The sequence below is a fragment of the Hippopotamus amphibius genome, chromosome 5, assembly GCF_030028045.1.
Source record: "Hippopotamus amphibius kiboko isolate mHipAmp2 chromosome 5, mHipAmp2.hap2, whole genome shotgun sequence".
In the NCBI taxonomy this organism is placed as follows: Eukaryota; Metazoa; Chordata; class Mammalia; order Artiodactyla; family Hippopotamidae; genus Hippopotamus; species Hippopotamus amphibius.
The window spans coordinates 43,452,576-44,606,008 of NC_080190.1; the positions used below are offsets into that span (position 1 = coordinate 43,452,576).

Genomic DNA, 1,153,433 nt, shown 5'->3' on the forward strand with positions numbered 1-1,153,433 from the left:
CAGGAGTGGGATGACTGGATCATATGGTAGTTCTATTTGTAGTTTTTTAAGGACAGTGAATATTTTTGATCTGGCTTCTCCAAAAGCTCTCCTTACTCTTTGATCACCTACTTGTAATCTAAAATTACACTATAAAGTTCTTTAATTTTTTTGAGATATTTTGAAACATTTCCCAATTTGCTGTTCATGCAAGTGATAAATTCTCCTTGTTATCAGGAGGGTTTCCAACAACAACAACAACAACAAAAATAGTAATAATTACATTCTCTGGAAAACCAGTTTTTTGGTGCTCAAGCTTGTATTTTATACTGACCATATGTTTTATTGTATATTTTTTAAATCAATTTTTATTGGAGTATAGTTGATTTACAATGTTGTGTTAGTTTCTACTGTACAGCAATGTGAATCAATTATACATATACATATATCCACTCTTCTTAAAATTCTTTTCCCATTTAGGTCATTACACACTGCTATATATCATATACCTTTAATTAAAAATGTTTACATTTTAACATGTTATGAGGCTTTGATTTTTCATGGTCAACATTATCTCAAATGGTCAGCTTCTTCTAACATGTCTAAATTCTCTTCAGATACTTCCATCCCAAAATTACTACTCAGTTCTCTGGTAACCTTCCTTCACTTCTGCTGAGTAGTGTGCCTCATTTCACTTACACTGGCCTTCAATAGTGTCTTTGGGTTACTTTTCTTGTTCACCAATGAGTGTCACAGAATAGGTTCTTTCTTAGGTACCACAGTTGGCCAGTAGGTCACTTTCTTCAAGTGCAGTCTGCTTCTGACTGAACAGTGGGGTTTTAGCTGGTGTACAAAAGTGCTGTGTTTCTTATTTCCATGGTGGATTCTAACTCTGGCTCTATAGGTGGTGAAGTTGTCCTGGTGGCCCCACATAAAATTAGATCATGCTGTGAACAAGTGATTAAATGTAGCCAAGCTAACAACTAGGACAGGAAGATGGCTGTGACATCAGAATTTCTAGGACAAGACTACAGTAGCCAGTGTGGCAAAGGCTGGCCAGAAGACTGAGACTTGACTTTCTTAAACTCAGATGTGAGTGCCCAAAAAAATATAACCAAAACACAATAGCTACATCAATATGGTATACTAAAAAATGTTTCAGTAACCCAAAAGAAGGTTGAAAGGGGAAATGAACTAATTACAGAATAATGGAACAAGCAAAACAAAGAATAACAGAATAGACCTAAATCCAAACATATCAATATTCACTTTAAATGAAAATGTCTATACGCATGACTTAAAATAAAGACACTCTCAGATTGTGTAATAAAGTAGTACCAAACTATATGCAGTCTATAAGAAACTCACTACACACACACACACACACACACACGTAAACATACCATTCAAACTCTAATCAAAAACCTGAGCTGGAGTGGCTCTATTAATATCACAATATCACACAGATTTAACAAGGTAAATAGTTGATGACATGCAGAAATTCAAAATTTTCTTTTTGGAACTTTGTGAATTTTTGGGGGGAATGTTTTTGATCCACAGTTGGTTGAATCTGTGAATGCAGAACACATAGATACGAAGGCCTGGCTGAACCAAAGGGCATGCATGTTTAAGAAGAGATGGGAGCTAAATTGTCTTCCAGTACAGTGAGTCTCCATTTATTGATCACATACAGTTTTTGCTTTGCCTAGTGAGGATGTTAAAGTTCGAATGCAGAACTAAATGCTCTGGGTACAAGAAAGTAACCCACATTCTGAGTGCTATGACAAGAGTCCCTCCTTCTCTACTTTTGCCCCAGGAAGAACTCAGTTTCTCCTCTGAATATGTGCTGAACGTGATTTTTACATATTGGTTTTTAAAAATGCAAAATTATTCATGTGCTTAAACAAAATTTTAGCTTACTAGACATTTTGTCTCTCTTGATCAGTCTGAAGCTTCAATAGATTTATACAATAAAATGCAACATAGGTATAATTTCTTAAAGATAAAGTATGTGTATTAAAAGAGATTTCTCCTATAGCTGTTTTAGGTTGTGTCTTCAATAATTCAGAATAAGTACTAATTTATTCTCCTTTGCCCTTAGAGGCACTCAATAAAGGAGCTGGAAAAACTAAGTTCCCTTCCAGCTGGGTGACTTTATAATAGCTTATTTACTTTGCTAATTTACAGAATCACAGCTTGCTAAACTTGTGGGACAAATTAAATTAAAAATAGTAAGTTTAAGGAGAAGAAATAGTAAGTTTAAGGAGTTTAATGATACTGGACCAAGGCATAAACTTATAGACTTCATTGCTCACGTGCCATATCACATGTCACATGTCAACATAGACATGTATCCTAATAAGTTTAACTCAGGAATACATGATAATTATTAAGTATCTGTTAGTAATGCCATAATTTGAAATATTTGAAGTCATGGAAACAATCTCTCCCAAGAGCCTCCTGCTGTCAGTCAGAGGTGGAATACCGGGAAATATAAAAATGAAGTCTCGTTCAAGGGTTTCAAAAAGTTTGCCCTGAATATAGAGATACTTCTCTTGTCACTGGTTTATGATCTGAATTTCAGTGTAATCCAGCTGTCAAATATAGTGGTTGTCTGGTGCCAGGTAACTGGGTTTTGCTGGTAAACCATAATCATCATTAGCATCTTTATTCTAATCATGCAGACACAGTTTATAATTTGCATTAGAATGTTCTTATAGACACAGTACAGAGATTCTTTTTCTTGTAACTTTGATAGTCAATTAACTGGGGAAATGGCTTACTTTGGAGTCCTCACTAGGGATTTTCTTAATAGGGTCAATGTATATACCTAAGGTGTTTGGTTCTATAATTAAAGTTAAAAATGCCCTCAGTTCAAGATTGTCCTCACCTTTCTTAAATGGCTAGTCTATGTTCATTATATGATACAGATTAAGGAGGTCTATTAATACTCTGAAATTGTGAGCAAAATACCATGTAAATGACCATTCGTATGGAATCCAGGAATTAATTCTCAAAAGAATTCATAAAATTTTAAATATGTTAGAGTTCAGAAGAACCCTTTTTTAAAAAGCAGTTGTTTCCAGATTTGGTTCTTCTGATTTGAGGAAGCCCAGAGAGTGATGAAAACTTAGAAATACAAACCAAACTATATGAGAGGCTCTCTGTGCTAGCAATGACTTGTAACAATGATCAAACCTTTCAGTGACAGCCCATTCTGTTAAAGTCACATACATGTGATGTAAAAACCTAGTGGTTTCCGGTTCATGTTTTTAAAATGTTTGTTAAATGTGTCAGTTGGTTAAATAATCAGATATTGGTTTTTATTAGTGTAACAACATTCTGATTGTTTTACCAGACTGTCAGTAGTCTTCATGTTTATTCATTTGCTCATTTTTTTGAGAAAGTATTTATTGAACAAGGCATGATAAGTATATGTCAATCATGGCAGACAGACTCTCTTTCCTTGCATAGACTATTGCTAAAGAAATGAGATTAAACAAGCAATGACAATCAACTATAATGAATTCCACAAGGGAAATATTAAATTGTATTATTAGAGTATTTTGCTGTGTCTAGGAGTGAAGAAGACTATACAGGGGAAATTATATTTCATTTGATACCTAAATGGTGTTGGACCAAGGGATAGCGCCAAAGAGGAAAATAATATTTCAGGTGGAAGGAACAGAAATGTGTTCATAACATCTATTATTTGACAACTCTATGTTTATCCCATTTTTATTTTGTACTCAGTAAAATAGGAGAAGTTTATTTTTCTAAAAATAATTAGAAGAAAACTGTCATGCTTGGGTAATATCTTTAAGCAATTCTCAGGTAAAAGAGTGTGGGATTAGAGGAGAGGTGCTTAATATCTAGAAGAAAATTATCTATCTATCTATCATCTATCTATCTATCTATCATCTATCACCTATCAGTAATCTATCATCTATTGAGAGACAGAGAGAGAGAAGCAAGGCTGGTAAACATCAATTATGGAAGATAAAATAGAAAAGAATAAAGTGAAAGAAATAGGTCTCTTAGGTTTAAGTTTGCATCAGGGTGAATGAAGGAAGTTCTCTTTCCTATGGAATTTTGATCTGAGAATTTTGAAAAATGACAGGTCTTGAGGAGAAAAAAAAAGGCCTATTTCATAAAAGACCATTCAAATGTCCTTCAGTGTTTATTGTTTTGTTTGTTTTGAGTAAAGTTTTCCTGTTTATTTTTGTCTATTAATTTTAAGCAAAGACCTAATTAGAACTTATTAAAAGACATGCCAAAATAACACCTGAAAGATGATGATTTTATGCACTTTCTTTAAAAGATGAAGCAATCCTTGGAGCACTGAGATAAATTTTGCATTTGCTGTAAGATGAATGGGAAAGAGGGATATTAAATTTCATTTAAAGTCTTTACATATTTTATTCATATGCTCTCTCTGATTCTTTTTCCTCTTTTGATTAGGGAATAACAAATACTAAATATTAGATATTTCTGTTCATCTTTGAAGCTTTTAAATCAAATGTATTGCTCTGATTTTTTTTATGTGTACGGTTTTGGCTAGAGAAAACCAAGAGCCACTTTGCCTCTACTTTGCAACTTACAGATTCATTAGAAGAAATCACTGAAATCAAAATGACTTGGATGAACTTTTTTTTTATTGTAGGGAAAAGACCACCTAAAACTTCCTTAGACTTTAATTGCCATTTTCAACTCCTTCTGGAGCCAATTTTCAAAGCAGAGGGATCACAAAGTAATTCACTTTCACATTGCTTTTCCTCTCAACCTCAATCTTTAGTGGTGTTATTTTCAGTGTCAAAAATGGCTGATTTGTCAGTGTTTTCTTTAACAATTTAAAGAGTGTGGTGTTGTATAAGATTGCATTTGCCCATATGTTTACCTGGAATGCAAGTATACAATCTGAATCATTTTCATTCTAGAATGGCAAAGCATGGATAAGCATAAAGTAACTTTGGGATAGGGGTGCATCTTGACAGCAATTAGTCAAAGAATCTAAAGACTGAAAGGGCCCTTTGGCTATCATCTGGGCCAGCTTCTTAACACCAAACAATCGAATGACCCAAACAACTAAAGCAGGTGGCTGTCTATTGCACATATAACATGGAGTCATCACAAAAAACACATTTCCACAACTCTGGGGAATCTGGAATTTTACAACTTCATCACTAATCCTGTCACTGAAGAGAGTAATTTGTTTGTACTTCAATTTTCAGACAGCATCTCTGCATAATATCAAATACATTAGGACAGCAGAACTATACATTTTAACTCTATATCATTAGAGCCTGGCATATAAGAAGCACACAATAATTTTTTGTTAATGTTGATAGGACCCACCTATTTTTTAAAATAGTAGCTGATGGTATCACAAGTTTATAGGAACTGTGAGAGAATTTTCCCTCTTTCTTTACTTAACTCATAGGTTAAATTAACTGATTATCTATCTGACAAGTTCTTCTGTGAATCAAGAAAAAAATCACACCTCCTAATGGTGTAACAAAGAAGAACAAACCATATTGAATCTATTCCTTTAGCTCTAGCCTTTGTGTTCTGTTGCCTGTGCTTAGCCACTCTGGTTCTGCATCGTTGTAAAAGAATGTTGCCTAAAGCCTGAACTATACATAGCAGCCCTTTCTCAAGGCTCTGACCTTTAAAGGTATATTATTTTTCACTCATATAGAGATAAGAATTGCAGAAAATAATGTTTATCTTGTTGGAGGTTTACAGAAACATCCTGACCAGATGTAGTTGGCAGGTGCAAGAACAAAGGATTATCACATCCCCTCTGGGGTTTGGCCAGCACTGAGAAGTTGTTTGCAACAACCGGCTATACCGTCTTCCCTTTGAGTATAAAAGAAGCCTGGGTTCATAAGTACCGTTTTTTTAGATTCCATATATATGTGTTAGCATAAGGTATTTGTTTTTCTCTTTCTGACTTACTTCAGTCTGTGTGACAGACTCTAGGTTCATCCACCTCACTACAAATAACTCAATTTCATTCCTTTTTATGGCTTAGTAATATTCCATTGTATATATGTGCCACATCTTCTTTATCCATTTATCTGTTGATGGGCATTTAGGTTCTCCCATGTCCTGGCTATTGTAAATAGTGCTGCAATGAACATTGTGGTACTTGTTTCTTTTTGGATTATGGTTTTCTCAGGGTATATGCCCAGTAGTGGGATTGTTGGGTCATATGGTAGTTCTATTTTTAGATTTTTAAGGAACCTCCATACTGTTTCCCATAGTGGCTGTGCCAATTTACATTCCCACCAACAGTGCTGATGAACCCAGTGGCAGGGCAAGAATAAAGATGCAGATGCAGAGAACAGACTTTAGGACAGACAGAGGGATGGGGGTGCGGAGGTGGGGGTGGGGGAGTTGGGATGAAGTGAGAGAATAGCATTGACATATATACACTACCAAATGTAAAATAGATAGCTAGTGGGAAGCTGCTGTGTAACAAAGGAAGATCAACTCGATGACTGGTGATGACCTAGAGGGGTGGGATAGAGAGAGTGGGAGGGAGGCTCAAAAGGGAGGGGATATGGGGACATATGTATAAATACAGTTGATTCACTTTGTTGTATGGCAGAAACTGGCACAACAGTGTAAAGCAATTATACTCCATAAAGATCTTGGTAAAAAAAAAAAAAAAGAAAAAAATGCCTGGATTCTATCTTAGGTAAGATGGTAATTTTCCATCTTCTCCATCTGCTGGCTTTCCAAATAAAGGCATAGTTTCTTACCCCAACACCTCTTAATTTATTGGCCTGTCGTTGGAGGAACACTAGGAGCTTGGAGTCTGTATCAATGGCATTGATTTTTTCATGGATTACTTCCGAGCTTTGTTTGGTTTCCATTTTAATGACTATTTAAAGGATGAGAAACAACCTGAGAAAACTAACTACTGAGAAATAGAGGCCTGGACTGCCGGCCTTTGGCCACTTATCAGTTACAAATGACATTTTTGTTACCTTTTTCTCTCTTGTCATTGGCTGCCGAGCTACCTTGTAAAGTGAAGAATCACAATGAAAAGTCAGTGAAATCAGGGAACATGAAAAAGGCCAAAGGTATACAGTTTAGTGTTATCTTTCAGGGGACATATGAGGCCATAAAATTCTAACACCTAATTCCTGCAACAAAGCTTGCAAAAAGAAGAGAAAATAGTACATCATAAATCCAGCCCTCTGTCACCAACTGGAGCAAAAGAGAACCTGCACAATTTAATTTGTTTTAGTTACAAGGTTAAGAATGTAATCTTGTGACAAACAGTTCTACAATCAGAACTAAGCTTCAATGTCCTTCAGATAATGAGCATTGTGATAGAAAATTACAGAGGAGTTTTCTCAATCAACCTTCATTTCACCGTATTTATTTCTTTTAGAGATTTCCTTAGGGTTTTTAAAGAATGTCTGAGATGTAATACATTGAAATGTGGAAATTTAAAATTTCTAATTGTATGAGAGAATATTATAGACATAACTACCAATTTATATGTAACTACCCACTTATAATTTAGCTACCAATTTGAAAATAATTTTTTCCCAATCAAGCTCACTTTTTAGGTCTTTGCAATTGCAAATGCTTTGAGAGAGAATGTAGCAGTTTATGTGGACTAAGTTTGAATTATCTTTATGACTGAATCAGAATTGACTGAAGCATTTGCTCTTGTAGATTTGTCTGCTTTTCTATTTTTGCTTCTGGTCTGAAAAGGTTTCCAGTCAAAACTTCAGAAAAGTCATTCCTTTTTCAAAATTTTGAAATCCCTTGTAGTCCTTCCCTTTCAATTCTTAGACTACTTACTTTATCTCAAAAGAGAATCTCATTGTAATTTTTTCCATTTCCATGACTTTATTTGCCATTTATACCTTCCAAATATTTATCCTCAACTCATATATTTATTTATTCCCAAGCTTACATTACAAACAACAGAAACAAACCTCTGGGGCATTGAACTCATCTTCTACCCACATAATTCAATCTTCATGTGTTGCATATCAGTGAGGGGCACTGTCCCCCACTCAGTTGTTCTAGGAGGGAAACCTGGAGCCATTCTTGATACATTTGTCTTCCTAACTTCCCATATCCAATTGATTACTGAGTTCTGTAATACATACTTCCTAAACATTTGTTAATTAGTGTCATACTTTCCATCACCATCACCTTTACCATACTTTTTAGTCTGCCATTATTTCCTGCAGAAATTACTGCAGTAGCCTCTTAATTGAACTCCTTATACAATCTAGTTTCCATGCTTAAATGGAGAGTTATTTGTTCAAGTATGAACCTGCTCAAATCATCAACATTTGCCATCTCTCCATCTCTCTCTCTCACACGCTCTCTCTCGCTCTCTTTCACAGTTTCTCTCTCGCTCTCTTTCACAGTCTCTCTCTCATACACACACACGCACACACACAAATCAAAGTTTTAAGCAACAGATCTTCCTTAGGCTTAGAATTTTTCTCCCTCTCCCTTTTATCCTCTTTGCTAATTCCATCTACTAACTTTTTTTTTCCCCATGGCTTTTGCCCCTACCCAAATTCTGCACTTGTACCTCTCCATTATTCATCTCCTGGCACATTCTTATTGCCTTGTTATTTCCCTTCCATAATATTGAGCAGGCTGTATTGTAATTGTGTGATTGCTTGCCTGAGTTCTGTAGTATAATCCCTTTGAGTGCAGAGATCATGTCCATCTATTGATACTTCACTGTAATATAGTCAATGACTAATACACAGTATTTAATACATTATTTACCACTATAAAATTTACAGCCTCCCAATAAATATCATTAGGATCAATAAATGAGTGGATGGATGAAAAAGAATTACATTCATAACGGCATTTGATTTTTCTACAAAATAAAATAGTTGTCTTTAGCTTTTAGACATGGAATCTCTTTTTAATTAAATCTCTAAGAATATGAGTCATTCACTTCTTCAGTCTTGTGTTTTATTTTGTTTCTTCTTTTTTGGGTCCTCTGCTTTCAAGAAAATGTGGGAAATTTGTTCTTTATTTCCTTTGTATAGCTGCTGTCAAATATTTCTCCACTAAAAATCAAAGCTAGCTTTAAATCAAGGCAACATCTAAACTTCTTCCTTAGGCTGCTAATTCTGCACAAGCTTATATACCTTTTAAAATTAACGGACTTTATTTTTAGAGTAGTTTTAGGTTTACCGAAAAATTGACCGGAAAGTATACAGCATTCCCATAAAACTCCTCTGCCTCCTCACAGTTTCCCGCATTAGGAAAAATATTGCATTAGTGTGGTACATTTTTTATAATTAATGAACCAATATTTATACATTATTATTAACTAAAGTTAATATATTACATCAGAGTACATTCTTTGTTCTGTACAGTTCTATGGATTTTGACAAGTGTATAATGACATGTATCCACTATGATGTTATCAAACAGAACAGTTTCACCTCCCTGAAAACCTCCTGTTCTTCATTTGTTTAGTGTTCCTTCCCTTTCTCTCCTTGAGCCCCTGGCAACCACTGGTCTTTTTACTGTTTCCAGAGTTTTGTCATAAAATTTCATTTAAGATTTTAGTTTCTTAAAAACCTTCATATGCTAAAAATTATAGCCTTGAAACACAAAATGTAGCCCATTTCTTCCCTGGAATAATACAGTACATAGCGTTTGCAGACTGACTGACTTCCTTTTGCAATATGCACTTACAATCCCTCCATGTCTTTTCAAGGCTTGCTAGTTTACTGCTTTTGATAGCTGAATAACATTCCATTGTATGTATGTAGGTCAGCTTGTTTATTCATTTGTATATTGAGGGACATCTTGGTTGCTTCCAAATTTTGGCAATTATGAATAATGCTGCTATAAATTTTGTGCAGATTTTTGTGTGAACATAAGTTTTCAATCCACTTGAGCAAATACCAAGGGGTGCAATTGTTAGATATTATGGTAAAGTATATTTAGCTTTGCAAGGAACTGCCAAACTGTCTTAAAAAGTGGCTGTACCATTTTGCATTTCTACCAGCAATGAATGAGTGTTTCTGTTGCTTCATATCCTCTTCAGCATTTAGTGTCAATATTCTGGATTTTAGCCATTCTAATAGGTATGTTGTGGTATCTTGTTTTTGTTTTAATTTGCAATTCCTTAATGGCGTATGATGTTAAGCATCTTTTCATACGCTTATTTGCCATCTTTATATCTTCTTCGGTGGGGTGTCTATTCAGGTCTTTTGCCATTTGTAAACTGAAATTTTTTGTTGTTGTTGAGTTGTATGAGACATTTGTGTATTTTGGAGACAAGTTCTTTATCAGATTTGTGTTTTACAAAGATTTTCTCCCAATATTTGGCTTGTATTATCATCCTCTGTCTTTCACAGAGCAAAATTTTTTAATTGTAGTGAAAAGTTTAACTTATTTATTTCTTCTTTCCTAGAGTCATTGCCAAGCCCAAGGTCACCTAGATTTTTCTCCTATATTATCTTCTAATAGTTGTAAGCTTTTGCATTTTACATTTAGACTTATGTTTCATTTTGTTTTCTTTTCGTGAAAAGTGTAAAATCTGTCTAGATTTAAAATGTGGATGTCCAGTTCCTTCAGCACTTTTTGTTTAAAAGACTATTCCTTCTCCATTGAATTGCTTTTGTTCCTTTGATAAACATCAGTTGACTATATTTGTGTGAGTCTGTTTCTGGCTCACCACTCTATTCCATTGATATATTTTTCTTTTCTTTCACCAATACCACACTGTCTTGATTACTGGAGCTTTATAGTAAATCTTGAAGTTGGGTAGTGTCAGTCTTCCAATTTTGTCCTTCAATATTGTGTTGGCTGGTCTGGGTCTTTTGCCTTTCCATATAAAGTATAGAGGCATTTGTTAATGAGCACAAAATAACATGATTGGATTTTGATTGGAATTGTGTTGAACCTATAGATCAGGTTGGAAAGAACTGACATCTTTACAAGGAGTTGATCTGATGTTTTGAATTCAATTTCTTAATAGATTTATGCCTTGTCTTCCCTTTGAGGAATAAAGTCATATATGAAGGAATTGTAATATCTAGACAGGAAGGGTTTTTTAAAGATTTAATAGACTTTAATCTTTAGAACAATTTTAGATTTGTAGAGTAATGGGAAGATAATACAGAGAGTTTTGCATAGTGAAATATAGATTTTAATATAGTGATAAAAGGAATATGCTGTTTGCTAAGTACATATAATTACATGAGATCAGTTGTGTTGTACTTGATTCAACAATATTAAAGTGCTTTTTGACTTTTCAGATTATATTTGTGATATCAATTATACTAGGCAGGGAACTTCATATCTTTTGCCTATATATATATTAATTTAATTAGTTCTTTTACTCATTTTAACTTTTTAAAATAAAATTAAAGACACATATAACTAGATTGTATACAAAAGACTTTGTGGGGGATATGTTAAAAGACAGTAAAAGATCAAACAGGAACAGTCTCCTCTAAATAGGAATCTTTATAGTCAAATGTACTTCTTTATAAAGAAGTCTATAAAATTTACAGCCTCCTAGATATAAAAGTAAGTTCCTTTTCCAATATAATCATATCTAGCTTTCTTCTCAAAATAATGCCGCCACTGAAGGTGACTCAAATGAAAATTATCTTTAATTGATGAGGAAAATTTGGAGTTCATAGCTTTCTGCCTGCTCTGCTTCTGTAAAACCTGCTTGTTGCACTAGAGTGAGGACAAAATACTTTAACAATCAACTGGAAATGGAATGTTCTGTTCCTGCCCCTGCTCGCCTTTGTTTGAAAACCCTTTGCATGTAACCCCTAGCAACTCCCGTGCTCTGTAATCACCTATAATCTATGGAAACTGTGTAGCCAATCAATTAATGCCAACTGTAGCCAATTAATTAATGGCAACTGTAACTATGTGTCTTAACCTATATAAGGAGAGAATTCACCTGGAATGGGGCCCAGAATTTTGGAGCATTAGCTTGTCTGGGTCGGCTGCCTCAATAAACCTGAGTTCTCCAACCCCCCCGAGTGTAGTGCTTGGTTTCTCATGGGATCGATTTCTGCAACATAATAAGATTTCTTTCAAAGTACTACAGTATATTACACTGAAATGAATGGCAAACAGGAAAAAATGAGTTATTTTTATACCTTGAAATAAATAAAATTTTAATTTTCAACTTCAATTTTTAAAAATTGAGTTATCTTTGATTATCCTTTGTCCTAACATTCAGCATTAGTCCTCCTTTATAATTAAAATTTCTGTTTATGAATAAAGCTTGTATGTTTGGTATATTTTATGGGTGAAGCTTGTGATGTATTTAAGTGACATATAAAAGTAGGTACTTTAGGGACTTCCCTGGTGGTCCAGTGGGTAAGACTCAGTGCTTCCAACACAGGGGGCCCGGGTTTGATCCCTGATCAGGAAACTAGATCCTGCATGCATGAGGCAACTAAGAGTCTGCATGCCATACATGCCGCAACTAAGAAGTCTGCATGCCACAACTGAGTCTGCATGCACAACTAGGATGAAGTTAGCATGCCGCAACTAAGAGTCCACATACTGCAACTAAGGATCCTGCATGCTGCAACAAAGATCCTGTGTGCTGCAACTAAGACCTGGCGCAGAATAAATAAATAAATAAATAAATAAATAAATACTTTAAAAGTAGGTTTAATTGTTTGCAGGTATGACTTGCTTTTACGACAAATCCTTTCCATATTATATCCTAGTCTAGGGTCTTATCTTACCATGTTACAGATTGGTGTGACAAGAAAATATTTTTGAAATATTAACTGATTTTTTTCCTTGTATTGTGTGTGATGTTTAGACCCTTGGGTTTTGATTCCACACCTCTTCACCAACGCCAAACCAGTTGTCAGCCCTACTAACCTAAGTACTTTACCTCTAGGGAAGGATGTGAAAAGCATCCTCTCTGGAAGAAAAAAAAAATCAATTTATTTAAGTTTTCAAAGCTAGGCTGTATGGGCAATGTAAGGATTCAGAACAAAGACAATAGATTTAGAGATAGGGGCATGTTGACAGATGGACAGTTCTTCCCATTCCTGAGGCCAAAAAAGGAAAAAGGATTCCCTGAGGTGCAGGCAGTTTGGAAGGACCATGACAAAGAGAAACACTGAGTGATGGGTCCCTTTTTCTCAAGCTAATTTCCAGAGGAAGAGAAGAATCATTCGAAGCAAGAACCAGGTAGAGTAAAGAATTTTAAGGAAAAAGAGGAGTTATGCCTATTTATTAGTGCTGCTGGCACTTGGGGAGAGCACAAAGAAGTGAAGGACTGGACCTTAGAAAGAGACCCTCTGCAGCTTGATTGTCCAATTCATTTATTTATACCTGGAATAAATCTTGTGCTCCTCAGATTGACATGAGAGTAGGAAGAGTGCAACAGATTTAAAAGAGACTGTAGAGGGGAACTCAATGTCAATCTGAATAGACTGATGCTTGGAGCCTACACTAGATAATGTACATGAAGGTGACAGTGTGGACAGATATCTCTGAAGACCCTTCAGTTCCCCTCATTTCCTTATGGCATGTATACCATGAGCCCACTTCGGACCTTAGTTACAAACATTGGGAATGGAGGAGAATACAAACTTGAATGGATTGATTGATTGATTGAGTCTACTCTAGTGAAATAAGAGAGTTATAAAAATGTAAAAGTTATTACAGAAGTAAAGTGAATTAAATGATTAAACATAAAAGCAGTTGCTTTCCAAACACACCCAATCTCTTGACTGTATTCTTATCAACTGTTTGGCATGATATTGCTCTTGACATTTTTGGAGACTGCCATCCTCTGTTTCTGTTTCCTCTTCTCTGTTATACTGCATGTGTGACTTATGCCATGTGTGTCTTCGCATGCCTTTAACTTTGTGCTCCCTGACTACCCTCTTGTGTAACAAATCAATTGGGCATGCTCTTAACATTTCATTTGGAACACTGATCCGGAGAAATCAACCAGCCATATAAAAAAACTTAGTGAAAGCAAGTGCCTAAGTGAACACAGAAGCTATTCTTTCATTTATGTTATTAATGAGTATTTTCAGAAACACACACAAACATACAAATGCATATGGTTAAACTCATAAACATAAAATGCATTTAACAGATGTGGATTTTGGAGATGAATTTATTATTATACATATAAATATAATTGTACTGTTTTTATACCTGCCTTGCTTGCCTAGGTTGGCATAGCCTTGCATGATCTGGCCTATGCCTCTTCTTTAGACCTAAGCACGTGTAACTCTGTGCTCTCTGGGCCCCAGGAATGTTAGCCGTTTCTCTTTCACCTCAAACATGCAAGTTAGTTTCTGCCTTATATACTTTGCATAAACGTTTTTTCCTGCTTCTAATGTTGCTCCCCATGATCTTCAAAAAGATGTCTCCCTCCTGTCATTCAATCTGAGCTATTATGACACGTCCTTAGAGATATTTCACTATTTGCAGTATACCTTACAGCAGTTATCTGTATGGCCTTTATAATCCTACCCTGATCTGACATGTAATCCCTTTACTCTGATCAACTGATTTTCATAGCACTTATAAGCTTCTAAAATTTACTTATATGCTTAGTAATTATTGTTAGAATGAAAGCTCTATAAGATGGAAGTTTTTGTCTGCTTTGTTCAGTGATCTAAGAGGGACTCAAATATTTCTTGAACTTAAGTAAATGACCTGTTATTTTTTGTTGTTGTTAATCTGTTAGTTTATTATATTCATCCCACCTTTGGAATTTATGATCTATAAGGTGATCTATACCTCCCACCATAAATTTTAGCCCTAGGGGACTTTGTATGCCTTCTTCACCATGTAGGTTCAGTGTTTATTTCACACCTAACAAACATAGTAAAAATTCAACAAATATTTGTGAAATAAAATATTTCATTTTTATTGTAGTGAGCAATTTTTTCCGTTCACTTTCAGAATTTATACTTATAACAGGGCAACCCCATAAATACTCACAATATATCTGAGAAATTCAAAATTCATTTTGTTAGCTGTTCCTCAAATTCATTAATAGTTAATAAACAGAGATTTAAATACTTCAATAGACTATTAATGGAATCACAAAACAAAAGTTATCAAAGACTATCAAAATAAAAATCTTAAATAAGATCCATGAATTTTAAGAAAATGTTTTAAAATAACTCATATAAATGCTTAGAGGAAGAATTGGCATGGAAATTGTTTCAATTACCTGTAGAATTCAATTATGTGGAAAAACAAAATTACTAATGATCCTACTTATTATATTACTATAAATAATTATGATGGGGACTTCCTTGGTGGCACAGTGGTTAAGAATCTGCCTGCCAATGCAGAGGACACAGCTTAGGTCCCAGGTCTGGGAAGATCCCACATGCTGCGGAGCAACTAAGCCTGTGTACCACAACTACTGAACCTGTGCTCTAGAGCCTGCATGCCACAACTACTGAGCCTACATGCCACAATTACTGAAGTGAGCGCGCGGCTAGAGCGGGTGCTCCGCAACAAGACAAGCCACCGCAATGAGAAGCCGGTACACCACAATGAAGAGTAGCCCGCACTTGCTGCAACTAAACAAAGCCCATGAGCAGCAATGAAGACCCAAAGTAGCCAAAAAATAATAAAATAATAATATTATTAATATAATAATATATTATTATATTCTGTGCCCTGATTTTAAAACAGGGCATAAAAATAATCAACTTTTATCAAAATTCTTCATTTTGACAATTGACTTGATCTTCTACTTCACTTTTTATTGAAATAATAATGCTCAAAAAGTAAACATATCTCATATCGACTCATTACATTTCCATTTTGTAGTAATTCAAGAAATATATCTTTGCAATGTACCATCAAAAACTATTCCTGCTGCTTTAAGCAACAACCAGCCAGAAAATAGAAAATGAAGCTAACTTCACATTGAGGGTGGATGCTGTTTTCCCAAGGAGTAGCCATGTAAACCCTGCCCTGAAGGTGACAGCAATTCTGACTAAACCACACAGAATCAAGAATGTTGCTCCCTCTTGCCTCAGGGCAACTCTTCATTTATTTCTTGATATCATAAACTCTTAAAGTCCTCTAGTACTAAGGAAAATGTCCAATTGAAATAGTAATTGACTGTCATTTATATTTCTTAAGGACCCACTGTATAAATGCCATCCTAGTAGTGACAATGTAACACTTACTATTAGTTATTTGAGGGCAAACTTGTGTTATTAATCAAACTATCCTGTGTTTACCATCTGGGACAATATGAACACTGTATTACATTTTTCTGAATCTACTTACTATGTTTCATTAATAAAGCATTTAGCATTCAATTTATCACCCTGTTGTCTGTATGCATTACTTGTGTATATGTAAATGTATATGCACATGTGTTTATATATATTTTGATAGATAGACATATTCATTAAGTTCTGACTACATCTAGAACTTAATGAATATGTCTATGGTCTCTAAGCTCCATTGATAAAATAGCCCCTCCCACTAAGTATCTCCTCTGAGGCTTTCTAAAAAATGTTATTTTGTGAGCAAGAGTAGAGGCCATATATCTCACATAAAACCAAGGCCACTTTCTATGGCTTCATCATGCCTTCTTACATCATATTTGCGTTGTTGATGTAGAATGTTTCCTTCCTTTCCTGAGGCTAGAGTTCAACCCATGCAGGGAGGCCCTCTATCAGAGACTCTCCTTGGGAAACAGATTGCTGAGTTTTACCTCACACCTTCCTTGATAGATATGCAAACCAGGGTCCAAAACGAGTGAGTTCATAAAGTGATTTCACATTGGACTCAGGACAATTAAGTCTTTTTGCATACCTAGGCTTTGGGGCTGAGTTTATTTTGCCCCATATTCCTGTTTACTATGGGAATTTTTTCTCCAGGCATCTTTTTCCCCCCTTCTTATAGTCTGGGTTTTCTCAGAGCTCCACTAAGTCCTGGAGCCCATATATATTGGTGCCCTAACTCTGACTCAGTACCTTAAGTCTGTGCTCCAAAGTACAGCATATTGTAAAATGGTAGAGTTGTACTGCTTTTAAATATCCATTTTATGATATCATTTATAATATAAAGGTGAGTTCGCTTTGAGGAAGCTCTCTAATGATTAAATCACCTAGAGTCAAATGCTCTTTTGCTGAGAAAGATAATTTTCTTTTAAATTATGTGTGATTGTGGGAATATATATCATTCTGCAAAGTTATAATCTAGTACTGACATTAATACTGGAAACTTAATTTTTACTCTCTTTGACTTAAATACTCTAAACGTTTTCAGTTTCAATTGACTATTTTAAGTGGAATGATGTCATATTGACACCATCTAGTAAGCAGTAGAAGTAGCATTCAAACCTGGTCTCTGTTATTTCACAACTAGAATGGTTCCCCTGAGTGCACAGCACCTTCTTCTGCAACAGCATGGGCTATGGGAGCAGTGTTTGTCCCCTTACACCATATGGTTTCCATCAGAGACAGACACTTAGAACTCTTCCTCTCCCTAATATAGTTAACGTTTACCAAGAGCTAACTATATGCCAGACTGTGTAAGTGAACACACTGCATTAGCATTTCAGTTAAGTTTAACTATTTATCCCTTTTGAGTATACACATGTTGATTGAATTTACACAACTTATGAGTAATTGAACAAGGATTTGAATTCAGGCAGTCTCATTCTAGAATTTTTTATCCTTGCCCACTCTGCTTTTGTATGAAGTATTGTAAGTACTGCAGCAAAAGATACTTAACACATACACACATACATACAAATTGAGTAGATTTCCTTTTTTAATCAGGTTTCATTGCAGATTGAAACCAAGTAAAATATAGTAGTTTAAAAAACTTAAACATTGTTTTTAGCAAATATTAAAGGTTAGAATTTGAGTGGCTTCATATTTACATCAATTTGTTCCAGATAGTAAAATTATCAAAAACTTTCTTTAGCTGTAACACATAGAGTTCTTTTTTGTTCAAACATGTCAAGGAACATTGACATCATTATCTTTGTGGCCCTATTAGGGGTCTGTTAAGACTTCTTTAGGGACATTGGCTCCAGGAAGGGGTTATTTGAAACTGGGGCTTGAAACTGAAAACTTCTATATCACAGACATTTAGCAAGCCCCAAAGCAACTTACTTTCACCCATTTTAATATTCTTTCCATCGTCATAATATGAAAATATTTTTCATTTAAACCACAATAGCCACATGGGATACAGAATATTTTACTTAGAAGCACATATACTGTATGACTTGATAGTACATTTTAATTATTTCATGATATGTCAGTGAAACAATCATCTATGACTTCAAGAGGTGTTTGGAAGCCAAATGGAAAGTGCAAGGATCCATTCAAATCAGGATTTCTCAGCTCTGGCACTATGAACATTAAGGGCTGAATCATTCTTTGTTATGAAGGGCTATCTTATAAGTTGTAGGATACTTAGCAGAATTCTTGGCTTCTCCTCATTGGATGTCAGTAGCATTCCTCTCTGAGTTGTGGCAATCAAAAACATCTTCATCATCACCAAATATCTCCTGGTGGGCAAAACCACCCCAGGTCAGGAACCATTGATCTAAATGTTTACAATCTATGCAATCATTCAGCAAACTATAATTAAATTGTACCATTAAAAAAAAAAAAGTAACAGTTCACGAGAGAAATTCTTTCTGAAAGCATTAGTCCTGAAGGAACAGTTAATAATTTAAAGTAATTGACTTTATATGTGATATACTGATATTAAATATCTATAATATATATAATGTACAAAATGTTTATAACATAAAATTAACAACTCTATAATGTTTATTTGCATGCTTTGCTGGAATTTTTCTGTCAAAAACATCGAAGATTTACGTATTAATTTTTTATTTATTATGTATCTCCTTTCTTCAAATAATTAAGATTTCAATTGTGTTTCAATTTCAAACTTATATATAGAGTTTAGTGCATATACTTCTAGTAGAGACATACCTATTTTAGGGAAGGTATAAGTCAAAGAACTCATTAATTTACTTAAATACCAATGAGATAAATTATTTTAGGGAAGCCTTATACCTAGTGGAGTGGATTTAAATGAAAACTATATAATGTCCCATACATTAAGATGAACTCTCATCCAAAATGAGTGACTTGATAGAGATTCATTGGAAATTTGGCCATCAATATTTCAATATCCTTATTCTCTACTACTTTTCTCCCCTTTGTGATTAATACAAGTGATAGATTAACAGCCCCAAGTCTCTAGTCGATTAGGCTCTCTAGTAAAAGACAGTTAATTTATCTTTATGATCACACTTCCTTTTATAATCCAGTTGCCTTTAACCAGATCTTGTCCTAACCCCCAACCTTAAATGACAAACTCTATCTCCCAATGTCATTTCATTTCCTGCCTTCACTATTTACAACCATAGCTGGATACTCTTGCTCTTTATAATGTGGGATATTTCAAATAATGGATGTACTAAATTATAGCCCAGTGTTTAAAGCAGGTAGACAAGAATATTTGTGGGCTTTGCAGAACCATGTCAGAAAGGGAGGTTCCTCTGTCACTGCTGCAGATAGATCATAAATGCTTAAGCTATTGATTCTTTAGTTGAATGACTGCCTACACAAGGTTTGACAAGAGGTCCTTAAAAAATTCACTCTTTGTAGGAAATTTGCTCTTGTTTACTTCTGTGTTTGTTTCCTAAAACCAATGAACAATGATTAGGCTTTAAAAGCTGAAAAAAGCCATACACTTACATATGAAACAGTGAACACATTCTTATCATTTATCAATCAGTAAACAGTGTTTTTTCAACTTTTTTTCTCTTCTATGTCATTATAAGTCATTAGTTCCTTTTTTTATTTTATTTTTAAGCTATATATTGGAATATAATTGCTCTACACTGCTGTGCCAGTTTTTGCTATACAACAAAGTGAATCAGCTGTATTTAGACATATATCCCCATATCCCCTCCCTCCCACAACTCCCTCCCACCCTCCCCACCCAGCCCTCCAAGTCACCCATCATCGAGTTGATCTCCCTGTGTTATGCAGCAGTTTCCCCCCAGCTATCTATTTCACACCTGGTACTGTACACCTGTCAGCACTATGGTCACACTTCATCCCAGCCCCCTCCTTGCCCCCACCTGTGTCCTCAAGTCTGTTCTCTACATCTGCATCTTTATTCTTACCCTGTCATTGGGTTCATGAGTACCATTTTTTTACATTCCATATATATGAGTTAGTATATGGATTTATTTTTCTCTTTCTGGCTTACTTCGCTCTGTATGACAGACTCTAGGTCCATCCACCTCTCTACAAATAAATCAATTTCATTTCTTTTTATGGCTGAGTAATATTCCATTGTATATATGTGTCACATCTTCTTTATCCATTTATCTGTTGATGGGCATTTAGGTTCTTCCATGTCCTGGCTATTGTAAATACTGCTACAGTGAACATTCTGGTACATGTTTCTTTTTGGATTATGGTTTTCTCAGGGTATATGCCCAGTAGTGGGATTGTTGGGTCATATGGTAGTTCTATTTTTAGTTTTTTAAGGAACCTCCAAACTGTTTTCCACAGTGGCTGTACCAATTTAAATTCCCATCAACAGTGCAGGAGGGGTATCTTTTCTCCAAACCCTCTCCAGCATTTATTGTTTCTAGATTTTTGGATGATGGCCAATCTGACTGGTGTGAGGTGATACCTCATTGTGGCTTTGACTTGCATTTCTCTAATGATTAGTGATGTTGAACATCTTTTCATGTGTTTGTTAGCCATCTGCATGTTTTCTTTGGAGAAATGTCTATTTAGGTCTTCCATCCATTTTTGGAGTGCATTATTTGCTTTTTTGGTATTAAACTGCATGAGCTGCTTGTATATTTTGGAGATTAATCCTTTGTCAGTTGATGCATTTGCAAATATTTTCTCTCATTCTGAGGGCTGTCTTCTTGTCTTGTTTATGGTTTCTTTTGCTGTGCAAAAGCTTTTAAGTTTCATTAGCTCCCATTTCTTTATTTTTGATTTTATTTCCATTATTTGAAGAGGTGGGTCAAAAAAGATCTTGTTTGATTTCTGTCATAGGGTGTTCTGCTTATGTTTTCCTCTAAGAGTTTTGGAGTGTCTGGCCTTACATTTAGTTCTTTAATCTATTTTGAGTTTATTTTTATGTATGATGTTAGAAGTGCTCTGCTTTCATTCTCTGACATGTAGCTGTCCAATTTTCACAGCACCATTTATTGAAGGGGCTGTCTTTTTTCCAGTGTATATTCTTGCCTCCTTTGTCAAAGATAGAGTGCCCATATGTGCGTGGATTTATCTCTGGGCTCTCTATTGTGTTCCATTGATCTATATTTCTGTTTTTGTGCCAGTACCAAACTGTCTTGATTACTGTAGCCTTGTAATATACTTTGAAGTCAGGGAGCCTGATTCCACCAACTCCATCTTTCCTCCTCAAGATTGCTTTGGCTATTTGGGGTCTTTGGCATTTCCATACAAATCGTAAAATTTCCTGTTCTAGTTCTGTGAAAAATGCCATTGGTAATTTCATAGGGATTGTGTTGAATCTGTTAATTGCTTTAGGTAAGATAGTCATTTTCACAATGTTGATTCTTCCAATCCAAGAACATGATATGTCCCTACATCTGTTTGTATCATCTTTGATTTCTATCATCCATGTCTTATAGTTTTCTGCATGCAGGTCTTTTGCTTCCTTAAGCAGATTTATTCCTAGGTATTTTATTCTTTTTGTTGCAATGATAAATGGGAGGGTTTCCTTAATTTCTCTTTCTGTTCTTTCATTGTTAGTGTATAGGAATGCAAGAGATTTCGGTGCATTAATTCTGTATCCTGCTCCTTTACAAAATTCATAGATTGGTGCTAGCAGTTTTCTGGTAGAATCTTTAGGGTTTTCTATGTATAATATCATGTCATCTGCAAAGAGTGACAATTTTACTTCTTTTCCATTTGTATTCCTTTTGTTTCATTTTCTTCTCTGATTGCTGTGGCTAAAACTTCCATAATTATGTTGAATAAGAGTGTGAGAGTGCACACCCTTGTCTTGTTCCTGTCCTTAGAGGGAATGCTTTCAGTTTTTCCCCATTTAGAATGATGTTGGCCATTGGTTTGCCATATATGGCTTTTATTATGTTGAGGTAATTTCCTTCTATGCCCATTTTCTGGAGAGTTTTTATCATAAATGGATGTGGAATTTTGTCAAAAGCTTTTTCTGCATCTATTGATATTATCATATGATTTTTATCCTTCAATTTGTTGTTATGATGTATCATTGATTGATTTGCATATATTGAAGAATCCTTGCATTCCAGGGAAAAATCCCACTTGATCATGGTGTATGATCTTTTTCATGTGCTGTTTCCTTCTGTTTGCTAGTATTTCATTGAGGGTTTTTGCATCTATACTCATCAGTGATATTGGCGTTTAATTTTCTTTTTTTGTGACATATTTGCCTGGTTTTGGTATCAGGGTGATGGTGGCCTTGTAGAATGAGTTTGGGAGTGTTCCTCCTTCTGCTATATTTTGGGAGAGTTTGAGAAGGATAGGTGTTAGCTCTTCTCGAAATGTTTGGTATAATTCACCTGTGAAGCTATCTGGCCCTGAGCTTTTGTTTGTTGGGAGATTTTTAATCACAGTCTCAATTTCAGTTCTGTGATTGGTTTGTTCATATTTTCTATTTCTTCCTGGTTCTGTCATGGAAGATTGTACTTTTCTAAGAATGTATCCATTTCTTCCAGGTGATCCAATATATTGGCATATAGTTGCTTGTAGTAGTCTCTCATGATTTTATATTTCTGCAGTGTCGGTTGTTTCTTCTCCTTTTTCATTTCTAATTCTGTTGATTTGCATCTTCTCCATTTTTCCTGATGAGTCTTGCTAATGGTTTATCAATTTCATTTATCTTCTGAAAGAACCAGCTTGTAGTTTTATTAATCTTTGCTATTATTTCCTTCATTTCTTTTTCATTTATTTCTGGTCTGATCTTTGTGATTTCTTTCCTTCTGCTCACTTTGGGATTCTTTTGTTCTTCTTTCTCTAATTGTTTTAGGTGTAAGTTTAGGTTGTTTATTTGAGATTTTCCTTGTTTCTTGAGGTAGGATTGTATTGCTATTAAATTCCCTCTTAGAACTGCTTTTGCTGCATCACATAGGTTTTGAGTTGTGTTTTCATTATCATTTGTTTCTAAGTATTTTTGATTTCCTCTTTGATTTCTTCAGTGATTTCTTGATTGTTTAATAATGGATTGTTTAGCCTCCATGTATTTGTATTTTTTACAGTTTTTTTCCCCTGTAATTGATATCTAGTCTCATGGCGTTGTGATCAGAGAAGATGCTTGATATGATTTCAACTTTCTTGAATTTACCAAGGCTTGATTTGTAACCCAAGATGTGATCTATCCTGGAAAATGTTCCATGTGCACTTGAGAAGAAAGCATATTCTGTAGTTTTTGGATGGAATGTCCTATAAATATCAATTAAGTGGAGATGGTCTAATGTGTCACTTAAAGCTTGTGTTTTCTTATTTGTTTTCTGTTTGGATGATCTGTCCATTGATGTAAGTGGGGTGTTAAAGTCACTTATTATTATTGTGTTACTGTCACTTTCTGCTTTTATGGCTTTTAGCATTTGCCTTATGTATTGAGGTGCTCCTATGTTGGGTGCACAGATGTTTACACTTATTATATGTTCTTCTTGGATTGATCCCTTGATCATTATGTACTGTGCTTCCTTGTCTCTTGTGATAGTCCTTACTTTAAAGTCTAATTTGTCTGATATGAGTATTGCTACTCCGGCTTTCTTTTGACTTCTATTTGCATGAAATATCTTTTTCCATCCCCTTATTTCAGTCTGTATGTGTCCCTAGGTCTGAAGTGGGTTTCTTGTAAACAGCAAATGTAAGGTTCTTGTTTTTGTATCCTTTCAGCCAGTCTGTGTCTTTTGGTTGGAACATTTAATCTGTTTACATTTAAGATAATTATAGATATGTATTCAATAATTATGAATAAAATATCAAGTATGTTCCTATTACCATTTTCTTAACTGTTTTGGATTTGTTTCACAGGTCTTTTCCTTCTCTTGTGTTCCTGCCTAGAAAAGTTTCTTTAGCAATTGTTGTAAGTTTGGTTTGGTGGTACTGAATTCTCTTAACTTTTCCTTGTCTGTAAAGCTTTTGATTTCTCTGTCAAATCTAAATGAGATTTTTGTTGGGTAGAGTGTTCTTGGCTGTAGGTTTTTCTCTTTCAAGACTTTAAGTATATCCTGCCACTCCCTTCTGGCCTGCAGAGTTTCTGCAAAAAGATCAGCTGTTATCCTTTTGAGTTTTCCCTTATATGTTATTTGTTGCTTTTCCCTTGCTTCTTAAATATTTTTTCTTTGTGTTTAATTTTTGTTAGTGTGATTAATATGTCCCCTGGTGTGTTTCTCCTTGGGTTTATTCTGTATGGGACTCTCTCTGCTTCTTGGACTTGATTAACTATTTCCTTTCCCATGTTGGAGAAGCTTTCCACTATAACCTCTTCAAATATTTTCTCAGACCCTTTCTTTTCTTCTTCTTCTTCTGGGATGCCTAGGATTCAAATGTTGGTGTGCTTAATGTTGTCACCAAGTTTCCTGAAACTGTCTTCCATTCTTTTTATTCTTTTTTCTTTTTCTTGCTCTGTGGCAATTATTTCCCCCATTCTATCTTCCAACTCACTTGTTCTTCTGCCTCAGATATTCTGCTGTCTATACCATCTAGAGTATTTTTAATTTCAGTTATTGTGCTGTTCATTACTGTCTGTTTGCTCTGTAGTTCTCCTAGGTCCTTATTAAATGTTTCTTGTATTTTGTCTATTTTGTTTTTGTGATTTTGGATCATCTTTGCTATCATTACTCTGAATTCTTTTTCAGGCAATTTTCCTATTTCCTCTTCATTTATTTGGTCTTGTGGGTTTTTATCTTGCTCCTTTGCCTGCAATGTGATTCTTTGTTTCCTCATTTTGTCTAATTTATAGTATTTGCTGTCTCCATTCCCCTATGCTGCCTCGTAGTAATTCCTCTTGTTTCTATTCTCTGCCTCCTGTGGTGGGGTTTGTCCAGTGTCTTGAATAGGCTTCCAGGTAGGAGGGTCTGGTGCCTGATTTCTGGTGTGTGAATCTGAGTCTTTTCCCTCTGTTGAGCAGAGCTGTGTCAGGTGGTGTGTCTTAGGGTATCTGTAAGCTTAATATGGCTTAAGGTAGTCTGCGTGCTGATGGGTAGGTTTGTGTTCCTATCTTGTTTGTAGTTTGGTGTGAGGTATTCAGCACTGGCAATTGCAGGCAGTTGGCAAAGCTGAGTCTTAGACTCTGATAGAGGCCTCCATGAGAATTCTTTGCAGTTAATCTTCCCTGTGGCTGAAGACTCTCCAGTGGTCTAGAGTTCTGGATTCAGTGCTCCCTCCCCAGAGCCTGTAACATGACTTTTGGTCAAGGAATCCAGACTCCAGAGGTTGCTCATCTCAGCAATAAAGGGGATTAGAAAAGATTATCCAAGCCCCAGACTAATGGCAAATGGTTAAGTCAAACAAATACTGAATCAAGGAAACGTACATGCACAAGAAACACAAAAATCGAACCCAATAGAACATAAATCACTAGAACAACCTGAAAGAAGAACCCCAGAACACAATCAGATGATCAAAGAGAAAACCAACAAAAATTCAAAACAAACAAACAAACAAACAAACCAGGAAAACTGTGAAAATGAGGACCAAATATAACAGGGACCAAGTAGAAACAGGGAGCAAATATAACAAAGAGCAAGAGAACAATCAGACAGACTGAAGATCCCCAAAATGAAATCAAACGATTATAATTAGAAGTAAGATAAAGACAAAACCTTAAAAAAAAAAAAAAGAAACCAAAGCACTGTGTCATCTGCAGAATAAAGCAAGGAAACAGAGCAGACCAGTAATATTGATTAAAAGTATAATAAGATAAAATAAAATAAAAAGGATAGAACACAGAGAAACAGAAGAGCATAGTATGACTAGAAATATAAAAAGAAAAAGAAAAAATAGAAATGTATTAAAGATAAAGAATAAAAGAAGATGGGGAGATAAACTCAGCACTACAAAAAAGCTAGCTAGAAATAGAAATATATAAAAAGGCTAAAAATAAAAATAGAAGTAAAAAATAGAATAAAAAATATATCATAAAATGTGAAAATCCCTTAGGACTAAGAGCATAATTAAAAAAAAAAAAAAGAACTGATCACAGAAAGGATCAGATCAATAGAATTAATAATACTAATTCTGTTTCTTTGAGATCTCAGCTGTAAGTGTCCTCGTACCTGCCTTGAGCCTCACACCACCTTCACCTTCCCAAAAGGCCTTCTTCTGCCTCTGGGTTGGACTCTGGACTTACTGTGGGTCCTATGGGGTCCACTTAGGCTCTGATCTGGGCCCATTCCTGTGTGTGCTTGCTCCTACAGTCCACAGCTGCTAGAGGTAGACTGTTTTCATTTGTGGGAACATTCATTGTCTATTCAGATATTCCAAAGACATAGGGTCTACCTAGCTGATCATGGGGATTTATTCTGCAGCATGTATATCTGATGGAAAAATTTTAGAACCTCTTCCTTAGTCCCCCCACGCCTGGTGTTCAGCTTTGGTTTTGTCCCTGCTTCTGCGTGTGGTTTAACCACCAGAGTCTGGTCCTGAGGCTGCCTTGGAGCTCTTTGGGTCTGCCTCAGTGAGGGTTTCCTTCATTGTTCATCTGCAGATGGAGGTGTGTGGGGAGAGAGAGGCTTTGATAGTGACTCCTCTCTCTGCATGTGACTCAACAGTAGTGCCCTGCTTCAATCACGGGAGCCCCAAGGGTGACACTGAATGCACAGGAATGCCGGTAGCTGTGGGTATAGGAAATCTGGTCTTAGTGTCAGTTCTTTACTGGTGCCTGGCACAAGGCACCTGATGGGCAGCCCTTGGGGGCTTTTTGTATTACCCTGGGACCAGCAGAGCTTCCTTTATTGTTTGCCTGTAGGTACTGGTGTGTGGGGAGAGACAGGGTACAATAGTGGCTCCTTCCCCTGCATGTGGGTCAGCAGTAATGCCCTGCCTGGGTCATGGGAGCCCTGGCAGCGGTGGTGGTGCCTATTGCAGAGGCAAGTTGGTGGGCTCAGGTGTAAGCAGAATGTCTCCAGAGCTGGGCCACTCAGTGGACTTCTGGCTCTCAGCTGTAGGCACACCAGGCCAGCCCGTCCAGGGGGCTTTTTCTGTCCCTTGTTGACTGCAACAGCCAGGCCCAGAAGGGGCCTCCCTTTGTTCCTCACAGGCCCTGAAAGAGAGGCTACGGCAGTGGCTCCTCCCCGCTGTGTGTGACTCAGCAGTAGCCCCCTGCTTGGCTCACAGGAGCCCTGGCAGCAGAGGTGCCAATTGCAGAGGCAAGCCAATGGGCTCATGTATAAGCAGAATGTCTCCAGAGATGTCCTTCTCTGTGGATTTCTTCTGGCTCTTGGCAGCAGGCCCACCAACCCAGCTCCCCCAGGGGGCTTTTTCTATCCTTTGTTGACTGCCAAGCCAAAAGGGGACCTCCTTTTGTTCATCGAAGGTGCTGAAAGAGAGGCTACAGCAGTGGCTCCTCCCCCCTGCTTGTGAGTCAGCAGTAGCGTCCCACCACCATGGCCACTCAGCTTTCCCCTGTATGCATTCTTCGCTGCAGATTTCTTCCCTCCTGTCCCCTCAGTCCATCTCCCCACAGCCAACAATGTTTCTCACCCTGAACCAGTTTTCTGGTTCCCACGTTCCAGCTCCCAGACTCCCTGTACAGCTGTGAACCCACGTCTCAGTCCAGGATACACAGAGGTGTGGTACGGACCCTCTGTGTGTTTCTCACTGTTTCCCGTCTGCCACAGATCAGCTGCTTCACCCTCTTTGGACAGTCCCAAATGCCTCCCTTCTGACCCAATCAAATTCCCCATTGGAGAGGGGCTCTCCCCATCAGATAAGGGAGGTTTCCCCGAATTCGGCAATCTCTCCTCTGTTTCAGCTCCCCCTGCCCCAGGGTATAGGACCCATCCCTTTCCTTTCTTCTCCTCTTTCTCCTTTTTTTTTTTTCCCTCTGTCCTACCCAGTTATGTTGGGATCTTTGCAGTCCTTTCTGGTGTCCAAGTTCTTCTGCTGGTGTTCAGCCAGTTTTCTGTGGGAATTGTTGCATCCTTTGATGTATTTCTTATGCATCTGTACAGAGATGCATTCCGTGTCCTTCTACTTCACTGCCATCTTTTGCCCCCCAAGTCCTTAGTTTCTTAATCAATGCAGTGATCATTAGCTTTCCAAGAATATACAGGAAGTCATACCCTATATGTCTAACATAGTACTGTGGAAAGATTAGTGACCGGCATTTATTATATCTCTGACTGTAATAGGAAAGAAGACAGAAACATACAGGAAACCATACACTTATTTATATACACTTATTTATATTAAAAATTGTGCTAGCTTATCAACTCTTACAAATGAGAGAAAGAGGCCAGGTTTTCAGATCCAACAGTTTTCTGTCAAATTAATGTGCAGTCTCTGCAAGATTGCCACTCACATTGCTATGTTTCTTGAAATGCTCAAGTTTCTTTCTGCTATTTTATAAATAAGTTTATAATATTCTGTTATAAATTGTTGTTATCCATAATTGATGAACTATTTAGGCACTCTGAAGTAAGTATACTATTTTATTTTGCCTTTGATTGAGTTCTTTCTCCATTAAAGTAAGCAAACTTATATGTGACATTTTGCAACCTCAGTACAGATTTAAGGGAGTACTTTGATAAATATTTGTTTTATATTTTTTGACTCTAAACAAATTGTTAATGTACTAGGTTTCACAATGTATCCAGGCAATCATATTAAAACTTTTAATTATTTAATAAGTCTATTATGTAACAAGCTGATCCTTGACAGAGTAAAACTATGAAGGGCAGCCAGTATTAACTCTGGAAGGCATTTATCAGGCTAAATATGTGAAGTGCCTCTGCATGCACATTATTGTAGCTGATAAGGAAATTGAGATAATTTAAGAGGAAAATGCTACACATTTAATGTAGGATTCTGTTCAGCACAGGAAATGGCAAAAACTAAGTTCCTTTCAAATCTGATGCTGCAATAATGACAGTTTAGAAATGCACACAGCACAAAATAAAAGTGAAGTAACATACTGACAGTACATTTTGTCAGATTTTGGCACTGAGGAGCCTAAAACTGAATCAAATTACCTCATACTGGAGAGGAAAGACACAAAAGCAAGGCTATCATTCTTTCTGTTTGAGGTTGATGAGGCCTAAAGAGTTGTGTTGACATATGCAATATCATACAGGATGTGGCAGACCCTGAAATAGATCCACACTCTTAAGACTCTTGGTCCATTGATGCCTTTCCATACCAGTGTGGATAATTGTCAGTAAAGCTGACCCCCTTGCATTAACTTTAGGACACAAGACAATTAAAGAGCTCAGACTATAGTATATACATTTTCACCGCTTTCCAACAAAAGGCTTTGCTTTAAAATAGCTTAAATAGCTTTTAAAAAGAATAAAACACTGACTTAACCTGGAATCACACTGACGTTTGGCCATATAGTTTATTTGCTATAGAACAAAAGGGGGTTGAGAAAAATAGTTCCCTGATCTAATAAGAGACTATCTCCCCATTCACTGATACTCAACTAGAAATGTTTTTCCTTAGCATAATGTGTACATGTGCTATTCTTACTATCATTACCTGTCCTGAAAAAGACTATACACTCAGTCATTTTGCCCATGATGTCAGTGTAGTTGAGTATGTTAAGAATACGGGCACTAGAGTCAGGCAGGCCTGGGTATAATCTTGGCACCACTTCTATTTAATGTAACACTTTAAGAAAGTTAACTTTTCTCAGATTCCATTCTTCATCGTTAAACTGGGGATAATTAATTCTACTTCATGATTTGTTGTAAAAATCAAATAAGACTCTTTATGTAAAGCCCTCAGAACACTACCTCAGTAAATGGTAACCATTATTAATATATTATATTGCCACTATCATTTATATAATTACTATATATTTTACAAGGCAATATTTTTAAAACATAGGGTAAGGCAGTATAATCTCCTTTTAAAATTTGATGAAACCTTTTGATTTTATCCCCTACCCCCCAAATTAACACAGAGCTATACAGAATTTTAGGGAATATTTAGATATCTTGAGTCCTACTTCGCATTTGCAATTAGATCCATGGACATCAGGCTAAGAGGCCCTATCCAAGAACAAGTATTGACTAGGGTAATGGTGAAGAGAAAATGGGAAATCTCCATGAACATCATGAGAAGATAGAGGAGAAGTTGAAAGCAGCTCATAACTCTGAAGGCAGAGAGTAGAGCAAAGCATGGAGGAATGATGTTTTTAGAACCAATTAGATATGGGCTGTAATGTGGATGATGAAATAGGATGTTAATATGAACATACATTAGATGAAATTTAGTAATGGCATTCTGGCAGTGCACCCCAGAAAATCAGATTATGTCCCTGACCAATCATTTCTTCCCACATAATTCCTGAAGAGAATATGTGTATAGAACCAGAACAGATAAAGCAAGGCATCCCTCTATTATTATTCAAGACTTTGGCCTCAAGAACCAATAGTTCAATTTAATGAGCTACACTGGATTAGTTTATTTTATCTGCCCTTACTTAGGTAGACCTGTGTAGCTTCATCCTACTATATCTCTAAACATACAGGAAGAAGGAAGAATACAGGGAGAAAGAAAGTGAGAGAGACAGAGACAGAGACAGAGCAGAGACAGAGACAGAATTAGCCTCAATATCTTGATATCTTGATGCTAGCTCTCTTAGGATGTAGACCCAAGGCTTTCTTGAATCAGAAAATGAATCTGGACACCATTATTTTTGTGCATAGGGTAACTTAAAATTTTTTTCTGTTGAGGTTATTGAATATTTTTTTTGAGGGGGAGTATTAAGGTAGATTTATGTGTATGTATGAAAATGTGGATAGAAGAGAGAGAGGAAGTATTAAGTATTGGATCTCCTTTTTTTAAGTGTATTTTATTAAAGTATACTTGATTTATAATATTATGTTAATTTTTACTGCAAAGCAAAGCAGCAAAACAGTTCTACAGTTTTATATATAAAAAAGTGAATATATATGTATATACACACATTCTTTTTCATATTCTTTTCCATTATGGTTTATCACAGGATATTGTGTATACACTAGGTCCTTGTTGTTTATCCATTCTATATATAAGAGTTTGCATCTACCAAACACAAACTCTAAGTATTGGGTCTTCTCTTATCTGCAGAATAGCTCTACTTGTTGACTACATGAGTACAGAGAATGGGGTGGGGTGGGGGGAGAGAATAAAGAAACACATGCAATACATGCTGATTTTTGAATTCTTTTAAAGTTCCCACTTTTAGATACCCACCTGCATTAAGATACATTGTGTCTTCAAATTTTACAATAGTGCCTTCTTAGTAGTGCAGCATTTTGCCCTGAAATCTGACTCAGTCCTTTGAAAAAATGGAAAGAATTCAGCAACAAATAAAGGAGGCTTGAATTCCCCCTTAAAAGTAAATCTGGGTCATCTACTTATTAGCTGGTAGAGATTGAGGAAGCATTTTAGCTTCAAGCATGAAAAACTAGATATACTACCACATACACTATGAAAATGTAGTGCAACATACATTTATTAAAAATTCAATAGCAAATTCTTAGGCATCTATTAAGACTCTTGCCCATGATAGGTACTCAGTAAGTATATCTTTTTATATTTTATATTTTGCTGTTGTGTTGATTTTTCCTACAGGTTTTAAATACAAGAACCAAGTAAAGAATGGTGGTCTGTATGCATGTAGTCCCAAAACAAAGACAAAAATCATGGTAAAATTTCATATTAAAAAGACTTAGGACCTCATATTCTTATGGAGTCCCAGTACATGCAAAATTAAATTTTATTTTCTCCTGTTAAAAAATAAATAAATAAAAATTTAAAAGATATTGAGATACCCTTAGTTCTTTTGGAAAACCATTCTTTCTATCAATTAATGTTAATTTATGAAACTTTCATTTCCAGGAATCTCTTATGAAAATCAGTCCATGAAATTCTTAGACAAATGCATAGATATATGTCATATGAAAATTCTCAAAGTCTAGAGTATGTTAATCATATCTTAATTTCTACTATTGGTCTTGATTATAATGTCATCAAGGGGGTTACCTCAGATGTCAGAAAACAACTGATTATTTTTTAAGGTGTTCTTCCTTAAATTCTCTATATTAAAAAGAACTTGTTTTGGTGTATCTAACAGAAAACCCAAATAATAATGGCTTATGTATAAGACAGTTTTCTCCACATAGAAGAAATCCATAAGCCAACAATAAAAGGAATATTGGCTCCACAATGTTACAAAGGATCCTACTTCTTTCTTGTCAGCCTTTTTTCTTTAGGATAAATGCTAGACGTCCACCTATCACATCCACAATTAAAAGGGAGAAGAAGGGAAAATCCAAAAGCAGGCATACAAGCAGACTCAGACAATAACCATCTGTCACAGGAGTCCTTCCCAACAATTTGACTAAAAAAATCATTGTCCAAAATTGTGTCACTTGACCACTCCTAAGTGCCAGGTAACCTGGGAAATACAGTTTATAATTGAATACTGGAACATCTCTGAGAAAATTGGGGTTCTTTAATGAGAGAAAACAATGAAGACCATGCCACAATAACACATTTTTGTTTAATTGCTATTAATCAGTATTATATACTCTTACAGGCTGAGAATTATTGCTTCAAAATTCCTGTGTTTAAGTCCTAATCCTCAGAATCTCAGAATCTTACTATATTTGGAGAAGGATATTAAAAGGGATAACTAAGTTAAAATGAGGTTATGAAGGTGCATTCTAATCCAATATGACTGGTGCCCTTATAAGAAGAGGAAATTAGGACACAGACATGCACAGAGGAAAAGTCATGCCAGAAGAGATGGAGAAGATAGCTATCTACAAGTCACGGAGAGAGGCCCAGGATGATACTGACCCTGCAGACCTTGATCTCAGACTTGTAGCCTCTATAATTATTTAAGTCAGCTAATATATGGTACTTTGTTATGGCAGCCTTATCAAACTAAGATTTCTACTAAAACAAAATCCATATTGAGGACTATAACTTCAAAAATGACAGTAGCCTATAATCCTGACTCCAGGAAAAAAAAAAAAATCAACGAGAAGTGTTCTGTGTGTATGTTAGGTGAAACACTGACTGAAACCACCTGCTCTGGGCAGGCAAAGACAGTAACAATTTGCATGAGTTATTTTAGGATGGGAGATGCTGGTAAGGAACATGGAACTAACAAGCCACCACCAAGCGGAAGAATATGGGAAAGGTCAAAAGGAGAGAGGAGACGCAAGTCCACATGTCCTATCAACCTCCCAGAATCCTTCTCTCTGGAATCCATCTTGGTTGAGTGATGTGCATGTTACCAGAAAGGACCCTGAGTCAGAATGATTGGCCAGAGACAACCCAGAAACTAATCCCATCATCATAAAAATCTGAGACTGCGAGCCACATGGCAGAGCTGGCCTCCTGGGTTCCCTTACCCTCCTGCTCTCCACCCAGTGCTCCTTCCCAATGAAATCTGCTTTGTCAGCATGTGTGTCTTCTTGGAAAATTCGTTTCTGAGTGTTAGACAAGAGCCCACTCTCGGGCCCTGGAAGGGGTCCCCCTTCCTACAATATATTTGTTCCAAAGTTTATTTTTCTAATGTGTACATTGTAATTTTAAAAATAGAAATGGGATCAAGCCATGCTTATCTCAACTGCTTGCTTGACATTTCATTATTTAATTGTGTTGAAACCTTAGTTATGTATCTATCCCCTATTCTCAAGCACGTGTGTGTATGTTTGTGTGCTTTTTTGTTGATTGCAAGCTTTTGTTTTTTATTTATGTATTTTATATATTATTGGTTTGTTTTGTTTCACTGTTCCAAAACAATGCTGCAATAAAGAGCTTTATAAACTTTTTGCAATTCTCTGTTATTCAGGGTAAATTCTTAGAACTATAATTATTTTGTCAAATAGTTCGGTTTATAGTAAGTAAAAGTGTCTACCTTTCACTTACTTTTAGTGTCTTTGAGAGTTATCACCCTATTTAATCATTGACATTCAGGTAAGGAGATGAAAAATGACATTTAATCATTGCTATACTCTGAATTATTTTTTTTGTTAATAAAAATAACATCTTTAATGAAAAACAACCGTTTTCTAAAGAAAAAATAATTTAATGACAAGAGGGATGTTGTAAATCTCTTTAATGTCTGTCTTAAAAACGACAGTTAGATTCTCAGATCTGCTCCTGCATTCATTCTGTTGTGATATCATATGTCATGTAGTCTCTGGAAAATTCCACTGTAAACTCTTGAGAAGATGAAAATGAAAAACAAAAACAAATGATATTTTAGAATTATTACAAAAAGGTTTTGACTTCACAGACTCCCCTAAAAGAGTCTTAAGTTCGCCAGAGGTCCCTGAATCATACTTGGATAACTGCTTCTCTAAAGACTCCACACCACCTTTTGTTGGCAACAGATTTCGAAGAGGTCTGGGGTATTGTGCTACAACCCTGGCACTTAACTCACTTTCTAGTCTCCCTGAAGCCAAAACAAATGGAAGAGAGCATAAATTATTTCCTTGCTTCTTTAAAATCAGCTATTGGAATAGTTGTATTTTAAGTCATTGGGATAGTAGATTAATGTGCTTAAAAAAGGGAAAAAAAAGTGGTTGCCTTTTTTTATTACCCAATGAACTGGGTATGCTGTGGATATCAGTGATAGGGTGTGAATAGAAAGCCTGAACTGCTCCTGGGATAATAGCAGAGAGGTCGGCCTTGCTAAGCAGTCTGTACTTCTTTTGTTTTGTGATCAATTTCTGGCTTAGGTGAGACCCCCTCCCTTTGCTTCTTTTTTTTTTTTAACCTTTTTTTTTTTAATTTTTTACAATTAACTGCATATATTTAGAGTGTACAATTTGGTATCCCAATCTCCCAATTCATCCCCCCTCCCAACCCTCCCTGTTTGCCCCACTTGGTGTCCATATGTTTCTTCTCTACATCTATGGCTCTATTTCTGCCTTGCAAACCGGTTGATTTCTACCATTTTTCTATAGTCCACATATATGTGTTAATATACAATATTTATTTTTCTCTTTCTGACTCACTTCACTCTGTATGACAGTCTCCAAGTCCATCCATGTCTCTAGAAATGTCCCAGTTTCATTGCTTTTTACAGCTGAGTAATATTCCATTGTATGTATGTACCACATCTTCTTTATCCATTCATCTGTTGATGGACATTTAGGTTGCTCTCATGACCTGGCTATTGTAAATAGTGCTGCAGTGAACATTGGAGTGCATGTGTCTTTTTGAATTATGGTGTTCTCTGGGTGTATGCCCAGTAGTGGGATTGCTGGGTCATATGGTAGTTCTATTTTTAGTTTTGCAAGGAACCTCCATACTGTTTTCCATAGTGACTGTATCAATTTACATTCCCACCAGCAGTGCAAGAGCATTCCTTTTTCTCCACACCCTCTCCAGCATTTACTGTTTGTAGATTTTCTGATGATGCCCATTCTCACTGGTGTGAGGTGATACCTCATTGTCGTTTTGACTTGCATTTCTCTACTAATTAGTGATGTTGAGCAGCTTTTCATGTGCCTCTTGGCCATTTGTATGTCATCTTTGCAGAAATGCCTATTTAGGTCTTCTGCCCATTTTTGGATTGGGTTGTTTGTTTTTTTGATATTGAGCTGGATAAGCTGTTTATATATTTTGGAGATTAATCCTTTGTCTGTTAATTTGTTTGCAAATATTTTTTCCCATTCTGAGGGTTGTCTATTCGTCTTGCTTATAGTTTCCTTTGCTGTGCAGAAGCTTTGAAGTTTCATTACGTCCCACTTATTTCTTTTTGTTTTTATTTCCATTATTCTAGGGGGTGGATCAAAGAAGATCTTGCTGTTACTTACGTCAAAGAGTGTTCTTCCTATTTTTTCCTTTAGGAGTTGTATAGTGTCTGGCCTTACATTTAGGTCTTTTAACCATTTTGAGTTTATTTTTTTGTGTATGGTGTTAGGAAGTGTTCTAATTTCATTCCTTTACATGTAGCTGTCCAGTTTTCCCAGCACCACTTATTGAAGAGGCTGCCTTTTCTCCATTGTATATCCTTGCCTCCTTTGTCATAAATTAGTTTACCATAGTTTATCTCTGGGCTTTCTATGCTGTTCCATTGATCGATATTTCTGTTTTTGTGCCAGTACCATACTGTCTTGATCACTGTAGGCTTGTAGTATAGCCTGAAGTCGGGAAGCCTGATTCCACCAACTCCGTCTTTCCTTCTCAAGATTGCTTTGGCTATTCAGGGTCTTTTGCGTTTCCATACAAATCGTAAAATTTCTTGTTCTAGTTCTGTGAAAAATGTCATTGGTAATTTGATAGGGATTGCATTAAATCTGTAAATTGCTTTCGGTAATGTAGTCATTTTCACAATGTTGATTCTTCCAATCCAAGAACATGGTATGTCCCTCCATCTGTTTGTGTCTTCTTTGATTTCTTTCATTAGTGTCTTATAGTTTTCTGAGTACAGGTCTTTTACCTCCTTGGTTAGGTTTATTCCTAGGTATTTTATTTTTTTCATTGCAGTGGTGAATGGGATTGTTTCCTTAATTTCTCTTTCTGATCTTTCATTGCTGGTGTATAGAAATGCAAGGGATTTCTCTGTGTTAATTTTGTATTCTGCAACTTTACCAAATTCATTGATTAGCTTAAGTAGTTTTCTGGTGCCATCTTTAGGATTTTCTATGTATAGTATCATGTCATCTGCAAACAGTGACAGTTTTACTTCTTCTTTTCCAATTTGGATTCCTTTGATTTCTTTTTCTTCTCTGATTGCTGTGGCTAAAACTTCCAAAACTATGTTGAATAGTAGTGGTGAGAGTGGATATCCTTGTCTTGTTCCTGATCTTAGAAGGAATGCTTTCTGTTTTTCACCATTGAGAATGATGTTTGCTGTGGGTGTGTCATATATGACCTTTATTATGTTGAGGTAGGTTCCCTCTATGTCCACCTTCTGGAGAGTTTTTATCATAAATGGATGCTGAATTTTGTCATAAGATTTTTCTGCATCTATTGTGATGATCATGTGGTTTTTATCCTTCAGTTTGTTAATATGGTGTATCAGATTGGTTGATTTGCGTGTATTGAAGAATCCTTGCATTCCAGGGATAAACCCCACTTAGTCATAGTGTATGATCCTTTTAATGTGTTGTTGGATTCTGTTGGCTAGTATTTTGTTGAGAATTTTTGCATCTAAATTCATCAGTGATATTGGTCTATAGTTTTCTTTTTTTGTAGTATCTTTGTCTGGCTTTGGTATCAGGGTGATGGTGGCTTCATAAAATGAGTTTGGGAGTGTTCCTTCCTCTGCAATTTTTAGGAAGAGTTTGAGAAGGAAGGGTGTTAGCTCTTCTCTAAATGTTTGATAAAATTCATCTGTGAAGCCATCTGGTCCTGGACTTTTATTTGTTGGGAGATTTTAAATCACAGTTTCAATTTCATTACTTGTGATTGGTCTGTTTATATTTTCTATTTCTTCCTGATTTAGTCTTGAAAGGTTATACCTGCCTAAGAATATGTCCATTTCATCCAGGTTGTCCATTTTATTGACATACTGTTGCTTGTAGTAATCTCTTATGGTGCTTTTTATTTCTGTGGTGTCTGTTGTAACTTCACCTGTTTCATTTCTAATTTTAATGATTTGAGTCCTCTCCCTCTTTTTCTTGATGAGTCTTGCTAGAGGTTTATCAATTTTATTTATCTTCTCAAAGAACCAGCTTTTAGTTTTATTGATTTTTGCTATTGTTTTCTTTGTTTCCATTTCATTTATTTCTGCTCTTATCTTTATGATTTCTCTCCGTCTACTAACTTTTGGTTTTGTTTGCACTTCTTTCTCTAGTTTCTTTAGGTGTAAGGTTAAATTGTTTATTTGGGATTTTTCTTGTTTCTTGAGGTAGGATTGTATTGCTATAAACTTTCCTCTTAGAACTGCGTTTGCTGCATCCCACAGGTTTTGGTTTGTTGTGTTTTCTTTGTCATTTGTCTCTAGGTATTTTTTGATTTCCTCTTTGATTTCTTCAGTGATCTGTTGGTTATTTAGTAGCATATTGTTTAGCCTCCATGTGTTTGTGTTTTTTACACTTTTTTCCTTTAATTGATTTGTAATCTCATAGCGTTGTGGTCAGAAAAGATGCTTAATATGATTTCAATTTTCTTGAATTTACCAAGGCTTGATTTATGACCCAAAATGTGATTTCTCCTGGAGAATGTTCCATGTGCAGTTGAGAAGAATGTGTAATCTGCTGTTTTTGGATGTGATGTCCTATAGATATCTATTAAATCCAGCTGATTTATTGTGTAATTTAAAGCTTATGTTTTCTTATTAATTTTCTATGTGGATGATCTGTGCATTGGTGTAAGTGGGGTGCTAAAATCCCCCACTAGGATTGTGTTACTATTGATTTCCTCTTTCATGGTTGTTAGCATTTGCCTTATGTATTGAGGTGTTCCTACATTGGGTGCATATATATTTATCATTGTTATCTCTTCTTCTTGGAGTGATCCCTCAATCTTTATGTAGTGTCCTTTCTTGTCTTTTGTAACATTTTTTATTTTAAAGTCTCTTATCTGATATGAGTATCACTACTCCAGTTTTCTTTTGATTTCCATTTGCATGAAATATCTTTTTCCATCCCCTCACTTTCAGTCTGTATGTGTCCCTAGGTCCAAAGTGGGTCTCTTGTAGACAGCATATATATGGGTCTTGTTTTTGTATCCATTCAGCCAGTCTTTTGGTTGGGGCATTTAGTCCATTTACATTCAAGGTAATTATTGATATGTTTGTTCCTATTACCATTTTCTTAATTGTTTTGTTGTTTCTGTAGGTCCTTTTCTTCTCTTCTTTTTCCCGCTTAGAGAATTTCCTTTAGCACTTGCTGTAGGGCTGGTTTGGTGGTGCTGAATTCTCTTAGCTGTTTCTTGTCTGTAAAGCTTTTGATTTCTCCGTCAAATCTGAATGAGATCCTTGCTGGGTAGAATATTCTTGGTTGTCAATTCTTCCCTTTCATCACTTGAAATATATTGTGCCACTCCCTTCTGGCTTGTGGAGTTTCTGCTGAGAAATCATCTGTTAACCTTATGGGGGTTCCCTTGTATGTTATTTGTTGTTTTTCCCTTGTTGCTTTTAATAACTTTTCTGTGTCTTTCACTTTTGTCAGTTTGACTACTATGTGTCTTGGCGTGTTTCTCCTTGGGTTTATCCTGCATGGGACCCTTTGTGCTTCCTGGATTTGGGTAGCTATTTCCTTTCCCATGTTAGGGAAGTTTCCAACTATAATCTCTTCCAGTATTTTCTTAGGTCCTTTCTCTCTCTCTTCTCCTTCTGGGACCCCTATAATGCGAATGTTGGTGCGTTTAACATTGTCCCAGAGGTCTCTTAGGCTGTCTTCAGTTCTTTTCATTCTTTTTTCTTTATTCTTTTCTGCATCAGTGATTATCACCATTCTGTCTTCCAGCTCACTTATTCGTCCTTCTGCCTCAGTTAATCTGCTATTGGTTCCTTCTAGTGTATTGTTCATTTCACTTATTGTGTTGCATATCTCTCTTTGATTGTTCTTTAATTCTTCCAGGTCTTTGGTAAACTTTTCTTGCAACTTTTCGATCTTTGCATCCAATCTTTTTTCAAAGCCCTGGATCATCTTCACCATCATTATTCTGAATTCTTTTTCTGGAAGGGTGCCTATCTCCTCTTCATTTAGTTGTTTTTCTGGTGTTTTACCTTGTCCCTTCATCTGGTACAAAGTCTTTTGCCTTTTCATTTTCTCTATCTTTCTGTGGCTGTCATTTTCAGTTCCACAAGATGAAATACTGCTAATACTGCTTGATTCTGCTGTCTGCCCTCTTGTGGAGTAAATTTTCTAGGAGGCTCCTGGGTGCTTCCTGATGGGAGGGACTGATGGTGGGTTGGGCTGGGTGGGCGAAACTCAATAAAACTTTAATCCTATTTGGTGGGTGGAGCTCAGTGACACTTTAATCTGCTTGTCTGCCAATGGGTGGGGCTGTGTTCCCACCCTGCTGGTCTTTTGGCCTGAGGGGACCCAGCACTGGAGCTTACACTCTTTTTGGTGGAGCTAATGGTGGACTCTGGAAGGGCTCATGCCAATGAGCACTCCTCAGAGCCCCTGCTGCCAGTGCCCCTGTCTCCTTGGTGAGCCACAGCTACCCCCTACCTCCACAGGCAACCCTCCAACACCAGCAGGTAGGTCTGGTTCAGTCTCCTATGGGGCCACTGCTCCTTCCCCCTGGGTCCTGGTGAGCACACTTTTTTGTGTGCCCTCCCAGAGTGGAGTCTCCATTTCCCCCAGTCCTGTGGAGGTCCTGCAATCAAATCCTGCTGGCTTTCAAAGTCTGATTCTCTGGGGATTCCTCCTCCCGTTACTGGACCCCCAGGTTAGGAAGCCTGAGGTGTGGCTCAGAACCCTGAGGACTTCTGCAGTATAACTGTTCTCCAGCTTGTGAGTCACCCACCCAGCATTTATGGGATTTTATTTTAACGTGATTGTGCCCCTCCTACTGTCTCATTGTGCCTTCTCCTTTGTCTCTGGATGTGGGGTGGGTTTTTTTTGGTGAGTTCCAGTGTCTTTCTGTAGATGGTTGTTCAGCAGTTATTTGTAATTGCAGTGCACTTGCAAGAGGGAGTGAGCACAAGTCCTCCTACTCCGCCATCTTTATTTGTCCCCTCTATTCTGAATTAATTTAATTATTAATGAGTTTTGTAGGGAAACTACTTTTAATTCTAGCAGATTATATGTAAGGTTCCTGTATAATCTAATGCTTACAACCCTACCACATTGTTAATAGAAGCGTTTTTCATACTTATCTGGTATTGAAACTTCAAAAATTGTTAATATCATATTAAATTCCCCACTTGTACAAAATATTTGAGTGATTGGTGAATTTATCAGACTACATTAAAGAAATATAAAAGCTGACAAATATTAATTGAGAATATTTGTCAAAATCATTATGTGACCACCCCAACAATTTGGAAATCTAACTAAAAATAAGTCACATATCCTCTAAGAAACAAATAATACAGTTCAGTATATTGAGTATGAAATGCTACAGGTATATATTAGAAACAGAGCACTCCCAGGATGATCCAAGACAACTTGATTAGTACGTGAAGAATGAACTTTTAAATTTTCTCAAGTACTGGCTAAAACTCCCCTGCTCCCAGGACTCATTTGCAATGCATAGATTATGAAAAGAAGTGTGGGCAAATCACCCATTTTTTTTCTTCCTAAAATTGTGGGTGCAAATTTCTGCCCTGATTCTTCTATGGGATTGCATATAATGAACAAAATGTCTTCAGGAATAGTACTTAAATTAAAAATGCTGTTAATATTATAGGTCTATAGACTACTATTATAGTCTAAACAACAGAACTTTATTGGGTAGCTCTGTACCAAGCACAGTGGTTTTATTAAAATGCTGCTATCTCTTAACACTTTATATCTTATCTGGTTTTCTCTTGAATAATCAAAACTGGGATTCTGTCAAAGTTAACTTGATGTAAAAGAACAAGTAAACATATAAAGTAGCATGACATTTAAAAAAAATTTCAATAATGCAAAAAAAATTCAAGCAATAGTATATGAACTATATGATGCGTTTTAGATTTATTATGGCATGACTAATTATGTTAAAAACCCTAGACTTAATGAAGTTTCTCTATGTTTTACTGTGATAGGTGTTTATTATAATAATCACTAAAGCATTAACAAAAATATTTTTCAAATTTAATTAAGAAAACTTATTTTATTCTGAAGACCATGAGTCTTTCTAGTGTTTGTTTTTTGGATTTTTTGTTTTGTTTTAGTATCACCTAAAGCACATTATACTTTTATAGAAAGTTTTTTGGTTAATAATTTTAAAACATACAATGTGGGACAAACATATTAAATGCATGATTGTTTCCCCAGGAAATAATATTGACTTTGGAAACAAAAGCAGCGGTGCAGTTGGTAAAAATACTTCAAAATATCTAGCAGTGACTGTTGACATTATAGTATAAGTAGTTTGTAATCTCTTGTTGGGATACTGGGGGAAAAAAAATCTGATACACCCATGCTGACTCAATGTGCTGATAGTATTGATTCCCATCCAAAAGAACCAGAGAAAAGAGCCTGAGAGTCAGAAAGAGTGAATTACATAAAATAAGGAATGTTACGCTCAGATGTGAGACAGTCCCAATCTACCATCAAAACTGACACTGACATCCTTCCTGGTAATATCAGAAGAGATCAGGAGGAGTCAGCTTCCTCAATTACAGTCTAAATAAGATGATTTCAAAATTAAAATTGCAAGATAGCAAGAATTTATTTAGAAACAGAGAAACTATACTAATTTACAATGAACAATAATTGTATTTGGTTAAAAGTGTGTCTTACAAGCTTAAGGATAGCGTATTTGGAGTGTAAACATTTTAAAATACTGTTCTAAAACATCACCACTACACTGTGCCGTTGTTTACTGACTCACCTTTTTCTATTGACTACTTTTGTGTTTTAAAGTGTGTGTGTGTGTGTGTGTGTGTGTTATATGTTAAATGTGTGTTATGTTACAGATGTTGCCGTTGACAAGATACCTATTTTGTGTTAGGCTCTTATAACCCTATGCCATGCTATCTGACAAATGAGCAGGATATGAACTGTTAAAAGATAAACTGAGGAATATTAAAAAGTTTGAGTTTATCTGAGCAAAAATTGATTTGAATTGGGCAGTGCCACATGGCAAATGGTTAGGAATGCTCCAGTGACAAAAATTGGGGAGAGACTTTTATAGAAAAAAGACTTTTATAGAAAAAAGGGAGAAGCAAAGTAAGGAAATTATTAATTGGCTGTAGCTTAAAGCCAAATTGGTTGTTTGTGATTTGTAGTCCTTAGGTTTCAATTTCAAAACCTTTAAGAAATTACTGACCTAGATTCTGGTTTGCTTACATAGGCCACCACAGTACTGAGCAAGTGATAGACAGGATTAGGATTCCAGGCTGTGGATTCAATGCGCAGAGCCAAGAATCAGTGATCTGAAAAGGTTTGTATTGCAATAAACTATTTTCCACAGTGGGTAGAAGTAATTAGGCAGATGGGCGTATCTATTCAAAAAGTATCCTCACATGTAATTTGAAACATCAATATCAAAATAAATTTTAAAAAATTTGTGTGTGTATGTGTGTACATGCATATGTGTACAGTGTTTTAATGGGATGGTTTGCTGTTGTTGCTTTTGTTATTGTAACCCAGTTTATTAATCTGTAGGGAAATCTCCCTGAAGAGAACACATTTGAGCTCTGTGAATGGAAAAGTTCACCAGATTTTGGAAAAAAAAAAAATCAATGTTTTCTACCTCTCAGGCCTGTCACCATTTCATCTACCACTTATTGAGGGAATAAAGATTACTATTAAATTTTACCATCCATCCATCACTACCATTGGAATGGATTGATTAAAGTTTGGACAGTGTGAAATTGCTACATATCTATCTGTCTATGAATTTATGTGTGAAGAATTGAAAAAGTAAGAAAGTTTATTATAGAATATGACCAGGTTAATATGATTTCTAGGCATAGAAACTGTTTTAGCCATAGTGATAATCATAAAAAATTAGGTGCTTCTTGTGTTTTTGTAAGTATCAGAAAAATTCTATCAAGATTCACCAAAGATGTTGATAAACATGCAAATAACTTATACAAAATAAAATGAGGTGAAATAGGATGCTGTAAACAGGCCAGAGGTTTATCTGGCAACAGAAAAATGTTGAAGAAAACAGGAACAAAGTGTATAATTGCTTGTAAGATAGTTCATAGAGTCTATAATATGAAATTTTGATAACATGAAATCTTCTAAAAGCTACTATATTACCTGAAAAAACAAGTATATTTAGTGCTAATTAGCGCACCCAAGAGGAAATTTACCACGTCATCAGAAAAGAGGTATTAAGTTGCTCATGTTGTAATTGATGTGCGGCTAGTATAAAATAAATACAGACAGTGTTAAAAGCAAGCAAACAAGCAAACAAAGCATTCTTAAAACATACACATACAGTTTACAAAGTCTGAACCCAGTCTGAGGGTTGGATTCCCTCCCAGATGGAGGAGTAGGACTTCACTCAGACCTCTGATGTGCTGTGGGAGAAATACAAAGTTATGGCCCAATCCTCCATACTTTAGACAGTCCTAACACTCTGGAAAGACTGCTGTGAGAAAAACTCTAGGTATACTTTAGAATTGCCTATCCTCATTTTCCTGTTTCATTCCTCAAAGACCTATATTTCCCTCTTCTGTTATCTTTTCTAATATCCACAGTAAGTTTCTGATCATAGTCTCTGCTTCTTTCTCTCACTTTAGATAAGTAAATCATTCAGTGGAGCCCTGGCTGTTACTGGGTGTGGCTTTTGCAAAACCACAAATGGAACTTCAGGGTAGTACATGGTCCTAACGTTTCCCCTAAAAGGACATAGATGTTCCAATGGAATGACATGTGAGTATAATTTATATCAAAAAGTACAGCTTTCTTTAGGAAAATTTAAATATGCTTGTCTTTCTAATATTTTATAAAACTTTATATACTTGAAATAAAAAAAGTCAAGGGAAATGAACAACAGACACATCTATATGTAAATACAATATTGTTTTTTTAATTTCTTTTTAAATTTTATTGAAGTATAGCTGATTTACAGTGTGTTCTTTTCTTCTGTATAGCAAAATGACTCAGTTCTACATATATTTTTATTTTTCATACTCTTTTCCATTATGGTTTATCACAGGATATTGAATGTAGCTCCCTGTGCTACACAGTAAGACCTTGCTGTTTATGGATCCCATACACACTGGTTTGCATCTGCTAATTCCAAAGCCTCAGTCCTTCTCTCCCCCGCTGGCCCCCCTTGGCAACCACAAGTCTGTTCTCTATGTCTTTGAGTCTGTTTCTGTTTCGTAGATATCTTCATTTGTTGAAATACAATATTGTTTTAATGTGACTGACATGACTAAAATTATAAAAGGGAAACTATATTAAAGTAAAACATTTGTAGGAATTATAATAAACATTTTCCTGTATTTTCTTTTCAAATTAGGTAATTAAAATATTAACAAATTACATAGGCATGTGACATAAAATGACTGTTTCCACAAGAATAGATACAACTAGTATCAAATACAGCAAGATAAAATATAACAACCAAAGTTTAAGTAAACACAAGATAGAAGAAAAATAAATATCTGGATAAACAAATTAAAATATAGAATAACAAAACTGCTTACCAGGTTTCACTGAAATTTTTATACTCACATATAACTGTTGGTAGGTAAATAGTAATAACTCTTTTGGGGAGTAGTTGGGAAATATACTATAAGAATTGGAAAAACATTCTTTTTGATTATTTCGTTATAGGTGTGAACATTTATTTTAAGGGGAAAATCCTAAATAGAAAAACTTCACTCATAAAAATGTTAATTGCACTATTATTTACAATGAGAAAAGAAACTTGAATGTCTAATAAAAAAAGAGTAGATATTAGCATGATGGGGTTTTATTACACCTTTCAACAACTAAATTTGTTGGTAATGTAACAAGGCAACCTCAATTGTCTCCTCACTTGAAACATGTCAGCTCCTTTCTCCACTGATTCATGAACTCTTTGAAGAGTATGGAAGGCATGAATTGTAACAAACACAGCAGAAAATTTTCAAAATATTTTTCCATTTTATTTATACTTCTGCTCCCTAAATGTTCTCTGATATGCAAAAGACCAGCCGTATCTCACGCTGATCCTCCTTCCCCCTCACAATTTATCATTGTTCTTTTCTTCTGCTCTTAGCTCACACACTGCCTTCATAAATATAATCTCCTATAAATTACCCAATCAGAACCATAGAAGCTTATCTATGCAGACACAGAAAGGAGGGGAAGTTCTCAGTATTTATCTTTTAATATTTTCATTTCCATCACATAAATGTGAACAACCTTAGCCTAAAAGTGAAAACCAAGATAACAAACTAAAAGTATGCTATGGTCTTATTTTACATAGAAATAAGTTAAAAGTACTATTTCACTTCTAATATTAAAAATAAACATAGTATTCTTATATGTAAAGAGAAGTAGAGATTACATATAACCTTTCGTAGATTGCCAGGATGCTTTGGTTTTAAAACATGAGGAATAATAAATTGAACAACTTTTTGTATTTTATATTAAAATAAAAAAATCTAAAAACCTAAGGTTATGTAATTAATTTTTTACAAATAATCTTGGAAAATTAGCAGTTTGTAAAAAATATAAAATTGTTTGCTGTTAATAACATAGACAGAAATAAATTTAAAATATATAAAACAAAGAAAGTATTTAAAAACTGGAAAAGAAAAGGGAGAATGACTAATTTAGGGTGAGGAGAAAACTTCTTAAACAAGGAAAGGACTATTACCAGGGAAGAGTATATTAGACCAGTAAGAGCAAATATCAGGATAATTATTAAAGCAAATTATCAGACTGAAAATTTTCTTTGGACCAATATCACTGATAATGGTTTAATATGCTACATATGTGAAAATTCTTACATATTAACAAGAAACATCCTAACATCCCATGTGCATAAACAGACAGTTCTTAGAAAGAAAACAACTTACTGAATTGCATAAAAATTGTTCATTCTCACGAATTAAAAAATATTTAAGAATACTTTTCTAATTGTCTATTATAATTTATGAATGTAATAAATGAATATAATTCAGTAATGAATAATGACTGAATAGTGGATATTTCATATGTTCTTGAGATATTAAAAATGAGATATTATGCAGCCAGTTTTAATGACCTGTAGTTTAAAAACTATTCATAAACAGAAAAAGTTGCATGAGGGTAGTATTTAGATCTACAATGTTAATAGTTAAGAGAAATATGGATCAAGAACAAGAATATTCTCCAATTCCCTTAGAGACTTTTTCCTAAAACAAGTTCTCACAACCTCATTTCTAGTTTAAATTTTAAGATTTGACTATTTTCTTCTCTTAGGAACACAATGAATAATTCTTTAATTCAACTGTATCCAAAGTAAACCACCACCTACATCATATATAATGATCTTTGGCAATCTTTATAAATCCCCTCAAACTGCTGTGTGTGTAACTTTAGATTTATCAGGTTATTAAAATAATCTGTTAGTTAATTTATCTCTTCCTCACCCCATGCTATTTTAAATAAACACACTATTTGTTTATAAGCATACCCACCCTCTAAGCTGATCTCTTCCTGCTGTTCTTTCACATGTCTGCAGCTAATGCCTGCATAAAGTATCCATGTGAAAAGTGTTCACAGGGTGAACTATGCTCTACCTATCCAAAAGGAACTGAGAAATTTATAGAGAACAGCATAGCCCAGGAAAGGGTCAGGGACCAAGATGCTTACACAGAATTCTTAAATTATTTCTGTTTGGTCTAGTCACCCTGCTCTGTATACACAGAGATAATATCATGTCATTGAAAGTTTTTCTGAATGGTCTAAGCAATTTCTCAATCAAAATCAACTACTGAATCATAAAAGTTTAAATCATATTAGGATGAGAATATAATGTAGAATGGGGGCCCACACCCAGATGATTTAGATACATATCAGGAAAGAAATGGGAATTATACTAAATTTAATAATGTCTGATACATAAAACTATTAATAGAAAAATGTGAATATTGTTATTTTTTCAACACAGGAGAAAAGTAGGTATGGTTGATTCCGAAGGCAAACAATTCAAATGTTCCTATATAAATACTAACAAGGGACTCAGGGAACAAAGCTGCAAGAACAATATCAAAAATTGGCATAGACTGTTTATACTCACTAAAGAACTTAATAACAGACAAAAATAGAAATACCATAGGATCCAGTAATTCTAATCCTGGGTATTTATCTGAAAAAATAAAAACACTAATCTAAAAAGATACATACATCCCAATAGTCATAGCAGCATTATTTACAATAGCTAAGATATGGAAGCAACATAAGTGGCTCTTGACAGATGAATGGATAAAGAAGTGATATATATATGTATGTATATATATGTATATGTATATATATGTATGTATCTGTAATACCTCAGAGATACTGTAGGTCAGTCCCAGATCACTGCAATAAAGCAAAAACAGCAATAAAGCAAGCCAAAGAAATTTTTTGGTTTCCCAGTGCATATAAAAGTTACATTTACACCATACTGTAGTCTATTAAGTATTCAATAGCATTATATCTAAACAATGTATACACCTTAATATAAAAATTATTTTATCGCTAAACATTTTAACCATCATATGAGCCTTCAGCAAGCTGTAATCTTTTTGCTGGTGGAAGGTCTTGCCTTTCTGTTGATAGTTACTGACTGATCATGGTCAAGGTTGCTGAAGGCTGGGGTGGCTTTAGAAATTTCTTAAAATAAGACAGCAATAAAGTTTGCTATATTGATTTACTCTTCCTTTCAGGAATGATTTCTCTGTAGCATACAGTGGTGTTTGATAGCATTTTAGCCACAGTAGAATGTCTTTCAAAATTAGAGTCAGTCCTCTCAAACTCTACCACTGCTTTATCAATTAAGTTTATGTAATATTCTAAATCCTTTGTTGTCATTTCAACAGTCATCATAGCATCTTCACTAGGATAGATTCCATCTCAAAGAATTACTTTTGTTGTTCATCTATAATAGGCAACTCCTCATCCCTTAAAGTTTTAGCATGAGATTGCAGCAAATAAGTCACATCTTCAGGTTCTAGTTCTAGTTCTGGTTCTCTGTTTTTTCCACCACATCTGCAGTTATTTCCTCCACTCGAGTCATCCATGAGTGTCAGAATCAGCTTCTTCCAAACTCCTGTTAATGTCAGTAGTTTGACCTCTTCCATAAATCATGGATATTCTTCTCGACATCTGGAATGGTGAATACTTTCCACAAAGTTTTCAATTTACTTTACTGAGAACTCTCACAGGAATCACTATTGATAGCAGCTATATTCTTACAAAATTTATTTCTTAAATAATGTCTTAAAAGTAGAAATTACTCCTTGATCCATGGACTGCACAATGGATGTTGTTTTAGCAGGCATGAAAACCACATTAATCTTGTTGTACACCTCCATCAGAATACTTGGGTGTTTTGTCAATGAACAGTAATATTTTGAAAGGAATCTTTTTTTTTTTTTTTTTTTTTTCCCTGAGCAGTGGTTCTAAACAGTGGGCATGAAATATTCAGTAAACCATTTTGTCAACAGATGGGCGTCATCAGGGCTTTGTTGTTCCATTTATAGAGTATAGGCAGAGTAGATTTAGCATAATTCTTAAGGACCCTGGAATTTTCAGAATGATAAATGAGCAATGATTTCAACTTAAGTCACCAGCTGTGTTAGCCTGTAACAAGAGAGTTAGTCTGTCACAAGAGAGTTAGTCTGTCCTTTGAAGCTTTGAAGCTAGGCATTGACTTCTCCTCTCAAGCTATGAAAGCCCTAGATGGCATCTTCTTCCAAGATAAGGCTGTTTCATCTGCATTGAAAATCTGTTGTTTAGTGTAGCTACCTTCATTAATTATTTTAGCTAGATTTTCTTGCTGACTTGCTGCAGCTTCTACATCTGCACTTGCTACTTCACCTTGTACATTTATGTTATGGAGATGACTTCTTTCCGGAAACCTCATGAATCAACCTCTGCTAGCTTCACCTCTTCTATGGCTTCCTCACCTCTCTCAGCCTTCATGGAATTGAAGAGAATTAGGGCCTTCTCTGGGTTAGGTTTTGGCTTAAGGAAATCTTATGACTGGTTTGATCTCTTATCCAGATCACTAACACTTTCTCCATATAAGCAAAAAGGCTGTTTTTCTTTTTATCATTTGTATGTTCACTGGAGGAATAATTTTAATTTCCTTTAAGAACTGCTTCTTTGTATTTACAACTCAGTAAGTTTAACTATGTCTAGCTTTTGATTTAAAGTGAAAGACAGAGACTCTTCCTTTCACTTGAATATTTAGAGGTCATTGTAGGGTTATTAACTGGCCTAATTATGATATTGTTGTGTCTCAGGGAGTAGAGATGCCTGAGGAGAGGGAGAGAGACAGGGGGATGGCTGGTCAGTACAGCAGTCAGAAAACACATGTTTATCAAATAAGTTTGCTGTTGTATATGGGTATGGTTTGTGGTGCCCAAAACATTACAATAATAACATCAAAGATCACTGATCACAGATCACCATAACAATATAATAATGAAAACGTTTGAAATATTGCAGGAGTTACTAAAATGTGACACAGAGACATGAAGTCAGCAAGTGCTGCTGAAAAGGTGGTACCTATAGATTTCATCGATGCAGGATTGCCACAAACTTTAAATTTGTAAAAATTCCAATACCTGGGAAGCCCAATAAAGTGAAGCACAATAAATGAGGTATGCCTATAACAATTTAAATAAAGAAGAAATAGGTTTCTACCTTCATCTGTTGTGTCATAAGTAAAGATACAGTGTGTACAAAATTTTAATTATGATACTATCCACTGACGTGGAATTAAAATAGAGCAAAAAATGAAGGAATAAATTAGATGGTTAGGAACAGGGAAAGCTTCAGAAACAAAGTAATATCTGAAGATTTGTATGTGGCAAGTAGATGATCACAAATTATTCAAATTATTGAGCTCATTTTATCTGTGAACATGACATGAGATTATTTCTTTACAAAAATCAGCAAATCCATACATTAATGTAGTACCATATGGTTGGTATACTGAAGGATACACTAAAAGCTGAACCTTGAGGCCTTGTCTCCCAGTTATGTCTGAATACAACTGTAGACCTAGAAGGAATTTTGAATAAAAATTGATGGTATTATCCCAAGGAATTCTGGCTGCTAGACTATTTCTGATTTTTCACAAAGGGAAGCGTGCCTATCTTTACATAAGTAAATATATTATAGGTTAAGAAGTTGGGTTTACTCATGTTAGTCTTCTGTCTTCATATTTCTCAGATTATTTGCCATAATTTTACCATTCAATTCAGATTTTTTATATCTTCATCTGGAATTGTAATGGCATTCAGGTAGTAGTAAAGACCCATCAGATGCTTTCTTGCTAAAGAAAATTTCTTGATTGAATTGTTTGTTTTTTTGATATTGAGCTGCATGAGCTGTTTGTATATTTTGGAGATTAATCCTTTGTCAGTTGCTTTGTTTGCAAATATTTTCTCCTGTTCTGAGGGTTATCTTTTCGTCTCGTTTATGGTTTCCTTTGCTATGCAAAAGCTTTTAAGTTTACTTATGTCCCATTTGTTTATTTTTGTTTTTATTCTCATTACTCTAGGAGATGGGTCAAAAAAGATCTTGCTGTGATTTATGTCAAAGAGTAGCCTGCCTGTGTTTTCTTCTAATAGTTTTATAGTGTCTTGCCTTACACTTAGTCCATTTTGATTTTATTTTTGTGTATGTTAGCAAGTGTTCTAATTTCATTCTTTTACATGCAGCTGTCCAGTTTTCCAAGCACCACTTATTGAAGAGGCTATCTTTGCTCCATTGTATATTCTGGCCTCCTTTGTTATAGATTAAGTGACCATGGGTGCATGGGTTTATCTCTAGGCTTTCTATCTTGTTCCATTAATCTATATTTCTGTTTTTGTGCCAGTACCACACTGTTTTGATTACTGTAGACCTGTAGTATAGTCTGAAGTCAGGGAGCCTGATTCCTCTGTTTTTCTTTCTCAAGATTGCTTTGGCTATTCAGAGTCTTTTGTGCTTCCATACAAATTATAAAAATTCTTGTTCTAGTTCTGTGAAAAATGCCATTGGTAATTTGATAGGTATTGCACTGAATCTCTAGGTTGCTTTGGGTAGTATAGTCACTCTCACAATATTGATTTTTCTAATCCAAGTACATGGTATATCTCTCCATCTGTTTGCATCACCTTTGATTTCTTTCATCAGTATCTTGTAGTTTTCTACATACAGGTCTTTTACCTCCTTAGGTAGGTTTATTCCTAGGTATTTTATTCTTTTTGTTGCAATGGTAAATGGGATTGTTTCCTTAATTTCTCTTTCTGCTCTTTCATTGTTAGCATATATAGGAATGCAAGAGATTTCTGTGTATTAAAAAATGGGCAGAAGACCTAAACAGACATCTCTCCAAAGATGACATTCAGAGGCCAACAAACACATGAAACAATGCTCAATATCACTAATTATTAGAGAAATGCAAATCAGAACCCTCCTATACTGTTGGTGGGAATGTAAATTGATACAGCCACTATGGAGACCAGTATGGAGATTCCTTAAAAAACTAAAAGTGGAATTACCATATGACCCAGCAATCCCACTACTGGGCATATACCCAGAGAAAATCATAATTCAAAAAGACATGTGCATCCCAATGTTCATTGCAGGACCATTTACAATAGCCAGGACATGGAAACAATGTGAATGTCCATCAACAGAGGAACAGATAAAGAAGATGTTGTACATATATACAATGGAATATTACTCAGCCATAAGAAGAATGAAATTGGGTCATTTGTAGAGATGTGGATGGACATAGAGACTGTCATATTGAGTAAAGTTAAGTCAGAAAGAGAAAAACAAATATCGTTAACCCATATATGTTGCATCTGAAAAAATTAGTATTTGTAAATCTTATTCACAAAGCAGAAACAGAGACACAGACATAGAGAACAAATGTATGGATACCAAGGCGATGGGATGAGTTGGGAGATTGGGATTGACATATGTACTCTATTGATACTATGTATAAAATAGATAACTAATGAGAACCTACTGTATAGCACAGGGAACTCTACTCAATGCTCTATGGTGACCTAAAAGGGAAGGAAATCTAAAAAAGAAGGGATATATATATATATATGTATAGCTGATTTCCTTCGTGTACGGTAAAAACGAACACAACATTATAAAGCAACTACACTCCAATAAAAATTAAAAAAAAAAAAAGAACAAGTTTCTTGTTCAGTCCTTTTGCCAAAATTTTGAAGCTATTTCCAAGCAATCCAGAGAAAGTATATATTTAATTTGGCATTTTCTGGAACATTGGTTTTCAAAACCAAGCTTTTTCCAATTAAATTCGGTGCATATTTATCCAAAAGATTTTTCTAAGGTATTGGTTTCCTGCTCTGGACCTGCGCTTTGAACTATTCAGTTGAAATTTATTATAGATCTAGGCCAATTACTCCAAACCTACTGCAATCCTCTCAGCTACTTTCTCCACATAGAGCTGTTATTCTCAGTGTAGTTGATTGGTTCACATCATGCCTTCTCACATAGAAAATGGTAGTCTGAAAAAAGTCTCAGAATGTCAGTGCAGCAGGATGAAGGTCCATGTACATGTTCATTTTTATATATGTATAATATATAAGAAAGAAAATAGTGAATATCTCTTTTTAAAAGGTCTTCTTTTAGACCTTCCTTATCAAAGATAAATATCTGCATTTTTAAAAATTTGGTTATTGAGTGGACATAAGCTTCATGAATAAGTTAACAGCCTAAGTTCTGTTTTGGTAGAGTTAATTCAATTTTAGCTTTTGTTTAAACCACATAATGAATCTCAGATTTAGAACTGCGGTACTCTGGGTATATATAGAACAATTATAGTACTCATAAAAAAGGTTAAAATTTTTTTACCAAAATTATTTAATTTGGTTACATTATAAAATATGTTCATTGATATGCAAGCTCTTCCTAGTTTCACAGAAGTTTTCTTTAATGCCCTCTTGTAAATTTGTAATCTACTCAGATCTCACCCTTTCTATACACGCAGAAACCTCACAATGACTCAACATTTCACAAGGATGAAAAAATATGTAACTATAAAAAAGATGACAAATATAATGAATCTAAGATGTACTGTAAAAAATAAGAAATCTTTAAGTGTAAACTGTGAAGTGGAAATCCCCCTATCTGTATAGTGATAGGACAAACATTGCATAATTTTTATGTTTAAGGGCATAGTTCATAGAATGGTCTCTTCTACTCTAAGCTTCTCTACTTACAATACCTTTCCATTTCTGACATTAAATGAGATGATGAATTATGAGGGGTATGGTGTTGTACTCTGGTGCTCTTCCTTCTTTAAACACATATATTCGATGGCATTTGAAATAATATACTTTCCGAATGGTTTTATGTGATTGGTTTTGTATTTGCTATGTGTTTATCACAATATTAGTTACATCAGGTAAAGGAGTAAGATATCAAAGGAACTGGCTGTATACTTAACAGATAAGAGGAAAATGATGAAAGGTTCCTAAAATATGTCGTAAAGCAAAAATTTGAAAATTAATTTATGATAGAATATTGGCACTTGATATGAACAGAGAAGTCACAAAATAAAAACTATGTAAAACAAAAATATGACAAATAAAACCCAGTTATATGAAATATAACTTCATGAAATAATGAATACATTAGATTGCTGGTGAAATAAAAATTAGTAAGCCTTCAAATGGTAATTTTTGGCAATATTCATCAAAAGTCTTTATAATAGTCACATATTTTGACCTGATAATTCTACCTTTAGGAAATAATCTTAAGAAATTAACCAGAGTCACTCAGAGATTTATTTATAAAATTGAACACTACCACACTCTTTATAATAGAGAAAGACCTTAAAACAATGTTTATACAGTTAAAATACTATAATGTATTTATCCAGGGGAATAGTATGTTAAAGTAAAGATTAGCATTTTTAGATACATATCTATCTATGTCTGTGTCTCTATCTATCTATCTACCTACCTATCATCTATCTATATTTAATGATGTAGAATGCTATTATGTTAAACAAAAGAAATGTTACATAACTGCATATGGAGTAGGAACTCAATTGTATAAACATGGAAAAAGGTAAAATTAATTGTGTTGGCTAAATTTCCCCAAGTCTCCATTTTGAAAGTAAATGCCAGAGAAGGGACTGTAAATTTGATTTCTTTTTGATAACTATAAGTTACTAATTATGAACAGCCTAAAATAACAAATTTTCAATTACTGCTCTCTTTCCCAGCTTTCCTTAGATAGATGCTTTGCTTTTCTACCTGCCTTCATATTTGTTGTATACTGGCGTGAATGACAAAAATGACAAGAATTTAGGGGACCTGCTTTCCACTAATGTTCAGTGTGTCTTTAAGTAATCTATGCAAGCACTCTGATTTCCTTTATTAGTAAAATGGAATCAGAACCCTCTGACTCAATCTCAACATATACTCAATACATTCTGAGGATTGCATGAAATAATGGAACTGAAGAGAATGGCTATACAAACACTAATATATTTTTTATATTATTTCTCTTTCTCCTCTTTATATATTTTCATTGTTCACCTCATTATGCCAAAGTGAAAACCAAGAAAGATTAAATAAAAGAAACTAATACTTCCATTTCTCCTCCTCTGAAGAGATGGGACAAAATCAAACTTTTCAGAACTTACAACTTCCTGCTGGAGGAAAAAAAATTGCCTCCACTTTTCCTCCTCCAATTTCTTATCTGAACTCCAATATTAAGGAAGTAGATTGGAAGAGTATTTATTTAGAATACGATGCCCATCACTACTCCAGGTGCAAGAGAGGGATATATAAACATCTGCATATTGATGTGCGTTTCTAACTTTGAAGAAGAAAGTTTATCAAGTGTCAAAATTTGTTCAGTAAAATAACTATTTTGTGTCAAGCACAAGATATGTAACCAGCATATAATAGTTATTGGCAGATTTGGGCTTTGAAGTGCTTCTTTCCTAATATATTTTTATTTTGCTTTTTCTAAAAAACAGACTGGCCTGTATTTTCCTAAAACTGAATTGTTTGTATGTCTTCTGAGACATGTTTCACAGATTCATGCTTTCACAAACAATTCAGATTGACTTTGCTTCTTTGTTGTTATTACTCTAAAAATTAGAAGAATATTTGATTTTGTTACTCCAGAAACACAGAACAATAAAGCCTATAGAGACAAAGTAATTTACTTATTCCATAAAATTTGCCTTTTAGAAAAGAATGTTTAGAAGTTTCTATAGATCTCTTTATAAGAAAAACATTTTTCAACAAAAACCAGGGCAATTATTTGTTAGTGATATTAATGTCAATTTTTTTATTTTCCTTACCTTCTTTGCCTGGTTGTCTGTTTTAATTATAGTTTCTCTCAAGAGTCAGGTTTTTCTTTTTCCTATTTTTCTTCTTAAGAAAATGCTTGCAGCTAAAGTAAATATACTGACCAGGGAGTCTCAAACCAATTAACTGCCTGACTTAAGGAAATCCAGCTTAGTTTTTGCAGCTGAAAAAACAGTAGAAATGATATTACGATAAAACAAAATATAAATGGATAGATAATATGAGTGTACATAACTATTTTAATTCTTTTTCACGATTTCTTTTGAGAATTGAGCACAGCAAGACTATATTTAATTAGACTAAAAGGTGGTATAACCCAGTTGGTTATACATACATTAACTGAATCAAATATTACTCTGAGTATTATCTAAATTTGTTTTAATGCTAAGATTTTGGTTGTGCATCAAAATGTATTCGATATCCTTTATGTACCAGCAGACACTGCAGTCTTGACACTTCATTATTGACAAGATAAAGTACAGTTTCAGAATATGCTGCAGCATGTCTAAAGAAAAGGCACGTATTAAACTTAAATTTCAGCTTTAATTATAAAGATTGGCTACCTACAGCCTGATTCACTAGGTAATTGTCACATTCTCAATTCATTCCTCTTATGAGAATCCAATTCAATGTTATTTCTTCTTTCCAGTGTTCTAAAACCACAAGATTTACAATCATCCACATAGCTATATTTTATCCATGGTATTTAAATGTGAAAGAACATTTCTCTTTATATTTAAGTATGTATTATAGATTTAGCTGAGGTTTTCATATAAATTATATGAAATATTTTTTTGACTAGCCACTATGTCAAATGATGAATTCATGGTCCCCATTCTCCATCTAGTAAATTCTTTGAGGCACAAGTAAAGCTGGATCCTCTAGCTAAGTGATGGCTTAATTCCATCCTTAATTTTCTTGAATAAAGGCTTTCCACCAGAAGAGGTAATAAAACCTTGGATAATCCTGATCTTTGCATTCAATTCACAAATATTAAAGACCATAATTATAAGCAAATATTCTTGTTCTTTGTCATCTCTTTCTTTTCCTTCCTTATTGTTTTAAACCATTGAACTGAGATCCACACTTCTAAGATCACACTAAAACACTGAGGCCTCCTAAGCCTCCTTGAGAGCTGTGTCTGTAAAAGAGTGACATCTCTTTATCGAATGTCTTAATCAAATTGCTTACATTTATGAAGGTTTTTTTCCATAAATTTAATGGAGGATATCTTATTTTGGTATTCAAACTGTTCATTAATTTCATTAAAAAAATGTGTCACTTAAAGAACTGAGAGGATTGTTATAAGTGAGAGGCTGTACCAAGTGACTTCTTGCATGCATTAAAGACTCATTTTCTTAGATTTAAAAATCTGGTGTCAATTTTGCACATCTTTTATGGTTTCACTTATGAAATATGTTAGATACATTTAATCAACAACATTATATCAGTGGCAGAGTCACAGTCTCCTTCACTCCATGAAAAGAAAGAAGAATCTGTGTAATGTGGACATTGCTTTGTTTCAGTCTGTTATAGTCATAGTAAATAATTGTAGTTGTAGTAGCAGTAGGTTTTTAATCTAATGGGTATATCCTCTCTTTTATGCAATAGTAAGTCAGCAGTTTTCAAAGTCCCTTACAGATTTTGGTTTTATGCTTTTGCTTCAATTACAACTGATTCTAAACTGTAAAGAATAATTTTATGCTTGATCATATATGTGTAACTGTGCAACATACGAAAGACACTTAAGGAAAACACTCAATCACAGTTATGCTTGTTGTAAAAATCTATCCTCATGGATTGTCTATGCTAGATAATTCTCTTTTTAAAGTATGCTCTTAATTCACCTCCTGAGAAAGCAAGAGTAGACTCTTCCTTAGGATGTGGTCAATCTATGAAAGTGTATATACTACTTATTGCTGTGGTTGGCAAATACATTGACATGGCTTTTGAACTTACTATCTATTTGATGGTTGTGAGGCTATGACCTTTGAATATCTGATTTTAGCAGACCAAGGGCCATTTTTTTTTTTAATAGAAACACACTGTGATCTAGCCAGCCATGATATTTTCTCTCCACAATCAGTCACACTTTGTGCCTTCCCATTAGAGTCTGGCAGTGTTCTTCCCAGGATAATTTTTGTCAAAAAAAAAAAAAATCAATGCCATATTGTCACCAAACTTTTTCTCCTAGTCCTGAACTGCTATATATTTCTAACATACATGTCATACAATTAATAGATAAAAGTATACAATATACATGATCTGTCTGTTCAATCTCCTAATTAAATTGAATTAAGTGTTTTCCTGTCTCTTGCAAAGACTGCTGTGTCTTAGCATGAGTATATTAAGACTGCTTCTGGGACTTACCCAGTAGTTCAGTGGTTAAGACTCCACGCTCTCAATACAGGGGGCACAGGTTTGATCCCTGGTTGGGGAACTAAGATTCCACATGCTGCATGGTGTGGCCAAAAAAAAATTTAATATGAAGACTGCTTCTGTGATTTTACTATTCCATCATAGAAGATAAAAATCAGAAGCCCTGAGACACAATCCATAGAAATCAAGTTGAGCATATTAAAATAAGATATTATAGGCTTTTAATCCATAGACCTTTTAAAACTATGTCTTTAGAAAAATCCAATCAGTTGATTTTCTGACATGTAGCCTCTCTGAGAAACATAATACCATTGCACCTTTTTACAAAATTCCGTAAATTACTGACAGTCCAAACTTCAAACAAGGAAGTCAAGTTGATTCTTATTTATTCTTTTTTTGGACCGTGTTGGGTCTTTGTTGCTGCACACAGGCTTTCTTTAGTTGTGACGAGTGGGGGATACTCTTCTCATTGAGATGGCTTCTCTTGTTGTGGAGCATGGGTTCTAGGAGTGTGGGTTTAAGTAGTTGCAGCACGTGGGCTCAGTAGTTGTGGCACACAGGCTTAGTTGCTCTGCGACATGTGGGATCTTCCCAGACCAGGGATCGAACCTATGTCCCCTCCATTACTAGGCGGATTCTTAACCACTGCACCACCAGGCAAGTCCCTATCAAAAGTTTCTATGAACTGGATAAACACATAGAAGATCTAGAGTTCAAAGAATGACCCTAGTGTAAAATATCTAAGAATCTTTTTGAAAGCATTTCCATTCTGAGTGTTACCATGTAATAAGTCTGAATTCAATTAACTACTACTATTTAGTTCAAAAGGAAACACTCAATCCAACTTCTGACTGTGTGTGCTGAGGCACACCTTCCCCCTCACTCTTTATCCAGCATCTGTGAGAGCTAGTTGCAGCTAAAGAATTTCCTTTGCAAAATATCCATTGGTGAACATCTCAAAACATTTTTCTCTGCTGCAGATTTTAAGGCTCAATTCTTTGCAATAAAAGTCCCAATAAAATTTATAAACTCAAAGTGAATTCTACATGTAAGGCTGTGAGCGTGTTTATTTGAATCTTGGTTGGAATATTTTGTAGGAAACATAAATTTGCCATAAGCATAGTACCTATTTTGTATTCCCTTCATAGTGAAAACAAAAGTTTTAAAAGCCTTTTAAAGTGTAGTCTAGAAAGAAAGGAGATTACAAAAATGTTAATGGCCCTTTAAAAAAAAAAGTTGAGTAAACAACATATGTAATTCTTTTGCAGGGAAATGCTACTAATTAAGACCAAAATCATTCTGTTAGTATACACACCTGCTACTGCACAAACAGTCCATTTCTTGCTGAAGAACTTAATTCTGGAACAAAGCTGAATCCCCAGTTCTTCTCCTTAAAGAATGTCCACTTTAAAAATCTTACCCTAGTCTTCCTTATGTTGATTACTGATTTCTTGAGTACGGGGCACTAAACAGAAAGCATGGTTTTATCATGACAGTTTTCTCTGAAGGCTTTATGCTTGTGAATGGAAGAGAAGTAAAGATCAGTCGCTTCTCAAAATATTCAGAACTCAGTTATCCCTGGTCTTGGATCATAGAATTTTCTTAAGGACCTCAAAGCACAGACTTAATATTTTAGTCAACATGGGAACAGAGGAAATCAAATCCCTTTCCTTTTGTTTGGATCAACAATCTCCTGGTATTTTTTAAAATGTATATTTTAAAGTTCACTTCTTTCTTGAAATCATTACCATGTTAAATGAGGTCATTTTCCCACACTCGTCCAATATTGTGCTTTAACTACCCATATTAAAAAAATTGATACTCGCTGTAGCTTAATAATAACAGTAATAAAAACAACAAAATAAACCCAAATAACCTACAGAACATTTATTCTACATTAAGCACTATGCAAAATAATTTGTTAATTGTTTGTATACGTGTTTTCTCATTTTTGTTTATTTTTTGGTCAGTGTAATCATATTTGTTTTCATTCATTCATATAGATGTCAAAAACTCACAAAGAACATTTTTTGATTTATAGCCAGTTCCTGGCATGAGTGCTATTAATAATTTATTTCCTTTAATAATATATAGCTGGAACACATATTGGATTTTTATTGTATAGTAAACTACAAATAAAATTAAAATTACCCAAAATTTCACTGCCAATATATCTCTTGTTCGCTTAACCATTTTATTTGGTTAGGAAACTCAAACAGTATGAAAAGGTACAAAATGAAAAGTGATGAGAACCTCTCCCACAGTTCCTTAAGGTTAGGTAATCAAAATTCTGGTGATTCTTCCCAGATTTAAGTATATGTAATTTTAAGTATTTTTTTTAAATTTTAACATATCTTTTTAAATCAGCAAATAAAAATCTATGTTATTCATTTAATAACTAAATAACATTATATAATTTTCATGGACTATTATATAAATAGTTGCTTACTGATAGGTTGTCCCCAGGTTTTATTATCAAAAAATTGCTGCAATGGTCACAAGTATGAATGTGCAGTAGGTACCATTGTTACTCTCAATGAACAGTGGAGGAAAGAAAGGCACAGAATATTCGAGTAGCTTGCCTAGGATCACTCGTTGCCTGGTGGAATGAAAATACAAATTAAGACAGTCTGACTGCAGATTCTGGGCTCTTACTAGTACGTGTATTTCTAATAGGCAAAGGCAGGTCCACTAGTAGCTTCAATGTCTGATATTTCAAAATGAGCTCTGATTTGTATGTTTCATAGCTTTTTCTAATTAAAAGTATGTATAATACATGTTTGTTTATAATTCAATAAATATAATATACCTATATCTACTTAGAATGAAAAGAATAGATTTCTATAAGTTTATGCTGAAAGGTGAGATTCCAGAATCAAGATACATCTTTTAGCAGAGACATTAATGAGATTTTGGAAATCCAGATGGAGGTATAGACCAATAACATAGAGTTTAATGTCTCTTTAAAATAGGCTTGAACTTGAATAAAGAGAAATCCAAGGGAAGGAGGGGGCAAGCAATATGGAAGAAATCTGGAGTCTATGGAGAAATATAACCAGTGAGATATTCCTAATAGATATTCCTAGCAGTGTGATGGCAGGAAAACTTTGTAGATGTGTGATGTCTCATATTTATTTTACATCTTCTCTTTGGTACTGAGCACAAGCAAGATATTCTGGGAAGGAGGCTGAATTCCACATGTGGGTTGGCAAAGAGTAGAAGAATAAAGACAATTACAGGAAAAGGAAATGGTACAAGTAAAGTGAGTTTCCACACTGGAAATTTGGTGTCAGAAGGGATAATAAAAGTAACCACTCCCCATCCTCACCCCTAGGACTTGAAGAAATCTTATAGACAGTATTAGATTTCCAACAGAACCTGAGAAAGGAGAACTTTTGAAAATTTGGAGAAAACATAGGACAGAGCAAGAGGCCAGCTAAGTGCTTCTCACTTCTCTTTATTAATATGTTTGCTATATCTTCAGAACTATGAAAAATTTGCATAAATAGCACAAAAATTCCCAGGCACTCTTGATCCAGATTCACCAAATGTTAATATTTAATTACAGCTTTTACTATAGATGCTTATTCATTCCTTTCTCTATCACTCTCATGATATCTACCTATCTATTGATATATTTTATATATTTAATATTTGTATGTGGAAATATATTTTTCCTGAAATGTTGAAGAGTAATTTGCAGATAGGATACTCCTTTACCTGCAAAAATCTTCTGTATTTCCTAATAATAAGGAATTATTCTACATAATCACACTGTAATTACCAAATCAGGGACTTAACATTCATTCAACACCATTATCTAATCCTGTGGGTGACAAACTTATTCTGTTAAGGTCAGATGGTAATTATTTTAAGCCTTGAAGACCATATGGTATTTGTCTCAACTATTCAACTCTGCTTTTGTAGTTTAACAATAGCCAGAGAAAATAATGTAAGTGAAAGGGCATGACTGTGTTCAATATAAATTCATTTTCCAAAACTGGTGTTAGCATGTCTTGGCTCATGGGTCATGATTTTTTGATCTCTGATCTAATACACAGACATATATATATATATTCATTCCCAAGAGTTCACACTGACACCTTTAATTACAATCCAACATGGCAGGATTTATTCAGTCCTTCCTTCTCCTTTTCATATTTGTATCTCTCTGATAGAAGAAACCTGACTCTCATGATCCATAATATATTTACTTATTTTCTCAATTCCTATAATATAAAAAATTTACTTTAGGACTGCTAATATACACTTTTGAAAAAAAATAAAAACAACCTACCAATTAAAGCTTAAGATTTGATTAAAAGTATTTTTGTCTTTAGCCTGAGGGCCTTAGTTCAAAACGGACTTGAAAGTTACCTGAGTTAGATCTTCCCTTACACTGCCACTTTGATATGGTTATATTCATTTGTTTCCACTAATATTCAATTTTGAATCTCCTACTATGTTTGTTGATTTTATTTATTTACTTTTAGAGTTTGTGAAACATTAGCATTATTCCAAAAGTCAGTACTGTACCAGAAAGTACAGACAGAGAATCTCCATTTCCTCTCTTCTATCCTTTCCACCACATTCTCACCCATGCCCTCTAGCTGACCCATCTTATTATTCATTGGTTTATTCTTCCTTCAAGTGAGTAAACATTTTTATATTTATTTTTATTTTTAATTTTTTTTTACAATAAAGGTGGAACAATTGAAATGATTTATTGTATTTTGCTTCCTTCATTTAACAATATAGCATGGAAATCATTCCACATAAGTTCATAGCTCTCCACATCATGCTTTCTTACTGCTGCATAGTACTTTAATTTTGGATGTATCAATTTATTTCCTAGATATGAGCACTTAGATTGTTTCTAATATTTTAAAATTACAATCAAGTCTCAGATGAATAGCCTTCTGCATATGTATTTTCATTGTGTCACAAGTGTAGCTTTAGGAAAAATTCCTGGAAGTGGGATAGTAGGGTCAAAAGACAAACACATATTGCACTTTCTTTTATTTTTCTAGACAGAGATCTTTTTTTTCCCCTCTTCAGCAGATGTGGTACCAAATCCTCTTTTACATAATCTGCAGTATTGGACATATAATAAGGGCATTATACATATGTGCTAAATGAATAAAATTCTGCCAGGTATGGGAAATTCATTCAGAAATATAACTACTTTGCCTAAAATCCTGGGAAGGAGAATTTGGTTTTGAGAGAAGCTCTGCAGGAGAAATAGGATGTAGGCATCACAGAAACATGCCAAAGGAGGCAAAGCTCTTGAGGTGACTGTGCTCAGCTACCAACTGCAAGAGAGGCTATAAACAACCTCTGAGCAGAAAGGGGAAACAAGGGATGGAGAAATTGCTGCTTTCAGTCCTATTGCCCTCCAGAGGAGCAACGTCAGCAACACAGGTTTTCAGATACATAATACCCTATACAAAATCAGGTACTGAACTTAAATTCTCTGCAGAAATTGGACTTGGGCTTCAGAAAACACAATAGAAGCTTATGTAAATTTCTGCCAATTAAATTGGCATATATATATGAAACTTTCATATATATATATATATATGAAACTTTCATATATATACATATATATGAAAGTTGTTGAGGCCATTTGAATGGACTTTATGCCTTTTTTCCTAAACAAAACAGTTAAAGCTGTAGCAAAATCAGTCTTAAAAGTAGGAAAGTCTGTTACCACCTTATGAGGAGAAATTGACAGAATTGTAATGCTTGCAAGGGCTTCCTTGTGACAGTGGTGTGTCAATTCAGCACAAGCCTGTACCCAGCTTTATAAAAAAAAATCTGTTACAAGCTTCCCTCTTTCATCACTTTTCACTGCTTAGTTCAGATTCAGAAAAATGTGAATAATGCATAAGTTCAGACGCTTTCTCCATTATGGTGAGTAATACCACAGTGAAGCTGCTGCTTATTTTGGCAACTACATTTTTCTAAGAAGTATCTCTCAGCCTTGCACCATGTCTCTCTAATAAGATGTTTGTTGCCTTTTAAGCCAAGGTATGTTTTGTGAAATCATTAGTGTTTTATTTTCAAATACGTAAATTTATTTAAAAAAAACTCTTCTATTAACTCTATGATTTTCTTTGACAGTCTTTTGTATAATAATGTATCACAAGGACTATTGCTTGCTCTAACTTTTACATTTATAAACATTTGTTAGGCACTCATCATGTACTATCTACTTTAATTGCAGCATTTACAATCTTCTTAAAACCCCTGGCATAGTTATTACCTTCATTTTGCAGATATGGAAATTGAGGCTCAGAGATGTTCAGTAGCTACCTCATAATGACAGAGCAAAAAGGTGACAGGACAGGAGTTTCAATCTGACTATAAGTGCTCACATTTGATTTGACCATGGATTTGTCTCTCAACATCATCCCTTATCACATGATAATGCTGCTGAACTCACTGTGAGTTCAACTAAGCCAAACTGCAACAGTGTAATATTAGAACAACTTTTAAGCAACGCTCTCCTTATTGCCCTTATAGAAATTAAATAACAGTTGCATTTAAGATGTAAAAGAACATTATTCTCTGCATGCTGTTCGCTATTAAAAGGTCAGATTTAGAATATTCACAAATTAAATTTTCTGTGTATCTCACTTTCAAAATATTCTCCATTTTATAAAAGTTTACAGTTATTAAGCCATAGTACACACCAAGCACTGAGCTATGCATTAAAAACAATTTATGTCATTTAGCCCTGATCTCTCACCAAACTCCAGATGTATACATTTTGCTGCCTACCTGACAATAACAGATGCCGCATGGTTACTTCCAACAGTGCCTACCCCTCCTTTCTGACAACCTGTTTTTCTTCATTATTCTCCATCTCAGAATTGGGAACCGATATTGCTTGACCTCTCAGGCCAAAACCCTAAGGGTCATATTTGAGTGTATTCTTTCCCCTGTCTTCTACATCCAATTTATTATTAACTCTTGTCAATTCAAACCTCCAGATATTTTAAATTCAATTACTTTTCTCCATCTTTATTACTATCGCTCTAATCCAGATCATATCTCTTACCTTACATTCTGCTTTTCATCACCACTGGATTCTCTGCCTCCAATCTTGTCTCCCTCATCTTAAAGTAGTATGAATAGCCTTTTGAAAACATCCATCAGATCATATGCATTCTTGGTTGAATGTCTTCCTCTTTATCCCACAGTCCTCACCAGAACCTCTTCCTAAATTTTCAATCTTGTTTTTCATAACTCTTTGGCCTTGCTCACTTCCCTCCACCCATAATGTCCATCTTTCAATTCCTTAAATATTCCAAGGTTTTTCTCAGCACAAGGACTTTTTATTTGCTGCTCTTTAGACTTGGAAATACTTTCCCCCCCAATTTTTCACATAGAAGATATTTTCTTTTTCATTCAAGTGTCACTTTCTCAGAGGGCCTTTAATGATGATGTTATGTGAAATAGCTCCCTTCATTTACACTATGTCAAATCATAGTACATATAATACACATAGTATGAATATCTATTTTTTATGAATATTTTTATTAACTATCACCATAAACTAAAATGCAAGCGGTAAGAGAGAAGGGTCATTGCCTGAAAGCATGCCCAACACAGGTTAGGTATTAATAGCTGTTTAATGAACGAATGAGTGGAAACTCAGAACTACACTATGAGATGCCAGTTATTATAACCTCATTTTGGGGGCTAAGACAATCAAGGCTAAGAACCTTACAGAAAATTTCTGAGGATCGTAAATGTAGTGAATGACAGTGTCCTGGTTCAGGCCAGTCTGGCAGACTCCAGAGTCCAATCTCTAATCATTTTAATGAGATGTTCTGCTTAAAATTATTCTTCCCTTATGATAGAGACTAAGCTGGTATTTTTCATATACCCTTAAGCTGGGCTTTCACTTGACCTGTAAATTGGTTTGTGAGGTATAGACTTTATGCTGGCATTGCTCAATAAGCCCTTGTGATTCAAGTCTGTTACTCTGAGTAGCAATTAGAGTCTAGAGTGAACCTGTGATGTCATCACCTCTCCTTCAGCTGGGCAGAAAGTTCTGGCATAGACTATTTATTTTCCAAGTCATTACTAATCTGGGCAGCTTGGGCCTGCAGGTAGCTCTGATAGATCTGCTTGTCACAATAATGAGTCACTTTCTTAGAGTAGCACAAATTAGGGGAAAGTGTTTTCCACTAAATCTCTAGGGAAACAATTTTTAGAGAACAATCTATCATTTCAGGTTACAATAAATCTTATAACACCATAAAATATCATAGAATTTGCCTAGCTAAGGAACTACATTTCTCCCTACTCCTACCAAAGATAGAATGGTTTGTCAACAAGGGCACCATATAGAGTGTCTATTAAAATGGTCGTAACTTCCAGGATCATCAGGAAATTTTATAACAAATCCAGAGAAATAATTTTTCTATCCTAAAATATCCATTTGGTTAATTTGCACATATCTGTCTTTATTTATTGGATAGTGTTCATACAAATTTCAGTAAGTTTCTATACATCTATCTATACATACAATAAAAGAAAATAAGTAGGAAGTTTTGTTAAATTTTTCTACTTTCACTAATTTTCACTAGTTCAAAAAGGAGGAATTCACAGAGGCAGCTCAGGAGTCCTGGATTTACTTTCCATTCTGCTGGTACATAATTTTCTAATATTGAATAAGCAATGACTAATGTGGGAATCAAATACATAAGTTGTAAATTGGTGGATGAGAACATGACTCTCTGTCAACGCAATATGCATTTAATGTTGTTTTTCCAGTTATGGTAGTGACTCTTCTGAGTTAGAAAAGTTTTCTGACTGCTGTGGCCTCTTTTGTATGCATGCTTTACTCAAACTTATAGCAAAACATGCTAAACTGAATGATAATGGGCTTTTTACTTGTATGTGTCATCCAGTAGATGCTTAGTTCTTTAAGGAAGAAATGTCTTAGTCACTATTTATTTCAATTGGCTTCACTTTTAATATCTGGCACCAGCTCTGCAGTCATTTGTGAATAAAAGCATGAACACTTTCTCACCTCTTCTAATTCTGATTAATATACATTTGGCAAACAGTCAGCAACTATTAATGGATTCAAGTTTTAAGTAACCAGGTGAAAAGTGTTATTGTTTAAAATTAACTGGGCGGACATGATCTCATTGATACTGAGTCTAAATTATAGGGATTATTTAACTGGATATATACTAACTAGTGGTTCATGATTGCCTCCCATTGCCTACCCTCAGAACAGCGCGAACAACTATATATACCATACCTTATGTTAAAGACTGAATGTAGAATCAAAGGGAACTAATAAGGCAAAGAGATCTAGGTTCTAACTATAGTCATGATCCTACTTTGCCCAGTAAAAGAGAGTGTCAGATCAGATTTTAGTAGGGCAAGGTATTTTCTCACCATTTAAAGCAGAGTTTTGTGGAACACAATTTTTTAAATGAGTAAATTTGCATGATTACCTCATCAAATAAACCATACTTAGAAAAGTATAATATGTAAATAATCATAGTGTTTAAAGTGTCTTAAACTTGATTCCTTCAAAACCCAAATCCAGAAGAGCTGGATATACTGAATGAGAGTGAGTATGAAACACAAGTGATGTCCCTTTGTTTTGCAAGGGAACAGATCCATAGAAAACTGAAGGGTGAAATTTTATAACTCAAAAGTGTTTCACAATCATATCTGTAACAGAAAGGACCTCTTATTTCTATAGGAAATAAAAGTCACAGCACTGAAATGACTAAGTTATTCACTGGCAAAAAGACACTGACAGTTTCTCTTTTTACACATCTGAGAACGAAAATAGCAAAATATGTGTTGAAATGTCTTTAAGATATTACACTGCTTTAGAAAAATGATACATTTTTGAGATGTGTGTATAAAAGGATGATGTTGAAATCTAATGTGTTTTACAACTGGGTGATGGAAATTAGGCCAGAGCTAGTGTTTCTGAGAAGCAACTCTGTGTAATTGGAAAACATGCGTGGTTAGAGTTCACTTCTGAGCTCACGTGTTGATGAGCTTCATAGTGCACTAGTAGCATCCTGTTTCAGAGATGGGAAAAAATATATGTGTGAAGTGTCTCCCTCCCTAGGTCACATCTCATTGTTGAAAGTGTCCTGTGTAGGAATAGAACTGACTGGCGTTCTGCCAGCTGCTGACCTGACAGGAAGTTTCTGGGAGGAAGTCAGAAAGGATCTGCATTACCTGCCAACTAGCCTCTTTCTTCAACAGTCATGCTGTTGTTGCTGAGTTTAGTTGACTAGGACACAATTCTCTTTCAGGGCTCCTTGGTTAAGATTTTATGCATATTATCTCATAATAAATGGAGGTCTTTTATTTTCTCCCATACTTAGATGAGGAAACTACAGCACTGAAATTCAACTATCCAAAAGACCAACTACTGACAGAACCATAATTCAAACTCTAGCCCCAGAGTTTGTGTTTAAAACATGACTCTAGGCCAGTAAGACTATTTTTATGGTTATAAATCTCAGTAGAGAAAGTCTATGTTGAATCCTTCATTGACTTCAGGAGGTTTTATGCTAGTAAAACTCTGTAAGGATATGTAGAAAAATCCAGAGTTCTTTCCTCTCATTTTGTATTTGAGTCAAATTAAGGAACCAAACAAATAAGTAAACTGAAAGGCATTAGGTGAATAAAACTACAGCAAAATAAACTCTTCATGCTTTACTTTTCTTTCTTTTTTTTTTCCTTTTTATTTTCTTACTTAAACTAGGGTCTGCCGTTAAGTAACATCACCTATAGTCTGTAAGACAATCTATTTCTTGAGTGTAGGTTTTTAATTGGGTAGAGTAGAGCTGTGAATTGAATAAACATTGAGAAGAGCTGGGAAAAGATGTTAATGAAGAAAGTGTCTCTGTCCTGCAGTGTCCAAAATGAAAGAAGTGTTTAAGGATGCCTTGAGCAGTATCTAATTCAGCCTTAATGAAGACACCTTAAAGCCTTCCTAGCTCTAAAAATAATTTCCCTTTAACTACTTTTTCAGAACTGTAAGACACAAAGGTAGTGTCACTTTAAATACAATTGCGTCAATTTATTTTCAGCATTTCTGTCAAGGCTCATTTAAATGCCTTTTCTCTATTTTTTTTATTAAATGTCTTTGCCTATTGGTAACAGCATCACTGTGTTGTTTATTTGAATAATTTTTATTTGAGCTGATTAACACCCCCAATACAACACCACAGACACAAACACACACATACACAAGGCTTTCCTTGTTTAATCCTTTAATTTTTCACATAAGCTTATTCACGGCTTTTATATGTGTTGAAATTAATGGCTTTTGAAAACACTCATTATCAGTTGTATCTTTTTCTGTAATTAGTTTTTTTTAATTACTTTAGTTCATCCACCTATAACTTATTTTAGTGCAAATAAACTAGACAATTAGGTCCAGAACTAGGTCGTTTACATTACTGTGAATATTTTCTTATTCTGAATTTGCACTGATATTTTACTTCGTATTTTTTATCATTGCAGGATAGGTTCCTCTCATTAACCTATAGACCTTTAGGGCAAGGATGACACTATGTCTCTCTCTCTGTACTGCATCATGGCTGGAAGCAAAAGTCCTTTCCAGATTCTTTCTGAGCATATATGAGGCAATGAAAAAATGGTTCTGACAGATTTTATGTTTGTTTCAAATCACCATACTAAGTAAGTTCTAACTTCAGAACTTATTATATGATAGCACATGATCATATAATATCTAAATAATTCTGAAACACTGCTATAGGGTGGAGTTAACTAGTTCTTAACTTAATTCAAAGATCAATGGATGGTATCATCACTTTCTAGGCTCTGGATTTACCAACCTACAATTTCCCTACTCCCCTCCGCACACATGCAAACCATAAACATGATCTCCCCAGTCATGGTCCTATGGGCTTCCCACATCTTCCATTCAATAGAATAGGTGGTTATATTAAAGACAAGTGAGTGAGAAGGATGGTTGTCTAATGGTAATATTGTAGACCATTTTAGCCCAAAGGCTTTGGAGTTAAACTCTGTGCCTCTAACTTGTGACCTTAACCTTCCTAGGCCTAAAAAGCCTTAGTTCAGTGTCAGGAAGTAAGAACTCAGTAGATATTATGCATGGCTTTATAGTTTTCAGTTTTAAAAAATATAATTAAATAATATATGTTCCAATATGGTTTTGATTTCTTGTATTCTTTCATATACTTATATTAGTAACTCATTATGGGAATAACACAATCACAAATGACAGTGGAAAATCTCTAGTTTAGACAGTTTTATACATTTCAAAGGTTATATCTATAGGATAGCAGGTCATTTTATTTATTTAAAAGATGCATCCTGAATCTTTAAAATTTAACTAGGCTATTTGGAACTGAATTGCAGGAAAATTTGATTTATCTAGCTAGGTTTTTTGGTGACTGATTATTTATCTGTTTAGCTATTTACTGCAGTCATTTAAATGATTAAATCAAATTAACAGTTTACAGTTCCTAATAGACCAAGAGTCAAGAGTCGAAGTCCTGTTTTCAGATTTGACACTAACTAGCTGTGTGACCTTAAGTGAATTATTTATTCAGTCAATTCTTCACTGGTAATATGAGATCATTTTTCTAGGTGTGCACTAGCTTAAATGAACTGATGGGGACCTGGCAGTTTTTATTATCAAGTCAGAATAAATAATTCAAAAAATTCCATGTCTGAAGGGATAGTAACTTATCTAGTCCAAAGACAGTAAATTGGAATGCCTATAGAGCCATGTAGGTAATTAACATGAAGAAAGTATAACAACAATAGCTCAAACAAGGTGACAAAAGACAATTATTAATCAATGTTGGAAATGTAGGAGAGAAAGCTTTTATCTTTTGCTTAAATGGAGACAAGGAAGTCTGTCTAAAGTGGACAGTAACTCCTTGCTTCTCATTTATTGTTGCCACAAATAAGATAGTCCAATTTTGCCAGATTTTCTAATATTCAAATATCAAAAGATATTTCAAGAGATGAAAAAAATTAAGATTTTCACATGAAATATTCTGAATTTTATGTGAGAAATACTTTTGTTTCTTTTTAAATAATAGTTACAACCAAATGAATAGACCATGGGACTACATTTAGCCCAAGAACCACCAAATTGCCACCTTTCCATTCACTGCTTGAATTCCTTCACAGCATCCCAAAGAATTGATCATTAAATTTATGCCTATGCAATCAACTTGGTATTTTGGTCAACTATTCCTATATTTCGGAAGGTTTTTTATTTATTTATTTATTTATTTTTAAATTTTTGGGCCATGCCAAGTGGTATGTGCAATCATAGCTCCCTGACCAGGGATCCAAACATCGCCCCCTACAGTAGAAGCATGGAGTCTTAACTACTGGACTGCCAATCCCATTTGGGCAGCTTTGATAGAAAGTTATTTTACTGTATTGCTTTTGCTAAAAAAAATCCAGTCTCAGTAACTGTCATATTTATCTCCCTTTTTTCTTCTCTTAAACCCAGGATGAGAAACCTAATCTATTCTATCTGTTGAAGAAAATTATCCCATTCCTGCCCCCTCAATAACACCTAAGTCCTTTCTTATTTCAATTATTTCAGATAAAGCTGGAGTTTCTTCATCTTTCTGGTTGAAACTGCAGAATTGATAGACTTTCTGTGTGTTCTTAAAAGTGCTCTGGACGGAGCTAACTCCTATAGTCCAGATACAGTCCATCAGCATAGTATGGGAGGGCAATCTTTTTACCATACACACTTTAGCACATGAAAATCTCTTTGTTCCTGGAATTACTTTGCTATCCAAATTAATTATTGTAACTATTATATTAACATTACTCTCCTTTTTGTTTTCTAAATTTTATTCATACCTTATCCTGCTAACCAAAAAAATGAGGTATACTTAGGCTCCTACATTCAGTAAAATTTGTCAGGATTTAGGCTCAAATAATATATTGCCCCAAAGTTTTTCAGTCATTATTTATATTTTTATGATGTTTTATGTATTTCATTAGTAGTTTTGGTCATAGTTTTAGAAAATATAAGATTATTTTAAAAATCAAAAACTTTTTTACAAAATTATTTTATATCTTTCCTTTAAAAATCAAAACCATTTATTGCAACTAGAAGGACTACACTGTTAGCTCATTAGAAGTTTGACATTTATCTTAAGAAGTAGCACAGAGTTTGTGAAATCTCAAGTATGGAATTTGGGGTAATATTGAGTAGCATATTGAAGTCAAGTTCTCTTCCTGCTCTAAAGTGATTCCAGTTTATTTTTGAGAAAAGCGCTTGGTGATCAACTTTACAACAACTAATTACATCATCGTCTATGCTCAGCAATGGTCTCTTCCCAATGGATTTCTTTTTACTCTAATTATTTTATGTTTCCTCCTTATGCTCTGTATATTCTCCTTTTGGGGGAAATAATCTATGAATCTCTAAGAACAGTTCTAGGCTTCCATTTTCTGATTTACTAATAAGTCGTTGTATAAGAGGCTATCACCCTGCCAAGGACAAAAGGACTCTTATTAATTGTAAGGAGATGAGGTAATGTTACCCTCAGTGAGTCATATAATGTAGCATTTTGAGCCCAGAGCAATGCATCATCCACATCTTCCCTACATCTCTGTGTTAAGTGCCTAATGAGGTCAGTCAGGGACATGCAGTTTTAGCCACAACGTTGAGAGCTATTTGTCACTATCCAACTTTACATGGAAAATTTTTTCCTCACATGTTCCTGGGGGAAATATGTGGTATGCTGACTGTTCATGTGAGTGATTTTTAAGAGATTTACTTGCATCCTGTTATGTTTGCGCAAAGGATGGAGGGGAGAGGCAAAGAGTCAGGGACACAGAAACGAGACCCCCTCCCTAGTTTCCTAGGTACCTGAGTTCGTAAACTTTCCCCTACAATCCCAAGAAGGACACGTTTGTAGTGGGAGTGTTCTTTTACAGTCAAAAGAACCCCAAATTTCAGTGGATCAGTACCTCAATTGCCTATCTGTTTACCTCTTCTTTAGTTAATTTTCATTTGAACTAATTTTGAAATCCAGTTCTTCAGGACCTCTGTATTTTCATCTTCGCTCAGCATCCAACGACCTCAACTCAGTGTCTTTTTACCAAACCTTTCCTGCCACGTCACAGCTCTGAAAGAACTGTTTTGTTCTGTTTCGTTACTTCTGCTTCTGTCCTACCAAACATTTGAGGAGAAAGTTGCATGTTTTTACTGACTGGCTTTATTCAAATATATGCAGGAAATGGGGAGATGTTGGTCAAAGAGTAGAAGCTTTTAGTTAGAAGAATAAAGTTCTGGAGATGGATAAGTTCTGGGGATCTAATGTACAGCATGGTGACTATATTTAACGATAGTATATTGTATACTTGAAATTTGCTGAGAGTAGCTATTAAGCATACTCACCACATACACAATTATGCACACAAATATGTTATTTTTCCATCTTTATCTATGAAAGATATTTGTATTTATTTATGTGTGATTTATTTTCTCATTCCTCTGGAACTGCTAGGTCCAGTATTGATCATTGTTCCCAAATTCCCAAACCATTAGTCATTTTTCTAAAGCTTGTCTCATGTCTCCTATGTTTGTTTTGATTCATTCTGAGCCATAGTTTATCTGTATTCTCTTGAATAGAATGAAACATGCTTTAAAGTATGCCACAATTTGTTTGTTTGCCCACAACTCTAGGTCTTATAATGAAGGTTAATTTGTTCAACAATAGGCTCCTCTGTATACCCCTGCAAGTTCACTGGTGCACCCTAGTTCTCTCCTGAGGATTCACTCTCTTATTATCTCTGTACTCTTCTAGCACCTTTGCTTTTGTCTTGTTGCCTGTTATTGGAATCTATCTCTCTGTCCAGTCCTTCAGATATGTGCTTCCTATTGGACTATCATCTATTTGGGACATCATTGTTTGGTAAAGTGGTATACTAGCAGAATGGATTCTAAAGGCATAGAACCTTGTCTTGAAAGCCCAGTTGAACTTGGGCAAGGTGAACTCAGACAAATTAATACCGCTAAGTCTTAGTTTCCTGATCTGAAAAATTGAAAGAAACTTAACATCCTAAGATGTTTTGTTAGTTTTTTATTTTGTTAGCAATTTAAAATAACGTAAACCTTTTATCACACAATTTCTGTTTTCAGAAGTGTAGGCAAAGCTTAATTGGATCCTACATTTAAAGGTTCACCAGGCTAAAATCAAGCATTCAACCAGGGCTACAATTTCACCTGAAGCTAGCAGTCCTCTTCCAAGATAACTGGTTGTTAGCAGAATTCAGTTGTCTGTGGTGGTTAAGACTGAGATCATCACTTTATCACTTGCTTGCAGTTAATCAGGAGCCTGTCTTCATTCCAAAATGCCATCCACCATTCCTTCTACAACAAGGCACTTTGCTCCTTCAAGGTCAGCAGAATAATCTATCATGCTTTGAATTTCTCTGATCTCTTTTAATGGCTCATCTAATTGGGCCAGGTTACTTTGGGTAATCTCCCTTTTGATTAACTCAAAGTCTACTAGCTGGGAATGTTAAATATGTCTTCAAAATCCCTCCTATATAAAGTAATATAACCATAACAGTCATATGGCATCCTATTTACAAGTCCTGCTCACACTTAAGTGAGGGAATTATTCAGAGCATGGACACCAGGGAATGGGAATCTTGGTGGGGGGCACCTTAAAATTCTACCTTCTAAACAGACATTTAACTCATGAAATTACTGTGAGGGTTAAACTATAATGCATATATGTACTTGATATTGTGTCTGACTCACAGTAGATGCTTAATAAATTTTAACTCTTCTTATAATTATGATATTATTATCAACTAATCATCATGAGTCCTGACTTTTTCCACTATAACTTGTGGGAGAATAGTACCCAACCCATTTTTCCAAATTCAGAAAACTTATCCTAGCTTGTTTTCTACATCCTAGTTTTTAATCATCAAAACACAACTAAGCAGATTACTGATTTTTGAATTCTATGGTTTAGATCTTGAGCATCTAACCTGTATTAAAAACAGTACTGATGAACCTAGTGGCAGGGCAGGAATAGAGATGCAGACATAGAGAATGGACTTGAGGACACCAGGTTGGGGGCGGGGGGAGGAGAAGCTAGGATGTGGTGAGAGAGTAGCACTGACGTATACACACTACCAAATGTAAAATAGATAGCTACTGGGAAGCTTCTATAGAGCACAGGGAGATCAGCTTGATGCTTTGTGAAGACCTAAAGGGGTGGGATAGGGAGATTGGGAGGGAGGCTCAAGAGGAAGGGGATATGGGGATATATGTACACATATAGCTGATTCACTTTGTTGTACAGCAGAAACTAACACAATACTGTAAAGCAATTATACTCCAATGAAGGAAAAAAATTAAAAAAAGCAATAGATCCAAACATGCTCTCAAAATTTGAGTAAAGCTAAATTTCTATTATATATTCTACTGAAACAACAAACTGCTAGTCAAATACAACTTTCTCGCATTAATTACCACTTGAGCAATAGAAGTTGAAATCTGGAAAAGAAATAACAAACTGCCTAAAAATGTGGAATTTTAAGGGAGGAAGAGTGGGGCAAGCTGGAAGATGGAAGAAGCAGGGAAGAGGCAGATAAAACTGGTTTGCTAATGATTACTCTGGATGCTTCTTCTTTTTATTTGTAGAATAACGGCTCTTTTGAATTATTTTTGCTTAAAAATTAATGCACATGTAAGTGATTTGTGTTCCTCACTTCCATTTGTAGAAATAGATGAAAAATTTCTGGATTTTGAGTGAAAAGTCATCTTGCCTCTTGTTATCTACATCAGGGCAGGTGTAGGTCACAAGTGAATGCTTGGCAGGCCACTTTGGGGCCCTCTGATGTTTTTTATTGATAAATTGTTACTTTCAAAACAATTACTGTTATTGTCATTCTCCAAACAGTAAGTATTGTGATCCAGAGAAAGGCCTATAGTGGCCTCATCAGTCACACTCTCTCCTTGACAGTCTTCAGAGGGAAATTCCCAAAGAGAAAACAGATATCTGTCACACGCATTTATCTCATGCACCCAGCAACTTACACTTTTCGTGGTTGGTAATATAAGTGACATGCCGAGCTTAAGCTAATGAATTTCCATTTCAGACAGCACAGCAACATTTTTTCCTTTGTATTAAGCTCTGAGCGGGTGGTGTTTTCTAATCATTTATGTTCAGTTCATCTGCTGTCATGAGCAAGAGGGATCAGAGATGTGCACTGTAGCTTGTGTGGTAAAATGGTGATGACTAGAGCAAGGTTGTATATACTTTGATCAGGGAAACATTTAATTTGGAATCTATGGCAACAGAAGTGTGTGAGGTGGCCCTGTCCTCTGTCATGAAGGTGTAATTCAACATCATCTAGCAATCCTCTGGCTTGGTTCTTGTCATTATTGAGAAATGATGAATTAGAGCAGAGAATCAGTAGTGGAAGTGGCAAGATATTGTCTCTGGTTAGTAGAACAAAGTGTTTCTACAGTAGTTGGAAACTAAACTTTCAAAATTGGGCTAAATATTTGTCCTCTATGCTCTCAAAGCATCACATTTTAACCATTATCATAATCCTTATTTTCCCAATATTAACAGTCTCTTCAACTATTTATCTTCCTTATAGAGTAGATCTTTGAAGGCCATATTACTTCTGTTTTGTTTCTCAATTACCTTGTCCAATATTTAAGAGCAGGTAGTAGTCAGTAAATATGTGTTTTTTAATAGAATATACTTAAACACTGAGAGATTTCAAAGCTACCAAATCTTTAGACAGTAATATGCTCAATCGTTTAGGTAACTTTTAATGCCTGACTTTATATTGACCAGGACAATACCTTTTAACATGCTCTATTACAGCTCCAATTTGATGTACATTAAATTAATAAATAGAGCTGACCACTTTTTCTTGGAACAGATTTTACAAGTAACAATCTCACTATTCTCTAAGGCTGAACTGATAGATAAATAAAAACAATTTCTTCTTTGGGGGTATAGCTGCTTTATCCTCCAGTGCTCTTATAAATATTTTTGAGACAAGAGTCACAATTTTAGGGCTAAATTTGAGATTTGATGTACAACTATGTTAACAATTGGAATGAGACATTAGGAGAATTAGGTTTCAACTGGAAAGCCATTCAAGATGTACCAAGGGGATAATTTGTATAACAGCAGTTTCCTGTAATAAAATTAGTATTTACCAGCAACCTGTGGGATGTGTAAGTCACAATAAAAAGAGTTAATTGAGACCATGATACCATGTTTTATTCACGGTAATTTCTGTCCATTTATTTGTAGAGTGTAAATGAATGGATAGAGAGAAAAGTAAACTTGGTAGGGAGGAAAATAAAGTCATTCTCATAGGTATATAATAAGATGCTGGTGTACAAACCACCATATAGTTAAGACAGGTGTACTTTCTGTGGCTTTTTACCTTACCTGCAAAATCAAACATATACTAATCTTGCAAACTTCTTAAAGTTCAATGATTTCTTTGCATGGTTACTGTAAGAGAGCAATTAAGGATGTTAACATTAGTAGGGATATTTAGGGATGTCATTTTCTAAAAGCAATTGTAATATCTAAAAAAACGCCATGAACATAACTCTCTACTTGTTATTTTATAAGAGAAATCAGCTACACATGTATTCAGCATCCTAATGTCTGGAAAAGAGAGTTTATGGGCGATTATGGAAGAAAGAGTTATGACATTAATGACATGAGATTTGTTTTGTGAATATAAATAGGTAAAAAAGTTAATGCATGTAAACCATTAAGCGTAAATAAATACAGCTCAAAGGTTGAAAGGACCTGAAGTTAAAGAACCTCTAAGTCACATGGACTCAGGAAATTCTTGAGAACCAAATTATTTTTAAGGATCTCACAAGGGCAGAAGCACACATTGGGGGAAGAAGGGAATCAAGAATAAAGGCAGGGATAGCATATAAACAGAGGTCAGTGAGACATTGGCTGGCAAGAGCCCAAGGGCCACTTGAGAGAATTAGGTGAAACAAGATCAATGAACAATAGCTGCTGATAATAATAACAGCTAACATTTATTAAACACTTACCTACCATAAAATATATGTCTTAACTCACTTTTCATTGCAAACCTATGAGGCAGGTACTATTATTATTTCCATTTTGTAGAAGAAAAATATATCAACATGGAGCAATTTAATAACTTCTCCAAAGACAGAGATAATAAATGTTCAGTAGAGATTCAAATCCAAACAGCCTGACCTGATACCCTATTACAATCCCCATGCCATGGTGCTACTCAAGATAGTTATTCTAGAAGTCAGCATAAAATGAGAGGAATGGGTCAAATCTCATTACAATGAAATCAACTTAAAGTTCAAGGCAATCCATTTCCCCCCTGAAGGAAACAGCCTTTCAGGGGAGACAAAAAAATCTTTACCCTGAATGTACCACCATCTTCTCTACTAAATTGCTGCTGCTTTTTGTCATGGTGGAGAAATATTCATTCATTTTTGAGAGCTACTAAATTGAAAATAAAGTATGGTTCAAGTCAATGCAAGAAAAAATTCAGGGTGCCAGTGCCAGCTAGAAATTCTTATCAATATAATAGCATCATTTCTCTCTCCAGACACAGACATATGTAACCAGAAAGTAGAAGTGGCAATGAAATACCGCTAGAAAGGATAATCTCTAGAGGAAAACCCAGACACAGGCAAAAAAGAGAACAAGAGTTCAATGAGCACAAGTTTTCTGAGATGGGAGGTTTTGTTTTCTTCATGCTATAAAATATGAACTAAAAAATCATCAGGGATCTGCTTTCATCCCTATTTTTAGGAAGAAAATGAAATTAATTCCCTTCTCTGCCATGCAAAACATTTAATTTCAAAGGGATAAGCATATTATTTGCCTGGTATATTTAGTCATGAGTTTCTTTCTATGAATAGCAATAAAACTTTAAAATGCTATGTTCTTATTTTTATATTTAGAATTTTGCTTTTCACTTTGATTTTAATGATTTTCAAAATAATCTAAGCAGCTTGCTGTGTCCCCTTTTATGATATACTGCCTTAATAAAGCTTCTATCTTCCTCTGCTTCCCAAACTGTAATACAATTTTCTCAAATTCTTTTTTTTTTTTTTCTTTCAAAATTTGCACCATCCAACCCCATAATGAGTTTTGGTATCTTGTAGGTCAAGGGGAATTTACTTGGCCCTAAATCATCTTTACAGTAAATCCCCTTTTCCCCTACCCTCACCAAGAATGTCTGCCTGGAGGAGGAACTCCAACTGTAAAAGGCTATGGGGTGTACATCGGGCATAGGAGTGGATAGCAAGAGGAAGATGTGAAGAGCCAGAGATGGACATGAATGGAGAAGGATCCTCATGACAGCATATTGTCCAATGTAGAAATACCAAAGAGTTTATACAAGGACCCCATTAGAGGTCCAGAATTTTAATTCCCATCACTCAGTTAGTGTTATCCAAAGAATCAGACAGAAGATTGAGATAGCAAGAATTTATATAAATATATTTTTGTATAAAAGAAAATAAGCAGATTATACAGTGCCTACAAGTAAAAGCAGGAAGTTAGGTGGCTACTCTACAAGTTCAAGCCAAAGTTGATAGTTTGACTTGGATTAGAGTGGGATCTGTGGAGACTGAGAAGTGGGCCAATTGGGGATATATTTTAGAAACAGTAGGGTACAGGAGGCTGAGGAAAGGGTAGAACCAAGGATAACATCTCCTTTTGGGATCAGAGATTCTGGAAGAATGATGATGCCCTTAACTAGAAAAGGGAAGATTGAGGAAGAAAGGGAATGAGCATGAGGGGGTAGGTGATGGACAGTTGTAGTCATTTTGGTTTGTTACATGTTACATTTGAGATAGCTATACCGCATCTAAGTGGAGGTATGCAATGCATATTATGGATTCTTAATGCATTGGGAGATCAATTTGGCAGATGTGACTGGGATCTTTTAGGTGAACAGAATAGAATAGAATAGAATAAAAGAATAGAATAGAATAGAATAGAATAGAATAGAATAGAATAGAATATGTAAGATTTTATCACATATAATAAAGAATTTTATTTTGTGAATTTTTTATTTCAGTTATGAATTCATAGATATATGTGCAATGGACAACACTGTAAAAGGTGTTTCTTATTTTGGGTCACAGTCAAAGAAGTCTGAAAACTGCTGACCTAGGAAGAGTTTAAAATACTGAAGGAAAAAAAGCCAAGCATAAAATTCCAGGGCCCCTTGTCATTGAGAGTAGAAATCAGCAGCAAGAAAATTAGGATTAAAACCAAGAGTCTGGAGTTCAGTTTGTGATATATTGCATGGGTTGAAACTAAACCAAACCACCTAGTATGAGCAAAACCACTAAACACTAGTAAGACGCCTTCTCAGATCAGAGTTTCCCCCACCCCCAAAAAAGATTGAAAGAAAGGATTGTCACATTAAAATCTTGATTTATGGCTCATGCTCTTCTATATTGTGGCATCACAATGTGACTTTAGGCCTGTTTAAAATATTATGATATAACACATATTTAAAGCTTAAGAAGGAATCCCAAAGATAACTTTTATAAGAAATATTGTAGTGTCAAGGACACGTGCATTTATTGAGTGTGAAAAGTCAAGTATAGGTTCGTTAGTAAAGAAGTTTTTATTCCTTGAGCAAATGAAATGTTCCCTCAACACAGGAGCATGCTGAAGAATTTAGAGGATACCTAAAAAAGTGTCAGAAGGCCAAAAGCACATTATCAGCGCCCCCTCCGGAAATTGTACCATAGTGGTGTTCATAACTACTGGATCATTGTTTAAAGATTCCTCTGGTTTTGATATTATTATGTTGGTGGAGGATTCTCTTTTGTTATCATATTCTAGATATTATAGATTGCAGAGACTGATCCACTCAGCTTTCACTTGTGCTTTTAAATCAGAGGCAACCATATGCTACTTTTTCAATGATAGAGTTTTCCCGTTCTGTAGAAGTGATTCTCTGAATTTATCTAAACTTCTGAAGTTCCTTACCCGTCTTAATATTTGAAAAGTAAAGAAATATAGTCAATTTTGAACTTGGACCCATGTTAGAATACAACAAATGCCTAATCAATTTGTCAGAAGATTGTCTCCAAACTCCCAATACATTTCTTAATAAGCTAATGGTTATTTCATGAGAACTTTATCTCATGCTCAGTTGATGAGTTAGTGCTAAATAGATGTCAGACTCTAAATCAAATCTCTAGAATGAGAAGGCATTCCAGCTAGTTTGCAATCCATCTGAATCATTCATCCAGTTAACACCCAAATTATCAATTAACCATTCTTGTCAGAACAGGTTAATTCAGCTTTAGCTTCTGCTTTTCAACTTCAGAAATGGAACATTAATCCAAAGACTTCAGTTCAATCACAGTTTTAATTTAATGATTCAACTTTGCAACAGTAGTCTGTAGAAAAAAGACAATATCAAGGAAATCATGAAAGAATATCAGCTATCATGCTGTTCCCTGCCCAAACTTTAAACACATTGAAAAATGAAGTAATTCTTCAATTTGAATCTATAAGTGTTACTTTTTATTTATATGTGGTTAGTCCAGTACCTAGCACAGAAAAAAAATCATTCAATAAAACATTGCTGAATGGATGAGTAAATGAATAAATGAATGACTAAAAAGTAAATTCTAAGGTATCCACATACAATGATGCACCTCATAGGATTATAAATTTTAAATGAAAGCATTTAATAATATATTTGATTATTAACTTCTGTAAATCCTAGTTTCTTTATCTGTAAAGTGAGGATAAAATAGTACATGCTTCACAATGCTCTTGCAATGATAAGCACACCAAATGATTTTTTATCTTTTATTTCTTGTATCCATATATCCATTTTCTGTTATTAAGCTCCTAAGCATGCTGGGCACCATGCTAGTTATTTTTAAACACTTCATCACATTCATTCCAGCATGTTGTATCCAACTGAGGCTTGTCAGTGGTCTTACAGCTGGCAAGAGGAGTAGCTGGAACTCAAACTCAGGACTTCTAATTCCATGCCTAGGTTTCTCTCAGGTATACCACATCACCATCCCATAGAGATCAGTTAATCATACTGGCTTCTTTTATGACCATAAAAGGCATATCCACCGATCAGAACGGCCATCATCACAAAATCTGGAAACAACAAATGTTGGAGAGGGTGTGGAGAAAAAGGAACTCTCCTGCACTGTTGGTGGGACTGTAAGTTGGTACAGCCACTATGGAAAACAATTTGGAGGTTCCTTAAAAAACTACAAATAGAACTACCATATGATCCAGTCATCCCACTCCTGGGCATATACCCAAAGAAAACCATAATCCCAGAAGAAACTTGTACCATAATGTTTATTGCAGCACTATTTACAATAGCCAGGACATGGAAGCAACTGAAATGCCTATCAACAAATGAATGGATAAAGAAGATGTGGCATATATACACAATGGAATATTACTCAGCTATAAAAAGGGATGAGATGGAGCTATATGTAATGAGGTGGATAGAACTACAATCTGTCATACAGAGTGAAGTAAGTCAGAAAGAGAAGGACAAATATTGTATGCTAACTCACATATACGGAATCTAAAAATGGTACTGATGAACTCAGTGACAAGAACAAGGATGCAGATACAGAGAATGGACTGGAGAACTCGAGGTATGGGAGGGGGCGGGGGGTGAAGGGGAAACTGAGAAGAAGCGAGAGAGTAGCACAGACATATATATACTACCAACTGTAAAATAGATAGTCAGTGAGAAGTTGTTGTATAACAAAGGGAGTCCAACTTGAGGATGGAAGATGCCTTAGAGGACTGGGGCAGGGAGGGTGGAGGGGACTCGAGGTGGGGGGAGTCAAGGAAGGGAGGGAACACGAGGATATATGTATAAAAACAGATGATTGAACTTGGTGTACCCCCCCCCCCAAAAAGGCATATCCAATAGCAATTTGAAAAGAAAGTGTGACAGATTTGGAATGCATTCATTCATTCAACAAATATTGTATCTGCTATGTGAAATGTGCTATAGATACTGAGGAAAAGCAGAAAAGAAAACAATATTTCTGGTCTTAAGGATATTTCATTCGAATATGAGTGATGTCCATTTATATCTACATGCTAGTTTTGTGTATATATATGCAGGCTAACAGGACAGGTTCTAATTTACATAGGATTGTCAGGCGAGACCTCTTTGAGGATGTGGTGATCTGGCACAGAGTTGAAAAATGTAAAGAAGCCAGTGGAACAAATACCCAATCAGAGGGAATGACTAGGGCTGAGAGGAAAACACAATGGACACACTTGAGACCCAACAGCAGGTCAACATGCTGGAACACCCTGAGCAAATAGGAGAGTGAAAGAACCGAAGCCAGAGCCAAATCATGTTGAGCCTTGCACACTCTTAGCGGGAACCTAGATTGTGTCAAATTAGAAGAAAAATCCTCAGAGGGTTGAAGAGAGGCATGGCATCACCTCTTCCCTCTTCTTCCACATTACCTCAGGAGTAGTTTGCTCCCCAAAAGCTGAGGCCTGCCTGTGGGTAAATCAAGAGAGAGACCCTAAAGTCAACTCAGTCTCGAAATGCATTTAGAGTAACAATTAAAACAACACATTCTCTTGACTTGTGTCTGACTATATGAAGCCAAGAAAATCTAGCTTCTCCTCAAGTAGTATAGGATCCAACAGCTTAGCCTCTGCCTTGTGAATGCAGACAGCAACCACAGGGCCTGGGAGAAGATGCTGTGAGAGGGCAAAATCTCACAAACTCTAGAAGTGAGTCCTGTCCTTCTCAGTGCACCAAGATGCTTCCCTCCAGAGTTACTGGATTTACCAACTTTAATAAGTGCCAATCTTCTCATTCTCATCATTTTCTTTCATTGTTCTTTTGATGTTTGCAGAATTGATATATTCACCCTTTCAATTATTTTTTTCAACTATATGAGATCATTTTATTTCTGCCAAATGAACCCTCTTTAGTATTACTTTAATGATGTTCTCTTAGTGACTATGAGTTTTTGTTTGTCTTCATTATTTGGGCTTTATTTTGACAGATAATTTCAGTAAGTATAGAATTCTTGGTTGTTCTGTCCCCCAAAGCCATCCTCACTAGATTGCATATTCACAGGAAAGAGTCATCAGATTCAACATGTAGTATACTTGTGCAAGATTTATCACAGTGACCTAGTAAGGCTATGTACCTAGATAACAACAGAGAATGATGAAGACAGAATGTAGAGAAATCCATGTGCAGGTTTCCTTATGCTCTTTCCATCCTGAAGGTTAATGCAGAGCACACTCTTCCCCTTGCAACAAAAATGCAGCAACATATATATGATACTTATGTCCAGGGAAGCCTGTAGGAACTTAGTACCTATCGTTTTTATTAGGACTGGTTACATTGGCACCTGCTGCCTAGAACATACCAAATGTCAGGCTCCCAGAAGGAAAGCAAGTGTTCAACATAAACCATATTGTTTTCATTAAAAATTTAGGCACAGTGAACCATTCTTTTCAGTTAACTGTTTACTAGGAACACACTAAAAGCTGTATTCCAAGATGCCATCCAAAGGCAAACATTAGAAGAATGCCTTTCTACACATACTGGTGTCAAGCTTGGTATGTTCTTTTTTTTTTCTGCAAGATGGTCAATTATTTTTTAATAATTTTCAAATATGTTTCCATTTTCTGCCTTCTATTGTTACTGTTTATGTAAGTTATTAGTATTATTGATGTGCCTTTGAAAATAATATAGTTTCTATTTAATATTTGTCTCTAAGATTGATCATAATGTACTTAGATTGGTTTTCTCTACATCCTGCTTTTGTGTTTTTTAAATGCAGTGCTTTAAATCTGTTGCTGGATATCTTTCATCAATTTTGGGAAAATTTCAAGACATATCTTTATATCAATATGTATTTTCTCCTTTTAATTTTTCCTCTATCTCTGAGATTCTAATTACTTTTATCTTTGATCTTTATACCATATTTCATATATCTCAGCAAGTACCAAGATAAAGAAATACCATTACCAACAACTCAGTAGTCCTCTGATAACCCCTCAAGTCACTACCAATCTCTCAAAGGTAACCACTCTCCTGATGTTCACATGGACTTAATTAAATAGGTTGCTTCTGATAATTATTTTAAAGTACTCAGATTGCATTAATAAGCATTAACTTCCTTTATGTTTAAATTAATATGTCAAAATAGTCATATTAAAATGAAAATAATACTAATTTAATTCTTACTTTTAGATGAGTAAAATGAGGAATAATTTCTCTTCCCATATCTTGCAAGTTTATCTCTATATTCATCTCCTTCTGGAATGGAATCTATAGCTGAGTTAAACAAAACAGTATTTATAATATTTGTCAGAAAATTTGATTGACTATTCAGTGCCAAACAGTGTCACAAATTACTTCAAATTTTATAATCCAGGCACAGCTGATTTTATCAGTTCCTTGCTTAAAGACTTTTGACAGCTCCTCACTGCTTTTAGACTAAAGTTCAAACTTATACTGTACTCACAAGACCAGTTTATGCTTCTCCCAAATTAATCCAGCCTCTGTTTCCAAACTGAGAGTGAATTCTCTCTGTTTCCATATCCTGCAACCATGATTCAGGCTTATTAACAGACTTGAAATTCTTTAGCGGTAGTCTTGCACTTTACATCTAGATATTTGATTAGGCTGAATGTTCTTTTTTGTTTTGGTCACTTGCCAGGATATATTATTAAAATATTACCATCGATTGTGATTTTAACCCTTTGAAAAACACTATTAATTTCTACTGTACGTGGGAATGAAATATTTCTGAGCACTACTCACTTTTATATCTATGTTGATATCTATATTATGATAAGAATAATGTCTGTATCATATTAAATACTCAATAAAGGAAAACTTTTATTATTTAAAATAACTATTTCATTATTAGTGAGACCTACTTATAATCATAGAGCAAATTCTATTTAGTCAATGAGTTCGTACAATACTTCATCAAATAAGCCTATAGCCTAGAATTGTCTTTACACTATTTAACAACTTTAAATTACTTAATTGCTTTTTAATTTAGCCTAATAACTTTTTAATTTAACCTTCTCCATGATTGTCTTTGATCTATCAAGATTGAAATAATATACTGGGGAAGTCCATTGAATGTTTTCTCAATTTATATGGCCCTTGAGTCTCTGATTCCTACATTAGCTTTTTCCCCCTGAGTTTTATAAATAAAATTGGTTACAGATTAGCAGAAGCCATTCTTTAATGATGTCTCAGGAAAAGAGAATGAGTGAGAATGGGAGGAGTCATTAATGCTTACACCGTACCCTACTACCCTACTTTTACATTTATTCTTCCTACATAGCCACAGAATCTGTGAGAGATCTTATTGATTCCAGTGCAAATAAAATGCAGAAATTGCTTTTGAATAGAAAAGCCAACCAACATTTACAATAATATGTTAATGTCTTTTTTATGGAAATAGAAGGAGGAATCTTAGGAACTGAGAAGGTACTTTGGTGCAGCTTGGTTTTGAATATACCTATTTTCTTTTCTTTTTTACATCTGTACCAAATTATAATCATCACAAAAAATGAATTAGATATATTCTAATGAAAGAGTGGATTCTGTTAATTAAATAGGCTACTCATGCTGAGATTTAAGGTCATGTAAGAGTAAATATGTTTAAATCACATTAGCATCACTAGTGTAATTTAATTCAATTTTTTACAACAAATGTAAATGCTTGATAGTTCCAATTCCCATTGCCAACTTCATTAGTTGAAATTTCATCCTGTAGAAGAAATATCTATAAATCTGCATCCCAGAAAGAATAATTCTACTTGTATTCAAGAGACAAATCCCTTTTTCAAGAGGCCATCATTTTCATAGTCATCGTTATTAGCAACTCTACTTTGGTAATTCCTAAACATGATAAAGAATCATGTTGTCTTACTAACTAGCTGTCTCAGCCAAAAAATGGCATCCATTCCATTACTAGGTTTAACAGTATTTTTCCTGTATTTTTTAAATAACAGAACATTCTCCAAGGAGGATGTAAATTGAGTTTGTGTACAGTGTTAATTCTGCATGTAAAATTGTTTTTTTCAGCAAAAACACCAGACCACCAACTTTAAGGAATTTCCTACTTGTCTTCCACAGAACATTTCAACATTGAGTATGATGCTAGCTGCAGGTGTGTTATGTGTGGCCTTTTTTGTGTTGAAGTATGTTCCCTCTATACACACTTTGTTTTTATAGTAAATGAATGTTGAATTTTGCCAAATGCTTTTTCTGTGTCTAATGAGATGATCATATGAATTTTAGCCTTCATTTTGTTAATGTGGTGTATCACATTCATTGATTTGTATATATTTAACTGTTCTTGCATCCTTGGAATAAATTTTACTTGATCATGGTGTATGATCCTTTTAACATATTGTTGAATTTGGTTTGCTAATATTTTGTTGAGGATTTTTGCATCTATGTTCATTAGAGGTATCAGCCTGTAATTTTCTTTTTTTGTAGAGTCTTTGGTTTTGGTATCAGGGTGATGCTGGCCTCATAGAATGAGTTTGGAAGCATTCTTTTTTCTTCAATTTTTCTGGAATAGTTTGAAAAGGATAGATATTAACTCTTTATTAAGTGTTTGGTAGAACTCAATTGTGAAGCCATCTGGTCCTGGACTTTTGTTTGTTGTGAGTTTTTACTTATTACTGATTTAAGTTCAGTACTGGTAATCGGTCTGTTTATACTTTCTATTTCTTCCTGATTCATTCTTGGGATATTGAACATTTCTAGGAATGTATTCATTTCTTCTACATTGTCTATTTTATTGGTGTGTTATTGTTCATAGTAATCTTTTATGATCCTCTTATGGTCCTTTGTATATCTATGCTGTTGGTTTTAACTTGCCTTTCATTTCTGATTTTCTGTTTATTTGTACTCTTTCTTGCTCTTTTCTTTCTTTCTTTCTTTTTTTTTTTTTTTTTTGGATAAGTCTAACTAAAGGTTTGTCAATTTTGTATATCTTTTCAAAGAATGAGTTCTTAGTTTTGTTGATCTTTTCTTCCTTCCTTCCTTCCTTCCTTCCTTCCTTCCTTCCTCCTTTCTTTATCTTTCTTTCTCTATTTCATTTATTTCTACTCTGATCTTTATTATTTCTTTCCTTCTACTAACTTTGGACTTTGCTAATTTTTCTTTTTCTAGTTCATTTAGGTGTAATGTTATATTGTTTATTGGAGATTTTTCTTGTTTCCTGAGATAGCCCTAAGTAGCTATGAACTTCCTTCTTAGAACTGCTTTTGCTGCATCTCATAGATTTTGAAAAGTTGTGTGTCTGTTTTCATTTGTCTCAAGTTATTTTTGATTTCCTCTTTGATATCTTTGTTGACCATTGGTTGTTTAGTCTCTACAACTAAGCACACCTTTGAAAATATGAATCTATGACATTGTATAAATGTTTATAAAACATCATGGAGATTACAGCCTCTTTAGAGTAGGTAATTTTTTATTCAAGTAAAATGTAATTCAGCATACTTTCTAATATTTCACATGAAATATGTGTGATCTATATTTGCAGTTGCTATTTCTTTGACTCATTCATTCCTTAATCCATTAAAATATGCTTCTTTCATAGCACTCTAATGGCATCTTTCTTTAGGTGGTAAAAATTAATGTTTTGTTTGGTGAAACATTGACCTATTTTTAGTCCTCATATAATTTTACTCTATTGTTTCATTGGCTATAGAAGACTAATAGTATTTAAAGTTATGTTACTATAGCCCTAAAATATTTCTATAAAATTATGTCCTTTTTTAAGATGTCCTATCTTTTTAAAATGTCATCAAAAACTTTACAATTTAGAATGTTGTAAAGGTCATAATTTATAGCATAATATAAATATTAAGAACTGTTGTATCCTTTATGTATGTATTTATTCTCCAATGGAACTTAAATAATGTAATTACATTATTTAATGTAATGTAAAAAACCATCACCATCCATTTATAGATACTCAAGCAAGTTTTAATTTCATTTCTTAATAATTTATAGTTGTTTTTCCTCTGAATTCATACATATATTATATTTACCATACATAATTGTATCATAATACAGTTTAATGCTTGGATGTATTTTATTGATCACCTCATAATTTGCTGTCACTAAGTTATCTATATGCTTTAAATATAATTTTTTTCCTATTGCCCTAAAGTCCTATTGCTAAAAATCCCTACTGTAACCATTCCCCTTGAGTTACTATTTCAGTTATAATTAATGTACAATTGATCAATACACCAAGACATAGTACTGATTTTGATAACAATGTTTTCATCAACATGTCTCTTAAGAATACATTAAGACATGAAAAATAGTATTTTTCTGGAAGACTTTGTGGAATGAATGAGTTAATAGACATGAACTAAATAAATTAATGAAAAGAGACTTTTTAAAGGTGTATTTCTGTGGTGAATTTTATCTCTTTCAATTCTCAGTTCCACCAGTGAAATACAGAAAATTCTCCAACATTAAATCCCCTTTATATATCAACAGATATAGCATAATCTCCCTGTTAGAGCCAAATACCTCAGGAGAATATATGGAATTTCATGTTACCTGCAAAAAATGACTATCATTTTCTGAATGTTTAATACCTATGTACTATGATAAACATTTTACATGTATTATTTTATTACAACCTATGAGAAAATAATCATACCATCATTTTTGTGAGAGAGCAGAGAAACAGGATATATTGCTTTCCAGGATCCTACAGATGATAGAGCCAGGGCACCAGTAAAATTCTTTCAGAGTCAATGCTCCTAACCATTTGACTCACCTGCCTCCTTGTAAGACCAACAAGTACAATGTGGGTGGCCGTGTAGGCTTTCCTTTTTTCCCCAATATCAAATATCCCATTTAATCACCTTATAAGAAATGTCTATATGTAATTTAAAACTTCATTGATAAAATCTGTGTCCGTTTATTCTTAACTTTTTGTAGTTTTAGTTGAAATATAGTTACACAATTTAATGTATTTCTATTCATGTGGTATCTTTATGAATAAAGGAAAATACACATACATGATTTAAGCCGTACTATGTTATAATCAAAAACTAAAAATATATAGAATTTAATACTATATAATGAAGAGTTGAGGTCTTTAATGTCTTAAAGATGCTTAAATACTTTTGGGGGCTATTCATATAATTTTTAGTGATAGCACCAAATTTTTCTTGAATATATTATTTGTGGAAGGTATAGTGCTAATAACTTTGGGACTTAAAGAGAAAATAACCATAATTACACAATCACAATTTTAGCTTTTAATATATGTTTAATCCAGTATATGAGCAAATAACAATACATGAGAAAATACGTTATGGGCCACCAAGTGTTGAAGAGGATGTTTGTGCTGAGGAGCTCAGAAGAAGGGCAGCCCCATGGTGACATCTGTAAGGGAAGGAAAGGAGCTTGACTTAAAGAAGTGAGTTAAAGAAGGATAGCATCTAAGAAAGGAGGAAAGTCTTGAACAAAAGTGTTAGAATATAAGAAAGGAATGACAATAGCAGAATTTAATACTGATCTAACAGGCATAGTGTAAAACACATTAGAGAAGGAACAATTGAAGGCAGGGTATTATAATAACCTAGCCTTAGAAGGAGTGTGTAAGGGTATATTTGCTTTTCAAAAGAGTGATTTACCTATAAATTTACTGATGCTTCTGTGGCCTAAGCTCTCTGACCTCCCGTTGAGGTTATGCATCTGAAAATCCAACTGTTCTCTGGCATGTAGCCACAAAGGAGTTTATATTAATTAGTAAAATATAAGAGAAGCAGACTATAGCATGGAAGACCTGAGAATATGGGGGAATTTTTTATAATGCTGCTTTGAAATGTCATTTAACAAAAATTAAGATGTAGAGCATGTGAACAGTTACCACATTTACTTGTAGCCTATGATCTCCTCCTAGTGAAAGATTATGCATCTTCATATTCACACAGCTTAGAGCCAGGCATATAGTAGGGGCTGCAAAATTCATGGTTGTTGAATTAAATTAAAATAGGATGCTACCCCAAAGGTAGTATCTTTGAGAGGGAAAGTAGACACAGTTATGTACCATAGAGTGTTTAAGTAAGAATGTGCAAAAGTGCTGATGGGACAAAATGGAGGGAGCAAATAACTGTGAGAGGGATTTTAGTAGTCTCATAAAAGGAGTGGATTTCCATCTGGATTAAAAAATAAATAAAATGAATAAGGTAGAAAATTGGGCATGTGTGGGAAGAATGTCCTAGAATTAGATTGTGGAGAAGATAGTCTCAATTGATGCAATCTATTAATGTGGATGTGTAAAACAGAAATAAATATTACATTAAAAATAAATTAAATAGATACATATCCTTTCTTGTTTTATAATACTTATTCATAATATGGCAAACGTAAGGATGAAAAATTAGAATGCATCCTGATTTGATATTTTGTGCTGATGGCATAAAATATGGTATGCTTTTCTAGTAATGAAACACAAAAGGGAAATTGTCACTGAAGTCCAAATTAATACACTTTCAAAAGAAGGTAAGGAAAGTATTTTATCCATGACAAGATACGGTTGCGTTACCTCATGTATTCAATTGTAATCATTCAACAATTATTTTTTGAGCACCTAGTGTATGTCAGGCACCACATTAGGATACAGATATCACCCATGAATATTGATAAGTACAAAAATGTTATGCCAAAAACATCATTTCCATGGGCTTAAACTCAGCTGTACTAGGTTGAAGTTCTGCTCTTCTTTTTGTCATTACCATATCTCTCCCATCTTTTCCTAATAGCACATCTATTATTTCTTTTTTCTTTGGAAAACTACTTCCCTCATATTCAAGTTGTCCAAATGATCATTGGCTCAAGTTCGGGCAATTTATCTGTGGAGTTTGGACCTTAACCAAGGCATATATGAGTGAAAGACATTTGGAGTTGAATTATTGGATTGCAGTTGCTTGACCTACAGTCCATGAACCCCTGCTATTGAGATTTTGAGAATAAGTAGAAATGCTCCTTATTTTGTGAAGAAAGTCTATATTTAGTGGGAAAGAATGAATTTGGGAAAGTAGAGATCAGAGATGAAGAGAGATGAAGAAATGATTTGTCCTTTTGTAAGAGAGAGAGAACATTATTTAAGCTTCTGAATCTAATTATTTGAAACATTGCCTCTTTGGACTTCTCACTTACATGTGTCAGTGATATCCCTTGGTTCTTAAAATATTTGAGCTGAGTTTCTCTCTTAGAGTTTCTCTCTTAAAGTTTCTCTCTTAAAAACAGAGTCATAACCAATATATTACATATAGTTATTTCATTATTATTATGACAAATGCTATAAAGGAAAATACAGCTTTTATGAAAGCATTTTAATTTTAGGGAAACACAAGGGAAGAGTTTAGGGGGACAATGACATCTAAGCCTAATTCCAAAAAATTAAACTGGGCTCATATTTGTGAAATTTAGGAAAAATATTTTCTTTTTTCTATAAAATATATATACACTACATAAAATATGTATAATAAAATGTATATGTTATATATTACATGGTGTATATTTCAAATAATATTATATATGCACATGTATAGCCTCATAATCACAAAAGCAAGGATAGAATGGACAACAAGCTCTATTTCAGCCAGTAGTTATATATATCAAGGAATTTAGCTTGCTAACACTGTTCTGAGTAGGTTAAAATTTTTAAAAATGATGACAGATTTTGTGCAACTGGTATTTATATTTTATTTATCCCAGGTACAATTAATGAAGGTAATAACTAGGAAGAAGATGTGAAATGAATAATTACTATCAAGTAAGTATTAAAGCAAGAAGATGTAACCTTGAAGGGACATTTTAGACTCTGAAGCAGTTAGTTACAAGCAACAAACTACCTGAAAAATTCAACTTTTCATGACATAAAATATTATACTTGAACTAGCTAGAAACATAGACATCAGATAAAAATTAAAATGATAGCACAAACATATATATACTACCAACTGTAAAATAGATAGCCAGTGGGAAGTTGTTGTATAACAAAGGGAGTCCAACTCGAGGATGGAAGATGCCTTAGAGGACTGGGGCGGGGAGGGTGGGGGGGACTTGAGTGGGGGGGAGTCAAGGAAGGGAGGGAATACGGGGATATGTGTATAAAAACAGATGATTGAACTTGTTGTACCCCCCAAAAAATAAAAAAATAAATAAAATAAAATGATAAACTAAACAAAAGTTAAAACAGGAAGGAAATAGCTGGACAATGAAATACAAAGAAAGAAGAGAACCATAAGGCAATGCAGATACTATTGATAATTGCTTATTTTCTTCTCAGTAACCTCTCCTTCCCTTTCTCTTTTTTTCTGTTCTTTCCTTCCTCCCGTTCTCTTTGCCAATGGCAGTTTTTTAAAAGAGATTTGGTGAAATTCTGTGTTCAGTCTGAATATTTTCTTAAAATTATTCAGGCTTGGAGTTAGCAATTCAGATGGGTAGATAAATTATTCATGTTTAATTTGTCAAATGGCACATTTCTGCTTTACCTCTTTTTATATTTACCATTTTTCATCTACTGCATTTGTGTTCTCAGAATGAAATAGTCTATGAAATTGAAAGTTAGCTTATAACTGAACGCTATATTTCTGATAATTTTTAGTTGGAAAATATTACTTTCAAAGAATGTCCCATATAAAAATAAGCCTGAGAATGTTTCCTGAAACTGATAACCAATAAATGCTTATACCCATATGATTTAGTGTTATAATTAATATAAAGTAGATGGTCATGTGCAGTTAGGCAATTACAGCTATCAAGTCTTCACTCTCAACATCTCCATTGCCAAATAGTTGAGAGATCTTTTACTTTTAGTAAAATAACCAAACATTCAATCAATCAACTGAAAAATAAAGCTATTATTTCAATTAAAAACTTTAGCTGATGTAGTAGGGTGCTTTGAGGGAACAAAACTAACACATCTAAACATATTTTTAATAAATACAAAGTTGTGCTATAAGTGGGACTGAAAGAGGAGGGAAGATTTTTATTGTTTCCACATACACCTGAAAAACAAATTGCTAGGGGGCAGACTAAATTTCCTTCACTAGGGCCATTGAATTTGTGTTAACCTGAAAGAAAGAGACACTGAAGGAGCCAACTTCTTGAAAGTTTTCACAGAATTCGAGTACCAAAAGCACTAACTCAAGGATCAGAGGACAAAGCAGGACACAAGCTTTGATACAGAGCCATCCCACCATAGCTCAGGTCTTTTCTTGGAGAACTGAGGGCTTTGGGAGCATGGGTGCTATTTAGTTCTGAAAAACCATCAACCGTATTGGTTATAGTGAGCCCCTCTTAAGCAGCACTGCCTTAGGGATTTTACAAGATGGAAGTGAAGCTAGAAGAGGAAAACAAACTAAAAATAAGGAAGGTAATGAAAAACTAAGCATATAAGAAGTATGCCTGGGGACCTGTGCACAATAATTGGAGCCTTTGGAGGGAGTATATCATGTGGAAAAGCTGTGGGTTCTTGAAACCTCATTTGAATGTATAGGCCTATGAGGCTAAATACATTCTGGATAAATCTTTGATAACTATTTATGGCACAAAAGCTGTTCACAATGTGGAAGTGGAAGTCTTTACAACATTTAGCAAAGACAGAGTGCAAATTCCCTTGCAGATGCTGGAGCTATCAACTCCTATTTGCTGACTAGTGGAGTTTCAATGGCAAAGCACGATTGCTTTCTTTATGTGGTGGCTGTAAACTGTGAGTTAGCAAATCCTGGTGGAAAAATTCAGCATTGTGCAATAATAATTATTCTTACTAATGTATAACTTTCTTGCACATTAAAAAATTAAAATTGATCCAGGTTAAAAAATGAATCATATTTCTTTTATTAAGAACAAAATTTATCTTATATTTCTCTTCTTAAGAAAATATGTATGTAGTCATACCAATTAGTGAAAGGGTGAAAGGAAACAACAAATTTTTCTTTATATGTTTTGTTTTGTCTCACTGATTGTTATAATGCAGTAAGTACATTTGGGAAGACATATGCTCTAAGAAAGGCTTCTGATATCTGTGCCAGAATGTTTATGGCAACACTAATTTTTCTGCCTTCTCAACGCCAAAAAAAAAAAAAAGAAAGAAAGAAAGGAAAGAAGAAAAAGAAAAACAGGGAAAAAAAACCACAAGATACAGCTTCAGTATCCACAGGGAGAGAAAGGAAAATCGAATCCATCTTGATACAATCATACTATAAATTACTACAGAGCTGACAGAAAAGGATGTGAAATATACAACTCAGATTTGAGGGTGTTTGTTATTTGATTCCAAATTAAAAAAGAAAATTCCAGAGATATATTAATTGTATGATGACACTTTGTAAATGAAACCTGTATGTTTTCTGTATGTATGTATTTTTAAGCTTTGAGAAAGATGTAGAATTTATAGCCCAGGCTAACATTGGTTACACTGCAAAGTGACAGGCAGAAACAAACTTGCTGCACAAAATTTAAAGCTTAATAGCTATTTCCAAAATTTTATTAATGAAATACTTGTCTCTTTCTTGCCAATTTGTATGATTCATTGCTAGTTATTCTGTTAATCAGGATTCTTAATTTTAAGTAATGCATGCTGACTCAGGCTGAGTTGAGCAGAAAATTATTTTATAAAAAATATTGGATAGTTCACTGGATTATTGAGAGAGCTGAAGTGCCTCATTTGAAAGAAAAAGAATCTCTATATCATGATGTATAATTGTTACCAGTAAGTGAAGTGTAGGTGCTCAAAGAACTAGTTGCTCTGTTTAATTTCCAAATGTTCGGTTACAAATTTTTATTACTGGGATTTTTAATATGTACTGCTTCTTCAAGTGGATCTGATTTTGCTATTCCTTCTCACAGTGCCCTTGTTCATTGTAAAAATGTGTTTTCTCTATATTTTGCAGAATTAATTCCCTCCCACCACCAAAACCTGCTAAAATTTAATTGAAATGTCATTGGGAAGAATTAATATCTTTATATTCTTAAGTTTTCCACTTTATTAATTTGGCATCTCTCCATTTTTTGTGAATATTTTCCATATATTTATAGCATTTACCAACTTTCCCCATAATTATAATTGTATATTTGATTAAGTTGATTCCTGGGTATTTTAAAGTTTTTGTTGCTCTTGTGAAATGTAAATCTTTTCCATTATGTTTTCTGAATGATTTTTGATGGTGTAGAGGAATTTCCTTGATTTATTGACTTTGCATTTTACAATGTTGTTGAATTTTCTGAACAGTTCTACTAGGGTTTGATTTTTGAGTGTACCATGTCTTCTTGGCATAACTATACCATTATAGCCCCCTTTCCAAATGGTAAATATCATTACCATTTTTTTTCTTGTTTTTTTTTTTCCTTACTGTTTTGACCATCTCTTATGTAATATACTAAACAATAATATAGGTGATGGGTATCCTTGTCTTGTTCTTTATCTCAAAGAAACTATTTCTAAATATTCTCTCCACTGAAAATGTTGTATACTATAGCTTTTACTAGCTAATATTCATATATTATGTAAATTATCTTAAGTTTTTGTTTTTCTAAAAGTTTTGTTAAAAGTAAATGTGAAATTTTAGGCAGTATCTTTCCTAATTTATTACACTGAATTCAAATTAAGTATGAAATTTTAGGCAGTGCTTTTCTGAATATATTTCACTTATATTGTTTTACTTCTTTAGTCAAATAATTTAGTCTATTATAATAATAAACTTTTGAATACTAACCAGTCTTACATTTGGGGGATAATCAAACCTTGGTCATATATATATATATATATACACATATATATATATATATGTATGTATTTAAAATGCACATTTGGAATTGACTAACTATAGCTTTAAGAGTTTTGTCTCTACATTTATAAATAAAATTAAACTAAACATTTATTTATCCTTCTATGTTTGTCTAGTCTGATATCAGAGTTATATTAAATTTGAGAAATATATTATTGGAATTTCATTATTCTCCAGTTTTTGTAGAATTTTTGTTCTCCATGATTTTTAAATTATGGTTTTACGTGTGTCTGGATGCTTTGCAAATCATGCTGAGAATCTAACACTCAGTAGGGAAACTTGGTTCCTTATTTAATAGAAAATATGTAATTTTAACTTAGGACAGAGATTGAGAATCTCTTCTAAAAGTGCAACATAGATTGTGGGAAAGAGAAGCAGTTGTGCTCCAAAATGTGATAGAAATTTTAGGCTGCCCATTTCAATGCTGTATATTTGAAATTTGCAAACCAGACCAATTGAAATAAATTTATTTCACTATATGAAAAGCCTTAAGTGGCTACTTCATGACATTTAACAGTGTTTGTTCCACTCCAGGCAACAATGTAACTTCATCATCATCTCACAATGTTTCATCCATGGCAGTGTCATATGCGGACAAATGTAAGTATCAACATGAGTTTCTGTGATACAGGGTCTTCTTATTACCCAACTGTAATGACATAAAGATGTAAGATGTAAGTGAAATTGCAAATTAATTACTGTGCAACAGGTAAGAGGATTGCTTACCTGCTTTTATCGAAATAATTGGATCACAGAAAATAAGTGTTTGGAGCTGCATTTTTTAAGAAATAAAAGCTAAAAATATAGCATTCTTGCTTCTAATCGTACAAACTCTCCTCCTCCTCATGTTGGCATCTTGGAACCATTTTGTTTCAATTCTTTGTCCACTAATAACTAAGGAGGATAAGGATAAGTATTAGAATATAAGTAATTCTAGGGTCTAGAAAGCAAACATTATTAAACAACACACCTTAGTTTAAATTGAGATTTTAACCATTTATCTGCTATTTGAGTGGTTCTCTCTCTCTCTCTCTTTCTTTCTCAGAAAAACATTTAATCTAGTATTCAGAAAGTTCTTTGGATCCAAGTTACAGTGCTAAGATCAATGTTAGAAATGTTAAAGAAACAGATAAAAAACAGACAGCTGAAGGTTTTCAGCATCAGCAATTTTATTGAACAAAAAGAGACTCTCAAAGGTAATAATTCTCAAACTTTCATAATGGATCCAAACTATGTCTGATAATTTTCTGGCAAACTAAGATAATCTCAAAGGATTCTCTGGGTTTAGAAAATGTCAGAGTAATGAGAATTTAAATGAGACAGCCCAGTTATTTGCAATTAAACTATACAATAGTTATAATTTTAAGACTGTAAGATCCAAAATGCTATCAGGTAGCTTTATGAATTACATAAGATGAAAGGGGATAAAATACTACATAGGAACTGAAACTGATTATTTCTTATCTTACTCTCTTTGTTAGACACAGACAGCATGTGCTCGTTATAATATTTAATGAGTAATGCTGAGCTGTCATAATCCCAGCTACTATCTTTTCACAAAGCTATTTACCTTATTATAAATCTAAACTCTAGTTGTTCTATTGTGGAACTCATGCTGAGAGAATGAGTCCCGTGTATATTGGTTGAATCTTCCAGTGGGAGATTTAGCCTGTAATTTAGATTAAGTGATGTTACAAAGAAACTATAAGGAAAAGAGATTTTCACCTCTACAGCACACATTAGCATATTTTGGATGGTAACATGCTTTAAGAGGCAATGGCATTTTAGAATTTCTTTAAACATATGTGATTGAAGATTCAAGGATTTTCCTATCCCTTATACAGAAAATATAAATATACCATAAACATAGCATAGAAAAAAAAGAGTATGGATATTTAAAGAGTCATAGTTTCATTCTTTTACTTCTCTTTTTCACTCTTTTGTATTTATTCTTTTAACCTAGAATATAGCAAATATTTGTTGAGCATGTTCTGTGTGCCAGATTCTATATGAGGCATTTGTATTTCCATGTAGTAAATGAGGATCTATAAACAGTTAGATAACTGCTCTGAGTCTCAATTTTTTTCTTTCTTTTTTAAATTGGAATAATGTCTTAGTTTATTCAGCCTGCTATATCAAAATACCATAGACTAGATGGCTTATAAATAACAGAAATTTATTTCTCAGAGTTCTGGATGCTGGGAAGTCCAAGATCAAGATGCAGACAGATTCCTTGCCTAGTGAGGGTCAAATTTATGATTCATAGACTACTGTCTTTTCCTTGCTTCACACAGCAGGAAGGATGAGGAATCTCTCTGGGGTCTCTTTTATAAGGGCACTAATCCCATGCATAGGGACTCACTCCACCCTCATGACCTAACCAACTCCCAAAGGCCCCACCTCCAAATAATATCCCATGGGGTATTAGGATTGCAACATATGAATTTGGTGGGGGTACACAAACATTTCAGTCTACAACATAATATCATCAGCTTCTTCAAGTTTTGCAAAGAATAAGTGAGATTGTGGCTGTGTTGATATAACATGGTGGCCACTGAATAAATATAGCCATTACTCTTGTACCTTAACAATTGTAACTTTAAAATATTTCATTGTAGTAACTCCATTGTGCTTGCTTCCAGTAACTTTATTATTTTACTCCGCTCTTCATAGGTGTTGACTGAAAAAAATGCACAACATAAAAGCTGAGAATTATGTTTTATTTGAGGATTTAAGCCACAGATACAGCCTCTCAAATAGCTCTGAGGGACTGTTCCAAAGAGTTAAGGGAGGAGCAAGGTTATATAGGAGTTTTTCTGAGAAAAAAACAAACAAAAACAAAAAACACATTGTTGAACATCAAAAGATTACTGCTAATTATTAAAAAAAACCAGACATCTCAAATTAATGAATTTAGTGCTTTTCTATGTATGGAAAGTTGCAAGAGTCTGGGCTTATTAAATTATTCTTTTGATATGCACCATAACTATCTAGGGCCAGTATTCTGTTTTTCTGCAGGCCCCCTCAGGGTGCACCATCCTCAAGGGTGGAGAGAGCTGCAGTGGCTGATGGCTTTATGGCCTCAACATCCTTGTTTTACTGAAATGGTGGGCAGCATCCTTTGTCCTCATAGGCAAGCTTCTTGAAAGTAGTTTTGGCTCCCAATTTCTAATTCTTCACTTACTTTTCACATTTTAAATGACAAACCATCACTTCCCTAAAAACCTTCTCTAGTTTTTTTGTTTTAATACATTTTTTTGTAAAATTTTGTTATTGCTTCCTAGTCCTAATAGCGTTCTGTGGCATTTGACATCCACCCATTAACTCTGTCCTTAAACAAATATTCATTCAGTGTATGCTTGCTGTCAATTTTTGAGCCATGTCCTGGGAATACTTTGGATGCTGTGCTATTGCGCATGGACTTGATTCTGGAGCTACTGATCACTTTATGCTTCCTAGAACTCTTCTTTCTATGAACCTTGTGAAGACTCCCATTTCCCCCTGACTTAACTTCAACATTTTGGTGTTTTTCTAAGCAAACTTTTTTTTTTTAAATAGCATATAATCCAGAGAAGTTGGAAATATCATCAGCATTTTGCTATATGAAGTTCCAAAGTAAACACACCAATGTAGCCACGACCCAGAAAGAAACCCAGAATATTACAATTATCTCAAAATTCATCCTATTCATCCTCCCATAACTACCTCCTTCTTTCCCAAAGGTAACCACTATTATGACTTATAACACTTTGGATTAATTTACCTGTTTCTAAGTTTATATCAATGTGACCATGGGATACTAAATCTTTTGTAAATTCACAAAAAGGAGAGAAGATTAGTATAAATGTTTTCTCAGTTACCTGATGTAAACCAAAAACAAGCAAACAAACAAACAAACAAACAAACAAAAAACAAAAACACTCAGAAGGCTGTAAATTAGAAAAGAGTTTGTTTGAGGTCTGAGAATTGTAATTTCGGAGACACAGATTCAGGTAAAACCAAATGAATTACGGGTTAAGGAAAATAGTTGGGAGGTTATAAAGACAAAAGGCGTGAGTCTGTACTCTGACACAGGAAAGGAAATGTTGTCCTTAAGGGATAGGCTGTCACCAGTTATTTAGGGTAATGGTTCAATAAGTAGATAGGCTGTCACAAGTTGTTTTAGGTTAAGGGTTAGGGTAAGGGTCTGATAAGTATCTTGAATTTCTGAAACATTGGGCAGATGTTATCGGTGCCTGTGTTAACACAGTAAGTGGGCAAAAGATCAGATTCTATCCAGGCTGAGACATACGTGAGTCATACTTACTCAGTGGCCTCCCAGTACCGTTTTGGGGTGCTCTCTTAGCAATACCAATTCCATTTTTTTATTTTCCTTTCACACTGAGATACTTGCATCAATTTTTTTCTATCTTCTTGCCTTAATTCCCCTCCTTCCCATTTATGAGTTAGCTATATTGGATAATCAAATTATCTTCTGTTGAAATTCCATGGGAGACTTATTCTTTTAATTTCATTTGACTTTTTGTATATAATGTATGTGTCTTTTGTTGTGTAAAAAGAGGAATAAAACCTTAGGATCATGAAATAACAGTTTTCTTCTTAAGCGGAGTTGAGGAAGCATTCAAAAATAATATTTTCCATTATTATTATTATTATTATTATTATTATTTTAAATGGGAGAGAGTTTGGTCTCAAAAAATAACCTTTTTTTTTTTTTTTTTTTACTTTTCTCACATTAACCTCATTTAGGTAAACTTAAGTGTGTACATTTTAATAACCAAGAAATACACAAATTTTATTGACTATAGTGAGTAATGTAAACTGGATAAACTACAGAAGCAGGTATATTGACTTTAGTATTTTTGAGTAATTAAGGAGTTGATTTCTAATGTCAAAGTTGGGAATTTCTAATGAGTAGGGCACAGAATTTAAAATTTTTTATTTAATCTAGCAAAAGGATTTATATATTGTCCAGGAGGGATTGAAGTTGTGTTCCAACTTCAAGCAGTGAAATTTAATTTTTTTGAGTTTTTTTTTTTAATTTAAAGTACTTAAAATGGTAGAGCTCTCTGACTGAAATTATGAGTTGAGTATTCCAGAGCTTGGCTGGTTTATCATTTCGTTCTGGCCACTAACTTCCATCTACAACCCTGCAAAGCAGTTTGTAAATAACTATTTTAGATTACTAAGATGGTAAAAGCAATTTGGGAAGGAGCCTGCACATTTTCAGAACTTTCTCTGAAATGTGTTTGCGTTGCTGTGATACAGAGCTGTTCACTTATAGCTGACTGGATTGTCCATGGATACCTATCTCAACTGGAATCAATCCATTTACTGTTCAGCAAACAATAAATGGGAGTTTCAGAGATGAAGTCCATGTTGATAATGGGCACTAGACCAGTAGAGTCGTATAGTGTTAGTGCTGGGAAAATTACTGGGCATGTCCAAGCAGAGGGTGCTAAGACAGAGAAGATTTAAAGAAGGGTGAAAGAAATAATGCTGCCCTAGAATGAGAAAAAAGAAGAAAGTAGTTGTGTGTAAAGCGAAGTTATTTTTTAATTACAGCATAATTGCTTTGTACTTGTCTCTGGATTTGCCTGAAAGACTGGTATTCACCCTGGACCAAAACAAGAGCAAGAAGGGCTAAGAAGTGATTTTTTATTACACTATTTAAAGTTCACAAATCTGCTAGAGATACTCAAACTAGCTGTCTACATTACTTAGCCATGTGTAGACTGATGGCTTTCCTATCATTTAACCGGTTGTAAAACCTGACTTGAATATGTGACCAGTGTATTAAACGTCCTGCTGGAAAACTTTTACCTGATCACTCACTGAAACCAAGATTCCTTCAGCATAACTTGCTGTTTCATGATCCAGAGACAAATTACATCTGTGTGACTAAAACCTTAGGAAGTCTCTCCTAGAAGGCCCTTGGCTGCTGATGTATGCATGTCTGTCTTTTCTGTGTCCTATTCTATCATATTCTTTATATTTATTAAAGTCTCACATGAATCTGTTCTATAGAATCTGTGAATCTTTTTAATTATCTGAACCCATGTAAGCATTGGATGCTGCCTTGGATCACAATAACTCCCTAGTTCTCAGGACTCATTTAATTGCCTGTCCTTGTCATCCATTTCCAAATAACAAATTCACCCATAACATAATGTAAGTAGATTGCTATTATTGAAACTGAAGGCTTCACTAGAGCAAACGCCATAAAAAGGTACCATTGAACAGAGCCATAATATGTGCTGCCCAGTAGAGTTACAAAGATTGGACAATTAAAAATTTTGTTATTTACCCTCTGGATGATTTTAAGATCCACAGAGAGCACCTGTAGGGGAAATGGAGCTGTGATCATGGCATTGAATCAACTCAGTGTGAGTTCTACCCAGGTAAAAGAGTATAAATCAGAGCTGAGGGGTAGACTGCAGAGTCTTTGACTATAAAGCTAGAGGCAGAAATAGTATTCAAGTTCACCATAGCGCAGATTCTTTTCTTTCTTTTAAACGAAACTCTGTCTTTGCTGATACTGAGCATGATTTTGAAAATATCAGATCTTGTTATGTGTAAATTATCCCATTAAATGAAAGAATACTATTGTTTGTATATGTTCTTCCTGAATGATAATGCAGATTTTAAGTAAGAAAAGCCTTGAGGAAGCAAGAGATATTTCCACAGCTCGTGAGAGGCTCCCCTGCTCTAACAGTGACAGCAGCAGAAGCATGATGCCCTTTATGGGGTCTAGCTGGATACAAGAGTTATGCTGTGCTTATGTGTCTGCCTTCTGTGGACATGTCTTTTCTGAAAATACTTTGTATTTTTGACCAGTTAAATAACATTCAGACAGATTCTTGGAATGTTTGTGAGCGACTAGAAACTGATTTAGAATTCACAAAATTGTTGTTGCAATGGGATAAATGCATCAGGAAGCATTATTTGAAAACCTTGTCTCAACAGACATCCTTATCTCTTCTCTTCTCTTTCCAGCCCTTTTCCATGCCAGCCCGTATTTCCTGCACTGATGTTATTTAAACAGTAGGAGAGGAAAAGGGAAAGCAAAAGGAAAGAGAAAATTGCTTTAATAAAGGACATATTTGTGTACCTGTGTGTGTGTTGTTGTTGTTTTGAAGTGCCTTAATTCATGTGTTACCTTCCTTGCCCGAAAAGTTTGCTAAATCTCTATGAGGAGACATATTTTGTTTTCTTCTCAAGCTAAATGTCCATAGATTGAATTGTGATGTCTAAGGGGTAATTCTGGCAGCTATCAAATGACATTTTAGGATGGACAACAATGGTCCTCTGGGTGTTCTCCACTGCCATCACTGTAATTCCCTCAGGTATCTTGGCATCCAGCTCCATTGCCTATCTTTGTCAGTGCAACATGCTCTCTCTCCAGAGCTTTTGAGAACAATATAGACCTCATCTATTGAATTTGTCTTTTTGTGAATGTCATCCAAATGCAGTCAGGGGCTCTGTGAGTTTCCTGTCAACAAATAGCTGATGTTATAAACCAATTAATTATAATGCACCCCTGGAAAACAAAACAAAGCAAAGCAAAACATTAAAGTACCACGAGAGTCTTATGCATCCTCCCAGGCAACATGTATTTTCATATTTGCAATTTTACATGATGTTTCCAGGGTTTAGGTTCAATCCAATTCATGATTATTACAATGAACTATTCAGGGCAATAAGAAAGAGAAAATGATGTAGGAATAGAGGAGATTACATTCAGGTAACTCTTTTATGAGCTCCTAGATTATGACTGTTTTGTAAATTTTAACATTAGGGGAGATCTAGGTTATCTGCTCACAAATATTAGATTTAAAAAAAGAATATGAGTAATTTATCCCAATGAATGAAGGTGATGGGAACTGAAAATGTGTGTTCAATAATAGGCCTCCATTGCTTCTGTTGAAAATCAGCTTTCATTGTTATGGTTTTTACTTTTTTTCTCTAAATATGCTTTTAAGATACCATCTTTATCTTCGGTTTGAGCAATTTGATTCTAGAATGCCTGAGTTTTCTTTCTTTTTAAAATCATTCTATTTGGATTTTATCATGGTACTTGAATTTGTGAATTGATATTTTTAATCAAATTTGAAAAATTCATGGCAGTTGTGTTTTCAAAATGTCATGATTGGTATCAGTGTTGAAGATGGTGGAGTAGGAGGCCGTGCGCTCACTCCCTCTTGCAAGAGCACTGGAATTACAACAAACTGCTGAATAATCATTGACAGAAACACACTGGAACTCACCAAAAAAATAAACAACCCACATCCAGAGACAAAGGAGATGCCACAATGAGACAGTAGGAGGGGTGCAATTGTGTTAAAATCAAATCCCATAAATGCTGGGTGGGTGACTCACAAGCTGGAGAACAGTTATACTGCAGAAGTCCTCAGGGTTCTGAGCCACACCTCAGGCTTCCTAACCTGGGGGTCCAGTAACGGGAGGAGGAATCCCCAGAGAATCAGACTTTGAAAGCCAGCAGGATTTGATTGCAGGACCTCCACAGGACTGGGGGAAATGGAGACTCCACTCTGGGAGGGCACACAAAAAAGTGTGCTCACCAGGACCCAGGGGGAAGGAGCAGTGGCCCCATAGGAGACTGAACCAGACCTACCTGCTGGTGTTGGAGGGTTGCCTGTGGAGGTAGGGGGTAGCTGTGGCTCACCAAGGAGACAGGGGCACTGGCAGCAGGGGCTCTGAGGAGTGCTCATTGGCATGAACCCTTCCAGAGTCCACCATTAGCTCCACCAAAAAGAGTGTAAGCTCCAGTGCTGGGTCCCCTCAGGCCAAACGACCAGCAGGGTGGGAACACAGCCCCACCCATTGGCAGACAAGCAGATTAAAGTGTCACTGAGCTCCACCCACCAAATAGGATTAAAGTTTTATTGAGCTCCACCCACCCAGCCCAACCCACCATCAGTCCCTCACATCAGGAAGCATCCAGGAGCCTCCTAGAAAATTTACTTCACAAGAGGGCAGACAGCAGAATCAAGCAGTATCAGCAGTATATCATCTTGTAGAACTGAAAATCACAGCAACAGAAAGACAGAGAAAATGAAAAGGCAAAAGACTTTGTACCAGATGAAGGGACAAGATAAAACACCAGAAAAACAACTAAATGAAGAGGAGATAGGCACTCTCCTGGGAAAAAGAATTCAGAATAATGATGGTGAAGGTGATCCAGGACTTTGAAAAAAGACTGGATGCAAAGATCGAAAAGTTGCAAGAAAAGTTTACCAAAGACCTGGAAGAATGAAAGAACAATCGAAGAGAGATATGCAACACAATAAGTGAAATGAACAATACACTAGAAGGAACCAATAGCAGATTAACTGAGGCAGAAGGACGAATAAGTGACCTGGAAGACAGAATGGTGATAATCACTGATGCAGAAAAGAATAAAGAAAAAAGAATGAAAAGAACTGAAGACAGCCTAAGAGACCTCTGGGACAATGTTAAACACACCAATGTTCGCATTATAGGGGTCCCAGAAGGAGAAGAGAGAGAGAAAGGACCTGAGAAAATACTGGAAGAGATTATAGTTGAAAACTTCCCTGACATGGGAAAGGAAATAGCTCCCAAGTCCAGGACGTGCAGAGAGTCCCATGCAGGAAAAACCCAAGGAGAAAGATACCAAGACATATAGTAGTCAAATTGACAAAAATGAAAGACAGAGAAAAGTTATTAAAAGCAACAAGGGAAAAACAACAAATAACATACAAGGGAACTTCCATAAGGTTAACAGCTGATTTCTCAGCAGAAACTCTGCGAGCCATAAGGGAGTGGCATGATATATTTCAAGTGATGAAAGGGAAGAACCTACAACCAGGAATACTCTACCCAGCAGGGATCTCATTCAGATTCAATGGAGAAATCAAAACCTTTACAGACAAGCAACAGCTAAGAGAATTCAGCACCACCAAACCAGCCCTACAACATATGCTAAAGGAACTTCTCTAAGTGGGAAACAGAAGAAAAGGACGTACAGAAAAAAGAACAAAACAATTAAGAAAATGGTGCTAGGAACATACATATTGATAATTACCTTGAATGTAAATGGACTAAATGCACCACCCAAAAGACACAGACTGGCTGAATGGATACAAAAACAAGACCCATATATATGCTGTCTACAAGAGACCCACTTCAGACCTAGGGACACATACAGACTGAAAGTGAGGGGATGGAAAAAGATATTCCATGCGAATGGAAATCAAAAGAAAGCTGAAGTAGTGATACTCATATCAGATAAAACAGACTTTAAAATAAAAAATGTTACGAGACAAGAAAGGACACTACATAAAGATCGAGGGATCAATCCAAGAAAAAGAGATAACAATGATAAATATATACGCACCCAATATAGGAGCACCTCAATACATAAGGCAAATGCTAACAACTGTGAAAGAGGAAATCAATAGTAACACAATCATAGTGGGGGACATTAACACCCCACTTACACCAATGGACAGATCATCCACACAGAAAATTAATAAGGAAACACAAGCTTTAAATGGCACAAAAAATCAACTGGATTTAATAGATATAGGACATTACATCCAAAAACAGCAGATAACACATTCTTCTCAAGTGCACATGGAACATTCTCCAGGATGGATCACATTTTGGGTCATAAATCAAGCCTTGGTAAAGTCAAGAAAATTGAAATCGTATCAAGCATCTTTTCTGACCACAATGCTATGAGATTAGAAATCAATTACAGGAAAAAAACTGTAAAAAACACAAACACATGCAGGCTAAACAATATGCTACTAAATAACCAAGAGATCACTGAAGAAATCAAAGAGGAAATCAAAAAATACCTAGAGACAAATGACAATGAAAATACAATGATCCAAAACCTATGGGATGCAGCAAAGGCAGTTCTAAGAGGGAAGTTTATAGCAATACAATCCTACCTCAAGAAACAAGAAAGATCCCAAATAAACAATCTAACCTTACACCTAAAGAAACTAGAGAAAGAAGAGCAAACAAAACCCAAAGTTAGTAGACAGAGAGAAATCATAAGGATCAGAGCAGAAATAAATGAAATAGAAACAAAGAAAACAATAGCAAAAATCAATAAAACTAAAAGCTGGTTCTTTGAGAAGGTAAATAAAATCCATAAAACTCTAGCAAGACTCATCAAGAAAAAGAGGGAGAGGACTCAAATCAATAAAATTAGAAATGAAACAGGAGAAGTTACAATGGACACTGCAGAAATAAAAAGCACCATAAGAGACTACTACAAGCAACTATATGCCAATAAAATGGACAACCTGATGAAATGGACGTATTCTTAGGAAGGTATAACCTTCCAAGGCTGAATCAGGAAGAAATAGAAAATATAAACAGACCAATCACAAGTAATGAAATTGAAACTGGGGTTAAAAATCTCCCAACAAACAAAAGTCTAGTACCAGATGGCTTCACAGGTAAATTTTATCAAACATTTAGAGAAGAGCTAACACCCTTCCTTCTCAAACTCTTCCAAAAAATTTCAGAGGAAGGAACACTCCCAAACTCATTTTATGAAGCCACCATCACCCTGATACCAAAACCAGAGAAAGATACAACAAGAAAAGAAAACTACAAACCAATATCACTAATGAATCTAGATGCAAAAATCCTCAACAAAATACTAGCCAACAGAATCCAACAGCTCATTAAAAGGATCATACACCATGATCAAGTGGGGTTTATCCCTGGAATGCAAGGATTCTTCAATATATGCAAATCAACCAATGTGATATGCCATATTAACAAACTGAAGGATAAAAACCACATGATCATCTCAATAGATGCAGAAAAAGCTTTTGAGAAAATTTGACAACGATTTATGATAAAAACTCTCCAGAAGGTGCGCATAGAGAGAACCTACCTCAACATAATAAAGGTCATATATGACACACCCACAGCAAACATCATTCTCAATGTTGAAAAACTGGAAGCATTCCCTCCAAGATCAGGAACAAGACATGGATGTCCACTCTTGCCACTACTATTCAACATAGTTTTGGAAGTCCTTGCCACAGCAATCAGAGAAGAAAAAGAAATCAAAGGAATCCAAATTGGAAAAGAAGAAGTAAAACTGTCACTGTTTGCAGATGACATGATACTATACATAGAAAATCCTAAAGATGGCACCAGAAAACTACTTGAGCTAATCAATGAATTTGGTAAAGTTGCAGAATACAAAATTAACACACAGAAGTCTCTTGCATTTCTATACACTAACAATGAGAGATCAGAAAGAGAAATTAAGGAAACAATCCCATTCACCACTGCAATGAAAAAAATAAAATACCTAGGAATAAACCTAACCAAGGAGGTAAAAGACCTGTACTCAGAAAACTATAAGACACTAATGAAATACATCAAAGATGACACAAACAGATGGAGGGACATAATATGTTCTTGGATTGGAAGAATCAACATTGTGAAAATGACTATATTGCTGAAAGCAATTTACAGATTGAATGCAATCCCCATCAAATTACCAATGACATTTTTCACAGAACTAGAACAAGAAACTTTACAATTTGTATGGAAATGCAAAAGACCCTGAGTAGCCAAAGCAATCTTGAGAAGGAAAGTCGGAGTTGGTAGAATCAGGCTTCCTGACTTCAGGCTATACTACAAAGCTCCAGTGATCAAGACAGTATGGTGCTGGCACAAAAACAGAAATATCGATCAATGGAACAGCATAGAAAGCCCAGAGATAAACTATGGTAAACTAATTTATGACAAAAGAGGCAAGGATATACAATGGAGAAAAGGCAGCCTCTTCAATAAGTGGTGCTGGGAAAACTGGACAGCTACATGTAAAGGAATGAAATTAGAACACTTCCTAACACCATACACAAAAATAAACTCAAAATGGATTGAAGACTTAAATGTAAGGCCAGACACTATACAACTCCTAGAGGAAAACATAGGAAGAACACTCTTTGACATAAATAACATCAAGATATTTTCTGATCCACCCCCTAGAATAATGGAAATAAAAACAGAAATAAGTGGCACCTAATGAAACTTCAAAGCTTCTGCACAGCAAAGGAAACTATAATCAAGATGAAAAGACAACCCTCAGAATGGGAGAAAATATTTGCAAACGAATCAATAGACAAAGGATTAATCTACAAAATATAGAAACAGTTTATCCAGCTCAATACAACTGTAAAATAGATAGCCAGTGGGAAGTTGTTGTATAACAAAGGGAGTTCAACTGGAGGATGGAAGATGCCTTAGAGGACTGGGACAGGGAGGGTGGGGGGTACTCGAGGGAGGGTGGGGGGGAGTCAAGGGAGGGAGGGAATACGGGGATATCTGTATAAAAACAGATGATTGAACTTGGTGTACCCCCCAAAAAAATAATAAATAAATAAAATTTAAAAAAAAAGAAAAAGAAAAAGGAAAAACAAACAACCCAATCCAAATATGGGCATAAGACCTAAATAGGCATTTCTGCAAAGAAGACATATGGATGGCCAAGAGGCACACGTAAAGCTTCTCCACATCACTAATTAGTAGAGAAATGCAAGTCAAAACTACAATGAGGTATCACCTCACACCGATTAGAATGGGCATCATCAGAAAATCTACAAATAGCAAATGCTGGAGAGGGTGTGGAGAAAAGGATATGCTGTTGCACTGCTGGTGGGATGTAAATTGATACAGCCTCTATGGAGAACAGTATGGAGGTTCCTTGCAAAACTAAAAATAGAACTACCATATGACCCAGCAATCCCACTGCTGGGCCTATACCCAGAGAACACCATAATTCAAAATGACACATGCACTCCAATGTTCACTGCGGCACTATTTCCAGTAGCCAGGTCATGAGAGCAACCTAAATGTCCATCAACAGATGAATGGATAAAGAAGATGTGGTACATATATACAATGGAATATTACACTGCTGTAAAAAAGCAATTAAACTGGGACATTTTTAGAGACATGGATGGACCAAGAGACTGTCATACAGAGTGAAGTAAGTCAGAAAGAGAAAAACAAATATCGTATATTAACACATATATGTGGAGTATAGGAAAATGGTACAAATCAACTGGTTTGCAAGGCAGAAATAGAGCCACAGATGTAGAGAACAAACATATGGACACCAAGTGGGGAAAGTGGGGAGGGTTGGGGGGGGATGAATTGGGAGATTGGGATACCAAACTGTACACTCTAAATATATGCAGTTTATTGTAAAATGTTAAAAATTAACATTTAAAAAAAAGAATTAAAAAAAAGTCATGATTAATTTTTTCTTTCCTCTTCTTAACACTAAATTTATGTATGTTACAGCATGTGATACTTTTAATTTTTTTTAATCTTTGTTCTTTGTGTGCTTCAGTTTGAATATTTCCTATTGCATTGCCTTAAAGTTGACTAATCTCTCTGTCTAGTATAATTTGTTCTTTAGATTATCAGATGAGTTTTTATGTCATTATTGTCTTTTCAGTCTAGTTCTACCATTTTCATTTGTTTTTCAGAGTTTGGTTTACTTCCTAATCTTCCTTGTATATTCATTCATTGTATCTATCTTTTCCTAATTGTTCTTTTTTTTTTTTTTAAGCTCTTTATTGGAATATAATTGCTTTACACTGCTGTGCCAGTTTTTGCTGTACAACAAAGTGAATCAGCTGCATCCATACATATCTCCCCATATCCTCTCCCTCCTGCTACTCCCTCCCACCCTCCCCATCCCAGCCCTTTAAGTCATCACCCATCATCGAGTTGATCTCCCTGTGTTATACAACAGCTTCCCACTAGCTATCTTTTTTCTTTTTTAAGCTCTTTATTGGAATAAAATTGCTTTACACTCTTGTACCAGCTTTTGAGGTACACCAAAGTGAATCAGCTGTATTTATACATATATCCCCATATCCCCTCCCTCCTGTGACTCCCTTCTGGTCTCCCTGTCCTGGTCCTCTAAGGCATCACCCATCATCAAGTTGATCTCCCTTTGTTATACAGCAACTTCCCACTAGCTATCTATTTTACAGTTGGTAGTGTATATATGTCAATTCTCACTTCGTCCCAGCTTCCTCTTCACACCTCCTCACCCCTTGTCCTCAAGTCTGTTCCCTACATTTGCAGATCTTTATTCTTGCCCTGTCTCTGGGTTCATCTGTACCATTTTTTTAGATTCCATATATATGAGTTAGCATACTGTACTTGTTTTTCTCTTTCTGGCTCACTTCACTCTGTATGACAGACTCTAGGTCCATCCACATCACTACAAATAACTCAATTTCATCCCTTTTTATGGCTGAGTAATATTCCATTGTATATATGTGCCACATCTTCTTTATCCATTCATCTGTTGATGTGCGTTTAGGTTGCCTCCATGTCCTGGCTATTGTAAATAGTGCTGCAGTGAACAATGTGGTACATGTTTCTTTTTGGATTATGGTTTTCTCAGGGTATATGCCCAGGAGTGGGATTGCTGGGTCATATGGTAGTTGTATTCCTATAAGTCCTTAAACATATTTTTAAAAGTTATTTATAGTTAATTTATGCTAACTTCAAAAGGTTTTCTTTTTTTTTCTCTCTCACAACTATTGTTCACTTTTATGTTTATTTAAATGTGTAGTTATTTTTATTATATATTGGACATTATAGATGATAAACTCCACAATTTGTCCTTTTTTGAGAAACGTTGAGTTTTTTTAGTAGTAGACAATAAAATTACTGTTGGATCACAGCAAAGCTTTAGAGGCTTTGTTTCTGGCTTTTGGGGGGCAATGTTTAAACATATGCTTAATTCTTTGATAATTCTCTCATTTTCAAATGTGATCCATTCCTTTCCCTTTTTTGATATGCTTGTATTTGAAAGAATATGACCAACTTGGCTAACTTCTAAGGGTAGATCAGTAAAAACAATTGAGTTTCTCATTTGTTGGTTGGTTTACTCTCACTTGTTTCCTCTTTGGAAACTTAGGCTTGGTAGGTCATAAATACAAGTGAGCTTATATATTTCATTAGAGTACTTGAAATCTGCCCTCATGTTAGTAATCCAACAGTCCTGAGGCACTGTATGCTCTTAAGAAGCCCAGGTCACATGGAGAGGCCACAAATAAGTGCTCCAGCCAGAGCCCCAGCTTCAATCCAGTAATGTTAACATCAATCACTAGACATGAGTAATTCCATGAATTCAATTAATTCCAGCTCCTAGATTCCAAATCACTTTCTTGTAAATATTTCTACCTTTAATATATGTCACATCCTGATATTTTTCTATCAGATCATGTCTTTCCCTTTGGTTTAAGCTTGTATAAATTTTTCTTCAGAATCTGTTGCTGAAAGAGTTATTGCTACTGAGGATATCTTTTATAAAATGAAGTTTAGTAAGTCTGATTATCTTGTACTTGTCTAGTATTAGGCTCAGAAAGTAAATGAGGTTTTCAAAGTACTAACACATCCATAAGTTGCTGACCCAACAAATGTTAATATTGATTAACCATAGATTGGTTTATTTGCAGTCTGTCTCCACATAATGTGACTATGTGCTCTGTCATTTACGTTTCCATTCCAGTCACCATCTGTTCTGTTACTGGATTTCTTTTTGGAATACTATATATAAACCAAAATTAAGAGAAAAACATATTATCATAAGATATTTTAAATAATTTACAATTTAAATAACATATTTTGTAAAGAATTGCCTTTACAATAGGAGAAACAACCTGATGGTCATGGGGGCTCATTCCCTCTTTTCCAGAACAGTTGACATGAGCTGGTTTTGCTAGACTAAGCCAGATCACAGAAGACCGAGGAGGGAGAGAGGGTTTCTTCAATAACATGACTAAAATTTGTATGAAATACTCCTCGTTGAGCAATGAAGGCTCTGCAATATTACTTCCTGGGCTAGGAACTCTCTTAGTTACAGAGAAAACCTGGTGTCCCTATAGTGAGACAATAAATACATAAAGTAGTGTGGGGGTTAGTTTCCCTCTGCTAGAGTACTCTTATCTATATGTTCTGGCTTGAAACCAAAGGGATAACTATGCGGGCTCAAGGCATCCTGTGCTTTTAGAAACACCTTTGCTTATAAGCTGTTTTCATAAAATTGATCATATATCAGTAATGCATCTTGTACCATGCACATTGTACAATGTTATACCTGAATGATAATCATATTTTATAAAAATCTGTTTTTAATGAACAATTTTCAGACATAATATGAGAGAAGTTTTTGTTTTCTTAAAAATAAATATGAATAGCTCTATGAAATGGTCTTGTAACTGAATGAAATACTTTGCATTTCAGATTATATTTACTAAAAGATGTAACTGAAGAATGCCCCCAAACTGATGCTAGTCTTTATATCAGTGGCTCTCAGATGGATTGTTGTAAGTACCAACTTGACTATTAAAACAAATTTATTTCCTCTCATGACTTATGGAAATAAATTTAGTTATATTATTTTTGCATCTGGAACATCTCTATTCAGTTCAGGAAGGAAAGTCACTCAAGTGAATTGAATCTGAAATGAAAATAATACACAATGTTGTCTTCTGGAATATTACCATGTCTGACATTTAATGAACAATATATGCTAACAGAAACATTTATCTATTTGGGAACCCCTGAAAGACTTGGCTATGGAATACAAACCCTTGCTCTGATTCTTGATCTGCCACTTTTTATCTGTATGATTTTGGGCTAGTCACGTAGTAACTTTCATAGCTTACAGCTTTTTTTGTTTCTGTCAAATGTGTGTAGGTAAAATCTAGCCCCATGGGTGGTTCTAAGAAGTGTCTGAAATTATATGTAATTTACTAGTGACATGATACTTGGTACACTGTAAGTGCTCAATTAACATTAATTTTGAAATGATTATGGATAATTGCTAGAACAAAATTATGATTATGTTTATGATCTGAGAAACTGTCTATACAGAAGATACAAACAATTTGATGTAGAAAGAATACCTTGCTAGTCATACGTGGGTCTTAAGCTTTCTGTTTTAACCATCTTGATACTGGCTGCCAAGGGGTGCCCCATTTTATTGCATAGCTTAAAAGATCAATTAATAGTGGCACTCCCATTGCTGATAGGCTAATGGAAAAAAAATCAAGAAGTAAAAATACTTTATATGATGCAATTACAACATAATCTTTTTGGCATTCTTCTGACTTGGCCTATCAGGAAAGAAAATCTTAAAAATAATAGAAGTCCCTTTGGAATAAATACTTCATAATACTTTTGAAATCCCACCTTAAGGAAACATCCCCAAAATATAAGAATCTCAAAACATAAATGTCCTTCAAAAATGATTTTCACTTTTTGAAACCTTTTTCAGATTATAATTTTTTTGTGATATTTAACCAGTGATTTATAAAAAATAAATAAAACCCCCAAATGTTGCTTTACTTTATTGATAGCAACGTTGTACCAAATGAACTTACAGCTATCACATTATACACACTCAATGAGTTGTGCTAAAAAAAAATCATTTATTATTTTTCAGTAAACATGCCTGGAAATTGGTATATAGAAAAAATATTTGGAGACATATAAAGTAATAACTAATGACACTTGTTCAAAGCTCCTTTTTAGGAATGTAACAATAAGATTTATGTAATTTCACTGACAGCTCTGCAAGATTGGAAATTAAGCAAGCAGATGCTAGTGAGCCTAGGAATTTCTAACATTCCATCCTAGTTGGAATTTGTCATTAAAAATATGCTTTCTGCTATAAAACTAAATCTTTTGTGTTTGATTAATATTAGATTTAAAAGTTTATTTTAAGTTATCCTTTTGGGGTGAAAACCTTGCTTATATTTTTAAATGCAGAGGATAGTTAGGCTTTTCTCTCCTTTTTCTGTCTTCAGTCTTGATGTCCTACAACCCATGATTAAAGAACTTCTGGCTTCCTTCTTAGTAATATACATATTTTTCCTCAAGCATTCAATTTTTTGAAATCCCAGAGGATCATTTCATGGTAAAAAGTAGTTTGAATTAAAATTTATTGTACTGCTTTGTCCTGTAGGAGTTGGTGTTAAATTTGGTGCTGTTCATTTAATTATATCTGGAAGTTAATTTTAACTTATTTGTAAATATAAAAAAAAATTATGCCACCTTATTAAAGTGTTTCTATTTTTGTGACCACAAAAATGATGAGCACCAAGAGTATAGTTGGAAGTTAAACAAAATTAGCATAGCTCATGACTCAGACTCAAGTGCTCATATTGCTCCCGCGGTGTTTTGGCATTGAGAGCCCACTTTGTGTTAAGGTATTTTAATGATAGAAAAAAAGGCCCTGAATTTGATAAATAATAACTAACCTTGAGACCACGTGTGGTTCAATTAGATGCACCTTGGAGGCAGGTAAGGAAAATTTAATGAGATATTTGTACCACAATAAAAACCAAGCAAGTATAGGGAAGAATATGGCTTCCATAAAAGAGGGTCAAGTTGAGCCAGAATGTTGAGAAAGCTTCTGAATTCTGCCAAACCCTTGCTCCTTCCATTGTCTCATGTCAAAAAAATGTTTGTATTAGATCATAATGTTACATATGCACATTGTCTTGCCTGTCATGTTTTGGGGCGTTTGAAAAGTATCATAGCCTGGGAAGTGGTGGGAGCTGTATCTGACTCATGAAGATGGGTCTAAATTCACATCCACCAAGATGACTGCTGTTACTTAGATTGCCCTTGTTTTGTTTCTGTTGAAAGAAGAGTGAAAACAACAAAAATAATAAAATGTACCTTATTATTACAGGGCCACAATCTCTTATTGAAAATTCTTGGACCCGATGTGATTGAGGATCAAGTAATCTTCAGATTTTAGAAAAACATTACATATGATACATTACATATAATACATATAATATATTATACACATACAATATATAGTGAGTTTAATGCTAAAGCTAGGACAGAACTCCATAACTAAATATATTAATATTTGTGTAGAATGTGTAGGGATATTTACAGAATACATATATATACATAATCACATACTCTTCTCAGAGACCACCCTACCTAAACTTGAGTGTGTGTGTATGTGTGTGTGTGTGTGTGTGTGTGTGTGTGTGTGTATATGTCTCATTTTGATGCCAAATATGTCTCTCTAAACTTTTAGTTTTCAAAAATTTCTGGATTTCATATGTTGAAATAAGGATTTTAGTTTTATAATATCATCGTATTAGTATTATAGTTGTCATTAAATCTTCAAATAATTTAGCAAGTTTGTTATCACTATTCCCCTTTTATAGATGTGAAGATAAAGCTCTTAGAGTTTGTAAAACTTGCCTGTGGTCTATAGCTAATAAACTGTGTGGGAGAAAAACTGAAAATGAGCTAGAAAGCATACCAGTGAAAGTCAAATCTAAATATCAGCATGGAAGTTGTCATTGGCTAAACACATTCTTTCACAGAGACATTTCTGAAATTATTTATTGTCTTGATTGGACAGTTTCAGGACCACTAAGTTTCCACACTCATTTTTTCCAACACCTGCCTTTTTTGTAAAGGTTGTATTAACTTTTCTAAAATACACTGCTTACAAATGTTATCCTTGAACAACTGCAAGATCCTTCTACTTTAAAAAAACAATTAATGTACTTCACAGTACTTCACAGTATGTGTACTGCTCAAACCAGAGTAGATCAACAAATATATCATTAAAGTACATCAATATCTCCATTTTCTGTCTTCATGTCTTACTCTTATCCTACTTGGACAGGTAAACAAATTTCAACTTGCTAACTCCCTCTAATATCACCCTCTCCAAATTCTGATGTCCATCCAGCATTCTGTATTTCAGTAAATGACACTGCCATTCTTCCTACTGCTCAATTTAGAAACTCAGACATCAATCTTTAAAAGGCCACTCTTGAATGATTTTGTTTAAAAGAGAAGATAATACCACTTTCTTTTTCAAAACTCTCCAATGGCCTATTTAAATTAGAGTAAACTTCAATTTTCTTACTATGGTATTTATATAGTGGACCTCCGTGTCTTTGACACTTGACTGCTTCTCTGACCAATAGAATATGGTGAAGGTGATGTTCTGAAACTTACAAGTTTAGGTCCTATGAAGCCTTAAAGATTCTGCCTGGGTCTCTTTTGATGCTTCTTGGAACCAAGCTTCCAAACTGTGAGAAGATAAAGCCATATAAATAGGTTATTGGAGGCCACAGCTATGGCCAGCGTTAACTGACAGCCATGTGGTTAAGCCATCATAGGTGTCCAGCCCAGCCAATCCTTTAAGTGACTATAACTCTAGTAAAAATCTGACAGCAGTCACTCTTGAGACCCAAGAAAGATCTACCAAGTTAAATTCAGTTAACCCACAGAATGAAGCGAGATAATAGTAAAGTTCTGTTTTATGCCATTAACTTGTTTAGTGTTTTGTTATGCAGCAATAGATAATAAGAAAAATACTCTTCACAAAGATTGACATCACAAAGTATTTTTCCTTCCTCATATTTATTTAAATATTGTTATTGAATAATTATTTGTATATTTTTCCTTACTTGTGTGCAGAATTTTATAAATTCCATTAGTCATGTTGCAAGGAGGGGTGCAGTGTTCGAGTGTGCAGACATAACCTTGTTTGAAATATCCAGGCTTGCCCCCAGCCTTAGTTTTTTGAACCATGGACCACCTACCTAGAGAAATTCCATCAGTCAAAGTTAGAGATGGCAGGACACTGCATGGCTTGGATCTGAAGATCCTCAAAGGCTTCTTGTTAAACATACGAGATTTTTCAATGTGAAAATCCACTTGTTACAAGCGTTATATAACTTCATATTAAGGTTAAGAGATGTGGTCCTGGAGACTGGACCTGAGACTGGCTTCATGTCTGTAAAGTTAGAAAAAGCTGAAATACAAAAGCATTTTTCAGAGACTTCAAACTAGAAGCCATATGTGGGACATCAGCAGGACTGGTGAATCAAGAACTTCCAAAATGATGCTGCTGCATAAAAGCAATGAGAACACTGGGGGAAAAATGGTCGAATCAACTTTTAAAAAACTCTGGAAATTACCAAAAGCTTGTAACAATCAGAGACATTTTTGTTCAAGAAAAACTGTTGAATCTTGGTAAAAACACATTTCCATTCTCTCATCCCAGTTCTGAAATAACCTTGAAAACCAACGGCTCCTCAATCATAGTGAAAAATAGCAGCCTAGCAGCCACTGGAGGTAACAGCACAAGTTTGGAGCACCCTAAAAGCATCATTTTCAGAGAAATGTCATTACTTGGCCTGTCTGGCAGTTATCTGAAAATCTTCCTCATAAGGCTTATCTTTATTTGACCTAATTCAGAGATTAGTCAGTATGAATATCTTTTCTCTGAATACATTTGTCACACACACACAAAAAAAGCAGCAATCTCTTAATATTGCAACTGTCTCTGGCAGTGATAAAAAAATGGGGCTAACAAAAAGCTGTTAAAAAATGTAAAAGGAAAACTCTGGGATTGAGATGTCCATTGAGAGCTTTAAAAAGCTCTGCTGTATTCCAGGGAATCTAGAAGGCCACCCACATGGCTAGGATTATGCCCAAGCCCAAGGCTGTTTATATTCCCAGGAAAGAATTGAGAACACCCTAACCTCTCACTGCTGTTTGCCCTTGAGGATCGATGCAAGCAGAAAGTGAAGACTGAAACAGATTGTAAACTACCTATCTGAACATTGCCCGTGTGTCATAACACACATACAGAAAGAATGGGGGATTTATTGATGTCAGGCATTTAAGGGAAAAAGTGATGAATTGGACTCTATCATAATTAAAAATTTCTGCTCTTAAGGGACTGGAAAATAAGCCACTGACTGGGAGAACATATTTGCAAATCACATATATGAGAAAGAATTTATATCTAGAATATATAAAGGAAACTCAAAATTCAATAAGAAAAAAACCCAATAATAAATGGACAAAATTTTGAACACTTTACCAAAGAAGACATATGGATGGCAAGTAAGCGATTGAAGAATGAATAAACAAAGTGGTTGTACATCCATATAGTGGCATATATCTAAGCAACAAAAAGAAATGAGCTATTATTGTTACATGTGACATGAGTAAAGCTCAAATGTGTTGTGCTGTGATGAAGAGTCAAAGTTTATATATTATAGAATTACATTTATAGGATGTTCTTGCAAAGGCAATAAAAAAAAAAGAGAAACCATAGCAACAGAAAACAGGTTAAGTGGTTGCCATGGGTTGGGCATTAAGTGGTTGCCGTGGGTTGGGCATAGAGAGGGAAGTTGACTACAAAGAGCTGCGAGGAAGTTTCAAAGGGTGCCGCAACCATTCTGTTTCTTGATATGTGTTTGTCAGAACTCACTGACCTGTAAAATAAAAAGGTGTAGTTTACTGTATTTAAATTATACCATAATAAAAAAATGGAAGAAAAAAAAAGCGCTGTGAACTGTGTTTAAATTAATTCTATATAACATCTTTGGTGCGGTGGGAGGAGGTTGGAATATTATTGAATTCAGTGTTTGTTCAATAATGTTGAAACATATGGCTTTAGCATAGTATATAAATTCAAAAAATTCTAGTAAAGTTTTTAGTGATCAGTGGGTGCATCCCAAAGACAGAGATAACTTTTAATAGGTGGTTTCGTGTATTCCCTGAAGAATGATCTGTTTTTCTGAAAAGCAATGCTTTCCCAAGCCAGCCTCATTAAATAGAATATCACACATTTGAGCTATTATCAGCAGTGAATGAGAATACAGAACCATGTTTTCCACAGCAGAGACAATGGTTGTTTGCTAGATAATTTTTAAATTTATCTCTTCTGCTACTATTGGCACTCTTTATAATGGATTTTTAAGTAGTTCTATATATTCCTAAGTGTTGAGAGCTTAGTGTTTAATGGTATTTCAACCCACATAGATCATTCTTCAAGTTCAAGAGCCACAGACATGGATATACATAATTTTTACACTTAAACTATCTGTTTCAATGTAAAAACTGTTTATACTCCTCTTACATTGGTATCATTGAAATGGAAGCCCTTTCATCTTTGACACTAGCATGTAGGAGGGTCCTGTCCTTCAAACAGAAAAACATATACCAACTACTTCTTGTCATTTACGTGGAAATAAGACAGTATTGTTTTATGGTGTCTTTTCTTCTACTTCATTTGTCTATTCCTCTTCTCCCCAACTTCATTATTTAATTTATGGCTTAATAATAGCACTAGATTAAGATATCACTTGATTGTGCCTGTGCATGCCACTACTGGACTGTGTGGTCTGAGGTCTATTAGTTTCTTTTGTCTATCCACGGGAACACATAAAAAAGCACTTTATTTATAGGATTATTTTACTTAATCCTCACAAAACGTTGTGTGATAATTTCTAAACCTAAATAAATGCAAAACTGTATTTATGACAATCATTAACAGACATAAATTTGAATGTGGGTCTTTCTGACTCAGGGCACATGATCTTAATTAATAAGCATTACCTGTGTACCATTTGGAGATGTACTTTGCTTTGTTCTTTTTGCAGTAGATACACTAACATTGTACACTGACTGATTCCCACTCTCTCTGTCCCTTGTGATCAATGTGTTGCATTTATGAAAGAATTGTTCCAGTTTGGGGACTTCAACTTTTCTAAGGTAACCTTTTTTATCAGATATTCTTGGGTTTAATAAAAATAGAGTAAAACCACAGAGTTTTAAACTTGGTTGAAAATGTCCACAATTAACCCATGTGATTTAGTGATATGTAAACACAAAGTACAACTTAGACTGTCAAATTAAAGAAACATTTTTATATATCAAATTTCTCTTTTGCAAAACTCTACCTACAAATCGTCTGAAATTATCACATCATGAGGTAGAGAAATTCTTTTTATTTCCCCAGAATTAACTGTATAGTCGGCCCTCCATATCCATTGGTTCAACATCTGGAGATACAACCAACCACAGATGAAAATACTTGAAATAAAATTCCAGAATTTCTAAAAAGCAAAACTTGAATTTTGCATTTACATGTTGCACTTACATGGATCTAGCATTACTAAAAAATAAACAAACAGAAAAAGGTTTTGTGGCAGATAATTGAACTCATTTTTCTCAAAAAATTTAGAATTTTTATTATGAAGAATGCATACATTTTAAGTTATTACTGTCTGTTAGTTAAATTAGTTAACATTTTTTCATATTTTTTGTAAAGATATAGCATTTTTCAATTATTGATGGACTTAGTCATTTCAAATGCTCTTTTTATCTTTGTTAGTTCTTTAATAACTGCTGAAGTAAATAGTTATGGCATGGATTAGTCATTGGAAACTGGCCGTAACACAGTGTTCCGATAGGTCCTTACAATATTTTATAGAATGCATAACACAGATTTAATGCAGTTTAACTAAATTCTCATTAACTTTTTACTAATAGTTTAATGCCAAGCACTAATACAATAGAAAAACTCATGATAAATATACTAATTAAATTCTCATTTTCAAGAGTAGGCAATTTCTTATTCCGCTTACTTTTTTCCGTGCCAGATTTTATTTTTTACTACTCAACGGTGAAAAAACCAAAGGCATAATTGTTAATATCATAATGTTCATAATCTATTTGGTACTTACATTCTCAAGTTTAATTACTTTTGTCTCAGAATCATGTTACCAATGCATGTAGGTTATGAGAGGAAGCTCTTGGTCCTAACATGTCAACTCTCTGAATCTTCCTGCCACGTAAAATTTTTTTTAAAAGTGAGCTGTTGGCAAGTTCTTTTATAGGAAAAAATAAAAATACCTCCTAATACTCTAAATTCTAACTGGCCAATTCACTGAGACAATTATGTCATGGCTCTAATATTTAATTAAACAAAAATTAGTTTTTCACATTTTAAAGATGATGCATATCTGTACTCATTATAAGAAACATATGGTTTATTTTCAGATATGTTTATGTTTATATCATTCTTCTGTTATTAGTTATCTCATACAAGTCTGGTTTGGATGTTGACACTGTTGACTGCATTCCGCATTCCTCTATCCAATTAGCCCCACAAAGACATTTTGAATTCTAAGTTGCTTGAACACAGATGGGAAATCAGTTCAAAAGAAAAGATGATACCCTGTTCCAGAAAATCCTGTTAAGCAAATGAATCTGAGGCTAGAATCTTTTTGATTTTCACGTCTAAAGCCAACTGTGTGTTTTAAGCCAGCCTTTTAAAACAAGCATACTCTCTCTGCAGAGCTAATTAATAACCCATAAATGTTAACTACATTTGCCAGGTTAATTTTCATTTACAACTAAATTGCAGGCAAAGTTCAAATGTGAAAAATATTCTGTCATTTGAAGAGTTATTTATGGAGCAAAGAGATAAATATAAAAATCTTAGGGGTATAGCATTTCAAAGGCTTGGCATCAACCTTGAGAATTTGATACTTATTCAAGAAAACTGCTTGCACAAGATTTGGTTCCAGCCCGCTCAATTTATCTTTTCTTTAAAAGGAGTGATTTTATTTATTTGATCTCTACTCCACAGCTATGAAAGTTCTTTTGTATTAGTTTGATGAGAGTTTTTGCCAAAAATTGATGTTGAATTTTTATAATGTCTTTTTATGTCTATTGAAATAATATTTTTTCTTATTGCATTGTGTTTCATTTAATGATTTTTTTATTATTAGACTTTCTTTTTAGAACAGTTTTAGATGTACAGAAATATTGAGAAGATATTATAGGGTTTCCCTATATTTTTGCACTCAGTTCAGAAAGTTAAAATGTTATATATATATATTTATTAAAATTAATGAATTAATATTGATACATTATTATTAACTAAACTCCATAGCATAATCAGATTTCATTAGGTTTTACTTAATGTACATATCTCTTCCAGAACCCCATCCATGATATCACTCTACATTAAGTTGGCATTTCTCCCTAGATCGTGATAGGTTTTGACTTTTCTTGTTTTTGATGACCTTGACAGTTTTGAAAAGTACTCCTCATTGTACTAGGATGCCTCTCTATATGAATTTATCTGATGTTTTCCTCATGTTGGTGGAAATAATCAATAATCTATGATAGGAAGAGAAAACAGTTTTATTTGGAACAACCTGAAGATGATATTCCTGGAGACACAGATACAGGAAGCATTTGAATTGTGTTCTGCTGAACCACAAAATAGAGGAGGCTTATAAAGGCAAAAGCCTCCAAATTACATAAGTTGTTTGTCTAGAGTTGGGATTAGAGCTGACAAGAAGTAAGGGTGCTCATTAAGCAAAGATTGATTGATAATGGTTTAGGATGCCTAAATCACAGGTCTCCATTTTGGTTTTTAAAATACGTTCTTTTCTTTAATGCTTAAAGCAGATGTACAATGCATGTTTAATTGGCCACAAAACAGGCTGTTCTAGTTAGCTTAAGGTTTAAGTTAAATCATGTATAGGCCAGAATGACTTCCCCGTACCTCAATATGTGATTTCTTCCATCACTCATAATTATACCGAACTTATGAGTTATTAGAGGGAGACCGCAGAGGTTAAAATGCCATTTTCATCATATTGTATCAAGGGGATTAGCAAACATTTGGTTCTTTCCCAAACACCATATCATATCAAGGGTCCACACTATGAACATGATTTATTACTGATGATATTGTCCTTGTTAATCTAGTTGAAGAAATGTTTGTTTGTTTTTTTGGTTTTTTTTTTTTTACTGTAAAATTATCTTTTAATCCCGCTTTCCACCCTGTACTCTGAAAAGAAGTCATAGGCACAGTTTACAATGGGAATTATGAGCAATATGGCAGAAGTTTTCTATCATCATCTTCCCATAGTAACATCAATTTTGACAACTTCCCACAGACAAGAACACCTTTGTGGGAGTATAGAAGTGCAGCAGAGAAGTTCCAGCAAACCACTGGAGAAAAAAAAAATTAATATAGACATCAAAGAAGGTAAGAAGAACAATTTCACTCTAAGCACACATGGAAAGTGAATGACAACATATGGACACCAAGTGGGGAAAGTGGGGGGTGGGGTTGAGGGGGAATGAATTGGGAGATTGGGATTGCCATATATACATTACTAATAAGAAAAAAAATCAAATTGTACACTTTAAATATATGCAGTTTATTGTATGTCAACTGTATCTCAATAAAAGTTCTTAAAAAAAAAAAAGAAAGTAAATGACAAAGGTGGTCCTCGAACAAAGGCTTCTGACCTGTGTACCAGGGCTTCCTCTTGGATATTTCCAAGTGTCATTATAACTAAAAAGAACAGATTTGCAGTCACTTTCAATTTCTTGAACTACTTATTTCAATGTAGCAGAGGTTTAAGTAGCCAGAAAATTACATACAGTTGAGCTGATGATTATGTATAGTTGTACTTATGCTTACTTTACATTACATTAACTTTAATGAAGACTTGTGATAGAAGAAGGTGTTCTTATTTAGACTGGTCAAATAACTGCTCCCTACTGGTAGTAATTATAATAACAACAGCATCAACAACAAATAGCATTATGTTATTTTTGTCTTCCCATGCTTCATTTCTCCTGGAGAGAGCACTCAGATTTTGCTTTGAGAATCCATCTTTTTGCCCTCACATGACTTGGCTTGTGAAAGTACATGACTGAAACGCACCACCAAGAACATTAACTGATACAATTTATTCTCAGAACAACCCTATGAGGTAATCAGTACTATTATTTTCTTTCTATTTTTCTGAAGGAAGCTTAGAGAGTTGAAACACTTTGCTCTGATTTCTCACTGCTAGTAAGTGATGGAGTAGGTGTGAAATACAGGTAGTCAAAATAAAATTTGCCCAAGAAAAGTTAAACAGGCAAGGAAGATTTGTTCAAAACTATTCTAATATGAGAGAGAGACTGGGGTCAACTCCAATGAAGCAAAAAGCAGGAGGATTTTTAAGCACTGAGTGAGCTAGTGGAAAAGTACTGAAGATGTTGGGGAGACTGGGGTGAGGTTGATTATTGGAATGTATTGGGCACATTGAATTATTCCTGAGTTTGCAAATGTTCTTCTCTGTGATCAGGCCATCTGTGCTTGTTAATTGTTACTTATTGAAGTTAGGCTCAATAAGATAGGGGTGCTATCTCCCTCAATGCTTACATTTCAAAGAAACAAGTCCTTGAGAAAGACATTTCCTGGGTTGTAAAATGAGAAAAGCTGGGAGAATATTTATGAGAGTAAGTCAAAAACTATCCGCACTCCAATTATATTATATTATTATTATATTTATATTATATATATTATATTGGCCAGAATGTCTTATCAGCACTTTCCATTCAAGGCTACTGTCTCTCCAGTTACTGCTATGCAGGTGGGAACATGTTGCATCAGTTCATTTGTAACTGTGGTGTGAGCAAAAATGGATGCCCCACTTGTGATTTGCACAAAAGAAGAGCAATGTGCAGTGATTCGTGTTTTGTGGTCTGAAGGTGTGCATGTCCACACTCTTCTGCCCACACTGTAAACACTCTGCAAAAACTTCGTTTTGAGGTGTTAAAGCATCCTCCCTATAGTCCTGATCTTGCTCCATCAGACTTTCACCTATTTGGTCCCCTGAAAGCAGCCCTACGAGTATGAAGATTCACTTTCTTTTTTTTTTTTTTAATTTATTTATTCAGACAGCATTTATTAGGTATTTTCAATGTCCCCAATTCTGGCCTGGACAAGTCTGGTTGCACCAACCCTAATTCAATGGCTTCCCACTAATCTTTTTTCTTTAAATTGAAGTATAGTTGATTTGCAATATTGTGTTAGTTTCAGATGTACAGCAAAGTGATTCAGTTATATACACATATGTATATATATAGCTGAATATACACATACATATGAATATTTATGTTTATATATATTCTTTTTACAGATTCTTTTCCATTATAGGTTATTACAAGATATTGTGTATAGTTCCCTGTGTTATACAGTAGGTCCTTGTTGGTTATCTGTTTTATTTAATTTATTTTTAGCTATTTATTGGAATATAATTGCTTTACACTCTTTTGCCAGTTTTTGATTTACAACAAAGTGAATCAGCTGCATCAATACATATATCCCCATATCCCCTCCCTCCCGCGACTCCTTCCCACCCTCCCCATCCTGCCCTCTAAGTCATCACCCATCATTAAGTTGATCTCCCTGTGTTATGCAGCAGCTTCCCACTAGCTATCTGTTTTACATTTGGTAGTATATATATGTCAATGCTACTATATCACTTTATCCAAGCTACCCCTTCAACCCCCACCCCATGTCCTCAAGTCCGTTCTCTACATGTACATCTTTATTCTTATCCTGTCACTGGGTTCATCTGTACCATTTTTTTTTTAGATTGCATATATATGAGTTAGCATACAGTATTTTTCTCTTTCTGGCTCACTTCACTCTGTGTGACAGACTCTAGGTCCATCCACCTCACTACAAATAAATCAATTTCATTCCTTTTTATGGCTGAGTAATATTCCATTGTATATATGTGCCACATCTTCTTTATCCATTCATCGGTTGATGGGCATTTAGGTTGCTTCCATGTCCTGGCTATTGTAAATAGTGCTGCAGCAAACATTGTGGTACATGTTTCTTTTTGGATTATGGTTTTCTCAGGGTATATGCCCAGGAGTGGGATTGCTGGGTCATATGGTAGTTCTATTTTTAGTTTTTTAAGGAGCCTCCATACTATTTCCATAGTGACTGTACCAACTTACATTCCCACCAACAGTGCAGGAGGGTTCCCTTTTCTCTACACCCTCCAACATTTATTGTTTTTAGATTTTTTGGATGATGGCCATTCTGACTGCTGTGACGTGATACCTCATTGTGGCTTTGACTTGCATTTCTCTAATGATTAGTGTTGTTGAGCAGCTTTCATGTGTTTGTTAGCCATCTGCATGTTTTCTTTGGAGAAATGTCTGTTTAGGTCTTCTGCCCGTTTGTGGATTAGGTTATTTGCTTTTTTGATATTGAGCTGCATGTGCTGCTTGTATATTTTGGAGATTAATCTTGGTGCATTGCTTCATTGGCAAATATTTTTTCCCATTCTGAGGGTTGTCTTCTTGTCTTGTTTATGGTTTCTTTTGCTGTGCAAAAACGTTTAAGTTTCATTAGCTCCCATTTCTTTATTTTTGATTTTATTTCCATTATTCTAGGAGGTGGGTCAAAAAAGATATTGCTTTGATTTATGTGATAGAGTCTTTTGCCTCTATTTTCCTCTAAGAGTTTTATACTGTCTGGCCTTCATTGAGGTCTTTAATCCATTTTGAGTTTATTTTTGTGTATGGTGTTAGGAAGTGTTCTAATTTCATTCTTTTATATGTAACTATCCATTTTTCCCAGCTCCACTTATGGAAGAGGCTATCTTTTTTTCCATTGTATATTCTTGCCTCCTTTGTCAAAGATAAAGTGCCCATATGTGCATGGGTTTATCTCTGGGCTCTCTATTGTGTTCCATTGATTTATATTTCTGTTTTCGTGCCAGTACCATACTGTATTGATCACTGTAGTCTTTTAGTATAGTTTGAAGTCAGAGATCCTGATTCCTCCAACCCTGTCTTTCCTTCTCAAGATTGCTTTGGCTATTCAGGGCCTTTTGTGTTTCCATACAAATCTTAAAATTCTTTGTTCTAGTTCTGTGAAAAATGTCGTTGGTAACTTGATAAGGATTGTGTTGAATCTGTAAGATGCTTTGGGTAGGACTGTCATTTTCACAATGTTGATTCTTCCAATCCAAGAACATGGTATGTCCCTGCATCTGTTTGTGTTGTCTTTGATTTCTTTCATCAGTGTCTTAAAGTTTTCTGCATACAGGTTTTTTGCCTCCTTAGGCAGGTTTATTCCTAGGCATTTTATTCTTTTTGATGCAATGGTAAATGGAAGTGTTTCCTTAATTCCTCTTTCTGTTCTTTCCTTGTTAGTATATAGGAATGTAAGAGATTTCTGTGCATTAATTTTATATCCTGCTACTTTACTAAATTCATCGATTAGTGCTAGTAGTTTCCTAGTAGAATATTTAGGGTTTTCTATATATAATATCATGTCACCTGTAAAGAGTGACAGTTTCACTTCTTCTTTTCCAATTTGGATTCCTTTAAATTCATTTTATTCTCTGATTGCTGTGGCTAAAACTTCCAAATCTATGTTGAATAATAGTGGTGAGAGTGGGCACCCTTGTCTTTTTCCTGTTCTTAGAGGGAATGCTTGCAGTTTTTCACCATTTAGAATGATGTTGGCTGTTGGTTTGTCACATATGGCTTTTATTATGTTGAGGTAACTTCCTTCTATGCCCACTTTCTGGAGAGTTTTTTATCATAAATGTATATTGAATTTTGTCAAAAGCTTTTTCCACATCTATTGAGATGATCATATGGTTTTTATCCTTCAATTTGCTGATATGATGTATCACACTGATTAATTTGTGTATATTGAAGAATCTTTGCATTCCAGGGATAAACCCCACCTGATCATGGTGTATGATCTTTTTAATGTGCTGTTGGATTCTGTTAGCTAGTATTTTGTTGAGGATTTTTGCATCTATATTCAGCAGTGACAATGGTCTGTAATTTTCTTTTTTTGTGATATCTTTGTCTAGTTTTGGTATTAGGGTGATGGTGGCCTTGTAGAATGAGTTTCGGAGTGTTTCTCCTTCTGCTATAGTTTGGAAGAATTTGAGAAGGATAGGTGTTAGCTCTTCTCAAAATGTTTGATAGAATTCACTGTGAAGCCATCTGGCCCTGGGCTTTTCTTTGTTGAGAGATTTTTAATCACAGTCTCAATTTCCGTACTTGTGATTGGTCTGTTCATATTTTCTATTTATTCCTGGTTCTGTCTTGGAAGATTGTACTTTTCTAAGATTTTATCCATTTCTTCCAGGTTATCCAATGTATTGGCATATAGTTGCTTGTAGTAGTCTCTCATGATCTTTTGTATTTCTGTGGTGTCAGTTGTTACTTCTCCTTTTTCATTTCTAATTCTGTTGATTTGCATCTTCTCCTTTTTTTTCCTGATGAGTCTGGCTAATGGTTTATCAATTTTGTTTATATTCTCAAAGAACCAGCCTTTAGTTTTATTGATCTTTGCTATTGTTTCTTTCATTTCTTTTCATTTATTTCTAATCTGATCTTTATGATTTCTTTCCCTTCTGCTCCCTTTGGTTTTTTTTTTTTTTTTTTTGTTCTTCTTTCTCTAATTGTTCTAGGTGTAAGTTTAGGTTGTTTATTTGAGATTTTTCTTATTTCTTGAGGTAGGACTATATTGCTCTAAAATTCCCTCTTAGTACTGCTTTTGCTGTGGTTTTGGGTCATTGTGTTTTCATTGTCATTTGTTTCTAGATATTTTTTGTTTTTCTCTTTGATTTCTTCAGTGATTTCTTGGTTGTTTAGCCTCCATGTATTTGTGTTATTTAAAGGTTTTTTCCTGTAATTGATATCCAGTCTCATGGCATTGTTGTCAGAGAAGATGCTTGATACAACTTCAATTTTCTTGAATTTACCAAGGCTTGATTTGTGACCCAAGGTGTGATCTATCCTGGAGAATGTTCCATGTTCACTTGAGAAGAAAGTGTATTCTGTAGTTTTGGGATGGAATGTCCTAAAATATCAATTAAGTTGAGATGGTCTAATGTGTCATTTAAAGCTTGTGTGTCCTTATTTATTTGCTGTTTGAATGATCTGTCCATTGGTGTAAATGGGGTGTTAAAGTCTCCCACTATTATTGTGTTACTGTTGATTTCCCCTTTTATGGCTGTTAGCATTTGTCTTATGTATTGAGGTGCTCCTATGTTGGGTGCATAGATATGTACAATTGTTATATCTTCTTCTTGGATTAATCCCTTGATCATTATGTAGTGTCCTTCTCTTGTAATAGTTTAGTGTCTAATTTCACTGATATAAGTATTGCTATTCCAGCTTTCTTTTGACTTCCACTTTAATGGAATATCGTTTTCCATCCCCTCACTTTCAGTCTGTATGTGTCCCTAGGTCTGAAGTGGGTTTCTTGTAGACAGCACGTATAAGGGCCTTATTTTTGTATCCATTCAGCCAGTCTGTGTCTTTTGGTTGGAGCATTTAATCCATTTGCATTTAAGGTAATTATTGACATGTATGTTCCTGTTACCATTTTCTTAATTGTTTTGGGTTTGTTTTTGTAGGTCTTTCCTTCTCTTTTGTTTCCTGCTTTAAAAAGTTCCTTTAGCAACTGTTGTAAGACCGTTTGGTGGTGCTGAATTCTCTTAACTTTTGCTTGTCTGTAAAGCTTTTGATATCTCCATCAAATCTGAATGAGATTCTTGCTGGGTAGAGTATTCTTGGCTTTAGGTTTTTCTCTTTCAAGACTTTAAGTATATCCTGTCACTCCCTTCTGGCCTGCAAAGTTTCTGCAGAGATCAGCTGTTATCCTTATGGATTTTCCCTTATATGTTGTTTGTTGCTTTTCTCTTGCTGCTTTTAATATTTTTTCTTTGTGTTTAATTTTTCTTAGTTTAATTAATATGTGCCCTGGTATGTTTCTCCTTGGGTTTATTCTGTATGGGACTCTCTGCGCTTCTTGGACTTGATTAATTATTTCCTTTCCCATGTTGGGGAAGTTTTCCACTATAACCTCTTCAAATATTTTCTCAGACCCTTTTTTTGTCTTCTTCTTCTGGGACGCCTATGATTCGAATGTTGGTACACTTAAGGTTGTCCCTGAGGTCTCTGAGACGGTCTTCCATTTTTTTTATTCTTTTTCCTTTTCCTGCTCTGTGGCAGTTATTTCCACTATGTTATCTTCCAATTCACTTACTCATTCTTCTGCTTCAGATATTCTACTGTTTATACCATCTAGAGTATTTTTAATTTCAGTTCTTGTGTTGTTCATTGCTGGTTGTTTGCTCTTTAGTTCTTCTAGGTCCTTATTAAATGTTTCTTGTATTTTGTCTATTTTGTTTTTGAGATTTTGGATCACCTTTATTATCATTACTCTGAATTCTTTTTCAGGCAACTTTAATATTTCCTCTTCATTTATTTGGTCTTGTGGGTTTTTATCTTGCTCCTTTGCCTGCAAGGTGTTTCTTTGTTTTCTCATTTTGTCTAACTTATAGTACTTGCTGTCTCCTTTCTCTGTGCTGCCTAGTAGTAATTCCTCTTGTCTCTGTTTTGTTTGGCTTGAGGTATCTAGCACTGGAGCTTTCTGGCCTTTGTTGGATTTGGATCTTAGTGTTGAGGATGAGACTTCTGGGAGAGAACTTGCTGATTAATATTTCATGGGTTTGGGAGTTCTCTGGTGGTACAACATCCTGGACTCAGCTCTGCTGCCTCAGAGGTCCAGGTTTGACCTCTGGCCAAGGCACCAAAACCCTGGAAACTGCACAGCACAGAGAAAAAGGAGGTAGAAGGAGAGAAAAGAAATAAAGGAAAAAATATAGGAAAAAAGGGAAAGGACAGACAAATCCCCAAGACTGTGGTAAAAGCAACTCTAATCAGTCAAAATCACACAAGGAGTTGTGCACACTTGCATTTACAAAAAGAGAATAAGAAGAGAAAACAAAGAAATGAGAAAGAAAGAGAACAAAGAGAGCAAAGAAGGAAGTAATCAAACCAAAAAACAAACAAATCCAGATACAAATATATACAGTAAAGATTAAAGTAACAAATACATAAAACCAGGAACAAATCAAACATACCAGGAAGTCCTTCAATACATCTAGGCAGGTCTTTGCACCTGCTGTGGGAGGACTGTGGAGAGCTCAGACTGTGATCTGGTATTAGTCCTGTGTGTATTTGCCCCCATAGTGCACAGTTACCGCATAAGTCTACAGCCTTTATTATAGAATAAATATGCTATAATATCCTAGTGCGTGGAAGCTTTCTCCCTCTCCACAGCTCCCTCCCAGAGGGGCATGTCTCCTTGGGATTCCTTTGTCTCTTTTTTTTCCCCTTTTTTCTTTTGTGCTACCCAGTTTTATGGGGATTTTCTTGCCTTTTTTGAAGGTCTGAGGTCCTCTGCCAGCATTCAGAAAGTGTTCTGTAGGAGCTTTTCCACAAGTCAATGTATTTTTGATACATCTGGGGATCTGCTCCTCCTGTGGCCGTTTCCCTTTCTCTTCGTTGGTCCTGCAGTCCTCAGGGATCAGTTTTGGTTTTGGTGCCTTCTTTGCACATGGGCTGCTCTCAGGAGTCATTCCCTGCCCAGGCAAGAGGGGGCAAAAGAGGATGAGTAGGGCTCACTTGCAGATTTGGGTTGGTGGTGAGGGAAGGGATATGGCAGACTAATTGAAATTTGCAGGAGAGTTTGCACCAGCAGAGGTCCACGTGAACCTGAGGTGTGCCATGCATTCTCCTAGGGAAGTTGGTTCTGAACACAGGACCCTTGGCTTTGGCAGGCTGCACCTGCTGCTGGGAGGATGTGATCAATAAGCTGCCTTAGACACAGGATCCTTGGTGGCAGTGGCAGCAACGGCAGGCTTTGTGTTTCGATTTAGCTGCTGCAGGTCACAGGTGGTGCTTGCGCAGGTGCTGCTCTGCAGCCTGTGAGTTCGTGGAGCAGCAAGCTCCTCTCAAGCACCCGCAAACAAAGGTCTCCTGCCACTCTGTCAGGCCCAGGCTTTTCCCCAAACTCCCTCCCAGCTAGCTGTGGTGCACTTGCCTCCCAGGCTATTTTCACGCAGCCAGCCCCAGTTCTCTCCCTGGAGTCTGTTCTCTGAAGCCCAAGCCTCCTCGGCACCCCACCCCCACCTGCCACTGCAGGTGAGCAGACTAGTGTCTCTGGCTGGGAAGTGCTGCTTGAATCCTCCATGAGGGAATCTTTCCACTCTGCCCTCCACAACCTGTTGTTGCTCTCTCCTCCAAGGGCTCTGAAGCTGCTCCCCGCCGTCCTCGCCAATGAGGGGGCTTCCTAGTGTGTGGAAGCTTTCTCCCCCTTCACAGCTCCCTCCCAGAGGGGCATGTCTCCTCAGAATTCCTTTGTCTCTTTTTTTTCCCCTTTTTTCTTTTGTGCTATCCAGTTTCATGGGGATTTTCTTGCCTTTTTTGAAGGTCTGAGGTCCTCTGGCAGCATTCAGAAAGTGTTCTGTAGGAGCTTTTCCACAAGTAGATGTATTTTTAATATATTTCTGGGGAGGAAGGTGATCTCTATGTCTTACTTCTCCCCCATCTTTGAGTGGGGTTCTGAAGATTCGCTTCTGATGAAGAAGTGAAAAACAGCGGTGCATTCATGGTTTGCAGCTCAGCCTAAAACATTTTTTACTGAGGGAATACGAAAGCTTTTTGACAGATGGACAAAGCAAGGAGATTATGTCCAAAAATGTTGTATTTTTCTTTTCTAAAAGTTAATTAAAATAAATTCTACAGCCAGAGTATGGATAGTTTTTGGCTCACCCTCGTACATATATTCCAAAGAGTCAGGGAAAGAACTTACAATTGTAAGTCTTCTGAAGTAAATGCTCTAAAAAAAGGGATATCAGGGGTCTATAGTCAGAAAAAAAAGTGTGTCTAAAATTTAGGCACATTAAGGGTAATATTATGGAATCCAGGTCAAGGTTTACTGCACACTGAAGCCTACTTTGTTAACCGCATTAGTGTTTTACCATTTTCAGTGGTCCTCCATTTGTGGTAGGAAAACAAATCTCTGCTCTGGGTGAAAGCAAGTTAGAAGAAGCAATGTCCTCAGGACATGTGTGAGGTTAAGTCAGGTAGCTTTGCTTCTCAAAGGTACAGAAAATCTTTGTCTCAGATTCAGAGGAGATGACCTCTTTTTTTTTTTTTTTTTTTATTGCCTTTTTAAAAAATTTTATTTATTTATTATTATTTTTTGGGGGTACACCAAGTTCAATCATCTGTTTTTATACACATATCCCCGTATTCCCTCCCTCCCTTGACTCCCCCCCACCCTCCCTGTCCCAGTCCTCTAAGGCATCATCCATCCTCGAGTTGAACTCCCTTTGTTATACAGCAACTTCCCACTGGCTATCTATTTTACAGTTGGTAGTATATATATGTCTATGCTACTCTCTCACTTTGTCTCAGCTTCCCCTTCACCCCCCGCCCCCCAAACCTTGAGTTCTCCAGTCCATTCTCTGCATCTGCGTCCTTGTTCTTGTCTTGTCACTGAGTTCATCAGTACCGTTTTTAGATTTCATATATATGAGTTAGCATACAATATTTGTCTTTCTCTTTCTGACTTACTTCACTCTGTATGACAGACTCTAGGTCTAGCCACCTCATTACATATAGCTCCATCTCATTCCTTTTTATAGCTGAGTAATATTCCATTGTATATATATGCCACATCTTCTTTATCCATTCATTTGTTGATGGGCATTTAGGTTGCTTCCAAGAGATGACCTCTTTTAATCATCTCTTATAGGAGAGAGACTTGTTTATATTTATTTTTAAATATTAAAATCACCCCATCTTTAAAAATATAAAGTGTTTTACTTTGTTATTTTAAGGATATGATGTAAAAGTATTTTTTTAAAAACCCTTGGAGACAATACTGAGGACTCCTGTTCTAAACCACTGTTAATTGAGGGAACCCTCATACTCTCAAGGGACTAGTTTTCAAATTTGGTTGCACATTGGACTCATCAAGGAATTTTAAAAAGTACCGATGCCTTGGTCCCATATACAGAGATCATTATTTAATTGCTCTAGAGTGTAGCCTGGGCATAGAATTTAAAATCTCTCCATGTGATTCTAATGTGCAGCCAAAGTTGAGAACCACAGTCTGAGGGATAACCTCTAGAATCTAGAAAAATTGTACTTGGTAAAAGATATAATGAAGAGCATTTTTTCTTGCCTGAAAACATTTGGAAAAGCCAATTTATCCCTGAATATTGTAGTAACTTGTACATTTTTTCTATTCCTCTGTGGTCCCTGCACTCTTCTAATGAAGCAGCGTAACCAACCAGCAAGCAATGTGTTTGGCCCAACCTTATGTTAATTCAAGTGGGGCTCATACAACCTACTTTTAGATTACATAACTTCTTATAACTTCTTATAACTCACAGGTAGTAGGACATTTTTCTACCACTTGATCCATTCTGATTATTAGTAAGGTAAAGGAAATATTTATTTTCTCTATATAAATAAATGATCTGTTAGATGTAAAATATCATCCAATAATTCAGAAAATTAGTTTGCAATTTTATACCTGCTTTTTGCTAAATAAAACTTTAGATGATGATATTTCCCCATCCTAAATTTCTTTGAAATATCATAGCAGAATGAACATTCTCAAAAACCACTCTGTATTATATTACATTTCTAGAACAAACTAATTTTTAACTAGTTCATGATTAATTAGTGGCACTTAACTACAGACATCTAATGCATGTAAGTATACAGGAGTAAATGTCATAAAATTAACTTAAGGCATTTTCCCTAAGGACTCAATTAAATATCAGCTGATGAAATGATATTTCATGTATTTCTTTTTGTGATCATATTTTATATACTTAATTTTTCAAAATCAAACTTTCTTTTGAAGGAGGCTAGATTTGCATTTTAGATGAAAGTCAAACCAGTTTCCCCAACCCAACTGTCCTCTCAGTTTTCCAGAACATTTTTTTTTAAGGCTCAGCAGAAATCAAATTTTGGTGAAAAACTCCCTTAAGTTCAGCTCAGCATCAACCTGCGTATGCTTTTGTTGTTTGCCTTGCCTTTTCAAATGGGATTATAAACTTCAGTTCCTGGATTGTGTTTTGACAGTTTTATTAACTACACTGTGCATAGCATAGAAAAACATTCAAAAAATTTTTTTGATTAATTGTGTAGATCTCCTTTACCAAACTAATGAATCTACTTCTTTTATCATACTGCATTAGACATTCAGGGCCTAATTCTCACCCATCCTTCTCTTCAGAGTTTTGTCAAATAAAATATATATTCAAAAAACTGAAACCACAAAAATTACAAAGCTGCTCAAATCTCAATGCAGACTTTTTTCTGGAAAAGAACTGACAAGTAGAATATGGCTTGGGCCTGAGGCCAAACTTAAAATGTTTACTTCTTTTGACCTTTACAGGAGAGCAACTTGTAGCAAAGTCTTCTTTGATTTCTTCCTTTTAGGCAAGGAAGGCAAAAGGGAGTAAGGAAGGGAAGGAAGGAGTGAGAGAAGAAGAAAGATGTGAAGAGAGGGAGAGACAGAGAAAAATGCTGGACATCTGGTTCCTAACAAGAACCAGAGGAGAATCTGAGCATTGGCAGGTCAAAGAGGAACCCAGATTTTCTGCCACTGAGGCCCAATATCCTAGAGAACCAGTAAAGCAAGGAGTAACAGATGGCAAAATGTTACCAATCAAATTGGCTTTTCCTTTTTCCTCATTCCTAAGAGAAAAACTAGAAGTGTTTGATCATCTGCCCTCATCCAAGACCTGCAGAGACCCATTAAATAAAATACATTCGTCCTTTTAGAATTATATTACAAGAAATATACTTACAGAAGTTTTCAAAGAGCCAGTTTTCAAATTGCTTAGGAGAAAAGACTGTATTAAAGTAATTATTTTAAATACAAATAACAAATACTTATATATCAAGCTCATGAGGGAAACACTATACCCCAAAATGATGTGGATTAGTTAAATTTTCTACACAGTAAAAGTAATAAGGTTATTATAAATTCGGAAATGGAAAAATGGAGAAGACTTTATAAGCAATCTGATATAGGGAAATTAATGTTATTTTTTAAAACTTCAGATCACATTCTGAAGTGACAGTCTGTTCTCAGCATAATCCTTGAAATACAACGTTAGAAGTAACCAAGAAAGTAAATAAGCCAAGGAAAAGAAATAAAGAATTAGTGAAACATCATCTCACTAAGAATTCAATATGCCAAGTCTTCGCTCTCCTATTGGGCTCTAATTTACACATGAAATGTGACACTGATCTTTCTTAAAACCCCTGAGAATTTTAATTCAATACAATTAAATGCCCAGGTTAATTGCCTTATCTCTGAATATATTAGAAGTTAATAAGAAGACAGTTATTTAGCTTATTATGTTAGCGGTTTTCTAAAAATATTAATTCCATTAGAAATTTTACCTCAGTTTAGAAATCAAGGCTTCCAGGAAATAATCCTTGAACCACCAAATCCTGTTTATTTTCTCTTCCTATGCTCCCAGTCTTGTTTACTTGACTGAATGTTCCACATTACTGTTTCCTCAAGAGTGTCATGCTCATCCTTGTGTTCCTAATACCCAGCACAATACCTGCTACAAAATGTTTTTTATTCACTATAATATAAATAGATTACTCTATATTATAAAAGTTATTGTTATGCTATATATCACATTTCTTCTTCTTGTCACCTAGAAGTAAACAACTCAAGAACAATGTAAATAATCAACATCAAATTGGTTAAAAGAGAGTAAACATTTAATTAAAGATATATAACTTTTATTAACTTAGGTTTCCTAGAACAACTTCTGTTTGAACAAAACTAGATATAATAGCCTTTTAATTATTATTTTATTTATAATAATAATAATAGTAATTATTATACCCAGTGACAAAATTAAACTAGAATAAAGTTTCATCATTTAAGTCAGTGTACGTGAATTTCCAAACAAACTATTTTCAAAATTTAGGTTTATCTTAATATACAACCAGTTTTAAAATAATGGTAATTCATTTCGTAAACCAGATGAAAAGACAACGTTTAGCCTATGTTTTCCTGAAAGTAAAATCCAAGACAAAAGTTTATTCTTGAGAAATTAATTTGGGAATTTGAGGCCAAGAAGCAAGAGTGAGATCAGGGCAGTAAAATAGCCAATACAAGAACGTGTTTTTAAGTTGCCCGTGATGACAGTTGATTTGTTGCTTAATCTCAAAGGACGTTCCTAAATGGCTTGTAAAATGTATCTCAGAAACAACTGTTCAAGGAAGAAAAGGGCATAGGTTTATCAGTTGGTTCCTATTCTCCATTGGTCAAGTGTTGTCCCAGGGGCATTAGTTGTCTAATAATCCCAGCTAGAACATCAAAAAAGCCTCTGGGCAGGAAGCAGCAGTACCTGCTCCAAACTAGTCCAAGCCTATGTGAGCTAGTTGCCAGAGCTGTGGATGGAATAAGAGGTGAAACCACAAGGATTTAAAGTGGCACAAAAGGAATAACCAATGCAAGCAGCTTCTAACTCAAGGATTGTTTTTTGTTTATTTTCTTTCTTTCCCTACTGAATTGTCTGAATTCTGGAAACTGTTAATTACTTGTATTTCCTTTTATATTTCTTGCTTGCTCCTTATATCAAACTATCTTTACTATCTTGCTTCTTCTATGACTTTTTATGTTTTATTTTATTATTGCCACAGCTATGTTTATATTATTATTTTCTGTTCACAAGCCTCTTTCCTTAAAAAAAATTCTGCTTGATTAATGGCCTCTTGAGAGTTGCCTTTGCACAATTAAAAAATATATGTACTAGCAGATTTAAAGACACACATGCAAACAAAGACAATAAAATGGAATATAACACAACCATTTCTTAAAGTATATGTCTAAACAAATTCCACACAACTTGAAAAGTGCTTTTATGCTAATGTGTAAATCATAAATAGTTCTAGCCCATTGATGGAAATGATTGTTTATCCTGTAACCTTCAATGCAAGGGATTTTTTTCCCCTAATCTTTTTGAACAGAATATTGAAAGGAAATTACCTAAAGCTGGTATATCAGCTATTTTGGTATTACCTGCTTAATTGTAGTGCATTTAATAGTAGCCCTCAAAAAGATATATCCAAGACCTACCCCCAGTACCTGTGAATGTGGCCTTATTTGGAAAGTGGCTTTTTGCAGGTGTAATCAAGTTGAGGATCTCAAGATGAGCTCATCCTGGATTAGCTGAGTGAGTCCTAAATCCAATGACAAGTGTCCCTATAAGAAAAGAAGACACAGACAGAGAGGAGAAACACAGGGGAAGGGTATTTGAATCTGGAGGCAGAGACTAACGCTATGCAGCTACAAGCTACAGAGCACCAGAGATCGCAGACAGTTGCCAGAACCTGGGAGACTAGAGAATAGTATGGAACAGATGCTCCTCAGAGCCTCCAGGAAGAACTACCCTGCTGACACATTGATTTCAGACTGCTGGTCTCCACAATTGTAAGCGAATAAATTTCTGTTGTTTTAAGCCACCCAGATTGTGGCAATTTATCACAATAGTCCCAGGAATTCAGAGGATTAATGGAGAGAAAATGGGTCACGAGTGTTCCAAAAGTAATTCCAATTTGCTCTTTAATACATTAACAAACATCTCCTTTAATGTGTACTACTATAGATGCATCTTCAAAATAAAATTTGATTTGGCTAGTATAGAAACATATGGATTTTTAATACAATTTGACCAATGCCAAAATTGATGCCTGAGATGGTAAAGGAGACATTCATTTAGAATGAAATTATTTTAGGGTGTTCAGAAAGGTGATCATCAGCATGTAATTAACAGACTTGATAGCTTTAGGGTGAAAAGAACACCTGTGTTATTATACAAATATGTAGGTTGTGTGAGAGTTGAACTTGAGATCTAGTTTGCAGAGCTGCTCTATTAACATTGTTTACCAATATCTGGCATTTGGTTTTGCCAAGATTTGAAAAAGTAACAGAATGTCTTCATACTTATAATATTTATTTTCAAGATAATAGTATTATTTTACCCACATTCCTTATTTATTTATTTTTAATTTTTGGCTGTGTTGGGTCTTCGTTGCTGCACACAGGCTTTCTCTAGTTGCGATGAGCTGGGCTACGCTTTGTTGCAGTGCATGGGCTTATTGTGGTGGCTTCTCTTGTTGAGGAGCACGGGCTCTAGGTGCATGGGCTTCAATAATTGTGGTACATGGGCTTTGTTGCTCTGCAGAATGTGGGATCTTCCCAGATCAGGGATTGAACCCGTATCCCCTGCATTGGCAGGCAGATTCTTAACCACTGTGCTACCAGGAAAGTCCCACCTTCCTTATTGATTGCCACTTCTAGGGTCTTTTAAGGAATGAAGATGTAATATAAAGAATATGGTCTTATATGCACTACTGGTCTTGAAAAGAGGGGTATTAGTTGCTTCAAAGGCAACCAACCATTGTGAGTATTTAAGAGATGCTGTGCTCTTGGCAAAAGACAGTTCATTTGTTTCAATTAACATTTCTAGTTGTTATTGAAGGTCCCCAGAGCTCATGTGCTCATTAAACCCATTGAATAGTTGTACAAATCTCTTATCCTAGAGTATATTTAATTCATGGAGTTGAACATTCATACAGAGAAGTTACCCATGGTCAATGTACTTTGAATAATTGTATATTACAGGTTAACTCTTTTTTTTTTTTTGGTGCTAGCATTAGGAAAGAAAGCCAATATTTAATTTAAAACTTACCACTTATATCAGCTCTATGTAGTTAGCACTCATTTTCAAGAGCTCAAAATTATTTCCATGTTCTCAAATTATCAGCAATAATCTTCCATATTTTGTAGTAGGTTCAGACAGAAATTATTTATCTTCAACTATTTGTATGTGTGCTTATATTTCTTTTATATATGTTTTATTCTGAGAGATTCTGTACTGTGGTTTGTTTTCCTAACAGAGGCCATAGGCAGAGCCTCCCTGTTACAATGTTCCTTTGGTTGGCCTCTAAGTGTGCAAGGGTGAGATAGTGTTAGTCCCCTTGATTCCACACCTTCTCCCCAGTGTGCAAACATTCACTGCTCATTCTATCTATGAGCAACCACGTGAGAACTCAGGTCTCCTGATGACTTGATACTATCCCAGAAAAAAAATTCTGTAGACCAGGATAGACTAACCTGGATACAAATTCGGGGGATAATTGCACTTAGAAATACCAAATCTTTAACTTTGAAGCTGCTGCATCTTTTCAGTGCCTTGTCAAGTTATTAAAGATTTTACAGAAGTTTGACAAGAATGGAGATAACATTTCACTTGGTTACATACCTAAATTATTTTATTGCTCATCATAAATATATCTAACTATATTATAATATTTACTTTTGTTGATTAGTATGTGTGAGATTAAATCTGCTATTTATCAGTAGAAAAGATTTTGAGGTAGTTGTCAAAGGTAGACTTTGGAATCAGGGAATCCAAGGTTCAAATCCTCCCTTTATCAGTTATCACTCACATAAGCTTGGAGGAGATTGCTTAAGTTCTTCATCCTCAGAGGGTAAACACTCTCCCTATGTCACAAGGTATCTGCAAGGATAATTAGATAATCAGCGTCAAATGCTTACGCTAAAGCCAAAAGCATAGCACATGCTCAATACATAGCGTTCATGATGGAAATGTTGCTTTGCACTTTCTTTTTTGGTACTTGGGAACCAGAAGCGGGAGAAAAGATTATCGTTATTTCATTCAGAAAAAAAATTTTTTTTAATGTAAAATCAGATCATGCATGCCATCTCATTGTGGTTTTGATTTGTGTTTCTCTAGTGATATTGAGCATATTGTCATGTGCTTATTGATCATTTTTATACCTTCTTTGAATGTCTATTCAAGTCCTTTACTTATTTTTAGTCAGGTTTTTTGTTTGTTTTTGAGTTGCATCCACAGATGATTCTGATGGAAGGCAAGGTGAATTGAGAAGATGAGCCCTACATGGAGTGTTAAGGGCCCTCTGTGGGATGGCCCCGATCCACCTGCCATCTCATTTTCTGCTTTTCCCAGCAAGAATGCTTTGCTCTAGCTGTATGTTTCCATCTTCTGGCCTTTGTTTCTACCATTCCAACAACTGGGACAGTTGTAGCAGAAAGACATTTTCTTGTCTGCACAAGAACCACCCTCCTCTATCTCCTATAGAGAAATAGTTCTGGTGGGGCTGTGGGTCAGACTGTCCCTCCCCTTCCTGGCTGCATCGTTGGCACATGACCTAGGCTTGCCCAATCTTAGTGCCCCCATCACCTGGTATCAAGGGTTGGCTCAAGGGATGGACATGCGATCCAAGCCAACCTGTGTGTTATTACTAGAGAAATGTCTCTTTCTGTTTGGCCTGCCAAGCTAGGATGTCATAAGCCTGGGGTACTGACTGCTTCTTTGATGGTGTTGACCATCTGCAGAAAGAAAAAAAAGGTCAACACACAAATGTAAGATGAGTCAGGACAAGGAAAGCGAAGAGAGTATGCTGGGAAGATAGAGAATGATGTTATTGTTCAAATCCCTGGATCCAGCCATACTTGAAACTAGATCCCCCACTGGATATTTCAGGTATGTAAGCCAATAGATTCCCTTTTGCCTAAGCTGATCTGAATTCAGTTTTTGTCACTGGTAACAGAGAAAGTTCTCATTAATGCAGATCCCCCTTCCGGGTTCTTTCGTCTGTCCCTCCATGCATCAGCCCACCCACCCTTAAGCCTGTCATCCCATCCAACACAGAAATGCACTCTTTTCTTTTACATCTGGCCCAAAGGGCTTTTCCCTCTAAGGGATCTCCAGTAGTCAGGGAGTGGAGAGACAGCTTCACAAGTGTTCTGATTTTCAACCCACTGCCTGCCCTGTCCCTTAAGACCCTCTGTATTATACACTCCCTGTCTGTACCTTGTGTAAAAGGGTGAGTCTTTATGAGAAAATAATCCTTATGGTGGCTGGTGTGGGCTTGCTAGGGAGATATCCAGCAGCCCCACCTCCCCTACCCACACCTTGGGGCAGCATTGGGCAGAGACTCAACCCCAGCCAGAGGACACCAGGTCTGCAGAGACTTACAGGGGAAGGGTGTGAAAAAGGTGAGTAATTGCAGAAAACATGACCTGGTGTCTCTTTGTTGTAAGTTTTGAGTGTGTGGATTTTTCCTTTTGCAGCTGTGCTCTGCCTAGAGTGTTTCCCACCCCCAGCGCAGGAAGGGGAAGCTGCCACTGAGTGTTGGAAAGAACTGGGCCGTTCTCATGGGGGAGCCACTTGTCTTTGTGTTTCAGTCCTGAGCTGGCAGAGCTGCACCTTGGAGGGAACAGCATGGAGGCTGGTGCCTGGTACTGGGCTTGTGTCATGGGATGTGTTCAGGTATGACTTGCTCAAAGATAATTTTTCTTTTTTTCCTTAAAATTTTTTATTTGAAAAAAAAAGAAGTGTTTCTTGAACCTAGGTATTATGGAGCAAGCTTTTATGTGCCACACATTAATATGTCCATGAATCACGTGTAGTTTGTATTGTTTGTGCTGGTGCTGTCTGGAAGACTTGTTTTGTACTTACATTGTTAATTAGGGGATGTTCGGGTCCATTTCTCCAGTCATGCTTTTAGAGTCCTGCTTCTGCCTCTTGAGTTGCTCTTGGCATACAGAGCACAGCCTGTGAGAAATGCTCAAAAGGTAAAACCAATGTTAATAGTAACAGGTAACATTTACAAAGGGCTTAGTATGATTCAGCAGTAGTTTAAGCCCTTTACGAGTATTATTTCATTAATAGTTGATATCAAAAAAGATGTCAATTTTGTGACCTACACAGATGTGTGTGGGCTGTAACTCACTTACCTAGCGTTCAACATTCCCTCAAAGCACAGTGAGCTGCCCCTAGGAGTCTGTGGGTCTATTCCCAATCTTGTTTATGCCAGTTGCACTTGATATAATAAGGATGCAATCTAATTAAATATGGTGCAAAGCAATGAGAAATGAAGGAAATAAGAATGGATCATTGTTTCTATGATATGTAAATTGAATGCTTTGGAAACACTTGATAAAGGTGAGTCATTTTAATAAACATTGCTCTCAAATTAGATGTGGGCAAGGCAGCTATGAAAGTCAGGAAAACCCAGTTGTGGGGACTCTGCCCTCAAGTCGTTTGTTTCCCATGGGTCTCCCAGTTTTGGCTCCACTTTTTAAAGGAAACCAAGCTGGAAATCAAAGATGCGCATTATAGATATGATTTATGCAAAATAAATAAATAAAAAAGCTGACACAGAATTCCACCCAGGGGCTTATTCTCAAATGAGGGCCTGGAACCTACATCAAAGTGTAGTTACTAAGCATGCTTTCAGTTAGAAGCTGTAGCAAAAAAGCCCACAATCACCAACAAAATACTGGAGAATAATAAAATTGGAAGACAGACACTATCTTCTTTCAAGTCTTACTATAAAACTACAGTATTCAAGACAATGTGGTATGGGCAAAAGAATAGACAAAGAAATTAATGGAACATAATACAGAGCCCAGAAATAGAAACACACAAGTATGATCAATTAATCTTTGACAAAGGAATAAGAGGAATTCAATGGAGAAAGGATAGCCTTTTCACCAAATGATGCTGGAACCACTGGACACCCACATGCAAAGAAAAACAAAACAAAACAAATTAAATATAGACCTCTACCTTTCACAAAAATTAACTCAAAATCAACCACAGATCTAAATGTGAAAAAAAATTTCTATACAACTTTTAGACGATAACAGTGGAGAAAACCCACATACATATAACACCAAACGCATGAGCCATGAAAGAAGAAATTAAGTTGGACTTCATTAAAATTAAAACGTGTGCTCTGCAAAAATGACTATTAATAGAATGAAAAGAAAGGCTGGGAGAAAATATTTGAAAACCACTTATCTGATAAAGAATAGAATACCAAAATATGCAAAGAACTGTAAAAATTCAACAATACAAAAATAAACAACCCAAATAAAAACTGGGCAAATGATCTGAACTGTCACCTCATCAAAGAAGATAGAGCGATGGTAAATAAGCATATGAAAAGATTCTTAATATCATAAGTCACCAGGGAACTGCAATTAAAAGAATTAGATACCACTACACACCCATTAGCGTAGTTTAAATCCAAAACACTGGCAATATTAAATGTTGGAAAGGATTTGGAGCAACAGGAACTCTCATTCATTGCTGATGGCAATGCAGAATAGTATAGCCATTTTAGAAGGTGGTCCAGCAGTTTTTTTCTTTCTCTTTTTTTAAGAACATTTATTGAGGTATAATTGGCATACAATAAACTGCATATATTTGAAGTGTACAACTTGATATTTTTTTCTTATTAGTAATGTATATATGGCATTCCCAATTCATCCCCCCACCCCTGGCGCCCCCCACCCCCCAACTTTCCCCACTTGGTGTCCATATGTTTGTTCTCTACATCTCTGTCTCTTTTTCAGTCTGGCAGTTTCTTACAAAACTAAACATAGATTTACTATGTGATCCAGCAATTGTGCTTCTAAATATTTACCCAGATGAGCTGAAAACTTGTGTTCACACAAAAACCGACACATAAATGCCTATAGCAGTTTTATTCATAATTTCCAAAACTTGGAAGCAACCAAAATGTACCTCAATAGGTCAAATAGAGATGGTAAATAAGCATATGAAAAGATATCCAATAACAATGTAGCATCATTCAGCAATAGAAAGAAATGAGCTATGAAAATCTATGAAAAGACATGGAGGAACCTCAAATGCATAGAATCCAATCTGAAAACACTACATACTGTATGACTCCAACTATGTTACATTCTGAAAAAGGCAAAACTGTGGAGACAGTGAAAAGATCAGCCATTGCCAGGTGTTCTGAGGGAGGGAAAAAAGTATCAATAGGTGAGGCATGTGGGATTTTTAGGCCAGTGAAATGATTCTGTACGATACTGTAATGATGGATACATGACATTGTGCCTTTGTCAAAACTCATAGAACTATACAACACAAAGAGTGAACCCTAATGTTAACTAACTGCAGACTTTAGTTAATGATATTGTATTAATATTGATGCAACAACAGTAACAAGTGTGTCACTCTACCCATAAGATGTTAATAGCAAAAGAAATGGAAGGGAACTTTCTGTACAATTTTCTGTAAACCTAAAACTACTCTAAAATACAAAGTTCTTTTTTTAAAAAATGACAGAACTGTACCTCAAGAATGTCAATTTTACTGAATGTTCATTTAATAAAACAAATCCTTGCCCCCCCACCCCCGAACACACACACAAAAGAAGCTGTAGCTAATCCCCCGGTGCTTCCATTGCCCGGAACATGGGTTTGATCCCTGGTCAGGGAACTTAGATCCCACAATACATGAGGCATGGCCAAAACAAACAAACAAAAAGCTATAAATTTTAAGAGTGGTTTTACTTCACTATTCCCCACATTAACTGCCTTTTTCAATTAACCCACCCACAGCTGGCCGGAGGGTTTCAGCCCTAGATCTATGCAAGTTGAAGAGAGGTCAGGTGTCCCCCTTGTCTTTCTTAGGAAGGTTCCCAAGGCATTCCTTGGTTCAGCTCCTATCCCTTTGTCAGGGACAGGGTCTTTCCTTCACTCCCAGCCCCTCTGGGTGTCCAGGACTGTTGAGCAGTGGGTCACTTGTAGGCCCACGTCACAGGAGAGTCCCCTGTCCACCTCCATCCTGTACCCCGACGAAACCAGTGGACCCTCGCCTCTCCCTTCTCCCTGCTCAGAGCCTCTGCCCTCCCTCCACCCCCACGGACTATGCAGGCACATATTCAAATCTCTGCAGGCACATATTCGAATCTCTGTTTCCTGCTCTTGCACCTTCTTTGAAACTTTTGTGAGCTGAGAGGGAAGAAATGGCTTTTAGGGTCTCAGTAAGTGTTAGAAGGAAGGAAAGTTCACAGAAAACACTCAGATTAAAAGTCAGGATTTGGATGAATGGATAAATAAATGTGGTTTATCTATACAATGGAATATTATTCAGACTTAAAAAGGAAGGAGATTCTGATGCATGGTACAACATGGATAAATTTTGAGGACATTATGCTAAGTGAAATAAACTAGTCACGAAAAGGACAAATCCTGTATGATCCCACTTATATGAGGTCCCTAGAGGAATCGAATTCATAGAGACAGAAAGTAGAATGGTGGTTGCCAGGGGCTGGTGGGAGAGGAGAATGGGGAGTTATTGTTTAGGTGGTATAGAGTTTCTGTTTGGGAAGATGAAAAAGTTCTGGAGATGAAGGGTAGTGATGGTTGTACAACGGTGTGAATGTAAGTACATTCCACTGAACTGTGCACTTAAAAATGGTTGAGATGGTAAATTCTGTGTATGCATAATTTAACACACACACACACACACACACACACACACTTTGAACTGAGCCCTGCCCCTCAGTGCTTCCCTGCATCAGGAAGCCCCAAGGTTATTCCTGGGGGGTAGGATTGTGCACGTCTTAATATTATTCCTTGAGCCTTTATGTTTTCCCAATTTCCTACAAAGAGCACTTATTATTTTAATAATTGGAGAGGGAGAGAAGGATACTTTAATAATTTAAAAGAAAATAAAAAGTAACAGAGTAAGGAGTTAATTGCCCAAAGTCATCCTCCGCCCATGCAGGGCCTGGGTATTGTCCAGATGAGTGGAGGTGAGGGGCAGTTGCAGTCCAAGGAACCAAGAAGGTCCTCACCGCCCCTCAAGTCCTAACCCCAATGAGAGATTTGCCAAGGCTTCCTGCAGATCCAAGCCCTGGGACTTACTGGAGGTGTCCTGGGAAGGGGGGTCTTTATCAGAAAAGAGTGAGGGAACAGCTTTGGTGATGGGGCAGTCCAGTGTTCAGCCCTGACAGTTGCCTTCAATTTAACAATTAGACAAACAGTTAAATTAATAACCCTACAAATTTCAGAGCACCAACTTTTGTCCAGTCACTAAGGAAGGATTTATATACATTATTTTTCAGTTTTCACAGTAATTCTGTGGGTTAAGTATCTCTGTTTTAAATAATTTCTTACAAAATGTATCCTACAAATAAAGAAGCATGTAACATATATTAGTACATTTATTTTGTTTTTTAATAAGAAATCAATTGCATTATTTTGGGTGACTGCTGCAACAAATAGACTCCCAAATGCCTAATGACTAAAACACAAAGAAGTTTCTTTCTATTCACCAAAGCAGGGCTGCAGAGGCAGGGAGAGGAGGATGGGCATGTTCTCCACATGGTCACTCAGGGATCCAGGCTGCCAAGGGCTACACTATCTTCAGCTCAGGGTTCCTGAGGTTGCCCTTGGCACTAATACCCAGCCAGCTAGAAGGGAAAGGATCTCACATGGCAGAGTTTTATAGGCCAGGCCTGAGGTTGTGACTTTAACTTCCACTTACATTCCACTGCCTAGAACTCACTCTCATGGCCAAACCTAACTGCAAGAGAGACTGAGGAATGCATTCTAGTTTTGCTATCAGGACAAAGCAGAAATGGATTGGATTAGGATGACCCGTGTAATTTATTGTTGAAACCAGGACCTTACCAACAGGGGAAGCTATGATTAAATTATGCCAGGACAGCAGGCACAAATTGGGACGGGGAAGATGGTCATCCTGGTTTTTGTAAGAGCAGGCAAACACACACAAAAAATATGTTTTCCTGTTTTCTTCATTTTTCTGCAGAAAAAGAAAGGCTTGCTCCACAGCCTGCTCTAACCTTGGTTTTATTTCTCCCATTTAGCAATATATCCCAGCAATCTGGTCATACAGACAGCCTGCTTTAGGTGTTTGTTTTTGGTTTTGGTTTTTCTAGCTTTTGCACAGTGACACTTGCTGAACCTTAATCTATTACACCAGCCCCAACTGATGGACACAAGTTATTTCAATCCTTTGCTATTATAAACAATGGTGCAATGAATCTTACTGTACGAATGTCATTTTAGGTACAGCTTAAATAGATAGCAGTAGAAAAATGAACTCTTAGGCTCTTAGCACCCTTGTATGCGTGCATCTCAAATTAACATATTGAATAGTTTTCCTTATTTTTTTTTGTACTTTATATAAATAAGATCAAAGATATTCTTTTTAGAGTGACTCTCTCCCAATTTTTTCTCAAAACAACATTTTTGAAATTTACCTGGTTAATGAATGAATAGACCACACTTGAAAAGCAGGTAGTCTACTTTTGAGGGTTATGTGCACCACTGGCAGTTTTCTGTGTTTTGGACGATGGGTGTGAATATTTCCTGGCCCGTAGGGCACCTGTGCATGAGTTTCCTTTATGACTCACACCTGATGGTGGATGTGCTGCATTGTAGGGCAGCTACGTATCCCTCATTGGATGTTGCCAGACTGTCTGCCAGAGCGGCTGTGCCTAATCACATTCCCACAGCAGAGGATTCCCATCACTCCGCATTCTTACCATGACCTTCTTGTGCATTTGAGGTTAAGCAACTTTTCCTTTCTTTGTAATTTGAGTTTCCTTGTTTACAAGTGCATCTGTATGTCTTTTGCTCATTTTTCCATTTGACTGCTTACCTTTTCCATGTCAAATCAGAGGAATTCTTTCATACTTTGAATACTAACCTTGTTGGTTATAATTATTATGCCTACTGTCAGTTTGTGTTTACTGTCTTCGTGATGACTTGATAGTTCATAGTGCAATGTGGTCTAATGAATTCATGTTTCCCTTCCAGTTGGTGCTTCTTTGCTTCCAGCTTGTGAAGACTTCCTAGGCCGAGGTTATCCCCCTTTTACATGGAAACAGATGGTGGTTCAGATGTTTGGGTAACCTGGTGCCCAGGTTCCAACCCAGTACTCTCCTCCTGAAGATTTGTCTGCACACGTCTGGCCTCCCAAGGCTGGCGCGAGCCCGGGAGATGCCTGCCCCTTCCCAATCCTGCCAAGAACAGCCTGGGTTCCGATGTTCCCCTAAACCCTCTCGGGCTCTGATAACCACACTCACACACCATCATTAGTGCTTCCTTTGGCCTTTGAATTTTATTTTTCCATCTAATGTGCTTCCTCAGAGCAAGACTGGCCGGTACAACATGTGTCTGACTTGTGCTCAGAACATTAGGGCTCCGGGACATAGCTGTGACGTGATTGTTTTGTGGCATCTTCCTGGGTGGGTCTCTCTGGAGCTGGAGTTTCAGGGCAGGCCTTCTGGAAAATGTGGGAGGGTGTTTAGCATGGCTCTGGCTTTGAAGACAATGACAGTGGTGATGATGATCCTATTTCATTGCTGTTTGGATTCCACATGAGCTGAGAGGAAGAGCAAGCATTTGTATGCGATGGGGAAAACTGGGAAGCAGTTTGAGGGCACTTGCTCCTCTTTCCTGGGGGCTCTTGTCCCTGCCTGTTGAGGACAGAGAGTAAACCCTGTGGCCTCAGTTAAAGGAAGGAAGAGTGAAAGAATAAAAGAAAGAGAGGAAGGAGGGAGGGAGGGTCACCTGCAATCCCAACATCCCTTCACGTGCGGGCACTTCATGTCAGTTGGTGCACATGCCATTTTGTGTTCCTTTGTCACTTTCAGTTTTGTCCTTGTGAAACAGACATAATTTTTAACATCCATACAGGATGCCACACACAAATATAGCCATCCTTCTGGTGCTGGACAGACAGGAGGCCGTTTCCAGAGTCAGCCTACATGTTTTAGTCAAATCTGCAGTCTGTAGCTTTAACTGCTACTGTTTTTTTCCTTACCTTCAGTTATTTCCTTAAGCAACAATCTCAGAAAGGAGACTTCTGAGTAAAAAGGAATGGATATTTTTACGGCTTTTTAAAGATAGCAGCAACTTTCTTATCAAAGATGCTGTGCTAATTTTCAAAAACCAAAATAAATTTCTTGCAATTTTTAAAAGATAGAGTGGGACAGGAAAAGCTCACTGGAATGTCTCTCCAGGACCTTGGATGGCTTTGGCCTTGGTGTTTCTGGAAAGTTCTAATCAACAGCTTTATTTTTGTGGGTACAGGCTGCAACAGACAGGAAGGCTTTATGGTTATCTGGACTGATTAGCTTACTGGAGACTGTTTCTGGCCAGTTTAAGTGCCCGCTGTGCAGGACTCCCATCTGGGGACATGGCAAGGGGTGACAGGCTCTAACTGTACAGAATCCATCCCCTCCCTCACAGAACTTGCACTTTAAGTTGGGAGTGAAGCTCTGAGTGGATTGCCAGCCAGGATCCGGCATCCTTGCTTACCTAGTGCTTTTGCTTTCCCTCTCAGTAGGTGTAGGCCCGGGTGATTTCGGTCAGGCCCAAGGGTGCCCTAAGTATGCTAGGGTAGCCTGGCCCTGAGATATGCCACACCTCAGGGAAACAATATGAGGGTCACAGAGAGCAGATACGTGGTACAGCGGTGCCCTTACCCCCAGGGCACAGCCTTTTTCCCTGGTGGCTGTGCCTTCCCAGGGGCAGACACAGATCCATGGCTCAGAGATGAGGGGCAAGTATTCCCACACTGGCTGGGCCACAGACTCACGTCCTCCAGCAGAGACGGCTGACCTTTTCACAGGTGCCTGGCAGGAGTCCAGGCCCACGCTTCTCATCTTCCCCAAGGGAAGCCAGGGCTTTACCTGGGTCTTTCCCAGGACATGACCACGGGCATGTTTACTTCCCCCAGCGAACTGAGTGGGAGGCTCTGTGGGGACAGAAACTCGAGGGGACCTGGGTCTGAACACTCAGAACAAACACCAGGCAAAATCAAAACCACTTCTTGCAGGGGGAGCAGTGCCCGGGGCGGGAGGGACAAGTAGGAACCCAGCTCTCTGTCCTTCACATCTGCCACCGCTGAAGTGAATTTTTGGGGCTTTCAGAGTTGGCAGAGTTCAGGATGCATTCCCCCACTACTGCCTCAGCCACACAGTTTTGTACGCTCCTCCACCCACTGTGGCATCGTCATGATCCACAGCAACAATAAAAACAATAAAATAGAGATAGCTGATACTTACTCAAGGATTCTCATATGCCAGCCACTATTCTAAGGGCTTTACATGGTCTAATTGGTAGATGCTACTCTCATTATCCCCATTTTACAGACGCAGAAACTGAAGCACAGAGAGGTTAAGAAACTTGCCCCAGGTCACACAGCCAGTGAGTAGTGGAATTGCGAATCAAACTGAAGCTGTCTGGCTCACCACACTGTTCAGCTGTTCAGTATTGTAAATGACAAATGCTCACATACCTACTCTCCTAAAGAAGCTCACACGTGCCAGCAACTGGATCTGGGGGCAGAGCTGTGGCACCAAGCACTGACCTGGGATTGCATCCCAGCACCGTAGTGTTCTAGCCAAGCGACTTTGGCTAATATGCTATTTCCCTTAGCCTCAGTTATTTTTTGTGTAAAATGGGGGTATAATCCCTACTTTGCAGGGGCCTGTGAGGATTAAAGGAGATTCCATCCATGAACATGTGCAGCACTGTAGACCTCTGGCTGTGGTGGACACCTAGGAAATGTGGGCTCCTGGCCCCAGTCCTCTTCCTTTTTGTATGTCTTCCGAAGGTCCCCTATCTGTCCTGGGTGCTGGGGCAGCATCTACAAAACAGAGATGAGTCTGTATATCCTGCCACATGAGACTCATGGAAGAGGCAAATGCATGCAGTGTAAGACTTCACTGCACAGGCTGGCATTCCGTGGATGGCCTCAAAGAAGCTGTGAGAATATGGGGAAAAAAAGCATGCTTTCCCAACACTTTCCTGCCCACTGGAGGAATCTGTGGTTTTGCTGTCTGATGTCCTGCTCTCAGTTCTCTTGTTCCATCAGTTGGCCCTTGGGGACTAGCCAGTCCGTAAGCCTAGGACACATGCCCCCATTCAGTCATTAGATCTTCCTTCCAAGATTCACGTCTGAATCCTGAAAAGACCCGCCTGGGAGCTTACTTATCTTCTTGACCTCCCTATTCTATGGGAAAGTCAGCCAACTGGCCAAAGCAAGAGGGAAATATTTATTAATACCATAAAAATTTAATGCTGATTTAGATTTCATTTTTATTTTTTGACACCACTTAAATAGATTGGGAGAAATACAAATGTATAGCTCATTGCACTGTGAATATCACTGATGGCACTGTTCCTGTTACAGGTAATGGATGGTATTAGAAAATGCCTGGCAAGGCCATTTACTTCACAGGACTGCCCTCTTCCTTCCTCGCCTCGTCTTCCTTGTTTCTATGTTCCCAAAGTGCTGCGTGCTCCTCTCCTCACACTTCCTGCCTTGATTCCTTGAGAGTGGGGTCATGGCTGACTTTCTTGACAAGCTTGCTCTCCCACCTACCACCAGTTCACGTCTCTCCTCTCTTTCCTAGCCTTCCCCATCTCTCTGGCTCCCTCACACTAGGTAATGACATCTCTTTACACAACATACTCGCAAGACAGCTGCTGCATCTCTGCTATCACATCTTTCCAGGCAGGAAGAGGAAGAAGGAGGGAGAGGCAAGGGAGCAAAGGCAGTCTTTCTTCCAGCAAATCTTTCACTTTTTATTTAGAAAGAGTTCTTTACCCCAGAGCTTTCTGTTACCAATTTGGGTCCTTGGACTCTTTAATCAATAGAAATTGATAAGAGGCCAGATGAGGAAGCCAGGCAAGGCTTTCTTGGGACTCATGTTGCAGCATGAGGGAGTGAAAGCAAGTAACAGGTTCCCTTGCTTGCTTAATGGGGGTGGGCACGAACTGGTTCCCTAAATGCAGTGAGTGTGGGGGTGCATCCGTGGGTTGGGCTAGAGGGGTGGCTTAGGTGGTCTGCACACCCCTTTGGTGGTGATGTGTGCAGGTATCATGTGCAGAACCCTGATTTTGCTCTTGGCACCTCAAAAATGGTAGTTTGTGGCCTTTTTGTATCTTATTTTTCATAATTGCTCCAACTGCACACACATGCAGTTATTTTTAGTTCCCTTACAGTTTCTTTGTATTTTGTTGCTGGAGGGAAGGGTCCCAGGCCCCAGCTTATCTCACTTTCACTTACATTTCATTGGCCAGACCCTGGGTCACATGACCACCTGTAACTGAGAAGAGGAGTATTTTAGAAAGGCACGTGTATACCCCTCCCAAACCAGGCCTCTGTCAGTAAAGAAGAAAGGCGGGATGGACAGTGGACAGGCAGCTAGCTGTAACTGTATACAGTCTGTTCCTTTGCTATCCAACACTCAGTCACATTCTTCCTGCACATCCAGAAAACATAATTGTCTCCCGCAGCAGACAGCCAAACTCTCATCCTGCTACACCCAGGCCAGGCTTCTCCATAAGTCTCCCCATGGTCCTGAGGCCTTTAAACTACAAGAGAAGTTCTCTGTTCCAACATACTTAGTATCAGTGACTGGTTACAAACTGAAAGACTAAAATAACACCTTCCATTCAGAAAAAGGAAGAATGGGAAGCATGTGTCAGTCACTGGTGCACAAAGCTTAAGTCCTGTCCTGTGAGAATGCCCTTCTTTTTGGGTGGCCATCTGGCTTTCTGCTCTGCTCTGTTCCTGGGAGCATCTACTGTAGCCATTGCCCTCTGTGGGTACTGTTCTGTCTTCCAGAGGAGTCCTCCCTGTCCTTTACTCTCCGAGGCCACACATGAGGCCAGTTTCACTGGGTAGGCCATCCCTGGGGCCACACAGCTTCCTGTTGATGTGAGTTTGAGGTCCCGGGAGTCAGGGGTTGGCTGTTACCCACCAGCTGCCCCAGCTCTTCCTTCCCTCCATCCCTCATCCCACCCTGCAAGACAAACTCCATATCTTCCAGTGGAGCACTGGCTCTGCTTGCATCCATTCTTAGATGCAACTTCGGTCCTCTGGAGCTTTGAGGACCAAAATCAAAACACAAAGCCCAAACTTTCTCTTTCGAAAAGCTTGGCTCTTGCAACATTAAGCCTTGACTCCTGTCATCGTTTCTCTTCTCCGAGTCTTAGCAGCCTGCAGAAGTCAAAAGCGTGCCTGTCGGGTGCTCTGTTCCCCAGTGTGTGCCCACCCTGAGGACAGCCAGTCTGAAGTAACTGCCTGCCTGAATGGGCTAAGAGATGGGATAGCAAAAAGTACAAAAAAATGCAAACAGAAAACAAAATCCTTTGGTTAATATGTAAAAGTATTATCCTGCCACAAATAGAAATAGCTCCCCGTGAATTGAAAACAACCCTTTTCCTTATTCTATTAATGGAATAGAACCTTCTTGGTTGAAAGGTATTTAGATTCCATGGGAGACAGATGGGGAGGGCAGCGTGGAGCAGAGGGGTGAGCCCAGCTCAAAGGCGATAGCCCCTGTGAGGTCTTTTAGGGTTTATTCCTCAAAAGAGATGCCAGCTTGAGACACTCCAGCCTGCGCACCTACACACATGCACACACACTCCTCCTACCACCATTTTTGGCTGACTTGATGTTTTCACTCCCTGCCTCTCAACTCTGTCAAAGAATAACATTTCCACGTGTCCTTTGTTGGTCCCTGGAGACTATGGGGTTTACACAGGAAAAGGAAACACATTGATTTCTTCATTTGCCATCATGAGTTCAAGGCATTGCAGCCATAAAGGCCCTCTGTGACCCAGCAGGAGCTGGGGTTCTGCATCTAGCTCCAGGAGCCTCCTGGAATTCTTGGAGGGTACAAGGAATGATATATTTTTTCTAGATCAGTGGATAGTTAGGGTGCTTGGGCTTCCAGATTGTGACATATGGTTGAAACAGTACCCAGACCCCAGCAGTCTGCAAAGTCTGTATAAGTCCCCAGGCGCATCCCCCACGGAGGTTGGCCTCTCTTTCCAACCTCAGAGCTATGTCTGTCTCATCAGTGGCATCTGTCTTGGGAACATCTGAACACCAAAGTGAACTCCTGAGGGGGCTCACTCTTTAATAGAGATCTAAATCTTGACATTTAGGAATAAATGGTAGAATTTAGGGCATCACATGGGTGAGCAGCTCCATTTCTGGGTCTGGGCTTTTCCAGTGCCCTTGAAATTACTCATCATCTGGGTTTAATGCCCTGACCATGGTGGTGAGACCAAGAATATTAAAAGGACACTAACAAGGCCTCCCTTGGGAGAACCACAGGCTGCAGGATGTCCCCCTAGCATTGACCTACCTGGAAACTACTCCCCTTCCCAAAGAGTCTGAGCCTTGAGCGGAGAGCGGGGAGTCTGGGAGTTCAGTCCCTACTCTGCCACAGCTGCCTGTGGGACCCAGTCAATCCCCAAGCCACTCTCTGGTGTCAGATCTTTCTTCTGCACAGTGAGGTGTGTCATCTCCTGGCAATAGCAGTAAGCACACTGAGAGCCAGATCCTGGGTTCTAAATTCCATTCCCACACAGGGTACCCAAGGTTCTTTGGGAAACTGACTGGTCCTAGGTCTGGGGCAAGGGCAGCATGAGATGGGCCTGGGACATCTTCTGCCAGGAAGAAGGAAGTGCTCAAAGATTTCCAGGGCAATTGAAGCATCAAAAAGCATAAAGAGTACAAAGAACAGTACATACAAGTCCACGAGGCCATTATGATCATCAAAAAAAGAAAATAAAAAGACAAGGAATGAAAGGAGGAAGGAAGGAAGGAAGAGAAAAAGAAAAGAAACGCAAAGAAAAGACAAGCAAAGCAAAGAATAAAGGAGGAAAGAGACGGATAGAGAAGCCCATTTCCCATCATTCAAGACACTCATGACACCTTTGTAGAAATATTTGTTCATCCCAGGAGGTAAGGGAAGCTCTTCCTCACTGATGAATTTCAGGGCAGATAGAAGGAGAGAATCAGAAGGTTGATGATCTGCAACGGTCAGTGAGGGACTGATTCAGGCCAGGATCATTGGTGGAGGCTAAAACCATTCTGTGAGAGGTTTGTGGGGACTGGAATATTCACAGGGCAAGAAGCATCACCCTGCCCATAACATGGCGATTGCAAAAGTATAAAAGCCCTTTGGGAAGAGATCTAGCACTCTTTGCGCCTCAGACTTCCAGACCCTTCCCTTGGTCCTCAGGAACAGACGGCAGTGAGTCTAGTCACCCACGTGGCCCAGGGGGTAGGATCAGTCCATGCTGATGAAAACTGGATCCCTGAGAAATGCCTTCTGCTGCACAGAGGTGCTTCCCTCGAGGGCAGTGGACCCTGCAAGTCTGACTCTGCCTGCTGAGGGGTGACTTTGGCTCAGCCTCTTGACCTCTTGGTCTCCTCACCTGGAAAAACATCCCTGCCAACTCTATACAGTTTATGAAATAAGCATACTTCATACATCTGCCACAATTGTTTCCCAGCCTTTCTTTGTCTTGAGTGAGGTCTGAGATAATCCAAACACTGCTCTGCTGCCGGTAGCTCTGTGAAATGCGGCACAGCCCACAGAGGACTTTCTGATGGCCAGTGGTGCTAAGTGACAAAAGCAAGTCGGATCAACACATGTACTAAGAAACCATTCACACACACACACACACACACACACACACACACACACCCCACTTGGGATGCTGAGCATATGTGTGCTAGGCATAGAAGAACAGGAAGGACCCAGCCCACTCTGCTACCACTGCTGGGGAAGGGGCAGGGGCTGGTGATGGTGGTGGTGTGTGTGTGTGTGTGTGTATGTGTCTGGCTTGGTCTGTCCTCCTATGTTACTTGTCAAATTAGAAACTTTAAGGGAGGTGTGGCTGTCTGGCGTGTGTGTCAGAAGGGAAGGCCTATGAAGATGCCAGGCTGTCAGATGTCTCTGTGCTGATCAGGCCCCATCACATCCCTGCTCAGGACGCTGTGCAGCTGCCTTGGTGCCACTGCATCCCCTTCCACATCCACTAGTGCAAATGCAATGACCTGGTTTACACAGCATGTCATACCCCTGGGCTACTCTTTGGCGGCAGGCAGGCTTGTTATCCATAGCCCATTTCACAGAGGAGAAAACGGATATTAGTGCTGGTGAGGATATGGAGGAACTGGAACTCCCATACATTGGTGGAAATGTAAGATGAAACCATTTTGGAAAAGTTTGGCTTTTTCTTACTGGTGCCAGCCAAGACAGCTTCTCCCTACTCCCCAATGCCCGGGCTTTGGTCTTTGTCCCCACAATCATTGCCCACAGTCACTGCTAGGCAGATCTTGGCCCTAGGGTTTCAGAGGAATGAGAGTGACAGTGACCTCTTCCTAGAAGATGCAGCTGGTAGGGATGATGTGTTTCTGTTGAAGGGACCGAGGCAGGAGGCCAGGTCTGTGTGTATTGTGTGTGTGTGTGAGAGATGCAGGACTGTTTGGGGCTGCTAGAAGAGAAAGGGCAGGTGACAACAACAGAAACCCTTAGAGTCCTGCTGGGGGAGTGGGGGGAGTGTCCTGTGGGCACTGGGTGGAAGCTGAGTCCCGCTTTGCAGATACAGACCAGCCTGTGCGTGTGTGTGTGGGAGGAGGGGTGGTCTGTGACACCCAGAAGACCTCCTTCCAGCCTCGTGTTAATCTCTAAGTTGGGGGTCTGCACATGACCTTCCAGACCGAAAAAACATTTTTATAAAATTCTGAATGGCTAGATTATAATAAAGATAAGAGTTGACATTTAATGAGCACTTGCTGTTTGCTTGGCATTGACTGAAAGCTTTACCTGTATTTCCCAATTCGTCTTTACAGATCTATTGTTTTACCTGTTCAGGGAACTCTGCATTCTTCCACTTCTAGGTCCCCACAGGTGTTGCCCAACAGAAGGGTAGGGCATGTCCTGGCTGCAGTCCAAGGCAGTGCCTTTATAGATTCCTCTGACTATTTTTAACCTAAATGGCAGCCTACTATACATAACAATTTGTACCTTCCTTTTTTTCATTTAACATACTAAAGATGGATGGACCTAGAGTCTGTCATACAGAGTGAAGTAAGTCAGAAAGAGAAAAACAAATACCATATGCTAACGTATATATGTGGAATCTAGGAAAATGGTACTGATGAACTTAGTGGCAGGGCAAGAATAAAGACAGACATAGAGACTGGACTTGAGGACACAGTCGGGGAAAGAGAGGCTGGGACTTAGTGAGAGAGTAGCACTGACATATATACACTACCAAATGTTAAATGGGGAACTAGTAGGGAGCTGCTGCATGGCATAGGGAGATCAGCTCCGTGGTTTATTACAACCTAGAGGGGCGGGATAGGGAGGGGGGAGGGAGGCTCAAGAGGGAGGTGATACAGGGATATATGTATACATGTAGCTGATTCACTTTGTCATACAGCAGAAACTAACACAACATTGTAAAGCAATTATACTCCAATAAAGAGGTATTAAAAATAAAAATAAAGTGTAAAAAAAGAAAAGATTAGATCAAATAAAAAAATACCATGGAGATTATTCCTTGTGCTTATAGAGCTGTCTCATTAATTGTAGTGGTTGCATTGCATTTTGTTGTAGGGGTCAGCATTGCTGTTTACACAGCTCCAGGATGTACTTTTCACACAGTATTCCATGTGGCCCTAGAAAGGGACACAATAATTTATTTAACCAGTTCACTATTAATGGACATTTAGCTTGTGTAGTCAGCTCAGGCTGCCACAATAAAACACCACAGACTGGGTGGTTTAAACAGCAGTTACTTATTACCTCACAGTTCTGGGTGCTATCGAAGGCCAACATCAAGGTGACCTCCAGGTTGGTTTGTTGTGAGAGCTCTCTTCCTGGCTTCCAGTCATGCTCCCTTCTTACCAGATTAGTCAAAATTGGTTTTGGGCATTCCACCAACTCTTTTGTTATCGACCAGGGTTCTTGGCCTCCTTAATCAATAGAAATTGCTAAGAGGCCGGACAAGAAATTCAAGGCAAGGCTTTACTGGGACTCGTGCTACAGCAAGAGGGAGCAAAAACAAGCAACGGTTCCCCTTGCTCACTCCCTTATGGGGTGAGGGTAGGGCCAGGGCCAGAGGTCAGGTGGATGGGTGGCCTAGGTAGTCTGCCCACCCCCTTGGTGGTGCTGTGTGCAGGGTGCTTGCACAGTCCTCTGCTTTTGCTCCCAATTCTTCAGAAGTGGCAGTTAGGTTTTTGGTGTTTTTGTATCTTGTTGTTCATAATTTGCCCCAACTGCACATGCATGCAGTTATATTTTTTAGTCCCTTGCAATTTCTTTGTATTTCATAGCTCAAGGAGACCTTTGTCCAGGTGCAAGCATTGCAGCAAAGGATCCCAGGTCCCATGTCCCAGGTCCCATGTCCCAGGTCCCAGCCTGTCTCACTTTCTTCATCTGCTCTGCCATTTTGGGGTGCATATTCTCTCTTTAACTCAAGTAACCCTCATTTATGTGCCCAAGCTGACATGTTTTCACATTTAGTATTTCATGTTCCGTTACCCTTATCCAAATTCCTACCATACTATTGGATATCAGAAGGAAATCAATTTGATTAAAAAAAGAGTACTGAGTTACTGAAAGTTCTGCCTTAATTTATCAATGTGCGATTCTAGCATGAATACAGATAACCCAGATGAGATTTGGGATTATATGGCTATACATATAAATATCTTCAGGCATAGAAAATATTTCAAAAAAATATAAGGACATTTACTTTTTCAATCCTTTTAAATTGGTTTAATCGTGACTAACTATAAGGCTTGCTGCCTATCCTAGCTGTACCTCATGCTATTTTTCTCTAAGAACCTCTGGCTCTTCTTCCTATGCTGAACCCACTCCAACCCTTTTAGATGGATTGTGGGAGGAGACATGAATTGCTGAAGAAGTGGGCCACAAGGAAAACATACAGAAAAGAGTAGGTTCCATTTCGCAGCTTCACATCGTTTACTGAGTGATCATTACTTTATCTGGTGACATTCAACGGCAATTAATACTGGAGGACAGACTTTAACTTCCATTGTACATTTAATAACTCAGCTTACAGAGAAGTTTTCATTAAGAATGAAAATGTGTATTAGTGTACTGTGTTTCTAGTCCAGAGGTTTCATATAAAAATGTTTTAAGTGAAATGTATTTTAAAATAAATATATGGAATAATAGTTAACCACTAAATCACATCTTGAAATAAAGTAGTTTAAATTATTTTATTTCACTTACAAAATCATAAAGCTCCTTTGTAAACACATCTCAAGTGGCTGAAAATGTCATGTGAAGAATACAGAAGTCCTTGTCAAAATACTTTTCTAAATTTTGCAGTGAATTTTTTAAATTATTATTTATTTGTATTTTTGGCTGTGTTGGGTATTCATTGCTGCACGTGAGCTTTCTCTAGCTGCAGCCAGCAGGGGCTACTCACTGCAGTGGCTTCTCTTATTGTGGAGCATGGGCTCTAGGTGCGTGGGCTTCAGTAGTTGTGGCACACAGGCTTAGTTGCTCTGTGGCACGTGGGATCTTCCCAGACCAGAGAGGGAACCCATGTCCCCTGCTTTGGCAGGCGGATTCTGAACCACTGTACCACCAGGGAAGTCCTGCAGTGAGTTTCTTATTATTTCAGTGATTCATTCAACAAAGTATTTTCAGATCCCACTACATATGCAAGATGAATATGACATAATTCATCCCCTGAAACAGCTCTCAGTCTGGTAGCAGAAAATAATACATAAAAGAATAGTTATAAAATAAGATGATATACAGTCTGAAAGACTCATGAGGGAGTATAATTCTCTGCTTCTCTGAGTCAGAGAAAGCTTTCCAGTAGATGTGATGCTTTGAAGAACCAGTACAGTAGGAGGTGGGTAAAAAAGGACAATTTCCTATCCAATAGAAACATAAGCAAGCACACTCATCAAACCTCCCATACATTGTAATGTCTTTTTAAGATTATGAGACTAATATAAAAATGCAAGTAAGGAGAGAATGCGAAGAATGAGACTTGCGTCAACACTTGAAACTAGTGAAAATAAAAATCTCCCAGAAATTTTGTCCAGCTTCTCCAAGATTTAGTGAGAAAATGTCTCAGCATGGCCTACAGGGAGGTATCTCCATAGAAACAACTGTAAATGGCAAAAAAAACCACACTCAATTTAGATTACTCCTGTGCACAAATGATAAGATTGTATTTTCTGTCTTCTCTCTGTACCGGGGGTAGCTAAAGATATTCCTGAAGGAAAGAAAAAGGAGGGCACTATAATAATTGCATTAAAAAAAAAAAAACTCGTATAATGGAAAGACCTGTATATAATAGACCAATAAATATTTGCTGTGAATCTTCTAATTTGCTAATAATTTTAGCCTCACTGTCCAGTTTAAAATCAAAAAGATTCAAATCACTTTGTTGTTCAGTCCACAGGAGACATATAAGCTCTAAGCTTGTGAGAGGGTCAGTCACTGTTTTTCCTTGCCTGGGTTTATTCCTTCCAGTTTATGTGTGAATGATAATCTAACACTGTGAATCCCAGTTGTCACAGAACAATTTGAAAAACTGTTTCATCCAAAATTTGTATGTCGATTGCCATAATTCTGCCTGACAGTGTGTGAAAAGTACACCTAACAAGTTTTCGAATGGAGTGTAAATGTCCAAATGCAAAAATGATAGAAGGCAAAAGCAGACAATTACTTGTTTACATTTCATGGGGTCAGCCTGGGCATGACTAGCCTCTTTAAAGTAGACTATCCTTTTCGCAGCCAGTCTAGGTGAAGTTAGGGAAATCTCTGGACCAGGGTGTCCATTAGGAAGACAGAGGTACTCTGGCTGACACACATGTTAGCTAAAAGGCATTGATGTTACCAAAGTATTATCTGGAAGAGCAGGCTTTTATGAAACTTTAATTCCTATAACCATGAGAGTGAAAAACATGTAAAAGATAATGTAAGGAAGACAGCAAACTGGTCCACACCATTACTCATCTAAAAGTTCAATACCTTGACTAATATTATTTTTTTTAAATAGTAATGGCAATCTAAAATATGTTAGTCTCAACTGAGGAATCAATTAACAGACTCATAGAAACTTTTGAAGTGGGTACAATAAAACTTTTATGTAGACTACATTTATGTATATTATGAATAAATGTGAAGTAGGCTTTGGTGTATATCAGCACACACAGCTGTTACTCACCAGTGACCACAGTACAGAAGACAGGTTCTATGTGATATGGATCCCCAGCTGAAAGCCCCTCCCCAGAGCTGAAGCACTGGTAGTATGGAGGGCCTGAAACACAGCTTTTCCTATGAATTAACATCATGTACCTATAATTTCTCATTTGACGATCTCCCTTCCCCATATCAGCCCAGTGTATTTTTCTCTACTGGCAAATTGGTTAAACTCAGATTCTGGAGTTAGACCACCTGCTTGCAAATCCTTGCTTCACCACTCAGTAGATGTGTAGCATTAAGTAAAAAAATGTACTCTCTGTGTTCCTCTTTTAACTCACTTTTGTAAGATAGAAGTAATAAAGATAGCTTTGTCATAGAGTTGTGGTAAAAATGGTGTGTTTTAATGTGCAGTACACTGGCAGTTTGTTATATGTCCAATAAGTGATGGCCATTGTTATTAGTGGTGATTTGGCTTGCTGAACAATGACCACCACAATTCATGATGAAACAGTGGAATGTGGGAGGTGGAAAGAAAGAGAAAGGCAGGATCTGGAAAACTCAGTGAAGAGTAACAAAAAGGACCAATAAAGGGAAGTACTAATCTAGCATGCCCCCAAAGCTGTGACAGGCTGTGAATACACTTGTAATTATGGAGGCAAAGTATTCCTGAGTGGAGAGGAAATATAAACAGGAAAAGCCATCAGAAGAGGGGACTCCTGGAATAGATAAAGTACTATGGTATTTGTCGGTAGATAAATGATTTGCTGAAAGAAATGAGTTAATGTATTTGTAAACAAGCTACTATACTTCAGAAATTTCCTGGAATCTTTGCCCCTGGATTCTATTTAAAGGTGTTGTAATCCAGGAAGCCACTTGAATAACCACCGTGACACCATAACCGAGGCAGGTACAAGTGCCACTTTCAGAGGCCCCTTTTTCTCCACCAAATACTTCGAGGAATATTTTCAAGGAAATCTGAAGGTTTTAAAGCTGTAGTATTTGCTATTACAAGTGAGTTTATCATCACAGCTATGGATTTATTCTTGCCATGACAATAAAATGTACGTCTCAGAGGTTAGTGTGATTCTGTAAAGAGACAGATCATTCAAAAGTCAAGAGCTTATTTTTAATAAAAAATATATTCAATTGCATTGTTCTGATCCAAGAAAGTCTGGTACCTCATCAAGAACCCAGCGTATGTTTTGCACTTTACCTGTAAATCTATCTATCTGCACCACATAAGCGATGGATCCTAGTTGATAAATAAGCATGTTATTCAAGTTGAATGGATTTTGGAATGTGATTGGTGAAGGTGAAAAGTACTCTGAATTTTTAAAAAATATATCAGAAAAGGACATAAATAGAATTACCATTCTTGAAAATAAAACAATTGGTTGGATACAAAAGAAAAAAAAACAGGACAGAGTGCGTTTCTGAATTTTTTTACAGAGAAAGCTCTTAGTCACACCAAATCAATATTAAAAGGTTTGTATTTTTTGAAGTACAAATTGTAAATATTTTTTATAGGGAGGCAATTACTGTGTTTATTAGGAACATGTACATAAGAATTTTGATTAGGGGAAGTGAGTCCAAGGGGATAACTTGTTATGGGAGATCAAATGATTTATTTGGAAACTGAAAGGAATGCCAAAACAAACAAATACAGCAAATAGGCAGATGATCATATTGGAAGCCTCCTCAAAGTTAAGCAGAAGCCTTCACTTGAATATCAAAGTTAGAAAAGCCTCTTTAATGGCATCTTTCCCTTCATTTCAGTGGTTAGTTTTCAGAAACCCTGTAAGGTGTACAAAGCAAATTTATTTTGTGAAATCATAAGCATCACCAATATTTAATCTTTTGTAATTGCATTCTGAGTCCCTATCACAGTCACATGTGCCTGATTGCTCTCTAACTGGCAGCATGTCCAGATTTGCCAGACCTCTAGCTGCCCCGCAGCCCCCGGCCACCACATCCTATTGAACTAAGCTTTCTTCTGAAGAGCAAAACCTTCCACCCACACCAGAAATTATACACTGAGCCCTGGACATGGACTATGCATAACACTTCATTTTCAGTACTTTATGTATCCACTGATTACCAGTGTCTCTGTACGGAGTTATTCTCCATCTTTTGACGTTAGAGGAAAGATGTGCTTTTCTGTGCTAAACACTGTACTTAGTCGTTGATACATTGCCACATTTGAAACTCACAGTTTGTAAAATAAAGATTATTATTACCATTTCGTGATATTAGGTAATTTGAAAAAAGTTATCTGGCTGGTAATGACAGACCCTTGAATCAGACTCATGACAAAGCCATGTTCTTGCCACTAATTTATGAGGATAATTATTGCATGTAGGGAACTGAGACAGTGCCTAAAACATATTGAGTAATCAATTAGTAATGGTTGCTATCATTCTTTTTTAAAAGGACATTGAAGTACAAATCACTTTCTGTGATATACCCTGTGTATGCATTGGTAAAATAAAGAATCATAATGTTAAATATTAAATGTATGTGAGGAAATTATTGCAAGTTGGCAATGCAATGCATTTTGAATATCTTCTGCCTGATATTACCATGAGTCACTAACCAGAGCACTTTTAAAATAATGATCCCTTCTATTCCCATCAATATAACCCACTAGTCTTACTAGTTAAGAGCAGTTAGAAATTGTGTGTTAAGAATTTGTCATTAGGGTAAATAATGTTAGAGCCTTTTTGTTAATTATAAATCAAGCAATAGTTTCAGTATTTACATTTTTGGGGCTCTCTGAAAAAGTTTTCTCCACTGATCCCTCCAAAAGGAGACAGTAAGACTCATTAAATACTCAAAGCCTATGGAGTTTCTGAAAATTTCCAATGGAAAAAAATATGTGTGTGTGTGTGTGCACACAAGATGTATTGTCTCTAATCAAGAAGGAGCTTTAAATGAAGAAATATAATCAAGTACATTCATTTTCTAGCCTGAATGCTCTCAATATGGGATTGCAGGGGTGACAACTTTGAAATGGGAAGTGTCCTTAGACATACACAAGGTCAGAGGTTTATTTTGAAAAACTGTCCTCAAAATTTCCCAAGTTTCTCTCTGACAAACCAGTGCCTTTCTTGAAGGAAACCTTGAGCCTGAACCAGAAGCCAGAGCTCTGGGACCCCATTTCTCCCTTTCAGGGAACACTCTGATCCTCTATCCTCCCCCTATTTGGGCTTGAAGGAGTTCTAGGACCCATACCAATTGGCAGGTTTTTCCTATGGGCTGGGACCTTATTTCTTTTGAAGGAGCTCATGAGATTGATTGGATATAGTAGTCACTAACATGGTGATGTGATTCAAATTGTTTATGTGGATAGGGCTCCCATAATCAATGCATTCCTGGAACACCCCAAATATACCCTTGGGATAGCCCTGTTTGAGATAACATAGACCTAATCCCTTCCTTAAAAATAAGTTTAGCAAACTAGGTCCCTCCAAATTAAAGATATCACCCAAGATCATATAGCAAAGCAGAGCATGGAATTGGACCCTGGTCTTTTGACAAAAGTCAATATTCTCCCACTAGACCACATTGAATTATTTTTATGTCCCTCTTACAGATGACCAAGGCAAATCTCTGCAAAAATATAAAAAAAATAAATAAATACCACATGTATTATGGATCTAATTTTTAAGATCAGAATAAAATTTAGGACAAAATTTATTTGACTTAAGCATGGAAAAAACGTCTATAGCAAAGTCAAAAAATAAAGGGAAACAAATGTATTTAACAATTAATATTTTAAATTGTATAATGAGAGTGCATAACCAAAATCAAAAAGCACATTGAACACTGGAATAGGTATTTACAACATGAAAAAGATTTAATATTCTTAGTATGCAAAATTTACTTTGAAAAGTACAAGAAAGAAGCCTAACAAAAATTAGCAAAGTATATAAACAGAAATGCTATGGATGAAAATAATGCAAATTTCCAATAAGGAAAAAAATAAAATAAAATAAAATTTGGGTGTTGGATTCATAGCATCAGTGTCATTTCCCTATTTTGTTGCCCACACTCACTAGTGGTCACAGAGCCTGTCATGTTAATCTGCTCAGTAAATGTATTATTAATTAAAAAAAAAATGCCAGTTAGGACATGAAAAATGCTCAATCTCATAAAAAACAGGGAAAGGTAATTTAAGACTCTGAGATATTTTCATCTCCTGAGAGACTGACAAAACTTGAAATGTTTGATGATATAAATTTTGGAGGATATGGAGAATTACAGTTCTTATACACTGCTGATGGGGAGAAGGGTGAAGGGCTCACCAAATACATCAGTAGAGCCGATACAATAATAAATGTAGGATCATTTCTGTTCCTTTTTCTTGGATGGGAACATTATTTTCATTTTATTTAGGCTGTCTTGAGTTTTTGTGCAAAATATGAATTTGTTTCAATATTTTTTCTAAGTTACTTGGTATGATTTATCTGTCCCTGATTGTATATTTAGCACCGTTCATACTAGTCATGCTAGACATTTCGTTAAAGGACAGAATTTTCTCTCTTCCAGATCAAGACAATATCCCCCAATTTAAAATAAATTCCTGTAACCTCCCCACCTCCACCTCTTTTGTTCTGTTCATTACTAAGAAAGCAGCCAAAATGATCCTTTATGGGAGGACAGCCACATTCAGTGACCAAACTGACTTATTGAGGTATGCGGACAAGGAGAAGCATGAGGGAGGTAAAAGGATCCTTTCTCCTGTTTATTCTTAAAGTGGTTGCTCGTTGTCTACGTGATAAGATGGAAACAGATCTTTAATGATCTAGTTCTTGCTTGACATCTAGCCTTATCTTTCCATTTCCTGACTCCACCCCATTTCAGTGTGTTTCATTAAAATGTGAAATTGAATTATTGGTAATTTTTAAATATATAATTTAATTATTTTACATTTCTGGCCTTTGCACAAAATGGCCCTTCTGTTTCTCTTCTCTTTCCCCACTGTATACAAAGACTTACTGTTTTGATCATTTTCTATCATCTTTCAGGCAGGTTCTTCTGTAAAGCCTTTCTTGACTTCCAGAGACAGTTTCCGCTGCCTTTTCAAAAGTGAAAGTTAGTGCTCTTAATAATTGCTGTAGTACAAAACTATGTAAAACAAGTCCATACTTGCTTGTTAAGCTCTCTAGAATTTGCCAAGTTAGTAGTTAAGCTGGAGATGACTGTGGTGGGAGTATTTATATCACAGAAATCTGAAAACACAACAAATCATTTTGACTTGCCTTATTTTTGTTTCTTTTTCTAGAGAGCAGGTTTGTCAGGACATTGTTGAAAATAACACTGACTATGCCTATCCTTGACCAAATATATGAATATGAAATGCTAATATACCGGAAATAATTAGGCTAAATTAGTCAAGCAATTAAGGTGATAGCATAGTCTTCATATTTTTACCTACCCTATAAGAGCTGATTTCATAGGTCTAAAACAATGTCCCCTAAATTCAGGCTCAAACTTCAAGGGGGAAAAATCTATATTCTGAAGAAATAGGTCTGAGTTTACATATGCCATCATCAGCGAACAGCACAGTTACAGAGCTGTGAAAATTGTAGACCTTTACAACCAGGCTTTTGATTAATGACTTAATTAAAGTGGGATTAATATAAATCTGTTGGCAAGAAAGAATGCTTGTGAAAGTAGAAAATAATCTGGCAATCCACCCTTCCAGCCATCATTGTAGGAAACATTGATATCAGGGTGACAGAGTCAGTAACTTAAATACTTGAAAATGTCCTAGAAGGAAGGCTGATGTTTGCAAGCTTAGCAAGAGAAAACTGAGAAGCAAAGAAAAAAAAATTTGCATGACTACATCTAAGCCAATATATCATGTATTGTACTTTTCATAAGGACCCTTGGGAAAAATTTCTCTTCGGTCTTGGTAACAAGCAAAGCTGACTTCTCTTCAATAATTGTTTTTTAACTTTATGCACACTATGAATCCAGTAACTAATTCTACTTTCCTTTTTGGTCTGACAGTTGGTGGAAATCAGGACTAAATTTGTGGCTTAAATAACTAATATATAGAACTATAGAGCACATAAGTCTGAGTGCTAATCTAAGCACCATATTTATTCTTCCCTTATCTTTATTTCCCTTTGTCTCATTCTTTCAACCTTATTTCTCCTCTTGTTAGTCTATGCATTTTTGTAAATCACCATGAGACTTTTGTTCTGAAATGGGGTATAAATAAATCACACAGGCAGGAGATGGGCACAGAAGCTGATTCTGTAAAGCACAGTTGTATTTGTATAGCTTGCTTATTTCAAGGTATTATTGAGCCCATTATTTCAGCTTCTACTCAAAATGGCCTTAGGACTCCTACATCCAAATTCATTTTGTAGTTATGGAAACTGAACCAGAGAGTTTGGGATGTGACCAGTGTAATATAGTAACAAAGGAATGACTACAACCAAAATTTATTCTTCAAGCTCCCCTCTAGACACAAACATTGAAAATGACTATATAATGACATGTTGGTAGCTTAGGGCCCAAATTATTTCAGCCCTAAGGTCTTTGGGTAAATTTGTCTCTCAGTAGAAAGATATAAACCCAATAATGCTTTCTAGATACTTATTTCGAGCCTATACTTATTGCTTATCAAGTAAGTTACGGTAATGCTATCTCAATTATACATGTTAAGTAAACCTTTAAAGCTTAATTTTAAAAGGCACACATCAGGAATATACACCTCTAGTCTCCCCCACTTCCTCCCTCCCCCAGAAATGTCTTATTATATGAAAAGTATCTGTAACTCTGGAGAAAACACTTAGTGATTGATATTGATTATGAATTCAATACCATAAATAAAATTATAGGGCAAATTGGAATCTATAAAAGCAATATTTTGATATGACTTTATTTACATGAATATGTTCATGTAACTCAAGTAACAATCTATATATGTGAATATTGACATACTATTTGTATCCATGTATTCAAGCTGGCTAAAATTTTGTTTTCTCTCCTCATTGTACTATGATCAATATTTTCATAGAGTAGAAAATTCAGTATCCTTTGTAGGAAATGACAAAGGTAAAGAAATCTGCTGGGGAATAGATAGTAAAGGGAGTAAGTGTATTGAGTCACAGATACTACATTTCCAAACCATCTTTTGTCTGTACACTCATTTAGGTAAATCATGCTGCTGAGACTGAGAAAAATGCTTAAATTTTCTAAGCTAAATTTAGCCTAGAAATTTTGATAAACATCTTGTCTCTTTCACAGCAAATTCAGAAGAGCCACTGCTAATTCAGTGATTACCCTACAGGAAAGGTATGTTTAGGGTAAGTATTTAGATTAAAATGGGACATATTTTAGATGAGACTGCTCAGTAGTCCCTCACATGCATACCCGTCAAGCCTCGCAACAGTCGTCCTGTAGCTCTGGCATTGCATGATCTTAATTAATAGTGCTTATTTATTTATTTAATTTTATTTTTTACTTTTTTTAAAAAAATAGTACAGAAGCCCCAGTCATAGGGGAAACATTCTATAGGTTTCTTTCTCTTTAAAACTACGAAATTTTTTCCATTACCATGGGGGAAAGATGTATTTTCTAATAACTTAGAATGTCTACTACTTGGAATAGGTCAATGGAATTTACACTGGTATTTAGCAAGTAAAATATTATCTTGCTATATTTGTGAAGAATACAAAAACATTTTCTAATCTTTTATTCCCTTTTCCATCTCTATAATGGAATATAGAGATGGAAAAATATGTTCAGATCAACTATCTGATTTTATCTCTTAATTGAGGTGGATGTTATTATTACCATTTCCTAATGGGGTAAATTGTCAAATGATACACCTGAGGTCACACAGTGACAGGACTAGAATTAACTCATTCTATTTAATGCTATATTTTTCTGGTGTGAGCACTAGAAATACAGAGATAAATAAAATTCTGTTCTATGATATGAAGAGCAGAAGGGCAAAAGGCCTAGAATTTACTCTGTAATCAAGATAGTTGTTTTAGAAAACTTATTCTTCCCAATTCTGATTGTTTGAGATAAAAGATGATTAAGGATATTATATCATCCGCTGCATTATAAAATTACGGTAAGCTGTATGTATCCAGGGAAATATGATCATAGCTAGATAGATGGATGGATAGATAGATAAATATATAAATATGCAAATTATGAATCTGAGACAGCCAACTCAATCATGTTAAAAGACATAATGTAACTTCATGTTGACTATACTTCTTGATGTATTTATGCTGTCATTTAGCATTTCTATGAACGTGTTAATTGATTATATATTAACATCTTAGTGTTTATGTGATTATAAAAATTGTTTTAAAAATAAGTGGCTAGGTGGAATGTTAGGAAACACAGGATTCCACTCTTCTTAGAACTTGGTAACGTATACATGAATGAAATATATAAGAAAGGATGCTGGTTTTAAAACACACATCTTTTCTTCACATTGTTCAAAGATAAAAGTTTGCAGAGCAGGATTTTCTTTGTATTATCAAACTGAAATACTAAATGTGTAAATAGGAAAATCGTTACTGACGTTTATCCCTACCTGACAGAATAATGAGGTCATCTTTTTTCAAATGGAAATTTATTTTTGAAACATTGTGTAGTGAGTAACAATGCATTTTTAACTTAAATTTTCTAATTCATATTCTTCATACAGTAACATAATATTTGTTAAGAAAAAAAACAGGTGTTTGGATAAAAGAAATTGGGAAAGCAGTGAATGTGTTGATAATTTTCCAAACTATAGACAATGTTCAAGTCTTCCATATATGTGCTTAACTTATTGTAAAGTAGATTGCAATGAAAAAATACCAATCTAAAGGTTGTTATTATAAAGATCAAGGTCAACAAATGCAAAAACAAAAGAGGAAAAAAATAGAACAACGGAATCCATGCTATCATTTGAGAAGAGGGAGAAACTCCCGATAAAAAATAGAGGTCTTCAATATTACTTTGAATCTCTCTCTCAGCCTTATCGCTGTGCTATTTGCAGGCACCAGTGGGCATCTGCCCTGAGAATAGATTATTAGAACTTTCCTCCTACTTTACTAATTGATTTAAGTGATATATAAGCCACACTCATGGCAGAAAGTACAGAAAGTGAAGCAGAGCAAGAGAAAAAGCAAGGCTCATGAAGTAAAAGAAAGAAAATATCTTCCCTTAAGAATCAATATTCAATCTTTTCTGGTTCTATGATACATAAATGCAATTAATATTTTAATAGTAGCTACCATATCCCATTTGGAAGAACCACTTAGCATAAATAACGTTTTAACATTCCTGTTAACAACATGGTTTAACAACATTAATGACATATCACATATAAAATTCAAGGCAAACTTTTTTTCTTCTAGATTTAAAAAGATGCTTTTGGCCAGTCTACATTTATCATTCTATGACAATTCTCACAGTCTGTAATTAATGAAAAAGAGAAGTTGAGAGAGAGAGTTTAGTATCTGTGATTTGATGATCTTTGAGTCACAATGTCCTGTGTCACCTCAAATCTATTTTTTCATTTTTCCTCACCTTGCCCTTCATGCCCACAAGACCTTCTCTTGAAATCAACAGGTTTAGCAATATTATAGTCATATCAGTCTGTTCTCATTTTAACCAGCCAAGATCTTCTGTTTCTTCTGCCCGATTGAAAGTTGGTGCTAATTAAGAACAACCACAAAAAATTGCTATGCCCATCTAGGAAAAATAACCACCACTTTCTTTATAAACATTTACATAGAAACATCATTTACATGAAGTATTCTTAAGCTTAAACATACTTAGATATCTCCCCTGGGTTCCACAATTTTAATCCTGAGTCAGAGATTTATAGAATAAAGTCCTATCAAAGTTACCATTAAATCAGTCCAGATTTATGTTGTTAGTTGGTAATGCTTTTGCTGCAGTGTATACTTTACCTCAAAATATACTGACCAAATATTTGATTTGGTTGTTCTGTGTAAATATTGCTTATCTTTATATATATCCACTAACTTAGGGACATATTATCTTCATGATGGTTTTTCCTGAAATGATCAGTTTGAAACGGCTGAAATATATCTGCTAAGTAGCTTGAAATATTTTGCATATTTCTTTGTAAAAACTGAACATTAAAATACAGTGACATCTCATATATCAGGGTATTAGTCGTCTGCCAATTTTCAGATTTCAAGAACAGTGCTCAGATCCCAACAGTGACCCTGAAAAGCTTCTTAGAATCACAAGACTTTTGCTTGAATCCACATACCTTATCCCTATCTTAGGTTTTAATGATTTTTCAATAACAAGCAAAACAAAGAAAGACACAAACTTTCTCACCAGAAGATTCAAAGTAAACTGGAAGATGAATTTTAGAGAGAGGCACAGTGACAAAATTAGTTAAATATCCCAGCCTGAAATTGGAGGAAAAAAAATACATAGCTATATGCAGAAAAAATACCAGGATGCTAATCGAGATGACCCTGGGTCATCAGGAAATTATTAACTTATATTTAGTGATCTCTCATTGAGCAAGTAGGAAAATATAATATGCTTAATATAACTTCTATCCGAAATATTTTATACTAAAAACAATTGCTTTGGTGTTTCAAGGAGTAAGCCCTGGAGTTCAATGGTATAGATAATTACTTCTCAAAAGTTAATATGTATACAAACCACCTTGGGATCTTGTGAGAATATGGATTCTTGTTTAGCAGACCTGGGGGTGTGGGCAAGATTCTATATTTCTAATAAGCTCCCAGTTAATGCTGATAGTTTTTCTAGCAAGGGTGTAGAATGCATTAATTTCCAATAATATCAGATAAATGAGATGTTACTGTATGTGACCTCAAATACTCTTTGAAATTTGAAATTAAAACATACTACTCATGTAAGTTGGTAAGTCTATGTTACATACAATTTGTTCACTTTGGAAATAAGGAAATAGCATTATAATAAATAAGTTTTAAAATATGAGACATATAGGAGGGAAATAGATAGTAATGCATTATTCAATCTTTCAACCATATAATAAGCGTGCATGAGAGAAGTTTAATGAAATCTGAACTTGGTCAATACTGTGCAAAATTTGAGGTGAGCTACATCTATAAAACACTAAGTCATACTCAATAAAATTCTGAATTCTCTTAAATGATATTGTTTCATTCTTTTTACATCTGCAGAGACTGCAACACACAAGGCAAGTTTTGGGGATTTTTTTCTGAAAGGATATTTTGTTTTCATTTTTGTTAATGGTAAAACACTGTGCTTTGTTCAATGGCGAAAAATCAAGACTGTGTTCTTTGATAAAAAAATGGACCCAGGTGATCATTTTCTGGTCTGCACTTTATACACATAAATATTATGTGCATTACAATATTTTATAAATAAATTGGAGCTGGGAGAAGTGAAATACTATAATACATTTGAAGCTATGGATTTACAGTCTTTATTGGTACTTCACATATTATATAAATTCTTTACCTTGCCAAATTCCTTTATACTCAGTTAATAAAATATTATGTTCAGTGACATTAATGTGAGACTTCTCTGATCTTTCTGTACCTTCCATACTGAAATTGTGGTTCTAGATGCATTGTTGCCTATTTGATCCTTTCTTACCTCAGGAAGCTTTTGCTCTGATGCTCCAAATAATTATTTAACTTCAAATGGCTACACTAAATTGCCTATTATGTTTGGTATGGATAGAGTGTTTACAGAGTGTGTGGAGGGGAGGGGTGCATACCAGAGAAAATTGTAAATGATATTTATAAAAGAGATATGACTTCAAGTGTTGTTTTAAAGGTCAACATATACATATGTAAAAATTTGAAAAACTTTCTATTGGACAATAAGGAAAATAGGTTAATGATTCTAAATAATATGTAGAAGATTCCCACATCAACTATCACTTTGTAATTCAATCTTTCATTTAAAAAATCAGGATGGTATAGACAGCAACTGTATAAACCCATTACCTGCAAAATCCTCTAATAAAAATTTTCCCCATTTTTTATGAAAAATAAAATTACATGTACCAAAACAAGTTCCATGAAGCTAGAAATGAGGAGTAATCTATGTTAATCAACAAAATATAAATGATTATTTAGTAAATTATTTCTTGTTTATTAAAAAGAAAAAAAAATTCAAGGCCCAACAAAACAGCTAAATGTTTAAATGATGTTATATAGTGAATTGAGGGTTTGTCCAAAAAGATATTTGGGAAGAACAATTAATTGATCCAAATGTGAGTGCAAATCTGTCTCTTTTTTTTTTTTTTTTTTAACTTTTATTTATTCAAATCTGTCTCTTTTTAAACTTTAAAGCCTATTGTTCAAAGTTTTAGCTTGTGTGCATGATGTAAATCCCATATGTTGTTTTCTCAGTGACAATAAAAAGTGCAGTTTATTAAAAACTGAAGTAAAAATTAAAATAACTTTTAAAAAAATCAGTCACAGCTTTGTCATTGGTATATGGAGGTTGTTCCAGGGACCCATCCAAAGCTCCTCGTTGTCTGACTGCATGTGGTCACTATGGAATTCCAGAGCCTCCTTGATGTTCTTACCATCAACCACATACTCCTGTTCAACTGTGCTTTTCAGCCTGTTCCCCAAAGGCTTCACTGCTGTACTGTCAGTTCCCACGTGGCAAGGGGCAAACGTAACCAGAGTTGGTCTAGTGTTCATTTTTTCAGTAGAAAATGGCCCCTTCGATAATGTGTTCAGGGGGACATTCTCCTCATGTGTCACTGCCAACTTGTCTAGTTTCTTAAAGTGCCTCCCCAGTCGAACAGGGGAAGTAACTTTTAAGCTATCGGTGAGGCAGGCACGGCGGGTTCTCACCACAGAGCCATTCTGTGAGATGTATATATTGCCATTGATATTACTGTGGATATTAGGATTGTAAAGACGGTTTCTCTGACATTCAGGGGCACTGTCTTCTCCAGTTGAGCTACTTTCATACTCTCGATCAACAACTAACTTGATCATTCTTTTTCTTGCCCACTGTCAAAATACAAAAGCATGAATCATTATCAAAGGAATTAAAAGGGTAAATATTACGAGTGCAAAATTCAAAACCTTTGACAGAAAGCTATCAAAAGTAATAACTCAAGAGGTAGAGGGAAGAACCTTTTTATTAACATCAGTTTCTTTTCCATAAATTCTTCATTGGTTTGAAAGTTTAATAACTTCTGAAGAAAGTTGCTGGATTAGAAAGTAGACATTTCAGGAAATACTTATACTTTTTTTAGATCAAATTACTGCTATACCATAAAAAAACCTATATTGGTTATATTTAAGAATCTGATCCATTGTTTGACAGTTGCTATACTCTTCAGGAAAGTTAAATTGAAAGGAACACTCAGCATAATTAGTATATTCTGTTCATGCTAATACTTTCATTCTTAATATTTTAAAGATATTTTTAAACCTATGATATTCTAATTCTTAATTAATCCACAATTAGTAGCCAAACTTTTTGTATAATTTAATGCATTTATTCACTTGAAGCATCCTGGTTTTCTGGGTCATCTTATTTAAATATATGTTAACTTAAAAGAAAGTATCTTCCCATCGTGCACAATTTATTTTGTAATACACAAAACAGAAAGCTAATGACTGTAAATTTTCCTTTAGTAAGCAACTGGAACAAATGGAAATTTTCACAAATTTATTTTTCTTTTACCAATCCACATTAAAAATGACAAGGTGCAAAAGTTAAAAAAAATGCTTGGTTATTCTCAAAATAGTACTGCATTTTTGGGATATGTGAACTACCAACATGCTGCACTAAGTAAGCCATGATTTTGGGTTTCCAGATATATACTTCAAAATTATTGTTACTTACCCAGAAAAAAATTTATAATTGTTGCAATTCATTTTTTTTCTAAATCCACTTCAATTCCTACCCACAATAGAAAGGAAATGATAACTTTTAATTTTTAAATTTTATATCATTTAACTTCTAATATTTGAAAGTGCCAGCGACAAACCTAATTGAACACATTCATGATATTTTTGATAATATGATTGCCAGCTGAAATGTACATATATGCAAAAGTAGACTTGTAGAGATGTCATTTGTTGCAGCTTGTCCTAAGGATTTGAGATGATATAAAAACCATACATATTCATATAATCCATTCCAATAGTCAGAGCATCACTGGCAATACATAATGCCACATTGCATTAACAGAAATCACACTATGAAATATTATATACTGAGTAACTAACTGATTGCATGTCATCTGAATTACTAATATAGGAAAGATCAGTCAGATTTATCCTTATATATTTTAATATACAAATCTATTTGGATAGCATATATATTCACTTCTCTGGCATACTTCTAAATTTTAAGTCAGATAAAAATCATGATCAATTTCCTCCCCTTCAAGTGTCATTTCAGAGAACACACAGAAGGCACTGCACACAAGAGCACTCATCACTGCAAAACTTTCACCTACTGTGATCTCTTTTAAAGTGCTGTGTTGTAACCTTCTGAGTTTGCTCCTGGAGACTTCTTTTGGTTTGCTCGCTTGCTTGGGTCATGCTCTGGCACCTGAAAGCCCCAAGGACCTCCAGACTGACTTTCGCTAGTACTGCTACCACTACTAGATTCTGACTCCTCCTCACTTTCCACACCTCCTTCCACCAAAGCTGATTCTGCACTGCCCTCCTCAGTGATGTCTTGAGATTCAAGGTCTGTGGGTTCTTCCACAGGCGCCAGCTCGCTTTCCTGTCCTTCTGTTGGGCGTTCCTCTTCTTCCATCTTCAGTTTTTCTGGCTCTTCAGGTGGCCTCTCTTTTCTACCTTTGACTTCCTTGACCTCTTCAACAATAGGTCTTCTTCTTGCAAGAAAAATGTTCTTCCTTGCCTTTTCTCCTTCTGACTCCGTGGATTCTGACTCTTCTGATTCAGGGGTAGAACTTTCTTCCTCCTCAGAGGGTGTCTCTGATTCAGACTCCTCTTCTGTAGTCTCAGACTCACTGAACTCAGATTCCTCTTCACTGTACTCAGTATAGTCGCTTGAGGATTCCTCCTCCGATTCTACAGTGCTTTCTGTAGCTTCCTCTTGGTCCAGAGTTAGTTTCAAATAATCTTTATCTTCTTCCTCAAGGCGTCTCTGCCACTCTTCATCCTCAAGGTCGACGATGCCTCTTCTATCAGCGAGTCCTCTAACTTTCTTAAAAATCATGGGGAATATCCTGGCTCTCTTCCACGTCGTGTATGTTGGCTCAGCTGCTGGTGGCTTTTCAATAGTGACAACTACTTCTTCCTCCTCACTAGGCTCTCTAATTTCAACTTTTGGTTTTTTAACTTTCTTTGCCTTTTCCTGAAAATTATGAAAATGCAATTGACGTGTCAGCTAGGGAATAGTTATGATGTGACCTTGTCCCACATAAGTTAAGCAAGAGTGAATGTTCAGGATGATAGCTTCATGCAAGTTATAAAACTGGTTTCGGAGAACATCACACAATTCCCTACGGTTTATCTCCACTGCATATAGACAGAAGGTGATCAAGGAAATGTAAATTATTTTATTTTAGCTTATACCTTATAATACCAAAATTTAATGCTTTCTCATTTTTTCTTATTCAAAATGTATTTTGCACCTTAGATCAAAGGAGAAAGAAAGAAATTAATCATTACCTCTTCTCTCTCCCATCCTTAGACTTTGATTAATAGTTTTATGTATTTGCTTTAACAAAATTTTAAGCAATCAGGAAATTATGATAGCCTATCTGAATAGCTAATGTAAAATCTGACTATTTTTAAAATTTTGAACAGGGTAAAACTACAGTGACATTAAAATGTTTTTCTTTAAAATTTTTGGATAAGTATTCCAAATAAATATTTCAGGTAAGGTATAAGAATCTGATATAAATGAATTATGGTAATTTAAACTTAAACGATGTAATTCCATTAAGAATACTGGTGGTGTTATTTTCCTCTTATAATTAAAAGATGAAGATTGCACTTTTTCATGATTTTTAGGTTTTCCAGACAATGTGGGAACATTGGGTTTGCAAAATACGTTTTAACATATTTGATTATAATATCTTTATGGAATAACATTTAGGATTTTATGAAATATAAATTTTATTGTGGCTTTATTCTGACTGTTTAATATTTTATAGAAAGAAATAAACATATAAAATTAATTACTTTCTATAGACAAAGCAATGGAATGGTTAGTCTTATTAAATTTCTATGGAAAACAAGTACAAAGTGAATCAGATTTCTGATTTTTGAAATGTTTTGTAGCCTGCTATTCAAATAGGGCTAAAATATGATTCTTGGAATATTAATATCACATAAAAAATTACAGTAATTACCTCTTCCTCCTCATATTCCTCCTCAGCTTCACCAACCACCTCACCATATTCCTCTTGTCCAGTTGGTGGTAACAGACGACGGCGACTTCCATATTGAGGCATTTCATACCTGTAACAGAAACTTACAACTTTAAACATTTTTTCACTTGATCTCCATAACTGTGACTGATCTCTGTTTTCTTCTTTTTCTTCATCATTCAATCAACAGATATTTATACAGCACCTATTCGGCTCCTTGTAAACTAGTTATAAAATCATAGAGAAAGAACTACAACCTGATGACCAATGACTTTTGCCATAATGGTACCCTGGAATAACAAGAAAAAGAGTTATTTCAGATTTAAGTTTTAGGAGAGACTAAAGAGAAAGAGAAAAAAATATTTTTCTTTGACTAACTGAAGAATTTAGGGCACCAAATAGGTTGTTTCCAAAACTTTGATAGCTTATTCCGAACATAAACTCTCTAAGTTTATAGTAAAGATCTGCTTCAAATATATAATGGTCTTTATTTTTCTCTACTGTATATTTAGAAAGCAGTTAACTTATGTGTGTAGAACTGACTTTTGAAATGCTTATTACTGGATTCTAAAGTATGTTTTCTTCTTAATTTCTCTTGGGCAAATCTTGAGGCTAATTGGTTAGATAAAATGTTAAATATCTCGTATGAAAGAAATGGTGAATTCAGGAATTGAGCAAACATGTTTGACTTCTATTTCTCTTTTAAATAATTTGAATAATTTTATTACATTTTTCAAGTTGTAGGCAATATCAAACAGAACATCAAAACAGAATTCAATATGGAAAAATGGTTAAACTTGATTGAAACTAAATCTAGATACATAACTCATTTTCAAACATGAAACTGATGAAATGACATTCATAAAAATGCTAGTAATAATAATCATTTAATAACACTTTATTCATAAAAATGTTAAGATACTGGATAAAAAATCTGAAGAGGTACCCATGCTCATAACTGTAATAATCTTGTCCATATTCCTGGCCAGGATCAATTCCAGACTCCATGGATAACTCCTATTATTCAGAAAGAGAAATTGCATTTGAAAATAAATTCTTATCACATTTCAGCTCAAAGTCAGATTTCCAGACCTAGTATTTGAAGACTCAAAGCACTGCTGCCAAAATAACTTTAATTACAAATGTTAAACATATTCAAATATATATATATGTGTGTATATATATATATATAAAACATGAAATTAAGTTATGCTATTAGAACTGAGGAGGGGGAAAGTAAATTCTGTCTAATGGTAAATCTGCTGAAGATTACAGATAAGCATATCATTTGTTCTTAGATAATTTTTAAAACTATAAATAGACAGTTAATATTTCAATCTATTTAACATATTATTAATAGATTTTAGCCTTGAAGAAAATTTAACATTATCTTCAGCACTGTGTCATCATCCTGATAACAATTTTCGAGTATCTAGGGCTCCTCCATTCATTAAAAGCTATTCTGAAGGAAGGACCTGAAAATAATCATTTATACATTAATAAAAAATGTGCTAATGTGTGATATATCCCAAGGATATCTACATTTTAAAACATACTGCTAATTCTGAATTTAATTCTTTTCTTTTAAAGAAATTTCTCAGACAATAGGGCCTATCAAGATTTCCAGTTTTAAATTCCAGACAATACTGATTTTTGTCACTCTACACTTATGGAAAGATATTTTTCCTGAGACATACATAAAGAACTAGCTTTAAATAACTATTAAATTCTATTTCACTATGTTTCCCTCTTTAATTCTATTTTAACATTTAAATAAGTTGAACCACCAAGGATTAACCAAATTAATTTGCAATGAAGTAAGAAAAGGGAAAGAAAAATTATAGGTATCCACAGGAAAACTAGTGGATACTGATTTCTCAGATCATCTACTATTTATAAGAACCAATTTTGTTGATCCAGGTATAATATGAGTCAGGGGAAAAAGTCCTCTGTGGACAGTAATATTTAAAACGTGTGGAAATTCACTCACTTGTGCTTTGTTTGGCAAACATCATTTTTAAAAAGTGATTACTTGCCCAAATTCTAATCAGAAAATGCTATAAAAAATCACTGTTTTGATTTCTCTCAAAAAATAAAAAAGATGGCAACACTGGGCTCATATTTTTACATGCCATGATTTTAGTTGGTGGTACTACTCCTTACAGCAATCATATTCTCTCCTTGTTACTGCTCTGTTCTCAACCAGATTACTTTACATCTATACCCATCTGCTCTCTTTTTATACACTGAGTAAACTCTGTTCATTTACATTGCTTCCCTAGATTTTTATAAGTTTGCAATCCCTCTACTAAATGTACTATCTGATGAATTTTCAGTTTCAAATACTTCATGAATTAACTGCAAAGGAATCCAATTTTGATGTTAAAATGGATTCAGTTTACCCACAAGACTAACTAAAAGTAAAAATACACACACACACACACACACACACACACACACACACACGAGGGTGAGTCAAAAATTATCCTCACTCTGGCTGTAGAATTTATTTTAATTAACTTTTAGAAAAGACAAATACATCATTTTTCAACATAATCTCCTTGCTTTTCAATACACTTTGTCCATCTGTCAACAAGCTTTCATATTCCCTCATTAAAAAATTTTAGGCTGAGCTGTGAGCCATGAATGTACCTCTGTCTTCACTTCTTCATCAGAAGTGAATCTTCATCCTCATAGGGCTGCTTTCAGTGACCAAACAAGTGAAAGTCCAATGGAGCAAGATCAGGACTATAGGGAGGTTGCTTTAACACCTCAAAATGAAATAATCCATGACCGAGTTAGATTTCGAAAAGTCTGTGCAAGATGGGTACCAAAACAACTCATGGAGGAGCATAAACAGAAGCATCTGGATATCTACAAAAAAGATGTGGACCGATACTCTAAGGAAGGTGAAAGTTTCTTAAAGAGAATCATTACTGGTGATGAGACATGGATTCATCACTACAAGCCTTAGAGTAAACAGCAGAGTATGGAATGGAAACATCCTCAATTGCCCACCAAGAAAAAGTTCAAAAGTCAACCACTAGCTGGAAAATTGATGCTTACAGTTTTCTGGGATTCTCAAGGGCCAGTATTGGAATATTATGAGGAAAAAGGTTCAACAATCAACAGTGCTTGTTACAGTGAGATGCTTATTAAAGAGTTGAAGCCTAAACTTTGAATTAAACACAGAGGACTGCTATCCAAGGGTGTTGTGATCTTGCATGACAATGCACATCTGCACACTTCTGCCCACTCTGTCGACACTCTGCAAAAACTTCACTTTGACATGTTAAAGCGTCCTCCCTATAGCCTTGATCTTGCTCCATTGGACTTTCACCTGATTGGTCCCCTGAAAGCATCCTATGAGGACGAAAATTCACTTCTGATGAAAAAGTGAAGACAGAGGTGCATTCGTGGCTTGCAGCTCAGCCTAAAACATTTTTTACTGAGGGAATATGAAAGCTTGTTGACAGGTGGACAAAGTGTATTGAAAAGCAGGGAGATTATGTTGAAAAATGATGTATTTGTCTTTTCTAAAAGTTAATTAAAATAAATTCTACAGCCAGAGTGCGGATAATTTTTGACTCACCCTCATAGATCAGCAATACCATGTTGTGGCAGGGACACAGAGTTCTCATACACTTCTGGAGAGATTACAAACTAGCAAAACCATTTGGGAAATGTTTTGGAATAATACTAAAGTCAAATATATGCATCTCTCTCCGCAGAAATTCAATTTAGTTCAGTCTATGTGCCCAACATAAATATGTAAAATTGTGCACCAAATTACATAATTTGTAAAGCCCCAAACTGGAACTGATGCAAAAGTCCATGAGATAAACATGCTACTACATTACACACCAGAGATGAATCTCCCCAATAGAATGATGAGCAAAAGAATAAATGAAACATGACTCTATATTATTCTATTTACATAAACTTCAAAAACAGACAAACCAATCTGGGTGTTAGAAGCCAGGAGAAAAGTTTTCAAATAGCAGTGATCACACTTAGGAAAAACCTCACTGGCTACAATATTTCTACTGAGCAATACACAGCTATATTTAGAAAGAAGCAAATCTTGCCATTAGTGATGACAATATGAAATGAACCTTGAGGGCACTATGCTAAGTGAAACAAGCCAGACAAAGAGATACAAATACTGTATGGTATTACTTATATGTGGAATCTAAAAATAATAAAAACAAATTAAAAATCAAACTCATAGAAACAGAGTAGAAAAAGTGTTTGCTGAGTGAAGGAAATAGGGAGAGGTTGGTGAAAGTGTACAAATTATCAGCTATAAGATAAATACAGTCTGAGCATCTAATATAAAACATGGTGACTACGGTTGATAACACTGTAGTGGGGGCTTTCTTGGTAGCACAGTGGTTAAGAATCCACTTGCCAATGCAGGGGACACGGGTTCAATCCCTGGTCCAGGAAGATCCCACATGTCGTGGAGCAACTAAGCCCATGCGACACAACTACTGAGCCTGTGCTCTAGAGTCCGCGAGCCACAGCTATTGAGCTCGTGTGCCAAAACTACTGAAGTCCATGTGACTAGAGCCTGTGCTCTCCACCAAGAAAAGCCACTGCAATGGGAAGCCCACACACCACAACAAAGAGTAGTTCCTGCTTGCCGCAACTAGAGAAAGCCCATATGCAGCAACGAAGGCCCAAAACAGCCAATAAATAAATAAATAAATAAATAAATAAATAAAATTAAAAAAAGGCAACAGGACTACAATTTGAACATTTAAAAAGAAAACCTGTACTATGTGACTGAAATTTGCTAAGAAGGTACAACTTAAATGTTCTCACACACAAAAAATTTTTTAAAAGATAAATATGTGAGGATGGATGTATTGGTCCTTTTACAGTGTACACCTATGTCAAATCACCACAATGTACACTTAAAATATCTTAAAATTTAGTTTGTCACTTATACCTCAATAAAGCTGAAACTAAATATATGTATTAAATATTTATCTTGGTAAAAAAAAGTTAGGTGAGTGGTTGGGGAAAGGAGAAATAATATCTGAGTGCTGACATGGAGGGGCTTCTGGAGAGTTAGTAGGGCATGAGCACCCTGTAAAAATTCTTTTTACTGAACAATATTTTATGTCTGAAGTTTTGTTTCAAAAAAATGTTTATTAGAGGAAAAAGGTGTGAAATGAAGTCAATTGAGACCAATAAGAAATTGGGACAAAGCTAAAGTCTAAATTTGACTTATTCAAATTGAATGCTTTAAAAAATACATGTTTCATATTGGTAGGCTTAGACTTTTGAGGCATCCAAAACCCAATGTAATTTTACTGGTTTAAATAAGGCAAATAAGTCTTAGAAGTAATAACTACTTGGCCAATGCATGTTTAATCTAATACATTGGGACACTGAGCAAAGACTGCCAAATGATTTTGAAGTTGAAATCTAAATGTCCATCAATGGAAGAATGTGTAAAGAAAATGTAGTACATAACAGAGTATTATTCAGCCTTAAAGAAAAAGTCTTGCCATAAGCTACCACAGGGATGAAACTTGAGAACTGTGCTAAGTGAAATAAGCCAGTCACAGAAGGACAAATGCTGCATGATTCCACTTACACACGGTATCTAAAATAGTCAATCTCATAGAAACAGAAAGTAAAATGATGGTTGCCAGGGGATGGGAAGAGGGGGAAATGTGGAGTTGCTATGTAACGGGTACAGTTTCAGTTAAGCAAGATGGAAAACTTTAGAGATTACTGTGAGGCATTGTGCTTACAGCTAACAATACTATATATTGTACACTTAAAAATTTGAGGAAAGATCTCAAGTTATGTGTTCTTACAACATTTAAAAAAAGGTTTTGAAGTTGAATTCTAATAACTTTTGGCAATAATGAAAAATATTTATGGAAACAATGTGACTGAGTGGATTTCAGATTTTAAAATAATCAATTTTCTTTATAGACACGTACTTTTCTTTTTCCCTGAACGGTAAATGAAACTCAGCTCTTGTTAGTTACAATATATATCTGGCATCAAATGACTTTAAATATATAATAGAAGGATAGAAGTAACAGGGAATGAACCCAGGAAACTCAACCATAGATTTAACCAGTCACTTTATAGTCTGTAGGGAGAGATAGGTGCTAGTAGAAGGGACTACTATGAAGGGTCCCTCTTGGATACTTATACCACCCATTAGACAGAGCATCATCTCCAGAAAAAAAAGGAGGAAGGACTTGGTGATTAAGATCCTTAGGCTGGCCTGAAAAAACAGTGGAATGTTGGCCTTTTTTGCTGTTCCACACAGTCCCTGTTGCCATCCCCTTAGCAGGTGAATCCTAGAGTTTAGAGAATCATGCTAAGTAGATTACTAAATGTGGTTTTAAGGGCAGATCAAATGCTTAATATTATTTTTAAAATTCATTTTTGCTGACTACACAGAGAAGACATAAAATTAACCTAGTATCTTATTGACCGAAGCATAAGCATTTATACTGATGCAAACAAAACAAGAAAAATAACTATCATTTACTGAATTTCTTTCCACTGCGTTCCAGTTGCTGAGCTAGGAGCTTATATATTAAATATTACTGCCAACATGATGCTTAGGAGGATACATAGCTTGACTAAGGCCTTGCATCCAGTAACTGGCATTTGGATTTTAACTCTGAGTTATCAGATTCAACAATTTATTGAGAAGGCTCCATGGAAATTTTTGATAGAATTTATAAAAGTTGAATATTCTTGTCACTCAACCCCTTGATTTGGGGGAGTAAATTCTAAGCACCAAATGCCTGTCTTTAGCGAAGTTAAGATTCTGTTGTTGAGAAATAGGAATAAAGGGAATAATTTTTTTAAATGAAGTTTATAGAATACTAAATTTTCTAAAGTAAGGAGATATTTAAAATTAACATTAATTTATTGTTTTTTTGACTTTAGTAAGTATATATGAATAATAAAAATGATATGCATTTATTATATAACTCCAAATATTTTTTTTCTCATTGCAGAAGAAAATCTCATAGGCATTTTAAAATAGACATGTGCCCAAAGGCAGTATTTTGAATCACATTTCAATGGTTAAAGTCTGTTTATCATAACCCAATTTCTACCTTTGTTATTTCAGCACAGATGTCAGCATTCTTTCTTCAGACTTTGCCTAACCTAAATATAACCTCAAGAACAGTTCTGATGAATCTAGATTCACTAAGACAAGTGACAGATCAGGTTCATGACTCACCTCATTTAATGATTTCTTGTTTTTAATAGGAACAAAGGTCTTATATATCTAATTCCCAAAGAATGAAGCTAAAAATTTGGAATTTCAGTCACCAGAAAACAGCAGGGAGGTGACTTGCTTGCTTATTTGCTTATTTGTTTTACTTTAAAACCACCTCTTCTCTCTCTTGTAAAATTATGCCATGCTGGGAGCTACCCACTCTGTGCACATGTAAGATGGGCCTCGAAGTCACATAAAATATTGTGAAGACTCAGTGAAGACTGAAAAGAAAAAGAAAATTGATACCTCTGGTTTAAGAAGAGAAGGCCTCAGCAGTTGTTGTTGCTGCCAAAGGAAATTAAAATAGAAAAAAGTTTAGAAAATAATTCAGGTGGAAAAAGTAGATTATGATTGAAAAGAGAGAAAAAAAGGCCACAGCTTAAAACTGGTTACCTTAGGATATGATTTATTATTCATGTGAATAAAGCTACTAACAGCATTAAATAATATTTTGACTATTTACATTAAAACATAATTAATTAATTAGTGTGCCTTAATTTCATGTTTTAATTAACATCAAAGTCAATAATCTTAATAAATAAAAATCTACAAATAACTTTTTGGTGTCAGCTTCAGAGTACAGAGTCATTTATGGTTCTGAAGCACTTTAAGTGTCACACAATTCTTTTTAGCAAATTTAACCTTGTTTTAAATTGCCCCTCTTTTTTTCTCCCCAATCACATTATATATAATCAGGTTCATTAGGAAGAAGGGTAGGGCACACAAAATAATTATATGGTTGTAATATATTCATCATTATATTTAAGACATTCTCCCCATTTTTCTTTTTACCAAAATGTGGATTGCTTGAATTCAAGCATTAAGCATGTTTTCATAAATTCTTTTTTGATTAAGGGAATTGTCCTTCCTCAGTTTTTGCAGAGATCACTTCCCACTGCATCCCCACCCCGATTTCATCCATATTAAAAAAAAAAAACCACACAGTCTCTATTGATCTGTTTCATAATTTATACTTTTAACCAGATGAAAACAAGATACACAATTCAAATGTTGGCTTCTCAACTCTTGAAGGAAACAGTTATACAACATAAATCTTACAGCAGGCATTGGAGGAGTAGGCAGAGAAGTTCACGGAGATAATCCTAATGATGAACCAACTGTGTGAAATGGCCAATAGGACAACTATTTGAATGAAGGGATAGATTTTCCATGGTACAGATGTTAGTGAGTTAGTGTAGTTAAGGCATCCACTTAAGGGGGTAGAAAGTTGAAGCTACAGATATTCTGATTCAATCTGTTAGCTGTTATAATTATTACTGAAAATCAGTTTTTCTTAAATGCATTCATTTTGATTTCCAACTAATCTAGAATTTATGGATTCTAAACTGTTAGCCAGTTAGGTCATATGTTTATTTCATTCTCTTAACTGAAGAGCTATATATTAAACCATACTAAATTCTCAGTGATTCATTGATAGCACCACTAACAGTGTGGTTCACCAAACACCATTGGCCAGAATGCTCAGTATCTTCTCTGTAGACTGAAAGTTAGATTAACACAAAGAAAAGCCATAGCTTTCTAATAGTCTGATTTGTTTTTAACTCTTCAAAAGCTCAAGCTCAAATGTGGTGGGAATGAGCCTTGGACTGATTAAAAAAAAAAAAAACTTTCTAAATTAGAAATAATTTCTAGATTAGATTTGTAGCCTTAGAAAGATAAATTTGGGGGAATGTCACAATAATGAGTGATAATAATTCAGGAAAAGATAAATTTATCTTTGAAAAGGTGAGCAGTTGATCTTTGTTCACCCATTGAATAATAGACTTAAAACCCCAAGACAAAGAAGCAACAAATATACAAGAAAATAAATAGCAAAACACACGTTTTGTTAAAATAAAGGAAAATACCCTAGTTTTGAAAGAATGTAAATCAGTCCTGCCTATAACATAAATACTGTCCTAGTAAGCTTGATGTAACATAACACCATTAAGCCCTTACCTCTGATGTATAACCTCTCCTGCAAGGCAGAAATGAAGAAATCAGTATTAAACATCTTGGATTTTCAAATTAAATAGAATTGAAGATAAGGATAATTTAAGAAAATCAGAAAAAAAACTGAGAAGGTAAATTTTTCTAAAAAGTTGTCTCAGTGAGAAATCTATTTTGTGGCAGTATCAAGACAGCAGAATCAAGGTTTCATGCCTACATTATTAAAAGTAATTATCACCCCAGACCCACATTCCAAATGAACACCAAACAATACACAATCTATTTTATCTCAGTGGTATATAATAACACACTTTGACTCTGTTATGATGTTAGATTAAAAATATTCTACATCATGCTTGCCTAAACAATTCTTAATACATATAAGATACTCATTTGGGGAAAAGATATGCTTCATACATGAAAAATATTGGTACAGGACAAAAAAATATCTCCATGACTAGAACATTCTTCCAAATGTTTGTAAGGTTTTTTGTTGTTGTTGTTTGTGTCAATTTATTCTAAAAATAATAAATACAAAATATTGACTAGCCTTTAAAGGTCAATTACATTATTAGACATGAAGTGAAAAAGGTTTTAGAGATGTAATAGCCAAACATTCAATATTACATAAAGATTTATAAAGTTAAATGGACATCAAGTTGCTGAAACATTTGACTGGAGAGGGAAAAAAAAAAAGTATGGAATCTTTTCAATGTTGAATGTTATTAATTATGAAGATTTTTCACTTTTTAGTCATTAAACACTTGACCCAAGGTATAAAACTGGTGCTGTTGATCATGCTATGTGAAATTAATAAACAACCACAATAAATATTTATTATGAAGACTTCCTAAAGTCCAGCAAAACAATCTCTGTAGAAAATTTATTTAAAATACTTCAAGGACTTTACAAGATAAGTCTGCTTATTTGAATGTATCTTAAGTGGGTAAGGCATGTGTTGGTTGAGTGGTAATAATGGTACTATAACGCTTATATGCATATATTGCTGTCAGCAGCTTATTACAATAGTCCTCCCTTATCTGTGTTTTCTCTCTCTGTGGTTTCAGTTACCCACAGTCAACCATGGTCCAAAAACATTAAATGGAAAATTCTGGAAATAAAAAATTTGTAAGTTTTAAATTGCACTCCATTCTGAATAGCATTATGAAACCTCATACCATACTTCTCTGTCCCTTGCAGGATATGAGTAGTCCCTTTGTCCAGTATATCCATGCTGCATACATTACCCATCCATTAGTATAGGGGAAAAAAAGTATATCTAGGTTTGGTGCTATCTGAGGTTTTAGGCATCCACTCGGGGTCTTGCAGGGTGCTTATGTTATATGGTTCTGCCAGTAGGGGAATGATAATCCTAAAGCAATTAGAAGTTTAGATATTTTCAACTTTTACTCAGTTTGTATCTTTTAGAGATATATAGAGTTGAGAGCTCATACTGAGGTTTTAATGACTTTTGAGTCACATACATAATATGAAATATCCAATAAAACCTATATTGCATTTTCAAGGATATTTAAATTGCTTCTTTTCATTAGCAATATTTTCCATAATGTAGGAAATAAAATATCAATAGTTGAACTATACTATTTCCATTAACCTTTTTGTTGCTTTTTATTTGGTTATTTGTATTGTTTGTCATAGCTCAAAGGCGAAAAGTAACTCAGAAAAGGTAAACAACAGAATCGCTACATGTAATCTGTGTGCTTTCAATTAACATGACTTCCTATTGATCCTTATAAAACTATTCATATGATATTGATGCATCGTTTTATGTAGTTTATATCTAATGTGTATTAATTTTTCATTTCACTCCATTTGTATGTATTATTGTTTACCTTAAACAATAAGGAAAATGTATAGTAACCTGTTTATGTCTTTTAATAAGGTAATAATAATTTTGGGGGCACTAATTGGATCATAATAAATGCAAAAGGAAAAAAGGGTATTCTTTTTTTAAAGTTTGGTTGTCAGGTTAATAAAATTTTCAAATCGTAAAAATGTTATGAAAAAGGACAAAAATAATTTAATAAGGCTATACATACCTCATAAAATTGTTATTTGGATTTCTTATATTTCTTTGGTAATTGTTTAGAGATTTCATTATCGAAGAATTCTAAGAAATTATCAAGAAATTTCTTTTACATTCCCAAGAGATTGATGCAAAATAGTATAACCACACACACAAACACACACACACTCACATTAAAGGCTTACACAATTGTGAATAATACCTTGTCAGAGTCCGCCAAATAGCACAAGTTCTCATGCATATGACCAGCTGCCAACAAAAACTCCAACTGAAGTTTTTCAGTGAAAGAGAAAAAAATCATGTTCAAGAACCCCAGGAAAAAAAAATTACTCTTGATTTGGATGAAAAAAATCTGAAGTAGAGGAGCTAAAGAAAATAATTAACTTTACAGATTTTTTATTTGATATTGTTAATTTGGGATGCCAGATCAAATTCTTGAAAAAATGTCACATAATAGGAGTCGAACAAAACTTATGAAATGATGCATTCATTGTAGGGCTCTGAATCTACATTAATATACTTACAATGACAATTATCAAGCAAGACTTTGCCTATATTTTGGAATTGTGTTTTTGTCTATGCAGACTTATATCTTCTAAAGTATTAAAACTGGAGAGTAAAATAAACAATTACACTTGTATTCAAAGTGGGGATTTCCAGTATAAAATTTATTCCATGTGTGAGATGGAAAAAACAAAGTAATTACTTGATGGTCCAGTGTAACTTTCATTAGGATAGAAAGATGGTACTTAGTTGATGCCTTTAGGAATTTAACAAGTTGAGCTCTAAGACATAAGAACAACTATAACTACTGAAATTTCTACCTAAAGTATAAATTTTTATTTTCTTTGTCTAAAACAAAGAGGAAAGACATATATAAAACTAGTGACAGTTCACCAGATATATTCCCTCTTGATTTCTATTTAAAATTTTTATATTTCGCTTACAAGCTATAGGCTAAATTTAGATGATTTATGCATAGCAATTAGGAATAAAACTGATAATGAATTTTTCTAAATTTTAATACACAAACATCTTTTATATTATTGATAAACTTAATGGAAAATATAACTTTCAACAATGAAATAGTAACTAAATTCACACCAGATAAAACTTTGTAGGCATTTACTTAACCTTCTTTTGCTGAAACTAATGAGAATTTGTTAGAGATAAACATTATTTTTAAGAATCTATGATAAAATTATAATTAAGGAGATGATATAATAATGTGAACAAGCAAAACTAAAGACTACTGTAAACATTTGTGGGAACAATGAAATGTCTTACAAAAGTCAACAACTCAAGATTTATTTCCATTATAAAGAAGGGAGGAGAAAACACAATGAGAAATAAATAGAATAAGACAGCAATTGAAAAAAGTAAAAGATTTATCAAATGCATAAGCATACTAGTAAGATAAAAGCAAGCCAGAATAAAGGATGTTCTTATAAGAAAACAGATGTCTACATCTTATAGCACCTGAGATTTATTTTGGAATACCATAATGTCTGTCATCTCCTACATTTCTGGGTACATAACATTTTACTTTGGTAGTATTTCTTCTTACCAAATACATAGGATTCAAGGAAATAACAGAACATATGATATCATTTTTTTAGCTTATTTGTAACAGTCTGCTGTTTTCCTGGAACACTCATATAAAACTATGATCGAAAAGTAAATGTAATCTCAATAAAAGTCCTTAAAAAAAAGTAAATGTAAAACTTAACATGATAAACAAACTGTTGGTTTAAGTTGAATATCTAACTTTCATGCCCATATAGTCCCATTGAAAAATAGATTGAAATTACTTACTTTTCAAATAAATGTAGACAAATAATGCTACTTCGTAGTTAAGAAAATTAAGGTAAATCTATAATATGAGTTAGTAATGATGAGATTAATAATCTTTTAAATTAAAAATGAGGAAAAACCAGCATTTCATTGAGTTTAGAGTAAAAGAAAGAAATCTTCTTTAATGTTCAAATTTGCCTCCATTTGAAGCTTATGGTCAACAAGAGTTGTCCACTTAAAACAGGAAAAGCAACATTACAGTGAAGTAGACTGACTGTGAGATTGGTTTTCAATTCCCTCAACAACATTATGCAAATTCTCCTGGTTTTGTTCAGATGTCATTTCCATATTTGTTGTCTCTGAAGAGCAACTCATTTGAAGTTTTGAGAGGTGTGCTGGTGGATTATTTTTTTCTATTTGACTGTACATGTTAGCTACTGACTTTTCAAGTTCTGCTAAGTTTTTTATATGCTTGAGGATGCCTTTTGGTTCCCTTTGAGGATTTGCATTACACACTGTGCTTGATGTTGACAGTGGTATCATAGTGGATTTCATTTCCTTGGCTGGTGTCATATTAACAGTGTGTTTAATAGCTGGTGTAAACACACACTTGGTGGATGGAACTGAAGTTGAAGGAGGCAGTGAAGAAGGAAGAGGAGGAGATGGTGGAGGAAAAGAGGGAAGGGAAGGTAGAAAAGGTGGAGGAGAAGTAGAGGGAGGAGGAGGGGGAACAGAAAGTGGAAGAAGTGGAGGAGGAGGAAGAGGAGGAAGCTTAGAAGAAGGGGAAGGAGGAAGACTGGAAAGAACAAAAGGAGTAAGGATAAGAGGTGTAGGAGGAGGAGGAGAAGAAGGAGGAGGAGGAGGACGAGAAGGAGGAGGAGGAGGAGGACAGGAAGGAGGAGGAGGAGGGGAAGGAGGAGAAGGAGAGATTTTTACTGGATGGGGAAGATTTTTGAAAATATCCCTTTTGGTTTCAAAAGTCATCATACAAGTGGGTGTCTCTCTACTAAGGAGTGCAGAGTTTAAAATGCAAGGCATCGAGGGAGAAAGTTCCAAGGAACAGTCAGCAGGAGAAACAACAACATTAGGTTCTGATCTGAGTTCCACAGTTCTTGAAACAGTTGGCAAAGTGGAGAATGAGGAGTGAGACCAAGGAGAAGAAAGTGAAGAGTCTGAAGATAGAGATTGCGACTGTTCTGTTCCTTGTATCATCAATGATTCACTTTGCCTTATTTCCTCTTTTTCCGTTATATGCGCTTCTTCAGCTGTAAGCAAGGGACTACTATTACTACTTTTGTTTGGATTGGTTCCAGTGCTTTCATTTTCAGCTTTCTGCCTGTTGCTTTGCCATTGCTTTAGAGCTATGGTTTCTGATCTATTGGGAAGTTCCCACATTGGTCTCCGAGGTAAGCAGAGTGGCCGATTCCACATTCTCTGAATCTTTTCTCTTGGGTGCCTCAGAAACTCATTCTTGGCATGTGTTTTGGGTAAAAACGACTCTACAAAATCTGTTCTTGGTAAAAAGTCTGAATTTGTTGGTCTTTGATCTGTGTATTCCTTGTAAATGGTACTATGGGTACTTAAGGCATCCTCATCAGACATCAGTGTGAATTCTCTTGCAGACTTGGGCCAGCTGTTCTTAAGAGATCCATCTACATGACTCTGCTTGTGAGCCTCAATAGTATTGGAAGAAAAGTGCTGATGTTTCCTGTCTTCTGAGACTGATTTATTTTCCCTGCTTTGTTGGAAATGGTAGAGAAGGAAAAGACTTGAAAAAAAGAAGATAATGAAATGTAAGGAAACAGGCTGTGACATAGCTTTCATGAGAAAGATGTTTTTATGGTTCTCATTACTACTTCAAAATATAAAAGGCCAAATAACACTAATCTACTGAAGCAAGCCATTACTTTGATCTTTCTGTTCTCAAAAGGGCAAGGCAGGAAAAGCTAGAGAGCTGTGAGTAGCATGAGAAATTTTCATTTTTTAAAAAGTATGTCAATCTGCATACTGATTTTTAAAATTTTATTTTATTTTTTTAGTTTCCATGACCACACGTAACACTTCTCTCATGTATAAATCACAATTCTCCAAATTGCATACCAGTATGTTGGCTCGTGGTTTCATACTCTTTGCCTTGGTTAAGGAAGCTCAGAGCTGTTTTGAGGGAAGGATACTTAGCTGTATCTGATTTAGGACCTGTCCATTATCTCTCATTTTAGTAATTCTGTCCTGGAGCTAAAAGTACTCTCCTATCTGAGATAAAGCTTGCAAAAGAATACAGAAAGAGATTTTCTGTTCTCTAGATTAAGAGAATTAAAGTCCCCAAGGACAGATGGGAGGGTTTCCCTCATAGAGTTCTAAATCACAATTGAAAAATTCAATTTAAGAATCTTAACAGAGATTATTTTCTTTCATTTCAATTTTAGGCTTAATTTAAAAAAAACACTCTAAGTATTATAAAGAAGAAGAGGGGCTTTTGGTGTTTCTTTTGAACATGATATGGATCAAATTTTAGTCAAGACTCACTTTAATGAAAAGATATACTAATATAGTTTTGATATCACTGAAATATTTGCTCAGACATGGTTGGAGTCATAATGACTGTGAGTCATAAATAAAACTGAATAAGTCAAAGAGCACAAATAAATGTTTCTAATGAAAGTATTGGGACCCTTCCCCCAGAAAGAGACTTGTGGTTTTAAATACTCTCTAATTAGATTTTTCTCTCTAGCTCAGAGTAACAGATTTATTTTCATTATTATTTAATATTTACCTATATAGTAGAAATGAAATAAAAGGGAAATTTTTGAATAAAAATTAAAAGCCACATTGAAAATTTAGGATGAGAGGTGAGACAATACAATGACATAGAAAGCCAAAGTTATTGTGTTGTTTGGCAAAAAATACAAACGGCAAGAGAGAATTCTCACAGGTGGTCAGGATTTCCTGAATAATTCAGCAAGTGGAGACAACTTGGACTAAACAAACAGCAACCACTTTTCAAAACCTTAAAAAGTAGTTTTTAAAAATCAGGGTTCACATTATATAGCAGTTGTTTCTGTGTAGATCTATTCTTAGTCTTATTTTTCTTGGAAAGAATTATGTATACAATGATACCACATCATTTTTGATGGAAAGATATCTATAAATATTTTTAGTAAGTTAAAAACAAGGAGAATTATAAAACTCCTTTGGGTAGGCACAGGTACTATCAGTGGGAATGTTTCTTTAAACTCATGCAGTTTCCAGATATCAAGAGGAAATGAGGTGTAGAAGAAATAACTTTCTTTTTAAAAGTAAATGACTGTACAGTAAAAGATGAAGATCACTGTATATAAAGTAAAACATCAGTTAATCTATTCTATTGCATCTTTTTTTTTCTAATGCCCTTGTATTAGAATGATATTATTTACTTACTTATGCCTATGTATCCACAGGTGAGAGAGAGAAAACATGTGATAGAAAAAAAAAAGTTTTAACTATAGTTAAATTGAGATGATTATGAAAATATTAACAGGAACTTGCTTTAAACACTTAATACTCATTTCTAAAAAAAGAAAATGCATGTATCTTATATTTTCTTTGTATTTATTCATATGAATAAATTTAATAATGCTTTAGATAAAATCATATGGCATTTATTTGGTTGTCTTATCCCACAAAATTACACCTATCTCCTATACATAGGTAAAATTCACCTTTATTAAACATGGATGACTTCAATTCTAAAACAGAAATTGTAAATGAGATTCTGAGAATTGCTTCTATGTCCTCAGTGAAAAATTAGTCCACATTTATTTATACAGAAGACATAAGTATAGTTTAGGAGGAATATGCAAGTACTATGATAACACTTACAGAGTAATTGTTGAATCTAAATGAAGTTATTAATTATTTTGTGAAGCCATTTTCTCAAAATGATGTAAAAAATATATGATAATACTTCATTTGGCGATAGCTTATTTTCTAGTAATTTATGACTAGAATCCTTGTAAAAAGTTTTTGCATAGATAATTTAAACATTTGTCAAAGATACTTAAATGTGCAGAACTTAAAACACTTCCATACATACATATTAGAATTGCAAAATCTTCTGCTATCTACCACAATTTTTCAAATAAAAATAGTCCCTAAGTGTTGCTATTTGAAAAGTATCACCATCAAACTATATTGATTCCAGATGATGTTATAATATATATATATTAATATATATCCCTCACTAATTTCAAATAAAACACATTCAACTTTACACATAAATCTTTTTTAGTTCAAACATGTTTTGCTAAATGTGGTTAACACAGTCAGAGAGAATTAAATCTTATTGGCTCAATTCCTACATTCACCAATAATTCATAAAAAGACCATCATCTTCAACTTATGAAAAAATATTTAAAGCATGACTCCTGTGTTACATTATTACTCTAGAAGTAGCATGTCAGGCATTAAGTTCTTTTAAATTCAATTTTAGCATGAAAATATATATTAAAATCAGTTTTAACATTTTAAAAACTATTTTAAATATGTCCTTGTATAATAGTATTAATACAGCTAATACTATTGATACACATGTTTAAAAGGTTTTCCCATTAAAAGGTAAATTTCATAATTTTTGAGGCTTGCTTTATTCCTACTAGTAAATGCTACAAATGTAACACAATAGAATGTGTTTCAGTTCCTCACTTCCACCAAATTCCAGTTAATAAATGTTTTCCTGGACTTAATTTAGTCATATTCAAAATTTTATAATATTGTTGGTTGCTCTGCATTTCATATCAATATAGTTAGTCTTGAATTTTTTTTTTAATATAGACAAGTTAAATATCTCCAAAAGGAATCAGGGTTGAGGGTAGTATCATTATAGAAACGATAAAGCTATGAAGTCTTTTAGCAATAATTTAAAAGTCTTTTTCAAAAATGATGGTTTAATATTGCTTAGAGATTCCACATAGTACAGGAGAAATACTAACTTATAATAGCAGTCTCGTTGAAAGGAATATAATGAAAAGAATATTCCTAAGTGGTAAGATATTTAATATTAATTCTTTATTTTCATTCAGATTTTAATTACTCTATTTTATAACATCTTAAAATAGTATCTTCGAAAAGTCCATTATTTTAGACCATAGAATTGGTTTTTGATTACCAAATAGGAGTTGGCTTTTGGTACCAAATTAGGAATTACTATTTTATGATTGTGCATTATTTTCCTCATTTTTTATGAGAAAGTACATTTTCAGAATTAATTTTTCATTTGGGGGAAATGCTTGATTATAAAGGTTTACAAATTAAAGATAATACTCAAGCTATTCATCTGCAAATGTCTCTTCAAATTGAATACTTCTTTCCTGTTACTTCAGGTTTTTTTTTAAAATGTTCTTTTGTTGTTGGTTGGTTATTACTTTTCAATTTAACTTTTCTTGGGTTCTCATCTTAACAATTTTCTTTTTTAAAAAATGTAATAAAGTAGGCTGCAAACAGTATTTCCACATCAAGCTGGAATTAAATACTCACCACACAGCACCCATCAAAACCCATGTACTTCTAAAAGTTCCTGAAAGATCTACTTACATCGTGCTGTCCCCAAGTTCTTCATAAAGATGCGCACCCGGAGGTGGTGGGGGCGGCGGGGGCATGGCCACCGGTGCTGCGGCAGGCGCTGCTGGTTTAGCCGCAGGTAGGGCGGATTGGATTCGGGCTGTCTTGGTGCACTCAGCTTGGCGTCTTTGGTAAAGTAAGGATGTTTGTAAAACTCATTTTAGAAATCATATACTTATCAAAATAGGCTACCTTTCAATAATAAAGTCCAGTTATCAAAGGAGCTCACTTAAAAATTTTTACACAAATATTTGAACTTGTTAAATGATAAGATTACAAAAGCATCCCCACAGAGTATTGCTTACATATAACCCCTTCTTCTTAGTTCGTTAAAATATTTAGTCTTTGAAAAATGCATAGAATTTAGTAGAAAATTTTTCATATTAAGTTAAACGATAATATTAAAGGAAGGAGGCAAAATGTTTGTAACAAATGTGATTGATAATTGGCAGTTGTTTAATGGATCTCTTTCAAAACGTGAGGCATGTAGAAGATACATAATTTTCCTTTATTACTGGTCTTTCATTTATTTAAAGAAAAGTTATTTAAAAATGATTTTAAACATTTTTGACATTAGTTTACAGGGGCTGTGTAGATGTGTGCATTTAAGAGGGAGAGTGGTTAGCTTTTATTTCCTTTGGATTCCTAGGAATGCCTGTGATTCCTGCATTGGAGCTAGGTTGTTCTTTTTTACTTTCCTGGATACTGATTGTTAATTCTTGCCTCAAAACCAGGATCCCAAAGGGTAGAGGCTATCAGGGCAAACTGTCTTTTTCACATTTCTTCCACTTGTATCCAATTATCTAAAACTAGCTCAATTCTATATACACAAAACCACAAAGGAATTTGAACTAAAAAGTAGTTCAAATACAAAATACAAATATAAAATAGACAAATAATACATGGTTCTTGGCAGGCTGACTACTTTATCAGCATTATCTAGTTTTTTTTCTCTTCATATCACATAAAATCATATGCAAAATATTAGTAATTATACTTACACTTTAAACCTGTTTGGGAAAGCAATGAATAAGAAAAAAAAAAAAAAGCTACATGAGAAATACTGCATTCACAATATTTTAACGTCTAATTTAATCTAAATTATGAATAATTTACAGGTTAAACTCATCTATGACACAGACTTAATGATATTGTAGGGAAACTAGATAATTCAATTCAGAAAGTGAAATTGGTGAACACTTTATTATTACTGTCACAGTCCTACAAGCTGTTAAAACATTCATTGCAGGAAAACAAAGAAATTAACTAAATGGAATAAGAAAAATTGGATTAAAACATGCATATGTGAATTTCAACTGTAATAGAAAAATGGAATATTAAAGATGATCTGATCTTTATAAATGGCTTTTTGGTTTACTGTGCTTGAAGAATATTAAAGGAATGGAGTCCGGCAGCAAGCCCTGATTACACTCTTGGCCTCACTTTGAAGCCAAAGCTAGAATTGGAAGGTGCCACTCCTGGGTAATGAGTTTATGACACTCTTTTTCATATTTGTCTTTTAGTTTTCCATGCATAGCAAATTTCAGGCACAATATGAAAGAATAAGCATTCATTCCAATCTATTTATAAGCAGAATACAAACGCACAAAAGTTCGATTTTAAAATACTATAATTGTACTTTGAAACATCTTTATTTCTGTTAACCTATAAAAAAGAATAACTAAGACTCATTTATAGAGTGTCAAGCTGATTACTGAACTAAAAAATGATTAAATAATGCATCTTTACAACGTTCAAATATTAAGCATCTTAATTTTTTGTTAAACTCAGACCATTTAGCATAACATCCAGGGTGTTTCAGTTTTCATACTGCATTGTGTGCCAAATATAAGAAATTTTCTTACTGATTTTAATATAGCAAAATATGATAAATATATATAATAGTTGAATGAAAGATAATAACTGTAATACAGACTATATTTAACATGAAAATTAATATTGCATTGATGGCTTAATCTAAAAAAATTGTCCATTATTGTTTGTGCATAGGCTGATCTATTAAGCACACACTGAACTCCAATATATCAACCTAAATGTTATATTTGCATCTTCACATTGCTTTTGTGATGGGAAATATTCCTATAGTATCTTCATGCAGAGGGTACTTTTCAACTTTCAGGTTGGAATTACCTTACCTTATTTAATTCAATAGAAATTTTCAGTGTTATAGAACAAAGGTAACAGTGTAAGAATATATAAAGATGTTTTTAGTCCTTTCCCTGTAGGTATTTTAAATGATCAGTAGCCTTTCTACCATTATTTTTTACTGTTTGTTATGTCAAGTAATTTACATGACTTATGATTCCTGTCTGTTATTTATTTTCATTTTGTGGCACCCTCAGAGCTACCTCTCTTCTTAACCTATTCCACAATTTTTTCACCAATCATCATCAATAGGGATATACTTAAAAAGTGTAGCCTTCTATTGCAAAGGTTCCCCATACCAAGTGTCAAATAAAAAAACTAGCTCGCTAGACTATTTTAAATATAAAATATTTTAAATATAATATATAATTATTTTTAAATAATATATAATTTTAAATAAATTAGCTAAAATTTACTTGACTACACTGAATAGCCTAAACAAGAAAAATACAGATATTTTAAATGGATGTATTTGCCTGTAGGAATCAGAAAAATGTAAGGCCTGTACAGCCAAAATATACTGTTAGATATTACAATATAGGCTCTAGCAAGGCTACCCAGGAAAGAAGATACCACATGGAAAATTACATAAGGTGTGCTATGATTTTGAAATGATTTCTTTCAAACATTTTAATAATCTGCATAGAGGTAAATTTAACAATATGGATAAAAACCTAGCATGACAATGTAGCTTAGGTTACAGACCCTCCTTTGGTACTGGGGGTATCTGTATATGGCATTCCACTGCCTTTGCCCCAAGATACCTCATACCTTTTCTCCCAAAGCTCTTAACCTGATGAATAGCATAAACAAAACTACAGGAGGTAATCTAATATTCCTAGCAGATAAGAATATCTTAGGAGCACAGGAACATTGAACTATGTGTGAAAAATGCATTGAATGTTTGTATTGTTTTCCCTTAAAGGAAGGTCATTTGGTACAAGAAAAATACAGCACTTCCAGAATGGCTGCACCATTCATATTTTACAACTACAAAGCCATTTTACCAGAGACAGTTTTTGAATAATGCCTTTTGTGTTTTTTTTTGGATAATGCCTTCTTGAGGAACTATTCATGATCAGTGTGTAAGAATACTTACTGTCGGTAGCTGACCAAAACCACCAAGATGGCAGGAATACAGCAGAGGATGATGATGAAGGCCAGAGCCAGCAAGGCCCCCTCTGTATAGCCTAGACTTTCTCCTCTCTTTTTAATGCTGCTCACTGCCTCTGGAGTCCGGATCTCCAGAATGCGTCCTCCTTCTCCATAATATGGCTGAAAGTCTTTATTGATATCGAGCAGTTTGCCATCTAAAAATCTTTATTGTCAGATAAACAGTAAAATCAATGACATTAACAGAGAAAGGCCTTTTTTAAAAAAAAAAAATTTTGTAATATCTTTTAATATTTTCTTTAATTATAACATAAGCTGAGTTAGAAGTCTTATTTTGAATAAGAAAAGCATATATAAGAAGCAAGAGCAATAAAAAGAGTAACACCTCTATGTTTACATATGAAAGATACTAACAATGACCTTTACTTAATATGCTTATGGACTTGGGAAAAGTAATTACCAATGACATTGAAATGTATATTATGTACAGATTGTTTACATTAAGTTATTCAGGTGGGATAAAATATAATATTCTAAATTATATGGTATATTGGACTTCTCTGGTGGCACAGTGGTTGAGAACCTACCTGCCAATGCAGGGGACATGGGTTCGAACACTAGCCCGGGAAGATCCCACCTGCCTCGGAGCAACTAAGCCTGTGTGCCACAACTACTGAAGCCCATGTGCCTAGAGCCCATGCTCCACTACAAGAGAAACCACTGCAATGAGAAGCTTGTGCACCTCAAAGAAGAGAATCCCCCACTCACTGCAACTAGAGAAAGCCTGCACACAGCAATGAAGACCCAATGCAGCCAAAAATTAATTAATTCATTAATTTAAAAAATTAATTATATGGTATGGTTTAAAAATATATTCCTGAATTTTATATCCTTTGGTTCTCAGAATAATCCTGTAAAATAGAACCTTAATACTGATTTACTGTGGACCACAAAGCTACATAGTTATGGAAATAAATCTGAGATACCAACCCAAGGCTTCATAGTGTATATTTGTGTTTCAACACATCACCTTAAATATCGACACTGAAACCTCAAACTAAAATATTTTTATGGGCAAAGAGTGAACAAATGAAAAGGTTTTTTTTTCCTCCTAGAAAGAGAAAACTAATTGAATGATACAAGCAGTAAATCATTGTAGTCAGGATGACAGGAATTAGTGGTCAATTTAATCTAGTAGTTCTGGCAAACCCTTTAAATAATGCATTTCCAACTATGAACACTGTATTGGGGAAGAAAATTAAGGAATAATTGTTACTTAATTTTATTAGATTGAACAAATTTGTTAGATATTTTATGCTGTAATTAGCAGGTAATTTTTTTTTCAAAATTCTGCGGGAATATTTCAATGATCCTTTACAAATCCTATAATATCGATGCAACAATTATGTTCTTAAAACCACAAAGCCACAATATGTCTTAGGCATTTTTTTTTGAATTTTTTAAGAGTTTTATCTATAAAGGTGAAATGTTTTACTATAGAAAACTGAAAAACACAAAATAGTTCAAAAGGCAAAATTACTCAAATGTCCACAATGCAAAGATAAACCATTGCTAATACTTTGGTGACTCAAGTCTAATCCTTTTTTTTTTTTTGCTATTAATAAACATTTTTATATACTTGTAATTACACAGCATATAGAAAGTGAAAATATTATTTTAGAAATACATGTCTTAATATAAAATACCATACTTAAGCTGAAGATGTGGAAAATACAAAGAAATGTGAAAGAAAATATTTAAACAGCCCAAAATTTCACCATCAAATGGTACTGAAGAATGCTATGCATGTGCTTTTTACAGGCTATTTCATCCCTTTTGACACTTCTTATTCTAATTTTCCAAGGGATCATGCTGACTTTAAATCTAGTTAAACACACTGTTCATAGCTTCCATACATAAAAAAATAAAGGGATGCCTGATATCACATATGAATTCCATTGGATAGTTTATTAATCTTTCAATTTAGGAAATCTAATGGCTCAGATAACTCAAATTTAGCTTTAAAGCTACATGGTTTTTATTCAAGTTTTCATGCTATATAACACAAGGCAGTTAGGATCCCTCTTTTTGTTTTTTGCAAATATGCTTTTGTAGACAAAAAATATACTTTTTATATCAATTTTCCTAGGCCATTATCAGACATGTTAAGGGATACAATAAAGGTTTATCCATTGTTCCAAGTACTAGATTGGAATATAATTGTAAAACACTTTGAATTGTTTATCGGGTAGAGTTAGAAATCCCAAATGAAGTACAGATTAAGAGTTATGTCACAGAACTGTATTATTAGAAATTGGGAAGGATCAGAAGTAGAGGAAGATCATTAATTTCAGGGAAAAATTATTCCTGTCATGCAGATCCACAGATCACAATTCTATTGGATTCTTACTGGATTCTATTTGATATCCACACCACCTAAAGGGAGATTTATTAGTCTTTTTATACTACAATAACTCCATTATTTAGATCTTTATTTTGGTTTGTTTCTCAGTTTAGGTTATTGTAATTGTTTACTAGAAGAGTGAATCACTTTTGAACCCATAACTGATCTAGAATATCTTTCTTTTTTGCTGGATATATGTGAAACAACTTGCCTAGGCAAAAATTCTTGAGTCATAACATTTTTCTTAAAATAACGTGGATTTGATCCCATTGATTTTTGGCATTTTTATTATGTACATGAGATATACAAGGCTTATCTAATTTTTGTTCCTTTATGATCAAGTGATTTTTATTTTTGTTTCAATAGCTTTAAAACCTACTCAGGTACTTTTCGAGGACACATGAGGACACAGGACAACATTTTCATTGACTTTGCCTGTAATGTAATGAAAATCTTTTAATTACATTTTCAGTTTTTGTTTCTGTGACAGCTACAATTTTTACCTCAGAGGTACATGCAATTACCAGGTTGTATCTTGATTGCTTCTAAATTTATTTTGACCTCTTTTATGGTTTTTTTTCCTTAATATGCTATGAGCTTCTTATGTTTATACTTCATTTTGCCAATTTATTTTTCATATGCTTTTCCATTCCAGGCAAGGTTGAATCCACGTAGTTAATGGATTTTAGGATATTTTCACCCTAAGGTGGAAAAATTAGCCCCAATAAACTTCAGGCCTTTTCTGATTTCAGAACTAAGAAGTCTACTGTCTCCTAACATCCATGTCAATCCTTGAAGATGAAATCTAATTGACCTTCTCTGGAATGTACACTAACCCACACCTAGTCAATGTGACCAGAGGAAAGGCGTACTCCAAACGGCCTGAGGGGAAAGCATTTCATCAAAGCTGACCCAGGTCGGAAAGGATCAATCTTCACTATTCTTTTCTGGAGCATTTTTTACCAGAAACAGGTAAGGATTCAGAGCATGTAAAACACATACACTAGTTGTCTTACATGGTCTTGTTTTCTACTGAAAATATTGAACTGTTTTCCAATGGTTTCTATAAGACAATTATTTCCAGAGATATAGTCTACCTATGAGTCATCAGGGTGTTACTTCTTTTATTTTGTTCTTCAGTATTACTGATCCCATTTTTACCCTTTCTTACTTATTTAAGAGAGGAGTTAAAGCTGTCAGATTCAACATCGATGAAGAAATGTGATTTTCTCTTTATTCTCATCCATAGTCTACTTAGCTGCTGGTAAAAATCCTTTGTAAGTCTAAGGGTGAGGTGAACAGATCCCTTCCTAGTAGGGAAGGGACAACATTGATTATTATTGCTCTATTTTCCTGAGATGAGATAAATTCCTAAGTTGATTCCATGTCTTCTGATTCACTCAACGGATGGAGCACATGCAAACATGCATCCCTGCCTCCACTTACTTGTATGGAACACAACTTTCAAAGTACAACGTGTAATCACAGACCACCTTGCATTCTACCTTGATGATTTCAGTGTTGCAGGGTACACATGGATGTAGAAATAAAGGGGAGGATAAGCAGGAGAATGTATTCCGTACTTCACAAAAGCCCACACCTAAACAGTGGAGAGGCAATTGCCTGTTTCCTTGGTCAGTAAATAATGTGGGTCTCTGAAATAGGTTGCAGAGTGGGCAATGGCCAACATATCTGCCCACATCCATTCCACTTGGATAAGGTTGCTCTGCTTAATAAAGGAAACCGGGGTGGACCACTATTTCCTCTATACCGTGCCACAATTATTTTAACTAGATTCTAAGATTTAGTTTTCCAATTATTTGAATTTTCAGTATTTTGAATTTTTTCTGGCTTTCTGGCTTTGAAAGAAGTTTTATCAGAGCTTGTAATTAGATTCATTTTAAATTATGTGGTTTTTAACCTCGTATTTTAAAATGCAGTTTGTAGATTATATCAGCTTTCTCTACCTTCTTCTTTATCTCTCATTTACTACCTGGACAGACTAATGTTAAGCAGACTAGACAGATAAAAAAAGCTAAACAAGCTAAAATTGTATTTGCTTATTTTTAAATTTAATTATTTGGTTTTAAGATACCATGGTCTGTTTCTGCTCAGGAGGCAGAAATCCACAAGAGAATGTGGCATCCACCCTAATGACAGGAAAGTCATGTAACATTAAAATGATAAATTTTTTTGCAAGCAAAAAACCAAATTCCAAAGTGACAATTTCTTCCAATGGTGGGATGAGACCATGTATTGTTTCACCTTTCTCAGAACAAGGTAAAAGTAGACGCCATAAATTCAAATAAAACAAATCAGCTAAAATTTTAATAATTGCTTAAAAGCTAAGTGTGTATCAGCATGTAAGGTAAGAATAAGTGGGGTTTCACACTCACTCGCAAATCTTTTCCATGGACCACCATAAAATAGATTGGGTACACGGCAGAGGACCAGAGAAATCCTCTTCATAGTGCAGGGATATAGGAAGTAATCTACTAAGGCTGGGGTGCTCTGTAATTCCCTGGATCTGTATATCATACAAAGCAAGAGCCATATATAGAGAGAGGGAGGAAGTACTCCCAACCCCAAGGCTCAAGTGAAGGTCCACTGCTTCCGGAGAAGAGTATGAGCAAAATCCACCCCATCTGAGAGAAGAGAAGGAGCTCTCTTGGGCCTAAGGCCCTGCAAAGTAGAGGTCTGCTATTGATTGAGGAGGGGCAGGGAACTCTCTTACATCCAAGAATTTCCACAAATACAGAGTATGGATGTCATGGGTGGGAGCAGAAGAAAGCTGAGAAAGCCCCACTTCAAGTCCAAGGCACTCGGGCTAGACAAGGAAAACAGAGAAACCCCCTACCTCTCCTTGTCCCACCCCCACCTTAAGGGCAGAACCAAGCAACAAGCAAGAGCTATTTACTACATCGGGAGAGTTAAGAGAATGGAGAGAAACCCCTTCTGTGTCCCAGGAATTCAGGAACTGCTGAAAGATAAAGAAAGCAATAGAATTGGACACAGAGATAATATCCAATATAACTGGATAGCTCTCCAATATCTGGACAGTTCCCAGATATTGGAACTGTCACATAGGATTTTAATATAACTCTGATTAATATTTTACAGGATCTAATGTAAGGCGGAAAACATGCATGAAATAATGGAGAAATTCAGTAAAGTGCTGGAAACTGTAAGAACCAAATGGAAATGCAGGAATTTTTTTTAAAAGATATAAAAATAAAGAATTCCTTCAATGTGTTTATCAATACACTAACACATGAGTCAGTGAACTTAAAAAACAGGACAACAGAAATTATCCAAACTAAAAAAAAGAAAAGACAAGAATGTTGGGGGAAAGGAGAAGAACAAGAACAAAGTGTCTAAAAGCTATGAGAAAAAAACAAATTTTAATTGGAGTCCCAGTAAAGGAATAAAGACAAAATAGGGTACAAGAAATATTTGAAGATATATTGTCTGAGAATATTCCAGAAATGAAAACAACAAGAACAAAAACCCCCAAACAAACAAAAAATGCAGATTAAGGATGCTCGAAGAACCACGAGAAGAATAAAAGCAAGGTAAAAGTAATATGCATTTACTGCAGAAAATCTAAGCAATTCAGATAACCCAAAATAAGAAAAATCAAAATACTCATAACCTTGTGAAACAAAATATGTAATTAATGAGTATTAAAGTCATTCCAGTCTTCTCTATGCATTTTTAAGGTTTTAGAATTTTTTTTAAATAGTTAAATAAATTTTTAAAAATTGAAGTGAACTCCTTGGAGGAAGTATCTTTTTTGGTTTCTAATTCTTTGCCCTGAAAATTCTAATATTCTCGAAAGCTTAGATTTTAGGATAAGCAAAAATTGAGAGGATAATCCTATTTCCAATGGTCTGGGCATTAGGCAACAATCTTAATGTTCTAGTATATTTGTTCAGTGTTAAAACTAAATATACAAAAACTTTTACAACTTCAGAATAGATAATAATATCTGTGCATAATCAGCCTTGCATTATGAAATATATTTATATAATTTCACTAAAAAATATTTCAAGGAACAATTCTCAGGTTTAAATTAGACCAGAGTTTCTTGGCTACTAGTTCAAGGTGAAGACTGCTAAGGCAAAATTTTTAATACTTCATGGCTATTCCATCCTCTCCTCAATATAATTAAAAAAAATTTATAGTTATTCTATATTTTTTCCTTTCTTCTTGGCTATAATAGTTATTCAATTGAATTTAGAGCTCTACTCTTCACAATATAAACTAGGTTTGGGAAAACTTCTTTAGAATGAAGAATGTTTATCTTGTACTTTATAATGTTGGTTGAAACCAAATTTGCTTCAGTTTCCAAATCTTTTATCTTTAAAATTCTTCCAAGTACAATTCAAATTATAGTCATCATTATTTTACTCTTTAGAGCCAGGCTTTCAGCCTAAAGAAAACATATATTTTTAAATTTAGGAAAATACTTTAAATTCAATCTATCATCGTATTTTAAAATAAAACCAATGTATGTAAAAAAGAATGCAGACGGATTTAAATAAATGTTAATAATGACAATTAATAGAAGTAATATATAAATTATTTTTAAATTATGTATCTAAATAATTTTTTAAATTAATAAAGTCAGCAATTATTGGCTTAGTAGACCTAAATGCTGCTTCATTTGGATGGTGATTCTAAAGCCTGAGAAGAAGCCATTGTTTCAGTCATCTGTATTTCCTCACAGTGATTAGTATACTATTTTGCATATGATCCAAATATCTATTATATATAAATTGATTATATATACCTAATTATTAACACAATAACTATGGCATTTTGAAAATTTAAGTTGATACTAAATGACTATTTCATTGTTGCTAAAATAGGAGTAGTGAAATTTTGTTGATGAACAGATACAAAGTAAAACTAAATTTAGAATTTATGAGTTTTAATAAATCGGTAAATATATTTTACTAAATAAAAACATGCACCCATATATGGATATATATGCAAATTTGTATATGCACATATTTATTTATATACTGTTTATTACATATAGAGACAAAGAAAAACTAAATTCTGAAATAATGGAGTTTTGTATATATATGTGTGTGTATATATATCTATACACACACAATCTCTGAATATTTAGAATATATACATATGATTATATTTCAATATGTATTTTTAGTAAAAAATGTGTTTTACTTTAGATAAGAATTACATGCCAAGAATCCTTGGACACTAGGTGTCACTAAAGTAAAGGAGAAACTAACAACAACAATAAAAGCTGTTCTAGAATAACTTCCAAAGGAGACTGTAGCAGCGTTTTGTTTAAGATTCTGTGTTTTCCTTATTTTTAGGATTTAAAACTCAAATGTTCAAATTCACACCAGGATGAAATGTCACACGGACCTAGGTGGAAGTGAGTATACCCTCTACTCTCCACCCCCAAGTCAAGGGAAAAATCAGATACTAATTTCTGCCTCTTCAGTAAGACCTTGAAGAAAGCCAGGCTTGTTCTTAAAATTCAAGCCTACTGACATCATTGCAGGCAAATTGCCACTTTAAGAAGGAATCTATGCTCTGCTTTCATAGAGCCAGGGTCTTGGAATACAAGTGGAAGCCAATGCAAGGTTACCTCAGAAAACTGCTCCTTGCTTTTAAGCATAATGAATCCTCTGACATCTCAAGGAGAACAGATCCTCTGAAGTCACTTTATCTCACACTTAGACTTGAAAATTCTATACCCTAGGTATTGTTTCTTAGTTTTTTTTTTCTTTTTTGCTTACATGTCACTTTTAAGAACAATTTGGTGGGTTTTATACTTCAAGTATGTACTTATAGCCTTAAATCAGGATTATCTATGGGTGATATTGTAACCATAGAGCTGTTACAGACAAGTACTCACTTAAAAAGCTCATTTCTGTCAATGGCTCTGTTGGTTTGAGGGTCGATTGCATAGACAGTCAAGTCACACTTGGTGTAATCTTCTAGAGAAAAGGCATCACCATGCCGGCGAGCACCGATGGACTCTACCACAACCTTGGCCCCAGGAATTTGCTCCTGAACATAGCGATCCAAAATCCTATAAATCAAACAAAGCACAAACATTACATTCTGACAGGCTCGCTGGGGGAAAAAATCACCCTCAACTTGAAATGACATTTAATAAATGAAAAATGATGACAGCCTGGTTTTTGCTAATGTTTACTGAATATAAACCCTTGAAAACATTTCTCTGTATATTTAGAGCATTTAACTCCCAATGATGCTAGAAGCTGAATAAGGTAGAAAGAGGTCATCAACCATGTCCTATTTAAGTCTAGACTTTTAAAATTTATGATACCATTTGAGCTTTTACATTGCTCATGAGAAATGCCTACTATGTTGTACAAATAAAGTTGTCTGTGCTTTATAGGAGCCATGGGGTCTGAGAACTCTTCAGTTCTTATGGTTGGTGTTATAAATTACACCTTCCACCAGATTTCGTGATACACAGCATATAGCTATATGTCAAGGTGCAAGAGCAGGATACCTGTTTTCCTAAGTGTATAAAGATCCTTAGAGCATCATAACAGTGGGAGAATGTAGAGATATTTTACTTTTACCAGATTTACCAGGTTAAGATAAAAATATTGCATGCAAGTCTCAGAAGCTATTTAGGAGAATACAAACAACTAAAAGATACATCATTTAGTACAGAATCAGTAATATTCAATAGTAAAAAAAAATGGTAACCCATAGATAATTTTATGTAAAGTACAATTTTTTTCTAATTAGATAACTTGATTTTAATTGAAAGTACAAATTATTGCCAAATAAATATTTATCTGTACTGCCACAAATGGCAATTTCCTTAATGTTCTTTTCCTTATTAAAAACTATATATTATTAATCCTTGAAGATTAACATTAGAATGCATATTATTAAATATTTATGGACATTTATATGTAAATGAATTCATTTTAATAACTATACATGGCAAATATTTTAACATTTATCTATAGTTCCTTCTGGAGTCCAAGCTATGAGGCATTTTGGGGGAGGGAGGAGTAATGTATTCTGAAGACCTTTGATACAACAGCAAATAACTTTTACTTCAGGTGTCAGAATTGACCTGCTTTCTGCTCTATTAAAAAAAGAAATGTTGCCTTCAGAGTCTGGTGTGTGCTTTCTTGTTGAAAGAATAAACAGAATATGAAACTTTGGAGGAAATGGCTGAATCATTGAGCACAAGTCTATGGTGTGCCCACCAGGGGACACAGCCAATGTAAATAAAGTGTTCTCTTGTTTACTTTTGAATTGGCATAGAGCAGCATGGTTGAAGTTCCTCTTATTGAAGTACTGCTCATTTTTTCCTTTTCTCTCATTATCATTTTTTTTTCCTTAGAGAGATTTTAGGAAGAAATATCTGTTATGATAAAGCAAAATGTGTTCATATTTGAATTCCTTTTCTACCTTTTTCTGATAAACATATGTAAAACTAAATTCCTTTTAAAATATGAACACATTTTATAAAAATTAATCTTTCCGCTTATCATCTATGTCTATATTCCTAAGCATTTCTACAATGTCTGTCTCCATTACATATATATGTATATACATTACATTACATGTATACATATGTATGCATTACATACATATATGATATTCATCAAGAATGGATTTTTAGCCCCTGATCTTCATATGTGCATAAGCAAATGGTTGCTTCCAAAAATTTTTTTTACCTCATATTTTTAAAAAACATAACTCTCTATTTACTTACTTTGAATTGGCTCATATAAACTAATGCCAATGTGTAAATTGCCCTTATGTTTATTTCACTTTTATTTATTAACATACAAAGCCAGTTCACACATATATTTTGGAATCAAATGTCATGCAGATTTATAACACGTATCAATAATTTCATCAAGAACAAATATGTCTCTTCAGTCTACCAGCCTAAAGTATTTGCATGCTACTAGGTCATTGTCAGTTTATGGTATTACAATATTTTGCTTAAACACTTTAATAAAAGAAATTCTATAATTTATAATTTATATATGTGTGTATGCATACACACATACAGAGGGAGAGAGAGAAGGATCTATAATATTGTTTATCAATCTGTAATATCTGTATTATACACATATACTGTATAAAGGGAGATGTCTGTGATGTTTATATAATGTTAACAGTGGCCTGAATCTAAATTCTTGGAAGCAGTATGTCAATTGAAATTATACATAGTGTAATCAAATATATGGCAGTATAGTATTTAATTATGGCAAAATTTCTCAAAACAAAGAATTGTTTGATCTTCCAAGAAGGAAATACAGTGCAAATGAATTGGTATAGTAATTATAATCATTAAATAAAAGTTAAATTTTCCTTTAGGGTTTATTGTTCTACTTTATTTTAAAAGATCTGTAAATACTCATAATATTTAGTAATATATTATATGATCTTTAGACAAAGTTTCAAAAACTCTAAGGAAATATGTTAATATAATTATATATATGTATACATACATATGTTTATATATAAATATATGTATATAAAACGTTTTACTGTGCTACCACCTGATAACTAATTAATTGAAATTTAAACTAGATTCTAATTTAAATTAAAAATAGTAATCTAAATAGCTCCCTTACAATAAATGTTGCAAGGCATATTTAACCAAATTTTTTTTTTCTAAGCAAAACGCTTTTTTTTAAATCACAAAGAGTACCAATAAACAACTGGCTCAGTCAACTAATTTATTATCATACCAAGTTATTTTTGGTTGATTTCTGTAAACTTTAATTTACAACATCACTTATCCAGTAACCTATATGTACATTTTCAATTAGTTTTAATCAGAAATAGCATTGCAAAAAAAATAAGTGTAGAGTCTTTACTGAAATAGTTTTATAATTAAAACAAGTCTTTGCTTATGGCTGATTTGACTTTTATTTTTTCACACTAAAATTATTACATCAACCATCTTCTTGATTACCTATTTGTATGGATGACCCAAACAAAGACTACCATTAGGTGAGAGTTTCCGGCCTTGTGTGCTAGAGCAGCTCACTCCCAAGAAAAAAATGGTTGGGTTTTTAATTAGGTTTGCCTTCTAAGAAGCACTGTCCACAGGGAGTTGTTAGGACTCCAGCCTGCTGCAGGCCCACAGATATAGATTCTAATTAAACTTCCACCATTGGCTATCTTTGTCTTTGTGGAAATTACTCAACCTCTCAAAGTTTTAGGGAACTCTTCTGTACAATGGGGTAAATAATCATGTCTACATCAAAGATCTCTGTGAGAAGCTGATCAGATAATACCTATTAAGTGCACAAAACCCAACAAAGAAAAAGTGTGCCACAAATGTTAGCTGTTTGCTGTGGTGGTTGTAGAAACTCCTCAGATTTCATGATTATAAACCCTACTTAGCCTTTTGTTGAAACAAATGCTTTATATTTAACTAGAAACATAGGGAGCTCCCACTTCAAGTACCTGTCAATATTTTTTCAAAACCTGGCTAAAAGAATCAATAGGCACTGCTGATGGCCAGAGGGATATGCAGCACAGCACAGACTTTCTTAATATTGTGAACTTTTTCCCTCTGTTAATACAGACTTGTAGAGACTCTACCCAGACCATATCCTCAGCAACGTTCCAGGTTCCACAGAACATTCTGTTCATGACATTAGGAGATATCCTCTCTAGGATGTCCCACAGGATAAAAACATTTTTCTCCAATCTGGCATTTCACTCAGAAACAGTTTTGCCTTTCCACCAGAAGTGGTTTGGTTTTTTGAATTTTGTAACTGATTCTTTTCTTTTCTTCTGTTGGCTTGCTTCTTTCACTTTGGCCTTAAAATGATGAAAATCAAGTTTGTTTCCTACTCTCTAGTAACTCTGAAGGGTGTTGTAGCATCCTTATGACTAGTCTTACTTTGACTCCTTCCGCAATGTCTCTCTATTCTGTTTGCCATATTTTTCTGACATGTGAAATGTATTTTACCTTGTTTCATTGTATGAATCATTGTAAGCTGCCTTAAGTTCTCCTTGAATCATGTCAAACATTAAAAAAAGAAAAAAATATGGGTGGCCTCTATTACAACTTAGGCATAAGTGAAAGTATCTAAAATACCATTTGTGTTGCTGCTGATACATGGAATTTTCTTACATAAACATGTGGTTGAATTTATTTCTCAAGTTAAAAAAACAGCAGCACAAAAAGGTAAATTGGGTAGAAGTTGGAGAAAAGTTAAGAGAACTATAAATATAATTAAGAGAATAGAGGCACTGGCCATTGCTGATCAGGTATCTGAATTGAGTGGCTGCACAAGAAAATAATATTTTTAACTTGTACCATGGGTTGGGACTAATTATAAAAGATAATAAGCCATTCTATTTGGCAAAACTTCTGGACCATAATACATAAAAGAATATGAGAAAACTATGTATTTTGGAAATCTTTATAAAGCAACTGTGATTCAAATATTTTAGTGGAATCATATATCATGATCTTACTTTTATCTTGCAGCTGCTTTCTAGTTGTTTTCTACTTGGTGCAAGCAAAAGCTCTGAAAAATAAATTGAACTGAATGATATGATATTTGTGAAAAATAAAACAGAGATTATAACACTTTACCTTTATTCTGCTTCCCTCTTCAATTTCTCTAAATGTGTTTCCAAATATACTTTTAATGAAAAGATAATAAGAGGATGGGAAATGCCTTTTTTCACTGTTTTGTTAATGGATTTTACATTTGGAATATAAATAACCACTGTCCCTCAAGTCACCGCATAGAATATACTGTATAACTTAATGTTTTCCTTTTGTATGTTTTAAAATATTTATTCAAATTCTTCTAAAATATGTAGCACAAATCATAAGTTAAAATAAAAATATTATAGCCAATATCCCAGTACCTTCATTATAATTCTCTTATGAATTCAATTTATTTTTTATTTTCACAATCTCATTCAATATATTCTTTGTTTGCTATTTTCTTAAGTAGGATACTTATTTTAAAAAAAAATTTAATGTTTGTATTTTTCTTACAGGGCAAAGACAATGTAAAAATGTCTCTATCTGCTGTAAAACCAAAAAGGTAGGGTTTTTTAAATTGGTCTTCCATTAAACTATATTTATATTCAGTTAAGAAAGATTCTACTTATGTCTTCTTACAAACAACAGCAACTGCTCAAATATATCAAGCACTATTTTTAAATAAAAGTAAAATTAAAATGTCATCAATGGAATTATAAAAAGCACTACATTTCTTTATTTTTTGCTTTTTTTTTCATTGTTTCTGAAAAAAAAGCAAAAAAAAAAAAAGGATAGAAAAATATTGAATCTGATAAAATATACCATCTAAATGTAACAGCTAAACTGTTATATATATATGTTGCTGAGAAAAATGGAAGAGGGGCACAATTATGTATTTAAATTTTTCTATATCATATATATCAGATGGCAAATATTAACTGAGAAAGCTTATTTATTATCCTTCAACACTTTTTTATTTCTCACAATGGAAACTGGTACAGTTTTGATAAACATTCAGAAATCTGTTAACTAATTAATGGTGAGTACGGCCATTAAAATATGAAATAAACCTTTTGAAAGCAAACACATCAGTATATATGACCCTTCATTGAATCAATATACAGTGGAATTTTTAAAAGAGTAAAATCTAGTTGACAATTTGCTTTTGGTAATTTCTGCAAAGTGCATGAGTAACAATATCAGACACTATTTTGTACAAGTCAAATTGTATTCTGGGCTATCTTAATTTTTTAAAAAAACTATGGCCTCTTATAATTGGTTGAAAGTAAGTACTTCTTGGAAAAACAGGAAGTTATTTCTTTCTCTAACAAAATAAAGCTCCAAACTATTTCAGAAAAACAGTAGATGCATCCCCTTTGTGTCACAACAATGAATCACCTAGACTTTGAATAAAACCAAATTACATTTATCTTTTTAAAAAGAATCATGACTTATACCTTGATTATTAAGAAGTAGGATTTCATTTTATATTGAGCTTATGTTTTATTTTATGACTGGCTTCAATTTATTTTACAACTATTACATGCCTATTACAGAAAATGTTATTTTCAAAAGCTGTGCTATTGAAATGTCTGTGCTTTATTATCTGATACAATTAGATCATTTAAGGTCATTCTCTGTTAATAACCTCTTCAGCTTCAACTACATCTTTGTATTAAGGATACTTGAACAAAATTGGCATGTGATTGGAAATATTTATAGCAATTCAATTTAGAGTACAGCAGATAAGAAAAACTATACAACTAAATTCTCAATACAATAATATATTTCACATGTCCTAGCTGGGCTTACACTTTTTTTTTAAACAGATTTTCATTCTTTTGATACGATAGCACCATTCTTGATACATATAATATACTCAGTTCACATAGAATAAATGAGACAAAAGAAAATAATTTAAACATAGGGCTAGAAAAGTGATTGTGAGTAATAGATATTGGAGTTTTAATACATTACCAAGTTGGGAAATCAGCAGGGTGATGATGAGAGAGGGAGCTGACATCTGGGGTCTTTATTGATGTAAATCAAATATTGCCAAATAAATTCAATCCTCTCCAAGAACACAATACCCTTACTTTTGCATGTATAATTTTATCAAACTCTTCAGGGTCCAAGTATGGCAAATATTTTTATTTTGTTTCTTTGCTCAGACCCAACACCTAGGAGTCATTACTGTTTCTTACCTTTTCTCTTACATTCTATCCATAACAAATTCTGTAGGTTGTATCTTCAAAAATAAACCCTTAACTTAATCCTTCTCTATGTCCACACCTACTATCAGTCCAAGCCATACTGATCTCTCTCCAGGACTACTGCTGTAGACTCATAACCAGTCTCCTGATCTCCTACTCAACAACCTTTTAAAACTTAAGGTAGGATGTTATTTCTCTGTGCAAAATATTTAAAGCAATGCTGTCCAAAAGATATACAATGCAGGACTTCCCTAGTGCTGCAGTGGTTAAGAATCTGCCTGCCAATGCAGGGGACATGGGTTTGAGCCCTGGTCCAGGAAGATCCCACATGCCATGGAGCAACTAAGCCTGTGAGCCACAACTACTGAAGCCTGCGTGCCTAGAGCCTGTGCTCCACAACAAGAGAAGCCCCTGCACTGAGAAGCCTGCGCACTGCAAAGAAGAGTAGCCCCTGCTCACCACAAGTAGAGAAAGCCCTGGCTCGGCAACGAAGACCCAACGCAGCCAAAAAGAAAAAAAAAAAGTACGATGCAAGTGACACATATAAATTCAAAACTTCTGTAGCCACATTAAAAAAATTAAAAATAAAAATGGTGAGATTAATTTAATGTATTTATTTAAATCTATCCAAAAATGATCATTTCAGTATGTAATCCACACAAAAAATATTAAGGAGATATTTTACTTTCTTTTTTTGTTTTTTTGTACTAAGCCTTTGAAATCTGGTGTGTATTTTATACTTACAGTGCCTCTCATTTGGATCTGTCACTTTTCAAGCACTCAATAACCACATGGAACTAGTGGCTACTATATTGGACAGTTATAAGGATTTCCTATCTTACACAGAACAAAATTTTAAATCCTTCAAGTGGCCTCTGAGATCCTCTATAACTCATTTCCTACCTTGACATCTATATCTTGGTATCATAAGTATGCTCTTAACTCTGGATTCTCCTATCTGCAGTGTCCTCTCTCTGGGATAACTCCCCTCCTCCACCCCTGCTTCCCCACATCACCACAGACACATGACTTTCTCCCTCATTCCTTCAGGTTTCTGTTCAGATTTCACCTTATTAGAAAGGTTCTCCTCAATTATCCTATTTGAAATGATACTTCTCATCCATATTTTATATTGTTACTTTTGTCTTTATCACAATTATCATTACTTAACATCACATTATAAATTCTTATTCTTTTTCTATTTGCTGTTTTCCCCCAACAGAATGTAAGCTTCATGGGAACAGGGGCTTTGTTTTAGTTCACTGCTAAATCTCCAGTGCTTACACCCTGGAATTACCCTTTATTTAATGACTAAATTGCCAGCTTCAAGATATGGAAATTAGGAATCAAAAAGTTTAATTTCCTGACCCAAGACCTCCTAGTCACTGGTGGGCCAGGGCTTGAGCCTCGGTCCTCTGAATTCAAAGGAACAGCCTTCCTAGCCTCCTAATATATATCACTTGGGAATTTCACACAAGTTTTCCCCAAAGTGTTTTCTTACAGGAGTTTGAACAGAATAAATATGCATTGTGACTTTTTCTCTTTACAAATTATAATGCTCTAAATTAGGAGTTGCTAATTTAGAGCCCACAGGCTAAATCCACCCTACTACCTCTTTTTGGAAATAAAGTTTTATTTCCAAATGGATTTTGCTATAAAAATTACTAAGTATTGTTAACATTTAAATATTATAATTAAAGAATTATTTTAATGAAATAAAATTTAAATAACATTAAAAGTACAAACATATTTTTAAATTTATTATTACTAAACTATTAATATATCCCTTTACAGAAAGTTCCCTGAGCTCCCCCAAGGGTAGGTCAAAATAATCAAAGATAGCGTGTTTATTGATTTACTTTTCAACTTCTCCTTTCCCCACAACACCAAGTCTTTATTACGCAGATTTAAGACAATATAAGTGCTGGCACTTACTTTTTACTGTTTCATAGGTTTTCTTCCCAACAGACTTCATAATTCTTATCCCAGAAATACACATTTTGGCTAGATTTCTAAAGTATGTTTGGAACCTTAATTCCAGGAGCTATAAATTAATTACACAGACATATTTCAGATGCTACGTAAATATTTCATGGAAATAGGCTCTTCCACACCAAACAGTAACTACGTCAATACAGTCCTAATTTCACTGAATTTTCATATTATATTTAGAAAGTAAGAGAGCATTTGACCAACTCTGAGAGCTAAGTTATCATTTCTGACTCATATTGTAATACAATATTTCTAAACTTTTTTATTTACACTTTTGAAAATGCCATTTCTACAGATTCTTAAGGATTTAAATTTTAGAATCCCAAACTTCTTTTATTTATCTGGGCTTCATGGTGAAGTGGAAAGAGAAAGGAAGAAGATACAGAATGTAGACATTTCTTAGCTTCTTTAGACACTATTGCCAATCATTTGTAGGTTATAATAAGGTCTCCTTAACCTTATCCTCACAGTTTTTCTACTCCTTAATCTCAAGAATTTCTAAGAGAAAAACAAGGCTCACAAAGAGATACATATACATGCTAAGGTTAACCTAAAATACTTCAAAACATACACATGAAAGGCCACTTGTAAGGGGCATAGCTTCTCATTATGGGGGGATTTGCTGAACTTATTAATATAATTAAAAAGAGATGTGTATCATTACAAAGAGTCATTGGTTAATTCCATAAACATTAAAAAGCAAAGTAACAAAAAAAATTTTGCAGTAGAGCCATTAAAGCCAGTTCCAAAGGAGTGGTAAGTAAGTATTATCATGCCTATAGCAATTAACATTCACTCTTTGAGAATTCTGTTTTCCAGGCTCTAAGCTCTTAGCTATCAAAGGATACTGACCCATTCTAAAAAACCTTCCCCATTGTGACATGGATATATTAGGTCATTAATTTTTTTTTTAACTCTCCAAATTTGTATTGATTTTGTGCTTATAAGGAAAACTGTGGATTATGTAGATCTAGCCTCATATATGGCCTCATATATGGGTATGCCTAAAGGAAAAAGGAAAAGTGATGATTATATGGAGTTCAAGTTTTCCCTTCTTAAGACAGGAATGTCTCATAGGTAATATGGAAAATAGCTTTGATGATGATGTGATTTGTCATCTAAGAATGTCTACAGGAAATGAATGTGTTGGTTAGTCTGGTCACTGGAACATAAATTCCTGTTTTTAATTAACAAATTTGTACTCCACTCTCTACCTTGGCTACATGTATGTTTTCATTATGCCCTCCATCCCCACTCCACCCCACCCTGGGACACTGAGAGTGAGTATTTGGGGCTTCATGATGCTGAATTAGATCTAACAGTCATTATCTCCACTTCCATCTTCCATCTACTAAAGGAGCTTTCAAAAAGGAATCATAATGACTACATACTATGTGATTCCAAGGGTAAGATGTTCTGGAAAAGGTAAAACTATGGAGATAGAAGAGCACTGATTTCTAGGGGTTAGTGGAGAAGGGACATTTGAATAGGTGAAGCATGGAGGATTTTTTAGAGCAGCGCATCTATTCTGTATGATACTACAATAATGGATACATGTCATTATACATTAGTCCAAAACACTGTATGTACATCAAGAGTGAACCCTATGTAAACTATGGATTTGGGATGATTATGATGTGTCAGCCTAGGTTTGTTGATTGCATCAATAACAAATGTACTACTCTGGTACAAGATGTGGATAGTGAGGGAAGCAGTATGTGTGGGGGAAAGAAGTATATGGGTATTCTCTGTATCTTTTGCTCCATTTCCTATGAACATAAAACTGCTCTGAAAAATAAAGTCTCTTTTTGAAAAAAGAGATCCAAAACTTTTGTGCTTAACAATCTCTAAATTAACACAGATTTTTAGAAAAAACAAACAAAGAAACAAAAATCTCTAAAATGGAATCTGGCATGTGTCTGGTATGCTTACTGCATTAACAAATTTATGCTTAATTCTATCAAAAGTAACACAAGATTAACAACCTTATCCCAATTTTCAAGACGAGAAAATGTGGTCCTAAGTGTTAAATATCTTTCCCAGAGGTCACATAGCTATAATAGGATTCAAACTTGTTGTTTGAATCCATAATATTAGCTCCATTACGAAACTATGCTCTTTGAATAGAACATGCAAAAACTCTGGTATCTGTCTGCCTTACCCTACTGACTTTGGGTCACTAATCTCATTTGTGTGGAATATCTGTTATTCACTGAATGTTCACAATTTCCATTGTCCTAGATGACTTATATTATTTAGTTCTCACAACAATTCTATGGTAAGAGTTTTATCTGGTCAACAAATGGTAAAACTGAGTCTAGGGAAGATTAAATTATTTCTCCAAGCTTGTGTTTCACAACCAATATTATATGAAGTAAAAGCTCCTTTCACAGTGATATATTTCTCTTAAGACTTGAAAGATGCCTGATTTTTCTTTTTCATATCTTCATATTCATGTAAGAGGAATAAATCATATAATTGCTATGAAATTATACTTTTATGTTGCCTTTTTTTCAGTTTTTATAAATTTTGTCTCAATATGAAGAAAAGGGCAACATGATTTTGCTTGTATAAAATTTTCATTCAGTAAAATGCATCGAATGCTTACTATATAAGTGGAATTATAGTAGTGAAAAGTAGATTTCCTATCCTTATGAAGCTTATATTAAATTGATATATAATATAAACATTAGCTAATGCTTTGAAAAAAAGCAAAACAAAGGATTAGAGGCTGAAAAGAGTGTCATCTATTTTGTGTAGTGTAATCAGAAAAAGCCTGCCTCAACAGATGACATTAAAAGCAGCTAAGAGACAGGCATAATTCTAACTTTTTTTCAGGTGTAATCAGCTATTATTTTAATAAAGGTTAAGCATGTATAACCACTTTTGCTGAAGTAAACAAGACACTGTGTGATTACTATTCCATGCTTAAATGTTGATAATCACCTCTTTCATAGGACATTTTATGTGACACCCAAAGATTAAATTTTATGAAGCATCAAGAAGTAATTGTTGTAAAGCACATATGCTTTTATTACAGGAGAGTTCCTCATGCCTTAATCAGTGCCTATTGTGTTTTATTTGATGCATAATTAATAAAAGGCTGGCTATCTATCTGAAGCTTCTTCTGGAAACTTGGAAGTGTAAGACATTTTGTTCAAGAGAGGCAAATTGACAGTAATTGACATCTGTCAACCTGAACTCAATAGAAGACAAGGAATAACTAGTAAATACCAGTATAAAATTATTAAATGATGCCCAGCTAGGTTAGGGTAGTTAAGAGTGAAATAGTAAAGACATTTTAATAATCCTTGATAGCATTTAGAACATTAGAGAACTGTGAATTCATAAGCACAACTTTGAGTCAATAATAACATATTCAGCCATGTACAGTGTACACTGTTCAAAAAGCAGAGGGCCATGACATATATTTTAGAATAATTAAAATATATGTTGTTTAAAATTAGTCACCTTGGTTTTTAAAAGAATAAGCTTTTGCCATCTAGACACATCATTTTGAGAAATAGCTTTCCCTGGACTATCTGGATTGCTGAAATAATGAGCTTTTTGAGGAATCTGGGGCCAAAAAAAATCAAGATATAGACTCAAATAATTAACTTATGATTTGTTTCTTACATGCAGAATTTTGAGTTTATGTTGACCCATTAATCAAAGCATTCTGAAGAAAATTTTTCACATCTAATTCTCATTCCTATTTGAAGGTACTCTTAGAATCTTCACATATTTCAAATGAAGCTACCTATTTCAGTAAAGGAGTGAATTAAATTATTTTTAAGAAGGTATTTAAAATGTATGTTGAGTCTGAACACTGTAATGATTAAAATGACAATTCAATAGAAACTATAGCCATATGAAAATAAATATATAAATAAAGAAAAACCATTACTCTGTAAGATCTTCTATCTTTTTTTCCACTAGAGTAGGGGGCACATTAGAAACAATGACTTGCATATCCAGTTGATTGACCACAGAGACCTGAAAGAAGAAAAACAGAATTCACTATAATCAAAAATTAACATTTCTTCCTTCCCCATTCTGCATAGACACAGTGGTTTCACATTTATAAATTTAGGGCTAAGTGATATTTCTAGTTACACAATCTCTACTAGATATGTTGGAGCAGGTTGAGAATGACAGAATAGTTGTTTCATTAGAAGTTACAGAACTCTGACTTTGATGCTGTTGGTTTTTGTGTTTGTTTTCTTGGCTTTTACAAAAGCATAAAAGAAGGGGGTTTTGTGTGTTTTTAAAATTGGGTTATTTAAGAACACTCAGCAAAATGGAAAACCCAGCTTTTAGATTTTATAAATCATAAGAGATCCTTTATTCATTGTGACTAAGAATCTGGGATACGGATAGTTAGACTAATTCGTTCCATGAGATCACCACATGTCGAATTCATGTTTGCTTTAGCTCACCTTATATTTGTGTAGATAAAGAGATAGATACACACAAACTTACAGATGGGGTTGAAATGATCTAATTTAACAGCTGTTTATGAATCCATTCTTTCATGTAACACAGAGTTCCTTCCACGTTCTCATTCAGAAAAATGGAAGAAAAACAATAGCATTTATCTTCTGCTTACAATGTATCATTTATTGCTTTTCTCAATACTCTATAGGAATTAACACTCATTTAATTCTACAAATCACCATATCAGGTAGTTATGACCACCATTCCAATTTTTAAATATGAAAACTAATAAAACAAAGAGACATTAATAACTTGGACCCAATTAAGCACAATCTCCAGAACATATGCTCTTTACTATTACCCAATACAGATGTAAAACATGTAAAGTCAAATCATACAGTCCTGCATGTACATTACAAATGATTAAAACTGTGTAAATGCATATGCACCAGGACTCTGTATTAGGTATTTTTAGCACTATATATCTGAATATAATTTATACTAGGGAATAACTTCATGTTTACATATATTTCTGATATAGGCTCCAAGTTCTCTGCATATAGTTGCTCATAGATACCCAATCAAGAGTCACAAACTCAAATGTCTTCAGGGACCAGGCAGGTGACCTAAACGAGTGATGTAGCCAAAGTATGAAATGCAAGGGAGAATTGTTAAGTCTCTCAAATCAGAGAGCACATGACTCCTGTGAAGAGGTCAGCTACTACTCATCTCTACTGAATATTGCCATGTGGGAAAACAGGTCCAGATTTGCTGGAGTTTTCCATTTTTCAGGAAAAGAAATACTATGTGAAATATTTACAACTAATTTGAAAACTTTAAAATCATTGTGTGGGCTTAAAAATTCATGTCTGCAGATTATGTTAAGCCAGGTGTCTATTTTACTACCACCTATGAGCAAATCGCTAACACTGGCAGTTCCAACCCTGAATCCCTAACTCATTATAGGCATCTGGGATTAAATGTTTAAATTTCCCTTAAACATGTATATGAATCTTGATTGTGTCTTCACATACACACAAAATCTGAGTTCATTAGAAAAAGGGATTATCACAGTTTTTGTGTAACTGTCTTTTTATCTTTTTGTATCAGTCTTGAATAAAAAGAGACATAAATTACATATAAGGTTTTTTGCTATTTTTTTGTTTTGTTTTCTGTTTTTTGTTTTAGGTTTTAGTAGTAAAAATACATCATAAAAATCTCTATAGAAATATATACGAGATTTGTGAAAATGTGTTTCCTTCCTTCCTTCCTTCTTTTTCTTCTTTCTTTTCTTCCTTCCTTTCTTATTTTTTTTTTTTCCCTTTCTTTCAACATTGGACCAGGAATGGTTTTAAAAATATTCTGGTCAAAAGCAAAAAGCCTGGAACAAATAGTAATTATGGATTATTTTCTCAACAAGAATAGATTTCTCAACTTCCTTTGGAGTTTGGTAGAACCATAAGATGGAGTTCTGACCAATCGATAGTTAGTGAAAAGGAAGACATAAATATTCTTAAGTCTGTCCCATGTGTTAACCTCCCTTTTCTTTCCCAGTCTCTATCTGAATAAAGAAGTCATAGCAAAGGGCATAGACACATGATGGAAGGAAAACTGAGTCCCTAAATCTCCATTTGCAAGAAAGCTGTTAAGAACGCTACCCAACCATGTATGCTCTCATTGTTGTGTCATATGATAGAAAAGTAAAACTTGTTAGTTTAAACCACTGAAATTTTGGAGTTTTCTGTTGTACAAGCAGCTTACCAAGACAAACACCCAGAGATTTATACACACGGCTGTTAGATTTCACTAATTGTAGATCAATGAAAAACTAGAATTTTAGTTACATTTGGTACAGGGAAATAGTCAAATTTCCCTTTGTATAAATAATTTCTGAGTTTTGGAAGTTAATTTACAAGTAAACTGTTAGAATGCAATCAATTCAAATGCTAGGGACTCTTATTTGGAAGCAAAATTTGGCTTTGCAGATATAAGTAATTCTTATCTGCCTTTAAAGTACTGTGAGTACTTTCTCTTTATTCAGAAGGATAAATTACTTCAATGGGAATTTTTAATTTGTTGAACAAAATGAATTAAGATTTAAGGTCCTCTGGAATATATACATATTAAGCTTACAAATTATCAAAAATATTTCTGCACTTTATTTTGAAAACAGGCTTTTGTACTCTTAAAATTTAAAAAAAATGTATTTCTAATCCTGATAAAATAACAAAAGTCAGACTGCATTTAACTCCAAAAGTAGTTGTCTCAGATTTATGTATATACAGTTAATTTAAAATTTAGAATCTCCTTAAAGTACTGACATATTATTCATGTAGAAGGTACATAGTTTGACTATGCAAATGAAGAGAATAAGCTATGATAGTTTAAATTTTTATCTTTCAAAAATATTCTATGTCCCTGAATCATTGGTTTCTTCTGTCATCTATAGTAAAGATATTTATGTTTGAGTCCTAAATTTTATTTATGTTACTTTTCTAGTATAGACTTTTTACAAACACTTTCAGAAATAAACATTACTTTATTACACTAAACACTTTAAAAATTCTGCTTTAAAATTGCTTCATTTAATTTTTTATGCCTTAATTACTAACAAAAGTTTTTCTAAAAAATTATTTTTTATCATTTTTGGTATTGATCTTTGTAATGGATTAAAATTACTAGGTAGGACCAAAAGGAAAAAAATAACATTTGTGCAGCACATAATTCCAAAAAGAGATTATCAATTTACATACTTTATTATTTCTAAATCCTTTTAATTCTCATAAACCTCTTGTAATTTCTTTTTTCTATTCATTCTCATATAGTTTAGATAGTGCAGTCCAGTAGAAATATAATGTAAAACACAAAACATGCCAGATATGTAATGTTCAATTTTCTGGTAATCACAATAGAAAGATAAAAAATCATGAAATTAATTCAATAATACATTTAACCCAATATATTCAATGTATTATCATTCAAACATGTAATCAATCTAAAACAACTTACTAAGGAGACCTTTTACATTTTTTTTTATATTAAGTCCTTAAAGTCCAGTGTGTATTTTACACAGTACATCTAAATGCAACCAAGCTACATTTCAAGTGCACAGAAGCCACATATGGCAAATAGCTAGCATACTGGACAGTGAAGTTCTACAGACCCGCACAATCTTGCTTGGACTGGTCACTGTTTCTTCTAACTGGTCTCTGGGGCCATCTCACTTTTCTTGAAAAGGAAGAGGTATCGTAACAATTTCTTTAAGATAATTGTGTATATTTTCTTCAACACTCCACCAAAACTCAAGTGGTAATTTATTCAAGGTTAGTTTCAATGTGAAATCTAAAACCATGTTCAGTTCTACTAAAGTATATTTACCTATCTTACACTTTGAATGGATCTTTTATCTGTGAATATTTTCTAACATCTTGCATTGGCCATTTGGAAAATTTTGGTTCACTGAATATTACAGATATTTCAAATGACACATTTCATTACACAATATCAAGAAAAAAAAAGCATTCTTTAATATGACCACTGATCTCATCAGAAAAGTCTCTGAGTAATGGGAAGCCGTCAAGTTCACAGTGGTGAACACATGCTTCCCAGTATTCTAATTTGTGCTTGAAGGCTTGAATGTCATCATTAACAACAAATACTGTCAGTTGTTTTCCCTGAATTGACAGTCTCACCCCATTCATTTTTGTGTAAGTGCCTATCAAATATTCAAGTCTGAATAACCATATTTTATCTCTAAGTTATTTTTTCAAATAGAAAGCTATTCCTTGAAAAGAGCAGCTAATTCAACTTGCATAGAGCATTTATCTGAGACAACCATGATACTTCCATATACACCAGAAGTGCTTTATAGCTATTTCCTATTTCATTACAGAAAATACTGAAAAGGTGTTTAGTCAAGAGTAGACATTTGTTAAAATTAATAAGTTTTACTGCTTAAATAAGAGCATTCTTAGCTGAAAGATTTCTTTGTTTTTCTGTTTACGTATGGCTATGAAGCATACAATGGCAGCAGCAGGGCAAATGCAGCACTGTAAAAAGGCAAATCATGTCCTAGTATCCTAGTGTCCAAAAAGAGTTTTGATATCATGGGTCCTGAAATGATGTGGGGACCCTCAGGTTTTAGTGGGCCACACTTTGAGAACTGCTAACTTATATTGTAAAAGAGGGGTCATTCATTCACTGAACACATAGGCATTTAGTACTCATTCAATGACAGGAATTATTCTAGGAGCCTGAGATACATCAGGAATTTAAATAAGTAAATAAATAATAACCTGTCATCATAGAGTTTTTCTGAGGAAAAAAAACATGAATATAAATCCTTTGAAAAAAGAAAGCAATAAGGAGGTGTAAGTGACACAGTATGTTGCACTATTAACTAGGATGATGAGAGTATGCCTCACTGTGAAATACATTCTTGCAAATATTTAGAAGCGATAAGCTGGTTCTGAATACATTTGGGGAAAGAGCATTCTCAGTAGAGCCACTGAAAAATCTCTAAAGTGAGAGTATTTCTGGCTACTTGAGGAACAGCAAATTGGCCAATATTATTGGGCTTGAAGGAGTTAGAGGGAGAAGAGTAGAAAATGGATCATTGGAGGTCAGATTACCAAGGGCTTCATAGTCTTCCATAATGATCTAAGATTTTCTTTGAAAGAATTGACGTGATATTAGAAAGAATTGAGGCGATATTAGAAAGTTCTGAGCAGAGAGATAATAGGGCCTGAATTACATTTTAAGATATCACTTTACTTGCTATATTAAAAACAGATTTTGGAAGGGCAAGAGTGAAAACATGAGAGCAAGTTAGTGAGTTTTTGCAATGATACAGGTGAGTTATGATGATTGTTCAATCAAATTGTAACAGAAGTATTGGAAAACGTGCAGATAACACACATATGTAGCATATGTATGTGGCAGTACACATATATACACAACATTATTTACTGAAGAATTAAATGTGTGGTTGAGGAGAGAAAGGAAATAAGAAATTCTTAGCCTAAGGAATTCAAAGTTCGTTTGGTCATCAAGCAAAATTGGGAAGACTATAGGTGGAGAGGTGTGATGAGAAAGAGGAGTTCAATAGACTGAAAGTAAAGGGATGGAAAAAGATATTCCATGCAAATGGAAGTCAAAAGAAAGCTGGAGTAGCAATACTCATATCAGACAATTAGACTTGAAAGTAAAGACTGTTAAAAGAGACAAGGAAGGACACTACATAATGATCAAGGGATCCATTCAAGAAGAACATATCACAATGGTAAATAATCTATGCCCCCAACATAGGAGCACTTCAATACATAAGGCAAATGCTAACAGCTCTAAAAGGGGACATCGACAGTAACACAATAATAGTGGGAGACTTGAACACCCCACTTACATCAATGGACAGATCATCCAAACAGAAAATAAATAAAGACACACAAGCTTTAAATGACACATTAGACCATCTCGACCTAAGTGATATTTACAGGACATTCCATCCAAAAACGACAGACTACACGTTCTTCTCAAGTGCACATGGAACATTTTCCAGGATTGATCACATCTTGGGTCACAATTCAAACCTCAGCAAATTCAAGACAATTGAAATCATATCAAGCATCTTCTCAGACCACAACGCCATGAGACTAGATATCAATTACAGGAAAAAAACTGCAAAAAATACAAACACATGGAGGCTAAACAATTCACTCTTAAACAACCAAGAAATCACTAAAGAAATCAAAGAGGAAATCAAAAAATATCTAGAAACAAATGACAACGAAAACACAACAACCCAAAACCTATGGGACGCAGCAAAAGCAGCTCTAAGAGGGAAGTTTATAGCAATACAGTCCTACCTTAAGAAACAAGAAAATGATCGAATAAACAACCTAACCTTACACCTAAAACAACTAGAGAAAGAAGAACAAAGAAACCCCAAAGTGAGCAGAAGGAAAAAAATCATAAAGATCAGAGCAGAAATAAATGAAAAACAAAGGAAGGAAACCATAGCAAAAATAAATAAAACTAAAAGCTGATTCTTTGAGAAGATTAACAAAATTGATAAACCATTAGCCAGACTCATCAAGAAAAAAAGGGAGAAGATGCAAATCAACAGAATTAGAAATGAAAGAGGAGAAGTAACAATGGACACCTCAGAAAGACAAAAGATCATGAGAGACTACTACAAGCAACTATATGCCAATCAATTGGATAACCTGGAAGAAATGGATAAACTCTTAGAAAAATACAATCTTCCAAGACTGAACCAGGAAGAAATAGAAACCATGAACAGACCAATCACAAGTACGGAAATTGAGGCAGTGATTAAAAATCTCCCAACACACAAAAGCCCAGGACCAGATGGGTTCATGGGCGAATTCTATCAAACATTTCGAGAAGAGTTAACACCTATCCTTCTCAAACTCTTCCAAAATATTGCAGAAGGCCGAACACTCCCAAACTCATTCTACGAGGCCACCATCACCCTGATACCAAAACCAGGCAAAGATGTCACAAAAAAAGAAAACTACAGATCAATATCACTGTTGAATATAGATGCAAAAATCCTCAACAAAATACTAGCTAACAGACTCCAACAGCACATTAAAAACATCATACACCATGATCAAGTGGGGTTTATCCCTGGGATGCAAGGATTCTTCAATAGATGCAAATCAATCAACGTGATACATCATATCAACAAATTGAAGGATAAAAACCATATGATCATCTCAGTAGATGCAGAAAAAGCTTTTGACAAAGTTCAACATCCATTTATGATAAAAGCTCTCCAGAAAATGGGCATAGAAGGAAATTACCTCAACATAATCAAAGCCATATATGAAAAACCAAAAGCCAACATCGTTCTCAATGGGGAAAAACTAGAAGAATTCCCTCTAAGAACAGGAACAAGACAAGGGTGTCCACTCTCACCATTATTATTCAACATAGTTTTGGAAGTTTTAGCCACAGCAATCAGAGAAGAAAAAGAAATTAAAGGAATCCAAATTGGAAAAGAAGAAGTAAAATTGTCACTCTTTGCAGATGACATGATATTTATATATAGAAAACCCTAAAGACTCTACCAGAAAACTGCTAGCACTAATGGATGAGTTTAGTAAAGTAGCAGGATACAAAATGAATGCACAGAAATCTCTTGCATTCCTATACACTAACAACAGAAGAGCAGAAAGAGAAATTAAGGAAACTCTCCCATTCACCATTGCAACAAAAAGAATAAAATACCTAGGAATAAACCTGCCTAAGGAGGCAAAAGATCTGTATGCAGAAAACTTTAAGACATTGATGAAAGAAATCAAAGACGACACAAACAGATGGAGGGACATACCATGTTCCTGGATTAGAAGAATCAACATAGTGAAAATGACTGTATGACCCAAGGCAATTTACAGATTCAATGCAATCCCGATCAAATTACCCATGGCATTTTTCACAGAACCGGAGCAAGAAATCTTACAATTTGTATGGAAACGCAAAAGACCCTGAATAGCCAAAGCAATCTTGAGAAGGAAAAATGGAGTTGGTGGAATCAGGCTTCCTGACTTCAAACTATACTACAAGGCCATAGTGATCAAGACAGTATGGTACTGGCACAAAAATAGAAAGGAAGATCAATGGAATAGAATAGAGAACTCAGAAGTAAGCCCAAACACATATGGGCACCTTATCTTTGACAAAGGAGGCACGAGTATACAATGGAAAAAAGACAGCCTCTTCAATAAGTGGTGCTGGGAAAATTGGACAGCAACATGTAAAAGAATGAAATTAGAACACTTCCTAACACCATACACAAAAATAAACTCCAAATGGATTAAAGACCTACATGTAAGGCCAGACACTATCAAACTCCTAGAGGAAAACACAGGCAGAACACTCTAGGACATCCATCAAAGCAAGATCCTTTTGGACCCACCTCCTAGAATCATGGAAATAAAATCAAGAATAAACAAATAGGACCTCATGAAACTTAAAAGCTTTTGCACAGCGAAAGAAACCATAAACAAGACTAAAAGGCAACCCTCAGAATGGGAAAAAATAATTGCCTGTGAAACAACAGACAGGATTAACCTCCAAAATATACAAGTAGCTCATACAGCTTAATACCAAAAAAGCAAATAACCCAATCCACAAATGGGCAGAAGACCTAAATAGGCATTTCTTCGAAGAAGACATACAGATGGCCAACAAACACATGAAAAGATGCTCAACATCACTACTCATCAGAGAAATGCAAGTCAAAGCCACAATGAGGTATCACCTCACACCAATCAGAATGGCCATCATCACAAAATCTGGAAACAACAAATGTTGGAGAGGGTGTGGATAAAAGGGAACTCTCCTGCACTGTTGGGAATGTAAGTTGGTACAGCCACTATGGGAAACAATTTGGAGGTTCCTTAAAAAACTACAAATAGAACGACGATATGATCCAGTAATCCCACTCCTGGGCATATACCCAAAGAAAACCATAATCCCAAAAGAAACTTGTACCATAATGTTTATTGCAGCACTATTTACAATAGCCAGGACATGGAAGCAACCGAAATGCCCATCAACAAATGAATGGATAAAGAAGATGTGGCATATATATACAATGGAATATTACTCAGCTATAAAAAGGGATGAGATGGAGCTATATGTCATGAGGTGGATAGACCTAGAGTCTGTCATACATAGTGAAGTAAGTCAGAAAGAGAAAGACAGATATTGTATGCTAACTCACATATACGGAATCTAAAAATGGTACTGATGAACTCAGTGACAAGAACAAGGACGCAGATACAGAGAATGGACTGGAGAACTCGAGGTTTGGGAGGGGGCGGGGGGTGAAGGGGAAGCTGAGACGAAGCAAGAGAGTAGCATAGACATATATATACTACCAACTCTAAAATATATAGTCAGTGGGAAGTTGTTGTATAACAAAGAGAGTCCAAATCGAGGATGGAAGATGCCTTAGAGGACTGGGGCGGGGAGGGTGGGGGGGACTCGAGGCGGGGGGGAGTCAAGGAAGGGAGGGAATACGGGGATATGTGTGTAAAAACAGATGATTGAACTTGGTGTACCCCCAAAAAAATAATTAAAAAAAAAAAAAGAAAGAGGAGTTCAGCTTAGGAAACATTAAATAGATCTTTGGTAGATATTCAAGTGTAACGTTGAATATACAGTGATATATACGAATTTGCTGTTCAGGAATGAGCTTTGAAATGAAGATATAAATTTGAGACTTTATATATATATATATATATAGACAATATTTTAAAGTTTGTGGGACTGAATGAGTTTAGAGAGTGCAGATAGAAAAGAGAATTAATGTCTGAGTTCTAAGAAACATCGACCAAAATGTCAGGAGAAGAAAATGACAGCAAAAGAGACTGAGAAAGAATGAACAGTGAGGGAAGAGAAAAGCAAGAGAGAATGGTGTCCGGAAAGCCTAGGAAAGGTAAGAATCAGCTACTGCTGATGGTTCAACTAAGATGAAGACTGAAATTACTAGCACATTTAATAAGTGAAAGCCACTGATGATGCGGACATAAGCAGTTTTGGATGAGTGTTGAGAGACAAATTTTTATTCAAGAGGGTTTAAGAGAGATTATATGGTGAGAAATTAGAGTTGGCTCTAAAAATGAATTTTTCCAGAAATGGAGTGGTAGCTGGAAGGAGACGTAGGTCATGAGGATTTTTCTTTATAATTTTTGAAGATAGGAAAAATAGCAGAGTTATGGGAATAATCAAATAAAGAGGGGATATTGTTACTGACAATGTATAAAAGAAGTAGGAGAGTTGCTGAAACAGTGGCCTAGTGCTGGTGAGCAGATTTGAATCTGTTGCACACGTAGAAGTAATGGTTCCAGGTGAAAACATAGAGAATTCATCTAAACAAACAGTAAATAAGGCAAAGAATGTTGGTGAAAATATTGGTAGGTAGGTGGATTTAGTGGCAGGAGTTGTAGAAACATCTTCTAAATGGCTTATCTTTCAGTGAAATAGGATGCCAGGTAGGCAACAGTGAGGATGATGAAACATTGGAGGATTGTGAGAGAGAAGCTCTTCCAGGAGAGAAAGAACATGAATGGACCAGGAAATATAGTGTGGTTATTCGACAACATAAGAGCTCACTTGGGGGCTTTCATCATCAATTTAAAGTAGGACTAACTATATAATTGTATATGTTTTTGCAGGCATTCAGCATGGATATAGGTCCGGAGAAAGGAGAAAGTGGGAATTAACTAGAGTTATGTTTTTTCCAAGTGAGTGTGATATAAGGAGAGAGGGCAAGGAAGTTGAATTTTTATGAGACTGAATGCTTATAATAATTGATAATGCACTATAAATCTGGCAAGCAGGAAAGAGAAAACATGAGGGGTAGAGGGAGAAATGAAAACACAGTAGGATAAACAGAAAATAGATGGAAAGTCTGGTGGAGATAAATGAGAGCTGGTGTTAGCTGAACACATCCAGTATGATGTTCAAAGAGTGAGAGGTTTGAAACGGAGCTTATGGAGAGGGTGCCCGTAGTGGTAATGGCAAAAATAACTCAGGTTTTAAGTGGTTACAACCAGATGGAGAGTAAAGCCATTGGAGGAAAGGCATTCAAGAGATTGTAAATTCAGGATATTGGAAGAATCATCTCTGCATATAATGAAATTGTCAAAACTCAGGACAAGAGGATCTTTGGAGAAAGTAACTCAGGAGTGAAACTCATTGAGATGTGCTGGGAATTGATCGAGGGGCTGGAAGACCCCAACAATAAAGTGAGGCAGCGAGTGATAGTCAGATGATGAGAACCAAGGCTGATTCTTAGGAAGGAGGGTCTAGAAGCATCGATGTTGTACACTGAGGATCCTACACTGCCAGTGGGTAGTACAAAGTCTGTGACAAACAAAACAGAAAATAATACAAACACAACAGTGTAAAACAACTATACCCCAATAAAAACCGAAAGAAAAAAAAAAGCTACTGCTTAAGAAAGCAGCAGTAGAAGTAGCATCCTCAGGGGAGACCCAGATTTGCATTAAGTAAGAAGGTTTTATCTAAATTAAAAATTGTATCTTCACTCACCTTTACTTTTTTTTCAATGATTTCCCATTATTTTAGGAAAAAGTTTTAATATTTTTAATGACAAGTGTTTACAATGGTAATGATACATATAGCTTTTACTAGTTTCATCAGAAAAAAGTTTAAATAATTCACACTCCCAAAGTTGGCTGCAATTCCATAGGATAGATGCTTTGCTGCTGAACAATTTAAATAAATGCCAATGTCAGACTGCCCCTGGTAATAACCTACCACTGAGCTTGTGTACAGCCTAAGAAAAAGTCAGAGTGAAAAAGTGATATTATTAACTGAAGCCAAACATAACTTAGTCAAGGATCACCAATGTCACCAATGAGGAGTTTGGTAAAACAAGGAAATCACCTCTGCTGGAATATAAATTGCTCCAATACATTTCCTTTTGTTTTCTTAATTACAAAAGGCCTAAAAGTAATTTAAACAGTAATAAAAATTTCATATATTTTAATTTCTACAGGACAATTCTGTGAAGCATTTTAAAATTGTAAGTGGCTCCAGCCAACTTTATATTAGAAATGAGATCTACAGAGCAAACAGAAAACCAGTGCTTAAGACATGGCTGTCACAGTCATATTTAAAAACAATATGATGCATTTCTGAAATGTCAAAAAAAATAAACCACCATAAAGCTGTACTTTTTAATACTCTAAACTATATATATTAACAACCTGGATGAAAATTAATCACATTGATGTCTTAGAAAACCTATTTCAAACACTTAAAAGTTCTAAAAGTTGAAACACTGACTCCTGGTTAGTACTGCATGTGCCCCCTTTATCTCAAGGTCTATCTACTCACAAGAACATCTGCTTTGCCACTCAAGCCCTTCCCATAGTCGTCCGTTGCGATGACTTGAAACTTGAAGTAAGACCTCCTCATATTATGGAAGAGCATAGCTGTTTTGATAAGCCCTGTGTATGTTTCCACCACGAAGCCTTCTTTTCCCTCTTTAATTGGTGGTATTATGAGTCTGTATGCCATGGCACTATAATTGCCGGTATCTTTATCAGTAGCCTAGGAGGGAAAAAACACAGGTTTTAAATTAATAAGCCGGAAAAAAAAAAACAAAACCTTTATTCAAAGGCTTGTTTCTGTTTCTAAGACTGTTTCTTGTGTAATAATAACACAATAAAGCTCTCCTAAGGTTATATTTTTCTAAATACTGTTACATAGATTTATAGACTTTGTATACACAGGGTTGAATGGCTATTATGAGAAAGATAATGACTGCTGAACCCAAACACAAGGGACAGAGACACTAATTCAGTCCAGTTGATGAACCAAGTGTTTTGATTGGCAAGTTTAATGGTTTCAACTCTGGGCTGAGATCCAAATTGGTTTAAGGATGAAACTGTTTGTTTACCTAACCATTGTCTTGTGTAACAGGCATAGCATGTAATTGTGTTTTTGATCTAACTTATTTCCTAAAGGGGAAAAAAATAGTGAACTAAAATATCTCAAATGACAACAGGACAGTGTTTAGAGCTTTTAAACAATAAATCTAAAGCTCTATAAAGAGATCCTAATTAGTTAATGCGGTATCATAAATAGAGAGGGTTAGAACACCAGTTCAGCCTCCTTTTTCATCACTTGTATCCTGATTAAGCAGATTTGTTTCTGGTCATAGGTACGTGTGTTCCACATGTTGAAGTTTCTTCACATTAAGAATTTTAACAGAAGTTGTTGCTTAGAATACTTTTTTAAAAATATAGTTGTGAGCACAATAATATTAGCCTGGCCCTATGGTTTCTACTTCAGGGAAATTTTTCAGAATGCCAATTTGAGAATTATGTCACAGTGAAATATTTGAAAGAGGAATGGTGGATAAGATAGTCTTAGTGAGTTTATACAAAGCTATGTAACTTTATTGATGATACTAGAGATGTAACATTTATATTATAATTATTATATTTATCTGATTATTCTTATTTTATTAAATATTATGATTAAATACCAGATATCAAGCATTTCTGATTTACCATTACAATGCCAACGATTCTACAAAAATATTTTTGTTTAATATAATTAAAACTCTCTGAAGAATATATTATTGTAGTTACATAAATTAATGCTGTCCAAAAGAACTTTCTGCAATGATGGAAATGCTCTACATGTCCTCTGTTCAATGCAGTAGCCACTAGCCACATATAACCACTGAACATTTGAAATGAGGCTAATGTGACTAAGGAAGTGAAATGTGAGTTTTTTATTAAATGTAAATAGCCAAAGGCTACAAAGTGGTAAAGTTGGGCTACAAGTAATGACAATAATAATAAACAACTGCAAATGTGTGTTGAGATTCAGCATAAGTTTGAATCTCTAGCTCTAAATTCTATATACGTGCTTAACTATTTAAAATATTTCAGGATAACTCTATCTGTTAGACAAGGTAACAAAGTAAAAGAATCCATATATTTTGCTTCAGGATAAAATATTTCTTGAAATTTGTAAGTTAAAATTCTCAGCTTTAAAATAGGACAAGCTAGAACCACCAGTTCATCTCTTTAAATGCTTTGTATGTTTTACGTAATGGCAGAACTTAGTTTCTGCATTAGAGAAATAGTAATTAGATTCCAACATAGGTCACGTTATCACTAAAGAGAAAAAAAAGAAAGAAAAAATAGTTATCAAAGTGTTTATTTTTAAGCTTTAAACACAGGTTTTTATTCATTTAACAAAGTATAGAGCAAGAAATAAAAAGAACATTCCCAACTAACATTAAAAATCAGAGTTTGAATTTAGTAATCAAAGACATTTCTTTTATATACTATAAGCAAATTTAAGACATGCTGAATCAAACATTTGGTTGAATATTATCCTTTCACTTATGATTAACATGGGTTATTCCCCCGAAATAAACATTTTACCATTAATGAAAACTTTACTGAGGTACAAGAAACTGGCACAAAAATGTACAGATCATCAATATATAGCTCAATAAAAATTTGCAAAATATACACATCCAATGGACCAGTACCTGTATCAAGAAATAAAACATTACCAGCATCCCAGAATGTCCATCATGTCCTTCCAGCCACATCCAGTTCCAGAGAAACTACTATCTTGACTTCTAACACCATTAATTACGTATGCCTATTTTTAAAATTTTATATTGATGGGATCATAATATATGGTCTGTTTTCTACCCAACTCCTTTTACTCAACTCTGTGTTGTAAGATTCTAAACCTGAATATTTTAAAATAAACCCTGTATCACAACATAATCACATTTAGAAAAGGCAGTTACAGTAAAATCATCATGATTGCTTGGTATATTAAGTTTCTTTGCACAGTTCTTACTGATTAACTTCCAATTTCAATAAACAAGTAATTTCACTTTGCTCTATTCCTCATTTATTAAATTATTATAACCATAAAGTGCCATATTTTACCTTAACAGATTAAGGTGTTTTTAAACATACCTTTCCTGAAACAAATAATCATTTAATACAAAAATTTGGTTAACTCAGAAATATCTTTTAAAATGTACATTAGGAACAGATTGTGAAAATGAGATACAGGGTTTAAAAAAATCATGTTTATTGGATCATTTTTTTTAATTGAATAAAAGAGTTCTTAAATTCTATAGTGCTTCACAATTTTTAAAAGTTTCACACAGATGATTTTATATAATCCCATAATAACTCCTTTTTTTTCTCCTACCCCTGTATTGCCCGTCCCCCTTTCTCTCCCCCCACTGGTAACCAATGGACTGTTCACTATATCTCTGAGTCTGCTTCTTTTGTGTTTGTTTTTTTCTTCCCCAAATACAATGATAAAAACATGAATGATAAAAATTCCAATAGGTACTCTACTTATGATCAATTTAAAGGATTTTCAAGTTTAACTGTATTCAATTTTCAATAAACACATGATTTAAAACCAAAACCTATATACATTTGACTCTTGCACAACATGGGTTTGAACTGCGGAGGGTCACTTAAAGCCAGTGAATGAGGCTGGGTCAGTCTCGGGTCAACAACCAGTCAAGTACTCTTTAAACCACGAAGTCTATTTACATTATTTGTATCATGTTATGTTATTGCTGCTGTGGTAAGCTAACACGCATTGAGCAATTATAATTTTCCAGGTGCTATGTAAATACTATTCATACATAATCTCATGCCATCCTTTCTACTGAGTAAGTTTTATTGTTATTATTTTATAGGTGAAGAGATGGAGGAACAGAGATTAGTAACTTGCTCATAATCACAAAGGTAGCTGATAGCAAAGATGGGTAGGTCTCATTCTAAAACCTATACTATAACCACTACATTCAATATGTCAGACTAAGTACCAGGACTAAAATCCCAGGGAAAACAACATTAAATGCTAGATAAAAGATCTTAAGAATTTTTCCTAGACATATCAAGGAGATAAGAAGAAAATAATAAATACACAGGTCAACAACTAAGTGAAAGGAAGAATACAAACAGCTTAGTACTGATGGTAGTTTCACTTAGAGGATTTCTGCTGATCTAGGTGAACTTTAAATTTAAGGCCCACTAATAGAAGTGACTCTAATAAGACTCCACTATCAAGAATGCTAAATTCTCATTTTAAGAAATTCATTCACCCTTAAAATGAGAAAACCCTCCTTTACAGCCACCACTGCCACTACCACCCAGTTTTCTAAAAAGAAAACTGCCTGGTTTAAACCTTGATGTTTAATGCAGTGGAGAAAAAACAAACAAAAAACACCACCACCCCCCCAACCCAAAACTTCCTTGAGACTCAATCTATAATCAACACAAGTCTTCATTGGAGTTTGCAGCCTTTATTCACACACTGCCTGTTTGCTCAGCTCAAACCATAATATTATCAATTTGTAATTTCCGTGGTCCTGAACTCTACCTAAATGAAGAGAAAAACCACAGCTGAGAATTTGAGAGACTAATCTTTGACTGATAATGGCCTAACCTCCTGAGACTAATGTTTGACTGATAATGGCCTAACCTCCTCACAGAAGCAAGCACTTTTTCAAAAAAGGTACCTATAGGGACTTCCCTGGTGGCACAGTGGTTAAGAATCTGCCTGCCAATGCCGTGACACAGGTTCCATCCCTGGTCCGGGAAGATCCCACATGCCTTGGAGCAACCAAGCCCATGCACCACAACTACTAAGCCTGTGCTCTAGAGCCCTCATGCCACAACTACTGAAGCCCGTGCACCTAGAGCCCATGCTCCACAACAAGAGAAGCTACTGCAATGAGAAGCCTGAGCACCCCAACGAAGAGTAGCCCCACTCTCAGCAACTAGAGAAAGCCTGCATGCAGCAACAAAGTCCCAATACAGCCAAAAAGTAAATAAATAAAATTTTAAAAAAAGCTACCTACAACTTATGCCTTAAATAATTCTAACAAATAAGTTTCAAGAAAGGTGAAAAGAAAGTCAAATAATTCTCACAGTGAACAAGAAACAAAATATCATGAAAAAAGAATCTGTTGAGATAAAAACATCAAAGTTGTACCCACAAAGGCTTTAGATATTTGAGTTAGCAGACACAAAGCACAAAGTAAATGTTCAGTATGTTTCATTAAATAACAGAGATCTTTAAACTATAAATAAAATGAGAATAGTTGAACATAAGTAAAACAGGTCTTCTAAGAAATGAAAAAATAACAATTGAAATAAAAACCTCATAGCTGAAGTTGTTAGAAGATTAGGCATAGGGCACAAGAGTATTAGTAAACTGAATGACAGAGCAAAAGTTGGGCCTGATGCATTCTGGCGATGCTAAGAACAAGTTTGGAAGAAAATGCTTTGCCTAATATGTCATTAGTGAACTCAAACATGAATAGAGCAAAACAGCCAAGTGGTTTTTTTTTCCCCCAAACTTTTTATTAACAATGTCGTGATAACTTCAGGTGCACAGCAAAGTAACTCAGCCATACATATACATGTATCCATTCTCCCTCAAACTCCCCTCCCATACAGGCTGCCACATAAGACTGAGCAGAGTTCCTTGTACTATACAGTAGGTCCTTGTTGGTTATCCATTTTAAATATAGGAGTGTGTACATGTCATCCCAAACTCCCTATCCCTTCCCCCCATCCTTCCCCCTGGTAACTGTAAGTTGATTCTTTTAAGTCTGTGAGTCTATTTCTGTTTTGTAAATAAGTTCAGTTTTTTATCTTTTCTTTTTAGATTAGCACATAAGGGATATCATACGATATTTCTCTTTCTCTATCTGACTTACTTCACTCAGTATGACAGTCTCTAGGTCCATCCATGTTGCTGCAAATGGCACTTTTTCATTCTTTTTAATGGTTGAGTAATATTCCATTGTATATATGTGTACCACATCTTCTTTATCCATTCCTCTGTTGATGAACATTTAGCTTTTTTCCATGTCTTGGCTATTGTAAACAGTGCTGCAATGAACACTGGGGTGCATGTATCCTTTAGAACCATATTTTTTACTGGATATATGCCCAGGAGTGGGATTGCAGGGTAGCTTTATTTTCAGTTTTTTAAGGAACCTCCATAATGTTCTCTATAGTGACTGTACCAATTTACATTTCCACCAACAGTGTACAAGGGTTCCCTTCTCTCCACACCCTCTCCATCATTTATTGTTTGTGGATTTTTTGATGATAGCTTCTTTGACTGGAGTGAGGTGATATCTCATTGTAGTTCTGACTTGCATTTCTCTAATAATTAGTGATGTTAAACATCTTTTCATGTGCCTCTTGGCCATCTGTATGTCTTCTTTGGAGAAACGTCTATTTAGATCCTCTGCCCATTTTTTGATTGTGTTGTTTGTCTTGATGATATAAGCTGTCTGTAAATTTTGGAGACTAATCCTTTGTTGGTAACATCATTTGCAAATATTTTCTCAAATCTGTGGGTTGTGTTTTCACTTTGTTTATGGTTTCCTTTGCTGTGCAAAAGCTTTTGAGTTTAATTAGGTCCCATTTATTGTTGCTTTTATTTCCATTATTCTGGGAGATGGATCGAAAATGATACTGCTGCGATTTCTGTCAGAGAGTATTCTGGCTGTTTTCCTCTAGGAGTTTTATAGTGTCTGGTCTCACATTTAGATCTTTAATCCATTTTGAGCTTATTTTTGTGTATAGTGTTAAAGAATGACCTAATTTCTTTTTTTTTTTACATGTAGCTGTCCAGTTTTCCCAGCACCATTTGTTGAAGAGACTGTCTTTCCAGCATTGCGTAGTCTTGCCTCCTTTGTCATAGATTAATTGAACATAGGTTCATGGGTTTATTTCTGGGCTTTCTATCCTGTTCCATTGATCTATATTTCTATTTTTGTGTCAGTATTATACTGTTTTGATGACTGTAGCTTTGTAGTATAGTCTGAAGTCAGGGAGCCTGATTGTTCCAGCTCCATTTTTCTTTCTCAAGATTGCTTTGGCTATTCAGCATCTTTTGTGTCTCCATAGAAACTTTAAGATTTTTTGTTCTACTTCTCTGAAAAATACTATTGGTAATTTGATAGGGATTGCATTGAATCTGTAGATTGCCTTGGGTAGTATAGTCATTTTGACAATATTAATTTTTCCAATCTAATGCAAGAGGTTTTTTTTTAAATAAACTATTATGTATATAACCTGCATTGTTTCCATAAAAATTGGAAAACATTCATAGAAATATTCTATGAAAGGGAAAAAAAATAAATCTATTCCATCATTTTTTAGATAGTAATAAAAGGACATCTAACAAATTTGGCTAAACTAATCCCTAAAAATTAAAACTGATCTACCATGAAAGCTCTAAATGAATCAAATTTACTAAAGAATCAATGTCACCTTACTTTCCGTCAGCTTCTTTATAATCAAAACTTTATACTGGGTTCCTGACATAGCCATTATTATCTGGAAGATGTGACTCTGGAAGATCTGACTCACTGACTTTTGTGAGTTTCTCTTAGTGAGCAAAATCAGGAAAGTTGTGTCTAGAGCTGTTTTTAAAAAATGAAAGTCAGAAATGAATATTATAATTATACTTGCTGTAATTATATTTTTAAATGAAAGCTAAGGCACAGGAAACCACTTACGCATTTCTAAGACCTCATCTGGAAATTTTAATGCACACAGGTGCCCAACATTAAGAGAAAATCACCAAATAATTGCTTCTATCATACAGGGGAGTAGGTGAGCCCATTAATTTTCTCACGGCCTAAATCACTGTTCCCCTCTGTTGCCTAAATGAATACTATGGATGCAGAAATATTAGTGGAATAATTAGTGATGTCCGCAGAACTTCCAAAGCTTATTAAAGTCCAATAATGCTAACTTTAACTTTTGCTTCTCAGTTAGACCCCATGTTAACATTACAGCACTGAAGGCTCACTCTCCCTGATATACAGTGTAAATATTTTAGAATGCCGGGGTGAAAATACTCAAACCTCACATCAGCAACGACTAATGTCAGTATGTCAAGCTGTGTTTGCAAGGGGCAAAAAGAACAGAGCTTTGGCTTCTTAAACTACTTGAACTTGGCTCTTGTATTTTTAGGAACTACAAAGAAACCTTCATTTTAAAGCCCTTAAAGGCAATATGTCCAACATATAATAAAATATAAATACGGAAAGTGTCAGATAGATTGATCCATTTAGAAGGCTATTTAAGATTTCTGCAAAAACAAAAAAAAAAAGGAGAGGAAAGAAACATTTTAAATATTTTAAATAAGAAATCTTGGTATTTGTTTTTTATAAGAACATCAAAAAAAAAATCGACCACAGTCCAATAGAAATAATTCCTAATTTCAATATGCCCATTAATCATTTACTTAACTATCATTAAGTAAAAGTTTAATGTAATTCAGAGATATTCTAATGAGTAAAACACAACTTGAAGTAGAAACAATTTAATAATGGTTTGTAAGATCATGCAACACAGAATTACAGAATTTTCAGTGGTTTTATTATTTTATTATAGTTAGAATTTGCCAAAGTTTACTCTCAAATTAAAGAGTGGTGCCAAATATCACTCAATGACATCTATTTAAAAAATTAAACAAAAAACCAAACTGAAGATTAGCAAAATATTCCTTTTATATATATATTTAAAGTTATACACTGAAACATTCTGTATTACAGAAGGCATGAGAGTTCAAAATAAGCAAGTCTTCCATTTATGTAATAACGAACATTTTTTTAGTTTTTCCATTTCCTTGTAGATATTTTGGAAAATAAATATTATTTCAAAAAATAATTTGTTCTTTTCCTCATTCTTACTAATATAATGTGATTATATATTTTTCAATGATGCTTTGAAATGAACTCTGAAATCATTTGTTCTAACTTCTCATTCATGTGGAAAAGAAAGAGACTGCACTCTGTTCAACAGACATAGTATCAAAAGAAAATACACCCACAACTTCAGCCCTCTATTTGAGAGAGGAAGCTAGCTTTTAAAAGCTAATTTTGGATCATAAAATGTTATGGATTTTCACTGAAAACTTATTTATATTAAAATGTTTAAGAAATTTGTACTTTTGCAAGAATTCTCTAGTTACAAACCCTAAATCCTTCAACATTCAAAGGAAATTAAATTACCTATTCATTGTCTTTAACTTTCTAGTTCTTCCTTAGTTACATCACATTCCATCAATCCAAACCAAATTTAGTTTCTTCTTGGCTCCCACCCTCTAGTCCTTCTTCTGGCTTCCATACTTGTTCCTCCTTCTATCTTCCCTTTGCCTGGTAAGGGCATCAGCACCTCTGGATTGAACTGAGCTAAAAATCTCAGTAACCTCTTCAACTGTCTTATATCACCCCAGTCCATCAGCAAGTCCTCTGAATTCTACTCTGAAATATTTATCACTTCAGTGACTGTGCATCAAGCTGATGGTGCCCAGTTTCAGGCTCTCCTATCTCATTCTTAAATTCAGCAATATCTTAAAAATGACTGATGACTCCCACCTCCCAGAAGATGAACTTTAAGACAAGTCCATGAAATATTTGCAATCTGATCCCAGTTTAACATTTCAATTTCTTGCCCTACATTTACTCTATTTATACTTCTCCAAAACCAACCACATTACCTAGTTTTTATTTTTTCCTGAACAATATATGTTCTTTCATGATTCCAGTCTTTTGCACACATGGCTTCTTCTCCCTTTAAATGTCTCTTGTCTGTATCATATATTAACACATATATGTGGAATATAGGAAAACCAGTTTGCAAGGCAGAAATAGAGACACAGATGTAGAAAACAAACATATGGACACCATGTGGGGAAAGCGGGGAGGGTTGGGGGGGAATGAATTGGGAGATTGCAATTGCCATATATACATTACTAATAAGAAAAAAATATCAAATTGTACACTTTAAATATATGCAGTTTATTGTATGTCAATTGTATCTCAATAAAATTACTAAAAAAAATGTCTCTTGTCTGCCAGGTCACATGATATTCACTCCTGGACCCTACTACAGCACAAGTGTGTGTGCATGCATGCACCCACACACACGCACATTGAATGTATGTACTGTTGAAAAAGGCACTAAAGTCCTGAGTCCCCTAGGGAGTGCTGCTTCCACTTACATGTTTCCAGTAGTATATTTTACATATATTTTTAGTATAGCATTCACCTTTGCATATTATAATATTTGTGTCCTCATTACACATGAAATTTGTTTCTATTCATATCTTTTATTCTGGTATCATGTCCAGCAAGTGGTCAAATGATGTTTGGCTGAAATGTCAGCAGAAGAATACCAGAGATCAATATTTGGAAGTGATGAATGTGAGCTTGAGTTTACCACTTATCAGCTATATGAGCTTGGGCAAATAGCTCTCTAGGGTTTAGCTCCTCATTGTAAAGTGAGGAAAACAGGACATGCTGAATAGGGTGGCTGTGAATATTCACTGAGGTGTAAAATGCAGTGCCTGGCACAAACAGTCAAGATTAGTTATTGTTCTTACTATACTGTTGCCATCTTTTCTATGAATACTTTGTAGCTGCCCAGCTTATTTCTTCTGGGTCTTATTACCTCTTGTACATTGAAAAAGGAAAATGCTTACTTAGTTTCTAGTTTTTGTACTTGGCAGTATATTCATTGAGAGCAGGATATTTTCTAATTCATCTTTGAATTTCATAAACCTCAGTGGCCACTGCCTTGCATGTACAATGTAGTTAGGAAATGTTTGTTGAAAGAATCAATCTGCCACTGAGAAAGTATATTCATCAATGTCTTTTTAATGAATGCCATATTTTTTACTAATGAGAAAGTGTAAGTATCTAAATAGAGGACTTTTGCTGTTATATTACTGTAATAAGATTCTTATCAGAGATTAAACTTGTCATTTGAGAAAGGGTTTATCAACAGCAGGAATATTTAGAATGCAAATCAAACAGCCATTATGAATATTACACATAACAAGCCTGCACATTTGAAAAATATGTATTTTAGAATTATATGGTCATGGATTTAACCCATTGGCCCAAAACTTACAATAGAGAAGACAATTTTTATCTTGATATATTTAACTGTATAGGTCATTTGACCTGGAGATAAAATGATTTACTATTTTAAGAACACAAGATTCTTGAAACAAGGTTAACATTATATATTTTTTTAATTTTAATTATTCTTAATTTTCTCATCATTTATATTTTTGTCACTTAGTTTCCAGATTGACTGGTAAAATCTATTTTAAAAATTTAAATTTAAATTGAATATCTGTTTTTTTTGCTTAATCCTTTTGAACATAAATTTTTTAAACGTTTTTTGTTCCCACCGTTAGATTATTTAACACAGTATGTCCTTCATTTGTGAATAAATTTGGACCATCTTTTTGCATAAAAAGGTTGAGTATCTTTTCGTGTAAATATCCTGACATATATTTTTCCAATGTTAAGGCAGAGTTAAGGTTAAAAGTTACATAATGGCATTTTTCATTAACGCAAAAAGGTTTAGTATTTGAATAACGTATAAGAAGCCTACTTGTCCTTCAATTACTAACTCTAGTATAAAGTCAGGGGAAACAGATAGCCAAGCATTTGAAAATTAAATCCACATGTTGAACTCTCTGCATTCTATTTGACAATGTTTTATTGCCTAACTAATAAGAAATTAACAAGCACAAACAAAAAGCTTTTCTACAAAAAGAAAAACCGTTATCGTCACTTTATAGGAAAAGAGTATGTCAAGGGAAAACAGAATTCAATTTATAAACCTTTTACCTTGGAAAATAAATTGAGAACTTTCAAAAATATGTTGAATTTAAAGTGCTATGGTGAAACTAATGGATACCAAAAGAAAAGCCTTTTATATTGTTAAAGTGACACTAAATGTAAAGAAGGGTGTATTTACCGAATGCAATGGTGCAGTTTGCACATGGGATGACAATAAAATCTGTCTCCTTGAATATATATAAATTGAAATATTTTAATATGAACAGCACATTCAACAAAAGTTCTCTGCAATGTTCTTCACTTAAATTGGTGGTGTTTTAGAACTCTCTCCCTCTCTCTCTTTATACACATATATATGTGTGTGTGTGTGTATATATACACACACATATGCATGTAAATACACTCACACACACACATATATATACACATATATATGTATATATGTTTTTTCTATTTTATAACATGATACATTTTATGTCCATATGTCCCATCTAACAAGTTTGCTAAGAAAAAACAGCTGTAACACTAAACTAAAATTCCTGTAGCCTTTTGTTGAATGAAATTCTAAAGTGAATTGGCCCCAAAACAACATGCTATAAAGCAGAGTGGCCAACACTGCAATTTCATCTTTAGATTACATGGTAAAATGTTAGTATTTCCAATTGCTTGTTTTTGGAATAGGTTTATTCTTTGAGAACCATGGATGGGATTGTAATAATTTATCAATCTACTTTTACAAAATTATTAAAATGTCTTTGTTTTTGCCTCTATTTTCCTTTTTAAAAATTCCTAACTCATTTCCACATAATTATTCTTGCTCTGTGTTATTTGTAAAGATATAAAGTAATAAATGGCCAATAGTCTTTTATAATGTGCCTAATATATAAAATATTCTATTACTTCTTGCTTATTACAGACATAAGCGCAAGTTAACTAAGGAATATTAAAAACTCTATAATTTTATCCATTTACTGTCACTGTTAATATCTTTATATATGTCCTTTTATATTTACATCTTTATGACTTTATACCCTAGTATTCTCAGTCATTAAATAGCCTTTGAGAATTTTGTTTATTTCAAACAAAAGAGAGTTTATTTCCATTTCAAATAAAACATAACATTGAGTAGGATAAAAAATTATGATAATCAAGTAAAATTATTTACATACAGAAAAAAAGCCTATAAATTGTTATAAAAACACCCCACAGAACATCAAAGTTAAAGCTTGAAAGATAGTTGCTAGATAGCATTTATATGTAACAATAAAATTGTTAATTTTTGTTTATGTGTTTGTATGATTGTTTTGTTTTGGCCAAAAAATAGCATTGGCCAACCTAGCTTTAACCTAACTGCCTTTGGCTAACTTGCTCTAATCTAAATAGTTTTTCAGCCAATGATGAATTGGCACTGACAGTGACTGAAATAATGAAATGTAGGTTGGTTGTCAGCACTGAAAAACAGTAATGAATAAAAGGTTATATTCAAGAAAAATCTGGGAAAACATCAGAAATAACTTGAAGGTATAATCAGTGTCCTGCATTAGGCTAAGCACTTTATGAATAGAGTATCATTTAACTTTGTTAAACTCTGGTAGGTAGAAAGAACTAAAGCCATTTTGTAAATGGCATTCCAAACTGCAGAGGACTTGGTTAAGGACCTCAAATCACACAGTTGGTAAGCAGAGCTTGTAATCTTTGACTCTAAGGCCCATGCAGGATTTGCCAACAGACTTATCATACCTACAGAAGTTTCTGGTGGGGTGAAGATTATTCCCAGGCTTCTGAGAGATACACTAAACCAATAGATTTCATTAAAAATTGCATTTTAATATTTCTCATTTTTTCCCTTCTGTGCAGATACTATCAGGTTTCAGTAGGAATTAAGACAAGTAGCTTCATCTCCACATCTCTCTTTCAGGACAAAGCAGAACACAAACCCTGGCAGGAAATAGAGTTGTTTATATCTTTATCCTGGTCGTGCTGCTCCATTAAATGACATGTTGAAGGAAAATTCAATATTTTAACTGCATTTAGTGCTAATCAGACCCTTATAAATTAAGGTGAGATTACACATTTTCATTGTGTTCTTTTCCTTTTATCATTAGTTATCCCTAATTTTCATGATGATTATTAACATAATGTTAATATGCTCAGGAGGTGCTAAGAAAGATTATGTGTCATGCTCTGATTCATTAAAGCCAGAGAAAGGACTCCTTCATTTTTCAACTTTTTAATAGATAGTTCATTTTATAATCTTGAAAGATAAATTTTTCGCTGTTCTGAACTTTCTATTAATACATTTTCTTTGAAAAATGGTATTTTTGACCATATCTATCTACAAGGGGGGAATTTAAGGGATGTCTTTAACATTCTTAAATTGCTGGCTTTTTCCAGTCTGGGATTATTTTCTTATATGGCTTTAGTATCCTCTTTCTGAAAAAGCCTATTTAAGAAATTTTACAGATTTCTTGATTACGTTTCTGTTTTATTTAGGAGAACTTCAAGATTTTTTTCTACTTCTCAGACATATGTTAATTACTGAAGATAACCTCACCCAGTTTTGTGGTTTGCTATGGAATGGTATGGTATGATAAGGACCAAAAATAACCCAATATTCTTTTTAAAACTGTTCTCTCGATAAGTTGATATTGGTGCTACCTGAAGGCTGAAATTTCTTTTAGCTGTGCTGTTAGGCTTTGTTTTTTAAAGCTCACACCTGTATATATAAAGATTTTTTTTTCTTCTTAAATTTGCTATGGCTTACTGAAAGGGAAATATGAAGCCATTGACAATTACTGACAAATCAAATATATACAAAAATACTTCATAATGCACTGTAAAGATAATACTACTCTTTTAAAACTCATAAATAGGTTTCAAAAATATCCATGTGATCATTGCTTATGTAGGAGCACTGACCAACTCATTTAAAATATGCAAGTTGACTTGCATTTCTCTAATGATTAGTGATGTTGAGCATCTTTTCATGTGTTTGTTGGCCATCTGTATGTCTTCTTTGGAGAAATGTCTATTTAGGTCTTCTGCCCATTTGTGGATTGGGTTATTTGCTTTTTTGGTATTCAGCTGCATGAGCTGCTTGTATATTTTGGAGATTAATCCTTTGTCAGTTGATTTGTTGGCAAATATTTTCTCCCATTCTGAGGGTTGTCTTCTTGTCTTGTTTATGGTTTCTTTCACTGTGCAAAAACTTTTAAGTTTCATGAGGTCCCATTTGTTTATTCTTGATTTTATTTCCATGATTCTAGGAGGTGGGTCCAAAAGGATCTTGTTTGGATGGATGTCATAGAGTGTTCTGCCTATGTTTTCCTCTAGGAGTTTTATAGTGTCTGGCCTTATACTGAGGTCTTTAATCCATTTGGAGATTATTTTTGTGCATGGTGTTAGGAAGTGTTCTAATTTCATTCTTTTACATGTAGCTGTCCAATTTTCCCAGCACCACTTATGGCAGAGGCTGTCTTTTTTCCATTCTTGCCTCCTTTGTCAAAGATAAGGTGCCCATATGTGTGTGGGTTTACCTCTGGGCTCTCTATTCTGTTCCATTGATCTACATTTCTATTTTTGTGCCAGTACCATACTGTCTTGATCACTGTAGCCTTGTAGTATAGTTTGAAGTCAGGAAGCCTCATTCTACCAACTCCATCTTTCCTTCTCAAGATTGTTTAGGCTACTCGGGGTCTTTTGCGTTTCCATACAAATTGCAAGATTTCTTGTTCTAGTTCTGTGAACTACAATAAGGTATCACCTCACACCAGTCAGAATGGCCATCATCAAAACATTTAGAAACAATAAATGTTGGAGAGGTGAGGAGAAAAGGGAACTCTTCTGCACTGTTGGTGGGAATGTAAATTGGTACAGCCACTATGGAAAACAGTTTGGAGGTTCCTTAAAAAACTAAAAATGGAACTACCACATGACCCAGTAATCCCACTACTAGACATACACCCTGAGAAAACCATAATCCAAAAAGAAACATGTACCATAATGTTCATTGCAGCACAATCTACAATAGTCAGGACATGGAAGCAACCTAAATGCCCATCAACAGATGAATGCATAAAGAAGACGTGGATATATACAATGGAATATTACTCAGCCATAAAAAGGAATGAAATTGAACTATATGTAATGAGGTGGATAGACCTAGAGACTGTCATACAGAGCAAAGTAAGCCAGAAAAAGAAAAACAAATACCATATGCTAACTCATATATATGGAATCTAAAAAATTGGTACTGATGAATCCAGTGACAGGGCAAGAATAAAGATGCAGATGTAGAGAATGGACTGGAGGACACAGGGTTGGGGGGGCGAACGGGAAGCTGGGACAATGTGAGAGAGTAGCATAGACATAGATACACTGCCAAGTGTAAAATAGATAGCTAGTGGGAAGTTGCTGTATAACAAAGGGAGATCAATTCAATGATGAGTGATAACTTAGAGGGCCAGGATAGGAAGGGTGGGAGGGGATCATGGGAGGGAGGGATATGAGGATGTATGTATAAATACAGCTGATTCACTTTGGTGTACCTCAAAAACTAGTACAAGAGTGTAATTATATTCCAATAAAGAGCTTAATAAAATAAAATAAAATAAATAAAAAATAAAATATGAAAGTTGAAGAAATTGTATTGATTACTTCTAATTGGGATATTTTAATGAAAATAGTATACTAAAGTGTATTTCAAAGAAGGAATTTACCTAGTCATTACATAATGGAGGAGAATGTTTTTATATTAACTTTCAGCTTTTACAATTATTCTTTATTCTACCATTAAGGTAAGAAGAAAAATTAGTATTCTATACTGATGCTAAAGATGAGTTTTAGAAAGATAGGTCTACTATTTGGTTTCAAGAGCAATGATAAAATAAATACCTGAGCATTCAACAAGATTGTGCTTTTAATAACTTATATGCACTGTGCATGCTGAATTAAGAACATTTTGAGTCTGAGATTATGATTATCTTATAGGTAAAAAGAACTACTCAGATAAAATAACTAATAATGACTTTGAACATTTATTGAGAGGTTTCAGGGAGCCAGGCACTGTGTTAAGTGCTTTCTATGCATTTTAAAAATTCACATCCATAAGAATTTTGTTAGATATTATTGCCATCACTTGTAGATGTGAATCTTACAGAAATTAAGAAATTTTTCCAAGGTTACACAGCCCAGTAGTGGTTACCGGATAAAAATCCAGACTTGCTTTCTTCATTATGTTTTTGGGAAAGATATAGATTTAAACATCAAAACTTTATTTTTATGGACTTTATGTTTTTTATTCTTTTACTTGATATTTCATAATCTTGGGATTTAGCATACTGATAATATTTGATTAGACTTTAATCAGTATCAACTTAAATGAAAAGTTCCCTAGTTCCCTAAGTCATTCCTGCCATCATAGGAGCAGAGGCATTCCTATTTTATTCATTTCCTACCTACAGGTGTGCTTTTTTTTTTTTTGTACTTTTGGTCTCAGTCTCATCCCACTCTCCAATTTTAGCTCTAACCCAGAATAGTAAACCTACAAAAAGCCCCTCCCTCAAAAGTGGTTGCCTCAGTATCACCTGGCCTTGCCCTATTCAGAGTTACTGAACCCTGCAGTGAGTGTGTTCTGAGCTCACCTCTGGGGCTTACTAGGTCTGGGAGGTACACTTTGCTTTTCCTGTAATGCTTGTTTTCTGCTGAACACCTAAATCCTTCTTTCACTTGGTTCTTCTAAGACTTCAATCTGTTCCCTCTCACTTATTCTTCCTCCTCAGCTGGGATTCCTGGTCAGTCTGCATCATAACACAGTAGCAAAGCTTTTGCCTGTGCTCATGTGTCTTGTGAGGACTCAGCAATCTGTTTCTGGCCTGTGGATATGATTACACAATTTTGAGTTCCAAATCTTGTCTCTCTGGCTTACAATTTTGGATTCTGAAACCAAGAGCCAGATAATCCCACGTGCTTGTTCATACCAACTTGCATTCCCTTTACCAACCCCATCTTCCAGATTCAACGTACCATGCTTGGTTACTGGCATTTCTCCATCACAGCCACAAATAACATAATGTCCCATCTTCTCAAAACATGCTTTCTTGCTAAAAATCATAAGAAATTTATGTGGAATTGTTTTGCTAAGAATTAAAAATAGATAATTCCTAAATATTAACTACATGGAGGGCTAATGAAAAAAATATGAACTCCTCCACTTTGGTCAGAATTATTTTATATCTTCCAAGAAAAATAGTTTGAATTACCAGAAAGTTGAAGAAACTTCTCTCTTTTGTTTTTATGAATTTAGAGATTTTTAAACATTTAAAACTTTATTTTTATTTTTTGAATTATATCTCTAGATATAACCAGCATCTAGATCAAGAAATAGAGCGTTATCAGTCTCCCCTTAAGAGTAACAACTATTCTGATTAAATTAGATTTTCCTGTTTTTGGAGTTAGAGAAATCTGTATTTTTTGTCTGAATTCATTTGCTTACATATATTAATGTATGTACTGTTGCTGGACATTGAGGTTGTTTGCAGTTTTTTGGTATTACAAATAATTAATGCATCTACAAATCATGGATTTTTTGTACATATCTCTTATGAGCATGTGTATGCATTTCTACTGGGTAAAAACTTAAGAGTAGAAATGATGAATTAGAGGATATACATATGTTCACACTTAGTAGATGATGTCAAACTGTTTCCCAAAATGTTGTAGTAATTTATACTCCATCAGCAAAATCTGAGAACTTTAGTTGTTTTGAAATTTGGTTTTGTCTTTTTTATTTTAGCTTTCCTGATGAATGTGTAGTGATTTTTTATGGTTTATTTTGTAATTTCCTAGTAGGTAGTAAAGTTGAATGACTCTTTATACATTGTTTTTTGCCAATTTTCATATCTTTATGCAGTGTCTATTCCACTCTGATTCCTGTTTTTAGCTTGAGCTCTTTGTTTTGTTTTGTTTTCACTCATCAGTTTGTCAGTTCTTTGTATGCTCTGTATTGGAGATCTTTGATATTGTAGCATATCTTAGGGCCTGTTGGCTTCAGGTGGTAATACAGTCTTTCAAATTACTGTGAACCTCCTTGACTTTGTATTTTTATGGATTACTGGGATTGTAAGAGGTCATGACTGCCAGGGGAAAAAAAAAATCCTGGGAACAAATAAAATGAGGCACTATAAAAAAGAGATATAACATTACAAAAATTAGTGTAGAAACCACATAAAGTTTCAGGATCTACCTGATGAGAATCTCTAGAGAGTTATATTCCTACTCATTAGAATGTACTGTTGTAAATCCAAACATTTCTGTGACTGTTTTTGAAAAAAAAATTTTTTGAAAATCTCTTTGTAATTCTCAGATATATGGTGACTTATACACTAAGCAATGTAAATTATATTCTCTTTATGTACCTAGTCTTGCTCCAGGTCTGCTAGTTTTCATTAATGTAAATTCATTAGAATTATTAGGGAGAGTCATCCATTCTTTATGATTTATTTGGAAATAAATTTTTTTAACAATACATTTTAGGGAAATCTAGTACTTTTCATATTGGCAGTACTAATAAGCAATTCAAAATTAAAGTGTATTTAGAGAAATATGAATAAAAACCTTTTAAAAAACTCATTTTTATCATTTTTCTAAAATTGGTGTTATAGGTCTCCTGGGTCAGGTCAGTACAACACAAAATCAAATTGAGGCTTAAAAAATTTCAGGACAATTTCAGACAAAAGTAATACTTATTTGCCTGAATTATCATTGGAACTGGGTTTGCAATGCAGTCCTCACCTTCAGAAGAATTTTGATTGAGTGTCAATATTCCTAGCAGGTGGTGGAAGATATGGTCCTCGAAACATAATAGAGGAATGCATATATAACCATCACTGCTCAACAATATTTAAAATCTACAAGAAAATGCAAGCTTGATTCAAAAGATAATAGTCCACATTCATATCTTTGGTTGTTAGACATTTAATCATCTGAAAGACATGCAACCATTAAATACATTTCTAATCTCACTAAAGTGTGATCAGACTTTGAAATATATGGGCCACCAATTAATTTAGGAAAGGCAAAATGATTCAGCCATTCACCACATAAACTGCTTTTTCTTCATGTACATGCCTGATGACTTAAAACCATAAAAAGTCCTCAAACCCTCTTCTTTTAAGGTAATTTCCAGTTATGAGAGCTATTTTCCTCTACCTTTAAGGATACAAACTTTTCTTATCCTTCAGACATTTATAACCTGGAAAAATTAGTCCCATTCCTATTTTAAGCAAAAAAAAAAAAAAAAATTAAAGCAATTCTTAAGTTACATTCAAACCAACAAGTGTAAACTGAGTTACTACTATGTAAATGAGATAATTTTAGATCTTTCTTCTGTACAATAAAAAGACATTTTGCAGAGAAGGGGAAGAGAAGAGAATAAAACATATATGTGAATTATTTTATTTGGACACTCCATCTGTGGCTACAAAGATGGATGTAGTCTTATCCATTTATAATACTAGCAGCAAAACTATAATTTTGTACTTGTTCAGACTAAAAGGGACAAATGTCATGCCTCATAAACTGGTGATGGTACTTCGTTCATATCTCTCAACTTATACAGGGGAAAATGCAGGCTTAGAATGCATAAACTCTTAGAAACAAGTACTTAGTAATCATCTGTTAAGATATACCCCATAAAATTCCAGAATAGACATGAAGTCTTTTCTAAAAGTACATAAGATACAATAATATAAAAATAGCTAAAGGGAATGATGACAAAGAATACATGTAGAATAGCTCAAGGAAACCACAGAGAAAGCGTGCCACACGCATACTGCATTTATCTTCTAAAATTGCTGGTGACGGACCCAATATTTCACTTTGGAAAAGTCATGATTAAACATGGAAAGTCTTGATTAAACATGTTAAAAGGCATAGCTATATGTAAAAATAAATAAAACTTCAAACACCACTTTAAGATGTTAAGCACAATGTACCTATAATGTCATTAAGTTTATGAGAAAGCATGATATCTGCTTAGATGAAATTTGAATTCTAGTAGAGAAAACAAGCACATAGATACAGGATAACAATATAATGTCTAAATTATATATATATATATTCAGTTATAGGGTTATAGCCAAGAAGGCAATTAGCCCGCAGGCACCTATGTACATTCACTTTGTTCAAGGTACAAACCATAGAAGATTAGATGGCATGGTAATCATGAACGAAACCAATGGTTAGTAAGATCTAAGAAACACCACTCTTGAAACAATAAGTAGTGTTTGTATAAAGCTGGGTTTCCCAGAATTGGCAAAGGGCAATCAAAATTACTATTTCATGAGACCTTAATTTGGACTGGTATTGTTTACATCTCTATTATATAGAGCAGCTAGGGAGAAAACTGTCATAAAATAATCCACCAGTTTCAAGTGTCATAAACCATAAAAACTGTGAGACATAAATGGTGCTTTGGATTTCAGTAATGTAGACTATTTGACCTTTAAAATGTAGTTCTCAGATATAACAATTCTCTCAGGGTACTTGGCTTTTGTTTTTCCATGCCACTATTTTCCCAAGGTAAATAACATGCAAACCATCAGAAACGGTTAAAGACATTTAAAGGCACCTAGCTCTAAAGCAGTATTTGCATAAGAGAAGACAGCCATGGCCGAGAGTGATGGAGTGTCATGTTCCATAGAGTTAAGGGCAGATCTGGGACTGAATCCAAGTGATTGGACTCCAGCCAGGTGCTCTTCTACCTGGGAGGTGGCAGAGCACTGTCTCTGGGCTAGAGTGCCTGGCTATGAACCCTGGCTTTACTATGGACAAGCTATACACATCGGGCAGGTTACATATTGTTTCTATGACTCAGTGTTCTCATCTGTAAATTGAGAATAATAATAGTGGCTACCTCATGGGGTTTCTGAGGGGAATATATGAGTTAATTCCTGACATGTGTCTAGAGTACTTAGTATAGTGTAAACAGAGGGTAAGTGTTTGCTATTAGTGCCATTTTTGACATAAGCCAGGTATGAGTCTGGCCCAGTAAAATATGCTACACTGGGGAAACACATGCTAAACCCTCACAGGTGTGCTGGAATTGTTTTCTGTTAGACCCATATGAGCAGGCAGAGGGCCAAGGACCAGGATCCCTCAGAGGCCCTTATCTCTGTCTAGAAGAAAATTATGTTGCTCTCTGCATTGTTAGTCTTGCATATTTCTATAGTTTTTGCCACTGAAGAAATTTGCATCTTCTAACCATGGCTGGGACTTTTTTCTCTCACAAGAATCATTCTGCTAAAATCTCTTGCCATCATTCTATTCTTACTTAGACAATGATAAAGAATTAGAGATTGGTCAGAATTCTCCCTTTCTTGATGCTTTTCTGAAGTATTTCTTTCAGTTCATAAATTTCTTGAATCTGGCTTCTTTATTAACTCAAAGACGTAATGTTCATGCTCTTTCTGGTTTTCAGTAGACATCAAGTCAACATTTTAATTCAGTTTTTCTGACAATGAATTTTTCATATCTGCAACTTACAGAGAGGGATTAATCCTTATGGCATTAACTTCTGGAAAATATCTTCATACTTCAGAGATATTTAAATTAATCTTGATCATATTTAACTTGTCCCTATATTTGTATTAAATTAGGCTACTGCAGTTAAAAAGACATGCAATAAACTAGAAAAATTAGTTAATAAACTGAAAAGTGTTCCTAAAACCATATCTGACTTATTACCTTAGTAGAGGGGGTCATAATTCACAGAGGTCAACTCCATTTGAGAAGCAATTAGTTGCCATGTAAATTATCTCCAATTTTTTCATAGAAACTTAATTTGTTATTATTTTCTGCCAACATTCTACCCTTGCCAAGATTCTACTCCACACTTTCCATGGAAAGCAATGTGATATAGAGATTACAAGAAAAGGCCTTGAACAAAGGTAAACTTAGATTTTCAATTCTGACTTCATTGGTTATTGGCTGAGTAATATTTGGAAAGTTACTTAACATTACGAATCTTCAGTTTTTCCAGCAATAAAACAAGGAATAATTGCACCTACCTTATAGGTAAGTGTGTTTATTTGTTTGTTTTATTTGTTAGCTTGTTTAAATACATTCTGTAGGCTAAAATAAGTAAAGGGGTTTTCATAGTTCTCAGAAAAGTAATAAAGATGAATAAATGGCAGTCATTGTTATTAACAAGTAATATGCACTGACTGATATTTTTCCAGCAGCCCAAGAGGAACAAAAAAGTTAATATTCAAAGGTCTAGCTTAATCTTTCTTACCTCACACAGAAAAATTTAAATAATATGACAAATATTCATGACTTTTCAACCTCGTTTTTAATTGGGCAAATAGTTGTTTTAAAGTTCTTTCCATATTCTGGAAACTGTTTCTTTGAGCCTTTTTAAAAAAATATATGTTGCAAATACTTGCTTTCAGCTAACTGCTTGTCTCTTAATCACTTGTAGCATCTTTGTCATTGTAGTCCATTATACTGATATAATGAAATTTATCTGTCATTTTTCATTAGCATTTTCATTACCATATTTCAGTTAGCAATATGCAACTAATGGTCTGCCCCCAAAAAAGGGTGTGTCAGAATTTTCTGGGGGATTTTCCAACATGCAAGATACTGTAGGTTCTGATGTGTACTCCTTGAAGTCTGAGAAGGGGTGCTATAGCCCCACAGTGAGCAGCCCTGCTAAACTGTGGTAGCTGTGCTGATGACCACTGATGAGGTGTTGGGGAATAAAGTGTTTTAAAACTGCAGATATAGTCAAGAAAAATAAATAGACTAACAAGTCTTTATTTCTGATTCTGAATGTAAGATTCACATTCAAGTCAACATAAGAGGAATGGATACCACTGAAGAGTAGTAGCTTTGAAAAGTTTTCATATTCTATTAATATTGGTGATGCTCCTTGTCCTAATTTCGAGATGTTCTTTTACTGTGATAAAATATATATCACATAAAATTTATGATTCTAGGGACTTCTCTGGTGGTGCAGTGGTTAAGAATCCGCCTGCCAATGCAGGGGACATGGGTTTGATCCCTGGTCTGGGAAGATCCCCCATGCTGTGCAGCAAGTAAGCCTGAGTGCCACAACTACTGAAGCCCGTGCACCTAGAGCCCATGCTCAGCAACAAGAGAAGCCACCACACTGAGAAGCCCATGCACACCACAACAAAGAGTAGCCCCCACTTGCCACAACTAGAGAAAGCCCACATGTAGCAATGAAGACTCAATGCAGCCAAAAATTAAAAAAAAAATTATAATTGTAAACATTTCTAAGTGTAAAATTCAATTATGTTAAGTACGTTTACATTGTTCTGCTACCATCACCCCTGTTCTTTTCTACAACTTTTTCATCTTCCCAAATTGAAACTCTGTAACCAGTAAACAATAACTCTCTAATCTCTCCTCCCCATGGACCCTGGCAACCACTATTTTATTTTTCTTCCCTATGAACTTGACTACTCCAGGAACTTAATACAAATGGAATCATACAATACTTGTCCTTCTGTGTTGGGCTTATCTCACTTAGCATAACATTTTCAAGGCTTATCCGTGGTGTAGCACATGCCACACGTTCCTTCTTTTTTTAAGACCAAATAATACTCCAATACACCACACTTCATTTATCTATTCATTCATCAATGGACATACTGGTTGTTTCCACCTTTTAGTTATCGTGAATAATGCTGCTATGATCATTGATACACAAATACCTGTTTGAGTCCCTGCTTTCAAATCTTTTGGGTATATGCTAAGGGTGATACTATTAACTCACATTAATTCTTGTATTAAAGACTGAAGAGAAAAATTACAAGTTGATCTTCTTCTCTCTCTCCCTGCAATTAAGATGACTGATTGGTGCAATCAATGGAAATCAATTTTGTAGAATCAGTTGTGACAGAGTTATCAGCATTAAACCATAGCAAATGTATCAGATAGTCCCTAATTAATTCTTTTGTTCTGTGTCCTTTGACACAATCCAAGAATTACTTTAACATGATATGAACACTCAAATTATTGAGCCAGAATCCAAATCTTTACATGTTTGTATAAATAAAATCCTTAATAATTACTTGCTTTTTTGGTCTAGTTTATTAGAATGCTAACTCTCTAAGGGCAGAGGGATAGTCTGTTTTGTTTGCCTCTGTATTTTCAGCACACACTAGGTACACAATGTATATTTTCTAAAAAAAAAACTTTAAATAGGTCTCTAAGCATATTAGATATGCCATTTCAGACTATATATACATATACATATATATATATACACAAAATTTTCCTTCTTTTACTATTACTTATATTGGATAATTAATTTCAGTAACACTCTCATTGTGTTGTCTCTCTCCTAACATATTCTTAGTAATGCCTTTAATCCATTGTCCATATTTGAAAATAATAAGTATAGTTTTATTCATTGATATTTTATTCTCATACTTCTCAGTCAATCTGGTAATATGTTTCCTCTTCCCCTTCCCACACATAACACAATTTTAAAAAATTTATCGCTATGCATTTCATAATGGGCTAAAAAAATTTAACTTGCATGTGTGGTGGATAAAATCTACCATTACCCCAATATTATATAGTAAGTGGTAAAAAGCCTCTTTCACAATTTTAGGCTGCTTCTTGTTTTTTTAATCATCTTTCTGCCAAGATCAGGGCTTGGCTGGCCCTCATCCAGGGCTTTTTCTAATAACATTTTTTTTTGCTGCTTTTAGTATGAATTGAGAAGAACTGTTTAACTCATTTTTACTCTGATTAAATTTGGAAAGAAGAAACTTCCAGTCTTCAAGGCTAAAGGCAGCACTTGAAAATGTTGACCACTGAAGATTTATTACCCCTATCACTTCCTAAGGTCCCTGCCTCTTATCACTGTTCCACAAACACTCTCTGCACTTTGTTTCTTCTGGGTTTGGCTTTGTGTTTCCTCTGCTTAGACTATCCTCCTCATTTATTTCACTTTGAGAAAGTCTAATGACTCTTCAGTGCCACTCAAGTTCTTCATCCCCCAGGAAACCTTTCATGTTCTTTCATCAATGAAAATGTCTCCTTCCCTTGAATCCACATAACAATTTGTGCTTTTCTAACTGAATTGATCATTACAGCATATACTCGCATCAATATATTGCTATGCTTTTCCTCACATACTCTTTCTCTGTCTCTCTCTTTCTGTCTTCCCTCCTACACAGAATACTATACTGCATGAAATTGGTTTCCTGAAAAGAACCTCTCTCCCTAAGCTGAATAACCCACTGATCAATTGAAGAAAGGACTGTCCTACAGAATTCTTGGGACATCTCTCACCCCCCAGATATTTCTTCCCATGTAGCTCTTCACACACCCTAATGCAACTCAGTTTCCCACTTCACCTTTACCTCCACCACCAATCTTTCACCAGGATTCCTTGTAATGCACAGTCCATCATCAGCAATATCCCCTAAATATTCAAACTTCCCTCTGAATATTATTATTACTTTTTGATTCCTCCCACCCTGTACCTCTCCCTTACATAAGATACTGCTTTCTAAGGCTGACTGAAAAGTCGGCTCCCATATTTGACCGAGCACAATGTCCAGAGGAGACAGGTGGCAGATATCCTGTCTCTGAATCATTGCTTCTAGAACATTATTCCATCTCCTTTGCCACCTTCTTTCAATTCTTCTGAAGTAAATACCATCATCAGATAATATTACCCATTAAATTCTCTTACTGCCATTACCTACAGGTTTCTTGAATAACCCCCTTTATTAATGGAATATGTTAGCATTTAGCTTATTTTTTTCTCCACTACAATATTACTTCTATTAGCATAAGTGGTCATGTAAAAATCCACAGGGCATTCTAATTACAGCAGCGCTTGACAGTTGATCACTCCCTTCTTTGTCAATCTAGTTCTTATGAGTCTAAGGGACTCTATTATATATTTTTCCTAGTATTCCTGCTACCGTATGGCAGCAATTTTTCAGCATCATTTAATGAATCCTCTTCCTGATCTGTCAGTGCTTGAGTTCCTAAGGCTTAGTCTTTGGACTTTTTTTTTAAAGATTTTTTTGATGTGGACTATTTTTAAAGTCTTTATTGAATTTGTTACAATATTGTTTCTGTTTTATGTTTTGGTTTTTGGCCGCGAGGCATGTGGGAGCTTAGCTACCTGACCAGGATTGAACCCGCACCCCGTGCATTGGAAGGCAAAGTCTTAACCACTGGACCACTAAGGAAGTCCCGGACTTACCTACCTACACCCATTTTCTTGATATCATGATTTCATCCTGGCCTACAATTTCTTTTCTGAATCTAAATCAGCATCTGTAACTACCTTACCAAGAATTATGTTTGCATACTGAAAAAGCCTCACAAACATAAAATTTCCAAAAATGAACTTGATTTCTGCACCATAAAACCTGAAGAAGTGATGGGGACCTGTTCAGAACAAACCCCTCAGAGTCATCCTTGATTTCCTCTAATGCCCCACATATAATCCATCAACAAATCCTTCTGGCTTTCTTTTTACCTGCTTCTCATCATCTCCCCATTCTACCACCATGGTTCAAGCCACTACCAAATCTTGCCTAAACTAGTGATACATTGGGCTCTGTTTCTACTCTTGTCTAAAAACACTGTGTATCTATTCCCACTCCCCACCCTGCACAACATCCAGAATAATCCTTTTATATTGGATTATGTCACACTTCTAGACAAAACCATTCTAAGACTTTCTTTCTAAACACATTTAGAATAAATCCCATATCTTAGTCCTGGGCTGCATTTCCAATATCATTCTCAACCAGTCTTTATTAGTCACACTGACCTACCCAAGTTCCCTCCAGCTTTAGAGACTTTATATCAGAATGTCCAGAATGCTCCTTACCTAAGAATAGACACGTCTTGCTTTTGACCACATGGGTATATATTAATAGCTACTCTTGTCTTGATCTACAATTTGTTTCTTCTATTAGATTGGTTGCATTAGTAGGGTGGGAAGTTTGGGGGATTTTTGTTCGTTTGATTATTTTTCAATTGCTCTATGTCCAACTTCTAGACCTATGCACACTATGACACTCAAAAATTATTTATCAACTAAATAAATAAGCTAAATGAATCAATCATTAATAGGACTAAAATGTAAAATAAGATAAAAATCAACTATAAAGAACTGTTACTTGTAAATCATAATGCGAGTTGGATATAATGTGACTGACTTAAATTTGTAGACCAATTTTAGTTGCAACTGGTGTTCAAATCAGGAGTCAGAATTTGGCACTGTGGACGAGTTATTTTGCAAGCACAGCACATCCTTTATTTGCTTGGCTGATTTTTCTCTTTCTTACTTAAGGATGTTAAGGTGATAAAATCATGTGTAAGAAGAGCTCAATCATGGTGCTCCTGGTAATAGGGAAAGAAAGGCAACTACTCATGTTCAAAACTAGAGGCAATCAACAGCTGGATTTGTTTAGAGATATTCAGGTTTTATGTTTGTATGTAAAAAGTGACTATTAAAATAGCTTCAGGAATATAACTCTGTAATTATTACTTTGAAATCCTATAGTCTATAAAAATTTCCTCAGCATAATGCAATATTTACACATTTATTTCTTCGTTATAAAATATTTCAAATTTATGTACTGCTAACTAATGAAAAATCTGAAAACATATTTGATAATGAACTGAAGAAAATTTGAAAATTATCAACTTGATGATATTGTGTTTTTAAATTCTAACTAGGTTAGTAAAACATCTGTGACATATCAAAGTTTTTAAAAATCTTTACTAAAGTACTAATGTTAGTAGTGTTAGTGTTATTTTTTTACAATGATTTAACTAGCATCTTGAATTTAAAAAAAATATTTCAGAAAAAAGAATTACAAAATTTATTACATTATTTCTTCAATTAGAAAATGGTAATTTTATATTTGCTACAAGAAACTCCATTTTGAGAATCTTTGGAGTTATTGTAAATTAAACCTTAATACTAAAAGTATACAAATCTACTAGGAAAATGTACATTTTAATATCTTATTCAATGTAAAACATCATAAATATTTTGTTCCTATTTTTATAGTAAAAAATAAAGCACAAAAAGTTGCTTAGTATTCACCTCACAATTAGTTTGTATTTAGTTTGACTAATTAAACTCATATATCTGTAAGCTTCAGACTTTTGTTTAAACTATGAATATGTATTCAGTTAATATAAACTACATGATTATAGTTTATCTACAAAATATGAGCTCTTTGTTTTTACTTTTCAGTTCTGTATCTTAATAAATGTTCTCATACCTTAACTCTGAGCACAGAAGCAAACATTCTTGCATCTTCAGATACACCTCCAATGTAAAATTTTTTCTGAAACACTGGGGGATGATCATTTTCATCCTGAATCTCAATAAACACTTTAGCTGTATTGCCTGCAGGAAAAGAAATAATATATTTTTTATTGATGGTCATTCATTAGAAAAAGATGGGCTGGACTAAATAATCATTGTACTTTTTTTTGAACAATGTAAGTAACAAATCAGGAAGTCATTCCTAGTTGGCATGCTTAATACCCCATACCCACAGAGGACATTGACAATGATGTTTTTGGCATCATAATGTTAAGTTGTGGCCATTTCTTTTAATCATAATGTCTAGTTAATTCATCTTGCTTGATTAATAGGCACTAGAGTATTGTGTTCTGCTAATTTTAATAAAACAATTCAAACTATTCACATTCAGAAATACTTCACATACATTACAAATTACACTAAAGTGACACAAATATATAAAACACCTTATGAAATAATAAAGTCTGCCATAAATTAAATAAATATTTTTGTCCTTAAGTATAAAATTAGCAATGGTATTCTCTTAGCTTTAAATATAGTATTTTATATATATGCATATATATATGATTAAAAGTAAACAATGGTTGGGGGAGGTGCTTATTTCCACAAAAGGAAAACAAGTTTTATTTTGCACTAAAGGCTATCTAGCATTCATTGGAAAAGATGTATCTGGAGAGATGATTATTGTATGACTTATAAATACTGGGTTTTGTAATTCAAATGATATTAAATATACCATTAAGACTACATTTCATCATCACTCCCTCAATCATCACAGTTTTAAGTCTCACTCCCTCAATCATCACAGTTTTAAGGAGAAATGTAGCACTTTTTACTAATCCATGAATGACCCTTTACAAAGAATTTGATAAATGAAAACAACTTACAAACCAGATAAAATGAGGAATAAGTGGTAAACATTTTGCAAAAATTAGATTCAAATTACATAAGTATTCTGATGTATTATCTAAGTAAACTTTTCTCATGCATTTCAAGTAGGATCAAATATATAGCAATTGATAAACTATCAAGCACATCCGGATTTTATTGCTTTATTGCACCCTCACCTATAACTAATTAACAGCAACCTACTAGCACAGTGGGTGGATCGTGGGTGTATATGTGTTGATTAAATAAATGAATGAATAATCTTCATTGTCCTAGTAAGAATTCAGAAACAGTGTCCTTTTTGCATAACTTGGGAAAGGTCAGTGAGACAAGAGCGTTAACCCACAAGGTTTTACCCCTGTCCTGCTGCTACTCATTTAGTTTCTCCCCTCCTTGTCTCTTTCCTACCAATTTTGAACTGGACAAGCTAAAATCAAAATGAAAAATGTGCTAGGTCAACAGAGAAGGGTACCAGCAGGGAAGTAAGGCTAATGACAGACTATGCTTCTCTATCCTACAGTGCTAGGGCTCCAAATTGCACCCTGGTCAGCCACCAACAGAGTTCATCCAAAATGAAACCCATTTTCATCTTAGTAGCAGACAATTTTTAACTTCTGGAATCAAAGGAGCTAATTTGATATTTGAAAAAAATGAATCAAACTAACTGAGGATCTAATATATAGCATGGTAATGATAGTTAATAATACTGTACTGTGTTCTTAAATCTGCAAAGAGAATAGATTTAAAATGTTCTCACCACACACATGACACACAGAGGACACAAATAGTATCTGTGTGAGTTGATGGATGTGATAACTAACTTGTGGTAATCATTTCTATATATATATATATATATATATATATATATATATATCAAAACACCACATTGTACAACTTAAACATATACAATTTAATTTGTCAGTTATACCTGAATAAAGCAGGGGGGTGGAAATTGTGATGTATCTAATCAAAAAACATAAAATAAATGTTGGCCAGTCCAAACAATAAAGTGTACCCCCATAGTTTAATCACTATAATAGCATTCACTTAGATTTTCTGATTCATTAACCTACAAGTACATGATCCCACAGATTTCTGAGGCTCACATACTTTCACTACATGTGTGTAAGGACTAAGGACTGTATCATGATTTTTCACCTAATTTGATTTTTTATTATTTCTAAGGCAGAAACTTGGAAGCAACTCTCATTTAAATTCATTTAAGGGAATCTACTATTTACCTCCGTAAGTATTTGCAGAATCTTTTTTCCTCCTTATTATATCCTTTATTTAAGGTAGTTATGAAGCACATAACAAAAAAGAAAGATGTGGGGTGGGTTGGGGGAGAAAAGAAAGTGGTGTTGATAAAATGGATAAGAGAATATAGTGAAAAGAACAACACAAGTCCATGATGACCTGATACCTTCCTGCAGTCTCCCTTCTGGTTGGGTGAGACAATGAGAGTCTTCCAAGGAGAACCACAGGAGATGGAAGAAATTATAAGCTGGATGAAAGATTGCTTGGCAAGTGTTTTGGTTAAAAAACATCGTACTCTTCTATGCACTTTGGGGCCCAGTGCCTCATTTCCTTTCCTTCACTGGCATTTTTTTCTCCCATTTTGTAGGAGAGAACCTTTGATTTGGACAGTACCTTTGGGTTCAGTGAATCAGGAAGTTCCAGAAATGACCCTTGAGGCAAGGAAATGTGAGCTCCCTTCCTGGGACTTATTAGTTTAAAGAAAGAGAAAGCATATTTACAATAGCCAGGACATGGAAGCAACCTAAATGTTCATCAGCAGATGAATGGATAAAAAAGATGTGGTACATATATACAGTGGAATATTACTCAGCTGTAAAAAGCACTGAAACTGGGACATTTGTAGAGACATGGATGGACCTAGAGACTGTCATAGAGAGTGAAGTGAGTCAGAAAGAGAAAAACAAATATCATATATTAACACATATATGCAGACTATAGAAAAATGGTACAAATCAACCGATTTGAAAGGCAGAAATAAAGACACAGATGTAGAGAACAAACATATGGACAACAAGTGGGGAGGGCTGGGGGGGATGAATTGGGAGATTGGGATTGCCATATATACATTACTAATAAGAAAAAAAATACCAAATTGTACACTATAAACATATGTAGTTTATTGTATGTTAACTGTATCTCAATAAAAGTTCTCAAAAAAAAAAAAAAAGAGAGAGAGAGAAAACAGAACTACTAAGTAAAGCTCAGAAAAGGAAATAGGAATCAGAAAGAAAACTCCTTGAATAGATCTTCCATTCTATGTTAGACATCCTAAACAAGGTGAAAATGTTCAGAAGAGTAACTGATAGTCAAAATATCATTAACTTTAACTTGACTCTATGCTTTTCAAGATGAAATGTGGTTTGGATTGTTTTCCCTTTCCTTTCCTTTTAATAATTAATTGTGTGCTGCTGGTTTTCTCTTCTTAGGGAACCCTTATTATTCGCAAGATGAATCTGTTTCTTCTAACCACATGACCAACCTATAGCCTACATTGCATTGGGTTCTCATAAGATACTTTCTGAATAATGATCCAAGGAGTTAAAGCAGTGGTTCTTAACTATGATTGATTTTGCCTATCCAGGGACATTTTTGGTAGTAATAACTGCAGAAGGTGGGGAAGTGGGGGCAATGCTACTGGAATTTAGTTGATAGAGACCAGAGATGCTGAGAAACATCCCATAATGAACAGGACAAGCCCTTGTGACAAAAAATTATCCAGTCCTAAATGTCAATAGTGATGAGGTTGAAAAACCCTACTTAAAATAAGAGAGGGGGTTGGGGAGAGAGAGAGAGATTGGTTACAGGAGTAAAGATAAAATGGAAAGTTTGTGTAAACATGCAATAATGCCTTCTCCTGAGCCCATGTACATGCACAAGCCTGCAATACGGGACTCAATCAAAATGGACTGCAACACTGGTCATTGCCACTCCCACTGAGTTTTTTAAAGTCAGGGGTTCAATCCCATTCACCTCCACCCCTGTCACTGCCTGTTGGCATCTGTTCCTGTCATTCCCTCAATCTGAATACTCTGAAGTCCAATCATATGTTTAATTATTACTAGCACATAAACATCAAAGATATATTGACTGTCATGCTTGGGAATACAGGAGTTTAGCTTGATACAAAACATACGCTAGACTAGACTGTAAAACTTTGAAGCCAAGGATGGCATTTTTCTTATTGTTAAATATTCTTCATGGTCTAACAGATTACACAGATTTTTTTTTTAATTGTATCATAATGTAGTTCTATTGCACAGAAATTTGGAAAGAATGCTTGGAATACCAGACTTACATGTTTGTTACTTTCCTGGTGCCAAGAGATCAAAATTAGATCCTCTTTAAAGTGATACACAAACACACACACACACACACAAACACAAATATCTTTTATGCTATTTTTTCCTTCAGTACTATTTTTTGTATGTGCTTTACTGGCAAACTAAATTTTAGAAGCACCATGACTTCTACACAGTAGCTATTTAATAAATGTTTAATTAGACTAAAATTGCTACCACTCTCCTACTCTATATTCACTTAAATAAAATGAATCACTGTATTTTATCCCTATAAATGAAATGAGATGATACATGTTTAAGCCCTTAAAAATCATAGTACCAAGCAACTGCATGCTGTTGTTAAGTGTAAGAGTATCTCTCTTAAAGATAACAGATTTTTTTTAAAGTTTAATATTAGGAAAATACTAAATCTAAAACCATTCCATGTTCTGTCTGGAATTACCTTGAAGATTCTTTGTACTTACAGTCTTGTTAACTGTTAACATCCTCTGTGTTCCTCTGCCCTAGTTTATGTGCCAGATAAATGACTGTTCCTATAGATAAAGTAATGTTTAAGAACAAAAGGATCATCTGAGATAAGCATTTAATCTGATCTTACTAAAGTGTTTATAGATATTCACTAAGAAAATAGTTTGAATAAAAAGTATAGAAGAAATGTGTTATAGTGTGTTCATTAGATGGAATTAGCAGGAATATAGTACATTTACATGATCTTTTGAAAAATAAATTATTAAGTATGTTAGAATGAGAAAAGTCACTGTTTCTTATCTCTCAGCTTTTTGCTCTGCAGGAATTGTACTTAGTCATATTTATGTATAATGTTTATTTTAAGTGGCTAGGCAGCAAGACAGACTATTTTTGAGGTTCATTTTAATAGTTTTCTAATTTAGCTTTGACATTGATTTAATTAGTTTTTGCATGATTTTAAGTGCTTGTATCTAAAACATACATTTTTATGTATGTGTTTGCTGAAAGGTTAATAACTGAATTAAAGACATAACCACATGTAACTACTGGCTTCGAAAATTTACACTCAGATTACTAAAATATACACTTGATTTTTAGCTAAGTCTTTTAGTGAAGAAAGGACAACATTGACAATCTTACAACTCTCATGATGAGATAATCAGGAGAGTAATATTCTAAATATTAATTAAAGTTTGGCTTTGTGTCCATATTAACATATTTTTCTCATTACTAAATTTAATAAACTAAGTTTCCTTGTAAACAGTAACTATCAAAATAGAAGCTAAGAATGCAATATTGTTTCTTTTCATTGGCATTGCTAGCACCTTGTGCTAATCCTGTGGGACTACACTGATGAATTTAGAAGCATCTGCAAAGGGAATGATGACTTTTAGCTGAGTATGTTTCCATTCAGAATAAACAGACAATATTTTAATTCACTTGTATCTATTAAACTCCAACTCTTTACACAAAAACAGTTTAATACAGGACCCATAAGGACCAATACAACTGCTGTAGTTGCAAAATGAGAAATAAACAAATTTAAGCACAAGCTGTAGAGTACATGTACACGATGTGACCTTACATTGGTTACTTACTCTTTCTGAGCTTAAGTTTCTCAATAACAACATGGCAGTAATAATACATAAGTAACTAGATTAAGTGAATGAATACATATAAAGCACTAAATATAGTACATGATGGCTTCACTATTTCAAATGCCTCAGAGCTTCCTGACTCTTAAGGGAGGAAAGAGAAAGTATTATTATTATTATTATTATCTGAATGAGGAAGAATAGTAATACCATATTTAAAAAATAATAATAATAATTCCTAGCATTGAACATAAAAGAAAATTTTTTCATTTGGGATACTATATAAAGAATATCAAATAATGTAGTGGAAAAATACATATATTTTTACTGCAAATAGAGGAATTTAAATAGTATGAAATACTGTTGGGAGACAGTAAAATTGCCATATTAATTATCCATACTTTTGTTTACATGCCAAGACTATAAATTTATGAAGAAATCATTTAAAAAAGTCAATAGTCTTTAAGACACACACCATACAGTATTTGATGTAAAAATACTCTGTGGACATTACAAGCCTATAAAGAATCCTTTTATTCTAAAATTCAAAATCACAGCTGAGAAAAAAATAATTATGTTTGAACAGACCATTAAATGAACTCTGTGTTTTTGCACATAGTCAAAGACAAGAGCATCTGTTTAAGCCCAAAGTTGTTTTATTTAAATAGAAGCAATGATGGATAAACTTGGTAAATTATGTAAATAAATAAAAAACAAAGCCAAAACCAAAAAGATTGTGTATTGAAAATGCAATTTACTAAGCACTTGAAAAGGAACACTAACTGTTGTGACTAATGTCACATAGGCAGTCTTGAATTGTCATGCCTGTCCCTAAGCACACGTAGACACCCCCCTCCCACACTCACAAACACACACTAGAAAGGAACATTACGCTCTTCTTTCTTGAGACTATAAAGGAGCTTTGTCTAAAAAGGTAGAAAAGAATTCATCAAGAAAAAATTAAGCCAAAAAAATAAGCCAACTCTGGCTTACCATATTTTAATGGAAGGAAAGGAAAATGCATTGCTCTTTTTTAAACAGTTTCTCTGTATTAGTCCTTGTACTGGCTTTTTTGTCTACAACACCTCTTTAAAACCTTTTAAATGATCCATGAAGTGGATTGTCATTTCTGCTTTACGGATAAAGATATTAAGACTTAAAGAAATTAAGTCACTATTATAAGGAAGAGCCAGACTTTATATCCAGACTTGGCAAAAATTCATATTCAAGTCTCTCTTCATAATACAAATAAGATTTATAATAAAAACAAGATAACTGTCCATTAGAGATCAGAGTTCATTTCCCACCAGTTTCTAGAACACAGGCAAGCAAATAGTAGAAACCAAATGTTTCTGAATAAAGAGATAATTCTGGACTTCCCTGGTGGCGCAGGGGTTAAGAATCTGCCTGCCAATACGGGGAACACGGGTTTGATTCCTGGTCCGGGTAAGATCCCACATGCCACAGAGCAACTAAGCCCATGTGACACAACTACTGAAGCCTGCACGCCTAGAGCCCATGCTCCATAACAACAGAAGCCCATTCACCGCAACGAAGGGTAGCTCCCGGTCGCCACAAAGAGAGAGAGAGAGAATTCTATTTCAAAGGTCAGACTATTGCAGTCACTCCTTCTATATTTGGTTATCAGTCTGAATAATGACTAATGATTTGAAGGATTTATAAATGCCTATAGCACTGCTGAAGGAAGAGAAAAAAGTAACATTTTCAATAATATGTTAAAGTATTTAATAGCAGCACAGGTAGAAGTTTCTTCTCTTTTATGCAAAGAAAATATGAGCATCATATTAGTTTCCTATTGCTTCTGTAAATTAGTGGCTTGAAACAATACAAATGTATTATCTTAGAATTTTATAGGGCAGAGGGGTATCACTCGTCTAAAATTAAGACATGAGGAGGACTACATTCTTTTCTGGAGGCTATAGAGATATATCTGTTTCGTTGCCTTTTGTAGCTGCTAGAATTTGCCTGCCTGCATTCCTTGGTTCGTGGTCCCCTTCCATCTTCAAAGCTAGCAATGGCTGATTGAGTCCTTCTCCTGTTGCAACACTCTGACACTGACTGTCCTATCTTATTTCACTTATAAGGACTTTCATAATTACATTGGGGCCACTTAGATAATCCGAGATAACTGCACCATCGCAAATCCTTAATTTAATCACACTTGGGAAAGTCCTTTGGCCATGAAAGGTGACATATTCAATAAACTCCAAGGGTTAGGACATGGACATCTTTTGGAAAGGGGGAGATTTTTTTCTGCTTACAACAGGCTTTTGTTAAAAAATGTAAAATTCAGATAAGACAGTATATTTAGGAAACAAAAAATTTTTAGGGTCCTCACAGATGACAAATTGAGGAAAAGCAAAATTCTGTGATATTGCAAACATGGGAATTTTTGTAGTTTTCTTTTATGTACAAACAATTACTGACTCTGGTCACTAATGGTTGTTATATACTGAATTGTGTCTCCCTCACATTCATATGTTGAGGCTCTAGCCCCTAATATGACCATATTTGAGACAGGACCATTATAGAAGTAATTCAGGTTAAATGAGGTCATAGGTGTGGGGACCAGATCCAAAAGGACTAGTGTCCTTATAAGAAGAGACACCAGAAAGCTAGTACTCTCTCTTCCTCCTTCTCTCTCTGTCTCTCTCTGTCTCTGGCCCTGACTCTGTCTCTGTATCTCTACCCAATCCCTTCTATGAGGACACTGCAAGAAGATGGTCATCTACCTACCGGGAAGAGAGGTATCACCAGAAACCAACCTTCAAACACCTTCATCGTGAACTTCTAGCCTCCAGAACTGTGAGAAAAACATTTCTTTTGCTTCAACCACGTAGTCTATGGTATTTCCTTATGGCATCCCAAGCAGACTAATACAATGATAATATTATTACTTGATAATTGAGAAGGTCCTGGGCTAAATGTTTTCTGTGCATTACTTCAATTCATCCCCATAGTAACATGGTGCCATCAATAATCCACATTTTATCAATGAAGATAATGGGGGCTGGAGAGATTAAACAATGTGTCTAAGATTACACAACTAGGAAAAGGCAGAAAATTCTCACCCAAACCTCTAACAATACATATCCTTAACCATTTCACTTTATGGCCTTCTTTCAGTTTGGGTAATTTTAAAAATCCAACATAATCCTTAAGCCTCTCTAAACTTTGTGATCTGGGGGGAGTGGGACAGGACAGTTTCTGTCAATTAGCATAAAATTTTTATTTATATTTAGGTATTAGGTTTTTAGATATACTTCTATGCCTAAAACCATGAGAAACTAACATTTTACTAGGGGATTTCTAAAGCTTTCTAAATTTTAGTAAATCTGCAGGCTGCGAATACAGAGTGATAGAATGGGGGCCAGGGTAATCAAGGCAGCTTCTCAACTGCACCAGGAAAACATCTGAAAGACTAAGTAAATAATCTGGTTTAGATTAAAACTGCTCAATACATGCTATTTTCAAAACATTTGCATAGTGAGCAAACTATGTAAAATTGTATAAAAGTATGCATATATACAATATATGTACATATTAAGCACATGTGAATATGCATAATAATAAGAATATATATATCTATATATAATAAGAATATATATATATATCTGTGCCTGGTTCTTGACACAGAGGTCTTAAAAACCCTGCAAGTAGAGGTACTAGGAGAATCTTTTGTTCTAACATTTAGTCTTTGACCTTGGTTCCTGACAGACAGCTCCTAAGACCCCTGTAATTTTCTGAGTGATAGGAGTGTCTGACACTGAGTTCCTAAATCCCTTGGAATTTCCTGGGTGATGATAGGGATGTCTGTTGGTTCTAATGAGGTGACTCTTGGTCAGCTCCTGAATGGATGCTGGTCACCAGAAAGATCAAACCATGATTAGAAGCTTGGAAACTAAAACATCATATACACAAAAATGAAAAAAAAAATTGAAATAAACTTCATTGGTTCCTTTCCATGCATTCTCTAAAATGTCATCTCTTGTATTTGAAAAGCCTGGAGAGACACCAGGTGAATGTACTTTTTCTGCATCAACAAGCCTTGGATGATGATAGTTAAATCTATATTTTTCCCCCTAAAATCAAATGAATTTGCTTACTTGTTTTCTTATTTGTTTGTAGGAAGGTATTTCCCCAGGCATTATAATTTAGTCATGAAGACTTTTTTTTAACTTTTATTGAGATATAATTGACATACAATAAACTGCATGTATTTAAAGTGTACAATTTGATATTTTTTCCTTATTAGGAATGCATATATGGCAATCCAATAGTTGTGAAGACTTAACTGAAAAGAAATGATTAAAGAGAAAAGTGACTTTTTAAAACACATTCTAATTATTCTTTATCTGCATATCTTTGCTTAGTTTATTAGTCATCTGGTAGACAACATATTTAATAATTAGATTTTTGCAGAAATTGTAGAGGCAATACAAGATGAAGCAATTTAATTAAAACTATTCAGTGCAATGAACAGGCTAAATTTAGTCTTTAGAAAGTACTTAATAAACATGTGTCAAATAGAGGTTCATAGTTTCTGCAATATGTCACTAAATTCAAGCATTACAACAGTCTCCAAAAACATAAGAAAAATAATTTTTGATGTAACATAAATTTATGAACTTCCAAAAGTTCAAGTAATCAAATACTTAAAATTTTAAGCATCAGTTGCAGTAAAAATTGAAAATAATTTTTTGTTATGACAGAATGTGAGATCTAGCACTATAAATTTCCCATAACGTGCCACTCCTCTACACCTGTCCCCACACTGCCCACCTTAGCATTTCATTCAAACACATTTGGATCCTAAATTGATTTTTGAAAAAGTAAAGTAGAATTTTCTTGATTTGTCTGTCCAACATCCCTTCCTCCCTTATTTTTGACTTTGAACTCCACCTTTCTCCCCTTGGGTTGCTGTAACTCCATATTCCATGTGCTCATAGTGGAACTGTCAGTCACAGTGCTCTGAACGCCAATCTTGGCCAGGGGTACATATCTCAACCCAGGCCAAATAGATTCTCCCCTTCAGACCCTTGACCTTTGAGCTTCAAGGTCCATGATCCCAAATGTCTTGATGATACTGCCCCCAAAAGCAGTGTTTTGAGTTTCTGACCAAGATTACTGAACTTATCTCTTTTTTGTCCTTTCTTAGATCTTATTCAGCTTTTCCTTTGATTGGTACAAGCCACCAAGTATTCTACTGAGAAGTTCTTTTCATTATAAAGCAGTTAGAAGTGGTTCTTGTTGCTTCCAACCAAATAACTGTTCCAAGTACAGGTGGAAAGACCAGTTTAGTCCACATTAGAGAATGAGGACTGTATCTCCCGACCTACAGAAAAAGTTTGGATTTTCCATCCCAAGGTACCAAAAGGCATTATAAATTGCAAATTTTCTGTTTAGTGTTGTAAAAAATTTAAGTATTATATTTTAGCATATTTTCCCTTTTGTTATCATGGATGATTACATTATTTTGATCATTCTATGGGGAAAATGTTGTTTGTATTTTTGTACATATATTATCTGGCTGTCAATCAAGATAATGGTACTCAAATCTAAAGACTCCAAAAGATGTCATGACTATGTCCCTAACATGTTACAGCCTATAACCATTGTTTATACAAAGAGAACATGTGTACTCCTCGTATACTATAATTTAGGAGTAAATGAAGCACTTGTAGTATGTGATTGCTATATTTTTAAGTGTCGCTCAAACATGTCACAGCTAGTTATAGTAATAAAATAATAATCATTATTATTTTTATAGCTTTTTTATTAGGGGTTTCCAGTGTTCTAATAAGGTAAGTACTTTGCAGACATCATTTTGCTTAAAATTCTCAAACACCCTAAGAGGTTTAGACATATTTATCTTCATATAATGTTGAAGATTCTATAGCTTAGAAAGGTTAGTAAAGATCAAAGATGCATCTGAAACCCAGGCCTGTCTGATACCAAAGTCAGGAATCTTAATTTATTATATTAGATTTTTAGGTATCTGCCTTTTTTCAGGTATTCTATTAAGATTATTTTTATTTTGAGATTTTTATTTTTATTTTGAGATTTTTATTTTTATTTTGAGATGTTGGTAAATCACCTGCATTACAATATTTTTCATAATAAATATTTTTTACAGAATTTTCATTTACCTCTTGTCTTTTAATCTCATGTATAGCCTAATATTTATAGAATATCATCTAGTAGGAATCTTCCATAAATGAAATTGAGCTGCTGGACTGGTTAGAGTATCTAACTGTCTTGTGCATTTTAATAAAATATAAACAAAGCAATCTCTATCAGGAAATCTTGATGGCAAGCATACACCGTAAATTAATGTGGCAGACTTTCAAAATTGAAAGTGACAGCATTTAAAATAATGATTTCCTTTAAATTGTTTGTCTGTAATTATTTTAAAGATATTACATAGGGAACTAATTAGGTACAAGATACCAAGGGGGAGAAAAGCAGGAACAAGATTGATTAATTGAACTTATAAAAGTTCCTGGGAATAAAAAAATGAATTAGCTTCAGGAGAAGAATTGACTACTAGACTTGTGTTTTGAATAATGATTAAAAAGAATGACAGGTTAAATTTGTTTCTTATGTCTGAAACATAAAATTCTCAGTTTCTGCCTTTAAATTTCTATGCTATGTAAATTAAACTGAAATGCTTACCTCAAAAAATATAAATTTAATAAAATCAGAAATGTTTAAGAATACTCTAAATTTTAAAATTGTGTCTATTGTGTAGATGTAACCAAGAAATCCTTGATTTATTATAGTTTCTCTTTCATCCACATACAGGTCTTCTCTATTAATTTGATGTTAGCTATAGTCACTGTGTATGCCAAGTGTCATCCAACATATTTTTATCAGTCATACATTTCCTTGAATATCTGTAACATTTGCAGTTTTTGCCATTTTCTACCTTTGCTGCAATGCCCTCTTTCGTGTGACTAACTGACCATCATTACAGAAATTTCACTCCTTTTTTTCCATGGCCTCTTCAATGGCTATAACTTTCTCTCACTCACTAAATAAATGGCCTCACTAAAACTCAGTCTTTTGCTCTTTTCTCCTACCAGTCTCTCAGACTGGCCAGATGGCCCTGGAAGGTCATTAATTCTCCTCTTTTGCCAAATTAACAAATAACAAGGTCATTGTATCTGGTTTAACTTGACCTAGGAAAGGCCAAGCAGGATTGAGAACCTCACTGAGGTTGAAACAGTGAAAACTTCTGAAGGTTCAACCTATTTACAATCTTCCTATGTGACACTTTCCCCCACACTTCTCTCTATTATTTAAACATAATGCTGAAATTTCCTTGGGTCTTGTTAATGGATGGGAAGCCCGTTTTTTCTCAAAGTAATCAACCAGTAAGTTTGGTTTCTTGTTAAAGCTGGCAAAATAGAACATGTCACCAAAAGAAAAGAATGTTTTCATTTCTTATAAAAGATAAAAATAAATAAAATCAATCTAATAGCTATCTAAATCTTTAGCAACATATTAAAAAAGATTTGTGCTGCCTTAACCTATAGAGAAGACCTGACCTTGATTATATAACAACAGAGTGTAGAGGGCCAATAACTGCACTCATAAACAAAATGAGGACAATGTATTCAGCAGCAAATTCTGATAATTTTCCCCATATTTTTAATTTTTATTGAAGTATAGTTGATTTATAATGTTGTGTTATTTCTCATATTTTTAATGACTAAAATGAACTTTATGCTTATGTTGTATAGATAGTGGCTTAAGCTTTCCATTTCTGGAAACACTGATATTTCTATAACATATATGACAACAGATTTCACTACTGTGCACAGTTTCATCTGCATTTAATATGGCTTAGTTTGCCTCTATTGAAATGTGGGTTTTTTTTGGAGCAAAAGGCATAGAGCTTCTATTGCATAGTTTTAGGGCTTCATTATTAACCAAATGACTGCTGTTCCCAGGAATAGAATATAAGGTTGCAAAAATATCTGTGAATGACTGAATGGTCTCCCATTTTAAATTCAGACCAATCCCAATTGATATTCAGACTAAAAAGACAAAATAACTACTTAATTAACTGTATTAATTAAACAGACATTCTCATGAATAAAGAAAATTATACCTCCTGTCTTTAAGCCCTGGCATTTAATCTTGGATGTAAGTTAAGGAGAACAATTTTATGCACTCTTGGACAAATATTTTAATTTTAATTGCCAATGGAAGCAATATAAAATGTTTTCCTCACGTAACGTGATTTTTTTCTGCATAACACATGTGAAGAGATACATATTATAATCTACACTCTACTTTAGAAAGGTTGACCACACATCTTTGTCATCAGTTCAGCAAATCACTTTTGGGATCAATGGAAGAACATTGCCCCAATGCACTTAGCTTCAGAAATGTATTAATAAAATTCTGTAACCATTTAAAAATCACATTTCCAAGGAAAGCTTTTCACACAATTAAATTGTTTTCTTGGACAGATAAATGTTTGTTTCTTTAAAAATGTAATTGTCTCAACTGTATATTTTATATAAAATGCTCAGAACGTTTGAGACAAAAATAATATAAAGGATTTATGGCATTAGTTTTCATATAGTAGACTCCAAGTTTTAAAGTAATAAAGTATGAATATAGTTTCTAAAACTGTGATCATATATTTATAGTACAAATATAAGGCTTTGAATGTACCTTGAGCATGGGATTTTAGGACTGAAAAAATAACACGTGACATGCTGCAGTGTTGTTACCTAAGTTATATGAGGAATGCTTTTGTAAGTCAGTCAATCATGAGTATAGAGTCATTAACATTATTTGTCACAGACCTTCTGTTTGGAACCAGAAAAGCTAGGGAAATGAAATGCATTACAAGCTTGTACCCTAAAGCAAAACCATAAAATGAAACCAATAGCATTTGAGTTGTTTTAACACCAGTTTAAGGTTTATATTAATTGTCCTGTCATTTATTCCTGATTGAAAGGCTAGTTATTGCACCAAAACACAGTGATATATTTATACAAAGCTGTGTTTTTTTCTTCCACATTTAAAGACAGAAATTTTACTGTAAAAGAAAAATTGCACTTCAATTGTGAAATTCCATATATCAAACTGAGATAAAATAAAACTGCATATTATGTATTATTGCTTTTGTTGTATATAAAGATAAAAAAATGGTGATGATTTTGTAGCAGAAATATTGATGTAAGTTTCTGTGGAAATTCTCCTGGACATAGGCTCCTTGAAATCTCTTTGGAACCAATAACTTTCATCCTGAAGACCAGGAAAGATTGAGTTGGTCAGGGGAGATAGAGAATCTGTTACAGTGCTATATGTCAGTTATATACCAATAAAACTGAAAGAAAAAAATATTCAACTACATTCTGCTCTCCACCCACACCGAAATGGTGAGCTTAATACGGACATATGGAATTTAATTATAAAAGCCTATTTTTTCTTTTCTGCTCTTCCTTCCATCCTGCTGATTTGAGGTAATCTTTTTCCTGTGTTGAATAAAATCTCAAGATATTCCATAAATTAAAAAAAACAAACAGATTTAGTTAATAGAAAGCACTATGATCATATTAAGCTTTTTTAAAAAAGATCCTCTAGTTCAATATATTAATCAATACTTCAAATTTCATTTAAAGGTAAAACTTTTTCCTCCTTCCCAGCTGTGCTCCTGGAAAGTGTCCTGCCTTTGGAGAAGAGGTTGTAAGAGACTTCTTTTTTCTTTATTAATCACCTCTTCACCTTTACTAGCAGCTGTTTTTTTTTGTTTTTGTTTGTTTTTAACATTCAGATTGCCATCATCTGGTATTGGAGACTGAGGAGGAAAGACTGGTAAGGTAGGCAGGAAAGTTTGGACTTAGTCATTATTGTGAAATGGTTGAACACTTTTGGGTCAGATGTGTGTTGAAAACAGACCTTGTCAGTGGGCACTTTTAGCATTGGTGTGCTCTCCTGCTGCAACTTTATTTTGGAAGTGCTTTTCAATTACAGTTGACCTTTGAACAACACGGGCTGGAACTGCACGAGTCCACTTATTTTTCATAATAGATATTTTGTAATAGCAAATACTGCAGTACTATACAGTCCAAAGTTGGTTGAATTTGCTCTTTAACAAATATTTTCTGTTAATTTGGATTATTTTGTTCACCATTTATTCATTCATTTAATCATATATGTATTATATTACCCACTATTTCCAAAGAAGATGAATGAAGTTTAAAAGATAAAAGTTAGTAGGTTAGAGAGGGGAAAACAGGTATCTAGAAGCCCTGGGTGAAAAATCTCAGGCAATTGAGGGAAAATTTAACAGTTAACACACTACAAAGACCTGAGAGGGCTACATAGTTCTCTTAAATTCATTGACTGTGAAAAAAATTCCCCAGATTCAACAAATATTTCAAATATCCTTGGATTGAGATATGTGTTTAGGGATTTGAGGAAGATAATTAAAGTGACAATGTAATATTTGAATCTCCCTAAATCCTCCTCGTTACTAAAAGATAGAGATTTGGAAAGCAAAATATTGGAAGAAAATATACCATGCAATTGGCAATTCTAAAAAGTGAGATAATGTCTTGCAGGAATGCCTCCCTTTTGACGAAGACTTGCTATCGCTTGCTATAAAAGTGGCAGACTCTCTAACCTAACTAAGTTCACTCCTGAGGTGCAATCCACTCATGTGCAGGTTTCACCTGGCCCTACACTGCCTATGAGGTTTGGAGCTTAGGGAGCTGCATTACTACACAGATACTCCTGCTAACACTTTTGTTGTGAGTAATAGGGTCCTTGCCTCTGACCCAGAAGTTTTTTGTTTTTCTTTTTTTTTTTTTTTATATTGTAACAACATCCATAGAACTATAGTGGGCTAAATTATTAACCCGAGTAGTTATTTTTGTGGGTATTCTCCTGCTTTTATGTCTCCTCCCAACTATCAAGTATAAGTAGGATAATACCCTAGCATCAAACCAAAAACCCACAGATAATATTTACAACTAAATAAGGCAACAAGCTAGCCTCCAGATCACAGAATATGATCTTCTGAGGAAAAAAAACTGACAGAAACAAGACCTCTGTACTAACTGCAAATGTGATGATAACTGTTTTAATGGAGTTCGGAGAAGGCTAAGGGTTTCTGTTGGCCCTGAGAGCTGGTGAGCTGCACAGTTACCAGCACACACCAAATGGAGAAGCTACTAAGTTAATATGAACGCAACAGCAGAACAAAACTCCACACTAAGGTGAAAGGAAAAAAGAGAGAAAGCAGACTATAAATTGAACAGGACTGGCACGATAGGGGCAAAGAAAAGAAAATGTCTCCAAATAAAATGGGAGTGCAGAAGAAAGCAAGCAGATTTCTAAAAGCTGAAGAATTATTTTTAACACTTTATGAGAATAACTGAAACAGGTATTCTAGAGCCATGAATTGGGAAAGCAATCCTGAAGTTATCCTGAAAAATGAAAATGATAAAAGATAGAAACATGAAAGACAGAAAAAGATCATGGTCAAAGCCAGAAAGTAAAAAGAGAAAAGTGAGCAAAATAATAGCTCTTAAAAAGATAAAGGCATTTTTTAAAAAAGATGCAAACTGAACCTTAGTATTTTGAAACAGCTAAAATAATTCATGAAAAAAAAGAGGAGCTATTGAAAGAAAAACACATATCAGAAAAACTCATAAATGAGAACTTTCTAAAAATCTAAGTAAAATGAAAATATTAAGGAGGTTAGAGAGAAAGTGATATAAAAGATAGAAGTTTTATCACTTGTATAATAGGAGACTGCATGTTGAAAAACAAATAAAACAGAAAAAAATAAAATAAAGAATTCAAGAAAACTTTCCTGAAGTAAGACTTCAATGAATATACTACATATATGCAGAAAATGATCCAGAAAGCCAAGATGGAAACTGTTCTAATAAAACAATAAGACTTTAAAGAAAAAGGAATAAATTGTTTGGAAATTCAGAAATAAGACCAATAGCCATTAGAAATGAAAAGGAGTTTGTCATTACACTTTTGACAGTAATGCTTCATGTAAGAAGAAAATGGAGTGAAATATTAAGTCAAAGAAAGAAAATATCAGTCAAGGCTTTTATATCTAGCCGCATTTATGTTCACTTATTAGGGCCTCAGACTTTTATTAAAGCTTAAGAATACAGGAAATGGCATTCCCATGAGCCTACACTGAGGAGTCTGCTAGAGAACAAGCTACAGAAAACAAAATGATTGATTATCCTATTGGTATTAATAGGGATAAAAACATCATTACTTCAAATTAGATGTATGGGAAAATGAAATAAATGACACAGAAGCATTGCTTACAGTAGAAAATAATCAGTAGCAAAAAAAAAAAAAAGGAAAAGGAAACAGTGTATTACATAACATAGAAGTAAGCATTAGCACAAGGGTTGGCAAACTACAGCACCCCCGTCAAGGCCAGTTCACAGCCTTTTTATTAAGTGACATTTTATGAGAGCACAGCCACATCCATGTGTCCATATATTGTCTCTCCCACCTTTTAGACTATGACAGCAGAATTGAGTATTTTCAACAGACACCAGATGGCCCATAGAAACAGAAATATTTGTTCTCTCAGTAGTCACACTTGGAGTATGATAGTGAATCAACTCACTATTTTGAAAACCAATGAATTAAAAAAAAAAAGAAAAGAAAGAAACCCTTTTTTCCTGCATTTCCTATAGGAGTTGGACCTCAGAGTAATCAAATATTTGACATGGAGAGAGTTTTTATAGAAATATATTGGCTAATAAATATAGAAGGAATAAAAGGAAGGAATTAATAGTTAGGAAATGACTAACAGTGGCTGCTATTATCACAAAAGGAGACAGCCAAAGGAACTTGATGTGCCTCCTTAAAGAGTGAGTATTACCTATGATTTATTTCATTTAAAAAAAAAGTGGATCTAATCAAGACTCCAGATCTAATGACAATTTATAGGAAATAAAGAAGACAGAGAAAAATATTAAATGACCCACTGAAGATATAGTCATCAAAATCCAAGCTTCAGAGACCTGATTTCTCAAACAAATAAATATCAAGGTGGATAAAAAAGGAGTGACAATGGTGAAATCTGTAGATTAAAAGAGACTTAAAGACCTTATTTGGATTCTGATGTGAATAAATTTTTAATACAAATATTTTGGGATTGCCATATATACATTACTAATAAAAAATATCAAATTGTACACTTTAAATATATGCAGATTATTGTATGAAAATTATATCTCAATAAAAGTTCTTAAAAATTTTTAATACAAGTATTGAGTGGTTATCTCTGGATAAAGAGGAATTTTTGTTAATTTGGGGAGAGTAATAAGGATATTCTGATTAAGCTTTAAGAGTCTTTATCTTTAAGAGATACATATTGGAATATTTACAAATGAACTATTATGTCTCTCTCCTGTTTCAAAATAATGGAGTGAGACTGTAAATGAAAGACTTCCTAGGACTTAAGGAATTTGGTTAGTTGATACACAGAAGTTCATTATAATAGTCTGTAATTTTATTTATGTTTGAAATGTTCCCTACTGAAAGATTAAACTGTTTTAAACATTGCTAATATCAAATTTTGGAAATGTGTTCTAATTTTTTTCTATTTTAATTATTAATTTGCATTTAAATATTAAATTCAATTACAGCATAGGTGTAAAACTTACTTTGAAAATTATTTCATTAATAAATTCTTGGTAAAGAAATTATAAAAAAATGCTTCTATAATGAATTAAGTTTATTCTGTTTATTACCTTTATTCATATGATATGTGATAGCACTAAAGATCATAGAGTAGCTAATTCTGAAGAAGGGACGAATCTTTAAGTAATTAATTAATTAACCTCAATTTATGTAATGGTCTTATTTGCAACACTGATGTGTGGGGTTTGATTATAGGCCATTAACAGTCATTAATAAGTGAAACTGTGTTAGAAATAGTACATGGATTTGTATTTCAAACTCGAGAAACAAAGGTCAGGCATGAAATGTTAATAAAAATATTCAAAGCATTAGGCATTAAACAAACTAACATTTAGCTTTTAGGCTTCACACATTTCTGAGAGGATAATTCATGAATTTGCTAACTGGTCTCACTCTACATGCTTAATAGGGCACATATAAGTATACATGGGTGTATTAGCTAAACTTTTATTAGCTTCAGATTTACATTTAAGTTACAGTAATGAGAACTAGTTTATTATACTCACATATGTGACATCAATATATCTTTATTCCTAGAAATCAGAGCTATTTCTTGAAAAATGCTAGATTCTAAAACTTAAATATTTAGCAAATTTTTTTTTCTAATTCTAACTATCCGTTTCTTTCAAAGAAAGATGACACATGGTTTTCAATTAACTTCTACATTTATTTTTGTTTGCAATAAGGTAGTTTACATTATGTAATTTAGAACTACTCTAACCTTTCAACTCCTGGTTTAGTCAATTTAATTTACAATTTGAAGCATCCTCTATATTTTATAAAAATGTAATTGCCTTCAGTTTAAAGATTTTAAAAACTCAAATAACTGGTCTGCTATTTTTAAACAACTTAATTACATAAGTGATGCGTAATCACAGAAGACAATTTAATTCCTTTAACTCCAAAGTATATAATCTGATTTTTCCAATGATTTGGTTGCACTTTTACAAACAACTGTAGGCCTCTACATTAGATTAGTTAGTGAGATTTGAGATAAATGAACAGAAATGACTTATTTTTTTGATCAATTGTTGAACTGATACAGAAAATTTTATAGTACATCTTCTGCCTCTTACTCCCATTTTGCTCACTTTCTCTTACACAGCTAGAGTGCTCTCTCTCTCTCTCTCTTTGGCATTCATATGGGTACTCTTGCTCTGGCTCTCAAGGTCTCTTCTTTTTTCCTCTTTCCCCTTTTAAAGATGCTGATTGATGGAGTGCTGTGAGAGTATGTCCAGAAATGGGCCCAGAGTAAAATGTAAATGTTTCATACCCTGTTTCGTACTTTACACTTTCTCTTGTCCTCTATTCTGCTAGTGATTAAATTCAATCTGGTTTTCTTAGGTTTTCTAGATTCTAAAAAAGTTTCCCATTCATTGTAACAGCTGATTTATGACAATGTTAAAGACAAAAAGATGGATTGCTTAACATGCAAAGGAGTGTCATCTCAATGGATGGAAAAGAACAGTATTTATCCCATTATAAGTGACATCTCTCAGAGTCTATGCTGGCCCCCTTCACAAATTGGGTTTTATTTGGTTCTCTGTGTGGGTAAACTATATTACACTGAAATGATGAAGAAAGATTTTGGAGTCAAAAGATAGGTTAAATCTCCCATTTTTCATTTACTGACAGTGACATTTTTTAAAACATCACTTAACCTTTTCTTGTCTTCGTAAAACGGGGATAATAAATCTCATTTCCTAGAAGTGGGCATGAATTAAATACAATGCCATATATAAATTATAATGAACATTAGTCACTCTTTTTAAGATGCATTTTCTGCTCTAATAAAATACAAAGTACCAGAAGCCACACAATTCAGGGAATGTATAGTAAACATGTGCCCATTAAATATACACTCCAAGGGGTTAGCCAGAACTTCACAGTGTGATTAAAAATAAGGATTTTTATGTAACATACACTGATAATGATGGCATGCCAATAAGATTGTGTACAAAATTTGAAAATATTATGTTATTACCTTGATATTTAAGGAGTATGAAATCATTCTCTGCATTGTCATATGTTAGCTCTAAAAATGAATGGGCAATCACCTTCGAGTATTAACGATCATTCTATGTTCTCCACTGAGGATTTTATTTTGGATATATGTATTTCATTAGAAAATAAGTAAAAACACCATAAAATTCCTGTAAAATCCTTAAGTAATACAACTTACTTTTTGAAGGAACTCGGAGATTGGCGAGGACCACTTCCAGGGAATCAGCTTGGACTCGAAGTACATAGCTTGTCCTTGTCTCATAATCCAGAGGGGCGTTCACATAGATTACACCTGTGATGTTATTAATTCCAAACTTATCTAGAATTAAAATACAATTCCTTGGTCAGTCTCTTCACACTATAAGAGAAAATTATTCTCTTTAAAAATCACGGTGATTTTATAAACACTTACATATAATAAGAATAATATTTAAAAGTTACAAAATGCTGGCTTTGGAAACTCTGTTCCAGCTCCTGAAATTATCAACATCAGTGTTTCCCTAAATGCATGTTTTGAAATTCTAGGTTTTTTTTTTGAGATTCTCTGGGAAATTGATGTTTCTATGGTCAATTAAATCTGGGAAACAATGTATCCTATATCCCTCACCACAGGTATGCATGATCTTATACCACACTAAATGCTTCTAAAGAAATTTTGTTTTAAAGAATTCCATTTAATTTTGTTTGAGCAAGTATTTTATGATCTTGTTGGATTAATATACTTTTTATGATTTAATGCATTTTATTATCCTGCAGATTTAGTGTTCTGCTAAGAACACTTGAGGGAATAAACAGATAATTTAATATGTTGATTATTTAGAAAATATTATTTATTACTCTAGATATCCTAAAATATTTTGCCCTGAAGTTTATTTTTTAAAATAAATTGGGTCATATGTATTTCAGTGAAGGGCAGGGCACACCGGCAAACTTTATAATATCCTACCTCTTTCACTCTCTGTATCTTTCCCTCACTTTGGTTTTCTCCACAGCATTTATCACTACCTAAATACTATATATGTATTAGCTTAATAATGGTTTAATAATTGTTATTGTCTATCTCCTCTTACTGAATTGCTAAATTCTATGAGGGCAAGGGTCTGTCTATTTTGTTCACTGCTTTATCCTTAGTAGCTGGATGGTACTGAGTACATGATAGATGCTCAATAAATATTAAGTTGAATAAATTGATAAGCAAATGAATTGAATGTAAAAAGAATCATGGTGGAGTGTAGGTAATAAGTAGAGCCACATTGGTACCTTCAAGGAAGAGAACAGATAGAATCACAAAAATTTATAAGAACAGATTGCAAAATCACAACTTCAATTAGATGTTGTAGGTTCAAGGAAAAAAGAAAGTCAGTAATATTTAGGGAGGAGGCATCACAGCACAGGAGAAACAAAGAAAGATAATAAGAAAAGTACGATATTGACCACTTGCTTCAGGGGCAGTAATTTCCAGTAATGGTTGGTCATTGAAATACCTGAAAATAGCTTATAATTTCCTTGCAAATTGCTTTACTACATTAACATCTGTTCATTTGTTTACTACTGAATACACATGTGTTTATTAAACATATGTTAACTGTTTTTTTTTTTTTTTTTTTACCACCTACAACATGCCAGGCCATTTAACACATAAAAAGAGAAAACCAGAGGACAACCAACCTGTGGGTAATAGGTGAAACAAAGAATCAATTTTCAATGTTAACTGAAAAACTTGAGTTATGAACTTATTCCCACAGGCTCGTAAACCATTCTATTCTCAGTGAAAAGTGACTGGTAGACAAAACTCAAATTATTTATTTACTTACAACTATTCATTATATGTTTGATTTGACTGTTAAAGGAATCATACAAAATGTACATAGTTTTATCATGCGTGTGGCTCTTTGGGCATTCACAATTATTTCTGTTCCTAAAATTTCTTCAGGATTAGTTACGGTATGACATGGGGTAAGGGTTATCAGGGCACAGAAAAGTGGCAAGAGACTACTGTAAGCAATGATTATGACCAAAAGCTGGAAGTACATATGCATTAATTTTGAATACATGTCACTAAAATATCCCTAAATCAGGGGGAGGGGAAGTCTTTCAGAAGTGGGTATTGAGTATTCCCTGAGGGAAATAAATAGCATTTGTCAACATAACTGGATTTTTAATCAGATTCAGTCCACTGTTACATTTAAGTTAGGCATATCTTACCAGAAAAAATGAAAAAAAGGTAAACAGGAATTAAATCTGAAATTTATTCCAAACCTAAGTTTATTGTTTTATGATGAAAACTTAGACTAAACATGTACTCACCTTCTTCATTTCCTGCAACAATGGAGTACACAATACTCTGATTGATGGCTGCAGCAGAAATTACACCAACCATAGTCCCTCTGGCTGCAAGTTCACTTACTGGAGGAGGTCTGCATATTTAGAGAAGATAATTTATTTTTATTGTCCATTTTGTCATGATGGAGTTTTGAATTTAAAAATATAATGTGTCAGTTTTGTAAGTGTGTGTTTATTTGAATAATGTTATTTTTTGAACTTTTCAACAGAGTACCACAATCAGACTCCAGCCCTAACAAACTATGTTCAAAATTATGTAAATGTTCCTCGTTAAGAGTATCTTGTCATCTGTATATTACTACTTTACTATCTGACAAAAATTGTATAAAATTCATTTTACTTGTCTCTGAAACAAGATCTGGACAGAATGCAGTAGGTAGATGCAATTTGCTATCTCAAGTTGCTAAAGAAAAATATCACTTTAATGTTGGTAATATTAGCATATTTAAGCAAATCTAGTCTAGTCCTTATCTTTGCTTTACTGTAAAACTTTAACTGTATTAAAAGTATTTGAATCGCTGGCATAACAAAATTAATATTTCTTTTGAATTCACTTATTTTACTCAACTGTAACAATTTTATTTATTCATTTACTTTTAATATTTTATTGAATTATAGTTGATTGACAAAGTTATGTTAATTTCTGCTGTACAGCAAAGTAACTCATTTATATAATATATAGTCTTTTTCATATTCTTTTCCATTATGGTTTATCACAGGATGTAGTGAATGTAGTTCCCTGTGCTATATAGCAGGATCTTATTGTTTACCCATCATGTATATAATAGTTTGCATGATACTTACAATACTTAATTTTAAAAATATATTTTCAACAACACTATCTAATTCTCAAAATCTCCATTTTATTTTACAATATTGGTCACTGTAACTAGGCTATAAAAACTTTATCTTCATAAACTATTGCAAATAATCTCACTCATAATTTACAGATACTTATATCATCCAACTCCAACAGACTTAGAAAATTCTTAAATATGAAGTTTTAACATATCCAAATCTTTTTATAGTCCAATCTATCTAACCCATCTGATTTCTATAAGCTTTAGCCTCTTTCCTCAAACTAAGATAAATCCTCTTGCCACTTTTTCACGTGGCCTTTTATTTTTCAATCCTCACTCTTTTAATGTTACTCTTCATTTCTATGTCCATTTTCTCAGTTCTTCGAATCCGGATTACATTACACAATTATATTGTACTTTCGAGAAGCCTTTTATAACAAATTCTGAGCTACAGCTATAGTCTAAAAAATTAATCATATACAACATCTTGTCCAAAATGCTATGTTCTTTGCCACTGTACTCTATACACTTGACAGACTAAAATTACCTAAAAGTAAAGTGATCTGTCTTATAGATAGATGCTATTGCACCTAATGGTTGTCCACATCTCCACTGCATGGTCAATAACTATTTCTTGATAAAGAGTAAGAACTAACCAGTATAATTTTTAACGAGAATTATAAAGTATTTATTTATCTATTTGTTTATTTATTTGTTTAATTTTACTTCTCTGAATATTTTCTGCCTTCTTTTTTTAATAGTATCCAGATATTGCTTTGGATAACCATACCTCCTTAATTATTAGTCTAACTGGTTTGGATAGAACTGACCCAATCCCTGGGGTATATGGATAGACACATTACCCAGCTCTGGCCAATGAGGGCACTTTATTTATTTATTTTTTGGTCTACGGTCATGTATGGTATATATTTCATGCAAACGCAGTGAATGGCCAAAAATGTTACTGTAACAAAAGAAGTTTTTGTTGTTGTTGGCTAGAATTTTAATGTTTGTCCCCATGAGAAGATTCTTGTTGATAATAATACCAACACAAATGAAATAATTGAAGGTTGAAAATATACCCCCTACACTTTGACTAATAATCTAAATAATGTTATACTTGAAACTAGGTAAACTCATCATTTCAGCTACTAAAACAATAAATTCTCCCATATTTCTCCTTGATCTAGTATTTCAATCACTCACAATCAAAAGAGTCCCAACTAATTTAAAAAAAAAGTTTAGATTAGAAAAAGATACATTTACCTAAGTAGGCACTTCTAAAGAAAGATATCTGAAATAACACAATTATATTTTATAAGCAATTTATCTAGACATTGTCACAGTGTCAGTTTAGTGAAATAAAGATGACTTTGGTAACCTTGAACCTAAAATGACCGTAGTCTACCACAAAAAGCAAGGTACTTAGAAAAGTGACACTAAGGTTGGTTTTGATGGACTAATTTGATTATGAATAGATACATTATTGTATGATATTTTCGATTATAAACAGACATTAAGACTAATTGCTGTTTGCCACATTGGCTAGTGGTTGACCTTGGTGACTGTGAAATCATTAAACCTGGAAAGGGTTAAAATTAGAGAGCTATGGAAACACAGTATGATCCTTGATAATCTCCCACCTCAGTATTCCTACTCTTGTGTATCCCTCTTCTCTGGCAAGAGGGGCAGACTGTGACTTGTTTCTAATGGACAGAATACAGCAAAGAAGATAGGATGTCTCTTCAGTGACTATGTTATGTAAGATTATAATTTGTAGTTGTGTTCTTGCTAGTAGACTCTGACTACCTCCCTTGCTGGATTTAATGATGTGAGTGGCCACATGGAATGGTGAGTCCTGACCAACAATCAGCAAGCAACTGAGGCCCTCAGTCCAACACCCTACATGGAACTGACTCCTACCAACAACCACATGAACTTGGAGGTGGACCCTTCTCTAGTCAAGCCTCAGATGAGATTCTAGCCCTGGTCAACATCTTGACTAAAGCCTGTGTGAGACTATGAAACAGAGGACACAGCTAGCAAATTCCTGACCTCCAGAAACTTCGAGATGATAAGTGTGTTGTTTTAATTCACTACATTTGCAGTAGTATTGTTATGGTGCAGTAGATAACTAATACACATGGCTTGGATAGTAGTAGAGCAATGAATTAACTTAACAACAGATCAGACTGCATACAACTTAAGTTCGATACAAGAAAACATGTGTTAGTCATATTGTGATAATTTTCATATACTGAATTTCTTTTTGTGGAAGTATACACTGTTTAAATTGTTTACTTATCTATCTTGTTACTCTGTGAGATAAGAGCTAAATTTTATACTTTCCATAATTTATTCATAATTAATTATTGATCCTTATAAAGTACAGAAATATAAAGTCTGCAGCTAATATGCCTTCAGCTTTAACATTATAAAAATGCCATCTTATAAAAATTGCAGACTTTAAAATATCTTATGCATAATTTTGTACAATCAGGATGAAAATGATTAATACTGGGAAAATGTAACTGGCATTGTTTAAGGAGGAATTTAAATCATATGCCCACCACTAAAAACATTTAACTTCTATTTGTTAGTAAATGTTTAAAACAGATTTACTTCTAGAAAAAATATCTCCTCGTTAACCTTTGTCTTAATTGTTCCAACACACTGCCTTCTACCAGAATCAAAACATACTATAAAAATGCAATTTTCTCCTAGCTCAAATTAAATGAACCTTTATGATAATGATCATTAGATTACAAAATTTCAACTCTTTTCTATTTATTGCCAGGCAGGGCCCATTTTATTTTTGTTTTATGCCCTGGAAAGCACCAGTTACATGATGGGGCAGATTATATATTCCCTTTGGAGTCACTTATAACTTGAATATAAAATGAAGGAGTTGATATAAATCAGGACTCATAAAATCAGATGTCAGAGAGGATAAAAAGATAACATTCAACAAAATGGGTTGGGCATAAATTAATGGAGAAAAGGGAGGAAGAAAGGAATTGGACATTACATACTCTATTAATAAGGATAATCAGTATTCAAAAATGCAAGTCCAGTGTGATTTAAAATGGAAAAAGGAAATTCAAATTTTTATGTAAATTCTATGAACTTTTACATTTTGGCAGCGAATGGAAATTTATTTTTTAAAGCATCACCTGACTTGGTTTGATCTATGAGCTGAGAGTTTATGATTTTTAGAGTAAACTATTTGTAAGGTATTTTCCAGTTCTACCATTCTGTGTCTGATATAATGTGATTTATCATTCCCCTGCTTCTTTCTGTTGAGTACAATAAAAATCTATTGATTAATTTTAGAAACAAAGAATAATAGCCAAATAAATGATTCCTGCTAAGGTATTTTTTTAAACAATTTTTTCTCTTGCTATCAATTCACAAAACTGTAGCTGTAATTCATCCATTTTATAATAAACAGTGTATCATTAACCCTCTTCCAATTTAACTTTTTAATAACTAATTCAAAACTAATAGTTGTTTGGAATCTGAAATTCAAGAATTCTAGTTTTTTAAGCTAGATTTACTGCCAATATAATTGAGAAAAAGTCCTCTTACAATAAAAGACACTTGAAACAGCTAGGGCTCAACAGTGAAAATATACAGCTTTACTGATGAAGCTTGAGTCAAAAGACCAACTGGATTCCCATTCCCCAGAAATGGGCTGCTGAGAGGAGGCTAAAGGAAATGGTTATATCTTTAACAGACGTGGACTTTGGGCCCCGAGAGACTGATGGTTTTCCATTTTTAAAATGCCTTAAGCAACAGCCTTCACTAAAGGCTCTTTCACAAAGCTTGATCTGAATTGGGTTTAATGCCCACATGTCCTGACATATTCTTGATGGCAGCACTGGCTCCTATTTCTCTCTCAAAGGCAACACTTTGGCCATAGTTTACATGAGGTTTCATTCCTCATGTACAGTTCTATGGGTTTGGACAGAGGTAAAATGTCATATATCCACCATTACAGTATCATACTGAATATCATTTCAGTGACTGAAAAATCTCCTGTTCCTCATTTATTTATCCTCCTACCCCCACCAAAATACCTGGCAACCACGATCTCTTTATTGTCTGTATACTTTTGCCTTTTCCAGAATGTCATATAGTTGGGATTATACAGTATGTAATCTTTTGGTGCTGACTTGTTTGCTTAGCAATATGTACTTAAGCTTCCCTCATGTCTTTTTGTGGTTTGATATGTTTTATTGCTGAATCATATTACATTATATAAATGTACCACAAATAGGTACATTTTAGTAAGAAGAAAGTTGATCAAAATAACTCCAAATCTGTTGTTCAGAAATACATTTTCGCAAATAAAGTAAGTGCGACCTAGAAAAGTTAACTGCTATAGAATTTATATGCAAAATATATATACCATAATTTTCTTATGAATGTATAAACTAATTCATAGATATTTGTTTAACATTTCAAATTGATTTTTTGGAAAATATAGATTACAATAAATCTCTCAATTAAATATTTAGTATATCTGAGTCATCTGAATACTGACAATATTAAAATAACAGAATGTGTGGTTTCCAAATGTTAGCCCCAGTTTTTACAATATAAATATAGATGAAACAATTATTCTACAATTTAAAGTTTACTTTTATTATTGGTTTCAAGAAGTAACCATAAAAGTAAATGTTATACATGTTGCATAAAGCTCCTAATTATTTTAAATGCTGTGCAGTTTAGGGTATAAAAGTGTTTGTAAATAGATGCTATAAAATTTCATTGGGATTCAATCTGGCTCTATTGCTTTCTTTCTACTGAGAGACAAATTAATTTATTTTGACATGTTTGAATTCAATATATTTGCAAATCAGTACCAATTAAGGAACTGTTTTTATATCTACTACCAGGGAATTTAATGAAAATGGGGAAAAAAAACACCCACTGGAACTCCTATTATTTGTAACCTTGGAGTAATTGCATCAGGGTGATGTAATTTTACATATTTAACTGAGAAAAACAATTTAAAAAAGACATGAATCAGGAGAGAGACGCCAGGTTTCCTAGAGTTCTTAGGATGGATTATAGATAAGAAAATGAATAAAAACTCAATGTTAGACACTGTTTTTTACATATTTTCTGAAGTATGCTTGTTAAGAGTTTTGCTTCTACTCAGATCCATGAAGTGTCCTCCTCTGCAAGATAAGAAAACTGAGGTCCTGTGTAGTAAACACTTTCTCAAGTTCAGAAAACTATTCAAAAGCTAAATCTGCAATCTGGGGTGTATGTTTGTTTGTTGGATTGATTAATTGATTTACTGTTTGCCTTAATAGAGTTTATCTAATCTCTCTTAGTCGTTGGCTCTAGAACTTTAAAACTGTAAAAAATAACTTATTAAAGTTTTCAGACTTTTGGATCATGCTTAAAGATTATGATTTAGTAAGTCCATAGGGTCAGATCCAGGAATATCACTTATAAAAGATCCCCAGGTGATTCAGATAGGAGTGGTTTGAAAATCATGCCTTTGGAGAATAGTGGACTTTCTCCCTGCTGCCTTCTTTTGTCTTTTTCTTCCCTCACTCTACTCACCAAGCTTTAGTCCTTACTCCTAGAGCAATGAATGTCCTTTCAAAGACTAGAATTAAGCTAAGAACATTCTTCTCTGATTTTAATAGCTCTGAGTTTGAATTCTGGCTCTCATATTTACTAGCTATGTGACCTTGGAAAAATTCTTACTTTCCCTGATCTTATTTCTTTATCTGTAAAATGGGGACATTAATTAGCTCAGATTGTTGAGTTTATTAAAGGATATAATGTGTACAAAAAGTTTTCCTTACACCTAGAATATAGTAGGTACTCCATAAATTATAACCATTGTTAGTACATTATTTTATAAGCTATATTTCTGGAGTTTAGCATAAATATTATAATGATATGTAGCTTTCTCTCATAGATAGTAGACCCAATGAAAATAAAACTAGAATACTTACAATTATTAATATCTATCTTGGTTAATATTATAGATTATGTTTTATGCACTCTGATTTTCCCTTTCAGTTCTCAATCACACATCAATTTTGTATCTGAAATGGGGATAATATTTTTCTTTTTACTATTTTTACAGCTTTAAATTCATAGGCTTTTTGGGGTTTCATTCAAAAACAACTACTATGGGGTGGGATTGGTATAGGTTGGCTCTGAAACAAAAACAACAACAAATCAGTTAAAATGTAATGATTCCATACATAGAGGTTTACTCATTCATTCAATAAATATTTACTGAACATATACCACATGCCTGACATCCACTAGGCAATAAAGACACAAAGGCAGGATAGAGGGAGTAAATTGTGCAGTCATGGAGCTTATAGCTTCACAAGCAAACCAGACAGTTGTGTAAACAGTTAAAGTAAAATATAGTAAATACATTAATACCAGATCCCTGGTTAAAATTCAATAGTAAACATGGCATGCACTATCTATATTTTGTATTCCCCAAATACCTACAAAGTAACTCTAAGTGGAATTAGGAGGCTACAAGTTGTTTTTTGTTTTTTTTTTGTTTTTTTTTTTTTCCGGCACACGGGCTTAGTTGCTCCGCGGCATGTGGGATCTTCCTGGAGCTGGGATTGAACCTGTGACCTCTGCATTGGCAGGCGGATTCTTAACCACTGCGCCACCTAGGAAGCCTGAGGCTACAAGTTTTGATGAAATGACTAAACCAGGCATATTCATTTCTGGCTAATTGATTTACTTACTAAAAATAGGCTGTGATGTAGGTCTTTATATACTTAGTAATGACTTCTGAGAAAACAGTTTTGTATTTTGGCTTATTTACCTACATAAGACTGTTTCTTTCCTCCTTTATAGATGAATTTGTGCATTTGGACTTTTTGAAGGGCATGACGATAAAGTTTTGAAACAAGCTCTCTAATGCTTTTATTTGTTGTTTTCTATTGATTCCACTGACTCTATGCCGTTAGGTATGAAATAGTCAAATACAGATGAGAAATCACCACAGAATCTTGAAATATATTAGTGTAGTCATACACATAACATCAAAAAACAGGAAAAGATACTTTGGTAGAGCATTGAATATTTCAATTCAATTTTACTTTTAACAGTTGAATGAATGTACTACCTCAAAAATAGGCATTTGAATTCTGCTAGAATTTCTAAGAAAGAAAGAGATAAATCATTTTTCATTGTGTTATTCATACCCTAGAAAGATAGTAAACATTTACAATCATGCCCATCTAGGTAGGAGGATAGATGAAGTATTCAATACCTTAAGATAGATAAATTCATCATTAATATAGGAAGTGGGGGTATTTCATTTTCATTTAAGGTTTTGCTAAAGAAGTTGCGATTAATACATTAATTTTAGATTTAGCTTTTATTATAATATATATTTTATATATATATGTAAATATGTGAAATATTTTTCAGTAGTAAAATAGAAGAAGATCTTGCCATTTGTGACATGGATGGCCCTTGAGGTCATTACAATAAGTGGGATAAGAGGAAGACAAATACTGTATGATCTCACTTATATGTGGAATCTAAGAAAAAAAAAAAAGTAAACTCACAGAAACAGAGAACAGATTGGTGGTTACCAGAAGTGGGAGGTAGGAGGTAGGGAATGAGGGAACTGGGTGAAGATGGTCAAAAAGTACAAACTTCCAGTTATAAGACAAGTAAGTTCTGGGAATGAATGCACAGCATGGCAACTATATTTAAAAATCCTATATCGTATATTTGAAAGTTGCTAAAAGAGTAGATTTAAAAGTCTTCAACATAAGAAAAAGGATTGTAACTATATGAGGTGATGAATGTTAACTAAACTTATTGTAGTAATTATTTTCTAATACATACATATATCAAATTATTATGTTGTGCACTTTAAATGAATACAATGTTGTATGTCAATTATATTTCAATAAAACTGGGTAAAAGTTACAGCTAGATATCCCCTACCCAGATCCTTTATCCATAAGGCATCCCTATTTATTAAACTTTGAAAAAAGTTTTAAAAGCCTAAGAAGTCATTTTAACAAACAAGACTTAGTATCAACATTTCCCCTTAAATATGGTAATTTATTATTTAGAATCCATTAGATAAAGATTTACCAAAAACAGATTCACTTTGCTTACTATGTCTGATTGAAATTTGATTTTTCCCTCTTTTTATGTATAATACCTACCTGATACACTGAGAAATGAAAATAAATAAAATAATCATGTAAAACCCCTTAATCCTGGAATCATTTTTTTTTAGTTTGAGATGTAAATGTTATAAAATTAGAAATAGTGTATAACAACATTTTGAATACATTTTTTAAAATGCTACTGTTTTTGTCATCATTCACAATGTGACATTTATATAATTAAATATTTGTATAAGATATTTTACTATTCTAACCATTCTTCTACTTTTCCTGAGGAAGATAAGAGAATATTGGCATGGTGTGATGGATTAAAATTAGAGATAATTTCTTCAACGTCCTCAAATTTCTCTCTGAAAATGAACAATGTCTTTAATATGGCTCATAAATACCCTCAAAATCTGACTCTACTTATGTTTCCATTCTCATCACCAACCACTCTATCCCAGAGACTTCTATGCTCTATACTGGACTTTGAATTCTTAGAACATTCTGTAATTCTCCTCTCTCTGGGCCTTTATGTATGCTACTCTCGCTTCCTAGTACAATCTTCTCCTGACTAATTCTTTAGGGCACGTCTTTAGGTTTCTACTTTAACACTGCTTTGTCTAGGAGATTTTCTTTTAGGTCTTGTCAACTTCCCTTCACCACTCTCTTACTCTAGGCCCACTGTCACTGTTCTTTGCTTAAAATACTATAGTTTTCTTTCGGCCAGTCCACATTCATCCACTCTGACTCCTTTCCTGTCTGACTTCCATAAAGTGGTCAGCCATCTTTCTAAAGTTCACATGTACTTACATCACTACCAATCTGGGCTTTCTCAGCCCACCACATGCTTACCATGTTTCAGTGGCTTCCCAGTGTTCACAGGATAAAACTCAAATCTTTATGCCCCAAATTTCTGCCTCATCTTACAGTAGTTTACCTTCATTCTCTCTTCCTCAACCATACTGCCCTTATTTAAATCTTGGAATGTGTTTTCCTCCTTTCCAATTTAGGATTTTTATGCAATCAATTTCCTTTCAATTCCTGAGCCCACTATAATTCTTCAGCTACAAGTCTAATTACTACTTAGTGACATCTCAATGCCTGCTTTTTCCAAAGAAATTTGCTCTGATATTCCCCATTGCTGCTGTTGTGTGCTTTGTTATAAGTGCTCATAAAGTCATGTTGCTTTCTTCAACATCACTTATAAGTTTGTAATTATAATCTGCTTCTTATGATCATTTGATTAATTTCTGCCTACTACATATATTGTAAAATCTCTGAGGGTAGGAACCATGTATATTTTGTTCAGTGTTATTATTTCTAGTGTAGTTATGTGTTCAATAAATATTATTGACAAGATGAGGAAAGGAACTAATGCCATTTGAATATAGCAGCCATTTTACCTTCTTTGTAAACATTTTCAATGTTTGCCTTCTCCTATGAATTACACACTTTAGAGAGACCATGTGTTCCCTATTAACTGTTCTATTTTATACTCTGTACACAGCATTGTGTCTATATTTTTTAAAAACTGTTAAATAAATTAGTGGACAAAGATGGTGCATGAATTAGCAAAATCTAAGAAAAAATAACCTTAATTTTCCTGCTTCATCTTTTTTATCCTACCCCGAACTGAAATTCACAGCTCACAGAACATTCTGAGAAATTTGTAAAAAGACAAGTAAAATATAGCATCAGTGAGATAGAACTAGGCTTCACAAACAATTCTGTAAGGAGTCCTGTTCATCCTGTGTATCAGGAACTTGACTCTAAAGTGTGGGAAAAGAATATATAGCACAGTAAAATACTCACTGTTTTGATGTGTTATTAAAATGGGCTTCATAATAAAGCATACATATGGGGCTTTTATAATTATATGTGGAACAGTCCACATGACTCATGTGTAATTTTTTCTAAATCTCCTCAATTTTTATAAAACTGTCAATGTCAATTGGTTGAAATTATATGAGCTATCAAGCCTGGGAATTCACAACAAATAAGTGCAAGTAGTAATTCAAGATTTCTCTACACAGTGGTGATGTTCATTAAATTATCAATAAGTACTATGAAGTAATGGGGAAGTTTGCAAAGTTTGGGAATTAAAAAAAAAGTGTGGGAATATCCCTCTATGTGTGACAACAGCTGAAAGAGTTATTTTATTTATGAAGATGACTATAAGATGATACCAAGAATAACAAACCATATTTGGTAATGAGAACTAATTATCTTTAACCATCATACATATATTCAAGGCATTATTATTTAAACTAACATTCATACTGAGTAGAAATCCATTGCCCACATTGCAACTAGAGTGATATTTCCATAGAATTTTTTTAAATCAAAAACTGCTGATGATCTGTTAACAAATGAGGGTAAAGAAATTAACTTGTGACATTTTGTTTTGCTTAGCATCCACTTTTCCTTCCTCATAGCTTTATTTACTTTTAGGCAATTATTTCTTCCCACTTCTCTTGTTTTGAAAATATGGTAAATGTGTGCTATTCTTCCAAACATAGACACAGAAGGCTTTTCATCCCATCACCTGGGGGCAACCAGAAGTCAGGCAATTAGGATTACTTCTTTCCTTCCTGTGTATAAACTCCTTGAAAACAAAAACTACATTTAAAAAAATCTTTGCATGGCCAACACCTGACATAAGCCTAGCAAATAATAATATCACAACTACATTTTTAAGCATGTTTTCTGTACCTAGTACTTTACAAAGTTCTTTCTCTCATATATAAAGTAATCCCTAGGAAGTTGGCCTCAAGGAGTTTAGGTAACTTGCCCAAATTCAACCAAGGGCTGATAAATGGTGCGGTGCAGCCAGGTTTTAAACCTTAGGACCCTCTCATGTTATTTTGCTTCAAAAAAAGTTTACATTAACTATTAACAAAATAAAAGTAATGTACCATATTATATGTTGTACTTGAACTAAAATTTCTCATAGAGAGAATGCAATGAAAATAAAGAATCTATAATAACACTTTTAATGGAAAAGTTTGTTTTAAATTCTAAACAGAGGATTTAAAATGAACTGTTAGAACTTGAGTCCTTTGTTGTTAGAAGACTTGCTTCACTCTGCTCTGTGAGCAAATGTCAAACTATATATAACCTTGAAAAAGTGAAGGAGAAATTAAATTCCATGTGGATACAGAGAAAGCCTATGAAAGCTGAAATGAAGGATTGTCAGAGTTACTCTTTCAATAGTTAAAGAGACAAAATCTATTATCTTTGAGGCAAGATTTTAGTAGTGCCATAAAAAGAGAGGAAAGGTTATTGTCAAGTAAAGTCAGCTCTTATATTGAACAATAAATCTAAATTAAAATAGAAAACAACTTTAGCAATCAAGTGATGCTCTCTGCATGTGGGTTTATTTTATATTTACAGTTTTCACATTGCTTTCTTTTTCTTTTTCATTCTTTGAGATCAAGATCAATAGTTTCTCCTAAACTATTGCACTTACTGATAAAAAATATTTTCTCAAAATTCCTAAGTCCAAACTTATTTGGTTTATATAAGCATAATGGCAATGTTCCTCAACATAATTTTAATTCTCTTGAATAATGAAATGTTAACTAGAAATGCTCACTCATCATTTCCTTGGCCATTGTGATAACATTGTTTTCATTTTTCATAGTATATAAAAATGGATTTCCGGATTTTAAATTATGCTTTCTCTCTGTTTTTGTATATCAGAAGGTAGACTGTTTATCTTTCAGAGTTCTTTATAAAATCTACTGTATTCTTATTCTTCAGTACACAGCCATTTGAGAAACTTATTCTGAATATAAACTGTACAAAATCTTTGCATTGTCATTTGTTACAAGATTAATTCACATTAATCAGCAAAGTATCAATTTTTAACTTTAATAGGAAAACTGACAAGATTATTTTCTTCATTCAAGTGTATCTGAATTTTCTAAAAAGTCAAGATATTTATATGTATGTTATTCTTATTTTGAATTTGGTATATTAAATTTGAATAATACTGGAAATTGAAAATGACATAATATTTTTCTAAGAGTTATCAAAATAACAACTTGTTCAAAAGGTTAATAAAAGTACCTTAGGAATATCTGCCCCTTCTCTTTTCTATATATACAAATACAAATTTTGAGTTTCTATTTTTATGGAAATTACATTTTAAAATACACTAATCCTTAAAAATTAATATAAATATGGTATTAAATCATGCAGAGTTTAATAATCAATGTTGATACACTTTCATTTTAAATAAATACCAAGGTATATCTATATTGGTAACATATTTGTTTAGAAAATTTGTAAATAATTGTCCTTGGTAAAATTTTTGATAAACTGTATGAGGTACTGCATTTTCCATTCAAAATCAATATTCACATTTAAAATCTATGATCTATTCCAGACATGTTGACCTTTCCATGATATTTACCTCTAAAACTCAAGACAAGTGAATCCCAGTGTGTTTAAGTATTAGTCCATCATCTTGAGATGAAGGCCAAATGTCATTCTTCCAAATGCTAACTCACTTGACCTACAGGAGTCAATCTATTCTCAAGTAATATTCTGTGTTTGAACTACTATTGGGATTTTGATATCTCTATCTGGATTAAATGAAAGATATATACAATTTATTTTTTGACTATGGTAGTATAACTATTTAGCAGAAGACCCAAGTAAATAATTGACTGAAAACCTCTTATCAGATATGGAGACATGCGGCGGCAGTGAGAGTGTGCCTCACAGATCTCCAACTACAAGAAGCACGCTTGACCAAGGTTCCAGTTGCTATGCTCTGAAGTATATTTCTGTGTTTATATGAAGGTCATGTTCCTAGGCTCTGCTTTCAGATAGTCACTAAGAAAAGCAGAGATGTTAAGGCAGGTCCCTTCCTGGGAAACACAGAATATCTTTGACTTTGGACTATGGTTTGACTCCCCAATCATCATGCAGAAACTTACTGAAATGACACATTAGTCACTCTAATGACACAGCAGGCTAGGATGTTTATATATGAACTTTTCTCCCTGTTCTTCACTTGGGATCAGAATGCATGTGCTTTAAATGTTCTCCTAGCCTTACCCTCCTTCCTCCTCATTTCTCTCCCATAGGTATTTCTCCTAATAAAATACATGCTTGTTAAATCTCATCTTGATGTCTAATTGTGAGAGGACAAATATGAACTAATACAGGGCATTAAGGGGATCAAAATTCAAAAGGAGTATTAGTATTTTGAAATATATAAATTAAATTCAAAATATTCATGAACATTTAGAGAAAAATTTCTAGGAAAATAAAGATGAAAAACTTTGTGGCAAGGATATTGGAGAAATCAAGTATTAAATTATTAGGCTGAAAGAATGACCTTTATGGTCTATTTCATCCATTACATAGTGTGACTTTTTGAGAACAGAATTTTTATGGGTAAGATTAACCTATTTTTCTCTTCCAGTGAAAATCAAATTGTGAAATATGGTTTAAATTAAGATATAAGATTGAATATGGACATAGAGAAAACTTCTTAAATGCCTGAATGGTAATAACTCAAAATTTATGATTATTTGTATAAGGTAAGGGGCTAATACTTGAACTTATCCATTGCAAAGAAAAAAAAAGTGAAGCCAGCTGGAGATGATTTTGAGAAGGGAGGGTTTCTCCAACAACCAAAGATAAAGAAATGCCATTAACTCTTTAAGAAATTTATTTCAAGGAAAGGAAGGAGAGGGAGAATAAAGAAGGATGATTTGGGGCATGCAAACTCCAAGACATTTAAATTACTGATATACCTTTCTTTGTCAAAAAGAAAAACTAAAAGAACTAAATTAAATAAGAATGATGCAGGAAAATGGAAATTTGTTACACTTTTGAAGATTCTGATTGTGCACATGCTTCTAAATAATATGGTTGCTTGTTCATAGTTATAGAAATAAATATTATACAGTCTGAAGAGTTATATACTTTTCAAAAGTTTTAAGAAGAACCCAGTGTTTTCTGGGAAAAGTAGATGTTCATCTAATGACAAATAGATGAAGCAAATGATGTCTTCATCCTCTGTTTAATCTAATTCAATTAGAAAGATTGGTTTGAAGAAGTCATGAAATTAAAAAAATGAGTCTGTTTTGAGTATTACAACTACCGGAGGGACCAAGGAGAATCTAGTGCATCAAAATAAACAAATGGGACCTAAGGAAACTTAAAAGCTTTTGCACAGCAAAAGAAACCATAAACAAGACAAGAAGACAACCCTCAGAGTGAGAGAAAATATTTGCCAATGAAGAAACTGACAAAGGATTAATCTCCAAAATATACAAGCAGCTTGTGCAGCTTAATACCAAAAAAGCAAATAACCCACTCCAAAAATGGACAGAAGACCTAAATAGACATTTCTCCAAAGAAGACATGCAGATGGCTAACAAACATATGAAAAGATGCTCAGCATCACTAATCATTAGAGAAATGCAAGTGAAAAAGCCACAATGTGGTATCACCTCACAGTGGTCAGAATGGCCATCATCAAAAAATCTAGAAACAATAAATGCTGGAGAGGGCATGGAGAAAAGGGAACTCTCCTGCACTGTTGGTGGGAATGTAAATTGGTACAGTCACTATGGAAAACAGTATGGAGGTTCCTTAAAAAACTAAAAATAGAACTACCGTATGACCTAGCAATCCCACTACTGGGCACATACCCAGAGAAAACCATAATTCTAAAAGAAACATGTACCACAATGTTCATTGCATCACTATTTACAATAGCCAGGTCATGGAAGCAACCTAAATGCCCATCAACAGATGAATGGATAGAGAAGATGTGGCATATATACACAATGGAATATTACTCAGCCATAAAAAGGAAGGAAATTGAGTTATTTATAGTGAGGTGGATGGACATAGAGTCTGTCATACAGAGTGAAGTAAGCCAGAAAGAGAAAAAAAAAATACTGTATGCTAACTCATATACATGGAATCTAAAAAAAATAGTACAGATGAACCCGGTGACAGGACAAGAATAAAGATGCAGATATAGAGAATGGACTTGAGGACACGGGATAGGGTGGGAGGTGAAGGGAAAGCTGGGATGAAGTGAGAGAGTAGCATTGACATATATACACTACCAAAATTAAAATAGCTAGTGGGAAGCTGCTGCATAACACAGGGAGATAAACTGGATGATGGGTGATGACTTAGAGGGCTGGGAAAGAGAGAGTGGGAAGGAGTTGCGGGAGAGAGGGGATATGGGGATATATGTATAAATATGGCTGATTCACTTTGTCGTACAGCAAAAACTGGCACAACAGTGTAAAGCAATTATATTCCAATAAAGAGCTTAAAAAAAAAAACAAAAAAGAAATGTAAATCTGGCCATTATAAAAGTAAACGTATATCGGCATGGGGAAAATTGCTTTCTCATTTTGAGATTCCACCTACCCTTAAAAAATATTTGAAGTCATACCATCAGGAAACAACTTCAGTTCACAGGATTTGAGGAGAGACAAAATCAAAATTTTTTCCAACACATATAAAGTATTTCCAAATTATAAATTATAAATAAAATAATGTGCAAAATATCTCTTCATTTTGATAAGCTAAATTATTTCAATAATATAGTGTAGTCTATTAAATCCTTGAATAATTTTACAAACTTCCTTATTTCTTTTTCACAAACCATTAGCAGAAAGTAAGGAACTTTTAAATTATGAATAGGAAACAGAGGCATAAGTATGTGAAAGGAGGGTTTTTTTTTTGTTATATTGCTAATTTTACATTAGTCAGTTAACCTACTATGTATCTGTCATCAAAAGTAGATCTATCATATGATCCTATAATCCCACTCCTGGGCATATATCTGGAGAAAACTGTGATTCAAAAAGATACAAGCACCCCAATATTCATAGCAGCACCATTTACAATAGCCAAGACATGGAAGCAACCTAAATATCCATCAACAGATGAATGGATAAAGAAGATGTGGTAAATATATACAATGGAATATTACTCAGCCATAAAAAGAATGAAACAATGCCATTTGCAGCAACATGGAGGGACCTAGGGATTATCATACTAAGTGAAGCAAGCCAGAAAAAGATGAATATCATATGATATCAGCTACATGTGGAATCTGAAAAAAAAAATGATACAAATAAGCTTGTATACAGAGCAGAAACAGACCCACAGGCATAAAAAATAAACTTATGGATACCGAAGAGGAAAGGGGTGGGGAGAGATAAATTAGGAGTTTGGGATTAACATATACACACTCCTATATATGAAGTAGACAGCCAATAAGAACCTCCTGACTAGCACAGAGAACTATACTCAATATTTTGTAATAACCTATAAAGGAAAAAAATCTGAAAAAGAATACACACACACACACATATACATATATACATATATATTATATAACTGAATCACTTTGCTATACACCTGAAACCTACACATTTAAAATAAACTGTACTTCAATAAAAAATAAAAAAATAAAATAAAATAAAAATTACATAGCTTAAAAACAAAGAAAAAAACAGCTCACAATCTAGTAGGTTTCTCCTTTAGTAAATATTAAAATATTTACTATGATGTTTATGAATTTCTTATTGCTATTTGTACTTTTATAATTTTAGAAAAGATAACTGTTATACTCCAGCTATGAAGTTATTACCAGTAGTTCAAAATTTAAATGTTTTCAATTCTATAAAAAGAATAATGTATTTTGTTCTTCTGTCTAGGTAGAACTGGTACATTGGAAAAAGTTTCGCCAAATAGTAAATGCCACCTCTCAAATTTTTTTGATGGTCTCCACAAAGCTAGCCTATAGCTCATGACTCTCATTTACACTCTACCATAATGGTTTCGTTTTAATTTTCTTTTCCTTTACTTTTGTGATCAAGACAATTAGACTTCTTAGGAAAATGGAGAAAGCAATTAATTGTTAACAAATAGTAAAGCAATAATAGTAAATTATAAATTTAGCTTGAAGTGCGGGAAGGTTTAGTTTGGAAGCTATAACATTAATATTTGATGAGCTGCAATAATTTAAAAATAATTTAAAAAACCCAAAAATGTTCATATGAGATTTGCTTTGAATTTTTTTAAAAATGTCTATTCTTTTACTATTTTAAGAAGAATGTAAACTATTTCACCGAATGCATATTTAAAAATAAAAATGTTTCTATACTATTACATCATTGGTTCATATACCCAATATTATATATTCTTAATAGAAACTGATTTTAAAATGACTTACTGCAATTAAAATATAATTTGTCTAAAATTACATGTTAAATGTGCTAGCTCTCCACAAACACCATTTTCCCTTTTTCCTCAATAATAGAGGTGGAACTAGGACATAGCTGCTTACCAAGGAGAAGTATTTCTCCACTCTTTTGTAGTTAAGTATAGACGTTTGCTTGGATTTTCAAAATGGAATGTGAGCTGATGTGAAGTTTGCAACTCCTACCTCAGGATTGATTCAGGATATCCCTAGATGTGGATTTCTGCTCCTGTTCCCTTTCTATAGACAGAAATGGCAATAGTTGGTATTATTTTGAAGAAGAATGTTACAGATGGAAGACCCTAATGGCCTGGGTGCCTGAATGACCGCATGGAGGAACTATAAGAAGAGCTACTGTCAACTGAAAACACTTCAGACTCTCATGTGAGCCAAAGATACATGTATTTTTGTATTCACATGTAAATCAGTGAACTTTAGGGTTTTTTTTTTAACAGCAGCCCAACCTACCCTAACTAATCTTACTATCCTGAGATTTAAATATGTAACAACTGGTCATTCTAAAAATAACTGAGCCAGGGGAGGGAGATCAGGTTAAAAATTCTGTTCAAAATTCTAAAACAAATGAATATTTAATCTTTCAGACCTCTCTTTAATACTTAGTTATTTGCTGAAAACTATTTTTTTCCTAAGCAATTCAAAAGTCAATATTGGAATGAAGCCATTCTTAAGATATAAAAACCAAATACACCCCAACTTTTATGCTGCTTATCTTGGATTACTACTTTCTGTTTGTAACCTATAAACATCCTCTTCTCCCCATCCCACAAAGAACAGAAATCTTGCATTACATTTTGTGATCCCCTGAAATTTGATCATGTGAAGTAGAAGTTTTTCCACCAGGAGCAATCCTGTAGCAGAGGTAAAATTCTACCTCTAGCCTCTTAGGTGTTTTGGCTGAGCCTAAGTATTATGATAACATAAAACAGATTAACAGGAGAAAGCATACACATTCATATAAGTTTCATGTGACATGGGAACCCTCATAAAGAAATGAAAACCCTCTGTCAGTTGTTTCATTGGCAAATATTTTCTCCCATTCTGGGGTTTGTCTTCTTGTCTTGTTTATGGTTTCTTTCCCTGTGCAAAAGCTTTTAAGTTTCATTAGGTCTCGTTTGTTTATTTTATATTTTATTTCCATTATTCTAGGGGGAGGGTCAAAAAGGATTTTGCTTTGGTTTATGTCATAGAGTGTTCTGCCTATGTTTTCCTCTAAGAGTTTTATAGTGTCTGGCCTTACATTTAGGTCTTTAATCCATTTTGAGTTTATTTTTGTGTATGGTGTTAGGAAGTGTTCTGATTTCATTATTTTACATGTTGCTGTCCAATTTTCCCAGCACCACTTATTAAAGAGGCTGTCTTTTTTCCATTGTATATTCTTGCCTCCTTTGTCAAAGATAAGGTGCCCATATGTGCATGGGAAGTTCCTGCATAACACAGGGAGATAAACTCAATGATGGGTGATGACTTAGAGGGCCAGGAAAGGGAGGGTGGGAGGGAGCCGTGGGAGGGAGGAGATATGGGGATATATGTATAAATACAGTTGATTCACTTTGGTATACCTCAAAAATTGGCATAACAGTGTAAAGCAATTATATTCTAATAGAGAGCTTTAAAAAACAAACAAAAAAAGAAATGAAGACCCAAAGAAACAGTGAAACCTACATATGTTTATATTAGGATGAACAAAGAGAGGCAATAGTGGAAAAGTAACTAAACTATGTGATGAGGCTAAAGGATGATATAAATTATTTTAGAATTATCTTGAGTTTCACTCCCCATTAAAGAATGTTTCTTTTTTCCTAGTACAGGGAGGGCATCTTTCACACTGGGGGTTTTTAATCTCCTGTTTTCAGGAATAAAAGGTGAGATCAGAATGCACTTCTTGCGTCTGCTGTTTTTTTTTTTTTAAGTGCTTTCAGCTCAAAATAAAACTATGCCAAATTGGCATATTTTCAGGTGGCATATTCTGCCATCCTTTAATTCCAACACAAGGGATCATCCTGATAATCAAGGATGAATAAGATTGTTTAGCATCTCTGAAAGTTTTACACATTCAGGCTGAGGCAGTAAACAAATTTGAAAAAAAAAGTAAGAGAGGAAAGGGAGCATATGAGGTTAACAACCACCTTCCTCCCTCCTGTCCTTCTTTCTCCTCCTCCTCCTCCTCCTCCTTCTTTATTTCTCTCTCTCTCTTTCTTTTATGGAGGGAAACTGCATTGGTTTTCACAGCAATTTGAAATAATGTAGGCATTCTGACAAAGATACTGGTTGAACATATGTAAGGAAAATACCATGTAAGAACAAAAATATTCTTCCACAAATACTGTTTTTAAAATGACAAACTGGATAATGAAAAAAGTTTCTAAAATGATTAATATATTATATGATTAGTTGTTTTACACTAATAAAATGTTGATCAACTTGATTAGTCATAACTACTAGCTAATATGATAGATAAGCCCCTCAATTTCTTGCTCACATAACAGTTCATTGAGCGCCTTCCTAGGTAGATAGCTCTCCTCCAAGCTGTGATTCAAAGGCTTAGGCACCTTTTATCTTTTATTTCTACAATTGTCAACATATAGATACCAAGGTTCCCTGGGCATTTTTTCCATTTCACCCATTCAAGGGTAAGGGTTAAGTCAGAACATATTGTTCTACATTTTACTGGCCAGAACTCAGTCACAGGTCTCCACTGAGCAAGAGAGGCTAGGAAAGTACTCTAGCTGTATGCCCAGGAGGCAGAGGAAAGGATATAGGAGGCATCCAGGCACATTCTGCTATAAACTTTTCCAAAATTCTTCAAAAGAATGGAGAGATGATCAATGAAGAAGCCTTAGGTTTCCTTTTTTTTTTTTTAATAGTTCTTTCCATTTTTTACATCAAATTTAAACCTATGTAAATATTTAAGTTCAATACTTTACATTTACTCATAAAGCAATGTCTTCTATCAATATTCAACATAACTTCTGTATTACCTAAGTTTTCTGGCTGTCTGATAGAAAACAAAACAATGCTGCTCAGTATCTAAGTACTACTGAAATCATTAGGGAAATTACGCTGATGCTTATGTAGGATTTTCTTCATAAAGTGTAGAATGCAACAAGATTACCCAAATGCCTTTATATGCCAGAATAACAAATGAACTGGGACAGTCAAGGGCACTGTTTGCAATTGTTAGAAATGTTCTTCTGTAAGGTCAAAAAATTCTTCCACATGTGCTCATGTGACTGCTTTTAATTTTAGCACAAATAATTGGCCAGCTTTTTTCTTCTCTAAGTTAACAATTTTATTAATAGAATCTATTTGCAGTTAGTAGTTCTATGCAGAGGATATAAGAAATGGTAAATTATTCATTGAACAAAACATCTTTATTTTTAAAAAGTGACGTTAAACAAAAACATTTAAAAAAAGAAATCTAAATGAGGAATGTCCCTATGAGATCCATGACCCTGGCCTTAATGCCACAATATTTTAGCTAAAAGAGTTAACGGGCACTGTGATAGAGAGCTCTAGAGGCAAACGTCCCTTACTAAGGAAATGGTTCCAAATGAAAGCACAGAAAAAAAGGGAAATCATTTGCTGAGTTTATTTAAAGGGAAAGTGTTATGCAGGATACCACTTTTTTCTTCCTTTGGAACTTTCAAGAAATGACTAGACTTGGGGTGAGAAGTTTTAGAGAACAAAGGTGGGAATTTTGTTGGGTTGAAGCTCAGGGATTTTTTGGACCCACCTCAGATAATGGGTACAATTTTTGTAAGCATCTGATCTAGATAAGTTGGTGAGAAACACAAGTGAGTTTACATTCATTTTGGTTCCTCAGAAGACCAAAATAAACACATTCAGCGAAGCTATCAAAAAGCAGAAAACTGTATGTCCCATAGCAAAGAATTGGTGTCCATAGATTACCAAGTCAACACAAAAGGAAAGAAAACAGGTAATGGACATAAGGAAGAAAATGACCTTTAACACAGATTGACCAAGAATTCTCATTGTCTTAAATATATTTTACATTTCAAAGGTTTACATATGTATTGTATAGCATTTTCTTGTAGTTATATAACATAATTTAATTTAGTGCTTGAATATTGTGAAGATAGCTTTTTATGAAAGGTGAAAACTATTTGGTTTAATGTGGTAAATGTTCCCAGATGCATCACCTAGTTCTTCCTTCAGTATCTTAGTCCCTGCTTCAGCTTAAAATTCTTAGGTAGTTCTTAGAATTAAGAGAACAATAAAATACAAATTCTAGAATATGATAAAGTGTTCTATTGTATGAAATCTTCATTTTTCTTGAGCCTCAATTAATAATTGCTTAACTTTCAATTTTCTCTAGAGATGGAACTAAAATATTCTGTTATTCAATACATTCTCCCATATCCCTTACTTATCCTTCTGTATATCCTGATTCTTTGACATGGAACATTCTTCCACATTTTTGTGGAGTGGCTAAACTCTACTTTTCCTTCAACAAACAGCTCAAAACTATGCTGATCATGTTCAGACACAGCTAAGTGTGTCTCCAACATTCTTCCTCAGTACTCCGAGCTTCTATTATTGTATTTTTACAGTGCGTTATATTTTTGTATAGTTCTTTGTTTCCAGCCCATGGCTATGAGCCTCTGGAGTGTAATGACTGGCTGCCTTTTAATGCTATGTCCAGAAGGAATAAATAGTAAAATACAGTGTGTAGTGAGCCTCCTTCAAATGTTTGTGAGAAAACTATGTTTGTGAGGAAATTATCTCCAATAGGTCCTAACATACTAATAAAAGTACATGAATGTTTTAACTTAATTGAGATAAAATCATGAAAGGAAAATTCTACTATATTCGCAGCAGAGCATTTTAAAACATGCTTTTACTTATAACCAGTCATGAAGCAATCATGCACATTTAGTCATTTTAGTTTCATTATTTTTTCAATAAATTCTTCACTTTCTAACACACACTCTCTCTCTCTCTCTCTACAAAATGAACTCTGTTCTAGTAAAATTCATATTTTGAAGACCTAATCCTCAATGGGTTGGTATTTGGAGATGTCCCTTGGGAGGTAATTAAGTTTATTTTAGATGAGGTCATGAAGGTGGGGCCCTTATTTTGAGATTAGTGCCTTTGTAAGAAAAGACACCACACAGCTTGCTTTCTTTCACTTTCCTCTATGTCAGGTTACAGCAAGAAGGCAGCAGTCTACAAGCCAGGAAGGGACCTCTCACAAGAACCCGACCATGCTGAAACCCTGATCTTGGGCCTCCAGTCTCCAGAGTGGTGAGAAAATAAATGTCTGCTGTTTAAGCCAGATATCTAGTTCTTGAATTTTGTTATGACAGCCTAACCTGAATAAGATGGTATATACATTAACTCTACAGCTGTAATATATATTATACACATACTTATCAACACACACACACTCTTTCTCTCACTGATTATATAGGAAATATTTCAGATACACCTCAAAATTAAAGGACATAATGTACCTGGCAGTAACAAGAAACTAAATGCTTACTTCTTACCATTGAGATCATTAATCAGTTGCAATTCAAACCCCCAAACATAATGTTGCATTTTTGAAAACTAGCTTTAATTATTTTTAAAGGATCCATTATTCATCTAAGCATTACTAAAACTGATATTTTACACTAAATTGTCATTTTAATTATATTAACTTTTAAATTAAATGTTATGTTAATTTAGAAAAGCTTAAACTAGAATTAGAAGCTTGCTTCACTGATAAATTCATATCACACAAGTTTTGAGAGGCCAAAAGAAAAAAAAACAAAATAAAAACCTTCATATGTTACAAAACCTGATAAGAGTTGATACCTGTATTCCTCTTGTGTGAAGCGTGGGATTTCTCCAGGATGTAAGACAAGAATTTTCACGGTGGCACTGCTGGACATCACAGGCTCACCATCATCAAAAGCAACAATCACCAACTTAAAAATAAATAAATTTCAAGTTAAAGATGATTCAAAAGAAGAAAATAAAAGCATCATTTTTCTATGAATGTTTTTAATTATTGGACTGTCTGGTTCTAAAATGGGGAACAATGTTTGCCTACCAGGTAACAGAGACTGTGCTAGGATATTCATAACAATCCCACCAGGTGAGAAAACTCAAAGAAGTTCAGTTAATAACTCTATGATTTAAAAAAAACAAACAGTAAAACAGGTATATGATACTACAGCTCTCCAATTACAAACTCTTCTCTCTTTCACAATTCCACTGGTGCCTACTATAAAAACATGAAACTTTATAAGCGCCAACACTTATTTTAAAAGTGTTAAATTCAGTCACATCCATAGCAAAAAGCTAATTAGCTTGCTTATAAAAAGAAATTAATTTTCCCAGTGAATTAATTGTCTGCAAGATTATAGGGCAGAAGTACTTCAGTCTGGAGGATAAAATTGGAAATCTTTATAGTTTAACACACTTTGATATACACTCTCTAAAAATCAGTTAAATTATATAAAACCAAGTTCATACTGTAGAATAGAAAATATTCAAAATAAAGCAAACTAAAGAAAAGATTTAGTCTTAAGATGTAATATCTGTATATTATTTATTACTAAAATAGCTTTTATAATTACTCATTTTGTTTGACAACCTATATTATGTCAAGAAGAATTCTAAAGTTTAAGAAATGTTAGATTTCAAAACTATGTGTTTCTCTAGAATATTTATAATTTTGGAAGCTGCAGCTGACTAATATAAACTAATTCAACCTAGATCATGGAAGCACAACCAAGGGTCATCCCTAGAGCCACAATGTGCCTTTGGGTTAAGACTTTACAACCAGAACAATTATTTCAAACGTAGATAAAATTATGTGAGATATAGTGCTCACTGATATTCACAAGGTTAACTGATGAAGGTACTTCCCCAGTGTATGGTCAAAGGCCTTATCCCAGGGACAAACATTTTTTTAAGTGACTATAGAAAATAGAAACAGTCAAACTATTAAAAAAAATGGATTATTTATGATAATAGTGAAGGGTAGTATTATTTCAAATTTTCTATAAGTATAGCATATCACGAATACATAAACTTGAACCAGCAATCGCCTCTAGGTACTTATCATATGGAAAAAAAATTGCAAGTGGCAAATAACATTTGCCCAAGGAGTTTCATCACAGCAAAGATTATTATAACAAAAATTGGAAACAGACTAATTATCCAACAACAGGGTATTGGACCAAAAAACCCACACAATAGTATATTCATACAACAGAACATCACACAACCATTTAAATAATAGCATTAGTAGTATTTATATATACCTAAGTTTTAAAAAGCAGTATGAATAATACAATCTTGTTATTTAAAAATGTATATTTGTATACTTTTATTTGCAGGGAATGTTATCATAAGGATAGAGATTAAAATGCTAAATTTTAATCTCCAAGATGTAAAATATATTTTTTTTTCTTTTTACTTAACTGTATTTTCTAAGTGTCTATACAGTAAAAGTGTATTGTTTTGTAATTTTAAAATACTAAAAAGGAGAAAAATGGAAAGATGCACAGTTATTTGTTAAACCAAACTCTCAATCAAAAGTTAAACATCAAATAGACACCATGGAGAAAACACTGCACTGACCTTAAAAATTGTTGTAGGTTCTTCATTAAGATTAACTCGAGTTATTACTCTTCCAGAATCTTCTTCTACATCAAAAATACTAGCAGGATAAGGAAACTGGACATCATCTACTCTATATCTCACACGACTTGCAGGTAATCCCTAAAATAAAGTTATATATTATTTCACAAAATGAAAACAAAAGGGTAGTGATATGTAAAACTGATTTGTAAAATAGTCTTTTAGAAATGAAAAACCATAATTTTTTAATTTCTCATATTTTCAGGTTTAAAATGTAGCAGACTATATTTTTAGAATAACAATCTGAATCAGTGAAGTGTCTTTACTACATGTTATTTAAAATTATATACGTGAAAGAATAAATCAATGGTTTCTTTGAGTGCCTTCCCTCCACATTCCTTTAATTATGTGAATCTCACCTTCTTCCTTGAACACTGTGCCTGTTTAATGTTTTATCTTCTGAGACCACTATAAGTTATTTTCTTTACTATATTTATTTGAACTCTGTGATGCACAGAGAAGATAAAGTGTGAAAAATTGATGTAAATTGGAGGAGTGGGTATGAAAGTAAAGGAAACATTATTTACCATATGTTCTATGCTGTTTACCAGGCTAAGTATTTTTCATAAATAAATTAACTCTCACGACAATCCTTTAGGATAATGTTACTACTACTGATGAAAGTAATAATAGTAAAATAATGATAGTTAACATTTGTTGAAAGCTTATCATGTGTGAGAACCATACTAAAAATGATACATATATAGTCTACCACACATTTTTTAGTTAATGAACTTGAACCTTATAGGGAGTTTAAAAATGTTGAAATGTCCCAGACATACACCGAGATAAGTTGGAATAGCAAACAAAAAATTCATTTTTCAAAGAAAAATTAACATTTGATAATTTTGAAAAAAGACACTATAATGAGAACAGTCAAAATTCATCAGACATGCTCACATTAGGGTTAACATTGGTTTTGTTTTTAATTATATAGGGTGACACTGGGGTGGGCACTCTAATGTTTTCAAGTGCTTAAGGCCTGTACATCTCTTAAGTCAGTCCTAGAAGCAAAATAATCACCTCAGACTCAGAGCTAGTGTGTGGTCAAGTTTGATTTCAAATCCTGACAGACAGTATCATACCACAAAACTCTTCAGAGAAGAACACCTCTATTTGACATTGTTCTGATGTCGTGAAGGAAGAATGTTGGGGCTTCCCTGGTGGTGCAGTGGTTAAGAATCTGCCTGCCAATGCAGGGGACATGGGTTCAATCCCTGGTCCAGGAAGATCCCACATGCCGCGGAGCAACTGAGCCTGTGCCTACTACTAAGCCGACACTCTAGAGCCCTCAAACCACAATTACTGAGCCCTCGTGCCACAGCTACTGAAGCCCACGTGCCTAGAGCCCACGCTCCACAACAAGAGAAGCCACCACAATAAGAAGCCAGCGCACTGCAACAAAGAATAGCCCCCCTCTCCACAACGAAGAGTTATCTTCTCTACCTCTGCTCAAGGCCTGTAGAACTTCTTTCAGTTCCATGCCTTTAAATACCTCCCATTTGTTCATAAATCCTAAATTTAAATGTTTGGCTCTTTTGCCACTACAGCAAAACTACAACAAAAATCATTTCAAGGACAAGTTTTCAGTTTCTGTTAGCATCAATACCCATTCAGGCTGTAGCACAGTATCAAAATTTTTATGCCTGTTATGAATCTGTTACAAAGAAACTTAAAGAAACTTACAATATGTCAGTTATACTTAGCATGCTGTCTTTAATAACACCAAGGTATTAGTGATACATTTGGAATTAGTACCTTTAATTGATAAAAAAGTTTGGTGTTATGGAATGTTAACTTGCAGATGCCTAAAATACTGTGCTATGTGGAACATCCTACAGTCTTCCTGGAGGACTGTTACAGATAAGATTGTATGTATAAGAACACACACATTCTAAATTTAGCTATATCAGTAAGCTTTTTATTCTGATTTCTTATTCTACAGATTGCTATCACATAAAAAAGTGTGGCCCTGAGATGACATTGTTTGCCTACAAAAGACATTTTAATTGTTTCTTCCATCACCCCTATTATCAAGGCACCACATTTTAATTCATATAATAAGATACAATTAAATACCTAAAATGATTTAGATGTTCTTTTGAATATATTCAAAAGCTTTTTCCTTTCTTTCCCTCGCTCCCTCTTTTCTTCCAACCTCCTTCTCTTCCTCCCTCTATTCTCCCTTTCCTTACCTGTTTCCTTCCCTTCCTTCCTAATTTTCTTTCCAAATCTTTAAAAAAAAATAGTTTTGCTTTTATAGTTAAATAATTAAGCTATGTAATAGGTGAAGGTAAGTGGCTTTGGGATACAGCTTCAATTCACTTGCCTAACATTGTCCCTGGGACATTTACAACTTGAATCAGGCCAAATGCATGGTTTTTAGAAGTTCCTAAAAATTAAAATTATTGTGGATTTAATCTGGAAAATTATGTGCAATCCAGAAGTATGACACAACTAAAAACAAAAAGATCATTATAAGCTTTATCACTTAAAATTATTTATCATTACTATTATTAAATATTATTTAATATCTGATCATATTAAAAATTTAACATACATTGTCACAATGAAATCCATCTAGGGAGTGGATTCGTGATCTCTGAAGGAAAAGAATTTCTCCTCAGGATCAATAACAAGCCATTGCTCAGGTTAGAGTAGTAAAGTAGCAGTTTATTAGGAAGAGAATACAAACAGCTTCTGGCACAGACACCAGAATGGGGTGGAGAGACCCGAGAAGGGGTCTTACATGAGTAGGTTTTATAGCATCAACCTTTGCCTAAAGTTTATCATTTCCTTAGGAATTTACAATCATTGATAATTATCAGAACAAAGACTTTCATTACTCAGTGATCTGTGAAGTTCCAGGTAACCACCACCCTAGTTGTTAATGGAGATCACAAGAGAGAGTCATAAGAATCAGTCTTAAAGAATGAGTGAGGTTGTGACATTTTTCCAGTTCTCCCACCCCTCCCCTGGCCAAGTCAGCCCCTGAAAATCTCAATATGACCATAGTATTGCAATGTACAAAATTCCTTATATTTTTAGAAATAGTCCATTGAGTTTATGAATTATACATTTTGATAATTATGACATAAATATTCAAATTACCATTTAGATAATAAAAATTTACTAAATATTTGGTCTTTTATTTTAAATTGCACTAGAAACAGAGTGATCTTTCTTTTTTTATATATATAAATTTATTTTATTCATTTATTTATTTATTTATTGGCTGCATTGGCTCTTTGTTGCTGCGCAAGGGCTTTCTCTAGTTGCCGCGAGTGGGGGGTGCTCTTTGTTATGGTGCTCGGGCTTCTCATTGCGGTGGCTTCTCTTGTTGCAGAGCACAGGCTCTAGGTGTGTGGGCTTCAGTAGATGCAGCACGCAGGCTCAGTAGTTATGGCACATGGGCTTAGTTGCTCCAAGGCATGTGGAATTTTCCTGGTCCAGGGCTTGAAACCATGTCCTGTCCATTGGCAGGCAGATTCTTAACTACTGTGCCACCTAGGAAGTCCCTAGAGTGATCTTCTTTTTTTGTTGTTGTTTCATTTTGTTTTTTGGTTTTTTGCCTTTAATTAATTATTTATGTATTTTTGGCTATGTTGGGTCTTTGTTGCTGTGCATGGGCTTTCTCTAGTTGTGGCAAGTGGGGTTTACTCTTTACTGTGGTGCGTGGACTTACTGCAGTGGCTTCTCTTGTTTCAGAACATGGGCTCTAGGTGCACAGGCTTCAGTAATTGTGGCTCGTGGGCTCTGGAGCGCAGGCTCAGTAGTTGTGGTGCAGAGGCTCAGTTCCTCCATGGCATGTGGAATCTTCCTGGACTAGGACTCGAATCCATGTCCCCTGCATTGGCAGTTGGATTCTTAACCACTGTGCTACTAGGGAAGTCACGAGTGATCTTTCTTTACTCTTATGTATTTCCAATAAGTTGATATTTCTTCCAGTTGAATACAATAGTTAATCATATTTATTTTTTAAAGTAAACTAATCTATAAAAACATACTTAAATTTGAGATGAAGATATCCGATCATTACTTTCTACTTTAATTTATGATAATATAGTATATAGATTATACTGTATCTTTACATATATTCATTTATAAGTGTATTAAGAGGGATTTTTTTGGACCATCAAGACTGAAGAAAGAGCTACCTTTTTACAAAAAAAGTCAATCTTTAAAAATTTTATTACTATGTCATAGATTCCTTTTCTACAGCATTTCCAAATTATCACAAAATCACTCTAATAGTAACACTAAAAGTAGTTTACAAAAATTGCTTTCTTAAAGTTCACACTAAACTAAAACTAGGCTGTGGTTGAATTTATAAATGATGAGCAAATAACTCCTTGATGCTGCACTCTGATCAACAAAATTTATTTATCTTTATTTAGGACCAAAGAAATCCTGAGAGGTCATTAGCTAGCTTCCTTTTTTCTGATACTAGTAAACCATGGCATTCAGATAATTTTTTAAGAGATTTTAGCAAAATAAAGTTCATAAGTGTTGTAAGAAACCCACTGTAGCATTTAAGGACTTAGGCAACTAGAAAGGCTTTTCCTCTTTGAAGCACTTGCTGAAATCAAACCTCATTTGTCCTCAGCAGTGATGGAACATAGTGCCTCCTTTTCTTCAGGGGAAAAAATCTCTTCATAGTTTTGAAGACCAATGTTTTACCCCTGAGCCTATTTACCCCTGAGGATAGCTATTTCTAATTGTTTTTATACCATTCTAGGCATATTTTTATTGCCTTATATCTTTTCTCCGTGCCCTTTCACCTACCATAGCTGTTTAGGAAATGTACTCAAACTGTGGACGCAAAAGTATCAAACACATTATCTGATTGTTTTAGGTCACCATCAAGGAAAAAAAGACACTTTAGATAACCACCTAGTGGAATCCATTTAATTTTATTCTTTAGTTCAATGGCTAAATCACAATGTCTCTTTCTTAGTACAGATATCTAAATCTCATATAGTGAAATGTATTTTGTCATTTCAGGACATGTAAAATTTCACAAGTAGACTATAAAATGGCCTTTGATCCAACACAATTTATGAAACATTAGTAGGTAATCCCATAATATATGTAATATCACATAAAAAAGAAGTCTATTTAAGCTATTTTGGAGTTTTGTTCTATTTACCTAGCCACTATGAAGAGGCATTAACAAAGGCAAGAAATGCAGATAGAATTAACCAAGATATAAATATTAATTTAATAGTAAAGTGACCAAATTTTCTGCAAAGATTCTCTTCTCAACAGGCAGTGGTAGCAAAGATAGAGCTTCCTATCATTATGCCTCCTGGAATCTTTTGAAGGGTAAATACAATGAGTTTCTTCTTTAAAATTTTATGGAAACTGAGGACATGTGAGAAGCATAGCGCGACAGCTTTTTTGAAGCCTCCTCATTTACTATGACAGCTATTTCTATAAATCCAGCTGACTTTATTATTGGAGCAAGCGTTACTTCAGATAGTCATAATTTTAAAAGACTAATGAGGTGCTGGCACAGGAATCCTTAATGTCAACTTCCATTCACCAAAATATGCTTTGACACTTTTCCTGAATTTCAAATAAGTGACACACTTACTTTTATAGGGATATATTTCCCTAAACAGAATGTTCAAGATAGAACCGTGATATGACCGGCAGCTTAATCATCCAACGGGTGCTGAAAACCTTAACTTGTCATCAGAGAGACTATGGAAATTAACCACAATTTAGAACAAATTCCAAAAGACTTTCTGTTTACCATTATATAAAAAATATTTAACTCAGTTAAAAGAATAGTATTATAGAACTAAATCATTATACATTTATTTCATATATGGCATATTTTTAAGAGAAAAATGTACAAATTGGATAAAATACTGGCAATTGAAAATTTTATAGATTATTTATTCCTTAGCATTTATCATTTTACTCGTGTTTTACAGTACAAAGATTAATTCATTATATGTGGGATTCATTCATTCATTCATCTATTTATTTATTCATTCAACACATTAAATGGACACTGCTGAGTCCTGAGAGCACCCAAGTGAACAAACTCACAGCCTGCTTGAGGATTTCATCTTATATCCCCTCCTTCCTGATATTCATTAAGAATAATTCAGCCATATTGGCCTTATAAAACACCAAGCTCACCTACCTCAGCACTTTTCCATGTGCTGTTTGTTCTTCCTGCAATACTCTGTGTGTGTGGCTAGTTCCTTCTGGCATCCAGATCTCAAATAATGCCTCCTTTGCCTATACCCACCCACAAACCACACTGAGTCAAATCTTTTATTTTCTTTATAGTATGTATCCTTATGTGAATTTATGTTACACATTTACTTGTCTGTGAGTTTGCAGTGTATCTCTGTCCCTTGATTGTGAGCTCCATTAGAGAAGATACTTATTTTGGCCTGGCATTATTTAAGAGGTCAATAATAACTCGTTACATGAATAGCTATAATACAAGCAGTGCTCATGTATATGTGGATCTTGGACTGGGCTGCCAGGATGAACAATTCTAGGGGGCATCACATGTATAGATATGATGGGAATGGCTGCATGTGTAACCCCCTGGCTCCCGTAGCTGGAAATGTGTATAACCTATGTTCCTGTTTGCTGTGGCCCCATGTGCATTTTTTAAGAAAGAAGAAAGAGAGATTACATCAGTGACTTTTGTTTGGGGAAGAGCTTTCACAAAAGAGATGATAATAGAATTTATGAAAATAGAGCTCCAAATAAGTAGACGATTGAAGGAGAATAGTCTTTCAAAAGGACTCCTTAGTAAAGTTTTGGAGAAATAAAACTATGTATCATCAGGAAAGTCCTTCCCTTTTCTTCTGGACTGGCTAAATGTTATATACTATCTCTGTCCTACTTCTCAGCCTCTTTCCTTCTATTCTGTGTTACTTCCTTAGTTATATCTAATACATTCTGTTGTTATGTCAATCCTTTAAAATAATGACATAATCCTCTGGATTTTTCTAATAAGTTAATCCTCATGTGATCTATATTAATAGGATATAGATGTTTTCTTACATCAACTACACTGCACAAAGTGTTAAATCAGAGCTATATAGCGGGTCAAACTAATGTTGAACAAGATTGACATTTCTGAGTATGCTTTTGGTAATTGCAAGAATCAAAGCTATATAGGTAATTTTCTATATGGTAGGACCTCTAAGAATTTACTTACCTCAGACTGTGGCTAAATTGTTGGCAAGTTTTCAGTTTAAAACCCAACAATATCTGTTCATAGATACTTTTCCATAGCTACTCACACTCATCTCTCATGATCACAGGACAATAATAAGAGACACAATGCTTTTGTACTTACGGGCCTTATAATTAGTCAGACAGGGGAGACAAAAGGCACATAGATAAACATAATTACCTACTAACATTTCTGGTAAGAGCTATAAAGGAGAAACATGAGCGTTACCAAATGAAGGTTCTAGAACTAGAGCACAGACCTTCAGATTTATAGTCAAGTGGACTTTATCCCTCACTATGTAGGTGCTTACATATGAAAATCTGTTGTGCCTTAAAATGTATTTTGATTTATAAGATTGTTGCGATTGTGTTATATGTGGAGTCCAATCTGGCATGTAATTTGAGTATTAAAATGACAAACTAAAGTTTAATTTATGTGTGAAAATTTTGGACATTTTATCTTAAATTCAAAAAGATTAAACTAGATATGTATCATTATGAACTGACATAAGTTAAAGATGTCTATTTAAACAAAATACCTTGTTACTTTGGAGGTAAAGAACTTTATTAAAATATGTACATATTTATTTGGGGGGATTGTAAAAATCCTATTAGTATGGTGTTTTTATGAAAACTTTATCCTCAAATTTTACAGTGCCTTAGGTGACACCAGAATTACTTCATGAGTCCAGACACTGACATCCTAAAGTTTACACGTGATGAGTATATAAGCATTGTACCAAACCAGAGGCAAAGTTAGACAAGTTTGCAATCACCCTGCAAGCAAGGATGAGGAGGAGAAATATTAACTAATATCTATGTGCCTAGCATTAGCTAAGTGCTTTCATTCTCCATTAAACAGGGTACTAATCCAGTGAAATGGTCTTATTATTCTTACATGGAAATGAGGTTTAAAGAAATTAAGTAACTGCTGTACAATATCATTTTTCCTAGTTCCACACAGATGCCAACACTAGTGACGTTATTCAATAGCTTTGAGGGATTCTGAGGATGTCTGCCAACCCTAATTGCCCTCAGGAAGGACATGATTAATGACATCTATTAATAAATGAATGAATTAATTTGTTTGTTCATGTACTAGGCTTCTTTCCAAACATGATTTGAGGTAGTATGTGATATTTAAATATTGTATGGTTTTCAAAATATGAAAGGCATGATTTCAACTTTGTGATAGTATTTTATTTACTAAATTTGGCATGTAAAACTCAATAAATACTAGCATGAGATAATGCTACTGGAAGAGTCATGTATTCAATACATATATAGCAATATGATGATATAGTGATGCTCTGAATGAGGCAATTTTCCTAGATGATGGGAACATGACAGAGAAAAATCCTGTCATGTTGGAGCTTACATTGTATTTTTAAAATCAAAAGTAGCATATTTATACAGACTGGTAAATTAATATATTAGAATAAATATAAATTTATATAAAAATAAAATCTTAAGATCTCATTTATTCATTACTCAATTTTTATACTTTTTATTTTTATTCTTACAGTGAGTGTTCAACATAATATATTTTGACTTTATGATGGTGAGAATGTAATTAATTATTACAGAAGGTAACTGCAGATCTGTATGAAAGATGTTCTAAAGTTGCAAATGTAGGGAATTTCAATGAGACTATAATGGACCACAGTAATTAAGTCTTTAATATCACGGGATATTTTGAATTAGTCATTTTTCTTAAATACATAATTATCAAGAAATTACTCAGACCCACATAATTTTCTTCATAATATAATAATGGCAATCATTATATCAGGGAATACTAAACCTATTATTATCATTACACACAAACATTAAGTAATTTGTTTTCAAGTATACGAATATTTTTCTCCCTGATGTGGTTTCCAAAATTCTTTTAGCCAATGTCTTTGAAAGCAACTAATCGGATTTATTTTGTAAGAGTGTAATTCACAAAATCTCCTAAATTTGATTTAGCATCAGGGATTACTGTAAAGTGGTTTATATTGTTTTTTTGTAGCCATAATAACTTGTTTTTTTTTTCTTCTTAGTGAATCTTAACTGGCTACTAAGGTATCTTTAAAAGAGACTAAGAAAAACTACAGGTCAAACTCTCCATGAAACCACTGAAAAGATCATGTGCTTTTCTTTTTTCTTCTCCCCTATCTAGATTTTTAACACCTGGAGTGATTACTATGTTTTGACAACATAGTGAGTCAACACTCTTATAGGCAAATTCCTTATGCCAGGTATCACTGATTTAATGCAATATCTATATATAATTCAGTTTTTACAGGTATGGTATTAACATAGCCACTAAAGATCCTAAGAAATATTTGCTGCAAGATTATTTACTACAAACTCTTTTGGGAAATATGTTTTTCAAAGGTAAACATAACTAAATCTCTAAAGGCATCAAATAAATAATATAAACCTTATAAAATTTCTTCATATAATTTTTTTTTAATTTATAAAGATAATATCGGGCACACATTCAGCTTCTCTCACAAAAACTGACTCACAAAACAAAAGGAGCATAAATACAGGGACGAACCTGAACTAGAGTTAGTAATTAGTGATCTGTTTCTCTGCCTTAAAACCCTCCCATTTTTCTTATGATGAAACAAGAAATCTTGGCACTGTTTTCATGCCTTCAAACTCCATAGCCTCTGACTCAGGTTTACCTCTCTAGCCTCCTGACATAATTATTGTCTTCTTTTGATTTTTGAAAGCTATTTTTCTTTTTTTCTGCTTTAGGGAATAACTTTGCCTTGGAAACACCTCCTTATCTTTCAGATCTCAGCTCTGAGTCATTTCCTCCAGAATCTTCCTTGACAATCCAAAATCAGGCTCTCTCATCTGGTTTTACAGCACTCTAAAGATTCACTTCTTAGGACTTTTGAGTTTGTCATTTCTATTTACTTGATTGATTTTTTATTCATTTCTATGTCTCTAAGTTTGAAGTCCTAAGGCTACATGACAATTTTAATCTTTAATACTTAATGCAGTACCCTTAAATAACATCGGATGCACACACATGCAACAAATATTGAGGAATATGTACTTTGTTTGGGCCTCAGGGACAGAGAAGTTTAAGTTAAATACAATCCATAGTTTGTGGAGCATTTTTATCAATGGATCTGCTAGGCATATTTACCGCTCATTTCTTTATCTCCTTTCATGCTCACACCTTGATTCTACCTCCTTTTCTCTTCAAAAGGAACTACTGTAATGCATTTAAAGAGTGTCTTTTAACTAGACTGTTGTGGTATTATTGTTTAGCAATATCCACTTCTTTTTCCTCTACTTTATGCTTCACCGACTTTGCGCTTGGTCATGTGACTTGCTTTGGCCGGTGGGATGTGAGGAATTATGATACACAACCAGAAGCTTTACATGTGATTATGTGGTTAGGCAAGTTCTCCTGTGATCCTGTCCTTCACTCTGTGAACAGCAGACCTACTTAGCCATGAATCCCTGAAGGAGGAGGCATGTGGAATTTATATGAGCTCAACCCAACCATCATTCTGAAACCAAGGCCAGCCAATCACTATCTGCCTCACAGATCCATGAATAAAAATATAAATCTTTTTTATAGTGAACAAATGATATTTTGTTATCATTAACTATGCAGCATTTTAGTAGGAAAACCTAATTTTTTTTATTGTGTGCATTTTTGTTTTCTATTTCTTTAACTTTATATAATGGTATTATTTTCTTTTCCTCACTATTTTCACTGAGTATTAGGTTCTTACATTCCATTCTTGTTGCTATGTGTTCAAAAAGCCCTGTTGTGCTAGAAGTTCACAGGATACTTCCCACTTCTAGGCATATACCTAAAAATAATTGAAATCAGAATCCTGAAGAGGTATTTGCACTGCCATGTTCATTGACGCATTGTTCACAATAGTCAAGACAAGGAAATAACTGAACTGTCCACTAGAGGATGAGTGGATAAAGAAAATGTGGCATATACATACAATGGAATATTATGCAGCCTTAAAAAAGAATAAAGTTCTACAATTTGTGACAACATGGCTGAACCTTGAGGATATTATGCTAAGTGAAATAAGCCAGTCACAGAATGACAAATACTGCGTGATTCCACTTAAATGAGGTATTTGAAATTGTTAAACTGTAAAAAGCAAATAATAGAACTGTGGTTGCTTGGAGAGAGGGGGAATGGAAAGTTGCTATTCAAAGGGTATAAAGTTCCAGTTATGTTATTTTTATTCTCATTTTACAAATATAAGAACTAAGGGACTGAGTGACTAAGCAAATTGTCTAGGGCCACAAGAATAGTCAGTAGGAGCTTTAGCAGTCTCACTCCAGAACCCTTACTGTTGAAGCCATGTAATCTGTCCTGTGCTGATTACATACGTAAGTTTGCAGACTGAAAGGAGCCACATATACCAGATACATTAATACAGAGCAAGGAATATATAAATACATACTAGTGGAAACATTTAAGTTCTGGAATGAGAGTCTAACAAGTGGAAACAAAAAAAATACCTAAAAATTAAAAAACAAACAAACATATATATATAGCCTCATACTTCTACAATGTTAAAAACCAGAAAATAGAGGAAAAGCCTATGTATGGTTTTAAAGAGCAAAAGTTTGAACCCAAGACTCTAATAGTTTGCCAAGTTTTATGTTCTATGTATAAGCAAATTAATTTCATATGTATAAAAATCCCATGGTATATATCTTTCTAAAAAATTGAAGGCACATATGAGTAAATCAAGAGATGCAACAAAATGAAGAACTTAAAAATGGATACGTCAGAATATGAAAGGAATGGCAAAAATCATATATAGGCTTAAATACAGAAATATGTATAAGTAGCTGTAAATATGTCCAAGAAATATAATTTAAATTCCATAAATAATTTCTATAGAGAATGCACATAAGTAATTCTTCAAAGTAAACGTAATAATAATAAACTGGTAGTCTCAAAAACAAAACAAAAAAATGACCTGTATACAAAGGTCACACTCCAAAATAACTCAGACACATGAAAAATAAAAGGGTAAGCAAGCTGCAGGAGAGCAGGGGCCAATTTACCATGAAGGTTACTCATGAGTTTCTAATCAAAAGAACTATAGTCCTTCACTTAGCTTGATTTCATTCTCCTTGCCCTGTCTGTAAAACAGAAACAGAAACAAAAACGAAGACAAAAACAAAAACAAAAACAAAAAACCCTTTACCATTTAATTTCCTTATCTGCATTGAAAATTTCTTCTTTTCGCAGAAACCACATCACTGGCCGGCTTCTCTTCTACCCTCTCAGACTTTCTTTCTTTTCTTTCGCTCTTTCCACTCTTCAGCTCCTGGCCCATACTCAAAAGGGTGTAATCTGAGGATTTATTTCCAAGTTTTTCTTTTATCCGATTATGCCTTCTCTCTTGGAGCATGTTATTTACTCTCATAGCTGCAGCTTCTATTTAGATGTCTCCTCTTCCACATTTTTTCCTGTGCTCTTACTCCCATATTTTCTACCTGATCCATCCTGGTATCAGATCAAAGCAGCTGTGACAACCCAGCATCTGCCTCAGGACCTCTTCATGGTATTGTTCACCTGTGCAAAGGAATATTGGCCCCATCTTGCCATCTGCCTCCAGCCTCCTCTCAGCACTAGGTGCTATGTATTCTTTAGTTTGATGAATCTATAACTCTGGGAAAGAGATAAGCTTCCTGCTGGCCCTGTCACTATGGTTCCTGGGTAGCTCTGGTGGTAGTAATCCTTCCCTAGCCATGCCCTTAATTAGCCTCCTTGCTCAGGGAAGGAAATCAGACAATTCCTATCATTCTGTGGATAACTGCACTTAGATATTCTGAAATCATTTAAAATTTAATTTGTTCTAGTTTGATCTCATTATTTTCTCCTTAAATAGCTTTCTTTTCTAACTACCTAATATCATGAACCTCTTTATCACTCCAACTAGAAACTCTTGATTTACTTTTGATTGTGTGTGTGTGTGTGTGTGTGTGTGTGTGTTTTTAGGTATGTATACATCATTTTAATGGTACTTTAAGCAATGTTTCAATTAACCAAATAATAACAAATGAATCACATGGTTTCATGTTGCCTTGGTTATACAATGTATCCCAAGTCTAATATGGTGGTTGAAACATGGAAGGGCAGTGGGGAGGAAGGGAAGGAGGAAGAGAGGGAAGAAGGAAGGAAGAAGAAAGGAGTGGCTTTGAGTGATTTAAGTGAAAATTTGGTTCTCAGACTGCCAGAGTGGCAGGTCAAGAATGTGCAACACCTTTCAAGTCCATCACAAGGCGAGAAGCGTTTAGGTTGCTCCCTCTTCTCCCCCTACCCTCACACACACACAAAAAAGTTTCAAGTCAAAACTTTGTTTTACCTACTCAAAGTAAATTCAATATCTAAACTCAACTCGAGGAGTTTGAAAAGATTCTCTCTGACTACTACTTCTCTTGCATTTAATACTTAAGTTATTTTTCCAAACTTTTGCAAATTAGCCCATTGTGTTTGCAGGAAGAGTTGGATTTTACACATCTCCACAGCCAGGAGAAGGTGAGAGAAGTGTCTAAAACTAGCATGAGAAGAGGTAATTCTGACCTGACAACTACCAGCTCCAGATGTGTCTAAGGTTAGGAAGTTCCTCCTTTATGTGTAATTGTAGAGATGACTGTCCTACAAGAGAATAGGAAACAAAGGAAAAATAACCCCAATTAAGCCTTATTGCACCCCAAGCCCTGTACTAGTCCTTTGCTTATTTAATCCTACAGTGATCCTGTGAGGGAGGCATTGTTATCCTCACTTTACAGGGGAGAAAGTGGACCCACTGAAGTCAAGTCATTTGCTCAGGATCGCACAGCTGGGAAAAGGAAGGAAATCCCTGCACCTTCCCTGACCTGATTGTGTTTTTATTCTGTCTGTAATCTTCAACCATCTGCCCCATCACTATTAATTCTTCAATTTCAATGGCTTTTAAGCATTTCCCTTCTCCCCATTTCCATTGTCCACCTTGTTTTTTTTCATACTGAAATGAAAGCAATAGCTGCTAACATCTTCTGGTTTTCATTTATTATCTCATCCAATAAAGACTACATATCACAGGAAATAAGTTGTTCTAATACATAGCTTTGATTCGGTCATTGCCCTTTTTGTAAGTCTTTAGTAAGCTTCCATTTTCTATATAATAAGATGGGCTTTATAAAACCATATTCACCATATTTCCCATCTACAAATGAGTCTCTAAGACAGCCTGAATCTGTTCTTTTAAATCCTAATATTCATTGAGTCAGACATAGTTCAAATCATATAACACAAATTTATGAACACATGATGAATATTTTTTAATCTGTAATATTTGGATATGTTTCCTCTGCCAATTTCTTCTACTCTCACTTAAATGAATCTCTTACATTTAAAAAAAGTTGAGTTCCTGTCCAGAGCAGGCTCAGACCATACCAGGACATATGCACTTCCCTGTTCTTGGCAGCTTTCTCACACACTATCATGGCTCTATCTTGTCATATTCTTATTTGCTAAGTCCACAATAAATGTTTTCTCATTGATTGATTGATTCAACAGTATTATGAAGTGTCCATGTTGTGCCAGGCACATGTTTGACTGCAGGTCTACTGCTTATATATTCAAGGAAATGGTAAAATTGTGAAGTGGGTAATGATAAGACCAGAAGATAACAGTAGAATGGCTTTGAGGGTATTAAAGCCAAGAATCTAGATTATAAGAAGCCAAGATACTCTTTCAGAGGGACTCTTTCCATTTCCTCTTGCAAGAAATTCAAAATAAAGCACATTATTTAAGACATAAGGCAGACCTATGAGTGAGCCCCAGAGAGCAGAGAGAGCTTGTTATATTTCACTCAATTCCCTTGGAAACCTCTTGTTGCAGTGTATCGGGATCCTAATCCCATGAGATTTATTTTCATCAAAAAAGAAAAAAAAAAGATATATCACTGGATGACACTTTTGTAAAGGTTAAAAAAACCCTAAATTTTATAGACATTACTACTTAGAAGAAGAAAAATGCCATTATCCCTGGTAGGCATGGCAGTTTCTTAATTAGAAGAAAAATATTTGCATTTGAAACAGTTAAATCTGATACTGATCTCAAGTAATGTTAACAATATAATTCTTCTTGAGAAGAATTTGTAAGCCACAAAACAAAAGAAAATGACACATTCTTAAAACACTTAAATAAGCCTTTTCTAAACATTAGTCATGCATAAACTGTCTCATAAAACCTTGCCTTTTGTATTCATTTACACTTTCAAACCTAATTATAACCCATTGTCATTCTAAATATCAAGTCCCAACTGTTTCATTGTGTGGATTTTTTCTAATTAAGTATGCGAGACGAAAGGGACTCAGGCTGGGCTACCTCATCTCAATTTTCACAAGCTGACATGCATCGTGAAAATAGTTCTTGATTATTTCCCTAACAGCTTTGATGTGAAGGAAAAAAACCCACTGAGCTGAGCTGTGTACACTCCCCCCACATGCTCCAGGGTCAGCAAATGTGGTTAGTAGGCACTGAACTTAAAAACCAGAGTTTCTGCTACATTGTTAGCAATAAGCTAAATCAATAGAGCAAAACAACACAAACCAGTATGTGGTGAGTGATGAAAAACAGATCTGTAGAGATATCAATGGAAAATGATACAGAACAGCCACAATATCTGGAGATAAAAATACAGTCTTATAACACTCCTAGCCCTGAATAGTTTAACTGTTGCACACGAAGCCAGCAAGCAGCAAATCATGGATAAAGACAATTGCTGTTTTTATTCTATGGTTCTGCCCTCTGCTAATAGATTGCAACAGAATGACTATGTGGAGGGTTAAGCATTTTGAGAAGATCTCCATAATTACATGGCATTATTTGGTGACATCATGACATTTTAAGTTATACATCACAGAAAAGAAAAACTGACCGTTTTTTTTTTACTCTCTAGACATCAACAAAAATGTCCTCAAATGATTGAAAAGGTTGTTAATGCCACCTCTGAAATCACTTTAAATATAATTTCTCAGGTAGCTTGTCTTACCTTTGAAAGGATAGTATAACTCTCAAAATCTCAGAAGGGAAAAAAAATTACCTTATACTTGCAATTATTATCCATTATAAAAATACTTTCTGAAAAAAAGCACAGTGAGAATACTCACTGATTTTTTAAAGCCAGTTACTATGAGTACTTACAAGATCTTTTTCATGGAGCATATGCACTTTATAAATTGATATCAGAATCTAAAAAAAAGTCTTCAATATATAAATATTTCTCACATGAATATATGCAAATAAGAAAGTCTGTCAAAATTGCTAATATTAAACATGATCCAACTACTGATTTACTTTAAACAAGAATCTTATAATTCCTCAAATGCATTAAATGGAAAGAATGACATGACAACAAGAAGGTGTTCCTCCATGGGTTCTCATAACTTCTAGGAAATTAGCAAAATGTAAATTTCATTTATTTATCCAAATTTTTCCATGTCCACCTGCTCACGAAGGACACTATTCTGTGAGGCATTTACCCTGTCCATAGAGAGAACTCTTGTACCAGGGTGTTTGGCCCAGAGCTTCAGAAAGAATGAAAATATGCAGATGGAAATTATACTTGCAGTTTTGTTTTGTGAAAGTTTGGAGTGAGAAGTCTCTGGTGAGCAGAAAGAAAGGTTAGCAATTTTTAATATCCAAAATGATCAGTTGTTCACTATGGATGTCTCTGGTGAACAACATAATGTCAATGCTGTCACAAAAGCAAGGCAGAAAATAAAAGTCTTAAGAGCTTTAATTCAGGGGGAAAGAATCCCTGGAAGATATTTTTCTCCCTCTAGATCACTTTAGGTTTGCACAACATGCATTTTATAATTCTTAATTTATATTCAGCAACAATGCTCTCCCTGGCTTTAAGACCTTACCCATTTCTCCATACGATACTTCAAAAGATTTTGCAGTTGCTATTTCTGTTTTAAATGGGTGGTTCTCATTTCATTCATAAGAAATGTGAGGCCTTGAAAAAGATGTGGCCAACCTCTAGAGATGCAATTTATTATTGCAGAATTGTAACAACACCTACTTACAGGAGGGGGCAGAAGCAGTGATAAGCATGATATTGCATCACTCCACTTAGTTCTCACAGCCCTCAAATGGCCATAGCACAGCCTCCAAAAAGCCCTCATTGGCTGGGAGACAATAAGAAATTTGCCCAGGGTCAGAAATAACTAAATTTCTGAAGATCTGGGACATTTTGTCAATTCTGAAGAGCACACAAGTAACTGCTTATTATTCATTTATTCAGTTATTCAACAAATGTTTGCTACTAAGTACCAAACATAGTTAGATGTGGGAAAACAAACTGGAATAAGTTTTGATTCTTGCCCTCAAGGACATTACCTTCCCGTTTGGAAGAGATACCGTTAAACATAGTGTTACCTATAGATACTCACACCCCTAAGTAGTGGAACTGACGTTAAGAGCACTGAAGGATATGAAATTGAAAATATCTTCTTTTAAATAATAAATATTTACAATAGGAACAGGGTAGAAAACATCTGGCAAGCTCATGCAAAAAAAAAATATTCCATATTTATGGCATTGACATAAAAGAATAAAAGTGAAAATCAATCATAAACTTTTGAAAGTTGTATGATATAATTTTTATTTTCTTAAAAATTACATGGAATTGAGCTCTTATTTCAGATTGGTGTAGATGCAGCCAAATTGTAACTGTGCTAATTTAAGGGATGCAATTTGCAGCAACGATGCTGAATACTAGTTATGCTAAAACATTGCTAGTGCTTCAAGATCAAAACTGAGCCTGATAAAATATATATTTGCTAACTGAAATAAGCATGCTCAGTACTCCAGCTGAATGACTGGCATCCACCTTTCATCTACTGAAAAGCCAGGATTATACACTAAAAGTTAAAAAAATACTGTTGGGAATACAAACCTAAGAGCTTCTTCCAAAGAAATATGGTGGTTAACCTGGTAAATTTCTGTAAACAGGCTTCAGGGAGTAAAAAGGAGGCCTTCTCTCTAGGTAAATACTCTCTAGGTAAATACTGTAGGTAAGTAATATAACTTATTTGGAAAACAACAAACCAAGACAGCTTCTTTCACATCAGTGCAGTGACCGAATGTCAAATCAGGTACCAAGATCACAAGTGTCAAAGGTGAAGTGAGGATTTTGCCATCCATACTAAGACTTTGAGGTCTATCCCACATAGGTGAACAGCAGGCATATTTTTAGTCTATTATTAATGCCATTAAACTCAACACTATCTAAAATTCCGTGCTACTGAGAATTTCTTAGAAATATGAGCATTTGAAGATGCTGGGTTTGCTTATGATAGGGTTCAGGGCAGTCTGTCCAAAATATGCCACTTGGGCATATTGATTATTTTGAATTAAAGTTACTTAAGAAACAGTCAGTGTAAGAAGGACACTCTGACTCCTCTTTGTCCCCCTGAAAGCAGGAAATAAATCTCGTATGTGAAAGGTATCCCCTCTGCAGCAGGAGAAAGAGAGAAATCCATACCACCAGAGATAAGTAATTCAAGGACGACAAAGCCACATAAGCAAATCTTGTTACTTCTTTACTAAATTACTACCCCAAGTCCAAACCTCTTTATCTTGTCAATTCTTCACAAGTGTATTATTGCTTGGTCTAAAAGCTATAAAAGCTGCCTGCTTTAGTCACCTCTTTGAGCATCGTATTTTTCAGAGCTCTTGTATGTACAAATTTAAATTTGTTTTTCTCCTATTAATCTGTCTCATGTCAATTTAATTATTAGACCCTCCAGAGGATCTAGAGGGGAATAAAGGAAAAGTTTTCCTCCCTTACATTTACGTACATTCAGTACAGTGCTTCATAGTTTCTATAAACTAGATTGTCAGTTTCTGGAGAGCAAAACCTGGTTAGCACAGTGATCACTATGGAGTTGGTGCTCAAAACATGTCTGGAATAGAACTGAATCGTATTCCTAATTTCAAAGTATTTTGTACCTCTGACAGTTTACTTAAAAAGCAGACAAATCACCAATTTCACATTCATCATCTCTATTGGTGTGTTCAAGTCTATGAAATTTTGCCTATCATATTTCCCAAGATGCAATAAATCAGTTTCAAAAACATTTTAACACACTTGAGAAAAGGAACTTCTGAGGGAAAGGTCACTGCTTTCATGTTAACATTATTATTTTTCAAGACCTCTTAGTCACAAAAGACTTTATATGGCTTTTCACAATTGAAGCTGAAAAATGTTACAACTGCCATTTATGTTCTATGAAATAAATATCATTACATAAATACTGTTTATATTAGCAATACAAAACAGAACTTTTAAATCACCTATAAAATTGAGGTCTTTTCCTATTTTCTTACTTTTCAAAAATAGTTTATACAACACTTTTAACATTTTTCTAGAATATGTCAGTCAGTGACTGATACTGCAAGCTCACCCAAGGTAAAAAATTCAAATCTTCGTTATTTGGCTATTATGAGAATAAATAATTAATACCTATAACACCATCAAGTTATGTATAGAAAGCACTTTTATACAGGTACTGTTACTTTTATGTGCTTTTTAAATACATTGAGAAATAATATTAAGGAAAATTTATACCACTTCTGCTCTAATAATGTTTTAATTGGAAACCCTCTATCTTGAAAGGCAATTTAGGGCATCTCAAAAGATGTCCTGAAATTCTGGATAATAAAAGCATCTATTAAATATGTTCTGAAAGCAATACAACTTTAGTTTACCAAAATTAACACATTCAATATAATATTATATCATATGTTGATTTAGTGTTTGCTAACACGATATGAATAAAATGGAAAATACATAAGGGTAAAACTTATCCAGGCTAAACTAAACTTACAATGCTTTAAATAAAGAATCTGAATGATACTGATTACAAATGTAGACAATTCTTTCTATATATATTTATCTTCAGTACTAGATAAATTGATAAATAGTAAATGTTGAATCCCAGTAAAACAAAAACTGTATCCCTAGCTGTCTAAGTTCAATAATAATCACTTGAAATATGGTCTGTATCTGTGGGTGCAACAGGCAAGAGTACATCATATGTATGTAAGTGGAACTCACACAAACTCGCTGCACTGTCTTGGGAACTGGGTCATCTATAAGTGTTAAAGGTTTTTCTCACTTTAGTTCACAGTATTAATCAGTCTTCTACTTACAGGCGGGTCTGCATCTTCAGCATAAACGGTTGTGATAGGTGTACCCTTGACGGCATCTGGAGCCACCATCCCTTTGTAGATTCGTTTACTAAATAGTGGAGGGTAATCATTCATATCCTACAAAACACAATTAAGAGTTTAGTGATTCTGTTGAAACCAGGTTAGTTACACAGTGACTAGACTAGCTCCATCTCTTCATATCACACCACCCATTTGCCACTGTCAGCCTTGCATCCTCTCAATTCCATTATACTCACTTCAGAATGGAACCCCAGAGGAAATTGCCAGAGTTCCTATACAATATTAATGTGTGTGATACCTACTCTATTCTACCAAAAGCCATTCTACTCAAGTAAAGAGTCTGTCACACACCCCGTGCTCCTCCAAATACACCTTTCAGATACTGGATTGATGCTTGAAATTTTCTCTAAAGATACTTCTAATGGTATGATGTAGTTTTGAACTTTGAAAAGTAGGAACACATTTCATAAAAGGTGACCTTCTATGAGACAGGTGTAGAAGATGGTATTATTTTGTTTGTTTTGTTATTGTTGCTTTTAAAGAAAGCTCTTTAATGTTTCTGTTGGGAGAGCAAATTCTTTATATATATACTTAGCATAATAGTATGATTAGAACATTTCAAATGCAAATTGTGAAATATCCTTTGATGCCATCTTTCATTTTTATAAACATAAAAAGATTAAAGGATGTTTTCCCTATAGCACACTACAATAGTGACACATAGGATTAGATGTTCGTAGTCAGAAAACAATGCTAATTTATTTAGAGATTTCTCAAAGTGATTTATATGCTTCTTAAGTTTCACAATTCAATGATATAAGTGCATTCCTATTATTAGTTTATTCATTAAACTATATTTATCAGGTTCCTCCCATTTTTATGACCCAATTCTAGGCACTGGGGACACTGTGGTGACGCAAGAAAAATTTGTCACCTGAATTTGTCACTTAACTGCCACTTGACAAGTAAAGTACTGATTTTGCAGATCGCTTAGCGACCGCTTAAATTAATCTACTTATTTGGCAAAACCACTAATTAATCTGGTCTCCTGAGAGTAAGGCCATTTTTTTCTCAAACATTTTATCTTGGATGGAGAATTGCAAATCATTATTTTTGTCAAAAATAATGCTTAGTAACCTGGCTGATTTATCTTTCTTAAATTTATTTTTTTTTAAATAATCATTACACCCTGCATTGTTGTGGGTACTTTGGGTTAAACATATTTGAGCCCCAAACTAAATTTTTTAGTTACGTTATTCTCCAGGTCATCTTTTTCTCAGATGTTAAAAAAGAAGAAAATTATTTTACACAGCCTTTGATATTTGCTCTGATACAACAATTTTTTTCCCAATGTAAATTGGAAATGCACAAATTAACTGATTATAAACACCTCTTTTTACAAAGAGGTCCAGATAATTAACTATTACAATCAAATAGAGCTTGCTTTTATGTTCACAATAGAGTTCACTTCTGAGTTGTGAATCTGAAAAACCCTGCAGATTCTAATACAAATTGGACATCTTGAGCTGTAAGCAAAACTGAAAAATAAAAAACATCATTTTCTCTTTTTGACAGGCAGTATTCACAACCTCTACTATGAAAAAGAAGACTTCCTTTATAAATGATGGGCTTTAGAATCTGAACAAGTAAATAAACCTAGGAAGCACTGGTCCCCTATAATGAGGACAGTGGAGAGTATTGATCTTGCAGTTCCAGGCAGGGGGTAAATATATAAAACATTTGCATGCACACTTCCTCCTGCTCTTTTCAAGAGTGCCAGTTATTTTAATGAGTGAATCTTGTAACCAAAGGGGTGGAACTCCTCTTGCACCCCTAAATTTTAACTTCTGAAGGTTGGAAAAGGAGCCCAACTCTGTGATTTTTCTGTACATGAGTTTCCCAAATCACATAAACTCAATATATTCTGATGAATTTTCTTCTCCTACCCTTCCCTCCACCACCACTCCCCCACTCCCGGGACATTAAAAATCTTAACGTTACAGGCACATTTTGGATTAATTTGATTCTTTAGGGAAAAAAACAAATATGTGATTTCCCAGTTATGTCAATACAGCTGCTAACAGTGTTGAGTACAATAGCAACCCCCCCACACACTTATTTTTTTTGGCCGGGAAAGTAGTCACCAGATCACCTAACTGAACACAGAGTGGACATTTTAATAATCTGATTATACAGAAACCTAAGGTGATAAATAACAGAACAGCAGTAAAAGACTGATATCCCCCTGCTTGCCATTGACAGGATGAAGACTAAATCAATACAGTTATTGTAGTTGTATTTCTTTCTCTGGTACACTGTACATATTTTGAGGTTAGAATCTTTCACTGTGGCTAAGCTGTATAGCCAGCTGCACACAGTTCTTGCACAATGCATTATTTCAGATGAGAGCATTTATTGAAATGAAATGCCAAAGCATAATCAATACTTCATTATATGTATGCTCCAGGGGTGTCTGAAGAAAAATGTACATAAATCTGCTTCTGTACAAATGGTCTATTATGCAGCAAATTAAGGATAAGATCCTCTCTCCGAAAGCAAGCCCTTTTCTGTTACCAGTTGTTCCACTAGAGGGCAGTATTGACAAAAAGAAAATTTTGTTTTCTGTCCTCTTGTTAAACAACCTTATCATTAACTTTGCTTTCTGTGGCTATAATTTTTGTTAGTTTGAACAAAAATTGCTTTTCATGTTTCTAAAGAGTATTCTGAATGCTACCATGGTTCTCAACTAGAACTAAGCCTTGATCTTAGAAAAAAAAACTGTTGTACTAGTAAGCATAATTAGTTTCCATGTATCAAGCAACTAAAACTTCATCTGAAGGTACAGTTATCTAAGAGGAAGAAAATATGAGTTTCATTTATTTACTTTCTAAATTCAAGTCTAAAATAATCACAGAAACCATTTCTGCTTTGGTAGACCACAGAGTAGATTTAAGGAACTTTTTTAATGTGTATACCAGGAAGATAGGAACTTGCTGGTGAACTTACAAATTAATAGCAGGTTCTCTATTTAAAGCAAAGAGAAAGAGATGATAGAATTTTTGATATCTGGAATCATGGGTTAAAGATTGTTCTGGATAAGAGGCTTCTTCTTGATAGAAGAATACTAACTTGTTATATTCTGATCTTTTTTTAAATGATGAAAATATAGAGAATGCCAGCCCTCATCTTAAACTCTCGTGCACACTCTATAAGGAGACCAGATGGTGTGTGCCAGTGGGTGGAATGGCTCCTACAGTACCAACTAGTATTATCACTAGCCACGTAGAACCCTTGGCTGCCCTGCCCTCTGAAATCCCTTGAGGCTTATGGAGGTGATGCCTCCCCTTCCTTGGCAGATGACACAGTTGATTTTTTCCTCTGCCTGTTACCAGTTCTGTTTTCCACTACCAGACACCCTTTATTTGCTGTTCCAGTTGTCACTTCTTATATTATCTACCTTCTGCTGTTTCTTCCCTCTGGGTTTCTTTACTTGTCTTTCTGTCTTTTCTGACTTCTCTCCCTTCTGTTGTGATTCTGCCACAAAGGGTCAAAAAAGCCCTATCTCCAACCAAACAAATCTTTCCTTTTCTGTTTGCATGGGGATTCCTTAAACACAAGTCACAAATTTACCTTGATCTTTTTTTTGGGGGGAGGGAGAGTGGGGGGATCAAAACCTGTACTGGAAGATTCTTTCTTAGCTGCCTAAATTTGTTTTTATTGTTTTTTTGGTTTGGTTTGGTTTTATTTCTGAGTTTGACACTTTTCTGGATTCTTGGGGGATAGTATCCTTAATGTAAGGTAATCAACCACAAGTAGCAAAATGCACACTATAGCTTTCAGTATCACAAATATTGATGGAGCTCTCACTGTGCATTAGGTAGTACTTTAGATGCTGGGGATAATGTTACCACCAAAAAAGATATAGTTCCTGCTGGTACTGAGCTTACAGTTTAGTGTGGAAAGCAAAAAATAAATAAATATTATCAAGTGTGATGAACGTTATGAAAGAGAAAGTACATGGATGTGATGGGAAGGTACAGGAAGGAGTTTAAATTTCACATAGGATACATTTCTGATATCTGAGCAACTGCCTCATCACTCACGCACTCTGGCAGGTAAAACCATCCTCCAAGATTGACAGTTAAATTAGAAGAGGTTAGCACTGTGCAGTGCTGACAAACCCACTGATTTAATACAAAATTCCATTCCCATCTAATTTCTCTGAACTGGAATGGTAATGTAGGGGGAAGGGAGTTGATATGTTTTTGGATTTTTTTCCCAAGCCATGACACTGTGGTAAATTGGGAGAACATGTGCATATTCTAAACTTGAATATTTAGGGAGATTCTAATAATATCATGGTATTTCAGACTTTCTTAAAAGTGCATCATAATTATATATGTGTGTGTGTGTGTGTGTATGGTTTATTTTTACTGTATATCAGACATTATGTGTTAAGCTTATCATCTCAATTAATTTGCCTAAAATAGATGTCAGCTATTATTATTATTGTTCCTATTTTCAGAATAAGGAAACTGAAGCTTAGAGAAGTTAAGTTGTTTATGATTATCCATCTAATAAAGGATAGAGCTAAGATTTAATTCTGGTATGTCAGATCCTAAAGGAGGTGAGGAAAAAGGGAACTGGCAAAGTAATCAGAAGATTATATATAAAATGACTTGAGTAGGATTTTTATTAAAATTCCAAGCATAAAATTTTAAATAACTCTTTCCCAAAATATTTTACATTTTTAAGAATTCTTCTAACTAGTTACTATAATTTTATCTTGGCAACCTGGCAAGCTTCTAAACACTGCATAATTCTAATCTATTTCCCTGAAGATAATTTTTATAATTATTTATAAAGTTTTTTTGGTAAAAAGAGACTTGTAGCAGTTGTATTTGTACATTTTAAACAACAACTTATTCAATATTTAACCCTACAAATAGTTTTTTTCACTAAAACCTAATAAAGTTTTTTTTCCCAAATTGTATTCTTTGGAAAATTAGTCCTATCAAAAGCTTTACAAATAAAAAGAAATCCCATGATCAATTGTGGGAAATCACATTTTATTTTCTTGAGATTCACAACATATACTAGCATATTTAAGGCTTCTTTATAAAGGTATATAGCATAGAAATCTGTTTATTTTTATATATACCAGTGTTTCCCAAATCTACTTGTCTATATAATTCTTTGTATATGAGACACTCAGTACCATCTTGAGGAGCTAGTGCTCTATGAAGCATATCATAAGAGACCCTGAAGATAATGATATAGTGAAGGCACAAATTATTACTGTTTGGAATACTGTATGGTTTTGGTGAAGTGAAGTTCTCAGAGTACATACTGAGCACTCCAACATATCAAGAGTGCCCCCCAGTATGTGCCAGCCATTTCACTGGGGTAGAGATAGCAGCTCTAGTCATGATGGGATTGGAAAATGGTGCCAGTGCTTTGCAGTAGCTAGTATCAATGAGGCTTATCAGCATCTCTAGTCCCCACTGGGAGACATGTAGCAATAGCAAGCTTGATCTCATTTTGCCTTGGCAGGCAGCTAAGGATGTGATAATCACTGAATGGTAAAATTACTTAATTGTAGATACTGTATAAGTAAAGCATTTTCTTGGGACTCCCAGCAATCAGCGAGTGATATCTGGGGAGCCATGAGAGAGAGCTGTAGAAATATGAATTACTACTGTTTAAGATACTATTTTATCTCTGGGCTTGTACATTTTTATTTGTTTCCTCTGGTTTGGTTCTTTAGTGGAAATATGTTACCTCTTAGTTGTAAAGCTGTAGAATAGCAGAACAGGCAGGTACTTTAAGAAACTATCTGACTCAGCCCCATGACACTTCCTCCATAACATATTCATATTCTTTAAACATGGAGGTGAATATATTAGAAAGAATATACTATTGAGGATCTGATAGTGCAGAATAGAATATAGACTAATATTTGAAGGCAATAGTCCTAAATGGGTATTTTCTCCAAGTGAACCAACCTCAAGGTGAAAAACATAAAATCATAAAACATAATGATGAATCAGGAGGAGGGGGGAGGGATAGATTAAAAGTATGGGATTAACAGATACATACCACTATATATAAAACAGATAAACAACAAGGATTCACTGTATAGCATACAGAACTATGCGCAATATCTCATAATAATCTATAATAGAAAAGAGTCAGAAAAAAATATGTATAATTGAATCACTTTGCTGTACACCTAAAACTAACAGTATTGTAAGCCAATTATACTTCAATTAAAAATATATAATGATCAATCTATTAGACCATACTCCCACTAGCTTGTCCATTGAAGTCATCTTTTATTCAGTCTCCTCCCTCCAGAGCGAGGGAAGGAAAGATGCCACAAATATTGAAATGTCCAGAGTTTCTGATTTGTTTGAATCCTGGATTACTTTCTGGTCTCTCAAATCACAGCTCCTTTGACAAAATCAAAACAAGAACTCTACTAATACTGTCACCACAGAACATCAGTGACAAATCACTGCCTGTCGGGTGTCCATAGTTTGGCAAATGCCACTTTTGTACTGGGCATTGAGTTTTTAATCTATCCTTTTTCCTATATTCTTTGAGGTGAGGAACATTTCTTTCCTTCCTGGAGGAAAAAAACCACTATGAAAGATGAAAAGGTTAGCTCTATCTTCCAAGATTCACTGTATTTCCTAATAACCAAAGTCCTTGCAGGTGGTCTTTCACTTCTGATGTTTCCACCTATTCCCGCTTACTCCCATACCTGTGCCCTCTTTTACAGGTAGACACAACCAGGGGTGAATTCAGTCTCCTTCCTCCACAGAGGCATCTCCTTCATTCTCTCTCCTACTCCTGTGGACCTGTTCTATCTAAAATTACGATCAGCAAATGACTTAAGTCATCTGTTTATGTTGGACAAGTTCTTTACACTCCTTTTAATGCTGCCCAGAATTGTATATACATTTAAATATTTCAACCTTTCTGACTTGTATTCAGCCTTAGGCTTACATAGAAAACAGACCTTTTATTTCTCTGTATTTTTTATATTATATTATTATAACTCAGTTTGTAAGGGCAGATTTTTCTCTGGATTTTATGTTTAAAACTATTTAGAATTATGTTTCTATTTTCCAGAGATTTACCCACATCATGTAATTTACTATCATCATAGATTCAATTCTTATAGATATTCAATAAGTTTACAATGAAAAAGGCCTTGTTTTATCAATGTTCTGCAAAACCTTTGCAACAAAAATACATATTATTTGCATGATCATGATGAGTTTTGTTTTGCATCCTTGAAATTTGACACTAAGAAAGCTTTTTGCAGGTGTCTGTGATAAAATTCCATTTCCCTTCTATTGTGAAAATATTTTTCCTTTAAAATAAATGTTACTTAAATTTCCCCATTATCACTCCAATTTTAAATAACCTTGATGGACTAGATATTAAGTACTTGATCTTTCTCTTTTTTTTTCCTTCTTTACAAAAGAAAGTATGTTTCTGCTCATTTTCAAAGAAAGAGCTTCAAGATGCTTTCCCTGTGGTGACTGTTTTGGATAGAAATATCTCTTGGCAAATACCATGCAATTATGTTATCAGCAAAACAGCTTGTCAGTACCGCAAGTAAACAGACCAATAGCAGAAAATTTGCAAGTTTGGGAAAGATTTACATTTGTAGAGAAATGAGAATTTTATTCCACTCTTCCCTTCAAAACAAACAAGTATGATATTTTTATGGGCCCCAATAGCATACAATACAGTTTTAAAATTCTCTTTTTTGATAATCTCATACTGAGTGATCAGGAGTAAGGAAAACAAGTGTCAGCCTGCATTTGGAGAAATGTTCAGCAAATTTTATTATGCTTAAATAACCTTGAAAAAGAAAACAAAGTGGCACTGAAAAATGTCTAGAATTAAATATTGCTTTGTTTTAAATGTACAATAAATCAGAAATAACTTTGTATAGGTCAGGAAGTCTTGACAAATGAAATGGTTTGACTTCTCTAAATAAGATAAAGCAATTGAGACAATAAAAATTAGATCAACACTCTTCTATCAATGAGCAACATTTTCCCACGTGCTGATGTAGATAGAATCCTTGAGTGATACCCCTGTATTAAAATAAAGGGGTGGTTAGGGAATGTGAAAGGCATTTTAAGAGACGCTGGTCACAGATAGAGACTGAGGCTTATTTGGTGAAAATCCTGCTTATTCAGATGACAGTTTTGGACTCAGTTTGACTTCAATGACTTCTGCTATCAAAAAAAAAAAAAAAAAGAAAGAAAGAAAGAAAGAAAGAAAGAAAGAAAAGAAAGAAAAAAAAAAGAAAAAACTAAGCAAATAAATCTAAACTGAAACCAGAGCAATCAGGCCAGAGTCTCTGTGGGATTATAACTCTCCATTCTTAACCACATCCATCCTGAGAGAGAAGGCTCTATACCACTTGAGTATCCATCTTTGAATCTGGGAAGAATAGGGTGAAGGTCATTAGCAGCAAACCTTTTCTTCCCTTATTGTCCAGAACAGCTAATAAATGGACCATTTTTCTATTTAAAATGTTTTTAGTGTTCAGTGACATCAAACCATATGGGTAGGCAAGACCAGAGTAACATGGTCCAGAAGCCATTTTGCTCATTTAGTTCATTTAGATCAGTCTCATCTTAGTCTTTTTCATGTCTTTACCTATCATGGCATCTTCATAACCACCAATATTAACATGTTACAAAAACTGTAAGCAGATTTCTAAATTTCTAAATGTCACACCATAATAGTGTGGCAAAATAATATATCAAAATATGAATTGAAGCTCCTCAGGCCCTCGATGATTTTGTATTGTCCCTTGATCCTTCCCCAGGCTACTAGAGCACTGGAAAACATTGTCTCAGGAAAGAGAGATACAAATAGAAAAACAGGTTTACCCAAAAAAAGATTTTGATAGTTCAATTTGCTATTCCCAAAGAGAACTTATTACTGAGTAAAATTTTAAGTCCCTAAAATAGATTTACAGCTTCCTGAAATAAATAAAATGCTTAGTATAGAGAAACACAAAATGGAAGAAGTAGATACAGAATCATTGTGGACCTCTGAGAAAGAAGGTATCCAGACCTTAATAAAACACTCCAGACAGCTTTAGGGCACTTGAGAATGTAAAGGATTTGTGTTCCCCTTTCCAATGTAATTTAGAGGAGACAGCAAGACTCTAGGGAAGAAATGACATCATGTTTGTACCAACAGATAAGCTTAAATCAAGTGTAAAGTAAAGGCAGTGGAATAATCCCCATGCCCCACTCTGATTGCAGGATTATCTTAACAGCAAAAACAACAAAATGCACACAAAAAAATCCACAAAGATCTTATAGTCAAGAACATTAGAGCATTTACCTATACGATAAATATAGTTATGCTAATCATGTATTGGTGAAATTTTTAACAATCTTCTATGTTTTCATATCCATATTTTATTGTCTAAGAAAACCAAATGCATACTTTAGTTATTTATAAGTTGAACTATCAAAGAAAAACTCAACAAAAATGATGATTTCTTATTCCATCATTTGTATTTTGCAGTGCTCTATAAAAATGAGTATTGCACACAAAAATAAACTCCAAATGGATTAAAGACCTACATGTAAGGCCAGACACTATAAAACTCCTAGAGGAAAACATAGGCAGAACACTCTTTGACATACATCAAAGCAACATCCTTTTTGACCCACCTCCTAGAATCATGGAAATAAAATCAACAATAAACGAATGGGACCTCATGAAACTTAAAAGCTTTTGCACAGCAAAAGAAACCATAAACAAGACTAAAAGGCAACCCTCAGAATGGGAAAAAATAATTGCCTATGAAACAACGGACAAAGGATTAACCTCCAAAATATACAAGCAGCTCATGCAGCTACATACCAAAAAAGCAAATAACCCAATCCACAAATGGGCAGAAGACCTAAATAGACATTTCTCCAAAGAAGACATACAGATGGCCAACAAACACATGAAAAGATGCTCAACATCACTAATCATCAGAGAAATGCAAGTCAAAGCCACAATGAGGTATCACCTCACACCAATCAGAATGGCCATCATCACAAAGTCTAGAAACAACAAATGTTGGAGAGGGTGTGGAGAAAAGGGAACTCTCCTGCACTGTTGGTGGGACTGTAAGTTGGTACAGCCACTATGGAAAACAATTTGGAGGTTCCTTAAAAAACTACAAATAGAACGACCATATGATCCAGTCATCCCACTCCTGGGCATATACCCAGAGAAAACCATAATCCCCAAAGAAACTTGTACCATAATGTTTATTGCAGCACTCTTTACACTAGCCAGGACATGGAAGCAACCTAAATGCCCATCAACAAATGAATGGATACAGAAGATGTGGCATATATATACAATGGAATATTACTCAGCTATAAAAAGGGATGAGATGGAGCTATATGTAATGAGGTGGATAGAACTACAATCTGTCATACATAGTGAAGTAAGTCAGAAAGAGAAGGACAAATATTGTATGCTAACTCACATATACGGAATCTAAAAATGGTACTGATGAACTCAGTGACAAGAACAAGGAAGCAGATACAGAGAATGGACTGGAGAACTCGAGGTATGGGAGGGGGCGGGGGTGAAGGGGAAACTGAGAAGAAGCGAGAGAGTAGCACAGACATATATATACTACCAACTGTAAAATAGTCAGTGGGAAGTTGTTGTATAACAAAGGGAGTCCAACTCGAGGATGGAAGATGCCTTAGAGGACTGGGGCAGGGAGGGTGGGGGGGACTCGAGGGGGGGGCGTCAAGGAAGGGAGGGAATATGGGGATATGTGTATAAAAACAGTTGATTGAACCTGGTGTACCCCCCCCCAAAAAAAAAAAGTATAGAGGTTACTCAAAAAATTAAAAATAGAACTACCACATTATCCAGCAATCCCACTTCTGGGAATATATCCAAAGGAAGTGAAAATACTAACTAGAAAAGATATCTGCACCCCCATGTTCATAGCAGCATTATTTACAATAGCCAAGATATGGAAACAACCCAAATGTCCATTGATGGATGAATGGATTAGGAAAATGTGGTATCTACAATGGGATTCAGCCATAAAAAAGAAGGAAATCCTGGCATCTGTGACAATTAATGCTTGAACCTTGATGGCATTATGCTAAAAGAAATGTCAGACAGAGAAAGACAAATATTGCATGTTCTCACTTATACATGAAATCTAAAAAATCTAAATTCACAGAAACTGAGATCAGATTGGTAGGCAGAGGATGGCTGAAGGGTGTCAAGGGGTACTAATTTCCAGCTATAGGATGAATAAGTTTTGAGGATGTAAGGTACTTTATGGTTACTATAGTTAACAATACTGTATTGTGTATGTGAAAGTTGCGGAGAATGGATTTTTAAAGTTCTCACAACAAAAAGAAATTGTAACTAAGTAAGGTGATGATGTATTAACTAACGTTGTACTAATCATTTTGCAATATATAAAAATTATGTTTAAACCTTAAAAAAAAAAAAATGAGTATTGCAGGTTGGGAGGGGGGCTCGGGAGGGAGGAGATATGGGGATATGTGTGTACATATGGCTGATTCACTTGGTTGTACAGCAGAAACTAGCACAAGATTGTGAAGCAATTATATTCCAATAAAGATTAAAAAAAAGGAACTTCTCATGAAAAAAAAGAAAGAAAATGGACATGGGCTTTTAGCCATTGTTTACATAAGGGGAAATATAAATAATACATGGTTCTTGGGGCAAAATTTTGATCTTTACATATAATAAAAGAAATACTAATTTAAAAAAAAACAAGCATTGCAGAAAAGTTGCCTATGACCTTCTGTGCCTTATAACCTGTGTACGTTCAGCCCTCTATGGAAAGCTGTTTTCAAGAACTGAAGTGATCCCCAGAACTTTCTAAATTCTTTAGGTAGCCAACAAGAACCAGATGGTATAAAATCCTGAGTAATTTATCACAGGTGAATTCTGCTGAGCAGTTCATCTCAAACACATTACAGACTGTAACTCTAGGCACATGAAAAGAACAAATTAAAAGGAACTCATGGGAACAAACACAACTTGAAATGTAACAGCGGCAAACTTTAAGTGAACATAGGTTCCTGTGGTTTTCTGCATGATCTCCAGGATCAGACAACTTAACAGAGCTGATGAGTCCAATCACTTCATCCCATTCAGTTATGATACACTTCTAGCGATACAAGATGACTGCAAGAAGTACAAACAATTCCACTGTATAGTAAACCAGAAACTACATGCAGAGAGAGCAAAGTAGGCAACCTGAAGTCATCTATATACCTTACCTTTACTATCACTGTGACAGTAGCAATGCCAGGTGGCATTGTTCCATAAATATCAAAGGCCTCCACTAGAAAAGTGATACTTGCTTCCTGGTCTGGAAATGACTCATAGTCCAAACTCCGTAAAAGAGTGAGTTCTCCTGTAAATGGATGTAGTGCAAAAAAGTGCTTCACTTCTGGACTTCTTATCCGATAAGACACATTTGCTCCAAGGTCAACATCTTTGGCCTGTAACCAGTTAAAAAGAAGAATGGTTATATCACTGCCATTGCCAAAATAAAGAAATGCAAGACTGATGGAAGTTATGTGTCAGTCCCTAGGACAGCATGAAATGAATGATGATCAAAAGACATGTTTCAGAGAGAAGCCTTTTTATAAAGTAATTTACTAGAGAGAGGGGGAGGGAGAGAAAGAAAGACAGAGACCGAGTGAGAGACAGAGACCCGTGAGATTTTGTCATTGTTGATCTCGTTATTATATCTATTTTATTTGAAAAATCACTAATTAAAAGAATCATACCAGAGTAGAGAAATAAGTATTGTCATAAATGATTGTTTATTATTTCCTGCTGATTGTATAACCATGAAAAATAATATACTAAATAAAACTAAACACTAGTGTGTGCTTTCCATAAACATAACAGGTTGTTAAAGGACTATATGAAAACCCAGGAAATATATCTTCTCATAAGGATCCTATAATACATTTCTAGAGATCACTTTATTATACCTCCCTTCTTTTAATTAATATTTATTGAGTGTTTACAAGGTGCTATAGAGATGCACAAGATGAAGAAAGACAAAATACCCACCCTCCAGATTACTGTCTCAAAGAAGAAATAAGACAGAAATACCAAAATCAAAGGAAAACATAGATGGACCTAGAGATTGTCACACTGAATGAATAAGTCAAACAGAGAAAGACAAATATCATATGACATCGCTTATATGTGGGATCTAAAAAAATGGTGCAAATGAACTTATTTACAAAACACAAACAGAGTCACAGATGTAGAAAACAATCTTATGGTTACTGGGGGGGGGGGAAGGATGGGGAGGGATAAATTGGGAGATTGGGATTGACATATACACACTACTACATATAAAATACATAACTAATAAGGACCTACTGCATAACACAAGGAACTCTACTCAGTACTCTGTAATGACCTATATTGGAAAAGAATCTAAAAAAGAGTGGATATATGTATATGTATAACTGATTCACTTTGTTGGAGAGCAGAAACTAATACAACATTGTAAAATCAACTACACTCCAATAAAAATTTTTTAAAAAAACTTATTTCCAAAAATAGTTTCCCAAGCACAAAAAAAAAAAAAATCTGAAAAAAACAGGTTTCAATGGAAGTCTTATAGATGACTATTTCATTCAGTGTACAGACTGCCAAAAGCAGCACTGGTAGAAGAAATGGAATGGAAAAAAGGATGGAGTGGGGAAGGTCAGGGTTTGCTAGAATGTTCATGCAGTAAAGCAAACACCTATGTAAACTTGTCTTGGACCCCTCCAAACAATTATCAACATCACAACGGGAAAGATACTGTTAAAACACAGATTGCAGGATGTCATCTTACTGCCTAAAAATTCTTCTTGCTGCCTAGCATGTGGGATCTTAGTTCCCTGACCAGGGATCGAACCTGCTCCCTCTTCATTGGAAGCCCAGTCTTCACCATTGGACCACCATGGAAATCCCTTCCCATTTCATTTTGGATCAACTCCAATCTCCTTAGCATGGTGAGAAGGACACATATATTTTCCAGCCCTATAGCCCCTCACTCTCTCCTCTCCTCCAGGATTTTGAACAGGTTCTTCTGCTGCCTTGAATATTCTTTCTTCACCTTGAATAACTTTTATTTGTCCCTCATTTCACAATTTAGAAATAAACTTTCTCCAGGAAACATTCTCTTTATTCTCAAGATTAGATTAAGAGCTCCTCCTATGATCTCCTAGGCTCCTTTCATTGAGGACGTCTATATTAATTGCCAGTTACTTGTCTGTTTGCTACTCCAGACTGAAAATTCGATGAAGGCAGGAAATTTGTCTTGTTCCTGTTCGAATCCCCAGAATCTAGCAGAGCACTTGGCGTGCAGTAAGCACTGAAAATATGCTTGTCGAATAAATGAATAAGTGAATGAATAGATGAATAGAAGAATAAATGGAGAAATAATGGCCGTCTTCTTGGTCAGCATCTGCGTTTTTTTGATGTATTAATGTTTACTGACTAAGTAAACATATATTGAGTTGAATTATGGAAGAAACACAAGTTCTTGAAAGGCACGTTAACAAAATTTAAGTTATGGATTGCAGACTGAGAAAGGAATATATACTTTTCTTCCAAAATACACTTCATAGACCACCTATGTCAGAATTAAAGGGGTTCTGCTTAAAATGCAGATTTCTAGGCCAATCTAACCTACTGAATCAGAATGTCCAGAGTTTCTGTAATACTTTATTTGAAGACTGAAAAAAGAGGCTTAGATATGAAGACACTAATAAAAAGGAGAGTTAGACTTCTGGAAGGATGCCAGTTGTGTATAGAAAGTGAAAAAAAAATATTACAAAATAGTAGGTACAGCAATATCCTATTTCTGTAAAATATGCGGGAATTCTATACGTAAGTATATCCATATACATGTCTATATATGTATACACCTGCATACATGTATATTTATATATATGTAGATACTTATTTGATATTTGTGTGAGCACAAACATAAATATAACAGAATATACATAAAAATTTAATACTAACTTTGGAGGTACAAGGTGACAGACTACCAAGTTTTCTTAAATAGTCTATTGTATTGTCTATTGTTGCAATACATATTTATCATTACTTTTGTAAGTTAAAAAGAAACCTATTAAGAAGTGTTATTCAATTTCTTGCAAAGGCAACTTTTCTCCCTTTAATTTTTGGTTTATCTCTATAATAGGGTTGTTAGATAAAACACAATATGCAATATTTGAGAGATACTTGTATTAAAATTTACTCATTGTTTATCTGAAATTGAAATTTAACTGGGTGTGCTTTTTTAAAATTTATTTACTAAGTCTGGCAGCCCTACATGAATGTCAAATCTTACACAGAATTCATGAAATAACTGCCTCTTCCCCACCTCTATTTGAAGGAAAGTGGTCCCGGCTGGCAGATTCTCTTCAACAACGACAGTATATGTTGAATTGGTGAACACAGGACTATTATCATCAATATCCAAAACCTTGATGGCCAGTGTCAGAGTTGAATGACGAGGATGTACCGCTCCATCGGTTGCCACAACAACAAGTTCATAGTAGTCCCTGAATTCTCTGTTAAGCTTCACTGCTGTGTAAATGCTCCCATTGGATGTGATACGAAAAAGACTGTTGAAGTTACCCAAACTGTAGTGCACTTGGCCATTTATTCCAGCATCAGGGTCTGTTGCCTAAATAAAATTAAAAACAAAGGAATTCACATAGTACACTTTGTTATGCTTTTCTCACATTACATTTTGTTATGTTGCCCTGCCAGAAGGGGATAGTTAAGGAATTATGGCATATTTTTAACCAAATATTTTTTCCTCTGGGGAGAAACTTAAAAAGATAATGAAAAGATTGTACAAAAGTCTCGAACATGAAAAAAAATATACCATAGTTTAATTGATATTCTTCATTCAATATGAGCATAACATAAATTGTTATCAGTAGCATAATGATATTATGACAGAAAATTCACATTACAAAAATACTGAGTTTTTCCTGTATTTTCATTTCTTTAACAAATTTAGAATTCTAAAATAAACAAAAAACACATTTAATTTTTAATGAAACATAACTGACTGACAACTTAAGATTTTCCAACTTTTTAAATTCATGCACCACATATATATATATATTACTGCATTTAATCCTTGTGATGCTCTTACGAATAAATATCATAGGTCCCATTCCACAAATGAGAAAACTGTGGCTTATGGACCTTAATTATTTTGTTTAGAGTTACACAAGAAATAAATATCTCAGTACCCCAGTTCTTAGTATTATGCTTCACATACAAAACTACTCAATAAATATTTGTGGAATTAATGAATATTAGAATGAATTAATGCAAAGAACTGAGATTTAAAACTAAACATGCTTCAAAACCCAAATAAAAGTGAAAGTATAGTAACTGTAAAGCAACAGCAAATGGCTCGCCTTTAATATTAGAATACAATTTCCAAATGATAACAGAATTATTGATGCTATAAAAAACCTACTGTAACTGAAAATTTTAAGTGATATTCAGCCACTTTGCATCAGATAAAATGAGTAAATTTTGAGTGACTGTTCTGATGGAGTGTTATGAGAATTAATATAATCTAAAACAATTAATTGGAATATAAATTATGACAACTCATTATCAAATACTGTGCATTTTGTCCTAAATGGTTCTATGTTATTGTTCCACAGAGAAAATTGGAATAAATCTTAGAAACCATAAAATGTTACATAATTATGCCCCAAACTGTCACTAAGGAAAGAAAGGAAAACATGACACTTGGCTGCATTATGAGCCAGGGACACAATAATCACTTAACATCCACAAAGCCTGGGATGCAATATGATGTAGTTTGAATAGCATATAAACAGACGTATATCCATCTTTACAAACACTGGGGAAGCACGTGGGGTGGGATTGCTGAACACTTCTGTCTTGTTTGAAATGATAAAGCCCAAGATGTGAAAGTCATGTTCATAACTACACTCATTCTGAATGTCATAATGCCAGAGATTGCAGCAGGATTTGTCCCTTTGATTCATCAAAATACAAATGCCCCCTGGGAGGGTATTACCTCTGGAGTCTTAAGCCTGAGAAAGGATAGAAGAGGAATTGCAGGAATGTCTGAAGAGGACAAAAATACTGTAAAAGAGTTGAAACGTTTCCATAGACATATTTTCTTCTATTTTTACATTTTTCCTAGAATTTCTCTTATAAATTATTGACAAATAAGTCAAGCTGGTCATCTTAGTGGAAAGAAAACAAATGACAATACTGTCACCTCCCCAACAAAAAAACAACCAATCAAACAAAAAAATGTTATTTTATGTCTTCAATCACTGTTTAAGTAAATAGAACAATACAATCAAATAATATAAGTAGGTATTGTTTCATTAAAGCAACACTTGAAAATTTCAGTGACTTTTTCTGTCTGTGGGGATTCTTATGTAGTCAGCAATTTAAATGATTCTTGCTCAAGGTATGTTTTCATTTATCCCCTTATTGGAAGATTTTAAGTGATAGAATGATTCAATTTGATTAATATGGCTATGTATGTATACACGTGGGGGGAGAAGGGGTGTTAGGTATGTATTGTTCTGTGTATGTCCTGCGATTTAACTGATATCTCTACTAGGATCCCTCATGAACATCTATATGTTTTCTACTGCTGCCATAACAAATTACCACAAATTTAGCCACTTACACATCGCGAGTTTATTATTTTATAGCTCTTTTAATCAGAAGTTCAACATGGGTCTCACCTGGCTAAAATCAAGGTTTGGGTAGGGCTGTACTCCTTTCTGGAGGCTGTAGGAAAAGACCCATTTCTTTGCTCATTCTAGTTATTCGGTCAATAACTTGAGTTTGTAGGATTGAGATCCCCACTTCCTTTTTACTTGTCATGTAAGGACTATTCCCAACTTCCAGAGGCCACCCACACACCTTGGCTCTTGGCTCATGGTGCACTTCTTCCATCTTAAAGCCAGCAATGGTGGGTTGAGTTCCTTTCACAATTTTTGAATCTCTCCTTCTTCTATCTCATCTCTCTGATCCACTCTTCTATCATCCTCTTCCACTATTAAGAGCTTAGATGGCTACAATGGGCCCATCTGGATAATCCAGGATAGTCCTACCATCTCAAGGTCCTCAACCTTACCACATCTGCAAAGTTAATTTTGCTCTGTAAGGTGACATATTCACATGTGGGGTGTATTTGGGGGATCATAATTCTGTGAATCAGAAGCTTAACATGTCCAGGGACTTCCCTGGTGGCACACTGGTTAACAATCTGCCTGCCATTGCAGGGGCCTCGGGTACAATCCCTGGTCAGGGAAGATCCCACTTGCCACGGAGCAAGTAAGCCTGTGAGCCACAACTACTGAAGCCCGAGCACTTAGAGCCCATGCTCCGCAACAAGAGAAGCCACCACAATGAGAAGCCTGAGCACTGCAATGAAGAGTAGCCCGTGCTCTCCGCAATCAGAGAAAGCCCGCATGCAGCAATAAAGACCCAACACAGCCAAAAATAAATAAATAAATAAATAAATAAATAAATAAATAAATAAATAAATAAATTTATTAAAATAAAATAAGCTTACCATGTTCCTAATTGAACTCTTAATTATTTCTATGTCCGAATCTTTGTCATTGCCAATTCCCCTATTCCAATAAATGGTTCTTCCATTGATTCGATAGAATACATAAGAATAAAGATGTTCCTGAGATCTCCTTCTTCTATCATCTCAATTTTTTATCTACTCAATAATTTCAGAAAAGCTTACTTAATACTGTGTGTGAGCCTCAGCTCCAAGCTGTGAGATGCATTTGTGTATTAGGTGACAAGGTCCAAGATATCATGGCATTTACAGAAAAATCCCTATTTTATTTACAATATATTGTTTCCAATGTATGCAATATCTCAATCCTAATCATCTTGGTCCAAGCCACCATCAACTGTTGCTTAGATTACTATATTAATTCTTTATTTTCTTTTTAGGTATTTCCTTTCAGAGAGATCTTTCATAAAAGATAAATGACATCATTCCTCTTAATATCCTTCAATGATTTACACTGCCTTCAGCACCATTCAAACAGTTTACATAGCCAAGAGGACTTCTACTAAGTGCTACTTTCACTGTGTTCTGGAATAATACAAATCTCTCCAACCTCCAAATTTCTCCAAAGCCTCTGCCTACAGGGCTTCTGCTATTATTTGTCAGGCTAATTAATACCCACTCATCTTTCAAATGTTCATTTAAACATCACTTCCTCAAAGCAGTCTTCTCTGACTCCTGAAATGTAAACAAGACCCACCTGTCATACATGCCAATAGCTCCATATACCTGTAATTTATATCACTTTTACTAGTTTTAAATTATAGATTTATTAATATGATTATTTGTTTAACACTTGTCTCCCTTTTTACAATGTAAGCCATAAGATCACAGTATGGGTTTTGGGGGGTGTTTGTTTGTTCTTTCAATGAATACTCAGTGCCTAGTATAAAGTCTGGCATATGCCAGGCATGTATTAAATATGTAAATACATAAATGTATTGCATTTATTAATATATATAAATGAAGATACTAGTATTGCTATGTGTTAGCTACATAATTCTTAAAATATATTTTACGCATTGTGTATTTATTGTTTGGTTTTATTTTGGTTTATCTCTCTTCATTATCAGCTTCTGTGCTTTTAATTAATTTCAAAACAAACACTGTGGAATTATCAGTATTTCATCTGGAACTCTGATCATCTTGGTGGAACTATTGAATCCAGGTCTATATTGAAAAATATCATTTTCAAAAAAGTACAAAGTAGTATTTGGTTATGACCTAAACAAGAAGATGATGATAAGTAAATATCTTTGTATTTTTAGTATTTTGTAGAATGACAAAGAGGGACTATGTAGGTTAAGATGGAGAATGACCTTGATATATGAAAAGAGACTGCTACATTACAGAAGTGCTGATCAGTTTCAGTGTTTCCACTATATATATTTTTTGATATCATTAACTTTGGTATGTCACTTGTACCCTCTAGGTCTCAGATATCCCAACTATAAAGTAAAAGATGTGAAGTGGAATAGCAGTTTTGAATCTCTTTTCCTACCATTATATATATTCCTACCAATATATATAATTCACAAATGTGGCACAGATCATCAACTATAATATGAACAAGATAGACGATAGCTATTGCATAATTCTCTGCAATCTAGTTGCAAGGCCATTTTTCTGTTCCACTGAATAAAATATATAAAAATTTAAGTGAATCAGCCTTGTTATAGATGATATAAGCCAACAGCTAGTATTAGAACAATGCCAAGGTAGTACCTACACTGGTAACAAATGAGTTGGAGAGGACCTCACATCTGATCATAACAACCCACGTTTGCAAACTGCTGGGTTAGAAGATTGTTAAAGGAAACGTGCTCTAACAAGAGACAGGTATAAAAACAAACTTAATTTCAGAATGAGCCACCCACAGTACTTGCTTCACGTTGGTATTTCCCAAACTGCTGCATTAATCATGTTTTCCCTTGTGAACTTCTCAATGCACAATATCTCAGAGTAGTGCTACATTAAAAGATTCTCTTTCATTGAGGATTGTTGAATGGGAACGTCCTCTCTCCAGGCTTCAACTTGCCAAGAAGAAGGAAACTTTAGCAAGAAAATTGCCCTTTCTCTGCTCTCTCCTTCACTCATGAGTGGTGAATTTGATAGAAAGAATTGGGTAAACACACTGCCTCCTTTAACATCTAATGTTTATACAGACGTCCTTTGATTTGCTTGTTTTGCTTATATGAGCTCTTTCCCTATGAATAAGATCTATGGTTTCTGTTCTGCCTGAGGCTCTGTAGGTAAGTTTAATTGCGGGATAGCACTTACCAACCCATTTGGGTCTCATTACTAAACCTCTTTCCTTCCAATATCAGTTTCATCTATTTGCCAGAACTTCACGTCTCTCTCTGAATTGGTTTGAACCTGGGCAAAGTATAGGATGTTAGTTATTGATATTTCCAAACCCTAGGCATGTCTATACCACAGTTTCCAAACAAATTTAGTCACAGACTCTTTTGCATTGTTGTTTGTTTAACAAGCTATTTACTAATATCTTGAAGGACATACAGTTTGTTAAATACTGTTGTAATTCACTGAGCAACAATGGGAATAAGGCCTCCTTCTAATAATCTGTCCATGATATTTTCACACAATATTTCCACTTTATAGTTTTTGTTCCCCATGACCCATCACTTGAAGATGACTATCTTAAGTTCATAGAACCAATGGTGCCTACTCTCAACCATGTCATGGTCCTTAACAGAGTCTACAGTAAAATAATAAATGGCACAGAAAAGATAATCAGAAAAATACATGCTTTCAAGAGGTCTAATGAGAGAGTTTTTTTTTTTAACGGTTTAAATTGATAGAAAAGGCCATGAAGGGAGAAGTAAACATTGGATTTTAGTCATGGGTTTTGATAAACTAACTCTAGGTGTTACATTTCATGGAATGTTAGTTGATGTCTCTTATGATGCCAGTATGTTTTCTACAGGAAAAAGTGAGGGGAGATGGAGAGAGAAGGGGAGGTCTCTGTTTAAACAAATAAATCACTTTGAGAAATTGAGATTTAAGAAAATTTAAAAACTTTCATTTCTTCAGAAAATTTAAAGTGTCATTAATATTTTAATGAGCAAGGCAAAGTTCTCAGGGGGAGTAATGTATGCACCAGAGTTAAAAATCCTGAGTAACAGAAATCCTTTCAACATGTTGACTGAACTATAGAAAGAAGTCAAAACTCTTACACATGAATTAATTCCAAACTACATTTTTAGTGTTCTCTTAATTTCCTACATTTCCTTAGGACCCGGCCAACACTTTTTGACATTTTCTTCAAGCTTTGCCATAATGATTCCTTATTCACCTCTGAAATTCTAATCCTTCATCCAATCTTCAAATCTCAACCCCAACTCAATCTCTTCTAGGAAAATTTCTAGCATTCAGAGATGGATCATTTTATAAATCAGAATTTTAAGCTTGACAAATGCATCCTCACATTACCTTTTTTGCCACCATGTGGCATTCAGGATCGTCCCCGACCAGGGATCAAACTGTGCCCCTCGTACTGGAAGTGCACTTTAGAGTCTTAATCACTGGACCACAGGGAAGCCAGCATTACTTTTTATTTACACATTTTCTGCACAACTATATGTCCTTTGAAAATAGAAGCATATCTCATAACTCTTCATTTATTGAATTTTTCAAATATAGAGCAATCTTTATCTTACAGTGGGGTAATTTGTTGAGAGAAAATATCCAAACACATATTCAACAGAGGCACTAAAAATAAATATTAGATGGGGCATTTTTATCAACAGGGTTTCATAATTTTGTTTGTCAGCTTATTATAAAATGCAAATAATATATTCATAATCAAGTACATACACACACACATACATTTTGACCCAATTTACTACAACTTAATTCACTGAATGCCTAGCTTTCATGAAAGGAAGTATATTTAATGCTCACGGAATAAAACACTAACATTCTATAAGAAATGCTCTAAAAATTTTAAGGTAACTCAGACATACATCTAATAGAGACAAAGGAACTAGAATGTTTGTAAAATGCAGGATTATTTGCTTCCTTTTCTGTCTCTTAATTAATTGAAGAACATAAATAAGGTCATGTAAGTTAAGTAATATGGGCTGGCTAAGCAAGGTAGTTTCATTTACTTACTATTATAGATGAGTATGTAGATGCTAGAAAAGATAACCAAACATAAAATCCCTTATTATCAGCAATACCGTCAAGAAGTTTGCATTGATGTTTAATATCTAACCAAGGAGCTCAGTGTGTGATGCTGTAATGAAACCATTTATCTTCCTAGAAATCAATTAAAAGTTAATTAAAATTGTTAATAAGAAAAATCACACATCTCTTCTCCCCTTGTACTACATCAAAGCAATAAACAGTAATAGATGCAGCTTTATAATTATCTGTCCATGGTTAACACATTTTGTAATATACACCTTACTATAAGGCCTGATTTGTGGCTACTTATTTGTGAACACATATTGCTGGGAAATTGGCTAATAGTCTTTAGTCAAATAAAGACCTCACTGGACAAAATTTTGAATATTTGCTAGAAAAACTTTTGGAAAATCTTAATCAATGAAGTCAAAGTTAGGATACCTTACAGACAACCAAATAATTACTTAATAAAGACAATAGATCGTGTACAAGTATATTCATTATTTTTTAGAGCGGTCTACTATACATGCTTTACCATCAATAAGACTGGAAGACCATTACATACCTACACTGGGAGCTACAAATTCTATAGAGATTTAAAAGCATGCTTTTATGGGTGGGATATACCAGGATAAAACCTCAAAGGAGAGTCTGATGTCTGTACCCCTTCCATTAAGAAGTCTCTGGGTAAATTACACATGTTTTCAATGATTAATTCTAATCTAAAATATGTTTTATATGCATACTCATTCAGATTATTTAGATATAATTTCTGTTTATTTTCACAAAAATCAGGTCTATACAAAGCTTTGAGGACAAACAGAAAACATAGCTATTAGAAAGGTGTGAACTACCTTGTAGCACCTAGTTAGCCCACTGTGAAGCTGACAAGGAGCTTAACTCTAGTTTTTGCTTGTCCTCCACAGCAATTTTTGAGGCTGTGCACTCCTTTCTCACCTTGAAGTGGGGACCATAAAAGTTGTTGAGCAAGGAGGTCAGAAGGAGAAGTTGGGCAGTGCATCCTTAATGACATTACTAATGGAAGCACATTTTTAAAATTATGTGCCAACTTCAAAAAGGCATAAAATAGTTGTTATCTTTATTTCTTTAAAGAAGCTGAGCTATTTCAAGGGCTGTGATTATCAGTATAAAAGGGGAGAAAATTTAGTGACTCATGATGCTGGTAAATGTTTGCTCTCTCCACACCTATTCATTATTGAACAATGGCCAATAGACTTACTGGCTAGAAGGTAACAAGTGTACTTGAGCTCAGATCACTAAAAACATAATGAGAGTAAATAGATTTTTATCAAATATTGGAACTCTCAAATACTTAATCCCTAGGAATCTAGAAAACCCATATATAAATTAGAGATTCCTTAAGGGCTTAAGCTCCAGGTTAAAAGCCCAGCTCTTTCCCATACTAACTCTATGGCCTTGGGTCATTCAGTCACTCTGAGTTTCCATCCTTCATTTATAAGGCTATAATGATATTAAGTATTTATCTCACTATCTACTATGAAGATTGAACACACTTAGCAGCCTGCTTAGATATTAGGTAATCAATTAAAAATTAGGTATGTTTATTGTTATTGAGGTTTTCAACATCTACTTAAAAACTATAAAAAAGCTCAATTCTGTCCTAAAGTTTTTTAATTTTTTTTTTTTTGTAGAACAAAAGAGACAAATTTTATTTGGTTTATTTATACACTTCATTTTCCTGAGTCTATTAGATTCCATTAACTTTGTTGTTGTCAATATGTTCTGAGAATTTGGGTGTCTGTATTAAGTAAAGAATTCATATGTGAAAGAGCATAAAACTTGTTCATATTGTGTTTTTAGTGCAACAAAAAAAAATATAAGGAAAACTTGCATGACGAGATGATATATAACAAAAAGGAAAGAGCACTTTAGTTATTACAAGAAACAATAATGAAGATTTAAGGCCTTTGAGGCATAAATTCAGATGGCATTAGACACATGATACAGAAATTTCCATGAAAAAGTACATCTGATGATTTTATGGATATTATCACATTGAGAAATGTTTGCTATGTCTGGCCTGAGAAAAATGCTGAATTTTTGAAAGTAGAGGGAAAGGTAACTTCCAGCTGCATTTTAAAATAATTTCATCATGGATTGGGAAACAAATGTGTGTCAACAGGTGAGTGGTCATGACCTGATCATAAATTGTGAGGCTCTTAAAATCATTATAGTGAGAGCTGAAAGGGATATAAGAGTTATTTCACACTAAACATTTCCTTACTTGTCATAACTACTGCAGGCCATCCTTCCAAAATCTGAAAAGATAAATTCTACCCAGAGAACTCAGTAAACAGTATTTTCCCACATAAAAGGTTTGACAGCTGCCCATATTTTTCTCCAAAGCTATGTCTTTTTTTAGTGTTCTTAAATTCTTTCTACTCTACCATGGAGCAAATCTCTATTAAACTGTCTTTAAGGGCTTGGATGTTTCTCTAGGATGCTTTCCCTGGTTTCCCCAAATCAAGACAGCTGTCCTTCCACTGAGACTTCCTGTCATTTTGTTTTTATTTAGCTCTATAACAAAATGTAGTTGCCTGCTTACCTGCTTGTCTCCTAGACTACACTTCCTGCATACTGAGGACAAGAAAAATGCATTGCTCATAGCTGAATTTCTAATGCCTTTTCTTCATTAATGTTCAATGAATATTTGCTGAATGAATGTTGCATTAAGGACTGCCTTTTATGAAGCAGTAGAGGTGCTGTAATGAACGTTTGCTTGAATTGACGAAGAGCCAAAGCAATTACTTCTAGTTACACAATAAATTACATTTTATTCTAACACTTAAGGCGCTACATAATCTTTTTCTAACTTATTCTTATGCATTTACCTCTCATAACTAACTCTATGACATAAATTCTATGTTTTAGTCAAAAGAGTTTATTTATTATATCAGTCAGCTTTCAAACAACTCCAAAATCGCAGTGGTTTACAATCACTGATGTTTATTTCTCTCCCGTGCAATATCCATCATGGATTACCTGCAGCTCTACCCTGCACTGTCTTTAGTTCAGAAAGGAGTCTGAAAGAGCAGGGTCTATTGGAAGACGCCACTCATGTGACCAAGGGAAAAAAAGGGGTGAGATAACCAAGCCAGAGCTCTTAATGCTTCTGCTTGGAAGTGGAACATATCACCTACAAATCTTACATCACCATGGCTGATGTCATAAGGTGGGAAAGTAGCATCCTCTCACAGTGTGAGACAGCAAAAAATTGGAAATGGTAATACAGTTTACCACCCTAGTTGTCCTTCAAGTGCACCATGATCTTTCTTACCTTCCCTGCTAGCCTTCTGTTTTTAAATTCTATCTAATTCTTCAAAACTTACCTCCAGTTGCATTCATCTTCTTTTTGGGAAACCTCTTCATTCCATCCAGCCTTCTGATCCCTCTTGTACTTGGTACAAACCACTTTCTATATTTTTACGTTGTGCAGTTAAATATTAGCCCTAAACATCATAGCTCATCCATACATTATATAATGGGAGGCACCATTAGGGAAAAAAATCTGTGAAATGTTTGGCAACAGAAGGTACAATGTGTGAGAAGTGGGAAGCTGGTGTAAAGATGGAAATAAGGAAGGGAAGTAAAAGCTATAGAAACAAGCAAATGGAAATAAAGTACTTTTGTTGATTCGAGTTATATTTAATGAAATAAAGTAAGTGTCAAATTAAGCAAGCCAGTTTAAGCAGTTACAACATAGCCTACAGTTCTCTTGATGACAAAATATACATTAACTCCAAGCGATTGAAAAAGTAAGCATTAGGAAGAAGCCATGTAGCCCTGTACTAAAATTTTTTATGTACTCATTCATCATGTAATGGTAAACACTCAGAGATTAGGGCTTTGATATTTTAGGAGAAGAGTTATCAGGTTCATGTTCGCACAACAAACAAACAAAAAGTTTCATGATCATTAATGTCTTTATATAGTTTTATAGTGAGGTTGTCTTTTCCCTTTCTCTAATATTCCCTATAGTATTCAATACTAGAAGGGCATAGGACAACCTGGAATGTCTCATTCCATGATTTTCATTTTTTCTCCTATCGCTTTGCATTTGATATATTTGCACTGTGGGTTTGGTGTATATAGTATCATTTTGCTGATGATGCAAGGTCATTATTAAAATTATATTTTGTTTTTACTCACTTCTTCCTACTTTACTTCTCCAACATCTTCAGTCCCATCTCTTTTTTATGCACAAGGCCCTAAATCTAAGTGCATTTTGCCAAACTAATGATGCTGTCTCATGCCTGCTTTATTCTAGCTTGAAGTCCTTCCCCTATTTCACAAACTGATTATTCTTCAGCCCACATGTCACTTCTCTCAGAAACACCTGAGTAAGTTAAAAGCCTCATCTCTATGTTCCTTAAGCTCATGGTACATTGCTTTACCAAAAGCCTTATTACTTTTTTTTATCACCCCCACAAAATTAAGACTATTTTAAGAGTAGGCTGGCTTGTTCATATCTGAACCATGCCTGTTCTTCGCATTGACAGACAGCAGATAAATGTTTTCTGCAAACATTTCATCTGAAGCTATTTCCATGATGCAGATACATATTCTTCCTACCTCAAACACCCACAATCATATGAAGAAAATAAAATGTCATCTAATATGTATAGTCTTTTTAAAAAAGCTGATAATTTTTCCTTTTATTAGGTTAGATGTAACGTATTTTGTCTTAGATGAGAATTAAGTGAGCACTCATATCAATAATTGTTTATTCCTGAATTTTGTCCTTATGCTATTGCTTTACTGCTTTCTTTTACTTCATTTTAGGTCAGCTAGAATCCTATAAGAAGAACTATTCCTAGTTCGGTTTGAAAATAAGTGTTGTAAGTATATCTGCAATTTTTTTGTGGAATTAAATACAGTAGTTTTAATTTTCAATAGTCTATTCCAGTGTTGTTCAAACTTATTTAATTATAATCTCCTTAAAGAGGTTTTTATGATATTTTTTCTAATTGCAACTCTATGAAATTTTATTATCACAGATTTGTTGTATATCTCTTTATGTATATGTTCATCTGTGTTTATATACACATAAAGAGTATATTTTTTTGCCTCTCAAAAACTGACTATTTCCATTTTGGGGGTAATATGTCCCTGTTAAGAATGAATGGCCTATAGGGAAATGTAAGTCAAAGCCACAATGAGATATCACCTCACACCACTCAGAATGGCCATCATTAAAAAATCTGGAGACAGTAAATGTTGGAGAGGGTGTGGAGAAAAGGGAACTTTCCTGCACTGTTGGTGGGAATGTAAGTTAGTACAATCACTATGGAAAACAGTTTGGAGGCTCCTTAAAGAACTAAAAATAGAACTACCATATGATCCAGTAATCCCACTGCTGGGCATATACCCAGAGAAAACCATAATCCAAAAAGAAACATGTACCATAATGTTCACTGCAGCACTATTTACAATGGCCAGGACATGGAAGCAACCTAAATTTCCATCAACAGATGAATGGATAAAGAAGATGTGGCACATATATACAATGGAATATTACTCAGCCATGAAAAGGAATGAAATGGAGCTATATGTAATGAGGTGGATAGACCTAGAGTCTGTGAAGTAAGTTAGATAAACAAATACTGTAAGCTAACTCATATATACGGAATCTAAAAAAAAAAAGGTACTGATGAACCCAGTGACAGGGCAAGAGTAAGGATGCAGATGCAGAGAATGGACTGGAGGACACGGGGTTAGGGGGTGGTAAAGGGGAAACTGGGATGAAGTAAGAAAGTAGCATAGACATATATACACTACCAAGTGTAAAATAGATAGCTAGTGGGAAGCTGCTGTATAACAAAGGGAGATCAACTCGATGACGGGTGATGCCTTAGAAGGCCAGGACAGGGAGGGTGGGAGGGAGTCGCAGGAGGGAGGAGATATGGGGATATGTGTATAAATACAGCTGATTCAGTTTGTTGTGCCTCAAAAGCTGGTACAAGACTGTAAAGCAATTATATGCCAATAAAGAGCTAAAAAAATAAATAAATAAAAAAAGAATGAATGGCCTAGTCAAAAGAAAGCCTTCTATAGCTTCCTAATAAACTATAAATAAGCATTTTAATGTAAGTATTTTTCCTTCAATACTTGTTACAATGGCATCACTTTCTAAAATATGTTCCCAAATTATTATGTAGGGTAACTCTTTCAGGGCATCTCTGGAATTGCAGTCAATAGTCATCAGTTTTTAAGTATGAAGTAAGAAAAAAGCTACCATCACCATAGATTGCATTTTATATAATAATCGGCTTGGCTCAGGAATTTTTTATATTTGTGCTTACCTTGTCTGTCAAATTCTGACACCAAGTATTGATTTCTTTTTCTTTTTTCTTTTGTATTTTAAACAGTTTCCTCTATGTTTATTAAAGACGTAATATTTGCTTATCAGATGTCTTTATGATCCTCTCTGCTAATCCAAGCTTTTGTTTTTGTTTTAGCTTGAAACAACAGAAATTTACTCTCTTAAAGTTCTAGATACCAGAAGTCCAAAGTCAAGTTTTAATTTTATTTTCATCCAGTATTCTTTTGTATTAAATATAAACATTCCCATACATTTTTCTAAGGAGCTGAGAATAACCTATGCCCTAAGTATTGTCCTTCTATCTATCACAGAAATTTTGCTGTTATAGCTCTCACAAATGATTTGCTTGTATCCATGGCACAAGAAAATCATAACTGGAAAGTGGAAAAAATGTGACAGCCAGTTTGGATTCTCTGTGAAATTCTCCATTATTGCATTTTCTGGAGAATATTCAAATATTAGATTATCAGATGCATACCTAAGACAAAAGAAATAAAAAGGCCTTTGGCCAATATGATATCCATTTAATGAGAGAATAATATTTCCTAATGCCTAAATACTATGAATAATGCTTTTAGCTTGATATGAGCACACATTGTTTCCCAAATGACAACCATAAAATTAAAAGGACTTTCTCCATTGTATACATATTGTCACAATCTTATCATAGTCACCTACCCTGATAAAGTCACTGGGGTAGAACAAGGTACAGATTCTGAAATCTCAGTTTTACTTATCATCCATCATTCCTTGAGGTAAGCTTAAAATTTAGCAGTTTTTGGTTATGTTCCATTCCCCTAGTCTGGGATGTCACCAAATTGGTTGACTTGGAAATGTATGTTTTATATTCATTCCTGTGCCAACAATGCACTGAAGTAACAGAAGATTACATTTTCTAAGGTTTTGTCTAACACATTCATTTAAATTAATGGAATAGAATTAATTGGAAGGAATAACTTATCTTTCCTTAGTTTACTCCTTAGGTCTGCATTCATGGGCAGGGGAAAAGAGCTAAGATACACAAAATGTAGAATTGCTTTTTGAATCAGAAATTTTGGATTTAAATTCTGCCTGCTCTTCCCTTCCTAGTTGTTTTCCTTCCAATACACTTTCAGAGCACATCCCTATGTTCCACTGACTGTGTAAACAGTTGGTAACTATTGTAGAATGGTTACCATGTGGCAGGCATTCTGCAAGGTGCCTTTTGTTTGTTTCCTTAAATTCTGGTGTAAAATACTACTGCTGTTCACTTTAATATTAGAAATATACATAGAGTTTTTAAAGTTATAGATTTATAAAAGGCCCAGATACTTTATCAACATTCTTACATTTTTTTCTGGTTAAATGAGAAAAAATAAGCCCAACTGGAGATTAAAAAAAAAAAAATGGGGGAAAAAACTTCTTTTGAACATACACTCTTTTATTGCTAGCACATTCTCAATAACAAAAAGATTTTCATATCAATTGGTCTAGCAGAAATTTTCCCTCAGAATAATGGTATTTATTCTATTGAATTATGTTGACAGTTAGAAGTGGTCTAGTCAATATAATTAAGTCAATGAAAGAAGTGGATACTGGCAAAAAAAAATAGATAAAAATCAGAAGTTAAAATAAAACATATTATTCTGAGAAATTGAAACTCTATAATCTGCCTAACAAGAATCTTTGCAGATAATAAAGAAGAAAGTTATTGACTTATTTCAAACTTAAAACCTAAAGACTTTAAGTAGAGACTGAAGCTACCATCCAACATGACAGGCGTGAACCACTTTGATTTGGTTTGCCCAGAGGAAGCATTACTCTTGCCACTTTCATAAAGACTGATTGCTTTTGACAGAAATCTGTCTGTGCAGACTTGGATGAGTATGATACCGAGGAGTCATAAAACCATTAGAGAAGACTGTAGGCTCAGAGGAGCACCTCATAAAAATGTTGAGATAGAAAGAATAAGACAGTGAAAAAGAGACTGTATTTGCTATATATCCAGATCGTGAATTATGATACTCATAGGGAGTATTTCCAGTCCTGGATTTCAGAATCCCAATGAACTAATCTTTCTGAGATATCATAAACTAAATAGTGAGAAAACAAACTAAAGAAATATTGCCTGCTTTTATTTATTTATTTTGTAGGCTGATAAAAAAAAAGAGCCTCCTATGTTTGATTCTTCTATGACTTGAGGGAAGACATTGTGTTATACAAGGGTCTTTGTTTGCAAGCTGGTTCCCTATGAAGCAGACAATGAGACAGGAATTAGTTGCAAATGTACCTTTCAGATCCATGCATGTGGAAAGCAAAGGAGCAGGATTATATTAAGGGAAAAATCTTAATACAACAGTCTCGGCCAGTTCCGGAAGGAGCTCTGGAATTAGAGTTGCATGTTAGAGTTATTCCCAATTGGGCCAGAATGACCAGGCCTTTATACTTGGCCATCAGTCAGTGGGCTACATTGAGAAATGTGTCACCTTTCTCTCTCTGTAACTGAGGTAATCTAGGAAGTGGTTGGCAGCTGAAAGATACCCGCCTACATCAGACTCAGAAGCCAGAAGGCCCTTCTTTGCAGGGGAATCTGGATGGTGCGTCTCAATCTCCATCACAAGCAAATATTGGTACTTGCTTTTCATTAGATTATAAGCTCCTTGTTTAACAGAATATAATAAATCACACACACACGTGTGTGTGTGTATGTACATGTATACATATATATGTATATAAACATACACACATACTTAGAATCATTCCATTGTCAACCATTATTTTCAAATCATTCATTGTTTTCAAATGAAATAATCGGACTCAGGGCTACAAAATGACCTCAAAGTTACAAAATCCTCTGGTCTGATTGTCCTGACCCAAGCTAAAAATGATCTATTTCTACTCTTGTACTCAGAGATATGGTTCATATTTTCTTTTTGAATCCAATTCTCCTTTAAGAGTAGAAATCCTAGCTATGGTTAGCTTTACATCTTTTCTATTTTTCAGTTCTTACAAACACCCAGAGAGATGGTTATTATTGTTCACATTTTATAGATGATAATATTGCAGAAAAGCTAAGAAACTTGTTATATCTAACCAATAAGAGAAGCTGGATTTTAATTTATGACAATATATCATCTGCTTGTGATCTTTGTTCAGGGAGGGAGGTTGCTGTAATTGATGCAGCATCATAAATTATTCCAGCTGCATGATAGACTGGAGCCCAGAGATAAGTAGTAAGATGACTTGGAAACATTTTAGAATTCACTCTGAAATAGTTTGCTTATTTTAATTATGGAAATGAAGAGCCATATCACAGAAATCCATGACTTGAAGGTTATTATTACATAGTAGCTTAGAATTTACATGCATTCAATAAGAAAAATAAAAACCTAGGTTACATAAAATTGTCAGTGGTTCCCCTCACATTATTCCTTGCTCTGCCTCAAGATAGTCTCAAGTGTTATTGAGGGAAAAAAAAAAATCAGTGAAGTCAATAGAAGTCATTGCACCAAATCCTGGGAAATACAATATGCAGTGTTCCCAGAGCTATGAATTTCACTGATTATTTTGAAACATGAAGGTAATCATTTCAAAATAAATCTATAAACCATCCAACAGCTATTCCTGTCTTTTCCATTCTCCTGTTACTGAAATTGAGGAGACTCTCCATCAATAGATTCAATCTCCTCCTACATTCCCAGGGGCTATGCTCTTGGAACTATGTTGCCTCACTTTCTAGCATCTTCCACATCCTTCTTTACTGAACCTATTTCCATTAGCCTTCATTTTATCATTAGAAAAAAAATAATGAAGAAGTAAAAAATAATCACATCCTACTATGTCTGTTGTCTTGCTACAATTCCTTCACACACAAATCTTCCAAGGGGAAAAAAGGTCAATATGCATTATTTCCATTGCTGCACTCATTCCTCAATGAGTTATTTATTTAGTTGTTCAGTTAAGCCAGACTATATTTTTTCCATCTTAACCTTTGCATTTGCTTCTACTCGGAGTTGTCTTCACATTGGTCTACTTATCCTTCAGTTCTCAGCTAAATAGCTTTCCCTCACAGGAGACTTTCCAGAGCCTCTCAATACACGGGAGGATACACTCAACGTATCTCCCCTCACAGTGCTCATGACAATTTTTACTTTTGTATCTAATACTGTGTTTATGTATTAAATGGCTGACACTTCACTGGTCTGTGAGAGCTGTGACAGCAGAGACTCTTCTGTTTGCTCTAGCACTGTGAGTCTAGTACTCTACACATAATAGACACTTTATAAATATTCATTCAAGGGATGGATAAATGCAAGATAAAAAGCATCATAACCATCCAAATAAATTTGAAAATATACCAGTGCAATGTATATCAAGTAGATATATTGATAAACATATTGATAAAATGCTACTATTTCCTCCTTTTTAAATGTGAGAGAGAATATAACTCTTCAAGAAGAGGGAGAGGAAGTTATTAGTTACCATTAGAAGCAATTGTGAATGTTGTCTTTGTGTGGGATGAGGAAAAGTATTCTGATTGTGATATTCTTGCAGCCTCTAAATTTTTATCTTACTATAGTGCAGTTAAAAGAATACTAAACTTTTACTCTAAAAAATCCCCTTTTGTATTGTTATTTTACTCATTAGTTGTGTTACAGTTTCCACTCATTCATGTCTACCTGAGATGTCATGCCAGTGAAGTGGGAAAGTAATTCAGGCTTTAATGTGCTCTATAAACACTTATCTGCTACAAATCATTGTTGGCAATTAAACTGCAAATTTAGAAAAGGCAACTCTTAACCTAACTGATGGGGACTGAAAATTGTTACCCTGCTCTTTGTTCTTAAAATCAAAATTGTTACTTTAATCATTCATTTAACCAGCATGTATTAAAACACATAATATTCACCAGGTGCTATGCTTGGTTCTAGATATACAGGAATGTCAGATATGTTCTTTAATATCAGCTACTTAATGGCTCTTAAAGATGCCACAACTACTTACTTCAAAAATAAAACTAAAAAGCAAAGAATTATGTCAAGTCTTTGGTATACTCAGTAAGTGTGTTCTGTGAATAAAGTTGGATGTTGAGTGCAGATACTAATAAAGGGTGACATACCAATTAGACATAATTATGTATATATATATACATACTAACATATTTGTTTAGTACTTTCTACTTTGAAAGCTGCTTGTACATACGTTATCTCATTTAATCATTGCATCAAAACTGTAAGGAAGTTATTATGATTACCTTCATTTTACTGATGTTATATGAATTTAAAGAGATTGACTATTTTGTACAGCTAGTAAATAGCAGTACTAAAACTCCAACACAGATATTCCATTACAAAACTTTTGCTTTTCCTACCAAATCAACTTTCCTCCCCCTCACTTTCTCTCTTGTTCTCTCTATTCATTGCAGTAATATAGGCAAACTACATGATAATTAATATACTAAGAAATGTACACTATGATATCATAAATACCTCAGATCTCACCTTTCTTGCCAATCTGCTGGCATTACCTAAAGTTAACTTCATTAAAAAGTGATATAAACATGAAAATAATTATAAACTTTGGTGAACTAATAAGATAATGAACATTAGTGTCAAATATAAAGTAAAATTAATCTTCATCTGTCCCCAAAAAAGAATACCGTAGCATCTAAAATAACCAATACAATCTTATTTTTTGTCATAATTGATTTTAGGTAAACAGCATACAAAGCATGGCCTGCAGGGTTCAAAGACATGATGGAAAAACATGACCATTAGACTACCATCACAGTTCAAATCTGGATTTTTAATTCTATATAAAATTGTTAATGATCCATATACGGTATGTAGGTTTGTGCAGTTATGATGCCAGACTTCATAAAAGCTGAACTTATTAATGTATGAAGAGCTGAATGCAATTACTAGTTCTAAAACTTAAGTGAGGTTCTGGTGTTGAAGGTTAACCTTTAACTAGGCCTATTGGGATTTCATACAAATCAAAACAGGCAAGAAATCTATTTAAAGAAGGCTTGAAGTAAAGGTATACACTTAGTACTAAACTATGCTTGAATACATAGAGAGGAGAAATAAACAGTAAAGGGATAAAGACCCAGGAAATCCTTTTTTCCCTTTCAGAAAAGCATGTTACAAACAAAAAATATTTTCTCAACGGAGCACTCTTCACAAACATGTTTGTGTAGAAACACAACCAATGTTATTTTTTATCAAATAAAACCAAATGAACAAAGATAAATAAAAATGTATATTTATATAATCATTTAAATGTTGAGAGTTAAATTAGTTTCCACTTTTCTCTGATTCCATAGTACTTTGTACATGCCTGTCTCAGCACTTCTCATTTTGCATTATATATAATTATTTCCATTTATACCTCTGCTATCTAATGTAAATTCTAAAAGAGAGAATGTGTTTTGCTCACATTAATGCTTTAGTGTAGAACTGAGTGTCCATCTCAGTAAATATTAACTGAATTTTTTGAATTGTGTTATTTTTCCCACTTCTATATTAGAAAAAAATGTCAATGCATAAAAATACAAAATACTTATTTTTAAATTTGGTTTGAAATCAGTCATTTATGCTTTCATGCATTCATTTATGCACATATATTTGCTGTCAAATTTGTGATGAACAGCATTTTAGGGGCTGGGACTGTAAAGAAGGGTAAGAGCAAAGTGCTCTCTAATCAAATATTACTTGAACTGTAGTGAAAAAAGTAGATATTAAACAATAATTGCTTTCAAAAATTACTAGAGTAATAACCTCCAATAATAAAGATACACTGCACAATTACAACATCTAGTAGAGCTTCTAACATGCCCTCCTGAAAATTACATTCTAATAGGAAAGATAAAGTTTTAAGAAAAGTTACACAAACAATTTCAAATTTTAATCAGTATTATGAAAAAAAGTATAGGGAGATGTGAGAGCATATAAATAGAGACACTGAATCTAATCTTGTGGGGCCACGAAAGCAAATGACATTCAACTCACATCCATCACTCCTAAACTGTAGGTCTAACAAGGTCAGGAATCCTCAGGATGACTTTCACATTACTAGTACTAAGTACAAGTCATGACAAAATCATTGTCTTTTTTCCCCTTAGGAAAATGGCAATAGTTATAGTATGTCTTGACTTCAGTAAAATTCTTGAGGCTTTTTTTATTCCATTTTAGTTGTTAAAATAGGGGAGAAAATGTTTCCTAGACGATGACATAATGAGTTAGATTTGGAGCTGACTGAAGAATCATCCCCAAGGTGGACTTCAAACTTGAGAAGACTCTGACGGCAACCTGCAAGCTTCTAAGCTTCTAAGTAATTGGTTCCACATTGTCAGCCATTTTTATGAAGGCATAAAGGATAAGATTTTGAAATGTATTCATAGTAGGAAGCTTAGCAAAATGGTTCATATCATAAGTGGTTGAATCAAAATTAAAATATGTCTCAATGTAGGTCTCAGAATTCAAGAGTATAAAATGTAACTGCTGCTGCCACTACTATTGCTATCATATTAGCTGTTAGAGTTTTTACTATGCTTGGGCAATTGTGACTCTTCTCCTTCAAGCCTTATGGGAGTCTATAAACTAGACCTACTCTCTGCATTTTGTAGACAAGGAAACTGAGTTTCAAGTAGACTAGATACTTTGTCAAAGTCATTGAGTTCCTGAGTAGTAAAGCTAGAGACTATCTAATGCCAAGATTAGTGCTCTTATCCAGAATTTTAGGCTGCTTCCAATTAAGGTAATTACAAGTTCTTTAGGATTTCACAGCTTGATGCAACTGATTCTGCCACTTGCCAGTTACAGAGTCTTGGCAAAGTAATTCACCTCTTAAATGTCTGCAGGTGTAGAGAAAATATTAGTACCTACCATATTAGATTTCGTGGTTATTGAATGAGCTAATACACAGAAAGCACTTGGAACTGTATCTGGCCTGTAGCAAATAATATATGTTAGTTAATAATGCTAATATTATTTTAAAAATTTTATAATAAACGTCTTTCTAGATTTAACCATGGCTAAATGCCTATAGATCTGTGTGGAATCGAGATAATCTCTCAAAAATTTATTTAGCACTCATTCATTGTCATTTATTTAATTTTCAATAGATTTTCACAAGGTCCCAGATATTCTTCTCACTTACTCTTATTTCAAAAGCTGATAGTAAGTCAAATATAGGAAAAAATAAAATAGTAAAAGATATATGGTGCTATTGTTTTAAAACATTTTCTCTAAATATTTTTATCTGTATAATCTCTTTATTTTTAAAATATATTTATTTACTTATTTACTCTTCTTTTAAGAGTTTTATAGAGGTATAATTGACATACAATAAACTGCATATATTTAAAGTGTACAATTTGATATTTTTTATCAGTCATCTGTTTTATACATATTAATGTATATATGTCAATCCCAATCTCCCAATTTATTTATTTATTCTTTACAGTAGGTCCTTATTGGTTATTTATTTTAAATATAGCAGTGTGTACACGTCAATCAGGATTGACATGTAGCATCTCTTTGAAATAAAAATGGAGATACCAAATGATCCACATTAAGTCTGTGGAAGATTTTATGCACTTGTGAATTATTCTTTAGCTCATGGGATTTGTGATTTCTAATTGAGTATCAAACTCAGAAATCATAAAGGCAAACTTCCTTAGAAAAGTCAACTACATTTATGTAACTAATGAAACTTTGTTGAGCTATGCTAATTCATTAAGTTATTCCTGTGAATGATGTTATTTCAATGCACTAATATTGCCTTTGGTCTCTTCTGGACCAAGGCTACCTGCAATTTTTAGTGAGACCATAAACTAAACATAAAATTTTCTAGGTATGAATATTTCTACCTGAAATACATGCCCCATTAATTAGAGGAAGGTATGTTCCATAATCCAGTTTCAGGGGGAAAGGTAGCTATTCTTATTTTTCTTGGAATTAAAAAAAAAAATTTGTTACCTGAAAGGACAAAGTAGAACCTGCTCATTGGCATCTTTTTGCCTTTCTATTATTCCTATTTTACCTTGATTTCTCTACCACTACTCTCCCAAGTCTTTACCTTTGTACCTCCTCCATTTCTTCTATCAGCATTAAACTTTCCATTGCCAAAAACAAAAAACAAAAAACAAATCCCATGAACCAGAAATTGTTTGGTACCACACAGTTTGATGAAGAGCTCAATTAAATGAAAGTGAAGCAATTAATAAATAACCAATTTTGTGGTCATTTTATTTTACTGTTCTATGATTAATTTTTATCTACAATGAAATGGTAAGAAGTATCTAGTTTTGATAAATTTCTCCAAATGTGTTTTTAGTAATCCCACGATTCTGCTGGTTTCCCTTAACTTCACTATTTTTTCCTGTTTATCATGTTTCTTTTATATCCCATGGAATATTGACTATATAACTAAATGATAAGGAAAGTCAAAGAAAGAAAAATAGGTGATCCCTTGATGCATAGTTTTAGCTATAAAAATAATGGTCAGGTGGTAAACAATCATAGCAAATTCTGGGCTTCCAGAGAGAAAGACTAAATTCACCTCCAAAGGGACATAATTTGAAGCTTATTGGGCTACACAATATGGTATTAAAAAAATATACGGGTTGACTGGTTGACTGTTTTGAACTCCCTAAAAAAATTAAATTGCTGTGCAATAAACCTAATAAGCTTAGTAACATTGGTATCTCATGGCATTTTGAACTATTTTATCAGCAATAATCATTTTTCCCCCTTTGTGCATTTTGTGTTAAGTTTCAAAAGTGAGTTGCCCACAACTATTGAGCCTGTGCTCTAGAGTCCATGAGCCACAACTATTGAGCCCATGTGCTGCAACTACTGAAGCCCATGCTATGCTAGAGCCCATGCTCCCCAACAGGAGAAGCCACCATAATGAGAAGCCCATGCACCACAATGAAGCCCGTGTGCAGCAATGAAGACTCAACACAGCCATTAAAAAATAAATAAATAAAAAATAAACATATAAGTAAATGGCAATCAATAGAACAAAGAAAATATTAGTAAAAATTACATTTATAAAATTGCATCTTATATAAACAACTGCTATGGCAAACTGATCTTATTGTGATCATTTTAATAATTTTGGATACAATGAACAGCATAAATGGCATTGTGTTTGGTTTATAATTGTCACATACCAGATAAAATTTGTGATATCTATTATTGTAGATCTTCACTCTGTGTGTGTATACGGGACCTGAAATCAATATTTTTAAAGTATTTATCCATTAAATTCTATAATTCCACTTGTTGCACACTGATGGGGGTAATTCTTTCACAATGTATACATATACCAAATGATAGCATTATATACAAAATACCTTACAATTTTACTTGTTGCTTATACCTCAATAAAACTAAAAAAAAAAAAATTGACTTACACATAGGAAACTTATCATCTTAGATGATTTGGCCAATTTGTTCATTGTACATATGTTCAGCATTTTAAAAATAAACATTCTTAGATAGTTCACGGTAATTTGTATTTGGAAGTTTTGCTTAAGAAAATTTCTTTGTATTATTCACAATGTCAATGTCAGATTAGAAATCCCCACAAAAAATGTAACTATATTTTTCCTTTTAAGAATTAAATCAGTAAATATTGGTAAAGATAAAGTATAGAAACAAAATGAGACTTTCTTTTGTGTATATGAGTTTTCCGTTACAATAATATATTATGAACTTTAATTATAAAAAATCTTATTATTATAATGCAATTTAATATAACTGGATTTACAGGATCAGACATAATTTAGATATCTAATACACAGTATTCTGTGAGGAGCTATTAGAAGATTCTTACTGGGCACTGGAAAAGTGGACAGATTATTCTACGTGATGCAGTTGAAAGGACACTGTATATAGAAGTGAAAGATCTTAGTTTGAGCCATCCTTCTGACATGGTAACTGTATGGTTTTTGGTTTTCATTCTCCTACTTCTTAAAATTAAAAGATTGTCTTAGAGAAGTTATTTGAATGGTGCTTTCCACCTTTAAAATTTTATGCTTTTATGATTTATTTTAGATACTATATTTATATCAAACTAAACAAACAATGGCACAGCCCTGATAGAAGATTTGTTAGAGAAACAATGGAAAGTCTGGAAAAAGGTTTGTCATACAATTTTTTGCTACATGAGCAACAGTTCTTTATGTAAAAAATGGCATAAAAATGAAATACATGTTTATTTAAGTAAAATATGGTATTCTGAATGGACTTAAAAGCTTCCTTAATTTCCTCTTTAGTTGTTATTTTATATTATAAGTTTTCATGATTGAACATTTTTCCTATAAAAGGATGAGTGAGATATGATCTATACATACATACAACAAAAAATAAATATAAAAGATAAAAGTAAATCAAATTTAAAACAACTTTGTGCATATTTACTTGGCTGCAAGAAATATTTTTTTAAATATATTTTCAAGAATTTTTTTCACGTCCTTAAACAAAAGAATTTTTCTTTATTTCTCAATCAGATAGGAAGAGATGTAAAAATTTTCAATAAAGGCAATGCAGTGTGATAGAACAATATAATTTGCTTTGGGAGTAGGTATACCCAACTTCAAGTAGTAATTGAATCAATAAATGTGTGAAAATAGGAAAGTCACATAACTTTTCTGACATCCTGTTACCTTATCTGTAAAATGGGGCAATATTATTGGTGTGACTTCCTCTGCTGTACTCTGAGAAAAAATGTACTAATGAATGTTCATTTATTCATCCACATTCATGTTCTATATCTGATCAACTGTGCTATACAATGCAAATAGATTGTGAGAGAAGTAAAAATAACAAACAAAACATTTTAAAGTAATAGCATTTTGTGAGTGTTTTCCAACAATATACTTTAAAATATTTTTCTCTTGCACAATTAAGGAAGGGGTTTAAAATTACAGTCCACAATTTTATAATGGTATATAGACAGTTTTATAAAATCATCTTTTACAGCTTCCACAAGAATGACTCTCAGGAAGGAAATAAATTTTTCCTTAGTGGAAAATACAGTGGTTTGCTACTCCTTGGGTTAAAAATGAAGAACAGAAGGCATAAATGTTTACAAGAGTCTAGACAAAATATAATCATTAAACAGTTGTATAGTTAAAAGAAAAGCTATTTCTTTTACTTCCTTGAGGGAAGAAGAAGTAATAAAAGAGATGGAGAAAAGACAGAAGATTGGGCTTAGGGAGGACTGTGTGTAATACAGGTTAAGAGTAGAATGAAAAAATCATTAGTATTGGAATAGTCAACAGAATTTAAAGAACATAATTGAACAATAAGAAGCTATTTGTAGTTTCTGAATGTTTCTACCTTCTATAACTTTCCTAGTATAATCAACATTCTGATGAATAATTTGTATAAATAGATTTTAGTAAAACTCAAAAAGGGATTATGGTAAATTGAATTATTGTGTACAGTTTTCCACTTTCTCTCTCTTATTGAATTGTTTACCACATTGCCTTTACCAAGTGACATTGCAGTAATTACCTTTAGAGGAGACTTTACACGTGTGATATTAGGCATGGCCTCTTACACTCTTGACCTTCATAACAAAAATATGGTCAATGTAGGTACTAGTGCAAAGAGAATAATACACTTATGAAGTAGGACTAAACCAGAGCTCTGCCCTGGGGCCACAACCGTCTGAGGCCAGTGGAGATTAGTCAAACCCCAGTTCAACCCCTACCTATCCACAGATTCAAGAGTGAGAAAAATGAATATTCACTGTTGTGTGTCATGAAGATTTGTCATGCTTGTTACACAGCATTATTACAGCAAAACTGATCACTGCAGGATTAAATTTTACATATACAATGTCAAGGTATGAAACAGAGAGACTGGAGCAGGAACTTAGACATAGAATTGGCCAATGAGAATAAGAATACCTTCCTCTAACAGGCCGACTTCACCCAGAAATCTTAGGTTTCATTCAATCTTGGTTATACATTAAGAAGCCTAGTGACCCCAAGTGATATATTAAAAATATATTTATATATACATATTATTTGTGGAAAACATATCATCTGTATTCAGAAATTCCTATTTATCCACATGGCTTTGAAGCCTGAAATCTACTTGCTATAAAAGAGGGTTCCTGACTGATAATGCTCTTCTACGGTAAGCAGTGGAGATTTTTTTAAAAAGATAGATTGTCATAGAGTGAACTAGAAATTAACCTAGCAAGAAGTCAATGAATTTTTTTTAATGCAGACAGTAAATATTTAGTAGTAGAAAAGGAAAAAAAAAAAAAAGGTACCATAAATCTCTTCCTTGGAAAAAAATATAGGTAGTCCAATATGTAATACAGAACCTTAAAATGCTAATAAATTCTCCAATAAGATCTCTAAAACTTGAATGAAGGAGTGAATCATGTGAAGAGTTAGAGAGAAGTGTTCCAGGCAGAAGTACAATCTTCTTAAGTTTTTAGGACTTGTTTTGTGACCTAGTATGTGATCTATCCTGGAGAATGTTTCATATACACTCAAGAAGCATGTGCTTTCTGCTACTCTTGGGTAGAATATTCTGTATATATCTGTTAGGATCAGTAGATCTATAGTGTTGTTTAAGTCTGCTGTCCCCTTGTTGATTTTCTGTCTAGATGTTCTACTCATTATTGAAAGTGGGGTACTGAAGTCTCCTACTATTACCCTGATATTCCCTAATTCTCATTTCAGGTCTGTCAATGTTTTCTTATATATTTAGGTGATGTAATATGGCATGCATATAAATTTATAATTATTAAATCTTTCTAATGAATTGACTCTTTTAATCATTGTATAATTATCTTTGTTTCCTGTGAAGGATGAAACACTGATGAAAAAGACAAACACTGATGAAAGAAATTAAAGAAGACATAAAGAAATGGAAAGACTCTCATGTTCATGAATATAAAGAATTAATATTGTTAAAATATCCATACTGCCCAGAGCAATTAAACAGTCAATGAAATCCCTATCAAAATCCCAATAGTATTTTTTACAGAAATAGAAAAACAATCCTAGAATTTGTATGGAACCACAAAAGACCTTAAAGAACCAAAGTAACCTTGAGAAAAAAGAACAAAATTGAGGCACTGCACTTCCTGATTTCAAAATATATTACAAAGCTACAGTAATTGAAATTGTATGATATTGTCATAAAAAGAGAAATACAGATTAACAGAATAGAGAACCCATAAATAAGCCCACACCTATGTAGTTAACTGATCTGTGACAAGGGAGTCAAGACTACACAATGGGGAAAAAAATAATGCCTTCAACAAATGGTGTTGGGAAAACTGGATGTCCACATGCCAAAGAATGAAATTGGACACTTATCTTACACCATACACAAAGATCAACTCAAAATGGATTAAAGACTTATAGAACCTGAAACTATTACACTCATAAAATAAAAGGGAGAATAAATAAATATTTGTATAAAGGAAAATGAAAGTGGACTTGTATGGCACATCATACACAAAAATAAAATTCAGATGATAGACAATACAAATAACGAAACAAAGTGTCTTAAAATAATATAGGAGAATATCTTCATGATCTGAAGATGGCAAGTAACAATTAAAAAATGATCAATAAAGTTGGCAATCTTAAAATTAAGAACTCTATATATCAAAAAACACCATTAAGGAAGTGAAATGAAAGCTCCAACAGTGCAGATGTTTAAAATACATGTAACAGAGAGAGAGCCATATTTTGAATATATAAAGATCTCCCACCAATGAAAAAGAACACTCAAGAAGAAAAATCAATGGCAGCCTTTTAGATAAAGGGTTAAGAGATTCATATAGGTGCTTTGGAAAAAAAATTCAAAATAACAAATAAATATATGAAATGTTCAATCTCATTAGGGAAATGCTGATCAAGACCACAATGTGATGCCACTAAAACTATACCACATTGATCCAAATTAGGAAGACTGACATACCAAGAATGCAGATGGGGACCATCACTAATTCAGAGCATTCCTGACACAGTCACTATGGAAAACAATTTAACATTTTCAATAAAGTTTACACTTATACTGATAGAGAGACTCAGGCACATTCTCAGTGCACCAGGAGAAAATATATAAAAATATTCACAGCAGGATTGAAACTAGAAACTACTCAAATATTCATCAATAGTGGAATGTGAAAATGAATTATGGCATAGACACACATAGAAAATAAAATACATGAATAGACAAGCAGAAATGTGGTTGAATCTTAAAAAAGATAAAGATGAATGAGAGTAGACAGATACTAAAACACACATACACTATAATTCTGTTTATACACATTAAAAATGGACAAAGTAAACTATATTATTTATGGATGCTTATTTAGTTGGTAAATATACAATAGAAAGCAAGAAACTGTCAGAGTGGTTAATCATAAGTGGAGAAAAGTGATTAGGACTAGGAAGAAGCACCCAAGGGGCTTTCCTGGTGATGCATTATAAACTCGGGTTATACTTACATTTATGTTTACTTTATAATAATTTATTAAAGTGTGCATTCATGTTTAACTAGTCTCTATATTACACATATTTTCTTAAAGTTTAAAGGATAAGATTTGGTCTTTATAAAAGGCTTCAGAAACAGTAGGAATCCTTTCTGTAAAACCAAAAATTGATTGTGATTGCCAAGCTTCTTCCTCAGTGAGGCAGTAAAGTCAGTGTAAGTAATTGCAGTGAGCTATAACATTTGTGGAGAAGGATAACTGAATGCAACTAAAGTGAACAGGCCATGAATTCTCATCAGTCTATAAAACAGAAGTGCAATTTGTATAAAGTTGGATCTCCTAAATAAGTAATGTAGCATTAAGAGGCACAGCAAGATGAATAGAGCAAGGGTTTATGAGGCAAAAAATAGTATTTCTTCTTAGGCAAATATTAAATAATTTAAATGGTGTATATATTTTAAATGGGTGAGTGAAAAACACATTTCTAAATATCTGACTGAATAGACTGGTTATGTGTCTTTTACAGTTTTCCTCCTTATACTCTTCTTGCACCTGAAAATATCACTGATTATAATTTCCTGGTCTTACAGGTGATAAATACTTTGTCCTATACTAAGTATAAATTTCTATTCTTTGCATTAACACTGCTCTCTAAATCAACCCTATATGCAGTATTCCACATGCTGAAATTCTAAAAGTAGACAGATTTCCAGTATCAACACTTTTTCTCTGTTTATCAAGACAACTTATTTACTTGCATGTATGTGTGTGAGATAAGCCAAATAGGTATTTTAGATGTTGACATATATCATACTTCTCTTTCTACAATGTTCATGAATCTTCAGTGGAAAAATGCATTTTCAGACCATTTTTTAATTAAGCATCTTCTAGGAGACAAATACTGGGCTGGGTAGTGAGGTTTCTATACCACTAAAAATATGACACAGTCTCTGCTTTCAAGAAATTTGAATAAATGGAAACTTTCAATATACTTTTGTACTACTACCAGAAAGTTGTGCACAGTATAAGATGGGCCATGAGTATGGGACATTTAGGACATAGAAAAGTTCAGAAAAAAGCTTTTCTGGAAGAGATTATGTTTGACTAGAATTTTCAAGGGTGAGCTATCTAAATAAAGAAGGGAGAAAGAAGAAATTAGGGCAGGGGGGATGAGCAGGGGCAAGCAGACATGGGAGAGTTCTGAGAACATATATTAGTAATCACAAGCCGGTTAGTATTCCTGGATGTGAAGTTGTAAAAGCAGTAATGGGAGGTGTGCCTTGCTTGCTTCATGGAAGGATACTTCCTGCTATTGAACTATGCTTGTTAGAAACATCCCTAGCAATTACATTGAGGATAATTATGAGGTTTGTTAAGATTAGTGTCAGGATAACAATATTAAGGGGTTGTAACAATACGTCAGAAGACAAATAATGACAGCCTGACTATGGTTGTTTTGGAGAGAGGAGAAAATGTGAGAACTATTTGAAACATGTATCAAGATTGGTGATTGACTATATTCAAACAATGAAGAGGAAAGAGAAGACTGAGATGGCTCTCCAATTTAGCTTGGGAATAATTAACTGAGATGCAGAATTCAGGGGAAGAAGCCCTTTCTGAGGAAGATGAAAATAAGGGTTCAGTCTTAAACATGTTGAATTTGATATGCCTATAGGACATTCAAGTGGGTTTCTTTTACAGATAAATGTCTATAGTAGGCTGAAGGAGCAAAAGGGGTGAAAGATACAGCTGTGGGAGACATCAGCATTGAAGTGTAATTCTTTAGTGTCAGTGGAATTTCCCCCCAAAATGTGTAGAATTAAAACAAATGAGAAGACACTTCTAATATCCAAGTTTGTTTTGGAGATGATGAATATGTTTATTACCTTGATTGTGGTGATGGTACAAGTGTACATGTATATTTCCAAACTCAAAATCAGCAAATCACATACATTAATTATCTGTCCCTTTTTTTATACCAGTTATATCTCAATAGAGCTAGGAAAAAAGGACTAATATGGTATTTTTTTAAAAAAGGTTTATGAAGAAACAGATAAAGAGAAGGCAAAAAGTATCACACATGCTCAAACATGAAAACCAGGAGCAAACAGGTAGTAGAGTCTCATGAGGAGAGTGTGAGATCTATCTCAAATGCAGCAGTGAAGTTATTCAGATAAAGATGACATTTAACAATAAAGAAGTCACTGATGACTATGGGGTTGAGGATGGATATCATTCACTATGCACCTGCAGTTATACAACTGTGAATATTTATACACACACACATATGCACATGTACATGTATCTATTATAACAGTTGATAGTAAGACTAAACACTGACGAAAGGATAGATCTCAAGTAAATACTATAAAAATACACGTATAAAATTTTCTAATCTATTTATGAACTGCTAACTGAATATCTGAAAGATCACCAAGCTTCAAAAATAATCACAAGCAATAGATAAATCTGCATTATAAATATTTTTAGGTCACAGCATGAAAATGGATATTATCAAGTTTTCAAATTATGCAGGCATCTTTTCTTTACTTGACTGAGTACAGTGTTTGCACTATATAGTTTGACTTGACAAGAAAACCCATAAAAATCCCCACTTGTGGCCCACTTAAAAAAGAAGTATTATAGTTTTAGGCGCTGTTGAACGTCATGCTGAGCTACAAAAAGTAAATAAAACACCATAAAGCTCCTCACCTTCTTTTCATTTTTAGAACCCCACATAGGGAGACAACAACTACAATAATCAGAGACAGACCACTGAGGTTCAGAATTATTTTACTTAATATTAAATTGCATAGTTGAATGAGACATCAATTTCTTTTTAAAATGACACTATCACTACCCTTCTAAACACTCCAGTTTACTAATGATTTTAAAACTGTTTTAAGGGTTTAAAACTGAATCACTACCACTTCATCCCAGCTGAGATTTAGCATGCAGATCTCTCAATGGGAATACATTTGTGTTTCAGGTTAAATAAATTCAGCCTCTTTTATTTTAGAACTGGAAGAACATTTTGTTGACTCAGAGCTCTATTTTTGTTACTTAGAGCTAAAAGAAGTCAGTTCAGCCTAAGAATTTCTACAAGGCATTAATCGGAAGTTTGCCTGGAAGAGGCTCACTCTGTATTGTATACAATGCTGAGACCCTTTTTTAACCTTAACAGGCAATGTCGTTTCCAGGCATGCCTTCTCTGAGGCATCTCTGTGTGTATGCATGCCCAGGGCTGCTCTGAAAACTGAGATGAAGAACTCAAAAGGAATTCTGGCCTCTAAGAAACTCCTCAGTGAGAAGTTATCATGAAGGCTAGATACCTTTAATATGAGCTCCAAGGTTTCTCTCGGCTGCCCTCCCCTCAGTATCCACTGACCTGAAATATGCACACAGAGTGATGTGTTGAAGCACCTACAGCAGCAAGTGTGCCTAAGTAAAGACACACTCTCATTTTCTTGATAAGCTAGACCCTGTTAGAAAAGTGCAAAGACCTTCTCTTTGTTACCCTGTATCTAAGATTGTGTTTATTAATATAGATATTCATTTTTCTTCCCCTCACTCTCCAACCCAGGCTCAAGATCGAATCTATGAGAGATTAGTTGAGAGAACAAATGAAAATGACACACACCATATTGAACTAAGTATCATGATTCCCCACTTCTAAAGATCCAGGGTTCATAATGGGACCAAACTCATCGGCCTGACTCATACATACTAGGATGAATTATTCCCAGCAGGTCTTTCAGTTTTAGGAATAAATAGGATTTGGGAGATACATCCAAGCAGTTTACCAAACTTGTTTCAAATTACACCATCCCAACCATAGACCCAGCTTTACCCTCAACTATTTACCCTATTTAACAATGTATATATATTATATATATATTTAAGACTTCTTATATATATATATATATATATATATATATATATATATATATATTTAAGACTTCTTCTCCATCTCTCTTTCATCTTCTGCTGGGTATCTATACAGCCAAGGATTTGGGATCAACTGAGAATTCTGTAGTAGCTGGTTTGAGGGCTCTTATATCTGAGACCCACTCTTAAGATGAGCTAGTGGCACACTTGTGGTCCAGATTCTATCTCCAATGAAGTACTATGAAGGGTACTAAACAAAACATTACACTGACAAGTCTTTTTATCAGTGGCTGTTCATTAGCTCTTCCTGGACTTTCTCATCTGAACTCAACATGTATCAACTAATTTTCTAGAACTGCTCTAAGCAAATCTTCCATTATTGACAGAATATTGACTTTTTCTCAAATTGCCTCTTCAGCTCAATTCTGTTTTGTATCACATCCACCTGGTATATTTATTTTCTCTCTTTTTTTTTAACCTAGAATCTTACTAATTTGTTAAGTTGCTGCAGATGACACATTTTCCCACGAATCTGACAGTCACCTTAGTCCTTTGTGGTGTTTTTCATCCCTTTTTGTAAATAATTGTTAAGACACATTTGATGTTTGATAGAGATACACAGTCTATTCTGTGTTTGCTAGGTTTTATTCTATATATATCCTCCCCCCAACTATATTGCTACTGCTTGTGTTTTGAGAATATGGAAAAGATTCTCAAATTTAAGTGTGGTATACTATCTGTATATAGTAAGTTCTACACTAAAAAATAAGTTTAGCCAGACTATTAGCCATAAAAAAGAATGAGATAATTCCATTTGCAGCAACATGGATAGGCCTAGAGATTATTATTACTTATTATTATTATTACTTATTATTATTACTAAGTGAAGTAAGTCAGAGAAAGACAAATAACACATGATCTAAAAAACTGTGGAATCTAAAAAAAAAAGATACAAATGAACTTATTTACAAAACAGAAAAAGATTCACAGGCAAAGAATACAAACTATGGTTACCAAAGAGGAACGGATGGGGGGATAAATTAGGAGTTTGGGATTAACATAAACACACTACTATATAAACTACTGTATACTATAAACTAATATATATATAAAATAGATTACCAACTGTATAGCACAGGGAACTATACACAATATTTTGTAATAATCTATAAGGAAAAATGTTATTGAACCCTGACCTCTGGACACCTTCTATGGGGAGACAACTAACCTAAGCTGTATCAATTTTTGAAACTTGAATGGAGAGACTAAAGCTGGTTGAAGCTGTTACCTTAATGGCAGTGACTCCGGTTGCTGAGGTCTCCACAGACCGTGGCCCATGGAGACTGCTGCTGCCATTAGGTCGAGGAGGTGGGGATGAGGGAGAGGTTTAGGGCTGCTTCAAGGCCTGGGCCTGGCCAGTGGATAGCCATGGCGAGGGCTCTGAAGCTCTGCAGGACACAGCCCTCAGTCCATCCGCAGGGCCCCCAACTCACCCTGCGACCCCAAGTCCGGGTGGCCTTGAGGGCCCCAGGGAAAAGGCCATGATCTGCCTCTCACCACACTCTTTGCCGCGAGGACCACTGCTAGGCTGACTGAGCGGGACCTCTAACCACGCTAAGGGTCTCATGCTAATTGTTGCGCGCTAATGGTCAAGTGCTAATGGCTGCACACCCGCTCCACTCCTATTACAAAAATAATCTGAAAAAAATATATATAGATGTACAACTGAATCACTTTGCTGTGCATAAACATTGCTTCAGAAGTATTATCTATTAAATAAAGTTTGATACTACAACACTACCTTAAGAAATAAAAAGTAAAGTTCCTTCAGCATTTGAATTCAAATATTGGATTATTCATACTAAAACATCATTAGAACAAAAACTCAAAGTCTGTGACTCAAATTGAATACAATAACTAACCTTACATGTTTTGGGTTTAAGTATCTTAATAGTTTTTTATGACAGTTGAAATTTTGTAAGCGGAGCATGAGTCAAGTAGTTCAATCAATGTATTATATAGTTATCACTAAGTAGCAACAGGAGGCCATTGTGATATAGCACAATTCCATTCCATGAAAATCACAGCTTCTCTGGAACTGTGCTGAATCAGTTGGATGCACCTGCTTTAGATGTTTTGCTTCCTCTTTGTACTTTCAAGCTCATTTTAGTTTTTATGAAAACATGTTCTCAACAAATTTGAGAACCAGGAGACAATAAATAAAAATCAATGCTGTAGTTTTCCAATCTGAACAACAAGAGAAAAAAAATTAACAGTCTCAGGGACTAATGGAGTAATCACAAAAGATTTAACATTTGTATCACAGGATAGCAGAAAAGAAAGAGAGAGAATGGAACTGAAAATATTTTTGAGGAAATAACAGCTGAAAACTTCCTAAATGTGGTGAATTCAAGAAGACTCAAGAAACTGAGTGAACCTCGAACAGGGGATAAACCCAACAAAATTCACGTCAAGACACAAAATTTCTGAAAAGTTTTGAAAACCAAAAAGAAAAAAGAAAAATCATGAAAGCAGCCAGAAGGAAATAATACACTACTTATAGTAGAATACCAATTCGAATCACAGGGTATTTCCCAAATGAAACCATGGAGGTCAGCAGGAAATAGCACAACATTTTTCAAGTACTAAAAGAAAAGAACTGTCAATTGTGAATTCTATATCAAGTGAAAATATCATTCAGGAATTAAGAGGAAGTAAAGGTATTTTTAGTCAAAAGAAACTAAAAGAATTTGTTACTAGCAAACTTACCTTAAAGAATGGCTAAAGGAATTTCTCTAAATAGCAAAGATGATAAGAAAAGAAGGCTTGAAACTTCAAAAAGGAAAGAACATCAGAATGGGTTAAAAACAAGAAATTAGAAATAGCAGAACAAAATAAACCCAAAGGAAGCAGAGGAAGGGAAATAATAAAGATTCGAGCGGAAATCATTGAAATTGAAAACAGGTACATAAGACAGAAAATCTTTGAAACATAAAGTTCTTCTTAAGAAATCAGTAAAAACTGATATACCTTTAGTAAGACACACAAAGATGAAAAAAGAGAGAAGACATATATCATCAATATAAGAAATGAAACATCAGGTATCATTTCAGATCTTGAAGCCATTAAAAGGATAATAGAAGAAGACTATGAACTGTATGTTCATAAAATTGAAAACTTAGGAGTGGAGTAGTTCTTTCAAATCCACAAACTACCATACTCAACCTCAATAAAATAGGCAACCTAAATAGTCCTATAAGCACTGAAAAAAAAAATGTATCTGTAATTAAAAAGCTCCTGAATGGTTTCACTGGAGAATTCTACCAGACACTTAAAGAAGAGTTAACACCAATTTTACACAATCTCTTTCAGAAAACAGCAGATGGGAACACTCTCCAACTCATTTTATGATACTAATATTACCCAGATACCAAAACCAAAGACAGTACCAAAAAAAAGAAAAACTATATAACGATATCTCTCATGAACTTAAACAAAAAAAAAGTAATCAATAAAATATTAGCAAGTCTAATCTAGTAATATGTAAAAGTAGTTATATACCATAACCAAGAGGGATTTATTCTAAGTGTGAAAGTCTGGTTCAACATTTGAATACCAGAATAGCTATAATTAAAAAGAAAAAGTACAAAAAAAAATTAATGCTGTAATTTTTTCAAAGACAGAGTCACTATGAAAAGTGGCAAAGATAAGTTTAGACAAAGGAAAAATAAAATTAAAAATCAATAAGAAAAAAAATCAATCAGCTTGCTAATGTCTGTATATGTGTTCTAAGCTGCATATTCCTAATGGGCTTTCTCTCTCCAATGCTAAATAATTTAAAAGAAATGGGAAAGATAGATTGCTTAAATTTCCAATACCTGTTTATTTTATTTGAATACTTGATAGATATGATTAAAAGAATTTTCAGTTTTCATCAAAGTGACATCCTAGAGTGACAGCTATAATGTAATTTAATTATCATTATGACTAAACTATTACATTAGTTCAATCTTCAGTGTCTGGGGTATTATAATTGCCTTCTAATTCAGCTTTCTGGATTTATAATCTCCTATTACAATTTACTCAGGAGTAATCTTTAAAAAATAAAAATCTAAGGATGCCACACCTCAGACCCTCTAAAGGCCCTCCAGCAACTTCTACAACATGGCATAGAGAAATGTTTATGATATAGTGCATCTTATTAAATGTAATTATGACATATCACATGCTGTCATTTGTCTATGCTTTTACCCATGCAATCACCTGTCTTTAGACAGCTTCTAACTCCTCCCAATTTCCTTCTCACTAGTACTCATCCTTCATGAGTCAACTTCAACATCGCCCCCTTTCTGTATTCAGCACATGTCCCTCTTATAGATTTAATCACCTGTTTTCTTGATTATAACAGAAGCTGTCAGTGCCTCATGCATGTCCCTTAGAGCATGTATACTGTCTGGCCAACTTCTATCTGCTAGTAACTCAGTCTCAACGAAAGCCCTTATATCAGAATTACAGAGAGCTGGCTGCTTGCTTGGAGGCAGAAAGTGCTGAACATGTGCCCCTATCCACAGCATTGCTGACCAAGAGCTCTCAGGTTTTAGTGTGTGAATTTACCAGTTCCATCACTTCTCAGGATCAATAATTCTGGGGAATGTATTTTGTGTCATTTCCTAGAAGTTGCCCTTTGGATTAAGCTCTAGTTCTCCTAATGACAGCTGGTTAACTGCAATTCCTTTATTGGCTGCCTTCTCTTCTCTGCATCACTTCCTCACTTCCCTATTAGTATTACTTTAACTTCTCAAAAACACTATTTATACCTGAATCTTTTGTTTTCAGGTTTTTTCTTGTAGAATTCACAGTAAAAATTTTGATACCAGAGATAGTGCATGGGGTTCTGGAGTAGAATGGCTTGCTGGCCACATGGCACCAACACCACCTAACATGTAACAGAACAATTACAAGACTCTCTCTTGTGGTGAATTGGGATGGTAGAAAGGCATACAGGAATGTATGCCTTATCAATTTCTCCAAGATTTGAGAAAGATAGTGACAATGATAATGGCAATGACTATAGAGTTGACAGTTGTTGCAAGTATCGTCAGTGCTCTCAGGAAAAAAACAGATGAGCTCAAGCTAGCCAGTCAGTATCTTGGAGCACACTGTGAAAGCCAGAGGGTCTCCATGACAGCATTTAAAGAAACCTTCCTCTTTCAAAGCCAGAGAGAATATTGGACTGAAAAACAGACCCTTTGTTTGATTGTAGTAGTAGTTAAATTGTAAAGAAGATTTACTGCAAAGCACCAGCAAACCTATTTAAAACTCCAGGTCTTAACAGGAAAGAGGTAGGATCCTGAAACCTGGACTTGGTACCAGGGTGACACACCCCTAGTTGGAGGAGGATTATTTCCTTGCCTGGAGACCACATAGATGCCTGATCTGAGGTCAATAGTTCAAGATACATGTACATTCCTCAAAAATTTCCCTCATCTTATGGTTTCTAGACCACTAACTATGTTCAAAATCAGGTATGGCCCAACTGAAAAAGCATTGTCTCTAGTTTAAGAAAAATGGGATTAGTTATCAAAAGAATAACAGAAACCAGCTAATATTTCCAGTTAGGAATTAAGAGAACATGCCTAGAAATGAATGTTGAGTATGCTGCACAAGGGATGCGTCTGAAAGATAAAGTGCAGAGTAGATGCTAAAGACATGTTTACACAAGCAAATGACTTTACATCTAAACATTTGTGCTTTACATCTAAGCATTTCCAAATTTACATTTAATGGTATAATTATATATTTCTCTAAAAATACCTTATTTTAATTCCTAAATAAGAAAATAATACTTTTAAATGAATCAATGTTTAAATTACACAATGGTCATAAAATATAAATCAACAAGCTTAATAACTTAAATTCAATGGACACTATATGATTTATAAAAAAAAATACTTCAAGGTTATCCAACACAGTGATCAAGAATGAATGCACTTTATTACTGTCTTGCCTTATACCCGAGTGATCTCACTGATTGCTTTCAAATAATTCTGATGACCCACCATTTAACACATGGCATTAGCTGAATACCTTTTCAAATTAAAATGTAAGAAAATTACTCACTTCAAAAACTATATTTAAGATACATATAAATATTCCACTTACCCTTACTTGACCCACAAAGGCATTGGCTTCTTCTTCCACCACTGACAGATTTCTGGGCAGATAGGGATCAAACACTGGAGCGTTGTCATTGACATCTGTCACCACCACATTTACCGTGGCAGTTGAGGTCTTAAAGAAAAAAAAAAAGGAATTAAATGTGAGAGGAGTTATTTTTATTTTAATGTCAGTTAATTGGTCATCCTGGCATTTGTCTATCTGAAAGACATATCATTACTATTTCTATTCCCTAGCTTTCAAAAAAAAGAAAAGAGGAAGTTTGCAATTTTCAAACACCTCAAAAAGCAGATGGAAAATACAATGATGATATTAAAGGGCAAACATCTTGAAAATGCCAAGTATTTCCTGGAGGCTTACTTTTAGAAAGTGCTTTTACCTTTATCTTGTTCACATTTTATGGGTAGTAAGCTTTTGTTTATACACACATGCACCCCTTTTTCTCTGAAATATAACATTTCTGCAGTTTTTTTACCACTTCTACCTCGTACTGCTTAAAAATATAACTAGCCAAGGCCTGGAGGGTTAGAAATGATACCTGCCCTTGAAAAAAATAAAAAATATAAAACTATAACTAGTGCATTATAAAATAAAAAATTATAATATCATTTATATAATTATATATAATTATTTATATAATTATTATAAATTCAAATGTCATCTGATTAGATGAAATACAGGTCATGTTATTTTCTCCTTTTAACTTTTATATATTTTCCAAATTTTCTCTAAGAGAGCTACATTGCTTTAATAACAAAAATCAGTTTAACAAATGTTATTTCTATAAAAGTTGTGTTAGAGTTAAAGTCAGTAAAAAGATGTGCCTTTATAGTATCAGTAGTTTCCAAATTGCCTGAGGGTGAAGGAAGACATTAAAACAGACAGCCTGAAGCCAGAATCTAAGAGTAGCCACACTAGAGTTTGCTGCCTTCCTTCTAACTGTTTGCATAAAGTGACAGCCTATCTGTGTTTCTCTGTCAATCTCCTGTACTGTTGTCCACCTTATTCTTTAAAATTCCCATTCTTGACACTATGGAGTGGGATGATTTCAGACTGTACTGGCTTCTCAAATTGGGCTGTGGTCTGTAACTGGCTGATATAGATGAGACCTGAATCACTAGGTGAACTAAGAAGTTAAATAACAAGTCCACCAATTTCTGCTAATAGGGCCTGAAATTTATGGACCATATAGATGTATTTATCCATATCTTAGAGATAGTATATGAAATAAAGAATATACATTTCTCTGGCAGAAACATGAAGTAATAAACACACATAGAATAACTTCCAGCTTATATATTTCTTGGAAAGTCATCTGAAGATCACTTGTGTCAGAATCACTTGGATAATCATTAAAAGTGCAGATTTCTGGGCTACACATTAGAACTATTGACTCTATTGTGCAATATTCAAATTATATCTTTGCAATTTGTTTCACATAAATTGCTGGTAATGCTTTTAAGAAAAGTCCATCCACCTGGGTTCTGTGCTCATTAAATATCTTTCTTAAAACCCATGATTATTAAGGTTAAAAGGTTAATTTTATTATAACTCTTCAAAGGACATAAGTTTAAATGTTTAGATAAGGAAAGTGCTATCAAAATATGACTATTATTATTTTGTAATTACTTTCTTCTTCAACAACCCGTTATATATGCACATGTATGTCAATTCCTAAAAACATATAAATGACGAAACTAACTGAAGAAACTTTTGTTTGAAATCTAAATGTTTGTTTCTCTACTGATATTCTCAATACAAACTTTTGAAAATAAAAGAAACTTGCTCAAAAGGATCAGAAATTTAAAGCTGAGTGAGACCTTATTCATTCTTATAGAAAGGAAAAATTGAGGGAACTAGAAATGCTAAGTGACCTGGCGAAGGAGAATTGAAATCAACAAGAAAATAACTGAAAAAAAAAAAAAAAGAAGCTCTAGAAAGAACTAAACCACTAATGTTAGCCCAGAAATTATTTTCAGTTTTTGATGTGGCCAAAGCCGTAATTAGTAGACTGAGACTATGCCAGATAGCTTAATATACTATTTCTTTTCCATCTTTTCTCTTGTCTAAGAAATCTCACTTTTAAGGCCAGAGGTAAAAGGTCCTAGATAATATTACTTCCATTAATTTCTGATTCATAATGTGACATATCTCAAATGGTTGACCTAAAACCTCCTTATTAATTTTACTTCACTCTAATTATACCTCTTATCCTATGCTGAATAATTCCTCCTTTTCCTTAGAATTTTCCCCCTCAGTTGTTCCCTAGCCAAGTTACCCATTAAACTTTCATCATAAGTCAAATTCTCAATTATTTTCTTCTTGAGACTCTCGCTGACTTCTTTCCATATATCTTACAAAGGCACACTATATGAATTGAGGATTTGATATATAAAAATTAATCTTAGATTTTATTTTTAATCACTTCTCTAATCTCTAAGTGCCTTCTATTGGTGTCACTATTTACTAAAACTGTTGTGTATATTTTATTTTCCACATATAGCTGTTTATCTAACGTTTGAAAAATGGCAAATAGCTGGTGTATATTTTATTTTCTACATATAGCTGTTTATCTAATGTTTGAAAAATGACAAAAATTATGAGCAGATGGTAATTACCAAATTTAAATAATTATCCTTATCTATTTTTCTAATTTTTAAGATGATAAAAACTGTCTAGTATCAATTTTGTATGTTTTGACCATGGTAAATTTTCTACAGGAATCCTCCTCAAAATGTGTGAGGAGAGCATTACATGCCCCTACCCAGTCTATTTTTTGATCAAAGAAGTCATTTCAAGTAAACTGGAGATATCCTGCTATTTGAATTGGGTGAGTCTTGCCTAAACACTTATATTGAATTGGAAATTATTTCCAGAGAACAGTGTTGAGTTGGCCCATGAGCACTTGACTAAACACAAAAGCTACTTTATGGCACAGAAATGGCGAAAAAAAAAAAAACAGTCTAATAAAGCATTGCCAACAAATGCATTCTTACAGTGCTTAAAAATCAAAACAGTGGTAGTTGTAGATGGGTATACTGAAGAATACAATCAAATGATTTAAAAACATGCCTATATAACTAAACAGTTTATTTTTAATACTGATTTTTAGGAGCAGAGGAAATAAAATTTATCTTCTCTAGAATTATGGGCCCATTTAAACCACTTCAGTCATCAAGGATTAGTTAAGATTTCGAGCACCGCTTACAAATAACCTGTGGAATCAGTCAACTTGATTTCCTAAGTGCTTCAAGACATTTATGCACAAATTACCTTATGTCCACTGTCCCCTGCCCCTCAAAAAGTGACATTAAAGGAAATAGATTCCAACATGATAAAACGGCCAGAGCTGCCAGTGCTGTGCTCGCGATGGACACAATGTAATACTTGTTAGACTAAGATTTCATTTTCCCCATAAATTGGGTAAGGGCTAATCCCAGGTATCTATTCTGTCAAGTCAAAAGTTGCAGCTCCATAACAAATTCAGAATATAGGTTCATTGATTAGAAGAGCCCATTGGAGAGAAAAAGCACTTCGGGGAATTTTAAGTAGTTGCTCCAAGTGAAAAAGAGATTAATTCATGAGTTCATGATTGTAATAAATCTTTTTAGAGTATAAAACTACAAAGTTCCCTCAGTTTCTTTAGTACTATTTTTAAAACCCTTTCGCAAAGATAGTACTCACCCCATCTGGCCTGCCATCAGAAGCAGTGACGATCAGAATGTAGCGATCAGTGCTTTCCCTGTCCAGTGCTTTCCCTAAGGTTAGAATCCCAGTACTAGTGACAGAGAAAACAAACAAACAAATGAGGCACAAAAAGATATTATGTCACAGGGAGTCTTTCTACTATTGTGAACTACCGTTGATAGTTGCTGTGTTTTTTTTTTCCCCTGCAGCAAGCATACCTTGAGTATTTAAGGTGTATGGTTCTAGGATTCATGCTGAAAATTGAAAAACGCTTTTAAGACTGTTAAGCTTCTTAGCAATAATGAAAAACTGCCAAACTGAGTAACAGTTGATTCTGTAGCCTCCAAGAGAAACAAAACAAAACAAAATGAAACAAAACTATGCTTAATTCATTCCAGGAAGAAAGATATCTATCTTGTTTGTGATTATTTCAAAGGTAAAAGGGTCCATTCATCTTTAGCAGTTTCATAATTCTTTGAGTAAAAATGTGATTTCTTGAGTCTAATCTGTATCACCATTCCCATTCACTGTCACGTATGTGACCACTATGGAAATGTAAACATCTAAATTTCATCTTTGATAAACTATAGAGATTAAAATTTATTTTCTTTCTTTCCAAATTTCAAAATAACTGAGGCTTAGTGTAAAAAATTAGAAAATATACAGTGGAATATTAAAACATTCCTAGATATTATGGTTGTTTTTCAATATTTCTTTTTATTCTCTATTATAACCATATATAAATACATTATAATTGCTTTCAAAAGAGCACTCACCCTGCATATTTTACATTCTTTTCAAGAGAATGGAATTTTATGAGCATTCATTTTCTCATTTTATAATTTATAAAAACAAACTCTTTTGTTGATACACTAACAATTTTACCATTTTGTTATTCTCTTGAAATTTAGACATTTCTTAAGTATTATGTATAATGGGAGATGAACAGCCTTTGGGAAAATTCTCATAATTAGAATATTTTTAATACTAATTCTTTACCTTTTCACTGTTTAGTGTGAATACTTTCAAATATTTAATATTTTATACTCCCATGTAATTTGTTTTATAACAGTTTGGTCACTTACAGTGTTCTCTAAAACAAGTTCTACATTTATGTGTTAGACATTACGATCTGACATTACATGACATTGTAATTAAGGTCTACTGTGAAGGAGAGGTTACTTTAATTTAACAAAACACTAAAATATTTATCAAGTATAAAAACATAATTTGTTTCTGATAGATAAAACGCTTTTATTTCAATACAAGTGCTTTTGTTGTTATAGTGGAATTTAAGCAATTCACACCACATATGGTAGTTGAATACAGAGAGTAAACACCAAGTAATCAAAGTCAGAGTCACAGTTACTCTATTTGTTTTGTTTTATTGTTGCTACTGATATGGACTAAAAAAAAGTTCTAAGCATATGGTATGACTATGAAAACCTGACTTTGCTTCTTGTACATTTTAAAATGTTTTGTCCAAATAACTGAAAACCAATTCCCAGAGTAGTTCATAACAATCAGGTTTGGATCAACTTCCCATACTGCAGATGGTTCAGATAATCTCATTGTAAAATGACATTCAAAGAGAAAAGTAAGACATTTATTGCTTCTGAGACTTATTCACAAGTAATTTCAGAAATCTGAAAATCTATCCATAGTGAAATGAAAGAAAGAAGAAAACTGAGTTGTTTTCCATTTTTCTCCTCAGTTTAAGATTCAAGATCCTCTATTATTCCTTGTATATTAAATTAGAAAATCACTAGAAATTTATATTGTATTAGAATTTAGAGCCATATTATACCAAAATAGCTTACTTTTCATAATCTGCTGATTATTATGGAAATATTACTTTGCTTAAGATAATGTGTGCCTTGTGTCCCTATGCAGTAGACAGACAGGATATTTGGGAAATGGAAAAAGAGGTAGTGTCTTTTGGTATTCATACCTGAAAGACTAGCTTATGAGTACACACAAGCATCCTTTCATGAAATTCCAGAAATAATTGGAAAGAAGGGCTCTTACTACCAGCTGAATGCAAGCTATAGAGCAGGATACATTAGGCTGCATTTAGAAATGCAGTAAATCTTATCAGTCCATATACTAAAAATACATAAGAATCACTCCTGATAAAACATCAATAATAGTGCTACTTGAATTTTGCATAATTGAAAATATATTGCACAAGAGTGATGTCAGTGAAAATGGTGACATAGACAGCTTGAAGAGATGGTCTCTCCACAGAAGCATCGAAAAATGAAGCAGGAAAGATTAGAAACAACTTTGATAGGACTCTGGAAAACAGTCAAAAGTTGACAGCACCCAAATGAAGGTAGAATTAAGAAAAAGGCATCTTAAAAAATATAGTAAATATTTGTGCCACTTTTACTTGTCCTTGCCCCATTCCTTCCTGGCTTGAGTGGTCTTGAAGACAGTGGTCAATATTCCCAGTGTGATACTCTGGTCCCTGTTCTGGAGGCAGCAAAACTATCCTTATTCACAAAGAATTTTGTTTATCTATTCCAACTGGTCTGGAGCCTGACTGGAAGAATAATACATGGTTTTTGTCTTGTTTTGCCTAACTCAATACACTCAAGGAGGAAAAGCAATAGTTATTCCTGGAAAACAGTGTAAGTCAGGATGCAACCTGCAGCCATCGGGGGCAATAGATTATGTTTGAGGCATACAGTGGAACATGCAAACCCTTGCAGGAAAAACTGGGTAGAGAGTTTCTTGGAACATTATGGCATTCGAAAGTCCCCAGGTATACTGGTGAATAGAACTGAGAGTCCAGAAATGAATCCATACATCTGTGACCAACTGATTTTCAGCAAGAGTGCCAAAATCATTCAGTAGGGAAGAACAGTCTCTTCAATGAATGGTGCTGGGGCAACTGGAGAGCTGCATGAAAAAGAATGTAATTGGACTATCTCTTACCATATACAAAACTTAACTCAAAATGGATCAACAATCTATATGTAAGTACTGAAACCATAAACCTCTTAGGGATACACAAAACTGAAACTATAAAACTCTTAGAAAACCACAAAAACATAGGGATAAATCTTCATGATTTGGGGTTTGACAATAGATTCTTAAATATGATAACAAAAGCATGAACAGCAAAAGGAAAAATAGATATATTGGTCTTCCTCAAAGTTAAAAATTTTTGTGCATCAAAGTACAATATCAATAAAGTGAAAAAACCCTACAGAAAAAATATTTGCAAACCATATATCTGATAAGAGTCTGGTTATCCAAATATATAAGACTCCACACAACTCAATGACAAAGGACAAACAACCCAATTAAAAATAGGCAAAGAACTTGAATAGATATTTCTCTAAAGAAGATATACAAATGGCAAATAAGCACATGAAAACATGCTCAACATCATTATTCATCAGGTGAATACAAATCAAAACTACATTGAAATACTACTTCACATTCACTAGGATGGCTATAATTAATAAAACAGATGGGAAAATAACGTGTTGATGAAAACATGGAGCTGTTGTAACCCTTGTACATTCCTGGTGGGCAGTGTAAAATGGTTCAATCACTATGGAAAACAGTTTGGCAGTTCCTCAAAAAGTAAATGATTACAATATGACCCATCAATTCCAATTCTGGGTATATAGTCAACAGAACTGAAAACAAAACAAAACAAAACAAAAAAATTGAAAACAGGTGCTTAAATACATGTATATGTGTGTGTATAAAGTAAGTATCCACAATAGCCAAAACAGAAAAACAGCCCAGATTTCCATTAATGTATGAATGGATAAACAAAGTGCTGTCTATACATGTAACAGAATATTATGCAGTTATAAAAAGGAATAAAGTACTGAGATAGGCTTCAACATAGAAGAACTCTGAAACATTAGGCTAAGTGAAAAAAGCCAGACACAAAAGCTCACATACTGTGTCATTCTATTTATAGGAAATATCCAAAATAAATAAATCCACAGAGGCAGAACACAACTTGGTGGTTGCCAGCGGCTGAGGGAAAGGGCAAATAGGGAGTGACTGCTTAATGGCTTTGTGTTTCCATTTGGAATGGTGATGATGTTCTGGAACTAGATAGAATTGATAGTTGTACAACATTATGAGCTTACTAAACGCCAATGAATTGTTGACTTTAAAATGGTTACTTTTATGCTATGTGAATTTAACCTCAATTATATTAATTATACTGCACAGAATTCCCTCACCAAACTTTAAGGCTATATTTCTGAAATGTATTGTGACTGACAAAATCGAGTTCTTTTAGACAATGAGTTGGTTTGCCAAACCATAAAAATGGTGTTAAAAGTTGTTTAAACAAGGTAGATAAAAAGTAGCAGAGGGTATCTACTTCCAAACAAACCAATCTTCTATGTAAGTGTTCATTTTCCCAAATTGCATCACTTATTAGGAAATATTGCAGCAGCATAATTATGCACTGAAAGAAATTATTTCACAGGTTTCACGCTTTGTATTCTTCCTTTAATCTTTTTCAATATATTCTACTGGTTGTGATTAACATCATTTACACTTAGGAGTGTCTGAGTCTTTAGCAGACTTTAGCAGACTTATCGTGCTGATTTGGGCATCATTTTTCAGGCCTTAAAATGATATATATATATATATATATTTTTTTTTTTTTTAATTGGCTGTGTTTTTTGTTTTTTTTTTTTTCCGCTGTGCACGGGCTTTTTTTTTAGTGGTGGTGAGTGGGAGCTACTCTTCGTTGTGGTGCGCAGGCCCCTCACTGCTGTGGCTTCTCTTGTTGCGGAGCACAGGCTCTAGACACGTGGGCTTCAGTAGTTGCAGCACATGGGCTCAGTAATTGTGGCTCATGGGCTCTGAAGTGCAGGCTCAATAGTTGTGACACACGGGCTTAGTTACTCCGCGGCATGTGGGATCTTCCTGGAGCAAGGATGGAACCCGTGTGCCCTGCATTGGCAGGCGGATCCTCAACCACTGCACCACCTAGGAAGTCCTTAAAATGATATTTAGAGAGAGGAGAGTGTACTTCAAAATGTGTGATTGCTTCTAGTTTGATATGGCATTCCATGTTAAACAGTAATTAGTGATTAACAAACACAGACCAATAGAAAGAGTTAGATATTGGTAGCAGTTCAGGGAAAAGATGATGTAGGCATGAACTAATGGTGCAAGAAGGGTGATTTGAGTATATATTTTGAGAGCAGAGCTGACAGAAAAAAATGCATATCATCCTTCTTACATGTTAATCTTCAATGTAGTTCAAACTGATATGAAAAACAAAAGCTTTAAATTCAGTGTCAAAACTAAAACTCTGAGGTTCTTGCATTTAGCACTTAGCCTTTAAGTGTTATATCACATGCCTTATGCTACAATGATGACAATAAGAATTCCTCAGTCTCTTACAATAAATAACAAATATTTTGCCATAATACTTACAGAGGAAGTTTCTTTACATCCTGCTTAAATATTTACTTATAAGTGAATGTATGCTGAATAAATATTTGCTGAATCATATGCCACTATTAGTACAGACATAAAAAGTTATTAAAATAATGTATTACACTATAGAACCACAAAGATCTGGCCATTTAATACATGACATTAATGATTTACATAACGAATGATTGTGATCTTTAAGGAACAAGCTTTTTTCTTTAAAGAATAAGATTCTTTCCTGGCCATAAAGACTAATCCAATTCATTAAAATGCATATAACAATTCAATACTTGGTAAATTCATACTAGCACTGAAATGATTATTCATTACTACTAATATTTTTAGAAGACTTACAACAATGTTTTGGTATATTTGTATTTCAATGGAGAAAGGTAAGGCAATGGTATTGTAATGATGATTATTGTTAAAATTGGCATTACAGCATAAGATAATATGATATTTAATGTAAACAATGAGCATGTAATTTTGTTGTTGTTGTTTTAAAAAGGAAAATGTAACCAAAATCACTATTTAGATGAGTTGAAGCATCTGATAAGATAGAACATGATTTCTATTCTATTATTCTTTGAAAGAACACCTGAATTTTTCACATCCTTAAAACTTACACAGAAGTGGTGATGCGAATTTGCACAAGTATCTCAGAACTTTCAAAGAGGGAAGGGATTAAAATATCAATTTTCCCCACATTTCAAATGTGTTGAAATATATTGCTAACAGTTCAGGCTAGTCTATAAATATCAACAGGAACAATAGCAATGAAGTGGCTGATATAAAACTACCATAAGATTAAAGGCAATGAGACCAGTGTACCAGACCCTGAATTAAGAATGATCATCAACAGAGACCATGCAGTCATCACATCCAGATGAAGTTTACATTTTAGGATATTTCTGTCTGATTAGGTCAGTTCAGACAAAGAGGATGCTGCATTGACATCTTTCACACCTTAAAGAACCTCTGTAACCCAGCTAGGTGTGTCTGTTTGGTTTCAAAAGCATAAATTAAAGAGTAGTAGACAAACACTTGCTAGGGTAGCAACACGAGTGAGAATGTTTTTGATGAAACTGGTAGCTCATTAGATTTCACAACCAGCAGTTTTAAAATCCTTCAGCATCAAGAGAAAAACAGATAAACACAGGAATGGAAACATTTAACAGAAAAAGTAAGACCAGGGCAGGTGAAAGCTTCATTGTTTGCTTATTTTTATCAGCTTTATTAACATATAATTCATGTATCATTGAATTCATCCATTTTAAGTGTACAGTTCAATAAATTTTAGTGTATTTGCAGTAGTTCAACCATCACTGCAATCAATTTTACAATATTTTCACCACTGTATCTATTGGAGGTTATACCCTATTCTCTGCCACCCCCCCAGCCTCAAGCAACCAGTAGTCTACTTTTTATCTCTATAGATTTGCCTACTCTGAACATTTAATGCAAATGAAATCATACCAAAAATGGTCTTTTGTGAATGACTTCTTTCATTTAGTCTCATGTTTTCAAGGTTCATGCATGTTTCAGTACTTAATTCTCCTTTATTGATGAATAATACTCCACTGTATGGATACACATTTGTTAATGCATTTCATCTGTAGACAGACATTCAGTTGTTTTCCACATTTTGCCATTGTAAATAATTCTGTTATAAACATTTTTGTGCAACTTTTTACATGGACATATGTTTTCATTTCTCTTGAATAGACATGAGTGGAATTGCTGAGTTATATGGTAACTCTATGTTTAACATTTAGACGAAATAAGAAATAGTTTTCCAGAGTGTACATTTTACATTCCCACCAGAAATAAATGAGAATTCTGATACTTCCACATCCTCACCCTTATATGCTATTTCCTTTGTTTTTCATTATAGCCATTCTAACAGGATGTGAAGTGGTATTTCATGATTTTAATTTGTATTTCCCTAATGACTAGTGATTATTAGCATAATTACACTTGCTTATTGGCAATTCACATATCTTCAGAGAAATGTCTTTAAATTCTTGTTCATTTTTATTTAGATTATTTATCTGTTTATTTTTTAGATATAATAGTTATTTACATATTCTTCATATATGTCCCTTATCATATACATTATTTAAAATATTTCTTCAGTCTGTGGGGTTATTTTTCACTTTTTTTTTTTATACACACATTTATCTTTTTTTTAAATTTTATTTATTTATTATTTTTTGGGTGGGTACACCAAGTTCAATCATCTGTTTTTATACACATATCCCCGTATTCCCTCCCTCCCTCGACTGCCACCCACCCTCCCCATCCCAGTCCTCTAAGGCATCTTCCATCCTCGAGTTGAACTCCCTTTGTTACACAACAACTTCCCACTGGCTATCTATTTTACAGTTGGTAGTATATATATGTCTGTGTTATTCTTTCGCTTCGTCTCAGCTTCCCCTTCACCCCCCGGCCCCCTGAAACCTCAAGTTCTCCAGTCCATTCTCTGCATCTGCATCCTTGTTCTTGTCACTGAGTTCATCAGTACCATTTTTAGATTCCGTATATGTGAGTTAGCATACAATATTTGTCTTTCTCTTTCTGACTTACTTCACTCTGTATGACAGACTGTAGTTCTATCCACCTCATTACATACAGCTCCATCTCATCCCTTTTTATAGCTGAATAATATTCCATTGTATATATATGTCATGTCTTCTTTATCCATTCATTTGTTGATGGGCATTTAGGTTGCTTCCATGTCCTGGCTATTGTAAAGAGTGCTGCAATGAACATTATGGTACATGTTTCTTTTGGGATTATGGTTTTCTTTGGGTATATGCCCAGGAGTGGGATTACTGGATCATATGGTAGTTCTATTTGTAGTTTTTTAAGGAACCTCCAAATTGTTTTCCATAGTGGCTGTACCAACTTACATTCCCACCAACAGTGCAGGAGAGTTCCCTTTCCTCCACACCCTCTCCAACATTTATGGTTTCCAGATTTTGTGATGATGGCCATTTTGATCGGTGTGAGGTGACACCTCATTGTGGCCTTGACTTGCATTTCTCTGATGATTAGTGATGTTGAGCATCTTTTCATGTGTTTGTTGGCCATCTGTATGTCTTTTTTGGAGAAATGTCTATTTAGGTCTTCCGCCCATTTGTGGATTGGGTTATTTGCTTTTTTGGTATTAAGCTGCATGAGCTGCTTATATATTTTGGAGGTTAACCCTTTGTCTGTTGTTTCATAGGCAACTATTTTTTCCCATTCTGAGGGTTGCCTTCTAGTCTTGTTTATGGTTTCTTTCGCTGTGCAAAAGCTTTGAAGTTTCATGAGGTCCTATTTGTTTATTCTTGATTTTATTTCCATGATTCTAGGAGGTGGGTCAAAAAGGATCTTGCTTTGATGGATGTCATAGAGTGTTCTGCCTATGTTTTCCTCTAGGAGTTTTATAGTGTCTGGCCTTACATGTAGGTCTTTAATCCATTTGGAGTTTATTTTTGTGTATGGTGTTAGGAAGTGTTCTAATTTCATTCTTTTACATGTAGCTGTCCAATTTTCCCAGCACCACTTATTGAAGAGGCTGTCTTTTTTCCATTGTATACTCGTGCCTCCTTTGTCAAAGATAAGGTGCCCATATGTGTTTGGGCTTACTCCTGAGTTCTCTATTCTATTCCATTGATCTTTCTTCCTATTTTTGTGCCAATACCATACTGTTTTGATCACTGTGGCCTTGTAGTATAGTTTGAAGTCAGGAAGCCTGATTCCACCAACTCCATTTTTCCTTCTCAAGATTGCTTTGGCTATTCAGGGTCTTTTGCATTTCCATACAAATCATAAGATTTCTTGCTCTAGTTCTGTGAAAAATGCCATTGGTAATTTGATCGGGATTGCATTGAATCTGTAAATTGCTTTGGGTAGTACAGTCATTTTCACTATGTTTCAATCCAGGAAGATGGTATGTCCCTCCATCTGTTTGTGTCGTCTTTGATTTCTTTCATCAATGTCTTAAAGTTTTCTGCATACAGATCTTTTGCCTCCTTAGGCAGGTTTATTCCTAGGTATTTTATTCTTTTGGTTGCAGTGGTGAATGGGAGAGTTTCCTTAATTTCTCTTTCTGCTCTTCCATTGTTAGTGTATAGGAATGCAAGAGATTTCTGTGCATTCATTTTGTATCCTGCTACTTTACTAAACTCATCCATTAGTGCTAGCAGTTTTCTGGTAGAGTCTTTAGGGTTTTCTATATATAATATCATGTCATCTGCAAAGAGTGACAATTTTACTTCTTCTTTTCCAATTTGGATTCCTTTTATTTCTTTTTCTTCTCTGATTGCTGTGGCTAAAACTTCCAAAACTATCTTGAATAATAATGGTGAGAGTGGACACCCTTGTCTTGTTCCTGTTCTTAGAGGGAATTCTTCCAGTTTTTCCCCATTGAGAATGATGTTGGCTTTTGGTTTCTCATATATGGCTTTTATTATGTTGAGGTAATTTCCTTCTATGCCCATTTTCTGGAGAGCTTTTATCATAAATGAATGTTGAACTTTGTCAAAAGCTTTTTCTGCATCTATTGAGATGATCATATGGTTTTTATCCTTCAATTTGTTGATATGATGTATCACGTTGTTTGATTTGCATCTATTGAAGAATCCTTGCATCCCAGGGATAAACCCCACTTGATCATGGTGTATGATTTTTTGAATGTGCTGTTGGAGTCTGTTAGCTAGTATTTTCTTGAGGATTTTTGCATCTATATTCATCAGTGATATTGGCCTGTAATGTTCTTTTTTTGTGACATCTTTGCCTGGTTTTGGTATCAGGGTGATGGTGGCCTCGTGGAATGAGTTTGGAAGTGTTCCTCCTTCTGCTATATTTTGGATGAGTTTGAGAAGGATAGGCGTTAACTCTTCTTGAAATGTTTGATAGAATTCGCCCATGAATCCATCTGGTCCTGGGCTTTTGTGTGTTGGGAGATTTTTAATCACTGCCTCAATTTCCGTACTTGTGATTGGTCTCTTCATGGTTTCTATTTCTTCCTGGTTCAGTCTTGGAAGATTGCATTTTTCTAAGAATGTATCCATTTCTTCCAGGTTATCCAATTTATTGCCATATAGTTGCTTGTAGTAGTCTCTCATGATCTTTTGTATTTCTGAGGTGTCCGTTGTTACTTCTCCTTTTTCATTTCTAATTCTGTTGATTTGCATCTTCTCCCTTTTCTTCTTGATGAGTCTGGCTAATGGTTTATCAATTTTGTTAATCTTCTCAAAGAACCAGCTTTTAGTTTTATTAATTTTTGCTATGGCTTCCTTCCTTTCTTTTTCATTTATTTCTGCTCTGAACTTTATGATTTCTTTCCTTCTGCTCACTTTGGGGTTTCTTTGTTCTTCTTTTTCTAATTGTTTTAGGTGTAAGGTTAGGTTGTTTATTCGATAATTTTCTTGTTTCTTAAGGTAGGACTGTATTGCTATAAACTTCCCTCTTAGAACTGCTTTTGCTGCATCCCATAGGTTTTGGTCATTGTGTTTTCGTTGTCGTTTGTTTCTAGATATTTTTTGATTTCCTCTTTGATTTCTTTAGTGATTCCTTGGTTGTTTAAGAGTGAATTGTTTACCCTCATGTGTTTGTCTTTTTTGCAGTTTTTTTTCGTGTAATTGATATCTAGTCTCATGGCGTTGTGGTCTGAGAAGATGCTTGATATGATTTCAATTTTCTTGAATTTGCCGAGGTTTGATTTGTGACCCAAGATGTGATTGATCCTGGAAAATGTTCCGGGTGCACTTGAGAAGAAAGTGTAGTCTGTCGTTTTTGGATGGAATGTCCTATAAATATCAATTAAGTCAAGATGGTCTAATGTGTCATTTAAAGCTTGTGTGTCTTTATTTATTTTCTGTTTGCATGATCTGTCCATTGATGTAAGTGGGGTGTTCAAGTCTCCCACTATTATTGTGTTCCTGTCGATGTCCCCTTTTATAGCTGTTAGCATTTGCCTTATGTATTGAGGTGCTCCTATGTTGGGGGCATAGATATTTACCATTGTAATATGTTCTTCTCGAATGGATCCCTTGATCATTATGTAGTGTCCTTCCTTGTCTCTTGTAATAGTCTTTACTTTCAAGTCTAATTTGTCTGTTATGAGTATTGCTACTCCAGCTTTCTTTTGACTTCCATTTGCATGGAATATCTTTTTCCATCCCTTTACTTTCAGTCTGTATGTATCCCTTGGTCTGAAGTGGGTTTCTTGTAGGCAGCATATAGAAGGGTCTTGTTTTTGTATGCATTCAGCCAGTCTGTGTCTTTTGGTTGGAGCATTTAATCCATTTACATTTAAGGTGATTATTGACATGTGTGTTCCAATTACCATTTTCTTAATTGTTTTGGGTTTGTATTTGCAGGTGTTTTCCTTTTCTTGTGTTTCCTACTTAGAGAAGTTCCTTTAGCACTTGTTGTAAGGCTGGTTTGGTGGTGCTGAATTCTCTTCACTTTTGCTTGTCTGGAAAGCTTTCGATTTCTCCATCGAATCTGAATGAGATTCTTGCTGGGTAGAGTATTCTTGGCTGCAGGTTTTTCTCTTTGAGGACTTTCAGTATGTCCTGCCATTCCCTTCTGGCCTGCAGAGTTTCTGTAGAAAGATCAGCTGTTATCCTTATGGGTTTTCCCTTATATGTTATTTGTTGCTTTTCTCTTGCTGCTTTTAATATTTTTTCTTTGTGTTTAATTGTCGTTAGTTTGATTAATATGTGTCTTGGTGTATTTCTCCTTGGGTTTATTCTGTATGGGACTCTCTGCGCTTCTTGGACTTGGTGAATTATTTCCTTTCCCATGTTGGGGAAGTTTTCCACTATAAGCTCTTGAAATATTTTCTCAGACCCTTTCTTGTTTTCTTCTTCTTCTGGGATGCCTATAATTCGAATGTTGGTACGCTTAATTTTATCACTGAGGTCTCTGAGATTGTCTTCTATTCTTTTTATTCTTCTCTTTTTCCTGCTCTGTGGCATTTATTTCCCCCATTCTATCTTCCAGCTCACTTATTTGTTCTTCTGCCTCAGTCATTCTGCTGGTTATAGCATCTAAAGTAATTTTCATTTCGGTTATTCTGTTATCCATTGCTGTTTGTTTTTCTGAGTTCTTATGAACTGTTTCTTGTACTTTCTGTATTTTGTTATTGAGATTTTGTATCATTTTTCCTATCATTACTCTGAATTCTTTTTCAGGCATTTTTCCTATTTCCTCCTCATTTCTTTGGTCTTGTGGGTTTTTTTTCCTGCTCCTTTGCCTGCGTGGTGTTTCTTTGTTTCCTCATGGTTGTCCAATTTTTTGGGGTTGCTTGTCCTGGCGATAGAGGTGTTTATAGAAGACTGTCCAAGCATCAGACTACTGTCCAAGTGTTGGGTTAAACAAATACTAAATCTAGGAAACACATACATGTATAAGACACACAATTACTGAATCCATTAGGACATAAGGCTCTGGAAAGACCTGACAGAACCCCAGTATGCTATCAGATATTCAAAGAGAAACCCAACAGAAATGGACAACTGAAACAGAACAAATCAGAGACAAAAGCAAAAGCAAACAAACAAACAAATAACACTTTACACATACGAACACTAATCCAGGGTGATTTTGTAAGCTAGAATCAAATATAGAAAAGAGCTAGAGTACCGCCAGACAGAACAAAGATTCTCAGAATGAAATTAGACAATTTTACTAAGAAGTAAGATAAAGACAAAAAGCTAATATTAAATACCAAGGCGGTGCATCATCTGGAGAATACAGCAAGGAGTCTGAGCAGATCGATAGTGTTGCTTATAAGTATGTTAAGATAAAATAAACTAAGAATGGATGGAAGAAAGGGGAACAGAAGAGCGTAGTGTGATTGGAAATATGCAAATAAAAAGAAAGGAATAGAAATGTATAAAAGGGATGAAAGGAAAGTATGAGAGATATATTGTCCGTACTACCAAAAACTTAGCTAGAAATAGAAGTATATAAAAAGGCAAAAAAATAAAAATAGAATAAAAAATACCATTAGAAAATTGTTATAAAACTTGTAGATCCCTTAGGACTAAGATCATAATTAATAAAGGAAAACGAAAAAAAAAAATCCAGAACTGATCCCAGAATGGACCAATTCAATAGGATTGATACTAATATTTCTGTTTCCTTAGAGTCTCAGCTGTAAGTGTCCTTCTGCTCACCTTGGGTTTTTTTGCATTATTCTGTGACCAGCAGAGCTTCCTTTATTGTTTGTCTGTAAGCGTTGGTGTGTGGGAAGGGAGAGGGTACAATAGTGGCTCCTTTCCCTGGGAGTGAGTGAGCAGTGGCACACTGTTGTTTCAGTTGGGCTTGGAGGTGTCTGTTGCAAAGGGACGCTGGTGGCTCAGGTGTAAACAGAAAGTCTCAGAGTTGGGCCTCTCTAGGGTTTTTTTTTTGTTTTGTTTTGTTTGTTTTTCTAGGCAGCCTCCCTGCTGCTGGAGTTCCAAGGGGTTTTAATCCAGCCCCTCCCGAGTGCCTGAGGGTAGTTGTTATCCCTGAGCACCTTAGGTGGCCCACAGGGCGTCTCTCCACTGCCTGTTTCAGAGGCTCTGAAAGAGAGAGAGAGGCTAAGGCCGCGGCTCCTCCCCCCTGCCTGTGAGCCTGCATCATCCAGCTGCCATCATGGCCAGGCAGCTCTCAGGGGCAGGCACTTCTCACCGCAGATCTCTTCCCTCCTGTCCTCTCGGTCTGTCACCCTACTGGCAACAATTTTTCTCACCTTGAACCAGCTCTCCGGTTCCCACGCTCCCACTCCCGGACCCTCTGTTCAGCTGTGAATTGATGTCTGGATTCAGGAACGCCGAGCTGTGGTGCTGACCCTCCGTATGTTTCTCACTCCCTCCCGTTTGCCACAGCTCCGCTGCTTCACCCTCTTTGAGCCATGGTAGATTCCTCCCTACCAGTTCTGTCGGGCTCCCTGCTGTCCTCTCTGGTGTCCGAGGTTATCTGCTGGTGCTCAGCTGGTTCTCTGTGGGAATTATTGTGTCCTTCTGTGCATTCCCAATGCATCTGTGGAGAGGGATGCATTCCACGTCCCTCCACTTTGCCACCATCTTTTTTCTCCCCTCACTTTCTTGATGGTGCCTTTTGAATTACATTTTTTTTCAGATTTTGATGAGATGCAACTTATTAGACTTCTCATTAATCACTTCTGCTTTTTGTATCATATCTAAGAAAGCATTGCCTTATCCAAATCATGAAGATTTACATCTGTATTTTCTTCTACGTTATATAGTTTAATCTCTTATATTTAGGTCTATGATCCACTTTGAGTTAATTTTTACAAATGGTGTGAGGTAAAGATCCAACTTTATTCCTTTGCATGCTTCCCCAGCTTCATTTATTGCAAAGATTATTCTTTCCTAATTGGATTGTCTTGGCCCCTTGTTGGGAAATCAATGGACCATAAATATTAGGATTTTGGACTCAAGTTTATACTAGTGATCCAGACATCTATTCTTATACCACTACCACACAGTTCTGATTACTGTTAAAGTGTCCCTTTTATGAGTTTTCTTTCTTTAAGGATGATTGTAAATTATAACATTTATGATTTATAGTATCTATGGGGGAAAATTCAAAATAGTTGTCTTTCCATTTTTTAAATGGAAGTTTATTCATCTGTGAAATCTAAAACTGGGAAATACTGTTTCCAGTCACACAAACTCGTGCCTATACCATCCTTATCAATGCGAAATTGCAGGTGTTTCTTACAAGATCAAGTGACCACACGCGGTTCTCTTGATTTGGCATTGTGTACCACATATTCCTAAGACTGAAGCAGAGCCTGGTTAATTTGTCAAATTTTCCACTTTATACTTATGGACTACATTTAGATTTCCATCCTTTCAGGGAATAAAACCACTCATGACCACACAGAAAGCATCAGAGAGATAGCAAGAATATCCATCTCTTTGACAACCAGCCACATGTGACAGCAGAACGGCTACTTTGCTATCACAGAAGAGAAACAAAGCAAACCTCAATGCCTTCTTTAATGCCTGCTGCCAGTTTTCCCAACAGTTATGACTGACATTATCTCTGATATGTTCAGAGAGGTGAATAGAATGACACAGGTATAGACCTCAAAGAGGCTTAGAATGGACATGAAATATTTTTATCTCAGCTTTTTTAGAATATACTTATGTTACTCAAAAATTGAAGGATGGACTTTAGTGGGACTTTAAATGCATTTGAATTATACTTTGTCTTACAAAATTCCCTTTGAATGAACAATTTAGTGCCAAGTTACTCTCTGTAGAAATATCCTTGTTATTATGAGTAGCTGACAACTTTAAAGGGATCTAATTAATCCCAGGTTATACCTGCAAATGCAATGTTTCCACCTCAGTGGATTTTACCTAGTAAAAATGTTTAAAATAAATAAATAGTCTCCTGGGTATGATTTCTGGATTCAGAATTATCCCTGCCCCAGCTCTCATTAACACTTCGAAAAAAAAGTAAACTAAAACTACAAACAGCTGAAAGTCTCTGATTAGAAATTTGTTCTCTTGCTATCAGTACATTGTTTAACATTTCAAAAAGAACAAAAATTGAATTTAGAAATTATTATTAACTTACGTTTCTGAAAGGTTAAAAACTCGCTGTGGATCTCCATTCTCAATAGCATAAGTTATTGGGTCTCCCTCTCGATCAGTAGCCTTCAGTGAGAAAACATAATTTAATTATCAACTAATTGATATGGCTTCTATTCAATACAGTGTAATACAGAAACTTGAAACTAATAGCACAGAAGACTCTTGATACATTAAAGAATAAAGATTAAAGAATGGGCTAATGGCTAGATGTAAAATAAAGAATTTCATATCCAACCCCAGCTTTTCTGTCATTTCATCTCATCTGAAAGTTGTAACAATGAATAAGAATAATATCTCCTGAATGTATACACAATCTTATCTGGTGGAGAAACACAGTAATGATTTTCTTAGGGTTTACTTATTTAATTTTATACGAATAACTCAAACAAATATGTTAGACACTATATGAATGTTTATAGTGTCAAGAAATTATTTAATGCACCTTTTTTTTTCTTTTCCTGCTCAGAATATATAGTCTGTAAAGCTTCATGGTGAAGAATTCTGAATCTGGGGCCAGAGAGCCTGAATAAAAAATTGGGCTCCATTTACTAATTGTGTGATCATTTCTCAATCTCTTCATTTGTAAAATGAGAACTATAACAATACAAAAGTTAATAGATGTTGGGAGGTTTAAGTGAAATAATCTATGTTGAAACACACAGACTAACATCTGGCACATTGTAAGTTTCAGTCAATATTAGCCTTTTTTTCCCTTCTTCACTCAAGTCAGAGAAGACAAAATCTATAGCTTCTGACTTTGAGTTCTGAATTTCTCTCGACCCGAAATAAAGATATACACTCTATACTGTGGCACTGGAGTCTGGGATTTTACCTTCTAAAATACCCAACAATTTCCTTTTAGATGATCCATTAAGTCCTCTTATGGATAACTTGGGTGAAGAAAGAAATCTGGATAATATAAAAGGGATGTACGAGGTATCTGCCTAAGCATGACCCCGGGGGAGAGGAAATATTATTTGTTTATAAGTTACGTCACTGGCAGAGACACCAATCTCTCCAACCGGCAGACACTGACCTGGAGTTGGCAGGACCTAAGAAAGTGGTGGTTGTGTTGGGCCCTTTCAAAGACTGGACAATAACTGTCCAAGCCATAAGAGGCTGAGTACAAAATCCCATGCCCAGACCAACAGGGAGCACTGTTTCTACAGGTAGATCAGATGGCTTTGACATGGATTTCAGGGCCCTGGTCATGGGACAGCCCTATCAGCTACCACAGTGGATAAGTAGCCAGAAACCTCTCTTGGACCACATAAACTTCAGAGTCCAGGGACAACTGAATAATAACATAATATTTACTAAATGCCAGGTTTTGTCAGAGAAGTTTTGTAGCATTAGTTAAAAGTGTCTCCTCCATAAAACACTTCCTTCACATGACTTCCATAATGTCATATTCTCCTGCTTTTAATTCTACCTTATCAGCTACTATCTCTTTTCCTTGGCTGATTTTTCCTCATCTATAAGACATATTTACCTTGGATGCTCCACAGGTTTGTTCTTGGACCTCACTTTCTTCGTCACCTCATCCACCTGCAGAGCTTTAAAACCATCTCTATGTTGAAGACTCTCATATTTCTAAACCAGCTCTGTCCTCTGAATTTCAGACCTATATCCAATTGCCTGTTGGAATCCCTAATTAGATAAATTATATAAACCCCCCAATTTAAAATGTTAAAACTCCCCAGTCCTGATCTCTCTCTGCTACCTTCCCACTAATCAAGAAGACAACAACTTGCTGCTTTCAGTCTTCATTAACTCAGTAAATAGCAGCAACTACATCCTTCTACTTGCTTGATCTTAACTGAACATTTTTATTCCCCATTGTAACCCATGGGCAAATTCCACTGGGTTTATATTTAAAACATCTGCAGTACTTGGCTATCTCTGAACTCCAAATACCATCTCCCTCATGGATTATGGAATAACCATCTGACTTGTGCTCCTGCTTTCTCCCTTGTACCTTCACCTCAGCCCATTTTAAATTAAGCAAAGTGACCATCTTTCCCCAGGCCAAGATTTTAGTTTATTTTTTCAGCAAGGCTATTGTATTATTATGCATTATTACATACACACACTTACACACAAAATGGAATAAAATAAAATAGTAAAATACAATAGTAAAATAAACTACTTATGATAATATCTTTGAAACATCCCAATTAAATATAAATCTAAAATTTTAAATTTCATTAAATTAATTATGATGGAAGTGCAAGGACAGAGAGTAAGAAACAAAATAATTAAACACATAAACACAGCCAATGGGATTGATAGTACATGACTGATATTTTCCCCTTGGTTTTTGTTCTTTTCCAGACAAGTATTAGCAAAAAAGATAGAATGGAACTGCAAATAATGATACTCAGTTAACTTCCTGAAGAAACAGAATTATGCTGTATCTGGAGACTATATTTTATAACTAAAAAGTTCACACTAAATGTTTTCTGATGCTTTCCTCTTTCAATCAGTCATTTTAATCTGTCATATTGTTATAGATATTATCAATTTCTTTTTGTTTTTGGTATGTGGTAGTGGTTGTTGTTTCTGAGGGAAAATTTATTGTCCTGTTTTTTCATAAAAGTCAGAAGAAATAGATACTGAAGCAAGATAACTTTGTGTAAACAACTTTAAATCCAGATTAATGTTAAACCTTTCTCATAATGTACCAGATCTACTCTAATGTTTAATATTATTTTCATGGGATGAGGGCACTGTGAATGCTGTGTTACTATGTTCATGTAAGTCATTATTTTGTTGCATTACTAAAATAATAATAGAGAGGAATTCCTAGAGGCTTCTCAATGTTTTTTTCAGCCAAATTAATTACTTTCAATCCCTGAGGTACTGTGGAATTTTTCTTCAGTTTTGTATGACCATTTTAATACCTCAAGCTTTTAAGGATTGTGAGAGCCAATAATTTGCCTATTTCATTCATGTGTGAAGTTGTGCCCTTATTGGAAACTTTGAAAACCCAGGATTTAGAAGAAAACCCTTATTTGATTGTTTTCTTCTTTTTATCCCTGTAGCCTATTCTTTGTTGTTGTTTCAGGATCTGTGGCAAACTGTAGTAATTAGGGAGGATTCATGATTTTTCGGTCAACTGTACAAGGGGGAATAGGACTATCTGGCTCAGAGTTCTGAAATCTATCCATTACATGCATTAGCACTTGCTTAAATGCCATGTTTCTCTACGTATCATCATCAAAGGGGAGAGATAATGCATAATGATTGAAAAAATCAGCAGAAACAATAATTCTTGCAGTATTAAGATTTGATAATGTGCATATGTGTGACCTAAAATATATTTCTAAAAACAGCTTTAATTTTTTTTTCTGTATATGAGCCTTGCCAATCTCTACATGATGGGCAGAAATTTATATATGATATAGAGTAGTGAATCCTTAAGTTAAATTTGCTGACTACTTACTATGTGTCAGAAATTATATTTGCATGACTTATCTCATTTAAGCCTTGCAATAACCTTACAGTCAAATGGGAAATAAAAAATACTGCAATTATATTACTTGCTCTGTCACCATTCCAATTAGAGTTCTGCATAATTAATTGGAAGATACATCTTTTTTTATCTAGAGATGACAGTAACTGTTTCATCTTTAAAAAGGAGAGGCTACTATTAGTTACTATTTTTCCTTAAAATAACAGATAGGAATTACTCAGCCTTAGTACAAAAACATTTCCTATGCCTTTATTTTTGATTAGTCAATTCCAATGCAAGCCCTTTATTCAAGATCTGAGAGAAGTGTAACAGTAGACATCTTCCTTGGGCTTATCATAGAGTTTATGGGGTAGAATCTGGAGACAGGAACCTGGATTTCAGCTCTGGCTATACTATTATCTCTCCGGCAAGATACCTAACTACAATATTAACAATAATACTCACTTATTATACCTAACAACAATATTCACTTATTAATTCAACAAATGTTTATTGCATATCTACACTGTGTTAAGCACTGGGGCGTCAACAGAGAATAACACAGACAAAAAATGTTTCCTTTGTGCAGCTTACATTGTAGTGAGGGAGACAGAGAAAAAACAAAATAATTAATTAATGTATAGGTTTTATATAGAATATATTATATAATTACATACTTATATATTAGTTATATAATTTATATATAAAATTATATATACATAATTAACATATTTATATAATACAGTTTTCAGATGGATGTAAGTGCTACAAAAGTACAAAATAATTCAGGAAGGACATATGGGAGGGCAGGGTGAGAGTTTGCTTACACAAAGAAGTTATCAGGAAAGCCATTGGAAAAATGTAAAAATTTGGTAAACATTTGTAAAAGATGAGACAGCAAGTTGTGTAGGGAAAGGCCCTCCAGGCCAAGGGCAGAGCAAGTTAAAAGGCCCTGAGGTGGATATATGCCTAATGAGTTTGAGGAAGAGCAAGCACCTGGAAGACTCGCTCCTGTTTTGCTTGGTCTCAGGTAAACAACCTGAGTTATTTAACCTCAGTTTAAATGGCTGAATAATGCTCACTTTGGATAGCTAGCAAGTAATGGAATTCAGTCATCAGTTTGCTGATACATGTTTAACAGCATGTGAACTAAAATAAAGCTAGTTTTTCCTTTATTTTTGCTTGACAAAGAATATCTTTAAAGAGTGAAGCATCTCTTCTTTCTAGTCTAGTCAAGCAGATTACTTGCTGCATCTAAATTCAAGTCACCCATTTTTCAGAAGCACCAACAGGAACCCAAAAGGATTTATCTAAATAAGCAATGTGCTTAGACACTGGAAAATAGGAATTTTGAAAAAGAAAACAAATCTTTTCTAAACTAATATTCTGTTCATGTTAAAGATGAACACAGCCATCAAATACCATTTGGTAGAGTGTACTTTATACACACAGAATGATTGTACACATTTCACAGGACATTAAGAGAAAGTACATGCCCTTAGGGATTCTAAAATAGATAAAATCAACAGATTTAGATGGTCTTTTCTTTTCTCACTTAGGCAAACAAGTTCAGATTTATGTTATTAAAATGCTTGAGAGCAGTAACTGAAGCTTTTAATTCAGGATAGCAGTGTTTCTAAAAATGTGTGTGCACTCCTGGAATTAAATTATTGGTCCTTTAACAAAGTAATAATGTTTATGAATGTATTTCAATATGGCTTAATCTTTACATTTTTATGTCAAGTAGCGTTTTGTCGTTTATGATTCTGATATAAAATTTCCTTTTTGAGATAAGTTCATTTATGTGTATAAATCAGTTTATTCAATTTTTTTAAAAAAATAAAATATAAAAAATATGACAAATAATATGCAAATATAGCGTATCCAAAACTTAAAAATGCAGCTAATCTAGAATGACACTGTATTACATGGGCTTACCTTAAGACCTTTCATCCTGTTCAACTATTATACTATATTTTACTACTTCATTTACTCTCCCTCTTTCCTATATGATTAATAACACTTTCTCCTCAGGTCTCCAACTTATCCTACCCCATCTTTATTCTCAGCTGGTAATCCTGATTACTGTTTCACTGAGAAAATTTAAGCAATTTTTTGCAAGCACTACAAATTTCATATATATATGTCTGATTTCCCATTTAGGGCAAGATTTTGGGAAAGAGTTTTGCATTCTACTTTTTTCTAATTATCCTCTTCTCGTCCTGTCTAAAACCATTTCAATCATACTTCAAACCCTCCCAAAATTACTGCACTGAAACTGCTATTTTCAACATTACCAGTAAATCCCTTATTAGTAAAATCACTGATCAATTCACAATCCTTGTTCTTGCTTGTTTCTTAGCTTTGTTTGCTTATTTTCATTTGGCCTATCAGTAGCCTTAGACACAACTGATCTCTCCCTTCTCCTTGACACAATTTCTACCCTTAGTTTCCAGGACACATTCTCCTCTGTGTCTCCATTCCTGGTCCTCTTCTCCTCAGCAACTTAAAATCAGTCTTTGAATGTCTTCTACATTCATTCCAATCTCAAAGTTTTACATAGTATTTAAAAAGCCCAAGATTTCAAATGTATATTTTTAGTCCATACCTCTTCCCTAAAATCATACCCAAGTATCTACTCAATAGTTTCAACTAGATGTAAAAAGACATTTTAAAACTGAACATGTCCAAGACTGAATTACTTCTTTGACATTCTTTTTATTCTAGTTAATGGAAAATCAATCCTTCTAGTTGCTCAAGCTATATATTAGTAGCCATTTTAACTTCTGTCTTCCTCCCACATCCAATCATCAACGAATTCTATAGTTTCTAGCTACAGAAGATAACAAGGTTGAAACCTCTTCTTACCATTTCCAGAAATATCACTCCAAGCCTAGTCTGGACTACTGAAATAAAATCTTAACTAATTTCTTACAAGCCTCCACCACAGACTATTCTCAACAGAGAATCTAGAATGTTCCTTTAAAAGCAGTTCCTTGCCACTGCTCTACTCAAATTCTTCCACTAGTATTTGATTTCACTCAGAGGAGTTATCCTCACACTTTCTCTGTTACCTGATGATTTCATTTCTACTATTTTCCTTCTCACTTACTTTATTCCAGTCCCATTAGGATCTTTGCTCTTCCTCAAGCACGCCAGGGAGGCCTGAACTTCAGGGTCTTTGCACTTAACACCTGAAATATTCTTCCCCAGATACACATGTGGTTCAACCTCTCTCACCTTCTTCAGCTCTTTGCTAATGTCACCTCAGTGAAATCATCACTAATCAAACTGCAATCCCCCACGTACTCCCTCTCCCTTTTTCCCTCCTGTATTTTTCCACATAGCACTATCACTTTCTAAACTTCTATATAACGCACTTATGTATTTTGTGAATTTTCTTCTACTAGAATGTAAGCTCCATGAAGGCAGATCTGCTTTCTGCTTCATTACTGATATGTCTTAGTACTTACAGTGTGGGCTCACCTTTGCACTTCCTGTGCCTGGCAGGGTAAATTTAGCACAAATGAATGGAGTAGGAAGTTTTATCTTATATTTCACTCAACAATATTTACAGTAAGAAAAAACATCTTGCTTTGATATCCATCTTACACACTGTGTTTATCTCTCTCAATTTCTTCTAAAGTTGAGACAGAAAAGAGAGAGTTATGTGTGTGTGAGTGTGTGTGTGCATAATACTTTTATTCTACATCTTGAGAATAAACGACTTATGTCAAAACATATTCCAAAGGGGTATTAGTGAACATATTAGAGCCAATTAGTATTTCATATAGCTTTACTTATAAGCACCATAAGATTTGCTTACTACATTAATAAATGTTCCACATGAGTAATGAGAGGTTAAGGATAATGTGGATTGTATGAACAAGTTTAAGGACCCAAGGAGCCCTTTGTCATTTGGGAACAGAGCCCAAAAGTTGATTCCATAAGTTCTACCTAAAGATTCAGAGTTTCTTATTGCCTGATACTAACTAAAAATGATCTGAGTTCTGTTGCTAAAATATTGTTTGGTTTGCCTAAAGTGTTTTCAGATACAAGAAAGAAAAATCTTACTTGCTAAACAAATGCACGTGTGTGATAGTATTTAGCCTGAGACATACTTTCCTAAGCAGTAGCAAAACTGTGACAGAGAACACTAACCATCTTTTACCACCACCTATTGGTAGCTACTAGTAATCTCAAGAATAATCTAATTATTGTGTAAACACATTTATCTCTGGCCAGTCTACAACTTTCTACATTTGGTAATACACTGAGTAGATACAATTCAGAAATATTTTAAAAGCTAAAATATATCTTCCTATAAGGTGACTATTGTTTAGTTTTAAATAAATTGAAGTGCTTCTGTTGTTGTTGTCTTTTTCAGGCCTATGAAGATCCAGAGAGCTACAAATCCTACACTTAAACTCTTGCACTTTAGTGCCAGGGTTTCTCAAGTTCAACCGCAGAACCTATGTACAATTCTAGCTAACTAGTTTTCCTAGATTTCGGTACATTAAAACCAGATTTATTTTCAAAATAATAGTGTTAATAGAACCAGGCAAATTGAATGAAGTAAGCATTTAGCTAACAGTGTGACAGTATTGAGGGGAACAAGCAGAAAAATCTACCTTAAATTAAGTTATGATAAATTAGCATAGGGATCAGAGGTTAATTGTTTAAGCCTCAAATATCACAGTATCATCTGTTGATATAAATATGGAATCTAATTTAGGAAATAGTCACAATATCCTGAGTTCAATAAGGCAAACAAAATGTAGTGGGCAACTATTATAAACAAAAGATTTAATGCTAGGAATCAGGGATAAGTTAAGTTATTCAATTATTTAATACAGTCCCTACCTTTGAGAAAATTCCTATCATTTGTGACATAAATACTGAGAGTTAAATAATGATTAGTATACTTTGGTTAAGCACACACTTGTAAAAATAAACCAAAGCCAGTAATCATAAGATTCAGGGTCTAGTTATAATTATCTCATTTTTAACTACCTGAACTGGGGCACATTGTTGGATCTATATTGTCAACCATAAACTATAATAGAATAAATAACACTTGAAATATATACTCTATATAGTTGATGTAGAATCAGATGAGGCAATAAGATGTTTAGAAAATTCTAGAATTCAAATAAAAAGTATTGCTTAAGGAATTCATTTAAGTTGTGGCTAAGATCTTGGGATTTGGAGTCATAAAAAATTAGGAATGAAATCTTTCACTTATTAGCTACATAATTTTGGGCAAGTCACTAAACCTATTTATATCTCAGTGACTCCATGTATGATATTGAAATAAAATGGCATCTAACTCAGGGTTCCCATGATGATTAAATGAAATAGTTTACATCTAGGATGCAGCTTAGTGCATAGCATGTACTTAATAAAAACTTACTATTGATGTTAATATTAAGAAAGAAGAAAAATACATGATACAATTTAGAAAAAAATCTGTAAAGTGTTGTTTTCCAAAGAGCATACACTTCAAGCATCAGTAGGATTCATTCTTTTGGAAGACTTGACAATGTAGGACACATGATATGTTACCATATCAGCAAATAGGTAAAACCAAATTTCTCCCTAACCACCTGAAGATTCATTTTCTCCTAGTATTGCCAGCAAATTTTTTCATCTATAATATTGTATGGTGACTTTAGCACTGCTTGTTTCCTCATCCATTTTACGTCTTACTAAATAGCAAAATAAATCTCCAGTAAATGTTTGAAAAACATATCAGAATGTTCGATCTTCATTAATTAATCAGTTGATCATGGAGGATCAGGGACAGGCTTGGGGATAAGGCATAAGAAAATGATGGGAAGGTCAGAGCACGCATGCAGGTGTGTACATGTTGGGGGGCGGGGGAGGGAGTTGGTGATCGAGGGTCATGCTCAGGTCACACTGCCATGGTGGTGGCGGCAGTCACAGAGGTGGCAAGGCTGGAGGCAGAGAACAAGGGACAGCGAGCCCACCATCACTGTGGGTGGGGTCACAGCCACTAGCAACCTTCCTCCTGTGTCCCGGATGTCCCTCTGCTCCACTCCGGCACAGCAGCTCAGCAAGCCCCAGGATAGCTCCCTCTGATGACAGCCCTTCCTCCAGGTCTGTCCACCCTCTGCAGCCTCCCTTTCCCACCTGGAGCTGCCACTGGAAATCATGGGAAAAAAAGGATAGAGAGAAGAAAGATGTCAGCGAAGTAGAAGGGCGTGGGATGCATCCTTCTCCACAGATGCACCAGGAATACACCAAAAGATGCAATAATTCCCACAGAGAACCAGCAGGACACTAGCAAATGACCTTGGACACCAGAAAGGCCTGCACAGATCCCAGCATAACTGGGACAAGCAACCTCTGAAGTCCGGACTACTCCATCAGAAATGAAGTAGGAGGCTCTGGGGAGGGAGCACTGAATCCAGGATGCTAGACTACCAGGGTGTCCTCAGCCACAGGGAAGATTAACTGCAGAGAAATCTCATGAAGGCCTCTATCAGAGTCTAAGACCTGGCTTCACCCAACTGCTTGCAGTTGCCAGTGCTGGATACCTCACAAAAAACTACAAACAAGACAGGAACACAAACCCACCCATCAGCACACAGACTACCTAAAGCCATATTAACCTCACAGATACCCTAAAACACACCACTTGACACAACCCTGCTCATCAGAGAGAAAAGACACAGAGCCACACACTGGAAAGCAGACACCAGACCCCCCCCACCAGGAAGTGTACTCAAGACACTGGACAAACCCCACCACAGGGGGCAGAGGGCAGAAACAAGAGGAATTACTACTAGGCAGCATAGGGAAATGAGACAGCAAATCCTATAAATTAGACAAAATGAGAAAACAAAGAAACACCATGCAGGCAAAGGAGCAGGAAAAAAAACCCACAAGACCAAATAAATGAAGAGGAAGTAGGAAAATTGCCTGGAAAAGAATTCAGAGTAATGATAGTAAAGATGATCCAAAAGCTTGACAACAAAATACAGAAAATACAAGAAACAGTTAATAAGGACTCAGAAGAATTAAAGAGTAAACAAACAGTAACAGACAACAAAATAAATGAAATTAAAAATACTCTAGATGGTATAAACAGCAGAATAACTGAGGCAAAAGAATGAATAAGTGAGTGGGAAGATAGAATGGGGGAAATAACTGCCACAGAGCAGGGAAAAGAAAAAAGAATGGAAGACACTCTCAGAGAACTTGGTGACAACATTAAGTGCACCAACATCTGAATCAAAGGCATCCCAGAAGAAGAAGAAAAAAGGAAAGGGTCTGAGAAAATATTTCAAGAGGTTATAGTGGAAAACTTCCCCAACATGGGAAAGGAAATAATTAATCAAGTCCAAGAAACACAGAGAGTCCCGTACAGAATAAACCCAAGGAGAAATACACCAAGACACATATTAATCAAACTAACGACAATTAAACACAAAGAAAAAATATTAAAAGCAGCAAGAGAAAAGCAACAAATAACATATAAGGGAAAACCCATAAGGATAACAGCTGATCTTTCTACAGAAACTCTGCAGGCCAGAAGGGAATGGCAGGACATACTGAAAGTCCTCAAAGAGAAAAACCTGCAGCCAAGAATACTCTACCCAGCAAGAATCTCATTCAGATTCGATGGAGAAATCGAAAGCTTTCCAGACAAGCAAAAGTGAAGAGAATTCAGCACCACCAAACCAGCCTTACAACAAGTGCTAAAGGAACTTCTCTAAGTAGGAAACACAAGAGAAGGAAAAGACCTGCAAATACAAACCCAAAACAATTGAGAAAATGGTAATTGGAACACACATGTCAATAATCACCTTAAATGTAAATGGATTAAATGCTCCAACCAAAAGACACAGACTGGCTGAATGCATACAAAAACAAGACCCTTCTATATGCTGCCTAAAAGAAACCCACTTCAGACCAAGGGATACATACAGACTGAAAGAAAAGGGATGGAAAAAGATATTCCATGCGAATGGAAGTCAAAAGAAAGCTGGAGTAGCAATACTCATATCAGACAAATTAGACTTGAAAGTAAAGACTATTACAAGAGACAAGGAAGGACACTACATAATGATCAAGGGATCCATCCAAGAACATATCACAATGGTAAATATCTATGCCCCCAACATAGGAGCACCTCAATACATAAGGAAAATGCTAACAGCCATAAAAGGGGAAATAGACAGTAACACAGTAATAGTAGGAGACTTTCACACCCCACTTACATCAATGGACAGATCATCCAAACAGAAAATAAATAGGACATCCAAGCTTTAAATGACACATTAGACCATCTCGACTTAATTGATATTTATAGGACATTCCATCCAAAAACGACAGAATACACTTTCTTCTCAAGTGCACACAGAACATTTTCCAGGATAGATCACATCTTGGGTCACAAATCAAGCCTCAGTAAATTCAAGAAAATTGAAATCATATCAAGCATCTTCTCTGACCACAAGGCCTTGAGACTAGATATCAATTACAGAAAAAAACTGCAAAAAAGACAAACACATGGGGGCTAAACAATACATTATTAAACAATGAAGAAATCATTGAAGAAATCAAAGAGGAAATCAAAAAATACCTGGAAACAAATGACAATGAAAACACAATGACCCAAAACCTATGGGATGCAGCAAAAGCAGTTCTAAGAGGGAAGTTTATAGCAATACAGTCCTACCTCAAGAAACAAGAAAAATATTGAATAAACAACCTAAGCTTACACCTAAAACATTTAGAGAAAGAAGAACAAAAAAACCCCAAAGTAAGCAAAAGGAAAGAAATCATAAAGATCAGATTAGAAATAAATGAAAAAGAAATGAAGGAAATAATAGCAAAGATTAATGAAACTAAAAGCTGGTTCTTTGAGAAGATTAACAAAATTGATAAAGTTTTAGCCAGACTCATCAGGAAAAGAAGTCAGAAGACGTAAATCAACAGGATTAAAAACGAAAAAGGAGAAGTAGCAACTGACACTGCAGAAATACAAAAGATTATGAGAGACTACTAAAAGCAACTATATGTCAATAAATTGGATAACCTAGAAGAAATGGATAAATACTTAGAAAAATACAATGTTCCAAGACTGAACCAGGAAGAAATAGAAAATATGAACAGACCAATCACAAATACAGAAATTGAGACTGTGATTAAAAATGTCCCAACACACAAAAGCCCAGGGCTGGATGGCTTCACAGGGGAATTCTATCAAACACTTAGAGAAGAGCTAACACCTATCCTTCTCAAACTCTTCCAAAACATTCCAGAAGGAGGAACACTCCCAAACTCATTCTACGAGGGCACCATCACCCTGATACCAAAAACAGGCAAAGATGTCACACACAAAAAAAGAGAAAATTACAGGCTAATATCACTGATGAATATAGATGCAAAAATCCTCAAGAAAATACTAGCTAACAGAATTCAACAGCACATTAAAAAATCATACACCATGATCAGGCGGGGTTTATCCCTGGGATGCAAGGATTCTTCAATATATGCAAATCAATCAGTGTGATATATCATATCAACAAATTGAAGGATTAAAAACCATATGATAATCTCAATAGATGCGGAGAAAGCTTTTGACAAAATTCAACATCCATTTATGATAAAAACTCTCCAGAAAATGGGCATAGAAGGAAATTACCTCAACATAATAAAAGCTATGTATGAGAAACCAAAAGCCAACATCGTTCTAAATGGGGAAAAACCGAAAGAATTCCCTCTAATAACAGGGACAAGACAAGGGTGCCCACTCTCACCATTATTATTCAACATAGTTTTGGAAGTTTTAGCCACAGTAATCAGAGAAGAAAAAGAAATAAAAGGAATCCAAATTGGAAAAGAAGAAGTCAAATTGTCACTCTTTGCAGATGACATGATATTATACATAGAAAACCCTAAAGACTCTACGAGAAAACTGCTAGCTCTAATCGATGAATTCAGTAAAGAAGCAGGATACAAAATTAATGCGCAGAAATCTCTTGCATTCCTATACACTAACAATGAAAAAGCAGAAAGAGAAATTAAGGAAACTCTCCCATTTACCACTGTAACAAAAAGAATAAAATACCTAGGAATAAACCTGCCTAAGGAGGCAAAAGACCTGTATGCAGAAAAGTATAAGACACTGATGAAAGAAATCAAAGATGATACAAACAGATGGAGAGACACACCATGTTACTGGATTGAAAGAATCAACATTGTGAAAATGACTGTACTACCCAAAGCAATTTACAGATTCAACGCAATCCCTATCAAATTACCAATGGCATTTTTTACAGAACTAGAACAAGAAATCTTACTATTTGTATGGAAACGCAAAAGACCCCAAATAGCAATCTTGAGAAGGAAAGACGGAGTTGGTAGAATTAGGCTTCCTGACTTCAAACTATACCACAAGGCCACAATAATCAAGACAGCATGGTACTGGCACAAAAATAGAAAGGAAGATCAATGGAACAGAATAGAGAACTCAGAGGTAAACCCAAGCATATATGGGCACCTTATCTTTGGCAAAGGTGGCAAGAATATACAAGGGAAAAAAGACAGCCTCTTCAATAAGTGGTGCTGGGAAAATTGGACAGCAACATGTAAAAGAATGAAATTAGAACACTTCCTAACACCACACAAAAAATAAACTCCAAATGGATTAAAAACCTAAATGTAAGGCCAGACACTATAAAACTCCTAGAGGAAAACACAGGCAGAACACTCTATGACATACATCAAATCAAGATCCTTTTTGATCCACCTTCTAGAATAATGGAAATAAAATCAAGAATAAACAAATGGGATCTCATGAAACTTAAAAGGCTTTGCACAGCAAAAGAAACCATAAACCAGAGAAGAAGACAACCCTCAGAATGGGAGGAAGTACTTGCCAATGAAGCAACAGACAAAAGATTAATCTCCAAAATACATAAGCAGCTCACACAGCTTAACACCAAAAAGCAAATAACCCAATCCACAAATGGGCAGAAGACCTAAATAGACATTTCTCCAAAGAAGACATACAGATGGCCAACAAACACATGAAAAGATGCTCAACATTACTAATCATTAGAGAAATGCAAGTCAAAGCCACAATGAGGCAATGAGGTATTACCTCACACCAGTCAGAATGGCCATCATTAAAAAATCTAGAAACAATAAACGTTGCAGAGGTTGTGGAGAAATGGGAACTCTCCTCCACTGTTGGTGGGAATGTAAGCTGGTACAGCCACTATGGAAAACAGTTTGGAGGTTCCTTCAAAAACTAAAAATAGAACTACCATATGATCCAGTAATCCCACTACTGGGCATATACCCAGAGAAAAGCATAATCCAAAAAGAAACATGTTCTGTAATGTTCACTGCAGCACTATTTACAATAGCCAGGACATGGAAGCAACCTAAATGCCCATCAACAGATGAATGGATAAAGAAGATGTGGCATATACATACAATGGAATATTACTCATCCATAAAATGGAATGAAATGGAGCTTTATATAATGAGGTGGGTAGACCTAGAGTCTGTCATACAGAGTGAAGTAAGCCAGAAAGAGAAAAACAAATACCGTATGTAAACTCATATATACAGAATCCATAAAAAAAGAAAATGGTACTGATGAACCCAGTGACAGGGCAAGAATAAGGATGCAGATGCAGAGAATGGACTGGAGGACATGGGGTTGGGAGGGTGGGGGGCGAAGGGGAAGCTGGGATGAAGTGAGAGAGTAGCATTGACATATCAACTGTAAAATAGATAGCTAGGGGGAAATGGCTGTATAACAAATGGAGACCAACTCGATGATGGGTGATGCCTTAGAGGGCCAGGACAGGTAGAGTGGAAGGGAGTTGCGGGAGGGAGGGGATATGGGGATATGTGTATAAATATAGCTGATTTACTTTGGTGTAACTCAAAAGCTGGTACAAGAGTATAAGCAATTATATTCCAATAAAGAGCTTAAAAAAAAAAAAAGAAAGAAAATGATGGAAAAATCAGTCATCAGCACTTGGAGCTAAAAAGGACAAATTCAGTGGAATCCATGATTCATAAAAAACAATACCCAATATGCATTATTCTAAACCCATAAATATATTAAGTTATCTTCTTAGTATATTTCTACAGTTGATATTTTCATTATAAAATGAGCAAGAATGGGGTACACAATGGTGACATTTCTGGAATGACAGAATGAGGAGCTCTCTGTACTCTTTCCCACTAAGAAAACCATAACTACTAAAAAAATAGTTTTAAAAATTAGAGTTTCTGGAAATTGTTCTAAAAGTATACAGTATCTGGAGAAACATTGCTTTAAGAAAATCTATTAAATCTCAGTAAGAAGACCAAAATTCTGTGGCATTTGAGCAAAAGGCTGTTTCCTTGCAACTCCCAGCCAGCACCACATGATAGGAGCTCTACTTCTTGGAGGTGCAACCAGGATGGTTGGATTCCTTCTCCCCTAGAGATCAGCCTAAGACTATGATGTCTGCCCTAAAGGTACCAGCCAACAGCATTTCTTATCACCCAACTCCATGTTGCAGAAGCCCAGCATCTGAGAGGCCTGACAATCCTTTCTTTGTCCATGATGAAGCGAAATTAGAAATTAATAACACAAAGAAAATTTCAAAATTCAGAAATATGTGAAAATTAAACAAGGGACTCCTAAATATCCAGTGAGTAAAAAAGAAAGTACAAAGAAAATTAGAAAACACTTCAAAATGAATGGGGAAAAAAAAAGACAACCACACTAAAACTTAAGCAATACTATAAGGCAGTTTTTAAAGAAAATTTTATAGCTATAAACATGTGTATCTAAAAAGGGGAAAGTTCTGAAATAAATAACTTTTTACCTTAAGACAATGAAAAAAGAGAGCAAAATAAAACTAAAGCAAGCAGAGGACAAGAAATAAAAATTAGAGTGGCAATTAATGAAGGAAAAATAGGAAAATGACAGGAAAAAAATCAGTGAAATCAAAAGTTGGTATTGTCAAAAGATCAAAATTGACAAGCCTGTAGTCAGATTGATTAAGAAAAAAGAAAGAAGACTCAAATTACTAATATCAGAAGTGAAAGTGGCGTTGTCATTGCCAACTTTATAGCAGTAAAACATATTATAAGGGAATGCTATGAAAAACTTTATCAGCATATTAAATAACTTAGATGAAATGAACAAACTCCTAGAAATACACAAGTCACCAAAACTGATTCAAGATGAGAAGGGAATCTGAACAGACCTAAAAACAAGTAAAAAGAGATTGGATTAATAATTAAAAAAAAAAAATGACACTTCCCATAAAGAGAAGGCCAGGCCCAATTGCCTGTATTAGTAAATTCTACCCATTTTCTAAAGAAGTCACACAATCTTCACAATCTTTTCCAAAATATAACAGAGGAAACACTTTCTAACTAATTACATAAGGTTTCTATTGCCCTGATACTAAAACCAGACAAAGGTACCTGAAGAAAAGAATGCTACAAATCAGTATAGCTGATGAAAACAGAACTAAAAACTATTAACAAAATACCAGCAATTCAAATTCAGCAATATGTAAAAATGATTATACACAATGCCCAAATAGGATTTATCATAGGTATGCAAAGTTGTTTCAACATAAGAAGACCAATCAATGTAATACACAGATAAAATAAAGAAAAATTATCATATCAGATGAATCAGAGAAAGAATGACAAAATCCAATGAATGCAGCATCACTTCTCAGTGATATTCTTACCAAAAAGTTCATAACTTAAAACGATTCATGGAGAAGCATCAACACATGCAAACTGAGAGAAATTGTACAAAATAAGTGTACTGCATTCTTCAAAAGCATCAAGGAAGCATTGTTTCCGATTAACGAGAGTAAAGAGGCATGGCAACTAAAGGTCACATGTGATCCTGGATAAAGGACAATATTAGGGCAACTGCCAAAAATAGAATGGAGTTAGAGGGTTAGATTGTAGTAATGTATCAAAGTAACTTCTTAATTTTAATAGTTCTGTTGTGGTTATATATAAGGGACTAAGTTTTTATACAAATCAGAAATTGTGTTTGGTGGTGATGGGACATCATGCTGGTAAGTTATTCTCCAATATTTTTGTACCATTCTTACATTTTTTCTGTAAGTGTATATTATTTTAAAAGAAAATTTAACATAAAATAAATATATAGATATTTATGACAATGGCAAAAATACGTACATATGTATTAGGTATGTAGTTTATGTGTGAATACATAAATATATACATACACACATTTGTGCTTTATATAATTATATATGACCATGATGTGATGGAAAAATATCAAGACACATACCAGTTAAAATGAGTTATATGATGAGGAAGTGCTGGAGAGCTAACTGGGGGGAAAGGAGACAGAATGGGAAGTAAAGCAAAAATAGGAAATAAAAAAGAAATTTGCATAAAAAGAAATAATATAATGTGTAGATATGATTGCATTCATGAATATATACATATTAATTGTACAAATAATATTAAACAAGGAAAAAGGAAGCATAAACATCTGGGGCTTTTCCACTTGTTATTTTTAGCACATCTTTTAATTTTTCTTTTTGACTCACAAAGGCAACTTCTATTCAAAATCACCCAGCATGGGCTTCCTAGGTGGCACAGTGGTTGAGAATCTGCCTGCCAATGCAGGACGGGTTTGATCCCTGCTCCAGGAAGATCCTACATGCTGCGGAGCAACTAAGCCCTTGCGCTACAACTACTGAGCCTGTGCTTAAGAGCCCATGAGTCACAACTATTGAGCCCATGTGCTGCAACTACTGAAGCCCCCGAGCCTAGAGCCCGTGCTCCACAAGAGAAGCCACGGCAATGAGGAGCCTGTGCACCACAACAGAGAGTAGCCCCCACTCACCGCAACTAAAAAGAAAGCCCGTGCACAGCAAAAAAGACCCAACAAAGCCAATAAAATAAATAAATAAATGAATTTATTTTAAAAAAAAAATCACCCCGCACACACTAGTTAAGTTAGGAGAATTGTAGAGGCAATCAAATTTTGCTGCTCTATTTAACCATTTGTTTATCAAAATAAAAATTGAACTACTTTTATTTGGGGATAGACTGTAAGGAATAAGTCTGTTGCAAAGCTAACTTTCATTATTAAATAATTCTGCCTCTATATCAGAAAGATTTTTTTTTAATATTCTTTTAAAGTTTTTATTTTATTTTATTTTTTTGATGTGGACCATTTTTAAAGTCTTTATTGAATTTGTTACAATGTTGCTTCTGTTTTATGTTTCATTTTTGGCCACCAGGTATGTGGGATCTTAGCTCCCCCACCAGGGATCAAACCCGCACCCTCTGCATTGGTAGGCAAAGTCTTAACCCCTGGACCACCAGGGAAGTCCCTGAAAGATGTTTATTCATCTGCAATTTTTTTAAACTTTTTTCTTTTGTGTGAGTGAGGCAAGTGTGTGAGTAGAGAAGCTTGGAGAAATGAAGACTTTTTCTTTTCTTTTTAAAACTGTTATGGGATTTTGTGAATCCATGTGAAATAGAAAGTTCAAAACTAGAACAAGAAATATTGAATTCTTCAGTTTTCTTAACTATTCTAATACCAATATTCTTTTTTTTAACCTAAAATAAATTATTTTCTTAGCTCCAAATCAGCCAATTCCTGATAGTTAAGCATAGAATCACCATAGGCAGTTCTCAACATCAATTGGGTCTCCTGTTGTTTCTCCTAGAAAACTGACACCTATTAGCTGTTTATTGAGTATGTCTCAGTAACACTGTTTTTGTTCCTATTTATCAAAATCTCAGGAAAATAACAGCATTTACATACTTAAGCTTTAATCAACAATAGCTACCAATAATGTGAAGCAATAAACAGCTTCAAGGCATGCAATGAACTCTGAGGTTTATTTAAGAAACAGCACAGAGAATCATTTATTGCCAAGTTATTAAAGGTAATACTGATTACTGCTATTAAAATCCAGTAGCTTTCAAATAGTTGCCCAAGCAAGTATTCCACATTCAACCCAGATTTCAAATTAGTCCTTTTTTTTAAAATTTAACTTTTAGGAAGAACAGAATGGTTTACTTCTCATTAATTAAAAAGAAAAACAAAAAATAAGAAACAAACCCCTCTTTTTGTCAAGCAGGTTTAGAAATTGCAAACTTTTCTTTGGTTCATACAATAGTCTTCTGGCATGAAAATCACTTTCTACTATAGTTATAAACTATCATTAAAAATTCATCTATAAGAAGGAGTTGATGAATGTAAGTCTTCACCATTTCCATGAAATTCGATTAAAAGAGAGCAAGGAGTATCAGTTAGCACTTATCTAGAAAACTAGAAAGTCCTCTATGGCTTTAAGAAGAGACTTGATAGAAATAAGAGTAAAGATTAGAAATACAGCTGTAAATAGGGAATAAAGGTCAATTTGAAATGTCTCTCACCCAGCTCTCCAAAATACGGCTTTATTACTACCCACAATGGTTTTATCGTCATAAAATTCCATTAAAGATAAAGATCTCATATTCTACCTTATTGCTTTGGTGACCATATTCCTCTAGGCCAGGGTTTCTCAGTTTCAGCGCTAGTAAAATCTTGGGCTGGTTAATTCTGCATTATTTTACCACTCACATCTTAGTTGAGAAAAGCATAGCAGCAAACCATTCATAAAGGTATAAAATTATTGGAACTAGCAAAAAAAATCTGTGGAGGAAATGCTAAAATGAATCTTCTTGAAATTTGTCCTTCCATTTCTAAATATATTCAAGCAGTTTTTTTAAAAATTGCATTTTAATATTTTTGGAATTTCTAGAGGATGTGTATTACATTTCATTACTTCAGTATCTTTTCTTTCAGAAAACTCTTTATCCATTTATTCCCCTTTACCTCATCTTGAGGCTGCATTACCCCAAATCCTCATTTCAAATTTAATCCAGAATAAGATGGTTTTTATCATCTCTGTGCTCTAATTACAGACTGTCTCAAAATAAAGTCTACACAGAGTTAAGTAATAGAAAGAGGGGCAAAAATACCAGAGATTGATGACACTTGTCTGAAAGCTTGGCTCTAGCCTTTCTTGAAATCAGATCTACCTGACATTCAACAGATCGCTATTGATTACATAGTATATATTCCAAGCACTGTTCTAGTTACTGAGGATACAATAGTGAATAAAATAGAGTCTGTCATTGTGGACCTAATATAATATTTGGCAGAGTGACATAATAAATAAGTAAGAGTGCATATAGGGTGAAAGCAAACAGGGTAAAGTGGATATGAAGCACAGTGAGATAATTATTGTTATTTTCTATAAGGCGCTCAAGGAAGACCACTTTGCTAAGGGAGAAGCAAGCAGAAACATACAGGAAGGGAAGAATGTGAATGTCTGAGGAAAGAGAACTTCAGACAGTGGAAATAGTAAGTGAATGGGTCCTGAGGCAGGAGTCAGGCAGTGTGCAAGGAGGTCAATGGGACTGGAATAGAATTGCTGAGAGGATGAGAAGTAGGTAATAAGGTCAGGTAGGTGTCACTGGGACATCTTCTTTTATCCTGGGTGATTTGGGAATTCACTGGAGGATGTTCACAAAGAAGTGAAGCTATTTTAGGTAACTTTTCAAACAATTACTCTGTCTGTCGTGAGAACAGTAGACCAGAGAGGGATGAGATTAAAGTCCAGTCATTATCTATTGCAATGATCTGGGCAGAAGTTGATGGTAGCTAGTATCAGGAAGGAAGCAGTAAGAGTGTAAGAAACAGTGAAACTCTGGAGATATTTTGGGATTGACTGGAAATAAGATAGGGCTATGGAGAAAGAGAAAAGTCACAGATGACTTGAAGGGCTGTGGCCTGAGGTTTTAGACAACTGAGGTTGCAATTTACTGAGAAGGGAAAAATGAAAAAGGGCCAGTTGTTTTCTTGGAATTAGGGGAAATAAGTACCAGGTGTTGAGTATAAAATATATTAATTTTGAACTGCTGTGGTAACAGTATGATATGCCTCCCAAATCCCCCTTCAAAGAACAAAGAAATTATTCCCCTCTGTGTTGGAAATGTTGCCTACTGAGAGGCTTCAGCTGCGGGTCCTGTTCAGAGAATATCTTTTCTTCTTTTTTTTTTAAATTGAAGTATATTTGATTTGCAATGTTGTGTTAATTTCTGCTGTACAGCAAAGTGATTCGGTAATATACATTCTTTTTTTTATATTCTTTTCCAAGAATACCTTTTCTGAAGAGAGCTTCCTTGCTTTCTGAGGCAACCTGCATCTGATTCACTTATGCAAGTATATAAAAGGCCTATCTTTTAAAGGACTATCTCAGCTCTAGAGCTTTCTAGGGGGTCAGTTGAAACCTTTATTGGGACTGCATTGAAGCTCAACTTCTCCCTAAACCTAATTCTGCTTTCTTCCTCTCCTTTCCACAGGAGTTGATTCCAAAGCAATCGCTAATAAACATCCTACAACTGAATCTTTATCTCAAAGTCTGTTTCTCTGGAAACTTAAGACAGATGCTTATTTAATATCCAAAGTGTATATATATATATATATATATATATATATATATATATATATATATCTTACAGTTGGACATGGGTCTAGAGTTTTAGAGCAGTGAGCTAAGATGGAGATATGAATTAGAATTTATAAGCATATAACAATTTAAACTCATTAGAACAGATGAGATAATCTTAGGTGTGACTGTAAATAGGAAAAGAGGAGGTTAGAAGCTTGAGCCTTGAGGCATGTCAACTTTTAAGAGTCAGGGAAATGAAAAGGAACCCTCAGAATAAACTGGGGTACAGCAGCCAGGGAAGGTGGGGAAAAATCCCAGGATATTGGTTTACTGGAAGTCAAATAAGTTTTAAAATAAGAAAGGAATTATTAATTCTTTCACATCTTACTGATGGATAGAGTAAGATGAAGAATTGATTTGAAAATGGAGTGAGCACTGAAACCACAAAAAGAGCCATATCAATGGATTGGTGTTATTAAAATTCTGATTATAATGGGGTCTAGAGAGAATAGAGAGAAAATGACCAAGACTTTCTCTGGGCAAGTATGGATAACATACTTGAGAAGTTTGAGCAGGCAAGAGAAACATAGAAATGGGTAAGTGGCTTGAGTGGTTTATAGGATCAAGGGCATTTTTCTGTTGTTGCTTTGTCTTTAATTGGGAGATAGTGTAGCAGATTTTCATGCTGGTGGAAATGATCAGACAGAGTAAGAGATTCCTGTGATGCAGCAAGGTAAAAAAAGGATTCTTGAGCAATATCTTTGAGCAGGCCAGTGCAGACATGATCTAGTAGAGTACTTTTAGGTCAGCACAAAGGACACACACTTAAAAGGTACTGTGTTTTTATTCTGCACTGGGCCTTGAAAACTGTAGCCGGCCCTGAGTGATACTCAAGGTGTGATCCATGGAGCAGTGTCATTCTGCAAAGTGCTTATTGAGGATTGTGATGATACAAGAAATGCAGAACAAATTTCTCCAGAGTAAAATTTAGGGTAGTTTATAAAATTTTAAAGTTATTTGCCAGGGTTATTTACTATCTGTTGAATCTAAGAGTTAAAAAAAAAAAAGGCTGTATTTTTTGTATTTTTTTTCATTTTTCTAATAATTTATTTAAATGCATCCTTCATTGCAGAGGCTTTAGAAGCATTGACATAGGATGCAAGTGAAGAAAAAGGTTTAGCTAGGAAGAAGGAATGTAAATTTTTAACTACAGGATTAAAAACAAAACATAGGAATACAGGTGCAAGGAGTTTGGTAGATGCGGTGATTAGAGGCTATAAAAGTCTTCATCCAAGTGTTTGATGAAAATATGGAGCAGGAGAAGGGTCAAAATAAAGCTGTTCTGCTTGCCAGTGAATCTCTGCCTTAGGCTGAGTACAAACCACAGATCATCAACTGTGTTCACCTGTTCCACCAGCCACAGCACTTCTGCTTAATGCTCAGTGATATCAGAAAAGATGATTTCATCTTATTAATTTATTTTAGGTCCTTAATTACTTTCAAAAGAATTTATGACTTTATTTCTTGTATCATACCAAGTTTTGTAAGATACCAGTCCTCTTTGAGCAGAAAATAAGATAATTTTTACCCGCTTCCTATGTACCCTATGTCTTGTTGGTGTGTAAGTCAGAGAAAGAAGTAAAGTCTAACTCCATTACAACTATAAATTTAAGTCATAACCTACATCTCTTCTGGGGCAAAATCTCACATATTTTTATCATGTTTATTTTTTTCTTAAGCAAAGAAGGATCAAAGAAAAAATGATTTAAAAAATACATGTTTAAATATATTAGACCTAGGATTCTCCTTTACCTAATCTCCTGACACTTCTCTGGCTTTATGCCTCTGAGCATACTGTTGTCTATGGAAGATTTACATGAGACAGTTATTCCTTCGGAAAAGGAAGATACGTATGTGAATAGCAAATACATAAAAAATGCATTTTCCTTACTTTTGACAGCTTTGTATGCCTAGAGATGAAAAACTGTCCCAAGATAATATACATACCATAGTGTCAAGGACATCAAGCTTTTTTTTGAAACTTAGACATATCAGAACATCTGTTTTAAAGGAGAAAAATTTATAAGACAAATCAGATTTAATTTTTGCAAAAAGCAGTTGCTTGGCATTGAGACATCTCTCTCTCCAAAATACATATTTAAGTATCTCCTATCTTTCTATGTATGCTACATATAAAATATAAATTATACTTTGGAATCAGGTAACCAACATCAGTATTCAATGTATTTTAACTTTTATGACATTATTCTTTTGAGATAATGTTAATGATGAAAGAACTGTCTGAAATCTAGTGCAAGGAAAGATGAAAAAATATAGAGGAATATGAATGAGATTTTTATTCCTCACACTTAGCAAAATCAGGGCAACCTACTAAATAGAATAAGTCATATATTATGAAACTGAAGGGGAAATAGTCATCTTTCAGTACAATCTGCAGTGTTAATCTACATAGTGACACAACGTTAAAAAAAAAAAGCTTCTTTGATGGCAGAAGAGCAAATCTCCAGACAACCTATCCAAAGTGATCCCCATAATATAAATGACACTGCAAAATCTACAGCACAGGGCTTATGATTCGTGCACATTCAGCTGCAAAACATTCATGAATCATAAACTCCTGCATCATCTTCAGGGGAAAAATATATCCTATTTTACAAGAAATATTCATCAATAAACGAAAAAAAAGAAGAAAACCTCTCAAAACTTCTAGAACATTTCAAAGATATCAGGAAAACAAATTAGCACCTCTTGCAGGACCTGTTAATGCAGAGGGATGGCTTGCATTTCAAAAATACTGTTCCGGAAATGCATCAATTCTATAGTGAGATCAAGGCAGCAGGAATTTTCCTTCAGGATGAAAAATACTAATTCTTTGAAGCATATGGTTTAAATTCTACAGCTTTTTGAAACTACTTGAAAAATGAGAAAAAATGGATAAAGATGAAAAGAAAATGCATTTTGCAAGCTGACCAAGCACCATCTTACACTTATATCCAAGCAGTTTCATTAGTAAAATCTGTTTTTTTTCCTCGGATGATCAGAGGTGGCAACATTTTATTTTTTGGTCTGTTTCACACCACTTTCTACTTTTTTCCTGCTATTTGTGTCTGAGCTGTTTTACCTGCTTTGCAGTCTTCAGGAAGGAGAAGCCAGGAAAAGAAAAGTTGTTCAAGCTGCCAGAGCCAGTCAGCTCACTGATAAGTTGAACCAGACGTATAAAGCAGTGGTTAAATTAAGTTTTCCCAGTGTCAATGGACATTACATGTATAATATTTTCCTTTACTTTTGTAAAAATAAAATCAAGGCTGATCAAGCACACCTTAGAAAGAAAGGAATGATTAGTCTTGTGGGTAGATCTACTCTGCTATTAAAGGGATTGTTTGTAAGTCAGTACAACTGAAAGAAATAAATGAACTTCAGTCTCTAGGAAAGGCAGTATAGAATAATGAATAGTAGCACGCAGCCTAGAGGCTGTCAGAAGAGATGGAATCCCCACTAAGCAACAGGGTTCTGTTTGACATTGGAAAAGTCACTGCTTTGTTGGGATTATAAAAGATGAGGAAGCTTTCAAGTGCTTGGTATAATTCCTGCCTGATAGCAGCATTCAATTAAAAATAGATGTTGATGCTATTATTATTAATATTGATCTCTTAGCCATCTATCTCTTGGGCTTTCTAAGGGTCACTTTGTTCTCTAAGACACGAGTGACCATTCCTTTCCAATGGAGGAACCAGAAAAATCATAACGTAGGTAAATATATTCTTTGGATTATATCTGTTACCAAAGCTGTTGCCCCAGAATCATACCCTTGTTCCTCCCTTGAAAGGAAACCAATTGCTCTTATCTAAGTTTCAGGAGGAAGCTGCAAAGAGAAAAACAAGAACTGTTTAGAATCAGCTAGGCCCCAATTGGCAGAAGACTTGACTCAGTAGACCTTGAGTCTCATTATATGCTCATTGTAATATATTAGCATGGCAAATGACACACCCATTAGCACCATGACAGTTGACAATTGCTGTGACAATGACTGGAAAAGCCCATATAAGGACTTGAAAGGAGTATTGCATCAGTTTCAGGTCCAAACCACACCTCTGTTCTTGGATAAGTCATGAATATTCCTCCCACTCTTTCTAATTCCCTCCCTTTTACCTGTACCCTCTAATATACATGGTGTCTTTGTCCAAATTGGCTTGAGAAGTTGATTTGAAAACTAAGTTCCCCCTTTTCCATTCTTTGGCCATTGATTAAAGCTTGTGCTGCTCCAATCTCAGCTTTGTTTTCTTGATTGGCTGTGCCAATCTAATTGGAAAAAAAACCCTCGCTGGCAAGACAAGGGGTCTCAGCTGGGCTTGGATCCTGGCACTTGTCCAGGTGACGAGTTTGGAAACATACCCACTCCTCCACATTTTATATTTCACTTTTCTACCCATTATTCCAAGTGCTCAGTACCTTCTTGTTCACTTTTAAAATCTCAAATCTTAAATCTTAGTATGAGTTAACTGAAAAAAAAAAATAACAATGTTCATTCCTCTTGGAGAATAGGAATAAAAATACTATTAGTTGAGAACTTTTTTTTCATTTTAAACACTGAGATATGCAATTCACATGCATGCATGCTATCTAATTCAATCTCTGCTTCCCACCCAAAAGACAACCACCTCCCTTCTGCTTCCCAAGTTCTTAAAACTGTTTTTTGATTAGACCAAAGTATAAGTTAGTCCTTGTTATTTTATTTAATAAATATGTATTGACCTAATATATGTATTTATATATATGAATCATATCTTAGTAAATAATGTTGCTTCTGTTTTCAACTAGCTAATGTAAGACCCAGGGTAGATAACAGAGAATTTTGACACAATGTAAATAAATGATCCCTTATTTAAATTTAATATATTAAACTAACATTAAGTCTTAGGGGTGCGAAATATTTTTTACATGTTTTTCTTTTGTAGAAGTTCCTTTATACTTTATTTAAACATAATGGACATTTTTGTTAATTTGCTTGTTTTGTTTGTTTTTGAATGATACTCAATTGTGTATTATGAGTCAGAAACATTTTTTTTCCCTTAAAAAGTCATTAAAATGTTTGTAGGCTACATGTAGTCTCTGCATGCTATTCTTTATATATTTGTTTTCTTGTTTCATTTTTATTTGTTTATATTTTATTAAGAAACTTTTAAAAATATAAAATTCTCAATTTACCAGCCATACAAACAGGCCACTTTGTCCAGACGCTGTAGTTTGTCAGTCTGTGCTCTACTATATCTATCCTATATGTTTGAAAAAATCAACACTGGCATTACTTTAAGTCATTTATTTTTCTACCACCACTCATTTTCAGAAATAAGTCCACGTGTCAATAAAATAGAGAATTGACAGCAAAAAAAGAGGGCAAGGAGAAAGACATTTTAAATCAAGAAACAAATGCCAGCACTTATTTTCCTCTAATCCCAATCCTTCACTCTTACAGGAACATATTGTGTGCAAAGAGGGTCCTATCTTTACTCCATTTCTCATATATGTGTTTATTATCCATTTTGCAAAGTGTCATTGAACTTTGCTTTGGGAAGACCTTACAGCAACAGGTGAATGGATCACTTGATTCAAAATGTGTTCATAACTAAGATTTGTTCTCTACAGTCAGGCATAAGCTTACTGCTGATAAATGGATATTTTGATTATTTGCAGAAGTATGAAAGAATCTAGGTTTCTCATCTTGAATAAGCCATGTTAGAAGCAATGTCAAGGCCTTGAGAGTGATACATTTTATCACTTTGCTCAATTAGTAATGCATGAGAGTATCACAACTAGGAATCTAGGAATGGAATGAGGCAGGTCTAGAGTTGATTGTTTCAAATGTCAAATGCTACAGGTCTGCACCTACATGATACCTCCTGAATATTTTTTTACCCTGTACTTTCATTGTAAATACAAAAGTTAAGACTTGGATAATCCTTATAGTCAGATTGAATAAGAACTCTCAACTCATGGGTAACAAATTAACTGGCTTTATTTCTTCCAGGCTGCTATCAGGCTACTGCGTTGATCACCTCCATTTTTGTTGTATAGCTCACTTCATCAATAATGTCTCAATTAAATCTATAACTCTTATAGCAAAACTGTCTCATTTTTATTTGTATGATGCATTCATCTTTATTTTAAAACAAATTTTGTTTCTGAGGACTTGGAGTGAGGTGAGTGTGCTCTTCTCCCTCATTCATTTTTCTTCCTTTCAATTTCCCTCTGATGCAGAAATAGAAAAGATGGAGAGGGAAAAGTATATTTCTTAAAAGAATTGTGGGTAACCCACAGCAAAAATCATTCTCAATGGTGAAAAACTGAAAGCATTCCCTCTGAGATCAGGAACAAGACAAGGATGTCCACTCTCACCACTACTATTCAACATAGTTTTGGAAGTCCTTGCCACAGCAATCAGAGAAGAAAAAGAAATAAAAGGAATCCAAATTAGAAAAGAAGAAGTAAAACTGTCACTGTTCACAGATGACATGATGCTATACATAGAAAATCCTAAAGATGCCATCAGAAAACTACTTGAACTAATCAATGAATTTGGTAAAGTTGCAGGATACAAAATTAACACACAGAAATATCTTGCATTTCTATACACTAACAATAAAAGATCAGAAAGAGAAATTAAGGAAACAATCCCACTCACAACTGCAACAAAAAGATAAAATACCTAGGAATAAACCTAACCAAGGAGGTAAAAGACCTGTACTCAGAAAACTATAAGACACTGATGAAAGCAATCAAAGATGACACAAAGAAATGAAGAGATGTACCATGTTCTTGGATTGGAAGAATCAACATTGTGAAAATGACTATACTACACAAACTACAGATTCAATGCAATCCCTATCAAATTACCAATGGCATTTTTCACAGAACTAGAACAAAAAAATCCTAAAATCCTAGACACAAAAGACCCCAAATAGCCAAAACAATCTTGAGGGAAAAAACTGGAGCTGGAGGAATCAGACTCCCTGACTTCAGACTATACTACAAAGCTACAGTAATGAAGACAATATGGTACTGGCACAAAAAGAGAAATATAGATCAATGGAACAGGATAGAAGGCCCAGAGATAAACTATGGTCAACTAATCTATGACAAAGGAGCCAAGGACATACTATGGAGAAAAGACAGCCTCTTCAGTAAGTGGCGCTGGGAAAACTGGACAGCTACATGGAAAAGAATGAAATTAGAACACTCCCTAACACCATACACAAAAATAAACTCAAAATGGATAAAAGACCTAAATGTAAGGCCAGACACTATAAACTCCTAGAGGAAAACATAGGAAGAACACTCTTTGACGTAAATCACAGCAAGATCATTTTGACCCACCTCCTAGAGTAATGGAAATAAAATCAAAAATAAATAAGTGGGACCTAATGAAACTTCAAAGCTTTTGCACAGCAAAGGAAACTATAAGCAAGATGAAAAGACAACCCTCAGAATGGGAGAAAATATTTGCAAGTGAATCAACAGACAAAGGATTAATCTCCAAAATATATAAATATTTCATGCAGCTCAACATCAAAAAAACAAGCAACCCAATCAAAAAATGGGCAGAAGACCTAAATAGGCATTTCTCCAAAGAAGACATATGGATGGCCAAGAGGCACAAGAAAAGCTGCTCAACATCACTAATTATTAGAGAAATGCACATCAAAACTACAATGAGGTATCACCTCACACCGGTTAGAATGGGCATCATCAGGAAATCTACAAACAGTGAATGCTGGAGAGGGTGTGGAGAAAAGGGAATGCTCTTGCACTGTTGGTGGGAATGTAAATTGATACAGCCACTATGGAGAATAGAATGGAGGTTCCTTGAAAAACTAAAAATAGAATTACCATATGACCAAGCAATCCCACTACTGGGCATATACCCAGAGAAAACCATAATTCAAAAAGACGCATGCACCCCAATGTTCATTGCAGCACTATTTACAATAGCCAGGTCATGGAAGCAACCTAAATGCCCATCAACAGATGAATGGATAAAGAAGATGTGGTGCATACATACAACGGAATATTACTCAGCTGTAAAAAACAATGAAACTGGGCCATTTGCAGAGACATGGATGGACCTAGAGACTGTCATACAGAGTGAAGTAATACAGAGAGAGAAAAACAAGTATCGTATATTAATGCATTTTTGTGGAATATAGAAAAATGATACAGATCAACTGGTTTGCAAGGCAGAATTAGAGACAAAGATGTAGAGAACAAACATATGGACATCAAGGGAGGAATGTGGGGGGGGAGGTTGGGGTGGGATTAATTGGGAGACTGGGATTGCTATATATACGTTACAAATAAGAAAACAATATCAAATTGTACACTTTACATATATGCAGCTTATTGTATGTCAATTATATCTCAATAAAAGTTCTTAAAAAAAAAAAAAGAATTGCCTGTATTGAGATTGCACCAAATTAGTGTGGAAGGAGACTGATGCCAATGGATGCAACCCCAAGCAGCCATCCTAGGAATTGGAAGTACCTTCAGAAATTCTTCCATATCTTCTACAGAATGCCCAACTAGTGGCTTCTTGCTTTTTATTTTGGTATACATGCCTTTTTTTCTCAATATGCTTCAATCCCCTTAGTTTTTATTTGCTCTTAAAAGCCCAAACTCTGAAATCTGTGGATCTAGGTAGGATCCATCTTACCTACAACGTTGGAAAAAGTCTTTTCAAGGGAGCAGCTCATGCCCTCTTGCTGACTGCCCACTCCACCATGACATCTCTTTCCAATACCCTTTCTGTTGTAAATGCACCAACTCAAGTCTAAACAGCCATTCAATTAGAGAACTGGATGTCTATCTCCCCCTCTTTCTCTTGGATTTTCTTCTGTTAGTCTAAGACTAGGAGAAACACTGAATTACCAAACACTAGAGTACCAAAAAATATATCCTCATCTACTTCTATGGTGAAGTTTTCCAAGACTGTTGGGATATCTCCTACTTAGATTCTTGGAGAGTATTCTACCAAGATCCAGGAATTCTTCAAAGTAGAATCTGGGAATTTAATTTTTTTTTTTTTACTCAAATGTGCTTTATCCAGTTTACAATCTAAATTCTATTCTACATCCTCCATGTTAGGAAGGATAATAACAAATCACTTTTTCCTTTAACTACTTCTTCCTGAGACCATTACACTAAATCATATCTTCCTTCAATCTTTAGTATCTTTTACCCTCATATAACAACATAAAATTAACCTTTGGAAAACACAGAACTAATGCTACATAAAACATACCCCATAAAAAACAGGAAAATAATAAAATTTGATAGTTTTTCTATAGCCTAACCTATAATATTGCGACATAGTAGATAGAACTAAAAGGGAAAAACAAAACAAAACAAAACAAAAAAACTATTCTGGCTCATAAATCTTGCTGCTTCTGAGTTGCAGTTTCCTCATTTGCCAGATAAAGATAATAATATCTAATAATATTGGCCTATTTATTAGGGTCAGAGTGATGGCTATAGGGGAGAAAAATTTGTCACCCCAGAGTGTGTCTCTTTGGCATGAGTATTAATTTAGGTTGATTATTTTTAAGATCCAAAGAAGTCAGGAAGAACTTTTGACCTTCCCTTTAACTGCCTAAAAGAATGTAGATAGAGGACCTGTTCCAGGATGGAAGCTACTCCTACCAATAACTATAGTGTGAACTAGGTGAACTAGGTGTGGAGACAGGGAGGAACCCAGCAAAATCCACTTGTTAAAATTCCTCTGTGTGTCCCATTGTCTCAGCCTGGTCCAGCAAACATTTATTTACCAAACATTTGCTCTTCAGTCTCCATGTGATTTGCCTTCCTCCTCTTGAAGTCCCAAACCACTACCCCCAACATTTTCTTTTGTCAGTCATTTCTTTCGTTGACAATGCTATTTAAGATGAGGGTTTCAGCTATTTTAGTGAGTTACTCAGTTTTCCTGGGTCTCTCCCATGTATAAGTGTTATTAAATTTTTGTTTGATTTCCTCCCGTTAATCTGTCTCATGTTAATTTAATTCTCAGACCAGCCAGAAGAAACTGAAATGGTAAAGGAAAATTTCTTCCTCCCCAACTTGACCAAATGACATCATGCATTATATATATGTTGAAGAGATATAACTTTTTTAAGCAGGTTAAGGTAACTGACTTTCAATAATGTAATCACAATTTATAAGCAAAAACAAAAATAAAATCTAATATATTACTGAGAAATATTATGATCGAGAACAAGGACAATTAATAAGTTGAATTAAGAGAACTTATAAAACATTCTGATTTGTCAAATTCTACTGAACTAACCAAAATTTTTTAAATTTATGTTTTCGTTTGTTATTTAAAGCAATAGACATGCACTGGATTTGGTATTTGGACACTTAACTTTTAGTCTTCTATCTTCAAGAATGGACCAAATGAAATGTGCACAAATCAACTATTTCTAAAAATACTGTTTATCAATAAGCTGTTTTTAAGGAGTATACATGTTTTCTATTTGCCCAGAAAGTGAAATAGGCAGTACTCTGCAGTCAGGGTAGGGGTAAGGGTCATTAATAGATGGAGACTTCTGAATGTTGAACAATGGTTATCAGCATAACCATAAAGTGTCCTCCATGTGGAACGAGTACCTGTCCCCTAACAGTTTGAGTAGGATAAAGAACAGAAAATGGAGAAATTGAGGGATACTTCAAGTACACAGACACAGTGGGTAAGCACAAAAATGTTTAACCATAATGCTTAGGATTTTGTCCTTTCTTTACAACTTTCTAGCACAATGAGCTTGGAAAAAGAGACATTTACTTTTTGCTGCTCAATTTCTCCTTTTGTAAAATTATGATGATAATAACAATAGATTCAGTTGCTTTGGGTTTTTATAAGAATTAAATGGGAAAACATGTGTGTTAAAGTATACATATTTATTTGTTTATCTATATAGTGTTCAAAGTAAATATTTTGAAAATATTGGCAGTCCCTTCTTAGGGAAAATAAGACATCCCTGCCTCACTGAATTCTGCCATGAACTTGTGGAATTATTTGCCTATGTGAAGGTTATACATTTTTGACCTATTAACTCAGAAGTAGCCATGTGAAATTTCTTTGGCCATGGGGGAAAATATATATGGAGATATTACATGCATCACTCCTGGGTAACAGGAAATGACTAGGTTTTGTTTTATTTTTTCTGTTGTGTTGTGTTCTGTTTTCTACTGTAAGCATTGCCCTCAGTCAAGAGATCAGTAAAATTCTAGACAGAGGCTGTTTCATCAGTGTGAGTTGTGGAATGAAGACTGAATGTAACTGTCACTGCCAACTAGCGCTGGGTATAGAATGTGAAATTCGGCAACAAAAACCTCGCTATTTTAACTGATTCACAATTTAGTACTTAAAAGTGGAGTGTGCCATAACAAACTTTCAAAAAATAAATACTAGTGACATCAAGAGAGATGAAGGTGGTGAGGAAACTGTTATTGGATGCTCTAAGGATGGGAAATCACGTTAGACAGTAATGAATCTGTTAGCAAAACTGCTGTCTGCAATAACTGGGAAAGCAAAAGCTATACCAAAGGAAGTCAAGGCTCTCGACCTCAGACTTAACCATGTAATTAGTGTCTGCCTCCAGTGGATGGATTACACATTCCCACCATGATTAACCCACTAGCAGCCTTGTGACTTGGTTTCATGGATGAAATGTGGGCAGAAGGGTCCTGTGTCACTTTTGGGAGAAGCATTGTGAAAGAGTGTATAGTTTATTGTGCTTCTTCTTTCACTCTGTCAGAAGAACAACACTGTCCAGATAGAGGCTGAAGTGGAGTGAAAATGATGAACAGAGCTGGAACATATTCATGATGGACATACAGTCTGAGCAGGAAATAACTTTTCAGTTACCAACTGTTGAAATTTTGAGTGTGAGTGTGTGTGCATAATATAAACCTAGCTGTCCTTACTGAGACAATAAGGAAAGAACTTAAATAGTGCCTGCCCCATTATATTCCACTTAAGAGATATTATATAACCATTATTATTATATGAGATAAGGATGATGGTGATGGTACAAGGAGATTCCATGTGTAAGAGAGGAGGATTATTCTAATGGTAATAGAGGTGAATCAAGCAGTCGATGAAAATGTGAGCCATAAATTATAACATTAATTTGGAAGGAAATAATGCTCTTGTAAGGATAAAAAGCTGGGACTTATTGTATTTGAGTATAATATATAGTCTTATTTGGTAGCACTGGCTCATCTTTAGAGTGATTAAAGTAGATCAAAATTTTAGAGGGACAAAGATGCAGGAAGATGCTGGAATCAACACATTTCAGTGATTTAAATCTTTGAGTATCAGTGGTACTATGGTAAAAGTTTAACAACTGACTCTGGACTGTAGGCTGACTTATTGCATTTGCTAATGCAACAAGTGGCATAAAGACACCCACCATGGCCAATTTCAATGTGACTTGTGGCAATGTGCACAAGTGAACATGCAGCTGGGGAGAAATGCACACAACTTGCTCTCAGCATCCCAGTTTGTGCTCTGGCTCCAGCACAGCAGCCTTACAGGCTTCACTGACAGGTCAGAATTACAGAGGAGGAGCACACTTTAGAGAGAGAGCTGACCTACTCTGGAAGAAAAAGCCCCACTAATACTAACCGTGATCAGCATAAGTTTGAAAAAGAAGAGCTTTGGGTAACATTTTCCTCCACTAAATGCCATCAATACAGCAGCCAGGCAAAACTGTCTTAATAGGCTGAGGAAAATTCCAGCCACCTAAACAAATTTTAGATAGAATGAAAGGAAAATACTTACAAGAGAAAGGAAAAGGGTTTGGGGGTGGGCGTTGCGGGGGGGACAAGGATTGCTGTCTGAAAAGAAACCACTTTGATCTCAGTCAAAGCAGATTATTTTGGAGTCAGTCTGCTGTTATCTTCAAAAATATATTTCCCCACAAACCCTGTCTTTCTAAATTGAGCAGTGAGTCGGCAGTGGGTAGTGCCGTGTGTTAGAAAGATGAGGATGTAGCCAGAAGTACCTCTAATGCATTCTGTTATTAGAAGTCTTTGGAAGAGTAATTTGATGGAAGCTTTTCAACTTTTAGGTCACTAGTTTAAATTCAGTCTCAGTTGATCACGAGCAAAAGTGTATGGTTGGTGGCCTATGAAAAATGCCTTGATGGTGTCACCCTAGTTCTTTCTAATAGAGACTGCCACTGCAATTTGCACCCTTTCTTTTGCTTCTACCAGAAGCACAAAGGGTGAATAGAAATGTCATTTCAAGTATTTTCTCAGCTTTTGTACTAGAGAAATTTGAGATATGAAAAAGGCCAACTCCTTTTCATCTTTAACTCACAGGTAGAATTATTCTCCTGTAATATGGTTCCTAGATATTTCTGGGATTTATTGAAATGAAACCTGAGCCATCTTACAAGTAAAATTATATCCTACTCATAGAAAGTTAAATTATACAAAGGCACATTCTTAAGAAATATTTAAATGTAAACCATGTAAAATTTCTTGGCCTGAACTTACAAATCTAAGATTTATTTTCCTTTTCTTCTTATTTAAACAAAACAAATCCCCATATAATTAGAAGGATTTTCATTATTCCATAAATATACTTGTCTTAATATTTGGTTTTCCATATTTTATCATTTTCATGACTTAACTAAACGTTTTCTTCCTCCTAAAGAAACTATAGGTTTTTTTCTTTTATTTTGTCCATTAAAATATCCCATATTTCCTTATTGCTAATATGCCTAGCTTCATATAATTTTGTTTCCCATCTTTTAATAGCAAATTCTCTCTAGTTACCTGAAAAAAATGCAACAAAATAGATATGGGAGCAGAGGCAAAGAGAAGTACCTGGTAATGCTAATTGAATTTTTGGCAGCCTCAGATAATGAGTGGGATATAACGGAATGAGCCTCATTTTGGAAATAATGATAATTCAGTCAGCTGATTTAGGCCTAATTTACTTTCTTTAAGGTTTACTTTCCACATCTAGATAATGAGGTTCATATGTTTCACTATTTTTTACATTCTTTCTAGTACAAACATTCTATGGAATCTTCACTTTTATATCATCAGGGTTTGAGTGAGAGGGTGTCTGTATTCAAATGTGATTGAGCAATACGCCTCATGTCACCTCATTTGATGGTAAAGACTGATGCTGGGATTTTCCTAAATCATGACATTAAAATCTCTCCTAATCTTCAAGGGCAGCTTCCTGAATTCTCACATCAGCAATTCTGTCATTCCCATATAACACCAGGAGATGATAAATTCTCTGTCCTCTGAACATCCATAGGTAAAATAGTATGTCATGTTATGGTCCTTATGATTTTTACAGCAAGTGACAGTTATTATCAACACAACGTGTAGCCCAACTTGAAGATGTAGATTCAGTTGGAAATACAGCATTTTCTGGCCAAATGTGCTTTAGTTAGGAATATATAAATTGTGAAAATCAAGCTATCATTTTGCAAGTAAATCATATGTTCATGAATCTGGAGCTGCAAGTGGAAATATCACCTAAACCTACCTCCTTCATCTAAACAAATAAACCAAGGCACAGCAATTACAAGATTTGCCCATGGCCACAGAATAAGATTGTCTGCCTCAGAATTAGAATGCCTACCATCAGCCAGTGAATCTAAAGTCATTTTCTACACAGAACACTGCAGCAAAAATAAATCCTGCTGGGGCAAAGGAATCCAAGACAGAAAATAATAGTCAGCTGCAGACTCTTTGGATGCAAAGTACAAAATATTCAAGTGCATGTTTCCAATCCCTTCTTTCTCTCTTGTAATGATTGCAGCTAATCCCTGCCAGCTAACATTAGTTCTTCAATAGGGGCAATCAATAGAATAGATTAGCTGTGGAAAGCCTCCATCCATATTATCCTTGCTTTCCTTTCCAGATGGAATTTTCATTCACTAGAGTGTAAGCAGACATATGAGGTTTTCTAGCCTTGCCCATGCACAAATATAAACCCATTAACCTTCAAGGTGGTCACTAGAATTGTATGTGTATACTAAGGAGCATACCTGTAGATTTAATAAAACAGCACCGATCCTCATGGCCTCACTGATTTCAAGGCTATACATCAGCTGTGGGAAGCGAGGAGGGCTTTGATTATTTGGAGGAAGCACTTCAATGTATACCGTGCAGATGGAGTGCCTACAGAGAAAGAGAAGTTAACAAGATGGGTAAAAATCTACATCACATTTAATGACAGACTGCATTTGATATTGTTGTTGGGTTTACAGGAGAGGAAATTCTGAATTTTTATAGGAAATAATAAAATAATTCAGAATGAAAGGATGGAAAAATAAAAACTACCACCAAAAGATGATGTTTTTATGAAATTATCTCAGTAAAACGGAAAAAATGCCTCAGGTACCGATTTTTCCTACTTAGATTAGTAGTGTGAATTAAAAATGAATAGCTGTACAAATAAACCTAATAAATTAATTTGCCTTGACTTCTGACTTTATTTTGTAATGCTTCTCTAATAGCAGAAAAATATTCTATAAATATCTGGTAATAAGAGCTGTCCTTGGGGTTCTCTTCCTATTAAACCAGCAGAGGGAGTATTGATTAAAATAACACATAAAACAAAATATGAGTTGTGTTTTATTAGTTTTGTTACTGACATCAATGGCTTAATAAAATGCATGTCAAGAGTCAGGATCATAAAGTAATTGCTGTGTAAAATAGTTGAGAACAAAACCAAACCTGTTTTTAAGTCTTCTTTAAAGAGCATAATATAAAAATTTAGAAATTAGATTTGACTGAAGCCTTAGATCGATGGGCATTGTTTTTGAGGGATAAAAATATATTCTATTATTATAAGGACAAAAACATTAGCATTGACATAAACATATTTTTTTAAATATATCTAAACTCTGAAATTTCTTTACACAGCAAAAGCTGAGGAAGCAAGATGCTGAAGTTTGGTACAGAAGAAACACTGGCTAAAATATATTAATGAAACCTGGGAATTTACAAAGTTAGTCTTCTGTCTTGAAGAACATACCACCACTGCCTGAGTTATATGCTTTAAACTTATTTAACAAAATTGTCTTTTTATTCAAAACACATTTCTTACAATTTCTATTTGGGGGCTAGAATTTTCTTAAAGTAGCCCAAAGCTCTTTGCATTAAAGTGCATCAATTAAAAGACATGGTCACCAAAAACATTTTTCTGAGATTATTATTCTATAATAGTTTACTTAAAAAAGCTCTTAAGAGAAATACAGATCATAGGCACTGAAAATGTTTTTTTTACCTTATCACCTTATAATATGCCTAAGTCCAAATTGTTTCTGAACATATTCTCAGTAGAATAGATAGCTATAGAATACTAAGCACCTCTAAAAGGCCACAGTGACTTTAAAAAAATTCGTATTTAAATTTATCAAAATATTGTTCCAAAGTAATCTCATTTTAAGTTAAAATCTCTTAGACTTCATAATCAAAGTATCTGCATTCTTTCTTGCTCTGGTTTTATCTCCTTATTTATTAAAATTTGCAATAAAATTAATTAAAATATAATTGATTTTCTTTTCAATTTTTTTTTTTACAACTCATGCTTTAAGGGAAAATGTTTAAAGTAGGTTAAAATGGATGATGAAGTGTTGTTTATAAACTTAGAGATGTTAAGTTTAACTTATAGGTACTCTAATGGCTAGATGAAAAAAAAAAATCAGCAAGTTATAAATTCAGTGTGCAATGAGTCCCACTCTCATACTGTGGGAATAAAGTAATTGTCAATATGAGGTGGGCCTATTATCCTCCCAGGTAGTGATCTGGTTCCAACAGCCATCCCAAGATATATCCTATTGCTAGTATTATCCTTCATAATCCATTTTTAGTGTCTGTTATTTATCCAGTGATTTAAACATTTTATAAATCTCTTCCTTTTTGCTTCCAGCACATTTCTATGCATAATAAGTCCTATAACATTTACCCTGTACCACATTGGTAACACTAGCTGAGCGATGTTGAGCACTAGATTCGTAACCACACATTCCTGGATTTGAATTCTGATGCTACCACATGTGATCATAGGCAACTGACTGTTTTCAGTTTCACTATTTCCATCTGATAATTAAGAATAATAATAACATTAAGATTAGCACAGGATTAAATAAGATTATATATGTGTGTGCATGTGTGTGTACATGTGTATGTATGTATATATAAGTACATACACACACATAGAAAAACATATGTATCAGTTATTATTGATAACTATTCAAAATAAGGCTTCTGATTCTATTCTGTGGAATGGAATAAATAGGCTTGCATTTCCCTTATTCACATCCCTTAAAATATTTTAGACATTTTAATCACATCTTTTCACTTTCCTGGGCTAAAAACCTACAAGTACAGTATCCCCTCTCCCCTCCCCAGAGTGGAGTGTGGTAGTGTGAGGGTTTGGGCATATCTGATCAGAATCTTTTGATGTGAGACTGAAAATCTACATTTTCCATGGATATACAAGGTTTTTCACATACACTTGATTTAGAAGATCACTGTCCCAGAAGTTCATGGGAAATATAACATGCAGACTCACCTGCTTTTTAAGTTAGGAGCCCAGGGGATTCCTCTATAAACTGACCTAAAACTCTCCTTAATAAACTTGGAGGCAAGAGATTCCCTCATTGATCAACATTTTTTTTTTTTTTTTTACCTAGAATATACCCGTACTCCAAATTCAAAGTTTCCTTTCAAAAAGTTAAAGCTTTCCTGCTTTTGATATTCTTCAGAGCTTCAGCTTACTGGGGTGGAATACTTTATAAAATCTTTACCAGAATAACAGTCTCTTTCTGCTCTTAAAAGTATAATTTTTACTAAACTTACTGTACTTTGTATATTTCCTTATTTTTTCCCCTTTGACTATTTTCCCATTTTAGAGGGCTGAACTGCTTACATGCACAGCACTACATTAAGGACCTCTAACTGAGATGAAGCTTATATATGTGCCACAGAGAAGAAAAAATTTAAATGCAAAACAAAAAAAACTTTATTCCCCAAGGCAGAAGACAGTGAACAACTGTGGTCCAACAGGACCATCTCCTTCATCTGCCCTTACTCCTTTGCATCCTTTGCTCTTTTCCACAGTAATTCAAATTCTAGAACTGCTAATCAGGTCCACACCCCCTCCCTCCCACATAACCCCCGCCCCCACCCCGCCTCAAACACACACTCTTGGATCTTAGAGTTATCTGAGGAAATCATAATTCAAGGTCTTGCATTTTTCATCTTAACATCCTGGCACTTCCCTACAATGTGTTTAAATAAGCACCAACCTTCTTGACAATTATTGCCTCCTAAAATGCTATCTCCTCTTTATCTCTGATGTCAGTATAGTGTAAGAGTTAGCTTTTCTAAAACTAAATACCAATAGTATTAACAATAAAATGATATCATTAATGCTGTAATAAATAGTAGTAATTCAACAGCATCAATTAAGCACATAATAAAACAGGACAGTCGTGAGGTAAATAATATTCTATGTGAACATTTTACATTACATTTTATAGCTAGTCTTAAATGCACAAAACTGAGAATCTATAAAATACAAATTTTATTTTTGTAATCTAGTCAGTATAATGTAGATAAATCTCTCTTTCTAAACATAAAAATCACAGTTTTTACTTCACATTTCGTAATGAGGTCAAAGTAGAACAAGAGAGGTGATGTAACTTCTCAGATAATCGTATGATTCTAAAAGACCCTGGAAACAATCTAGGTTAACTCTCCTTTTACAAAAGAGGATTAGAAAATCAGAAAGATTAAGTGACAGATTCAAGGTTATGAAGTTAATTAGCAACAGCATATAAACTAAAAGGCAAGGCTTCTAAATTTAAAATCTGCCTGTCCTTTCTCCCCACATCCTACAAGAACAAAATTGGAAGGTAAATTTAAGACACTTTAGTTATCTGAAGTGTGTGTATGTGTGTGTGTTTCTGTGTGAGAGTAAAAAACATCGTTGGTTTGCAATGAAGGATGTTATCTCACAGGAAATCACAAACTTCAAGTCTTTGGAGCAGGCTATAGTAGTACAGTCAATTTTAATTATTTATATCATGAATAAAGCTTCATCTATAGCACTTTGTTTTTAAGAACAAAATAAAATATGAATATGAATAAAAAGAGGTCATGAAGATAGACGTGAGAGACTTTAAATTCATAAATGGTATAATATTTAAAAAGAGAGTAAAGAGAGAGAAAACAAATATCATATGCTAACTCATATATAGGAATCTAAAAAAAATGGTACTGATGAACCCAGTGGCAGGGCAAGAATAAAGATGCTGATGTGGAGAACAGACAATGATACGGGGTGGGGGTCAAAGGGGAAGGTTGGACAAAGTAAGAGAGTAGCATTGACATATATACACTACCAAATGTAAAGTAGATAGCTACTGGGAAGCTACTGCATAGCACAGGGAGATCAACTCGATGATGGGTGATGACTTAAAGGGCTGGGATAGGGATGGTGGGAGGGAGTCACAGGAGGGAGGGGATATGGGGATATATGTATAAATACAGCTGATTCACTTTGTTGTACAGCAGAAACTGGCACAGTGTAAAGCTATTATACTCCAATAAAGATCTGAAAATAAAATAAAATAAAATATGAATAAAAAGAAGTTGTGAAGATAGACCTAAGAAGATTGAACTTCAGAAATGGTATAATTTTAAAAAGATAAAAAGTCAATTTTTTTGGATAGGACAATAGTACTCAGTGGTATTGAGATGATGTTCTTGTCATTTACAGCAGGGGTCCCCAGGCTCCAGGCCACAAACCCGTGGCCTGTTAGGAACCGGGCCACACAACAGGTGAGTGGCTGGCAAGAGAGCGATGCTTCATCTGCCGCTCCTCATCATTCCCCATCACTTGCATTACCACCTGAACCACCCCCCACCCCTCCCTCCATGGAGAAACTGTCTTCCACTAAATCCGTCCCTGGTGCCAAAAGGTTGGGGACCGTTGATTTAGAGGATTGCACAGTTTGTATGGTAATTTTCTTTTAAACGTGTTAACACATGCTACAGGGTGTCTATTTGTTACTCTATATTTCTACCTTGTTTCTAAGATGTAGGTTCTGGGTATTTATATTGCTTTGACTGGTAGACTTAAGACAAAAACCTTATCTTTTTTTCCTTTGTATCCCACCAACATCACACTAAAAAAGCTATATTTACATTTCAATGTTCATAGGTTCTGTTTTACTATTTTGGAAGTACATACAGGAATCCATAGGAGCAAAAATGTTAGATTTAAAACTAACATAAGACGTCAGAGAAATTTCTCGGGGAAAGTTACAGGGACAAGATGCACTTACGTGTAAAAACCACAGGGCATTACACACAGGGGGAAACACGTATGCAAATTCAGAGAGCAACAAGAAAACACCTTTGTATAACTAAAGAGATGGGTATAAATAGGGCAATGGTAGGAATTAAGACGAGAGAGATGAGCAAGAGTCAGGTCATTCAGGTACCCATGTACTACACTTACGGATTTAAACTTCACCTCGACAACAATGAGGATTGGTTGACAGATCTTAGCAGTTCCCACAACACAGAATACTTTGTCATGTCTCCATGTCTTTGCTAAGATATCTCATTATCCTTCCTGTCCAAGTTAATCTGCACTTGTAATTATCTACTACTCTATGTCCAGATTTACCTGTGCCTCTGTATGAATGTTATGAGGGCAAAGAGCTCATCTTGTCTTATATTTCTAATGTCTCCCAAGAGGATAGAAATTGTGGAAACACAGTAAATTTTTGTTAAAATGAATACTGCCACCATTTTTTATTAATGTTAAATATATCATGTGAAGTTATTTTTAAAAATCTATATTTACAATGGAAATATAATTTTATTTGAGAATGGGTAATTTAATATTGCATTAATTAGATATAGCCTCGAATCCCATGAAAAGAAACTGATAATCAAAAAAGCATGCCTTGCCAGGTGTCAATTGTTTTATCATAACTTTTTTTTATATTTGGGGGAAGGGACTGGATTTTATTCTCTGTATTTTGATAAATATTGCAATACTTAGTAGTACTTTAATTCATGTTAAGATTAAATATTTACTTAATTTAATTCAATTGAATAATAAGAGGAAACTTATAGACACCAAGTAAATATTATCTCAACATATCTTATTACTTTCTTAATCTTTTGGTTTTTATCTGTCCTCTTCTGCTTATCAAAGACTAAAAAACATCCCCAAACAAAACCACTATAGACTATGGCTCCTCTTACTCTGAATCTTTAGCTAGTTTACTCAGTTAGAATAACAAATATATAAGTAGTTGATTCATATTATCCTTATTTTGAGTCAATATTATTGAAATTCATGAACTGAGTTTGCTGATCCAGAAACAATAAGACAGAAAATTGCCATTGCTTTTAGCGGTATTATTTAATTAAGTTTACATGTCATTGTTGCTGATATTTAATTGTAAAATATATTATAATCTGTACTTTTATGTTCATAATTTTGCAATAGCGTCATCCTTCTGAAGGAAATACTGAAAGCAAGCCTCACAACTCTTCAGTTCATTCCTCAACTCAATTTGAAACATTAATTTTCCTCCAGAAAATAGCAGGTGTCATTATCCTACAGGGAACATGACATTATCGTGGCAGGTAGGATGGAAGTATATGGATTTTATTCTCTGTAGGCCCCACTTGATGCTTGATCAAACATTATAAAGTGATCTTTTAGTGTCCAAACCATGTCTATAAAGAAAACAATGAAGCTAGGTCAAATAAATGCCTAGTATCACTGAAAAGACCTGTATATTAAAATTCTGAAGATGGCACTTTGTTTCCAAGAGTAGAATACAGTTTTACTCAAGTAAAAATCTGTTAGAGTACAAATCATTGTAAGCAACAGCTTATCTAGGCAAATCAGTGATATTACTTGCAAATTGGAACTAAGAGGTGAATTAAAAATCTCATTCATTAAATATGCATAATAAAGTGGTTTAAAACACAGTAATCATAATATATAAGCACATATAGATTATACCAGATCTATTTAGCACAGAACTATCTTCAATGAAAATAAATTATAAAATACATTGATAACTATTATAGGGCTTTAATGAAAGTTTAAATGATAAAAACAAAAGATACCTTTATTCTTATAATTAGCATTAATAGTGTTGTTATTAAGCAATTTTAGTATTTTTTTCACAAAAATAATAACCACTACAGGTTATGGATACGGAATAGAGTGAAGGAGATTTTGGAATCTAAGAGTCCTGAGTTCAAGTTATGTTTCTACCACTTGTTTACTATGATTACCACCACTTGTTTATGAAAGTGGGCAAGGGGACACTTAGCCACATAAGTTATCCTCATTCAGGATCCTATTTTTGGTCTGCAAAAATAAATATTGTTATGCAAGAGTCACAATGTTGTTGTTAAGATTAAAAATTATGTGCGAAAGTTTCTTACATGGTGTCTGGCCCTAGCACATGCTAATCAAGTAGTATCATCTTCAACTCCCCTTCAGAATAATCCAGCATGAATGACACTATTATTTAAAATTCATTCTCATATGGACACCAAGAGGGGAAGGGGGAGGGAAGGTTGGGGTGGGATGAATTGGGAGACTTGGATTGCCATATATACATTACTAATAAGAAAAAAAATCTCAAATTGTACACTTTATATATATGCAGTTTATTGTATGTCAATTATATCTCAATAAAAGTCCTTAAAATAAATACATAAAATGTATTCAAACTTTGACCCTTAGATTCTGTAACTACTCACTGTATAAATGTATTCTATGTGTTTCTTCACAAGAAACAGCCCTTGACCGTTTTTTCATGTTCAGGCAAGTGTATCTATTTTTTTTTTTAATTTATAAACTATGACCAAGTCCAAAATTGAATTCTTCCCCTTTACTCAAATATGTGCACCATATTGACATCGCTACCACTCAGTCAGCTTAGACAAAAGCCCGGGAGAGTTTTTAGTTTTTTGACAATTCATTCTCTCCATTTTTCCTAACTGATGGTCCAGTTCAAGCCATCAGCAACAACATTATTCTAGTGGTGGTGTTCTACCTCATTTCTCTGCCTATAGTTTTGTCCTCCTCAAATCTGTCTTCTATAGGGTCACTAAAGTGATTTTCCCAAAACTAGAATCATCTCAGATGACTTTCTGTTTTAAAGTCCTTCCATTCCTTTCATTAACTGGATAAGACCAAGCCTCTTAAGAAAACACATTAAAGTTTCCATGATACAGCCTTTAACTCTACTGTCCCTCCTTAAATCACAATTAACATAATGCTTCACTGGCTGATTTGTAATTATCCAAAGTACCAAGTTATTTTAGACCTCTCAGGCTGTGTAAATAATGTGGTATGTTATTTTTACCTGGGCAACCCTTACTCATCTTCTTGAGTTCATCTTGTTTAGTAGATCTTCTAAGTACTCCCTCATTATGACAAGTACCCTCATCTATGCCCCAGAAAGCATGGGAATTTACCTCAATCTCAACTTTTCCATGGTAAATTGAATTTATTTACATTTCTACTTTCTACACTTTACTGTAATTTTTCTTTTGGCCTGCGAATGACAATTACTATGTTTATCTTTGTATTTCCAGAACATAGTAAATGGTAGTTACGTAATAAATGGTTTATTGGACTGGATAGAAAATTTTACTGTCACAGACACCTATATTTATTACTATTATTATTTTTTAATGTATTGGAGACCAAGTTAGAGAGAATTGGTATATACTATGTGGGAAGGCAGAAGAATTTCAAATCTGCCTCCTTGTTTAGGGACCTCTAAAAAGAAATTTGAGTTTTATATCATATTGTCTCTTATTCCAACTCATCTATTTAAAAACCAAAAATGAAATTTGTTAAGAACCTAGGAAAACAAATAAAAAAGATGCTTGTTTAGCAACTAGGGCATTCAGGAATTGTTTTGGTTTCTGGAGTAATGAGACAACCAAACCACAATGATTCTTATCCTTTTGAACTAACACTCTAGAGAGGAGGAAGCAAGGCAGACAATAAACTTCATACTCTAAATAATAATACATACAGCATATTCCATGGTGATATGTTAAGTGCATAAAATAATGCCAGGAAAGGGGTATAAAAGTATTGAGAGGCTACTGTAATCGTAAACAGATTGTTAGAAAAGGCTTCATAAACAAAGTGATGATTGAGTAATGACCTGAAGGAAATTAGGCCACAAAAAATCTGAGGAAGGAGTCACTGCAGGCTGAAAGGAGATGAAAGTCAAGTTCAAAGGTTTGAAGGTGGCTGTAAGCTTCAGGGACAGAGAGGAGACCAGTGTGATAACTGGAGTAGACTAAGAGAAGCAAACATAGCAGAAGACCAGGTAAGTGTGAAGAGGTAACATGAGGGAGTATCCTGTAGCTGGTGGCAGAGGGCAAACTGTGCTGGGCCCCATTGCCTTTTTGTAATGCTGATGCCTTTTATCCAGAGTGAGATGTGAAGAGGCTAGAAATCTTGAGCAAAAGAAAGAGAGGTTTTCTGTGTTACCAGAATCACTCAGGCTACTGCATTGAGAGAAGACTGAAGGGGGCACAGGCAGAAGTCTAATTAGACTTCTAATTAGAAGAGGTTTTCAACACCCTAGGCCAGAGAGAGCAGTGGCTTGGACTGCTATCTCCAAAGGAAGGTAGTGGGGTTTTTTGTTTTCTGAGTATGTTTTTAGGGTAGAGTTTAGAGTTGTTGCTCAAGATTATATTTGGAGTTTCAAAGATAAGCATTGAGGATGGTTCCAGGGATCTTTGGCCAAAGTGACTGCAGGTTTGAAGATGCTTTATATTGGACATTGAAGTCACCAAGCATTCTAACAAACGTACTGTTGAAGTGAATGCCAAGCAGACAAGAACTAAACTCTTCCGGGGTGACCTGCAGGTCTGTAGATGACAGTGCAAGTTGAGGTTAGAGATAAGAGGAGAAAATGGGAGAGAGACCTATCTTCTGCAGATGATAGTAGCAAGGAGTACTGGATAGTACATTCTTATGTAATGAGATTAAAAGAGAAAATATTAAGGAGAAGGAGAAAGAATAGTCTTGAAAAATCAACGAGAAACTACGGGGTCCTACCAAATCTCTATGATTAATGATAAGAGGGGTTTGAAGAGAAAAATCTCTCATGTGGGTGTGCTGCAGGGGAAACACTCTCCTTTTCTCTGGTCTGGAGGGCATCTTAATGGTTAATGGTTTTGTTACAGTTCTTCTGTCAAATTGCCTGGCCTTGCCCTAGTTTGGAGTAGTATTTTCCTCTACAGAATTGATCTCTTAAGAATTCTTAATCTTTGGAATTGATTTTGGTAAATTATATTTTCTTTAAAAATTATCCATTCATTCATGTTTTCAAGCTTTTGCAGCTATTAAAGCAAAGCGGTCTCTTAATGATTATTTCAGTTTCTTCTGTTTCTGTGTTATTTCCCTCTCAGAATTTATTAGGTAAAGTTGTACTTTCTCCCACTTTTTTGATTAGTTTAGCTGATAGTTTATCAATTTACTGATGTGTTCATTTATTTTTCAAAGAACCAAATTTGGATTTATTTATTGGTTTTAGAGATATTTACAACTAATTCATATTGTCGTCAAACAATTTATTTCTGTGTTTCTTTGTGGTTTCTGTTTATTTCGTTTATGAAGTATCATAACAACTATATAAAGCCTTCACATAAATTTCTCAAGAAAAGCAGGGACTAATTTCACTAAATAAAATAGCAACAAACACAATCTAGCAGTTTATTTCAAGTTTAAAATACCAAGGCCTAGCTGGATTTATCAGGAATAAAAAATAGGTTTATCATAGAAACTATATTAAGATCAATCATCCTAGCATTTGCTCAAAAAGAAAATTCACTAGTGTCTTCATAACTGATGGATACTTATTTGACTTGAATAAATGACCATTCTTATTTTTAAAAAGTCAATCAAATTAGAATAGAAGAATGCCTTCTTAACATAACGACATATGCTTTTTAACCGTAAACCAATATAATAGGGAAACTTGGGAGGCACTCCCACTCAAATCAAAATCAAGACAAGCATTTTTATTGGAAGTACTAGCAAATGAAATTAAAAGGAAGAAAAAAAATAGAAAGAAGGACATTGAACTATCACTGCTTATAAAATATATTCTTGGATAACATAGGAACATGAACTGGAAAACTATAAAAACATAAGAGAATTTCATAAGAAAGTGAGTTAAAATTAATATAGATTAATAGCTTTTATATATGTGTCAATCAATTAGAAGAATAAGGAAGAGTCTATTTACAATAACAACAAAAGATGAGAAACATCCCCCCCAAAAAATGCATAGGACATATATAAAGAAAATATTTTAAAAATAAAATCTACTAAAGAATACAAAAGAAAACATGGACAAATGAAGAGATAGAAAGTTCTTATACAGAAAGATTCAACATCAACAATCTATAATTTAACCCTAAGTAATTAATTTATAAATGTAATGTGCTATTAATAAAAATATGGTTAAAAAAACATACATAAGTAGCTTATATAAAGTCAAAGAAAAAAATGAACAGAAAAAGTAACCAGGAAATTTTTAAGTAAAAAACAGCATTGAGTTAAGTTAGCACCACTGTGTTATAAAGCATGGTTTAAAATCTTAACAATTAAAATTGTGCCATAATAGCTCATTAACAAATAGGTGAACTAATGGAATAGTGAAGAAAGTCTAGAATCAAATTCAAATACATAAGCAAATGAATGATATAATAAATGTAACATCTCAAATTAATGAGATAAAAGATGAACCATCTGATATATTGTGTGAAAAATGGCATAGTTTCCTGAAAAAAAAAATACTGGTGGATCAATACCTCCTATTGTACAGTAGGATAAATCCCAAATGCAACAAAGATTTAAATATACAATATGAATCCACATAGTCTCTAATTGAAAACGCAGAATAATTGTAACCTGGGTTTAACAAATCAACAGAAAGATGGGCAAAGATTGTGAACACATAATTCATAGGAAAGATAATAAAAGTGGCTCTTAAACACAGGAAATATACTCAAACTCACTCATAAGCAAAGGGATAAAAAGATAAATGCTATTTTTTTACCTATCAAGCTGGCAAAAATCCAGAAGTTTAACATGACACAGCTAGGGAGACTGTTTAGAATTAGTCACTCTCAGACTTGGCAGTTAGAACTGCAAATTGTTATAAGCCACATAGAATACAATTTGGCAGCTCTCTCTAAAACTTACAATTGCATGTATTCTTTGGTCTAACTTCTGGGAATTTACTGTATTGATATACTGACACACATTCAAAATGATGCATGTTCAATGTTACTTATGTCTTCATTGTCAAAGAAAGACTGACATGTAAAAGTCCATCAATAGTGGGTTTCATAAACAGTGTTATATACATATGAAGGAATATTATGTAGCTGTGACAAAAAGTTTTAAGGGAATTATCCAGTATTCATATGGAAAGAACCCTAAGATATATTGTGAGGGTGAAAAATAAACCAGCAAGGTTTAGCAATGTTTTAATCTTAAATCGATATTTTCTTAAAATGCATACTGAAAATCTGGAAATAAACAGGAAATCAGTAAAAGGGATATCTCAGGTAGAGGGGCCAGACAGATCTAGTTGCAATAGTTGGAAGTCTTTTTACTTTTTTCTCTCTTACTGTCTCTCTCTCATATATGTCTATGAGATTATATTATATATAAATAGATAGATTTTCTAAATAAATTATATACATTATATATGTATAATATATATATACACACATTTTTAAAATAATTACCCAGACACTGAGAGATGGCTTCAAAACTCTACATGTTATCTGTGACCTCTCACTATCAGCAACCTTGCTTTTCGCTAATAAATCAGAGACATGCCTCTAATATTCCCCAGTTCCCACTCCCCCTCCCAACAGAGATGTGCAGCCTTCACATCTGTGAAATTATAGTTAATTATTTTATGGTTTAATCTTGACTTTATTGTACTTTTCCCACAATTTGACCAAAGAAGAATACGCAGCTCCTGAGAATCCGGTCTCTCTGATTTTCTGATCTAATTTAGATGTTTATAAGATAAAAGAATGCTTGCTGTGCTTCTTAAATTTAATTAGAGGGTTAAACTGGAGCAATGAAAAGACTGCATTGGTTCTGATATAAATTACCTTCTCTCTGCTGGAGGAGCATTATCCGATGCTTGGATGGTGAGCGCATAAGTCCGCCCAACTATCAATTCCACCCCTGGAGCGATGGTGATAAGCCCTGTTGTTTTATTGATGATAAAGTCTCCCTGAGCCCCAACCAGGATATCATATGTGATCTCCCCGTTTGACCCTTCGTCTGCGTCGACTGCAGTGAGCTGGAATTGAAAATCACAACATAAATCCTCTTGGGACTCAACTTTTCACCGTTGTGTCATTTTTTCCCCCAACAAAAGAAGCTTGCTTTCAAACACGCACACCCAAAATAAGTACAGAAAGTTCTCTTGGCATATACACTCTTGTTTTCTTGAATCTAGGCTACTGTGTTCTAATACTGAAGCAATCACACCAGGAGAGATTTTTTTGTTCTTGTGAGAGTGATAAAATGTTTTGAATCCTGAAGACTATCTTTACTTTAACTTACTAAAGGAAAAAAAAGAAAAAAGAAAAAAAAAGAGGAAAGCCCTAACAGCAAATCTAACATCCCTATAGGAATTTTTTTTTTTCTCTCTTATCAACTGTTCTTGACACATAAACACATATTACTGAAGACAGAAGCCTGGAAAAATTGAAATTGGATGAAGTTTGCCTTTATTACCCCCATCCTTCCTTCTGCTCTAATTTTTTCCAGTCATAATGTTTTCCTTCCCATCTCCCAAAGACTCTCTTGTCCTGGAATTCTTTTTATTTACACATGGCTTTAGGAGAGATTTTTATAATCTTGTTCACATTGACTTATAAAGGACTGATAAGGCCTAGAGTATTACCTTTTCAAAAGCAAACAAATGCATCTCCAATTGTAGAATATCTAATTAGAAAATTAGAATATCAAGCCCAAGAAATTTTCTTTTCAGAAAAGGTATTCAATTCAGAGTCCCTGAAATAATACCACATGAGAATCTGTAAGGCTAATTTGAACATATTCATAATCATTTTGGAGCAAATGGTATCCAACAGACATAAACAGTTTTGGGTTGTTATGCATGAAAAAAAAACCATTATTAATTTCATAAAGCAAAATTAAGGTAATTATAATTTAATATGTTAAATAAGGCTCCTTAACTTCCTGATAAATATAAATTTACTTAAGGGGGAAACAAAAGATTCTACTCGGAAATCTTAGAATAGACTTTATAAAGAGTCACAGAATTTTCTGCTTTCATCCTTTGACGGATAAAGAAAAGAAAGCTGGCCTCAGTTTACACATAAGAGGAGAACAAAAGTTTCTTGTTAATAAAGAAATAAGGTTGTAATAAATAAAGTTGTAGAAAAAATTTTCCTATTCACTGACATTATGTATTTCTACTCCATGAATTTCACTTCTGTATAGTAGCAGTTCTTTGTCATCCACAGACTACTTTGGGCGACTACTGGACATTTTGGTGCACTTTCTTAGATAAAATGCAAGTGTACACATTTACCTTGAAACATAAATTCAATTTCAGAAATGCTGTGTCGGTTCAAAGGATCATGTTAACTACCCTAATGAAATGTAAACAAAGTACTTTACACACACTGATATGCTTAAAAGGATATACTGTGCATAGTCTATTTCTATTTTTATTATATACTGCCTTTAGAATGATAATGTGCATAGAAATAGCAGCAACAAAAATAAATGAGAGCAAAAAGGAAATTTGAAAGAGAGGCACAAATTCAGCTAAGTCTGTGATTGGGTATTTGGGGGTGAACAGATGTGGTTGCCAGAAGGAAAGGCATTTCATGAAATGATTCTGGGACTTATGTGAGAATGACAGACATACTCCTAAAGGCAAAGGAGAAGGAAACAATTTGCAGAAACAGTCAAAATGAATGATACATATTTATGGAGAACTATTCAAGCCAGACAAACTCATTCTCTTTTGTGTGTGGATAAAATTAGAAAATTAGAGGACAGGGGTAGCAGAGGAGATATCAATTTTGATTATAGTAAATCACTTAACACAATGTCTCAGGAAATCTTAATTAAAATTTAGCTCAAATTGGATTCATTATTAACATTCTTACCAGGACTTAAACTGGCTAAAGGAATTTAATGATAAATGGTAATGTATCAAGTTAAGAAGAAGTGTTGAGGAACGTGCTTTAGGGATATAGGTATTATGGCTGGTCTTATTTAACATTTTCATAAATGATATTGGAAGAAAGGATAAGCTGCATGATAATTAAATTGAAAAAGGCACCCACCTGGGAGGTGCTGTAAATACCAAATATTACTGCAAAGCACAGGTGATAGAAACACCCCCCAAACTGCAGAGCCAGCCAACCTCAGATAAGATAACATATCCAGGGAACACAACTAGTGCCTCAGAAACCATTATCAAGTAGGAAGTTTCACAAATAAGCCAAAAAATGAATTCTATGTTTGTTACTTAAATAGCTTTATACAAATTTTCAGTCTTTCAGCACTAAGCAATAAAATAGTGGGCCAAGAATCCACATAATTGAGTCACTATACATGCAAACAAAAATATTCTAAAGGAATTATTGGTGATCCAAGATTAAAAAGAGAGCTGAGACACTAACTCTGAATACCCTGAAAACAGCAACATCTCGTGAAAAACCCTGAAACTAGACTATGGTGGGGATTTAATTTAATAACAACTCTTGTGATCAGAGGTCTATGAGATTATAGGTTTTTGAAGCCCATTCCTAATTTAGTGGGAAAATCTGCCCCCTAAATAATTTATATGGAGAAGACACATGTTGCTCACATATTACCAGATGAAAGCAAAATGAAATCTATGATTTTTAATCATTTTACCAAATTCTATGATATCTAAGTGGTAAGAAACACTAAATTATTTGTTCTTCATATTTTTTTCTCTGATGTATTACAGTCATTTTCAGGAAGTTAAATCTTACCCTCCCACAATTCCTTCCTCTCAGTATTCCAATATATACATATTTCAGGTATCCTTGTCCTCAGTCACCATGCTTCCCACCAAAAAAAAAAAGGAAAAGAAAATTTGGATTTGGCAATTCGAGGTGAGGTCAGAACCCTGAGGTTAAGAAAATAAATAAGTCTCTCAGGGAGACCAAATATGACAAAGTGGAAAAAGACTATTATGTGATGAAAGAGGCAAATAGAAGCAAGATGTTGAGGGTTTATGGGTCATGATAAAAAGTTTGAGAATCATAGTGTAAGACAAGTAAGTAATAAAAGAATTTATATTGGTATATATTTGATATTTAATGTGTAGAGTAGTTTCTGAACTCTTTTTTTCTCCTTTTGTTTGTTTTGAGGGAAGGAAAAGCTGGGGAGAGTGATGCAATTTTAGAAAGAAGATTACAAGGGAATGACATTAAATTATTTTAATGGTTGCTATTAATAGTAAAAATTACTATCTGTGAACTGTGATGGACTCCAAAACATGGATTGAAACATTTCATACCTGATTTAGATAACAAAATAAATTTTTAAAGTTTTGATTAAGAGTATAAATACCAATCAAACAATGAAGAATAAACTCATATTGCTTTCTTTGGTACACACAGGCTACATTTATACCATAGTCTTATGCTGTTATAAGAAGAAATTTTCTGATTTACATAGACACAAATTTGGCATTCTTAATAAGAAAAGGTACTCTGGAAACATCACATCTAAATTTGTTTTTTTCAATCTAGTGCTTTTTATTACTAAGGGAAATATTATATTAGTAAGGGATTTCTTTCTATTATAACTTTATAATTATAACCTTCAAATTTCACTTAGAGAATTTCACTTAGAGAATATAAAGTGTGAGAGACAGTGCTGTGGTGAGGATTTCCTTAAGAAATATTCATTGAGGAGACACTTTCCAGAATCTCAGCTAATATCTGAGGCATGGTTTATTTTGATTTTTGGCTAAAGTAGAAAAAAAGATTGCACTGTGTTTCTACACATTGACTTTTGTTTTCTAGTGTGTCATGCTGATTCCTTTTATTTTGCATTTCATAAGGTAGATTTGTTCCATTTCTTTCTTGGTCTGTTTGTGAAAATACAAGAAGCACATTTCTTGAAGACTTGTGTAATAGGCTGCAGAATTACTTTTACATTAAACAATTTGTTATTTTACAATTTTCTTCAGAAAGTATTTCCTTTGACTATTTTAAATAAAAAAAGTAGGATTCCGTACTCTAACATCTATTGTCTTCTAATTTTTACTAGACACAGAGATTAATGCCCAATATGAAATTTAGGGTCTTCTAAAATGAATACATTAGCATAGTAGTGATATAAAAACATATGGAATTTTCCTTTTATAAAAAAAAACCCTATAATCCATGACTTATAACTGATACATAAAAATATTTAACATTTCAATGAAAAGAAAAGGCATTTTCCCCGTTAATACGGTCTTTATTTTATTTATTTGCTTCTCTCTACTTCATCATAGGAATTCTTATTTTCAAAATTCTGTCCCTTCCTTTCCATTATACATCTGGTCCCATCATTACTTCCTGATTGAAACAGCTTTTTTAAAATGGCAAAGAGGGAGAGCTAGGAGGCAGGACTTCTGGTTCTAGTGATGTGAAAAGATCAGATAATTTTTTCCAAAACATAAATAAAAATCCAAGCAAAATTGTCAAAAATAACATTTAGGGCTCTAAAGATTCACTAAAGTGGACACATTGGGAGTAATTATTCATGAAGAATGGCTGTGACTTTAGGTAAGAAAAGCAGGAGTCAGTGGCCTTCTTGTTCCAGTGTTACCCTATCCTCCTCACTACTCCCAACAGCAAATACAGTGGGCACATAAAGTTTATAAGGGTGGGACTGGCCATGAAAAGCAGCAGATTTGCTTCAAGAAAGGACATACTAAATTTGGGGTAGAGTTAATAAAAGAATCAAACATAGTGGGAATTGAATGAGGAACAACCTCAGCTCTGTCAGTGCAAGTTGTGGTCCCAGTGGGGTAAGCTGAGAACAAGTCAGAAATTTAGCAGAAAGACCCAGAAAATGAGAGCCTAATAGAAGGGCTGGATAAGCTTTCCACACACCTCTGACACTACACACATGCATAGAGGAGACATAAGAAGGCCTGGGGGAATATAAATGCCGAAAGAAAATCCTGAGAACTGCATGAACTTTCAGTGCTCTCCCCAACAATCCCAACTAGATCAAGTGGCAAAGGTGGAAACTTTATAAGCTTGAGGTATTTGTGCAAACCTTGGTCCAAATTATAGGCTAACATTAAGCTAAGCAGAAACAGGAGCAACTCATAAAAAGGAAGTTAACATTTAAAAATAAGAATCAAAGCAAAAATTGTACAGAGACATTAAAGCTGTACTCTTGAAGCAGATTTAGTAGATGAAGACTAGACATGTCAACTTTTAAAAAATCCTCAAGGTCAACATTCAAAATCCAGAGGGTCTACAACATCTGGTTAAAACAAACACACACAATAATTTTAAAAAGTGCACAAAACTAGACATTGTTAAAGAAAAAGTTTTTCTGACACTTGTAAAAATGGAAAGGAAGGCTTCATTTAGGACCTTTGTGATAGGTGTCAAGACTATGTAACAATAGAGAAAAGAAATCAGCCTCAACTCAACTCCAAAGACAGTAAAGACAGCTGGAGATTTATAGTCAAGAGTAGAGTAAGGGGGTCAGCAGATGGAGGCATAGGCATAACATATTCAAAGTCCTAAGGTTAAAAAAGAACCCAACCACCTGCATATAAATATAAAATAATCAGCAAAACTTTACTTCAAATTAAAGGTAAAATAAAGGCATTCAATCTCTTTATGTAATATATTAGTAAGAAAAAAAGGACAAAATCATTTGATTATCTCAATAAATAAATTTCCATTTATAAAAGAAAAAAAAAAAAACTTCAACAATCTAGACATAGAAAGTAACATTCAACCTGGTAGAAAGCATCTACAAAAAACCTACAGCTTGCACTATGATGATAGGATGACAAAAGGCTGAATGATTTTTCCTAAGATCAAAAACAAGAAAAGGGTGCTCTCATCACTTCTATTCAATATTTTACTGAATATTCCAGTCAAGGCAATAAGGAAACAACAACAAAAAAAGAGGTATCAGGTTGGAAAGGAAGTAAAACTATCTTTATTTGCAGAAGACATGATAATCTGTAGAGAAAATACTAAGGAAATCTATAGGAAACCGAGAACTAGGAACTGACTAACAAGGTTAAACAAAATCAATTGTATTTCTATGTATTAGCAGCAAACAATCCAAAAATAAAATAAATTTCATTCACAGTAACATCAACAATGATAAAATAACTAGAAATAAATGTAACAAAATAACTGCAAAACCTATGCACCAAAATCGACATTACTGACAGAAATTTAAAAGTATGTGGAAAGGGCTTCCCTTGTGGTGCAGTGGTTAAGAATCCACCTGCCAATGCAGGGGACATGGGTTCAATCCCTGGTCTGGGAAGATCCCACATGCCAGGGAGCAACTAAGCCCATGCACCACAACTACTGAGCCTGTGCTCTAGAGCACGCGAGCCACAATTACTGAGCCCACATGCCACAACTACTAGAGCCCTCTCCCCTAGAGCCTGTGCTCTGAAACAAGAGAAGTCATGCACCACAACGAAGTGAAGCCCCTGCTCGCCATGCACAGCAATGAAGGCCCAACACAGCCAAATAAATAAATAAATAAATAAACAATAAAAATTAAAATTAAAATTTAAAAAAGTATGTAGAAAGTCTACGTTCATGGATATAAAGACTCAATATTTTAAGATGGAAATTCTTTAAATTTATTTGATTTATAGATTCAATGCAACCCCCCCCCCATCAAAATTCTATCAGGCTTTCTAGTGGAAATTGTCAAGTTAATTCCAAAATTTATATGGAAATTTTGGAAACTGTCAAGTTAATCCCAAAATGTATATGGAAATGCAAGGGACTTAGAATAGCCACAATTTTAGAAACGAAAAACAATGAAGAAGGAATTACACTATCAATTTGAAAACACACTATCTACCTACAGCAACCAAGATGTAGTATGGCATAAGTTAGACATACAGATTAATAGAAGTCCAGAAGTAACCTCTTATATTTTTAGCGAACTACTTTACAACAAAGATACCAAGGTAATTTATGCAGAAAAGATAGTTTTTACAATAAAACCTACTGAAATATTCATATGCAAAAGATTTTTTAAATGAACAGAGACCTTTATCTCACAGCATATGTAAAATTAATTAAGAATGGGCCATCTAAATGAAAATGTAAAAGCTAAAACTATGAAACTTATAGCAAGTGATATAGGAGAAAATCTTTGTGAACTCTGGTTGGCAAATTTTCTTAGATATGGCACTAACAGTATGATACACAAAAATAGAAAATATTTGCAAATCACATACCTAATAAGGGACTTGTATTCAGAATTTAATGACCATTAGCCATTTCAACAAAATATGTTTAAAGTAATAAAACTTCAAATTTAATTAAAGTCTAAAACACAATTGAGTAAACTATATATTTTAAAAATCATGACTTTGGTTATGTTTTGATTCTAATGCAAATGGGTTTAGGTAAGAAACTGTATAATCTTTTGTAAAATTAAATTGTTTCAAATACAAAACACAAAATTATGTACAAATGCAAGAGTATATTTACAGTTTTGTAAGGTTTGCTCATCAAATCTTTATCTGGTATTTGCTAAATACCAGATAAATACTAAACCCCACTAAGACCTTAAATAAATATAATCCTCCAACTTTAATCATGATAGCACAAACACATATATACACATACATATACTTACTACAGAGAACAATATCATTATTTGACATACAACAAATTGTCAAAGTCATTAAAACACTACATAGGCTTATCCTAATTTTGCTTATAATATTGGAAATTATAAAAATAATTTTGATATATAATTTTACATGTAATATTTATGTGTGCTCCACAGGGTATTAAATAATATACATAGAGCACAGAGATATACACAGATAAGGCAGTAAAGGTATTAATAATCATAAATGATTTATATAACTCATGAGAATGAATTGATAATAACTGGATAACTTTATACAAGGTTTACCATTTGCAATGCACAAGCGGAAGTGGTTCATATAACCAATTTAATACTCGTGGCACCCTTATGAAGCTGGTACTATTATTATCAACTTTTAAAGACTAGAACACTGAAGTACAGAAGATAAGCTATTTGTGCAAGGTCACACAGGGTACGAAGTGACAGAAAGGGACACAACCAGTTAGTCTGGCTCCAGATACTATTATCCTTATATTTAAAAAATTTTTTTGTACATTGGTAATTTTTATTGGAGTATAGTTGATTTAAAATATTGGTAACAGATACTACTATCTTTAAATTGGATTTAACATCAACTCTGCCACTTACAAACTGTGAATTTGGGCCAATTATTTATCAATGTATTAGCTCAAATTATAAAATTAGTCTGTGAACAAGGAATATTTTCATAGTGATTTCTAGCTCTAATATTTAATCACTTACAAAACAGTATAAGTAATTAGGAATGTTTTCAATGTAAAGTAATTTTCCATATTAAGAGCAGTAAAGGGATAGCTTGGCTCAGGCTATATAGACCATTTTGAGAAAGGGTTTTGGGAGATAAAACTTTGTGTGTGGCAGAGAGAATTCTTAAGTCAAACAGAACACATTTCTAGAATGAGACTTTTTCTAAGCTGATTGAGAGCAAATTAATTGGGGGAATAAATTCAATGGCTATTTGATAAATCCCTACTGCGTGGAAGTCATTGTGCTGACCACTGGTGGTTAGAGATCACTAAAAACAATTTATGGTTCAGTAGGCTAGACAGAGAATGTAAAAGCTAACTTTAATGCAAGGCACAGTAAAATGTATGGAAGACAGAGTTGCAAGCTGGATATGTGGGAGTACGATGGAAAGAACAATGAATTCTGAGTTGCTATGAAAATAAAGACTTTATTTAAAAAATAACATTTGATCTGTGTGTAAAAGAATGAAAAAAAGTATAATTTGGATTAAACTTTAAAACCTGAGAGAGATGTCAATAGGGATAGAATGGGAAGGATATTCTATGCTGAAATTAAACAAAACAAACCCTATATATAATCTCAAAGTTGGTTGCATGGAGAGATGTAGCATGGGATGAAACAAAAATACTAGAAGTATTACATAGATGTTCTTGACTATATGAGTGGAGATTAGACACTTCCTTCAGTAGGATAGGATATGTTCTAACTCATGACTGTGTTTCAGAATAATCACTTGTAACGGTGTGGTGAGGTATTTGCAGAAATAGGGTTTTCAATCAGAGTCTTCTGTAGCAGCCTAATTTATGGCAGTGCATGGGCGTGGAAAAGGAAATGATGACAGACAGATACATTTTGAAATAGCAGTTTCAGAAACTGGACAATCATCTGGATGTATGCAGGTGAAGGAGGGAGACAAGAAACATGACTGCGGTTGCTGGCCTAAAGCCTGTGTAATACAAGATTTATTGGGCTCTTCAATAATCGCCCCCAAATTACATATAATTTGCCACCAAAGAAGACAAGTTATGTTTCTTTGAGTGTGTGTGTGTGTGTGTGTGTGTCTGTGTGTGTGTCTGTGTTTCTGTATTGGAAGAAAGATAATGTATTAGTTGATTTATCTTGGAATACGTACAGTTTCAGCTGTCTGTCAAAATTCCACCTTACCATGTCCAACATATACCAGCAATGTCAGCTTGATGCTTAGGTCGTCATAAGACATTTAACTTTGGGTGACACAAGTACACATAGAAGTGATGATTGAAAACCTAGGACTGATGAAAGAGAGGAGAGCTATATAATGATTTTGGGAAAATGTTCATATAGAAAGAGTAAGAATTGAACATGAAGCCAGAAAGAAAGTCCCCCTGTCACCAGAGAGCTAAGATGAGAACCAGGGAAGCTTTCCATAAAAGGATAAAGTTGAGAGTTTCACACAGATTAAGTACTGAGAAAAACTTACTTTTGTATTTGACAACTAGAGACAAACTCATTAGATTTATGATTTTATATGATTTTAGTAGTATGATGTAAGTGAAGGCCAGATTTATAACTGTGTTAATCATGCATAAATAAATAATAAAATAATAAATTATCTAAATTCATAAATTAATCCAAATGCCTAAATACATCAGAGTTGGATATCAGAGTTAGACAGTAGCATAAAATCTTACCTGGGAAGAGTGTTTAGACCAAGGCATGGGAGGATTTACAAATGCTTATAGGCCAAAGGGAAAGAATCAGTAGAAAGGAAGATATTATTGTAGTAAAATAAAATGGAAAGAAATGGAATAATTAGTGGTGAAGGCAGGTGCAGGTGAGGGGAAGGGGTGGACTTTAAAGCAGTGAAGTGGAGAAAGAAACATGACAGAAGAAAGTAAGAACTGAAGAACAAGAAAAATGGGAAGGGGTGAGGTGAGAATCAAAGGACTCAGCTTCGTATGGGACGCCATCTTAATAAATTAAGATTCCATTTTTCAGAGGGTACAAAAATATTGTTAAGGGTTAAGTCAGTTTTTATCAAAATTGGCTGTATATTAGAGCTGCTTTATTTAATTAAATAAAATCTTTTCAAGTGACTCTACTATGTGTTGCCATATCATTTAAATAAACATATCTCAGGGTGTAGTCCAGGTGTCAATATTTTTAAAAGTTTCTCAGGTAGAACTCTAATACTCAGGATTAAGAACCACTGATTTAAGAGAATTGTAAAAGTCTAGGAATAGCATCTATGAAGTACAGACTGGATAGCTAACTACAGATATTAAAATTTACATCTTTAAATTATTAATATTATATATCAAAATCTGTATCTCTAACATAAGAGCAATTGGTTTTTCAAGAAAACTAGCAATGTGTGAATGAGACCTTAAGACAACAGAGTGTGATATCCATTAGAGTTAACCTGGAAGATTTCATTGGCAGCCTACAAAACCATCTTTCATGAAGCATAAAATACACTGCATGAACTGAAGAAAAGAACCATACTCACTCATGCCAGTAATTTCTCTCTGAACATAAGATGTGCTCATATCTGATTACACTTAATTTCCAGTTGTGAAAGATACAGCTGCTGTTTTACTGCAGTGCTCCTGTAAGTGTATTTCATGAACCATACATGTCAGAACCACCCTGGTCCTTTTCAGGATAAGCAGGCATAATAAAGTCAGAAGGTCAGTTTATAACTGAGAACTTTTAACAAGAACCTGGATAGTACTCACATTTTTATGAGCAACCGATCCATGCTTGTGGACAAGGACAGCTACCTCATTATAAGAAGACAGTGGACTCGAATAATTATGTACTTACATCAGGCCAAGACAGTCTCATGTCTACACTGAAAATGATCTGATTATAGAAGATGGAGGAGTAGGAGGACATGCGCTCACTCCTTGCAAGAGCACCAGAATTACAACTAACTGCTGAACAACCATCGACAGAAAGACACTGGAACTCACCAAAAAAGATACCCCACATCCAGAGACAAAGGAGAAGCTGCAATGAGATGGTAGGAGGGGCGCAATCACATTACAATCAAATCCCATAAATGCTAGGTGGGTGACTCACAAACTGGAGAACAGTTATACCGCAGAAGTCCACCCACTAAAGTGAGGGTTCTGAGCCCCACGTCAGGCTTCCCAACCTGGGAGTTCAGCAATGGGGGGAGGAATCCCCAGAGAATCAGACTTTGAAAGCCAGTGGGATTTGATTGCAGGACCTCCACAAGACTGGAGGAAACAGAGACTCCACTCTTGGAGGGCACACAAAAAAGTGTGCTCACCAGGAACCAGGGGGAAGGAGTAGTGACCCCATAGGAGACTGAATCAGACCTACCTGCTGGTGCTGGAGGGTGGCTGGCAGAGGTGGGGGGCAGCTGTGGCTCACTGAGGAGACAGGGGACCTGGGAGCAGGGGTTTTGGGAAGTGCTCATTGGTGTGAGCCCTCCCAGAGTCTGCCATTAGCCCCACTAAAGAACCTGTAAGCTCCACTACTAGGTAGCCTCAGGCCAAACTTCAAACAAGGTGGGAACACAGCCCCACCCATTGGCAGACAAGCATATTAGTGTTACTGATCTTCACTCACCAAATTGGATTAAAGTCTTACTGAGCTCCGCCCACCCAGCCCTACTCACCATCAGTCCCTCCCATCAGGAAGCACACACTAGCCTCCTAGATAGCTCCCTCCACAAGAGGGCAGACAGCAGTATCAAACAGTATCAGCAGTATTTCCTTCTGTGGAAATGAAAACCACAGCCACGGAAAGATACAGAAAATGAAAAAGCAGAGAAATTTGTACCAGATAAAGGGACAAGTTAAAACCCCAGAAAAACAACTAAATGAAGAGGAGATAGGCACCCTTCCAGAAAAAGAATTCAGAATAGTGATAGTGAAGATGATCCAGGACTTTGAAAAAAGACTGGATGCAAAGATCGAAAAATTTACCAAAGACCTAGAAGAATCAAAGAGCAAACAAGCAGAGAGATGCAACACAATAACTGAAATGAAAAATACACTAGAAGGAACCAATAGCAGGTTAACTGAGGCAGAAGAGCGAGTAAGTGACCTGGAAGACAGAATGGTGATAATCACTGGTGCAGAAAAGATTAAAGAAAAAAGAATGAAAAGAACTGAAGACAGCCTAAGAGACCTCTGGGACAATGTTAAACACACCAACATTCATATTATAGGGGTCCCAGAAGGAGAAGAGAGAGAGAAAGGACCCGAGAAGATATTGGAAGAGATTATAGTTGAAAACTTCCCTAACATGGGAAAGGAAATAGTTACCCAAGTCCAGGAAGTGCAGAGAGTCCCAGGCAGGATAAACCCAAGGAGAAACACATCAAGACATATAGTAGTCAAACTGACAAAAATGAAAGACAGAGAGAAGTTATTAAAAGCAACAAGGGAAAAATGACAAATAACATACAAGGGAATTCCCACAAGGTTAACAGCTGATTTCTCAGCAGAAACTCTGCAAGCCAGAAGGGAGGGGCATGATATATTTCAAGTAATGAAAGAGAAGAACCTAAAACCAAGAATACTCTACCCAGCAAGGATCTCATTCAGATTCGGTGGAGAAATCAAAAGCTTTACAGACAAGCAACAGCTAAGAGAATTCAGCACCACCCAACCAGCCCTACAACAAATGCTAAAGGAACTTCTCTAAGTGGGAAACATAAGAGAAGAAAAGGACCTACAAAAACAAACCCAAAACAATTAGGAAAATGGTAATAGGAACATACATATCAATAATTACCTTGAATGTAAATGGACTAAATGCCCCAACCAGAAGACACAGACTGGCTGAATGGGTACAAAAACAAGACCCATATATGTGCTGTCTCCAAGAGACTCACTTCAGACCTAGGGACACATACAGACTGAAAGCGAGGGGATGGAAAAAGATATTCCATGCAAATGAAAATCAAAAGAAAGCTGGAGTAGCAATACTTATATCAGATAAAATGGACTTTAAAATAAAAAAATGTTACAAGTGACAAGAAAGGACACTACATAAAGATTGAGGGATCAATCCAAGAAGAAGAGATAACAATTATAAATATATATGCACCAAATATAGCAGCACCTCAATATGTAAGGCAAATGCTAACAACTATGAAAGAGGAAATCGACAGTAACACAATCATAGTGGGGGACTTTAACACCCCTCTTACACCAATGGACAGATCATCCACACAGAAAATTAATAAGGAAACACAAGCTTTAAATTACACAATAAATCAGCTGGATTTAATAGATATCTATAGGACATTACATCCAAAAACAGCAGATTACACATTCTTCTCAAGTGCACATGGAACATTCTCCAGGATGGATCACATTTTGGGTCATAAATCAAGCCTTGGTAAATTCAAGAAAATTGAAATCGTATCAAGCATCTTTTCTGACCATAACACTATGAGATTAGAAATCAGTTACAGGAAAAAAAAGTGTAAAAAACACAAACACATGGAGGCTAAACAATATGCTACTAAATAACCAAGAGATCACTGAAGAAATCAAAGAGGAAATCAAAAAGTACCTAAAGACAAATGACAATGAAAACACAATGATCCAAAACCTATGGGATGCAGCAAAGGCAGTTCTAAGAGGGAAGTTTATAGCAATACGATCTTACCTCAAGAAACAAGAAAAATCCCAAATAAACAATCTAACCTTACACCTAAAGAAACTAGAGAAAGAAGAGCAAACAAAACCCAAAGTTAGTAGATGGAGAGAAATCATAAAGATCAGAGCAGAAATAAATGAAATAGAAACAAAGAAAACAATAGCAAAAATCAATAAAACTAAAAGCTGATTCTTTGAGAAGACAAATAAAATTGATCAACCTCTATCAAGACTCATCAAGAAAAAGAGGGAGAGGACTCAAATCAATGAAATTATAAATGAAACAGAAGTTACAACGGACACCACAGAAATAAAAAGCACCCTAAGAGACTACAACAAGCAACTATATGCCAATAAAATGGACAACCTGGATGAAATGGACAGATTCTTAGAAAGGTATAACCTTCCAAGACTGAATCAGGAAGAAATAGAAAATACGAACAGACCAATCACAAGTAATGAAATTGAAACTGTGATTAAAAATCTTCCAACAAATAAAAGTCCAGGACCAGATGGCTTCACAAGTGAATTTTATCAAACATTTAGAGAAGAGCTAACACCTATTCTTCTCAAACTCTTCCTAAAAATTGCAGAGGAAAGAACACTCCCAAACTCATTTTATGAGGCCACCATCACCCTGATTCCAAAACCAGACAAAGATACTACAAAAAAAGAAAACTATAGACCAATATCACTGATGAATTTAGATGCAAAAATCCTCAACAAAATACTAGCCAACAGAATCCAACAACACATTAAAAGGATCATACACCATGATCAAGTGGGATTTATCCCTGGAATGCAAGGATTCTTCAATATACACAAATTGATCAATGTGATACACCATATTAATAAATTGAAGGATAAAAACCACATGATCATCTCAATAGATGCAGAAAAAGCTTTTGACAAAATTCAACACCCATTTATGATAAAAAGTCTCCAGAAGATGGGCACAGAGGGAACCTACCTCAGCATAATAAAGGCCATATATGACAAACCCACAGCAAACATCATTCTCAATGTTGAAAAACTGGAAGCATTCCCTCTAAGATCAGGAACAAGACAAGGATGTCCACTCTCACCACTACTATTCAACATAGTTTTGGAAGTCCTTGCCACAGCAATCAGAGAAGAAAAAGAAATAAAAGGAATCCAAATTGGAAAAGAAGAAGTAAAATTGTCACTGTTTGCAGATGACATGCCATTATACATAGAAAATCCTAAAGATGCCACCAGAAAACTACTCAAGCTAATCAATGATTTTGGTAAATTTTCAGGATACAATTATAACACACAATCTCTTGCATTTCTATACACTAACAATGAGAGATCAGAAAGAGAAATTAAGGAAACTCTCCCATTCACCACTGCAACAAAAAGATAAAATACCTAGGAATAAACCTAACTAAGGAGGTAAAAGACCTGTACTCAGAAAACTATAAGACACTAATAAAAGAAATCAAAGACAACACAAACAGATGGAGAGACATACCATGTTCTTGGATTGGAGGAATCAACATTGTGAAAATGACTATGCTACCCAAAGCAATTTACAGATTCAATGCAATCCCCATCAAATTACCAATGGCATTTTTCACAGAAGTAGAACAAGAAATTTTACGATTTGTATGGAAATGCAAAAGACCCCAAATAGCCAAAGCAATCTTGAGAAGGAAAGACAGAGTTGGTGGAATCAGGCTTCCTAACTTCAGGCTGTACTACAAGGCTACAGTGATCAAGACAGTATGGTACTGGCACAAAAACAGAAATATAGATCAATGGAACAGGATAGAAAGCCCAGAGATAGATTATGGTCAACTAAACTATGACAGAGGAGGCAAGGATACACAATGGAAAAAAGACAGCCTCTTCAATAAGTGATGCTGGGAAAATTGGACAGCTACATGGAAAAGAATGAGATTAGAACACTCCTTAACACCATACACAAAAATAAACTCCAAATGGATTAAAGACCTAAATGTAAGGCCAGACACTATAAAACTGCTGGAGGAAAACATAGGAAAAACTCTCTTTGACATAAATCACAGCAAGATCTTTTTTGATCCACCCCCTAGAATAATGGAAATAAAAATAAAAATAAATAAGTGGGACCTAATGAAACTTCAAAGCTTCTGCACAACAAAGGAAACTATAAGCAAGACGAAAAGACAACCCTCAGAATGGGAGAAAATATTTGCAAGTGAATCAACAGACAAAGGATTAATCTCCAAAATACAGAAACAGTTCACCCAGCTCAATATCAAAAAAACAAGCAACCCAGTCAAAAAATGGGCAGAAGACCTAAATAGGCATTTCTCCAAAGAAGACATATGGATGGCCAAGAGGCACATGAAAAGCTGCTCAACATCACTAATTATTAGAGAAATGCACATCAAAACTACAATGAAGTATCACCTCACACCAGTCAGAATGGGCATCATCAGAAAATCTACAAACAGTGAATGCTGGAGAGGGTGTGGAGAAAAGGGAATGCTCTTGCACTGTTGGTGGGAATGTAAATTGATACAGCCACTATGGAGGACAGTATGGAGGTTCCTTGAAAAACTAAAAATAGAGATACCATATGACTCAGCAATCCCACTGCTGGGCATATACCCAGAGAACACCATAATTCAGAAACACACATGCACTCCAATGTTCATTGCAGCACTATTTACAATAGCTAGGACATGGAAGTAACCTAAATGTCCATCAACAGATGAATTGATAAAAAAGATGTGGCACATATATACAATGGAATATTACTCAGCTGTAAAAAGCAAGGAAACTGGGACATTTCTAGAGACATGGATGGACTTGGAGACTGTCTTACAGCGTGAAGTGAGTCAGAAAGAGAAAAACAAATACCGTATATTAACACATATATGTGGACTACAGAAAAATGATACAAATCAACTGGTTTGTAAGGCGGAAATAGAGAAACAGATGTAGAGAACAAACATGGACACCAAGTGGGGAAAGAGGGGAGGGTTGGGGGGGGAATGAATTGGGAGATTGGGATGCCAAATTGTACACTCTAAATATATGCAGTTTATTGTATGTTAACTGTATCTCAATAAAAGTTCAAAAAAAAAAAAAAAGAAAAGAAAGAAAATGATCTGATTATAATACTTAAAATCTGTTATCCAAGGCTTTCTTTGCTGGAGAATGCTCATCATCTCCTTTGTTTTTAATACTTTCACTCTTTTTGACAACAGATTACTAATCGACAAAGAAACTAACTGATCTTCTGTAGAGTTAGTGAGGAAAGGCAGGGTAACTGAAAGGTTAGTGGTGAATGGCGCATAAAAAACCCATTTTATGACCCTTAAAAGGCAGTTGCAAATCACAGTCTGAATTATTTTGCTCTGTTTTAAAATTTTTCTCTCAATGGGAAATCTATTTTATTTTATTTCTAGGCCCTTGGAGGATGTTTTATAGTTACATCACCCTTTTACCACATACCAGGAATAACATTAATAATACTAATTAAAAAGCTTCATTTCTTGGCATTTAAATAAATTAAAAAATTAGAGGCATATAGACACAAGCAACAGTTTATGTTCAGATATATTTTCAAAGGGAAATATATAAAATATGAATCTTTAAAGCCAAGGCAAAATGTGTTTTATAAAGAGATACATAAGGGAAATTAACTTTTGTAGCCTGCAAATGCCAGAAATAAGCTTTTAATCCCCTAAGGCAAACATTTTTGAGATACGGTTCTACCACATAATTGCTGTCGTTTTCTTGGTTACACTTTCCAGTTCCCTGTTGGCTGTTTTTCTGTATAAACTTACTTTTATTTCCAATTATGTTATTATACAGATGAGAATCATATCTAATTAAATAAGAACATGACAATAATTGTCATCCTTTATCTGTATAAACCATAATTTTATTCCCGATGAAAGAGTGCCTCAGTAAAAATAAATGTAGATCTCTAGGTCCATCAATTAACTAGAAATAAAGGCCAATACACTTATTCCTCCCTATTCATTCAGATCTACTTGTTTGCAGATGTTTCATCCTCAGATAAACATTTATTAAGCATCTACTAGTTTAGGCATCTACTATATGCCAGGCACTATGGATATAGAAATAAACAAATTACATCTGTGCCCTCAAGACAAGTGGGTAAAAAAGGTGGATTTCATCAATATAAGTGCCATAACCAAGATATGAATAAAATGTACTGTGGCTGTTTGAAACCTTTTGCCCACTACCTACATACACAGCAGAAGACATTTACATGAGATGCACTTTCAGGTGAATTTTCAGTGCTCAGTCTATAATGTTTCCCCTTTCTATATCATTGGAGAAAACATCTTAATCCAAAAAAATAAAATAGGATAGCACTGAATTATTTCTAATTTATATTCATAATTATATCATGCAAAATAGGTAATAATTCATCCTTTGAATAAATATTTACTGCATGGCTAGTATGTTTGGCATGTGCTGGCATTAGAGTGGCAAACAAGATAGATGGTCACTGATGGAGTTTTTAGTTCAGGGTGGTGACAAGAAAAAAAGAAGATAATTTTAGTTGGTCATAGTGGCTATGAAAGTGATGAGAGAAAGTAAGTTATAGAATAAGAATGTGTGATGGGGGGTGTATATGTATATGTGTGTGCTGGGAGGCTATTGACACTAAGCTGTTAGGAAAGTTTTCTCTGAGGAGGTGATACTTTGAGCTGGGTCCTGTATGAGGAGAGTGAGTTAGCCTTGTAAAAGATCAGATAAAAATGTATTCTCAGTTAACAGAAAATAGTGTACAAAAGCCATGAGACATATTGTTAACTATTTCTTCTCATACATTTCACATTGATAAGGACACACCACTGTATCATAGTATCTTGGCTACAAACTACTGTGCTATTGGTGGGTTGCAAGACCAGGAACTATTAAGGAAGAAGAATTACGAGGAATTACCTACTGACAACTACTAAGGAATGCTTCCTCAGAGAGAAAAAATCTAAAGAATAAGAGAAAGTAATCAAGCTATAAGTAGAAAGGAAAGAGATCAAGGTAAAAGAGAAAATTGGAGAAAATGGGAAAGAGCAAGGCACATTCAGGTAACTGGAAATGATAGGTCAGTAAGGACTGAACCATACATGTAGAAATAGAGAGAGAGCCAAAGGTGAAGCTGGAGAGAAAAGCACCTGTAACAGGAAGACTTAAGTACACCGTTGAGGCATTTGGAGCTTTTTACTATTCTATTTATCTAATGCTAAAACATATAGATACATAAATGTATTTATCAGCATTCATTATATTCTGTACTTAGATTATATTCTATATAAACATTATTATATATTATATGTTGCTATGTTATATATATTATATATAAACTTTAGTAATAATTTGGAACTACTCCAATACTCTACAAAATATAACAAATCATGACATTCCTGGCTTGAGAGTAATTTCAAATTATTAAGTCTGACTCTCAGATGTAGAGGGAAATACAGATCAGTGGTCTTTACATGACTTGGCAACTGAAACCTTTTGGGTTTGTTTTTCTTTCTTATATTGATTATAAGTATTACTTAGAGTTTCAGATCCAAGAAGGCTGAAATGAGTCTTGCTCATCTGTATTTCTCAACAGCTCCCTAGATAATCTTGTCGTACAGCCAGTTTGGAAAGTACTAGAGTCAACTATTCTCCAAAGTTCTAAAAATCCTCGAGGAAGAACATTACTTCTTTACAATTTATACACAGAATACGAAAGAGATTTTGAGATAACTTGCAATTTATTTAAATATAAGTACAGCTAATGATAAAAATAAGATAAATCAAAGATAAAGATATTGACAGATTTCTTTGTTTTCAAAGATAACCATTTACTATCTAATCTTAATTTTTCCATTGTAATAATTCCATTTTATGTGCAAGTAATCAATATCTAATAGTATTATCTAGCAATTTATTAACACAGTCCTTTGTACTTACCACCAAGGGAAATTTAACCCATTTCTACAAGAGTTGGAAATAATTTGAAGTTTTAAACTACATTTAATACTTGAAACTTGAGTGTATAAGATATAGTCATTATATTAATTAAATATGTTCAATACATTAAATTTTAAAAATCAAGTATAAACTGGTCAAAGAGCTATGTGTGCATCTAGTTAATTCTACTTTAAAGTGCATACAGGTATACTTTCATTCGAAAAGTAAACATCAATTTAAAGCTTTTTAAGCTAAATTATGCTATACGATAAGTCTGAAATTCAGTTTCATTTCTTCAGCAATTTCTTAACCAATGCATTGTGTAATGTCCAAGGAAATAATTGTTTCAAATGTATCCTCATATTATATGCATAATTACCTGTATAACACTGTCCCCAGGGTTCATATCTGTATAAACATAGACATCATAGGATATTTCAGGGAAGGTTGGAGTGTTATCGTTTGCATCCATCACCCGAATATTGACAATAACTGGCTCGCTTTCTTGAACACCGTCAAATGCCGTTATCTTTGGGGGCAGAAAAACAAATTTAATAGAGAGGTCATGCAGACATACGCAGTACAGGATCCACTCCTACAATTTAAGAAGTTTCTTATATACAGCATACAGTTTTAAAAGGGTGCTAAAATGTTGATAAAAGTAATAAAACTATAATAGTACCTATTATCAAAGTGTTTTAATGTGCTAAGAAGCAATTATGGAGGACTCTGCTTTGTTTTTAATGTATTGAATTCCAAGCACGTTTTAAATAAGCCAGTATGTAAAATGTCTTAGAGGCTTGAAATGGGCCAATAACATTGCTAATTCTTAGGCATTAACTACTATTTAACCTTTAAAAAATTAACAGGAAAATACTCTCCACTTATATGTATTTTGTATACAGTGCAAGAGTTGCTTTTACAGCAAACATGCTATATCAATCAAGAAAGTAAGTGCCCTAAACATGTAATATCATTTTCCAGTAATTCACAAAATCACAATTTTAAAAGGACCCATTGGCATTCATTGAATGATATCTTAATTACATTAACTTTTAAAGACGGTCTCACAAAAAATCAGTGCTATAACACTACCATCCTTGTTCTGAATGAGCTCTGAAATCCACTCTGTATCTAAGTTTTAACTGCGGACTTTAAGTTTTCCAGAAGCTCTAAGTCTGCTGCATAAGTTTCTCCAGAAAAAGAAAAACAAACAAACAACAAACTTGTACATAAGTTCCATTATTTGTACTTTTCTATCAGCTCATTTTTCTCCTATATTTGAATAAAATCTAGCTCAGAAATTTGGATAATGTATAGAACTTCCTTTTAACCTATATTCAGCTGTCAAACGTTCTCTCTCTCTCTCTCTCTCTCTCTCTCTCGGTTAACCTAGCGTACAGATTCTTGTTTTAGAGGCCTGTCTTGTGTATTACAAGAGGTTTATCAGCATCTTCAGTGTCTACCCACCAGATGCCAATATCACCTCTTCTTAAGAGTAACAATCAAAATGTCTCCAGAAATTGCAAAATGGACCTGGGGAAGGGCAGGATGGGAGTGGTGGGTGCACAGATCATCCCTAGTGAGAATCACTGGCCAAACCCTAAGACAAAATTAAAAATGCAATAAAAATAAATAAATAAATGTTAGAAAATAATTTTTTACTTTGTTGATTCTGCTTTATAGTATCTCAATTTAAGTCAATCATGAGTATATGGTGAAGAGTGAGACTCCCATTTTCTTGTTTGCATCTCAAAATTCATCTTTCTTCTGTTGAAAAGAATGGTAATAAAACTGCACAAACTTACAAACAGAAAAAAGAGAAATACATATGAAGAATTTTTTATTATTTATACTCTCTATGTTATTACTTGAAAATATTTCATTTTTCCTTTCAAATCATTGACCTTTTCAGTTTTAAACAAACTTCTCTTTCTCTTGCATACATATATATTTACATACACATATATATGAAATCTCTTTACCGAAAAGGTATAAGTTTGCTGTTCTTCCCGGTCCACTGGTTGAAGTAAGGTGAGGTAGCGAGTGATTCCAGTTTGCGTGACTGTGAATACTGAAGTGTAATCATTCAGAAAAAGGTGAAGCTCTGGGTCTTTCATCTTAAAAAAAAAATGCCATTATTTATAATATTAGTAAACAATGCAGCTATTAGTTAATTATCTGGAAATTAATTTTTCAAATTTATTACAAATATATATAACTGTTTTAAGAATTTCTAAAGAAAAGAGAGATTTAACTAGAAATTTACTCATAATTGAGCAAAGCTATCAAAGACAATTACTCATTTTGTGGAAAATAAAATACTTAAATAAGCACTAGTATAATTAATGTGAATAAAAGGAAAAATAGTAGGAAGAAGAAGATAGAAAACAGTCCAATTGAATACATTCTTATTGATTATTTAATATCAGTATTTTCCAGAACTTCATTGGGCTCAAAAAATAAATAAATGCAAGAAAAGGAAATTGGAGCCCAGAATCTTAGCTGTAGAATTTTACGATTACTTCATTTGTAGTAATAAACTGCACATGTGCATATTACTATCCTGTTCTCATGTTTAATGTAAAATAGAAATGAATTTGGTTATGTATAATTCATTACCTATATATACTGTGCTTGTTCTTTCTTATTTTAATATTGTAAATATTCTCCAAGGGGAAACAATATTTATTTTAATTAAAACATTTCAAATGATTAGATTCAAAATATATGAATTGACACATGTCTGATAAAAGAGTTTAGAAAAAAAATGATATATACATAAAAAGGAAGTGATTGCAAGACTTCAAAACACAGGTAATTAATCAGGCATTGAAAATCTTTCACAATCTTATTGCTACCTCTAAAAGATAAGGTATTAATCTCTGCAATTCAGAGAAAGAACAAAGACATAAAATGGGAAGGCTTGGATTGGTGTCTGCATAGTGGAATAGCAAGGAAGGTACAGCAAAAAAAGAGGAAATATTGAAAGAGAGTGGACTACCAGGAAGGCTATGAAAAAACAGGAACAGGGATTATACAGGGAGGTAAGGTGTTTTATAGATTACAGCAACTTTTAAAATATTATGGTGTGAAATGTGATTTAATATCACAGATTACTTTTCTAAGTCTAATATCAAAGGCTGAGGGCAGAGTAGAGAGTCCAGAATTGTTAAACACATTGCTGATTAAAGAAAAAAAATAGAACTCATATTTAAAAAATTTCTATGTAGAAGAGAGAAAGTTGAAATGTACACTACTATATTAATAGGCGGGCATGATTTGATCCACAAGATACTTCACATCTGCCTAAAGTTTCAATATGTGTATACTTCAAATAACCTTGGAATGAATGGTTTCATTTGAACCTGACATAAGTTCTATACTTGCAATATCTCATTAGGAGATATTACTTATCTATATCATGGCAGCTTCCTTGTCCAAGATTTTAGATCCATGCTATAAGGTCAATGTGCTACATTTATCTTGGAACACTAAAAAAAAAAAAATTAATACTATAGATAATAATTTCCATTGGTCCATTTACTATAAAATAATCAAAGCTGTTAAGAGTTGTAAAAAAAAAAATCAAGAGGAGACTTCACACTAATATTTTCCAATGGGCTTCAGCTGTTTTCATTTCAGTGTCATAAACCCAGTTGCTCAGCATGGCTAAGAAGCGGGGTATTTTGGTACCTCAAATATGTTAGTTAATAAAAAGTTAAATTATTTTAAAAAGTAAATTATAAAATACACATTAAAACATTTTTAAACCACATTTTTGGGATTCTTATTTTGTTATACGAGGGTGAGTCAAAAATTATCCACACTCTGGCTGTAGAATTTAACTAACTTTTAGAAAAGACAAATACATCAATTTTCAACATAATCTCCTTGCTTTTCAATACACTTTGGCCATCTGTCAACAAGCTTTCATATTCTCTCATTAAAAAATGTTTTAGGATGAGCTGCAAGCCATGAATGCACTGCTGTCTTCACTTCTTCATCAGAAGTGAATCTTTGTCCTCATAGGGCTGCTTTCAGGTGACCAAAGAGGTGAAGGTCCAATGGAACAAGATCAGGACTATAGGGAGGATGCTTTAACATGTCAAAATGAAGTTTCTGCAGAATATCAACAGCGTGGGCAGAAGTGTGCAGACGTGCATTGTCATGAAAGATCACAATGCACTTGGATAGCAGTCCTCTGCGTTTAATCCAAAATTTAGGTTTCAACTTTTCAAAACCTAAGTCTGTCATGGATTATTTCATAGGCAGAGCCATAGCTGATTTGCAAACAATATGCCACATAATCCACTGTCAATCGTCTATTAGACAAAATCATTTCACGTGTACGCTCAATATTGTCATCAGCTGTGGATGTGGACAGGCATCTGGCTCTCTCTTGATGGCTAACGCTTGTGCAACCTTCCTTGAACTTCTCTATCCATTCATACACATCTTCGTGATAAAACACTTTCCATATACTGTGCACAAAGTCTTCAATAAATAAGAGCACCAGGTACACCCTCAGACCACAAAAACAAATCACTGCACACTGCTCTTCTTTTGTGCAAATCACAAGTGGGGCATCTATTTTTGCTCACACCGCAGTTACAAATGAACTGATGTAACACATTCACACCTGCACAGCAGTGACTGGGGAGACAATAGCCTTGAACAGGAAGTGCTGATAAGACAGTGCAGCCAACAGAAGTTTTAATATAACCAGAGTGCGGATAATTTTTGACTCACCCTCATACTTTGGAGTCAATTGTAATCAGATTCAATTACTTTCTTGTTTCTCTTTTTTATTTTTTTATTTTTTATTTTTTATTTTTTTAAAGCTATTATGAATATTTTATTTTTTTCTCATTTTATTTATTTATTTATTTATTTATTTTCTTGTACACCAAGTTCAACCATCTGCATTCACACACATATCCCCGCACTCCCTCCCTCCCTCTGTTTCTCTTTTTTAAAATAAATAACTTTTAATTTTAGAATAGTTTTAGATTTACAGACAAGTTGTGTTGATAGTTTAGAGTTTCCAAATTTTAAATGATCACAAATGTTAGCATGCAGTTTCAGTTAATAAAAAAAAAACTAAACATGAGTGTCTACCCTTTTTTAGTGTTTATCCTTGATTTTATCTATTAAGGTAAAATAACTAGGCTTTTAAATTCATATTTTTTTTCTGTTCCCTGAGTATACCAACAATGGTGCCAACAAACACCATTCTGGTGTTCTACTCATGTATTTACACTACTAGTAATCCAAGCTGAGCAAGTTTTGCTGTGTGATTTCTGTGACAAATATTTACTTATTTCCTTTTGTTCAAATACTTCAGTCATTCTCTACTTCCTTTATAACTAAGCCTCTCTCAACTTCTCTTCTTCCTGTAGCTGCTGTTAGTAAAATTGTTAGATATATTCATTCATATACTCACCACGCTTTAAGCATTTTTTTGAAATGTAGGTACTGAGATAGTGCAATATTGTAATGAGTGTTGGGTTGTAAACCAATGTATATATACATGACTGCAGTATGATTGCATCACAAACCACAGTATTTCACCAATTTCCAAAAGCAGCAATATTTTCATTGTCAAGTGCTTCTTATTTGAAGATGATATACACATCAGTACTTCATAAACAGGCTCTCTCAAATTTGATAACCAGAAATACTAAAGACCTTTTGATAACTTAATTGTCTCCATTTCAAGTCCTTTTATAACAACTAGCTAGGGACTAAAATAACATTTCCCAGAACTGCAGGCTATTTTATGTAAAAAAATAACAATGCATAATGTTAGCATTGTACATGGCATATTATAGCTTATATCAATCTGCCTTGCACAGTTAATTTCTGATTAAAATATAACTTTTGAAGTTTATTAATATGTAATAGAGTAAGCTTTTAAAATCTATATATGTATATAGCATGCATAGGTGCTATTGGTAAGTGTCTGGGTATTTAAGTATAAGAATTTAAGAAGGCAGATTTGGAAATGTTCAGCCAGTTATCAAAGTTTAATACCTTAAACTCATTTGTAAGGATAATACTAGTTTCAGGTGTGGTGTACTTTGAGTTTAAATGGAAGATAACACTCTGGCTAATTATACTGATAGGAACAGTATATTTTATGTAGTCCTCGTGTCTATAAATTTATTTAAAATAAATATTAGTTTTCTAAATCAAAATATACACAGAGGGCTGATTAATATAACAATCTTTTTCTCCCAACATAAGGTAATATTATTTTACTCTAAAGTATACATTCAGTATACACCAAAAGCACAATATATTACTTTGTTAATTTGTGTATCATTTTCTGGAAGGGTAAAACAAATTCTGATATTTATTCACAGCACAAATAAAATGAACACAAAAGTAAACACATATACAAACACAAAGGTAAACTAACACATGAATGTAAAATTTAAAGATCCCAACATATAGAAGAAACGTGTTCAAATATGGCAGTCTATTAGATTTAATACCAATTTTGGGTTTCCAATGAGACTCAAAAGATATCACACATACACACACACACAAGATTATATGCATCCTCATATATATGCACACACAGTACAGAAATGTACATTTGTATACATACATACATATGCATACTTATATGCATACATATAAATTACAAAGCACAAAAAGAAATGACAAAAAATTGATCTCATCTGCCAATTTGAATTAGTTGACAGTAGTTCCCAGAAGTACCTTGTTCAAAAGGGGTCGACCCTAAGATTAGAAATTTGCTGGAAGAATGTGATGATCAATTATTAATGTTTCATGGACTAAAAAAATTAATAATTAAATAATCATTGTTGAAGTTCACATGCAGTTTGGAATCGCCACAATTTTATACTACTATAACTAATAATATGAAGTAGATACATTTAAATTACATATATATTTTAACAGTTTTAGGTCTTTATAAGTGATAATGAAGTAATTGCCTATATTTTTTTTAGTAGACAGGAAAAAGAACAAGGAAATGCACCACAGCAATTAACAAAAAAGCAAACACAAAATTAACACCTAGTACCTACAGGAACTCCACCAGGTGGAACCTATATGCAAATTAAACATTAAATTAAAAAATATAAATATAAATGACCACAAATATATACATGGCATACAAGTGTACACTAGTAAAAAACCAACAAACCACCAAACAAAAAACATTTTCCAGTTCATTTAAACTAACAACTTTTTTGAAGATGTATTTTTTCTTATTTTGACACATCATAACATATATATGATAGTATAACAGTATTTATAAAGCATATAAGTACATTATACCTTTAAGAGTATATTGCATTAAATTTCAAGGAAACCTTTATTTTGAAACAATAGCACTAATAGGGATGCAAACTGACTTGGAACTATAAATGGATCATTGCCTTTCTGCAAGCCAAATGCATAACTTCTGTTGATTATTATTCCATTATTTTATTCTATAACTAGAATTCAATAAGCAACTTTTAGTGGTTCTGCCACTGAAAACCTGGTGGTTTCAGACATGCCTCTTGCACATTACCTGCTCTACGTATAATCTGGACTATTATGAAACTATGAAGTAAGAATGGTTGAAAAAATTATAAATGTGTATTCATATATACATTAAATATTCATGTATCAACATATGTTGATATTTATATATCTATAGGACAGAACATTAGAACAAATATTTTGTCTACTTTTTTTTCAGTTTTCCTGCAACCCTTAAGATTACTTCTGACTCAAAATCTACACTGCTAATAACACCACAAATCACCAGTTTCTGCTACTATTTCCTAAAACTTTGTCTTACTTTCTATTGAATTGAAGGAAGAAAAAAATTTAATTTTTGGACAAAGAGATCCAAGTCTGTCCCCTTCTTGGCACTGCCCTGTGGCACAGCTGTGCTCCAGGAAACCACCGCCTGCAATGACTACTTCTCTTTTCATGCCTGATGCTTTACCTCCATTTTTATTGGTAATACCTACATGAAGTGATGTCTTTATCTTTATTCTTAAATCCTTTATTCCTACACTGATTAATTTCACTTGACATTCAAAAACTACTAGAATTTTCCATGTAGTAAAATTCTTGCCTGCAAACTAAAAGAGGCTTTAAGCTTTCTTTTAATACAGATCTTAAAATAACCTAGCAATGAACATATTTTACTTTTGAAAAATAAAGAGCACTTGGTCTGAAAAAGAAAAATAGGATTCAGAAGGACATAATTTCATCTTCAAACATAATCAAGGACTAATCTAAAGAGTTATTCTGTATACTGGCAAATAGAAGATATAAAGAATAATGGTTGAGTTACAAGAATGCTATTTTCAATGTGAGGAAGAGCTTTCTAGTAATTAGTTGTCCAACCATGGAATGGGCCATATTGTGAAACCGTCAATTCAATACGATTAGAATTGCTGATACATATGCCAGATATTCTCATTCCTTTACTCATGCCTGAACTTACTAGTTCATTAAACAATTACTAGAACAAACTAAGTTCTGGGAATCGTGTGAGATCTTCAAGATACAAAAGTTATTAAGACCTAGGACCTACCCTCAAGAGATTTAAATTCAATGAGGGAGAAAGACACATTCAATGATGTAAATATAACTTGAGAGAAATTTGCCAAAAAGAGATATGCAACTCAAGGGAAAGAATGCATAATCTAGGAAAGATTCTTAAATGAGGGGGTGCCTGAGCTGAATTCCAAACACTGCACATAAGTTATCCAAGCCAGCTTGTGTAATGGAAGAGGAAAGATTTCAAAAAAGAAATGTAACAAGCAAAGGTAATTAGATAAATAGTAGTTTGGTGTAATGCATGAAACCAAGTAGTTGCTAAATGCGATAGGTAAAGCAGGAAGTTTCAGAAAATAAGGGTACATAAGTGTTCATGTATCAAGTAACAGAAAACCATGGACATGAGGTTGAAATTTCTTCTGCAGCAAGTCATGAAAGTACTAGGCAGAAGTGTGATATAGTCAGATTTGAGGTTTGAATAAATCACTCGAGTGGCTGAGAGCAAGATGGATTTCAGTAAGGAAAAAAATGGAAGCAAGAAGATTAGGATGCAATTTTAATAAAAGACAAATAGGTTATAAGAGTGGAGAGAAAAAAAAAGAGTCAAGAAATATTCAGAGGACAAAACAGGAAGCTTTTGAAGATTTCTTAATTGTCTCAAGTAAACAAAAATCAAGGATGACTGCTAGGTTTCAAGATTGAGTGGCAAAATGAAATGTAACATCAATTTCTGAAGAACAGATTTTAATAGAACATTTCACATAGTACAGAAAGTTGGATTAAACTATGTTTAATAGTCTATGGGTTTATTTAAAGTATAAATATATTGAAGTTATATATATTTTAGAAAATTTTGTCACTAGGGATTAGATATACTTGTTCAGTTTCTAGGCACCTAATGACACTCACTACAGATGAATTTACAAAGAGAATGGACCTAAACAATAAAAAAATGGCCAGATAGACATTCTTTAATTACTTGACATTTCTATAAAACATCAATTATGCCACTCTCCATGTACATGGCTTTATCTAAGGGAAATTTTCTCTCCCTCCCCATCCCCACCAGCCTCAAGTGACAGAGCTGACCAAGGTAGCAGTGATTGCTACCATATATCTTTTTGGGTCATCTCATCAGTGTTTGAACAAAAGACAGCAACTGGTAAATATAAGGCTCATAGTGTTATACAGCTATCACATGGTAGAACCAACAGTCAAGCCCATGTCTATCTAACTCCAAAGCACAAACTTTTAAGAACCACAATGTGCTCTCCCACACCTTGGAAACATTCAGAGTATTTAATAGGCTAACTGAATTGGAAATCTCCAAGAGCAGAATGCTAAATAGTGTTTTCCAAAGGTTTCAGACCCAGAAGCTCTCTCCACCCTAACTCAGGAATACCTTGAAGTACCACTATCCTTTACAAAGTCCCTTAGAACAAAATTTTAACGTTTGTAATTTTAAAGTGAATGACAAGACAGAAAAGTAAGAATGTATGAAAGCAAGCATAGGGCTTAGTACATAACCACTAAATATAAATGCACTAAGACAGTATAAGTACAAAAATTTTGCTATTATGGAAAAACTAAAACTACATTTTTTTTTTTAGGTCTTAGCTTGTGCCAACCATTGTTTCCATGAAGGTGTGGTTTAAACTATTATAAATTTCCAAGTTGACTAGTCACTGCTTAAAATATAATTATGCATTAAAATTTAAAAAATGAAATAAAAGCCACACCAAAATTTGTTGGACATCACCAGGCCTACAAAATAGATTAGCTTAGCTTAGATAAAACTTCTTAAGGTGGTTCTGTGAATTTTCTGGTGAGTATTCGCTAAATAACCTGTTACTCACGAAACATATTAAACTTTAGGAGATCCCTAAACCCTCTGTGATCTGGGATGTGAAACTGTGTATGTATATGCACTTTTCTAGAAGAAAGTCTATATAGCATTAACAGCTGTTATCATAGACTACAGTCAGACCGTATAAAATAGAAAAGGGCTGTCTAGACTAGTGATTAAAATCAGTGACTTTATTTCCCATAGACCTTGGCTCAAAGTCTAACTCCATCATTTACTAATTCTGTGATCAGAGTAAGGCATTTAAAATTGATTCAATTTCCCCTTCTGAAATATGCAAAATTGCATCTATTATGTTAGCTGTGAGATTTATGGGAATTAATGCAAGATAAAGCATTTACTATATTGTGTGGTAGGTATTAAGAACTCAATGTGAATTAGCTATTACTAAAACATGTGATAAAAGAAAACGGGAGAGACTAAGAAGGACAAAAAAGGTAAGATGAGGAAAAAAAAAAGCAGAGAAAGATGTAAAGAGTAAAATAAAACACCTGGTGAGAATAAGTGGAGTGCACACAGAGTTGTCACAGCCTCTGCTAAGGGTTACAAATTTTTTCCAGAAAGAGGAAAAAAAAATCTAGAAGTGCTTTTAGAATTTACTAAACTGATGAGAAAGCTCCATGTACTGAGATTTTGGGGGACATTCTAGAGCTGTGCTGTCTAATTAGAGACATGTGATTATTCACATTTAAAATAATTCAAATTAAACAAAACGATAAGCTTATGTTTTCAGTCTGGTTACATTTCAAGTGCTCCATGGTCACACAGGGTTAGTGGCTACCGTGTTGGACAGCATAGCTACGGAATATGTCCACAATCACAGAGTTTTATCAGACACTATTGAAATGAGAGAAATTGCTGGGTCAGGACTTTTTAAGTTGCAAGTGACAGAAATCAGACTCAACGTATGTTTAAAAAAAAGATACTTTGGGAAATACTGTGGTAGATCAGAGAGTAAAAAGAAAATCATTAGGGATTAGTATAGCTCTGGGGATATTATAACCTAAAAAATGGGACTCAGCAGGACTCCTCTCTGTGTGTCTGGGTCAGGCTTCATTCTCTCCCACTGACAATAGGCTTTCTCCATGATGTCAGCAATCTTTGTTACAACAGCCTCAGATTCAATTCCACTTCGTTAATACAGGATGCCAAATTCTTCCAGCTCCAATTTTGTTTTCCTTTCAATTCCTGGGAGGACTCTGGCTGGACTGGTAAAGCTTTTATGTCCACTCTTTGTAGCAATCATTCTAGCTAAGGAGGTAAAATACTCTGATCTGTCCAATCCGGACAATTTCCCACTCCTTTAGTGAGTTCAGTACCAGAAAAACAGAGGACGATGTATGGAGTGGAGGAGTATTAGCAAAAGCATAGCCATTGGCAGAAGTGTGAGCGGGTCAACTGCCCCAAAATGTATTTTCTTTAATAACATAATGTCAGAAAAGGCCCCAAATCACACTCCAGAGCTGCCTTCATGATTTTGTGCAATGATGTTATTTTTCCTTATTAGCAAATATATAGATTTCAACCCATGTTAATTAAAAAGATTGCCCTGGTACTTAGCAAACTGTAAGGGAAACATTCATTTTCTTCCTTATACTGAATATCTGTAAACTGAAAAAGAACAGCTGCTGAATTAAAATTTACTTTTTTTATAATAACCCTGATATGGAATTGAATTACAAACCTAAGACTCTCATTTATACTGACTTTGTTCTCTATTCTATATCTCATGCAACCATGTCCTTGTCACATTTCCCACTGGCATAAATATAACAAGAGATGTGTTAACAATACAAGAACAAAAATTATATTTGACTTACATCTTCGATATCCTTGTCCAGAGCTACAATTCTTAAAGGGGTGGTCAAATTTAGACTGTCAGAAATAGTTGCTCCCACTGGGGCAGATTCCAGAATATAGCCTTGATAACTGGGCATTGTGAAATACGGGCTCTGATTGTTTTCATCCAGTATTTCAATATGTAGACTGGCAAAAGCAGGAAGAGGATGACCATTGTCCTGTTCAGCCTAAAAATGAATAAAAAATATTAAAACATTATATGTTATGGAATCCTTTTAGAGTTTCATTTTTCATACTATATGTAGGAAATTCTTTTTTGAATTGGTATCATTACAGAAAGAACTGCTTTAAAGTTATAGGATCCTTAGAAAACATGAGGAAATGGAAGTCCAGAGAAGCTTCATCAGTTTTTGCTTTCTTGTCCTCCAACCCAGTGCATATTTCAGAAAAGAAAAAAAAAAATCACTACATTTGTATCTGTCAGTATATATCATTAGGATAAATAACAGTGCTTAAATATGGTTAGATAGAAAATTGAGAAGTGAAGAAATTTCAGTGAACTGCTGATAAAATGTTTAAATAAAAGACAGAAAACAATTCATAACTCCAATAACATATTGTGTTCATTTTTGTCTCTTCCATGTCTTCTCATTCCACACTAATAATTAAATCCCCAAATAATTCATAATTCTGCATAAAATTAATAGATTAAGCTACATTTGTTGCCTATGGAAAGTCCTCCAAAGACTTTTATTTGTGACAGACAGTCTCAATAAAACATTTTTTAGTAGCAATGGAAATTTAAACATTAACCATAAATATGCTATTCAAGTAAAATTAATGTTCTTGTATTATGTTTGTTTTCTTGTTTTTTTTCTCCTATTCAATTTAAAAAAATGATGAAAATTTATGTTTCCAATAAATTTTCTTAGGTAATCTCCACATGGTCATGATATGAATGAGCGAAGATCAACCTTTAACACCAGCTCTTGACTTTCTGTTTTTTAAAAAATGCATCTTACTATATAGCAATCCAAATTATTTAAAGGAAGATTTTATCATAACTGACTTCTAGAAAATCTCCTCCAAACTTTAGAAGAAAATCGACATTAATTTAATAGCATATATTTTGAAATAGATTCAAATTCCGTTATAATTTTTTTGATATGTTTCCCTCATTGTTGCAGTAGTTGTATTTTGAAACCAACTAAGAGTAAAAGTTAAATATTTTATTTAAATCCTGGAGGTTTTCCTACATAAAGCAGTGACATTTGGCCATGAAAGTTTATAAGCAGTTCAGATAGATATCTCTAATTGTTCAATATTGGTCACCTAGAAGATAATTTTTCACTTTTTCTAGTTATAATTTAGCATTTTTATCAATTGGGAGGGTGGGTGATAAATCATAATGATGTTTGGCAGTACCAGTGAGTCTGCACCAAGAAAAATCACTTCATATTATTATTAACATTAAAAAATATTTTGAAATATAATTATGCTAATTACTACATTGAAAGTATGGTAACTAATGAATGCATTGTTAAATATTATTTAAAGCATTGATTTAGAAAAAACTACCTATCTTTGTTTTTTTGATATTTTGATAACTATTTCAATATATTTCCTTTATAATGTTATGTAGTCTATTCTATTTTATGCATTTAAATTTTCATCTGAGAACAGATTGTGAGTGGGTTCATGGCACAAAGTGTTTATGAGCCCCCGCTCTGCATTAAAGATGATAGTATTGGAATAATGTGTAGCCTTTTCTGGAACTTTGTATCCTTCACTCTTAACCATATGTACTCCTGACACCATCAGTATGGATAAGCTCTTTCTGTACCCAGCAGTTGTGATTAGTTTGTGCTGAGACATGAATGTTTTTCTAAGCGTCCCCTCTGTGACATACAGCAGGCTTTCTGGACACAGCTGACCAGGGTGAAAGCTACAGTCCATGACTAGAAAACATCACTTTTCACTGTAGGAAACTAATTGGTCCATGTAGGGTTCCAACCCAATGACCTCAGTCTGATGGAAGCAGGAACAGTTCATACAGGCAAGTCATTTTGAACAGGACTTTTTCTTTCTCCCTTATCTTGCATCTAATTGTTCTGAAAGTCATTATGTTATATTCTGGACATACTAATAATGCTATGAAAAGTTCCAAATTTTATAATTTGTCCCCTTCCTCCAATAAACACACACACTTTATGGATGGTAAGGGAAAAACAAAAAGCAAATTGTATAACAATGAAAGAAGCTCTTATTTTATATTCAGCTCATATATTGTTAATTTTTACTGCCAGCTGTGAAGCCAGGCAAACATGTATTATTTGCATGATGGAAACAAAGTGATCCAACAAAAAGAGGAAGAAAACTCAAATAAGATCTGTGGAAACAATTGATTTCCCCACATCTTTAAAAATAACATGTAAAGACTCTGTTATTTCCCTAACATTAGTTTGTTGTTAATATGACTAATATTTTTGGATAGCTTCTACATATTTTGTCCTCTATGGGGTGTTTCAGATATGCTAACCACATTTTATGTCTCCAAAGTCCACATTCTTAATCCCTATACTATTTTGCCCCTTTAAATGTGAAAACATATAATTTTGTGTTGATGCAAAACCAAAAAGGTTAGCATTATGTCCAAGGCCACACCACAGGTAAGTCACAGACAGAGGAGGGCCCAGACTCAGGTCTCCTGATTTACAAAAGGCTACCCAGGGAAATTCACCACATGATTCCCTAATTCAGAGAATGCAAATGAACAACCAAATATAAGATTGATGGGAGAAATTAGTGGCAGGAAAGAAAATTAGTAGACACTCCAGATCGAATTAGAGTTAAAATACGTCACTTAAAACAAATTAAACTATTATGCTTTTCTCTTGAGAGAGCTCATGCATGAAATCTTTCATCCAATCCTCTCTTCTTCTATATAGGATAAATAGGAATTCTCAAAAGTCTGACTTATTCTATTCCCCTGCAGTCACTAGCGAATGAGATGAGGAGCATAAAAAAGCAGGTCAAGTGAAACAAGGTGGTATTTAAAAAATCATCTAATCCTGTAAGATAGCCTTATTTATATATCTACAAAGTCTGTGGTTACAAGTTAAACATTATATTTAAAAGCCAGGTTTTGTTTGGAGAATTTCTAGGCATGAGTCTCATTTTCAGTAATGAGACCAAAGCCAAAATAATTAAAGCCAAAACGGGAGGAGTATAAAAAATACACTATTTAGTTACTTTGGAGAGCAAAACATTAAAAGAGACAAGCTACTCCATTTTCAATATTAAAACAAACAAATATTGATAACCTCTTAGCTCCTTGAACTGGAGGACTAAGAGTAAGTTTTGTCCTATTGGCTGGTGGCAAGTAATGTAACACATTCCATGGTCTCTAGCATGAACCTTTTCAAGTACACATAATAATTTAGGGGAAAAAAAAGAAAATAGGAAAGGTTTTCAAGATGTTCACTTAAATAAATTCTAGGAAAGAAGAAATAAATATATTTTTTCCTGGAAAGTCAGGAATTATTTATTATGTATCTATACTGTCCACTTTTTACATTTTATATGTTCTCTTTTGTCCACACTTATTCTTCCCAATTTTTCCTAAGCTCACTTCAGTTAGACTTTTACCCCCACCTTTTAAACACAGTTGTTCTTGCCAAAATTACCAGTGACTCCTACATTGCTAAAAGCAATATTTATTTTTAGTCCATATCTTACTTAACCTACCTTCAGCATTTAAAACATTATTCACTAGTCTTTCAAGACAACATTCTCTCTTGATTTTCTTCCAATTCTGCTGTTCATTTCTTCTCATTATCAATTGCTGGTTTCTCCTTTTATCTCCAACTTAAAATTGGGTGGCTCTGGAGTCAGGTCTTAGTCATTGTCTCTTCTTACTTCCTTGCAAATCTAGTCTCATCTCATGGTTTTAAAAATGTCAGTAACATAATGACTCTCAATTTCTATCTCCAGCCTGGACCTCTGAAGTCTAGAATCTATATCCAACTGTATATGTAATAACCCTGCTTAAATAATAACTATAAAGATAGTTATTATTTAATTATTATAGTTATTTAACTATAGCAATAATTATTTTAAAATAACAGTTAAGTAATATGTTTATTAGATACCCATTATCTAATAAACACTTCAAATGTAACCACTGAAAAAATGAAATTCTTGTCTCCTGCCTCACAAACCTACTTCACAAACAGACTTTTCTACTTTATACCAGCTCCATTCTTCCAGTTGCTCAGGCCAAGAACCTTGGAGTCACCTTTACTCCTTGGTTCTTTTCACATTTCACATCTAACCTATGAGGAAATTGTATTGACTATAACTTCAAAATATATGCAGGATCTAACTATTTCTCACCTCTTCCACTGTTATCACCCTGGTAGGGACCAACCTACCATCATCTGCCACCTAAATGATTTAAACTTCTCTATCAGCTTCTACCCTTGCCAATAGCCCATTCTTATATGTGCAGCCCAGTGATTTTGTTAAATACTAGTCAGATTAGGTCACTCCTCTCATTAAAACCCCTCAGTGATTTCCAGTTTGTCTCAGGCCTACAGCATCTGATCTCTTATTGCTTTTATCATACTATTCTCCTTCTCACTAAATATGCTCTAACATACTGTATGCTGCTTCACTAAAGACCAGGCATATTCTTGCAGAACCTTTGCATTGGCTGTTCCCTTTACCTCAAATGCTATCCCCACAGACGTCCACATGAATCACATATCTTTTTCCACATGGCCCACACTGACCACCTCATTTAAATTATATCCCCAGCACTGGAATTCACAATGCAATTTGCTATTTTTATAGCACTTAACAGCTAAAATATTTTAAAATTTGTTTATTATATTTATAATTTGCTGTCAGAATTATTCCACTAGAATATAACTTTCAAGATATCAGGGATGTGTGACTATTTTGTTAATGTTGACTTCCCTGGCTTATTAAAGCAGCTAACACTGAGTACTACTACAAAAGCAAATGATGCTGTAATGAAAAGATGGCTTACAAGAGTAATGTTTATCTCCCAGTAATGAGTGTCTGCAACTTCACAACACCTGATAAGTTCCTCACCCTCCCTTAATCATAGTAAATGACAATTTATAAGACATCTTATTAATTGTGTAACTACATGACACAATATATTCAAAATATTGACAAAAATGCCTTGCAAGAAAATGTCTTGCTCAATAACTGTTAGTTGTATTATTGTTATTAAAAATAGTTTAAAGAGAATTTCTTTCTTAGAGTGGTAGATGGGGAAATACTTTTTTTTGAAAAATCAATAATTTTAGTTTCCATCTTCTCATTTGATAACATATAATCAATGGATTTTACACTCCAAGAAATATTTCATGTCAGGAAACTTTGGAAGAAAAACAGAAGTCTTATGTTAACATAAGTGAATTGTGGTCTTATTTTAAAATGTAAATTTAATGTTGCAACCAAAAAGTTAAGGTAAAACCACACTTTAGTGTTGATAACTCTGTTTCTTATGTTTATAATAATTAAAAAAATAAAAATGGAATTATATTTTATGTAAAATAAAATTGCCATTGCTCTATGCTCTTGTAAACTTAACTCTTTATTGTAACTAATGTCTGAGCATCACTCTTCACTAGACCTTTAAATTCTATGAGAGAGTAAACACTATAAATTTGTCTGTTTCTTTCATCACTAAATGTTTGGTCAGTTCCTGGTATATGGAAGAATTCAAAAGTAGATTTGTTGTGAATTTTGTGTATTTTCAATTTCAATAGTCTATGTACATCTTTGATTTGCATTAAATATCTTCTACAAATAAAATGAATGTGCCATGATTTTAACCCCCATTTGAAAGGTATTTATGGAGGGATTTTTTTTGACATTGAAATGAAGCAGAAATGAATTTTTGTGAATGTATAGCATGGCCACCTTAAGTTATATGAATGTCATCTTTGTGCATTTTAAAGGTTTTTTCATATCTAACCAAGCTTACCTATAGAGAATTGGTACTGATGTGCATTCCTGCCAGTCATATAAAGACGTATAAAGGGCCACACCCTATTCTCCTCACTCACCAATTGTGGCTCCCTCTCAATAGGAATGAGTGCTGTGAATATGTGATTTACAGTCTTCCAGAATGTATCATGCATTTACATATAATACGCATTATATGCAAATGCATAGAATACTTATGTAAATAAGCTGATATATATGAGAGTGAGTCAAAAATTATCTGCGCTCTGGCTGTAGAATTTAATTTAACTGGAGTGTGGATAATTTTTGACTCACCCTCGTATTTTTAGATATGGGGAGGTGTTTTTAAAATGGGCAGTGGTTTAAACAAAGAGATGTTTGTTCTGATTTGTTTTGTTTTTCATTTGATACACTATTTAGACACATTTTCTTGTCAGTCTGAGGCAAATTAATCACTTTAGCAAGATTCTGACTGAGTGCACTCTTGCAGTGCATTAATACACTTTATTTGCCAAGGGGAGGGGAGGAAAGGCGAGAAGAGAAAGAAGGAACAAAGTATGGATGAAAGGAAAGGGGAAGGAAAGCAAATGGCATAGCCATTTCCCCATGTAACAGAAGCAAATGACTGGTAACTTTCAAAAATCATGGCAACCAGATAGGGCAGTAGTTCCTAAATTCTAGTTTGCATAAGAATCAGCAGGAAAGCCTATTATAAGGTATATCCCCACATCCTACCCATAAAGATTCCGATTCATATATCTGGACAGGGACAAGGAATCTCCCTTTTTATCAAACTCCTCAGGTGGTTTTAATCTGAGTACTTTGACAGTACTCTCAGACCCTCTGGGTCTGGCTGCTTCAATGCTTGAGCTATGCCCACACTCGAATTTCTAGAAAAATCTTTCTTTGTAGTCTTACTGATTAGCAAAGATGACCAGTAAGGCTCCAGGACAATACAGTATATCCAAAACATCACTGGTATCATGTACCAGACTTAACTAGTTTCTGGTAATTGATGTTACATATAATACCAAATGTGCAGATTGAATGTCACTAAAAATGTTTTATGACTGTAGCATAACAAAGGATTGCATGCATATAAATGTGAATATTCTTCACATAATAAGTTCCGTCTGTTACTGTTCATATGTCAAGATCAAATCTTCTTAACATTTCATTGAAATTAATTAATTGAAATTTAATCATGGATTATTCTACACACAAACACATATGTATGTACATATTTCTGATTATGTTGATCTCAAGTGAAAGATTTTTCCATGTTTTCTAGGAAAACCTAGGAAGTGGGAATATTGACAAAATCTTCCATCCAGTTCTCTGTCTGGAAACACTGGTAAAGTTTTTGACTAGGCTAGTTGATTAAGTTTTAAGATCTAGGGATATTCATTTGTGTATGTAGACCTATAAATTTTATCTCACATTTCATCATACCCCAATGAAAATAAGACTGAAAGTTTTGGTGTATGATGAAAAAGTACTATAGGGAAAATCTTCATTTAATCTTTATGGAAACTTCTTCAAATGCAGGCTCAATCAGGACCTCTGGCATGTATTTATTTGTTTATTTGTCTGTTTCTTTAATTACTATTTTAATTTTATCCTGCCTTACCAAATTCCCAAGTGATTTTAATATATAGTTAGTTCTCAAATTTTAGTGCTGTAAAAATCACATAGGCATCTTGATTCAGTGGGTGAAGCCCTAAAATCTGCCTTTCAAAAACAAGCACCTCACATGATTCTAATATGTCCAATCAATAAGCATTTGAGAAATCAACTAGTATAGCATTTTGACTCCTCTCACACAGGTTTGTCAACAGCTGTTATACTCAAAAAAAAGCCAAGATGCAGCACCCTAGGTCACTTCTGCTCTAGCCTCTTATGCAAGCAATTGTTACTGTTTTTGACCTTTAAGTAAAGTTTCAAATTTCAGTTTGGACCTGAAGATTGGAAATAAAAGTGGAAGAACCTCACTTATATAAAGGAGTTCTCCACAGGATCCTGCTTAGCGTAATAAACTCTACAAGGGCTTGGGGTGGAAGCCCCAGTAACTGTAAAAGGTTACATTTCCCTTCTGTGTACACACACTTTTCTTTTGGAATGTCTTAGGGAGAGATGGTTGTGGCTAGCCTGTGTTCCCTGGATCAAAGATCATATTAATATTGCAAACTAATTAATAACTAAAAATAAGTGCGTTCTATTGCTTCTTGACCTTTCTTATAAAATTATATTTTTTTAAAACCTCCAGAAACTTCCTTTATTTAAACTTTACTATTCTAAAAATTAAAGAATACCTAGTCTCACAACAAGCCTATTTATGACAATTACTAAAAATACTTGAGAACTTACAAAACCACAAAATAATTTATCAGATAAAACACAAAGAATTGTCTTGTATATTATACAACTGATTTGTTTGTAGTGCCATAAATACAGCAAAAGAGTACATTCCTGTTTGGAAACAAATACATTTTCTGTTTGACAAAAAAGAAAAGATATCTTTACTAGGCAGACCATAAACAAAGCACTCCCAAAAGGGGTTTATAATATGACAACAAAAAAATACTGACACACTTCCCATCTAGAATACATTTTTTAAAGTACATTTTATCTTCATTTGATGTAAGAATGTGCCCTCTGTTTATATTTTATTGCAATGAAAATATGAATCCTTAGAGCTTCTGTATACCTTTCAATAATAAAAATTTTTCTCTTTGCTTAGAGCTTAAGATATTAACTGACTCTAGAATGACTAAAACAATTTTGAATGATTTAAAGAAGAAAAAGTCAGTTGCTCCTGGGAAGACCACAGATTCAGAAAACTCCCGCTAAGCACAGATATGTCGCACTATTTGGTGGTTTGAACATGGGAATCATCTTGGCTATAAATAGCAAGGCGAGCCAGAGACAAAATTATGATCGTGATGGTGTAATAACTTTTTTCTAGAGTGCTTCTAATTCATGTTGTATTCCCCTTATTTTGCCCTGCCCTGCTTCCTCATCCAGCAAAGGTATATGCTGGATTCAGATTCCATTCCCACAGAGTATTCTCTCCATTTAGGAGAAAGCTCTCCTAAGGTGCCTTTGTGAACCAGTTGACTGGAATAGTCCATCCTGGAATATCTGAACTGCAAAAAATCATCAACATCCAAAAAAAAATCTAGTCTACATGGGTTATTTTTCAGAGCCTGGAAGGTAATGAGTGGGAGCTTCTCCTATGTCCTAGTCTATTCTTGAGAAAAAACTAGTGAGAAGATCTGTTTAGCTTTCAAGCTGCTGGGTATACCCTTTCAGTTTCATTTTCTATGCAACAACCAAGAAGCTTATGAAGAAAGATTACTTGGGAACATTCATGGAGGAGGATTGAGGGGTGTGTTGTGGGGAGATACAGCAAGCGTTGCTCAGAGAATGGCTTTCATGTGGACATTCTACAATATTTAGACTTGCTGTTGTACTCTTACAATGACCTTTGCAGTTGAGAGGGCCTTGCCAAAATCAAGGGACTGTGACAAGAATGGATAAATTACTTTTCTTCTTCCAAGCAGTTGTAGGTCACCTTGTGAAGAAGGAAAGAGGCCAAGTAAAATATCACCTCTGTGTGTCTTTTGTCAGCTTCCACATTTGGACAGCCACTATATTTAACTGCTATATTCTATTTCTGTTCTAACTAACCCAGCTGGGTGAATAACAACATGAGAAAAGAGGACACCATATATTCTTTCCTTGTCTTAATTTCCATAATTGACATAATTAATTTAGCCTAGTACTTAGAGTTTTTAGAAATGTAAACAACCAGAAGTAAATAAAAGGATACAGTATTCTTTTTGAGGAAAAAAAATGTTTTATGTGACAATCTACTAAATTGAAAAAAATAGAACATAAAATTAAAAGATGAACATCTAGGAGATGTATCAAATATGTCAGTGGATTTCTAAAAGTGTACTATTCATTAAGACATCCATGGAGGGATTGTTATTTCATTACTGATAAGAACTAATACCTGAAATTTCTGTGGGATAATTTTCCCTAAAACATACAAAGGACTTTCACTCTTAATGGACTTAAACTTCCTTACCTTATAGATCTTACTATTGGGCAGAGGAAGTAAGCTTATTTTTCACCTAACTACTGAACTAAGATGTGAGATATGTGCATTTTATTCTTTCAACAGGAATCCATAAGAATAGGGAGAGGCATTTATGGCTAGAATATTTCCAGAATTATGAAAGTATGTCATTCACAGAATCTGTCTTTCTTCCTATGGCTGAACAACATCAGCTCTGATTTTTCTTTTCCTCTTATCATAACCCTGGTTCACTGAAAGCTCCTATTCAATCTTCCTCAAAGGGAGCATCTAAGCCTGTCTTTTCCCCTCTTAATTTCTATTTATCCCTCTCTCTCTCTTTTTTTTTTTTTGATAAACAATCCATATACCACAGCCAGTAAGATAGTAACTTATACTTCACAATCTCCTTAATAGATTTAATGAATTTTGATAGTTCTCTCATGTTCATGGGAGATGCCATGCTTTTTATTTTGAGAAGTGATGACTGATGATCTATGACTTTCTACTCTGTCTGCCCCTAATACCTGATCTTTCAAATCAACAAAGTTTCCTGTTGGAAATTCATGCAATGGGCAATTTATCAACTGGCTTGAAGACAATATGGAACAGCATGATGTATTTTTTTGTTTGTTTTAGCAATATCTATTGGCAATGTGGGGATATGGGCAGGATGCATGAAAAAGAGGCTAAAATCTTAGAGATCACTTGTGTGAGATGATGGGACTTGAGGAAACCTAGAGAACTGCAGTGGGCAAGGAGAGCTGGGGGAGACCTTCAAGAGAAATTCCAGATGTATCTGGATAGGACTTGAAAAGTGACTGGATAGGGCCATACAGGAATTGGTGTCTCAGAAGAACTGGGAACTCTTGGCTTGGGTGACAGGCTGATTGTAATATTATTAATTGAAAGAAAGAAGAGGAGGTTTCAAAAGGATGTACATAGCTTACTGCATTCTTAATTTGATACAACTGCAAAATACTAGGAGTAGCTATCCAGCCAGTATTTGGAAATATGGGTGTAGAAATCCGAAGGGAAAAATGTCTAAAAGCATAACTTCCATACTTGTGACTTCCTCAAAGCAGAGCTTTCATATATTTCTGTCTCCTCAACACCAAGTAAAATGTCAGGCACCTAATAAGCACTCACAAAGGATTTGGCAAATTGAAAACTAGCAAATATCATATGGCTTAAAGAGGGTGAGTCCAGGTATAACACTGAACTCATGCAGTAAAGTATAATTGATATCATTATTCAAATAGAGGCTAAATATTTTCTAGGGTTGTGGTGTTACAGATTCATATGTACGATCAAGGGTTGTAGTCACTGTTCTTTCAGGCCTCAATCATTTCTTGCATGCTGTTGTCATGTGATTCTCAAATTACTAAAGCAAAGTAACTTGCCAGAAGAACTGGCACGTTAACTCTAGTATTTAAGCTCACCAGTTTCAATTCTGTGGCTCACTTTTTGTGTGTAAAATATATACCTTTTCTTTAGAAGGAGTTTTGTTTGTTTATTTGTTTGTTTAAATACAGTCATAAATAGCTTTAAACTGTCTTAATATAGGTATGGCTTTTTTCAGGGATTGAATTTATTTGAGAAGTTCCTTGCATCTTTATTCTGGACAGAGGATAAAATTCTATCAAATACATACTTTCAAATGTATGTATTTAAATGCAATGAAGATGCAGACCCAAACCCAGCAGCCTCAAAAGATTTACTGTGCCAGAGAGAAAACCATTACAAGAAATATTTATTGAGCACTTTCTATTCACTGTACATGGACAGGGGAATGGGTTTGAGCCACAATGTTGAAGAAATATATTACAATCTGCCCTCCCTGCTATAAAGGTCAGGAGAAAATAAACAGGCAAATTCTATATGGAATGAGCAAAGACTTCTTAGCATCTGAAGCATCAATGAAATACCAATGTGAATTAGACTGTTGATAAAAAGAAAAGGAGGAATGATTCAGGAAGACCAGCGAATGCCTGGAGGCTAGAAAGAGAACGGTGAATTTAAGGCAGTGCAAGTGGTTTAGTATGGCTGGCACAGAAAGTATGTAGGGTGACCGATGAGAGCTTAGGGTTAATTATGCCCATTATGTGGAAAGAAAAGAAGTTAAAGGTCAACCTGCTAGGCAGTATAAATAGATCAATGAACAACATCATGAAAATCAGAGGGACCATGATACAACAATATTTGTGATGTCATTGTGACCCTTGCTATTAGTTCTTAAAGAGATTCAGATAAAAAAAATTATGTGTGAGAGACAATGAATTATTGATCATTTATCCATTTAATCCTTGTATTAGATGCCCAGAGTATAAATGATAAACTGTTGATATTTTTAAAAAATTCTGCACTTAAAATAATGAAGGTGAATGTTCTGGAATTTGTTAGACACACTCCATGTATAAATGAATTCATTATCATCTAGAATCTAAAATGAGCTTTCATATTTCTATTGCATAGTTGTTTTTTACCGTATAACTATGGTGATCACATAACCTTGCATCCAAACTGGGACATTTTTGAGGGTGAAAGAAGTATTATGAATAATTATACAAGGACAATGGGCATAAATATGAACTGTCCAGGGCAAACCCAGGACTGGCTATGATTCTTATTCAAAATGTGTATTTCATTTTAAAGTATGCTTAAATGATCGCAATTATGTAAAATTTGGAATAGTGCTTTGAAATGGAACATCCATTTATCTTTTAATTAGATATGTTTTAATCCTTTAATAGTCTAAAGTTGGTGAAATACTCTATTTTGTCTTCCTAGTCTCACCTTTACATTTTTATTTATTAGTATACTGAGTAAATCACTGGCATAAATAATGAAAATGAAGAAGATAAGTCTCTAATTTATGACACTTACCAGCTGTTAAATGTGCATACAGCTTTTTAAAGCAGAATTTTTCTTCAAAGTCTAGAAGAGGATACTTCATTTTATTTTATTTTTCCTTAGCTTCCAAAACAGAAATTGGGATCAAGTCCAATAAAAAAAATTATGGCCAATGAAAAATGAAGCATTATTAAAATAAGAAAAAAGGAAGAATTTGAAAGACATTACAAAGAAGAACTACCAGATTGTAGCACTTCAATGGATCCTTATAAAAAGGCACAATACTCAGCTATTATTCAAGCAGGTGGCACACTATTATTCTTACAGATTGATACCTTTGCTTATTATCCCCTTGACTGCACACAAAACACAATAATTTGAATCTAATAATGTCTATAAAAATTCCATTAATAATATAAAGTGTTATTAAAACATAAAAAAAAATTACCTGTGGTCTGTCCCAATTGATTTTTGTTTCTATAATTGATGGACTGAGTTTCACTATACCTGGGAACACCAGGACAACTGACTTTGATAATAAAGAAAAATAATTGATTTCAGGTTTCAAGTGAGGCAGTTTGGAAACAGTGCTTTGTCAAGTTTCTTTTCTCCCACAGAGTGCAGCACCACAGGGCTCCAGGCAGGTTGACAGTAGACAATGGATACACATTTTGGAGTTTTATATAGTCCAATGATAATTAAAATAAAATAGTGCAAGATAAATCTCATACATGATTATTTTACACGAATGGTAAAAGGAGTCTTTGTTGAATGACTCCCAAACCCCTACTGAATGAAACCCAAGGAAACTGCAATTGAACATAAGGCTCTCTCCATGGTCTGGCTCTATACCTAATTTCCCCATTAACTGCTTGTAGCCTGGCCCTTCATGCCTCCAAGCTTTTGCTTCTGTTCTTCCTTATGTTCAAACATATCTCCTGCTTTTATTCGTTAGCCAAACGCATCCAATACAACAGTATTTAGCTTGGGGTAACCTCCAGAAAATCTTCCCTGAGTCCCAGATTAATTTAAATGTCCTTAATCTGTGCTTTGTTAGTGCTTTTTACATTGCCTTCCTGTTAGCAGTTGATGTTTTGTATTTGATTTATTGGCTTATATGATTCTTTCCCCTTCTAGACTACACATTCTTCAAGGACCAAGAAACACTAAATAAACACAGAATCTAGCATGTATAACATAATCAGTGCTAACAAAGGATGTCCTAATTTGAGCTACAATTAAATGTATCGATGTATTATTGTTTGCAGTTGCACTGACAGATAATTAAACCAGACAACCATTTCTAAGCAACTGCATCTTGGTGAAATGAAATAAGCACGGCTTTAGCTTAGATAAACTTAAACTTGAATTTCAATTCTGCTGCTTATTAGTGATGTAAACTGATTCAATCACTTGCCCTATCTGTACTTTAGTGGCTATAACTCAATGAAAAATATACATAAAACACCTTATGTGATGTACATGCTCAGTAAGCTCCCTTACCTTCCTTTTCCTTTAACACTTCTAAAATTTTTTAAAATGCCATAGGGCTGCATATCTATAACTATTTCTTTGTATGTTAAAACATGAAAAAGTCAGACAATACCCTTTAGACTTACTGTGTGTCCTTGCTTATACCTGTTCTTTTACTAAGAACTCTCTTCTCCTAGCCCTGATCTCTACTTGGTAAATTCATACTCTTTCTTCATTGCTCAGCTCAAATCTTACCTTTTCAGTAAAGTCTCTAAGAATTAACTGACAGATCATCTGGGTTTCCACAGTACCTTTTTAATAATTCTATTACAATATGTTAGATATTATTAACTCAAAACTGTAATGTCAAATGAATTCCCTTAGTTTTGAAAAATTTTGTGGTTGAAGATCATCTTTCAAAATAAAGAAATAATGGGACATATTAAAATAATTTCTGGACAAGCAAGATCTTTTCTTTTTAGTTTCAAAAAAGCAATAACATTAAAAAACATAACACATTATTAAAATTAAAATATATATAAATCCAGGCACTTTTAAAATACATTCATTGGTTAAGTTTTGTGATGAAAAATGAAATCCACTTGGTAAAAAACAAACAAACAAACAGAGAACAAAACCTAAACTAAATGTTGAATGATCTAATAAATTAGAGTATGTAGAATTACATACATTTGACCAGGGCATTTATTTCATACAAAAATATTCAGTATCTGAATAGCATTGCAATATAAAAAATTATGTTAAAGAAAAACAACCAAATGTATTATAACTGTTGCATTTCACCTTTTTAAAGAAAAATTGGCTAATTGCTGTTCAAATTAATTTTAATTTTTATAGCATAAAAGTCCCTACAGTAGCCTCTACAGGATTCGTGGATAAACACAAGAATATTAAAACATTAGTTATATTTATAAACACAAGAACATTAAACAATTAGTTAAATTTACCTTAATAACCAAATCGAACTTCTGGTGAAAGTCTCTATTTACTGGCTCCAGGAGACTAAGTTCTGCAGTCCTAGGATGCATATGGAAAAATCGTGGGTAATCCTCAGGAGTCCCTGAAAGACATTGACATTTTAGCACATAATTGACAATAATAAGTAATATGTGTATCTGCTACATCTACTTCCCTTCATTAACTGAGGAACAAAATCACAATTTTATTAGTAAATTAAGTTTCAAAATTATGCAGTCTAGGGAAAGCAGATGCAAATGTGGTATATCATTAATTAGTTTATGTGCAAGAGGGTGGAAATACTTCTTATTTGGATGATTTTCCAAATATCTTTTATTAAGTGAGCTCCTTTATTAATTTGAAACTTCATCACATAAAAGAGATATTAAGTGTATTGAGAACAAATTCTGAAGTATAAAATTGTATTTTAATGGTACATAAATCTTAATTATAACCTACATGATCTTTCAACATATCTTCTAGCAAACAATGACTGGTAATTTGTACCAAATATCAAGTCACTTGGAAATTAAAATGAGCATATTCTGTTCTAGCTGAGCAAATATTTTTCTTAAGATAAGTATTCAGCTAATTATATCAATCATTTGAAATAAAAATATTCAAATATTAAATAAAATATTTTGATTTACTCAGTGTGTACAGAGGATATTTCTTAAATGCAGCCATTTTAGTGAGTTGAAATTTCCTTGATTTGTATAATCTTCCTTTGTATACTCAACATTCTTCTTTCCAAAGTGAAGATAAAGTGGAAGTCAAATCATGTAACTGTGGAATATATGCATTTGGCATAACAATAATGATAAAAATAAAATAACATGGCTGCCAATTATTGAATCCTATACTGTATTAAATGCTTTATATAAGTAATCATTGATAATTCTGTAAATCATTCCCATTTTACAAAGGAGGACTTAGGAGACTCGCGATACTAAATAGTTTGTCCAAAGTCAAAGAGACAATGTCAGACAGAGCTTGCATTCAAATCCAGGTTGACAGATGCCAGACATATCCAAAAGTGCTTTAATTGCTATATTCCTTTGTTTCAACTCTGAGACAAGAGAGAAAATTTTCCTGGGTATTATGTGAGGGGAGAAAGAGTATGCCAGTAAAATAGACTTAAAAATTCAGAAACAGTCAAAATTGCACATGAAAAGTAACCTTACAATAAAGGAGTCTTCTCAAAACAATAGGGGAAAATGGATTATTGAATAGGAGCATTTACCTAATAGGAGAGTCATACAGCAAATGATAAATGATTGTATCTATTTTTCATACAATATACTAGAGTAAACCCCAAATGGAGAAGACATTCACACACAATAAGCAATAAAATAACACAACTGCTAGTAATAGATGAAAACATGGATAAATTCTATTTTAATATGACAGTTTGCATAACTTTTCTACCTATAGTTCAAAATAAAGAACTAATAAGGGAAAAGAGTGATAAATTTAATGGCATTACAAAATCACATGGCAAAACACAATAAACAAAGTAAAAGTACAAGTGACAAACTAGGGAAATATTTGTATTCACGTCAGAGATAAAAGGCTCAAATCCCTAAAGTAGGTAGATTTACAGATTAGAAAAGTAAAAGATCAGCAGTATATTTTTTAGAAAAGGGTTTGGGATAAAGAATGAACAGACAGTTCACAGAAAGAGAAAGGCAGATGAATCTTGACCACACACAAAGATATTCACCTTTATACATAAGAAGAAAAACTCAAATTAAAACCATACTGAGACTCTATTTTTAGATGCATATATGCCTTTAATTGTTATATCTTCTGGATGGATTGACTCTATCATTATAAAATGTCCATCTTTGTCTCAAGTAAAAAAATTTTATTTTATAGTCTATTTTACCTAATATCAATAGTGTTACCTCAGCTCACTTTTAGTTATTATTTGTGTAAATGACCTTTTTACATTATTTTATGCTCCAACTAGTTATGTCTTTACATCTAATGTATGTCTTTTATAGACAGCATTTAGTAAGATCATGCTTTTCTTTTCTTCTTTTTTATGCATTGTGCCAATCCATGTCCCTTAATTGCTACATTTAATTCATTTACATTGATTGTGATTCTAAAAGGATAGTATTTACCTCTGCCATTTTGCTATTTGTCTTCTATATATCTTGTCTTTTTTGTTCCTCTATTGTTCCATTACTGCTTTATTTTTCATGTGTACTGTCTAAATTCCTTTGTTGTGTGCTTTACTACAAATCTTCAAATTATGTACCAGTTAAATTGTTAAAATATTTTCTTAGTGGCTATCCTGAGGACTACAATTGACACTTTAATTTATGGCGATCTAATTTGGACTAATAATTTCGATAGTACATAAAAATTGTGCTCCCATATAACTCTATTTTACCTTTCTTCTTTGCTGTTATTATCATGTTATATGTTTCTACTTTGTGTGTCCACCAGCATAGATGTATAATTATTGATTTATGATGTTTTCTTTAAATCAGATAAGAGAAAGAAGAATTACTAGCAATATATACATGAGAAAGAATTACTAACTATATATAGTTAGTAATAAAAGACAGTATATATACACACTGTCTTTTACACTTAACTATATAGTTATTTTTACCAGTGTTCTTCATTTCTTCATGTAGAGCTGAGCTACTTTCTATTGTGCTTTCATTTCAGTCTTAGTTCTCTACCCTTCAGTACTTCTTGCAGCAAACATGTGCTACCGATAAACTCTTTCAGATTATCTGGGAATATCTAGTTTCTCATTTGTTTTTGAAGAATAGATTTGTTTATATTTAGAAATATTAATGAACATTTTTTTCTTTCAGTACTTTGAACATGTCATACTACTGTCTCCAATTATCCATGTTTTCTGGTGAGAAGTCAGGTTATAATTTTATTGAGAATCAATTTATATCAAAAGTCATCTCTGGGACTTCCCTGGTGGTGCAGTGGTTAAGAATCTGCCTGCCAATGTAGGAGACACGGGTTCGATCCCTTGTCCGGGAAGATCCCACATGCTGTGAACAACTAAGCCCGTGTGCCATAGCTACTGAGCCTGCACTCTAGATCCCATGAGCCACAACTACTGAGCCTGCATGCCACAACTATTGAAGCCTGCGCACCTAGAGCCCATGCTCCACAAGAGAAGCCACTGCAATGAGAAGCCCACACACTGCAACAAAGAGTAGCCCACACTCACCACAACTAGAGAAAGCCCATGCGCAGCAACAAAGACCCAATGCAGCCCAAAATAAATAAACTAATTATTAAAAGGTCACCTCTTTTTTGTTACTTTCAAATTATTTCTTTGTCTGTGTCATTTGACAGTTTGATTGAGATATGTCTAAGTGTGAATTTCTTGTAGGTCTATCCTTTTGGGAAGCTCAGTTAGCTTCTTGGAGGTATAGATTGTTTTCCTTAAATTTAGAAAGTTTTTGACCATTACTTATTCATATATTTTCTTCCCCTTTCTGTTCTCTCCTTCTAGGACTCTTGATATGCATAAATTAGTCTACAGAATGGTATTTTATATGTCCCTGAAGCTCTCGTTTCTTTTCTTCATTCTTTTTCTCTTTCATTTTCTCAGATTTGATAATCTCAATTGACCTCTCTTCAAGTGTGCTGATACATTCTTCTTCCTGCTTGAATTTTCATTGAGCCCTGCTAGTGAATTTTTAATTTCAGCTGTTATTCAACTCTAAAATTTCAATTTTCTTTTTATAATGTCCATCTTTTTGTTGACATTCTCTATTAAGGTAACAAAGGATTGGCTCAGGCTACTGGGGGTAATCAACAGAAATGGCAATAATTCCACCATTGATGACATGGTATCATTTTTCTACAAAGAAAGCTAATGGACACACCAAAGGAAATAATGGATCAAGGTGACATAGGACTGGCTCAGGCTACTGGATGTAATCAATAGCAGTGGCAATAATCCCACCATTAATGATAATGAGGGTAGGGATTAGAAGTACAACCCCCAGTAGGGGTTGGCAATAGTCCTTGGATAATCTTTTTACACACACCAGCATCCACATCCTCAAATTTAGGAAACAGACTATCAACAATGCATGAAAGTAGAAGAGCTCGCCACCTAGCAACTGGGAAAATAAGTTCTGAAGAACACATGTTCAGAATTATCTGGATGGACATAAGGGAAACTAAGAGTTCTGGAAAAGTAGTTAAAATCAGAGCCATGGAAACCCTGTGTGTGGCAGGGGCAAAGAATCTGTGCTTCTATTCTTAACAGTCCTGCATGACTTAGGAAACATGTTTTTTTTTTTTTTTTCTTCCTAATGGTAATAACAACATCAGCTAACACTTATCGAGTGCTTTTCTCCAGGCAAAAAAATTTACATGTGTTAGATCAAATTCTCAAAACACCTTTATATAAAAGTCTATTTTGATCAATCCCTTTATCAAAGGTCTATTTTAAAAAGGAGCAATCTGAGACAGAGAGATTAAGTAACTCGCCTAACATTATACAAATAGTAAGGGTTGAAGTCAGGGTTTAAACATGAATAGTACAATTCCAGAGGCTATGCTCTCAACGCTTACAATGCCCTCCCTGCCTTTTAGAAATGTAAATACTATGAAAATGTATCATTTTATTTAACTCAGCTATGAAAGCAAAGTTAGTGATAGAGGTTCTATATATTGTTTAGTATTATCCATTATCCTAAAGTTGGAGTTTGATGAAACAACATCATTATTTCATTTTTATGTTCTAATTCCTGAATTGGCTTCTCATTTGACTCAAAGTAAAAGACAACAGAGCTCAGCAGTATACAAGACTATGTTTTCTGGCCTCCTCTTATTTCTCATACCCTCTTTCTTCTACTTTTCCCTCACTGACTCCTCTCCGTGCTACTGGCCTCCTGGATGTTTCTAAAACTCATCAGGCAAACTCCAGCTTTTATCTCTGCCTAGAAACTCTTTTCCCAGACATCAACATATTAACTCTTTCAATTTCTATAGGATTTTACTCAGATCTCACCTTTTCAATGAGACACATCGTGATCATCCTATTTAATACAACAACACCCCTTCTGTACTTCTAATCCCATTCATCAGCTCTATTTTTCTCATAGCACTGACTACCATCTATTTTTTATAATAAATACCTTTATTTACTACATTAATTGTTTATTGTCTGCTTCTGTTGCCAGAAAACCAGTGCTACAAAGTGAGGAATCTGTCTTTTTCGACGGAGTAAGCACTCATTTAGTGAAAGAGAATAAATATAATTTTTAAAAGTAAAAGAACCTATGAATATCAATGGATACCAGCCCAGTCTGAGTAACATCGTTCCCCAAGATTATCTTTAAATTTAATGCTTTGGACTTTGCACATGCTGCATCACCTCTCTAAATAATTTTTATCCTATTTTATACTTGAAAATCCCAGTCTTTCTGCTAAAATAACTCTTTCTAAGCAATTTTCTTAGAAATCCTTAGTTTTCTCCTCCATGAGCTCACATGCTATGTGGGCTCATACTTGTAGTGCTTAAAACCATGTGTTTTAACTTATCTTTTGACATGTTTCTGTCCTTAGACTGTACCCCATCCCTAACCTAGAACATTTATCCCTCATCTTTGTACCTACAGCATCTAGCATAGTAATTGACATATTGTCAAGCCCTCAGTTAATGGAATAAACAATGCCTATTCCCTTTTATATATGCCAAACCCCCTACAGACTTAAAAGAGACTTATGCTTATGTTCATTAGTGCTTTGTAAAAGTTTAAGAGTCTAATCTTTATAACTGACTTATGATACGTGTGTAGTTCTAAACACCAAGGCTTGAAACAGAATTACTTGAATTTTCTTACAGACAGCATTTCTAAGTAGGATATAACATCATATTTTGAAATCTGTCTAATGTCTCTAGATGGTTGTGTTGTTATATATGTGTACATGGGGTGGGAAGGTGTTGAGGGTAAAGTTCAATTCTATTGAGTAGTTATTTTCAAACATACTTCAGAAGTGACCCTTCTTCATTAAGAGATGTATAGTCTGTTTTACATGCTATCTGTCTCTCTAGAGACTGTAAATCATGCAAAGCAGCAACACCCATATTTTAGCAAAAGCAATTTAAGAAGAGTGGCATAATCAGGTTCTCATCATTTTTGCTTTTGGTACAACTAGCGGATATGCACAAGAATGGATTAAGTGGCTTCTGTGAAATTTTTCAAGGAAAAATTAGCCAAGGGTATAATGTTTTCTTGGGGTAATCATGACCTTTCTCCTCTTTTCTGGCTCTGATAGCTCTTATTTAATTGCCATGTATTTTAGAATTATGTAATGGTATCCAACCAGTGATAAAATACTACTAGAGCAAACAGTGTAAGTTTTTCAATTGATTTTTCAATTTTTTCTTAGAGAATTCTTTATGAGGTGATACAGAGAAAACTACCAATAGGTAGATTAAATCCTATTTTTGAAATTGTTTTGCTCCCTCAATAAAAGTGTTTCTATTTGTCATTCCACGCATTTCACTGAGACTAATTCTAAAGAAGAAAAGCGGTTATCTTTAAATGGTTATTTTAAAATTTATTTATACATAAAATAATTTCAATAAAATTTCTAGAAAATAATTTTTAAAAGGAAAATCTTCTGTTATTAAAGTTTTTTTATATGAAACAATTTTTTTTTCCTACATGAGTCTAGAGCCATAACTGAGAGTGTAAAATGTTAGCAGATACAAACCAACAAGAATGGAATAGAGGATGCCTGGCCTATCTGATGGTGGCTGAATATTCCGGTCCTGATCAATGGCTTGGATTGGTGGAGTAACAACGATGGGGTTCAGTTCTTCCTGGAAAAAAATTCAGAGAGTTTAGTTCAGTTTCATGACTTCAGAGAGAATTGACACTCAGATATTGTAGTCTGGACAGCTAGATAACACCTGAGCCAGTAGTTAAATTCAGATTTCAAGATTTGTAATTTAACACCATAGACTAGTTCATTTTGAGTCTGAAGAGGGAGCAAGGTGTCCTCAAAGTCAAATGAAAAGACTTAGTAATTTCATATATATTTATATCAATAATTTCTCCTAAAAGGAGAGCAAAGAAGAAAGATATCAATAAATTTTGAATCTTTCCTAAATAATTTAATCAAAAATAAGGCAATCAAATATATTTTTTGTCTTTGGCTTTAGACAAGATTTCTAAGAATATTTATATTCTTTTCTTCCTAAATGATGGTTTAAAGTTTCACATAAATTCATTATATTAAAATAAAAGCTTTAAAATTGATGCCTTAATTCAATAGAAATCAATTGCATGTTTCATATAGTTAAACAATTATATATCATGTATATACATTTAACTTATAATTATCTGCAAGAATATTCTGTTTAAAATTATAATGCATTTTTGTAAGTCAGTGTTTCACAATGTGATGTCCAGTGGCATCCTGTTTTGCTGTCAGGACCAGATAATAAATATGTACTTGTACTGAAGGTCTTTTCAGAGACTTAAGTGTACTAATTTGCCTAACAATAGTCCAAGAAGGAGGTATTATTTGCACATTTTCCAAAACCACTCAAAAACATCTCCTTGAACTAATACCCTTAGGACACAGTTTAGAAAACACTGCTTTAAGTTTTTGCAACTCTCAGTCCAAATATATAAGTGGTAATTCTGAAGGGAAATAGTCTATCTCAGTGTCTTATTCACATTCTAAGGAACTGCTGCAATGTTCTTATATATTATTTCTTCTCAAATAACATAACCCTAAAACATATCATGCACTCTTATACAAAATCAGTAGTTTCTAATCTCAGCAGAAAGGTATATTTGTGGCATTCTAAATGAAACCAAAAAAGCAATAATATTAATTGTTATGAACAAAACTTAATGTTAAGTTATAGAAGCTGTAATAATTAAAGGTAATCAGTGACTAATAATTTAGAGCTCACATACATCTTAGGGGCTCTGTGCAGTTCATAATCTCTAATGGGCTCTCAGTGGTCTGAATGATATCAATATTTTCCTAAAAATAAAGAGCTCTTGGTAGGGATAACTTATACTCTATTCACTTCTTTAAGTGTGGATTCAGAACCATGAAAATGTCAAACCAATATCAAAATTACTACATCAAATCCAAATGACCACTGTTCTTCACACCCAATGCAACAGTACAACACTCTTCCTGGGACTTGCCTGGTGGCACAGTGGTTAAGAATCCACCTCCCAATGCGGGGGACATGGGCTCTATCCCTGGTGTGGAAAGATCCCATGTGCCACAGAGCAACTAAGCCCGTGTGCCACAAGTACTGAGACCATGTGCCACAACTACTGAAGTCTGTTCACCTAAAGCCCATGCTCCACAACAAGAGAAGCCGCCACAATGAAGAATAGCCCACGCTTGCCACAACTAGAGAAAGCCTGTGCACAGCAACAAAGACCCAACAGAGCCAAAAACAAACAAAACCTCTTCCTAAATTTTTTCTTCCACTCCCTGTTTCTGTCTCTCCATTTTGTTCTCTCTTTATCCCCCTCAACCCCTCTCTTTATCTCCCACCCTCTTCCTCTCTCTCTCTCATACCTTCCCAAAAGTCCGTTTACTACCTATGTAATATCTATATTTTCCCCTAAACTGAAAAATGCTAAGATTCTTCAGAGTACATGTTTGAATATATGAGTTAAGTGTTGATTAGCTCTGCCTAGTCATTTCTCAAAGGAATCTGCTTGTATCAGCTAAAGTTGGCTTACAGCTAAGCTATTTTAGTCTTCGTTCAACTAATTAAATCTGCCATAGCTTTTCCAAAAGTGTGGCTTTACTAAGACCTTGAGAAGGCATTTCAAATATCAGGATTTTTTGCAATCCCATCCTACTTCCCATGGTCAGGGAAATATACCAAGGGAGCCTAAAGTCTCCAGCTTTTTGATATAACTTTTTTACTTACCTAGACTTTAAAAAAAAATTAAATATGAACTCTTCTGTTTGAGTACTAAATGTGAATAGATCATGACATTTAGAGTACCGTCAATCACCTTCACTCTGCTTATTTCTGCAGAGTTGCTATGTAACCAACACAAAAGTGATTTCAGTTTTGGTAATCAGTCATGTAGTTTAAAATTGTTCTATACCATCTAAAGTTGTTGGAATGAGAAATGGAGTTTTAATAATTTAAAGGTATATAAACAAAAGAAAAACTAAAAATATCATAGCAAATAAAATCAAGAGGGAGGGAGAAGTGCTAATTAAATCCCTCATCTTTCATGGTTGTTAGTAAATATCATATAGTGAGAAATGAAGAAATAAGAAGAAATAAGTATGCTACTTAGAATTATGTTGTTAAATCATAAGAATTAAACATGGATATAGCAAAATGTAAATATCTCAGGAGAGTGGGTCTAGAGGTGAGGGTAGGTGGGATGAAAGATATTTATTTAAAACCAACCAGTTCTATTAGATTATGTAGTCATCATACCCTGTACTATTTTTTAATATCATAAAGAAATAGGTAAATTGCACTAGTGAGAATAAAATAAAATAAACCCTCTTGGTAAAGGCTTCAATACGTTTCTGGAAAATTGGGAGAAGTGTAGTTGTCTTATATAACTTACTAGGACTGAACTTTTGTCATGTAAAGACTAGCAACATTTTTTTTTTGTTTTGTTCCCCAACCAAGGATTGAATCCTGGGGCCATGGCAGTGAAAGTGCCAAGTCCTAACCACTGGACTTCCAGGGAATTCCCTAGCAACTTACCATAAGAAAAATTTTTGTTATGCTCTCATTAATAAGTCTGTCAGAAAAAATCTAGCTTTAAAAGTATAAAGAATGAAATCTCAAATATGATTCCTAAGATTACCTCCCAAGTAGACTGTGATATTTGAATCTTGAGAATTTCTGAATTGATGCTAGTAAAGTATAGCATCAAAGGATACTATGTTTTGTTTAGGATGATGCTATTAAATATTTAATATATTTTTCTATAAAGATAAGTAGCATTTAACTCAGAATTAGAAAATTATATATGTATTCATTAGAAGAAAAAACATAAATAATGTGCATTATTTTTTGAACTTTTCCAACAAAATCTCTATAGTAGATGCAACCAGGCATGGGAAAGGTATATATATAAGCTAGACAAACCCAGAGAGAGACAAATCCTTAGAATAAGTAACAATTTTGTGGAAAGAACATACACTCATTTACAATGTTTGACAAATACTATATATTGAATGCATTTTTGTGACTTAAATAATTCTATTGAATTATCCAATCTGGTAAAAGAGCACTACTCTCAAGTAGACTTTGTAGAGCCCATGAGTAAGAAAACAGTCCAAAAGTGGCTACTGACAGAACACCTTTCATAGTTTTTGTGAAAAATCAAGCAATTCAGAGATGTATTTCTTTCAAAGAACAGATTCTTTTCAAGTAGATAGTAACTGCTCCTCCTTACTACTTTTCTGTCCTTTCATTTCTCTTAGTTTCTAAGTTTATTGTTTGAATTATAGAGAAAGAATATGCTAAAGAAATTAGAAATTCACCTGTGACTCAAATATGCTTGTGTATCCTTAAGGAAAGGCTCAAAATGTTCCTCTACATGGTACAATTGTCAACATTTACCTGTTTTCCTAAAGCTTTATTGGGTTATGGGTGGAAAATATCTTATTTGGGTTTATAACCCACAGCCTAGTGCCTGACAACTTTCAATGTATTTTCTTAATCAAGCTGGATTCAGATAGAAATGCTTAACATCAACTATAAATGTATTCTAGCACTGATAATTAAGTGATTTGAAATTTTAGCAAGCTATATAATTTAATACCTAAATAATTGAACTTATAATTTATTTATTATTAAATTACTTTCATTATATTTTATATGTTTTTACACTTAGAAACTTCTCTTTTTCAACATCCTTTAAAAAAACCCACAAATATCCAATTGGTATTTTGTTAAAACCTTTAACAACAACAAAGAAAACAAGATTTAGACTACATGAAAGAAAATTTGTTAGACAATTGTCAATAACAATTTGTCAATGTCAATTTGTGGATATTGTTATTCTCATCTCCTGTTATAGTATAAGTATATTATTTTCCCAGAAGTTTTTAAAAATATTTAGCCAGATTCCTGTCTGTTTCTATATGTTAACTAACAGAGAAAGGAAAAACAAATCTAATATGTTCACAATACTCTCACATAGACACATATATACTTAACATATTTCCTTAAGAGGTCAAACTACCATTTCTATCTTTCTTTGATTAGTTATGCTTTTTTCAAGAGGCACAAATATCAAATTGTTTGAAAAATTGTCAGATATTTTGAAATATTCTTTCCTTTGTGAACATTTTAAAAATGTAATATTAGGGTGGGTGGCATGGGTCAAGCTGATTACTTTGAACTTTTTATGTAATCATAGGAAAAACACAAGTGGAACATTCACATATATCTTTGAAATTTATATACCACAAAATATATGATGTCTGGTTCTTTTCAAAATCTTCCAAACAGTATCGATAATTTTCTTTTTTTTATTTTTAAAATTTATTTATTTTTTTATTGAAGTATAGTTGATTTACAATGTTGTGATAGTTTCAGGTGTACAGCAAAGTGATTCAGTTATAATATATACATACCTATTTTTCTCAGATACCTTCCCCTAATAGGTTATGATAAAATAGTATAGTCCTCTGTGCTATACAGTAGGTCTCTGTTTTGATAATTTTCATCCTTAAAAATGGGGGAGCAAAGAGCACACATATGAAATACTCATACAGCCATGGCTCATGAAAATCACATCAATTTCTGCCTGATCACTGGAACTTTATGCATATATTAAAACAAACAAACAAACACAAACACCTTAAGGAACTAACAAAAAATACTCTTGTTTTATTATTTACATGTATTCAAATATGTATCTGAAAATTTTTCAGATATATTTTTTACCTTACAAACTGTGACTGCTGTATCCAAAATGTGCATTTGAATATCCTTTCAACTGCATATTTGACCTTGATATATATGACTTTTTTTTTTTTTTGTCACCTTAATGTTTTAAACATACCCCTCTCTGGCTTACATTTAGACCCTATTGTCTCATTGAAGGAAAGTTCCTAATTTTAACATAGTTCTATGTATTCATTTCTCTTTTCATTTATACTTGGCTATTTCCTCCACCTGCAAACATACTCTGACCACCTGAGGAACAGTTAATAACTTTCCCTTCTCTATAACTCTACAAAGAATATTGCGATCATCCATATAAAAATTTATCACACACTTGCTGACTGTATGTCTGAGTTTCCTTGCCTATAATGTTCTTGAGAGTACGGTTAAGGCTGATTTACTTTCATATTTGTAGCACCAGAAACACACATGGCACACCGACACTCAAGAACTGTTGAATAAAGGGCATCTCAGCTCCAGATAACTTAGAGTATTCTTGACCCCATAGATCCTTGCCTTTCTCTTTGGGTTCCTGTGGGACATCCAAATATACACACTGACATTTTATAAGTATCTTTTTATAACTCCAAGATCTTTGTGTTCACAAAGTTACTGCACCCTACTGGAGGGAAAAATAATGTGGCTGTGGGAGTGGATCAAAATGCACAGATATGGGCTCAGAGTTCTTCACTGAGATGGCCTTTTGGGTGTTACAATAGGTAGTCTCAAACATTCCAATAGACTGAGTGGTGAATGCTTGCCAAACTTGCTAGTAAGTTTTCAACAAACTATTTAACTCCTCAGAGTTTGAATCCTAGTTTTCAAAGTGAGGTTAATAATATCTACGTTTCATAATTGGTATGAGGATTCATGACAGAATGTATATAAAACAGTAAGTGGCATACTTAATATATGGAAATTATTAGTATTATTAAAATTAGTATTATTATAATTGTGTAATACTGACATTAAAATTGACTCCAAACTATAAGCAGAGAAAGAGATGGAAAATTTTAATTTCAAGCTGGAGTCTTATTTGAAACCAGACCTTGCACATTTTCCTAGAAACATGACACTGACATGAATCTTGAAGGTTTTATTTAGGGTTACAAAATTGATCAAATGTTTCAGGGAAAGAAGAGAGACTAAATATCATTACTATTTAATTACTATTAAATTACTATTTAATTTTAAGCAGAGATTCAGATGTAGAACCTGCAAAACAAATTATTTAATGATTAAACACAATTTTAAGATAGTGTATCAGGGAGTTGAATGTTCACTTAAAATGAACAATTCATTTTACTTTATTAAAAGGAAGCTTCAGTGAAATTCTTTTTCTATAGATTCAGACACATTACAGTTTCACATCCAATTTAAAAACTCATTCCCCACCCATTGATTAAAGAAGTTTGTGATAACTCCTTAATTTATAAATATTCTGGTGAGTTATATAAATATATTGAGCACTTGCTGTGTGCAAAGAACTTTACTAATTGTTTGAGTAGTGTTAAAAAACAGATAAGAGTTCTGGAACTATGAAGGAGCTCACAGCCATGAGGATGGGGACTCAAAGTATATGATCACAAGTTAATTTAGGAAAACAAATATAAAGACGTATATCAAGAAATATTGAAAGAGAGCTCTGCTAGAAAACTCATATGATCAAGCATTATGAGCGAATTATTCAAAATAACAAGAATCAGAGATATTCAAACATGTGCAGCTTGAATAAAGCAAATTTTGATCCATATATGAACGTTGAGACTAGTAAAGATAAAAAATATGTCTGCATCTGATAGAAGCTGGATAAGGGAGTTTAAAAAAACACACACAATTGATGATAGATAGATGATAGGTAGAAAGATATATTAGATAGACAGATGATAGAGATAATCTAGGACTATTTTGAAGAGAATCATTAAAGTGCCTTATAAACAGTGCAGTTTAATTTTCATATAGTTGGCAATGGAAAACTTCTACAGGTGAACAGCAGATGTATTATTTTTTTACCTTTCTGCTGAAAAAAAATCATCTTAGAGTATCTTGTAGGTACAGAATAACATAAAAAAAAAATATTTAAAACTCTACAACCCAGTAAACATCACTTAATATTTTGAGGTATTTTCTATCAGTATTTATCATCTATCTACCTGTCTGTTTACACAATGATATTTCACCACTTTGCATATATACATTTTGTTGATTTTTACCTCGCATTATATTATAACCACTGTTCTTAGTCAATGCATCTGCTTTTCAAAAACACAGCTTGCAATAATGTGCAACTTCCACTAATGTTATAATTAGGCTGAATAGTTGTACATTTAAGTTGCTCATATTGTTTTGACAACACATATAATATATTCATTACTGTGCTGTGTTTTAATTATATTCATAAGTTAAATTCCTGCATGTGGAATTTCTGGATCAAGGAATGAGAGCCTATTGAACTCTTTCATACAAATTGCCAGATGGCTTTCCAGAAAGATTGTAATGATTTATTTCCTCCTCAGCAGTGTGTGTTTATAACAGCACATACTCATCTATACTGAGGGTGATATATGTCTGAAATATTGCTAAATAAGTGTAAAGTTTAATTATATATTTTTGGTTGATAGCATGATTTATTTGATATATTTATCTGTTTCTTCTCTTCATCTACTTTGCCTATTTTCTTTTTTAAATTTGGTATTTTAAAATTTTATTTCCATGACATATGTGCATAGCACAAAAATCAACATTTTGTCATCAGTCTTAAAAATATTTTCAGTATGTTGTTTGCCTTTTAATGTTATTTGTTTTTGAGATTTAGAAACTTGGCATTTTTATGTGCTCAAATATATCCCTTTTTCCCTTTTTAATTTCTGTTTAGTCTTTCACCTTCTGAATGTCATATAAATGCTGAATTATATTTACTTTCAGGTATTATGGTTTCAATATTTTAAATTTAATGTTTCAAGGTATCAAGAAAGTTGAATGGTAAAGACAATATAAACAGTAAAGACACCAAACTGTGGTTAGAATTTTTACCTATTTTTTAACATAATTAAAGCTAGTTTTAAAACTTTCTTTGCTCTCCCCCTTTTCTCTGTCTTAAATAGACATCTGTATAAAATTTAATTGCTTTTGAAAACCCATTGATCCTATGTTTCTGTCATATTCTATTACACTGTTTTAAAATCTTAATTTATCCATGTCTACAATGATTTAAAATAGAAATTGAGGTTTCCTCTATTATATAAGATTGATAAGGTTTAAAATTGTGCGAGTGTGTGTGTGTGTGCATGCGCTTGTGAAAACTAGATATTGGAAAGACACACAATGGTTTAAAATAAGGAATTAGGCTCCAAATAATCTAGATTTATAGAAAAGTAGCAACAAAATTAATGGAGACAAAGATGAAAATGCCAAACAAGAACATACCATCTAATTGTATTGGTTAATGTCTAATTTGTCACAAATCCACCTCCCAGTCCCAAACACACATACGCAATGCGCATGTACACACACACACACACACACACCACAAAATTGCTGCTCTTGCTAATAAAATTTGAGAATTGAAAACTACACTATAATTTTTTCATTTTACATTTCCTTTAAGCATTACTTTATATTCCTGCATTCAGTTACAAACATATCTATGCATGTATGTGAATATATATATTTGTATATATTAAATTAAAATTTTATAGGTATATGTTTAGATTTTATTTTGTTTTATTGGCTTTAATACATGTCTAAATATTTATATCATGATTTACCTATTTTTTAAGTCTATTTTTATTCAACTGTCAACTGACATATATCCTTGAATATTTTTTTCAGTAAGAAAATGTGAGTACTCGATATATATGAGAATGTTAATGGCTTTAAACCTGAATGAAAATTTGACTAAATATTAGGTTCTGTATTTCACAAACTTTTCCTTTATTCACAAACCTTCCTCCATTGTCTTCCAGTTTTGTTTCTACAGAGCAGAAATCTGAGGTCTATCTAATATTTGATTCCTTTATGGTTTTTCTTTATTGGTCTTGTAGAAAATTGCTTTTATCTTGAAATAAAATAGTATACCAGAAATTTTCTGAGTACAGGCATATCTCATTTTATTGCACTTTGCTTTATTGTACTTCACAGATACTGCATTTTTTACCAATTGAAAGTTTGTAGCAACACTGTGTCAAGAAAGTCTATCAGCACCATTTTTCCAAAAGCATTTGTTCACTTTGTGTCTCTGGCTCACATTTTGGTAATTCTCACAGTATTTCAGACATTTTCATCATCATGATGTTTGTTATGGTGATCTGCAATCAGTGCTCTTTGATGTTACTATTGCAGTTGTTTTGGAGCACTAGGAACTGTGCCCATATAATAGTCAGTGAACTTAATCAATAAATGTTGTGTGTGTTCTGATCGCTCCACAATTGGCCGTTCCCCCATCTTTCTCCCTCACCTTGGGCCTTCCAATTCTCTGAGACACAACATTATTGAAATTAGACCAATTAATAACCCTACAACAGTCTCTAAGTGTTCAAATGAAAGGAAGAGTAGTAGTCTCTCACTTTAAAACAAAAGCTAGAAATGATTACACTTAGTGAGGGTAGAAAGCCAAGATAGGCTGAAAGCAAGGTTTCTTCAGCCAAACAGCTAGTCATGTTGTGAAGGCAAAGGAAAAGTTCTTGAAGGAAATTAAAAGTGCTAATCCAGTCAATACACAAATGGTAAGAAAGCAAAGCAGCCTTATTGCTGATATGGAGAAAGTTTTAGTGGTCTGGATAGAAGATTAAACAGGCTACAACAAATGACGGGTTGCTTCTTATGGATAAGCAAAGGAAATGGTTTCTTAAGATGGAATCTACTCCTGGTGAAGATGGTGTAAAGATTGCGGAAATGACAACAAAGGACTTAGAATATTACATAAATTAGTTGAAAAGCAACAGCAGTGTTTGAGAGGATTGGCTCCAGTTTTGAAAGAAGTTCTACTGTGGTTAACATGTTATCAAACAGCATTGCTTGCTACAGAGAAATCGTTTCTAAAAGGAAGAGTCAATCAATGCAGCAAACTTCACTCTTGTCTTATTTTTAAAAATTGCGACAGTCACCCTAAACTTCAGCAAGCACCATCCGATGTCAGTGGCCATCAACATCAAGGCAAGGCTTTCAACCAGCAAAAGGATTATAGCTCACCAAAGGCTCAGATAATAGTTAGCACTGGTTAGCAATAAAGTATTTTTTAATTAAGGTATATACATTGTCTTTGTAGACACAATACTATTGCACACTTAATAGACTACAGTATAGTGTAAACATAACTTACAAATGAACTGTGAAACCAAAAAACTCATGCAACTCACTTTATTGTGATATATGTTTTGTTATGATTGTCTGGAACCAAACCCACAATGTTTTCATGGTATCTTAACTGTTTCATGCTTTGAAAACTTTCAATCTGCAAATAGGGATGCTTTACAAAATCCTGAATTTTTTTTTCCTTTATTTCTACAGTATCTTTGTTACTGTACTTGCTTACTTTACCTGGTTTCTTTATCAACACAAATTAATTATATGTTTATTTGGCCATTTAATCTTTATTTTCTCTTTCTCCTTGTTAATTCCTCTATAGTCTGGAAGATTTCTCAAACATTATGAAGAGAAATGTAAGATGGTAAAAGTATTCTTTTGTTAACCAGGAAAACACAGACTGAGTCTTGCCTCTCAATTTAGCTAGCTTCTGTGAGCTTCACCCTGCATTGACTTATAAAATAGAGTAATATTACATCTTTTACTATGAGGTTTGATAATTAACTGAAGAAATGCTTGTAAAATACCTATCACGATCCTCCTAGCAAGTTTTAAATCGGTATTAGTTATTATTAGTTATTAACAATATTGCATATTTTGTTCTCTGCATCTTCAGCTGTATATTTTCTGTCTTTAATCTCTTTAGGTTTATTATTTCAGTTCTATTTTATTCTCTACCAATATGTTTATTTCACCTTTAATCTCATGTTTTATATATTTCATTCTTTATTCAGTTTTATTTGAAATTCAAGCCTTTTAAATAAATAACTTGTGCTTCTTCAAATACCTCTTCTTAATAACTTTTTTTCTTTTTATCTTGAATATAAAATATTCTTCTCTAATGTTGCAGAATCTTTCATGGGATTCACATGTGTTTGAACCAGTGTATTGACTGATGCCTTTGTGACTATAAAGCTACCATATTTCTGTGGTGGGAACCTGAATTTCTATTTTTATCCCTGACTGTAGTTTTTTTCACTCTCTTTCTAGACAGCAGCAATCTTATAGTCATCCAAGCACAAATCTGACAGATCCCTTGTTTCCAGTGTTGATGCCACTTTTCATCTCTTTTTGTGTATCTACAAGAACTTCAGTACAGCCATGGATAAAGAGAAATCAGGTACCCAAAGCTATCTGACATTTCAGTCCAGCTCTTTCTAAATACTATATGTTATGAGCAAGAAAATAACAAGATAAAAGACGTGTTAGATAAAACTACGTTTTCACCTATGAATAAGATTGACACTTTGAGAGAAAGGCTTCTTCTCTAACTTTTCCAAATAGACACATAACTGTTCTTTCCTCACTATCATCATGGCTATAGCTTTAACCTCAGAACTCTCACCTTCCTAGTTCATCGCGCATTACAGAGCAGTGCAGTCCAAAGGAAAGCATGCTGCCATCAAAGCTAAAAAGACCAAGGTCTGAAACTATGCTCTAAAATGTGACATGAATACTTACTCTTTCTGAAATTCAGTGTTCTAAGTGTGGAACAGTAACATTAATCACATCAAATTATATCAATTAATGTCATATTGATTTAATCTTAGACCTTTTCTCAGCTTAAAAAAAAAAGTAACTTTTGTGGTCCTTTGCAGTGACTGTCTCAGACTATGTTAGTTTTTAAATGTATTACTATTAATTATGCATGAATTTCTTTCTGATGTAGAATATAATACATTTAAGACAAGGACCATTACCATTTCTTTCACTGTTAGTGCCTTACTTTGTGTCTTCCACATTGCAGATATTCAAGTACCATTTACTCAATGAGAAAACTAAGTGTTTGCCTATTGAATGAATTCTGGGAATAAAATAATTACCACAAAATAAATCTGATAGGAAAATCCAAAGAAAGAGACAAACATTAGGAAAAAATGATTGGTGACAAATTTTATTGGGGGTTGCATTCACTGGAGAAAAATGAATTTAAATTCATAATTCAGAGCTAGAAAAAAGAATAAGAATTTATTTTTAAAAATTAAGTGGAATTTATTATTTTATATTAATTTTCAGATATTGATTTGACCTCTATTTAAGAATATGAAAATAATTATTGCATTTTCCTGCATCATTTTGACTATATCTTATAATACTAAACTAACACAATGTAGGTTTTACAGTCAGCATATTAATATAATACTAACAATAGAAATAACAATAATATATTCACCAAGCATATTGACTGGCACATTTAGATGTTTTGTGAACACTGAGAATTGTTAGAATTCTGAGGCAGCAGAGAATCACCTCCTTTATTGATTTATAGTCCTGTATAATGCATAGTACAGACCATATAATAATTATTCCACAACATACACTCTTCTGATGTATGAAGTAATAACATTTTTACAGTGTCATTGATGGAATCATTTCTGAACTTCACCACAAATATAAACAGTGATATATAGCAGCATTTAACTTCTGTATTTGTTCCCCTTGTTTTCAAATTCTACTGTTAAAGATGCTATTGTGAATTTGAACTTACAATGGAAATTCAGATTTCAGTCAAAGAGAATTTCATAATCATATGCTTCTAAGATAGATATATTTTCTGTAGAACATTTATTATTAAGTATAATTATTTAGAGGATTAGTTAGACATTTGAGCCCTAAATATTCCTTTCTACAAGCTATTGTCAAATGTTCTCAAGAATATCAATAAATTATTTTATTAATTACAAACAGAAATATTAATTAATTGTTTTTGTCACCTTGTAAATCTGGACCAGTGAAGAAGAATATTAGTTATTAGTGGCTTGATTTTATATATATTTATTGAAATAATTTTGTCACTTTACCATCTTTATATTAAAATAGTCATAATTAAATTATGCTACAAATTAAATAATATAAATAAATTTTCCTTTTCATAACTAGTTTGAAAAATATTGTTTGTGTTTTTAAGCTGGATTTTGATAAGAAATACTGTATTTTTAATTTAATAGATATTTAATACTAGCTGGAGAAAAAGATGTTAATGGTATTTTCCAGTTATATTTAATCTGATATATTGAAAATCTTAAACATAGAATCCATTTGTGTATAAGTTTAGGAAAAGTATAATGGCAGTAATTATACCCATTTTCATTTTGCTTTGTACAAACATTCCTGAAATTAATAAAATGGGGAATATAAATAAGTAACTTTGGATGATCAGTATCATTTTATATATATGTATATAATATCCCAGGCATTGAAAAGACTGAACTTATCCTACTTGATGTTGTCCTAGAAAATAAAATACCTTTTGATCTGTTTTTTGTTATTGAAAGTTGGGTGAAGAAAAAGAAGCATTTCTTGTTAACAAAAATACCCATTGTCTCACCCCAAGGTTATTCTGCATGACTTAACCAGCAAGGAGAAGAACTTGTAAAGATTATACAAGTCTTCTCTTGACAAACAGAAAATGTATAAAAGAACACTAAAATGGAAATGTATACCAGAATACACTAGTACAATAAGGTTCTAATGCTTTATAAAGGTTCATTTTTTGATAGATAAGCTTGGTGGGCTTATGTCTTCCTCACTAAATAGTATATGAAACTTGACAGAGCATGTATAACAACAGCCTAGAGCAGGGTTTCCCATGCACTCTTACCTAACTCCCACAGATAATGTCTGAATCACAAACAGAATGGGAACTTCCCCCAAAACTAAACCATTAGTGACATTTAAATCCCCAGCATACTGAAGAACTCTGGAAGAATTTGGCTCTTTTAGTGGAAGCACAAACTGAAACATTTAGTTTTAATGTTTGAAATAAGTATGACCCAGGGCTGTTTTCAGACTTGTATTTTATCCTTGCAATAAAGACTACTACTTTAAACCACAGCAGGGGAGCTGTTGATAACTCAGGATGCTGATGCCTGCAGGGCACTGATAGATGCTTCATAAATCTTTTCCAAATGGCATTCTTGATATTTGCCCACAGGGTCTCTGAAAGTATTCACTAAACTTTTCAATTTTTCCTCAGAAGTTCAACGTAATAGTTTTTTCTTTCTCATTCCTGCTTTGGTAGCAAGTATGTCTTCCACACAGGATCTACTTATTTCCCACTATTGACATTTTTCAAAGTGTTATACCATTACACTTGCATGAGAAATGTTTGATTAAAAAAAATCACAGTTGTTGGGTCTGATGTCAGAAAATAAATATAATCATGATGTGTGAGGATAGCTTTAGGTAATCTGCATTTTGAAAAAGCTCCTCAGGAAATTTTTGCACACAATAAAGATTTACACAAAAAATTTTATACTCTTCTAAGCCTGTCTGACAATTTTCCCCACTTTCTGACTTGTATTTCTGTCTCCATACTTAAAACCAAGAAAGATGGGCAATGTCTTAATGGATGAAGCAATTACATGTTACTTCCTTTCCCAAATATCAAAATTTGAATAATTGGGCAGCCTACTTTCAGAATACTATTGCTAAGTTTACATCCAAAAATACCAGTCAAAAGTAAAGTATTCAAACTAGTTGAACGGTAATGTAAGACATTCACAGACACACAACTTAACTAAATGTATGTTACATTTCAACTGAATTCAGTTAACTAGTGAATAAACACAGCAAAAAGTAGGCTAGTAATTAAATATGGGGAAAAAAGTGGAGTTTCAAATGGAAAAGCAATTGAACTATGACATAATAAAGTTATCCAACTTGACCTAATAAAGAACAAGGAAATTAATAATTTAGTACTTTTTTCTTAAGAAAAGGGGAATCAGATGGTCACCTTTGTTTACTCAGAAAATATTTGAAATAGATTATCCTAATAAATTAGCCCACAGTTGCTTATTGAAAGAAAGTAAAAAATATGGGAAGGATAATAACAATTATCAATATTCTACTAGTGCCTGATTCTACACATTTAATTTTCAGAACACCACTGCTATAAAATCTGTCAAAAGCCTTGAGAAGCAAGTGATATAGTTTGAATCAAAATCTGACTCTAGAGACGGTTCAAGGTGGTGGAGTAGGAGGACATGCGCTCACTCCCTCTTGCAAAAGCACCAGAATTACAATTAACTGCTGAACAATCATCGAAAGAAAGACACTGTAACTCACCAAAAAAGACACCCCATATCCAGAGACAAAGGAGAAGCCACAATGAGATGGTAGGAGGGGCGCAATCATGCTAAAATCCCATAAATGCTGGGTGGGTGACTCACAAGCTGGAGAACAGTTATACCACAGAAGTCCACCCACTAAAGTGAGGGTTCTGAGCCCCACATCAGACTTCCCAGCCTGGAGGTACAGCAATGGGAGGAGGAATCCCCAGAGAATCAGACTTTGAAAGCCAGTGGGATTCGATTGCAGAATCTCCACAGGACTGGGGGAAATGGAGACTCCACACTTAGAGGGCACACAAAAAATAGTGTGCTCACCAGGACCCAGGGGGAAGGAGCAGTGACCCCATAGGAGACTGAACAAGACCTGCCTGCTGGTGTTGGAGGGTTGCCTGCAGAGGTGAAGGATAGCTGTGGCTCACCATGGGAACAGGGACACTGGCGCTAGGGGTTCTGGGAAGTGCTCATTGGCATGAGCCCTCCCAGAGTCCACCATTAGCCCCACCAAAGAGCCTGTAAGCTCCAGTGCTGGGTAGTCTCAGACCAAACAACCAACAGGGTGGGAACACAGCCCCACCCACTGGAAGACAAGCAGATTAAAGTTTTACTGAGCTCCACCCACCAAACCAGATAAAAGTTTTACTAAACCCTGCCCACCAAGCCCAACCCACCATCAGTCCCTCCCATCAGGAAACACCCACAAGCCTCCTAGATAGCTCCCTCTACAAGAGAGCAGACAGCAGTATCAAGCAGAATCAGCAGGATTTCGTTTTGTAGAACTGAAAATCACAGCTACAGAAAGATAGAGAAAATGAAAAGGCAGAAGACGTTGTACCAGATGAAGGGACAAAATAAAACCCCAGAAAAAAAATTAAATGAAGAGGAGATAGGCACCCTTACAGAAAAAGAATTCAGAATAATGATGGTGAAGATGATCCAGGACTTTGAAAAAAGACTGGAGACAAAGATCAAAAAGTTGTAAAAAAAGTTTACCAAAGACCTAGAAGAAGCAAAGAAAAAACAAACAGAGATATGCAACACAATAACTGAAAGGAAAAATACACTAGAAGGAACCAATAGCAGATTAACTGAGGCAGAAGGGCGAATAAGTGACCTGGAAGACAGAATGGTGAAAATCACTGATGTGGAAAAGAATAAAGAAAAAAGAATGAAAAGAACTAAGACAGCCTAAGAGACCTCTGGGACAACGTTAAATGCACCAACATTTTCATTATAGTGGTCCCAGAAGGAGAAGAGAGAGAGAAAGGACCCGAGAAAATACTGGAAGAGATTATAGTTGAAAACTTCCCTAACATGGGAAACGAAATAGCTACCCAAGTCCAGGAAGCGCAGAGAGGCGCAGGCAAGATACAACCAAGGAGAAACACGCCAAGACATATAGTAGTCAAACTGACAAAAATTAAAGACAGAGAAAAGTTATTAAAAGCAACAAGGGAAAAACGACAAATAACAGACAAGGGAACTCCAATAAGGTTAACAGCTGATTTCTCAGCAGAAACTCTGCAAGCCAGAAGGGAGTGGCACGATATACTTAAAGTGATGAAAGGGAAGAACCTACAACCAAGAATACACTACCCAGCAAGAATCTCATTCAGATTCAATGAAGAAATCAAAAGCTTTACAAACAACAGCTAAGAGAATTCAGCACCACCAAACCAGCCCTACAACAAATGCTAAAGGAACTTCTCTAAGCAGGAAACATAAGAGAGGAAAAAGACCTAAAAAAACATAAACAAAACAATTAGGAAAATGGTAATAGGAACATACATATCGATAATTACCTTGAATGTAAATGGACTAAATGCGCCAATCAAAAGACACAGACTGGCTGAATGGATACAAAAACAAGACCCATATATGTGCTGTCTACAAGAGACCCACTTCAGACCTAGGGACACATACAGACTGAAAGTGAGGGGATGGAAAATGTATTCCATGCAAATGGAAATCTAAAGTAAGCTGGAGTAGCGATACTCATATCAGATAAAATAGACTTTAAAATAAAAAAATTACAAAAGACAAGGAAGGACATTACATAAAGATAAATGGATTAATCCAAGAAGAAGAGACAAAAAATATAAATATATATGCACCCAATATAGGAGCCCCTCAATACATATGGCAAATGCTAACAGTTATGAAAGAGGAAATTGACAGTAACACAATCATAGTGGGGAACTTTAACACCTCACTTACACCAATGGACAGATCATCCACACAGAAAATTAATAAGGAAACACAAGCTTTAAATTACACAATAAATCAGCTGGATTTAATAGATATCTATAGGACATTACATCCAAAAACAGCAGAATACACATTCTTCTCAAGTGCACATGGAATATTCTCCAGGATAGATCACATTTTGGGTCATAAATCAAGCCTTGGTAAATTCAAGAAAATTGAAATCGTATCAAGCATCTTTTCTGACCATAACGCTATGAGATTAGAAATCAGTTACAGGAAAAAAAAGTGTAAAAAACACAAACACATGGAGGCTAAATAATACACTACTAAATAACCAAGAGATCACTGAAGAAATCAAAGAGGAAATCAAAAAGTACCTAAAGACAAATGACAATGAAAACACAATGATCCAAAACCTACGGGATGCAGCAAAGGCAGTTCTAAGAGGGAAGTTTATAGCAATACAATCCTACCTCAAGAAACAAGAAAAATCCCAAATAAGCAATCTAACCTTACACCTAAAGAAACTAGAGAAAGAAGAGCAAACAAAACCCAAAGTTAGTAGATGGAGAGAAATCATAAAGATCAGAGCAGAAATAAATGAAATAGAAACAAAGAAAACAATAGCAAAAATCAATAAAACTAAAAGCTGATTCTTTGAGAAGACAAATAAAATTGATCAACCTCTATCAAGACTCATCAAGAAAAAGAGGGAGAGGACTCAAATCAATGAAATTATAAATGAAACAGAAGAAGTTACAACGGACATCACAGAAATAAAAAACACCATAAGAGACTACTACAAGCAACAATATGCCAATAAAATGGACAACTTGGATGAAATGGACAGATTCTTAGAAAGCTATAACCTTCCAGGACTGAATCAGGAAGAAATAGAAAACATGAACAGACCAATCACAAGTAATGAAATTGAAACTGTGATTAAAAATCTTCCAACAAACAAAAGTCCAGGACCAGATGGAGTCACAGGTGAATTTTTCAAACATTTAGAGAAGAGCTAACATCCACCCTTCTCAAGCTCTTCCAAAAAATTTCAGAGAAAGGAGCACTCCCAAACTCATTTTATGAAGCCACCATCACCCTGATACCAAAGCCAGACAAAGATACTACAGAAAAAGAAAATTACAGACCAATATCACTTGAATTTAGATGCAAAAATCCTTAACAAAATACTAGCCAACAGAATCGAACAACACATTAAAAGGATCATACACTATGATCAAGTGGGGTTTATCCCTGGAATGCAAGGATTCTTCAATATATGCAAATCAATCAGTGTGATACACCATATTAATAAATTGAAGGATAAAAACCACATGATCATCTCAATAGATGCAGAAAAAGCTTTGGACAAAATTCAACACCCATTTATGAAAAAACTCTCCAGAAGGTGGGTATAGAGGGAACCTACCTCACCATGATGAAGGCCATATATGACAAACCCACAGCAAACATCATTCTCAATGTTGAAAAACTGGAAGCATTCCCTCTAAGATCAGGAACAAGACAAGGATGTCTACTCTCACCACTACTATTCAACATAGTTTTGGAAGTCCTTTGCACAGCAATCAGAGAAGAAAAAGAAAAAAAAGAATCCAAATTGGAAAAGAAGAAGTAAAACTGTCACTGTTTGCAGATGACATGATATTATACACAGAAAATCCTAAAGATGCCATCAGAAAACTACTTGAGCTAATCAATGAATTTGGCAAAGTTACAGGATACAAAATTAACACACAGAAATCTCTTGCATTTCTATACGCTATCAATGAAAGATCAGAAAGAGAAATTAAGGAAACAATCTCATTCACCATTGCAACAAAAAGATAAAATACCTAGGAATAAACCTAACTAAGAAGGTAAAAGACCTGTACTCAGAAAACTATAAGACACTAATGAAAGAAATCAAAGACAACACAAACAGATGGAGGGACATACCATGTTTTTGGATTGGAAGAATCAACATTGTGAAAATGACTATACTACTCAAAGCAATTTATAGATTCAAGGCAACCCCTATCAAATTATCAATGGCATTTTTCACAGATCTAGAACAAGAAATTTTATGATTTGTATGGAAATGCAAAAGACCCCAAATAGCCAAAGCAATCTTGAGAAGGAAAGACAGAGTTGGTGGAATCAGGCTTCCTAACTTCAGGTTGTACTACAAGGCTACAGTGATCAAGACAGTATGGTACTGGCACAAAAACAGAAATATAGATCAAGGGAACAGGTTAGAAAGCCCAGAGATAGACTATGGTCAACTAAACTATGACAGAGGAGGCAAGGATATACAATGGAAAAAAGACAGCCTCTTCAATAAGTGGTGCTGGGAAAACTGGACAGCTACATGTAAAAAAATGAAATTAGAACACTCCCTAGGACCATACACAAAAATAAACTCCAAATGGATTAAAGACCTAAATGTAAGGCCAGACACTATAAACTCCTAGAGGAAAACATAGAAAGAACTCTCTTTGACATAAATCACAGCAAGATCTTTTTTGATCCACCCCCTAGAATAATGGAAATAAAAATAAAAATAAATAAGTGGGACCTAATGAAACTTCAAAGCTTCTATACAGCAAAGGAAACTATAAGCAAGACGAAAAGACAACCCTCAGAATGGGAGAAAATATTTGCAAGTGAATGAACAGACAAAGGATTAATCTCCAAAATATAGAAAGAGTTCATCCAGCTCAATATCAAAAAAACAAGCAACCCAATTAAAAAAATGGGCAGAAGACCTAAATAGGCATTTCTCCAAGGAAGACATATGGATGGTCAAGAGGTACATGAAAAGCTGCTCAACATCACTAATTATTAGAGAAATGCAAATCAAAATGACAATGAAGTATCACCTCACACCAGTTAGAATGGGCATCATCAGAAAATCTACAAACAGTGAATGCTGGAGAGGGTGTGGAGAAAAGGGAATGCTCTTGCACTGTTGGTGGGAATGTAAATTGATACAGCCACTATGGAGGACAGTATGGAGGTTCCTTGAAAAACTAAAAATAGAGTTACCATATGACCCAGCAATACCACTACTGGGCATACACCCAGAGAACACCATAATTCAAAGACACATGCACTCCAACGTTCATTGCAGCACTATGTACAATAGCCAGGACATGGAAGCAACCTAAATGTCCATCAACAGATGAATGGATAAAAAAGATGTGGCACATATATACAATGGAATATTACTCAACTGTAAAAATCAATGAAACTGGGACATTTGTGGAGACACGATGGACCTAGAGACTGCCATACAGAGTGAAGTGAGTCAGAAAGAGAAAAACAAAAATTGTATATTAACACATAATTGTGGAATATAGAAAAATGGTACAGACCAACTGGTTTGCAAGGCAGAAATAGAGACACAGATGTAGAGAACAAACATATGGACACCAAGTGGGGAAAGCGGGGAGGGTTGGTGGGGAATGAATTGGGAGATTGGGATACCAAACTGTACACTCTAAATATATGCAGTTTATTTTATGTTAACTGTATCTCAATAAAAGTTCTTAAAAAAGAAAAAAGAAGTGAATCATAATAGAAAAAAAATGATTCTAAAGCTTTGGTTTTTGGAGCTCTTTGATTTTCCATCATTACATGGGTAAGGTCCATTGTTTCTGGTCCTCCCTTATCTGTCTGACTGTACCTCCCACTACTGTATTTCTTATTCCCTGAACTAGAGCACATCTGGCTTTATGCTTCCAATTTTTTTACAAGAATTTTTATTGACAAAATTCAGTATACAATAATAAGAGTACTTTTGGTAATATAGCTCTACTAAGGAGAAGAATGGGATTCTTTTCAGGGGAAAGATAAAATTTTGCTTAATTGGGGTTCAAAGTTAGTGTTCTCTATCATCAAATGGATTGCAAATGTTTATCTGAAAAAAACATTCTTTTCTCATGAGCCTAAAGAAAACAAACATCCTTTCAGATTTGGTCTGTAGGTCATGGTTTGCAACCCATGGCTTGATTCCTGAAGTCTATATTCTGAAGCTTGGGATTCAAAGGTTTTCTAAGATTTGGCTACAATTTACTACCTTTCCATCCTATTTCCCACTATTTCCATTACATACTGCTCTAGTCAAACTAAAATACTTATTATTTACTGTAAACCACCTACATTTCCCCAGATCCATCCCTTTATTCGTGCTGTCCCCAACATGAGCTCTCAATATCAAAATAGTTCAAGGTTCTGTTCCAATGGCACCGCCTTTTTTAAATGTATCCTTGGAATTCCAGATGGAATTGCCCTTTATACCTTTGAAAACTCATAGGACAGGTGTTGCCTATTTCAGATCACTTGTACATGTTTTACTTCTCATACTAGACTTAGATTGTAGAGCACAAGTGCTACGGTTCATTCATTTTGGTGTTTGTCTCATTATATAGCAGGAACAGATGTTCAAGAGATAACTGTAGAATTCAAGATTGAACATGGAGGGAGAAGGATTCATGTTAGAGGCTTCCTGCTGTTGCTCCATTGTAAGTTGCTTCACCCTCCCCTGTTTCACTTCCAATCCATTTGTAACTAGCTCCCTGTATTAAGTTCCTTCGATTTATCCACATGACATGAGCTCTGTTTCTCTGGCTGGACCCTGACAGATATAATTAATATAAGTGCATATAAACCATGAGAATTAATGCCACTCAATCAACCATAAAAGTACAAGAAAGGAGAGCACTGAAACTAAAATGTTCCTGAAGCAGTAAGTTAGATAGGAGTTTTTCATAGTTTTTATTTCTCTTATAAAAATGTGCCAAACTTTTCTTTTTCCAGTGTGTTTACATTAACTGCTTCTTTAGCCTTCCATCTCATGAGTCAAGTCTCAATTCAAATGCCCCTTCCTCAGGGAAGCCTTCCCTTGACCACTCCAGCTAACAAAATCCCTTCATTCATTTGCATTCATATTACTTACTGTTCATTGCATTTACCGTAGTGTGTGTCAGTGCCTGAAAGTATTTATTGAAATTTTAATTTTCTGTCTCTCTACACTAAAATGTACTCTACCTGAAGGTATATGACCACAATCCCTATATTACTAGTACTCAAAACACTGTCTTAAAATAAAAGTCTCTCTCATTCCCTCTCCCACCCCCCCTCCTTTCTCTCTTTATGAGGATAGATAGATGATAGATAGATAGATAGATAGATAGATAGATAGATAGATAGATGATAGATAGATAGAATGTACCTATCTGTAACTAATGAACTGAATAGTTTTTGAGTGAAAAAAATAAGATTTTCCTTGCTAAGGAGCTTAAAATATAATTGTAAAACAAGGTCAGTAACTATACAGTACAGCTAATAATTAAAAGCAGTGCACACTGTGTGGAACTTGCCAATAAATTACTCAGAAGGCAGAGGTTGGTAATAACTATGAACCTGAGGAATATGGATATTACTTCCTATTTTTGCAGAGAGTAACAACCTATCATATATTTTATTTTACTTGAGTTTCACAGAAGCAGTGTGATATACAGCAAATTAGCCAATGTTTTTACAGAGACATTAAAGGATATTAAAAGCCCAAGTCCAGTGGTAAAATAAGGCTCCCTAAAGAAGATAGAACTTGTGGAAAATATTACCTTCTTTTGCTTATTTTTCAGAAATATAGAACTACTCTCAATTGGGAAAAGTAAGTCAAATGAGGAGCTAAAAATAAAAAACCTGCTACTATTAGGACATGTATGATATTTTTTGATATTTAGTTTGTTGAAAACATCATAGATTTATTTCCTAAAATAAGAAATTTGTGGATTTTTATGTATAGAAGTTTACATACATATGCTTTCAGTATATTTCAGTAAATCAATGGAGCTAGAGTAAGATGTCATACAAATATATTTAGCCACTGGTTTCAAAAAAAAGTCATACGATGGAAACATCTGTTTTCAAGAAACATGCTCGTGACAGTGACATCACATGGAAGAAATTTATAGTTGCCCATTTTATATGTACAGAAAATCAATTAAAAGTTGTTGAAAACTGCTTCTATACGCAGTTCTGTGCATGAGGCCTGGCCCAGAACTGACCTACCAGATAGCATCTGTTCAGTATTAAAAAAGCCTAGAGATGAAAACAATCTCAGTTGTTTCACATGTAGAAGGTAATAGGTAAACTGGTAAATTCACAGTCTCTCAGTGATTCTTTTCTTTTTTTGGGAGATCTTCCTGTGGTCTGATTTTTACTCAATATTCCAGAGCCACTTCTGCCAGTGATGAAAAAGTAGAGATGTGGTTGCTTAGATACAACAAATCCTGTATAGCCAAGGGGAATCTGAAGGTCAAAGAGTGAATTAGATTGATGTCTTTCTCTTGTCTGAAAACAGAATTTATTTGTTTTGCTAATGAAGTAAGAAAATATGGATAGTTAAGGAAGGGAAGACACTATTTTTGCTATAGAATGAAATTCACCAAGAAATAATAGATATCAGGAAAAGAAATAGTGAATACTATCATAGTAATAATCCACTTAGAATTGAGAGGCTGTGAACCAAAACATTTACTATTTCTTCTGCCAAAATGGGTCGAGTGATATTTTCGACTGAGGAAAAAATCCCAAACTAACCTTAAATACAAATAACTGCTAAAGGACAAGCAGAATGGCATCATAACACTGGCTTTGTGGCAAAGCTAGAAGCACAAGGGAGTTAAGTCCTGAGCTTGCTATATAAAAACAACCTTTGTGTAAAAAGGTATCTCCTTAAATTTATTTTTGAAACACCTGTTTATGCACTTAATTTTTTTCTAACAAAATAAAATAACCTGATAATAAGAAATAAAGACAATAAAATAATAACCACTATGAATAAAGTCTCAATAGGGATAATATTTTTCAATAACCCTGACAGCCATACTTCTCCAAAAATGTCATCTGGAAAATACTATTATGAAATTCTACTTTTAATGCCATAGCTCACAATACAAAATCCTGCTATAAAACATAAAACATTTTTTATTTTCTCTTTAGCATTTTTGTTTCTTATTTCTACTTGAAATAAATGTGTGCTCTCTAACATGAGCAAATTAAAATGACACTTTTTCTTTTGCCATGTATTCTTTAAAGCTTTCTTATTTACTTTCAATCTTATGAAATGTATGTATTATAGAAAAGCTTCTTGAAAAATTATACAACTTCAGCATTTGAGGAGACAGTGACCTAGAATTACTTTAAAAGTAATCTTCACCATAATGGAATGCTGCAGGAGGGCTAAAAGTTTCACTTTAAAAAAATAACAAATTGCACGGCATTTAATAGGCCTTGACCAAACAGGCCACAGCCTTGGAAAGAAAATTACTTTCAACACTGGCCCACTTGCCAATGTATTGAATTCTTCTGCTTACCCCTATCAGAGGTCGCCTAACATTTAGCTGGAGCTGTGTCCTGAGGTCCCTGAATGGGTTCAGAATCAGAATGTACCTTGTTTGTGGTGGCAGCGTAGGGAGATTAGAAGAAATTATCACAAATGGTATAGGAGAGTCAAATCAAAATAAGGGTGTAGTGAATGTAACTAATTTCAACTAGGCTAGATCAGGAGAATAGTAGTCAAGGTCAAATGAGATAGAGGAGAGGAGATGAGCAGAGAAGTGGTAGAAAGCAAGCAGAGAGGCAGCAGTGTGGAGCAATCCTTGAGTAAATTTTGGCAATGCTTAATTGTAATTCTTGTGAATTCCCATTACTGTGGTGGGCCATTTAAATAAACCAAAGTGAAATGCACAAGGACATTGCTGTAGATTGATTCTTTTTTGTGTGCTTCCTGAAACCTAGAGGAATCTGTAAGGTACAGACTCAGTTTAGTCCCAGAAACTCATTCTCTATGTTGTATTCTTCTAAACTCTTTACCATTTTCAGAAATCCCTGGGCCATGGCGCAATGAACTTAACCACAAAAAAGCCTTAGTCCTACATTTGTTGTTTCCAGATTTTGTGATGATGGCCATTCTCATTGGTGTGAGGTGATACCTCATTGTGGCTTTGACTTGCATTTCTCTGATGATTAGTGATGTTGAGCATCTTTTCATGTGTTTGTTGGCCATCTGTATGTCTAAGCTGAGACGAAGTGAGAGAGTAGCACAGACATATATATACTACCAACTGTAAAATAGATAGTCAATGGGAAGTTGTTGTATAACAAAGGGAGTCCAACTCGAGGATGGAAGATGCCTTAGAGGGCTGGGGCGGGGAGGGTGGGGGGCACTTGAGGGGGGGAGTCAAGGAAGGGAGGGAATACGGGGATATGTGTATAAAAGCAGTTGATTGAACTTGGTGTGCCCCTCCAAAAATAATAAATAAATAAATAAAATTAAAAAAAAAAAGCCTTAGTCCAGAAGAGAAATTAAGGGAATGGTAATGATGATTGTTTATGTATGAATATGTCTTTAGTCTAGACTGAAGTAAAAAACTTTCCTAAGAATTGTAAGGATTAAGATACAGTTTTTAAGACAGTGTCAGGAATAGGGCTGCTAATTTCACTAGAAGCAAGGCAAATCATAGGAAAGAAAGAAACCATGAACTTTAATTCATTTTGAAGAATCATTACTTACATAGTGACAGCAATGATATTTATAAGCAATATAAAATCACAATATGCTTTTAAACAAGTACTGAAGAATGATATTTTAAAATACAATGAATACTAGATTATCATATATCATATTAACTTTGTTAAAATTAAATATTTTTAACACTAATAACTTAGTTACTTTTGTCACTATTATGATTTATATAATGTCCTTTCCTAGGAAAGACAGTAAAAAGCCTATTATTTTTTATTTTTAATACTTAACTTGTATGCAGTCAAGGGTTACCAAATAAGGTCACTAAACTCATTAATTTTGGTAGTTTTTTATTTAATATAATCTTTTGGATATTCAGATATACCGTCATACCGGTGCTGAGATGTCTCTATTTTCTCAATGTTTAGAATTACTTTCATTTTTTATCTTAGTAAATTCATATGAACTTCCAAAACATTCTTAACAATGGTTTTAATAGACATCTCTGTGTTGATTCTTATGTTCTTGTATTTTTAAATGGCTTTAGGTTTTATTGTTTACAGTGATTTTTACTGCTGGTTTTGACAGATAACCTTCATAATATTTAAGCAGTTACTTTATCTATGAGCAATGTTTTCTAACTAAATGTTGACTATTAATGTGGTCCTAAACTTTTAGGGACAAAACATCCACAAAATATTTGTAAACTGTTTAGAGCAGGGTTCCCTAGCCCCTGGGCTGTGCAGCAGGAGGTGAACAGTGGATGAGAGAGGGAAGCTTCATCTGCAGCTCCTCATCCCTTGCCTTTCCACTTGAACTACCCCCCGCAACCCGTCTATGGAAAAGCTGTTTTCTATGAAACCAGTCCCTGCTGCCAAAAAGGTTAGTGAACGCTGATTTCGAGAAAACAAACAAACAAACAAACAGAGAAATACAACTTTTGTTTATTTGCTTTGGCTATGCCACGTGGCTTGAGGGATCTTAGTTTCCCCACCAGGGATTCAACCCGGGCCCAGGGCAGTGAAAGCTGAGTCCTAACCACTGGACCGCCAGGGAATTCCCAGAAAAACAACTTTAGAAGGAGATGTAGATTACTACATATAAAATATAAAGTCTATGAGATCCTACCTATATTAGGAAAACCATGAGTTATCAAAAAGGTATAGATTTTCAATTATATAAAATTTTAAACAACTGTACAAAAAAGATATTATTAATACAATTAGTGAATATATTATAGATTATGGAAATACATTGTCATCTATCAGAATAAAGTCTAATTCCTAAAATAATACTAATATAAACTTAATAAAACTTCAAATAGATAAGAGAAAAAAAATGACCAACTGGAAAGATTGACAAAATAATGAATAGACAAATCACAGGTGAATTAATCATATGGCTTATAAACATGTGAAAAAATGTTCAGATTCATTAGATTTTTGGAAGAATGAAGCTATTAAAAATGTATTAAATTTACACCTGAGGATCTTTAGATAGTTCCAACAGGTATTTTTTAAAAAGAAAAGCAAAATATCTAAAAATGTGTATATAACATTTCTATTCTGAAGAAACACACACCTACACAAATTAAACATTTTATTATATAAGTATTAAGAACTGAATGCTATTGTACATGTCAGTCATTGTTGGGGGAAGAGAAGAAAGGAGGACAGAAAGTAAAGAGGAAAAATAAGCATAAAAAAGATTTCCATGAATAAAACAGCAGTTATAAGTATGTGGGAAATTATCTAACTTTACATGCATAAATAAAAATTTTTTAAAATAGTTATCACTATTTTTTAAAATGTCAAAAATTTTTATTTTCTTACTTATAACTGAATATACCACAATAAGTATAATTAATAATAACAAGCAAATGACACAGTATTGAAATAGTTTCCACCCAGAGGAAGGATCAAAGTACTGTACTTAATTTTTCTTCTTAAAATAATTTCTCAAATAAATCAAAGTTATTTACCCACTCTCTTCTTCATGGATTTTAAGAATGCATATGCCAATATCACTAAAACACCTCTTCCCCTTCTCAGCACCCTGGCCTTTATTTAACATCTTTGGGTAGAAAAAAGGTGATTCTCCTCTTATAGACAAGAGAGGAAGATAAATACTTTGCATAGTCTGGGTCTTAGAAACAGACTGAGACCTTTTCACATTGCTTATTGTTGTATTTAGCATGGCATTCAACCAGTCAGAATGTTGATACTGGCTTGAGAACAGTTCCTACATTTATCACATCAGGATATTGGGTGTTGAGAATAAAACCCACTCAAATGAGACACAAGCCAGGGAGAGCACTGATTTATATTTTTTCAATGCTGCCAATCTAGTGAAGATCAAAGGAAGTGGATGTGGAATGAGAAATTAGTGTCATTGATATTTTTTCTTCTTTCTTACCTATAAAACTAACACATACCCTGTAGTGGTTAAGTTAATGCTCACTGTTGTAAAAGATGAATACCCAAATTTCTGTGGCCCAGTATAATACTGATAGATGCTAATTTCTCAGTCAGAGAAAGTTTAAGGTCTCATTCAGTGACTCAGGCTGATGGAGGCTCTCTCGTCTATTTGTGGTTTCCCTGATTATGCTAGGGAGAGAGTGGAATATTTTATAGGAGACTGTACACAAGAGAGAGAATTTAGTTCCTAAAACTGAGTTCCTGATTCACTCACTGAATAAAAATTTGTTGGAATCTAGCATACTAATTACTGACCTGGATGTTAGGATACAAGAAAAATCTTTAACATATGCCCCAGCTTCTCATCACTTATGTTTTATTGAGTGAAATAGTTAAGAAGACCAATGATTTTGTCTTGTGGTCAAGGAAATCTTCATTGATTAAGCTATTCTTTGATTAATAGGATCTTCCAAAAACTAGCAGGGGAAGAACATCTATGACTTATTTTTTTAAGAGTATTTCCTTACCTGCTTTGGATATGATAGAGTACTTGACATTTTTTCTATTCCTAAGATCCTTAGAACATATCCTGCACTAAATCTGAGTACCTCTCAGCAATTTTTCTTATTCTAGCAAGTATAGCTGCATTCTCTCAATATCATAATGATGAAAAAGTGAGCAACTGGAAATTTAATTTGGAATATATGTAAGAAACATTCAATTAGTTCAAGTTGTTAAACAGCATATGTTCAGCTTTCAGTGAAGGTGAGCAAATGAAGATAAATGAGAAACTGAAAGAAAACAATTCAATATGTGTTTTTAAGAAACAATATTATTAAAGAGCATGTGTTTTCTACTGAACAAAAGCAACCGACCTTTTTCTCAAATTGATAGTGAGGTGTACCGAAACAACTTTGTAAAGAACAATGAATACAGTTTAATGAATCAGAGTGAAGAGGGAATAACATACTTTTTTCTGGCAATGATATTCTAGTCACTGAAAGTTTTTTAAAAAAGATGAAAATAATTGCATAGGTATCTAATCATGGTGTTTATTAAATTGCTTTCTCTCTATATATCAAGCTTTACAGAATTGTCTCTAACAGAATAACTCTGGTGAAAGCCATATGAAATACATTATGAAACATGATTCTTTACTTGGTATGCAAGTATAATCTCATGTGCAATTCAGGCAAAAGTGAGGAATGCAATTGAAAGTTCTATTTGTTACAATTTGATGATTGTGATTAAAGAACCATAAAAAGTTTTTCTTTGACATTTCATTTTTCCTTCCATAGTTTTCTTTCCTCTTAACTATGGGGTTACCTATCAATTTTGGGTTTCTTTTTTTAGGGATAAGAAACCTACACTCACCTATTTCTGGAGAACCACTTGATTTTATCAAGGCCCATAAATACTTAAAAATTCATGTCCTGTAGAGATTTTTAAATGATACATATAATAAATTTGGGAATGGTCATTATTATGATTATGACTGTAATTTTAAAATATGTCACCTGAAGTGAATTATTGTACATTTTGTCTTAGAAATGTTCATTCTATCTTTGAATCCTTTTAACACATTGTATTGTGAGGTAATAAAATTAACTGACTTCTTGGATAGTCATTTACCTTTGGTCTTATATTCCTTACAAGACTATTATTCTTTTGAGGGAAGGAGGGCTTTCTCTCTATTATTATATCCACCACAGCAATGAGCACATTGCCCAGAACATAGTAGGTATTTAGTTATTGTCTACTGAATAAATGAACAAGTTCAAAATTTTGACAGTCACCAATCTTGATGTCTATTTTTTTAAAAGCACTTCCTGAATTGTGTCAAGTATTTTCCGAGTAGGCCTAGGAATTCTTTGGAAGAGGTTGAGGACCAGTGTGGGGCTGAGGCAACAAAGGCCCTGTTTTCCCTCCCAAAACTTCAATCAGAGTATCTTCATTGTTGTTTGTTTTTAAAGGAGCTCTAGCTATAGTATAATAAGAATTGGATCGATTTGATTTTCCACAATGATTCTAACTTATGTGGTGCATAATAATAATATGTTTCATTCTATCACTTTGTAAGAAACACAGACATTGTAAAGGGTTTGACTTTGCTCTCTCCTTTCCTGCTAATAAACATAACTTAATAAAGAATATCCTGGTGACCACTCAGTGCCACGAAATGTTTCAGGTACTTGGGCTATAATAGTGAACAAAGTAGGCCTTGCACTAGTGAAAAGTTCATTTTAATGAATTTTGTAAGTGAAGTCAGAAAAAAACAAACATAAAATAAACGTGTCAGATGTTAATGAGCGCTATAGAAAATATAAATAAAAATAAAGGAGAGTAAGACGTGAAGGGCATCCTAGAAAGTGAAGGGTTGTTATTTTATACAGGTTGGTCATAAAAATCCTTTGTGTAAAGTTAACATTTGAGAAAGTTCTGCAGGAAGTGAGAGAGCCAGCCACAGGGATACCCTGAGAAAAGGAGTGCCAAACAGAGGGAATGACAGACAAAGGCCTGAGAGAAAACACACATGCTATGCTGGGGGAACAGCAAGGTGTGTGGCTTGAGTGGAAAGAACAATGACAGGAGAATCACAGGAGATGAGGTCAGAGGTAGCCAGTAGCAAGCTCATGGAGGGTCTGAGTTTAAGAACAGATGGCAAGGCAATCTTGTGCAGAAGCAGTTGAGATTTTCTAGTAAAGCAGAATCTCTCTACAAATGGTCTATGATTATATTCTCCAACTGGTGGACTCTCTAATGACACTTGTTTCCATGCAGATGGGCTAATACTTAAAACCTGCATATATATCACCAAGCATTAGCTAGTTAATGTTTTGACAAAAAAACACAACAACATAACCATTCCCATAGTACAATCAATCACTATGTACCAATATTTACGTACATCATGACATTTAATTTTCATATAAAACCTATGAGATAGGTCAGTGATAGTATAATTTTCACATTATGGATGATAAAGTAGAGAATTAGAATAGTTTAAAAAATTTGCCTAAGTTTGCAACTAAAAAGTAGAACAAGGACAGAAATTAGGTTTGTCTGACTAAAAAAGCCAGAGAGAGAGAGAAAGACAGAGGAAGAGAGGAAGGAGAGATTACAAACACATCATTTACTGATGACATCCTGATGTCAGGTACCATGATAGGATTTTATACATACTATCTCACTCACTTAGGCCTGAATATGTGAATACTGAGAGTGTTAGTCTAAAGATCTGAAGACTCTATACACTGAATTTCCAATTAGATCTCAACCACCTAAGATTGACGGCCTATAGTAGTGGTTTTCTAACTATTCTCTGAGAAGTAATAAGATTCTTTGCCAGTAGTCATGATAGTTGGAAAGAGGGGTATTCCCAATAAGATAGGCCACTTCTGCTTCATCCAGAATAGCTCCATTTGATTCTGCTTTACATCCAGGGATTCCTCATAAGATTTAATTAATAATGTTTTAAAATATCTGGCTTAATACATTTTTCAATATCTTACAGAGTATCACGTGTGCTCTGCACTGACTAAGAGTTCTCTCTTGTGATATACCTGGATGGAGTCCTTAGTCCAAAACTTCCACTCAAAGACATGCATTTTGGCAGCTCAGGTCACCATATCAAAACACCATACCACTCTCCATAGACTGAGTGGTTTAAAAAAAAAAAAAGATTTATTTCTCACAGTTCTAGAGGCAGGAAAGCCCAAGATCAAGGTGCTGGAAGATTTGATTCCAGTTGGTTCCTGGTGAAGGCCTTTTTCCTGGCTTATAGATGGCCATCTTCCCACTGTGTCCTCACTTCTTCTTATAAAGACACTTAGTGCACCATAGGGCCCCCACCCATATGACCTCATCTAAACCTAAGTACCTCACAAAGGCCCCATCTCCATATGCTATCACACTGGGGGTTAGGATTTTAAGGTATGAATTTTCTGGGGGACACAATTTATTCCATAGTACATCTACTCCTTCAATTAACACTTAAGCTGAGTACATGTCCTTTATGATTATTTACAACTTCTGTATACACTTCTTTTTTCTAACATTTCCATTGGATATTTCAATTTTCTTTCCCAGCATTTTATATCATAATCTGCAATATTTTCAGTTCACCTGAATATTCAAGGTTGAATATAAATTCATTTCCAGTAATCCCTAAAAGTTAACAGATGATACTAAAAGAAATAGCATTTAGATGTAGTTATTTTAAAAAAGTAAAACTACAATTTGATATAATTTTGTTTCTTTTATGCTGATATTTTCTTGATAATGCTGTTACATGTTTTTGGTTGTAATTACTCACAGTGACAATGCATATATGAATTGGTTAGCTTCTGTATATTTTCTTCTAAATCATTATATATGTTTAAAATGCCCTCTTATATTATGGAAAGAATTGAATTGAAAATATTTATCAGTGAAGTCCTTGCAAACAGCTAAGTTTTTCCAAAATGTGAGACTTTTGGAAGAGAATAGTCAAATAACAGATTTTAATTTGACCCTCTCTTAAAACTGCAGCTATTTATTGAGTATAAAAGTTTTAATTGTTTATATTTCATTCACATTAACATGTGATGTTCTTACATATAAATATAAGATATTGATCTGATTCCCTTCTCCCTACCACAAGCATTGACATCCTCCCTCCCATGGGTACAAGCCTTTATTTTTAGTCAAGTATTGGACTTAGCAAGCACTATTTAGCAGTTCCTTGTCTTTACCTACTTAACCAACAGAGGATGTTTATAAGATACAAATGAATAAAATGCAATGATCCTCGCAGTCACTATTTGCTCTCAAATCATTTAAGATTTTGAGATATATATATACCATACATCTTTATTGTAGTATATTTTGGAGACATGTACCAATAGAAATAAAATCCTTAGCCCTGACAGATGCCCACCACACAATCTGATTATGATCTTTAGAGCCAGATTGCACCATTCTTACTCACATGTAAGAAAGAAAACCTGCTACTAGACTCCTACCCAGTAGCAAAGAAATGTGAATCATCATTTAAAATCATGTCTGCTGGTCATTATAGCATTGAAGGCCCCAGGGACACTTAGGATATAATTTTAATTTTGTTTATAGCTATCTACAGATATATTTTCTATTTATAGCTCACTCAAGTTCAACTGGGTAGCCAATTATTTAATTAATTATACAGCTATCAAATCATTGAGGGCTCTCACTATTTCAAAAACAGTAGAAAAGGCTTCTTTAGTCATTGCATATATGCAACTACTTGTGATCTAAATTAAATTCTAGCAATAATATTAAAATTAAAATTATTTCTATCAGATATGTTAATATGATGACAATGTTACATTCCTAAAGTAAAATCAATAGATAAGTTGTTACTGTAAAAATGTGTTTAAATATAATCCTTTAAATCTTAATATATCATTTATGGACAAAAGTAGGGAACAGGATTTTGTTGAATATTTTAAGACAAATCATGCAATTGGATTACTGACTCTTACAAAATCAACTAAAGACACAGTATCTTTCTTGGAAATTATTCTGAAAATATTTTTGTGTATGCACTATGCACCTGGTATGATTTCAAGTTATTTTCATTGACAATGGACAAATGTATGAGAGGAGAAATATTTTGATAAAGGGGAGAATTTTTTTCTGTTAAGTTGATTATTCAAAGGATGTTATCAAGTAAACACAATGTAGACCCCTACAGGAGATAGAATCTAAAATTAAAATAATTTGATAATGCAGTAAATGATTTCAGTTTTTAAAAATCAGATAGGTTTTCTAAAGTGGGACATATAAATAATCATGGTTTTTCTTAGTATCATGCGTCCAAAAGCACACCAAGCTCTTCCCTTGGCAGCCTTACAGAAAATAGGAAATGTCTACATTCCCCGGAAGCAATTATTAATCTCAATTTGTATGCCAGCACAAAACCATACTTAATAATGTAGTACAATTAGATACAAATTCATTTACTACTTTTAAATTCCTATAAAATGTTAACAAAAAGTATTTTTGAAAACTATTTTTGAGAATATTGACCAGAAAAGGGACAAATTGTAGTACATAAGGGAAAATATCTTCACTGTGAATTGATTATTAGAATGTATTAAGTTAGTGAATTTAGCAAAAAGTTTACAGGTTAATGAAACTATTTTACATAAACATATTCTCTAATCCAAATATAGAACAGTTAAAAACCAATAAGAAGAGGGAGCTAGGTAATGCTATATTTGTTAACTTAAATTGACATTTGTTATTATATTTCAAAGAAAAATTACACTGGTAATCATGTTATAATTAGAACTGAACGTTATTGAAAATGCCACATAAAAAAGGAAAAACCTGTTGAACAGAAAAAACTGAAATTATATAGGAAATATCAATATACAAAGTAGGTGAAAATAATGTAGGGACAGAAATAAATGAAAGAGAAAAATAAAATAGTACATTAAAAAAAGTGATTCTCTAAAAACATGAATTAAATAGACAAGCTTCTAGCCGAACCAACTATTAAGACAAAAGAAACAGGAAAGAAAGACAAGCATGGTATAAAATGATTAATGAAAGAGAGGCATAACTATAGGTGTAGCAGATTAAAAAGAAAAGATAGGAAAATGCTTTATCATCTGCCTGCTTTTAATACATAGATAAAAGATACTTTAACACAAAAACAATTGAATAAAAGTTACTCAAGAAGTATAAAAAGATAACAATTAACATACACAGAGAAATTTCCTGGTGGCACAGTGGTTAAGAAACCACCTGCCAAAGCAAGGAACACAGGTTCAATCCCTGGGCCGGGAAGATCCCACGTGCTGCGGAGTAACTAAGCCCCGTGCACCGCAACTACTGAGCCTGTGGCCTCCAGCCCATGAGCCAACTACTGAGCCAACATGCCACAACTACTGAAGCCCGAGCACCTAGAGCCTGGGCTCAAAAAGAGAAGCCACTGCAATGAGAAACCTGCGCACCACAATGAAGAGTAGCCCCTGCTCACTGCAACTATGAGAAAGCCAGGGCACAGCAACGAAGACCCAATGCAGCCAATAAATAAATTAAAAAAATTATAAAAAGAAAAATACACAGATCATCAATATAATGAATGAATGAATGATTAGATAGTCAATATCTACTCTTCCAAAAGTATAGGCCTGGGAAGTTTGACAGGTGAACATAAACCACACGTTAAGTAAGAGCTCTCAATTATAACTAAATTTATAACTAAAACTAAATTTATAACTAAAGTTATAACCATTGTAGAATACACCAGCTATACTCCTGACTTAGAACTTTACACTCACTATTCCCTCTGGAACATCCTTTTTCTTCCATCTCGAAACTTTGTTCGTATGTAACACTCTCAATGGAGTTTACTATGACCACTCATGTAGTGTTCTGTCATTTTCCCCAGTACCCCAAGCCCTCTTGATTTCCAGAGCTTATAACAGGATTCAGGACATAATAAGCAGTCAGTACTATGTGCTAAATATTTTTGATGAGCATGCATACCTTAGATTCTAAACTTGAAGCAGATGGTAAAGAAATTAAATTATAGGCCAATTTCTTATTTGAGTTTATAAATGTAAAATATTTAATAAAATATCAACAAACAATTCAGTAATATGTGCTTGTTTGTATGTATATGTGTATGTATGTGTGTAGAAAGTCACCACAAGCACACAATTGAATTCCTGGATGAGTGGTGTGTTAATATTATACAATGTATTAATGTACTTCATCATATTCACAGAGAAGGTATCTAACCCCTAAACCTTCTCAGTAAACACAGAAAGAGCTTTTAAGCATTTATATTTATTTATGATAAGGCTTCTTAGCAAATTAGAAATAAATGAAACTTTAATAATTGCCTTTAAAGTATTTATAAAACCTATAGTAAATGTCACAGTTAAAAATTAAATATTAGAAACACCCCCTTGAAAATAAAGAACAAGGCAGAGGTGACTGGTAATATGACCTTTTTTCAGATAGTATAGTATTAAAGACATTAACCATACAAAGAAATAAAAGACAGATGAATTAGAAAGAAAATATAAAATGTCATCATTTATAGGAAATAAAGTTGTCGACATGGAGATTACAAAAGAAATTACAAAGTATTACAGTCAAGTGGGGACATCAGAAGTTTGGTGAAAGCAAAATAGACATGTAAAAATTGTCATCGTTCCCATGACTCTACAGTAACTATCAAAAATTAACATTGAGAAGAGCCAATTTTTTTTAAATTTAACATGCACAAGGTGACATCAGCAAGATGGCAGAGCAGGAGATACCAGTTTTCAGCTCCCCCACAAAACACAACAGCTATCCACAAATAAATACAGCTCTAGGAGGGCTCAGGAGTCCAGTTAGGCGCCTACAGCAACACAAGGGTGCAAAACATGAATAATAATCCATGGGAAGTGTGGCTGGGGAAACTGGCATGGCTGAGACATCAGTAACAGAAAAGAAGGAAGAACAAAGAAGGGTGGAGGCTATAAGTATCATCCATGCAGTGGTGCCATCCCAGTCCCCAGTAGCCTACTGTGGAGGAGCCTAGCAGCCTTTGCTGCTGAGGACCTCAACAGCCTCCATAACAGCTAAGGATATTTACTATTTAATATATAAAAGCAGCTTTCACAGAGAAGAACCCCATAGTGTTCACCCATAGTATTCATCAGCATGGACTTCAAGAACTGCTCTTGGAAAGACACCAACATCTTTTGCCATTGAAGCAACCAAAGGCCACTGCTGCTGAAGACTCCTGGGAAGGAGACACTGCTTCACCTCCCTTAGAAGGAGCTATTGTTTTGCTGCCATGGGATCAGGGATGCCAGCCCCCACTGCCCAACACATACCCAAGATCACATAGCTATGGCTATTTCATACATCCTATACTTCAGATCCTGACCTCAAGGAGTCTCTGTGCATGTCCGTGCTCCAGACCCTGGATCTGCAGCCGCTCTAAGTGTCCTTGTGCTTCAGACTCCAGCTTTGTGGCTGCTTTACATGTACCCAAGCTGCAGGTACAGGAGCCAAAGCTGCTGTAGGCTAACTAGTGCCCCTGACCCCAGAGCAAATGTCACTCTATGTGTACCCATGCTCCAGACCCTGGCTTTGTGGCCACATGGCATGTACTCATGTCTTTCATTGTTACTCTGTGCTAGTCAGGGCCCTGAACCCTGGAACTATTGCCACTCCACAAGTACTGATGAACCAGTCCCTAGCACCATGGCTGCTCTGCATGTGCTCACACCTCAGGCACTGGACCCATCACTACTGAAGGCCAGCTGTTGTGACCCCAGCGCTGTCATGGCTCTGCAAATACCCATTTTCTAATCCCTGGTTCTGTGGGTACATCACAGGCACCTTGAATCAGAACCAGTGCCATTGAGGCAAGAAAGACAGGACTGGGCCCAAAGACAGCCTCGTCATGTACAGGCATTAGGCAGAAGGCAAAATCACCTCCTTGTTTTGCACTTAATGAGGCCATAATACATGGAGGAATGGCATCTAAAACAGAAACTTTGTAGCATCTGAGCAAGTAACTCTGATTATGAAAACTGTGGAGCATGTGCAATAAAAAAGGCACAGGCTGCTGATGACTGCTGTACAACTGTCCATGTCTGGCACTCAACTATTAAGGGAAATTTTAAGGGAAAACAGCTCTTACAGTTCATGTAATGTAGCTTCAGAAGACAAATGCACAGGACCAGGAGCTAATGCAATCTGGTGAAATCCAGGCCATACCTCAACCTTCTCCTCAATGAATAATCTACCCCTAATAAAAAAGACCCCCAACCATTCAAAGGACTAAAATTAAGTGAGGAGCAGCAGGGTGCCCCTCACTAGCAAGGATGCCCACAGCTTCTCCGAGTGTGTCCTTTCACTTTTGCCTTGACAGACTGCTTCTTTATTCTCTTTGATCCTCAGCCTCAGTATTTTGTTGTTGTTGTTGTTTTTGGCTTGTTTTGTTTTTTTCCTTCATGTTCCTTTCCCAAATTCTTTTTGGACAAGTTGAACAAGAGCCTGAACTTTTTTTTAGACTATAATTGCTTTATAATGTTGTGTTAATTTCTGCTGCACAATGAAGTGAATCTGCTGTATGTATACTTACATCCCCTCCCTCTTGGACTTCCCTTTGCCCCCATGCCACACACCTACATCATCACAGAGCACCAAGGTGAGCCTCCTGTGCTTTATAGCATGTTCCCACTAGCTATCTATTTTACGCATGGTAGTGTATGTATGTCAATCCTAATCTCCAAATTCGTCCCCCCACCCCTCCCCCCCACCCATGTCTACATGTCTGTTCTCTACGTCTGTGTCTCTATCCCTGCCTGCAAATAGGTTCATCTGTACCATTTTCCTAGATTCCACATATGTGCATTAATATACGATATTTGCTTTTCTCTTTCTGGCTTACTTCACTCTAGGTCAGACAGACTCTAGGTTCATCCATTCCCTACAAATGACCCAATTTTGTTCCTTTTTATGGCTAAGTAATATTCCATTGTCTATATGTGGAGAACAGTATGGAGGTTCCTTAAAAAACTAAAAATAGAACTACCACATGACCCAGCAATCCCATTACTGGGCATATACCCAAACGGTCTGAACTTTTGAAAAAGCTTTTCTGGTATCACCACCACTACTGTCAAGGTGCCTATAAGCTGGAAAATTAAAAAATTTACAAGTACATAGAAATTAATACTTTCCTGAATAATCAGTGGGTCAAAGAAGAAATCAAAAGACAGGTTTAAAAATATCTTGAGAAAAATGATAATGAAAACACAGCACACCAAGACTGATGGGATTCAGTAAAAGTAGTTCTAAGAGTAAAGCTGACAGTGATAAATGCTTAATTTAATGAAGAAACCAAGATTTTATAAAAACAACCAAACTTTACACTTGAAGAACAAATTAAGGGCAAAGTTTGCAGAAAGGGGATAATATCAGAGTAGATATAAATGAAATAGAGACCAAACAGCAGAAAAATTCAACAAAACTAGGAGCTAATTTTTTGAAAACATAAAAAAAATTGACAAATCTTTAGCTAGACTAAGAAAAAAAGAGAAAATAAACTCAGAAATGAAAGCAGAGACATTACAACAAACCACAGAAATACTAAGGATCAGAAGAAACTACATGAGCAATTATACAACAACAAATTGGATAACCTAGGAGAAATGGGTAGGTTCTTAGAAATATACACCCTAACAAGACTGAATCATAAAGAAATAGGAAAAAAAAGATAAAATCTAAACAGTCAAAAATTAATAAGACTGAATCAGTAATAAAAAATCTCCTAATAAAGAAAAGCCCAGGACCAACAAATAAAAGCACAAGGTAAGATGGCTTCTTTGGTGAACTCTCCTAAACATTTAAAGAATTAAGACCAATCCTCCTTAAACTCTCCAAAAGTATGAACAGGAAGGAACACTTCCAAACTCATTTCATAAGGCCAGCATTACCCCAATACAAAAGCTAGATAAGGACACTATAAGAGAAGAAAATTACAAGTCAATATCCCTAATGAACATAGATGTAAAAATCATCAACAAAACACTAGCAAACCAAATTCAGCAACACATTTAAAGAATCATACACTACAATCAAGTAGCATTTATTCTTGGGATGCAAGGATGATTTAACATATGCAAATCAATAAATGTGATACACTACATTGAAAGAATAATGATAAAAATCATATAATCATCTCAATAGATACATAAACATCATTTGAAAAAAATTAATATCCTTTCATGATTAAAACCTCAAAACAATTTTGGCATAGAAGAAATGTGCCTCAACATAACACAGGTCATATTTAACAAGCCCATAGCCAACATCATAATCAAGAGTGAAAAACTAAAACCTTTTCCTCTAAGATTAGGACAAGACAAGGATGTTCACTCCTGCCCTTTTTTTTCAACATAGTATTGAAAGTACTAGCTAGAACAATTAGGATAGATAAAGAAATAAAAGTTATCTAAATTAGAAAGAAAGAAGTAAAAACTTTCTGTTTACAGATGATATAATCTTATAAATAGAAAGTCCTAAAGACTCCACCAAAAAACTGTTCAAACCAATAAATGAATTCAGTAAAGTTGCAGGATACAAAATCAACATACAAAAATCAATTGTGTTTCTGTAACTTAACAATAAGCTATCTAAAAGAAAATTTAAGAAAATAATCCCATTTAAACTTGCATCAAAAAGAATAAAAAATACTTAGGATAAAGAGATAGGTTTATACACTGAAAAGTATAAGACACTGATTAAAGAAATTGAGGAAGACACAAATAAATGGAAATATATCCTATGTTCTTGTATTGGAAAAATTGATATTGTTAAAATGTCTATACCCACAGCCATCTAGAATTCATTGCAATGCCTACCCAATTTTCACTACCAGTTTTTGCAGAAATAGGAAAAAAAAACTAAACTTCTTACAGAAGCACAAAAGACCCCCAAATAGCCAAAATAATCTTGAGTAGGAAGAAGTTGGAAGCAGTACACTTCCCAATTTCAAACTATATTATTAAGCTATAGTAATAAAAACAGTATGGCATTGGCATAAAAACAGACATATAGACCAGTGGAACAGAATAGAGAGCCTGAATGCAATCTCACATATATATGGTCAATTATTCTTTGACAAGGGAGTAAAGAATGCTCAGTGGGGAGATGATAGTCTCTTCAATAAATGGTGTTGGGAAAACTGGACAGCCACACGCAAAAGAATGAAACTGGACCCATATCTCATACCACTCACAAAAATTAACTCAAAATTCATATAAAAACTTAAATGTAAGATCTGAAACTATTAAACTTCTAGAAAAAATATAGAAGAAAACACAGATACTCCTTCACAATGGACTTCATAATGATTTTTGAGTATGACACCAAAGCATAGGCAACAAAAGCAAAAATATGTAAGTGGGATATCAAACTAAAATGTTTCTACATAGTAAAGGAAACAATCAAAAAAATGGAAAGAAAACTTATTGAATGGGAGAAAATATTTGAAACCATGTATCTGATAAGAGGTTAATATCTAAAATGTATAATGAACCCTAAAACTCAACAGCAAAAAACCGATAACCCAATTAAAAAATGGGTGAAGGATCTGAATAGACCATTTTTTCAAAGAAGATATACAAATGGCCATCAGCTACATGAAAAGTTGCTCAATATCACTAATCATCAGGGAAATGCATATCAGAACCACAATGAGATATCACTTCACACTTGTTATGATGTATATTACCAAAAAGACAAGAGATGACAAATGCTTGTGAGGATACATGGAAATGGGGACCCTTGTGGACACTTGGTAGGAATGTAAATTGGTACAGCTACTATGGAAAACAGTACGGAGGTTCCTCAAAAAATTAAAAACAGAACTACCTTATGATCCACTAATCCCACCTCTGGGAATACATTCAAAGTGAAATCAGTATCTAGAAGGGATAATTGCACTCCCATTCTCTCATGTTCATTGCAGCATTATTTATAATAGTCATGATATGTAAGCAACCTAAGTGTCTGTCATGTCTGTCGACAGTTGAATACATTAAAAATTATATATATATATATATATATATATATACACATATTTAGTATATTCTATTACATAGACTCTTTTTTAAGCTTATTAATGAAGGAAATTCTTCCATTCGTGACTATATAGATGAAACTTGAGGTCATTATGCTAAGTAAAGCTAGACAGAGAAAGATAAATACTATATGGTATAACTTATATGCGGAATCTAAAAACAAAAATGATGGTTGCTAGGGCCTGGGAGGTAGGGGTCATAGAGAAAAAAGTTTCTGTCATAAGACAAATAAGTCCTGAGGATCTAACATACAGCATGGTGATTTTAGCTAATAATACTCCACTCTGTAGTAAAATTCTTCTGAGACTAGGTCTTAACTATTCTCAGCCTTCCCCAGAAAAGATAACTATGTGAGGTGATGGACAGGTTAATTACTTTGATTGTGGTAATCATTTCACAATGTATATGTATATAAAACCACCATGTTGTACACTTTAAATATATACAACTTTATTTGTCAATTATGCGTCAATAAAAAAATTAAAAAGAAGAATAAAGTGTACATATATAATGCTTATTATGTGCCAGATTCTGGTTGAAGTGTTATACACGTTAATTCATTTAATCTTCCTTGTGACCCTATGAGGTGTGTGTCAATAAAGCACAAAATATATAGTTTTGTGCTACATTAATAATTAAGTAACTTTGGAAACTTACAGCTTCAAAAAAAGGTTGTCATTGTGGGAGGGTTCTACAGTGGAGAAAGGTATTGAATACTATCAGTTTTAAATAATAAGAAAATTATTTTACTATTTTAAATCAATATTCTACTTATTTGCTGTCCCAATATGGTACAGAATAAAGACAGCTCTCATTCCTAATAAATATTTCCACATAAAGCACACATTTCTTAAAGAGGATGTGATGCTGATTGCCTTCTCAAATCTCACTTAATATCCCGTTATAATTAGCAGTAGTTTCTTTTAATTATCACTGTCCTTCTTAGAAAGTCTCAGATATATAAAAATCAATTACCTGGAACTCACATCTTTATAATTTTAACCTTTTTATGCTTCACTTGTTTACAGTGACATTTATTTAAAACAGTAATCAGGTAACTGCATATAGTAGACATGTGATTTATCAAAAAAGGTGGGGGGGGGAATATAGGGCATTAAGCTTTCAATGGTACTTTGAGATTTTTCTAGAAATTATTAGCTCATCAAAATTTGTTTTGACATGGCTGAAAGATGTATGTCACTACAATGACATTAATGCAAGATCACTGTTGTCATTAAGCCATCACATCACCTATTACACATTTACATTGAAAATGTGTTCAAAGTTCCCATTCCCCTACTTTTTAATTGTGACAAGTAACTTTTCAGATTATAGGCATTCAAAATTCAAAACAATAAAATCAAGGTCACCTACACGGTCACAGGATTTAGTATAACCCTCTATTTGACTTCGTTCTAAATACCTTTGCATTTCAGGAATGAATTAAGATTGTCTACTCATATGGATACAATATTTTTGTTAGAAATTAATTAGTAATGTTTCTAGCTCTTTTTTTTTTTTTTTACTTCTACAGAAGCTCAGTGAAATAAAAGACCCCTTTTAAGCTATGCCTTTAACCATAACCAGGCATCTTAAAAGATAGTTATCAAGTCACTGTTCCACATACCCTTCTCTCCTTTATCTCTATTGTTTTCACCAAGCCGTTATTTCTGACTCATGATCTTAACTCTTGACCTTGATTTTCAAACTTCTGATGTTTATTGCTAAATGTTGGGATGAATGGTCTATGATGATGCCTTTATTTTTCCTATCTCTTATTCTTTAGCTCCAAACCTGTCTTTGCTTTGAAGTCATACAGTACCTTCATTATATATGGTTTCTTTCTTCTTTTCTTACATTCCTTTTCAACTTCCTATATATCTGTATTTTATACAGTATTCAACTCTATTGGTCGTTCCCTTATCCCCCTCAAGGAATAGTCATTGTCTATTTTTGTACATGCTTCTGCTGGATGGGGGTCTTGGATTTGGCTTAATTAAGTAATTGTTCTGTTTCTCAATTTTTGCTGGCCTATAGATATAACAAATATAAAACTAATTATGGCAAGTATAGTAAATGCTTTGTCTATAAAAACACAATGTTTGCCTAACTGAATCTTAACATGACCCAAAAGTTAAGTGAAAAATTAAAAAGTTTTAAAAATGCCTTTGCTTAAAACAAGAGTTGTTGGTTTTCTAACTTTAAAACTATGTAATGTTTATAAATTATTGGATGCCTTATGCAAATTTTTACATTGCCGTTATGTCAAGCTTCCCAAAACTTGACTTATAGTTAATTATTCAATATATAAAGGAACACAGCCCTGTCTTCAATTGGGTAGAGAAATTCTCACCCTACTTAAATGAATTGCTCTCAGTTTGTGGAGTAAGAGCTAAATTTCTTATACTAACAACAGGTTTGTAACCTTCTTTAAAAAATTGGCTATAACATCTACTTTCATATTTTCCACAGTGTGAAAAATAAGACAACAAAAATTCCAGAAACATCCACAATTAAAAAACACCACCTGGAATCATGACTAAAAATATATGAAAATAAGATAGGAATGGTTTATGAATAAAGCAATGATTCTATTTGCTTTCAAAATTTAATTTATGCTCTTCATTTTTGGCAAAACTTAACTAAATGAAAATATAAACATTAATTCTATGAATATCCTTTCTTGAACATTAAAACCACTATTTTAAAGTAAAATTATCTTTGGAGTGTGCCCTAATAATGTCATCAGTAACAACATTAATTCATAACTAAATATATTCAGGGTGCACAATGGGAGCAGAATCTGTCTATAAGAGAAGTTGACCTTTTGTTTTACAATTGATTTTATAATAGTCTTCAGTGTGGTATTTTAAAATAGTAGTTAGCTATAACAAGTGCCAAGATAACTGTACACCAGTTAGGATAATTCTAGTACTACCATCTATAAAAGAGTAATAAATCTGGAAAGATGGTATTTTATAATTAAGCTGTAACTCTTGACCATGCTAGCACATAACTATTACGTAATTGCACATAACTATCAGTCCCTTAATTTAAAGTAATATTGCAGGTGTTAAAGAAATAATCTAATAACTCATCAAAAATATTCTCTTGTCAAGGTAATAAAAGCAATAACATATTCCCATATCAGTCAAAATAAAATATAATTCAGTTTTTCAAAGATGTTAAGCCACATAGTCTTAAATAACCCATAAATAAATAAAACCATGCACTTATGGTCAATTAATCTACGACAAAGGAGGCAAGAATATACAATGGAGAAAAGATAGTCTCTTCAATAAGTGGTGCTGGGAAAACTAGACAGTTACATGTAAAAGTATGAATTTAGAATATTCTCTAACACCAGATAGAAAAGTAAACTCAAAATGGATTAAAGACCTAAATGTAAGACTAGATACTATAAAACTCCTAGAAGAAAACATAGACTGAATACTCATTGACGTAAATTGTAGCAACATTTTTGGGGATCCATCTCCTAAAGCAAATGAAATAAAAGCAAAAAGAAACAAATGGGACCTAATTCAACTTAGAAGCTTTTGCACAGTGAAGACAACTATTGACAAAACAAAGAGACAACCTATAGAATGGGAGAAAATATTTGCAAATGATATGACCAATAAGAAATTAATATTCAACATACGTAAACAGCTCATATAACTCAAGGTCAAAAAAAGAAACAAAAACAAACCAAAAAAATGGGCAGAAGAACTGAATAGACATTTTTCCAAAGAGGAAATGCAGATGGGCAAAAGGCACATGAAATGATGCTCACTAATCATCTGTGAAATGCAAATCAAAACCCCACTGAGACATCACCTCACACCCATCAGAATGGTTATCATCAAAAAGGACACAAATAATGGGACTTCTCTTGTGGCACAGTGGTTAAGAATCCACCTGCCAATGCAGGGGACATGGGTTCAATCCCTGGGCTGGGAAGATTGCCGTGGAGCAACTAAGCCCATGTGCCACAACTACTGAGCCTAAACCCTAGAGACCATGAGCCACAACTACTGAAGCCTGTGTGCCTAGAGCCCGAGCTCCACAACAAGAGAAGACACCGCAATGAGAACCCTGAGCACTGCAACGAAGAGTGACCCCTGCTCGCCACAATTAGAGAAAGCCTGCGTGCAGCAACGAAGACCCAACGCAGCGAATTAATTAATTAATTAAAAAAATAATTGAAAAAAGACTACAAATAACAAATGTTGGCAAGGATGTGGTGAAAAGGAAACCCTTACACACTGTTGATGGGAATGTAAATAGGTGAAGGTACTATCATATGGAAGTTTCTCAAACAACTAAAAATAGATCTACCATACAACCCAGCAATTCCACTCCTGGGTTTATCTCTGAAAAAAACAAAAACACTAATTAAAATGCACATATTCCTATGTTCATAGCAGCATTATTTACAGTTGCTAAGATATGGAAGCAACCTAAGTGTCCATCAACAGATGAATGTATAAAGAAGATGTGGCATGTGGATACAATGGAATACTACTCAGCCATAAAAAAGAATGGAATATTGTTACTTGTAGCTAAATGGGTGGACTTAGAGGGTATTATGCTAAGTGAAATGTCAGACTGAAAAATACAAATACTATATGATATCACTTTTATGTGGAATCTAAAAAAAATGTAACAAAATAGTGAATAGAACAAAAAAGAAGCAGACTCACAGATACAGAGAACAAACTGGCGGTTCAGGAGAGGGGGACAACATAGGGATAGAAGAGTGGGCACTATAAACTATTGGGTGTAAGATAAGCTCAAGGTTGTACTGTACAACATGGGGAATATAGTCAATATTTTGTAATAACTGTAAATTTGAAAATAATCCTTAAAATGGAAATTAAAAAAAATTCCTTACTTTAGTTTCTTTCATGGTATTCTGGTGTGACCTATCATTTCAAGATATACATATTAACATATTTAGATAAAATGATGTGATATCTGAGATGTGCTTCAAATAATGTGGGAGAGAAGGATGAAAGGAAATACAGTTGACCAAGAATTCTCATGAATTTATAACTGAGTAATGAGTTCATGGGAGTTCATGATACTCTTCTCTCTATTTTTGTATATTTTTTAAAATTCCCATATTAAAGAAAAATAAGTACAAATTATTAGACCTCATCCTGGACATATGAATCAAAATCCCCTAGGGTTGAAACCTCAAATTCCCAGTTCTCATCCAAAACATATGGGATCAGAATCTTGGGGGTTTGCAATGCATATTAACTATCTCATTACATGATCCTTATAATCCAGTTAAAATGCTAATTGATTATGTCTAGAATATGTCTTCCATCATTCTTTTCTAAGAAATAAACTCTCTCAATTATTTCTTTGGGGGCCAACATAAATATTGTCCACTGTCATAGAATGGTTTCCTATGAAACAGGCTCTCAGACAAATTATAGGGGAATAAACCTATAAATTAATACAGAAAGTAGGATTAGACAGAGGAAAGAATTACAAAGCAATACTGTTCAGGCAGACACAACAAAAGCACAGAAGATCTCAAGGGAGTAACTTCGAGAGTATTCATACACTGAAGCCAGATGACTGGGTTTCTGTACCTTAGACCCAGTTCCACTGACAAGCCATTGGGTGTGCGTGCATCCAGGGATGGGGCATGAGGTTGGGTGAAGTGGCTCTTTTCAAACAAAGAGTAATTCCTCTAGAAGGCCTCAGTGAATTCCATTAGTTACCAACACTACTAGCACCATCAGAAGGAGATAGTTGGGAAGGGAGAATTAAGTGCCTCAATCCTGAAGGGGGGCACATAGGTGATATTTCATAGAATCCACTATATCTAAAAAGGGCTGAAATATTTTTACTGAAATTCTTTCTGATCATTTTCTCATTTTTCCTTATATACCTTTTCAAATCAACACAGAAATGTTGCAATGGCCATTACAACAATCGCAGTGTAGTTTGGTTGTTTTGCTTTGTTTTGTTTGTGCCTACATTAAATATTATCACTCAGGAATAAAATATAAAAACAATTTTAAATTTCCTTCAAAATCAATTCAACATACTGCTTGACTTAGCAATAAGAATATATGTATGTCCTCAGATAATGACAAATAATTATTTCTATAGTTTATTTCAAGATGATATTTACTGGTTTAGATACATAAAACCTAATCTCTACTCATCCACTTCCTAGAAATCTGGTATCAGTCATGTTATTCCAAGACAGCAAATGTCAGGTTGATAACTTGTTTTGAATTCTTAGCTATTAAGTGTTGTCATATACAGAGAAAATGTGGCATATATAATATATATATATATGCATATGTGATACACACTTCAGTTGTATTATTCTAGACTCTAAGCTCTAATGATTCCTATGTTGTGATCAGGTAGCTTATGTAACATACCTAACACAAAGTAGGCATTGTGCTGATTGGCTCCTTCTGTGACCCCAGGCCACCTTTTGGGAGAATTTTACAACTATATTTCATAATGCTTTTATTTCACTTTTAAAACTTAAACCGAAAAAAAGCAAAGTAAACTATTCCTCCCTGTTTAAATTTGGTTCCATTCTATTGGGTCATAAGAAAAAGAAGAAAACATTATGGAATGATGAATCAGAGTTAGCTTCTATGTGTAGTTCCTGCTGTTAGTATCAAGGCTTGAGAGGGAAACTGCATAAGAAATGGTATAATCCTTGGGTCAGAGCTGCTCCCACCATCCAGTAGGTGGAGCTGTATAGTACAAGGGCAATTACCATGCAGAGAATTGCTGAGAAGGTTGTTTACTGCTGTCACTCCAATCTGAATCTCTATATGTATTTTCTTTCCCCAAGGAAAAATGCCTCTATATTTCTACAGATAAATAAACAGTTTTTGTGTTCTAGAAGGTTACTCTAATTATCATTAATAACACTGTTTCTAAAGCAAACTCTCTCATGCTCCAAACAACCGATTTACAAACCAATGTTTGAAGTACAATTATTTTGACAGTAGATAATCATCTTTACTCTCTTTTGTCCCTAATATGTATATAAGTCTAAATTCCTCTGCAAATGTCATCAGCTAGAAATCTATTGCCATTTTATAGTAAAAATAATTAGAACTCAAAATTGAGAGTAACACAACTGAAATTCTTTTCGCACGTGCTTTATAAGTAAGATATTTTGCAATGTATACAACAAAACACAATTTAGAAGGACCTAATGTGAGTTATCAATCTGGTATACACTGACTTTAAACACTCCGCAGTATAAAATTGCTTCTAAACACAAAAAATATTTATAACTTAAGTGATGTTCCTTCTTTCTGACACTTCATATCAAAGCAACCAGACTGAGAAATAAACATTCTGAGTAGAAAGTAATGTTTAAAATAACTCTTGAACACAGTGCATACATCCCATGCTGATAAAGGCAAACTCTTTTATATGGCCCACAAATCATATTAAAGAGACACTTCTTGAAAGAGACATACTTAAATCATTTTAATGTACATTTCCTCCTTTTTCTCTCATGTGAAAATGTCACCTTAAGAGTAATTTTTTTTAGGAATGAGTGTTTTTTTTTCATTCTGTATGTCCTCAGATAAGCTGTCTGCCAAGATTTTTTACTGATTGGGGATTTAGAGTTCTTTGGATATTTATTACAACTCTCTGAAAATATAATCATAAATGTTTAGAGTACCTATAATAACTACTTGTTGATTATCTTGACATAGAGGGTTTCTTTTTTTCAATTTCATTAAGATGAAAACAGCTATTTTGTGTATTATTTACTAACCTATACCATTGTCTCACCTTAAATCATCAACATTGCCACAAAACAGTTGCAAGTTTCAAGGAAATCTCACTGAAAATATAACAGAGCTATGATAAATTTTGTCTTTCTATAGCAACTAAAAACAAATAAAACTCATCTATTAATCTATATGAATTCGTCATTGCTGTTTTTTAAAGAAGATCTACATCAGGAAGGGTTGTCAGGAAAGGTCTTTTTGAGGACATGACATTTTTGCTGAAATCTGGATTTGATTGATGAAAATGTGCCAACCATTTGAAGAACTGAGACAAGTGTTTTACAACAGAGTGAACAGTAAAAGCTAGGACTTGAGAAAAAACTCAGAAGTTCCAAGGAACAGGATCAAAGTGCTGGCAATAGAGGAACAAACAGGCAGGAGTTAAATCATGCGTGGCCTTGTAAGTTATATTCTGCTACTAGGATTTTATTCTCACCATAATTAGAAGCCACTGGAGTATTTTAAGCAAGAAAGTAACCTAACTGATTTATGCTTTTAAAAAATTATTCTGACTGCTACATGAAGAATGATTTACAGGAAGCCAAACTGAAAGCAGGGGCAGGAGGTGACCGTGGCTTATATAAGATTTCCTCCAAAGGTCTTGAAGGCATCATGAACTAACATCATTTGGGAAGTAAATAAATCAGCTGTTTTGCCCATCATCTATTTCTTTCTCTACTTTGAGTATCTATGCAGATGATTTTAGTAAACAAAGTAAAAATCACAGGGATTGCAATGGGCCTTCTACAAATCAAATAGGTTTAAAGCTATTGTAGTAGAGAAATAATATGCTTTCAGAAAGTTTCACCAAAACGCCAACTCCAAATATTTATAGTTTCTAAAAGAATAAAGCTCTTTGTGAATAATCTTACAAGCTATATTGATTGCTTTTCCTACTATTATTTACTCAATTATTTTTGTGGTGACCTCACTGAGTTGAACTACCTATTTTATTATCATCTTTTGGCCACACATAAGCCTCAATATTGTTTAAACTATTAAAATAAATTGTTAAGTGCTTCATTATTCATTTTAATCAAGAGAAACCAAAGAAATATATAATATAAAGTTGATTTTGCTAACAAGAAAACATATCAGATGAAAAGATATTTCTTACAGAAAAATAAACTTGATGTAAATCTTTTATTAAACATATGAACAGTTTTTCTCAAGTAATACTTTTACACAGAATTCCAAGATAAAAAGAAGATAAAAAACTTAAATACTTGGGACTTCCTAGGTGTTGCACTGGTTAAGAATCTGCCTACCAATGCAGGGGACATGGTTCAAGCCCTGCTCCGGGAAGATCCCACATGCCACGGAGCAACTAAGCCCATCTGCCACAACTATTGAGCCTGTGCTCTAGAGCCCATGAGCCACAACTATTGAGCCCGTGTGCCACAGCTACTGAAGCCCACACATGTAGAGCCCATGCTCTGCAACAAGAGAAGCCACCACAATGAGGAGCCCACGCACCACAATGAAGAGTAGCCCCCGCTCACCACAACTAGAGAAAGCCTGTGTGCAGCAATGAAGACCCAATGCAGGCAATAAACAAATAAAATTAATTAATTAATTAATTTAAAAAAAATTAGGTGCTCTCCTACAAAGACATACTATGCAGCCATTATTTCTATGCAGCTATTTATAAAGTAAGATATATAATCATGAAAAGGAAAATTTCAATTTATTGTAAATAAGTAAATACTTACTGGGCAACCTACATTTGAGGCACTGTTCAAAAAGTTTGAGATAAGATAGGAAAGAAGATAGGCAAGGTTCCTATTCACACTATATCTATATTTCTGAGGAAGTGGACAGACATTAATCAATTAAATAAATAAATGTACATAGCAAACCTACCTACAGAAAATAAAACAAGGTCATGTATTATCAAATTCATGGGGAAAGCAGGCTACACTCTTACTGACTGTGTGATCAGGGCAGGCTTCTCTGAGAAGGTAACATTTGAACTGAAACCAAATAACTGAAATAGCTAGTCAGCAAAATGACAGAAGAGAACATTCCAGAAAGAGGCAGACAAGGGCATAAGGTCTCAGCTGAAAGGGCATATCATATAAAGGATAGATAATTGGACAGGGAGCAGGTGGGGGATGAAGTCAATGTCAGTCTGTTCGAGCTGCTATAACACAGTACTGCAGGCTGGAGGCTTATGGACAAAAGACATTCATTTCTTACAGGTCTGGAGGCTGGACATCCAAGAAAAAGGTACTGGCCAAGTCGGTGTCTGGTGAGAGACTGCTTCCTCATTCATAGATGTCATCTTCTCACTGTGTTCTCATTTGTGGGAAGGAGGAAGGGTCTTTCTGGGTTCTCTTTTATTAAGGGCACTAATTCCAATTAGGAGGCTCTGCCCTCAAGACCTAATCACCTCCCAAAGGCCCCACTTCCAGGTACCATTGCATTGGGGATTAGGTTTTTTCATATGAATTTGGTGGGGAGGAAAAAAGCATTCAGTCTAGAGCAGGTAAGAAAGGACCATGTAAGACCAGATAGGGCATTACAGGGAGACACCTAGATACAATCACTTAATGAGAAGCTATCATAGCATTGAAGCAGAGAAATGGGATGATCTGATGTCTTCTTTTCAACACCATTTTGACCTGATTTCAGGCAGACCTGATAGACAGTGATAGTAGGACTCTAGGTAAGAATTTGTGATGGCTTGATTATATATTTGCCTTATATATTAGGGTTTTCAGCTGCCCAGTATCCATTTCCCATTCTTAACAGTATCTCTGCTTTCTTAGAAAAATTAACTTTGCCCATTAAATATAGTTTTATCAGGGGCTCTGTATTAGGGTTGTCCAGAGAAACAGAACCAATAGGATGTGTGTGTATATTACACACATATTGAGAGAGAAAGACAAAAAGAGGGAGAGAAATTATATAGGTTAGTCTATCTATCTATCCATCTATCTATCTGTCTATCTATCTATCTATCTATCTATCTATCTATCTATAGTGAGAGAGACTGAAAGATTTTGAGAAAGAGACTTATTTTAAGGAATTGGCTCATGCTGCAAGTGGAGGCTAGCAAAATCAAAATCTGCTTGGTAAGTCAGCAGGATGGAAACCCAGGGAAGAACTTAAGTTAGACTTTGAATCCAAAGGCAGTCTGCTGGCAGAAGTTCCTCTTTTTGTGGGGAGGTCAATCTTTTCTCTTAAGCCTTCAACTGACTGGACAAGGAACCACAACCTCCCCCGCAACACACACACATTATGGAGGGTAATCTGCTTTACTGATAATCTACTATTTAAAATGTTAATCTCATCTAAAAAATACCCTCATAGCAACATCCAGATATGTTTGGCCAAATATCTGGGTACTATGTCCTAGTCAAGTTGACACATAAAAATTAACCATCACAAGTTCTAGTCAACTCAGTTAAAGAATAAGCATATGATTCAAGAATAGAGAGTCAAAGAAATATATCCTGATGAGAAAAAGATGGCGGCAAAGTAGAGGGACGTGGAATGCATCCCTCTCCACAGATGTATTGGGAATGCACCGAAGGACGCAATAATCCCCACAGAGAACCAGCTGAACACCAGCAGATGGCCTCGGACGCCACAAAAGACTGCAAGGAGCCTGACATGACCGGTAGGGAGGCATCTATGAGGGCTCAAAGAGGGTGAAGCGGCAGAGCTGTGGCAGATGGGAGGGAGTGAGAAACATACGGAGGGTCCGCAGCACAGCTTAGCGTTCCTGGACCGAGACATAGATCCACAGCTAAACAGAGGGTTCGGGAGCAAGAGTGTGGGAACCGGAGAGCTGGTTCAGGGTGAGAAACATTGTTACCAGTAAGGTGACGGACCGAGAGGACAGGAGGGAAGAGGTCCCTGGCGAGGAGTGCCTTCCCCTGAGAGCTGCCTGGCCATGATGGCGGCTGGAGGCTGCAGGCTCACGGGCGGGGGGAGGAGCCGCGCCCATAGCCTCTCTCTCTCTTTCAGTGCCTCTGAAACAGGCAGTGGAGAGACACCCTGCAGGCCACCTAAAGCGCTCAGGGATAACAAGCACCCTCAGGCACTCGGGCAGGGCTGGATTAAAACCCCTTGGAATGCTGGCAGCAGGGAGGCTGCCGAGAAAAAACAACAACAACAACAACAACAACAACAACAACAAAAACCCGAGAGAGGCCCAACTCTAAGACTTTCTGTTTATGCCTGAGCCACCAGCGTCCCTCTGCAACAGGCACCTCCAAGCCCGACAGAAACAACAGTGCGCCACTGCTCACTCACTGCCAGGGGAAGGAGCCACTATCGTACCCTCACCCTCCCCACACACCATCGCTTACAGACGAACAGTAAAGGAACCTCTGCTGGTCACAAAATGATGCAAAAAAACAGAAGGCAAGGAGAAGGACACTTACAGCTGAGACTCTAAGGAAACAGAAATATTACTAACAATTCCAATTGAACTGGTCCATTCTGGGACCAGTTCTGGATTTTTTTTTTCGTTTTCCTTTATTAATTATGATCTTAGTCCTAAGGTATCTACAAGTTTTATAACAATTTTTTAATGGTATTTTTTATTCTATTTTTATTTTTTTGCCTTTTTATATACTTCTATTTCTAGCTAAGTTTTTGGTAGTACGGACAATATATCTCTCATACTTTCCTTTCATCCCTATCTTTTATACATTTCTATTCCTTTCTTTTTATTTGCATATTTCCAATCACACTATGCTCTTCTGTTCCCCTTTCTTCCATCCATTCTTAGTTTATTTTATCTTAACATACTTATAAGCAACACTATCGATCTGCTCAGACTCCTTGCTCTATTCTCCAGATGATGCACCGCCTTGGTATTTAATGTTAGCTTTTTGTCTTTATCTTACTTCTTAGTAAAATTGTCTAATTTCATTCTGAGAATCTCTGTTCTGTCTGGCGGTACTCTAGCTCTTTTCTATATTTGATTCTAGCTTACAAAATCTCCCTGGATTAGTGTTCGTATGTGTAAAGTGTTATTTGTTTGTTTGTTTGCTTTTGCTTTTGTCTCTGATTTGTTCTGTTTCAGTTGTCCATTTCTGTTGGGTTTCTCTTTGAATATCTGATAGCATACTGGGGTTCTGTCAGGTCTTTCCAGAGCCTTATGTCCTAATGGATTCAGTAATTGTGTGTCTTATACATGTATGTGTTTCCTAGATTTAGTATTTGTTTAACCCAACACTTGGACAGCAGTCTGATGCTTGGACAGTCTTCTATAAACACCTCTATTGCCAGGACAAGCAACCCCAAAAGATTGGACAACCATGAGGAAACAAAGAAACACCATGCAGGCAAAGGAGCAGGAAAAAAACCCACAAGACCAAAGAAATGAGGAGGAAATAGGAAAAATGCCTGAAAAAGAATTCAGAGTAATGATAGGAAAAATGATACAAAATCTCAATAACAAAATACAGAAAGTACAAGAAACTGTTCATAAGAACTCAGAAAAACAAACAGCAATGGATAACAAAATAACCGAAACGAAAATTACTTTAGATGCTATAACCAGCAGAATGACTGAGGCAGAAGAACGAATAAGTGAGATGGAAGATAGAATGGGGGAAATAAATGCCACAGAGCAGGAAAAAGAGAAGAATAAAAAGAATAGAAGACAGTCTCAGAGACCTCAGTGATAACATTAAATGTACCAACATTCAAATTATAGGCATCCCAGAAGAAGAAGAAAAAAAGAAACAGTCTGAGAAAATATTTGAAGAGGTTATAGTAGAAAACTTCCCCAACATGGGAAAGGAAATAATTAACCAAGTCCAAGAAACACAGAGAGTCCCATACAGAATAAACCCAAGGAGAAATACACCAAGACACATATTAATCAAACTAACGACAATTAAACACAAAGAATATTAAAAGCAGCAAGAGAAAAGCAACAAATAACATATAAGGGAAAACCCATAAGGATAACAGCTGATCTTTCTACAGAAACTCTCCAGGCCAGAAGGGAATGGCAGGACATACTGAAAGTCCTGAAAGAGAAAAACCTACAGCCAAGAATACTCTACCCAGCAAGAATCTCATTCAGATTCGATGGAGAAATCGAAAGCTTTCCAGACAAGCAAAAGTTAAGAGAATTCAGCACCACCAAACCAGCCTTACAACAAGTGCTAAAGGAACTTCTCTAAGTAGGAAACACAAGAAAAGGAAAACACCTGCAAATACAAACCCAAAACAATTAAGAAAATGGTAATTGGAACACACATGTCAATAATCACCTTAAATGTAAATGGATTAAATGCTCCAACCAAAAGACACAGACTGGCTGAATGGATACAAAAACAAGACCCTTCTATATGCTGCCTACAAGAAACCCACTTCAGACCAAGGGATACATACAGACTGAAAGTAAAGGGATGGAAAAAGATATTCCATGCAAATGAAAGTCAGAAGAAAGCTGGAGTAGCAATACTCATATCAGACAAATTAGACTTGAAAGTAAAGACGATTAAAAGAGACAAGGAAGGACACTACATAATGATCAAGGGATCCATTCAAGAAGAACATATCACAATGGTAAATATCTATGCCCCCATCATAGGAGCACCTCAATACATAAGGCAAATGCTAACAGCTATAAAAGGGGACATCGACAGGAACACAATAATAGTGGGAGACTTGAACACCCCACATACATCAATGGACAGATCATCCAAACAGACAATAAATAAGGACACACAAGCTTTAAATGACACATTAGACCATCTTGACTTAATTGATATTTATAGGACATTTCATCCAAAAACGACAGACTACACTTTCTTCTCAAGTGCACATGGAACATTTTCTCGGATAGATCACATCTTGGGTTACAAATCAAACCTCGGCAAATTCAAGAAAATTGAAATCATATCAAGCATCTTCTCAGACCACAATGTCATGAGACTAGATGTCAATTACAGGAAAAAAACTGCAAAAAATACAAACACATGGAGGGCAAACAATTCACTCTTAAACAACCAAGAAATCACTAAAGAAATCAAAGAGGAAATCAAAAAATATCTAGAAACAAACAACAACGAAAACACAACAACCCAAAACCTATGGGACGCAGCAAAAGCAGTTCTAAGAGGGAAGTTTATAGCAATACAGTCCTACCTTAAGAAACAAGAAAATTATTGAATAAACAACCTTACCTTACACCTAAAACAATTAGAGAAAGAAGAACAAAGAAACCCCAAAGTGAGCAGAAGGAAAGAAATCATAAAGATCAGAGCAGAAATAAATGAAAAAGAAAGGAAGGAAACCATAAGAAAAATAAATAAAACTAAAAGCTGGTTCTTTGAGAAGATTAACAAAATTGATAAATCATTAGCCAGACTCATCAAGAAAAAAAGGGAGAAGATGCAAATCAACAGAATTAGAAATGAAAAAGCAGAAGTAACAACGAACACCTCAGAAAGACAAAAGATCATGAGAGACTACTACAAGCAACTATATGCCAATCAATTGGATAACCTGGAAGAAATGGATACATTCTTAGAAAAATACAATCTTCCAAGATTGAACCAGGAAGAAATAGAAACCATGAAGAGACCAATCACAAGTACAGAAATTGAGGCAGTGATTAAAAATCTCCCAACACACAAAAGCCCTGGACCAGATGGGTTCATGGGTGAATTCTATCAAACATTTCGAGAAGAGCTAACACCTATCCTTCTCAAACTCTTCCAAAATATTGCAGAAGGCGGAACACTCCCAAACTCATTCTACGAGGCTACCATCACCCTGATACCAAAACCAGGCAAAGATGTCACAAAAAAAGAAAACTACAGACCAATATCACTGATGAATATAGATGCAAAAATCCTCAAGAAAATACTAGCTAACAGACTCCAACAGCACATTAAAAAAATCATACACCATGATCAAGTGGGGTTTATCCCTGGGATGCAAGGATTCTCCAATATACGCAAATCAATCAACGTGATACATCATATCAACAAATTGAAGGATAAAAACCATATGATCATCTCTATAGATGCAGAAAAAGCTTTTGACAAAGTTCAACATCCATTTATGATGAAAGCTCTCCAGAAAATGGGCATAGAAGGAAATTACCTCAACATCATAAAAGCCATATATGAAAAACCAAAAGCCAACATCATTCTCAATGGGGAAAAACTAGAAGAATTCCCTCTAAGAACAGGAATAAGACAAGGGTGTCCACTCTCACTATTATTATTCAAGATAGTTTTGGAAGTTTTAGCCACAGCAATCAGAGAAGAAAATGAAATAAAAGGAATCCAAATTGGAAAAGAAGAAGTAAAATTGTCACTCTTTGCAGATGACATGATATTATATATAGAAAACCCTAAAGACTCTACCAGAAAACTGCTAGCAATAATCGATGAGTTTAGTAAAGTAGCAGGATACAAAATGAATGCACAGAAATCTCTTGCATTCCTATACACTAACAACGGAAGAGCAGAAAGAGAAATTAAGGAAACTCTCCCATTCACCATTGCAACCAAAAGAATAAAATACCTAGGAATAAACTTGCCTAAGGAGGCAAAAGATCTGTATGCAGAAAACTTTAAGACATTGATGAAAGAAATCAAAGACAACACAAACAGATGGAGGGACATACCATGTTCCTGGATTGGAAGAATCAACATCGTGAAAATGACTGTACTACCCAAAGCAATTTACAGATTCAATGCAATCCCGATCAAATTACCAATGGCATTTTTCACAGAACTAGAGCAAGAAATCTTATGATTTGTATGGAAACGCAAAAGACCCCGAATAGCCAAAGCAATCTTGAGAAGGAAAAATGGAGTTGGTGGAATCAGGCTTCCTGACTTCAAACTATACTACAAGGCCATAGTGATCAAGACAGTATGGTACTGCCACAAAAATAGGAAGGAAGATCGATAGAATAGAATAGAGAACTCAGAAGTAAGCCCAAACACATATGGGCACCTTATCTTTGACAAAGGAGGCACGAATATACAATGGAAAAAAGACAGCCTCTTCAATCAGTGGTGCTGGGAAAATTGGACAGCAACATGGAAAAGAATGAAATTAGAACACTTCCTAACACCATCCACAAAAATAAACTCCAAATGGATTAAAGACCTACATATAAGGCCAGACACTATAAAACTCCTAGAGGAAAACATAGGCCGAACACTCTATGACATCCATCAAAGCAAGATCCTTTTGGACCCACCTCCTAGAATCGTGGAAATAAAATCAAGAATAAACAAATGGGACCTCATGAAACTTAAAAGCTTTTGCACAGCAAAAGAAACCATAAACAAGACTAAAAGGCAACCCTCAGAATGGGAAAAACTAGTTGCCAACGAAACAACGGACAAAGGATTAACCTCCAAAATATACAAGCAGCTCATGCAGCTTAATACCAAAAAAGCAAATAACCCAATCCACAAATGGGCGGAAGACCTAAATAGACATTTCTCCAAAGAAGACATACAGATGGCCAACAAACACATGAAAAGATGCTGAACCTCACTAATCATCAGAGAAATGCAAGTCAAAGCCACAATGAGATATCACCTCACACCGATCAGAATGGCCATCATCACAAAATCTGGAAATAAGAAATGTTGGAGAGGGTGTGGATAAAAGGGAACTCTCCTGCACTGTTGGTGGGAATGTAAGTTGGTACAGCCACTATGGAAAACAATTTGGAGGTTCCTTAAAAAACTACAAATAGAACTACCATGTGATCCAGTAATCCCACTCCTGGGCATATACCCAAAGAAAACCATAATCCCAAAAGAAACTTGTACCATAATATTTATTGCAGCACTATTTACAATAGCCAGGACATGGAAGCAACCGAAATGCCCATCAACAAATGAATGGATACAGAAGATGTGGCATATATATACAATGGAATATTACTCAGCTCTAAAAAGGGATGAGATGGAGCTATATGTCATGAGGTGGATAGACCTAGAGTCTGTCATACAGAGTGAAGTAAGTCAGAAAGAGAAGGACAAATATTGTATGCTAACTCACATATACGGAATCTAAAAATGGTACTGATGAGCTCAGTGACAGTAACAAGGACGCAGGTGCAGAGAATGGACTGGAGAACTCGAGGTATGGGAGGGGGCAGGGGGTGAAGGGGAAGCTGAGACGAAGCGAGAGAGTAGCACAGACATATATATACTACCAACTGTAAAATAGATAGTCAGTGAGAAGTTGTTGTATAACAAAGGGAGTCCAACTCGAGGATGGAAGATGCCTTAGAGGACTGGGGCGGGGAGGGTAGGGGGGACTCGAGGTGGGGGGAGCCAAGGAAGGGAGGGAATATGTGCATATGTGTATAAAAACAGATGATTGAACTTGGTGTACCCCCCGAAAAAATAAAAAAGAAATATATCCTATGCCCATAGTCACATCCAGAGCACATTATCCAGCCCCTCCATCCACAACGTGTAACTGTGATTTGTGCTTCCCAACTTCCACTTATGGATCCCTTTAAACAAATCACCAGTAGATTCTGTGAGGCCCAGTCAATGACTAATACTTCAGTTTTACATAGGCCAGAGTCAATTGGTTTGCTGGAAATTTAAAAAAAAAAATGTAATTGCCTCAATCAGGATCTAGATATTTGGGAAGAGATGCATCAAATTAAGGTCTGATGGCTTTCTTGGAGATGGGGCTTTGAGAATTGAAAGTTTCCAATTTTTAATGCGCATAATTTAAAAAGTTTTTTCTGTATAATTTACAATTAGCAGTTAATCCTTTTTTTAAATTAAAGAAGATTTTTTTCTAAATTAGCAAGTGGGGAAAAAAAAGCAGAATTTTAAATATTATGCAAAGCAGAAGTCCTATCTTTACCTGCATTAGAGGCCCCAGAAGTGCCTCTGCAGAACTGGAGGTTTTGTGGGACAATTTTAAAAACCTTATTGAAATCACTGTTTTTGTATTTACAGAAAAGAGAGAGAAAGAGAGTAGACATTTACCCTGGGGACATTTAAAATTTGGTTTATTGATATATTTTTGGCTCACAGTATTGTCTTGTGGCATTTTGCATCAGCTGCTACCTCTTCCCAAAGCAATAATATATTGCGTAATTAATTCAGCACACGTGGTGAGTGTCCTAGATCTTTTTTTTTTAAGAACTTTTATTGAGATACAAGTGACATACAATAAACTGCATATATTTAAAGTGTACAATTTGATATTTTTTTCTTATTAATAATGTATATATGGCAATCCAAATCTGTTTCTATTTTTTAAAAAATGACTCTTCAGTTCTTCTCAATAAAGGTATTGCATTTTTTTGTTTTGTTTTGTTTTTGTTTTCTGTTTTCTTGCCTGTGCTGCACGGCTAGCAGGGATCTTAGTTTCCTGATCAGGGATTGAACCTGAGCCCCTTGCAGTGAAGGTGCTGAGTCATAACCACTGGACTGCCAGGGAATTTCAGGTATCGCATTAATACTGAATTAATTAGGAGTAACACAATTAGAACAAATTAGGCTTATCAACATGTACAACTCAGTTTTTAAAGCTGAATTTCAATTAAAAATAGCTAGGGGAGAAAAAGATGGCAGTTAAGTAGAAGGATGTGGAGGGCATCTCTCTCCACAGATGCATCAGGAATACATCAAAAGATGCAATAATTCCTACAGAAAATCGGCTGAACACTAGCAGAAGGCCTTGGACACCAGAAAAGATTGCAAAGATCCCAACATAACTGGGTAGAACAAAGTGGGGGAGGAGGAGAAAGAGGAGGAGGAGAAAGGAAAGGGACGGGTCCTGCACCCTGATGTGGGGGGAGCTGAAGCAGAGGAGAGATTGCCGAGTTTGGGGAAATCCCCCCTATCTGATGGGGAAACCCCCTCTCCAAAGGGGAATGTCACTGGGTCAGAAGGGAAGCATTTGGGACTGTCCAAAGAGGGTGAAGCAGCTGATCTGTGTTGGATGGGAAAGAGTGAGAAACACACAGAGTGTCTGTACCATGGCTCTGCGGATCCTGGATTGAGACGTGGGTTCACAGCTGTGCAGGGAGTCTGGGAGCTGGAATATGGGACTTGAAGAACTGGTTCAAGGTGAGAAACATTGTTGGCTGTGGAGAGATGGACTGAGGGGACAAGAGGGAAGAGATCCGTAGGGGAGAATGCCTACCTTGGAAAGCTGGGCAGCCAAGTAGGCAGGGCGCTACTGCTGTCTCACAAGTAGAGGAGAGGAGTCACTTGTGTAGCCTCTCTCTCAGCACCTGTGACAAACAAAGGGAGGCCCCCTCTGGGCCTGGCTGCAGTTGACAAGGGATAGAAAAAGCCCCCTGGAGGGGCTGGCCAGGTATGCCTATGGCCGAGAGCCAGAAGAAGTCCGCAGAGAAAGACATCTCTGGAGACATTACTATTACAACGAATCCCACCAGCTTCCCTCTGCAATTGGTGCAGCTGCCACCAGGGCTCCTGCGACCCAAGCAGGGCGCTACTGCTGACTGTTACACAGGGGAAGGAGCCACTATTGTACTCTCTCCCCCCACACACTGATGCCTAAAGACCAAAAATAAAGGAAGCTCTGCTGGTTGCAGGGTAATACAAAAAGCCCCCGAGGGCTGCCCATCAGGCACCCTGTGCCAGGCACCAGTAAAAAAACCACACTAAGGCCAGAATTCCTATACCCGTGCTGCCAGCATCCCTGTGCATTCAATGTCACCTCCAGGGCTCCTGCAATCCAAGCAGGGTGCTACTGTTGAGTCACACTCAGGGAGAGGAGCCACTATCAAAGCCTCTCTCCCCCTACACACCTGCATCTGCAAATGAACAATAAAGGAAACCCTCACTGAGGCAGACCCAAAGAGCTCCCAGGCAGCCTCAGGACCAGACTCTGGCAGTCAGACCACACACAGAAGCAGAGACAAAACCAAAGCTGAACACCAGGGACAGGGAACTAAGGAAGAGGTTCTAAAATTTTTCCATCAGATATACACGCTGCAGACTAAAGCCTCGTGATCAGCTAGGTAGACCCTATGTCTTTGGAATATCTGAGTAGACAATGAATGTTCCCACAAATGAAAATGGTCTAGCTCTGGCAGCTGTGGACTGTGGGAGCAAGCACACACAGGAATTGGGCCAGATCAGAACCTAAGTGTACCTCATAAGACCCACAGCAGATCCAGAGTCCCACCCAGAGGCAGAAGAGGGCCTCTTGGGGAGGTGAAGGTGGCCTGAGGCTCAAGGCGTGTACAAGGATGCTTACCGCTGACACCACAAAGAAACAGAATTATTATTAATTCTATTGATCTGATCCATTCTGTGATCAGTTCTAGCTTTTTTTTTTTTTTTAACAATCTTAATCCTAAGGGATCTTCAGATTTTATAACATTTTTTATTTCTATTTTTTACTTTTATTTTTATTGTTAGCCTTTTTATATATTTCTATTTCTAGCTAGCTTTTTTGTAGTGCTGAGTTTATCCCCCGTATCTTCTTTATCTTTAACACATTTCTATTTTACTTTTTTCTTTTTATACTTTTAGTCATACTATGCTCTTCTGTTGCTCTGTGTTCTATCTGTTTTTATTTTATTTTATCTTATTATATTTTTAATCAGTATTATTGGTCTGCTCTGTTTCCTTGCTTTATTCTTGAAATAACACACTACTTTGGCTTTTGTTATTAGGTTTTCTCTTATCTTAGTTTTAATTATAATTGCATGATTTCACTTTGGGGATCTTTAGTCTATCTGGTTGTTCTCTTGCTCTTTGTTACATTTGTTCCCAGTTTCTATTTGATCCTCGTTTTCACAATTACCCTGGTTTTGTTTGTTTGTTTGTTTTTGTTTTGAATTTTCATTGATTTTCTCTTTCATTGTCTGATTGCATTCTGGGGTTCTTCTGTCAGGTTGTTCTCGTGCTTTATATTCTATTGGGTTCTGTTTTTCTGTTTCTAGTGCATGTATGTGTTTCCTTGATCCAGTATTTGTTTGTTTGACTTAACCTGTTACCATTATTCTGGGGCTTTGATAGTCTTTTTTAATCCCCTTTATTGCTGGGACGAGTGACCTCTGGAGTCTGGACTTCTCGACCAGAAGTCAAATCGGAGGCTCTGAAGAGGGAGCACTGAGTCCAGGACACTAGCTGACTACAGAGTCCTCAGCCACAGGGAAGGTTAACTGCAGAGAATTCTAATGAAGGCCTCTATCAGAATCTAAGACCCGGCTTCACCCAACTGCTTGCAGCTGCCAGTGCTGGATACCTCACACCAAACTACAAAAAAGACAGGAACACAAACCCACTCATAGGCACACAGCCTATCTAAAGCCATATTAACCTCACAGATACCCTGAGACACACCACCTGACATGGCCCTGCTTGTCAAAGAGAAAAGACACAGATCCACACACCAGAAAGCAGGCACTGGACCCTCCCACCAGGAAGCCTACTCAAGACACTGGACCAACCCCACCACAGGGGACAGAGAACAGAAACAAGAGGAATTACTACTAGGCAGCATAGGGAAACGAGACAGCAAATCCTATAAATTAGACAAAATGAGAAAACAAAGAAACACCATGCAGGCAAAGGAGCAAGATAAAAACCCACAAGTACAAATAAATGAAGAGGAAATAGGAAAATTGCCTGAAAAAGAATTCAGAGTAATGACAGTAAAGATGATCCAAAATCTCAAAAACAAAAGAGACAAAATACAAGAAACATTTAATAAGGACCTAGAAGAACTAAAGAACAAACAAACAGTAATGGGCAACAAAATAACTGAAATTAAAAATACTCTAGATGGTATAAAGAGCAGAATATCTGAGGCAGAAGAACAAGTAAGTGAGTTGGAAGATAGAATGGGGGAAATAACTGCCACAGAGCAGGAAAAAGAAAAAAAGAAAAAAAAGAATGGAAGACAGTCTCAGAGACCTCAGTGACAACATTAAGTGCACCAAAATACAAATCATAGGTGTTCCAGAAGAAGAAGAAAAAAAGAAAGGGTCTGAGAAAATATTGGAAGAGGTTATAGTGGAAAACTTCAACATGGGAAAAGAAATAGTTAATCAAGTCCAAGAAGTTCAGAGAGTCCAATACAGAATAAACCCAAGGAGAAACACACAGAGATGCATATTAATCAAACTAATGAAAATTAAAACACAAAGAAAAAATATTACAAGCAGCAAGAGAAAAGCAATGAATAACATATAAGGGAAAACCCATAAGGATAACAGCTGATCTTTCTACAGAAACTCTGCAGGCCAGAAGGAGTGGCAGGGTATACTTAAAGTCTTGAGAGAGAAAAACCTACAGCCAAGAATACTCATCCCAGCAAAAATCTCATTCAGATTCAACAAAGAAATTAAAAGCTTTATAGACAAGCAGAAATTAAAAGAATTCAGCACCACCAAACCAGCCTTACAACAATTGCTAAAGGAACTGCTCTAGGCAGGAAACACAAGAGAAGGAAAAGACCTACAAAAACAAACAAGAAAATGGTAATAGGAACACACATGTCAATAATTACCTTAAATGTAAATGGATTAAATGCTTCAACCAAAAGACACAGACTGGCTGAATGGATACAAAAATAAGACTTTTATATATGCTGTCTACAAGAAACCTACTTCAGGCTGAAAGTAAGGGGATGAATGGAAAAAGATATTCCATGCAAATGGAAGTCAAAAGAAAGCTGGAGTAGCAATACTCATATCAGACAAATTCGACTTTAAAGCAAAGACCATTATAGGAGACAAGGAAGGACACTACATAATGATCAAAGGATCCATCCAAGAAGAACACAAAACAATTGTAAACATCTATGTAGGCAACATAGAAGCACCTCAATACATGAGGTAAATGCTAGCAGCCATAAAAGGGGAAATGGACAATAACACCATAATAGTAGGAGACTTTAACACTTCACTTACACCAATGGACTGATCATCCAAACAGAAAATAAATAAGGAAACACAAGCTTTAAATGACACATAAGACCATCTCGACTTAATTGATATTTATAGGATATTCCATCCAAAAACTACAGAATACACTTTCTTCTCAGGTGCACATGGAACATTCTCTAGGATAGATCACATCTTGGGTCACAAATCAAGCCTCAGTAAATTCAAGAAAATTGAAATTGTATCAAGCATCTTCTTTGACTATAATGCCATGAGACTAAATATCAATTACAAGGAAAAAACTAAAAAATACAAACACATGGGGGCTAAACAATACGTTATTAAACAATGAAGAAATCATTGAAGAAATCAAAGAGTAAATCAAAAAATACCTAGAAACAAATGACAATGAAAACACAATGACCCAAAACCTATGGGATGCAGCAAAAGCAGTTCTAAGAGGGAAGATTATAGCAATACAGTCCTACCTCAAGTAACAAGAAAAACACGAATAAACAACCTAAGCTTACACCTAAAACAATTAGAGAAAGAAGAACAAAAAAACCCCAAAGTGAGAAGAAGGAAAGAAATCATAAAGATCAGATCAGAAATTAATGAAAAAAATGAAGGAAACAATAGTCAAGATTGATAAAAAAAAAAGCTGTTCTTTGAGAAGATAAACAAAATTGATAAACCATTAGCCAGACTCATCAGGAAAAAAAGGAAGAAGACGCACATCAACAGAAGTAGAAATGAAAAAGAAGTAACAGCTGACACCACAGAAATACAAAAGATCATGAGAGACTACTACAAGAAACTATATGCCAATATAGTGGATAACATGGAAGAAATGAATAAATTCTTAGAAAAGTACACCCTTCCAAGACTGAACCAGGAAGAAATAGAAAATAAGAACAGATCAATCACAAGTAATGAAATTGAGACTGTAATTAAAAATATCCCAACAAACAAAAGCCCAGGGCCAGATGGATTCACAGGCGAATTCTATCAAACATTTAGAGAAGAGGTAACACCTATGCTTGTCAAACTCTTCCAAAATATAGTAGAAGGAGGAACACTTCCATACTCATTCTACAAGGCCACCATCACCCTGATACCAAAACCAGGCAAAGATATCACAAACAAAGAAAATTACAGGCCAATATCACTGATGAATATAGATGCAAAATCCTCAACAAAATACTGGATAACAGAATCTAACAGCACATTAAAAAGATCGTAAACCATGATCAAGTGGGGTGTACCCCCAGAGTGCAAGGAATCTTCAATATACGTAAATCAATCAATGTGATACATCATATCAACAAACTGAAGGATAAAAACCATATGATCATCTCAATAGATGCAGAAAAAGCTATTGACAAAATTCAACATCAATTTATGATAAAAACTCTCCAAAAAGTGGGCACAGAAGGAAATTAATTCAACACAATAAAAGCCATATATGACATACCAACAGCCAACATCATTCTAAATTGTGAAAAACTGAAAGAATTCCCTCTAAGAACAGGAAGAAGACAAGGGTGCCCACTCTCACCATTATTATTCAACATAGTTTTGGAAGTTTTAGCCACAGCAATCAGAGAAGAAAATGAAATAAAAGGAATCCAAATTGGAAAAGAAGTAAAATTGTCATTCTTTGCAGATGACATGATATTATACACAGTAAACCCTAAAGATGCTATCAGAAAACTGCTAGCACTAGTCGATAAAGTTAGTAAAGTAGCAGGATACAAAATTACTGCACAGAAATCTCTTGCATTCCTATACACTAACAACGGGAGAGCAGAAAGAGCAATTGAGGAAACATACTCATTTACCATTGCAACAAAAAGAATAAAATACCTAGGAATAAACCTGCCTAAAGAGGCAAAAGAGCTGTACATAGAAAACTATAAGACACTGATGAAAGAAATCAAAGATGATACAAACAGATGGAGGGACATACCATGTTCTTGGATTGTGATTCAACATTGTGAAAATGACTATCCTACCCAAAGCAGTTTACAGATTCAATGCAATCCCGATCAAATTACCAATGGCATTTTTCACAGAAGTAGAACAAGAAATTTTACAATTTGTATGGAAACGCAAAAGGCCCCGAATAGCCAAAGCAATCTTGAGAAGGAAAGATGGAGTTGGTGGAATCAGGCTCCCTGACTTCAAACTATACTACAAGGCTATAGTGATCTAGACAGTATGGTACTGGCACAAAAAGAGAAATATAGATCAATGGAACATAATAGAGAACCCAGAGATAAATCCACCCACATATGGGCACCTTATCTTTGACAAAGGAGGCAAGAAAAATATACAATGGAAAAAAGACAGCCTCTTCAATCAGTGGTGCTGGGAAAATTGGACAGCTACATGTAAAAGAATGAAAGTAGAACACTTCCTAACACCATACACAAAAATAAACTCAGAATGTATTAAAGAGCTAAGTGTAAGACCAGACACTATAAAAGTCTTAGAGGAAAACATAGGCAGAACACGCTATGATATAAATGAAAGCAAGATCCTTTTGGACCCACCTCCTAGAATGATGGAAATAAAGTCAAAAAGAAACAAATGGGACCTAATGAAACTTAAAAGCTTTTGCACAGCAAAAGAAACCATAAACAGGACAAGAAGACAACCCTCAGAATGGGAGAAAATATTTGCCAATGAAGCAACGGACAAAGGATTAATCTCCAAAATATACAAGCAGCTCATACAACTTACTACCAAAAAAGCAAATAATCCAATCCACAAATGGGCGGAAGACCTAAATATACATTTCTCCAAAGAAGACATGCAGATTGGCCAATAAACACATGAAAAAGATGCTCAACATCACTAATCATTAGAGAAATGCATGTCAAAGCCACAATTAGGTATCACCTCACATTGGTCAGAAAGGCCATCATCCAAAAATCTAGAAACAATAAATGCTGGAGAGGGCATGGAGAAAAGGGAGCTCTCCTGCACTGTTGTTGGGAATGTAAATTGGTACAGCCACTGTGGAAAACTATGGAGGTTCCTCAAAAAGCTAAAAATAGAACTACCATATGATCCAGTAATCCCACTACTGGGCATATATCCAGAGAAAACCATAATCCAAAAAGAAACATGTACCATAATGTTCATTGCAGCACTATTTACAATAGCCAAGACACAGAAGCAACCTAAATGCTCATCAACAGATGAATGGATAAAGAAGATGTGGCACATATATACAATGGAATATTACTCAGCCATAAAAAGGAAGGAAATTGAGTTATTTGTAGTGAGGTGGATGGGCCTAGAGTCTGTCATACAGAGCAAAGAAAGCCAGAGAGAGGAAAACAAATACCGTATGCTAACTCATATATATGGAATCTAAGAAAATGGTACTGATGAACCCAGTGACAGGGCAAGAATAAAGATGCAGATGTAGAGAACAGACTTGAGGACATGGGCAGGGGTGGAGGGGAGAAGGGGAAGCTGGGATGAAGTGAGAGAGTAGCATTGATATATATACACTACCAAATGTAAAATAGATAGCTAGTGGGCAGCTGCTGCATAACACAGGGAGATCAACTCAATGATGGGTGATGACTTAGAAGGCTGAGATAGGGAGGTTGGGAAGGAGTCGTGGGAGGGAGGAGATATGGAGATATATGTATAAATACAGCTGATTCACTTTGTTGTACAGAAATCCTGGCACAATAGTGTAAAGCAAATATATTCCAATAAAGAGCTTAAAAAAATAACTAGATATTTAACAATCAATTTGAATTAGCTACTTCCTCCCATGAGTCACTGAGTAAATATCCAGCCAGATGAAGAAATTCCAAAGGAAATGATAATAATAATAGCAATAGCTAATATTATTAAATCCTTAGTATTTGCTAGGAACAAGTTAAGTGTGCTTCACGAATCTTCTTTTGTAGTACTTACAAAAATCACATATATTAGATGGTATTGTCCCCATTTTATAGATGACAAACCTAAACTGAAGTTTAGAGACATAAAGCAACATTCCCAACATCACACAGGCTTCAACCTGGACTCTGAGTTCTTACAAACTCCCTTATATTGTGATAAGAAACACCTTTGCAAAATGTTCCTACATAATTTAGTAAGCCATCAGAGAGTTCAAGAATAAATGTTTACGATGTTATCAACATCAAGTCCAAGTACAAATGACCTTGTGTCTTTTCTCTTTATCTGTGTTTCATAGGAAAACATATCTCTGATGCTAATTTAAAATAATATTTTAAATAAACTCTTCAACAAGATAAGTTAGACTTCTGTCATTACTGAGAGGAATCGTAACTTTGTCATTTTAATTTTAATGAACTCATTCCTCCGATTATTTATTATCCTTTAATTGTTCCACAATTAAAACTATCTTCACATTGTCTATAAACGGAGATATAATATAGTGGAGTCTAACATAATGTTTGACCAAGGAGGAAAAAAAATTAATGATTCCTTTTCTCTCTTATAATTTCACATACCCTTTTCAGAATTAACATAACACAATTTCACACTTCAGACATTTGTGGAATTTCAGTTTTTGTTTGTTTGTTTAGCTATTGTTTCCCCAACTTAATTCTGAAGTTTCTGTGATCATTTGCTGCTGGTGGCCTGTACGTGCGACTGTTGGTGGGAGGAAAAAAATTGGCAGAAAATGAATATATTCACTCTAGATATATTATTTATCATTTTCCCCTTCAACCTACTTTGACAGTCTTCTCATTAAAAGGTTATAGGCAGTTTGTGACCTGCCAGTTGTTTCCTTCTTTATTCATCACTTTGCTGGCCCAAAAAGAGCTCCGCAGGATGCATTTTGAAAAGGTTGGCTTAACAACTGAAGAAGGATATAATTTAATATTTGAAACACTATTGAAAGGAGAAGGAGACATTGCAAGCAATGTGCTGGGACAACAATTATAAACTGGGACTCTCTAGTAATTGGGAAATATGCTCAATTTATTCAGACTATCTTTTAGACTCCTATTTGAAGGTTATTCTTGACTAGATGCCAAGTATGGTAGTGCTTGCAATTCTAAATGGAAAATACTAAAAGTGTATTATAATGTTTATATATATATATACATATATACATATATATATCTCATGGCTAATTTGGATATTGCGTACTTATAATACATAATTATAGATATATGTTCTTTACATATGTATGTTTATGATAAACTCTCATTGTGAGTGAGATGGCAGGAGCCATGCTTATTCATATTTATATCTAGTATTCCAGTGTACAATATGTATTTCTTGACATTTTAATTCAATTCAATTCAACTCAATAATTTTTGAATATTTACCACACGAAGTGATTGGGTTATATACTAGGATATAATGACAAACAAGAAATTAAAGAACTAATAGTCTAGTGAAAGAGAAATGGGTAAATGACTGCAACACAACAGGGAGATCAGTGCTTATAGTAGAAATACATGCAGATAACAGAGAAAAACTTAATTTTAAGGGCTTATCATTTCATATTACCAAGATGAAACGAATAAAAACTATAAGCTTAATACATGAAATAAAGTAGAGAAAAGGGAGGGACCTCTCAGAGAGGTCCAGGTACATATGCAAAGCTCTGTTTCTAGAAAAGTTGCCTTATGCAAGTTAGAAGAGATGAGACTGAAAAAATGGCCTGATATAAAATTACTTTAAATGATATGCTCAAAACTTTGAAACTTATTTGGTATATGATGGGAAACACTGAAAATTTAATTAAACAGTGAAAGATCAGATTAGAATTGTATTCAAATTTTGGAGGTCCAGAATTGAGGGTATGTCTCTAAGCGGGTATTTTCACAGTAAAATAGGCATCAAACATATCTGAGTAACACTTCACAGCTAATGCAGAGAATGTCTTTGAGGTTGATTGAATTTGAGATGGGGGTGGGGTCATTGACGTCTAGGTCCAAATCAACCAAGACCCCAAAGGTAACAAAGGTAACATAAGAGTAGGCATGGATGCATCATAATGTATTAGAAAGGATAATGAGGTGTCTGTGGGCAGTACAGGAAAACTAGAAAAACTGAAGCTTGGACGTCAGGAGAGATTTCAGGTCAGAAGAAACTTCTACAACATACAGATCATCCTTATTTGGAGGAAAAAAAACCTACATTCATTGATGTAGGTTTGATGAATCTTGGTGAAAACTATAGTGAAAAGGGAAAAAAAAAGCTTCAAAAGATAGAAGTCTGGAAAATCCCTAAGATTTAAGAATAAGAATAAGAATCAATCAATCAATCAATCCAAGCTCAGAGATATCCTTTACCAAAAAAAAAAAAAAAAAAAAAAAAAAAGCCATCAAAGATTTAAGAGGAGAAACCTGGTGCCATCAAGGGGAGAAGAACCAGCAGTTTCATAAAAGACAAAAGAGGAGACAGTTCCCAGATTGTAACACATTTAAAAAATACGAGCCAAGAGGAAATTATAAATGTCATACATCATTGGAAAACATCACCACTCTTGTAATAATTGAGAAAGCTTCCCTGGAAGGAGAGAGCAGCATAAATAAAGCAGAAGAGCTCTCTTTGACAGTTACATGAAAACTAGAGTTCTTTTTTGACAAAGATTATAGTGGAGGCATTTGTGGCAATATAGTCTTGGGACCTAACCCAAGGCTTTAAACAGGGATGGGGGAGAATTCATTAGAGCATGGATTCTAGCTATTAGATGACCATGTCTGGTAAGCAACTCATGCCAAAATATTGAAAACTGCATGGCACAATAAAGGAAAATATATATAGTAAAACACATAGCTAATATGTCAATATTATCATATTAATACTTTGGTGTTTCTAACCAAGGACAATTTACTCAGCAATAAGTCCAAGTAGCCAAACAGTATGCAACTGCCTGACATTGAAAAAAATATGTAAGGATTTACTGTCTTTGTCCTTAATAGAAAATTGAGAAAATGGAACCATAGATCCTACACTCTCCAAACTGTACAGAAGTTTTCCATAATACTAGAAATCTTCAACTAGATAGGCATAACAACTTTGAGTCAGAAAGTGAGAATAAATTTACACAATACATCAAAAGAATTTTATCTCATCCAAGTTGAGAAGTCTCCTCTATTAACAGAGTTCAGCATATACTAGGTTCAGTGGCTATTTACCAAATTAACAAATACACAATAATTAGCACAGGGTTACAAATTGCTTTAGTGCCCCGAGACACCAGATTTATATCAGATTTATATTATATTATTTTTATTATATCTTGGTTCATGGGTTAAACACTGTACTAGACTACCTTTTAAAGATTTTCTGAGCTGATAAATTCTGTGTGCGTTGTGGTAGAACTAAGGATGGCTTCTCAAGTAAAGAGTACCACTGAGGTAATTGGTGGAAAATTTCACATCAACCCAGAAGGTGAGCAGGTGTCAAAGCTTTCAAAATTTGAAGAATTACTTCAGGAAAGGATCAGCAACCATGTAATTACAGTCATCATGTCCTGTTTAGCTGACATGAATGGTTAGGTCTCTTGCTTTGAATACACGATCTTACTTATTGAAATTTCCAGAAATTTTAGCTAAGTATGGAAATAGCGAAGGAAAATATAAAAAAAGGAAAAGAAAATTAAAAAATAAAGAGACATAAACACAGCAATTTCAATGTGAAACTTAAAAACTAGCTATACTTCTTAACTCAGATCCAGAGGGGATCGAAAATGGCATATAAAAGAGCACAATAGAAATCTGATGCCACTACTACAGCTGATTTCACTTTCCCATGATGGCTGCAATAAAATTTCCTCTTCGTACAATGTGACTTCTACATTCCTCCTATCAGGGGATGCTATATACTTCTACTCCTTGAATCTGGCAGAGGTTTGATGATAGCAGAAGTGACATTGCAGATTATAAGGCTAGCTCATAAACGTTCTGTCTAAATATTCCAGGAAGCTTGTTCTTAGAACCTGATGCCTTGATGTGAGGAAGCCCAAATAGCCCAGGAAAAACCTACATGGAGTAGAAATGAAGTTTCCAGTTCACAGCCCTTGCTGAGCTGGAGCCAACAGTCAGAATCAACTTGCTAAGTTTACCATTTGGAAAGTGGTACCCAGCCCTCAGTAAAAGTGCCCTAGCTGATGTTGTGTACAGCAGGGATGAGGTATTTCCTCAAGTCTGCCAGAATTTGCAGTTTTATGAACAAATTTAAGGATTGTAATTTGAAGCCACTAAGTTTTGGTGGTTTGTCATGCAGTGATTAGCAATCAGAACAGGGGCCTAATTTTGCAAGTAAACATTTATATTTTTTTCCTACATGGCAATAAAAATGTAATGCTTAACGAATAGATATTTGCTGTAAGTATTTAAATCTATAAAACTAAAATTCGCTTTGTTTCACAGAATGTTAAAGAATGAGCTGATCTGTTAAAAACGATGATGAAGCATTCCAGTATGATTATTCTGGAATTTATAGCATACCATTTAATTCAAGATACATGATTTTAAAAGAAAACACTTTTTATTTATTAGCTATAAGGCTGAGTTACTTAAACTCTGTACCCCAGAGATCTCATCTATAAAATGACCATAATAGTGGTAGCTATCCAAAAGGATTTAAGTTAATATTTTTGTAGAATTCCTGACAAACTGAACAATCTATAAAATCATTAGTCATTGCTGTTATTTACCCCAAATCTGGAGCATGACTTTTCTCTAGCATGAAACTGCATAGGAAGGAGAGAGATGCTTATCTGTAAACTGGAGCAGAGAGGAAGGGATGCTCAGAGATCCTTTATAAAGTCAATATACTTTGCTTCTCAAGCAGTAACCTCTGTCTTTATTTATTTCTCTCAGTACATCAAGTACTGTTAAACATTCCTCATACTGGTTCATTGATTTCAATCTTAGTATTCCCCTTCTCTTGGGATCTCACTGGTACACCAGCTACATAAATTAACTCAGAAAAACAAATTAATACTAAAAAAATTTTTGTCATGACTTCAATTGTCTTTTCAAAGAAAAGTTCAATGTTCACATCATTAAGTCTTCTCACTGATATTCAACAAAATGATATCATGACACATAATTTTAGGTAACCAATTAATATTTGTCTAGACAATCTCTACATTAGGCTTTTGGTCTGCAAAAATACCCCATTTAGCTGAAAGTTTATATTATTTTCTTCACTCAATGCACATCATAACATTTATTCTTTTTTTCAGCTTATTTTTTTTTCATGCAAGCCAATTAGACCAGTAATCATTTATGCCAGCAGACGTAAAAGTGATTTTCAACCATTTAAGAACTATTGCCAGTAAATGTAGCAGGTAAAATATTGCATAAAATAATTGGTGAAATATTGGATAAAAACTCTTTGAAGTGACTGGAATGCAACGTAATTTACACTTAGGAGAAGGAATTTGTGTTCTATTTTTTTAAAAAATGTTTCATATACACAGAGGATCCCCCAAACCACAGTTTTCAAATGTCTGAGAAAAAAATTCAAGTACCTTGCAACAAATTCTGACATCATGAGTCATGTTACTAACCCAGAAAGTCAAATGCTTTCCAGAGGAACAGCAAAGACATTAACCAAATAGTTGACTCTTAGGAATTTGACTGCTCTAAAAGAGAATCCTTTTTTTTTTTTTTTTTACTTTTAATGGGGAAATTGATATTTTACCCTAAGCAAGATATCTATTAGCCTTATAGCTTTTATTCTTAGGTGTATATATTTATCATACAAGTAGGTCTAAGGTGTGAATTCCAGGCTGACAGCAAATTATAGATTTTCTAGAATTTAAAAAACAAATGCAGAACTGAGTGTAGAAAATATGTACTCATGCCTTAACTTTTGTTTTTTTAAAATACATCTTTAAGGCATAAGTATTTGCATTCAGGATTCATAACCTCTCACCTCCAAAAAGCCAAGCATAACCTCCGATAATATGTCAGGACTTTAAGAGACAAGAGAGTATCCTATCTGACTTAGGGCTGCATGTTTACATGTGAATTTAAGGATATGCTGGAGTTATTTCTTGGGGTTTCCCAGTATATATTGGCAAGTGAACTTTGTTATGCTTTATATGTGGAAAAAAAATAAAATAAATTCAAATGGGCTGTTGCTTCATGACATTTCAATTTTGTAAATGATATAATTATGCATTATGACCAAAAATTTACCCATACTGTCTCAAAATTGTTTTGGACATATTTTTCAATACCCATCCAGTGAAGTTTGCTATTTTCACCGAATATGTATTCAAAATACTTGGACAGGATCTCACTGGGGTCAGAGAGGTGGAAGTGAAGAAGAAAAGATGAGAGTATGCTTACCGGAGTTCTCAACTCAGGTATGGCAGCTTGATAGGTGAGTGGGCGACAATCACGAGTGTTTGGCACCAGGACACAAGGAAGAAACATTGGACCCAAGTCATCGCCATCCAGAACATCCACCGTGAGGGTGGTGGTGGTGGTTCGACGTTCATTCAGGTTTTGTGCACGGTCCTGTGAGAGAGAGAAAAAGAAAAAGAACACAAGATGGACTCAATATTCCCTCCAGCTGACTAAACTTTCTTCCTGACTCTAGGCATCTGACCTCCCTTTTCTTAGAGCATTTACCTTAGATAACTTGAAATTGTAAATACTTTCTCTGCCCCTTTGAGATGTCAATCTTCTCACAGCTCAAACTTTTGCCAGTTTTATAACCCAGGACTCTTTCTCCCGGACCTAGGAATCATGCCATTGAAATGTAATAATCAAGGAAGATAGAGCTTCTATCTCCCAGTCCCTGTGGGAGGATAGGAGCCTTCCATAGAAGGCTTTCTACAAGTTGTGAAACTATCTCCCATCATCAAGATGCAGGAATGTTCACCTTTCTTTGAGAAGGCCAGTTAACAAACACAGATGACTCTTGATTCCTTCACTCCTTCTCCTACTTCAGTTTTGTTTTTTGTTTTTGTTTTTGTTTTTGATGATGCTTCAAGCAATTTAAGTTTATGAGATAAATATTGGTCATTTGAAAAATAAAAAACAAAAACAAAAAAACATAAAAAGAAAAAATGAAGTGTTGAAAAAAAGAAAGAAAACCCACCAGATCTGCTATACCCTTATCGGAGAAATGTTTTTGTATGTCTCACATAAGATCTCCTATTACAAAGTATTTTGAGAGCCTTCCTTATCTCCATGTAACCTGCTGGCATCACTAAAATAACTTGTTTCCAAGTTTCTAAATGAGAATTGTTTTATTTCTTCAATCTTTGGAACTCTAAAAAAACTACACTTTCTGAGAGAAATGTCCTTGTAGCAGTAATGGGAATTATGTTTCCACTTTTTCTCTTTTTCACTAGCCACAATCCACAATATTTCCAAGAGAACACTGCTTTTTTTTTTTTTTCCTGCTTTTCTGTTTTGTTTTGTTTTGTTTTTCCATTTTTACTGATTGTAAAGAAGTGTTCTAAGGCAAGATCTCAGAAAGCAGAAATCGTAGAGATTGAATTTTGCAAGTGCAACCTTTCTGGAATGCAATAACTTTGTGACTCTGAAACCAAGCAGGACCTGGTGGGGCACTTCCAGGTACAAATCCTTTCCCTGTTCCTCATTTCTTGTTTGTAGGAGATAGGTTTCATTCAGCCTCCTTGACCTTCCCTGAGTTCCAAAGGGCAGATTCAAACAGTTGCTAATCAGAAAAGTGAGGGAATGCAGAAACAAAGGAGGAGCACTCAAGAAACAATAGTGCAGGATGAAGTAGAACCCTGGTTCCTCCTCAAGGAATATATGTAACCATATCTTTGAGTTCTTCTGCAGGAACTAAGGCCCCCACCCAAGTAGAGGACAATAACTTCAGGCTGAGCACAAGACTGCTGACACACTACCCTGTTAACTCACCACCAGTCAATCAGAAGGAAGTCTGCACACAGTGGAAGATAAAGACTCTGACCCCCTCCCCAAATGATTAACTGTGATTAACTTCCCCTTTCTCCCATTTAAAACTTTCCTGGTCAAGCAGAATCTTTAGAATTGGTTCTTTGGTGCAAGTCCACCTTCTCCAAGGTTGCCAGCCTCCTGAATAAAGCAACCTTTCCTTTCCTTTTTTTTAAAAATTAATTAATTAATTTATTGGCTGCGTTCAGTCTTCATTGCTGCACAGGGGCTTTCTCTAGCTGCAGTGAGTAGAGGGCTGCTCTTCATTGTGGTGCATGGGATCCTCATTGTGGTGGCTTCTCTTGCTGTGGAGCACGGGCTCTGGCCACATGGGCTTCAGTAGTTGTGGCACACGGGCTCAATAGTTGTGGCTCTTGGGCTCTAGAGAGCAGGCTCAATAGTTATGGCACATGGGCTTAGTTGTTCTGTAGCATGTGGGATCTTCCTGGGGCAGGGATCAAACCCATGTCCCCTGCATTGGCAGGCAGATTCCTAACCACTGGCACCACCTAGGAAGTCCCAACCTTTCCTTTTCAATCAACAATTGTCTCCTGAGTATTAGCTTTCAAGTGGTGAGCAGCGGAACATGAGTTTGGTAACAACTCTAGTATTCTTTGATGTTTAGATCCATTATAAGACAGACTATGGTCAAAACATGGGAGAAAAGTGTAAAGTTCCAAAGTGTGGGGATTCATTAGACCCTCACAGTTCATATATAATTTTTTTTCAAATTAAATTAAAGATATTAGAGATTGAACATATACAGAAAGAAGCCTTGTCAGAGTTTCCCGTATCTTATTAAAAGCAGAAACTTTTACAAGTGAAGTTGCCATGAATCTCTTCTCTGGGAGAGTTTTATAGCTATGAGAAAAGGAAGAAAAAAAAAAAAAAGAAAAGAAAAGAAAGAAAAAAAAATGAAAAACACTAGCACCTACATAAACGCATTATCACAAACTTTATCTCCTGTTTATTCTCCCTAGAAACCCACTCATTATTCCCAGAGAAGTAGTTTCTTCCTCCTCCCTCATTAAGTAAGGTATATAAACCCTCATCTTTAGCTGCTTAGGGAGCAACCTCTTTTGTTTGCTCTCATACACATATGAAAATACTTTATTCTTTTCTCCTGTTAATCTGTTTTTTGGGTATTTTTTTTCTTTGTTTTGTTTTGTTCTGTTTTTGGTCAGTTTAATTTGAAAGTCCCCAATTAGTAAATCTAAGAGGGCAGAGAAAAACTTTTTTCCTTCTCAAGAAGAGAATAAACATAATTAAGATTATACTGATACTTATGATTGGTTAAATTTTTATTTTATTTTATTTTTTATTTATTTATTTTTGGCCTTACTGCATGGCTTGTGGGATCTTAGTTCCCCAACCAGGGATTGATCCTGGGCCCTTGGCAGTGAGAGCACGGAGTCCTAACCACTGGACTGCCAGGGAATTCCCCTGATTGGTTAAACTTATAGGATATAGAGATTTTTTTTTTAAAGTCCTTTTTTAATTGTCCTAAATTTTCCACGTCTGTTTATTATACCCAGTACAGGTGAAAGTATAGTAGCAGTAGCAAATGACATATGAGATAATTTTGGTGGTCCACACATAAATTTTTTAAATTACACTTTAAATGTATGAATTGTATATATATAGAAAACTTAATTTAACATCATCTTTTTAGAAAACACAACTGGTTCATCAAAGCTACTATTTTAAAATTATGATTATGTAGGGGAGCAGAATTTGCCATCCCCAAATATGTCTCTTTGGCATAGGATTATTTTAGGCTGATTATTTTTTAGAAACTGCAGACACAGAAGAAGATTTGACTCACTCATATTGACTAGCTACCTAACAGATGTGGCAAACAAGTTTGTAATATCCCAGAAGCAGTATTTCTACACTTGCATATCACCCAACCTTGCATCTCATATGTAAGGTTGAGATGTAATAGACACTGCAATAGACAAAGTAGAATGTTTTCTATCCTAAGTCTTTTTCTCAGTTTGTTAGCAACAGATCTATCACTATTCTCTGCTTCTTTGAGTTATTGTTGCCACTCCACAAAATGGATACAATTGCACAAGAGAGGGTGTGTATTTACCAAAATACATAATATAGGCTTTAATCTTATGCTGGGAAAAGAAACTGTTTACAAAGTGTTGATCTATAAAATGTGAATTTTTAAGTGAAAAAAAAAAAGAAAAAAAAACGTAAGATAACCTACTGTGGAGGGGAAAAAATAATTTTCCTCTATCCTTTGAGGTTCTTAGATAAAACCCCTCAGTAGAGAAGAAATTAAGCAGAGGGTAAATAGCATCCTTACAAATATGTGCCCTGTCTTAATTTTTGTTTGTGTGGTCCCAGTATTTTGTAAAATTTCCTTTGCTTGTACAACCAGATGCAGATGAGGCAATGGACTTTCTTCTGGTTTTCCCAGTCCAGATGTGGCCTGATGGAGTTTGCTTTTTAGAGTGAGATACAGGGCCAGGAATGGGATGAGGCAAGAGAAATGCCTAAGGTGCAAACTTTAAGGAGACACTCATTCTTGTGGCCATGCAAGTGCATGGTCAGCAACTGCATTACCCTGAGAGTGAGTGCCTTATTCAGTTTTGCACTTTGGGCATTTTTCTTGCTTTACACTACTCCTGGACCTGTTGAGATATTAGGACAGTAAGGAGTGGATTTGGTGGGGAGTTTTTTCAAACAATAATGACATCAACTTTCTCCGGTTTGGGTGTCTAGGTTGCCAGTTATGGTACCCCCTAAATCTGCTTTGGACTCAGGCAATTGGTGAGCTAGAGGCATCTCTTATTTCTAGGTGACACCTTGTTCATGTGCTGTTCAGTTGCCAGTGCTGCCAGGACATGGAGTGCACAACATTCTGCACCTGGTGAAAACTCTGAGTGCTGAGGAAGTCTCCGGGGGAACACTCCTTGAAATAAATAACTTTAAAAAAAAAAAAAAAAAAAACAAAAACAAAAACAAAAAAACCCTCAGTAGTAAAAGACAGATTAACAGGAGTAAAACAAACAGAAGTTTAATAACATGTATACTTGCTGAATACAGAGGAGATAACAAGGAAAACTGAGTACCTCCTCAAATTGGCCCAAGTCACCACCTTGGATACCATCTTCAGCTAAAGACAAGAGAAGATGTTGGGAGGGGAAAGCCAAGTTTTCTGGTGAAGTACAATTATCAAAGGGTATGTTTGTTATGCAGATTTAAATCTAAGCCTTCTCCACTGATAAGAATTTCTAGAGATTTAGAATCATCCTTGTCTTCCTGGTACAGACAGAGAGACACCTTTACAAATGGAGATTCCCTTGTAAATGTAAATTGTTTCTACTGGTTTTTAGAGCTTCTTTTCTGTCTGCTATTTTTTTGTTTGTTTTTATTACTCCGCATAAAATAATTTTTATGCTTGCTGAAATAAGATTCATAATTTATGGCAAAATGAGAAAATTCCCTCCCCTTTAGTGTGTATTGTGTATCTGCATTAACCAGACCTCCTTAGGAAATAATATCTCTTCTAATTTCATCAAGGGTCACAGCTCCCTAGGAGATAACCTTCCTTCTTTTTTTTTTTTTTTGTGCATTTTATTTATTTATTTATTATTTTGGGGGGGGTACACCAAGTTCAATCATCTGTTTTTATACACATATCCCCATATTCCCTCCCTCCCTTGACTCCCCCCCCACCCTCCCTCGAGTCCCCCCCACCCTCCCCATCCCAGTCCTCTAAGGCATCTTCCATTCTCGAGTTGAACTCCCTTTGTTATACAACAACTTCCCACTGGCTATCTATTTTACAGTTGGTACTATATATATGTCTGTGCTACTCTCTCGCTTCATCTCAGCTTCCCCTTCACCCCCCGCCCTCTCCCAAACCTCGAGTTCTCCAGTCCATTCTCTGCACCTGTGTCCTTTTTCTTGTCACTGAGTTCATCAGTACCATTTTTAGATTCCGTGTATGTGAGTTAGCATACAATATTTGTCTTTCTCTTTCTGACTTACTTCACTCTGTATGACAGACTCTAGGTCTATCCACCTCATGACATATAGCTCCATCTCATCCCTTTTTATAGCTGAGTAATATTCCATTGTATATATATGCCACATCTTCTTTATCCATTCATTTGTTGATGGGCATTTAGGTTGCTTCCATGTCCTGGCTATTGTAAAGAGTGCTGCAATAAACATTATGGTACATGTTTCTTTTGGGATTATGGTTTTCTTTGGGTATATGCCCAGGAGTGGGATGACTGGATCATATGGTAGTTCTATTTGTAGTTTTTTAAGGAACCTCCAAATTGTTTTCCATAGTGGCTGTACCAACTTACATTCCCACCAACAGTGCAGGAGAGTTCCCTTTTCTCCACACCTTCTCCAACATTTGTTGTTTCCAGATTTTGTGATGATAGCCATTCTGATTGGTGTGAGGTGATATCTCATTGTGGCTTTGACTTGCATTTCTCTAATGATTAGTGATGTTGAGCATCTTTTCATGTGTTTGTTGGCCATCTGTATGTCTTCTTTGGAGAAGGGTCTATTTTGGTCTTCCACCCATTTGTGGATTGGGTTATTTGCTTTTTTGGTATTAAGCTGCATGAGCTGCTTGTATATTTTGGAGGAATCTTCCTTCTTAATCTTGTATAAAGTCATGATGACCCATGATCCATTACTCTTTGTATGTGTATATCTGGATTGTGCAAACTATCTATAATACTTCATTTAATGTACAGCTCTCTGTCTCAAAAACTTATATGTGTGCTTTGACCTCTAAAGGGCAGAACAGTTCTCTAAGCTATCTGAGAGGCTATTGCTAGGTTAGAATTCTCAGTTTGGCTCAAATAAAAATTTCCATAACTTTCTTAGATCAACTGATTAATTTTTTGTCAACATGCTAAAGAGGCTTATTTTGGGATGACACATTCTGCTCCCCTTCACTACTAGGCGCAGAGATATAGTATAAAAAAATACCAACATGGTTTATGCATACATGGAGGTTCCCCAGAATTTGTCACATAAAGAGAGAGATGAAAATAGGCCTCATGCACATTCCTAATTTGCGAGCCTCTGGAAGGTGTTGTTAATCCATAATGCTCTTTTTCCAGTTCAAAACTAAATTTGATCCTAAAGTATTGTCTGAAACAAAGCCCCTGACAATTAAGATAAAAACCAAAAAGAAAGGAACATTTTGCTCTTTAAAATGCTGCTGCTCATGACTCTTCTGAATAAAAGAAATAATATTGTAAATTGAGAGTGGTATAAATAAAACATAATTATTTCTATAAATATTTTATGTGATTTCCTTGTTTACATTTTCATTCATAGCTATGTGAAAATTCAATACATATTAAAAACTATGCCCCCAAATCTTTCTTTCTCTTCTATTTTCCTTTCTCATTTCTTTTCTATCATTTTAAAAATAAGATAATACTTTAAAATTTTAAACATTTAAAAATAAGATATCATTAGTTCTGGAAACTGTGACTGTAACTGGCAAGCAAGAATATCTCTCTTTTAAAAGTTAATCAAGTTTGACTGTTTAACTTGTATTTCCTCAGTGTGCATTATTATTTTACATATCATTCATATATTTGGTAACATTAAACATTTAATTAGAGGAAGCCATTTAACTAGCTTCCATAACCATTGTGAGTGTAGTTATGCAAGGGTTGCAGGTGGTGCAAAGAATAATCCAGTATCAAAACTAACGTGCAGGAATTTAAAAGCATACAGATAACTACAACATAGAATCAAGAGAGCCACAAGGAATATTCATCAGATTGTGAGATCTGACCTAGCTGGAATGTTCTGTCAACACCTCATAAGGAAGTGGTATTGACCTTGTCCTTGAATCACTGCATATTAGCATCTTTATTCAAAGCCTCCAGTCCTCTGGTCTCATATGATCACAACACAATATTACAGCATGATGTCTGACATATCAAAGAAACTCATTTTTTAAAATTTTATTTATATATTTATTTATTTATTGGCTACATTGGGTCTTTGTTGCTGTGCGTGGGCTTTTCCCTAGTTGCGGCAAGCAGGGGCTACTCTTTGTTGAGGTGCACAGGCTTCTCGCTGCAGTCGCTTCTCTTGTTGTGGAGCATGGGCTCTAGGTGCGCAGGCTTCAGTAGCTGTGGCACGCAGGCTCAACAGTTGTGGCTCGCAGGCTCTAGAGCTCAGGCTCAGTAGTTTTGGTGCACAGGCTTAGTTGCTCCTTGGCATGTGGGATCTTCCCAGGCCAGGGCTCAAACCCATGACCCCTGCATTGGCAGGCAGATTCTTAACCACTGCGCCATGAGGGAAGTCCCTCAAAAACACTCATTTTTTAAAATTAATTATTTACTAAATATGTAGAAAATTTCATCAATGTATTGTAAGGAAGAACTATTTGTTTCAAAAAAAGAGATATGTCCCTAGTAGAATGTCAAAGTTACTTTTACAAATACCTCAGAGACAACTAACTTATTGTCACAATCCACTCTTTTTACAAAGCACATTTTTATAAAACTGCAACTATTTCAACTATGAAAATGTTAAGGCAATAAAACACCTCTAATCATCAAATGATGAGTAAGACTTCAATTCCTTCATCTCCATAGAAAGGCTTTCTTGCTGTAAAATAGTTTAATTGCCCACTATTCTTTGATCCAACTAGAGATAAATGTTAATTTCTAATTCATTCAGTATCTGCTCTATATTTAGAATTGTACTAAGTTAAATAGTGGTTGTGTGGAGTGGGGCCAGGAAAAATTTGGACTCTAACAAATACTGTGAAATTATATGAAACCCGGTTTTAAAATGAGTATGAGACAAAAATGCTCATATTCAGATTTATTTTTGAGGCAATGTCATAGGGGCCTTTGAATAAAGAGACTTCTAACACATGTATTTAGTATTTAAGTAGTTTGTAGTTAACAAAATGGCTAGAGGTACCTACCAGACTCACTCATAGATACATATATTAAATACTCTTTCACTACCTTATCAGGTATTTGCAGTAGAAAAAGAAAAAAAAAAAAAAAAAAAAGAAACATAATTAGAGTTGCCTTGAGTCTTTTGACCCTAACTCAGTTATCTAAGACCTTGGAAGTGTCTGTCTTGCTTCCTTTCACAAATGAAAGATGGACTATCACCAACTGAAATTTTAAAACTTATCTTAGTAATTGATTCTGTTAGTTTTCTATATTCAAAAAAGAAAATAACAGCAACAAGTTTGCCTTGGTCTAAATCACTTAGAAGTGTGTTCTTTTTGTCTTTTTTTTCTTGAAAGTGTCTTTTTAGCTTACCTAATTTTCCTTAATTTTTATGCATACTAGTAAACAGAATAGTATCATTTTGCTTACATATCTTCATTAAGTGAAAATTTTATAAATAGTTCTTAAACCATCTACTACTATTCTCCCATGTCAGCCCTACTCTCCAGAATATGCCCAAGAAACTGGCAGAACTAAAAACAATGGTTGTAAAATTAGCACTTATTCACATATCAGTAGGAGGTAGGCATGAAGAAAGGTCAGGATAGGGATTATTCTGAAAAGTAGTTTATACAGTTTGAAATATGAAAGTATAGAAAGTAATTTTTATATCCACACCTATATAACTGCAATGTTTTAAAGGAGAGCAGAATATGCCACCCCAAAATATGCCACATTGGCATATTGTTTTGCATTAAAGTTTCTTAAGAAACAGCCAGTGCAAGGAAGATATTCTGACCATCCTTTGTCCCCCTGAAAGCAGGACACAGATCTTCCATGTGAAAAGAACCCTCCCTGTAGCAGAAGGCTAGAAGGCATCATTATCACCAGAAATAGGGAACATATGGCCAAGAGACTGTGAAAAGTATAACAGTGAAGAGCTAAATCGGACTCCATGTTCAATCTGTTTCTTTGACTTTAACCTTTGCTTTTTGCTGCTTTTGTTATTATAATCATATATGATGGCCTGCCTCACCGGAACCCTGCCCTTCTGCCTGAATGTTAAACTAAAGTGATTCTGTTCGACTCACAGGCAGGCAATCTGCCCTGCCCACCTGTGAATGGCTGCAGAAAAGAAGAAAATTAACACATCCCCTCACAAAGGCTGGTCATTCCCAGAGATGTTTTGCAAGACTAATGTCCCTTTTACTTTACTTCCTCACGGCCTCCCCCTCTCTGATTCTATAAAAGAAACTGGCATCCAGACCCCGATAAGATGTTTTTTTTGGAGACACTAGTCTGCCATCTTCTTGGTCTGCTGGATTTCTGAATAAAGTCGTATTCCTTGCCTCAACACCTCATCTCTGATTCATTGGCCTGTCATGCAGCTAGCAGAGTGAGCTTGGACTCAATAACAAAAGTACCCCTTTACTTACTCACTAATTTTATACCCTGAGCCCAAGCCTCTTTGCCTTGCAAATTCATCACAAATTTGTAATTTCATTGTCTAAAAGACAGCCTGCTTTGGTCACTTCTTTCAGTCTAATTTTTTTTATGGGACTCCTGCACATACATTATCAAATTTGTTTTTCTCTTGTTAATCTGTGTTATGTTAATTTAATTTTTAGGCCAGCCAAAGAACTATAAAAAAATTGAAGAAACCTCAATTAGAGAGTCAGGAGACCAGAAGGGGGAGCTCTCACACCCTTCAAGGACAGCATAGCTCAACAGGAAGAAGAATGACTCTCTTCTATCCTGGCAACAACTCAGCCAATGAAAAGCCATGGTCTCTTTGTTTACTATAGCTCTACTAACTTCTTTTTTCCCCCTCTCTCTCCTTCCCTTGCTTTGTGGGGACTTGTACATGGCTCACGGTGGTTGTAGACTCCAAACTGCAATTCTCTTCTTATCCCAAATAAACCCATTTTTGCTGGAGAAATAACTGGCAGTCTATTTATTTTAGGTCAATAGAACCAGAAAGGGAAGAAAGAAAAAGTTTTTCATCCCTACAGCTGACACACTTTTTTTTTTCACACTTGAAGCCATTAAGAGAAAAGACAGAGCTAACAAAGAAGTAGTATCATATGTTTTTTAGGTAAAGTATCTTGCTATGAAAGATAGCTAATGTACCTTCTCTAGATTTTTGATGCTTGTGAAATGTAGAACAGCACAACTATTGATAGTATAATTCAAAAAGTATTCTTGCTATGTCTTAGTTAAATGTAAACCTTTTCTGACAATTATTTAAGGGCTCTTGAGTACTTAAGAGCCCTTAGAATTTCTCTCAGGATAACCATAACACAAAAAGAGTTGGCTTGAAGATATCTATGTATAGAGATGAGGGTTGTTTTCTTTTTTTTTATGATTTAAGGTAACATTAAAATTGGAGTTTGTGGTGACAGGATATATCAGAAGTTTCAACAAAAGGAAACTCCTGACTTTTGTGCTTCTCTGAACTTTCTTTCCTAGATTATTTTTCTCCTTTTTTCTAGAATTTATCATTGCCTCATTGGCTATTCATATTTAAAATAAACAGTGTGGGTAATATTGTTGCAAAAATTCTAAAGAAAATAAATGACATGGTTTGTAATGTTGGTCACCCAAAACCCTTCCAATTTATTTAAGAATCGTAACATGTTCACGTGGATAAAAAAAAAAAAAAAAACCTCACAACTACATGAAATTTGAATGATTCCTTTTGCAAATCAATCAAATCTTTGTACTCTAAGTCAGGCCAAATCTGAGAAATGTTCAGTAATTTATCATCAGACCTCTAGCCTCTTAGAAACCATCTACCTTAAAGTCCAAATTGATTGCTCATATTTCAGCTCTCCTTATGACTCCAAGACAGTGTGAAGGTTTTTAATGGACATAGTTTACATTGTACATTGGTTTACATACCATCAATAAAACAATAAAAAATACAAAAAAGAATATAAAAGAATAATTAGAAAGGTATTTTAAATATATGGGTATCAGTCTATATAAATATAAGAATATAAATTGTATAGATATCAATATATATGAGGCAATAAATATTTAACACCCAGATGAGACAAGAAGCCCTGACTGAGGCAGGAGATAGATGGGCTCCAGGTTACAAATTTACAAGTAGCCTCCTGTTTATAACTTTGAGGTAGAAACAACAGGAGCAGGATGAATAGCTGGACTTTGTCTCCTGTGGACACTCAACATAACAGTAATAGCGGGGTAGAGAGGGGCTCAGCCTTGCTTGGGTAAAAGATAAGGAGGTCACATATTTCTCATTCTTGGGGTCAGGGAGAACTCCCAAATTACACTTGCAGGGGAGAGGGTGCCAGACCATAATAAGTTTTATTAAATTCCTAGAGCTCCTTGCACTGAAATTCACCTTGGCTAAAGCATGTGCATGCACATGGGGACAGTCCTGAGACAGATCAGATATGGGGTCAAAGCAAGATGACTGGCCAGAGGAAAACAAAGACTTGAAAGACTGCCCCCTTAGAAATGATTTAAACTTTCCAAAGATGCCACTCTTACTGATCCTGCCCATGTGTCTATCCGCACATATTCCTCTCTTAATAAACCCTTTACCTGCTTCACTATTTTCCGTCTCTTTGTTGAAATTCCTTTCCAAAGGGGACAAGAGCCAGGGTAGTGCTGCAGTCCAGCTTCAATTCCTGGTCAGGGAACTGAGATCCCTCTTCAAGCCATTGCAGCAGTGGTTACACCACAGGGCCCCCGAGAACATGACTTGTAGCATTTGCCACTTTCCATACTGTAATTATCTCCCACCATGGCCACAAATGAGGTCACTATACTCAGAAAGAGATGTCCAAAACTGGCCCTCAAGCAAGCATGAGCCGTCTTTCCAGCTCCAATAACCCACTGTCTTAAATAAGTTATATATCTAATATGCAGAGGAAATGGGCATTCTTCTTTTTAACTTGTGGGAATGTGATGTGTTGCAACAATTTGGAAGATAATATGGAATTACCTACTAAGATGAAAAGTATATGTGTACATATATGTATTTATATACGTATATGCATGCACATATACAATTTTTCTCATAGTAACTTTATCTTTTAATTATCTATTCCTATGCAATCAAGTACTGGTACTTACGTGGTTTATGCAATACTGTAATGATAACAGAATATATTCCAAGTATTCATTTAAGCGCATTTTTGTTTGCTAATTTGCTAATCCTCACAAGAACCCTATGTGGTATGTTTCATTACTATCCCCGTTTTACTACTTAGAAAATTGACATACAGAGTATACCCAAAGTCGCACAGCTAGGAAATAGCAGAACTAGGATGTCAATTTGGGCAATGTGGTTCTAGAGTTCATGCTTTTAGCACTATACTGTACTCCCTGCCTCTCATGGGAATCATGAGATTAGCTATCAATTCTGTGCCAAAAAACAAAAACAAACAAAAAACCTCTAAGTATAGCTGAATAAATTGTGATATATCCTAATTTTGGTATATTATATAACTTTTAAAAAGATATACTCTGAAAACTTTTAGAAACACCAAAAATCTTATAACTTCCTATATTTAGAATTCACATTTTGTCTTGCATAATTTAAATTTATACAAAAATTACTATTACAGATAAATTCAAATCTTTGTTCAACTTCTCACCAATTCTACTCCTTCCTTTCAAGGATCCATGCATATCCTGTCATTTCATAATTTTATCCTTGAAATGCTAAAAACTTATCAGTCTTTCCCTAGCTATGAGTAGTCTAGGAAATTGAATTCAAATTGTTCCAGATGTCTTTATAAATAAAGTAGATGGCAAGTCAGAAGATTTATTTTATTTTACATTTCTTTAAACAGAATGACTCATTTTAAATAGCACAATAAAAATTAGCTTTCACATACATTCCATAGCAATCTGACTTTTCTGTAAATTTTATTAGAGATTCTGAGTCAAAAAGGAAAATTGTATTTGTTCTTCACATTTTCATTTACATTGAAAAAAAAAGATTTCCATATTTTTGAAGAATTCTGAGGGTCCCTCTTTAAAAGATTTTACTTTTTCCTACATCCTCAGTTTCTACTCTAGTCTCTGCTACTGAGCCCTAAGACAACCCACACTGAATCGAAAAAAAGAAACAAAACAAGTATTTTGATTGAAAGTCTAGAAATCTGTCTTCCAAAACTAGATTTCTATCTATATCTATCCACACATTATGTATGTACACATGCATGCCCTTTCTGCTGAAATATCTCTAAAAAAGACAAAACATGGCCACTTAGCAACACTTTGTTGTATATAAACTTGTTCAGAACAGCTGATGGAGGATATTTCCTTTTGCCACTCCCTCCTGTCTTTTTGTTCAGCCATAAAAATATGATTACAATTCTTACCGGTTATGAAGGGTACGAGCTGAATTCAGAGTCTAACTACCCTTTCAGAACACGGCCCTGCCACTTACTATAGGATTTTTTTTAATGTTAGACGCTATCTGTTGCCAGCCCTTAGATTTTTTACTGAAATGCTAGCCCTGTTCTCCTTCCTAACATTTTTTTTTTTTAAGTTCATCAATATGCCCAGCCCCAGGAGATGAACCATACTTGCTTGTCATCCAGAGATAACTGTCTCATTTCCCCTTTACCATCTACAGACTTCCTTAACTTTCCTGTCTGCTATGCTGACTCATGTGTTCCTGTTCTGTATGGGGAAGTTGGGTGGGAAAGGATTCTGGGAAAGAGCTTCCTCTCAGATAAAAGGAGACAGAATCAACGAACATAAGAAGTCCTAGTTTTACCACCCTTATACTCAGACTTGAATTAGTTGTGATGCTTATGGTTCTGGTATTCACTAGCACCAGAGCCAGAAGCATCACACCTGCATTTGGGAGATAAGGCACTGGAAAAACAACCAAATTTCAGGGAAGGATGGATTTGAGGGACAGAAAGAACCTGTGTCTTTGGTGTCAAATCAACCCTTGAACCACACAAATCTAAGAATCTTATTAAAATAATAATGATAATCATAACCATAATATCATGCAAGCAACTGTCTTCCAGGTTTTCTGCTACTGCTGTCCACATACAAGGGTTATGTTCATAGCAGCTTATATGTAGTGAGCAACTGCTCCATGAAAGATAAATGATGATGCAATAAATGATTCAATAAATAATGCAATAAATGATTCAACAGTTCTCTACCTTTAGTGTATTTTGAAGTCCCCTGGGGAGCTAATAAAAAATGCAGGTATTCCAATTCTGCCTACTTTAATTTTTATTCAGAGGGTCTGAGGTTGGGTCCAGGAATCTGCATTTTTAATACACTCCCAAGGTGATTCTGCTGCAGTTTTTTGGTGGATTATGCTTTGAGAAATACTTCCGTATGAGCTAAAAACAAATTATTGAAGTGTATGAGTGATTCAAAGAGTGAACAATACAGTGAGTGGGAATAATCTTCCCACCCCATTCCATCCCATTTCCCATCCAGAATATACAAATATACAAATTACACTGAGGGCAGGGCTACCTTGTTGAGGCTGCAAATTACAGTGAGCACATACAGTCCAGGCAAGTTCTGTACTTCATAAACTCAGAGGAGGAAAGTAAGGAAAATTGAACACTCACATTAGCTTGGATGATGACAAAGTAGCGAGTCTTGTCTTCATAGTTGAGCCTCTTCCTTAACACCACATTTCCGGTCAACATGAGGGGAATTTCAAAGGTGTCATTGGATGTCTGCAAACAGGTAAAAATACACATTTGATATCATTTGAATGTAAGATAAATTAGAGAAGCTATTTCAGTTTAGTCCCTTTGAAAGTTACAGACAACATGTTCATCATCTGAAAACAGAATGTGAGTGTAAGCTTCAGATTTAATATTCTGATTTCTGAAAACTTATCATTCTGATCAATAGGTCTTACTTTTGACAATGATAACCAGGAAACTTACTTCTTGTGATAGTTTTCCATATATTATTAGGGTTACCCACCAAGAGCCCTGAGATACTTCTAAATATAAGCCCAGATATCTAAAATTTTTCCTATTACCATATTATCTTTTCACAGTTCTTTTAATCATCAAAGAGTTCAAATATTGCAATTTGTGATTTCTACATAATACCCCTTTTCCACATTGGTGCCTATTCTGTATTCTCAGCATTTTCAAGTACTGTATTAAATACAACTATCAACTTGAAATGTTCTGTTTTTGTGAAAAAGAATGTGCTATAGGTTGTCTTTTGTTTGTTTTGTTTTGTTTGTTTTTCCAAGCCTCAAAACTGCTGCTCATTAGTTATGTCTCCTATCCTGACAAGGGTTGAGTTTCTTTTTGGTAACATGCAGGTCATGAGGACAACCTCCAAAGTACATCCCAGCAGTGCTGATCTGGTATAAGCAGCCATCACTGTAAGACAGTGTAGTCATTCCTCAAGAGAACGTAATTTATAAGATCTGTCTCTTATTCTTAAAAAGACCTTACATCACTTTTGTGTTTTAGTGCCATTTTGAAGACTGATAAAATGGTCTCTCAATTGTGACAACAAATCAGTTTTATTTTTAGCACTGGAACTTCTTTGGTTGATTGTTTTGTGTAGTGGTAGGTGTGCATGTGACTGTGGACACCAGATGAAATACTTAGATACTTATTTCAGAAAACGGAGGAGGAGAGAGAGGGGGAGAGGGAGAGGCAAAGCAGGAGGAGGAAAGTGGAAGAAGGAGAAAGGAAGGAAAGAAGGAAGGAAGGAAGTGTGCACACGTGTGCGTGTGTGTGTGTGTATCTGTGTTTACACCCTCAGCTGACACATGGGGAGTTACTTAGGAACTGAGATTTAATGAGAGAACAGCTGACTCAAATCTCCCATCTCAAGTTCATTCAGAGGAATGTGGGCAAATTAACCCTTCAGTATCTAGTGTTGTGATCTCTCCATCTTTCGCTCCCTCCCTCCCTGACTCCCTCTCTTTCTGGTACACACACACACACTCAGAGTACACAATTGATAGATATTTTTTAATGATTTATTCTGTTCTCATGCAATTGGCTTTGCAGGTCCTTCTTGGAATCAGTCATTTAAAAAGTAGCAATTTAAAATATAAATATAGAAAATGTACCATGAAAGATATTTACAATTAAAAACAGGCATTTGACATTTTCTGTAAATTTTTGCCTATTTAAACACTGTGGGACTCTAAACTATGCCAGAGAGTATAAAAATGGTTTAACCTAAATATCTAAGTTAGTTGTGGGGAACACTTTAGTTAATAATTGCCATATACACTGTAAAACACAACTCAATGTGTTGTTATAGGGTTGTTAACTTTCAAAGACTCAGTAACTATAGAGACATATATCAATTTCTAGCATATTTATGAAATATATGGTGGGTCGCTTACCAGAAATCCACCTCATCCTTGGAGTCAGAACTCCAAATGAGTTCAGATAACGGTAGCTTTGTGCTTTAGGGAAGGCTATGCCCCTAAGTAGGGTAAATTTTGACAAATCTAATCCAGCCATGGAAATTCCACACTTCTTGCCAGTGATTGTTTTGGAAATGTATGTGAGATCTAATTCTAGATAATCTGAAGAATTTTTATTAATTGTAAAGAGAGAGAGAAACAAGAAAAAAAGAATGTCCTCTTTCTGCTTACAGATGCTTCTATAAGGATATAAAACCTGGAAGTGTCAGCAGCCACTTTGGAACTATTGATACAGTTAATCTAAAAGTAAACAAAATGCTGAAAATGGAAGAGCAGGAAATGGAAAGAAGCTTGATCTGTGATATCTCTGAGTTGCTTAATGGATCCTATACATCCCCTTCTCTGAACACCCTGTTATGAGAGATAATACATGACTTTGTTGGCAAAGTCACTTTAAAGTCAGTTTTCAATTATTTGCAGCTGCAAGCACTTTGATACATGATTATCTCCTATCTATGTGTCCTCATCCTGTAGTCCCCTCTCTTTTCCATTTATGTCATGACTCTCTACAGGTGACATTTGCTTTTAATCTTCTCCTGCCTAAACATCCTATACCTCATTTCTCTGGGTTACAAATCCTGCAAATCCCGCTCAGTAAAATCTTCTTGGTCATCCAATTTTGGATTAAATCTTTGATCTTATGTTACATTATTTTTTTCCAAACAACATTTGTTATGTATTTTCTGATTCACCTCACAGATTTCTCAAGGATCTCAGTCTATGATGTGGAGATAATTTATGCTTCTAGCCGAGTAACATAATGAATGTTTGTGATCCTCTTTTAGTTGATAATTTTCATTGGATATTTATAGAATTATTACAAACATTATAGTTAGTAATTAAGGATCTTATTGTTCTTAAGAGCACTTTTTAATTAAACATAATTCTTATTAGCTAAGTCCATCTTTTATAGATATCTGAGATTTTCATTTTGCTAGGAGTTTCATAAATACTTATGTTCCAAGAAACATAAGGCTAATATCTACTTTATGATCAATGTTGTTTATAAATTATTGCATATGAAAAGCCTTTGTGTTGAAATTAACCAATTTATTAATAAAACAAGTATTTATGAACTATCCATTCTCTCTGGAAAAAACAGAATAATAATCGTGAAAAATATTAGAAGCAAAATATGGGTAAATGTTTAGGGTGCTCTTTGTTTTTCCTGTAGCAAAAAGAATATTGGATTAGATCAACTCAAAGTAAATGCCCTGCTCTAATAATATTTCTAAAGCTCTACCTAAGGAGGATAAAAAGAGTAAAATTTAGTAAGAAAATATAGTAGGTTTTTTAAATTATTATAAGATAATGCAATGTGACAATGATTTTCAAAGTTTAGACTATGTAAGGATTATAGAAAAGTATCACTTAAATTGCAGATTCCAAGCATCTATTAACTCAAAATTCCAGAAGTCTGTATTTCCAACAAAACTCTTGGGTGATTCCCATGTAGAAGGTTTAGGTTTTACTTTGAGAAACACTAGACTACTAGAAGATAGAAAGGACCAAGTTAAGCATATAAGAGTTTTTGCATTTGCCTGTGATCTCAACTCAATAATAAGCTCCTATAATACATTTTTAAGATGGATAATTATTTTATTTTTCCATATTTTGGAGCTAGTTATGTCAGGTTAACAAATTGACTTGATTGGGATGAACTTTTAAACATACTTTGAGTGAAGACTGTCAAAGGTGATAATACATGTTGAGCATTTAATGTTTTACGTTTTCAGCAATTACTAAAACTGTGCTTTTCTAATTCAATCTGATTCCCTTAATAAAAGATGTCAGAAGGATCCCATAACTTTTCAATAACTCTGATATAGATATATGTGTGTGTGAGTGTGTGTATGTATCTGTGAACTTCTCAGTCTTATATTATTGTCAAAGAACTGTTTGAGGTGGGAAGGGAGGTAGAGTCTCACTCTACTATTTATTTTCCTCTCCTCTCATCCTTAGAGATTTGGTTCATCAACAAAAGAGAGGAGTGCAGAAGCACAGTCATGTCCTTTTCTTTAAGCAACCTACATTTTTTGGAAGTAAGGCCCTGACCCTCTTTCTGTTGGTTTTGGACACTGCTCTGCAAAGCAACGGTTTCTTTGGGGGATGAGAATTTAAATGCTGACCTCTACCTGCCCAGTGATAATGAGGTCATTCCAATGATGACTGTCTCTTAATAACCCACAGGCCCCAAACATCTGGTCTCCATCAGGAAAGGTCCACTCATAACTCCCTGGCAGTTTAGTGTCTTAACAACTGTCAGAAAAGAGGTGATTCTCCATTTGGTAAATGAGGGCATAGGGCGGTTTAAATGATTTTATCACTGTTGGAAAGATGAGAAAAAGTATAGATGACGTGTGTAATGCCCACCCTCCACATACACACTCACACTGACTTAAGCAAAGAAGGGAGATAGAATGTTGACGCTATCAGTTCCGTGTTTCTCCAGAGCTGACTCCATCCCTGCATAGCCCTCTTTATTAATCTATGGGAAGCAGAATTAGTACCAATGTAGATAGAATGACACCTCTCTGCTAGTCCTGTAAGGAGGTGTTGGGCCCCACAGTTTGAGATGATCTGGAAATGGAATATGAGGTACTTAGCGTTATTTGCTCTCAGCTGAGAACTCTGGTCATTCATCATTTTCTAATAAGGAGGAAAGAGTCTGCTTGGCTTCTCATATCTATCTTATATTTACAAATATTGTTTTTGATATTCTCCATTCAACTGTAAGGACTAGAAATGCAGTTCAAAAGAAGAGAGATTAGTTTTTGAGACACACATACACACACGTATGTGTATATCTATTTCCTGATGATCTAATGACAGAATCAAGGTACAAATATACTTCACTGGGTCTGCAACTGGGAAGCAGTGGGAATTCAGGTAACAAGGGAAACTTTCTCAGTCTCTCAGAGGTTGTTAAATTCTCTTATCATTGTTTTTCTACATCTTTTTGGAATCTCTCTCTCTCTCTCTCTCTCTTTCTCCATCACCCCTAATCTCTTTTTCTCTTCACACTTTTCCCATTTGCTCATGTTGAACACAACTGTGACTTTATCTTTTATGTTCAATAAGTAGAACCAACTCTGTGTCCTAATCAGTCTCTATTTGGTCTTAAGCTTGTCACGGATTAAATCAGGCCACCATGCCATTAACGTTGATCCATCCATACTTTGGGGTGACTCCCCCAATCTGAATTACCTGAAGTGAAAAGGGGAGGATTAAGCAAGATCATGTAGTTCTTGTCCACTCAAAAGGGACTGTGATTTGAGCATCACACTAACTTGCTCTTAGTAGAATCCCACACTCTGATGATTGTTTCTCTATTTTATACACACTCACTCCTCCTTGCCACACAAACACACACAAATATGTATATGCACATTTAGGGATACAGGAAAGATTATAATGCAGTTCATGTCACCTTGATCTAACCAATTTCCTAGGAAATTGTATTTACAAGATTGTGTTTGGCTTCAAAAGTACATATGTTTTAAATTTAAAATGTCACAGATTCACAGTGAAAAAAGGGATGAGATGGAGCTATATGTCATGAGGTGGATAGACCTAGAGTCTGTCATACAGAGTGAAGTAAGTCAGAAAGAGAAAGACAAATATTGTATGCTAACTCACATATACGGAATCTAAAAATGGTACTGATGAACTCAGTGATAAGAACAAGGATGCAGGTGCAGAGAATGGACTGGAGAACTCAAGGTTTGGGAAGGGGCGGGGGGTGAAGGGGAAGCTGAGACGAAGTGAGAGAGTAGCACAGACATATATATAGTACGAACTGTAAAACAGATAGCCAGTGGGAGGTTGTTGTATAACAAAGGGAGTTCAACTCAAGGATGGAAGATGCCTTAGAGGACTGGGACGGGGAGGGTGGGGGGGACTCGAGGGAGGGAGGGAACATGGAGATATGTGTATAAAAACAGATGATTGAATATGGTGTACCCCCCAAAAATAATAAATAAATAAATAAAATTAAAAAAAAAAAAAAAACCTGGGTTCAAAGTTTTACACAAGGAAGGACTTTAGGCAATGACCTAATTAAACATGAGTGTTCATTGTAATACAAGAATAATATGACTATGGGGCCATGAGACTGCCCCATGTAACACACTCAGTAAAAACATTATCAAAGCATGAGGTAATGTTCTTAGTAAACTACCTAAAAGTAAGGAATATTGTTTTTACTTAGCCCAGATATTTCAATAATATCTGAAATTTGGGCTTTGACTCATAGGCAAAACTACTTCAGGATAATGATTTTTTAAAAATCTTTTGCATTTAAAATGTGATTTTATCTTCCTGACGCAGGAAATTCAAATGAATTACATGCTTTCATATTACAGAATAAATGATGGCTCATTTTTTTTTTCTTCTCAATTCTCTCAAAGGTAAAAAGAATCAAGCACGTTATAACAGAATAACAATCTACTCAGGAGGAGTTGATAAAAGATATTACCACCCATTGAAGGACCACTCTGCTACCACCTAAAAATAAGAAGCCCATGCATTTACTTAAATACCCTAAGTGCTTTTCTGAGTGGCAGTGATAGTTACTAGAAATGTCGTGCTATTTCCTTAGTCCACTGGACACTGCTGTAAGGGATATGTAATCAGTTCTCTCCTACTACTTTAGGGGTAAACACTTAAAATGTAGAATAAGAGTCACAAGTCTGGCATAAAAACAAAATAAAACAAAACAAAATGAACAATAACAACAACAAAAAACAAAACAGAAGGCTAAGATAAGAAAAGTGATATGATAATCTACTGTCTGAATAGTCATCAATCTGTTAATAATGAGATTTAAAATATCAGAATGATACCTATTATATTAATAATTCCATTTTTCGAAATAAGATAAACTCCCCAAAACGAAAAATTCTACAAAACATGTGATGTTACTCTCTCCCTTTTTTCCCCTGAATCTTTCTTTTTTCTTTTTTTTTCTTTTCATTTACAAGAATAAAATTAGTTCAATGTACTATAGATGGCCTTACTTTGTATTACCATGAAAGTACAAAAAAATAGTATCTTACAATAACTGTGATGAGCTTAGTACAAATCTGCCTAGTTCACTGTCTAGAGGATGCTAATAATGAGGTATTTCCTAAATTATTTTTGTCTGAAAATAACAGTCAAGAAAGGATAGGTTATGATGCAAGAGAAGAACCCCCAAATTAATAGCTTAACATAAGAATTTTTTATTTCTTACCCACTCTACATATCTACACTAACACATATCAACAAGTGGGCTCTGTTTTTGTTGTCACTCAGGGACTCGGCCTAATGGACGTTTCACCTCAACATGTTTTTCTCCAATCACTGCAGCAGTGGGAGGGGAAACGGTGACTTGTATTTGATTCTTTGGGCTCATATCTCATTAGCCAGAGCAAGTAATTTTCTCCAACCTAAAAAAGTTCACTTCTGGCATGTCTCCAAAGAGAAGAGCCTGAACATTTTGGAAAACAGCACAAATGTTTGTGCTTTAAACTTAGTTAATCAGTTCAGCAGTTCTTCATCCCCAAACTTGTTCCTTCTTTATTTTAGATAAAATTCAATAAAAACAATGGCAAAAGAAAAGTGCAACTTAAAACTCTTCTGATTTTGTTCATAGGTTAAATAAGTGCTTTATTTTAATGAAGAGTTTACAGCATTTGGCAATTGAATTTTTTAAATTTTATTTTGGATAGTAAAAATGTCTGATTCTTACTTATTCCACATCTCCTAGTATAATTGTTCACCTACATCATAAAGGAAATACAAATATGGTAAAAGGATCCTAATAATGCAAATAACTAAGACCAGAATAGAACCTTCACTTTCTCTATTTTGCTTAAGTTTGTGGAAAAAGAAAAAAAAGAAAAAGACTCAAAAGTGCTTTTCCAAAGTAGATCAGTTTATATGACATTCAAAATGATGAAAATAATGCTGAACATTATAAGTAAGTATGACAGATTCTTTTTTTTATAAGTTTATTTATTTATTTATTGGTTGTGTTGGGTGTTCATTACTGGGCACGGGCTTTCTCTAGCTGTGGAGAGTGGGGGCTACTCTCCATTGCGGTGTGTGGGCTTTTCATTGCGGTGGCCTCTCTTGTGGTGGAGCACTGGCTCTAGGCTTGCAGGCTTCAGTAGTTGTGGCATGTGGGCTCAACAGCGGTGGCTCACGGGCTCTAGAGCTCAGTAGTTGTGGCACACAGACTCAGTAGCTCCGCGGCATGTGGGATCTTCCCGGACCAGGGCTCGAACCCATTGGCAGGTGGATTCTTGACCACTGTACCACCAGGGAAGCCCATAACAGATTCTTAAGGGAGCCCTCTCTGTCCCCACTTGCTGATAAGCAACTCATACCTTTGTGTAATCCCCTCCCCTTGAGCGTGGGAAGGATCTCTGACTTGCTTCTAACCAATAGGATATGACACAGGTGATAAACTGTCACTCTTGTGATTGCCTTATGTCACATAAGACTCCATCTTGCAAACAGACTAGCTCTAGAAACACTCCTTGCAGGCTTGAGGAAGTAAGCAGTCAAGGAACTAACGGTGGTTTCTAAGAGCTGAGAGCAGCCTCCAGCCAACAGATAGCAAGAGACCAAGGTCCTCTGTTCTACAATCATCAAGGAAGTAATTCTAACAGCAATCTGAGTTTCCTTGGAAGGGAATACTTCCCTACTCAAGTACCCAGATTGTAACCACATGAGAACCTAAGCAGATCAGCTTAGCTGTTTTCAGACTCTTAAGGCACAGAAACTGAACAAAAATGAGTGTGTTGTGTTTTTTTTTAATTTATTATTTTTGGGGGGTTACACCAAGTTCAATCATCTGTTTTTATACACATATTCCCATATTTCCTCCCTCCCTCGGTTCCCCCCCACCCTCCCCGTCCCAGTCCTCTAAGGCATCTTCCATCCTTGAGTTGAACTCCCTTTGTTATACAACAACTTCCCACTGGCTATCTATTTAACAGTTGGTACTATATATATGTCTGTGCTACTCTCTCACTTCGTCTCAGCTTCCCCTTCACCCCCCGCCCCCCCAAACCTCGAGTTCTCCAGTCCATTCTCTGCACCTGCATCCTTGTTCTTGTCTCGTCACTGAGCTCATCAGTACCATTTTTAGATTCCGTATATGTGAGTTAGCACACAATATTTGTCTTTCTCTTTCTGACTTACTTCACTCTGTATGACAGACTCTAGGTCTATCCACCTCAGGACATATAGTTCCATTTCATCCCTTTTTATAGCTGAGTAATATTCCATTGTATATATATGCCACATCTTCTTTATCCATTCATCTGTTGATGGGCATTTAGGTTGCTTCCATGTCCTGGCTATTGTAAATAGTGCTGCAATAAACATTATGGTACAAGTTTCTTTTGGGATTATGGTTTTCTTTGGGTATATGCCCAGGAGTGGGATGACTGGATCATATGGTAGTTCTATTTGTAGTTTTTTAAGGAACCTCCAAATTGTTTTCCATAGTGGCTGTACCAATTTACATTCCCACCAACAGTTCAGGAGGGTTCCCTTTTATCCACACCCTCTCCAGCATTTCTTGTTTCCAGATTTTGTGATGATGGCCATTCTGATTGGTGTGAGGTGATATCTCATTGTGGCTTTGACTTGCATTTCTCTAATGATTAGTGATGTTGAGCTTCTTTTCATGTGTTTGTTGGCCATCTGTATGTCTTCTTTGGAGAAATGTCTATTTAGGTCTTCCGCCCATTTGTGGATTGGGTTCTTTGCTTTTTCGGTATTAAGCTGCGTGAGCTGCTTGTATATTTTGGAGGTTAATCCTTTGTCTGTTGTTTCGTTGGCAACTATTTTTTCCCATTCTGAGGGTTGCCTTCTAGTCTTGTTTATGGTTTCTTTCACTGTGCAAAGGCTTCTAAGTTTCATGAGGTCCCATTTGTTTATTCTTGATTTTATTTCCATGATTCTAGGAGGTGGGTCAAAAAGGTTCTTGCTTTGATGGATGTCATAGAGTGTTCGGCCTATGTTTTCCTCTAGGAGTTTTATAGTGTCTGGCCTTACATGTAGGTCTTTAATCCATTTGGAGTTTATTTTTGTGGATGGTGTTAGGAAGTGTTCTAATTTCATTCTTTTACATGTAGCTGTCCAATTAAGAGTGTGTTGTTTTAAACCATTGTTTGTGATACAACAGTACATAACTAATACATTATGCTAATTACCAAGCCTTGTCTAAAGGATTGGTGGGGACGTATAGTACTGGTAATTGATAACTACTACATTTGATGAGTCTTAATTTTAAGTGATATATTTTTACTTCTCAGATATTTAGGAACACATTGACATGAGGGTATTCTCAAACATGCTCTTCTGTTAGAAAGAGTTATCCTCTTATTTTTTTAAGAGTTTTTTTTTTTTTTGATGCGGACCATTTTTAATATTTTTATTGAATTTGTTACAATATTGTTTCTGTTTTATGTTTTGGTTTTTTGGCCTCGAGGCATGTGGGATCTTAGCTCCTTGACCAGGGATTGAACCCGCATCTCCTGAATTGGAAGGTGAAGTCTTAAGCAATGGACAGCCAGGGAAGTCCCAGAGTCATCCTCCCTTTTAATGAAGAGAGATAAATGGGCACCTCAGTACTTTCTGCAATTCCCCCTTTCTTATTGGGAAATCCTGAAGTTGATTTGAAATGTCAGTGTTTCTTGTTACATACTATTGTTGGTGGCAAACTAGCTGATAGTTTATCATTGTAGATCCATAGTCATGGAAGAAATTATGTTCTTTTTTTGCTGTTAAAACTTTGAAACACTTCTATCATTGCTGCTATTGCCTAATATTTAGGAAAGCCCCTAAATGTGTTTCAGAAGCAAAAAGGAGTAAGAGTACTAGTCTTCTAAAGGTATACTGAAGAAAGAAACAATGGTCATGAAGTGTTCTGTTTCTATATGGCTAAGACCCACGTGACTAAATCTTCGCACAAATAACAGCTGTAAATAAAATACAAAAAACAAACAAATAAAGAACACCTGACATCCCTGAGAGAGATAACAAAAGTAGGCATATTCTGGAGGAGATTAGACACTTGAAAGAAAAGATAACATGGTGAGCTTCCTGTTTTATGGTAGTTGGTCTAAGGGAAGGCTTATTTAGCACCTCAAGAGGGCAGTTAGAACTCTGATAGAAAGCCTGAAGTCTTTTTGACCTAAAGGGATAGATTTCAGGACAACCAAAGCTAATAAAAAGTGAGGGGGGATGGATATTACAAAGGAGAAAGCCAGAAAGGGAGAGAACAAAATTTCATGCATAAATTATGTCCAGATCTCTAGTTGATCTTGAAACCACATCTGCATGGGGCAGACTACAAGAAGATCAACTAAGAAAAAATATGTATATTGAATTAAAATTTGAACTGAACCCAAGAGAAAGAGTTTTCAGTTTGAGTGCAACCAAGTTCTATGCTAAAATTAAAAACAATCTCCTCAGAGGAATATAATAGAATCAAGAGTATCTCCATAGTACAACATTGACAATGTCCAGAAGAGAGCCCAAAGCAATTTGACATATAATGAACCAGGTAATGTGACCCCTTTTCAAGGGGAGAGAAAATCAATGGAACACCAAAGTTAGGACAGATAGACAAAGATTTTTAAAGCAGCTATTATAACAATACCTACATTTAGAGACATAAAAACAATATGCTCACCATCAATGAAAAAATGGGAAACTCACCAAAAATTACAAACTATAAAAACTACAAAAATACGGCAAATTTAGACTTGAAGATTATACTATCTGAAATTTTAAAAATAATAAATAAAAAAAGACAATTGGATACAATGTATAGGTTTAAGAATAGAATGGAGGGGCTTTCTAGGTGGCACAGTGGTTAAGAATCCACCTGCCAATGCAGGGGACACGGGTTCAAGCCCTGCTCCAAGAAGATACCACATGCTGCAGAGCAACTAAGCCCATGTGCCACAAGTATTGAACCTGCGCTTTAGAGCCCGTGAGCCACAACTATTGAGCCCATGTGCCACAACTACTGAAGCCCATGAGCCTAGAGCCCATGCTCCACAACAAGAGAGGCCACAACAAGAAGCCCATGCACCACAACAAAGAGTAGCCCCCACTCGCCACAACTAAGGAAAGCCCATGTGCAGCAATGAAGACCCAACACAGCCAATAAATAAATAAATAAATAAATAAATAAATAAATCTATAAAAAAAAAAAAGAATAGAATGGAGATGGCAGAGGACACTAACTCTGAATATAGATCAATAGAAAACATCCAGCTTGCAACCAAGTTATTAAAATATGTTGAAAATATATGAACAGAGCCTGTACCTGTGGAACAATATTTAAATGCCTAACATGTCTGTAATTGGAGTCTCAGAGGGAGAAGAGTCAGGGAAATGGCATGAAAATATTAAACAATAGTGTCTGATAATTTCTTTGGTAAGACAAAGTCAGAGATTAAAGTTTAGCAAAACCCCTAATAAAAGACAGTTAAAAAGAAAACTATACATTGGCATGCTGCCATGGTCAAGTTGCCAAACACCCAAAATTAAAATAAAAATCTTGAAAACAGAGAAAAATGGCACATTACATACTGGGAAACATGATTCAAATTTCCATTGTCCTCTCTTATCAGAAACACCAGAGGCCAGTGTTTAAAGTGATGGGAAGAATTAATTAAAACATACTTTGTATTACAGTAAGGCAGAAGTCACATTCATACATTTCTACAAGGATGACTTGGATAATGTAAATAAGTGAAGCAATGGGAGTAAAGTGGATATACATATATTGTCTGAGTGACAGAAGTTTGTTTAATGGGAAAACATTAATTCAGCTTTAGCTGATTGCTGTCTTCTTGGAAATCAGGACCAGGGTTGTCATATTTCTATTTCTTAAGAGAAAAGTGAAAACTAAATTTGAATGTGAAATTTCATGATTTTTAGATATTGGCTCAGAAATTACTTAAAATAATTTGGGGCCAAACAAAATGTTTGTGAGTTGAATGAAACTCCAGGTCACTGACTTGTGATTTCTGCTAATGAATAATGTAGCATCAGATGGAAGAAACAACAAGACAAAGCAAAAAATACCCTCAGATTTTTAAGTAGAACAGACCAATCTACACCTTTTACTATTTACCATACAATGCATACAATGTGAGACTAATTTTAAAGAAACATAATTGTGATTGCAAAAGCCAGAGGGGGCCATATTTTCAGGCTACATAGATTTGTAATACATAAAAGTTTGTTTTGACTCTAAGAAATTAGCAGGATAATATTATGATGCTATTAATTATAAGCAGAATTTCTAGAGATTTAACAATTTAAGAATATAAAAATCATCAGACAGTTCTTTCTCAGAGACTTTATAAGAAAAGAAACTGGCATTGAGGTTTGCACTAAGTCTCTACAATAATTAAAGATGGAGTCACTCTGTAAGGATGTGACTTGGATAATACTTTCTCTTGCAGTATACTGTAAGTTATGTGCCATCATGATATCTTATTCATTTGCCTCACTGAATTAGGACCACGCCCAGAGAATTTCGTTCTTTATTCCATAGTAGAGCTAGCTTGCTAAAGTACATTTTTTTTCTTTTTTTGCAATTTGGAAACTGCATGTGACTGATTGGTTTATTCAGTCTGTAGGTAGTAAAAGGTACATACTATATTTCATGCCAAGCCCACAAATCCCTGAAAGGGAGAAGCATTCAGAAGGAATTAGTGCATAGCTAACAAGGAATTTCAGCCTGATGAAAATTCTAAAAGATATCTTCCAAGTAATACTTTTTTGTCTCACACTATGTCTAATCCTTGGATAGGCTTTTTTTTTTTAATGCAATGTAATAAATATTTCCCTAAAATACATGCCCTGGTCATTCTATACTTTCTGGGAGTTTCATTTTTATAGCTTGAGGAGTAAAGATTAGGAAATGACTTTTATAAAATGTAAGCTAGAAACATGACACATGCTTACAATTAATTATTTTAAAAACCTAAAGAAAATAAATGGTTTAGAAATATTCTATACAGTCAGCTGCCTGTTTCTACTTAAAAAAAAAAGTGTTTCTCTTGCCCTTTTCTCTTCTGCTGTTCCTCTGATCTTTTCCACTTCACTTCTGTGTAACCCCTCATATTTATTGTCCTTTTCTGTCACATTCTCATCATCACCCATCTCTTGGTTTCATTATCTCTGCCTACAAACATGTAAAGGCATACTTGTTAGGGAAAAAACAAAAACAAAACCAAAATCCCCCCAATATTCCCTTGACCTTGCTATACCCATGGACCTTTTGTTTTGCTTATGTTTCCCAATTTTTTTTGCAAATTTTAACTCAAGTGCCACAACTTTTTTTCTTAGAGCACAACAGAGGAAGAGTGGTGCACATACGACTCTGAAATTAAGTCCTAACTGTCCAGCTTCGAAGCAGCCGTGCGTTAGAAGGCAAGTCACTTCACCTATGAGCTTGTGTTCTCTCCTATGTGATAGAGATACTACCACTAACTAATTGATTTGTGAGAATAATATAAGAAAATGCATTCACAATTCACTTAGTTCTCACAATCAATTTGGGAGGTAGATCTTATTGAGAGCTCTTAGTCTGCAAGGTCAACAGGTTTTGTTTGTTTGTTTAAAGCTTATATAAGAAATATGTAATTTAAAAACAGAGGCACAATGTTAACTTCACCACTTTTAATGTTCCTCATATTAAACATAACGGAGAAGCATTAATTTAAAAAGTCACTCAAGTGATTTTAAAACTACGCTGTGGGGAGTCCTTGGTGTCCTGAGAAACTGCCTCTGGGAAATGAGGAAGGGAAAGATGGGAGGCAGGACTTCCAGCTCTAGCGTCAAGAAAACAGTTCTTATTTTATTTGTGTTATATATACTATATCATCAGGAGAAATAATTTCACAGCCTAGGGCATAGTGTAGAAGCCCTATCATCTAACACAAAATAACAAAACCCCAAAAAACCTGTTGCTAGAGGCTTTGTGCTCTTCTCTACCTTAGATTTCATTAGTGGAGAAGGGGCAGTGTTGGTATTAATTTTCAAGTTCCATAAAGCATATGCATCACATTGGTAATATCATATCCAATGATTCACTTAGAATGCTTAGGAGTCCACTAACATAATGGAAATTTAATAAAAATGACATATTATATCTATGAATACATTTTAAACTTTTACCTACAAAACACACCAAAAACTAGCTTTTGAAAGTATAGCACAAATAGTTTTATAAATATAATTTTGAGATAGTTATTAATAATAGTATAATTACTAATGTGGTTCCAGGAGCTGACTGATAGAAGAATATAATAAATATCAGCTTAAGTAAATATTAATTTTATTCCTTATAGTGAAGTCACATTGCAAGTAGATGTTTACATACCAGATCATCTGGATTATATTGGATAACATATTCTATCTGTCCATTTGGGCCATCATCTATGTCTGTAGCTCCATTGTCTCCTGAAAATCCTGTAAATATTGTGGTGCCAACTGGAGTGAGCTGAAAAGAAAATAAAAGTACAACTGTCAATTCTCATTTGATCAACAGCACTCCAGAAGTGTTCCAGCACAAAGAACAGCCATTTATTACACAAAGGAAAAAAGTAGGCAGCTGCTCACAACCACAGACCTGAAGTATTTCAAAAGAACACTTGCAAACCTTACACAGGAGTTCCTATATAGCTTGAAATTTCCAACATCACGACCTTTACTTTGGATAAAGACATAGAAAGCCCTGATTCAGTGTGAAGCACATTTGGCCAATTTATGGTCATTAGCATCTTAGCTCCTATGGAGAAAATGCACCTGTTCTTCCTCCTTAAAAACCTTAATGCACTAAGTTATCTACAAGCTAGGAATTAAATTGTAAGAAGGACTTAGTTACTTTATTTTAAAATCAAAAAGCATTTCAGACAGACCAATGAAATCCAGGTTGGTAATTACATGCAAGTGGCAAATTTGAGGAAAAGAGTTGGAGCCCATGGATTCCCTATCTATCAGAGGAGAGAAAAAGCTGGGATTTTCTTTAGTGCTTGTAGTATTGGTTGAGTAGATAGTCATCATCTAATGGAATTGGAGAGATGGTAATATCTTTTCATTTTGGATTAAAAAAACAACAAAATGTAATATGGTATATAAGACCATGATTTCACATTTGGCCTGAGTGTCTAGCTTTATTTCGTATTGATCTCCATTACAGAATCACTGTTGTTTTCTCTTACTTGTAGGTCTTGACACAATGTAGTCCTACACCAGTCTCTAGCACTCAGTCTTTAGCTGTGATCCTTCTTTTTTTATTATTATTAATTAATTAATTAATTTTATTGGCTGCGTTGGGTCTTCGTTGCTGCACACAGGCTTTCTCTAGTTGCCGCGAGCGGGGGCTACTCTTCATTGTGGTGTGTGGCCTTCACATTGAAGTGGCCTCTCTTGTTGCAGAGCATGGGCTCTAGGCGCATGGGCTTCAGTAGTTGTGGCACGTGGGCTCAATAGTTGTGGCTCACAGGCTCTAAAGTGCAGGCTCTATAGTTGTGGCTCACAGCCATAGTTGCTCTGCGGCATGTGGTATCTTCCTGGGGCAGGGATCGAACCTGTGTCCCCTGCATTGGCAGGTGGATTCTTATCCACTGAGCCACCTAGGAAGTCCCTGCGATCCTCCTTTTTAGTTACATTGCAACTTAATTAGGTATTGCCTTTTTCTAAACCATTCCTGACAGAATTTCCCTACCTCATGTCAAAATATGGCACCCTTTTCGTTACTCTTATAGTTTATACTTTACTTCATTAATTATCACACTGTGACAATTAATAAATGAATTTAGTCAATAAATATACATTTTGTGCCTCTACAGAACAGAGACTTCTAAATTTTGTTCTGAGATATATTTTCTTAGGTTTTAAATGGGATTCCTTCATGGAAAAATAGTTTCAGAGAGAAGAAAAAGGAGTTATCTCATTTACTTCTATTTTTAGGGGCTACAGACTGAGATATCTGCAGGGATCCATTAGGGAATGTAAGGGAGTGAAGCAAGTCTCATGGGAATGGTGGCAACTGGGGAACACTTCCCTCTCTAAAATGGTAGCTGCTACTCAGGCTCAGCAAATTCTTGCCATAATGAAATATGGAGACAATGTTACTACATCTTCTAATATTCTAATTTTATAAGGAATCTTTTGGTTCTAAAGTCAGAAACAGATTTTAGAGAATTAAACTATGAATTTAATTCCCCCCCCAAAAAAAAACATCCTTTGGCACAGCAACCACAGTAGTTTGCAACCTCTGATTTAGAAAAAGAGTACAACTTTGATTAAAGAAGTGATTTTAAAATTATGCTTTGGGGAGCCCATGTTTTGGGGTACTGTGAGTACAAAGTAGTATATTTATAAAGTCAGTCCTCCTGGCAGGCAGCTTTTAAAGGCAAACTTTGACTTTCTGCAGCTCAAAGAGAACTGAGGATAAAGAGAGAAGACATGGTTTTAATAGCACATATACGAACACCATTGGAATGTCAACTAAAAGACTTCCAAGCCAACATTTCAAAATTTTTTAATGTAAATTCCTGTCCCCAAAGACATCATTCTCTCTTATAAAAATTCACCCGCTCTTATGTAGTTGTGCCTTGATTTTTTAATTATGCAAATTTAAAATTTAATGGCAACAATTTGTTTCCAGGTATCTAGTAAAACAGAGTATTTAAAGATCTTTGTTGCCAAAGTAAATAACTGTGCCACAGCGTTGAATTAAAAAATTAAAACCAAGCAAAAGACAAAAGCAAACAAACCAAAAAACTTGAACAATAAGTGTATGAAATTTTTGCCAATAGACTTCTGCCCCAACTTTGAAAACGTGGTATTTAGCTGTTGACAGCTAAGGACTCAGGTAGTACGCCAAATTATTCGTTTGGCATTTTATAGACTAGTGAGTTTTGCTCCCTTCCATAGCTGTACATTTAAGCCAAACATCTTAGCATAGATTGTTCATTTTCACTACTGGAATAAGCAAACATCTACACACAGACATACATATGTAAAATGCAATGTTAAAATCGATCAGTAATTGAGCTACATACATTTATTCAGATATAGGCTAGGTTTGGAATGTTTGAAGGTAATATAAAAGAAATAGTTTAGAAAAAAGAGGATTAAGGCATTTTGTTTTAACATGGAAGGTCTGGCAAGAGTCAAATGTTTGCAGTGAAATGGCCTAAACCAGATACAAACAAGCAGAAGAGTGAGTATGCAAAATGGTTTTAAAAAATAGTGGATTTCAGCAACTTATTTCATTCATTTTCTTTATATATATATATATATATACACACGCACATATATATACATATAGATGTACACAACAAAAATATGTACATCTCTATGTACACATACACATACCACATATATAAATACACCACTGTTACTTATTCTCATCACGGAAGACGTGGCACATTTGTGCTTTCCAAATTTCTAAATATTATGTGGAGGTTGAAAATCTTCACATGATAGTCAGGTTGTTTGTTCTAATCTGTGTTGCCCTATACACTATTATTCACAGTTTTCAGGGCACCTCTGCCATACAGATGGTCATGTTCTGCGTCCTTTAACATTTCAACAAGTCTCAGAAATATAAATTTGGTTTTGTGAAGGGCATTCTATGCAAGGGATGATTAGCAGCTTGGGCAGCTGTCTGAGGGTGTTACTTATTTAGTTCATGTCTTTTTCCACAAATGATTTTATATAACTATTGGGAAAATATAGAAAAATGCATAAATGCACACACAAAGTAAAGAAAATAAAGCCAGAAAATTCAATATTTCAAGAAGATGCATAAGAGAAATTTGAATGTAAAAGGTAGGCAGTTCTCAGTTAACTGTCTGATTATCCCGTGAGCCATAGCTGCTTGAGCCAACCTAAAAATTACAAACAATGCTCCAAAAAGAGAAAATTTTCCTTACTAATCTTGCTTGCAATATTTCCCCACAAAAGCATTGTATTCACAGTTTCATATAAATATAGCTGATTCTCATCACCCATGGTAGTTCTGTACTATTAAGTTACCATGAACACTGAACTGACAAATGCTGAACCAATGCTCCTAGGGGGAATTCAGGGTTATTACATTGCTGAGGGGAATACAGGATTAAGTTCCTACAAGCCTCTGGTTACAACATTTTCATCAACAAATCAATACATAACCTTGTTTTATGGTTGTTTCTGTTTAAAAACACTTTATTTAATATGTTTAGTCTATTCTACTGTAGATGTTCTATATTACACTTTTCATTTTATTCATCAAATTATTCAGTTTCAGAATTTCTGTTTGGTTCTTTTTTTATTATTTTTATCTCTTTGTTAAATTTCTCATTTTGTTCATGTCTTGTTTTCCTGATTTCACTGAACTGTTTTTCTGTATTTTCTTATAGCTTATTTAGTTTTCTCAAAACAGTTATTTTGAATTCTTTATCAGGTAAATCACCAAGTTCCATGTTTTGAAGTTCAATTACTGTAGAATAATTGTTGTCTTTTGGTGATGACATGTTTCTTTGGAGTTTTGCATTGCCTACTTTTGCATTTGACGTGGCAAACATCTCCTCAAATCTTTTGTAATTGTCATTGAGTTGCAGGTATTTTTGTTGGTCCTGCTTACACCTGGGGTTTTCTGCAACCTTGTATGAATACACCTGCTCCACATTTGTTGCTCCAGCAGAGGGCTGGAACCTCTCCTCAGGAGACACGGACTTTTACAAAGTCTCTTTCATCCATGGGTATCTGCCAAAGTCAGCATTACCCCAGACCACGACCCAGAGGAGTTGGGGCCAGTTCACTGCTTAGCCAGTTCAATGGCTTCTGCTAGTTCAAATTCCAAACTGATGTCTGGTTGCCTATTACCCAATGGGCAGAATTATTTCCAGGTCTCTTTGCATATGGTGTTGGATCCCACAACTACTGCAGAGGTACTTTTGTTTATAGATGGATGCTAATTTTTATTTGTCCAAAGCAGGGACTTACAGAAGGGACATCCTACACTACCCTAAATGTCACTCTAGGCCAACTTTATGGGCAGCAAAGAAATGGGATGTTGTTCATTTTGAAGAAAATAATGAGAAGGATGAATCTTGGAAAACACTCCACAAATCATAATATTGTGTTAAATATACATATTTAGTGATAAGATAATGCCACTGGCATCAATGCCCTTGTATTGATAGGTAACAATAATCTCCTGACATTTATATATATTGACTATTTCTTGGAGTCTCATGTAATATATTTACATGAAAATAGACATTTTGGTAGAAATAAAATACTAAAATATATAATTTCTGGATATCTAAAATATTCAGAAAAATTTTAGAATATTCTAAAAATATTCAGAAAAAATAGTTTTTTACATATATTTTAAACCAATGCCTTCCAATAGACTTCAATGGCTTTAATGACTAAAAAAAAATGTACAAGAATCCGGAAGAAAATAATATTTATTATAATAAGCACAACTAAACTAACACCACTTGAATTGGGAAATAATTGATACAAATGATATTATCCAGTTTTGAAGACCTTCTCAAGAAAAAGGCACCCCAAAGGATGATTTAAAAATGCATTTGATGGGCTATTACTTTCTTACATACTTCATCAAGAATCCAAGTGTTTAGTTTTCCTCTCCCCTCTAAAAAAGGGTAGAACATCTGAAGTGTCATGGACATTAAATAAGCTGAACTAGAATTCACTATATGATGATTTACATATAATAATGATTTAATGACAGAACACTAGCAATGGTAGTGGGTGCTCTATTTCTACTCACAGACATTATCAAAACAGGAGCATTATCTTTAGTGGAGCAAGATTATATATGTCTATATTTGACTAATACATGTTTATTTTTCAGTTACAAATATTGTAATCTGACTTGCTGTGTATTAGACAGCCATTTCACACCAATTATTCTCTTAAGAACAAACACCCAACGGAAAGTGACATTCTGTATAAATTATCACTGCTAGTGAAACTGGACCCCCCCTCAATGTTTAATTAACAATGAGATCTCAATTTTATGATTTTCTCTTACATTTTTGTAGCATAAATCCATCCTCCTTGTGATTGTTAATTTTATGTGTCAACTTGACTGGACCATGAAGTGCCCATATATTTGGTTAAACGTTATTCTAGGTGTGTCTGTGAGGGTGTTTCTGGATGAGATTAACATTTGAATTGGTAAACTGAGTAAAGCAGATTGCCCTCCCAAACATGGGTGGGACTCATCTAAGCCACTGAAGACCTGAACAGGACAAAAAGCTGAGTAAGGAAGAATTTACTCTCTGTTCCCGACTGTCTTCAAGTTAGCACATCTGTCTTGTCTCGTCTTCAGGCTTGGTCTCAGATTGGAATTTACACAATCAATTCTCCTGGTTCTCAGACTTTGGTCTTGGACTGGAACTGTACCAGCTGGGTCTTCAGCTTGATAACTGCTAATCTGGGAACCTCTCAGCCTCTATAATCTTGTGAGCCAATTCCTTATAATAAATCTCTCTTGCTATATCCTCAAATCTATCATCTATCTATCTATCTATCTATTATCTGTGTATCTCTCAGTTCTGTTTGACTAATACAGATTTAGTACTAATCAAATCCAGTTTCTCAACAGTGAACAAATAAAATTGAGTATTTGGTTTTGCAGAGGTAAAGATTAGTCTCCCATGTTCTAACTCATCAAGGTTTATATGGCTACTGTATGACACTCTAAGGGACAATTGCTGATTTAACTGTAACAGGGGCCAACAATCTTTTGGCACTTTGATCATACTCCATGACCCTTTGAAGATTATCTACAGTGCTTCCATAGTCATCTGTGCAAGATATTGTAAATTCCTGAACTCTAATTTATGTAGTCCTGGAAAATAGACCTATTTTTAAATGATTAGTTACTGTCTTCTTCTTGTTCCTGCACTTATTTTCAGGATCTTGTCAATTACACTGAATGATCCGAAGATCATCTTCCATAAAAATAATCTTTCCAGATTAGAAGCCATTCATACTTTGGCTATAATTCAGCCCTTAAATTCCTTCTCTGAAAAAGTAATTTTATGAATTTCTCTTGCAAGTCATTCCTGCCTTATAAATATGCTTTAGAAATAGTGATTTATTTAAACCCAAGGGGGTCTCCACAAATGAAATGAAGTGATGAATTTGTAAGTAGGTGCACATTATTGAGAACTTCAGCTTTTTCTCACAATGATAACATTACATTATCTCTGAATCTGTGATTATTTATTGAGAGTTTATTATGGGCCAAATCACTGTTTCTATGACCATTACATTGGTTTTATATTAACTCATTGATATAACATTTGTTTTATTCAAACATTCATCCAAATCAAATGACAATTTGAAGTTTATCTTAAAACTTTTAGAATTGGTAGCAAATAGTACACATTCTTGAATTCACATTCAGTGGATGTTATCTTGCAGTCATTTATCGAAATCCAAAAGAAAAATATAAGAAAGGAATTACATATGTTTTTCATGTTCCCTATAACATAAATATAGCTTTTGTATCTGTGTATAAAATCTTAACTCTTTTTATCATGAAAGCTAGATAATTAATATTGTAAATCATTTCCTCTGAATAAATTTTTAAAAACAAATTCATGTACATAAGTATCTTTAAGATAAGAGAAAGGATTATTATTAGAGAGAGTGATAAGTAGCTCTAGTTATCTTTACTAAAAACTTTACTAAAAACTGAAGAGCAATTACATTTAAATTGAATTAAGCTTAAACTGAATATATATATGTGCATATGTATTGATATATACATACAGAGAGAGAATATATATATATATGAAAGAGCTTATTAAATTGAAAGTTGTCAAACAGTTGAATACCTGAATATTTTAAAACATGTTAAGGATTGATTCTCATTTCCATGCTTAAAGTAGAAAATGTATTTTTGTGTGCTTCTTTCCCTTCCCTTACTATCCTCCTTTTTTCTCTCTGTTACCTGCCTCCTTCTTCCCAGAATGTGCCTAATTCCTTGGAGGAGGAAAACAGAGACAAGTAAAAGGAACAAGTGCTTAGTCTTCTTTTGTTCTTCAGAAGCTTTTGTGTACTGTAGATTGAATTGTAGTACTCTCTATTTAAAGAAGCTCTGTGAATGGGAATGGCTTTAAAGGTCCAGTAATTTTTATTCCTTGAGTAGTTAAAGATATTTATCAAGTTTCCAATACCATGGACCATATTTCTAAAAAAAATAATTTTACTTGTATAAAAAATCACCTTATTATGAAATATTTTAAAAAATTAAAAATGAACAAACCAAACAAGAACAAACACATAGATATAGAGAACAGAGTCATGGTTACCAAAGGAAAAAGGGGATAGAGAGAGGACAAAATGGGTAAAGGGGGTCAATAGCATGGTGATGGATGGAAACTAAACTTTAGGTAGTGAGCACACTGTAATGTATACACAAGTCAAAATATATTATTGTACACATGAAATATATAATGTTATAAACCAAAAAAAAAAAAAAGATTATAAACTACTAATATAGTCAACTCCTTGAGGGCAAGGATGATGTCTCCATAGAATATGAATTCAATAAATGTTTATAATTAATGCATTGTGGAAAAAAAAAGAAAGACATTATAGATTTTTCCTTAAGAGACAGGAGAGCAAGGGACCTGTTTTTCCTTGGCTCCGCAGATCTCGCAGTATGAAAGAGGTGAAGAGCGAGCAGGAGCGGGGGAGCCGGCGAAGGCACCGGGACGAGGACATGGTGGCGGCGCCGGCGGCGGTGGTGGTGAAGCAGGAGCGCCTCAGCCCGGAATCCGCGCCTCCAGTCCACCGTCGCCCGGACACCTCCGGCGGTAGCCCGTCCCCGCCGGCCGGCGAGTCGGGCCGCCCGAGTCACCGCGGGAACCGAGCCCGGGGAGGTAGCCGGTCCCCAGCCAAAAAGAAAAACAAGTCCTCAGGGAGAAGAAGCAAGTCTCCCCGGAGTAAGAGAAGCCGAAGTCCTCACCATTCTACTGTCAAAGTGAAGCAGTGTCTACTAATTTTGCCTGGTGTACACTTTTTGGAAATGAAAACAGAATTGCCCAGTGGATTTAGCAACATGGAGGTCATTGGTGACCTTGACCAGCAATGTTAGTGGAGTAGTAAGGGTGAAGCCTAATTGGAGGGTTCAAAAGAAGATGGGAGAAAAATTGGAGACTGATTAAAACCAAAATCTTTTGAGGAGTTTTACTCAAAGAGGAGTGAAGAAATAGAGTGGAAGCTGACGTGGGAAATGGCCTCTGGAGAAGGGCAGGTGCCTGTGCTGATAGGAAGGATCCAGTGCAGAACGGGGAAGTAGCCTACGCACAGGGAGGCGAGATCACCAGAGTGGTATTTTGGGCGAGAGGAATAGCTCGGAGAGGGAGGCTCCCAGGTGTAGGAACTGGCTTTAGATAGAAGCACAGATAGTTTCCTTATGGTCACAGGAAGGGAAGACAGAATCTGTGGGTGTAGATACTGATAGGTGGGTAGATGTAAGAAAATCCCTTCTGAATAAATAGAGGAAGAGGAAGGCCACATAGGAGACTTGAGGAGAGAGGGAAGGGGTAAATCAGCATCTGGGAGAACGAGGAAGATGAAGAAAACCTAGGGTGGCTCCTGGGTGTCATTAAGGAAGCTGGGGTCATGCTTCTAAGGTGGCACCAGTCCGAATGGTCTGTGTTTTTCTCTAGCCACTGTGATGTGCTTGGTGCTGATTTTGCCAGGACAGTGCAACAGAATGGCACAGGGGCAAGGGATTTGAGTGTGTCCGCAAGGGACTGATCATACTGCCTGACCGTGGAATTGAAGTTAGGAAGGGAAGAGAGCGGGGGACTTTGCAAAGGAACGTGAGGATCATCCCCGGAGAGGCCGGGAGGATCGGCCGCACCGAGAACCCATGGGACAGGAACACAAGCGCGCTCGAAACAGTGACCGAGACAGACACCGCGGCCACTCCCACCAGAGGAGGAGCTCGGCCGAGAGGCCAGGCAGCGGGCAGCCTCAGGGCCGGGATCGAGACGCCCAGAACCTGCAGGCGCAGGAAGCCGAGCGGGAGTTTCACGACGCCCGGCGCCGGGAGCAGCGCCTGAAGAGCGAAGCCGGCGGTAACGCGTCTCAGGACTCGCTGCCTCGGCCTGGGCCCGGCGGCAGCAGCAAAGACAAAGAAGTGCCCGTTAAAGAGAAGCCAAGCTTCGAACTTTCTGGGGCGCTTCTTGAGGACACCAACACCTTTCGGGGTGTAGTCATTAAATACAGCGAGCCCCCGGAAGCACGTATCCCCAAAAAGCGGTGGCGTCTCTACCCCTTTAAAAATGACGAGGTGCTTCCAGTGATGTACATCCACCGACAGAGCGCTTACCTCCTGGGTCGACACCGCCGCATCGCAGACATTCCCATCGATCACCCCTCCTGCTCGAAGCAGCACGCTGTCTTTCAGTACAGGCTTGTGGAATATACCCGTGCTGATGGGACAGTTGGCCGCAGAGTGAAGCCCTACATCATTGACCTTGCCTCAGGCAATGGAACGTTCCTGAATAACAAACGGATTGAGCCACAGAGATACTACGAACTGAAGGAAAAGGATGTCCTTAAATTTGGGTTCAGCAGCAGAGAGTATGTTCTGCTCCATGAGTCCTCTGACACCTCTGAAGTAGACAGGAAAGAAGACGAGGATGACGAGGAGGAGGAGGAAGTATCTGATAGCTAGCAAACTGAAAAACAACCCAAACTCTGGAGAGACCTTTTCTTTCTGCGAAGGCTTTGGGATTGACTCACAGGGCACCGCGGTGCTCTCTGTAACGCCTCTTATTGCCTTAAGTCTTTCTTCTGTTGCTGACCAGCTTACGTTTCAGTGTAAGAAAACTAACTTACGTTTGGTTGAACTTTTCTCTGTGGCACATCAGCCACGTGCCTGTGGGCATTTGTTTTCCCAACAGTCTCACCAACACATCATGTTTTAATAGAAGCATCGTGGCTTGAGTTGGTGTTTTCAGAACTGCTGCCTAGGAAACTATAAACCCTTGGTTACAGGGGCATTGTGGCTTGTTTTTTTTTGTACAGTTACTTTATTTATATAGTTGTTAAGCTTTGTGGACCGGGTTTGTTTTTGTCTTGGGGGTAGACCCCTGAACAGAGAATCTTACTAAGCTTTGGTTATCACCAAAACAGCCTCCAGAATATACCAAAGCTTTGACCTGGTTGAGCTCTTGAGTCACAGAAATTGATTCTGCACTTCGTTGGTGGGGGGTAGGGGTGTGATTTACCTCATGACCTCGTTATTGACTTTTGGACTTTATGGCGCCTACTTAAGCTTATGGCTGTACAGGAAGATGACGGCCACTGCCAGTGGGTGCTGGTTACGTGTCACAAGAGGCTGAAATGGGTCGTGGGTCTGTTTCCTGTGAGAGAACTCTGATTTCTCCCTGGGGCATGTACAGAACAATTTTGATCATCTTATCTGTTCTTCAACTTTGCATTTTTATTTAGAGATTATCTCCATTCTTCCTTCTTTGAGAAACACACTATCATTTATGTGGCAGGGTCCTTGCTTTATTCTAACAACGTACATATGTCAAAAGAACGTTTTGTGGTTTACATGTTTCATCTTTTTAAAAAAACGTTCAGAGAGGTTGTATTTACCTTCCCAAGGCTGGAAAGCATGGGAATTGCCCGATTTCCTAATTTTCCACCAGAGGAACATGTGTAAGTAGAAAAGTCATAACTACTTACGTCTATTGTGTGTGTATATATATGTATATATTTAAAAAATTGTGTGTGAAAGAGCTGCATACTGATTTTCCTATGAGAATGTTTTGTGATGTAAATGTCATACTACATTATAGGCAAAGGCCTCCCTGCATTTGAAGAGCAGGTTTTCATTTATATGTATTTTTGGAATAAAAAATAATAAAATTTGTAAATATATAAAAAAAAAAAAAGAAAGACATTATATGGATAATTGATGGAGCTGGAATGGTGACTATGGATTAGAAGTAGTAATGCATCAGTGTTCATTTCCTGATTTTTGAAGGCTATATTGTTATGTGGGAGAACATCCTTATCTGTCAGAAATGTACACTAAAATATTTGGGGGTAAGAAGGACTCTTCAGTAACACTCTCAAATGCTTTGGAGAGAAAGCTTGTATTATTCTGATAATGTTTCTGTAAGTTTGAAACTATTTATATATCAAAATAAAATAAACTTTTCCTGGTTAAAAAAATCATCTTATTATATCTAGAAGTTGTAAAGAAAACATTTATAAAATGTGTAGAAAATATTCTTAACTACATATGGAATCTTTCTGTTATGCTTCATCATGGAGACCATCTGTGCATTTAGATCTACCAGGATGATCCTGAGAACAGATGATCAAACATGCATATATTAAATGGAAAGAGATGATATAGTCACAATGAAATGTGAAAGGATAGCACAGAACTGAAAATTTGATCAGGAAAGTGAAAGCTCAAATTGGATAGATTCAGAGACATTTCACCATTGTGAGAAAAAGCTGAAGTTCTCAATAATGTTCCACTAATTGCTTCCTGTTTACAAATTTATTTTTGCATTTCTTTTTCGAAGACCCCCTTGGTTTAAGAAAAACATATTTATAGAAATATAACTATTTCTAAAAAGCATATTTCCAAGATAGGTTGACTTATAAGAAAAGATGGCCAGAACCTATACTAAGTACTTAAAAAGCATAATCTCTTATAATCCTTAATACAACTTTGTAACATTATTTTTGTTATCATATTTATTTTACAGTTAAGGAATCATAGGCTAAGAGAGCATCTGCCTGATGTCATACTTCTAATATTTGGTAGATAAGGATTGCAACACAGATTGTCTGTCTTCAAAGTGTTAATTCTCAAGCATTGTGAAATATATTATTTCAAAAATTTCATAATTTGCTATTAAGAAACTTTTGAGAAAAAAAGGAAATGAAATAGGAAATAAATATAATTTGGCATATAGCAGAACCAAAATATACAGTAATCTGAAATGATGCAATTTGGATGATATATTCCATCAAAGATAATTTGGCCTTAAGAAAGAATACTTTTGAGATATTTTACAGAAACACAAAGAAATCCAATTTAGCTTGTGCCTGTTTCAGAAAACTTGTATAAAATAATTATTGCTTTTGAAAATAGGTTGAGTCTCAACAAGCAAATTATTTCATGAATCCCCAAATTCACCATTTCAGGGTGCTAACCTTTTCATTAGTAATCAAATCTTTATTGCTAGTGTATTGCATAACATCTGAAAAAGCACTCAGTAAATGCTCAAGAAGGAAAGAGAAGAAGGAAGAAAATATATCCAACCACAGTTATCTGCATTTTCATCAATGGTTTTCAACAAATCAATGTTTCATAAATCACTAATAAAAATGTTGGGTGAAGGTTTGATGAGGAACAGGATATTTACAAAATCTCAAAGTCATTCCCCACAAAATAGTTTGTTACTTATTAATTATTAAGTACAAAAAATGAATAAATATAGTAGAAGAACTGGACAAACACTGTCTTACCAATGTGACAAAAGCTACCATTACCAGTAATGGGACACACTGATATTGTGAGTCTCTTGTTATATACTATGAAGAACATGCTATCACTTCTGTGGTATTCCTGAACAAAATCTATAATCATAAGGAAACACCAGTTAATTCTACATTGAGAAATATTCTATAAACTCTCCCACTCCTGGAAATTGTTAAGGTCATTAAAGTCAAGGAAATATTAAGGCACTAAGATTGAGACTAGAAAGACATGGCAACTAAATGCAATGTGTAATTTTAGGTTGAATATTTGACCTATAAAGGACTTTACTGGAAAAAAAATTCAGCAAAATTTGGGGTCTGTAGATTACATACTAATATTGCACTAATATGATTTCCTGATTTTGATGGTTATATTATAGTTATATAGAAGAATGTCCATGTTTTTAGGAAATACACAATGAAATGTTAAGAGTTTAAGGGGTTTCATATGTGCAACTTACTCTTCATTGATATAGAAAAAATAGCTATATATCTTTATGATATATTATATATATGACTATATGGTACATATACACATAAGCAACATGCTATATGCCACATACATATATGTGTATATGCATGTATATGTATACACACACACATTTCTATTTATCTGTTTATCTATTAGAAAGAAAGATTATCTGACCAGTACTCTTCAAAACTGTTTATCTATTAGAAAGAAAGATTATCTGACCAGTACTCTTCAAAAACAAAATTAAAAAAAAGATATAGTCTAGAGAAGACTAAAGAGACATGATGACTGAAAGCAATATGGTATCATAGATGGGGTCCTGGGATAAGAAAAAAGACATAAGGTAAAACTAAGGAAATCTAAATAAAATGTAGATTTGAGTTAACAGTAATGTTTCACTGTTGGTTCAGTAGTTGTTAAAATATGTACCATACTAATGAAAGACATTAAGAATAGGGGAAATTGGGTGTGGGTTACATGGAACTTCATTACTTCTATTAAAATGTTATTTAGGTCTAAATATTTCTGATGTCGTTTACATAAATGGTAGAAAATATGAACATAAACAGACTGTTTACATAATCATTTTCATTATAACAAAGTCAAAGACTTAAACATATTTACTATAAAAATATTTTTAAAGATAATAAAACTCTATTTATATTATATTTAGTTCTTATACATATATAACATATATTTGAACCAACTGTTAGCCAAAAAATAAGGCAGACAGAGATAGAGCAAGAGAGGCAAGGGGGTGGGGGGGAAAGAGAGAAGAGAGAAAGAACAAAAGAGAGAACAAAATAGAGCAAGAGGGAGGTTCTCATCTTTTCCTACGGTTTAATTTGGCTGAAGTTCAGCTTTGGGTTCCTGCTGATGGGTTTGATCATTAAAATGTTTTTAATCATTCACTTAAACCTTGGGAAAGAAATTAAAATATTTCCGAGTCCCTTTTTTAAAAAAAAATTAATGAGCACATGAACCTTATTAACAGGTATTATTGAAAGACATGATCATGCCATATCAGGAGAAAGAGATATAACAACATTTGAAGTAAAATAAAAATTCTAATTATACCAGCATATGATACCAGCTACCATGAAAAACCCTCTAGGGTATGCTCACTAATCTACATGTAGTTGAGCAAGATGTTCATTTTGATATGCTTGTCATCAGGTTACTTTCTATAATTCTTCATGAACTTATAAGCATTCTATTAACAAGTTTTATATACATATATATATATATATATATTCCACTTTTTACATTCCAAATCTGATGCCACATCATCATCATTCTACAATCTATCTTATATTTTATAGGTATTATGTCACAAATAAGGTATTCTACAGTGCCCTTTATGATGAATCAGAGGGAGTTTTCAAGGTTATTAATCTCACAAAGTTTGGAGAAAATGAAAAAGAAAATCTTTGGTGATTTGAAGTTGAACAAATATATCATAAGGAAAGTGCCCACCTGTGACTAGAATGAAGTTTAAAACTGTATTTATTAGTCTTGGTGTTACATGGGATTTAGTCTTTTTCATAATTTTTTATTATTCTGCTATACTAACCATTTTTCCCTCAGCTTAAAAAATACGAGTACTGGCATCCATTAGAATGGATATGAGGTATATAATTATTATCCTAAAAAGATGGTACAAACAAAAATAAAATTTAATAAAACATTTCAGCTAAAAAATGTTTCATAGTGAAAATAAAGTGTATTTTACTTTAAGAATTAAATTATGGGAAGCATGATTGGAAGAAAGTGGAGACTGCTAGATATAATTAGAAAGTTCACTGCCATTGCCATTTCTAGTATTCAATGAGTGTATAGAACATACCCAGAACCGTAGGTTTCATTTTACATCTCTGTATCCTTTCATTTTCAATAACTATCTGAAATTAATTATTTTTTTCCATTGAGGAAACTAAGTGTATTAAAAATTATTCAATTTTCTGTGATTATGCAGATAGGAAGTTGTCATCCCAAAATCAGAACCTGGGTCACGGTGATTCCAAAGGCTGTGTTCTCTTCTCTTAAAACTCTACCCAGCACATGATTATTTACTAAATTGTGAATCAAGATGATAATTTAGAGCAAAGAAGCAAGTGTAACTTTTTTCAAATTAGTAATAATACTATTCAGATTAATGGTGTTATTTACTCCTTACTCTTCCTTTATGTATCTGAGCTCTGTCATTCTCTTGCCTGATGCATTTGTATAATATGGTGATTAAGCACTCAGTTTTGGAGTGAGACTGCCTTGGTTTCTCACTTAGATCTGCCACTTATCAGCAATGAGATCCTGGCAAATTAATAAACGTTTCTCTGTCTCAGTACTTTCTCATCTTATCGTGTAAAATGAAAACAATACACACTAATAATTTGAGTCTGTGTGTAGGTATAAGTAAGTTTTAAATAAGGTGTTTCACTGAAAACACTTAGCATTCATAAATGATAACTGTTAGAATTAATCTACCATTATTATTGTAATCTGTCCTGATTCCATTCAACATCAGGAGATATGGTGCTACTAAACTGGCAAGAAGATCTACGCAGAAATCTATGAACAAATTTTAGATAAGAACAAATTTAAAATTAATCTGGTGTCAAGTTAGTTCCTAATGAGTATGCCTAAAAATCAAAGAAGAAAAATAAATACTAAAATTATTCAAAATCTAAAGTATACAGACTTAAGCTTTAACCAGGACATAATTTGTGATATACTTGGTAACATCAATAGTTATGAAACAACTTGATTCTTCCTGAACCCAAGGTTGTTCCAACGGCTAACATTTACCTTCCTAAATTGTGAATGGCATTTTAAATTTAGATTTATGAAGCATCCTTTAAAGTTTCCTATTATTAAGAACTTAGAGAACTTGATCAAACACAATTTATTCAATAGAGGGTGATTCTCTTGGTATCCCTTGCATTTGAGCTTCATAAAACTGTGCATGTAGACAAATCTTGTTGAGAAAAAAAGACATTTGGTCAAAGGGGAATCATATTAATGTTACTTAATAAATATGACTAGTTTTTCTGGGACTTGAAAAGTAGGGTAAAGATTCTTAAGCAGTGTAATAGTCATATCCAAATAAATACATAATTTCCCCCTAGAGTTATTGAAACAAGGGCTACAATTCATATAAATACATAACTTCCCCCAGAGCTATGTAAAAAGCACTATAATTCATATAGCTCATATTTACCAAGTCAAAAAAAAACTTTCTTTTTTTATCATCACTGTTGTGTCAACTTGTATGATTTATCACAATAATCTGGAAAGCTTTTACTCCTTTCTTAAAATACTTTACCAAGTATAAGCTTCTTCTCAAATTTAACTCAGAACAAACTCTTACTCTCTAACTCATTCTTATTTCAGGAAAAATCAAAGTGAACATATATGTTAAATGATACTTTCTTGTTTCATAATTGTGCCATTTTTGCTTCATTGAGAAGTGTATTTATAGAACTCCTACAATGTGGCAGGCACTGTTCTACTCAAGTGACAAAACAAAGTGCTAGCTCTAATAGCAATTCAATTCTAATGGGGTAAATATACAATAAACAAACAAATATATATGTATAATATCAGGTTTAAATAAATCATATAAAGGTAACTCGCTTCAGACTATCTTTTAAAATTAAAGTTATAAAATATACAGGTGACATGCTATACACTAAAATCCGTGGGCTTTTTTTTTCTTTCCTATTTTAAGATTTATTACATGTACTCATTAAACCCTATCAGGTAGGTGTTCTAATATTTTCATTCCCAGTTTTTACATGAGGAAACTGAAACACAGAGAAATTTTATTTCTTTTAAAGATAAATGCAATTTAAAAAATGGTAAGCTGGCTCTAGGATAGTTGGACACGAGTTATCTCCAGTTTTTGACTATTATGGAAATATCATCAACGAATCTTCTTGTACATGCTACTTGGAGGACATCTGTACCACAAGAGCAGAGCTGCTGAGTCATAGGGTAACTACTTGTTTACCTTTTGGACAGACTACAAACAGATCTCCAAAGTAATTGTCCCAATTTACTCATCTATTAACAATGTATGAAAATTGTGATTACTCTGTATCTTTACCAAGACATGGGATTGCACTTCTTTTCAATTAAAAGCTTAATTTGATTTAAAATAAATAGATAGAATTGAAACTCCATTTTGATAGGTGCTATGATCAGGGAATCACTTGTTACAATTTGCTTCCTCTTTGTGGCTGTTTTATTAAAAAAATATATATTTTTTTTAATATTGACTTTGTCTTCAGCAAACTTGCTAAGCTCATTTATTAGCTATAATAATCTACATGTAAATATTGCTGGGTTTCTACATATGCAATAATACCAGTAAGGAATAATGAGAATCTTATATGTCATATCTAAATAAATGTGAAATTTCTAGTTTGTTTCTGCTTTTATTGATTTTAAGCTCAACTACATTGTGATTAGAAAACATACTCTGTATAATTTCAGTCATTTGGAATATGCTGATACTTCCTTTATAGCCTAGCATTTGGTAAATTCTTGTAAATGTTTCATGTGCTTGAAAAGAATGAGCTGTGCAGTTGTTGGGTACAGTGTTCCTTCCATAAGAACCTACGAGGTCAATTTTGCTAATTCCATTGTTCAACTCTTCTATTTTCTTACTGTTATTCTTCCCCTACCTATTTTGTCAGTTACTGGGAGGGGTTCTGCATAAATTGTGTATTGCTACCATAACAAATTAATATAAATTTAGTGGCTTAAATTAGTATCCATTTATTATCTCACAAATCAGTTAGAAGTTGAAGGCATGTCTCACAAAGCTAAAATCAAAGTGTTGGTAAAGCTGGGTTCCTTTCTCAATACTCTGGGGATAAATTCAACTCCCAATTCATTCAGGTTATTGGCTGAATTTGTTATTTTTGCCATTGTAGGGCTGAGGGACCTGATTCCATGGTAATTCTCAGACGCAGTTCCTTTTCAGTACTAATTTGCTCGTATTCCTTGGCTCATGGCTGCATTCATCATTAAAACCAGCAAAGGTGGGTTGAGTCCTTGAATCTTTCTCACTCTTTAATTCTCTTTGATCTCACCTCTCTTTCTGCGTCATATTTTCCACTTCCTCTTCCTTTGACTCTCTGTGACTCAAGTCAGAGAAATTTCTCTCCTTTTAAGAGCTTGTGTGATTAGATTGGGCCCACCAGGATAATCCAGGATAATTTACTGATTAACTTCCATAACCTTAATCATCTCTGCAAAGTTCTTTTGCCTGGGATTAGGACATGGGCATCTTTGAGTGGCTCATATTCTACCTACTACAGGTTTTAAAATATCCCTCTATGATAATGGAGGTTTTTTTTCTCCTTTAATTCTTCCAATACCCACTTTATTATTGCTGAGGCCATGTTATTAAGTGCAACTGAATTCATAATTGCTATAACTGTCTGGCAAAGTGAATCTTTACCATTATGAAAAGTTCCTTTTATTCTCTACCAATGCTTTTGGTCATGAAGTCCATTTTGTCTGATAACAGTACAGCTACAACAGCTTTTGTACAGTAACTGCATGGAATATCTACTTCCATCATTTTATATATAAGACTTCTGAATCCTTATATTTAATTGTGTTTAATATCAACAGCCTACTTGATATTAGTTTTTAATCTAGTCTGAAAACTTTTGGCTTTTAATTTATTTTCCCCTTTATATTTTTTTTGAAGATAACCATGATAAGTTCTTTTTTTCATTGAGAAATAACTGATGCATAACATTTTATTAAATCTGGGTATACAACATAATGATTAGATAGTTGTACATACAAGTATACCTCAGAGATATTGTAGGTTCAATTCCTGATCACTACACTGAAGCACATATCACCATAAAGTTAGTCACAGAAATTTTTTGGTTTCCCAGTGCATATAAAAGTTATGTTTACACAATACTGTAGTCTATTACATGTGTAGTAGTATTATATCGCCCCAAAAATACTTGAAGTAAAAAGTAATTTATCTGAGCCTTCAGAGAGTCACACCTTTTGCTGGTGGAGGGTCTTGCTTCATTACTGATGGTTGCTGAAGACTGGGGTGGCTGTGGCAATTTCTTAAAATAAAACAATAACGAAGTTTGCCACATCTATGGACTCTTCCTTTCATGAATTATTTCTCTGTAGCATGATATGCCATTTGATAGCATTTTACCTACAGAACTTCTTTCAAAATTGGAGTCAATCCCCTCAAACCCTGCTGCTGCTTTATGAAATAAGTTTATGCAATATTCCAAGTCCTTTGTTGTCATTTCAACACTATTCATAGCATCTTTACCAAGAGTAGATTCCATCTCAAGAAACCACATTCATTGCTCAGCCATAAGAAGCAACTCCTCATCTGTTAAAGTATTATCATGGGATTGCAGCAATTCAGACACAGCTTCAGGCTTCATTTCTAATTCTAGTGCTTTTGCTATTCCTACCACATATGCAGTTACTTCTTCCGCAGAAGACTTAAACCTCTCAAAGTCATCCATGAGGGTTAGAATCAACTTCTTTCAAATTCCTATTAATGAATCATGAATGTTCTCAATGGCATCTAGAATATAAATCCTTTCCAGAAGGATTTACTTTCAATTACTTTGCCAGGATCCATCAGAGGAATCACTATAGCAGCTATAGCCTTATGAAATGTATTTCTTAAATAATAAGACTTAAAAGTCAAAACTTACTCCTTGATCCATGTGTTGCAGGCATGAAAATACCATTAATCTCATTGCACATCTCCATCAGAGCTCTTGGGTGACCAGATGTATTGCCAATAAACAGTAATATTTTGATAGGATTTTCTTTCTCTGAGCCGTAGGTGGGCTTAATATATTCAATAAACAATTTTGTAAACAGATGTCATCCAGGTTTTATTGTTCATTTTATAGAGCACAGGCAGAGTAGATTAGCATAATTTTTAAGGGCCTTAGGATTTTCAGAATGGTAAATGAGAGTTGGCTTCAACTTAAAGTCACCAGCTGCATTAGCATCTAACAAGAGAGTTGGCCTGTCCTTTGAAGCCAGGCATTGACTTCTCCTCTCTGGCTATGAAACTCACAGACAGCATTTTTTTCCAATACAGAGCTGTTTCATCTACAATGAAATTCTGTTGTTTAGTATAGCTACCTTTGAGAGCAAAGGAAAAGCTCTTGAAGGAAATTAAAGTGCTACTCCGGTGAACACATAAATGATAAGAAAGTGAAACAGCCTTTCTGCGGATATAGAGGAAGTCTAGTGCTCTGGATAGAAGATCAAACCAGCCACAACATTCCCTTAAGCCAAAGCCTAAACCAGAGCAAGGCCCTAACTCTCTTCAAAGCTATGAAGGCTAAGAGAAGTGAGGAAGTTGCAGAAGAAAAGTTTGAAGCTAGCCATTTGGTTCATGAGAGTTAAGGAAAGAAGCCATCTCCATAACATAAAATTTTCAAGGGGAGGCAGCAAATGCTTATGTAGAAGCTGCAGCAAGTTATCTAGAAGATCTAGCTCAAATAACTAATAAAAGTAGCTACACTAAACAACAGAATTCCCCTTTACTTTTAATGTAATTTTTGAACAGGATGAATACTCTTATTTTGAATATTCTTATTAAGTGTTCATATTTTCCCTACCTATTCCATGTTTTTTTCATTTGTTCCCTTTATTTTGTTGATTAGTACGTATATTATTCATTATTTCATTCATGTTCTAGGCAACAAAAAACATTAGACTACATTTGTCAATTACCTCCTGGCTTATAACTAGTGTTCTTATGTTTTAAGCATATATCTTTACATGATGCATACTTAAAACAAGATAGATATATAGATATATATAATCTTTTGCATCAATACCCCTCATTCTCTTACTACTCCTTTGGTCTGTTATTCTATTGAATAATCTTTCTTTAGCTTGTCTCCTTGCTTTCCAAACTACTTTGGGACAGTGGTCATTAACCCTCATTAGTGTATGGCTTCCTGTGAGAATCTGAGGAAAACTACAACTTCTTTTCCTGAAAATTGCATATGTACAAATATAGCTACTACCTGACAGATTGTTTGTTTATTCTTGATACCTACTATATGTTATTTCCCACAAGATCAAAAACAAACAAATAAACCAAAACACATCACTTAGGCAATCTTAATTTAGGTTTACCTACTGCGATTCACAAATCTTTATGTCTATTTGACATGGACTATTTCAGATCCAAAGACATTCCGTGCTGGATTGCAACAACTGATATTCTCCCCAGATTACAAATCTTCCCCAAAGTGTTCACCTCTAATATATTCTCTCAGTTGTATCTTGCCATGTTTTAAGCCAGAATCTCGAAGTTAAACTAAACAATGTATAGTGTCTACATTTTTTTCCTTTACCCTCTGCAGTTAACAGGTCTTCTTCTCTCATGAAGTTATTCACCAAAATATCCTTACTATACACCCTCTTTATCCATTTTCATTCAGTTTGAGATTTTTACCTAGCATCTCTTTTTAGCTCACCTCTTCTAAGAATTCCCTATGCAGCTATGGGAATGATGTCATAAAATGGCAAATCTGAATGCACTTGTATTGCTAGGCCATTTACTGGTCCCTTATTGCTTAAAGTTCCTCTTTATAACTGATGGTGCATTTCAGGATCTGACCCCAAGCTTATTCTTCAGTTTCATCTCCTTCCATTCTGTCCTTTCTTAATTTAAGCTTGTTATATAGAACTCCTTATAATTAAGTTAGTGGCAATCCAGGAAAATAAGGTCTACTAAGTTAAACAAAAATTAGGTGATATAGAAATAGTTCACCAAATAAATTCAAAATACCATTAGGAGACAGCAGTGCTGATAATAGACATGAAGCATGTATTTTTGATTAGTATAAGGCCACAATATAAACATCCTCATAATACAGTGGCATGAAGTTTTATTTAAAATGCTTTTTTAATTTATAGAATGTTATTCAATTGCCACTTTTATACATCAAAAATAGTTGAACACTGGCAATTTCCTTGAGTCCAACCTTATAATTACATCCAAGTTTCTAAAAACTTAAAGAAATACAGTTCAGCACATGGAGGGACATATTATATTCTTGGATTGGAAGAATCAACATTGTGAAAATAACTATACTACCCAGGGCAATTTACAGATTCAACACAATCCCTATCAAATTACCAATGGCATTTTTCATAGAACTAGAACAAGAAATTTTACGATTTGTATGGAAACACAAAAGACCCCAAACTGCCAAAGCAATCTTGAGAAGGAAAGATGCAGTTGGTGGAATCAGGCTCCCTGACTTCAAACTATACTACAAGGCTACAGTGATCAAGACAGTATGGTACTGGCACTAAAACAGAAATATAGATAAATGGAACACAATAGAGAGCCCAGAGATAAACCCATGCACATATGGGCACCTTATCTTTGACAAAGGAGACAAGAATATACAATGGAAAAAAGACAGCCTCTTCAATAAGTGGTGCTGGGAAAATTGGACAGCTACATGTAAAAGAATGAAATTAGAACACTTCCTAACACCATACACAAAAATAAACCCAAAATGGATTAAAGACCTAAATGTAAGGCCAGACACTATAAAACTCCTCAAGGAAAACATAGGCAGAACACTCTATGACATCCACCAAAGCAAGATCCTTTTTGACCTACCTCCTAGAATAATGGAAATAAAATCAAGAATAAACAAATGGGACCTAATGAAACTTAAAAGCTTTTCCACAGCAAAAGAAACCATAAACAAGACAAGGAGACAACCCTCAGAATGGGAGAAAATATTTGCCAACAAAGCAACGGACAAAGGATTAATCTCCAAAATATACAAGCAACTCATGCAGCTTTTTAATACCAAAAAAGCAAAGAACCCAATCCACAAATGGGCAGAAGACCTAAATAGACATTTCTCCAAAGAAGACATGCAGATGGCTAACAAACACATGAAAAGATGCTCAACATCACTAATCATTAGAGAAATTCAGGTCAAAGCCACAATGAGGTATCACCTCACACCAGTCAGAATGGCCATCATCAAAAAATCTAGAAACAATAAAAACTGGAGAGGGCATGGAGAAAAGGGAACCCTCCTGCACTATTGGTGAGAATGTAAATTGGTACAGCCACTATGGAAAAAAGTATGGAGATTCCTTAAAAATCTAAAAATAGAACTACCATATGATCCAGCTATCCCACTCCTGGGCATATACCCTGAGAAAATCATAATCCAAAAAGAAACATGTACCACAATGTTCATTGCAGCACTATTTACAATAGCCAAGACATGGAAGCAATGTAAATGCCCATCAACAGATGAATGGATAAAGAAGATGTGGCACATATATACAATGGAATATTACTCAGCCATAAAAAGGAATGAAATTGAGTTATTTGTAGTGAAGTGGATGGACCTAGAGTCTGTCATACAGAGCTAAGTAAGTCAGAAAGAGAAAAACAAATACCGTATACTAACTCATATATATGGAATCTAAAAAAAATAGTACAGATGAACCCAGTGATAGGGCAAGAATAAAGATGCATACATAGAGAACGGATGTGAGGACATGGGGCAGGGGTGGTGCGGGGGGAGCAAAGGGGAAGCTGGGACAAAGTGAGAGAGTAGCATTGACATATATACACTACCAAATGTAAAATAGATAGCTAGTGGGAAGCTGCTGCATAACACAGGGAGATCAACTCGATGATGGGTGATGACTTAGAGGGCTGGGAAAGGGAACGTGGGAAGGAGTCACAGGAGGGAGGGGACATGAGGATATATGTATAAATACAGCTAATTCACTTTGTTGTACAGCAAAAACTGGCACAGCAGTGTAAAGCAACTATATTCCAATAAAGAGCTTAAAAAAAAATACAGTTCAGAAGTTTTATACATACAGTTGACCCTTGAATAATGGGGGTTTGAACAGTACAGGTCCATTCATATGCAGGTTTTTTCAATAGTAAATACTACAGTACTACAAAATACATGTTTCCTTCCTCCCTGCCTCCCTCCCTCCCTCCCTTCCTTCCTTCCTGTCTTCCCTTCTGACTGTAAACCATCTACCTGTCAAGAGAAATGCAAGGAAATATTTTTCAGAAAGTGCCAACAAATTATCTCAAATAAATCACATCATGTCACAGCAGCCAAGTACATTTAGGGTGATAGTCAAGGTGATAAAAAGAACAAATTAATATTGACTAAAAAAAATTGCCAGTCTGTAAAGAGATCATTAAAGACCAGGACAAATATAACCTCTATATTATCCTGAGATTAATTTTTCACAGGGAAAAGAAAACATTGCATCTGCCTTGACTTGCCCTTGTTTACTTTTTATTATGTCAAAAGGAATTTTTTGAAATGGGATGCAGGTGTTATCAAAGACATCATTGCCAGAAAATATTTATCTTACAAAAATTACTTAAGAATGATCAGCAGCAATTAGACTGTTTAATTTGTTCTCCAAACCAACCAGACTAATTACTTAATGATAGAATTGTCCAAAAGTAATTGAGAGTCTCCAATTATCCAGAGAGAAAAAAATACTTGCAACATCTTCTGTCTTGCAAATAATTTTAAACCTTGGTAGCCAATTCATGCGCTGTTCCAGGTCTCAGTTTTCTCACAGTGAATAAGGAGAGTGACTAATCAGGACTTTAATTTTAGAAACTTCTTTTATAAATCTGTGATGATGACTTTATACCTCTCTTTTAGATTTTAATGAAGTGTAAAATATTTTGACACCAACAATCTCTTAAACCTGATTGATTTTTTTTTTTTTTGGAAAAACATTTAGATCATTCTAGTCTTAACTGCATTAACTGCATGTCTTGTACTAAAAGAAGAAATAGCATGGGAAATATCTTGCAATCTTGCACAGAGTAAAATACATTTTATTTAATTTTATTTTGCAGGCAGCACTGTAGTTGCAATATGTATATACATACACACACACACATATATATATATACATACACACACATACATATATACATACACATATATACATATGGGTATATACAAAATTGCAATGTATTTTCCCAGTGGAGATATACAGATATAGATATAGCTACATAGATAAACACATTCAAGTCAATTAAACTAAGAACTACTCAAATGAAGGATGAGAAAAATAGCTAAATTTAATTTTTTCTTATGATTATGTTTTGATGTTTAAATAAACTTTGGATTCTTTACAAAAAAATAGATATGAGAGATTATGAGCAAAATCAACAGAGGAAAATATTATCAATTCACACATTCTACATAATCAAATTGTAGAAGATATGAGCATAGTATCAGTGAGATAGGATTGCCTCAGTTGCCTTTGGGAAATGCATTCAGAGAAAACCTTAATTAGGCAGCTTTGTAAAGAAATCTTCCCTCTCCAAATAATGTGTAAGATAAAATGTTTAATATTCCTATAAATTTTATCACTCTAATTAACATTTATCCAAATGACATAGGAGTTTAGAGTTTGGAGGAACAGAAGATCAATGAATGTGTGTAGCTGGGGATGAGTATAGAAATAGGAAATGGAAGTGGGTCATGAGTTAAACTTTAAAAGATGAATAGAACTTGGAGACTTGCAATGTAGGGAAGGTTCCATTCTAAGTAAACTGAACAGTGTGTGCAAAGCCAAAGAAATTAATGTATCTGTAAGACATGAGGAAGTTAATCTGAACAAAATAAGGCATTATCAGAGAGAAATTGAAGATAAGAATACATTGACAAAAGGTCATATTATGGAAGGCCTTGAAAGTTAGCCAGTGGAGATAGATGACCTTTTTCCTGATAATAATGAGAAATTACACAGTTTTTTAATAGGAGAGTGACACAATTAAAATAGTATTTGAAAAGGTTAGTTTTCAGCAAGGTACTGAAAAAAACTGGAGAGGGGGAGTAGCAGTAGTCAAATTACATAGGGTATTTTGAATTCGAATTGAACATTATAAATTTCTTTATGAAAAATGAACTAAAGACATGTATCCAAGAACAGTTAAGTATGGTACAGGAATCAATTTTAAAATTAGATCTGTTGCCTAAGATAACTCATGTATCAATTTATAATCAAAGCTAGCACTCAAACGAAGTAAAATATCATTCAAAAAGTATACTTTAGATGCTAAAATAAGATGCTAAAATATTTAATCATGTAACATGATTAATTACATTAATTAGCATTTGTCTGTTTTAGCAGAAGCCTGTTAAGTAAAAGTAGCTAAAAAAGGTTGAGCATTGACTGACCAGTAACTTCACCTGTTAAACTTTAAAAAGTTGTTTTTTTCTTTGATAATACAATCTAGAAAGTCTCAGATTACAAGAAACATCATTTTTTCAACTTTTAGTGAATAGAAGAATGTTGAGGTAAAAAAGATACATTTTAAATAACTTCAAAAAGCATGTAGGGCTTCCCTGGTGGTGCAGTGGTTAAGAATCTGCCTGCCAACACAGGGAACACGGGTTCCGGCCCTGGTCTGGGAAGATCCCACATGCTGTGGAGCAACTAAGCCAGTGCACCACAACTACTGAGCCTGCACTTTAGAGCCCGCGAGCCACAACTACTGAAGTCTACGCGCCTAGAGCCTGTGCTCTGCAACAAGAGAAGCCACTGCAATGAGAAGCCCACAAACAGCAATGAAAAGTAGCCCCTGCTCTCCACAACTACAGAAAGCCCACGCTCAGCAATGAAGACCCAATGCAGCCAATAAATTAAATAAATAAATAAATAAATAAATAAATAAATGCAAGTAGAAGTTATAGGCCCAATGCTGTGTTTAATACCCAAATTATACTGATTTCCTCCTATAAACAGGTATATAGCTTTTAAGATTGAAAAAAAAAGACATCATGGAGGTAAAGATGATTTGCTAAAGTATAGGCTATTAAAAATGTGGTTCATTTTTTGTGTGACTAAAGTACACATAATATTTGATATTAGAGGTACTTTAGAAATATTTTATAATTTACTGGAATTACAAAAAATTAATAGAGTAACCACTATTTTTAAAAAATAACATAAAAAGTGTTCTTGGCCCATGGATTCTGGTTCAAAGGGAAAACAAAACAAAGCAAAACAAAAAAAAAACAAAAAAGCACATTTTAATGAAAGCAATAATACTACCTTTTAAATTTTTAAATAGTTTGATGAGCATTTTCTTATAAGAATTTAGTTTTGATTTATATTTAAATACTTTTAATATGCCAGAACTTGATTTTAAGTTTGAGGAAATAACTTTAAATTAATAAAATCTCAAATACATATTTTCTTCTAGTATTTAATTACTGCTACCACCTCAGAGACACGCACACATAAAAATTAGTTTATCTCATTTTTCAGAGAATAAATAGCTCCTGTTGAGCCTCAGTAAGCATGTATGTATTTAGATTCAGGCACTAAACTGTCAAAGATGATAAAAAATACCAATATTTTGGCATTATAAATAAATCAATTTTTTCCTGTAGCAAAGTGAATTCCTGAAACCTTATCAGAAGTCACTCAGACCTTATTTATTCTAAAGCATTATTTTTAAAAATGTTTTCTTGATATTTCTAAGCAGTTAAGATGGTTACTATAGAGGAAAATTTCAAAATATTTATAACATACAGTCAGTTACATATATCAACAAAAAAGAAACAGAGAGAAGTGGATAGAAACTGACCTCATTCACTGTGGCGTAGTAGCTTTCATGCCTGAATGTGGGTGAGTTGTCATTTCTGTCTCTCACCACGATTCGAACTTCATGGTAGATAACAGTGCCCACTTTTTTGTTGATGCACTGAACTTGCACCACGATGGAGTGTATGTTCACTGGAGGCTGCAATACAGAAATTGCATCTTTTTTAAAAAAATTGAAACTGAAGCATTGCATTACTGTCAAAGTAATTGTTTGATAAAATCTTCTATGCTTATTCACTTTTAAATGATAGTAATTTATAAAAAATGATCCATTTTGCACTATTTTAAGGACAAGAGAAGACATGCATGATTATTTCATTGTTCAATTTTCAAAACATAGGGTCTCAGGTAGCATTATGTTCATAATTAGAGGACTGGTGATGGACACAATCACAAAATTAATGTCTAATATTTAATGGGATGCCACAAATTTTGTCCTTCCAAAAGTTAAAGAAGCAATGATATAAACTTCTAATTTATAAAAACAATGCATTAATGATAATATACATAGAGTAGAGAGATTGTAAAACTTTTGTGTTCATCTATATTTTGCTAAAATATTACATGCTCATATCTGATAAAAACTAAAATATAGATAACCAAAAGCAGAGAATCCATTCACAAACCAATCAAACTTACTAATTCTATACAGTTAAATGTCTATTTTGCTAATCCTTTCCTCTCATCAAATATACATGTTTTATACACACACACACACACACACACGCGTGTGAATATCATCCCATGTTTGCAAATACAGATTTACTATAGCACTTTGATGTATACTACATGAAGCTGTATTATGTATAACATCATACCTATAGCATAGTTGGTCTAAGTAAAATCTTATAATGAGATGTTTATTGTTGTCAATTCTTGTCATTGCAAGCAATACTTCAATAAACATTCTATACATAAATATGTGCTAACTTGTCTAATTATTTTTATGATAAATTCTTACAAGGGGAGAATTGTCATCATGGGGGCATTTATTACTCAAGTGCTATGGTGAAGGGCTTGCAGGCATGGGATACACACCTACATCTCTGACTCTAAAGTCAAAGTGTTTAACGCCACAAAATATTTCTTTGTGATTTTTAAAACCTTTTTTGAATTTATAAAATTTTCTTTATGTATAATTTTATCGGTATGATCTATTCTGACCAGCCTGTCTAAAATACCATGCCTCTAGTCTGCTCTCTCCTTTCAACTTTCCCCCTATTTATTTACTGTTTTTACTGCTCGTGTACCACATGGCATAAACATTTTATATATTTGGTTGAGATTGTCTCCCTTTACTATACTGGAAGATTCATAAAGCCTGGGAAGTTATTTTGATCATGACTAAATTTCTCTACCCAGTAACTAGCACTGTGTCTAAAACAGATGACTGAGTACTACCCATGTTGTACTGCTTTGCTTCTAGCCTTGGTTCCATAACCTACTAATTGTATGACCTAGAGGCAAAATTTCTCTGTGCTTAGTTTGTTCATCTCTAAAAATGGGGATAATAATAAACACTGATATGACATTATCATCAGAAGAATTATATGAGCTTAACCTATTAACATAACAAAAGTAAACGATTTTTTACTTATAAGAAGCTAAATTTTAAAAGCAGTAAAAAAAAATGAATCTATAAAATACAAACTGACAATCTTGGATTATAAAATGAATTATTAAATATTTGGATTAAAACTAATTTAATGATACAGCAATGATTACTGGAAGTCAGGATAGTTTCATTAAAAATGTCACATTTCTTTTATTTTTTTTAACTATCCTTTTTTTTTTTATAAATGTATTTATTTTATTGGCTGTGTTGGGTCTTTTTTGCTGTGCGTGGGCTTTCTTTTTAGTTGCGGTGAGTGGGGGCTACTCTTCATTTTTGTGCGCGGGCTCCTCATTGCCGTGGCTTCTCTTGTTGCAGAGCACGGGCTCTAGGCACATGAGCTTCAGTAGTCGCAGCACATGGGCTCAATAGTTGTGGCTCATGGGCTCTAAAGTACAGGCTCAGTAGCTGTGGCGCACTGGCTTAGATGCTCCGCGGCATGTGGGATCCTCCCGGAGCAGGGATCGAACCCGTGTTCCCTGCGTTGGCAGGCAGATTCTCAACCACTGCGCCACCTAGGAAGCCCAAAAATGTCACATTTCAAAAGAGAAGAATGTTGTACAAACTATGCCTAACCTGAAGAGAACATTGTTTAATATCACAGTATTTTCATGGCCAATAAAGAGAAAGGCGGTTGTATTGTAACTGTCTGAATAATTGTATCTAGAAAGAATAACCTGAAGCATCATTATCAGATGGAGGAAGGTCTCTACTGAAGTGTCATACAGACCTGAGTTCTAATATCTGCTCCAATTCACTTGTAATCACTGACATATATAAAGGTATTAAAGTCATGTGTGTAAAATCTGTGAATGCTACAAAGCTCAGAAGGATATACACTACATGTAATGATAAAAGACAAGGCTCAAAATCATTTTAATGAGTCAGAATAATAAATTTCAAAAATATACACTTTTACAATAAATTAAAATCATCTTATTTGTATTAGAAAAACAATCATCCAAATATAATAATAGACTACAAACATTAATATGAAAATATAATTGTAAAATTTTGATGAGTAAAAGATGAGTTTACATGCCAACACTGTAAATGAACTACTGGAATAATAATATAAACTACTCCATATGCATTAATAATAGATGAAGAGATAGGTGGATTACAATAAGCACCATTTATTTTATGGGCCAATAGGATGTGAAGTCTAATCACCTTGAGAATGTGTGATAAAATTTGAGATGCTTAAACTAAAAATCATAAGATTAATTAGACATCTGAATGGTTGTTATGAAAAGATCAATTAGTTTATTCATTGTAGTCTCAGAGCGCAGAAATAAGAGTAACAAATAAAAAAATATTATACAGCATATGTTTTCAATATAAATAGAGATTTTCTATTAATCCAATGTGGGACAGAACAGAGTAGACTGTCCAAAAAAAATTAAGCCCCATCACTGAAAATCTGCAGGCTAAAAGATAATTTAAAAAGACTAGGTCTTATAAATTCTCTGGAAAGAATTTGAATTAGATGACCTCCATCTTTACCACCAGTTTTAAAATGTTTGCTTTAATAGGCTTTTTAAGAAAAGTCCTGCATATTTCAATTGAAAGCACAAAACAGAATAAATACTTGTACTATTAGCCCTTGGCACACCTCTCGGAAGACAATCAGGTGACAATTTATGTTCTTGTAAAGTTATTTATCTTATAAATATTGCGAGAGAGACCTATAAAACCATTCCATATCAACTTCTAAATCTATATTGAGTGTCAGCACTGGGACATAAAGGTCACAATCTTTGCAAGTATAGGATCAAATGTAGTGCGCTGAGCCCCTACTTAGTCCTGCTAAGTGCCCATAAATTAGATATAACCAGGTCACCTGGAACTCTTGTCACTGTAACTTTAGTCCCCTATGCAACTGTTAGTAGCATGGATAGAACTTAGCTTGCAATAAATTCCAACCATAATGGATCATGATGAAGGCAAGAATTCCCTGTGGTTAATATATAACACTCATTGTAATCTCACATTGGAATAGATTCTATTCTGCTATGTAAGAAGGTCATAAATATACCAAGTACAGTTCCACCAAGTCTATTAGTGAGAGTTCAGGGACACCAAAATGCTTAGGAATGTGTTAGGGAAATTTTGGGTTATTTTCAATAACTGGGCAAAAATAAGTCATGGCAATTCTGTCTTCTCTGATTCCCTTAAATTGCTTCATTCATGAAACAAGTAAGAAAAATGCTGTGTATAAATTGTTTGGGGGTAATTATTTAGGGTGATTACCATTCATATATACCTCGAGATGCAAACTATTTCCCAAATTTAAAAACAATTGTTAGGAACAACACTCTTTGACATAAATCACTGGCCTACCTCCTAGAGTAATGATAATAAAAACAAAAATAAACAAATGGGACCTAATGAAACAAAATCTTTTGCACAGCAAAGGAAACCATAAACAAGACAAAAAGACAACCCTCAGAGTGGGAGAAAATATCTGCAAACAAATCAGCAGACAAAAGCTTAATCTTCAAAATATAGAAAGAGTTCATGCAGCTCAATATAAAAAAAGAAAAAGAAAACAACCCAATCCAAAATAGGTGGAAGACTTAAATAGGTATTTCTCCAAAGAAGACATACAGATGGCCAAGAAGCACATGAAAAGATGTTCAACATCACTAATTATTAGAGAAATGCAAATCAAAACTACAATGAGGTATCACCTCACACTGATCAGAATGGCCATCATCAAAAATCTACAAACAATAAATGCTGGAGAGGGTGTAGAAAAAAGGGAATCCTCTTGCACTGTTGGTGGGAATGTAAACTGACATAGCCACAATGGAGAACAGTATGGAGGTTACTTAAAAAACTAAAAACAGAACTACCATATGACCCAGCAATCCCACTACTGGGCATATACCCAGAGGAAACCATAATTCAAAAAGATACATGCACCCAAATGTTCACTGCAGCAGTATTTAAAATAGGCAGGTCATGGAGACAACCTAAATGCCCATCAACAGATGAATGGATAAAGAGGATGTGGTACATATATACAATGGAATATTACTTAGCCATAAAAAAAAAAATTGGGTCATTTGTAGAGATGTGGATGGACCTAGAGACTGTCATACAGAGTGAAGTAAGTCAGAAAGAGAAAAACAAATATCATATATTAACACATATATGTGGAATCTAGAAAAATGGTACAGATGAACCTATTTGCAAGATAGCAATAGAGACACAGATGTAGAGAGCAAACATATGGACACCAAGGGGGGGAAGGGGGGGTGGGATGAATTGGGAGATTGGGATTGACATATATACACTAATATGTATAAAATAGATAACTAATGAGAACCTGCTGTACACCACAGGGAACACCACTGTGCAGTAGAAACTAACACAACATTGTAAAACAACTATACCCCAATCAAAAAAAATTGTTTAGCATACTACTCTGGATATATATTTGTATATCTGTATGTTAGTATACATGTATGAATACATTTTGACATGCACAGATAAAGTTCAGGAGTGATATGTACCAACAGTTGATGAAGATTATCTTTGAAAACTAAGGTTGAGAGTAAAAAGTAAGGAAAGCATTTATTTCCAATAAATATGTATGAATTTTTTAATTTAAAAAAATTGCTGTTTTTCAGACAATCACTTAAGTTGCAATATGCAAAGTGAAGCTTTTATAAAAAACTTATTGATGTGAACAGTTGATTATAGTACACATATTCAGTCTAAGGAGAACTGAGTTTTTCCTAGAAACTACATTATTTGGATTGCTTAATAATTTAGGGGGAAAATAAATGTTTAACAAACCTTAATAAGAATTGATTTTACTTTTAACAAAGCAAAGGCAAAGGTTATTCACTCCTCATAGGAATTAAAGGTTTTTATCATGATTTTTCTTACTATATACATACTACTTTTACAAAATAAAAAAATCTTCACTACTTTAAAAATAAACTGGAGGATAGTGAAAAGAAATAAGACCCAATGTGTTGTAGAAATGCTTTTCTAATAATGAAACAGAAGTTAACATAAATGGCTGGCCAGAGTTGTAAGTGTACTTCATAAATTAAACTTTCATAATAAATGGTATTTTAAAGAAATTGCCTAAAGAAGAAAGTACTGATTTGAAAATATTATTAGGTATATATAATATTTAGAAACTTATAGGTTTTTCACAATCAGTTATTAAGGACATTAAGTTTATTTAATTGTACTTATACACAAAGTTCAATATGGGTTGGGATTAATATAACATAGTCCTTGTACATTAAGCAAATCCTGTAAAACTGATATGAGATTCATATAGATAACTATGAGTCAAAAAAGAGTTTTGAACGAGTTCCCTGGTGGTCCAGTGGTTAGGACTTGGTGCTTTCACTGCCGTGGCCCAAGTTCCATCCCTGGTCAGGGAACTAAGATCTCACAAGCTGCATGGCACAGCCAAAAGAAAAAAAAGAGTTTTGAAGGCTTAGGAGTTTAGAATAAGAAATTATGTACCACTGTTACTATTAGGAAATATTTTACATAATGAGTAGAAATTTAAGACTTGTCTTGGTAGTAGATAACAGTCAACTGATGGTAATGGATAAAGGTAATTTCAAAGCATAGGTTCAAAAGAGTATCAGGGAAAGCATGATAAGAAAAAGTTTGACCATGTTAAGGGAAGAGCAATTAGTTCAGCTTTCCTAGATTAGAGAATATGTTTCTAAACAAAAGGAAAAGAGATAGATAGGCTGCAGCTTGAATCTAGGAAACCTCAAGGGCCAAATGAACCAGTCTGCAATGAAAATTCATCTACCAACAAGGTCAGAAATGTGCTTTGAGACACTAAAACTGGAGCAGGTTGAATAATGAAATATAGTAAGGAGAACTACTAGGAGATTGTTCCAAAGTCAAGTGAGAACTAAGAGTGCTTGTACTGGAGTTATACTGATAGATGCAAATGCAAGACGTACTCTGGAGATAAAAGTACAAAACTTGGTAGTTAAATGTATATTGGCTGGGAATAGAAGTCAAAGCTCTTGTGCATTTACCAAATTAGAGTCCAAAAGAAGAGATGTTAAGATGTTCTGATTGTTCCATGAGCTTGGATTGTAAGAATTAATATAGTTAAAATGGCCATACTACCCAAAGCAGTTACAGATTTAATGTGATCCCTATGAAATTACCCATGATATTTTTCACAGAACTAGAGCAAATAATCCTAAAATTAATATGGAACCATAAATGACCCAGAATTGCCAAAGCAATTCTTAGGAAAAAGAACAAAGCAGGAGGTATAACCCTTACAGACTTCAGGCAATACTACAAAGCTACAGTAATCAAAACAGCATGGTACTGACACAAAAACAGACATATGGATCAATGGAACGAAATAGAGAGACTCACACACATATGGACAATTAATCTTTGGCAAAAAATGCAAGAACATACAATGGGGAAAAGACAGTCTCTTTAGCAAGTGGTATTGGGAAAGTTGGACAGCCGCATGTAAATCAATGAAGTTAGAACACACACTCACACCATACACAAAAATAAACTCAAAATGGCTTAAAGACTTAAATATAAGACATGATAATATAAAACTCCCAAAAGAGAACATACGCAAAACATTTTCTGACATACATCATAGCAATGTTTTCATAGGGCAGTCTCCCAAGGCAATAAAATAAAAGGAAAAATAAACAAATGGGAACTAGTCAAACTTGCAAGCTTCTGTACATCAAGGGAAACCATAAACAAAATGAGCAGACAACCTACAAACCAGGAGACAATATTTGCAAATGATGTGACAGACAAGGGCTTAATTTCCAAAGTATACAAACAGATCATACAACTAGACAACAAAAAAGCAAACCCAATCAAAAATTGGGCAGAAGAACCTAAACAGACATTTCTCCAAAGAAAACATCCAGATGGCCAATAGACACATAAAAAGATGCTCATCATCACTAATTTTAGAGAAATGTGAATCAAAACTACAATGAGGTACCACCTTACACTGGTCAGAATAGGCATTATTAAAATGTCTACAAATAATAACTGTTGGAGAGGATGTTGAAAAAAGGAAATCCTCTCACACTATTGATGGGAATGTAAATTGGTGCAGCCATTATGGACAACAGTATGGAGGTTCCTCAAAAAACTAGAAACAGAGTTGCCATATGATTTAGCTATTCCTCTCCTGGGCATATATCCAGACAAAACTCTAATTCAAAAATATACATGCACTCCTATGGTCACAGGAGCAATATATACAATAGCCAAGACATAGAAACAACCTAAATGTCCATCAACACATAAATGGACAAAGAAGATGTGGTATATATACACAATAAAATATTACTCAGCCATTAAAAAGAATGAAACAATGCCATCTGCAGCAACATGGATGGACCCAGAGATTATCATACTAAGTGAAGTAAGTCATAAAGAAAAGGCAAATACCATATGATACCACTTATATGTGGAATCTAAAGTACAACAAAAATGAGCATATCTACGAAACAGAAACAGACTCACAGACATAGAGAACAGACTTGTGGTAGTCAAGGAGGAGTGGGGTGGGAAAGGGAGGGATTGGGAGCTTGGAATGAGCAGATGCAAATTAGTATATAAAGGATGGATAAACAACAAGGTTTGACATACAGCACAGGAAACTATATTCAATATCCTGTGATAATCCAGAATGGAAAAGAATATGAAAAAGAATATGTATATATATATGTGTGTAATTGAATGTCACTTTGCTGTGCAACAGAAATTAACACAATCTTGTAAGTCAACTATATTTTAATAAATTTTTTAAAAAGTTGGGATTGTTATGAACATAATTTCTCACTATTCAAATCTTTCAAAAATTTTGAGTTTTCAGATAAACATAACATGACTGTACCAGAACTACATTTTGTCTATTACAATTTGAATTATCTATTTTATCATCTCCACAATTATCCTATGTCCAATAAAGATTACAGAATATTTCTCATGAGACAATAATTATAGACTTTAAAGTAATAGATATTAAAACAAAAAATGAAATAAAAGACAAATAAGGGCACTACATAATGATAAAAATCTCAACTAAATAAGAAGATATAACGTTTTAAAACATATGTATATTTAATATGAGTGCCTAAATATGTAAAACAAATATTAACAAACATAAATAGATAAATTGACACTAAATCAATAATAGTTGCAGACCTTAATTCTCCACTTATATCAGTGAATAGAGCATCTAGACAGAAATTGAATAAGGAAACATTGATCTTAAATGACACACTGTATCACACAGACTAAACAGATATCAACAGAGCATCCCATTCAAAAGGAGCACAATTACCCATTCTTTTCAAGTCCACATGGAACTTTCCCCATAACAGATCACATGCTAGCCACAAAACAAGTCTCAATACATTTAAGATTACTGAGATCATATTGAGCATATTTTCCCACCACAATTGTATGAAACTAGAAACCAATTACAGGAAGAAAACTGCAGAAAATACAAACACATGGAGACTCAACAACATGCCACTAAAAAAATAAACAATGGGTCAACAAAGAAATTGAAGAGGAAATTAAAAACAAAAAATATCTTGGGAGGAATGAAAATAGAAACACAATTTTCCAAAATCTATGGGACACCATAAATATAGTTCTAAGAGGGAAATTTATGGTGATATGGAAAAATATCAAATAAACAACCTAGTTTTACACCTAAAGGAATTAGAAAAACAAAGCCCAAAATTATTAGAAGAAAGGAAATGATAAAGATCAGAGTGGAAACAAATGAAAAAGAGACTAAAGAGAAATAGAATAATGAAACTAAGAGCTGTTTTTTTGTAAAGATAAACAAAATTGATCTTTAGCCAGACCCATCAAGAGAAAAAGAGAGGGGGCCCATATAAAGTAAATCAGAAGTGAAAGAGGAGAATTTACAACTAATAACATAGAAATACAATGATAAGAGACTACTACAGACAAGCATATGCCAAAAATTGAACAACCTAGAAGATATAAACAAATTCCTAGAAACATACAATCTTCCAAGACTGAATAAGAAAGAAATAGAAAATACGAACAGACAAATTACTAGCGATGAAATTAAACCAGTAATCAAAAAACTCCCAACAAACAAAAGTATAGGACCAGAAAGCTTCACAGGGGAATTCTAACAATCATTTAGCATTAATACCTATTCTTCTCAAACTATTCCAAGAAAAAAGAGAAACAAAAGGAATGCTTCCAATCTCATTTTATGAGGCCAGCATTACCCTGATATCAAAACCAGACAAAGACACCATAAAAAGAGAAATTACAGGCCAATATTCCTGATTAACATAGATGCAAAATTCTTAACAAAATATTAGCAACAATACATTATTAAAAGGACCATACATAATGATCAAATGGGATTTATTCCAGGGATGCAAGGATGGTTCAATCTGCAAATCAATCAAAATCATACACCACATTACCAAATGAAGGATAAAAATCATATGATCATCTCAATAGATACAAAAAAGGATTTGACACAATCCAACATCCATTCATGATAAAATAAAAAAAAAAAGACTCTCAAAAAGTTGGTAGAGAGGGACAATAATGGCCATTTATGACAAACTCACAGCTAACATCAAACTCACTGTTGAAAAGCTGAAAAATTTTCCTCTAAGATCAAGAATAAGACAAGGATGCCACTCTCACCACTTTTGTTCAACATGGTATATTGGAAGTCCTAGCCTCAGCAATGAGACAAGATAAAATAAATAAAAGGTATCCAAATTGGAAGAGAAGTAAAACTGTCACTATTTGCAGATGACATAATACTGTATATAGAAAACACTGACTCCACCAAAAATTATTATAACTAATAAATTCAGCAAAGTTTCAGGATACAAATTTAATATACAGACGTCTGCTGTATTTCTATACATTAATAATGAACTTTCAGAAAGAGAAATCAAGTAAACAGTCCTATTTACAACTGCATCTAAAAGAATAAATATCTACAAATAAATTTAACCAAGGAGGTAAAAGATCTGAACTCTGAAAACTCTAAGACACTGATGAAAGAAATGGAAGATGACACAAATAAATGGAAAGATATATCTTTCTTGCAGACTGGAATAATTAATATTGTTAAAATTCCAATACTATCCTAAGCAATCTACAGATTCAATGCAATCCCTATCAAAATAATCATGGCATTTTTCACAGAAATAAAATAAATAATCTAAAAATGTATAAGAGGGATGATAGAATAAAATGAATATACTTAACTTTGGAGGAAAAAAAAATCACCCCATTGTTTTATTTTGCTTCATGTTTCTCATTTTACCATAGACAAGTGCTAAATTTTAAAGACTGGCCCTTTACCTACATATGAGTTGGTCAAAAAGTTCCTTCAGTTTTTAAGCAAAAACAAAAGACACATTTTTCATTGTCACCAAGAACTTTATTGAAAAAAGTATTTGCCCTTTTGTTCCACTATCTTCTGCCACTTTTCAGGCAAATTCATAATTCTATCTTCCCAAAACTTCTTATCTTTTTGAGCCAAGATCTTTTCCAGGTGACTTTTACAATCATCCTAGGAATTGAAATTTTTTCCACTAAGAGAATTTTGTAAAGACTGAAATAAATGGAAATCTGAAGGTGCAATGTCTGGTGAATATGGTGGATGAATCAGAACTTCTCAGCCAAGCTGTAACAGTTTTTGTTTGATCATCAAAGAAATATGAGGGCTTGTGTTATCTTGATGGAAGATTATGCATTTTCTGTTGACTAATCCCAATGCTTTTCATTGATTGCTGCTTTTAGTTGGTCTCATTGGAAGCAGTACTTGTTGGAATTAATTGTTTGGCTTTCCAGAAGGAGCTCATAATAGAGGACTCCTTTCCAATCCCACCATATACACAACATCACCTTCTTTGCATGAAGACTGACTTTTGGTGTGGTTGATGGTGGTTCATTTCACTTGCCCCACAATCTCTCCCATTCCACATTATTGTACAGTAAACATTTTTCATAGTCCGTCACAATTTGTTCTAAAAACAGAATGTTTTTGCTACACTTCAGCAGAGAATTGCATGCAGAAATATGGTTAAGAAGGTTTTTTTCGCTTAACTTATGTGGAACCCAAACATCAAAGCAATTAACATAACAAAGCTGGTACAAAGGATTTTCAACCTTGATTTGGATATCTCCTGCATGGCATAATGTAGATTGTTCTCAATTAACGTGTATATTTGATTGCTATCAACTTCAACTTGTTCACCGTGGAGCATCATCCAACAAGAAATCTCCAGTACGAAACTTCACAAACCACTTTTAACACGTTTGATCAGTCACAGCACCTTCTCCATACACTGCACAAATGTATTTTTGTGTTTCAGTTGTGTTTTTTACCTTTTTTGAAATAATAAAGCATAATATGCCGAAAATGTTGCTTTTTTCTTCCCATCTTCAATATTAAAATGGCTACACAAAAATTCACCAATTTTGATGTTTTTTTTAAACGCACGCTGATTTGACAACTGTCACAATACAATCTAACAAAATTGTTTCAAATGAAATTAAAGACAACTAATTGCTGCTCGAGCCACCTTACAGAAAAAAACAAATGAACTTTTTGCCCAACCCAATATTTACCTTTAACTCTACTGCATAGTAGATTATGAAAGAAAATACTGAATTAGCAAAACTTTGCTTCCTTTCAGCTCTAATTTTATCCCTAAATCTACTGCATAGTAGATTATGAAAGAAAATACTGAATTAGCAAAACTTTGTTTCCTTTCAGCTCTAAAATTCAGTAATTTTGTAAAGCATCTATACTCAGCTAACTTTAAGTGATACTATACTAAAAATATGTGCGGTGTCTAGTTAATCTTGCCTTCATCTTACATTTGGTATTACTATCTGGCTTTTCCTCTCTTCTTCCTGATTTCTCTGTCAATGAGGGCTCCACCATCTTAATTTTGTAACAGAAGCCACATAATCTCATACTTTGATTTTCTGGATTGAGGATATTCTTAACATTATTATCTTTTACTCTGAACTGAAAGCATTTTCCTCCTCAATCTTTCTCAACTAATGCTGCCAGGAAAGAAGACAAAGGATAATGTCTTACCATTTATTTGTCACTCCTTCTTCTATGGTCACAAATTCTATTTAAGGAAAAAAACAAACAAACAAAAAACTGCAAAGTGCCCCACTCATAGAAGGCCCAAGTCCTATGACTATTTTAATTCAGGTTTTGTAAGTCCCACCACCCAGTGAGAATACCTGTACAAAACGGCAATATTATATCTTTGGCGTACCAGCTTGAATTCACTTATTACAAGGTTTAGAGTATCTTTTATTTACTATTTTGTCATTAATTGAACAAGTTGATTTGCCAAGTGGTAAATATATTGCAAATATATGAGCATGTTTTTGTTTCCCTTTTTTTTCCTTTACAGGTTTCGCTCGGCCATATTCATTTAACATTTAATAGTCTTATACAGATGGCCAACAAACTCATGAAAAGATGCTCAACATCACTAATCATCAGAGAAATGCAAGTCAAAGCCATAATGAGGTATCACCTCACACCAGTCAGAATGGCCATCATCACAAAATCTGGAAACAACAAATGTTGGAGAGGGTGTGGAGAAAAGGGAACTCTCCTGCACTGTTGGTGGGAATGTAAGTTGGTACAGCCACTATGGAAAACAATTTGGAGGTTCCTTAAAAAATCACAAATAGAACTACCATATGATCCAGTAATCCCACTTCTGGGCATATACCCAAAGAAAACCATAATCCCAAAAGAAACTTGTACCATAATGTTTATTGCAGCACTATTTACAATAGCCAGGACATGGAAGCAACCGAAATGCCCATCAACAAATGAATGTAAAGAAGATGTGGCATATATACACAATGGAATATTACTCAGCTATAAAAAGGGATGAGATGGAGCTATATGTCATGAGGTGGATAGACCTAGAGTCTGTCATACAGAGTGAAGTAAGTCAGAAAGAGAAAGACAAATATTGTATGCTAACTCACATATACAGAATCTAAAAATGGTACTGATGAACTCAGTGACAAGAACAAGGACGCAGATGCAGAGAATGGACTGGAGAACTTGAGGTTTGGGGGGGGCGGGGGGTGAAGGGGAAGCTGAGATGAAGCGAGAGAGTAGCACAGACATATATATAGTACCAACTGTTAAATAGATAGCCGTGGGAAGTTGTTGTATAACAAAGGGAGTCCAACTCGAGGTTGGAAGATGCCTTAGAGGACTGGGACGGGGAGGGTGGGAGGGACTCGAGGGAGGGTGGGGAGGAGTTGAGGGAGGGAGGGAATACGGGGATATGTGTATAAAAACAGATGATTGAACTTGGTGTACCCCCCCCCCAAAAAATAAACATTTAATAGTCTTCAGCATCTTTAGCAAATTTCAGTTAGGTGTCCAATGACAACACTTTAACTTATAAAACATCTTTGCAAGTTTAACTTGACCATAGCATTTCTAATACAAAATAACATTTAAATGCAAAGGAACTTATTTTCAATTATTCTGTTAAAGAACCAGCCTGGATGGTTCATTAAGTGATACTTGGATGGTTCACCTTTTTGTAATTATTTCTTTCAGATCAAATCAATTGTAAGTATATTCCCATGATACTATTTTAGTTTACCCAATGTCCAATAAATGCTGCCCTTATGAGAAATTTAAAAAAAAATACCAAGGAAACAGATAAGTATCAAAAATTGAAGATAATTTTTGGTAAGTAATTAAAATTAAAACAATGCCGTAGGCTGGAGAGATGGAATGCATTTTATTTATGCTGAAGGATATCCTTTCTTTTGACTCATAAATTAGACCCAGAACTTGTGCTTTTAATGTCAAATGGAGGAAAAAAAAGTTATTCCCAAAAGAAAGTAATTTACCAGTAAACAAGTAAATCATCATAATCATAGGTGATTTTAAAAAAGGACACAAAACATACAATGACCTAAAATAGGTAAATATTCTGTAATTCTCCAAACATGTTACATTATAAAATTCATATGACTTGGATATGAATGTTCCTAATTAAAGCCAGTAAAGGATGCCTCACAGGAGGTGGACAAAATAAGTAAAGGGGGTCAACCATATGGTGATGAATGATAACTAGACTTGTGGTGGTGATCACTCTGTACTATAGGCAGATGTTGAACTATAATGCTGTACACCTGAAACCAGGTGTAATATCATATAATACAATTAAAAAAAAAAAAGGATGCCTGTGAGTAACATAGCTTGCAGAGACTCTTGCAGCTTGCCAGTTTGTGCTACTATCCAGATTGTCTTCATAAAATTAAGACTTACTATAAGATAAATTAAGATAAGGCAAGATAAATTCTAAGATAACAACTATCCTTATTCTATTTTACACCTTCTTAGCCACCCAGTCAAAACTGTAAATTGTGCGGTGTAAAGAATGTTGCCATGATGAAAGGACACAGCGAGTGAGAGCAATGGTGGAGATGGGAACAGCATCAAGGATGACTCTTTCCCCTCTAGGTTGAGCCCAACAGACCCATTTCTATTCTCCACTGATATCCTCTATTCACATCTGTCCCCACTGCTCAATCAGCTGAATTATGGGCCTCCCCCAAGTGTACAAGGGCAGCCCGTCCTGGTGGGAGAGTCCTATTACTACCCACCTCACCACACAGCTCTTAAAGACCCTGAATTTTAGATATGAAATAGATTAGGGATCATCTACTCCACATCGTATTTAAAGTGGATCATAAATCCCAAACACTGTAGTGAGATGATTCAGGTTCACTAGGTTGAATATCTGACATTTGGATTTTATAAAGTGGAAATTTGGGAGTAGGCATGTTTAGATGTACTTCTTGAGTTTTTCCAAAGTCCTGTACAATTACTGGTTATAACACCCCTCCACACACACCCACATATACTCACACACACTTTTCTCTGCACTCAAGACTAGAATGCAAATAAGTGAAAATAAAGTTATATTAGAGAGCTACTTAAATCTACTCAAGTTTTTCAACTTTTTCAGAAAGAAGAGATTTAATTATGGTTATTTAGGCATTCTTAATAGCTAAATTCAATACTTAGGTCATGCTGCCTGAGAACAACTGGACTGGGACATTGCCAGGAAAATTCTGCTCACCTTCTTTTAATTTTTTTCAGCTCTATAAGCACATTGACACTCATCTCTCAAGCAACGCTTACTGCTTGTAACTCCTGTTAGTAGTTCAACTAAAGTTTCTGTCCTCAAGCCAACACATAGTTGTACTCTCAAACTTTGCATGAATTGGGCTGTACTTATCCTGCTTTTCCAAGGTTACCACCCTTTTATTCTGAGCACTGTGTTCTCTCCTTATTCAGAAGTCTGACAAGCTTCCAGGATGTCAGAAAGAAATACAATGATTCTCTCAGACACAGATGGTCCCTCTTCCTTTCTTTCAAGGAGTTTAAAAAAGAAATGCTTTTGTTGATGAACACAGAAAATAAACTTTAATTATATAATGAAAATTTGATATGTCAGCAAACATGTGCATATATTTAAATTATAATACATTTGTAACAGAGGGGCAAAGAAAAAAAAAAATGTACTAACATCTCTATCCAGAACTCTGCCAGTGCTGTTCAGGAAAAGCATTTGTTTAACAGGATCCAACAATACCCAGTAATCCATGTTGTCCTTTAAAGAGAGTTCTATCGTTGGGTCTGGTCCCCCAGCAGTCCCTTTGATTAGCATGTTATCCACCAGAATCGTACCTGCAAACCAAAGAGAGTTATTTGAAAATATGTTCTACTTGTATGCATTCTTTAACAAAGATCATACGCTTAAATCCTAGCTGACTTGCGAATCTGTTTCAAAGCAGAAGATATTCAGCTTTATATCTGGCATGATATAGAAAATGTCCTGTTTCAAAAAGGCAAAAATACCTTTATAATGCTAAAATAAATGATATTTTTGGGAGATCAGGTGGGAGGCAGAGATTCAAACTCTTGGTGAGTTTCACCATCTATTTCTTGTTTCTTTTTAATAACATGAATCTGTTCCCCTCCCTGTCCGTCACTTCTCACAGGAGTTATCACTGAATTTTATCCTGAACAAAAGGAAAGCCTATAATAACAGAGGCTGATACTTCAATTCACTCAGTAAGACTTCTGATATGAAAAGAGATATCTTGAAAATAAGAGAAAGGAAGAAAAAGAAAGAGATAAAGAAATAGTAGAGACTCCCATGGTGAGAACTGCTTCTTTCTCTTTTATTTTAGAGCAAATGCCTAAAACATAAATCTTAATGTGAAAGGCAAAACTAGTGTGCAGATACACAATAGAAGCCATTGTTCTTTAGGACATGTCTGGGGTATTCAACGAGAACAACATACTATTTTAATGTAACATTTCAATACTTGCTTTCTTATTATTCTTTCAGTAGGCTGAATTGTAGACATTTGTTAAATAAGAGATGAAACAAGAGTAGATCTCCAATCTCTCCTACTCTGTTAGAGATTCCATCTATTTTATAAATTGAACACAAACAGCACTGATGCAATTCAAATCCCCTCTTTTTTCCCATACTGCAATGATCCATTTGACAAACAGTAATGCACTATAGCTTACAGCAATCATTTTCAGCTGATCCATTTTATTAAACTTATGGCATAAAGAAGAGATGTGGCCATGCAAATAAAAATGCACCCTCCTAAGGACATTAGAATAAATGGCATATATCTAAAAAATTCATTGCCTTAGGATAGCATACAAGAATATATAGATAATCTATAAATATAAATCCAGCTTGAAGAATAATAATGCAAAACTTATCGGCTGCTTTTTCTTAAGGTACAAAACTGGCTTCAATATTATATCATTGCATAATTATAAATAAAAGGAGGGTCTCTGGAAGATTTTTCTAAGCAAGTTAGTAATATTGCTTTATCATGTTATTACTAATGAGCTTTATCTCACTAAGAAATGTTGAAAGGAACCATTCTTTTATAGCAATATATATAAATAAGGTTTAAAGGCACACTCACACACATACTTTTCTATAAGGCAAATTATCTACTTCTACATTTTCACATACTAATACACATATATGTAAATATATGAGTGAAACTAATCCTTCTATTTTTTTTACTGAACTGACAAATATATAATCTGCAGATATTACATCCAAAAGTACAGACGATGGCATTTTCTGGTCTACAAATATATTCTAGACCTGAGTACACATTCTTTCACAAATATTTCACACAACTAACCTTTGAAAAATTATTTGGTCTGTGTTTTCAATGTGTAATTAAGAAATTAAATGGGATTCTACATTCTTATTAAGAAAAAATAAAGAAATGTATAATGAGTAGGTCAACTAACATTTAACATTTGTTTCTTGACTCAATAATGCATAACAGCAGCAATAAGCAGGTCTTTCTCTAGTGTATGTACACACTATGCAGGTACACCAAGGGAAGGCATAATAAAAAATTGTTGAAATCAGGAAAAAAGAGTTAACTTAGTTTGACACTCATATCATAGAAGTGAAGAGAGCTGGCCCTGGAGTTGACATAGTTAGAATCCAATCTGGGATCCACCATTTACTAGCCACGTGACAGTGGACAGTTACTTAACTCCACTACCTTCAATTTCCCTCTTCTACAAAATCAAAAATCGATACAATAGAAGAGGTATTTTTTATTATAACACCATATGTATGTACTTGAAAAAAAACTTGTGTTCTTGTATCAACAGCATTAACAAAAGCTAAAACAATCAAAATCAAAATAGTAGCACAGTTAAATATTTAATGATATTTTCTCCAAGCATCATAGTCAATCTTTACAGCCTTAAGTTTGTGGTTTATGCGTCTTCCTTCAAGAAGTAGGTATTGAGGGTCATCTGCTTCTAAATGCAGACTTTTTCAATGAAATTGAAAATTTGATCCAGCATTTAGCATTCTTCATTAATCTATTGTTTAAAACTCTGAAAAATAATTTCACAGCTCCTTCATCTGCACCCACAGCTTCTCTATATTAACATATCATCAGTCATAGCCACTAATGTAAACTCAACTTGCATAAAATAAAGGTGCTGCAGATTTTCAGCTTTTTTCTTAAGATCCTCTTAAACAGCTATTTATTTTTAACTATGATAAAAGATGTGCCCAGAATATGTCAAAACATAAATGTACTATAAAATAACTTATGAATCAATAAAATTGCTTCCTTATACCAACTCCATTCCCCTACTTACCAATGTGTGTAAGATAATTTGCATCAAAGAAGAGCCTGTTGGGTTGGTCTCGTGACTAAATGAGATAATGCATGTGAAGTACTGATTGCAGTCCCTGGTACAGAATAAGTACTTGACAAATGTGAATTATGGTTATTGTTGTTAATGTTATTAATTATATTACATATATTTATATTATATATTAATTATACTAACTCCATTTTGGAAGGGAAAGCATTTGGAACTAAAGCAAAATGACTTATTTTATGTTCCAAAAATTTTTACAAGTCTACTGTTCATGTCACAAAGCTAAGACAGGTATGGCAAGCTGTCTGAAGAATTTATATGTACTCAAATGCAAAATAATCACTCTGGGAAGTTAGAAGGTAGGGAGAGAATGCTCACTCTAGATGAAATTGTAAAGATAATTCTTTGTCTCTGGTGGATGGCAATCCATCCAGGGATCGACAGGCAATCCAAACAAGCCTGGTATCATTAGGGAGTGACTCACTCTTTCCACTTTCTAACTTCAGACAATTTTGATTTTTCTCATAGAAACTAAAATTAGAATTGACAGCAAGAAAGGGATCTTATTCAACAAATTCATTCTAGTAATGATCTTTAGACTGAACACTTTTTACTCATCCCCAGCACACATTTGGTCCTATTAGGGACTGAACACACACACGCACACACACACACACACGTATATTATAGGAACTCAATCATAATTGGATATTTAATATGTTCCCGAAAAATTGTATTTGTTTCTTTAAATAGACAGTTATAACACAAGTGGGTTACTCTCTAAAAGTGCTATGGAGGTGGCAGCGAGGAGAGGGGTCCATTGCCTTTCTAATTAACCTAACTCAATGACGCTGAAAGAGTAAGTTCTACAGGGAGAGAGTAATTGACTGTTTGGACTCATTCCAAACATTAAAATAAGAAAATCACTCTGTGCACAGAACACACTACTTGCTATAAAACAATTAATTATGCAAAGGTGTATAACCAATATGAACTGCATAAAATCTCTCGCAACAATCTTTCCCTAGTTTAAGTCAACTGGAAGAATGTTCAGCTACGTCACATAGCCGGAAGCATCCACTGCTTTTTCTTGCATGTTACTCCTTGCAAATGAAACCATAAACAAAGCTCCCAAATGTACATTATTTGATTAAAGCAAATATTTTTAAAAAGTGAAGTTGTAGCTAATATGTAGTTTTTCATATTAACTAAGCATGGCCATTATGTAGTTGTTTATTGAGTAAAATCTAGATTCCAAGATTATCAGGCTAAGCAAAACTCTTCTTATGCTCAAATCCTTGTCTTCGTTGAAACTTTTCTGGAATTTTCTGGAAGTACTCTCTCTACTTTGTTTTTTCACACTTCTTGGTTTACAATTATATAAAGTACACATTTTAGCTAAGCATATACCCATATCATATCTAGATAACTAATTGGTAAAAGGGAAGAAAATATATGTGAATCCAGCAACTTCATAAAGCAAATAGCAATATTGATTGGGTTGTGTTTGAATGTTAGGGATATATTAGCCACATACAATGTTTGCTAAAGATGGAAAATGATACCAATCAAGTCAACAGTGATGAAACTAAAACTTACAGAAACTAAAAGCATACTACTTGCAAAACTATGTTGGCCTTTAAAATTATATTTTATTTACTTCAAAAGAATAAACCATTACAAAATGGGCAGTTTTGTTCGAGTGCACTTCATTCATATTACCTAAGTAACAATACCTTTTATTTACTTATATTTTACTTCATGATATATGATAGGTGATATATCAAGTATGTCGGGCATACAAGTATAAAACTTTAGGAATAAAGGGATTTTTCCCTCCTTAACTTTTTCCTTATAAATTAATATAAGTATCTTGACATTTAGACAATTGCTAATACCTCTATTCTGTTGTAAATAAAATATTAAGTAAATGCATGTATGTTATGCATTGTGATGTAGAAGGTATGTTCCTTTACTGAACTAAAAATAGGATCATAGAAATTAGAACTAGAAAAGAACGTACCATCTCATACATATATCATATATATATATACGGAAAATGAAGCCAAACATCTGGTATCTCCACATTTCCCTACCCCAAGCATTGAAATAACCTGACCAAGGTGGTGTAGGTAATAAATGCATATCCAAGACCAAATCCCAGGTTTACTAATTCATAGTTTAGATCTCCTTTCCCTATATCTTGCGATCACCTTGGAAATACACAAACTTTTTAATTTAAATATGAAATTATGAAAACCTTGTTAGTTTTGTTTTGAGTTCATGGGAAACACACAAAAATCCAGCTGATGTATAAATTCATTATTTGGATTTCATGCCCTATAATTTTTTGACAAGATTTAAAGGGTTAAAATGGAAACAACTCTAAAGTAAGATATAGGGAGAATAATACAATGTAATTATCAACTACCTGACCTTAGAACTAATTTTCCCAAATTATAGCTATAAGTATAGATGTAGAAATAGTCCCTGACTTTACAGCTAACAACTTGTAAAAGAGAATAGACAGTTGACATTAAGGACAGACCAACAAAACTTCAGGTCAGACTTGGAGTATCAGTTTAAGAAATGAACATACCAACCTAGAATCCCTGATACAACCATTGTACCTTCTTTCCACTGTGGCAGAGGGAATAATTCTGAACAAAGAAGTTGGATCCTGATCTTAGAGAAGCTAAAATGGCCTTGGTATGTCCATGGTAGACAGATTCTTAAGGTGCCCCCATATGCCTGCCTCCTGGTTTTATGTGATTCCCTTCTCCTGAGTATGGGTGGGATTTGTGACTTGCTTCTATCAAAAGAATATGACAAAGGTAATGGGAAATTATATTTACATGTACATTATGTGGTTATATTACATGAGATTCTAGTGACTATCTTGTTGAGGCTCTTTCTCTTTCTTTCCCTAGATGGCTTTGACAAAACAATTAGCCATGTTAGGAGGCCCACATGGCAAGGAACTATGGCAACCTTCAGGAGCTGAGGGTAGTCAGCTGACAGGCAGTCAGACACAGAAGACTTCAGTCCTACAACCACAAGTAAAGTGATTTTGCCAGCCCTGAGTTACCTTGGAAGCAGATGCTTCCCTAGTCAAGTTTCAGCTAAGATTGTAACCTTGACAACACCTTGATTATAGTCTTGTGAGACCATAAGTAGAGGACCTGGCTATGCTATGCCTGTATTCCAGGCCCAAAGAAATTGTGAAATATTAAATGTGTGTTGTAAAATACTATCTACTTCAATATTGTTATGTAGCAATAGACAGCTAAGACAGCCCTAAAGCCAAAAGATCTATATTTAAAATCTTGGCCCCACTACTTACTAAATCTGTGATCTTAGGCAAGTTCCCCAGATTCTTGTAATCATCAATATGCATTGTTATGAAAAATAAATAATGAATGTAAGTAAAGGCACATAGTTACTCAATAAATAATACTTCTCATCTCACTGACACTGGGATGGGAGTTTGCATAGACTGAAGCATATAAGGGCGTTATTCATTCTATTTCATTAAATTTGGAACACTAGCTACATATTTTAAAATATAATATAACTTTTTTTAACTGAGATAGAAGAAGCACGTAACATACATGAAAGCCAAGGGAAAGAAACAGAATATTGTGCATATGCAAAACAGAAAATAAAGGTGGAGGGGCAACAATTTATACACAGTTATCATTGAAAATTTGTCATGGAGCAAAGACCATTTCTTCCTGAAGTAAATAAAAGTGCACAAGATAGCAAGCAGGGGAGGTCATATCACTGAGGTCAAAATGCTTATGAACATTTGCTTACTCTGTCAGCTGGGCTAAATGATAAAATATAAACTTTAAGTGAATTACACTGTATCCAATTCATGGGCATATGAAAATGATGAAGGTTTGTACCCTCAGAATACTGTAAGATTTTCTTTTCAGACCATCAAATTGATGCAGTTGAAATAAAGAAACAGACCACACCATATATTTTTAAAAATATAATGATTATAGAAAGGCAGTTTAAAAATGAGCCAGATCCCCTGTTTCCCCCCACCATTGGAAGACTACAGACTCTAATCTGGCAGTTGCTGTTCTCTCCACCTTAAGAAATCTTTTCTCTCAGGTTCAAACAAATCCCTATACAACTTTACTGAGTGATCCCATAAAGATCCCCTGCTCTCAAAGCTGATGAAAAATGACATTCATCTAATGAAAGCACAGTCAAAACAGAATGTCCATTATATTACAGGGTTATGTTAGTAAATGAAGAAATTCTGCTCCACAGAAAAACTCCTCCAAAGAGTAGCTCATACTCCCTCTGCCACACCTCACCTTACATGTTTTTGAAAATATTCCAGTCAGGCTTTCAACCCAATGTCCCACCAGAAAAGTTTTTGTCTAGGTCTTATTACGAGACTTCATGTTCTTAAATTTGGTAGTTGGTTCTCAATCTTCAACTTTATCACCAACATTTCACATGGTTAATCACTCCCTCCTTCATATACCTCTTTTCACTCACCTTTCAGAACACTTCATTCTTCTGACTTAGTTCACATCATTGTGTGCTCCCGCATGGTCTCCCCTGCTCATTCATACTTGTCTCCATGACTTTAATCTTTGTATATACTCTGTTTTTTTTTTTTTTTTAATTGTCTCATCCAGTCCCATATATACTCTTGACTCATGACTCCCAAATTTAAACCTCCGGTCCAGATTTCTTTTTCCTCTTTTCTGGACCAAAAACACACATCCTAACTGCCTCCTCCATCTCTCCACTCATACGTCAAATAAACAAATCAAACTGAGATCTGATCAAAATGAGCTCTGGATCTTCCCACACAGTTCTATGCCTATTCCTCATAGTGTCTTTCTCACATCAGATAAAGGAAACTCCATCTTTGCAATTTTTCCAGGAAGAAATTTTATTAGTTGTTGACTCACTGTCTCTCATGTCCCATATCCAGTTTGTGAGAAAATACTATTATATACAGAATATATCCAGATTTGACCTTTTTGCTTTACTACCTTTATTGTTATCAACTTGTTCTGTGTCAACATTCTCTCTTAACCAGAGTACTGCAATAAAGTCCCAAGTTATCTTCTTATTGCAGACCTTGCTCTGCCTCAGTCCATTTTCAACACAATAGCCAGAGTTACCCTTCTAAAATACATCAGCTTAAAACTTTCTAGTGGCTCCCAATCTCCCTGAAAATAAAAGCCAATTTCTTATATTATTGTAAAATGCATGCTTTGACTTTGTTCTTTTAGCCACTAGCCTATAAACTATTCTCCAGTAGACCAAGCACACTCCTAACTTATTATCTTTGCCTTGTATCCTCTACCTAGGATCTCCCTTCCCAGAAAGACACAAGATCTGCTCTTTTACTACCTTCTGCTTTGTACTCTAATATCATTTTTTAAAGGAAGCCTTCTCTAACCACTCTATTTAATGACCTAACATACCATATACAGCATATTGTTTATATTTTCCTACTCCCTCCAGCAAGCACTGCAACCACTCCCCGAGATTAACTCCTGCGTGATCCGTTAGGAATTGTAGTTCTCTTAGGTAATGAATTTATTTTAAGCTTATACACATTTTGAAATTTGTGGCTGGAAATATTTCTTTCTCTCTCTCTCTTTTTTAACTAGCTATTAGAAAGCTTTAAAAGTATACCTTATCACTGATGGGTGAATATATTATTGTAACATGAATTTTTTTAGGCTCAAGTAATACTCTATCCCCATCTTTTACCTCCATTTTTGTTCATAATATTATATAATATTCTATACATTTAAAAAATATCCAGAAAAACAACTATGACATAAATATATGAAAACAATTAGACAAATGCATTGTTTCCTCTTGTTTCATTGTTTCTTGCAGCTATGGTCCCAGATATGTTATTAGCCTTTTCAAAAAGCAAAATTATAATAAGTACAAAGCAATTAAAAGATCTTCTCAAATAATGTCATGTGTCAAAATCAACTTATTTTCTCACCTGCTCTAAGAATTAGTACTTAGTATAGCAAGATATATCTTGTATCTGTCCAGAGGTCTCTGTTAGAAATGTCCTCCCACTATGGACTCCATGTGCACCAAGAAACAGTCACTAAAACTTATCATCTCTTTCTGTCACCCAACAATTTTATTCCTAGATTCACTGAAGAGAAATTCTTGCTCATGTATGTCAGAGGGCATGTGTGTGTGTGTGTGTGTGTGTGTGTGTGTGTAAAACAAAGAAAGCCAAACATGGAGGGAAAAGGACTTGTCTCTGAGGTTTGAGGAAAATGAATGTGCATATACTCACTCATATATTTATTTGCACGTATAACTCTTTCTATTTGGAATATAGAATTTAGCAATAGGATAAATTTAACATTGAGTAATATTTCTCTCCCATGTCTTTACAGTTATCCAGGAGCAGCCATTTTATACAGTTTGGTCCAAAATTCATGGGCTCATCTGGGCATCTACCATAGAGTTAGCAATAGAGAGCTCTGTCCTAGAATTGTGAACTTGAGTCCCAGAAAGAAAGGTCTGTTCCTTTTCATGTGGCTACAGTTTAAATATAAAGCTCAGGGTTCCTCTTTTTAAGAAATTTGTTTTAAAGGAAAGGAAACAAAAGCTGATATACACAGGAGGGTGAGATAGTAAGCATATAACAGTACTAAGCAGTGTAGATGAGAAAGGAGATCCTAAGAGTGTTTGAGACTGTAGTTTGTGTTATTCATTTTGGGGGCTAGGTTATTTCACAGGATACTTCTTTCCACCAGTCTCTCACTGTAGTTTAGGCATGTGTGCACTTATATACTCCCAAGGAAATATTTTAGGATTTATAAAATAATTTTTAGAATACTACTTTTGTAATGTACATTAAGCTAGAAGTTGTGTATTTGTAAGTATATTTAGCTAATTTTATTTCATTTATATAATGCCATATATCCACTAGTATTTAGATGAGGAAAAACATCAGCAAGATGAATAAGAGAAGTACATACTGAGCCACACCGGCCTTTTTTATTAGCTTTATTAACAAGAGGAACACATAGGATTCAGGAATAGTAGGTAAAAGATGCTACTCGAGACTATTCACATTATATATAATTTATGTTTCTTACTCTCAGGTTAAGCATAGTTTGCTCGAACAACGATTCCAGTATAGCAAAGAAATAGATGCCCATGTGACAGATGTTGGGAACTAATTGTACATGGTAAGCATTTCCCTCCCATTTGCTTTGGGAATATTCAATGATAATCACTCCTCTAAGTATTTCCTCATCTCCTATCTTTGTTTAACATCTGAGGTGTGAATAAACATCACTGTTATCATTGCAATTTCAAAATTCAGCACTAGAACTCTGGACTCTGTGGCTTCTTTTCCATTCCATTCCATTCTATTTCATTCCATTTTTAAACCTCTCCTCCTTTACCTTCAAGCTAAGTAATTCACCCAGTAATGAAAAACTCTACTGTTAACAATATTAACTTCCTTCTATCTAAGTTTTAAACCTATACCTGAACATGAAATGTTTTAAGTGTGCCACATAATAAGGATACATGTGTCACAGCTGGTATATATACAAACACACAAACACACAGATGAATGCATATAGGAGAGAGAGAGAGAGAGCTGACAAATTAAAAAACCTAAATTTCTTTTCATTATAATTAAGTATTATGAGCTGTGAATGCCAGCCTGGATGGTAATGTGACTGAGAAAAGCATGAAAAAACATGAATGGAGTTCTCACTTCCTCAACATAATAGTGAGGAAGCAACAGGGTATGTTGCTAATCTCACTGTTACCTTAAAAATTTTGACTAGGCAGAAATGGTTTCTTATTGTGTGAAGGAGGAAACATCAGTTGGTGAAAATGAGGGTACCTTTTTTTTTCTTATGAACTTAACAACTTTATAAAAATACTAATCTTCTCTAGTTCTGTAATCTCACATGTCCCCCACGTTGACTTTTTTTAAATATAAAAAATGACAGCATACTAAGTCATTTCTCTTGCTCCTGTGTCCTTATAAAATATGAGATGTCTATCAAAAAATTGCATTGTTGCAAAACGAGAAAGCTTCTGATCCTGCCAGAGTACAGCTAAGACAAGTGTATCATAACTTTTTATCATCAATATGTGATTGAAATTCTTAACATAAGTTTTAAGTTCTAAAAGCATTTTAATTAATAATTTAAGATGTTTGGCTCATTTCCACTTGAATTTAGATTCAGGCACTCTGAAAGCTTGGTTTAGTCTGTATATTTAAAATCTACATAAAATCATCCTCACTGCATGCAAATTGGGAGCCAGCTCTATGCTCTAATTATACTAGAACTATGAAGTCAGAACAATTTTCTAAGTAAAAGTAGTCAACTTATTAAATTACTGAATGGGGCAATCTCCTTAATTGTTATACTAAAAATTGAGATGCCTATCATTTGAACAATTGTGTTATGTGATTAAATTTTCTTTCTCAGGAATATTTCTAGTAAAATACAGATAACATCAGCACATACTGTCAAGTTCTTAGCACTTACATTATTTGCAGAGTGAGAGACTCAGAAAACTTGTTGGAAAGTAGTGAAACAGCAAGAACTGAACGAAATAGAACAAAGAACAAGAATATCAGATTTGGAGATGAATTCTAGGAGACAGGGATATAGGAAAAGCTATCACTTAGAATATCCACCATCAATATGATTTTCAAGTTTTATTTCTTTCACATAAGTTCCACAAACTTTTAAAATGAAACCAAAGGTTCTTCCTGTTATTTTATTTTTTTTTTTGTATTTAAACTGAAATTTTATTTAAAATTTAAAATTTATTTTTAAATTATAGATTTAAAAAAAAATTTTTTTTTGGGGGGGTACACCAAGTTCAATCATCTGTTTTTATACACATATCCCCGTATTCCCTCCCTTCCTTGACTCCCCCCCTCGAGTCCCCCCCACCCTCCCCGCCCCAGTCCTCTAAGGTATCTTCCATCCTCTAGTTGGACTCCCTTTGTTATACAACAACTTCCCACTGACTATCTATTTTACAGTTGGTAGTATATATATGTCTGTGCTACTCTCTCGCTTCGTCTCAGCTTCCCCTTCAACCCCCACCCCCTCCCAAACCTCGAGTTCTCCAGTCCATTCTCTGTATCTGCTTCCTTGTTCTTGTCACTGAGTTCATCAGTACCATTTTTAGATTCCTTATATGTGAGTTAGCATACAATATTTGTCTTTCTCTTTCTGACTTACTTCACTCTGTATGACAGACTGTAGTTCTATCCACCTCATGACATATAACTCCATCTCATCCCTTTTTATAGCTGAGTAATAATCCATTGTATATATATGCCACATCTTCTTTATCCATTCATTTGTTGATGGGCATTTCGGTTGCTTCCATGTCCTGGCTATTGTAAATAGTGCTGCAATAAACATTATGGTACGTGTTTCTTTTGGGATTATGGTTTTCTTTGGGTATATGCCCAGTAGTGGGATTATTTTTATTTTAAAACATAATCTGTATTTTCTTATCTTAAGACCTTGGAACAGTATCCACCATTTGTGATACATACAAGTGTCCCTTTCTTCATTAAGCTTTGCCTCATATTTTCAGTATAAAGAGCTCTCTCACTTTGAAGACACAAATAACCCATCAAAGCAATTCTTAATGCTCTTTTCATGTACAAACTTGTACCTATTAATACACATGTGATTTCAATTTCTAGGTTGTACAATTTTGATGGGCAGAGCTGTTCTAAAATATGTTTTTGTATTCCTCATATCACCTAGTATTACACTTGTACAGTATGGCTTAATGCATGTTCTAGAATGGGAAAAAAAGTAAAGGAAGGAAGGAAGAAAGGAAGGAAGGAAGGAAGAAAGGAAGGATGGAAGGAGTAAGTAGAGGAAAGAGACGGATTTTTTAAAAAAGGAAATAAAAATGGGTAAGCAAGTCTAGAACCTAGGTATACTACAACTCAGCAACAAAATATAAGTGCAGCAAACAATGATAACAAATGAACAGATTATAAAGAAAATTTTTAATAAATATATAATAATTTTGCCTTAATTTTAGCCTACGTAGAAACTAAGTCTGGTGTTAAGACACAGATTACTCCCATAAATTACATTCATCTTTACATTCTTATTTCAGTATATGATATTACAATATATATTATATGAAATGCATAGTTCTTAGAAGATACACATAAATAAAAGGAAAAAACTGCTTTTAACTTTTTGGTTACTATCACACAACACAGATATATTTGAGGAGATGTTTATACAAAATATACTGCCTTATAATATGTTTTCTATCTTTTAATGATATATGAATGCCCTACTTTCAATGCATGTAATTATGCTTAGGATGTGATTCATTAAGTTCCTTAAGGATACCTGATACTTTTCAGCATATAAATGCTCAACACAGGGCTGTAGATGGACTATATGAATGTGTGTGTGTGTGCATCTGCGTGTGTGTAGAGAGGAGTCATTTTTAAAAAGCTTCTTACTGAGCCAATACATATATTTAGTATTTTGCTGCTGAAAGGGCAATGGTATTAACATAGATTTCACATTTCATTCTTTTTAGCACTGTTCTTTTGGTGCATTTGATTATCATTCTTAAAACCAGTTTCCCTATTACAAAATGACATGAACTATGTGGGGAAAAGCCATTTTTTAAATTCTTGAAATTAATGTACAAATAAAAAGTAGGAAAAAACAGGGATATATCTTGAAATATTTTTCATGTCAAACACAGATATATCCTAATAAAATGTAAGCATTAAGGAATACTTAAACAGATGAAGATGATGTTAAGGGTTCAAAATAAAATTTTAATTAAAAGAGAATTTGAATCCAAGTATGGTTATGACAAGCCTCTTTTTCAATATGTTCTTTTCAGATATTCCCATAGTGGAAGATGCCCATGCAAATAAAAGTTGAAGGAGAAGTATTTATGCACTATTTTCTTTTATTTTTCTTACGTATTTTTAAATAATTTTATTCTGCAATATTGTGTGTATCTTTGCATTCCTCAATAATTGCTTCTGAATAACAAAGAAAAGTCAAACTGACCAAGATAGCTTTAATATTCCCATTTCCCTCAGGCTGAGTAAACCATAGACAGGTTTCTTCCTAATTGTAGATTCCTGATCTCCCCTTTCTTAGAGTGTTTACTTTAGAAAACTTTACATTGTAAATTTTTTCTCTGCCTCTTTGACATGCAACTTTTATCTCAGAGCCTCTTGCCAGTTTTACAACCCAGGAAAAATCTTTCTCAAGGACCTACTAGCCATCCTTTTGAAAGGTAATCATCCAGAAAGACAGTGCCTTTCTCTCCTAATCTTGTGGGAAGGTAGGAACCTAAGTCACAAAGACAAGAATTAGCGAACATAGTGATCTAATCACATGGAACACCTTCCCAATAACTTCAGTATTTTCCCATTACTTTAACCTCAGAGTGTAAAAAAAACCCTGTTGTCTCCTGTTTCAAGAGAGTTGATTTATATGTAAATATATACACATAATTTTACTTTGAAGAAAATGCTTTCCCTTAAAGAGATGCATATATTTTCATCAGGTGATATGTATCACAAAGGATGGCTATACAAGTGATCCTTGGTTAAAATAAAAATTTTGATCAATAAACAATTAAGCTATGAAGATGCATCTGACATTAATATTCTGAATAATATGTATTCTTCCAGCTCCCTCAGTAAGGATGCAAAAGGAATCTAATCTAAGTTGTCACTCTTGCAGAGTAAAAATTAATAAAAATAATTATTTATTCATCATCAAAGGATTATTACCATGGCAAAAACTGCATAAAAACAAACAAAATTGAATTTGAGTCTACATTTCTTCCAGGTGTCTACCCGCAAAAAATCATCAAAAATAAAAATAAGAGAGAGACTATGAGAAAGAAAAAACACGTTCCACACAAATAAAAGTGAGTTAAATTCCTCCACCTATTCTTATAGAGATTATGTATTTATTTTTCATAGTTTGTAGTGAATGTAATGGCTATACACAGGGAACTCTCATTAATGAGAATTTGGTGCTTAAAAGTATTCAATGATTTTCAGTACAAGACATATGTCTGAAACAATTGATAATTAAGCAGTTAAATACATTTAGTCATAATTGTGGAAAATAGAAGGAAAATATTAAAGTGATTTTAATTCTCAGAGATATTTCCTGGCTTTTGTAGATTCCTTTCACTTCTATTCTACGCTAAAACCTTACTTTGTATAAAAATAACTTGAACTCAGATGGTCATTTCCCTTGCAGGTTTTTCTGTGTCAGTGTTATAGAATTACAGAATAATGATCTGGACATCACCTTACAAGAAAAATTTGTATATGAACTTTGGGGGCAAGTGAGAGATTTCCGGCAAGAAAAGTAAAGGAGTCATATATTCAGGAAAAAAGACATTTTAGGTTAATTATATTTTCAGTGTTTCAATAAGAGTTATAAAACCATAAAACAGGTATAAAGCAGCCTCATAAAAATAGTCCCTTATTCTGACAACAAAGAGAAAAACTGAATGCTAACACTGATGATAATCATAATAGCATCAAAGACATCAAATATCTAGGATAAATTTAAAAATATGTTTAATACCTCTAAACAAAGTACAAATAACAATAAATAAAATGTGTATGAGAGAAATTAAAGAAATCTTTTAAAAAATTGGAGGGATATGCCATATTAATGGATTGGAAAACAATATTTTAAAGTTGTTAAAATCTCAAATTAATTAATACATTTGATGCAATACCAATACATATCCCAGCAATTTTGAAGAAACCAAAGATTTCACCCTAAAATTTGTATAAAATTTCAAAATGCCAAGTACACATTAGATCAGCTTGAAGAAAACAAACTACATTGGAGGGCTGAATTATTAGATATCAACATGTATTCTAAAGCTGCAGTAATCAAGGCAACATGGTATTAATGCAATCTTGACAAATAGTCAAGTGGAACAAAATATAGTCTAGAAAGAGATTTACTCATAAAAGATTCATAATGCTGAGCCAATTGAATAGAGATATTCAAAATAAATGAAATTCGACTGCTACTTCACAAAAGCACAAAACAGTATTAAATTATACAAATAGAAAATAATAACACTTCTAGGTGATAATTCAAGAGAATATTTTCAAGATCTTGGGAGAGGTAAGAGTTCCCTAGCAGAAAAGAAAAGGTACTAAATTCAAAAGAAAGATAGATAAATTGCACTGCATTAAAATAAAGAACTTATCAATAAATGATAATGCAGTCAAAAGATAGCACTATCAAAAAAGAAATCAAAGCACAGCATAAAGAAAGATACATATATCAGACAAAAGTCATGTCCAGAGCATACAAAGAATTAAATTCAATTAAAAAAATAAAATAAAATAAACTCCAGGCAATTTTTTAAAATGGGAAAAAGACCTTAACAGGTATGTTACAAAAGAGAATATCTACATTGTCAATAAACACATATATAAAAATATTCTGCCTGTTTTTTCAATCATAGAAATGCAAATTAAATTCACAATAATACACTACAAACACCTATCAAATGGCTAACATTAAAAAGACTGATTATAGCATGTATTGATAAGAATGGTCTGCTTATATAATATTAATTAGAGTGTAAGTTTGTAAAATTATTCTGAGAAACAGTTTGGCTTTAAATACTAAATTTGTGCATTGGAAAATCTAATGACACATGTGTTTTATGGCCAGGTATATACCCAACTGAAATAAGTGATATGTACATCAAAAGTCATGTACAAGAATGTTCATAGTATCATTACTATATTTGTCTCAAACTAGGAACAACTTAAATATCAGTAGTAGAATGGATACATTCATTTTTATAATCATACAGTCGGATTTTATACAACAAAGAAATGAATGCAGAGTTATACACATTAACATATATAAATCTCACAAACATAATTTTGAGCAAAAGAAGCTAGACACAGAGACCGTATGTCCATTTGTGTAATGTAACTTTGATTAGAAATCAGACAGGGCTTTCTAGGTGGCACAGTGGTTGAGAATCTGTCTGCCAACTTGGGGGCCACGGGTTTGATCTCTGCTCCAGGAAGATCCCACATGCCACGGAGCAAGTAAGCCAGTGCGCCACAACTACTGAGCCTGCGCTTTAGAGCCCGTGAGCCACAACTATTGAGCCCATGTGCTGCAACTACTGAAGCCCACGCGCCTAGAGCCCGTGATCCGCAACAAGAGAAGCCATGGCAATGAGGAGCCCGCGCACCACAACGAAGAGTAGCCCCCACTCACTGCAACTAAAAAGAAAGCCCACGCACAGCAAAAAAGACCCAACACAGCCAATAAAATTAATTAATTAATTTAAAAAAAGAAATCAGGACAGTGGTTACCTTTGTGGAGGCGGAAAGAGTGAACATTGTGGAAACAGCATGAGCAGAGTTTTTATCTACTTTCTGATATGGATGAGGTTACAAAGTTATGTACATTTTATAAAAACTCATTGAGTTTTTTGCATTTGTTCAAAATAGGCTAAAATTCAGTATTTTTTTTAAAGTTAAGACAAGTTTAAAAGAGAAGAAAAATATAATGTATTGTATCTGCTATTGCCAAGTTACAATAAATTATGTGTGATTTAATTCAATAAATAGTGATATGGTGATATTTGAAACAACAAGGACCTGAACAACGTCACATATTTTTAGACCATAATTAAAGGATGGAAAAACAAGTTACATGGTTATAGCGGTTACGTAGCTAAGAATGGATTTGTACATATGTTGAAAATGAAACAAGGGGAAAAGAGGTAAAAAACATAGGATAAAACAAATTTTATAATATATCACTCAAATTTTAGGTACAGACTATTGCAAACAATCATGTAACTATCCATTAATTTATTTCCTAATTATATCCCCTCAGAAAACATTGCACAGGATAGGTGTTCAATAAATATTTGCTGACTGAATCTTGCAAGTAACATGCTTCAATTCAACCTGTTCCCCTCTTACCAATAACTCTGGAGATCGAGAACACCGGAAGATTCCACCTACGTCTCTAATCGTTGCCTATTTAGCATATAGGTATAATATGAACAGTCTAGACAGTGGTAAATGTAGGCTGCCTTTTAAGTGAAAATTGACACTCCTGAGTTATGTGTCTGAAGCATATATCTTTAGTGAAGTCCATGCTTCCTGCAGTATTCGCAGGTATACCAGCCTGGACTATTCAAGATCACACCTACAGGGCAAGAGGTGGTTTAGGAAATCCACTGCAGGGGGTCGGGGTGGGGAGGGGGGAAGGAAGGCTTCTCTAGACCATGAGAGAATTTAAATCTCAGGTAGAAAATGAAAGTCATTGGGAAACAAAGAGCAGCCAAGCAGTCCCTGTTTCCAGTCTTGAGTTTAGTGGTTAAGGCAAAGTCTCTGAGATAAGAAAGCTGTTGAGAGTAAATACTAAGAGTTCTCAAAACAAGGAAAAATTTTTTTATATTTCTTTAACTTTGTGTGAAATGATAGATGTTCACTAAACTTACTATGATGATCATTTCATGGTGTGTGTAAGTCAAATTAATATGCTGTACACTTTATTTTTTTTTATTTTTATTTTTTTGGCACACGGGCTTAGTTGTTCCGTGGCATGTGGGATCTTCCTGGAGCAGGGATTGAACCTGTGTCCCCTGCATTGGCAGGCAGATTCTTAACCACTGCACCGCCTAGGAAGCCCTGATGCTATACACTTTAAACTTACACAGTGCCATATGTCAATCATATCTCAGTAACATTAAAAGAAAAAAATTAAAATTAAAATAAATTAATCATTACAGACATACCTTGTTCTACTGTGCTTTACTTTATTGCGTTTCACAGATACTGCGTTTTTTATAAATTGAAGGCTTGTGGCAACCCTGCATTCAACAAGTCTATCGGTGCCATTTTTCCAACAGCATCTGCTCACTTCATGTCTTTGTGTCACATTTTGATAATTTTCACAATATTTCAAACCCTCCACTAGCAAAAAGATTATAACCTGTAGAAGGCTCAGATGATTGTTAGTGTTTTTTAGCAATAAAATATTTTTAATTAAGGTATGTATATTTCTTATTTAGACATAATGCTATTGCACACTTAAGAGACTACAGTATAGTATAAATATGACCTTTATATTTACCAGGAAACCACAAGATGTGAGTGACTTGCTTTATTGGGATATTCACTTTACTGTCGTGGTCTGGAACCAAACCTGCATAATCCTGAGGTATGCCTATACTAGAATTTATAAGTAATTTTATCATGGTCTCAAGACACAAGGTTAATTCTCAGAAGTATAAGATGAGGAAAGGTTACAAATAGAAAGAAATGAAAATTAAAGTATTAAAAATTTCATTTATAGTGGCACCAAAACCATATAATACTTAGGAACACATTTAACAAAGGACTGCTAGAACCTCAATATTGAAAATTACAAAATATTGCTGAAATAAAGAAGATCTACATAAATAGATATGCCAGGTTCATGGTTTGGAATATTTAACATTGTTAAGATAGCAATTTAATCCATGTATTTATAGATTCAGTGAAATCTTAATTGTAATCGCAGCAATATTTTATAAAAATTAGTAAACTGACTCAAAATTTTATATGGATATACAAATGACTTAGAATAGAAAAATCTTGAAAAGGAAGATTAAATCTGAAGGTCTTATACTATCTGACTTTAATATGTACCATAAAGCAACAGAAATAGAGATTGGCAAAGAAGTAGACATATAAATCAGTGGTATAGACTAGGTCAAGGATTGGTCAACTTAGTCTGTAAATGGATACATAATAAAGATTTTAGGCTTTGTGGGCCACATAAGGGATATCTCTTGCTATTGCTACTTTTCATTTGACACTATTTTAAATATGAATGAACCATTATTAGTTTGTGGGTCATACATAAATAAGCCATGGGTCATAGTTTGGCAATTACTGGAACAGAGCCAAGAAATAGACCAACAGTTGCTTTTTGACAAACACTTCAAAAGAATTCAGTGGAGCGAGGAAAATCTTTTAAACAAATGGTGCTGGATCAACTGGGTATCCATACGAAAAACAAAATTTAACCTCAACCTGTACCTCTCCAAGCATAAGAATTAATGTAAGAAGCATCAAGGCCTAAGCACAAAAACTAAAACTACAAAGCATTTAGAGGGAAACAGAAGACAGTATCTTTGCATTCTGAGCAACAATTTTTAGGCAGGACACAGTAGCAACAACCATTAAAGAAAACTTGGATATATTAGACTTCCATCAAAATCTAAAACTTACATTCTTCAAAAGACATCTCTATATAAATAATATATTGGGAGGAAATATTTGAAAAATATATCTAACAAAGAACTTGTAACCGGAATACATATACATATATATATATGTGTGTGTGTGTATATATACACACACACACATATATATATATACAATAATATGAAACAACTCAATAATACAAAAATCTTTTAATGGAGTAAAGATTTGATAGAAACTTGATGAAGGGAGATGTATGAATGGCTAATAACCATATGAATTGCTCAATATCCATTCATTGAAATTCGTAAAGAAGCAAAACTACTCTACTGTAATAGAAAGCCAATCAGTGGTTACTTGGGGAAGGGTGTGGGGAGGAATGACTGCAATGAGGTACGGGGGAATTCTTTACAGTAATTTAAATATTATGTCTTGATTGGGGTAGTAGTTATAGATGTATACATTTGTCAAAATTGTATAGTTAATGTTTGTACATTTCAATGGAATAGTTTAACCTCAAATTGCCACAAAATTAATAATCACATGAGGGATGGGGAAGAGGTGGAGGTATAGATGAAAGAGTAGCAGATGTTGAACATTGTTGAAGTCAGATACTGGGTAGATAAGCATTCATTATGACATTCAATTTACATTATTTATATTTGAAATTTTAAGACTCCTCAATTGACAAATATTTGTTACATAGTTTTGCTAGAACATTGGATCCTTCTGGATTCTCACTCAATTAAAAAGACATAAAGGTGATTTATTCTTCTTCCAGAAAAATGGGACAATTATCCACTGTGTCACTAAGGGAAACAAATGATCCAGGATTTTTTTTTTTTATTTCCTGAACCTTAAATTAGCTTCCAATTAATTTTGCTAAAGAAGAGAAGGGGCCAAAGAGCAGAGAAAACAGAAAACTTACTTTCTGGAGGATAACCCTGAGGAGTGACCTTCACTGTATTTAGGAACATAATTAGCTATGTTTAAAAATAACTCATACATTCTTGTTTTCTCTCTGTATGGAGATACATGATGTAGAGGTTTTAATGATGTTTACAAGATGACAATGTTTTCCCGCAATAGTACAATTTCCTCCTTTAAAAATACTGTCATAGAGATGAACATCACATAATGTCTAATATATACTGATGAATATATAATCTCATTACAAATCATAAAAGCAGTTACCCCATTTTTACAAAATATGCACTGGTACGTGCATATGATTTGGTGTAAAAACAAAAGTTGTAGATTTAATGTTAATAATTTACCTAATGTATTTCACAGTCCAAAGTGATTTTGAAAAGGAAATCTGTAACTTCCATGAGTCTTAACACACTGTTTCATGTTATTTGGACTTGAGTTACATCACCATATGTGAGACACATGACAACATGCCAGCCTGTGACAGATGTGGCTGATGCTGTAGATAAGTTCAGACAATATTTATTCTAACCACCTTCTTTGCACATGTTCCTGAAATGTATAATCTGGGAAGCTAAAAACTATATTTAAAAGATTCAATTGCAGCTAGAATTCTATGTATGATTAGGTTACTCTATCAAGATGCTTTTTGCATCAGACATCGTTCGGAATGAATTATATAGGGAAAAGCAGGTGTTAGACGTTCGTTTTTGCAGGTATGGACTAAAGCAGAAATGTGTGGTTTCAGAATTAGCAACTGTGGCAGCAACTTTCTGACTCCACTTTTCTGGACCATGGCAAAGGCAGAATTTTCCATAGTAGTCTAGTTGTTATAGTTTTGCAACTTGTTCCTAGAAGGCCAAGACAGATTCTACCTCTTCCACCCTTTCAATTATCATATGAGAGCTATTTCCACCATTGCATAAATTCCTTCTGTATAAAGAAACGAGAGTGGATTCTGTTTTTGTTTTGTTTTGTTTTTTGTTTTGTTGGGGTTTTTTTGGGGGGAGGGGTATTTGTTTGTTTCTTTTTGTTTTTGGTTTTTTTGGTAACCAAGTCCCTTACCAATATTACAGACTTCATAAAAAATCACTTCACTGAACATGAGTAACTACAGGTAGAAGATTCTTTCCCCAGGAACACATGATATGAAACAAAGCCAGCAATCTTGGCAAAGTACTTGATTCCCAGGAGTAGTTGGCCCCTACTATATACATACTAATTTCATACTCAAAATATTATAATAGTATTTACTACTACAATCACTTGTAACGTGTTCAACTATTTTTTCAGTCTTAGTGAAATCATCTGCCATCTCATATTCAGTTTTGTCTATGCCTTGTGGGAATCCCACAACTGTAATCCTCCTGCATAAGGAATTACAATAGAATTTAGACAAAATTTCAGCTATTAAAATAATCAGGAGAACAGGGCTGGGTTAATAATGAGGCCATAAACTTTGCTGCCTCTGAGAATCTGGGAAGGAATGAGTTTGAAGAAGAGTTTTCCACCTGCGTATCTAGTTCACGCTAATACACACACAAACCTGAGGGGGAAAATTGAGCTTGCTTTTCCTTTTTGATTTCTTAAAATCACATCACAGCTCTCTGACTTATCTTTCTTAACAAAACAAGTCAGGATGCAGAATGATCATGTCTTTGATTTTGGCCATAACATTTCATTTATTTCTTTTAGCCTTTCCTTGACTGTGAAGCTCTGGGAGCTAGAGTTCAAAGGCAATCATGTGTTCAAAGAAATTACTTAGCTAGAAATATTCTAACAGAAACCGATGGATTCAATAATTCCTGTAGACATTATAAAAGCTTTTGAAGTGCTAGCATTTATGTAAATAATTGCACAGAAATATGTTTCTTTTGGAATAAATTATTCAGAGTCCCATTTTTATCTATTTCCAAATACTTTCATTCAGTTTTTGATGAATTTCACAATATACAAATTTTCTAAGGAAAATGGAAACAGGAAGCCTCCTGAAGATACAATAATATGATTACCTTTACTTTCAAACCTTGAAGGTAGGCTCCAGTGAGTTAGGCTAAAATGTAAATTTTAGTGAGGACTCTATTAGAAATGCAAAGGCAACAGTCACTTTCAAAAATGATAGACCCACTGTGAGTAAAAAAGAGAAAATAATGAATCTGGCTGAGCTGGCTTTGTTGAAACAGGGCTCTCATTTGCTGTTCAATAGTTGACTCTGCAGGCTTCAATTATAGGCATAACTAGAGTAGTAGTGCCCTACAACACAACTAGTAAAGCTTGCAAAGCAATGATATAGAGTCTAAATGTGTGCAGGAGTGTGAGCATAAACACAGGCCGCATGCACTATGAAAAACTTTGACAGTCATTCGAAGGAAAAGTTCCTGGCCTTATCATGAAGTGGATGATCTGGGCTGATCTATGCTGTTTGTGCAGGTTGTGAGGCATTAATAGAATAAACATGCTTGTATTCCAATTACAGATGGGGTCCACTACACTTCCGAACTGATGTACCAGACTCTCTCTTTTGGCAGATTTTAGACACCAGTTTCCGATATGCAGAATCATGTTTAGTCACAAAATAAAAAATTAAAGAAATATAAATGACTACTATAGTCTCATTAATTTTTTAAAATAAAATAAAAAGACCAATAAAACTGTAGGGTATAGTTTAGAAAATATTGTTTGTCTTTAAGATCTAGCTTCAGACTGCTGCACTTGAATCACAACCCTGTTAATCACTAGCAATGTGATCCTCAGTAGGTTACTTAATCTCTGTACCCATAGTGTCCAGATATATAAACTGAAAATCATCATATCATACATATAGGTCCATCTCTTCATGCTATATCTGGAACAACACTTAGTAAATGTTGGCTGTTATTTTCGTAATGATCAGTATATTTCTGGATAACTACCAAAAGTTTTCATACAAGACTAGACAGTAAGTTCTTTGATTACAAGAACCACAGAGATTTACTCACTTCTGGATCCCCAGTATCCAAGAAAATGTCTGTCATGCAGCAGTCACACAAAAAGCTTAGCTGAACTGATATGACTCATTAGAAAGACCAATATTGAGTCCACCATGGCCATACCCTCAGTTTACTTTGATCAGACTATTTATTTTATTCTCTTTTACTGTCTTCTGCTTCTACTTTAGCCAATGGTAACAAGCAAGTGTGCTACATTGGCCTTTCAGCTCCTTGGGGCTAAATCTGTTGTTTATTTTCTACTGCTACTTAAGTTAGCAGAGTTAGCATCCTGCATTGACCACTCAGTTCTTTGGGGCCAAAGCTTTTGTTTATTCATCTCTAATGGTGGCCTAGGGGCATGACTGAAGTGATAAAAGAAAGAAAGCTCTAAGGTGGTAAGCAAAAGAGTGTTTACTGGGGATTGAAGGCATGTGATGGGCAAAAGAGACTGAGAAACTCAGAACAGATAAAGGTTACTAACTGAACTGAAGAACAAAAGTAAGTGAAAGGATTTGATAAAATTCAAAATAAATCTTTAACTTATATATGTATATCATATATAAAATATATAATAATAAACATACATAGGATGTATACATCTATTAAGTTAAATAGGAGTTACTAAATGAACTTCCATCCTCTGGGTCTGCTTTAAAATCATATCTTTAAAATGATCTTCACCAGAGTTGTCCCATAGAAAAATTGATCTGTGCTATTAAACATTTCTCTAAAATGCCCAAAGAATAATATTCAGCAAAGTATTCCAGACAATTTCAAGCTGGGGGATTTGGATTAGCAAGACATCTCAGTTCTCCCAAACTCCTTAAGGGACATGTGCTGAAGTTAGTTGTGATGGTTGGTATTCTGTCCAGGATGAGTTCCTTTTAGTTCTTAGATTACCAATCCTCTGATACCCTCAAACAGAGAACTGTAAGACTACTATTAGTGCCTATTATTGGGAAAACTGCCTTTATCAAGCCACTTCACCTGGATTTACCATCCAGGTTCCAGCTACCAACGTTAACTTGTTTCACTGTCCACAGCTACATTATAAGGACTAGGCCACACTTATTGCATAAGGATAAACACCCTGTTGACATGCACTATATGTCCTAGGTCAAGGAGGAAATAAGAAACTGAGACCTGTTCATGACCTACATACTTGCTTACTGACGGGGAGTTCCATGAGAGCAGGGACCATGGTTATAAAATTACCAGGAAACTTGGAGCTTAACACACTGCCTGGAAGACAATACATATTCTAATTCTCTGCTGGCTGAATGAATGGTCTTAATACAATATAGCATCTCTCTCTTAGGCCAACAGCAAACAGCATTGTTAATAGAAAAATAAGTAAGGGTCTTCCCATTCAAATGAGAAATAATACATAATGGCTATTATTGAGGCTCTTTGTGTCTATTGTTCCACAAGTTTGAAACCAATGTTTCTCAAAGTGAAGACCAAGAACTATTTGATCAAAGGTCACCTGGGTTGCTACTTAAAATTTCAGATTTCTGGGACTCCTAGTCCAACCCCTGACCTCTAGAACACACACACACATACATTTATATATGCATATATATATATGCATCATATGTATACACACACACACACACACACATACATATACACACACACTAACAATTCAAATCCAACTCCAATCCTTCCATAAGTCAGGCTTTGTGCAGTATACAAATTTCTCTCAAATCTTGACTTTTCTCCAATATTGAGTTAGGAATTGTACATGTAACTCTATCTTTAAGTCCTTCATTTGTACTTGCTTTTGCTTTTGAGCTCTTATATGGAGCAAATAGGATTTGATGCCTAAACTGTCTTGACCAGACTCATTGCTATACTTGTTAAAACTCTGTTTACTTTGCTCAATTCAATCTTGTGGGTTCAAAATTTAAATGTGAATTCCCGTTCCATATCATGAAAGTGTTTCCCAAAAGCTTGCTAAATTCCTGACTCAAGATATTCTATTTAGTAATGAGTTTCTCTCCTTTAATACAGAAGATTTGCCTTCTGATAAATATTATCAACACTGCAATTATTTCTCCCCAGCCATCAATTCCCCTTAAGCAGAATTTTACTAAAAATAGCTTTATCCTGCTGGGGATAATCAGTGAAAGTGGCAATAGGGGGATGGATAAAGAAAAGAATAGTAAAAGCAGATGGCAGAGCAGGAGTGCAGATTTTTACCCTAAAGCTTCAGAAGGGAAACAGGAATCTGAGGTAGAGCAAATGCAGAAAGGCCCTCCTGTGGCTGTAAGGAGGGAGTGAGCAAAGGTGTGTTCATGGGGTCCAAAGAGTGTGACTCTTTGCAGCTATTTCCCTAGGACCCTAAGGGAATAAAAGGTATAAGTCAACTACTCTGAGTTATAAAATTAAAGGTATAAATAGAATCTGTCCAGGAGGAATAAACTCAATATACATGTTGTTTATTTGGAAATTTTGAGAAGCTTCTAGAAAATGATAGGTGATAGGTACACAGAAAATAATCGCATCAAAGGTGTAAAATTAAAACATGTATAGTTTTCCTTTCATATCTTAATCACATAATATTTTGCCCAAAATACTTTATTTCAGAAAATATCAATCTTAAAAAAATAAATAGAAAAGTTTCTTGGAGGGTCTATTCTACTTCCTAAGAGATACCAAGAAAATTTCATTTAAGCTAAAACCTCAAGGGGAGTTAGCCAAAAGATTTGGAAAAGCAATGTTTCTGGCAGAGGAAAGAGCTAGTGTCAATGTCCTAAGGCAAGACTGAGCCCAAGATGTTTGAGGAACAATTCAAAAAAACAAACCAAAAAAAAAAGACCACTTTGCTGGAGAAAAGTGAATCATGAGTAGAGGCTGAGTGATGGGATCTGAATGGGGTTCATGGGATAGATCACAATAGGGAGTTTGGGGGATATTCTAAGTAAATGAGTAGCATGAGATGGTTTAAAGCAGAGGACTGGTATGATTTGACTTATGTTCTTAAGAGACCTCTTTGTTCTATGGAGAACAGAGTACAGAGGAGCAGAAATGGAAGCAAAGAGACATAGTAAGAGATTTTTGCACATTTAGAAGCAAGAAACAATGTTGGCCTGAACTTCAGTGGCAAGAGCAGATGGAGGAAGGAAGCAGTACTTGAAAGAGTTGACTGGATTTGCTAAAATTCTCAACATAAGTGGAAAACCAGCGCTTTTTTTTTCCTAATAAATATTACATACATAACTTTTTTAAGTGAACACTGTTTATATACCATCAGTGGAACATAAATGTACTTCAGGAAGCCTGTCAATATAAAACTGTATAAATGTGATCATAGGTAGACATTGGGTCTATTAAGCATTTGAATGCCTCTCCTCTTGACTTGGAATACCACATAAAAAGGGAAAGCACATTGTTTCTCACGCTATATTATTACTATAGCCTGTACTTTTCTGTCATTTCCAGTTACCTAATTTTATGCTTTGCCTCACTAAATAAGAGTGTTATCAATTGGGAAATATTATGTCTGTACTAATTATTATTGAAGCTTTGAACACCAATATGCCAAGTAAAGGGAAATAAAATTCTCATTTTTTTTTTTCCTTTAAAAAAATGAAATCATTATTACCAAAAAAAAAAAAAAAAAGCTAAAATGTTAAAAAGATTTTAATTGGATGAAACTATAAGCAAAATATTCAGAAACAGTCTCTGACTATAGTTTTTAAGTACCATACATATGAAATCAATATCTGGATGCTGGCTAGAATTTGCATCTAAAGATTATAAAACAAAATAATATTATCTTTTAGACATTAAGATAAATTAAAATACTAAACTATATAAAATAAATTCTATTAAGTTACTATTTAATTTTTATATATGGATATTATAAAATGAATATAACAAATACTGCAATAGAATTCAAAAGAAGTAAACATTAGATTATTAGTGCAAATGTCTATAATACACACACCTAAATTTTTGACTGGTGAAATGTAAACTTTAATGATTTGAGCTAGAGGTTATATTTTCTTTTTTTAATCATATTATTCAAAATCTGAATTCGGGCTTCCTAGGTGGCAAAGTGGTTAAGAATCCACCTGCCAGTTCAGGGGACAAGGGTTCGATCCCTGCTCCAGGAAGATCCCACATGCCGCAAAGCAACTAAGCCCGTGTGCCACAACTATTGAGCCTGCACTTTAGAGCCTGTGAGCCACAACTATTGAGCTCGTGTTCTGCAACTACTGAAGCCCACGTGCCTAGAACCCATGCTCCACAACAAGAGAAGCCACAGCAATGAGGAGCCTGCACACCACAACGAAGAGTAGCCCCAGCTCGCCGCGACTAGAGAGAGCCCATGTGCAGCAACGAAGACCCAACACAGCCAAAAAATAAGTAAATTTATTAAAAAAAAATCTGAATTAATCTGGACTTGGGAATAAGGAATGATTAATCAGTTACCTTTCAATTAAAAAAAATTAGGCATTCTGTAGCTTGAGATTTGCTGAGGTCTTCTTCAAGTTGCAAGACCATGGGGAGAAGTGAAGGGAAATGAGAAGCAGAATTTGGGCTTCCCTGGTGGAGCAGTGGTTAAGAATCTGCCTGCCAATGCAAGGGACATGGGTTCAGCCCCTGGTCCGGGAAGATGCCACATGCCGTGGAGCTGCTAAGCCCATGCACCGCAACTATTGAGCCTGTGCTCTACAGCTTGCGAGCCACAACTATTGAGCCCACATGCCACAACTACTGAAGCCTGTGCACCTAGAGCCCATGCTCCTTAACAAGAGAAGCCACTGCAATGAGAAGCCCTCACACCACAACAAAGAGTAGCCCCCACTCTCCACAACTAGAGAAAGCCCACATGCAGCAACTAAGACCCAATGCAGCCAACAAATAAATAAAATTTATTTATTTATTAAAAAATAATTATTAATTTATTATTTATTTATTAAAATTAATAAATATTAAAAGAAGCAGAATTTGATTCCCTTTACTGTAGTGGTTAAGAGTGGGGTTCTGAACCCAAACTGCCTGATTTGAATCCCAGGTGTATCACTTACTAGCTATGTGATGGTCAGCAAATTACTCTTCTGTATCTCAGTTTCCTCATCTGTAAAATGGGGATTATAGCATGACTTATTGTATAATGAAAAGAGGATAAATTGAGTTAATGCATGTAAAGTACATAGAATGATATAATAAATGCACAGTAAAATATTATTTACTATTATTTATGTGACAGTCACTTTACACATATTATTGATTGAATAATGAAGTAAGAACTATTTAGAGCACCAGTTCTCAACACTGGCACTAGTAACATTTTGGGGCCAGATAATTCTTTACTGCAGGGGGTTGTCTTACACATTATAGGATGTTTAGCAGCACTTCTGGCCTCCACCTACTAGATGCAAGTATTGTCCCCCTGCAACTTGTGACAATCACAAATGCCTCTAGACATTGCCAAATATCCCCTGGCAAGTGAAACTGTCCCTGGTTAAGAACTACTGAATTTAAAGTAACCATTCAGAGATCACGTAAAACATTTGAGTGAATTTGTGTAGCATTACTGAATAAATATAAGCTGAATCTTTTAGACTTGATTTTGCCACTTTCAGTTAGGGAAGAACAGACTTCAGTTTGGTAAAATCTGCATGTGTGAATAATCTACAGCATTATCAAAACATTGATATTTTTCATTCAATTTCTTAAAAAGTTGGAAATTTTCATTAAACAGCAGCTTGGAGTAATTAACCATAAGAAACTTAAGAATATAGATCAGCAAGTTGAAATTATTGGTAGTATCTTATTCACCAGGTGGTATTTGTAAATTTAGGGTCTGACTCACTCATGTCAGATGCTACCCTGCCACTAGATCACTAGGAGACATTATACACATTTTGCTTCGCTACTAAATGAGCCAAGGATTCTCAGCTAAGAAAAGGGGAAAAGAAGATGGCCCAGTTCAGTATTTACCTAATAATGTCCTTATTCTTTACTGTTATCCCCTTTGAATGAATTAGGAATCTGACATTAATATAATTTGCTAAATAAGGAGGTAAGAAGACACAGAGAGCAGAATGGAAGAAGGCAAAGAAATTTGGGGGAAAGACAGAAAGAAGGCCTACAGGAAGGGACATGGGAAGAAGATGGATCATTCCTAATGACTTTGTCCCTAGTGAGGTGGTCGCAAGGAGTCTGAGCTTGTTAGAACCTCAGTCTGAAGCAAACAGAACACAGTGCAAATACTGAATCAGCTTGTACTCTGATTTCTGTCCAAGGAAGCTACCCCACCCTACTTCTGGGGAAGGAAATACCTTCAAATCTTTCTTTGTTAGCAGAGGGATAATCTGGGTTGAGAGATAGAGTGAGATTAGACCTGAACATGTAATCAGCCTATGTTGGATTGCCCTCTGACAGGCTGAAATGTGCTTCAATATTTAGGGTACAAAATGTACATATATATATAAAAAATTGAAAGGTTCCACTTTCATGGTCTTACCCAGAACTCTGTAAACTAGAATTAGCTATTTAGTTTCAGCAAGTGTGTATTTTATAGTTTCAAATTATTTTGGTTTTGAATTACATAATGATTGGCCATCATAACCTTTCCAGCACACAGTCTTTAAATGTCTTCATCTGGCATTGTGATAAAGCAGACAGCTTAAAGGAGGTCCTATTTGTGCCTCATGACCTTGCTTTCTGATTACAGCTCAGTTAAAAAAAGAGGATTGGAAGCCTGACACAAGGAGAAGTGAATAATAGACCAACTTTTTCTCAAGAATTTGATTTAGGAGATCAGATAGTCTAGTGTGTTAATTATAGGCATATAGGAGCAGGGGGCCAGAAGTGGCACCATGGCAACCCAATCACGGCTCAACTTAAGTTTAGCGGAGTAAATTCTAAGAGACTTGTTCAGGAATCCTGTCTCAGAGAGGATAATAGAACAGATGAATAGAGACTAGAAACCATGTAGACCCATAAGTAGAGAAAAATGAGCATCTACCTAATGATTTTTCATTTCCCAGGTGTCCAAGAAATTATTTTATCCTCTCAGTTAAACCCCTGTTTTTACTATTTAAATAATATTTACTATTTTAATAATATTCATTATTTAAAGAATTTTATCTCTCTTACAAGAAAATGATACTTAAGACATCTTCATTTCTCATGACTGTTTTAACTATGTTTTACACTATGACATTTCCAAATTGGTAATGATACCAGGTCTCCGATGGTCTTTCTTTCAAGAGTTATCAACTGATTCACTGCTTGTCTCAAAGTCTGGCTACCTGGGAAGTAGATTATTAATGTTATAATTAAATTTGAACATCTTTATGTTGAGTATGTAGCCACCACTTTACCAGAGTTGCTATTGTCTTCTGTGTTTATCTGTCTGGCCCTGGAGGGTATTGACTTTGAATTAACATCTCCTGTTTCAGGGCAATTATTTTATTTCAATATCAAAACATATTTACTTTTAGATACTTAAACTTGATAAAATATAGCAACCAATTACAGAATATTTAACATAGTTTTTCCACATGACCATAATAACTATACAAGGAACAATAAAAGCAGCCTTTGGGAGAGTTTAAAAATGCCCCATTGTGCTTTGCTTAACCAAATCTTTGACTAAATAAAAGATCTTTAAAAAGTCCCATCCTTTAAAATTAATAACCTTATAAGGATAATGTTGGATTTTATAACAAATTAGAATTTTTTGAAATTAGATTTGTCACTCTATAGAATCTCATGAAAACTGGGTGTTCATTTTATGAAGTGTTTATTACATTTCATAGCTATCAAGGTTTTTTCTTTCTCAAGTAAGGTACTCTCCTCCTTACTTCTTGAGAGTTGTTCTTTCTTATTTCTAAGGAGAAGTCAAATTAAGTCATTTACGTAAAAGAGGCTAGAGCCATTGCAAAAACTTTTTTTTGTTAAAAGAAATAGTGAATTTTATTTTTCTCTCTCCTCTTTCACAGTAAAACAGGCAACAATTATAATGCCTTTTACTTTACCAAGAAATTCAATACACTGAAAATTGCATATACATATGCATTTTTACTGCTCTTTTTTTTTCAGACTTGGTAAAAGCTAAAGAAAGGAAGTCCTACAAGTAAGTCAGCACAAATTTTCTTTCCTCTAAAGAAATCATTATCTGTAATTCCTTAGTTTTCTATAAGGCACACAAAGGCAGAAAATTAATTATTAAGAGAACAGAGTCATAACAACTACAAAACAAAACAACGACACAGAAATATTATCTAAAGATCACTCTGGCAACTGACATAAGAGAAATTACTGTACTAGATAGTGATATTCACCATCCAGATCACCCCTTCATAGGAACACAACCATCTCATAATCATAAGGAATATCAGTACTTGACTGTTCACATCTGTACCCTCCACTAAGCATTGCCCTTAGACAACCTAAGAGGAACTAACTTTTCCAAGGTTTTGCCTCTATCAAGAGGGCAATCATTGGCCTATGACTGGCTAATGTGTAAGGACACAAAGGCACTACCTTTGCCTCATTTTGGCAAAATGGTTCTCAGGAGAATTGGTAAAGGACTCATTTTAGTGTTGCCAGATAAAATACAGCATGTCAAACTGAATCTGAATTACAGATAAACAACAAACACATTTTTAACATATTTCCCAGGGGAATACTTGGGAATTACTTCTATTTAATACTGTTCATTGTTTATCTGAAATTCAAATTCAACTGAGAATTCTAGTTTTTGTTGGTTGGTTGGTTGGTTTGCTGGTTGGTCGGTTGGTTAAATCTAGCAAGTTGCATCCACATTGCAGGTAAGCATAGCCCTCTGCCCAGTTTTGCCTTTCTCACTTCCTAATAGGTGATTATCCCAAGAGCATTCCAGTAAACATTTTGCATTTTTCCATCCCAGAGCCTATTTCAAGGGAACTCAATGTAAAATAGGAATATTTCCCAATACTGCTCAAATGAACTTCTTATACATTTATTCTGAACTAGCATCTGTTCTTATGTTTGCATTTTTATAGCATTAATTAACCTTAAGTAATAGCGTAAGCTATAATACAAATACCGATGCTCTAAGACTTACTCATAAATTATTTCCTCTATCTTAAAAATGAAGTAAGAATTAGACTAATAAAAACAATGCTAGATTTGGCTGTATATATATTTACACACACACACACACACCTACCCCTAACGTGTATTAAGCTACCTTACTTAACCAAGATCAGCCTTCTGACAAATTCACTCTCTAGAACAAAGTTCTGAAGTTAACATGTAAAAAGGATCTATTTACATAAACATTATATCACAATTCCCTTGCATGTTTTACCCTTTTTGGTCAAATATAGAAAATATATTTCTTCTTGTTAGCTACTGCCATCAATTGGTATTGCTTGTGATGCCACGTGTAGGACACTTGAGAACATGTCTGTTTTTAGTAGAACAAAATCCATGCAAACAACTAAAAATATCTTCAATAGGAGTACTGGATCTAAGAAAGGGGTTTAGGAAGAAACAGTACATATATTTATTTCCAGTCCCTCTGATTTTTAAAATGTATAGGCTATTCTTTCTCTTTTTAAAACTCTAATATTTCTCAATGATTTTAGAATTAAATATAAATCTTTTCCATGGACTACAAATTTGTAAGTAACTTGTGTAATTTCTCTCCTTTTCTACCTCTCCAGCTCCATTTCATGCCATACATTTCTTGGCCCTCTACGTCCAGCCATACCAGCCTTCTTAGAGGTCTTTTAATGTATCACAAAGTCTTTAACCATGATTCCATCTGGGAATTTGCTCTTCCTATTGTTCTTCTTCTACCTATATATTTTTTTTAAATCTCAACTAATATGTTCCTTCTTTAAAAAAGCTTCAGGCTTCCTAAGTGGTGCAGTGGTTGAGAATCCTCCTGCCAATGCAGGGGACACGGGTTCGATCTCTGCTCCAGGAAGATCCCACATGCTGCAGAGCAACTAAGTCTGTGTGCCACAACTATTGAGCCTCTGCTTTGGAGCCCATGAGCCACAACTATTGAGCCCATGTGCTGCAACTACTGAAGCCCAGGCACCTAGAGCCTGTACTCTGTAACAAGAGAAGCCACGGCAATGAGGATCCCATGCACCACAACAAAGAGTAGCCCCCACTCACCGCAACTAAAAAGAAAGCCCACACACAGCAAAAAAGACCCGACACAGCCAATAAAATAAATAAATAAATGAATTTATAAATAAATAAATAAAAATAAATAAATAAATTTAAAAAAATAAAAAAGCTTCATCACATGACCTTGATTAGGTTACGTCTCATAGCATCTCTAGGACTTCTCAGCACTGTGATCAGCCATTATGTTGTCTGCATTATATTATAAGCTACAAAGGACAGGTTCCAAAGTACAAATATCTACTGAAAGCCTAAAGGAGTCTTTATTTTACACCTCTTCTCTGGGTTTCATTAACTCTGAGAAACACACAATTTTTCCAAGTTCGTTTTTCAGATTTTCTAACCTGAGGCAAACTAGAAATTGATATAAAATAGAAAATATTAGAATTAGGCACAACAATGAAAAAGAAAGTCAGTCAAAAAATGAATTAGAATGCAAACTCAAAAAGAACACACACCCTGATTTAATGAGGTTTTTTGGTAGTCGTTGATTTTTCTTTTTTGTAAATTTAATTGAAGAAAGTCAGTCACCCTGGTTTATAATAAATTTAGATATTACACAAAAGATAAGGCAGTGACCTTTATATACAATATGTTTTGGTTTAGTAGTCAGATAAAACATTTTGTTAAAGAACAAAATAAAAATCTAAAAAAAATTTAAAAAGCAAACATAGAAAAACCTAGTAAAGCTTAACAGCATGGTTCTCTGAAATATTAATAAGATAAGGCATATATACCAATAAGAAATGATTTGAGAAATTTTAGTCCAAGGGCCATTATGGTTCCAGAAATTCTTTAAGGATTCATTAAAATTTCAAGCATACAAAGTAGTTCATTTAATTGATTTTTATGTATGTTTTTTACCATTATGCTCGTTCTGACTTTCCTTAACCTACACACCAAATATGCTATAATGAAAAAGGAAAAACTCATATATATTTTGTTTCCCGAACATAAAAGAAATAAATTTATTAAGTATATATTCAGGTCCAGAAACCATTTTTTGGTACTTACTACACCTGTCTTTATGAATAAATAGATAACCTATTACAAGCTTATAATTCAAAATCTGTTACCATTTGCGGAACAAAGTATGGTAGTCTAATAATTTAAGACATCAAACAGTGCATACCTCTGTCTCTGCTGCAACTACTTCCAGCCCTGGTTTGCACTAGGAGACCTGGGTTGCCACTTGATCAGCAGAGAATGGTTATTAATAGTGGACTACAGAACAATGATTTCAAAACCCAGAAGTCTTGATTTAAGACATCAGAAATTTGAACAAGATGTCACTTCTTCTTCCTGGCTAACATGGGTTCCAAATTGAGGAGGGAAGCCTGAAACAGAATTTTGTTGGTCCTGTAAAAATTCAAGGCCTTTGTCAGTAATCACAAAAATGCATAATCTTCACTTGCAACAAGATTCCTTCTCTTTCATTGGAAGAGTAAGTGAATTTCTCTACACATCCTGCAGAGTTGATAGGCATCCAAAGCAAAGGACACAGGAATTGCTAACTGAGAGAATGATACAAATCATTAAACAACAAACCAGGAATATTCAGCCAAGACGATGAACAAAATCACCTGTAGGTGATGTTGTGAACACACATATTCTCTCTCAGATCAGAGAAGGGGAGTGCTACACACATGAACCGCTGCTTTTATGTGTGATAGTCGAATCCAATCACTCTGATGTATCTAGGGGTTTGCCTTTAGCAAATTCCTCACCGGTCCACAAAATAGGCTTTCTATCTTTTGCCTTGAACAAAAATTTTTCAAAATTCATGATATTGAAAAAAAAAAGGAACACCTCACCAAAACAAGAAACTCTAAAATTTGACACTATCTCTAGCAACTCTGTACATTATTGGTTACTTCAACATCACAAATGGCTAACAAATGGCTTCTGCTTGTGGATAAAGGGAAAACTGCTCTAATTAATGTTTTAAATGCTAACTAAAACCCATTGTTTTCCAAATATGCAACATTTTTCCCTTATTCTGAAAATCTCATTTGACATCTGTATATGGACTCCTATCTGAAACTATAAAATGGTTTGGATCTTATTAGATTTAATTGTATGCCTGATTAAAATCATGCCTAACTTGGCATCAGAGGCACTTCTAGAGATGAGAAGACAACATAAGCTGAGAGGGTTTGAATTATCAAAATAATGTAAAGATTGAGTGCCACTTATAATATTATCCTTATATTGATGCAGGCTTTATTGTCCAAAAGTGACAAGAGGATACTGCTATTACTGCTACTACTGCTGCTGCTACCACTATTACTATTATTACTATCACCAGATGACATTCATTGGGTCCTTACTAGATAGTGACACTCTTCTAAGCAACTTTAAACATATTAACTTAGTCAATACTGAAACAGGTATCTATCAGTCACCCCATTTTCAGATGAGTAAATACAGACACATGGATCTAAAGAAACTAAACAAAGACTATTTCAAGAAGGTATTTAATATGTTTTGGTTATACTTGCTTAGCACTACTTAGATATGTGCCAAATCTTGCCTGTGACAGCCTGAGTCTGGATAGGGCATCAGAGCCCTTTTCAACACAGAGATTTAAATAAGTCTCTGTCAAAACGAAAAGCCACATGGCATAAAATCTATCTATCAAGGCTGTTCTAATGATGCATTCCTTTTTCCTCAATAGGCTTTGTAATTGATGTTTTAATATCTGAAAAACTTAATCTTTGGGGTGCTTCCTGAACTTGACCAATGAGAACATTTTGAGTCTTGCAGTGTCAAGGAGGCAACAGAAACACAGAAACAATGTGCCTGAAACAGTGACTATCAGAAGATAGTGCAAACCAATTGTCAAAATGATCAAAAGATGGTGCTTTTTAATACACAATTAACATAAATCTGTTTCTTAGTCTTGAATTTTCTTTTGTTTTATATGTCATATCTTTCTGTATACTCTCTTTGAACAAAGCAATATGATGCTAATCTGACTCTGGTGCTGAAACGCCCTAAAGTTCTTAGAAAAATTGAAGAATAGATTGGGTTTTAACTAGATTCCATACTATTGCTATATAATTTTCATAACTCTATGTCTTTTTACCTGATTAAGAATATCCAGTAAATATATTTTTAATATAAAACTGTTAAGAAAAAAGTTAAAACTGATCTATTAGAAATCCATAAAAGACACCTTTTATTACAATGTGCTCTTTTGAACCTGGGCCACAGCAGTGAAAGTGCTGAGTCCTAACCACTAGACCACCAGGGAGCTCCCTATTAATATACTTCTTAATAATTATTCCAATATTGTATAATCTCAAAGAGTAAATTTACCACCTCATTATAAAAGCAGCCCACAAAGTAACACATTACATAGTAAAGGAAAAAATATTTCCCTGTTCAAAAATGTTTACTTATTTATTATGTAGAAATATGATTTGATACTAGAACTGACATCCAGCTTTCCTTTAGTGTGAGGGGTCACTTTTAGCTTTGTGGGCCAGCTACACAGAATTAGCTAAAAGACAATGAGAAAATCAAAAATAGCTGCCTGTTTTATAAAATAGCCCATTCATAGAAAAATAAAGAACGTTTGACTCTGTCTTGAACTGGAAAATATGCTATAAGTTCCAAAATTAAAAGTAAATAAGATTTTTTTTTTTTTAGTTATGGTTTTGTTACTGTGGACATTCATATGTAAAGGTATTTCTCTCTTTTTTTTCTTCTGAGTTTAATTTCTCAAGTGTTCTGCTCCAGCACATCTTTTAATATTAATTTGCTTCTTGATCAAGTCTCTACGCATGCCAGCTACATGGCTTTGCCCTCAACAGACATACTGAAAAGGGCCTGAAATAATGATCAGGAAACAAGGGACTTGACAGAGTAAGGTTGTGGTGTGAGTAAAGAGTAAAGGGAAAAATGCTTCACATTTGTATAACAATTTTTAATTTTCAAAATCCTATATACATAAGTCAATTAAATGTTTTAAGAACTTTGACAGCCTGGTAAGAAATAATACCTTCCCTTTTAATAGTTAAAGAAACACGAGGGGAAGAAAAAGTGAGATATCTTAGAGTGACTCAATGTAAGAAGGTGGAATAAGGAATAAGATTTTATACATTAGTTTTATTTTCTTTTCTTTAGAAAATTCAAGGAACAATTAATGAACATTAAAAATGGTATGGCTTTATTACCTTTTTTTTTAGTGAAAGAATTGCTTCCATTTTATCTTACTGGAGAAAAAAGAAAGCCTACTTTGATCTGTTTTCTCTCTTTTCCAAACAACCCACCTTTCATTTTCTAGTGCCAATTTTCATTTTTCAGCCAATTAGTATTTTGCTCTAGGGACCCAAAGTTTCCTTGCACTTCTCTTTATCTATTTAATAATACTTTCAGGGCAATTCCTGGGATAGTTAGTTGATGAAGAGGCAACAGAGGGAAGAGAAATGAATAAAGCTACAGAGAATCAGGGGCATCTTCTTCATTAGTATAATCTGGATCTCTTTGTAAGCATCATATATTCACATCCAGAGTATAAGCAAATTTTAATTTCTTTTATCTTTGAAATGATTGTGTCCTCTCTATAATCAATTTGGAAACAACAATCAACAAATTCTCTACTTCCTTAACTCAACAGATGAAATAGATTCTGCACCTATCTTTTTTAGAGGACTTATCTCCCAAAGTACAGTTAAATTCTACAAAACTTAAATTACAACAACAAAACACAAATGCATTCACATACATCCATACAAGCACACAGATATCAGACAAATATAACATCTCAATCCTGAAATTAAATAGTATATTTGAGAAAAATGGAGATTTGTTTTAGCCTGGAGAGATGACTTAAAGTCATATCCAAATCCAAGGCTGAGAATACGCCATTCTGTTTATTTTCTCATTTCCCTTTAATTGTCTTAAGACTTTCTTCTGAAAGTAGGTATCTTATCTTACGATCTTAGTCATGAGCAATCTATAAGAAGGAAACTCAGGATATACTCTTACCATACATATGGGACTACATATATATATACATATACACATGTATATATACACACACATAGACAGATCATCCCTACTATATGAGAAAGAAGATATAACCAAATTTCAAAAAATGTTGTCAATAGGCAGGTGTTTGAGAAAGAAACATGACTAAAGAAGCAAATGAGTACTAGTCAAGATTTTCCTAATTCTTATTTAAGAGATTTATCAGTCAGTTACACCTGAACTTATTGGTATAAAGGAAAAATACACCCTTCCCCATCACTGCCTTCAAATATGCTTATTGGGCTATCTTTTCCCCACTCCTTGACAATAACGCCAGCTAATCTCCAGCTATATAATAACTCTCAAAAGATTTTTTTTTTATAAATTTATTTATTTATTTAATTTATTTATTGGCTGCGTTGCGTCTTCATTGCTGCACACGGGCTTTCTCTAGTTGCGGAGGGTGGGGGCTACCTTTTATCGTGGTGTGCAGTTTTCTTGTTGTAGTGGCTTCTCTTGTTGTGGAGCACGGGCCCTAGGCGCATGGGCTTCAATAGTTGCGTCACATGGGCTCAGCAGTTGCGGCTCATGGGCTCTAGAGCACAGGCTCAATAGTTGTGGCGCACAGGCTTAGTTGCTCCGTGGCATGTGGAATCTTCCCAGGGTAGGGCTCGAACCCGTGTCCCCTGCATTGGCAGGCAGATTCTTTACCACTGCACCACCAGGGAAGTCCTCAAAAGATTTTTTAACAACATTTTACATTAAACAAATTTAACTCAGGTAAATTTATTTTCAGGTTTTAAAAGGTCTGGCTGAATGTACATCAAAACTGTATTCTTACAACCAAATCAAAACATGCTCCCTCCTCACTCTTCCCCTGTAGCTCAGAACTGATAAGCACAGGAAGAGATGTGGATAATTCTGCCACTTTTCCTTGCTTATCCAGTGCTTTTTCTTCTGTTATTTATGGTTTCTTCAGGATCATAGCAGGAATAATAGGAAGATTATAGCAAAAAGAATGAAAAGATTTTTAAGTAATATGACCTTTGTTCTCTTGAGACAGACTCCCAAATGCTGGTTTGTCAGAGAACATTTGTGAGTTCTTTGGAACTCAGTGCCTACCTATTCTCTAACCTGGACTATTTGTTCTCCAGCTGACTGTTTGCAACTGCCTGCCAGTGGATACAAGCTGAGGACACAAGCTTCTTACATCTATAGCATCTAATTGGCCTACATGATTTCTGTTCATCCAGAATGCATAAGTGCAATCTGACAGCTTTTCTCTTTCTTGACCCCGCCATCACAAACTATCTCAACAGCCTTCAGAATTTTGAAAGCAAGAATCTGGTACCAAGTCTGATCTGGGCATGTTTGGTTCCATCCTCTAAGTCTTGAGAACACATATCAAAGATTCCTAAAGCCATCTCATCATGTATGGATGCACTGCTAAATTCTACAATTTAGGAAGAGTGATAGCCTCATTCTCTCCTTGAAGTCACTCTAATTTCTTTGAATTCTCTTCCTGCCTGGCAGTAGGATGGACGTTTACTTCTCCCTCCAAAGGATAAAATGATTGAAAGCACTCTTAGTAAGGCAGACAACTTACTTTCTATATGATTGCTCTTTGAATATCTAGTCCTTTCTTTACATAAGATCATAGTTGAGGTCAGTGAACATTTAGGAATCACAGGATTCATCTCGGAATTTTTAAAATAAATCCTACAAAGACTTGTCCATTTTTAAAAATCTAGAAGTATCTATCATTTATATGGGATTATGCAAAAATTCTGAGACATGATAAAACCTTCTGCATATCTATGAAAATTACAAATAGATCAATTATAAAAGAAGTTAATATCAATCTTTAGATGGCACTAAGCTGGGAGTGATAGACCATAACATAAATATGTATAAAAATTCAACATAATCTCAGTTTAAAATAAGGGCCTATACAAACTTGAAAAAGTTTAACAATGGAATGGAAAGGAATCAAACAAGCAGAAGACTAATGACAAAGGTATATATGTGTTATTAAGTTACAAGCACAGTTGGGGTCAATAGTTTGAAATAGCTGCTAAGAAAAAAAAAACCTCTCATATTATGAGGTTCTATTAATATAAGCAAATAAATAGTGAAAACAAACAGTCTTGTTATATTTTATAGTTGCATCCAACCTGGTGAAGTATTTTTATGAGATACTGCTATCTATTCCATTGCAAAAAGAGTTTGCTGATCCCTGCTCTAGTGAATTTTCTTATAGCTACACTGAAAGATATTTCCATACATTTGTAAATAATAACTATATTTATAGGCAACTGTTTTGAAGTTTAAGGTAAGAAGAATGAAGTTAATTCCAAAGCAGTGGGAGGAGAAACGCTAATGCTGGGCTTTGAATTTTATGAATGCTATAGTTGTTTATTTTTCAATTAAATATATTTTGTAAATGCCATACTCTTTAGCTATTGTGCTTAAAATGCCCTCATCATCTTTGTCCAATGGAAAGCCATTAAAATTTCACTCAGGTTGATTCTAGATTCTTCATAAAGTTAGTAACTTTACAGTAAGTGTCTCAAAAAGAAGTAGAATTTACTTTTTGATGCAAATGCTAGTTTTGATATTATAAAAAATATTCTGCCTGTAGTAACCATTTTAATTTTTATGGGTAATTGGACATTGGGAAAAGATTATATGAACTACAAAAAGACTTGTTCTTAGACTATCTAAAAAATGTTTTCCACCCTGCATCATAAAACCTGATCTGTTTTTAAAGTCTCAGTTGTTGTCAAAGATGAGATGCAATTATAGTAAAGGGCAATTTGACTGTGGGGAAAAAAACTCTGATTTTTTAAAGAATGGATGCTGGCAATTGAATGTCTACTGTTTATTCAAAGCTTATAGATGAGCAGCCAGATGTGGCAGAAAGTTGGCTGATTCTTCTTCATTTGCAACAAAAACGATGCTGTAGTTCATGAACGGAGGTTTGTTATACCAGTAATAAGCAAAAGGAAGATGAACGCCTCTGCATTTCATCGCCATGCAAATAAGTTATTTGCAGGTGGCTTTTAGACAGGAGGTAAAATATCATTAAAAAAACTGGGTCAAGTTTTTCTATGCTTAAAAATTAACAGCCAGGAAAACCTCCTTAAAGTTTATTATGCTATTTCCCAAGTAAATTGAATACGAAGTCACTTATCCTTTAATACTTCAGTTGCTATGAAAATTCTTCCCCTTTTGATTTGATCAATAATTTATAAAATTCTATGTGATTCTAGATACATTTCTTTAGCATCTACTTCTCTAATGTGGTATCAAATTGCATCTACCTTCCTTAATTTAGAGAATTAAATCCTTAAAATGGCATTGGGCTTTTAATGTAAATATGCTTCTTGAGCCATATTTTCCCCCTATATTCCCTTTATATAGGTTATCAATTTTTAAAAAATCCCATGTTTATAAATATTTACAATCACTGCTTATCATTTTGGCCCACACTTTTGTTTATTAATCTATTCAATAAACAAAAATACGGCACTGAAAAATAAAGACTGAGTCATAACATTGCTCTACATTAGGAAAGAAAAATTAAGGGAAGTTGGAGACAACAACAACAACAACAAAAAGCAACAAAAACAGCAACATAATACAGGAATCAGCATCACAAGACCACTGCCAAATATCCAGCTGTTACATCTTCTATCCATGCAGCCTTAGATATCTCACCCTTGTTTTTTTAATCTCTCTTTCATTACTTGTGAAAAGAATTTGCTACTAAGAGGCATTCCAGCTCTAACAACTCTGAGTATAAAATTAAACATGCAACTCAGGAAATGTGTTTTAATTTTATTTGAAACCTTTTGAAATATCAATTAATCATTTAACAATACACAACTGTCTAATCATGTTCTGAGACAGCCCTGCTTTCTCAATCTCTTTTCACTTCCCTGTCTTCCCCAAGGCTCACAAAGGCATGGAGGCTGGCAAAGGATATCAATGTGCAGTTATTCAAATTTTATCATTCATAAATCAATTCAGCAGGGCAAAGGACACTAAAGGTATTTTTATTGCATTACTTCTTCCACTAGACCCCAATTAACAACAAATTCAACTAAATCATGACAATACTAATAACTGCTATTTGTAAGAAACTAAAGACATAAGACTACTATCCAACTCAATGTGTCCTTTACCTACAATGAGAATGGTCATGAGTCAGCTCCTCTGACCCTCTGGCCAGCCTTCTACAGTCACAGATTCTCAACCTTCTAATTGAGTTCTATCTTGGTATGTGAAAAACAGCTGTGGTTAAGCCATTAGAGTGCGGTTTTAAAATTCCTGGCATTGCGATTCACAATTCAGCAAATTTTAACACACAGAATTCGGCCCACAAAATTCAGTGAGATAAAATAAGTTAAAAAAGACCTGTATCAATAAACATTTGTTAAATTGAAATTTGTAATTTTAGAATTCCATGTCTTTACAAATTTGAGAATCTTTTACTCAACACATATTTATTGAGTTTGCACGATGTTTTATAATGTACAGATAAGAAAAAATAAGCAACAGTGATTGACAGACAGCGAAACCTAGAAATGCAGAAGCAAGAGCAGATTAACTGATTAAAGAAATAAGCTTGAGGTGGAAGGTAAAGTTTAAAAGAGAGCACAAAGTGGGGGGGGGTTCAAGAGAGAGAAACATATATTTCCCTCCATCTGCTTTCACCCTCAAGGGAATTAATAGCATATTCAATGATGAATATATTAATCTATCACTGAAAATTTATTAAAATGACTTTCCAGTTTACAGCAAAATACCTAAAATAAAAACAAGAGGGGTTGCCCTAAAATGTGGTATTAAATTTTCCTACATATTTGTCTGTCTCAATGCTGTATCTGATTTCATGGCCATGTACTTAGATACACTGTTCTTCTAGCAGAAACTTCTGGGGTGTGATATTTGGTGGAGTGTGGAAATCAGGTGGGCAGGTAAGGAGGAAAACCAGGTTCTTTGATCTCAAGCTTTGACTGCATTGGACTTGGGATCATTGAAATCTCTGGGGAAAATAACACATTCAATTCTTCAGAAAGTCTTGGTTATACAATAGGTAGAATATACAACTCACTTTTGAAGGGATGATATTCTTTTTAAAAAGTACTTTAAAGATCATTTGTTTACAGAAAGGAATAGCAAAAACCCAATTCTGGGATAGAGAATTTCATCATAATTATGTATATAGTTGCCTGCCCTCAGAATGGAAGCATCTCTGCAGATGGTTTCATTTTAGAAAAACAAAAGTTTGTTTTTGTTCTTGACTAACAAGTGTTGGAGGCCTAAACAATAATGAAAAACACACACCTAGTCTCTGTCCTCATGGAGTTTAAATGTCTAGTAAGATATCTGGACATTAAGCAAAGAGTTGCACAATTAAATATTTAACTGTTCCTGTGGTAAATGCCAAGAAGAGAAAGCCCACTTTATTAGTTTTTGTTTTTGTTTTTTCACCAACTTTGTAGTAGGTGTAAATACCATTAGCCAAATTTTACCCTGTACCAGGTTGCCTGTTAGTAACTCATCTCTCCCAAATTCTAAAGTATTCTTGAACTGTAAAGGGAGAAGCTTGGCTACTACCTTTCCTAGGATCTTGTGGCAACCATTCCAGGAAAGATTATGCTAATGAGGAGCTCTAATGTGAGATGCTTAAGACATAGATAAGAGCGTTAAGGCATTTTTATAGTAATTTCCTGTTTGGTTTGACAGACACATGAAATCATTGGTAGCAACTTCCCTACAATTTTAGAATTTCTGGTTTCATGAAAATAACAGAATTTTTTTTTTCCTTTCTTCACCCACACAGACCTTCCAATCATTAGTTAAGATTCCAAATCCCTATATTAAACACCTTTTCTTACTGTAAATATATACAGTGGGATATTTATCTGATGTAATCTTGCCTACCTGATACATACGCCTAGCTCTAAGTGACTTCATACTCATCATCTGAAATACCTTGGGAAATGGGATTTTTTCCAGATTTGATGGTGGAGAAAATAGAGAACTATCATTTAATGAACATCTATGTGCCAGGATACTTACCTACACTATTCATGTAACCCACACAGATGTATCAACAACACAGCAAAAATCCTATATGAAATAATTATTATTAAACCCCTTTTATGGAAAACTGAGATTCAGAAAGGAAGATAAACTAGGCTTACCAGTAGAGAACTCAAGAATTAAACTTACATCTTTTGACCACAAAGTTCTTTCTCTTCTCCATAAGAGGCTCCTTTCTCTCCTGCTTCTAATTTTCATATCAAAATCTGTCCGTTTTGTTATAAGTAGTGACTTCTTGACTTCTACTTCAGTAATCCCCTAGATTACTTTCTCATTTATTATTGTTCAACGGTTTGTTGATAGTCCTAATTATACTGGCTGTACTGGTTTCCCTCAGTTTACCACTGTCTCTTGCCCCCAGCTCAGGATTTTCTTTTATAGAGCTCTAAGCTCTATTATACCTTTAATGTGTGCTACTCATCTCTCCAGATACAAGTGACTCATGTTTGCCAAGTATATACTCCCATGTTAAAAACCTTCTCATTGTTTTTCTCTTTCTGACCTAGACTTCACTCTGTATGACAGACTCTAGGTCCATCCTCCTCACTACAAATAATTCAGTTTCATTCCTTTTTATGGCTGAGTAATATTCCATTGTATATATGTGCCACATCTTTTTTTTTTTTTCTTTTTTAACAGCTTTATTGAGATATAATTCACATACCACACAATTGGCTCTTTAAAATTCAAAGGTTTTAAGCATATTCACAGAGTTGTACAATCATCCCCTCAACTAACTTGGGACTTTTTTACCACCACAACTATGAACCCTTTACCCATTAGCACTCTAAATTTATTCATATCACTCTTCATTTCCACTCAACCTCCTTGACTCTAACCAACCATTAAATTACTTTCTGTCTCTATAGATTTGCCTTTTCTGGACATTTTGTATAAACAGAATTATATAGTATGTGGTCTTTTGTGACTGGCTTCTTTTACTTAGCATGTTTTCAAGGCTCATACCTGTTGGAAACTGCATCAATATTTCACTCCTTTTTATTGCTGAATTATATTCCATCATATAGCTATACCACATTTTTTTTTGAGGTACACCAAGGTCAATCATCTGTATTTATACACATATCCCCATATCCCCTCCCTCCCTCGACTCCCCCCACCCTCCCTATCCCAGTCCTCCAAGGCATCATCCATCATTGAACTGAACTCCCTTTGTTATACAGCAACTTCCCACTGGCTATCTATTTTACAGTTGGTAGTATATATATGTCTATGCTACTCTCTCACTTCATCTCAGCTTCCCCTTCACCCCCCGCTCCCCCCAAACCTCGAGATCTCCCGTCCATTCTCTGCATATGTGTCCTTATTCTTGTCTTGTCACTGAGTTCATCAGTACCATTTTTAGATTCCGTATATATGAGTTAGCATACAATATTTGTCTTTCTCTTTCTGGCTTACTTCACTCTGTATGACAGACTCTAGGTCTATCCACCTCATTACATATAGCTCCATCTCATTCCTTTTTATAGCTGAGTAATATTCCATTGTATATATATGCCACATCTTCTTTTTCCATTCAGCTGTTGATGCATATTTAGGTTGCTTCCAAATAACTTATGTTAACGCATATATATGGAATCTAATAAAATGGTACTGATGAACATAGTGGCAGGGCAAGAATAAAGACAGACATAGAAAACAGACTTGACGACATGGGGAGAGGAGGGTGGAAGGGGAAGCTGGGATAAAGTGAGAGAGTAGCACTGACATATATACACTGCTAAATGTAAAATAGATGGCTAGTAGGAAGCTGCTGCAGGGCAAAGAGAGATCAACTTGATGCTTGGTGATGACCTAGAGGGGTGGGATAGGGAGGGTGGGAGGGAGACTCAAAAGGGAGGGGATATGGGGATAAATGTATAAATATAGCTGATTCATTTTGTTGTACAGTGGAAACTGGCACAACATTGTAAAGCAATTATACTTCAATAAAGCTCTGAAGAAAAAAATTAAACCCCTCCCCCCTCAAAAAACCGTCTCATTGAACCTATACACAAAGTCCTCATGTGTCTTCCTCCTTGAAATAATAGCAGTCTGAGAATAAAATCTTTACATGTTCTCACAACTGTTTCAGCCTCTCTAGGTAAGCCATTAACACTGTAACAAGCACAAAGTATGAAAATATTTACCTGATAATTTTCTCTCAAAATCATTTTCACTCATAAAAGTTTACACGAATGAAAACTTGTAAAAATAAGTGTATATATTATGTATAAGATGCAATGAAAAAGGCTGCCTCACATCTTAACCATTACCCATTGCACCTCCAAAAAGGCAGGTTGTGCATTGAATAATTCCAGGGAGCACCATTCACACAGACTATGATATGACTAGCACAAGCAAGAGTTGTGCATCCCAGCATCATATTTGCCTTTCCCTCTTTTAAAATACACATACAGATGGTCCCTGCTCCCATATTAGTAACCAAATAAAAAGTATATTATTAATTTAATATCCATCTTTACAGCCTATTGTCTAGGCATTTCCATTTTATATTGCTTCAGATAGATTTTATTCTATAGCATCACACTATACATATTTCTCTGGAATTTGCTTATTTTAATTTCATACAATTTCAACTTTGGGAAGCACCTGACATACTGACCGAACTTTGTCTCCCTAAGCTAGAGACTCTAAAAATAGCAGAGTTTGTCATATCACTAAAATGTTAGCCATTTACGTAAGTCGTATATTCACTCTCTCCTAAAACATTATTCATCTTTTACTTATTTGAGATGAATATGAGCTTAACTTGTGCGAGTGACAACTTGAAGGCCTTGGTTTATGTAGTGTCTGGCATTTAATAGGGTCATTTGATTTCCATTCCTAAATTTAGGAAACAAGTTTAGCTCTTGGCATGTTTTTGATTAGCAAAGTTTTCCATCTTTAGTCGCTTGCAAGAAGTATTCTTTCTCATATTGCATTATATGTCTTCACATGGCCACAGGAATCCATATTTAATGTGACACAATATATTTAGCATTCTCTTTCTTAGGTCAAGGAAAGAATCTTTCTCTGCAATTTCCATGGAGATGTTTCTCCTTTTCTCAACTGGCAATTGTCCACTCTGTGCTCTGGGCTCCATCTTTTCATATCTCATGAGGATTCTCACTTCAGTATTCATCTTCTCTGAGTCAAGGACCTTGGTCTTTCACTTAAATGGTGTGTGTGTGTGTCTGGTGTTTGTTTTGTTTGTTTGCTTTACTTTATTTTTTTAATCTCCTACATCTACAAGAGTGCAAGTAAAAATTTGCCCAACTTCTATCATATTTGCTCTTCATTTATATGCCAAACCTGAATATAAGCAATTTTCTCTTTTTTTAATTTTTTAAAAAAAATTTTATTGGAATATAGTTGCTTTACAATGCTGTGTTAGTTTCTACTGTACAGCAAAGTGAATCAGCAATATGTATACATATATCCACTCTTTTTGGATTTCCTTCCCGTTTAGGTCACCACAGAGCACTGAGCAGAGTTTCCTGTGCTATACAATAGATTCTCATTAGTTATCGATTTTATACATAGTATCAATAGTATATATATATGTCAGTCCCAATCTTCCAATTCATCCCACACCCACTTTGCTATCCATACGTTTGTTCTCTACATCTGTGTCTCTATTTCTGCTTTGTAAATAAGACCATGTATACCAATTTTTTTCAGATTTCACATACATGCGTTAATGTATATTTTTTTTCTCTAGCAGATTTCTCTTTGTAGGCTGTAGGACTAAAATTTTGTTTAGATTTTTCTTTGTAGGCAGTAATACCAAAATTTTGTTTAGAGTAAAAACAGGAAATCTAAGCATGAGCCTGATAGCACAGTTTGCTCCTGAATGCCCAAAGTCTTGGGGGTAAACCGTACGTTTCTACTCACAAACTTGCGGCTGTATACAACTAGAGATTTTAAAGGTAATATAAGAGATAGTGGTGGATGATATACTTTAAGCTAGATTACTTTCAGAAGAATATCATTATTACTTCTGTCATTAAAACATCTGTTTTGTAATCAAATGTACCATAATTATTAAAGTTGTATAAAACTAAAGCTTCTCTCTATTCTCTGGTTTTCCTTATAAACATATTCTCTAACAAATATGTAATACTTTTTCTATGAAATTAAACCATGAAATAATTACTGTATGTCTATATGCTTCTTACTTTTATAGAATCTTGTGCTTAATTACTTCCCTATACTTTTCCTTCACCTAAGTCTTAAAACCCATGTATTTGGTGTCCATTATTTAACTTCTAGGATGATTTTATCTAACCTTATTTACTTTCTTAGCCTTTTCCTTAAAATCCTTTTATTGTGTTTCTTCCCTTCATTTGACTTATTTCATATCTCCTCTCTGTATCTACCTTCGTTATCAGGAAGTTGAATTTCAGTTTCTTATTTTTTTTTTACAAAAATATCTTTTACTACTTATACTTACATACGGATCACATACCTTTCCTTTTTGGGAAATCTCTGTTTCCTTGCGACCCATGGTAAAGAAAGTGTCTTCTTACCTGGATTAAATAAGGAGCCTTCATTTGTATTTCTCTGATTTTTCTTAGGTCCTATATTTCCATAAATAAACAGGAACATAAAGCATTAGGTATAATGATACAAATACCGGTTTCCAGCTCTCTTCTAGCTATATTTTTCTTCTAGAAAAAAATTGCCTGGTGTTAATGGTTTGACTGTAATAGGGGCAGGGCAGGCGTGCAGCTATTAGCACGAGACCCTTAACGCGAGATCCTTAGCACTCCTTATCGCGAGAACTTTAGTGTCCAGAGGTTAGAGGTCCTTTTCCCAGTGGTCCTTGTGGTAGAGAGTGTCGTGAGAAGCGGATCTCCACCTTCTGCCGGAGGCCCACCAGGACCTACGGACTCAGGCTGCCAAGTGAGCTGGGGGCCCCGGGACAGGCTGAGGTCTGTGTCCTGCAGAGCTCTAGAGCCGAGTGCCATAGCTGTCCACTGGCCAAGCCCAGGCCTTGAAGCGGCGAACCTCTCCCCCATCCTCTCTTCCACAACCTAATGGCGGCAGTCTCCATGGGTCGCAGCCCAAGGGACCCGGCCCTCGTTTAGGCAGCCTGAGGAGCTTGAGGGCTGGGTGAGTGCTGGGTGCCTGGCTCCTCCAGAGGTGACTGCTGGGCACGGTCTGGGGGACCTGGCCCTGAGGGCAGAGCCAGGGGAGATCCTCCTCTTCAGCCGGACCTGGGCACTGGCAGGAGGACCCAGACTGGGTACTGGACCAGCTCCCAGGCAGTGTGACCAGCTCTCACAGGGAGCCTCCTCCCTTAGCCAGGGCCTGGACCCCAGAGAGTGAAAGTTGAGCCTTGGGACCTTGCCCTTTCTGGTCAGAACAGAGAATAACAATGGTTTGGGTGGAGGTTTACAGGAAGATCATCACCTGATCTCAAGAACAAAGGATAACACCATGAAGTCTGCAACAACTAACAACATTCCACCCTCACTTTTCCTATAAAAAGGCTTTGTTGAAAGCTTTTGGGGAGTTTGGGGCTTTTAAGGCATGAGCCACCCATCTCCTTGCATGGCACTGCAGTAAATCTTTCTCTGCTCCTTTTGGTGTTGTTTGGCCTCAGGCACACAGACTTGCACTGGTATTGGGTAATATGACTATTAGCTACATGTCAATTCTTCAAAATCCAGTTTCTAAACTGATATTGAGCTACATTCTTTTATATCCAAATATATCCTGTCCTATTGTATTTCTGGGGCAATATTTACAAAACCAGATCATTCATTTTCCTCTAAACTTTCTTCCTTTGTCAACTTTAAAGATCCTTCAAAAGATACCACTGTTTATTCAGTTATTTATATTTAATCGTTTTAAACCATTTTTGACTTTTTTCTCTTCTTTATTCACCATTTCCTGTTATCTCAGCTTTCTGATTCTTCCCACTATCCTTTTATAAAGCTGTTACTGAGATAATCATTGGACAGTTATATGCCATTTGAGTAAATCAGAAACATGACAGCTTATAAAGGGTCAAATGGTATAATAGTCTAGGATATGGATTTAATATAAATATTAATTATTTTTAGCATTACACATACAGATAATATCAGTCAGAGTCCTCTGGTCTTGAACTCTTGGTTACTTAGATTTCATCAAATCATAGAAGAATGGTCAATAAATATTTTACATGAATTTTTGAATGATTTTTGATTTGATAAAAAACACTATAATTTCAAAACCATTGTTATGCATGAACCACCTGATATGGAAAGATATATCCTTAAATTAAAACTTTGAGAGAGTACATTATTCAATTTCTTTCTACAGATATCCTATATATAGTAACTAATTATAATATTTGAGTACAAAATCTTTCTCTTTGAGAAAATTAGATTTTATTCAGTTTTGTAATGTTGAAGTATCTCCTCACTCATGTATACAAAATTTAACCTTCAAAGAATACTGTCTTCTATGAATGATAATTGGGCCACATGGAAAACATGCATAATTAAAGCATATCATTTATTATTTCTCCTTTTAAGAGTGGCATCTGCCTCCTCAATCTAAACTCAAACTATGGACTGAAACAGGTAGTAAAGTGTTTTGAAACATTATTGTGGGTTAATTGTCTCATCCATCCTCTAAGTCAGTTAAGAGATGTGACATGCCCAGAGGAAGATAATCAGAGAAAGGAAGAGAGTTCTGGAGTGTCCATTAATCATGAGTTAGATGTTTCATCACTTTATTATTTTCTCAAGCAAGTTGTAGGGTTGCCAATATCATAGAATTATTTACATGCCAGTAATCAAACATTCCATTTTTAAATTGGGGGGTGGGGGCAGATAAATTGTAGAGCAGATTAATAGAATCACCTCCAGCCTCTCCTCGTGTCCAGAATTAGGAAGAACCTAATGGAAAACACAAGCTTTTAAGGTTGTTATGGTAAATAATAGTGAAAATCTTAGGAACTCGCTTACATTAATTTTTTTTTAATTTTAAAAAATTAAAACTTAAAAAAAAGAGAGAAAGTCTTAACCACAGAATTTTTTGTTAAAACTGTTACAACAATATTATCTCTGCATGATGACTGTAATCCTCTTTAATCTTTGAAGGCAAACAGGGATAGTAACAATCTTTTTATGCACTCTTTTTTTCTCTGAAAGGCTAGGAGATTATATGTAGCACTCATACCATCAGTTAACCAAACTCAGTTTCTATTCCTCTTTGATCAATGAATGATGCTTAGTTTCTCTGGAACAATGTGAAACTCTCAAGTGTCTAGAGACCACATTTCTTATTTTTCCTCTCAGAGTTTTTCTCACACTGTGATAGTCTTACTCCATTGTTAATTTATTATTTTTTGGGGGGTACACCAAGTTCAGTCATCTGTTTTTATACACATATTCCCGTATTCCCTCCCTCCTTCGACTCCCCCCCACCCTCCCTCGAGTCCCCCCCACCCTCCCCGTCCCAATCCTCTAAGTCATCTTCCATCCTCGAGTTGAACTCCTAGTCTTACTCCATTGTTGATGTTGACTGTTAACAACTTTCAAGCCCTCCCCTCCTCCTTTCCGCTTGGCCTCACCTCTAAGTGAGTGATAAGAAAACCCAGTATTACCCTCTCTTGGCTATGATAGGGAGGCTCAAGTCATGCAAACCCAGCCCATTGTGGGGGAGAAGGATAGGCAGAGGGAGTAATCAGAGCCCATTCCTTAACTACATTAAATACCAGAACCATACACCCTGTTATGTTTCACTTCTCATTGAATCTTAGCCCTTTTCTTCATTGAAAAATCCTTTTGTTCGTTACTCTGTGATACAATATGAGTAATAAGTTTACATCAAATCCACTGTTTCCTTTGAGTCATTCATTTAGACACCCATAAATATCAAGGCATAGTGAGGGGGGTGGGGGTGCCCACCATCCAGCAAATAAAATAAACACTCAGGCACACATACACACTCAGAAACCTAGGGAAATATTTCCTTATGGTCATACAAAGAGTTTTTGCTTTTTTTTTTGGGGGGGGGGGCGGGGAGTAAAAATGTAGAATCCACAAAATTGTTTCACTTATTTGATCTGTTTTTGCTGGTTTAAGGAAGGTGAGTTCCATTCCCCGCGTGTCGAGAGTCTTAAAATGCCTAGATCCTCCCAAGATTTGAATAGGTGCTGCAGACAACAAGATGCAAAAAGCTCAAATGGAGAAAAGAGAAGAAAATCTCTAGGGACAAATATTCTCATTTTAGAAGCAAGTTTAAAATGACAGATGACAGAAATGCTTTCTCTACTGAAAAAGTTTCCTTGGTTTCTTGTCAGGTAATATGTCATTGTAGGGAGGCCCTGAAGACTGGACCAACTAGTGAAAAGGTACTATGAAATAAGTGTTACTTTAAAATTTATTTTTGGTTTTTTGTTTGTTGTTTGTTTTGTTTTGTTTTAACCTATATAAACTATCTTCTAAAGAAAGTCATTTAGACAACTAGACACTTGTAAATAATCATAACCAACTTACAAAGTTATGAATAAAGATAAAGAATAACTTTGCTCAGATCTATACAGATCTATAAGATCCTAACAAAGGGATCTTACTAGCTTCAATAAAAGGACAAATCCTATGGAGTCTATGATATTTACTTCTATCTTCTTCACATTCAAAGGAAAACAAAATAAACTCAATTACCCACATATGCAATCACATATTTTATTTTACTAATTCTCTGTAAACAAAATGCCTTTGGGACCTCTTCAATACAATTAAACAATAGCAATACACGTCTGCCAAAATGTGCATTCCAAAGTTCTCAGTTGGATTGACTAACAAAGTAAGAAAAATGAGCAATCCAATGTGATGTTTTCCTTGAGTGAATACAGGAAATCTTGTCAATAAGCTTAAATTATTCAAAAATACCTAAATTCACCTAATAGGTTTTTTTTCCCAAAAACCTAGAATTCTTATACTCATTAACTGCACAATGCTCACATACACAAATATAATTTAAATGTTACTTCTAACAAAGTAAAATTTGTTCCTATTTATCTTTTTCATTGCCAAAATCCCAATTTCTTTGTAGAAATATAAACGAAAAACAGCATTAAATCAGCTGTGATAAAATCACCTTTTTCTATTTATCTCCACCATTGGCATTTACTGGCACTTAGGAACTATTTATAGCCTCATCCTCTTACTAACATCAATTATTATGTAAATGGTTGAAATTTTTACTGACTATAAATAATGCATGAAAGTCTATAGACTTCAACAACTAGTGTGCATTATCTTTTGTGGTTTATAAATACAGAATACAGAATAAGGTATAACTTGGATGAGTCTGAACAACAGATGTTTCTGTTTTATGAATTCTGGTCAAATGATTTGGAAAGAGTTTTACTTACACAATTAACATCTGTGTTTTGGAAAGTTAAACCAGAAATTTTTTGCCATTTTCCCCCAATAGATTGAGAACTAGGTAACAATTAAACTGATCTTAAATAGAACTGATGGGGATACTAGAGATGTTCAAAATAAATTTGAATAGCTCTTCCACCTGTAGATTTTTAACCTATCCTCACCAATGTTTAATAGTTAAGAAGAATTAATGGAAAATATAAAGTTATTCCTACTCCAGAGTTCCATGATACAAATACAAATAAATCACTTAGATGCTATCTTTACCCGTATTTTGTTTAAAAATCTACAGTAGACTTTGGAAGGGATTTCAATAGGAATGTTCTCCATCACATTATGTCTAATTGAAAACTGATTCTTCAACTTGTTCATAGGTCCAGAGCAAGTCCAATCGATGTAATTCATGATAGTCATTCTGATATTTAAGCATAACTATCAAGCGTGTCTTTATGAGTTTTCCTGTTCAGACTAGATACCTTTATTTCCTTTAAGTAATTGTTAGACTGCTTAATGTCAAGAACTCTAAATTATGTAGAACTCATTTTACTACTGACCATTATAATATATACAATACATATGTATCATTGTTTTTCCTCAAAACCTCACAGTTCAATTTTTGGCACCCAATTTTGAGGTATATTCTAACTTGGAAGGCACGAAGTCAAGTTTAACACTCTTCTCGCATTAAAATAACTGAAACATATTTCTTTATGGGGGGAGGGGACACATGGACACACACTGTTGATTCTTGTTTATCTTTCAGCCAAAGAAAATGCTAAGCAATTTTCAGAGGTGCACCTGTAAAATGATTCTCCTCCACACTATACTTGAATTGTCCAAATTTTGAGTTTATATGAAGAATTTCACATTTACCTTTTACCTCTTGTAAAATTCAACAATTTTTTCCACCTAGACATTGGCTTGCTTGCTTTCTTTTGTTATGATTAATAGAATTTAGCTCATATTTTATCACAATAGATGAATTAACCAGCTATATTTTAAAGAATTTAAATATACTCCTAAGATCACATGATCAATAAACTCCTAGGAACAAAGTTGACTGCCCAAAATTCCTTTACTCCCTATTTTTCCTTTCACTTTTTATCTTCTGATTTAGGGTTGATGCACAGGAATCCTTCACACAGTTGAATAGATTTTCCTGGTGCCTTCCCAAAAGCTCTTGTTTATGGAAGCACTGAAGATACAAAAGGGCCAGGAATTTTCAAGTGTTCAATTCTTTTCTAGGTACCCAAAGTAGAAATAAGGAAAGAAACTAGAATACAGACTGGGACTAGATTTTTTGAGTAATAATTACATAATAACATGTGCCACGTGTACACATTTAGATGGTGTAGAAGGTTGAATATTGTCCCCCTCAAATTTGTGTCCATCCAGAACCTCAGAATGTGACCTTACTTGGAAATAGGACTTTGCAGATGTAACTGGTGAAGAGGGGATTATATTTAACTAGGGTGGGACCTAAATCCAATGACAAGTGTTTTCATTAGAGAAAGAAATGGTAAATTCAGACATGGAGACACAGACATATATAGAGAAGAAGGTCATATGAAGACAGAGACAGATTGAAGTAATGATGCTACAAGTCAAAGAAAACCAAGGATTTCCAGGATTTACCAGAAGCTCAGAAAAGGCAAGAAATTTTCCTCCCTTAGAGCCCTCAGAGCTAGCATGGCCCTGTCAAAATTTTGATTTTAGACTTCTAGGCTCTAGAACTGAGAATATAAATTTCTATGGTTTTAAGCTGCCAGCTTTATGATAGTCATGACAGTCCTAGAACATTCACACAAATAGTATTGTTCTTTCCAAAATATTAAGGAGCTCATATGTATATTTATAAAAATGTGAACATAAATATAAATATAAATATATTTAACAGTTTTGTAAATATAAATATATAAATTTAATTTTTGAGTTACTAATTTTTTTTCAAATGGAATCTCAACTAATAAGGCCAAACATAATGACCAAATAGGGATAATATTATTTATTTAATTTTTCTACAGTAAGGATACTGCTTTTCATTTATAGATTATAGTTTCTGTGGACGATTACATAAAACCATTTCAAAATAGCATACTACTATTCAGACATTATTATGGGACATTTTGTTTGAACTTATTCATCCTTACAATATAAAATGTAAGATTTTATTGTCACACTTCAATGTATTACTGTTTACCTCCATATTCTACATTATTGAAATCTAGGTTTTTATTTTTTAATAGGTATTTCTGCCTGCATATAAAAAATGTAAAATACTATTTAGAATTCTCAAATGCTAAAGCGTGAATTGCAAAAGAGAAAATAGCACATTGTAACACTTTAAAATATTTAATAAAGTTGATGCATCGTAATATATTCGGAATTTAATTCAACCAAGATTTAAAGAATATTTGTATAGGTTATTCCTTTGAGGTATTTTTTTAAAACTCTTTATTGGAATATAATTGCTTTACACTGTTGTGCCAGTTTTTGAGGTACACCAAAGTGAATCAGCTGTATTTATACACATATCCCCATATTCCCTTCCTCCCGCGTCTCCCTCCCACCTTCCCTATCCCAGCCCTCTAAGTCATCACCCATCATTGAGTTGACCTCCCTATGTTATGCAGCAACTTCCCACTAGCTATCTGTTTTACATTTGGTAGTGTATATATGTCAATGCTACTCTCTCACTTCATCCCAGCTTCCCCTTCTCACCCCGCCCCCCGCCCCGCCCCACATCCTCAAGTCCGTTCTCTACATCTGCACCATTATTAATATGGTGCTTCATTCTTAGCCTATCATTGCCAGGCAAAAAGAGTATATATTTATGTTGAAATGAAATCCTCTTCCTTTCTAAAAAGAAAACCAAGCAAACACAATTCTAAGTGCAAAGAGAACTGTTATAACACACGTATTTTCTTTTGTCATCTGACTGTGTCAAGCAGTACCTTGCAATAATACCTTGGCTGCATTTCAGTAGTTTTAAAATATTTTAGTGCATTTTGACAATTTTTATCCCTGTTTTTCTCAGCTTTTATTTCTTAGGAATGCAATTTAAGTCAAGGTAAAAATAATGACGTGTAAATCAGCCTTGCAAAGACTTAAATACATCATGAATTTAGCAGCCAATTCAGACTACAATATTGTGCATGGTACAAAACAATCTATTGCAGATGACTGATTTCAACTCCAACTGTCAAAGTGACAAGAAAATGAGCTATCAAAGTCAGCCTTCCTCACAAATGTATGCACTATTTTACTGACAAACGGTAACAACTAAACAATGAGTAAAATTAGGAAGATTGAAACCCATAATGTAATGAATGACAGTCAAGGACTTATGATGTCCTCTCCTTTTGGTCACCTCTAGATACTTTACTTTTCAGCTAACTATTCTGTTTTTTCTTTTCGAAAGGAGATGAACTTGTGTTGAACCATTAAGCTCTCCTTAGCCTTCATACCCCATTGCTATATTGCACCATTTCAGTATTTCCTATCTTACATTTGGAACACTATCAGATTATTCCCCAGTGCATGGACCACCTGCTGTTGCTTTCGGCTCATGTTTAGAGAAAACTGGTTTATCTAAAATTTTATTTTTTTCTTCTGGTAACTAAAAGCTAATTAGCAATGTGTTTCGGTGGAAAAATTCTAAGCATAAAAATTATACAACCACATCTAAAATTGATAAACATTTAAAAATACTTAAAGTTTAATGATAAATTATAGTTGTAAGCATATAAAATGAAATAGTATCAAAATGATAATTATGAACATGAAAGTGTGTGCTACAGGGAAAAATGTAATATAAAAGTTCTCACTCTACAAGTCTATAAAACCTATATATAAAAAGCTACTGTGCATTCAGCATGGTTTTATGCATGAGCACAATGCAATATTCCCATCTCAAAGTGAGTAGTTTGGGTGTATATGGGATATTGTTACTACATATCAATGGCCACAGAATAAAACTGAAACTCACATTTTGTTTTTATGAAGGCATGCTTGTAACAGGTACTGCCAAATGAGACTTTAGTTTGACAATAGTGTGTGTGCTTCTTATGTGTGTTTTATGTACTTTTATTATTTAAAGGATGCGTCTTCCCATATGCTTGTCTCTTATTAGAATTGTAAATTCTGTTCTCCTTTACTTTTGGACAACCACATTGTATTGTTTATTCTGTAGACTTTCTCCATCTGTTTCTTACCAGCCAATGTTGAACATTAAGGTAGGTCCAACAGCAACCTTTAGTCCATGGACAATTACTTTCTTCCACACTACCATAAAAGTTATTGTCTTGAAAAATCCCAAATGTATGAGTGTAGTGGTTAGAAAACTTCAATAATTTCAGACTATTAGAGTCCTCTGGCATTAGGATTAAACATCTGGCCTGATATATGAAGCTTTTCACACTCTACCCTAACACAAATTTTCTTCTTCCTATACTATTCACTCAACCTCAAAACCTAACATTTCAGTGGGAACTATTAAATGTATGTATAACTGAATCACCTTGCTGTACACCAGAAACTATCACAACATTGTAAACAACTATACTTCAATAAAATAAATTTAAACAATCAAACAAAAACCTAACATTTCATATCCCTTTGTGGTTCCTTGACTTCTCATGACTTTTACTTCATCTGTCAGGGTTTCTCTATCTTATACTTAGCATTGGATAGTTGGATCAAATATCATCTCTTTGATAACATGCTCTCTGATGCTTGCAGAGTGAATCTTCTCTATTTTCTAGTACTTTATATAAACATATATTATCATAGATTGTCTCATGTTTTTACTTATTTACATGTATTTAATTATTTACATGCCAGACTTACCCTTGATGCCAGGCATCCATCATGCATGCCTCCCTCTTGCTCCCTTCAAGACATACCTCAGTTCCTGAACTCAACAGGGAGTGTTTCCTAGTGATTAGAATAACACATTCTCAAGCCAAGGTTTCTGCCTTTGAGTTCCAGGGCCAGTACAACTGGGCTGACCTTGGAAAAATTACTTAACATTTCAGTGACTTAGTTTACTCAATGACATACTTATAGCAGCCCATACTTCTTTAGGCTATTGTGAGGAATAAATGACTTAATATATGTAAAGATCTTAGAACTGAGAGTAACATGTAGTCACTGTTTCATGAGGATTATTCCTGGGAACAAGGAGTGAGGGACAGGATTGAAATAAGGGAAAGAAATATAATAAACATTATTTCCATGAGAGAATAATCCTTTTGTAAGTAGTTATAGAATTCTAGTAATAGAGAGATTTCATGCAAAATTGTTTCCAATCCATTGATGAAGAAATAAGTGCTATAATGTCACACAAGAAGTTTAGAACTTAATTTAGGACTAAGTCCCTGTTTCAGTGGTCTCTTCACCCAGACTTGACGAAAGTACTAGTATTAACCTTGACTAAAATCTGAAATATATTTTATTTATGGCAAATCTTACTATTAACATTTTTGGACATTTTATGACTTTTCCTTGGCCACTTGGTTTAGCTATCTTCACTTACCCCTTTATTTTACATGTATATTATAAGCCTGCATTGAAATATTTAAAAATAAAAACATTGAAGAGCTGTTCCTTTTCCATAGATGGCTTGGGAAACAAGGTAGAATAATACAGTCTAATCTCAATACTGAGAGAGACACTGATTAAACTAAAATAGAGCAATGAAATGAGGCAGCATTATAAAACATTAATGATTCCACATTGAACTGTCTGGGAATTGTGATTTTGTGACTAGATTCATGCATTCATTTGTTTAATAATTTTTTTATTAAACACTTGGATATGCCCAGCTCTGCTGTTTGTCAAGACATGGTGCTTGAATCCTGGTTATGACGGAAGAGAAAGAAAGCATTGAGAGAGACATAGTAGGTATAATAGACAAGATATCCTAATTCATTTAATGTGGGAGATGAGAGAATGGGAAGCGTCAGAAATGACTTTCATCTTTCTGGCTCAAGAAATTAGATGGTGGTGGCATTTATAATATAGGGAAACTAAAGTAAATTCTCTTTTGTGTATGAGTGTCAGGGTGGGGATGCTGAAGAATGATGTGAATTTTGAACAAATGAGTTCCAAGTGGGCTGGAGCAATCTGAGGAGGGTGTTAAATAGTTTTATACACACTTCTAATGAAATGTAATCAGCAATATTTACTGAAAAACACATTTCTGTGGAAAAGAGTGAAGTTAAATCAGAGAAAGAACATATTTTGAATCAATACCAGCTATAGTGGTGCCTAATAAACAAATGTAAGGTGCCTAAATGATTCCTTTTTATAAATTAATTCATTAGTTAAATGATATTACAACAGAGAATTGCTACTTAATGTTACCTGTTATGAGTGACAAAATAATAGCAACTGGCATTTATGCTCAGCTGTGCATTATAGAAGCAATACTGGAAAAGTTTTTTCATTGTATTCATAAACTCTCTCCTAAATGACTAAATAAATAAATAAGATGTAATGCCTGGCAGCATCTTCTAGCAATTATTCTTCTACAAAGAATAAGTACACATTTGGGTTATTTTAGCACAAGGTGCAACATAATTAAACTCAGAAAAACATTTATGTGCAATATCTTATGTTTCATGTATAGCAGATCACATCTATTTTCTTTACCTTTTGCAGGCTTTTCACACTGATTAGAAAAAAAAAATTGTTCTTAGCACTGATGCTTATCATATTAATGTGAGTTTCTCCACGTGTAGCTTAACTGCCAAGTCCTAACACCTTGAAATCACACGATCTCTTGGGTTTTCTGACTCTATGCCTAAAATATTCAAACTATCTGAGGTTTTTACAAGTATACATAGGAAGGCATGTTAACAACAACTATTTACATGTCACTAGGGATAGGTGGGGACTTCTAGAATTAGATTAACCATGAGGAAATCTTAAATACTGATCTAGATCTTGGATAAGATTTTTCAATTGTCTATGCATTTGTTTCCTCTTCTGTAAAATGAAACCAATGATAACACAGACCCTCCCTCACAGGGCTCTTGTAAGAATTAAATGATTTAACACATGCAAAGTCCTTAGAATACTGACAGGCATATGATAAAAATTTAGTGGAAGTTATTAGCTATCCCTATTATACTGTAATTTGCTTAACATATAAGCATGAGTTGAGATACTTGTTAACACAAAGGAAAAATAACCTTAACTGGGTGTCCTTTGTGTTATTAGGCTCTCTATTCCCCATAGTCTCTCAAAGCAAATATAGCTTGTAGTTAACCTTCAGAATCTGAGAAATCTTCTTCAAATGTTTTATAATTCTTGTCAATGTTGGCAAGCTTTAGGACTTTCCATGAAGTTGTTTTTTAATGAGTTCAACCACTGCATTTAACATTTATATCCCAATTTCTGGAAGAATATTATGAGGTCCTATTTTATCGAAACTGAAACTACACATTGGATGTATATTTGGTGTGTGTTTATTTTGCCTTAGTAAAGCTAGTTCTCTTCCATCTGAATAATCTTTCACAAAACTCCTTACCCCTAGGTTCTTCAGCTCCTATTTGTAAAGCTTGTTGTTTCATCTGAGCTGTCTGGGTTGACACATTTTTCATATCCTTAGCCTTCACCTTGTGTTGTGTTGAGTTTTTAAATAAAGCATTAAAAATTTTAGAGCATTTAAAACATGTTAAATATAATAACACTATTCTAAGTCATTTAACAGTAGTTTCCACACACACTGGCTATTAAAAGAAAACAAATTTGTTAAAAGATCAATCTGGTCATATCAGAACTCTGAAAGGAGTAGAGGCTCATGCCCAACTCTGCTCATCCATTAAATAGCTTATATATAAAATATATTCCAAGTAAAGGAATTTTTTTATAGATGAAAAGTTATAAGTTGCATCTACGAGGGTGAGTCAAAAATTATCCCCACTCCAGTTATGTTAAAACTTCTGTTGGCTGCACTGTCTTATCAGCATTTTCCCTTCAAGGCTACTGTCTCCCCAGTCACTGCTATGCAGGTGTGAACGTGTTACATCAGTTCATTTGTCACTGTGGTGTGAGCAAAGATGGATGCCCCCACTTGTGATCTGCATGAGAGAAGAGCAGAGTGCAGTGATTTGTTTCTTGTGGTCTGAGGGTGTACTTGATGGTGTTATTTATTGATGATTTTGTCCCAGTATGGAGAAAGTGTTTTGTCATGAAGAAGTGTGTATGAATGGATAGAGAAGTTCAAGGAAGGTCACACAAGTGTTAGTCATCAAGAAGGAGCCTGACGCCCATCCACATCCACAGCTGATGACCACATTGAGTGTACACATGAAATGATTCTGTTGAATAGATGAGTGACAGTGGATTATGTGGCAAATTGTTTGCAAATCAGCCATGGCTCTGCCCATGAAATAATCCAAGACAGACTTAGGTTTCAAAAAGTTTGTGCTGAAGCCTAAACTTCAGATTAAACCCAGAGGACTGCTATCCAAGGGCATTGTGATCTTGCATGACAATGCATGTCCTCACACTTCTGCCCACACTGTCAACACTGCAAAAACTTTTGTTTTGAGGTGTTAAAGTATCCTCCCTATAGTCCCGATCTTGCTCCATTGGACTTTCACCTGTTTGGTCCCCTGAAAGCAGCCCTACGTGGATGAAAATTCACTTCTGATGAAGAAGTGAAGACAGCAGTTTGTTCGTGGCTCGCAGCTCAGCCTAAAACATTTTTTAATGAGGGAATATGAAAGCTTGTTGACAGATGGCCAAAGTGTATTGAAAAGCAAGGAGATAGTGGGTTCCATCATGTAACGGTTAGCACTCTGGACTCTGAAAAGCAAGGAGATTATGTTGAAAAATGATGTATTTGTCTTTTCTAAAAGTTAATTAAAGTAAATTCTACAGCCAAAGTGCAGATAATTTTTGACTCACCCTTATAAATAGATCAGTAAATTTTAATTTAGAATTTCTTAAAATGTTGCTTTGATCATACTAATATTCATTTTATATATTGTAATGAATTCAGTTTGTTCACAGGGTAAATTTTAAAATATATAATCTAACATTAAATGTCATTTATAATCTGAACACAGGTAATAATTATTTTTTATCAACCATAATAATAATGGTAAGGAGAAAAAGAATAGCTACTGTTTATCGATGAGAAAACTGAGACCTAGTGAGGGCAATTAACGAAGTCCACACAGTCAACTAGTTGGAGAGCCAGGAGTTGGACTCAGGTGGTCTGATTACAGAGTCTTTGCTCTGTGTGTCTAGAAACTATTTTCTAACAATATGCCAAATCCTTTCAAGGAAAAGCTCACTATCTTCTTTCCAGTGGAAAGCCAAGTAAACATATGCTTTTAATAAAACTGTCTAAGTATTATAAGAGAGAAATAAACTCTCCCACCAGGCAGTGAGCTTTTCACCATACTGTAAGATCCTCAAGGGCAGGGATTATGTTTTATTTGACTTTTTATCCCCAGAGCCTCCCATAAAGGACCTCATTAAATGTGTGTTGTTGTTTTATGGCAAAGTGCTGATAAAGCACCAGCAGAACTAGAGAAAGAAGGCTTTATATATGAAGTGACATTTGAACTCTGTCTTGAAATGTAAATACAGGTATTCAAGGAACAGATTCAGGGGCAAAGGATTTTTAAGACCGAGAAAATAATATGTGTGGCCAGAGGCTTGAAAATGGAAAAACACTTGATATATCTAGGTAATGGGTATTTGGATGTAGGAAAAGCCAGAGTGTGGGAGAAGATTCTGGACCAGGAGTCGTGGTGGTTTAGGAAGGAGAGCCAGGAGCAGGGCTCCATCTGCAGAGCCATGTACAACCCTGGTGCATTAGGATTAGTTGAGGGAATGAGTGAAGTTTCAGGAAGCTCTTCAAGAACTGGGCACAACTCAAAGTCTATCTTATTTGTGCCTCAGTGTGGTTGAAATTGAGTCTCTCCACACACAAACACTATAAACCTGAGTAAAATGCAGCAAGTGTACCATTGGGGGAAGGTTGAGATGACTACACATGAAGGGATGATTTTAATATCAAAGGGTATCAAATTAAGTGCAAAACAAGGTGCTTTTATATATACATGCTGAATGAATGAATGAATGAATGTGTCAACAATTTACTAATTTATTAATAATGGAATTTTTAAGATGATAAATCTGGTTATCAAGTTTCAAAATATTTAGAAGAATTGGGTATTTTTATGCATTTTGAAGAGAAAACATGTTTGAATAAGATTTCTGTGTGAAATACAAAATTATAATAGCTTACAGGCAGTGAAATCATAAACTTTAGGGTTATTGTCTCTACTGAACAGAAATCTACAGATAAACATTACTTTTAACGGTTTCTGGACTCTAATCGAACACTAAATGGTAAAATAAAATGCAGCTACAAATATAGTTCAGTAATCTTTGCACAGGCCCTTAAACAGTGTCCCAGTATAATATTAAAAGACCACACTGCCTCTCCCTGTTACCTTTTTCCAAGGTTGAACATCTATCTATTTACCTATCTATCCATCTTAAATAGTAGTGACCTAATTCCATTTTTTTTAAAGGTAATATTTGCCATAGAAGACAGAGAGAATGAACAGTTAAATAGATGCTTCACTAAGCTAAGTGAGGGAGGAGGGCTAAGTTTAGGTTTGGGGATACAAAGTTTAAAGACTAATATACCCTGACTTCTAGCATGAGTTCTAGTCTTTTATTATTATTATTAATTAATTAATTAATTAATTTGGCTACTTTGGGTCTTCATTGCTGCACGCAGGCTTCTCAATGTGGTGGCTTCTCTTGTTGTGGAGCACGGGCTCTAGGCACACGGGCTTTAGCAGTTGTGGCTCTGGGGCTCTAGAGCACAGGCTCAGTATAGTTGTAGTGCAGGGGCTTAGTTGTTCCGCAGCATGTGTAATCTTCTGGGACCTGGGATCGAACCTGTATCCCCTGCATTGGCAGGCAGATTCTTAACCACTGTGCAACCAGGGAAGTCCCAAGCATGAGTTGTAGTTTTATTTTTTTTATCTTTCCTTACTTTATACCCTTGGATGACAATCTCACTGATGCTTTTCTCTGCAATATTCTTTCCTTACCTTTTTACTCGTCAATCATATATACCATGCCTTCTAAAAACATACTCCAGGCTTCCCAAGTTTGAATTAATATTTCTTTCTTTTAATCACTATAGCAATTATTGTCTGTACAGTTATTTAGAAATTACTCACATGAGGTCTTATAACGATTTCTCTTTTCTGTGAGCAGCTATTCAAATCTACTGTTATTTAATTTTCTGAAATTATTTGATGGATGATTTTATAATCTTGACACATAGTAGGGATTTAATGAATGACTGATTTATGGAAACAAGGGCAGAAGCTGGTGATTTAAAATGTATTTATCTTTTTAGAAACAGATGTGCTTGCTATATAGAATATGGTTTCCCATATATTTATGATTAAAAAAAAACGAGGTATGATAAAAATAGAGAGCTATGTTCATAAGTAATCCTTGAAACAATGAATCTAGTGTAATCCAATATTTCCTTAAATCAGAAATGTAAAAGATTTAATTTTATAAATTTAAAACATATTTTGATAAATACTGCAAACTATTTCTTTTTAATTAGTGTAATTTATTTTTAAATGTTTCCTTTTTTCATAAAAGTACTTTATATTGTTGTTTGCTGAATAACACTCATCCATGGCACAGAAAACAAAACTTTTTTTACAGGACAATCTGATTTATGACAGGACAAATAGCTTTTCAGCATTAAGCCAGAAAACTTATGCTGGTCAATTTCCAAACATAAAGACAGAGAGGAAAAGGTTAGGCAACCTGGTAGGATATGAATAAGGTCTAACAAAAATGTGACCTTATATTTATCTTATAAAAATATTACTTAACTATTATAAAAATATGATTTTTTTTACAAATATGAAATGTATTTTAATAAATTCTACATATTACCTTGGTGCAAAATATCTTGTTTATTTTCCAATGTGCTAAATTCTGAAATGTATCAACACGCTTTCCCTGAACTGTGACTTTCAAAAACAGAAAAAAGGTATTTGGTTGCACAAATATCATGGAAAAAATCATTTTGATGGGAAAACCGGTCAAATCAGTTACTTGGTATTACGTTTTCTAAAAGTTTTCACCTAATTTTTGTCATCTTCAATAGCTGCAGTTTCGGTGAGTATAAGTAAAGTTGCCAAGGTATCATGGGCCCCATGTTTTTTGTTGTTGTTGTTTTTCAATTCATAAGCTCTAACCAAAAAGCCACTGTGTTAAAAAAATAAGTAAATACAATGACCTGTGTATGAGACACAAGAAATTCTTTTAAGAAAATATTATTGTCACTTATTATCTGTCAGCCAATGTACTAGGCCTCTGAATTCAAAAGCACAGTCTAGATAGATATGATAGAAAAAAAACAGAAAAATACTAATTTTTAAAAATGTGCAGGTCAAGAACAGCAATAGGCACAGTGGATTATTGTCAGGAAGGACAAGGGTCAAGAGACGCTTTCAGGAGGAAGTAATGATTGATCACAGTTGGACGATGAGGGGGAAGGTGAAAAGGAGGGTACAGGCATTCAAACAGAGGAGCACACAGAGACATGAAAAGAGAAGAATGACCAGATGATGAAATATATATATAAAGATCACACAACTTATCTGTACTGTTTACAAGAATGATTTTGGAACTTCCCTGGCGGTCCAGTGGTTAAGACTCCCCACTTCCACTGCAGGGGGCACAGGTTCCATCTCTGGTTGGGGAACTAAGATCCCATATGCCATGCGGCAAAAAAATAAAATAAAATAAAACAGTAATTTTTAAAATAAACTCCCACATAACCACCTCTCACCACATTTAGAGGGAAGAAAATTATTGACAAAGAAATATGGGAAATCCAGACTACTGTGTCATTGTGCACAGTATTTTATTGGAATGCAGAGGACAGGTAAATCTGAGTAAGGTGGCTTTGTTGTTACACAGAAATTTTATAGATTAGTTTTAAGTGATGGTCAAAGGAACGATTAAGAGCTAGAAAATGTTAAGAAACACTAGTTTAAACTAAATGAAAGAAAAATGTATGCAAATACTCATTGAGATTTGGCCAGATAGATGTCAAAGATACTTTTTGAGGGGGGTGGTTCTATGAAAATAAAATCTTAGTAAGCAAAGATTTCTTTTTAAGGGGTTCTTTGGAATCATAGTAAGTAAAATATTGCTAACCAAAACATACATAAAGTTATGTCCTTGAGAAGACAGATGTTTCAGAAACTTGTTTTAAGATGTAGAAACATTAGGTTAAGCAATAAAAAAAGAACCAGAGAGAAAAACTGTAATGGTCATTCCATTTGAGATGAAAATGGATTTTCAAATTTTTTTTGAGCATAATATTGCTTGGATGCAAGTTTTACTTCTACTTTATTGTTAACACTTCAGTTCTCACTAATGTGTTTGGTAAAATAAATGCTTTATTTGCCTGCACATTCAATATTTAAACAGTACGCTATTCTTCAGTTGGAAGACTCTGAATTATCAGATACTCTAGAATATAACAATCTAATGAAATATTTTGTCATAACTGTAGTGTTTTATCATCTCCAAATAAATAAGGCACTCTTGTATAAAACTTGAAGTATATAAAACTGTCTCTAAATTTATAGGAAGTTTGTTAACATAGAATTCTAATTAATCATGTTTCTGTATAATGGGTATAATTATTTGAAAAGCTGTTAGATTTTCCAAGGTGTTACTTATTTAGTTATTTTAAAAGTCTCCATGTTGGGGGTGTAACATACAGCATGGTGACTATAGTTAATAATATTATATCATATATTTGAAAGTTGCTAAAAAGTCAATCTTAAAAGTTCTCATCACAAGAAAAAAACTGTAACTATATGTGGTGTAACTAAGTCTATATGTAGACTTATTATGGTAGTCATTTCACAGTATATACATTTATAGAATTATTATGTTGTACTTCTGAAACTTACATAATGTTACATGTCAATTATACTTCAATAATAAAAGTCTCTATAAATATAATTGTAAAGCTGACAAATAATTTAGTCACAATAATTTGCAAAAAGTTTAGAGAGAAACCAAAACTTAGATTCTTAGAAGTCAAGGGAAAAAAAAAGTCTCAAATCAATGTGTTTCACAGATGAGGAAAAATTGGATCAAAAAGATTAAGTGATTTGCCCAAGGGTGCCCAGGTAGTAATTTCAGGATCAGAACGAGAACTGGAGTTTCTTGTATCAAATCCTGTACTAAAGTCACTAGAGTAAGTTTCTCCCAGGTCACCGAGTCTAAGTGTTTAGCTTAATTTTTCATATGATCACCAAGCTTGTTAAATCAAACCAACCTTTCAAGATATTCCCCTTTCTGGGGCAGGGTTGAGCACATAACACATTCTCAGACAGGCTGCTGATGAACAGACAAGGGTTTAAAAGCAGGTAAGAAGGAACAACATACCATGACTGATATAATGAACCAAATATTACCCACAGGCATTTCTTCTGGAAATAAATCATTTACTAACAAAAACACAAAACAAAACATAAACACCTCTCAATCTACAAAAGACAGATAACTGAAATTCTGGCAAACTTTATAAACTAGATTGCAGAATAGTTAAATACTAATTTTTATAGTGTCCCCAGTTTCTTCATCAGTGAAATAAATTATTTAAAAGTGTAAAAATGAATTTAATTTCTTTTTTCAGGTATGCTCAACCTCTTTACATGGAGGACACTATAAAATTAATCTTATACTGGTATGTTTCCACAACTTTAAATAACTTTTAGAATGTTTTAAATATATAGTATTTACATTTTGTATTGGAATACTTACAACAAGGAGCACAATGTTTCACCATATTTTATTTTTCAAATATTTGGTATAAATATTACTTAGTTTCATCATGTAGATTTAAGCTGTATTTTAGCAATTGAGTTAGCTTGGAACCATTGATTCTATTTATTTAATATTTCAATAACCATTAATGCCAATGATTATTGCAGTGTATGGAAGTTGCAAAAAATAAATTATTGCAATATGCACCATTTCTCTTAATTGGAATCTAAACTTCATCTAGAGATATGAGCAGCTATCTAAATTTACCTCCTAACTCCATCATTATTTTATGTATTTAGAAAATTTAAAATCATTAAACCCTAATATCTTTATCTTTACAATTCCGAGAAGAATTCCTACTTGCAAGATCCTTACATATATTACAGATAATACATGTAAAGCACCTAGTAAGTGTTTGGCCCATAGTAGATACTCAATAAATCTTAATTCACTTGCATTTCATTTTGCTGGATAGATAGCAATGTTAAAACATCACAGCAATTAACACAATATTTTTTCCTGAAATGTGTTTTATTTATGTATACTTAGATAAGCAAATGTAAGTCAATTAGCAAAAACAAAAACCATGATAATTTATTACCGTTTCTGCATTGCTTTAGAGAAGAGGAGACTACTAGTAAACAACTGATGTCTGAAATTTGTGCGCATAGCTGCAAGTAAAGATGATTATTGTCAGGGACTATCATAGGAATTATTTCAAAAGTGGTAATGAACTTTCATTGATCCATCTGTGTTATACTATCAACAAGTTCCCTCAAGGCCATGTCTTAATACAGTAATACACACAAAATGATAAAACTTTTAGAGCACTTCCAAGGCCTGTGCTAAATGCTTTAACACTTTCAATCATAATGTATTATATGTTCTTTTCATCATACTATGAGGAAGTTATTGTCCCTACTTAGAAAATGAAGTGCTTAAGGAATTGATGAGTAGCAGGACAATTTCATAAGTAGGCAGTCTGACTCCATGATACATATACCATACACCATATTGGACTGTGTCCCTAGTTCTTTTAGCTTTGTATTCTGAAACCAATGGATGGTCTAAGGGATCAAGAGGGAAGTTTTTCTTCCTTCTTGTTTTAGACTCCAATGTTTTTCGACAATTCAGCTTCTTTGCAAGGTCATCTCTGTTTATCAATTGGTCTGTGGCCATCTATGAATGAACAAGCCTACAGGTGCACCGTGGTGCTGAACCTGTGACCTTGGCTCCATCATCACTCTTCTCTCCCATCTTCAGTCTATCATCAATTCTGAAATATTTATATATATTAAATTTTCATGCTTCTTTCTATCCTCACACTGTCATTAATTTATTTTGGACACTGTTTTCCTTGCCCTAATTTCTGTAATAGGCTCTGACTTTTTCCTTGCCTCTAGCCTATCTCATTTAATCTGTTCTCCTTAGTCCTATCTGAGCCTTCAAATCCATAGAGTCATGCTAACTCCTGCTAAACCCTTTGCCTGGTTACTTTCATGATAAAGTGGGGCCCTTCATTTTTCAATTCTCATTTATTACTCTAGTCTTATCTTCACAGTTTATGCACTTAAATACTACATTACAGTCTGCATTTTTCTCAAAGCACTTTCTGTTCCATTTTTCTGAAAACGTTCTCCCTTTTCCCCTTCCTCACACACCTCCTCTTTGGCAAACTCCTATAAGACCCGCAATTCTCAGGTGAGAAATCACTTCTCTTGTAAAGCCTTCCAAGTCTGGGTCGGTTGCTTCTAATTAGGCAATACTTTTATTTTTATCATTACTATTCCTGTAATAGCACTCATCACCATGTGCTACAATTGCATCTTAACCCACATGTCTATCATTAAACATAGATCTCTGAGAACAGTGACTATATGTTTTGATCATAGAGTGTAGCCTAGATCCAGCTGCATACTAGATGCTTATAAAGTACTTGTATTGAATGAATTAACAAATAAAATACAGGAAAAAAATGAAATGTTCACTTTGCAAAGATCACTGCTTTTATAGTCATATCTTCCTTAAAACCTGAGGCTAATTTTGGATACTGAATTTCATTATCATAGATTTCTCTATTTTTATTTGTCAGGGACATTAGAGGTGATCAGGTTCAAAAGGTCCAAATATCTAGTCACCTTAAAAATATTTGCAGCATTTTACAAAATCCTAAAGATATTGACTATTTATTTATCAGCCACTCCCTACGGCTTACCCAAAGTTACACAGATCAATAAAAACATCCAGCTTCTTTGCATATAGTGATTGGCAGTCATAAGTAGATTGGAAAAGTTTTTAAAGAATGAAATAAAATATTTTAAAGTATTAGATCTGCAAAGATAAAGTAAATCATGCCCTAAGGAGAAAAACATGGAAACTAGCACGCTAGTAAACTCCAAAAGTTAAATGCCCAAAAGTTGTATTGTAAGCTAGTAGCACCAAAATCTAGTTTGTTATCTACATTTATTTTTTCCAGAAAGGAAAATATTAAAAGTACATATTTCCAAGTGTGAAATGTAGAGATCTGCCTCATTCCCTTAAGCCAAATCTTCACAAGAAAAAGAAGTTCAGCTTCAAAAGGAAGTGACACAAAGCCCATATTTAACATAAAAATGAACATTAGCCAAATTTCAGGGGAGTACCTTAAGTAATTAGTGTGTTTCATTCCACATTCTCTTTCCATCATTTTATGTTTCCACCTAAGAGAAAACCTAACAAGCATTTTTTAAATAATTGAAGAATTAAATCCTCATTGGCATGTCATTTTCCTTTTTTGTCTGTCTTCAGACTTATTCTAGCAGTTCCATTAATACAGCTATGGCAAAAAAAAAAGAGAGAGAGAGAAAGCTGTGCAAATGGCATATTATAAAATTAAATGGTAACATATTGTGTTGCTTGGGATCACAGTCAAGTCTAGAGGCAAAATAGAAATAACAGATGCAATATAAATTCAGAGTTATCATGTGTGTCACACTGAAATCCAGTCTCACAAAATTAACACAATATGCTCTACCTGAAGAAAGACTAGGGGTAAAAAGAGAGAGAGGGATAAGAAAGGAAAATTGTGCCAGCAACATAAATGGAGAAATAGCAACATTATAATCTTGATTTGATAATAAATCTGGAAAGACATTGTATACTAATTGGATTTCTTATTAAAATTTCAATCAAAGAAAAATTTCTTCTATCAATATGGGCCTGTAAAATGTTTTTGTGATTGTGAGACTTTTAATAATTCATTATAATTTAGTGAATTTACTAGTTTGAATGGACCTAGTTAAATTCTACCTCAAAGCTATTCATAGATAAACTTCCTTATTTTATCAGTCCCTTAGTTTTTTTGCTGGTCTGGTTTGTGGAGCAATCTAAGTCAAATGTGTTATATTTGTGGTTGAAAATTACATTTATATATACATATATAATTTACTGAATAGATAATTCAATGTAATGTCTCAAAAGATATACTTTATTAATCACCTAATTTGTATGCGATTAATATATAATTATATAACTCACACAGTCATAACACAGAAGGATTTCTCTCTACAATAATAACTCATTTTTCACATGAAACAATAAAATATTCCTCTCTCTTTACAAAAGAAAACAAGAAATAAAAAATAAAATATGTCTAAACCATGTATTTTTGGTAAAATTACTGGCACTATTCACTCTCCTGCTACCATTTGGCATGCAACCTTGCAATTCCTTCACTAAAATTTCCAATTTCTCTTCATGAACAACAACAAAAAAGACCTCAACTCTCCCGATCAGAAAGAAGAATTTGAAAAACAGCAACAACAACAATGTGAAAATCTCTCAAATTATTTAAATACATAGTAATAAGCATTTTCTTACAACTGTGAGTATAAATGATATCACAGTATACTTTAACCACAACTTACTATCTCAGCCACTGCAACTTGCAGAATCAGTACTAGTCTCCAAAAAATTTTTCTCTCTGTTTTACTGAATTGGTTTAGGTAGGTGCTATGGACCAATTGTTTACATTCCTCCAAAATTTATATGTTGAAGTCCCATAATTCCCAGTATAATGGTATTTGGAAATGGGGTCTTTGAGAGGTCATTAAATCATGAGGTGGAACCCTCATTATATGCCTATTATAAGAGAATGAAATTAGTGCCTTTATAAGAAGAGACACAAAATAGATGGTCTCTCTCTTGGCCATGTGAGGACACTGAGAGAAGGTGGCTGTCTACAACTCAGGAAGTAGATCCTCACCAGACAACAGATCTGCTAGTGCCTTGGTCTTGGACTTCCCAGTCTCCAAACCATGAGAAATAAATGGTTGTTATTTAAGCCACCCAATCTATGGTACTTATGTTATAGCAGCACAAATTAAGACAGTGGGTATGAAATTCTTGGGCTCAAAATATAACTGTGAAACATTCATTAGGGGTCAGAACAAAAGTCACTATTAAAATCAACCCGAAAAGCAAAGTAAATAAGTCCACATACTGTTAAAAAGCAGTTGTTTTGCTAGCTACTTGATAAAATAGTGATCAGGTAACAGGATGCCTTTTCTTTTCCCCTGGGTTTTTGTTTGTTTGTTTGTTGGCTTAAAGCAACAATTTAGTTTTTCTCAAGATTATGTAGGTAGGCTCAGCTCTGCTGGGTGGTTCTTCTCTTCAATATGGTGTTGACTAGGTCATTCATTTAACTACATTCTGTTGGGAGCTCAGCTAGGCTGAAACTCATCTTCTTACTTAAATCAAAGATCCTGAACCTAAATGAATGGGTTATTTACTACTCCAAATCCAAACAGAGGGACTTCCCTGGTGGCGCAGTGGTTAAGAATCCGCCTGCCAATGCAGCGTACACAGGTTCTAAGCCCTAAGTCTGGGAAGATCCCACATGCCATGGAGCAGCTAAGCCCATGTGCCACAACTACTGAGCATGCGTGTCACAACTACTGAAACCTTCACACCTAGAGCCCATGTCCGCAACAGGAGAAGCCACAACAATAAGAAGCCCAAGCATTGCAATGAAGAGTAGCCCCCACTCATCACACCTAGAGAAAGCCCTCACATAGCAACAAAGACCAAACACAGCCAAATATAAATAAATAAATTAACTAATTAACTAATTAAAAAAATCCAAGCAGATTCTCTTTGAATTATACAAAGAGGAGAAAGAGATCTTATTCCAAGACAAAATGTGTTACACTTGCTAAACATCAACCTTGTCAGAGTCAAAACTTACATGAATGTAGTGAGAGTTATTCTTGGTTGTGTCCCATCCCCATTATCAAACCTAAACAGAGGAATTCAAAGATAAGGACTGGAATTTCAAATTATTATTAGGTACAGGGATTTTTCCTAAAGTTTTCTGGGACAAGTAATTGTTCATCAACTTAATAGAGTAAAAAGTAAAATTAAAACTATGACTATTCTGAAGACAAACATTTTTTATTTCAGAGAAACAGCAAAAGTATTGATATTTGCTAAGCATGAGGAGACATGCATTCCTAGTAAATATTAAAAAATACTAGACAGTGACTTTAAACTTTTCCTCCTGACAGTGCAAAAATTAGAGGTGTGAGAGCCCTATACTGTTTATATTTGGAGACCAACATTCCTTACATACATGTCCATGTTCTTTTCAGCTCTAATAATATATGAATCCATAATTTGGTATTAAACTCAGACTTTAGTATCACAGAATCTCTAAGTTTAAAAGAATTTTAAAGTTTCCTAAAAATCCATTTGTTCAATAGTTGACTTCCTTCTATACAAACAGAATAAAGTAGTCATGTAGCTCATGCTTGAACCAAGTTAACATCGGCCTAAATATATTTTCTGAAGAAATATTTTTATCTAATATATATTCATTGCACTCTATATTTGTCTGGCTTTACGAGGAATTGTTTCATTTCAAATTGAATGAAAATTAACAATCAATAATAGTGATCTGCCTAAGCTAACAATGTTTTTTATATAAAGAAATGCTGCTCAAATATAAGTATACCATAAAATTTTAACTAACAAAATTATTAAAAAATACATTAAGAAAATGAAATAAATACAGCTAATTATAAACATTTACAATACTATTATGATATTGTACATTTTTGTACCAAAAACTGCAGCTAGCAATAATAGCTAAAATAATACATTTTAATGAGTGCTCACTAATCTAGAGCTTACTCTGTTAGCTGCCAACATACTGAATGATTTTTTTTGTCTGGAAAGATATACATCCATATAGTAACAGCAGAAATTTTTGGATGATGCATTTGCATGGGATTTTATTTTCTATTTGCTGATTTTTCTACAATGAAAGCATTTTAAAATATGATTTTAATACATTACAAAAAGTAAATTATCTTATTTCTCTTGTGTTTTTATCATCCAGTAGTTGTTAATTTTTAGACAAGCTTTGATAACTGAGTAATGGCACTGCCAAAGAGTTCTTAAGATTTAAATGCCTAAAGTGAGTTCGTCTATATTACACATATAAAAAGTTCCATCAATTGGAATTTAATGTAGAGGCAAGTGTTAATATGGAAAAAAGGATGAAACATCTTATTTAGGACCAGACCCCAAATCTCATATGGTATCAGAATGATCATAACTGCACTGCAGAAACAAACAGCAAAATAGCTTTCCAGAGTATAGCTTATTGGGAATAAACATATTTTTGGCAACACGATGTATGCACATTTGAGTTAAAAAATGTGGCAATCAAATTGAACTTCTAATACTTGTTAAAGAAAAAATGCTATTCAAAAATTTTTGATTTGTAATCTAACATTGTGCTTTTTTAAGTTATTAGCAAACCATTCCCAGAAGAGTCTCACTCAAAGTAGAAATTCTTCAGTATCAAAATAATGTTGAAAAAGGGGGGGTAGTGAAATGTTGAGCACATCGTATGAACAGGTGTTATATTCTAGACATATAAATCAGGATCAAGAGGTAAAGATTGATACCTCAAGTAAATTAAAAGATTGCCCTGAAAATCAGCATAATTCCCAATAAAAAAGGAAATTCCCCTAAGCTTATTATAAGTATATAAGCAGAGAGTATATTTATTCATATGTATCTTGCTGGTGTCCCTGTAGTAATGCATGCCATTTAATATTCACTATGACTCAAAAATTATAATAAGAACAGAAACCACCCACCAGGAAAAAAAATTCAACATTATACAACTTTAATAACCAGTGTTGAGATTCTGTATGTATTCTGGGGCATAAAGGAAATTTTAGTTTGGTAGAAATGTACACAGTGTACTCTAATTTTCATATCAAATTTTTCTTTGTTTATACAAGAACAAAAAATTTAGTAAATTTATAACAATTATTTTCTCATAATAAAGTACAAGTAGATAATAAAAATAATCTCAATCAACAAACTGAAGCAAAACACTTTCTACTGAATTCCCAAAGCAATAACATGTTTTCAGTAGGTATGTGTTATGCTATGTAATTAATACCTGATAAACAAGTTACATGTGGATCAAGGTTTTGAAAATGCAGCCATTAAGGTGCACCTACATTAGGGAGTTCCCTGGTTGCCCAATGGTTAGGACTCTGCACTTTCACTGCTGTGGCCTGGGTTCAATCCCTGGTTGGGTGACTAAGATCCCAAAAGCCGTGTGGTGTGGCCAAAAAAAAAAAAAAAAAGTCTACCTATATTAAAATCATGGAATGTAAATTTCATGATAGATTCAGATGCAAAATGCTGAAAGGATTATCTCCTTGGCTTCCAGATAACATAAGGTATGGATCTGAACTTATCAGGACTTATTCCAGGTGCCCTATCTAAAGGAATAAAAAGATCTAATTTACAATAACAAGGGACTTGGAAAGAGATATTCACTACTAGAGATGTTAACAAAATTAATGAATATTGGGAGATAATGAGTGTTTAAATAATTTAGCAGAGCTGAAAGAACTGAAACCAAAGTAACTACCTAGATAGAGTCAACATGAAGCAATGCTAGTTGCACCTCAATTTCTCAGATCTCAGGAGTAGAAGGCATTAAGTACTTCAGCAGGCAATGTAGGTGAGGGTGGGATTAACAAAACAAGGATTAACTGAAACACTTATAAGAAGATTTATACACCAGATTGTCTTCCCTATCTCACAGTCAACTGACTTCAGATTTCCTCCTGTGTGTACATCCCCCATCACACAGGGATTAGAAACAAATATATACGGTGGAGGGAAGAGAACTAAAGTGGAGAGATAAGGAGGTGAAGGTCCTAAAGGGTGGCAGAAGATGGCATCCCAAATATTTTCAGCTGTAAGCACTTAAAAATCAGCAACTGTAGCAGACGCTTTCTCTGAACTCCGCCTATCTGCCTAAAGGAACTGTAAAAGGAGTTATCTCCCCTTATCTTCAAAAGATACTCAATTATCATAGATCTCCTCCCAGGGAATTTCATCCACGGGGAAAGATTGACTCCTCACAGCAGAGGAGACTAGAGGTCCAAACCACATCCAGACAAACTTTATCACAAATTATCATACCTCCCATGTACTCTTCTCTAGTCCCAGTCATCTGTCCTAGGAACAATTTACTCTCCCCTAAGAGGCCTACATCCCTCCTCACCCTTTCCCTATTAAGATGGCATTTAAGCCTGAATTCTAAGCCATCTTGAGGAGTTACTTTTTTCTGGGCATATCCCATGTTTACAGGAAGTTATACAGGTTAATAAACTTCTCTTTGTTTTCTCATATTAATGTGTCTTTTATTACAAAGATTGCAGTTAAGAACTCAGATGGCTACAAGAAAAATTATTTTTCCTCTCCTGCAGTAGACCCTGGGGACAAAACTTTTTAAACATCTACTGTGTGTTAGTAAAACTGAGCAGAACCCTGTGGGGCTCCTAGACACAGAAGCTTTGCTGTCCCCTGTTTCTTATTCGTAGAGAACAGACTCCAGCCTCCACAACCTTCCCTGAGTTTCAAAGGGCAGATTTGAAAAGTTGCTAATTAAGGGAGGTGCAGCCAAGAAACCACCTGAGGTGAGATTAAAGAAGTGAAGGCTCTGCACACACCCTAAACTTATCAGCAACCCCACTCTTGAACCCTTACTATAAAACTCCTCATCACATCCTCCCGGCTTGGGACACACAGTCTTTGAGGGGCATGAGCCTGCTGGGTCTTCTCTGCCTGACCAAGCAATAAAGCTATTCTTTTCTACTTCACCCAAAACTCTGTCTCCGAGATCCGATTTGGCACCTGTGCACAGAGGCCAAGCTTTTGGCATCATTATGAGGTTATAACAAGAAAGTTGCGTGGTTACTCATGATTCACAGATGAGAAAACAAAAGCTCAGGAAGGTTAAATAACTTGCTGGAGATTACCTAGCTAGTATGTAGGAGACCCAAACTGTGCTTCTTCTTCAAAATTTTATTATTTTCTGTTATGTCTTTCATGCACATACTTTAGGACATGACCCCACATTTCTGGATAAAGCAGAAACAAAATGGTGGAGTTCATCAAGGGATTTAGAAGGAATGAACACGATTATCTGGAAGCAGAAGGTCTAGGTTTATTAGAACAGCATGTGTTTCTGATAGAACTTCACATGGACTCACCTGGTTCTCCAAACATTTGTGACCCAGAATCAGAAATGTAAGAAATGGACCAGAGAATAAAGCTTGGAGATTGGCTGACAGGAGTACTGCACAAAAGAGCAAAATATGAATTGCTAGGCAGCTGCCAGTATCAAAACCATTATAAGCTGCTATTCCTTTATTAGTTCTCAGAAATATACATGGCAGAGAGTCCAGGTGGAAAGGCAGGTGAATTAATAAAAGCATCAGCAATCGAATACCATAAAGAGAATCTAATAATAAGAAACGGTCCTATTTCTTCCAGCAACATCTTTCAGACTCCCACCTGTAAAAGAAAGTCTTAATGAAAAGAAAGCAATGTAAGAATTATAGTACATGATTCTTGACTCTGAAAAATAGTTAATAGGAACACAGAGGTATGAGAAAGAGCAGCCTTAGAAAATGTTATTCATAGGAAATGTTTGGGGTCAAGTGAATTTTGAACTGAAATATAGAAAGAGTCAAATGCCTAGAGATCATGTTTGATGGACAAAGAACAAGTTACATTGATGTGGGATTTTGAGCAACACATTTTCTGAAGGGAGAGGACAGAAAATTAAGTTTCAGTTAAATCTTCCCATTTGCAGGAATTTGTGGATTTTACTTTTTAGCTGCTTCTACCAGGTTTTCTCAGCTTGTAATTCCTCCCATTCTTTTATGACTTTATTTCTTAACTAAATTCCAAGATGGCATTTCAACTGGGAGTCCCACTAGGGTCACACTGTAGGGAAAGAGGAACAGCTCCACAAGCAAACTGTGATGTCTACCAGAAGAAGATGACAGGATTGCAGGAAAGATGACACAAACAAATCAAACAAACAGAAAACAAAAACAAATGGATGCTACATTTTTGGTTCTCTCCAGTTTTTCTATTTTTAACCCCACTTTTTCTCTTGAAAAGTACTTTTCTAATTCCAAAAATGTGGGGAAGGCAATAAACTATTATTTCAGTTTTTGTTTTATGCCAGGTACTCAAAAAACATTTTCAGTTTAATCCTAGCATCCACACTATCAAATAAACACTATGACTCTGTTTTGACAGATAACGAAATTAGCCTTCAATTGTTCAATGATGTAGCTAGTAAGTAGCAGAGCTGGTATACAAACTTGAGTCTGACATTTGTAAAACTATGCTCTTTCTGACATACCGTATTAGATTTTAGATGACTTTCCATACTGTGCAAAGCCTGTTTGTTTGTTTTTTATGTTATCCACAATCTTCAGAAATGTTTCCTTGCTTCTTTAGAGGAAAAATAGCTTAGACAATCAAAAATTGCAATTTTGTTGTTGCAATATAACCCAACAAGTGATGCTAGCTCTTTGAATTGAACAGAAAGGCAGTAATGATTTTTTTGCTTTTTTTCTGGGGTGGGGGGGAGAGAAAGAAAGAACACCTCTAGCATGTGGACAGAGCATAATAAGTGACAGTTTTGCAAACTGGCTGTTTGGCAGTACCACTGTAGAGAGGCACTGAAGTGTCCTTTTCTGAGAAGGAAGCAAGGAGATTGTTTTTCTTTCTCACTCTCTCAAGAGACTCACTCAAACACCTAATAGTACTTTTCAACCTTTAATACATTCCTAATGGAATTCCTCAGTTAGAGTGCTTTCACTTGCCTTGGTAGAGGCTCCAGCTGCAGCCTCTACAAATACGCTTTTTTTTTGGATACTGCTCATATGAATTGGAAGAATTTTAAAAGGAAATCTGGAATATCTCAAATTGGAAATTCACAAGTAGTAGCAGTCAGGAGGGCACAGAAGAGGGAACAGTAGCCATAAATCAGATAAAAGTCACATTAGTAAATTGAGGTGTATGAAATAAAATCAATTTCAGCTCCTTGGGAGCAAGACAGGGTTTCTTTTAATCTTCGATTAATTTAAAATCAATGAAAGTAGAATAGATTCATAATCAGAAGTTACATAACAGGGTAGGGAATTAGAAGAACAAATATAAAAACAAAGAGAAAAAAACATACATTGTACATTGTATGTGGCCACTCAAAGAGTATTTGATGATAGTAAAGAAGAATGTGTGTAAACAGTGATTCTCAGGACCAACATCTTAGGTATAAAAGTTAAGACCACAGGGAGAGCAAGATTCTTCCTATGAAGAGACCCTTAATTGTAATAATTATCAGATGAAGGTGAATAAGGGATAGAATTGAGATTTCTCAATAGGAGACCTTTTAATCTCATAAATTTTGCTCAGAATATCCATTTTTGGAATCGAGTAGAAGTACTTCCTGCCAATAATGCTCATGACAGTCAGAATTTTTGACTAATAAAATTCTTCTACGTTCCTGTATGCCAGAATCTTTCATTTTCCTTGTTACCCTAGAAAATCAAAGGGCCCCATTAACTGAAGATGGGTACCTAGAAAGGGTTTACAAAATATGTTATGTGGGGGGCTAGGTCCTCAGCCAAGCAACTGAACCTCTTTTCATTTTATAAGGAGCATATTGAAGTAAGGCCAAAGTTGAATATTGAGAAAGAAGTGATAGTCAATTATATCTAATGTTTAGGGGGAAAAAAAGTAAAATTTCATGCTGCTTGCTACATTTTATATGTTTGTTTTTGTTTTTTTGTCTTTTTGTTTGGCACATGGGCTTAGTTGCTCCGCGGCATGTGGGATCTTCCTGGAGCTAAGATTGAACCCATGACCTCTGCATTGGCAGGTGGATTCTTAACCACTGCGCCACCTAGGAGGCCCTTGTTTTTTTAATTAATTTATTTTATTGGCTGTGTTGGGTCTTTTTTTGCTGTGCACAGGCTTTCTTTTTTTTTAGTTGCGGTGAGTGGGGGCTACTCTTTGTTGTGGTGCACAGGCTCCTCATTGCCATGGTTTCTCTTGTTGCGGAGCATGGCCTCTAGGCGCGTGGGCTTCAGTAGTTGCAGCACATGGGCTCAATAGCTGCAGTGCATGGGCTTAGTTGCTCTGTGGTATGTGGGATCTTCCTGGCACAGGGCTCGAACCCATGTCCCCTGCATTGGCAGGCGGATTCTTCACCACTGCACCACTTAGGAAGCCCTGCTTGCTACATTTTATATTTGTCTCGTTCTAGGAGAGAGAAGCTTTGCCTCTGTCCCTTGAAAAATAAAAATGACAAGCCACTTTGTTCTATTTCTCATGAAATTAGATGTTAACCAGTTTCTAGACTTCAACTGTGATATATTCATGAGACAAAACAAGCTGGAGAATTTCAGCCTGAAGTAAACAGGACAGATGGAGTTGCTTTTATACCTTTTTACAGACCATGATTTTTTAGCCATTTATTTTTCAAAAGTCCAGTTTTCAGCAGGGAGCGTCCATATGCATGTGTACAATTCACATTCACTTCTGAAACAAGACTGCTTCTCCATAAATTTGGCCAAAACATTCTTGAGTTATGCCCTGGCAACCGAGGGCTTGAAATAACTCCTAAAACTCTCTTGCAGTTCAGTGACATTAAAGGTTGGGACAAAGACAAAGCCATGGGAGAAACAAATCATTATTGAGACATATGAGAAGGCATTAAATATCTTATCAGTCATATCAATTGTAAAGTTAGTCATTGATTAGCACGGTGGGTGGAGTTAGCTGACTTTCAACATCCATGAGTGGTCAGACCAATCAGGTAGTTTGTAATTTGAATCTAAGCAACACAGAATGTGAAGCCATAGTAACATTGGAATAATAAAACAGGACTCAGTGAGTCCCATCGGTGTCACAGACAAAAATCCGATCAGCAATCTTATTAGGTCCTTGCCCATAATTAGAATTCCATCAAACAAGAAAGGAACTGCAAAACTGCAGGCCAACTGCAATGGCCTCAGGAGGTCATTGAAAACATGATACAAAAGTTTCCCTTAATGAGTATGGGTTCTTTACCATGGAAAGATTTAGAACCATGCATGTATATACTGAAGAGAACCATATTAGAGTATTAATATTTGGAATCTATAAATATTTTCTATTGTATGTTCTTAAAATATTTAAGAAAATTTGGCCTTTTAGAGTAACATTTCTACTTTGTAATTCAAATTTAAAATGTATAATTAAGTAATTGGCTTACATTCATGGTGTTAAACTTAGATTTAACATAGACAATTTCATGTAATAGAGGTCACTAGTTGCTACCAAATGTCCATTTCTCTTTCTTAGCAGTAAAAACTGTGATTTTATAAGTCTAAAAGACTATATAACCCTCCATTCCCTGTTCCAGTTATTTGTGACCTTGGGGTCAAGTTTTAACTACTTAGATGGCTTAAGCGTTGTGCTGTGTAAAACTTGCACAGCACAAAAGTGTCTTTGGAGACACAGAGGGTTTGCCATTTTCCTTCTTTTCTCCATTCTTTTTCCTGGAACTCAGGGTGGTGACTCTGGTTCAAGCAGCCATTGAAGACCAGGAGAATAAGGGTCAGATGTTAGCAATGTAGAAATGGTAAAGTGGGAGGAGCCTGAGTTAGTGAGAACCCTCAGCTGGCTGCAGGATTAGCTGCTTGACTTTTTTTTTTTTTGTCTGGGTTGGGTCTTTGTTGCTGTGCTCAGGCTTTCTCGAATTGGGGTGTGCTGGGGTTAGTCTTCTCAGCGTGGTGGCTTCTCTTGTTGTGGAGCACAGGCTCTAGGTGCACAGGCTTCAGTAGCTGCAGCACACGGGCTCAGCAGTCATGGCTCACGGGCTCTAGAACGTAGGCTCAGTAGTTGTGGTGCACAGGCTTAGTTACTCTGTGGCATGTGGGATCTTTCCAGTCATGTGCCCTGCATTGGCAGGCAGATTCTCAACCACTGCGCCACCAGGGAAGTCCCTAGCTGCTTGCTTACTAAATCCAGGCTTCCTCTATAGGAAGCAAACTACCATTCTTACTTATGTTATTATTTTGGGATTTTTGGTTCCACGAAGCTAAGCCACATGCTAAATTAGCTTATATTACAAGTCAGAGCACTTCAAAGATCTTTAAAAAATCACTGCAACAACAACTTTTACTTTATTATCCTTATAAGGGTTATTTAAATACACATGAAGTGATGTCTTTCAGTCAAAATAATTACAAAATAAATTATGTGTATTATTTTTAAAGGTAATTGAATACTCAAGTTTGTAAAAGGATTCACATATTAATCAGATTCTCCATCTCCTCTTAAAATCATGATCAAAAGTTGCTAGAAGGTCCTGGGTGTATAAATATATAATATGGCTTTGCAGACTGAATCCAAAAAATAAAGAAACTGAACTGCTTAAACTTTAACCTGCTAGCCTTTTTGGAAAAACAACAACAACAACAAAAATGGATATACACAAAAAAACCTCATCTTAGTGAAAATTCTAGGTGATAAGCATTTTCTAAAATAAACCAAGGTCACATAATTAAAGCAAATCCTTGGACAAATCAGACTATTTTGATAATTTATGTTGTTACACAGCTATCTTCCTTGATTTTTAGAGTACAGCATATTATTGTATATTTTATTTTATTTTTAAATAAAATATGTATTTTTATCCCTAAAAGATTAGTTAATATGAAATTCCTACACTTTTTATACTGTTACTAATAAATTAGGCTAATATTACTCCCACACAGAATTATGAAAAATGTAAAAGTATGTGTTCAATTAGATAAAATTGTATTTCTGACAACCATTTTTATATTAATAGAATATAATTTTGAACTAATATTAAGTCAAATCAATTATCTGGTTACTTGGATTATTTTTAATGAAGGTAGAATGCTGAAATATGGTTATCCAACATAGCTTTAATACATATTCCTTTGATTCTTATTTTCATATCTTATAGAGTAGCTAGCTATGTCTTTGGGCCATGTTTGAAAATGTCTTCACTTTTGCCTTTTTAAGAAGTCATAAAAAGCATGTGTATGGCTGTTGGGCATAATATTATTAGTACTCGTTAGCTTTGCTGATGTGTCATACAGACTTAAATCCCATTTCACTTTGTAAAGTAGAAGTTAGTTACCAAAAGTCATGTTAATATGGGTGACTTAAAATATATTAGGATCAGTATTAGCAGAAAAGAAAAACTGTATGCAAAGAAAAAGAATGTACTTTCTTTAGGAGTAAAAGAGAGTCGTTTTATCCTAAAGTGTCTGATGTTTCAGAATGTAAAATTGAATCATGAATGATAAAATAGAAAGTTGTAGGTCTGTGAAAAGAAAATGTAATTATCTAAGATCATAATCTTGGCAAATAATGAATCCAGAAAAAAAAAATCAGATGAATTTGTTAAAATGTTGCCAAGATTGGATCAAGATTTTGGTGTTTGGTTTGCTAAGATTGAAAATATTAAAGAAGCTTGTTAATCTTTTACTGCCAAATATTAACAATGCAAGACTAGGTTTTTTTTCTATTAAAATATAAGTTATGCTTGGGCTGATCTTACCAAGAAATAAGAGCTTATTCTTTATTGTCCATGTAATCTATTCAAGTGGCAGAGATTCTGTTGCTTACCAGAATAACTTCCTATGTGTTGTGCCAAATTTGTCATCCCCTGAATTATTCCTTCACTTCTGAAAGAGCTAAGAAACTTTAAATTGTATTCCTAATTCTCCATGTTCATTTAACATATCACATTGTCTCTTGATCAACAGGTCATCAAGCTAAAACGTTTCATTGTTCTCAGATATTTATGCTCCTATATTAATCAAGTGAATAAATCCCCTCCAAATAATTCTTTTGATGTTGTCTTCCCAAGATTAGGTCCTAACATTTAGAAAATACACTTCTCAGAGTGTCTTTTATACCAAATACTGTTTTTGTGATGGCCATAGAAAAAATTACGTGTTTGTTCTTTTTCTCTGTAAAAACGAGTAGTGCTAAAAATAATTATCCTTGTTTGAAATGCTCCACATTTCTTACACAGTTCAACACTAATGTGAGAGACAATTTGTCAAATAAAAGCTTTTCCTAAGATAATTTTATTCAAATGTATATTTATAAATTTCCAGAGTATATAATTTCTGAAATACATATGTTACACATACACACACACACACATTTGAGAGATATATAAATATAAAGGAATATACATATTCCAGGGATTGTATACTCTGGGGATTTATAAGTACCACTACTGTGTACTCCTAACCTCAGGGTAACATTATTACAAATTCTTATGAAAAGTTATAAATTGTATCCTAATAGAAGATTTATTATACTCCATTCTGATATGTTTTGTCCTCTAATAAATGTACGACAGCTGTTTCATTCTGTCCCCAACAGGTAAGTTTTGCTTTCTTTTCGTGCTTGCCTAAAAGCTCTGTTTTTAAAAGCAATAGGCTAGAAATTGGACCTTCAACAAAGAAGGATAGTTTCAGGACCTCGGTGGAAAGAATAGAAAAGAATAATGCTGGAAATTAGACAGAGAGAACAGAGAGCTAAAAGTCAGATTTAGTTTTCACTTGACCCCTGAAGAGGATGAGAAATTCAGAGGAGGGAGATCAAGATTTGGAATTGGCTAGACTCAGGCTGATATCCTTCTTCTGCACCTTGTTAATGAATGTGAATTGGGCATTTTGTCAACAGTCCTCAACTAACCCTACCAGCTTCACTTTCCTTAGGTATCAGATGAGGAAAATTAACATCCCAGGTAATCTATGTAAAATGTTTAGTTTGATAATTGACATGTGATAAGAATTAAATTATAAAATTTACCCTAAAAAGGAAATTCAAAATGAGAGAGCATTAGGATTATATCTCAACTATTCTGACACTTTTAATACTATTTGCACTTAATTATGGAGAGACATTGAGTGGTCAAGAGCCCAAGGAACAAACCTGACTGTTAACATTAAAATTTTAATACTTGGGCATCTTTGTAGCTGTGCTTCTTTACTCTCTAATTTCTTTAAAAAGTCAGCATATGTCTTCAATTTTATGTTGAAGATACAATAATAAGAACTTTTAAATTTTGATAATTACCAAAATCAGCTGTGGTGTTTTAAAAGCAGATATAAGCCATCCCATTTGCTGAATCAGAATGTCTGAAGTATTTAGGATATTTTTACAAATCTCCACCAAAGAATTCAAAGAGTAGTGAAAGCTGAAAGACTGATCACATTTACTGACGATTTCGTAGAAAGGACTCCGTCAATTTGCTCATTTTCTGGCTTTACTAAACAATGAGTTTGTGAACACATAAAATCAGGAGAAAATATTTTACCCAGATGCTCCAAAGATGGCCCTTTTCTCAAAGATGAGAAGTGAAGTAAAGCCTCAAAATTCAAGAACTGCATAATATTCCAGATGCTTCACCCTCAGCAGCATTGGGTGGTGGGTTTATTTTTAGCCCATCCTGGCCAGGATGTATTTCCTTAGTGACAACAGTCTGGTCTTCATTAAAGTGTGAGCCTTGGGAAATACATGTACATATAAAAGCAAGCAGCTCTCAGCAATCAGTCTCTTCTTTGGAGGCACATACAGCAGATTCAGTTAGCCACAATAAAATTCCAAAGTGGAACACAGGCATAGAGATCAGACTTGTGGTTGCCAAGGAGGGGAGGGGGGAGGGAGAGGGATGGACTAGAAGTTTGGGGTTGGTAGATGCAAACTATTACATTTAGAATGGATAAACAACAAGGCCCTACTATATAGCACGGGGAACTATAATCTCCTTGGATAAACCGTAATGAAAAAGAATGTTTAAAAAAGAATGTATATGTATAACTGAATCACTTTCCTGTACAGCAGAAATTGCCACAACATTGTAAATGAACTATACTTCTATTAAAAATTAATTAATTAAAATTAAAATAAAATTCCAAAGTGGTAGCAATTGAGATCACTTCAAAGTCATTAAAAAAAAAAGGTGGGGGGAAGGGGGGCACTTTGTAGGAAAAATTCAAACCTGAAGATGGAATTTTAATAGTTACCAAGTAACTATTAAGCTACCATGCCAGGAAGGCTCTTTGTATATTTTAAAGTTTTTAAACAAAATCCATTGGATAAGTTATTATCCCCACACAGTGACTCCAAAAAAAAAAAAAAAGAAAAACCAACAAAACAACAAAAAACCTAAGAAATTTGTGTAAGTTCACACAGCAACTGGTAAATTCATGACATTTTTTTTTTCAAGTTGAGCTTTCTTCAATAATCCACATAGCTTAAAAAAAAAATCTAAACTGAGACCTAGTAATCCCCCTCCCCCACCACATGCATTATGTTTATAGAATAGATGCTTACGAAATAATAAATTCTTAAAAGGTTAGGTAAAGAAAGTGATTACATTCCTTTAATACTGCTAAGGGAAAAATATGGGAAGCACTGGTGATAATTTCCTGTAGTTAGAACCAGGTATAACATTTTTATTTTCATTTTTCAGTCTCAAGAGCAATGCAGAGAAGATTCAACAAGTACATTTTTATTAGTGACTGGCTTTTACTACTTTAGAACCAACCTTGCTAAAAAATAAAATTTTAAAAAATAAATAAAAAGGCCCTTCTTAAAGATTCCAAGTCTCCAAATGCTCATTTGAAAATAATTAAACCTCAAAATCCAGGTCAGTGAATTTGATTAAGTTCATCTGTAAAAATCAAAGTGACCCTGGCATAATGTTTGTGATGTTTTCTGAAAAGCCCAAATTCTGGGTTTTCCTTTCACTCTCAGGGATCTATTTTTAAAGTATCCCTATTCACTCATTCCTAATTTCTTTGCAAAATGAGAATGAAAAAATCTCATTGAGAAAACTCTTGTAAACAATTGAGAATCTAATTTTACATGTTTGAAAAAGGTTAGTTATAAAGTTCTTAATATAAGCCATGCTTATGTTACACATGCTCTGATTGATGATACATCATTTATCACTCTCACATCTAGTGTTACAGTTCCTCAATAACTGTTTCTGTTTCCCACTAGGCACAGGGTAGCTACGATAACAGCAAAGCTGTATGTCTTAAATACAATATAAGACTTCAGATTGAACCCTATTTCATGAACTAGCTTAAAATGTAAATATCACACAGAGCCCCCTTGAATAATGCAAGAAGCAAACTAAGTCAACATGAACAGCCGTTCATCCGTATGCACACTGAAGTGAGAGACACAAAGACCTCTATCACTCCCAATGGAGAGATGGGCAGAGGCATTCAGGTGTCAAAGATACTTTGCTGTTGAGAAAGATACTATGAGTTTTCAGGTCCCAGTAAATCATCTCCAAGTTGTACATCATTCAAAGTAAACTTTACAAAATGATCATAAACAAAGCATGGTGGACTACAGTAGCTATTGTCTCTGGCTGCCCAGCATAATTTATGATTTGACTAGCTCTGCTCCTAGAAAGGATGAAGGATGAATTATGACACCTCTCACTTCCACCCAACCACGTGGAGCAGCATTTCACATCATAGCTCCTTATCATCACTGAGCACAGATATTGGCATTTGGCATCTTGGAATCCCTGCCTAGAATTTTCTAAATGAGAAAAGAGTGATATATCTCCTTTGCTCTTTGAAGCTAACGTTAAAAGTGTGTGCTTGGGGAGAACAGCTACAAAGAGAAAACTTGCCTGGAATAGGGAACAACATAGACCTTTACCCAAGTACTGTGATCCTGGAAAATAGCGAAGGTTAAGAAACACATTCATCACTTTCTGTTCCAAGGCAATGATTTACTGCAAAGAACCATGCTTCCACATGACTTAGATAAGAATCCTGGGTACTCCCCTTGCTTACCTATGTCAAGCCCAGACATAGACCCTCCATGTTCATATTCTCTGCCTCACACATAATTAGCTGAACTGTTTTGTCCCCACTGATCAGTTGAAGCAAAATGCTTGTTAATCAAACTTTGATTAAATGTCTCTCCTGCCCTCAGGGCCCCTGAACTTTGACCCATCTTCAGCCTGTTCCAGCACAGAACCCTCTTGAGAACAGGCAAAACTCAGGGTAAAACTTTCTCTGATCTACTATCCAATCATGCCACCCTTTCATTCCACTTGTAACATGATTTAGGTAAAAAATTATTTTTATCTTGTGAGGCTCGCAGATCTTATGGTCAGAGCATTCTCCCTGTTGTGATAGTTCCTTTCCTCTCCTTGCAAAATCATTTTGAATAAAGTCTCTCCTTATGAAGTCCTGATTTCTTCTTTTTCTGCCAGAGAGAATGGAGGCCACTCTCAAGGAAAACTAGAGGTACGAAAGGATGAGAAGTAAAAGGAGGGCATGTCTTAGTTGTACTAAATCCAAGCTTCAGTTCCTGAAGCCCTCGTTCCTGAAGCTAATTCACAACCTTTGACCTAAGCAATGAATTCATTGTCCAATAGCTTTTACCTCCACCAGCCACTCTTTCCTCTTTCCAGCTCTCTGCTTTCTCTGGCAGTACTGACAATATTGTGTATTTGAGGTCTGAAACTTTCCAGAATTTTAATGTCATGGATTGAAATTCCTTTTGTTCTAGCACAGAGAGTATGAGAGTGGGGGGTGGGGGGTGAGGGGAAGTGCTAATAGTAGTCAACACTCTCTAGAAAGGAATTTCTCTTCCAATACACTTTCTGCATCCATATTAGCATTTAGAGATGCTTCTGTGTTTAAAAGCTCATCCAAAAAAAATGCAAATATGCGTCAATATGAATGATAATGTATGTGAAGCAGTATAATAGAGAAAGAAGGACATGTCCTTTGTAGCAATGCAAATTTGAGTTTAAATCCCAGCTGTGTGATCTTTACTGAGATAACTTCTGCATCTGTAAGAAGAGAATACGTATTTCTTTTCTTATTAGATTGTTGTGATGATTAAATGAGATAATTGCTGCAGTGGTTTGCATGAAACTTGGCCCATAATAATCACCGAATAAATGATATTTATTATCATTAACATCCTTTGTAAACTGAAGAGTAGCATTCAGAAGTAAGAGCGTATATTATTTCCTTGAAAGAATGTACATTATAATCTCTGTACCTTCTACAGAGATAACAGAAGTTATAGAGAAGACAGATGGAGAGCTCTCTTTTAACTATTCCTCACATATTTAAACCTTGGCATCATCTTTGATTTCTCTCTCTTTAATCACCTGATCTCCTGCCATCCATTCAATATTTATTAGATCTAGTGAGGTCTCTATCCAAAAATTTTCTTTAACATTCCACTCTCTTGGTTCACTCACATTATCTGTTTCTCACCTGGATTTTTCAATAGTATGATATTTGGTCCTTTACGAATCAGATTTTCCTTCTGCACACTCCTTTGAATGTGCTCTCCTCTTAATAGTAATCTGTAAGCATTCCCTATTATCTTAAGTTATTGCACAAAGCTTACAATTGGATTCTGTTTCAGATAAGGGTAAAATTCTGGACTTTGAGTGAAATATAAAAATGAGATTAGATTTCAGGCCCTTGTCTCTCACAAGAGAGGTGAGAAGGAGGGATTATGCTCTAAATTTGGGAAGAAGTTTGCCTAAGGATGTTATATAGCCAGAGAGGAAGACTCTGGCAGGCACTGTTACCTACCTCCCCAATGTACATTCTCTTTGTCTTCCTCACTGGTATTACTTTTATTTGGAATGGGAGATGGCAGTGTTTCCAGCTTAAAATTAAATTTCTTAGATTCCCTTGCAACTAAGAATTTCCACATGACACAATTCTGGACAATGAACCTGGAGAGGAAATCTGCTAGGGAGTTTTGTTTTCTGTATGTGGGCATGAATCTTTTCTTCTTATTATCTCCTTCTTCCTCTTAATTGAGGATAGCAGAGTAGGAAGAGGGAAGGAGACTAAGACAGTGTGGTGTCATGGGGCCACTGCACTAGCCTCAGTTGCCCACCTCCAGACTTTTTTCACCTGCTAAAAGATAATCCTTTATTTGATTAAGTCATTTTTTTCTGGAGGTTTTCTCTTCATGTATTTTATCAAAACACCAAGAGACACTCCGATAGTTCTTTTAAAGCTTGTCTCCATCATGTCCAGTAGGCTCTGCCCTGAGCACCATGAAGAAAACTTTAAATTTGTAAGATTTTATCTCAGTCTCCTAATACTTCTGCCTCTTTCTCTTTTTAACTTTTTATAAGAAACAAAATTCAAATGTATACCAAAGCAGCAGATACTGTCATATGCTCCCATTTATCCATTACCTGGCTTCAAGATGATCAACTCATTCTCATTTTATCCATAACTTCACTCACTCTGCTCCCACTCTCACGACTGGTTTTATTTTCTAAGCAAATCAGAAATGGTTTATCTTAAAAGTGCAAAATGGAATACAATATCATTTCACTTAGAGAAATGTATGTATTAGCAATAAACACATTAACAAGGAACACTTAGCAATTAACCCAAAAGTCATTTACTGTCACCTAGGAGAGGACAGAATCTTAGATAATATGATGACCCCTCTCACCCTCCTGCACCCAGAGAAACTGACATATGGTGTAGGCAAAAAATCAAAGCAAAGAGAGTTATAATGAAAGAACTGCATATCGGTTATTCAAGGGCTTAGGGAAGAAAAAGACTTCAGAGTAGTGGGAAATTATGAAAGAAATGATGTTCAGAATGGATTAAAAATATCTCCCTAAATTGCCTGCAGCAATCTGCAAATTAATAGTGCTTTATTAACAATTAATACAATTAATAAAGTAAATGCCACATTATTCCATCTAAAGTGATAATTACTTTGCACAGCATTTAACCTACAACCTTGAAAAGAGTCTTATCATCCAGTTTGATGCCAAAATCCTTATGCTTTTATTTTTTGATCCACCATATATTTTATACACAGACCCAATGACAGATGAGAAGAAAGGTCACTTGTGTTTTACATTCTCCCTTCCACTCTTCCATTTTTCTAGTTTTAATTTCTTTATTATTGTCGTGTCTTTCAACTTCTTTAAAGATATCCAATGTTATTAAATTTGATGTGTACATATCTCCATGATTATATCTATTCATGTATATACAATAAGTACTTACCTATATATGATTTTTTTAACCAAACAAAATCATTCTATACATATTTTTCTATGACTTGCTTTTTAAAAATATGTTATGGTCATCTCAAGGTAAGCAAATGTTTATATTTTCCAATTTCTGCATGCATACATGTGTATATATAATTTCTTATGAATTGGAGTATATGATACATGCTAGAAAGTGTTTTCTTAATGTAATCTTTTAACTGTTTTCTTTCCCTCTTCCTCCTCCCTCTCTTCCGTCTCCTCCTCCTCCCCTTCCTCCTTTGTCTCCTCCTCGCCTTCTTCACCTTATTTTCTGTAATTGAACTACTCCTTCCTCAAGTTAACATTAAGTTTGGAAACAAAATGCTTAAATTAGAATTTTGGGTCCACCAAATATGTAGGTAGCCTAGAGAAAGATACCATTTCCTTACTTGTAAAATAAGAAAAATAGTAGTCTTGACATTTTAAGGTTATTGTCTTGAGTATTAACATATAAAAGCTGCTTAATACATTATATGGTAAAAAGAATATTTATGCAACATGAGCCGATATTACCTGTCCCCTGCTCACCTTTCCAGGTTTTTTTGTTACATTTTTCACCTGGATTACTGTCTTCCAGCCACGTGGGGTTTCTCTCTGTGCCTTAGATAGAGAGGACAAGCTTTTTCTTATGGCCTTAGCACTGGTTGTCTCACTCTTTGGAATTTTACCATCTATTTATTTATGCAGCTTTTTTCCCCCTTCATCTTGCCCACTAAAATATAAACTCTAAGAAAGTGGGAATCTGGATTTTCTTTTTCTACACTTCATTTCTATTCCCTAATATCATGTATGAGACAGTCTCGTGTTTAACATGTCCTTGTTAAATGAATGAATTATTTATTTTATATTTAGCCTCAGAGTGACCTATAAAGATAGGCATTATTTCCTCAATTTTAAAAATAATAAAAGTGAGGCTAAATTCTTTCTTGAATATTATAGTAAGCTGTTGAACTTGTCTTGAATCCAATTTTCCTTTCTCTGTGTCAAATGTTCTTTCCACTGTTTCTCAAATGTTATTTATTTTTTCATTATGCACACATTCAGCCTCTTCAATGGGATTGTAAATATCTTCAAATCATGCATTTTGCTGCCTTTAGTTTATATAACAACTCTTAGCTCACAATAAGTACACAATAAGCATTTGTTGTTAGTAATGATTCTCCTTCATGGGTTTATGCTTTTGCCTCCTGTATGCTATACATAAAAATGACTTTTTCTAAGCTTACTATAAAATATTGTTTGTGTAGGTGCTTGTAGTTAAAATTAATTTGACAACAGGTATGCAAAGAATGTTGATGGCACTCTTAGGAGACATTGATGATTTCTGAATCTCAATCTGCATAGCAGATCAGGCAAGGAAATGAGAGTCAGAAGACAATGGGAAGAGAACATAGTTAATGCTACAGCAATTCAGAGGCAGGAGACAGCTGTGGTTTGCAAAGTAAGGGAAACTAGGACAGGTGCTATGCTGGGTTTATGATGACCAAGGGAACAGAAGTGGGATATTTCAGCCAGAAATTGACATGGATAGAAACAAAGTAGAGAGAATTTTTGAAAAATCTAGAAAGCTAGTGCTTGTAATAAGCTTGACTCAGATTGCTGTACCGAGGTTAAACTAAACCAAGAGATCTCTAAATTTCCTTCTCCTAAGACACCCAAGGGTGTTTCTAGCTATATATAGCATGCACTCTTAAATAATCAGGCTGACAAAACTACAGTTTGTGCAATATGTGACACTGAAAGTTACCCCTTCTTACATTTAAGGCTAGAGAGAATGAAGGAGGACCATGTAAGATGTGAGGCAACAAGAGATAAAACATTTTTCAAATACATATTTTAATACTTAAAAATCTGGCATGTCTATCCCCTTCTCTCCATTCCTACTGCAATGGACATAGTCCAAATCCTCATCATTTATCTCCAGGACAAAAACAGCACCCCCCCCCCCCCCCCCCCCGACTCCAGAGGCCAATCCACAGTCTCTGGAATGATCCTCTTAGGTGCAAGCTGACCATGGCACTCCGCTGCTAAGTCACACTGCAGGCTCCTGGTGAAAGCAGTCAGCTCTCATCACATTTATCTTGGGCCACTCACATATTCACAGCTGTCCTCCTACTTTCAAATACATAGTGTCCCTCAGAAAGCTTGTAAAATGCACATCTTTGGGTCTCAAAGATTTGAATTCTATAGTTCTGGGATGGGACCTAGCAATTTAATTTGTAATATATGCCTCAAGAAGTGAAATAAAATACCATTTAGCATGCAGAACTGCCAGGTTCCTTAAACACCATGCTATTCATGACTGTTCGCCTAGAATATCTTCCCTTCTCATTCATTATCTTTTTGTCTTGGGAAAATGCTATAAATTCTTCAAAATCCTGCTCAGGACTTGCTAAGGTATTAACCTCCTTAGCAAGCTTTCCTTTACTCTTCCTTCCCTTTGCCAACTAAAAATTGTCACTTACTGTCTTTGCCTTTACAAGGATTAAGTCACTATCCACTGCAGTCACTGACTTCCAGCACACCCTGAAAGGAGTTCAAGGTGGAGATCAGGAATGAGGCACTCTGAGACATAGAGAGCAAATGTATGAATACCAATGGGGAATGCGGGGTGGGATGAATTGGAAGATTGGGATTGACATATATACACCACTATGTATAAAACAGATAACTAATGAGAACCTACTGTATGGCACAGGGAACTCTACTCAATGCTCTATGGTGAACTAAATGGGAAGGAAATCCAAAAAGGAGAGGATATCTGTATATATATAACTGATTCACTTTGCTGTACAGCAGAAACTAACACAACATTGCAAAGCAACTATACTCCAATAAAAATTAATTAAAAAAGGGCCTCCCTGGTGGTGCAGAGGTTAAGAATCCTCCTGCTAATGCAGAGTACATGGGTTCAAGCCCTGGTCCAGGAAGATCCCACATGCCTTGAAGCAATTAAGCCTGTGCGCCACAGCTACTGAGCCCACGTGCTGCAGCTACTGAAGCCCGCACACCTAGAGCCCACGCCCTGCAACAAGAGAAGCCACCACAATGGGAAGCCCACACACCGCAACCAAGAGTAGACTTTGCTCTCCACAACTAAAGCCCGTGAGCAACAACAAAGACCCAATGCAGACAAAAATAAATAATAAATAAATAATAAAATAAATCTAAAAAAAAAAGAGTTGGAATCTAATTTTCCTTCCCTTAAATGTGGGATGGAATTAGTGACTGAATTCTAACAAATAGAATGAAGAGAAAGTGACAGGTTAAAAAAAAAAAACAAAGAAAGGTGGCACTCTGTTCTCTGGGAAAAACTGGCAAACAGGCCTTCAGATAGTTAGATATTTTCAAGAGAAGATTTTATAAGCCCAAGTTCTTGCATCTCCTCATATCTAGAAAAGCACTAAGATCATTAATAGAGACATCTGCTCCTCTTGACTAGCAGTAAACTTCATGAGAGTAGCAGTAACATTCTGCAAAAATGTGTGCTTGATTGCATGTATCCCCTTTAACCAAAATCACATATATACTGACCCCCCCCCCACCACCACACACACAATCTTTTCAGAGCAGTTCCTCAGAGCTATCTGAGATGCTATCTCCTAGGCTATAGTCCTCATTTTGCCCCAAATGTAACTTAACTCACAAGTCTCACCTTATGCATTTTTATGTTAGTCACCACCTCTATCAGATGGTATGGTTAATCAGTTTATCCTCTATATTAATTCTGTGTCTTGCAGTTACATATCTTAATTCCTTCATACTGTCTTTATTCTTATCTTCAAAACTAAAGGGTAAGCTTTTGAAGGCTTGATATGATGGCTTACTTGCTTTTTGTATTCCCAGTGGTTGGCCCAGTGCTTAGCACATGTTAAATAAATAATAAATGATTACTGAACCTCAGCATTTCTCATGCTGATCCCAAGAGTAAAGTGTGAGTCTTGGTTTTATAAATTGTTTTCATCCCTATCACAAATATTAATTTTTAGGTAGAGTTCTCCTAACCCAAGTCCTAGGTTCTAGAAAGGAGAGAAGGTTTGAAAGGTTGGAAAGGTGGCAGTGCCGTTGTCTCTCTGCACTCCATGATTTTCTGATTTAGAAAATGTAGGTGAAGATTTTCACCATCAATAAATAAATTGGGCTGGAAAAAATCACTTATGATAAACTGACTTATAATGTAAAATAAGTTATTATCTTACACTTTGGATACTTCATTTCAAATAGGGGAGTTAACTTGGAAATTAAAGAGAGAGAAAGAGAAGGCTGCTTGGTGAGTTGTGGGATTACAGAAATAAAAATTAAAAAAAAAATCTACTCTTATGCTTTGCTATTTTTCCTAAATCTCTACCACTGCCTAGCCATTGTTCCTGTAAAAATGTGTTAAGGAAACCTAACTCAAAATTGAAGTCAGGAAGCCATGAAGGGAGGGCTCTCACACACGTGCCACTCCTCGCAGCTTGCATAGTTCAGCAGGAAGAAGAGTTCCTCTCTTTATCTGGCAATAGCAAGCTGCCCTCATCTGCAGCCAATAAGATGCCACTACCACTTTGAACACTCATTTCCTGCAGTGAACTTTTGTTCAAAGCAATTCTTCCAACTTCCTCCCTTCCTCTATGAAAAAACACTCTCCTCCTTTGCTCTCTGGACTTGCTTATGGTTCACCGCAGTTTGCTTGTCCCAAATCGCAATTCCTGTGCTATTCCCAAATAAACTCATTTTTGCTTAAAATTGCTCTTTGCCCTATTTAAGGTTGACATCAGCAAAACCATGGAGTCATAAATGATAATCCAATACCTTCAAACTGAGTACCTGTAGCCACATTCTAAAATGGGTTGCTTTAAGAAAATCCTTATCTCTCTCCCTTATCCAAGGTCATATAACCTTTATCAAAGGAACTACACATATATTCCAAAGTTCCTTTCAGTTTCCTCTCTCTCTCTCCTATATATTTATACATATATACATATATATAAAGACATATATATATGTACATCTTTCAGTTCATTTTATATCTATAAAATGAAGTATATACACGTGTATACATACATATGAAATATATACACATATTCATATGTATATATACATATACATATATGCATATATAAAATGAAGTGAAAAGAAGGAAGGCGATATTTCCCTTGGACATAAGTATAAAACCCATTTACCCATGTATTACATGCAAATCTTTAAATACTACCCAGATAAATTTTCATCATATGCAAACACATTTCCCTTCTAAGTCCTATGTAGTTTAGCCATACAAATATAATTCAAATAATTTTAAAATTTTTATGCATACTAAAAAATAGAAATGGCATTTTGTGGATTTAAATTATTTTTTTAAGGAGATGCAAAATAAAATTGTGAAAGTTGACCTAATTAAACTGCAATTAAAAGAGTTCTTAATGATACGGGAGGTCTTCCTTCTCCTACAGTAGTCATATTATCTAATGCAATCACTGTTTAGTGATAATAGCAATTAGTTACATAGCATATTTGGACTACCATTTGGAAGAAGCTTACTGACACTAAATACCAATGTATAATATATGCCATTAGACACTTTCCATCTTATACTGTTCATCACAGTATTTGCTGTATCAAATTCAAAGTGCATGGCTCAAATCAGCTCTTTTAAATAGTCAATCAGTATTTATTAAATGTAAGACCTGTGCATGGGAGAATCACATTTAAGCCACTTGGAGATCTGAGAGAATATTGAGGCTAAAACACACTGATTATTATTATTATTTTTCAATCTAAATAAAGCATATTGAAAATATGCAGCTTGGCTTAAAAAATCATTTTTATAAAGTTAGTGTTTTAGTGAGTAAGTCAAAGGGAATGCACCTTATATAATATAATACTAAGGACTATATTAGGAAGAGAATATGATTACATTGGGCATCTCAAGTTTAAAATTTTACATTAGCTGTTCTTTGAGATACTAAAAAGAAATCAATTAATTTCCAAGTTACATCAAAATGTGTGTAAGAGAGTACTGATGTTTGGGTTAAAAAAAGAAAACGGAACCATATAACCCAAAATGTAAAGAATGCTTGTCCTTATACCTAAGTAATTTTTAACATAGAGCTGTAATCCTGTAATAAATGGCCATTTGTCTGCCCTAAAGCTTAAAGTTTCAAGGCTGAAGGTTCATACCTTTGAGTTTAGTAGAATAACAAAGTAGAAACACTTTTAAAATATTTCCAGCCTACTAAACTGAGTTGGTACTAAATTGACTGCAAAAGCTGGACTACAAAAAAAATTTTTGCGAGTAAAGTGAATGTAAAAATTACGTCCAATTATTAAATCATCAGTATTCTGCAGCAATACTTTCCAATGGTAGGAGAAAAATTTTAAAAATGAATCAAGTAAATAGAAGTTCCTCTTTTTTATTCTGATTGTGCATAGGTGCTAGGACCTCACAACATTTGGAAACTAATAAATTATTAGTTTTACTAGTTATAATAATATATATAATATATAGACACAAATTCAGTAGACAGATTTTAAAGTCCAACACATGTTTTTATTAACTGATTAAAAAAAAAAGCAATGGTTACTTCTGAATACCTGTAGGCTTTTTCTTAACAAGTACCTAATTATATGCATGCCTTTAGGATCCCTTTAATAATTACAAGGCTAATAAACTATTGTTTATCCTAATGCATATACAAAGAAAAATACCAAGTTGTTCCTATGAGAACATTTCCGGGTATTATCGAATTCATTTTTGTTTGTTTTTTCTTTTCCTTTCCTTTTTTTTTTCTTTTGCAATTTACACTTACAAAGTACTCTAATAATCTCACATTGTTGGGAACCCCAACTTACTTTTGAGGTAAGTCTCTTGCTTTTTCATTTTACACAGTGCTGTTTATGTAACAATAAAAAAATCATTGTTTCTCCATATATACCCATATGAATGCATAACATAAGATGGATGTATGTATGTGTGTGTATATAATTTAATAATTTTATATTTATTCTTAGAATTTTATTTTATAATCACTGATTTGTCAAAGACACGTAAAATGAAAAAATGAGAAGCTGACAATACTGGTAGCTAATATTCATTGTGTTTCATAAAGTATATAATAATATATTCATATGATCCCACATATCAACTCTTCAAGGTGAGTATATAATTTTTTTCCTGTTTTACAGATAAGGATACTTAGGCACAAAGAAAGTTTCTCAAGAAGGTGATCAAGTGAAAGAGCCAAGGTCTGAACCATGACAATGTACCTCTACAGTCTATTTTTTAAACACTGGGTTAACTCCCTACATTGCTAGTTTGGCCATTAACTATCATTTTCACCTGTGAACGTCACTGAGCCTCAGGTTCCTAATAAGAAAATTTAGATAGGAGTGTTGCAACTTTAAGCGCACAACACAAACATTCTGTCAAGATGTGTAGTAGTTTTATGGTCAGGCCACTCAAGATGGCTGTTCTCTTTCTCTCTGTACATCCCTTGCTCCCCAATCCCTGCTTCATCTACATTCTGCTCACAGGAACGTGCTTGCCCCCTGCCCCTTAGCCCAGAATGTCTCCACCTGCTATTTTATTAAAGGGAAACATATGCCCTCCTGATGGTCCTTAACTTGCGGGGCTGTGAACAATGTGCCCCAGCGGCTGGTCTCCCTGGTAGCTGATGAGCCAAGCTGACATCAATTCCCCTCTAAACCACAGCATTCTCCTCCCTGGGCAGTGAAGACTGCTGCCGTGTCCTGCTCCCTGTCCGCCGCACGCAAGGAGGTGTCTCTCCAGGACCTCGCTTCAGGTGTGTAAGATCCCCACTTTACTAAACCTCTGATGTCTGTCACTGTCCTTGGGCTCTTTCTTCGGTCTGGAGGCTGGGCAACAAGGCTTGCAGGCCTGAGGGGAGCAGCCCAACAATTTTTGAGCCAGCCAGGAGGCTGAGGAAACTCCTGCGAGTGCTGAGACGTGGGGAAGTGAGGCCGGGAATGGAAAGCTGTGGGGGTAATGGCGAGGTGGCCGTCCACTAACACGCGGGGCCCTGTGGCGGTTATCTACCATGAGAGATGTCTTTCTCTTTCCATTACATTGGTGATGGCCTGTTAACCTCAGGGTCTCTTTCCAGTTTAAAAGTAGTAGCTCCATGCTCATGGCCCTGATTGCATAAGGGTGGCTGGTGAAACAGACAAAATGCAAGGACCTGGATCATCTACAAAATACAAACATACCCCAGACCCATCACCACCGAACCATTATAGACACAGGCTTTAGGGATATTAATTCAGGGACAGGATTGCAAATTAGACTCGGCCAGTTACCTACAAGGGTTTGGTTGAGGGTCTGTGGCAAGAGCAAAATAAGAGAGTACCCTGGGGCTGCTGGTCTCCACTATGGAAGGGGGCAGAGCAAGGATAAGGGAACAACAGCTATGCAGTCTACAATGCTTTACAACAATGCTTTATGACAGAAAGGAACCACTATTTTAACCGCGTGGTCTGTTGCTAACGCTGCTGCTCCAGTATTTGTTATCTGCTCTGGGGACTGGGCTGGACAGGCAGTATGGTACTAAAGGCCAGGACAAAAAACACTGGCAGGGGTGGTGTTATCTCAGAATGCTGTTACTGCTTGTATTTTGCTTGATGGTCATGATCTTGCCTGTGTTGTGCCCAATGAACAGCTCACATTTCCTCTCGAGTCTGAGCAGAAGGAATCTGTCCATGGACTGGGTGACAACAGTAGCCTCACTGTGAAATGGGTTTGATTGCTGGGAATACAGCTAGATGCCTTTGTTGTCCTCTTCTGACCTTCCATGAAAAACTGGCATGATAAGCGCTCTGGCTCCAAAGTTTGCCCAGCTCTTGGATTCTTGATACTCTGTAGCCACTATTGTCTGTATTGCGTTTGTGGTATTTGGTTGTAGTCCACCCCTACATACCTGACCCCACGGATATGGAGGAAGAGGGGCAGACCAAGATGTAAGGGTCGTGCAGGGTATCCTGGGGTGGAGTGTTTGGTCAGGTCACTCAAGATGGCTGTTCTCTTGCTCTCTGTACATCCCCTGCCTGACCAGTCCCTGATTCCCCTATACCCTGCTCACATGAATATGCTTGCTTCCTGCTCCTTTGGCCAGAACAGCTACACTTGCTAGCTTATTAAAGGGAAACACCTTGCCCTTGTGATGGTCGTTTACCCGGCGGGGGTGGGCGCTAAGTTTCCCTGGTAGCTGATGAACCAAGCTGATATCAATTCCCTTGTAAACCATAGGCTCCTTCTTCCCCGGGCAGTGAAGACTGCTGCCATGTCCTTCTCACTGTCCACCGCACACAGTAGCCTGTAGCTCCAGGACCTTGCTTCAGATGTGTAAGATCCCCCTTCTACTAAACCACCAATGTCTGTCACTGTCCCGAGGCTTTTTCTTCAGTCTGGAGGCTGGGCAACTACAAGACTTGCAGGCCTGTGGGGTGCAGCCCAGCAGTTGTGGTCTTAGTAGTGGGAGTAGTGGTGCTAATAAGTTTCCATTTACTGATCACCCACTGTGTACCAGAAACACTGTGGACATTGCACTTATACCTTTTTTATTGCTTTGTTTTACTGTGCTTCACAGATAGTGCATTTTTACAAACTGAAGATGTGTCTACCCTGCATGGTCAGATTGTTAGCATTTTTAGCAAGAAAGCATGTTTTAATTAAGGTACATGTGCTGCTTTTTAGACAAAATGCTCTCGCACACTCTAACAGACTGCAGTATAATGTAAACATAACTTTTATATACACTGGGAAACCAAAAATTGTGACTCACTTTATTGCAATATTCAGTTTATTGCACTAGTCTAGAACCAAATCTACAATATCTCTGACTTATATCTATAGTTCCTCTAATCCTCATAATAATTCTCCAAGGCAAATGACATATCTGATTACTTAATTGGGAAAATTATCAGAAAGATGGAGTAACTTTTTCAAGATCATGCAACTAAGAAATAGAACACCTGGGATTAAAATCCTATTATATCTGACTCATTTTTTTTCCCTTCTAGTTCAAACAATTAAGACCTAGTTCCCTAGCAAGTTTAATGTTGATAAAACCATTTTGTTTATAATCATTGTACTATGTAGTAGATCTCTAGGACTTATTTATCTGCAAGTTGTAAGCGTGTATCCTGAAACAATGTCTTTCCCATTCTGTCACACACCACTGCCCCCCCCCCCCCCACCGCCCCAGCTCCTGGTAATCACCATTCCACTGTTTTATAAACTGAGTTCTTTTTAGATTCCACATATGAGGTAATATACAGTACTTCTTTCTCTGTCTGACTTATCTCACTTAGTGTAATGTCCCCAAGGTCCACCCATGTTGTTGCAAATGGCAGGATGTCCTTTTTTCACATAACTGAATAGTGTTCAGTTGTGTATATATAGCATGTTTTTATCCACTCAGCTGTTGATAGACACTTAGGTTGTTTCCACATCTAACTATTGTGAATAATGCTGCAATCAACATGGGAGGGCATGTATCTCAAGCAGTTTTTTTTTAAAATTAATTTATTTATTGAATTTATTTATTGGTTGCATTGGGTCTTTGTTGCTGCACACGGGCTCTCTCTAGTTGCTGCGAGTGGGGGCTACTCTTCATTGTGGTGCGCAGGCTCCTCACTGTAGTGGCTTCTCTTGTTGTGGAGCACAGGCCCTAGGCATGTGGACTTCAATAGTTGCAGCACATGGACTTAATAGTTGTGGCTCATGGGCTCTAGGGCACAGGTTCAATAGTTGTGGCACATGGGCTTAGATGATCTGTGGCATGTGGAATCTTCCCAGAGCAGGGCTCAAACCCATGTCCCCTGCATTGGCAGATGGATTCTTAACCACTGCACCACCTAGGAAGTCATCAATCAGTTTTAATTTCCTTTGGGTATATACATTCAGAACTAAGATTGCTGGGCAATACAGTAGTTCTAATTTTTTGAGGAACTTCTATACTGTTCTCCATAGTGGCTAAACTACTGTAAAGTCCCACCAAGAGTGTACAAAGATTCCCTTTTCTCATATCCTTGCCAACACTTGTTATCTCTTGTCTTTTTGATAATAATTATTAAAGGTCTGAGATGATATCTTATAGTGGCTTTTATTTGCATTTCCCTGGTTAGTGATGTTTCATGTACCTGCTGGCCATTTAGAGGTCTTCTTTGGAAAAATATCTGTCCAGTTCCTTTGCCCATTTTTTTCTAGTCATTTTTTTTAATGAGGTTGTGTGGGTTCTTCATAAATTTTGTACCTTAGCATCTTATCTGACTCATTGTTTGCAACTATCTTCTCCCATTCTGTGGGTTGCCTTTTTTATGGATTGTGTTTTTGTTGATTATCTCTTGTGCTCTGCAGAAGCTTTTAAGTTTGTAGTCCTACTTGTATTTTTCTCTTGTTTGTGCTATTGGCATCATTTCCAAAAATAGCATTGCTACAGCCAATGTTGAACTTCTCCCCTATGTTTTCTTGTAGGAGTTTTATAGTTTCAGGATTTATGTTTGTCTTTGATTATTTCAGGTTAATTTTTGCAAACAGTATAAGATAGGGATCAAATTTCATCTTTCTGCCTGTGGTTATCTAGTTCTCCTAACACCATTAGTTGAAGAGACTAACCTTTCCCATTGGATGTTCTTGTCTCCCTTACCAAATGTAAGTTGACTGTATATGCAAGGGTTTAATTCTGGGCTCTCTACTAAGTTCTATTGATCTTTGTGTCTTTTTATGTCAGTACCATACTATTTTAACTATGATAGCTTTGTAGTATAGTTTGAAATCACAAACAGATATGATGCCTATGATTTTGTTCTTAGGATTGCTTTAACTATTCAGGGTCTACTGTGGTTTCACACATTTTATGATTTTTTTCTATATCTGTGAAAAATGCTAAGGAATTCTGATAGAGATTGCATTGAATCTGTAGACAGCTTGAATAGCATTGACATTTTAACAATACTAACTTTTCTCAGCCATAAATATGGGAAGTACTTCCATTTATTTGTCTTTTTGATTTCTTTCAACAAAGTCCTATAAGTTTTCATTGTACAGATTTTTCACTTTCGTTAAACTTATCCCTAGGTGTTTCACTGGTTTTGATGCTCTTGTGAAATAGTTTTCTTTCTTTTTCAGATATTTCATTGTATATAAAAATACAGCTGATTACTGTATTTTATATCCAGAAACTTTACTGAATTCATTGAGATAAAGTTTTTTAGTGGAGTTTTTGGGATTTTTAATAAGATCATGTAATTTGCAAATAACAGTTTTACTACTTCTTTCTTAGATGACTTTTGTTTTGACTGATGGCTCTAGCTAGAACTTCCAGTACTATGTTGAATAAAAGTGTTAAGAGTGGGCACCTTTATTCTTGATTTTACAGAAAGTTTCCAATTTTCTCTGAGCATAATGTTAGCAGTTGGTTTGTCATATATGGACTTTATTTAATGATGTTGAGGTATGTTCCTTCTATATCCAATCTATAGAGGGTTTGTTGTTGTTATTGTTTGTTTGTCTTTTTTAAACCATAAAACAATGTTGTATTTTGTCACTTTCTGTATTTGTTGATCTCTCATTCTATTAATGTTGTATACCATTATAGCACATATATCATTCATTTATCTGTATATGTTAGACCATCCTTTTATCCTAGAGATAAATCCCAGTTGGTCATGGTGTATAATCCTCTCAATTAGTTCTTGAATTTGATTTGCCAATATTTTGAGAATTTTTGCATCTATATTCATCAGGGATATTGGTCCACAGTTTTCTTGTATTCTCATCTGGCTTTGGTATTAGGGCAATGCTGGCATCATTGAGTTTAGAAGTAATCATTCCTCAATATTCTGGAAAAGTTTGAGAAGTATTGGTGTTAAATCTTAAAAGTTTGGTTAGAATTCTCCAGTGAAGCCATCTGGTCTTGGGGTTTTCTTTGTTAGAAGCTTTTCATTATTGGTTAGTTCAGACTTTCTATTTCTTCCTGATTCAGTCCTGGTAGGTTACACAGTTCTAGAGAACTATTGATTTCCTCTAGGTTACCCAATTTGTTGGCATGTAATTGTTCATAGGAGTCTCATAATATTTTGTAATTCTGTGTTGTCAGTTGTAATGTCTCTTTCATTTCTGATTATTCAAATACTTTTCTTAGTGTCAATTTTATTTTTTTAAAAAAGCTTTTTTTTTTCTTTTTGGTTTTTTATATGGATTATTTCCACTGATATTCTTTCCTTCCCTCTGCTAACTTTGAGTTTAATTTGTTCTTTTTCTAGTTCCTTGGGATAAGATTAGGTTGGCTATCTAACTTAACATATTATCATTGTTAACTTCCCTCTCTGAACTGCTTTTGCAGTGGCCCACAAATTTTGGTATTCATGTTTCCATTTTATTTTCTTCTAGATACTTTTATTTCTTTTGATTTCTTCTTTGACCCATTGGTTGTTCAGGAATGTGTTTAGTTTCCACATGCAGATTTTCCAGCTTTCCTTATGTTTTCTAGTTACATGCCATTGTGGTTGAAATAGATACTTAGTAAGATATCAGTCCTCTTAAGTTTGAGACCTATTTTGTGTCCTACATGATCTATTCTTGAGTAGTCCATGTTCACTGGAATGTGTATTCTGCTGTTTGCTGGAACAAGTATTCTAAAGATGTGAATTGGGTCCATCTGATCTAATGTATCGTTCAAGTCCATTATTTTTTGTTTGTTTGTTTGTTTGTTTGTTTTTGTCTGGATGATCTATCCATTATTGAAAATAGGATATTATAGTCCCCTACTGTATTCTTGCCTATTTCTCTCATATTTGTTAGTTTTTGCTTCATATATTTAGGTGTTCCAGTGTTGGGTGCATATGTAGTATGACTGTTAAATCTTGAAGAATTGATCCCTTATTATAATGACCTTCCTTGTCTCTTGTTGCTGCTTTTGGCATAGTCTATTTTGTCTGATAAGCACAGCTACCCTTGTTTGCTTTTGGTTTTCACTTGTATGGAATAGCCTTTTTTGTCCTCCATTTAAAGTCTTTGTGCATACTTAAATCTAAAGTGGGTCTCTTACAGGCAGCATGTGGTTGGGTCTTGTTTTTTATCCATTCAGGCACTCTGTGCCTTTTGATTGAATTCAATTGCTTTCTGGTTCTGTATTTCCATTCTTTTATTCCTGTTTCTGCCTACTTTTGGAGATTAGTTATTTTCTGTGGTGGGATACTATTTCCCTTCATCTTTTGGGATTTATTTTAGGTTTTTCTTTTTGTGTGTGGTTACCATGGGATTTCTATAAGAAATCTGAGAGATAAATGTTTATTTCAGCAGAGAGCAATTTATATTTTTTTCCCCTATGAAGGCTTCAGCCTTTTACTCCTTCCTTCTTTTATTACTGATGTCACAATTTATCTCTTTGTTTACTAATAATTTATAGTAGCTATAGTTTTTTAACTACTCTTTTTTTTCTTTGAACCTTTCACCTTTAACCTTTTATGCTCCTTGAATGGTTAATGCACTGTCCTAATTCAGAGTTAATTTTTTCTAAGTCGGACAACATACCTTTACCAATATTTTGAATACTTTCATATGTTTTCATGTTGCTGATTAGCATCTTTTCATTTTATGCCTTTAAAATATCAATTCTAATACTTGTTTGTTCTGGTGGATTTCAATAGCTCTCATGGGCTATATTGACTTTTTTAAAGTTGTAATTCCTTTTTATCTTCTGTGTTCAGAAAGCCTGTCCTCCAAGTCATTTATCCTTTCTTCCATCTGGTCTGCCCTAATACTGATATCTTATTGTATTCTTCACATTCATTGAACTTCTCAGCACCAGAATTTGTTTGGTTCTTATTTTAACTTTTTTATCTCTGTGGTAAAGAACTCAATTTGTTCAATATAGCTTTGTTGTTTGTTTTATATGTAGTAGTTTGTGTCTCTTAATCCCATATCTCTACCTTGCCCCTCCCCATTTCCCTCTCCCCATTAGTAACCACCAGTTTTTTCCCTATATCTGTGAGTCTGTTTCTGTTATATACATTCGTTTGTTTTTTATACTCCACATATAAGTGACAACATAAAGTATCTGTCTTTCTGTCAGACTTATTTCACTGAACAAAATACTCTGTCCATCCACATTGTTGCAAATGGCAGACTTTCATTCTTTATGGCTGAGTAAAATTCCGTTGTTTATATACCACATCTTCATCTGTTGGTGGTCACTTAGGTTGTTTCCATACCTTGGCTATTGTAAATAAACTATGAACATTGGGGTGCATGTATATTGGGGTGCATGTATCTTTTCATATTAGTGTTTTTCAGATATATACCCAGGAGTGGAATTGATGGATCATATGAGCTGTATTTTTAGTTTTTTTTGAGGAACCTCAATATTATTTTCTACAGTGGCTGTACTAAATCTTTGTAATGTTTTGGTCTAATTTTGATACCAGAGTAATGGTGGGCCTTATATGATGAATTTGAGAGTGTTCTCTCCTCTTCAATTTTTTAGATTTGTTTAAGAAGGATAGGTGTAAGCTCTTTACGTGTTTGTAGAATTTTCCTGTGAATCCATCCAGTCATGGACTTTTGTTTGCTGGGTTTTTAAATTACAAAACCAATTTCACTACTAGTGATCAGTCTGTTCAGATAGTCTATTTCTTCCTGATTCAGTTTTGTAAGGTTGTATGTTTTTAGAAGTGTGTCCATTTTCTTCTAGGTTTTCCAATTTGTTGGCACATAACTATTCATAGAATTCTCTTGGGGATTTTTTTTTTCTGTATATCTGATGTATCAGTGGTGGTTTCTGCTCTTTAATTTCCTATTTTGTTTATTTGGGTCCTCTCTCTTCTTGATGAACCTGACTAAAGATTTATCAATTCTGTTTATTTTTTCAAAAAAACAAACAAAACAACTCTTGGGTTCATCTTTATTTTTTTGGTCTCCTTTATCTCTAATCTTTTTAAGATATTTCTTGTTTCTTGAAGTAGGCCTATAGTGTTATGAACTCCCCTCTTAGAACTGTATTTGCTATACCACATAGACTTCTGGAAAGTTGTATTTTCCATTTTCATTTTTTCTCCAGGTATTTTCTGACTTCCTTTTTTATTTCTTCATTTATCCATTGTTTTGTTTTGTTTTAATTTTTATTGGAATATAGTTGATTTACAATGTTGTGTTGCTTTCTGCTGTACAGCAAATTGAATCAGTTATACATATACATATATCTACTCTGTTTTAGATTCTTTTCTGCTATAGGTCATTATACAGTATTGAGTATAGTTCCCTGTGCTATACAGTAGGTCCTTATGAGTTACCTATTTTCCTATTTTATATACAGTAGTATGTATATGTCAATCCCAATCTCCCAGTTTATCCTTCTTGCCCTTTTCAACTCTGGTATTTATGTTTTGTAAATAATTTATTTGCACTATTTTTTTTCAGATTCCACATATAAGCAGTGATATTTTCCTTCTCTGTCTGACTTACTTCCCTCAGTATGACAATCTCTAGGTCCATCCATGGTGCTGCAAATGGCATTATTTTGTTCTTTTTTATGGCTGAGTAATATTCCATTGTATATATGCACCATATCTTCTTTATCCATTCCTCTGTTGATGGACATTTAGGTTGCTTCCATGTCCTGGCTGTTGTAAATAGTGCTGCAATAAACATTGGGATGCATGTATCTTTTCAAATTATGGTTTTCTCCAGGTATATGCCCAGGAGTAGGACTGCTGGGTCATATGGTAGCTCTATTTTTAGTTTTTTAAGGAAACTCCATACTGTTCTCCATAGTGGCTGTACCAATTTCCATTCCCACCAACAGTGTAGGAGGGTTCCCTTTTCTCCACATCCTCTCCAGCACTTATTGTTTGTAGATTTTTTGATGATGACCATTTTGACCCGTGTGAGGTGATACCTCATTGTAGTTTTGATTAGCATTTCTCTACTGATTAGTGATGTTGAGCATCTTTTCATGTGCTTTTTAGTCATCTGTATGTCTTTTTTGGAGAAATGTCTATTTAGATCTTCTGCCTATTTTTTGAGTGGGTGGTTTGTCATTGATCTGCATAAGCTGCTTATAAATTCTGGAGATCAATCTCTTGTCAGTCACTTCATTTGCAAATATTTTCTCCCATTCTGTTGGTTGCCTTTTCATTTTGTTCTATGGTTTTCCTTTGCTGTGCAAAAGCTTTTGAGTTTAGGTCCCATTTGTTTATTTTTGTTTTTATTTTCATTATACTAGGAGGAGGATCAAAAAAGATCTTGCCGTGATTTATGTCAGAGAGTGTTCTGCTTACGTTTTCCTCTAAGAGTTTTATAGTATCCAGCCTTACATTTAGATCTTTAATCCATTTTTTTAATAGCATGTTAGGCTCTATGTGTTTGTATTTTGTTGCAGTTTCCTTCCTGTAAATGATTCCTAGTCTCATACCGTAGTGGTGAACACTAGGATGGTCACAGGAAACCAGTCAGCCACCTGCACATTCTCAATCTGCTCCTTTTAGCCCTGCCTCAAAAGGAAGCAAGCATTTGTGTGCTCCTCATGAGCAGAGTCCACGTTTCCCACAGCTTTCCTATTAGTCCTACTGGCCCTCCAAGCATCCAAGGGTGGGGGTGGTCATCTTCCCTTTGTCAGATCCCAGGTCTGGGGCACCCAATGTGTGTCTCAAACCACTCACTCCCTAGGGAAGAGCTCAATCCATGTAATCTCCCTTTTCCTCTGAGTCCCCTCCCAGGGGTACGGGTCCCAACCTGATCACTTCTACTATTCCCTTCCTACCTGATTCCATGTGGATCTTTGTTACAAGCTTGGTTGTAGAAGAGTCTTTCTGTCCATCTTCAGTTAGTTTTCAGTGGGAATTGTTCCACAGGTAGATGTATTTTTGATGGGTTTTGGGGGAAGATGAGTTTTGTGTCCTCCTCCCTCATCTCAGTTGGAGTCTCTCATTCTTCCTTGTTTTGTTATTTTTAGTTTTATTTTGTTTTGTTATTTTTTTTGTTATTTTTATTTTTATTTTTTGGCTGTGTTGCATAGCTTGCAGGATCTTAGCTCCCCAACCAGGGACTGAACCCAGGCCACTGCAGTGAAAGTGCCAAGTCCTAACCACTGGACTGCCAAGGAGTTCCCCAGTCTCTCATTCTTGATTTCATAGAATTGTCTTTTTGAGTTTTCTTGTAATTCATGGAGTTTCTTTAAAACAGCTATTTAGAATAATTTCTTTTTATGATGCCATACTACGTTGAGTATTCATACTGCTTTAAGTTGCACATTTCTGCTTATACATTTGAAATAGTTATACCTCCTTAACTCTTTGTCCTTCAGCAGATAAAATCTTATATTCCAGACTGATCTGAGGGTTTTTTGTTTGTTTTTTTGGTTTGTTTGTCTTTGTAAAAGTATATCTGCTCCACCCTTCTTGTTACCTCTTACGGGTGAACGTATAAGCTTTTATATTTACACTTCTCACCTGGCTGGCTATTGGATAATCTTTTCTTTTGCTCTCCAGAAGGTGGAGCCATAGCTCAAGTTTTAGTTTATCCCTTGCCCACCACCTGTGGCCTGTTTTCTTAGCACTTTCCCTGTCTTCTTGGGCTCATTCTCTTGGGCACACAAGCATGCTCTTGGGCACACAAGCATGCACTAGGAGCCAACAAGAGAATGGGGGTAGGGAGGTATGGGTATAGTACTCAGTGCATTGGGGAGTTCCATGGACCAGAAGGGAGATCTCTGGGGGTGTTACCCCCAAAGGAACACAGGTGGACTGTCTGTTGAGCATAATCCCTCTAACATCACTTGAAATTCTCATCTGCCTTTTTCCCAATATCTCCCTCCCTCCAGCTATAAGAGCTCCCACCTTAGTACTCTGGGAGCTGCGGGGAAAATTGGGTTTCTCCAGTGCTTCCATCCAACTGGGGTAGCTGAATTGTTACTCACTACTTTCCTTTTCTCTGTGTGGAAAAGGTTGCCTCTGTTAGATAGATCAGCCCCATTCAGTGTTCCCTCCAGGACTGTTTCTCCTGGAGAAACAGTGCTGGGACTGTTTCTCCTACTGTCTCTGTTGTGACCAAATTCACATTTTTATTTTATTAAGTGGGGTGTTTGAGTCTCCCTTTGGGAAGGCTGGATCTCTGCAGGTTCTCACTCATAGATGAGTTCCTGCCTGGGACCGCACCAGCCCAATTTTTTGCCCGAAAATGGCAAGAGGAGTCTAGGCAGTTCCATTGACTCCACTGGTTCTGCAGCCTATACAGATACTTATTTGCACCATACTGGCTGCGCAGGTGAGCAAGATTCTTCCTTGGTTCCTTGGTAAAGTGCTAGGTCTAAAAACACCCACAAAAGTGCCTTCATTTGTATACAGAAGATAGAAAGAAGACCATCCTATACTACCATGTTGCTGACATCCCTCCTGCCCTCATCTTTCATACAGCAATAGCTGTCTCTGTGGATCTCTCCTGGAAATCTGGTATGAATGGTGATGTCTTTCTAAGTCCTTCCAGGCAAAGTTTCTTCATTCTTTTTGTTTTCATAATATTTTGTCCATATCTGTTATTAATGCCACACTGTAATTTACTCTTTGATTCTTTTATCCATCTGGGAGAAAGGACGGTTTCTTAAATGATTTTGTTCACTGCTCCTAATGTAGTGCTCAAGTCAAACCAGAGACTAAATAACTTTTTATTGAACAAATGAATGAAGAATTCTAAGAGACATTAGGAACATTCTATGTATGACTTATGCTACCCCCTTCATGAGTATACACTGCCTGGCCTAAATTGCACTTCAGGAAAGAGTAACTATTTGTGACCAAAAATATCCATAGACTATCAGAACTCAACCAAAAGTGTTCAAGTATGTTTTTGAGGAAAATTGTTCTTCTAGACACCCAAGGTATTACACTCATCAGAGAATGGGGGGAATACCTCTTCCAAATTTGCCCTTGACAATTAAATAAGTGAAACTTTTCTTATGAAACCCAGCAAAAGTTAACAATCTAAGGCACAGTATAATAAGAAGATAATTTTCTAGATAGCCTCTAAAATGTGGAGGATTATGTCAGTCATCCAGCTTGATAATTGGTTAGTACTTAAAATATTGATTTGTAAATTTGTAAGCAAAACTTCAAGTGGAAACTGGAAACTGGGGTACCCTATGTATAGTGCATGTGAATTACTAGTTTTTAGATTATTTTTTTGTTTCTCACTTTTACTGCCTTTCTGCAGATCCCTCGTGGCCATTAAAACTATAGAAATGAACAGTGTGTACTTTACTGTGACTTTCAACAAATTTTACAAAATGTAGTTATGAATGCCTGAATATTATATCTCAAAGGGATGTCAAGCACTCTGGTTTGCCTAGGATAATCTCAATTTGTCTATATTCCTGGCATAACTTTCTATTAATGGTCCATTGTGCTCAAAAGTATACCCATATGGTGTATTTGTACCAGCAGATTCAACAGTGTTATATTTGACAGATATTCCTTTGGCAGGTCCCTATAGGTAATTCATAGGACAGAACCTTAGAAGTTTATAACCAAGTTCTGCCATCCCATGCAGAAAACTATCCTCATTTTGAGAGCGCTTCCGGCTTGCACTGAACCTTAGAAAAGGTATACATTCGACTACAGGTTATCAAATTCCTATGAGACCTGAGTGGCCCATTATCAGCAAGGTGTTGTGTGACCCACCCAACAAAGTTGAGTGTGACCAGAAGCTCTCTACTACCAAACAGAAGTGGTGATATGTAAAACTGGGTTCAAGCAGATGTTTAAGGCAGATATAAATTGCATGAGTAAGTTGCTAGCCCCTATTCCTGAATTTGCTATTCTGTCTTAATCAGCATCTATGGCCTCACATAGAGTCCTTTGTAACCAGCTGACTAAATAATATTTTAAAACTGCCTGTTTTAGAGATAATTTGGTATGGCATGCTGGTACCATCTGAAAGTAGACAAGTACAATGCTATAGGCTCAAAAGTGGCCCTGAGATAGTGGTGAAGGCAAACCCTGAAAGTGAGAACTTCAAGCAGCATATCTAGTTTTTCATCTTTCCTGAAAGAGCCAAAGTACACATTTACACTGATTCATTGAGAACAGCTAATGGTCTGATTATATAGTCTGGACTTGAAATGAACACAACTGGTGCATTTGTGATAAGGAAGTCTGAAGATGTGTCAACCTCTTAAATTAGATATGGAATCTGAAGATAATTGCTGAATGTGGATCCTAATCAAAGAGTGACATCATCAGATAGGCAAGATGACCAATTCTGGGGACATGAGTCAGCGCATTTCCCCAGTTACTCCTTGCCTGAATAGTAGGACATCCCCTGGGGGTCCTCTTAGTACTCTCTTTTCCTGCGATCAAAGTTAATGGAAAACTACAATTATCTAATACAGGTAGAATTTCTAATGGACCAGATTCTTCAGGAATGACATTTTGGGTTATTCTACCAGGCAAGGAGCCATGACCAACTATAGTGCTTATTGCAAGTAAAGAAGACAATAGAATGGGTAGTACAAGGAGGAAGTTATAAATCAGCTATGACCATGTGACTGGTTGCAGAAATGAGGATTGTAATAGCTATGAGTATTTCTTCCTTACTTTGGCATGAATATATTTGAAAAAGATTACTTTAAATGTTTCCTTTTTTGGTTTCTTTACTAACATGTGTTAATAGTAGTTAACTTTTTTATCTCTGTATTTAAGTTAAAGGGGGGAAGAGTGTCTCAGAAGAGGAATGAACAGCTCTCAAAGGTGAATAAAGTGACCCAGGTAGATGTATCATGTTAGGCTTTTATTTGGAATATAAACAGGATTTAAAAAGAAATGTACTGAATGTACTGATGTCAATTTGAGGATTAGACTATATTGGATCTAAGTGTCAGGATAATGCTTTTTCCTGTTAAGGTTGGCAGTAAGAAAAACTTGGAAGCTAAAAATGAAACAGCAGCTAACCAACCTGAAGGTTGGTGTAGGGTACCATTCCTGTTGTCCCTCAAGCATGCTGTTGACAATACATTGACTCACCTTGTTAGCATGAGAGAGTTGTCAGACATGCAGTCTCTCCAAGTCCCACTGTGTCTTCTCCTTCAGCTTGAGTCCTGGGCCAAATGTATGGCAAAGAGCATCAGTTGCTTCTGTGGGTCACTTGAATCATTAAATATGGTGACAGAATAGGTTCTCACTTTTGTCCTCATGGAATCTAATTTGTCCCTATGGGTACCAATTTCTCCAAGCTGTCCTCTTCTTCATTCCAGTTTTTCTTCCCAATGGTGAGCCGAGATAACCTGCAGATTCTTCATGCCTAACACCAGATACAGAGGTGACATTCTTTCACAGAGTTCCTCACCAGAACCTACAGTTTGATAGTGTATTTCCTATGAGAAATCTTATTCCATATTGACTATTGTAGTTTGGGTTCCCATATCAAACTCTAATTGATACACTCAGTTTGTATATAAAAGGTCACTTTTTATATAATCCATATCAGGTGATCACATGAAATTTGAAAGGAGCTTTAAACTCCTTGGTTTGTGACTCAGAATTAAATATAGAAATACATATTTAACCTCACTTTTTAAGATGATTGAAATGTATCTATTATCTCAGGTGCAAATAATTTCCTTTTAATAGCAATATTAGACACAGGTGTATAGATTTATTTACTGTGATCCCAAAATGCTATGAAATTATGAAGTATGGGAGGGCTTAAGTTTTTCCTTTTGGATAGTGTTCTTAAATGAATTTCTTGAAGTACAGTTGATGTACAATATTACATGTTACAGGTGTACAATATAGTGATAATTTTTAAAGGTTATACTCCATTTATAGTTATTATAAAATATTGGCTATATTCTTTGTGTTGTACAACATATCCTTGTAGCTTATTTTATACCTAATAGTTTGTACTTCTTAATCTCCTAAGCCTATAATGCCCCTCCCTCCCTCTTTCTCCCTACTAGTAATCACTAGTTTTCTGTATGCAAGACTAATTCTTCGTTATACTCACTATTTGGTTATATTTTTTCAGAATACACATATAAGTGATATTATACAGTATTTGTCTTTCTCTGACTTATTTCACTTAGCAATTACCCTAAAAGTCCATCCATATTGCTCCAAATGGAAAAATTTAATTTTTTTCTGGTTTAGTATATACAATGTATGTGTTTGTGTATATATATATATATATATATATATATATATATATATACACACCACATCTTCTTTATCCATTCATCTGCTGATGGACACTCAGGTTGCTTTGATATCTTGGCAATTTGTAAATAATGCTGCTATGAACACTGGGGTGCCATGTATCTTTTCAAACTAGTATTTTTGTTTTGGATGTATCCCCAGGAATGGAATTGCTGGGTCATATGGTAGTTCTATCTTTAGTTTTTTGAGAAAACTCTATACTGTTTTCCACACTAGCTGCACTGATTTATATTCCCACCAACAGTATATGAGGGTTTCCTTTTCTTCACATCTTCACCAACATATGTTATTTGTGTTCTTTTTGGTGACAGCCATTCTGACAGGTATGAGGTGATACCTCATTGTGGTTTTGATTTTCATTTCCCTGATGATTAGTGATGTTGAGTATCTTTTCATGTGCCTGTTGGCAATCTGTCCGGCTTCTTTAGAGAAATGTCTATTCAGGTTTCTGCCCATTTTAAAATTTTTTGATGATTTGTATTAGCTATTTATATATGTTGAATAATAACCCCTCATCAGACGTATCATTTGCAAATATTTTCTTATTCAGTAGGTTGTCTTTTTGTCGATGCTTTCCTTTGCTGTGCAAAAGCTTGCAAGTTTAATTAGGTCCTATTTGTTTTGTTTTGCTTTTGTTCCCTTTGCTCTAGGAAAAGGTTCCAAAAAAAATACTGCTGTGATGTATGTCAAAGATTGTGCTGCCTATGTTTTCCTCTAGTTTTATAGTATCCAATCTTACATTTAGGTCTTTAATCCATTTTGAATTTATTTTTGCATATGGTGTTGGAGAATGTTCTAATTTCATTATGTGTAGCTGTCGAGTTTTCCCAGTACTGTTTACTGAAGAGACTGTCTTGCCTCCATTGTGTATTTTTTTAAAATTTTATTTATTTATTTATTTATTATTTTTTGGGGGGGTTCACCAAGTTCAATCATCTGTTTTTACACACATATCCCCGTATTCCCTCCCTCCCTCGACTCCCCCCCCACCCTCCCTCGAGTCCCCCCCATCCTCCCCATCCCAGTCCTCTAAGGCATCTTCCATCCTCGAGTTGAACTCCCTTTGTTATACAACAACTTCCCACTGGCTATCTATTTTACAGTTGGTACTATATATATGTCTGTGCTACTCTCTCGCTTCATCTCAGCTTCCCCTTCACCCCCCGCCCCCTCCCAAACCTCGAGTTCTCCAGTCCATTCTCTGCATCTGCGTCCTTGTTCTTGTCACTGAGTTCATCAGTACCATTTTTAGATTCCGTATATGTGAGTTAGCATACAATATTTGTCTTTCTCTTTCTGACTTACTTCACTCTATATGACAGGCTATAGGTCTATCCACCTCATGACATATAGCTCCACCTCATCCCTTTTTAGAGCTGAGTAATATTCCATTGTATATATATGCCACATCTTCTTTATCCATTCATTTGTTGATGGGCATTTAGGTTGCTTCCATGTCCTGGCTATTGTAAATAGTGCTGCAATAAACATTATGGTACATGTTTCTTTTGGGATTATGGTTTTCTTTGGGTATATGCCCAGGAGTGGGATTACTGGATCATATGGTAGTTCTATTTGTAGTTTTTTAAGGAACCTCCAAATTGTTTTCCATAGTGGCTGTACCAACTTACATTCCCACCAACAGTGCAGGAGAGTTCCCTTTTCTCCACACCCTCTCCACCATTTGTTGTTTCCAGATTTTGTGATGATGGCCATTCTGACTGGTGTGAGGTGATACCTCATTGTGGCTTTGACTTGCATTTCTCTGATGATGAGTGATGTTGAGCATCTTTTCATGTGTTTGTTGGCCATCTGTATGTCTTCTTTGGAGAAGTGTCTATTTAGGTCTTCCGCCCATTTGTGGATTGGGTTATTTGCTTTTTTAGTATGAAGCTGCATGAGCTGCTTGTATATTTTGGAGGTTAATCCTTTGTCTGCTGTTTCATAGGCAACTATTTTTTCCCATTCTGAGGGTTGCCTTTTAGTCTTGTTTATGGTTTCTTTCACTGTGCAAAAGCTTTTAAGTTTCATGAGGTCCCATTTGTTTATTCTTGATTTTATTTCCATGATTCTAGGAGGTGGGTCCAAAAGGACCTTGCTTTGATGTATGTCATAGAGTGTTCTGCCTATGTTTTCCTCTAGGAGTTTTATAGTGTCTGGCCTTACATGTAGGTCTTTAATCCATTTGGAGTTTATTTTTGTGTATGGTGTTAGGAAGTGTTCTAATTTCATTCTTTTCCATGTTGCTGTCCAATTTTCCCAGCACCACTGATTGAAGAGGCTGTCTTTTTTCCATTGTATATTCGTGCCTCCTTTGTCAAAGATAATGTACCCATATGTGTTTGGGCTTAATTCTGGGTTCTCTATTCTATTCCATTGATCTTCCTTTCTATTACATTCTGTCTTCTTATTGGAACATTCAGTCCACTTACATTTAAGGTAATTATTGATACATATGTTCTTATTGCCATTATGTTAATTGTTTTAGGGTTTTTTTTTTGCAGGTCTTTTTTGTTCCTTTTTGTTCTTTTCTTTTATGATTTGATATTTATCTTTAGTGTCATATTGGATTCCTTTTTATTTTTTGTGTGTATATGTATATCAATATTTTTGGCTTGTGATTACCATCAGGCTTTTACATAGCTGTCTATATATAGACTGTACACACATGACTTTAATTGCTGCTCTCTTAATTTTAAATTTATTTTAAAAATCCTACATTTGCACTCTCTTCCCCTCCATGATTACTGTTTTTGATACCATATTTTATATCTGATTGTTTTGTGAATCCCTTAATTGTTGATTGTGGATATAGATTTTACTTTTGCCTTTTAACCATCCTACTAGCTTTGTGCATGGATGATTTCCTTGCTTTTCTGTATGTTTCCTTTACTGGTGAGCTTTGTTTTCATAATTCTTATTTCTAGTTTTGGTCTTTTCTTCTTTGCCTAGAGAAGTTCCTTTAACATCTGTTGTAAAGCTGGTTTGGTGGTGCTGAATTCTCTTAGCTTTTGTTTGTCTGTAAAGCTTTTGATCTCTCCATCAAATCTGAATGTGAGCCTTGCTGGGTAGAGTATTCTTGGTTGTAGCCTCTTCCCTTTCATCACTTTAAATATATCATGTCACTCTGTTCTGGCCTGCAGAGTTTCTGCTGAAAAATCAGCTGATAGCCTTATGGGAATTCACTTGTATGTTGTTTGCCTTTGTCTTGCTGCTTTTAACATTTTCATTGTAATTAAATGACAAAAATTACAATGTCTTTGTATGTTCCTCTTTGGGTTAATCCAGTATGGAATGTCTGTGTTGTCTGGACTTGGGTAACTGTTTCCTTTCCCAGGTTAGGGAATTTTTCAGCTGTTATGTCTTCAGATATGTGCTCAGCACCTTTCTCTCTCTCCTGCCTCTAGGACCCCTATTACGTGAGTGATAGTGCACTTGATGTTGTCCCAGAAGTCTGTTAAACTGTCCTCATGTCTTTTTTTTTTCCTCTTTCTATTTAGTGTTATCTCCATTGCTGTATTCCAGCTCACTGATCCATTCCTTTGTCTCATTTAGTCTACTATTGATTCCTTCTAGTGTGTTTTTCATTTCAGTTATTCTACATCTGTTTGGTGGTTCTTTAAGTTTTCTCCTTGTTAAAAACTTCTAACTTCTCACTCTGTGCATCCGTTCTTCTCCTGAGTTCTTTGATCATCTTTACGATCATTACCCTGAACTCTTTCTCAGATAAACTGCCTATCTCTACTTCACTTAGTTGTTCTTCTGGGGTTTCATCTTGTTGCCTTGTCTGAAACATGTTCCTCTGCTGCCTTGTTTTACCTAAGTTTCTGTTTGTGTTTTTAGATATCTGGTAGGTTTCCTGACCTTGGAAAAGTGGCCTTCTCTAGAAGACATCCTATGCATCCCAGCAGCACACTCCCCCCTTGTCAACTGAGCTATATGTTCTAGGGGTTCCCTCATGAGGGCTGCATGGATCCTTCTCTTGTGGCAGGCTGATTATGTGGGTGGTCTGGTAGGCTTGACTGTCTCCTAGTCTGGTTGTTGTGAGACCCCAACTCTTGTGGAGGCTGCTGGTTTGTGGGGCCTGGTCATGAGATAGCTGACCATAGAACCCCAGGGAGCTCCAGGGCTGGCTCACTGGTGAGCAGAGTCAGGGTTGCCAGACCACTAGTGAGTGAAGCCAAGTCCAGGGGTTAGTGCTGGACTATTGGCAGGCAGAGCCATTCTGGAGTCTGGCTGCAGGGTCAGATGAATTTTAAAGCTAATAATAGATTCTAATCACACCTTTAAGAAGCTATGTCATGATAAATATTACCTTGAATATATAGAAGAACTAATACTTGCTAATCAACCTCAATGGGTGAAACCTCAGAGGTCTATGTTATTTTTCTAATTCCAGGTGGACCTCTGATACTGTTTTTAATCTTTAAACTAAACTTTTCAAAATGAGAAATTCCTTTCCAGGCTTTTTGTTCTCTAAAGTTATCTTCACCAATAAGACAGAGTTTCCATAATATGCTTTTAAGGCAGATTACTAAATCTTTAAGAGAATATATTAGAATATAATATATTCTATATATTCTAATATATTCTAATATTAGAATCTAATAGAATATAAAGTACTTTTCCTTCACTGGCAGATACGCAAGGCTTTAGGAAGCCTATCATAGCCTAAATATCTTAAAACATTTCTTCAAAATATGGCGTATTTTTTGGTATTGTGTGTGAGTATGTGCACAAGTGACATTGGTAGGTTATGCATATATATCCTTTTTCTGTATAATTGTTATCCTACAAAGAGGGAATTTAAATTTAATCTTATTTTACTGAAGAAATGGGTTATAAAAAATCAGTTATTTCTGGAATTAAGATTTCTATTTTAAATAACTGGAGATGTAAAATTGCAAACAGAAATTATTTTTCCCATTTCAGGAATGCAAACTCACATGGCAATTTGATGCATTTTAAATAGTTTGGAGTTTCTTATTTCTAATTTCTTAGAGAAACTACAGACCTAAAAACTGAGACATAACATTTTCCTAAAGTTAGACAGTAGTTTTACATAGACACCCTGATATCATATCACATCATTAGGTTGATATTTTCAGATAGAATCTAAATGCCAAAAATTAAAATAAAATATTTTTTTGTAAATTTAGTTAGATCAGATTATTTTGTGAAATACTTTTAAATATGCATAAAGTAAAAAGTATGAATACATGAAATATGTATTTCATACTTTAAGATGCCATAATATAGCCTTTTTAAACATCTTAAAATTATATTTTTTCTTAGATTTAAAGTAATAATATGGTTATATTTATGTATATATATCATGACTCCCTATTTTTAGTATTATCATAAATACTTCCCATTTCAAAAAGTCCTATTGAACAAAAATTAACTGATCATTGCAGACATTTTCATGCATGCAGAAAACACTTGAAATTTATAAATTATTCTATGTGCACAGTGCATTTTGATTAAAGGTTGATTATATTGTGAAATTTTAATAATACCACTTCAAACTATTCTAAATAAACAAGTATGTGCCATTTAACTCAGATGGTAGTTGTGTTTGTGGCATCCATGTTGATAATTTACTTGAATCAAACAAGTCTTTTGAATGCCTGCTACACACCAAGCATTTCAGTACCTTCTGGGACTACTGCAATGACTCAAAGTAGATAGTCTTTGCTCTCATGAATCTTGTAATCTAACATAATGACCCTAATATGTACTTCCTGTTCTGAGATAAAAAGTACCATCCATTGTTGGCAGAAAAAAATACTAGCTACAAACTTACATTTGCCTTCCATCTTATCTTTCCCTTAAAGCATGAATCTATATTTTTAGGCCAACTGAACTCTGTATATTCACAGTAGATTCTTTTCTCAACTGCTATTAACATAAATACAATTATATGTCTTACTCATGTAATATGACCTGCAGAAGATATTTGTCACATACCAGGATTATTTGTGCCATCTCTAAACATCTGTGTTCCAAAAATAAAGGTACATCTTCCTAGAGCCTTAATTTTAACTTTCAACAATTTAAAATTTTGAAGTTAAATATACCATGGAGGAGAATGTTGAATTCACAGCGATACTTAAAATGCAACACAACACTCAAAGATATCAATTTAAGTAGCATGATTTTATAAAACCAAAGCCCAAAAGATGATCTCTGAAGCCTTCTAAAAACATAGTAATAAGAATGTCTATGTAGTATCTTATCAATGCCTACAATGATAAAAGTTTTTATATACAAAATAGGAATTTCCAATCAGAAATACACAAGGTTAGCATCTTAATTAGAATTATTTGGGAAGATAGTTTATTCAATTCAAAATTGCTGTTAGTCTACTCAGAGTCAAGTGTCAGTTTTAGTTGCTTTGCTTCAACTGAATGAAAAAATAAAAGCAAGAAATAGCCTATGGTGGAGAATGAAAAAGTACAGAGAAAATATTTTGTGAGACAGCTGACATTTTGAAACAAACTAAAATCACACTGGAATAATTTTCTTTGGGGATGCATAATAATTTCAAAAAACAAATGGTATTAACTGACAAGAATCTATTAATTGTGGAACATTTGAGAGACATCAAGATTCAAGGTGTCAAAAGAATGTGCAAATAATATAAATAAAATGTTCACTTTCATATTTGTTATTCATTATAAGGTGGAAATATAGAGGTATTAACCGGTCATTATTAATACAAAATTAGAATGAAAAGCTTTGCTTTGAACAATGTTCCACAAAGCTTATTCACTACAAAGAAATTGTAAGCTCTTTCTAAGACTTGTGACATTTTTTTCAAAGATAGCATTTAAATTATTCACTGTTAATTCACGTATAATCTTTAGTCTGACTCTTGTCTATAAGAGTCTTGACCTCCCTAAAACACCACTTTTAAGGATAGTAAATGAACCTTACAGAGATTGTTGGGATGCTAGTTCCTTACTAATAATGCTCACATCCTGCCGGTCTTAAAGTAGTAAGATAAAACAAAGCACATTAATTAGCATTTTCAGCAAAATACGCTCCTATAAAGATGATCATGTTATCAAGCGAAGTGAACATTTTTATAAACATTTTTTTGAAATGTGACTCCATTAGCGCTGAATCTTCCCTTTTTATTAATGCTGTTTTGAAGACAACGTAATATAACAAAGATCACTGGTTATAATTTTGATGGTACCGCACTATTAAACTTTCAGACCCTCAGTATTTATGATAACTACCATGTTCACGCTGACCTTTAGAATGACTGCAGTAATCCTCTATTATGTGTTAAATGAGGCAGTAATACAACCAAGCCAAACTGAGTGAATTAATGTATTTTATGATTTTTTTTAGTAGACAGATTTTTTTAACAGGTAAAATTATCTGAGATTATAAATACATACACACCCAGTTACCTATTCAAACTTTGAAATATGCAAACTAGGACGTTGAATGAGGGACAGAAAGAAGAATTATCGTTAGTGATTTCATCTAGCAACCTATAGTTCACTATCAACTGATTTGTTGGCAAACCAAAAAAAAATTCTGAGTAGTTTACATATATTCAATCAACATCCATGTTCTCTACTTCAACCACATTTGTTATCACTCATTTTCTCTAGCCAATTTTTTTTTGCCATAACAAACTGACCAGCAGTTTTCATCCTCGTAGCCTTTGAATTTTAATTTTCCTGTCTGAAATGTAAATTTCCTAGCTAAATGCATGGCTCACATCTTCAGTCAATTGTGTTCAGGGCTCTGCTCAAATGTGGTCTCCTTAGAGAGACACCTGAAATAGCACCACTGCCTCCCCACTTGCCTATCACTCCCTGTTCCTTTGCTCTGCATTAGGTTTTTTCTCCAGAGGTACTGCCTCTGCTACCAGGAGGGCACTGGTTTTTCTTGTTTTCTAGTTTTCCTGGTGTACTTTAACTGATAGCCTTTCCTTTCCTATTCAAAACCATTTTAAGAAGCAACCCTCTCAACTACACACAGGCCTGACAATTCAAATTGCCGTTTTGTGACTTATAAATTTTCAGAAGCAGACAAGCAAGGAAAAAATACCAGCAAAACCAAGAACAGGTAAAAGGAGATTGTTTAATGCTCTTATAATGAAAAGAACCTTGTTTATCAGGTGTCCTGAATTACTGAAGAGTTCTGTACTGAGCAGCCAGCACTTGAGACTTGAACTAAGAATTATTGTTAGACAAAACACAGAATCTAGAAAACAAAAATGAGGATGGATACTTAAAACACACACACACACACACACACACACACACACACACACACACACACACACACACACACATCTTGCCTTTGGTCACCAGTGGCAAGTGGTTTGGGTAGGTTAAAAGGAACACTTTAATATACTATATTCCCACATTCTATTTAAGTAAACTTACTTGTATTTTAACAAAGCTGAATATACTTTAATGGTATGTAGCTATGACAATTCCCTAAACCTTCTATTATTAAATACAATTAAGAGATTCATTTTTATTCTAAGGAATAAGTATACACTATTTACTTAAATTGTACCATCTGATATGAGCATAAAATCTAGCTTTAGTGCATCCTTCAGTTTCATGAAGTAGTGATAGATGAAGAGATACCAAGTACTTTCATATTCGTTAATCCACATGGCACACTTAAGCATATTCAGTTGAATTACATTAGCAATTCCAGGTGGAAATATGTGGCATTTGAACATTTGTTTTGAAAACTGCTGTAGGAGGTATTTTAAGTCCAAGAAATGTTTCAAATCATCCGGGGTTACTGTTCTCATCCAATGATTGCCGAAAACCTTTACACTGTTGATTACCATAGTCAAAAGTGATAGTAGTGATCCATTTTAGATTTCCATTTCAGATTTTCAGTGTCTTAACAGAAGTTATACCCTATTGCCTCACAACAAAGATCAATAATCTAGCAGCCAACATTTGATCATGAGGAACAGCCGTGAAAGAACCATTCTTGACAAACAGGAATTGGGGAAAGAGTCTTTGGGGACAGGGTAATGGTGGAATCTAAGATCATGCATAAGGAAGAGCAGCTGTAGACAGAATCTGCAGGAGCTCGATGCTAAAACCACTAATTGAACTTTGGTGCTTCTCCCATCCCTGAGTTCGTAAAGTTTCATCAGACACTCACTCCCTAACTAAACTCAAATTATACATCTTAAGTGTAAACAATGTACTGGATATGCAAAGAAAGCTCAAAGCCAAGTCTCTTCACGCCTTTCCCCAAAAATGTCATCATATGGATATCCCTTCCCCCATGCATCTCTCTCGTCTTTGTTGCCTAAGTTAGGAGTCAAAATACTGTTGGCCTGCAGGCCATATGAGCCGCACAGATGTGTTTTCTTTGGCTAATGAAAGGAATCAAAATTTACATTAGAACAACTTATGTTTAATACACAGAATTTCCTACTCTGAAAAAAATTGTTCTTTTCTACATGGTTACAAGTAGAGAGAATCTAATAGGTCTTCTCTTCTTGTACCACACAGGTCCATTCTTGTTGCCCACCAAGGCTCATGGTCTATCTTCCAATAGTCTATGCAAAAGAACCAATACTAGTTTCAGTTGTTTGCCCTAGTGACAGGATTTAGATATTCTCTCTACAGAAAAATGGTTCATTATAACAGCATCATTTGGGACTAAGTGTGTGTATGTGTGACATAATTTAATTCTATATTATTCAGATTTATTTCTATTAGACATGAGATTAAAATAAAGGATTTAAAGAAAAAGGGAAAATATAATTAGAATAGAATGTTTTTTTTTCTTAAATGTGTTTTTCATTTCCTTAGAAAGCAGGGGTTACTTTGCACAACTTAATCTTTTCAACATCATTAACATTAGCATTCTGAAACTTAAAATAGTAAACAAGGGCCACTAACTTGAACAGAGTTGCTTTCCTTGTATAAAACACCCTAGCTTGCTGGCCTTTTTGCCTTCTATCTGCTTTGTGTACTTCTCCTGTCCTTGGTTTTATGATCGTTCCACTAGGTCCAGCAATAGCATTGTATATTGGGTGCTATATAGTAAACATATGAGAAAAGAAATATCATAAATGAAATATTAAATGTCAATATAATTTTAGATAACTTGAGATAAGTAACAACCTATTTCCTTAATGCTTAGAAATTTTTCAATTTACTTATTTCACAGTTACATATTCAGAAGTTTGCAGCTGTTGACCTTTTAGAAAATAATACTTTGGCACAAATGAGAAGAAGCAGAATGCATCATTGCATATGTAGCTCCAGTAGTAATGAGCAGAGCCAATTTGTTTTCTACTAGGACAACTGTCTTAGTCACTATAATAAGAGGATTAAAATAAATGAGGAATTGGCATGATTTTTTTTTACATCAACTTAGGTCTAACACTGACAAATGTCTTTTGGATAGTTTCACTTAACTTCTTCATGATTTACAAAAAACTATATTTCCTCATCAATGTGTATGCCTTTCAATAGAACTCAGAATGACTTGATGATGACTGGGAAAAGTAAAGAATAGAATGACAAAGAAATTTGCAATCATGATTTTGGAGCTATGCAACATCCACAGCAATCTAGCCAGAAGACCACTAATGTCTTATAAAAAGATTTAACATTTTGGCAGTTAAGAATCAAGTTTGCTGTTATAAAATTATAGAACAATAGGAACACATTTTTCCCTATGTATACAGAAAAACAAAACTCTCGTGTTTTGTTAAAGGTCGTTTACTTGATGTCGACGCCAACGATCTTATATAACCTCATACAAAGTATCAGTCTTAATACTTCAAAAGCTTGTACTATCATCTACTAATTTACCTTCATCTGTATAGAACTTCTTTTGTTGGAGTTGCTGTGTTTCATAAGGCTTTATACAGCAGACTGTATTTCCATATATCAAATAGAATTCTAGGATTTGTTGAGAAAACCATCAAAGAGACAAATGCTCTTTACCTTAGTGGTAAGACAACGACAAGGAATAGAGGTAGGATAAAAGTGCCTTCAGAAAGTAGCTGTTTAAAACCAAACGCTTAGAACTATCCCTCCCATAGGACATATATACTAGACCCCTCTCTCCCTTTTATTTTCATGAGTAAAGCCCTATACAAGTTTTCAAAAGCTTAATATCTAAGAACATATCCTATACTTCAGGTTTTATTTAATATGTAAACTATGTTGGCAACACTTTGTTATATGTCATATATGAAATAATTAAAATCATTACCATAGAACTGAGAGGGAATTAAATCCAGAAACATCTTAAGCTGTATCCTTGTCTTGACACATTGAGAGACACATAGCCTAATGATAGGCCCAGATAAGGATTTCAGTCTTTAATAATATTTCTCCCAAACATTTACATGAGCTGAGAACTTTGTCTATGGCAACTATATTGAATTTTCCACCTTCTATATAATCTCTAGCACCTTTAACCTCTCGGTGACATCCTCAACCTCTTTCAGTTTATCCCAATAGAACACTGTCATCCAGGCTGCCTGATAACTTGCCATCTTGGTTCCTCAGTTTCCTCTCTTCCTAGCATCTTGTGCAATCTCTCATCTGGGGTTCTAGCCATCTTCTACTATAAGCTACTCTATATTGTATAGAGTATATTCTTCTTCCACTTAAGTTGTTCTTGCAAAAACTTTCTGCCAGTTTAGACCTTGCTCTCTTTAGAAACTGAAAGGGAAGAATAAAGATATATAGGCCAAAAGGTAAGGTTATGAACACTTGGATGTAAAAAAAAATCACACCATACTTTGTTTAAACCTTGGGAATATTCATAAAGAAACATTAGTTATTTAAGACTTTTCTTCCCATGTGTGCAAGACCTGTTTTACTAGGAGTATGTGAAACTCTACCTGCAACCCTTTGGAGGTGTGTAAGGCAGAGTCTGGCAAACTCCTTTGCAATAAATCTAAGACATGTAATTGGCAACTATAAGGAAAGAACATCAACATAAAAATTTAATCTTCTACTCTTCCAACCTTAGTGATTTTTGACAATGGAAGGAAAAGGATGATGACAAGCAACTTGCAAATGTCCCTCAATAACGTAACTGTTTCTAATGAAGAACCAACCTTCCCTCCCCTAACTCCATGCTTGGGCCAGAGAACCTCCACAGAAGGAGTGACCAACTGAATTCATTGTTCCTTTCTGTAACCTCCTCTACCTCCCTAGAAGCACAGGAGGGTCTGTAATACTGAACCCATTTCACACCTGGTTCTGAAATGTGCCCTGACAAGGACCAGGAAACATTCTCATTGAATCAGCTGTGGCATCCTCTGTTGGCGGCTCCTTTCATAACGTGAAGATGCTCTATCATCTTTCATTTGCTGTGAGCCCACAATATCTTAACTGCACATCCAGAAAGGACGTTTAGGATGGGCCTCCTAATTTCTCACCTACATAGTAATATCCTTTTGCCTCTGATTCTGTCTACTGTTGTACAATCATAGTGTAATGTCCAAACCATGACTTCAAATTATTTTCTTGTCCCCTTGACCTAGCACCGCCTATGTATTTATGCAGCTCCCGAGAATTAGTCTGAATTAGTTGTCCGAAAGTCTGTTTGAATGCCATTCCATAGTTGTAAAGCAGCCAGGACCCTGGCTTGGCTGGCACCCAGAGGCAAGCTTTAAGTGGTTCCAGTATAACTGTTCCTGGCCTCTCTTCTTCTAGTAAGGACTCAATGCCATTAGGCAACACAGAGTCCAGTGAATCTAAAAATTATTTCCAGAAACATTATTTTTAAACTTAGTTTTTTTAGAGCTGTGTTTTAAGTTCACAAAAAAATAGGAGAGGGAGACAGAGTTGTCTCATATACGTCCCCCACCCCCACCCCGCCCCATGGATAGCCTTTCTCATAATCAACATCACTCACTAGAATGGTACTTTTTTTTTCATTTCTCTTTTTCTTTTCCTTCCTTCCTTCCTTCCTTCCTTCCTTCCTTCCTTCCTTCCTTCCTTCCTTCCTTCCTTTCTTTCTTTCTTTCTTTCTTTCTTTCTTTCTTTCTTTCTTTCTTTCTTTCTTTTTTTCCTTCTCCCAAGGATGAGCCTACATTGACACATCATAATCACCCAAAGTCCATAGTTTATGTTGGGTTTTCTTTTGGTGTTGTACATTCTATTGGTTTGGACAAATGTATAATGACATATATTCATCATTAGAATATCATGCGGAGTGTTTTCACTGCCCTAAAAATCTTCTTTGCTTTGCCTATCTTTCCCCTACTTATCCCTAGAAACTATTCATCTTTCCCCATATTTTTACTTTTTCCAGAATGTCATAGTTGAAATCATACAATATGTTTTTTCAGATAGGCTTCTTTCACTCAGTGATATGCAAAGTCTCCATGTCTTTTCATGGTTTGATAGCTCATTTCTTTTTAGTCTGAATTTGTTTGGGTGTTCCACAGTTTTCTTATCCATTCACTTACTAAAGGACATCTTGCTTGCTTCCAAGTTTGGGCAATTATGAACTAAGCTGCTATAAATGTCCATGTGCAGGTTTTTTGTGTTTTCTGGAAAGAATTTTTAGATATTTTCAAATAATATATTCTAAGTCTGTTTCTCTGTATACATTCTCCCCTCTGAATGCAATTACTCATTAAACATATTCTATATGCTAGCTCTAGAGTTTTCTGGTGGCAGTCAGGAACCAATGTGATTCTCTTAATGGGTTGACTCCATGTCTTTACCATATAAGCTTATTTTCTGGTAGCTGTGATGAAAATAAACTCATTCAGACTGAGGGTAATATAATGAATCTGTTATCAATATACTGCTGAGAACAAGGACCCAGGAGGGGAAAAAACTAACAGGTCCCAGGGTGAAAAAGAAGTTTATAGATCTCTACCTGTTAATTTTTTAATTCTTTCAAACATATACACATATGCAAATGAATTTAACATACATATTCATAAAAAGGAAATATTTCCATCCCACAGAGTATAAAAATCTTGAAATATGCAGATGTATGTGACAAATAATGGACATGCTATAAATGTACCTTAGTGACTTATATAGGAAAATTAAGTATAGATTTTAAAATACCTGAGTTATTTAAAAGCTATAGTAAGGCAGAGGATGTATTTGGCAATGGTGATGGTTTAGCGGTAGACATCAATAAAGTAAATGAAAAGCAAGTTGGCACACAAACTTACTAGTTTGGCTTAATGAAGGATTTGCTATGCCTTACTTTTAAGAAGCCCCAGAACCTTTAAAAAATAGGTACTTATTTCACTAGTAAAATAGGATACCCACATTTTTTGTTACTACCAATTAAAAAGATTCATAAAAAAAGAAACTAAGAGTTTAATTCTAGCAGGACTAGAATTACCTGTCCTATTGGGAAGTTTCTTAGTTTGCCTAAAAAAAAATATAAAAACACTTTCCTGGATTATTACCTTTAGATTTTTAAGGCAAGGATGATTACACATTACATTATAATATCTGGCAGAGTTTCGTTCATTTGATCCCCACATTTTTAGAAATTTAATGTGAAAGAAAAATGTAAAACATTTAATCTCTTTAGATTGGTATTTATACTCCTTGTGATGACACTCAAATAACTTTGGCAGCATTTTGAGTAGTTGGCAGTTTCTACAAAATATGCCAATTAAAGAGCACAACGTTACTCCACTACATCATGTCACATTCTTCTAAAATATAAATATTGAACTTTCCCACATGTCACCATGCAGCACTGCTATGACAACATCTTTGTAGAGTTCCTAAGCTCCTTGAAAAAGTGGGATTTAATCAGCACAAGGAGAGGTAAAATATCATTACCATGGCTATAATTATCTAGTTGGCAAAATAAACTCTGTACAGAATTATGTTAAAACACTGTTTAGTAAGATTAAATGTTTTAGTTCAGCTCAGCTTATATGTTTAAGGGAATTGATGAACAATGAGAAAATATAGATTGATTTTCTATCATGTTTATTTTTTGTCTCTGGTTAAAAAGCAAAGTTTTTATCGTAGGACATTTAGAAAACAGATTTGTTCAAAGGAAAATAGTTAAGGATAAACCATAATCATAAAAGTGAGATGAAATTTTTTTGGTATAGTGTGTGTGTGTGTATATACATATATTTGTTTTCTACAGACACATATAGGACTCATTTCCAGTTTATTTAAATGCATCCTAGTAATTCATTAATTTCATATACTTTCTAGCTCAGTAGGGATTAACTTTTTAAAAATAAATTTGTGTAATTTTTAAAAAATTTCTAAAATTTAGCATGGACACTTAAATTTGTTTAAACAAAGGGCAGGAGTGTTGTGGACATTTTTGGCTGATTCCAAAGGATGTGAAAGATGTTCAAGAATTTTAACAATTTATGCCAATTCTTCTAAGAAACAAATGAAATGTTTCTAATACAGAACAATAAATCTATGATGAAGTGCACCAATTCAGGTATTATGTATATTATAGAAATTTTCAAAATACATGTAGGTTGAATTCCAGGTGAAAGTCACTTTCTAATAAGCCACTTGACATTCTTTTTTAAAAATACATCAATCTGGCAAAACAGTGTTTAGCCTAGACAGAAAGAACAAATTAAACCCAATGGAAGGTCTGTTACAGAATTAGTAGACAAAATGAGCCACAGAACATTCTCATATTTAGAATAGTTTGAAAAAGGAACCAAGACTCAAAGGATTTCCACTTTACTGTTACCTAACAGAGGAAGAAAATCTTTAAATATTTGTAAAGTTTAGAGAGACTAGGAGAGTATTGGGGAACAAAAGTGCTAATTTTTGTTTTGATAAGAAAAATTATATTTTTGAATGACAATATAAATTAGGAATTAGTTGTTAATTATGGCAGACAGTCTGAGTGAAAATTCAGACTTTCTCCTCTGCTCTAGACCTTTTGCCAGGTTCTCTGTTCGCAAGTATGTTCAGTTTTCCCACCAACTGTTCTTAAATCACCATGCCTAATAATAAATTATGGATCTTAATCCTTACCAGGTCATAGCAAATTTAAATGAGCAGTGCAGAGTTTACCTTGTGTTCCACTTCTTTTGGAGGAATACGCTAGGTAACAGTATGTGTGATAGTCAACTCTACCTACTGACAAAGAAAAGTTCTAGCCAGTATCTAGATGCATTCTTGGACTGATCCTGAATTAAACGACTTTTCTGCAATAAAAACTAAACAATTTCTACTCATTGAGCCTCTCATAATGTAATCCAAGTAATGTATTTCCAGGGAATGGAATAATTTAAACTCATACAGGGAGGAAATTAAAAGGGAACTGATACTGGATTTGGCTTGAGGCTTTCATTTAGTACTTCCACACATATCAAATCTAGGTTTGAAATGAGAAATCCCTCTTAGATTAAGTCACTTTTAAAACATAAAGCTCACTCACCATTCCGACTTTCTTCATCAATGGCAACTATGGTGGCTGGTGGTCCTCCCCTAGCTAGTTTGCAATCTAAAAAGAAAACAAGACCAAGTAAGAAGTAGCTACTGCAGGGGCACTCACCCTGAGATTAAGTTCATTGAGATGTACATTGATATTTAAAATAAAAAATCCTACAATCAAATTAATATGCATAATTACTTTTAACAATTTTTCATTTTTTAACAAATTTTCATAAGAGCTACATAGATTCCTTACCACATTGTAACAAAGACACTCTGTGTACCATGAAACTGTTCAAATCTTACTATGAAAACACCAGCAAAGATGACTGGAGAGCTGAAGTCCTTCAGGACAGAGATAATGGGATGGTAATTTAACCCAAAGAAATAACATAAAGGGATGATTAACAAGGATAAATTGTAATTAAAGCTTCACAACAGAAACAAACATAATTGGACTTTAATTGTGATAGAGTCTAATTAAAAAGAGTGAATAGAATTTTAATAATGTTCTAAAGAGAATAAAACACAGACAGGCAAGCAATGTTCATGAGGTTGTTTGAGATTTTATTTTTGTCATCTTACCCTCATATTGCCAGTCTGGAGTCAAAAGAATAGAGTCATCAATGGAAGCAGATCAGAAAAATGAAAGAAAGGAAGAAAGAATATATGTATATATTTAGCGAGGATTTAAAGATATAAATAGCATTATACAATAACAGATACATCAACTAATGATTTCCGGAAGTGAAATATATAAAATCCTTAGGTTTTTGTCATTCTAACACAGTAGTAACAAATTAACTTGATAATGTATGTCACTAACATATTAAAAATTATAGATCAACTTGAACATAACATACAATACACTTGTGTCCTATGAAAAGGTAAATAAAATTATTTATGAATTGTCTATTATCCCTTTGTTGAACAAACCTTAAGAATAGTGCCTGTCAATCAGTAGTGATTAATTTATTTCAAATACTGCTAATACCCAAGTATCTCATGATAATGAACATATAAATAGTATCATGAGCTATAACATCCATGATAATTAAAATGCAAAGGTTTTGCCTGCAAGATGTCAAAAGTACACTTCTGAGACATAAAGCACTCTCCCAGGAGGTACCCAGTAAGCCTGATAGGGCTATGTCATGCAGTTAAATGTACATGGCAAACTCCAATGACTGCAACATAAATTGACTTAAAGCCATCCAAGTATGTTTGGATGATGATTTGGAAGATGATTTGAAGGTTTACTATTTATTAAAATTCTGCTATTATGTACATGGGCATGAATAATAAGGGATTTGGGAAGCACTGTTCTATATTGTAAGATATGTGCTCTTTCATATGAAGCTTAAAATATCAGAAATCTCCAGTTTTTCTCTCTTCATCCTGGTCAGTATTCAAGGAGTTTCAGGTCACAGCATTTTTAGATCTAAATTACCTCATTACACTCTGTTCTCTGCTTCCTATACCCCGTGACATAGCACAACTCCTCACTATCTGTCACCTCTACTTTGCAGTGGTTTCCTCACTGATCTCCTGGAAACTTTGTTCTCATCCTGCATTAATGTATTCATTTCACAAGAGTGATTTTTATACACCCAAATCAAAGGTAAAATAATGGCACTTCTCCACACAAAGCTTCCTTTGGAGTGAAGAAAATTGTCTTAAGATATCATTCAAAGGATGTCATGGTCTCAACATTGTTTACTTACAATTAATCACTGTCCCTTCAGTCACATCAGAGCCCTTACTCTTGCTAGAACATATCTTTCATTATTAAGGAAGTTTTGTTACCTAAATTCATGTCTGCCTCTACTCCTGCCCAGCAAGTCTTTGCTTCTCTTGGTAGAACTAGATTTCACCTATTCCACAAAAACTTGTCTATTTCCCCAGTCAGAATTTATCTTTTGCTTCCATGTTCTTATAATACTTTGTTCATCTAGTTTTTTATTCATCTATGCATTCAAAAATTATTCAGTCAAATTTGTAGATAACTTACTATGTGCTGAACATGGGAATTAAAAATCACCAACTCCCTTTGTCACAGATCTCAGTTGGGGAAGATAAGTGATCAGCTAAAAGAAAGACTCATAAAAAACCACACAGGTGTGGCATAATGTGGTCTATGTGAGTCAATTCTTTACCAAATTCATTAATAACACAAATGATTAACATACAGACAACGCCTGCTCTAAATGGGATATACAAGAAGGCAAAGGCAATTTGTGGAAAGAATAAAGGAAACATGACCAGTTCTTATAGGGGGAGTAATTCTTGGATTACCAACATGCCTTCCATTTGTATTTCAAAGAGTAGTTACTTTTCAATACTATTTTCTCTCTCCCCACTCTCCTTCTCTCTCTCCCTCCCTTCATATTATATATATATATATATATATATATATATATATATATATATATAAAATAGTTATATATGAGGCCACTGCCTTAGTTAAGATCCTCATAGCTGCAAAGGAGAGAAAAAGTGTGATTCTGCACGTGAATATTGATAGAAAAATAGATATTTAATCAATAACTTTATAGTCAGGCAGGTTAAAGGGAAAGAAAAGAAGGGGAAAGCTGAGCATACATATACAGAAACCTCTTACCATTTGGTTACTATTACATTTATGGGTAGACTTTTTCTATACATCTAAGTCAAGTACGACTCCCCATATTCCAGCCCTCCCTCCCTCCCTTATGCTTCCCATTCTTAGTTCATTCTTTAGCTATAACAAACCAAATTTATGTTTGCTGTGCCATCTGCTGAAATGTGCTTTCTCCTCTTCTACCCCTGGTTAATTTCTATTTCTCTTTCAAGAATCTTGCAAGGATCACCTCTTCTAGAAAATCTTCCTTGTTGTTAGTCTAGATTAAATGCCTCTTCTCTGCATTCCTTCAATATACACTGTATTCCATTGGAAAAATTACTTCATAAAAAAGTATTAGTATTTTTTCTCATAAGAGCTCCTTCAGATCAAGTCTGTGTCACATTTATATATCTAAGTAACCTCAGAATCCGACTAGAGTTGATCCTGAAAGAACGCTGCTGAATTTTTCTGAACTACAGTCAGCCCAGCTGCACTTTCATTGAACATCCCTCCATGAGTGCTGCTTAGAAGTCTCTGTTCTCACTATGCGCTTGCCAACAGAAACTGCTCAGGAAGATAGGTGCAGCTACAGTTTCTCCCAGTCAGACCCCTTTAGATGACTTTCACACAGCTTTATTCTTTTAGCAGTTTCCAAAACCCCACAATAAGATATTTTTCATGCCCAATTAATAAACTTTATTCTGAATCAAAACAAAAATGATTAAAAAACTTTAGACTCACAACACTAATGAAGAGAGGTTAGTCAGATACATAAAAATAATCTATTAATAACATTGTTCACAACAGCCTAAGCGTTTGCTTTGGAAGGATGTGTTCATGAAAGTACAATTAGTTTTGAAATGCACAAAAATACTTCTAATAACAAGTATATTCAGAACTGTCTTGAAAAAAAGTAACTTTGGATGGAGTAGCCAGGCTGTATTATGTATGCAAAATATCCAAATGGAGATCAAAGTGAAAACTAGAAAGCAATTTGGGGGCTGGGTGATCCTGTTCTCTACGGTCTATGGATAATCTGTCTGCCACAGGAAAGACAGGTTAGCTGATGACGCCTGTACCTTGGAAAGGAACTTCTGTAATCTATTTAATTTCACCCTTGACTGTCCAGGTTAAATCACAAATTCATTGTTTTTCGTGCCTCAAATTTCTAACCTCTTAGGCCCCTAGCCGATTCCCATATCCAATTTGTTGTAAAGTGTCGGCTATGAATACAAATACCTGAATGCCCAGTGTGATTTATTTCTTCAAATTTGTCAAGTTAAAAATAAGCCATATATTTTTTCTGTATATTTGTAAATAATCTCATGCAACAAGTCAGATTTAAAACATAAAACAGTATTATCGAGATATGTAATGACTGGTTTCAAAGGTAATCAACCTGTGATATGCTGTTCTTATTGTAACCTGAAGCTTAAGAGCATGTTACTCTGCAAAGGGAATATCCAGAATTGACCAAATATGTTCATTCTTTTTTAGGAAGAGAGAACAGCCAGGAAGACCTTATTTCCACCTTAGCATATTCTCAAAACTTCCATTTAAGGTCAAACAATGTATTTTTAATAAAATTTCAAATATATTAACATTTTTTCATATGTTAACATGGACATTGCCATCAATATGTCCAATGACTAGCATATTGTATTTCCTGCCCAGACCTCCCCTCTGAGTCTGGGTCCTGCTGCTCTGACAACATCTGTACTTGCAATTTCAAAGGTGCCTTAAATGTAACACTCCAAAATGGGATTCTAGTTGCTACCCCCAGCCCATGACTGGCCTCTTCCAGTATGTATTATTTCAGTGAATAGCACAATTTTGCACCAAGCTGCATAAACCAGAAACCAGAGGGTCACCTTTGAGCTTGCCCATCTCCCTTGCTTTTCTATGTTGAATCCTGCAATAAATCTTGAATTTAATCAGGAAAACTTCTCATATCCACCTACAGCTTTTAATCTCTGATGTCACTATGCTAATCCAATCTCTTACCTAATCTAACAGGTTTTCCTTGCCCTGCTCTTTAATTTTCTATCTTTAACCACTGTGATCTTTTACAAATTAAAATGCACTTGCCCATTAATAATGTGCCATTGCTTTTATGTTAAAACAAAATTTTCATGATCTACAACCCTCTTAATAGTATGATTTTAGAATGAAAACTAAAATATATGGCCTACAAGGTCCTGCATGATACCGCCTTCTACTTCCTCTCCAGTCTCATCTATTTCCATGCCTTCACTTGCTCTCTGCATTCCAGACAGATTTTTCTTTTCTTTAATCACACTGTTTCATCCTGAGCTACCTCAAGACCTTTCCAGATTGCACAATTTCTTATTTCTAATCTTCACACTCAACCCATCATTCACTTATACATTCTTTAGATTTTAACTTGTGCTTCACTCTTCCAAAGAAGTTATTTCCAATCCCCAGGTTCCCTGAAACTCAATTAACTCTGCCTTCTCATATTAATTTATGAATATCTGACTCTTCACTGACAGAACACTCAGTGATAAACTAGATCTTGTTTCTGTTCCTCAGAGTTGTGTTCCCAGGGCAAAGTTCCTGCCAGAGTGGACTCGCAGCAACTATTTCTTAAATGCAAAAATGAAGCGCCTCGACCAAATTTGCAACAGCAATTTTTAAAAAGCCCTCTATAACGTCATCTTTTTTCTTCTTAATGTTTGAAAAGGCATTCTCATATGAAAATAATGGGCAAAGAATGGGTAACAAATTATTTAGTAAAAGGTAGGTCCATTGATATTACCTCAGCTGAAATGTGAAGGGTGGCAAGATGTGCCACCTGAAAATATGCCACTTTGGCATGTGGAGCTGAAGGCAATGAAGACCCAGCAGACTCAGGGAAAGCTTCTTTCCCCCCACTCCTTCCTTTTAATAGCCTAAAAGAATTTAGAAAGGGGACCTGTACCAGGAAGAGAGCTATTACCAGAGATAATTTTTTTTATCTGAGAGAAGTATCTGCATGGCAAGGCAAACTTTTTTTTTTTTTAACCAAACATTTCCTTTTCTCATGTTTCTATGAATTCTCTTCTTTCCCTTTGAAGTCTCAGACCCTTATCCCTTTCCTTAGCTCATGATGGTATTTAAACCTCAATTGCCTGGTTGTGTTTGAGTCTCACATTTTGTACATAATTAAATTTGTTTTTCTCCTGTTTATTGTTCTATTACAGGGAGGTCTCAGCCAAGAAGCTAGAAATGTAGAAGAAAAATTATTTTTCCTTCCCTATGAGGAAAAAGCTACTCTTTAAGTAAAGAAAGAGACAATTTTGTAGGAATTCGGGATTTTGAAGGATTAGTTCTGAAAAATCATAGAGAGCTCAGAATTGTAAAGAGGAGTAATGAAAAGAGGAGAAATTTTTCACTTGCTTCCAATTATGTGTAATTACTACTAGAATTCTATCCTCTGATCATCCAATTGACTGAACTGAAGAACTATTATGGAGCAAACATACTCCAATATCCTATTAATAGCAAGGATGCATTCCAAGTTCTTCCATGATTTTATCAAATTGCACCTTAAAGAAATAAAGCTCAAAGACCTCAGATATCAAAGCTGTCATGATATCAAAGATCACAAATACTTTTGTGTCAATCTTTTAGAATTTTTACTCACCTATTTCCTTACTAGCTGCCTATGATTATCAGTGCATTATTCTAGCACCTAGCAGAGTACTTGACATATTATAATCATTCAATACATTTGTTGAACTAGGGAACATCCTCCTCCATGGTAAATGAACAAAAATAACCAATTAAATCATTATTATTCATCATTTCAAATCTTTTTGGGAGTGTTTAAAGTGTTAAAGGAATTGATTCCTAGTATAGTATAGAGGTTAAGAATATGTACTTTGGAGTCAGAAAACCAATTTTTACATCCTAACCTTGGCTTTTAATAGTTGTATAAATTAAATAGATTATTAACTTCTTATACCTCAGTTTATGTAAATTGGTGTAATAGTAAACATAACTACTTCAAAGATCTATTACAAGTATAAATGAGATAATCTATGGTAATCTCATTTTGCCTGGCAAAACGTACAGGCAGAATAGATTCACCTTAATATCTACAGTATTATTATTTTAAGAAGGATTGTATTTGGAGAATCACTCCTAATTTTTCCTTTGCTCAAAGAGTAGAGAACCCCTTGCATTTCCCTAATTTTCAGTGATGGCTGATCTTGTTATATACGTGGTTGTGAAGTGCATTCTCATTAAGAATAAAAGCAGTCACATGACACACCACGGATGGTCTGTATGGACAGAAAAATGTTGGAATTCTTGTTCCAGATATCAACCTGGAGACACTATCCTGAACTGAAGTTACTAGAGGCAAATAGAATCTTTGAACTCAAGGTTTAAGAAAATAATGTGCTCACAGTCACTCACTGGTTCCACAATATTCTGGAAATGCACTGGTGTCCAAATGATCAAGCAGAAAGATCATGAAAGAGTCACAGATTTTCTGAAATCTCTATTCTCAACATTCCTCTATTATCACTTTGGATATTCAAATTCATCTGGTCTATCTTATCTAGAAGCTTTCATTTTCATACACACACACAAACACATTCTCTCTGCTCTCTTCTTCTCTCTCTCTGAATCAGTTACTTAGTTCAAAGCAATTTGGCCTCTCATTCAAAGGAGTACTGTGCTCTCTTAAAATTTCATGCTGCACAAACATTTTATTTTCAATTTGCTTGTCACAAGCAGTAGCAGAGGGACTATTCTCATTTTTTTCTATTGATCTTTGGAATATTCATTTCCAAGAAAATACACAGAGTAAAATCTTAATATAAAAACTCCTTGTTTTACATTTTTACTCTCATACAAAAGGAGTTTGATCTTCAAATTTATAAGATCAATAGAACTATAACTTGCATTGTCTAGAACTGCAGTCAACAAAGACATGGAGTTAGACCATGACTGAGAAAGCAAAATGAACTGAGTAATCTAAAGGACATTAAAGTAAGTCATTTCAAATTCAAGAATAAGATATTAGCAATAATAGATTTCAAATTTTACCATGGAGGGAGGAAGGTATATTTTATGATGTCTTAGTGTCATCATTAACTGGATTATATAATTTGATTAAGATGTTCCAACAATATGGTTTAGTAATGCCCACTGAAGTCATTCATGATTATTGTTCTATATCACTGCTTTCATTAGGATGATTTATCATAGAGGCCATGGCTCCCTCAGTCTCTACATTTTTTTCAAAAGATACTATTTCATATTCAAATTGGTCTATCAACAATAGTAGATTTGTACATAGATGGCATTTAGTGAGAGAAACCCATTCTCATTCTTAAGTAATGGATCTAAGTAATAAAAAGAAAGACAAATAAAAGGCTACAGGAAGAAGGCAGAACTGGAACTGAATTGTCAGAAGTCTGATCAGAAGATCAAGTAATACTTTTTTTTTTAAATAAATTTATTTATTTATTTATTGGCTGTGTTGGGTCTACATCACTGCACATGGGCTTTCTCTAGTTGCAGCGAGTGAGGGCTACTCTTCATTGTGGTGCGTGGACTCCTCATTTTGGTGGCTTCTCTTGTTATGGAGCATAGGCTCTAGGCAAGCGGGCTTCAGTAGTTGCAGCACATGGGCTCAATAGTTGTGGCTCATGGGCTCTAGAGCACAGGCTCAGCAGTTGTGGCACACGGGCTTAGTTGCTCCAAGGCATGTGGGATCTTCCTGGAAAAGGGATTGAACCCGTGTCCCCTGCATTAGCAGGCAGATTCTTAACCACTGTGCCACCTAGGAAGTCCCCTCAAGTAATACTCTTAAAGCTATTTTTGTTCACTGGGAATATTACTATAATTCATTATTTTATAATTTCATGTAAATGTATCATCAAATATGTTAATATTTGTACCCAAGTATAATGTCCTTACTTAATTTATACTGCATGAGTTAGAAGCTCTTTGAGATTTCTTTCCATTGATAGTAACAGTTTTTCCTTACTTGTCTAAACTTCCATCACAGGATCATAATTATGTTTGAGGAATTTGAGATGGATGAAACAGTTCTTGGTCCAAGGTGTTATGTCACCACTGATATCAGAAGCAGCAGCATGGTATTGTGGTTATGGACATGGCCTTGGGAAACAGACTATCTAGGTTCAATACTAGCCACATTTTACAACTTGTTAGCTTTTAAGATCTCTGAAAGTAACTTAAACTCTCTATAGCTCAGTTGCATTAGCTGTAAAACTGAAATTATTGTATGGAATAGTGATCGGCATATGGAAGTGCTTTATAGGTTATTGTTAGGTAAATTCTATTCTAACAAGATAAGTTAATCACATACAAAATTTGTATATCTCTACATTTTAAAAGCAGTGACTTTCATATATTTTAATTAATTAAGTAGTAGTTTCTTACATTTTTCAACATTCAAAGGAAAGCCATAGTTTATTAGCAGATCAAAATAGGCTTCAGATATGTTAGCATTTTGGTGTGCATTTAATGTACTGGAATAGTAACAATACATTTAATTATATGGCCACAGAGTGCTAAGGATACATAGTTATTGTAACTGAATCATGCAAAAAGATCTCCTAAAATTATCAGAGAAATGCTTATAATTAAAATAAAAATAAAAAATCTGCTTTGATAATCTAATATAAGGTGGATTTTGTGCCCCTTCTAAATGCTCTTTGCAAGATCTTGCTTTCTGTTACTCTAAAATCTTCCTAAAAGGCTTTTTCCATTGGTTAGCTTGTTTTACCATGTTATCCAATTTGTCTTTATGTTTTATAATTAACATATAAAGGAGAAAGAAAGGGATAAGGGTTCATGTCAATGAGGAAAACAAAATTATACAAAAAAACTCTATGAGAAGAAATTAAAGAATTTAGTCATTTTTTCTGAAAGCTATTTTATTTTCTAATTTCTCTTAATGAGGTAGCTCTGCGGAAATTGTCAATCATGATTCTTACTAAGATGCGCAAAGAGGTCAAAAGCTAAAAGCTGCAGCATCAACATCACTGTTTAAAACTGCATTCTTCAAATGGAGATCTTTATTAATTCTTTGTATACAGTCTGCTTTGCCTCTTTAAATCAAGTTCTTTGCTACAATCTACTTATGAATACCTAAGCTGTCAGTAAAAAAGCAAACTCTGTGAATTAAATTATAAGGAAAAAAATGTAAGCATTTTATTACTCATAATATTAAAGACCATATCCATGTAAACATCACATCTGTTTTCTTACATCTTTTTTCAAGCTTCATTAAGATATTATTGACATTTATGTAAATTCAAGGTATACAATATGATGGTTTGATACATGCATCTATTGTAAAGTGATTACCACAATAAGATTAGTTAACATCTCCATACTCTTTTATAATTACCCATTTTTGTGTGTGGTGATAACATTTGAGATCTACTCTCTTAGCAACTTTCAAGTGTATAATATTGTTAATCATAGTCACTGTGCTGTACATTAAATACTCAGAATTTATTCATCTTTGAGCTGGAATACTGTACCATCTGTAACATCTCTCCTTTTTCCCCATCCCCCAGCCACTGGCAACCACAAGTTTCTGAGTTCAGCTTTTTTAGATTCCGCATATAAGTGAGAACATACAGTATTTGACTTACTCTAACTGATTTCACTTAGCATAATGCTCTCAAAGTCTACCATGTTTTTGCAAAAAGCAAGATTTCCTTTATTTTTATGGCTGAATAATATTCCATTTTGTACATATACTACATTTTCTTCATTTATCTGTCAGTGGACACAGGTCATCTCCATGTCTTAGCTATTATGAATAATGCTGCAGTGAACATGGGGGTGCAGATATCTCTCCAACAGTGATATCATTTCCTTTGGATATATACCCAGAAGTGGGATGGCTGAATCATATAAGATCTATTTTTAATATCTTTGAAATTTCATGCTGTTTTCCATTCTCACCAATGAGATACAAACATTCCCTTTCTTCACATCCTCACCAACACTTGTTATCTCTTGGCTTTTTGATAAGTCATTCTGTCAGGTGTGGGGTGATATCTCACTGTGGTTTTGATCTGCATTTCCCTGATGATTAGTTATGCTAAACATCTTTTCATGTACCTGTTGGCCATTTGTATGTCCTCTTTGGAAAAAAGTCTCTTCAAGTCCTCTGCCCATTTTTTTAAAAAACCATGTAACTTTCATGTTGATTAATCCTTCTATGGAAGAGTCAATATCTATTCTTTAATTTTTTTAAAAAAAGTTTTTATACAATTTTAAAGGTTACTTTCCATTTACAGTTATTACAAAATATTGGCTATATTCCTCATGTTGTACAATACATCCTTGAGCCTATCTTAAGCTCAATTCCATGCTCCCATTCCTATATTGTCCCTTCCCTTCTACCCGCACACATCTTGGTAACCACTGGTTTGTTCTCTATATCTGTAAGTCTGCTTCTTTTTTAATTATATTCACTCTTTTCTTGTATTTTTTGTAGATTTCACATGTAAGTGATATCATATAGTATTTGTCTACTCTGTCTGGCTTACTTCACTTAGCATAATGCCCTCCAACTCCATCCATGTTGTTGCAAACAGCAACTTTTTTTTTTTTTATGGCTTAGTAGTGTCCCATTGTGTGTGTGTATCATATATTTATCCGTTCATCTGTTGATAGACACTTAGGTTGCTTTCATACAATTGTAATTAATGCTGCTATGAACATTGGGGTGCATGTATCTTTTCAGATTTATTTTTGTTGTCGTTATTGTTCTTCAGATATATACCCAGGAGTAGAATTGCTGTGTCATATGGTAGTTCTATTTTTAGTTTTTTGAGAAACAGGGCAGCCATACTGTTTTCCACAGTGGTTGCACCAATTTACATTCCCATTAACAGTCACATCTTCACCGACATCTGCTATTTGTGTTTGTTTTTGATGATACCACCTCACACCTGTCAAATGGCTATCTCATGTGGTTTTGAATTGCATTTCCCTTATGATTAATGATGTTGAGCATCTTTTCCTTTTGGCCACCTGCATTTCCTCTTTGGAGAAATGTTTATTCAGTTCTTCTGACTTTTTTTTTTGATGTTGAGTTGCATGAGATGTTTATTTATGTGGGGTATTAATTCCTTATCAGTCATATCATTTGCTAATACTTTTTTCTATTCAGTAGGCTGTTTTTTTTTTCTTCATTTTGTCAATGGTTTCCTTTGCCATGTAAAAGCCTTTAATTAGGTCTCATTTATTCATTTTTGCTTTTATTTCCTTTACTTTTGTTGTGATTTGCGTCAAAGTGTTCCGCCTATGTCGTCCCTAGGAGTTTTATGGTATCCAATCTTATAGTTAGGCCTTTCACCTGTTTTGTGTTTATTTTTGTATATGGCCTCTGCCTGCTTTTTAATCTGATTGTTCTTTTGGTATTGACTTATATCAATTCCTTATATACTTTAAATATTAATCCTTTACACAGATGGCTTGCAAATATCTTCTCCCATTCCATAGGATGACTTTTTATTTAGCTTGTTTCTTTTGCTATGCAGAAAATCTTAGTTTGTTGTAGTCCCACTATTTATTTTTGCTTTTGTTGCTTGTACTTTTGGTGTCATCAAAAAAATCATTGCCAAGACAAACATCAAGAAGTTTTCTTGCTAAGGAGTGTTACAGTTTTGGGTCTTACGTTTAAGTCTTTAATCCATTTCAAGTAAATTTTTATGAATGGTATAAGATAGGGACCCAATTTCATTCTTTTACATGTGAATATCCAGTTTTTGCAACACTGTTTATTGAAAAGGCTGTCCTTTTCCCATTGACTATTTTTGGCTCTCTTTTTCAATGTAAGTTGTGTGGGTTTATTTCTGGGATCTGAATTCTATACCACTGGAATATGTATCTGTTTTATGCCAGTACCAAATTGTTTTGATTACTATAGCTTTGTAATAAAGACTGAAATCAGGATGTGTGATGTCTCCAGATTTGTTCTTTTTTCTCACAATTGCTTTGTCTATTTGGGGTCTTTTGTTGTTCCATACAAATTTTAGGATTGTTTTATCCAGCTTTGTGAAAAATGCCATTGGAATTTTTATAGGGATTGCATTAAATTTATAGATGGCTTTAAGTAGTATAGACTTTTTAATAATATTATTTCTTCTGATCCATTAGCCTGAGATATCTTTACATTTTTTCCTGTTTTCTTCAATTTCTTTCATTAGTGTCTCACCTTGTAGGTTCAATGTATTCATATTTTATCATTTTTTATGGTATTGTAAATGGGATTGTTTTATTTCTTTTTCTGATAGTTCATTGTTAGTAAATGGAAACAACAGTTTTTGTATATTGATTTTGTGTATTGCAAATTTACAAAATGTTTGTTCTAAATGTTTTCTGTTGGTGTCTTTAGGGTTTTTTTATATAAGATTATATCATTTGCAAACAGAGAACATTTCTCTTCTACTTTTCTGATCTGAATGTCTTTTATTTCTTTTTTTCTTGCCTAGTTGCTCTAGCTAGGACTTTCAGTACTATGTTAAATAGGAATGGTCAGAGTGGGCACCCTTGTCTTGTTCCTGATCTTAGAGAAAAAGCTTTTAGTTTTTCACCATTGACTATGATGTTAGTTGTAGGCTTACTGTATGTGGCCTTTACTAGGTTGAGCTACATTCCTTCTATACCCAATTTGTTGAGGTTTTTGGTCATGAATGAATGTTGAATTCTGTCACATGCTTTTTTTGCATCTTTTGAGATGATCATATATTTTTATCTTTCTATTAATGTTGTGTATCATATTTATCAATTTGCATATGTTGAACCTTGCTGCATCCCAGGAGTAAATCCCACTCAGTGATGGTATATGAGCCTTTTACTTTGCTGCTGATTTTAATTTGCTAGTATTTTCTTGAGAATTTTTGCATCTGTACTCACCAGGGATATTGGTTTGTAGTTTTCTTCTGGTGTAGTGTCCTTTTCTGGCTTTGCTAATGGAATAATGATGCCTTCATATAATGAGTTTGGCAGTGTTCCTTCCTCTTCAACTTTTTAGAAGAGTTTGAGGAGGACTGACATTAATTCTTAAATGATAGAATTCAGTGAAATCATCTGGTTAGTCCTGGGCTTTTCTTTGTTGGAAGGTTTTAGTGACTGGTTCAGTTTCCTTACTCGTTATTGATATGTTCAAATTTCCTGTTTATTTATGATTCAGTCTTGGTAGAGTGTATCACTAGGAATTTACCTACTTCTTCTAGGTTATCCAATTTCTTGGTGTATAACTGTTCAAAGTAATCTCCTATGATCCTTTGTATTTCTGTGGTGTCAGCAGTAATGTGCCCTCTTTCATTTATGATATAATTTATTTGAATCTCCTCTCTTTCTTAGTCTAATAAAATGTTTTTCACTTTATTTATCTTTAAAAAAAAATCCAGCTTTTAGCCTGATCTTTCTATTTTTTTTCTGTTCTCTATATCATCTATTTCTACTTTGATCTTTGTTATTTCCTTCCTTCTGCTAACTTTGGGCTTCTTCTAGTCCCTTGAAATGTACAGTTAGGTTGTTTATTTGTGGTCTTTCTTTTTTCTTAATGTACACTTTTTGTTGTTGTTGTTGCTGTTTTTTTTTTGTCTTTTTGTTATTGCCTTCCCTGTTGCACTGATTTTACTGCATCCCATAGTTTTTGCATATTGTGTTCCCATTTTCATTTACTTCAAGATACTTTTTAAAGTTTTTCTTTTGACTTATGCTTTGAGCCACTGATCTGGCAACTGTTGTTTAATTTCCACATATCTGTGATTTTTCCAGTTTCCTCCTGTTATTGATTACTTGTTTTATAATATTGTGGTTAGAAAATATACCTGGTATGACTTCAGCTTCTTATATTTGCTAACATTTGTTTTGTGATTTAATGAATAAACTACCCTGGAGAATATTTGGTGTGCACTTGAAAAAATGTGTATGCTGCTGCTATTGAGTGGAATGTCCTGTATGTGTCTGTTAGGGCAATTAAGTGTAACATATAATTTAAATTCAATGTTTCTTTATTAATATTTTGGTTGAATGAGATATTCATTGCTGAAAATGGAGTGCTGAGGTCCCCTAATATTACTGTATTGTTATCTATTTCTCCCTTCAGGTCTGCTAGTATTTGCTTAATATATTTAGGTGCTCTGATGTTGGGTACATATATATTTAGGGTTTTTATATCTTCCTGTTGAATTGCCCCCCCCTTTTTAAATTACATAATGATCTCTATTGTCTCTTGTTACCATTTTCCTTTTTTTAAAGAACTTTTATTGAGATATAATTGACATACAATAAACTGCTTATATTTAAAGTGTACAATTTGATATTTTTTTTCTTATTAGTAATGTATGTATGTCAATCCCAATCTCCCAATTCACCCCCTCAACCCCTCCCCCCTGCTTTCCCCACTTGGTGTCCATATGTTTGTTCTCTACATCTGTGTGTCTATTTCTGGCTTGCAAACTGGTTGATCTGTACCATTTTTCTATATTCCACATATATGCATTAATATACAATATTTGTTTTCCTCTTTCTGACTTCACTCTATGTGGCAGTCTCTAGGTCATTTCCATGTCTCTATACATGCCCCGGTTTTGTTCCTTTTTGCGGCTGAGTAATATTCCATTGTATATATGTACCACATCTTCTTTATCCATTCATCTGTTGATGGACATTTAGGTTGCTTCTATGACCTGGCTGTTGTAAACAGTGCTGCAATGAACATTAGGGTGCATGTGTCTTTTTGAATTATGGTTTTCTCTGGGTTTATGCCCAGCAGTGGGATTGCTGGGTCATATGGTAATTCTATTTTTAGTTTTTTAAGGAACCTCCATACTGTTCTCCATTGTGGCTATATCAATTTACATTCCCACTAACAGTCAAGAGGGTTCCCTTTTCTCCACACCTTCTCCAGCATTTACTGTTTGTAGATTTTCTGATGATGCCCATTCTAACTGGTGTGAGGTGAGAACTCGTAGTTTTGATTTGCATTTCTCTAATAATTAGTGATGTTAAGCAGCTTTTCATGTGCCTCTTGGCCATCCATATGTCTTCTTTGGAGAAATGCCTATTCAGGTCTTCTGCCCATATTTTGATTGGGTGGTTTATTTTTTCAATATTGAGCTGTATGAATTGTTTATATATTTTGGAGATTAATCCTTTGTTGATTCATTTGCAAACATTTTCTCCCATTCTGAGGGTTGTCTTTTCATCTTGCTTATAGTTTCCTTTACTGTGCAAAAGCTTTGAAGTTTCATTAAGTCCCACTTATTTACTTTTGTTTTAATTTCCATTACTCTAGGAGGTGGGTTAAAAAGGATCTTGCTGTGATTTATGTCAAAAAGTGTTCTTGCTATGTTTTCCTCTCAGTTTTATAATGTCTGGCCCTACTTTTTTTTTTTTTTTTATTATCTAGTGATCTCTATTGTCTCTTATTATAGTTTTCTACTTAAGTCAGTTTTGTTTAATATGAGTATAGCGACTCATACTCTCATAGCTACTATGCTCTCTTTTGGTTTCCATTTGTATGGAAACACCTTCATTTTGAGCTTCTATATGTCCTTAAAGCTGAAGTGAGTCTTCTGTAGGTAGCTTATAGTTGGGTCTTGTTTTAAGACAACTCAGCCACTCTATGCTTTTTGATTTGATCATTTAGTCCATTTAGATTTACAGTAAACATTGATGGGTAAGGACTTACTAATTCTATCTTATTTATTGTTTTTTGGCTGTTTTGTAGTTCTCTTGATCTTTTTTCCTCTTTGTTGCCTTTCTTGTGAATTATTGATTTTCTGTAATGATGTGTTTTGATTCCCTTTTCTTTGCCTTTTCTATATCTACCGAAAGTTTTTACTTTTCAGTTTTCATGGGGCTTACAGAAAACATCTTATAGATATAGCACTCTATTTTAAACTGAAAACAACTTATCTTCAATTGCATAAACACTCCACATGTTTACTCTCCCACCCCAATATTATATTTTGTGTGTCATCATTTACATCCTTTTTTACTGTGTATCCATTAACTAATTATTGTAGCTATAGTTATTTTTAAAGCTTTTGTCCTTTAATGTTTATAATAGAGATAAGTGATTATCACACCACCATATGACAGCATTAGAATAATCTGAATTTGACTGTATATTTACCTTTACCAGCATGTTTTAAAATATTTACATTTTATTGTTATTAATTAGCATTCTCTTTTTTTTCAGTTCAAAGAATTCCTTTCAGCATTTCTTGTAAGGTACATGTAGGGGTCTCTCCTTTGTTTCTGAAAGAAAACTTTGCCATATAAGGTATTCTTGGTTGGCACATTTTTTCTTTAAGCACTTTGAATACATCATCCCAGTCTGTCCTGTCCTGTAAGTTTTTAGCCAATGAATCCACCTAGAGTCTGAAGAGATTTCCCTTATATGTGAGGAATTTATTTTTCTTGTTGTTTTAAAAATTCTCTTTGTCTTTGATTTTAGATGGTTTTATTACAATGTGTCTTTTAGAAGATTGTTTTGGGTCGAAATTTTTGGGATGACCTATTAACTTCTTGAACATCAATATATAAACCTCCCCCAGATTTGGAACATTCTCAGCCCTTATTTTTTAAAATAAGCTTTGTGCCACCTTCTCCCTCTCCTCCTTCTGGGGACTCCAATAATGCATAGATTGTTTCTGTTAATGGTATTCCATAATTCACTTAGGCTTTCTTCACACTTTTTAATTCTCAGTTTTTGTTGTTCTCCTGTGACTGAATGAATTCAAGTAACCTGTCTTCCAGTTCACTAATTCTTCTGCCTGGTTGAGTCTACTATTGAATCTCTCCGCTGAATATCTTCAGTTTAATCATTGCATTCTTCAACTCTAGGGTTTCTTCTTCTTCTTTTTTTTTTTTTTAGTGATTTCTAGTTCTTGAATTTCTCATTTTGTTCATGTATTATTTTTCTAATTTAATTTACTTGTGTATGTGTGTTTCCTTGTAGTTCCCTGAATTTCTTTAAGAGGGTTATTCTGAATTATTTGTCAGACAATTCATAGACCTCCATTTCTTTAGGGTCAGTCATTGGGGTTTTATTAGTTTCCTTTGGCAGTATCATGTTTTCTTGATATTCATGATCCCTGTGACCTTAGGTTGGTGTCTGTGCATTTGGGAAATAAGCACTTCTACTTGTTGCATACTGGCTTTTTCAGGTAAAGCCCTTCACTAGTCACCCCACCCAGAGATTCTGACAGGTCTGGCTGGCAGTGTCTGTAAGAAGGCTTGCTGTTAGAGTCTCTAAGTAGGTAGGATTGGTACCTAGGTCAGCAGGTGGGAAGGCCTGGCATTGGGGTACATGGTGACCAGCCTGGTGCCTCTTCCTGTGGGAGCAAGCTGGATCCTAGGTTTACTGGGGTGGGCCTGACACCTGAGTCTTCAATGATAGCCTGGAATTTGGGTGTGTGTGGGTAGAGCTGGATCCTGGGTCCACAGCGGGCAACCATGTGCTAGTTATCACTGGTTTGGGCAAATCATTTGAACAGGGTCCATTCCAGTACCAGGATGGGCTAGGAACCTAGTCTTATGGGAGCTACCCTGGAGGCTGAGGCAGTGGGAGCCCAGTGTTAGGGTGGGCTGGGAGCCTGAGTTTGCTGAATCTGATCTGGATTCTATACCCATGGAAGCTAATCTGGCATGGGACTGGGTCAAAAGTATGGGTCTGTGATAGGTGTCCTGGTGCTGGGCCTGACCAAGAGCCTTGGTTTGTGGGTGCCCACCCAGTGTCTGTGTTTGTAAAAGCTAGGATTACAGTTTTGACCATGGCCATAAAAATAAAAAAAACATTATTGAAAAACTGATTTTTTTTGGTTCAGAAGTTTTCTTTAGAGTTCTCAAAAACTGAAAATAATAAAGTACTGAAGCCAAATATTTTACCATCCTTGGAATTCAGATATGGTGTTTTTGACAGTTTGCTATCCACATGTACAATATATGATGAAGAAAGCTTTATGTCCTGCAGAGTGAACCACTCATAGATTCAGTTTTAGACAATCCTCTATATAGATGCCTGTGGTTTTGAAGATCTGCTGCCATTTAAAAGAACTTCTCAAGGGTAGGATTCTATGTATTCTTCTTTGTGTTTGCTCATATAACATATTTTGCCAACAGTAAGCCTCCAAAACACTTTATTATTATAACTGCCTTCCTTGTTGCTTTCCAAGCTACATGGTTTCTAATTTTACAATCATCCTTCCCTTCTCAGTATTGTATGTCTAATGGTGCACATGTAGCAGTTTTCTATATGAAATTCAAAAGAGGGCAATGCTACCAATAGTAGAAATCAATCTTTTCATAATTTCTGTTACATTAAAAGCATCTTATTATACCTCTCCTCAAATTAGTTTACTTAAATGATAATGGACTTCTTATTCTGTTTTTAGATTTTTGCCCTCACAAACTTTGGTAATATTCCTATCATCAAGAGGTCATTTTTTTTAATATTCCAATTATCACAGTCTGTCATGAACCAGAAAATGAGATAAGCATAGTCCCCTATGTCCCAAATGCCTATACACTAATGCTCATAAACTTGACACTTATAGAAAGCCCTAGATCTTCACTCAGAATCAAATCTACTTTTCTTTCCTATATTATTATAAAATTTGTTTTCTTCTTTCCTAATCCAAAATGGATTATCAAACATTAATAAAAGTACAGAAAGTGTGGGGGAAAAGAGACACGTATGAAGGAATGCACAATTTCAGTTGAAGAGCAAGAGCAGAGAGAGTAAAAATTATTAAAAGTAGATACAAGAATTTACCAAACATAGTTGTCTAGAACAAATGATGTCCTTCTTTACCAAAACAGCTCCAGCATGGCTTTATGACACTTTGTGCTAATGAAGAATTATGTTAATGATCGTAACTCAGCACCATAATATTTAATTTATGCAAACTCTTTAAATAATGGCAAACATACACTATATAACTTAGAAAGATTTACATCCAAGGGGCTTAAAATAAAAACAAATGCTAACTAAAATAAAGAGATATTTTTGTTCTGTCAAATTGTCAAAAATTTATATTAAAAGGGTGATAGCCAGATTCAGTTAGAGAGTAAGAAAATAAAAAATTATTAGGTGATTTTGGTGGGGCTATAAATTGTGTGTGTGTGTATGCATGTGTATTAAAGAAACAGTTAGAAGGCAATTTGGCAAGAACTTTAAGAAAGTGACCTTTGACAGGGACATTTTACTTTGGAGAATACACTAACATAGAAATAATCAGACAAGTACACATTGATACTAAAAGTGCATATAATAGTAATAGATTATATAATTTTGTTAAATTATTATTATTTGAGCATACTCTACAGATGTGGCAGATATTTTAGACCGGTGCACCCACTCCAATCTTTTTTTTAGCATGAATTTTTATACCATAGAGGCTATGAAGCTTAAAACTGCCTTCCCAGACTCATTTGCAGAAGCGCTTTCCTCATAACCTGCTAAATAGAGCACACTCTCATGACACTTGAAAGAAAGGACTGAGTGAGCCAAAGGAAACTCAGGTAAGCACAATACAAGAAGTGTGTGGTCCTTTGGGGTCAATTGTGGTAGATAAATTAGTGTCAGGCTCAGGGTATCCTAGGTGCCATGCTGGGTGTTTCACCACTGAGGTTTCACTAGAAAGTTCAGAGTTATAGTAGACTGTTTCTCTGGCTTTCTTGATCTTGCCTCTGTAGCAACCTAGCTTAGGTCTCTAATCCATCTAAATCACTTGATACATGTTAATAAATCAATTCCAGGTGAAAGTGGCTATCTGGATTCTATCACATACTATAAAAATCTGACAATTCGAAATTAGCCATCAAAAAGTATATTCATGTTGTTGAAGAAATTCTGATGTCATGATCATAACAAGTTAAAAAGCAGGTTTTAGAGCTGTATGTAAATTCTGATCTTATTTTTAAGTTGGTATATATATAAATGTTCAATATTAAAAGCTAATAAATGACGATTTTTATTATTATTGTTATTAGTACTTTCTTACTGCTTAAAATTTCTAACTTTGTTCATGTGTTGCTTTTACAATAAGAAAACATGATAAACACAGTTTGGAAAGTAAAATAAGGAACTTATCTAGAAAAATACTTATGGGAAATAATACAAAAATTCTCAATATAATAAATAACCCTATAAATAATTTAAAATCCAGAATATTATAATGTGGTAAAATTTGTTGAATTAGAAAATATTTAAATTTAAAATTCATTAAGGCCATGAGAGATGCCTTCTTATCACCTTGCCACAGTGAAGACCTCTGGAAGCTGTCATTTTACCTGCTACAAGAGGAGAGATAGTCATTCCTTACTGCCTCCTTTAACTCAGCATTATCCCCATCAATTCAGATTTTGAAATTTGGCACATGGCACTGATGTCAGCATGACATATAGGGTCTCAAAGGGGCAGTGAATTTGTGTTCTCTTAGGGAACCAAGCTAGTCCCCAGCTCCATAAAGGCTGTCATGATGTAGTAAGAAAGCTATAGGCAGGAGATTCACATTCAGATCAAAGGCAAGTACATGGCAGGGAAGAGCCATCAATCCATTCAATACATGCTGGCACTCACTCTGTCCAGGACAATTCAACTCTTCTTCCTCTACTCCTACTCTATTTTTCTTCTACTTATTGTGTAGTGAGATACGCACACTGTGAACAGAGTAAGGTATTAATATTTTTGAAAGAGAAAATAAAATTTTGAGCATGCAGTTTAACATTACATTTTAACACTACTTAATGTTTCTCAAGCAAAATGTTTTATTTACACAGCAAGCCATCTTGCCATCCATCTTCTGTCACTATTCTCTTTGTTTACTATTTTGGTTTTCCTTTCTTAAAAAATGTATAATAAACCAGACACACAATAAAGGGTACTTAATATATTTTTAGAATTTAAAAATCAATAATATTACAATAAAATGAATATTTATGTCCCCACTATTCACAGTAAGAAAATATTACTAGCACCTCATAAATCTTCTTTGTGCCTTATGGTAGAATTTTGCAAATTTTTGTGCTTTGCATAATGGAATTACATTGCATGTAGTATACTGAAACTTGCCTCTTTCTCTGAAATACTGATACTGTATTTTGAGATGAATCCTTACTGATACATGTACCTTTTGTGGACTTGATGCTAAAGACTACTCCATTGTACAACTAGACTACACTCCATTTACCTACTATCCTACTGGTAGGATTATTATTGTGATACAATTTTTTTGTTTGCATGTTAGGAACAAAGTCCCAATGCATAAAATGGCATATTTCTCCTGGTGTGCAATTGGAACAGGATTTGGGGGCATATTCTTAGGTACAGAGGTGCTGGGTCATAAGTATGGTGCATATTTAAACTTACTAAGTTATCTCAAATTATTTTCCTAAATTGCTGTGCCATTTCCTCAGTTACCAGAAACTTCAGGGTTCCTCTTTCTCCTTAGTCTCCATAACACTTGATATTCAAGTTTTGTCATTTTGACTTCTGTGACAGAGTATTTCATGTGCTTTCATTTACATTTTTTTGACTACTTGACAACTTTTTATGTTTAGTGAACACAAGTGTCTCCTCTTCTATGAAATGCATATTCAGTTTCATATTGCATTGCTTATCTTGCTTTTTAATTGATGTATTCTGGTAACTGATTATTAGTTACATGTGTTGAAAATATCTTTTATCCATTATGTAATACACTACCATCTTCTTATGGATCTTTTGATGAAGATTCTTTTTTTTAAAAATTTTCTTTATTTTAAAAAATTTTAATTTGGAGCATAGTTGATTTACAAAGTTGTGTTAGTTTCAGGTATACAGCAAAGTGATTCAGCTTTACATATACATATATCTATTCTTTTTCAGATTATTTTCTCATTTAGGTGATTACCGTATATTGAGTAGAGTTCCCTCTGCTATACAGTAGGTCCTTGTTATCTATTTTATATATAGTGGTGTGTATATGTTAATTCCAAACTCCTAATTTATCCCTCCCCACCCTACCTTTCCCCTTTGGTAACCATAAGTTTGTTTTCTAAGTCTCTGAGTCTGTTTCTGTTTTGTAAATAAATTCATTTGCATCACTTTTTAGATTCCACATATAAGTGATATCATATGATATTTGTTTTTCTCTGTCTGACTTAATTTACTTAGTATGATAATCTCCAGGTTTATCCATGTTGCTGCAAATGGCATCATTTTGTTAGTTTTATGGCTAAGTGATATACCAGTGTGTGTGTGTGTGTGTGTGTTACATCCTCTTTATCCATTCATCTGTTGATGGACATTTAAGTTGCTTCCATGTCTTGGCTATTGTAATTAGTGCTGCAGTGAACACTGGCGTGCATGTATCTTTGTGAATTATGGTCTTCTCCAAATACATGCCCAGGAGTGGGATTGCTGGATCATATGTTAGCTCTATTTTTTTTTAAAGAACCTCCGTACTGTTCTTCATAGTGGCTGTACCAATTTACATTCCCACCTAACAATGAAGAAGGGCTCCCTTTTTCCACACCCTCTCCAGCATTTACTGTTTGTAGACTTTTTGATAATGGCCATTCTGACTGCTGTGAGGTGTACTTCATTGTAGTTTTCATTTGCATTTCTCTAATAATTAGTGATGTTGAGAACATTTTCATGTGCCTTTTGGCCATCTGTATGTCTTCTTTGGAGAAATGTCTATTTAGGTCTTCTGCTCATTTTTTGATTTGGTTGTTTTCTTGTTAATGATATGCATAAGCTGTTTGTATATTTTAGAGGTTAATCCTTTGTCAATCACTTCATTTGCAAATATTTTCTCCCATTCTGTGGGTTGTTTTTTCATTTTGTTTATGACTTTCTTTTCTGTGCAAAAGCTTTTGAGTTTAATTGTATCTCATTTATTTTGTTTTTATTTTCATAATTCTAGGAAGTGAATCCAAAAAGATACTGCTGCAGTTTATGTCAGAGTGTTCTGTCTATGTTTTCCTCTGAGAGATTTATAGTATCTGGTTTTACATTTACATCTTTAGTTCATTTTGAGTTAATTTTTGTGTATGGTTTTAGAGACTATTTTAATTTCATTTTTACCTACAGCTGTCCAGTTTTCCCAGCACCACTTATTGAATGGACTGTCTTTTCTCCATTGTATATTTTTGCCTCCTTTGTCACAAATTAACTGACCATTTGTGCATGGGTTTATTTGTGGGCTTTCTATCCTGTTCCATTGATCTATGTTTTTTGTGCCAGTACCATACTATTTTGATGACTATGGCTTTGTAGTACAGTGTGAAGTCAGAGAGCTTAATTCCTTCACCTTCATTTTTCTTTCTCAAAATTGCTTTGGTTATTTGGTATCTTTTGTGTTTCCATGCAAATTTAATTTTTCTTCTAGTTCTGTGAAAAATCCCACTGGAAATTTGATAGGGATTGCATTGAATCTGTAGATTGCCTTGGGTAGTATAGTCATTTTGACAATATTGATTCTTCCAACCCAAGAACATGGTATATCTTTCCATCTGTTTGTGTCATCTTTGATACCTGTCATCAGAGTATAGGTATTTTGTCTTCTTACTTAGGTTTATTCCTAAGTATTTTATTCTTTTTGATGCAGTGGTAAATGGGATTGTTTTCTTAATTTCTCTTTCTGATCTTTCATTGTTAGTGTATAGAAATGCAACAGATTTCTGTATATTAATTTTGTATCCTGCAACTTACTGAATTCATTGATGAGCTCTAGCAGTTTTCTGGCAGCATTTTTAGTGCTTTCTGTGTATAGTATCATGTCGTCTGCAAACAGTGATAGTTTTACTTCTTCATTTCCAATTTGGATTCCTTTTATTTATTATTTTCTTCTCTGATTTTTGTGGCTAGGACTTACAAAACTATGTGGAATACAAGTGGTGAGAATAGACAGCCTTGTCTTGTTCCTGATCTTAGAGGAAATGCTTATAGATTTTCATTGCTGAGTATAATGTTAACTGTGGGTTTGTCACATATGGCCTTTATTATGTCCAGGTATGTTTCCTCTATACCCACTTTCTGGAGAGTTTTTTATTTTTAAATCACAAATGGATGTTGAATTTTGTCAAAAGTATTTTTGCATCTATTGAGATGATCATATGTTTTTTATTCTAATTTTTAATCTATTATACACATTTCCTCTATGTGGCTTCAGAAAACCTTTCTGATCATAAGAACACAAGGATATTTTTCTAAAATTTCTTCAAACAGTTATAGATATTTGCCTTTCACATATATGTAATGGATATATTTGGAACTGACTCTTGTAATCGTTTAACAAAAGTTGAACAATTTTCATTTTCTATATGAGAAATCAATTATTTGGAACAATGTATGAAAGAGTTAATCACATCTCCATTGATATGCAAATGCCACCTCTGTTGATACATTTATTTATTCATGGTATATGTGTGGTTTAGTTTTTGCATCTTTCATTTGGTTTCTTTGGTATATTTGGTCTTTCCCCACACTAATATCACATTGTTTTATTTACTACAGCTTTAAAAATGAGTCTCCATGACTGGCAGGTAAAATCTACCAATCTTTTTCTTCTTCCTTAGGAATTTCCTGATGGCTCTTGATTGTTTTCCCCCCTATGTAATACATTTAAGAATCAGGTTGTCAAGTTCCAGAGAAAATAGCTACTGGAATTTGGATTGGAATTGTAATTTAGTTGTAGATTACTTTCTACACTGATAGCTATTGGCTTTTCCTAGATAGTGTAAGTGTTATGTACATCTCTTCATATTACATTTATGTCTTCTTTAATGTCTTTCAATGAACATTATTAATTTCCAAATAATGATCTTGCTTATACTTTCTTAGATTATTTTTTGGTAATTCATACCAAAAAATACCATACCATACCAAAAAACTCATACCATATTTTTTCGTAACTTGGTTGGTATTTTAAATGTAATCCTTATTATTACATTTTATATTTATTGCTGCTGTAAAAAACACACAGAATTGAATTTATCATCTTGATTTTCTTCCCAGCAACTTTGCTTCACATTTTTGTTAATTCTTATAATTTGTAAAGTACTGTTTTTTTTGAAGAATATTTAATAGCACAGGTAGATGTTTATGACAAAATATTAATGTTAAAAACACATGGTACAAATTATATATAGTAATGATTCCAATTTTGTAATATCCACATATATCAAACTTTGTTACAGATGCATATTTTTCTTTTATATATATATATTTTTAAGAACTTTTATTGAGATACAGTTAACATACAATAAACTGTATGTATTTAGAGTGTACAATTTGGTATCCCAATCTCCCAATTAATTCCCCCCAACCTTCCCCGCTTTCCCCACTTGGTGGCCATATGTTTGTTCTCTACATCTGGGTCTCTATTTCTGCCTTGCAAGATGGTTGATTTGTACCATTTTTCTATAGTCCGCACATATGTGTTAATATACGATATTTGTTTCTTCTCTTTCTGACTCACTTCACTCTGTATGACAGTCCATCCATGTCTCTACAAATGTCCCAGTTTCATTGCTTTATACAGCTGAGTAATATTCCATTGTATATACGTACTGCATCTTTTTTATCCATTCATCTGTTGATGGACATTTAGGTTGCTTCCTAAAGTACTGTTTTTTAATGTAGAGAGTCATACCTGCAAAAGTCGTTACTCTTCCTTTATTAAATTATGTTTTCCTTGCTTTAATGTGCTAGTTTAGCTGCCAATAGAATGTTGAATGAAAGCAATGAGTTGCCATCCTATTCTTCATTCTGATTTTGAACATAATTCTTACATTGACTTAGGATCTTTGTTATTAAGTTAAGGAAGTTCCTTTCTATCTTATTTAAGAGTTTTTTTTGGTTTGCTCATTCCTGGTGTGGTTTTGAATCATGGTTAAATTATTTCAAGGACATTCACTTTAGCTTTTGAGATAAGCAACATTTTTTCTCCTTTAACTGATGAATGTGAGATATTATGTTGATTGATTGTCTTATAATGAAGTGACCTATCTCCCTTAAATAAACCAAATTAGTCCAGAACTATTTTTTTTAAAAAACATAGCTGGATTCCATTTATTAATAACTTGTTAGGAAATTTTCATCTCTTTTCTTTGTGAGTGAGATTGGTCTTTAATTTTTTTCTCTCTCATACTGCCTTTTTAAGAATTTGGTGATAATATTTTCCTTTGTCTTTCAGAACTGGTATCATATAGTAATATTCTTTTCCCTAAATATTTCTTCCATCTCATCTATAAAACTATTTGAGCCTAGGGTTTCCTGCATAGGGCAATTTTAACTGCCAGTTCTAGAATTCAAATTTTCTACTTTGTCGTATGTTGGTATCTATAATTAATATTTTTTCTAGAAATGTCCATATTCTCTTAATGTTCTCAACTTAATAACATGAAGTTTTCACAATATCTTCAATTAAAAATCTTTTAATGTCTCTTGCAAGTATCATTTCTCTGCTGAATTAATACAATTCTTGCTATTAATTATCTGGCTTCTCTTCTGTTTCTCTTTATTTTTTTCTTGCTCATTTTTGTCATAAATTGATCACATAACTAACTTTCATCTTATTATTTTGGTATTTTTTGGTCTGTAATATTTCTATTCTCTTTGGTAATATTCTCTTTTAATTATACACACACATACACTCACATTTCAGATCAATGCTTAATTCATTTTCAGACCTTTAGATTTTCAGATGTTCTTAATTTCAAATATAAGCATTTAAGAATGTAAATTGCCCTCTACATGCTTTTAAAACTATATTACAAAAGTTTTGAAAATTAATTTTTGTTATCATTTAGTTGCAATTATCCTTTAATTATGATTTCTTCTTTATCTATGGATTACTTAGAAGACAGTTTTAAAAATTTATGTGTATTTAATTTACATTACTTTTGTTACTGAATTATTAAATATTTTTGTCAGAGAACATGAATATAATAATAGATTTTATTTAGTTTATTGAGACTTGCCTTTAATGCCTAGCACATGGACAATTTTTTTTAAATTTCATGGATTATTAAAAACAATGTATGTTCTACAACTCTTTGGGTGCAGCCTTTTATAAATGTTCATTAGACATTTATGTTGTTAAAATATTCTGTATCCTATTGATAGAGTATGTATTGACCTATCAATTATTAATAAATATGTGTTTAAATCTCTTACTACAATGGTCAGTTTGTTCATTTTTTTGTGTGTTTCTCTGAATTTTCTTTATATATTTTTGAGCCATGCAGTTAAGTTCACACGTGTGAACACACATGTTACACCTTCTTAGTAAATTGAACCTATTTTTTCCCAGCTTTATTGAGGTATTGTTGACAAATTGTAATCATTGATAAATTGTATATATTTACAGTGTGTAACATGTAACATGATGATTTAGTATACTATCAGTGTGATGATTATGACAATCAAGTTGTGTATTTTAAATCACTCTATAGTGGCCATCTTTACGGCTAATATATTTTTGCCTAATGCTTCATAACCTAGTAATCATCAGATTTTATCTTCTAATTCCTATAAACCCTTAAAACTCTTAAAATCTTCATTTTTTAATTGGAGTATAGTTGATTTACATTATTGTGTTAATTTCATTTGTACAGCAAAATGATTCAGATATAGATGTAGGTGTGTGTGTGTATATATATATACATACATATGTATATATTTTTCCTTCAGGTATTTTCTGATAGATTATTAAATATTGAATATAGGTCCCCATGTATACAGTAAACCCTTGTTGCTTATCAATTTTATGTATAGTGCTTTGTATATGTTAATTCCATACTCCTAATTTATCCCAAACCCCTTCCCTTTCCCCTTTAGTAACCATAAATTTGTTTTCTATGTCTGTGATTCTGTTTCTGTTTTGTATATAGATTCATTTGCATTATTTTTTAGATTCCACAAATGAGATATCATACATGTAAGAGATATCATACAATATTTGTCTGATTTCCTTTGTTTAGTATGATATTCTCTAGGTCCATCCACATTACTGTAAATGGTAATATTTCATTCATTTTTATGGTTGAGTAGTATTCCATTATTTACCCATTCATCTGTTAATGGACACCTACGTAAACAGAGTATCTCACCAAATCTTGATACTAGAACAACTAAATACCCATGGAAACTTGAAAAACTTAATTTTAGCATAGGTCAGTATATCAGTAAGTATTTTATTACCTACCATATCCAACACAGTGTTAAATTCTGTAGTGGATATGAGTATAATTCATGATTAATACTAACCAAATAGTCATAATCCAGTCTGGAGGAAAAACAATAATGCAAAATACAAAAGGGTATGTGCTAAATTGTGTAGTGCAGATTACAAATGTGCTGATTTATTATGTTTTTCCCCCCACTTTTTTTTAAATCTTGAAGTATAGTTGATTTAAAATATTGTGTTACTTTCAGGTATACAACACAGTTATTCAGTTATTTGTTTTCAGATTATATTCCATTATAGGTTATTACAATATATCGAGTATAATTTCCTGTGCTATACAGTAAATCCTTATTGCTTATCTATTTTACAATAGTAGTTTGTATCTGTGAATCCTATATCCCTAATTTGTCCCTCCCCCCTTCCTCTCCCATTTGGTAATGACAGGTTTGTTTTCTGAGTTGTTCTGTTTTGTATATAGATTCATTAGTATTAATTTTTGGATTCCACATAAAATTGATATCATATAGTATTTGTCTTTCTCTGACTTCACTAAATATAATATTCTCTAGGTCCATCTATGTTGCTGCAAATGGCAATATTTCATTATTTTTAATGGCAGAGTAGTATTCCATTGTGTATATGTATATACACACTCACATACACACACACATACACCACACCTTCTCAAACCAATCATCTATTGATGGGCACAGGGTTGTTTCCATGTCTTGTGTATTGTGAATAATGCTGTTATGAACATAGGGGTGCATGTGTCTTTTGTGAATTATAATTTCCTCCAGATATATGCCCAGGAGTAGGATTGCTGGATCATATGATGGCTTTCTTTTTAGTTATTTAAGGAACCTCCATACTGTTTTCCATAGTGGCTGTGATAGTTTACACTCCCACCAACAGCATAGGAGGGTTCCCTTTTCTCCACACGCTCTCCAGCATTCACTATTTGTAGACTGATGATAACCATCCTGCCTGGTATGAGGTGATACATCATTGTGGTTTTGATTTGAATTTCTCTAATAATTAGCAATATTGAACATCTTTCCATGTGCCTGTTGGCCATAAACATGTCTTCTTTGGAGAAAGATCTACTTAGGTCTTCTCATTTTTTAATTTTTTTTATATTGAGTTACATAAGCTGTTTGTATATTTTGACTATCAATCCTCTGTTGGTTGCATAGTTGGCAAATGCTTTCTCCCAGTGAATGGGTTGTCTTTTCATTTTGTCAGTGGTTTCCTTTGCTATGCAAAGGCTTTTAAGTTTGATTAGGTCCCATTTGTTTATTTTTGCTTCTATTTCTTTTGCCTTGGGAGACTGAACTGAAAAAATATTGCTACAATTTATGCCAGAGAATGCTTTGCTTACATTCTCTTCTAGGAGTTTTATGGTGTCAGGTCTTATATTCAGGTCTTTAAACCATTTTGAGTTTATTTTTGTATATAGTATGAAGAAGTTCTAATTTCACTGTTTTACATGTAGCTGTCCAGCTTTCCCAATATCACTTGCTGAAGAGACTGTATTTTCTCCATTGCATATTCTTGCCCCCTTTGTTGTGGATTAATTGACTGTAGGTGTGTGGGTTTATTTCTGAGCTCTCTATTCTGTTCCATTGATTTGTCTGTTTTTGTGCCAATGCCACACTGTTTTGATTACTGTAGCTATGTAATACTCTTTGAAGTCTGAGAGGGTTATGTCTCCTGCTTTCTTCTTTTTTCTCAGGAATGCTTTGGCAATTCTGGGCCTTGCATGGTTCCATATAAATTTTAGAATTATTTGTTCTAGTTCTGTGAAAAATATCATGGATATTTTGATAGGGATCATGTTAAATCTGTAGATTGCTTTGGGTAGTATAGCCATTTTAACAATATTAATTCTTGCCATCCAAAAACATGGGATATCTTTCTGCTTCTTTGAATAATCTTTGGCTTCCTTTATTAATGTTTTATAATTCTCAGCATATAGGTCTTTCACTTCCTTGGTTGAGTTTATTCCTAAGTATTTTACTTTAAGGATGTGATTTTAAAGGGTATATATAATTTTAACATTCCCTTCCTGATATTTCATTGTTAATGTAAAGAAATGCAACAGATTTCTGTATAGTAACTTTATATCCTGCTACCTTGCTGAATTCATTTATTCTACTAGTTTTGTGTGTAGACTTTAGGGCTCTCTATATAGAATATCAAGTCATCTGCAACTAGTGACATTTTTACATCATTCCTTCCAATGTGGACATTTCCCCCCCCCCCCCCCCATTTTTCTTGTATTATTGTTGTGCCTAGGACTTCTAATACTACACTGAATAGAAGTTTTTAAGAATGAACATCTTTGTTCTTTTCCTGAATTTAGTGGGAAAGTTTTCAGCTTTTCATGATTGAGTGTTATGTTGGCTGTGGGTTTGTCATAAATAGCTTTTATTACGTTGCAATATGTTCCCTCTATATCCACTTTGGTGAGAGTTTTTATCATGAATGGATGTTGAATTTTGTCAAATGCTTTTTATGCATCTATTGAGATTTTCATGTGGTTTTTGTTTTGTTAATGTGGTATGTTACATAGATTGATTTGTTATTATGAACCATCATTGTGATCCTGGAATGAATCCAACTTGATCATGGTGTATGATCCTTTTTATGTGCGGTGGATTCAGTTCCCTGATATTTTGTTGAGGAATTTTTGCATCTATATTGATCAAAGATATTGGCCTGTAATTGTGTGTGTGTGTGTGTGTGTGCGTGTGTGTGTGTGTGTCTGGTTTTGAAATCAGGGTGATGGTGGCTTCATAGAATGACTTTGGGAGTTTTTCCTCCTCTTCAATCTTTTGGAATACTTTGAGAAGGATTAACATAAATTCCTTATATGTTTGGTAGAATTCCCCAGTGAAGCTGTTTGGTCCTGGACATTTGTTTGCAGGGAGATTTTGTTTGTTTGTTTGTTTTAAGCATTGATTCTGTTTCATTTCTAGTGATAAGTCTGATCAAATTATCTGTTTCTTCTTGACCAAATTTTTGCAGGCTGTATGTTTACAGAAAAATTTTCACTTCTTCTAAGTTGTCTAATTGGTTAGCATACAACTGTTCATAGTAATTCCTTATAATTTTTTTTCTATTTTTGTTGTATCAGTTGTTCTCTCTCCTCTTTCATATTTTATTTGGGTCTTCTCTCTCTTGGTGAGCCTGGCTAGAGGTTTGTTCATTTTATTTATCTTTTCAGAAAACAGATCTTGTTTTTTATTGATCTCTTTTCTTTCTTTATCCCTATTTTATTTCCTCTCTGATCTTTATTATTTCCTCCCTTCTGCTGATTTTGTGTTTTGTTTCTTCTTCTTCTTCTCCTCCTCCTCCTCCTCCTCATCTTCTTCTTCTTCTTCTTTTCTCCTTCTTCTCCTTCTCCTTCTCCTTCTCCTTCTCCTTCTCCTTCTCCTTCTCCTTCTCCTTCTCCTTCTCCTTCTCCTTCTCCTTCTCCTTCTCCTTCTCCTTCTCCTTCTCCTTCTTCTTCTTCTTCTTCTTCTTCTTTCTTCTCCTTCTCCTTCTCCTTCTCCTTCTCCTTCTCCTTCTTCTCCTCCTCTTCCTCCTCCTCCTCCTCCCCCTCCTCCTTCCCCTCCCCCTCCCCCTTCCCCTCCCCCTCCTCCTCCTCCTCCTCCTTCCCCTTCTTCTCCTTCTTCTTCTTGTTATTTTAGGTGGTAGATTAGGTTGTTTGAGATTCTTGTTTTATGAGGAAGGTCTTTATCTTTATGAACTTCCCTCTTAGAACTGCTTTTGCTGCATCCCATAGATTTTGTAGGGTTGTGTTTTCATTGTCATTTGTCTTGAGGTATTTTCTGATTTCCTCCTTGATTTCATTGTTGGCACATTGGTTTTTTTTAGTTGCATGTTGTTTAGTCTCTATGAGATAATTTTTTCCTGTTTTACTTTCTGTGGTTTACTTCTAGTTTCATACCAATGTGATCAGAAAAGATGCTTGAAATAATTTCTATCCTCTTAAATTTGTTGAGGCTTGTTTTGTGTCCTAGTATGGGATCTATCCTCGATAATATTCCATGCACATTTGACAAGAATGTGTATCATAATTTTGTTTTGTTTTGTTTTGTTTTGATGTAGTGTCACATAGATACCAATTAAACCCAACTGTCCTATTGTGTCATGTAGTCATTTAGGATCTCTCTTGCAGTGTTGATTTTCTGTTTGGACGATCAGTCCATTGATGTCAAAGGTATATTAAACTCTCCCACAAGTATTGTATTCCTGTTAATTTCTCCCTTTATTGGTTTTACATATTTAGGTGCTGCTATGTTGGATGTGTATATGTTAATGAGTGTAATATTCTCTTCTTGTATTGATCCCTTTATTATACAGTATACGTCTTTGTCTTTATAGCCTTTGTTTTAAAGTCTATCTTATCTGAAACGAGCATCACTACCCCTGCTTTCTTGTCTTTTCCATTTGCACAAAATATCTTTTTCCATCCTTTCACTTTCAACTTATGTGTGTCCTTGCCCTAAAGTGAGTCTGTTGCAGGGGCCATATTGTACATTCTTGCTTTTCTTTTTCTTTTGAATCTAATGTTCCATTCTCTCCTTGACCACAGCATTTAGTCCAGTGATATTTAAAGTAATTATTAATAAGTATGTATTTATTGCCATTTTAAACCTCGTTTTCCAGTTGATTTTGTAGTTCTTCGTTTAGTTTTGCTTTTTGTTTTTCTATTTGTAGTTTGAAGATTTTCTTTTGTATTATGCTTGAATTCTTTTCTTTTTGCTTTTTGTGTATCTATTTTGATTTGTGGATACCCTGGTTTTGAAGTATGTTAACCCACAGCTACATCTGCTTGCTTTAGACTGATAGTCATATAAATTCAAACAATTTCTAAAAGATCAACATTTTTTTACTCCCCTCCTCCACATTTTGTGATTTTTGATGTTCTATTTTGCATGTTCTTGTTTATCATTTTCCTGTTAATTGTAGTTATAAAATCTTTTTTAAAAAATTGATTTTTTAAAATATATGTACTGTCTTAAGTGGCCTGTAAGCCTTTTATATATTTGCATTTCCTATTGTGATATTCTCTTTCTTATAGACTCTTCTTTTATATTTAGAGAAGACATTTCAATATTTCTTTTAGAATAATTTTAGTATTGATGTATTATTGTAGTTTTTGCTTGTCTAAGAAATTCTTTATCTCTCCTTCAATTCTAAATGATAATCTTGCTGGGCAGAATATCCTGGGTTGCTAGTTCTTCCCTTTCAGTACTTTGAATATATCTTGCTACTCCCTTCTGGCCTGCAATATTCTTGTAGAGGAATCAGCTAATAGTCTTGTGATGGTTCCCTTGTAACTTACTCTGTTCTACTTTTACTGCCTTTAGAAACCTCTAACTTTTTTCTTTTAAAGGAACACAGTATTTTGTAAATTAATTAGTTTATTTATTGACTGAGTTGGATCTTCATTATTGTGCACAGACTTTCTCTTGTGGTGCACGTGGGCTACTCTTCATTGTGGTGTGCTGGCTTCTCATTGCAGTGGCTTCTTTTGTTGTGAAGCATGGGCTCTAGGTGTGTGGGCTTCAGTAGTTGTGGCACATGGGCTCAACAGTTGTGACTCATGGGGTCTAGAGCACAGGCTCAGTAATTATGGCACATGGGCTTAGTTGCTCAGCAGCATGTGGGATCTCCCTGGCCCAGGGACTGAACCTGTGTCCCCTGCATTGACAGGCAGATTCTTAACCACTGTGCCACCAGGGAAGCCCCCTCTCTTTAACTTTTGCCATTTTAATTATGATATGTCTTGGTGTGGGTCTGTTTAGGTTAATCTTTTTTGGGACCCTCTGTGTTACCTGTAGTTGGATATCTGTTTCTTTCTTTAGGTTGGGGAAGTTTTCAGCCAAAGTTTCTTCAAATACACTTTTGTTCCCCTTCCCTCTTTCTTCTTCTTCTGGAATCCCTGTTTGTAGGTTGGTATGTTTTATATTATCCAGTAGAGCTCGTATGTTGCTTTCTTTTTTTAAAATTTGTCTTTCTCTCTGCTGCTCTGATTATGCGATTCCCATTATTCTACCTTCCAGATCACTTACTCATTTGTCTGCATTATTTAGTCTTGTATTCATTGCTTTTAGATTGGTTTTGATCTTAGTAATTGAGTTATGTAATTCTTTTTTAATACCCAAAAAAGTCAACTCTACCATTTGTGACTTTAAATAAACACACACACATACACAGCAGCATCAGCAGCAGCTCACTGAAGGAACCTGGAATACAGGGGTTAGTGGATCCACGCATGACCTCTTAAACTCTCCAGGGGTTCCTGAAACAGGTTGATGGGGCGGCTGCCATGCTTTTGGATAAAGACAAAAGCCATGCAGTGCAACTGCTATTTAAGGTGGCTCCAGTGATTGCCCCCCCCATCCTGCCATGATTCTTGACATAATTGACATGATTCATAGTATTAGAGCATCCCCCCACACACACACCCTCCAGGCTTAGAGTAGTTTGCCTTCATTGTGTTATTCCAATATTAACTAGGAAAAATAATCCACTAACAACATAGCAAAAAAGATGTTCCTTGGAGTTGTCTAATTTTGATTCGTTCCTGTTTATATTTTCTAGTTCCTTATTAGCATGATTTTCATTTCTATCAACAGTCTTTTTCTTCCTTTTTGAACTTGGGCTCTAGTAGACTAGAGAGGTCTGTTTCATTGTTTGTTCTTTCAGGGTATTTCTCTTGTTCTTTTAACTGGGGTTAGTTCCTCTGCTTTTTCATTTTATTTAAATTTATCTGTGTCTATGAATTGAGGAGAAACAGTTGTCTACTGTGTTCTTAAAGGGGTGCTTTTATGTGGGAGCATCCCTGGGTAGACTGTATGAGCCCAGTATTTTTGATGCAAAGTCCATTTTTGGTATGAATGCCAGACATATCTTTCCTCTGAGTGTGCTGGCCATTATCCCCTTCATATAGAGCTTGTTGTGTTTCCACAGCCTGCTCTGGCTATTAGGTGAGGCCTCCTCTTTGTTCTGTGGCTGTCACAGCCTTGTCAAGGGCAGGGTATGCTCCCCAGTTGTTGGAGTAGAAGACTTTAGGGTCAAGTTTAATGAGGCTCCATTGCTCTTAAGTGTGTGCTGTGTCTCCAAGGAGGTGAGTGCTGAACCCAGTGAGGCCTGTGTAGTCACAGGGAACCTATGTGCTGCCCACACAGGCAACCCTGATTTTATCCAGAAGCACCTCAAGGTTGTGTTCCTTTCTCTGTTGTGTTCATCCCAGATCTACTGTATGGCTGGCACTGAGGGCAAAGGTATTGTGGTTGCAGGAATCAATGTAGTTGTGCTGCCTTTCCACCTCAGATCAGGCTTCAAGCTGTGGTACAAGGTGGGTGGAACTGGAATGGTCCCACTCAGAAAGGAACAACTGCTTACTCCCCCCTAAGGTGCTGCACCAAGATGTGCAATTCTGTGATGCTGCCCACCACATGGTGTGGACACCAACAGTCTGCCACTGCAGGACTTGGCCCCACTGCAGGTGGGATGATTATGGATTCAGACATGAGTCCCACTGTAGAGCCACACCCTTGCAGTGAGCATGCTGACAATGGGGCTTCTACGGTGGACCTGTACCCCATCCTGAGTGCATTAACAATGCCAACCTGGACCATACTCCAGGCCCTCTGGGCTGCCTCTGTGAAGCTAGACTGAGTTCTCTCCCAGGGCCCCTCTGCTCAGGGCTGTGCATACTACCAGCCCTGCTTGGTGTGTTTTGGTCTGGGAAGTGCAGTGAGGTGGCAGCTGTCAGTGCTGGTTTCTCTCTACCCCAATTACTAGCAAGCAACTACTCACACACTCCTCCCAATCAGAGTCCAGGCCTCTCCCTATCCACTATCTGTTTCATTGAGCCTCCCAGCAGACAGGGAGGTTTCAAAGAGGAAGGATCTGCTGATGTGGATACCCCCTTCTTACAGACCACTCTCAGGGGTGCCAGTCCCATCCTGATGCCTTTTTTAAATTTTTTTGTCCTACCAGTTATGTGGGGATCCTTCTTGCAGCTTTGATTGTATAAGAGATCTTCTGCCAGTTACTGGTTTATTTTCTATGAGAATTGTTTTACATGTAGTTGTAATTTTTGGTGTTTGTGGGGATAACTCCATGCCCTCCTACTCTGCCATCTTGAATTGTACACCTGAAACTCTTAAAATCTTAAAACACATAATCCAGACCATAGGCAGTTACTCTAAAACAATTGAGACTTCAAAGTTGGTTACATTAGTAGAATCAGTGCTTTCTTATTTTATCTAGCCTTAGGGTGATTTTCTCTCTTCCCTCTTGTTACCATCACATTTTTAAAGAGTTTTGTTTCATCTTTGTCATCAGCATTTTTACTGAGTAGTGTTCTGAAATTCCAGTCAACCACAATCCTGGAAATAGAAAGATGACTATTATTTTTTACAATTTTCACTATATGAACTCTCTAGCTAGAAAAAAGAGTATTTGTGGGCATCAGAATACAAACCTTATTTCTGCTAAGTAAGTTGCATCCAATTAGATTATGTATAACTTAGATTTGGAAAACTCTCTTTGGCCATTTTCCTTTTGAACCAGTGATATATCTCTCTCTTTCTTACCTTGAGTGTGTGCGTGTGTGGTGGTGGTGGGGGGAGGTGCCCGCACTCAGTATTTATGTTTGCTGTCTGTTGAACTGCAACTAAACTTGCAAATGGCCTTACGTAAAAGTTACTTAATGATGTAATGCCAAGACAGATTGCTTTCTACATCCATTTTCTATGATAATACTTAAAAATATAGGATAGCTGAATTAGCCTAGAATTTTTAAGAAAAAAAAACTCACCATTTTTCAAGTATATGAATTTTTTAAAAAGCTTTACTGAATTATAGTTGATTTACAACATTGTGTTAATTTCTTCTGTACAAAAAGTGACATACACAAACATATTTCTTTTCCTATTCTTTTCCATTATGGTTTGTCACAGGATTTAAATATCGTTCCCTGTGCTATTCAATAGGACCTTGTTATTTATTCATACTACATATAATATTTTGCCTCTGCTAATGCCAAACTCCCAATCTTTCCCTCCTCTAGTCACCCTTCTGCCTTGGCAACCACAAGTCATTTCTCTATATCTGTGTGTCTGTTTTTGTTACATAGATATGTTGATTTCTGTTGTGTTTTAGATTCCACATATAAGTGATATCATATGGTATTTGTCTTTCTCTTTCTGACTTACTTCACTTAGTATGATAATCTCCAGGTCCACCCATGCTGCTGCAAATAGGATTATTTCATTCTTTTCTTACGGCTAGGTAGTATTCCACTGTATATATACCACATCTTCTTTCTCTGTTCATCTGTTTAAGGACATTTAGGTTGTTTCCATGTCTTTGCTATTGTAAATAGAGCTACTACAAACATAGGGGTGCCTGTATTTTTTTTTCTATAAATTTATTTTTATTGGCTGTGTTGGGTCTTTGTTGCTGCACATGGGCTTTCACTGGTTGCGGTGAGCAGGGGCTACTCTTCGTTGTGGTGCACGGCCTTCTCTGCAGTGGCTTCTCTTGTTGCAGAGCATGGGCTCTAGGTGTGTGGGTTTCAGTAGTTGCAGCACATAGGCTCAGTAGTTGGGGCTATGGGCTCTAGAGCATAGGCTTAGTAGTTGTGGCACATGGGCTTAGTTGCTCTGTGGCATGTGGGATCTTCCTGAATCAGGGATTGAACCCATGTCCCCTGCATTGGCAGGTGGATTCTTAACTACTGTGCCACCAAGGAAGTCCCATGTATTTTTTGAATGATAGTTTTGTCTGTGTATATCCCCAGGAGTGGGATTGCTGGATCATATGTCAACTCTATTTTTAGTTCTTTGAGGAACCTCCATACTGTTTTCCACAGTGGCTGCACCAACTTCCACTCCCACCAACAGTGTAGGAGGGTTCCTGTTTCTCCACCCCCTCTCCAGCATTTGGTGTTTGTGGACTTTTAATGAAGGGCATTCTGACTGGTCTGAGGTGGCAGCTCATTGTAGTTTGGATTTGCATTTCTCTAGTAATTAGCAACGTTGAGCATCTTATCAGGTGCCTATTGGCCATCTGGATGTCTTTTTTGGAGAAATGTCTATTTAGGTCTCCTGCCCATTTTTACATTGGGTTGTTTGTTTTTCTGCTGTTGAATTGTATGAGCTGTTTGTATATTTTGTAAATTAAGCCCTTGTCAGTCCCATCACTTGCAAATGTTTTCTCCCAGTGTGTTGGTTGTCTTTTCATTTTGTTTATGGTTTCTTTTGCTGTGCAAAAGCTTGTACATTTGATTTTGTTTATTGTTGCTTTTATTTCTATTGCCTTGGGAGACTGACCTAAGAAAACATGGGTACGACTTATGTCAGAGTACATTTTGCCTATGATCTCTTCTAGTTTTATGGTGTCACATCTTATGTTTAAGTCTTTGAGTTTATCTTTCTGTATGGTGTGAGGGTGTAACTTAATTGGTTTACATACAGCTGTCCAACTTTCCCAACAACACTTGCTGAAGAGACTTTACCCATTGTATATTCTTGCCTCCTCTGTCAAACATTAATTGACCATGGATATGTGGGTTTATTTCTGGGATCTCTAGTCTGTTCCATTGATTTGTTTGTCTGTTTTTGTGCCAATACCACACCATTTTGATTGCTGTAGCTTTGTAGTATTGTCTGAAGTCTGGGAGGGTTACTTCTCCTGCTGTGCTCTTTCTCTTCAGGATTGCTTTGGCAATTCTGGGTCTTTTATGGTTCTGTACAAATTTTAGGATTATTTGTTCTAGGTCTGTGAAAAATGTCATGGGTAATTTGATAGGGATCACATTAAGTCTGTAGATTGCTTTGGGTAGTATGGCCATTTTAACAATACAAATTCTTTCAGTCCAAGAGCATGTGATATCTTTCCATTTTTTGAATCATCTTTAATTTCCTTTATTTAATGTTTTACAGTCCTCTGTGTATAAATCTTGCACCTCCTTAGTGAGGTTTATTGCCAAGTATTTTATTATTTTTGGTACAATTTTAAAAGGGATTGTTTGATTACATTTGCTTTCTGATATTTCATTGTTATTGTAAAGAAATGCAACTGATTTCAGTATGTTAATCTTATATCCTGCTACCTTGCTGAATTTATCAGTTCTAGTAGTTTTTGTGTGGAATCTTTAGGGTTATCTATAAAAATATCTATGTATAATGACATCTGTGCATAAGAATCAGTGTAAGTTTTTCTTTATATGTTTGGTAGAATTCCTAGTGAAGTGCCCTCTGGTCCTGGACTTTTGTTTGTAAGAAGTTGTTTTTGTTTTTTGTTACAGATTCTATGTCATTTCTAGTGACTGGCCTTTTCAAGTTATCTATTTCTTGATTCAGTTTTGGTGGACTGTATATTTATAAAAAGTTGTCCATTCCTTCGAGATTGTCAAATTTTTTGCCATATAATAGTTCATAATACTTATTCATTTATTTAGTTTTTTCTTTGTATTTCTGTGATATCGGTTGTGATTTCTCTTTCATGTCTTATTTGGGTCTTCTCTTTTTCTTCTTGGTGATCCTGGCCAGAGGTTTGTCAATTCTGTTTACCCTTTTAAGGAACCAGCTCTTGGTTTTATTGATATTTTTCTATTTTTTTTATAAATTTATTTATTTATTTTATTGGCTGTGTTGGGTCTTCATTGCTGCACACAGGCTTTCTCTAGTTGCAGCGAGCAGGGGCTACTCTTCCTTGTGGTGTGTGGGCTTCTCATTGCAGTGGCCTCTCTTGTTGCAAAGCACAGGCTCCAGGTGTGTGGGCTTCAGTAGTTGCAGCACATGGGCTCAATAGTTGTGGCTCAATAGTTGTGGCGCATGGGCTTAGTTGCTCTGTGGCACGTGGTATCTTCCTGGGGCAGGGATCGAACCTGTGTCCCCTGCATTGGCAGGCGGATTCTTACCCACTGCGCCACCTAGGAAGTCCCTCTATTGTTTTTTTTTAAATCTCTATTTTATTTATTTGCACTCTGATCTTTATTATCTTCTTCCTTCTGCTGACTTGAGGTTTTGTTTGTTCTTCTAATTCTTTTAGGTGGTGGGTTAGGTTGTTTGAGATTTTTCCTGTTTCTTAAAGAAGTCCTGTATTACTATGACCTTCCCTCTAAAGATTGCTTTTGCTGCATCCCATAGATTTTGTATGTTTCTATTTAATTGTCATTTGCCTCAAGGTAGTTTTTTTTTCTTCAGATCCTTATTGGAGTAAAATTGCTTTACAATGTTGTGCCAGTTTCCACTGTACCACAAAGTAAATCAGCTCTTTATACATAGTCAAGGTATTTTTAAATTTCTTCTTTGATTTCATTGTTGACCTATTGGTTTTTTTAGTAGCATCTTGTTCAGTTTCCATGTCATTTTTTTCTTCCTTGTTTCTTAGTTGACTTCTAGTTTCATGCCATTGTGGTCAGAAAAGATGGTTAAATAATTTCCATACTCTTAAATTTGTTGAGGTTTGTTTTGTGCCCAAGTATGTAGAAGATGTTCCATGTGCACTTGAAAAGAATATATATTCTGCTTCTTGTGGATGTAATGTCCTGGAAATGTCAATTAAGTCTAACCATTCTATTGTATCATTTAGGATCTTGTTGCCTTATTGATTTTGTCTAGAAGATGTATCCATTGATGATTGCGGTGATAAAGTCTCCTACTATTATTGTATTCCAGTCAGTTTCTCCCTTTGCATCTGTTAGTATTTTTTAAATGTATTTGGGTGCCCCTATATTGGGTGCATATATGTTGATGAATATAATATCCTTCCCTTGTATTGATCCTTTTATCATTATATAGCATCCTTCTTTATCTTTCTTTATAGCCTTGTTTTACGGTCTACTTTCTGATATGAGTATTGTGACCCCTGCTTTCTTGTCATTTATATTTGCCTGAAATATCTTTTTTCATTCCCTCACTTTTAATCTATGTGTGTACTTTGCCCTAAACTGGGGTCTCTTGTAGGCAGCATGATGTAGGCTTTTGTTTTATTTTAATCCAATTTGTCACTCTCTTTTGATTGGAGCATTTAGTCCATTGACATTTAAGCTATGTATTTATTGCCATTTTAAACCATGTTTTCCCATTGATTTTATATTTCTTCTTTGTCTTTATCTTTTCCTTTCTGTTTTTGTGGTTTGATGATTTTCAATTGTATAAAGCTTCTGTTTTCTTCTTTTTGGTTTCTGTGAATTTACTGTATGTTTTTGATTTGTGGTTGCCCTATTTTTCAACTATGTTAACCCCTTCCTATATTGTCTTGCTTTGGACTGGTAGTCAAATAGGCTTAAACACATTCTAGGGGGAAAAAAATTACATTTTCTCTACCACCTCTTTTCTCTGTGTATGTTGGTCATTAGCTCCTTGATAGGAGGTGTGACTGATGTTGTGGTGACCAGAGCCTGCACTAGATATTGAGTGCAGTCTCTTCTTTGCTCTATGGTTGTCACTGCCCTTTCCAGGGCAGGGTCTGCTCCCTAGTTGTTGTAGAAGAAGCCCCCAGCTCTGTTTCTGAGCTGTGTTTATGATCTGCAGTATGAGGTCACTGGGATTGCAGCATTCTTGCTGGGAAAGGAGCCACTAAGTATTCCTCTACTGGAGCTGTTCACTTGTGAGTGTACTCTACTGTGTAACCTTTCATCTGTTGTGTGGGCTCAGAAGTACACTATTGTTGGTACCCCAACTCAATCCACCTTGTGTGTGTTGGGGGGGGGAAGTGGGGGGTGCTAGTACTCAGTGTTTTTGTCTGTTTTCTGTTGAATTGCAACTAAACTTGAACATGGCCTTATGTAAAAGTTAGTTAATTATGTGATGCAAAGACAGATTACTCAGTACCTCAATTTCTATGACAGTATCTAAAAATATAGGATAGCTGAATTATCCTAGAATTTTTTAAGAAAAGATCAGCATTTTTCAAATATATGAATTTTTAATAATGCTATTTATGGTCTTTAAATACAATGCAAATCTACATGAGACCTCTAATTTGTGTTGGATGGTACAATTAAATTCACATTTTAAGAGAAAATTCAAAATTTCTCTGTTTAGAACAAGTTAACATTAGTCCTCAAAAATATTTTTAAAAACACAGAGGTAGTAAATATCAAAAGTCTCTAAATGCTAAAGAAAAAACAACACATGCACACACAAATATAAATAGGAAGTGTGGGGACAAATTTGAATCCATGTTGAATCAAGGAATTTGCATTGTGTTTGCAAAAAACAATGTACTAAACCAAATAAATAGGATGTTAATCTAGAAATCAAATATCATATCAGCTACTTTTAATATATTGATACTGTGTGCATAATTGCATAAAGTTAATGTTTATGAATCATAACCATATAAAACACATTAAAATGAATTAAAACAAAATAATTAGAAGATAGTTTAAAAGAATAATCTGGGAGTAAAATATAAAAATAAATACCTAGATTTTAGAAAATCTTGCCACCAAAATTCAGTTTTTACTTTGGTATACTACAGTGTTTCAACATCCCGAGTAACACATATCCCTTTCTACTGGCTTAGAAAATGTGCATACACTGATTGACTTTAAAGCACAGCAGGCTATCATTTTCACTACTGTGTGCACTTCAATTAGATTTCTAAAAATATTTCATCCCTATTGTCAGGAATATCTTCCTTTCAATTTTTCTTATTTACAGCCACTTCAAAAATAGTATGTTTCCTAGAAGAATATAGTACAAATACATTTTGTACCTCAAAAATAATTTGAGCTGACCTACCACCCACAAATAGAAATTAGAAACTCACCTATTTTAATATTCGTAAATTTCTGTCAAATCTTGCACAGTATATTATTAAAGAAAAGATAAAATATGTTAACATAATTTGAAAGAAGAAAATGTTACAAAATATGATTTGTACTTTCCCTTTCAGCCACATCAATTAGAACTTCCAATAAATCATTTCAGGACTCATGTAACTTGACTACTTTGACACCAACTACTATTCCCCCATATTCCCCAGTACAAATATTTTATTCAAGTTAGAAATATCTCAGAATCTTCTGAAGGTTTTGGCTTGTATACAATTCTGGGTATTTAATTAAACTCTTTCCTTACAGACTGTTCACTCCTCTATTCTCTATAAGACTACACCTGTCTATTCTTCATGTACTAGCTCCATTTTAAAGCCTTTCACAATTGGAGAAAAGTAAACAATATTATTCTTCATTTATAGTTCAAGACAAGGCAGCTCATACACATGAAGCAAATTTTCTATTGTTACACTGATTGTAAATGACAGAGTGAGAAGTCAAGCCTCTACCTGACATATGTGTCTATGCTCTCTTGTATGAAACCCTAATGACATTATCAGTTCTCTACTTGTAAAACTTCTCTGTAATTATTAATATATTAGAGGCATTAAAATATATTAATAAAGAACACAGTCTCTGTACTAGTTTGCCTGGATTTGAGGTCCAGCTGATGACTTATTCCTTGCTTTGTTTTACACAAGTTACTTATGTATTCTGAGTCTCAGCTTCTTTATTGTAAAAAGGGGATAATAAGAGTATCTACCTCAGGGGAAGCAATCAACATGGTGGTGTAATAGGACATGGGGCTCACCTCCTCCCAAAAATACATGTTCATGTGGAATGATTGTCACAGAATATCTACGGAATGCTGGCAGAAGACCCCAGGCAAGAAAATCTCCATGTAACCAGATAGGACCAAAAAAAAAAAAAAAAAAGGAAGCAATTGGTTTGCAGCACAGCCTGAGAAATGCATCTGTCTGTGGGGGACAGAGCTGGGTGCTAAAACTCAGAGTTCAGATATTAGACCAGGGGCAAGGGCTGTGATTGGCTGCAGAGAGACAGCCTGATGGTATTGGTGTCTCAGGTGACTGCAACTAAGGTTTTATGTGGAGGAATCCCAGGCCTGCCTTAAAGGGGAGGTGCCATTGTGGGGTGGGGGCATGCAAGGGGAGAGTTGGGACCCTCCATAGCAACCTTTTTTGCTGTGTGGGTACAGAGGAAACATATCTCAACATAATAAAGTGATTTATCTCAAACCTATAGCCAATATAATAGTCAACAGTGAAAAGCTAAAAGCCTTCCCACTAAAATCTGGGACAAGGATGCTCACTCTCACCACTTCTCTTCAACATAGTATTGGAAGCCCTAGTCACATCAATCATGCACAGAAAAATAAAGGTATTCAACTTGGGAAGAGGTATAATTGTCAGTATATGCAGATGAAATGATAATACATATAGAAAACCCTAAAGACTCCACACAAAAACTACTAGAACTGATAAATTCAGCAAGGTAGCAGGATATAAGATTAACATACTGAAATCAGTTGCATTTCTTTACAATAACAATGAAATATCAGAAAGCAAATGTAATCAAACAATCCCTTTTAAAATTGTACCAAAAATAATAAAATACTTGGCAATAAACCTCACTAAGGAGGTGCAAGATTTATACACAGAGGACTGTAAAACATTAAATAAAGGAAATTAAAGATGATTCAAAAAATGGAAAGATATCACATGCTCTTGGACTGAAAGAATTTGTATTGTTAAAATGGCCATACTACCCAAAGCAATCTACAGACTTAATGTGATCCCTATCAAATTACCCATGACATTTTTCACAGACCTAGAACAAATAATCCTAAAATTTGTACAGAACCATAAAAGACCCAGAATTGCCAAAGCAATCCTGAAGAGAAAGAGCACAGCAGGAGAAGTAACCCTCCCAGACTTCAGACAATACTACAAAGCTACAGCAATCAAAATGGTGTGGTATTGGCACAAAAACAGACAAACAAATCAATGGAACAGACTAGAGATCCCAGAAATAAACCCACATATCCATGGTCAATTAATGTTTGACAGAGGAGGCAAGAATATACAATGGGTAAAGTCTCTTCAGCAAGTGTTGTTGGGAAAGTTGGACAGCTGTATGTAAACCAATTAAGTTACACCCTCACACCATACAGAAAGATAAACTCAAAGACTTAAACATAAGATGTGACACCATAAAACTAGAAGAGATCATAGGCAAAATGTACTCTGACATAAGTCGTACCCATGTTTTCTTAGGTCAGTCTCCCAAGGCAATAGAAATAAAAGCAACAATAAACAAAATCAAATGTACAAGCTTTTGCACAGCAAAAGAAACCATAAACAAAATGAAAAGACAACCAACACACTGGGAGAAAACATTTGCAAGTGATGGGACTGACAAGGGCTTAATTTACAAAATATACAAACAGCTCATACAATTCAACAGCAGAAAAACAAACAACCCAATGTAAAAATGGGCAGGAGACCTAAATAGACATTTCTCCAAAAAAGACATCCAGATGGCCAATAGGCACCTGATAAGATGCTCAACGTTGCTAATTACTAGAGAAATGCAAATCCAAACTACAATGAGCTGCCACCTCAGACCAGTCAGAATGCCCTTCATTAAAAGTCCACAAACACCAAATGCTGGAGAGGGGGTGGAGAAACAGGAACCCTCCTACACTGTTGGTGGGAGTGGAAGTTGGTGCAGCCACTGTGGAAAACAGTATGGAGGTTCCTCAAAGAACTAAAAATAGAGTTGACATATGATCCAGCAATCCCACTCCTGGGGATATACACAGACAAAACTATCATTCAAAAAATACATGGGACTTCCTTGGTGGCACAGTAGTTAAGAATCCACCTGCCAATGCAGGGGACATGGGTTCAATCCCTGATTCAGGAAGATCCCACATGCCACAGAGCAACTAAGCCCATGTGCCACAACTACTAAGCCTATGCTCTAGAGCCCATAGCCCCAACTACTGAGCCTATGTGCTGCAACTACTGAAACCCACACACCTAGAGCCCATGCTCTGCAACAAGAGAAGCCACTGCAGAGAAGGCCGTGCACCACAACGAAGAGTAGCCCCTGCTCACCGCAACCAGTGAAAGCCCATGTGCAGCAACAAAGACCCAACACAGCCAATAAAAATAAATTTATAGAAAAAAAAATACAGGCACCCCTATGTTTGTAGTAGCTCTATTTACAATAGCAAAGACATGGAAACAACCTAAATGTCCTTAAACAGATGAACAGAGAAAGAAGATGTGGTATATATACAGTGGAATACTACCTAGCCGTAAGAAAAGAATGAAATAATCCTATTTGCAGCAGCATGGGTGGACCTGGAGATTATCATACTAAGTGAAGTAAGTCAGAAAGAGAAAGACAAATACCATATGATATCACTTATATGTGGAATCTAAAATATGACAGAAATGAACCTATCTACAATATAGAAACAGAATCACAGACATAAAGAAAAGACTTGCGGTTGCTAAGGGGTGGGGGGAAGGATGGAGTGGGAGGTTGGGTTTAGCAGATGTAAGCTATCATATATAAAATAAACAACAAAGTCCTACTATAGAGCACAGCAAATTATATTTAAATCCTGTGATAAAACATAATGGAAAAAATATTTAAAAACTATATACATGCATATATATGTATGTGTGTGTTAATCACTTTGAAGCAGAAATTAACATTGTAAATTAACTAAACTCCAATTTAAGAAAAATGTAATTGCCTCATAGAATTGCTTCAAGTGTTAAGTGACGTAATTGTGCATCAGGGAGAATGAATCCTGGCACAAAGCAAGTGCCATGTAAATATTAACTATTCATATCTATTTTTTCAGACTATGAGGGTCGAAGTCATCTAATCAGTTATATCAGCATTACACAGGTAAGTGGGTGACAGCGATTTTGTTGTTGTTAGGAAAACATTTTACACAAACTTATTGTAACCCAATAAATAACTTCACTGTTTATTTTTCCATGGCATTCCTACAGATCAATATATTGTAGATAACAGCCTGTTCATTGAGCAAACAGTTCATAGTTTATTGCCCAATGTCCACCAATCTTAATCTATTATATCAACTTTTCCCAATAGCAATTAGCTCCTCACCTTGAAAGACTTGTGTTAAACGATTTCAGCCCTTACCCCAAAACTCCACTAATATTCTACTCTGACTTACCCTTCTGGGACATTGCTAAGATTCTTTCAAGGTGATGTTCTCTCTGATGACTATACATTCTAATAAATTTAGATTTGGCTTTACTAGCAAACATATTATCTGCTGATGTTTTGAGATCAATAACCTGGAAACACGACTGTGGTCCAGTTGAGATCCCCTCTCTATTGTGGCCCATGACCCTTGACTTGGAAACACAACGCTCCACTGAGGGATCCTTGGGAAAGTCTCTTCAACTGTGATAGTGGAGTGTAAATATTGATATTGAGTCTGGACTTTGATTTGCTTTCATCAAGTTTCTAAATGATAATTTTATTTATTAGGAACTAGATCTATTTTAGGGCATCTCATGTAATCTGATCAAGTTTTAAAAAGTTCATGCTTGATGGAAATCTGTCTTATCATCAGCATTACTCATTGTCTCCTGTCCTCATCACTTTTATGTCTTTAAGAGGAAGCTCTGGCCAGACACTTACCCTGATAAATTGATTTCTAGAGCTAGCCCCACAGCAGATAAGTTCAGAAGATTCCTTCTCAGACTGATATCTTTTGGACAAACTTTGCCTGGGTTCGCTTTTCAAAACCTATGTGAATGTTCCTGAATCTTATTTAGTCCGTGAGAGTCTTGTTCTATGTGAAATCTTTTGTAAAAAATTTCTGTTCACCAAGAATCTCAGATTATTGGGTCTGGGAGTTTTAAAAAGTCAACCATTAACTTGGTGCCATAGGAACAATGTGCAAAATAAAGACTTTAAACAAACTGTTGCCAAATTCTCATGGCTTTGTCCCTTTCTAAATCTAAAATTTTTGCCTTTTGCAGGCTGAATGCTTTTTACATGTATTTACATTATAAATCTAATTCCCAAGACTATTTTTTAAAAGGCGTAATTTCACCAAGGACAACTTAAAATGACAGAGGTCACTCTGCAAGCTTTGATATAAACAAAACTGTTAATTTGAGGGATGTTTTAGAAAGAAGCCAAAATTCCAATCACAACTTAAACTCAGTCATCTTTCCCCTACTTTTCATCTTTCCTATTCTTTGTTCCTCCTCATCTTCTGCGTTTACCCCCTTTTCTGACCTGCTCCTTTACCTTCTGGCCAACCTGAAATTCATGAATATTAATTGCTTCTTAAAGTTAAATCTTCTTTGGAAATGGGCAAGCCCCTGACAGTTTATTTTTAGCTTTCATCTCAGTCTGAACTAAGAATCATTGTGAAAGACTAGACAGGATTCATAAAAATTTACAGAGGAATTTAGAATAGCTCTAACAACATATACTCTATGGCTCCCAGATCTATATAAATGCTTAATATGTCTAAAAAAGTTAGATGTTAAAAAATATTGGACAAAAAAATGGAGTCAGGATAATCCTAAGGAGACTGAAATATCCTAAACTTTACAGAAAACTAGAAGCATATAGGACTTCTGTGCATAGAAAAAAAAATATTTTGGCGTTTCCCTCTAAGACTTCCCTGTGAAAATAAATTGGATTCTCATTTAGTCCTAAAACAAAAGGATGAGTCCACTGCAAATTTTATGAATAGGCTCCTTCTTTTATCATTAGAAACTAGGAGTAGATCTTGAGAGAGATGAGACCTCAATTCTCTCAATTTTCGTAAAGAGACCTAAACTAAAATTAGGATATGTAATATACAAGAAAAACTGTATGGGAAGGGCCCCACTAAAAGATAGAACTCCAGTTCCTCAATATTTTGAAAAAGCCTTGGAACAAAAGCAGAATTCCACTCAGAAGAAATTAATACTATTACAGATAAAACAACTAGGTATTTTCACCCAAATCATCAAGCACCAGAGGAGGAAGCCTCCTGAGTAAAGGCACTGGTAGATACTGTAAACAGACGGGACATTGAAAAAAAAAAAAAAAGGTATTCTGTACTAACTACGAATGCAAAGGAAAGCAAACAAAAAGGACATGATTAAGGAAACTGATGCTGATCTGAGGGGTAATTATGTGCCTGATTGCCCATCTTATCCTTAAATTGAAAAAGACAAATTTCTTTACCTATTAAAAGACACTTTTGAAGCTGTTGATTGATTCAGGCTCGGAAATATAATCCACAAACCTTGCCACAGTCTCACAATCTCTCCCTCACAGTCAATGAGGTACACAGATCGGCATATCCCCAAATCCACAAACACTTCCCCTGTCAATCTATACCTTTTACCCTCAGACCTTTAACATCATTTCCTCCTCTGTGACAGCACACCTAGTCTTTAATGGGTAGGAATGATAATGTAATTATCAACTGAAATGCTTTCCAGAGGACCTTGGTCTTGAGAGCCCAGATGATCACCTTTTCATAATCAGAGCATACCTAATTTGGACAATGGTTTACCAGTAGCCTCATGTCTAAGTCAAGCCCAAATTGAATTTCTCCAGGAAATTTCAACTATTTGTGAGCAAAGAGAAACCTATTGATATTGGCAGAGTAATTAAGAAAGAACCCATCATATTCTAAATGACCCATCTAAATCTCTATGTATACTTGCCCCCTAAAACCAAAAGAAAAAGGAGGACAAAAATCCAGCAATTAAAAGTCTAACAGAGAAAGAATTAAGCATACCTTGTAGTAGTCCTCTTCTCCCAGTCAAGAAGTCTAATGGATTGGGTACCCATTCATTTAGGGCCATGGGACTGCGAATAAAATAATTATTTCTATTTCTCTGTGGAAAAATCCCTATTATTATTTTGATTTCCATGCCACCTGAGTTTATGTATTTTGTCTTTTCCTGGGAAAATCAAGAATACACTTAGACAGTTTTAGTTCAGGTAAGTACTGGGGCACCCTTCTATTTTCACAAGTCCTCAGCCAGGATCTAAAGGTTCTCGAATCTCTCTGTAATTCTACCCTTAACCAATAAGCAGGCGAACTTTTGCTGTGTTCTACAGATGACATGAGCTTTGAGGCTGATTCCAACTACTATGTATAGTTCTAAAAGCATATAAAGTTTCCAAAATAAAAGTATATTTTTGTTGAAAGAAAATGGAATGTCTAAGAAATAATTTATCCTGGAGTAATAAATCCATTACTCTTAAGATACTACAAACCATTTAAAACATCCCTACAACTGTTAAGAAAATACTTTTTTTAAAGAGGCTTTTTTTGGATCTAATAGGTTATTAGTGAATGCAGTATGTTCCCAACATTTTGGGAATTGCCATATCTATAAGATTTAACTTCATCTGTGGTAACTGCATTTCTTCCCTGGATCTAATAAGATAATCTGTGTGTGTGTACCCGTCCACACACATTCAATTTAAAATTAGCTCTTTGGCCCTCCTAATTACCTTGAATCTCTTTACCAATTTGTACAAGGGCAATCTGGACAAGCCATTGGTGTTCTGACTTAACCTTATCATGATTTTTAAAGACCAATTATTTACTACAACCTTTCCCTAGACTTAGTGGCAAAAGTCTACTCACCTTACCTAAGTGCAACAGTATTGGGAACCATCCTATCAGAGACTTCTGACATGATTTCTCTTGCTCTGCAATATTTTTTTTTTTTCTGAAAACGCACATTTTTCACCACACAGGCTTACCTTCCATGAACTTTTTATGAATTCTTCCCTGTCTATTCATTACTAATATTGAACATCCTGCTACTTACTCTACTCACCTTTAAGAAGGAGAAATCTGTGATTGTTCATGTCTATCCAAAAGCTGACTTTGCCTTGAATAATCAGAAATAAAAATCACCTCAGGTGCAGAACTTATTCTATTACTAACCTAAGTTTGTCAATTAGCAAGTGCTAAGAGAGTGTACATCTTTGGAATAGTCCATTATTTTGAAATGCTATGGAAACAGCAGGGCTTTTGACCTCAACAGAAAACCCAACTAAAAGTAATCAACAACTTAATCAATGTCTTAAGAATATGAGTATCATAAAGGTAGAATCTCATAAAAAAGTTCATACATAATTCTGAATAGTTATCTTCTGTCTTTAAACCATGCTATGGCTAAGATTTTGTCAGGGGCACTGGACAATATTAGTAAGGACATAGAACTCATCATCTAATAATTTCATAATATTAGGCAGGTGATGCTTCAAAACACGGCAGTCCCAGAAACATCAGCCTGTCAGGATGAAATGTGAGGCATTTTAGGAGAAGAATATTGTACTCATATCCCAAAGATCTTTCTGGCATCTTTTATACTACTAACATATGAGGCATAAAAAGTGAAATGAACAACAAGGTCCTACTGTATAGCACAGGGAACTATACTCAACATCCTGTGATAAACCATAATGGAAAAGAACATAAAAAACATGTATACATATACATTAACACATTATAAATCAACTATACGTCAATAAAGTACAATAATAAAATTAGATAATTTGGCTAGTATCCTCACATCTTTTGTTTTAATTTGGACACTCTTGGCTTAGACGTATAAAATACTTTATTCATAACCCTTCTATTGGTATCTGCAATTCAGCATTCACATGTGTGGTCTTCACGGTCTTCATGTTTCTGTGTAACCACTGTGCATACATGATCCAATAAATGTTCATTAAGCAAAGGAACATAAATATCAGATGTACATCATGGTTGAAATGTTCCTTGCCTGAAACCTGATATGCAATCATGATCCTTCAAACAGCAGTGTGGATCTTGATTGATTGTTTACATGATAAATTGTTTGTCCTCCAGCTCAGACTCAACCAAAGTAAAAGTCTGAGAAATAAAGAGATCATCTACGTTAACATAACTTTGTTTTGACTCAGAAAAATACATTTGCATGGAAAGATAAGACCATAACCCACTTTACTGTTATGTTACTTTTTCTTTACTATTCACTTTAGGAAATTCTCAGAGATTATTTTTCTGTAGACAATATTTTTCTGCTAATCTAAATAATTAGCTTATTTATCCAACAACAGTTTACTTACCAAAGGCCCTCACCTCACTATGCCCACAAATCTTAAAGTATTACATCATGAACTTAGTCCAATCCCAATTAGTTCCCTGAGTCAACTGACCTGGCTTAAATCTCTTTAGCCCAATCCTCAAAGCTCACAAGTATCTCACTTCCGACTTTCCCTTTCTGAGACATGGGTAAACTTTTGTCAGTGTAGTGTTTATGCCCATTGCAGTAAGTTCTAGTAAATTTTGATTTTCTTAGCATAGTATCTGCCTCAGAGTAAACACAAATAGTTGTTATTTCTATTACTTTTTATTACTAGCATTATGGTATTTCTTCATCATCTACTATTTTGGAAAAATGTGAGAAAAATAAACTATATTTTATTTATTAAACCTGTAGTGTTTGTGTCATCTACATACATTTCCAAAGACTTACCCTATGCTTTTATTTTCTTTTTGATTATATTTTCATATGCTATTTTAGATAAAATTTTCTTTTTTCACCTGCTTATTTAGTCCATTTATTCTTTGAGTTTTTACTATCTACTACACAGATTACATGTGAAATTTAACATATGTAACAAGGATAGGACCTGAAACATCCTAAGTACTCCAGAATAGTCCTTATTACTTCATAACACTCCTCTGAGGCCAAAGAATAATGTATTTACAGCTCCTAGTATGTACTCTCTTAAACACAGCTATCAATCTTGTTGTTGATATTAATACACCTGTGAGCCCAAGTGGATAAACAATTTCTATATAAATGAAACCATCTGCACAGATCAGGCTTTCAAAATATTTGACAAAAATTAAATGACACATCTTCAGTAAGAACAAGTCATAGCTCAACATGCCAAGTGAAAGGCACTGAGTATGTGTTTGTGTATGTGGTCTGATTATTACCCTGAAGATAAATTATAGAGATCATATTTTCTGAATCCCTTTCAGAGAAAGAAATATAAGATTAGAAAAAAAAATTTTTTCCCACCAAAAGCCTTCAGTGAATAAAATAATGTGGATTTGGTCCAACAATAAATGTCCTTCAAGATGACCAATGAGAAATAGTATTTTATATTGCATATTTTAAGGATGACCTCTTCTTGGAAACTAAACAAGCATGAATAATAAAATTAGATGACAGAATTAGAGATGATTGGCTCAAATGAGAATTATGCCCCTGCTGCAGTAAGTTTGCTCAACATTCTTATTTATCTTAGAGTTAAAAATAATTGTTTACTTTCTCATCCCATTGTGTTAAGGCAAGTTAAATTAATCCCTTAAGTAATGTTTTGTCCCTCTATATAATACTGCATGTATATTATTATTTATGTCATAATGTCCACTGAACAAATCCACTTATGTGACTCAATTTGTAACCTTTAAGTGAGTGCATTATTGCATTCAAGCTAGAAATTGGTGGCCTTGAGCTTTTAGAATTTGGGCTGACTCATTATGTAACCTATTGTGACCTCTCTGGGCCTCTTCTCTAGTTTCTCTGCAAACAGTCCTGACTTCTGCTCCTAAAACATTTTTGCACAGGATGACATGAGTATTAATCTATATAAGAAAACACTTGTTATCACAATTTCCTTTCCAAAGCCTGAAGTATGATTAATGTTGTTTGCATTTCTTGGCTTAGAGGGGGATTTCTAAAAGAGAATGTTCTTGAGTGTTTTAGTTACTTTGCAAAGTACACAGATACAAAGCTAATTCTTTAAAATCATTGCATAATATTGAACTATTTTCCTATTGATGGGTATTGAGGTTGTTTCAGATTATTCACTAAACAATGTTGCAAGGAGTATCTATTATGTATAATACTTTATGATCTTATGAAAGTATTTCTGTAATAAAGACTCTTAGAATTGAGCTATTTATGTCAATGTATAGGTATAGACTTTATTAAATCTTCCAAATTACCCTCCCAAAAAGATGGACATATTTAATTCTTCACAAGTATGTAAAGGTATCACCTATATTTTCATAACCATTTAAATGAAAACACTTGCTTTATAGTTTTCACTCTTTCATGCTATTAAAAAAAACTTGCTCTAACTTATTGCTAGAAATATGCCTTGAATATTTAATTTAAAATGTACATGTTAGGATATTAATAAAGATCACTCTCTCTCTTTTACTCCCCAAATAAGCAAGGGATGTTGTATTTTTAAAACTGATTCACATGAGTTTCCATTAAAGACACTGGATGGCTTACCTACGTGTCCCTGCCAACTAGTAAATATACTGGAAAATCTCTAAATCCATTACCTTCTACACAAATGCTTTTGAATAAGCTACTGTTGGAATCATTTTCTCCCTCACTGGTTTAGAAACCCTGACAATGTGAGCCAGTGAATGAACCTAAAGAAATAGTAAAAAGTAAGGAGATAAAAGGAAATAACCTATGAAAAAAAAATTGAGAAGCCAAGTTTTACGAAAAAAATCAAAAGATGCTCAAAAACCTTAACTAAAATTCCAACAGGCCTGTTTTAGCTGCTCACCATGTGTCATTACAGAAACAGTCCAGAGAATAATCAGTGAGGTCACTCATAACATCAAGTCACCAGGAAGTTTACTGTCATAACTCCTAATGCAATTCTCATGCTGACACTTGAGAAAAAGGTCATGATTTTCCAAGTGAGGGTTTGCAACTTGAAAATATTTATGTATTATAAAATGTTAATTGTAGAAATGCAATGACCAAGAATCAGAAACAAGGCCTGAAATAAGCAGGATATGTAAACTTTATCAATAAAATGAAAGGATCTGGTGGGAAAGACTACTTTAGTTAAGCAGGGACATCTGGCTTAAAAAAAGAAAGCAACTGGTCAGATTGAATCAGATTCATGGGAATCTAACAGTATTGTTTTGTTTTTGCTTTATATCCCCAGATATATGCACCAATGAGCAGTGATTATGGTGATAACTTTGGTAAAAAGAATGCGTGGAAGAAAAGTTTCTTCAAAGTGAATATTATTTCACTTCCTAGGTTTTATTATCTCTATAAAGGCACTCAATTTAAATTGAAATTTTATTCTCTTTTCATGCAGTAAATTAAATACATAAGTAAGTTGTTTGGTATTTGTTACCAAGTATTTGTCAATCTTCGGTCAGTGATCCATTTTCCAAATAAATATCATTGATTTAAAAAAAATCTATTTGATGGTGATGATGGTAATTTTTTATTGATCATATAAAGATTGTATAATCTCACTGAATATTGTAAAAATTGTAAAGATTCAATGAGGCGCATTAGAATGGAATCCAGGAATTCATTAGTGTATGTCAAAAAATGAGAAAGAAAAATGTAACACCATGCATGATCAAGACAATGATTACTTTTACCAAAAGTTTCTCAGTGTACAAGGTTGTGTGACACTGACCACCTTCTCTCTTAATAGGCATTATTTACTCCTGTGTCAGAGAGCCAAGATTAATGAATTAGGTCTCAGTGGGTTTAGAAACTCACTTTTGAGCTTAAAAGTATGTATCAAAATTGACCAATTACATGAACAAAAAAAGTTCTACCAAAATGGATTTTAAAGCCATTTATATATTGGTTATCATTGTGATACCTCTTTTATTATCTGTACATTTCTTTAAAAATTATTATTTTTTAACTCATACTGTTGCCCAGGCTTTGAAGTAAGCCCAGTTACTGTTAACGTCACCAGCTTAAGGCGAGGTCTATTTTGAACATAAAGCCATAGACCTACAATTCTCTGGCCTGGGGTAATTCTACTTTTCTAGTACTTTATTCTGGTGGGGCTCTACTTTCAATTGAACAAAACCATGGATTTCCTTTTGTAATTGCATTGGGATCTGAAGTTACCAGATATCAGTGACAACAAATCCAAATGAAAATCTACTCTAAGTACAGTGCTGCTTTTTCAGTCAAAGAAAATACTTAGGCCAATGAGATATGAGGCTGCCTTCTAGAGTCCAAGTTTTCTGCTCAGTTGGCAAGAGTAACAGATTAATTGAATAGTGTAGATAAAGTCTCAGACTAAAGTTCTCAAGACATAATTGTAGCATGGTGTCATTACATCAGTGGGATGCAGCGCAATTAGCAATACCTTTGAAAAGACAGAGCATTAGCTTGCTCCTGCAAGAGAGCATCTGTCAAACTTGGGCTCCAGCATGAGAGGTGATAATGTGACAGCTACAAGATCCATCTCTTATTCTGGTCGTGTGTATTGCAACAATAAACGTGACACAGCCCTACTGCAACACAGCCCTACCAAAGCAAAATACATTAAAATGCAACTGTCACCCTAAGAAATTAACTATGTAACAGATCTTGTTCCTCTGGTCAGTGTTGAGGGAAACAATTATTCAGCAGATTACAAGCAAAATAAATTTAAAAAGAGCAAAACAAAACAGATGAAAAACCCCAAGAGAGATTAATTGGCTTGTTTTCAAGAACACAGAGAGTAAATGATAGAGAGGACAAAAGTGCTATTGCCTAATACCAAATTAATTAATTAATGAATGCTGAGTCACTCACAAAACACTAAGAGTAATTTGCATAGAGTTAATATTTATCCACATGCTATTGAGTCCGCTAAAATCATCACCAAAATTTTAAAGCTTGCTATTTTTTAATCTATTCATTTCAAATATATATCAGAAAAGAATCCTAACATATATTGAGTTATATATTTATATCCGAAAGAACTATAATATTCAATTTAAGGCAAAAGTGGAATTTTGAATCACCTCAAGAGGACTCAAAAGTATGGCTAAATAGGAAGGAGGGTAAAGTAGGCATAATCTTTACATTAACACAATTGTATTAAAATCATGCCATGTGAAAAATAGCAAAAGACGACCTTTTGAAAGCTATTTCCAGATTTACCTTCAGTATAATAGGGCCTATTTCAAAAAAATGTTCTGACTACAATGATAACAAACTTTTTTTATAGAAGCTACAGTCCAGCTTAGTGCCTGTGTTTACCAGTCTCCTTTGCATATTGAGGTTGTGACTCCCAGTATGGAATTAGGTAGCCAATATTTATTTCATTTTTACCTTTTAGCAAGAAAGTTAGATGCCAATAAAACCTAGAAAAATAAATATTCAGTATATCTTAGAGCAAGATTGGCAAATATTGCATTGGATAAAATGGGAATATATTTCTATCTCTTTGGATTGTTATGAAGATTAAGTTAAAACAATGTATGGAAAGTCCTTAGCGGAGAACTAAGTACAAAGAAAACATGCTACACATCATTGTTTATTTCTATATTATTGCAAATGTCACTTATTACTATACACTACATTTTTAAAAAAACTTGATATTGTATATTAACAGAAATGCCACATATTTGAAAAAAACTCCAAATATATGAGAAAGAATATGTCACTCCCTCTTCAGCACTGTCAAGAGAAAAGATGCTTTTTCCCACCTCCTAGAGTAATGGAAATAAAAATAAACAAGTGAGGCCTAATGAAACTTAAAAGCTTTTGCACAGCAAAGGAAACTATAAACAAGACAAAAAGACAACCCTCAGAATGGGAGAAAATATTTGCAAATGAATCAACAAAGGATTAATCTCCAAATATATAAAAAGTTCATGTAGCTCAATATCAAAAAAACAAACAACCCAATCAAAAAATGGGCAGAAGACCTAAATAGGTATTTCTCCAAAGAAGACATACAGATGGCCAAGAGGCACATGATAAGCTGCTCAACATCACTAATTATTAGAGAAATGCAAATCAAAACTACCATCAGGTATCACCTCACACCAGTTAGAATGGGCATCATCAGAAAATCTACAAACAGTAAATGCTGGAGAGGATGTGGAGAAAAGGGAATCCTCTTGCACTGTTGGTGGGAATGTAAACTGATACAGCCACTATGGAGAACAGCATGGAGGGTCCTTAGAAAACTAAAAATGGAATTACCATATGACCTAGCAATCCCACTACTGGGCCTAAACCCAGAGAAAACCATAATTCTAAAAGACACATGCACCCCAATGTTCATTGCAGCACCATTTACAATAGCCAGGTCATGAAAGCAACCTAAATGTCCATCAACAGATGAATGGATAAAGAAGATGTGGTACATATACACAATAGAATATTACTCAGCTGTAAAAAGGAATAAAATTGGGACATTTGTAGAGACATGGATGGACCTAGAGACTATCATACAGAGTGAAGTAAATCAGAAAGAGGAAAGCAAATATTGTATATCAACGTATGTATCTGGAATCTAGAAAAATGGTACAGATCAACCAGTTTGCAAGGCATAAATAGAGACACATGTAGAGAATGAACATTTGGACACCAAAGGGGGAAAGCAGGGGGTGGGGAAAGGGGAGGGGGTTGGAGGGGAATGAATTGGGAGATTGGGATTGCCATATATACATTACTAATAGGAAAAAAATATCAAATTGTACAGTTTAAGTATACACAGTTTACTGTATGTCAATGATATCTTAATAAAAGTTCTTTAAAAAAATAAGAGAAAGGATGCTTTAAAGAAAAAAACTTGAGATGTCTATTCCTATAACACAAGTGGATGCATTCATTGGGCTAGCAAACTTTGATGAACCCAAACCACCATCAGAATTAAACTCATTTCACTTTGATTCTAACTGCAATTTGGGGGGTTGAAATTGTGCTTCCCATTCCTATGTTTCTACAGAGAGAAAGTGTACCACCTAATAGATTCAAACATCCCAGCCCCTTTGTCAGTTATATCTCTTACTGTGATCAACACATTGGCATTTTATCACATGGATTAGTCTGGAATGGGCTTGGCTAGTGTGATCCCTTTCCCTGAGTCCAATCATGACTAGGCATGCTGACCAAAATTGTATTTCTAGATATGTGGTTCAGCATCTGGTCCTTGATTTCTCCACCTAGGGGCTTACATTCATTGAGGCCTGGCCTGAAGAGTCACCTAGCCTCTCTAAAGATCATCTGTAGCCAGTCTTTCTAATTGCAGTTCTATGTCTATAGGTTGAAAAAAATTTCTGAAACAGAAACTGAGTATCAGTATGGCTGTGTAACAGATATCTGAATGCTTAGAATGATGATAACAGTAATGATAATAGAAGAGAAAACTGGGAACAATGAAAATGTTTTATTCCTCCTTTGGTATAGTATTTACACAGGTGTATGCAGCTGTCAAAACATAAAATTGAAAAAAATCTCTTGTATTTAATTAAATTATACCTCAGTAGCTTCATTCAGCAGAGGAATCTAAAGTATTTCTTGTGTATAAATAAAATGATTTGTGAAGATTTGGGGAAAAACTATGTAATTTGTGGCATAATTGTTTTTTAATAAAAATAATACATTTGAAAGAGAAATATAATTAAATGTACTGTATAATTTCTCATTTCACATTTTCTATCAAGGCTTTTAATTCTTCCAAACCATTTCAAGTGGTCTTATTTCTATTGTGTTATAAAAACAAATGATGACTTATCTTTTCAAATGGCAAGGCTAAGAAAAACCCTACAATGAAGTAGCATAACCTTTTGTATCTATTTTAATAGTTCAAGGACTTTATACACTATAATTAAGCATTGTAATGTCAAAACTGCTACTTCACTGTCTGTGGAATTTTCTAATTAGTCCAAAAAGGTTTTTCATACTTATGTACATTTCTAGAGGCAATAATAAGGAAGATAAAATAGATCAAGATATATAAGTAATTTTAGTAAGATGTAAAGAAGCAACCAGTACAAGATGAAGTGGTTGAGTTATATCATGAAAGGTAGTCCTGCTGTGCTATTTCCTTCAACAGAAAAGAGTCTTCTTCCTGAATAGTTTCCAGCATCTGCTGAAACTACTTTGAGTGATTCTATGTTGTTAGGACTATCTCTGTTACATACATTCATCTGTGTATATAAGCACACATAAGAAATAGAGCCTTGTCTCCATTTAGAAAGCTAAATTATATCTAATAGTTTGTACACCTTGGTTAGTAAGATACTGTGTTACATTTTAAAACATGTTTCCAAAACTTACCTCATTTTGTTTCCCTTCTCACTCTCTTGGCTTCAGCTATTTTGCTATCATTTAAGCATGATCTTAGTCTGGCCCTTGTATTTCCCTTTGCCTGAGATACTTTTCTTCCAGGTACTTACCTGCCTCAGGGCCTCATTTGCTTCCTGTCTCTACTCAAGGTTCATTTTCTCAAAGAAACCTATTTTGCCACCCTGTCTAAGATAGCTCACTACCCATTCTTTCAGGCTTTATCCTCCTCCTGTTTTATTTACTACTATATATAACTGCCTGAATATTACATATTAGTTTGTTTATTCATATTTGGACTTTTAAACCTAAAAACATCAGTAAAATAGTCTTTAAGAGTATGTTTTGTTTATTTACTTTTATTTTATATTATAATATACAATAAAGTACATTGATCTTAAGTATTACAGGTCAACAGTTCTGACAAATGAGTACGGTGGAGGAACTTACTCCGCTAGGAAGACACTGAGCACATGCATCATCCCAGCAGTTTCACACATGCTCCTCCCCAGTCAATATCTGCCCCTACTCACAGAAGCATGCTACTAATCTGATTTGTTTCACTGTAGAGTCTTTTTGCCTATTGTAGAGTTTCATATAAATGGAATTTTACAGTTTTTTCAGTGTGTTCTGTGTCTGCTACATGTATATTCTTTATTGGCAGTATTTCTATTTTAATTAAAGAGATCCAGAAAAGTAAATAGAATATGTTAAAGTCATCATTATTACACTAAACTGTAGAATTCAACCATCAATGCAAGTTAAAATCTGAATAAACTTCATAAACCATTAAAAAATGTGTCTATTGAAATTTTATATTTTGCAATATATATTTGTTTTCTTCATGTGGGACTCAGATTTGAAATTTGGGTTTCAAAGAATAATCTGTAAAAACATATTGCTCTATTATAATTTTAAATTGCTTTTCATATTGGAACAGTCATGATGTTTGTAGAAAATATGGAATTTTAGCATGCTTCAACCCTAAAATAAAAAAAAAACCCTATATGTGCTGAGGTAGAGTTGAATAATTTGGTATGGTGTTTAAAAATTTATATAAATTTATATGTATGTATGTATAAATATTTATATGTATATATTTATACACATATACAAATGTATATAAATATATATGTATATATATTTACATTTATATAAATGTAAAAACATAAATTTACATTTATATTTCTGATCTCTGATGTGTGTGTATATATATATACATATATATACACACACACACTAAAAATTATATCGTGAAGAAAATCTATACGTATATGCTGAGGAAAGATGGTTGACTCTCCTGTTAGTCACAACCACCTTCCTGTTACCTCCTAACTGGATCTGGCTTCCCCTGGAGGCTGCCACTGTGGGAAGATGGCATGTTGGAGAGGCCTGCAGTGCTCAGTCTGCCTCAGGGCCTCTCTGCCTCCCCTGCCTTGATCTGCCCTCCGTTAAGACTTCATGCTGTCATAGGCCACAGAGTGCAGACAAGGGAAGCAGTAAGGACCCTGAAAACCATCCCTCCCCCTGCCAGCAATATTCATGCACAACAGTCCATTCAATTAGCTGTGATTTTTAATCTTGTTTTTATTTGATCTCAATTGTCACATGAATTTTCATCTATCAAATTCATAGGAAAATTTTGTGGCACAAAACTCCCTAAAATCAACATTTCTTGCATATTTGTTTTTAAAAAAAGATTTATTGTTCCAACACATTGATATCAATAGCACACAAGGATGATTATTATTTTAGTTAATTTATTTTAAAGAGTTCCATTCCAGTAAGCAGACATTGGGAAAGTTGGAATTGGGGTTGTTAAGTGTGCCAAAATAAACTCTTAATGAAGTTTTTAAAAGAGGAAATACAGTAACTGTTCTAGCGCGGAGTTAGATTTTGGGGATTTCCAGACCATGTTAGAAGCCAAAGGCTTGGGCAATACTTCTGATTGGAATAATCTCTACTTCCTGGGAATACCAATATGCTTGTAAGACTGAAATAAGAAACCTATCAGAGGAAATGAGAGAGTTATGCCATGAAATACTTTGTCACACACAAGACTCTTTCAGAGTTTTTTTGCCCAAGAAGGTAAGACACACAAAAATTTTCCTATAAGATTTCTTGTGGTTGGTGACCCAACACATACTAGGAGTCAGAGATTATGCAAGTTCTAACATCAAGGTTTTTAGATCCAATTTAGAATTCAAGAGTAGTAATTCAGACTACTACATGGAGACGAGGGCCCAGTTTGGCTAATGTTTTATAAACAATAGAATCTCTTTGCTATCCAACAAGGGTTTCTTTGTGTTTATGTGTGTATCTCACCACCTCATGAGTGGGCAGTGGATTTCCAATAGGTAGGAACCCATAGACATGATGGAGCAATTAAAAATGATAACTGGTAGTGTCGTGTACACTATATCAGAGCTAGAGGTAAGAGAAAGATATGTGCTGACATGTACACGTTTTTATGTGTTGTTTAATGGTTGCTTTTTCTAAAACATTAACATAGTTGAAAAAATACTGAAAATTGAAAGTGGGTATTAAAACATACAACATTATTTTTAAGTTTACATATTTTACTTATACCAAAGTCAGGATATATCACAATCTTACTTTTCTGACTCTCATGAAAGCAAATTCATCAATGATATTTTCAAAATCTATTCTTACTAATCTCATTTTCAATTGAGAGAATTGCTATGTTTGACAATTTCTCTTAACCAAGATCTTAAATAACTTTTAATTAACTTCAATTTATTGATCTTGAATTTAATATTTTGATAAGTTGTTTCTTACAGTTCATCCAGCACTTTTAAACCTTTTAAAATGCATTATTAAAATATAATTTGTCTTTATTTTTATTGGCACCCCTTAATTTTGCATCTAAAATCGGTCCCTCATTTATCTCACCCTAATTTTAACCTTGGTGATGAGTTCTAAGGTTTGACCTTGAATAGTGGGTTCCCAAGGTGCAATGAAGGCTGTCAGAATAAAATCAAGAAACTGAGAGCCCAATGCTGCAGAGTATCCATGTAGATAGTAAAGGTATTAGCGTTATGGGAGAATTTGAGGTAGAGAGGATGAACTTTGAGAACTGTGAGAAGGGACTACTGGGAAGTTGGAAGATGCTGGCAACAACAAGGGATGGAGGAACATAGGGCTTAAAAAATTGAGAATTTCAGCAAATGGGTAGAGGAGAAGGATACCAGTTTGACCTCCTGGCTCTGAGATGCAGGAGGTATGAAACAATAACCACAGTTTGAAAGAGCTGCAGAGAAATGGTTTTCTTGGGAAAGCATGATTACAGTAAATACAACTTGTTTTCTACTAAATATTTTAAAGTCTGATGAATCTCATTATTAAAAGTAATGCAGAAGATTAATATATCATTTTGAAAATACCCTAATTAAAATGCAATTATAACACCTGGAAAGGCAACATACTAACTCATTAGCACTCAACTCATCAGTTTGGTTTAGTGAGCTAGACTGAGCAAAAAAAAAAAAAAAAATGCTGAAATGAGAAATAGTGGAAGCTCTGAAAAAAAAAATCTTTTCAGAGGGTGAGAAATAAAATGGGATTCATGAATAGCCAGGTGCAAGGAAATGGAGGGTAAGCTTGGTACCAAATAAGAATGTACATTGACATATATACACTACCAAATGTAAAATAGATAGCTAGTGGGAAGCTGCTGCATAACACAGGCAGATCAACTCAATGATGGGTGATGACTTAGAGGGCTGGAATAGGGACGATGGGAGGGATTCGTGAGAGAGAGGGGATATGGAGATATATGTATAAATACAGCTGATTCACAAAAACTGGCACAGCAGTGTAAAGCAACTATATTCCAATAAAGAGCTTAAAAAAAAGAAAAGAAGTTACAGTTTACTAAATACTTCACCTTGTTCACATTTTACTGGGTCTGGCCTCAGTAGTTGCTGTTGTATTAGATCAAACAAAATTCTTAGGCTCTGGACCCACGTACCAATTTTAAGAATCAAAGGCCTGAAAATTTCCTGAGTGAATGATGGTATGTCTTCTCAGCAGATAGGAAAACAGAGGGTGTGAGTGGAAGAAGAGTGGTTAAGAACAAAGATTTTGGAATAAGACACACCAGGTCTCAAATAGTTTCTGAAACATTATTTGGAGAATTTGGACAAGTTACTTCAAACTCCTGAAACCTTTGTTCATCAATAACTGTGGCATAATAATGCTATTCAGGTTTATTATAAAAATTAAATGACAAAATGTCTTGTCAGTCAAATAGGAAGGTGTAATCAATTTATTTATTTATTGACAATTATTTATTGAGTGCCTGTTATGTATTAAGATAAAACACTTAAAAAACCAAGCCAAAACCATGCTCTTTTGGCAGTTACATTCTAAAACCTGTTAGCTATAATTACAAATGCTATTAATAACATTAAAGACTAGGAAAATCACAGAGAGCTGACTCTATTTCATAGTTCACTTTCTAGAAATGGTAGAGCAGGATTAACCCTAATCTATAGAGTAAAGGATTCAATGTCTTACATTTAGATATTTCCAAATGAAATAATTTGAAAGAGAAGCGAAAAGAGGGAAGCAAAAGAAAGGAAGTCATTCCCTGTACAAATACTTAATCTTGCCAAGTTCTCTTTAAATATGAGTAGAGGTAGACTCGTGGAGGTCAACACTGCCTAAGGAAACATTTATTTATTTATTTATTTATTTATTTATTTATTTTTATTTTTGGGGGGTACACCAGGTTCAATCATCTGTTTTTATACACATATCCCCGTATTCCCTCCCTTCCTTGACTCCCCCCCCTCGAGTACCCCCACCCTCCCCGCCCCAGTCCTCTAAGGCATCTAAGGAAGCATATTAAATGTACTTTGATGATAATGACAGTGATCCTAGTAGGCACTTCTAAATGGAATCCATTATGCTGCTAATTCAAGTATTATTACAATGCATTCTAGTTCCTTTACTACTTAATAAATTAATGAGTTTTACTCCCTGGCTGATGGGAAACATTCTGAAAATTCACCAGGAAGAAAAAATGAGTTCAAGCAAATAACCAGAGAAGAAAGAGAAAGAAGTACTCACTTCTCTATTGTAATTTCTGTCTTTTCTGTACATGGGATTAGACCCAGCAAAGCTAGAAGAGGCAAGTAAAGACTAAATCCTTGTGCTAATTTTGTATCCTTGAGGAAATCACAAACTTTTTCAAGTTTTAATTCTTCATTTAAATTCTTCATCTGCAAATCAAAGACTATAATTACAACCTCACATTCTACTTGGCTATATTTATGTATCAATATTTCATTTATTCACGTTTTCTTCAAATTATACCAAGGCTTGCATCTGCTGGAATTATATATATATAATTGTTTATATACATATGTATATACATACACATACACACACATATATATAATATTTTAAGTGTATATATATGTGTGTATATATATATACACATGTGTGTAGGTTATAATTATATATATAAAAATTTCCCCCAATTTTAGTAAGAGTGGATAAATGAGGAACCTGACCCATATTCTTGCTAAATCTCCTACCAAAATATGAACTTTCCCAGAGACTCCAAATTTAAGAAATTGTAGCATTAGTTTCCTAAAAAAGAATGCCATATCTATATCTATAGATATAGATAAAATAAAGCAGATATGTATATCTAGATTTTTTTCATGATTTTTAATAAAAACAATATGAGTGCTGAGGTTGGGTATATAATAGGTTATTTTTGTTCTCTCTCTCCTCTACCATCAAACACACACAAATTTAGAAGGAAAAAAAATAAGGTTAAATAGTACCAATTTGGTGCCCATAAAGATGCAATATTCAGTATTAATGTTTTCTATATCTAACAAAGCATGTAATTTGGAAAATTTCCATTGGCTCATTTTCCTTGAGGTGAATTCAGATTTTTGAGCCTTTTGCTTAAAAATAGTTCCTAATCCTCTGCCTTATAGTGAATTTCTCTAAATTAAAAAGGCATGTACAAACACTGTAAATACATGTAGGTCAATGTCTAGGTCATAGCACCTATTAGGTAGCTTTGTCCTTAAAGCTTTGTCTGACTCCAGATTATAGTAACCACACCTATCCCTACCCTCTCTGTATTACAGTCTGGGATTAAACGATGGGCACAGTGTCCTGCTACCAGTAGCCTCAGGTACTGATGGAATCATCCTTTGTAGTGGTCCCTAAATTCTATCCTTACCTATAAATAAATCCTTACTTATAAATAAACAGGAAAATAATCTCCCTTTAAATATCCTAAATTGTCCTGTTTTATTATTTCATCTCTCTGGTCAAATCTTAGATATAATATCCTAGATTAAAACTCATTATAACTAATTCCTAAATATTACCCAAGTTATTTTATTTTATTGAAAATAAGTGTTATAGCCAAATATACTTGGCTTCAGTATTTGGCCATTGGGTTTCCCTGGTGGCACAGTGGTTGAGAATTGGCCTGCCAAAGCAGGGAACACGAGTTCGATCCCTGCTCCAGGAAGATCACACATGCCATGGAGCAACTATGCCTGTGCACCACAACTACTGAGCCTGCACTCTAGAGCCTGCGAGCCACAAATTCTGAGCCCATGTGCCACAACTACTGAAGCCTGTGTGCCTAGAGCCCATGCTCTGCAATAAGAGAAGCCTGCACACTGCAATGAAGAGTAGCCCCTACTCACCACAACTAGCAAAAGCTCATGAGCAGCAGTGAAGACCCAATGCAGCCAAAAATAAAATAAATGAATAAATAATAAAATAAATCTTAAAAAAATTTTTTGACCATAATTTTAAAATATGATATATAAGGAGACTATTCATGCTTGTGGTGGTAGGATTTAGTAATATATCTTGGAAAGTGAAATCTTTTTCATCTATTTGTGAACAATATCTGGATGCTTCTATTTCCTCTAATCTTTTAAGGATTCACCTTAAATGCCTTGCTATGTTGGGCTTACTCTCAAATGTTTTTATGTCTATTGATAATCTCAGTAGAAAAAAAAAAGGAAAAACTGAACAAAAGACATCAGCTGCTTGCTTACAGTAAGAATTCTAAAGTAGTTCTTAGACACTTCCACATCAGACTTGCTTATTTTAACATAAGATGGCCCTGGAGCAATGACACATGTTTCTGTGACACATTTATATAGCATTGATTTTAATGTGACTTGTTAGAGAGTAACTACACAGTTTTGTCCATGGTCATCAAAGTCACAACAGCATTTCTGCAGGAACAAGAGAGCCAATTCATTGCTCTGGTCAATGGCTAATTTCCAAGTTACATACAGATTTTTACCTGGACTGATATTTGAAAACCTGGGAAACTGAGATGCAGCTAAGACAGAAGGGACAATGAAAGAAAAACTGGAATGTCAGAAGAAAAATTTTAATTTTTTTCACTCTTGTTCCTTGGTCTAAAGCATTTCAATGCTTTCAAGATTAATGTGGAGGAAAGTTAATATGCAATGTCAAGAGTTCTCTTGTCAGAAACTCAGTGCTCAAATATTGCTTTGAGGTATCCTCTGACCATAATATGCTATGCTGCAAGGAATGTAGAAGTAATGTCAAGATTAATCCATCACATATCATTATTCCATGAAAGCCAAGAGCTCAATCATTATTCCATGAAAGCCAAGAGCTCAATCATTATTCCATAACAGAACTCTCAATACAGATGACGTTCAAGGCCAGCCATTCCTATGATGACTTCTCATCATAATCAAGTTATTGGTTATAGCCTTACAGGAACCAATAAACAGATTAGATTACACAGCTCATATGCATCGTGACAGAGTGTTTGCATAAGACCCTCTCCTTCAGGTACTGGTCCTCACTCAGAAGAGCTCCAGTGGGTGAAAGGATTCTCTGGCTTTTGGCCTCTTTCAAGAGTCTTCTAGCAGTTTACCCATAACCGTGATGAGTTCTTATGAAGAACAGGTTATAATTAAATTTAGCCAAATTAAATTAATAGAAACTAAAATTGTATAACATTGATTTATCCATTACCTTGGCTGACTTTTAGATACTTTGGCAAGTTTTATACTTGGTCATGATAATTCTCAACCTTGGTGCATATTAGAAACATCTGTGGAGCCTTTTAAAATACTGATTCCTGTATTTCTTGTACTGTCTGAATCTCTGAAGTAAACTTGAGCATTGTTTCATAAGAAATCTCTGCAGACAGTTTTTATCCCCTGCACCAAAGACAGAGAGCCACTGGTCATGGACATACAAATCAGCCTTTACTCTCTCTGATTGATGTGGTGCCATACAATTTTTTCTATAAATGTGACTATCAAACCCTTGATTAGTAAAAAACAAAAAAACAAAAACAAAAAAACCTGTTCTTTATGACATTCTGATATTTGGAAAATTGGATAGTCACCTGAGTTTTAAGAAATAACCTGCATGGTTAAAAATATTAATAGTAAATACTGAGTGTTCAAACCAAGAAACAATTTTATTTTGTTCTTCCAAACCAGTCAGTTGGTGTTGGTTTTCTGGTCAGAAAGATGATAGTGTATGATAGGATTATGTAGCTGTGTCAGCTGTTGAAGGCTAATGAGAAGCAGTTAAACTCTTCTATAACTTCACCTAAACCATCAAAAAAAAAAAAAAAACCCTATTTATCCTCCCCTCCTCTCTATAAAATTAGAATGGCATAAATGACTTGGAAATACCAAAATGAGAACTTTAAGTGCTGTCAAAAATTGAATGACTGTAATAAATCCATTTGTGTAGTAAATTCCATTCCTATTTTGGAAAATATTATTGAACAATGTGATTCACTTTCTGTTGACCAAAGTTCTAATTAAAGATGAAATAAGACTTTGTCTTGAAAGCAGTGTCTTTAACGCTGATACCCTATCACTTACCTTTTATTAATTATTCATACATTTACTTTGTCAATTGACAAGCATTTAATAATTAACACTAGGTACTAGGCACTACACTGGTTAGATTATAGATGACATAGATGGACACTAGCATAATCCTTGAAGAGCTTGAATTTTATTGAAGTAGAAAGAAAAGTAAGCAAATAATTTAATACAGTGTGAATAGTAGGAAAACTTAAACTTAACTCATTATAGATATCAATAGTACTGGTGGTGATTGATTATTCAAGGGGCATTGAGATTGAAAAGTGGTAGCTGTTAGAAGGTTTCACAACAGAGATGATTCAGCTAAGCTTGATATATGAATTAAATTCACCACTTACTATCAGACCAATGCCTTTCAAATATGAATGGATGGATGAAAAAATTAAGGGGTGGATGTATGACAACCTCAATTAAAAAATTCAGTAATGAGGTTTAGGGAAATTTGAATATCATCAGGGAACCCTGAGGAAACAATGATGACTTAAGAGAGAAAAAGTTAATGTTAAACAATAGACAACCTGCCAAAGAGAGAAATCGAAAGCTGGGAGGCTGCACAAGGTACCCCTACATCTCATCATATTACTTCTGTCTACTCCTAAGGATAGACCTGCTGATGATACACTGGATTGTACAAAGTTGACTGACTGCTATTCTGCAGTATTAATAAATGTTGACTTCTCTGATAATATAATCATAAAACACAACTATAAGATTGCTGATTTACTTGCAAAATATCAGACAGAAGCAAAAAAGTCCCTAAGTGCCTACTCAACCCATTTTAGCATAAGTACCCAGGGACTTCTGGCCTCTATCATAGTCATACTTTTCCACAAACTTGTTTTGGTAGTATAAAAATGTTAAGCAGTATTTATGGAGGAAGATGCACTTAGAGCTGTATTAGCTACTGTCTGCATATTTATTTTTAAAATAACGCCAAAGTGCAATTACCCAAGATCTCACTTGTAAACAATGTACAGGTGTATTTTACTATTCTTTTCCTCTAAGTGAATCATGAAGAACTAAAATAGAAAAGCGTAGACAAAAGTGACATTTATAGAACACTTGTCATGATACAGAAAACAACATATTTGAAAAACAGATGTAAAATTATTTTATTTTTAGCTACCATCTCCTCATAAAAGGAGTCGTTAAAAAGTAATTTCTGACCTTTCTATTTAAAAGAAACTGATTAGTTGTTTCCCATTTTTGTTTGGCCTCAGAAGACAAAAATTAGTTCCAATAATTGAAGATACACTGTGAAATGTGAGAAGTATACTGGCCTCTTTCGATTCCCAAATTCTTGTTCTCAACTAACCTCATCTCTCTGTACAACTTTAATTCACTTTCTTCACGTCTGACTCAGGAGAGTGAGTACAAAAATATCACCTAGGGAATGCCTTTTAAATAAAATGTCTTTATGAATTCATTATTTTTTATGAATTCTTGAAAACCTAAAGTTTATATTTTCAAGAATAATTTAATCTAGTTTATACATTAATTCACTAAACACATATTTATTGCATGCCTACTATTCTAGCCCCTATGGATAAAGTTGTAGGGGAAAAATCCTTGCCTTTACAGAGTTTATATTCTTGCTTTATCTTGAGACTTAAACATTTTGAGAGTCACCTCTGTTGCCACAGTTTGGTCTTTTTATATTTCTCCCATTCTCTCCACTGTTTTGAAAATGAGTGTTAATAAAATAAACTTACTAAAACAAACTCCAAAAGACCACAGTATTCTTAAAAGTTGTGCATGTAACACATCTTAGAAGGTAATAAATTAATCTTTGAAAAAGTGGTATCAAAAGACCCATAGTTCAGTATTAAAAAGTTTTCTGTCTAGAATTGTCAGATTAAAACAACCACAACTGAAATTATAACAGAAATCTCTCCAAAAGACACAGCAAGGTCTATTTCCCTCTATAAAGGGACTCAGGGGGTTTTTAAGGAAAAATATAACTCCTTATAAAAACTGGAATCTAAGACAGCATTATGAAATCTAGTGTCTGTGTTTTGGGATAGGGTGAAGTTAAATAGATGGTATTTGGTTGGTTAGATAAAAACATTATGCGATTTCAAATTTTATTTCTATATTCTTTTAATGTATGAGATCTTCATTTTAGATATAAGGAGATAAGTAAGTCTGTAAATATTTCTTCTGTTACTCAAAGATCACCTGATAATTATATTTTTTATCATTGTATTCTAAAGACTAACACATTTGAAGTCAGAAATACTTGTTTACATTCAGATTGTGCCATTTACCTGCAATGCATTGCAGGGTGTTCACTTCACCTCAATTTTGTCATCAGTGCAATGAGGATTAAAAGATTTATCTATGAAAGATATACTTTATTGATCTTGGCATTAATAATATATACATATATACACATGCAGAATATTTGATGAACTACAAACCACTAAAATAGATAATAATATTAACAAGCCTCATTACTTAAGGTATTTTCCAATCATTTTATTTTTCCTTACATACTTTGATTTAAATAACTTTTTAATGTTATTTTAATGCTTTTTTTAATGTAAACTATCTGTTTTCTACCTTCATAAAGAAAAAGAGGCCTATTATTATGTAAGCATATCTTTATGATCATATAAAATGACACTATTTCACACCCATAAATATTGTTGTTTCCTTTGATCATCTGATTATTTCATTAAATCTGTAATTTGTAAAAGGCATAGTCTCAATGACATCAGATGTAAAATAATTAAGTAGTAAACCTGAATCCCAATGAGGAATTTATATGCCATTAAGTCAACCAAGACATTACTTTTCTTGTCATTATTATATACATTCTTTTAATCATACTTTTCCTTGTGAAAAAAAAACATAAAACAATGTATTTCTATTTACTATTTAAATAATAAAAATCAAATTATAAAATGTATATCTGATACCACCCAAGTTAAGAAATATAACAGTACTGGTACTCTAGAATCTCTCATACCCTTTTCTACACATGCCTGAATTTTGTGATATTTATCTCTTGCATCAGTTGATAGATATACTGCAATGTATGTATCCTCAAACACTAAATGTGCTAGTTTTGCTTTTTTTGACTTTATATAAGAGAAATCATACTTTTGGTAGAGCAAACAGAACAAACACTCTGATATGAAATATTTGATCTATACAATTAACAAATTTGACCCAATGGATATAATATAGAGGGTAGTATATCAAACAATTGAATTCAAATGTTCCCTAGGATTTCATTTATTTTTACTGTTCTATGTGGATAATTGCCCTTTTCCTCCATTTTACTTTATTAATTGGAATACTGTTTTATGTTACCTTTTCACAGCCAGGTCAAAATTAAAGCTATTTCAAGGTTACAGTGTGGGTGTGGGGACGTAGATAATATTAAAATGAACATAGGGAGAGTTATATACTAACAAAGGATATTACAGTTGGCAAATGCTTTAACCATTTGACCTACAGATGAGAAAGGGACATATGAAACTATAGGTGTGATAGTGTCCAAACATACAGAAATTCCAACATATATGGTAGGTAAGATTATCAGCTCCCAAATACTATGTAAAAAAAAAAAATTCCATATGCTAATTAAGCACATCAGTTACTTTGATTACAAACCTCATCTACAAGTCTGGAAGAAAAAGAAATTTATTTTTTTTCTGCTATCATAGTATTTGTTGAAAATAGACACTCAGAGTGTATTCCACACCTGCACAATAACCATTCAAAGGTAGATCTATTTAGCTACAACTATTTACTTGAAATTAAAAGGGCAGACGAAAACTATCACCTAAATGTTAAGTGCCTATTTTATCACTTTAAATTAAGACAACTAAATTGCCAATAGGAAGCTATTTGATCTTAACATATCAGTATATCATATGTGCTTCTATTTAGGATACACAGATATACAAATAAACAAGCATAAAGATACACAACTTTTAGAATAGAAAAAAGGGCTTCTACTTTTAATTGTGTATCAATCACCTCATTATTATTACATTAGAAATGATTTTAATAACTGAATTGTGGGGCTTCCCTGGTGGTGCAGTGCTTAAGAATCTGCCTGCCAATGCAGGGTACATGGGTTCGATCCCTGGGCTGGGGAAGATCCCACATGCCTCAGAGCAACTAAGCCCATGCACCGCAACTACTGAGCCCACGTGAGGCAACTACTGAAGTTCGAGTGTCTAGAGCCCATGCTCCGCAACAAGAGAAGCCACTGCAATAAGAAACCCACTCACTGCAGTGAAGAATAGCCCCCGCTCTCCACAACTAGAGAAAGCCTGTGCACAGCAACAAAGACCCAATGCAGCCAGAAAAACAAACAAACCAGAATTTCTCCTCTTAAAATGATTGCAAACACTCTCAGTAGCAGGATACATGTATTAAAAATTCTACAATATTGATAAAATTATCCCTTAAATCTATTATCATGGGATATATATTATGCACAATAAGGTATTTTTGTATCTTTTTTTCTTTTACCAATTAACTTTTACTTTCAAACAACAAAGCAAAACCAAACCAAAAAAAAAAAAAAAAAAAAAAGAATAAAAAAAGGGAAACATCGGGAGCAGGTACAAAGAGAAGAATGTATTGACCAAATGGTGGATTTGATTCCATTATATGAAAATCTAATGAGCATTTTTTAGCATCAAAATATAAAATATAACAAACTGTGCAAAATATCTCAAGAACAACATGCAAATACCCTTTAATCTAAGGCCTGGATGAAGAAAGCCACTTTTCAGGAACTCTAAATATATAGGTTCTCTAAGTCTTTTAAAAACTATAAATGACTCAAAGAAATTGGCTGCTCTAAATGTGTAGTTTAAATAAGCCTCCCAGTGTACACCCCGACTGTGAGCTCAATTACTAAATTGGGACATCATTCCTGTGAGGTTTTCCAGTTCTTGATTTTGGTACCCTTAATATAACAATTTCCTATGAATTATCATGTCCCTACAAAGAAAGCTGAAATCTTAAAACTCAGCCTTTATTAAAGTTTTTAATAAAAGTTGTAATCAATCTATACTTTATTAAATGGCTTACCCCCTACCTTAGAATAAGGGACACTTTCTTACAGTAATTAAAGCTCACCCTCAGAGTAGTTGTTAATAACCAGATAGACTTTTTTTTATTTGCCTGCTTTAATAGCAATCTGACAGTTGTAAGTCAACCAATAGCTTCGTGTTCTTATTATCAGCACCATCAGTCCTCCTAGCAATATGTATTTTTAAAAAGCAATTTTAAAACGTGGGGGTACCAAAACTGTGCAATTACTGTCAGTACTTTTCTACCCATTGGTACTGTCAGCTTAACAGATAACACCACAGATAAGAGCTGCAGTCAACTTTAGCAGCTTCCCAGAGGCAAGCTCTTGCCTTTTGCTGACTAGCTTCATTCAATTATGTCTTCTTAATTGTTCATGTGCTAAAGCTCATTAAATGAAAAATAATATTGCTCTCCTGTGGGTAGAACACTTGAGATTTGAAAAATAGCCAATTCGTCTATGCCTCAAAGGCATATGTGAGTTAATCTGATGGTATCTGGAAAAGCCCAACAGATTTGTGCAAAGATAGCCCTGTACCAAGAAGGGAGAACAGGATTAATAAAACTGATTGCTAAATCCAGTCATAAACAAAATTACTCCCAGTTTTTCCTTTAAAGCTAATTTTCAGGAAAATTGACACAGTTTTGTAGTATCTATTGTGCTCACACGACATATAATTTTCATTTAAAAAAAGAACAGTTATGGCTGCCCCATTACATACTGGATGCGGGGGAGGGAAGAAAGTGCAATACATTTTGAAATTTTCCTGAAAATAAATTTTAACAGGATAAGAAAAGAAAGTAATTTCATTTATTGATGGTACTGTTCCAATAGTGAAGAAACTAAATTTCATTCATTTAAAATAGCTTGATTGACTGCCTACTATGTTTCAGGCCTTGTGCTACATAGTGAGGATACAGTAATCGAAAAAACTAATATATATTAGATATTCTGGGCCTATTAAGTGCTTGTTCTATATGCATCACCTTAAATAATCTTTTTAACAATCTTATAATAAAGATCATATTTTCCCCATGTTATAAGTTTGCAAACTAAGGCTTAGAAAGATTAAATTTCTTCCTGATGTATCATAAGTAGCAAATGCTAAAGGTCTGAACAAGATCTGACTCTTTAGCATGATCTCCTAACTACGGGTAGTCCTTACTTTTCACGGTTCCTTTATAAATGCAAATTTCAGTTACTATGAGCCGTGAACTAAATTTTTGTTACCTCCACATTCATGTGTTGAAGCTGTCACTCCCAATATGATGGTATTTGGAGATGGGACCTTTGGGGGGTAACAGGTTTGGATGAGGCCAGTGAAGCCCTAATGAAGAGAATAGGATCCTATTGATGTGATTAGCATTTCTTATAAGAAACACTAGAGAACTTGCTTCCTTTCCCTGCCTCTCTCTTCCTGGGAGAGCACAGAGGACAGGCCATGTGAGGATGCAGCAACAGAAAAGCCATCTGCAACCCAAGAAGAAAGCTTTTATCAGACACTGACCCTGCTGGCACCTTGATCTTTCACATACAGTTCCCAGCACTTTGAAAAAATAAATTCAGTTGTTTCAATCACCACGTCTATGAGATTTTGTTAAGACAGCCCAAGCTGACTAATGTACAATGGCTTAGTTCGATTACACCAGCTCCCCAATAACAAAGTTCAAATTTTAGTTATTACAGTATATTAGCTGTGAGTAATTACATAAAGTGCAACATTTGCTCTTTGGTCTTTAGCCCCAAATCATCATGAAAACAAGAGAAGTGCCTTGTGATCAGTGACTAGTCCTGTTATTTCTTTCAAAATCAGACTGTGATTGATCATTGCACATCTATTACTTAGTTCATACACAGATAGAAATGTGTGCAGTTATGTTGTCTCATTGTCTTCCACTGATAAACCCAAGTGACATTATTCAAAAATGAATAATTAAGATAATTAGAGAAGATGGAAGTACAGCAAAAAAAAAAAAATGATAATGAAGGAAGCAGAAGTTGAGTAGAATGAACACAGAATTATAGGAAAAACAGTTGACATGGGAATGTTGACACTGCTGCCATCCTAGAGACCCTGGATTTGCAGCAAGAGAAGCTTAGTGAAGACAAACTTATCAGCATAAAATGAAGAAAGGTGTTGTGATAAAAGGATGAGGATGTACCAGATAAAGGATGCTGGCACACACACACAAAAAAAGCCCAAACAAAAATCAATAACTTTACATTAAAAGAAATCACAGAGGTACTTCATAACATTGAAAGAACAAAAGATAAGTTTAGAAAGCTGATCCAAACTTATAATTATGCCAATTTGTCAAAGCATAGAAAAGATGCTCACTCCATATAATATGCTATATAAGACGAGAAGAATGCAAGCCCATCCAAACTGCTCTTAATTTTTTTACAAAGAAATTTTCTTTCATTTCAACATAATCAAAAGAGTATTATCCAGCAAACATGAACGTGTAGCAGAGAAATGAAAAATAATAATGTTAATAATAATGCTGGAGTAAAATTTGAATTGAATGTAAAGTTACAGAAACAATATCAGACTTTACCTCTTCAATAGGCAATGTAAATTACAGTGTGCTAAAAAAATTAAATATACTATTTAAAAATTGTACTATAATTCTATAACATGATGAAGGATATTTTAATATTTAGAGAAAAATTTAAAGGTCACAGAACAATCATAATTTCCCCCATTAATTATTAAGATCTCTCTGTACAGTTTTAGCTTACATTGTCATTTTTGTGGTCTCACACTACTACAAAAAGTGAGGACTGCCAGAATTCATTTCTACCAATTTATTTACAGTAAAAGACACACTTTAGTATCAGTAGGAAAATATCACTTAAGACTTCAATACAAAATTAGTTTTAAGATAAGATTTTTATTATATATGTTTTTTCTATCATCTTGCTAGAAATATTCATGGAAAAGGCATCCCAGCAGGTGATATAATCATTGTCAGTAAAAAGTAATGACTCAATGTATTTATTAGTCGATTTAAACATTACTAAAATGTGTTAGGCAGGGCTACACTGTTCATCTTACCATGTGTTCTTACAAAGTCTCATGAGATTAAAGTCATCTTACCAGTGTTCTTGTTGTAATCATACTTTAAGAAACATATTTCATATTAATTTGCACAGGTAACGGAGGCATTTTCTGTAACAGAGAAGTTTAAAATTGTTTGGGAATTTTGAGGGCAATATATGGCTATGTCTTTAAGAATCAGCAATTTCTTACAACTGAGAGTGACTGCTTCCCAGGGGAAGAAAATGGTGTTATTATAAACCTGGGACTATTTTCAGAAGCATTTCAAGAGTTTGAGAAAGCAGTAGGATCTTTGTCTGTTTTGTTCACTGGTATATCCCAAACCTACGTACTCAATATATATTTTTTGAATGAATGATTTGAAGGAAACTGAGATATACCCCACTATCTCAAAGATTCCACCTTTAATTTCACTCTGATCTCATCTCCTAGCAGTTTCCCCTTCACTCCCTCTATCTTAGTCATTCTTATTTCTTTGTCTTCATCAAACACATCAAACACTTTAAAAACTTTTCACTGCTGTTCTCTCTCCCTGGAAAGAAATCTCCACAAAAAATCAAATTTGTTAATTTCATCAATTCCTCCAAGCCAGCACTTAAACATCTCATTCTCAAAGAGGGCTAGCTGATAATCCTTACTCAGTGTTCCAGTTTGCCCCACCCCTCTCCCAATTCCCATTGGGTCATTTCTTTTTGTTTTATCCATAGCATCTATCATCTCTTAGCATATGATATAACCTCTTTATTATCTCATTTATTATCTCTATTGTTTATTACCTAGGTTTCTCAATAAAATGTAGATGGGGCAGATTTCTTTTTCTGTGTTTTTCACTGACGTTCCAAGATTATAGAAAATTGCCCAGCAAATATTCAATAGTGTAAATGAAGGAACAAAGGGGTAAGCCTTTGAGGTGAAATTCTGCATATTAGAGTAATACACATGCCATGGCAATGAGCATTTTTATTATCTCAGTTGCCAGTAGTAGTTATACATTCCTAGATAATGAGAAGGGTCCTAAAACAGCAATGGCTGCTATTCACTCTTCCCATTTGGTTTGGTTATTATTTGTTTATTTTCAGATAAAAAAGGTCATTAAGTATTATCAAGCATTATTTTAATGTTTTGCCATTTAGTGTACATTTTTAAAATTAAATGCTTTTCCTTATGATATTTTGTTCATATACCAAATATTATCATACCCAAGTTATTAATAAAAAAATTCAGTCAAAAAGAACATAATTGACTTGCACAAATTCATATAAATAAGAAGTGATACAACTGTAAAGTGAAATACATTTGCCTGACTCCAAAATTCAGTCTGATTCCATCATGTCTCAATGTCTGCTAGATTCGCTATATGGATCCAAAAATTACCTCTGCTTAAATGAGGTATTTTGGATGACTTTGGTAATTTTCTGGACTCCATCATTTATTAGCTCTGATATACAAAGGAGTATTTCGAGTATAGAGACTTACCAGTATTCAGAGCCACCATTATAAAAAAGACTTAAGTATTTCTGGCAGCCAAATATCTTTGGAGAGTTGTCTTTCCCAAGAAAATTAATTAGATATGCTATAACGATAGCAGTGAAAAGTCCCACAACATTAGATGTTATGTTGCTCTAAGTTATATTTCCTGATCTGTAAAAGATATGTTGAGGATCCTGATCTGTTAAAGACAAAGAGGAGAGTACAATACAACTTTAAAAATTACTTTGCATACCTCAAGGTATTGTTGTAAGAATCTGATGAGTTAATTTACAGGAAAGCACATTGCACCCTGTATAGCCATACATTTCCATGTGACTACAGTAATAAAAAACAAAAACAAAGCTAAAAACAAAAACAACATAAAACATTTTTCTCTCACTACATTTGGGAAGATAGCTAAAAACTCAGAAAAAATAGTATTTATAGATTTACATAGTTGGTAAATATTCAATGGCATAAACAGTGGATAGTTTTTATTTTATATCACAGATAGAAGGGAGTATATATTTATACATACATACCTACATACTGTATTCTTCTCTATTTCAGTGGTAGGAGCCAGCCACTAGGTACTTGTGTAAATGCTCTGGAACCCACATGTCTTGTGTGGTAGGCAGAATAATGGTCTCCTAATGTCTATTCCTTAATCCCTGGAACCTATGAATGTTACCTTACATGGCAAAAAGGACTCTGCAGGTATGATTCAGGTTAAGAGCCTTGAGATGGGGAGATTTTCTCATATCTGGGTGGGCCCAATCTAATCACATGAGTCTTAAAATGTAGTAAGCCTTTCCTGGCTATGGTAAGAGAGGAAGATGTAACCACAGAAGAATAGTCAGTACAATTTATAATAATATTACAGATTGTATAATGATATTGAAAATTGGAGGGAGGAGGCCTGGAGCCAAGAAATGTGGGTAGCCTCTTAAAGCTTGAAAAGCTAAGAACACAGATTCTTTCTAGAACCTCCAGAGAGGAATACATCCTCACTAAGAACTTGATGTTAGTTGCCTGAAACCTGAGTCAAATATGTGATAAACAGACCTGACAGATATATGTGCTGTTTTAAGCCATTAAATTTGTGATAATTTACTACAGCAACAATAGATAACTAATCTAAGCTAGGGAAGAGTTTTTAAATAAATTTAAGAAAACACACAGCATGCTAAATATGATGTATAAAAACAAAAAAATGACAAAAATAAAATGAAATTTAGAGGGTTTTTTTTCTATTAAGCATTTGAGAAATTTGAATAATTTTAAAATATAGTGAAGATTAATATTCTATCCTCAAAAGCATGAAGAAACACATAGCTTGTCAAGTCATCATTCACCTGAAAGTAACATTTTTAACCTACCATTATATCCTTATAAAAAGTGATATCAGTAAGTTTCAGTCCCACTATAGTCAGCACAATGCAGAACCCAATTTAAATCTAACAGCATGTGCTTCACAGAATGCACGATGCAAATGAATGTTCAAACAAGAGAGCTATGACCTGAACTTGAGCCTACCCTAAAGAGAATCAAATCCTCATGGCAGCATCTTAATATTTATGAACACTGTGGGAAATATATGATTTACAATACCATGCATATTGTAAGTTATTTTCTTCTATTGTTGATAGGAAGGAATGATGAATAAACACCAAAAGTGATATTCAGGATGGTAGTTAAATACACAAAGACATAGAAATGAGAGTATTCATTTCATTTTAGAGCTAATTTTGGGGGGGGATTTATTCTTGATGTACCCTAGCTTATTTACACAGGAGCTGATCATAGGTGTGATGGTTTTAATTCTTGACAGATGGAGACTGCTGCCAGAGAATGGATGGGGAGATAAAGAAAGACAAACTGAAAACTCCAAAAGCCACTAACAGAAACCATGCAGAGGACAAGAATCATGTTCAATTTTGAGATACATGAAGGATACATGTAATTACAGAGGATATATGTAATTACAATTCTCTTGGACAACACTCACACACTGACTAGAGATGTTTCCCTAGTCACTGTTGCTATCAGGAAGACAGAAGGAAACTGAAGAAAAGTTTTTGTACTTCTATGCTGCCTTAAAAATACAAACAATGGGTCAGGATCAAGATTATGGGGAAAGACCAGATTTAGATTTGAGAGAGGAAAACCAGGAATACCCTCAAATAGATTAAGCAAATAAAAGCCTAAGCTGAGGAGAAGGGATCAGAAATCAGGCAAGCAGAGAAGTCAAGTTAGACTTCTTCCTCAGAAAGTATGGAGCGGAGAACACAGATAAACCATAAAATGGTCAAAACTCAAGGAAAGGTAACATCTCAGCCAATTAAAAACCAAGAGTAAGGCAGGATTCTTAAGGGAAGAGAAGAAAGGAACAGAGATATGTGAGAAAAGCCTTAAAAAGCTCTGTCTTCTGCTATAGTCTACTAGCCTAAAGCTTTCTTTTCACAATTCTCAGGTGTCATCACACCAAGGACAAATGGTGGGTGGTTGCAAATACCTATAAAAGATGGTAAATTAAAAAGAGAGAGAGAGATTATACCAATGTGAGTTAGATAGAAAGATTTATTTAGATCACCTCACACCTGTCAGAATGGCTATTGTCAAAAAAGAACACAGACATTGGTGAGGATGTGGAGAAAAGGGAACACTCCTACACTATTGGTGGGAATGTAAATTGGTGCAAACACTATGCAGAACAGTATGGAGGTTCCTTAAAAAAACTTAAAAATAGAGTTACCAAGTGACCCAGCAATCCCACTCCAGGATATATATATATATAAAAGAAGCAAAACCACTAATTTGGAAAGATACATGCACCCCAATATTCACAGCAGCATTATTTACAGTTGTCAAGATATGGAAGTGACCTAAGTGTCCATCAACAGATGAATGGATAAAGACGTAGGATGTGTATGTGTGTGTGTGTGTGTGTGTGTGCATACATACATACAATGGAATACTACTCAGCCATAAAAAAGAACAGAATTTTGCCATTTGCAACAACGTGAATGGACTTGCTATTATACTAAATGAAATAGGTCAGAGAAACACAGATACTGCATAATATCATTTGTATGTGGAATCTAAAAAATACAATGAACTAGTGGATATAACAAGAAAGAAATAGACTCACAGGTACAGAGAACAAACTAGTGGTTACCAGTGGGGAGAACAGAGGGGGAAGGTAGGGAAGTGAGACGTACAAAGTATTAGATATAAAATAAGTTGCAAGGATATATTATAAAACACAGGGAATATAGCCAATATTTTATAACTATAAATGGAGTATAACCTTTAAAAATTGACTTACTATATTGTACACCTGTAACACATAATATTATACAACTATATGTTAATTAAAAATAACCAGTAATAGGGTATTTCAGCTGTTGAAGTTATTTACATTTTTAAGATTTAGTGCAATTTTTTAAAATGAAAAGTATGTTGAAAAGTATTTGTGAAAGTGAGTTATAAAAGTTTATACTTAACAAATTAACATTTTTTACATATAGCAAATCATAAAATATGATACAGTGTAACTGAGGTAGTCATGATATAATTACAGAATTTAATTACAGAATTTATGTATACGACATGTGATCTACTAGTGATAATGGGATTTAATTATACAATTTATCTGAATTTATTAATTTTTTAAATTGAGGATACTGGGGCAAATTTTCTGATTCTCCCTGTACCCCTGCCCCCCACCTAATATATAATAGTGTGTGAAATTATTAAATATGGAATAAGTGTAGGAGCATGGCATAGGTGGTATGGGGAGAAGAAAGTTGGAAAACATATATGAAATGCAGGTCCCTATCTTCAGGGACCTCTCACTTCATAGCATATGCTTACTTTTTACACACCTTGCCAATCTGTCTGCCTGCCAAAGTTATTCTAGTTTCAGGCTCAGAATAAAAAACAAAACAAAACAAAACTTCTGATCCTTAGCATTAGAATTGCCTTAGCATAAAAACAGTTCATTTAGTAAGAAATATAATGGACTAGAGGGTAATGGAGATTTTCAAATTTATATTATCTTAATATATATTAGAATTAATATTGACCATCTCAATAAATCAAATAGTAACTTTAAAAAGTTTTTACTGTCTAGAGTAACAGCAAAAATCCTTACAGATATTTAGTGGATAATGATGGTGGAGAAAAAAAATGCATTGCTGTAGGGCCTACTGACAAACTGAGGCAAGACACTGGTAACCATGTTACTTCTGCACTTCATATGTGTCTTTCGAAAGGCTTTCCCTATGTCATATTTGTTCTCTGTGAGAAGACTTGCAAAAATATTGCCATTTTCAAAATAAAGTTGAAATATTTTTCTTTGACCAATAGTGTAAAAATGATAGAGCTAAAAAGAGGAACAAGCACAGCTCTGGTCTATGAGGGACTCTCTATGTAAAATGTCACTCAAAATCAAAGAAGGAAGTCATCAAGTAAAATGATGTCATCTAGTTAAATGGTATGCTCAAGAAGCCAGACATTTAAATTCTCTTAAAAACCCAACTGCTACATTGAATTAAATTTAGTGTAGTTCAGTCAAATACAACGATTTCTTTCTATAGGTATTGCTTTCAATAAAGAAAAATACCAACAACAACAAAATAAACAAAAAACACACTAAATCCCTAGATAGAGATTTTAAAAGTCAATAATGCTTAGGAAATAAAAAATGTATTCTGAAGTAATATACTCATACCCAAACTTTTAGACTCTGTACTCAATCTATAAGACTTATGTGAGCAAAATATTAGAACCAAGATGAACAATAATCATGTATTACAAGCATGTGAATAATGCTACCCTCAAAGGTACAATAAACAATTATTCTCTGTGAAACAAAACATTGCGACAATTATTAAAACTCTCACCACTGCACTCAATATACCCAGCATTATTAAAACACTTGGAAAATACAAATGGGAACTTCTGTTTTTGTTCATTTTTTAAAAATGAAAATTGTTGGTAATGCCTGACCTGAAGGCAGATATTCATTATAATAGTCAAACATCATAAACTTCACATGTTATATATTATACATAAATTACTCTGGAGCAACAAGTAGGCTCATAAACTTGCACACAAGCAGAGAAATATTTCTTAAGGAAAAATTGTATGTTTAAGACATTCCAGACTAATGTCTCAGGAAAAGGCATTTTTAGCATACTGCTCCATTACCTGTGCTTCATAAAGAATGCAGCTATCTAATTTAATTTAGCTGTGAACAGATTTCTCAGCAGTGCAATTTGTATTTTGAGAACATCTCTTAAGAACCATAGCTTGCAATGTATGGTGGTTCAATGAAGAATAATCTGTAAACAAAATCTCCATCTATCAACAAAGGCCATTAAAAGCCATAAAATAACCCATCCTTGACTGATTAATGCCACCACTGAAAGGAATTTCAGGCTATTAACATCCAGAAAATATACTGCCGCTGTGGTTGTGTTTATTATATAAATCACATAGTTGTATGTGCTGGTATAAAGCAGTGTGTTTTCTTAACCACCTCTCCCTCCCCCCTCTCCCCCATAATTAATGTAACATTTTTATAAGAAAGAGACTTTGAAGAACACTGAATATCTATAGAACATAAATAACCCTATTTGTTCCCTAGAGAAAATGTGTGTAAAGGAAGAGCTATTTATAATATATTAGATAGCTAAATATTGGCTTAACAATTCCTATGTAGTTCAATTACTTTCATAAACTTATGTCATTAAAATAATTTCTCTAAATGTTGTTTTAAAACCTTTATTTCAGTTTGAATTTACTGATAGTTCCATCAGTGATACTGAAGGTGTGCCATGGATAAAATTGCCATATTTATCTTATTCCATCAGTTTTGTTATCAACATAACCATCATTGTCACTGTTCCTCCTTCCAGGGGATGTAAACATAACCTGGTCAGATCATAGCCTAGAAGCTAATGGGGCTCTGTCCATCAGGACAGATCCTGGTTCTTCCAAAGAATCTCTTCAGAAATGCTATGTATTCGCTCTTATGCCTTCAAAACCACAGGCTTTGCATTTACCCAACATTTTAACACTTGAACTTGCTTTAAAAAATTGTCTTATGCTGAGTGTATACAAGGCACCATCTAAATCTTTTACTCATATTATCTCCTTCCAGCTGTATACCAATCCCATGAGACAGGTACATTTTAACCATTTTGTGTTAAAAAAAAATGGATTTAAGGGGTCAACTAACTTTTCCAAGGTCACATAGCTAGTATGCTACAAGGTATGGTTCAAACTCAGGTCTGTGTTGATTCCAAAATTTATATTGTTACCTGTATACTTGTCCTAGCCTCATTTTTTAGTCTCTTTAGCTAAGAACATTCCTGGATTTTCTTTTTCCTCTCCCTGTAAAATATTCTGGTTTAGCCTACTTAATCTTTCAATTCTTTTGCCCTCTGAGTAGAGTTATGTTTTGCTATATTGGTTCTTTTGGGCTTTTGTAATAATACATACAGTAGTAAAAGGGGAGTATAAGAAGAATGAGAGGCAGTCAGATTTGGGATCTGGGAGAAGGCTTTCTGAAGATGAGTTGGATTGAATAGAATGGCTTAAGAGAGCAGCCAGTAAATGACAAAGAAATGAAAAAGGCATATTTTAGGACCATGTGTCCTGTTGGTAGCAGTTGAAAAATACATGTAAAACACATGATACTATTTGTTGTTTTTTTGTTTCATTTTGTTTCTGCTTTTTGTCATAGCTATTTGCTTTGATAATAGAAACGTTGCTCCAGAATGGAAAAACACGGGTGCATGACTTCTGTAGATCTTTGTAAATATCATTTAAATAAAATATCTAAATGGACTAAACAACCATAGCTATAAGACACAGGTGACCATAGTAAAGAAAAGTGCATAAAATTCAAAAGAAAACAAACACAATATATCATTTTTTCTTAAAATTAAGAGATCAATATTGATTCTGAATATTTGTGATTCTCGCCTTGAATGACTGTAATCTTCTGTGCTAAATCCCATTTTCTCTCCAAGTCATGTGTCTTAGACATCATGGGGTCCCTTTGCAAACATTAGCAAGAAAGTGATGATATGTATCAGGAATATTGATGTTTTTATGTTTTTTTTTAATTCTGGATAATTTAAATCAAAGAAATGAGAGTGACTGTAGTAGGAACAAAGGATACAGAGGTACTTATCTTCAAAACTTTCTTCTCTGATTACTTTAGAATTCTGTTAGCATATACTTCAAAAGTCATCTAAAATAAAAATTACCATTTGAGATTTAAGCTTATTCATAAGTTGGGAAAATTATTTTGCCCAAATAATCAGATCAACAGCTGACTCTGTAACCTGAGATGATGGCACACTAGCCAATGAAGAACAAATATGTTAATGAGAAGAGAGTTTGAGGGGTCTAGACTTTTTGCACAGTGATAGATCACAAGAGGCAGCTGGGTGTCTAAAGAGACAACGAGATAAATGTAGGAGAGCAATCAAATAAAGCTTTAATTACTCTGCATTTAATCCAGAGTATATTCAAAGCACTTTAGCAGCAATCCATACTATACGCAAAGCAGATTTATGAATAGCCTAGTAAATCAGCATCTTAGCTTTGCATGTTTGTCATCAGTTTCCCATATTAGCCACATCCCTACTTCTTTTGTGCTTAAAACTTTCTCTAACTAGGAAGAGGAGAGTAAGAAGAAAAATAACAAAAGAAGGTATTATATGATTAATAATCCCTCTTCTTAGTGTCCCTCTTCTATAGTATTCTACTCTCCTAAAGGTATAAACAACCACGAAAACAAACACAAAACTAAAATCAATAAAAATAAATTCCATCTTCCTTTATTAAATTTCTTTTCTTAAGATGTACAGGTCTTAAAACCCTTTGCTGTTTCTATTCAGTGGCTCTAGTGGTTTTGGAAGAGTGGGAACATCACCTTGTTTAAAAACATTTACTTTTTAAACAGATGAAGAATTACATAATTCCTAAAGTGGAAGAGGAAAAAATGAAATAAAATGAACAAATGAAATAAAATAAAAAATCCTCATTTTAATGAAAAATACTCACCTTGTGAAGGCCTTTTGTGTATAATGAAATAAAGGATGTTAATCAACTACATTCCAATAATTTTTTTTTAAAAAATAGAAAGAAGGGATATATTTCTAAAGCTCTGTTAAAATATATTTATTAAAATAAATTGGTATTAAAGAGAGTAGTATGGGAAAATGAAATACTTAAACCCAGCTATTCACTAACAAAACAGAAAAGCCACTCTTCTCTTTGCATTGTTAAAACTTCTAATTATTGTTATTCCTTCAAATAAAGTGATGAACTTTTATTTAGCTAGAATAATTTTAGAACAAGCTGGGCTGGGAGGATAAATGACACTGTATGAGAGCAATCTTTAGATAAAAAAATAATTTAAACATTTGGAAAACACACAGCAAAACAGGTAGCTTGTGGTCCTTTTTATGTTCTAAACTATGAGATGAATTTTTTGTCTTTAACTTCTATGAGGTAAATAAAACTAGTTGCAGAAATACACTTTAATGTTATGTATGGTATGACCTAACAGTTGGGCAAAGGTTGTACTGAGGTGGGCTTCAAAGTATTAATTTATACATCATAAAAGCCTGTTATGAGGTCCAAGCAAGTTTCTTATTGCTATTAATTAGATTTACTTTGCAATATCCATCTTGATATTTATGTTTTTAATATTTCTATTTAACAATAATTTTCTGGGACTCAAAGGCAATTGCATGAATGGACAAACACACTGTAGAATAATAAATGAAACTCCATGTCTTTGGCCCCAAAAGGGCAGGAGATTTTGTCGGATTCATTGCTCTATCCCTAATACCTAGCATAATGCTGGGCATACAAATTAATTAAATAAGTCAATGAGGAACATGTATTTATTTGTTCTTTAACTAGTGTGGGAAGACATTCTGGAACCTTTTTGAAGCATTGAAAATGTTGAAGTATGTGGGCCGAGCGATGGGATTCAGAATGTCCTGCTTGAGCAGTGGAGGAGCTGAGGGTGCGGGGCGTGGAGACTAATATCACCCTGTTTGGTCCTGAGGGATGGCTGGTTAGCCAAAGACGGGTAAGATTCCTCAGAGGAGGAACAACCTAAGACAGGCACAGCCGCAGAGGGGCCAACAGGGGTGGTGCATAGAACCTTCCTTATATCACCGTGTTTGGCCCTGGAGGATGATTGGTTAGCCAGAGATGGGTAAGATTCCTCAAGGGAGGAACAACCTAAGACAGGCACAGTCGCAGAGGGGCCAACACGGGTGGGGCACAGACCCCCAATATCTGAGAGAGGTCTCCTGCCCCCAGGGCTGTTTTGCTCTCCACACCCAGCTCAAATCCACACCTGCTCAACTCGGACCCAGGAGGCAAACAAGGATCATTGCCCCAGTCATGTGAGGCCTTTGATTGTTTATGAGTGTAACCTGAGAATGTTAGCCCACGAACTCAATAAAAGCAGCCTGGGATGAGTCAGCGGGGCTCTTGATCCGAGAGGTCTTGAGCCCCCCGGTCCCACTTTTCTCTTCAGTCTGTGTCTGTGTCTTCTTCAAGCTTGCGGCACCCGTCACTCACCTCGAGTCGCCGAGCTGGTCTCGGCAAACTAGAAAATCTATTCTATGCAAAATGATCAGATTTCTATGTTAAGGATTTAATTCTACTTAGCTATTAACAAGTCTCCTAGAGATAATATTTATTATCTTAGTTGCTTCCTTTAAAATGGCAGCAGATGCTTAAAAATCAAATGAATCTATTTAACTATTTTTATGTTTCTCACTTGCATAAAAATACCACTATTAGACAAGAAGTGTAGGTTTTTGTTTAATTACACTTTAAACATGTAAGAGGTATGGTATAATTTTACATTTTTATTTAAAGCAGTCAAAATATTTGGGAAAACTAAATGCAGATAATCAGACAAAAATACTGACTTAAAGCTAGAAACAATATTTATATTTTGTACTGCTTGTTATAGGTAAACATGGAATTGCTATGTCCCTAAAGCACATTTAGTTCAAGAAGAAGAAACTTTACCACCTCCTAAAGGCAAAGTTTAAAATCTGTGGAGTGTGTCAACAAGGAAAAAGAAAAACTATTTTCTGAAGAGTCTATTTTTGTAGTATAACAATGGTTTCACAGCAAATGTGATTTACTTTGTGGCATAAGTAACAGGGAAACATGTGCTATCACAATTTCAAGAAGAAATATAAAGCTCCAGTCAGTCTCTCTGTCTCTGTCTCTCTGTCTCTCTCTCACACACACACACACAAGGTATTTGAGGCTGGGGGAAATGGATAGTACTACAGTTGAGAGTCTCTGTGTGTGATGCTTTCTAGAATAATCTAAGATACCTAATTGAACAAATTTGCGGCAATTTTAATATATGTTTCAGCAGATTAACAGAGTTTAACTAGGGTTAAAAGGAAAGAAGACAAGCAGGAGTTTTACTCTGATTATGCACCCCTGCCCCCCGCAAAAAAAATAAAAATAAAAAACAGGAGAGGAAAATGGCTGGATTGATTATTGGGAACTGTCCTGCAGAAAAATGTCAACAACCCAGATTTGCACATGAGTTTGTGAGCTCCCCAACCTTGAATAACTTTCTGTGAATACTGTGAAAATCAGTCCTGCAATGGGGAAGATAAGAAAATTCAAAACCACACCTAAATTTAAGATTATATTGTTTTTCAACAGTTATCAGCTTATTTTTTCTTAATAAAGATGGCTTTTTCTTAATAAAGATAACTATGCTAACAATATACAGAGTGGAAAACAAGACGTTGGCACAAGAATTAGTAAGCAATATATAGCAACACACACACATATATATGCACATATATACACATACATATTACAGCTACATATATTTTATTATAACTATATATTACTATAACGCAAAACAATTCATGAAATATCTCAAATTTCACGCACAAAAAATACTGAGCCATCACTAGCCTGTGGGGCTGTGAGGTCATAAGACATTTTGAGTTTTACCATCTGTTGGGTCATTCAAGCATTTCACAACTTCATGCCAGTAGCAAATCTATGCTATTTTGCTTCTTCCCAGAATTTTAAAAATATACATAAAAGCTGTTGGAAATGTAGAAAGTTTTATTCATCTTTAAGAGCTTCTTTTTTAAGGCACTATTGCTCTTTAAAGAAATTTTAATAGCTTAAATGTTTAGGTTTTTCAAAGTCAAAATTTTTGTTTTTTATTTTTTTAAGAACTTTTATTGAGATACAGTTAACAGACAATAAACAGCATATATTTAGAGTGTACAATTTGGTGTCCCTATCTCCCAATTCATTCCCCCCCACCCTCCTCACTTTCCCCACTTGGGGTCCATGTGTTTGTTCTCTACACCTGTGTCTCTATTTCTGCCTTGCATTTCCTCTTTCATAGTTGTTAGCATTTGCCTTATATATTGAGGTGCTCCTATACTGGGTGCATATATATTTATAATTGTTATCTCTTCTTCTTGGATGGATCCCTTGATCTTTATGTAATGTCCTTTCTTGTCTCTTGTAACATTTTTTATTTTAAAATCTATTTTATCTGATATGTGTATTGCTACTCCAGCTTTCTTTTGATTTGCATTTGCATGGAATATGTTTTTCCATCCCCTCACTTTCAGTCTGTATGTGTCCCTAGGTCTGAAGTGGGTCTCTTGTAGACAGCATATATATGGGTCTTGTTTTTGTATCCATTCAGCCAGTTTGTGTCTTCTGGTTGGTGCAGTTAGTCCATTTACATTCAAGGTCATTGTCGATATGTATGTTCCTATTACCATTTTCTTAATTGTTTTGTTGTTGTTTTTGTAGGTCCTTTTCTTCTCTTATGTTTCCCACTCAGAGAGGTTCCTTTTCATTTGTTGTAGGGCTGGTTTGGTGGTGCTGAATTCTCTTAGCTGTTGCTTGTCTATAAAGCTTTTGATTTCTGCATTGAATCTGAATGAGATCCTTGCTGGGTAGAGTATTCTTGGTTGTAGGTTCTTCCCTTTCATTACTTTAAATATATCATGCCACTCCCTTCTGGCTTGCAGAGTTTCTGCTGAGAAATCAGCTGTTACCCTTATGGGAGTTCCCTTGTGTGTTATGTTTCATTTTTCCCTTGTTGCTTTTAATAACTTTTCTCTGTCTTTAATTTTTGTCAACTTGACTAATATATGTCTTGGCATGTTTCTCCTTGGATTTATCCTGCCTGGGACTCTCTGCACTTCCTGGACTTGGGTGGCTATTTCCTTTCCCATGTTAGGGAAGTTTTCAACTATAATCTCTTCCAATATTTTCTCAGGTCCTTTCTCTCTCTCTTCTCCTTCTGGGACCCCTATAATGTGAATGTTGTTGCCTTTAACATTGTGCCAGAGGTCTCTAAGGCTGTCTTCAGTTCTTTTCATTCTTTTTTCTTTTCTTCTCTGCATCAGTGATGATCACCATTCTGTTTTCCAGGTCACTTATTCACCCTTCTGCCTCAGTTAATCTGCTATTAGTTCCTTCTAGTGTATTTTTCATTTACATTATTGTGTTGCATATCTCTGTTTGTTTGCTCTTTAATTCTTCTAGGTCTTTGGTAAACTTTTCAATCTTTGCATCCAGTCTTTTTTCAAAGTCCTGGATCATCTTCACTATCATTATTCTGAATTCTTTTTCTGTAAGGGTGCCTATCTTCTCTTCATTTAGTTGTTTTTCTGGGGTTTTATCTTGTCCCTTCATCTGGTACAAAGTCCTCTGCTTTTTCATTTTCTGTATCTTTCTGTGGCTGTGGTTTTCAGTTCCACAAGACAAAATACTGCTGATACTGCTTGATACTGCTGTCTGCCTTCTTGTGGAGGAAGCTATCTAGGAGCCTCCTGTGTGCTTCCTGTTGAGAGGGACTGATGGTGGGTAGGGCTAAAATTTTTTTTTTTAAGCAATTTAAACTTCAATAGTTTTCATGAACAAAATAACCATAAAACAATGATTTTACATTACAATTTTACTTGCACTATCTGACTTAAATATTAAAGCTTTAAATGGAATGAGCACTGATGAAGTGCTGTCTCTACAAATAAACATACTATCAGAGATCTCTTCTCATCCCTCCACTTTCTCCTGGTGTTTTTGACCTCCTCCTTGCTTTTCCACAGACACTGCCACCTGGAGGCCAAGTCACAATGCAAAAGACTATGGGCCAAATAAGTGCTTAGAATCAAAGAGTCTGCCATTCCATTCCTGGTTCTGACAGTCCTTACCTCTTCCTTGAATCTGTGTGTTTTTTTTTTTTCTCCTTAGTAAAGGAGAAATAATCATGCCAAAGAGTTGTAGTGAGGATCAGATGAGATATTGTGCAGAAATTTCTCATGCCTAACATATAAGTACTCCAAAAATGGTGACAGTTTTTGCTATTGTTCACTGGGGCTTGGATATTAATTAATTTATTTTTATTGGGTGCTGGACATGTATTTATCCATTTGCACAATGTTTTCTAAGTGTTCATCATGCTTGCTAAAGGTATGGATAAAAATACACTGGAAGGTGACTATCACCTAAAAGAATAAGTCACACATTTAGTGAGAAATTAGATAATATGAATGAAGTGAAAATAAACTTGGACTAGGTATGTGGTAAACCACTACGAATTGAGTACATAAAGCAGAAAATGGGAGGGAGGTGATTTCTATTGGTTGCCATAAGGCTAGAGTATGTGGAACATGAAATAATTTTTCTGTGCTTGATATACTGTTGCATGTAGTAGTGTACTGGACAGGTGTGCAATATATTGGAAAATATGGCCACAAAATAATAAAATAATGGACTTATGCAATCTATAATGCTGATTAAAAGTTTAAAAAACAATGATATTAGTCAGTAAAACACACACATGTACATCTATTCTAAACCAGGTACTTCACAGCTAGCTTAGTGCTTTGGGCAGCAAGATGAATAAGAGATAATCTGAATCTACATAAAAACATCACAGACCTTCATTCTAGTGAGAGAACATACATAAACCAGGAATTACAAACTCAGATGCTTTTGGTAATAAAACGTGTGAAGCATTTCAGGTTTATAAAATAAGCACATAAAATACTGTCACTTTTACAAAAAAATGATCTCCCTTATCTATCTTGAAATATGCAGTATTTTCTGCCCAATTTTATGGGGTTTTTTTTAGTAGAAACATGAATATAGAGATACGTTTCTCAATAATAGAAAAATATTCCCAATGAAAAATGGCTGTGGATATTTAGTTTCAGTGTCAGAGAAATTACAAGGAGTGGTAGAGATGTGATAAACTAGATATATCACACCCTAGTTAAAGCAGGTGAACTTCTACTCAAAAATTATTGCCATATACATCTACAGGCTCAACATTCCCAAATTATCTCATATATTTTAAGAGAGGAAATAAATCTGGAATTTTTGTGTGTGTGCAAAGGTTTTAATGGTTAGTTCAATTTAAACACAAACATTGAATAGGCAAAACATAAAAATAAAAATTTTAAAATGCTAAAGCTATGTCTATGGGTAGAATTAACTTTGAGACTTCTAGTATTTGATCCTGAGTTAAAGGAATTATGATACAAAAGCGAAGTGTGAAGGAGAGCTTTATGGAAATGACAGAAAATTTGAAGGGATAGAAAGAACACTGAGAAAGAGTATCTCTCCTTAAATTTCCTATGCAAAATTAGGTCTGTAATAAAGGAAATATTCCTAGATAGATGAGAATCTTTTAAATATGTGAAATCATAGAAGCTTCTTCTTGGGGAGAACTTTCATTTTAATCTGTTTGAGATTGAGTAAAGTCTGTCCAAGTGTGTCCTGATGAATAAGCCTATTTGTTAGAGTATGCCTATGGATTCCCAATACTGGAATCTTCTGGTGCATTTGTTAAAGTGTATGTTCTTGAATACCACTCTAGATTTACAGAATTAAATACTTTTGCTTGGGCACAGAAATATGGATTTTTAAATAAATATCTTTAATTTTAATACAAAGTAAAAGTTTGGAATTATACAACTGGACTCACAGCCTCTTCAACACTGATCCACAGACTGGCCACCAAAGACATTTGTTTAATTAGAGATTCTGAACCCCACTTAGACTCACTGGAATCTCCAGGGATTGAGACCCAAGAGTTCTATACTTATAATAAGCTTAACTAGATAAGCTTAATGTGTGTTCAGATGCACAAAGCCTATATTTTATTGCATTACAGTTTTCATTCTTACTTTTAATGTCCCTTGGATTCTCATTTTTACTAATAAAATTGGTAATTTGCAAGTATATAATTTATTTGTAAAATGACATTCTAGACCTATAGTTTGTTTAAATTGGGCATAAAAAAGAAAACCTAGTTCATAAGAATGCATCATTATTGCAAATTCAATTTCACTGCAACTTTAAAAACTTGAATATTTGATAGAAGTTATAAATGGTCTAAGTATTACCAGGATTCTCTCTAGTGGCATAAGTAGCCACTGAGCAACTCATACATAAAAGTTTAGATACTGAAAATGTCACATTTAGCAATCTCTCAATTATTTAACCTATATGTGAACCTATATTTGAATAATGGTAAATTTGCATTTTAGAATCAATCATACTCAGAAAAAATCAAATTAATATAAGATAAAGAGAATCTACACTTGACCATATATGTGGGAAATGACTACATTATTGGTCCATATGGTTAAAACTTTGTAACCTTGTACCTGGACTTTATCTCAGTGAGAAAAACAAGATTATAAACCTATATCACTGATAAAAAATGCACTATACAATGTAACTTACCATTATTATTCATAATAAAGCAGAATTAAGAGAAAAAGGAGAAGAATAAGGGAAGGAGAAAGAAAAGGATGAGAAGCTAGAAGAAGGGCTATAGATCATCTAAATAAGCATCTGAAATGAGAGTTTCCAGCCCAACTCTAACGTTTAGTTTTCAGGAGATATTAGAAGATCAAGAGTTCATCTATATAAGCTATTTCCCAGTATAAATATGGGAAACTCCTGTCATTGTAGCATAATATGAGAAGAGGTAACATATCTTGATAGCTCTAGTTTTGCTACAGGCAGATTATGAATATTAACAAAATACATGAGCCTTTGGGGTTGAAATGTATTTATCAAAATAATAGCATAAGTATCTGTTTGGCAGAAGCAATGATCATACCCATCCTTCATAAAGTGAAATTTAGGCTATAACAATAGCCTACTGAGTTCAGCTTTTTCCTTATTTGGTACATTTCCCATAGGCAGATATTCATGGTCTGCAAGCCTTGTGCTAGGACATATATTGTGAGGCAAAACCATGGAAAATTTCAGGTAAAATCATTCCTAATGAAAATGAAGCGATGGTTATAAAGTTATATTTCATCAACAAGATTATTGGGACCACCAAAGAAGAAAATGCAAGTAGAGTACATAATATAATGTCTGACACAGAGAAAGAATTTAACAAATGTATTCATATAATCATGATGATTATTGTTAATATTCTTTCATTGGCTATCCCTGTATGTAAATAAACATAAAATACCTAGGAATAAATCTACCTAAGGAGGCAAAAGACCTGTATGCAGAAAACTATAAGACATAGATTAAAGAAATCAAAGACAATACAAACCAGTGGAGAGATATACTATGTTCTTGGATTGGAAGAAATATTGTGAAAATGACTATATTACCCAAAGCAATCTACAGATTCAATGCAATGCTTATCAAACTACCAATGGCGTATTTTACAGAACTAGAACAAGAAATTTTATGACTTGTATGGAAATACCAAGGACCCCAAATAGCCAAAGAAATCTTGAGAAAGAAAAATGGAGCTGCAGGAATCAGACTCCCTGACTTCAGACTATACTACAAAACTACAGTAATAAAAACAGTATGGTACTGGCACAAAAATAGAAATATAGATTAATTGTACAGGATAGAAAGTCCAGAGATAAACCCACACACATATGGTCACCCTACCTTTGACAAAGGAGGCAAGAATATACAATGGAGAAAAGACAGCCTCTTCAATAAGTGGTGCTGGGAAAACTGGACAGCTACATTTAAAAGAATGAAATTACATTCCCACCAACAGTGCAGGAGAGTTCCCTTTTCTCCACACCCTCTCCAACATTTATTGTTTCCAGATTTTGTGATGATGGCCATTCTGATTGATGTGAGGTGATACCTCATTGTGGCTTGACTTGCATTGCACTGTTGGTCGGAATGTAAGTTGGTACAGCCACTATGGAAAACAATTTGGAGGTTCCTTTAAAAACTACAAATAGAACGACCATATGATCCAATACTGGGCATATACCCAAAGAAAACCATAATCCCAAAAGAAACTTGTACCATAATGTTTATTGCAGCAGTATTTACAATAGCCAGGACATGGAAGCAACCGAAATGCCCATCAACAAATGAATGGATAAAGAAGATGTGGCATATATATACAATGGACTATTACTCAGCTATAAAAAGGGATGAGATGGAGCTATATGTCATGAGGTGGATAGAACTACAGTCTGTCATACAGAGTGAAGTAAGTCAGAAAGAGAAAGACAAATATTGTATGCTAACTCACATATACGGAATCTAAAAATGGTACTGATGAACTCAGTGACAAGAACAAGGATGCAGATACAGAGAATGGACTGGAGAACTCGAGTTTTGGGAGAGGGCAGGGGGTGAAGGGGAAGCTGAGATGAAGTGAGAGAGTAGCACAGACATATATATACTACCAACTGTAAAATAGCCAGTGGGAAGTTGTTGTATAACAAAGGGAGTCCAACTCAAGGATGGAAGATGCCTTAGAGGACTGGGACAGGGAGGGTGGGGGGGACTCGAGGGGTGGGAGTCAAGGGAGGGAGGGAATACGGGGATATGTGTATAAAAACAGATGATTGAACTTGGTGTACCCCCCAAAAAATAATAAATAAATAAATTTTAAAAAATAAATAAAATAAAAGAATGAAATTAGAACAGTTCCTAACACCATACACAAAAATAAACACAAAATGGATTAAAGATCTAAATATAAGGCCAGGCACTTTCAAACTCTTATAGGAAAACATAGGCAGAACACTATGACATAAATCACAGCAAGATCCTTTTTGACCCACCTCCTAGAGTAATGGAAATAAAAACAAAAATAAACAAATAGGACCTAATGAAACTTAAAATCTTTTGCACAGCAAAGGAAACCGTAAACCAGATGAAAAGACAACCCTCAGAACGTGAGAAAATATTTTCCAACGAAGTAACTGACAAAGGATTAACCTCCAAATTATACAAGCAGCTCATGCAGCTCAATATCAGAAAAACCCAGCAATCCAATCCAAAAATGAGTGGAAGACCTAATTAGACATTTCTCCAAGGAAGACATACAGATTGCTAACAAACACATGAAAAGATGCTCGACATCACTAATCATTAGAGAAATGCAAGTCAAAACCACAGTGAGGTATTACTTCACATCTATCAGAATGGCCATTATCAAAAAATCTACAAACAATAAATGCTGGAGAGGGTGTGGAGAACAGGGAATCCTCTTGCACTGTTGGTAGGAATATAAGTTGATACAACCACTGTGGAGAACACTATGGAGGTTCCTTAAAAAACTAGAAATATAACTACCATATGACCCAGCAGTCCCAATAATGGGCATAATTCAAAAAGATACATGTACCACAATATTCATTGCAGCTCTATTTACAATAGCCAGGACATGGAAGCAACCTAGATGTCCATTGACAGAGGAATGGATAAAGAAGATGTGGCACATATATACAATGGAATATCACTCAGCCATAATAAGGAACGAAATTGAGTTATTTGTAGTGAGGTGGATGGACCTTGAGTCTGTTATACAGAGTGAAGTAAGTCAGAAAGAGAAAAACAAATACTGTATGCTTACACATATATATGGGATCTAAAAAAAAAAAAAATTACTGATGAACCTAGTGGCACAGGTGGCAGGGCAGGAATAAAGATGCAGATGTACAGAATGGACTTGAGGATATAGGGGGGAGGGAGGGGATGGTGGGATGAAGTGAGAGAGTGGCATTGACATATATACACTACCAAATGTAAAATGGATGGCTAGTGAGAAGCTGCTGCATAGCACAGGGAGATCAACTCCATGCTTTGTGATGACCTAGAGGGGTAGGATAGGGAGGGTGGGAGGGAGGCTAAAGAGGGAAGGGATATGGGGATATATGTATACATACAGCTGATTCACTTTATTGTACAGCAGAAACTGGCACAACAGTGTAAAGCAATTATACTCCAATAAAGATTTGAAAAAAAATTAGATCTCAATGAAAGCTAATACTAAAATGAAAATCATATAGTCATGATATTATATCAAACCCAGATATCTCTGGGTATTTTTACCTAAGGAAATTTCCTTGAGTATTGTTAAAATAGAAATAAACTCTGGCTTCTAAAAAAATATATAATAACATGACTACATGAAAACTACCATCAAAAATAAAGAAGACAAACCACAAACTGGGAGAAGGTATTGTAATAAATACAACTGACAATAGATCAGTAATGAAATTAGTAAGAAATAGCCACTATAAAGGAGAAAAAATGCATTCATGTAATACCCAAATACAATAAAAATATGAAATGTTCAAAAAATGCAAATAAAAAATCAACATATATATTCTAATAACATAAATTATCCACTTAAGCATGTGTGTGTTCATACACACAGATGTGAACTGGGCAAAGTTATGAGTTGCCTCACGTTATCTATTTCTACAATTAGAATACATCATTATGCTGAATTATCATTATAATAACATGTGCCTTAACAAAATTAAAAAATAACCCCTCAGGTCTTTTGTGTCAAAATAACCTCATTCTAAAGGAATTGTATATAAAGATACACAGGGGTAGCTTTGTATGGAGATCTCAGTAACATCTTATTCTACATGAAAAAAAATCTGTAGATAAAGGGTACTCCAGGAAGATAATCAAAATATTAAATGGATATTTTTAATAAAAGGAAATCTTTAATATGAAATTTTAAAAATTGATTTTGACCCATGCTATTAATTATTAGTACTATTTTTAATGAAATGTTCCCTTTTGCATAGAGAAAAGAAATTCAAGTGCTGATCTTCAAAATTAATAGTTAAGAGCCTGAAAATTTTTCACATTTCATCTTACAAGTATAATTCAATTTAAAAATAAAGTGTTTAATGACAGTGAAAAATGAAGCCCTCTCCTGGAGAGACTAGTGAGGATACTAAGATGGGTCCTATCTCCTCAGAATCTATAGTTTTGAAGAGATTTAAAATAAGAAGTCCTCAGCTCTCTTGTATGGCAGACTGCTAATTAGCATCTGTTAATAAGAACCAAAAGCTTTTAAATATTTAAAAGATGGAGAGTTGATTCATGGATTGAGTTAAGAGAAGAAATGAAAGAGAAACAGGGATGGTTTCATAGTGGCACTGAGATAAGTCTTGAAGGTTGAGGAATTTAACACAATTATTATACATAATGAAATTCAAGAGAAATACAGTTTTCCCCTTAGTTTTTCTTTCTTGTGTACTCTTGTAACAGACTGACTATGTTTAACTTGTTTAACTAAGTACTTGGTGTGGGGAATGATGAGGGCCAAGGATGATAAGGAAGAGGGATTGACCCCACCGAAGACATCTTAAACAAACATAGGATCTAAGTAAATAAATACGCTTACTTTGTAAACATGGTCCCAAAACAAGTATCCAGCTGCCATTAATACTATTATTTTCCATTTCTAAGTAGATTTCCATCTTTAATTTTCTAGATTGCCACAATTAAGGCTCTCCCCTTCATGGAAACTCTGGAGCCACTGGTGTGAGGAACAAGTTTATAGTATTTTCCTACTTCATCTTTGTATTATTCTACATTTATAAATTTGTATCCTTCTAAAGCTGTGACTAGACTTCTAAGAGTAGGTTTGCTGATTGTGCCATCTAGGACAGGGGTGAACAAACTAATGCCGGCTGGACAAATCTACCCTACTACCTGATTTTTGCACAATCAGTAGGATAAGAGTGATTTTTACATTTTTAAAATGAGAAAAATTCAAAGGAAGAATACTATTCATTGATATGTGAAAATTATATAAACTTCAAATTTCAATGTTCATAGTCTTGTCCATTTCTTTCAACACTGGTGATGTTTTTCATGCTACAATGGCAGAGTGGAATAGTCACAACAGAGACAATCTGGACCACAAAGCAAATTATTTACTCTCTGGTCTTTATAGAAAATGTTTGCTGACGCTTGATCTAGGACATTATTTTGGATATGCATTGATTTGTATATATAGTGGGGAAACCATACTGTGAATCTATGATGTAATTATAAAATAATGGGAAAGTTACTGAGGCAAAGTTTGATAAAATATACATCTTGTTACATTACAATGGCACATCATATAGGAAAAATCAGACAGTGGATTTATTCTATTGGGTGGGAATTTCAGTGATAAAGGAATTCTGATATTTCTAGTCTTATAAATGAAACTGAGCCAAAATAAAGCTTTTGGGGAAAGTGATAATGTAAAACAAATTATATGGGTTGGGTTCTAAAACTGATTCTCTTTACTCTTTTGTGAAAGTCAAGGACAAGGAGTACGTCAGGGAACCTTCAGAGAGAGGTCTGAATCAGCACATTTAAATCTCTGAATGTCATCATTGTCTGCTTTCTTGGGAAAGCTGAAAACCACATTTTGTGATAGATGCCACTGAGAAATTAAGGCAGAAATTGTTCTTATTAGTATATAATTAGAACAATCATAACAGAATACCTTTTATTATAAAATTATTAGGTATATATATTTCTCCTACATATCTGTAGGATTGCCTATATTTTGAATAGAATTCTCTTTGCAAAAGAAAAAGAAACAGTCTACACTAATTACATTGCAATTCCAAGGGAAATATTATTCATACGATGCTTCTGTTATTTCCTGTTACTGGAAGACTATTCATAAAACATGCTTTCCTAAAAACTATAATAATATAAAAGATCCAATGCTGAGTTTTTTGAACAAGTAAGGTTAAAAATATCCAATCTTTAAAATTTTAATGCAGAGAAAATACATCTCTCATTGGAGAACACCAGAATAGCAGATTTAAGTACAACCTGTTCCCTAAGGTTTACTGTGTAAGTAGGGAAAATTATTATTTAAGTAAGACAGTTGTAGTTGATTTTAAATAAACCTTGTGGACATAGAGCTGATTCACCCATAAAAGCTAAATTTGGCTGTAATTATTTATGTAATAAAAGCAACATTCATCTTAAAATGGAGGATTCTTTTATTTCAAATAAATGAACATCTATTGATTAGAGACCTTCCAAACCTGTGCTAGCAGCAATAATTAATATTATTAATAAAAAATCCTCCCCAGTACATATTAAGTGTTTCAATTTATTAAGTATGTTGATCTCTGCATATCTCTCCAAGATTATTTTGTAAGAAAAGTTTACTTCATATGAGAACATCAATTAATATATGCAAACAGTAAGTTTACCAGGACTTCACAAAATATGAGGTTCATAGAGGCCCATTTTTCTGATTTCTCTTATCCAGCTAAAGTCAGATATTTTAAGCAGGTAATCCCACCTACCCTATTCAGAAAAAAGTCTGTATGTTCTATTTTCTCTGCCTGTAAAAATTCATTCCCTATCCATTTTTCTTATTTTTAACCTAAAAATAAGACTTTTGTTCTTTTTAAGAGTAGTCCTTCAGCATTGTTTTTATTTTCAAAGTTCTTATCTTTTTCCCTCAAATCCCAGTCTTCTCTGAGCAATCTCATCCTTACTTAACTGGAATCACCTATCCTATAAGAAAGACTAGTGATGCAATAAATGAAGATTCATGTAGAAAATTTAATGAATACTAAAATGTAGGGAGAAGGAAGAAGAAGAGAAGAAATGTTCCTCAGGAAAGAAAAGGGCACAACCAAGAAGTGAAATTAGAGAAAGGGATTGGTTGATGGTGTCAAATATTATAAGGGAAAGAGAAAGGAGGTATGGTTTTTTCACTTACATAAGGGGAGTCATTTTGAACTCTTAATATCAGGGTCATTAGTGAATGTCATTAGTGGAATGAGGATTTAAGTTTTCTATGTGATCATTTGTTTATTGAATCACCAGTCCTTCTTATAAAGTAGATGATTTGGACTAAGTAAGGATAAGATTCTGTGGAGAGGAATGGACACCATATGTCAATGAAAAAGGAGAATATTATAGAGTAATCTTTCTGTTGAAAAGAGATAGATTACTCTTTCTGTTTGTAAGAGGGTATATAGAGGTCAGGGCCAATGCTGTGTGTTTCTACTGGAGGAAGTTTATGTGTGTACATTTGTGTTTGTGTATGAGTGTATGGTAAGGTGTGTATGGCAGGGAAGTTAGGTATCAGATGTCCCTGGCTTTTCCAATCTCTGAAGAGAGGCCTCACAGCTCCAGGGAAACTGAGTGTTAGAATTTATTGATGCCTCTGACTTTGAAAAATACAATAATCAGTGACAAGACTTTAATCTTCATTTTCTATAGATCCTGAGTAATGAGACATTATGGTTATTTTGGTATCATTTATTCTAATGCTTTAACCTATTCTGCAAAGCTGCTTTAAATGTTCCCTTTCATTATTCCAAATCCTATTGTTAAACTTCAGTGTAATCTCTGTATCTTTTTTTTTTTCCATTGCAAATCCATGAGTTAATCCAGTGGCTATTTCCTCTATAACATCTCACATGTCTGTAATTCCTTTCCATTCCTATTCCCATCAGTGTTTTCCATAATCTTTGTTGTTGTGGTTTCTTTCAAAGTAGTTTCTTTATGTTCAATCTCCCAAAACTTGATACATCCTACTTATTACTTTCAGAAACATTTTTTTCAAACATCACATTTCTCTTCAGGTTAGTTCTGTGAATGCTTATTTGATTCCCATGACCCCAGAGTAAAGTCCAATACTATCAGCCTAGTTATTCACAGTTTGGTTCAATTGATTTTACTTTCTGTGCCTGACTTTCCATTAGTCTGTTCTAGGTAGACTAGTTCCCACTTTGTGTTGACTTCCTCCCTGAAATTGCTGTTTCCATTCTTACCAATCTAAGCAAATGACACCAACTACTGGAGTGAAACTCAAGTCCTAAAAAAAAACCCCATTCATTATGGCAAATTAAATTTTTGTTTTGTCTTTTCTTGTGAAAGTCAACTTCTGCCTTTCAGTATTCTTTTCTTCTAGTGCTGACAATGGCTCAATATAAAGAGAAGGAATGAAAAGTTGGATGGAAATACAAAAAAATTAAAGAATTTTATAAAATCAACTGTCATTTTTTGGGGAAAATATGTCAGGACCTGGCAAATAAACTAACCAATATAAAAGGTTAAAACAAAAGAGATGTGAGTGGAAATCCTTAATCCTTTGTTTTATTATTGTATTTCAGTGGCACATAGTAACACATTTTTACGAGAACACTTGCTATGCCATTCTCCTCTCAGATAATGCCTCAGGCAACTAAATTCGACTTTGATTAATTATTATTGTTTGTTATCTGTACTCAATGTTTGGAATGTCATAAACCATGTCTAAAAAATAGAACTAGGAATTTGATATCTGTGCAGTTTTCTCTCCAAGGAATAAGCGAAAACAAAGTCAGAGTTTAAATGATTTGTACTTCTCCTTCATGTATTAGAATAAGAAGAACTTTTAAAATGATGAAAAATAATATTGTTTCTAGAATTAAGGAAAATATCAGGCATTAAGATATTTTTAAACACATATTTTCATCTAACTATTAATTCATTTAACATATTTACTGGTATACCTGTGGACATGCAATGTATTCACCTAGTGATGTGATGGAACTCAGGCTGCATTTTATTTAGGAGTGAAGTGAATGCAGGTGGCCATGTTAGCAAGGATAAATAGCGGAAAGCTCAAGAAAAAGGGACCATCTAAACAGCTGTATTCAAGAGGGCACAAAAAGCTGAATCCAAGTTGAAGGGTTGAATATAGAGGACAGTTACAAAAAGCAAGCCATTTCAAGATTTCAATCATGGAGTTGTTGGCTGAAACACATAGAAGGAGTCTTTAATATAGGGCTAGCAGCCATACCCACAGGCAAAATAAGTAGTTCTTCAAAGCAATCTACCAGTTGGAAAGTAAATTTCATCTGAAATATACATACAAAAAGATAAATATGACCCAGTTCTTATTTTCAAGATTGTGATAATCTAGTTGGGGAAAAAGATGCACAATTCAGTGTAATAAATGTTATGCTGGACCCAGATAATAAGAGGTTCCTCATCCCCTCCCCATCTTTTTTTTTTTTAAGAACTTTTATTGAGATACAGTTAACAGACAAGAAAGAACATATATTTAGAGTGTACAATGTGGTATCCCAACCTCCCAGTTCATTCCCCCCCAACCCTCTGAACTTTCTCCACTTGGTGTCCATATGTTTGTTCTCTACATCTGTGTCTCTATTCCTACCTTGCATTTTGTCTTTCCTAGTTGTTAGCATTTGCCTTATGCATTGAGGTGCTCCTATATTGGGTGCATATATATTTATAATTGTTATCTCCTCTTCTTGGATGGATCCCTTGATCTTTATGTAATGTCCTTTCTTGTCTCTTCTAATATTTTTTATTTTAAAGTCTATTTTATCTGATATGAGTATTGCTACTCCAGCTTTCTTTTGATTTGCATTTGCAGGAGTATCTATTTCCATCCCCTCACTTTCAGTCTGTATGTGTCCCTAGGTCTGAAATGGGTCTCTTGTAGACAGCATATATATGGGTCTTGTTTTTGTATCCATTCAGCCAGTCTCTGTCTTTTGGTTGGGGCATTTAATACATTTACATTCAAGGTAATTATCGATATGTATGTTCCTAGTACCATTTTCTTAACTGTTTTGTTTATGTTTTTGTAGGTCCTTTTCTTCTCTTATGTTTCCTGCTTAGAGAAGTTCCTTTAGCATTTGTGGTAGGGCTGGTTTGGTTGTCCTGAATTCTCTTAACTGTTGCTTGTCTGTAAAGCTTTTGATTTCTCTGTTAAGTGTGAATGAGGTCCTTGCTGGGTAGAGTACTCTTGGTTGTAGGTTCTTCCCTTTCATCACTTTAAATATATCATGCCACTCCCTTCTGGCTTGCAGAGTTTCTGCTGAGAAATCAGCTGTTAACCTTACGGGAGTTCCCTTGTATGTTATTTGTTGTTTTTCCCTTGTTGCTGTTAATAACATTTCTCTGTCTTTAATTTTTGTCAGTTTGACTACTATGTGTCTTGGTGTGTTTCTCCTTGAGTTTATCCTGCCTGGGATTCTCTGCACTTCCTGGACTTGGGTGGCTATTTCCTTTCCCATGCTAGGGAAGTTTTCAATTATAATCTCTTCCAATATTTTCTCAGGTCCTTTCTCTCTCTCTTCTTCTGTGACCCCTATAATGTGAATGTTGTTACCTTTAACATTGTCCCAGAGGTCTCTAAGGCTGTCTTCAGTTCTTTTCATTCTTTTTTCTTTACTCTTTTCTGCATCAGTGATTCTCACCATTCTGTCTTCCAGGTCACTTATTCACCCTTCTGCCTCAGTTAATCTGCTATTGGTTCCTTCTAGTGTATTTTTCATTTCAGTTATTGTGTTGCATCTCTCTGTTTGTTTGCTCTTTAATTCTTCTAGGTGTTTGGTAAACTTTTCAATCTTTGCATCCAGTCTTTTTTTCAAAGTCCTGGATCATCTTCACCATCATTATTCAGAATTCTTTTTCTGTAAGGGTGCCTATCTCCTCTTCATTTAGTTGTTTTTCTGGGGTTTTATCCTGTCCCTTCATCTGGTACAAAGTCCTCTGCTTTTTCATTTTCTGTATCTTTCTGTGGCTGTGGTTTTCAGTTCCACAAGACAAAATACTGCTGATACTGTTTGATACTGCTGTCTGCCCTCTTGTGGAGGAAGCAATCTAGGAGGCTCCTGCATGCTTCCTGATGGGAGGGACTGATGGTGGGTAGGGCTGGGTGGGCAGAGCTCAGTAAGACTTTAATCTGTTTGTCTGCCAATGGGTGGGGATGTGTTCCCACCCTGTTGGTTATTTGGCCAGAGGCTACCTAGCACTGGAGTCTACAAGCTCTTTGGTGGGGATAATAGTGGACTCTGGGAGGGCTTCTGCCAATGAGCACCTCCCAGAACCCCTGCTGCCAGTGCCCCTGTCTCCTCAGTGAGCCACAGCTGCCCCCCACCTCTGCAGGCAACCCTCCAACACCAGCAGGCAGGTCTCTTTCAGTCTCCTATGGTGTCACTGCTCCTTCTGCCTGGATCCTGGTGAGCACTTTTTTGTGTGCCCTCCAAGAGTGGAGCCTCTGTTTCCACCAGTCCTGTGGAGGTCCTGCAATCAAATCCCACTGGCTTTCAAAGTCTGATTCTCTGGGGATTCCTCCTCCTGTTGCTGGACTCCCAGGTTTGGAAGCCTGACATGGGGCTCATTTAGTGGGTGGACTTCTGTGGTATAACTGTTCTCCAGTTTGTGAGTCACCCACCCAGCAGTTTTGGGATTTGATTTTAATGCAATTGCGCCCTTCCTATCATCTCACTGCAGCTTCTCCTTTGTCTCTGGATGTGGGATGTCTTTTTTGGTGAGTTCCAGTGTCTTTCTGTTGATGATTGTTCAGCAGTTAGTTGTAGTTCTGATCCTCTTGCAAGAGGGAGTGAGCACATGTCCTCCTACTCTGCTATCTTGATCCTATCTCCCTCCCCTATCTTTTGAATGCATCTTCTGCCCACTGTTCTCCCAGTGGGAGCTGTTCCAAGGACATAAGCGCAAGAAAGTAAGGTGTTGTTGAGACCATCTGGACAGTATACATAAACTTAAGATTCTCATGGACAGGTGTGAAAATCTACTTGTCTTGTAACCACCCAAGATAAGCCTCATATATAATTTCCTTTGCTTATTTAACTTTCCACCTACCAATCTGGAGGGGTCTGTCTCTTTCTTGGGTCTTTCTCTGCCCTTCTTGTATGGAGGCCAATTTGTGAGCCAAGAGCACATAGAGCAGAGAAAATGACTCTACAAGGTATGAAGCTGGAAAGAAGATCCTAGAGAAAGATGCTTTAGCTGGTTTTTCAAGGATGAGAAGAAGCTTTCCAGGTAGGATATTGGACAAACTCTGTGAAAGATACTGAGGCATAAAAGGCATGTTTTGTTTGAGTAAAGCCAAGTTGTTTGGCACATTGTTAATCAGGTAAAAGTTGAGTAGGTGAGCTTGAATAGGAAGGCAGGATGAATTATGGAGCACTTTGTAGGCCGTGCTAAAAGATTTGACGATTTTAAAATTAGAACACTCACTAACACCATACCCCAAAATGAACTTAAAATGGATTAAAGACCCTAATGTAAGACTGGATACTATAAAACTCTTAGAGGAAAACATAGGCAGAACACCCTGTGACATAAATCGCAGCAAGATCTTTTTTGACTCACTTCCTAGAGTAATGAAAATAAAAACAAAAATAAACAAATGGGACCTAATTAAACTTGAAAACTTTTGCACAGCAAAAGAAACCATAAACAAACAAAAAGACAACCCACAGAATGGGAGAAAATATTTGCAAATGAAGCAACCAACAAAGGATTAATCTCCAACATATATAAACAGCTCATGAAGCTCAGTATCAAAAAACAAATAACCAAATCAAAAAATGGGCAGATGATCTAAATAGACATTTCTCCAAAGAAGACATACAAATGGCCAAGAGGCACATGAAAAGATGCTTGACATCACTAATCATTAGAGAAATGTAAATCAAAACTACGATGAGGTATCACTTCACACTGGCCATCATCAAAAAAATCTACAAACAATAAATGCTGGGAAGGGCTTGAGAAAAGAGAACCCTCCTACACAGTTGATGGGAATGTAAATTGGTACAGCCACTATGGAGAACAGTATGGAGATTCTTTAAAGAACTTAAAATAGAACTACCATATGATCCAGCAATCCCACTCCTGGGCATATATCTGGAGAAAACCATGATTTGAAAGATACATGCACCCCAATGTTCATTGAAGCACTATTTACCATAGCCAGGATATGGAAGCAATCTGAATGTCCATCAACACAGGAATGGATAAAGAAAATGTGGTACATATATACAATGGCATATTAGTAACAAAAAAGAATGAAATAATGTCATTTGCAGCAACATGGATGGACCTAGAGATTGTCATTGAGTGAAGTAAGTTAGACAGTGAAAGACAAATATCATATGATATCATTTACATGTGGAATCCAAAAAATGGTACAAATGAACCTATTTACAAAACAGAGTCACAGATGTAAAAATTAAACTTATGGCTACCAAGGGGGAAAGGGAGGAGGGATAAATTGGGAGATTGCGATTGACATATATGCACTACTATATATAAAGTAGATAATGAGTACCTACTGTATAGCACAGGGAAGTCAACACTGTAATGACTTATATGGGAATAGCATCTAAAAAAGAGTAGATATATGTATATGTAAAACTGATTCACCTTGCTGTACAGCAGAAACTAACACAAAACTGTAAATCAACTACACTCCAATAAAAATTAAAAAAATAAATTACTTTTTCTAGTGTTTCCTTATTTTGCAGAAACAGTACTCTAAGAAAAAAGTGCAAATTTAATGAGACAGTGAGATCACTTAGGAGACCACTATACAACTGACCCTTGGACAACATGGGCTTAAACTGTATGGCTCCACTTATACACTGATATTCTTCAATAAATAGTTACAGTACTACATAATATGAGGTTGGTTGAATCCCTGGGTGTGGAACTGCAGATACGCAGGGCCAACTATGGGATCTGAGTATCTGTGGATCTTGGTAAATGTGAGAGCTCCTGTAACCAATTCCCCCCATGGATACTGAGAGACTACTGTAGTTGTCATATTAATAGAACACGAGAATATTAACTAATAAAATAGCAAGCTGTGTAGAAAAGGTAACTAATAATAGAATCAATAGAACTAATATACAGAATGGATATAAATACATGAGAGGTAATAAAGAAAGGAAATCCAGGTTGCTTCTCAAAATTTGGCTTGAGCAATTAAGTAGAAGGTGGATCAAGAAGGGAGTGTGGGGGGAATAATGATTAATTTTATAGATTAGATTGAGTACCTATAGGACAAACAATTTCAAATGGTCAAAAATAAGCAGAAATAATTTTACATTAGAAAATCTAATCCACTCAACTCACAAAGCTTTTTAGTGGATTGTCTGTCAATATTGATTGCATTCCTTCAATTTTCACCATATTTCTTTTCTGTCATATTCCATAATTTATTTTGACTTAAAGGAATTGAAACTATCCCTAGAGTGGATAAGGACTGCCATATTACCTGTTCTAAGAAAACAGCTAAAAATATAATGTCCCATGCTACTTTATCAGTTATTTACATGTGCATTCAATCAAAGAAAAATGATATGGTCAATAGTTTTCTTTTTTCTTTTTTTTTATTTTTTAATTTTTTGGGGGTACACCAAGTTCAATCATCTGTTTTTATACACATATCCCCATATTCCCTCCCTCCCTTGACTCCCTCCCCTCAAGTCCCCCCCACCCTCACCATCCCAGTCCTCTAAGGCATCTTCCATCCTCAAGTTGAACTCCCTTTGTTATACAACAACTTCCCACTGGCTATCTATTTTACAGTTGGTAGTATATATATGTCTGTGCTACTCTCTCACTTCATTCTATTTGTAGTTTTTTAAGGAACCTCCAAATTGTTTTCCATAGTGGCTGTACCAACTTACAGTCCCACCAACAGTGCAGGAGAGTTCCCTTTTCTCCACACCCTCTCCAACATTTGTTGTTTCCAGATTTTGTGATGATGGCCATTCTGATTGGTGTGAGGTGATACCTCATTGTGGCTTTGACTTGCATTTCTCTGATGATGAGTGATGTTGAGCATCTTTTCATGTGTTTGTTGGCCATCTGTATGTCTTCTTTGGAGAAATGTCTATTTAGGTCTTCTGCCCATTTGTGGATTGGATTATTTGCTTTTTTGGTATGAAGCTGCATGAGCTGCTTGTATATTTTGGAGGTTAATCCTTTGTCCATTGTTTCATAGGCAACTATTTTTTCCCATTCTGAGGGTTGCCTTTTAGTCTTGTTTATGGTTTCATTCGCTGTGCAAAAGCTTTTAAGTTTCATGAGGTCCCATTCATTTATTCTTGATTTTATTTCCATGATTCTAGGAGGTGGGTCCAAAAGGATCTTGCTTTGATATATGTCATAGAGTGTTCTGCCTATGTTTTCCTCTAGGAGTTTTATACTGTCTGGCCTTACATGTAGGTCTTTAATCCATTTGGAGTTTCTTTTTGTGTATGGTGTTAGGAAGTGTTCTAATTTCATTCTTTTACATGTTGCTGTCCAATTTTCCCAGCACCACTTATTGAAGAGGCTGTCTTTTTTCCATTGTATATTCGTGCCTCCTTTGTCAAAGATAAGGTGCCCATATGTGTTTGGGCTTACTTCTGAGTTCTCTATTCTATTCCATTGATCTTCCTTTCTATTTTTGTGCCAGTACCATACTGTCTTGATCACTATGGCCTTGTAGTATAGTTTGAAGTCAGGAAGCCTGATTCCACCAACTCCATTTTCCCTTCTCAAGACTGCTTTTGCTATTCGGGGTCTTTTGCGTTTCCATACAAATCATAAGATTTCTTGCTCTAGTTCTGTGAAAAATGCCATTGGTAATTTGATCGGGATTGCATTGAATCTGTAAATTGCTTTGGGTAGTACAGACATTTTCACGATGTTGATTCTTCCAATCCAGGAACATGGTATGTCCCTCCATCTGTTTGTGTCATCTTTCATTTCTTTCATCAATGTCTTAAAGTTTTCTGCATACAGATCTTTTGCCTCCTTAGGCAGGTTTATTCCTAGGTATTTTATTCTTTTGGTTGCAGTGGTGCATGGGAGAGTTTCCTTAATTTCTCTTTCTGCTCTTCCGTTGTTAGTATATAGGAATCCAGGAGATTTCTGTGCATTAATTTTGTATCCTGCTACTTTACTAAACTCATCGATTAGTCCTAGCAGTTTTCTGGTAGAGTCTTTAGGGTTTTCTATATATAATATCATGTCATCTGCAAAGAGTGACAATTTGACTTCTTTTCCAATTTAGATTCCTTTTATTTCTTTTTCTTCTCTGATTGCTGTGGCTCAAACTTCCAAAACTATGTTGAATAATAATGGTGAGAGTAGACACCCTTGTCTTGTTCCTGTTCTTAGAGGGAATTCTTCCAGTTTTTCCCCATTGAGAACGATGTTGGCTTTTGGTTTCTCATATATGGCTTTTATTATGTTGTAATTTCCTTCTATGCCCATTTTCTGGAGAGCTTTTATCATAAATGGATGTGGAACTTTGTCAAAAGCTTTTTCTGCATCTACTGAGATGATCATATGGTTTTTATCCTTCAATTTGTTGATATGATGTATCACATTGATTGATTTGCGCATATTGAACAATCCTTGCATCCCAGGGATAAACCCCACTTGATCATGGTGTATGATTTTTTTAACATGCTGTTGGAGTCTGTTAGCTAGTATTTTGTTGAGGATTTTTGCATCTATATTCATCAGTGATATTGGTCTGTAATTTTCTTTTTTTGTGACATCTTTGCCTGGTTTTGGTATCAGGGTGATGGTGGCCTCGTAGAATGAGTTTGGGAGTGTTCTGCCTTCTGCAATATTTTGGAAGAGTTTGAGAAGGATAGGTGTTAGCTCTTCTCGAAATGTTTGATAGAATTCGCCCGTGAATCCATCTGGTCCTGGGCTTTTGTGAGTTGGGAGATTTTTCATCACTGCCTCAATTTCCGTACTTGTGATTGGTCTGTTCACAGTTTCTATTTCTTCCTGGTTCAGTTGTGGAAGATTGTATTTTTCTAAGAATGTATCCATTTCTTCCAGGTTATCCAATTGATTGGCAAACAGTTGCTTGTAGTAGTCTCTCATGATCTTTCGTATTTCTGAGGTGTCCGTTGTTACTTCTCCTTTTTCATTTTTCATTCTGTTGATTTGCATCTTCTCCCTTTTTTTCTTGATGAGTCTGGATAATGGTTTATCAATTTTGTTAAACTTCTCAAAGAACCAGCTTTTAGTTTTATTAATTTTTGCTATGGCTTCCTTCCTTTCTTTTTCATTTATTTCTGCTCTGATCTTTATGATTTCTTTCCTCCTGCCCACTTTGGGGTTTCTTTATTCTTCTTTTTCTAATTGTTTTAGGTGTAAGGTTAGATTGTTTACTTAATAATTTTCTTGTTTCTTAAGGTAGGACTGTATTGCTATAAACTTCCCCCTTAGAACTGCTTTTGCTGCGTCCCATAGGTTTTGGGTTGTTATGTTTTTGTTGTCATTTGTTTCTAGATATTTTTTTTATTTCCTCTTTGATTTCTTTAGTGGTTTCTTGGTTGTTGAAAAGTGAGTTATTTAGCCTCCGTGGGTTTGTATTTTTTGCAGTTTTTTTTCCTGTAATTGATATCTAGTCTCATGGCATTGTGATCTGAGAAGATACTTGATATGATTTCAATTTTCTTGAATTTGCTGAGGTTTGATTTGTGACCCAAGATGTGATCTATCCTGGAAAATGTTCCATGTGCACTTGAGAAGAAAGTGTATTCTGTCTTTTTTGGATGGAATGTCCTATAAATATCAATTAAGTGGAGATGGTCTAATGTGTTATTTAAAGCTTGTGTGTCTTTATTTATTTTCTGTTTGGATGATCTGTCCATTGATGCAAGTGGGGTGTTCAAGTCTCCCACTATTATTGTGTTACTGTTGATGTCCCCTTTTATAGCTGTTAGCATTTGCCTTATGTATTGAGGTGCTCCTATGTTGGGGGCATAGATATTTACCATTGTAATATGTTCTTCTTGAATGGATCCCTTGATCATTATGTAGTGTCCTTCCTTGTCTCTTTTAATAGTCTTTAAAGTCTAATTTGTCTGATATGAGTATTGCTACTCCAGCTTTCTTTTGACTTCCATTTGCATGGAATATCTTTTTCCATCCCTTTACTTTCAGTCTATATGTGTCCCTTGGTCTGATGTGGGTTTCTTGTAGGCAGCATATAGAAGGGTCTTGTTTTTGTATCCATTCAGCCAGTCTGTGTCTTTTGGTTGGAGCATTTAATCCATTTACATTTATGGTGATTATTGACATGTGTGTTCCAATGACCATTTTCTTAATTGTTTTGGGCTTGTATTTGTAGGTGTTTTCCTTTTCTTGTGTGTCCTACTTAGAGAAGTTCCTTTAGCACTTGTTGTAAGGCTGGTTTGGTGGTGCTTAATTCTCTTCACTTTTGCTTTTCTGGAAAGCTTTTGATTTCTCCCTCCAATCTGAATGAGATTCTTGCTGGGTAGAGTATTCTTGGCTGTAGGTTTCTCTCTTTCAGGACTTTCAGTATGTCCTGCCATTCCCTTCTGGCCTGCAGAGTTTCTGTAGAGAGGTCAGCTGTAATCCTTATGGGTTTTCTCTTATATGTGGTTTGTTGCTTTTCTCTTGCTTCTTTTAATATATTTTCTTTGTGTTTAATTGTTGTTAGTTTGATTAATATGTGCCTTGGTGTATTTCTCCTTGGGTTTATTCTGTATGGGACTCTCTGTGCTTCTTGGACTTGGTGAATTATTTCCTTTCCCATGTTGGGGATGTTTTCCACTATAACCTCTTCAAATATTTTCTCAGACCCTTTCTTGTTTTCTTCTTCTTCTGGGATGCCTATAATTCGAATGTTGGTATGCTTAATGTTATCACTGAGGTCTCTGAGACTGTCTTCTATTCTTTTTATTCTTTTTTCTTTTTCTTGCTCTGTGGCATTTATTTCCCCCATTCTATCTTCCAACTCACTTATTTGTTCTTCTGCCTCAGTCATTCTGCTGGTTATAGCATCTAGAGTATTTTTAATTTCAGTTATTTTGTTATCCATTGCTGTTTGTTTTTCTGAGTTCTTATGAACTGTTTCTTGTACTTTCTCTATTTTGTTATTGAGATTTTGTATCATTTTTACTATCATTACTCTGAATTCTTTTTCAGGCATTTTTCCTATTTCCTCCTCATTTATGTGGTCTTGTGGGGTTTTTTCCTGCTCCTTTGCCTGCATGGTGTTTCTTTGTTTCCTCATGGTTGTCCAAAGTTTTGGGGTTGCTTGTCCTGGCAATAGAGATGTTTATAGAAGACTGTCCCAGCCTCAGACTAATGTCCAAATATTGGATTAAGCAAATACTAAGTCTAGGAAACACATATATGTATAAGACACACAATTACTGAATCCATTAGGACATAAGGCTCTGGAAAGACCTGACAGAAGAACCCCAGTATGGTATCAGATATTCAAAGAGAAACCCAACAGAAATGGACAACTGAAACAGAACAAATCAGAGACAAAAGCAAAAGCAAACAAACAAACAAATAACACCTTACACATACAAACACTAATCCAGGGAGATTTTGTAAGCTAGGATCAAATATAGAAAAGAGCTAGAGTACCACCAGAGAGAATAGAGATTCTCAGAATGATATTAGACAGTTGTACTAAGAACTAAGATAAAGACAAAAACCTAATATGAAATACCAAGGTGGTGAGTCATCTGGAGAATAGAGCAAGGAGTCTGAGCAGATTGATAGTGTTGCTTATAAGTATGTTAAGATAAAATAAACTTAAAATGGATAGAAGAAAGGGGAACAGAAGAGTGTAGTGTGATTGGAAATATGGAAATAAAAAGAAAGGAATAGAAATGTATAAAAGATAGGGATGAAAGGAAAGTATGAGAGATATATTGTCCGTACTACCAAAAACTTAGCTAGAAATAGAAGTATATAAAAAGGCAAAAAAATAAAAATAGAATAAAAAATCATTAAAAAATTATGTTATAAAACTTGTAGATCCCTTAGCACTAAGATCATAATTAATAAAGAAAAAAGAGAGAGAGAGAGAAAAAAAATCCAGAACTGATCCCAGAATGGACTAGTTCAATAGGATCGATACTAATATTTCTGTTTCCTTAGAGTCTCAGCTGTAAGTGTCCTTCTATTCGCCTTGTGTTTTTTTGCATTATTCTGTGACCAGCAGAGGTTCCTTTATTGTTCCTCTGTAAGCCTCTGTGTGTGGGGAGGCAGAGTGTACAATAGTGGCTCCTTTCCCTGGGAGTGAGTGAGCGGTGGCGCACTGTTGTTTCAGTCAGGCTTGGAGGTGCCTGTTGCAGAGGGATGCAGGTTGCTCAGGTGTAAACAGAAAGTCTTAGAGTTGGGCCTCTCTCGGTTTTTTTTTTGTTTGTTTTTTCTTGGCAGCCTCCCTGCTGCAGGTGTTCCAAGGGGTTTTAATCTAGCCCTGCCTGAGTGCCTGAGGGTACTTGTTATCCCTGAGGGCCTTAGGTGGCCCACAGGGCATCTCTCCTCTGCCTGTTGCAGAGGCGCTGAAAGAGAGAGAGAGGCTATGTGCATGGCTCCTCCCCCCCGCCGGTGAGCCTGCAGATTCCAGCCGCCATCATGGCCGGGCAGCTCTCAGGGACGGGCACTCCTCACCAGGGACCTCTTCCCTCCTGTCCTCTAGGTCCATCACCTTACTGGCAACAATGTTTCTCACCCTGAACCAGCTCTCCGGTTCCTATGCTCCTGCTCCCGGACCCTCTGTTCAGCTGTGGATCGACATCTCGATCTGGGAACGCTGAGCTGCGGTCCTCCGTGTGTTTCTCACTCCCTCCCATCTGCCACAGCTCTGCCGCTTCACCCTCTTTGAGCCATTGTAGATGCCTCCCTACCGGTTATGTCGGGCTCCTTGCAGTCCTCTCTGGTGTCCGAAGTTATCTGCTGCTGTTCAGCTGGTTCTCTGTGGGAATTATTGTGTCCTTCGGTGCATTCCCAATGCATCTGTGGAGAGGGATGCATTCCACGTCCCTCTACTTCACCGCCATCTTTTTCCCCCGATATGGTCAATAGTTAAACAACATTTAGTACATCTGGATTTTAACATCCTCACATAATTAGAAAAGGTGCACTCATGATATTACTGTGGGAATTCAAGCTAAAAGGGGCATAAGATTACATCCATTTTTGCTAGTGGCTGTCATAAAATTATTACTGGGTTGTCCCCATCTGTCACAGCACTATGTGCAAGCTATGAGTAAAAGGGGATGAATACTTCTGAACTCATTAGCTGAGCACTAGGCACACCAACCTTTCAAAGCAGGGCTTCATGTCTGCATATTTAAGTGGTAAAGAGAAAATATTAAGTGGAAGTTCCTTGTGAGGATTCATATGTATTTTCTTCTCATATACCTATAAATTCATTTGACATGAATTCTTCCATTATTCATTTCTCCCATTATTAATTTTTCACCTACCCTAAAGAAACAGGTTAAAAGTAAAATCATAACTTTATTTTGTCTTAATTTATACTATATCTAATTGGATATATAATACAGTCTTAGATAATAGTATATAACTTTATTATAATTAACTTGTTTAACATTACTGTGGAAAAATGTTGACATCTATTTCTTTAGTTAGAAATAAACAATGCCATATTTTGGGCTCTTAAAACTAAGCCTCTATTCTCTAGAACGCTAAAATGCATGAGTTGACCCTCGTTGGTTAAAATGTGAACTACATTAAAAATCCATCTTCTTTATCAGGATGAAGTGAGATATTTTAGTTTCTAAACCATTAAAGTTTTCATGAACAATTTTCTCTGAAAGCATTTATTGCTGACAGAGTTGACTTATAGCTATACACTAGGCTCCACTAGTTACTGATCCTGATATTCACTGTCATAAATACAGAAAAATTAGAAACAATCAATGGTTTATACATTGTATGAAGTTGCATCTTGTGAAATTAAGTCATTTGAAAAATAATTCACCTGGATCTATTACAGTGATTACAAAGACAAATTTGGGCGAATGTTTAAGGCATTTAAAAATCTTTTTAAAGCCTATTTAAAATTAAAAAGGTTTCTAATATAAAGAGCCATAAGGTAATAAAGCTTTTCTTTTTGCTGCAAATATGCTAATTAACTTTATAATACTGTTTCTCTATAGAGATATTTTTACAGGTGTTTGGCTACTTAAAATGGGGTAAAGAAATTAATTATAACTCTCTATGTGTAATTTGGTATAAGCCAACTTTCAAACTTGGGGTTTACAATGAAGGAAAAAGAGAGAGAAGAGAAATATGGTGAAAAGCTTTAGAAAGATTTGTCTAGAGTTTGCTTGATATTTTAAAAGAATAAGTATTAAAAATATTACAAAACATCAAACTGCTGGTGATCTTGGTTTGTAATCTGATGACAAGTTACAGACATTAAAAGTGTCAAAGGAAACAAAGCTGGAAAAAAAGGACCACAGAGATTTTATTTGGACTACTGCAGTATGGGAGAAAGACTTCAGAAACTGGGCTCAACTCTGCTGAAACAAAAGGCAGGAGGCTTTTTCAATGCTGAGGTATACTAAAGGAAAAATACCAAAGAACTTAAAAGGGGTGGCCAATGTGTCTAGGCCACCTGTGTTTGTTAACTGGCACTTATCAAAGTCAGGCTCCTTACCCTCCAGCAGAGTCTAGGAGACAGGGGCTCTGTCCTTCCTATTTGGGATTTTTCTTGTTTCTTGAGGTAGTACTGTATTGCTATAAACTTCCCTCTTAGAACTGCTTTTGCTGTATCCCATAGGTTTTGGATCATTGTGTTTTCATTGTCATTTGTCTCTAGATATTTTTTGATTTTCTCTTTGATTTTTTCAGTGATCTCTTGGTTATTTAGTAGCATATTGTTTAGCCTCCATGTGTTTGTGTTTTTTACAATTTGTTTCCTATAATTGATTTTTAATCTCATAGCGTTGTGGTCAGAAAAGATCCTTAATATGATTTCAATTTTCTTAAATTTACCAAGGCTTGATTTGTGACCCAAGATGTGATCTATCCTGGAAAATGTTCCATGTTCACTTGAGAAGAAAGTGCAATCTGCAGTTTTTGGATGGAATGTCCTATAAATATCAACTAAATCTAGCTGGTCTAGTGTGTCATTTAAAGCTTGTGTTTCCTTATTTATTTTTTGCTTGGATGATCTGTCCATTGGTGTAAGTGGGGTGGTAAAGTCCCCCACTATTATTGTATTACTATCAATTTCCTCTTTTATAATTGTCAGCATTTGCCTTATGTATTGAGGTGCTCCTATATTGTGTGCATATATATTTATAACTGTTATCTCCTCTTCCTGGATTGATCCCTTGATCATTATGTAGTATCCTTTCTTGTCTCTTGCAACAGTTTTTATTTTAAAGTCTATTTTATCTGATATGAGTATTGCTACTCCAGCTTTCTTTGATTTGCATTTGCATGGAATATCTTTTCCCATCCCCTCACTTTCAGTCTGTATGTGTCCCTAGGTCTGAAGTGGGTCTCTTATACACAGTATATATATGGGTCTTGTTTTTGTATCCATTCAGCCAGTCTCTGTCTTTTGGTTGGAGCATTTAGTCCATTTACTTTCAAGTAATTATCGATATGTATGTTCCTATTACCATTTTCTTAACTGTTTTGGGTTTGTTTTTGTAGGTCCTTTTCTTCTTTTGTGTTTCCCACTTAGAGAAGATCCTTTAGCATTTGTTGTAGGGCTGGTTTGGTGGTCCTGAATTCTCTTAACTGTTGCTTGTCTGTAAAGCTTTTGATTTCTCTGTCAAATCTGAATGAGATCCTTGCTGGGTAGAGTACTCTTGGTTGTAGGTTCTTCCCTTTCATCATTTTAAATATATTGTGCCACTCTGTTCTGGCTTGCAGAGTTTCTGCTGAGAAATCAGCTGTTAACCTTACGGGAGTTCCCTTGTATGTTATTTGTTGTTTTTCCCTTGTTGCTTTTAATAGTTTTTCTTTGTCTTTAATTTTTGTCAGTTTGACTACTATGTGTCTTGGTGTGTTTCTCCTTGAGTTTATCCTGCCTGGGATTCTCTGCACTTTCTGGACTTGGGTGGCTATTTCCTTTCCCATGCTAGGGAAGTTTTTGATTATAATCTCTTCCAATATTTTCTTGGGTCCTTTCTCTCTCTCTTCTTCTTCTGGGGCCCCTATAATGAGAATATTGGTGCATTTAACGTTGTCCCAAAGGTCTCAGGCTGTCTTCATTTCTTTTTATTCTTTTTTCTTTACTCTTTTCTGCATCAGTAATTTTCACCATTCTGTCTTCCAGGTCACTTATTCACCCTTCTGCCTCAGTTAATCTGCTATTGGTTCCTTCTAGTGTATTTTTCATTTCAGTTATTGTGTTGCATCTCTCTGCTTGTTTGCTCTTTAATTCTTCTAGGTCTTTGGTAAACTTTTCAATCTTTGCATCCAGTCTTTTTTCAAAGTCCTGGATCATCTTCACTATCATTATTCTGAATTCTTTTTCTGGAATGTTGCCTATCTCCACTTCATTTAGTTGTTTTTCTGGTGTTTTATCTTATTCTTTTATCTGGTACAATGTCCTCTGCCTTTTGTTTTCTCTATCTTTCTGTTGCTGTGGTTTTCATTCTCCAGGCTGCAGAAGTATAGTTATTCTTGATATGGCTGTCTGCCCTCTGGTGGATGAGGCTATCTAAGAAGGCTCTCAGGATGTGCATGCTTCCTGATGGCAGGGACTGATGGCAGGTAGGGCTGGGTTTTGCTCTGGTAGGCAGAGCTCATTAAAACTTTAATCTGCTTGTCTGCCTATGGGTGTGGCTGCCTATGAGTGGGGCTGGTTGTTTGGCCTGAGGTGACCCAGCACTGGAGCTCACAGGCTCTTTGGTGGTGATAATAGCGGGTTCCAGGAGGGCTCACACCAATGAGTACTTCCTAGAACCCCCACTGCTAGTGTCCCCATCCCCACAGTGAGCTACAGCTGCCCCCCACCTCTGCAGGTGACCGTCCAACACCAGCAGGTAGGTCTGGTTCAGTCTCCTATGGGTCACTGCTCCTTCCCCCTGGGTCCTAGTGCACACACTACATTCTATGTACCCTCCAAGAGTTGAGTCTCATTTCCCCCAGTCCTGTGGAATTCTTGCAGTCAAATCCCTCTGGCCTTCAAAGTCTGATTCTCTGGGGATTCCTCCTCCCATTGCTGGACCCTCAGGTTGGGAAGCCTGAGTGGGGCTTAGAACCCTCACTCCAGTGGGTGGATTTCTGTGGTATAACTGTTCTCCAGTTTGCTAGTCGCCCACCCAGTGGTTATGGGATTTGATTTTATTGCAATTGTGCCCCTCCTATGGTCTCATTGTGGCTTCTCCTTTGTCTCTGGATGTGGGGTGTCTTTTTTGGTGAGTTGCAGTGTCTTCCTGTCCATGATTGTTCAGCAGTTAGCTGTGATTCTGGTGCTCTTGCAAGAGGCAATGATCACATGTCCCCCTATCTTTCTTGATGATTAAATTTCAAAGGGTCCTTAAGAACGATATTCTTAGGTTGTAGAAGGTGTATCTCAAAGGTGTATCACAAAAATTGTAAATACAGAAAAATGTTTACAGTTGCGTGTTTCTAAAGTAAATGCTCTAAGAATAGATACATCAGGCACATTTAGTCAGGTTTTGGCTGAAACAAACAGTAAATTCTTTCAGCAGTGTTGAGCTCTCCGAAACAGGAACTTAAGGGTCTGCCCCAAAACTAGATCAAAAGGAAAGTAGTCACAGGTTTATTAATCATTTATCTGAAATTTCCAAATCCAAATATATGCCACAAACTCCTAAATCAGACCTGGATCCTGCCTCAAAAGGATTTGGTCTGTTAAGTTCCAAGAAAAAATATTAATACAGTTTTTTCAGGGAGGTGTGCATAGTTTATAGGTCAATTAAGATAGGCATAAGATAGCCTGTATTCTCACTAATGGAAATACTGAAAAAGGAAGCAGGGAATGAAAAGTATATTCTCACTTGCAGAGATAAAATTATAACCTCATGAGACTCTCTGCTCACCAGACTGAAGTCTGAGTTTTGACTCCAAATCATATTTGGTCTGACACCATGATGGAATACAAAGATTGAAAAAGGCCCCAGTAAATTGGATAACTTTCTGCAGAAGGAGTTAGGTAAACAAAAAAAAAAAAGAGTAAACTGAGTAAGGGAACATGCATAAATCTGAAGATCAGGGAGTCAAATTAGGAGTGAAAGGTCATCTAACGGGCATTTTTTCCTGAATGCCTTAGATTTTAGTTGTATTCTTTTTTGAGAAGCAAAGGATACTGCATTCTAGATAGAACCTACACTCATTTCCCTCTAAAATTCTGATTCTTTTCAGAAATTGCTCTAATCATTCAGTAACAACATTTCCATGATCCTGAAGTTTGATAAGGCTTTTTTTTAAATTACAAAATAGGGAACAATGATGTCAGAGAGCAAAGAAAGTTGGTTATTTATAACATTATTTCTCTAGATCAGGCAGAGAAGGAATGTAGTGTATTGGGTAATGCATGTCTGAATCCAAGGGAAAGACTGCAGAAAACACAGAGTAACTTATAGTTGAGATCACCTTGACCCTGGTGAAAAGTGTTTATGAGAGAACAGATGCAAAAGGCAAAATAATGAAACAGTATAAACTCTCATTCCTGCACAATACTAACACATTGAGGGAAATGGGAGTCTCTGTGATCTCCAAGGTTTTAGAAAATAAGAATTATACATAAATCAATTATGTCTCTAACCCAAGGCTAATGAATATATTCACTGTGAAGATATCTCTCGACAATAAAGAAAAACTGAATCTAAATCATAAAAAGAGTTGAGGCATATAGAGAGAGTTTACAAAAATTTAAAAACAAACAGCCAGACTATCCATGACTCCATGCACCACCCATGCATCTGTCTCCTGCTCTGAGAGCCATTCTTCAGAATCACAGATCCCTTCCACACTTCTACTGTCCTGATGTCCACAGGCAAATGACTTTAAGATTAATTAATGAGGGTTCCTCTCCCTCAGGCACTCGTGTCAAGAGCAACCTTTGCTATCAAGGACAAAAACAATACTACATTTCAAGAGAATGGAACTTTTTATAAATGAAACTGTGAGATCTGGACACTTTTCTATACTGAGGAATGCGATTTATATGATCTGTCAAATAGCAAGTTATAAAAAAAAATTTAAACAATTAGAATCTCAAAATGTTCCTTCACAGATATCAAGAGCAGTTCTACTTTGTTACAATAAGTCCCTGGACTTATTGCATTTTATCCCAAAATATACAATTTCATTTGGAAAATGGAGAATTATTTATCTGTTAATATAAGAGATGACTGTGTTCTCAGTTTATGAGTCAGTGCCCTATAAAGTTTCTTAAAAAAGGATGAGGAGAATTGAAATCAAAATGAAGAACATGAAAAGAGACTAAGAATAAAATTTATATACTTGGTTTTAACTTTGGTAATTAAGGCAGTTAATTTGAAAGATGCTTTTGCATATATGACAACTTCCAACTGCTTCAGCTGTGAATATACTAAAACAAACATTTGAATTTCAGTGAAATAGAAAAGACACATGGTGAGGCTTCTTTACAATTATAAAACTGCAGTTCATTCTTTTCTACATTCCTAAAACACCATGTAATACCTTGCACTGCTACTTTTAATAACAAGCTCAAAACAGAGAATTTTGCTGTTGTTGTTTAAATGGATTACTACGTGTACGTGCCTCTTTAAGCAGATAGAGGTTTCCAGCCATGAATGCACCACTGAACTCACAGGTAGATGTAATCCTTTACCAGAATTTTACAATTCTCTTTTCCTCACTAAAATCTATCAACCACATGTGTGCCTAAACAATAAACTATTTAGTTTTACCTGTTTTTAAAATGTATAAAAATGATCTTATAAAGAAATGGGCTTCCTTCTCTGATTCATAGGGAAGGCAAAGCTGGAATGAGAACAATTATTTAAGAAATACATGTAAAACCATACTTATTTAGCTGAGCTTTCCTTTAACAATTCAAGTAATAAGAAACAGTTCCAGGCAAAAAATGGTGAAGAGTTTATATTTAATGTCTCTGCATTTTTCATTCTGAAACATATACATCTCCCTATATTGGGAAATTTTCTAGTCTTCCACTCACCAAAATTTACCCATTTTATGTGGTATTTTGTCAGAGCTCTGTTACATAAGTGGGATTCTTATAAATATAAGTACTATTATTTGAAATCACATATATCTCATTTAATAAAAGTTTTATTAGTTAAAATAGGAAAAGGTATGCTGTGGTAACAAATAAAAAATAAAAGAGGCTTAAGACAACAAAATGTATATATTCTTGGTCATTCTCCATGTCTAAATGGTTCTTTTATCGTACCTGCTCAGGCAAGTAGGTTGATAGTGGTGAATGATGACACACTCAGCAGAGAGAAGAAAATATAGTGAATTATACACTGGCTCTTAAAGTTTTCGTTCAGAGGTGGCCTGCATAACTTCACTTTAAATCATAAATAACATAGTTGTGCATCACTTAAAAAACAAAAATCCCACAGAAGTGCAATACTGTATTCTACCTCTAAGAATCAGAAATATTTGGTAAGAGATCTAATGATTAACTTCTCTGAAAAAAAGATTTTAAGAGAGTCATTACTAACATTTGTGAAACAAGGAAACCAAAGCTCAAGGAGATAAAGTTAAAGTCAAATCAAATACTAATCTGTTTCTAAAGCCCTTTTCCCCCATTGTTAACGTTTTTAATTGGCTCTTAAAAGTACTTTATTAAAGTAATCATAAATAGTTTATTACACTCCATCATCATTAGCATATGAATGGTGCTTTTCTTAAAAGGCATTTATTTATATGATGTAATAAACATTACTATTTTGCCTAATTGAAGAACTACTATATTACCATTAAGCTGCATCTGCAACACCTCTCTAGTCTCTCATTCCCCTGCCTCTCCACCCCTAGAGGTAATCACTCTCTCAGATGCCAGACAAGGGTCATCCTTATAAGCAGAACTTTTCAAGGACAGCAGTCTCAGGTCTCTTTTCTGCACACTGTATAACTAAATTGCATTTAATTTGGCTATATCACATTTTCCCTCTGGATGTGCAACTTATATTATGAATAATGTTGGCAAATCATGACGATATCTTAAACACATATATTTTTTAAGAAGTCACATATGGTAAAAAAAAAATACAGTGTGTACAGTGTGCTTAAAGATTTTTACACAGTGAAATGTTTTGCAATGTGCAAAATAGGAACAGGAGGGAAAAGAGCAAATCTTATAGACGAACCTAGGTAAGGTTGCCAGGTTACAGCCTAGCATCACTATTCGACTTTTTAGAATTAATAACTGGAATGATAGAAAAATACAAAGAGGCCCAAATCTATACAATGTAATATTTTTAAAGCCCTCAGTTAATAAGAAACTTAAGTCCCCAAATACTATAGTCTTATTATTTTCTAGTATTAGGAAACAGGGCTAAGTTTTTGATTGTTTCATCCAAAATCATGTAAAGAATAAACCACGGCTGTATTGAGACATACTGATGGTAAAACATGAGTAAAGAGGACTTCATTAAGCTGTGGCTCTCCCAAGTATATAAAAGTCTTTCAAAACTCAATGTTATAGCATCTGCTATTTCCTTTGTTTGTGCTAGTCTTTTCTTCCCTCTGTCATATACACCTCTGCATATCCTACGCCTATTAGAACTATTCTTTAAAAATACAATTTAATGTGGCTAACTCCAGAATGATTTAGTTAGCTAGTCTGTGTTCTCATAATAGTCTGTGAATGACACTTTGACAGCTTTATGAGTTTTCATGTCTATGTCCGTAACTATGCTGTAAAATCTTTAAGGAATGTATTAGTTTTCTATAGCTGTTGTAATAAATCATCACAGAATATGTGACATAAAACAACACAATTTCATTCTTATAGTTCTGTACAACACAAGTCTCATTGACCTAAAATCAAGGTGTGGACAAGGCTGTGTTTGTTCCCTGAGGTCTAAAGGAGAATACATTTTCTTATCTTTTCCAGCTTCTAGAAACTGCCTACTTTCCTTGGCTCATGGTCTTTTCTCCCCCATTAAAGTTAGTAACAGCCAGATGAGTCCTTCTCACAGCATATCGCTCTCACTTCTTCCATAATCACATTTCCTTCTGACTCTAAATTAATATGCTTTAGGTTTTTATTTTTAAGGACCCTAGATATCTGGATAATCCAGGATAATCTCTTTATCTTAAAGTCAGCTGATGAGCTAACAATTGTATTTGAAATATCAATTGTCCATTGTCATATAATGTAATATATTCATAAGTTCTGAAAATTGAGATTTGGGAATCTTTTGGGAGCTATTATTCTGTTTAGACCAAGGGGTATAGTAATTTATCTGGTGTGTGTCATGAGATCAATAAATATGGACTGAAACAATCAAGTTTCAGGACAAATTTTGTGGGTTTTATTCAGCACCACGGACAGTGCAGGGAATATTATATTTTTGAATGTCTGAAACAGATGAGGACCTGGTATGTGGACAATGTCCAGGTTTACTTGACTAATTAGTTTAGTATAAGAGTCTCTTATTAAAGAATTCCTTTAGAGTTTTTCTTTTTTATGTAACAGGTGAGGAAACTGTGTCCCAGATAGTGGGAGTAAGTTTCTCTTCAGCTTGTTGGTAGAATAGCTGAAGTTTATGCCCTCTTAAATTTTAGCCCTGTCATTCCTGGGATATTCTTTTGACAAAATAATCTTATATAACTGGTCTCTCTTATTGATCCTCTGCTCTCAAAGTCACAAAGAAGTCCTATAGTTGTTAGGAAGTACTGTGTATCATTGATACCCATGTCAAGTTTCTATCTCAGTGCTCCCAAATTTGCAAACTCCTCAAGGAACAAAGCAGTGCTTCATTCACTAAAGTGCTTAAAATGCTGAAGTCACTCTGTGTTCTTTACGAAAATAGACTATTCCATTCCTTTTATTCTGTCATTCTGTAACTTGCACAACACAAAATAGCTACTTAGACTCTGTTAGTTTAGGGTTTCTCATGAAAAATTATTATTATTATTATTATTATTTTGTGGGGAGCTTCTTATGACCTTATGTTTTAGGCACATATTTGTGAGACGGCTGGGGTACAGTTTCAGGGAGAAACTTTATGCATTAAACACTTACATTTTGGTTGTAAACTAATGAATGCATTAAGGAAAGGAGGACCTGCTCTGCCAAATAATTTACAGATTTATAATCAAGATTATTCCTTCAAAATTTGAGTTTGGAGTACCAGGGAAGAAATCTCCCTCAGCAATTTCCCCACAGTATTGAGATATGTAGAGTATATTTGGTTACATTCAGCTAAGCCATTTAATAATATTTAAGATCCTAAAATAAAGTTCTTAGGCAAAAATTTATCCAGACAGGAATAATGAAGAAAAATGAATTAGCTAATGGGATGAGGATAGTGCCTAGCTTCTAGTTCTTATGCTTGCACCTACCCTATAATAAAAAGCCTGCTGCCCCTTTATCTCCCATGTCCTCTGAGAAGGTCAAAACCTTAAGTATTACTCTTAATCTTCCAAAATTAATAGCTGTGTTTGATGTTTTCATATTGAACTACAAGTGGATGTAGGAAATAATACATGATCATTTCCCTTAAATTTATTTTCAAAAGTTTTTATATATATTTATGAATAAATTATAAATTCAAGTTTGTTGAATTGTATTTAAAATGATTTTCAATTTCCATAGTTTGTAATATGATGTATGGAGATTCAGAAAAACATGACCTCAGAAGAATAATCTATGAGGAGGAATACCTATTCTTAGGCCTTAAGTTCGTAAAATCTTATTTGATCAAAAGATTAGGTGTTAAAAGGTATTTCTTGAAGTATAGTCTAATACATTCATTCATTTTATAATACTGAAAGGGAAAAAAGTTCTGAAAACTAATTTTTTTAGAGAAAAATCCTGCATTCTAGAATGCTAGATTGACATTCTTTTATTTCTCTATCATTCAGGCTTTAACTCATTATTTTAACAAATTAATTAAGTTCAAATATTAATGTCTTTTTTCTTAAAAGAAAAATTATGCTTAATTATTATTCTTTGTAGGGATGTCCAATATATAACTTAAATCTTATCGATTACATATTTGACATTCCTACAAAGAAATGCAATTCATTGAAATGCATACAACATTAAGTATCCAGAGAGTAATCATAATTAAAAATAATTTCTTTCAAAAAAATAAAATCAGAATAAATATAAAAACTAACAATCTTCTACCTTATTGATGACTTTTTTGGAAAATCAGGGCAAAACATTGAGGATTACTTACTATTATTGTTGCAAAAATTCCACATCATTCTGAACTAACTACTTGCTATTTCAAACTCAACCTGCCCACAGTTAAACTTATGATCTCCCCTAAAATTGTGGTCTTTTTAGGGTTTCTATCTCAGCTAATAGTCCTACTCTGTAACTACTTATCCCCATCTTTGCCTCCCTTTACTACACTTCTTGCTGGTTTCCAAATAAATCACGCATCCTTATATGTGTTTATATGTTTATACATACATATAATTTCCTTAAAAAATATCTCTCCACTAGTGTCCATATACAATTTCATTCTCCATCTACCCCTTATACCCTCATAATTTAAACTACCATCATGTCTTGCTTGGACTATGCCACAGGTATTGTATCTTGCCTAGGTTGTTTTCTCCATCAGTCCTTACACAAATTCATTCTTCTCACTGCAGCTAGTGATCTGTTTTAGAATAAACGGGATCATATTGTCATAACTTTCCCCTGCCTCTTGCCCCTGCTTTTAAGACTCCAATGGCTTCACTTATAATTATGACTAAAATTATCATTGGCCAATAAACCTTGTTTCCTACATATTTTCTCAGTTTCATCAGCATTTGATTTACATTGGCCTTCATTCAGTCTCTTGATTACACCATGTGTACTTCTCAGCACAGAGCCTTCATCTATTCCCTCCATTTGGAATAAACTCCTTGCCCCAACATTTTTCATAGTACCTAGCATAGAGTAACCAATAGAGTAGACCCTATACAAGTGTGTTGAGTAAATAAATAATTAAATGAATGAATAATGACTAAGCAATTAGTACATCAGACATATTACATATGCATTAGCAGGCATCCATTATAGAATTATAGAAAAATTTATTCACTAGCAGAAATGCAGTAATTTATAGAAATTCAATTTCTCTGACTGATTGAAGCAATTATGATTATATTATAAACCAGAATAATCATAATGGGTCAGTTTAGAGGTGGCAGTTCATTTTACATTGTCCTTATTTACTTACATTTTAAAGCAAAATCCAAAGAAAACAATGCCCCAAATGCATTTTATATAAAGGTATCTGTCTTTACTAAAGTGACTTTCACTCAAGTTTATTCCTTGTAAATGTCTGTTGTAACTTTCCAATATGGAGGATGAGAATGAGGTGATAAGATTTGATAAACCTATTCCGACATATGTTTTCTCATTTATTTTAGAAGAATCTCTTCAAATAGCTTTTGATATTAAACCTGTTCAAAGTGATTTCAAACCTCAAATCTGAAAGAACGTTCACCAAATACTTAAGAAATACATTTCAGAAGTCTCAGTGAGGATATTTTCTTTTTTTTCTAGTTGTATATAATAAAATTCTGCAATAGAATTCAATTGATTAGTATAATTTGCTAATATATTCAAGTACATGTGTTGCCAAACTTAGCATACATAAGATTTATGAGAAGAGAGTCTATTTTGAGATTCTGTGAGGTTAGAATATCATTTTGCCTTAGTATACACTTTTGAAATTTACTTGCTCCTATGTATCTTTAATTAAAGTGTATCACATATATTTTTTTAAACATACCTGTGTTCTCTGTTATAGCAATATGTCTTTGTAATTTGGTATAGATCTAAAAATATTTCATGTGAAATTAGGGCATAATAATCACATAAGCATATACTTTTGAATGAGATCAATTATTTTCAAACTTATTGAATATGTTTTTCATATTCTAAGTCACTGATTGTTTTTAATTCATCTATTATTTGTTTACTCTAGCAAAACACATCAGCAATCTTAAATTGCAGCATTTCATATTACAATGTATTTGTTCAAGGTCAACAAGGAGTACTACTAGTTGACACTTCAGTTTTCATGATGTTGTTGAATCTCATCTGTTTTCAAAAGGCTTTCTTGTAAGTTTTTAGTTTTTCTTGTTAGCAATTCTATCATTGACCAGTTGTTACTACAATTAGTCTTCTCCAGTAATGAGAAACGGTTAGTAGAAAATCCAGAATTACAGAGTTCCTTTGCAAGGATATTTGCATAATCTAACTTTTAACATTAGCATGGGAATTGCACTCAAAAAATTTTTTTTCAGTAAATAGAAGCTGACTTTCTTAGTGTTTTTAGAATGTAAACTAGCCTCTCTGTAAAATTTTGGTTTGTAACATGGAATGAAGCAGTTAATATTATGTAACAAACTAAACCACATTACAATTGCCTTCTAATGCCACACTTTGGGGGACCTGCTCTTAAAAACCACATTTAAACTGGCTGGAGAAAGGGACTGCTGCTATTGGTTAACTGGATCCAGGGAGCTCTCAGTGATAAATACACACTGCATACATGGGCTTGGGTCCAGAGTCAGTAGTTCATTGGATGATATTCCTTCTAGTTTCCTTTTTCTGGGAATATATCTCACTTTGTATATTCAAATGAACTCCCATGGAATTGATATTTAATAAATGTTATCTGACAAAGATCTTACTTTGTATTTAAATCTTAGAAATTTAGAGAATAAGTTGAATATTTTTCCAAGTTCACTATCGCTGGGAAGAAAATTGGATGTCATCTTTAAAATGTTCCTCATCTGATAATGGAAGGAAGCTTTAGAGGTTTTAAAATATGTGTGTGCATTCTGGTAGTTTTTATACTATGAAAATGAAAATGCACTCTGGGAATTTTTTTTTTCCATTTTTGTACAGTACTATCCCAATTCCTTTCTGTAACCAGGGAGGCTAGAAGTCCAGTTAAGAAAACTTTTTTTTTTTAAAGTAGACCCAGCAGTTAGAAATATGAAGTAACTAGAGCCAAGAAAATGCTTATTGTGCTTTCTAGAATTTAAATTAGCTAAAGTGAGGCAGAAAGATGACAAAAGTTGAGCAAGTGCTGAGAGGCAGAGAGACAGAGACAGAGAGAAGACAAGACAAAGAAACAGGAGAGCGAGATAAAAATTAGAATGAAAGACAGAGTTGGAGAAAACATTTAAAAAATGAGAAGAATAAAGTTTGATAAGAGAAGCATCTGGATATGAGTGAAGAAAGAGAAATAAGAAGGAACTAAAGGAAGCTCCTTTATAAAAAATGAAACTAAAATAAATTGAGAAAAACTTGGAGGTAGAGAAAATAAGAGAGAAAAAAATGTAAAAGGTATAGATACCAAATGGTTACTAAGTTTCTTTTCTATGCTAGACACCTTAATAAATGCAGCTTAAAATTTCACAGGCTAATGGGCAGAAAATCATACAAAGAATTATAGTATGCAGGAATAAGTATGTAGAAGGTATAGGGATGATTGTTCTAAGAAACTGTCAATTTAATATACAGTATGTGATTGTGTGTGTAGGCTGTGTGTGTATGTTTGTGTAAATGTTTTCAGATAAAGGAAACCTAAAGAAATATTGACTAATAGTGATGTAACACTATCTTACTTTAATTTGAAAATAGTAATAATTATTATAATATACCAAAAACACATTTTTATTATTTCCTATATCCTAGAAAGCATGCTAAACAATTTACATACATACCACCAGTTAATCCTAACAACAATCAAATCAGAGTTGCTATTACCCTTGTTTAACAGATAGAGATCTAAGTCATAAAGAGATTATATAACATCAAAAATCACATACTGATTTTCCCAGGATTTGAACAAAGTCTATCTGTTTCCAAAACTCATGCTTTAACTACTGTGCCACAGATAATCTTTCATATCCACACACTACCAATGCTTTATCATCTATTATTCCTCTCATGTTCCCTTTTGCTTTGACTGAACATATGAATTTACATGTATCATATTTAAATCTAATGTAGCTCATCACTCATTTTCCGAGTAGCTCAAAAGTATCGCATCCTATAAATCTTTCTTCCACTAATTAAAACCGATACAGACTTTAGCAAACTTCTAGGCAGGCAGCATAAATGCCATTCTTTTAACTTTAGCCTCTCACAATCTATATACAATACATTGATTTATACCTGTAATCCCTTTCCCTGATGTTTTGTATGAACTAGGCAGTAACATGCATGAGGTCAAGAAATGTATCTTATTCATTTTTTCAATCCCAAATTTAGCACAAAATTGGCATATGGTAAGTGCTAATAAATATATATTGAATAAATGAACATATAATAGAAATTGATCATGGCTTCCATCATGCTCCTAAGATTCCATGGATTAGGGTCCATATTATTGTACTTTCATGGGTCCTGTAGCACTTTGTACTAAGGCTATAAAATACAGTGGTTAAGAGCACGGCAGCTTGAGCCAGGCTGCCTGAGCTAGGATCATGGCTCTTAGATGTAGGAGCTGTGTAACATTAAACAAGATAGGTGGATATCTTTAAAACTTAAGTTTCCTCATCTGGAAAACAGGAATAATAATAGAATTTATCTCATGGGGTTTTACTGAAGATTAAATAAGATAATACACGGTTTGCTAAACATTCCTTTCTTCTTGCTCTACTAGAAATCTGGGTCTTCCAAAGGATGTTATTTTTCTGTAGTTCTCTCAGGGCCACACAGGGGTGGTGGTTGTTTTACCATGTCCTTACATCACTAAGACCTGAAGTGGGGTATGTGTTCTTGAAACTCACTTCTATTTGCCTATTACTACTGCCACCTTATTAAAAAGAGAAGAAAAAAAAAAAAGGAAAAAAAAAAAACTTTACATATCTTCAAATTCCCTGCATTTCTTCTTCCTTCACTCTCTCATAAAACCACTCCAAACTTTCACCCTCAACATTGCACCAAACTATTCCTGTCTATGCCACAAATAATCACATTGCTAATTAGATATTCAGTTCTTGTGCTTCACCTTACTTGACAAAGCCGATCACTTTCTCTATTAGATGCCTTCTTCCTTTGGCTTTTAGCAAACCACTCTCTTCTGATTTTCCTCTCATTAACTGTTTCTATATATTAATATTCTTTTTGATTCTTCCTCATTTTCCTGGACTGTACGATCAATGTTTTTATGGCTCATTTCTAGCCACATTTATTCCTTTGATTAGGTTGGTCATTCAGTCTCTCCTGATGGTTAGACCATATATATTGATAACAAACCTTAAATGCTATCTTTTCATCTTCTCTATATCTAATGCACCAGCAAACCCTGTTAGTTATACCTTAAAAATGCATTTATAGTTAACCATTTTTACCACCTCTGTCATGAAAACCTGATCTAAGCTATCTTTATTTTCTGCCTGTAATATTGTTAATACATTTCTCACTGGTCACCTTGAACTTAACTGATGATTTTCAACATAAGGGTCAAAGCAATTTTGTTAAAACTTGTGTGAAATCATTTCACTTCTCTGCTTGAAACACTCCTGTAGCTTTCCTTCTCACTCAGAGAAAAAGACAATGTCCTTACAATTGCCTGTGCAATCTGCCTCTGCCCACTCCACCTCTCTGATCTTATATCTTTCCCCTCTCCCTCATTCTGCTCAACATTTCACTCACCAAAGCTTGCTTGCAATTGTGTTTGTCAAACACATTAGGCATGTCCCCATCTCAAGTCCCTTTCACTCAATGTTCTCTCTGTCTTCAATGTTCTTCTAGGAATCTACATAGATTTCCTATGATCCTCTTTGAAACTTTGCTCCAAGGTTACTTCTCAGTTAAATTCCTCCCATACTTTCCTATTTAAAATTGTATTCCTCTAAGTATCCCTTTTCTCTGCTTTATTTTTTGATATAACCCCTTTCACATACTAACATACTACATAATTTTCTTAGTGATTTGGATTATTTTGTCTCCCTCCAACATAAAGCAAATGCTACAAAAATAAGGATTTTTTGTCTATTTTGTTGTTTACTATATACAAAGAACAAGGCTTGATACCTAGTAGCCACTTAAAAATATTTGTATAAAACTAAGTAAGCTTGTGTAACTGAAATGCAATGATACATATATCATGTGTATTACATATAAATATACAACATGAGTAGAGGAGAGTGTGTACTATGTGTAAGCTGTTTGGCAGATAGAAATCACTCAATAAATATTAGCTATAATTGTTAGAAAATGTATGTGTGCATAATAGACATTACATATGCTTGCTATACCTGAAGAATGGATGGATATAGATAATTAGCATAATGTATTATTTGTGTTACCTTAAAATGCCATAGTTTTCCCCCATGGGGATATCATCAGAATTGCATTCTATGTATCCAACAGACCAACTGTGGCCAAATCCTGGATATAACCACAGAAAATATTGATAAATGAGTTAGTATTGTCCTTTTCACACATTATCTAAGTCTAAACCTGAACAGCTCTCATCAGTATTCCAACCGGTCAATAAAGACACTTAATAAACTCAGAGTAGCTGAACAGTCATCACTGAGCATTCTAATTGAGCAGCCCTGAGGGGCAGTATAGGATCCTGCAGGAGTAGGGAAGATTGGTATTTTGAATTAAGCAGTAGATGTTAGGAAAAACTGCTGCAGTGTGATCCACCAACATTATGAACAAAATGCCCAGAACAGCAGCTAATAATCAGAAAAAGACAGAAAACACACCTGAGGAAAGGACAGATTCAGTTTGAGTTTTCTACAAAGACTTTTTTAAATGATGCACTATCATAGGATAAATACTGAGTCTCTAAAAAAATTTTTATATGTAATTTACCTAAACTCTGTTTTCCTGAAGAATGCTGAAAAAGATTCTGTATGTAATATCTTCATAGCACAAGTAAATTATTGATTGCGTTGGTCCCTATGTTAATGTTGAGCAGTGTCATATAAGGTGCACAATATATGGCTTGATACTTATACACTGTAAAATGATTACCACAACCAAGTTAATTAACATATCCATCACCTCACATAGTTCCTCTTTTTTGTGTGTGTGGTGAGAATAAAGATCTACTCTCAGCAAATTTCAAGTATACAATACACAATACAGTATCATTAACTATAATCGCCATGTTGTATATTAGATCCCCAGAACTTATTCATCTTATAACTAGAGGTTTTCACCCTTTTACCAACCTCTCCTCACTTAATTTTGAATGAACATTATTAGTAACAACATCAAAGAAAAATGACTAGTTAGTATCAAGGAATAAGTAGAATTTGAGTAAAAACTTCAAGAAAGGTTAAGATTTTGATGTCATAATATAATAACACAGCATGTAGTTATTGCATATAGAGCTGAGGTAATGGGTTGGTTTCAGCTTTGATACTTAATAGTGGGACTAATATCACACTGGGTTAACCCTCTGTGCTTCTGTAGTTTCCTGATCTATATATGAGGTATAATAGTAGTGCAATGGTCTGTGATTATTATGATAATTACAAGGACCCCAAGGAGTTCTTGTGAAGATTAAATAAAACAATCTATATGGAGGGCTTTGTTAATAAATGCTAAATAAATGTAGTGCTTATTACAAAGAGATGCTGTTCACACATAAAATAGATATCAATATGATTCATGATATCAAGAAACTTGTTGAACATGTAGAAATGATGCCTGTGAAATTGTAGGAACACTTCTTAACAGTATATGAGAAAGCATTAAACACAACTAATTACAAAAACTGTGAACTACAAGTAATCAAGAAATAGCAACCTAAATACCCATCAACAAATGAATGGATAAAGAAGATGTGGCATATATATACAATGGAATATTACTCAGCTATAAAAAGGGATGAGATGGAGCTATATGTCATGAGGTGGATAGACCTAGAGTCTGTCATACAGAGTGAAGTAAGTCAGAAAGAGAAAGACAAATATTGTATGCTAACTCATATATACGGAATCTAAAAATGGTCCTGATGAACTCAGTGACAGGAACAAGGACGCAGATGCAGAGAATGGACTGGAGAACTCAAGGTTTGGGGGGGGCGGGGGGTGAAGGGGAAGCTGAGATGAAGCTAGAGAGTAGCACAGACATATATATAGTACCAACTGTTAAATAGATAGCCAGTGGGAAGTTGTTGTATAACAAAGGGAGTCCAACTCGAGGATGGAAGATGCCTTAGAGGACTGGGATGGGGAAGGTGGGGGGGACTCGAGGGAGGGTGGGGAGGAGTTGAGGGAGGGAGGGAATATGGGGATATGTGTATAAAAACAGATGATTGAACTCAGTGTACCCCCCGAAAAAATAAAAAAATAAAAGAATCGGGGAGAGAGAGGGAGGGAGGAAGAGGGAGAGATGCTGTTAGCTGGATTTCCATGAAGGAGATGAGCTTATACATAAGCCTTTGATATTTGATAGATGGTGATCACAGCCAAGTATGTGTTGTTTTGTTGCCTTCAGATACTTTAATATTTAACCTTCCCCAAACAAGATCATAAAATAGCATATGCAACCCTCAGTTCTACACATAGATATCTGTAAACATCTCAAATCAGAACACCAATTCAGAATTCTTCAGTTTTTCTGAAATTCCAGTTCCCTATGTTGAAAAATTGAAATTCATCCTGCAAACACTTTCTGACTATTTCACCCCAAATTCTTTAGCAGATTTTCCATTTGTAGCCTCCCAAAACAATATACCATACATAATTCTATTATTATATAAATCATACTGTATTGACTATATACCTCATTTTTATACTTGAATGAAAGAACTGCCTCATTTTTGTTTCCCTAATATCTTTCCTGGAGTTGATATTTACTAAAATGCAAACTAAATAAATGTTCTATAGAAAAGTGAAAATGTGAACTAGAGAAAAAGTGATAGTATGTGCAGTGGATATGCAGTTAGATGAAAGCACTGTGAATGGGAAGTTAGAGAAAACAGAACATGACCAAGGAGAGGACCTTGTTCAATTGTCAGAAAATATCCAAACTGGCTCCTTATAGAATGACTCCTTATGGAAATATAAACAAGAGTAGGCTATTTTAAAATCACAGAATAGAAAAAGGTAGACTATTCACCAGGAAGATGATGCCTGGTATATAGATAATCAGAAAAAGTCAGTTCAAAGAACCACTGAGGAAAAGAAAGTTGCAAGAAAAGTAGATCAATAATGTTGTTTGCTGAAATGTAAAAAATTATAGAAATTGTCCAAGAAACCTTGGAGAGTGCAGTATCAGTACAGATGTGAAAAAACCCAAATTGCAGAGCTTAAGGGAATTGGTGAAGAAGTGGTGGTAACAAGCACAGAGATTTGACAGGAAAAGATCCAACTAAGAGAAGCCATTCTATTACGAGTTGTATAAGTCATTGATGACTCAGAACCAGGCAAGATTATAATTATATTTTTGCTCAATTCCAATTTCTATTAAGAACATTTAAAATGAATTCTACCTTTTGACACAATTTAGGATGTGAGCATTTTTCTTTTCAATGGGTTCAAAATTTTTAGGTTGTTGGAACCAGAAAGGGAAGCATCCACCTTACTAGTTATCACTAATTGTTTTGCATCACTTGGATAGTAAATTAGACCTTTTACTTCTTTCCTTGTCTCAATGGGACAAATAAAAGTATCTGAAGTATCAGTACTTAGGCATTCTAAATTACCTTGGAAATAAATTTTTGGGTGTGGGTGTGGATGTGTTAACAGAGACAGAATCTTCTAAGTATAATAATTGGTCTTCTGTTTCTCAGAGTTTGTTTATTTACTTTTTGGACTCTAGCTCTCTGGCCTTCCAGGATGTACAGATGGTCTTTAAGGGAGCCTATTACTAGAGGACACAAAAGCTATTGAAGTAATCCTTGGCCCAAGGTCAGAGCCTAGAAAAGTCATAAAGCCTCTAGTTGCCAAAACAAGAAAAGACAGATGCTTTTTCAAACCTTTGCTCTAAAACAAAATCCATTTTGGGGCTATAGGATCCATAAGATTACTCAGCTTCGGAAAAGAGGAAACAAGAAATTCAAGTGTGGATACAATCTAAAAAAGAGGACATAGCCAAAATTTAGAATGTTTAGGAAAGTTTTACTTCAGTAAGCATTGAAGGTGTTCTTTCTTGTCATACCATTCTAAATGTTCCATAATAATATAATCTAGACAATGTATATAAATCTAATAGCTTATAAAGCTTCAAGAAAAAAAAGGCAAACACTCAGGATTTTAAATCAGCCTGTAGGGAAAACAACAAAATTACTCTTAAAATTTGAATTTAACCTCTCAGAATAAAAATACACTCAATAAGATGGAATAAGTGAAAGGGGTAGACAAGGAAAGATGTCTATATTACATTAAGATTATAATTTGCATAAAACATATGCTATATGTGATTTTATTTTTGTCTAAAATCTGTGTTATCTGTCTATTATGTGTGAGCGCATGCAAGTATATTGCTCTATTTCTCTCAATGTGTGCTGCCTTAAGAAATCACATTTAAATGAAGGATTGAGAATTTTCAGAGACAATTAAGTTCGTTGAAAACTACTGAAGTATAGTCTCTAATAATCAGCTTTAATTTAATTATAACTGAAACAGATTCAAAAGAAACTACTGCATTGCAGTACATTCAGAGAAATATAATGTTGATAAGAAGTTAAGCTGCGCTAAGCTTTGAAATAGCAAACTCAAAAAATAAGAAACTTTACAAACATTTCCAGCAGGATTCTGGGGAGACCATGAGTGTCCCACAAATAGAGTATTATAGTCCCTGAGGCAAGGATATTGCTATAACATTGCCCTATGTGACAGTCGCTAATAGTCTGGAAATATGAACAATTAAGATCATTTAACTCTTCTCACAGAGCCGTTAATTTATGTAACCATTTCTTTTTAAGGTATCTAAAGGGGGAAAACATCTTTCTTGGAAACACAAATGTTTCAGCTCATTGGGAGGTTATATTTTCCTTATAATGCTACTATTAGCATTGTCATTTGCATGCTGTTCTCTTTTAAGTTTAAATTAGTATAAACTCAGTGACATTCTACTTTATGATCTCTGGATGCAATTGCTAAAAATGAAGTTTCCAGGCTTTAGTGTCAGATATTAGAAGATTTTAGTCTCAGACCTTATAACATAGCTATACTCTTTTTTTAAAATTAATTAATTAATTAATGTATTTATTTATTGGCTGTGTTGGGTCTTCATTGTTGCACATAGGCTTTCTCTAGTTGTGGTGAGCTGGGGCTACTCTTCATTGTGGTGCGCTGGCTCCTCACTGTGGTGGCTTCTCTTATGGAGCACGGGCTCTAGGCACACGGATTTCAGTAGTTGCGGCACACAGGCTCAATAGCTGTGGCTCAGGGGCTCTAGAGCACAGGCTTGATAGTTGTGGCACACGGGCTTAGTTGATCTGAGGCATGTGGGATCTTCCTGGGGCAGGGAGTGAACCCGTGTCCCCTGCATTGGCAGGCGGATTCTTAACCACTGCGCCACCTAGGAAGTCCCACATGGCTATACTCTTAATTGACTGACATGTCTATCTCATCACTGACTGTCCATGGATTAACGGATTACCTAACAAGCATGAAAATATACTTGGAAATGTTCCTCAAACTTCATTTATAATTTCGTTTGAATCAGTAAACCATCCAAGGAAAAAATATAGTCATTAATAATTTTAAGAATAAAATATAATGTAACAAAGTTAAATCTTCAAGGCATTTAGTAAATTTGGAGAGATATAAAGAAAGAATATATATGTAGTGCACAGCAGCACAAAGTATTCATTTATAAATGCATATATAAAGAGAAGCATAATTATTTATAAATAAAAAGTTATAATAACAATAAAGATAAAAAACAATTTTAGTGAACATTGATCATATGTCCAATACTGTGCTAAACTGCATAAAATTAAGTTTCAGAGAGTTATCATTAATAAGGAAACAGAGCATTAGGGACTACTGTGACTTTTTGAGGTTATGAACAGGATCCCTTCAGGTAGTTGTTCTGGTTGTACACCATATAAGGGTTCCATTCACATCATATATGCTAGTTTACATAATAGCTCAAGAGCAAGATAAAAGATTTTTGCCTTTCAGGCTGAATGCTTGAGCAGCCAGGGAAAACTCTTTCTTTAAAAAAGTGATGTTGGCTTTCATGGTCTGCACACACTTAGGGAATCTCTCTCTCTCTCTCACACACACACACACTCATTGGCACACATACCCTTTTAAAACTCCTCAAACACTCTAATACTTTGGTTCAAAGTTAGTTATAATATTATGATGCATAGTTTTTTGTTTTGTTTTGTTTTTTTAAAGAAATACTTTCCTAACTGCTTATGGCAGTAATATCTACTCAATATGGCAATTTGAAAATGCAGAGGAAATAACAAAAAATGAAAATAAAACATACACCTTAACTATATAACATTTTCTTTTCTTCCTCCCTTCCCCTCCCTTTTATTAATCATTCATGAACTCAAAATCAAAACAAAATAAACAAAAACACAAACCCTATGGACAACTTGGTTTATTTACCTCACTGTGAATAATATGGTATAAAAAGGAATATGTTTTTTATACCTTTTATCTCATACAACATACAAGGTAGCAGACAGCCCTGCTTGCTCTGCTTCCCATGGCACCTCCTTCTCAGGCTCCTCACACTCAATTTGGAATCAGGCAGGGCACAGGTTCCCATTCTAAAAAACTGCCAGGATTGGTAATGCATTAAACTATAAACTAAAACATCAATCCTAATACTCTCTTACTGGGGAGAGGATAGCTACTATAAACTACAAATCAATTATGTGTTCCAATATTCTATTGGTTAGGTAAATTCTGACTTTTAAAATGTAATATAATACTATCAATCTCACATTATTAATGCTTGTTTAAATTTGTAGTCATCAAACAAATGAAAAGTTCATTATGGAATAGACCATCTGCAAATTTTATTACTGAATCTAAAAACTTACCCCAGCAATTGAAATGAGAAATACCCAAAGACTCAAAATTGAGCCCAAGTTCTCAAGTAAAAAAATTGTTATAAAATATTGAAAATAACAATTATGCAATATACTTTTCTTGGAAGCAGATTTACACATTTGGGTAGAACTAGAATATTCCATTTCAGGATAAAATTTTTATGGAATAAACAGTATTTTTTTTCCTTCCAACTGCCTTATGCCTAAGGGAGGAAATACATAGAAAAACACTGGAAATTGTTTTTAATTGAAAGTCCAGGTGAATTCCATGCTTTAACATAACAGAAACCTAAATTGTTATACTAATAGCCTTAGGGTAGTTTAAATTTTTTCTCCTTCATTTTTCTCTATCTGAAGCTTCTAACTATGTATGGAAATCAGTTGTCAACTATCAAATGGGCTAATCGAATCAGTGGACTATCTATGGCAAAACTCTTTATTTTTCCTTTTCTTCACATGTTTCTATCATGATTATGACTATCACCATTGTCTTCCTTCAGTCTAACCCATACCTGCATCCCCAAGCATTTGGATAAAAAAAATTGGTTCAAAAAATTCATATTACATATTCCAGTTAAGTGTTATTTTGTGTGTTAGCTATACTTTGCTTACTCCTGATTTAATTCCTGTATAATATGGGCTCAAAGTTTATATGAATTAAAAGTAGTAACTATGAACACTATTTTCATTAACAATAAAATAAAAGTGATGTCAGAGTCCCTAACTGAGGGAGACTAGAGAGAAGTAAAGACCTGGGGGCGATGTAAGGGAATGTTTTATTACCTCAGAGGGAATGTTAGTTGGAGCATGCAGGTATGGAAGGAACGCTGAAAAGCATATAAAGTTAAGAGATCTCTATAAAAACTACACAAAATTTTTGTTTCTTTGCCATAGTTCTGATCCCCTCAGTCTTCCTAAGTGTTGAGCAACTTGCCTCCAGGAAGAGAGAACTGAAAATGCTTTCTGTGGCTGGAAGGAGGTCTTCCATGAGCACAGTGAGGGGGCAGCCTTACTATAAAATGTAACTTGGCAGGTGTGAAGTTGCACTGTTCTTCAGAAAGTAACTACTTGATGGCCAATAGTAACCTGATAATCTTATTGTGGCGGCTATCTATACAAGCACATTTAGAGAGACCAAGAGCTGTAATGAGCTTATTAAAGAAACTAATTTATAGCATTACAGGTTAAACCAGGAGTGATTTCCTCTGATAACCTAAAATTGCATTGCTAGAAAGTACAAGGTTTCTAAAAGTCTAATGTGAGCAATGACAGTGAATCCTTCCATCTCAGTGTGAACACTAAATATGAATAAAAATAGAATGCCTTATGGCATAAAGAAATATCAACACACTTATTTGTCATCTATTCCTGGAGCACAATTTAAAATGCATTCTTTTAATTTAAAGTCATGCTCTTTTAAGTTCCACTGGTTTTTATTTTGCTTCAAAGTAGCAGTTACATTATTTCTTACTACACTTTTAAATGTGTTGTTAGACTGGAGATTCACAGTCTCCATAAATGGCAATGACATGAACATTAAATTCAGATGCACTTGAAGTAAACACTGTGCTAATTAGCAGAACTTTTCAAGGGATGAGGTTGTTGGCTTTATGAAAATAGTTGCTATTGTAAATTATTCTGCAAATCCCCAAAGAGGCTGAGATTTTTCTAACCATGGAGGCCTGAGGATGTCTTAATATGTACACAATTTGAACACTGTTTGGGATAAAGTGAAATTAATCCATCTGTCTTCAGATCATTCAATTTAGCCAAGCAAAGCACACACACAAAAAATTCACAATCTTCGATGACTCTAAGAGCAACTAGGTAACATGGCAACAAAGGTCCTGTGTACCCTGAATGCTGAACAAATGTGTAGAAATAATAAAAAGTAATAAATTAACAATAATAAAAGAACAAAACTCAGTTTCCTTGAATAGCCAACTTCTAAGGTGGGAAAATTTATCCATTTTTCTTCTTTTAGAGCATTATATATATCCACACTTTCATTATATAGTATTCAAAAACAGATTCCTCCAATAATGAAATATCTAAGATATGCACATTTGCGCCACTGCAGATATAACATATTAAATGATCCCTACAGAGCTTGATGATTAATATATCTTTCTCAAGTGACTGATTTACTATTAAGAAATGACTTAGAAAGTCTAATGCCAAGTATTTTACATTTTTTTCCACTCTTTCCAAATAAAATAGTGGAGGATGAAATAATGCAATCCCCAATTAAAGTGCTAACACCAAAATCACTTATGGCCTCTACTTTTGACCCCTTAAGAGATTTTTTTCTCATAGGAAATTTTGGTAGCTTTTATATTCCTAAGCTTTATCCAAGGCTACTGTTTGTATTTGTTCAACGATTAGAAAATAGATTTTTATTTTACTTTTTAATAACAATCAAGCTTGTGTTTAGTGAGAATACATCAATGTTCATATAGAGGCCTAGCACAGGATTTTCTACTATACTGCAATTCTTATTAAAAAAACAAAGTGCATTGGATGCTACTTTTGTAAGATTATTTTAATTAAGGTAAATTATTGCATGGAGTCACCAACCTTTAGAAATGAACTACAAATTAGCATTATTCATTTCTACGGTGTGTTTCACTTTCCACAGAAATCCTGGCTAACTCTAAAGGTCAGAGTAAAAGCATCCTTACCATCATCATACTGGCCCATGCAGACTGTGAAGAGACAGCCAAGGATAATTCCTGAAGCTAACCATTTCCAGAGAGAAAACTGTTGGAACATCTTCTATAAAATTCCACTCCAGTCTGATCTGAAATAACAAGAGAGAAAAAGAAACATTTGACAAGTTCATTAATCTGTTATAGGTAAACACAACTATCACAGCACAGAAAAGCCTTAATGAGTTCATAGTTAATTACCTGTGCCATGCTATCCATTAACAAAGTAACATACTTGTTTAATGCACTGGAACTTATCTACATGAATTTGCAGACAAGTAATCTCTAAGGAAAGACGTCTTTTCTGTTATTTACTTTATAAGCAAGTAAGTTGAGAAATTAACATACTGATGATATCAGAACCACATCTTTAAAATTGAGACCCTGTGAGTGACTCAAATGCCAATCAGTTTCAGTCACTAAATTTATCTTATGTATAGAATGGTTCAATTATAAAGTAAGTTTTTGCAACAATTTAAGATGTTAAACCAGCTGTTAGTATCCACATGAAAAATTCAATGGACACTTGTCTTACAGAATTAAGTAGAAAACCCCATCAAAACACAAATTCCTTTTTAGTAGAGTGACAAGAAATTGACTTAACTATGTCATGTAACACTAAGGATAAATCATCAGTTTTTACCATGCCTGTCTTTGGAAGCATTTGGATGAATTTCATTTTAATTCCTTGTTCTTCTTTGCAGTCTCCCAGTAAATAAAGAAACTGAATGAGGTATTAGTGGCCTGTGAGCACACCAGAAAGTCTTACTGAAAAAATTATGTTCTCGGTTTCTTTGTAAACTGAAGAAATTATTCACATGGAATTGCTCCAAATAACCCTGAATACAGATCATATACAATAGGGATTGGAACTTCATTTCTCTACATCAGAGGTTCCAAAAGAAAAAACTGAATTAGCATAAAGGGGCAATAGGGACAGTGAAGGCTGTGATAAATGGTGAAGTGCAGGGTTTGTCTGAAGAAACCAGCCCAGTGATTTACTCATGTCAAGTTTGTCATGTGGAAATGCAAACCAGTGTTACTGGGTCTTCTGATTTTCCAGAATACAGAAGAAATCCAAATTTCCATGTGAGACCGCCTAGGGTTTAGATGATTGTCCAACCCTCTTTAAAGGCTAAATACTTCTGACAGGTCATGTTGTCCTCTGAGGTCCTCCAGATTACAACTCCTGCCTGGGATTCCCTCTGCTAAAGTAGTCATGGATAAGGTTCTTCAGAATGTAAAAAGGAAATAATCTGAATTGTGCTTTTACATATATCTTGTCTCATCCATCTTTCTGTTTTATTTGTGCATGTTTTATAGTGTTTATTTTCACAATAGCATATATAAATATGTAATTTATTTAAAAGTATATTAAAAGTGCAAGCTCAAAAGTTTTTTAATCATGGGATGCACAGTCCTTAAATTTCAAGTCACTGTGCTAGATCACAGACATTTAAAAATGGAATCTATTCTTCTTGTGTTTCTCTATCTTAAAATAAAAAAGAGCCTTCTTTTTATCTAGCCCTCACACATTTTCCTCCTCTAACTGGTAAAGAATTCAGCCTCTGCTTTTATAACTTCTAGGCACAGATAGCTCAAAGAAGAGCCCATCATTAGCTATCAAGAGATTATAATGATACATGTTTATTGCAGGGAAGGAAAAAATAAAATTGACTAATGATAGTAGTTTTGAGAGCAGTTGATTCGAGTGTGGCTTCTTTTTAAATTCAGGTTCTTCAACTTCCCAGTTATGACTTTGAGCAAATTAAATAGCATTTCTGTCTCACTATCCTCATTATTAACATGGAGATACAATAGTACCTACCTCATAAATTTATTTTGAGGATTAGGTAAATGGCTATAAATGCTTGCTTAGAAGAGTACCTCAGAGCAAGCACTCCATAAAGCTTAATATGAGTAATTTTGACTCGGCATCTATGAAGTCTTCAAAGTGCTTAATCAGTATCTCCTCAATCCTTCTTTAGTATAGCCTCTAAGGTAGGTATCATCATCTCCACTCTGTACAGGAAAGGTCATGCTCACTGGCTCAAGGTTACAAACTTATGAGTGGCTGAAGTGGTGGTGCGGTTTGTAAGTCTGAAATTCCTGCTCATTCCATTACAAAAAAGGATAAGAAAATTTCTAAGAGAGCACATGGTTCAGGTTTCAAGGAATATGGAGGGCCAGAACAGCTTGCTGCATTTTTCTCCTATACGCTGAGGAGAAATAGTGCATCCCTCTTCCCACACCCGGAGTATAGGCCTACTAAGATTTATGGAAACAATGGCTTCAATTCCTCTTTCTTTTTTTAAAGAAATGTTTCAATGTTAAGAAACAGAAAGTAATCTTTAAAATTTAAAAATAGAGAAAACACTTAAAGGATATTAGAAAAAATTTAAAAAAACAATATCCATTTTCATTACTAGTTTTACAATCTCTAGAATTGCAGGCAAAGTTCTCATAGGTGCCTCCAAACAACACTTCTAACATGGTATTATACCTTTATTATAAATTCCATATTAAACTCTGCCTTGTTCTTTGAGTACAAAATTTCCCTGCAGACCTCCTTGTCCAATAATGCTATGCTCTAGCAACCTAGAGTATGCCCAGTTCTAGAAAGAAATGTACCTGACCTATAAATAAGGTCATTGTACTTGCTTTTTCAGAGATAATTTATTGACATATTCAACATAGTTAATAAAGATATGGTTTTGCAATAGTGATTTGGAGATACGGTTGACCCTTGAAAAACTCTGAGGTTAGGGAAATCAATCACCCTCCTTCCTCCAATTGAAACTCTGAGTACTGTTATCTCTGCAACAAAAACAAAAGAATTGACAAATGACTTACTCAAAAGCAGGAAGCTGAAACTGTTTGAATAGAATCAAGACTCTGGTTGTTTTGGTTCCGTGTATTGTGATCCCTAATCAATCACAAACTTTTCCCCACACTTAGTTAATTTAAAGATTTGTAAAATCAAATTACAGGTACTACACTTATCAAAAAAAATCCACATAAAAGTGAAACTGTGCAGTTCAAACCCATGTTGTTCAAGGGTCAACTGTAGTATTCTACTGTCAATATTGAGGAAAAAAGCGGTTTTCCCAATTGTGTTATAATCTTACACATAAGTGGCTTGAGTTTCATGAAATTTACTATATGTTTTCCATAGGCTTTAGAACATTTTACTACTATTACTCAAAACACAATATACTGATTTTGAATTTCACATCATTTGTATGATAAAGCTACCAGATAAAGCTCATATTTATTTATCTGGCATTGAATGTTCTCAGAAATTCATTTATTCAACAAGTATTTATGGAGGGTCTATGCATTTGGAACATAACAATGAGAAAAACCCATTCACATCTCTGCTTTCATGGGCCCTATATTCAGAAAATGGAGTAAGGTTATATGAAGCAACCAAATGCCTTCTGGTAACATAGCTGGGGAAGAACTTGACAAGGAGCAACTATTCCAATAACTCTAGCTGAAAGCACCCTCGATGGTATCTACTGCCTTGAGTACAGATTGCTGTTCATCTCTTGGATGGAGAATACATAAAAGACCTTTCACAGCCTTTCACTTTCAAGTATAAATCCAAAAGCTGTCAATACACAAAGCTCTACTCTTTACCTGTTGATCCCTGCTTCCTGTGTCTGGTTTGGTTGTGGTGACACATGGAAAAAGCAGCCAAGGTTGACATCACAGCAGTTTTCTTGCTGGTACATTTTTGACAATATCAACTCCTTTTTTTTTTTTTAAAGGCTCTGTCCCTGACTGCTAAATGAAAAACCACCAATTTATTTGATGTATCAAAGCATGGAGCCTACTGCCAATATCTTGATGAGAAATTCCATATCAACACTGTGTCAGGAAGCAAGCTGGAATCTCTCAGTGAACTGGGAGCTGCACATAAGCATCTGCCCTTTAACAATCTGTGCAGTCAAACTCTGGTACTTTCCTATCTCTGACAACACCTAGATAGAGCTTTAAAAATAAGACTTGTCACTGCTCTGTACTTCTTACAAGAAATATATACTATTAACTTGCTAGAATAAAGCAAACTCTCTTTCAAAGCAACCTCAACTACAAATTTGAAAACATGAGGCTTTCCAAAGTCACCGCACCAAATGTGGATTTCCTTAACTGGCAGGTTGGAAACCTTTCACCTACCTCACCTTAGTGGGAATCATCAAGAAGGTTTTCATCACCACAGAGGATAGTTATCAGTCATAAACGTGACCTGATGAATCATCTTTTATTTTTTTTCTTTGTAATATGCACTTCAAGAAAATAAAATTTCAGGGAGTCTTTATGATCTATTCCCTCCTTCTAGATCACTTTATATTTTTATCTTATTTTTATATAATTTTATTAAATATATAAAATATATTTATGCTTACAGATAATTTTTATTACATACTAATATTTTATATTTATAAAGTACACTATCCTTATAATATGAAAGTATAATAAAGTATATATTTACATACAATATAAATTTTATGTAGAATATAAAACACAATGAAATATTTATATATTACTTCATATATTTTTATTCATAAAATCTATGTAAATATATTTATATTTTATTTAAATTTATACTATACATATGGATAAATATTGATATTATGTCCTATTTATATCTTTTTTTATTCATGAGCTGAATTCTGTTTCAAGGACAGAAATGGCCAGATTGCAGCTAATTCTAAGTAAGGGCAGCAAAGTAACCTGTGTTTTCATCAGTCACTGTGAGATCTAAGCCACCTCTCCAGCATGGCCCAGACAAACACAGCTTAGCTAATCTTTTCTGGAGCTAACAGCTTGTTGACAGGCCACAATGTTTGAGTGCACCCTCACTGCTGTTCACTTCAAAATGTATATTTGTTTGTGTATACTTTGTGTGTGTGTATATTTTTTATAATACACACACACACACACACATATATATATATATGTAAACTTCTCCTTCCCTCCCTCCTTTCCTCTACATCTCAATATGTATATTTTCAATATGCTGGAATCAAAGTTGATAAAAATAAATTTAAAAGTAAGGAAGAGAAAAATGAGTATGAACTTATCTTGCCAACACTATAATTGTTTATAGAAAATGTGTTATATTTCAGTTTTAAACATGTTAAATATATACTCAACAATTGTAAATATTCAATGAGACTGGTATAACTCAAAATACATTTCTTGAAACCACATGATACACGTAAGGAAAGTCTAAGTTTAGACATTCTTCTCCTACAAAATTTGATGGACCTTTGGAAAATTCAGTCAGGACTTTAATACATCTGTAGGGGGTTATCCTTTTTAAATGGTAGTTTTAAGCACAAAACTGAATGAAAGAAGGAAGGACACAGGTATTCTTTTTGGGTAATACTCCTCACCAAGAAAATGAATTACTGACAAATACAGTTAGCCTATTCAATTTAAATTTAAAGATTATATTCTATTAGAAAAGGCCAATATTCAATTTAATCAATAACAGGTATAAAATATATGTCATAATAATCTAACCATACTAGCTTAATAAAATGTGAATAAGTCAAATTTTAAAAAGGGAGTAGATTTTGATATCTATGCTCATTTCTGCTATCATACTGGACATTTTTAGTGTTTATACATGCATTTACTCAATAAGAATTTATTGTATATTTATTACTTGTCAGACACTCTGCTTCTATTGAAGAAATAAATCAATTTAGTTTTCCCACAATGACTTTGCTATTGAGCAAGCACCATAGTTCATATTTTTAATTTAATATATCATTTTAAAGTACGTTAGTAAAATGATTCCAAATTAGGGGAATATTAAATTTTTATTTCCAATTGTAAGGGATTTGCATTCAATCTGTGTTTTCTGCACTATCATCTAAATACTAGTCTTAGATATAAGTATATTTCTGACAATTTCTTAGAAAATAACAGGAAAAAGCTTAGTTTGAGAGAAGTGAGCACCAAGAAATGGAAAAAACCCAAGTGTTATTTTATCTTTTAAAAATATAACAAGTAAGTTTAAAACAGAATTTTAAAGCTCAGGCAAGTGTATGCATGATTTTAAAAGGAAACTCGAAGGAGAGTTCTATGTAATATTCTCTTACACAGAAAACAGATTGACTAACATTCTTGTTTGATGAATGTTCAACATCCCAGGAAACACAAATTAATGAACAGATTACTTTTCTCTTAGGATAAATCCATTAACAAAGATAAAAATATTAAGCCAGTCAAGATAGATTGCAGCTGAAAGTGTAAAAATGCCAGTGAGTTTTTCAATGTATTATTTATTTATTTATTTTTATAAATTTATTTTATTTTTATTGGCTGTGCTGGGTCTTTGTTGCTGCACATGGGCTTTCTCTAGTTGCGGCCAGTGGGGGCTACTCTTTGTTGTGGTGCACGGGCTCCTCATTGCGGTGGCTTCTCTTGTTGCAGAGCACGGGCTCTAGGCGCATGGGCTTCAGTAGTTGTGGCACATGGGCTCAACAGTTGTGGCTCATGGGCTCTAAAGTGCAGGCTCAATAATTGTGGCACATGGGCTTAGTTGCTCTGCGGCATGTGGGACCTTCCTGGAGCAGTGATAGAACCTGTGTTCCTTGCATTGGCAGGCAGATTCTTAACCACTGCACCACCTAGGAAGCCCTCGATGTATTATTACAAAACTCCTCACTTGGGATGAGAGAGACTTATGATGCATTCCTAGCTCTGTCACTTCTTCGTCATATGAATGGTAAACTACTAAAAACTTGTGAGACTCCACTTAAAATTAGGATAATAAAATCCATTTCATTCTGCTCCAGTCAACAGATGAAAACTTGAACAATAAAAAAAAATAGTACTAAAGAATATTCATTTTTAAAATTTACTGCCTAAGTGTTTATTGAGTGCTGATTCTGAGAAGTGCATTTTATAAGATATAGAAACTATAGTAGTGTGAGAAAAAAATGAAGGGATGAATAATGAAGGAAGGAAGGAAGGGAGGAATGGAGTGAGGAAGGTCTATGTGAAATTTTTAGTCTAACAGGATGTGCAAGTTGCACTCTAAGGTGCCCCACAATAAACCAGGCATTTGTATAATCCGTCCCCATAGAGTGCAGGTGAAATCTGTGACTTGCTTCCAGCTAACAGAATATTGCAAAGATAATGTAATGCCATCCCCTTGATTCAATTAAGTCATAAGACTCACTCTCAGCACAGTGGAAAGAGACATTTTCCATCTGAGCTTTAATAGCAACTATTTACATTGTAAACTGCCTCTGGAGAGGAACATATGCCCGGGATCTATGAGTGACCTCTTACACCTGAGGGCAGCCTCCATACAGCAGCCCTCAGTCATACAACCAAAAGGAGATGAATTTTGCCCACAATCTAAATGAGCTCTGGGATTCTTTCCTAATCAGTCCTACAGATGAGAATGCAGATTGGAGGCAATTGATTGCAGGTTTGTAAGACACGGAGCAGAGGGCCCAGCTAAACTGTAGTGGGACTCCTGACCCATGGAAACTGTGAGATAATCAATGTGGATTGTCTTAAGCCACCAAGTTTGTGGTAGTTTGTACTTAGCAATAGAAAATTAATGTGTGGGAGGATCTGATGGAAATACGGTATGTGTAAAATGTCGATCAGTTTAGTGTTTGTTCTAAATTTTAGATGATGGTTGCTTATGGGATTAAGGATGGAAATGGAATACTGGACAAAACTAAAGGGGGAAATATACATTCAAAAAAGGAGAGTGGTCTTGTACAAACTAATGTCTGTAGTTTCAATGAGATGAAATGTATGAGGAACACAGTCTTCAGTGTTACGGTATAACATTACTATATGTGTTGCCTTTGGTATTCATGGGAGTCTTGTGTACAAACACTGTTTTCCTGGCATTGTAAGATAAGGACACCAAAGAAGAAAAGGTTAAAAATGGTTGAAATAGTTGATTCTAACTACCTTATTATATTTTCAGAGATCTTAGCTTAAGTTCTTATGAGAAGTTTGTTTAAAAACAAATAAACTAACCAGAATGATATGACCTATTTTCAAAAATACTTTTCCTTTAACTGCCAATCCATTTAAAGTAAAATATATTTTAATTGTACTTACATTACTATCATAATAACAATTATAATTATAGCATAAACCAATTTATAGGTATAAAAAGTAGGAAACACAGTATGTTCCCCAGTGCTAGAGGTACAAAGAACTGCTATATGCCATAAGTAAAAGGTTAGACAAACAATGCATGCAAATTACTACTGTTTTGGACTATTGAAACTTGAATGAGCATCCAATTTGCTTTTAGAAAACAAAGAACTAATATTTTATTTCAATAAGTAAAATTGGATATGTTTACTAAATGTAACTATGAATGAAAATAAAGTTGGAAATTACAAAATTAAAGTAATTTTTAATATTTAAAAAATTGTATTCTGTTTTAATGTATTTTAAAATTTTAAATACTGAAATGATGAGATTTTAATTATTTTAGATATAATCACTTAGACATAAAATTCATTTATTCCTGATAAACCTATTTTTCTCTGTTTTAATTGAAAAAAGTTTGTCCTTTAGTCCAGTCATAGTATTTTACTTGCTTTTGCCATTGCTAGGGCTTGGTAGGAAATATGATCTTAAATAATAGTCTTTTAAGTAAGTGACAGACTTAGGATGAAAGATTCCTAACAGTTCTAATTTTAAGAAATAATTGCAAGTGTTTAATGACATGTCAAATGCTAGTCTTTAAATTTTCCGTTTCTTCTTTTCAATCTGCATGCAGTAAGACCATGGAAAAACAATTAATAAAGCATATCATTTTTATTACATATAGTTGATTAAAATAGGAAACATGATTTGTAATATTTACTTGAATATTGAGATGTATATAAGAGATAACAATATATACACTGATCATATACCAGACTTCTAATTAGTAAAATGTTTTATTTACTATGTAGCTACAATATACACTTTATAAAATTTATTTATAGCTTTTATTTAATGTGAATGGGTTAGAAAATGTGACTTTTAAATAATTTGCTAAGTGAAATATAAGTAGAACAAATGAAATTAAGTTCATCTTCCAGTGTCTCTCTTATTATCATAATGGACTTAGAGGTTGTACCTTTTCTAGGCTTTTTTTATACTTCGTATTATAAGCATGCTAACCAGCAATCATAAAGTTACATACTATATTAATACAGGTACAGAAAGTAAATACAAATTACTTTGTATTGTCTTCACAGGGATTTCTAAGTAAGGTTCTCAGCAAACTGACTGAAAATACTTCATCTATCATAATTTTTAAAAATGGAATAATCTGTTAAGCACTAAATCTGTAAGTTTAATGCCAATAAAAATGTTTTTAAAGATCAATATTTTGAGTATGATAGATATTACTATTATTAAAACCATTAGAAATATTGTACTAATTTATATTAACAGATGGTAGATTGTTCTGTTTAATTTCACTTTGTGCTTCTTTTATTTGTATTAAGAAATTTTAAGTGAAATCTATAGTTTGGGGTATTTGCAGAAATATCATCTTAAAAATAATAACTCAATAATTTAATAGGGGAAGGCATACAGCTAAGAAAGTATTTTTAGATAGCTCTAAGCTTTGTGTTGATGCAATTCTTTTAAGCTTTTACTATTTATGTTATAAATCTATATGATTAAAGAAGTGCTCAATCTTTTCAACTGGCACAAGATGAATAATTTGACATAGAAAAATAACTGATTATGTAAAAGTCATGTATGTCCTTCATTTATGCTACAAATTCAACAAGGTCATCATGATCTTTCCTAATAAGACAATATTTCAATGTAATGCTGTGTTTTATTTATTCATACAGAAGCTCTGGGAAGCAGCAACTTCTCTAGAGACTAGAAAAATAATCATGTTACAATTTTATATCAAAATATAGTGAATTTATATGTGGCTGAAAGAGTTGAAAAGAAATATAAGATTTAAAATATTTTGTATATTTGGATATTTGCAAATCACCGCATTGAGTTGAGAATATTAAGTTTTGAATATTTAACTCTTGTATTGAAAACAAAATGAATACAAATCAATTATGGCTATGAAAAGACTTTTGTGAAGAGGAAATAATATTGTATTTTCAGTCAATACATTGTAAATTCTTTAACAGTCATTAAGGCACTGTGGCAGACTTCTTTTAAATGATGCCCATTTAAAAATGACTAGGTTGGAGAATAAAGTATATACAAATCAAAACATTAACAATAGTATGTAGTATAGAAAAGAAGTAAACATGGTTCTTCAATAAGACTATGGGTGGGACTGTCACTGACAACTGAAGTGTCAAATATTATTCCATGAATGTAATGGAACTTCCACAGGGCACTGAAGTCTGAATAAGATCTAGATGGGGAAAAAAGGAAGGGGACAAAATCACTCAAGTAGGAGAAATAAGGTTCAAAATTAGAGGAAAAAGGATTAAACATAAACATTACCTAGAGATAGAGTCTACTTGGTAGAGTATCAGGTGACAAGTTGAAAGTATGTATAACTAATCAAATCACATGAGACTAGAAAATCTAGGCTAACAAATTTTTTTATTTGTTCTTGTTTTTTAACAGTAATAGTGACATACTGCCATGTGTAAAAAGAGATGCATGTAGAGGATGATAAGTAGATTTACTTGTTAGAAGTATGTAGAATGGATCTGAGGGGAAAAGATGAATGACAGACTAAGCGCCATGGAATGCTATAATTATTTCAGTTTTATTCTCTGTTTAAATACATCTAGCAGAATTGCTTAATATTTGCAGGACAGATAAAACAAGAATAATATTAGCTGGTCTTAGAGCATTCCTTATAAAAGATAGAGAGTATTATAATTGCAAAATTCTGTCCTATCTAGCAATGGTAAATCAATACAATTACTATACTCTATGTTTGAGTGGCAAATACAATTTAAATAATTTTCTTTTATTCATACAGGTTATACTTTATGAGTAAAAAAATAAGCCAGTTTTGGCCCTATGTCTAAGTACACTGATACTAGCAGAGTGTTCAATAACCTATTGTAATGTGTATTCTTAATGTTTTCATAGAAAAATCCCTAAAAGGAAGTGAAAATAAGCCATGTAACACTATTTTAATATTTTTGTTGAAATAGGAAAAGTAATGGAAAGTGACATGTTTCTTTAAGATGAATTTTCAGAAAATAAAAACTAAGAACAAAGCATGTATAAATACAAACTATAGTTTTTCTAGTTAATTAGCATTCTTGTCCAATTAAACAATAATCATTTTATAAAGTAACATTTTTCCCCTCAGAATTATTGCTGAAGTTCAAAGGTTCAAGTTTTTAATTGCTACTTATAAAGCATGCAGTGTAACTCTCAAAACTATGAAAAGTCGCCTATTTTACATGATTCAGCAAGATATTCCTCTTAGAAAAATATCATTAAAGAGTACCAACTTTTATGTAAATTAATGGCTAGAAACTTTTTTTGTTCCCACTTTCCAATTTCAGAGACGGGTGAATAAATCAGAATCTGGAATCTTTTGTGGATGAAAGGAAGTAGAAGTCTTAAGATTAGAAACTTATTAATGTGATGCCCATGGGCAAAGATGAAATCAGATATTATGGATGATTTTGAAGCTGCAATTTTAATAAGAGTAGAGTGAAATGAAGAGCTGAAGAAGAAATAAATTCCATGCCTCTGTCCATACCTACTTATCTGTCAGCATGTCAAAAGTGTATTTTGCTAATAGCTTGTAAACAGTGGGTACATGAAGATTAAAAAAATAATCAGATATAATTGCAGTGGGATGAAAATGAGTGTTGACTTATAGAAAAGAGAAACTGGAGAGAGAAGATGTGTGTGTGTATGTGTATGTTTTAGGCTGCATGCATTATTAAGTGTAAGTAGACAGTTGTTTAGAGAAAGTATCACAAACGAGTAAGACTATAAAGTTAAGGAAGATACTGTAAATAAGTGAAAGATGGCAGAAAGAAAATGGGGAGCTGAAGACTTTGCAGAATTTAAACTGAAACTAGCTACTTTGTGGAAGTACCGACCCAGTGTTTGGTATATCTTGCAATTTGTTCAATAAAGCAGAATGTCTAGATTTTAGTGTGAATTATACAGTATTAAATTGTTCTAATTAAACTATTTTTAATATATGGTATCAGTTAAAGGAAATATAAGTGTTTGTGCTGTCCAGCCATGGTGCAACAATTTGAACCCTTGGGTTTTAGAGACTGTCATGGACAGCCAGTTACATAATTACAGCTCCCTCTGTGAATACAGGACCACAGTACTATCAGCCTGTTCCACACAACCCCTGTCACATTCTTTAAGAATTATAACAGAGTATCTTTTTTGCCTGGAAAGAATCTGCCTCAGTAATACATTCAATAGCTATAAAGATGATGTGCTATGATACCCAGAATCTCCTAGGTTGAACCTTTAGTACTGCTTTTGTCAGAATTTTCTCAAAAGGAATTTTCAGAAATGCTAGGAAGTTATTTTAAAAAGTAATACACATATATATTCACAAGTTGTTTTATTTATTCACATCTACCTTAGCAAAGTAAGTATGCCTTTAAAGTATAGTCATCACCATTGTAAATTTTATTATTTCCTCAATTGTCGATTTATGCTCTAAATTTGGTAATCATATGAGAAATTTTTAAAATCACACAAAATTCCAGATGAAACTCATATTGATGATATTTATCTATGCTTTTTCTATTCTTTTTAAGGTTCAAGAATGGTTCTAGACAATTTTGAAACCTGATCTTAGTATCTGCTGCATATCTTTTTGTGAGCATAACTAAGATTGGCATTTCAACTTTCAACGAGAGCTCCTATTTGATTCTAAGTTTATACATATTGCTCCTCAACTCATAAAAAAAGGACAAAAATGAAGTAAATGATTGTGACCTGAAGACTTCTTCCCTGAAGGTTTTTTTCTATTTTCTATAAATTAGATTAAAAGGAAGCCTTCCTAAATGAGTTTCAGACTGCTATCAAAACCACCCTGAAAATAAGCTACAAGGATATATTGTACAAAATGGAGAATATAGTCAATATTCTATAAAAACCATACATGGATAATCTTTAAAAATTGTGAATCACTACATTGTACACCTGAAACAAATAATATTGTATATCAACTATACTTCAATGAAAAATTTTAGAAACCACACCTTGAAGGTTATCTTGTATGTGACCGAAGAGATGGAAGCAGAAGGCATATATAGTATTATACCTGGGGAAAATATAACTTTTTAAAAGTAAATAATATTTAAATATGGAGAAAATAATACAGACATAAATTGAATGGAACAATAAACTGCTAATGATATAGTTGGGATTCCAGAAGTATTTGCTTACCACTTTTGTCATAAATGTGAAATTCAAAACATACAGTAGATAACAAATTATATGAGATTGTGAGATTCATTAGTACATGCTAAGAAATCTTCCCTGGAGGTTACTGTATTGAAAAGAAAAAAAAAACCCTTGTAGCTCATGATACTTACGAAAAGCACTAGCAAAACATACCTTGTTTCATGAAACAGGGTTAGTTAAAGTGGGAAATACTATTTACAGAGATTAGCCTTTAAGATTCACTTCTCTTGAAAACACATGAGAAGCAGACTAATTTTACTACTTTTGAAATAGAACTAAAATTGTATCATGTACTGCCTGTATCATGTACCAGCCAAATAATACATGCAGACTGAAAGCTATTCTGTCAAATTTAAACAACTTTAAGCTTGGCTGACATCTATAATTTTCTTGTAATCTTATTCTGAATGGCACTTTCTTAAGCAACAGTAATTACAGAGGAGGTAAGAGAATGGCAATAATGATTTATTTATAGAACAACAGAAAGCTAATAAAAGAAAGAAAATAGTCTGATAAGGAAAGTTTTATTTAAACTTCTCACAGAAGTAAAATGCTACTTGCAAATTGAAATAAATCCCTGTTGGTTATTTTTTAAAAATATTATTGTTGCTTTAGTTCCGTAAAAACATACTAAGCAGACAATCATTTACCAGTAACTTGTAAACTTCTGAATTTTGGATATAATTTTAATTCTTGTGGGTACCACATAATTGATCCATTAAGAACATTTTCTAAGACATCTGTGTATGTATGTATTTGTATACATGATATATTAACATATGTATGTTAAACTACCAAGTAAACTATATCTCATCAAAACATATGCTATTGAACTTTGATTCAATATATTCCCTTCTCTAGAGATTTCACTTATTTATGAAAGCAAGTTAGGTTTCCTCTTGTAGAATAACAGTGATAAGTTACCTAATTCTCCTGTATAGTGTGGCAAATGTAGTGGTAGGATATGAATGAAAATAAAGAGATGCCCTTAATAAAAGAGAAGTAAAAGATCAATAATTCAGCACTGTGTCTGTAGAGATACTCTTCAGGCTACTCTTCAGGGTCAGTGTTTCAAGTTCTTTTTCTCCCTTTTTTCAGTGAAATTCTACAACTTATGAAAACAAATTGTTTTCACTTGCCATCTCACGCTGAGATGTGTTTCTTCTTACATTAAGTATTAAAAATATGATGGACAGATACATGTCTTTTTTTCTTAACCTCTTTTCACCTTGTTTGAAAAGTATTATTTAACAAAGCCTTTATGGAGTTTGTGTTTTTGTGAGAAAAGACAAAATATACGAATCTACTGTAGGCAGGGTTAGGATTTGAAGACAGATGTAAGGGGAAAGCAGTTTGGAGTAGGGAGAGAGTTACTAGTTATTTAGATTACTCAGGGAAAACTCTTTGATAAAATGACATTTGAACTGAGACCCAAATAAAGCAAGGGATACTCTAGAAAATCCCATCATTGGGTAGCAGGAATACCAGTTTCAAAGCCTCTGAGTGAGGAGCAGGCCAGGCATAGTTAAGAAATAGCACATAGTCCAGTTTAACCATAGTACAATAGACGGAATTAGTAGTAGATGAGACAAGCCACCTCAGGAGACTAGGAGAGAGGATCTGTCACTTACTGGAATGTTTTATGCAGGAGGAGAAGCAGATTTGAAGTAGAAATCAAGAGTTTGCCTTGGAAAATTAAAATTTGAAATATCAATTATATCACCAAATAAAGGTGTCCCAGAAATTGATATCAATTAGTTTGGAAGTCAGGGGAGATACAAAGTTGGCAGTCATACAATACTCATAGAACTGATACAGACTATCTATGGAGTGCGTATAAAGGGGGAATAAGTAGGACTTGCAAATACTTTGTGTTCAGAAAAAGAAAGGGAAGCTGGCTAAAACAGCTGAGGAGGAGTGAAAAGGAGTCCTTGAAGCCGAGTGAAAAGGAGAAGTTTCCAAAAAGAAGAGGATGTGAATATGTCAAGTGCTACAAATAGGGCAAGGAAGATAAGGACTGAGAATTGACCATAGGGTACTTGGCAAAACAGGGGCCACTGTTGTCCTGAACAGAAGTGGTTTCAGTAGAGCAGTGGCAACAGAAGCCTTCCTAGAGAGTTTCAAGAAATATAATCTAGATAATTCTTTGGTGTTTTTGCTGTACAAGTGAGTAGTGAAATGTGGGGCCTGGAAGAGAGTGGTGATGGTTAGTAAAGGAATTGGGTGTAGGGGTACATATTTGTATATTTAAAGACAGGGCTATTACTAGTGGGATAATCCATGTGAGAGGGTAGTGCAGACAGAACAGGGAAGTGAGAGTGGGTATAATTTCTAGAGATAAGACCTTAGGTTTGTAAAAGGGAATGAGTTCCATAGACATGCACACTTCATTAATTATTTCTAGAGAAAAGGCTTATTATATGTGAAATTTGGGAGATGAGAAAGGTATATTGGAGTTTTAAGGGAAAAAAAAGAATGTATGAAGTATTCTTTTGGAAAATAATAGCATGAATTAATTGAGAATATAATACAGTTACTGCACAGAAATGACAGGACATTTGAAGTTTATCTTTTCTTTTTTCTTTTTCTAGCCACCTTCAGCTATTGGGATACAGGAATAGAGTAGGGAAAATGCTACTAATTTCTTTTGCTTATTTTTATATTTAATTTACTTTAAAATAAACTTCTTTATCGTGTTTATTATTCATAAAGTTTATAAATCTCTGGCCTACAAAATAATTGATTGTTGATGACAAAATGAAAATCCTTTTCCAGAATTTTGAATAAACTATTTTTGTATTTCAAAATTAAACTATAATATTTAATATATTTAGTGGCACCTGATCTTGCAGATGCAAGACATTTTATTTTTTAATTTTCGTATAGTTTGACTTTTTAACATGTTAATGTATAGTATGCATAAAAGTCTAAATTAATGAGTAATTATGTACTTTATAAGCTCAAGATAGTGAAAATAGAACCATTGTCAACAATGTACATGGTAGTAACAGGGTTGTAAGCCTATGGGTAGTGAATTCTGGTAACCGAGACTGGCAAATTTAATCTCTTTGAGATGTATTACAAAAAAAAAAATCTACCAACTATATTATTATTTTTTTCATGTTAGAATAAATATAATCAAACCACAAAATATGCTAGCCCATTTTCAAATGTAAATTTGTACAGAGAAATATGTACAGTGAGTGAACACTAAATCTAAGGACACTCTAAGATTTATAACCAGTTTCGTTACAGAAGCTGCAATTTGGAGACGGAGACTTTCCCTGGAAGTTGGATGACCTAATTTTAATGCCAACAACATATGTACCACCACCAAACAACCACCACCACCACCACCAAAACCACCACCACCACCACCACCACAACAGTTTGACTTTGACTATGTTGCTTGACAAATTAGAGTTTTAAAGGCTTGTGAAGAAAATGTTTGATTGTATTTTCTAAGTTAAAAAAATTCAACTTGGTAGACAATATCAAAATTTACTAATATGCATTTCTCCCCTCCTTCTTGGGGAAACAGGATACTCTGCTTCCCACACTTGTCAGGTCTATTTAAGATGTTTGGGACCATGAGAGGAAGTGATATATGTCATTTCTGGACAGAGGGAAGAAAAAATCCCAGTTCAACTTTTCTAGTCTCTCTCTTCCCAGAGATGGTAATCATGGAAGAATCTTCATATTAAGCATTAGGATCACATTCGGCCTCGTTTCTTGAATCACTAGAGGAAGTATGGCTGTCATAGATACAGGATACAGAGAAGGCTTTGCATGTGTTAGAAATAAAGTTTATTGTTTTAAGTCATTGTGATTGATTTGGGGATTATTTGCTAATAATCCCCTCAGCTCAGGCATGTGTGCATGTGCACATGCACAGACATACACATGATGTATAGTATATATACACTATGTATATGTATATACTATGTCTATCTATCTGGATACACACACTAACATAACATTAATGAGAAAATACATAATAAAACCAGAAGATATGACTTTTCATGAATCAGATTGCCACAGATAAAATTGGGTCATTGACGTTGGAGAAAGTGTAGGGAAACAGGCACTCTCTCAAACATTTCTAATGTGAATGTAAATGCTACAGCTTCTATTGAAAATAATTTAGAAATATCTATCAAATAATAAAATACACATGTTAGATAGTAAATCTATATAAACATTAACCTACACATATACTCACATATGTTTCCACATAACTTTGTTTGAGGTATGAGGATATTCACTGAGGTATCCTTTATAATACCAAGAAACTGGAAACCAATAGAATGTACGGAGATAAGCACGAGATAGATAGATAGATGGATAGATACATAAATGGATGGATGGATGGATGAAATTCTGTAATATGGACAGAGTATATTATATGTATCTTTTTTTTAAAGAATCATATTTATACTCTGAAATAGAAAGATTTTTAAAAGACACACTGTTAGGGAGGTAAAGAAATCACTTAACTTAATAAAACCTCAATGCTTATATTGAATTGACCAAGTTTTACCTTTTCTTGATAGAAAATCTAATAAGTTACATGTCCCACTTGATGAAATATATGTCTTTTCATGATTATTTTATATAAAATCATATGAGATATTCAACTTGAAATCACAAAAAAATTATTTGTCTTTTTCTTAATGACATAAGTTGAAATTATTACAAAGCTAGGCACTAAATAGTTAAAGCAAAAATTCTTTCACACTCCACTGGCAGGTGTTATGTATATTCTCTGAACAGAAGCCATTTACTATCTCAACATGATAATAAAAGAAGTTAATTTTATTTCTTCCTTTAATCTGTACATCATAGAATATACAATAAGAAAAAGTAGCTTTTGAACATGTCGAACTTATTAGAATGAAAGTGTAATAAAGATGCTCCAAGTTTCATTTTCTATACTTAAGAAATACTCAGGAGGTAGGAAAAACATTTAGGTCAATACCACCTGGATATTTAAATTAAACCTTCAAAGTTTCCATTTTCTTTATAGGAAATCTAACAGCAACAATAATTCACACTTTATCCCCAAATCAAATATATTTCAAAAAGCACTCCCTCAGAGAATAAAAGTATGTATGAGACTAGTATGTTAATATATATTTAAACAGAGAAATAGGAAAAAATACATCTTATCTTTATAAATAGCAGCATAAATAATTCAGCAATTCCCTTTTCATGTTCTTATGCTTAAAATTATATAGCACTTTTTAATTGAAAAATGTTAATATTAAATTGTTCAACATGAAATAACAGAATTGATAGGAAAAGCTAATTAAAATTTCTGTTATTCACAACTTGATTGCATTGGTCACAGTGCTGGGATATAAATTCATGTCTCACTGGTCCTCTTTTCTCCCCATCTCCCCTGCATCCATCTTTCCATATTTTCCCTCTATTTAATCTATTTATGAAATTCTTTGGTTTCTACCTTGGAAGTACATCTTGGCCTCATCTACTTCAATCTACTTCATTTCCAAACAAGCCACATGAATGTATGTGGTATATATACATATACATATATGTGTGTATGTGTGTGTATATATGTGTATATATATGTATACACACTCATACACAAATATTATGTATATATACATATTTGTGTGTATATATGTGTACATACATATATTTCATATATATAAGCTATACTGTCCCTCCTTTTTAAATTATTGTATGAAAATCCAAATCCGAGAGGTGGTATCCAGTTTTAATAATGGCCCAGGGATGAATGGATACAGAAGATGTGGCATATATGTACAATGGACTATTACTCAGCTATAAAAAGGGATGAGATGGAGCTATATGTAATGAGGTGGATAGAACTACAATCTGTCATACAGAGTGAAGTAAGTCAGAAAGAGAAGGACAAATATTGTATGCTAACTCACATATACGGAATCTAAAAATGGTACTGATGAACTCAGTGACAAGAATAAGGATGCAGATACAGAGAATGGACTGGAGAACTCGAGGTATGGGAGGGGGCGGGGGGTGAAGGGGAAACTAAGACGAAGCGAGAGAGTAGCACAGACATATATATACTACCAACTGTAAAATAGTCAGTGGGAAGTTGTTGTATAACAAAGGGAGTCCAACTCAAGGATGAAAGATGCCTTAGAGGACTGGGGCGGGGAGGGTGGGGGGGGACTTGAGGGGGGGGGAGTTAAGGAAGGGAGGGAATATGGGGATATGTGTATAGAAACAGATGATTGAACCTGGTGTACCCCCCAAAAAATAAAAAAAATAAAAAATAAAAAAACAAAACAAACAAATAATGGCCCAGGGATGATATAGTTTAGAAAATTAAAATTATCTTCTATTAATTGGGCTATTATGAATACACAGATTTTTTTTTTAAGGAAAGGGAAGAAGGCTCCTATGGTGACTCTGTTGAAATGTATACAAATATCAATCACTATGATGTGCACATGAGACTAATATGATATTGTATGCCAATTATACTTCAGTAAAATAATATTTTAGCAGGGTTTTTTGGGGTATTATTGAAAATTTTAATGAAATGAGTTTTGCTTTAGATTGTTATTTTTTAAGAAAAAAATAATAGGGGATGGTTTGCTGAGTTACTTTAAATCATTTTTTTTTAGCAAAAAGAAATCTTCATAGTATTAAAAATTACTAATTTTGAATCTATTTCTGGGGTTTCAAATAAACTGAAAAAATAAAATTGTCAGCTCAATGAAAACAGTTTAAAAAATGAGGATGAATGTGGAAAGAGTGAAATAATGGAACGGATAGTATTTGAAATTATAAAACTTATGCTTGAGCCTCACAACTGCATTTATTTGTTAGGTAGGCTTGGGTAAATTACTTACTCCTTTAAGCCTCAATTTCATTCCTTTAGAGTTGGGCTAATCATTTTAAACCAAGAGGGCTGTGACAAGGTTAAAACATAGTTACTAACAAGCAACAGTTCAATCTGATTCTGGCTAAACACTGAATAAATATTTAACAAAATTTCATCATTTTTACACAGGTAGAATTACAGCATAAACTTTACATTTCAGAATCCAAAGTTTAATAGATCCAGATGTTAAAGATAATTACTATATTGTATGAGCAGTATACACTTGTGAAAAACACATAGAGATCTCATTAAATGTGTCAGACTGTGCTTAGATAAGCATGCTTACGTTGTTTTCTCCTTCCATCTTAGTTTTGAAAAGCTAGGCATGTGAAATTAGAGTTTCTATTTAGTGATAATGCAGAGATAAACTAACCCTTATTAAAATTAAAATTCTCGAGAACTGCACAGAAGTTAAAATTCCAAAAGCAGCATCTCTAAATCAACTATGAAAGGCAATTACTTTTTCAATAAGAAAAATTCATGAGAAAAATTTGATATAGCAGTACTAAGTTGTTTTTCCACAGAAAAAAGAACCAAGGCTTGCATTTATACTTGGCCATTGTGAATGAGAAAATATGCACCAGTTCAGTCAATACTTATACAAAGAACAATTATAAACTCACAGTAAAGTTAAAGAATTTTTAAAAAAATTAGATGATTTGATAAAGGGATCTTAGGCTGCTTAAAAATTTCAGTGCTCAAAGAGCAATTTAATATTTTTATATCTACTATATTGAGTTCCTGCTTTCTCAAATAACATTTTCAAAATATATTCCTTCTCTTGTAACCATGATTTGTCTTTTTAATTACAATTGTGTAGTCAAAGTTACCAAAACCTTGATAGAAGAATTCCTGCTAAGATTAGTATTTATATTTCTTATTCTACATATATGATAGACAGATTCAAATAGGTATAAAATAGGTCACTTTTAAGTATGAGCAAAACAAAGGTAATAGCAATGCTACAAATGCATATGGGACATGTATTATTCATTTAAAACATTCAAATACAAAACACTCTCTTTTGGAAATGGCAATTACAAAACTCTCAGAAGTAAAGAGCATATGTATTATGTAAAGTGTTCATAGAAATTGTTGGTTTCTAAACCAATAATTTATCATGAATTCATGAGTGTCCATGTACAATAGGAGAAAAATTTTAGTTCAAACCTACATTTTGCTTCTAACACCTTTCCTTGTTAACTTATCAGATATGGAAAATACTTTACATAAGTTAGCATTTAGGGAATGAAGAAAGCATTGAGGAGATAAATATATATGTGATATCTGACATTTTCATCATCATTCATCCATTTCTTAAATAAGGACATTAAATAATGATGTCTGTCCCCAAAAATAAATATCATATACTAGTTGTATGAGTTAAGAATTATCTTTTTAAACAATCTATTAATTGTGAAAGCTCTCTGCTGCAGGAGCTGGGAAAGTACTCTTTCAGGCATGGAAGTAAGAGCACTGAAGTAACTACAAATGACAACACTAAGCTTTTCAACCACACAGTCATCTAAATTTTTGTGTTTCACAAACACTGTAGATATGATCATCATTCTTCAAGGAAAATGGATTTCTGAATAAGAACTGTTTTTACATGTTGCCTGTGATTCTCACTGTGACTTAGAGAAACAGTTTAACAGCATTGGAGAGAATATCCTGTGCCTTCTGTGGGCTTTCTACTTGTGGAGTTTGTCACTCAGAAATTTAGTTTTACTGATTTTATAATCTCTTTTCTTGGGGGGTGGGGGGAGGGAACAGAAACACCACCAAATTATAGAGATAGAAATCACAGGTTCTTTCACATAATTAGGGCACAATATTAATTCTTCAGCCATTTTACAGGGGAAAAAAAAAGGGATATATTTTAAAATTTCTAAGAAATTTTCTAAGAAATTCAAGGTAATATTTAATTATAACTATATTTCAGAGCTGATAATTCAAAATGTTTTCAATAATTTTTATTTGTTCCCACATTATGTGCTTCTGTGAGAAAAATAACAATACATAATTATAAAACATGGTTTATAGTATCTTTTAGCTTTACTTATATTCATTTGCATACATTGAACTGAACTTATAGGCTACTTTAGATCGAGCTCACAGGATATCCCACTTATAAAGAGATATATTTCCAATTATATATACATATATACATATATATATGAAGAACACCTCAAAGGCAAGATCATATCTACACTGATATCTTCTCTGTGCCTAATATAGTCATATTATATATGTATTATATACGGTAAAAAGCAATCATACATTCAATTGATCTATAGAACCTGTCACTGCTTTTTAACTCTTAAACTAGTATACATTTGTTTCCGGCAGGATTTTAATTCAGAGATTTAAATTACCTCTTTCTGCTTAAACTCTCAAAATCAAAATAATTTCTCATGCATTTAAGTTTTGATTTCCTCTCAAGTCAGATGAAATCTAATTGGGTTAAACATTCTTGTTCTCTGATTTAGCCTTTCCTGAACCAGCTTATGCATAGAAAACAGCCTGCAAATTAAAAAATATTTAAAGCTTGTGATTTCAGTTACAAAAGATCTAGAAATATAAGTTCCATAGTTTTCTAAACTAATTCATATGCCTAAGCTACTCTTAAACCTAAATGGAATGATTCTAAACATCTCTGATGAAGAACTCGGAATAATAAGCTTGTCAGTCAGGTGAGAACTCCAATATCAGGTACAACATCAACAAAATGAAAACGGTTATGGTAAAGATTAAATGAGATAATGGTGCCATATGCTTAACATAAATACTGGCACAAAATAAGTATTCAGATAAGTGACAGTTATTCTTACCATGATATTTCTCCTTCTCTCTCTTTTTGCACTGGAAAGAATGATAATCTTGACAATTGAGACATTTTATGTTTTTTTCCTTATATTAGTTACACCTTACTTTATATAAGTAAATGAACTCTTGATATGAAACATGCAATTGAAATTCTAAAAGATTATTGCTATGTAATAACAGTGTATATTAGTTAATTCTATTTTTAAGAAGCAATGATCACATTCTAAATTGGCAGCATTTTCTGAGATCTGGATTTCTTCATCTTTTGAGTAGAAACAAATACATACATTTTCTGACTCTATCGTATTAAAAGAGTAGTGGAAACTTCAGAACTGTGTCGGGCTACTGATTCTCTGATTTGATTTCTGAAGGAAAAATAGGCTCCAAAAGTGTATTGCTTTTCCAGTAACTTAATTCTCAGTGAAATATATGATTTTTATATCACTCACCTTTCCATAAAGAAGTATTTTCAAATGGATAGAAACAGACTGTATAAATTTTAAATCTAGAATTGACCAGATTAGAGAGTCTTGGTTGGAAGAGGGGCCATGTTCAAAAGAACAGGAGTGAATGCTAAAATAATTACTAGGGGGGCAAGTCTCACACTTCAGTGACTGTCAGTCAGCTTGAGCCATTTATGGAGTGAAATGTCTATGGTTATCAGAGATCAAGAAGAGAGGCAGAAAAAAAATAGAAGAATTCTTTTTCTCCAAAAAACATGTTTAATAGCATGAATTTAGATACAGATAGGCCTTAGCTTCAGTCCAGGATTTTTCATTGTGAAAAAACATAAGCTATCCTATTCTCAACTGTCTCATATATAAAATCATGGATAATGGTAAGAGTTAAAGGATTAAAATGACCTGATACATATAAATCTTTTAGCACCTAAGTTCTCAATAAGAGTTAACTTTTGTGTTAATATCATCATTGTGATATGCTTTAAGACTACAACTAAAAAATGATCTTAATGGAAATAAACACAGTGTGGTCAATTTTGGAAGGAATTAGTCTACAGGTAATTTGAATAAGGTATAGACACAGTCAAATGTCAAGATGCACTATAAGAATGTCAAATAATAACTTCAAATTATAAAATTTAACATGACCAATGTCAAGAGCAAATGGGAAAATACTCAACTTTTTACTCAAGTTGTCAGAAAATTTCTTTTGTTTACAAAATCTGTGGAATCAATGAGACAATACTTTAAATGAATCCTCAAAATAAATTAATAAATCTAGTATATTATATGAGCTAAGCATTATAAGAGGACATGGTTTCTGTTGCAAAGTGAAGAAAATGGACTGAGGAGAAATGTGCTCACATCTAACTAAAAATAATTGAATAGAATAGTTCAAATAATAAAACAATTATTATTAAGAACAACATGTATAATTGACAAATAGGTTATATTCACACTAAATGCTATACATTATTTTTAAGATAATTAGCTACAAAACATTACACATTTGTATTCAAATTTATTTTAAATCTGTTATGGGTGTCAGGAAAAAATAAGAAGAAAAGTAACATTGGTAGCTGAAAGCTAAAACCTTCCCATTACTCATTTCTGATCTAACAGATTATTTCTAAGTGAATACTAAGGTATTTTAATTTCTACACTAAATTTCTACTTTAAATTCTACTTCAGCATGGTCACTCCTTATATTTTTATTTTGTTTTGATTTTTCCTTCTATAACTATTCCTCATTTACAATTTTCAATCCATCTAGAAATGTTTATGCTTAATTTTGCTCATTCCATTTATAACCTCTCCAGACATATCAAGGAAGGAAGGAAGGAAGGAAGGAAGGAAGGAAGGAAGGAAGGAAGGGAGGGAGGGAGGGAGGGAGGAAGGAAAGAAGGGAGGTTGGTTTCTTACATAAAAATCCTCTTCAATATATTGGTCATTTTTTAATTCTGTAAGACACTGAGATACAATTTAATCACTTCCCAAATTCTCTATTCCGTGGCCTTCTGTACCTCCCCTTACAATTGGCAGAGAGACTCCTAAATCAATACTTACCTGGAGAGAAAGCCTTAATATATGGGATGGGTGATGCTTATAAGTGATGAAGCAATCAAGAGAAAAAACAGGTCTATGTTTATCTGGAGCAATCATTCTTTAATTCAACCTAGTCAAGGCCATCTAAAGAAAAGGTAAGTCATCCAAACAGAGAACTGTAAGAAAACAGAGTTGCCATTCATTTGGCTATAAATCACTCCCAGATAGATTGATTTCATGGGCTAGAAGAAAATTTAACAAATCTGGAAACTAGAAGGGAATAGAATATTTGAAGGGTTGGGATAAAGTAATATGTAAATGAGTTTCTTGAAACAGTTACAAGATCACTCATAGATACAGTAACATGAGGCCACCCAAGGAAAACTAGAAAAGACTATTTTGCACATTTGGACAGAATGTTTCCCTTGGTTTTATTATGGTGTTAAATCACATCAATAGGTAAGTGCTACATAGATTCTGTGTTTAGAAGGATTTTAAAGGTGTGTGTTGCTGAGCAGAAACAAAAGTTATGAATTATTTGCTATATCGCCAGGGTAAAGGGAGGGAAATATGATATTTGTCATCCAAGTCATTTTTGTCATCCAAAGATCCTCAGCTTGTGATGCCTGCCAGAACTTGGTTTAAATCTCCTCTAAGTAATTTAAAAGGTATAATATAACTTTGATCAATTACCTAACCACTCTAATTCTTTACTCTCAATTTTATCATTTGAAAAATGAAGATAATAACAGCTACTCTGATTAGATACAGTGAATTCAGAAATCACAGATAAATAAATATGCTAACTTGGTGCCTGGCACCTAATAGCCAACATTTATGGGGTACCTTCTATTATTATTTCTTACACAACAACTGAGCCATCTTATCTTCTGCACACAGAGAGCAGTCATTCTTTAACTACTGCTACTGTCATTTACATACAGGTTTCTTATTGAAGCCACCTTTGATAATTATGGTGATTTTTCCATATCCTCAAGAAGGGGCTCCTTGGCTAAAAGAACTAAACAGAAAAATTCCTCTCCTTTCATATTTAAAAGGGAAGTTAACCAAGTAAGTATGTTTATGAAAGTAATATCTTCCTCCTCAGAAAGAAAAAAAAAAAAAAAAAAAAAAAGGAGCCTAAGCTTGCCCAAGATTTGTTTCTCTTCAGAGGACAAAGATCTTATGCCTGAAGTGGTAAATGCATTTTGACAAACGATTTAAAAAATAAGCTTCAGACAATATGTTACATTTATATGATATTTCAAAATCTTTATTCATGATTCACCTTTAAAGGTGAGGATATTGTAATAGATTTAAAAATTCTGAAATATAGGTTACATGTAAAAGAAAACTTAGTACAATATATCTCCATTATGTCACAGAAGAAAAAGTTTGCCATGTTCTAAAGTAAAAGTCATCAACATTTTATAAGCTGAATGCCATGTAAATTTCTTTATTAAGGCCCTATCTTAAGTGAATATAGGTAGTAGTAATAGGACTTCTGATGAAAATGATTTCTACAGGATTTCCATGTGGTTAGCAAACAATCTTTACTGTATTATGAGGATGATGATAATTGTGCAGTCCTACCTCACCTTTGAAACTACAATTCAGTAGATCTCTGCATCCTCTACTGTGTAACCAACAGCAAAGCAGGTGAAGGGGTGACAGGAAAATGATGAGAGAATGTTAGACTTACAAATAAAAAGAGCAGGATTTAATTATCATACTATAATTTTATCTAGCATTCCCTGTATTGAAAATTAGGGGAAAATACATATATATGTATTTTAATGTATTCTAATAATATGCTTGGAATGTTACACAATTTAACATATTAATGGAGATAAATGTGTCAATTACTTTGTCCTTTTAATATTTCATATAGTTATTTTACTGTCAAATTAGTCATTATATAGTTGGAAACAAATGGACAGCATGAATGTATAAAAATCATCTATGCCTTAATGATTATTTTGTATATGTTTTTACTTTTAAGGTTACTTCTAAATATATTCTTTCAACTGATTCTCAGTAAATGCCTTAAATAAATAAGTTTCCATCTTGCTTTAGAGAGGAGAATAAGACATTGAATCATTTTTTTGTGTAAAGAAATGTTCAACTTCAATATTTCTTAATGGCTATGTAATACTTTAAATACACTGTCTGGACATTCAGATTTGTTCTAAAGTCACTTTCATCTTCTCTATTTTATTGCACTGGGATTATTCTCTTCTCATGGAGACTATGTTCTATTACAGAAATAGAAATCAAATCAGAAAATAAAAATCCAAGGCTTCCCTGGTGGACCAGTGGTTAAGAATCCGCCTGCCAATGCAGGGGACATGGGTTCAATCCCTGGTCCGGGAAGATCCTTCATGCTGTGAGGCAACTAAGCCTGTGTGCCACAACTACTGAGCCTGCACTCTAGAGCCCGTGAGCCACAACTATTGAGCCCACATGCCACAACTATTGAAGCCCATGCACCTAGAGCCCATGCTCTGCAACAAGAGAAGCCACAGCAATGAGAAGCCTGCACACCACATCAAAGAGTAGCCCCACTGGCCGCAACTAGAGAAAGCCCACATGCAGCAATGAAGACCCAACACAGCCAATAAATAAATATATAAATAGAAAAAAAAAAAAAGAAAAGAAAAATCCATACAGCAATAATTCCTTTAAGAGAAATAAGGACATTGTGATTCCGAGTGTGTAGAGGGTTACTTTATAGAGCAGCCCCCTCCTTTTGCTCAAAGAAATACATGCAGGAAGGTGATATAATCTAATGCATCTTTTTAAAGACCATTCTTTTGAAGGATGGATATTAAAAAGCAGAGTGGAAGCAGAGAAGTTTGAATGAGAGACTGGAGTAGTGAACAAATAGTAGTACAATAAAAATAAAAACTAACTATGGGATTGAATAAGACGTCAGATTAATAGAAGGAGAGGGATATTGAAAAATTTATAGGTATAGAGCTTGAAATCCAGGTGCGCAATGGTATCATTTTTAAGGATGCAAATGATTACCTCTATTAAATAATACTGTCATATATGTTCTTAGTCATAAATAGTATAGCAATGATCATTTCCTTTAGATAAATCCTTAGAAATAGAATTAATTTATACTATTTATATACTCATTATACACATGACATAGTTTCCCTTCATAAATATTCTTACCAACTTAAATTCATAATTACTACATGTAATAATGTAACAGGGAAGAGCCAAATATGACTACATGTTGGATCTGTTTCTTTTACTTTAACCTTTGCTTCCCATTGCTTTTTTTCATTAAAAGGATATGTCTGTACATAATGGCCTGCCTCTGGGAACCTGGCCTCTCTGCCTGAATGTCAAAGCAAAGTGCCTTTGTTCAGGGAAACATCTGGACCAGTCCTCCTGTGGATGGCTGCAAGAAAGAAGAAATTAACACATCCCCTCCCCAAGGCTGGCCATTCTAGGGGATATTTGCAAAACTTACCGCCTTTTTACTTTACTTCCTTGTCTCCTCCCCTCTCTGTGCTATAAAAGTAGCTGGCATCCAAACCCTGATAGATGATTATTTTGCAACATTAGTCTGCCATCTTCTCGGTCTGCTGGCTTTCCAAATAAAGTTGTATTCGTAGCCTCAACACCTCGTCTCTGATTTACTGGTCAGTCATGCAGCGAGCAGAGCAAGTTTGGACTCAGTTACAATAATATTAGTTTTACTGGATCCTAAAATATTTTAAATATTACATATTTTAAATATAGTATATGTGATTGTTAATTTTATATCAATCTGACTGGGGTAAGGGATGCCTATATCGTTGGTAAAACATTTTTTCTAGGTGTATCTGTGAGGGTATCTCTGGAATACATTAGCGTTTGAGTCAGTAGACTAAGTAAAGTCTACAATAGCTAATGCAGTGAGCATCCACCAGTATTTCTGAGGGCCCAAACAGAAGAAAAGATGGAGTAAGGAGTCAATTTACTCTCTGCTTGAGCTGGGACATCCATCTTCTCCTGTTCTTGGACATTGGCACTCCTGGTTCTCGGGCCTTTAGACTCAGACTGGAACTTAAACTATTGCCCCTCAATTCTTAGGTCTTTGGACTCTGACTGAGTTACACCACTGACTTTCCCAGTTCTCCTGCTTGCAGACAGCAGATTGTGGGATTTCTTGGCCTTCATATCCTTATGAGTCAATTCCTATAATAAATCTCCTATGTATCTCTCTCTCCCTCTCTCTCCGTATGTGTGTGTGTGTGTGTGTATGTTTCCTGTTGGTTCTGTTTCTCTGGAGAACTCTGATGCATACATCATACTTTACAAAAATATACAAATTTAATAGTACATGTCAGTAAGTTAACACAGTATGAACATACCCATGTAAATACCATGCAGGTAAAGAAAAATAATATCAGAAGCCCCTGCCATGCATCCTCCCCTTGGGCTTCTAATAGCAAAAAGTTATCTATGTGTTCAATTTGGGGCATATACTTAGCAGCATTGTTTAAATAGTTCAATTCTGATGACACTACTCATAGCAGAGAATTTTTGAGATCATAGTATACATATTAATTTACTTTAGAAGATAATGTCAAACTATTTTTTAAAGTGATTTCACATATTTATACCAGAAGCAGTCTTTGAAAATCCTGGATGATTTATACACTTGCAACTACTTTGGGTTCTTTTTCTTTCAATTTTAGCCCTTCCCATGGGTGTGTAGTAGTACCTAACTTGAGTTTTAATTTGCATTTTCCTCATAAAATTGGACTCCTTTTCATAAGTCTACTGCCCATTGGAATAGACTCCTTGTGAGATTCTAGTTGAAGCCTCTTGCCCATCCTTCTCCAGGGGTACATATAGGAAACTCCAGTAAATCAACAAGAAAAGTATAGTGCCTACAAGCTATTTTTTAGTTATACGTGTTACAGATATAACCTTCCACTCTATGAATTGCTTTCTCACTAACTTAATTGTGTATTTTGATGAGCATTTTTTTAATACAGAAAAATTTACCTATCTTTTCATCATGCTTAGTGCTTTAGCTTCCCATATAAGAAATCACTCTTGTCCCAAGTTTATGAGGATATTCCCATATGGTATATTCCAGAATTTTTATTACATCTATAAACCACCTAGACTTGATTTTTGTGTAAAGTGTGAGGTGGCCACTGAAGGCAAGAAATATTCTATAGTAGTTTGAGACAAAATTCTGGTTCTGCTTTCATGAAAAATGTTGGCTACTTCATTTCAATAAATATGTGTTACTACCAAGTCTGCCAGACACAATGCTTGGTAATAAGCATGCAAATATGAAAAAAACATGTGCTCTACCATCAAGGAATCTGCAATCTAATGGAATAAAGAAACACATAAAAAGAAAATTTTGAGAAAGGTAATCAGTAACACAAAATCAGTAACAGGTAATCAGTTTATAACATATAAACTCAGAGCAAGGGCACTCATTCCAGCCCAGTGCATCAAGACTATCTTCTTGGAGGACACACTATCTAATATAAACTTTAAATGTAGGTAATGAGTTAGATAAGTAAATGTTAGGGGCTATCATGTTTTAGGCAGGGGAGGAGTATGAGCAAATGCAGGCAACTGTAAAAGACACAGATGTGTTTGAGGAACCAATAATAGTTCTATATTATTGCAAAATGAACATCAAGTTGAAGTGTGCTGGAAAATAAGGCCAGGGAAACAGACCAGGACTGTGATATAAAGGACATGTTGTATGCCATATAGATGATCACAGTAGAGCCACAGACATGCTAAAGAGAGAGGTAATAAATTCAATTTCATGTTGTAGATAAATTACTACAGCAACAACGCAGAGTGGATTTCAGGGACGCAAGATATAAAGCCAAGGGACGTGGCTTATATTTGTTATTCATTTTATAACCAATAAAGGAGATAAGCCCAGGTTAAAATGTGACAAATATGCTAAATCTTAGAGTTGACTAGTTTTCATTGAGATGCTATCATACATATGATAACTTTTTAAATAGCATAAATATCATCTGTATAAATATATACAAAATGCAGAAAAGTTTCAGTTTTGATATTGAAAAAGAGTTTACAAGGAGTTTATACAGAAAAAAGGATTGCTGAAATTATGATTTTGTTTAAACCAAATTTCTAGTTGTTTTTTTTTTCCACTATGTAATTTACTAGAATAAAGTGTGTGTGTGTGTGTGTGTGTGTGTGTGTGTTTATCTGTGATGTGTCACCTTTGTTCTTGGAGTAGAATTTCCTTGGACAAGGAAAGAGTTTTGCCTGTATCCAAAGGAACTGTTTATTATGTACCAATACCTAAAAACTTTAGAATTAATCAAAACTGTAAAAATTAACTTTTCTCTGCAAGCAAATTGAACCATGCAACCATCCAAGGTAATAATTAAGATATGGATGTAGAAATATCAGTAGCTTTGGAATAAAGTAGTTTGGTAATATTTCTGAGAAATGATCATCTACTTTAATTTTATTAATATAATAAAATAATGGTGACAATACATCTTTTTCATTTTTTTATATTTAACTAGAGTTAGGGAGAGTCCACATTTAAAAACTTCAGATCTAAAATATTTTGAAGGTGGTTTCAGGTGTAAAACAAATTTTCCCTCTTACTATTTATCTACTTGCTGCTCATTTTTTTTCAGATCTTTATTGGAGTATAATTGCTTTACACTGTTGTGTTGGTTTCTGCTGCACAACAAAGTGAATCAGCTGCATTTATACATAAATGCATCTTCTTTATCCATTCATCTGTTGATGGGCATTTAGTTTGCTTCCATGTCCTGGTTATTGTAAGTAGTGCTGCAATAAACATTGGGGAACATGTGTCTTTTTGAATTACGGTTTTCTCAGGGTATATACCTAGTAGTGGGATTGCTGGGTCATATGGTAGTTCTATTTTTAGTTTTTTAAAGAACTTCCATACTGTTTTCCATAGTGGCTGTACCAATTTACAGTCCCAGTAGCAGTGCAGGAGGGTTCCCTTTTCTTTACACCCTCTGCAGCATTTATTGTTTCTAGATTTGCTGCACATTCTTATTACTTCTGCTTCATGTTGTTCTGCCAGCCCTGTGTATTTTGCTACTATTGATTTAAATTTCTCTCTTCTTTTTCTTTTTCCATCATCAGTATTTTACTTCAGTATCCAGATTGTCTCTCAACTCTTATTTTGCTAATTCTTATAGTATTGGCTTCCTTCTGGGCTCTAAACAGGATTACTTCAAATATTTAACCCCCGATCATGCACCTTTTAAAGATAGTCAGAATAACCCTCATAGAGGCCAGAATAAAGCGTGTGTGTGTGTGTGTGTGTGTGTGTGTGTGTAAAGTTACCTTCATTCTTGCAGCGCTTGAATGGAATTTCATAACTGTTCTTTCAGATAATGAAGTGTAATAATTCTAAAGATCACTGAAAAAAACAGGAACAAAAATCTCTGAAATAAACACTTGTTTTTACAGGTTCCTGAGTTTTAAATTTTCACCTCTTGAGCTAGACATCCTGGTGTGAAGTGCCCTGGTTTTGGGGAGGAATAACTCTATGGTGACTATGGAGACATGGCTGTAGACTTTTGTCTTAAATTCTCACAGTCACTGAGTATCTTCTTTTACTCCAGAGAAGAAGAAAGGCAAACAATTCACTATATGGAAGTTAGCTTTCTTTCCAATCAGAAACCAGTCACTTAACCAGTAAAGCAAGATCTTTGCAAATATACTCCTCATAGTGCCTGAAATTTAAGCACATGCTATAGAAGCAGCGTGTTTGTTTATTTATTATAGATAAAGAATGTTATGCTTGATTCCAATATTCTGTACTTATTCTTGCATGGATTGAGGAGAGTGGAAAATAAGCCTTCTCCATACATTATTATAAATTAGGAAATAAATATATATTTCCTTCAAAAGAAACATTGCTTAACCTTTCATGTCTCAATTTTATTTTCTCTAAAATGGATACAAGGATAATAATAATTACAATAAAATAATAGTATCTACCTTCTAGTGTTATGAGGATTAAATGAGAAAGAAACCCTTAGTGATATGCCTGTCACAAGGAAACATTCAAGAAGTCTTAGCAATTACTAACAATCCCTAATTGAGAATTACATCTTGCATAAGACAGCAATTCACAAGGACATTCACATGATCCCACCAAGCGCAAGTCTGAGTAATCCTTCTTCCTCTGATTGTACTATTTCCAATCGATGCTGTCAGTCCTCACTCCAGAGGAGGATCATGAGCTGATTCTTTGTAAAACCGGTAAATGAAACATCAGTTATCTAGTGACAAGAGCTTGCCTCTAAGGGTTTGAACACTGAGAAATCAATAAATAGCACTGGAAAAGTATTGTGATGGATACTGCTAGTTTCAAAACTAATCATGTTTAATGTTATTTAATAACAATAAACAATGATGATTTGATTCTCACTGTTCATTAAATTTCTGAGTGAAATATTTCGCTCTCAAGACTATATTACCCACCACTCAGAGTTTTGGAATAGCAATACATTATGTTATTATTAACCTGTTCATTATCTATTGGCTGCTATAGAAAATAGCTGCCTCTGTAATGGCCACAGAAGTTGTTCAGCCTGTTGTGTCAAAAGGATTTTGAATTATACCTCCCCTCAAGCTTCTGCTCCCACCCTGCCATAACTTGCTGCCACAAAGTACAAGAGGCAGAAGTATTTTTCTAACTGGTGTTACAAGACATACTTAGTCTAGAACAAAATGAAACTTTTATTTATGTGAGCTGGAAAAAAGAATAAACAATAAAAAACACAAAGCAAAAAGTTTTAATCTTATTTCCCTAACTTCTTTACTCAGTGACCTGGTTTTTCAGTTTTCTTAATCTACCACCTAATTATTTTCGTTTCAAATTTTATGATTAACAGTAGGATGACTGTTTAATATTTTTCAAATTAGAATACTTTTGAGAGTGAAATGGGGTGCTGTAAATAATTGTAGAGCAGGTATAGCTAAGCCTGACATGGGAAAACCAGGACATTGGATCACCTGTACCTGAGGAACTACATTCCAGTGTTTGACAGTGTGCACACACTATATGCAGACGAGCCTTAGGATTCTTTTAAAGCTTGCTTCCTTGACTCATCTACTTATTGTATCTGCTAAACAGATAAGAGGCAGCCTGTTGTCACAACTCAAGCTGGAACTGAACAACTAGTCAGGAGGAGTTCAGTACCACTGATTAATCTATCACTCCAAAGAGAGAAAACACCTTTCCTTTGATACTCAAGTCATTGCAACATATTGAAGCAGCATTAAGAAGATGCTGTAATACCATTTCTTTTGAATACTTGCAGTGTGACTAGGTCTAGCAACATTACCTTTCAGACATTTAATCTGACATGTACCTTTAACACTTGGAAACAGTTACCTTCATTATTAAAATGGAATAAATTGTCACTTTGAATTGCTCAAACTTGTGGCCTTCTACAAGCCATAGCTATCCATTCCCAGGGCAATAAAATAAGAAAAACACAAAGAATCAAAATCTCTCAGCTATTACATGTATGAAAACTAAAGAAGCAAATAATTCTGAGTAGGCATAAACCTAAACATCTATTATACAGTCATTACACTAAAAAAGTTGACCTCTAAAATACCCATGATTTCTAGTAAGCTTTTCTCTGCTTACAAAAGTCCAGGAATATCAGATCATTTCCTCAAAAGAAACCTCAACTAAAAATATACACATTTATTATGTAATTTAACCTTATTGAAACCCAAATATAAGTTATTTTTTCAACCTGAGTTCCAACATCTGTAGCTATGCAGTAAAAGTTATGCAATTAAAAAAAATTAACCTTCCAGAATTGGAAACAACTAAATTTTCAATAGTGTCTTTTTTTCACGTACAATATCCTGTTCCCATAGTTATCTCTCATAGTTTAATTTCCAGATCCTTCATCATTAATTGTGTTTAGATTTGGATGATGTTTAACTGGTTCTGGCTTTTCTGCCTTGATTATGAAAGCATGTGTTAAACATTGTTGAATTTTGAAATACCTACAGATATTTCCTTTATGAACTGTCAGGATAATTAAGTCTTCTGAGGCACTCCTTAATTTGAATGTTGAGAGAATAGAAATTATTTTTTTTTCTTTACATGATATTATGAAATCATCTGTTATATTTTCCACTCATTCTTCAATTTGTTACATAGGTCTTCAAGGAGATAAAGAAAATATATTGTGTCTGCATAACCCAGACCCTACCAGTGGGAAAATGGAAAAAAGACCTAAAATCTTTATTGAACATTTAGGTTTAGAGAAAAAAAAAATTGCCCTCCAAGTTCAAAAAAAATTTAAATTTATTGTTTTAAACATCAATTCAGGATTGCTAAATAAAATGATAATAAAAAATTATAACAGCTTAGACACAATAGACAGTGGAAGAAACATATAAATATTATACTGATAGAAGAGAAACTGATGGGGAAAAGATGTGTTTTAAGAAGGCTTGCAATAAACAGGGTGTTTTGAAAAAGTTCAAGTACTGTAGACAGTATCCCAGAAAATAGCTCATATTTATAGTAGAGGAGAGAAAAACCTGTGTATGTCAGTGCAAATAACATAGAACAAGGTTGATGGGTGGCACCTGTTCTATGGCTGGGAGAGGTTTCACTGGGGCTTTGGGGGTCACAAAACCAAAGGAGCAGTAATTTAGTAAGTAAATTTAATAATTTATTTCTCATCAGTAAAATGGTCAGAACAGAGATAGTTAACCAAGTGGGCTGGGGATTAATATAGGTCTAAACTGAAACACTACACAGAATTAATCATTTTTCTGTATTATACTGTATCACAATTCACATCCTTAAATTAACTTATCATGACAATTATAAAATAGAAGGGAAGTTTAGATATACTTTGAACTTCATTATATAGTAAAACAAATTTTACCACTTTATGCTTAAAATATACAATATGCATATGATAGAAAAAGTTAATGTGGATAAGATGTATGAGGGTGAGTCAAAAATTATCTGCACTCTCCCTGTAGAATTTACTTTAATTAACTTTTAGAAAAGACAAATATATCATTTTTTAATATAATCTCCTTGTTTTTCAATACACTATGTCCATCTGTCAACAAGATTTTGTATTCCCTCATTAAAAAATGTTTTAGGCTGAGCTGCAAGCAATGAATGCACCACTGTCTTCACTTCATCATTAGAAGTGAATCTTTGCTGGAGAAATGTCTATTTAGGTCTTCTGCTCATTTTTGGATTGGATTATTTGCTTTTTTGATATTGAGCTGCATGAAGACATCCAGATGGCTAACAAACACATGAAAAGATGCTCAACACCACTAATCATTAGAAAAAAGCAAGTCAAAGCCACAATGAGGTATCACCTCACACCAGTCAGAATGGCCATCGTCAAAAAATCTAGAAACAGCAAATGCTGGAGAAGGTGCGGAGAAAATAGAATCCTCCTGCACTGTTGATGGGAATGTAAATTGGCACAGTCACTATGGAAAACAGTATGGAGGTTCCTTAAAAAGTAAAAATAGAACTACCGTATGACCCAGCAATTCCACTCCTGGGCATTTACCCTGAGAAAAACATAATCCAAAAAGAAACATGTACCACAATGTTCACTGCAGCACTATTTACAATAGCCAGGACATGGAAGCAATCTAAATGCCCATCAACAGATGAATGGATAAAGAAGATGCAGCACATATATACAATGGAATATTACTCAGCCATAAAAAGGAATGAAATTGAGTTATTTGTAGTGAGGTGGGTGGACCTAGAGTCTGTCATACAGAGTGAAGTAAGCCAGAAAGAGAAAAACAAATACCGTATGCTAACTCATATATATGGAATCTAAAAAATTGGTACTGATGAACACAGTGATAGGGCAAGAATAAAGATGCAGATGTAGAGGATGGACTTGAGGACACAGGGTGGGGAAGGCGAAGGGGAAGCTGGGACGAAGTGAGAGAGTAGCATTGACATATATACACTACCAAATATAAAATAGATAGTAGGAAGCTGCTACATAACACAGGGAGATCAACTCGATAATTGGTGATGACTTTGAGGGGTGGGATAGAGAGGGGGGGAAGGAGTCACAGGAAAGAGGGGACTTGGGGAAATATGTATAAATACAGCTGATTCACTTTGTTGTACAGCAGAAATTGGCACAACAGTGTAAAGCAATTATACTCCAATAAAGAGTTTTTTAAACAAAAGAATAAAAGAAGAAAAAAAAAAGAAGTGAATCTTCATCTTCATAGGGCTGCTTTCAGGTGACCAAACAAGTGAAAAGTCCGATGGAGCAAGATCAGGACTATAGGGAGGATGCTTCCATACCCCAAAAGGAAGTTTTTGCAGAGTGTCGACAGTGTGGGTGGAAGTGTATGGACATGTATTGGCATGAAAGATCACAATGCCCTTGGATAGCAGTCCTCTGCATTTAATCTGAAGTTTAGGCTTCAGCTCTTCAATAAGCATCTCACTGTAATGAACACTGTTGATTGTTGAACCTTTTTCCTGATAATGTTCCAATACTGGCCCTTGAGAATCCCAGAAAACTAAGCATCGATTTTCTAGCTGATGGTTAACTTTTGAACTTTCTCTTGGCCACCCACTGAGGATGTTTCCATTCCATACTCTGCCGTTTACTCTCAGGCTTGTAGTGATGAATCCATGACTCATCACCAGTAATGATTCTCTTTAAAAAACTTTCACCTTCCTTAGAGTATCAGTTCAAATTTTATTTGCAGATATCCAAATGCTTCTGTTTATGCTCTTCCGAGCGTTGTTTTGGTACCCATCTCCCACAAACTTTTCGAAAACTATGTCTGTTGTAGATTATTTCATTGCCAGAGCCATGGCTGATTTGCAAATGATTTGCTACATAATCCACTGTCACTCATCTAGTCGACAGAATCATTTCACATGTATGCTCAATGTTGTTATCAGCAGTGGATGTGGACAGGCGTCTGGCTCCTTCTTGATGGCTAACAGTTCTGTGACCTTCCTTGAACTTTATCCATTCATACACATTTCTTCACAACAAACTTTCTGCATACTGTGCACAAAGTCTTTGATAAATAACAGCACCAGGTACACCCTCAAACTACAAAAAACGAATTACTGCACACTGCTCTTCTTTCAAGCAAATCACAAGTGGGGCATTCATTTTTGCTCACTCTGCAGTTACAAATGAACTGATGTAACATGTTCACACCTGCACAACAGTGACTGGGGAGACAGTAGCCTTTAGTATTACTGGAGTGCGGATAATTTTTGACTCACCCTTGTATGAAGATAGCTTTCAGAGCTTACCTCAAAATATAAAGAGAGTATCTCTTTGTGCCCCTAGTCAGTAAGTAACATAAAACTGCCGGCAATATAACAAATATATTTGAACATCCCTCAATGCACTGGAGTACATTTATAACTGTTGCTTGTTTAGATTTTGTTTTATTCAATCTGGCATGTGTGCTTAGACACAGCCATTTGTAACTGAATAAAGTTTAGAAAAAAAAACAAAGGGAATAATTTAAAGTTGTTTGCATTTAACAGTCCACATCAAAGAAAAAATTTCAACACAGTTAAATTCCAAAACTAGTCACATGTCATTTTGCAGCTTAACACTATGGATGGAAGCAGAAGATCAAGGTATTTAGATAAATAAGATGGGTATTGGATGAAAAATTGTTTCTATTTTGTATACTGGCACAGGAAGTATTGCTCAAATTGCTAGTGTATGCTAATTAGTTCTGTCTGCTTTGTTGTGGCCTTCCTAAAATTGAGGAAGTGACAGTTTAAATAGAATCTGGATTGATTAACTAGTCAGAATACTACTGACCATGGGAGATTTAAAAGCCCAGTATATATTTTAGCTCATGAATACAGTCTCTGTGTAGAGTATCAATATGACTAAAAGCTTTATTATGAAACAAATACTTCCTGATAAAGCTCTAAGAACATTTAAATTTATTTGGCCATATATCTATTAGGTTGTATTTTATTCTATAAGCATCTTATTTAGTTAGATTAAGAAATTAACTAAAAAAAATTCGCCAAAAATTTATTTCTCTTGACTCAAAGAAGCAAAACATAATAAGTTTATCAAAACTATTAAACTCTTTTCCTACCAACTCTAATTTGACTTTTGATTTGATGAAATTTGGAACACTATTTTGTGCTTTGGTTCCCCAGAAGAACCAAGCCGTCGTCTTAATTCTGTGTCTGATGCTTGTCAGTGAAGTAATATAGTGTGATGAACAGAATAGAGCCTGTGAAGCTGCAAATGTCTCTGACTGTAGTTACTTAATCCCTCTGAGCTTCAATTTTCACATCAGAGACTGACCACTGAGCAGTCCTTTCATTCTTTGGTTATATTTTCTTTTGCAACTTCACAGCTATACACTATTTAGAAAGAATAATGTCAGACAGTAAAGTGGGACACAGCACTGTAATCAGAGAAGAAGATCTCTTTTTGAGAAAGGTGTCAGGTATCCTGTGAGGTAAACTGTATATCGCAAACATCACCAGTGTCTGTAAATAGCTTCTCCAGTCACAACCAAATGGCAGCCTTTTTCAGTGGTGGAGAGGCAAGCAGAGAGACAGGTACAGGAAATAATAGTACTTATAGAATACACTCAGACTGTGTTTGCATTCAGTGTGCTATGAATAGGTTCAGATGTGTACACATTGTATGCATATGTCCTGTAAAATACTCAATCTTTATCCTCAGTAAGACTTAACAAATCATTTCTCAAGAGCCTTAATCACTGAATTTAACAGCATTATGATCTAAATTCAGTATAGAAATCATAACTTTTGAGAAAGTTCATTTTTACTTAGTAGTTTTTTCCAAGTATGTAAGAAAAAGATCTTGGAGGTTTCTCAAATAACAAGACTCATTAAAGACAGCATTACATTTCATAACTTGGCTTCATTAACCAGCCATAGGATTTGGAAAGTTTAATTCTTCAAGTCCATGTCAAAGAGGGTTAACTTTCAAGGCAATCATTTGACACCTCTTCAAACTTCTTAGGAGTCCTCCTATCATTCACAAACCATTAGCATTCTAGGTCACACACATAACTTTTTATGTGTGTTCATATTTTCTGTTCACTTAATGTTACATTTCATAATTCCTACATTTGTGATATAAACAAACGCATTCGAGTATGAAAAATGTTAAAATCATTTGTGTAGTGCATTCTTTTATATTCAATTTTTAGGGCGAAGACATATTCTTAAAATGTTAAAACCCCAATGTTTTCATGGTTAAGCTAATAGAAATTATTAAGCACTATTTTTAAGAAAAATGTTGCAATTGGTAAATCCCACCATTTTTTTCTAGGTCTGTCCCCAAACTAAAAATATATAGGGAAACTACAGTGAATCTCACAAGATCAGGACATGTATCTGTTTTAGTTTACCACTTTATCACTAGCACAATGCTTGATCTGAATTTCAATTAAAATAATTATCTTTCCAAATGGTGACTGTATAAATTATTTGAATAGATTTGACTTTCCTATCCATTAATAAATTACTATTGGCTGTAGATAGTAGTATACTTTCAATGAAAGATTATAGGTAAAATATATATGGTTTAATAAATTATAGAAGAGAAAAAGTAAAACTGGGGACTCACATACACAGAAAAAAACAAAAAACTTCTCTCTCTCTCTCCCTCTTTCTCTCTCCTTCTCTCCCCACCTCCCAGGAGATGCAAACACAAAAATGATTTTTATGTGCTTTTACTGTCAAAATAAGGCACATCACACTGAGTTTCAGAACATTCCAACTGTCAGGATTCATTTTGAGAAACAGATTATCGAAATAATGGATACTACTACTTCAACTATTATTAATAAAAATTCCTATAAATGAGGATTACTTATTTACAAACATGTATTTAAATTATAGTAGTGTAAGAAGATACTTCTAAGATGAAAAACATTGAAGAGGATGTCTATATTCTGAGGCAATGAATAAAGGTTTAAATTATAAAGTGATGATCTAGATGGACTATGACAAAGTAATGGATTTAAGTTTGATTGATTCAAAGTTATAATTTAGCAGCTCATTTCTCTGATGTAAGGAGAAATGTAATGAAGAAGGCAATGAAGCTGTCTGGTTCATAAAGAAATAGTCTAAAGCTTGTACTTCACTGTATGTCAGTTAAGTTATTTAGGAACTTGAAAATTGTATTTTTTATAGCTTTTTATTTTTATTTATTTATTTTTTTGCACAAAAGAGCAGCCTTAAGCTAAAACTGACAAAGAGGGAATAATAGCTAGCATCCATGTGAGTGGCTGAGCTTAATAATAGTTGGCAGTAAAGACAAACACGAAAAGTTGGGCCTAGAATACTAGGGCAACTGTTTTCAATGGAGGAGCTGCATGTCAATTTACTTTTGGTAACATATACTGCTGATATGCACTGACTTGGTTGTCACAGGTCAGCATGTGAACTAAAGGAGATTTAAACAGAAATCTGTCTGAACTCATGTAGGCAACAGTAACAAACACAGTCCTGCAAACCTCAGGGCATCACTCTTCTTTTAAAAAGCACTTGCCCAAGATCAGGCTACAGAGTAAGAGCTTTCTAGTTTATCAATCTTTGAACTCTTTTTTATATGTTCTTTTGTAGGGGCAGAGGTGAATGGCAGTATTAAAAGCCTTTTACAGTCTTTTTTAAGAAAGAGAGAAAAAAAAAAAAAAAAGGACTACAAAGCTCAGAAATACCTAATAAGAAAGCAAATGCCACAGAATTTAGTTTAATCTCCCAGAAAATAAGTCCTCTTAGAGATAAGCACTTATCAAAAAAGATATAAGCATATGATAAATTTATAAAATAATGAGCTTGATTCTTCAGACCATTCCTCAAAATCAATCTCATTGTTATACTATTATTACCATGTAGGCAATAATATGTAGGTGTGTGCTTGAATACAACGAATAGCTATAGGAAGAAACTGATATGGAAGTAGATAAGAGAAAATGCTACAGAAGGAGTTTGGGTTTCAGAATTTACATTTAAAGTAAAGCAGTAGACATTTAAACAAGCAGCACAGTATACTGCAGACAGCATGGATTAAGAGGCAGACAAACCTAAGTTCAAATTCCTATCAGCCAAAATCTAGCTGAATGACCTGGGGCATATTAAGTGAATAAAAATGATTACCCTCCAGGCCACACTGATGAGAGAGAGAGGGAAAGAAAGAAAGAGGTGAATATCATGATGAAGGAGAGGATATAATGATAGAACCAACAGATATCAAAAGCATGAAAAGGAAATATTAAGAAAAACCTCTACATTCATAAATTCAACAAAAATGTAAAATAGACCAATTCCTTGAAAAACACAAAACCACCAAACTCACTCAAGAAGAAAACAGATGACTTAAGATAAGTTCTACATTTAGTCAAGAAATTAAATTTAGAGTTAAAACACATTTCAATAAATCAAATTTTATTCTGGATGGATTCACTGGGGAATTCTTCCAAATATTTAAAGAAGAAATAAAAATTCTATGCAATCTCTCTCTTCCAGAAAATCAAAGAGGAAGAAATACCCCCCATTTGATTTTATAAGAACAGTGTTGTCCTTAAACCAGTCAGACAAAGACTCTATGAAGAGAAAACACCAAATCAAAACTCCTCATGAATATAGATGCAAAGTTTCTTAACAAAATTTTAGCCAACTGAGCCCAGCAACATATACAAAGCTTGATACATCACAGCCAGGTGGAGTTCATTCCAGTAATGTGAGCTTGTTTTTACATCAGAAATTCAGTCTACATAATTACTGATATTATCAGAATAGGAAAAACAATCAATAGATCTACACAAACACATTGGATAAAATTCAACATTCATTTACAATGAAAACTTTCAGCAAAATAAGATACTTCCTTAATGTGACAAAGGTCACTTATAAAAACTTACAGCTAATACTATATGTGAAAGATTGAAAAAAGTAAGAATGTCTTTTCTTACTAATGCTACCCAACATTGTATTGGAAGTCCTAACAAGTAAAAGAAGGCAAGAGAAATCAATAAAATACTCTAGGTCAGAAAGAAAGAAATAAAACTCTTTCTATTCGAAGAGGACATGACTGTCCATAAAGAAAATCACATGGAATCTAGAAAAATAAATAAAAAATTTAAAAGATCCTGGAATAATAAAGGAGTATAGTTAAATCACAGGATATAAGGACAATATACAAAATTCAACTGTATCTCTGAAAACTAGCAATGAATGTCTATAAATCAAAAATTTTAAATGATTTCACATACAATATCAACCAAAATTAATTACTTAGATTTAAATCTAACAAAATATGTACATGATATGTATGCTGAAAAAATAAAAACACAAAGAAAAGAAACAAAAGGCCTAAATAATGGGTATATACACTGTGTTCTTGGACTGGAAAACTCATAATTATTAAGACATCAATTCTTTCTAAATTAATGTATATATTTTACACATTCCTAAATGAAGCTGTAGAAAGGGAAAAAGTTAGAATAACCAAAACATTTTGAAACTGGTTATATTTCAAGGTCTCATGATACCTGATTTTAAGGCATTATAAAGTTATAGTAACCAGGACAGTGTTTAGTTGCTAATGGATAGGCACACAAGAGAATAGACAGCACATAAACAGACTCACAAAAATATGTTTATTTTTTAAGATGGTTTAAATGAAATTAATAGAGAAAATTAATTTTTAATAAATGATGTCAGAAAAATTGAACATCCTTATGGAAAAACAAACAAACAAAAAAACCCCTTGACCTATACTTCTCATTTCTACAAAATTTAACTTTAAATGAATCATAGGCCTGAATGTAAAATGTAAAACTATAAAACATTTAAAAGAAAACCTGTGACTTAGGAATGAGCACAGATTTCAGAGATTAATCACTAAAAGAAAAAAATAAAGTATATTTTATGAAAAAAATTTTTAACGTATACACGCAAAAATTTTTTTAAAATGCTGTGTATAAGAAATTACTTAAAAAGTAAAAAACAAGTTATAGAATAGCAGAAGATATTTGCCAATCACTGATATGACAAAGTACTTGCATCCAGAATAGGTAAAGAACTATCATAACTCAGTAATAAGAAAAAAACAAAACAAAACAAAAACCTTCAGGCAAAGTCTTAAACAGACATTTCATGAAAGAATAACTATACATGACAATTAAGCAAATGAGAAGGGGCTCAACAACAATAATTATTAAGGAAATGCAAATTAAAACCACAACGTGATAGCATTACATATCTATTAAAAAGAGTAAAATTTAAAAACAAAAAAACCTGGTACCACTAATTCCTGGTGAGGATGTAGAGCAACTGACACTTACGCATTGCTGGTGGAAATAAAAATGATAACAGCATCTTTGGAAAGGAGTTTGGCAGTTTTTTTAAGGGGATTGTTTTATTACAAAAAAGACCTTGCATCCCTACAAGTAGGTATTTACCCAGAATAAATAAAAGCTTATGTTCACTCAGAACTCTGTATGCAAATGTCTATTATGCCCTTATTCATAACGGCGACAAACTGGAAATAATCAAAATGCTCTTCAACTAGTAAGCAGATACATAAACTATGGTAATTCATATAATGGACTATTATTTGGCAATAAAAAGGAATAAACCATTTATACACACTACCCACATGGATGAATATCAAATGCACTATCCTAAATGAAAGAAGTTGATTCAAAATGTTGCTCATATTGTATGACTCCATTTATGAGACACTCGAGAAAAGCCAAAATTATAAGCAAAGAGAGAGTTTTAGCTGCATGGAATAGTTTCTTTTACGTACTGGAGCAATTTCAATATCTTTTTTTTGTGGTGGTAGGTACAAAACTCTATGTGTTTATCAAACCTCATAATAGTCCTCACACAAAAGTGTGAATTTTACTGTATGAAAATTAAAAACACAACTTAAAAGAACTGTGTATGTAACTATACATCTAAGAATAATAATTTTTATGTAATAAAAATAATAATTTTTTATGTAATATATAAATTATACCTCAATACAACTGACTTCTAAAAAGGATCTGATATATTGTTAGCTTTATTATATTACTTTATTATATTACCTCTTTTAGGGATTTTTGTATTAATAACTATGTAAGTTTTGGGTATAGAAAAAATCTACATGAAAGAAATAGATTGTGTCATATGGATAAACACAATGATTCTTTGTAGCCTTCAGGTTCCCTGTATTTTTTTGGAGGGAAATTCCCAGAGAATGTTCAAGAGAACTATAAATAATCACATTAAAAATTAAAAGATAAAAAAATTAAATTAAGTTAAAAATAGTACTACTTTCAGCCACACATGTATAGGCAAATATTACTTTTAAAACAAACACATGAAGAAATTTATATTTTCTTCCCAAACTCTGATTTTCATTGCATTGTGAATGGAATGTACATGGTTTTCACGTGGACTTAGTTTTTAAACTAGTTCTGCCACTTATTAACTAGTTAGCCTTGAGCTAGCTTTGAGCAAGTCTGAAAAAAGGGGATAGTGTCACATATCATAAAGAACTGAGGCAGAGATTATATGAGATAATATGAATAAAGCAACTAGCATTGAACCAAACCCATGAAAGCCACCCACAGATTGTCTGTACCTTTATTAGATGGGTATGTTACTATCACCTGATTTTTGGAAAAACAAAAAATTTTCTTCACACTATTTCTTTTGATCTTCATGCTATGAAATTATTTATCTGGTTTCACTTTACAGAAGTAGAAGTATCTGTTATGAAGCATGTCATCAACATTCTTCCATCCATAGTCTTATGGAATCACTGACAAGCTGAGAAAAAAACTATTTAAATATTTTGATTGATTTAAATCCCAGGAGTATGAAGTGTATATATTTGGTGGGGTGGGAACAATGGAGAGAAGGTAAAAAATTTGGATAAACAAAATAAACTATCAATATACTATCATTCTTATCTTGTTCCCAAAGCTATAATGTGAAATGTAACTTGCCCATGAAAATATAACAAGCAGCCTATAAAATTATCACTTTCTCATCCACCACTAGTTTTCTTCATCTCAACACTCAATTAATGGAGAAAGACTTTGGCAAGGAGGAGATTAAGAGGGACATGTTGTAAGAAATGTAATTCAAAAATCCCAGATCTGATTTTGAGAGAATGCATGAATTTCAAGATAATGTTAACCATAGTTAACATAGTTATCTACTTGTAGCATTTTAAAACCATACTTTGGGCAACCATTCTGATTCTTGCCTCTTTTCATTAAAATACTCAAATGTTTCAGTTTAAATGACATGGATTGAAAGTTCTAAGATTTTTACACACAAATTATTCATTCTTCCAACTTAGCTGTAAACTTTAGAATTCAAGATGAAGTTTTAGAAAGTCTGTAAGGTAAGACTCACTTAAATCAGAAAGAGTCACTTTAACATTAAATAATGTAAAAACAAGAAATTAATGAGACAAAACATAAAATTAAAAAGTAATTTGAAGTTGCATTGATAAAACCATGTAATTCAGAAATGAGAATCAAGATAGCAATGTAGCTATCTCTTAAGAAACATCTATAGTTTTTTCAAGTATATTTAAGAAAATCTACTCACACATCTAAGTAGAGTGATTGGTTCATTAGACCTTAGAGTCATTAAAATCAATTCTTGATTTTGGTTTGTCATCCACTAAAAGATAAGAGAATGGCAATTGGTCCAATTTGATTGGAGTGCATTAAAGGGCTTATCTGACTTACTGGTTGTTAAGTTTGCTTATTTTTGCTTTCCCTTTTAAAAATTCTGTTTGAAGTACTTAACATACAATTGAATATTGTAGCAGAAATAAAGATAAATTCAGAACCATGCTTTCTGAATGATAGGATCTTGACTTTCCAAGTCAAACTTCATTTTAAGATTATCTCCCTTGAGTCTACAGAATTCACAACAACCCTGGATTTTGGCACACAGGATTGCACCTAGCTCTGTAGCATGGAAGCCTATACAGTGGTATCACTGCGTTATTTCTCTAAAGTGTGGCCAATTGTCTTCTTGATAAAAGCTGTAATCCCTAATTCAGTAGAGGATAAAATTCACATTTAGAGTGAGGGTTGTAACTTTGTTTTATCAATCTAAAATTTCAAAAGATCAATATTCATTAGAATTATTCTCTACAAAGTAGCTTTTGGAAGAGGATTTCAACATATTTCTCTCTCTCTCTCTCTCTCTCTCTGTCTCACACACACACACACAGACACACACACACACACACACACAGACACACACACACAGACACACCAATCTGTATTTAGATGTGTAAACACACTTAACTACTTTTAACACATGTGCCCACATCCTGGGCATACTATGACCATCACCAACACAATATATTTTGTTGTTATCACCATTCTCTTCCTAGCAAAAGATAGCTTATAATTTAATACCCAATGAAGTTTACTTTCTTAGCAAACATCCTTCTACATCTTGGTCAAAAAAAGAGCTCTCATTCCTCTGAACTTGTGTAGTCCTTAGTGTATGTTTAATAAGATACATCACATAGTCCTTTATAGTAGTTATGTAGATCTGAATAGACTTTCTCTTGCTAGGTCTCAAGGTCCTTAAAGGCAATGTCTCAGCCTTTCCCAAAAAGATGAGCCTAAGGCAAAAATTAGTGTCCCACAATTTTGTTAGGAGTATAGCCACAGAGAGTCAGGAGTGAGGGAAAAGGGGAGTGAGGCAGGGAAAAGCAGAACCAATATTACAGCCTGTTATTGAGCTGGTCACTGCTGGTGTCACAGGTGATGGAACACTCAGTTTTAAAGGACTGTCTTCAAAGAGGTCAAAAAAACTCCTTCTAGGAGGACAAAATCATAAGCCAGTTCCTGTTTCCCACTGGTTAAATGTTTTATCCAATGGAGCATCAACTCCCTGTGCGACCAAGCTGGATACATATAGGTGCTAAGAGGGTCCCAAAGCAGCACATGCCTCAGTGGAAACACTGAAGCCCTTCAGGGGCAGGTGAGAGAAGCACAGCAAGAACATGAGATGAGCCCCTGTAGGTGCTGCACCTGTGAAACTGGTCAGAAACTACCCAGACTTGCTGTCCCATGGCCATCTGTCCTGGAGACAGGTGAGACTGAAAGGATCTTAGCTGGCACCTAAGAAGTGTCGGATTTAGTATGTTCATATCATGAAGCTGCAATCATAAACCTGCAATCCATCATTGAAACATTCACTGCAGTACAGGAGTATTTTACACATCATGGCTATTAAAATACTTACTGAATAAACAACAGTGTTAAGAAAGTGTATTAGAAAGATAAAAGCGAATGTCACATTAGAAGTGAACAATTCCATTAACAGTAAAATAAAATACAATAAACACAATAGGTTAGTCATTTCTAAATGTTTAAGATCGGAAGGAGTTTTAGACTGCTACTATTTTAAGTACAAAGTTATGTAAATGACTTGTACTCAGTTTTGTTAAATAGTTAAGAAAATTAGGGCAGCTTTCTAATTCCACTTTTGGTGAATATGGCCGTGGAATCTCTCTGGGCCTCATTTATTCCATCTGTGAAGTTAAGGAATGAATTTGATGACATCTTAGATTTTTTCCCAAACTTTGAAACTGATATATTTAAGATCTTAAATCTATGGCAGATAAGTAATTAAAGGTTAACTTAAAATATAATAAATATTACTGAGCAGAAATGTGCTAGGTACCTTTCTTACTGTTAACAAAACACAGTAATGCACAAAAGAGACTTATAAACTGCCACACTGGTGTTTAAATCCTGGTGTAGGGAATCACAAAGCAAAATAAATAAGTGAATAGTAATGTTAGAAGGTGGTCAGTTACAGAGAAAAAGAAGGGAAGGTGTATAAGGAGGCCAGAGAGGTGAGTGACAGTATTAAATAGGGTGTCCAGGGTAGGCCCCTCTGAGAAGTTGAGGTGAGAGATCCAACCAAATGGATAATAAGGGAGGAGCATCCTGTGTGGAGAGAACAGTGCAAGTATCACATGTTCCAGGAAAATAACAGACTCTGTGACCTGAGCCAAGTGACAGAAGCGGAGACTCTTATGGTGATGATGCCAGAGAGTTAAGAGGAGGTCAGGCCACATAGCATCCTTGGGACACTTAAGGAATTTGGCTTTTATTCAGAATGAGATGAGGAGCCATTGATGATTTTTTTTTTTTTTTCATTTTTTTTTTATTATTATTTTATTTTATTTTTTTTGGGGGTACACCAGGTTCAATCAACTGTTTTTATACACATATCCCCATATTCCCTCCCTTCCTTGATGCCCCCCCCTCGATTCCCCCCCACCCTCCCTGCCCCAGTCCTCTAAGGCATCTTCCATCCTCGAGTTGGACTCCCTTTGTTATACAACAACTTCCCACTGACTATTTTACAGTTGGTAGTATATATATGTCTGTACTACTCTCCCGCTTCTTCTCAGTTTCCCCTTCACCCCCCGCCCCCTCCCATACCTCGAGTTCTCCAGTCCATTCCCTGTATCTGCTTCCCTGTTCTTGTCACTGAGTTCATCAGTACCATTTTTAGATTCCGTATATGTGAGTTAGCATACAATATTTGTCTTTCTCTTTCTGACTTACTTCACTATGTATGACAGATTGTAGTTCTATCCACCTCATTACATATAGCTCCATCTCATCCCTTTTTAGAGCTGAGTAATATTCCATGCCAGACTCATCAAGAAAAAAAGGGAGAAGATGCAAATCAACAGAATTAGAAATGAAAAAGGAGAAGTCACAACGGACACCTCAGAAATACAAAACATCATGAGAGACTACTACAAGCAACTATATGCCAATCAATTGGATAACCTGGAAGAAATGGATACATTCTTAGAAAAATACAATCTTCCAAGACTGAACCAGGAAGAAATAGAAACCATGAACAGACCAATCACAAGTACAGAAATTGAGGCAGTGATTAAAAATCTCCCAACACACAAAAGCCCAGGACCAGATGGATTCACAGGCGAATTCTATCAAACATTTCGAGAAGAGTTAACACCTATCCTTCTCAAACTCTTCCAAAATATTGCAGAAGGCGGAGCACTCCCAAACTCATTCTATGAGGCTACCATCACCCTGATACCAAAACCAGGCAAAGATGTCACAAAAAAAGAAAACTACAGACCAATATCACTGATGAATATAGATGCAAAAATCCTCAACAAAATACTAGCTAACAGACTGCAACAGCACATTAAAAAAATCATACACCACGATCAAGTGGGGTTTATCCCTGGGATGCAAGGATTCTTCAATATACGCAAATCAATCAACGTGATACATCATATCAACAAATTGAAGGATAAAAACCATATGATCATTTCAATAGATGCAGAAAAAGCTTTTGACAAAGTTCAACATCCATTTATGATAAAAGCTCTCCAGAAAATGGGCATAGAAGGAAATTACCTCAACATCATAAAAGCCATATATGACAAACCAAAAGCCATTGATGATTTTTAAGCAGAGAAATGATGTGGTTTGACACAGGCTTTTAAATGGATCTCTTTGGCTGTTGTGTTAGAATAGATTATCATGGGGCAAGAGGGTAAACAGGAACATGGAAATAATAGTTTCTAAAATATACATCTGAAAATAATGTCTGTAAAATTAATAACCTGGCTGGAATGATGGTAATGACTCCACATATTTTAATTTAGGTTTTCTATGTTGTGACCATCAGAGTGGCTAAAAAGTTCCACCTATCCTCAAGTAGACTAGATGCCCATAGCACTTTCTGCAGGGATCCAGAATTAAAATGCCACTATCAGAGACAAGTAACATTTAGCTACAAGAAAAATATGATGAAAAGAAAAGAAACAGAGATGAAATAGGACTATATATATTTTTGTATTATTTACTAAAAAAATTCTCTCCAAATATTATATATTCTTTGCAATGTCATGAGATCATTAAAGTCCCCATTAACAGAGGAGATCACATGGTCAAAGTCACATAGAAATTGAAAGAGGTGACTTACATATTGGAGGAAGTATAATCATTGGTAGCACAGAAATATGAAGAATGATATATTAGTTTCCTATTGCTGCTGAAATAAGTTACTATAAAACTGGGAGCTTAAAACAGCACACATTTATTATCTATTAGTCTGGAGGTAAGAAGTGAAAAAGTCTTGCTGAGCTAAAAGCAAAACTTTGGCAGAGCTGTGTTCCTCCTGTAGACACGAGAGGAGAATCTATTCCCTTGCCTTGTTACCTTCTAGAGGCTGGCCATCTTCCTTGGCTTGTGACCCCCTCCTATTCTGAAAACCAGCAATGGCCATTTGAGTCTTTTTTCAATATGAGCTTCTCTGGCACTGACTTCTTCTGCCTCTCTCTTCCATTTTAAAGGATCCTTGTGATTAGATTGGGTCTGCCTTGATAATTCAGCAAAATTTAACCTTTTCAATGTCATCGCATTAACAACCTCAATTTCTAATTGCCATGTACCTTATATATTGGAGGAAGTATAATCATTGGTAGCACAGAAATATGAAGAATGATATATTAATTTCCTATTGCTGCTGGAATAGGAGATTAGGGCATTAACATCTTTCTGGGCCCATTACTCTGCCTACGACAAATGGTGAGATAGGTTTAAGGTGAAAATCTTACATCTTTCCCTTTCATCATCACTTGTTAGAACCAGTCTGAATGTATGTAGCAGGATATATGTGACCACTTATTTTAAGACTATTCCACCTAAAATTATGTTTTTATGAAGCCATTGGATCTTTATAGAAAACAACTAACATTCTAACACTCTACCCTTACCACCATACTTCTCCTTGTGATCATCAAAGAAGTTGTCTATGCAAGAAACTTTCCAAATTATGAGGCTGGAATATCCAATACCTGTTTAATATTGCTCATCCTTAGATTGTGTATGTGTGTGAGATATTTTTCAGAAGGTGACTAGGGAAATTGGGAACAGAGAACATAAAGACAGGATGTGTGCAAGCCTAGCTGTTAGCACTCCTTCGATGATAAACTGGTAAAGGTCCCTACTTAAAAGGAATGATGGTGTTACTCAAGACTGAAGAAGATAGACTTGGAAATTATTCTAATATACTAAGCATTGAATGTTGAAGACCTTGCCTTGTTGAGGGACACAGAAAAAGGTTATCCACCCATGGTCCTGGAACACTGGTTTTCTCCTGAAGACATTGTAAATGTCTGTTGTAATTTCTACATTAGGCTGTGGAGGTTGGCCTTATGCTGGGTAAGATCTAAATATATTCTTTCCTCAAAGACTTGTATTTAAGGCCTGATTTCTAGATAGGGGATAAATGCCCAAGGACATTTTCATAGTAGGGTGGTCTACTAGCTCCTGTATTAGGATGGTAGCCTGGGGTTACGTAAGAAGTCTGCCTCTTTCACAGATTATACATTACCCAGCAGTGAACAACTATAGAGATTATGGATTTATAATCTTTGACAACATCCACATTGCATACTAAATTTTAAATGTCTTTGTGTCAAAATTTTCATCACCATCATAAATCTTCAGCATGATTTTGTTGAAGGTTACAAACTTGCCTTTCCTCTCACTGTATTTGCAGAAAGGATGGATTGGTGTCCATAACTCAGTGGAAGTGTTTAGAAAAGAGCTACTTGAGTATGGCAGAAGCCAGAAATCGGTAACGTACAGAAAAGTGGTTAGAGGTTCTGATCTGGAATCATATGGTAAATAGAGGTGGCAGGTTAGACCAGAAAAGATTTTGGAGCAGATACGTGTCCCTGGAAATCTCTGGACACCTGGTAAATGATTAAATTCTTGCATAAAATCAAGTAATATTGGGGTCAGGCTATTTATTCAGGTATTGGAAGAAAATATGATTTCAGACTAGTAAAATCTGAGGCATATGTGCTGGATATATTAGGAGAAGGTATACAACTTTGAAAGAACTTAAAAGTTTATTTAGGGTTTGTCTTGCAATCAAACCCCCTTCCCTACATGTTGCTATGTGACTCCTTTACAGTGGCATGTTACTATTGATTCGTATTTTATCCAAAAGGTCCTATTTCATAAGCCACATTTGGCTCATGCAAATACAAAAAGATGACACAATAGGGAAAAAAAAGTTTAAAGATTATGAAAACACAAACAGGACTACTTAGTCACACTTTAACAAGCTTATACAAATACCCCAAAGTACAATCCTTAATTTGGTTGCTAAGTATACTTTAATCTAGTTATTATAAATCACCAGCACTCGAGAGAAAAAGGAGAGGAAGAGATGAATATATCCTTTCCACAATAATATACAGGCAAAAGTAACATCCTTAACATAACATATTTTATGCTGTGCTACTAAATATTGTTCCTAAATATTACAAGTGACTAAGTATATGCTAAAATTTGTCTTCATCCTTATGTGTTGGGTTCTAAAATATTCGGTGTATAAGAAAATCAAAGAAAGTAAAATCAAGTTGCTTTAAGAGAAGAAATTTTCATTCCATAAAACACACACACACAAACATAGATCCCCCCCCCCCACACACACACATTGTGGTAGGCAGTTTCTGAAATGTCCCTCAGTGATCTCTTCCTCCTGATATTCATGTCCTGTCCCTCCCCTTGATAGTGGGTTTGAGATTAATCATGCTGGAGATTAATAGCTTCCAAGATTAGGTAACAAAGACTGTGACTTTTTTCTTGCTCATTCTTTCTTGCCCTCTTGCTTCCTCTGTTGAAGCCAGTTTCCATGTTGTGAGCTACTGAATGAAGAAGATTCATGTGACAGGATGGTGAAGGAAGCCTCTGGCCAATAGCCAGTAAGGAACTGAGGCCCTCATTCCAGTAGGCTGGGGTGAACTGAATCCTGCCAACAACCACTTGAGTGACTGTGGAAGTGGCCCACTCACTCCCGATGGAGCCCTGGGATGACTACAGCCTCAGTGAGACCTTGATTGTAGTTTTGTGAGGTATTCACACCCAGAGGACTGAGTTTAAGCTTTGCCTGGGTTTCTGATCTACAGAAACTGTGAGATAATAAATGATTGTTGCTTTATTAACTAAGATTTGGGATAATGTGTTAAACAGAAATACATAACTAATGTACAAAAATATAAACACAAGAGAGGACAGAATTTTTGAGGAAAAAAACCTAGATGCAGGAACTAGATGTAGTGACCATAAACTATCAAAATTCAACATATTATTTGATTATAGCATGTGAAAATCATAAAGCATCTTTTCCTTATAATTTGTTAAACACTCAAATAGAAAACTAGAATGTTCAAGAAATATGTTAACTGTGAAGTTAAGAAAAACATAAGACAACAGAGAGGCTATGGAAGAAAAAAATATTTAAAGATTCAGTCAGAATTTATATTTTAAAGAAAATGTAAAGGATTCCAAAACCACATATCTTCTTCTATGTCAGTAATTATTACTCTAATAACATATTATAATAAATAAAGTCCTGAGCAACAAATTTGTGGCAGGTCTAAGCAACAGTCCAGGTGAACAGACATCTGTTCCTTAATGAGGGACAGGAAACGATAATTCCGCAGTACTTCAGAAAACAACATTTGTCTTTCCTTACAAATGTTTCTTCTGTGAATGTTTCCAACAAATTGCAAAGGTCCCTATTCCTAAGAAAGCTTTTTTTATTTGATCACTAACTAAATTTTATAAGTTAAATTTCCTTCATAACATGGAATTATGTTAATTTTTGAATAGACTTTTTTTTTTTCATTTTGTTAATAAGGACTTCAGGAGAAGGGGGAAATCAGGTCTTTCAGAAGCAATCGTACCTCGATGATTTAAATCAACTTACTGGGCTTATGACTGTGGCAGATAATAAAAAATCAAATTGTTCTTCCAAAAGTAAGTTGATTACTACTTAGTACCTGCCTATGTTCCTCTAAGATTTTATAAATTGCATGTGATTGGAGCTTAGATGAAACTTAGATTGCTGATTGCCTTTAACCATAGGAAATGCTATTCAAAGAATGGTGAAACAAAGACCAAATCCATTTTTATACATAGTGAAAAAAACATAAAAAAGAAAGTGATCTAATCAGAAGCATTGCACAAAATAAACAAAAAGAATCAACAAGCATATAATATAACTCATAAGGGTGAACTAGTTCTCTACACAGGTAAGCGTCTATTGATACATGCTGGATGAATGTGCTGCTTTCAAACCACACCAAATCTGGCATTCAACTTGAAATCAGTAAGATTGACAGAAGATTTCTGGCTGGATTCCACATAGTGATATTACTGCATGGGATTTCCATGCTCTTGGCAGGTTTAGAAACTTATTTTTTTATCAGTTAATGCAGAACTGTTTAAGTTTAAAAAAAATGGGGTGGTGAGCAGAACTCACTGACTTAAAAACTGGCAAATATATAAAAACAGTATGTAAAATTAATGAGCTGTGACGGCTCAAGTGGTTTCAAATATGGGCCCGCACATTTTATTAACAGTTTCCACATGTCTGGGAAGCTTAATCTCTAGTTACAGTATCGCTGAGTGAGTCAGACATTAGAGAAAAGAAGTTATTTTTATGGAATATTTTCTTGGAGTTGTAGTAGTCTAGCAAGGTATTATTTTAAGTAACAGGAATCTGATTAAAAGAGTTGTCAGTTATCGTCTCCTCTGAACAGTGAGATAAATAGCTCAACTAATAGTACACTAAGTCCTCCTCTTAAAACTCTTCACTGTTAAGTCACTATTACTTTATAACATTTTCAAAACTTGCGCCAACTACCAAGTTTCATATTCTTTTACATTTTAAGCTTCAAATTCGCCTTTCAGCACTTTAACCTCAAACCCTAAGCTAGTTAGCTGTATACCACATGAAAGAAAATTTAATTTAGGAATATTTCATGGAGTCCTTAATTTCCAGCTATGGAGAGGACTGTGCTGCTTTTAATTACTGAAAACAGTGATTCTAAAACCAACTGTCTCCATCCTACTTTTGACTATTTCAACACATCACTCATTCCAGGTGAGGAATCTACCTACGAGAGTGATTGGGGTGGCCACACATATCTTTCTGTCTTTGTCAGCTTCGGTTACCCTCATGTCATTTTACACTATGTCCTCACCTTTCCATGTGTCCACAAAGATAAATGATCTAACTCAGTTTGCCTGGAAGTGTTCCCTTCATTCCAGTGCACTTTTGGGAGGAAAAATTCAGCACAGGAACAACAGCTAAATATAAAATTAAGCATTTACTTTGAGCTCCACATCAAGCTTATATATTAGCCCTTATAATCACACCAAAATTTTAAAAGACTTAGTAAATAGTGAAGATTCAATAAAGTTAAATTATTTACTTCATCACAGAATCACTAAATAGGATCACTGAAATCTGACTCTATATCTGTCTGATTCCAAAATGCCTAATTCAACCTGAACTAGCACCAAGTTTACATAACGTTGTTCTCCCATGCCCTGAATGGATCCCAAAGTTAATTTGACACAATTTTATTGCTCATAGGATGGAGCTGTATATATATCCTCAAACGCTCATATATATTATATATCAAAAGTTATTTGAGAATAACCACGGCTGATGCTAGGCATTCCTATTCCCTCTTATTTTTTTAAGATTTGCCTGTCATCTATCCAGCTAGCTTAACAATAAAGCCCAAGTTCCTAATGAACTGGAAGCACATGAAGTCTTACCTCACTTTCCTATCTCCCTAAACTCACCATGCTGATATACTGACAGCAGTCTCAGTTTGTGCGCACAGTTGAAGTTTAAATGACTCATTTATTTATTTATTAACCCAAAGTGCTGCCATTATCATTTATATTGTTATTTCTACAGAATGTAAGAATTTATTTTAAGAAGTGAAGGACCAATGTAATCTTTTCATTGCCCATTTCTTGTTAATACTAGGAGTATAATTTATAGAACCACTGCCAGAACTCCAGCAGAGATAATAGATATCTGAAACTTTGTGTTCCAAATCCATTTCCTGGTAGTAATAATAGGATATATGTGTAATAGTTACACAGTATATATTTAAAGTAGTGGAGTTTTATACATCTTGCAAGAAAGGAGTTCTGAGGCTGTTCTTACTGAAAACAATATTCTCTTTACCAATCTATTCATTAAGCACTGGGATGGTATGGATACACAAACTACTGAAGAGGAATATGAGTCTTTAAGTTTCCATGAGTTTCATAAGCATTCTAAGGAGTTTAGGCTTGGTAGCAACTTCAATTCAGAATATTTCTCCTTTGTGGCATTCTGCTGTAATACATGTTTTCTACATTCTTTGTTTTGATATTTGATTCAATATAATCTTGTACTCTTGTATAGCATTTTTTTAGTTAATTTTTTATTGAGGTATAGTTGTTTTACAATGTTGTGTTAGTTTCTACTGTAACAGCAAATTGGAGTTCCCTGTGCTGTACAGCAGGTTCTTATTAGTTACCTATTTTATGCATATTAGCGTATATATGTCGATCCCAATCTCCCAATTCATCTCCCCCATCCCCCCGCTTTCCCCCCTTGGTATCCATACGTGTGTTCTCTACATCTGTGTCTATTTCTGCCTTGTAAACTGGTTCATCTGTACCATTTTTCTAGATTCCACATATATACATACAATATTTGTTTTTCTCTTTCTGACTTACTTCACTCTGTATGACAGTCTCTATGTCCATAGCATTTCTTAAGCATAGAACTATTGACCTTTTTGGTCAGAGAATTCACTGTAGAAGGGGACGTCCTATGCACTGTAGAATGCTCGACAGCATCCCTGATCTCCTTCTACCCACTGGATGACTCCCCTTCTCCTAGTTGTGACAACCAAAAATGTCTCCAGACACACTGCCAAACATCCCCTTTGGGCAAAATCACCACTGGTTGAAAGCCACTGATCTAAAAGGTTTTCATGCACAAATTTATCTCATGTACAAATAAGATTATAGAGATCACAATTAGTATGTATGTATGTATGTGTGTGTGTACATATATATATATAATATATATAAAATCCTTCCTGAGTCAGGGGTCCCCGAGATCACTCTCAATTTTAATGAGTCACTAGAAGGACTCACAGAACTCAGCATGTAGACATATTCACAGCTATGATTTATTACAGTGGAAGGATACAAAGCAACATCAGCAAAGGGAAAAGACACATGGGACAAAGTACAGAGGAAACCAGGTGCCAGCTTCCAGAAGCCCTTTCCCATTGCAGTCACACAGATGTAAGAAATTCCTCCAGCAATGAGTTGTAACAATAGTTGTAAAATATTGTGCATCAGAGAAACTAATTAGAGATTTAATGTTGATTGCCTAGCATGTATGAAAATCCCAGACTCTGAGATGGGAAGTGAGTACTTAGCCAAATTCATGGGTTTTGTACAAATAATTTATGTAGCATGAGCCACACACAGTTGGTAATGATGGAAATCCTCAAGAAATCCAAGTTCCCAAATGCCAGCCAGGGGTCAACCTGGAAGCAGGTCTGATCATCACCCCCCTCCACTGTGAAGATAATCTTTAGTAAGAGCAAGATTCTGGCTTTTTTTTCTTTTTCCCTCAGTGTCTTCCCAGCACCTTGCATAGAATGTGGCAAATAGTATTTAACAAATATTTACAGAAAGAAAATTTAAAAATAAAAATGTATAAGGATCATGACCCAGAGTCTATGTGTTCCCAGGGTGTTTTAGGTACTTCGTTTCAAGGCAAACAATTTTAAAAAAAGCAAGGTGTCATAAAGACAAAACTGAATGCCTTATAGGATTTGTTTCCTTGATTCTAAGGTGTGCTAAAAATGCATTTAAGGTGGACCTTGATACCATTCAGAAGATTCTAAATAGGGCTTGGTAAGGCCTTAGATTGCCGAAACACTGCACCAGACACCTCTGACATAAACAGGAAAAAACATTTTCCACCATGTGCAATACAAATATTATCATTTTCTGTGTTTGCAATTTTTGAGAACACAGTTGAGAACCATTCATTAGATGGAATATTTTGCTTTGAAATGCTGCCCTCGGTTCCTTATAATGTGCCATTATTCCTGGTTAAATATATAAGATGCATTCGCCCCATGCCCCGGCCATGAGTTTGTTTGTACATTATTGTTTCTAACTCTTTCTCTGTTGAGCTAGCTACTTTTTGTTTCTTTGAGAAAATTTGTAACTTAAGGGAACTATTCCATACCCATTATTTCCCAAAAGGTGAAAAGGGCTCTGCAAATGCTCATCTCTGGAAGGGTACCTTGACTGAGATCACAGAGTTAACATGACATACTTGATAGTGCTCCAGGAAGAAAGGACTGGTTATCTGTGCCAATAAAAACCAACCTTCTAATTCCCAGACCAAAGCTTTCCTGCCACATGCAAAGGTGCTTCACTGACTACTCAAATATCAATGTTTTATTTGAGACATTTAAAGTAAATGTAATACTTTTATGGCAATATAAATGTATTTAATAATGATGACAATTTGAAGAAACTGTTACTTTCAGAACTAAGAAGAAATACATTATAAAGGAATTGGTTTTAAATAAACTGTTTCATGGATCCTGAAATGATAAAAGTTCACCTCTTTAACACTAAGAAGCATATTAGAAGAATCCAAAATTCTAGCTATTCTTTGGTCTGATTACAAGCAGATAATTTATACTTGAAATAATATTATACCATCTCTAGTTCCTTTTATAAAATCCAGAGCTCCATTTACTCACTTTAATGGTATACTTTTTTGGAAGCTCTTCAAATTAGCTTCATACATTCTTCTTAAATATAAACAGAAAGCAGCCAGTTACTTCCTTTCAAGTACTTCTGTTTATTATTCAATTTTATTGTATCTTTAACAAAGGTCACAAAGGTCAATGCAATTGAAAAGTCAAATGTGTGGTAGCAGATTTTGAAGTTAAAAACATAGGTGCTTGCTTGGGGTTTTGTTTTCCCTCAAGCAAAAGACTACCCAGCCCGCACTGTACAGTTAAGAACATGGGCTTTGCAGTAACAGATCTGGGTTTGAATGCTGGTTTTATCACTTCATAAGACTAATGACTATGAACAACCTTTTAAAATTTCTCAGATCTCAGTTTCCACATACATTAAAGAAATGTGTGTGTGTGTGTGTGTGTGTGTGTGTGTTGGGAAGCACAGGGTGTTAGTGCTTTCATCAGTAATAAATATTAACATTATTACCTCATTGTCAAGAATCCTACTACTAAGATAGATGCAATATCCTCCCTCTCTCCTCTCTTCCTCCCTCCCTCCTTTCCTTCCTTCCTTTTTTCTGTCTTCCTTTATTTGAGGGTAACTTAAAATAGAGTTGGAGAAATTAATATTGTTCTCCCAAGTCTAATTTTATTACATCTTTTTTTGAAATTATTTATTTTCACTTTTTAAAAAAGCTATTTTATCCTAAAAGAGTTTTGAGTAAATTTGAGAGAGATTGGTAAATTTGGCAAATTTTGAGAGACTGGTCAATTGGTAAATTTGAGAGGGAGCTTATATTGTTAATGTGAAATTCTTAACTTATCCACAGGATCAAAAAAAGTTAAATATAGGGTAAATAACTTATCATCATAGCTATAGTTTTTACTCTTTAAACACTCTGGTAAACTGACAAAAGCAAACAGTCTCCTCAATTAATACAGGCCAATTAGGGCAAAGATTTGGTAGTGAGAGTGTTAAGCATCTATTTCTACTGTAATGAATCAAGTCATAAAGAATTTACTTCATCCTCAAATTTTTAATTTTTTTATATTTTAATTTCAATTTCTTTGAAAACAATTTTTGAAGACAATTCAAACATTCTTTTGTATGAATTACCATCTCTCTAATGTTATTTGGAATCAATAATACACTTATTTTTCTTCACTTTATATGTATTTCATATTTCTGTACTCAGAATAAAGCACAAATAGAGACAGCAATTTGGTAAAAATATTACAGACATATTTCTTTCACAGATAAAAATTCATATCTATATTTTTGGCAGTTCACAGAACAAAAGATTGTTTAAGAATTGCCAGCAAATTCAATGATACCTAAATTTCAAAATGTTCCTCCTAACTCAAACATCATCACCAGCAATAAACATTTAGTAACTTCTCAGTTTTATTGATGGTGGTTATATCTACTTTATATTTGTTTTAATATCAGCTCTGCATGCAGTGGCAATAGTGGTAAAAAATTTATGTCTTTATAATAAACAAATATGAGTTAAAAGTACATTGAAGAGAAATACCAAGAAAGATAATAACATTTAGTGGCCACACAGTCTCTATTATATACTAACACTAAGTACTTTTGAAAACCACTAATATTAATAATCTTAAAATATTATACATATATTTAGATTTATACTAGATAGATGGTTTTCAAAGTATCATTCAGAATTAGTAGGAAGTATTTCAAGTATAAGTACCATACACAGTAGCTCATTTATTCTTTACAATTCTTTACAACTATGATAATACAAATTATTATCCCTACTATGCTGAAGAATTAAACTGAGGCTAAGTGTGGTTAAAAAGTTGCCTGGTGTATTTAACTACTTGGTAACAGGGTCAGGATTCATAATTAGGTTTGCGTTATTGTTCCAGTACATCTTGCTGTTGTTCAAACAGGTGTGCTTTTAAAATTGCTTATAAAATATGCACAAACAGATGGAACCAGCTAAACATATAACTGACAATAATATCCTGATATTTTCAAATTCTCAAGGGTATGCATCACAAACAAAGAGCCTAGAAATTCACAACATAATATATTGCACCTAATATATTATGTAAGAACTTTAAAAACCAGTCTAGTGCAACACTCTGTTATAAAAAACTTGGGAAAAGAGAGTGAAATGATTTAGCCCATTTGTTATCTAGAAAATTTCAAAGTTCAAACTAGACTCATAAATTCCTTTTTAGAGCTTTCCTTATTATATCAAGACAGCAGATTTCATTGTAATATTTACAGTGTTTCTTTTCCCAATCTAAACGTTGAATGAGGCTAATTCTTCATTAAAAAAAAGAAGAAAATATTGAGACTATTCAATACCATTATTTCCCACCATCTTAGCAAAAGCTTTTAAAAAGTGGTAACATTTACTTATAAAACTTTTTGCCTAAAAGTCTTTCCCAATATTTTAAGAAGGATATCAGGACATGTTTATAATTAGTACTATTTAGACAAAATATCTAGTACCAATAAGTCTCATGAGCCTCTTTCAAAATCTATAATTAATAAAATTCCTAGAAAAAAGCTTATTTTTCAGCTATTATTCAAAATATTTTGTCCAGAGAAATGTAAATTAAAGAACATTTCTAGTACTTTTAATATGCTTTTCAAGTTACATCTGTATTACCAGGAATATATAACAAACAACTAACAATTGTTGCAGAAGCTGTATACAGCTAATGTCATTTTAAACACTTTGAAGAATAAAACAATCTTTTCTTTGTGTCATACAAATCCTTTTGACTTTACAGTCTTTATGGGGTATATAAGTCCCTGAATGAATACACTGAACTGGCTGATTCTATTACATTCTTTGGTGTTTTCTATGTTTCTAAAAAACAATGCCAATATATCTTTAGGATTTGTAAACAATAAAAATATTATATAGCTGACTGACAGGAAAGCACCGTTCTCTGGCTTACAGTCATGAGGGATTTTCATTCATTCAGATTTGTCCAGCTATCATCCCTTGTAATTAATGACATACGCAGTTGAAATACATGAAGAATGATACATAGTCTGAACATGTGAAACAGGGTGAAACTCAGTGATTTATATAAAATAAGCCCACCATTTGGGTTCAAATACATTAGCAACAGAGATATCTGAATAGAGAAAGAAGAAGAATCTTTAAAAACTCATCACATAAATACACTGAGAATATAATTCCCTGTTTTTAATTCAGCAACCATATGCTGACTAACATTAACAGTAGAGATACAGATATATAAGGGGTCATCCACATATAAATATTTCATTCATGTCTACTAAATATACAGAATACATGTTACACATCTAGCACCAGAGGATGTTTGTTGGTATAAATTAATAAAATGGAAGCATGGGTATTTCTTGAATTGCAGTATTACCCCAACTACTTATTTGATCTTACCAAGTCACTTAATCTCTGTGCTTTCATTTTTTTTTTTAACCACGACTTAAGAACAGTATTTGTTTTTCTTTCCTACTGGGCTATTTTAAGGCTTAAATGCTGTAATGTATGTAAAAGCTCTCTGAAAAGCAAGTAAAAATAAACTAATACACTTCAGACTAAGAGGCTAAAATGGTCTCTCTTGTTCCCTGAGCACAGAAAGGTGACCTCTGCAGTACAGAGTGCTGGCTCACGTCCCTAAAGTGTTGTACTTGAACGTTATTATGTGGATCTTTACTGTCAAGCGAAGTGTCAGATTGAGTAATTTACTAGTGGTTTTGGACAAGACTGGTCATCAAACTTCATTAAGATAGAATCTTTGGATTAAATTCTTTAGGTTAAAATTACCAGGAAATTGCTAATTCTTTATAAACATTTTAAACTCTAGTTCAAGAGTGATATTCTAGTGGATTGAGACAGTCAGTACAATCAACAAACATTGAGTCAAGGATGCATTATTGTTTTTCTTGGTAAGTATTGTGGCAAATAATGGATGTACTCTTTCTTCCCATGGCTTACAATCTATATTAAAAATATACAATATCACTTCAAACTAAGTATAATTTGAGCCAAGGATAATCAAAATTAAATCAATCTTAAATCCTAATTAATGATTTAACCACAAGTAAATCTTATTAAATGTTGGTAGACTAAAAATAATATACCCCATTAGTATGATTAACAGCAAATTGTTTCAATTAAGAAAAACTGTATGTTATTTTTTTGCTTGGTAGTACAGTAGATTTTCACTAGAAAAAATCTAAAGAAATCTTGACATTGATATATAGTACATCATTTAATTATTATCAGTTTATCAAATTTTAAGAAGTTATATTTATCAGATTTGATTAATTTAGACTTCAACTCAAAGATAGTATTCCATATGGATATTTCAGTTCTTTTCAAAAGTCTTTATCAAGCAAAAACATTTATGAAAATAACCAGTTATAGTCTTGTTGTTCACACAATAATTGGATTATTATAAATATGCAGGAAAAATTACACAGTCAATTCAATATATGCATGTTTTTCCCAGATTCAAGCTACAATCTTCAATATTTTCAGTATATTAAGGTAAAATTATTTGTCATGTTCATGCTTATAGTTTCTCTTTATGTAGAAAGTAATGTCAATGTTGATTTAATTTTCTCATGAGGTACCAAGTACAAGAAATGATTAATAGAATTTTTTGTTAAAACACAACTTAATATCACATAGATTTGGGGAGGCTATGGAGTAAGCCGGCAACAAGGGCCAGGCACCGGGGCTGAGCAGGAGCAGCCAGGAGGTGTTTGGGGGGGTGGGGGGGCGGGGGAAAAGAGCCCCAGCACTGCCCCTCCCGGGGGAGAAGGGGAAGAGGTAACTGTAACTACCCAGAATTGTAGCCATGGAGTCCATGCTTAATAAGTTGAAGAGTACTGTTACAAAAGTAACAGCTGATGTCACTAGTGCTGTGATGGGAAATCCTGTCACTAGAGAATTTGATGTTGGTCTACACATTGCCAGTGGTGGCAATGGGCTAGCTTGGAAGATTTTTAATGGCACAAAAATGTCAACAAAGCAGCTTTGTAACACCCCCAGTTAAATTACTATTCATAAGAGGGCAGACAGCAATATCAAGCAGTATCAGCAGTATTTCGTCTTGTGGAACTGAAAACCACAGCCACAGAAAGATAGAGAAAATGAAAAAGCAGAGGACTTTGTACCAGATGAAGGGACAGGATAAAGCCCCAGAAAAAGAACTAAATGAAGAGGAGATAGGCACCCTTCCAGAAAAAGAATTCAGAATAATGATAGTGAAGATGATCCAGGACTTTGAAAAAAGACTGTATGCAAAGATCGAAAAGTTTACCAAAGACCTAGAAGAATTAAAGAGCAAACAAACAGAGATATGCAACACAATAACGGAAATGAAAAATAACACTAGAAGGAACCAATAGCAGGTTAACTGAGGCAGAAGGGTGAATAAGTGACCTGGAAGACAGAATGGTGATCATCACTGATGCAGAAAAGAGTAAAGAAAAAAGAATGAAAAGAACTGAAGACAGCCTAAGAGACCTCTGGGACAATGTTAAATGCACCAACATTTGCATTATAGGGGTCCCAGAAGGAGACAAGAGAGAGAGGACCTGAGAAAATATTGGAAGAGATTCTAGTTGAAAACTTCCCTAACATGGGAAAGGAAATAGCTACCCAAGTCCAGGAAGCACAGAGAATCCCAGGCAGGATAAATCCAAGGAGAAACATGCCAAGATATATAGTAGTCAAGTTGACAAAAATTAAAGACAGAGAAATGTTATTAAAAGCAACAAGGGAAAAACAACAAATAACATACAAGGGAACCCCCATAAGGTTTACAGCTGATTTCTCAGCAGAAAGTCTACAAGCCAGAAGGGAGTGGCATGATATATTTCAAGTGATGAAAGGGAAGAACCTACAACCAAGAATACTCTACTCAGCAAGGATCTCATTCAGATTTGATGGAGAAATCAAAAGCTTTACAGACAAGCAACAGCTAAGAGAATTCAGCACCACCAAACCAGCCCTACAACAAATGCTAAAGGAACTTCTCTAAGCAGGAAACATAAGAGAAGAAAAGGACCTACAAAAACAACAACAAAACAATTAAGAAAATGGTACTAGGAACATACATATTGACAATTACCTTGAATGTAAATGGACTAAATGCACCAACCAGAAGACACAGACTGGCTGAATGGATACAAAAACAAGACCCATATATATGCTGTCTCCAAGAGACCCACTTCAGACCTAGGGACACATACAGACTGAAAGTGAGGGGATGGAAAAACATATTCCATGCAAATGAAAATCAAAAGAAAGCTGGAGTAGCAATACTCATATCAGATAAAATAGACTTTAAAATAAAACATGTTACAAGAGACAAGAAAGGACATTACATAAAGATCAAGGGATCCATCCAAGAAGAGGAGATAACAATTATAAATATATATGCACCCAATATAGGAGCACCTCAATACGTAAGGCAAATGCTAACAACTATGAAAGAGGAAATGCAAGGCAGAAATAGAGACACAGGTGTAGAGAACAAACACATGGACACCAAGTGGGGAAAGCGGGGAGAGTTGGGGGGGAATGAATTGGGAGATTGGGATACCAAATTGTACACTCTAAATATATGCTGTTTATTGTCTGTTAACTGTATCTCAATAAAAGTTCTTTAAAAAAAATTACATAGATTTGTCTAGAGAGTGAAATAAATCAAGTTTATTCAAACTAAAATACTGCATAAATTTACTTGAGTTAATATGCTTCACTCTTAAAATGCTTAAGGCTCCATCCAGCTCCAGTCATATCCATTAGTTAGTCATATGTTAGTGAAAAGTATAGTAATTGGAGAATAAAATTACTTAAAATCCTGGACATATTTTAGAAAAAGTAATATGAATGAAAAAGCAGAGAAGAGGGGGCTTCCTTGGTGGCACAGTGGTTGAGAATCTGCCTGCCAATGCAGGGGACATGGATTCGATCCCTGCTCCAGGAAGATCCCACATGCTGCGGAGCAACTAAGCCCACGTGCCACAACTACTGAGCCTGCGCTTTAGAGCCCGTGAGCCACAGCTATTGAGCTGATGCACTGCAACTACTGAAGCCCACGCACCTAAAGCCCATGCTCTGCATTAAGAGAAGCAGCAATGAGGAGCCCATGCACCACAACGAAGAGTAGCCCCCACTCACTGCAACTAAACAAAGCCCACGCACAGCAAAAAAGACCCCACACAGCCAATAAAATAAGTAAATTTATATAAAAAAAAGCAGGGAAGAGGAATATATATCTTAAGGTACAAATACAGTAATATATTACAGGTCTTACTGACACCATATTAAACATATGCATGATTTATGAGTCAATATAAATATAGTCCCATACATAAAGATCCAGCTGCGAAGTTTCATTTTAAACCAGTTAAGTTAGTTATATAACCTACTGCATATGATAAATAAGAATGAGGTAAAGATGTCTGTTGGCTCATCAGGATAATGCAGTGTTTCCCTTATTGAGTTATCATGGATACTATATGCATGTAAAGTGTTTATTTAGTACTCTGCATAGAACATAGTGGATGCTGAATTAATGTTACTTGCTCTCTCCTGTTTTGTAAACTCCATGAGTGCAAGAACAAAAGCTACCTTATTACTTATTAGTACCCATTCCTTCCATCCTTATGTAGTGTCGGGTACGTAATGGGAGACCAGCAACAGTCATTTTTTTGAATACGTAGATACAGAGGAAGGTCTTGATTTCAACACTGGATTCTGTGTTTGTTTTGCTCTGTGCTCCAACTTTCTTTTGTGCCATAAGTCGAAAACAAGCCATGGACATTAAAAACAAAACAAACAAAAAAACCAAGAAATAAACTACTCATAAAAACCTACAGTCCGATGGGCCAGTTGGACTCACATATATCTTAGGAAAAAAACACAGTTTAATGGACTTGGTGGAACAGTAAAGAGCTTATATAGAGCTCCAATGCCACTCATCTGACAAACCAATGATTTGCTAAACAAAACAGTTGCTTATTTGTGTGGGAAACTTTCTGGATTTTGTCTTTATAAGTCCCAGCCTTGCCTTTGATGGGGCAAAAGACTTCACAGTCAGTTTTCCTATGCATATATAAGTACATATTCAGCATTTCAACTAACTGTCTCTGAGTTATTCTTCCATTATTGCATTCTGAAATTTAGGTTAACAAAAAATAAAATTTATAAACAGGAGTAAGGGGTGTTTTAATGTGTTGAGTGTTTGGACTTCCTTTTACTTTGTGTGAAGATAGAGAATGCTTTGGTAAGTACTGGCTTTATTAAGCAAATTTCATTCAATAGAATTACTTTAAGTCTTAATAAACATGGTGGCAAATGTCTTTTAGAGAACACGAGAGGAAAATGAGAAGTAAAAAACCACAATTTTGAATGTTCTCCTTCTGGGCAAGGATGATTTTAGTTATAGCTGGGAGAGTTGTGTTATATTAGGTGTGGAGGAGGCAATTTGAAATTGTTTCTATTAGCAACGTGTGTGTGTGTGTGTGTTTACGTGTGTGTGTATGTGTAACTAGGCTGTCAGGAATTGAGATGTATGTATCACCTGTTGTTTTTTCCTTGCCTAGCATCCCTTCTTTTTTAATTGATTTTGAGGGACAACCACTTCCTTTGCCCTCTTTGTGGTGGTCACATGCCTATCACCAATGACAACTAAAGGACCTGAACAGGATAAATTAGATTAGCCCCTGAAGTTTTATTTATGCATGCTAGGAAAGAGAAAGCCTCCTTTCCTTAGTAATTGCAGTCATGAGTTTAAGTATTGGGCTATCAGCAGCCTTAACATATACCTGGGTGGATCAACCCTGACTAAGAATAAAAGCCCAACACCCTGGGACACATGAAAAAAAGACATCAAAAGCGGAATCTGTTTGAGTCCCTGGATGTAGTCATGACTGAAGAACTCCCTGTAACATTCTTTACTGCTTAAGCTTATTTGAGCTGGTTTTCTTTCTCTTACAACCAAAGGAGCTCTAATAAATACTAGTTGAATACAATATTGAAGAGGATATACATGTAAAATAAAAACATGGATACACTTTCGATATAAATGTACTTAACTGAAATAATCTATAATTTATATAAAGTCCATTAGTAGTTCCTCTAATAAAAATTCTTAATCAGTTTTGAATATGTGCATATAATAATGTAAACATAACATAACAATGTAAACCTTTCTTTTATACTTAAATTGTGGATGCTTTTCTCCTTTATAAATGAAGCAGAATCAATAAATTCAAATTGTAGTGAAGCTTGGATGATATCATTACAAAAGAAAAGTAAATAAAAACCTAACCATTGAAATTTTGGATTAAGATTTGAACTTCTCTTTACATTGTGTGTGTGTGTGTGTGTGTGTGTGTGTGTGTATGTATTTACTTTAATCTAGTAAATATTAGATTATATTCTTTAAGTCTTGTCTTCAGCTGAGGCTTTCCTAGTTACATTATTTCTCTGCATGATTTTATCCTCCCAAGTTTCCTTACTTGTGCCTGAAGTGTCTTTCATCCTTGCCTCCTCTAGGTCTGGCTTCCTCTGCCCTCTCATTTTCTGATCTCCCATTGAGTCTCCTCTTCTCTTATCTCCACGACATGTGCCCTCAGGCATCTCTTTCACTGCCTATCATTTTCCTTTTACTTGTGTTCCTGACCCATCTTTCCCTCTCCCTTCCTCTATCTTGCTTCTTATCAGCAACATTAGACAAATAGAAAAACAAAAAAAATCACTTGATAAATTAGATTTTAAGTAGGCATTTAAAAGCTATTACCATTATTTTTCTTTACAATGAAGAATGTGATATGGGATATTCAAAGCGAGTTATTTCTAGAAGTGTTCAATTCCACTCAAATTCTATCAAGTAAACACCTGGATTTACGTTTCTTCAAGTTGCAGAACGGGAGTTTTTCCAGTTTGCTGTCAGTTTAGCAATAAAATGGAACACAATTTTCAAAATAAGAATGAATACTATAATAAGAATTAATAAGAAATGGTTTAATAAAATTGATATATTAAATAAATATCCAGGCCTTTCATAAAATATATAAATCCTTAGAGGAATTTCCACTTCCATACTTCCTTTTGATATTTCTGCTTTCTGTTTAAGCATAGAGACAATTTGCATGTGTGCATTTAAATTCCTTAACCATATATAACCCCATTCTCTCTGTCTTAACTTAGAAAACACTAAGGCCATACCTAGGAACATAATTAGGACATCATATGTCTCTTGGCAGTGTATTTTTTTAGTCTCTACAAATGAAAAAATGGACAACATTCTGTCTAAGAAGTGCACTCTCCTTCAAGCAATAATACAAACTTCACCCAACTTTTTGAAAAACCCTAACATTTTCTCCAGGGAATAGATTTATGCTTAGTTTTTCCTCATCTGTCCTTCACTTATCTCATTTTGGGCTTGAATATGTTGTGGATATGGATGCCTCTGTGTAGCTGCATCCCAGAATGATCCTTTCAAAGTATGCTCCAAGCAAAGACATCTCTGGGTTATAGGAATAACTTGTTTCTCCTCTACTCCCACTTTGAAAGGAGACCCTCCTCATTTCATGACCTCCTCACACATGTAGGGCAAGGAAGAATAGTCAGTTCATACTGAACTCAGGAGTTAGCAAAACAGATACTTGGCTTTCAGGACATAATTTATGTTTACTAAAAAACACTTCAAAAACCCAGTGCCAGTATTCACTTTCAGGAGGTTTTATGAGTACATACTTAGAGAGTTTTGAAAACCTTGACCATAATTTGTGAAGTGGTAAATGCTAATATACAATTTATCAAGTGAACAATACCTTGATCTGTTTTCCCAGAATATCCTTTATAAGTTACCAAAGTAGATAACTGACCACATTTCTCTGTGAGTTTACCTTGTTAGTTCTTGGAAGTTCTATTTATCATTGTCTCTGAAAAACTGTTTTAAAACAGGTGGGATGAACATGTGACTAACAATATACTTTTTATAAATATACATACATATATATGAGGGTGAGTCAAAAGTTATCTGCACTCTGGCTGCAGAATTTACTTTAATTAACTTTTAGAAATGACAAATACATCATTTTTCAACATAATCTCCTTGCTTTTCAATATACTTTGTCTGTCAACAAGCTTTTGTATTCCTACATCAAAAAATGTTTTAGGCTGAGCTGTGAGACACAAATGCACCTCTGTCTTCATTTCTTCAGCAGAAGTGAATCTTCATCCTCATAGGGCTGCTTTCAGGGGACCAAACAGTGAAAGTCCTACAGAGCAAGATTAGGACTATAGGGGAGATGCTTTAACACCTCAAAAGGAAGTTTTTGCAGAGTGTCAACAGTGTGGGTGGAAGTGTGTGGACGTGCATTGTCATGCAAGATCACAAGGCTCTTGGATAGCAGTCCTCTGGGTTTAATCCAAAGTTTAGGCTTTGGATCTTCAATAAGCATCTCACTGTAACGAGCACTTTTGATTGTTGAACTTTTGGCTGATTTGCAAATTATTTGCCACATAATCCACTGTCACCTGTCTATTCAACAGAATCATTTTACTTGTATGCTCAATGTTGTCATCAGCTGCGGATGTGGATGGGCGTCCGGCTCCTTGTTGATGACTAACGCTGTGCGACCTTCCTTGAACTTCTCTATCCATTCATACACACTTCTTCAGGACAAAACACTTTCTCCATGCTGTGCACAGTCTTTGATAAATAATGACACCAGGTACACCCTCAGACCACAAAAAATGAATCACTGCACACTGCTCTTCTTTCATGCAAGTCACGAGTGGGGCATCCATTTTTGCTCGCTCCTCAGTTACGAATGAACTGATAAAACACATTCACACCTGCACAGCAGTGACTGGGGAGACAGTAGGCTTGAACGGAAAGTGCTGATAAGACAGTGTGGCCAACAGAAGTTTTAATATTACTGGCATGCAGATAATTTTTGACTCACTCGTATATATCAATATATACATATATATTCAATCAATAACCTTGTTGATGTGTGGAACATCTCTCACACATGCTACCTCCTGCCTCATCTAATGTGTTAGCACTTTGTTGGATAATGAGAAGAGCAGAAGTGACAACTAAATATCTTATTCAAATTAACTCAGGTTGGAGTGTAAATGTGGGAGTATCCATGCAATTCACAAACTGCTGCCGAAGCCTGTGTTTTTAATAGCAGTGTTTGATGATGCTGACACTCTTGATCATTTTCTATCTTTGAAGTTACTGAATTCAGTGATCCATCCTTTGTGTTTAGTTATCAGGACTGTGAATATCATAAACAATTTAAGATGTTTAGTATTAAATGTTGAGTTTAGATGGCAGAAAAATGTAAAGTTATGTAAAATTACTAAGCGTAATTCTCATGTACCTGTTGTCTCTTTGTTAATAGAAGTTCTTTTTCCAAGACAAAATGGAAGTGGTGGGGGAAGGTGGGAAACTATCTAGTTCAAATTTATGAGTACTAAGACATACTAGTAAGCATGCCTTTTTTGTGTGTAGAAATCTAATGCCAAAATTGTTCATAACATACAGTGAAGCTATGGACTCAAATAACTGGTAGTTCAAAGCAAGAGAAGTTGGATTCAGAGGCTCAAACAATAGCATTAGAAACTTGCTTCTCTATTTCTTTGGCTTCCTCCATAATGGCTTAATTTCCAGGTTGGCTTTCCTAATTATGGTGGCAAAGGTGGTCATCACAAACTGACATCCTTCACCTCCTGTCCTTCCCATGCCTTCCAAAACAAGAACTTCTTTCCAGGCATTTCCAGTAAAAATATTATTTTTTCCTGATTCTAATTTTTCCTAGCCTGGGTTATGTTTATGACAGAAACTAGTCACAGCTATCAGAGAACAAAATGAACTAGGTAATATACCCAACTTTGGAACTAGGGTGTAAAGTTGTGAAACCAATGGACAAAGAGTAGGTGACAGGTAATTCTCCAAAGGAAAGCTAGCATTCTTATACTAAAATAATGAAGGAAGGGTCTGGTTAGTCAAAACCAACTGATTTACAGAATCAAAATGTAAGCATTACAGAAAAATCTGTAACACAGAACTGAAACAGTCTTCATTAAGCCACTGGAACATTTCTAGGGACCAGACAGTAGTAAAAGTTAAGGAAATGGAAGGCCAGGCAGTGATGACAAAATATGTATTGATATATTCTAACTCTGGTCTGAACAGTGTTCACACCACTGACAGCAGGCCTTGACCATGGTTAGGAAACCAATCTTTCATAGCTCATTGTTTTTAGTTTGCTGAAATGCTAATTAGAGTAAAATGCATGTTGAAAAAGTACTTACATGCAAATTAAATTCAAGAAAAATTATTGCTGGAGATATTAGCAGAACATGTTACCCTCCCTTCCCCCCCACCAAAAAAAACCAACACAAACAAACAAAGAAAACCACAAAACAATGTAAGAATTTGGTCAATGCTGAGTTGAACGTGGTTATGAGTAGGGTAGCCATGAAGGAAAAGTCAGATTATAATCTCCTGAGTGATATCTGATGACAATGAAGACATTAAAATATTCCCACTGATGGAGGTCAGAACATACTAACCCAAAGTGTAGCTCCTTGTCATATTGAATATTGCAAACTGAAGGTATCTATGTAAACAGCACAAGCAGTAAGATCTCTCTATTCTTCCCTTACTCTTCTGTTCTGAAACAGGTCATAAAACCCTAATATAAGAAGTACCCTTCTTATCTCTGAAGATAAAAAGATGCTGAGAAGAATCCTAACAAACAGGCCTTGCTAATTTTCTCCCAGTTTACTATAGCTACCTCCAGAGTTCTTGACCTATATCATATTTCTTCATGACTATCTACTTTTCATCAAACCTAGCATTAAAATATGCAGGTCCACTTCTTCAAGTCTTCATTTCCTCATGAAAACTCCTATGTCATGTAAAACTTATATTGGACATGTTTGTATGCTTTTCTCCTGTTAATCTGTCTTTGTCAGTTTAATTTTCAGAGCCAGCCAGGGACCCCAAGAGGGAAAACTTCTTCCTTCCCTACAGCACAAATCAAACAGTTGACATTTATATTTCTTATGGTATAGCTGATGGATCATTCAGTAAAACAAAAAATAAAACTTGAATTTCTCAAATCAAACACTATAATTCTGAGATCTTAGCTATAAGTTTGTGTTTGGTTTAAAAGAAATCCTTAGAAAAATATATATAATATATATTATAAATATGTTACATGTATGTATAAATATATAAACATATATTATCTCTACATATAATATATATATTTATGATATACATTATATATAAATATATGTATATTATATATGTATATATAAATATAATATTAGATATAATACATTAAATATAATATATACTAATATGTGTATATAAATATTACATATATATAAAACCATCCTAATAGTTAAAATATTCCTCTTAGAGTAAGCATTTTTGAAAGCCTTAAGCATTGTAACTAGCATTTTAAAAAAAGTATATTCATGCAAAGTAATGTTTTATAATGGAGCAGAAATATTTTTCAATTGCATTTAACACATTTGAGCTGTTTAGACATGTTGCATTGAAATGAAATGCAATTGCCAAACACACATTTTAAATAGATTATAGTTGCCAACATTGCTGTCATCTTGAAATAATCTTTTCCTCTATGCTTTTAGAGTATAGGTTTATGTCACAATTTAAGTTGATGCTAGCAACTTGCCTTTAATCCTTGATTACTTGTCATGATAAGATATTCAACTAAGGTATATACCGCAGACCATCTGTAAGAGGACATTATTTCATCTCTCTCTCAGGGAATAGGGAGACTCATTTTGAAGAAGGGCACACCCTGGCTTTTTGTGGAAGCTGGAGAGAGCCAGGTGGTTGGTACAGATAAACACAAAGAATGATACTGGAGGGAAAAAAACCCAAGGCTTCATCAGCAAACCTTTGCAATATTGCTGTGCACTACAACAGGTGGCAACCACTGAGATCCCTATGTCATACATGTGTACAAAGCCAGAATATGATTCACATTTTGTAGCTCAGATTTCATGAGACACTCAAAACACAGATGTTAGGAAGTTTCAGTTTAATAAAGACAACCTAATACTAACATGAAATCTTCCCTTTCTCAAAGTGCCTGTGCTTATATTGCTAACTGCAGGAAAGAGCTCTTGGGAGTAATTATGTGAATGGGTGGCATTTAAATTTAAATGTTAATACAGAATATTTAGCCTTTTTCTAAGTTTCAAGAGAAACTGTAGATTTCCTTGGGAAATTGGATGGTGGCCTATTGACTTTTAAAAGTGAAAATTGGGAGTTTTTAAATCAACCTGAAGAAGAAAGAGAACCTCTACCAGGATCTCTTTGCCCTGCCTCAATACAGAATTATTAAAGCAAACTGGAATGGAAAAAAAAGGCAAAGGAAATTAAACATATAATTTTTCAAAGCAGTTCATGAACTTTGTTATTTACAGTACCCAGCTTTGTTCCAGGCACAGACAAATCAAAAAAATTATTCACTGGGTGAGCTTGCCGTGACAGATACAGAACTTTTGAGATTTGCTAATGCAAAAGAGAAGAATGAGAACACAATAAGTAGCAAGAGGAGATGCAGGACTGTGGCATATTAAATCCACTGGCCAGCTTTTTTCCATCTATTTTCCTTCAGAATGAATTACACATCCCTGAGTAATAATGATTCTATGAACCACTGTCAAAACTGTTTACCAAAAAAATGACTAAAAGATTAAAAATTAAAAGAATCAGACATAATAATCACAAATAGAATTGAAAGAAGGGCAAATTCAAAGTGATGTGCAGAAAAAAACTGGAATATAAGCTCCATGAAAGCAGGAATTTTGTCTTTTTTAACTGTTGTGTCCCTACTACTCAGAATTATGTTTGCACACAGTTAAGTACTCAATAGATTTATCAAATGACTGAACAATTTTTAAAAGACTGAAAATAACTTGTATTAGAGTGAATACATTACCTAATGACCTTTTACCTAATGACCAAGAGGAAGGGGGTATGGGGATATATGTATACATATAGCAGATTCACTTTGTTGTACGGTAGAAACTAATGCAACATTGTAAAGCAATTACATTCCAATAAAGATCTGAAAAAAATAAAATAAAATGTCTACAAATAAGAAATGCTGGAAAGGGTATGGAGAAAAGTGAACCCACCAACACTATTGGTGGGAATCTAACTTTGTGCAGCCACTATGGAAAACAGTATGGAGGTTCCTCAAAAAACCAAAAATAGAATTACCATATGATCCAGCAATCCCACTACTGGGCATACATCCATACAAAACTATAATCTGAAAAGATACATGCACCCCCATGTTCATAGCAGCACTATTCACAATAGCCAAGACATGAAAACAACCTAAAATGTCCATCGACAGTAGAATGGATAAAAAAGATGTGGTACATACATACAACAGAATACTACTTAGCCGTAAAAAAGAATGAAATAATGCCATTTGCAGCAACATGGATGGACCTAGAGATTATCATATTAAGTGAAGTAAGTCAGAAAGAGAGATACAAATACCATGTATCACTTATACATGGAATCTAAAGTATGATGCAAATGAACCTGTTACAAAACAGAAACAGACTCACAGACATAGAGAACAGACTTGTGGTTGTCAAGGGGGAGGGCAGTGGAGGAGGGATAGATTGGGAGCTTGGGGTTAGCAGATGAAAACTATTATATACAGAATGGATAAACAACAAGATCCTACTGTATAGCATAGGGAACTGTATTTAATATCCTGTGATAAACCATAATGAAAAAGAATATGAAAAAGAATGTATATATATATAATTGAATCTCTTTCCTACACAGCAATTAACACAACATTGTAAATCAACTGTACTTCGATAAAATAAATTTTAAACAAAACAAAAAAAGATTGAAAATAATTTGTATTAGAGTGAATACATTACCTAATGACCTTTTACTACCTGCTTTCTCTATGCAAAGTATTTTATACAGATTAGCCTGTGTACTTACTATGAAAGCCTCTGAGAAAGGTGGTTTGATCCTCATTTTATAGAAGAGAAATTGGAGTTTCTGATACATTAAGTAAGTTTTTCAAAGCCATGTTGACTTCAAAGTACAGACACTACCTTTTAGGAAGTACAGACTCCGCATAACTCAGAGGGTGATTGTACTGAGAAAACAGAGCCGATGAAAATGCACAATTTAATGGAAGACGGGAGAAGGCCATGTTCACGTTACCTTCCATGCTTCACATGGCAAGAAAATTCTGAACTTCATTTTTAGGATTCATAACTTTATGTTCAGTACTCTATGGTCTGCTGTCTAAATAGTAATTCAAGAATCATTACTTTTTCTCTACAATGGTATGTGCAGTGTCTTTGTGTGAAGTATAGTCTGTACACCTTGTATATTTCCTAGTTGAAGGAAAATAATCATGTGATATACCTGGAATAATAAGAAAATATCAACAATAAAAAATAGGAGAATAAAAATGAGCGATATGTTAAAGTTTCCATTGCCAGTAAAAAGGTGCAAAAGACAGCAGGTGAAAGAAAGAGATGGAGTAAGGAAAGAAGTTCTGTGTGTGGGAATGCCATAATCTATCTTTCTATCTATCTGTCTCTCTATCTATCTATCAGGTATCTGTCTATCAACAGACATCTCAATGTAATGAAAAAAGGTAAAGGGAGAGTTTCCTTTTGAGAGCATTGCATTCTGTCAGATATTTTTTACTTTTACACTAAAGAGTTAAAGAGTATACTGAATTGAATTATCCTTTGACTTGATTTTGCTATCAATTATTTCAAGGCTTATCTACCTTTTAAAACATATTACCTGTTAATTTGTAAATTGTTGACACTGTTAGCATCTTGCCAAGCATAAAAGCTAAGTATAAACTTCTATTACCCAGGTCAACATGATTAATGCAAACTATAATATTGCTAATCCAGAAAAAAGATGTCCCTTTATACAAATGAATCACACAACCATAAAAGCTTTTCACACATTATAGACTCAAAGTTAAAGAAAGCATTTTGCTTTTTTTGAAATATTTCCAAATTAATCTTTTATTAACAAATAAAAAAAAGCTGAATTTACTCAAATTGAGAAGACTAAGATGAATCAAAACATTTCCTCCATTAAATTTACAGTGGACAAAAAAATGGCAAGAAGTGATAGGGGACTTTCTGGTCTTTTATTATTTTACATGAAGTTATTCCCAATGATCTTATAATTAACACCGCTTTTACCTATTCAAAGATACTACTCCATCAATTGTTCCTCTCTCTCAGCATCATAACATGCCCCCTCTCTGTTATACCATACTTCTTGACATTCGGTCTCTTATGTCTTTATTCCCATGAAAACCTCATAGTATTTATTTATAACAACCTCTCCAACCTATCTATAATATTTTTTGCAAGAGCTCTCTATACTATATTTCTCAACTCATTCACACTTGAAACCATACTAATAAGTCTCTCTCTCTTTTTTTAAAAGTCAGTCTCTTACCTCTGTCACACTCCTGAAACTGCACTATCAATGACCTGATTATGAAATCCAATGGTCAATTCTCCATACTCATCTTACTTGAACTATCAGCAGCATTTGATGCAGTTGATTATTCTGTCTTCATTGAAAAAAAATACCTTCCTTGTACTTTCAGGTCTCAACACTCTCCAGAATTTCCTTCTACCTAACTTTTGAGTCTCTTTTGCTGGTATTTTGTCTTGTCTCTGCTCTCTAATCATTGGGGTATGAAGGGTTCAGTACTTAGATTTACTCTTTTCTCTATCTGTATCACTCCCTCTCTTTGTATCATCCTGTCTTATGACTTTAAATCTCATTTATAATCTAAGATTACCAAGGTTATATTTCCAATCTGAACGTCTCCTGTGAACTCAATACTCATACTCATGCTCATTTCTATCTGAATGTCCAAAGAGATCTCAAGCATAATATCTGCATCAAATTCTTTAAGCCAGATCCTTCTGTCATCTTCCCCATTTTACTTAAAGGCAACAAAATTTTTCAAGTTGCTAAGGCTAAATTCATGGAGTCATCCTTGACTTCTCTCATTCTCTTACATTGTATCCTACCCATAATGATATATACTGTTGATTTTCTCTTTAAATGAATCTTTCTTTAGTTACAATGAATTGACCACATCTCATCACTACTATCACCACCATCACCCTGGTTCAAGTCATATGACCTCTTCTGACTTACTCTTTGGATTAGCTTTTTTATAGGTATCCTTCTACCTTTGCCATCCATAGAGTTTTTTTCACAACACAGTATCCATACTAATTCTGTCAAAGCAAGTCATATCATACTCTGATCCAACCACATGGGCTTTTTGATGTTCTCTGAAATATTCCATGTATACTCAACCTCAGGAACTTTTTTTTTTTCTCTTCCCTTTTCTTAGAAAACTCTTACGACAGATACTCCAGACATCAACATGGCTCAATCCTTTACCTTCTTCAAGTATTTGCTCAAATGTCACCTCACTATTAAAGTCTTATCTGACTTCAGCATTTTAAATAGCACCCTATTCATCACACTTTATTTATGAGATCTGATTTTCAAATGAAATAACAAATCTAAATCAAAATTAGCACAGATTGCTTTATAGAGTTAAAGTAAAATACTGGATTTCACTTTTTTATTATCTAGTAAATAAAAAAATCACCAAGGTCCATGCCCAAATTGGCTGTTTAATTTGATGCAATCCCACTTGTTAATTTTTGCTTTTGTTGTGTTTGTTTCTGGTGCCAAATCCATAAAATTATCACCAGGACCAACATCAAGGAGCTTACTGTTTATATTTTCAGAAGAACCCCTCTTTTCAGAAGGAGTTTTATGGTTTCAGGTCTTACATTCAAGTCTTCAATCCATTTTGAGATACTATGTGTATATGGTATAAGAAAGTTGTCTGTTTCATCCTTTTGCCTGTGGTTGTCCAGTTTTCCCAACACCATTTATTGAAGAGTTTGTCCTTTCCCCATTGTATATTCTTGGATCCTTTGTCATAAATTAACTGACAATACAATGATGAGTTTATTTCTAGGATCTTTATTTTGTTCCGTTTATCCATATGTCTGTTTTTATGCCAATATGACACTTGTTTAATAACTATAGCTCTATAATATACTATGAAAGCAGGAAGCATAATGCCCCCACCTTTGTTCTTCTTCCTCAAGATTTCTATGGATATATACAGTCATTTGTGGTTCCATATGTATTTTAGGATTATTTGTTCTATTTCTGTGAAGAACACCTTGGAATTTTGATAGTGATTGCTGTCAATCTGTAGATTTTGCATAATAAGTACAACTGAATATGTAATTGAGTACATAATTGGGTATATAATTTGGATAGTATGGACAATTGAGTATGTGATTTTTATTTAGGTATTTTGTTTGAATTTTGAAAAACATATTTTATTTGCACAATAACTTGTGTTCTCTACCTCATATTATCAAAGTGAAATATCCCACAGTACACATTTACTTGGAATTGTTTGAATGGAACATTTGAAAAGAGTAATAATGCCTTACTGATTTGATGGAGGTAGGCAGATACTACCTCCATTCAATAAGTTTGCTACCTACATTTCTACTGCTGCTGTAACAAATTACTAATTACTAAACCTTAGCTCCTAGAGGCTCCTTTTTCATCCCTACATGTGTTCTCCTATATCTCAGGACAAGCATGGTGAATCCTTTTAACACTTGGAATCTCTCTGACTTTTTCTGTCACAGCTCTCTTGCTCTCACAGCCAGAGAAATTCATCTGCTTTTAAGGACTCGTGTGATCAGATGGAGTTAACCCAAATAATACAGAATGATCTCCCTAATATGAAGTCTGTGACTTGAATTACATCTGCAAAATTCCTTTTCTCATGTAAGGTAAGCTTCTGGAATTTAAGGTGTGGATATCTTAGAGGGGTCTTGATTTCACATATCACACGGCAATATCCAATCCTGGGAGTTTCAAAATCTTCCTGATAATGATAGGCTTCATAACAATTTCAAAAATTAAAACCAAACTAAGAATGAACACATTAATTCTTCTCCTTTTTGTTCTTTGTGTGCTTATCAATCACAAATATATTACAAATAATTCTCCCCAAATGATTTCTGACTAATGACTTTAGGGACATACACATCTGTGTTGATAGTTCTATTAAACTAGAGTAAATACAAGCACTAAAGATTGATTTTCAACATATACATTTTTATATTGTTGATTTCACAGAATATAAATCACATTGAATTAAACATTTTTGAGAATTTTTGCCTGTAGAATCTTTTCTTTTCTCTATAATTAAACATAATTCTGCATTGTTCCCAAGGGATCATGTAAAGCAAATCATGAAAATATGAGTTTAAAAGAGGTGAAATGTATTGTGTATGAGAAAATTATATGATAAATTTAAAATAATCTCAATTACTGTAAATTATTATTTTACAAACATGAAATATAAATTAGCAGCATGATATTGAGTTAATTTTCTTTAAAGATCATATAATCTATCTATATATTAATCTATTATACTATGGTAGTCTTACTTTTCAGTTTTTACTAAACATGCATTGGAATTTGTTGTAATGTATGTAAGCAAGCAATAATTAGAAGAACATTCCCAATGGAGTGATAGCTGATCAAGTCTTTTGGAGAGCACATACTTTCTAAAATAGCCTAAAAATAATTCATTCAACTAGTACTGTGAAATATCACACTCTCTATAAAAAACAAATGGTTTAAAATATTTTCTTTTAAAATCTTAATTTAAATATTTTATTACATAAGATTTTATTATATTTTTCCTTTATGTTAAACTTCTCAAGGTTTCTGTATCTTGCCAAGTATCAAGTATAAATTAGAAAAGAATCCTATTGGAAATGCATTGGTTCAGATTTTTACTCTATCTTACCAGATTAACCATGGCACATTAACAACAGAGAGACTCATTTGCCTTTGATTTGAGGACAATCTTAGGGCTTTACTTCAGTACTGTATTTGGGTTCTTACTTGCTCATGCTCTCAAAAGAGCATAAAGACTTACTTAACAAAATAAGGACCAATTAATTTGGTTAGACTTACTTTATAAGTACCACTCTTACCTTTTAGTAATTATTTGTTTTGTTGCAGTTGAACACAGAGATAATATGTTGTTACTCAAGTTAAATGGTGATTCATGAGAAGAAAAATATCATGCATGCATATGGGAGCTTCAAAATTTTAAACATCACCCTTCCTCTGGTAGAACTTATAAATATTTTGTGGCAGTTCAAATTAGAAATATCCTAGCATTTATTTTTTTTTTAATTTAAGAAATCAAATCTTATATACAACCTACTACTAGATCCCATTTTTATACCTCAAAAAATGTCATTTCAGGTCCAAGAAGAAAAAAAATACAATTTAAAAGAAAATGGAAAACATCAATTGGCATATATTACATAATATCAATGTACTGAATTTTGAATTCAAAGAATTCTAATTTGAATAGAATTTCAGGGGCTCTCTAGTGGAACTTACATTTCAGAAATTATTTTATTCAAGAGCCCAAGTTCCATCACGATAAAAACAAAAGGAGCATTTTATTCATTTATTTCATGAGAAGAACATGTATATGTTTATATAATTTTGATAATATGCTTAAAAATTTGACTAATGTGGTTTTTGAAACAAATAAGAATGGGTTGGGTTTACTAATGTGACACAAAATATGCTTCCTTAACAGTGGAAATGGGATGACTCCTCTAGCATGCAGATATGTTAGTATTCAGGAATTCTTGGAAAATAAAGTCAATTAAGAGTATACATGGCAGGCTAGGTCTGAAAATCTGAATAAAGATGCATCAATCCTTACTAATTGTTGTGAGAAGCCAGCACTACACCATTATAGTTTCTGTGCTCCAAGATTGGGTTTTGTACCACTGAAGACTAACCATCAAACTTCATCATCTCAAAACCTCTATAGGAATGGAGAAAGTGTTCTTAGCTATCCAACAGTATACAAGTTAACCAATGTAAAGAAAATTAAGTTTTTTCCATCTAGTCTCACTCTTGATTTTTAAATCAATCTGACATACCTTCATGGATAAGCTTCAGAACCTCAAAACAAAATGTACTAAATACAGAGCACAGTCCTTGTTTCTTTTTAATATGATCCCAAGCAATTAAGTTCCTGAAACAATTCTTACCCTTGATTTCAACTCCTGTTTATGACTTTCTCATTTTAAACTTGGTCTTTGTATTTGGATCCTTTGGATTTAACTTTGGATATAGACAATAGGTATGTTCAAATCTCAACCCTGATATTTAAAAGCTATACAATCTTAGGCAAGCTGCTTGTCTTCTCTGAGCCTCAGTTTTTTCATTTGTAAAGTTATAATAATAGCTTCAATGATAACAATAGCTGTTAGTATTAATTGAGCTAATAAGCCTTTATTTATATTAATCCACAAATCTCCTCCATTTTAGAGTTGAGAAAACTGAGAGAATTCACAGCCTGCTATGAAGGGCCAAACAAAAATCAAATATTCAAATCCACGATTGTTTAGGGGCAATACACCCCATTTATCAGGGTTGTTTGGAGATGAGATAATAACCATGAGGTACCTTATCACACTGCCTTAAAATCTGTTAATAAAAATAAGCACCTGATACATAATAATTTCTTAGTACACATTAACTCCTATCATTAAGTTATGACAATGGCTACTACTAATAAAACAACAGCAACATCATCATATCTCCATTATTGACTCTGGCACGACTGGCTGTTCCAGTTGAGCTTCGTCCCTGGCATTCCCACCCTTAGTTCTAGACATCTATTCCAGTGTCTAATGTAGTTATGTGATAGTCATGTCAGAGAGGGAGCTTTGATTGATATTTGTATTGAGCAAAGAAACTTCTATCATATAACAGGAAAATTAGACATTCTTTTGGCCTTCATGACAGTAGTCTCAACACTACACCACAGGTTTTAAAAGAAAGTCAATAGAAGTCAGGTACCCACACATATTATTGGGATTTTAAACATCTTACTTAAAGTTCAAACTGAAGTTAATCCCACAGTCGCACAGGGAAAGAATCCATAATGTCATGTCTCAAAGTAATTAGGATGATATCACCTTGCTATTTTTAAAGGAGATTTCACAAAGTACATAAGCCTATGTGTGATCTGCAGTGGTAGGTCAGAAAGTATGAATAACAAGAGATGTTCATTTTATATCTAGAAAGGTAGAATTCTGCTTGAAATGATATGGTGAAATGCACCATGTTTGTTCTTTGTTATTTTGGTTAAAATATAAGAAAGATTTCTTAGGTTTTAAAACCATATGGATATGATAGATTATCATCCTTTATTGTCTGAAAGAGTCAACTGTAAAATAGGAGCCCTACTCAGCTGTTATCTGACCTGAGATACAAGATAAAAATTATAAATTCCTTTACATCCCCTTGCCCTCTCAATTTATCCTGTGTGTTATCATTTATACACATGGTTGTAATTAAAGTTAAAAATTATGACACAGTATGATATCTCCTTATAATTTTTTATTTTAATGAGAGCTACAAAGATTAGATCCTCTTGTGTATGAGAGAGAGTTTGAAGGATTAATGAAGAGTGTTTAATTAAGTAGTCTTGGGGAAAATGTTTTAAAATAGCAAAAGAACTGAACTAAGCCAGTTAGTTTAAAAAAAAAGCTTCAGAACATTATTATATAAGCACTTAGTGAGCTCTTCAGCCAATTGCCTTTTATATCTGGCCTGTGATTTTTAGGTGTAGTTGAAATACTGAATGCAACTGCATGAAGACCCATCGATCTACTCATTCATTGATAACCCACAATTATCAAATATCTAAAACAATCTGTGTTCTAGTTAGCAGGAAAAAAAGTAACACTAAATCTCTTTTGCTGTGATTAAAATCATTATCAGACATTTATAACATTTCATTTTCTTCATATGTTTTCTGAACCCAGCTTAAAGAAGTTTAAACATTTTTCGCAGAGATTTTCAATACTTTTCTATGATAGCACTTATCACACTATGAAGAATTATTTATTTTAGGTCTCTCTATACTTATACTTTTCAAGAGCAAGTACCATACTGAGCATTTAATGAATATTTGCTGGATCAGTAATAGGTTTTAAATTGATACTAATCAGCTAATTTTACAGTTATAAAATATATTTAAAGACCTATTCATTACACATTTTTGTTCTTAATATAAACTTTCTGTTCAATAAGCAATCATATTTACTAACTTCTGTGAAGAAAATGCTATTTTTTTTTAACATTTTAGACTTAATAGCATTGTTACTTAAACAAAACACATGATAATGTCTTCATGTTCTCTGATTTGCAGACATCTTTTCATGCTTTTGAATAATATGTAATTAATTGGCTCAAAATTCATTAAAATTGATAAAATATTTTAAAATATTGAAAAAATTTAGAAAACTGAAAATAATTATTTTAGATATTAAAAAAGGATGAAGAGAAATTCCTTTAATTCTAATAATAAAACAAAATGAACCTAATAATACTGGATGATAATCCAAAGTATAAAATGAATATCCATATGTTTATTTACATCAGTTCATACTGACACTTTTATTTAATCAGCCTATACTGCTAGAGATAAGTGACTGAATAAATTAATGATTAGGGAGGAGAGAGGAATTTCCTACTGAGAAGAATTCCACATATTTATGCAGATGATCCACGCTAATGGGAGGAGAGTGTAACTCCCCAATTCTTAAGTGTACACTCTGTGGCAACTTCCTTCCACAATACAGTATTGAAAGGAGTAAAAAACAGTGACTTTACAGTGGAGAACTGGCAAACACTACCTCAGTCCGGTGATTAAGGTCAATATCAACAGTCATAAATCATGTTGATAGTCTGTAGCCTTGATATGATGTGACTCTGGAATATGTGTGGTTAACTCAAAACAACATGAGGGTGCATAAAAACAGGGGGACATGGAAAGGGTACAAAGTACACAGTCTAGAGAACTTGACAAGCAGCTACTCTCTTTTTACTCTGCTACAAGCTGCTTGTGTACTTTTTTTTTTTTAAGCTCTTTATTGGAATATAATTGCTTTACACTGTTGTGCCAGTTTTTGTTGTACACCAAAATGAATCAGCTGTATTTGTACATATATCCCCATATCCCCTCCCTATCCCACCCCTTTAAGTCATCACCCATCATCGAGTTGAACTCCCTGTTTTATGCAGCTAGCTATCTATTTTACATTTGGTAGTGTATATATGTCAATACACTCATCTCCTTGTGTACTTCAGATAAGTCATTTAATCCCTCTGGTCCCCAGTGCTCTGAATTGAATGAATGGAATTATAAGAGTTCTAAGGCTCCATATAGCTCTATTATTCTATTAATGTATCCATAAAACAATGTATCCCTTGGAGAGATTATAATTTCCATGAAATAATGATATTTGTCAACACTGAAACAAACCAAAACAAAACAAAAAACAAATTTAGAATAAAGCTAAAGGTTGAGGTCATGTGCTGTGTGTTTATATTCTGCAGTCCAGAAAAATCAGCTTTATGAAAGAATTAAGAAGTGAGAGACACTGAAGGGCCACTTTGAAAAACTGATGAATGTGGATGAAGTGAAGGGAACTCTATGTCCAGAATAACTGGAATCTGACTAATACATTAATTTCTCATTTTACTTCAGTTTCGGTTTTACAGAGATAAACCATTCCTTCAAATCCCTCAATGCCTTACCATCACCTCAAGTACCAAATCTAAGTGTCCTGAATGATATATCCAACCTTTCCCAACCCTGCCCTTGTCAGCAACACAAACCCATGTCATACCACCAGGGAACTGATTTACACTAGTGCAACTGTGAGCCGTGTTAAGTTTCCTGCATAAAATATAGTGTTAGATCCCCTTGTTGTTTTCTTGTTTTTTTAAAATTTTATTTATTTATTATTATTTTGGGGGTACACCAAGTTCAATCATCTGTTTTTATACACATATCCCCATATTCCCTCCCTCCCTCAACTCCCCCCTGGCCCTCCCTCGAGTCCCCCCCATCCTCCCCGTCCCAGTCCTCTAAGGCATCTTCCATCCTCGAGTTGGACTCCCTTTGTTATACAACAACTTCCCACTGGCTATCTATTTTACAGTTGGTACTATATATATGTCTGTGCTACTCTCTCGCTTCATCTCAGCTTCCCCTTCACCCCCGCCTCCTCCCAAACCTAAAGTTCTCCAGTCCATTCTCTGCATCTGCATCCTTATTCTTGTCACTGAGTTCATCAGTACCATTTTTAGATTCCGTATATGTGAGTTAGCATACAATATTTGTCCTTCTCTTTCTGACTTACTTCACTCTGTATGACAGACTCTAGGTCTATCCACCTCATGACATATATCTCCATCTCATCGCTTTTTATAGCTGAGTAATATTCCATTGTGTATATATGCAACATCTTCTTTATCCATTCATTTGTTGATGGGCATTTCGGTTACTTCCATGTCCTGGCTATTGTAAATAGTGCTGCAATAAACATTATGGTACATGTTTCTTTTGGAATTATGGTTTTCTTCGGGTATATGCCCAGTAGTAGGATTACTGGATTATATGGTCGTTCTATTTGTAGTTTTTTCAGGAACCTCCAAATTGTTTTCCATAGTGGCTGTACCAACTTACAGTCCCACCAACAGTGCAGGAGAGTTCCCTTTTCTCCACACCCTCTCCAACATTTGTTTCCAGATTTTGTGATGATGGCCATTCTGATAGGTATGAAGTGATACCTCATTGTGGCTTTGACTTGCATTTCTCTGATGATGAGTGATGTTGAGCATCTTTTCATGTGTTTGTTGGCCATCTGTATGTCTTCTTTGGAGAAATGTCTATTTAGGTCTTCCACCCATTTGTGGATTGGGTTCTTTGCTTTTTTGGTATGAAGCTGCATGAGCTGCTTGTATATTTTGGAGGTTAATCCTTTGTCCGTTGTTTCATAGGCAACTATTTTTTCCCATTCTGAGGGTTGCCTTCTAGTCTTGTTTATGGTTTCTTTCACTGTGCAAAAGCTTTTAAGTTTCATGAGATCCCATTTGTTTATTCTTGATTTTATTTCCATGATTCTAGGAGGTGGGTCAAAAAGAATCTTGCTTTGATGGATGTCATAGAGTGTTCTGCCTATGTTTTCCTCTAGGAGTTTTATAGTGTCTGGCCTTACAGGTAGGTCTTTAATCCATTTGGAGTTTATTTTTGTGTATAGTGTTAGGAAGTGTTCTAATTTCATTCTTTTCCATGTTGCTGTCCAATTTTCCCAGCACCACTTATTGAAGAGGCTGTCTTTTTTCCATTGTATACTCGTGCCTCCTTTGTCAAAGATAAGGTGCCCATATGTGTTTGGGCTTACTTCTCAGTTCTCTATTCTATTCCATTGATCTTCCTTTCTATTTTTGTGCCAGTACCATACTGTCTTGATCACTATGGCCTTGTAGTATAGTTTGAAGTCAGGAAGCCTGATTCCACCAACTCCATTTTTCCTTCTCAAGATTGCTTTGGCTATTCGGGGTCTTTTGCATTTCCATACAAATTGTAAGATTTCTTGCTCTAGTTCTGTGAAAAATGCCATTGGTAATTTGATCGGGATTGCATTGAATCTGTAAATTGCTTTGGGTAGTACAGTCATTTTCACTATGTTGATTCTCCCAATCCAGGAACATGGTATGTCCCTCCATCTGTTTGTGTCATCTTTGATTTCTTTCAGCAATGTCTTAAAGCTTTCTGCATACAGATCTTTTGCCTCCTTAGGCAGGTTTATTCCTAGGTATTTTATTCTTTTGGTTGCAATGGTGAATGGGAGAGTTTCCTTAATTTCTCTTTCTGCTCTTCCGTTGTTAGTGTATAGGAATGCGAGAGATTTCTGTGCATTAATTTTGTACCCTGCTACTTTACTAAACTCATCAATTAGTGCTAGCAGTTTTCTGGCAGAGTCTTTAGGGTTTTCTATATATAATATCACGTCATCTGCAAAGAGGGACAATTTGACTTCTTCTTTTCCAATTTGTATTCCTTTGATTTCTTTTTCTTCTCTGATTGCTGTGGCTAAAACTTTCAAAACTGTTGAATAATAGTGGTGAGAGTGGACACCCTTGTCTTGTTCCTGTTCTTAGAGGGAATTCTTCCAGTTTTTCCCCATTGAGAATGATGTAGGCTTTTGGTTTTTCATGTATGGTTTTTATTGTGTTGAGGTAATTTCCTTCTGTGCCCATTTTCTGGAGAGCTTTTATCATAAATGGATGTTGAACTTTGTCAAAAGCTTTTTCTGCATCTATTGAAATGATCATATGGTTTTTATATTTCAATTTGTTGTTATGATGTATCATGTTGATTGATTTGCGTATATTGAAGAATCCTTGCATCCCAGGGATAAACCCCACTTGATCATGGTGTATGATTTTTTTAATGTGCTGTTGGAGTCTGTTAGCTAGTATTTTGTTGAGCATTTTTGCATCTATATTCATCTGTGATATTGGTCTGTAATTTTCTTTTTTTGTGACATCTTTGCCTGGTTTTGGTATCAGGGTGATGGTAGCCTTGTAGAATGAGTTTGGGAGTGTTCCGCCTTCTGCAATATTTTGGAAGAGTTTGAGAATGATAGGTGTTAGCTCTTCTCTAAATGTTTGATAGAATTCACCCGTGAATCCATCTGGTCCTGGGCTTTTGTGTGTTGGGAGATTTTTAATCACTGCCTCAATTTCTGTACTTGTGATTGGTCTGTTCATGGTTTCTATTTCTTCCTGGTTCAGTCTTGGAAGATTGTATTTTTCTAAGAATGTATCCATTTCTTCCAGGTTATCCAATTGATTGGCATATAGTTGCTTGTAGTAGTCTCTCATGATGTTTTGTATTTCTGAGGTGTCCGTTGTTACTTCTCCTTTTTCATTTATAATTCTGTTGATTTGCATCTTCTCCCTTTTTTTCTTGATGAGTCTGGCTAATGGTTTATCAATTTTGTTAATCTTCTCAAAGAACCAGCTTTTAGATTTATTAGTTTTTGCTATTGCTTCCTTCCTTTCTTTTTCATTTATTTCTGCTCTGATCTTTATTTCTTTCCTTCTGCTCACTTTGGGGTTTCTTTGTTCTTCTTTTTCTAATTGTTTTAGGTGTAAGGTTAAGTTATTTATTCGATAATTTTCTTGTTTCTTAAGGTAGGACTGTATTGCTATAAACTTCCCTCTTAGAACTGCTTTTGCTGTGTCCCATAGGTTTTGGGTTGTTGTGTTTTCATTGTCATTTGTTTCTATATATCTTTTGATTTCCTCTTTGATTTCTTTAGTGATTTCTTGGTTGTTTAAGAGTGAATTGTTTACCCTCCATGCGTTTGTATTTTTTGCAGTTTTTTTTCCTGTAATTGATATCTAGTCTCATGGCATTGTGATCTGAGAAGATACTTGATATGATTTCAATTTTCTTGAATTTGCTGAGGTTTGATTTGTGACCCAAGATGTGATCTATCCTGGAAAATCTTCCATGTGCACTTGAGAAGAAAGTGTATTCTGTCATTTTTGGATGGAATGTCCTATAAATATCAATTAAGTCAAGATGGTCTAATGTGTCCTTTAAAGCTTGTGTGTCTTGATTTATTTTCTGTTTGGATGATCTGTCCATTGATGTAAGTGGGGTGTTCAAGTCTCCCACTATTATTGTGTTACTGTCGATGTCCCCTTTTATAGCTGTTAGCATTTGCCTTATGTATTGAGGTGCTCCTATGATGGGGGCATGGATATTTACCATTGTGATATGTTCTTCTTGAATGGATCCCTTGATCATTATGTAGTGTCCTTCCTTGTCTCTTTTAATAGTTTTTACTTTAAAGTCTAATTTGTCTGATATGAGTATTGCTACTCCAGCTTTCTTTTGACTTCCATTTGCATGGAATATCTTTTTCCATCCCTTTACTTTCAGTCTGTATGTATCCCTTGGTCTGAAGTGGGTTTCTTGTAGGCAGCATATAGAATGGTCTTGTTTTTGTATCCACTCAGCCAGTCTGTGTCTTTTGGTTGGAGCATTTAATCCATTTACATTTAAGGTGATTATTGACATGTGTGTTCCAATTACCATTTTCTTAATTGTTTTGAGTTTGTATTTGTAGGTGTTTTCCTTTTCTTGTGTGTCCTACTTAGAGAAGTTCCTTTAGCACTTGTTGTAAGGCTGGTTTGGTGGTGCTGAATTCTCTTCACTTTTGCTTGTCTGGAAAGCTTTTGATTTCTCCCTCAAATCTGAATGAGATTCTTGCTGGGTAGAGTATTCTTGGCTGTAGGTTTCTCTCTTTCAGGACTTTCAGTATATCCTGCCATTCCCTTCTGGCCTGCAGAGTTTCTGTAGAAAGGTCAGCTGTTATCCTGATGGGTTTTCCTTTATATGTTGTTTGTTGCTTTTCTCTTGCTGCTTTTAATATTTTTTCTTTGTGTTTAATTGTCATTAGTTTGATTAATATGTGTCTTGGTGTATTTCTCCTGGGTTTATTCTGTATAGGACTCTCTGTGCTTCTTGGACTTGGTGAATTATTTCCTTTCCCATGTTGGGGACGTTTTCCACTATAACCTCTTCAAATATTTTCTCAGACCCTTTCTTGTTTTCTTCTTCTTCTGGGATGCCTATAATGTGAATGTTGGTACATTTAATATTATCACTGAGGTCTCTGAGACTGTCTTCTACTCTTTTTATTCTTTTTTCTTTTTCCTGCTCTGTGGCGTTTATTTCTCCCATTCTATCTTCCAACTCACTTATTTGTTCTTCTGCCTCAGTCATTCTGCTGGTTATAGCATCTAGAGTATTTTTAATTTCAGTTATTTTGTTATCCATTGCTGTTTGTTTTTCTTATGAACTGTTTCTTGTACTTTATTTTGTTATCGAGATTTTGTATCATTTTTACTATCATTACACTGAATTCTTTTTCAGGCATTTTTCCTGTTTCCTCCTCATTTCTTTGGTCTTGTGGGTTTTTTTCCTGCTCCTTTGCCTGCATGGTGTTTCTTTGTTTCCTCATGGTTGTCCAAACTTTTGGGGTTGCTTGTCCTGGAGATAGAGGTGTTTACAGAAGACTGTCCAAGCCTCAGACTAATGTCCAAGTGTTGGGTTAAACAAATACTAAATCTAGGAAACACATACATATATAAGACACACAGTTACTGAATCCATTAGGACATAAGGCTCTGGAAAGAGCTGACAGAACCCCAGTATGCTATCAGATATTCAAAGAGAAACCCAACAGAAATTGACAACTGAAACAGAACAAATCAGAGAGAAAAGAAAAAGCAAACTAACAAACAAATAACACCTTACACATACAAACACTAATCCAGGGAGATTTTGTAAGCTAGAATCAAATATAGAAAAGAGCTAGAGTACCACCAGACAGAATGGAGATTCTCAGAATGAAATTAGACAATTATACTAAGAACTAAGATTAGGACAAAAACCTAATATTAAATACCAAGGCGGTGTGTCATCTGGAGAATAGAGAAAGGAGTCTGAGCAGATTGATAGTGTTGCTTATAAGTATGTTAAGATAAAATAAACTAAAAATGGATGGAAGAAAGGGGAACAGCAGAGCGTAGTGTGATTGGAAATATGCAAATAAAAAGAAAGGAATAGAAATGTATAAAAGATAGGGATGAAAGGAAAGTATGAGAAATATATTGCCTGTACTACCAAAAACTTAGCTAGATATAGAAGTATATAAAAAGGCAAAAAAATAAAAATAGAATAAAAATAGCATTAAAAAATTATGTTATAAAACTTGTAGATCCCTTAGGACTAAGATTGTAATTAATAAAGGAAAAAAAAATCCCGAACTGATCCCAGAATGGACCAGTTCAATAGGATTGATACTAATATTTCTGTTTCCTTAGAGTCTCAGCTGTAAATGTCCTTCTACTCGCCTTGGGTGTTTTTGCATTATTCTGTGACCAGCAGAGGTTCCTTTACTGTTCATCTGTAAGCATCGGCGTGTGGGGAGGGAGAGGGTACAATAGTGGCTCCTTCCCCTGGGAGTGAGTGAGCAGTGGTGCACTGCTGTTTCAGTCAGGCTTGGAGGTGCCTGTTGCAGAGGGACGCCAGTGGCTCAGGTGTAAACAGAAAGTCTTAGAGTTGGGCCTCTCTTGGTTTTTTTTTTTTTTTTTTTTCTCAGCAGCCACCCTGCTGCCTGGTGTTCCAAGGGGTTTTAATCCAGCCCCGCCCAAATGCCTGAGGGTTGTTGTTATCCCTGAGAGCCTTAGGTGGCCCACAGGGCGTCCCTCCACTGCCTGTTGCAGAGGTGCCAAAAGAGAGAGGGAGGCTTTGCCTGAGGCTCCTCCCCCCAACCTGTGAGCCTGCAGCATCCAGCCGCCATGATGGCCGGGCAGCTCTCAGGGGTGGGCACTCCTCGCTGCAGACCTCTTCCCTGCTGTCCTCTAGGTCTGTCACCTTACTGGCAACAATTTTTCTCACCCTGAACCAGCTCTCCGGTTCCCACGCTCCCGCTCCTGGACCCTCTGTTAAGCTATGAATCGACGTCTCGGTCCGGGAATGCTGAGCTGCGCTGCGGACCCTCTGTATGTTTCTCACTCCCTCCTGCCTGCCACAGCTCCGCTGCTTCACCCTCTTTGAGCCGTCGTAGATGCTTCCCTACCGGTTATGTTGGGCTCCTTGCTGTCCTTTCTGGTTTCCAAGGCTGTCTGCTGGTGTTCAGCTGGTTCTCTGTGGGAATTATTGTGTCCTTTGGTGCATTCCCAATGCATCTGTGGAGAGGGGTGCATTCCACGTCCCTCTACTTCACTGTCATCTTTTTCTCCTCCAGGCTCTTTCTTCCCCTTGTCGTTTTGAAAATCCCTTTCCTTCATTTCGAATTCCCTTCCATCAAGGACACAGAATACCCTCACTTTGCCTCTCACAGTGGTCAGGCAATGTATCTATCATGGCAAACTGTCTAACTTCCTTCTCCCCCTTCAATGAAAGGGATCCTGTGATTGTAACCTTTGCATCTAAATTAACATCTAGCAAATGATAATGTGGATGATAGTAATAGTGATGGTTATGCTGAGAAAGGCTGAGAATGACTTCTCTTCTTGGGTGCCTGCTTTTCTGTCACACACCGCATTTGAGTTATGAATTAAAATCAGGCTGTCTGACCCTAAGTTTATTTTATTGCACTTGTCTGTTGAACACGTATATACACACAATAAATATTTGTTAGAGTTGAACTGAGGTAGTTTATTCTACAAGATCTAATTTTTTAAAAAGTAATGGAAGGCACAAAGGAGGAAGTGGCGATGAATAGGATGTACTTGTTCAGTAGAACTGATAGATAAATACCCTAGAGAAAAATGGAGGTCCCCCCCTCCATCACGCTGTGATACATTCATGTTATTATTTTCTAAATCTTTGTGTCTTTCAAGTATCTACATTACGTAGCCTCTATGGAACCACACCAAAAAGGAATCAGTAAATACCACAGACATTAAATGAACACCTTTTCTGTTTAATTCTTTGCCTCTTTCTTCCTTAAAGGTTATACTTTCATTGACCTTTTCTTTCCTATGACCTACAAGCCAAATATGACTTTCTTTGGTTTGTATCTCAAATTTCTTTTTAATGGTTGTATTTATGGAATTAGGTAAGAGAGATTAGTTGAAAGCAAAATCTTGTCCTTATGTCAGCAAAACATTTCTTCTTTATGCACCAAAGAAGCATAGAAATACCACTGATAATATTTCCTGTATCGATTTCACAGAGACAACACTCCTCAGCTTAATCCAGGGAGGGAAACATATTACATTCTTACAGAGAAAAACATTACATGAGAGTGATAGTTCCCTACCTGCTCTTTTTGTTATTTGCTTTTGTCTTCCTGAAAATCTCTTTCAACTACTCAAATGCAATTTAGTTTTCTAAAACAAACTGTACCTATATCATAGTTATCTCACATATATGTAAGATGTTTCACATAATTTTTTGATTAGATTATTAAACATTTTTATTATTTAAGTAATAAATAATAATTATTATTAGCATATAATGTTCCAGGACAGATTGTACTATGTACAGTGTAGACTGTAATCTTTGGAATTTGCATCTCTTCACATCTGCACTGGGGCATTATAATGTTTATGTAACAAACATAACATGATTTCAGCTAAAAATTCTTAACATTAGTGCCATGTCAGTTACAAGGTAAATATACTTTGAAAGATATATCAACTTGGACTGTTGTTAATGGTGTATTAAATAATTTGCATAAACCTATCTTCTGAGAATGATTTAAAAAGCCGGACAAAATATTTAAAAAATCTTCTTAAAGACATCATAGGGTTAATAAAATAATGAAGAATTGCCAGCTTAGGATCTGGGGACCAGGAAGTAGGATAGAAATCCAGAGAGGTGAGCTGAGAGAGAGTCCTCAACTCCTGAGGACATTTCCTGATTCCATAGGGACCACTGAGAGGCTGAAAGGATGAAATGAGAGATTTACCATTCTTGTAGATCTAGGGAGAAAAAATTGCAGCCCATAGCCTGAACTCTTTACTTTCAGCTGGGAATCTGAATGTTCCCACCCACAACGTAGAGTGAACTGGAGGTAAAGAGCACTGTATACAATTTGCAGTTCAGCTGTTAATTCTGTCAATTCCAGAAACTGGATTGATGTGATCCTGGATTGCTAGTATCTCATTTTATTAGCAGAAGCAATTGTAGGTTCTCTCTGGAGGCAAATATCATCTTTCTAATCCTCAAATTCTCTCTACAACAGTTTTACAATTATCATGTCATACACACACACACACACACACACACACAACCAGCACATGAAGAGAAAAGACAACCTAACAAAAACAAAGATAGTCAGATATACACCAACAAATATAAATATTGGTCCTGGAAGCACTTCCTAATAATGCAAATCCTCTAAGATAACCTCCATTGCAGAGTCTTCTTCACGGGGAACCCAACCAAGTAAGCATTATTGGGGGCACAAATTGCTGGGAAAATTTGACATGAAGATGAGATTCTGTAGCTGGGTTACTTGCTGTCTGGCAGGCAATCAGGACCCAATCACTGGGTGGTAGATTATAGAGAACCCATGGAACAAGATAGCTTATGATTGTAAAATTTTCACTGGTGGTAGTGAACTCTGATAAGGTACTAGTGGAAGGACACACCTCAGAGGTGGTACAAATCAAGTTTCTGGGAAATGTGAGAATAGCAATTACAAGAACAATGAAACTGGATGGTTCTTGCTGGGGTAACTAGTGTATTGAGAAGTATAATTACAGGCTGAAGATGACTGTCCATTTAAGACTAAAGACTATGTGTGATAATCTCCTGGCAGCATATAAAGAAGAGTTCATCTCCTGTAGCCAGAAAGCAGAGAAAGTTAAAGACCAGGACTAGGATTTAATCTTAAAACTCCAGAACTCTGGAGAAGGTAAAATTTGAATCCTAGATTATCTGCTATACCAAGAAGGAGACTCTGGCTGGGAAAAGATGAAACTTTGAGACTTGGTAATGAAATATTCTTTAATTTTTATTCCCCAGATTACCTGTATCATCTGAGCATGGAGAAATGACAAATTCATCATTTCTCTCAATCAACCAAACAATTTAAAGACAAATGAAATTTCTGTGAGTAGTTAAATCCTGTATAGGAGCCAAGTGGAATTTTTTAAATACCTATTTTTAAACAGTAGTCGTAATCAAATCTGTAAGATACTTTACACTGAGAGCTACAGGAAACAGTCACAGATAAAGATAACAGTGGATTCATATTGCCATTCACCCCAGGGCATATACACTTTTGAAAAGAATGACAGGCACATTTGCAAACAGAATTATATATAGAATTATATATATATATATATATATATATATATATATATATAAATCCCCCACTCCTTTTTCTTTTTTATCAAGCATGTATAACTGAACTTTTTTTTTTGTAAGTTAAAAGTGCTTGTAACATGTGCAGGAATGTTTCTCAGAATATGGTGACTGATGCTATAATGAAGTTTTTACTCATTCTAATGCTCATGAACATGAGTGAGTTTGAAAACTCAGCAGCCTTTGTAAATGTGTCTTGTGAGTCTGAGCATCCAGAGAAAAGATGTAAACACAATTATCGAGATTTCTTTATTGGAAGGATGCTAGCATGCAACCTGGAACCACAAATATGAGATATTCACAGGAGACATCAATACAAAATGGCATGAGAAAGCATGTTCTATACAGAATCCATTCTGGTGAAGGTGACAGCTGAAGCATGCCCCTTTGGGAAGCAGTTGTGACAAAGTTTCTAGAAACAGTGCCCAAGAGTCAGCAGTCAAACTGTGGTGTCTGTATCCCTCAATAATATTTTTTCCTGTATAATCTAAAGGTGAAATCAATTGTTTGCAACTCAGAACACTGATAGATATAGTCCTTCTCTTATTCTAGCAATATATTTCTTGAGTTACTTAGCAAATACAATTTTTTTCTCTTTTTTGGTCTCTACTTTTGCTTTGTTTGTCAGATGGAAGTAAAGACTCAAAAAGTCTTTGCTATCCAATACTGTACTGGAGATTTACAAATGCAGCTATGTAAGTTAAATTAGTTAAAATTAAATAAAATTAAAAATGATTTTTTTCAGTCACATTAGGCACATTTTAAGAACTGAATAACCACACAAGGCTAGTAGCTATCATATCTGACAACACAGATGTAGAAAGAACATTTCCATCACTGAAGAAAGTTCTATTGTCAGCACCACTCTGAGGCATAGATAACTTACCTAGGACATACGTGACTGCATTTAGATCAGAGAAGCCTTTCTTAATGAGTTGATTGATTCTGCTAACAATTTCAAGTTATGACCTTGATACCATGTGATATTATATTCATCCTTCACTCCATTATTCTATTTCATTTTGCTAGTGAGGTTACAAGTGATCAAATTAGATACAGGGCTCACTTCATTTTGGAGTAACAAAAATCAAATCTTATTAGCACTTATTACCAAACATTGAAGGCTTCCTCCCAGCCACCTCCTCCTGAATGATATTAAACTCCATTAGTAAAATTTAAAGGCTGACACTAACAGACTCATCCTTTTAAGAAAATACATTAGGCTGATGTTTCAGTGTTCATTTCGGTTCCATGATACCTAAAATGCAGTGTGAGGTGGTCATTTACTGCTTGTACCTGCCTAGCATACACTTCTCCTCCTTTTTACTAAGGGCACTCCATTTTTTAAAATCCATAACCCACCCCCCCCACCGGTTTTTGCAACATTTCTTCTTCTGTCAATCAAGGTGCCTTACCTAGCTTCCCCCGGCCTTGTGCTTGACTTTGGAAACATTCTAAACAACTGGATTATGCTGCAGGAATTTACCACAAAGAGCAAAATTAAATGGAATTAATTAATTACAACCTCAGTTACCAGAAAAAAAAATCCTCATTTGTTCCTCTTTTCTAGACCCCCAGACTTGTTCTCACTTTGTTCTTCTAAAAATTTGATTTTTTAACCTTCTTTTTCAATGCATGTCTTCCTGTAAGTTTCTAGTTTTTAAAAAAAATTTTTCTTCTAAGATAGCCAATTGGTTTATGAGAAAGTACTTAGGGCTGGAGGGAGCCCTAGATATTGATGTACCCATACTGAAATCTATTTCAGATGTCTACTTGATTTTGAAATGCCATTCATGCTTCCTTGCCCTTTGCCATGGTAGCCTCACACACTGTTGTGAACACCCGCCATGGCCCACACAGGTACTTTGAATTTAGCTGTCTAGGAATGATTTAACCAACATGGTTCTGCCTGCTTCTGCCAGAATATCACTTTAATCTCCCCACAATTGTTAACTTCATTTGAAGTTAAAAGTCTCTCTGCTCATGCTATAGAGATGTTGGCAAAGAGAAAGGAGGAAAAGAAACTACTATTTTAGATAGATTTAACTTTGTCAAATTTGTTGGAGATTTTAAAGAAGCCATGTTGTCAAAGTGGCCAATTTGGAGAAAATATATATTTAACTATTATTTTCTGTATCAGCATCTGATCCAATACTTTTAAGTTAGACATTTGATAATATATTTTCCTGAACTATCTTTTCAAGGTTATTAGCATAAAACATATAAATCATTCTAAAACCTAATGGTTTAAGCTAATCAGGATTGAGTGATGAAATTATAGGGCTTAGTTTGTAAGTAAATTTTATCAATAAACTTGAATTGGGTCACACATTATGAAAAATTTGGTATGCTAACAATCATTCCACAAACTCAAAACAGCTTAGAGTTTAACAAAATTGTCAATGTAAAATAACACCAATCAAGCTGACATTTATTTTGATAGATACAAATTAGGCATACTTATAAATATTTGCTATACTGATATTTAAACTCAGGATACAGAAGACTGGTTGAGGTTTGATTTGAATTCACACATTCATCCCAAAAGGTTTACAAAATGCACCTTCTCTTTACTTACACATATAGACTGGTCTATGTCACCATTTGAATATAAGTTAGTAAGTGAAAAATATCTGTATATGTAATTTCAGGCAAAGTCGCAGCTAAAATTCTTCCCTATCGTACCACACTGCAAAAGAGACGGGGTTTGGATTCTGCATATTAAGTGTTACAGGACAACACATGCTATGAATGTCAACTATTAAATGTAAAACATCTAACACAAAAAGCCACCCGTTAGTCTGTTCAGATAGTGTGTTTACCCGTTAGTCTGTTCAGATAGTGTGTTTTCCTCTTTTTGTTTTATATTTGAGAAATATTACAAAGAAACAGAAGTTTAAAACTTGAAACAGGGAAGCATCCAACATGTTTTTATAGCTACATATTATTTGAATTTAAGTAGTAACTTTTAATTTACCAGTCTTTCAGCTACATTCTACAACTGAAGCAAATTTTTTTAGGGAGAGACATTAAATGCACATTCTCAAGCACATTTTACTCTTCATAATATCCTTGTTCAAGCATGTTTTCCAATAATTAAAGATTTACTTCCTGAAATAAATAATTTAAAGCACCCCTTGTATTTATAACTACATTCAGAATGTATAATACAATTATAGCTTAGAAATTTTGTCTTGGAAAAACTAGGTTTAAAGGGGCCAAGGATTAAAAATGAAATACAAATGTACATAAAGGCTCAATTCCCCCACCTACAATTTTTTCCTTATAGATTAGAACTGTGCTCAGCAGCACATGTATAAGTGAATGATCTCAATTTTCCATCTTGCAAAGCGTCTACAGCTAAGCATCGATGTCCCTAATACCTGGCTGCTAGCACCTCAGTGGATTTTGTCTTTAATCACTCACATCTGCAGATGCAGTCTCAACCCTCAATCTTTTTCAGTGTCACATCAGGACAAGAGAAATCTAGTTAAATCTTTTAACTATGAGTGTTTTGGCGGTGGCAGGGATAATTGTCATACTGTCACATGAAAACATGTTGCTTCTAGCCCTTCTCAATTCTTCTATAAATATGTTAGATAATTACTAATAGGTCAATAACTTGCCCTTCTCACCTCTGATTTGAAATGCTATTTTGAAAAGTTTTTTTACCTGTTTCTAGCTGTTTTAATTTTTATTACTTTCAAAAATACCAAGAAAATATCATGTACTTCTGGCAAAAATGTCTGTGGGGAAAAAAATATAAGAGCATTCATCTAACAAGGATAAGCTGATTTCTTATGGAGTCAGCTTTGTAACTGCTAAGACCCACTTCTTATCTCCAGCAATCTGTTCCTTAACACCTGTTACTTAACACTTCATAAAAGTCAAGTCTAGATGAACTGGCATTCTTCATAGTCTTACATATACATTACTGTCATTAAAACAATCAGGGTTTACTGTAAACTGACAGATTGAAATCTAGAATGAATAAGCTTATCTGTATGTATCATACCATGAAACTAAAACAGAGGAGAAAAAACCATCAAAATTTTAAATACACATTTCTCCAAGAAAAACACAATGCCCTACACACACAGGCATATTTATGTATACAAACATATAAATTAATGTTAAGTGAAACATTTGTTTAGCAGACCTTAACTACTGAAATTCACCAATAGTTAGATATTCCACACAGTATTATGTACTAAGCCTCAGAGACCATTATTTTCATTTAAATTCCACTACTAGGCAAAATCTAAATGTCAAAACTTAGCACGGTGTTTAATGAGTGGATAAATATCAGAAACCACAGCTCTTGAACTCTTAGGTAAGTCATTATTAGAGGCTTACTGCTTTCAGTATCTGACATTTACTACTTTTTTCATATTAGTTTTATTTCTTATTAAATATCCTTCTGCTTTGAAGATAATCTATTTAATAAAGAAAAAAGAGCTTTTTTGTCCTTTGAGGTTTACTTAAACACAAGCATCACCTTTATAATATGCCCTCTATGTAATATGTAAAGGCAATTGGACTGTATCATTAATGTATTATTAAAATCGGGATGCAATTCAATAGGACAAAAGTATAATTTAATTATGTGGGAAATATACAGATGTTGTTACTCTCTAATAAAAAAAATACATTATTCAACCTGTGAGTATCTAAGGGAGAGTAATGCCTCAAATACTTGATACATAGCTGACAAATTCTTGGGCAGAAGGGTAATCCTAGAAATAATTTAATTTATTATGATTATTATATTTTTATCCTAATAAGATTAAGGACTTTCTATTCTGAGGTTTTTATTGCAATTTCAGTCTATAGGATCTCAATACAATGAAATTATTTCATTAACTGACATTTTAATTCAAGGAGATGACTCATCAAACTGGTTAATAAAATTGATCAGTCCCAGCTTAAGTTATCTGGGATACAGAAGCACAGTTCATTCACCTTCTGTTGGACAAGATTGCAACCATGCTATCAAAAAAGAAAAAAGATTCAATTGCAGTTCTCAGCCTCAAGCCATAGACTTCAGCATAGACTCTAGTTAAATATTAGGACAATACTGGTTTTCTACCAATATTTTATAAAGCATTTTCATGGAGATAAACACTGATGGGAGAGTACACCTGGGGAAGGAGCACAGCCTCTGGTGGAGAAAATTCATGAGAGGATACCTCATGGAAAGTTTCAGTTCTCAGTTCAGGCTAAACTGAATGCCAAAAAAGGGGAAAAGCCAAAACATTCCTACAAGCAGAATTTTCTCCTAAGAGAAGTCTTGACATTATTAGACATTAGGCTTGATTTACTAGGTTCTGTTGTTTCTTTTGTATTTCTCTTGCAGGTAGGGGTATGTAAGGCTACCACCAGGCTTGGTGAGGAGCAGAAGACAGTCCCATTATAACAACAGAGGGAGTCTGAAGGCAGTGTCAGAGATATAGATGTCAAAAGGAGGTCTATAGGAAGAAAAAATGGAGTAGGAAAAAGAAATATAGTTTAAAATAAACATTTTCTTTTTTTAAAGTCTATACTGTGTAAGTATGATATAAATCTTCATCTCAATCTTTTTGCTTAACTTCGCTAAAATATCATTTTCTGGCTGATGTGTTAGATTTGTTTTGGAAGATACCATGAAGGATAACTTAGGTTGATTGCCCTGGAAACAGACTGTAAGATAGCTATTTGCCTGCAATCATTTCAGAACTAATACCTACAAGGTGTCTCAACTTGAGGCAATTGTTGCTGATCTTTATATAACACCTTCTGCCTCACCCCAATGAGACCACCAGACCAGTCCTTGAATGCTGGCTGTTGGGCAGGTGTGGGTGTGACCTTGGTCACAGCAGCTCTCTTCAGCTGATAACAGTTTCTAGACTAGGAATAAGTTGAGAGCTGTTAGCAGTCCACACTGTTGACAGTTTAGGGGAATGAAAGAACAACCTTGCTGGTTGTTTATTTTGCTGTGCAGAAACTTTTAAGTTGTCTCACTGGTTGATTTTTGCTTTTGCTGTTTGTGCTTTTATTGTCATATCCAAAATATCAATGCCAAGACCAATGTTGAAGAGTTTCATTCTTATGTTTTCTTCCAGAAGTTTTATGGTATCAGGTCTTATGTTTAAATCTTTGATCTGTTTTGGGTTAATTTTTGCAAGTGGTGCAAGACAGGGTTGAATTTCATGTTTCTCTTTGTGGTCATCTTGTTTTTCTAATACCATTGTTGAAGAAACTATCTTTTCTCCAGTGGGTATTCTTGATTCCACTGTAAGTATTAGTTGGTCATGTATGTGGGGGTTTAATTCCAGGCTCTCTAGTCTATCCCATTAGTCTATGTGTCTATTAAAAAACCTAAGTGTTCACCAATGGATGAATGGATAAAAAAGACAGAATATTATTCAGTCATAAGAAAGAAGGCCAACCTGCCATTTGTGACAACATGGATGTACCTTGAGGACATTATGCTAAGTGAGATAAATCAGAGAAAGGAAGACAAATTCAGTATGATATCACTTATATGTGGAATCTAAAAAAAGCCAAACTCACAAAAACAGAGTAAACTGGAGGTTACCAGAGGAAGGAGTGTCAGGAACAGAAAGGATATTGTTTAACGGTTTACTTTTGCATCTAGTAGATAAATAAGTCCTAAAATTCTAACCCATAGTATAGACACAATACTGTATTATAAACATCAAACTTGCTAAAAGACTAGATCTCAATGATTACCACTACATAAAAGTGATGTGATACATAAAATGTGATGTGATACAGTTGTTAGTTAACACTACAATAGCAATCATAGTGCAATATATTAATGTATCAAATCAACATGTGATACACCTTAAACTTATATAATGTTATATGTCAAATACATTTCAATTAAAAAAATTAGCAATCTTGGATGTACACATTACAGAAGGTCAAGCAGAACCTCAAGGCAGTGTTGAAGCAAGAGTTAAGGCTACCTATAAGAGGGCCACCTCATCTGGATTAGAGGAAAGTTTCAAGGATATGACGGCTTTCCTCATGATAAAGCAGTCACAGAGAAGGTAGTTGAATTGCTTCAGTTTAAGCATACATCCAATTTAAGTATACTTATGTTTTTGCAGTTTCAAAGTGCTCTTTTTCCTCTAATATTGCTCATTTACACATAAGCTTTCATTCAGAACTTTTAATTTTAAATAATTTCTGTAACTTTTTTTACACTTATTTGAAGAATAATTAAAAATGAAAAAAAATGAGAAAACTAACACAGATTTACTTCTGCCAAAATAAAATATAGGTAATTTATAGCAAAACTTGAAATGAGGGTTCCTTAAGAGTTTTGCAAAGGGTGTCAGCTAGTAGCATGGGGTTTTAGATCTTTTCTTTATTGCAATCAATCTTGCTGGAAATATGGAATCAGTTCAGGAGATTAGTAGAGTTGAGCTAGCAAAAGAATGAAAACGCTGAAAAGAGTTATTACTGTATGCATACTGACAAGATGAGAAGATACTGGCAAGGATGTGAAACAAGGATGGAGTCATTAGAAACACCTCAACTGCCATAGGCAAGAAGTAGGTTCCCTTCAACAGATTTTGGCAGTGATCTATTGACACTAGGCAAAGCAAGTGAAAATGTTGCTAACACAAATGCCATGTATTTGCATGGGTAAGTTCCACATGGGGATTTGATCTTGGGGTGATATGTTGATGAATTTCCTTTACCAGCATAAATCTCTAATGTAGAGATACAGGGAATTTTCTGCAGATTCCCTATTTATACTACATTAGCCAAGTATTTTGAGGATATCATAGTTCCATTAAATGTCAGTCCCCAAAACCTTTAATAGTTTCATGGAGCTTTACCAGCTATTATTTCCCTGGATAAGTATCATTAAAATTTTTCTACTATATAGAAGCATGATGGAATAAAGAAACCTCAAAGTATATGAACAGCTTGGGTTTGTTTACTTTTATAAACATTGTAAGGTCAAGTTTTATTTCCTTCATGCTTTTGTTTTTGATTGGTGTTTTTCCCCTATATTACCCTAAGAGTATATATTATATATTATAATATATAATCCTCCTCAAAATTAGGATAGGTCTAGGTATATTAATTATTTCAGATTTCATTAAATATAATTCTAAAAGAAATTCTCCTTAAAATTTCTCTACTCTTGATTGGTCAGGCTGAATTTCTTATTGATTACTGAAATATGTTTAAAGGTCCTTGATAATTGCAGATCAAATATATAGTCACAATTGGCTCACTTTATAAAGAGGTCAAAGACTGTAACATTTGATTCATGTTAAGTTGAGACATCAGAATGAAAAAATGCATGTAAAGGGCACATTGCCAATGCCAGTGGTGTGACCTGGAGTACTTACCTAGAGGTAAGTACTGATTGCTCCCAGTGTACTTAATGGTTTTAAGGGTCTTACATGCTGCTGGTGTGTGGAGAGATGTCCCCTATTACTTACATATTAGCAACTACTAATTCAGGAGAGAGAGAAAATTCTAATACTCTTTTAAGTGGCAGGACTATAAAAATAAAACAGACCTCACTGCAGCTTCCTAAAACTCTATTTAGGACAGGATAACTGTGCTCTAGAGCTAAAGTACACAGGGAAGAAACAAGGAGCCTCAGCTGGTGAGCAGAACTTTACATCAAAGATAAAGCTACATACTTTATAATCTCAACTCTGCCAGGGTTGGCAGCAACAAGGACCAAGATTCAGTCATAAGCATAATCACATTTAGCTGTAGTTGACTTTTTTTTTTTTGCTACACCAACGTTTCTTCTACTTTTTGCTGATAAGACCACCCTGACTCTCAACGGAAGGGCAGAAAGAGAAATTAAGGAAACTCTCCCATTCACCATTGCAACCAAAAGAATAAAATACCTAGGAATAAACTTGCCTAAGGAGGCAAAAGATCTGTATGCAGAAAACTTTAAAACACTGCTGAAAGAAATCACAGACGACACAAACAGATAGAGGGACATACCATGTTCCTGGATTGGGAGAATCAACATAGTGAAAATGACTGTACTACCCAAAGCAATTTACAGATTCAATGCAATCCCGATCAAATTACCAATGGCATTTTTCACAGAACTAGAGCAAGAAATCTTACAATTTGTATGGAAATGCAAAAGACCCCGAATAGCCAAAGCAATCTTGAGAAGGAAAAATGGAGTTGGTGGAATCAGGCTTCCTGACTTCAAACTATACTACAAGGCCATAGTGATCAAGACAGTATGGTACTGGCACAAAAATAGAAAGGAAGATCAATGGAATAGAATAGAGAACTCAGAAGTAAGCCCAAACACATATGGGCACCTTATCTTTGACAAAGGAGGCACGAATATACAATGGAAAAAAGACAGCCTCTTCAATCAGTGGTGCTGGGAAAATTGGACAGCAACATGGAAAAGAATGAAATTAGAACACTTCCTAACACCATACACAAAAATAAACTCCAAATGGATTAAAGACCTACCTGTAAGGCCAGACACTATCAAACTCCTAGAGGAAAACATAGGCAGAACACTCCATGACATCCATCAAAGCAAGATTCTTTTTGACCCACCTCCTAGAATCATGGAAATAAAATCAAGAATAAACAAATGGGATCTCATGAAACTTAAAAGCTTTTGCACAGTGAAAGAAACCATAAACAAGACTAGAAGGCAACCCTCAGAATGGGAAAAAATAGTTGCCTATGAAACAACGGACAAAGGATTAACCTCCAAAATATACAAGCAGCTCATGCAGCTTCATACCAAAAAAGCAAATAACCCAATCCACAAATGGGCGGAAGACCTAAATAGACATTTCTCCAAAGAAGACATACAGATGGCCAACAAACACATGAAAAGATGCTCAACATCACTCATCATCAGAGAAATGCAAGTCAAAGCCACAATGAGGTATCACCTCATACCTATCAGAATGGCCATCATCACAAAATCTGGAAACAAATGTTGGAGAGGGTGTGGAGAAAAGGGAACTCTCCTGCACTGTTGGTGGGACTGTAAGTTGGTACAGCCACTATGGAAAACAATTTGGAGGTTCCTTAAAAAACTACAAATAGAATGACCATATGATCCAGTAATCCCACTACTGGGCATATACCCAAAGAAAACCATAATCCCAAAAGAAACTTGTACCATAATGTTTATTGTAGCACTATTTACAATAGCCAGGACATGGAAGCAACCGAAATGCCCATCAACAAATGAATGGATAAAGAAGATGTGGCATATATATACAATGGAATATTACTCAGCTATCAAAAGGGATGAGATGGAGCTATATGTCATGAGGTGGATAGACCTAGAGTCTGTCATACAGAGTGAAGTAAGTCAGAAAGAGAAAGACAAATATTGCATGCTAACTCACATATACGGAATCTAAAAATGGTACTGATGAACTCAGTGACAAGAACAAGGACACAGATGCGGAGAATGGACTGGAGAACTTGAGGTTTGGGGGTGTGGGGGGTGAAGGGGACACGGAGACGAAGCGAGAGTGTAGTACAGTCATATATATAGTACCAACTGTAAAATAGATAGCCAGTGGGAAGTTGTTGTATAACAAAGGGAGTCCAACTTGAGGATGGAAGATGCCTTAGAGGACTGGGACGGGGAGGATGGGGGGGACTCGAGGGAGGGCCAGGGGGGAGTTGAGGGAGGGAGGGAATATGGGGATATGTGTATAAAAAGAGATGATTGAACTTCTAGTGTACCCCCAAAAAATAATAAATAAATAAATTAAAAAAAAAAAAAGAGCACCCTGACTCTCCTCTGCTCTGTCATGCTCTGGTTGCAGCATAAATCCAGAGGCCTGCCCTCTCTGAGCCAAAAGATGGACACAGCAGAGAATCAGCAGAGCTTATAAACATCCTATTCTCATTCCCAATAGTTAAAATTAGGAGTGAAATGACACAGGAATCAGAAACATGAATGGACTTCATTCATTTAATTGGTGGTGATCTTTCAACATTGTCAATGTGTTTTTGCTATTTAGACTCTTGCAGATTTATTGCAACATTTTCATATACTAGTTTTATTCTCAAGCCTTCCTATCAATTGTGTGGGCTAATATCTTCCAAATAAGTTCCTTTTTTGATTAAACTGGATAGTGTTGGTTTTGTTAGTGCCACCCAAAAATCATAATTAACAGAGTATACCAAGGGTATGAGAAACATTTGCAATTATTCTTATATACAGCAGTGGGAAAAACTAATTGCTTAGCCCTTTACTGCATCTTGCTTCATTTCAATAATAAATTTACGATGTGTTCACCACAGTAGTTCTCAAATATGCTGTCATCCATGTGATAAGTAAGAAAGACCTTAGTTTAAGATGCCACAAACTAGTTCTAGGAAAATACTTGATCATTTTTGAGCAAGATCAGCATGAAAACCCTTACCACAAAGTGAACATACTTAATATCAATAGTGTATATATGTCAATAGATAACTAATGAGAACCTGCTGTATAGCACAGGGAACTCTATACAATGCTCCGTGCTGACCTAAGTGGGAAGGAAATCCAAAAAGGAAGGGATGCATGTATACGTATAGCTGATTCACTTTGCTGTACAGAAGAAACTAACACAACACTGTAAAGCAACTCTGCTCCAATAAAAATTTTTTAAGAAAGTGAACACACTTATAAAGAAAATGTAAGTCAGTTGTTACAGCTTGAATGTAATGGAGAGTTATCAATCTGATCTCCCCTGTAAATATAGAAATCTTTGAGACATGGTGAAATCTCACCATTAGCTGATTGTAGGTCAGTTATCTACTGCAAAATCTGTAAGCTTTGAGAACCAGATAGACATGAAATCACAAATCTCTCCCTTGAGAACTGTGTGTGTGCGCATTATTCTTTATATTCTTTGCTGATAAACTGTGTGAAATTTCATACCATAATCAACATAACCTGACAAAGGTGAGCTCTTCTTATGATACCAGGTATTCTTGGAAATATTTTGAGGAAGGAAACCTCTGAAAAATACTATGAAGCTGTTAGCCAAGGAGAGGGGCTTGAGGCACCAGGACTTGAGATGTAAATAAAAATGTGACCTCTTTTCTATGTCTTGGCTATTGTGAATAATGCTGCAGTGAACATGGAAGTGTAGATATCTCTTTATGTCCATCAGTGAATGAATGGATAAAGAAGATATTATATATATATAAATAAATGTGTATATATATTTGTGTGTATTTTATACACATATATTATTTCTACACACAATAGAATATTATTCAGTCATGAGAAAGAAAGAAACCCTGCTGTTTGTGACAACTTGGATGAATCTTGAAGACATTGTGCTAAGTGAAATACAAACACTGCGTCAGACAGAAAAATACAAATACTGTGTGTGTAATCCAAAAAAGCCAAACTCAGACAAACAGAGCATAGTACTGGTAACCAGGGACATTGTGGAGACGGAGGGAAATGGGGAGATATTGGGTCCAGTGGTATAAGGTTCCAGTTATAAGATTAACAAGTTATAGGCATCTAATGTAGAGCATGGTGATTATAGCTAATAATACTATGTTATACACTTGAAAGTTGCTAACAGAGTAGATCTTAAGTGTTCTAACCACAAAAAAGAAATGGTAATTATGTGATGGAATGAAGCATTAGCTAATGCTATGGTGATAATCATTTTGCAATACATATTGTATATAAATCAATACATTGTATACCTTAAATTTATACACAATGTTATATGTCAATTATATCTCAACAAAGGTGGAAAAAACGTGGCCTCATTTGTATTCATGAGTTGATAAGGCAACTGCAAAACAACATTCTGGAATGTAAGATATCCTTTAACAAATAAAACCGAACTTTTTGGAGACATTTGGTAGCTGATTAATCACAGTAGCACTGAAAGATATAGACGCTTGATAGGCAACAAAGGTCAAAATCAGAGCAGAAACCCCAAATGCTGAAGCAAAATGGAACACTCTTTAGAAAAGCAGGATTGACATAATGTTCCAAATATAGAAATATAGAAGGAGAGAACTCGACACGCCTCTCTGCAGTAAAGGATAATGACAGCTGCAATGCGGAAAAGTCACCTCAGATCCTATTTTCTCCCTTACTTCTAACTGAGACTCTTTTTAAATAAATGCTATCAGTAGTTTACAACATAACACATTTGGGATCTAGGCCATTTGGGAAGTGCCGAACATATTTTACATGACATGCACATCACTAACAAAAATTCACACATCTATGTACAGAGTTATCAGCTATAGGAAATATCTGACCATAATTCTTTGAAAATAAAACACGACATTTTCATATTTAAATGTATTTGTAATAATGATTTACTTATCATAGTACATTTACATTGAATGTAAGTTTACTTTTCCCTGTAATGATACTGTATTTTACAACTAATGAAAATTTATTCACTGAAATGAAGTAATCTTTACGGAACAATCACATTAACATATTTTCCAATAAATGGAGTATGAATTATTGATCCCACAAGGGAACATATTTATAAACAAAAATTATCAGTTGTTTCAAATAAACTATTTTTCTATATTTGAACTATTGGATATCAGTTCTCTAAATCTTTATACTTCCCACTGGATTTAAATATGATAGCTCACTAAACATCTTTACCATCTGCTTCCTTTAGATATATACTTTCTTCTAGAAGGAAGATAGTGCTTTGAAAGAATATTACCCATATGAAGAAATATTTCAAACACAAGGTTCCTTCTTTCAATTACCTCAACAGCTGGTGTTGTGTGTTTACATTTATATCAAAGAAACCTTACAAAGACACACTGCAACTTCAAGTAATTTAGATTTGTCACAGTGCAGGGAAAACATACTGGCAAATAATTCAAACAAGCTTGTAAGTCTTAGAGATGAGGGGTTTTTAAAAACAAAATTTAGTCTTTAACCAGTGAAGTTATGGAACAAATCTATGAAATGGAATGGACCAGCCTTTGAAAGTATTATGTATAGGACAGATGATTTAGTCACCTGCTATGAAAAAAACTATTGGTACTCACTCAATACTAATAAGTATACAATCAGTGGAAGGGTCAGTTTTGAGGATGTCATATGATTGCATAGTCTAGTAGTAAGATATTGTGAAAAAGTGTGGACTTTGCAGCCAGACATATCTGAGTTACAGTTCTAACTCCACAATTTACCATCACTCTATTTCAGTTTCTTAATGTGTGTGACCCTCAGGTACTACACATTTAGTATTAGGCTAACAATGCCTATTTAAGCATTTTGTGAAATGCTCAGAAATGTAATCTCCAAACAATCACCATTTTTCCCCATTATCTCTCAAAGATCATTGTTCAATTAATTTAAGTCAAAGAAAGATGAAAGAGTACTAAACCATCAAATCTCTTCTATTTCCAAGGAATTACAGAAGAATTTATCAACACTAGAAGCAAGGAGGTCTGGTATCCCTCATTTGGTCTCCTCCTTCCTGTTGGATTTTTTCCAGTCTCCTGGAAGTTCAGGTAATCCAAAAGAGAATTTGTCTAACTCCCACACCCAAGCAGAGATGAGCACCATGGTCTGATAAGATGATGTTGGCCTATTCTAGGAAGATGCTTCAGTTGTCCAGGTTCTCTGGAAGGATCTCCAGTTTTCTCTGAAGCACAAAAAGCCCATTTTCTCAATTCCAGTTTATTCCAAGAGTGTCACATATTGGACTCCACAATTATAATTCTTAATGCCTCTCTTTCAGATCTACACTCAGCCATCCCTAAGGACAAAGGAAGCCTCAGAATACCTGGGATAAATCTAGTGCCAACTTTATGAACTCAGACTTATGTTCTCTTTATGATTAGGCAAATAAAAAAATAAATTTAATGGACACATATAGGTGACATACTGAGTTTACAACATTGACTTTGGTTGCACTGTATCAAATCAACAAGTTTAACTCTGCTCTGACACATTTTTAAATAAATAACTATGTACAGAGTATGCACTCATTATTTTTTTAAAACATGGTATAGGCAGGTATATGTGTGCATATATTCCAGTAGAAACAGCGTGACATTCTCCTGACAGTTACAGCAAAATTCCCAGGTGTGATACACATTGGCTCTATTTAGCCTGAACTAGGACACATGTCCTGTGCTCACCAATCACTGTGTTCCAGATTCATCATGCCTGTTCCTATGTTCATACATGGAATAGTCAGGTGGGATATCACCAATCAAACTACAGTTTATGAATTATAATTAATGGTGGGAGAGGGGTATCTCCCAAGGAAAACTGGGGTGCTAATACTAGGAGAAAATGGACACAGGGCAAAAAGCAGTGGAAATGTATGTGTATAAACATATATAAATGTACACTAGAGCATGGTATTGCTTATTACTTTCCTTATATCCTTATACCATACTGGTTTTGGCCTTGAATAATTAGAAGCTGATAATAGGTGAATGAGTTAATGTTTTACATGACATATTATTTTAATTTGCTGCCTCTAACTTTATTTAGCTCTCTCCCGACCCCATGCTGCATTCATTAATGACTCTCCACCTGTCCCATTAGTTGTCAGTCCTTCTCTAAGCCCTGGGACAACTCTGACCAAGAAAAGAAGTATGTCTGCATTTCAGAACAGAACAAACCTTCAGCTACCCAAATGTGACCCAAGAATTAGGTCAGAAAAGGACAGAGAGAAGGGGAAGAAAACCAAAAAAGAAGTAAAGAGAACATAAAGCTAGTTCTACTGTATAAAAGTGTCTTTTTCTCTTATTTATACTCCTTGGAAAATAACTGCTTATTCTAGAACCTTCTGTGCTACTAAAAATAACTGCTTAATCTTTTCTGATCCAGGGGAACCTGCCTCAATCTCTTCCTCCTTACTGTTCTACCTAACCCCATACCTCAGAACTAATACCTGAATACAAAGTGTTTTCTTTTTCTCCCCTGACTCCCTTCCCCTTCCCTGCCTTCATTTTCTAGCCCCTTAATAAGTTCCCAGATATGGCAATGCCAAATAAGCACCCTATACCCTTCCTGAGAGGCTATTTAAGAAACAACTGACAGGGTTACACCCTGCACACTTGTGATAAGTATAACTGGGTCCCTTGTTGGTCTGAACAAATGTTCCTAAGAAGTGCTGGTTCCCCAACATTCTTTATCCCTCAAGACAGAGTTTCACAATTCCTCTGTGTAATCAGCTTGAGTGTCAACCTAAATGTAAATGGCTGCTCATCTTTCAAGTCTCTCTATTCCAGTCCTTTGTAAGTTAGGACTGATGCAAGGGAAAACTATACATTGTTCCCTGGAGAAATCTTCATTTTTATGTCTCCATTTCCATCTCAAGGGGAGGCATCAGATATTTTCCTCCTGTGATTAGGGACCTAGAGACAGCTGAAATGGAAACAACATGGGGACAAAACTCTGAAGGAATCTTACACATCTTATCTGTAAATGTAACATCTACCAGCACCACCACCCCCAATTCCTTTTGTGAGTCAGGAAAAGGGTTCTACATGATTCATCATTATTCTAGACTAAAATCACCACAACAAAAAGCAAAAGTCTTGGCTTCCTCATCTCCCAGGGTTGAGCTATCAATTTCTCATTCCATTCCAGAATCTGGTAGCAGAGTCACAACTGACAAGATGCTTAATTTCCCCCCAATTTTCCTTGCTGAAATTGGATCCCATGGCACTAGCAGTAAGTGGTCTCTGGCAATCCACATCTACTTCTCCATGTTCTCCAGTTCCTGGTGGCCTACTTTGGAGTACCAGAATTCCACTTTGCCCCTAATTCCTATTATACTATCTAGTGGCCTATTCTACTATCTAGTGTGCCAACTCTCCTTCAGAATGAGATCCTGAACTTCATTCATTCCAGTAACTCCAGTTATTGAGGTCCTTCCACTCACAGGGAGATTTCTCAGACATTTTATGCTCCTACTTCTAAGTGTGACCACCATCTGAATTTCCTTTCTTTGCTCCACAAATGAAAACGCCATATAAGCCCCTGAAACAATTTTGTAATATTCTTCCAATAGGAATATTTTGAGGTAAACAGAGCTATAAGTTTTTGTAAAAAATAAACTTCCCAAATGGCCCCTATTCTTCACCATTCCCTGAGTCCTCTCCTTTTGCTGTGTAACTGTACAGTATCCTTCCACTCCAACTCCAGGTTCACCCTTGTGATTTGTTTTAGTTGATGAAAATGTTGAAGAGCCCTCAAGTGTCTGAGCTTGCCTTATGTTTTGTGCCTTTTTTAAAAAAATAGCCTGATAATATGCCAGAGAGCCTAGAGGATAAGAGAGAGATGAAACATAGCCAAGCAGCCCCAGTATTCTCAGCTAAGTCCAGTCTACATCAGCCAGCAGGCGGCCAACACTCAGATGAGGGTGAACCCACTCTTGTCAACAAAGCTACCATGCTGACTACCTCACATGCATGAGCAATAATTGCTTATTTTTTCATGACACTGAAGTCTTCAGGTCATTTGTTACACAGCATTATTTTATCAACAGATGGTTTGTACATGAGTCAAACATTTTTAATATCTGATCACCCATCCTACTTCAGTGTCCACAGTCCTTAAAATAACAACTGATTACCCTGTTAAGTCAAAATCCCCAAAAATGTGTTGAAAAATAAGGAACCAGCTATTGTCTGCAACCATCCATCTAAATACATTAATATGCACAAACAGGAAAACAATAGCATAATGATAAAATGTAAAAAGACAGAAGTAACTGAAACTTGGTTTATAACTGAAACCATTACTCGTTAAATTTGTAGGTATTAACTCTATATGCTATTCAAGGTAAACAAATCAAGTTAATAGCATATTTATGGCAACGTTTGTTTACTTTTTCTCTTCAGCATAGTGATATGATAATGCTAAAAACCCAAATGCTAATAGATATTATAAAATGATCATTGGCTGCAGCAAATATATCTTCATTCACATAGAGGTGCATATTATTCCTACTTATTTTTCTCATATCTACAAAGAAAATTATTAATAGAATATACACAGAAAATCTAGTTTCTTCCTTTGAGAATTTCCACCAGCCAAGTCTGATCTGGGCTTGGGTGAATCTTCTGCAGGTAAAGCAGTAAAGTAAGGAGAAATAGATCATATTATTCTCATTTAAATGGACTGTCCATGTTTTAGTGGGTTAGAAAAGATTAAATTCATTCAGTTATCATCCCTAGGAGACTCAGAAAAAAAAGGCATATATTTTTAAACATCACTATAAGTCCTGTTAATGAGGACGCTTTTTAAAGTACTACTGCACAATAAAGATATCTTACCTTAGATGCTTATATCTATTCAATATTTCTAAGACATCAAAACAGTAAGTAAATTTCCCAGACTTTTCCACTGATTTATACAGAACTTCTTAAATGTATACTTATGTACATTTTTGGTTCCGTAAAACAAAAACTGATATATTTTAATATTAATAAATATTGGCCATAAATACTAAAGCTATATAACTTCACACTTCATTTGAAGTGAAAAAATAAATAATATTGAAATATATGTAAGAAGTAGATAATACATTGTTTAAGGTTTCCTTCCTTATCTATTTTTTGTTCTTGAGTTCCTAGAGATGTAGACTGAAGGGTTTATTGTAAATTCTACATTTATTCACACATTCATTCAAGAAATGTACTGAGTGGCCACCCTTATGACATAATATGCTCTTTTACTTCCCCAGGTACATTAACATAAAAGATGACTGATTTCTGGGATTACAGGAAGTGAAAGTCTCATCATCTCCATCACTCACCATTCTGTGATTTTAAAATGTATGAAGCAAAACTGGCAACTAGATGAGAACATGACTCTCGTGCTCTCATCAGTACATCAGCATTAGGAGATATTTTAAGAGGATCACATCATTTGGGAGTCCACGGTTCAACCCTGTAATGTAGCTTTGGAATGAATCACATATGACATGTTTAATCACCAAGAATAGGCACTTGATTACGATATTGCTTCACTATGTGCCACCAATTAAAGTAAGAGCTTCTAGAAAAATATTTTCCATTATATGACTCTTTCAAAAGACCAGGTAAAAATGTAGACAAAATATTCTCAATAATATTTTGCAAGAATTCAGGAAAGTCAGATTTCAAATGTCTGTAACAATGCTCTCATTTATAAAAATCAAAGATACAAAGTATAGATTAGTCACAAGAAAAGGTTGTCTTGAAACACAAATCTGGTTTATTCATTTAACAAACATTTGTTGGCACCATACAAGTCACTGATATTGGGAATATAAATACGAAAAATATAAATAGAGTAGCAAAATGAGGAAGCTCTAAGAATAGGATGAGTTATAAATTGCTGAATCTATGTCAAAACAATTAAACAACAAACCATAATTTCTTATCATTTATTCTTTACTATGTGATTTTAGGATTATCTTCCCCTTAGCATATATCTGTTACTATGATAACAAATATTATTTTAAAACAACGAGAATAAAATCAAACATGGACTGGCATGCCCTGATACTATCTTATCACTACAATTGTGCTTTTTTATAGTTCATACCCATTGAAATGATCTTTGCTAACTCCTTTCAAGGTTAACTATGAAAAAGATATTTATATTGTTATGTAACATCACTGGGGTTGTTTGTTCTAGACTTTACTTGTCTAGCCTAGAAGAATAACATCAAAAACTGGTGCCCTTAAACTACCTGCCTTTGAAGATCTCTCCTTCAGACCGAATGTCAATTTTGATATAAAAAGTAATACTCAATCTCCCTTTTACAAGTGAATCACACCAGATTGTTTAATTAAACTGTTTATCTTTTAAAAGTGAGAAAAAGTCTCTAAAGAATGGATGATTAATACATGCTAAAAGCATCTTATAAATCATACACCAAAGTATAAAAGATTTCAAAAATATTCTACATAAAGATAAAAAGAGAAAATCCATTTCACAAGAATGTGAATGATCAAACATGACAGTTTATAACATATTTATTAATGTATGCCATTTGTGACTGTTTTATATATATATAGGATGCATGGTGTGGTCCTTTGCTTAAGTACATAGTTTTTAATTTTTGGCATTTTAATTTTTAGAGAACATATGTAATGATTCACAGATACTTATGCATTAGCCAACATAGTATCAAAAAAATAAATAATGTGGTTCAATGTAAGCAGTGATTAAAATGTTTACTACTTCAGTTATTTTCAACTATTCTCTTTTGCAAACCAAGTCACATTATGTCTATACTATCTAAAACTGACACTTCTCCAGGAACCAAGAGTGTAGTGCATGACTTAGGATGAGCCAGTCTATATTTTTCACCCTCCCCTCATAAGGTAGATGAATCAATTTAGGTAAATCAGAGCTAAGCAGACCCAATATAGAGATTTGGATTCAATTATTAGAGCATGAACTTCATTTTCTCTTCTCCTAGGTGCTATAATGGTATGAGCTCAAAGCTGCCATAGCCAACATATGGATTTTGAGAACAGGTTCAACTAGCAAAGAAAGCAAATGAAGAGATATATCTCAAACTCAAAATTGAGCCTTAAATCCTTGTGGCACATTAGATCTACAGATCTGTGCATCTGGGCTTTTAATTACACAGAAGAGAATATTTCTTTTACTTCTTTTGAATAAAATTGATTAGGCAGAGAGAGAGAGAGAGGATCCAAGGGAGAGCTGGGATAAATAGAATGAGAAACCTTTGAAATATCTTTGTAAGGCAGTGATACACTGAGATTGGCAGTTTGTAGAGAGAGAAAAAAAGAAGGCAGGAAAAGGAAGAAGAGTGGCACACGAAATGGAGGAATGGAAAATAGATGAGTTGGGCATCAGGTGAGAAATGATGAGCTTAAGAAAAGAATGGAAGGAGGATTTGATTCTAAAGCTAGTAAGGAGGTAGAATTGACAGGTAAATTGAGGCAGTTCATGAAATAGGAGCAGAAAGGGAGAGAGAATAATCAAAGATTGATATACAGGTTTTTGAGCTGGCACAATATGATGTTGGTTGTCATTAATCACTGAAATAAGAACTTTGGGAAGAAAAGGGAGTGATTAGGAAGCAGAGGTGGGCAACAGATCATGAACTTAGTTTCACACTTAATGAGTTTTAATTACCCTTGGGATATCTAAATGGAAGTTCCAGGAGACAGTTGGTTTTGCAAATCTAAGCTTTGGAATGAAATTTGGAGACGTTAGAGTTATAATTTTAGCTACCATCTGCAGAAAGAAATTAGTTAAGAATTTAAGAGTGGATGAACTAAATCAAAATAATATGAAAGAAGAGAAAAAAATGTAAGGAAGCATGTCTGATCACATTAGCATCTAAGACCTACATAGAAAAACAATTGCCCCAAAAAGAATCTGAAATATGTCTTGAGAAACAAGATTTTAAAAATAAACAACAACAATAAAACAAAAGTGCCAGGGGAAAAAAGTGAGGAAAGAAGTTCAAAGATCAAAAACTAGTCAGAAAAACTGAATAATGCAGAGAAATGAATGTAAGACAAGGCTTGAAATTTTCCACCGAATTTAGCAAATAGGAGGTCCCTGCTGATACTGGTATTAGGCATTTCAGGTAAGTAGTGGGAGTGGGAGCCTGCTTGCAATGGTAACAGTGAAACCTGCCTTCATAATTCATTTAATGGGTCAATGAATTTGAAGTTGAATTCAAATATATGAATGTAATTCTTTATAGAATCAAAGACCCCTGGAAACTTGGTCATTTCCTACATGAGACTCTCAGGAAAAAATATCACTTTCCCCATAAGAAGAATCCTAACTACACAGGATAGAAGGTAATATTGACTGTCTCAGGAATCGTGGCTGATTTTTCTTAAATGACAAAATAATGACTTCTAACATAGTACGTGGTTTCAAAAAATGTGTAACTTAAAATTGATTTGACAACCAAAATATTTTATAACAGTTAAAGGATCTCTTTGCTATGACCAGAAATAAAAACTCACCCTAAAACATACTTTTTGTATGAAAGTGGTACTTTATCCAAAAATCTTGTTTCTATTTTGTCCCTTGTTAAATTCCCACGCTGTGACTTGCTGAAAAGCTGCAGGAGAGAATTTCCTGATAAGCTGTTGCAACAGCTTATTCCTTCCTCCTGCTATGTCTTCAACATCCATGTTCAATATTAAATTGCACTGCAGCAGAAATAGAAGCCTGGCCCAGTGTGTGTGTGTGTGTGTGTGTGTGTGTGTGTGTGTGTGTGTGTGTGTGCGCGCGCGCGCGCGCGCACACACGCGCGCACGTGCACACACACGTGCATGCTTTAAGCAAAAGATAGAGGCTTGAGGTGACAATAGTTGCAAATACAATTTACTGACAAGGAATTAACATATACTTAATAGGTTCAAAACCAAATTTTTCCAAAGAAGCAATAATAATAATTACCATCTTACAGAAAGCATTTCTCATACCTTATAATTAAGAAAAAATATTCAATGAACATTTTTTTAGATTCCATGTTTAAATGCATTCTTTACGAACCAATCATTCTACAAAACACCCTTCTTAACTTAATTTTGAATAAGATGCAATTTGATCGAAAGTACTTATCTGTTATCCTCCACCACAGGAATTTTAAAAATTATAGTCAACAAGGACAAAGAATTGGCAAAAGAAAATGTATGATTGCAACAAATATGTTGAAGTTTGAAAATGGAAGATGAGTAACTTATTTAGCTGAGTACAGAAAATTACATTGCAAATGGCAAAAGTGGAAAGATTATGATAATAAAAAACAGACAACTGACTCTGCAGAACATATGAAAAGCTCATTAAAGGGGGGAACATGAAAAACAAGGGAGGGTATTGGCGTTAGCTCAGATACCTTATACAAGGGTCCTGGTTAAATAACTAGGTTCTGAGCAATCTTCCCCAAATTTTCTCTTGTCCCATAACTTTTAGAGATTAGAGTGTTTTCTGAAGACACTGTCACAGAGCCCCCACACTCTGAGTCATCAAACACAGGGTCACCTCTTTGCTTGAATACATCACAGTAAAGCCCAGCTGTTGACAAGCCCTATACTTGTCATGCACAGAGGGTGGCAAAAGAGCACTTCCATGCACTTAGTGACACAGACACATATCCATTCAAAAAAGGCATTCCCTTCTTCTGTCTGGATACATATCATGTCTACCTGTCCCAATCTCTCTTGTAGTTAAAAGTGGCCATATGACTGAGTTCTAGGTAAAAGAATGTGACAGAAAGTCACATATGCCTCGTCCTATCCACCCTTGACCCATAATCCCCACCTTACATGCTGTTTATTTTCCACAGAAGGTTGTCTGGATAACAACCCTCAGAAAGACTCTGGAAGCCATGTGTTGAATAGCATTCCCCAGACTCCCTACATGCTATTGACATAAAACCACCTGCACAGAGTTACATCAACAAAAAATAAACATGGAGCAATTACATGTGAGAATATATTTATTTCCATGGCCTACATAATCTAACTAATAAATTTTTAGATGTGAGTGCAGAGGCATGAATAATCAATCAATCAGTCTTTTTGAGGAAAACTTGGAACCTGAAAAAGGGAGAACAAAGCAGCACACATAATAAAAGCTGGGGATGGGGAAAGAAAATATTACAAAGGGAGCAGAACAAAACAAATAAACAAACAAAGCTATAATTAATACCCTCACAGAGATATGAGAATGTTCATAAAAGAGCAGCTGAAGTAACAGAGAACAAGAAGCAGTTCTTAAAAGTGTGAAATATTAAAACAAACAGGAAAAAAAATAATAACAATGTCCAAAATACTTCCAAGCCAATTGTCTTTGAATCGATACCATAGTACCTGGACTGCTTGTCACAGTCACTAATGACCTCCAATTTTTGAACCAACATTTTTTTCTCAGTTCTTATCTTCCTGGAAACAGCAGTAGCCTTTAATACATGAATTCTTCTAAGCTTCCCAAGGCCCCAGAGCACAACCCACAGACCTCTTTTCTTACAATTTTATATCCAGGCCCAACTTCTTCTCTGAGCTCTAAACTTGCAGAGTCATCTAATTTGAATATACTACATTCATCTCAAATATGACATGTTGAAAAATCAAATATTGACTTGCCTTTCTAAACACATTTCAGGCTTCCTCATCTCAGTGACAACTCTAAAAATATCTCAGTCATCCAAGAAGTTCCCTCCCTTTTTTTTCATGCCACACATTCAAGCCATCAATACATTTATGTTGGTTCTATCTTTACAATATATCCAAATCAAACCACTTCTGACCACTTATATTGCTAATACCTTAGTCTAAGCCACAATTTCCTCTTGCCTGGATTATTGCTTTGGCACCTTAATTCCTTGCTTCTGCTTTTGCCTACCTATAGGCTATTTCCATACAGCATCCTCAAGGCAGATAAACTGAATCACCTCAACAAGATAGTGAGCTCTCTGGATTTCCTTATTGTGTCTCACATATCTCGGAGAAGCCTCCAACATGGAACTGCCAACAAACAAAGATTAAAAAGCTCCAAGGAAAGTCTCTTCCTCCTAACCCAAGGACTGGGAAAAGGGTGGCTGTATAACAGATAACTTTTTGGCAATACCTGCCGTACTCCAACCAAACACCAGGGGAAAATCTGCATCCCTTCTTTCTCCCGGGGATTTCAGTGGGGTCAAGTAGGAAGTTGATTTCCTACTACCAACAACCCTGTTCCTCCCCAGAGAAGAAGGTAGTCACCATCCAGTTTCCCTACCAAGGTAGTAATGATGGTTAATTTTGTGTATTAACTTGACTGGGCCCTGGGCTTTCCAGATATTTGGTCAAACATTATTCTGAGGGTATCTGTAAGGGTGCTTCTTGATGAAACTAACATTCAAATTTGCAGTATGGGTAAAGTATATTGTCCTCCCTAATGTGGTTGAGCTTCATCCAACCCATGGAGGTCTGGAGAACAAAAATAATAAGGGAGAATTTGCTCTCTCTGCCTCACTTTCAGCTGTGTTTTGGTCTTATCTGCCTTTAGACTCATACTAAGACTGGAACTTACATCATTGGGTCTCCAGTTTGCCAACTGCAGATCTTGGGATTTCTCAGTCTCCATAATTGCATGAGCTAATCCCATATATCTACCTATCTATCTAACTATCTGTCTATATCTTTATATTATCTTTATAGATTTATAATATCTATTATATATTATAAGTCTATAAAGATATATAATATGTTTCTCTCTTTCTCAGTAGAAGATACATATATCTTCCATTGGTTCTGCTTCTCTGGAGAACCTTGACTAACACAGTGGTGTTAGCCAGGCTGAGTCCTGGCAGAGTGGGGAGCTCATCTTCTATTCACCATCAGACAGAAGCTGGAGGTGCTCTGATTCCCCCAGTCTCACCCCCAGCATGCTGCCAGAGGGATCCTCCACCAGGTAAGCCAGGTGAGCCTCCACTCTGACCCAGAATCAGGCACACTTAATTAGAGAGGCAGTGCTAGGCTGAGCTTGTAAGTTGTAGACTTCACTCTCCCACCTCCCTGCCCAACCCACTGGCAGCATGGCTTAGTGGAACTGAGCTTCCATCCTGACCCTGCAACAACCACTCAGCATGCGATGGACCTCTCCTTCCCCCGGCTCCCTACCTGGATGGCTGTGGGATCCCAGGGTGATTTTACACCCCACTCACAGGCAGTGAGGCAGTGTAAGTCTGTGTCTCAATATAACTGAAAGGAGGGCTGCCATCTTGGGAAAAAAATAGAACCAAAAGACCAATGCTTTTGAGGACTTGAAAGATTTGACTGACATGATCTGTGGAATGTTTTACAAAAAATTAAGGATAGATATTCAGAAAGTAAGCACAAAAAACAATGTATTTATGATGGAAAGACAAAAATTGGAAAATAAAATCACAGCCTATTGTTGGTATATCATTAGCATATTAAAGTAACTAGAATTTATAATATATATATTACTCTGTTTGGAACTTAGGAGAGGATAAAAAAAAGCTGGTGATCATATAAAGCAGCCAAATGTTTAGTATAATAGGAGATAATCAATGAAGAGGTAGATTTATAAGGATATTATTTAGAAATGTAGATATAAATAAAGAAGAACGGCCCTAAAATAGAGGGTTAAACAAAGTTGTGTAAGGGGACTTAACTAGAGAGGCAGGAACTAATAATTATATGTACAATTTGATTTTTTAACCATGCACATCTACAGCTTTGATTAAAATAAACATGAGCTCTAAGAAATTGCTTTGATTTATGTATGTCTACATAAACATATATACACACACACGTGTTTACAAAGTATATATTATCCTCCATAAATACAAAAAATGCTCTTTGCTTTAGCATTTTCTCATTCACACAATATTTTCCACTGCAGTTACCATCATTTGAAAAAATTACTTGCAACTACAATAAAGCAAAGCCTTATTATCTGAAGCTCTACTGAATTTTATTCTCTTCTTAACCCTGATTTATGATTACAAAATAAGAATTTATATAATATACACTATTCAGAACTCCATATATCCTGAGTGAAAATTTCCCTATAAACCTTATAAAGATGTCTAAAATTCTTGCTAACTGTCATTTTCTGTAAAATATTAGCACACCGATGTAACAACAGACAATGTTCCAAAACAGAGCATTCTAGTTCACGCTCACAGTACCCGAAAGTAAAGTTGTTTAACAAACTGTCAATGTGTCTTACATGAAGGGACGCCTGTAGACATATTCAGAAATAAAATTAAACAGGGAGGGAAAATCTGTTCTACATTATCTACGTTGCAGAGATCGAAAGGGTAACATAAGCAACAGGAATAGTTCCTGGCACACAGTAGGCACTCAATGTTTTCTTCTTCATTTATTTACCAAACAACTTTAATATCACATCAAAGAACACAGAAGAAAAGCATTAAAATCAAACTCCTGCATACATTCTCAGGCTGCTTTCTTCCAAAAATAGTCATGCATAAGAATTTTATTTAGAGAAGAGAGCTCAATGCTTAAAAATTCAAGAATTAAAGAAAAGTTAAGAGAAAACATGAAATGGAAATTAAAGTTTTGAGCACTTCAATTATTTTCTGGACAAGTGCTTAATTTTCTGATAATCTACCTTACAGCTAGGAATAACTTTAGTGCTTTTAGTGTATACATTTTCATTTTTAAATCATAGACATTCTTTTTAATGCTCCTTTCTCCCATTTCTTCTTGGAATTCAGAAAAGTAAGAACATGTTTATCTCATTTTTACAAAATTCTCCTTCTCACTTCTCGGTTTTATGCCTTTTTCTAAATTACATGTTCCCGTCTCTTGTCCCTAGTCCATCCTTACTCTTAATACAAACATTCGCTAGCTTTTTTTAAAATTCCTACCACTTTTTTACAAATAGTTCTTCAAATAAATAAATAAATAAATAAATAAAACCAAAAGCCATCACCAGGATGAGACAAATGTTCATGGCACAACTATTATTTTAATTGTTCTTAAGAAAGTAGAATGGACACAGGGAGACCTCCACTATAGCAATGGTGCAAATCTATACCACCATTCTCTGTGAAGCAGACAGCAGGAAACTATTTTATTGCGGTGTTTCATACTGAAACTACAAAACATCATTTCAGCTTTTCCTTACTCCGTGGAAACTAATATTCAGAGCAAATATGCATTCATTGATTAAATATTTATTGAGTACTTACTGAATTCTGGACACAGCTAGTTAGTGGAACTGCTAAAATACACTGTGCAAAGTAAAGGCCCAAAAGAAATATGCTCTTTCATTTAATTCACAGAGCAAGGCTATGAGGTAGAAAATAATATCGGAGTTTTACAGGTGAGACAACTGTAGCTTATCAATGTTAAATTATTTACCTACAGAATAAGAATAAGCAAGGATTTGACTTCAGCTCTGACTCCAAAGCCTTTACTGTCAAATTCTTCCTAAATGGTGACAATAATGATAAACAGCAAGCCCCATTTACTGAGACATTCCTTGGCTGCAGGCCCTGTGCTAAGATGTCTTACATATGTGAATTACATCCTTTTGTCCGCCTTTTATAGACAAGGCTGAGAAGTGAGACAACAAGCTCATTACTAGTAAGGGACTGGAGTAGAATTAAAGTTCAGTTCCATCTGCTCTCCTCACCATTCTTTCTGTCTGTCTCATTTCTCCATCTCCGCATCAAAGGTTCTCTACGTTTTTCTTTCAGTTTTTCTCTCTCACTGTCTGGCCTATACGTCTGTCTCTTTCTTTCTGTCTGCCTGTCTCCATCCCCTTTTCTGCCTCTGTTTTTAGACCTTCTGTTTTATTCCCCTTTCACTATACATGTTTCTTCTTCTCCTCCTTCTCCTTCTTCTTCTTTTAACCATTTGTCTTCCAGCCAGTCTTTTTCTGTACGTTTCTCCTTCACTGTTTCTACCTCTACTTTCCTCTCTCTCCACCTCTCTCTCTGTTCTTTCCTCACTGTGTATTTCAGTTTCTCTCTCAACCCCCATTCTTTTGTTGCCCATCTTCCACTCTGTGTCTCTAATTTACTTTATCTCTCTTTCTGTGAGTCTCTCTGTTTCTCTTGTTTTTCATGTAGCTATCTCTGTGTCTCTCTTTGAGCATGTACCTCTGTGAGTATCTTTTGGTGACTTCTCTGTGTCTCTGTCTGTCTCTCAGACAGTGACTTAAGGTTCTAAGGAAATAACAAGTTCTTATCCAGTTTTAATGAACCTTCTCTGGATTCCAGTGATGTGCTGCAAAAGTTGACGGAATCAGTCCCTTAAATGATAAAGCAAAAAGGAAAGTCACTATCCTTGGATAAACAATTTGCATTTCCATAAGGATTCAGTGATGCAGAATCAGAAAAGGCTCATTCTGACACCTCCATGAAAACAACAGGGAGAGCATTCATTAGCTGGCCTCCCGTCTGAATGATGCACTTCATTGCACACACTGCTGTCCTCCCCCATTCAGGAAACAGTACTTAATTCTGTCTGAAACCCGCCCTTTCACTAGGCATTAGAATGAATGACTTTTCAAAGTAACAGGAACTACACATCTGCCATGGCCTGAGACTACTTACACTCTAAAAGCCATAAAGAAAGTTACACCTCCTGTCAATTTCTTATCCATCAAGGAACACAATAAACAAGCTATGAATTTTTCCATTTACCAGTCCAAAGGAAAGAAATGCTTTCATTTCTTGAAATAATGACTGCTTTTGCCTTTTACATTTATAGCTTCAATAGCCATGATCTGATATTTAAGGTTGAGTGCAACCTTTAAACAACTTGTGAGCTAAAAGGAAATCTGTCCGTTACACTGCTCAGGTAGAAACTTTTACTCTTTAGAGTAGAAATTATCTCGCTATTGTTTTTGCTTTTGATAGATATAGACACACACAGACATGATCATCTTGAGGACTTGGTAGAAAATCAGAATGATTAATAGTTAACTGATTAATTTAGATTATTTAGCAACATACAGGTTTCTTATTCCTTTTCTTGGCTGATCCTTACAAAGGCTCTGATAGGCTAAGTTTTACAGATGTTTAGGGAATGTGCCAAAGCTTCCAAGGAAAATTATTGCTGTCTTTATACTAGAATCTGAGGTTTCTCTGCTCCTTATTTCAATTAGTAAAGAGAAAGAGAGAAAGAGAGGGAGTGAGTGTCTATCTCGCTCATTAGTGTCTAACTTATTTGCAGACTGAGACCAAATCACATCCATTTAACGGCCCTGCAAATCCGGCACTATGGTTTATACATCACAGGTGGTGATGCTGCTTCAAGGCCATACTGTTCATACTCACATTCAAAATTACCTCCTCATTCTGCCTCCCCTCACACACTCATACTTGCAAGGAAGTAATGGTTACATTTAGAATTTCTGTGTATATTCTCTGTCCCGTCACCATTTCAATCTAAGTGGCTCTAGTATTCAACTTCAATAAAAGTTACATATTAATTCAGTTTCTGAGTGCTTTGAACCTTTGGAATTTGTACAAAGACTCTACCAAGAGAACATAATTTTGCCATAAATTACTCACAGTAGCTCTTTTTCTTACTCAAAATTGACTGTGAGCATTAATGAATTCCCACAGTCCCTTCCAATATCTCCTCATGCAACCAGTGATATCTGAGCATGAAACTAATATATGAAGCCCCGTATGTCATCATTAGTTTGGAGTCAACAGTCTGCCGTATTACAAACGACTAACAAAAATCCCTTTACAAAAGAAAACATATCTATATCCAAACAAAGTTTTAGTTAAAAATAATAAAAATAGTTTTGGAAATTCACCCTGGGTGAGTAACACTATTTTTTCAATATTAATCAATTGTATAGCTTTCCCCATTGATGCATGTGGAAGCTACAGAGACAGAGAATGACAGAATGGTTCAAGGACACAGTGAACCCAATAGTAAGAACAACTCTTAAAAAAAAGGAAAAAGAAAAAAATAAAATGACTGTAGCCAACTCTTAGACTCCCAAGCAAAATTAAACTTTTAGACGATAAACACATCTACTCCATTTAGAAAGCATGTGGTCTCTGTTGAGATTATTATTTCTGCCAGCTTGAATTTATTCATGGGTTGGGATTCTGAGTAAAACTGAAAACCATGTATTTCTCTCCAGTGCTAAGGTTACAATAAAATGTAAATGTATATAGCACTAGAAAAAAGTTGAGGTAACAGCTGGTTTATGAGAGCAGTTTTGTATTATTTTACACATGTAAGTAGGGAGAAAAGTTCCTATTGGCTGAAATTATATCTGTACATCTACAACAGGGGGAATATACTAACCTATCCTTAAAAAAATTTACATTTAGGTGATTTTTTTTTAAATTTTACTTTGTACTATTACTGTAAAGGCTCATTATTTATTCAGTAAGTAAAAGCTCACGTGAGCAAGTGATTATAGAAAAGAATCATTAATTACGCAATATACATTTGCTGACACACATTTTGTGATCAAAGCAAAACTGTGATTTCCTTTGACAAGAAAAACAATAATTACCTTTTGAGTTTAACTTCAAACTTGAGCTGTGTACCCAAATACTGGGGAATTTTTGCAAAGGGCTTCAGTTTATGTCTGCCTGTCTGCCTTTAAAGTTGGATGATGAAAAGCTGCAATGCATATTATGCAAAACTTAAATGTGGAAAGACTAAGAAACAAAGTCTGTAATGGACATTTAACTTGAGCTCTTTCTTCTTAGAATTATAATCATTAGCATTTATTTTTAAATTAGTTTTATAGTTCAGACACTCACTTGGCTCATCAAATAATCCCATAAGTGGATATATTATAATTTTAAAAATCCCTTAGAAAGTGAAAGGTTTTAAACCTCTTTATAAAGAATACTCAAACCTTTACTCCATAATATTCCACACAAGAACTAACAGTAAGATAGCACACACTGATCTGTTCAAGTCCCTGAATGGTTACTGTTTAGGGTTCATTTTTGTGGCAAAGTGATAGAGATTCACATTCCCTGTTTTGCACACACATCATTGCAACATCTGAGAGATGAGGATGTCCCCACTCAGTGCAACTGGACACACGTTAAATTGCACTTCTATTTCATAGGCGAATGAATCCACAGTCAAGGTGATCAAGTTGCTGAAATTTGAAGACTCACATGTACAGATCAATGCACAGACTCACACTTAGCCACAAGTAAAGAAAACTAGAGAAACTAATAGAGGGGTCATTTGCAGTGAAAAATAAGTTCCCATGAGCATGTATAAAAAGTTTCAAACTAGGTATGAAAAATAGAGGAAGCATTCTACATTTAAAATGTGGCTCTTTCACAAAGTATTTTCTTCTCTGACGTTAAGCAACACAATAACTCTATGCCTTAAGTATTTGGTTACCAAATTTGACAATTAGCTCTATTTGTGAAAGCGCATGAGTACAGACTTGGCGTTAACCTTACATGAGGCCGTCACATTATACTCTAGTTAACAATGGGTCTCTGCACCCATGCCACAGCTCCATCACCTCGATGACCATCTGTGCATGCTAGAGACACAAACTAGAGGACCAGCAGACTGGGTCTGAGACTTACTTCTCGGGGCCTACCCCCGTAAAGTTACCAAAGTGTGTTTTTAATGTAAAGGCCACACCACAAAGCAGGAAAGCTGTTAGTACCATTCAGCATTAATGTTGTTTTACAAGGATAAAGTCCATCTGGATTCAAACTCTAAATAGTTAATGCTCCCAATACTTTTGTAAAGGAGGCAATATTCTAACACACTAAAACATCTATGTGTAATCACTAAAACGTCAGGGTACTCTATATAACTACAAAACACAAAATATAATTCTGTTAATTGTGAAACAGTTAGGCACTGTAACTTACACACTAACTCTAACCTCCTGCAACTATCACACACAAAACAAAACCTCACCAAGCTTATCTGAACACACAAAAACTGAACATACCATGTCAATACTGACACCCTTTTCCTATATTTTGTCAGGGAGAGAGAAGCAAAAAAAGTGGTTGAGGATTACAATTTTTAAAAATGACAAACCACACAGAGTCATAATTCAAAATCATGTGTCTTCCGAAATATTACACTGACTTCTCAACAAAATTACAATACCACACAGTAATCCGGAAGGCTGAGGGGACAAGGGGTGTTCATTCTTCTAGCATATAGTTATGTGTACATCTTCACAGCTCTAGTCTGAACACACATGACAGAAAGTGATATCATGACAGAGACCCATTGTACTGAAACAAAGTCTTAACTTTCTCTGTACTTCACTGCCGCCTTAAATTTGAAAGATCAAGAAAAGGGGGGGGGGGAGGGGGAAGAAAAAGAACTTACTTGCCAGTTTAAAGTTTCATCTTTAGCCCATGTAAGATTATGCAGCAAGTTTTCTTGCCAAGGCTGCCTCCTGCACATTCCTTTCAAAACAACCAATGGTCATAATCTAGGTCCAAGACGATTTGTTCTCATGCCACACTTCTTGTTTCTTGGAGGCATTAATATCCAGTTTCACATCATCAAGAAAACGTTACTAGAGATTAAAAAAAAAAAAAAAAAGCCTCAACGTATTAACCCAGAAGGCATGCTATCATTCTCCCGGTTCTGAGATATATGCCAACTGCCTTAGTTTCACAAGCAACTAACTCTAAGCTGCTAGCAGGAATCTGTCTGCCCTCTATCTGTCGCTATTAGCTCAGCATGTTGATTCACTGGCACTGAAGCAACAGCAATTAGCTGCCCTGCTTCAGCATTTGCAGGGCAGAGCTGAATGCGCTAAACCACACAGCGACTGGGGAGCTCTTTGCACCAATTAGTAGCAGGTGCTACAACCCAATAGACAAATTGATGCCCCACTGATCATCGATGTTGGCTGCTTTGTTGTACTGTGTCCTGTCAGCCTGTGTGGTGATTTCTGTTCTCTTTTGTGTGGTTGTTTTCACTGTTTTACCTCATCAGTACTAAGAAGTTTAGCAGCTTACATTCAGTGACAGTATTACTGACAAGTCAAAATAATCTCTTAATCACCTTTCATCATATTCTCTCTCTCTCTCCTTTAATTCTACCCTCCTATGTCAACCCCTCTATATCTTCATATCTTTGGAGCATAAGGAAACATCACACATTCTACAGAAATTAAAGATATATTTTCTAGGTTATTATAGGCACATATGACTCATTAACAGTGTTATACAGAAAAATACTGTAAGAAAATACACAGCATATTTCTTAAATATTGTGATATATGAGATCACCACAACGTTTTGAAAATGAATGGGCAAACTGGTGAAAAAAACACTTATTTGTTATCTAAATCAGGTATACCATTTCTTGCCTAGGATTTATGCAAGCTCATATCAAATGTGGCCCACATGTTCCTCTGAGGCCCTGAGAAGGAAGAATCAAAAAATGAAAGCAGTTTCAGAAGTGTGGTTGTGACATGGCAAATATCCTGAAGTTGGTTAAAAGTGACAAGATGGAGAATACACACACAAAATCCCCAGAGCATGTTTTCTTCATAGCTAAGGTGGATTATTTATCTTGATAACACATTCATCCTAGTTGAGAAAAAAAAAAATAACACAAGGCCTCTAGAGTGTCGCCATATTTATACACATTCATTCTCAAAGAGTAACATCTCATTTAATACAAAATTCACTTATCTTGTAAGTTTAGTTTTCCAGAGAGGGAAAAATTTTGAAGAATGAGTAAATAACCCAGGGTAAGTCAGATGTGTCATAAATGTCAAGCAGTAAAATGTGCGCAGGTAAGTCATAGATAAATAACAGGTGAATCCTGAGAACCTTCAAGCAGAACATGGTTGCCCTTATGTTATATATAACTCAAACAAATGAAAGCATTTGCTTCCTTCAAAACAAAGATTGGGGGACAGTGGTGAGAACTTACAGGAGACAGAGGCATTTTATAGTTGTAAGAACTGATGTTCTAAAAGTTTAAACATTGATATTTTAATAAAGATGCCTTTATCAATAAACATTTAAATAAAGTTGTGTGTATTTAGTTTGAGAACACTTTTTTTCACTTCACGAAATGGCACATCTATGGAGTAATCCATACATTGATACCGTTGGTTAAATAAAGCAGCTGGCATTATGAGGACTGTTCCAGTAACAATAGGACTCCTTAAATGTAATTTTTATTAAAGAGAAAGTCAGCCTCATTTCTGGTGATGTCCAATTATAATTTTGATGACACATCAGAAAGACAGCTAGAAGGCAGAAAATTTCATCTCTTTCTCACGTCTTATGAGAAATTAGATCATTATCAACTGAACTCTTGTAGATGACTATAGCCAATTTTCTTTCTTTAAAAAAAAACCTCCATGTTTAGATTTTGGGAAAATACATATTTAATAAGATGCAAAAACCCTATATACTACAGGATAAGTATAGGTGAATTTTAAGGGACCAATTTAAAAACACAATAAACAAAAGAGAAAAAGTTACTAAACATCCTGAGATAACTTCTGTTAAAAATATGGTGTATAACACTCTAGACTTCTTTAGATCTCTCTCTCCTACATATATCTTAAAGCCAAATTGAATTCTGCTCTACACACTACATTTCAACTTCCTTTTTTCTTTTAACAAAATATCACGGACATTCTTTTTGTCAATAAATCTATATTTAAATGGTTGTTATTAATTATGTTTCATCATATGTACATGTATACAATTTATCAAAATAGTTGTAGTTTGACATTTAGGTAGTTTCTAATTTTAATATATTTGTAGAAATATCTTTTATTCTATTCTGATTATCAGCATAACTTTCTAGGAATGGAAATAATTGGTCTAATGGAGTTGATCACTCATTATTATCAAATAAACCTACAGATGACTTTTGAGGATTTTTTGTGTTTATCTTAGTATCCCTAATAATATGTTTCATAACAGCAGGACCTTGTTTAATTCATCTTTGTATGCCTACTACCTCCAGTCAAGAGTCTCACATATAAAGTAAATGTTTAATGAATTGTTCTATTGACAAGGTATACACATACAGCTCTGATACCTTGTTTGCCTGATATGCCTGTGAAATAAATGATTTTAAATACTATAAAATACTCCTTCCATAATACAGAATATGAAGCTTCCCCTTTCGTTACAAATATTTAAAAGAATGGTGGATCTCATGGTGGACAGAGATTGAAGGAGGCATAATTTAAAGGGCCAGAAACAATAAGCCAGGACAAACCAGAGACCAGACAGAGCTCTCAAAGTAGAGAACAAGAGAGTCTGTGAAAATTAAGGCTGAGTGAGAGATATACATGGAAATAAGAATCATTACGGATTAGGCAAGCCAATTACTATTAGGAGAATCCAAAGAAGAGTGAAGAAAATACTCAAACTCCAGATAAACATATTCTCGCAGTTTAACTGTGATTTAGGATGAACCTCAGGATTAGAACACAACCATAGAAACATGTAACTAATTCAGAAGAGAGGATTCCAGCAAAGTGGATTGAGTGGCACCATGCTGTGTCAAGAACCTAAATCAGAGAGGCTGGGGGCTGTGGCTTTGATTTCTACCTCTGCCTGTTCTAGCTAGGCAAATAAGATTACTTATTTAAGTCACAGTCAGGTTCCTTATTTATAGTGAGCAAAAAGTCGCAGAAAATTATGTTACTAAACAGTTTGCTATTCTTCTAAGCATATTTTGCTTTCTCATGCTTCTGTGATTATGTCTATACTTTGGGAAACATATCAGTACCCATGTTAAGAGTGTTGGATCTAGCATGCAAGTGCCTGAGATCTAATGATTATATGACCTTGAACTAAGTCTTTAACCTCTATGAGAGTCTAATTTTTAATCTGGATAGTAATATAGTAATAAAAACTACCAGCATGTATTAAGATATTTAAATATAACATATTTTTACAAATACTTTAAACAGTAAAGGAATATTGTATATATTTTAGGTATTAGTATTATCATCTTAACATGAAGTTTGATATGTTTAGGTTATAGGTACAAACAAGAAAGAGCCAACATACATGGGCAAATTCCAGATAAAGCAAACCCTAGTAAATGCAATGTTTTAAAGTTTGATTTTTATCATGTCACTATAGAATTTCAGGCCAGGAGGTCTTGTAATCAGTTATGATCTGTTCTAAGTGTTTATTTGCCTAAGGATCATAGGGTGATTGTTAAAATAGATTCCTAGGGAGACTCTGAATCAAAAAATCTGGAATGAATCTGAGAGTAGATAACTGAAGCCAAGTCTATGTCCATTCACTGTCATGGTAGTACAGCAAGACCCCTGATTCACAGCCCCAGCTCACAAGGTTCACAGTGATGCCAGACATTGCTGTGGTCAAGCACTTGTGCTTTGGAACTGACCGCAGGAACTGGAAACTCTAACATTTACCCATCAGCTGATCTCCCCCAAGTTGCTTGATTTATAAGTTTTAATTTTCTCATATGTAAAATAGTAACAGAATTAGTATCTGGAGATTAAATAGAATGTGCATTGGGACTTCCCTGGTGGTGCAGTGGTTAAGAATCCACTTACCCATGCAGGGGACACGGGTTAGAGCCCTGGTCTGGGAAGATTCCCACATGCCGTGGAGCAACTAAGCCCATGCACCACAACTACTGAGCCTGTGCTCTAGAGCCTGTGAGCCACAACTACTGAAGCCCACGCAGCTCGAGGTCATGCTCCACAACAAGCCACTGCAGTGAGAAGCCCGCTCACTGCAAGGAAGAGTATCCCCCTCTCGCCACAAACAGAGAAAGCCCGTGTGCAGCAATGAAGACCCAATGCAGACATAAATAAATAAATAAATAATAAAAAATTAAATAGAATGTGCATATAAGACATTACCTTATGGGATGTGTAGTATATACTGTGTACATATAAAGCATATAGGAAGTGTTCATTAAACATTAATCATATAGTGATGACCATCTTTCATCTTTCTCTTTTCAAAGGGAAAAGAGAAGAGTCTTAAAGGTTAGAGACTGTTTTTGATTCCTGGTTTGAGACACAACTTCCTGAGCTTCCATTTTACTACCTTTAACTAAGGTCATGGGTAAAGGTGCCTGAACAGGAGTCATTTGAGACAAAATTCAATGTGCTCAGCTCATGAGCCCTTGTGTTCTGGCTTGGGACTATGTCTATCTAGAGGAAGAGGCACACTTTTCTTCCCACAGAGGCAACACTGTGCCATCCACAGTCCATATCTTCACAAAGATGCCTTTTTCTAAATCTCATGGAGGTATGAGTGGGCTAGATATCCTGCCTATAATGGAGTGGTTCTTATATGAGATACAATATATAAAGTACATAGCACAAAGTCTAACAAAGAAGATATATTCTTTAAAGCATAGCAGCCAATGACACATGTATGGAACTGGTTTACTTTAAAGAAAAAGCTGCTTACATTAGATGCTTTAGGAAGATTTTAAACACTGAAAACATTTTTAACATTTAAAAAATTTAAACATGAAAGCTTAGGATTTCATTTATTTTATAAAAGGAAAAAAAGTCATATATACAGCTAAGAAATGAATCAAGTATAAAGTCTATCAATAATGGGGAAGTGGATATGTAAATTATTAAGGATAGTCATGCAGCCTTTATACTACTAATCATGAAATTATTTAAAAAATGGTAAAATAAATTGTCAAATATTTAAAGTTGAAGAAAAATAGTGTTCATCCTCTATTAGAAACTGAATTCAAATGTATACACATACATATGTACTGGCAATATCATGGTGAATATAAATTTGGTGACTATCACTGCAGGGACAGTGATGGATATCCCCCCACTCCCAGGTCTCTTTTAATGTATTTTTATTTCTTAAATTCTTTTTTCAGCACCTCTTATTCTCACCCCCCTTTTGAATATATTTAATATGTATCTTTGTGCTTGTGCAAAAATGTATAGCTTGTGTGTTATTCTAAAACGTCATAAAACTGTATTAGCATTTTGTGAGAATTTTTCTTAAAAATGAATTTTACACATTTTACAGAGCAATGGAATAGAAACACGTAATGTTCTAGCTGTATGCCAAAAATCAGCTACATCCTACATACAACTGTGAAGATTACCATAAACTTTTGTATCCATGCCAGTTCATCTGTGCACTGGTGTTTAATGAACAATAAAAAGCCAACAGCTGGTTGCAGATACAAATTTTATTTTCTGTAGCTAATTTTTGAAATCTTGACTTACTTTAACAATAGGTTTATAGTATACCTACAAACAGTAGGCTTATAATACAAAGCTACTTATCTTGTTATCAAGAGACTTAAAATGCTGCTTACTTCATTCACTACCTCTGGCAAATTTAAATATTAACTAAATAGAATGTTTCTTATGGGCTTTGGACTCCAGTCTGCTAGTAGGAAGAATTTCAGTGTATGTTAAGTTAAGCAAACCACCGCTAACCCATTCATTACTCTCAAATGTATCTCACTGAGAAAGAAAGACACAAGAGGATTTTTGTCTGCCCTTCCAGAATGAAGACTGAGTCCTTAAGTCAATAGGAACTGCAAACTAACAAAGTGGAAAAGGCATTTTTTTTTTAACCCAGATTAAAGATTTAGTGAACAAAATCTTCCTCAATATATCAAAATAGACTTGCTCATTACAGGCAGTGTCTCACCAAGTTGCCTGGGATCAAGCCTTTCTAGGTTTGTTATTGTCAGTGGTCATTTAGAGTTGAGATTCAAAGCTGTTGGGTATAACTAGGCAATAATACCTCAATCAGGGACCTGGGGCTGAGGAGGCACCTGTATTCACATCAATAAGTCTTTCTCGTGATTTCATGTTAAATGACTTTATTTTTGATTCTGATACCTCTTTATTGTCAGGATTCAGGACAGCTATAGTTAACATAGGGGTTTTTTTGGCCATATATATATATATATATGGCAAAAAATATATATATATATTATATATATATATATTTTAACCCAGCACTTGCCTATTTTACAGTGACAGCTGGAGGGATAAGGGATAGTATAATCTTCATTTAATACCCAGATGTGCTGAGGTATTAAACAGGCAGAATATTATTCTAGAAGAGCAGTTTGCGGATATAATATAGTAGCTTGAGGGCAATGCGAAATGAATACATAATTTCATAAACATGTAGTTGCTTACATATACAATGTGACTAAGTAAAATATGTGAAGATGCTGAACTATTCACATCATTTTTAAAAATTTAATTCTTCAAGAATACTGAATTTACAATGAGAAATTTATCTGATGGATTTTGAAATACAGGAAATATTTTTAAGCTTGGATGAGATTAAACATTAAAAAGTCAAATTATTTGCCTATTTCATATAATCTAAAATCTTTTGATCAAAAAAATAAAACTAGGAAGAAATGTAGATAATAATTGTTATAAAATATTTTCTAAATGCCCTGCTTAATCTTTAGCTATTTCATAGTTGCCTTAGGGATACATTGTTTTTTTTTTTTTTTTTCCTAAAGAGAGAAATTTAGATATTACAAAATAGTTTACTTAGTTTAAATACAAAAAAATAAAGTATCACTTATGCTACCTCTTCTCAATTCTAATTCTTATCTGCTGGATGTATTAGTTGCATTTTTGTGTAACAAATCACCACAAATTTAGCAGCTTAAAATAACACACATTTACCATATCATAGTTTTTGTGGGTCACAGGTTTGGGTCAGGACTCCACAAAGCTGTAATCAAGGTTGTGATACCTGGTCTGAGTTCTCTTCTGGAGGCTTGACTAGGAAAGAATCCATTCCCAGGCTCATGCAGGTGACTGCATTTGGCTGTGACTCTATGACTGAGGGCCCAGGCCCTGGCTTTACCTCTCACTGACCACTGGCTGGTAGTTGCCTTCAGGTGCTAGAGCCAGCTCATAGCTCCCTCTGCCTCACGACCCACCTCTCAGACAGTTTACAGCATAGCTGTTCACTTCTTCAAGCCCAGCAGGAGAAGCTCTCCATGTGTATCAGGAAAACAAAACCTTACAGCTCTCTTGTGTCATAATCACAAGCTCCCACAACCTTTGCCATATTCCGTTGGTTATAAGCAAGTTACAGGTTGCTTCCACATTCAAGGGAAGAGGATGATGACCAGGACCTGACACCAGGCAGTGGGGTCCTGGGGCTATTTTAAAAATCTGCCTACCACACTGTATCAACTCCTGATGTATTTAATATACTCAGTTAGACACCAAATTATATCTATCTATGCATAAATAAGAGTTTAATAAAATAAAGAAGTTGAAGATTCTGAAAAACAAAGCTTGCTTTCAATATGTTTGAAAACTTTATAGAACTTTTTATATGTAAAATTACACATTATTCATCACAGAAAACAAATAATGAAATAACTCTCACTAAGCTACAAGCACTCTGATAGATTAATTAGTTGACATACTTAAAACCAGAGCAGTTGAGGAAAATATTTCCAAAAATACACAAGAAAAAGTTAAAAAAAGTCTCAATATAACCTCAAGCTATATTTACCAGAGGTAATTAGGGATCACATATTGTAGGACAGTGCCTACTATGAATTGTACTTTTACATAAATTTCTAAAGATAGGGGACTTTTTTTTATTAGTGTGTAAAATAAAATCTGATACAGCTTTGTGTTGTCTCCTGACTTTAACAAATAATCCTAGGAAAGATTACCAAGATATCTTAGATTTCTTGAGCCTAAAGCCTATTACTAAACACAGGTTTCATTCATATATATATATTCATATATATATATATATATAGAGAGAGAGAGAAGGGTATATATATATGCACCTATATAAATATGAACAAATATAGATATATGTATGTATTTATTTTAATATATATTTTAAAAATATATTTATATAAATGCACGTATAAACACATACAGAACTATTTAATAGGTAAATGATGGAATTACTTTGGTCATTTAAAGCTTTCATCATTAGAATTTAGGTGACAGGGAAAACAAAGTTTTATGAATCACCTTCATCAGTGTGCTACATTGAGGACTTATGAAGAAATCCTCAACATAATATTTGCTGGCTTTAAAATGGCCTCAGTTATAATTCCAAAAACATAATTCTGAATTTTATACAAATTTTACAGTCCACCTAGACTCCTAGTAGGACTGCAACTGTAACTCCTAGTTTCAGCAAATATTAGTTGGCACTTTTTATACCAGACTCTTGATGCATTTACATGAATTTTATTTTCAGATGAAATAAGACAAATCATCAGTGTCTACCATAACTGAGACTTATTTTACTTGACTTTTTGATTTACACTGGTTTCTCTTGACTCAGTAATCACTATTATAGCTCATATCAAAGAGCAGAATGTGGGGAGACAAACTTGTCACTCAAATTTATAAATCAATTTATTCTGTCAATTTATTCTGTCCTTCTCTGCCTCTTGCCTTCTCCTCCAAAAGCCATCATAGACAAGTGTGTCGAAGGAAAACTGCCATTCATTCAAAGCAGAAAGTACATCTACCAGGCTTTTCCAAACAAAACCTCACAGACAGAGGGAACACAGAGCCTGAGTTACTTCGGAGCCCTGCAGGCTTCTTCTTCACATGGCAGAGCAGATTGAAATGAGCTAATAAGTGTGAAAGAGAGGCAAGCATAGTTCACTTGCACTATATCAAACAAGTCAATAACCCAGGCAGTGTCATCTTATAGCTCCAACTGCCACCTTTTAGTGCCACCAGCTGGATCTTAAAGGATTACGGACAGTCGATTTATTTCTTGGCGATTATTCAGATCTCCCCAAAATGTATAGTCTTCCTTCAAATCCATATCCTGCTGGACTGAAGGATTTTATAACTGCTTTATAGCTTCATTTAGAAGAGCTTCATAATTTCCACAGCAACAGATTATCATGTCACATATTTTGGAACAAGTCCAAGTTCCACTCCAGACAAAAAGTAATATGACGGGATAATTCTGCAGTTAATGGAAACATGTAGAAACATGAAGCAGGGATACCTTCCAAGACGCATATGCCTCTAACTATACTCGTGTTCGTTTTTATGTTGATTCAACCCTAAAGGGAATTTAAGGGTTTGAAAAACACTGACAGCCTGAGAAACAATATTTTTCTTCCTGATCTAGATGATAAAAACTAATATAAGTATGGCCATGGTAAAAGAGCATAAATTACACTGGGAAATACTCTGTACATTGTTATGGTGTAACTACTATTTGTAAGTTATTTAACCACAGAGTCTCTTGCTCTAGCATGTTTGGCAAGCTGTTAGATTCTAGAACAGTCAGAGACTGCTGCAATTTTAATTGAGATTTTATCAACATGCTCTGTTAGTAACATCCTCCTAGATTTGTCACTTAAACTGATAGGTGAAAATAAAAGAAATATAAAATCTAATCTACTAACTTCATTGATTCCCTCTGTAATTTTCACACAATTCCAAATGAAGTAATGAACATAGTTCTAGGGAAGTTCTTAAGGGACTTCTAAGCAATGAAAATATGTAAATGTTGCAATACTTAGTGTTGAATTCATGTGCAAAAGTGAACCAATTAATCACTGGTCACTAATGACCAAACTGCTAGATCCCCACACTACCCCCTCCAATACTTAAACCGCAACTTGACTTAACTTCAATTATCCAACACTCCTCCTACATAATTATCTCATGTCCCCACTGTCCTCTCTTTTCTCCCATCATGCTACAGAACAAATGGGTCTCCCACTTTGTGCTCTGATAAATGCCAACATAGTCAATAAGAAATTATAAGCTTAGCAAACACATTTCAATAAAAATATAGTGAGAATCCAGTCTTCTGTATAGAGGTATGCTTATCACACACTATATTTATGTAGTATCATCACTGCATTTTTGAAACTCTCATATCTTAATCCAGAGATACTTGATGTGAAGAAACAGTGCTGCATGTTTATTTACTCGATGTTGACTGCCAACAACGTGCCAGGCAAAGCTATAGGAACTGGTAACACAGTTGTAACTAAGAATGCATGCACCAAGCATATAAAACAGCAGATATTCCTCAAAATGTGTCTGGATCACAGAAAGAGGAAAAGAAAGGAAGGGACTATGGTAGATAAGGAAGTCGCTGATATTGTCAGCTTGCTCAAGCCAGAATTCTCCCTTTGAATAGTAAGAACAAGTTGGGACAATTTTTCAATCAGTCACTTCTGCTGTTAGCAAGAAAATGTTAACTCTGACCATTAGTAGTTGTAAGATTTGAAAATACAGTTTGAGGGAAACAACTCTTACATTCAGAGCAGATCGCTCTCTCAGTTTCAATCTGATCAAATATTTAATACACACTTTTTTCTACTGAAGAATAATAATTTGTTGCATTTTTTTCAATCTGTGTGCTTTTAAATAATCCCCAAATGCTCCCTCCCCCCCAAAAATGGGCACTTAGGAACCTCTAGTTAATTTTCAAAAATGAATGATGAACGCACATCTGGATTCCCTTCACTGTCACTCTTGGGACCTCCTGTGACAAAAAGATCTTTGTGCACTACTGAGACATAAGTCTCAGGTTGTCATTCTTCATCTCAGAAGCATTATTGTTATTATTCTCTTTATTTCTCATTTCACATACCTAAGAATCATTCCACCTATTATCACAATTCTGGTACATGATCTAGAATCTAATTCCCACACATGTTAAAAATATACTTGATCAGTAATTGTTATCATTGGAAGAGGCTCATTAATACATATTCAACCAACTCCCCTTCTGAAAGAATACATATTACATGATTCACATATTAAAATACACCTTAATAGATCATATAATTTTAGTAACTTTGTTGGCATCCAAATCTCTCGAGTTGAGCTGAACATTTTCTACACTAATTTTACCCCCACCAAGTCAAACTACATAAAGGAAAATAATCAAGGGTCAGCCCGAGAATGACAAAGAATATATTGTGGGAATCTGTATTAATAAGGGACCCTAACATGAGAATATGCATGAGAGTTTATCTTCTTTCTGTACTCTTAACAGAAATTAGAATTATAATAATATAACTAGAATTTGAATTTTCAACCTAACTCCTGAATCAAATATGTTATTTTTTCAAAATACAAGTCAATTATTGAGCAAATAGATCTGGTTAACGTAAATTGTGGTTGATCTTCAACCTTAATAATTCTTTTTATAGAGGGCTGGGATAGGGAAGGTGGGAAGGAGTTGCGGGAGAGTGAGTATATGGGGATATATGTATAAATACAGCTGATTCACTTTGTTGTACAGCAAAAACTGGCACAACAGTGTACACCAATTATGTTCCAATAAAGAGATTAAAAAACAATTATTTTTAATCCTAAGGAAAATATAAAAATAGCCTAACCATTCTTAATAAGATTATAACTTTGTAGTGTAAAGCAATAAGGAATAGAAGATCAAAAAGGATCTGTAGTAACACATAAGCAGGGCTACTGCACTTTGCATCTATAGTTACAAGCTTGAAAGCTATTTTTTCTATAAAAATTTCTCTCATAGTTGCTCCATATCTTTTTTTGCAATAAGTGGAATTTCTGAAATACACTGGAACTATCAAACATAAAAATTTATACAGAATAAGTGCAACATAATCTTGGCAACATAAACAAATCTGAACATTTCTCTCCAGGCATTTGTTTCTAATAACATTTTAACTTAATTAAATGAAATTATATTTTTACCTGAAGAACTCTTATGGGGAGAACAAACACATATAGATTGTCCAGGGATCCAAACATTGATGAGGTGTTTGGTTTAGTTGATTTCATGGAACATTCCAATTCTGAGATACTTTAACCATGAAGTTCTATTGTAACATTTGCCAATATTTTTGTGAAACTGTGCATTCAGTAAGAACTCAGTGATAGCCACACGATTGAATTTCAACAATTTATTGGTTATCTCTTAGAGTTATCTCAGTAAAAAATAACTAATCTTGATAGTTGTATGAGTTGAAAGAGATGAATGCAATCAGTTGTTTTCAAACTGGTAGGTTCAGAACCATGATATCTTCAGAATAGGATCTGGTTTTTTTTCAGTTTTAAAAAACTTCACCTCCAATCCTGTCTGGCATTTATAAACATACTTCAACACACTCCAAATTGCTAAGGAAGCTTAACTATAAGTCCTTCTCTAAAGATGAAGTACATCTTCACAATTCTTAATTCATTAAGGCTATAAGGTAGATAACTAATGGAAATGATGAAAATGTTATGAGAACATCAGTTACAAAATGTGTTTATAACACAATCCCAAATATCATCAATTGTCCTCAATCAAGAATATGTCTTCTCTCTCAGATCTACCAATTTCCTTCCAATACCAAAATACCCAAAAACAAACAAAAATATATGATAAAAAAACAAAATCATTGGTTTCTTCCAGTTACCACTCTCTCCTTCCTCTCCTTAAATACCAAATTTCTCTCAAGAAGATTGTCCTTGCCTCCTACTTACTGCTCAAACACTTGAATGTAGATTCCACAACCAATCAAACTGTCTCTCAGAGAGATCCCTTAGTCTTCAAGCTTCCCTTTCCTTGCCCTTTCAATACTTTTCAGAACCTTCGACATCTCTCTTACTAGAGTCTTATTTTCTTGGATTGCCAGAAAACACATTCTCCTGGTTTTCTTCTCTACCTGTGACTATTACTTTTTAGTCTCTTTTAGTAGCTTTTCTTTTTCTAGTTTCTTTAAATTTTGAAAACACTTAGATTCAATCCTAGGCATCTCCCCCGCACAGGCTTATGTTCCATATGAGGAAATGAATTTACCAGTGAAGCAAATGACTCCCAAGTTTTCATCTCTAGTGCAGAACTCCATTCCCATATACCATCTGCTTATTAGATGTCTCCATTTCGATATGCCAAAAGCTTGAAAGAAGTCTGAAATTCCTCCTACACGATTCCTTACAATGTTCATGTGGTCCAGTGTTCTTCCTTTCCACAAAAGATACACCCACTTACGCATTTGCTTGAGCTGAAAATCTGAGACCCACTCTTGATTCCTAATACTCTCACTTCACTTCCAATCAAACACACATATGTTGTTAATTATAACTCCTAAACATCTCGCAAAAGTATCCTTTATTCTCCATCTCAGCTATAATAAACATTGTGACAGTTTCACGCTCCTCCTGTGCACCTTTGTGAGCCAACGTTCCCTTTTACCCTAACCTACAGCACTGCATAGTAAACGTTTACTTGTCTCTTCCATGAATTGCAAGCTCCTAGAGGCCAGAGACTGGGTATTCCTCAGTATTATGTTCCTGGTCATAAGGAAAGGCCTAATAAATGGAAGATACCTAATATATATCTATAGAGTATTAAATAAATGGATATGAGAGCTATTATTTAAACTTAGATAGGTCTCTTTCACAGCTCATGCCTGCAGTATATGCAGAACAATTGGTAACGGCTATAACAAAAATCAAGTAGATCATCTGAAGTTCTACATGATGCTGAGTGAGGAAGAAAGACAATTAAGAAGTGAAGCATTTCAAGGCACTTTATTAGTTGTTTAGGAAACAGCTACTTTACAGCTCCAGAAGGCTTACATAAAACACTATGTCAAAACACCAGCCAAAGGGAAATAGCAAACGTAGGTATTCTTCTGCTCTTTATGTGGGCTGAAAAAAATGTGTTTTTAACTCAACAATCTATTTGGTCATTCCTGAGAAAATTTAAAAATCTGAAGTAATTCACTGTTTTTTTTTCTTTGGTTTTTTTGGCTGTGAGGCATGCGGGATCTTAGCTCCCCAACCAGGGATAGAACCTGCACTCCTGCATTGGAAGGCGATGTCTTAATCAGTGGACCACCAGGGAAGTCCCTGAAGTAATTCACTTTTATTAGTCCAAAATTAATGAAATAAAAAATAAAATATGAACTTAATTGTAAGTAAATTTGACTACCTCCCCACAGGGTAGATTTAAGCAGATCTGCTATAGGACCAATGCTGCAATAAAACAGAGAATCAGAAATATGCAACAAAGGTCTAGAAATATTCCTTATATTGTTACAGAAGGGATTCTTAAATAATGATGTCCCTGCCTCTACATGGCTTTACTGTGATCAAATGACAGAAAATGCAGTAATTTGACAGTTCTGAGCTACCCTGACCTTATAGGTCCCTCCTCCTACTTCCTAGGATGCAGTGCTACTCAAGGGAAGATCACACACTTCCTTTTATCTTAGTATAAGTAAGTCAGTTCTTCTGTGTATTCTTCCAATTGACTTGTTGCCTTCTCTGTACTTAACTGAAGTGAAGGCAACCTAACCCTTGGCAATCATTTAATCTTAGCTTTGAATCAGGCTTTGTTGTGATCTACCTCATTAAAATACTATTTAATATACTATGAAATTATATTACAGTCCTAACATTAAATATTTGAAATATGGTAAAAGGAAGTTCCAGAAAAAATAACCTAAGAATAAAATGTAATGAAATATTGTTGTGTGAAAATACTCATAGTATACTGTGTTTGAAGAATAGTCTTAGAAGCTATAATAATGGCAGAGTTACCTTGCATAGAACAATTACCATGAAACCTTTTAAGTAAATATTATTATCTCCATTCTAAGAATGAGGAAATTGAGCCTTAATGATGCTAAGTTAACTTCCTGGCATCACATGGCCACTAAAAGGCAGAACAAGATAATCAATCTGCCTGTCTCTATAACCCATGTTCTTAATCATCTCTGTCAATTGCCTCAACGTTAAAAAAATCCAAAGTGAGTATTCATTTGTCAAAAAGGGAACGGTAAATCCTATGGTCCAGCATATCACTTCAACACTGCTCTCCTGGATCTTTACCAAGATAATTCTACCAGTAAAATTATAAGTGAAATAGTGCTAACAGGAGAGACTTATGGTAATTTCAATCAATTCATTTGCATTGCAACCATCTCACAATGAATCATACACCATGCATTTGGAGTTACTATGAGGCACATATTCTTATAATCTTTAATATTACATATGTATCATTAGCACAATGTATTTTTATAAACATGTTTATCATCCCATTTTCATACATGGAATGCTAAAGTTACCAAGTGTTAAAACACTGACACAATGACACTAACAAATGGAAGATCTTTTCATTTTACCAGCCTTATTTCCATCTGTTACTAGTATTACAATCCACCTTATATTCATATATGTATATATTAAAATTATACATTTCATTCTCTCAAATTATAATTATTTATATGCCTAAATTCCTCAGAGGATGATAAACTATATTAAGGAAAGGTCCAGGCTTCATTCTTATTTATATCATCTTATTTCCTAGCATACGACTTAGTACATAGTTGCTACTCCAAAGTTTGGCACATCAAAATCTTTAATTCACATCCCATAATTCTTTTTTTCCTCTTCCTCATTTTTCCATCCATCCATCTATCCATGTAGTCTAGATTATTTCTGTTTAGTTTAACTTATGTATCCATCATTGATTAATGCATTGATTAATCCTAGCTTAAAAGTTAATGTGAGAAAGTCTCCATTTAGAATGCAGTATTTTCAAGGGAAAGGTTTTTATTTGTTTAGGAAGAGAATAAAATTGACTGATTAATTATTAGGGTCTGCTCAGTAAAATTATCAATGATCATTAATTGTGGCAAATTAGTAACGGCCACATCAGTATATTTCATCACACATATTCCTCTTAAAATATGTCATTCGACCTCTTCCTACTAAGAGGTAGAGTGAATGATCTCTCCCTTTGAATCTATGCTGGTTTGTTACTCTGGCTCCAGTGGAAGTGATGCTATGCGAGTTCTGAAACTAGGTGATAAAAAGCTATACAAGTTCACTTGAGATGCTCATTTAGAATTCTGAACAGACATGTAAACAGCCTGACTACTGCAAATCTGTAAGGAAGATTAGGTCAGGAAAACAGACAATATGAAGAGTCTGTGAGATTACCTGAAGAAAAGTATACACCTGGAAATCTCATTTACTGCATGCTCCGAATATTTTATCTCCATCTACCATTTGACTACAATTGTATGGCAGACCCTGAGCCAGAACTTCCAGCTTAGAACTTCCCAAATTCCTTTGCTCACAGAAACCATGAGAGATAATTATTATTTTTTAGTGTTGCTTTAAGCCCATTAGGTTTTCAGGTGATTTGTTATACTAGAGTGACTAGAAAACTTATTTTTCATATATAAATTCTTTTCATATATAAATTCTTTCAGAACAGCATCTAGGGACACAATTAAGTACTTGCAAGTAATAAAAAGAAATCTCACTTGATGGTTTGATCATATCCATTTCATGTAGAACATGCAGAATCTTTAATATTACATTTTAAAAATTCATAACGAACACACTAAGAAATAGCAACTCTCGAAATTGTATATGCAAAAAATATTCAATTAGTGTACCTTACCTCTCTTGCTCTATTTTGGTTCTTTAACTTATAATGTTTATTCATATTCAATCATGTACTATTAGTTTAAATTTTTTTAAATTATTTTTATTCTTACAAGTGATAGCTGACTTTCATTTAACATCATTTATTGAAAAAAAAGCTTATATATTCTCCTCTTGTTTTAAAAGACTTCTAGATATAATGTCCATGATTTTGGATGCTATTTTCTTATTAATGTTCAATAATAATACAGAATTCATTAGGTAATGTGTTTTATATAAAGTTATTTTTAAAATATTTCTTAGTTTCACTAATGTTTTCCTGTAATTCTTACCCTTAGTATAGCATCCAATAATATGGAATAAAAGGCATAGATATTAAGAAGGCTATATACCATGAGGTAACTATACCAAGTCATTACCTCCCCAAGACTGAGGAATCACCTCCCTTTATTGTGTGAACTGTATGTCTCTTTGGGAAATGATAAGTTCAATACATTGTACGCAATGGAAGTTGACTCCTGCATGTAATTTTAAAATTAGAAAAACCTAACACAAGTTGTTTATGTTTCAGAAAAAAAGATAAACTTTTTTTTTCTTGAAAAAGCTTCATACAACCAACGAAATGATACTTGATTTAGATTTTGTAGAATCTTTTTTGAACTATCTATGCAATTTCTCTTCCTTGCATTTCCAGGATTATAACAGAAAAGACAAAAGAACTTACTTCGATGCTTATAAATCTACAGCTTGTCTAGCATACTATCAAACTAGGCCATATTACTACTATCAAAGTATATTAGTACTATTTCTTTATTGTTCCCAGGTTTCCAAGGAAGGCCTTACATCTTCTGCCTAAGTGCCTCTAGAAGAGTTTCCACAGGGGTGCCATCATAAAACTCAAGAAGTTTTATTTCCTTTTTCCAATTCTCTCAGTCCATGTATAAATCTATCATTTGTTTATGGGTTCCAAAGTGTTGCTGCACGATTTAAATGCATAATGTGGATATATGCAGTAAAGCCCACTATTACAGTGATTGTTAAATTATAATTGATATAATAAGCAAGAAATAAGAAGGAAAAGGCCTTTCATGATCCCAGTTACTGTCATTTTTCAAGGTCCATCAGAGAAGAAAAAACAACAGCAACAACGGTGGAAAATAGGGCAGGCAGCGAAGTGCCTACCGTGGTTAATTGGGCTTTTCCCACCTGCTACATTGAAGAAAGAACAAGAACAATGTGGCCTCCCACGTACATCAGGAGGCACTCTCTACCCATTACTGTGATCTCTGGTCTAAACAACGAGGCCCCAAGGCCTCCAGTATTTCCTATCATGTGCATCAACTGACAGTTCTTAGAATAAAAAGAAATGGTAAAGAGAAGATGTGGGAGGCAAGAAGGTATCAAATGTGGTTCTGCCTTCCTTACCTGGCCTTGTGGACATAACTGAACATGTTCTAGTGCTTCAGATGTGCTCTTATCTGTCAAACAAACAATAGATCTTCATTTAATTACAACTCTCAGAGAAAATCCACAGGTGGAGAATATATGGGTGGAAAAAATATCACCATGTTTTTCCTCTCAAAACTTAAAAACATTACTTTTTATTTTTAATACTCTATTTATATAATTAAATGTTCTTCCTGTCTTGTAAGCTCCTAAGCCCCTCCTTCTTGATTAAAAAGCAACTATCATTTAGTATGTTCTTCTTTTGTACTAAAAAATGGAACTAATGATATTGTAGGCATGATACATAAGGCACTGAACATCAGGAAACCCCATGATATAGTCACTAAGCACAGAGCCTGTTCTTATAGCCTCTAATCTTGAATGATTTCCACATGTTAAATCCATCATGGCATCACTTTAACATGTTTCAGTGAGTACTCACGGCTCTTAAATAAAAATTCTATTCCATGGCAGAGTAGCCCTCTCCAGTAAAACATCACCGAATGCCTTCAGATGCAGTAAGCGATTCTTTCTTTGTACTCTATGTTACTGTATGAAAGCTTTACCCCTCATGTGGTAGATTCCTTATCTTTATTTGTATCATAGGAACCTAGAAAAGGGCCTAATTTCATTATTAGAGACCCCATTAATGTTTTTTGACTGAATAAGCTAATCAATCAATCTGTAAATCTGATATCTAGGAACTCTTATTCAGCCTAGATTGCCCTGTGGAAATTCTTCCTGACATTTAGATAGTTTAATAAAAGTTTGGTTAATCACATCAAAGTTAATTATGCTCAAAGTAGAATGGTAGATATGTAAGGAGAATATAATATGGGACGAGAGCTGAAACAAAATCTGAAATGAGATTAGCTCACTCCTCCCAAATAACCTATAGATCTATTCAAGCAGTATGCCAAATTATGAAGCATGTATATGGAAAATGGGACAAAAAAAAAGGTTGTAAAATCAAACTTGATTTACACTTAAAAACAAAATTGCTATGTTGAGGTAAAAACAAGTAAGCAATAAGTCAATTTTCAATTGCATCATACAAACACCCTACAAAATTTTAAGTATGTCAAGACATATTTTAAAAATCAACACTAAAAATATAAAAGTGAGGCATTACTGGATCACATGGTAGTTCTATTTTTTTTTTTAATTTTTTGAATATCGTATATATAGTTTTCCATAGTGGCTCTACCAACTTACAATCCTAGCAACAGTGCACAAAAATTCCTTTTTCTCCACATCTACACCAGATTTATCTCTTGTCTTTTGCTGATGGCCCTTCTAACAGGCATGAGGTGATATATCACTGTGGTTTTAATTCCTTCAGCAATTTCACTTCTGGGACTATACCCAAAAGAAACAAAAACACTAACTCAGAAAGATATCTGAACCTCCATATTTATAGCAGCATTATTTATAATAGCCAAGAAAACGGAAACAACCTGTGTCCATTGATGGGTGAATGGATAAAGAAACTGTGGAATATATATTCAGCCGTAAAATGAAGAAATCCTACAACATAGATGGACTTGAAAGGTATTATGCTAAGTGAAATGTCAGACAGAGAAAGTCAAATACTGTAAGATCTCAGTTATAAGTGAAATCTATTTAAAAAAATGAAAACAACATAAAAAAGAGATCAAACTGTGGTTATCAGAGGCAGAGGGTTGGCAGAGGTGAAAATGGAGGAAGGTAGTCAAGAGGTACAAAATTCCAGTTAAATGATAAATAAGCACTAGGGATGCAATGTACAACATAATATAGCTATCACTACTTTATGATATATAGGAAAATTGTTAGAAAAAACCCTAAGAGTTTTCATCACAAGGATAATTTCTTTTCTCTTTTCTCCTTTTTCTTTCTTTTCCTTTTATTGTATCTGTGTGAGAAGACAGATGTTAGCTGAACCTATGTGGTAATCATGTAATGATATATATAAATCAAACGATCATGCTTTGCTTCTTAAACTTATAAAGCTATGTATGACAATTATTTCCCAATAAAACTGGAAAAAGTTGACAATAAAAAAACTGCAAAGAGACTGAAATGCCCCATAGATGAATGGATAAAGAAGATGTGGTACATATATACAATGGAATACCACTCAGCCATATAAAAAGATGAAATAATGCCATTTGCAACAACATGGATGCACCTACAGATTGTCAGACTGAGTGAAGTCAGTCAGAGAAAGACAAATATCATAGGATACAGCTTACAAGTGGAATCTAAAAAAATGGCTACAAATGAACTTATCAACAAAACAGAAATAGAGTTACAGATGTAGAAAATTCACTTATGGTTACCAGGGGGTAAGGGATAAATTGGAAGATTGGGATTGACACATACACACTACTATCTGCAAAATAGATAACTAATAAGGACCTACTGTAAAGTACAGGGAGCTCTACTCAATACTCTCTAATGGCCTATATGGGAAAAGAATCTGAGAGTGTATATATGTATACGTGTAACAGATTCATTTTGCTGTACACCTGAAACTAACATAACATTGTAAATCAACTACACTCCAATAAAAATTTTAAAAAACTGCAAAGAGAAAAAAATTTGACTACTGAATCAAAAAATTAATCAGTAAATAAAGAAGGTATTAAAAGGTCCTCATTTTCTTCATTTGCTAAATCCTAAAAGAGAGGATAACCTATACCAGAGAATGTAGATATAAAGCAAGTATGTGACAGCTCTTCCCTCCCTAGAAGCTGTAACTAATTAACTCTAGCATTCTTTTCTACTGAGCTTAGATGCAGACACGGGATTTTGGACACAGTACTTGACACAAACACAAGCAATCACTAGAATCTGTCTCTTGAGATGAAAGCTATTTTCTTTTCCTACTAAAAACAAAGTAGACTCTGGTTGGATTTCTGGGCACACTAGGAGCTGGGTTCCAGGTACACATATGGGAATACACATGTTGTGAGGAATGGATGCCAGAAAATGCCTTATGGTAGCAGATGGCCAGATAGCCAGTTCACCTCTGGGTGACACTGGCTTCTCTAGTAGGAAAGTGATGTCTACAACTAACAATGTCATTGATAGAGCTCAAGTGCTCTCTAAAAAAACAGCTACTCAGTATGAAAGTGTTGCAGTCTCTCTCGAGTCCACTAGCCAGAATACAAATATTTATAATGGTTTTCAAATGTTTACTCAAGAAATACTAAAAGTGAACACTTCCTTTTTTATAAACTGTCAAACAACCAACAGATGGTAGCATCCAATGATCTTAAACTGGGCAGTATTTGAACCAGTGACTAGAAGATGACCCATTGAAAATCTTGTTATAAGTTTCCTGAGTTGTGGTCTTAAAAGTGTCTTCATTCTGCTATATTTGCAATAATGTACTTTTTAGTTTTAATTATTTTTTCCTGAAGTCTGCAACACAGACAGTGAGAGGAAAGCAATTTTCATACATGGACATTTAAATCAACTACATTTCATCCCTTTTCTCTCCACTGGGAGAAGAGTCCTGATTTTCAGCACGGAAGACCTGGCAGAAAACAACTGCATCATATTAAATTGCCTGCTGGGTTTATTGAAACCTTTAAAATTATTAGAGAACTAATCACAATTAGCATTTAGTTGGCAAAGACAACAGATATTTATTGTATTTACCGTGTTCCAAATTCTCTGAATGTTAATGCTCAACAATGTATAAGAAAGCAGATTTTTATTATGAGTGATTTGGGATGTGGATTCAAACAACTTTGCTGAAGGTGATGAAAGAAACTCATTTCAATTAATTATACTCCCCTCAAATAAGCTACTTTTTTCAGATATATGCGTGTATATGTGTGTCTGTGTGTGTGTGTGTGTGTGTGTGTGTGTATGTCTGTGTGTGTTGTATATTTGTAAAACCGAAAAGTTTATTTGGAAAACTAAACTAACTTTATTGTGTTCTGGATATTTCATAAATGCTATGGCTTATGTGATCAAATACCTTTGGTAATGATGTTTTGGATTAAATACCAATTAGTCTTCAGAAAGACACAGGTTTTAGATACAGTTCTCAGTAAAATATTTAGTATATTAGAAGCATTAACATATCTTGGCTTGGACCCATAGTATCTATTCATAGAGTGTGTGAAGGAGATCATGAAGTCCAAAAATAATATTCTACAGTTGAAAAGACCTAGAGAAAGAGGAGATAGTCTTCCCAGGGGCACTCAAAAGAAGTAATGGCAGAACTAGGACTAGAATTTAGGATCCTGATAATTTGTACTGCCAAGCTTACAAATCCATTATAATTCAATTTATGAGTTCTATAGGTTTATTGCACTTGATCTACATTCTGACTTTTAGCATATGTAAATACTCAGCTTCTACTTACTTATAATTATAGATTTTAGTTGAAAAAATTTTTCTTTTCAAGTAAGAATCTACTTACTGCTCCACTAAATATTCTTACTGATGTTGCACAAGATGTGGCTATATATGTATGTATATAAATAAATATAAATATATATTTTCCCTTGGAAACCATGTAGTCTTTACAGAACTACTAGTGATAGTGTATTTTCTATCCTTTTCATCTGTTTAAACAAATTTAGACATGAGTTCTATGAATGCATTCATTCATTCAGTTATTTAATGCATGATTCACTCAGCCATTCATTAAATAAACAATTCCTTTCAGTAACTCCTATATACCAGGCACAGTTATGCATATTGGGATACAATATTAAAACATAGATGACATATTGAAACATATTCTAATGGTGGAAATAGAAAATAAGCAGACATAATATCGGATAGTGGCATGGGCAAGATAAAGAAATAGAGGCTGATCAGAAGGGAGTCAGGGAAGCCCTTTCTCAGATGGGGATTTAAGCAGAGACCTGAATGTAGTGACCAGTTTGAAGATTAGATGAAGACAGTCCCTGACTGAGAAAACTTCAAGTGCAAAGGCCCTGAAGGCCTCTGAATATAGCATATTTTAAAAAACAGCAAGAAGACAGGGTAATATGTGCAGAGATGAGCAACAGAAAGAGGGATAGGAAATTAGATTTCCATGGATAACTTTTGTACACAGGCCTTGTAGGTAAAAAAAATATAGGTTTTACTTCAAATATTGGGTTGGCCAAAATGTTCGTTCGGGTTTTTCTGTAAGATGTTAGGGAAAATATGAACGAACTTTTTGACCAACCCAAATATGATGGATAGGCATTGAAAGTTTTCAAGAGAATTATTCTGGCTGTTTTGTAGTGATGAGAAAGTCCTAATGAATAATAGTGGAATAGTGACAGTGGTGAAAGTGAAAGCAGAGAGACTTGCTATAAGGACAGTTTGGAACCTAGATTCTCATTCTAAATCTCTAACTACACAGCTGTAACCAATAATAATAACACCACCTTTTTGGTAAAAGTGCTCAAATAACTGATGCTTTGCACTGTTCTAAGTGTTTTATGTGTATGATCCTATGAAATTAGCCATAATACCAGGAGATGGGTATTCTTCTTATCCCCATTATTCAATGAGAAGTTTGAAGTACAAACACATTAATAACTTGCCCAGAGATGAACATTTGGTAAGTAAGTGGCGGAACCAGGAATTAAATTTAGTCAACCCAAATTAAATTTCTGTGCTCAACTCAAAAGGCATGAATTGAGCGCTTACTCTCTGATCCAAAATGGTGCCTGTGCATCTCATCACCAGGCTTCCAAATGTTTGTGTGTTTCCTAGTTGTCTAAAGCAAAGAAAACAATATGGACAAGTTGGTCAGTCCTAGTTTATTCCCATTTATTAACAAAGCCTTCCCTTTCTCAAAAATATCCGGCTTGATCCTAAATTATTTAGCCACTGTATCCAAAGTTGCCAGATGCTTTTTTTTCAGTGATGCATTGTTCCATCAAAAGATGGAGTACACCTCTCAGTGTGCCTTCTGAAAGTGGAGAAATCTCCCCATTTATCTGCAAACATGCCTTTGTTACTTTGCTCCAGCATCTGTAGAGCCTCATAGATAGAGGCTCTCAGGGAGATACTTTTATCAGTTTCATTCAGGTCATCCAATTCTGTTATCTCAACATTGAAACACTGAAATCTATTTTGCTTCTAAATTATAATAACGCTTATTACCTCAGAAAAAATGTTCAAAGCAAACAGCAAGCTCTGCTGTACATATCAGCACACACCTAAAAATATTCTCTAATAATGAGAATAAATCCAGCAAATAAACTGCCTGCTTTTCCTAGATTTCTACAACCTCACAAAATGAATAGGCAAGGGCCAAGTAATGGAGCAGCTACCAACAAAATCAATACAATTATGCACAAATATGAAAAAATCTATATACCTTTCCAGAGGATGATTGTCCTTATGGAAAGTTAATTTATTCTTGGAAGAAGTAGGTAATCACTATGCTTATGTACCCAGTGCTTAATTTAATAAATTCTAATAAATATAAGCCCTCACAGAAGCACTTTTATTTGGATTTCTGAAAATAGAAATTTGGGATAAAAGATAACTAATGTGTTTTTTTTTAATTTCTGAGCTAATACAAATTATTTATGTTCACTTTTTTCATGCTGTTAAGGTTTTATTTTTTGTGAGACTTAACAGCAACATAAAAGAACAAGGTTAAGAAACGATAGCAGAGATATTTTCAACATTTGAAATAATTTCTGCAGTTCAAATATCAAATACATAGAAACACAAACATCTTGATAATTTCAACAAAGTATAGCTTTGGATGATTTTTAAACAGTCACTTTTTTCTATTTTACCAGTTTTTCATGGTGTGATGTCTGCTAACTTGTGAGAGTACTTTTACAACTTGTTCTCAGTGAAGATTTGGTCTATTCACAACTAAAATTTTCAATGCTTGTGTGAACCATATATTGTAGCTTTAGAAACAGAATTGCTGGTTAAGAAACAAACTGGCTTATGTGAACACAGCATATAATCAAAAGCTAAATCACACAAGAGGGAAATGATCTTGAACTTCAGATGTCAATGGATATATTTCCACTTCTGGGGACATAACAACATTTGAAAGAAAAGTGTTATTAAATGCTCATTAGTTTGAAGAGTTTGGGAGCTCTATCATCATGAAACAATTATCTTATTAATCTGTCAACCAGGTGTAGTACTTCACTAAACCCATTAACAGAGAAAAGACAAAGTATAAGGATTTTCCTAGAGATCGTCAAAACTAAGGCAGATACATTGACTTATATTGGCTGGGGGCGGGAAAAACCCCCAACAGTTACCCAACACACAAACTGAAGCGTGGATATTTGTATGTTCATTTAGGTATGTTTTCTTCAGGATGTAAATACTCTTTATTCAGGAAATTTGAACTTGTTTACAGATTTTATTGCTATTGAAGTATCTGTATTTCTAAAGCTTCTTTTATGTTCTCCATTCTCTAACTTGATGCCAAAATGGGCTCATGAAAAACCTTTTCACACAGCTGATGTCCCTTTTGGCTGTGAACATAAAGAGACTGCTTTGGAACAGGCTGAGGAATCCCAGGAGAAGCTTTGGCAATGATAGTCCATTACTGCCCATCTGAATCAGTCACAGTAGACTAGTCAGACCTGAATTAACTCTGAGCACAAATAATCAATGGAAAATGTAAATTGGGCACTAGTTGACATTTTTTGTAACATTTATTTTCAATGCCAATTTTATTTAGATATATGAATTGGGAGAGACTGTGTGGATATGTTTTCACCAGCAAAATGAAAACACTAGAAATGCTAAACAACTGCATTGGCAATATAATCCTGGTAAGAAAGATTTAGCTTACTTTGCTGTTATTTATACATTTCCATGCCCAGGTACATCCCATCCTAAAGGGCTAATATACCACTCAGTCCCAATCCTGGCCAGTACATCTGCATGGAAATTAAAAAAAAAAAAAAAATGTGTTCCCTGCGTACTGACCTCATTTACCACAAATGTATGACTTTGGTCACCAGGACAATCAGACAAGAAAATGTGAATGGACCTGTGCAAAACTATTCTCACAAATAAAAAATAAGGACTCTGTTTTGTTTGATCATTAGTGCCAGATGATGGCAGCATTCCTTCTGTCAACAGATAAATATAGAGATCAGTTAGGAGTTTTACAAATGATGGGATAAACAAATGTCACTGAAGTGGTGATGTCATAGGCTGATTAAACATTACAGCTAGAAGAGAACTCAAGAACTTCTACCCAAAGGTGCTACATTTTACAGGTAAGGAAACTGAAAATTAATAAGGGAAAGTTACTCGGATTGCACAGCTAATGAGTGGCAGTTCTATACTCATGCAAGAAAAATGGAGTAAGAAACCAACTACATATATATTATATTTGCTATGATACATGTGTCATTAACCACACTTTACTGATAGGAAACTGAGTCTCAAAAATGATAAATAATTGTCTCAAGATTGCATCATTATTAAAATGCAAATATTACAAAGTATTACTGTGCATGTGTCAATTTGGTTGAGCTCTGCTGCCCAGTTGTTACTCTAGATGTTGCTGCGAAGGTACTTTTTAGATGCCATTAACATCTATAATCAGTAGAGTTTGAGTAAAGCAGATTACCCTCCACAACGTGAATGGCTTCATCTAAGCAGTTGAAAGCCTTAAGAACACAGACTAAGATTTCCCAAAGAAGATGGAATTCTGGCTCAAGACTACAACAGAGAAATCATGCCTGAGTTTTTAACCTGCTGGCCTGTGCTGTGGTTTTCAGACTCAAGACTACAACATCAACTCTTACCTGAATTTCCAACATACTGACCTGCCCTTTATTTTTTGGACTTGCCAGCCCCCACAATCACATGCACCAATTTCTTAAAGTCAATCTCAATCAATCTCTCTCTCTCCCTCTCTCTCTCTCTCCCCCATGCCCACCTCCTATTTTCTCTTCTCTTCTAGAAAACCTTGACTAATGCACAGAGTAATATAAAATTCTTAGCTATCAAAACATTATGGGTATCAACTAATTAGAATGGAACCTAGTCTTAGTTCATGGGACTCCTGAAGACTTTCTTTCAGAACAGACCTTCCCCCTTTACTGTTTGATTGTGCAGAGAATGGGTGTCCTTGAGGTCCTGGAGGATTAATTATTTGTTAATTAGGACTAAAATCTTTTAATAATCAATATACTAAATTGTTAGAATCTCTGGCTCTAGAATGAGAAAAATCCACTTTTACTCTTCAGATGCTACTTATTGGTCAGGTTACTTAACCTCTCAGAGTCTCAATTTCTTTATCTGTAAAATAGAGATGTTAATAACACATATATTAAATACTATAATGGATATCCAGTGCTTAACACAGTGCCTACTGTCCATCTAAAACTCAAGGACTCAGATTCTTAATAAGTCTCCAAACTCATATTCTTTACAATATGCATGGTAGCTCTTGAAAGAAAAGAAAGAAAAAGAGAGAAAGTGTGGGGGGGGGAGAAAGAAAGAAAGAGAGAGAGAGAGAGAGAGAGAGAGAGAAGAAAGAAAGAAAGAAAGAAAGAAAAAGAAAGAAAGAAAGAAAGAGAGAGAAAGAAAGGCTGATACAATAGGCTGTATACAATAGGACTTCCCTGATGGATCTGTATATAATAGGCTATATGAGTGTATAAAATGGCTAAGCTTACATGCTCTGTTTAGACAGTATTTAATGATCAATAATGATTGAAACTTTGAAACTACAATAATACAGCATTTGTCCTATTTGTGAAAATGAACTCTTTAAAAGCTGCAATGTTGGTTCTACAAGTGTTTTTTGTTTTTTTTTCTATCCTAGCATGTATTATGTTAACCTCTTATTTTAGGTTCATGCTGATACAGCACCTGTTGTATTTTCAACTTTTAAAAAAATCTGCTGAGGACCTTTATTTCATGCAGCACATGAAGTGAGAGTTGAAGGCCAATTAACTGCATTGTTCATGCCCAGTGGTCAAAAGTAATTACTTCCAGAGCTAATACTAGCATTGTTAAAAGTGTCAATATTTATCTCCAAATCTATAAATTCAACATTTATGACATGAAATTTACCTCTCAATCTGCTATCGGTTTTGCCTATATTAGAAGCTTCCATTCACAAAGAACTCTCTCTCACATACACACACACACAATCTTCCACATACACATTGCTGTGTAAGCATATGCACACACAGTTCCCAAACATATATATCCTCCCACACATACAGATATTGCCCCCATATATATCCCCAAAATACACATAATGCCAACTCACACATCTTTACCAGCATAAACACCCTTCATGCACACATACCCACTTGCTCACATAGCACCCACTCACTATAAAGCAGAAGAAATTATAAAGGAATCACAAAAGTTCAGCATTCATACAAAACTCATCAAGACATCATTATTATAGAATTCTATATAAAAATCATATGCATACTTTTAAGTCACCTGGAAGAAAAATGTTGAGTAAAGATGCTTGAATGTAGGTAAGTCATAGAATCTTCCTCACCTATACATGGTGAAATAAACTGTTACTTAAAAGAGAAGAAAAATAGAGTAAAAAAAAAGAAAAAAAAAGAATGAAACAAACCAAAATCTAAGAAAATCCATCAAGAACAGCCCACAAAGGCAAGACTATAAACTAATGTGATACTCTTCAATGAAAGAGAGGAATCATTGGTGTGAGAAACTAAGGATGTTTGGGGGAGCACAAGAAGTTTTGAATTCCATTCATACTTCTCAGAAGTTCTGAGAAGATAATTCTGGTAATTTCAAATAATTTCTGAGATTCATTACCAAGCTCCTCAAATCTGGAGAGAAGGTAGAGTTCATGGGGAGGGATGATTAAAGTAAAAATTAATGAACAGTTTCAGTGGGTGACTCAATCTGACAGATTTAAAAATTCCAGAGCTTCAAACTCAGTTGACTGAATGATCAGAAATGGAGAGTATTCCCAACTGGGGTAGAATAAATGCCAAGGCTGAGAGAAATTTTTTATAGTACATGTAATAAAATCTCAAAAAAAGAGAATGAAACATGATCCTTTTTTCTCTCTCTCTCTTTTGCTCACACACACACACACACACACACGAAACCACACAGTTTCAGCTGAACTTAATCTCCAAAATAAAAAAGGCATATTTCATATTTGTTGAACAGGAAAAGTAATCCACTCTATATCAGGGCAGTTAGATGCTGGTGATATATAAGCAGTGAAATAAAAGCCTTGAAAATGATATATGTATCTTAAAAGAGATGTAAATAATCCAGTGCAGAATAAAACATTATTCTTGGGATGAAAGAAATTATCTCACCAATATCTTTCACATTACTGACCAACTTAGTAATATCATGAATTAAATGATTCAACTGAAAAATAATAATAGATTGCAATAAAGAGGGGAGTTAAGAGCTAATAAATAGCTTAAAATGATACTATTGGAGGACTAATAACTAACAAACAGTATGGCAAACTGAAAATCAAATTACTTAGAAAAAGTTTGAGATAATCAAAGTGAAGGTAAAACAGAACGTCAAGTAGAGGGAAGAAAATATATATAGGATAATGATAGTCCTATAGAAGAATAATTACTATCATTCAGGTTAAAAACTCTTAAAAATGGATCAAAAAGATGGTTAAAATATATCAGGGAAAATTTTCTGAAAAGAATGAATATAAGGTTTGAAAAGACAAATCATATTCTAGACAAAGTAGATATAAATGACCGGTACAACAATATATCCACATTAAGTTATTAAATATCAAGGATAAAAGATAATTTTTTTCAGTTATCCAAGCTGAAAAATAATTCCCCAAAAAAAGGAAATTTAGCCAGCTTTGGAGCTTTCCAAAGTGACAGTTAAAACTAGAAGTTAGCAGGGGCTTCCTAGGGGGCGCAGTGGTTAAGAATCCACCTGCCAATGCAGGGGACACGGCTTTGATCCCTGCTCCAGGAAGATCCCACATGCCACAGAGCAACTAAGTCTGTGTGCCACAACTACTGAGCCTGCGCTTTAGAGCCCATGAGCCACAACTATTGAGCCCATGTGCTTCAACTACTGAAGCCCATGCGCCTAGAGCCCATGCTTCACAACAAGAGAAGCTACGGCAATGAGGAACCCGCGCACTGCAAAGAAGAGTAGCCCCCACTCACCACAACTAAAAGAAAGCCCACGCACAGCAAAAAAGACCCAACACAGCCAATTAAATTAATTAATTAATTTAAAAAAAAACAAAAACAAAAACTAGAAGTTAGCAGAAAATGTTTACAAATTTCTAAAGGAAAGAGAGTATGCCCTAAAGATATACCCAGTCAAGATACTATTTATGTATAAACAAAACAAAAACAATGAAAACATTCTTAAAGGTGAAAAGAAAATGAGTTAATACAACTACCATGAGTCTTTCATACACACACACACTGAATCAATTAAAAATTAAGAAAAATAAGGAACTCAGGCAGTATTGGAAGAACCACATTTAAAGAATAAGAAGTGAGAATTGAATACAATTAAATAAGAATGAAAACTGTGAGAATATGATTGAAAAATTGAGTGTAATTATTGCAAACTGCTACAAGACTTTTAAAAAAATAATGTGCTTCACAAAATTAGGAGAAATGATAACTGACTACCTTCTCAAATTTTCATATCAAGGAATCTACAATATGTAATACTAAAATGTAGCTCAAAACACAATAGCTTTAACTTAGGAATATTTTTGCAATCTTCTTATCACTCAAGTGTCTTAAATATTATCTCAAGTTCATTATTGCTTCAATTTTCAATTAACTTATATTCTTTCTTAAATCAAAACAGATTTAAATTCAATATTTTTATTAAATGTAGCATGCATATTATAATCCATTTTCATAAACCTATTTGTCACTCTAGTTAACTAGCTAATCTTGTAACCATCTCTTTTTATACCTGTGTATATATACCTATAGACATGTCTAGACTGAAAATTATCTGATGTAAACCATGTTTATTTTGATATGACAGTACATTAGTTCTGCATAGCTTGACCTCATTTTAATGAACATATATAATTTTTACCACAGGGAGAAGGTCAGAATTAAGAGAATAAATCATGTCACAAGTGAAGAGCTTTCATTATACCAAGGAACTTGACTTAGTCTCTTTGTATTACTACAAAATTTGTGAACTTCCTTGGTAATTTCAAATTTGTAAGGCAGACGAAAAGAGAACGAAGAATCGTGTGTGTGTATGTGTGCGTGTGCATGTGTGTGTTTGAGAGAGAGAGAGGACAGGTGAGGACAGACAGAAACAGAGAGACACAAAGAGAGGCAGAAAGAATGAGAATTAACAAATGAGAATCATTTAATTTTACATTTTCTCTCCATCCAGGCCTATACTTAGCATCCTCTCCTTCCACAAGATACCTTTTCTTCAGGTGTCTTTCAGAACATCATTGTCTCTGGTTCTAGTAACTCAAGCTTAGTAATTTGTGGCTTGCTCTTTATTTTCATTTCTTAAAGCAGCAATTTTTTGCTAAGGCATTAAGGTTTAAACCCCAGGAGAAAATTTAGTCGTTAAGTCCTTAAGAACTAATCTAAGGTTCTAGTTTTAAAATATATGTTATGGAATTCAGCTAAGATATCTCTTTTTAGATGTTTGATGTCAACAAAGATTAGAAGTAATGTGAAGTGCTATTAACTATATACAAAATCAAACTGATCTTAATATATGTGTGGATTTCACAGCTGTGAGTCTGTTTACAATCCCTGACAAAATTTCTATCACATCAAAAGAATCTTTTGTATATTTCTGTATATAATCAGTAAAATTAAACTTTTACATGATGTTATCTCATTTAAACAAACATCTTTAAAACAGACTAATGCATCTTTTGGATAAATTAAACTCTTTCACTTTTCATAGTACAGAATGAGACCAGAGGATGTAGAGTGTTTTAACTATTTTTTAGCCAGCAGTTGTCATCCAGAAACAGAGTAAATAGGCTTGATATTGCTAAAGAAATAGGAAAGAAAACACTATTGGGAAAACCCAAAAACAAACAAAAAATAAGTGCCACGACTTGACACATAAACTTAATGAAAGTTGATGATCAGAAAGAGGAACACAGATAGCATAGCTGAAAGATAGTTCATTGCCAGTTTTTAGAATCCCTACGAGGAGCCAGGGAAATCTAACATACATTTTAAATAGTTTTTGAAATGTAACACTGGAGTCTATCTCCTCAGCAATATCCAAAATGCCCTTAGAAGTAGTCTAAATAAAGCCTTCCTTTCATTGTTTTTTTGCATCGTTTGGCTTCATGAACTTCAGGGAGAACTGAACAAGTAGAGCTGTGCACTGCCAGTTGAAAAAAATGGCAAGGGAAATAATTGGCATCGTGCTTCAAGTGAGATGGATTTGAGCCAAACAAAGGTACATCCTATATTAATATTTAAGTTTAGCAATCAGGCAAGCCTAACACTGCCAGACCTCTGGGTCAGAATATTAACCTTTCTTTCTGACATGCTAGAGCTGGAGTTGAATGCCAATGAATGCATTTATAATTAGAAAACAACTTAATTGTGATTTATAGGTGTCTGACAGGCTGACACTTGATCTTTACTTATTCTTTCACTGGCTTAACATTATTTTCATGTCCTGAGAGCTATAACTCAAATGGAGCATTTTGCTTATCAATTTTATAGCACTCTAATAGTTACTAAGCTTTTCTGTATATATATACTTACTTACTTAATCCCTATATGTTAGCATTTCCATAACACAGAGTGAATTGCATTAAAATATTGTGAGGATCATTGAAAGGACAAAGTTTCTTACATAAATTTGCTTCAGTAAATGTAGTAATATTACTAAGAGCCTAATGACTATCATTCAATGCACTTGATATATTCCAGAAAATTGTTTTAAAATAATAGTTTTTTAACTTAACCTAACTTAAATGTGTCAGAGCAATTCTTTTAGGTTTTAGCCTCAAAGAACAGGATTAAGAGTAGGGTTCAAATTACTACTCTTCTCTATTTTGTCTGCCTCTGTGTATTATTTTTATTTAAAAATATTTTGAAAAGATTTTTATTTTTAATTTAAAATCACATCGAATAGGTTTCTTTAAGAGATCCTTTGAATCATTTTTTTTTTTAGAAAAGGGAAAAATCTTTTCTTTCCAGTGTGTTTAATTATCTCCTAGAATGTGTATTTTCTTGATTTTATAAGTTTAAATGATGTTTGACTCATTGTGGCAAGAAAATAATAGACTCAAAATGGAGTAACTATTTCCGCATTGCTGCATGATACCTGTAAGGAAAACAAGGATTCTCTGGTGTGTGTATGGCAGTGTGTGCACCACACAAAGACTGGGTGAGATGGCAAGTGGATACTGAAATTTAAATGGAAATCCATTCCCCAGTGTTTGCTCCCTGAATCAAGGATGACTCAAGTTAGAGAATGGAGCACTTTTTGTATTTTGGTCTAACCAAAAGGTTGCCTTTCTGAAATTTAACCAAAAGTGTTACTGATGCTAACTGCTGTACTGAATAATGTGCTCAAAATTCTGTATATGAGGGGGTAGTGAATAGCCAGGGCCTTAAGAGAGGATTTATGATCTATTGTGTTTCATTATTTATGAAGTCTCAAAAGAATTCTATGTGGCTGTCCAGAATGAAATGTTGAATAGAGGGAAGGACTCTCACTCTGCTGGAGTTCACATTCAGGTGGATAGAGCAAAGTGCAACACAAAAAGTAAAAGAGATAGAATGTAAACCAAAAGGATAATGAGACAAACAGCACAGAGTATAAGAACAAAGGGTACCTATAGGACAACGCTAAATGCACCAACATTCGCTTTATAGAAGTCCCAGCAGGAGAAGAGAGAGAGAAAGGACCTGAGAAAATATTGGAAGAGACTATAGCTGAAAAATTCCCTAACATGGGAAAAGAAATAGCTATCCAAGTCCAGGAAGTACAGAGAGTCCCAGGCAGGATAAACCCAAGGAGAAACACGCCAAGACATATAGTAGTCAAATTGACAAAAATTAAAGACAGAGAAAAGTTATTAAAAGCAACAAGGGAAAAATCACAAATAACATATAAGGGAACTCCCATAAGGTTAACAGCTGATTTCTCAGCAGAAACTCTGCAGGCCAGAAGGGAGTGGCATGATATATTTAAAGTGATGAAAGGGGAGAACTTACAACCAAGAATCCTCTACCCAGCAAGGATCTCATCCAGATTCGACAGAGAAATCAAAAGCTTACCGACCAGCAACAGCTAAGAGAATTCAGCACCACCAAACCAGCCCTACAACAAATGCTAAAGGAACTTCTCTAAGCGGGAAACATAAAAAAAGAAAAGGACCTACAAAAACAAAAACAAAACAATTAAGAAAATGGTAATAGGAACATACATATCGATAATTACCTTGAACGTAAATGGACTAAATGCACCAACCAAAAGACACAGGCTGGCTGAATGGATACAAAAACAAGACCCACATATATGCTGTCTACAAGAGACCCACTTCAGACCTAGGGAGACATACAGACTGAAAGTGAGGAGATGGAAAAAGATATTCCATGCAAATGCAAATCAAAATAAAGCTGGAGTAGCAATGCTCATATCAGATAAAAGAGACTTTAAGATAAAAAATGTTAGAAGAGACAAGAAAGGACACTACATAATGATCAAGAGATCCATCCATGAGGAAGAGATAACAATTTTAAATATATATGCACCCAATAGAGGAGCACCTCCACATATAAAGCAAATGCTAACAATTATGAAAGAGGAAATGCAAGGCAGAAATGGAGGCACAGATGTAGAGACCAAACATATGGACACCAAGTGTGGAAAGTGGGATGGGTTGGAGGGGAATAATTAGGGAGTTTGGGATACCAAATTGTGCACTCTACATATATGCTGTTTATTGTCTGTTAACTGTATCTCAATAAAAGTTCTTGAAAAAAAAAGACTGTGTTAAAAAACAGTAACATATAACCTTTATTCTTTTTGTGTGTGTGTATGGTGTTAAGGAGTGTTCTAATTTCATTCTTTTACATGTCGCTGTTCAATTTTCCCAGCACCACTTATTGAAGAGGTTGCCTTTTCTCCATTGTATATCCCTCCCTGCTTTGTCATAGATTAGTTGACCATAGTTTATCTCTGGGCTCTCTATCCTGTTCCATTGATCTATATTTCTGTTTTTGTGCCAATACCATACTGTCTTGATCACTGTAGCCTTGTAGTATAGCCTGAAGTCAGGAAGCCTGATTCCACCAACTCTGTCTTTCCTTCTCAAGATTGCTTTGGCTGTTCATGATCTTTTGTGCTTGCATACAAATCATAAAATTTCTTGTTCTAGTTCTCCGAAAAATGCCATTGGTAATTTGATAGGGATTGCATTGACTCTGTAAATTGCTTTGGGTAGTATAGTCATTTTCACAATGTTGATTCTTCCAATCCAGGAACATGGTATGTCCCTCCATCTGTTTGTATCATCTTTGATTTCTTTCATCACTGTCTTATACGTTTCTGAGTACAGGTCTTTTACCTTCTTAGGCAGCTTTATTCCTAGGTATTTTATTCTTTTTGTTGCAATGGTGAATGGGATTGTTTCCTTAATTTCTCTTTATGATCTTTCATTGCTAGTGTATAGAAATGCAAGAGATTTACCAAATTCATTGATTACCTCAAGTAGTTTTATGGTGGCATCTTTAGGATTTTCTATATATAATATTATGTCATCTGCAAACAGTGACAGTTTTACTTCTTTTCCAATTTGGATACCTTTTACTTCTTTTTCTTCACTGATTGCTGTGGCAAGGACTTCCAAAACTATGTTGAATAGTAGTGGCGAGAGTGGACATCTTTGTCTTGTTCCTGAGCTTAGAGGGAATGCTTTCAGTTTTTCCTCATTGAGAATGATGTTTGCTGTGGGTTTGTTGTATATGGCCTTTATTATGTTGAGGTAGGGTCCCTCTATGCCCACCTTCTGGAAAGTTTTTATCATAAATGGGTGTTGAATTTTGTCCAAAGCTTTTTCTGCATCTATTGAGATGATCATGTGGTTTATATCCTTCACTTTGTTAATATGGTGTATCACATTGATTGATTTGCATGTATTGAAGAATCCTTGCATTCCAGGGTTAAACCCCACCTGATCATGGTGTATGGTCCTTGTAATGTGTTGTTGGATTCTGTTTACTAGTATTTTGTTGAGGATTTTTGCATCTAAATTCATCAGTGATATTGGTCTGTAGTTTTCTTTTTTTGTAGTATCTTTGTCTGGCTTTGGTATCAGGGTGATGGTGGCCTCATAGAATGAGTTTGGGAGTGTTCCTTCCTCTGCAATTTTTTGGAAGAGCTTGAGAAGGATGGGTGTTAGCTCATCTCTAAATGTTTGATAAAATTCACCTGTGAATCTATCTGGTCCTGGGCTTTTGTTTGTTGGGAGATTTTAAATCACAGTTTCAATTTCATTACTTCTCATTGGTCTGTTCATATTTTCTATGTCTTCCTGATTCAGTCTTGGAAGGTTATACCTTTCTAAGAATCTGTCCATTTCATCCAAGTTGTCCATTTTATTGGCATATAGTTGCTTGTAGTAGTTTCTTATGGTGCTTTTTATTTCTGCAGTGTCCGTTGTAACTTCTCCTGTTTCATTTCTTATTTTATTGATTTGAGTACCCTCTTTTCTTCTTGATGAGTCTTGCTAGAAGTTTATCAATTTTATTTATCTTCTCAAAGAAGTTTAATTTATTGATTTTTGCTATTGCTTTCTTTGTCTCTATTTCATTTATTTCTGCTCTGATCTTTATGATTTCTCTCTGTCTACTCACTTTGGGTTTTGTTTGCTCTTCTTTCTCTAGTTTCTTGAGGAGTAAACTTAGATTGTTTATTTGGGATTTTTCTTGTTTCTTGAGGTAGGAATGTATTGCTATAAGCTTCCTTCTTAGAACTGCCTTTGCTGCATCCCATAGGATTTGGATCGTTGTGTGTGTGTGTGTGTGTGTGTGTGTTTTAAGAAATTTTATTGAGATACAGTTAACATACTATAAACAGCATATATTTAGAGCATACAATTTGGTATCCCAAACTCCCAATTCATTCCCCTGCAACCCTCCCAACTTTCCCCAGTTGGTATCCATATGTTTGTTCTCTACATCTGTGCCTCTATTTCTGCCTTGTAGAATGAAATTGGGACATATGTAGAGACAGGGATGAACCTAGAGACTGTCATACAGAGTGAAGTGAGTCATAAAGAGAAAAACAAATATCATATATTAACACATATATGCAGAATATAGAAAAGTGGTACAAATCAGCCAGTTTGCAAGGCAGATCATTGTGTTTTCATTGTCATTTGTCTCTAGGTATTTTTTGATTTCCTCTTTGAATTCTTCAGTGATCTCTTGGTTAGTTAGTATTGTTTAGCCTCCATGTGTTTGTGGTTTTTTTACAGTTTTTTTCCTGTAATTGATTTCTAATCTCATAGCGTTGTGGTCAGAAAAGATGCTTGATATGATTTCAATTTTCTTGAATTTACCAAGGCTTGATTTATGACCCAAAATGTGATCTATCCTGGAGAATGTTCCATGTGCACTTGAGAAGAACGTGTAATCTGCTGTTTTTGGATGTAAGGTCGTATAGATATCTATTAAATCAGGCTGATTTATTGTGTCATTTAAAGCTTGTGTTTCCTTATTAATTTTCTGTCTGGATGATCTGTCCATTGGTGTAAGTGTGGTGTTAACGTCCCCCACTATTATTGTGTTACTGTTGATTTCCTCTTTCATAGTTGTTAGCATTTGCTTTATGTGTGGAGGTGCTCCTCTACTGGGTGCATATATTTTTATAACTGTTATCTCTTCCTCATGGATGGATCTCTTGATCATTATGTAGTGTCCTTTCTTGTCTCTTCTAACATTTTTTATCTTAAAGTCTCTTTTATCTGATATGAGCATTGCTACTCCAGCTTTATTTTGATTTGCATTTGCATGGAATATCTTTTTCCATCTCCTCACTTTCAGTCTGTATGTCTCCCTAGGTCTGAAGTGGGTCTCTTGTAGACAGCATATATGTGGGTCTTGTTTTTGTATCCATTCAGCCAGCCTGTGTCTTTTGGTTGGTGCATTTAGTCCATTTACGTTCAAGGTAATTATCGATATGTATGTTCCTATTACCATTTTCTTAATTGTTTTGTTTTTGTTTTTGTAGGTCCTTTTCTTTTTTTATGTTTCCCGCTTAGAGAAGTTCCTTTAGCATTTGTTGTAGGGCTGGTTGGTGGTGCTGAATTCTCTTAGCTGTTGCTGGTCGGTAAGCTTTTGATTTCTCTGTTGAATCTGGATGAGATCCTTGCTGGGTAGAGGATTCTTGGTTGTAAGTTCTCCCCTTTCATCACTTTAAATATATCATGCCACTCCCTTCTGGCCTGCAGAGTTTCTGCTGAGAAATCAGCTGTTAACCTTATGGGAGTTCCCTTATATGTTATTTGTGATTTTTCCCTTGTTGCTTTTAATAACTTTTCTCTGTCTTTAATTTTTGTCAATTTGACTACTATATGTCTTGGCGTGTTTCTCCTTGGGTTTATCCTGCCTGGGACTCTCTGTACTTCCTGGACTTGGATAGCTATTTCTTTTCCCATGTTAGGGAAGTTTTCAGCTATAGTCTCTTCCAATATTTTCTCAGGTCCTTTCTCTCTCTCTTCTCCTTCTGGGACCCCTATAATGTGAATGTTGGTGCGTTTAATATTGTCTCAGATGTCTCTTAGGCTGTCTTCATTTCTTTTCATTTTTTTTCTTTATTCTTTTCCCCATCAGTGATTCTCACCATTTTGTCTTCCAGGTCACTTATTTGCCCTTCTGCCTCAGTTAATCTGCTATTGGTTCCTTCTTGTGTATTTTTCATCTCAGTTATTGTGTTGCATACCTCTGCTTGTTTGCTCTTTAATTTTTCTAGGTCTTTGGTAAACTTTTCAATCTTTGCATCCAGTCTTTTTTCAAAGTCCTGTATCATCTTCACCATCACTATTCTGAATTCTTTTCCTGGAAGGGTGCCTATCTCCTCTTCATTTAGTTCTTTTTCTGGGGCTTTATCCTGTCCCTTCATCTGGTACAAAGTCCTCTGCTTTTTCATTTTCTGTATCTTTCTGTGGCTGTGGTTTTCAGTTCCACAAGACAAAATACTGCTGATACTGCTTGATACTGCTGTCTGCACTCTTGTGGAAGAAGGTATCTAGGAGGCTTGCACATGCTTCCTAATGGGAGGGACTGATGGTGGGTAGGACTGGGTGGGAGGAGCTCAGTAAGACTTTAATATGCTTGTTTGCCAGTGGGTGGGGCTGTGTTCCCACCCTGTTGGTCGTTTGGCCTCAGGCCACCTAGCACTGGAGCCCACAGGCTCTTTGGTGGGGCTAATGGTGGACTCTGGGAGGGCTCACACCAATGAGCACTTCCCAGAACCCCTGCCACCAGTGCCCCTGTCTCCTCAGTGAGCCACAGCTGCCCCCCACCTCTGCAGGCAACCCTCCAACACCAGCAGGCAGGTCTGGTTCAGTCTCCTATGGGGTCCTGGTGAGTACAATTTTTTGTGTGCCCTCCAACAGTGGAGTCTCTGTTTCCACCAGTCCTGTGGAGGTCCTGCAATCAAATCCCACTGGCTTTCAAAGTCTGATTCTCTGGGGATTCCTCCTCCCATTGCTGGACTTCCAGGTTGGGAAGCCTGACGTGGGGCTCAGAACCCTCACTTTAGCGGCTGGACCTCTGCAGTATAACTGTTCTCCAGTTTGTGAGTCACCCACCCAGCAGTTATGGGATTTGATTTTAATGCGATTGCAGCCCTCCTACCATCTCATTGCAGCTTCTCCTTTGTCTCTGGATGTGGGGTGTCTTTTTAGGTGAGTTTCAGTGTCTTTCTGTCGATGATTGTTCTGCAGTTAGTTGTAATTCCTGTGCTCTTGCAAGAGGGAGTGAGCGCACATCCTCCTACTCTGCCATCTTGATCCTATCTTTAATACACTATCTATTTGAAAGTTCAAAATGACTGGAAGTTGACCTGAAATAATTAACTTTCTCAATATTATATTTTAACTACTTTCAATGCCTAAGTACCAGGTTTGCAACTTGAAACAGAAATTTTTCCAGACTGCAGTAATCTTACCTAAAATGTACTTGGAAGCCAGTGACTGTGTAACATTTACATAAACAATCAAGCACATGATATATTTTCTAAGAAATATTCTATACAGTTTTGTATATCATAGAATAATATATCATACTAATTTACTTTTACTGCACACTACGTGTCAACACCAGTGAAAATCTAGTCATGGCTGAAAATGTTCTTTCCTCTAACTTGATTGTTGACATTGTTATTAACTGCATCTCTACTACCACCACTACCTCAATCTGTCATACTCTAAAATAAAGCTTCAATGCACTGAAGTCCAGATTGTAAGTGTTATTAAATTTTCTCTTTCATTACTCTGATGTTGAAAGGAATGTATGACATTCAAATAGAAAAAGTTTGCAAGGTCAATTATTTAAAATATGCAAACATGTATGTTTGTGTGTGTTGGTGGCCTGTTCAACTGCAGATTCCTCAGGGTTTACTAAATCTTTAATGAATGAATTAATGATGAATGAAAGAACCATTCTGTTCCAACTTGAAGATAGCTGTGCACTCCACTTACATTAATTCTTTCATATTTTTTTTCTAGGAGGAGGGTCATTGAGACAGGAGGGGAAAAAGATTATCAACAAATTAATTTCCAGCAATCTGACACTGGGTCATCATTCCAAACTCAACTTTCTCTTCAAAATATGAAAAATACATTTTTGCTTATCATTTGGTTTCTAACAGTGTAGCTTTTTTGTTATTTTTTAATAGGTGTTGCAAAGAAAGAAAAGCTGTGCAAGGATATATTGTCACTGCTAATGAATCAACCTTGGCATTACTTCTCGTCCACCTGCATCCAATTATTAAGCCAAAACCCCTTCCCTGCCAATACAGTAATTGCTTTAGGTGACAGGTCTGTTAAATGATCCCTGCCCAACTTGACTACCTCTTCAGGGATAAAAAAAAAGATATAAAATTAAGTTAAAAGCTACCAGAACATGTTATAGAGCATTCAGGTCTGATATAATACTCAAGGTGCATACCACCTATATATTATGCAATACTTCATTTAAATTATCCCCCTTATCATTTATCCTACTCCACATCGAAGCTAACTTTGAAAGACAACTTGTGTAAAGTTTATTGCTTAGAATTTATGGTCTCTGCTTCAAATTAGTGAATATTCCTAAATAGTTTTGTCATTGATCTATTCTTTCAGGATTTTACTAACTGCTCCTGACCTCTATCTGTTTCTTTTTGAATCTGTTAAAAATGCAAAAAAGACTTTACTTGGCCTTCACGATTCACAACCATGAAAACTAAATCAATTTGTTTGCCTTCTGCTATACCTTTAATCTAAGTAATGTCTAGAACCAAAACTTTACACTTTCTAAATGTAGTCTTACAAAGAATCTTGCAATAGTGCATTACTTTGACTTATTATTTCACAAGTACATTATAGCCTTAAAACATATTTTAAATCTTATATTTGAATTTATTTCCTAGACTTATATTGTGTTCTTTTATTAACATTTTATCTTCTCTTTTCCATTAAAATCAATCTTATTTTTGTATTTTAGTTTCACTCTAAAGAGTTAAAACTACACTCAGAGTTATCCTGTCCCAAAAGTTCCTGATCTCTAACTGAAATCTGAGGAACAGATTGTAATTTACCTGGAATGAAATTGAATATTCAAGGTGTTATAACCATTGAACACCATAAAACATGCTCAAGTATACTCTTATTTCCAATTCTTAGTAAGCCGCATACCAAAATTATATTAATTTTCACTCTCCTGCAACAAATTACACAAATGAAACCATTCAAGCAAATGGTAGAGAGGGCCAGCAGAAGGGTGTGTGTGAATAAATATTTATTGAGTACTGCATTTATTGCTTCCACTTTAAGCCTTGTAGAATTAGATATAATTTCCCTGACTCCTTTACAGATGTGAAAACTGATGTTCAGAAATTTTAAGAAATTTGCTCAAGTGGCAGTTTGCTAACCCATGGCAGTCAAGATTTGAATACACTACTATCTGATATCAAACCCATAAACTTTATCTGATACTGTGCTGATCCTGATAAGAAAACTACTACTACAAACAAAATGCTTTTAGCACCCATTCTGTGCCTGCATCATCCCACAAACCTCAAATACATTTATCTCACTCAGGCTTCAGAAATCTATTGTAAAACTGAGACATCAGAACTAATTTAAACAGGGAGGTTAGAGGAGATCTTGCTGAAAAGGTAAGATTTAAGCTGAGTTCCAAAGCATTATTAGGATTTAGCCAAGAGAAGGCTGAAGAAAACTGAGAGATATATTTCTGTGAGACAATACTATGTAAAACTATTTAATGAGCCATATGACATTGATACCTCCAGAGTATAAACATTTTTACTGCCTACATATTCTAATTTGCTGTTATCTGCAATTTTTTTTAAATACAAATTACACTGGGTAATTTATTTTTGCAAAATTACACATTTTCCTTTGCATATTAATATGTATGTTAAGGAGTGCTTTTGTTGTTGTTTTTAATATGATGTTCAGTGAAATGTGTAGTAAAGCTTAGTAAGTTTTACCTTCTTTTTTTAATGAGAAAAATTGCACTTGCTGAATTTCTGCCTCGGAAATTCTTGTTCTTTAGCAAGCACTTAAATCCTCACAAAGATCTTTCTATGTTTTCTGCTTACACTTGAGCCCTGGGATCTGAACTGTTTGAGTCAAGTCTTTGTAAGAAACAATGGCTTAATTACCTTATCTGCTTCCTTTTTACCTTCCCCAACCTCTCTCCAAGTCTACTGGCTGTTATTCTCTGTTCCTTCTGTGACTAAATGTGAAGCTTTAATTTAGACCATTAGTAATAGCCAATGCACCTACTGCTAAGTCGTCACTTGTATCTCCAGGTTGTTCTGCCCCTTCTCCAATTGGCTATTTTCCAAAATATCTGTGCTATATCAGCTCAATCTTTTGATTCATTGGCTATCCACATAACACTAAAAGTAAAAATGACTTTCTAATCACTGCTTTAGATCATGTGTCTATACATTTTCACTTAAAGTCAAACACCTTTCAAATCATATTAGTTGGGACAGAAATGAAGTTGACTATAAGTTCTTCAAAAGTAGGAGCCTTAATTCATGTATGTTTGTATCTCTAACATTTATCAAATATTTATATAGTGCTTGCGGTGATGTGTGTTCTTATTTTAGTTAATATCATTTGATATCCTTAATTACTAAATATTTCTATGACCATTTTATAGGACACATGATGACATGGTCAGTGTTAGGTTAAAATATATGATAGAATTGGGAGAGGTATCAAATACTAAGAGAATAAAAGATGTTCCTAGGGATGCTAGGCCAATTAGCTAAAAATCTGTAGGTAGTTAATTCTCTAAATGTTCAAAATTTATCAATTTTCCAAAGTTATATTTTAAGTGCTTAAAAATGTAAACTAATTACTGTGGCATAAAATGCTTTTAATGGTTTTCAATGATATCTACCAACTTATTGACAAGGTTTTGTTTAGTCTTCTTAGCAGCAACTGTATGAATATTCCATTTATGGAACAATAAAAATCATGAGGTGGTTTAGTTTTCTTATAAATATATTTAATATTTGAGAATGTATATTTCATAATGTGTGCATAACCAAAATTCCTGTGTAAGATTGGCACCCCCCAAATTGGGTATATTTGTTATAAATATAATATTGAAGACAGAGATTCTGGTCCAAGATGGTGACATAGGAGGCTCCTGAACACACCTCTCCCCATGGACACACTGAGCCTACAACTACACATGGAATAAATTCCCTCTGAAAGGCATCAATGAGCAACTCCTACACATCCACTGAACAAGAAAATGCCCACACTGAAACAAGCAGGAAAAGCTGAGACACATTCTCACCGTAAGCCCACCCCTGGCATAGCAACACACAATTGGGAACAACTCCCAGCTTCTCCCTGAGGAGAGAAGGGTTTAGACCCAATATCTAGCACCCCAACACTTAAGACTTCTGCAACCAAAATACCTAGCTCTGAAAGCAAACAGGCCTTATAGCTATGAGACCCACAGGATTATAGAAAGAAAAACTTCTTGGCTGGCTTCTAAGAACTCACTCTTGCTAGCACCCCAAGGCTCAGCATGGAGGGAGCAGACAGAGATGCCTGTCTTCCAGTCTTTTCCTGACAGAGGCTTATTTGTATATCTTAAAAGTTGCGGACTGTGCATTTAGGGACAAGCTTTAATCTTCCCAATCCTCCTCAGGACATGGAAGCCAGCAGACATCATCTCTGTATTCTCCCTGTAGCCCACTCCAAATCACCAATATCTCCTGCTTAGGAGCATCTGGTATTCAGGCCTTTGAGGCTTTCATCAGGGAATGAATCCTTCGATTGCCTGGCTCTGCTGGCCAGTGGAACTTGAGCTCATGGATCTCACAGGAGTAGCACAGACAAAGAAAAGGTCCTTAATGAGCTATCCCCCTAGGAGTCATCATTAAAGGAGCAACAGGAACATCCAGCTCCCATTCTTTACCTGAAAGAGGTCTACATGCACACTTTAAAAGCTGTTGCCTGAGGGTCTGGCTTCCAATCAGCAACTAGGTGCCAAGTGAGACCTTCTCCTTTGAGACTCTGACCCTCAACTGCTGGGAGCCACTAAGAAAAAAGAAGGCATCGTGGACAATCACAAAGTGTTGAGAGATAATCAAGAGCTAGGGTATGGTTGAATAATTAAGTTTGTCTTCTGTGTGAGACCCCTCTGTGAAGACTGGAAGAAATTTTTATCTAATGCACATAAACCAAAAAGAGAGTCAAGAAAATGGAAGAAACAGAGGAATATTTTCCAAACAAAAGAACAAGACAAGACTCCAGAAACAGACCTTGATGAAATGAAGATAAGTGATTTACCTGATAAACAGTTCAGAATAATGCTCATAAGGATGTTCCCCAAGGTCAGGAGAATGACGCATGAACAAAGTGAGAATTTCAACAAACAGAGACAAAATATAAGAAAATATAAAACCAAAAAGAAAAGCTCCAACATCACCATATCAAATTGAAATGCCATGTTTTGGTTACTCATCACTGGAAGTATAAAATTAAGTCAGATATGCTACTTGAGGATTTGGCAAATTACAATATAAGTGGTTACATTTAGATTCCAAGAAAATGATATTCAAAAACATCTGAAAAAAGCAGAAGTGGCTGAAACAACCCTATGTCAGATGAAATGCTAAAATGTTGATTTTTAATAAGGAGCAATTGGAATATATTGCACCTTAGGTAGCTAACTGCTTTAATATGAAAGGGTAAGATGATCAAAGTAGAAAAAAAGAAGTGAGAAAATCTATAAAGTATTACCTTATAATCTGTAATATATCATGCATAAATATGATCTTATGATAAAAGAACAAAAAATTAAGTAGGATTAAAAATGCTGAAAATAGAAAAAAAGATGAGTTAAATTAGAAAATGACGAGGAATAGCATAGCAAATTTTGACTACTAGTTATTACAAATGACAAATTAAGATTGATATGCTGTTTGAGAAACTGGCAAAAGAATCCTTAGGATAATTGAAAAAAAAAGCATAAAATAGGATTATAGAAACTGTCTTTAAAGATTATTTATCAATAATCAATGTAAACTAATATATTCCCTTATGATATTCTGAATTTATTTTATTAATGATTATAGAATATATTTTTTCTGAGAATTATATACATTAACACAAATTGTGGCAACCAAAATGAATATTTTAAAGTAACACATTTTTTTGGAAAATTGGTAGATTGGTCATTTTGTGAATTGGCCAGCTCTCATACTGAGCTAATTCCTGTTTTTAATGCAGAGTTTAAATGGAATATATGCATTGCTGTTAATCCAGTGGTCATTTATTTTACCCTTTTCCAGAGTTCTATTATATTAGCAGATGCAGAAAAATAAGCACTGTAGGCCAGCAGTCATAAATGACAAAGAGAAATGATCACTGAATTGTTTCTGGTTTCTAGTGAGAGCACAAATTATGAATGAAAGAGCATAGCATTTGTATTAAATAAACTGTTTCAAATGATCTGCCCCTGCTGAATAGTTCTCAAAGAAACTTCTCTCAACTGATTGACATGGTGATGGCTCATCCCCTCCGTAGACTGTGAACCTTCAAGAACACACAGTTTAGAGAGACACAAACATAAAGAGACTTCTATGACAAGAGGTGAAAACTGCCTCAGAGGGAGGATATGAGAACAAAAAGGAGGTGAAATTAGCCAAGGCTGTACACTGATGGTACAGGGAAGGCTTCATAGAGAAAATGACTCTTGAGCTTTCAATTATAATTCCTATGAAAAATTATTGTGATGAAGTGTTCAAAATAAGTTTTTTGTTAGTTTTATAAATTTTAGATAACCTAGTATATAGATAAATAAAAATCATAAGATGCCACTATAACAATAAAACCTTGTTTCTCTTCTGGAAATCTAAAAGTCTCTGAGAAATCAAGTTTTAATTTTTCACTAAGATTGTTTTAAATGCATTTGGCAGCAAAACCTGAAATAAATAGAAATGTCTGTTGGAAAAATATTAATGCATTTGATGATGGAATATTTGTCTAGAACCCACCAAGGCCATTACATAATTTATTGGATATACATCATGTTTCCTTTATAACTTTTTTTTAAGTCTGAGTTTTGGCAGCACATGTTTAAGATAAGACATTATAGACTTGTATGACACTACAGCATCTTGCTTCAAAGCACCCTTTGTCATCTTTATCTTCTACCAAAATATTTTCTCAAATGTGCTGAAGCATAATGGGTTCAACTTAGTTTCCAGCTTACAGAATTCCTAAATTACTCTGAGACTAATTCAAATGAAATATCACAAATATTACTATCTGAGGATCTTTTTATTGCAAATAATTAGCCCTGAGTTGTAACTGTTGCAATAAAAGACATAAAAAAGAATTTAAAACTTCATTCTAAAAATAAATCTTCCACTCTGAGAAATATGTTCCACTGAGATGGGCCCAGGACATTAATATGAAAATTTAACTAAGGCTTCTTAGTCTTTTTCCCTTTGTTTACTGCACAGCCTGGCATAGGCTTCTTATACATACTTCTCAATATCTGAATCAATATGTGGCTCTTTAAAGTAGGACACATGAACCCTGGATATGCTGAGTGCAGATATGTCAATATTAAGCAATGACCATTTTCTGGGAGAAAAATATTTTTCTCCTGTGAGAGTGGTATTTTTTCTAGGCAAATAAACTGCTTCATGAATTGAAACATTATCTCTTGGTCATCCTTCTTTTCTTTTTTTCAGAATGGGGTAATTGATTTCATACGCAATGATTTGGGACTTTGTTAAATGGGGATTAGGGGCAGAGAGATCTTTTGACATCAACACTTTTCAGTGGAAAAGGCACATCATCATCTTACCTCTAACTCAGGAAGCAGTACAGGGCAGGCACCTATACAGAAGAGTGCACAAGATCATTTGCTTAAAAGCTAAATGAGGATTTCATCCCTGTAAAACTGATGGATTCAGACCCAAATGGGCTTTACAGAGCTTCAAAATATATTTCAAAAACAGTACGGTCATAAGTGGCAATTATAGAGGATTTTGCCCTTAGTCCCTAGCTTACTTATTCTTCAACTCTGTAAGAACCACAGCCTTTGTTTGCAGTACATCTTGTTTTCCCTGGAAACACATTTTAAAAAATAACCTGAGCATTTGAGACCTGACAACACAATTTGCCTCACAGTTTATGCCAATATCCTTACGGATCTCTTTGCATTGACCCTTGACCTTCCACCCCAGGTTGTTCTTTTTCCCTTTCATTCCCAACAAATCTATATGATTTTGATTGCAGAGTTCTGATTCCTAGTTCTAGGACTAATAGGAACTTCATCATCTGGTGATCTTATGCATACTTTCACCAATATCAAGTGTCTGAAAGTGGTGTTTTTGGACTTTTGTGATGTATTACAACCCCTACCTGTCTCTATCAGAAGAATGATCAATATCACAAGAAATCCAATGGTAAGAACAGCTGTGGCAGAACCTGAACTTTATCCTATGGGTTTGAATGCCAACTTCTCTTAAAGTGTTTTTTCTAATCCTGAGTGTTCCCTTCTCATCCTTGAATCTGAAGAAAGATGCTGACAGAACCCTCAAAGGACTTTACCAGGGGAGGGATGTCAGGTCTAACTTGCAGATTTGAAGTGTGCATTTTCTGTACAATGCTTGTCACCCACTCACTGAATCTGCACCGGGAGTTTAGTGGACAATGAATTCCCCTCTGCATCCCCTTCACTTACATTTGCATCTGCCAAATAAGCACTAGAAATTTGTTAGATAAACAAGAAGTCATAAAAACATTTTTTAGAATCATATACTATTAAAGCCAAATGAAATCATAGATATAAGCTAATCCCTGAATTTCACAGAAAATAAAAAATTATGATATCTTAATAGATTTGCAGAAGGAGCCTTGTGCAGAAGGAGCTTTCTGCAAATAACCCAGATGAATCAGGGTTACAATCTAAAAATCTTTAAATCTTAAATGCAGTGATTTCTCATTAAATGTTGACTAATTACTCTATTTGATATAAATATCTTTTCAAGTTCTATTTTACAAATAATTGTTTCACTCTGAGAATATACTTTCTTTTCCTTATTCATGTTGTTATCATGAAACCATTTTAAATCCACTTTCTGTCCCTTTCTTTAGTGCCCTAGTTTTCAGATTTGAGTTTGGGCTCTGGTAATAGGGATGCCCAGCAAATTTCAATAATTTTTCTAAGCTCCAGTGTATTTTTACAGCTTACTTTTTGATGTTCTACAGGATTATAGTTCTCTTGATTGAATGGAAGCCCTTCTTGGAACATCAGCATGGGACTGTGATGACAATAGATGCTGGAACTAACAGATGTAAGTGTAATCCTCAAATTGTTATTTTTTTACAAACTATATACATATGTATATATATATACATATATATATATATATACACTTAGTTTAGCTCTTTAAACCTTTTTGATAAAATAATTATGTATATGTATATAAATGTCTCTTTAAATATGTAATTTGCAGTAGATGAAAACATCTTTTGTGGTGAGTGGCATGACATTATTCCACGGATTTTAATTTCAGAACAGAACAGCTTATCTGAAAACAATAATTACAGGAGAACTTCACATATACGGGATAAGAAAAGAAAATGAAAGGCCCATAATGGGATAATTCCTCCTTTAGGAATTTCCCCTTAGTTTCAAAAGAGATATAAACATGTAGCTTTATGTATTATGTGATATTAATATGGTAGTTAAATCAGCACAGCCACAGGTTAGGTGTATATCATTATTCCTAAGGGTAAAGCCCTCTTTTTATTATCTTTTTCTAGCTATGTGTCAACTGAATTCATATCATCACATTTTCTTTTTACAGCTCTCCCTTGCCTTCTCGTTTTTCTTACAAGGGAAGAAATATGAAGCTGCTTCTGTTTATAAAGACACCTCAATAACTCTCATTTATATATCTTACTTCCCTCCACATTAATATTCATAAATCCCAAATCTAACTAGTAATAGTTCATTTCCATTACAATGAGCATAATCCTTTCATATTTGTCCTTCTCAACCACACTTTTATATTTTTTCCTTTCCATTCCCTCTGTATACTTGTCCCTAAATGCAGAGTTTAAATTCCTTCTTATAAGACTTCCATTTTCTTTCTGAGCACTCTTTTCAAGCCCTGTGGGATTTGTCTTTTTTTCCCTAAAACACTTTTAGTTAAAATTCATCTCATTTTGTAGATGAACATAACTGAAAGACGATTTGCCAAGTTCCACAGGATTCCTTTGCAGCTCATCTCCCTCCTCTGTATTATCTAGTTCTCAATCAGGTAGTTTCATATTTCAGTCTAATTCATGGAACATAACATTCACTGAGCTACAATTTTGTCTCTTCTGCTTGTGAGGCACACATCTTCATTTTACAAAGAAAGGTAAGTAATTTGAAACCTCAGAAAGGATAAGTATGTTGTTGAAGTTCTCATGACAAACAAATGTCTAAATGCTGAATACAGTGATATAAAACTGTAATGTTTTTCACATTTATCTCTTTTTTATGTAAAGGTCTCCATTTTTTAAGTTCCAACTAATGGGACTGTCTGGCTATTTTCCGAACTGGTCACACTCGTCAGCAAGGTTTATAAACTATGACACCTCAGGCAAAACACGGCTCTATGGTTTGATTATGGGGAGGCATAAATAACATGTGCTTCCTCACTAGTTTTGGACAATTTACGTTTATTTTTATATTTGCCATTATTTGTTCTCACCTTGCTCCACTGAACATCTGAAACAGATTTATCAGTTTTGTATAATGTATTGATTATTTTGTTAAAATATTGATATTTTGCCTAAGTGATTACGTGTAGACTCATCATATTATTTCTTTACATTAGCCTTATAGGTAACTGAATTTTCTGGATATTTTTATCACATAAATGATTATTAAAACTATTCTCCCTAGTCTGTTTCATAAAGAAATGATTTATTAAGCACAAATATAGAATCTTCTATCAAATGATTTTTTGCATTTAAATGTTATATTCTAATATTATAATTAAATTTGGTCAACCTGTCTGATTCATTTATTTTACACTATTTATTGAAAATTTTGTGTGTTCCTTTTCCTTAATATAGAGAAAAATGACCAAAATAACTATAATTTTAATATTATTTTTCCTTAAAGTATTTGAAAGTAATCCTCCCCTATAATTTTCCACACTTGGTCTTCTGGAGGAACAAATGTATAGAATTGAAGCAAAGGTAGGTTTAAACATCTTTTTGTAGTTTCTCCTCTCAGGAAATGAGATTTTATTGTGGATCTTTAGGATATCACATGGAGCTACTAGTTAAATACACTTTTAGTTAACTTTAGGAATAACCCTGACAGGCTACAATAACAGTAACATATGAATGTCAAATAGCTTAGGGAATCTATTTGCCCAAGAACTAAATATGTAACAACTTTTAAGGACTCTTCAGAGATAAAACACGTAAACAATTCTGTACTATTAATATGTCTTTATATAATTCATTTGCTTTTGTGAGAAATTAAGATTTAAACAATGAGTACAGATAATTACAAATACAGTGAAAACACAAGTATTGAGATCAGTGTCCATGACTGTTTCTAGAAAATATTTGATTAATTTTTTTCTTTTCTTTTTGTCATGAGTAGGTGGAACTGCAAGATTTAAAATAATTTGAAAATTTATAGCGTATGTTAGTAAAACGCTAAAAATAGCAATAAGGTACAACAATAGAAATTTCATGCTTAAATTACTTGTCAATAGAAAGGAGGGGAAAATTTAAGGGAGAAAAACTTTTAGAAGAGAAGGTGTGAGCAAGTTTTATGCCCATATTAATTATATTCTGCCATTTTTGAAAAGGGCAGAAATAAGTTTTTATCAATTACAGTGATTATATATACATTATAATAGAAATATCTAAAGTATTTCACTTATTTTAAAAAAATTCTAATTTCCCATATTCTTATCAAAAATGTTCATGAAAATATGCTTAAGCCCCTATTTCACAAAAGTTTTATCCTGTTTTAATTTTTTAGAGATGATCAAAGTTATGATAATATTTCTCTCACTAATTTTATATGAATACAGTTTTCCTATAAATTATAATAGCTGGCTGGCATTGAAAAAGAGTCCCATTTTTAAAATTTATATTTATAAAAATATATTTCATTGAATGTTGTTATATAAGATATACAAGTGAATGATCCATTTTCCTTAATCAGAAAATAAGAGTCAGAGTAGAGAATAGCTGCTGTTTATTTCTAGAGGAGACTGACGCATTGGGGCTGCAAATACTGTAGAAGGAGAAGAGGGAGATTTGAAGCTGTATTTGTGATGCTTCATTATTTTTGATGGGCTAGTCAGAGCTAGGGTTAGAATTGATATGGAGCCTCCAATCAAAACTCCAGTCAAAAGGAAAACCATGAAGTCACTTAGGGAGGCTATATGCAGAATATAACTAAGTTTTGAGCTGTAGTTCCTCAACTGTAATAATTTTTAAGGATGTCAAATATGTAGCAGTTATGTTTAAACGCTTGCCTAATTGGACTTAATCAGTTAAAGAAGCTATCATATTTAAAACTCTCCTTAATGAAGTCTTTTTAAAAATCCATCATGCCATATAGATCAGAGAAAATCCACAGAAAAGGTTTTCAGAGGAGTCAGCAGCTTCCATAAACTGTAACAAATGAAAATTTTAGAAATTCAGTAATATATAAGAGGTTATTTAGAAATAAAAAGAAATGGCATGTCCATGACATTTTCACACACGTGGAGTTTTTTGTATAGAAGCTGTAAACACATCAGAAAGAAAACCTAGTAGCCCACAAAATTAGTGGCCTTGCAAATAGGAGAAAATACAGGTGACTGCAGAATATGCAGTGGAAATTAGGAGAAAGTCGAACAAGGACAATAAAGCGTGAAAGCCTAAATCAGTATTTTTCCTAATAGAAAGACAGATTTCATATGAAATGTCACATGTAAAATTGCTGAAGGAAACTATAAAGTGCTTTTCAACTCTAGACTAAATAGAAATGAAAAAAATGGATTTAAATATGGAGATGCTACAGAAAAATGCAGGGAAACTCTATGTCAAGCATAGTTGTATTAATTGTCTATTGTTATGTAACAAATTACCCCAAAACTTATTAGTGACTTTAACAATGGCAAACTTTTGTTATCTCACAGTTTTTGCTGGTCAGGAATCCTTAGCTGGGTAAACCTGTATCAAGGTTTCTCAGGAGGTTGCAGTCTAGCTGTTGACTATGGCTGCAGTCTCATCTGAGGGCTTCACTGGTGGTAGTGGTGGGGAGGATGCTTCTAAACTCACTCACATTATTGCTCTGTCCTCTTACCATCTGTGCTTCTATACTGTGCTGCTTCACAGCATGTCAGCTGACTTCTCCCAGAGTGAGCAATTTGAGAAAGAGCGACAGAGCTCAAGAAAGATGCAATGGTCCGTATATAAACTAATCTCAAAAAGGACATTCCATCACTCCAGTTGTATTCTGTTTGTTAGAATCAATTCAATACGTCCAGCTTACATTCAAGAGGAAGGAATTAAACATGGTGTAAATACCATGAGGCAGGGATCATAATGGGCTATCACACAGCTGTCTTTCATGATAGACATTAGTAAATATCTCTGAATTGTACTATAGGCAATCTAATCACTAAAACTAAGAGGAGAGCCAAAGACAGAGGAAGGAAATAAACATATTAATGTGAGTAGCACATGAGAGAATAAGGAATGTTAAATTAGAAAAATAAACTGAAAGCTAAGTAGATTCAATCCAATAAAGTCATGTGTCAGGCACATGGGATAAGGAAAGAAGAAAATTTAGAGCTATTCTGAAGTAGCTAAGAAAGGATAATGTCATTGTATACTTGTGAGGCAAGGGGAAAAAATTTTAGCAGAACAATAATACCTCTGTTTAATGAAACAAGGCTTGAACTGGAAGTAGGAAGACAGCAAATAAAAAACTAGAGTAGGACAAACTGGATATGATCAGGATGTTTATGAAGATTCTGATAAATAAGAAACGTCTCTTAAAATGTAAGTCAATAAAACAGAATTTGGCAGTCAATAAGATATGAATTTTGAGAATCAGAGAACATTTTAAGAATACAAGCCATGCACTGAGCCCTATGATGTTCCAGGCATAGTTTTGAATATTTTAGTCCTCTCATTTAATTAGAACCTTAATTCAGAGGAGTGTTATTATAGAAGACATTGTGTTCAACTTCCTAACATTCATTATTACAGTGTATTAATTTAAGCCAATTATCATAACCCCAACTCCTTTGCTGACAATCAGTTCAGGACTGGATTATGATCCATTTTTGGAGAATGATTTGTGGGACATCTATTGCAGTCATTTGGAACAGACTTTTTCTTTTCTGAGAGAGTCAGTGGGAAAATCAAGATATCTCTTCTTCCCCGGACTTCGTCATGTTTGCATATAATGCTTCAGAAAAACTGTAAGTACTGCGTTATTAGCCAAAGGATGAGCTCAACACTAAAGATGGCTAAATCTTTTCTAATTAGTAGTTATTATAAAACTTTCAGAATAATTTCAGTCTAAGGTGAAAATATCTCATGAATTCTCAATTTTGCCAGAACCTAGAATTTTTATTTAAAAGTTGTCTTTCCTTATCTTGATCACTAATTCTAGAAGGAAAAATATTGAAGAGAATGCCAGATGTATTAAAACAGTTTTTTCTCTTTTCTTGTAAGACAGAAAAATTATGTTACATCCCTTTAACCTCTAAATAGAGAAAGAAATGTGAAAATGGAAAGACAGTAGATTGGTGGTATGAAATTAACAACTTGGCATCTGTGGCAGATATCTACTTACTGCCAGACATTTACCCAAAGAAAAACATTCTTCGCTGTCAAATTTTATTAGAGATTGCACTGAACAAGCAAAGGTCTCCTAGGAATATTTCTTGTTTGACAAGAAAACAACACAGTGTCATTTTGCTTTCTGTTTGTGGAAAGACAAAAATAAACAATTATTTCAGTAATTGTGATATCTTCAGAGTTCAGGCATTCTGCCTATCAAAAATAAATTGTGGAATATGATATAGCATCAAGCAACAACTGCAGCTACTCACCATTAATTACTTGGTATTAATATAAGAGGCAAAATACTGAGCTGGGGAAATATTGGGGACCCAATTCTGATGGCAATGTGGGAATGAAAATAAACAACATGCTTTTCAAAGCACTGAGGGCTTGCTTGGTACAGTGCCAGGCACTGGGGTTCAACCTCTGGAGAATCTGAACTGCCATCTCTCCAAACACTATCACTAGTGACCCTCATGTTTGCTGTTCTGTTAGTGATTGTTTAACTTCAGATTACTTAAAACCACTCAACAGTTATTGGAGGTCTACTATGTGCATATTATAACAACAGATGCATCCCAATCCCAGGCATCTCACATTTTACTGTTCTGCATTTCACCCTCAACTTATTTGATGTTATCTAACAGACACACTCATTTTTGACAATGATCTAAACAGAGTCTAGCAAAGGCAGTCTGAATTTAACTCTAAATATTTTATTCCCAAAGATATGTGGACTCTAAATGGCACATTAACTCTAATAGGGATAAATAGAATGGTTATTAATACTATACCAGATTCCTGACCAAACATACTAGCCTGTGGAACAGTTAAAGTACAATTTAAAAAAAAAAAAGCTATTTTTTCTATACTTTGCACACTGATAGTTGTATTACTAGCTGGACCAACACACTTTTCCTCTAATTCAAGAGTACCGTGTACACTGCACATGGCCATCTTCATCTATGTTCCTCAAAGCTCACAATTCCCAACTTATCAGTGTACATTATTTCAACAATTTCCAATGTACCTGAACACCTAGCATCACTGCAGTTCACATGCTTCAGGGGTGGAGGACTATGCACAGACACCTCTTCCTCTAAAGCACCTAGACTACTTTTTTCTTAGATAAATAATGTCTTTGGAGAAATAATTTAATACCATATTCCTTGAATTTTCTCCCCCTCCCTCAGTCACTTGCTTCTGTAGAGGAACTGTAGCCTTCCTCCTTCTTTCTATCTCAGGGTGTTAAAACTCCAGGTTCTTTATCAGATCACATTCCACTTCTAGACCAACCATTTTGATTCCCTTCCCTTTCCTCTTCATCATCTTTCTATTCTCCACCAAAAATTGTAAATCAGACTTTCTCTTCCTTTATACAGAAATCAGGCCACCCTTTTCTTCAAACCTCTTATTCAGCAAAATTACTCTCCTTATTTTTTTATCAATATCAGTATATCCCAGGGGCAGCATGGCTTAATGAAAAAACTTGAACAGGAATTTAGGGTACAGCTATGGAGCAATCAATATTGCTATTGTCTATACTATAAATTAGAACTGTTAGTGAAAGTCTGCTATACAGAATTTTCTTGTCATGGTAGATCTAAAAGATATAAAAGAATTGAGATATATTCTAATATATAGTGAGTGATCCCTATGCCTTTCCCCCTACAAATGTGACAGAAATCATGGGTGGCATGGCATGAAAACAAGACCAAGATTTCAATGAAAATGTGAAATTGGAGCTAAGGGTAAGAGAAATGTAAGGCCATTCATCATGATAATCCCAAAATGTGTTGTCAGATAGCTTGAGTTTCCACAAAGCATTGACAAGTGATCTGCTGGGTTCAACAGTACCCCTCCTGCCCTCCTTCCCTCACAAAATGTATGAATTTCCTTATTTGGAAATAGGTTCTTTGCAGATGTATCCAAATTAAGATGTGGTCATAGTATATTAGGGTGGGCCCTAATCCAATGATTAGTGTTTTTATAATAAAAGGGAACATTTGACACAGATGGAAACACATGGAAAATGCCACGCGATGATGAAGGCAGAAACTGAAATTCCACAGCTGCAAACCAGGGACTGCTGAAAACTGTCAGCAAATTACCAAAATCTGGAAGAAGCAAAGAAAAATCCTCTCCTACAGGCTTCAGAGAGAACATGGCCTTGCCAACACCTTGATTTCAAACTTCTAGCCTCCAGATCCATGAGGGAATCAATTTCTGTAGTTTAAAGCCACTGGTTTGTTACAGCAGCACTAGGAAACTAGTACAAGTTTCACGAATCATTCTCTACTGATGACTATATAGTATATCTAAATGACAGGGGTTCACATTCTGAATCAAAAAGATGGGCTCATGTCTCAGCTGTACCACTAAGTACTATGGCTTTGGGCAAGTTCTTTATCCTCATCAGCATTCATGTTCTCAAGTGGAAAATGAAATAAACATTATATCTTCATTTGTAGCATGAAAAAGTGATAATGCACATAAAGCACATGTCATATTGTCTGGCATATTGTAGGAGTTCTAGAACTATTACCTATAGATGTATTCAAATATAATGACCCCATAAGAGTTCCCCTAAAGGTCAGAGGCACACACAGTGAAATGACACTTGAGGTATAAAACATAACCAATGAATTTCTTTGTTCTCTCCCACAGAACAGTGGGCACTTCTGATGTTAGCATGCTGCTCTGCACACTGATGCATTTTCACATCAAGTCACCGCAACAGCCAGCACTACAGAAATGCCCAGATGCAGAGAATTCTCTCTAGCAACACTCTCTCTTGAAAATGGGGAATTACAAAATACATCATATATGAATGGGCTTGGAGGGAAGTTAATAACTTTTTTTTTGCCTTTTTTTCCCTTTGCAGTAACACAACCATTAAATTCACAAGACTTGTATATTTTTTCTGATTTATATGTGCATGTGTCCAGTGAGTACACTGTCTTGCAGACTATCAAATCTCAATTATTTATCAAAAAGTGCTAGACATAATTAGGACCTATAAGCTACCATTACTCAGAGATATTATGATAAAGAAGCAGGAAGAGTTCTCCAGTAGCCATCAAGGCTTGAGCTGACATCAGTGTTTCTTACACTAAGTGTATCTAGTAATCACCTGGAAAGCCCAGCTCCCAGTCTCAAGTGACTATGATTCATAAAGTCAGAGTTAGGACCCAGAAATCTGAGATGTAAGCATGTTCCCCAGGTGACATTGTTGCAGGTAGTCTAGAACTCACATTTTGAGAAAGACTGGTCTGTGCGAAGTAGTCATCCACTTGGAGCCTAACAGATCTGGTTTAGGGATATTTTTGAAAAATATATGACAGTATTAACACCTAACATCACCCATTTTGGTTTCAAGTTCTTAGATCAAAATTCCACATAAAAATATCACACATACCATTCTTACATTCCTATCCCCCATTTAGTTAAATTAGATATACCTCAAAAGTTCCTCAAACTGGTATCTATATGGTTACTTTGCAAAAAGTATAATTTTGGAAATAACCCTCTAAGCTCAAGATTTTACTTGTAGCTACATGGCAAGCTTAGGATCTACTCTAGCTTCTGCAGCCCCATTTTAAAGGTGGCTGTTAGCCATTGCTACACATTAGAATTATATGTAGAGCTTTAAGATATCCACACCTCAGACCAATTAAATCAGAATTTCTGGTTCAGGTCCAGGGCATAACGATTCCTAAATTAGTTCTAATGTACATCCAGGGTTGAGAACCACTGCTTGAAATGAAGATTTATCAGAGGCTATGTGACCAATATCTCTGCCTGACAATAAGAAGAAAATCCCTATGATTCTGAACCCTCTGGTTTTCTGGAACTCATATAATGTCAGGATTCTTCACAGAGTAGGTATATAAGAATGAGACTGTAGATGATGAGATTAGAAGCTCCTGTGCACTCCACATTTCAGAAACAAAGGATGAGGAAAAAATGGCCTACTATAGAAGACGTCTAAGAGGAAGAAAACGCTATAACCCTCATATAATAGCTTAACATCACAAGAGTGATGTGAGCAGATGTTGAAAAAGAGAAAATTCAACAGAATTCTAGGCTGCCTGAGACCTCTCCTCTAATAGGAAAAAAAAGTTAAAATAGGAAACTTTTAAAAAAGTCATATTCCATATATTCTGTACGTTGAGGTTTAGATACTGAATATGTTTGGTTTAAAATAAGTTGTTCTTATTCAATGAATCAATATTGCTTTGTGGTAATCAGTGAGACCCAGACATAAATCACTTTAGTGCTTAATTTTAACTACATATTTTCATCCTCAGAAAGATTAAACAGTTAAGTCTATCATGATTGAAAAATGACCCCAGGGCCCTCAATTCAAATACACATATATCCTTGCGTATCTTTCCGTGAGAACCCTGAATAGAAAATAAGCTAGTGATAAACTACTCTGAGTGTAACAGTTTCAAGGTAAGATGAGTGAGAAGAGAATTGATTTTGCTCCAACAAATTGCAGTGAGCAAGATGTGGGCATGGCTGTGTGTCAGGAAGAACTATTAGGAGCCCCAATCTACTCAATCTAGTGAAATTTAATCAAAACAAGCAACAGAATTTGGGAAGATTTAAAATAAACTGTCTTTAAATCTTTTATCTATTTTAGAAGTTGTTATTCTTATATAATTTTATCCAGAACAAGTATATGTTTATTTACTAATTTTAATAAATAAACAGAAGGGAGAGAAATAAATTTTGTCATATATGGTAAGAAAGCAATTGTCTGCTGTTTTCATTAATTTCCTCTAGTTACAAGGAAAAGACCAAGTTTATCTCAGAGAAACGTGACCTGGATGACCACAGAGAAACATTCTGAAAGGAGAGGTTGCAAACAAAATTTTCAAAGATAATCTATATCCACTCAATGTACCTTAAACCAATCTATATCTATTTGATCTATTTGTCAAAAGTTTTACAGTGAATAAGTTATTTGGGGGTATTTGTAGATTTCTATATGACGTATTTTGGCATAATGAAAATTAATATTTTAAAATAACTCTCCATTCATTTGTTCTAGATCATTTCATATGATTAAGTGATATTGATACATTGACTCATCATCTGATATTTTGAGGAATGCTACTTAGAGCTTCCTGAAGAGGTTTTAACACTCACCATTTTAACCTTACGATAAAGATGGTACAAACTATGATTCTCTCATCAACAAATATCTTTGCATCATGGTAGATATAGATTATGAGATTGTGTTACTGGTGGACTATTCTTGGAGTCACAAAGTGTCTTGCAACTGTTGGGATTAGAAAACAATCACATGAGCAAGACATCAATCTCTAACAGGCCAGATATTCCCAAGAAAGTACAGTCCATAAAATTTCATCTTTGATGTCTAATTTCTAAGAACTCTATGGAAGAGAAACACTTTAGAATTCATTCCTAGCCAAATCAAGCTCACAGGGTTGAGGAACCAAACCAAGGTGTCAAAGGATAAACCTGTCACTTTGAAAATGTTCCAGGACCATTCTACAAATTCTAAAAGCTACCAACCATTTAAAACAGAATGAAAAAATTTTCTAAAGGTGAGGAAATCTATAAGTACACCAATTTTCTGGGCATCTTTGTCTGGAACAAATGGCAAATTTGACGTTTTAGGGATTATAAACTCTACAAACTCTGAAATGAATTTAAACACTTTTTAAGGTATACATTTTTATGTAAATGTGCAGATTTTTTATAACATTTTCAGATATTTAGTAATGTCTAAAATCATTGCATATTTATATTATCAGCTAATGAGGTCATGTGTATTTACAAACTTTTAATAGGGATAACCAATCAGTGGAATCTACCTAAACAAAGATTACCTTGTGAAATAGTTTAGTAAACTATTTTAAGGACTAAATGTAATTGTGTTAAGTAGTTTCTACAAAATGCATAATCTTCCCATATGTTCCCTGCAAATTATCTTCAGGTGATAGTTTTGTGATGGAAATATATTTGTTCTAATATAAGCTGTCTATGCTGATACAAGTGAAAAACAATTGTTAACTGAGTGGGCCTTTGACGTATTAGCCAAGTGATCATCTGCATATTTTAGGCAAGAAATAAATTTGAAAATTTTATCCTAATAAATAAATTATAACCTCACTGTGTTCAGTTATCTTTAAATAAAATGACCAGAGGAAAAAAATACCATGGGAAGAAAATATTACCTGAAATTTTGCTTAAGATTTAGAACAACAATCAAAGTATCTTAAACAATAAAATCACTGTCTAATAGAAATGATGATCATCCAGATTTCCAATGTAGTATTTTAGTGAAACGATTTATTCACAACCTTAGCTATTTATCAATTGGCGTTTCACAGTTTGAAATAATTTATATTATTTACATTTTATCCTCCTCATAAAAACACAGCTATGAGAAATCTCATTCTTTATTGAAAGAGACTTGAAAATTTTCTGGTTATGCACTCAATTTGATATTGTAGCCAAATTTGCAAACAATTAATTGATAATACTAAGAGACCTTGGAACAACTCTTTAAAAATAATTAATTGATAATAAAGGTGATTTATAGCCTATATATTTTCAAATTTAGCACCTAGTGAAAATTGCTACCTATATATAAAGGTTACAATTACCAAACTTCCATAAAACCAATTAAAATATAAGTTCTATGATATTAGCCCATGGATATGATACCTGTTCTTTTAACCAATTTACTTGCTGCTAAAGAACCTCTGCCTGATGAATTATACCCATGAGGTCAAAGTATGATTGAAATTTTCACTAACACAATTTCCTGCATTATTAAACATTCAGCATTTCAAAGAAACAATGTATTACTACTCAATTAAGATAGCAGCATATACATATATACAAACCAGTTTACATGAAATATATACATTTTTAATTCAAATAAAGTGTGGGGAGAAGTGCTGGAGAAGGCATCTATATTTTTATCAACAGACAAAATCATTCACAGTCTTTCAACCACCAGCTCCTTCCTCAAAGGCAACATTGTAATAGTTTCTTGTGAATTATACCAACAACTTTTAAAGCATTATATAGGAACTAAAACATAGTAACAGCATTTATTCTATGAGAGATTAAAACAATGAAATAAGATACTGAATCTTTACCTCAAAGAGCTTTTAATCAAGCAATTTTAGGGGCAAAATGATTTAGAAAATGTTTACCATCTAGACATACCGATCACTTGTACATTGTATTGGTACCTGTTGCTACCAAAGATGTTCCATAAGGAGACAGTCAGAACCTACATGACTTGATTAACCTAGGACTATCCTCCCTTTCTATTTATCCTAGAAGAGCTCATTCCATTCCTCCATTTGGGGGGATTAAATAAACCCTCAAGTCTTTAAAACCATAGTTTTGACTTCCGGGTAGTTCCTCAAGTTTCCTATTTCTTAGATTCCTCTTTTATAAAATGTTTATGAAAATAGCACCTACATTATAGAGATGTGAGCTGTAGATAAAATTATGCATTCATAATTTTTGATCCTCACATATATTAAATGCTTAATGTGTTTCTATTATTTTACTCTCAGTCGATACTATTCTTATTATAAAACCACATCCTAATATCAAAATGACAGGTGATGATGAGGAAGGACAAACAGGTTATAACATTATGTTAATATTTGACAATTGCAATGAAGAATCTCTGATTAAGAACCTGGATTCAAATGTACTTACTTAAACAACTCCATGTATATTAGGGTACAAAGCAAAGAGCAGGCCATGTACATATATGTCTGTACATGTGTGGTTAGTTTGCATTCAGGTGTAATGGAAACATTTATTACAAATAGTAGCAATAATTCCTTGTTTTTCAAGTTATATTACATGTATGTTCTTGGCATTTTATTTAGAATATTTCCAAAACATTTTGACAAAAAGTCCTGATAGATATTACCACACCCTTTCTTACACCTGAGACAACTAAAGCTCACCAAGCTTAATTGACTCTTTCAATGACACATACTAAGAAAGTGGTAAAGAGTGGGTTCAAACTAAGAGCTATCTAGCCCTTAAAGATATGTTTTATTCAATAAAACATGAAAACAGAAAACTGTAGTACAATGTGCAGTGAAATAAACTATAATAGAAAAGTGCTATTGGAGTGATTTATAAAAGTCGATGTTGGAAAAACAATTGAACTAAATGTTGGTATCCTTTTTAATACAAAATAATTATATAAATATTTTAACTTATACAATATAATTCATAAAGAAATACAGATTTATACTTTATTATATATATCCAATATGGCTAATATTTATTTGTACAAAACCATTAATGAATATGAATATAGCTATAGAGTTTCAATAGCTCTTTGAGGAAAGTTTGCAAGATAATGTTACAAACACCATGATTTCTTAATATGAGCATTTTCCAAAGTGAATTCAGATCTCATTAAAAATAAAAGAAGCAAAGAAAACTTTAGAGACTTGGCTAAAGTTCCAGTTTTTCATCGCTCCTGTGGTTACCCCCTTCATGAAGTTTAATGTATGAAGTAGATTTATATTCATTTAGGATAAATCCCAAATCCTGATTCAATATTTTTAGACCCAGATTCCATATGAAATATCTCACATACAGCACCTCTTATTACCAGCAACCAACAACAGCTAAAATAAAATGTGCAGTGAGAAAGTCCTCAAACTGCTATTTCCATGGCTACCTTGAACAGACTGGCTTATCTTTTCTTATCTCACAGATTAAAATTGGGTGCAATTATCAAAATTTGTAATGATGGTCCTAAATCAAGAGGAAAAATGTTAAACAGTATATTTTCATATAAGCAATTGGAAGGTGCATACTAGACTTCAGTAATATTTATGTTAAAATGACATACATGAAAACTTTTGGTCTTTAATGGGATAAAATACAGGCTTGAAAATATTCATGTCACATTTGGTTGACTTCCAGTTGATGCTGTATAAATAACATTTTTCTGTACATAATTTAAAGGTGTTACCTCTAAAGAAAAAAGAATAATCCTCTAGGTTCCTGCCAAGAATATTTTATATCTGCGATAAAATTGCCACTGAGATTTCAGATAGAGATACATAGGCAGGGTTGAATTTAAATACAGCATTGACTTCCAGCATTTTTTCTGACTTTTAAAGGGCACTTGAAAAATGAGGAAGGAAGGTCTCTGCGATTTGTGATGATTTTAAAGGTCTTTGATACTTTTGGTTCTTCTCCAGGGTAAAATGAGAACATGGTTTAGTTGCCATGTGGGTTGAGCAGCTTCACAGCAGGGGCCCTTTGAGGAATAACTCAGCAGGGTCAGTAGGAATTAAAGAGGAGTGACAAGAAGAGTTGTATCCCCTCTGAGAGAATAAATGTAAGGAAGTGGTTTTCCCTCCCCTAAGCCTTAAGGCATGTGAATATGATCTCTGTGAAGTTTTTCAGAAGCAATATTTGATTTGCTTTCTATTTTGAGTTCATGAAACATGGGTATTGAGTTAGTTAATCTTAAAGGGTGTACTTCTCTTTATTAAAATAATTTGCGGGTTTTACACATATTAGGGTATAGAAATAGCATGAAGTCACTCAAATACTGTTTAGCAAAAGAACCTTTTCCACCCCTTTTCTCTCTTTTTATAAATTCTTCTTATCTCTTACCTCCCAAATGCATATTCCTGAAAGAAAGACTTCAATGTTAGTTCACTAAATGAGGCACCATAATTAACATCATGAATAACCTGTAGTGATATTTTCCACATCAAAAGCCAGTGTAAATACAAGCCTAATAATGATTAATAGAAATGGATTAAGCTTCACCTTGATTTTTAAAGATTAACTAGAATTATCAGTATAATGTGAAATCTAAGTCAACCTATTGGTGGTGCTTTTTTTACATGCCTCTGTCTTAAAGCCAACATTTTAAAAATAATATATCATTTTACTTGTAAATGTTCCCTCAAAGGTGTTTTGAATAGAAAATATTACCAGTTAAATGTTTTTAATTAGATAAATACATTAGCAATGTAAATTAGAAAATATCAGCATTGCTTAAATATAAGTGCCACAATAATAAATTTTTCTGTTTTTTTCTTGACTATATCATCAGAGACCAGAACAGTGCCCGGCCCCTAGCAGTGATCACTTGTAGAATGACTTGAATCTGCATTATTTTGATACCAAACCTACAGGACAAAGTTTTATTTTAACATTAAAAAGAATTTTTAAATAATTAAAGAGAGAAAGGGTCTTATATCTTCATTAGTAATAGATTTAAGAAATGACTTTCAACAATATCACTTTTCTAAGTGTTGCAAATAGATATACTAGACAATTATTTTTATATTTTCAACTGAAATAATTAAAAATTGTTTCATATAGCCTATTATACTTTCCTACTTTTACCTGTAAAAGTAATATCATAGGAGCTATGTTTTAAATGTTGAATTTTTCCCACAGTCTCATAAACTCTACTTCCCCACAGTTAACATTCTTAGGTGATGTTTTAAACAGCCAGAAAAGGATCCCCAAAATATACTTATTTAAAAAAAAAAAAGCTGCAAAACAAAGTTCTCCTAATGTCTCAAGAAGGCAATGAATAAAAGAAAATGCCATCACTATCCCCCCAAAATGATTAGATTTTCATATAAGTAATCTAGTATCAGGAATCATATTATTTCTAATGATATATTTTCTGTAATTATATTTCAAATACTTCTGATAAGATTTTCTTTTATTAAAAAATGGATGTAAAATGGGTTTAAGAATCTGTTGTTCAGCAACTATACTAAGTTTCCCATTTTATTGCTTTACAGTCAAAATGTGAAGCAAAGTTTTCAAGAAACAATCCTGTTTAGGATAGTGAGATGATCAGTTAGCTAATTACAAATACAGCAATCTAAAGATCTCTTGCTGCAGTCTTGGCAGTTAGTGCATAAGAGGACAATGGAACTGAAAGTGAATTAGTAGGATGTATTGTCATCACAGCCATGGGTAATCAATTTACATGTTTAACCAGAGTATGAGCTTCAGGACACCGCTGGCCTCAGAGTGAATATAGTTCATGCCAAATTGATATTATGTGTAATCTAGTTCCGTGAGATGCAAGGGAATTCATAGAAAACCAGCAGCAAATGAGGCTGGCAGGGGAACTCCCTCTGTGATATATTTTGACTTTCCAAGTTGGAATCTAAGGCTACAAAGAAATTGTTTTTTCTATCTGTACCCAAACTTATCTTTCAATCGAATAATCATCCAGGGAAGACTGAAGGTAACAGCTACCCTCTTGAATTTATTCTGGTTTATGTACTAAAACTAAACTACAATCCTTAAGAAGTACTTATGCTTCATTTGATGAAAAGCTTTGGAATAAAATAAATAAGTGTGTTTCAAAATATTACTCCAAATAAAAGCAAAATCAATTTCAGAATTTTTATCATACACATTTTATTACTATTCTAAAGGAAAGGAATTTTAGAATAAATTTTTACTGAATCTTCTTATAAGATGAATGTTCTTAATGTATATATTCTTAGATTTTAGTGTAAAGTACACTGGAATGTAATTTACTTAAATTTGGAGGGTTTTCTCTAGGCAATACAAAAAAGATGAATAACGTTTTCAATCTAAGCTTTATACTTGGATGACAGGAGGTATCCTGAAGAAGATATGGCTATGTAAAAAGCATTACCTGCATATTTATGTATCCTGCCACATACATGCCTTTGAGAAAATTACCTTCAGGTAAAGGGAAAGAGTAATGGACAAAGCATGGATTTTGGCATTTTAATGTGTCATTGAGGGAACCTCATTATACCATAGAAATTCTCAATTTGGAACAGAAATACTTTTAAAATAGAATGTTATATATAACTTTCAAATTGTTTTTCCTAACCATGACTTTCTTCAGCAATAAATAAAACTGACTGCCGATTTTTCATATTTGTGGATCCTAAAAGGAAACACAAAACAAGTAAATTATCCATATGGTTCTGTTTTAAGCATAATGATTTTATATAAGTGGAAAATGTGTAAGAAGTGTTCCTGATTAGCCGAAAATTATTTTATGTTTCAGCTTAATTTATTGCCTTGGAATAAATTAGTCATAATTGGAAAAAATATAATGATAATCTAGTTGTGCATTATTGGTATTAAAAATGAGACAGCATTATGAGATTTATTATCTTGTGTGGCTTGAAAGGTATAAATGCAACTCAAAGCAGTTTTGTTACTATGATCACAGCTTGAATTTGGGGATCGTAAGTCTATGAATGACAAGAAAACATCAGGAAAAGTCCTAAATACCACTTTTTTTTCATGCATAGTATTCTTATATCTATGAAATTTCCTATGTTAGAATGTTAAGCAATTAGGTGGCAGATAAGTACAGTGCCTGGTGTGAGGGGTAAATGACAACCTGAAAAGAAAGAAAGAAAAAAAGAAAGAAAGAAAGAAAGAAAGAAAGAAAGAAAGAAAGAAAGAAAGAAAGAAAGAAAAGAAAGGAAGGAAGGAAGAAAGAGAAAGAAAGGAAGAAAGAAAGAGAAAGAAAGAAAGAAAGAAAGAAAGAAAGAAAGAAAGGAAGGAAGGAAATAAAGAAAAAGAAAGAAAGAAAGAAAGAAAGAAAGAAAGAAAGAAAGAGAAAGAAAGAAAGAAAGAAAGAAAGAAAGAAAGAAAGAAAGGAAGGAAGGAAGGAAGGAAGAAAGAGAGAAAGAAAGAAAAGAAAGGAAGGAAGGAAGGAAGGAAGAAAGAGAAAGAAAGGAAGAAAGAAAGAAAGAAAGAAAGAAGGAAAGGAAGGAAGGAAGGAAGGAAGGAAGGAAGGAAGGAAGGAAGGAAGGAAAGAAAGAGAAAGAAAGAAAGAAAGAAAGAAAGAAAGAAAGAAAGAAAGAGAAAAAAGAAAGGAAGGAAGGAAGGAAGGAAGAAAGAGAAAGAAAGGAAGAAAGAAAGAGAAAAAAGGAAGAAAGAAAGGAAGGAAGGAAGGAAGGAAGGAAATAAAGAAAAAGAAAGAAAGAAAGAAAGAAAAAGAAAGAAAGAAAGAAAGAAAGAAAAAGAAAGAAAGAAAGGAAGAAAGAGAAAGAAAGGAAGAAAGAAAGAGAAAGAAAGAAAGAAAGGAAGGAAGGAAGGAAGGAAGGAAGGAAGGAAGGAAGGAAATAAAGAAAAAGAAAGAAAGAAAGAAAGAAAGAAAGAAAGAAAGAAAGAAAGAAAGAAAGAAAAAGAAAGAAAGAAAGGAAGAAAGAGAAAGAAAGGAAGAAAGAAAGAGAAAGAAAGAAAGAAAGAAAGAAAGAAAGGAAGGAAGGAAGGAAGGAAGGAAATAAAGAAAAAGAAAGAAAGAAAGAAAGAAAGAAAGAAAGAAAGAAAGAAAGAAAGAAAGAAAAAGAAAGAAAGAAAGAAAAAGAAAGAAAGAAAGGAAGAAAGAGAGAAAGAAAGAAAAGAAAGGAAGGAAGGAAGGAATGAAGGAAGGAAGGAAGGAAGAAAGAGAAAGAAAGGAAGGAAGGAAGGAAGGAAGGAAGGAAGGAAGGAAGGAAGGAAGGAAGGAAAGAAAGAAAGAAAGAAAGAAAGAAAGAAAGAAAGAAAGAAAGAAAGAAAGAAAGAAAGAAAGGCTTGATGCTAAATGTAAAGAGACACATTAAATCAAATAACCACACTAATCCATATTCTACCTTATAATGAGGTTTGGAGGAAGAAAGCCAAAACCAATAAAGTGCCACTGATTTACAACTTTAAGTAATACAAACAGTAGAAGTAAAAACAAAACAAAAAAAAAAACATTAAAAGTCATAATGGACTGAATATTAAAATGGACATTTAAGTGTGTGAATATTTATGACTAAGTTCTTAGACATATTTAATCCCTAAGAGACCATAATCTCAAGAGAATAAATTACTTCCATAGAGTCAAATCAGTGATGGGCCAAGGTTTAAAAATCCCATGTTTCAAACAGTTTGAAGAGAGAAACAGGATTTAATGAGAGTTTGTGGGACTACAAAGGGATGCACTGAAGTTATTAGCCAAATTATTTGAAATGTCTTGAAAGTAAGAGTTTTCTCAGTGTAATATGAATTTTAAGTAAATATGATTTTGGTACTCTAAGAACTAAAGCAAAATCATGCTATTTGCATATCAATAGTTATTTTACCATTTTTCCATTCCAATGTTCTTACGTATATATTGAAGAGTCAATTCAAATTATATATTTGGTTTAAAATGAAGTATTGATTACTTCCAATTTAATGCAAAATAGCACTATTTGGTCCTTAGTTACTGTTTATTTGCCCTAAAAGCTCTAATAAGTATATTCATATACACATGAACATTTTTATATGTGAATGCTTTATGTATATATACATATATATGTAGTATTATGACATTGATTGTTTTACTCCCTTCCCTCTAAGGATGACAATCCCTTAAGAGCATAGACTCTGTTTGTTTTACTTAGAGCCTTACTGCCAGCAACTGACATAATAAAGGAATGAATGAACTGGAAATAAATAGGTGAGTGAAAATCACCAAGGAAAAGCCATTGATACTTGAGCTAACAGAAGAAGAATGCGCTAGACCAGTAATGGTCCTATTCCTGGGTTAGGTGCTGGAGAGAAATTTCATACTTGGAAGGGCTTCAAGAAAGAAGAGGGAAAATAAACTTGCATTTGAGCACTTGACTCTCATGAAGCACTGAAATCTTGATAGGAACAACAGAGGCTATTTGGAAAACTTGAACTTTACCATAATGTAATACTGCCACACCAAAATCATGCTGTAAGAAGCTATCAATATTAGCAGAGAGAAGATATGTTTGTTTTGTAACTATTCCACTGGGAAGAAGGTGATGGTTTAGAATACATGGAATTTTGCTAGCTTTGGTCACAGGGAGATAGGCAAAATGAAAACAGAACCCAGTAGGGAGGAAAAAAAGAAGAGAGGAGAGGGAGAAGTCATGAAAAAGACCCTTCCAAGTACTTTATGAAGGTATAAAAAACACAGTAAAAATAACAATATATAAATAATAAAATTTTAAAATACTCATCTGAACACTAAATGTGTTTTATTTTGCTAAGAGAGAGATAGGGTTCTTTTTGTTGTGGGGTTTTTTTTCCCCACCATTCCATACATTCTGTATCTTGACAGTAGGATCCTGTGAGAAAAACTGAGAGAAAGAACCCCAGTGGAGACTAAGTTCCTATAAAAAGGAAGAATACGATCTCAAGGACATAATAGTGTGGGTGCTAAAAGAAATGTAACTTTTCTCTCTGGCTGGTGAGGCTGGAACATCTAGTTATAGTTACCTTATAAATAGCAAAAAGAAATGCCAGATGCATAAATATTTGACAGAATGTTTGAGAGACTTGACTAAATTCACCTAAACATACCCAACAAAAGAACACATACACCAAATCAAGCTCGATCTCTTGCTCTTGCTCTCATAATCAGTGTGTTTAATTTAATAAGAAGTTATTTTCAAAATAAAAAGTCCAGGTGTTACATTCTCTGGCACTGTTTTTATATACTGCAAGCAGACATGCCATTACACTGTAAGTTAAGTGAAAATCATACGAATGCCACTCTATCAAAGAAGCTACATAATATGATGATTCACCTATAGTTAGTATTGGGGCATATTCCTTAATTTTATTTTACTTTTAAAATTTAGAATAGTTTTTCATCATCCAAGAAAACATTTCTAAATAAATTGATTTCTATGCTTATAGAATTAAGACTTGGCTTTTCTAATTAACTAATATCTGACTTAAGAGAAGTATCAAACTATGTGTTGTAGTATTCTTTACCAGGAAAATTATCTAAGAATTACTAAACAGTTTACAGTTAATTCTTCCAATAACCTATTTACCTCGAGAATGATTTGGCTACATATTTGCCAGTTTTCCTTCTTCTATATTCTACTAACTTTGGAAAGACAGATCTTTTGGGACAATAAAGAGGTTTTTGCTATTTCTGTCTACATTTCTAAAGTAACAGAGGCAATTGTGTATCTTAAATTATGAATTCTGTATGTACAAAAAAGTATAATTTTATGTATTTTAATTATAAAATATTCATATATTTATTAATCTCTTGAACAAGACTTTTTAAAAAGTTTGTTGTATTAAAAAGGATAGGATGTACTTTGTACCGCACTTATTAGTTCGTAACGTCAAATTGCTAACAAAATTCCGAAGAAGGCCTATGAGGGAAGTAGGATAAGGTAGAGCTCAGACACTCTTCACATCTAACTGAGAGGTAGCAGACAACTAGAAAGCAGCAGAAAGTCAATTAGGATATGATTTCATTTTTGCACTAAGGACTGAATCCAATTCTGCCAAAACATCTAAAATTGATGAATCAGAAGTCTCTATATCTGCTCTACTCCCTCTTTGGGGAACACATCACATCAACAGGTCTTTGCAATTATCAGTGAAGTCATGTGAAGATTTTTATGGTGAAGAGATAGCTTTTTTTAATATACAAAATCTACAGTTCTTATTATGTATAGCTTTACATTAAATAAGTTGAGATAAAGTGTTTAAGTTTAAAAGTTGAAATTCTAACAAACTACACCCCCCTTCCACTCCCAACTGATTCATAAGCAAGTCCATTTACAAGCAATTCTGATCATTCCCAAGTCAACACTATTTTAGCAGAATATAAAGAAACTATAGATCAAAACAGTAATGCAATATAATTTTAAATTAAATGGAAATAAATTATAATATTTTGTCTAAATATTAAACATAACTAAGAAGACATTCATTTGGGGAAAATTAATAGTTTAATTTGAATATTTAGAATTCTTATTGTGCAATGCTATTTAAAATGGATTTCATATATAAGAATGAAGGCTGGTCTTTTCTTGTTTTGGTTTGAGTCTTAGCTTTTTCTTCAGTGAACTATAGAAAGAAAATAAAACTACATATTTTAGGCATATGGCAACTTGTTTCCATTCAATAATGGAAGATAAATAATTTATGCTTTATCTTATACATTTTTTAAAATTTCCAACTAGAAATCATATTCTGCTCTCCTACAAATAAGATTTCATGTTCAAAAATTCCATTTTTGAAAAAAAAATACACAAACCAAAAATGAAGATTCCATTTTGGAAATTTGTTGATGTCACTGATTCTTTAAACACTGTCCACAATGAATTCTTTTTAAATAGCTTTGTTAAGTTTTAATTGACACACAATGTCAATTAAATTTGTAAAGCACATAATTTGACAAGTTTAATTACGTAAACACCATGAAATTATCATCATACCCAGGGGATGATATCCATCACCCCTAGATGTTTCCTCGTACTTCTGTGTAACCTCTCCCCCCTCCTTCTGATCCTCTCTGCCCTCTGTATTCCCAATCATTGGTCTCCTTTTTGTCACTATAGAACAGTTTGTGATTTCTGGAATTATATGCTCCACTGGGACACAGAGCATGTGCTATTATTTTTGTATGGCTTCATCCACTCTGCTTGATTATTTTGATATTAATCCACATTGTTGGATACATCAATATTTCATTCCCTTTTATTGTTGAATAATTCATTGCATTGATATGCCACAATTTGTTTATATGTTCATCTGTTGATGGACATTTGGGCTGTTTTTAGTCTGATGCTATTTCAAATAAAACTGCTGTGAACATTCATATACAAATCTTTGCATTAATGTATGCTTTTATTTCTTTTAGGCAAATATTTATGAATGGAGTGACAGGGTCATATGATGGTTGTATGTGTAATGATTTCAAAAAACTGTCATACTGATTTCCAAAAACAGTCAGGCCATTTATTAATTTTAGACTTTCTAATATGTGTGTCATGTGACCTCATTGTGGTTTTAATTTGCATTTCCCTAGTGATGTTGAGCATCTTTTCATGTTCTTATTTATCATCTGTATATCTTCTGGGATGGAGTCTTTGTTCAAATATTTTGTTTTTATTTATTGGGTTGTTTTCTTATTGAGTTTAGATACTTCTTCATATATTCTGAATACACGTCCTTTATCAGATGTGTAACGTGCAAATAGTTTCTTCCAGACTCTGGTTTGAGTTGAACCCTTTTAATTGTATTATGAGAATATAATTAGAATATGGTCTATTTTGTTGAATGTTCCATGTGGTGCACTTGACACAATATGTTGTAAATGATGTTTCCAATAAACCACATATATTAATACAACTACATCAAAAAAGAGAAGCCAAATTATGTGTAATATGCATCAATGATGTGGCTCACTGAAAAACTGTTGATTCTCAAAAATCTAAGAACTCCCATATTTTTATTGCTAGTAGAGTTAATCAGCAGCAAAGTAAAAATAGTGAGAAATGGTCCTTGATGTGAGACAGACCATTGTGCAACATCAGTTCTGCTAATAATGTATAATTCTGTCTACTTTTTTCATGTGCCTAGAAGGGGAAATAATGCCTCTTTTGTGTATTGTTATAAGAACTGAATAATCTATGTGTAAATATTCAATACATACTAGGTTCTCCCTTATTATCGATTGCATATTAATGATGATGTTTAAATTTCACCCCTGCCCTCAACAAACATACAAAAAGAAAGAATTCACATAAGAAAATAAAAGTCAGACAGATGTGAATGGCAAAGTATCTTGAATAGCTGCTTGTGGAGCTCAGCCATGATCTGGGTATATCAAATCAGGATAGCACAGGGACACTCTAACCCTCTTCCTGCTTATCATAGAAAAGCCTAATAAATCCATACATGGAAGAATCACCCTAACATATAAATATGACCATTTGGGATTGTCAAGGACTCTAAAAACTCTGTGATATATTATCTGTAATGATGTAGGAGATAGAAAATGATCCTGATAAACCTGAGAGGCATATACAAGAGACAACACAGATAAGGTTTTAATATATTAACTATATTGAAGGAATACTTCCTTCAGTTTTTTAAGAGAATGTGGTATGAAAAATAAGCTTTATTTATTGTGAGAGGTTTTGAAATATCATATACACACACACACAGAATGGCACAGCACTGAGAATATCTTCAAACAAAATTAGAAAAAGATTAACTATTGAGCCAAGGTCACATCATTTTTAACCCTTCACTTATTAAACAATTTACTAAAGTGGAAAAAAATCATTTGAGAAATAATGCCCTTGGTAATATTGTTTAGCCTGAGGGAATGCACATACCCAGAAAAACATTCAATATATTCAGATACTGCACAAACTCAGGTCAAGGCAGACTCTGGTCTTTGGAGTGGGAAGATCAGTTTGATAGGCTTAGATGATATACACTAAATGTGATTATGAATCCTTAGTAGAGAATTTCAAAATAAAGTTAACATTGCCTATTCTTACATAAGTTTAATTTTGTCGATAAAATCGTGTGATCTAGTTATAAGAATAATGTAAACTCATGAAGAATAATGGGACAAAAGAAAACCAGATTGTCAAAAATATAAAAAAGCAAGGAAGAGCAGTTGGTAGAAGGGACAAAATCATCTATATAAGTAGAAGATAATGCACTGACACTTCCCAGAAATTCAATGGAAAAGAGTAGAGAATAAACCCATAAATAAAAAAAATCATAAGATGGAAGAGTCATTTGAAAGGTTCAATCTGTGAATTACAGAAAGTAAAGGAAAAGGGAGCAGGACAGAAACAACATGGAGAAAATAATAATTATAAAAGAAAAATTTCCTCATTTAAAGATCACATTTTAAAAATTGAGAGTTTCCAGACAATAAAAAATGTTACAAGAAACACATTGTCCTGGACTTTTCAAATGTTAATGACAAAGATAGAAGCTTGAGAGGGAAAAACACCCAAAGATATATATAAGAATTAGATTGGCCTCTAAGCTGTTTACATCATTAAACACGAACATATTAAGCATCCACCTACAGAAATCATAAGGGAAAAACATTCCAGCTTAAAAATTTTATTCCAACAAATATGTTGTTTAACGTATTCTAATCCAACGAATATATTTTTATATTATTAGAGAAAGACATTATGAGATATACAAGGACACGAGAATAAAAGAACAAGGTTTCTTTTCTAAATAATCCACGTGAAGACCAAGAAAGATAAATAACAATCATGAATTTTAAAATAATCAGAAAATAGGTATTATAAATGCACTGAAAATGAGAATTTTAACTATTTATATTTCTGATTGCTTTTAATTGAATATACTTTATATCAAGCATTTACTAAGTGCTAGACATTTTGTTAAGCTCTTTCATTATAAAAATATAGTTACTCTATAGATTATTTGGGTGTGGCAAATACCTCTGCCCCCAATTTCTATTCCAATATTCTCACTGATGACTAACAGGTATTAAATTATGTCTCCTTGACCAGGATAACTTTCCTTGGTGTGTGTGTATGTGTGTGTGTGTGTGTGTGTGTGTGTATGTTTATTTCTATGAAAAAATTATAAATATTAGAAGAAAAATACAATGAAGTTTATAATCTCAAAATTCTAAAAACTATGAAGGAGGTAGACATTCTCTATTTCTCATCTTATCGAGTAAAGAGTAAAAATTTTCTTGTTTATATAAAATATAATAATCCATACTTTGACAAATAAAAATGTCATGCAATTTCTGAATAAAAATACAACTCCAAACAAGCAATCAAATCTTATTCTTGAAATACACTTAGAATGTAACTTTATGGAGAAGAGAACCAGTTTAAAAAATCTAGCTAAGTTATTTTGTTGTGGTATGTCAAATACTTCTCCTCTCCTTTCATAAATTATCAATTTCTTAACAGCTACTTTTGTAAATCATATGTATATGATGTAGCCATTTTATTATTTGGATTTAAAAGCATTTTTATTGCATCTCTCTCTTCTCATACAAATATGGCCAATCCCACCAGAAACTTGCCATCTAGCTGGGGAGAAAAGACTAATACAACATAAAGAAATGGACAGTACTGCACATTAATAAAGTAATATATTATTCAGTGCTATTAGAAGATGGGATTTATAAAGTGTGGTTATTTATAGAGTATACACAGCAAAGGTAAAGTTACTGTGGGTTAGCAAGGCTATAATGTGTAGGGAAGAGTATATAGGAGTCAGGCTTGAATGAAGCCTTAAGTGATTGATAGTGTAGGTATAGATGAATCTAGAAGTCATGATATAAACAACATAAGCCAAAATAAAGGTAATGTGGACTATCCACACTTAGAGGTGGAGGATGAAACACAGGAAAAAGGAAACATAGAATCAAGAGGTAATTCAGATTAACTTGAAAGTTAAACTTCAAAATCAAAACATTCTAGAGTTCAACATTTGGTATTTGATTGTCTGCACTGTAACTTGTAACTCATATGAGAAGAAGATGATTTTTATTTCAATGTTAAAAATCCAGTTATCCTAACAGCCAAGAAGAAATCAATGTCCATAACAAAGAAAGTATATGACACCTGAATGAAGGAAGGCTGTTTATAATAAAGCATTACAAAAATGGGATAGATAAATTTAAACAAAGCAGTCATCTTCTGCTTTATTAATATCCTATGGGCTTGCGTGTAAGAAGTAGTGAATGTGAAATATTCTAAAAAGCTCTGTAAGCCTGCCTTACAAGTACTGATTAAAAGAACTGAATACCAAATGTAACCAACAGATTTTCTTTTCATTTATCTGCTGCTGAGAATAATATGCTCAATTTTTTTTTATCTCCATCACTTTCAGAAGTTCTCTTGCTATGTGTCTATCTATACATATTCATCACTCTGACAGCAGAATCAAGAATAAAAATTCAGATAAGGAAACAAGATGTGCTTTGCTTTATCTTCTAAATATGGGACATATATAAAAATAGACATACAAAGACAGCTTCTTAGACTGAACAGTAAAAATAAGCACAGAGTATCTTCATTTTTATCCTAATAAGCATAGAAAAATGGTACATGTAGATCATTTGGGTTGTGGATATTCTTAATTCCTCTTTCTTCTCCTATAAGTCAGTAGCAAAGAGCCCATCTATAAGAAATCCTAGATATACTGTCTAGGTAATTACACTCCTACAGATTACTCATACCCCACTGACACTCAGGCAGTGGGAATATTAGTCCAAACACACACATAGAAACTTTTGAAATCATAGCAATTCTTTAGCTGACTGTCCCGGTGAGCCTTTACTGTACTCAGACAAATAGTTCAAAGACAAGGGATAAGTTCAGTATTTGAGTAAATTCTTTCACCACTACTGTACTTTTACAACTACTGTTCTCTGAATAACATATTAGAGAGTTTTGCCACTTTGCATTATTTGCTTTATTTCATTGGTCAGATTAGTGATTTCTTTTTAAAAATTCACTGTATTATGCCAAGTAATAGGATTCCTAAAGGAGACTTTTTTTCTGTAAAACTTTATTTTGGTTAATTTGGCATTGTTTTATTGCGAGATGTTTTTCTATTTTTGTTATTAATTATGTCAGGGATTAAAGGAATGATGAATTCTTATTATTCTGAGGTATATTTCACTAGAAAAGACAACCTGAATATTTCCAGGGATAGTTTTTAATCACACATATTAATCTACTCTTATTTTGAAGTTTGTATTACCTCCAGTGATAAATTAATTGAAAAGTATCTAAAGATATCAAAGGGCAATTTTTTAAGAAACAAAACTATGGAGTATAAATGCAAATCAGTTATTTATACTGATTTGCAATAAGTTTATTTTATATAATCAATTAGAAATACACATTTAGAGCTATATTCATAAAGCATTTACATCTGATTTTGCCTTCTCCCAAAACCAGAGGAGGAACAGCTGAGAAATATGAGGATTGAAAAGGTTCCAAATTCTTCTACACAGCTGTTGACTTTTTTGAAAGTTCTGGTGAGAAGCTAAGAATGAAAACATGACTAAAATAATGAAATTTTATGCTTGTTCCTTGATTTATTTCCTAGACTAAGATGTAATTAGCTTTCTAAACAAAAAAGCATCTCACCTCCTTGAACTAGATTTTTATTTGTAATTTGAATCTCAAGTCACTCCATTAAGACCTTTTAAAAAATGTGTTTCCTGTCATTCAACTTTCCTAAAAACCAGGGCCTTGAGGATTGGCATTTACTTTTCATATTTTAACATCTCTGCCCTTCCTTCCCTCCTTCCTTCCTTCTAAGGAGCACTCAGCCAAAAATACATTCACAAGAGTCTCTTTAGAGAGAAAAAGAGCTGCAAGTAAATGGATTTGCATATCAAAATGCTTTTGTTGTTAAACACAAAATTTTCTCCCAAAATATATGAAATAATAATAAACAATATTTCTACCATTATTTTATAGTCTCAGACAATATGCAAATTCAATTTAACGTTAGCTGCTTTTTAATGCAGCACTTAATAAAGCATTGTATAAAGAGAATAAAGAGCTATGTGTTTTTTTTAAAGGACTCTTCAGTCTCTAAACATCTCTCCACATTCAAATTTTAGATTTTATGTTTTCCCTGACATTGATAAGTTCATACTTCCCATGATTCTGTCCTTGTGGAAGGTGGATTTGGATAAATGTTTCTACATGAGTTCATTTCAGTGGATCAATTACAGCATCACAGTTGCTTCATGACATTTAGAAACAAACATCTTTGCTGGATGGCAGAGAAACTAAGTCAATCAAACATTTGTATTTTGTTGCAAACAACCAATGCTTGAAAAAAGCATCATATTCTTATACAAGAGGGTTTTCAACAAAAGAACAATCACAAGGTAATTGCCAACATACAGATAATGGTTGTAAGTTGGATCTCAAAATCAAGAATTTACTTATGATTTTCTTTATGAGATACAGCTTTTGGTTACTATTGCCATGAGGCTTAAACATAACTTCAATATAAAATAAAACACACTATACCTTATTTGTAGGTCTTGTACATGGCATTCAGAAATATTGCAAATTCCTGTAAATAAAAAGAAGTGATGGGTCAAATGCATTTTTCAATTTGAATCTGAGCAATATTTTTGTAATTAAGGGAAATCTATCAAATATTTCCTTATAAATTCTGATACTGATGTAATCTTATAAATTGCCTTATATGTTCTTACAGACAGAAAAAAATATAATGTGTGTCTATACCATTAAAAAGTGTTATTTCTGATTAAATATTGGAGACAAGTAATTAAGTTATCACCTCAGCTAATGTTAACAATAAATTGTCTTTAAACTTGTCAGGTTAATTTTAGCAACTCTAACTTCTCTAAATAAGTGAGATAGTGGCAGTAAAATACCTAATTTAGTACCTAGAACAAGGCAGATTCCTGATAAATACAAGAGCACCTTCTTTTTTAAATTATAGTTCCAAGGAACACATAATAGAAATATTTTCTATCTTAATATATAAAATTTATATTTATACACATAAAATTTATAAAATATCTTTAGTGCATAGCATAGTATAAGATACAATATATAGTATATTTTAATATATAAATAATACATATACAAGATACTCTAATTCTAAAACCATTGCTTCAATATACTAACATGTTCATTTTTTTTTTAAATGTGGAAATGGTTAATTAAAAGTAGATCCAGATATATTGTAAATACTAACTGCTTTAACATGAAAAAAAATCACATATAGGGAAGTAAGAAGAGACACACTATCACAGAAATGGAAGACAAACAGGCACACAATCAAAGAAGCAGAAGGAAACTCAGGGGTCATGAATACAGAACCCCACATTTTAGGGGTATAAAATGATGCCCTGTAAGACACTGTACCATTTAAGGTCATGCAGCACATTTGCAGAGGATTGAAATTAGAATCCATCATTTAAGGAACCACTGTCACTAAAGAAAAATTACATGAGAAGAAATTCAACTGTATGAAGTTCCAATAAATAATTCACTTCTTGGACTTAGAGAATATTTATTTGTGGAAATCAGATGAATATGATAAATCTAAGTTATGTCCTAATATGCTAAGATGCTGCAAAGATCTGATGTTTAAATCATTTCCCCTTAAGATCTTTTTAATATCTTTAATTTTTAGCTTAATATTTTCCAATTTTGTTATTCAATACAAGGATACAAAAATAAATGTTTATCTGTGATTCAATGGTGCTATCTTTGTTCTTCAGCTGCAACTAAGTGAGAAAATGTATTAACAGTTTATAAATCACTGGAATTGTTTTACTTTTAGTTCATGATTAGAGACAATTTATTATCTGCTTGTACTTGTCATAATTTTTTATCAAAGGAATGACATATATTTCAAACATGTAATCCAGTTGAAAATAGACAAATTTCAGTTTAACATTTCTGTGTTGTTGCTCACTGTTTAAACATTTTATTTATTCATTTGATACATATTTGTTGATAACTCTTTGGCTTGTGTAATTGGCATTTTTCTAGGCACCTGGACCATATCAGTACATGAATTACTAAACTCTTTTATTCTGGCAATTACAATATAGCAAGACACAGAAAATAATCAACACATGGTAAGCATAAAAAAGTAAATCATATACAATGTTAGAAGGTGGTAAGTTTCAAGGGTGAAAAATAGAGTAGGGAAAGGAGATTGTGAGTAGGGTGATACCAGCTTGTGATATAGAGTCTATGATTACATTCATTAGCTTTTAGGTAAGGCACTATCAAAATTAGTGAAAAATTAAATTTGCTTGAATTTCAAAAGGAAGAAATTAATTTTGTTTCATTACTTTTGCACATAAAAATATCTGGGTACTTTGCATTCTACAGACTTCCAAAGAATTGTCTTCAACATTAAAAACATGACTGTCACTTTTGTTTTAAACATAGACACATTACCAAGATATATCCCCATCTGCTTTAACAAAATAAGGCACATATGAAAATGGATAAAATGACAAGTTGCTCTATGTATCAGGTCCACTGCTGTATAAAAACAGAGTAGAAGTTAAGTTTAAGTGCCTTAGTTCATGTCTCAGTCCCAGTGTAGAAAAGTTCCATTCATAAAACATTTCGCTTTCAGGAAAACCAAGTAAGCTCTTTAAAAGCACTCCCCTTAGCTTGTAATGAGGGAATTAGGATGGTACCTGTCATCAGGTAACATTCTACTTGCTTTAGGGATTAATTATTAAAAGACACAGCATTCAATTTTGGCATCCATTAAGATATCCTCTGTGCTCTAGGTCCTTTGATTATAACCATCAAGTAGATATTAAGAGAGAACAAAACAAATGCATCAAAGTTGAATTTTTCTTGAATTGTTTACTTTGCAAAAATTTTATTGCATGGTCTCATCAATCAGTATCAAGACTGTGAAATATCTCTGGTTCTGCTTTTGAATCTAGATTATGGTGTTTATAAGAAAGAAAACTGCATCATCTAATGATAATGTTCATGCCAATAATCTGATTTACTCAAGAATGTAGAGTATAATATAGTATCATTCCCTCACTTTTTAGCAATTAATGCATACACATACACACACATATTATGTATTCTGTAAGCACATAATCTTAGAGATTTTTTCCTCCTTAAATGTCATATTTTTTTCAAAATCTAGTCATTGGAATTTACCTCACACCCACACTGAAGCACTTATGAAGTTTTTTTAAATTAATTAATTAATTTATTTATTTATTTATTGGCCGAATTGGGTCTTCATTGCTGCATATGGGCTTTCTCTAGTTGTGGCAAGCAGGGGCTACTCTTCGTTGCAGTGTGGGGGCTCCTCATTGCTGCGGCCTCTCTTGTTGCGGAGCACGGGCCCTAGGCATGTGGGCTTCAGTATTTGCAGCATGTGGGCTCAACAGTTGTGGCTCATGAGCTCTAGAGCACAGGCTCAGTAGTTGTGACACACGGGCTTAGTTGCTCCGCGGCATGTGAGATCTTCCCCGACCACGGCTGGAACCCGTGTCCCCTGCATTGGCAGGCAGATTCTTAACCACTGTGCCACCAAGGAAGTCCTCTTATGAAGTTTTATGTGACTTATGTCATTACTCTTGCTTCTGCATGAAAACCTCACTGAAAATGACTTGATAATATTTGTCAAATATTCTCCAAAAAGCTGATAAAAATCCCAGTCACAAAGTCACCAACAATAGTTTACTGTAACTGAAACAAACAAAAAATGCCTCTCATTTACATCCCAGAAACAGATTATGTTTTGTATCTTAATATTGAGTTGCTGGGCTGAATCAATAAACTTCAAACCTGCTTTCATGCATCATCATGTAGGGTAAGAAAAACAAATGCAGATGCAGGCTATTTTATCTTATTTGAAGGAGCTGATACAGTGACACCACAAACCAGGAGATGCAGCACTTCCATAGTGAAATATCAAATGCATTCTGGGGAAGCATAGTTCCCTAGTCCTCCAAAATGGTTTTAATCTCCTAATATATAATATTATAAGTTTATTGCATATCTGAGCTCAGCTGTACTTTATCATTAACTATATATTTGTTTCCATAAAAGGAGGAGAGGGAGTGAAAGAGCTTGGGCTTTAAAGACAACCACGGATGTACACTTTTGTGTAGTTACTCATCTTCATGCACTTGGGTGAACTATTTCACCTTCTTGAGTAGAAGGTCCCTTTTTCCATATTAGGCAGTTTATCTTTGCAACACATGTAATACAGAGCCTGGGTCACTCAATAAATAACAACTGTACCTCTTATCTTTCAAATTATACTTTGTTCTCTTGTTGGCCAAATATTTATATAAGTATTTTCATTGCCCTTCCCTTATTCAAATGCAGGAAAAAAAATTGTCCTTCCCAAAGATATTGGTGGGTGGTACAAAGGAAGAGGAGTAGGTGTGAAAGAAGGCGTATCACAGCAATAAAACCAACACTAGTGTACCATTGGTGGGAAGTGGCTACATCATCAAACAAATGAAGATGTGACCCTTCTGAAAGTAAAATGTCAAAGTCCATCATCTTCCAAGTGTTTAACTAAGTGATTGCAAGGCATTGCTCATTACCTCTGTGTAAGTTGAAGCTAACTTCTTTAGTTACTGGTTAATGAAAATGTGTAGAATTCATAACCATTCAGACTTCCAAACAAAGCAGCTAAGAATATAATGATCAGCTTGTTTTCCCTCTGAGTGTTTCTCTGAATAGGCTAAATATGGTAGTTACTGCAAAAAAAAAAAAAAAAAAAAAGAGATCTAAAAAATAAAATAAAAATTAAAAAAAATAGATTTTGAGCAAAGTCAGGTTTGTATAAACACAACATTCTGTACCTCTTCATT

General features: G+C 34.5%; 2 protein-coding genes across 18 annotated transcripts; one reads left to right on the forward strand and one right to left on the reverse strand.

Annotated features, from left to right (window-relative positions):
• Positions 1–176,409: 176,409 nt before the first annotated feature.
• PCDH15 (protocadherin related 15) lies at positions 176,410–940,653 on the reverse strand. Of its 17 annotated transcripts, XM_057735538.1 has the most exons (37): positions 940,563–940,653; positions 797,519–797,584; positions 665,067–665,227; positions 648,805–648,960; positions 620,460–620,579; positions 605,202–605,312; positions 590,102–590,272; positions 513,751–513,859; positions 507,018–507,130; positions 491,660–491,866; positions 481,423–481,557; positions 479,817–479,966; positions 459,335–459,528; positions 446,152–446,284; positions 409,089–409,168; positions 393,060–393,153; positions 389,361–389,489; positions 350,099–350,404; positions 346,968–347,192; positions 334,612–334,728; positions 314,127–314,267; positions 312,351–312,463; positions 288,274–288,383; positions 286,145–286,285; positions 264,391–264,518; positions 235,780–235,995; positions 223,352–223,440; positions 210,623–210,799; positions 202,309–202,527; positions 200,045–200,053; positions 199,017–199,169; positions 191,857–191,922; positions 189,617–189,635; positions 187,904–187,942; positions 181,331–181,401; positions 180,367–180,475; positions 176,410–177,031 (listed from the first exon to the last, which is right to left on the reverse strand). In XM_057735538.1, the coding sequence occupies exons 1-37, from the start codon at positions 940,651–940,653 to the stop codon at positions 176,480–176,482; spliced, it is 5,220 nt and encodes a 1,739-aa protein (XP_057591521.1). In that variant the 3' UTR covers positions 176,410–176,479. The 17 variants fall into 17 exon arrangements, with proteins under 17 accessions (XP_057591521.1, XP_057591523.1, XP_057591526.1 ...); XM_057735540.1 differs by lacking the exon at positions 191,857–191,922; XM_057735537.1 differs by lacking the exons at positions 176,410–177,031; positions 181,331–181,401; positions 187,904–187,942; positions 189,617–189,635; positions 191,857–191,922 and adding exons at positions 178,506–179,363; positions 196,866–196,871; positions 486,499–486,519; positions 798,100–798,114.
• Positions 628,746–631,973, forward strand: LOC130853521 (smad nuclear-interacting protein 1-like). The gene is made up of 3 exons (XM_057735545.1): positions 628,746–629,116; position 629,235; positions 629,952–631,973. The coding sequence occupies exons 1-3, from the start codon at positions 628,788–628,790 to the stop codon at positions 630,813–630,815; spliced, it is 1,194 nt and encodes a 397-aa protein (XP_057591528.1). The 5' UTR covers positions 628,746–628,787; the 3' UTR covers positions 630,816–631,973.
• Positions 940,654–1,153,433: the final 212,780 nt, after the last annotated feature.

Coding starts and splice junctions, on each gene's coding strand:
- PCDH15 (XM_057735529.1), bottom strand. CDS start 940,653: ATGTTCCAACAGTTTTCTCTCTGGAAATGGTTAGCTTCAGGAATTATC. Junction 288,384..312,350: donor TTCACACAAGAGGAATACAG/GTATCAACTCTT, acceptor CTAAATATGCAG/ACCTCCTCCAGTAAGTGAAC. Junction 235,996..264,390: donor CTTCTGTGCTCAGAGTTAAG/GTATGAGAACAT, acceptor TTTCCCTCCTAG/GCTACTGATAAAGATACCGG.
- LOC130853521 (XM_057735545.1), top strand. CDS start 628,788: ATGAAAGAGGTGAAGAGCGAGCAGGAGCGGGGGAGCCGGCGAAGGCAC.